The sequence below is a fragment of the Thermobia domestica genome, chromosome 4, assembly GCF_964235325.1.
Source record: "Thermobia domestica chromosome 4, izTheDome1.hap1.1, whole genome shotgun sequence".
NCBI lineage: Eukaryota > Metazoa > Arthropoda > Insecta > Zygentoma > Lepismatidae > Thermobia > Thermobia domestica.
Window position 1 is genome coordinate 282,635,202 of NC_137457.1, and position 1,144,781 is coordinate 283,779,982.

The following is a 1,144,781-nucleotide window of genomic DNA, read 5'->3' on the forward strand; positions in this document are numbered from 1 at the left end:
TAGTGGTCGTTTTCCGATTGGTCTTCCAGTCAAGACTTTGAAAGCCTTTCTACTTTCTTCCATTCTAGCTACATGACCTGCCCACCTAAGCCTCCTAAACTTGACGACCCTAACAATGTTGGGTAAACCTATAAATTATGTAGTTCCTCGTTATGAAGTTTCCGCCATTCCCCATTCCCGTTCCTTTTGGCTCCGAATATTCGTCTCAGGATCTTGTTCTCAAATACTTTCAGTCTATGTTCTTCCCTCAGAGTAAGCAACCATGTTTCGCAACCATACAGAACAACAGGCATGATTATCGTTTTGTATATTTTAAGCTTCAAATTTCTCGACAGAATTCGCGACGACAAGAGATTTTGAACCGAATAGTAACACGAATTCCCTGCTTTAGTCGACATTTAATTTCTTCGTGAATATGATTTTCCTCTGTTAATATTGATCCTAGATATTTGAAACTATCCACTTTATCAAAAGTATTATTTAATATTTTAACGCATCCAAAATTTGCCGTATTACGGTCCCGACGCACTTCCATGTATGAAATACTATATATACAGTATATATATATATATATATATATATATATATATATATATATATATATATATATATATATATATATGATAGTGAAGGAAAAGATTTCGAACGTTCTCTATATACATGCCATCTAAATTATAATTATAGTAATGCATCAATTCATTATGTACATTAATATGTACAAAGCAAACAATATATTCTAATCTTAAACAGAAATAGGAGGAAGCAGGAATATAGATAGAAATGCATGAGTTGTGCAACCCGGGATCCCAGAAGATCGATAACCATCCTACCAGAGCAGACATTGACTCTGACCGGAGATACCAGGGTAGATTAAAAGCGGAAAAGTAAGGGGGCGGAAAGTTATATATATATATATATATATATATATATATATATATATATATATATATATATATATATATATATATATATATATATATATATATATATATATATATATATATATATATATATATATATATACAGAGAGAGAGAGAGAGAAAGAAGAATAATACACGTAAAATTATTCAGTCTGAAAATCAAATTGCTCTTTCCAGGAACAAAAAAACTAATGCCTCTCCATTTTCATTTTTTTCTTATTACTTCCTTACGCAAATTAAGTTCTTCATTGCTATAGGGAAATCATAAGAAAAAAGAGAATTCCAGATCCAAAATTAAATGACGTATTGAGAATTAATTTTAGGTCGAAGCATAAGATAATTAAATTGATGGTTTAAATTGACGAATCAGTTTGTTAAACAAGTGAGAATTGATTAAAACGTCATAGGTATACGTACAAATACTATTTTTATTATTATTATTATTATTATTATTATTTCTTTATCAAATTATATAACAAACTTATTTCCAGGTGAAATTTAGTTTGTTGATTATTACTTACAATAAGACCTAACAAACTGAAAACGAAGAGTTGCAGAAGAAGCATAAAAGGTAATCTGGATTCGTCCGTTTGTTTACATAAGTTTAACATTCGTCTTCGACACCGAGACTACATAAGATAGTTCAAATGCAGGTTACGGAAACAACTGGATTCCTTTCAGTGTTCTCCTTCCTGGAATCGAACCCTGGACCCCATGAACCAAAGGCCTCCTGTTATCTAGCCACTTTAACAACGTGGAACTCTAGATATGTATGGTAGATATGTACAGAATTGAACCATTGTACCGGATAACGCTGTATGGCACATTTTTGAATGTGCTGAGTTACCACCGAAATTGAGTACTAAACGGAACATAACTGATCTATCTATCTATATAAATAACAAGAATTTTAGGATTAATCCAAAAAATGGATCTAAAGATTGAGGATTTGTCCAACAATATTTGGATCAGGGGCCACAAAATTTTTGAACGGTCCCTAAATCGAGTTTTCGTATTTTCTACAGAATAAGCACGTCACACTGAATTAAGTGATACACTGGGTTTGTAACCACACTATTTGTAGTTCCGCAGATATAAAGCGTACAAGAAAATTTTTAATTTAAATAAACTGGATCTTTTGATCCCAAAATGAAAGTAACTATGTTTGTGAATTCAAACATAGATGAGGTTCGGGTCTGGGATGGGTTTTATCATCATTTCACTTTGATGGTGCAACTTAGGGGAGGGGAGGTGTTTCAATAATATATACATAAATTTTTGAAAATGACCAATATTAGTGTCGAATCTATAGTTTTCAGAGGAATGGATACATACATACATACATATATCTTTATATCTATATATATATATATATATATATATATATATATATATATATATATATATATATATATATATATATATATATATATATATATATATATATATATGTATGTATAGATAGATAGATAGATAGATATAGATATAGATTCGAAAATGGTTGATATCAGAGAACGTTTCAGTAATAGTAAAAAGTGACTGACTAACGGAAAATAATACTAATTTTTTTCATATTTTAACCCAGCGAAGCGGGTAACTGACGCTACTATGTATTAAAAGACTAGTTTCTCTAATGCCAAAGTGATGGCACCAATTTACTACAGGTCCAGGAACATAACTTCAGGTTTTATTCGTGTCATAGTACCTTATTTAAAGAAATGTTTCAATTCTGGACAAAACTGTTGGATGAATTTTAAAATAGAATATACTTTTGTGTTGTTGCTAAAGCATACCTTTAGCCTCTCTATGCCCGCCAGAGATTTCAACCAAATCGTAGACTATCACGTGTGGGGGCCCTGAGCTTATGGAACATAGATTCCAACGAAATAACATTTGTGGAATTCCGACCCTATTCGTAGACAAAAAGAAGAAAACAAAAAAGTGGTAAAAATATGAAAAAAATATAATTTTGGAGTCCTGGCAACCATTGCAGACATTCTAAGCGGAGCTCTACCGTGGTACTCTACCACATACATAAAATACATATCGGCGGAGAGCTTCATTCTTCAAGATTATCTTCCTATAGCTTAATTAGAAGCTGAGCTATTGAGGTTTATAGCCTTCACACAGCAGTGGTATCAATGGGCGTTTAAAGGTTAGTACTTATTCTTTTGTGTCAAAGCAGTTGTATAGTCGTTTGGCAATGAAATAAAATGAAAATTCTTGTTTAACGTTCCACACTTATGCATGAAATACGAGAACATGAGAGAACTCCGAAAAAACTCAAACGCTGATAGTCTTTATTCACCATAAAGCTCACTTGTACAAGCTAGTATCAAACCAGAGACCCCAGCCACCAGAAGTGAGCGTTATACCGTCGAGTCACCGTCCTCTCTCACGGACACGGTCACGTTAACATGATATCAAACATTAAATTATTCTGATAACTGCTAACTTCATTGTTCTATATGGAAAAAGAACTTGAATCTTGCAGAGCATTTTGAAAAACACTAACATTAATACGTTTACAGTAGGAGAATTTCTTTTCTACAATATTTCCAGTTCTTTGTATATAATTTTCCAGTATTGGAGGAAATTATTGTGTGTAGCATTTTTTTTTTCTTTCTGAGTTTCCTCTTAAAATCACAGCGATCACTTTAGCACGTGTATACAAGAACAAACGAAAACAAAAACAAAAAAAAAAAAAAATAGACTGTGTCTACGAAATTTATTGGACTTATGTTTTGGCAACTCTGTGAAGTAATGGTCACTAATTTCTTCCCTACCGACAGCCCTTTTACTAAGTACTAACACCTAAAGACAATAGTAGTGACTTAGTAATTCAAGTCATCAGATATCATACTAGAATAATAGCACATAAGGGGGACAGTCAAAAGGTTTCCGGAATTTTGTTGTAGCTCCTTCAGCACAATATAAATACATATTTACTTAATCTCCTAACACACACACACTTATATCAGCGAACCTGCAATTGCTGAAAACACCAGCAATATTACTCCTTTGGTATATCCTGAAGTTCAATAGTCTCGTTCGTTTTGATATTTTCTTTGACGAGTACCTTTGAGGCCCATATTTAGCTTTGGGAAGAGCCAAATATCCTTTGCTGCTAAATTGTGTTTAAGGCTATCAGAGTCTCTGAAACCGATTTTCCCTCCATTTGCACATGAACTTGATGGTTGAGCGTCGCTCGATCTGTGAAATTGCTCCAATTGATCACCGTTCAGCTACACTACTCGTACACTGCCTATTAAGACGTGTTGATACTTGTTACATTCATAAATAGGCAACCTCAGAACTTCACTGTACGAGATTCATTGTGATTCCATCATAAATGCCAAAAACCAGTGGCGGATCTAGAAGGTAAAAACTGGGGGGCCAGACAGACCCCCGACTATGATAGGTATATCATGACTTTACTTTAAACTGCCAAAAATAAATAAATAATAGCTTAAATTATTTTGTCACTCAAAAACTGAGGAGGCCTAGCCCCCCCCCCCCCCGGCCCTGGGCTGGATCCGCCACGGGCTAAAACAACAACATTCCCAGAACTTTTTCACTTCCCCTCGTATAGTCAGATTATGATAATTACACAGTTTTGTTTGCAGACTGTGGAAATTCCTCTTTCCGTAGAGGATATTGTTGAATTCTGAGATAATTACATTGACTAATTCCTGATATATGTACGCATGCATTTTTGTAAAACCGTAAGGGAATATTGAATTCCAGTTAAAATCCATAAAGTTGGAGTATTGAGCAGAATGAAGTAGCTGCTTTTTTTTTTCCTGTTCGCCCACTACATGTCACCAGCAGAGCAAAGTTTGATTATGATGAACAGCGACAGCAAGTCAGTCGGAAGAGAGTGTGTTAATTAGATTTAATTAGGAAAACAATTACGTCATCAGCCAACCAATAACCAATTCAAATCTTGTTCATATTCAGCACCAATGTACGGGAAGTCCTTCACATACAAATACACACATATACAGGGTTTTCATAAAGCATGGACGGATTTAATTCGCTTATAATTTACATAAAAATGCTCATATTGAAATCAAATAAAGTGCAAACGGTAGCGGAAGGATTAAATTTTTACCTGTAATCTGCACCAGCTCAGTTCATTCACCGCCACACCTCCAACTGGGCGCCATTTACGTCCACACATTCGCGTAGGCGGCGCTGGAATCCCCTCACAGCGTTCCGCCGTGTTTAATCCGAAATGCCAGCCACAGACGCCCTGATTTTGTCCTTTAAGTTCTCCAAACCACTTGGCTTCTTTGCATAAACTTCCGTTTTCACATGAACCCAAAGCCAGAAGTCGGAGGGGGTACGGTCGGGTGAACTTTCGACACACCAGAATTGGTGATTTTAGCTCTGCGTACCACAGAACACATTGCGCTTTCTCTTTCACCGACGTCATCTTTGATATGGTAAAAAAAAATAGTCTTCTCAGAGGAGTTTTTCATTTATTTATTTCTTTAAAAAGACACACACACCAATACAGCTTACAACTTACTTTTAACAGTCAACATTGAAACAACAATGAAAACAACAATGGATGGAATTTGGTAAGAAACTGACCCTTGCCCTCCCTCTCCCTCTCTCAACGTGTTCAGAGTTGCCGCTTATCTAACAGTGTTGCCAACTAAAAATTTAATCCTTCCGCTACCGTTTGCACTTTATTTGATTTCATTATGAGCATTTTTATGAAAATTATAAGCAAATTAAATCCGTCCAGACTTTATGAAAACCCTGTATAAGGTGACCGAGGTAGTAGATAAAATACGTGCACAGGGTGTCCCCAAATTATTCAAAGAAACCTTGCTTAGGTTTCCTCAAAGAAGCTTAATATGCTTCACTTCTTAATTACTACATAGCAGTAGTTTTAGTGTAGCCAGAATACAGGAACAGAGGAAGGCAGAGATCATTTTGGGGGGGGGGGGGCAGACTTGAGTTTACCTTAATTTGAGACACACCTTGTGGCTATTGATCAATTAAATATTAGTAACAATGCACACGTTCAAGTTTTAGATTCTGGGCGTAATCGAATTTTTCAAATTATTTTATGCCGTGTCCGTGCGTCTCGTTGCCTTCTACATTCTCATTTCACTATTTTTTCATAATCAATTTCTTTCATTAATTATTCATCTCGTTTAGCCTAAAAGGATAATCATGAAACATTACATTAATGATTTTTATATATTTCTTACTACGCAATCCATTTCTTAAAATAAATGACTAAATTCAAACTAAAAAGGAGACATTTTTCTCTTTCTCTACACATTATATCTACCGAAAACAAGATCCATTTTATGGAATTTGTTGGTTACTTGGCACATGTTTGTTACATGTTTTGAACTTTATTTCATTGGTGAAGTCTTCTCTAAGTTTCTCTCCATTCTTCTCCATACTCACATTTCGAAATCTTCCAGTAATTTTTCTCCACTTTTGCGTAATATCCGTGTTTCTGACCTCCACACGACGTATTTTTTTTTAGTTTCTTTCTCAACTCTTTATTCTAGGTCCTACAAAATAGTGTTTTCTTCTTCCTAAAGGCTTCTTTCACCATTCCTATCCTTGCTTTTGTTTCGATTTCGCACTTCATACCGCCTGCAAAGGAACGAGTAATTATTATTATACTGTAGTCATATAGTGCACTTAACATGCACAAGGTTATTATGAGATATACGTACGTATAAATCTCGCGAGGGCGAACATCGGACCTATACATTGGATGTTTAATTCATGTATAAATACCACTTTTTGCTATATCTTACTGTTTTGCTCTGGTGTTTGTGCTTAAACACGGACGGTGTCGTTCTTTAAAACTTCCAGTACATATGCAACGTTTATTTTTTTAAAAAAAGAAAAAGAGAATTAATTCTTGCTAAAAGAACATAAAAAGGCTCCTGTTAAAGACAAAAATGAAACGAAATGTCTAGTTTCACGTCACACGTTTGTGCTCTTTAGGCTACATAAGATGGATGGTTAATGGTAGTTAATGATTATGAAATAATTAGTAGGAATGATAGTGTGGGAGAACTATGGAAAACCCAACAAGCACGATATTATTCACCACAAACTGGGTACACTGTAGGGATGGCCTGACGGATCCGGATATCCGGTTCCTGGATCCGGATCCGAAATTTCGGATCTTGGATCCGGATCCGAAGTTTCGGATCTTGGATCCACACCCGAAATTTCGCAGATTCGGACTCCTGTTTTGAATATTTTAGGCCTTAGATTGAGACCCAGAACTAAAATATCCATATGTATAAAATTTACTAGGTGAATTTTATCTAACTCAGTGGGAAGACAATTCAATTTAAATGACAGATTACATGAAAATCTCATTTTCACATTTTTCGAGGTTAGACCACTGTTGCGCACACCCCATCATTTAGTCTTTAGTATATCTTTAAACGTACTAGAAGTATGCCACTTTCATCTCAAGTCAGTAGTTGTATAGATCTGCCTTTTGTTATATATTAATCGAGTTATGATTAAAACTTGATTGTTTGTGAGACCTATGATAATATTTTCAGAATGAGTTATAACGTTGAAAAACTGCATAGTAATGCTGCATATTTTCTTTTTGCCACATTGAAATTTAATGTAGTCTATCTTATTCACTCGGCTCTTATGATTAATTCAATGATCTGAACTCCTGCAGCATTACGCTAAAATCATGGATGTTTTTGAATTTTCGTCATTTCTATTTTTTATTACGAGCAAAATAAATATCATAAGCGGTATTTTACATAATACATATAGACGCAGATCAGTCAGTTGATTGCTTAAAGTTTATAGCAAAGCAATTACATTTCTAAGACACTGGCGGCCTTAGGATAAAATCCATGGCTTTCCCATAAAATCTTAAATCTCTCTATATAAAAAAGGGCAAAGTCCCGAGTGACTGAGTGAGTGAGTGACAGATCACCGTACAGGCCAAATCGCTTAAGCTACAAACTTGAAATTTGAACAGTTTATAGGCTTTGTGACGTAGGATACCACTAAGGAAGGACTTTGGGAAATTCGACGAGGAAGGGGGAAATTGGGTGGAAAATATTGATGATTCTTGACGTTAGATACTTCAAATTTGGTATTTGGGTTTCTCATTGAAAATAATTTGATACTTGTTTAAGTGCTTTTTGATATTTAAATTAGAAGGGGCAGGGAAGATGTAGAAAGTAAAAGAACGGGTGGTAATTGCAATTATTGCAATTAGTATAATAATGTGCCTATATCTCGGAAACTTAAAGGGTTAGAAACATGGAATTTGGTATTTGGACTTCTCACTTAAAATAATTAAATACGTATTTCAACGTTTTTTTGATATGTGGCCCAGAAGGGAAGAAAAAGGGCGAGAAGAAAATTAAGTGGGGATTACAATTATTGTATTAATAAGTTCAATCCTTTAAGGTTAGAGACTTGAAATTTGGTATTTGTATTTCTCATTGAAAATAATTTGACATGTGTTTAAGTGTTTTTTGACGTTTTAGTAAAAAGGAAAAGAAAAGAGATGGAAAGGAAAGAGGGTGGGGATTGTAATTATTATAATAACATGTCGATATCTGGGAACCTCTGAAGGTTAGGAGCATAGAATTTGGTATTTGGACTTTACATTTGAAATAATTAGGTATGCACTTAAGCGTTTTTTGATGTATGTCTTAGAGGGGAAGAAAAGGGGCGGGGAGAAAAGACTTTTATATCTCGGAATCCTGGAATGTTAGAGAAGTGAAACTTGTTATTTGAACAAAAATTCGTTATGAAATGAAATCCTTGAGTTTTACGTCTCATGCTTATGCCGGTTAGGCTAAGTGAGACGGTGATTATAAGAAATAAATGAAATGAGGAAAGTGGGAGGAAACGGGAAAACCCCGAGAAAACCCACGAGCACGGTGTTTGTCCACCATAAAGTCCACACGGCGCAAGCTGGGATCGAACCAGGGACCCCAAGCACCGGAGGTGAACGCTCTACCACTGAGCCACCGCGCCCCCTTAAAAATTCGTTATGTTTGCAGGCATATGATGTGCGAGGCCGTAGACTGAGCAAATGTGTGGCTGGGGGGAAAGCCCCTATGTACTCGCACTGAAATTCGGTATGTCTCGGGATACCGGAATGTTATTACATACAATTTGATATTTGAACTGAGATTCGGTATGGTTGTAGGTTTACGAGGTACGAGGTCATAGGCCGATCAAATGAGATATCAGAGGGTCTAAGGGCAAATCCCCAGACATTTCTTTTTAAATTGATTATGATTAGAGGCTTTTGTGGTGCGAGGCCCTAGTAACAGGGGTCTAGTGGCGAAGCCCCCTGGAAATTGCATGTATGCCTGTGGACAAAATTGCATAAGTCTTTGGACGAGAAATGACAATCCTTTAAGATAAAAATTTTAAAAAGCTACCAAAATGTACTCTTGAATGAGTTGTATATTATGTTTGCGCAGGGGCGAATCCAGAACGGACTCCTGGAGGGGGCGGTTGGGGATGCTAGCAGTGAAAAATTACTTAGATGATCTGAAATTGCCACAAATTACTACTAAAGTACACTGTTAATGGTGGCGCTGGGTAGGGGCGAACGACTTTTCGCCCTCCCCCTGCATCCGTCTATGTGTGTACATGAATGATATAGCTCCTTATACAACCTATGCAGAGTTAATAGTAGTGGACTACTAATTACAAAGATACGTGTTACTGTTCGAGGCTCCATATGGTATTTTGTATACACATACAGTACATTAATACATTGATTTTGATACATTAATTGCCATTTAGAACTTCATCTCTACTACAATTCTTAATTCTAACTGGAGTGGTACGGTCACAGAGAAACGTATTTTTAAAGAAAGAAAAAAAGCTCATCAAGAGCAAGAAAAGGAAGTTGCTCCTTAATTTGATTTGATCTATATTTTATGGGCTGTTCTATTAGCAATGGCCTAGCCCATCACGACTAGGAAATGGCCTCATTCAGTGACCACAATAACTCAGAAAGGATTAGAAAAGTTAGCAGCCTGAGTCTAATGAAGAAGCTTGGGCTTGAGACGGTTTCATCCCAGCATTTGACTAGTGTTACAGAAAACAAAGGACAAATTCCCATCAGGACGAGCGCTTTAAAAAAGATTTACTACCTCTTCGGTCAAGTATTTTCACTAGAATCGAATCTGACAATGAGATTGCTCTCACCTAAGTCGACAGTTTTACTCAATCAAATTTGGAGTAGGCTAATTGTGACATATTAAGGCACGAAAACCAAATATCAACAGAATGAAGAGAACGCAAGGCTGTCACACGATCAGATACCAAAAGTGTCTTAAAATCTTATTTTAAGCATAGGAATGAAAATCACTTTGTCAATAATTTCGAAAATTTTGCTGATTCGGAACACCCGAATTTTCTGACACGAAGATTCGAATCCGGATCCAAGATCCGGTTTTTCAGGTCTGGATCCAAGATCCGAAATTTCGGATCCGGATCCAAGATCCGGATTTTCGGATCCGGATCCAAGATTCGGTTTCTCGTATCCGGATCCACGATCCGAAATTTCGGATCCGGATCCAAGATCCGTTTTTTTGATCCGGATCCAAGATCCGTTTTTTCGGATCCGGATCCAGTGTCCGGATATCCGGATCCAAAAATATCCGGATCTGGCCATCTCTAGTACACTGGCTCATGATGGAGCGCTTACTTTTGCTGTGTGGGATCCCTGGTTCGATGCCCAGCCACGTAAGTTTGCGGTGGACAACATCGTATCTCGGTGGGTTTTCTCGAGATGCTCCCGTTTCCTCCCACTTCTTCATTCCACCAATTCCTCCATCATTATTCACTTTCCTTAACCATCGTCTTCCTTAGCCTAAAAGAGTATAACCGTGGGACATTAAACTAAAAGATTTCATTTCATTTCATTTTTATTCATCATAAACTTGTGTGACTGGCCGGAGATCGAACCAGGGACCCGTCACGTAAATTGTGAGCGTTCTACCACACTAAGCCACTGCGTTCCCTCTCCCCGAATCCTCGTGTTAAAGGCTTCTAGCAAGTACCTATCCTAATGAGGTTGATTACAAATAAATGCTCGATGTATTCTTTGGATTGGAAAAGGAATCAACTTCGTAACTACAAAACTAGCAGAATCACTAATCAACATCCAGAAATAGATTATCATAAGGTATAACGTACAGCAAAAGGATGGTGATTAACATTTGCTTCCTGTCAAGCATGAATTTTCTTTTTTCTAAATAGGAAAAAAAAAGTACTCAACTAAAAGTTTAAGTTCTGAAACTTTGTACCTACCTTCATTATCGGTTTCTTCATATTAACAAAAAAGAAAAAATTCTTTAGAGTAAATATTTTGGTTATACTGTTTGCCCTTGACAAGACCTTTCTTAATCTACAACCACAAGATTGATTATCCTGCAGCTAGTCGAAAAAAACAGTAAAAGTTTTTTTTTTTTTTTTGCTTGTTTTTTCATAGAGAAGTAAAACTTGTAGTTAATACGCCTCAAAGTCCAGCCAAGCGTTACAAATTAACCATCCATCAAAGGTGTATATATACACTAGAAAGAAAGAAAGAAAGAGAGAGAGAGAAGAAATTGCATATAAGAGAGTTCCGTATATGTAGTATTTCAAGACACGCTGGTGTGTGTGTGTATATATAGATATTATGGATTAGCTTTTTTAAAAAAAAAACACGAGGAAAAGTCAAACATCCGGAGTATGTGTCTACGTTCATTAGCAGTCAATAAATAAAAGCATCTTATTTGCATACGTAGCGATGATTTATTTTTAAAGTCAATCGTAAAAATATAAACTTGTTTATATGTTTGACAAACTCACCTTTCTATGTACATTTTTAAAACGAAAATTCTCGCAAGGCTTTCTATAAAGATTTGAACAGCAAATGTATATCTATATATCTATATCTATATCTATCTATCTATCTATCTTTCTATCTATATATATATATATATATATATATATATATATATATATATATATATATATATATATATATATATATATATATATAAAAGAGAACGCACAAATCCTTTGTTACCTCATCACGCTAATACGGCTGAACCAATTTCTTTTATTTTTGGGGGGTTATTAGGATTTGGACCCTAGATGGTTTTTATCATATCACTTTAATTTTTAATTACCAGTGTCTTGAGATAATTGACCATTCAAGTGTCCATAACGTACAAATCCTTTGTTAGCTCATCATAGCTAAATCTAACCGTATTTATATGCAACCCACATGACCGTGTCACTCGGCGGGTTAACATAAATGACAGGCGATATAATGTTAACATTCTTCTATGGTTTTTATCATATCACTTGAAAGCGAAAAAGTAAAAATTATCTAAGTAACAAAGTTTATTGCGTTCCAGGGTGACCGCAGCGAAGCGGGGTGAACGCTGAAGTATATATATATAGTTTGTAACAAAATAACTGCACCACCTAAACCAACGCACGAAATATTGTGTTTTCAATTATTCACAGCAAATACTACTATTCATATTAAACATTATATCTATCCGAGATCTTAGTTGGTATGATATATATGTTAATAACTTATAAACTAATTGTTCACATAATGCCATAATTTATGTCTACAAATATTCTCGAAATGCTGCTTTTGAAAAAAAAAACACTATTTTAACATATTGCAAACTATGACATTATAATAATGATTATTATGAGCAAAACTTCATTTAAAAAACCTGATGAATATTAACATAAATAAGGAGAGTTTATTTTCAAAAAAATCTCTAAGAACCTCATATACCATTCCTTAGTTTTCCTGAATGCTGCCAACTCTCTGTGCATGCTGTACACCAGAGTTTGGTACGCATTAACCTCTATTACATGGTACCATACGGTAACAATGGCTTCGATGAGCACTATCCTGATCCTTAAAACCTTCTCCCTGAAGCCGAAATGACATGAGGCGCCACAAATTCTCAATAGGGTTCATATCAGGGGAGTTTGGTGGCCACCACAACCAGTAACTTTGATATATTTTATTCCGGAAAACCAAGGACTAATATACTCCAAAAGTCGCCAACATGTAGATTGAGTACAACCTATAATAGTATAAGTAAAAAAGTTTAAAATATTTATTTATGTTGTAAGATAGAAACTTATAAGAAAAATCTTGTAAAAGGAATTTATAATAACATATAATATCTGTAAAAATAATATAAACAATGTATGAACACTGTAAATGGATTCTAACCTGTTGTGTTCAAATCCAATAAAGTAATATCAAAATCTCAGAACACCACGTGCTCTGTGACCACCACTACTCGTGCTCTGTGACAGGCAACATTATCGTCTTGGAAGATCTAAATTTTCACACAAAAAGTAATCTCTAGCTATTGGCAATAACATTTTTTATAGTATTGTAATATACTGTTCAGCAGAAATGGTTCCAGTACAAATTTCTAGACTGTCCACACCTCCTGAGGTGAAACAACTTCACACTATAACACCTGCACTGAACTTTTGTGTTGCTAAAACACACTATTCAGTTCTTCACCCTTCCTCATCCAAAGCCTGACACCGCTATCATTCCCAGTCAATATAAATTTCTTTTCGTCAAAAGATATTATGTGTTTCCATTGGTCAATACACCAGGTACCGTACATGTCATAAAACTGCTTCCTAGCTTTGATCCGTGGCCTCTTCTTGGAAATCTCTTCTTTCTTCAGCGCCCTAACCTATGTGGAACATAGTGACACTAATATCATCAAAAATAGTTCGAGCAATTTTTCTTGTGGTAGAAGATTGATCGGTTAATGCCACAGTTTTTAGTTTCCTCACAATACGTGGACTTATTTTTGGTTTTCTCCCACAATTACTCCTCAAGGATGACTTCCTAAGAATTTTTCCTACTGTGGTGTAATGCACACGAACTTTTGCAGCTATCTGCCGCTGCGAAAAGCCCGCTGTGTTTCAAAACAACACAACACCGACAACGTTCGGGATGTGATTCCTCACTCCAAGATAAGACAAAAAAGTATAGATCAATCTGGGCGCACAAATGCTTCCTTTTGGAGTTATAGGCTGCCGAGAATATGAAAAAAAAAAGAATTTTAAAGGTCCATAGCTTCAAAATTTTGCGATCTACCGTAGTTGGGTCAATACTTCACTTAGGAACTAGTAAATGCCCTATCCAAATATCCAAGTTTCAGAATCTTGCGGTACTTCGGTAACAATTTTGATAGGGGTAGTTGGTGAGTACTCCAAATTATATGCCTGTACCCAAACTCACTCTATAAAAATTATCGCATAAGTACCTTAGGATTCTGAAACATATATTTTGGGATAGAGAACATGTTAATTCGTAAGTGAAGTCTTGATCCGACTATAGTAGATGTCATAGTATTGGAGCTATGGACCTTTAAAGTTCATTTTCTCATGTTTCGGCAGCTTTTAACTCCGAAAGGAAGCATCTTTGCAACCACTTTGGTCTATACTTTTTGTCTTATCTTGATTGTCAGGAATCACCTCCGAAACGTTGTCGATGTTGTTTTGAAACAAATAGTATACGACCACAAGATTTGTTACGTAAGTATACACAAATGATTATAATTTCGGAAATGTACAAGGTGTCCGAGAAATCTCCCTAGGTTTGAGTACTACAGATAACTATATCAGTATAATTTTAGTTGTGGTATTCGTAACATTGCTATCATAGTGTCAGATAGTACTGTTAACATCCCTAAGGGTGGCGAGCACCAAACTAGTGTAAATTACTCTTGTAGTAACTCTTACTTCTTTAGTCTGGACTACTTTAGTAAATTACTTCCGTAGTAATATACTCTTTTAGTAACTGTTGGAGAGCTCAATTTCTATTTACTTCTTTAGTTGTAACTAAAGTAGTAACGCCCGTTTACTAAAGAAGTAAGCAATTTCTGCCCACTACTGGCACGTGCATTTCGTTTCCTATTGGGAGCTGAAGCTTATCAGAAGTGCCCATAAAAAAAGGCGTTACATGCGATTGTAGTGAAGAACAGCAGGTTGTTGGAAAAAGCAGACGAGCTTCGTTCGTTAAAAATGCGTTTAATACGAGGGGAATATAATACAAAAATGTTGTCAATTGAAAGGTAAAGAGAAATCGTGGAAGACCATAACCTTAAAATGGAAGTTATGAATAAGAACGAATTCAAGAACGAAATGGAACAGACTTCAGGCAATGTGCTCCAGAAATTTATGCTTTTATAAATGAATGTGAATATATTTTATATGTATGAAACATATTGTTTTTGCTTGATATATTTTCCAATGGTTAATATGTTCTTGTTTTTCACATGACATAATATTTGTGTTTAAGCATCAGTACATTTAATTTTTCTAATTACCACATCCCCTAATTGCAAAATAAAGAAGAAAGAAAGAAAAGAAAGAAAAAGAGAGAAACATAACTAAAATTATACATAAATAAAATGGGTGACATTTCACTGCAGTAGTGACGATCCAGTGCCTTATTTATTCATTTAAGAAGGAAAAGTATTTATACTAATTTATTATTTTACTAGCAAATTAGGTATAATTTTTCTGACAGCTTGTCCTGCAGCATCTGCTTGTGGCTGAAATGCATATTGGTTCACGCCATTCACATCCACAACACCAGTATTTCTTCTAGACATGTTTTTTTTTTGGGGGGAGGGGGGAATGCCCCTCGGATGCTCTGAGAGTTTTCTCCGGCAGGAGACGAAAATAATACTTCTATAATATAATAATAAATAGAATAGTACCATGTAAAAATGATATGATCCCCTTCGAATATTACGTGTTCCCTCCGGGACATTTTTTTCTGAAAGAAACACTGCGCAGCATCAGGGTGAAACACACCTACTTCTGTTCCAAAGTTGTGCAGAACTGCAGTATCCTCAATAACATTTCCACACATGTTTTGTTTATATCTCATTGTTTTAGTGAGAATTTGGAAACGGTTCTTCCAAACACAGAATGTACGTTCTATTACACATCTTGTAACAACATGGGCTTTATTGTAGCGCCCTACGGCTCCTGTCTGAGGTCGAAACATAGGAGTCATAAAATGTTTGGAGAGAGCATATCCACTATCCCCAACAAGCAACCCATTATATTGTTCGTTTTCCAATTCTGGAGGAATTCTACTATTGTCTCAAATGCGTGCATCATGCGTGGAACTCAGCCAATGGCTTACCACGCTCAAAATCTTCATATTGGCGTCATAAATGATTTGTGTATTGATAGAAAAGAAATTCTTGCAATTTCTGTATAGTTCTGCTTGTGCTCCAAAAGGACAAAGTATGGGTATAGGTACACAATCCATTCGGGAATCAACCAATTCGACAGAATTCACTTTTTTCCTTTATATATATATATATATATATATATATATATATATATATATATATATATATATATATATATATATATATATATATATATATTTGTTCTGTGGCGTGGACACACACACAGTAGCTTTAAGGTAATTGAACTGTCTATCACACTGTTAAAAGCTCTTCCAGCAGTATTACGATGTATGTTAATAAGATCCCCTACTAAGATTTGATAAGTACCAGTGCGAAGGACTCGCAATCTACAAAGAAGCTGCAGCCTAGGAGACAAAGCACGGTTCCTGTCACAATTATGCTGCAGTAACGGCTTCAACATATCAAGCAGCCGCTTAAAAGATTCCTTAAGCAACCCAAAACGCTCTTTGAAATCAATGTCACTATACATTGCAAATAGGTCTCATTTCTCCACTAAAACTCTCATTCTTGGGACGTCTACTTCTTCCTCCATCTCCATATATACTTCGTAGTCCAGGTAATCCATAGAATTCGATATTTAACACGTAGAAACCAAAGAATTCATCTTACTCTCTAACTTTACTCCTACTACTGCTTAGGAGTAAATTTTGGCCTTATTTACTCCTCAAGTTACTAATGTAGTAGCGTACTCTTTGATGGTGCTCTCCACCAGTTTTGGAGTAAATAAATTTACTACAGTAGTAAACAAAAAATTTACTCCTGTAGTAATTTACTCCTTTAGTTCAGTACTCTCGACTGGAAGTCGCCGATTTCCTTCTCTCTTAGTAACTTACTACTTTAGTTTCACTTACTCTCGGTTGGTGCTCGCCACCAAACTCGAAAACAATATATTTTTTTTTATGAAGTTAAAAATTATGTTGTTACTGTATGTATAACTGGTATCGAAAAAAACTACATTCTTAAATATATTGTTTCTTTGTTATTTGGTCTTTTCCTGGCGACGACTACTTATAATAATAATAATAATAATAATAATAATAATAATAATAATAATAATAATAATATACTCCTTTTTCTCTCAGTCTTTTCTCACTTACATGGGGTCGACGTTTCTGGTGAGTTTTCTCCATAAAATCCTGCCTCAGAATTATTTTCCTGTTAGAACTTCTTCCCTGAAGTTATTCTTAACCATCCCAATACATTTCCTTCTTGGTCTTCTTCTACCTTTCTTCCCATCTACTTCCATTGCCATTATTCTTCTCACCATACAGTCGTCTGTTCTTCCCATTAGATTATGCTACCACTGTAGCTCCCTTTATGGGACCTTCTTAAATATCTCTACAATCTTAGTTCTTTCCTTTAGTCTCTTTCTCCTCACTCTGTCTCTTCTTGTTATCCCACACATCCAGCGTAGCATTCTCATTTCAGTAACATTCAACTTTTTTTTTTATCATATGCTTTCTTTATTATCCATATTTTTGCTCCCTAAATCATTGCTCGCGTACCCACTGTTTTGTAAATGACCCCTTTATTCTTTATTGTTATTCTACTGCCATACAGAATGCCATCATATTTTTGTCTTCCAATTTCACCTTCCTTCTTTTATTATGTGTGTTATTTCCATGTCAAAATCCCAATTCTTGGCAACAAATGAGGCTAAATATTTAAAAGTTTTCACTTCATTCCATCTCCCTACTTCCAGCCTTACTTCGCCATTTTTTCCCGTTAAACTCAAAATATTAAGCTTTCTTTCTACTACGTTTTTAGACCTCTATCTTCCAAATACTTTCCCCAACTCTCTACTTCCTTCTACAGACATGAAATGATCCAAGCTAACTAACTCTATGGCCTATGGAACCCGGAGAGAAATATCGCATTCAGCAAAAGCTTTCCTCTCCACTGACTTCTGTCCTTAGCTAATTGGATTCAGTTTCTACTTTAAATTCCTATTTCTGCAAGATCCACCTTAATATTGTCCTCCATCTGTGTCTAGGTGTTCCTTAGGACGCTTTCCGATTGGATTTCCAGTTAATACTTTGAAAGCGTTCCCACTTTCTTCCATTCTGGCTACAAGACCTGCTCATCTGAGCCTCCTATATTTGATGACCCTAACAATGTTTGGTAAACGGTATAATTTATGGACTTCCTCGTTATGAAGTTTCCGCCATTCCCCCTTCCCGTTTCTCTTGGATCCGAATATTCGTCTCAAGATCTTGTTTACACATAGTTTAGGTCTATGATATTTCCTTAGAGTAAGTGACCATGTTTTGCAACCATACAGAACAACAGGCATGATTATCGTTTTATATATTTTAAGCTTCAAATTCCTCAACAGAGTTCGCGACAACAAAAGGTTTTGAACTGAATTCCCTGTATATGAATTCCCTGCTTTAAGGTGACATTTAATTCTTTCGTGAATATGTTTTTGGTCTGTTAATATTGATCCTAAATATTTGAAAGTATGCACTTTATCGAAAGTATTATTTAATGTTTTAACTCATCCATAATTTGCAGTATTGCGATCCCGACGAACCTGTATGTATTTAGAGAAGTGATTTCCATTATGGAAGGTAATTAACAAGGAAGGTTGTTAATTAAGACAACATCTGATATCCACGTTATTGTTCGCTTTCATTTTCTACTCCGCGTCAAAACTATGAAGGATTTGAAAGATAGACCACAAGGCTGCAGGAGATTGCAAAGCTAAACTTATATCCGCGCATTTCTGTGGCAAATCCCTAGTCAGTAATCCTTTTCGCACACTGACAGAAAATTCTCTGCTCGTCTTTGGAACAAAACAAGCCAAGGTTGCGTAGCTTACGTTGGAAAGGATAGGCTTAGCGGAACTAGGAATGTTTTTCAAAATAATAATCCGTTATCATTTACGGCTGATGGATGATACATATAAAAGTATTATTTTCTTTATACTAATTAATGTGCCTGAATGCTACGTATTACTATATAAAACAAATTAATACGACATTCTGTAATTGAAGACTGTCACAGCATCAGTGTCTTGTGTTAACTTGTTTTTCAGCTCTTTGATTTAAAGGAAAGAATTATTTTTTTCTGTTTTCTTTCAAATCAACAGGAATTTTAAGAACTTTGTGTTAGCGTTTTATTATTGTAATTATTTAAAACAAGGATACTCGGTTAATCGTAATGTTTTAGGTAGCAGTAAAGAGTTGAGTTGATTTTGAGTTTAACGTCCCTAAGACGGGGCCTACTGATTAACGTGGAATCCGAACCACATGAGCTTCCGCCGGTAAACGAACCTGGTTCTCCCACGCCAAAGGTAACAATGAAGATACAATAAACAATATTATAACATGTCACAAAAACTGATGAAGGGAAATATTTATTTATTTGATGCATTTCGGGCAATTTGTAAAATATTATCATTTTAAATTTTGGAAATAAAGTTGCATTCATTCACTGATGCTGCAAGTCAGTCAAATAAACTTTTGACAAACAAGGAAGCGCAAACACATGCACATGAGTTGACAGGTGTGGTGGACAGCTTTTGATAACCCACAAGAACGAAATGATTGGATAAACGTAATTGAAGTTATTAATTAGTGTACAAAATCGCTATGTCCAACGATCTGATCGGGTTTCCTTTTATAATTGATCTTCATTCAATAATTTGTGTTAATCATCATTATCACCATAGGTATTTTGTCATTATTGATAGATCACTTACCACAACTGAGAAGCTTCATGTTCTATGGTCTTCAACTAACAACTTCGTCTTCTCGTACGATTTTTCTGTTTTGATATCGTCCCTTAATTGTAGTCTCCTTCGCCCTCTCCCTTTCTTTCCTCCCTCTCATACCCTCTAGCACGTCCCTCATGATACAGTTCCTTCTTAGCCAATGTCCCAACCAATTTCACTTCCTCTTCTCAACAATATCTAAAACTTTTTTTTTCTTCCACACCATTTCTAACACCTTCTCTCTCGACCCAACTAATTTTCTTCATCCTTCTTCACACCCACATTGCTTATGCTAAAATTGATAATAATTATTAGGATAATTAAATTATTGTGAGAAAAGTGCACGAACTGCATACAAGATGGTAATGCGAGTTAGTAAGGTTTTCCACCACACCTCAATTCTTCCCACTCAAGACAACATTCTTTTACCTACGAAAGTAAGTCTCGATACGTACAACCGCAGAGTAGGAGAATAAAAGCTGACTTCCTTCAATAACAAAACTAGGAAAAACAACTTTGAAATTAGAAGTAAGACCATCATCAGGCAATTTATACAGGAAGACAGGATTCGAAGGCCATCAAGTAACAAAAAACTCAAACAGCCTTATGCAGAGTGGTTTTGACGTATTATTAGTGTCATACTAAATCCCTAACTACTGCAGGAAACATATGTTAGTCGATCTCTTTAATATCACACTAATCACGCGCCAGAACGACTCTTCATAAGGTCCAAAGAGTTTTGTTTAAACAGCAACACAAGAAATGTCACCATAGTCAATAGCCTTACCTGAGATTAGTGGTAAGCATGATTTTTCCCACTGGCTATTAGTAAGAATGCGTTAAAATTTTACAAGTCTGTCTTATAAATTCGATTGCTATTTTCACATTAAACACGCCCCCGTTAGCTTGACTATGTTCTATTTAGAATATTATGGTATATCAGAGCCAGGTTTTTTGTGTGTGTGTCGCTGTGTTATTAGTCTCCTTCAACCTAAAGAGATAATCATGAAACATTAAATTTAAGGTATACATATTTACTATGCAATCCATTTCTTAAGATATAGGACTTAACTAAGTTAAAACGAAGACATTTTGTCCTTCTCTACACAGTATATTTACCGAAAACAAGATCCATTTTATGCAATTTGTTGGTTACGTGGCATGTGTTTGTCACATGTTTTGAACTTCATTTCATTGACGTAGTCTTATTCAAGGTTCTCTTCCATCCGATCGGGCAAAACGTTTTGAATTTCGCTAATGATGATCAATTTTGTTGACTAAACGAATACACTAAAATTTTCAGATTTTACTTTCTTTTGGGTCAAAAACTGACATTTTTCTCCCGGGTAAACTGAGTAGCAATTATCAACTTACCTCGCAGCCAGGTTTGCGGTTTATCGAGTTACAACCCATTGGTGAGTTCTAAGGATACATTTAGTGAGCTTCCAATTCCCTCGTGTTTCATATAGTAAGGGACTCAACCATTAGTCCAGTTGTATACTTGGAAGAGTAAATGTGTACAACTGGACTGACAATCAAACCTGGGTCTCTGCCCTACAGTGCCGGACAGTCGGAGCGCTAACCGAAACTGTAATTCTCCTCTCAGTAACATATTTTTACTTTTGAGGTCGGTGCTCAGTCATTCAGATTACAGGCGGAATAAATTGTGGTTTGAATGGCTGAGAACTCTTGACTGTGCTGTGGAGAGAAACTTCATGAGAAGTTGGAAATCCAGTCACACTAAATTCCTTAGAAGTAAAGGCTGTTGTGTTTGGTTGCAACACTCGTAAAAGTGTGAAGGAAAAGATGGATACTAAACATTTGAATCAAGATTAAAATGATGAAAATACTTTTTACATATTATCAACTAGTAAAAAATATTGTTTCATCTGTACTTAAATAGAATTGCTTTTCGACACTCAACTTAGAGGTTCATGTGATCCAGTGCTCACTTCTAGTAAGAGGGATCTCTGGTTCAGTTTCAAATCATCTGAGATTCTTGTAGATACTATCTTATTCTTAGGTTCTTCCGTTTCCTCGTACATTTATATTCCAACAAATCTTACATAATCATCCACTGGGATCTATTGCCTTTCTCCTGTAGGTAACAAGGTATAATCAAGAGGTGTTCAAACAAAGACATGAAATATTTCATATCCAGACCTTTTTTGTCCATATGTCGCATGGTTATGAAACATTAGATGTTGGCTTCCTGAACCACCTTTGCTAATTCCACATTTTATATATAGGAATCACAAGACACGGCCCATCCACAAGGTGTGGAAGTAGAGATGGGCAAGCCACCAGTCAGCCTGAGAGAAACTTTGATATGCTGGAAACAGTAAAAAAAACGGTCTGTAGGTGGCAGGGATACCGTTGTATACATGGCGCAGCTTAGAAAGTGTTTAAAATGATCACGATTTGTGCAGAGGTAAGAGTAGATCTCGAACGAGATGTGACGTCATCATGCTGAGTTCATACTTCCGGTTTGGTACCTTTTCTTGGTTTAAGTCCTTCTGAAGCCATCTAAGACAATAGTATCCACGGGGTGTAGGAGGCTGTACAACTGATGTCACGTGACGTTACCCGGAAAAAGATTTAAGCCAAGAAGGCTGCAAAACTGGAGGTGCTGCCAGCATTACATCACAGACGATTTATTAAGACTCTGGTATGGAGCGTGGTGCTTTACGGATCAGAGACGTGGGCATTGGGAAAATCTGAAATATCCAAGCTGGAAGCATTTGAAATGTGGTGTTGGCGCAGAATGCTGCGCATATCATGAATCGAAAGGAAAAGGAATGAAGATACTAAAGGAAGCTAATGAAAGACGACAGATCATGAAGATAATAGGATAAAGAAGAAACAGCATGCTTAATCATCTTATTCGGTACTCCGATTGGATCACCGTGCTGATAGAGGGAAAGACAGAAGGAAAACCAGGGAGAGGAAGACCAAGGATAGAATATCTAGGTGTCATTACGAAGAAGATACCTTATCAAAGTATAAAAAAGTTCTCTCAAAGGAGAAAAATTTTTAAAAGATCCATGTTGCCCGCCAACCTATGGTTGAGGAAAGATAAGGTTCTAGATTAAATTGTATCTATCTACTACAGTCATGAACACGACTCATCATGGATGCACGTACATGTTCACTCCAGGTAATCACATGTTACGACTTACAAACATTAGCCTCCCCGCTATTTGTCAAGAACAAACTTTCCGTTTTACTCGGCCACCAATGGGATGGGACTGATCCCACTTATCATGCAGAGATTTGTGATTTTAGAACTACAACATGTCTCCCATCCTGCAAAGTACGTGGTTTATGATGAAGACGTTATGTTGATAGGATCTCCAAGCAATTTATTGCAAGCATTACAAATATTGTCTTCTCTTACTTGGGCTATAAACATCCAAAAATGTATGCTGACATCTACACAGCGCGTATTGTACTTAGGAATTTGGGTTGATTTTCAATCTAGCAACATATCCATAGATAGCTAGTATTTGGATATTATCAAATCATGTCCTTGGAGACTTTTGTTTCAATCATAAAGTGTACACCAAACTTTGGCGGGTTACAGTGTTTGATGTACTTAAGTTACATCCTTATCATTCCCACTGGCTTATGCCATTCTTAACAAAAGGTTGTCTCAAGTTGTACCGCATTGCACTTATAATGTAAAGGCACAACCTCAACTTATATGGGCTAAGTTCCTGCCTACAATGAAATTGCACACAGATGCCACTCCTACATCTTTAGCTATTGTTGACACTCACCAGCATGCAGGCACGTTATCAAGGGGGGTCCGGACTCCTCCTTCGAGACTAGAAATGAAAAAAGATAAGAAAGGAATAAAAATGAAATGAGAAAAAGAAGGATCAGCGTTAAAAATAAAAAGCTACAGCAAGCCTTTGGTTACTCTTTTGAGGAGATTTGTATTACTTGCAATATATGGTGGCGAAGTGAGCGAGATAACCTGGAAGAGTCAGGGAATTTGAAATTTCTAGAAAAGTTACGGAATTCTCAGAATTTCTGCTAATAGTCAGGGATATTTCAACCTTCCGAAAGCATAGTGCCGTTGTGTAACAGCGTGGACATTTTTTATCATAATTTTTCGTCACCGCATCCTTGCAGTATCAAACACGTTATTTCAAAACCAATTTTCTACTGCTCGTTTAATCTGTCTTTTTTACCTCATTCCAATGCTCACATTGCATTTCAATTCAAATCCTTCAATTCAATTCAAATCCTATGTTGTTTAATATGTACGAACTTCTGAAAATAAAGTGGACTGAATCTCACGAGCCCTCGGCTCCTTCCTCTGGCTGCTCTCGGTTCATTTCCTGTTACAAAAGACGAACTAGAGCCGAGATTAAATCTATTTTCCGGACACTGAACTCATATCAAAATATCGTTTCTCCTTATTTATTATCGATATTTTCTCAATGAGAATCAATATTGAAACCGGGAGCTGTAGTAGGATTTCAAGTCTACAGTTGTGAAAGATTGTCCAATTTTAAAAAAAATTTCTTTCAATGATTGCTGATCTACAATAGTAATGTACCTTGAATTTCCTTAGTTATCGAATTTCTTTTCTTTTTTTTTTTTTTTTTTTCAAAAATGAGGAAAAGTTAGTTGATTCGGCCATAAAAATGTGCTTTCTCTGTCTCTCTTTTTCTTTTCTGGTAACTAACTTTGATTAAAGCTCGCTATTAAACTGTCCAATATTGTGTCTTTCCAGAGATTTATCGACCATCAAATGAGTGAGCACAACGTGCTAACAAACACGTTTAGAAAACAAAATGAACTTTTATTTCTGAACAATCCCACTAAAAGAAGCAGCGTCTGTTTCCTCTTGTTTGCTTTATGAAGATGATCTTTATTTAATAAAGCATAAAACAGAATATTATTTGCCGACATTCATTCATATATATATATATATATATATATATATATATATATATATATATATATATATATATATATATATATATATATATATATAAATGAATGAATGTCGGCAAATAATATTCTGTTTTATGCTTTATATATATATATGTATATATATGTAATGCATCTTTATTAAAGGAAGTTTGGTTTGCAAGTGATACAATAGCATTGATCAAAATATGATTCTGGTCTTTGTACTTGCTTTTGACCTGTCAATCAATTTACCTAACAATCGCAAAAGGCTGTATCAAAAAAGGACTTTACAACTCTGAAAACTCATATTAATTTATTCACTTATCTTACAGACATCATTTTGTAGCAAAATACATCAAGGTTTGACTCACGTAGTACACTAGTTCGGAAATAAGCCACCGCAAGCGCTAGCGGCAGTTGGAACCAATGATCTTATAAAATAGAGGATCTGCCCTAACAACAAAATCTTGAAGCCATACGTCACAGTTTCTGCCCACTCCGCCCAATAGGATCGCAATGTTTTGAGCCAACAATCATGGCGTAAAAAACGAAAGTATCCAATCAGACAATGGCAGAAACTAGAGTAGCCAATCAGACGTGCCGATGCTCGGTTGTTTTTTTGGGATCATCGATTTACTAGAATGAAGATACATATGGGCAGATCCTCTATTTATAACAACCTTGGTTGGAACAAAGATTTTTGCCTTTATTGGTCCCAAGCGTGCTAGATGTGTGTTTTGGTTTGAGGAATCTGTGACAACTGTACAACGTAATTTTCGTACAACGTATGGTAGAGATGCTCCCAGTAGGAATACTATTTATGAGTGGCATAAGTGTTTTATTGAAACTGGATGTTCAGTGGGACACAACAAATCTTCAGGTCGTATCCGTACGTCTGAAGACGTTGTAGAGCGAGTGAGACTTCAGATGGGATGTGTACCGCATCACCATTGCAAATCACATTAAACCTCTTTAGGTATAAGATAAAAAGCTTGTACTTTGCTACAAAATGATACCGAAACCATGTCTGTAGGTTATATAAATAAATCGATATGAGTTTTCAAAGTTGTTAAGTTCTTTTTTAACACCCTATATTTATCATTATTAAACACTGAAGTTATTTCACCTTTCTCAATATGCTTACGAAGTTCATTCTATTAGCTTGATCTTATACGCTTAATAAAAAATATTTCAAGCATATATTCATGAGTGCCTGCAGCGTGAGGCAAGGGGAACAATTGTCTTTCCCTGGATTTTTACTAGAAGTTAAAGTTCTTCGAAATGCATGTCAAGAATTGTCTTCCCCATACCTTATAGTATTTAATATATTTATATTTCTGATTCTTTTCTTGTGATTTTGGCGTTCTGATTACGCCTTTCACGCCAAGGTAATGATTTACTTATTTACAATATTCCTTTCTTATTAATAACCATTATTGATGTAGGATTCATTCAGTTCCCTTTTGCTACGATAACATTCTTCTTTGACATTAATGTCGAGTAATTGATGTACGATTCATTCAGTTCCCTTTTGCTACGATAACATTCTTCTTTGATATTAATGTCGAGTAATTGATGTACGATTCATTCAGTTCCCTTTTGTTACGATAACATTCTTCTTTGCCATTAATGTCGAGTAATTGATGTGCGATTCATTCAGTTCCCTTTTGCTACGATAACATTCTTCTTTGACATTAATGTCGAGTAATTGATGTACGATTCATTCAGTTTCCTTTTCTTCTGATAATATTCTTCTTTGTTATTAATGCTATATTGTCACGCGATTCAATTAGATTTCTTTTCTTATTCTGCTTCGTTATTTATGATTGTTATTGATATTCGATTCATTCAGTGCTCTTTTATTATGATAACATTCTTCTGTTACTTAATGTCTGTTAGTTGATGTACGATCAATCCAGTTCTCTTTATTTATGATAACATTCTTCTTTGTTATTAATGTCTATTATTGACGCACGATTCATTCAGTTTTTTCTTATTCTATTTCGTTATTAATGACTATTATTTCTGTTCGAGGCATTCAGTGCTTTTTTGTTATGATAACATTCTTCTGTTATTTAATGTCTATTAATTTATGTACAATCTATTCAGTTTTCTTTCTTTATGATAACATTCTCCTTTGTTTTTTATCACCTCATGTGCGATTCCTTTAGTTTTCGTTTCTTATTCTCCATCGTTATTAATAACTATTATTTCTGTTCAATTCATTCATTGCTCTTTTGTTGTGATAACATTCTTTTGTTACTTAATGTCTATTAATTGATGTGTGTTTCATTCAGTTTTCTTTTCTTATAATGACATTCTTCTTTATTTTTAATGCGTATTATTGATATGTATTTTCTTTCCTTATTCTGCGACGTTATTCATGATTGTTATTGATGTGTGATTCACTCAATTCTCTTTTCTTATGATAACATTCTTCTTTCTTATTAATGACTGTTATTAATGTGCAATTTCTTTAAATATCTTTTCTTATTCTCCCTCGTTATTATTGACTATTATTGATGTGCGATTCACTCAGTTCTATTTTCTTATGATAACTTTTTTTCTTTGTTTTTAACACATGTTACTAATGTGGGATCCATTTAGTTTTCTTTTTTTTATTCTTCCTCGTTATTATTGACTATAATTGACTTGCGATTTTCTTATGATAACATTCTTCTTTGTTATTAATGATTACTTAGGTATTATTGATGTTCGGTTTATTCAGTTCTCTTTTTAAGTTAGTATTATTCTTTGTTACTAATTGCTGTTATTAATTTATTCAGTTCTCTTTTCTTATGATAACATTCTTCTTTGAGATCAATGCTTATTAGTGATATTTGATTCATTCAGTTCTCTTTTCTCTGTACTTAAAAAAAATCTGGGCCTAAATTTGATAAACGATAGTATGTACAACAGAATAATGTTAAAACTTCATCTGAAACACTGTTATTAAATATATAAATAATTATTCAATATATAGAAAGTACAAGTTTTCTGACTTTAACCATATTTAAGAAGAATGCTTCCAAGAATCCTTGATATTGTAATATCGACTTTGTGTTTCTTTAGTATTTCTGCGTATATTATAGGCTCAACAGTGAATTGGCTGGAGTCGAGAAAAACAGCTTTTGGAAAGATATTACTGAGCTCATATATTGAACAGACACAGCAGTGTTCCTAGAAGGGGGGAAAACTCATAACTCAAAAGCAGAAAAGAATGTATGCCCAATACTTGCTCAGTTATGGAATTTATTACAATATGCATAAAACTTGTCCTTCAAAAGAAGACAATGTAGGGTGTTAGCAGCGTTGATATCAAAGACATGGTTTCTATGGAGTAAATATATTTCAAGAACATGTTTTTATGTAGTAGTAAATGTAGTTTTTACATTTAAAACAGATTATGTACTAAATATTTTTTCTGACTGAGAGTCATGTACTTCAAATGATACATAAATATGGTTCAGGGATATGGCATTCACTTAATAAATCCCAAGTATGACTTCTTATGTGGTAAATACATTTTAAAATTGGAGTTTCTTGTACTCGTATAGCATAGAAGTCCCTTGAAATTCCAAAGGACAATTGGTTGGGCCACTGGAAGTCCTTAGGATATCCTGTGAAACTCCAGATATCAATTTCTTATATCACGGAGACGGGACTTCCTGCGGGATTAGCGCAGGACGTGTCTACGCTCTTTGTAGGACAATCACAAAACGATTTTCGATCATCCAAGTATTGTAACGTGACATATCCCTTTGAAAATCTAAGGGAAATCTTTTTTTGATATTTCTGTTATTCTTAAAGTGTCTATCTGCGAGCCGGTTGTTCCGAGTATGTTCCATGAAACCCTATGAGACATACTAAAGATGTCCCGTGTGCATGTACCACTTAAATATTAGAATGAATAACTAATTGTTGACAAGTTTCAAATTATGATTACCCGGTATGTAGCGATTTTTGACGTCTACTCCTCCTAGACTATTGCACCAATTTTGGTACATGAATGGCCCTGGTCTAACAGGATTTCAGCACATTTTCGGCAATGAAAATCTGATGCCACACACACATATACAGACCAATACTCATGTTGTTTTATTTATTAATGTAGATAACAAAATTTTACACCCAGATTTATAAATAGTATATGGATAACTGAATGGCGTTTTTTTCTAAAACGACACATGTCAAGTTTTGTCAGACATGAAGTTTGCTACGCATAGATACACATTTTGTGAGATAGCTACACTTGTCAAGCTGTTGATTACGCTTGGTATATTATAAATAAATAGACGTTTTTGGACAAACTATAGTGGGTAGTATACTTTTACTCATTTTTCTCAAAACTTGGTTTTTTCGACATGTGTTGTTTTTTTTAAAAGACGAATCACCTGTGAAGAATATGTGTGTCAATGTTAAGAGTAATTGTGTCAACATAACAGGAGAAACAAAAATGTATACAATCTCCTACTTAACGATGTATTATACATAAATAATATGTTCCAGCAGAAAGACATTCTCTATAGCATCAAAAATATTTGTATATCTCGAATTTCTCGAAAACTACACATAAGAATTTTACTGTCAAGTATATCGTTTTGTTTTGCTTAATGTGATCTATTGGCTGCTATCGGATAGTTTAAGAAAAAAAATGAAGTTTAAAAGGCGATCGTAACTTTAAATTCTAATAATAACATAGTGGCCCTGCGTAGTGTAGTAGCTAACACTTCTCGTCTTTGGTCGCGAGTTCGATTTTTCGCGAGTTCGCGAGTTCGATCTATCGAAAAAGTGTAAAAGAGGTTTTTAAGGTCATCCATCCTTAATGAGGTTTTCTGCTGTTTTCCTCATTCACACCTGGCAAATACCAGGATGGTATATAGCATACAAGTCCCAGGCCGCTTCATTCCTTCCCTTTCCTCGGATAGTGTGATCGCCTAGGGAGTTCACCCTTCATACATGATGGGCTAACATGCCCATAGATGCCGAAAGCCCAGAAATCTAATTCCTAATCCTTATCCTAGTGACGGGCTAACATGGTCATAAATACTGAAAGCCCAAAAATCTAATTCCTAATCCTAATCCTAGTGACGGGCTAACATGGCCATAGATGCCGAAAGCCCAGAAATCTAATTGCTAATCCTAATTCTAGTGACTGGCTAACATGGCCATAGATGCCGAAAGCCCAGAAATATAATTGCTAATCCTAATTCTAGTGACTGGCTAACATGGCCATACATGCCGAAAGCACAGAAATCTAATTCCTAATCCTAATCCTAGAGACGGGCTAACATGGCCATAGATGCCGAAAGCCCAGAAATTTAATTCCTAATCCTAATCCTAGTGACGGGCTAATATGGCATTAGATGCCGAAAGCCCAGAAATCTAATTTCTAATCCTAATCCTAGAGACGGGCTAACATGGCCATAGATGCCGAAAGCCCAGAAATTAAATCCTAATTCTTATTGCCAAATAACAACATAACCCTGAAATACGTAGTGGCTGAAAAATTTTCTAAAAATACTAATTTTCTTTTGTGAACATAAACGTTGATGATGTACTATAGCCACGCCACCTATGAAACTGAAACTGACAATAAAGTACAATACTCTCACAAAGTGTTCTTTTTTCTGTGAAACTAGGAAAAGATGACAGTATCCAGTACGGTTAATGAAATATGGTAGTGTACAAATATTATAAGCAGCTCTTTAACTTTAAAGTTTTGTTTAACTACTATTGATTTTCCAAAGAATATATATATCAATTGATAGATTGGGCAAGTCTTTACTTTAGGCAAGGCAGTGACAATAACCGATTCATCTGAACCGGTTCCCGCAGTTACAGTTACAGTTCCCAAGAACGAAAGACACAAAATAACGTGCCCTGCGAGGCTGTAACCCGCCTCCACTCGCTAACGCTCGCCTGGCAATACTATGTGTATCAGGAACGGCAGCGACATTAGCGACGAATATCTATGTGAATAAGGAACAACAAAGAATCAGTGACAACCCGTGAATAATATTAACAGTGACAGCATATCACTGCCTTGCCCAAAGTATAGAGTTACCTATAGATTGCATTAAAATTAATCTGAACAAAAATTATGCATACTCTTTAAAAAGCAAACTCTCATACTTTGTTTTCGAGTAAGTGAATTTTTATGGCATTACGAAATATCTTGTTTGTTTCCAATCTGATGCATTTTGATAGTTGTTATTCTGCTAGAATCAGGGGTGCACTCACTGAGGTTCACTGCGTCCGGATCTCCTCCCGGGAACTTCCTAACTCAACATACCTTTGTGCACTTTCTCAATAAAAACAATATTTGTTTCACAGGAAAATGATTGAAGTATAGGAATAATGACCGTCGAGGAATAATGACCGAAAAACGCTTCCTCCTAGACCGTTTGGCCGATCTCAACCAAACTTAGCACGCTGATAGAGTATGTCGTGCTGAGTGAGAACATAGGTCGAAATAAAAAATCCGATGTACCATCGAGGAATAATCACCGAAAAACGCTTCCATAGACTTAACATGGGGAAAAAGTTTTCACGTGATTTTTTTGTCAACAATTAAAATCTGCGCGTGATTTTCAAAAATTCCGGCGAAGCCCTTTTATTTTTTAGCGTAAAAATTTACAATTTTAATCACAATTTAAAAACAAATTAACGATTTTTTAAACTTTTTTTAGCCGGAACAAAAGGTCAAGACGAAGAATTGTACGATTGTTATGAAAAATACTGATTGTTTTAAAAAGTCACAATAAATTGATTACGTTGCTTAAGCTCGCTCAGCTCATTTCATTGCAATCGAGTATATCCATTGCATTCCTAGTATATTATAGGTTATAACTTATGTCTGCAAAACTTCGGAAATTTCTCACACTCGTAAACTATACTGTTCCTAAAACTAAGTAAAATAGTAATAAAAAAGAACATGTCTATGATTCCGTTTAACTAGATTATAAATGCGTATGTGGTTATAAAAATATAAAGTATTTGAGAATTTTTATCTAGTAGAAATGATGCAAAAGTTTATGTATGTTGGTAAGAATTATTTTATGGACGTGTGCGTTCAGTACATATTTAATCCTTAATCGTCAGGCAACCCACAATAATTCCGTGTAATGTTGGTTGCATAAAAGCCAGTTTCCAAACATTGAATACTTGTGCGTTAGCAATACTAAAATAAGGGTTATTTCTTGATCCCAGCTTATAAGGGTTCACCCCAGTGGAACTTAAAATATGGTAATGTTAGTACTTTCGTACGTTCGTTATTCCACGCAATAATTCTTGAACGGAAACCCGTGAATAATATTAACAGTGACAGCATATCACTGCCTTGCCCAAAGTATAGAGTTACCTATAGATTGCATTAAAATTAATCTGAACAAAAATTATGCATACTCTTTAAAAAGCAAACTCTCATACGTTGTTTTCGAGTAAGTGAATTTTTTATGGCATTACGAAATATCTTGTTTGTTTCCAATCTGATGCATTTTGATAGTTGTTATTCTGCTAGAATCAGGGGTGCACTCACTGAGGTTCACTGCGTCCGGATCTCCTCCCGGGAACTTCCTAACTCAACATACCTTTGTGCACTTTCTCAATAAAAACAATATTTGTTTCACAGGAAAATGATTGAAGTAGCAAGAAAATATAATCTTACACTTTATCTGTACTCTTTCTCTTACAAAAACAATCTGAACATTGTCTTACAAAAAACAAACTTTTTTTCTGAAAATTCATGTAAAAGTATTTCACAATTACTTATCGCCTTTTCGGGTATGGAACAAAACCTCTTCAATACTGCATAGAGGTGTTGGGATGTAGTATTGGACGCCTCTCAACAAAAATTTCTGAATCCGCGCCTGGTTAGAGTAGATTATTTAGATATTTTTGTGTACAGTATACGTAAAAGAAAAACACTGCTAAGTAATAGGTTCCATCAATTGTTGTCACTGACGCACATAGATAAAACAGTAATGATCTTACAAATGACATATGCAGAACTCTACAACCTTTCTTTTTTTTTATCTTTAACCTTCTAATACGTTCAGATAATGTATTGCTGAAGTTTCAAGAAGATTTATTAGGCAAAGTATAAGTGAAAGTCTATGTGGTATTTCAAAAGTTAAAAAAAAAGAGAGATCGGATGATATTATAGTAATCCTGCCGTGAGCTTTATTGAAACAATAAAATAAAATAAAATAAAATAAAGAACTTGTTGAATATGCAGACCCATGCACTCTCAGAAAGAGAGAGACGGAGATACGCTCTCTTGAGAGCAAAAAGAAATCCGTCTTTGGGGAAAAAATTATATAAAAAAATAAGTATTCTCTAAGGAAAGTGCTATTTCACGTAGAAGCCATCGTGCTAGACGTCAGATATTGATCTAGGAATAAGTGAGTGTGTAGGTGTTCTCTCTCTCCCTTCCCCCACCCCACCCCTACACACACTTCCAATGAGACACGTTCTCCGTTCAGAGAGAGAGAGAGAATGAAAGAAAAGAAAAATCATTTGTCAGGAGCAAAACGAAGATAAATTTTTCGAAATGCAGAGACCAGGCGTTTGAGCGCATTTTATAAAATAATGAGAAGAAAGGTGCTGGGACAAGTGATGGAAAGAGAATAAAAGAAAAAATCAAAGCTATGTCTTTTCAACCCACTCTGAGCTCGATTGAATCATAACCCATTTATGTTTTCTTTCTTTTTTTAATGTCATTTATTTTAATACTAGTAGATGCAAAAAGGATTTTCAAAATTCTTTCATCTCTTACTTTCACTCTTAAATACACTGCAATTCTAATTAAATATTTAATTTTTAATTAGAGTTGCAAGACTCTTTTTTTTTACCCAATCCTTACTTTTTCGCTCTACAAAAGTATGCCATTATTAATTTATTTATTTCTACTCAGGCTTTGACTAACATTATTTTACGCCACATAATGTTCTCTGTTCTTAGCCATTTGAAATGAAATGAAAAAATGTAATCTTTAAGTTTTACGTCCCACGTTTTGCTGACTAGGCTAAAAGAGACGGTGATGATGAGAAATGAATGAAATGGTGGAATGAAGAAATTGGGGGGAAACGGGAGAACCCCAAGAAAACTCACGCACACAGTGTTTGTCCACCACAAAGTTCATTTGGCTGGATCGAACCCAGGACCCCGAGCACGAGCGATGAATACTCTGTCACTGAGCCCCGCGGTCCCTTTTAGCCACTTGATGATCGTCACATGTTAAGTTTCAGTTTATTTGCCTGTCTGACTACATTAATAATACCTTATTGATCTTTTCGCATCTTATTAGTAGAGTTAAACCTATCTTAACAGATACTTCTCAAAATCGATCACCTGCATAACATGGACAGATTCTCTTTGTCCTAGCTAAAATATTACGTATTACAGGATAGAACCCTTCTTTTTACAGGCAGTCCCATACTCGGATACGTACAGCCTTTTTTCCCCTTCCCCTAACGTTTTAACCTCTTCACAATGGACAGAAACTTCTCTCAGTTCAACACGTACTTGGCGCAGAAAATCTCTCCTCACAAAATGTCCTAGCCATAAGTCAATGACCTGGTGAACCGCTACAAAGAACAGCTGCAGGCGGAACTTAAACATCATTTTACAGAGGAATGACATTTGCTTAAAAAAAATTAATACACTTGTAATAATATATGCTTTACAGAGACGGATTTTACCATCATTCTGTCAGTAATTCGAACACTGACTACACATATATTCATATATTTGCATTTATGTATAATGTGTTTATTGAATATTGCGAACAACTCACATATGAGATGTTAATAATGAAATATGTGTAACCTCTTTGTTACAAACACCTCTCATGTATGGATAAATGATCACTCTTCATCGATATGCGTTATTCTGATTTTTTTACTGCAATCCTTTTCTTGTTATTGCAAGAAAAGTAATATTAGAGGTCGAGAAATTATTTTAAAAAAACACATGTTTGTCATTAAGTTCAGGCAAAGATGTATGCAGGGAGTGGGTTCTGAAGATTGTAGACCCCCTCCCCTAAAATCCCATTTTTTGTAAATTTAGCCTAATTTTAGGGGTGATTTTACAAATTTTAATACACTTTATCCTGAAATTAAATTTAGACTGCTCCCAAAATAAATTCCTGGGTATTTGCCTAGTTGCAGGTAGATAAAATACATTTCGGTATACGTACTATAGGGAGCTAGCTTTAATGCGAGGCTGAGGAATTCAGAGTTGATTGGCAGGTTCCCCACCCCGTCGCCAAGAAACGGTCACTCGACGGTCTTGGGCGAGGTTGCCAGTGCGTTGTCAAAAAATTCAGCTAATACTCACTTAATTCAAAAAGTTTATGCAATTATGCAATCCCTATCGAAGATCCCTATATACGTGGACACACGCAAATTAAGCTGTGATAACAAATTCTTCAGTTTTTCTCCTTCGCTTCTTCGTCGCACTGCACTATGGCCTTCCTTATTACTTCTCTAGCTTCGCTGTATATACTTTGCTCTCTCTTACGCTGTGAAGCCATTGTCAAATGAATAATAAGCAACAAAACCGCAACCACAACAGCACACAACAAATAGCCAACTCACACTAACTCTTCAGAATGACATTCATGTGACAAATTTTTAACCCTGGCAACGCTGACATATAGAAGGAGAGAAAGGGAGTATTGCAAGAGTCAGGCAGAAAAATTGTTGAAAATTTTCCCCCTTTACCTCAGCCCCCGCTGGTAAATAAGCTAGCTCCCTATAATACATAATTATGATTTTCTAAAAAAAAATCATAAATATACTTCTTTCTATTAAAAATTCGTTTCATGTGAAGAAATTTCTCTTTCTTTCGGAAACTAACCGCCAGCCTTGTTTTCAATGTCAATATACACACAACCTTTTTTCTTTTCTTCTCCATCAAGTTCCTTAATGCTTCTCCGATATGTTATTTTTTAAAAAAAAAATTAAAGCAAATAGAACAAAACTATTGTTCATTACTTATCTTCAAATTCAAGTAATGCGTTTTGCTTAGATTTTCAAAAAAGATAATTCAATGATTTTCGACCATGATTAACCAAATGCCCGGTAAAGCACTTCACAAAAAGTACTGGTATTATAGCACTAGCGCAAACACAATTGTGCTTATCATAAAGTTACAATTTGTTATAGTGATAACCAATGATGGATCCAGGATATGCTCAAGGGATTGGCTAAACCATAGTTTGCCGCTTTATTCAGTGTAAAACAGGATTGAAGTCCATTTTATCCAGTGTATACCTGAGGGTCAAGGGGGGGCTATAGCCCCTCTTGGATCCGCCCTTGGTGATAACAGTACTACAATATTCACAAGTAGTTTTTGATCCTGTTCTAGTACTTCTGTTTCGTGATATATAAGAACTTGTGAAAAGTTCTTGTAAACTTGTAAATTTTCTGATACGGGTTATAGATTTCGATGAACATTTTTGTTTATTAGTTTGGAGATAAATATTAATATAATTTAGTTTTAAACTCCATTAATACTTAAAGATCATGGGGAAATAACCCAGAAATGTCACAAGAAGATTTGACAACTCTTGAGACGACTCACATCGGTAATATATATATATATATATATATATATATATATATATATATATATATATATATATATATATATATATATATATATATATATATATATAAACAAAGGGAACAAATATTCATAGAACTTCAAAAAGTACGTGGTCTAATGGATGGATATAATAATTCGCCCTTACCCGGTACGATGTTAATGGATTCACTGCATTAATAATCTTAGCCGAGATGATCAGTCTTGCTATCTAATTCGAAACAAAGAATTAAAAAGTGCGTTTCCGTTCAGGAATTATTGCGTGGAATAATGAACGTGCGAAAGTACTAACATTACCATATTTTAAGTTCCACTGGGGTGAACCTAATAAGTTGGAGTCAAGAAATTACCCTTATTTTAGTATCGTTAACGCACAAGTATTCAATGTTTGGAAACTGGCTTTTATGCAACCAACAATGTAGAGAATCATTGTGGGTTGCCTAATGATTAAGGATTAAATCTGTACTAAACGCACACGTCCATAAAAAATTCTTACCAACATAAACCTTTGTAATCATTTCTACTCTAGATAAAAATTCTCAAATACTTCATATTTTTATAACCACATACGCACTTATAATCTAGTTAAACGGAGTCATTGACATGTTCTTTTTTATTATTATTTTACTTAATTTTAGGAACAGTATAGTTTACGGGTGTGAGAAATTTCGAAAGTTTGCACACATAAGTTATAACCTATATATTAACTCCTCTTGACAAAAAAAAGAGATTTGTACAGGAACTGGATACTTTCGGTTCAAGGAATCTAATTTATTTCTGGGCTGAGCTTTATCCAGCAATTGCATACATGCAATCTATATATGAAAATCAAATTGACTTGATAAAAAAAGAGAGTGTTTGGTACCGAAATCAGTCATTTCCGGTACATGGTACTTAGTAATGTTTCCGAGCTTGGTTTATTTCCCACTGTCAACTTATTTTGACAAAGAAAAGCGATTGGGTCCGAGGTTATCTACAAATAACCTACCCACTCAAGTAAATTATGAACAGTGTACAGGAATTGAGTAATCGGAATTTACCAATTCCGGTAAAGATCGCTTTCTTTCGTGAAAATCAATTGATTGATATATATATATATATAGGTTGCATGTGTGCAGCAGCTAGAAACACTTCATTTCAGAAACAGCCTTATTCCATTAAGTACAAAGAAACTACAAGAGGAACAACAATATTTAAAGAAGATCGACATTTTAACAATTTGATACTTACAAACTTCTTCAAAGGCTACGATATACGTATTGTTTGTTGTTGAGTAAATTTTGAGGTTAATTAATGCAGGACAAGGCAAAATGGTGGACGGATTTCAGAAATTTATTCTGTAAAATCTACTAAACATAAGTTATTGTGAGACATGCGCTAAGAAAGGTAAAGATTTCTTCAAAAATATCACATATATTCTATGTGATCATCTCCCGTAACACGGCACATATCAAATGAAATGAAATCTCTGAGTTTTATGTCCCACGGTTATACAAGATTTTTTATTTTTTCCCAATAGATAATACAGTGTTTCTCTCGGCCGAGCTTCTTAGTGAGGTCAATTCGTTAACAATTTAACGGATAATGAATGCCTTAACGGTAAATATTTATATCATATATCCCATACATGTGATTGAATTTTTAAATTATGTTTTTATTGTAATAGATAGCTAGAGATATTATTTCAGCTGAATTCTTAATGGAGTCAATCCGTTAACATATTAATGGATAACGGCGAATCTAACGTTGGCTATCTATAGCCCATATTGAGGTGATGATGAGGCTAAATAAAGGAGAAGGCGATGATGAGTACTGAATGAAATGGTGGAATGAAGAAAGTGGGAGGAAACGGGAGAACCCCGAGAAAACCCACGCACACGGTGTTTGTCCACCACAAAGTTCACTTGCCGGGGACTGGCATCGAACCCGGGATCCCAAGCACCACGGCACATATCAAGCCGATAGTCTATTTATGCTTTTGTAGCATTTTGTGGTCAATATCAAGCCACTCGATTTTGGTTTACAGATGCAGTTCGAATCATACAACTTACGAATGGCCTTCTTCATAGATGGGTCTCTCCCGATATTTGTTACGGAAATGCCGTTGCATACTAATCACAGACTTGATTTACATAATAATAATCAAGCACACAGAAAGATCCCACGTATGTGAAGTTGGCCCCCCCACTTTCAAATTTCGATTCGAAACTGAAGCCAATCGATTGTTTTTCGTTTGTTGTTGATTGTTTTGAAGAAAAAATCGTTTGTTTCGGAAAACGTACAGAAATATTCAAAAAATAAAGTTGGGGGGGCCAACTTCACACTAGCCCCCCCATTTTCAAATTTCGATTCGAAACTGAAGCCAATCGTTTGTTTTTCGTTTGTTATTGATTGTTTTGAAGAAAAAATCGTTTGTTTCGAAAAACGTACGGACATATTCACAAAATAAAGTTGGGGGGCCAACTTCACGCTGCCCCCCCCCCACTTTCAAATTTCGATTCCAAACTAATGCCAATCGTTGGTTTTTCGTTTGTTGTTGATTGTTTTGAAGAAAAATCGTTTGTTTCGAAAAAGTTACGGAGATTTTCACTAAATAGAATTTGGGACTTGGCAATTTCCCGCTGGGCTCTCTAGTATGAAATGTCGACTCAGAACTGAAGCCAATCGTTAGTTTCTCGTTTGTTATTGGTTGTTTTGAAGAAAAAAATCGTTTGTTTCGAAAAACGTACAGTCATATTCAAAAAAAAACATGGGGGGCAACTTCACACTAACTCCCCACTTTCCAATTTCGATTCAAAACCGAAGCCAATCGTTTGTTATTGATTGTTTTGAAGAAAAAATCGTTTGTTTCAAAAAAGGTACAGAAATATTCAAAAAATAAAGTTGGGGGGCCAACTTCACACTAGCCCCCCCCCCCCCATTTTCAAATTTCGATTCGAAACCGAAGCCAATCGTTTGTTTTTCGTTTGTTATTGATTGTTTTGAAGAAAAAATCGTTTGTTTCGAAAAACGTACGGACATATTCACAAAATAAAGTTGGGGGGTCAACTTCACGCTGCCCCCCCACCACTTTCAAATTTCGATTCCAAACTAATGCCAATCGATGGTTTTTCGTTTGTTGTTGATTGTTTTGAAGAAAAAATCATTTGTTTCGAAAAACGTACGGACATATTCACAAAATAAAGTTGGGGAGGGCCAACTTTACGCTGGCCCCCCACTTTCAACTTTCGACTCCAAACTGATGACCAATCGTTTGCTTTTCGTTTGTTATTGATTGTTTCGAAGAAAAAAATCGTTTGTTTCGATAAACGTACAGAAATATTCAATAAATAAAGTTGGGGCCAACTTCAAACTAGCCCCCCACTTTAAAATTTTGATTCGAAACTGAAACCAAAAGTGTGTTTTTCGTTTGTTATTGATTGTTTTGAAGAAAAAATCGTTTGTTTCGAAAAAGTTACGAAGATTTTCACTAAATAAAATTTGGGGGTTGGCAATTTCCCTCTGGGCTCTCTAGTATGAAATGTCGACTCAGAACTGAAGCCAATCGTTAGTTTTTCGTTCGTTATTGATTGTTTTGAAGAAAAAATCGTTTGTTTCGAAAAACGTACAGAAATATTAAAAAAATAAAGTTGGGGGCCAACTTCACACTAGCCCCCACTTTAAAATTTCGATTCGAAACCGAAGCCAATCGTTTGTTATTGATTGCTTTGAAGAAAAAATCGGTTGTTTCGAAAAACGTACAGACATATTCACAAAATAAAGTTGGAGGGGGCCAACTTCACGCTGCCCCCCACTTTCAACTTTCGACTTCAAACTGATGACCTATCGTTTGCTCTTCGTTTGTTATTGATTGTTTCGAAGAAAAAATCGTTTGTTTCGAAAAACGTAAAGAAATATCAAAAAATAAAGTTGGGGGCCAACTTCACACTAGCCCCCCCACTTTAAAATTTCGATTCGAAACCGAAGCCAATCGTTAGTTTTTCGTTTGTTATTGATTGTTTTGAAGAAAAAATAGTTTGTTTCGAAAAACGTACGGACATATTCACAAAATAAAGTTGGGGAGGGCCAACTTCACGCTGGCCCCCCACTTTCAACTTTCGACTCCAAACTGATGACCAATCGTTTGCTTTTCGTTTGTTATTGATTGTTTCGAAGAAAAAAATCGTTTGTTTCGATAAATGTACAGAAATATTCAAAAAATAAACTTGGGGCCAACTTCAAACTAGCCCCCCACTTTAAAATTTTGATTCGAAACCGAAACCAAAAGTGTGTTTTTCGTTTGTTGTTGATTGTTTTGAAGAAAAAATCGTTTGTTTCGAAAAAGTTACGGAGATTTTCATAAAATAAAGTTGGAGGGGGCCAACTTCACGCTGCTCACCCCACTTTTAAAATTAGATTCCAAACTAATGTCAATCGTTTGCTTTTCGTTTGTTATTGATTATTTCGAAGAAAAAATCGTTTGTTTCGAAAAACGTACAGAAATATTCAAAAAATAAAGTTGGGAGGCCAACTTCACACTAGCCCCACCCCACTTTAAAATTTCGATTCAAAATCGAAGCCAAAACTTTATTTTTCGTTTGTTATTGATTGTTTTGAAGAAAAAATCGTTTGTTTCGAAAAAGTTACGGAGATTTTCACTAAATAAAATTTTGGGGGCTGGCAATTTCCCGCTTGACTCTCTAGTATGAAATGTCATCTCAGAACTGAAGCCAATCGTTAGTTTTTCGTTTCTTATTGATTGTTTTGAAGAAAAATGGTTTGTTTCGAATAACGTACAGTAATATTCAAAAAATAAAGTTGTGGGGGCAACTTCGTTTGGAAAAACGTACAGAAATATTCAAAAAATAAAGCTAGGGGTGCCATTGAGCCGTTTCATGCTGTGGAATACAGTCTGGTCGTCCCTTGATGTTATTCTTAACCTTCTGTAACACTCTCTAATTAAAGTAAGAAGACAACTTTGGTGACAATGTGATTATGAAGGATGAAGCATCCCGCCGATTTGTATTTCATGTATCTGACAGTAATTCAACGGACGAGGGTGGGAAACTCTCTCTCTCTCTTTTTTTTTTTTTTTTTTTTTTTTTTTTTTTTTTTTTGCATCAGGATATTGGAGATGGCATTTCTTCCCCCTTGGGGTGCACTCATAACAATTTGTTTAGAAAGCAATGAAGTAGTTCACTACATGCTAACACCCCTACATGCGTACGTGTTGCTTGTATGGGGGAGGAGGCCAAAGTTGGACAGGTTTTTGAGTTTCAGTTTTTTTTGTCGTAAATTACATTTACTTTCAGAGCGACTTTTTCTAAGAATATGGAAGGAATTGTACGAATATTACCTCGTTGAGATCTGCGTTCTTTAGAGTTTCCAACGATGTATGAATCATTACTCTGTGGTAATTAAGTGTGTCACCAGAGTTCCCACTGTGAGTGTCTACGATTTTGTTCAAATCAGTACAATTACGAACACAAAATGTGCATCATCAGAGCCAAGAATGCAAGTTGGCATCATCAAACCACACCCTTGGGGTTTCAATTTTTTGAGTGTACCCCGAAGGGGGAAGGACAGGGGCGTCATTTAGGGGGGCCAGGAGGGGGCAATTGCCTTCCCAAGAGTTTGAGGAATACATTTACTTTAATCAATTGTCTACTAATATACTAGTACAAAACGTTAAAGTCTTATGTCGGTGGTGCTGTTGCCCCCCCTCAAGCGAAGTCTGAAATAACGTCCCTGGGGAAGAAATGCCTTCCCCAAAATCCTGATGCAAGAAACAAACAAAAAAAAAACACGTAGAGTTACCCTCCCCTGTCCACCGTGGTACCCTTCTCATACATCAGTTTGGAGTCGGAAGTTGAAAGTGGGGAGCAGCGTGAAGTTGGCCCCCTCCAACATTATTTTGTGAATATATCCGTGCGTTTTTCGAAACAAATGATTTTTTCTTCAAAACAATCAATAATAAACGAAAAGCAAACGATTGGCATCAGTTTGGAGTCGAAAGTTGAAAGTGGGGGGGCAGCGTGAAGTTGGCCCCCTCCAACATTATTTTGTGAATATATCCGTGCGTTTTTCGAAACAAATGATTTTTTCTTCAAAACAATCAATAATAAACGAAAAGCAAACGATTGGCATCAGTTTGGAGTCGAAAGTTGAAAGTGGGGGGGGGCAGCGTGAAGTTGGCCCCCTCCAACATTATTTTGTGAATATGTCCGTACGTTTTTCGAAACAAACGATTTTTTCTCCAAACCATTCAATAAGAAGAGAAAAAGAAACGATTGGCTTCGGTTTGCAATCGAAATTTGAAAGTAGGGGGACAATGGGAATTTGCCCCAACTTTATTTTTTGATATTTCTGTACGTATTTCGAAACAAACGATTTTTTTCTCCGAAACAATCAATAACAAACGAAAAAGAAACGATTGGCATGAGTTTGGAATCGAAATTTGAAAGTGGGGGGCAGCGTGAACTTGGCTCCCCCAACTTTATTTTGTGAATATGTCAGTACGTTTTTCGAAACAAATGATTTTTTCTTCAAAACAATCAATAACAAACGAAAAACAAACGATTGGCTTCGGTTTCGAATCGAAATTTTAAAGTGGGGGGGGCTAGTGTGAAGCTGGCCCCCAAGTTTATTTTTTAAATATTCCTGTACGTTTTTCGAAACAAACGATTTTTTCTTCGAAACAATCAATAACAAACGAAAATCTAACGATTGGCTTCAGTTCTGAGTCGACATTTCATACTAGAGAGCCCAGTGGGAAATTGCCAAGCCCCAAATTTTATTTAGTGAAAATCTTCGTAACTTTTTCGAAACAAACGATTTTTTCTTCAAAACAATCAATAACAAACGAAAAACAAACGATTGGCATTAGTTTGGAATCGAAATTTGAAAGTGGGGGGGCAGCGTGAAGTTGGCCCCTCCAACATTATTTTGTGAATTTGTCAGTACGTTTTTCGAAACAAACGATTTTTTCTTCAAAACAATCAATAACAAACGAAAAACAAACGATTGGCTCCAGTTCTGAGTCGACATTTCATACTAGAGAGCCCAGTGGGAAATTGTCAAGCCCCAAATTTTATTTAGTGAAAATCTTCGTAACTTTTTCGAAACAAACGATTTTTTTCTTCAAAACAATCAATAACAAACGAAAAACAAACGATTGGCATTAGTTTGGAATCGAAATTTGAAAGTGGGGGGGCAGCGTGAAGTTGGCCCCTCCAACATTGTTTTGTGAATTTGTCAGTACGTTTTTCGAAACAAACGATTTTTTCTTCAAAACAATCAATAACAAACGAAAAACAAACGATTGGCTTCGGTTTCGAATCGAAATTTGAAAGTGGGGGGGGGCAGCGTTAAGTTGGCCCCTTCCAACATTATTTTGTGAATATGTCAGTACGTTTTTCGAACCAAACGATTTTTTCTTCAAAACAACCAATAACAAACGAAAATCTAACGATTGGCTTCAGTTCTGAGTCGACATTTCATACTAGAGAGCCCAGTGGGAAATTGTCAAGCCCCAAATTTTATTTAGTGAAAATCTTCGTAACTTTTTCGAAACAAACGATTTTTTCTTCAAAACAATCAATAACAAACGAAAAACAAACTATTGGCATTAGTTTGGAATCGAAATTTTAAAGTGGGGGGCTAGTGTGAAGTTGGTCCCCCCCAACTTTATTTTTTGAATATTTCTGTACGTTTTTCGAAACAAACGATTTTTTCTTCAAAACAATCAATAACAAACGAAAAACAATCGATTGGCTTCAATTTCGAATCGAAATTTGAAAGTGGGGGGGCCAACTTCACATACGTAAAGATCCCTATTCTATAGTCAACGTCATTTTCCTTAACTGCTTGCTGCTGACTCTCAGCGACAGAAACTGGAAACATGCGTGGCAACTAAACTTTGAAAGTTACCTTTCGAAGCACATGTCTCACAATAACATACGTTTATTGGATTTTACATGATAAACTTTTTAAATCGGATCCATTATTTTAACTTGCCCTGTATAATACAGAGAGATCACATCTTTCTGTGGGACAAAAAATAGAAATATGTAAGTTTTGATTCCCTCTTAACTATGTTATAAACATATGTTTTTTACAGAAAGTGAACTGTTAAAAAATTCTCTCCTAGTAGAAATTATTAGGTTCACACAGTAATACTTATAAGATTGTGTTCTTAGTACGGACGACCATCCGTCCGTTACTCCTCACAATAACTCTTAAACGAATGCGAATTTTTTAACATGTAACGGACTTAATCCGTTAAAACTTAACAGGAAATGGAGTGTTTAACATGTGTATCTATATCCTATACCTACAAGCACTTTTAATTTTTTTCCTAATAGATAAATACAGTGTTTCTCTCGGCCGAGCTTCTTAGTGAGGTCAATTCGTTAACAACTTAACGGATAATTGATGCCTTAACGGTAAATATTTATATCATATATCCCATACATGTGAGTGAATTTTTAAATTATGTTTTCATTGTAATAGATAGCTAGAGATATTATCTCAGCCGAATTCTTAATGGAGTCAATCCGTTAACATATTAACGCATAACGGCGAATCTAACGTTGGCTATCTATAGCCCTTAGATCATTATGTAAGCGAATTTTTAAATTGTTTTCTCGCAACAGATATCCAAGGAATTCCCTTAGCCGCGTTCGTTAATGGAATCAATCCGTTAACATTTTAACGTTATGGAGTCAATCCGTTAACATTTTAACGAGTAACGTTGACTATCCATATCCGATACATATATCTCGCGTGATTCTCTCTACTGTCTTACCAGAGTTTATTAAATTTTAACTTGGACAATAGCCAGCTTTATTTACTACGGATTTAATTCTTAACTCTTAGACTACCCACAATGATTCATTGTGTTGTTGGTTGCATAAGTATCAGTTGACAACCACAATTTTAAACTCTTTTCCATGTTTCGGAAACGAAAAGTACATTTCCTTATGTAATTGAGGGTGCTGGATACGAAAACGATAGTAAAAATGCTGAATCTGTGATATATATATATATATATATATATATATATATATATATATATATATATATATATAGATAGATATATATATATATATATATATATATATATATATATATATAATATGATGTTACGAGAGGAAATTAACAGGTTGTACAAATTTAAAGTGATAGTAATAGAAATGTAACTTACGCGAATATTAGAAACGACGTTTCTTTGTCCCTGGTTTTGGAACATCTCTAGCAGTCCAACAGTAATCAGCAACTATAGACTTGCTCCAGTGGGCCCTGATATCGTTTCTCCATTATGCATATAACTTGGTGTAAATATTCGCCATATTCATCGTTGATGGCATAACCGTGGGATGTAAAACTTAACGATTTCAATTCATTTTTTGCACTTATAATGTGGGTTTCATAACAAATTGGCACATTATAAGGCCTTCATATGTTAAAGCTATTGAATGCTTGCGCTATCTTTATTTCTTAGCTCACTAATTTCTACAAGAAAAAATATTTTTGTTCTCTTTGAAACTATTTGGTATTTTAATAGTTTAATTTTACTGATTTATTTTTCTTCAAATTTATTTAAATGATTGTTACTTCGTGAAAATTCAATATTGACAAATGCAGGGTGGTGCCAAGCCGAGTGACACATTTCAATCTTTAATATTGCGCAGGCATAATAACTAGTATTAGTTGGCGGGGTGGGATCCGAAGCAGGAAAGAACGCCACGTTATATGGTCAGTCGCAATGGAACACTGGAGCACAGAACATTGTGTTATCTAAGTTCATAGTTAATAACCAAACTAAGTCCGTACCAGAAGTGCAACGTTTTTTTAGACGAAATTTTAGTGTTGGTCGACATGGTAAGGTTCCGTCTCGGAATACAATATTTTACGTGGGCGAAGAAGCTTGAAGAGACTGGTAATATGTTGGATGTGAAACGTAGGATTTCCAAAAACAGTGCAAACTTCTGAGAACGTGGAGAGAACAGCATTAAAGTTTAATCTAAAAAAAAAAAACATTGCTCCTGGCACAGACTTACTTTTGCAATAGCTACGAACTGAGGTAACACAATGTTCTATGGCCCAATGCTACATTGCAACTGACCATATAACATAGAGTTCTTTCCTCTTTCGGTTCCCACCCCGCAATCCAATAAAAGCTATTACGCCTGCGCTATATTCAAGTTTGAAACGTGTCAGTTAGCTCGGCACCATCCTGTATAATTCTAAATGTAATAATTGAATTTAATTTAAGCAACATCAGATTCACATATAATGCAAAGTTATTTGAAAAACCAACGTTCATTTAACTAAACTTAAAGTAAAAATCAGTGAAAGCGCATCCTAAAAGTCCAGTTCATTAAAACAAACAGGAAAATAACGCCTCATATAAATCATTTAAAAAAAACTAAAATGTCGTATCAACATTTAACACCATTAAAGCAGATATACATTATTTTATGGGTTAAAAACTAAATGCATATGAATATTTAACTCCATTAAAGTAGACATATATTACTTTATAAATTAGAAACTAAATACATATGCATATTTAACTCCGTTAACCCAGACATACTGTACATTGTTTTATGAGTTAAAAACTAAATGTATATGCATATGTAACTTCATTAAACTGATATACATTATTTTATGGGTAAAACACTAAATGCATATGCATATTTAACTGCATTAAAGCAGGCACACGTTATTTTATGGTTTAAAAACTAAATGCATATGCATATTTAACTCCATTAAAGCAGACAAACATTATTTTATGGGTTAAAACTAAATGCATATGCATATTTAACTGCGTTAAAGCAGACACGCATTATTTTATGCGTTAAAAACTAAATGTATATGCATATTTCAGATACATGTTATTTTATGGATTAAAAACTAAATGCATATGCATATTTAACTCCGTTAAAGGAGACACGTTATTTTATGGGTTAAAGACTAAATGCACATGTATATTTAACTCTGTGAAAGCAGACATACATTGTTCTATTATATGACTAATTTACTTATCATAGAAAAAACTGTTGAAGTTTTATTACACTGTTTATCTTTAATTTAGAAAATATTTTCGTAAAGCGGAAAACCTTTATATTTTTACTATCTAAAGATAAGACTGCGAAAATTAATCTCTTTTTTTATGTTTCAGATTTTAAGTTGTACTACTTTTTTGTGTGGTACTTATTTCAAGCATTTGGTAACTCAAAGGAAACATTTCTTTATACCTTGTCCACGATTTGACAAGCGAAGCAAAATTTCTCATTTTAAAACGACATCTTTAATTCCCTCTCGCATCTTCAGCTAGAAACGTGAAATATGATATTGTGTATTTTTGAAGTATACTCCAGGGAGAGCATCAAACGATCTCTTGAGCTTTCTCTACAAGATAGATGGAAATTTGTCGTTGTCACGAATGATCTTCAACTTCCTCCTGGAGAAGGGTAAATATGTGGACAGCTCCTGCTACACGAACATGAAGTATCATTAAACAGAGCAATCCGTCATTCGCTCTCTCTGTCTCTCTCTCTTTCAGCGACCAATTTCAGATTATGAGCTACATTTGAGATTAAGTTTCTCTTCTGTTGAAACAAGTTCTCAACTATTGAGGAATGTAAATAGACACTAATAGCCGTTAGGATCTTTGAATACTCAATAAGAACATATTTGCTTTTGGTTTATTTCACGTTAAATCAACTTCGTGAATCGAAATTAATATACTGATATCAATAGCAATTAATAACTAGGTCAATAATACAGTGAAACGTGAACTTAACGGATATGATGTACATGAATTTGTTTCGCCTAATATCATCATCATCATCGTCGTCGTCATAGGTATTCTACCATTATCGGTAGATCACTTGCCGCAGCTGAGAAACTACCATGCTTCACGGTCTTCCGCTAACCTCTTCGTCTTCACGTACGATTTTTCTGTTTTAATACCGCCCATTAATTGTGGTTTCCTTCGCCCTCTCCATCTCTTTCCTGCCATCATACCCTCTAGTACATCCCTCATGATACAGTTCTTCCTTAGCCAATGTCTCAACCAGTTTCTATTTCTCTTCTTAATAATATCTAAAATTGTTCTTTCCTCCTGCACAATTTCTAATACCCTCTCATTCATTTTCCATTCGATTCAGCTAATTCTCTCCATTCCTCTCCACACCCACATTTCCAAAGCTTCCAGTCGTTTTCCATCATTTTTATGTAATTTCCATGTTTCTGACTCATGAAGTACAATACTCCACACATCGCTTAATATAAGTTATATGTACTAAACTTGAACAACATAGCGTACCCATACAGGACACGAGTCTTTGGCACGGGAGACCCTAATTCGATTCCCAGTAGAAGCTCGTGTGCTTTCATGTCTTGTTTTAAACCTCTTCATTAAATTCACTCCTAGTTTTCTGAATTTTAGTAAATAATGTAAAGGTAAATTAAGAATATCAAAATATAGAAAGTATTACAAAACGCTATTGTACGAACTAATAATATTGTTTCCAAGTCCTTTCGTATAGTGTACATTGGGTACCCATGACGTCATAAACTGCATACCTAAATTTTTGGTCTATAAGAAAAGGTTTGGAAACAGTAACTGCTTTCCTTAATACCATTTTTAAGATAGTTCCAAGCTTAGTTAATACCATTTTGAATATAGTGGCTAGCTTACTTAATACCATTTTGAATATAGTGGCTAGCTTACTTAATACCATTTTGAATATAGTGGCTAGCTTAGTTAATACCATTTTGAATATAGTGGCTAGCTTACTTAATACCATTTTGAATATAGTGGCTAGCTTACTTAATACCATTTTGAATATAGTGGCTAGCTTAGTTAATACCATTTTGAATATAGTGGCTAGCTTACTTAATACCATTTTGAATATAGTGGCTAGCTTACTTAATACCATTTTGAATATAGTGGCTAGCTTAGTTAATACCATTTTGAATATAGTGGCTAGCTTACTTAATACCATTTTGAATATAGTGGCTAGCTTACTTAATACCATTTTGAATATAGTGGCTAGCTTACTTAATACCATTTTGAATATAGTGGCTAGCTTACTTAATACCATTTTGAATATAGTGGCTAGCTTACTTAATACCATTTTGAATATAGTGGCTAGCTTACTTAATACCATTTTGAATATAGTGGCTAGCTTACTTAATACCATTTTGAATATAGTGGCTAGCTTACTTAATACAATTTTGAATATAGTGCGTAGCTTACTTAACATCATTTTGAATATAGTGGCTAGCTTACTTAATACCATTTTGAATATAGTGGCTAGCTTACTTAATACCATTTTGAATATAGTGGCTAGCTTACTTTATACCATTTTTAAGATAGTGCCAAGATAGATTTTTAATGTTCTTAAATAGTGAAAAAAATTGCTTCGAATACTGAGAACAATGTTGTAGGGAAAAAATTAAAAAGTTGAGGAGGAACAGTTTGGGCTCTGGAGAAGAAGTAGGGCACAAGAGATGCAATTGGAATATCAAAAGTGATCGGTAAAAGCTTTATGGAAAAATTGAGAGAGGAGTATGTGACTTTCATTGGTTAGAAAAGGCTTTTGACGGCATGAATTTGATTTTATTTTTTTATTTTATTTTATTTTATTTATTTTTATTTATTTATTTATTTATTTATTTTGCTGCTGGACAGGGATACTGTCTCTCGCCTACATTATTTAATATCTATCTATCATAGAAGAGATAGGGAGAAAGAGTCTACAAAATGAAGACAACATTTCAATAGGAGGTAGAATGATTAGGTGTATACAGTGGGTGCTGTATGGGTCAGCAACATGGACATTATAGAAAAAAAAAAGTTGAAAAAGAACTAGAAGGTTTCGAAATGTGGGTGTGAAAAAGAATGAAGAAAATTATCTGGGTCGAGCGGAAAACGAATGAAAAGGTGTTAGAAATGGTGCTGTAGAAAAGAACTATTTTAGATATTATTAACAAGAGTAAGAGAAGCTGGTTAGGACATTGGATAAGAAGGAATTGTATCATGAGAAACATGCTAGAGGGTATGGTGGCAGTAAAGAGAGGGAAAGAGCAGAGGAGACTGCAATTAATGGATGATATCAAAATAGAAAAAATTTACGTGAGGACGAAGAAGTTATGGAAGAATGTGAAGCATGGGTGCTTCTCAGTTGCGGCAACTAAGTTGCCAATAATGGCAAAATATCTATAATGATAATGATGATGAATATCGGTCCATACAAGAGAATATATTATGTTGTCTTCAATTCCCAACGCAAAAGCATGGAACTAAAAGACCCCAAAAAATAAATTAACAGAAACGTACATAGTGGTTTCAACTTTTATTCTATTCGATCGAATTTCAGCACTTTCAATTGTTTCATCGCTGTTGAATGCTTACATTTCTATTGATCGTTTCAGTCTGATCTGAGAGTCTACAACTGTGCAGTCTGCTCTTTATTTCACCAACCCTTTACACACACACACACACACACACATAGGGAATGAGTGAACTCTATTATAATAGACCTTGCTCTCTCGCCAAGTTGTCTTTGGTATTTGAAGTGGCAGAAGCACTGGGAATCTTTCTCCAGCCTGCAATTCCTGTTGGGAATAATGAAGGAGTTCAACAAAAAAAAAAAAAAAAAACGGAAAAGGAAGAGGGTTTTTGCGCTCTCGAGGGTGTGCTTGTGTGTGAGTGTGAGGAAAGCGAGTGAGAATATAAACCCTGCTGAGGAATTCTCATTCAACGCTTTCACCCGAAAAGGAAAAAAAAAAAGAGCTTATAGAGGCTGGTTGGACAAAATTACATGGAGAAGGACAGTGTATGTTTGTCACGCCATGTGAACATTGCCAAACTGAGTTTCAATATACGATGTGGTGAAAAGAGGTCTTTATACAGAATGGAAGAATTTTATTACAGTATTACGAAAATTCAGATTCTATAAAAGAAAATATCACTTGAATTAGGCTCTTGAAAACAGTTTACTCTTTGATATTTGTAAATACTTGTAAAATACTGGAAAACAAAAGGAATAATTTATCAATATAATATTTGAAACAAAAACGAAAATTTTACGTTGTACTAAAGCATTATTTTAAGGTCCCAAAATCACTTTAAATCAGATGCGATTCTCCTACTCTGGCAAAGCGGGCTAAAAGAACTCGAATAAGCACTTCAAATATCTTAAGTAAAAGAAAATATTAAAAAAACTGTTTATATTCTGGTTTGATTAAATGATAACATTAAGACATGTGCACCAAACTAACACAGACGAATTCCGAATCTACATAAATAAAATGTGACTTAATAACTCTTGAACCACAAACTAATCTCGATCAAATTTTCGACGTAGGTGAGGCTCGGATCTGGAATGGTTTTCATTATTTCACTTTGACGGTGCAACTTAGGGGTGGAGGAGAAGGGAGATATATGTAAAAATGATTGAAAATGACCGATATTAGTCCCGATATTAGTTTTCGGAATCGCTGAGATGAACAGTGATACTTCCAATGCCACTTAAATCCAAATTCAGACCGAAACTTGGGGGAGGTATATAAAAATGATCGAAAATGTCCGATATTAGTGCCGAATCCATAACTTTTGGGGTCGCTAAGATGAATAGTGACACTTCCGATGCCGTTTAAATCCACATTCAAGCCCGCAACTTGGGGGGAGAGGGGAGATTATAAAAATGAAGAAAAATGACCGAACTTGGAGAATGGTGACTGAGTAACGGAACATGTTACTAATTTTTCTTATTTTAACTTAACCTAGCGGGTAACTGACGCTAGTATGATCTAAGATATCTTTAACATATATTTTTATAATGAAACTTTCATTAAGTAATATATATCGATATAGATAGAAAGATACATAGATAGATAGATAGATATAAAGAGGAAATACTAACATTCGCTGCGATTGGTTCATTTTCCTAAACAAAATATATGTAGAGATATTATAATGTCAAATCACTATTCAAACATCTAAATTACAATAAATCCTCTCAAGGCTACGGAATACAGTTCTGGCTGTTAGGCATACTCTAATCTAACCATTCGAGTACGATAATACAATTTTCACGTATTGTTCGTGTTCTCAGAAGATCATAGAAACAGAATGCAACCATTACGTTGATTAGTTTTGGTTTCCTAAACATATAGATACAATCTAGTCTCACTGTACCTTGTAATTTGCTAAATGGGTATTGATTTCATCATTCTAAAACACTTAAAATTAAAATCAGGCCTTTTCGGATTATTATCTGTTAACAATTTAGAGATTATCTTTAGTTGGATAGTCCTCCCTCTGTATAGTAGAACTAATATTTGACGTAGTAGAAAACAAAATATTCGTTCATTGCATATGATTGTAGATTTAGAATTTAACGGCCTTTAACCATTGAGACTACTGCATGTCAGTGGTTCTAAAACAACTTAAATACTGTGCCTTCACCGCAAATCGAGCTCAGAGATCTAGTACAACAAGTGAGAGCGCTATGAGTGTAGTCTATATTGCTTCACTAGGATAAAATATTCAGGGAAATTAAAAAGTTCCTGAATTCTCTGTGTATATATATTATTTGCGATTTTTTTTCCATTTTGAGCCCTCCACTCGATAGAGCATCAAAAACTAACTGAAAAAAGTGATGGAACTTTTCGTGTCCCTCTTGCCTTTCTCGAGATGTTGGATAAAAATTTCCGATTTCGGAAGATTTAAGGAGCCATATCTCAGGAATCGTAAGTTATCGGGAGATCATATTGGTGTTGATCAATACCTAAGAGGATGAGAAATATTTTGGTACCAAATTATAACCGCTAGCCACTGGCCAACTGACCACCGTTCCCCAGATATTGGCCAAAAGAGTTCGGATTTCGGGAGACTTAAGGAACCATATCTCGGGAACCGTTAGTTATAGAGAGATGGTACGAGTATTTTGAGAATTTTTCAATTTCGAGCATGTGTCTTCGTAAAACAACATATCATAGATCAAAACATGTGGGAAAAAATTAGTACTGAAGGAAATTATAAATGAAGAGGTATATTACAAGAATTGTTTAATGAGTATAATAATAAAGTACACAAAACAATTGATATAAAACCTGTAGAAGTTAATAGGACTTTTTAAGTTCGTTCTGGCAATGCTCTTGGAGTATTCTCAACTGGTTTAATCTGTTCTTAAATTAAAAGAAAAAAATATCTCTTAGATTCACTTACCATAAAAATGTACAAACAGAGACTGGCATCTAACAGTAAGGAGATCCTCATGCTGCGAATCAGTCTAACATATGTGGAACTGCCAACCAGATGCTTACCCAGGAAGGATCCAAGATTTGGGGAGACAATACTGCAAGCCACTACATCTATGTAGTATTCAATGGTTATTATTCTGCATCCGAAAAGACAACAGGCAACTGTAAAATATTGTGCCTATATTTTCAAAAAAAAATGATAGAACTAGATTGTTTATACAAGAAGAGAAAGAGTACAGGTGATGTGTAAGATCAAATTTTCATGCTACACCAGTCATTTCTCTGCTTAACAAATATAGTTTTATTAAGAAAGTGTAGAAATGTGTGTTGAGTTAGGAGGGAGGTTCGGACCCAGTGGATCCCCCGTGATGGATCCCGCCACCTAATGGCCAACTACCTACCAAATGGCCTTTCTACCCGTATTTCACAGTAGTGGAAATTAGAAACTATTTCCATGCTAAAATTTACAAGTTTTACTATTGATACGAGGGTGGACACGAAGAATTATCACCAACATGCCTGGCCAGCACAGTGACTTTTGGCCAAATTCCCCCAACTTCGTTTATTAACTACAACGGGACAGCATAGTTGGAAAAATCTTCATCCAGAAGTGGATTGACGTTGGTTGACTATGGTAATGATAATCTAAATCTATAGCAATAAGTTTATTGAATTGCAACTTGCTAAAGCAAATTAATTTTAAACTCTTAACATTCTTACCTTTATAGTAGAGAATACGACAAATATCAAATATTACCCAACGTGAAGGTTTATAATGTAAATTTAGCATAATACAACGAATATTTAATTATTTGCAAACAACTGTGCTCGGTAGATCAACTAGGTGATACGTGTTCATTGTGCAACACAACAATGAAATATTGTCCCTAAAGGTGAGAACCATATCAATGACTGTTCTTTTTATTTCTGTTTTTATACATATTTTTGGGCATTACTGGCATCTATGGTCGTAACCCGGGGCGGCGAGCGCACTATTCGGGAAAGTGGTTTAAAAAAAAAAGGAAGCGATCTGAGACCAGTATGACAGGCACCATCCTGGAATTTGTCTGGTATGAAGGAGGAAAACGCACGAAAATCCTCACTCAGGATGGCTGACCAGGAGAAGCTATTACACCTGTTTAATCGAGTGCCCCCACTTGGAATCAAACCCAAGACCGCTCACATCCAAAGCTAGAGCGTTAGCGATTACGCTACGCAGGAGCACATGACTATTCTCGAAATGTTGGAAACGAACACATGACCTGGTTATACAAAACTATTGTTTGAAATCTAACACCAGAAAACGCTCAATTCGTATTTAGTTATTCCTTAACAATCCTAGAAATATCAAAAACAATATTGGGACCAAATACTTGAAAGCAATATCAAAATTGGAACTGTTTGCTTTACAGTTTTTGTATCACGATTATATCGTATAAACCAAAGCAAATTGTGAGAAAGAAATCATTAGGTTGAAAAGAAAGATTATGGCAAACAAACATGTCCAAGGTGGAGTTGTGAACTTGCAAATAACATCTTCCGCTATAGTAGAGATGCCAACCCGTGGCAAAAATCGTATTTTGTGGGATTTTTGACATTAATTTCTCGAGAAGAGAATTTTCGTCGCAATTGGCAACATATACGAGATTTTTGATCGACAGCAACAAAATTCCACATGAGTGGAAAGTAGACCAATGACTCGTCAATAATTTTGAAATCTGTTAATTATCAAATTTTGTTACAGGAAAGTGCATGCTAATGCAGAAGCATCTTGTGATTCCAAAGAAACAAGCTCCAAGAAGAGTAAATTGTTCTCTGGTAGTTTTTAAATGCAAAGCACAAGCTACTGAGGAATAAAGTTCTAATATTTTTTTTACGATCATTTCAATATGATGACACAAAAGAATTAGTGTAAATGATAAGTGCTGAGGACAAAATGTACTTATTTTCCTCAACATGTTTAACTGTTTCTTTCAATTAAAAAGAAAACAGACATTCATCAAGAACTTGATAAACTTAGAAAGTGGAAATTTACGAGTAGCTTAATCATTTATTGAAGATAACGTGTGGCGTACAATAGTTTCATTTTTCATACGTAGCTTTTTGAATCAAAACATCTATTGTATTTCAATCGAAACTTTTCTTGTAGGCCTTATATCTGGAGAACTACATATAGTGTAGCCAAACCCAAATTATCACTTAACACAGTATGATGTGCTTATTCCGTAAAAAAATACAAAAAAACTCGATTTAGGAGCCATTCAAAAATTTTGTGTCCCCTGATCCAAGATCCAATATATTTCAATCAAAAATGTTCTTGTACATCTTATATTTGGAGAACTACATATATTATAGCCAAATCAAACTATTGCTTAACTCAGTATGATGTGCTTATTCCGTAAAAAAAAAAAAAAAAAAAAAAAACGAAAACTCGATTTAGGGGACGTTCAAAAATTTCATGGCCCCTGATCCGAAAATGCATCAAAAGATCCAATAGATATATTGCAATCAAAAATTTTCTTGTAGGCCTTATATCTGGAGAATTACATATAGTGTAGATAAAACCCGAACTATCACTTAACTCAGTATGGTGTGCTTATTCCGTTAAAAAAAAAAAAAAAAAACCGATTTAGGAGCTGTTCAAAAATTTTGTGACTCCTGATTCAAAAACTAATCGCAATCTTTTGACCCATTGTTTTGATCATTCCTGAAATTCTTGTTTAAATTTTAATTTGTAATTAGTATAACGTGGAAAATTCAAAGCAAAATGAGAATTTCTGGCTCTCGAAATGGGATTTGATAATGTTTGAAGTAGGTATTACTACTCTAGTGCTAAAATTCTAGATTATACAGAAGGAACGACAGCTCACTGATAAAATGCTTACTTCTGGTGCAAGGAATCACTGGATCAAACCATGCTGTATAATTTTGTGCTAGACAATATTGTGTCCTTGGATTTTTTCGGAGTTCTTCCCGTTTCCTCACATATTCTCACTCCACAATTCTTTCACAATCACCAACTTTGATTAAACCAGCCATCTCTTTTAGCTTAAAAGGAACAACATGGGGCAAAAAAAAAAAAGAAGTAGAAATTTAATTTTTCATTTTTCTGCACTATGCAAACTGACTTTTGCTGCTTTATTACGTTACCTATTCCCATAAGGTACATTTAATTTACACATGTTACCTTATATTTGATAGATACAGTATGCATTACACGTTCGTTAACCGTTGAATTGAGTTAATATATAGATCTCAAATATATGGTCTAAATTATCTGCTGTTTCATCACTAGTCTATTATGCACGGAAGTATAATTTTCAAACCCACCCAGCAATCATGTAATCTGGCTGCCATGGAAACCGCAAATAAGTGGTTGGTATCCAGGGAGACCCACACGATTGAAGCCCCATCTCTCTCTCTGTCTCTCTCTCTCTTTCTGTCTTTCTCTCTCTCTCTCTTCTGGCCATCCATCTACTCTCGCGATTCGTTTCTTTTTTTCTTATCATTTTGCAGAAAACAAACCATACGCCAATAGGGAGAAAAACGGCAACATGATAGAAGAGATGTTACAGAATGTTTGCTTTCAGAAAATGAAGTTCAATATAACAGTGTGTCCACATCTAACACACAAGATCCACTAACTCAAATATTAAAGTAACCTATGTGAAAATAATATTAAAAAAAAACATGTAGCTTTCAATTGAAGTTACTATCCATCATCATTTAAACATTTACCTTTTCATTTTTTTTAATAGAATCGTTACTGAATGTCCGATTTTGCTACTCAAAAATGGATATTAGAGTTAGGCTTTTTTTCAAGAAGAGTTTTCTAAAATCCAGAAACGTATTTCAATAATTCAAAAGGTACTAACATCAGTGTTACGAGGGCTGTGTGTTAAAATAGGTGAAGTCTTCATTTTCTAAATAAAGCTGGGGATACGCACAAGGTCCGCCAGTGAATCGAGCGATATTTAAACAGTAATGAAATCATGAAATACTACCTGTTGACATACTTAACTTGTGTTACAAAAATAAACACTTTAGCATTTGTTTAAAATAGCATTAATTTCAATTTTGAAAATAACATCCTCAATATGTCCTCCACTTCGACGCATACACAGTCAGCCGATGGCAAACATTTGTCACGACCCGATGTAACGTTTCTACCGCAACTCTCCAATTCTCTTCCCGTATTCGCATCTTCAGCTTTTCAGTTCTGAAACATTAGTTTTTCTATACATAAAACTCTTCAGATGATCCTACAAGAAACAAATCACGAAGATATGAGTCTGGTGACCGTGCTGGCCATTCGATGTCACCTTTCCTGGATATAAGGCGTGCACAAAAGTGAACGCAAAACACCCATTACTGTGAACAGTGATCCAGAATTTCTTAATCCCTAGCCTCTATCGTATGAATGTTTATTTTCATCAAAATAGGGCCACAAGTCATACTGCAAGAACGCGATGGATGTTTTGCGTCCACTTTTCCCTAAATGCTTCATATTAAGAAAAGGTGACATCAAATGGCCAGCATGACCACCAGATCTTCGTGTGCGGATTTTTTCTTGTAAGACCATCTGAATAGTATTTTGCATTACCCACCAACTCCTCACACAACTAATGAACTAAAGGTGCAGATACTCGTGAAAATATCGAGGGTACTGGTAGAAATGTTACATCAGGTAGTGACAAGTGTTCGCTACCACCTGGCTGAGTGTGTGCTTGCAAATAGAGAACATATTTGAAAATATCATCTTGGGAAACTGGAATTAATGTTATGTTCAGCAAATACTAAGGCGTATATTTTGTAATAAGAGTTAATATGTCATAGCATGTAGTACTTTAGTGATTTCACTTCCATTTGAAAATCACTTGATTCACTGGCGGATCCTGCATATAACAAACTTTCGAAAATAGAACACTTTATAACCTCATAAAAAATATTGAATTATTCGACAAATATTCTAATAGGATAGCTTGTATAAGCTTTTACAATATCGATGACGGAAATATAAAGTTTATTTTTTTCTCGTATTTACAGATGAATGTACTGTATTTCCTTGAAAATTGAACTTCTGAATAATATTAAGTTTCACATTTGTTTAAACAATTGTCTGCACTCCCCAAAAGAAGATATTTTCCCGTTTTCCTAAAAAAAAAACAGGGGTCAGGGACATTTTTAGAGCAAGCAAAAGAGGACATGTCCGGGTAAAAAGAGGACATTTGGTGACCCTCAAAGGTTATCTCAGAGGATTACCTCCTTATATATATCTCAGAGAATTACCTAGTATTGTATTAATATTGTTTATACTTGTGACACTCCGCTTCTAGTTTTCTGTTCGTGTTTTCAGTTCACATACAGAAGCGAAGCGATCAGCAAACCTGAAGTTATTATTTGTAAGTGACTTCCGTGTACATTCAAACTAAGGTTTGTATTTTAATCTATTATCTATTTGTATCCAGATATATTTATACATGCGCGTAGACGGGCACCCATAGAGAAGAGTCCACCGGGTCCGGCCCCTCAAAACACTTCGTAACGCCTGATACATTCTTACTTTTTTTTAATTTAAAAAATAAAACAGAGAAATGTTTGATATAGACTAAAGTACTCACCATTTGTACTAGGCTTTTACTTACTGACTTACTTGTCATCTGTACTAGGCTTTTACTTAGTGACTTACTTGTTATCTGTACTAGGCTTTTACTGACTTAATTGTCATCTGTACTAGGTTTTTACTTACTGACTTACTAGGCTTTTACCTACTGACTTACTTGTCATCTGTACTAGGCTTTTACTTACTGACTTACTTGTCATCTGTACTAGGTTTATACTTACGGACTTACTCATAATGTGTACTAGACTTTTACTTATTGACTTACTAGGCTTTTACCTACTGACTTATTTGTCATCAGTACTAGGCTTTTACTTACTGACTTACTTGTCATCTCTACTAGGTTTATACTTACTGACTTACTTGTCATCTGTACTAGGCTTTTACTTACTGACTTACTAGGCTTTTACCTACTGACTTACTTGTCATCTGTACTAGGCTTTTACTTACTGACTTACTTATCATCTGTACTAGACTTTTACCTACTGACTTACTTGTCATCTGTACTTGGCTTTTACTTACTGACTTACTCATCATCTGTACTAGGCTTTTACTTACTGACTTACTTGTCACCTCTACTAGGTTTATACTTACTGACTTACTTGTCATCTGTACTAGGTTTTTACTTACTGACTTACTAGGCTTTTACCTACTGACTTACTTGTCATCTGTACTTGGCTTTTACTTACTGACTTACTCTTCAGCTGTACTAGGCTTTTACTTACTGACTTACTTGTCATCTGTACTTGGCTTTTACTTACTTACTTACTTATCATCTGTACTAGGCTTTTACTTAATGACTTACTTGTCATCTGTACTAGGTTTATACTTACTGACTTACTTGTCATCTCTACTAGGCTTTTACTTACTGACTTACTAGGCTTTTACCTACTGACTTACTTGTCATCTGTACTTGGCTTTTACTTACTGACTTACTCTTCAGCTGTACTAGGCTTTTACTTACTGACTTACTTGTCATCTGTACTTGGCTTTTACTTACTGACTTACTCATCATCTGTACTAGGTTTATACTTAGTGACTTACTTGTCATCTGTACTAGGCTTTTACTTACTGACTTACTTGTCATCTGTACTTGGCTTTTACTTACTGACTTACTCATCATCTGTACTAGGCTTTTACTTACTGACTTACTTGTCATCTGTACTAGGTTTATACTTACTGACTTACTTGTCATCTGTACTAGGCTTTTACTTACTGACTTACTAGGCTTTTACCTACTGACTTACTTGTCTTCTGTACTTGGCTTTTGGGCCGCGGTGGCTTAATGGTAGAGCGTTCACCTCTGGTGCTAGGGGTCCCGGGTTCGATCCCACACCCCGCCAAGTGAACTTTGTGGTGGACAAACACCGTGTGCGTGGGTTTTCTCGGGGTTCTCCCGTTTCCTCCCACTTTCTTCATTACACCATTTCATTCATTACTCATCATCACCGTCTCCTTTAGCATAACCGTGGGACGTAAAACTCAAAGATTTCATTTCATTTTTTGTACTTGGCTTTTACTTACTTACTTACTCATCATCTGTACTAGGCTTTTATTTACTGACTTACTTGTCATCTGTACTTGGCTTTTACTTACTGACTTACTCATCATCTGTACTAGGCTTTTACTTACTGACTTACTAGGCTTTTACCTACTGACTTACTTGTCATCTGTACTAGGCTTTTACTTACTGACTTACTCATCATCTGTACTAGGCTTTTACTTACTGACTTTCTTGTCATCTGTACTTGGCTTTTACTTACTGACTTACTCATCATCTGTACTAGGCTTTTACTTAATGACTTACTTGTCATCTGTACTAGGTTTATACTTACTGACTTACTTGTCATCTGTACTAGGCTTTTACTTACTGACTTACTAGGCTTTTACCTACTGACTTACTTGTCATCTGTACTAGGCTTTTACTTACTGACTTACTCATCATCTGTACTAGGCTTTTACTTACTGACTTACTTGTCATCTGTACTTGGCTTTTACTTACTGACTTACTCATCATCTGTACTAGGCTTTTACTTACTGACTTACTTGTCATCTCTACTTGGCTTTTACTTACTGACTTACTCATCATATGTACTAGGCCTTTACTTAATGACTTACTTGTCATCTGTACTAGGTTTATACTTAGTGACTTACTTGTCATCTGTACTAGGTTTTTACTTACTGACTTACTAGGCTTTTACCTACTGACTTACTTGTCATCTGTACTAGGCTTTTACTTACTGACTTACTCATCATCTGTACTAGGCTTTTACTTACTGACTTACTTGTCATCTGTACTTGGCTTTTACTTACTGACTTACTCATCATCTGTACTAGGCTTTTACTTAATGATTTACATGTCATCTGTACTAGGTTTATACTTACTGACTTACTAGGCTTTTACCTACTGACTTACCTGTCATCTGTACTTGGCTTTTACTTACTGACTTACTCATCAGCTGTACTAGGCTTTTACTTACTGACTTACTTGTCATCTGTACTTGGCTTTTACTTACTGACTTACTCATCATCTGTACTAGGCTTTTACTTAATGACTTACTTGTCATCTGTACTAGGTTTATACTTACTGACTTACTTGTCATCTGTACTAGGCTTTTACTTACTGACTTACTAGGCTTTTACCTACTGACTTACTTGTGATTTGTACTAGGCTTTTACTTACTGACTTACTAGGCTTTTACCTACTGACTTACTTGTCATCTGTACTAGGCTTTTACTTACTGACTTACTCATCATCTGTACTAGGCTTTTACTTACTGACTTACTTGTCATCTGTACTTGGCTTTTACTTACTAACTTACTCATCATCTGTACTAGGCTTTTACTTAATGACTTACTTGTCATCTGTACTAGGTTTATACTTACTGACTTACTAGGCTTTTACCTACTGACTTACTTGTCATCTGTACTTGGCTTTTACTTACTGACTTACTCATCAGCTGTACTAGGATTTTACTTACTGACTTACTTGTCATCTGTACTTGGCTTTTACTTACTGACTTACTCATCATCTGTACTAGGCTTTTACTTAATGACTTACTTGTCATCTGTACTAGGTTTATACTTACTGACTTACTTGTCATCTGTACTAGGCTTTTACTTACTGACTTACTAGGCTTTTACCTACTGACTTACTTGTGATTTGTACTAGGCTTTTACTTACTGACTTACTTGTCATCTGTACTTGGCTTTTACTTACTGACTTACTCATCATCTGTACTAGGTTTTACTTACTGACTTACTCATCATCCGTACTAGGCTTTTACTTACTGACTTACTCATCATCCGTACTAGGCTTTCACTTACTGACTTACTCATCATCTGTACTAGGCTTTTACTTACTGACTTACTCATCATCTGTACTAGGTTTTTACTTACTGACTTACTCATCATCTGTACCTTTCTTTTCTGTTAAAAACAATCTAATGTGGCATTTCTCGTGAGAATATAGGTTGGAGTACTTGAAAAGTACTTATTTCTTTCATCCAGGTTTAAAAGTGACGTCGTCTCCCCACTTCCATAAAATATCTGTGGCGTCCCCTACTTCTAAAAAATTACAATAGGCAAAGATAGGCACGGGTGACAGCGTGACGTCATGCGGCCCTCTACCTTTTCAGATCCACTTTTACTTTTGCTTTCAGCTATAGAAGAACACCCGTTCAATACTACATAAACATAATGTTGTATATTATTGGATCCCCCTTCCAAGCTTTGAACCCCATCCCAACAAAATTTCTAGGTGCGCACCTGTATATGCATCTATTTTCGATCTTATATGCATAAAATTTATAAATCTTATATAGTGAAATAACATCAGAAGCACTCAATACTATTCATACTTCAAAGAGTTTACATATCCAATATTAAAATATAAAGAACTTTCACAAATACTGAATATTCAACTACCAGATACTCGTTTCCAAATCCTTTATCTGACTTCTGTTGGAACTTACAAATGGTAAACTCAGATATCCAACAATACTCACAGACTTAAAATTCCGAGTCCCATCCAGGCGACGTTAACACCGAACTCTTCAATATAGATCGAACTAGACTATGAATGGATGAATGATTATGGTTTAATGGGTGTGTCAGAAGCGAGGCTATTCGTCCCTGTCACGAGAACTAGACTATCATCAATCATTCTACAGTCTCTAAAGCAGAGACCCTCTAAGCTACATGTGAGCTGTGCAATATACATGCTGATATATTTAGCTTTGAAGCTGCCTATCATTCTGCACTCCGGCATAGCACTTTAATGCAAGTATGGCTTGATACCAGTGACAAGTTCCATGTTATGTGTCTAAAACTGTTGAATACTTCTTACAACATTGTGTGTTCTTTTATGATATCTGTGGGTGTCATTATACGGCATGAGCCTGTGATGTGTTCAATTGTTTCTGATGTGTCTCCACATTTTGTTCATTTACATTCGGTATTTCTTGCTTCAATATGTATTTACAGTAATTTCGGATTAGTGGCACTCGGTCCTGTATGGCCATTATTATTATTATTATTATTATTATTATTATTATTATTATTATTATTATTATTATTATTATTATTATTAGACAATCTCAGATATGTTTTGGTATTTATTCGGGCCTTGCCAAGACCTTTTCATTTCAATGCTGCGTCTGGTTCGTTAAGAAGTTATGTTACCCTGTTTCGTGATAGTAATATTTATTTTTGCATTATTGTGATAAAAGTGTGTTCTAGGGATGGAAAAAACGGTTTTTATAAAAACTGGAAACCGGTTTATAGAAAAACCGAAATCCGAAAAACCGACATTTCGGTTTTCTCCAATACCGATTCGGTTTTTCGGTTTTCTCCGAAGAACGGTTCGGTTTTTCATCGAAACCAGTTTTAGTTTTCTCCAAAACCGGTTGGGTTTTTTACCGGAACTATTTCTGTGAAAACGGAATCGGTTTCCGGAGAACAAGAAAACACTATTCTGGTCTGAAATAGAACCAATTTTGGAAAACCGAAACCGAATCCGGTGAAAAACCGGACCGGTTTCGGAGAAAACCAATAACCGGTTTTGGTTTAAAAAACGAACCGCGTTTGGAGAAAACCAAAACCGGTTCCGGTGAAAAACCGATTTTTTTTTAATTTTCAAAAACTGGTTTCGGTTTTCCTAAAAACCGAAAAACCTGTTTTTTGGTTCAGTTTCCTAAGTTGTTGTGAAGCAGTCTTTGTTTTCTGTTTTTTGTTTGGTACATTCCAGGTATCTTCGTTTTTGTCTTTTAAAGTAGGGCCTCAAATTTGTGTTTCTTATGATCTATGTACTCAGTGATGATCTGATCGGCGTGCTCCTTTTTAATTTTTGAGGTTAATTACCTTCGGATATGCTGTATTTTCTTCATCAGGCATTATACTATAATTACATATTTTCATGTTGATATTACTACCTATACAGTTATTCTTATTAGATACTTACACATTGCAACAATAACGTTTATGTATATTTAGCTTTAGGACAACTAGGACAATAGTCTTGTACCTTATGGTAACAAATCTTATGGCCTGACTTGTTTAAACTTGTTTTAAGATGTAATAAGTGAGAAAGCCGTAAGTGATTGAAGTGTATTTTTAATGAATGATAAATAAGGAAATAAAAAGTTTACAAGTAACAAAAATGATTTAATTTATTGAAACAAGTATCGTGATAAGTTTTTATGATTATTAAAGTAATTTTAATCGCAATATTTAATTAGATATGTATATGTGTTACAACATTTCGTTGTATAAGAACCAGACGAACGTAACTCCATTTTCGTAGGTTTACAGGCAAGAAGACAAAAATATTATTTTCTTACAAAGATGTGTTTTTAATAAGATGGTAATTGAGCTACATTACAACAGATGATCGACAAGGAGAACCGATGACGTTACGTTCCATTTACATCAAGTGGGGCTTTCAAAATTATGTCCAAACATGAAGAAAACCGCATTTATTGAGTTAGGTTCCTCTGGTTCTCATGCGACGATTTGAAGATAAATAGAGACTCTCTAGCTATACAGGGTGTTTCAAAACAATACCGACAACATTTGGAAAGTGATTCCTGACACCAAGATAAGACAAAAAGTATAGGCCAACCTGGCTGCGCAAATCCTTTCGGAGTTATAGGCTGCCGAAAACATGAAAAATGAATTTTAAAGGTCTATAGCTCCAAACATATGGGACCTACCGTAATCAGGTCAAAACTTCACTTAGGAACTAATATGTACCCTATCCAAAAAGACATACTTCAGAATCCTGCGGTACTTATGCAACAATTTTTATGCAGAGAGTTTGGCTACTGTTTGAGAGAGTACTCACCAACTACCTCTATAAAAATTATTTCGGAAGTACCACAGGATTCTGAAACATGGATATTTGGATAGGACACATACAAGATCCTAAATAAAGTCTTGACCCGACTATGGTAAGTCCCATAGTATTGGGTTTATGGACCTTTAAGGTTCATTTTTTTTTTTCATGTTTTCGGCAGCCTATAACTCCGAAATGAAGCATTTGTACACCCACGTTGGTTTACTTTTGATACTTTGATACTTTTCGTCTTATCTTGATGTCAAGAATCACCTCCGAAACGTTGTCGGTGTTGTTTTGAAACACCCTGAACTTATCTAAATAACTCACACAGACTCACCCATGTACATATCTAAATAACTCACACAGATTTGTATTCAAATTTTACTAGATTTAAATTTCTTCTATAGAGAAGGTAAACAGTTTTGTGTTTCTATCAAAGTAACGCTTCTCTTTAGAATTACTTCTATATTGAAAAACATTAAGTGTAAAATGTGATAGGAAAGTCAATAAGTGAACTTTCTAGACCAATAAATTCTGTTTAAGTTCAATAGGAAAAACAAAAGTTATTTGGACGAATTTATTTGACTACAAGAATCTTTATAAACGGTCTCCATTTTTCTTTTTCTTTATAGCAGTATGCTCTCGTAAACTAGTTGCGTTTGTATACGGTATATTTATCAAGTCAATACAAAGTTTAGTAGAAAATGAAAGATTCCAATTGCTGAAGACGAATGTTTCGCAATTCGAAAATGTTTATTTATCTGTACATATGGCACTATCTTTATGGCCTTTCACAGCAGCGTGTAAATCCAAGCGAAATCTTCTTTAAATGAAAATGAGAATTTCTCTTTCTTTTATTTGATATACAGAAAGTCCCATAAAAGAAGACAATTGAGATGAATCATGTAAATAAAAGGAAACACAAGAAAAGTCGTGTTAAAAAAAAAAAAAAAAGATTATGGATACGTGTTTACGCATACAAAGTATGGCCGACACAGCATTTGTAGAAATATATATATGGTAGATTTATGGGATTCACGTTATCCAATCCATGTCTCGTTCCACTCTGCTATTTTGTTGCGTGTGCCTTTGAAGTTGGATTTGCCTGTTTTGATTATCTCTTGTCTTACGTTTCTAATCAACGCTGAGACAATGTTAGACGTGGGCCTAATGAAGCAGTATAGCATTTTCTAAGCCATGGTTCTTATGTCTCCGGGATGGTTTGAGATACCAAATTGACGTAAACGGCATTATATTCACTACGTCTATTCAGGAGGGGGGAGTTGGGAGGGGTCCAAAGATTTTTCTGGGGAGGGGTTCAATACCTCTATTAAACCGGTGTTATTCTGCCTGAAAAGATAATAAATATTATCCTGAAAAGATAATAAATATTACTGCAGCTTGTAATTATTTTCAGAAAACCTTATAGAACTTATTATTTTTATAAGGAAAGGACTATGTAAAATCAAATCTCTAGGCTAAATTAATCATTTCTCTATTAAATAAGTATAGTTATGTTAAGAAAGTATACAAATCTTGGTGATTTAACATCTATTACTGCTGGATTATTTTTATTGTTCAGTCGTACATACATTACGAAACAGATTATATGTGTTTTAAGAAGGGGCTCGTCAAGGTGGTGACGGTCATGACGTCATCTGTTTGGCCTTCAATAGTACAACGCAAAAGGATTATTTTGTTATCTCGCAAATACTGTCTGAAAGGTTTTATAGGATTCAAGAACACATAAATATATGTCGTCGACATGACCATCAGACAGAGTAAACTTATTATGATTTTGAGATATGTACGTTAACACAGAGCCGATCCAGAGGAACCTAAGCTTTCGAAAAAGGAATTTTTCAGAAAAAATTCCCATTTTCTCCTGACTCCCCTTTTCAGGTATATGATACAGACATATGAATGATACCGTTTGAAAGATTGCTTTATTCTGAAGAGGATGAGATATGAACCATGATCCTAGGATAAATAATGATGATGCAGTAGCTGCTTGAGTGAAAGTATATAATTTAGCCTACCTTAAAAATTCAAAAATCCCAAAAAGGGTTAAAAGTTACATGAACATATCACTTGTAAAACATCTTGTAAACAGTCATTTTTAAAAAAATTCTTTGTAACTATGTTCCCAATTATCCAAAATATTTCATGCGGTGATTATAGTAATTCGTAAGTAAAGTCGTTTGGAAGTGCATTGCCCCATCCGTCTTACTTTCGGTCATTACTGTTGTGTAGAGGCCTGCGTTGATTTTTGGATGTTTGAGATGTTTTGCCCTTAGTTTGAAACATTGAATGTAATTTAAAAAATACTAGCAAACCCACACGTCCTGCGCAAGCGCAGGACACTATTGTTGTCTGAATGATTGAATGTGATACAAAATTTAAAATATTTATGGCTAGCAAAGTAGTTTTAATAACATGTTAATAATATCTTTAATTAAGAATTTCTCGATATTAACTCGAAATTAAGAAGTCCTCCAATCTAAGACGCACACCGATTTCACTGGGTTAAATTAAGGAAAAATAGTAACATGTTCCATTTTTACTATTACTAAAGCGGTCTTTGATATTGGTCATTTTCGGGGATTTAAATATATCCCTCTCTCCTCCCATGTTGCTGGGCATGGCATGATAAAAATTATCCCAAGCCCGAATGTCATGTATGTTGAAAATTTGATCGAGATCGATTGGGTGGCTTAAGAATTAAGTTCTATTTATTTTTATATATTAATCTCTCCTTCCCCTCCCCTAAGTTCTACCGTCAAAGTAAAAATATTAAAAAAGAAAAAACTTCCCAGGCTCGAACGTCATCTATGTTGAAAATTTGATCGAGATCGATCACGTGGTTCAAGAGTTATTAAGTTTTATTTATTTTTATATATATCTCCCCTCCCCTCCTACTGAGCTAAGTTGTACCGTTAAAGGGATATGATAAAAACCACACCAGGTCCGAACCACATCTATGTTAAAAGTTTGATTAAGATCGGTTCGGTGATTTAAGTGATGAAGTCACAAAGACAATCATTTTTATTTTTATTTTTTCACATATATGGCCCCTTCCCCTCCCTACATTGTACCATCAAAGTAAAATGATGAAAACATCCCAGGTCCGAACCTTATCTATGTTGAAAGTTTGATTGAGATCGGTCGGGTAGCTCAAGAGTTTTATTCATTTTCATATATTTACCCTCCTCCCCTACCCTCCCCTTCCCTAAGTTCTACCATCAAAATGAAATAATGAAAAAACTTCCCAGGTTTGAACTTCAACTATGTTGAAAGTTTTTATTGAGATCGATCGGAGGTTCAAGAGTTGTTAACTCACGAACATTATCACTTTTATTTTTATATTTATTGATTTTTGTAATCTCCCCATCACCTACGTTATTCCGTCAAAGTGAAATGGTAAAATCCACCCCAGGCACGAACGTCATCTATGTTGAAAATTTGATCGAAATTGGTCGTTTGGTTCAAGAGTTATTAAATTTTATTAATTTTTTTTATAATCCCCCCTTCTCCTCCTCCTCTAAGTTCTACCTTCAAAGTGAATAGCTAAAAACACTCTCAGGCCGGAACTGCATCTATGTCAAAAATTTGATCAAGATCGGTTGGGCACTTCAAGAGATTAAGAGAGTTACAAACATAGTCACTTTCAATTTGGATCTGAAGTTTTTTGTTCAGACACCGCTATTAATATATAGATATGTAAGTTTTTGTCTTTCTTACATATTTTAAGTATTTAGTATTCTGAGGTATTGTGACATTTGAAAAAATAAAACTTTATGTTGGATTGGGAACACAGTTAATCTGCTGGTATTGCAGACATATCAAAAAGAAAATCCGCTGTCGCTATTAGCACCATACAAAGTTTCAGAGTTTCCTTTTATCAATTAGTTAATAAGTTATAAAGGTGTTTCAAGATGAATGGTGCAACCTATGGTCTAATTGATTTTTCGTTTTTAGAAAAATCGAGTTAATGATGAAATTATTCAAAATAAGTCAGACGATCTCTTAGAAATTGTGTTAAATAAATTATTAGCGTTTAACGGAACAAAAAATGTCACTGTATATACAGGGTGGTAAGTAACTCCACCGACAAACTTTGGGAGATGATTCCTTATATGAAATGAAAGAAAAAAGTTCTAATAAACATGGGACGAAAAACGTCTCCTTTCAGAGTTATGAACCGCCGAAAATTCGAAAATTCACGTTTCGAAACGCTCTGCCTTAGAAACTACAGGAGCGATCCCAAGCGGTTTAAGGAATTACAAAGGAACTAGTATGCGAACTATCTAAATATCCATGTTTTACCACCCTCCGTTATCGGCGAAACGAACAATTACCAATCATAAATTTCGTCGAACTAAACAAAATGATAAGGTGATTCAAAATCCTCATGAACAATTTTCGAAAAAGTTGAAAAAATTGACTTATTTTTAAGCTTGATAATCGATGTTATAAGCTATGGCTGATACTCAAGTTTACCTTTATCAAGATTTCCATTATGACTTGACACTATAGAGCTGTGGTTCCCTCCCTTGCTTACTTGGTGCCCCTATTCATAAACCTTGCACACTTCATGCCCCTCCCCTATCTTTTTGTTTGTTGATTATACGTGGTTTTTGGTCGACCCCTTCTGCAACTTCAGATACAGCTCTGAATGCTCAAATCAATAATAATAATAATAATAATAATAATAATAATAATAATAATAATAATAATAATAATAATAACGTATTTTCAGGAGTTTATATTCTTTTCAGGAAGACTCCTGCATACCACTGTAGAGCAATATTGTTATTACCAAATTTGGTCTTTATGAAACCATAGTTCTTACTCAATAGTCATTTTGGCGTTTGTACGATTGTACGATCCTTACTTTAACGACTCTTTGTCGCAACATTTATTACATTTGTAACTTAAATATCCATAAGAAAAATCGTAATTTAGTATACATTTCTGAATACTTGTACATCACATACGAATTGTAGTAAATACATGTAATTTACTTCCTAAATGTCATTGGTAGCATTTTTAGTTTAAAATAGTCTGAGCTTGTGTTTGAGACTTACTGAAGTAAATAGTATTAAGATGCCCAGTCTCTAGAACGTGAGTGCCCAACCTACATTCCGCAAAGCTCTCATTTCGTAGAATGTTGAAGATATCATTGAGCTATAAACTGCATCTTAACATGCCTAAGTTTAATTAAAAAGCATGTTCCATGACGAATAAAGGAAGGATCATTTGACGCAACAACCGTCATAACATGTAAAAGTAGATGTATTATATCTGAGTATTAGCGCCTTACAAAGTCAGTTCAGAGTGTTAATTTATGAAAACTACGATTTCCATAGTTCTCCCTTACAGAGGCCTCATCCGATTAGTTATCGATGGAAATAAAAAATTCTTTTTTCTGCTCCATAGTTTCCAAGCTACTCCAACGAAACAAACTGAAAATTAACGACAGAACATCCATACGTATGAGTTATGAGTCAATTTACATGTTTTGCAAAAAAAATAAATAAATAAATAAATAAAATTAATTTACACCTTCGGTTACATCTGGCAACACTGTGTGGTTCCTAGTGTACTTCAATCGTTGCTTCCTGGATTAAAAATATATACATGAACAAAGCTTTATTTTGGTATAACCATTATTTGTGTATCACTTCAGGTTCAAAAGTTCTACTATCCCAAACTCCGGGTTGCATTGTATATTGGACACCCTGTAGTTCCTAAGTGAAGTCTGGACCCGATTACGGTAGATCCAATAGTACTGGGGATATGGACTTTTAAAGTTTATTTTTTCATGTTTTCGGCAGTCTACAACTCCGAAAGGAATCATTTGTGCACCTAAGTTGGTCTGTAACTTTCCGTCTTATGTTGGTGTCAGGAATCACCTCCGAAACGTTGTCGGTGTTGTTTTGAAATATCTTGTATATCTGATCAATAATATAGTAATATTCAAATACAAAAGCTAAATTACTACTTATGTCGGTAGAGAACTATGCCGTTTTCCTGCCAAAGCAAAATTTGAGAAAATGCTGCTGCACACAAATAGTAAAGTTATAGAAAAACCTTCGACTTTGTATCCACACTGATGTATTCCTTTTTTTTATTTCGATTACACTTTTGTTAACGAACAAAAAAATAATTCAACGGAAGTATTATGACTTTGATACAATTTTGTTTTCCACCAATTTAAAACTGGAAAGAAGTTTGGCTCGTGTATTGAAACTCGGACCCTTGTTACACAACTTTAAAAATAATAGAGAAAAATTGAGTTAGAAAAACACCGAACAATAAAAACTTCAAAATCTGACATTCTTGTTGTCCGGAAATAAGTAGTTTTTTTTATTATTTCTTTTTTGTTTTACTTCTTATAACGAAGACAGAATGAAAAACAAATAAAAACAGAATCTTCGTTTTGTAGAAAGAAAACTATTCTCTTCCAAAAGAAAAAAAAATCTGAAACAGAAAATAAAACGAGGAAACACTGAGTTTCTGCTTGTCTTTACTTTTATTTCCAACTGTCTGAAGACCAAGTAAATCCCCGCCAATTGTTAGTTAGTCTTTTTGTCCCTCAGCCAAAGGGAAGATTTATTATCTCTTTTTTTTTTTTTTTTTTCCTGCTCTGCTTTCTAATTAGAGACAATATTGATAACAGAGAAACACATTTCAACTTCCGCTGAAGTATTCATGGTTCTTTTACTCTATTGTCAGGAAATTCTTAGAAATGGTATTATCCCAGTGCAAAATATAGTTACGCGTATCCAGAGGCGTCGTAGAGAGAATATGAGGAAATTCGGAGCACATCAGATGACACCAAAGTGAACATCTAAAAAATTTAATTGAGGCTTCAGCTGAAGTCTACTAATTAGTCATTACGAGTTTTATATATATATATATATATATATATATATATATATATATATATATATATATATATATATATAAAACTCGTAATGACTAATATATATGATCCTGGAGCCGAACAATTCGTAGGAAAGACATCTCAATGTCACAAATAAGGAAAGGTGATTTGGTAGAAGAGGCCCTAGTAGGAGAGGCAACCTGCAAACTGCTTGCATTCAGCTTGATTGGAAAACGTGCAAGCATGCCACATTCTAGTAACGACGTTACATGGGGGCAACCTTGCATTCAGTGTTCCATTCAAGCTTGACGTAAGCATTTTACAATTCAAGTCAATAACCAATGAATGGCCAGTGATACTATGACGCTCTACAAAGGGTCTAAAGCATTGCTTGCAAGTACAACAAAAGACAGATTGTATGAAAGCATGTGTTTCAAGTGCAAGCGTAGAAAGTCAAAAGCCAAGCATGTGCCAAATGAACGAAAGCTTTCTTGCAACTAGGGGGTAATCCCAGTTGCGTGCACAAGTGGGTGGCATCCGCATTTTAACCCCATTTTAAATAAAATATTATGAAGAATATAAACATTTACCATATTATGATACGTATACAAAGATCATGTATGACCTAAAAGATACAATCTTGGATAGTTGAAGCCCCCCTTTGACAAAATTCTGTGTACGTCACTGAATAAGACATACAGCCAATAAATAAAATTGTTGTACTATACTTACAAGCTGTCGTTTTTTTTTTCTTTTGGAGAGAGAGGATATTCGAAAAAAAATGATCAAAGAAAATGAACCCCCCAAAAACAAACTACTCCCTCTGGATTTGTACCAAATTACAGGATTGCTAATGAAATATTGATATATGAAATAGAAACAAAATTAGGAAAATTAGTTTTCGAGAAAGTTGCGTTTTTTCTTTCTTTTTAATTATTACACTTCAGGCAAGTGTATCCTCTCTCCATCTCTCCCAATTTGTGGGGCTGAATTTGGATTTAAACAGCATCGGAAGTGTCACTGTTTATCTCCGAGACACCGACAACTATGGATTCAGCACTAATATTGGTCATTTTCGATCATTTTAAATATCCCCCAGGGGCTTAAATAAGAACCCTGCAGAGCCAGCATTGCGAGGTCCCCAAGCCATCAGGGACCCCCAAATTGTGAAGTGGAACGTAGAGAAGGGGCCCCACTTCATGCTATCTGCGTGGGCTCCCCAAGTCTTTAGTTAGGCTACTGTCTCCCCCTCCTCCATCCTAAGTTGTACCGTCAAAGTGAAATAATAGAAACCATTCCAGGCCCGAACCTTATCTATGTTGAAAATTTGATCGAGATCGGTCGAGTGGATCAAGAGTTATTAAATCACAAACATAGTAAGTTTCATTTTTATTTATATACATAGAGATAAGGAAAATTTTATGTACCCACTCCAATTCCTACGAAAATTTGTGAAATCTTACGTTTAGAAACAGGTCCACATATGTTAAACGTTAAGGCCTCTAATTAATATGCATAAATCTGAACGAACAGATGGATAGATATCCAAAAATCATTTCTTGGGGAAGTAAAGTTGATTCAAGTGTAAATTCGTTAAAAATTTTCTTTCTTTCTTTTTTTTTCCCCATAATCATACATTCCTCTCCTATCGTCGGTCGAAATTAAAATAAGGTTTCGAGCAGCTTAAGTTTCGCATTTTTTCGATTTTCTTTTAGAATTTAACATTTGAGAGGGGAGGAGAACGTGATACGCAGAATTAATAAGTCTGCAATAATATTAACGCTTACCAATATATACAGGGCCGGATTATGAAATGAAATGAAATAAAATTTTTAAGTTTTACGTCCCACAGTTATGCCGGATAGGCTAAAGGAGACGGTAATGATGAGAGATGAGTGAAATGGCGGAATGAAGAAAGTGGGAGGAAACGGTAGAACCCCGAGAAAACCCACGAGTACAGTGTTTGTCCACCACAAAGTCCACACGGCGCGAGCTGGGATCGAACCAGGGACCCCAAGCACCGGAGGTGAACCCTCTACCACTGAGCCACCGCGCCCCCTAGGGCCGGATTAAAGAGGAGTTTACGGGGGCTACAACCCCAGGCCTCCAGGTGGGTTAATCCAGTCCTGAATGTTATATATATATATATATATATATATATATATATATATATATATATATATATGGTGTTGCAAACTAAGTGTTACAACTCTTGCGAGGTGACTGTTGCCACTGAGACAAGAAAAAAAGTTCTCTTGAACTTTCGGCTATCGGACATAGTTTCGGATCTACAAGGTGCCGAAAACGTGGGAAAATGACATTCGGACTCCAATAGTTCGGAAACTATCCAACGTAAAGAGGACGGGTAAAAAATTCACTGAAGAAGTCATACCTGCTGTACTGAATTTTGCATGTTTCACAATCCTACCATGCACGCGCAAGGGATTCCCCAAATGAACGTAGGGAGTCCCGGATAATCTGCCAAATGAAAATTGGTCTAAATGGATATGAATTGATAGGTTTTCTACCAGGTGACAATAATTCGTTTGTATTAAGTCGACATCTGGAACAAATATAAAATGATGGACACCTTCATGCCGTTGTGTGTGGTTGCATAATCAGTTAAAACTATGAGTGTCACGGTTACGAGTAAATGTCTGTCACTGCAAAAACTGAGTGTGTAACTGTTAGGAGTATATCTCTGTCACAGTTAAAATTGAGGGTGTCATTTTTACGAATATATCTGTCACTACTATGCGTTTTACAGTTAAGAGTATATCTTTCCATTGTAAAAATGAGTGTGTAACTGTTGGGACAATATGTCTGTCACTGTTAAAACTATGTGTGTCACTGTTAGGAGAATATCTATCACTATTAAAACTATGAGTGTCATATTTGGGAGTATATGTCTGTCACTGTTTGTACTATGTGTGTCACAGTTACCCGTATACGTCTGTCACTGATAAAACTATGTGTGTCACTGTTACGAGTATATGTCTGTCACTATTAAAACTATATGTGTCACTGTTAGAACTATGTCTTTCTAGAGCATTGGAGAACAAATTCTCTACACTTAATATTCAGAACGTCACTGTTGGCCAGCATCCGTACCTGGTGATTTTAACAGTGACAGACATATACTTCTAGCAGTTACATACTCAGTTTTAACAATAACAAACATATACTTGTACCTGAAACACGCATAGTTTTAACCGTGACTGGCATATATTCCTAACTATGACCTAGATAGTTTTAACAGTGACAGAGATTATGCTCCTAACTATGGCACATGTAGTTTTTAACAGTAACAGACGTATACTGCTTATAGTTTCACACTCAATTCTAATCATGACAGACATATACTTGTAATTGTCATATACAGTTTTATCAGTGGCAGACGCATACTCCTAACAGTTACACACCCAATTTTAACGGTGACAGACATATACACGTAACTGTGACACACATAGTTTTAACAGTGACAGACATATTCCTAACAAAGACACACTCACTTTTAATAGTGACAGACATATACATCTGACAGTGACACACACAGTTCTAACAGTGACAGACATATACTTCCAAAAGTGACAGAAATATACTGCTAATAGTTACACATATATATATTGTGACACAATTCCACTTATTATTAAAATGTATAAGTGTGTGTGTACGAGTCTGCATGTGTGTGTGTGTGTGTGTGTGTGTGGGTGGGTGGGTGTGTGTGTGTGTGTGTGTGTGTGTGTAGGTGTACGAGTGTGTGTGTTCGTGCGTATGTTTATTCTTACTTTGAGCAAAGCAATAAACTTTGTAATAAGAAAAACAGTTGAAAGTAGAGCTAAAGATGTTTACTTTGAATTACACACAGCAGAATGAACTAGCACTTTTATAAGAAAATGTATGACACAATCTATAAAATTTGAAAAGAATGCCTCAAGGCTATACGTTAGACGAAGACGTGATTCCGGTTTGGTCTTTTACTTGTGAAAAGAGCCAAAGCATGTCAACAATAAACTACATTGAAATTTTTTTTTGTCTTAAGAGGAAATGTCCCACATATTCCCGATGGGCATAATACAGTCTATACGTACAATATTATTCTTTCTTTCTTCCCGATTACACTAGCGTTTACAGAGAAGTGGTTTTTCCCCTTTTTTCCTTTAACAGTCGTTGGACAAAAGGGACCACAGTACTGGTGCCATAAAATAAAGTGTGTGGGGGGGAGGAAAGAAAACTTGAGAATAACAACTGCTAAAAGCGTTTCTTTGAAAAAGAAGGTAATTTTGCAACGATCAAAAATCTTCACGGAATAGAGAGGAGGGAAAAATATATATATATAGGAACAGTGAATTGTTTGAAAAATGACAGAACAGCAATAATAACGGGAAGACACTCTGCTTTATTAACTTTATTTTTGTTTTGCCACGCAACGGAAGAAGAAGAAACATTTTTGCGACATCTTGACAGAAGTCAAGATGGAAGAAAGCTTGAAACAAGTATTACTTGAGGCAAGGAAATAAGGTTAAGATATTAAGACAAGAGATAAAACATTTTTATTTTTATTTATTTTTCTTAGGACAGAAGTAGCTTTCACAGTTGATCATATCAAGAAGTGTAATAGAAGGAGAATATTCATTACACTATGAAGAAATGCAAATAAGTATATTCGTATTTGTGAATTTAAATGAAAGGAAGATGTTCTGCTAGTAACAGAACTTAATTTAAAGAAACGGTAAATTTAAAAGAAACAAGCTCAGATAGGAAAAGAAGTAATACAATTTTTATATCAACTTTTTTACTCCCTCTCTCTCTCTTAATTCGCTTCATTTTGAATTCGAAGCATTAACAGTTTTTTTCATTAACACCTTTTTGTTTTCTTAATTGGTTTTGAGTGATTTTATTTTCATACATAAGTTCGCCAAAAGAAAATGTATCTGTGCCTTATATACACTTTAACAGAAGATAGGCACAGGCCCGTAGCCAGCCCAAAATATACTAGAGGCGCCTGGTGCCTTCCATTTCAACTCAGGCAAAAAAATATAAAATTGTACCATCACCATCTCAGATATTGTTGAAACTTTTTTTATAGCAACTAGACATGTTTTTAAGAGACCCATATTTTTTTGTTTTGTCGAAAAAAAAATTTCCCGCCAAGTAATGGGCCATCAAAGACGGGAAGTACAATTTATGAATTGTAGAAGACATGGAAAATGGTCAATTTCGGAGCCTCACCATTCGGCTATGGAGACAAGTAGAGTTATAATTCTTGTTGTGGTATGTACATAGGGATATAAATAAACTATATTTTATTATAGTTTGGTTTGCGCATGCTTATCTTTTTGTACATAAATTAACAAATGAACGTCAATTTATCTGAAAAGTCGAAGTTTGCGAATTTTTTTCGAGCACTTCCGGTTCGAATTTTAAAATTCTGTTTTCACGGTTGGTAAGACCTAGTTACCCGCTTTCCGAAATAAAATTTGTATCGCTTCTGTGGTCAACCGTTTTGTCGCAAAAAATTCGAGAAATTGTAAAATTTTCAAAAATCGCCATTTTTGGGCGCCATTTACTCGAAAACACCATTTTTTAAAATTCTGAAATTTTGTCAGATGGTTCAACTTTACCTGAATAATAAACACACCAAATATCATTCTCGACCAATGCTTCATGGATTAACTGCAGCCTTTTAAAGTTAGCAAAGTTTCGCTAATTTTGATGTCACAGTTAGCAACACTGGGAACAATGAAAGTGCAATGATTTGATGATGTTTGTGGTTCACATTCATTAAATGAAGAATAAAAGGTTTTCTTGGCTGTTTTTTTTATTATTTTGATTAAAAAGGCTCTCTGACAGTAAAATGAGCCTCCCTCTACTCCTCCGTTTTCTTAAACTGAAGTAATCTGAGGTGGAAATTACGATTACGAAACATACAAATTTCAAGTTCACTTACTTAAAATGGTCTTCGGAAACAAAATTTCACTGATTTTGTTTTTTACATGGACCAATCATTTGCTTGGTTGTTGTCTTCTTTGCTAATAGCATGTAACGTGCAGATGCTCCAATAGATGTTGGTTCACTCATAACTCATCCAGGAGTGGATCTAGGGGGACGATTGCCACCCCCCCCCCCCCCCAGAAGAAGAAACTTTCTTATTTATATATAAATAAAACCCATCCCAGAGTTTGGAGCTCTTAATAGTAGCTCTAAGTAGCAGTATTACAATCCCCCCTCAGAAGTCCGTCCTGGATCCGCCCCTGCGTAGCACATTGTCGATAGTCACAAAACACTTATTTTCACTTCTCTTATGCTCTTCTGGAAACCTGTACCCTGCTGAAGGTTCATGTGGAAGCATAAACAGCACTTAAACTTCACGTAATTCATGATTTATTCATAATATTTCTGCTACGCACCACTGGTTATCATACGTATATGTATATAACAAAAGTTCCTTTTTGCAGATTTCTTAAATCTACACTTTGAATTGCAAAAGTTCGATTTTGGGGGAAGTATGAAGTTAGTTCATGGTGACCCGTTACTACCATAAAAACTTCGCAATTTTCCGAAAGCCAAAGATAACTTCGTTGAATACCAGTTACCGGTCGCATACTTTCCCTTTTTTCTTGCGGAAGTCGTCGAATTCAGTTCCAGGTAACAAAACGAGAGTAATACCCGGAGTTTGTACTTGCACTATACTCACGAATTCTCCTGCGGTTTTGGTGGGGACGCGGTGGCTCAGTGGTAGAGCGTTCACTTCCGGTGCTTGGGGTCCCTGGTTCAATCCCAGCTCGTGCCGTTCTGCATTCCACCATTTCATTCATTTCTCATAATCACCGTCTCCTTTAGCCTAACCGTGGAACGTAAAACTTAAAGATTTCATTTCATTTTTTTTCTTCTGCGGTTTTAATACTGTGTATCTGTTTTAGCCTAAGGCTATGGCGCGTTGCCACATTCTTTGCCCCCCCCCCCTTCCCCACTACCGTCGTAGAGACCCTTGCATGGCCGGTTTCACTGCAAAAACACTGCTTTATCGGACCTGTCTGCATCTCGAACATCTGAAAGCGATTTTTAAAGTGGGATGCAGCACCATCAGAAATCACTGACACGGTTTGGGAAATTGTAGACACCTATATTCATCAATTCAAACCTTTTTCTATAAAATATATTTTCGCTTTTCTTCGAGTATGTTTAGAATCTTGTCTATAAGTACATGAGCCGAATCGTGTGTTTTACCGTCGTTTATTACAACAAAACTGTCAATTGTTTCAATATTTCGGTGATAACTGAATTTCACTTTGCAGAATAACAGTCCAGTTTTCAACGAAGTCCACATGAAGTAAAATAGAATTTGTATCTTGAAATTTTATACGGTGGTTTTCGGTAGCAATTGATTCTCTTTGGATTTTCTTGATGTAGTCATTAATTACAATTCTTACAGTTAAACCGGCAATGTACGATACGAAAACAGAAAGTGGCACAGTTTTTTTTTTTTTTTTTTTTTTTTTTTTTTTAACGAGATCATTATTCTCCCATATGGCATACGTAACCACTTTCATTTTCATCAGGATCAATACTTAAAGACACCACACTTATTTCTTCCACTCCAGGACATTCACCACATTCTTGAAGAAAGCTGTCATTTTCTACGGATCATACTACTAAAGGAAATAGGTCACTCATGACAGCTTCAATACAGGTTGCACCTTTGATTTGTAGCAACGCAGTAGCAGCTAACTTAAAATTTGCACAATACACACACACACACACACTTCCCTCTCAGGTTGCGGACTGACACACTTTAGTCGAATACTATAAAATTCCGAGTGACCTATTTTTATGCTGGGATTGTTCTGTTTAAAAATTCAGTAAATTTCTTTGGAACGCGTAAGAAAACGTTTCGATTTTTTTAAAACTTTTTGTCATTTTTCGATCACTGTAATGACATCGCACTTAATTGAGACTTTGTCTGGAGCATTCCAAATCATACTGAGGTAATAGTTTAGGCCTTTTATAGATCATCAGAATTCATTGGATAGTAAACTTAAAATTTGTATGTTTCGTAATCGTAATTTCCACCTCAGATTACTTCAGTTTAAGAAACCGGAAGAGTAGGGGGGGCTCATTTTACTATTTCAGAGAGCTCCTTTGTTCAAAATAATAAAAAACCAGCCAAGAAAACCTTTTATTCTTCATTTAATGAATATGAACCACAAACATCATCAAATCATTGCACTTTCATTGTTCCCAGTGTTGCTAACTGTGACATCAAAATTAGCGAAACTTTGCTAACTTTAAAAGGCTGCAGTTAATCCATGAAGCATTGGTCGAGAATGATATTTGGTGTGTTTATTATTCAGGTAAAGTTGAACCATCTGACAAAATTTCAGAATTTTAAAAAATGGTGTTTTCGAGTAAATGGCGCCCAAAAATGGCGATTTTTGAAAATTTTACAATTTCTCGAATTTTTTGCGACAAAACGGTTGACCACAGAAGCGATACAAATTTTATTTCGGAAAGCGGGTAACTAGGTCTTACCAACCGTGAAAACAGAATTTTAAAATTCGAACCGGAAGTGCTCGAAAAAAATTCGCAAACTTCGACTTTTCAGATAAATTGACGTTCATTTGTTAATTTATGTACAAAAAGATACGCATGCGCAAACCAAACTATAATAAAATATAGTTTATTTATATCCCTATGTACATACCACAACAAGAATTATAACTCTACTTGTCTCCATAGCCGAATGGTGAGGCTCCGAAATTGACCATTTTCCATGTCTTCTACAATTCATAAATTGTACTCCCCGTCTTTGATGGCCTATTACTTGGCGGGAAAATTTTTTTCGACAAAACAAAAAAATATGGGTCTCTTAAAAACATGTCTAGTTGCTATAAAAAAAGTTTCAACAATATCTGAGATGGTGATGGTACATGCTCTGCCTGAATTGAAATGGAAGGCACCGCCTGGTAGAAGTTAGGCGGGACCGATCCAACCATATTATAGTTCATTTGCGAGCCTACCGTGAAAAGTTTAGGGGGTCCAGTAAAAATTTAGGATGGGTCCGGCCTCTAGACCCCGTGAATACGGATCTGGATAGGCATATATGTGGATTTTTTTTTTTTTTAATCTTGGATCAAAGGATGGTAACAATGTGTAGTATGTATACCCCTCAACAGATATCGTTACTTAAATAACTGTAAAATGAACCTTTGACGTAAGACAGTGCATCAAAATGGCTGGCTATCGTTTTAAGAGCATATTAGACTGAAATTGCTCAAGGACGAGATTAGTTTCGTCTCTTAAATTTTGTAGAAAGCTCGTTTCTCGAAGAGTTTTTCTCATCTCTAACTCATTTTCCACACGTATGTATAAAATTTATTGTGTACGTTGCACCAGTAAAGATAGCTATACAGAAACTGGTGCCGCTGTTCTTCGTAACCAAAAATAACTTACTCAGGCATTAAGGCATCCGTCAGTCCGATCTACCACAACTAATTAACAATTGCAGCGAAAAAAAGATGCTCTGAAGTTTCTCTGAATAGATTATCCCTTACATAGTGTTCCCGCATCCAGCCACTTAGTCAGTAATGATCAAATTTTAGATACAATACACAGAGATAAAAAAAAACACATGTTTGGAGTACGTAAAAACGTAGGTTACATGCGTAAATCTTGTAGTTTTTGGACTTAACATACAGTGGACGTATAACTGAAAACGTAAGTTTTATAATGCTTTCCGTGTTTCGTCTACACGTACTTACAGTATGAAACAGAGAAATGAGTATAGGCGGTCAGGATCTCACATAGAAATGAAATGAAATATTTTGAGTTTTACGTCCCTTGCTTATGCCGGTTAGGCTGAAGGAGACGGTGATGATAAGAAATGAATGAAGTGGCAAAATGAAGAAAGTGGGAGGAAACGGGAAAACCCCGAGGAAACCCATGCACACGCTGTTCGTCCACCACAAAGTTCACTTGGCGCGAGCTGGGATCAAACCAAGACTCCAAGTACCACTGAGCCACCGCGGCCCCCAGTACCTCACATAGAGATGAACGTATATGATATATATAGCTGACGTAAGTAACATAGTATACATATGCAACATACGGAAGACTGTTAGATTCATACTTCCTGCAGTGGTATGATGTAATATCAAAGCGAGAAAAACGCAGTACTATGTAGCATACAATTAATGTATGCTCCGCACAGATTTCCATAGTAAACCTATGAATCCTGTATATTTGTCAATATACCGCTGTCCGGAGAACAAATTTTTCTCAGTGTGTAACCACAATGACTTTAACATGTATAGAACTACCCTTACCAGGTACATTAAGAAAAGTAGCTTTCCAACTTCCATTTTATTTTCCAATATGCCGATTGTTTTTTCCCTGTTTGCAACCCTCCGCAAGAATCATAAGACACTGGCGTATTTAATACCCTATAATCTAATAATCCTTTGATACTCTATTTTCCACGGGCGCAAATCCCGGGGGGGATGAGAGGGACATGTCCGCTCCAATCTTGGAACTGGAGGACTGTCGCCCCCTTTCCAATAATCCGATTTGAAGTGTGTTTTTTGGCGAAAAACATGTGATGATTTGTGTCCGATTGCCACAAAGGGAAGTGAAATGAAATTGATGTCCCCCAGAATAAGCCTCAAATCTGCCCGCCTTCCAATATTGAAGACAACTCTGCTCCCTGATGCTCCACAGGATTGTTTTTCAACTTCACAAATATTTTGAGCATCGCTTAAAAAAAAAAAGAAAGAAAGAAAGAAAGAAAGAAAAAGAAAGAAAGAAAAAAGAAAAGAAAACTGTCTTACTTGTACCCCTCTTCTCCCCAATGTTGAAGACAGATTTGCGCCGGTGCTATTCTCCAATGAAGATTGAGTATTATTTCTAGTACCCAATTTGATGACCGTTATGAAACAATACAGTCTTCTTATATATAGATGATGACTCATAAGAGTCCTCTATATTTCCAATGGGGTTAGCCAACATCAACAACAAACCTTCCAAATTAACCTATAGATCACTGGTTACTTTTATCCAATGACTGAACTGGTAGTTCTATTTATCTACACTTATTTCATTGACGATTTTCTACTATCTTTATTAACTTTCCCAATTTTTCTCTTATTGAAAAAATCCTCATTCTCATTGGGGCATCTCTGTTACTAATCTATTGGCGACGCCGTCGATTTTCTTTAATGATTATTATTAAGGAATTATAATTAAGGGTTTTATGCAAGATTCACCCACTTACTTCCTTGAATTTTAGTGAATTCAACAATATTATTGGAGATTAACAAGGGAATTTTTAAAGATGATGCGTATACTAATTGATAGATACTACTGAACTTACGAAATGATATATGTCACTATAAAAGCTCATGCGTATACTAATTGGTAGATATTACTGAACTTACGAAGTGATATATGTCACTATAAAAGCTCATGCGTATACTAATTGATAGATATTACTGAACTTACGAAGTTATATATACCCCTATGTCACTATAAAAACTCATGCGTATACTAATTGGTAGATATTACTGAACTTACGAAGTGATATATGTCACTATAAAAGCTCATGAGTAGTTTGCGAGAAAAGCTTTTTTTTTTCTGTAAACCTATTATTGATGCTATACAAAAACCACGTCATCTATTAGGCTCAAACCGACACTGAAGCAAACTGTCATTACCCCCTTAAATTTCTCTTGAAATAAGATATTATCCATATATAACCTTGGAACAAGATGACTGCCAACTTTAAACTCAGCATTTATTTCCATTTGTATTTTGTAAAACATCTCTTTTTTTTGGGGGGGACTATTTACTATATATTTTGTTATCTTTTTTATACTACAGTAATGCAATTTTAAAATATCCGGCGCCATTAGCAATATTTAATTTTAACAATTTATTAGTTTAAACATTTTACCTTAGAAAATAGGCTATTCAAATTTATGCCTAGGCTATTTTGATTACAGTACATCCTGTAACTTTTTTGAGATTATTTTCTATTTCAAACAATTTTAATATTATAACAATCTCAGTGATATAGTCGACTAGGCTTTAATTACTTCGACTCTAACCATTTTTAGCAAAGTTTCGTGGAATACCCTATGCAGTATGCACAGTTGATTTTGGGATTTATAGTTGCCTGCTATCTTGTTGTATGGGTTTTGGGAGGCTTCTGTTAAATACAACACGAGTTCTCTCCACGCTTTCTTCTGAAATTTTCCTATTTGGGTGTTTACTAGTTATCGGTAACAACAACCCCGTGTCTTGTAACTGCTAATAGCATTTCTTGATTTGTATGCAAGATGGTACTCCTTCTTTTGTAGCGACACCATAATGTGCGTGAAAAATGTCTCTGAACAAGTTTCGCAGACTTCAATTCCGCCAGCGATAACACGCAAAACACCTTCTATTGAGGCATTCACATAATGACTGACAGATAAGCGATAAGAATATAACTGCTTTGTGGCATCTACACACAAGATGGCAGCACTTATGGCACTTCATGTAAACTTTCTGAGTAACCATTTATAACCCGAAAGAGTTGGAAAAAGAAAATTACGAAAGTCATATTTAAAATGTTGCGTGTTCATAAAACCCTTTGTGTAACAAGTAAATGTACGAATAACTACTTTCAAAATTTTTTGGACAAAAAGAAAACTTCAATTACATGGAATTTTACAGCAAATGTATGCACGCATACACAACAAAGCACCAAATAGTAGATGGAAATGCGAAAGAAAAGATAGGAGAGCAAAAAAGCCACATGTAGACGAAACACACTTTCCTTAAGTGACGAACGTGGTAATTTGATTTCCAAGAGCCATGTTTACGGTAAATACACCCACTCACTCACCCGCCAACGTTGTCGATGCTTCTCTGCATGGAAAGCGCCTCCCAAGAAAGAACTGGAATGGTGAATGTGTCTCATTTCTTTCTTTCTTCCTTTCTTTCGTCTTTCTTTATTTCTGAAAAGGACATCTTGTTTCCATTTACAACATCACATCTAGTTATTTCTCTTTTTTTCCCCTTCTGCTTACGCACGACTGCCAAAAAGAAAAGTTTTGTCTGAATTATTTCGTTTGAAATGATTTGTTCGTAGTCGTCTTCAATTTGTTCTACTGTCTGCAGAAAATAAAATTAAATATTTAAATGTATCATAAGTATGACAGTAATTGAGTGAAAGGCAAATCGTAGTTTTATGAACCAATTGTTTTGCCCTTTGGCTAAAAAGACAGATAATTGGTGAAAGTGAATGATTATACGAGAGAATTGATGGAATGAAAAAGTGGGAGGAAACGAGAAAACAGACGCGATGTTATCTATCACAATACCTTAATGCCAGGGGTCGAATCAATAGATGAACTCAGGGCTCCGGCTCTACCATATGTGCAAGACGTGCATTTGCACGGTGCCTTAAATTTCGAGGGGCGGCAAATCTGTCATAACTATATTATTTAAAATAAATATTTTTGTTGGAACAGACTCCATGATGATGATAGTTAAATTTTCTAAGCTGACCTTCTATTTGAATACTACATTCATAAATAATGTTCAGGTCGCATTAGTTTAAGTCATATGAACAGCGCTAAAGCAAATGGTCAAACAAATCCCAGCATGAATTGCTTGATTGTTGTCAGACACAAAAACTCAATTCTTGAATAGTAGCGAACACATTTTCCATTTAGTTAGTTGTCACAGTTTTGATATGAAAACTAGTCTTGTCTTTGTCACATACAAGTTTCTTATAATTGAAGGTGGAAACAAGTTTTTTTTTTTTTAATTCTTTTAACAGGTGTAGCAGAAAAATCCAGAGATAAAGATAAAAGAGCTAGTTGCACTAGAATTGCAAACATAGGGTAACTTCGGCAAATAACGCCACCAATTCAACATATTGTTCTGGTGTTCAAGTGTTTTTATATCTAGAACCGTGCAAATTACATGGAAAATGGAGTGAACCCTCCGCTATAATGCAATGAGGAAATAAAGATCCTACACATACAATGCCGACCACAATGCACTGAGAATCGGAGTGAGTATGAGATGGCGTTATTACTAGATATGTCGGCAAATAACCCACTTGCTTTACAACAACGTAAAGGTGTTGGAATCGTAACGAAATACATTTTGAACACAACTAAACAATGTTCTTGGCAATGTGCTAGCTGCTTTGCTGGTACACAAAACTCAGTCATCGTACATGTCGTTAACCAATAACTCTTCTGATGATTGCGAACCTCTTAACTTAACAGCTGCAGTCATATAGAGCACTACTCGTCGGAGCCAGACAACAATGCACAACCAGCGTCACAAAATGTTCAAAAGCCACATTTAACAATGCTGTCATAATCACATAACTCGTGAAACCAAATCTTGCATTCAATACATTGAATCCACGTTTTAAGACTCCTGAGATCATAGTAATATTCTCCACAGTCCCAACGAAGTATATCTCCATCCTTCGTCTTTCTAGAGGATGCTTGTCTCTTCGTGCCGGAAGAAGTGAAAGGCTCTTGCGAATAGGTCCAGTGTTACCAGTACTCCTCTGGCAGTAAGGGATGAGATTTGCTCCTAGTTATTTTAGCTGTAGGCAGAAGCTCGTGGATGGAGTGGGCACTCGATGGTGTTTAAGGAGAGATGGAGGCTGGTCATGTGCTTGGAGGTGTTGGTGGAGGTTGCTGTTGCTCTATAACATCATTTGGGAAAAAAGCGACATCGGGTATAGCATTTTTGTTAAAAAGATGCCCTGTAACGCTGAAGCCTGAAATTGTGTTCTGATGTGTTGCTGAACGGAACCATGTCTATGAAAAGAGTTTTGGTAACTAGCTTCATAAGTGTTCTTTGGGATGCGTTCGTCGATAACTGTCAACTGCTTCAGAGCAGTACAATTTTAACGATTTGAACAAACTCTTGTCCAGCGATTGAAGTTCATGGGTGCGAGGTGCAGGCAAGCACAGCAGTTTAATATACATAGTCTCTGCAGCATTTAAAATGGTAATATCAAGATGACTGCGATGGCAATCTACAATAAGCAGTGCTCCGCCAGGGATCCGATATCTATTGAAATCTTCCAGGAATGTGCGGAATTCTTCCCTTGTAACATATAGACTTTTGGTGTCATTGCATAGGAGTTACCTGGAGGAAGATCATCACCAAACTTTTTTTTATACTTTCCCTTGTATAACACAATCGGAGGATCTAATTTGAACCTGATACATTAGTGCACGCACTAACACTCACAGTTTCACCTTTTTCGCCATGTGTGGCATTAAGTACTCGCTTGCTCCCTTTCTGTGCCAAATTTTAAGGCTTCTGTTGTACGTTAGTTGTCCTGCATTTAATCTGCATTGTAAGTAAGTTAAGGATTGCCACAAAAGGTTCATAGCATCAAGTGTATTTCCCAATAGCGTATACAATTCGTTCACATAGTTCTGTTGAAACGCATGACTTTACCATAGCTCAAATTCTCCACCTTTTTGCACACGATATTCGAGTTTCTTGCCATGAAAGCATAAAACAAGACTTTTCCGGCTCTACCACTACGACAAAGAAAAACAAACTTTTAACACTAGTATTTGTTTCGATTAGCGATTAGATGGAGTGGCGTTATTTCTCGACGCAATAGTGGCGTTATTTCCAGAAACAATAGACTTTGTTTTGGCCATTATTTCTATACCAAAAATAGCGGTCCTACATATTTTATCTATATCATAATATTATGCAAGTACGGCCCTATCAACGCATACCCTTAGTAATAGTAAAATCTTACTTTTACCGAAATAATTCGGCTACCTCTTTTGACGCACTAAAAATTTGCGAGCTGTTTCCTCTGCTCCGCGGCTGTCACGTCAACATTTGTTCACTGGTTTCCCTTTACTGTCGCCTGGCTGACCTCTAGTCTTTGTGTCTACAAAGACAACAGGCATCACTGTTTATCACACACTCATAAGCGGTCACCTTACGAACCACGTGTTCATGCTAGCACAGTGGAAAACTTTAAATGGCGTTATTACCCGACTGGCGTTATTTGCCGAAGTTACCCTTTATTGAAATTGAAGTTTGATACCGTATTGAATTCTATAAAAAGAATTACCATCTTTCCTACGTGTTTGCTTTATCTTTCACTAAATAGTAGATTATTATTTAAAGAAAAAAACAGTCGCAATGAGATTGCATTTGTAGTATTTAGGCTTTTCTGAGTGCTCTTTCCCTTCCCTTCTTTGTTCATGATGGAGTAGCATACTCAAAATCGTTGCTCTTAAGATTTGTTCTTTCTGAAGAAAGGGCGGGGCCGAAAAATAATGCTATTTTGCACGGGGTGGCAAAATTGTCCAGGGCCGACCCTGGATGAGCTCCTACCCTGAGCCCCGATATCTCCATATGAATGCGATGAAGATGGATCACAGAAAAGAATGCTCTGTCACTCCGTTTCAGGCTAGAGCAAATCCGTAGCCAGAAGACTAAGACAGGAGGGCGAGATATTTTCGGTGAGCTTACTTGAGTTCACCACCTTACATTCATAGTTTCTTAATAAATAAATGCTTCCATTGTGAAATATGATTTTACTTAATGAGTTACGTAGATACAAACGAAATTGAACAATTAGCATAATTTAATGTGAATTTAACAGCTTCTCAGAATTAATTATTACAAAATGAATTTTCATTGTATCAAGTTATTATAAAGATGCCTGCCTGCAGAAGACAAATCCATCTGACACTTCCATGGAAAAAAAAGGAAGGAACACCGGAACAGTCAGATTAGCACAAAATACAGGGTTTCCTGCTTAGCACTATAACAAATTAAAATGACATAACTTTTTCTACTTACTCAGATTTATTGTCCAAACTTGTTATACACACAATAGCTCAGAAAGTTTTCTTACAAATGAAAAAAAACTAACGAATTTCTAAGTGTGCAACGGTAGTTGCGCGGTAAATGTCAAAACAGTGTTCCACCTTAATCCAAACGTTCTCAAGCATCTGTGGAGTGGGGTTGCTTATTTCACCCATCCTAATGCTTTCACGCAAGTCATCCAGATCTTGACCAGTAGAATAAATCTGGCCTTAACAAATCCCCATAAGAAAAAGTCACAGATAGAGAGATCTGGTGATCTTCGGGCCATGTTATGAACTTTGAACTCCTTCGAATCATTCTTCTATTGAAGTGATCATCGAGGAAGTCTCTGATGATGCTAAAAAACAAAAAGGACTGGAATTCAATCTTGTTGGAGAATGGCCCCGGGTGGGAGTTGGGGTAAGGCATACTGCTTCAATATCTAGAAAATTCACTGTTGCCTCAGCGAAATAAAGGGGCTGACAACTTTGCTCTTCATGGCATACACAACAACATTCAATTTCGGAGAACCGTGTTCTCTTTCGCGCTCTTTGTAAGGATTCTGTGACCTCCATGTCTTACAGTTATGTCTGTTAACATGCCCACTCACAAGAAGGTTGCTTCGTCTGAAAAACAAATACTGTTGAGTAATGCATTGTCTTCATCTTTTTTCTTTCTTTTTTTTTTTTCAATCATTTCTTCTGCGAATTGTATTCTCAGTGGTTTATCAGCCGGTTTTACGCACTGATGAGTTGAATCTGGGAAGCATGCAGGTGCAACCTTTCGTGGAGTATCCTATGCACAGTTGGTTTTAGGATTTGTACTTGCCTGTGAGCTTGTCGTATGGATTTGTGGGGCTTCTGTTAAATGCAACACGAGTTCTCTCCACATTTTCTCCTAAAAGTTTCCTTTTTACATGTTTACCACTTATCGGTAACAACGATCTTGTTTCTCGTAACTGCTGGTCCCATTATCTTAATACAATGTAAGTTGGTACTTTTTTTTTCACCGACACCATAATGTACATGAAAACGTCTCTGAATAAATTTCACATATTTCAATTCCACCAGTGATAACACGCAAAACACTGTTGAGTCACCCATATAATGACTGGCAAACAAGCGTTAAGACTTTAACAGCTTTGTGGCTACTGCACAAAATGGCAGCACTTGTTGTACTCGATGTAAACTTTCTGAGTTACTCTCCACGGTGGTACAAATGTACCATTATTCTATTAATTCGTTTCATTGTTAGATTTTTCCTTTTATTATAGTCCTAAGAGAGACACACTGTATAGCGTTGCTTCCCACAAATACTTAAATTTCTGAAAATAGGAAATTACTAAATTCATCCATCTTTCACTAGCTCAAGAAATCGCCACCAAGTCCAAGGACCCAAAATATCAGAGCAATCTAGCTAAAAACTTCCATCTTCTCAGAAATGATGGGCCAGAAATACTAAATTTTAAATTGGGTTCTCTATTTCGCCTCACAGCCAATTTGGATTTTTTGTTTTCTTACTTGCAACGAAATGGTGAATCTTCGGCTTACGGTCGTATGTGGCCTTCAAAGTCACTTCTTCTGGGCAAGTGCGACCTTCTGAGCCTTTTGTGAATCATGCTAAACATTATTACGAACATAAAAATTACCTTTTTGCACACCTATATAAAAAGTTATGCTTTAATCACCTTTGTGCACCACCCACATGAAAAGTTATGCTTTTAATTACCTTTATGCACACTTATATGAAAAAAATATGTTTTAATTATCTTTGTGCACACTCATATGAAAAGTTGTGCTTTAATTACGTTTATGCACACCCATATGAAAAATTATGCTTGTGCACACTCACATGAATAATTAGCCTTTAATAACTTTTGTGCACACTAATGTACGAAAAGTTCTGGTTAAGCTTGTACCTTGGGCTACATATGGCTTTCCTGAATAACGAATGACCTTTACTTTATATTTTTCATAGTTTTCGTCAAGTTTTCTAATATACAGAAGGTCGATCCACGTATATGTGTCCAATTTTGAAATAGCACTAACCATATGAAAATCCATGGGACCATCATCGGTTGGCCTCAATGTGATGGTCATGTGTTCTGGCAATAGCCCTGTACCGTAATTTCCACTGTAGAAGACTACGACGAAGTACAGGAAGTGGAATCTTCCCCCATTCCTCCCGGCAGGCTTTCCACAGGCCTCCGAGAGTAGTGACACGACGAGAAGAAAGTGCCCTTTTCAGTAGACCAAACCCGCAGAAATCCATGGGACTGGCATCTGGTGATTTTACTGGTATATCATGAAATGGAGTAGCACGAATACCGGTGTCTGTCTCCATCTGCTTCAGAAAGTTCTGGGTAGAACGAGATGTATGTGAGGAGGCCTTATCCATATGCGCAGACACTTGCTTTATGGCATGCCCATACAAACGAGGCATATCTTCTGTATAAATTGGGGTCAGTATATGTTGCTGAAAGAATGCAGAGTTGATTTTACAGTTTTTAGGGACCTGACGAATTGTTAACTTACCCTGATGAGAGTAACCGGCGACAACAATAAATCCTTTCGAGAAAGTTGCTTTGCAATGACGGATGAACGCAGGACGGCTTTTTGCATCTCGCGAAGTGTAAGTTATCGAGCGAATTTTGCCACAATCTGATAGATACACCCATGCTTCATCTATTGTGACCACAAACTTCCACTTTTCCCCAGATAGATGGCGTTCATAGAGGCGCCTGCTGTTGGCCTTTCTCTCACGGCGATGGGCCGCACTTAGGTAATGTCCATGACTTTTAAAGACCCTCCGGAGGTTTAATTTCCCACTCAGAGCGCGGTTAACAGTTGACTGTGGTATGTGGAGTCGAGCTGCCGTCACACGTTGCGGAGGGGGATTTTCTTGTAAGGCCATTCGCCGCAACTTCTGAGCTACTTGTGGAGTCACTGTGGTACACGCTCGCTTCCTCGACCCCTTAGTGGGTGAATGCTTATTGTATGTCTTCTTTTTTATACTGCTTGATTATGTTCTTGATAGTCGTCGAGCCCAATGCACAACCATTTTCTTTGCACTGCTTTTGAATTTTAGAAACCGAATATTTGGCGTGGAAAAGTCCAATTACGTAGCCCTTCCAAAAACGGTTCACCTTTGGAGCCATGATGCACACGATACACAGTTTCGCTTGGCAGACGATAGAATGGATCTCCAGGTACAGCACACGCGTTTAACCACTTGGTTCGGTCGCTTCTGTGGTCAGGGGTACGGGTGTAAAATTGGACACATATACGCGGATCGACCTTCTGTATTTATTTCCTTTCAATTACTAAACTCAGTTAGGAGAACAAAATAAGACTATGGTTACAAATGTTTTTTTTAAAATTCTGGCTTTTTTAGGTAAATTATAGACTTTCAGTCAAGCGGCTACAGCATCATTCCTGTTTATCGTCGAATCATGGTTCATACCTCGTTTTCTTCACAGTAGAGCAGCTTTTCAAATGGTACCATTCACATTTCCCTATCATGTCCTTGAGGCGAGAAATTTTGAGAGAAATCGGAATTTTTCTCTGATTTTTTTTTAAAAAATTGAGCCCCTCTAGACCCTCCTTCTGTGTTAACGCAGAGATTTGAAAATCAACTGAAAAATACTAAGAGGTGTACTAAATATGTCTACAAAATTTCAAGCTTCCATCAGGGGCGGATCCAGGACCGACTTCTGGGGGGAGCGGTGGGTTGTCATGCTGCAACTTTTAAAGTTTGGGATGGGTTTTATTTATATATATAATATAAGAAAGTTTCGTCTTCTGGGGGAGCAATCGCCCCGATTGCCCCCTGGATACGCCCCTGGCTTCCATCTTGAATAGTAAGACAGGAAAAATATTTACAAATGATCCCCACAATGCCCCAGATTACAGCAAAAGACCCTGATCTCAGGTAAAAATAAATCCTGAGACATTCCTATTTATCCTAGAATCATGCCATTCACATGTCTCCATTATGTAGCTGAGGCAGGAAAATCGCGAAAAAGAGATTTTTTGGTTAAAATATCAATTTTTACCTTTTTGCCCTGTCCTTCTGAACTCCCCTGTGTTAACGGAGAGATCTTAAAAATCTGATAAATACTACTCGATGGACTAAATGTTTGTGCAAAATTTCAATCTTCTAGGTGCAAAAGTAAGCTCGCCAAAAATAATAAAAGTAGACCTAATAAAAAGATTTAAAGTTATGACGTCATCATCCCTATGTCATGACGTAGAAAGGCGTAAAACCATACGTAGCGTGTTCTACAATGCCTCTATGCTTGGAAAAATTTTAAAAAAAACGAAGTAAAAGTTTTATTGTTACTTTGTTAATCGAATAATGAAAACACTACTTTAGTACCTAAAAATAGGTATTAGAACTCGAAAGAGTTTTACCTTTGTGCACACTCATATGAAAAGTTATTTTAAATATCCTTGTGCACGCCCATATGAAAAGTTATGCTTTAATTACCTGTCAAAATAGGACTATGATTGTTAGTGCTTTAATTAACTTTATGCACACCCATATGAAAGTTGTTCTTTAATTGCCTTTGTAAACGCCCTATGAAGCTATGCTTTAAATACCATTGTGCACACGCATATGAAAACTTGTGCTTTAATTACCCTTGTGCACGTCCATATGAAAAGCTATGCTTTAATTACCTTTTGTGCACACTCATATGAAAAGTTATGCTTTAATGACTTTAGAGCACACGGCACACCCATACGAAAAGTTCTGGCTACACCTGTGCCTTGGACCACCTATAGCTTTCGTAAATGAAGGACGATCTTTACTTTATATTCTTTCGTAGTTTTCGTCAAGTTCTCTAATATGTTTATTTACTTTGAATCACTAAGTTAAGTTAGGAGAACAAAAATACAATTTCACTTTAGCATAAACCCAAGTAAACAGGTAATACACACAGTGTGTTGTGTCTCTTTAATAAGCAAAACCAAATTCGAAAAGTTTCGCTGATCTAAACTTCCCTTCAAACTCAAAAACTTTAATTCAAACGAAAACTATATTAAATGTCAATAGCCATGAATCTCCGGTAGATCTAACTCAGGAAAGAGAATCTTTGCACCTCTCAGACATATGTATAGCTATATGAAAATGATATGAATAATATTGTTCTTTCTATCACCTTTTGCCAGTTCTTCCTGAAGTTGCGCAGTTGCTGGTTTTAATACAGTATGCATTTTATTGATCCTGTATCTCTGGTCACGTGTTTAACAATGTACACCCACGCACACCTGAACGCTAACCAGCACTTGTCTCGTTATGTTGGATTCTTTTCTGCAATTTTTCTTCTTTCATTTCCTTTCCTTCAATTTGAAGAAACAGCTAATAACAAAAAAAAAAAAAAAAGTTGAGAACGAAGAACTTAAACTTTCTTGACGTAAAGTTTCAAATATAGATTTTTATTTTTGATTCTTCTTTTCTTCAGTGTTGATAGAAGGATTAGCAGTATGTGCGTCACTGATAGGAATTGGTGTATTACTGTTAGAATTATGTTCGTGTCACCGTTAGGATTTTATATGTCACTGTTAGAACTGTCTTCGTCACTCTAAGAAATTTATGGCACTCTTAGGCTATCTTCGTTACTGTTAGGAACTTGTGAGTGTCTGTGAGGATTATGTTAGTCACTGTTGAGAATATGTGCGTCCTGTGAGAACTATATTTCTCATGTTAGAAATGTATGTCACTCTTAGAAATATCTTCGTCACTGTTAGGAATCTGTGCGTCACTGTGAGAACTATATCCTTTTTTAAATTATATCACCTTTTTTTATGTAATAGGGTAGAATCTTCATTATTCAATTTAAAAAGTACCAATAAAGCTTTTTACTTCAGCTTTTTTTAAGCCTGGAGAAATTGTATATACAACACGTTGCGCATACTTTCATGCCTTTCTGCGTCGAGACATAGGGTGTGATGACGTCACAATTTTAAAAAAATATTTTTTGTTATACGAATTTTTATTATTTTTGGGGGTTTAATTTTGGACCTAGAAGATTGAAACTTTACACACACATTAGGTGTACTCTTAGTATTTTTAAAGATTTTTTTCAGGTCCCAGCACTAAAACAGGGGTATCCAGAGGGGCAAAAAGGTTAAAAGAAAAAAGATAATTTTCAACAAAAGTTCCTTTTTTCACGATTTTCCCACCTCATATACACGATGGAGACATATGAATGGTTTGAAAGTATGTTCTATTCTGAAAAGAATGACATGCGAACCATGATTCTAGGATAAATAGGAATGTCCCAGGAAATGTTTATATTATATCCGGGTCATCTTGGACATTGTGAGGATGTTCTTAGCTCATTGGTAAATATTTTTCTCGCTCTTAGTATGCAAGAAAGAAGCATGAAATTTTGTACACACATTTAATACACCCCTTAGTAGTTTTAGTTGATTTTGAGATATGTGCGTTAACACAGGTTGTGTCCAGAGGGGCTCAAAATTAAAAAAAAAAAATCAGAAAAAATTCCGACTTCCTTCAAAATTTCCCGCCTCAGGGACACGATAGGGAAATGTGAATGATACCGTTTGAAAGGTTGTCCTATTCTGAAGAGAATGAAGTACAAACCATGATCCTGAGAAGAATAGAGATGATGCTGTAACTGCTTGACTGAAAGTCTATAATTTACCTTTTAGAAAACCCATAGTTTAAAACGGATATTCGTCACTGTTAGAAATTTGTGTGTCATTGTTAGCAATTTGTATGTCATTGTTAGAACTATATTCGGCATTGTTCGGAATTATTGTGTCAGTGTTAGAACTATGTTCGTCACTGTTAGGAATTTGTGTGTCACTGTTAGAGCTATGTTCGTCACTGTTAGGACCTTATGTGTGACTGTCAGAGGTATGTGTTTCACCGTTAGTAGAAATCAAACAATAATATATAAAATTTGGACATATACAGCCATAAATAATTAATCTACTCCAGTACAATAAAAATTAACAATAATTTGGGAATGTGCGACATACTATTTACTGGCATAAAAAAATCGTTTTTCTCGGAATTCTGGAAATCTACGCACAAGGATTTGCTCTCAAGTATGTCAGCTTCTTTAGCTCTATTTCGTCGATTAATTGATACAGAAGCGCAAGCCGGTAGCTAGCCCAAAAATGTTGGCGGGGCCGGCTGAAGTTAGGGGGGGCCCGATCTAACCATATTATAGTTCATTTGCAAGCCTACCGTGAAAATTTTAGGGAGGCCAGAAGACATTTAGAGGGCCCGTTCCCCCTATACCCCTGGATACGGGCCTGCAGGAGTGCACCCGCGGGGGTCCACCGGATCCGAACCCACCCACCCCAAATAACTTCCTAACTCAACATACATTAGTACACTTTCTCAATAAAACTATACCGTACTTGTTTAACAGGGAAATCATACACCTATTAATGTAACATGAATATTTGATCTCAAACTTCACCTGTACTCTTTCTCTTATAAAAACAACCTAGTTCTATTATTTTTAATTTCTGAAAATATAGGTGAAAGTATTTTTATAATTGCTTATCGTCTTTTCGGGTGCAGAATAATATCCGTTCAATACTACATAAACGTAGTAGCTTGTAATAATGAAATGAAATCTTTAAGTTTTACGTCCTACGGTTATGCCGGCAGGCTAGGCTAAAGGAGACGGTGATGAAAAATGAATGAAAATAGTGGAGTGAAGAAAGTGGGAGGAAACGGGAGAACTCCGAGAAAACCCATATACACGGTGTTTGTCTACCAAAAAGCTCAGTTGTCGCAAGCTGGGATCGAACCAAGGACCCCATGCACCAGAGGTGAACGCTGTTTCACTGAGCCATCGTGGCCCCTAGTGGCTAGCAGTATTGGACCCCTTGCCCAACGCTTGGATCCCTCCAAACAAAAATTTCTGCGTACGCCTGGTGTAAGTTCTGTATATAGGAATAGGAATAACGGTTTAACAGTAAGTATGGAAATAAAATGCGTGTATGTAGGTTGTCTCCAAGTTCTCCCGTTTCCTCCCATATAGACTATTCATTCGGCCAATTATTTCATTAATCTTCAGACTCTTCTAGTCTACAAAGTATAACTGGCACGTTAAATATTAATAAGACTTCATTTTAATTGCTGTGTATTTTCGTTGTTTTCTTTTATCTGCGCTTTAATTGTCTGTTTCTTCTTTTTTTTCTTCCCTCTCTCTCTAAAACAAATACTTTGAAAGATTTTTTTTTTTTTAATCCACAATCAATTCAATTTCTTTTATTGAAAGAGCTTTAAACCAGAAATACAAATTGAGATTACTCCAAGATCCATTAGCCTGAATCTTTGCTTCCAAGCAGGAAATTAATGGTCTTTAAACAATTAAAAAGATAATAGTTTTTGGCTAATGCCACCTTATAAGTCTACACATGCACATTAATATATATATATATATATATATATATATATATATATATATATATATATATATATATATATATATATATATATATATATGTGTGTGTGTGTGTGTGTGTGTGTGTTCTTGGCAAACTGGTACAATCTGATAGGTCCACAAATCCTTCTTTTCGTTTTATAAGATGTCATACCGTTGGGTTATTAAAAACTTTCTTTTTTTCCGATATATTCAGTTCCAACCTTCTTGAGTTTATCCCTTTCATCTACTGGCAATGAGCCAACCAACGTAGGAAATGTCCAATACACATTTGCATTTGTCGGAAGAGAACTTTGCTTGGAGTTATTCAAGTAAAATGAACATTTGAGAAAACGTTGTTTTAACTTTTTTTTTTCTTTTTTGATGTCTTAAGGAGTATATGTGTATCTCCTAAGATCTTCCTGATGATTGTGTCTAGGCATTGTATTTGATTTCAATCCACCCGTCATTTCCAACTATATGGAGATATCTTAAAGTGGAAATGGTCAGTGCAATAGCAAGAATATACATAAAGGTTGGAATGGTTCTAAAGATAACACATTATCAAGCCTAAATAGGGTGACCAGACGTCCTCTTTTTACCCGGGCATGTTCTCTTTTTCAGACTCTAATAAGGTGTCCGTGGCAGGGGTCTGTGATATGAAATACTGTGGTCATTCTAAACCTTTTTACTGGAACATATATTGGTTCGTTTAGCCAGGATTTCATAACGGGGGAGGGGAGGGGGGAATGACATGAGATTCTGAAGGCCCAGGAGCTCGATCAACCTAAACTACTTTACTATCAACATGTATTGGTTTGTTCCAGTTCCAGTTACCTCCCTTACGGGAGATTTATATAAAGGAAGTCCCGGCCTTAGAGCCCTGTGAACTGTTTCACTAATTTTGTTTTAAATGAAAATTGTTTGAAATAAGATTATGTATTAAGATGGCTCGTACCAAAATGGCCGAATTAGCTTGTTTTAATTATTATTGTTTTTCACACTGTTAATGTAATAAGGAAGGATAAGCGGTGCATGAACATATTGAAATTGAATAACAGTATATTAAAATTGTAACAATCACAAAATTGTCAAAAAATATTGAAATGTAAATAGTAAAAACTGAAAAAACTGAGAGCAAAGCTCCCCAGTACTTAGTGTTTATAGTGCCATCTCTTATCCTTCCGGGTTTGTTAGGACAATAAAATGAGGATATGTTGCTAAGTATTTTAATAACAAACTATGAAGAAATCTCGAGTAAAATAATACAAAAAACGTTTTGAAAAAGATTATAAAACTATTTACGTCCTTCCTCTGTTTATTCAAATATAACAATTTTCCTTTCATTATGACCTCAATTATTATAAAAAGTACATATTCACAATTATAAACAGTACATACTCAATAATGTCTTGTAAAGTATTTTACAATATCTGCGTTCCTTTCTCTGTTGAATCAAATGTTAACAGAACTTTCTTTCCATATATATTTTTGTTTTTATTATTCCATCAACTACTGTCTGTTCCAAATGACAGGTCAAAAGAGCAGTAGAAAATTATTTTTGAAATAACATGTTTGATACTGCAAGGATGCGATGAAAAAATTATTATTTAAGAAAATGTCCACGCAGTTACACAGCGGCACTATACTTTCGGAACCTTGAAATCTCCCTGACTAGTAGCAGAAATTCTGACAATTCCGTAACTTTTCTAGAAATTGCAAATTCCCTGACTCATCCAGGATATCTCGCTCACCTCGCCACCATGTATTGCAAGTAATACAAATCTTCTCATAAGAAAGAGTAACCAAAAGCTTCCTGTAGTTTATTTTTAACACTGATCCTTCGTTTTTCTAATTTTATTTTGTTTCAACCATCCTTATTTTTTTTCGCTTCTGGTCTCGAAGGGGGGTCCGGACACCCCCCCCCCTTAGCTACATGCCTGTCAGGGAGGATTTTGTAGAAAATAATCAAATGGCCTCTTTTTTCCGGGTTCCTTTATTAACCATAATATTCATACAAATTAACATGTGAAAGAAATGTTCACCTGATTTTTTTTTACAATAATAACAAAATTCCAATCTTTTCCTATAAAAAAAAAGTTTAAGAAATTTATTCTGCTTATTGATATGAAAGGCCAAGCTGACCTGCCGTATTTAGTAATATAAGGAAAACGTAAGAGCGTTTTTTTTTTTGTTTGTTTTCCTTTTACCTACTAACATTTTGTTTATCAGAAGTAAACAGCGTAGGTTGTAGAGCTTTCAATCAACATTTTTTTTTTTTTTTTTTTGCATTTAATAGAAAAAAAATGAAATCTTTTTGTTTTACGTCCCACTTTTATGCCGGTTAGACTAAAGGAGATGGTGATGATGAGTAAAATGGTGGAATGAAGGAAGTGAGAGGAAATGGGAGAACCCCGAGGAAACCCACGCACACGGTGTTTGTCCACCACAAAGTTCACTTAGCGGGGGCTGGGATAGAGTCATAAAACATACAAATACCGAAACTTTTTTTTTTTTTTACTGAAGCTTTATCGAAGAGATCTCCTGAATGTAAGCAAGGAAGAAATGACAAACAAGCCGAGTGTTTGGTAAAGAAAATACATCATTCCTGAATCAGTGTAGCGTTTTAAGTTTTAAGTAGTGTAGAGTTTTAAGCGCATACTAGAGCAATAAGACAATAACTATAGATCTACCATATTTTCTACTTAAATAAAGTTTTGTACACACTCTTACCGTTCAAACAATGATTATTGTTCATAATGCCAGGTTCAAGAAAGGAATGTAAACTTTATAAATATTTCTTAAAACTTTCAGAATATCTGTCTACATTATATATAAATTCTTAATTCTTTCACGGTATGATAGTGTGTGATAGTGCTTATTACTCTTAGAACTACCTCATCAACTTGAAATGATCATAGGCGACGCCCTAAATTCATAAGAAAGCTATTTTCAGTATACGGGAATTACTATAGTTATATCTTATTTCGTTTCACGTTATTTTAGACAAACGTCCTTCTTTTTTCAAGCCAGTAATCTGGTCACCCTAAGCCTAGAACATATCTTCTTTCTTTGAAAAAAAATAACTATACGTCAGCAGAGATCAACCAGGAGGAAATATACCTGAACTCATGAGGGTGGCGCTTATGAGTTCCAAGTTATGATGTTTGAGTGTCAGGTTGAGTAAGAATGAGTTCCAGGCCCGCACCCAGTAATTTTTCTTAGGAGGGCTCAAGTTTTAAGGAAGGAGGATCCCATACTACAAGCCACTATGCCTATATAGTATTCAAAGGGTATTATTCCGCACACGAAACAACGATAAGTAACTGTAAAATACTTCCACCTATATTTTCAGAAAAAAAAATACAGAACTAGATTGTTTTTATAAGAGAAAGAGTACAGATGAAATGTAAGATCAAATTTTCATGCTACATCAATCATTTCCCTGTTAAACAAATATAGTTTTATTGACAAAGTATACAAAGGTATGTTAAGTTAGGAAGTTAGGAAGCTCCGGACCTGGTGGTCTCCCACCAGTGGATGCACCCCTGAAAAGTTCCAAATTATGAAGTGAGCGTCAGTGAGACCCAGTGAACGTGATGTCAGACTAGTGATGCGAGCGTTTAGACCAACTGAGCGTGTTGTTGGCATCAAACTGAAAATGTGAGGTCGAAATGATTGATGTATGTGTGAGGTCAAATGAGTGTGATGTTGGTCGGATTGATGCCGTGAGCGTGACGTTGAGTGAGGTAAGTCCAAAGTAAGGATCTTTGGCCAGAAGTACTGATGTCCAGGAGACGAGACAAGACTAGAAATAATGTTTCTCGTTTTGAATCTTGAGGAATCACTTCTCGTATCGACTCTTTTTGTTATGTACAAAATTTTTGCCCTGACTTTCTTTCTTAATCTCATCTAGAACTTATCAAAATCCTTCCGCGTCACGAGAGGTCCACAAAGGACATGATATTTTGTAACAACATTTAAACCACATTTATTATTAGAGCATATTGTGTAATAATTTGTCTATCTTTAAACGTTGATAAATGCTCTTCATTATGTTTATACAATTACTTTATCGCTTTATAGTTTCTATATTATGAATCATATGTAACACTAGAACAATGATTGAGATCTAAGACCCAAATGAACTAGTGTTGATTACAAATTCTTCGTCTTGCCCCGAACTTAAAAAGATACTTCTCGTCTCGTTTTCAGATGAGAACAGGTATGAAAGGTTTATACTCCGTAGCCCATGGCGGCCTCGGAGGTGTTGTAGGTTGTCTTCGTAGCCCATGGTGGCCTTGGGAGTACGTATTGTAGGTTGTCTTCGTAGCCCGTGGCGGCCTCGGGAGAAGGTGTTGTAGGTTAATGATCAGTACAAGACACTGACGATTTCTTGGTTCGAACGTTCTCTTTTATATCCGTCCTTCGGAGGGAGAACCTGTGGAGGGATTGTCGGGTTTCTTCGTGGCTCTCCGTGTGTTCGTCTCTTAATGAAAGTGTAGTTTCCTTCTGTCGTCTGCCACTATTCGTTTACAAATCGTAAAAACACGGTTTATAGCAAAAACATGTTGCTTATAGTACATGTGTTGTGGGGTGCGTGGGTGGATATGAGTCCTTGAAATAGCCTATCAAAATCTGACTACTAACATTCACGTGGTTACGATCATAATGGAAAACAAGAATGACGGAAAATAGTAGCAGTGTAGGCTCAAATTGCTTCCTAAAGCTGATATCGATGAATTTCACGTTCTCTGCCACAATTGGACTTACACCGCCTCTAATCGCATCTATAGGGTTACGTAACATTTGACAGTCTTATCACTAGGGCCCAGAAGTTGAGAAAAAATACTCTTTTTTACGAGTGCCCGAAAACGAGGCTTAACATATGCTCATTTTTGATCATTGTAGGCTAGAAAATGGTGGATTTTGTCTTTTTTTTTTTTTTTTGCCTTTTTCGGCGTTTTTTATTGGTCTTTTAAAAGCTTTTTATAGGTCTTAACATCATTTTTGTACTTCATCTTTCGACAGTAAATTTACTTGCCATTAACTTGAATCACCACCGCTTCTTAAACATCTATTCTTTAGTAAAGAAAATTCAGAAGGTAAGACATTCTTCAACGAGTGGACTGATAACACCAGATCTGCAACAATCACCTCCAGTAACAATGTCCTCCAGTAAGGGGGTGAGGATGGGGAAGTTTTCGTATTTTAGTTTGGTCTTCAGTTCAGTGTTGCCAGATCTACTGATTTTGCAGGAGATCTCCTGCTTTTCCTACGTTCTACTGATCTACTGCGAAAGAAAATGAAATGTGAACAATCTCCTGCTTTTTCCTTACTTCGAGAAGTTGAAGAAATATATTATTATTAATATTGAATTTTCAATGTTTCCTCACATAAAAAGACGAAATTTCTCTGTTATAATACACAAAGCTCTATAGAACATATAGTTATAGAGCTTTACTGTATATAGTATGAATCCAAAGAATACAACTGTACGTCATCTTCTATATGCATTATGGTTAGCGTTTTTATGACTTTCTGTAAGATTTACAAGTAAGTGTTGTTTAGATTGAGACTTGGGTTGGAAGAGTGGCTTATATCGTTTCTCCACGATCGTCAGCAAGAAATCGTCTTACGCCACGATCACGTGTGACTGTACCATATAGCTACATTATCCCTACGTGCATGAAAAGACATTTTCCCACTCCACTTTCCTCTTTCACTACGTTTTACTTCACACATGTGTGTATCAAATAATATTAATATAAATCGGGACTTTTCCCTTTCATTTGCTCAACGTAGTTCATCGGAAATGAATTCTGGATTGCTTGTTTTGACTACTGCCCTCTTAATAATGGAAAATTTTATTGCCCTCCTCCCCGGATTTACATTAAAACGCCACCACTGTATGTGTCTACTGCTTTCTCCTGTTTTTTATCTTCAAATCTCCTGCTTTTCCAACTGATTCGTCTGGCAACACTGCTTCAGTTTGTGGAAGAAGGACAGACTGTTAACATGCCTAAAATTAAACCTAGGAAAACTTCCGTTTTGAATGAGCTTATATCTGAATTTAGAGCAGTTTTTTTTTTTTTTTTTTTTTTTTTCTACGGATGGAAATATTCTTTTCTGCAAATATTGCGAAGTGAAAGTGAGTGCAGAAAAAAAATGATTCCATGTCCAATAGCATGTTGGAAGTGAAAGCAGCTTCCCGGGCCGCGGAGAAAAAGAAAACAAACAGCTTCTGTTAGAACGAAGTTCTAGTAAAGTCGTATTCGTTTTACAAAGATCTTTGCAGTGCTTTAGTTGGAGCAAATATCCCGTTGGCAAAAATAAACAATGAAACTTTCACAATGTTTTTGGAGCTACAAATCAGAAGATTCCTGATGAGTCAACCCTCCGAAAGGAGTATGTGCACCTCTGCACCTTGTTTCTTTCAACTGTATACTTGATTTTAATCTATCAGAAGCTTGTATTTCTTGAGCATTATATTCATTAAATATGTAATTCTAAGGTCTTTTATAGGGCCTTTTTGGGCAATTTTTAGGTCTTCAACTTCCGAGCCCTACTTATCACACAGCTCGCCGCTCCTAACTACCGTCAAGATGCATGTAGGGGTGTTCGATAAGGCTGAAGACCTATCGAACTTTGGGAGTGAAAATTTATCGAGTTATCATCGGTTACTCGAAACCGTTCGAGTATTTGAAATTATTGAAGTTTCGGGTATTATCGAAATTTCGAATATTATCGAAGTTTCGGGTATTATCGAGGTTTCCAGTATTATCGAAGTTTCGGGTATTATCGAAATTTCGAGTATTATCGAAGTTTCGGGTATTATCGACATTTTAAGTATTATCGAAGTTTCGGGTATTATCAAAAGTAGTGATGAACAGTTCGGTTCCTTCACCTCTCCAATGATTTCTTCTGGCAACCAAACTAGTCAAACAACTTTTTTCATCTGATAAGTTATTGCAAAGTTGTATTTGTCGAAATCATATGTAAAATTATTTTTCTGCCTGCTCCGTTATTGGCGCAATCGGCAAAGTGACTATTAGTAGACTAATGTTGTCTTGGATTCCAATTCCATTTGGGTGATGCATGTTTTCTCTTCATCTTCCTCTCTTCTGACAGACTGCTTAAACCTTGTACAGATCTGTGGGGAAAAGCTTTTCTTTCACTACATTGCTAAGGAGAGAAGTTTTAAAATGAACACTCTGCATATATTCAATACATATTATATACAGTTATGATAACCTCGAATACATCGTTTCTTTCGAACACTCTGATAATCCCGAACTTTTCTAAATATTCAAGCGACTCGACAAAGGCGATAATATTGATATATTTCTGTATTTGCTGTTTTCAAACAATTCGAGATTCTCGAACAGTTCGAGTGTCTCGAAGTTGTCTAATGTTTCTTACATTTCGAGTGCCTCGAACACTTCGAAAATCCAGAACATTTCGGGAATCTCGAACATTTCGAGAGTTTCGAACATTTCGGGAGTCTCGGTCATTTCGAGAGTCTCAAACATTTCGGGAGTCTCGAAAGTTCGATAATTCGATAAAATTAAAATTCTTTATCGATGAAACGGTTTTGAAATTTTATCGAATTTTTATCGATTAGTCGATTATCGGAACAGCCCTAGTTGCATGATCAAAGACAATGTACTATTACACAGCTAGAACCTTTGATACATTATCAAACTCCTTTGCGAAGCGTGTTGATATAATTATCATACACTTACTATTATTCCATTAGGACATTACCTATACATAAGACTGAAATTTTCTCCGTTCGTTACCGTAATAACTTAAGCGTTATGAATAACTTATATTAATTATAGATTTAATAATAATAATAATAATAATAATAATAATAATAATAATAATAATAATAATAATAATAATAATAATTATTATTATTATTATTATTATTATTATTATTATTATTATTATTATTATATGTGTTTATTTTCTTTAATAAGGTATTAAGAATGCTTTTATGTAAAAAAAAAAAAAAAAAAAAAACACGAAGTGTGGCTACAAAAAAACAGAATGATGCTACCAGCACCGTAACTTAGATTTTTTCTGGGGGGTAAGCATTAATACGCGTATTTGGGCCCCCTAAAAAGTTTTTCTTAATTTTTGGGCCCCCTGAGGGCTCTTCCGCACGATAAGGTCTGCGGGGCCGTCAGTTACTCACCTGGGACCGTTTCATACATGACAAATTAATTAAGGGAACAATATTGACAAATTTCAACGAATACGAATAGATATTATTTCTAGGTCTCCTAATCGACATGGGCCCACGATTCATTTTTGTTTTATTTACCTTTTATGTGTTGTTTTGTTTATGTAATGTAATGAACCTGTTTGATGCTTCATTTATGATTTTGTGTTCGTGGAATAAGAAACTTTTGTCTTAAAATGGACCCTTCTCAAACAGTGGGAAGCTTCCGTAGGGAGCATTTGCCGCTCTACGGCTCTGAATGCTACAAAATATTTTATAGGTTATTTGGTACAATAGGAAGACTTCTTTTCAAAATACTGTACTGCAAGATTCACATACCGTTCCGTACCAATATTTCGTTACTGGAAATGGGCGTTGCCAGTCGTTTTCGTAAACTATGTTCATGACATCCTTCGCTTTTCTTTTCACTGCTCATACTGTATGAAATCTGTCTTCAATCTCGGTAATAAAGATCTTACGGAGCAAGATCTGGCGAATATGGCGGATGATCAAACACAGGGTTACAATTTTTGTCAAAAATGTCTCCATTGACAGTGCCGTGTAACCAGGAGTATTGTCTTGGTGCAGAATACATGACCTCTTTGTCTACAAATTAAGTCGTCATTTTTCTACCCGCTCACGAAGGGTTGTCGCTCGCTCACAATTTGCTCGTTCGAGCTGTGTTGTGGAGTACCAAACTCGGGCGCTTCTAATGCATTGATTGGCGTTTGGTTTCAGAATCGTACGTAAAAAACCACGATTCGTCACAGGTTATCTGTTTCTCTCTCTAAGATTGAAGGATCTCTTTTAATGCTTGTCAAAATATCAGCACAAATGATTATCAGGGTTTCCTTTTCTTCTAGTGTCAGATTCCTTGGCATGAATTTTGAACACACTTTCTTTGTGGTAAAACTTTTGTGTAAAATGTTACGAACACTTTGTCAATTCCTGTCATTTCAGCTACAGCTTGCATACTCAAGCGAGGATCTTTTCTAATTGTATCGCCGACTTTTGGAATGTTACCGACGTGCAAGTTGTTCTGATCATCTGTGATCACTTCTCGTCCCTCTTTAAACCCTTTGAACCACTAAAAACGTGTTATGCATGACAGTCATGTCAGTACACTACCTTTAGCAGATCGTAAGTTTCTGTCACGTACTTTCTCAGTTTTAAAAGAAAATTCACATTGATATATCGTTCCATTTTACACTAAGCATTGTTCCGACGGAGCACAGACGCACGGTCCGCTTCGTCCAAAGGCCACTGCGGAATTGTGTGGCCTGCATCCTGGGCAATCACTCATTTGATAGACAGGGTACCATGGTATATTTATGCGTCGATTGATCTTCAAGCGCTCGATGTTCCCCAATAGCAAAATCAATGCAGATTTTTCTAGCTGCGCTTCGTATCTAAACACTAAATAAACAAGTGTACCGTGTCACCAGTGGACTCATGGCTTTATGCCAATCTAGCCTCCCTGTAGTTACGTCCCTGATTAACATTTCAGTTCATTATAAAACATAAAAATGCCCGTATGAATCAATGATTTAAAAACAAAAATGATACAGGTATTCAATACTATTAAATTATATATGTGTGTGTATATATGTTATTGATACAATATTTTGTACTATACTTTTAAGATTACTATGCTATGACTCTTCATTTGTTACAATAGTTCCTTTCTTTTCTTATACTTGCAGGAAATGAAGGGGATTCTTCTAATTTGTTGTATGCTACTAACATTCAGCTGGAGCAGTGGAGAAAGTGCTGAAGGTTTCTATGACGATGAGAATGACAGTCTACGAGCAGCTTTGGATGCTATTTCTAGACGACAGAGAGACCTTGCGAGCGTTCCTTACAGTGGTTTGACAAGCAGCCTAGGACGCTATCGATATCCAATAACAAAGAAACAGATTCCTATCGTCAGCGAAGAAGGTCTGGCGTTTCTGCCTCCACCTGATGCCTTCCCAGTTGATGGACAGCCTGAAAATATTGGCTACGGTTACCAAAGAGCTGGAACTATAGTAACACCTGAACGAGCCCGCATGAGTGATCGGTCCTCCGGAGTAACAGCATTAGAAAGAGCACTGTTAGAGTATTTGAAAGAGGCCCAAGAAGAACGAGAAATTGAAGAAGACTCTCCGGTAGAACCTCCGGTTGACTTAATACCATACGAAGAGAAGAAACGATCTCCCTTCCGAGAATTGAATGGTTTACCTGATGGGAAACTTGAAGCTCGCAAGCGGCGACCGTCTTCATCTGCATTTAGGGAAAGACTCAGAGGAGATCCGGCAAGTTTAATCGGTGATGATGATGAGAATCCATCCCGGAAACGGTTCATGGCAATCATAAAGAAGATGGAACAAGAAGCGGAAGAAGGTGACAACGGATATGATGATAATATGGGTGAAGAGGAGGATGAATACAGACCAAATGACAGCGAAAGATATTTGGATGCCTTGTCTTCCTTGTGGGAGAGGTACAGACAAGCGAATCCTGATGCTGACTTTGAGAATCTTTCCGAAGAAGACGTAGAAAGAATCCTAGACTATCTTGGGGAAAGTCCAGATTCTACTAAGCCTCAAGGACCCATTTATAGGAATGAGCACAAACGACAGTATGGCACAGGTTATGACTTCTATAACTCACCTTTGTCTTGGGGTGGATCTAGCGGGGGTTGGGGCAAAAGAAAACGCATAAGTCCTGAAGATCTTCAGAGTTTATCTCCCAGCCAACTAGAAACCCTTTATGAAAGTTATCTTGAACAAGAACGTGGCAATCCCGTTCCAAGTGGAGTTGGAGGATTTGATCCAAGATTTTCCTCCAGTGACGATGGTCCTTTGGAAGTCCGGAGAAGAGAACAGGATGTATGGTTTCCATTAGAGGAAGATGAGGAAGATAGTGACGAAGACGATCTTTCGAAACGAATTCCTCCTGTTCGTCGAAGGGTGTTGAACAAATGGCATCCAGGTTACGAGCCATTGAATCGTGAACCGGAACCCTTAGAGTACTTATATACTAAAGAGAAAAGGTTCCCCGTCACGAAAAGAGCATTCAAAAGAAGTTCCTCGCTGAAACCAGAGAATGAAAAACGTTCTAGTTCATTGCTGCGAGAACAGCAGAAACGACGGATTCTTTTGGAGAGAAGGAAGAAGGATACGACAGATCCAAAAGTAGTGAAGGAATTGTCAGAAATATTTTCAGGACAATCACATGGAAACTCAGAAGAAAAAAGTGTGGTTCAGAATAAGACCGAAGCACCAGAAACAACAGTACATAATACAACCAAAGCATTACTTACAACAATGCCGCACCCTACTAATGCTACACTGACCAGTAAACAGAAATCTACAGTTGTGCCGCTGAAAGGAAACGCATTGGACATAAAGAAGAAGTCAATAGACTGGTCTGATTACTTCGGTATTGATAGGAGGCGTAAGAAGAGCGAAGGTGAAGCCAAAACTGAAGAAAATGATAAGGATAAATTAAACGAATGGTTAGTGAATGAATATTACAAAAATTTTGCCATGGCAACTAATGTAAAACGGAAAAGAACTCCCGATTCACCAGAAAATAGTAATTATCATTATCCCAGCAGAAATGTTGTTCTAAATGATGAAACCGATGATGATATTCTATTAGATGATGACGATGATGACCCAGATGATGAATTGGAAAGGAAGAAGCGACGAAATCCTGAAGAGAAAGATAAGAAAAGTTCCAGTAAATCAACTTTGAATAGTATGGAGGAGAAGCTAAGAAATATCGAAGACTTAATCGTGGACCAAGCTCTCAAGTACACAGGAGCCAATGAGGGACTCACAGACAGAGACAAAATTGAAGAAGTTAAAGAGAAAGTTTTATCCGAACTGGCAGCTGCTTACAGCTTAGAGAAGATGCGGAAGGCTCTGGAAGAGTTTAAATCAAATCTAGAAGTTGAGGATAACGACGAAATGGAAGATATTGCTAAATTAAAAGCTAAGAAGCAACAACACGAGGAAGAAGGTAGTCAGGAAGATGCCAATGATAGTCATCATCATGAAGAGGAGCGAAAGAGGGTTGAGGAGGAAAAACATAAACATGAACATCAACAAGAGGAAGAGGAGGAAGACAAAAAGAAGAAAAAGAAGAAATCCGAAGGCGAAAATGACAACGAAATTTTCCAACAGCACGAAGAAACATTTAATCAGGGTGTGAACGAAAATGCAGAAATTCGTAAGTAGATAATATTTTTACTTCAGTTTATTGAATTTTATTGAAGAAGTTCAATCCGTGCCGTGCCTTGGGAAGACGAGCGGGGCGACAACCCGGGCGCCGAAGTAAGGGGGCGCAAAATTCCGGAGAAAAAATAAAAGAAAAGAAGGAAAGAAAAAGGGAGAGGAAAAATTACTTGAAAAATGTTGGAATATGTCCTATAATGTTATTCATGTTAGGAAAATGCGTGTGCACATATATAAAATGGAAGCAAAACAAGTTTGATTTGATTTTGAGTTTAATGGCCCGTTCAGCAGCGAGGCTATATGAGAGCAAAACAAGTAATAAAAGTGCTCAAAATTAAGGAAAAGCAGGGTTTATTTTTGAAAGATCTCTTACACTTCGCGCCAACCATGGTGGCACTTCACGGCTAGTCCGTCGACCTCACTCATATGTATGGGGGCGCCGTCGTATACTCCTCACGATCTTAAAAATGACCCTACAGGAAAATGAATTTAGAGTAAAATAGCAAATATTTCAGTGATATTGTTCGAACTACGTATGTCCTCTATTCTTTGCAAGACATTGTGTGTAACTATCAATAACAGTATAGCATACACAATAGAGTAAAATTTTATCATTGTCGAGAACCTGAAACTCCTTTTAGAGCATCCAAGATTGCCGGTGATAAGGAAAAAAACTATATCATACTCTTAACAATTTCTCACAAAGAAAAATCATATTGTGTCAAATCACAAGAACGTGGGTGCCATTCAATTGATGTGTTTCTATTTCTTTACACGCTCTTTTGTTGTCTAGTTACGGCATTGCGGATTTCAATACGTATACGTTTTCAATACATAAAATCTGAACCTGAATCATCCACAAAACAGTAAAGAGTGAACTGTTGCCAAGGCCAGAAACAATGTGACCAATCCTAAACTTAAACTTATCTCTTAGCACGAAGTGTAATTATATTATAATATAAATGTCATGTATTTGGCTAAGATTTTTGCGACACCCTATATATAGCAGTTTTCGAGGACTTGATCGAAGGCCTCAACAAACACAAGGGCCAAAAATCGTGTTTTTTTTCTATATGAGCTCCGAAATACATAATTTATTCGATTTTGAATACAGCTACTAATTCTTGTGAGAAGTGAATTTTAGATCAAATTCGCTAAAATTAATATTACATAGTAATTTTAGAGGTTCAGATCGAATATAACAACACACAAAGTTCAGAAACAGATTTATATGCTACCTGTTGTTAAAATGCATAGCTTGTGCTATTTTGAGTACAGTCATATTCTTGCGGTAAATGAGTTTATGTGAAATTTGCTAAAATTAATGTTTTCGAAATTAGGGAAAAAAAAAATAAATGGGTAGAAAGCTAAGAAACTGATACCATTGTTCTACTAAGTATTATTAAAGTTCATAATTACGTAAGTTTAATTAATCTCATGAAAATTGGGCTTAAATCACGTTCGCTAAAGTTTAATCCATCTAACTTTAATAATATACGGATTAACATTTTCCAGCGCCTTGATAAGGATATTTTTTATTATTGTTATTTGTTTGTTATGATTTTGAAATTCGATAAACTCATCCCTTCTATGAGACCAAACTAGAAATGTATGACCTACATACCGAGACCTTTTTTTTTCTTCAGTTTAACTGTTTCTAAGATCTCTTCCCAAACTTCCATATAGAAATTAGTTATAATTGGCGAAAAAGGCAAAGTTTACACCATATAACTACTTATAATAGAAGACCTTAGAAACAACTCAAAATTATATACACAGCATACATCTTAACATTGAATTTACAATGAAAATGGTCAAATAAGATTTGGAACATTTTATTAGAATAAAAATGTCAAGAAAAATTAATCAAGAAAACGATTATTACCAACTTGAAGTTTGAAATAAACTTAACGTTGTAACAATATTTGATGTTAAAAATTGAAAAATGAAATCTTATATATAAAAGAGAACGTACAAAATCCTTTGTTACCTCATCACGCTAATACGGCTGAACCAATTTCTTTTATTTTTGGGGGGTTATTAGGATTTGGACCCTAGATGGTTTTTATCATATCACTTTAATTTTTAATTACCAGTGTCTTGAGATAATTGACCATTCAAGTGTCCATAACGTACAAATCCTTTGTTAGTTATTCATCATAGGTAAAAATAAACGTATTTATATGCAACCCGCATGACCGTGTCACTCGGCGGGTTAACATAAATGACAGGCGATATAATGTTAACATTTACTGCAATCTACTATGGTTTTTATCATATCACTTGAAAGCGAAAACTTCCGGGGTGACCGCAGCGAAGCGGGGCGGGTTAACATAAATGACAGGCGATATAATGTTAAGATTTACTGCAATCTTCTATGGTTTTTATCATATCACTTGAAAGCGAAAAAGTAAAAATTATCTAAGTAACAAAGTTTATTGCGTTCCGGGGTGACCGCAGCGAAGCGGGGTGAACGCTGCTAGTTATAAAATATAATAATTAAAATTTTATCACAATTGCAGAACAATGCCCTAATTAATCGTAACTCTGATTAGAGGGAGTAATCGCGTCTGAGATGTCAATTCAAGTAAAGTATAACATAGTTAGAACATCAAAAGTATAATACGTTTAAAACTGCAATATTTGTTCGTAAATGAAAATTCATGATAATATGATGCATAGTATAAAATTATCGATTCTATATGTATGTCAGGTGGGATTTTTTTAAAATTTCAATCAAATAATTGTAATTCCAAGATTGTCCAAGTAATTTCTTACAATGAAATACAAATTATTTGTTTGTTTGTTTGTTTGTGTTGAACGCACACTCACGAGAAACTAAATACAGGACAATGCGCACAAAACACACAAGTCCAATAATAAAAATAAACAATATTACGCAACATGCAAATAGTATTTCCCTGATAGGCTATTACATTGTTTGAAAGTTTAACTTACTAATATTTAAAACTTTCTAAGTGATAGGATTTCGTTATTTCTACTTGTTGCACATGTTACGTGTTTAAGTTCTTGGAGATCTCTGATTACTTCTTGTGTATTTTACAAGCCCGTTTACTCAAATCTTGGTTAACCGAATTGATTAATAATAATAATAATAATAATAATAATAATAATAATAATAATAATAATAATAATAATAATAATAATAATAATAATTTTTCTACAAGCTGAATTAAACTTCGTAGTTTCAATCATATGGCTTTAGTTTCGCAATGATCAGTTCTGAAGACATCATATATTGCCAATAACGTCTTTTCATGTTGAAAATATATCTAAATATACAGTCCTGTACATAGGGTTGTCATACGTCCGTATTTTGTACGGACTGTTTGTATTTTGGGGTCCGTGTTCGTGTCTGTATCGTACAAAGCATGAAATAGCAAAATGTCCGTATTTGACAGTTTTTGGAGCTGCCAGAAGATTCCTGAGTCGAGAATCGCTAAAATCTCGGGCGAAATTTAGTTATTTTTTATGTTGGTGGCAACACTGTTACCGTAACAGATCAGAACCGCCGCGGCCGTAGCGCCGTATCACCTCTGAAAATAGCGAGTGTTCTTGACGCATATAAACAGCACAAACATATGCAAGAAGAAATTATTTCGATAAACAATACTACAGTATCAATATAATCATGTAATAAGTTTGCTTCCTCATTTAAGATACAATGTTAGTTTTTATTTTTTAATTTTGGCACTCCTGGTATAATAAAGGCAGATACCGAAGTTACTAAATAAATGTAAAAGAATTGTATTTTTATCATACAACTTACATTTTAGTTACTATTAATTACTAGGTTACTTTTTTTTAAAAAAAAAATCTCATTTTCCCATTCCAGGTCTCTTTTGGTTAGATTTAATTGCGTAATCTAATGCCATGATTTATTATATTTGTAGTAATGAAAAATTACAAAACATGTTAGTTTCCAATAATATTTTAAGTATTACAGTAAGCCATTGTGTGATGACCTAAAAAGATGATTTTTAGGTAAGAAATTTCAAAATATTTATTCTATGTTTGGCCACTGTATCTTTGACAGGTCGTCGTAAGGCTTGCTCGTATTTTGGATCAAAAAATAATGGGAACCCTACCTGTACATAAAAGAAAAACCTTTATTCCGGCTAAATCGAATTTTCGTTCAAACCCAACCATCATAGATTTCGTCAAATTCGATTAAACTGGACTATATAATGTATATGAATTAACAACATAATAAAATGATTATTTAGATGTGTATAGCTATAAATTTATTAGGTCTACGAGCATACACAATTTCATGTTTTTATTCCAATTCCTAGTACGTAAAACATGGGATTATAGGTTCAAGAAAAGCCCCATTTAAATAACATTGAGAATTTCTTCATTCCCTTTTAGACCCGCCTAAAAAATTTAAAATAATCACTTTTAGCAATTTTCCTGTGAGTTAGTGCCGAATATGTACAATCATACCAAATTTCAACTTTCCACGTCAACCAGAAATACCCGTTATTTTATGTCAGTGAGTTCATGTAGTTTTATATAAAGTTAGGATACTGCCTTATTAAACATTATTTATTATTTTATAAAGAAAGAAAAAAGAAAACGTATCCACGTCTGGATTCGTAACCATCACTTTTAGGAGTTAAACTCATAAATAGCAAGGTAACACATCTGATTACGCTATGAAGTAAACTTATCATTCATTCAGTTTTATACGTTGAAAAACGTCACACTCCTAAGTTTTAAGAAAATCTTATTTCGTCTCTAATGGAACCACTTTTCACATAAATATTATACCATATTTATGAATAAACGTTTGATTGTAGTCGCATGTATATGTTATGCAGACACAATGCACATACAACTCTTACTAGTGGTAACTTCAAGTTGAATCTTGAATCTGGTGATAACATATATTTTCTGAAAAAGTTTGTTGAGCAAGTTCCAAAACAGATTTCAATTCCTTGCCCGGAAGTGCCCTACCCCTTTAGGGCTGGAAGTATATAGAAAAACTTGATCTATATATCAAAGTATTCCGCATGACTAATAGATTAAGAATATAATATGCATTTCACAATTATATCCTATATCGAGTAATAAACATACAAAATGATTATTTCACTACAAATATCCTATATTAGTGAATCTCACTATCACGCTGTAGAGTGATCATGAGACAGTGTAAGTTACGTGGCCCTCACACCTTAAAAACCAAGTGCTGGCAGCATCATATTACCAGGACCGTGACGTGTGTTACATGACTCTCACATATAGCCAAAAACTAAAGCCAAACTCCGGCAAACAACATTCAGCCGGATCCCCCTTCCCTCTCATTACCCGGGCCTTGAGGCTAGAGAGCTTAAACCCTGAAGAGTGACCAATCGGGTTTGTATAGCTACAAAGAAAGAGCTGTTCGGATCGAGTAAAAGAGTTCAAATTACCACCACGACTAGTTTCCCTAATTAGTAACTCAAAATCTATTGAATGTTTTTGTACCGTGTGAACTATCAAACAACTCGTCTAGATGAGCAGTTGACGAATATATAATGAACGTATTGGTCTGAACGTATAGAAGTGAAATCGTGGGAAATATAGACATTGAAATACGTACAACGAATGTGTCATATTTAGCCATAACAATGAGTCACATTAGTTGTGATACCAAATGACTTACTGTTCACTGGATATTATGGATATGCTTTCTCTACTTTATAGGACCACCAATATACGATATTTATAGGAAATAATCATGTTTTTTTGTTTTATTCATAGATATAGGATATAATTGAGTAGTGCATATTATATTCCTAATCTACTAGTCATACAGATCACTGTAGTATATAGGACATATAGATCTAGATGTTCTATATATTTCCAATCCTGAAGGAGTGGGGTCAACTTCCGGGCAAGAAATTGAAAATTGTTTTGGAACTTACTCGACAAACCCTTTCAGGATATATATAGAACAATTGTACACTTTACTGATTTCTACACTTTATCTCCAGATTCAAGGTTCAACTTCATCTCTGGTTAGTAAACTTCATCTGTAGAAATCAGCAGTCATTTCAGATTTTAGTTTGGGAAAAGGGGGAGATTCTTCACGGACATAACAATTTCACTTTTTTATTAATATATTACTACACAATTTATTTTTTAAAAAATTAGATATTCCTCGAACTGAGGGGAAGAATTTGTCCTTCTCATCTTTTGGAGCTAAGAAACTTACGCTTTATAAGAACTGAAAATCGGAGAAAAAAAGCAAGACTAATATCTTTTTTTTTTTTTTTTTTTTTTTTTTTTGGCGTTTCATCCTTCATAGAGTGGTCCCTGGGTACGAAATTCAGAACAGATCAGTTTATACTTTTTAGTCCTGAATGAAATGAAATAAAACCCTTAAGTTTAAGATCCCGTAGTTATGCTGAATAATAAGACTGAAGAAGAACTGGTAATCAATGGTTATACAATTATTAGTACAATGATAAAATGACATAGACACAACACGACATTTACAATCTCACAAGGAGTTGTAATAGAACCATCAAACCTACGATCTTTCTTTCTCACTACCGCAATGACGAGGTTCTAATTTTAATTCATCGTACATTATAGCAACTCGTAACTGCATGTAATAATTATAACCAGGGCCCGGATTTTAATATGCTAAAAAAAAAACTTTAAAATATTTATTTTTATGTGCTAAAAAATGAAAAAAAAATTGCTAAAAATTAAAAAAAATATTTAACAAAAAATATCGAGGAAAAGTATGGAAAAAAACACAAAATAAGAAAAGTAAATACTGGTTCCCACCAATAGCTCCTGTTCATCAAATGTCGAAATTCCATAGGCATTGCACTGAATAACTAACGTCTTTTCCAAATTGTCTATCGTAAAACCATGGCTATTGTCACGGAATAATGCCTTATATTGAAAAAAAGGAGCGTTCTACGTCACATGATGTTAACCTCGCGTTTTGAAAAGGGGCACATTATGAATATTCACAACTTCACTTCTGTTTTGACCTTTCAATACTTCAGATATTTTATATAGGATTTTATAGCCAATCTTTTTCTCAAACAAATCCTTAAATTTTTTCTTAGGACTTCAGCTTTCGAAGCAGAAAGAACATTCAGCTTTCTTTCAACGCATTGTACTTCTTTAACCGAAGTACTCGATAAATCTCCCGTAGTTTCTAGTTTCTCTATAGAGTGAGTCAAGAAACCAAAATTGGCAGATATGAAAGCCAAGTCACATTTCAAGCCAGTGTCATTTACTAAATTTTGAACAATTTCAATGGATGAAACATTATCTGGGTTTAGTTTAGTTACTACAGATACAAATGCTGCAAAATTATCCGCATAAAATGGTATTGCATTAAGCCAGGCACCCAACCGTGTGATTACGGGTATTAGAGGAAGTGAAAGATCGGGATTTGTTTCTTTGAGGAAAAGTTGAATTCTAGTTGGCGATTTTACGATTTTTTTTTTTTTTTCATTTGACACTAACTTGTCTACTTTAAGATAAAGGGGTTAGGATTTTTTCACACAATCGATGTAGGGCGTGTACGACACACGTCACATGAATCATATTAGGGTAGCATATAGAAAGAGCTTCACAAGCTTTCCTCATATAAAGAACAGTATCAGTCAGAAAAAGCAAAACGTCATATTTCACATCATTCAGCAACAAAATGTGCAAAGATTCATTGAACAGCCTGACATTTGTCAAATTATTTCCTCATTTTTCAGTACACATCTCTTTTTCTTTCTAACCCACTTTTCTAACGCTAACAGAATCACTATTGCATCAATGCTCATCCAAATTTTTTCCATGTTCACATACGGACTTAATGTGTGTTAGTGTTTCTTCATAGCACTTAGGTAGATAGTTTTTCGGAAGCGTTGACTCATCTGGAGGACTTAAGTTCGATATACTTGGTAGGAAAATTTCGGAGCTCGGGATTGTTTATCATATATAAGGGTATGTCAGTATGTCATGTAGCCTATTCTTTTCCCGATGTTAATTTCTTTCGAGAGAAAGAAAAGAACAATTCGTTGTGAAATTTAGAATAAAATAACGGAAAATTATTAAAAAATATATATTTATTTAAAAAATGTTCAAAATATTTATTTACATAACATTTTTCGAACAATATGTATTTTTACATATGTGAAATAAAATTTGTAATTTATACTTACAGACTCTTAATTAGGATAATAAACTTTGTTTTGGGCTTGTACGTGTTTGAAAAAAAAACGTTTTTACATATAAATCCGGGCCTTAATTATAACAAAGCAAAGTTATGATCACCAGTAGTATTGATATCAATAAGCATTGATGTGTAATGATTTAACATTATGTGTTTTACTATTTGCAGTGGAATGTCAAGAACAAGAGCGGAAGATTATCACCACTTGTAAAACTCTGTTGTCCCTAACTGGAGAATTCCACTCCAGTTTTCTAGAACCATGCTTTCAACATGGACTTTGTTATGCTTGTGTAAGTATTACTGCTATATCACAATGACAAAGCCTTTGACTGATACTATGGGCACTTATACTTTAGTTCGTTAGATGATAAGATTCCTTTCTTCTCTTACAGTACTTAAAGTACTAAAAGAATATTTTAAGATTAGTCGTATCTAAGTTTACCATAGTTATGTTATTACACTTTAATTTTTATCGGTAGAAAATACGTACCTAACCGAGAGCCATTTTACTTAACACCTATAAGGTATTATATTGAAGTTCCGAATATAATCCATTTTGATACATAAGTGTTTTAACTTTATAGAATTGTATTGTATTCTCTTCTTATAACAGTAAATATGTTCTTACAAGGGAAGGTCACGAAATGGCTCCGCTGAGATCCGAACGAGATAATTGTGTTTGCATTTGATGTGTTATAACCTAACGAATCCTAAAGTTATACGTGTCACCGAGCGGGATATCCTGAGTTAGAACACATTTTGTAATATAAAAGCTATTGGCTGACAGAATAGTTTGAACAGGTCATTTGTTCGGAAACGGTTGGGTAGATGGAAAATTCGAGGAACATGTACCCCATCATTTTCAAGGGCATACTTTTTGCAGTAAAAAATTAGCTAGAAATTTCGGCGCCCGGGGCGAAGTAGAATTCGGCTTCCCCTACAGTCATCTTACCAAGCTTTTTTTAAATATACATATAAGAGAAGCCGTTTTTGTTGTTATGCTATGCTGAATTTTTATCAAGCTGCTTGCGAAGATAATTACGACTGCCAAAAGCGATCATTATGCGTTTTTTTTTGTTTTTGTTTTTGTTTTGTTTTTTTCAAATAAGAGCTGCTTTCAAAAAGCTTATTTTGGACTTTTCGTTAAACTTGACAAAACTGCCTTTGGTTGTATACAAATCCACCTGGAGAATAGTTATGGAAACTTTCAACTATTTACAACGTTTTATGCTATCGATAAGAAATTAAATTTCAATACATTAGAAACTATGTGCTTGTAAAATATTCTAAATCAGTGACAGCATTAATTTCCAACAATAATTATTTAATTATAATTGTAAACTTTTGTAGTTTTATTCTGTGTGTAAACACAAAAATAGCATTTTAATTTCGATTCTCTTACAGTAAAAAAATATTTTGTGAAATGTAACAGAAGTTCAGAACGGAGCCTTCTTTGTGAATTTCTTAATATTGATAAATGGAGGTGAATAATATGTTTAATATTTGTATTTAAAATCCAAAATATAGTTTTGCTACTACATATGTTTGAAATTATAGTAATTACTTAATGTCTCAATGAATGAAAGTTCGTAATTTAAGGCTAATTATTATTAATTAGCCTATTAAAAATACACTAACGCACATACAGGCATATGTGCGCAGACATATGTTTTGTATGCATGCAGACATAAAAATATCACAAAACTAAAAACGTATGCACAAAAAGAAATCCTGGCGATACAATTAGTTGATGGACAAATGATCCCAATAAATTCCTTCAAATTGGAAGCATTTCATATGTCAATGGAATTTTTAAAAAAACATTGGTAGTGATCAGTTTTTGAGAAACGAAATTCGTTGGGTTAAGTTCTGACCACTTAAGCCCCTATTCAACAGTACAACTACTTCAAATTCGAAAATATTATTATTCCCCTTGTTTAGCTTCATTTTTAATATTCCCGCGCAAACAGCAGCCTGTGTCATCACTTCACTCCTGTCATCTTGTCCCAGGGTCCCCGAAGGGTCCCAGGTGCGGTCCAATTCAAAGTTTTTGAATGGCAACGGGTGTTAAGTAGCACATCGTTTAAAAGCTGTTGTTAAATGAAAGAAGATGGAGCAAATCTCGACTCTCTACGATAACCCCGTGCAAAATGATAGAGGGTCAAAATGTAAACACAAATTAATTAACAAGTCTATTTCCATCTTGAATTCAAGATGGCCACTCAAAACCTATGTCAGAGGTATAGGCACTCTGAACTGCTGAAGCTAGAAATACTAAATTTGGCATGAATGTTGATCAGTAAGAGTAGGTGACGAAAAGATACGAAATGTTCAAAAACGCAATATCTTGAGTTTAAAATGCCGTACTATGTATCACATGCATTTCCAGCTCAAACCACTGGAGCTGGAGAAGCGAAATGTGGTATTTACGTTTATTGTCATATCCATAAAAAGTCAAAGACGTATCATCTGTAATCCAACATGGGTGCCATCGTGAAAAATGACTTTGTATATAAATGATGACAATTGTGTTGCATCTGACAATCAGCTGACAATTATATTGCATCTTCGTTTATTCGAACCGTTGAAATAAAGAGATCTACGAGTGACCCGACCGAAGTACAGAAGTTGTTGCAACCAGGCGGAAGCTGTACCTGCCGCAGCAGACGATTGGAAGTATCATAGAACGGAGCATTGTTTATTTACCATTTCAATTATTTATTTCTTTGCTCTCACTTGCATTATCTGTCTTGTTTGTATCATATTTAAATTAGTCCGTCATTGTGAATTCATCTTTTGTTTCACAACAGCTTTCAAACGATGCGCTACTTCACACCCCTTGCCTCGAAACTTTTGAGTTGGACCCCACCTGGGACTCTGGGGAGGCCCTGAAACAAGACATTTTACTTTAAATTGCTGTACTTTGAAAATAATGCCTCACGTGTTTTCCTGTTTTCACATTTGTCTCCATTTCCGATTTATATGGGTGCGCATGGACTTTTCAATTAAACTTTGGTTTATATTTTGACTCCCTATCATTTTGCGTAGGTTTTCCGTAAAAAAACTAGAAAATTGCTCCATCTTCTTTCATTTCACAACAGCTTCCAAATGGTATGCTACTTAACCCCCTTGCTATTTGAAACTTTTGAGTTGGACACCGTCTGGGACACTGCGGGGCACCCTTGAACAAACTTTTTTTTCTACCCCAAAATGTGTGCTCTGAAAATGATGGCATAAGTGTTATTCGAGGTTTCGATATACCCAACCGTTTCCGAACAAATGACCCAGTCCAAACTATTCTGTGAGCTAATAGCTTTTACATTACAAAACATGTTCTACCTCACGATATTCCGAGCGGTGGCACGTATAACTTTGGGATTCGTCTAGTTATTACATACCAAATGCAAACACAATTGTCTCGTTCGAATCTCAGCGGAGCCAGTTTGTGACCTTCCCTTGTTAGTAAACACACAGTTCACCAATAACCTAATGATTTCATTAATAAATTTTGATCAATTATTATTTACACTATGTTTTAAAATGCATAAAATTATAGTAAAAATACCCACCATTTGCTTTTTTTCACTTTCGGAGTTTCAATTAGAATTAATTTACATACCTGCTGATAATTACGAGCAGGTTTACTTTTGGCGCATCACTAGAAGGAACTGTTGACATTATAATTATTTCATTAATTTCTTTCTTATTGTGTCCTAAATGATTTGCGCTAGGCGACATGAAAATATCTCACTTGGCATAGATAAAATTCAAGGGGGTCATCAGAAGTAATTGTCGAAAAAATTTTTCTTTTACGATTTGTTTATATATACGGAGTCCGGATTTTGGTATACAAACTGAAGTGCATAAAACAAACCCACTTGTGCTAAGTGACCACAAAAAGCACGAATGCCATCTAACCGAGTCAGGGCAGGGCGAAGCTGAGGACCGAGGCTAGTGACAGGGTGTGTCCGAAAGGAGAAGGCGTGTCAGCGACGGTGGGTAAACGAGTAAGCTAGGATGGTGAAAATAAGTGCGTGTTCGCAATGATAGGATTTGCAATAGCAATTGTCATGGTTTCATACTATTAGCGCTCCATTTGTAAACTTAAAATACAGCTTCTGTACACTGTGGAAAAATACTCCGGCGGTAGAAAATGGTATATAATACAGTTCTTTCATATGCACTCCCTTATTTTATTTGTCGTAAAGCACTTGTAATGATTTTACACTTGCAACCCTACACTAGTAAACCTAAAATGCATTTGTATTACTTTGCTTTTAATTATATTTCCTGCAGAAGTTTGTTTTTTATAAATCTTTTTTTCATGAAAAGTATTGAATTTTACCTCTAAATCTTCCAAAATGTGGTGCACCAAAAGTAAACCAGCACCGATAATTATTTATATTTTATCTTAATTTGTTATGTTGGAACTACATAATATAATTGTTTATAAGGTCAACATTATCCTTAGTTTCGCTAAAGCATGTTTTCCAAGTTTTCTAGATTATTCTTCTACAGTACCTTGTTTTATACAGGTAGATTCGCTTGCTTTAACATGAGTTTTAGTTATATATAATGTTTTCTTATTTTTATATTAAAGAATAGTATGATATGATATGATATGCAAGAATTAGATGAATAAATAAATATTCTATCAGGCCTTGTTTCCATTTTGTATTAATACACAATAACACACTAAGCAAGGCTATGTGATAATATGTAAAAAAAAAAAAAAAAAAAAAAAAAAACAATATCACGTAACGGTTTCAACACAATAACTGTGTCTTCATCAGACTTCCACTCCTTCTGGCTGCTTGGGAGTTGGTCATCACTTATATACTTTCCGGAGATCAACTTTTAATTAGACTCCGCCCCTTCGTTAAAAAGTAACACTTGTGTGGCTTTCACTTTCACTTTTCAGCTGCACACATGTCCAATTAAAAGTTTCTATTCTATTCTATTCATCTCCCTCGCGGGAGATTTTATAATTAAAAAGTCACAGCACTAAGGCCAAGTTGACTGCTTCACTAGAATTGTTTTAAATCTTTTTGTTGTTAATGGAATTGTAGAAGATGGCCCGTTCCAAAATGGACGAATTGGCCTGTTTCAAATAGTTCTGTTTCCACACTAGTTTGTGAATTAAAAAGGAAGGCAGAAGCGTAGAACATACAAAAAATTATGTATAACACTATAAAAATTGTAATGTACTAAATTATGTCCAAAATTGAAATTGCTGTTAAAAATTAAATTGAAATAATTGAAGAGCATGACGCTCTATTGTGTAGAACATTCTACGCCATCTTGCCAACCACCAATTAAAAGTTTACTTTTATCGCTGGATGCATTCTGTCCTCTAATTATCCTTATTTTCCTTGAATTTTTTTCCTTTCTTTCTTCTTCCTTTTCGTTTCTTCTTCTTTAAGCAGAATCTTCTCCCACTCTTTATCGAGAATCCTGCGTACCAAATTCATCACCTTGTCTCCTGCCTTCATACTCTCCCTGGCTTCCTTTCATTTTCTCACCAAAGTTCTGTTCTCTACTCCTATGACATCTGCTCCTTCCCACCCTATCCTGTGGTTTGTCTCTTTCTGATGCTTGTATATCGCATTGTTGTCCCTTGTCAATCTTACATCATCCTGGTGTTGTTTAATCCTTTCTTGCATTTTCTTTTTTGTTTCTCCTATGTGAATTTTGTTACACTCCGCGCATCCTACTCTATATATTACTCCCCTTTGATCTTTGTCCGCTATTGCTTTTCTCTTGGTCCTTCTGGCTAGTTCAATTATTCTGCTTCCTCCTTTCCTGTACGTCTAATTCCTGCTTTCCGAAGCATTCTCTTGATCTTCTCTGTTTCTTTGCCTAGGCTTTCTATTCCAAACCATTTTTGTTCTTGTCTTCTTTCTTTTTCTTTCTCCCTCTTGCTATGTCTCTTGTGACCCTATCCTCTTCGTTCTATCCATTTCTCCTTAGTTGTGTCCAGAATTTCTTTAAATCTGTTTTCCTCTGTTCCCTTGCTCAGTGTGTTATCGTGTATTAGAATAAATAAAATATGTAGAACTACTAAAAATAGCACTAATTAAATCGCACGACCCTTCATCCCATTTTTGAAGCTTCGAATAAGAAAGAGCCAGTCATCATTTATTTCTTTCGTAACTTTTTCTTCTTCTTCTTCTAATCTTTTTTCCTGAAAGAAGCAAGGTTTTATTCTGGTGCAGACATTTCTCATATAATCTTTGTCATAATCATATACGTTGCTAAGTAATCTCAATGATAACTTTTCTGTAGTGTAGCTAAGTAATTTAAATGTAAAAATGGATGGAAATGAAAAGTACTGATTTTCCATTTTTATTTCATTCCTGTTGTATCTATCAGTTATTATGGTTAGGAAAGTAACAAACATCTTAGATCCAAAGATTATACATGAATAGACGCGACTGGTACGCTCACCAATATTAAAGCGTACTTGAAGTTAAGGTTGCATATGTAAAAGTTAATGTAAAAGTATGTAATAAAAAGAATAAATATTTTAAAATATTGCAATGAGGGTAGAGCACTCAGAAAATGGTGAACATATTATCACGACTGGAAACGGGAACAAAAATATATATCAACGGAACAACAGGGCAAGAACCTTAAAACCGAAACTATTCGGACAAACTTCTACTCATAACTGTACGTGTATTTCAAACATCCTTATGCTAAATTGCAGTGATTGCATGTAAATAAACAGACTGATCACATTTTAGGAAAATTACTTATTATACATAGTGATACAGTTTCAAATTCCAGAAATATAACTGGTTCGAAGGGATAAAAAAACTGATGGAAATCAAGGAGAAACAAACTTTAGGAAACGAAGATAATCTTTCCATCGATAATCTTCGGAAACGTTACACCATCATATTCTGGATATATTCCATAACTCCTGCATGCAAAAATGTCGAATGGAATAATACACAATGTTGACTAAATAATGTAATGTGTATTTTGGACTGTTATAAACTTACTTCTTCTTCATATAATAGTTTAGCATGAACTGGTATCATTATCATGTCATAATTTGTAAATATATTTAACAACTGACCAAATGGTAAGCCTAAAGCAGCAAGTTGTGCACCACAACCTTACTTGACCGGATCGAACTGCAAACTTCCATGCACCAGAGCTAAGCGCTTTACTACTAATCACCGTGCCCTCTAGGTTTGTTAGAATTTAGTAGTTTATTATATAGTTTTATTCCTATGAGGTATGACAAGTTTTGAGATTTGGAAACCGAGAAATTTTGCATATCCAGTGATTGATGATTGTGGTTGTGTATTGCTGTAAGTCCAAATTTAGTGGAAATTTTTGTTTATTAATATATAGCTATATAAATGATGATGTTTTGAGAATATACATATACACAGTAATGGTATACAATAGTTTTGTAGTTGTATGAAAGGAAACTGATAGCATTATTCTTAGCATCTTCATCCGTATTGTATACCATTGTAAATACTTTTGTCGCATGTCAGGTATTCCAGAAAATGATTCCATACAATATAAGTAGAGATGAAACTTTTTCGCAACAATTTTGATATTTTGTAGCATTACTTATCACAATTTTCGCATTTATTTTTTAAATGTAGCATTTTTTTAAATTGTGGTACTTGTAAAAAGTATATTTTGGTAGTAAGGTGTATCTAATACAAAAATGAGGATATACATTGCTCAGTTGCACATTCTAGCTAATGTGTTCACTGAAATATAGACATTAATGAAAAAATTTAAACACATCCTCTAACTTCATCCTTAGTTAAAGGATAACGTGCAGCAAGACATTACCAATTCTTCTTTTAACTTTGTTCTCCTGTCAGTAACGATTATATTATAGTTAGAAAAGAATTTCTAGGAATCAACACTCGAGACTGGCAACTATCTTAAACGTAACGAGCTGACAGCAAAATACTCGCATTTAACTTTTAAACTTTAACAATGATACAATGTCAACTTCCTTACCCTCACCGTTGAGGACTTCAATAACCTTACCTTTAAATTCATAGTAAGCAACCAACAGATCATGGATATTTTCACCATAAAACACAGTCAACGATTTTGTTGATATCTACAACGATTTTTAAGTTAAATAATACTGGAAATGTGCTTTATAGTTATTATTAGCAAGAATTCCACTTTTTCGTTTCCATTCGCTTTTATCGCAAATATCTCAAAAATTCGCGATAAGATAAACATGATTTCTGGCTCTGAAACGAAAACTTTGATGTTTCCTGAAGTATATACGTATTTTTTTGTTTCGTAGATTTCGCATTAACGAAAAAGTTTCGTCTTTACATATAAATGAATAAGCCAAGCGGAAGTTCGTCTCTAAATATAAATGACTAACCAAGCTGAAGTAAAGTAGAACATAGTAGAATAAGTGTTATTTCTAGCATATTTCTATTTTTCCTGTTTCTTTCTTTGTTGATAGAAAAAAATGTTTATTTATTATTTCGTGATTTCAGACCTCTCTTGCGGGTCCTAGATATCGTGCTGCATGTGACATGGAATTCTTGAAAGAAGCCAACGCCATTTGTGAAGACAATGTGATATGCCAGCGAGTAGCTCAAAATGTTGCAGATACGCTGATGAAACTCAGGATGTACGAGAAACCTCACAGAGGTGAATGCTGGCGCTTCCCTTGTATGTCAGAATTCATGGCACGGCGCCGATAAGCGAAAAAAACGAGAATTATAATAAAACCTAATAATAATAATAATAAGGCGCCATGTTGTGAAAAAAAGTGTTGTTTCCCTTCCGAAATGAAGTGGAGTAATTAATTAAATTATTATCTGCAAGAAAAGAAATATCATATTTTCCTTCTTTGTTATCTGTTAAGTAATCTTATATCATTCATGTGCAAAACAGAGAATATAATAAAATGTTATGGTCAAACAATCATAAACACAATTATGTAGTAACAAAGAAAAAATAGTTCCACTATGTTAGGTTCAGACAAATGGTGGAACCTTCAAACAAAAAAAGGAAAAAAATATACATGTGTGTTGTGACATATAGAAAGAATGCCCAAAATTTTACACCTGTTCTTCATATACAGATTTGTTTGTGATCATAAAACTTGTATTGAAATCGAGATGCCATGTTCTATTTCGCTGTGACCCAAAAAAGGTATTTTTACTGTGCTATATTGTGAATTTTTTCTATGCTTTCCAATGGATAGTTTTTCTTCCTTAAGTGTTTATTCTTTGTAAGTGAAAAATAGCTCGGTATGTTATTCTTTACGAAAGAAAGAATGAAAAAACACACACATGATGAAAAAAGGCCTATTTTTCATTCCAATCTTTTACAGATATATATACGCATATATATGTTATTTTTTTGTGTTTTCATAAGCTAACCCGTTTTCATTCTATAATTGATAAGCATTTATGACAAGCCAGACTAAAAAGTTACTTTACAATAGTAACACGAATAAATTCAAAAATAATAAATTTTTAAGGACAAAAGATTCATTCGTCAGATTATTTACAGTATTGTTAAACCAAAAAATGTAAAATGGTTTTTCACTTCACATGATTCTAAAAATAAAATAAGAGACTTTATTTTTCTGAATTTGATTATATCAAAAATATAATTGTTATATCTTATATCTTTTAAAAAATGTATGGGAAATATTTTATAAAATGTTACCGAAAAGTGTACTCTCAGAACTGAAACATAAAATTTATTCTGCATGTATAAATTAGCAAAAAGAAAATGTCAGAGAACAAGAAACCATTAATTAATATTTCTTAATTAAAGCGAGACATAATGGGATAATGCAACTTTCAGTGTTGTCATTAGGAAAGGTATTTTGGGAATTTGAGAGAAATAACAATTAATATCATCACAAGCAAGATGATCCTTCTAAAACCCTAAGCAGGGAAAACTTTTCCCGAAAACTTCTTCGGATAATTCTAACATTTATCTGAATTTTCAGCTCAAACTGTTCAAATAGAAATTATAGAGAACGGATATCTTTACTATTATATTCCCACTCAACCAAATCTTATATCAAGTCTATCAAGCCTACATTTATATTTTTTTATTATTTTTTTCTGATATAAATGTTTTCCAAAGCTGTCCAGAGGGATATCTTAAAGTGACATCAGACATGTTGTTACTTTCTATCTTAAATCAGGCAAATGAATATAAGATTACGATTTTGAATATTATATACGTACTTAATGTACTTCTAAATTATATCTATCCAGTAACGTAACTATGAGGCAAACGGGGCTTGTGTCCGGGCGCCGGATTTGGAGGGCACAAAATTAGGCAAATATTTGATGGAACGTTTTGGTTTGGTTGGTCAGTGGGGCGCTACCACGAGTTCTTGTCCCGGGCGACAACTAACCTAGTTACTTCGCTGTATCTATCCTCACTAAAAGATGTTTATTTTTCCTCCCTACGTGGTAGGTCTACTATTGCTTGTTCAGAACTATGAAATAGATTTTTGTAATAAAGCGAAATATTGCAGTATCTAGCAGTATCTACCTATGACATAAAAGCTATAACACAGTATTTTTTTTTTCTAACGTGGAGAAAAGGCAAATAAAACTGTATTTTGTAAATCATATATGTCTTTAAAGACATCTTTTTCATACTACAATCACATATTCTACTAGACAAGTTCGCATGTTATTAAAACTGTAAGCAATAATTATAATCAATAGAGCTTTTTAAAACATACCAAATAATTATGAAAATTAAATTGTAAATACATAATAACCTTCATTTAAGGGTCCATCAATTTCATTGGTCCCTTTCGTTGCTGCACTACTTCATCCAAAGATAATTTAAACTACTAGATTGCGAACTATCAAGTTATGCTCAGGCCCCCGCCACGTAAAAGTTTGGGAACACCACTCTTCTATTTTGTTTGATCATGGCGAAAAGCAAATCAAAATAGTTGCAAGTATTGGAAATAAATAAAATGTTCTGTCCCGTGTTCTCATTTTAACATATATTATTCGTAACAAGGATAAATACCCTCAATGCTGAGATCCCTCTCCCAATAAATCAATCTTGTCAAGATGTATTTATTGTGACGGGGATAACTAGCCTCAATGCTGAGATCCCTCTGCCAATTAATCGATCTTGTCACGATGTATTTATTGTGACGGGATAAATAGCCTCAATGCTGAGATCCATCTGCCAATTAATCAATCTTGTCAAAATGTATTTATTGCGATGAGGATAAATAGCCTCAATACCGAGATCCTTCTCCCAATTAATCAGTCTTGTCAAGATGTATTTATTGTGACGGGGATAAATAGCCTCAATGCTGAAATCCCTCACTCAATTTATCAATCTTGTCAAAATATATTTATTGTGATGAGGATAAATAGCCTCAATACCGAGATCCTTCTCCCAATTAATCAATCTTGTCAAGATGTATTTAATGTGACGGGGATAAATAGCCTCAATGCTGAAATCCCTCACTCAATTAATCAATCTTGTCAAAATATATTTATTGTGACGTGACGAACACGCTGACATAAATCTACACAATCTTTTAGTAATATTTTATCAGCATTGTACAATGTCTCAAGATCTATTACAGATATATTTGAGATCTGAGCTGTACAGGATTAATCTAAACTAAAATAATTTATGATTCGAACTTCTTTAATTATATTGAGGGAAGTTACCATGAATGTCGTTAAGGTATATTATATGAAGAAGGCAGGTATTGGCAACACTGATTATTTTGTTAACTTATTGAAAACTTTAAAAAAATCATTTATCATCGTTTGTGTGTATGTGTGTGTGTATGTGCGTGTGTGGGAGAGGTATATACACAGAGATGTGAAAATAACAATCACATTTAATAGTATTAATTAAATAGTTAAACACGACATTGTTTCAGCTGTACAAGGGCTGTATGACTGTTCATACTGTGATTACTGTTCTTTTGTGACAATAATCTCCGCAGGAGTAATCGTTTGTTGTTATTCATCCTTCACGTTCTTGTAATAAATTTTACACACACACGCAACTCAATCCAAAAAACGCTTCTACAAGAGCAGTAAGAAAAAAAAAACGTTTATCACAAAATCAATCATCTCGTTTGTTCTCTGACATTTTGAATTTAAAATTATTTACCAGTAGTTGATAAGATGTTAATTGAAAAAAACTTGTTTTATTGGTTTCAAACAAGAAATTAAAAGAAAAACATAATTAAAAATATGAAGCACAGAGAATGAAGATTGTGTTAGCCAATCAATAAAGCCTTGTTGCTGCTGTTTGAATCCAGTGTTTGACTGAAAAGAATTTAATGAGAACCCCTTTTGTCTTGTATTGTAATAATAAAAAAAGAGAGAATATTCTGAAAAATAAAATCTGTTTCAAAATTGAGGGAAGAGCCTTTATTCTTACTTAGACAACCACAGAATACAAAGATGATTTACATAAAAAATGTTTATTTTTTTATAAATGTGTTCCGTTATCCGCTTGTTGATGTACCGCAATTTTCACCTCTTCATCGCTTCGAACATGTTTATCCTTCATCCTCTCTTTGAGTGGACCAAAAACATGAAAGTCACAAGGAATGTAGCAGGTATGGGCCATTCACCTTTTATATCCTGGACTGTAGACACGGTTAAACAGATACAGAGTGTATCAAAAAGGATTTTACAATTTTGAAAACTCATATTGATCGATTCGTTTATCTTACAGACATGGTTTTGGTGCCCTTTTGTAGCAAAATACATTTAGTTTTGATTCACGTAGTACACTAGTTCAGAAACAAGCCACCGCAGGCGCTAGCGGCAGTTGGAGCAAAGATGGTTGCCTTTACTGGTCCCGAGCGTGCTAGCTGTGTGTTTTGGTTTGAAGAATCCAAGTTTACAACAACTGTATTTTGCTCCAAAATTCGATACAAACAGTGCAAACCACTTACACCCTCCCAATTATGACTTCACACCCCCAAACTAAATATTCTGGTGGAATCCCTGCTTCATTGTTGTATTAGAACTCACTGTAAAACCATTAAAGAAACACAAGTAGGGATGCGCTCGAGTCGAGACATTTCTCGAATCTCGACTCGAATTCGAGTCGAGACACACGTTGTAAAATTCGAGACGAGTCGAGACAAACGTATTTCTCGATTCGATTTTTCGAGTCGAGTCGAGATTGCTCGTGAAAATCTCGAATGTCTCGAAAATCTTTCTATAATGTTTAATATTATTTTGAAGAAAGTATTCACTCAGAAACAGCCTTGAAACCATTTGCAGCATTTATTACTTTAGAAAATTATAGAACGCATAAATTTAATAGTTAATCTTTCGAGATCAAGATTTCATTTTCAGCTCAATTAAGTTAATTAAAACTAATGACGTGATATTGATTGTACTTCAAATATAATAATAATAATAATAATAATAATAATAATAATAATAATAATAATAATAATAATAATAATAATAATAATAATAATAATAATAATAATCGATTATCTACTTTGTATAAAACTATTATCCGTAGCCTATATGTAGTTTGTATAAAACTATTGCGATAAAGTGAACTTCATAAATTCTCTGAATGAACAATTGGCAGTCTATAGTAATTTAGCATAGTTATAATTATTGTTTTCGTTCCCATGAACGCAATAGGACTACATAACTTCTAGATTATTCGCTTTCCTATTTTGAGGCTTTAATGTTTTGCAGCGTATCACGAGTTACGATTATTATTATTATTATTATTATTATTATTATTATTATTATTATTATTATTATTATTATTATTATTATTAGGTATTCTGCCTTTCGGCAGGTCTTGGGACTACTGAGGATTTTTTTTACTCAATTTTAGATTTTGGCCTGGAAATGTTTCTTCCAATTTTCTCGATCTTCAGCTTCCTCTTTTAACTCCCAATATTTTCTCCTACCTTTCAAATCTTGGATCAGCTGTGTTCTTCTTCCTATTCCTCGCTTCCTTTCCATCTTTCCTTCTATGGCAGTGTTAAGAAGACAATTTCTTCGCAAGATGTGTCCAATCCAATTGGCCTTTCTACGAAGAATGGTGGCGAGAATTGTCCTCTTCTCTCCTATCCGTTTTAAAACATCCCTGTTTGTTGCTCTCTCTGTCCATTTTATCTTCTCCATCTTCCCCCAACACCACACTTCGAAGCTTTCCAAATATTTCTTCTCTAACTTCCGTAATGTCCATAATGTATAATGTAACATACGAGACTATTTTACGTGGTATATTACAATAAATGGACTGCTTGGATGCCAAGAACTAGTAGAGATAGGTACCTTTCACTTCTATAGATAGGTATTTTTTAAAAGGATTTTCTAAACACTAAATCATAAAACAATAAACTACATACAGTAGTTACGGTTTTGGTTCCCAACATAAAAGAAACTTGGATTGTCCATGAGATATTGAACTTTAACTTTCACTCCTGGAAAATTTCAATTTTGGAGTTAGGCCACTTGGCATCAAAGCAGTTCACTGTAAGATAAATACACTCCTTACTTTACTCTAGTAACATAGTTGTTCAGGAGCCTGGGATTTCCATCCTCTCAAATGACAGCTGAACGATTGCTTGATACATAGGAGTAATAGTGTATTAAGTTTTCGACCTTTGGTGCGTCTCCGTATTTACACACTGATATAACTTTTCATATGAATTTATTTAGCTTTCTTTTGTTATTGACTTAACTCCGACTTCTCTCTGTTATCATGGAGGTGTTCATTCACTAGACATTGATTCTGCGCACTGCTGAAGGAGAAATGGGTTTAGTAATTTTTATTTTCCGAAATTCACGTCCGAAATGTATTTCACTTACTTACTAATCTTTTTGGAACGCTATTTGCTTTTTCTTTCTTTTTTTTTTTTTTTTTTTTTTTTCATGACAATTCCAAATAGTTTTGTTTGGTGCTGGGAGTATGTTCTATTTTCACCTAATAAAATTACGGGTTAATTTTGTAATCAGTTTTAAATTTACAGAAACTATTAAGTTCACAATCAAATCGCGCTAATTGTTTAATGCATTTCGAAGGCTTTTGTTTTTATGCAGCTCATTAAGGAAAACCTATTTCATAATCGTAACGTTCATTACTTTAAATACTAAGAAACTATAAAGGTAAAGGCCACTCGGCCAAGCCCCGGGGCCGCTGTGACTCAGCGGCACAGCTTTCACCCTTGGTGTGTGAAGACTCTGATTCGATCCCAGCTGGTACCAAGTGGGCTTTGTGGCATAGAAACACCGTGTGTGTGGACTTTCTTGTGGTTCTTTAGTCCCTTCCACTTACTTTATTCCACCATTTCATTCATTCTCAACATCACCGTTTTCTTTAGCTTACAAAAGAATGTTTACTTGCCCACTAGTTTTATTATTGTGAACTGAAACTCAAGTGCGCAGTTATCTTGGATATTTCTGTCCCTTTTCAATTTACAACTTGAGGTGGGATGAGGGTCAGGATAGGTCTAGTGATATACCGCTGAAAGATATGCTTCAGTACAGTGTCGGAAGCGGTATGTATTGTTTATGTTACTTGCAATGTTACTTCCCTATAAATTCACTCTTTCAACCCTTCCCTTATTCGAATACAGTGAACCGACTCTTTTGCTGAAGAAAGATGCTAAGAGAAAACTGAACTATATGTGTCTTAAAATTTTCTTTGAAGTGCAGTCTTTTGTGTTATGTTTTCACATCAATATGAAAAGATAGCGAGCCAGGGGTGTAGCCAGCAGGTTTGTGTAGGGGGCCCCGTCGTTTTTGAGGGGGGCCAGCTACAATGTACAAAGCCAAAAAAAAGTGTTGCTGCTAGTGTTTTTGAGGCCTGAAAGAAAGGAAAATTTTGGTTTTCTTCTGGAAAACTAAAAACACTATTTTAGCTTATTATTATTATTAATAATAATAATAATAATAATAATAATAATAATAATAATAATAATAATAATAATAAATTGTATTCAAGATAGTTTTTATTATGCTTAATCAAGAACTACTGCCCAGGACCAAACGCTATACTTTTGTGCATAACTATAAAGATAACCAAGAAAGTTCTGTCCCTTTTCGTGGAAGTCTGTGTTAAATTAGACCTCATACCGTGAGTTGAATGCGAGTGGAGATAAGGCGAATGTCAGTTGTTGGTGTGGGTATATCCAACATACTACCTGGTTGTGGCAATTCATACACACCGTGAACTTGTGTAAAGACAGAGGGAACAGGGGGCATCCACAGAGCGTCATAAGAGTATGTATGCTGAACAAGTTCAAATGGAGGTCAAACGCCGCTGTAGCGGGATAGAAGATATGCCAGGCCTTTGGTGAGGGTGTCGTGACGACGCGGACATTGCAGCGATGGTTTAACAAGTTTAAGAATGATGACGAAACACCCGAAAACACCACGTGCCAGAAGACCAGCACATGTACAAAGAGAAACTTGGACTACAATTCAGTATGTGGTGAAACCATTCGGCAGCACATCCATCAACTTGTGAAGCACTACAAGTTGGGCCGATGGGTCTCTCATATTTTGACTCCGGGCCAGAAGGCAACGCCGCAGTCGCCTGTGTTTATTTACTGTTTCGGAGCCATTTCTGGTCAGGGCGTTGACATGTGATAAAAAGTGTGTCCTATACGAAGCTCCACGGCGCCGTCATCATTGGTTAGCATCACATGAACCGATTTCAAAACAGCCGAAACCAGCACTGTAACAGAATAAGGTCCTGTGTGTTTGATGCATCGTGCATCGGGAACTGCTACCAGCTGGTCTGAGTATCAATGCAACTGTGTAGTGTCAGCAGTTGAGCTGTGCTCAACAAAAACTCAAAACTCTGGAGCCATCGCTTCTGAATTGCAAATGGGTCCTCGTTTACGGGACAACGCTAAGTCCCACGTGGTTAAGATGACTCAGGATACCATTTTCCGCCTTGGATGGGAAATAATATTGCAACCACTATATTCCCTGGGTATTGCACCATCCGATTATCATCTGTTCCATTCTTTGAACAATCACCTTAGAGGACGCCAGTTCGAATCCCTAGTAAAAATCCAAAATGCACCTGATACTTTCTTCGTTTCACGGCCCACTAAGTTCTACCGCGATGGATTCCATGGCCTTCCAGAACGTTTTCAGAAGGTCGTCGATGCTGATGGGGACTATTTTTGATCTTCCAGGTTAGGTGACATATCAATGTTCGAAGGTGGTGGGTGAAAAAGCAACAAAACTTTTCTTGGTTACCTTTAAATTTAAGACCTTGTATACAGAACTTATCTACACAAGATTGATTTTCTTTGAAATTTCACTTAATTTCTTTACGGTTTCCTGACAAAAATATTTATTATTCGTGACTTTAAAAAAAAAAAAAAAAAAAAAAAAAATATTACACTGAGTAGAAATAAAAGAGAGCGAATGAAATCCAAATTGAATAAAATCATTGTTTCTCACCAAATTTTCCATCCTCTGTCTTTTAAAACACTTGTTAAAGCATATAAAAATATACTTGTTAAAGCATATAAATCACAGTAAATTGTGTAATCTGCTGTCACAAAAAAAAAATATCCTATTTTTCGATCGGTATAAGGAAGATATACTATACTATTTTTCGATCGGTATGGAAAAAAACAATATTTCTCCTTACTATTTTACCATAAATTATTAATTGTCAATAAAATTTGTTACTTTTAAATGAATGAAGCGAGATAATTTTACTATGATGTTTTAAAAGCTGGTCATTTGGGGGGGCAGGAAACCATTTGGGGGGCCCGGCCCCGATGCGCCCCCCCCCTTGGCTGCACCCCTGTAGCGAGCCAAATGTTTAACCATGGACTCCTGCTGCGAACTGACCGTGAGTAAACACCTGATCTCGCTCTGCTCATTTTCTTTCGCACACGTGAAATGGGGTTGTTGTTTCCAAAACAAATAGAAAGACCGTTATCTGGTGCTTTTTGGGTATTTTTTTCCCGCACACAGCTATCATTGCTATGTTTTAATGATCAGAAGAAATATCAAAACCATCCGATACACATGATACGAAAGAGCGAACAGAGGGAGGCAAATATTATAATAGACCAAGTTTTCCGCGTGGTAACAATACTTCATACTTCTATCATTTGGTGCACACATCTATGAAGTTGTTTTCCACATAAGTATAGCTTACTTCTTTTTGAAGTAGCTCCTTCGTGTCACAGCTGTGTTTAGTTTTGTTTCGCGCTAGGATGAAAGGGAGAAATGCAACATTTGCTTCTCGGTGAACTTATATATATTATTAAGATGAGCGGTAATAAGCGATGTTTAACAAAGGGTGGCTTTCGGATCTACAATTTAACGTGTAGTTGCAGTCAGTGTTAAGAATCGAACCAAATCTATGTAAGACCTGTTAACATTGAGCTCTTTTGTGGTAAAAGTGAACTTCAGAAACACACAAAAGACTTGAAACATCAAGCTAATGTAGAGGAATTGCAAAACGTACTGCATCTTTTCTGTGGCAAGGAACATGTGGTGCACAGCAACACAAGAATCGTGTTAAGGCCAATATTTTTTTTCTTCTTGACGAACTTAATATCCCCTTCCACACCATAAAAGAAAATATAATGTTTGTTAAAAGAAAGTGCACCTAATATTTTAAAATTTTGTTTGTGATCTTATCATGCATAATTATATATAATGCCTTTCATACACCGAGAATGAATTCAACTGTACGTCATAGCACCTCTAAAGCGATATTTTTCAAACTTATTTATTGCTAGGTATTGTAAATTTACGGTATCTATCTTGTTGGGTGGGAAATTTTGCGTCTAATCGAAAAATTTCATGACTTCGGACAGGAATTCACAGTTACGAAATTTGCATCACTGTCTTCTGAAAGGATGTCTAGAAAAAAATAAGTAAGATGACACTGATACTGCAGTGTACCCTCACCAAGTTCTTCACTATGCCATTAACATGACAGCCCAGCAGAAAAAAACATGTACCGTACATGCGCATGTACAACATGCGCTTGGAAAACCCTTGAAATTGAAACACTGTTTTACGCCTGATCATGTGCTAATGTTTTTTAAAAACATTGCGTGTTCAATCCCTGGAAACGGAAAAACACAGGTAAACAAGGAAGAAGTGAACATCTGGTTTGTACCTGAAAAACACATGTTTTGTACCTATAACCGAATGCAACATCTGTGGACTGCATGTTTTGCAACTGATCTTAACGTGTTTTCTCTTCAACAGCAGCTGATTATCCGCTGAACATTGCATGTAAAAAGGAAGAAGACCAGTGCTATTCTAGTATTGTTCGAGAGCTATTTTGTGGTAATTATAAAATGTGTACACCGTTGAATGAAACTTGAGTTCGAAATTTTGCTGAAGGAATAAGAATCAAGACTGAATTTCCAGCAACACAGTGTTTCTAAACATACCAGTATCTGCTGCTGGTCCAGGAAAATATAAATTCGCACCTGCAAATTTCTACCCACACAGTGAGCCTTCCAATATTGTCGAGATGAGTCTGTTTTGCTGGAAATTCAAGAATCCATTCGAAAGCAACATGTAGCTGGACACTGCATGTACATGATGTTGATACAAGCAACATATAAACCTAATAACAAAACAGCTTCCTTTTTTTTTTTTTTTTTTTATGAGAAACCCATCTGAAAATGGCCTTTTCTCGGATTTAAAACATTCTGTCTACCGGACATATTTCTTTTATATTTCAGACAGTGTACTGTTTCCATTGTAACCTGCAAATACATGCTGTCAGTACATACCATGTACAGTTCATGTTTATACAACCCTTTACTGCTAAAACAAACTACCTGGAAATCCTATTTTCCGTATTAAAAAGATACCATGTACCAGACATGTAAACGACAAACTCCTGCTAGATGAACAATTCTCTGAAACCTGCATGAACATTCGGCAATACAGGGAAAAAAACAGCTAATATTCACAGCAGATTTCTTTCGAAAATCAGCATAGCTGAAAATCACGTTAAAAAACGGAACACATTATATGTAATGTGCAGAAAATTTTCGTTCAATATTTGAAATACCGGCTGGCCTGGAACGCAATGTACATGTTTACAATATCGGTGGAGTACAGTGTATGTGTTGGTACCGTTACATACGCAGACACGTTTTCACTAAATACCACGTGCTACACATGAACTTACATCCGCTGATCTGCACATGTCTGCAACCCGCAACATTTTCTTCTGAACATTGCATGTACATGCGCGTCGCACAGGTACTGATCAGTCAATATACAGTGCACACATGTGATTTCATGTCAGGACAAGAATTATTACATTCAAAAACAGGTATTATTTCCCAGATAAGTGCCTGTTTCTGTTCCAAACCATTTACTTTACACGTAACACCTGTAGCACATGAGCAAAACAGGCACTGTACATTGCCTGTTTTCTCAAAAGTTTTCATGAGGGAGTATATGGTGTAATGCAAAAAGACCAAAGTTAACATTGCCTCTACACTAATTTCTGTTTAACTAAAATAATGCCTCAAGTTCATACATATCAGTCGATAAATAGACATAAAGCTAAATAAAATTACATATTCGAGGGTAAATTTCCATGCGCAGTTTTCGAAAAAATTGAAAACTAAAACCTAATTTTTATGGAGCTAAAAATATATCATTCATTGTCAATAATAGCAGGTAGTATCTATTCAGCTAGAAAAGATCGGTTATTTATGTAGTGTTTAAAAAAAAAAGTAGGTAGATTGTGTACTGTGTATAAAAAACTTAGGTAGATTGTGTATCTATCTATTAAAATGCTACAATAGCAATTTAAAGCGACTGAGCTCCAACCTATAACTTAGGCTTTCAAATCTTTCATTTACGGTTATATGGGATTTCACGTTTAACAGACAAACATTTTGAGTTTGTGTACTTTAAATAAATTATTTAAATAGATCTTTTTCATTAAGTTTGTTTTAAAATTATTGTTCAAAGCCTTTATATTTTAATAAGCCTTCTCTAAAATCAATGCAGCTGAATTGTGCTTTCATCTTCTGAGTTCTTTTAAACTATATGTTGTGGACGTTTATATGTTTGTGGTCAATCATTTCGACAATGAGATCTCGGAAACTACAGGCTCTAGAAAGATGACGTTTTCACTGATCGATTGGAAATTTTGCGTAGATTTTCCAGTTCTAATTGAATATATTTAAAAAAAAAAACCTGGCCATTATTTCTTTATTACATTTTTAAGGGTACCCTGGAAGCGTTGAAATAAAAAAAAAAAAAGCATCATATCCTACGCATTATATATTCCAACACCAAACTGTTGTATATAGGAGTTGCATATGTCTCAGGCGTTTTTTTCATGGCCAAATAATAATGAAAAAGGACAGATAATCATTTCTCTAGTGTAAGATGAATCTTTTATTTTTTTGAGTGTTTTGCCCAATGAACACCATATATAACTGCCACTATAATTAATTGTGTATGTAATGTATTTGCTTATTACATACTGCATGCAAGAAGAAAGAAAACACTGGTCATGCATGAATTAGAAACTCCAACCAGAAGTAGGCTCAAATCTTGCAAACGGTGCGATATTGAGAAATAATCGATAAAATCTCCCTAGACGTCTTTCACTTGTATCTGTAAAGGGACATGTACAGATGTTGTGAGTAATGAGAAGGATATTTATGCTCATATGCGAATGATGCGCTGTGTAGAGAGCACAGGTTCAGCTAGTTATGAATAAAAAAAAAAGGTAGATTGTATATTGTGAATAATTTTTTTTAGATAGATTTGTATTATGTATAAAAACTTGGGTAGATTGTATATTGTGTATAAAAAACTTAAGTCGAATGTGTATTATGTATAAAGAACTTAGTTATATTGAGTATTAAAAACTTAGATTATATAAAAAAAACTTAGGTAGATTGTGTTTTAAAACTTAGGTAGCTTGTGTATTGTGTATAAAAGAACTTAGGTAGATTGTGTATTGTATAAAAGAAACTTGGGGATTGTATCTATTGTTGTATTCTCCTAACTGTAACACAAATACTCCTAACAGTTATGCACAAACTAGTTACAATTATATACAGAGCACGCCATAGCATCCTCTACTGACAATAATCACTGGTTGTAGAAAACTGACAGCACAGGGCGGTCAGTAGTGATGGGTCGTTCCTTACTCAGTCGTTACAAAATAACTACTCTTCAATATTCGTTCCTTGGAGTACCGTACTCAAGAAAACAACTCAAAAGTACTCGGATTCATTTCGAAATCTTAAATAAGAGTTCAAGGACTCAAAAAAAAAAAAAAAAAAAAAAAAAAAAAGTTTGATTCAGATGCAAAGTCAGATTTATGATTTCTGCAATCAACTCAATTCCATTGAACAGCTTGACAATACTTGGTAAGGAAAACTCACACGAAACAGTGAACAAAAAACACATTGGAAGCAAATGGACTATTATAGTGCCTCTGCGTTAGGAAGAGAGAGAGAGAAAAACACTACCATCTTTGCTTCATTCTTCTGCTTGTTTCTGACTGTTGAGTATGGGCGCCCGAAGGAAGGGCAGGGGGGGGGGTCCGGGACTCCCTGCCTCATGGCAATGTATACGTAATATAGCAAACCACGTGTATCAACTAAATACCAGAAATACCAAACGTAACATAGCAACCACGGACATGCCTTCCACCCTAGAAAATTTTCTTCGGGCGCCCCTGATGTTGAGTGTTCTCTCTCTTCTCCCTTATGCACGCTTCGTAAACAGGAAGACGAAGCTAAACTGTTTCCCTTCCCTTTCTTTTCGACACGGCAACTTAACAACCAAAAGTCTTATAATCCAAACGTGTTTGAGTACGGGTATTCAGAATTATAGGAATGATGGGAAGAAACCCAAAAGGCAACTAAATACAGGGAATCAGAGCTTCAGAAGGACACACGAGTCCTTGGAATCAAAATAACAAAAGTAGTCGTTACTTTTTATGATTCCTTTTACTCAACGGATTCAAAGGAATCGAATACCAGAAAGAAATCGTAATTCCCATTACTAGTGGTCAGCATATGTTTCAGGAGTGCAACTTCTCAGCCAGTTCAGCGGTCAATTTATCATTGTTCTACCTAATTTGACATTTTAAGTGCCAAACCCAAAAATACTTTTTTTTTTTCCTACGGAGTCAGCAGTGTTCACTGACCTATTTTATATCACGAAATGTGCATAAAATATAAGCACATGGCGCTTAAAATGTTTCTCTTTTTTCTTTTAACAGAAAGCTTATAGCTTTTACAAAAAACTTATTAAAAAAAAAGAAAAACATTTAAATAAAAGAAGATTTGATTTAATAAATAATCAAATACAAGATTTTTTTTTTCTTATGATTTTGTTCAAGGTCTATTTCACATCATAGAAAACTATAGCTAATTGCCCTGTTAACTTCTATAACAAAGCAAAAAACTCATTCTTCGCAATCTGCAGTTCGAGAAAGTTCATCCAGAGATTTTATTAGCACCAATGGTTGTTGAACACAGATTTTTCTTTTACGATCTTAAACTTCAATTGGTTCACACAAAAATCATCCCATCCGCTGATGGCACATCCGTTAAAGCTCGGTACAAAAGGCATACACATTGGAAACAGTGTTTGCTGGTGTTTTTTTCTTTTTTTTTTTTATTAACATACTCTTTTAACCGTATTTCAAACAAAATATATATATGTATTGATGTATATATATATATATTTATATATATAGTTCTGTGATTTTTCTATACCAATTTAAAAATTAATTGAATTAAAAAGATATATATATATATATATATACATGCTTTTTTAAATTATAGGTAATGTCTTATTTAACAAGGTACTTATTTCTACAACTGTCGGTAATAAACTCACACGACATCAACCAACCAATCAAGGAGATTCAAACACAGCTATTTGCACAGTTTTTTTTGTTTCCTTTCATAAACATAGAAATTCATAATTCGCTTCACTCCTTGAAACGTTCACAAAAACACATACTATTTTTTTCTTTCTTTATACAGAAGTCTTTAAAATATCACTGTTTACTGAAATTCTCCAATATTTTTAAAACAAAATACTGAAACCAAGGACATCCATGTGCCATAGCGAAAAAACACTTCCAGAAACACGTTGATAAATTTCAGTCCTCTGTAACACTTACAGGCTGAACATTTAATTATTTGTTTCATGAACATGATATTGATCCCTTGATTTCTGTACTGATAAACTTTCATTTCGCACAGGACCTTTTTAAATTTCATTTATTCAAAAGCACTATCTTCCCACGTTGCTATTGGACACAAAATTTGAACCGCTTTCAGATTGTTCCGCTTTGATCATTGTTTGAAGAAAGTTTTCTAATAAGCCAGCGAGAGTTCTACGCTTGAATCGCAGAGATTCTTGAATCACTTCTTGAAGAAGGGTCACCCGAATATCCAATGTTCCTTTCATGTTATCAAGATGGCTAAATAAAACGTTAAAATCTGAAAATAAATAAATAATCAATTAGAAAACCAGTTGAGAATGCTCCAGAGATCATTGCCAGAACGAACTTAAAAAGAATTAATTTTTCTTATTAACTTCTACAGTCTTTATACTAATTGTTCTATGAACTTTATTATTATTATGCTCATTAAACATTTTTTGTAATATATGTATCTATCCATTTATAATTTCCTTGAGTATTTAATTTTTTCCATATGTTTTGTTTAAAGGTTCTGTTAAAACGTTCTACCATATGTTGTTTTATGAAGATACATGCACAAAATGAAGGACTCAAAATTGAAGAATTCGCGATATCGTCTCTCTATGACTGACAGTTCCCAAGAAATGGCTCCTTAAATCTCCCAAAATTCGAACTTTTTTGGCCAATATCTGGAGAACGGTGGCCAGTTGGCCAGTGGCCACCGGTTACTACTTAGTACCAAAATGTTTACCATTCTCTTAGATATTGATCAACAGCAATATCATCTCTCTATAACTTATGGTTTCCGAGACGTGACTCCTGAAATCTCCCGAAATCGGAACTTGTTTGGTCAATATCTCGGGAACAGAGTGACGTGAAAAACTCCATCACTTTCTCAAGTTTTTGATGCTCTATCGAATGGGGGACTCAAAATCGAAAAATTCGCAAACAAAACAAAACAGAGAGAGAGAGAGAGAGAGAATTCAGTAACGAACTTTTAAGTTTATTGATAAGCAATGAAATTAAACCTTTACCGTCCAATGGTTATGCTCAACAGACTATAGATGACTGTTTGTAAATACAAATGAATGACAGATTGAAAGATAAAAAGGCAGGGAGAGAGAAAAAATAGAGGGGAGAAAAAGGGGAAAAAGAAGGAGAAAAGGCGAGAGAGAAGATACAAAATCTTGGCCCAAACTGAAGACTCGTGTTCCCTAGTCTCCCCTAAGATGATAATCGTATCTTAACAGCAGTACAGCTATTCTACACCTTAGCAGGAAACTATTCTACATTTTACTTATCATCATTGTCTATTTATAGTCAAATCCACGTTGGTCATTAAATTTGTAAGACGTATGTAAGTTGCTACCTATGTCCACTCAAACACACACGATAGAACGGAACTCACGCCCTGATTTTTCTTTTTCCACGGGAAAGAATTGATAATTTCTTAGAAATCATTGCGCTCAAAAGAGTTTGACAGATTTCTATGAATAATTATGCCTCAAGGTATGCAGTAATATTGTCAGTGGATAGAACTCTCCCTGAAAGGAAATCTTAAAGTGAACTTCTCTACTAAATGTTCGAGACATTCAGGCAATGTAGGATTTTCTAGGAATATAGAAAAAAGCTTTTAGCATCTGTCAATATATGGTGATCGAAGACTATCTCTGCAACATTAATAGTGTATAAAACTACCATCTGCTTTCTGACCAATATCGGCCAATGTTTGAACTTATTTTAATATACACAATCTCTATCCTTCCCAGATTTACGTAAGTAATGAGTTTCGTGTAAAACTTCACGTAAGTCGAATTTGTTAATGCTTACACACACATAATAATAATAATAATAATAATAATAATAATAATAATAATAATAATAATAATAATAGTAGTAGTAGTAGTAGTAATAGTAGTAATAGTAATAGTAGTAATAGTAGTAGTAGTAGTAGTAGTAGTAGTAGTAGTAGTAGTAGTAGTAGTAGTAGTAACCAAGAAAGTTCTGTCGCTTTTTAGCCGACCACCTTCGAACATCGATATGCCACCTAAGACGTACCTGGTAAATCAAAAATAGCCCCTATCAGCATCGACGACCTTCTGCCAACGTTCTGGAAGGCCATAGATTCCACCGCAGTAAAACTTGGTAGACTGTGAAGCGAAGAAGGTATCAAGTGCATTTTGCACCTCCACTTGGGATCTGAACTGGCTTCCTCTAAGGTGATTGTCCAAGGAATGGAACAGGTGATAATCGTACGGTGCAGTGTCCGGGGAGTATGGCGGATGCAATAGTGTTTCCAATCCACGGTGTAGAATGGTTTCCCGAGTCATCCTAGCCAAGTGGAGCTAAGCGTTGTCCTGTAACAGGAGAACCTCTTCGCGACTCAGAATTGCTGGCTCCCGAGTTTTGAGTTTTTCTTGAACACGGCTCAACTGCTGACAGTCCACAGTTTCACTGATGCTCTGACCAGCTGGTAGCAGTTCCCGATGTACGATGCCGCGAGCAGTCCACCAAACACACACGAGGACCTTCTGGTGCAGTGCTGATTTCGGCTGTTTTGGAAACCGATTCATGGGATGCTAACCAATATGACGACGCCGTGGAGTTTCGTACAGGACGCACTTCTCATCACGTCAGGACCCTGTCCAGAAATGGCTCCTTCTTCAGACGAGACAGCAAACAAACACAGGTGTCTGCTCGCGTTGCCTTCTGGCCTGGAGTCAAATCATGTGGGACCCATCGACCCAACTTGTAGTGCTTCCCAAGTTGATGGAGGTGCTGCCGAATGGTTTCTCCACTCACACTGAATTGCAGTCCCAGTTCCTCACATGTCTGACCACTATTCGCCTCAATTGCTACCTGAAGATCATTTTGGACATATGTTGGTCTTCCGGCACGTGGTGAGTCTTCGAGTGTTTCGTCACCATCCTTAAACTTTCTTAAACCACCGCTGTAATGTCAGCATAGTCACGACACCCTCACTAAAGGCCTGGCACATCTTCCGCCCCGCTGCAGCGGCATTTGACCCCAGTTTGAACTCGTACAGAACACACAACCTTATGATGCTCTGAAGATCCATGTTCACTCTGTCCTTAGGGTGTAACTGAACTGCCACAACCACGTAGTATGTTGGATATACCCACACCATCAACTGACCTTCACCTTATCCCCATTTGCATTCATCTCACGGTATGAGGACAACTGAACACAGACCTCCACAAAAAGCGACAGAACTTTCTTGGTTACCTTTACAAATATTCTAGTTTCTTACAAAGTTACACTTAAGTAATTTACAATTTCGACTTGTAAAATTCAAGTTACGTAAAATTTTACACAAAATGCATTTCTTACGTAAGTCGGGGACGAGTTCGGGTTACTTATCTGAGTTTCACTGATCTCATCATAAAAAATTAACAAAGAATTATTGAAGCATATCTACTGACGTATGTTTATAACAGTTTAACATATTGTTTACTGAGTGATACTGTTTCGACGTTCCTCCACACCTTCCTCAGGAGACAGGAAAATTTACTAGCAATCCAGCTTTCTCAAAATTGCACTTTGTCCTATTTTGCTACTATAAAAATGTGAATTTCTTGCACTAGAATAACTTTCTTTTGAAATTGTTTATTACTGTGGAAAACTTACCCAGAAGATTTTTATGAAGAGTTGTGTAATTAGTGCAAAAGGAAATTCTGAAAATTGATGTGGATTTTCTATAAATTTCTCCGATCTGCTGAATATGGTAGTGGGATTGAGGTTTAGCGTCTCTTATCAGCGAGGCTATATGAGACATGAACTTACAGTGAGGTGACAGGATGTCTCGTTTTTAACAGGGTAGTCTCTCTTTTTCAGAATTCGTCCGGTGTCTCGAGAAAAATAGAAACGGGACAAAATGCCCCTTGAAAAACGTAAAGTAATCTTGTAGTATAATTTTTACGGATTCCTAAAAGTCAAGTCTTCGACTGGGCAGATTTCGTGATTTTGTAAAATAGTTTCATATATTTCGAAGAGATGGCTCCGCAGTAAACTTCATGTTTCAATATATTCGATAGCTTTGCATGGGTGGATCAGTGGTTCTCAATCGATGTGTCGCGACACACTGCTATATCATGCAGTTCTCTAAAGTGTATCGCGAAATTATAGAATCTAAAAATCATAAAGAATGTAATACTAATTAATTAAAATCGAGAAAGACTGTATCAGTCAACTCCTCCAGTGGTAGCAGTAATGTCCAATGCTATACAGTCATTATAAAAACTAATTGGTTTCACTATTATTATTATTTATTATTATAAAAATATCGAACAAGTTTGACGCCAGGTCCTGGAAGTCAGTAAAGTGTGTCGTCAGTCAAAAAAAGGTTGAGAACCACTGGGCTAGATCACCGAAGGTTACTTCTTTCTCATTGGCATGAAAACGGACAATTTTCTAGGTGAACTGTTAAATTATGCCAATTGGCCGAGTGCCTCTTTTATTATTGTTACCTAACCTACAGCTTATAACGTGGGATTCATAAACCATGAGCTCCGGCTGAGAATCGAACCAAGGAACTTCCGTGCTTAAGACTATCTACTGAGGAAGGTGTTAGGGACAACGAAATAGTACATTAAAATATCAATAAAATGCAATAAATATAAAAAGTACGATTAACAAACATGCTTAAAGCTATACTTACTTCTCCCAGGCTTCCGGACTTCCTTGTACACTTGCGTTCGTACTTGAAGATTGTGCTTTCTAATGTCTACGAGATCAGCTTGAGTCAACTTGTTCTCATTTATAACAGGAGGTTCTTCATAGAAGTGGTTGTTATTCCTATTTAGCGTCGCGATGTTTGGTTTCTCCTCCTCTACATGATTCACAAGATCAGGTGGCGTTGTTCCCAGTGCATCAACATGATTAATAAATTCAGAAATAACTAACTCCCGAGGAGGTGGAGACGGAGAACGAGACCTCTCCTTGTGGCCAGGTGGTCTTTCATCTGGAATGAGAAAATTAACTATAAAGTAGTAATTATTAAAATTGTACTTACCAATAAAACACCCTATTATTTATTTAACTGTGTACATTTCGGCAAATAGCTGTTACCATCCTCAACACAAGTCCTTTCAGAAAACTATGATGGTAAGTATACCTCATGTTTATCTTTGTTGTAAATAAGGAATAAATCTCAAATCAATCCTTTTACATGAACTGAAAGTTTTACTGAGATCATACCTTTTAAAGCCATAGAAAATAATAATATGGACTAGATTTGTTACAACGTATGTTTACTTAGGATTAGGAACACGAATTAGATTTGTCATCCATAGCCATTTACGGAATTTAGGATTTTGAGTTCTGGGCTTTCGGCATATACAAGACATATTAGGCAATTATTTGCTGAAAAGTACATGGTTAGATAAATAGAAAGGTGTTCTTGGGTAAGTACAATTTTAGTAAGTATTTAATATGCATCTTATTGAATCAAATAGTAATTAAGTAGTAATGATTAAGAAACATGAACAACTATTTCTATACAATCAGCTGTATAATATGACCAATTAATCAAATAAGCATTTACTGTTGAGTTACATATGCACATATTTAAAAGTATAAATTAACACGCATTTGAAAAAAGAAAGAAAGAAAAGTCTATAAATTGTGCTGAAAGTGTACTCTGCTGTTTCGGCAAACACTGTCGCCTTCATCGGTAGCTCGCGGTAACTCACATGCAACCCGTCTCTTCTCAGTGTCATCTTGCACTAACTGCGCGTGTCCTTACTTTCAAATTTAATTACATATTTTTAATAATCCCTTCCAGGGAATGGCCAAATCTTGGACTAGCTCACGAAAAACTAATCATATGAGAACTAATCTAATTTGGTTGTTAGATTAGAATAAATCACCTACACCAATGGTCTGGAATAAACTAAAATCAGTAAAAGATGTCGAACTTAAACGGAAAGAAAAATAAAAAACTTTCACCATGTGGACAGCTCAATACAAAAAGCAGACCATGACGTGGCAACACCATTCGTCTCCATAAACTAAGAAATTCAAAATAACGTCTTCAAGTAAAGAAAGAAAAAAAAAAAAAAAAACTGCAACTATGTTTTGTGACAGCCTACAGGGTACCACCATTACAGCCAACCTATGGACAGACTTAAACATGCTATATGCCAGAGTTGAGTTGATTTTGGGTCTAACGTCCCGTTCTGCAGCGAGGCTATATAAGACTTGGACTACTGACTAACGTGGAATCCGAACCACATGGCCGCCGGGAATCGAAGCCGCGTCCCCCACGCCAAAGGCGCGTACTCTAACCACCTAGCCACCACTATATGCCAGAAACACCACGACAAGGTATGGTGTTATCGCACAACAATGCGATACCACATACAGTCGGACAGTCATGTATACACAAAAGATTTCACCTGGAATATTCTCGAACATATCCCAGTACAGTCCTGATCTAGCCCATCTGGGTATCGACTTTTAGGACTCCTGAATGAAAGCCTTCGTGGGCAATTTTGACACACAAGTGATGCAAGTGGCAACCCCGTTACTTGCCTCATGAGTAGAAACAGGATGTTAGGCAAAATGCCTATTCTTTAATATTAAAGATATGATCAAAAGTAACGTTTTCAAGTTTATATGGGGGGGGGGGGTTATAGTTTCGATTTATGCCAATTTTATTTTGCCTATTTCGACCTTTACTGCCTAATGTTGCCTATTCTATGCACTTTCTTTAAAATAAGCCTTCATTGGGAAATTATATAATTTATATAACATAAATATACACATATATACGTATATTAGGTGTTTGTAAACACAAGCACGTGGTACGTTACTATATATATATATATATATATATATATATATATATATATATATATATATATATATATATATATATATATATAGAGAGAGAGAGAGAGAGAGAGAGAGAGAGAGAGAGAGAGTAAACTTCAAAGATGTGCACATACTTCCGGAGGTGGTTAATGATATCAAAAGAAGACAAAAAGTTCTCTTGTATTTTGTCGAATTCCGTGTCGTGTAAGAGTGGCAGTAGTGCCAACTTAGAATCGAAAATCGAATCCTGACAATTGGAACGGAACCGAAAGATGTGCACATACTTCGAGAGGTGATTCGTGACATGAAAAGAACACAAAAAGTCCTCTTGAATATCACGAATCACCTCCCGAAGTATGTGCACATCTTTCAGATTCATCCAGTATATATGGAATGCATAACAAGCTTCGTTTTCATATATACAATACAAGAAGATATTAAGAAACAAGTATGTTTCTATATTCTTTGAACATTGTCTATGACTTGGATTTTTTTAATAGTATTGAGTATTTATCTTTATTATTTCGAGATACATTTTAGTGCCTATTCTTTTTAATTTTTAGTGCCTATTTGCTTGCCTATTTTCCAGGTTTTTAGTGCCTAAACATCCGGTCTCTACTCATGAGTTTAAGAAAGAATTTTTTGTGACCGGCATGGATGATTTAGACTCCTGCTGAAATAAATACAACGTTCGCACAGCAATAGCGACTACGTGGAACTTGAGTGTAATACCAAATACATAATATACTACAGTTCCATATTTATACTTTTTGATTCTTTCTTGTATAATGAGAAATCCTTCACAAATGTACTTACCAACATTTCCGTTGACCATAGTGAGCTTCGGTGGTCCAATATTATCCGTATCACTGGGAGATGACGCAGGTAAATGTGAGTTGGATTGTACTGCTGAGATGGGTGGCAGTGGAAGTTCTGGCGTAAGAACAGGAGGTGTGGGCGGCGGTGTTGCTGGTCTCCTTACGAGAACATCTTTTGGAATAGGACCAGGTTTTCTTTTATTTGGACGAGGAGAGCTTGGCAAAGACTCCGCAGAACGTTTGTTGCCCTTCCCATGACTTCCTGTGCCACCACCAACCAAGTCTATATCCGCTTCGTCTACCATCATTCGCTGGAAAAACAAAACAATATTCAGTTTAGCCACTGCAAACGTAACTCTCAGTTTCAGATTGTAATGACTACTCAACAACTGACATTTGACCCAAGAAACAAATGGAGAAACTTTCAAGTACTTTTCATCACTTTTCAAATTGTAAAGTCTTATAAATCTTAAGTTTTTGCATTTGTTAATTGATTATAGGTTGCTTAGGTAATCAAAGTACCTATTAATTATTTTTCATTATTATTAAAAATAATGCATTTCCTCTCTTAAATATTCATTGTTACTGGGTAAAACCATCAGGGGTGCACACAGAGGGGGGCTATGACGCAAACTGCGTCACTGAAATATTTATATTTATATAGTCACTGAAAAATCTATATAAATATGTTTGAAGGGGTGTAAAAATTAATCGAAAAGATTTTTTCATGGAAGAACACCTATGGATAGACAATTGGGGAGGTGCGTCATAGACATAGGGGGGGCATCACTGAAACCATCATATCATTTGTTCAATACAAAATGATTATAGTACTAAAATTTAATAAACTACTAAAATTCTTTGGCTTTATGGTGTAGCAGCACATGGAGGAGAGTTTAAACGTATTTCCGGTGCAATATAAAACTAAAACAAATAAATAAGGAACAAGATGACTAAAACCTGTTTCTCACTAGCTACATCCTCCGTTGGAAGCAACTAATCGTCTGATTAACAACATTAATATTTGTCAATTTCACTCTAATGGACTGAACGAGTACTAAAATAATTAAATGTATTTAAATTATACTAGAAACTAAAACTTGAAGAATTAAATATTCATTAGAATAATATATTTTTTTTTTTCAAATTAGGCATTTATTAATCATTCCCATTTTTCTTTTTTTAAAAGAAGCTCCAATTTCAGAGGGAAAAATGTAATTTTATTATCCTAATGAACGTTCTATCTTCGAATTTAGTTTACAATATATAATGTAAATAAACTTAATTGTTTTGGTAAGGTCTAGAAAGCTCCTGATGTACCTGTTAGGGACAGGGCGTCGCAGCTCGCTCGCCGCTTGGCTGGACGTAGTTCAGCCAGTCGCTAACAGATGGCGCTAGAGCAAGCTTAGACCCACAAATTGGGCTGTTACGCCAAGTAGTATGTTTTTAATTGTTTTAGTAGTCTTTTAGTTCATTACAGTGAATCCTGCCCAATATTAATGTAGTTAACCTGTCATTTATTTGCGCCCAATGGTATCAAAAATTTGTTGCTCACCAGCCACGTAATTGAATAAAATGTTTAGAAATTAAATCAAAGGCAAATTGATCTCTGGGATTATTTCTCACAAAAGGCGTTACATAGAAGATATCGTTAAGAGCCTGCCTTACTAAAAATAATACAAAATTTACCATTTTTCTTTTGCTTGTTTATTCATCAGTGAAAGGAGATAATGAAGTGCAAGTCACCACAAACATAGATAATGCTATTCTACAACAGAAAATATGAACCTGAAGAATGTTCAGTGTTGCCATCCATATAAATTACAGTGTTGCCAGAAAAACAATTTCCCTAAAATACAAGTTAAGGCAGCGAGTAGAGGAACAAATTCAACTGCATTTGGTTACATATACTGTTTTGGTTTCCTGTGAACTACTTTTTAAATAATAGTTGTATTTAGTTTGTAATAAACAAAATAGTTTTAACATACAGTTATTAAAACTAAATAATAATGTTAATTAAAAAGTAGTTCACAAGAAACCAAAACAACATGATATGTAATCAAATGCAGTTGAGTTCATTCCTCTACTCACTGTCATAACTTAGATTTTAGGGAAATTGTTTTTCTGGCAACACTGTAATTTCTATGAATGGCAACACTGAACATTCTTCAGGTTCATATTTTCTGTTGTAGAATAGCATTATCTATGATTGTGGTAACTTGCATTTCATTATCTCCTTTCACTGATGAATAATCAAGCAAAAGAAGAATGGTAAATTTTGTATTATTTTTAGTAAGGCAGGCTCTTAACAACCAATAGCGTTCAAGGATTATGGCCTATTCTCATACATTCGTGTGGAGAGTAATGTAAACTTACATGATCGGGTGCAAGTAATCTCACAGATTAGACGTTCACTACTGCAGACTACATTGAACTGGCAAGAACAACAATGAGGCTACCATATAGATGACGTTAAAATAGGAAGTTACAGTAGGGCCAGTGTCATTCAATGAAATTTGTCAGATGAAAATATTTGCTCTTCATCCAGATCATATGCGCCCGTCGGAGGATTAACAATGATTCCGAACTCTCCAGCTGCTATACGCCTTGAGATAATTGTCACAGTTTCCTCTCAATATAATTTCAAAATATTTACCTAGTATGAATAATTCGTAAATAATAATTACCTTGTCTATCTTAAATGGATTTCCAAACATATGCTGCCTAACTGGGGTTGACTCGATCTCCCTAAGCATCGGCGTCATTCGTTTGAGGTACTCTTGGTAATTACCCATTTGACCAACAGGCATACTGTGTATTTGATCTGCAAATAATAACATATCAATAGCATCACCGTCTTCAAGTATTCTGCTATCAATAACGACATAACGGTACATTACAATCCTCAAGTAAGTTTCTCTAGGGCGATGAACACAAAGAAAACAATGACCTTGAAATATTTATTACTATAGATAAAGCACAAGTGACACTACTTTTCGACATACTCACCATAGGAATTCAGCCACTTGTCATAACATGGGAAAAAATTTTTGAATTTCAGTCATGAAAGACAAATGCTTGGAAGTGGAATCAGGAGTTGATTTTGAGTTTAACGTCCCGTTCAGCAACGAGGCTATATGAGACGTGGACCTACTGTTTAACGTGGAATCCCAACCACATGAGCTCCCGCCGGGAATTGAATCCGGGTGTCCCACGCCAATGGCGCACACGCTAACCACTTAGCCACGAGGAGCTCGGAAGTGGAATCAGTGTCAATTGCTTCGGTACCTTCCTGGCGCACAATTTCTTGAAACCCAGGTTATCGTGACAATTTCGTGCAACAGAGATCTGGGAAATCTGTGGGAACTAGATGCTGAATTCAGTTCTCGTGAAGCGAAGGATCTTCAGAATGCGGTGCCGTACCAGGTTCATAAAGTATTGTGTCATGAGAGATGGTCGTGCACTTAGCAACTCACCAGTCAGTTTCCACAGATTACTCGATTCATGTTGCACGAAATTTTTACGACTCATCTGGGTATCAAGAAATGGTATGGCAGGTGGGTGCCGAAGAAACTTTCCAGGCAGCTGACCTTTACGACATCAGAATACGGAAGTTGATTCCACGGTATGATAAGTATCTGAATTCCAGTGGTGAGTATGCTGAAAAGTAGTGTCACTCTGTTATACGGACCAGCCAAAAGTGTAAGGCTAGTCTTATAAGAAGATTACCCTCGTTGGTGACCATAAAGAGTGTGAGTAGACACACTTATTACTGCCACTGTGCTGTATCTGTAGCAATAAATGTTTCAAGGCCACTGGGTCTTCTTTGTGCTTACCGCCCAAGAGAAACTTACTTTCTGAACGCGCCTCATAGCAAATATTTTTAACAAACTGTTTTACAGCTCTTCTCGACTTTTTGTTATGTGACTTCTATGCTTCGCTGATAAAAGTATGACATGTTGATCGGAATATTCCTTCTGTAAAATCCCATACCTCGAATAAAATAGCTTTTAAAATGGAAACTAATGGAAGCAATTTCCACGTTATCTAATTATGAAGGTCAGTTGCTAAAAATATTTCTTTTGATAAACCGTTACAACGTTAAGAGAGTTTCACATATGTTTGAAGTTCTGAAAATACATTATTTCGAAACATGTGTGAAACGTTTTTAAGCTTTAATACGTTTTCAGAAGAAACATTCAGGTCTCCCCGCTGGCCTGGTGATAGATCGAATTGAGTTGATTTTGAGTTTAACGTCCCTTTCAGCAGCGAGGCTATATAAGACGGGACCTACTGATTAACGTGGACATGAGCTCCCGCTGGGAATCGAACCCAGTGGTGATAGATCGAGTCTGGTGAACAAGGTCCCAAGTTCGATTCCTGTTGGGACAGTCCTGAAATTTGAAAGTAAGGGGCTTCGGATAAACTTTAATATGTTGGTCCACGTCTGTGATAGCCTCAGTGCTGAGAATGGTGCTAAACCCCAATCAAGTAAAAAAGAGAAACAGTTTTAGCAACTTTGACCTTCATAATTTGGTACTATGCAAAGAGCTTACATTGATTTTTATTGTAAAAGGACTTTTATTCAAGGTATAGGATTTGTAGAGAAGAAAAATTCCCATCAACATCACATATTCCCTATTAGCAGTGCAGCTAATAGAGCCACATTGAAAAAGAGGGGAGAAAAGCTGTGAAACAGTTTGGGTTCGAAATGTTTTCTACAAAGATGTACGGTAAGATGTCTTTTGTCTTTTAAATACCTCTACTATGGTTCCCTATCAACAAATGCTAGTACTTCTGCATTAGTGTTTCATTCCACTCAGCTAATTTTCTCCACTTTTCCAGATTTTGAACTATTACAAACGCTTTTCAGCACTGTTTCCTAGTGTCCACACCTCTACTGTACAATACTTTACACATTTAACGAGTTTTCTGTAGCTCTTTATTTGACAGCCCAACAACTGTGATTTTTATTCCTATCCTGGCTTTTGATTCTCGTTCACAATTCAGATCTTCATTAATAATATTATCTAAGCACTTAAACGAATCAACGAATCTTGTTCTATTCTCTCATCTTCAAATCTAATTAAATGTAGTTGCTTTGGTAAAATGAATTTGCACATTATATATATATATATATATATATATATATATATATATATATGAGGGTTGTTGCTTTTCTTTTAACGGAAATGGAAACAAAGAAAAAAATCCTTAAATATTCAAACAAAGTTAATTCATATGTAAACATTGAATGTAGGGACTTGGATGAACATACACATCTCCATCGGGATATAGCACAAGAGAAATTAGTGTAACAAATCGTTCATTTTGTGTGTGTTTTACTTTAAATTACAACATTACAAACCATTACAAATACAATAATTACAATTATGCTCGGATACTTCCAATCCACATTACGCAGAGAGTGTATACATACACGCATAGTTGTAATTGTGCTTGTAATCGTTTGAAATGTTGCAATTCAAGGTAAAACATGTATGAAACGAATGATTCGTTATATTCATTTTTCTCGTGCTATATTCCCATGGGGATGTGTATATTCATCCAACTTCCTACATATAATGTTTACATATGTACTAACCTTCCATTTGCACATCTCAAAATGTTTTGCTTCATCCCCATTCTCGTATTTTTTTTAATAAAAAAAAAAAGTTGTGACTTTTGCGATAACCCTTGTGTATATATATATCAGGGTGTTTCAAAAGAACACCGATAACGTTTGGGAAGTAACAAAAAGTATAGATCAACCTGGGTGCAAAAATCCGTCATTTCGGAGTTAACGGTCCATAGCTCCAAAATTATGGGATCTAACGTAGTCAGGTCAAGATTCCACTTAGGAACTAATATATGCGCTATCCAAAAACACGTTTCAGAATCCTGCGATACTCAAGCAACAATTCTTATAGAAGAGTTTGGCTACGGGCATATAATTTGAAGTATTCACCAACTACCTCCGGCAGCCTGTAACTTCGAAACGATTGATTTCTGCTCTCAAGTTGGTCTACACTTTTTGTCTTATCTGGGTGTCAGGAATCACTTCCCAGGCGTTGTCGATGTTGTTTTGAAACACCCTGCGAAATTTTACTTAAAGTATGAGGCTGAAGAAGGTATCAGTAAAACCAACCCATTCAAGTCCACTTCACTTGAAAGAAAAGGGAATACTTCCCCATATAAACCAATGGGCTAAGAAAAAGATGGTGCAGGTACTCGACATCGTTAAGTCTTACTATCTATCATAACGTTACTTTAAGTTTTACTTAAGTTTTACTTTCATTACATTCTGTTTCAGCTGGTTACTCACAATTGCTCCCAGCTAACGACGTGATCAGTTTCTCTCCTCTCATATATTCCCTCCACATTACACTTGCCTACTACAATACTTTTTGTCCTTCACCCAAACAATATTACAGGCTCGCATTACAATTGCATATGCAATCGTTTCCAGTTCTCTATGGCTTTTGCTATTTTCTTATAATTTTATTCTACTTCTTTAGTAATTTACGAGGATGTGGCTATTTAGACTAGTACTAGACATTGATCTTTCCCTTAAGTCTTTCTACAGTAACTATCGTCCACAAATTCTACTTTTACTACCTTCTATTTTAGGGATTTATCCAAAATTACTTCTACTTCAGTTAATACTATTTCACTTCGAAATCCCCCTTAACTTCATATTTCATTCAAAATATTTATTTTCTTCCGTCTCTAAGATTCTGTAATTTTTCTCCTTGCAACATGGTTGTAAGGTTCATGTCCCTTCCCTTCCTCCCCCTTTCCCCGTATAAATTTTCGTATGATCCATTATCGGATGTCACTATCCAAATATAGTTATGTGACAGAGAGATACAGTAGAGAGCAGTGACAGAGATACAGTAAACGGCCTCAAAAAATTACAGACTACAATATACCACCATTGGTAAAATTAAAATAAAATAAAATAAAAAATAACTAAATTACAATTTTAACTTACCTTCGTCTTGAAGTCTCATATGCGACAACGACGGCTGTAAGAAATTCGCTCTCATTCTCACAACCTGATCAAGCAGAGATCGTCGAGGAATATCGAAAGGGTTTCGATAACTTTGCGTTCGCATGTTACGATCCTTAACTCCAACTACAAATCCGCTAAATTCGTTCAATTGCTCACGGAGTGATGTAAATTTATCTGGAAAAAACAATAAATAAATAAATAAATAAATAAAATTAAAAAAATCAAACCGATTAACATTTCCCGTGCCTGATGTTAATACAGAGGGGTGATCAGAAAGTAAGGTTACAAAGCATACAGTGAAACGTGCATATCGTCACTGCGCCTCGAAGAACGCTATGTGTTAAAATCACAACTTTTCAGGAGAAGCAAAAAACATTCCAAACTCTTAAAATTTTGCCAAATACACGGAAACACTTGAAAAATGTAATAAAATTGGTTCTGAGTATATTATGCACTGGACATTGTTGTAGCGTACTTCAACAATATTATATTACTATTTTTGTGTCTATTGCGCCTTTATAAGCACATAGAGGTTTTGTATACATTAATCAATTCGTACGTGATGAGAACCTAAAGCCTTTAATTTCTATCTATTATTTTTTCATTATTGTAGCGAAACAATTGAATATTCACTTCTCACATTATATGGGTCGGTACCTGACAGCTTTCAGGTTTATTTGCACCTCATAACTCATTTTCGACAAAAATGTCACATAGCGGTTCTTCGAGGCGCAGCGACGATATATTTCATACAGCCAACAGATAGTACATACACTAGTTTATTTTTCGACAGTCTCCATATCGGTTGAGACACCTGTCGCATCGTGCGATAATTTTGAAGATTCCCTCCTGATAAAAATCTTATCCTTGCGTGTTCAGCCACGTTGTCACTGTCCAATGCTGCAAAATATCATGCACAATGTGACAAACGCTTCCGAACGACACTCCCAATTCCGCCATCAGATGCCGCAGCGTTATCCTCCTGTTGTCCTGAATCTGCTCCTCCACACGAGGTGTGTTCACATCTGTTGATGCCGTGTTAGGTCGGCCACTGCACTCCTAGTTGGTGACGTTCTCTCTATCAGTCGCAAACTTTAGACACTATTCCGCGACATGCTGACGAGACATTACAGTCTCTCCGTAAACCTCTATGAGCTGCCGGTGAATTTCAGATCCGGTTACATGTTTCGCCCACAGAAATCGAATAACTGAGCGGGCTTCTTCGCCGAGTTCCGAGTTTTATCATTAGGGTAATGTGTAGCCACAGGAACGTTGCCAAAGGTGTTGAATGCTGAAGGAAATTACTTCGAACCCTACAGGTACACTCATGTTTAAAATGATTGTAACGTATATATAACTATCTTCCTGTAAGAATATAATTTGATAATGATTTTGCAGGGTACTTTTAATACTGATACTATGTGTATAATCAGGAAATTTATATTTGTGGTAAATTTCAAAGGAAAAGAATTATAAATACGAAAATTAGAATGAATAAAATAAAATGTTGCTAAATGGACAAGAAAGTTTTATTTTCGTTTTATTGTTCTTACTTACTGCTCTTTTGACATGAAATTTGCCACATACATGTCTTTGTCAATTATACACATACTAACATTATAAGAAATACCGGGCGAATTCGTTATCAAATTATATTCCTACAACAACATTTTTATAGACATGTGACAATTTTGGAGATGAGTACGTACCGTCCACTGTATTGATCTTTGTTTATCACTGTTCTAAAACGGCAAGAACTTTTTGGTTACCTTGTACAACCAGTGAAGAAATAGGGAAATATTGAATGCAAGATGCCCTGCTGTCAGTTATGGGAAGCAACATGACTTCCATAAGAGTACTAGTCGAAGATTCGCGAGTACCTGTGCTTAAATTAAATGCATAACTTCTATCAAGCGGCGTGTGAAGCTGTAGACGCGATATCCGGACCTATAAGCTGTTGGACTAAACTTTCACAGATATTAGGGACACAAACTTACTGTAATCACACCGGCATCGCAGAGGGGTACAAATACCTAGCATGAGTCTAGGTAATAGTAGTGCTGTGGGAAAGACGACGACGTGGTTGTGGAACAAGTGAATACATGATTATCGTTGGACAATGGTTTGTAGAACAAATGTACATGGGTGCAACATGTACACTCGTGAAGAATTAGGCGATATGCACTTCATATAGCGGTTAGTGGATGGTAATGCATGAGAACAACGAGTGTATCAATGACACTTTACTAGGCCCGTACATTCGTACATACTTCCATAGAAACTTATGGGAAATAACTATCGAGAATTCCTGGAAACCCACATTCTGGATGCACTGGAAAACCTGACCCTGACATTGCGTCCATCGTTGCATTTCATACACGACGGGATGTCCCCTCATTTCAGTGTTATAGCACACCAGTATTTAAATGTAGTGTTCCCTGACAGACAGATTAGGCGTAAAGGACCAGTTAGTTTGCCCCCATACTCACCAGATATGAATCCTCTGCACTACTATTTGTAAAGAAATTTAAAAACTACAGTCTACAAATCTGGTGTGGATACTGTGGAAACGCTCCATATACGTATGACGCAGCTTGCCAGAAAGTACGGAATAACCCTGGAACTTGGAAGCGTATGAATATGTGGCGACACGTTGAAGCTTGCATTCAGACCGGAGGGAGACATTTTGAACATTTACTCTAACGTACTACTTAATGATACTTGAACATAAATATATATATGGCAGCACATTTACTGTAAATGGTTGTAGCTCTTGCATTTTTTTTTAATAATAATAATAATAATAATTTATGATGATGCCTGGTGTACCTATGTGATTGAATTCTTGCGTGTGCTTCTGTCACTGTCACTGGTGGCAGTGTTGGCACTACGCTAAGGAAATAAACGCACGAAGTTTTGTTTATAACTTGAGTTTTTCTTCTTATTTTTCCACAGCTCAATACAACAGGCACAAACGCATCTTTGTTGGAATTTGTAGCCCATATTGTTTCCACTGATATATCACGCATGACTCCCTGTTCATTATCGGGGAAACAGTGGTGGAGAGAATGTGACAGTCACATTCGTCAATTCCAGGCCCAGCGTTAGGCGGGTAACGCTTGTAAGTCCGTATTCATGCATTTCCGAACATATAGTCATATAAACTTTTTACTTGTTTTGCCATACGGAATCAACCCCTGAAGTTTGACCGTGTATATATTTGTTACACCTTATATATTTGGTCTAGGAATTAATTCGTGCGGTTGGTACGCACACATTGAAGCTGTAGTACAAACACAAAATACATAGATACCTTAAGAAAAATATTGTCCATCGCTAGCCACCACTTTCGCCCATCTGTCAGGCAATGTACGGATTCCGTGGCGAAAGAAGTCCTCATCCTTGGAAGCGATCCAATCAGAGACCCATGTTTCGATATCTTCTGAAGAAGTAAACCGCTGTCCAATCAAATCGTTGTTCATGCAATCGAACAAGTAGTAGTCCGAAGGAGCAACGTCTGGTGAATACGGCGGGTGGGATAAAACTTCCCATCCGACATTTTCTAAATAGGTTTTGACCGGTTTTGCGACATGTGGGCGAGCGTTATCATGTTGAACAATAAGTTTATCATGTCTGTTCTCCCATTCTGGTCGTGTTCTGGCCAGAGCTTGCTTCAAACGCATTAATTGTCGTCGATAACGTTCTCCATTCATAGTTTCACCCGGTTGCAGCAGCTCATAGTACACCACACCTTTTATATCCCACCATATGCACAGTATAACCTTTGCACAGTGAATATCTCGTTTTGGTTGTGATGGACCTGGTTCACCTGGTTTCACCCAGGCCTTTTTTCGTTTAGGGTTCTCGTAATGGATCCACTTCTCATCACCCGTAATAATTCGATGCAGAAACCCCTTTCTGCTCTGTCGTTGAAGCAGCAATTCGCAAATGGTTTTTCGTCTTTCAACGTCTCTGTCTTTCAATTCATGTGGAACCCAATGTGACATCTTTTGAATCATTCCCATGGCTTTTAAGCGTTTGGAGACTGTTGTTTGATCAACGCCTAATGCTGCTGCAAGTTGTTCCTGCGTTTGACACGAATCCTGCTCGAGCAATGCTGTCAATTCTTCGTCTTGAAATTTTTTTGGCTGTCCAGCTCGCTCTTGGTCTGCCAAGCCGAAATCACCACTTCTAAACCGTGCAAACCACTTCTGACACGTTCGCTCAGCTAGAGCATGGTCACCATACACTTCCACCAAAATACGATGACTTTCAGTCGCACTTTTCTGCATGTTAAAGTAATGCAGCAGGACACCCCGCAAAAACACTTTATCAGGCACAAATTGCGCCATGTTCACTTAACTACAAACTGGTGTTGTTGACGCTTTAATCCACTGCCCTATACTACGAACGATACGCGATGACAGGGGTTTGCAACACATGTGTGGATACACGGAACTGTGGGACGCTCCGTTCGTTGCGCCATCTCTTGTCCACCCGCACGAATTAATTCCTAGACCAAATATATATATTGGCGCAAAAGATCTGCTCGCCGAGCACTGTGAGGGCGAGCGTTGTCATGCCAAAACAAACCGCAGATATTAGCAGACCACGACGTTTGTTCTGGATGGTTCTTCTTAGTTTCTTGCAAATATTACACTCAATTTCAAACTTGATTGTTGTCACGCTTCATGAATTCGACAAGCAAGATTTCCTTAGGATCCCAAAACAAGGTGGCCATAATCTTTCTCGCTCGCAAAGTTTGACGGGTCCTCCTAGATTTGCTTGGAGTAGCGGTATGAACCCACGCCATTGACTTATTTTGTCTCAGCGTGTACATACGCCACTCAAGTTTTGATCTCGGTCGTTATCCTGTTTTAAAAATTCCTCTCCTTCTGTGCAATATCAGGAAAGAAAGTTTAAGGCAAATCCCGTTCGATTGGTTTTGTGGATCTCCATTAGAATTTCCGGTGACTACCTCCTACAAAATAGTCCGAGAAATATTCTGATATTGTTCAGAAAGTTCAACAACTCTCGGTTCTCACGAACTTTGACGTCAATTGTATTGACGAGATTATTATTAACTACAGAAGGCCTACCAACTTCTTGGTTCATCATGAATGTTCGTTCGTTCTTCTATGAAAACTGATCCACTGGTGCACATCATCTTCACTCTTAATGTCAGTGTCTTATACAGAACATGCGCGGCTGAACAATGCCCTCACTAGCAGTAGCTGGAAACTTATAGAATCACGGATTGCGTGGCGTGACCAACGGTGACATTCTGCTCACTACTACTAGCGCCACACAACAGCGGTTACTTTCCTAACTATCCTCGTATGAATAAAAGAACCTGAAATGTTTCCGAATATATATTATCTTCCGGAAAAAATATTCAACCCCACAGAGTACACTACCTGCTGTGGATTTTTTTTCAAGGACGTCATCGTTATATTGTAGAGCTATTAATGAAATATAAACAAAAATCGCCTAGTTGGTTTTGGGAAAATGGTGCAAAACGAATTTACCCCTAAGAGCAAACCAACTCTTTTATTTTTTCCCCCCAAAGGTGTGACATATCAATATTAGAGGATTGTTCATGAAATACTGATGTACCTTACTTTCGCGGGTGGTAAGAAAATTAGAAAATTTTCCTTGGAGAGGATGGGAAAAAAATTATAAAATTTGATCACAGAAAGGTGGGAAGAAAATTTTCCCCTGGAGAATCCTATAAAAATCTTAAATTTAAAATCTGGTTTGGATAATTGCACGGTATGGCCTCTACGCGAGTGTACATACATCAGGATGGACATATAGGCACATAAAATCACTTGTAGCATGTAGCGATCATCAAACGTGAAAATTCCTTGAAATCCTAGTTTTTGAGGATTATACATTTAACCAACCCAAAACTAATCTATTATAATTCTCACTCTATCCTAGTATTTGTTGACAGCTGTATCAGGTCGCAACTCAGGAGATCAGCCTACCACTTGAAAAGAGGTTATTGGGTATATTACTGGAGACTGTAACAGTAGAAATTTAATAATAATAATAATAATAATAATAATAATAATAATAATAATAATAATAATAATAATAATAATAAACGAGTACTTACCTTGCAACAACGGATGCGAAACCAAATCCTTCTTCAACGTCGATCGCGGAACTACCCGAATTCCTTCCGGAGATATAGACTTAGTTTTCCCGACTTCATTACATAGCTTATCATATTCTAGTTTCGCAGTGTTTTTGAGGCGCTTGAGGTAATTAAGAACACTATAGCTGAGACTATTTTCCATGCTGTCTGGAATTAAACTTTGTGCTAACGTAGGCGCACCCATTCTTGTTAAGGCTCGTCGAAGAGGCTGAAGAAGAGATTGGAAAAAGTTAGGTTTTAAAAAAATGGATTTGGAAATTATATACGATACATAAAATGCTTTAAAAAAGCTATTAATTAATTACAACCTTTAAACAAGCGAGCTTTACATTATGAAACTACGCCAGACTTGCGAACTTTGCAAATCCTAATCCTAACTATATATAAAACTACATGAACTCACTGATATAAAATAAAGGGTACTTCCGGTTGACGTGGAAAGTTGAAATTTGGCAGGATTGTAGCTTTCCCAGGACTAACCCACAACAAAATTGCCAAAAGTGAATTTTTTTATTTTAATTTTTAGGGGGTCTAAAGGGAGAATGAAGAAGTTCCCCATGTTATTTAAATGGGTCTTTTTTAGACCTATAAATTCATTTTTTAGGTATTCGCAATTGGAATAAAAACTTGAAATTCGGTATGCTTGTAAGTCTTCGTTAGCGTTACTTAAGTAAATCACCAAAATAAAAATTTCCAAATTTAGAGTGTTTTTATGGGAAACTAAAAAATCTTTCACATGTTATTTATATGGGACATCTTCTAAATGTTCAAAACTTCCGACAGGATTAGAATGATAAAATTTGACATGGTTGTAATCTTCTGAGAATAACCTACAGGAAAACTGCCAAAGTGAATATTTTTAGTTTTTAAGGGGTCTAAAAGGGAAGGATGAAGAAATTCCCATGTTAGTTAAATGGGCATTTTCTTGGGATACAAAATCTTATCTTTTAGATAGTTGAACTAGGAAAAGAAACTTGTGGGTTTAAGAGGTCCGAGGTCATAGGCAGGACAAGCGTGGGAGTCTAGGCGAAGTTCCCAGCTAGCCAAAGGCTAGGTCGATACTAAAACCAGAAGTAATAGATCTATTAACTTCCCATTGCAGTAAAAGGTTAAGGTCCGAGATGGAACCTTGTTCTTCAAACCCTGAATCCATATCAAAACAGGTAGTAGTTATCGATTACAATTACTACTATATAGGAAACAAAAATCAAACCGGAAGTTGTATTGGTTTTACTACTTTTAGTTTCAGTAAAAAAATAAGGGCATATTAGAATAAGGTAGCAGTTTCTCCTGAAAGTAGTTGAAAGAAGAGAACCTTCAATTGTGAGGCATGGATGGACGCCTAGTCTTGATGCTACTATACCGGATGACTCTCCTCCATACAAGTACAGGATTTTTCCCTATGGTGAAAAATGCTAAGGTGAAGTCAAATTGATATTAGATTAATAATTTGAATTCATTTTAGCATTTTCGGTGACGAGATCTTCCCACAGTCAGAAACCAGTCATGATCACAAATATCTTGCAAAAAAATCGTATATTTAAGGTGCCTTGTCTGGAAGTTCTTTGAACCATTTCCTTTTTTTTTCCTTTGGGGGGGGGGGTACATATATGCTTCGTCCTGTGTGACAACGTATTTCTATCATACCTCGCTAAATGTACTATAAACATTTGTCAACATTCTATGTTGTGTCATCGTGTCATCATTTTATCGTTAACTATGCGAGATAATCACTTCATGTAACTGTTCCTACAGTTTGTTCAGAACTTGAACACGCATAAGCAGAGAAATATCTACGTAGAGAAAAATCAATTGCCCTTTAATGATTAAAAAACTAAGCAGTAGACCCAGTCGCACATAATCTCATGTTAAAATGTACGTTTTCCAACTTTTCAAAGAACAACTGCTACATGTCGATTCCAATCGATTTTAACTGTAGTTTCTCTCCGATATATATATATGATGAAAGTTGTATTTTGCATACAGCGTAAATATACAGGGTGGACTATTCAATTGTCTTGATACGCCTTTGAAAAAACAAAAAAAAAAAAAAAAAAAAAAACAGATACAGAACGCTGAAATTTTATACCATGCAAGTATATTGTCTGAAATATTCTGTGATACCACCAGGTTAACAGGTTGTCAACCTAATATTATATAATCTTAATTGCACTACTAGAGATTATTGTATATTTCATATTACATGTTAAATGAAAACTTACAATATTAGATGTATTATTTATTGTAGCAAACTAAGGAGGCTACAGTATCACAAACATTCAAATTTCGGTGGCCTCCACAGCAGTAACAACGCAATGGGGACGGACGGGGCAATGCACGTCTAAGATACTTTAGTGGACGTGATACTTATCTAAAAGTCCTTTGAAAAAAGTCCAACTTTTAATTCCTTATAACTTTGATTCTACTTGTTCAAAATATGGTGACCGTAATACTCGACCCTTAGGTACTTTGGTTGTGTTACCCTGTCCATGTCATTTGCGTAATTGCTGTTGTAGAATCCTCCAAAATTCGGCTTTTTTTCGATATCTGTAATACTGTAGCGTCCTTAAGTTTGACTTGGGGTCCCGGGTTCGATCCCAGCTCCCGTCAAGTGAACTTTGTGGTGGACAAACACCGTGTGCGTGGGTTTTCTCGGGGTTATCCCGTTTCCTCCCACTTTCTTCATTCCACCATTTCATTCATTACTCATCATCACCGTCTCCTTTAGCGTAACCGGCATAAAGTGGGACGTAAAACTCAAAGATTTTATTTTCCTTAAGTTTGAAACACTGCATTATAAGTGGGGAATTGTTACATGGTGTAGTGCCATTTGAAAAAAATACAACTTTATATTAGGTTGGAAACACTGTTAATTTGGTGGTATTTAAAAGTATATCAAACAATGTCCCCCTCTTGATATTTGTATGGTACGAAATTTCAGCGTTTTGTATCTGTTACTTCAAAAGTTATAAGGGTATGTTAAGATCAGTGATCCACCCTGTATACAAGAGTCAACCAAATTTCTTAGGTCTTTACGCAATTAACGAAAAAGACTCAAGGATTTTCTTTTTTTTTAATTTAATGCCCCACTCTATCATTGAGGGTATATGACACATGGATTGACAGCTTAACGCGACATTCGAACAACACTGGGAACCAGAGTCTCCTGCATCGAAGTTTCGTAACACTGTAAGTTTCCAAGCTAGGAGGATTCACTATAGCGATAGGGAACTCATGTTGAGTATTGTACAGTGCAGAACAGAAATTTGGATACTTCACTTTGAGGGTGCAACTTAGGGGAGGAGGATATATATATATATATATATATATATATATATATATATATATATATATATATATATATATATAGGATCGAAATGATTGACATTAGTGTCGAATTCATAGTTTGTGGGTCACTAAGAAGAACAGTGACATTTCAAATACCGTTTAAATCCAAATTCAGCCCCCATTAGTACTCCTAAGGGAAAATGCTGACATGTAAAAATAACTGAAAATGACCGATATTAGTATAGAATTCATAGTTTTTGGGGTCCCTAAGTTGATTTGTCACAGTTTTGGTGCCCTTTATGTTGAAAATGAAACTATTCTCCCCTGCGAAGAACGGGCATTTTGCTAGTGGATTGAGAAAACTAAAGAAGAAAAGAATATTGGAGGAAGCATTATGCAGGAAAAGAAAATGCTTATGACTTTGAGAAGAGATCTTAAGGAATGCAACAGGTGTAGCAGAGGATATAAGAGGACACGATAACCAGAATTAATATGGATAATTCCTATACTAAGCTGCCTTGACGTTACGGAAATTACGGTAAGTGATCATATTGCTTTGAACTGCGGCAAACGACCTTACGGTGATGTGTGAATCCCAAGGATAATGACGACCACCATAACCACTTTACAGAAAACTCGCTGTTAGTGATCCAACCTAATTGGCTACTTACCCCGGCATAGTAGGCAGGCATCGTTCGCAGGTAGTTGGAGAACTGCATCCGCCACTCACTCGTTGGTTTCAGTCTGTGAGTCTTAAAAAGCTCGTCCAACAGTGGCAACAGCACTGGGTAATTATAAGGCATCACGAACAGATTAACACAGCTGAGGTTGGTGCTAGCCTTGAGGTAGCCGAATGGATGACCCACTTCAGAGTTTTTATAGCTGTTAGCCACGAACACCTGCAAGCAGACAAGAAGAAAATACATTTAGTAGAGAAAAATATCAAATAATTACCTTACTAAAGAAGTAAAGGAAATTGATACAGATCAGTGCTGTTCAAACAAAATTAACAAACTTTCTAAAGAATTCGGTAATTTGTTCCTACCCTTTCCTGCTTATAGCAAGACAATTTATATATAAAGCCATTAAAAGTTCCCATTCTTCCCACGCGCTGAGCGGTATGCATTCCGGAATACAGTAATCATTTGGGTTCCTTCTAAAATACCATACCTTTTCGAGTTCCCTTTAGGATACGTGGTTTAAAAATTAAAATTGTCTATGGTCTCTTCTTTAAGGACGGACGCCAGCAGGATTTTTTCCACGCTTACAACTGTAGTCGCGAATACACACACATCTTATTGCATGCGTGCACATAACCCTTCACGTAAAACAACCATTATTTACACACACTGCATAACTTTATTAATTACAATAAAAACAAATCTTTGAGTTTTACGTCCCACGGTTATGCCGGTTAGGCTAAAGGAGACCGAGAAAACCCACGCAGACGGAGTTTGTTCACCACAAAGTTCACTTGGCGGGGGCTGGGATCGAACCCGGAACCCCAACCAGAGGTGAACGCTCTACCACTTAATTACAATAAATGTTGTAATATTTAACATAAGCGTATTAAATACTATGGTATGTAAGCAAAGGAATTTTTAATACGTTCTGAATGAACTTTGAAAAATTGAATGCTTTTGAAAATCCAGGGCGGACCAATGCCCTATTTGCCCTGACCTACCAGTGGACATACATACAAATATGCCAAGCAAAAAGTATGTCAAGTAAAAGGTGTAGATCTGTATAAAGGCCAAACATTAAGCTTTACATTTAAGATTTACCGAAAAGTTCAGTTCGTTATGCAGCTCCTATGAAACCAACGTTGTATTCAGGTGTGTGTGTATAAAGGATAGACGACAAGCTTAAACCTTCCAGAGACGCTTTGTGTGATGAAGATTGTTTCATAATATAGAAACTATTACGTAAGTTTCTGTAAGACGTATTGTACTTATTTGATAGTGTACATTTCATTTATAATGACTTTACGAATAAGAACATCAGAATTTTAAAAGAAGACAGACTAAACAAGTAGAAGTGTCAGGTGTACACCACGTCAAGGAGTTTGTTTATATGGCGTGATATTTTCTAAACATTGAAATTGGAAGTGATAGTAGATTTCTGCAACTTTTACTTTTAGAAAGATATTAAAATTGGAGATGAAATATATTCTTCGAACGCTTGACTGATCATAGAAAATGGCTTCTCGCAGCGGTCAACATAAAAGTTGGCGATGGTTCATTTCTGCCACTTCCGATTTGAAAAAAAAAGATTAAGAGATAAGATGGATGTTACGTTAATCAAAATATAATGCAAAGGTATTTACTTATAATTAACTTTCCAAATCTTAGTAGCGTTCTACAATGAATGTGCAACAACTTCCAGACTATATCAACCTTTTACTCCATCTATATATCTCTGGGTACATTTATCTACTCCGTTACAACCACCTAGGTTCAGAGATACTACACTTCAATAACTTTACAATGCACTCAGCCGCTTTTGGCTTATATCCACTTTATTAACAACTTCAGCTACTTATGGCTCCATTCCAACATAAATACAAATACACACTGTTTGAATTACATAGTTACGCTCTTCATTTGTTTTTATAATTTTCTAACACCTTGTCCGATTACTTACTAGCAACACCTTGCCCGACTAATTGACCTAACCCAACATTCTCCCAAAATCAAATTGACCAAACATACCAACAATCCAACAATGGAATTAATTATTACAACACTAATTCCGTTCAAAAAAACTTTTTGCAATCTCTTATCGTTTTTGCTCTGTATAAGTCAACATCGAAACCGGAAGTTGTAGTGGATTTCTACTACTTCCGGTTGTTGTAGTTAAAGACTGAGATTAAATGTACTCTTGGGACGCTTAATCGATTCCACAAAACCGTTTTTCGTTATCTATTACAGTTTTTGCTGTACAGTGATAAACGTTGAAACTAGATATGATTAATTTCTACCATTTCTGGTCGAATGTCGTTCCCACCAACGAACTCGGTTCTACCTTTTGATCCTCTACACCACGGCTAAAATTCGTCCTGATCCAGCCAGTAGTTCTCGAGTTTTTGGTCCTGAATTGACGGACAGAGTGAATATATAAAGGACTTTTGGTAAATAAAACTCCTAAAATATTACCCTTTATAAGCAACCAAATGGCACTGTGTTTTGAACTTAATGTCGTTCAAATGTAGTCCTCTGCTTCCGTGGATGGTATGGATTCTGAAGGTTCAATTTTGCTCTACTTTTGCAAAAATACTGCGCGGTAAATTTGCAATTCATGCATTCAATGTTTTCTTTCAGTTCACTAGTTGTACGTGGCTTATTTTCACACATCTGAGACAATCGTATAGAAAATAATCGAAAGGGAGAGATCACATTATTATTAGGATTAAGAACAGATTTATTCGGGCTTTCGGCATTGATGACCATGCTAGCTGTATGAGGGATGGCATTCCTCGGCGATCACACTATCTGAGAAAAGAAAAGAAAAGAAAAGAAAAGAAAAGAAAAGAAAAGAAAAGAAAAGAAAAGAAAAGAAAAGAAAAGAAAAGAAAAGAAAAGAAAAGAAAAGAAAAGAAAAGAAAAGAAAAGAAAAGAAAAGAAAAGAAAAGAAAAGAAAAGAAAAGAAAAGAAAAGAAAAGAAAAGAAAAGAAAAGAAAAGAAAAGAAAAGAAAAGAAAAGAAAAGAAAAGAAAAGAAAAGAAAAGAAAAGAAAAGAAAAGAAAAGAAAAGAAAAGAAAAGAAAAGAAAAGAAAAGAAAAGAAAAGAAAAGAAAAGAAAAGAATAGAATAGAATAGAATAGAATAGAATAGAATAGAATAGAATAGAATAGAATAGAATAGAATAGAACAGAACAGAACAGAACAGAACAGAAAAGAAAAGAAAAGAAAAGAAAAGGAAGCGGCATGGGACCTGTATTAGGTACTATCCTGGAATTTGCCTGGTGTGAAGGAGGAAAATCTTACTCAGGATGGCTGGCCTAAAAAACCTATTACATTTTTTCGACCGAGTGTCCCCTAGAGAATTGAACCCGGGACCAATTGCACAAAAGGCAAGAGCGTTGGCGACTACGCTATGCGGGGTAATGGGAGAGATCACATTATCTAGACGGCCAGTTCACATAATCATTTCTCGACACAACGCGTGCGGGGAACCTTTGGTGCAATAAGTTTAGGGTAATCCATTCCACTCATCAAAACAGAGGTTACATCTGAATGCCATTATCTTCAAAACATAATGGTATTAATTGTTTTTTACAATAACAACACTAATAAAATTAATTTTCACTTATAGTGTGTATTCTACGTATCTCATTTTAAAGTCATGGCGTTCATAAACCACTTATGTAACAATGCTATTATAGGGATGGATTTATCATAAATGCAGAAAGTTTTTCAAATGCATGAGTAGAATTCAGAAAGGCTCAGCCATGGTAGCATCTTAATTTATCAAAGATGTCCAGACCTTAATTATTTGTGCCGAAGACAAACTCTAATGAATTTGCTTTTAAAACACAAACAGAATGTGACTGCAAGATGTCAAATCATGCCTACACTCGTGCGTGACGTAATGTAACTCCTGCATTAGTTTCCACCTCTTCTTGAATTTTTGGAAGCAGTGCGAGCAAAATGATCTGTAAATCGGAACACGTAATAATCAGTGGATACTGAATTCGGTCTATATGCTTAAGCGGTATCAGTTCATTCCCTAAAATTCTGGAGACTATTCCGGGTCGTTCGAAAGATATATGGTCTTGTGTTGTCTTGCTACAGAAAAGTGCACCGATGAACGGTACTTTTAAGACACAATGACATACAATTATTGGAGCATACATTGGGATTGAAGATTCAGCCGTTTAGAACGAACTCATACTTCCCCACATAATTCTACTGATGCAAATCATATTGTGTTCGAAACGCCCATGTTGGGAGACAACCTCCGGCACCTGGCCTTCATTCAACCATTGTACGTTCTGATTGCACGTTGCATCGGAAAAATATCCACTTTTCTTCATACGTTATTATTCTCTTCAAGACACTTCTGACGTGCGGTTTTTGCATACATTTAGTAACCTCTATACTTGAGCTGAGATCAATTTGAAAGGCACTGTAAGAGTGGTAAGTTCGGATGCTTATGCCGAGTTCGTAATGATTACGAACCTCACTGAGCTCGCCTGATAACCTCTGAATGCTAGTCATTGGCTTTGTCTATGGTCTAGCATGATTTGGAATCGACGGTTTTTTGGCCTACCTGAGTGATTGATCATAAAGGTTCTTGCAGCCCTTCACTTTTACCATAACGAATTTTTCGGGTTGCTTCCGCGGTTGGTCCAGTTTGAATTCGTAAAGCAAACTATTCAAATTAGACATTGTTGTACCTTTATCTATGCAGATATCAAATGACATATGGAGCACATTCTTGTACTACCTTTGAGAACACTAACACTATCTACACCCATACTAACGACCACTTCGACGCCTTGAATACTTTGATCATATGACATACACGTAGTAAAGGACGCATATGTTCCAATATTGCAAACTGTGTAACTCATGATTGTACTTAATAATAAATGGAATGCCACCGAAGCAAATCCATGTTTCAATTGTATATGACGAAGAGTACAGATTTAACATACGTCACATGCATCTTGACTTCGCTGACAAAGCTCAGTCCTTTGAACATCTGGTAACCTTCGAAAAGATGTAGTCATGTAATAGACTGCGTCATAACATTTTCATGAATTTTGGCAATTATTTCTTCACCTCATGCCGAATTGGGTCCTTCCTGGATGTGAATTACGTACAGTGAAAACAAAACCATTTGTGAATCCTTGTGCCACTCAACCACTCCTGAACGTCAGTAAGCGACATTCCCTCTGAGAAATAGCTTAACCAGTTTAGGATTAGATTTCTCGGCTTTCGGCATCTATGGCTTTGGTATCCCGTCATGTATGACTGATGGCGTTCCTCTGTGATCACACTATCCGGGGTATTGAAGAGGAAAAAAGGATTGGGGAAGGAAGTGTCTGAGACTATTATCCTAGGCACCATCCCGGCATTTGCATGGTGTGAATGAGGAAAACCTCTCTCAAGATGGTTGGCCTGAAGAAATCTTTAATACTTTTTCGACCGAGTGTCCCAGCAGGAATCGAACCCGGGACCGCTCGCACCAAAAGCGAAAGCTTCAGCGACCACATGATATGAAGGGTCACTTAACTAATTTAATGTAAAATTACGTGTTCATGTGCTGTTCTTGAAGCGTAATCTTATCACCTCGACAAACTGCCTTAGTAGCACCGAAACATCGTCACCTTGACAGCTGCAGTATTAACTCAAGAGAAGGGTTTTCTTCCGTTGAAGGGCACACTTTTCAAACCTAGTTCTTTCTCCTCTCTGAACAGTATAATTGAATATTTTTCTTTGCCGATTTCTTAATTTGTGGTTGCATGGCTTACTGTTAATGATTTGCTGGGCTTAGCAAGAGTCTTGATGAAGTTGGCCTAGGGACATGATGAATCTCAAATATTACAAACGAAGTGGAAATTAACTTCAGAACCAGCCTAAAATCATGTGAACTCAAATCCTGCTTAATCCAAGCATTCTGATGGATTTCCAATTCTCATAGATTCCGAACAACATGGAAGAGGACACAGTGGTACAGTGGCAGGACGCTCACCTCTGGCATGAGGAATTCCTGGTTCCATCCCCGGCCACGGGATTTTATAGTGGACAATATCGTATCGTAGAGTTTCTCAGGGCTTTCTCCCATATTCTCATTCCACCAATTCTTTCATTATCATTCACTTTCATTAATCACCCGTGTCCTTTAGCTTAAAGGATATAATTGTGGAACATAAAACAAATTTAATTTCATTTCTGAACAGAACAATAACCGATGAATTCCAACTAAACAATTCTGAAAAACTTATTCGTTTTAATAATATCACTTGAGCAGAGTAACTGTTACTAAGACTCTTAATTTTGAAATGATAACTTTCACACGTCAATTCAAATTTCGACAATCATTAATTAGCAAAAAGCACTATTACAAGGTTAGCTTTTAGATTACGCGGCTCTGTTTGCAACTCGCAAGTAAAATATGCTATATCAGTGACATCCAATTACACAATCAACTCTTACTGCAAAGAGTTTTCTTTCTGCTACTTACTTCAAGAATTTATTCCACTAAAACTTCCCCACCTAAATAAAATTCCCTATCGAAGCCATTCATACGTCTTAACATTGAGAATGGCAGATAAACCGAGGATGCTGAGCCAACAGCACTTTTCATTCTTAAGATACAGTGCCCCCCTCCCCCCCTCCTCTCGATTCATACCGACGCCACTGGCAGGTCGTGACATTTAAAACGATCGGGTAAATCGATGGTACTAATTCCAAGCCCATATCCATTTGTCGATAACTCTTTCCATTCTCAAGGTATAGTCGAAGCCCGTCCTTAAAATATTGGGGATGCCATTAAAAGGTCTGATACTGGAAACGGCCAAGTATATCTAGAAATGGATTCATACTAGCTTTGCTATATTGAATAACTTATACTAAACTACAAATTGCTGAACAAAGCAACGTTTATTATAAAAAAAAAAATAATAATAAATGTGTAACAGTTTCGCCAACTAACTGAACATATTGGCTTCATTAGACACTGTCAACGTTGCTCAACAATTTGCTCAAAGCATCCAACGTTGCTTTCCTCAGCAATTTGTACTTTAGTGTAAGTTAGAAATGGAGTTCTTGACAATGACAGATTCTAGCTCAATTGCTCTAACAGCTAGGCACAACAATTAAGCCAGTAAAACAGGAGTAGGGTGGCTAGTTCATTTTTGTTGTGGTTCAAAAAGAGTTAAGCAAAACTAGAAATTAAATGCTGGAGTGCTGATTTCGAATCTAAAGCTACTGTTAGTAGATTTATTTTAATAGATACACGGTATATATAGGGTGTTACAGACTTCATGCCACTGAACGCCAAATGCATAAAAGACTTTCTTATGAAGTCTCTAAAAAAAGCCTTCATAGTTTTTATGTCCCATGGTTATGCCCTTTAGGCTAAAGGATACAAGAAAATATATGAATGCCCCATGGTTATGCCTTTTAGACTAAAGGATACAAGAAAATAGATGATTAATGAAATTTGTTTGATTATAAAATCATTGGTGGAATAAAAATGTAGAAGGAAACGGAAAAAACAAGAAAACCCAGGAACACGATGTTGTCCGCCACAAACTCACGCGAGCTGGAATTAAATCAGAGACTCCTGAGCGCTGTACTACTGAGCTACCTTGCTCTCCGGACCTTCATCGTGTCTAAATGACATTTTTATCTTTGATGCAAAACATTTGGGTTTTATTTCCGAAATAAATAAACTAGTTCCGATTTCACGTTACACCGTAGACCAAAGTCTCTCACAGCCTCAGTGCTGACAAATTTCTAGCAAAGAAAAAAATAATAAATCAAATAAAGGGAACATGTAACTGCGTTCGAGAATATGTAACTCCGTTCCTATTAATTTACTGTATCGTAGCCCCCTGATACTTTCATCAGCAGATCTGGGCAACTCATTTCACTTCTTAGAACATTAACCTCCACTATTTCGTGTGCACGGTAAACAATGATGGGGTGAAAAACTTGCTAATATTATAATGTAACTTCCTTGCACTGGAATCTTTTTATTTCAAAAGTCTTATTTCTGTGAAAACTTATACAAAAGATTTCAATGAAGGCATAATTTTGTGCTAGTTTGTAGATATGTTGTTTAACTTCTAACTGGCACTATGTGAAGATGCCATTATAATCTTAAATCTACGACTGAAAGTTAATCATAGGTTAACCCCTTCCACTAGGATTTATTTCCTGAATTCTAATAATTGCAAGTGTACGTCTGATACGGATCTTGGCTAGATCGAAACGTCACGTGTAAATGTGTTTTTATATTAAATAAGTGCAGTCTTGTTCAGCAGTGTGTTTATTTTTCTGATTTGATTTGCAAGACGTATGACTATGATTGTGTGTCAGGTTATGGTGTATGCTGATAATGTAAATCTGACAGGGGATGATAGAACAACAGAAAGAAATGCAAATGTTTCACTAAATGCTTGCTTAGAACATAGGCTTAGAAGTAAATGCAGAGAAAAATAAATACATGGAAGTTCGTCGGGATCGTAATACTGTAAATTATAGATTCGTTTAAGTATCAATTAATACTTTAGACAGAGTGGGTACTTTCAAATATCTAGGATCAATATTAACAGACCAAAAGCATATTCACGAAAGAAATTAAATGTCGACTAAAAGTAGGGAAAACTATCCACTTTTCGTTGTACATTGTTGTTCCTTCAAGAAATTTCTGATGTGTGGTATTTGCATACATTCAGTAGCCTCTATGCCTGAGCTGAGGTCAATTCGAAAACCACAATCTGGCAAGTTCGGATGTTTACGCCGAGTTCGTGATTATTACGAACCTCACTGAGCTCGCTTGATTATCTCCGAATGCTAGTCGTTGGACTTATCCATGGTCTGGCGTAAGCGTCAACTGAAGAGTTTCGAAGAACAGTTGGCATTTTTCGTTACGGTACGCTACTACGTAAGAAAAGAAAGAAAAAATGTACTATTCAACACAATGACTGCGTTACCCGATTTTTTCTGGTTTGTTTGACTTTAACGTCCCGCTTGGATGGCGAAGGGAGACTTAGACCTACTGATTATAGTGAAATCCGAACCACTTTTTTCGTTTAACTGTACCCACACCGGGAATCGAACCAGGGACCACGCACACCAAAGGTAAGAGTGCTAGCCACTGGGCTAAGCGGGGATCCTTGTGTTACCCGAATTGCATTGAATTTTAACACAAGCCTGTCGTTACTTCAACTCCCTCACATTTTGGTCAGGTGTTACAATAATAGTCCTTACATCAATACCTGACATGGTAAGGAGTCCTTTTTCGTAACACATCATTGCATGTTGTATTATATACAGTTGCCAAACACTACTTTTATAAATAAATAAATAAAAAAAAAAAACTTTCTTATTAAACCGACACGAATCTTATGAGGGATAATACAATGTATTTTAAATTATTTATAAGTAGTTACGAGCAACGAAATACAGTCGCCGACAAAGATATATATAGTGCACATAGGAGCAATAGATGGCGGCTTTTGTACTCGCATAAATGTTGTCAAAAAATTCATCGGCTCATGAAACTAATTTCGTGAACGATCCCAGAAAATATAACATGTTGTTGATTACTTGGTAGAAATGTCAAATATACCGCGAAAAACTTTTCTCATAACAAGAAATACAATTAATACAAGGTCTGTCAGATACTAGATATTTATATGCAGTTTTTTTTTCTTTCTTTACTAAAACAGTTTACGGATATGGCTGGATTAACTTTAGAGCTAACTGAATCTAACTTAACCTTCGCGCCTATAAACAATATGTACAAAGAAGCAAGAGAGCATAATCATTACAAAACAGTTGCTATATAGCTTAAAAATAAGAGCGTTCTATGAAGCACGCATGACGACAGGATCTTCTAAAAGAAATTGTGATGTTATTTATTTTAACGTGCCAGAATTATGCACTAAGGCTAAGGGAGATGATGTTATGAAACAGACGTAAATGTTATCTTTACTTCAACGTACCGTAATTATATAGTTTAGGCTAAAGGGAACGGATGATAAATGCAAGTGAATAATATGAAATAGTGCAGAAGTAGCTAATCTTTCTTAAGTCTGAAAGCCACTTTTCATTTCATAAATCACTGGCGGTCTACACATCTTAAGGTAAGTAGCGAGTGTTAGTTTACTGGCATGCTGTCTTGGCGCCTTCGAAAAAAAATTTAATTTTGCTGACTTCACTTATGATTCAAGACAAAAATATTTTCTGAATATATACGTTACATATTTCATAGTTATTTCTCTTCCGTTAGGTCAAGTTTATATATATATATATATATATCCCTTTGAACAGCTACTTAAGCAACAATGCTTTCGTCAAGTAATAAATAAATCCTTTCAGTAAACGTAAATTCTTTCTACATAAAACACTGATTTCTGTTTACTGCCAATACATCAGTCCAAATGCTCGTACCCCCAAGTAATCTATAAATCACTTCTTCCGAGCATATATAGTCGCAGCGAGTCAGTGTCTTACGATTGTGAACTTGTTGAGATGCATCAATATTGCCAACTGAAAAAAGCAATGGTACAGCATTCTACAAGATGTGCGACTAAGCTTATCTTCCATTCTTTGCCATGTAACTATCAATTAGTCTGCTGAAGGGAATCATAACACTATATCAATGATCGTTAGACAGTACGACCCAGATCATTGAGGGCTGCCTATCATACGACTTACCGGTTGACTACTAGACCGCTGTCAAAAAACAATATCGATGATCGATCGAGACAGTATAACTCAGATCACTGCGGACTAGCTATCATACGACTTGCCATCTAACTAGTGAACCTCTATCAAAAAACAATATCAATGGCCGATAGAGACAGTATGACTCAGACCACTGTGGGCTGCCTATCACACGACTTGGCGGTTGACTAGTAGACCGCTGTCGGTGCGTTGGCCATCACCCCTGATAAAGTAAAATAATAAGATCTTATCTTTCAACAAAACGAGTGAAACTATTATGAAGTAATTGCTGAAATGTAAAGAATGGGAGAAAACAGTAAAATTAAAAAGAAAACTCAAGACCATCATGCTGTTCACTGCACACACAACTTGAAATAGAATCACAGACTACTTAACAGAACGATCGTTTTTCTACTGAACAATTCATTGCTCTCAAAAAACTGGTGGACAAATAATAATCTCTGCTTGCAATACAAAATAGTTCCAACCAAAGTCAAGCTAAGCATGCTGTAATCATTACAGCTTTGAATGACATAGGTTAAGTCAAGAACAAAGAAGTTGATTTATTTAAGATTATGGCAAGATTCAGAGTTTTACATAAGGGAGGGAGTATTTGGTCTGGTATGATTGAAATGTTAAACCAACGTGTCACTTTCAAAGAAATGGGGGGAAAACTGATTCGTCAAAATAGTCGCAGTCTGTAACCACATACTTTTGCATCGTTTGGTCAATGATTGGATTCTCCGACGAAAAGAAGTTTGAAGTCTGCGACGCAAAGAAGCCTTCACAACCGCACCGCCTGGTCATCAGGGACTTTCTTCCCTGCCAAGGAATGACCAGAATTCCTTCCTATCAAGGAATGATCAGAATTCTTCCCTGTCATGGAATGATGAAAATTCTTCCCTGTCAAGGAGTGACCAGAATACTTCCCAAAGGTGGTACACGGTGGGAGAGATGTCAGAAAAATACACTGAATGAGGAAGGGTTTCCTACTTCAAAATTCATGGACAGTCTGCACAATCCTTTGAGTGACGTATTGGTATGCGTTATCGTGCAAAATTAGGACTACATCTCTGTTATCTATTTGCAGGATACTTGCGGAAACGTTTACTATGTGTTTTGTGGAACTTAGCATTGTAGCAATTCGCAATACTAGTTTCGCCCAGACAAAGACAGATATGACGGATAAATCCCACCAACCCAGCACCACCTAGGGGATTTAGAAACAGTCCTAGATTTAGTTTAAGATCCAACCACCGTTTCGTACACCGTCTACTTGCTGTAGCAGATCCATTTTTTTTATCAGGAGTGACAATCCAATGCAGGAAATTTTCCTGGTTGTACCTTACACTCAAAGAACTGAACACATTCAATTGTCAATTCTATTTGGCCGGTGTCAAGTCATGTGACAACAATGAGCCCAATATACGGGGTTATGCAAAATTCAGTTTACAACGCTTGGGAGAAGAATCTACACACGAAAACAAAAAACAAAAAAAAAAAAGTGACATTTTGTTAAATTCGGCGTCATTTCCGCGTTACAAGCTGTCGCAAATAGCGGCAAAACAATGTGGCACCTCATTGCGAACAAAGGAAAGGTGCAACAGCAAGCGTGGTTTCAAACAGTTAAAAGTATTGCCTGAATGACACAAGGGAGTTAGAAGCAAGGTAGTAGGGCCGTGGTCACCGTTTCTCGTCTTCTGCATCCATTTTCTGCATGTCAGTCTGTCCACATCAGTACCCCCCTTTGAGAAATTCCTTGCGCCGCGTCTCTACCGCCTGCTTCTGACACCATTGTGTCATTCACGCATAATATACAGTTTCGGGTCGAGTGATATTATGAAATGTCGACAACTATCTTTGAAATAAATGCACTAGAAATGATATAGTTTTTATCCAAAATTATTCTGCTTTCTTTGAAAGGTATATAGTTACTGGATGGGAAAAAGTAACTATATACTTTTAATACTCTATAAGAATAATAATATTACTCATTTCATATTGAAAATAGTCCCATACAATAAAGTATTTATTAAAATTTTACACTACCTGCTTTACTTAGTTCAATCGTTGAACTCTGGAAGCAGCACACGCAATGTAAACAAACATGGTGGATCGCTTATCTGTTTATGAACGAGCTTAAGATCGCTGCACTGGACCTTATAAATGGCCAGCAAGAAGCCCAGATCTCACTTCGTGAGATTTTTTTTTCTTGTAGGGCTACATTGAGGACGAGGTGAACAAGTCACAATAGCGATCCATCCCCATGCTCAAAAGTACCTAGTAAACACGTAAGGCTAACTAGCAGATTTTACATATGTCATTATGTGTGTGTGCCCTATTGTCAACCTACATAGAGACGATACAGGCCTTTTCAACTATTAGAAAGCAAATCCACATTAAGTGAAGAAGCAGAAAATTATACTTCTTTTTAAATAAGTTATCTGTCTTTGAAATACCTTTCTGCTTCAACCAAATGTGCTCGCATAACGTTGTCAATACCAGACCTGCTCCTAGAAATACTGTATTAACATTTATCAGCTTGACAATTAGAAAACAAATTTACAAACACGTAATTCAAATGCACATACCTATATCTTAATTAGTTGTCATGACAACCTTTTAAAGGTTTGTGAAAATGCATGAGTTGGGAGTGGTATACAACTTAGTAGATAATAAACTAAAGCTGTTCAGTTGTTTTCCTAATAGGAAATCGAACCCGTAACCTTATTACACGATAGTATGCAAAATATCTCGCCAACTGTCGGCACTGTTTACAATAGGTACACTAATTTTAGAAAAGAGAGAAAATATTCCACAAGAAACATTTTTACAGGATGGAAATTCGTAAGGCTTATCCTTCGTAAAATATTTTCAACAGATTCCTAGTTGTCTGGTATGGGCAACGCAACTTTTCACCCTAAGTTTTACTAGTTTATCGACATCTATTCCCACTCTTTCTCCTCTCGCCAATGTCCACTAACATCCACACACCACGCATAAATGATGCCGTAAATTACCGTATCCAAACAAAATCGACCGTTTTCAAACATGAAAGAATCACAAGAGATCAATCTGACAAAGACGGTTGTATATTATGAAAGACTATACAAGAACAAAACGGCTGGACAAAGCAATCTCTTCACTATATATATATATATATATATATATATATATATATATATATAAAATCTGGCTTTTACTCTTAGTTAATATAAATCGTGTTTTCTCGAAGCTGCAGTTTACAAATTTCGTTAAGCAAGCCACGTACAAATAGCACATAAATTTCTTAAAAACAAAGAAGAGTTACAAAGCCTGGCTTCACAATTAATTTTTACTATATATTAAGAAAATAAGAGTCAAAAGAGAGGAAAAACAATTCCAGCAGTCAGTCTCACAGCAGAAGCTTCCGGAAGTTACTTTGTTACTTCGCATTGTACCTGTGAAGAGGCAAGGAAGTTAGCCACCAATATATAGTGCTACAGTATTTCTTAAATCCAGAAGGAACAAAAGGGCTTCCCACAAGACCCACTAGAATTAATAACTGTAAGAAGGACGTTGTATAAAGGATAGTTTTTGTCTTACTATCCAGGCAAATGTCCAACTGGGACAGAGATCAATATTGTGTTGAAAATCAAATTTTCTATTCAGGTTCTAATTTATCCTTTACACTAGTCTTCGGATTCAGGATTCATACTAGAAGACTGAATTATTGTTGTTATTATTGAGAAGAATGATATCGTACAAAACGGATTCCTTCGAAAAATCGTAAAATTCGAGCTCCTAACTCCCAATGATTAGCTTGGAAGAGATTTCAGTAAAAAAAAACTAAAGCCGTATTTTGAGATCAGTTTGCCTCTAGAAATGATATATTAGAAGTATCTTTGAAAAAAGGAAGCAAAATTCATAGTCATTGACGCGAAGTCGTCAAAACCCAACTTTATACCTGAATGTGAGTATTTCAATGGAAATTGATTTCCGGCCTTTTTTTTTTTTTTCTTTCTTTCTTTTTTTTTAAGGTAACTACTCTATTTAAGAACTGATTTTTAGACAGATCCTCAAACTATTTACGAGGGCAGCACAATAATAAAGGATAATCCTTCATGTTACTCGATCCAAATGTGTAAAGAGGAAAAGATTATATTGAACAGTAAAAGGACAATGAATTAAAAGTTTTGGCAACGGAAACTCAAGTTCAGCTTCTACAATGCCGTTCGAAACTATCTAAGCTGTACGAACTAGCACACCTTGCAAACGAAATAGAAAATAACGTGTTTAAACTGACAATATGTAAAAAAACTGGTTCGAGAAAACTGATCACCTAACAGAAAGACTGAGAATTAATGTACAGCACGCAGAAAAAGATACAAAGGCGATTTCGAGAAAAAAAATTGGACACGACTCAATGTTTGAACTCATATTCATAAATTTACAAGACCTTAAACAGCAACAAAATTTGAACTGACAGATGACAATTATAGCAGTAGCAAAAAGACGAGCATTTAGCAACTGTACCGGAATAAATTAACAAATTTAGTTGATGTCTAAAGCACTTTATATTTCTAGCATCAACAATGAAAATTGCAAACTTTGTTGGAATAACACGTGATAACTGCATTATTCCTAATGTAAAACAACGTTAGAAGGAAAACGTGCAAGAAAGAAGGAAGGAGTCGCAATACCGTGCAAACCTGCACTAAAATTAGCATATCATTGGCTACTCATCGTTTAGCTTATCTGAAAACTCAAATTTAATGAAAAATAAAGATTGCTTTGAAACTCCGGTATCATTTATTGCATGTACTTCAAATATTTTATAAATTTGAAACTGCACACTGCCTACATTTCGCATGCACTGAGCTTCTCGATTTTCTTAAAAATTAAGCATACTTGACGATGAGCATGCTCTGTTTGTACATCTGAAACTGATGGCAATATCTCGCAAACAAAACCAGAGGCACGTGTGTGCATCATCCCACCTTTAACACTAAAGCGGTAATATTTGGAAACAGATCTTACTTGCCGAGTATCCCTCGTAGCTTCGATCACCTAAGCCTTTCTTCAATAATAAGATAACTTGTAATAATTAACTTCTGTATGGTATGCGAAATAAGTATTTAATTTCCTGCAACCATAACACTAAACAACCATACTACTTCTAACTTCTAAACAATTGGTGGTTATTCATCCTCAGTAGGACAAGGCTGTTTTATTCCATAATATGGGGAAAATATGTTACATTTTTGTTATCACTAAAATCAGCAAATGTTAAAAAAAAAAAAAAGATAAAATTCATAGTTGAAGTTGAAAGCATGTATTCAAGATCCAACAATATGGCTGGCTGTTTAGTGCTTATAAATTTCTGGTAAAAATATTTGTGCAAGTATTTAATAAATAAATCTGGGGGGAAAAAATTGAGCTTGCGGACCTACAAAGAGAATCTAAAATGCTAGGTCGGAAGTTAAAACTCACATGTAGCTTGTTAGATATTATATGATAACATTATCTATGATTTGACAAGTGATTATGGTATGCAATTGAAGATACGTACGTAACAGGATATTTAATTATGAAATTCTTATAAGATCAAACATAATCCATTTAAAATTGAAAGAAATAACAACAAACAAACCAAAAAGAAGTAACTTATTTCCTCCATATCATACATAGTTAAACTGAACTTCTGATATTGATTTCTCTGACCCACAACACTGAACATTAACATTTATGGTTAAGTTTAGAAATAAGTCAGTTTTTTTTTTTTTTTTATCCCTCTCTACCATCTCTATAGCTGTTCAAAGCTCTCCTCCCATTTTTACACAGCATTAGCTTACCTCGGCATTCTGAATACTCTTACGTACACTTAAATAAGTAAACAAATATCATAATTCGGCCTAGATCTTTGATTATCTACAACAAACAAACCTAATTTTTTTCGTGGAATCTGATTTTATTATTATTATTATTATTATTATTATTATTATTATTATTATTATTATTCAAAACCTGAAGTTCTGATCTTTCGGTTCTTCATTTCTAAAAATAGTTAGGATTTTTTTTTTTTTTTTTTTTTTTTTTTAATGATCATCTTTTAGAATTTGCCTTAAATTCTTTGAATCTGTAGGCAGCTATGTTTGTTAACACCGCTTGGGCAATAGGAGTTTTCCGAATATTTTTATTACCTCTGATTGCATTTTTCACTGTTCTCTGAGCAACTATGTCCATGTACGTTTTCTACTCGAGATTTTATTTATAGAAAAATTACTCTCTACTGCATATGAAAATATCAAGCATAATTAGTTAATCTGCAACAATTTCGAATACAGTTTATTTCCTAGCATTATAAAACAAACATCGTCAGATCTTGAAGATGGATACGTATATTCGTAACATGTTTTGAAGTTCAGTTCTATCATCATTACAAAGCAACTTACAGTTGCATATTCAGTTTTCGTTTTATTCAGTTTCTCTGAGTATTGCAGAGTTTTTTTAACCCCTGACTTCTGTGGAACATAGCTGATTTGCCTGAATCATTTTAATTTCCAAGACTTTCCAGTTCAGTGTGAAACCTTTCATGGAATAACAAAGTCATGTCCTACTAAGGAAAATAACCGTCTTGTTCGAAGTATTTAGATGACACCAATTGTTTGAAAAGGAACATGATAGTATATAGAATGGAAACTATAACTACACGCACAGCAGTATTTTCTAACGTTTATAAGTCAAATGTTCTCTCCTAACCCTCTATTCAAGCAGGAACCTGCACAAATTAACCACTGCCGGTTTTAACGATGATCGCTATAGAGTAAAAACGGTATTCAAAAGAAAGCGAAAAGATGTGTGGTGTTTTCTGTAACTAATTAAGCATTCCAAGAATATATTCCATCTCCACTAAATATCTCTACTAAAATCGGAAGTGGTAAAAATCTGCAACTTCTGGTTTCAACATTAATTGAAAAAAAAATCACGTCGTACAAACCAAATTCCTTTACGTGGTGCATATATGTGACAGTACTACTTGTTAATCTCAAAAAGCACAATTCTGCCCATTATGAAGATTGCCGACGCCTGAAGAACAAACCCAGGGTGTTTCTAACAGCAAAGTTCTCAAGTAAATATCTGGTGAAAATGACGGGGGGAGGGGGAGGGCGAAAGCTGCATTTAAGAAGTTATACAATGTAGAATTAACAATACCTACAGGTCAGAGAATATCATATACGAGTATGAAATTCGCAGCAAACATCTCACGCAAAAAAAAGCTCGAAATATCCGATTTTAATCATAATTTCATGTATAATAATTTTATTTTATTGATCAATTTTTAATTATTTTACGGATATCGGGTTTTTATAAAATAATGAGGTGAAGGTAAATAACAGTTAAGAGTTGAGATTAACGCAAGCTGAGGCAAATGTATTATTTAATGGTCAGCAAGATTATGTAAATAAAATTCTCTATTGAGAGTCTGCGAATGCAGGAAGAGAATGCATGTAATGCGTTAACTCCTACATAAACGAAATTCTGTAAATCATGAAAAGAAATTGTAAGCTTTTGTGAACATTTCACACATTCACGGATATGAGGAAATTGCTTAGAATCGGGAAATCGGAGTGTGTCGAGTGTTGCAGTTTTTGAGTCTTGACACGAGGAAAGAATTTGTTTTTCCAAGTGAAAGGAGGTCACACGTGCCGAACAGCAGACGACAGGAGAGAATTCCAGAACGACGAAGTTGAACAAAACCACGAGACAGGAGGTCTTCAGGACTGACAGACAGGGAGACAGAGAACCGGGAGTTCGACAGAGATCGAGATCGAGAACCGTGAGGTCTATTGAGAGAGAGTTTCATTGAAGGAGAAGTCATTGCGATCCGAATGGAAGCTTCAACTTTTCAAGAAGCTCCAGTATTCTATTAAAGAAGTTTACGATCCATCAAGAGCATTTGGGAGTGAGCCAGACTCAATGCTCATCGACAACACCTGTCCATAAGAAGTATCAACTTGGCGATACTGGATTCAACACCGAGGTCATCAGGGAACGTCAACTGGAAGAGAAAAGGTATGTGTTTCTCCTATTCAGGATTCAAATGCTCAATGCTCGATAAGCGATACTCGACTGGCAAAGTTTCCGAATATCCGTAATCTTATTCACAACATTTACATTCATCACATTTTACTAAATAGAAATACAATTGTTATCTAGTCACTGAAATCAATGTTTTATTACTTGAACTCAATTCCCAATTGGTATGTGTAAAATTAATAAACCTCTCGCATATAAATTTGAGAACTTGCCCACTCATTCTAGATGGTGAGTGGAAGGCGCTCAGCTACTCTCAATTTGCATCCCCAAATTAGGCACGAAGTGAGCTGGGTTGTCAACGAGTATGAAATTCGCAGCAAACATCTCACGCAAAAAAAGCTCGAAATATGCACACTCCTATCTGAGAAGCCTAGAAATAAAAAAATAAATAAATCTTTCAGTTTTACGTCCGTCGTCGATTATGCCGGCTAGGCTAAAGGAAACGGTAATAAGAAATGAATGCAATGGTGGAATGAAGAAAGTGGGAAGAAACGAGAAACTCAGAGAAAACTCACGAACAAGATCCACTACAAAATCCACTTGGCGCGAGCTGGGATCCAACCAGGGACTCCACGCACCAGAGATGAACGCTCTAGCACTGAGCAACTGTGCCCCCCTCCCCCCTGAGAAGCCTGGGAAAAGAGACATCTCGATAGACCAAGACGAAGGTGGAAAAACAATACATCTGAGGAAGATGAATCCAGCTTGAATCAGACTGAACAAAACAGGATTTAATGGTGATGTTTCTGCAGTGATGAACTTCGAGATTCACCACGTTAAAATGTTAATATCTAACTTAAGTACCGTCTAATCGTAAGGTTTATATATTTTATGACCTTTACACCAATTTTAGGTCGAACCCGGGAATTACACTACAGCTCTAAGGTTTTCGGACTTCCGTAAGCATCTTCTACGAACCTCTCATTGTGGCACGAGAACTTGGTGGTGGTGAGTCAGAGGTACTACTGCCTAAAATATAAAATTTGACTACAGCTGAATAAAGATCTGAGAGGTGCTGGAGCAGATATCTAATTATAAATTTTGAAACTGAAACAAACGAACGAACGAACAAACAAACAAACAAAAACGATAATTTAATATAGATATTGCATAAACAAAAGTGTGAAAGTTGAGAAAACATATCAGTTTTGTTTGAAAGATAGAGGACCAATATAGTGACACAAATTTAAGTAGTTTTCCTTGTTTCGTAGTTGGTTCAATCTTGTTAATATGTGAAGGTTTCTAGAAGTAGAAAATATGTTTTCAAAAGTCTTTATGATGATTTCTATGTGCACTATTGTTGCTCTTGGAACAGCAAATGACGAGCACTACACAAGCTCCCACTGAGCGCTAATCGAGTATACAGGGCTGTATATATACTGCTGTAACACTTTTCAAAATATGGAAAACTGCTTATCACTGCATTGAAAATGAAATGAAATCTTTGAGTTTTACGTCCCATGCTTATGCCGGTTAGGCTAAAGGAGACGGTAATGATGAGTAATGAATGAAATGGTGGAATGAAGAAAGTGGGAGGAAACGGGAAAACCCCGAGAAAACCCACACATACGGTGTTTGTCCACCACGAAGTTCACTTGGCGGGGCTGGGATCGAACCCGGGACCCCAAGCACCAGAGGTGAACGCTCAACCAATGAGCCACCGCGGCCCCTATCACTGCATTGACCTGCAATGTCTATATCTTTCAAACGAAACTGATGTTACATCAACTTTAACGCTTTAGTTTTTTATTATGCAATAACTACATAAAATTATCTTTTTCTGGTTTCAATTTTAACATATGTATATATAATTAGACATATCAATTACAGTATTTACCAGATCCCAATTCAACTGTGTTCAAATTTTATGGTTTAGGTGGAACTACCTTTGACGCACGAAGGCAAAGTTCTCGTTCCAAAATAATGGGTTCACAATAGATGCTCACAAAAATCCAGGGTGTTCCGGCTTTATATAAGAAATTGCCTCCTAAATTTATAACACTGAATTCATTATCAACATCCTGTTTATAAAAGAGTACATGGAAATTAAACCACAATGTCCTCTATTAGAAATACGCACTATTATACAGTAGATGAGCCCATTGTATATACAGTGAAACACCAGTAACTCAAAGCTGGAAAGAACAGACAATAATTCGAGATATCGGTGTTCTGCATTCCTCATGAGAAGTGACAATGTAATCTTTATTACTAGAAGTTGTGAAAGTTCGTAAATTAAATAAGATTACTAGTAAAAATAAAATACTAGACATGAGTAAAGCACAGTACACATTAGCAATAGTGACAGGACTAGCAGCAATGAGAAGAACGTAGATGCATAGACCAATAGCTACGAGTTACCGAGGTCACATCAAGAGAAATTCGACTTATACAGGTGAACTTCCACTCGCAGAGATTTGTAGATACAAAAGTTCGAGTTTCCGAGATTTTAAAATATGATTATGAAACCCTTAAAAGTCGACTTATTGGGGTTGTAATTTTAAATATTCGACTTACAGACGTTATTTTAACATTAAGTATTGTGGAGAGTTTAAGAGAACGTAAAATCAGATTTTTAAGGAATTCGAGTTATCGAGGTCCAACTGTAATATCAAAACTGTACATCAATATGTGGCCAACTGAGACAAGATATCATTTCTCTGTTTAGAAGTAGCAGCGTCTCTGTTAGGAGTGTACGAACCACCATTAACAAGTATGTGTGTCACCGTTACGCATCACCTTTACAAGTATGTGTGTCACTGTTACAAGATGCCAAGAATAAAAGCTATCTATTACTATGGCAATGTGCGGCATCTTTCTAGCGCCATAAAGTAATTTTTTGTCTATTTTCTTCAAAACAACGAATGATAATTTATCCTCAAGGAGTCGTCTTGTATAGCTCGATCGGTTGTAATAACTTATCTTTTGACTTTTTTCCCTCCTTATACAGTAGTAATATTGTGAAAACTTACTTTTTGAGTTTTACGTTCCTTTATTGAGTCCTAAAGGCTAATAAAAGGGATGGAGGATAATAAAATGTGAAAAATAAATAAACTCTGGTAGATCGTAATACAGGAAATCACGCAGCAAAAGTTTCAATTTCGTTTAGTAGATGTAACCGGTGAGGATATTTGCTGCCATCTAACGGCGAGATGTGTAACTTCTATTACACTTGTTTCACTAGTAGGAAATGAGATACGTAAACCTACCGTCAAAATCACCATTATCCGTTAAAATGTTAACGGACTGACTCCATTAACGAACTCTACATGAAAATCGCTCTAGCTATCTATTGCAAAAAACAGAATTCAAAAATTTGGTTTCGTTTAATTATCTTTTGGAGTAACGGACGAACGTAATCACAGTTACCCACTGATATATTAACGGATTGACCCCATTAACGAACTCGGCCGAGATATCGCTCTCGAAAATTCGCTTTTGTTCAAGGGTTATCGTATGAACTAATAGAGGGACGAAAGACGCACTTACCCGCTAACATGTTAACGGATTGACTTCATTAATGAATTCGGCTGAGATAATTATTCTACCTATATATTGCAAACAAGAATTCAAAAATTCGGTTTTGTTCAAAAGTTATCGTGTAGTCTAACGGATTGTAATTAAACTGCCGTTACCCGTTAAAGATGTTAACGGATTGACTCCATTAACGAACTCGGCCGAGATATCGCTCTCGAAAATTCGCTTTTGTTCAAGGGTTATCGTATGAACTAATAGACGGACGAAAGATGCCGTTACCTGCTAACATGTTAACGGATTGATTCCATTAATGAATTCGGCTGAGATAATTACTCTACCTATATATTGTAAACAAGAATTCAAAAATTCGGTTTTGTTCAAGAGTTATCGTGTAGTCTAACGGATTGTAATTAAAATGCCGTTACCCGTTAAAGATGTTAACGGATTGACTCCATTAACAAACTCGGCCGAGATAATTACTGTACGTATCTATTGCAGACAAGAATTCAGAAATTCGATTTCGTTCAAGAGTTATCGTGTGGACTAACGGATGCACGTAAGCTGCCGTTATCCGTTAATATGTTAACGGATTGAATTTATTAATGAACTCGGCTGAAATAATCGCTCTAATTATCTATTGCGAAAAAAGTTTAAAAATTCGTTTCCAATCTGGTTATCGTGTGGAGTAAGGCATGTACGTACGGACGTACTAATATAAAGTGACCCCATTACCCTTGACGAAACCGAATAGTTATCTCGTTATCGCCAGCACAACACTACAAAACGCACGAATATGAGAGCCTAGTGCTACCTGTTTTTGTAGTCATTCTTTATTTGAGTGAGCAATTTTGCGGTTATGAGAACATTCCGTGGAAACGCGTCTTTACGAGTCAGAGTAGAACAAAAGGACTTGAAGAGGTCGGTAATTTCAAGTATCTGGGAAGTATTTTGACGAAAGACGCTTACTGCAGAAAGATCAGGTCAAGAATTGCAATACCCAAAGAAACATTCAACAACAACAAAAGATCACTTAAATAGCGGGTATAATATTTGACTAAGAAAGAGTTGATATAGGTTATACTTGTATATATAGTTCAGAGACTTGGACACTACGAAAGTTAAAGAAGAAACAGAGAGCTTCGAAATATGGTGTGGGAGGAAGAGGGACAAGATAAAATGGACAGAGTATAACAAACGAACATGTTTTAAAACGGATAGGAGAGAAGAGAACGCTTTTAGCCAGCTCCTTCGTAGGGACGCCAACTGGATGGAACACACATTGCGAGGAAACTGTCTTTTTCATACCACCATAGAAGGAAAAATGGAATACGAAGAACACAACTCATCGATGATTTGAACAATAGAAGAGGAAGCTAAAGATCGAGAAACGTGGAAGAAACATTTCCAGACAAAATAATAATAATAATAATAATAATAATAATAATAATAATAATAATAATAATATTATTATTATTATTATTATTAATAATAATAATAATGTGTCCCGGACCTGCCAAAAGGCAGAACATTTAATAATTCTGTCTAGGTGTGTTGGGAAAGAGAAAGGAAGAATTACACACAACAGTACCATTAGAATGCGCGTTTTGCTCTAACGTGGTTTTTATATCGTCGCATAAGAACCAGAGGAAGGTAACTCCAAAAATGCTGTTTTCGTTTTCTTCATGTTTGGACATAATTTTGAAAGCCTCACTTGGTGTAAATGGTACGTAATGCCATCTGTTCTCCTTGTCGATCATCTGTTGTAATGTAGGTCAATTACCATCTTATTAAAAACACATCTTTCTACGGGGAAAAAAATATATTCTTGTTCTCTCGCCTGTAAACCTACGAAAATGGAGTTACGTTCCTCTGGTTCTCATGCGACGATATGGAGTCTGGTTTACCAACCAAAATTCCTTTATGTACCCAGGTATATATCCTGTCTATCAATTTGGGAAACAAAACCATGTCTGTCCGTGTGTTGTCTGGGAGACAAAAAAATAAATAAATAAAATAAAATAAAATAAATAAAATAAAAAATAAAAAATAAAATAAAATAAAATATAATAATAAAATAAAATAAAATAAAATAAAATAAAATAATAAAATAATAAAATAAAATATAATAATAAAATAAAATAAAATAAAATAAAATAAAGAACTATTTGATAAATCATCAATTTTGGCCAGGATGGAGTCAGAAGTTAGAAAATGAGTTCGTTGATTGAGCTGATGCACCACCGGAAGTGGTAAAAATCAACCATTTCCAGAGAAAACACGCTCATAGATAGCGAGAAGCACTTTAGAGAAATCGATTAGGCGTTCCAAGAATAGGGTTGCAGTATTTTGAAGATCAAAAAAAGAGGACATTTTTGCCGACATTTTCAAATGCCTTTAACCTTTAGATGCATTTCGGGGGTCAAATTGACCCTTCAGTTATTCTCTTTTGTATTTTAAGTGTATGAATTTTTAAAAATCTTACTGGTTCTTTCTGACATTTTGCAGTAGGTTCTTAGATATTATTATTTTATATTTATTTAATAATTTTATTCATAATAACGGTGTAGGAATGTAGTTATTACATGTACTACGTACTTTCATTTGGGGTGTTAATTTGACCGTTTTCAATTTTGTTCCTTTTTGGTGGAATTTTGAACAAGGTTTCATATTTAAGTTATGACAGTTACTAAACCGTCTTTTATAAGCACAAGAAGAAGAAAAAAGAAGTGAAAGAAAAAAGGCCAGATGATTCACTAATTGCTGGGACATTTTTATTACGTCAGAAAACTCATGTCTCAGGACTGCGTTTAGTCTTGATAGGTTATTGTTATGTGGTCGAAACAGTCTGCTGAAAGATGAGTGGTCTCACAAATGATGAAATTTTGTAGGAACTTATTTTGGAGGAACAGGAATAACATTGCACGCGAATATGGAAGTGACAAGTTTGAAACCCTTGTACACAAAAGATGAAGAGTTCACCTCTTGTATAAATTTTGCAATGTATATCAAAGTACGCAAAAATAGCAATTTGTTATGAAAAATTGATAATAAAGTATATTTCTTGAAAGTATAAGCGAGATTTAATATTCATGAAATTTAAGTACAATACCCACTATACAAAGATGGAGCCCCTGTACAGTCCGCAACAAAAAACCTGCAACATGAGCATGTAAGTTTATTGTGAAACTATGCCTAACAGCGCAGGAAATCAACATAGTGTCTAAGTGGTACGAATCACGCCAGGAGAAACCTCGGCGTCCTCCCCTGCACACTTCGTTTGGAGCAAATGACTTCGTCGTTTTATAATAAACTTACATGCTCAATTTGCAGGTGTTTTGCTGCAGACTGTACCTAAATGGGAAATCAATATGAAAATATTGCTTGAAAATATTGATTATGATCCTAGCAGTACGTTTCAAACAAGAATTTCAAAACAATGTTGGAAGAAACAAGAAAGTCAAGGAATCAACATGCCCCCCGCCCCCCAAATGTAATAACGTAGATAAAATCCCAAATGAATCTAAAGGTTAATAACAAATAGACTTACAAACTACTGAACTAGTTAAATCATACATTAGTAGGGGAACTAATCCCGAAACTTGTACATTTTTACAAATACAAACAACTACCTCAATCTCTGTCACTTTGAGATTTACTTTGTTTGTATGTCTTCTGATGACTGACCCAAGCATATTTCTCTGTAGATCTTACCTTGTTCAATAATTGTTTATTACTTAAGAATTTTGAAGCATACGAGTACAAACAGCCACAGCAGCACAGTATCGTCATCCACCAGTGTCCACTCTTATTATTAATTAAAATTTGTGTAAACAACACGTCTTATCAAAGGAAGTAACGGAAGTCGGAATTCTAGAAGCTATGTACGCACAGCACTGCCACCTAGCAAGTTTGAGAGCATAACACGTTCGCTAAGCGCAAGACTAAGTGTTGCCACACACAAACAAAAAAAAAAAAAAAAAAGAAAGAAAGAAAAAAAAGAAAGAAAAAGAAAGTTAAACTTAAAAAGTCATTCATCTATTATTATCTTCTAACGGTACCAGACAGGAAAACGCGGACATTTTACCAAATTTTAAAATTCCGCCCAGACAGTAATTTTTAATTTAAAAAAGAGGACATGTCCGGGATAAACCGCACATATGACAAACTTATCCAAAAATATATTTTATTTCCATCTTTAACTCTGCAAAAACCGGAAGTCACAGAAATCCATTACAATTTCCGGTTCCAATATTGACTTACATACAGCAAAAGCGATAAGAGGCAGGGAGAAACTGTTTTTTTGAATCAATTTAGCATTCTAAAAAAGGTATCTTCTGTCTTCACCCTCTATTTAAACCGGAAGTGGGAGAAACTAATCACTTCCGGTTTTAACATTGATCGTTATACAGTAAAAATAGTAATAGATATCGCAAAGCAACTTTCTGCAATCAATTAACCGTTTCGAGAAAATATTCGATCTCCACTCAAATCTTTCTACTAAAACTTGAACTGGTAGAAATCTACCAATTTCGTATTCAATATTGAGAAAATATCACGCCATAGAAACCAATTTAAGAATTGCCAATTCAAGTATTTAAAAAGAAAGTAAGCAAATAGAAGTTGCACGTATAGATGGAAATACTCAAGAAGTCGATCCTAATATTAGCTTGTGACATGATATATTTACAATTGAAGAATGGACGGGAGGGGGGCACAGTGACTCAATTGGCAAAGCGCTCACCAATTGCATTTTTTACAACTTTTGTATCCAGAAATAAAAAGTAGTAAGAAGATATGTTTAAAACGTATTGAGGACTTGGAGGTCGAAATTGATAATACATTTATTGTGATCCGAAAATAACATTATAAAACCACATACGCACCATTTTGTTCGATGGCCTCCTGCCATTTGTCCGGCAACACTACAGGGTGACCCAAAAGTAGGTATACAATCCCGTTCTAATCAATTCATGACTTTTTATATCATTTTTTATTGTTAACCATCTGGTGGACTTAGTTTCTTTATTATTTGTTCTTAATGTATTTTCACTTATATCTTAAACTCGGAACAGCCAAAGCAAATAAACCTATAAGCTAGAATATAGCTTATATAGCTTGTTATACTTGATCAATGCAGGGGTATATACCTACTTTTATACCACCCTGTACAAATCAGTCGCTATAGAAGTTCTGTGGTTTTTGGTCAAAAAGCTGAGATACATGGTTTCCATATGTCTCTCTCGAAACTAACTTAACAATATTCGGAAAGTTCTGCAGAGACCGAAAAAATAATAGTCTGACGGTGCCAGCTCTGGGCTATACGGTGGATGTATTAAAATCTCCCGGCCAAGTTCTCGCAGTTTCTGACGGTCGTTAAATATGTATACCTAGGTACAATGTGCTGTCAGTGTGATATAAGAAAACCTTTCTGTTGAAAAATCCCCGTTATTTCTTCTAAGTAGCTAGATGCGCTCGCGCATATCGTCAACAGTACAGGTCTAAATCTATTGTTCCGCCCGGTGGCAGCAGCTCGTGCTGCACGATGCCTTTCCAATTCCACCAAGCCCATAGCATAACCTTCCTGGGCGTCAGTGTAACCTACGTCACATACTGTATAGCCGCGGTTCTCAACCTTTTTTGACTGACGGCACTCTTAACTGAACGCCCATGAGATTGCGACACACTTACTTGATTCTTTACTAATAACATAAATTATAGTAGTGTAAGACTATAAATTTCTATTAAGTAGTGCCTGTGTATTACTAAGCATTGTTGCTTTCGCTGGAGACGCTGACTAGTACAGTCTATCTCAAAATTAATTTTAAGTAATTAATTAATGTGTACTGATTTTTAAATTTTAAAATCCTGCGGCACACCTTATGGGACTGCGTGATACAGCAATGTGTCGCGACATACCTGTTGAGAACCACTGTTATAGAGCCTCTCGCTTAGACCAGTTTGCACATTGTTGTTGTAGATTATCAACTTTTCACAGTTCATAATCAACTGCTTCAGAAACGACTTGAGTCATTACGTTTCAGCAGAGATTTGCAGACAGAAATCCGACTGAGTAAACGTTTTTGAGTCAGATTATGTGGTATTCAAACGTCGAGCTGCTTTTTGTAGCTAGCTTTCTCCAAATGGTTTAACACCATTTGGTGATCGGTGATGTCATGACTGCTAACATGCCGGTCTTGCGCAACTTTTACCAGAATACAGGGTGGCTCAAAAGTAGGTATACACCCCTGCATTGATCAAGTATAACATTCTAGCTTATAGATTTATTTGCTTCGGCTGTTCCGAGCTTAAGATATAAGTGAGAAGACATTAAGAACAAATAATAAAGAAACTAGGTCTAACTGATGGATAACAATAAGAAATGATGTAAAAAGCAATGAGTTGATCAGTACGGGACTGTATACCTACTTTTGGACCACCCTGTATTATCCACCTTGGTCGCCTATTGCGAGAAGCATCTGACATCGAAATTTCTACAACGAAAACTACTGATCCATCTTTTGGATGTTGCATTAGATAACGTATCTTGTTCATAACCACCACAAAATCTTCACAGCATTTTTCATCTTTATCAAAATAGAATTGTAAAACGTAGTGCGGTTTTGAGGAAAGTTCATTCATTTTCACGGCGCAATATCGTACGTCTAGTTATATGAATTTCAAATTTTTTTGCACACCTACTAGCTTCAATTGTCAAATGACGTTAGGCCTGACCCGCTGCGACTAATATACCCTGAGATTTGGAACACTAACGCTATCTCGTGCGCGAAACGCTCAATATTCTTAGATTACCTGATACGTTTAAAAAGATTTTCTGTATAAAAATAAATACTGTGTTTTTCCGACTTTCAAGTTATGCTGTGCATAAGTGCCGGAAATCTTATAGATCGGCTTTGTTCGACCATCCGTCCGTCTGTCGACAGGCATCAGAGCAAAAACGGTATGAGATACCGAGATGCGGTTTTTTGCAATCGATTGAGCGTCCCAAGAATGGGCTCCATCTGCTCCGTTAACTTTCTATTTAAACCGGAAGTGGTTCAAATCAGTCATTTCCGGTTTAAACGTTTATCGCCATAGAACAAAAGGGTTAACAAATAGCAAAAATGATTTCTTGCAAACAATAAAGAGTTTCAAGGCAATGTACCATGAATATCTTTAACACTACTTTAAAAAAAAAAAAAAAGTGGTTCAAATATTACTTTTAGATTCAATATTAATTTCCACAGAGTAAGAACGGTAAGAGATATCGAGATGCATATTTTCCCAATTGACCAGCTTTCCACGAGTAGGTTCATCATCTTCTTTAACCACCTATTGAATCCGGAAGTGGTACAAATTAACGATTTCCGGTTCCAACCTTTATCGCCATAGAGAAGAAACAGTAAGGCATTGTGAATAATGACATTTTGATAAGAATTCAGCGTCCAAGGAGCAGATTCAATCTTTGATCTTAGTAATCTATTGCAACCAGTATTTATAGACGTACTACTTCTAATTTGAGTACTGAATTTCCATAGTTTGAAAGTCTACTGTAGTTTCATACTATGAAATCAAATTAACTTCTTTAATTTTGAACTTATTTATTACCGTAAACTTTTGTGATGATCGAATTCAATTTAAACTTCTTGCACGTAAGACCCCAAACGCAGTTTCCATTGCACAGAAGTTTCTCGGAACCAAAAAGAACAAAAATCTTGGTTAGAAAATAATATAAGTATAATGAACTAATTGTTCTGTTCATTTGGTTAGAAAACAATTAAGTATAATGAACTAATTGTTCTGTTCATTAAAGCATAACTGTGGTAAAGAGAGAAAACTTTTAATCGATTTAATTAATGGTCATGACGGAGGTTGTTGAAAAGTTAAAATTGGCTTCCTGTAAAACACTGCTGATTGTAAAGATTAAAAAAAAAAAAAAAAAAAAAAAAAAAAAAAAAAAACCTAAGTAACAATATTCAGTCAGAACAAACTCAGTTTATAAACGAAAAGTACTGCTATCTTAACATATTTTTCAAATTCATTATACTCCAAGTCTAACGGAGACTGTGATTACGATATTGAAACGGTGGAATGAAGGAAGTGATAGGAAACGGGGGAATCCAGAAACAAAAAAAAGCGCGCACTGTGCATATCCTCCATTAAATCCACTTGCCCGCTCACTAGAACCGGCTCGGGACCCCATGCACAAGAGATACGCGCTCTACCACTAAGCTACCGCGATCCCGTAACTCCTACTTGAAGTTTAAATTAAATATGAATAATATCAACGACTTGACTTCCGAATGGTACATTGAATCGAAATAGTGTATAGTCACCAGCACGTAGTATGACTGCTCAAGGTCACAATGTGCTGGCCGGGTAGTTAGCTACTTTGCACTGCAGAATGTACGTTGCAGTGTCCCAGAGTTATGAGGTATGCGTCTATGTATAAAACACAAACATAATATTCTAGTAAATACGTGAAAATATTGTCGCTCACATACTTGAATTAGTATCTTACACAGTATTTATTAATATAGGGACGTGAAATTTTAGTTTATTTTCTGCCCAAAGGAGAAGTTCTTTATGACAAACTAGTGCTATTGTTCGTGTTAAACTAAAGATATACAGTGTTATTTATTTCAAATTGTGTTATTTTTCCGGATAGTTAAAATTTAAATATATTACACATTTTCCCGGATTAAAATAAAAATGGATTATAAAATATAAATGCCATCATTTTGAATGAAATGATGCACTTCGATTTCAAAATAAATTTTAAGACAGAAATACACGCACACGTGTCATTATTAATTTATTTTTATCATTTCTACTATAAGTTTTTTTTTTTTCTTATCTGTTATTAATCCCTCTGTGATTGACTGTACTTGTTGTTATTGGATGCTGGAATAATTGTGTAGGGCTGACAGCACTGCCGATTATTGGAAAGCTGATTGCCAGTAGGATCGCTGTTCGGAATTAGTCTGCTTTTGCAATGACCTTGAGCTGCCATGCACGTGCCGGTCACTATATTTAAAATTTTCATATTTCACAGTGTTTCGAGAATTTTTTCATATTTGATAAATCTTAATACTTCGTATTCTGCTTGTTTCATGTGCCTAAACTGAACCTTTAACTTCGATTAACCTAGTACTCCTGCATCACCTTCAAGCAGTAATAATATAAAATTTTTAGCAGGTACAAAAATATATCAACCATCACCACCCCTATTCTCCCTCCCTCGAGAGAAACTACAGTACAGATTTTTGTGCTACTTATCCTTTATCGATCAGTACCTGTCCATAATGTGTTCTGGGTGGTCATGCGCCATATGCATCTAATTTTATAAATGATAAATTTGTAATTGACTGGAAGACCCATCGGAAAACGATCATTAAGAAGACCTAGGCACAGATAGGAGGACAATATTAAGATGGATCTCGCAGAAATGGGAATACAAAGTAGAAACTGGATCCAATTAGCTAAGGATAGAAGTCAGTGGAGAGCTTTTGTGTACGCGGCATTGAACCTCCGGGTTCCATAGGCCATAGAGTGAGTTAGTTTAAATTTATGTGTAAAGCATCGCCTTTCGTGCACTACTAACTACTATATAATTCTAGAACAGCGGCTCCAGCCTAGAAATATATGTATATTACAATTTCTAAGAACAAAATAGGTGTGACCAATCGAGAAACGCTAGCAATTAGAATTTTGCCATTGAACTGAAATTAAATCTTGAAAAAATAATAATAATAATAATAATAATAATACAAAGATGCACTTGTAATATTCCTTCAATGCGTGTTTTAAGCCACTATTTTCAATTGCATCTAGCGGGTAATTTTCATTAAAGTAGAGGGGTTAAATTGTATTCCTATGCAGATCTTTACATAGTTTTTATACCTAACAGTAGTACGTTGTAAAATATTACATAGGGCTTGAAAATTTTTGTTCGCGAGAACTAGTCAGCCAAAAAATCTACTAGCCAGACCATTTTGCAGTCAGTGTTTATACAAATAAACAAAAATCACTTTGCGACACAGTAAGAATATCAATACATGTTTTTATTTTGTTAGCGTTCTTATATGAGGTATCCACAACCAGTTTTTATCTTACTGGTTATGAGCTCAATCTATTCATGCATGAATAAATAAAACTTTTTCTTTATTTCTTTTTGTAGGGGTCACTTCGCGCTCCCTTCTTTTCCTAATCTTTATTATGTCCATCAATCGATGAGCAATTCAAATTTTTAGATGTACAGTGTTGCCAGATCAAACATTATTGCCAATTAAGTAACTATTAGAATAAGTAATTTGTTAGGTAACTATTGTGAATTCTGTAATTTTTGTACTGATACACGAATTTTATTAAAAGTAATTTGACATCCTAATATTTGTTTTTGTTAATGTATTTAGTAATAACAGCATTACAGTATTTTTGAATGCTTCCCTTATCCGTATTTAATAATGGTTCTTTGTCCTAATAATAAAATGTTTCAAACACATTAATTACATTAACTAAAACACATAAAATACTTTTAGTTACAATTTGTGTGGCCACACAAAAATTACATTATTGGCTGTAATAATTACTTAATTGGCAAGTGTTTGATCTGGCAACACTGTGTATCTAGAAAGATGAAATGAAATTTTTAAGTTTTACGTCCCATGGTTATGATGCCTAGGCTAAAAGAGACGGTGATGATGAGAATGAATGAAACGGTGGAATGAAGAAAGAAGGAAACGGGAGAACCCCTGGGAAACCTACACACACGGTGTTTGTCCACCACAAAGCTCCCTTGGCACAAACTGGAATCGAGCCAAGGATCCCATGCACCAGAGGTGAGCTCTCTACCATTGTATATCTAGAAATTTAAAGTGCTCATCGTCATCGGTTGATGGACATAATGAAGATTAATACAAGAAAATAACATCGAAGGATTCCAACACAACATAAAAAAAAAAAAAGCTTAATAGGTAGAGATCTTAACTAGTAAGATGCATAACTGGTTGTGGGTATCTCATAAGGATTTTTTTTTTTTTGTTTGTTCATTTTTATATATTATTATTATTATTATTATTATTATTATTATTATTATTATTATTTTATTAACAACGTACTACTGTTTGTCGTACTAACTATATAAAGATCTGCATAGGAAAATAATTTAAGCCCTCTGCCTTGATGAAAAATGCCCGCTAGAAGCAACTGAAACATTGGCAAAAAAAAAAAAAAAAAAAAAAAAAAACGCATTAAAGGAACATTACAAGTGAGTCATTATATTAGTTTTATTATTACAAACGTGTTTCATTCGCTCAATAAGTGATTAAAATTTTTAATTTCAACACTCACTATTGTGTCATAGGCTAAAAGAGGGAAGCGATTTTCATTCAACTGAGGATTGTTGGAGGCTAGAATATGTTCACAAAATTTGATGTTTTGGGAAATCCTTTGATGGATTCTTACTTCTAAAAATGAAATCTTTGAGTTTTACATCCCACGGTTATGCCGGCTAGGCTAAAGGAGACTGTGATGATAAGAAATAAATGAAATGGTGGAATGAAGAAAGTGGGAGGAAACGGGAGAACCCCGAGAAAATCCACGCACACGGTGTTTGTCCACCACAAAGTTCACTTGGCGAAAGCTGGGATCGAACCCGGGACCCCACGCAACAGAGGTGAACGCTCTACCACTGAGCCACCGTGGCCCCGCAAACAAGGAGAGTATGCACTCAATTTACTGCGTATACCTACAAACTGTGTAAATTTAAAGTGAATATACGCTGGACAATAAAAATTTTAAGCGAGTGTACGTCGTATATCCTCTATTACATCTCTGCCTTCAAAGTTAAGAGTACTTCCCCTTCTCTATGTAGAACTCGTAGTTCCATTCTTATTGGATCAAAAGATGGACTGAAGCTTATTGTCTAGTTATACCTACAGATGGAAGAAAGTTTCCTACCAACTGGCAGCCTACCAACTACACCAGTATTGGCGCCGATAATTTTAAGGTAAGCTCACATCTTACTTCTGGGGTCAAGGCGCCCTGACATCGCAAAGTACTTTAATCACATGGTATGGCCACAACCCGTCCAACCTATGATCAGCGAAATCCTTCCTGCAATCATCTTATTTAGGAGTAGGAACTCCTCCCTCGGCTGGATATATTCATATTTGGTTTACCTTGCTTTTATGACAAAAGAAGACAATCTCAGCCTATGATTTACTTACTCTCAAACGCATTTATTTTTTTATTTATTCATTTTTTTTATTTTTTTTTTTTTTTAATAGAGCTCTCTCATGACCATCTAGTTAGCATATGCATCGTTAGCGTTAGAGATCCAAGTTTCATTCCCGGCGGATGCTAGTCTGGTTCGGAAAATGAAATGAAATCTTTAAGTTTTACGTCCCACGGTTATGCCGGATAGGCTAAAGGAGACGGTGATGATGAGTAATGAATGAAATGGTGGAATGAAGAAAGTGGCAGGAAACGGGAGAACCCCGAGAAAACCCACGAGCACGGTGTTTGTCCACCACAAAGTCCACACGGTGCGAGCTGGGATCGCTAGTCTGGTTCGGATTCCACGTTAATCTGTAGGCTCACGTCTCATGTAGCTCCGGTCTGAAAAATTTGTTAAACTTCAATACAACTTTTTTTAAAAATACTCCACTATATACCACGTGGGACAAACCTGTGTTGATGCTAAAGCAAACTTGGGGGTATCGAGATGGTGACATGCTGAAGATCTGTCTATCATATTTGTTCTCCGTAGTGGATGACTAGCGGCCCTCCTTAAAGCATTATACACTGAGTACTCACTAAACTGAGACCATCCCTCCACAGAAGAAAGTGGCGCCAGCAGCCAAGCTGATTACAGCCACCCAGACTGGCAGTATTTCAGAAAAAGAACACACTCAAGGCTACGTGTTGGCAGACAGCACACTGTTATAATGGGAGGGGGCAGGATTTAATTGCATTTCAATAGGGCATGATTGTGGTTACCCGAAAAATAGATGCGCCACTAATCAAGACAGTGATATTTGTCGGATGCGCCCGTTCTTGTGTAGTAAAGCTGTACAAGGAGTGGGAACAAAATGTGATAACGGTTTCCAAGAGAGGAATTGCAGGGGCGTACGGAAGTTCAAAGCGTGGGGCAAGCGTTGCGTGGAACAGCTCGTGACATCCAAACGAACCATCAATATCCGGAGATCATGTGACAAATACAATGTTGGACGCACAAAACCCATATTTCACGCAACTATACGGCGTACACTGGCACGCAGAGAGTTCCACAGCAAACGACCCACTCGCCACCCATTCCTTATGATTTGTCACCTGTGTGATGACTAGCATTCTGAACCACAGGTAGTACTGTGCGAAGGAAAGGAGATGGCAGATCGCAGCCAACTACAGCAGAGGACGACAGCTACATTATGAAAGAGGTAAGAAGGGACCGACGTCAAACAGCGGGTGCAATTGGAAACCCATCTGAGAGGACTGCAAGTAGCCAATCTTAGGCTGCACACTGACATCTCGACTGCATGGACGTGGTTTCCTAGCAAGACAGCTATTATGTTGTATCCCGTTGACACCTGATATTCGGCCATGCCGTTTGCAGTGGTGCAAAGAACATCAGGACCGAACCGAACTTCTCTGAGAGCAGATTCAGTCTGAGTACTGATTCTGAATGTACCCTCATCTAGTGAGAGGTAGGAACATGTAATGAACCAAGAAACATTGTCGAACATAACCATGTATTCTTGGGACACTTAATCGATCCGCTTGCAGGAAACCGCTTCTCGCTAGAGCCTTTCTATTTCAAGTGCGCTCCTACTGGCGCTGCTATTGATGTAGGTTTTCCCGTACCTCCCTCGAAAGAGGAGGGACAAGTTGCTCTGGCTGAGAGCCTGTAATAGTTGGGTGCGGACATGGTTGCCACATTGAATTATTTCAAGGGCTTCGCTGTGCACTTCATTCTAAATAGCCTACGATCTTCACTTGCCAAAATCAAACGACTGAATGAGAAATTAGCAACACGGCCAAGGTCATTCACTTCTTTCCCCAAAGCAAAGGGAAGGTTTCTTCCGTAAGAGGGCGGTAGGGGTGGGACCGAAGTATGTTTCACATATTTTCCGAGGGCACACTTGAAATAGAAATGCTCTACCTATTTTCGTTTTTGCTCTACGCTGATCAACGTCAAAATCTGAAATTATTTATTTCTCCCAGTTTTAGCTTGAATATCGCTCCATAAAATAATAAAAATCGCCAAGCCTTAAAGATGGAAATGCATTATCAAAAAATGCTTTGAAGCTCAACCCTACAATTTGAATCAACTTCACTGAAAAGCAACTTACCGATGCATATTCAGCTTTCATTAGAAAGTCTTTCTATTGCAAAAACCAAGTGAAAAATCTTTGATTCTTCTGTAAAATATAGCAATTTCCGTCACTTTTCAGGTTAGTGTGAATCCTGTTTTACCTTTCAACACCGAGATTCTATGAGACGAACATACAACTTAATGTAGAATCTAAGATGGTACATTTCCATTAGAAAAAGATAGGAAAGTATAAAATGATCATTTTTATTTTGATTGAGGGATAATGAAGCATCCGAGTCAGAGAAATTTTGGGAACGGAATTAAGCTGGAAGTAGCATTTGAGCTAGCATTCACAGTTCTTTCTTCTTCTAGGTAAAATATTCCAATATGAGTGCAAATAGGCACAAAATCACTTTCATACTCCAACATGCAACTAGATGTGCGTGAAGAGTGTGTGTGTTATTATAAAAAGAAAGAAAAAAAACAACTTGCCAGTTAACAGGGTATTTTGCTACATATAAAATAAGTGAATAAATAATAATGTCTCAAAGCAACATTGACACTTGATTTGAGTTGATTTTGAGTTTAACGTTCCGTTCAGCAGCGAGGCTATGAGACATGGACCTACTCATTAACGTGGAATCCGAACCACATGACAACATTGACACGGTTTTTGTTGTTGTTGTTTCGGTTTTTCTTCTTTTCCCTGCTTGTTAACATTTCCCTGTGTCAAATAGCAAAGTTATGCTGTATCTGGGAATCTGTTCAATAAATAAATAAATAAAACTGTATTATTCCCAACGAACGATTTATATTTTAGCACCATAAAATTTAAGTTTTTCTTTTTGATTTTCTCGGAAACTACACATAAAAATTTAGTCTCAAGCATATTCAGCTTGGTATGATTTAAATTTGAACAATACTTTAGTTAAATAGAAATTAAAATGTAAGAGTTAATGACAATTTCGAGATATATATTTAACAACATTATGCACTGTCGTCTTGCCAGTATCATAATGAAGATCTTAAGGTAGATATATATTTAAGCATCAATTTCCTGTGACATGGTTCACGTACAGTATCAGTTTTAGATTTTTTTTCTCAATTTCTCCTCGAAAACTACGCATGAGATTTCTCGTTCACGCGAATCATTTTGTTCAGGTCAATAAGATCTCTCGAATGATACAGAACTCATTTTTGAAGACTTTTTTTCTCTCCGTTAACTGCTAATAATATTGCAGAATTGATTTAGTTCTTGGGAAGAAGGAGGCCTCAAATTTATAAAAGAAATCGGAAAAAGTTTCCTGATTCAACGCATAAGCATAGCCATTCAACGTGGGAACGTGTCGGCTATAATGGGAACGTTACCCACTAGTAAAGAGCTAGAAGAAGTCTTTCTTCTGTAATTGCGGAGAAGGGAGGTTAGGAGAAAAAACAAACATCATTGGTGCATCAATTTATGTAGCAACCGAGCAAGGAGTATGAAGAGACAGCTCACAGTCCATAAGTTTTTATATATATATATATATATATATATATATATATATATATATATATATATAAACAGCATGAATGCTGTACCGTACGTCAAGACAGTGACATAACATGACAGGTTGGAGCCTTTGAAAGCAGAAGATTTAGTAGTACCTGCGGAACATCATGGGAACAAAGTACCGAAGAATAGATATTTACTGTTTCATTTGAAATTTTCATTATAACAGTTTTTTTTAATAATCATTGTTATTTTACAATTCTTATGTAATTACTTATGGTTGTATTATATATTTTATATTGAAAAAAAATTGATTTAGTTGTTTCCGTTAGCCAGCTATGCTAGGGAAAGTTGCAGCTGTATTAGGGAAAATTGCGCCTGTATTAGGGAAAATTACACCTGTGTTAGGGAAAATTGCACCTGTGTTAGGGAAAATTGCACCTGTGTTAGGGAAAATTGCACCTGTTAGGGAAAATTGCACCTGTGTTAAGGAAAATTGCACCTGTGTTAAGGAAAATTGCACCTGTGTTTAGGAAAATTGCACCTGTGTTAAGGAAAATTGCATCGTGTGTTTCGCAAAATGAAGAAAACACAGTACAACGCTATGATAAAGCTTGTTGTTGAAGATGGTTTAACGCCAAAAGAAAGTCATGAAAGCTTTATAAAACTGTATGGGGTGTTTACTTCTTAGTTTTCAACAATTAAAAAGTGAGTAGTTGACCTTAAAATATGGCCTTACGAGCCTTGAAGATGACTCACGTGAAAGACATCCAGAAAGTGCAACTACCACAAATCATTGAGCAGGGCCAGGAAATGGTACGCGACGACCAACGTATAAAGATCCATGAAATCGTTGAAGCTGTAAGCATCTCTTTGACGCATTTTGCATGACGAATTCAAGAAAAAGCTTTGCAGAAGTTGGGGGTCGCATTTGCTTAAGACATATAAAAAAGGCACTACGATGTGAAGCGCTAAAGAATATGGATTAGAACAAAGAGCAACGTCAAACAAAAACTCCTATCACTTACATATGCGGTGAGAACTAAATTCGCCCAAGAGATCCTATCAGATGCCAAGAATGTAGATATCGTATTGCGTACAAGAAGAAAACTAAGCAACTTGAACATTCATTGTGTAAATTTAAAAACTGCTACATAAAAGCGATTCCCTGATCAACAACGCTAGTCCTCTGCTTTGAATTTGTGTATATATCTAAATGAAGTGTGTGTCAGTGCATATATTTCCTGAGGAATTACAGATTTATACAATAGATTTCGTCACTGAACTTTCTTAAGAATTCTACTTTTCTTTCATCCCACAACTGACATACTTCAGAAGAAAATTTTTCCTCAATGTCAACATGTGAAACTTTATTTATGCTCTGTAACGGATACCTATGAAATGCAGTTTCTACATCTTTAATCACCTTATTTAAAAAGGTGATTAAAATTATTTAAAAAGTGTAGACTGAACTTGCTTATTTTCTCTATGCAAAAGTTTTCTGTTTTATGGGTTTTAGTTGTAACACAGCAGAAGATACATTGACAAATAGGCCTGCGAAGCCCTGAAACTATTGTTAATACATTTATTTCCAGGATGCATGGTAAAAATAAACTTTCCTAATCTAGTTAACAACCTATAACTTAACTAAATATTCAAGGTAGGGTGTTTATTTAGCCACGTTTTGTGCATAATATACCACAGTCAATCTACAAGCTTCCTGACTCATATGCATGGTGAAGCAATACGCAGAAATCGACCATCAACTTTCGCAAGTGTAGCTCACCTCCACCAGCAATGTCTGGCTTGACCTTCTGTTCATCGATTTTTTTTTCTCATTTTTCCATTTGTTGAGGTCAACTGGAAGGATTGTTAACTCAAAAATGAAATGAAATCTGAGTTTTACGTCCCACGTTTATGCCGGTCGGGCTAAAGGAGACGGTGATTATGAGTAATGAATGAAATGGTGGAATGAGGAAAGTGGGAGGAAACGGGAGAACCCCGAGAAAAGCCACGCACACAGAGTTTGTCCACCACAAAGTTCATTTGGCGAAGGCTGGGATCGAACCCAGGACCCCAAACACCAGAGGTGAACGCTCTACCACTGAGCCACCGCGGCCCCCGATTGTTAACTCGTTCGCAACCTATAAACAAGTTAAGGAATAAGTTGAATTTGAATCAAAAGGAAAACAACAGTATGGAGAATAAAGGTAAGTCAGACAGGGATGTAATATGTCACCCCAATTATCTAACAGCGAATGCTTAATAAAGGAAGCATTAACAGAAGTTGGAGATTTCAAGATTGGAGGGCACATCATTAACAAGAAGGAAGAATTACAGGAAATGATAAATAAAATAATTGATACTGGGAAGCAATAAGGAATGGAAATAAACATGAAAAAGTCATGAGAAAATCCTATGAAAATCAGTCCTCACGGATCTAACTAACGAAAAAGCTTTAAGAGGTCGGTAATTTCAAACATCTGGAAAATCTTTTGACAAGAGACGCTTACTGCACCAAAGAGATCGGGTCAACAACTGTCGTAGCCGAAGAGATATTCAACAGGAAAAGATCACTTACAATCAGCATGCTTAATATTGGACTAACGAAGAAGTTGGTCAAATGCCATATATGAAGTATTAGACCGTATGGTTCGGAGACTTTGACATCAAGGAAGTTAGAGAATAAATATTTATAAAGCTTCGAAATGTGGTATAGCACGAAGACGGAGAAGATAAAATGGACAGTGTACAAACGAAGATATTTTAAAATTTGTAAGAAAAAAGAGGATGGTATTAGCCAACATCCGTTGTAGGTTGGATTGAACACATCTTGCTGCAAAGAAATTGTCTTATTAACATTACAGAAGTAAATACGGAAGGGAAAGCAAGGAGTAGGAAGACCACAATTGATCGAAGACTTGAAAAATAGGAAAAAATATTGAGGGTTAAAAGAGAAAGCTGAAGATCGAAAAACTTTAAAAACATTTTAAGGTCGAATTTAAGAAAGAAAGAAAAAAAAAACTCTTGTCCCAGGATCTGCCGACAGGCAAAATAATAATAATAATATAATTCAGGATACACTCTCACTACAGACATAAAAAACAAGTATCACAATTTTGTTGTTTCAAGAAATACTAACACCGTTAGCTCAATCAATAACCATGCCTTTTACAATTGGATAAATTCCATCCTTTCCCATCATAGTTTGTGTTGTCATTTGACAATCAACCTATATCCACACAGTGACACTGACAGGTGCTTTATTTCATCTGATATCACGCGTGGGGTCAGAAGTAGATCATGACTCGAATAATGTCACTCGAAAATCAAGTGAATCATGTATCTTGAAAAGTCCTTATAACATTTAAACAGATAGAAACTGCTGATATTTTGCAAGATGCAAATATCGATTGGGGAACATTTTTTGACAGTTCTTAATACCACCAGCTTAACAGTGTTAGCAGCCCAACATGAAGTTGTACGTTTTCAAATTGCACTACATCAGGTTATTACACGTTTCAAGTTAATGAAAACTTGTAATACAACAGTAATTATTCAGAGTTGCACATTAAGAGCTACAGTATCAAAAATGTCTTTGATAGCTTCTAGAACATTAATAACGCAAGTGATATGGATGGGGCAATGCACACCCTAAGTACCTTATTGCCGAATACTACTATATGGTTGGTGTATTTCGAATAGAAAGAAAGCAAGAGGGAGTGAGTAATTTAAACTTATACAAAGACTATGTCGAAAAAGTGTTTAAATAAGTATCACATTCAATCATACAGATGGTTTTCACAGGCGTAACGGTCATAATACCATTTACAGCAATTTGATATCTCAAATCGTTCCGGAGATATGGAAAACGTGGCCAGAGATTGCTACGGTGATTAAGAATAGCATACTCGTGGGAACGTTTTAAAATGATTATTTTCTATTGCTTTCTATAACATTATAATAATACATTTTCTGTAGTTGTAATTATCGTACTGTTATAGAAGCAGAAAATAATTATACTTTTCTGTAGTTGTAATCTTCCCGATAAACAACACCTTTACGAGGACACTTAAGTGTCGGGTGGGAGGACTGCGTGCTACAGTCAAAATTAGAGCTATGTCTATGGTAGTTCACTACCAGAAGGGCCACCCCTAACGAATTGGTCTAAATGGAGTAGCCAGACGAAGAAAGAGTGTTCTGAGAGAAAGAAGTAGTTCTACGGTAGCCAAGTTGGCGGAAATCATCGTGATTGGTACTGCAACTTGGACATTAGTTCCAGGCGTAATCAGAATGACTTTAACGGTTGGATATTGCGGGGTGGAAGGCAACGGGAAATCACAACTATTTTCTCCTAGTTTGCTGACAGCAGAAACAGAATATATGTACAATGGTCTTTCGCAAGTAAAAATATAGTACCGGAGGTAAAATATACCCCCATTTGGATCTCCGAGAGGGAGATGGCTTGAAAAGAACTATTGGACGAGAAAGTAACAATGTGGATAGGTAGATAGGGAAAGAAAGATAGGCAAGAGCACGGTTTAGGACAGAGACATGGAAGGTACGTACCATTTTACAGGGAGGAAAATTAGAAAATAATCTAGATTTGGTAGAAGTTTGTTAAGTTAAACGGGAAGGTAATGGAATGTTGAATAGCGAGTGATATAGAATGTTTTACTGAGGTAATGAAAAGGGCGGTCATAATGGTGTAGGAATAATTCTTGGTAAGCGTTTAAAAAAGAAGATAAAGAAAGTAAAATTTGTTCATGATAGGTTGATGATTTGTTGATGTTAAGACTTCACGGGAAAAAAAGATTTAGTAGTGATACAGACACATACACTGACGACTTCGCATACAATTAAAGTAGAGGAAAATTATGTCAAAACAGAAAATATTATAGACAGGGAGAAGAGGGGTTCATGTGTGATTTATGGAAGATTTCAATGCAGTTGTGAGAAAAACAGAAAGGTAGTGTCGTAGGCAAGTTTGGTTTAGGTGAAAGAAATGAAAGAGGAGGGAAACCGGTCAATTCCTGTAGACAGAATTTACTAGTTATTGGGAACACCTGGTTCAATTCGCATAAGAGAAGAAACTATGCGAAGAAATTCCCAATAGACGGCGGAAGATATCAGACTATGTTATGATTTAGGACAAAAATTCCGGAATATCTTGAAGAACGCGAAGACCCTTCCCGAGGCTGATCATAACCTTGTATTGACTATAGTAGATATTAAACTGAAAAATGTAGGCAGAAGAAAAGCAGGCAACAAAATTTTGAATCCTGGCAGTTGAAAAGCGAGGAAGTAAGAAATCTTTTCGTTGAGAAATTCGAAGAAAAATACTCAAACAAGGAAGGATAGGTGCGAGTAGTAACAGACGGTAGGAGCATATTAAATTTTGCTTACAGCAGGCTGCAGAAGAAGTAGTAGGATATTGTGAACACAAAACGGCTAAGAAACCATGAGTTACAGAACGGATGTTGCAGAAAATGAGGGAAAGGAAGATATGGGAAGAGGTTGATACAGAAGAGGGCAGAAAAATGTACAGGAAGTTAAACGAGTTGTGAAGAGAAACAGAGCAATGGGAAGAATTTTACAAGAAAATGTGAGGACAGAAGAATTAGAAAGAGTTGGGAAATGGACAAGGAGATGAAATCTATAGAACTTTGGAAGAAACAAGGGGATATTATGATGGCAGTAGAAAATAAGAATGGGATAATAGAGAAAGAAATGAAGTCTTAGGAAGATGGAAAGAACATGTTGAGAACTTATACGAGAGTAGGAATAGACTATGTGCCTAGATGTTGAAGTAGAAAATGAAGTACGCAAGGATAATAAAAGATTTAGTATTCTTCGGGATGCATTTGAGAAAGCTACATCGGATATTAGAAATGGAAAGGCAACCGGAATAGACAATATACCAATCGAATTCATTAAGAATATGGGAGACAAAGGCAAGAAAGAATTATTCTGACTCTGCAATGAAATATATGAAAACAGGAGATTGGCCAAAAGACTTCCTGAAGACAATCATTTACGATGGCTCAGAAATCAAATCCAAAGAGAGTGAGGATTACAGAACTATTAGTCTCATATCTTAAGCAGCAAAAATTTTGTTTCGAATTCTGAAAACAAGGTTGTATGGAAGAACAAATGAAAAAGTAGAGAAGGAACAGTTCAGGTTCGGGAGAGGTAGAGACATAAGAAATGCAATTGGATTAAGGGTGATCGGTGAAAGGTTTATAGGAAATGGAAAAGAGGTATCTGTGGTATTTACTGATCTAAACAAACAAACAAACAAACAAAAAAGACTTCTGACCGCATGAATTGGGAATTGTTGGGAGTTCTAAAGAAGGTTGGGTTGAGTAGAAAGATCGAAGATTTATAAGAAACTTATATATGAACCAACAAGTAAGTGTTAGAATAGAGGAGGAAATGACAGGAGAGTGCAATTAGAATAGGAGTTCGACAGGGATGCTGTCTCTCGCCAACATATCCGGAAAAGGCAGTGTAAAAGAGCCTTACATAATGAAGACAACATTTCAGTAGGAGGTTGAATGATTAGGTGTATATGGTTTGCAGATGATACGGCGGTTATTGCGGAACCTGAAGAGAAAATTAACAAGATGTTAGAAAACTTGAGGAAGGGCTGTGAAGAATATGCGATGAAAATAAATGTGAGAAAGACAGAAGCTATATTTTGTGGGACCCTGAATAAAGAACTGAGAAAAAGATTTATAAAATTCTTCGTATGGAGTATTCTATTGTATGGGACAGAAACATGGACATTACGAAAAAAAATAAAAAATAAAATACGACTGAAAGCCGCCTAAAGCCGCCAAAGCCTAGTTTTCGAGGTCCTGTATAAATAAATTCAAAAATCATAGACAACGAGATGGAAATATACCCAAAATAGTATCATATCGTATTCACGATTGTCCTGGAGTGCCTATGATAGTAGAATAGGATAATTTCTAATTCCAGTTTCAAGGCTTACGAGATAAAATCAATGGCCTTGTTGATTCGTTACGCTGCGAACGGACACTGTCAGATTTTGTTCACATACGAAAAGATATTCCCTACACAGGTATCTTACAGCTGCCAAAATGAGAGAATTTTAGTGCTAAAGTAAGGAAGTTTTTGCAGTTGCTTAGAGTTGAGTTGATTTTGAGTTTAACGTCCCGTTTAGCAGCGAGACTATATGAGACGTGGACCTACTGATTAACGTGGAATCCGAACCACATGAGCTCCCGCCGGGAGAAGTTGCTTGGAGGATTCAGATAGGTCGTCATGAGGTTTCGGGGATTGAATGATGCAGAGTAAGTTATGAACAGTTGTGAGTCTCCATTTTTGTAAACAAAAGATAAAAACATCGGCAAAGATATCAGCAAATTTTGTTATATCGTGTGAAACCCCGTAACAATACTCTCTCTAAAATAAACATGGCTTTTCAAGGGGAATTCTGCTCCAGCACACAAAGCCAAATCTAGACGAGTACTTTGTGAACGAAGTCTTCAAAATCACCAACTATGCTGATTGGTTGGCTGGGAAACAAAACTTTATCCGCTAGAGTATCGCTTGTGAATTGTAGAGGACGACCTCTGCTAAACATCACTTCAATATACAATCTCTGAAACAATCCCTTGTCCAAACTGTGAAGTGATTCCAGCATGCTGTGTGAGTTCATGGACAAGTGGTATGAATATTTGCTATTGTATTAAGAATACATAACGTTTTTAACGTTCTTGCACTTTGATGAATAACTAACTCTACGGCCTATAGAACCCAGAGGTTCAATGCTGCGTTTACAAAAGCTCTCCACTGGCTTCTGTCCTGAGTCAACAGGATCCAGTCTCTACTTGGTATTTCTATTTCTGTGATATCCATCTTCATATTGTCCTCCTATTTGTGCCTAGCTCTTTCTGATGATCCTTTTTTCAATAGGACTTCCAGTTTGGTCCTATGGTGAGTGCTTTAGTAAAGCGTCTCACATAAACTAACAAACTAACTCAATGGCCTATGGAATCCGGAGGTTCAATGTCGCGTTCACAAAAGCTCTCGATTGACTTCTATCCTTAGCTAACTGAATCTAGTTTATACTTTGTATTCCTATCTCTGCGAGAGCCATCTTAATATTCTCCTCCCAACTGCGCTTAGGTCTTCCTAATGGTCGTTTTCCGATTGGTCTTCCAGTCAAGACTTTGAAAGCGTTTCTACTTTCTTCCATTCTAGCTACATGACCTGCCCACCTAAGCCTCCTAGACTTGACGACCCTAACAATATTGGGTAAACCGTATAAATTATGTGGTTCCTCGTTATGAAGTTTCCGCCATTCCCCATTCCCGTTCCTCTTGGATCCGAATATTCGTCTCAGGACCTGGTTTCCAAATACTTTCAGTCTATGTTCTTTCTTCAGAGTAAGTGAACACGTTTCGTACAGGACAACAGGCATGATTTTATATATGTTAAGCTTCAAATTCCTAGATAGAATTCGCGACGACAAAAGATTTTGAACTGATTGATTGATTGATTGATTGATTGATTTTGAGTTTTACGTCCCGTTCAGCAGCGAGGCTATATGAGACATGGACCTACTGATTAACGTGGAATCCGAACCACATGAGCTCCCGCCGGGAATAGATTTTGAACTGAATATTAACACGAATTTCCTGCTTTAAGTCGATATTTCTTCGTGAATATGGTTTTGGGCTGTTAATACTGATCCTAGATATTTGAAAGTATCCCCTCGGTCAAAAGTGTTATTTGATATTTTAACGCGTCCATAATTTGCAGTATTACAATCCCGACGAACCTCCAGGTATTTACCTTTCCCTGCATTTACATTTAAACCCATGTCCCTCCAAGCGTTTAATAAGACCTCTGCATTTCTTTCTATTGTTCTGCAATAACCTGATGAATACCATTCAGCTCTAGGGCCTGGTTTCTTTCTTTGATTTTCCTTATTGCGTACTCCAGAACAAAGTTGAATAATAACGGCAACAACGCATCTTCTTGTTTCAGATCATTCTCGATGTGCAAGCTCGTGGACAAGAATTTTCCTACTCGCGCTTTACTTTGGGATTCATATAAGCATATCTTAATTAATCTAACTAGCTTTTTAAGTATTCCAAATTCTGTAAGAATGCTGCGCAATGTTTCCCTCTTAACCAAGTCCTACACCTTTCTAAAATCAATAAATAATTGATGAACTCCCGTTTCTTTTCGAGTATTAATCAAATGTAAACATCTGGTCGATAATTGATTGATTCGCACTGATAAGCTCCAATAATTTCCATTTGCATATGGGGTCAATCTTACTAATAGAATGCTTGAGAGGATTTTATAGGATGTTGACATAACAGAAATGCCTCGATAATTATTACAATCAGTTTTGTCGCCTTTGTTCTGAATTCGAACAATGACTGATTCTTTCCACTTTTGTAGCAATTCTTCCTTGTTCTAGATAAGGATAATGATTTTGTGTATCTTGTTCCACAGTTTTTCCTCTCCAGCTAAAATTAACTCAGTCGGAATTTCGTCTACGCCCGGAGATACGTCTACGCCCGTCTAGTTTTGGAGATACGAGTTTGTATGTAAGGGACATAATTTATAGTAGTGCTAACTATATTTGCCAGACTTCGGCACGTTCAGAAAATGTAATCAGCACTATGCTCCACAGGTATCCAGACAGAATAAGCCCCTGAGACACATTAAAGAAACAGGAACTCTATCTCCGCTACAATCGGCAATCGAACCTGGCTTATACACACTTTATTCTATACATATAAAGGAACGAAAGAAAAATTAAAGAATGGAAAAGCACCTGTGTCCAAATGAGCGCCATCTTGGAATCCAATTACACAAAAGTATTGTTAAGCTGAGAGTGTAAGAAGACTAATTGCATGGAGTTTTAGGTAAGAATATTGGAAAGAAATAAAGAGCAATGCATTAAATAAATTGATATACACAATTTGCTGTTGTAACAACGCTTCGCAGCCAACCCTTCCTTTTATTTCTTCCTCCTCCACAAACAGCCCATGAATTTTCATTCTGGCATTCATAAAAGATCTAAAGAAAAGCAGGAACGAAAATTAAGAGAAAATATGAAAAAACTTAAGAACAAACAATGTAATAAAATACGCTAAAAAAATCATCATTATCATAGGTATCCGGCCATTCTTGGCAGGGCACTTGCCCCAACTGAGATTCCCACTCACTACCGTCTCCAGGGAACATCTTCGTCTTGATGTATTCTATTTTAACACCGTCTATCAGCTGCAGTACCTCTAGCCCCTTTCTCCTTTTACTTTCACCATATTTTCTAGCATGACCCTTATGATATAATTCCTTCTCAGTCCATGTTCCAATCAGTATTTCTTTCTAATTACATCTAAAACTGTTCTTTTCTCCTTCACTATTCTCAACAATCTTAATCGTATTTCGTTCGACCCAGTTACTTTTCTTTCTTCTGCATATCCACATTTCGAAAGCCTGGATCTTTTTTCTATCGCTTTTAATGTCCGTTTTTGCTCCATATAGTCCACATGAAGCATTTTTTGATTTTTTTTTTTTTTTTTTTTTTTTGAACTCTTTATTCACAATTCCACAAAATAAAACTTTCTTTCTCTTAAATGTCTCTTTCGCCATTCCTATCCTTGCTTTTATTTCACGCTCGAACTTCAAATTAATGAGGATTAATGATACTACCCAGGCACTTGTTCTATTCTCTCCCGTGATTCTTCTATATTTGTCACCAACCACCTCGTTCCAATCGTCATGCCTTTTGTCTAACGTTAATTTTCATCCCATATTTGCCACAGCCCTTCCTCAGTTTACTAACATTATTATTATTTTCAAGAAGCATCACATCATCTGCAAACCGTATACACAATCATTCTACCTCCTATGGAAACAGTCTTCATTATGTAGGCTTTTCCTCACTATCTCTTTTAGATATATATTAAGTAACGATGGCGAGAGACAGCATCCCTGTCGAACTACCTTTCTAACCGTACTCTCCTTTGTCATTTCCTCTCCTATTCTAACATTTACTTTTTGATTCATATATAAGTTTCTTGTGAGTCTTCGGTCTTTCAATTCTAAACCAACCTTCTTTAGAACCTGATCAATAATTGCCAGTTCAGATTATCAAATGCTTTTTCTATATCAGTGGTGCCCCCCCTTATGTCCATGACGCACCCCCCCCCCCAATTGTCTATCCATAGGTGTTCTTCCATGGGAAAAAAAAATATTTTCGATTAATTTTTACACCCTCTCAAACATATTTATATAGATTTTTAACCCCACAAATATTTCAATGATGCAGTTTGCGTCATAGCCCCCTTTTGTGGGCACCCCTGTCTACATCAATAAACACAACATACACCCTTGACCCTAATTAGTCTTAATGTGTCAATTGCATCTCTCGTGTTCTTGCCTCTCCTAAACCCGAATTGTTCCTCTTCATTTGCTCTTCTATACAATTTTCTGTTCAGTATTGGAAACAGTTTTTACTACAAGCAATGTAAGGGTAACAGTTCTGTAGTCCTCATATCTCTTTGGATTCAATTTCTTAGCCAACGGTAACACGATACTCTTCAGAAAATCTTTTTGGCCATTCCCATTTCATATAATTCATTACGAAGTCGGGACAATTCTTTCTTGCCCTTGTCTCCTACATTCTTAATGACTTCGATTGGTGAATTATCTATCCCAGTAGCCTTCATCTCTGCTATAGCTTTTTCAAACCCATCCCGAACTATATTAAAACCCTCTTTTTTGCATATTATTTTCTACTTTAACATCTAGGGCACGCAGTTTATCCCTACTTTCATACAAGTCCTGAATATATTCTTTCCATCATCCTAAGACTTTACTCCTCACGGTGACTACTACCCATTCTTATTTACTACTGTCATCGTAATACCTCTCATTTACTCCCAAGTTATAGATTTCACCTCTTTTGTACATTTTCTCATATTCCCCAGCTCTTTCTAATTCTTTGATACTTTGATTCTCACATTTCTTTTGTAAAACTCTTCTCTTGTTTCTTTGCGCAACTCACTTCCTATATATCTTTTTACCCCTGTCTGCATTAACTTTTTCCACACCCTTATTTCCCTTATTTTATGTAACCCATGGCTTCTCAGCCTTTTCTTGATCGCAGTGACCAACTATTTCTTCTGTAGCCTGCTGCATGCGTAGTTCAATATGCTCCCACCCCCTGTTACTACCTGCAACATCAATCTTTTACTCGTTTAAGCAATTTTCTTCGAAGTTTTGTACGAAAAGATTTCTTATTTCCTCTTTTCTCAACTTTTCAGTATTCAGTTTCTTGTTGCTTACTTTTCTTTACCTGTGGGGGGAAGGCAATGGGAAACTATCACTATTTTTTCCTAGTTTGCTGACAACAGAAAGAAAAAAAGAATGTAAAGAACTGGGGAAGAATATAAATAAAAATTAGAATGTATAGAAGGATAAGAACAAGAATTATACAGGGAATGACAAAGGAAGGTGAATGATTGGCAATACAAGAGAAATTACATCAACGATTCACCATCATCATCATAGGTATTCTGCCATTATTGGCAGGTCACTTGCTGCAACTGAGAAGCTTCCATGCTATAAAGTCTTCCGCTAAACTCTTCACCTTCATATACGATTTCTCTATTTTGATATTCATTAATTGTAATCTTCGCCTCCTCCCTCTCTTTCCTCTAAAACGTTCTCATAACAATTCCTTTTTAGCCAATGTCCCAACTAGTTTGTCGTCTTCTTCTTAATAATATCTAAAACTGTTTTATTTTCCCTCATCATTTCTAACACCCGCTCATTTGTTTTCCGCTCGATCCAGCTAATTTTCTCTATTCTTCTCCACACCCACGTTTCGAAAACTTATAGTTGTTTTTCATCATTTTTGCGTAATGTCTATGTTTCTGACCCATACAGCACAATACTCCATATGAAGTAATTTTTTCTCAACTCTTTATTCAAGGGAACACTATTCAAGGGAACAAAAATAATATTTTCTTCCTCCTAAAGGCTTCTTTCGTCATTCCTATCCTTGCTTTTATTTCACATTCACACTTCATATGATCAATAATAATATTATCCAGGTATCGAAATCTGGTCACCTGTTTATTTTCTCCCCTCTTACTTCCACTATATTTGACACCAACTCCTTCGTTCCAATCACCATGGCTTTTGTCTTTAACAATTATTTTCATCCCATATTCTTCACAGCCCTTTCTCAAGTTTTCTAACGACTTGTTAACCCTTTTCTGCATGATTTTTTCTTTTAGCAAAAAAAGAAAATTATCAGTATTGGAAATCCTCATATGGGAACTTGAAAAACGAATTAAAACTTGAATTCTAGATTTTTCACTTAATTCCGACGAGAAATAAGTACGTGCCATATATGGCACACTATGCAGTAAGATAAACTTCCCTAAAAGTGTGCAGGGAATGGATCTTGCCATATATATCTCTTCATGCAGTAATATTTACACTATACTATAGGACTACTATATCTATACTATACTCTCACTTCTTTGGGAAAAGTGCGCACAATGTTTCGCCAAAAAAATATTTTCACTGACAAAAATCTACTGTTTTACAAAAACCACATGTCAACGTTTAACCGCCTAATACAACTTACAAAGAACATGCCAGATGACACCAAAATCTCTTATTCATACGCGTCAATATCTCACACAGCAGACGAAACAGTCATTTGGCGCCTTTGATAAATCACACAAAAGCTAAAGTGAAAAATGGGGATGTGCGATATGTGGCACGGCATGCGGTAAGGGGTTAATTTTCTCTTCAGATTCTGCAACAAGCACCTTATCATTTGCAAACCGTATACACGTAATCATTCTAAATGTTACTGAAATACCGCCTTCATTTTGTAGGCTCTATTTCACTATCTTGGACGCAGAAACCTGATGAAGAGTGTGAAGAAGCAATTAACGAAAAAACTAAGCAAGAAAGGCTAATTCGAAGAACGAGCAGGAGCTGGAAAGTATGAAATATGAGGAACAAGCAAATACAAATTCTGGGAAGATGAAACGGGAATTTACAAAATCACTAATAATTGAGAAAATCGAACAATTGAGAGGCAAAAATGGAATGAAACGGAATTTCTGATTTTATATCACACGATTACGCCCTGTAAGCTAAAGGACACGAATGATTAGTGGAAGTGGATGATTATGAAAGAATTAATGGAATGACACAGAGAAGAATCGGGAGAACCCCAATAAAACTCACGCATACGGTATTTGTCCACTACAAAGTCCACTTGGTGCGAGCTGGAATCGAATCAGGGACTCCAGGCACTAGAGGTGATTGCTCTACCACTAGGCCACCGCGGTCCCTACGGCGGTATTCATCTAAACGTCTATATACTCTATAAATTTGTAATCTATGATTATTATTGTTACAATGCATTCATCGATAAAAATTTTCACAAACTAAAATTTTGAAAACCACAAAAAATAAAATAAGTAATATAGATGTGAAAACACCCTTCTGACAGGTAAAACTGTAAATAAAGATAATTAAATAAGCCAAATATCTATATAGAAGAAAGAATTTGTGTTTGTGGATATATTACATATAGATATGTGAATATAAAGAACGAAGCCCCCTTTACGAATCTAATATGCCAAATTGAATGACATTTCCTTCTCTCAATCTATTACTTATAACGTAATTTCATTACTAAGTAGAACCAGCAGATAGCTAATTTTCTAGTGGCAAGAATGTAATATTATGTATATACTTCAATCAACGCAATATGTTTCAGTCATGTACCGTGATTTTAATGTTGAAGACTACGAATGTTTATCGTGATACACTTAATGTTCATTGTGAGGAAAAATCAAAGCACAGTGTAAATATTCTGACTCAAATTCTGAATTGTCAGTTTAAAAAGGCATCGCTGTAAGGAGTATTTTAAAAATGAATAATTAACTGTGTTCTGCAGACAACGATGTATAAATAAACCTTTTAGGGCCTGGTCAGAGGAAAGATGGGTGACCGTTCGTATTGACCAGATGATGTTGGCATGCGGTGTCCACCCAGCGTCGTGGGGACAACTAGAGAGCTACTTAACAAGAAAGCAGTAACGAACTCGGTCTAAAAAGTCAATTTAACAGCAAGGGGACCCAATAAGCTGACCACATATCACCCCAAAGACATGAGTAGACCCTGGCCTCATTGTAGAGAGGTTCTTGTGCTAGGTGTTTAGGTTGCCGTTTAATTACAGTAAAGCACCGATTATCCACGAGCGGATCATCCGCGGTGTGGATTATCCGCAAGTACCACGAAAAAAAATTAAAATTAAAGTCGCGTTCAATTACTTTTCATAAGTAGTCGCTGTGCACTAACACTTCACATGCAAATAAGTATTATATGTTCTAAAAACAAAAATAAATTGCATTGCAAAAGTCAATATTTCCAACAATAGTGCATGTTTCGAAGTGCTACTCTACTCTGATAAGCAGAAGGCGACTGTTATAAGGTATGAAAAACGAGAATTGTAAAGAGTGATTTGCGTAGTAGTAACTTACATTCGTTGCTCACTGTGGAGTGAGAGTCCGCGGGGGACCACTGGAGGGTTAATTACGAACCGAAAAAAAGAAAGAAAAAAATAAGCCAACAATCGGGAAAATACAATGTCGAAAATTGTCAGCGCGAAGGTCGAAAATTGCTGACAGCTTTATTGTGCATCGTAATCCTATAGACGTTCTCGGAATTTGTGGATGAGTGGCAGGCTCTTGCTCTTTTGTTTTGTTCACGGCTTTCACATTCGCTGATCACTGTCCTTGACGACCCGAGCAATACAAACAATAAAACAGTATTTACGCTGAAATACTGTATTTTTTTCGTATTTGCACCTCATTTTTTAGTCTTTTCTTCGGGTTATCCGCAATTTTCGCTATCTGTGGTGACCTTGCCACCCAATTCCGCGGGAGAAAGGGGCACCGTGGCTCACTGGTACAGCGTTCACCTCTGGTGCATGGGGTCCCTGGTTCGATCCCAGCTCAAGCTAAGTGGGTTTTGTGGTGGACAAACACCATGTTCCTGGGTTTTTTCGGGGTTCTCCTGTTTCCCCCCACTTTATTTATCCCACTATTGCAATCATTTCTCATCACCATCTCCTACCATCTCCTTTAGTTTAGCCGGCATAACCGTAGGAAGTAAAACTGAAAGATTTCATTCCAATTCCGCGGATAATTGTGGCTTTACTGTATATGCATATTACACGGATACTGAAACTGACTAAATAAAAATTGTCCTTCCTATTGCTCACCTTCTAACCAATGCAAACTAACACCATGAGTTTCTACTTCTGAGGTAAATGAAAGACCACGCGTACGGAACATCGAGGTATTTATTATTGTAAATTTAACTGCTTTCAACAATTATCATCATTTGACCCGAGGTGGTTTGCCATAGAATGGTAAACGTGTCTTTCGATATTTTCTAAGGAACAAAGTCTGTAGCAAAAATTTTGAGGGTATTTACACTGAGGTTGTGTTCGAATGTGACAAATTGTATGTTTTAGGATAGGTAGATGGGAAATCTGAGCACTGTGGGGATATCGATGAGTGTTAATGCAGACCGAAAGAGGGGTGAGGGTTAAAGAGTTCCGCGAAAACAAACGGATGACAGTGGGTGCATTTAAGAATATAAATGAGGCTGCAAGATTCACAACTACAGGAATGATGGAAAGTGTGTGTGTGATATATGACAGGGTGGTTGGAATTTTCCCCAATCCGAAATTCTCTTTTTTTTTTTGGGGGGGGGGGGTAACCCACATAGAACACAATAACACCCAAAAAAAACTCACCTCCAAAAATATACTTTAACTTATATTGAAATAATGATCTTAATATGATTTTAATTACTTTCTTTAATCGTGCTTCTTCGCATATGCCTAGTTTCGGATTTGGCTTAAAATATGCATTTATCACGAAAACAGAATACCATTGAAAACAAACAAACAAAAAAAAAAAAAATGTTCGGGTATCATGCATTACAAATTTTGTTCGCACTTGATAAATCCTTTTTAACAAATTCTATGATATAAAAATAAGGATCTTGTTCGTGATCGCATCACGGGAAACAGCTAAACAGTTTGGAATGAAGTTTTGGATGTAATTATCACGTATCTCGAACTGGTTTTTAATCATGTTACTTTGATTCAAATGTGTATTCTAAGGAGCAAGGGGAGCGGAGGGTCAAAATCTATGCGTAAAATTGAGTATCTCACGATCCTGTCAAGTTAGGAAAATCGAACTTGGTATATAGCACCCATTAAAAATAAGTGGACTCAAGTTTTTGAGACCCGTTTTAAGTGGGGAAGGGGGTCATTGCATTTTCCATAATTTGAAAGCGATATTGCCTGTTTATTATCGCCTCACAGAAAAACGGTTGAAAAATTCGAAATGACTTTTTGAACATAGTTAGCACCTATATTAAGCTGGATTTTTATCATATTACTCTGATACAATGTCATATCCTAAGGGAAGGTGTAAAAGGGTTCAAACTTTATCTTTAAAAAATACAGTATGTCTCGAGCCCGCCAAGTTAGAAATATGAAATTCAGCATATCAACTCATTAAAAATAAGGGGGCATGTGTTCCATAGTTTTTTGAAAATTTTCGTTTTAAGGGGAAGGGAAGAACTTTCTATAATTCCTTTGTTCACATTAAAGGCGATGTTGCCTGCTGTTTATGATCGCATCAAAAGGAAACGGTTGATGGGTGCATTTTAATGGAAGAAGGAGTTCAAAACTTCAGCCAACATTACAGTGTCTTATGAACATATCAAGTAAGGTAGATGGAACTTGGTACAGACATTCCTCGTTAAAAATGAGGGGACGCATCACTCCCAGTTTCTGAAAATTTCAGTTTTAAAGGGAGAAAGAGGGTGTTTTATATAATTTATTTCTTCACATTTAATCGACGCTGCCTGTTTTCTTGAACATAGTATCTACCTAAGCTAGGATTTTATAACGTAACTTACTTAAAGGGTGTATCCTAAGGGAGAAGGGGGTTCAAAATTCGTGCCAAAATAGAATATGTTATGGGGTTTTTCATTGATATGTGTAACCCCACGGGAAGAAGAGGCTCAAATATTTTCCATTAACCTAATTCTCCCCGTGCAAAGAACGGGCATTTCAGCTGATCTGGAGTAAGAAGTACTGCGACTACATTCCCTTTGTTCTGTAGTACATCTTTGCGTATTAGTATAAATAAGATGTTTTCCTCTGTGTGTTACGCTTCACTTAAAAAAAAAAAAAAAAAAAAAAAAAAAAATTACTCTATAAAAATACCTCAATTTTCTCAACACTAACGGCAATCAGATCATATAACTCCCGAACTATTCTTGCGTATCTGCTGAGTATATGACGTATAATACAATTACCGTAGGTTGCAAAGGTTCTTTAATAGCAAAATTTATTGTAAGAAAGCAAATTAACAATTGGAAATGAGAAAAAAACATTTCCAACATTTCAGTTCTTAAAAAATACTTTTTTAAATTTCTTTTAGAAAAGTAATCATCAATTCAATGAAGCCTTTTTTTTTTTTTATCTCTGGCTCCTGAACTTGAGGTACTATCCCAGTACCTGGCATGTTTTGAGGGAACCTAAAGGAATCTTCAATCACGACAGCGATTTGAGTACTGAGTGTAAGAGAGGATTTTATTCCTATTCTGTATTACATAAAATTAACTACAATCTTTGTTACTCTACAAAATTGTGTACTTACTTCTTTCTAGAAATCGAAATATAAGCGAATGTCAGTGGAGCGAAGTGTGTCTCACGAAATGCAGATGGAGCTTAACGGATTCACTTGTGCGACGTTCTTTTTCTTTTTGTGATTTGATTTTTAAGTTAGTTCAACGTCTCATGATTATGCACCGAGGATAAAGGAGACTTTGATGAGGAGAAAAATGACAATAGTGGCATGACGAACGTGGAAGGAAACGGACGAACCTCGAGAAAATCCATGCACACAGTGCTAGTCCACCACAAAGCCCACTTGGTGGAAGAAAAGATCGAACCAGGAACCCGCGCTGGAGGTCAACCACCGTGGCCCCACAAGGGAATTCCATAGCTTCATGTATACAAAAGAGCATGAATGCTTACATGGAATTTTAAGTAAAACTATGGCTTTAAATATACGTACAAAATTTAATAAAACCCAATATAGCCCCAAAAAATCAATTTTGCCCAATAAAACCCGCTGGGTCAGGTTTTTCACAACCCTGATATGTCATGAGATGTCGGAAGGTCAAATCTATATCGACCAGGTTTTGAATTTGAATTTCTACGGTGAAGGTGTGAGGTATTTCAAGACATCAGCTCTTGTAATAATTATGTGAAGATTTGGGTGTCTTCGGTAGGTTGGAGAACTCTGTAAGGAAACAGATTATTAACATAAATTACAACTTTAATACATCCATGAAGCTTCCATCGTTTTTTTTTTTTTTTTTTTTTTGTTTTTGTTTTTGTTTTTTTGTTTTTTTTTATTTATTTATTTATTTAAATTTAACATCCGTTTCAGAAGGAAGGCTATATGAGATTTAGGATTCGAACCACGTGAGCTTCGCTAGGTATCAATTCGGGTCTCCCACGGCAAAGACGCGTACATTAACCGGTTATCTACGAGGAAGCTCGAAGCTTCCATCGGAAAACTCGAATTAAAATAACGTTTACATTGCATTATTGTGTTATTTTTCCAAAGAATTTCATAGACCTGAGATATAGGTTATTCGAGTCAAACATGCGTAAGTATTTATTTCATAGATAACTAACACTTTCTGACAAAATAATACATTTATTTATGAAAACTAAAGTAACACATTATTTTAGTTTATATAAATAAATGTATTCCTCTGGTCAGAAAAATATATTAGTTACTTATCTAAGAAGTTCCAGAGTCGTAATGGATATTTATTTCAATATATAATAAACAGGAATCCGTACAAAGTGTCCGAAAAATCCCTCTACCTTAAATTTGAATATGGTCTACGGAACCCGGAGGTTCAATGCCGCGTTCACAAAGCTCTCCATTCACCTCTGTCCTTAGCCAACTGGATCCCCTTTCTACTTTTTATTTCTATTTCTGCTAGATCTATTCTAATATTATCCTCACATCTGCACCTAGATCTTCCTAATGGACGTTTTCTGATTTGATTTCCAGTTAAAACTTTGAAAGCGTTCCTACTTTCATTCTGGCTACACGACTTGCCCACCTGAGCCTTCTAGACTTGATGATCCTAACAATGTTTGGTACTGAGCCTTCTAGACTTGATGATCCTAACAATGTTTGGTAAACCGTATAAATTATGTAGTTCCTCATTATGAAGTTTCCACCATTTCTGTTCCTTTTGGGTCCAAATATTTTACCCAGGATTTTATTTTCAAATACTTTCAGTCTGCTTTCTTTCCTTAGAGTAAGCGACCATGTTTCGCAACTATGCAGCACAACAGGCATGACTATTGTTTTAAATGTTTTAAGCTTCAAATTTTTCGACAGAAATCGCGTCGACAAAAGATTTTGAGCTGAATAAAAGACAGTAAGTTTGAGTTAGTGTAATTTTAGTTGTGGCATTGGTAACGCTGCTTTCATGTTTAAGACAGCAATATCTGGTAACCCTGAGTTCAATGTCATGTGGAGCATTATTTTAATTGTGAGGCCATGGCTGATGTGAGTGCTTACAGTTATACAGATGAGGAACGGAAATGGCATGTGTATGGGTACACGAACAATTACACACAAGGCAAACACTGACACAGATAATGACTATTTAAGAGATTACTTTCCAAGGACTCCACCTCATAAAGCAACCTTGCTTGACTCGGAGAAACGTGAGTTTGTTTGGACATGGAGAAAGAAGCGAAGACATTCCTCCTTCCATGCAACTTGTTAAAGCATTGTACCTATTTTTTTAATTTGGTTGATGAGAAAATGGGAGGAATTAATCATTTTTCCTTACACCACATCTCCTATACGTGAGAGTTCCAACAGGACTTTACCGGTTTCCTCTACACCATATTACGTGCACCTTATTAAATGCGTGCGAATTAAATAAAATTAACAAATTTTTCTTGCATAACATCCTCTTCATGTACAGCCCGCAGTAAAAAAAAAAAAAAAAAAAAAAAAAAAACTGCAACATGAGCATGTAAGTTTGTGAGACGACGAAGTCTTTTTCTCCAAAATAAGTGTGCAGGGGAGGACACCGAGATTTCTCCTGGCGTGATTCGTGCCACTTAGACGTTATTTTGATTCCCTGCGCTATTAGGCGTAAGTTCACAATAAACTTACATGCTCATGTTGCAGGTTTTTTGCTGCGGACTGTAAAAATTAAATGAAAATTCAAACAAATAATGGCTCGGTCCAGCACTTTTTCACACGATGCATTTGTTAAATCAAGTTTACGTAACTTCTTAGTAAACATATTAAAGAAAGATATAAATTTCATCGTGATTTTTCGTACAAGAAAATGAACTCCACTGTAATATGAGTTTTGAGTGAGCTTTTATGTTTTATATCCGTATGAATAATGGGATATGCGAGGGATGATTGAAAAAAAAAAGTTACAAAACATGGAATTTATGCTATTCACTGTAATTTAACGAAAACGTATTTGTAAATTAATAACATGTCCGTCTTGGTGCATGTTTGAAGATTTCAGATTCTGATCATGTATACCCGAGAAGCGGACATTTAAAATGATGACTTGTCTGGAAAGTTGGTCAAAAGTAGAAGTGAGGTCAGTGGTGAGGTTCCTGTGCGGCAAAAACACTAAACCTACTGACATCCACAGGCAAATTGTAGAGGTGTATGAGGAGAGCTATATTTCAAAGCAACAAGTAGGGAAGTGATATCGTGCCTTCAAAGAAAGACAGACCAATATTGTTAATTAGAACCCTGGACACAGTGGTAGACCCAGTACTTAAACCATTGACGTTACGCTTGGAACGATTGAAGCATCCTTCTACAGCCCTGACCTAGCTCCAGTGACTTCTATCTTATCCCTGTCCTAAAGAAAAAAAAAATAGCCACCAATTATTTGACGTGATTATGTCAAAACTGGTGCCACACGGAGCTACGAGAACTTAACGCGGATTTCTATGCAAATGGTTATTTGCCGTTATGATAAGCGGTTGAACAAAGACAGATTACATCAAGGACTATTGCTGAGTGCCTTCTATCATCAGGTATGTTGATTTGCCAGCTATGTGTTACACATAAGCCATAATAGGCTTTGTAACCTTTTTTCGATCATTCTTCGTACTATTAACGTTGACTCCAATCTATTACCGAGGCTTCAATCAGGTGTGGTTAGTAGATGCGCAGACCAGCACGCAAGATCATCCCTAATAGTATAAGCCATTCTCCATCTTATCGCACGTCCAAGAGAGGATTACAGGACCAGACCACCGATCTCCAGCTGCAACATGTACCCGTCCCACAATCCGTGAAAAGTTAAACTGGATCAGCAAGTGCGCTACTGGTATTTTCTTAATAAAATTCAAAGAACGATCATCGGGAAGAAAGGTATAATTTAGTTTGATAATATACAGGGTGTTTCAAAACAACACCGACAACGTTTGGGTTATTCCTGACACCAAGATAAGAAAGTATAGACCAACCTGGGTGCATAAACGCTTCCTTTCGCAGTTATAGGCTGCCGAAAACATGAAAAAATGAACTTTAAAAGTCCATAGCTCCAAAACTATGGGACTTCCAGTAATCGGGTCAAGACTTCACTTAGAAACTAATACGTGCGCTATCCAAAAATACATGTTTCAGAATCCTGCGGTACTCATGCATTTTTTCTTACAGAGGGAGTTTGGCTACGAGCACATAATTTGAAGTACTCACCCACTACCTCCATTAAAAATGTTGCGGAAGTACCGCAGGATTCTAAAACATGTATTTTTGGATAGCGCACATATTAGTTCCAATGTGAAGTCTTGACCCGACAACGGTAGATCCCATAGTTTTGGAGCTATGGACCTTTAAAGTTTCTTTTTTTATTTTATTTTATTACTATTATTATTATTTATGTTTTCGGCAGCCTATAACTCCGAAAGGAAGCATTTGTGCACCCAGGTTTGTCTACTTTTTGTCACCTTGTTGTCAGAAATCATCTCCCAAACGTTGTCGGTGCTGTTTTGAAACACACTGTATACATCTGTTGTTCAGTGTAGGTTGTTTTAGTTATTAAAATGTTAAGTATTCAGTGATACATGAAGAGAAACCAATTTTTACGGGTATGACTCAATAAGAAAGGCTAATTAAAAGTACCTGTATACCGGATGTGACAACATGCGAGAGCAATACTGCATTAATTTAATTGTATACTTTAGTCAGAATCACAAGAAAGAGTTCAAAATGCACAGTGGTCGTTGACGTTCGAGTAACAGCATATATTCTGTTGACCGAGTAGCCGTTCAATTACCCTGTTTCTATTCTTTTGATCTTCCCTCTTTCCCGTCTTTCTATATTTTATTACCCATCATTACCCATTACATTTTATTCTGCTATTGCCCATTACTTTATTTTTAGCCTCCATCCAGCCGTTAGTACTACGGATTTCTAAGAATTACTTCTATGGGCTACTGTATTTACTTCCTTTCTCTCCTCTAGTAATTCTATTCAGAGATTCATCTGCCTACATTACATTTTCCGTTTCATAACATTCAAAATGACTGATAGTTACATACAACAGGAACTACCTACTTACTCCCATCTTCTTGGATAAAAAAATCCAACACATTCCAATCAAAATTTTTCTTTTAGGCCTTGTATCTGGAGAACTACATACAATGTAGCCAAACGCAAACTATCACTTAACTCAGTATGATGTGCTTATTCCGTGGAAAATACGAAAACTCGATTTAGGGGCCGTTCAAAAATTTCCCCTGATCCAAAAATCAAGATTTTTTTAAATCCAACTTTCTTGCATCATTCCTAAAATTCTTTGTCAAGATCGCAATCTTTTTTTTTTTTTATCATTCCTAAAATTCTTGTTCTTTCTTTTCTCCACAATCTGTTAAAAAAAAAAAAAAAAAAAAAAAAGTAAAGGTTCGAGGCTAAGGGTCTTTATTTAGAACCTTCAGTGTATTTTTGTAACCTTAATTTTTATGGTACTAAGGCCATTCTATGATTTTTTGGCTCTGACTACAAACACAACAAAATAAAAAATATCGCTTAGTACCAATACGATATCTTGAAATACAATAATGCCCACAGAATATTCTCTCTCTCTCTCACCTTAGACATCTCCCCAAATTGGACATTTTCCCAGGGAGGAACAAAATACTGAACTTTAACAATATTACTATAAAAGCACAGGATTCTATACAGGAAAAGCTATACAGCGTTTGAATTGAACAAAATATTTCAGGAGATATATTCTATTCTTAGTCATTGCGATGAAGGCAACTTTTTATATTAAATGGAACTGAGCCACATTAAAATTAAATTGTTGCACAAACGATATTTGAAAACGAAATAAATTAGTGAAACGTTATGATATTTATGTTATCAAATAAAAGCATAATTTACTTAAGTTAAAACTATCTTTAAAAGAAACAGAAATTAAAATCAGTAATATCCTTAATCCCGAATGTGCGTGACTGGTACAATCCGCGGCAAAAAAAAAAAAAAAAAACTGCAACATGAGCATATAAGTTTATTGTGAAATGACGAAGTCTTTTGCTCCAAAATAAGTGTGCACGGGAGGAGGCCGAGGTTTATCCTGGCGTGATTCGTTCCACTTAGACGTTATGTTCATTCCCTGTGCTGTTAGGCGTAGTTTCACAATAAACTTAAATCTTCATGTTGCAGGTTTTTTGCTGCGGATTGTACAAGATTTGAAACTCATCTCGAGGATTTTCATGACACCAGTTTCCGTTATGTTGATGTTAATTATATCTCTAGCCAAACTGATGCCAAAAACAAACATTGTGGTTTGGTACCTTAAATCTGTTATAATATCATTATACTTTAAAAATAGTTTAACTGGGCATAGAGCTTCACTTATGATTGATTATCTCTCTTGATGGTAAACTGTTAAGTTGAAAAAGTCATCGAATTATAACACAAGGCTCGAAATATTTTCTTTGGACCTCGACGCCAGTTCTGAAAACCAGACGCTCCAACAATACAAGTCTAACTTGATACGTACTCCAATATGTTTTGACTTTAAATCATAGTAGCTGGTATAAAATGCACAAGCTTACCTTAGTGTATAGACTATACATCGAAGATAGTCCTTATTTAAAAACAGTATAAAAGATCTTCTACAAAGCAGCCATGTATATTTTATGTCCATGTACATGCTCTGTAGTTTCAACACTGAAATAACAATTGTTCACTATTCTGTATAAATTAAAATCTTCCAGCTAATGATTTAACGATTAGCTATTCACGTTAAAGGTAAACCGGAAACTTAAAACTTTATAACGATTATTATAATTTTTTAATCCATTCAAAGCATATAAAAAATCAGAAAACTGGGATTACTAACGTTAAAAATAATGCTAGGCGCCAGGATATTTCCAGCCGCAATAGTGACATGGCGCCCGGTGATTTTTGAGCTGTACAGTAAGGTACCATCTCCGTATTTGTAGTAGCTAGCAAAATCTCTGCAAAATTTTTAGAAAATTTTCCCGTACGAAGCACATGAAATCATTCCATGTACTCATACGGAGCTAACTTTATACAGTAACTATCAATAGCAAACTGAGCTCAAGCCGGAAGCAAGCAAACATTAAAACCAAAACGTGAACATTATCCATCAGACGCCTCACATCCCTTTGTGTTGATGAAGGAGAAAACAAAGCCAAGAAGATATCAACACATGGTACTCGTCTATCCCCAAACTCAATGGTGAAACCTAGAATCGAACTCGGCACCATGTGTTACTGAACCGCGAACAACACAAGGGTCTATCTACTGTTTTATATTTAGTATCTTGCCAAAACAAAAACCTGCAGAAAGGAAAGTTGATTATAACAATGGTTTTAAATAAGCACAAGAGAATTCAGACATACCAGTTTACAGTTTTGCAAATAAATCAATTTCACGCATAAGAAAGACAATCAATTATCGTAAGTAATGAAAGTTATTATTATTTTTTTAAGGTCATGAACTACGAAATACGTAGGCACTGTTAATTTTGAGTTGTATGAAAATATCAATATTTAGAAGACTTTACAACCTAATACTGAACTAGAAGTGAATTTGTGGCCCTAAGCAGTGGGTATGTTTTAGTATCGTTCTAATTTAATACCAACTATTTTACGATACCCGTTTTACATATTAATTATTACATCTAACCACAAGAAATTAATCTTTGCCAAAAGATTTACAATTTTCACTATGATCTTAATTACAGTGCTGCTCTTTTTTGAAAACTACTCACCTGCCAACATATCGTAGGTTGCTTTCGAGACAGGATGTACTGCGTAAGAGGGCTTGGCTCCAATTCATATTTATCAAACGGTAAGTTCTCTATCACCATTGGCTCTTGGCTAACACACGAGAATTTCACATTCGGATGCGCTGTTCTTGGTGGCTGAAAATATACGGAAAAAAGATGTTAAAGCTTCGTATACAATCAAAAGTTAAAGCTTTCCCTAAATCTAACCTGATTATCTTTTCAACTAATAAACTTTGCAACCACGAATCTGAGACTTAAAGCTAACACGACCTAAATTCCCCCACCGATATTTAAATTTCCTATATAAAATCGATTACAACTAAGACCTACAAGATTTTTTTCCTATGCTCCTACTCACAGTCAGGACACATTATAGTAACTTTGGACTTACCAAAGCCGAAGCACTAACGTCTGGCCAAAATGATTCTGGTATAGGCCAGAATCCCACAGCAAACCCCTTTTGTGCTGATCGAGGCACATAGATTAATTTGCGACAACTATGCCAGGACGTATTAGAACCAGATATTAGTTGGTTTGCAACTAGATTGAGATTTGGAGTCTGAGGTCGCGAATTGATAGCCCCATTTTGACTAGGGGTGAGTTGAGGTTTGCTTTGGGACTGAGATTCCGAGGCCTCAGATGAAATCTGAGAATTCTCTTTCTCCCAGTCTTTATCACTACTTTTATCGACCTCTCCATCTATAATGACCTCAGTATTTTGATCACCTTTCACACCTGCAATGACAGAAACAAAAAACAAAAATTAGTACTTGAACTTAACATACGTACATGGAATAAATATACAAAAATATATTTAATATCAAATATTACTAACTGTAGTAATACTTTAATCGACAAGAAAGCTTAAAAAATATAGCAATGAAGGATAGAGAAAAATCAAAATAATTTTCTTTCACGAATCCAGAATGATTCCTTAGCAACTTTTCTTTGTAACACAACTACAGATCATGAATCATAGTTGTTGCATTATCGAGGTAATAAAATTTTTTAAGGACAAAAATATTTACCCATATTAACAGTTCTTTTCTTTCACCAATAGGATCGAAATCTTCCTAATTTTGACCAGGTCTCCTTCTCTTTTTCAGTAATGATGATATAATAGATGTGCACTTACCATTAACGCGAGATACTAACAACACTTACCCCCACTCCGAAATTTAATCGCTTTATGAATATCAACATAAATATGGAACTGTCAAAGTCATTTTCAACGAAATTTAGGGTAAATTATTTTTAGGTACATTGTTTTTATGATACAAGGTTTTCGGAATTAGTTATGGATCATGAGGCTTACTTGTAAATGTATTCGATCTGAAACGCACCTTTATACAGCGTGGGCCATAAGTCGCTTGAGACTATCAGTTATTCAAGTGGTCATTAAGGTTAGTGTAAAGGGCCAAGTTTTGCCAATAGATGTCACTACAGTCTTCATCTCTCTCCCATGTATTTTTTACCTTTCACGAGAATTTACAATTTCTTTTATAAATTTCAACCTAAAGACTTCAAATTTTTAGAGAAGGAACTTCATAACCTATTAAAGAGAACAATCCGTGCCGATTTTTTATTTAGAATTTTCTTCATTGTTGAAACAGTTCCATTGTTAAAGATTTGAATATCCATTTCAACAATCAAGCCATTTCAACAATGAAGAAAATTCTAAATAAAAAATCGGCACGGATTATTGCCTTCGATAGATTATGAAGTTCCTTTTCTGAAAATTTGAAGTCTGTAGGTTGAAATTTGTAAGAGAAATCGTGAATTTTCGTGAAAGATAAAAAATACATGGGAGAGATACGAAGTCAGTAGTACCATCTATCGGAAAAAAATGTCTCTTTAAACCAATCTTAATTGACTTGAGGGGCAACACCTGCTTGACGTAAACAAAACGTTAACGTGTGGTTCATAAGTAATACGTTGTAAAGAAATGACTTTCTAAAAGATTTAAATCTCGTTATATTTGTTTACAATGAAATTCACAATGAATAGAAAATTACCGAATGATAAACTCGTTTCCGTGTTTCAACAGGTTCAGTTTAATTTACTTTTCACTCCGGGGAATACTTCAAGTTTTTTTTTTCTTTTAAAAAAAATACAGGTCTACAGCATTTAAAAGAGCACATTACTTCTGAATTTGATAAATCATCAATGATCAATTAAAAGGCACCGAAAAATGGACACGTTGAACATGTGATTTAGGTCACCTAGTTTCTTGATCCAATTTACTGTTACAACTACTAATAATTCCATAGTTGATAAGTACAGTGAAACTTCCCTTAACGAGAACTTCCAAAATACGGACAAACTTTTCTCTCTCGGCAAAACTGCATGTATTACTGAGAAAGAAAACCCTCACTTTTACGGACATTTTGAAATACGAACACGAACGATCTTCTTTTCAACACGTTTTAGGAACGTCTTCATAAAGGACAGGAATTATTCTCAGCACAGAATAATTCCTAGCAAACTGCACAACACAAAATGCCTTCTGTTGAAGAGTAACCATCTTTGTTATTGTCACTGCCAAGCGGAAGGAAAGAAAAACTATCTGCGTTCATGCGTACAACCAAAACAGTCTTTCTTGCTCTTTAATTTGAGCTTACAAACAAACTTTGTACACACCTTAACTAAGCGATAATATAAGAAATTAAACTGCTATATGCATTTATGTACATGCAGAAAGTTAATATTTCCGAATTATTTTCCTTTACATCTGTTTCTGATATATGGTAAACACTACATAAATTATCTATCCTTCATTGTTTACATACAAAATCTAATGTTACAAACAGAATAATTACATTAAATGTATGACTATACTTGAACTTTACTAATAAAGGTTAATTTGATAAGCTTAGCTTAATACTTACTGCTTACAAAGTTTTTTATTATTATTATTATTATTATTATTATTTCCTATTAGAAATTTACTAAGCTATTTCGAGAAATGTATTACTTCTTTTAAAAAAATGCAGACTTTTACATTTCTTGACAGATAATACGAACAAAGATCAAAAGGGAATGAATGTAACACCACACCTCGAATGAAATCAGACACCGAACCTAAACCGACTGTTTCTTGATCACTTGAACGAGATGAATTTTCCTGATCCTTCTCAATTAACTTCTTAAGAGCTGGGGAAAAGAATTATACAAAGGTTCAGATCAATTAGGATTATTTTGGAACATCATGAAAACAAAAACATGTGTGTAATTTGAATTGTTTTACATATTTTCGTTACTGAAAAATCTTACCATCATACGAACTTTCATTTTATTTATTGCTTACAGTTATGAGCACAGTTTCCTCTTCTCTCAACTCTTAATACAGCAAGCGACTACAAAATCTACCAAAATCATCAGCAACCACAATATGAAGTACATCTTATCCTATACAGAAACATGTTTTGTAAAGCAAGTGGAAGCTACTAATACTCTTTTACAAATACGAGGGCTGTCCAGAAAGTCTTAGACGTTTTAGTCTATCGCGGCAGTGGGCGGAGCTAGAGTCGCCATTTTGGTGTCAACGTATCCAGCTGTGATAGCGTGAGAATAGTGACGCTCTTACTGTGTTTCTGTGACGTGATACAATGTGCGCTGCAATAGAAAATCCCGTCTCCTGTGAAGTGCATTCTGTGATTAGGGTTTTGTTCGCAAAAAACACTGAGAAGTTAAGGCGCGCGATTCAAAACAAGTGCCGGAAAAAATTAGCGCGAAGGTATTGTGTTTTCACGACAACGCACGTCTACACATGGCCAAGCGTACCCGAGAACTCTTGGGATAGTTTTGGATGGGAGGTGTTCGATCACCCACCACTAGGCCGGATTTGGAGCTGAGCGACTACCACCTCTTCCTAGCGACTAAGACATGGCTTGCTACATAACGCTTTGATACTGTGTTGAAATAGCAGGCGGTTGAAAAGCCAGTGGTCGAAATAGCAGACGGCAGATCAAAAAAACTTGTGCTACGGTATGATAAGTGCCATAATTTGCATGGTGATTATGTGGAAAAATAGCTTAAGAGTGTACTTTTTCAAATGTGTATAATACAATCTGGTTTGTTCATTCTGTTTCTTTCTTTCTTTCTTTCTTTCTTTATTTATTTATTTATTTCAAAACGTCTGACTTTGTGAACATTCCTCGTATTTTATAAATTCTTCATACTACAAATAAAGTCAAAAGTTCAACAATTAAAACCTAATGGAAATAAATGAATCGGTGAGATTAAGAAGGGAAAGATTCCACTTTTTTGTCAAAATGAGTTGAAATAGCCATTTTGTTCCTTTAATTAAGACGCATATTTTGGCATGAAAAACGGAAAGATTCCTTTCATCATTATGACGTAAGAGCACGTGAAAAATTTGACTGAGGTTAAGAAAGGAAACATTCCAGGAATCTTTCCCTTCTTATTCTCAGCCATGGAGTTAACTAAGAACATACTGGAGCGCCTAGGTATGTGAAGTTCCTATTGTTTTGCTATGGAATGGAATTTGTTCAAATTGAGGCCAGTTTTCGGTTATTTCCTAGGAAAGGTCCGTGTTGTCACTGTTAGAGGCTTCACATACGCAGTTCCTCTAGTTCATATTATATCTAACTCAATTAGTACGAGTGTTGTAATTGCTTTTTATAGAAAATATGATCGGTTGATATTGCCGAGTTAAGGTCCGTTGCGCGGACATGTGGTAGTCTCAATTTACCCTATTCGGTATTCACTCCAGTATGTTCATGAGAGGAAAACACGATAACCATAAGAAATTTTCCAATGTTGTTTTAATAGTGCTAAAGGAACACATCGAGTCTTACCCCAAAAAACCTCCCACTATTCTTCAAATTCTGTTACATATTTAGAGGCTGGGCTGACATGCACAAAGAAGCATAAAATACTTCTGGAAAAGCATCCAGAACTAAAAGACATAATAAAATATGAGTACTTTTTAACTTATTACAAGGAAAATTATGGGTACCGATTCGGTAGGCCGCAAGTTGACGCGTGTTTAACGTGTGATGACCTAAATACAAAAATATCATCATCGACATTGAATGACAACGCTAAACGGGTCGCTTTAGCTGAATTGATGGTTCATAAAAGAAAAGTTTTACAAGAAAATGGAAGAAGTGACTGAACTATGCTCTAATAGAAATGACGTACATGGAATCTGCTTTGATTTTATGCAAAATCTTCCTTTGCCGTGCATACCTGTTCAAGAAATGTTCTATTTAAGGAAGTTATGGCATTACGTGTTTTGTGTTCATAGTTTAGGAAATGAAGAAGCTACTATGTACACCTATCATGAAGGAGTTGCAAAGAAAGGAGCAAATGAAGTGCGTTCTTTATTGTATGACTATATAAACAACAGTGTTGACCCTCAAGTAAAAACTCTATACATGTTCAGTGACTCATGTCCCAGGCAGAACCGCAATCACACTTTGGTGAGATTGTTCCTGTTTCTTAGTATTATTAGGCGATTTAATAAAGTACATGTATTTTTCCCCATTAGAGGACACAGTTTTCTCCCCTACGATCGGAACTTTGGAGTTATTAAGAGAGCCATGAAACGCCACGATAGGATTTATTCCCCTGATCAATACAACGATATGATTAGTACAACAAAAACCAAGCAGCCTTTGTTTCAGGTGAAATCCGTTTCAAACGAACAAATTCTGAACTTCAAAGGATGGTGGCCGACATTTTTCAAAAAGACTTGTGCTAGTGTTCGAACCAAACAGCCTTCTAAAATCAGTACCTACAAACACTTAACATTCACAGCAGCAAAAAAGGGGATATGCTACAGCTTACATTTTTATAGACGGGCTACAAACTGAAGTTTTTAAACTGTACAAAGGTGGTGAAGCAGACCCTCCTGTTGAAAAGGCATATAATGGAATCGTTCCCATAAAAAGAAAGAAACTCGAGGATGTTGCCAAAGTGGTTCACTATGTGCCGGAACAAGCCAGAGTGTTTTACAATAAACTTTTAGAGTGGCCTACTCATGAGCATGAGAGTGAGAACAGTGAGTAGTGATAGAAACAGTGTACAAAGGCACAAACCAATATCTCATGTATTTTATTTTTATAACATGTGTGAATAATGTTTAATTTTCATTATTTTTGTTGATTTAACAATAAGTAAGGAACAGTTTTAAGCTCATAAATACGCTTTTGTTTACCTTTTTTCGACATCTAAGTCTCTTGAGATTAAAAAGGGAAAGATTCCACCGTTTTTAAACTCATATAATAACCGTAATAAGAATGTAATGGTAAAACACTTTTGCGTATATGATACTTACGGTTATAAGGAGCAACTTTCCAATAGTAAGTTTCTTCCTGTGACTATTTGTTTGCTTACTATAAAGTTTTTTTCAGTTTCCCAAAAGTTTGGTTATGTGGAATCTTTCCCTTCTTAATCTCACCCGTTCAAATATATATAAATACTTAGAAAAAAATTGTAATTTCGATTTGTTTAATGTGAAAGTCGTTTATTTTGTTAATAACTAACTTTCTCTGTTGCTTTTCAAACTAACTTACACTTTTTTTTTATGTTGATATTAATTTGGTACTTATGAATTGACTTCTACCAATGAAGCCTGTAACATAGAGAATCTGATACCTGTTGCACATTCTTCCCACTAAAAAAGCTAATTTCTTTCCTCTTTTCTGGACTATTTTCAAAGGAAGAAACGAAAAGATTCCGAACTAAAACTTCCATACCGGCCGTGTCTTTCGTACATCTTTGAAGCTGGAAGGTACTTATTTGTGTGCTTATGTGCAGATACAGAGAGTTTGTCACGTAATCCTCTCCTCTCTATTAAAAAACAACCTCATTTTGCTCTATACTTTACCTGGACATGCTTAGCCTGCGTTCATTCTTCTAAATAAACGTATAGCTATCGCATTCACACCCTACAACTTGTAAAAAAAAAAAAAAAAAAAAAAAAAAAAAAAAAAAAAAAAAAAAAAACTGGTTTTGTATATTGTTTTTAATTTCTACAATTTTCGTTGTATAATTTTTTGCTTTATTTCTCACGCCAAGCATCTTTAAAAACGAAGAAATTGACCATCAAGTGTAACAGAAAAAAAAATTGTACTTTCCGAAGTTAAAGGGGGAAAAAATCTGGAACACGAAGTATTAAAATGTCATAAAAAAAAAAAAAAAAAAAAAAAAAAAACAAATCTCAGATTAATTATTTAAAAAGTCCCAAAGGAATAACGATAATGCAACAGACAAAAATGCTAATAAACGCTTTTAGTCCTTTGAACAAGAACTAGTAAAAACTTTTAGTAAACTGAACGAACTTCAATCACTTCAACCTTAGGAAACTAAGAACAATTTCCTCCTGAATAAACTCAAAATGTAAATAACTGTTCCCGGGATATTAACCACGTGATGTGTTTGTTGTCCAACGTTTTAAGAACAGACATCGCGCTCTCATCTTCAGAGTCAGTATGAAAAGACTATAGACACAGAAATTGTATACTAGTGCGTACAATCCGGGATGGACATAGTGGGTTATTATTGATTGATGGATCTATGTGAGACTAAGTTCACAGTCAATGTTTCTGTTGAGACTGATGCCTTCGTTCAACATAACTATGACTTCTTTCATTTTTCTATCCCAAAATCCTGAACATCTAAAAAGTACAGTGGTTTCAGAAAATGATATGGCATGCTCTTCTTTCGTACTATGCTCTGCAAGTCCCGATTTGCCAACTTGGAAACATTTGTGTAATTTATATGTTCCTTTGACCGAACTTCAATAGTGAGTCTAGTTTTTCAATTATAGTAAGCTTTACTACAATTACAAAGAATGCGATAAGCTGAAACCTAAGTCATCTTTCACCGGACTTAGATCACTAATTTTACCTGAAGGTTTGTGAATTGTCTTCATTCCGTGTTTGGGTAGAATCATGAATAAATCCTGACAATTTACCGTTGTACGAAACGCAAGCAATTCCTCTTCAGTCTTATTCCAGTTTAGACTTTTTAGGCTTTTGATTGGAAGCGTCCCCTGTGCTCTGCATAATACAGTTGTTCTGTTTGCTTTTCATACTGGCTCTAAAGAGACAAATGTCTGTTCTTTAAGCGTTTCGACAACGTATATATCACGTAATAGATATTCCGAGAACAGTTATTTGCACCACGATACCAGGGGAAGATGTAGCTCTTATTTCAAACTCAAAATGTATTGATTTTTTTTTTTTTTTTTTTTTTTTTTTTTTTTTTTTTTTTTTTTTTTTTAGATTGTTAATAATTATTAAACAATCACACAAGCTTTAGTAGCACCGTTGCCCACACATACAGGTAAGAAAAAAATGGTTTAGTGAAAATTAATTGTACAGTTAACAACTATGCAGACATTGTAACTTAGAAATACACGCATCTTGAGGATTCTAACACTGGTTTTGCAGTGTTACGCATCCTTACCGCTGTGCCATTCTGATTCTGTTGGGGTTGATGGTGACCGATGATATTAATGGTTCTGCCTAGAGCAGTCATTTCCAACTCGTCACTGTATGACGTATGAGAGGGCTTGTATGATGAGAGACAGGCAAAAGAAATCAGTTTGAGCAAAAAGGGGAGGAAACGAAGTAGATGGAATAGGGGAAAAAAAACAAGGTTGGAAGTATTCGATTAGTTACGAGTCCACGAATCGAATAATGCAGCTGTAAAATCATAGATTACATTTATTTGGTTGTCATCAGTGTCTTCAATCAATGTTACGTTTGCTACCTTCTCCTTGCTTGTGTGAGGGCTTTATTGAGAATCCGAACAGAAACTGTGAAGCCACGGATCACCCAGTTGGAAATGTCCAGCCTAGACTAGAAAAAAATGAAATCTTTGAGTTTTACGTCCTACGGTTATGCCGGTTAGGCTAAAGGAGACGGTGATGATGAGTAATGAATGAAATGGTGGAATGAAGACAGTGGGAAGAAACGGAAGAACCCCGAGAAAACCCACGCACACGGTGTTTGTCCACCACAAAGTTCACTTGGCGGGGGCTGGGATCAGCCTAGACTAGAGTTCTATGTCTGAGATTGATTTTGATTCCTTCATGTGAACGAAAGAGGACTTGTATACTTTTCTTCTTATGGAAGACAATGACTTATTACAACAACTTGTACTATATCAATGTTGTGTTTTGTATCCTTTAGATGTTTTGGTATCATGAATTTAGCATCACCCATATATTCTTTCAGTCTTAATATTGTTGTGCGTGTATCTATGTATAGAGCCTGTATAAGTGTCTTGGAATGCATAGGACTCAGAATGCATAGGACTCAGATAATGAATCTGGAAAATTAGAATCACATTAAGCTTCCCTTTATTTTACTCGCACTGACTTAATGCAGTGTTAGATTTAGGATTTAGATTTCTCGGCTTTCGGCACTTATGGCCCTTGTTAGTCCGTCACGCATGAGGGATAATGTCCCTCGGTAATCACACTATCCAAGGAAAGGGAAGGAAGAAAGCGGCCTGGGACCTGTATGTTAGGTACTACCAAGGCATTTGCCTGATAGGAATGAGAAAAACCCAGGAAAAACTCTTCAGAATGGCTGGCCTGAAAAAGCTTTCTACACTTTTTCGGCTGAGTGCTCCCACCGGGAATCGAACCCGGGACCGCTCGCACCGAGAGCGTTAGAGACTACGCTACGCGGGGGCCACTTAATGCAGTGTTAGAATTTTGCTACCTAAAACTTACTGTAAAACCGAATGAAATAATATGATGTTTGGGGAGACTTGTGGCTTGCATTTCTCGCAACACAGGTAGCGGCATATTTCGCTATATCAAGACTAAATTTGAAAATGCAAGTATTATGCGTCTGATACATTTCTTCAGACCCCACAAGATGCTTGCCACACGTCTCATACATTTATTCAGACCGCAAGATATGTTTATTACGCGTCTGAAATATCTGTTCAGACGGAAAAACTGCGATCTAATTTCATTCTTTACAAATTACACAGGAGTTCCTTTTTCATGAAAATTCTTGTATATTCAATGGACTTTCAAGAGAAGTAAAAAGACAATTCAAACTAATCAAATATGGGTGGAGAGCAGTCGTGTACATACTTTGTTTGTGCTGAATACGTAAAATTATTTAACATTGAGTCAAATATGAGACCATCCAGATGGCTACAAACTTAATCATTTATATGAGAAAAGAATTAAATAAATTAAAGAATATATTTTAAAAAGAATTAATATATTTACAGTGTAGTTTCCCTACTCCACAGAATTTCAATACATTAACCTATATATAGGTTTTACAGTGTCAGAGCAAGTTACTGTGGAGTAGGAAAGTTACTGTGGCATTTTTTCTGATCTTCCCATTTTCCTCTTCAAGTCACAACAATACACAATCCATATAACAAAAAAGACAAATGCACTACGTCTACTGACTTTTACTGCTCTTACATTCTTATACTCTGTAAACCTACTAACATCCACTTCATCCAGTGTCACAACAGCACCACCACAACAGCAGCATGATCAAATATATTACTGTTCTATGGAAGCGACACTGAAAGCTTCAACATACTTGTGTACCTAAATTATAATATATTCGTATACATAGTTGTTATATGACCACACTCATTGATGCAAGCCTCAGCAAACCTCTTTTTCTTACTTGTCTGGGTAATGGCTGGTAGTGAAGGCAGCGAAGAAAACAATGAATACTCTTCTGTTATCTATTTATTTATGTATTATTTGACAACTCCAAGAGGCCTGCATCAATAATAAAATATTTTTTCTTATTTTTATGACACCAAAAAATTCTACATCTTCTAAACAATATTATCTGACATCACACATGAAACCGAATATTACTTTTTCTTTGAGGAAACTATGCACATATCTGTCAAGCCCTTCAACTGGAGTAACTTCCAAACATTCGAAACGACGATAAAATTATCGACCATAGTCCATAACTTTTATTCCATGTAGAGTGTTCAGTTGTTTGTGTTTCCGAAACCAGAAACGAATGAGCCTAATATGAATTTTATATTACAACTTACTACAAAATGAAATACATTATGACAGTAAACCTAATTTAAAAGATGGAAATATACCTTCTTCTGTGCGTAAAAACGTTTTATATTCAAGAGTTCTTAAGATATACATACGACGCTGAGATAATTTTTGTGACTTAAAGAGTATACAATGTTCAATTGCAGCAACATCTACGTTCTAGGTACTCCTTTACAGACTCAAGAGATCCAAAAGGAAGCTCCTTATGACCAAGTGACTAGCGTGCATGATCCAGGATTTGATCGACAATGAGGAGAAATAGTTTCGAATAGAAAATCCGGGTAGTTATTTGTATGATCTTAGTTTAAGCAAGACTTCTTATAATATACTGATGCTTAAAAAACTTTGAACCCAAGTAAACAAACAACGAAATCAAAGTACGTCACCAGGCTAGGTTGGTCGGTTGACAGAAGTTTAGCCTCACTTTTCACTACGAAGGCTAAATGAGAGACGGGTCTACAGTTTAAGGTGGAATCCAAACTCCTTAAAGGGTTCAAATTTCTAGGTTCTCCCTTCGGGAGACCCTGAATACTATGCACCAAAGACATGAGCGCTAGCCACTTGAACACTAGGCACAGTCGCCAATCTTGACAAAACAATCTTGATGAAATAAGGTGTAAGCGAGATTTTATTTCTACAATAATAAAACAATTTCTTGAGTCCTAGTCGAGTAAAGTACCTATTACCGAATTGTTAGGCTTTGTTTTAAGTTGGAAATAAATTTACAAATTGCTCGTATATTATTCCTAGAGATTTAAAAATACAGTAAACCCACGATTTAACAGACCTCGAATCAATGAACTACGGATAAACAACTGAATTTGACTAATCTAGCAAATGTAGTAAGCAGAAGAACTTCTAAAGCAAAATCTTCGACCAGATTTTTAAAAGATGAAGTGACTAAAGCAATTGTAAGGTAACAGTGGGTTCTATATCGCTTGTTCGAGCTTGTGCTACATTCGAAATAATTTGTGGGCTAGAGTTTTGAAGTTTAAGATCTCCATGAAACAGTGTTGAAGTCTGGAGAAAATGTCAGTGGTGATTAAATTGACTTGTAGTTAAACATGGACGAGAGTGATCTAAGCTACACAATTCTCAGCCACGAGGAGACAGCAGAAAATAAGGTGAGAAAGATAACGGTGACGAAGAATAGGTCGTTTTAGGTCTAGAAATGCACGGGCTTAGAAGAAAACAGGATTTGGGGGGGGGGGAGGTGAAGTTTTTTTCGCGGCTTTTTTGCCTGGGAAATTTAAGTATTTCAATTTTAATGGGGAAAGAACAGCACGTTCCACTTTTCCCATTATAACACGAGAAAATATTTAATTTGTGCATTCTGACGAAAATATGTCCTGAAAAATTTCAAGAATTTAAGAAAATCAATCACTCGATAGGAAAAGAAAAAGTGCAAATCGGTGGACGCAATGAGTTTTCTATCCTAAGGAATTGTTTGCAGATCTATTAAATTTCCGTTCATTGACAAAAATGTTTTACTAAAAGAGACTAATAGTGTTACCAATAGGTGTTTTGAAAATGTAGTAGATGTGGTGGAACAAAATCAGCATTTAAAATTTATGAACAAATTACAACTAACATTAATTAGGCTCACTGAAATTCAAGGAAGAGAAGGTAAAATACTATCTACAAAGTATCCAATTTTTAGCAAAAGTTTAAAATAGAAAACTTTGTGGATAGAGTTTTAAATTATTACATACAATATAACAGTGAAAAAGAGACGGAAACATGTGAATAATGAACGTTTACTACCGCGCTAAACTAACATACTTTTTTTTTTTTTTTTTTTTTTTTTTCGTTTATGATTTTAATTTTACAAACTGAACTCACATTAGGTTATAATAGAATATTTGAAAAGCCGGATACGTATTTCCCGAACGGAAAAAGAGAGGTGAGCAAAATTTTATACAAAAATAAAAACGATTTTGTATCTGTTTCTTGGTTTATGGTACTTTTTCCTTGCTTTATGATACCAGTTTGAATTTAGGCAACATATATGAATTGATGTGCCATTTCCAGGTATTGGAAAGATGGTTAGGCAACCAAAACGACCCAATGATATTACGAGTTGCATAACTTGTACTTGCTGGCAACAAACACAATGCTATTTGAGGTATTGGATGTTCTAAACATACTTATTTAATTGTAGAATCCACTACAAAGAAACAAAAGTGGTACTTGAATAAGAGTTATTTAAAAAAAAAAGTTTAAAGTTTCCGTTCTCTTCCTTTAAATATATCCATTTTATGGAGAAAAACTATCCTTTAAAAAAAAAAAAAAAAAAACTGGCCTTTTTGCATCTCATGTCTGGTCCTAAATTATCAGAAGCACAAAGAGAGTATATGGACATCATAGCTGTATATACTTCAGATCAGGAAGTGCTCGCTCATTATGAACATTTTAGGCAGGCATAGACCTTTCATTCTTAAAAAAGAACATTCAAGGAAAAAGCAACTGGAGTTTGAGACTTCTTTTTCACTCTCCTAACACGCAGCTTTTTCCTGTTTTTGGTACTAATATGGCATTTACATTAAATATTTTATGCTCACATTCTACAACTAAATTTCGAGCGTAAAAACACAACCCTAGATTGAACAGATAAATACCGTATCGCCCAAATTAGTCCGTTAAATGGAAGGTTTACTGTAAATACTATTGAGATCCAACACTCTCACACCAAAAAGACAGAAAATACACTTTAAACTAAGAGATGTGGATCAGATTATAAACTCCCAAAACTACTAAAGTCCCACAATCTACTCCTTAGGAATCAAAAAGTATTAAGATGCTTAATGATTATTATAATAAAAATAAAAAATCTCAATACGCTCACCTTCACTTCCTACGGGTGGTGGATCGGGCCCAATCTTCTCAAAGTTGATGACAACGCCACTCTGTACTTTCTGCACGAGACTATCGATACATTGCATCAACATGCGATGAGATGTGATGCAGTACGACCGACCTGGAACGAAAAAGGAGACATTCATATATATAGTATATACACAGCTCATGCATCGAGTAGTTAACGCTAAAAGAATTACGAACATATTACATCAATTTAGTATTGAATTACCCTTTTCATGTTAATTCACGAAGAGTGATAAGATCTACTTTAAAAAATAATAATTGTTCAAATTGCAAATACGCTACCTCTTCCTAAATAATTTCTTCGTTGCTTTTCTACAATTCCTAGCATTGTTCGTATGGAACTAAAACTAAAATCTTCTCAATAAGTATCCTATCGGTTTCTTCAAGCTGCTCGCAATAGAACTGTTTGCAATATTCACTCACTCACTCTCTCTCACACACACACACAAAATATAATACTAATTTAGTACACCGTGTGATTTGGTGCTAACTTCGTACCTTGTGAACTATTAGTTCTTCTCTATCGTATTTTATCGTATTTCTCTACCTGCTGGAAGGTCCACCTTTCTCCAGGGAACATGGTAGCAGACAGTGGTTTCACTACAGGTGTTAGCGCTGTGTCCTGGTACACCTTGGCAGATGTTTTAACACCTTTTTTCGCAAAAATGCAGCTGGGTTGTGCCTGAGTAGCTCACTCCCCACCAAACCATCACTGAGGCAGCATGATGTGCCCTCTGAATCCTTGGAGCTGCCTCAGCAGCTGCAGTAGATGACGTGGCATACACACGGTCATTTTGGGCGTTGTTCGCCTGTTCAATTGTGAACACCTTTTCGTCAGTGAACAGAATCTTTCTGTGCAGATTGTTGGCGTAACGCCGCAACAGTCTCTGATTTAAGGACCCTCTGCGACATTAATGTTTGGTTCAGAAAGTGACCAGTCCGCCTCTTATATGCCCATAGATGTAGATCACTCCTGAGCACACAAGACATGGAATTTCTGCTGATGTTCATCTCAGCAGCCATCACACTGTGTTCGAACAGGATTTCTTCGAATTCTTGCTGCGATTGCTCTCTGGACCTGCAGAGTTCGTACCATTCGTGGTCTGCCACTCCTTGCGCAGTCAGCTGCCGTTCCAGTCTCGGTGTATCGCTGTATGGCGCGATACACGAATCTCTTGCTGATTTGTAGGGGTTTCAGGAGGTTGAAAAACTCACCTGCTGTCTTCCCGACCTTGTGTAGTGCAATTACTGCTACACGAATTTCGTAATCGCCCCACTCCATCAGAACTCAGTACAATATCAACGTATGTCATGAAGTCAAACACACACTACATGCATTTTCCGTTTTATACACAGATGGCAGCACTGTGCCACTCCGGATGAATACAGCGCCACTCCAAACTTTGTGACAGTATTTATGATATTATAACCGTTACCAGGTTATAGACGGATTTTTTGTGGACACACTGTATATTTCGTAAAGACAGTGACTATTTTTTCGATTTATACTTTATTCTGCGACGCATATAAGTTCTTTCTTCGGTGGGAATTGCTTCTTTCCCACACAATTGGACAAAGAAGTCTCTCATTGTTTTTTCATATATATATTTAAAACATTGCTTTTGGTGAGAACATTTCAGTTAGTGACAAACCATTTCAGTGTTTCTCCCTGACTTATTATATGCACAGTATATATTCTGCAGTTATTGGGAACTGAATTAAGTGCTTTCTTTAATCGCTTATGAAACATTGCAATAGATTAGAGCAGACTAGCCCAGAACAGGTATTCAAGTGACCATAGTGGCACCAATTGCGTTGCTTTGCATTTCCTTACCTGTACTTTCTCACGCCCGAGTTATCGCAGTGTCTCGTCCATTGTGTGCAGTAAACTAAAATTAACATAAATTGTTTTCTATATTCCGTTTGCATGTGCATACAGGTGATTTAACTGAGTGATTTTTGGATGGAATGAACTGCCAACACTTTCAGTCGACCATTGCAGCCCATACCTTGAGCTTTGGTGCTCAGGGAGTTTGACTCCGGTATTGTACGCAGCCACCACGCACGTTGCGTCGGGAACCAAATACGTTTGTGTTAAGGGGCACAAGCTATTAGCCGGGAAGGACGTTTTCTTACGGCTAGCCCCCAACTAGTAAAGTCCCAGGTCCGCAGACCTTGTGCGTACATGTCAGTTATATACGCGTCCTCCAACATCAGCATTCTACTTTGGAGAATTTCTTGTTTAATTTGCTGAAGATTCATCTTTACGCTTCAGGATTGTTTGGCGCAGCAACTGGATCCCTCGTGGAATTGTCCTAACAACTTTTCCCCAGTGCTAATCCCCCAAGTGCGTCAATGGTGTTAGAGAAGCATTTGCAGTGAAATCTGAATTATAATCTCATATATATATAAAGGGCTACATTGCATAAAAAGGCAAAGTGCGATTTCAGTGATGAAAATTATTACACATATTCTGTGTCGTGTTGTGTTACTTCCTCTTCGTTATTTTTTTTATATAATAGTGTTCTAATAAATAAGTATAGTGTTATTTAATCTAGTGTGTTTTCGTTGTTTGTATGAGTGATGTTTGTGTGCGTTATGGTCTGGATGACCGTCTGATCGTCCGTGAGGTTTTCGAGACGAGACACCCCAACCTCTCGGCGCCTAATGCTCATCTCATCATTGGGACCGACGAGCGATTTGGGAACAATTTGTAACTCTTCTTGCAGAGGTCCTTCATCGTCCTATCCAGGTAAGTTCCAGTCTCCGGAGAGTACTTATTGGTAGGACCACGAACAGCGACCACATTACACGGATTGGTTACAAATAAATGTTCACCCAAATAGAGACCTCGAACTGAAATGGTTACAATATAACTAGGTAGTAATATATGAGAACAGAACGAGTTTCCCCGCAAGTAAGCCCCGCGCTCACGCGTATACCAATCCAAGGTTAAGAAACAGGCATTACAAAGATAACAATTGGTCATTAAAACATTGCGTCGAAATGCCGTTCACTACTTGGATGCTTAATTAAACACTATTTTAAGTTTTCATTACTAACATGTATCCTAAGATGTTAATATTTAATGAAACACAGAAAGATGTTAATATTTAATGAAACACAGAAAGATGTTAATATTAATAATGAAACACAGAAAGTCTCTTACCTCCCGTAACTTCACACATGGCATCTATAGGTGATGAGTCACTCGGAACAAGACCCGTGTCCCTTTCTAAAGCCGGTGTTCCAGACAATCTTAACACTAAACTAAAAAGTCTTTGGTCCCAACGAAACGGCTCACGCGTCAACTCAGATCCTGGGATAGGGGAGTTCATAGGAAGATTCAACTGAAAAGTAAATATTAATATATTAAAGAAAACACTACAATTATTCAACTATTCAATCTTTTAATCCCTGAGCCATCCAGTTAGCGCACATTCATCTGAAATGAGTTGAGTTCAGCACAGCAGCTCCCAATGCAATTCTTCTCCCAATATATCACATCGAAACTTGCAGGAGGTCAAGTCAATTTGGTTGTCCTCAGGACGCCCATTGAAGAGAATACCAACATGTGTGTCACGTATAACACAAAGCATCTTAATCCTTAAATATGCGTAATTTATATTTGTAGTATACGACACGCGGAATCAAAAATGCCTACTTTTGGTTATACATGCCCACAGTCCACTATACGTAACTTGCAATTGCTCTGCAATTGACCCGTTTGAAAAACTATATAAATGATGGTATGACATACTCTAATCGGTGATTCCATCATGCAAACACGAATGTTACTCTAAAACAGCGGTTCTCAAACTGTAGTCTGGCCTCGTATTCCATTAAGATTAATTATATTATTTTAATAATAATAATAATAATAATAATAATAATAATAATAATAATAATAATAATAATAATAATAATACTTCAAGTGAATTGTCTATCACACTGTAGTTAACAATCTCTAATATTTTTGTTTGTTTTAGTTTAGCGTCTCTTTCCACCACCGAGACTGTTTGAGACGTGGTCCTATACTGAATCTGAACCACCGCAATGCGTTCAATTTTTAAAATAATTTCTCCACCGGAAATCGAGCTTGGTACCACATACAGAAGCACATGCGCTAGCCAACAGATACAGAGAGAGTCAAAGAAGTATAGGTTATACAAATAATAAATTACAGAATTTAATAGGGTAAAATAAGATTACAAGGATTTTAATGGATTATAGACATTATAAAAATTCTTGATACTTTTTAATTATTTTTTTGAAAAAGTAATATGTCTTTTCTTATATTAATACCGATATACAGTTCGTCACAAAAAATAGTACCACTTTGAGAAATCTGTTCTATTTTAAATATTAGCACTATTCTTGTTCTTCTAATAGTACCCTAATGCTTATGTGTTTGTACTGTAGTGTACATATAAATATTAAAAGAAAACCCTAAGTTTTATACATTAAGTGACCTTACAATCCACAAATTTAATTCAATGAATATCAGAAAACACATACAACTGTTATGCATATCAGGAAACATACAACTGTACTCAGTGCTACTATTCTTTCGTGCTTGACTATACAATTAGGGGAATTTTGATTAATACTATTCTTTTTTTTAATGTAAGTACTCTGAGACAGTGATTACAAGTCAAAACATATAAAAAAAACGTATTTAAATTTACTTTCGAAGGAAAGAAAAGTAGGGTGATATGTAGAACATTCTAACAAATAAAAAGTGATTCTCACTTGAAAAAAGTTGGAGAAACAATGCTCTAAAATAAATATATACTATAAAGGATAAACACCGACATCCTCTGATTTACTAATCTAGAGTGCATCATCTAATTTACTGACGTACAAGTTTCAATAGACCGAAGCGTTCTTCTTATTGGCTATCAAAAAATCCTTTCAAATACATAAAATGTCATTAATACACAAAACTTTCCATATACAATTCTGTACATCAATAAAGATTCTTCCACAAATAATGGCCAGCATGTTGGAAATTTCCACGTAACAATATTTAATTCATTTATACTTCCTACAACGATATTCGGCAAACGTTCACTGATATACTGATGTTGGAAACAAACATGTGACAATGCAAATCAAAGGGCACCTAAGGAATTTGCAGACAATCAAAATTAAACCTTTTAAAATTCAATATGTAAGTAAGCAAGATACAGTTACAGCTAATCTACTAGGTGCAGGGACATGTCAACACTTGATTAACCGACATCACAAACACAATAGCCAAGCATATCACACTGACAGATATTGCTCTGGAGCATATTTCCCTACTTTGGTCTCTGCAGCCATTTCGAATTTACAGAAAACAAGATGCTGTGATAGGTTAATCTACTGAGCAGGATAAGATATACTGAAAAATATGAATCTGATTTAGAATTTGCACATACTATTTGTTTGATCCTCATTTATGAAAAATGGTTGAACCTCATATTAAAAATTTATCATCTTTTTTCTGTGACACTTTCCAAAATAGTGTTAAATGTTCACTTTCGAAGCTTACCAAGAACGATTTGTATCTGACTTAGACTTTTTGAAACATCTTAAAAACTCTGGGGGAGGGGATGGAAAATTAACCTGTTAGCCTTCTCCTCCTAGTACATGGTAGTGAAACAGATATTTTCTCCGAAATCCGGTGCTGCCAAGAAATCCTAGCTAGCTGACACTTCTCGACCAGAGGAGTGCGTAGTATTCTCCGTCACTTGAGAAAGGTTTTGGCGAAAAAGAAAAAAAGTAGCGTGGAAATTCCAAATGGTTTGTGTTGTTTTGTTATTTGACATCTTGAGTGGAAAAATCTTCCTTCTTTCTTTGGAGAGGAACAAAATTCGGACTGGACGGCAGCTCTCGGCGAAAATAGGGGCTGAGCATAAGCTTATCTTCTCCGTCACATGAATAAGGAATGGAATGTCTCAAATGTTTTGGCGAAGAAAAAAGTAGTCTAGAAACTCCGAGTGCTTGATGTTGCTTTGTTATTTGACACTTCCAACCTGCTTTCAACAGAATTTCTTTTTCCACTGAGAAGGAATGATCTATATAAGCAGGCAAGTTGATCAGTGTTTATTTCCCCCTTCTCTACATAGAAAGAAAGAAAGAACACACATGTGTAAAGTCATTAATCAAAGTGTAATGGGGGCCAAAGCTATGGCAACGTCGTTGAACATAAGTTAAGTTACAATGTCACTAGTAAGACGATATGACTGTTCGGACAGTTCCGATTACCACCCACTAAGGTTTTTAAGATTCTGCCAGTTCTATATATATGCCCTCCATAAAGTAATTACCGGTATTTTACAAGAACTGTTTACTATTTCATTATCTAAATGAAATTAAACATATGAAGATATAAGTTTGGTCTCACCAACATAATAATAATAATAATAATACTTACGTCTTCTTGTACTCCGACATTATTGGAAAGTTTTCCCCCGTCCGTGATTACGACTATTACAGATGGCTCTAAATAAAATGGACACCGGCCTTGTCCGTATGTATCGATTCCCGTTTGCATTCGATTAATATTAAGAACATCAAAAGTCTGCTTCAGTGCCGTTCCCATGGTTGTCATTCCTTGGGCCTGAAGATTCTTCAATTCATTCATAAATGTTGCCAAGTTCTCTTTCCAGCCCGCCTGAAATAATAAAGAACATTGTGTGGTAAAAGATTATATAAGTAAAAAAATGTATATAAAACTACATGAACTGACTCACTGAAATAAAATAACTGATACTTCTAGTTTACGTGGAAAGTTGAAATTGGCATAATTATAGCTTTTCGGGACTAACCAGCAGAAAAATTCCCAAGAATGAAGATATTTAACTTTTACAGGTTCTAAAGGAAGGATGAAAAAATTCCGCATGTTATTTAAATTGGAGTTTTTATGGACATATAATCTCATATTTTAGGTACTTGGAATTGGAATAACCAACTTGAAACTCGGTAGGCTTATATGTTTTCGTCATTATTACCTAAGTAAAACACCAATAATAAAAATTTCCAAGTTTAGAGTGGTTTTATGGGCAGTTGGAAAATCTTTCCCTTGTTATTTATATGGAACATCTATACCCCAAAATTATTGGGCTTTTCCTGTAGGGCTACAATGATTAAATTTGGTATGATTGTAGCTTTTCGGAACTAACCTACAGAAAAATTGCCAAAAGTTAATATTTTTAATTTTTAGGAGGTCTAAAGGAAGGATAAAGAAATTCCCCATGTTATTGAAATGGCTTTTTTTTTTATATATTATTATTATTATTACCTATAATCTCATATTTTAGGGTCTTGGAATTAAAATAAGAACTTGAAATTCAGTATGGTTGTACCAAGTTTAGAGTGGTTTTATGGGAAACTGAAAAAAATCTTTCCCATGTTATTTATATGGGGCATCTTCTACACCCCAAAATGTTTAGGCACTTTCGGTAGGATTAGAATAATAAAATGCGGCATGATTGTAGCCTTCCAGGACTAACCCACAGGAAAATTGCCAAAAGTGAATATTTTTAGCTTTAAGGGGTCTAAAGGAGGGATGAAGCAATTCCCATGTTAATTAAAAGGCGTTTTCTTGGAACACAAAATCGTATGTTTTAGATAGATAGGAAAAGAAACTTGAAATCCGGTAAAATTGTGAGTTTAAGAGGTACGAGAGGCGAAGACCCCAGCTCGCCAAATTCAGGAAGCAATAAGAGTAAATGCACGAAATTCACTGTTGATGCAAATGCTGATATATAAGAAAAGCGAGGCCGTAGGCCGAGCAAATACGGGGGTTTCGGGGTAGAGCCCCCAGCTAGCCGAAGGCTAGTCAGGACATAGCCCTGCTATTTACGTTCTCAAGTGCATATTCATATTTAAAGGTGCATATTCAAATTTCTGAACTGAGCTGCCACCTTCACTCAAAGAACTAACCCAAAACTTTTTATTACAACAAATAGATAATATCCCTGTAAAATTTTAGTGATTGGCTTCCCAGCCAAAACTCTTTTATATAGGGTGGACCATTTATCTTGACATACCCTTGTAACTTTTAAATTAAGAAATTAAAAACACGTAAATTTTGTACCACGCAAATATAGGCAGGATGACATTATTAATTATACTGAGTGATATCACAAGGTTAACAGCATTGCTAACCCAACATAAAGTTGGAGCTCCTTTGTGGCTAAGCGGTTAGAGTACGCGCCTGTGGCGTGGGAGACCCGGGTTCGATTCCCAGCACGAGCTCATGTGGTTCGGATTCCACGTTAAACTCAAAAAAAGCTAAACTCAACCAAGGTTTTTTTTTTTTTTTTTTTTGTTTTTTTGTTTTTTTTTTTAATGGCACTGAAAGACCATTATTCCTGACATTAAGATAAGACAAAAATTATAGACAAACCTGGGCGCACAAATGCTTCCTTTCGGAGTTATAGGCTGCTGGGAAAATGAAAAATGAATTTTAAAAGGTCCACAGTTCTGAAACAATGGGACCTACCGCAGTCGGGTCAAAACTTCACTCAGGAACTAGTATAAGCCCTATCCAAATATCCATGTTTCAGAATCCTGTAGTACTTCCACAACAATATTTATAGGCGGTTGGTGAATACTTCAAATTATATACCCGCAACCAAACTCTCTCTATAAAATTTGTTGCGGAAATACCTTAGGATTCTGAAACATGGACTTTCGGATAGGGAACACACTAGTTCCTAAGTGAAGTCTTGACCCGACTACGGTAAGTCTCATAATTTTGGAGCTATTGACCTTTAAAGTTCACTTTTTTCATGTTTTCGGCAGCCTATAACTCCGAAAGGAAGCATTTGTGCACCCAGGTTCGTCTATACTTTTTGTCTTATCTTGGTGTCATGAACCACCTCCCAAACGTTGCCAGTGTTGTTTTGAAACACCCTGTATGTTTGGCTACTAAAACGTAAGTGATACATATCTACTATAACTTTCAGTTTTAATATTGATCTACATAGAGCCAAAGCGATAACAAGTAACGACAAGAGTTTTCTTGGGATCGATTTAGCCTTCTAAGAATAGGTATCACCTCTCTCTTAACTCTCTATTTAAATCGACATTGAATGCTTGATTGAAAGTGTGTGTCGACAGCGAGGTCTTTTGCAATCTTACGTGACACATTAAAAACATGAAAGAAAAAAAAATAAAATAAAAGCATAATATCCCAGGAAAATAATAAATTCAGAGCACAGTAAGTGTCATTCCATTGTCGAGCACACAAAGATTGGTTGAACAATGAAGACACGTTAATCTTCTCCGCTGGAGTAGCTCGGCAAGCGGTAAACACACATGGACCCTCCCTTAATTAGTAGTTGACGTAACTGTGCAGGATAGAAATAAAGGAAATGCTACGTCAAGAATAAAACCAACACAAATAAGCAGTGGATATCAGAAATTAAAATGGGAAAAAGCCCTCACACAACAGTCAAAACCTGGGTATGTTGCAGTAATGAGAGAACTTTTAGAACCATCGAGCATCATCACCAAGCAAAGTAGGCAGATCGGCAGACAGTTTAAGGTGGGCTCGCTGAGGAGGAATGGTGAACAATTCACCGCAAAGGGCGCAGGAAGGCGGATTCTGGTCACGTAACAGATAACCATGGGTAAGGTCACTATGCCTGATACGCAAGTGTGTTAAATCATCTTTCTTTTAACCATAAAGTACGGTAACTCGTGCCCCAAGCTATTCAAACCGGAAGTGGCAGAAATCAACTATTTCCGATTTAAACGTTGATTGCTAGAAAATATAGTAATATCAAGAAGTGGTTTCTGCAACCAATTAAGCTTCCCAAGAAATACTCCATTTCCACTCTAATCCGGTTCTAAAACCATTTTCGGTTTCAAAATTAACTGAGAAAATAGCACGCCATAGAAATCAACTACTTCACGTAGTGCACACGAACACTGCTACTTGTTGTAAACACATTGTTTCAAGACATCTCTGAGACTCGGTATATGATTTTGTCATGCTGCTAAATTTATGAAATTGTGGAAGAATTTTTCAGTCTTAAAAAAAAAAAAAAAAAAAAAAAAAAAAAAAAAAAAAAAAACATAACTTGAATAACAGTAAATCTTTACCATTTCATTCCACACACTTCCAGTTATTTACGACAAAAAATATTAAAATGATTCTTTTCAAAAATCATTGCTAGGTAGAAAAATGTTTACCAAATGTTTGTGCACTGCGAATATGCTTTAATTATACTGGTAATTATTACATGTATAAATTATAGACAGCCCACTCTCACATATGGTTAAAGAGATTACTAAGTTCATGATGACTTTTGGCAAGTGGCTAATTTTCTAGAAGAAACAAATGAATGTTAGTGCTACGATATTTACATCTATATTTGTAATATTAGGGATTCGTCCGATGAAGCCTGACCTCACCTATACTTTTGAGCAAAAGAATCAGCTTTTTGCTATAAATTTCAGATGAAGTACATACTCCTGTGTGTATTTTAAATACAAAACTGCGGAATCATTGTCATGTAACACAAACATGCCGCTCAGAATTCGTCTGCTCAAGTGTAGAAAATATGTGTACGCTATTACAGAATATTATATAAGTAGTTGAGGTAAAAGCAAAAATGTATGTTCTTTGGCAGATTATTTCAGTTTATAAATATCTAATTCTATAACGAGGCCCGACAGAGATTTTGCTTTATCAGTAACAAGCACAGTGGCAACACAAATACCCCTTCTATAGCCTGAAAGCGGAGAGATGTTGGTTGAGAATTACTATAATATTTCGTGCTTCAACACAGGTCAGTTGAAAACGTGCCTGAATCACGCTTTGACTATGCTTGCAGAAAGTGAAATTTGTCATTTTTTGTCTACTGTTGCCTAGAGAGGCACGCAGTGTAGCAACTCTATTAAATTTAAACGTAAGTACAGATCATATAAAAGTAATCAATTACATATGTTCTTTTCTTCGTATTAACAAAGTTTAAATGTTTACGTTTTATAGTCTTTTCTTTGCAAGGGATTTTTAATATATGATCTCAAACTATATAATGCTCTATATTTCATTGCTAGTAAACATGCTAAAAACATAGAAAAAGTAAATAAAAAGTATAGCAATACTGTGAAATACAATTCTGTAGCAAGAACGGAAAAATCTAAGGGATGCGTGTTTTATTTTGATTTCAGTCGATTTGAATGCAATTATATGACATTCCCATGTATAGTGAGTTTTTTGAGTGTGGGTGTATATTAGGTAACACTGCACCTTGTGTTGAATTCGTGTGTGCATTATGGAGGACATTGGTTCGGGTGATATGACCCTTTCGTAAACCATACTGTTTTCCAGGCGAATCCAGATTTAACGTTGAGGTGAACAATAAGGAGTCTAGACCTTTTAACAAATCTTGGTATGGCATTCACATGTGGCTATGTGGTAGTATTGTAGTTTGGTGGCGTACGAAAGGGAATGTTTCGGGATTTGAACCCCACCCCTCCCTTTGGGCAAGCTATTATACAAAAATAAACATTTACCATATTAAGATACGTATACAAACATCTGAAATCATATCAACTTGAAAGCCGGAACCCTCCGCCCCCCCTTGAACTTCTGTGTACGCCACTGCCGTGCTTGCATTTAAATGTGAAGAAAAATGTATGACGTTCCGAAGGCTACTTTGATTTAAAGAACTTGATTCGGAATTTGGAAGAACAAAGAGCACATCAATAACCTTATTGGTTGGAACAGTTAAGTAAGCATGAAAAGTGCAGAACATTGGAATTAAGAAGAATGTCACATAAAACAGATAAAGAAGGCAGTGCGGAAAACCCCAGCTTTCAGGTCCCACTCAAATGATTGTTTTGTATTATGCTCATTGGAGTAAGTCGTAAATCGGAAAGAAGATTCTGCGGCGAGGGGAAGTGCAAATCATCACTGAGTACTACAACTGTTTTCTGTGACTCATCTGTATTTAGTCACGGACCGCCTCTGATCAGTAAAACATACACCATACGAAGGAGCTTGATTTGTATGGCGTAATATTTCCTCATTCTATAAGAAACCCGAAGTTAATTCTGCCACTTCTGGTTTTAGTACACACATTAGAATAGAAATGGAATATATTCTTGGGACGCTTAATGGATTACAGAAAATAGCTTGTCGGTATCAATTACCGTCTTTACTCAACAGTAGTCAACGTTAAAACCGGAAATGGTTGATTTTTGCCATTTTCGATTTGAATAAAAGGTTAAGAAAGGTGGTACCTAAATCTTGAAACGCTAACAATTCGTAAAAAAACACTTGTCGCTATCTCCTCATTTTTGCTCCATACAGAACAGTACTGAAACCGGAAGCTGCCGTGGATTTCTATCACTTCTGGCTTTAGTAGCGAGTTCAGGATGGGCATCTAAGCACAAAAAAAAAAAACTTTCGTTATCTATCACCGTAAAAATCGAAAATGATTTATTTCTACCCCTTTCATTTTGAGTATCACTTTCAACAACAAACGCAATTCGTAACTTTTGATCTCTACATCGCGATCAATGACGATTCATTATATGGTTTATTTTATTTATTTATTTTTATATTATTTAATTAATTTTACAAATAGACAAACACAACGAACAGCATAAATATATAAATTTGTTTTGGTAAATCGAAGTCTTTAACAATCAACCTATTTAACAATCGAGATTGAATTCCGAGTAAAAACAATCTCCCCGTTATGTCATATGTTGAGCAGGGCAACAGAATAATACGCATCGAAGAAGAGTCTAGAGACGCGTTGAAACTGTTTTTTAAAAAAATTTAATACAGGGATGAAGTATATCTTTTTAATATTGAATACGTATTCCATTTACCATCCGCGAGTAAATAACCAAAACTTGAAACACTAACCATGAACCCCACACTTAAACATTCGTTTCCTAAACTTAATCATACACATTTCGACATCATCATCATCGGTGCGTGACTTTAAGGAATTTTCACACCGATTCTTGGACTCATTAATGGATAAGTTATTACTGCTTAGAAAAAACTGCTTTCACACTTTATACTATACCGCTTACAGCAAAAAAGCAGAACTGTGAATTTATTATTCCAATAAACCACTAGAAGTGGTGATGAACTTCAACAGCACACAACGCATGGCCTTCAGTTTACATCTTGGTAAAGGAATCCTTGGATGAACAATCAATTTACTAATGTTTACATGCGCTCGAATTATTGAAATAAACAATATAGGAAATTATTCCCTGTTTTAATCTTTAATCTTCAATGTTCGTCATTCGATGAAATTACATAAAACGAATTCTCAAAAAAAAAACATTGAATTTTTCACGTCAAAACAAGTTGCAAAACAATTACCGCACAATTTAAAACTGATTTCTTCATTCCCTGTGGTCTTTTAAGATTTTTTTTCTCTGTTAGTAATGGAACGAGAGACCAATTGTAGTTTGTCGAGTGAGTCCACGAATCGATGTAAAAACTCCGTACAGTCACGTACCGATAAGATTCCTCGAAATATATACGCTTAAATTATAAAACAAGTGCTTAAATAAGATCAAGATTAGCATTCCGTTTTTAAATACGCATTCTATCAGTTTGTTTAGTATCTCAAAAGTTGCAAAAATACTAATGATTAAATGAAATGGAATTTTAGTTTAATGTCCCACACATTTGGCCTTTAGGCTCAGGCCGACGGATGATCAATGAAAGTGAAAGATTATGAAATTAGATTTTGTTTTCTATCAACAAGAATCAAAGCCGGGAACACTTGCACCAAAGGTGCACGTGCTAGCCATTAAATCAATTGGAAGAGCCAGAACCAAAACGGTAGTTCAGTTCACTAAGTACTTCTAAACAAAGGAAGCCTGAAAAGATAAGCAATAAAGAACGCCTCGTTTAAAGAATATTATAGATCAATATGTACGAAAATATGGCTTGTTGTATAATTAAGCTTCATGCAGCAATATATGTCAGTTCGATATAGTTCATTCACAGTACATCATATTAACCCCAATATACCTTGTGTTTATTTATATACAAATACTTGAGATGTGGAATGACATCATTTAAAAAAAATGAAAAATGAGTAAGTTTTACGTCCCACGATTACGCCGGTTAGGCTAAAGGAGACTGTGATGATCAGTGAAATGGTGGAATGAATAAAGTGGGATGAAACGGAAGAAACCCGAGAAAGCCCACAAGCACGGTTTGTCGACCACAAAGTCCACACGGCGCGAGCTGGGATCGAACCAGGGACCCCAAGCACAGAAGGTGAACGCTCTACCACTGAGCCACCGCGCAACCTCACATCATTTAAAGTTAAGCAGTGGAACACACCTGTTTCTACTGCCTAAGCAGAGATGAATGATTTCTATATTGATGAATGCGTTATCAATATACTAGTTATTCAACTCTTCAGACAAATATATATATATATATATATATGACAGTCTGAAAGTAATGCCCCAAGCCCACTACTTGGCCAATAATACTACAAATATTCTGAACTGTTTATCATTAGTGCACTGATGTTTAAGCTGTAGAATGTCACTCGTTTCACCTTCCTATTCTTCTCATTCCAGAGCTATGGAACAAACCATGGCATCCAGTGGTGGCGTCCGGTTGAAACAGCAGACTGTCATTGAATTTCTGACTGCGGAAGGTTTGCGCCCAGGAACATTCATCCCTGGCGAGTCGTGGATACACCATTATGACCCGGAAACGAAGCGTCAGTCGATGGAGTACCGCCACACGTTTTCTTCTCAGTCAAAAAATTCGAAGTTGTCCCATCTGCCGGCAAAGTGTTGTTGACATTCTGTCTCATCTTGGCTATAGTCTGTATCTTGCGACCTGCGACTTTTGGCTCTTTCCCAAACTTAGGGATCACCTTAAGGGCCAACGCTAAAAGTTGTGACGCGGAAGTGGAAGCAGCAGTTTCGGCTATGGTGTCGCCAGCAGCCACCACATTTCTTCGCCGACGGCATGAAAAACTTTGTTTCGCGTTGGCGAAGTGTGTTGCCCGTAATGGGAACTATGTTGAAAAACGATGCCACCTTTTGTAGCTGACATTGCAAGCTTTCCAGTGACCTGTATCGGTGCTATGTTAAACACAAATAAAGGTATCACCTTGGAGGCATTACTTTTTGAATCACCCTCGTACTTCTCTGCATCGAACAATTTTTAATGTTGTTTAAAATACATATATAAATATAAAAATATGGACAACAAAATTTGGTAACCTATGCACGTAACCACATAGATAAGAGTACAATTATTAAAGTGTTTTCTACATATGGAATATACACCCTCCATTCCAAAAGAAATCGAACGTTTTAAAAAAAAACAAAAAAGCAATGTACATTTTGGAACAAATCATTTTTATTAATCAATGTATTCCCCTTCTGCATCGATACACATATTTGCACGCTCCAACAAGTTGTCAAACGACTTCTCCATGTCCTTTATTGGAATGGTCTTTACGACGGCGGTCGTCGCCTTCTCAATGGCATCAATCGATGCGTGCCACTTTCCTTTCATCGCCAAATGCAGTTTCGGGAACAGATAGAAATCACACACGGAGCGAGATCTGGTGAATAGGGCGGATGATGCAACCGAATAATGTGATTTTTGACCAAAAATTCAGTTACAAGTCGCGAACGATATGATGGTGCATTATCGTCCAAAAGAGTCCAACTGCCGATTTCGCGATATTCGGGCCGAATACGACGAATTCTTGCCAGCAAACGCTTCATGACGCCCAAGTAAAACTCTCCAGTGACTGTCTGGCCGGGCTGAACAAATTCTTTGTGGATAATTCCTTTTGAATCGTAAAAACAAATCAGCATCACCTTAACTTTTGACTTCACCAAGCGACTTTTTTTGGGTGTTCCTTCATCCGGCGCTCTCCATTCAGCACTTTGCCGCTTTGTTTCGGGCTCATATTCAAAACACCACGTCTCGTCACCAGTTACAATCGATTTCAAGAAGTTTCGATCCTGCCGAGCACTTTTAACGATGTCTTTGCAATGCGCAATTCGATCAACTTTTTGGTCTTCGGTGAGTTTGTGTGTTACAAACCGCGAATTAACCTTCTTAAGGCCCAAAACTTTGGTCAAAATGCGGTATGCGGTTGTTTGAGGAATGCCTAATTCCATTTCAATAACTTTCACCGACGATTTTTTGTTATGTTTGATGAATTCACGCACTTTTTCGATGTTTTCTTCCGATAATCCGGTTCTGGGACGTCATCATCCAGCGTCTCTCTACCCGATTTGAATCGCCTGAACCACTCGTAAACTTGCGTACGGGATAGACACTCATTACCATATGCATTTTGTAGCATTTGGTGCGTTTCACTAAAAGTTTTACCCAGTTTAACACAAAACTCAATTGCAGCTCGTTGTTTGAAACTCATTTTCCGACCGATGTACACAACACACTGACAGTTGAAACGCAATAACTTTGTTGCCGTGCATCCAAATGTCATGACATTTATACCAGTTGTCAATGAGGGACTACGCCATCTACCGGTAAAATATTACAACAGATGGCACTAGTGGTACTATTTGTTTTCAAAAGTTCGGTTTCTTTTGGAATGGAGGGTGTATATATAAAAGTCTGCACAGAAAATACGTAACACAAACGTGTACATCACGCGGATTAGTCACTAACTCTCATAGTAAGTAAACACTTTAGAATCTTCATACTACTATAAGTTTTACTCGTCACTTAAACACAATAAAGCTTCTTGAAGCTACACAAATGAACTAATATTTTTTCCACTTACGGAAAAACTCTTTTGAATTAGTCCACACATTCATCAGCAACAGAACCAGAAAAGTAGTCTTTGACACATAACCTTGCTGCTGTCCCCTGACACTTTGTTCATTTACAGTGAAACGCGTGTCGGTTATTTATTACTTTTAAAGTGGCCAATCAATAGAAAATTAGTGTATTTTGATACTATAACAGGTGATCATAGTTGGAAAAAATAATGAAAATTTTAAGTGATTAGGATAAAAAAAATAATATTAGAAGAAAGTAACGGTTTAAACGAAAATTAACTGATTATAATTTTAAAAATAATAATTATCCTTTCCATTTAACGAAAACTGTCTTAAGTTGTGAAAATTAATACAAATTCAGCAGATAATACAGTATTCAGAATGTGAAAAATATTTCATTATGAAAATTTACTGTTTATAATTAGTATTAAAATATGGTAACAATAATTAGTGTATATTATGTCGGTGTCATACCCTTGCAGAATATCCATTTGAGTTTTTTTTTTTTTTTTTTTTCAAATACTATATACAGTATAACCTCGTTAACACGAACTCGCTTAAGCCGAACACTCGGTTAGGACGAACAAAATTTCGGTCCCGGCATCGCTGTACGTTATCTTATAGGAAGTTTTATCGGTTAACACGAATTTCGGTTAGCACGAATTACGAACTAATTTTTAGTCCCTTGAGTCAATAAAGGTTTTCATTTAACACGAACTTTCAATCCCTTGTTGTTGTTGTTTTTATTTTTTCAGATCATTTTTCTTATTTCAGATTTTACTCCAGATCAGTTTTTGTCATACGGTATTTATACAGACGAAAATTGCCTTGTAAATAAGAGAAAAACCAGAAATAGGTATCTTTCCTCTCTTATGAGGTGTTGATTCTGTCCTCCGTCAAGCGTTGAACATGCAGGTGCTTGGCAGACGAGCTGCTAGCGACAGCTCGAGACAAAACATCTCTCCCCTGTAACTCCAAACTGGTGACAGCAGTCATAAATACCCTCCCGTTACTAGCGGTACCCAACCTGCTAGCGGAGTTATCAATTTTATAACTTGACCTGGATTTTCTGCGGGGATTTTTTTTTTTTTTTAAATCTTCGAAGACAGGATAGTAAGCTTACTGTAGTGTTTTCACTTTTCAGAGGACGGTATCGAGACCGAAACTAGTCTCGATCTCGATCTTAACTCGAATTTGAGACCGAGCTGTGCTTTTCGAAATCGAGACGAGACCGAAACTCTCAGTCTCGTCTCGATACAATTCTATGGATGGTATCAAGACGGACAATAGTCTTGGTCTCGTCTTGAATTTGGAACCGAGACTACTCAGTCTCGTCTCGATACAATCTCTAGTGTTTTCTATGACATACGTAATATACTGTAGTGGTATGTATAGTCTGTATACTGTAGTGCGTATGTATGGAGAAAATGTATTCGAATAATAAAATTTTGGTCCCCGGTTAACACGAATTTTTTTAACACGAACTCCTGATTTTTCAGTCCCTTGGAATTCGTGTTAACGAGGGTTTACTGTATTTTTATTCTAAATCGTTACGATTATTTCTATGGATTAACGGTTCAAAATAAAAAAAAATCTAATTAATTTAATCGTTATTTTTAATGGATTAATTACTAGCCGGAAATAATGTAAAATTCAACCTACAAACCATAGTTTATTTCACACATAATCCATGCAGTGAAAACCATTATGAAACAAAATTATTGCATATAGGCCTAATAAATATCATCTATCATTATAATTCAGTAAATTCAGCGTGATAATTATAACTACAAATCATGAATGCGTTCTGAAATCCTTTATTTCTTCTATTACGTGTCTGCAAATACTCCCTAGAATGAAAACGTTTGGAATACCGGAAGAAAGGACATTTCTAGCCTCAACACAACCAGACTAGAGCTCTCGCGCCTGCGCCTTTGCTGCACTACGTCCTAGGTTTGATTTCCGTTAAGAAAGCATCGAACGCACTAAGGTAATTCGGCATACATTGAAGGTCCACGTCTTATATAATGTCGGTATTGGGAAACAGGGCCGTGCCGTAGAAAATCAGCGCTCGGGGCGAGAGTATACGGCGGCGCCCCCATATATATATATTGCAAGCAATTTTTCCTTTTTCTTCCCGAATTTTTCGCCCCCTTACTTCGGCGCCCGGGGCCGTCGCCTCGCTCGTCCCCCCCCCCCCGGCACGGCCCTGTTGGGAAGGGATCCTGAACTTCAACGTACATACGGATTGGACTAGTAGCAACTGCCAATGTGCCTTAAGAATTGTACAAAATAAACGACAAAACCTACACGAGTTCGAGTAAGTTGCTTCCAATGATCAACCCTTCCAAACCAAAGACTTAGCGAAACATAATAGTAACAATAACAACAGTAAAGCATGTTCTGAGTAGGAATTCGAGAAAATCAAAGACCGCGTCCACAGGTAAACGTTCAAGTTTAGATAGTCAACATATAGAGGTAAATTTTGTATTAGCAGTATCAGAATAAATTAATTTGAATGCAGCTAACTTCAGAGATACAGAGCACATACTTATTGAAAAAAGAAAAAAAAAAGTTATGAAGGCGATAATAAAAATCTTAACAAGATGTAAAAAAAAAATCAGTTTAACGTCCCACAGATACGTCGCTTAGGCTAAAGGAGACTGTGATGATGAGAAATGAATGAAATGGTGGAATGAAGAAAGTGGGAAGAGAAGGGAGAACCCCGAGAAAACCCACGAGCACGGTGTTCATCACAAAGTCCATACGGCGCGAGCTGGGATCGAACCAGGGGCACCGGGGATAAAGGCTCTAACACTGAGCCACTGCGCCCCCTTAGGCCAAGGAAGACAGGTGAGTAGGGCAAGTAAATGATAATGGAAGAATTAGTGGAATGAGCATGTGGGAGGAAACGGTAGTACCCGATAAAACCCATAGATATAATGTTGTCCACAACAAACTTTCTTAGTCGGGAATCGAACCAAGGACCCCACACAGTTATACAAGATGAGTACAATTTAAAATTATAATGTAAGCCAGTCCGTCTTTCCTTCGTAAGTATTTGGGGTAGCGGAGATTCCCCATCCTCTCGGAGAAGGTTGTGTTTTATGCCCTTATACAATACTACGGTCATGAAGAACAAGACCTACCACTAACACAGGCTGTGAACCAAGTGGAACTTCAATTTGGTGCACGGATCACAATCAATTTTCACAGTATGGGCGGTTCGCCACTAAATTTTTTTGCCTCAAAAAACAGGTTTCGCCAAGAGGAATTTACAATGCAAAGCATTAGCCTTTCCTTTACAATAAAGTTACCCACGTCTAAGCTTACAAGGTTCGTTAGCTAAACTGACAGCGCTAGCAGAGTAAAACGACCACAGTGCAAAGACAAATAGTGAGTTTCAATAAGGAATTTACGCCCTTCCTCAGATCAGTCACACGTAGCTTACTTTATAGTATTTATTGTATTTTTTTTTTAGTTTAACGTCACACGATTATGCACCAAGGCTAAGGGAGACGGCGATGATGAGATGGATGACAATGATGGAAGACGATGGTACGCTTACCTGACGAGAGGTGGAATCGAACCAAGGACCCCACGCGCCAGAAGTAAGCGCTCTACTACTGAGCCACCACGACCTCTACTTCTTACATCTATACAAAGGTAGCGTACAGATAAAAATAAAATATCCACAACTTGCTGAATGTGAACAAGGAAAGTCAGTCGACGTCTGAGGTAGCATCAGTACAGAACACTTCGATGCTCCCGGTTTTTTAAACTACCGTTTCAGCTATGAAAGAAGAAAACATCCTTTGGGATCACAGGGATTGAATAAGATATTTCAATTCCAGCAGTGTGAATTACAGTATTATATGTACTTTTAAAATAAATTGAATGCAAAAAGGTTTTCTAATGCCTTCAGGGAGAGGACACTGGTGTTCAAAGATTTTACAGCAGGAAGTATTTGTTATTTTACTTCAACAATTTGAGCTCCAGCAATATTTTTAGACTATGAGCGCGAACAGTTCCTCATCCACGATTTATTTAACCAAAGACATAACAAGGAGAAAAGATTGTGTGACACGGAATCTCACCAACTCCTTAAGTGATATATCAGTACAAATATCAGTTTTTTTTTCCTCCCAAAGGACTGAAAGTTTAGCATTGTGTAAGTCCACGAATCAAGGTAAATATTCGTTAATTGTCACGTACTGATGGTCATTACAGTCAGTCATCAAAAGCCTACGAATAAGTCAATATTACGGGTGCATACGTGAAGTTCAAGGTCAGTATTTCATCTTGAATATTATCTTCACACCAAGCTCCACGTGGCTAAGTGGTTGGCACGGGAAAACAGAGTTCGATTTCCGGCAGCTCACGCGGTTCGGATCCCACGTTAAGCTGTAGGTCTACGTTTCATATAGCCTCGCTGCTGAAAGGGGCGTTAAACTGAAATAAAATTAACTCCACCCCAAGCATCCCAGAAATCAGATGTTTTCGATATTAAGCTACCTTTCTTAGGTACCTGAGGTACGGTAAGGTTATTGATCTCTCTAATATGAGTCTCACTCTTTCTCTAAGCAATCAGTTTATTGTAGTGAAATGATGGGATGCACTGCTCCACTGGTTCGAACCACTAAGCGACTAGTATCCGAGGAAGTACCCCTCTGAGAATCGAACTCTGAGCCACACAGAGGAAGCCTGTGAGTTATAGCCATTTGGCCACGAAGAAACACTACGAACAAAGGCGGCATGACGCTATTAAAAAATTTTACCTCGTACCTCCAACTCCTGCTTCTATTTAAAATTTCATTTCGCTATTATTCAGTTCTCTGGAATAATGTTCACGCGCTGGGGATACAAGATAAGATTTTCAGCAAGCTGATAAATTGTTCGTAGGATCCCTTTGTGGCTGGCCAAATGTCCATCAATTTTGAATTAAGCACCAACAGCAAACTTACATAACGATAGAGATTGGTTGCAGGCCAAAGGAACCTTGCTTAAGTTGAGTTGATTTTGAGTTTAACGTCCCGTTCAGCAGCGAGGCTATATGAGACTTGGACCTACTTAACGTGGAATCCGAACCACATGAGCTCCCGCCGGGAATTGAACCCGGGTCTCCTACGCCACAGCTAACCACTTAGTCACGAAGGAGCTCACAACCTTACTTAAATTCGGAACATAAGATGCAAGCTGGAATCCATAGCGAAAGATATAGTATTTCTGACAAGAGGCTCCGGTTCAAGTTACACTTGCGCATGAACATATTTTCAAATAGAACTGAAACATAACAAAGCGAAGCCATAAATGGGAGCAGTAGTTGGAGGTAAGGTAAGAGTGTTTTGAATTACGCACAAAAGGGCAAACTTCAACAGCTAACGACAGCATTATTTAGACAAGTGTTTTCAACTCACAGGAATTAATAAAAAGATAGGAGGAGGAGGTGGGGGAAAGAGATTTAAAAACATTCCCGAAATTTACAACGCATGTCTTTACTAATATTAAAAGAATAGTAAGCCCACTGTTGTTGCATGCATATGCACCAAACTACAGCATGTCATGAAACAGAGTGATTCTGTATCGCTGTTTTATTTATATCAATTCTGTATCGCTGTTTTATTTATATCAAAGTTTAGATGTGACACCAAAATACTTTAACTTACAGGATAAGGGAAATTTATATCCAAATGGACATTATATTAACCTAGCTCTACTCATTCATTGCGTGCTTTCAACATGTTATGCTCGTAACCAGTGAAAAGTCAAAATGCATATCAACTTGTCATTAAGATTTGTTAATCAACTGAGGGTAGTCTACATCAAGTGTCGACCCTTGTTCAAAACTGTATTTTGGCAACCTCAAATCTTAGAACTATCAGCCTAACACTGGATCTTAATTAAGTCTTCTCAGATTGTGTACTTGTACAGAGCACAATAACCACCAAGGCACAACAGCGCAGTATAACATTAGCTAGTCTACAAAACGTTAAAACTGTACATATAAAACTCAGCTGTACGTACATAAGAAACTAATGGGAAAAAAAGTGTTTATTACGGAAGCTCAATAACACAATTCTAGAAACTAACTCCCTTGCATCGTCCTACTACAGCTGTAATATTACCATTATGAACTTTCATATGCATACCATTTAAAGATATCTAAAACCATCTTTCATAGTTTTTGGGGTCCATGTTCAGTTAAGAGGGTCCAAAACTACACTGGACCCCCTTAAGCTAACCTAACCTAATACAACGTTATATTATGTAATCAAACGAAAATCAATAGAAAGAAGTGGTGTCAAAGACACTGGACCCCCTTAACGGAACACTGACCGTTTTTGGATAAACTTTACTATATACGCTCCAGCTGCGCATCGATAAGTAGGACCGCTTTAAAAGGGTATAGTAGAATAGAGATAAGTAGGGTCGGATTAAGCATGTTTGGACCAATTTTGTTAAAACTCAATGTAATTTTTAGTGTGTACGGAAGGATACCAACTGGAGCAGGCATCGTAAAGTTTATTCCAACTTGCCCCACCCCACAAATTCTTAAAATTACACAATTCCTAGATACCCCATTGAAGGAATGGCTGTGGAAGCTTTTAAAACCTATAGGCCGATATTCTTACATTGTGTAATTCGATACGAAACTACCAGACGTAAAACGTTGCTACGATAATGTACAAAAGTTTCACAGCTAAAATCAAATAAATCCAATAAGCCATTAACATATAATGCCTTTGTCTAATACCGAACTTAATAGAAATCTAGTATACTAGTACGAAAATTAAATTAGTTGTCATTCCATAAACATTAGTTATTCACAGTCAGCAAAAATATGCACATTACTTAACATAGAACAAATAAATAAATTTTAATGTGTTTGATGTTGAGAGAATAAACTTATCTGTACTGGCAAACTTGTTTGATTTTCGGCGGTGACTCAACAATAATAATAATAAAAAAAAAGTTATCTGTCTTTCTTCGCTACCACTTAATTTCTAAATTGTGCGTCGAAATTTTGTAGATCAACAACTGTAAACATTGTTCCTTTGATGTTCCGTGCTCTCAACGCAAGCAGACGACAATTCCCCATGTACTAAACACTCCAACCCATCTCTTTTCATTCATTGTTATAAAACAATTGAATGTAAATAATATTAACTCAAAAAGTAAACACTAAATGCTGTCAAATATATTTCAAAAAATACATTTAATAATGACAAATTAAAATTTAAACACATACTTAGCATAATGCATCATTTCCAATAAACAATTGCGTGAAACACCGCACGCTCTAAAGCTAAAAGAATTATCAGACACTAAAATACAATGTTGCCAATTTTTACTCTACCTTAATATTTGCGGGAGCATCCTCGAATGTTAACAACATATATCGGTCTCCTCTGCTTTCAGGAGAACGTTGACGAACCTGTAATATTGATATGTCACTATTACTATCAATCCTTACTTCCCTTACGGTCATACAATTGATAAAAAATGCACTCAAAGTGAAATCGTGAAAAAAACATACATGCTAAATTTCAACGTACCTTCACGAACGTTTCAACAGCTCCTTTTGCTATGTCCAGCAACGTTGGGCGTCCACCTAAATACGCCCGTTGATTCATAGATGCTGACGTATCTATAAGGAATACTATTATAGTCATTATGAACCTCTTATTTTCCTATTTCAAACGACGCAAATATTATTTATACAGATACACTAATAGCTCAATAACATGCTAATCCATTTTGACACATCCTCACCCTAAACCTACTGCAGCTGCTTCCTTCAAGCAGCTGAAACGCCACGAAGACTGAGCCACGTGACCCACTTCGCCATGATTGGTCCATTACAAGGGACCGAGAATATCGGCAAAAGATAGGTAGAAAAGAGAAGGCACAGATTATTCATTACAGACTAAAGAAAGAAAAAACATGCTGATACTTGATTCCCGCGTTTCTCTAATGTAATTTGTGTGTTTAATCTTGTTGAATCAAGTTCCTTTACCGTATGAAGTATTAAGTGAACATCAGTGAACAACTTTATTAATATGTAAAAGTATTACTTTTAATATCATTGGCATATGTGCCATATTAAAATTAGACAATGCCCCTAGGCAATTACTCGCAAAGGAGGGTTTGGATTGTAAGCAGTGGCGCAACAAGGTATGAGCTCGGGGGGTTTAGGCTCTCCGAAACTAACTTGGCCTATTTTATACAGCAGTGCTGCTGTCAAACTTTGGTGAAATGTCCAAAACGAAATTATTGCTTGGTAATCTTGGCCCCTCCCGAAATAGAATCCTGGTTGCGCTACTGGTTGTAACTTACCCATTCAAGAAATTATGAAAAACACGCATTTATTGTATTAATATATGCATAAATATGCCTGAAACGATATTAACTTGACAGCTTGAACCTCCTGATGCAAGGGTGCCCATCAGGGGGAAAGGTGGGGCGCTCGCCCCCTAAGAGGAAATTATACTTAGGAATACCGAACACCTAATAGAATTTTTACATAGACCCGCAGCCAAAGGGGGAGCTAGGAGGACTGCTCATCGTAATTTTACCTTCCCCCAGATCACAATGCATCATTAGTTGCTATATTAGTACAAGAAATGGAATTTAGTTATCTGTAAGATATGGTTTATTTAAAATTTATGTTAATCCCTATCAGGCCCTTAGCCAGCCCAAAATTGTAGGGGGAGCCGGTAGAAGCTTGGGGAGCCTATCCAACCATATTATTAAGGGCAACCTGTGCCCCCCCCCCCCCCCGTGGATACGGGTCTGGTCCCTTTTAAGAAAATAAGAGATGAAGAAATGTGCAGAACAGCTAGGAACGAGTGATAGAAATGGGAGAATAAATATGTTTTCAGTGAATTTTTTACACACATTTCTTCAATGTCATCGTACATAAAACGTAGCGGATGGAATTGAATAACGGCAATCATAGTAGGCTAAGTGGAATGGCAAGAAACACATATGGACTTATTGTTAGATAAGGCCAAGAAGAGAGTTAAAACATAAAAGTATATATACTACAAACGTCAAAATCAGTGTTGCAAATTTATCTATTTTTCGACTAAATATAATCTTTTTGGCAGGTTGTCTGTCGAATTGGTAAATTAATGTTTTAGTTATTAGTGGAAAATCTAGTCATTTTAAAATTTATCTAGTTCAAACCTAGTGTTCCTTTTAAATATTTGAAATTAAGTTACTTTTCAGTATATACATTCTTTAAAAAAAATATTTTTAATTTTTTATTCGTGGCCTTGCTTGGCGCAGCTGCTAACGCTCCCCATTCTGGTGCGAGTGGTCCTGGATTTGGGTCACAGTGGGAACATTCGATCGGAAAAGGGTAAAAGCTTTTTCAGGCCAGTCATCCAGAACAAGGATGTTATAAAATAGAGGACTTGTCCATACGTATCATCATCATATGAACTCAATGAAGCCAAAAAAAGAAAGAAAAAACGAGCATCGTCTAAACCGGCACGTCTGATTGGCTACTCTCGCTTCCGCCATAATTGTTGGCTCGAAACATTGCGATCTTAGTGGCGCGCAGTGGGCAGATTAGGTGTGGCGAAGCTGTGACGTATGGCTTCACGATTTTGTTGTATGGGCAGATCCTCTATTTTATAACATCCTTGATCCAGAATGAAGTTTTCATGCGTTTTCCTTATTCACAGTAGGCAAATATGCGGGTGGTACCTAATATAATGGTCCCATCCCAGGCTGCTTCCTCTCCAAATTTCGGTGTAGTTTGATCCTCGAGGGACATTATCCCTCATACATATCGGGCTAACATGGCCACGAAAAGCCAGACATCCATCCTAGCACACATTTGTGCTGTTTACGTCAGTCAATTTACACCCATATATTCAATCTATAGTAATTACTTGAGAATGTACTGCAAAATTAATAATAAAGAATGTCTTAGACCAGCGTTGGGCAAACTTTAGCCCGCGGACCAGATGTGGCACCCTTGAAGCCATGCCCAGACTGGCTACGTCGAGGGCCCCTGGCGCTGATAGCTGCTTGGGTCCCACAAACTGTTTGTAACGTCATTTTACATTTAAATTGTAAATCACTGTTAGGAAAATGTAAATGAGCAAGTAGACCCCTAATGACCCGTTTCCGTATTACCACTAAAACCATACTTACAAGCAAAGTTTAAAATGTTATATTTAAATGAAGTTTTCTTACACACCAAAGAAATCATACATATTCTATTCAGCCTATTAATGGATTCTAGTTACACAGCACAGGATATATTTCCATAACTGCAAGTTTCAAAAAGGTAAAACACACAGTTCCTAGAAACACAAAACTGACCAAGAAATCAATGCAATATTAGAACATTAATAGTTTTCACGTTACAGTTCTTATTTTAATAACTTCAATTTCAGTTCGTCGCTTGATTTGGATATTTCATACTCGCCAGATCTTTGTCAATATTTGAAAAGAAGTTTCTTTCAGCTGCAATAGGCATTAAATGAGAGAGCATCTCGTTGGTCATAGAGGACCTTAAGCTCTTTTTTTTAAGTTTGGAAAAAAAATCCTCTCGCAAGTTACTTGCATACTGGCCTGAGTGATGATATATATTTAATGTTGAATACAAATTTGGAAAGAGACCTGACTGGGAAGAAAGTTCATACACAATTTTGAATGCACACGATAAACATTTTGAGCACTTCTTCTCTTGGCTGTGGTATTCATATAGAATTTCATCACAATGTCCGGCATTATCATCTTCTTCGCTGTTTTTCATCATCTTCCTTTGCCTTTGAAGGGGTTTTCAGTTTGTAAAAATGTAGAGTAATATATGACAAACTGCTTCACTTCCTGTATAAGTTTCGATCTACTGTGAGTGTGCAGGCTTTTTGACACACATTTTCAGGGACTTCTTCGTTGGCTAGAATCTAATCATATTTCGGGGGGGGGGGTCTAACCAAAAGCAGTCAATCAAAATAACCTTGTTTGGGACAAATCTATCAGAAATGATGTTTATAGCCGAATCTAAAATATTGAAATATATTGTTTTCAATTTTAGAATCGGAGAAATCCATCTACCATCATCTTCAGGGAGTTCACCACTCAGTTTTTTTTCTTTCTTTCTTTTGCGGTATTCTTTTTTCTCGAAGAGAAGTTTCTTTTTCAATTTGGACGTCCTTGTTTTCAAAAAATCTATGAATTAACGTAATGTTCTTTCCCAATTTCAAAGTTTCAATGTTTTCAAAGTTGCCATCTGTTCTTTTTTTGCTTACATGATTCAACAACATATTTACCAAAAGCCATGCTTTTGAGTAATCTAGTGTTTTGCTTTGCAGAAACAGACACAGGTGACATCACAGCAAAAAGATCCAACAAAACAAATGCTACAACTTTTCAAATTTGCTCCATTACCAATTCAAATTTCGGGCTGTAAACTTAATTTTGCAAAATTTCCATTTATCAGTTCTAATAAACTGAAAAGAAGTTTGCAACTTACTTGACTGAAATCTTGTTGTAAATCAAAATCAACAATGGCTTGAAAGGCCTTATATTTGCTCCACCATCGTGTAACACCTATCTCTGTAATCTGTACAATATTTCTGACCGTACTTGACTGAAATCTTGTTGTAAATCAAAATCAACAATGGCTTGAAAGGCCTTATATTTGCTCCACCATCGTGTAACACCTATCTCTGTAATCTGTACAATATTTCTGACCGTGCTTGATGCTTCTTTGTCTCTTTTTCCCATACAGATATCTTCTTGTATGAGTGGTTCAAGAAAGTTGCAAATTCCTCTACAAGGCCAAATAAATCTTCTGTTTCAGGACAACTGATAGTTAAGTACAGTGTTTCTTTCAGAAACAATGCTCCGGGGGGGGGGGCACACTTGGTATTCCGGGGGCACTGCTGATACTATTCTCTTTATTATATTATATGCGTATTATTTTGGTCTTCGGGGGGGCAATGCCCGTCAAAAACAGGTCTGGAAGAAACACTGGTTGAGTAAGCCATTATTAAATTTAAAACATGGCCCATACAATGAGTGTAAATTATATTAGGATTGTTAGCTTTCAGATGGGCCTGAAGACCCTTGTAGCATCCTTTCATATTTCCTGCACCGTCGAAAGAGCAAGCAATAAGATTTGATGTGGAAACTCCGTGTTTTACTAGTTTACTTACGACTTCATTGTAAATGTCTCTCCACTCGAATCCTGTACGGCACACAATTTCAGGAGTTTTTCATAGATTTTTCCCTTGAAAAATGTGTCTAACACAAACAGCTAACTGCTGTATTACTGAAATGTCTTGAGTACTGTCTACCGTAAAACTAAACCAAACATTCTCATTGAGATCTCTCAAAATAAGGTTTTGCTACAATTTTCACCCCTGGGACGCTACCATTTTCACCAATTTATTAATAAAATTTTTGGACAAAAAAGTTAGAAGAGATCCTCTTCCCACTCGACGCCTTCCTGACCATTTCATGTTTATTCAAAGAAGACAACATTTTCGTTTTACTTTCCGATGCATTTGTCAACATGAGATTTTAAAATGGCATCATATTCTGACACTAATAAGACTAACTGTAGGATATTTCCATTTTTATTGTCAGAATCAAGGGAGTAAGCTCCTTCATTTTTATTACCGCTGTATGTTATTCCTTGCCTACCATTAAACACAATAATATCTATCAACCTCTTTAGAACTAATTTACGGTTTCTTTTTCATGTTTCTTTCTTTCGCTTGATTTACTTTAATGAGGGTGTAACTGTCACCTCCTTTACAAGAAAATTTTAAGTATCTAAAATCAAGCAAATGGTTTCAAGAACTTAAAATTGATGTTTTTTTTTTACACCACTTTATTTCTATGTTCAGTATATCCGTTACCATGTTATAGAAGTATTTTTTGTGGACGCTCTGTATATTTTGTAAATAGAGTAATATTTTTTTTTTTTTTTCGATTTATACCATATTCTGCGACGCAAATACGTTCTTTCTTCGGTAGGAATTTGCTTCTTCCCCACGCAATTGAACAAAGAAGTCTCTATTGTCTATTCATAGTGGTGAGAACATTTCAGTGAGCAACGAAGCTTCTTAGCGTTTCTCCCTGACTTATTAATATGCACAGTATATATTATACAGTTATTTGGAACTGAATTAAGTGCTTTCTTTAATCGTTTATGGAAATATTGAAGTAGATTAGAGCAGATCAAAGTAGACCAGCCACCTTATGCAGAGTCGTTTTGACATATGATTAGCGTCATACTAAAGGCCTGACTACTGCAAGAAACATACGTCAGTCGAAATCTTTAGTTTTGGCACTAATCACGCATCAGAACAACTCTGCATAAAGCCCCAGGTGTCCAAGCGTCAAATCGTCGCCAGTTTGTTAGCTAAACATTCTCAGAGTCAAGTTATCGCAATGTCTCGTGCGTCGTGGCCAGTGGATTAATATTAAAGTCAATTCTTTTTATGTTCTATTTGCATGTACATACAGGTGATTGAAACTGAGTGCTTTTGAGAATGAATTGCCAACATTGATTCTTCCATCAATGCAGCTCGTATCTCGAACCCCTGAGTTCGAAGAGGGTTACTCCATGTTTCGAGGCAGCAACCACGCACGTCGCGCCGGGAATCAAGTATGATGTTGTGCTAAGGGGCACAAGCTATTATCCGGTGAAAGACGTTTTCTTACGGCTAGCTCCAATCAGTAAACCCCAGGTTCACACACCTTGTGCGTACTAGTTATAACGCGCCCTCCAACATTATCACTCCACTTTGTAGACTAAGTAATTTGGCTAAAGGCTCGTGTCAACTCTTCAGGACTGTTTGGAGCAGCAACCATATTACCACGTGGGATTATCCCGGCGACTTTCCCCCGGTGTCCCGACAAAACGTACCAGCGACAAAACATACCACTTTTGACGACCTGTCATAAATGACAACCTATCATGGATTAATTAAAACATTTCTGATATTTATTCCACGACAAAACGTACCACTTATATAAATTACAACCTGTCATGGACTAATTACAACATTTCGGATATTTAATCCGCGACAAAACGTACCACTTCAAGGAAAAAGTTGACCTTGAAATGTGGAGTATCGACAGAATGAGGAAATCCGTTTGCATATACGAATGTGTGAGGCTCCTCTGGCCTTTTTAAAACCAGAGGAAGTGTAGGATGGCTTGCTGTAAATACACTGGGAGGCCCCAGAATCAACGAAGCTAACTCTTTTCTTCGATTACTTTGTAAATAATTGGTTGGAAAACGAGGACATTCCAGTAACAGTGTGGAACTGTAAAAATAAACGACACCGAACTACAAATGCTGTAGAGGGTTGGAACAGCCGACTGAACACACTCTTAGGAAGACCAAACCCGCGCGTTAAAAACGTCATTATTTGTTTCAGAGAAGAAGCCGAGAGATCACACTGTGTAATTTTGAGGTCAGAGTTAAACATTCGAAGTTCCAAGAGGAAGAAGTACACAAAGTATGATGAACGCCTTGAAAGGACAGTGAAGCGCCATTATGAAGAAAACTGGAAGTCTAAGATCTTGCTTAAAGGCAATAGCTTACATATAGAAACTAATAAACTACAACAATCTTCTGAAATGACAAGAGACGAAAACATTCTCGCTGCTAACGTAAATAAAATGAAAAGCAAAAAATACGCATAAAACAGAAAAGAAAAAGGAAAAATGTTGACGACAGCTTAGCCACAGCTGATTTTAAACACGCCAAAGTAGCTATTTTTATACATTATATAGTTATTTTGCCAGTGAAAAGCAGTGGCGGATAGGCCCATCGGGCTACCGGGCAGCGCCCGGTGCGTCCCCATCAATGAAGTACCCCCAAGATGCAACATATAAAGAAAAAGATCGGAGTGAATGGACCAAGATTTAAATCGTGAAAATCGATGCGGCGTCGTGGAAAGAAAACAAAGCTACTAGAAAGTAGAAACAGATGCTGATGCCTGCAAAAGGATCACATACCTATTTAGTGCCTCCAAACCTGTACGGAAGACTACCAACTACTGACTGCGAACAGACTGAACATAGTATTGAAGTTAGCGATCCTATCTCATCTTCTACGAATGCTGCTCTCAGAGTGGAAAATGAACTGGAAAATTCTAGTTTCATGAATACTGAAATTGGTGCTCCCATCACATCAGCTACAAATGTCACTGACAGAGTAGAAAATGAACAAGAAGTTTACACTTCCATGAGTCTTAAAATGAGTATGCTTCCAACATCAGCTACATCAGCTATCAAAGAAGAAAGTGAACAGAAAAGCTCCAGTTCTAGTGATGCCCATTCGGAAGTCACTGAAAACATTGAAAAGCATGATGCAACACAGAACAGAGCAAAGAAATATTTAATACGTCCCCAAGAAAATGATTTTGAATCCCATCCCCATCAACCAAAATAAAGCATAGTCTTCAATCCTGAGTTTCCTTATAAACGAACAGATGGCACCAACAGGGATTCCTGTCATATTGTCCAGCTCAAAATGCTTTTTTTTGCAGCGTGTGCACAGCTTATTCTCCAGATCGAACAAACATCTCTTAAAGGTTCTGTGCGTGACAAACGTAACATTAAACACGTTTATCAGCGAGTAAGAGAACACGAGTCTCCCAAAATACATTAGACCAGTGTGGATGCTTACATATCTAACAAAAGAGAACATAATGTTGAGAAACTACTTCCTCATGAAGAGGTAAAACAACGGCAGTATAAGGTTGAGAAGAACAGACAGGTAATGTATCGAGTTGTCAAAGTGCAGAAACTCATTGGTAAAAGAGGGCTCATTTATAGAGGAAATGTAGCAGCCTATAAACTGAAAGACACAGCTATAGATCATGGAAACTTTTGTAAGCAAATTTGATCTTCCGCTTAAAAGTAATTTAGATAAGGTCACTGAGAAGAGTCATATACGAGGAAGTAAGCAGGATAGTAGTCGCATAACTTTTACTAAACAAGGTGAATTATGTTTTGAATGCTATCAGCACACTTATCAGAGAAGATATTTCGAAAGAAGTCTCTCAAGCTTCAATATTTTCTGTTCTATTAGACACTACTCAAGATATAGTAGTTTCAGGCCAGTGCTCTGTTGTTTTACGAAATGTTGTTAAAATGATTGTTAAATAAAGTATTGTTGTCATTGTAAAATGCATATCTGTCACAGGCCAGTGTCTTTGCGATTTACTGCTGGAAATTCTGCAGAAGTTGTACCTTGATATTAAGAAGTGTATTGGAAATTTAACCGATGGCTCAAGTAACATGCAAGGACAATATTTGGATTTTCAATTCACCTATGATCAGTTACACGTGTGATTCAGTTGATTTTGAGTTTAACGGCCCTTTTAGCAGCGAGGCTATATGAGACGGGACATACTGATTTACGGAAATCCGAAGCACATGAGCTCCCGCCGGGAATCGAACCCAGGTCTCCCACGACAAAGGCACATACGCTAACCGCTTAACCACTAAGAAACTCAGATGCACGTGTGGTGTTACGCTCATATACTCAATCATGTCATATGTGATCTGATAAAAAAAATGCATTGATTCTGTGTCAGTTTCTGCTGAATGACTGTGCGATATTTATGCGTGAGTCTTATCAGCTATGTGTAAAGCGAAAGGATATATAAAAGATCTTCTCAAGTTCAAAACAATTCGGACAGCAGAAATGTTCCTTAAGATATTTCAAGTGACGACCTCTCTGTCAAACTATCTCCAAATAGAGGGTGTGCTGCTAGTGTAGTCCTTTCGGAGGTGCAGACTACTCTGTTCCAACTGAAAGAATAGAGAGATGATTTTAAATCCGCTAAGAATGCCGTATTAAGATGGGCAAATAACAAATTTGAAGACTTAGAACGTGATTTCTTTCTTTCTTTCTTTTTTTTTTTTCTATTGACCTGTCGACAATTCGCCCTCATAGATGGACAAAGATTTTTCCTGTGAATATGAAGATGAAGCTGCTTCTATCCAATGAGCAGGTAGTGCATCGAAGCATTCAACACAATATTGGACATGGTAGTTTCGAGTATTTCTTCAAGATTCTAGAAGCAATGTACTTTATGGATTACACTAGTTAACAAATTTAAACTTTTTGTTTGTTACATGAGAAAAATCACCTGATCTTAAAGGAACTTTTTGCGCTGAATTCGAATATGCACTCGGTTTCTCTCCATCACGTACAGCTTTCCCGTAACAGAGGGATTTTCGGGAAATTCCCTCAAAAATTTCCCTTTTTCAGATATTTTATTCCCCTAGCTCCTGTCCCCTTACATATAGTAACATAGAAATTATACCTAAGTATACCTTGATTTATATTTAATAAACCCTAAAAGTTTCGTAAAAATCGCTTTGTTCTTTCTAGAGAAATAAATATATTTGTATGTATACTGTGTGCGCTGTTTATTGCACCTGATAGTAATGCTTTCAGATCTCCTGAGTTGGGGTAAAAAAGATTTGCTTTATTACTACAAACACAGACATAAAAATGAATATTTACAATAGTCAACAACACACTTGTATTGCTCTCTGTAAATTAGAAAAGTGTATAAAAATAGAATGTACTTCCAACATATATATTTTTTAAACGTACAGTATATGTATATTCCGCAATTAGACCTATTCCGCACGGGGATGAACTTCCACTTCCCGAGCCCCCTACCAACTGGGTAGAGATATGGCCAAAAGACTCTGATGATGATCATGACCTTGATGAACCATCGACATCAACATGTACATCCAAGGATCCAACGTTCATCCCTGACTGTGTTCGCGAGCCACATTTCATCCGGCAATGTGAACTTAATGACCTAGTCCGTGATTTGCACCTGACAAAACAAGAGGTGGAACTTCTGGGATCAAGGCTCCAGCAGTGGAACTTATTGGATGCAGAAACGAACATATCAGTGTACAGGAAAAGGCATGTTCAATTTTCAAGCTATTTCTCAATGCAAGATAATGTGTACGTATGTACGGATATAAATGGGTTGATGGCGGAGCTAGGAATTCCTTACGTTCCAGAAGAATGGATGTTATTTATCGACGCGTCAAAGGTCAGCCTTAAAGCTGTCCTTTTACATAATGGAAATAAAAAACCTTCTATACCACTTGCGCACTCAGTGAAGATTAAGGAATCCTATGACACCATGTCAACTTTGCTAAATCTTATAAATTACAAGGACCATTGTTGGCAAATATGTTGTGATCTCAAGGTAGTTGGTATTTTATTAGGACTGCAGTGCGGTTACACGAAGTACCAATGTTTTTTATGTTTATGGGATAGCCGAGCTGATGACAAACATTATGAAGTGAAGGAATGGGAACCTAGAGTGAATTACGTACCTGGAGAATGCAACGTCAAATACGCTCCTTTGGTAGATCCTAATAAGATATTACTACCGCCACTTCATATCAAGTTAGGACTTATGAAAAACTTTGTCAAAGCCATGGACACATCTGGTGAAGGTTTCAAGTATTTGCGAGATAAGTTCCCTAACCTGAGTGATGCTAAGATTTCAGCGGGAGTGTTTATTGGTCCCCAAATTAGGAAATTAATGCTTGATGATAGCTTTGACAGCAAGTTAAACAGTGCTGAGCTAGCTGCCTGGACAGCATTTAAGTGTGTTGTGCGCAACTTTCTGGGCAATAACAAAGCTGAGAGTTACACAGAAATCGTACAGGACATGATACAGAAATACAAAGAGTTGGGTTGTAGGATGTCTTTAAAAATCCACTTTTTGCACTCCCACCTCAGCTTCTTTCCTGCTAACCTAGGTGCTCTCAGCGACGAACAGGGGGAAAGATTCCACCAACATATAATGGCAATGGAGAAAAGGTACCAGGGACGATGGGATCCTTCAATGATGGGGGACTATTGTTGGGGTCTTGTTAGAGAATGCAACATTTCTTACAAAAGAAGGAAGTAGTGTACGTTTATGTAACCCAATGGAAGTTTCATATATTGTGATAGTTTTGATTGTCTTATGACCTTTTGGTACATTTGTATTATTGTTTATTGTAAATTGTCACACTTGTAAATTATATTGTATTATATTTTATATATGTGTTTGTGGTAATAAAGCAAAACGTTTTACCTCAACTTAAGAGATCTGAAAGCATTACTATAAGGTGCAATAAACAGTACACACAGTATACATACAAACATATTTATTTCTCTAGAAAGAATAAAGCGATTATTACGAAACTTGGAGGGTTTGTTAAATATGAATCAAAGTATACTTAGGTATAATTTCTATGTTAGTATATGCAAGGGGACAAGATCTTGGGGTGTAAAATAAACGAAAAGGGAAATTTTTGAGGGATTTTCCCTAAAATCCCTCTGTTACGGGAAAATCGTACGTGATGGAGAAAAACCGAGTGCATATTCGAATTCAGCGCAAAAAGTTCCTTTAAGAACAGGTATTTCCTTTTATGTAACAAAACCTTTGTTAACTAGTGTTATTTGGACCCTAGGCATTTTAACCAAGTAACAGAACTTCCAGACGTGCCTTTCGATAAACTTACATATTTTCTGAAAAACGTCTGTTAAGTATTTTCCAAGGATACTATAAATGTATTCTCTTGGACTTTTGAAGGACGTAGATATCCTTGAAAGTCAGTCTTGATGACGAGCACAACCGAGAAAAAATGACTGTGCTGATGGTGCAAGTGATTCAGAATTTGGAGAAAATACATTTGTTTACAAGGAAAGCGAATGCAAAACGTGTTGCAAAATTGTCCAATGTGCTGCTTTTTAATTTTGCAGAATTGTTATTTGTGCAGTAATACTTATCCAGGTTTCCAGCATACAACTTTTTATTGACTTTGCCCGTAACTCAGGTAACATGAAAGAAGTTTTTCAAAATTGGAATAAACTGAAATACATTAAAAATAGGCTAGCGAGTACCATGTCTCAGGAACATTTGAAAACATTCATGTTGATGACCATTGAAAAAGATTTATTAAAAAATATTTCGAATGCAAAAGTGATAGATACAGTAGCATCAAAAAACTAGTACACTAAAACATCTGCTAATTTTGTAATACAGTATACGTTCTCCTTGAACTTCATATAATATTTTGAACAATTCAGAATAATATACTGATGAAAGAATATCAGGTTTTAATTGTCAATTGTAGAAAGAAAGAAAACTGTAGAAAGAAAACTGTGCAACTTGATTTGTGACATTGAGATGCTGGTGGCCCTTGTGGGAGAAAGCGCCCGCGCACCTCTAATAATGCCTATCCGTCCCTGGTCCAAAGCCTGGATAAAGTGTGATGGAAATAAGCAAATATTCAAATATTGCATATGCAGCAGCATGCTGGTCTTGGTCCGGCGAGAATCTTGCAGATATGGTCTTGGTGTTGCGAGAATCTTGCATGCATGGTCTTAGTCTTAGCATTAGTCTTAGTCTTGGTCTTGCATTGGTACTTTTCTCAGCACCAATCTGTTCAACTTTTAACCTTATTTTGGCCGATATATATATATATATACTTATATACCGTCCTATCAAGTGGTACGTTTTGTCGCCTGTCATTATTTGATGGCTGATTGGAAGACTCTTCGCAAGTAGCCCTCCAGGCAAGTGGTACGTTTTGTCGCTTGTCATTATTTAAAGTGTTTTTAGAAAACCCTTCACAAGCAGCCCTCAGGGTAAGTGGTACGTTTTGTCGGTGGTACGTTTTGTCGCTAGTACGTTTTGTCGTGTATTTCTTTTTCCCAAGTGCTAATCCCCCAAGTGCATTAGTGGTGTGAGAAAAGTATATCTAGTGAAATCATTATCTTAGTCTTCAATCCTAATATGTAAAAGTGGCAAAGGGCTATAGCACAGTGAGAAAGTGAAGTATGATTTGATTAAAGAAAATAATTATATATATTCAGTGTTAAGTGTTGTGATCGTTTCTCTTCGTCATTTTTTAAATAGTATTTTAATAAATAAGCATAGTTTCGTTTAATCCAGTCTATTTTTGTTGTGTGTATGAATGATGTTTGTGTGCGTTGTGGTCTGAGTGACCGTCTGATCGTCCGTGAGGTTTTCGAGACGAGACATACGGACCTCTCGGCGCCTAATGCTCATCTTATTATTGAGACCGGCGGGCAATTCGGAGAGAATTTAGTAATCCCTTTTTAGGGATGTCCTTCAACGTCCTACTCAGGTAAGTCCTGGTACCCGAAACATACTCATTGGCAGGATCACGGAGGACAGACTACGGAAATGAAATGAAATCTTTAAGTTTTACGTCCGACGTTTATGCCGGTTAGGCTAAAGGAGACGGTGATAATGAGAAATGAATGAAATGGTGGAATGAAGTAAGTGGGAGGAAACGGGAGAACCACGAGAAAACCCACGAACACGGTGTTTGTCCACCACAGACAGAGTACGGAAAGCGGTCACATCAGCATTCGGCTTTATAAATTTTTTTCACTTTTCAGCACTGGGGGCCCCCGGGTTCAGGGGTCCCTGGCGATTGCCAGGTAGCCGGCCTGGCCAGTCCGGACCTGCTTCAAGCTTCCATTCGCCACTTGACGCAAGAAAAATGAAATGAAATTTTTGAGTTTCACGTCCCACGGTTATGTCGTCTAGGCTAAAGGAGGCGGTAATGATGTGATGAGGAATAAATGAAATGGGGAATGAATAAAGTGGGACAAAATGGGAGAAATCCGAGGAAACCCACGCACTAGGTGTTTGTCCATGTCCACCACAAAGTTCACTTGGCGGGAGCAGGGCTTTAACCCAGGACCCCAAGCACCAGAGGTGAGCGTTCTACCACTGAGCCACCGCGCCCCCCACTTGACGCAAGAAGTATAGGGTTCCTTCGAAAGAGTTGTATTCGAAACAGACTGACATGAGAAATTAAGTTTATCTCTGAGAAGCAATACATTCCAATTTAATTCAAATTAGATGAAATTATATATATTATAAATCTATATTATTATTATTATTATTATTATTATTATTATTATTATTATTATTATTATTATTATTATTATTATTATTATTATTATTATTATTATTAGAGATACTAACTAAAATCTAGTTCTTTCGGTGCTGTTTTTTAGATTCTAGAATCTAGTTGGAAAACAAAATACTATTAGGTAAAACAGCAAAATCCACACATTCCAGCAGTTCCGTGACGATGGGGGGCGAGCGGAGCGACGGCCCCGGGCACCGAAGTAAAGGGGCATAGAATTTGGGAGGAAAAAAGAAAAGAAGAAAAAAGGAGAGGAGAAATTATTTGGAATATTTTAGATCGACAGCAATATTTTTCAATCTAATATTTAATTTTACCAGGGTCACATTTATACTTGTGCATATACATAAAATGGAAGGAAAAAAGTAATAAAAAGTGCTCAAAATCAAGGAAAAATAGGGTTTATTTTTGAAGATTTTCTTACGCTTCGCGTCTATCAAGGTGGCACTTCGCGGCTGGTCTGTCGACCACACTCATATGTACAGGGGCGCCATCATATACTCTTCGCCTCAGGCGCTGATTTTCCACGGCACGGCACTGGAATCCAGCTGAAGTTGGGACATTCTTTATATTGCATGAACGTGTAGAAGCTAAGAAGTGGAAATCAGATAAACAACTCAAAGACAAACAAAAGGAAAAATGTATTGTTTAAAGACAATGTAAATGTATTTTTGTTTTTCAATTGCTAGCTAGACGATAGGAAAATTGGTGTTATTGAGGCAGATTTACTCGAAGTTACCGTTCAACAGGAATTGACAAGGTCGTCAAATTTTGGAAGAATGTTACTTTACCAAGAAATAATGCTACTGCACTGTAGTAGTGCAGGTTGATACGAAACCGATGTATTTTTTTTCTAAGGAGCTACGTACACTTACCTAGAGACCAGAGCCGTAGCTGGGGGAAGGGGGCGAACGAGGCGGTCGCCTGGGCGCTGATAGCAAGGAGGCGCCGAAAGAGCAAGAAGAAAGAAAAAGTGTTGGAAATGAGTAAACGACACGTCGCTCCAAAAAAGTATTGGCGCGCTATTAAATCAATACTGTAGTCAGTTTGCAAAGAAATATAGGGTGCCCCAAAAGTAGGTACCGGTACACATTCCTGTACTGATCAGCTCACTGTATTTTATATTATTTCTTATTGTTATCAAACAGGTAGATCTAGTTTGTCCATTATTTGTTCTTAACGTCTTTTTACTTATAACTTAAGCCCAGAATAGCTGAAGCAAATAAATTCATAAATTAGAATGTTACACTTGATCAATGCAGGGGTATATACCTACTTTTGGGCCACCCTGTAGATTTAGTAAAAAATTTCTTGCTCGCTCCGCTCACAACCCAACCTTTCAATAAGAGTCAAAAGTTTTTACTCTTACTTAAAGAAAATTATTACAGTAAAACCTGTGAACTTGGCCACCTGCTTATCTTGACCCGGTTCATTTTGAACCTGCATTTTCCCATAAGACATTCGTTACTTATTACTCTCTAAGTTGGCCACCTGTCTATCTTGGAAGTTGGCCGCATTGAAGCAATTTTACCCTCTGATGATAATAATAAATTTACCTGCGTATCTTGTCCACACAAAATACTGTTTTGTTATTTTTCTGAACTCTTTCGTATTCCCATATGAGAGGCAGATGTTCTGTATTTGTGAGTGGAGACAAAGAAGCATGGATTCCCACTATTTGTTCTAGTGGTGGGCACAAAAACCGTTTTTTCGGTTTTCGATTTTTCACCGAAACCGGTTTCGGTTTTTCTTCAAAACCGGTTTCGGTTTTCTTCAAAACCGGTTCGGTTTTCACCGAAACCGGTTATCGGTTTTCTCCAAAACCGGTTCGGTTTTTCACCTGATCCGGTTTCGGTTTTCTTCAAAACCGATTCCGGTTTTTTCCAAAATTTGTTCTATTTCTGACCAGAATGGTGTTTTGTTGTTCTCCGGAAACCGAATCCATTTCCACAGAAATAGTTTTATGTGTTTTCGAAAAGTTTTTAACCGAAACCAGTTTCGGTGAAAACCGAACCGGTTTTGGAGAAAACCGAAATGTCGGTTTTTCGGGTTTCGGTTTTTTGTAAAAACCGGTTTTCGGTTTTTATAAAAACCGGTTTTGCCCATCCCTAATTTGTTCTTGGAGGCCAATGGACAGAATACTAGCCTGACAAAGAGGTGGTGAAGGAAGATGCGAATAAGAAGAAGCACGTACAGGAATTCAGGAAATGGTTGTGCATATTTGTTTACCCTGTCTGTTTTGGTGAAACCATTAGCTATATCGGCTTCTTTCATCAGTGGAGAACTTTCGTAATTCTGGAAAATTCTCAAGGTTAAAGCTAACCGTGTCAATTGTCAATTATTGGCACGTAACGCTTTGTCGAAAGGCAGCGGAGGTTCTGAGATATGAATTTCCTACAGTCCTTCTTAAAACATCTTTTGCTCCGAAGAAAACACTTGTAGCTCATTAACAAGAGGAAGTTAACTACAAAATTACAATGTGCATATATGCCAAAAAGAATAAAAGAAATAGGTTTAGAATGAACCACCATGAATAAATTTGTATAATAAATGATTTGCTATTTTTTCGAAAGGTATCTACAGAAAACATTTGCCACTCGAAAAAAGTCATATAAACTGTATATAAATCGTTCAATTTATAATTCTGCTTTTCTTATTTTCAATCTGAATAGCTCAGTTTGCTACAATATCAATTTCAATAAACTGCGTAGTTTCTATTTTATTGTTGTTTGTGTTAATGTTTTCAATACGAATAATTCAGTGTACCAGACTAGTACATATATTAAAAATACTGTAGTAATTTTTCTAGTACTGTATATTGTTATGATTACTCTATATACATTATTTAAAAGTAGCTGTTGTGCCATTGCTCATTAAAATTTTACAATCAAGTATTACTAGAAACCCTATTCTAAAAATACAACAATCATACTTATTTTCTGTAAGTTGGCCACCTGCCTAAGTTGGCCACTTTTTAACGGAACAGATCGTGGCCAACATAGACAGGTTTCACTGTATATATATGATTTGTTAATGGCGATGTGATATACAAGGTGACGAGTGTTTTCAAGTTCAAAAACGGTCAAAGTCCAAGGTGACCAGACGTCCTGTTTTAGCCGGGACAGTCCCTTTTTTCAACCGTTGTCCCGTTTTTTTCTGATTCTCGAACGGGACGCCTAAATGTTCCGTTTTTAAGTAAAAATTAAAAAGTTGTCCCGTAATTATTATTCAAAATATAAATCGGCAATGCGTGGACAGAGGAAACCTAAGGTTGCAGGTGGGAATTGATGTGAAAATTGCATTGAATGGGGGTATGGACCTCATGGCAGATACTTTGGATTTAGCCATATTGGATATCACACAATATTTTTTAAATGGAAATAGGTATGTTTGACACATTGATTTAGCCTAGAATCTTTCCACAAATGAGATTGTAATTTTTAAAAAATCTATCTTCATTCGTTTACGAGAAAGGATGTGCTACGTTTGATATTTGTGTCTAGTAGAAAAATATCTGATCAGGTAATTAATAATGAGACGGAGGAAAGGAAAAGGTTGCAAGTGTGTATTAGTGAGAAAACTGCATTGAGTAAAGGTGTGGACATCATCACAGCCGTCTTGGATTCCGTCATATCAAATATGACACTTTTTTTTTTTTTAAATGGAAAGGAGTATATTTGACATATCCATTTAGGCTTGAATATTCCTACAAACGAGAATCTAAACTCATTTTTTTTACCTATCACAGTATTTTTACGAGATAGATATGCTATGTTCCACAATTGTATGTAGTAGTCAAAAGTATCGGTAAGGCCAGTAACAACGAGATGTGTTGGTGTAGAAAAAGCAAATGTTGCAAGTAAGTATTGGTGCAAAAACTGCATTGAATGGAGATGTGGACATCATGGCAGCTAAATAGGATTCCGACACATTGAATGCCACACAACATTTTTTAAATGGAAAGGATATATGTGACACATCAATATTGGCTGAAATCTTTCTCGAAACAAGAATCTGAACCTGTGTTTCACTTATCGCTACGTTTGATATTAAAAATTGAGATTTATCTGAAACAAAGGTTTACTATATTGCTGATGGTAACTGTACTCTGCATATTACAGAGAGTATAAAGAAAATATGATTTACTTACATTGACTTGCACTTTGTCGATTGTTTGACAATAGGCCACCAAGTCGTAAAACTTGGAAAGTGCATGCTGTTGTATATCACGAGGAAGTCTTCTTGTTTCTTTCACAATGTGATACTGTGGTTTGCTGTGATACACCTTGTCCTTAATGTACCGGTACCTCTGTTGTAGGTAATTCAGGAGCGACAGATCGGGAAATCTTGCATTCAATCACACCTCGCCTTCTAATTCATCGTTATGAAAAGGTTTCATCTTTTATGTAAGTATTGTCAAAAATTCAACCTATAGTATGGCGGCGTTCCGTCCTGTTCGAGTCAAACGCTATCACAATTATATGTGGAGACTCGATGGTAGAAAGAATATGTTTACAAAGAACTGTCAAATACTTTTCCCATGTCACATTGCCGACAGTGAAAAGAGGATCAATAATGATGTAAATCAACAATCCTGATCACACATGATCTTTATCAGTCCACATGTCGAATGGTTCTTTCAAAGGTTGGTTGACTTCGAAACTAAGTTACGTTCAGGAAAAGTAGCTTTAAATTACTATCGTATCGTATCAGGATATGCGATCGCTTGCGATCTCCTTCCCACACATCATTAGTAACGTAGTACTTTTCCGTTCACTTAGCTTCATTCTGATTACTGACACGGACACAATTCTCTGCAACTACATGCAGAACGTTCACAAGTAAGGTAAGTGGAGCTGACTATTATTTTCTAAGGTTACGAAAAGTTTCTGTCGTTATGAGCTAGTTGATCTAATAAATAACCTGTTTGTTGTCTACTACTAAAAACTTCTGACTAGTGCTCTCAACGGGTCGGGTCGGGTTGAAGACCGACCCGACCCGACCCGTGACCCGAATTGACTGACCCGACCCGATGACCCGACCCGACCCGACTGACCCGAACCGTGATCCGATCTGATTGACCTGACCCGATAACCCGACCCGAGCTGACCCGGTTGACCCGACCCGATAACCCGACCCGACAACCCGACCCGAGCTGACCCGATTGACCCGACCCGACAACCCGACCCGAATAACCCGACCCGACAACCCGACCCGAGCTGACCCGATTGACCCAACCCGACAACCCGACCCGAATAACCCGACCCGACAACCCGGCCCGAGCTGACCCGACCCGACAACCCGACCCGAGTAGCCTGACCCGACAACCCGACCCGACAACCCGACCCGAGTTGACCCGACCCGTTTGAGAGCACTATGGTCACGACACTGGGTGAACGCCAAAGTGCACTCACATTGGGAAACTAGTTTTAAAAGCATTATTTTAGAAAATAAAGCATAAAGCATAATTTAAAATATATAGCACAATTCTTGGAAAATTCTCTTTAACTGAAAGTTTAACATACTGTGTTGATATTTTTTAAAGCCAATATTTACAATGCAAAATCATTGAGAACATAACAATGCAACAATGAAAAGCTTATTTTCATTTCTGTAAACTTTTCGGTGTAATCCTTTGATGTGGAGAAAAGAAAGTAAACGAAGAAATTTTTCCGCCAACAATGAATAGTATGCAAGAACTCCATACCATATTGTTCGAGTGACAACGCCAGATTTAAGTTGTTAGGGGGGCAAAGGAGGGGCAGATACATTTTCGGGGGCGGCTATTTGCCATACCAAAAATAACTTATTTATTACGTTTGACTTATTTTACATTACATTGTGTATTTCGTTGCTGTTTTTATGTTAGATCTATATGATTATAAATTAAACTTATTTCAAATAAAATTTGTAACTAACAAATAAATAACGTCTGCACATGAAATATTTTTCAATGAAACTTTTGAAGCCTAAACATAAATTGAATTACTTTCGCGTATGCTACAAGTAACACATTCGTCTATATGCTACGTATCACTCTCTCTCTCTCTCTCTCTCTCTCTCTCTCTCTCTCTCTCTCTCTATATATATATATATATATATATATATATATATATATATATATATATATATATATATACAGTGGCGTATTTACGATTTTGTTTCGGGAGGGGCTTTGCTATCTTTCGGGAGGGGGGCTTTGCCTGGAAATGTGAAAATTCTGCAAGATATTTACTTTACTTTACTATACTAAGTAAGATTTCGGGGGGGGGGGCTTAAGCCCGGAAGCCACCCCCCTAAGTACGTCACTATATATATATATATGTAGAGAGAGAGAGAGCCAGAGAGAATTTACGAGGAGCTGCTGAAAATGTCGTAGTCCAATCCAGAAGGAGTGTAGGTACTAGGTAGAAAAATGAAACCGTAGTTTAGAAAAACATATCTCTGTATGTACAAATATAAATTTTCATATTAATAAGGAAATTCTTATTGTTTCTCAGGCCTCTGAAGTGATTATGTGTGCCCAAACAGATAATTTCACTAACATCCAGATTCTTACTGTTATAACATTTTTGTTCCACCAAGGAAAGTCACCGAAGTAAATTAATTAGGAAATCAGTGAAACACCACGGGACTCTCCTCCGTTATATATAGTGGTGAAGAAGTAAGTGGCTTAGTATAAACGTAGCAATTTCTCAACAAATTATGCTTTACATCCAGGATGATTAAAAGCAATGACTCTTCCTGGAATCATGGATGCAATTTGTGACATTATTCTTGAAAATTGCAGCATTTCAGCCAGTGGTGGATATAGCCCGGGGCCGGAGGGCCTAGGCCACCCCAGTTTTTGTGTGACAAAAATAATTTAAGCTATTTATATTTATTATAGTCTGAGGTCTGCACCCCGCTTTCTCAGTTTTTACCTTCTCAGAAAAACTTGTGTCAGGGATTCTGGGCATTTCTTTGGAACTCGTCGGTAGCATAATTCAGAATGGCTTGGGTATGCGCAAGTTCTCGGCATAATGGGTTCCCAAAATATATGTCAGGATAATAAAAGGGTAACGGCATTAAGAGAAGTATTCTTCCAATTTGACCGTAATGCTGATCAATTTCGCTGACGAATAGTAACCATAGATGAAATATGGTTGTACCACTATGATCCTGAATCGGAACAACAGTCAATGGAGCAGTAGCACTCATTTCTCCATCGCCCCAAGAAGTTCAAGACACAGAAGTAGGTTGAGAAACTGTTTGGAACATTCTTCTGGTATAAGTATGGAGTGGTAGACTACCTCCTCAATGGTCAGATATTTAATCCAGAATCTCTACATTACTTACAAAACTGAAAGAAAAATTCAAAGTTCAATGCTGCGGAAAATGAAAAGAAAGGAATTCTGTTTCTTCAGGAGAATACACCTGTCCATCAAGCCCCTGCGAACATAACTGACATTGCATAATCCAGGATTTCAATGTCTAGATCATCATTCTTATTCCGCAGATTTAGCTCCGTCTAACTATTACGTGTACTTATTTCCCAAACTTAAATAACACTTGAAAGACGCCATTTTAGATCTGATAGGGGTAGTGCTACGAACAGTGGTGCGAGGAAATCTAGATTTTTTTTAACTTTTCTGCAAAAGCTGGAGCACTGTACAAGGTAGTATATTGACTCTCGGGGGAAGAGAAGAAGAAGTAAAACTTCACCAATCCACGTGCACTCCTTCTGGGTTGGGCTACGAATTTTTCAGCAGTTCCTAGTCAATATGGTAGACGTCACGTCAGTACTTTGAAACAAAATAAGTAAAGGAGCACTAGTATAAACCAATTACTAACTAAAGATCAGCACTCTGACAATACATTTTATTGGGAATCAATTTCATTCCATAATTTTATTATCATTTGCAGGAAGGGAAAACACAACTCTTTTTATCTCCTTCAAAAAATTAAGCCCTGGTAGTTGCAAACTAAGCTGTTATAAGCACATCCTCTGAATATTGGAAGCCGAGAATAATGTTTCAGAAAAAAGAAGTTTTAAATAAAACAAAATATGAAACTGAAAACTTAAAACCTGGACAAATACAAACAAGTTACGTAACTGGTTTTACCTTTCTTTTGTTTCCAATGGAAGTTGATCCAATGAGAAGAAAACAAGTCGACCAAATTTACTATTGTTCGCTAGGCACAACTTCTAGTTTTGTTCTAAATCCAGACTCCATATTGGCGTAGGTATTAATATTACAGTCGATTGGTAAAATCAATCTTCCACATTTAAAAATTAAAGTACACACAAGTAGAAAAATAAGCATTTATCATAAAAACACTAGCTGCAAGTGTTCAAAATAGATTTATGGTTTCTATAAAATCAATTAAAAATTGCTATTTTTAATTAGGCAGCTAGTGAAAAACAGCAGCTTTCGACTCCAGCCGAGTTTAAACTCAACCTAAACTCAGTTGACCAAAGTGAACTGACCAGACTGACCCGACCCGATAACCCGACTGACCCGACCCGACAACCCGACCCGATAACCCGACCCGATAACCCGACCCGAGCTGACCCGACAACCCGACCCGAATAACCCGACCCGACAACCCGACCCGAGTTGACCCGATTGACCCGACCCGATAACCCGACCCGAATAACCCGACCCGACAACCCGACCCGAGTTGACCCGATTGACCCGACCCGACAACCCGACCCGAATAACCCGACCCGACAACCCGACCCGAGCTGACCCTACTGACCCGACCCGACAACCCGACCCGATTAGCCTGACCCGACAACCCGACCCGAGCTGACCCGACTGACCCGACCCGATAACCCGACCCGAGTTGACCTGACCCGACCCGACCCGTAACCCGACCCGAACTGACCCGACCCGTTTGAGAGCACTACTTCTGACCCATGAACAGAAACGAATTCTGGTTGTAATTTTCTTTATTTGGCTTCTTCCTTAAAACTACGCAGAGCTACAGATAATCACTAAGGCTCCTTTAGATTAATACGAGTACTTTAATAACTACCAATTGAATTACTGACTAAGAGTCCTCATCAACATATATGTTCTCAACGCTGTACAACTAAAATCACTTCAATTCTCTGACCTAGTTCACTCAGCATAAACCATAGCAACTCCTAATCTCAAGATATATGCCAACATTCCCAAATACTTTCTCTTAATCAGGACCGTCGCTTGGGCGGGGCGACCACGGCAATTGCCCCGGGCGCCACGACCAAGGGGTCTTCGGGACGACATCAACAAAATTCAAGGAATTCAGATTATGTTGCTAAATGATTTTTTTAAAATAATGGTATTTGACATATTTTAATAATGATCAGGCAACGGCTAAGTAAAATTTATTTGTTTAGTAAAAATAACACAACAGGCTTAATACCCAGTTATAGAATCGTTAACAAAATATCTAACATACACTATTAAACATACATTATTATACATACGCAAATATACATTGTTTAATTGTACAGAAATTATTGCCTGACAGTTGTTTTGAACTTGTTTTCTGATATACTAAATATATCTACTACATGAAATCTCATTAATTTCGTTATATGAAGCACACATTTTCCACAGGGGGGACTTATGTAATATGTTAGTTCTTGCTTTTCTTCAATAGAATGTCCCAGTGTTTGCTGTTCTAGTCTTGTCTGTTCGGATAGGTAACAAAACTTCTGAAACTAATTCTGGACAGTAAATTTCACCGTTTAATAATTTGTGTAAGAGCATCAGATCAAACACCCATCTCCTTTTGTCTAACGTTTGAAAACTAAAATTCGTTACTAAGTCTTCATAGGGAACATACTTCGAGTAAAAACCGGTCTTCTTGTATACAAGCTTATTTAAAAATTTAAACTGAATATTTTCTATTGCATCAGAGTATTTAGTGACATTTGGTGTCCAAACAGTACAACAGTATTCTAATTTTGACCTCACATACGAAAAATATAACCTTATAAATGTTGATTCTTTATAGAAATCCTGTCCTATCCTATAAATTAAACCTAGGTTTCTATATGCACTACTCGTTATTTCGTCAACATGTTGGGCAAAGGATTTTTTGCTATGAAATATAACTTCTTTGATAATATTTGGAAGAAAGTGCCACTTATTGTATAGGTAAAGTTAATTGGATTTTTTTTCTTCATAAAATATACAGATTTACATTTGGACACATTCAGGAATCATTTATTCTTATCACACTTGAAACATTTGTATCATTATTTATATGTTCTATGCGATTACTGTGTACAGTTATAAATAAAGAAGAATAGCAGTCGATTTCAATAATTCAAAATCATGTTTTCATTAACTTTTATGTTTTAATTACCAAAGCCAATAAATTTAAAAAAATTGACATAATACTAGCTTCTTTTATCGTACATTATGATCTTACATTCCATATTTAAATCTAGGAGTACAGAATAAACTCTGGTTGTTTCTCATAACAGACTTGGGGAGGGGCACCTGGGAATTCTCGCGCCAGGCGCTTACAACTCACGCGACGGCCCTGCTCTTAATTATAACTACCATTTCTAACACTGATTTCGGTCCTTACCAGCTGGCAGATTTGTCGTACGATATAATGACTTGCATTAATATTGGGACCGTTCAAATGGTTTGTATATATAGGCTCGGATCCATGGAATGGGCTATAGAAGGTATACTCCCCTTTGACGTCCGGGTATATAATACATTGGATAAAATGGCCTTAATCGTAGTTTACGCTGGATAAAATGACATGTGGGTGTGATTTATACTATATAAAAGTCAAAATGTAGCTCTTAAGTAAAAAGCACGATAAGAAGGCAATTTTAATGGTCAATTTAGCAGATTAGGTCTATATATTGAAAGAGAGAGAGAGAGGGGGGGGGGGGAGAATCATCTCTTCAACTTAAGATTTGACTTTTCACTAAATGAAATTGTATGGTAGCATCTTCCAAAACTAAATAGGACAAATAATGTCAATAAATACGTACCCTCGCGGATTTTGTTGGTTTAAAATTCCAATGCCTCTCAAAATACATTTTCCTAAATATTAAAATGTCAACGTGAATGCTTAACAATGTCTTTCGCAGTATTACAAGTATACTAATAACATTTCAAAGAATTTTCGGTGCAGTGTTCTTTTAAGTATTCTTTGAATCGCTTTCTTTTCCATCTTCCTATTCCAATTAAAATGCTGCTATTTATTGTATTCGCTATAAACTATGAACTTCGGGAAAGTCATAAAGGTCACATGAGCTCAAACACCAAGGAGGGAAAGGACTGAATCGCTACTAGTTGTTGCTTATCCATCTCGAAGACCATGCCAGATCAGTCAGTGTTATTGGGAACAGGAAAATGATGGAAATAATAGTATCAAATAGAATCGGTTGAAAACCATTATTAAGACAATTCCATATTGTGCCAGGAAAAACTTACTATTACACAAAGATGATATACTTTTTATATGTGTAGAAACACGAGGTAATTGTTTAGTTGGTAAAGAAGGGGAATTCAGATGCACTTTAGTATTCAGGTTAGTTGCTGGGGAAAACATTCTCCAAGAGCAGTTAAAAACAGCAGGGAAATGTTGTACTCTTCTAAGCAAAACTATTCAAAATGAAATAATACCGCATGTTGGTGAGATTATATGTTCTTTATTATGAAGGATGCAAACAGATCCAAAATGTATTTGGTTATCTCTGAAGAAACAACTGATATTAGTTATAAGTCACAAAATGACTATGCGTGAGGCAGGAGTAAAAGTGAGGGGGCACGCGGTGGACACCGTACTCTCATTTCAAGAAAATATCTGTGGCGTCCCCCACTTTCTCAAAAAAAGATACAAGCGGCAAAGATAGGCACAGGGGATGCCATCATGCGTCCCGTAAATTTTCAGATCCACTTTTAAGCCTGGTGTGAGGTATGTTGATGTGCCTTATTTTATAATCTAAGAAATTTTTCTCGGATTCTTAGAACTGACGTCAACAACACATTATAGTATGGGTCCTGTTATGGCTAGTCGAGTTAGCAAAAATATTTGTGACGTCATAAGTCAAAGGTTAATGCCCCTACCGGGGTTCAATGACCTATGGGTACCTAGAACCACCCCTCTACATTTTGACAGAAGAATCTGATCCTACCCCTTAATATTTTACAGCGGTACATAGGACCACTTCCTTTAAATTTTGGAAATTTAAATGGTATGGAAGCCCAAGACTCACGTATGTATTTTTATAAGTTTTGTGGGTTCATCTCGTTCCCTTTCATGGGTAAAAAATTGCCAAAATTTCAAAATTTGGAGGATTTTGATCCAATTTATCCCCTTTGATGAGGTCTTATTACCTTATATGGTTATATCGACATGTACAGGGTCCATTCTCTTCCATAAGATATAGATATTGGTGCACCTCTTTAAAATTTTGGGGGGAGTACCTTGGCCCACTCTTTAAATTTTGAAAATTGTCAAATTTAAAAATTTCGTATAATAGTACAAGACCCTAATATGTATCTTTATAAATTTCGGTGGTCCATCTCGTTCCCTTTTACGGTTAAAAATTTGCCAAAAATTAGTACGAACACGTGTACGGTTATTGACCAAATTTATTCCCTTTGATGAAGTCTTATTAGCTTATATGGTTACATGGACCTGTACAGAGGTCTATTATCTTTCTTAAGATATAGGTACATTAGTGCACCCCTGTGAAAATTAGGAGGGCACATTGTTACATCCTTTATATTATAGAAATTGCCCAATTTAAAAGTTTGGTATAATAGTATAAGGTCCTAATAAATACCATTATAAATTTTGGTGGTTTATCTCATTCCCTTTCATGGGTAAAAAATTGTCAGAAATGTAAATTTCGAAAGTTATTGTCCCAAATTATTTCCTTTGTCAAGGATTTAACACGTTATATGGGTATGTACAGGGGTTCATTTCCTTTATAGTACATGCATACTTTGATTCAATCTTTTAAATTTTGTTGGGATACATTGGACCATTTCTTAAATTTGGGAATTACCAAGTAACAAAATTCGGTAAACGTTCTCTAGGACCCATTGTAAATTTAAGTGTCTATCTTGTTCCCTCTTATGGGTATAAAAATGGCCAAATATTCCAATTTCGCTGGTTATTGACCTCTTATTTATCTTCTTTGATACGGCTTTATTACCTTATATGATTAAATGAATTATGCACCAAAAATAACCTCGTTTCACGGTTAACCATCAAACTTTATCCGGTTTTAACTATTCGATTAATAAATAAACGGTTTTTAATTCTTTCATCATATATATCAATGAGTGCACAAACGTTGAACGAAAATGTTCAAACTAAAAATTCAAAAAAAATTTCGAACTGAAACTTTTCAACCAAGATTTTACATAAATATTTCAACAGTGATCGATAAATGTTAAGCAAAACTTCTAAACTGTATGGAGCAAAGATTTGAAAGTAATCAACCAATCAGATTGCATGAAAGATAGTGACCAGTCAATCAGATTCCATCAATAACAACTTTGTCAGTGTTTAATCAATCAGATTGCATCACCTTTGCCAGTGAGTTGTGACTAAAGTTCAAAGTGTTGTTACATATCAGGTATCGTGTTGAAATATTGTCTTTAGACTATGAGTCATAACTATAACTCTAAGATTCAAAATGTGCAATCGTTAAGGTTAGATTTCAAATCTATAATTTAAAACTCGAGGTAAAAATCAACCAATCAGATTTCTGTAAAGATAACTTTCCACCAATGTTCTTAGACTATGAGTTGTGACTAAAGTTCAAAGTATTGTTTCATATCAATCGAGTATTGAACGTTAAGCACATCATTTAAACTTCGCGTCTCATTCTGAAATTTTGTTTATCACAATTTCCAAATTTAAAGAATGGTCCTACTTACCTCTTCCAAAGTGCATCAATATACCAAAGTCTTAGAATTAACCATACAATTATATGTTGCAATTAGGTCTCAATTAGGTCAATAACCTCCGGCAATTGTTTACCTTAAAAATAAGCAGAACTAGCTGTGATCTAAAAACGTTTACCGAATTTTGTTATTTGCTAACTCCCAAACTTAAGTGGTCCTATGAACCGCAACAAATTTTGAAAAGGAGCATTAAAGCATACACATCCTATAAAAGGAAATGAATCCCTGTACACTACCATATATTCATAGAACGTGTTAAAACCCATCAAGGTCAATAACATGAATCGAACACCTTCCACGTGGTACAACGTATTGCTTACGCTTATATTTTGGTAATTCTTTTACCCATAGGTGGGAATAATCAAGACCAATGAAATGTATAGGAATTATATTACGTAATTTCATTTTGACAATTCTCAAATTTAAGCAGAGTGATCCTAAATACTCCTCTCAAAGTTTAAGAGGAACATATCAATGTACCTACGTCATGGACTCTTATATAACTATATAAGATAATAAAATCCCATCAAAGAAGATAAAATATTTCATTAACTGACCACGTGACCATATTCATATTTGACAATTATTTACCCAAAGAATGGGAACCATCCAATTTTCTATAGATATACCACATTGACTTGACACCTAGCCATCTGTTCCAAGCGCTGCTATCTGCTGAAGGATAGCACTCCCTTTGGCGTAGACGGATGCAAGGCTTTCTCATTTAGCAACAACTGAACCCTTATTGGCTAAACGCGTGGGTGTGTCAAGGGTGTGAGCTTTAGTTCGTATTTTTGCCACGGTTCAAGACATTGTGGCAGTACTATACAATGATACATATTCCTATTCTAAGAACAATTACCAGTTATTAATTCGACAATTCCCAAATTTTTATTGTTAAGGAAAGTACCCCTCCAAAAATATAAGATTCGTGCACAAGTATACCTGTCTTATGAAAGGTAATAAACCCTGTACTCATTCATTTAATTATGTAAGGTAATAAAGCCGTATCAAAGAAGATAAAATAGGTCAATAACTTCGAAAATTGAATATTTGGTGATTTTTATACCCATAAGAGGGAACAAGATAGACACTTAAATTTACAATGAGTCCTAGAGAACGTTTACCAAAATTTGTTATTTGGTAATTTCCAAATTTAAAAAATGGTCCTGTGTACCCCAACAAAAATTTTAAAAGGGAGCATCAAAGTATGCATGTACTATAAAGGAAAGGAACCCTTGTAATATCTATATAACGTGTTAAATCCTTGTCAAAGGGAATGAATAGGGTCAAGAACTTCCGAAATTTACATTTTTGACAATTTTTTACACATAAAGGGAACTAGATAGATCGCTAAAATTTATAATGGTATTTATTGGGGCCTTATACTATTATAACAAATTTTTAAATTGGACAATTTCTTTAATTTAAGGGATGTAACAATGTACCCTCCTACATTTTCACAGGAGTGCACTAATGTACCTATATCTTAAGAAAGATAATAAACCTCTGTACAGGTCCATATAACCATATAACCTAATAAAACTTCACCAAAAGTATAAATTTGGTCAATAACCGAACAGATGGTTGTATTAATTTTTAGCAATTTTTAACCGTAAAAGGGAACAAGACGGTCCCCCGAAATTTATAGTGATACATATTAAGGTCCTATACTGTTATACTAAAATTTTATAAATAGTAATTTCCCAAATATCAGGGGTAGGCCAATGTACCCCTCCCAAATTTTCGAAGTTATGCACTAATATACCTATATCTTAAGAAAGAAAATAGACACCTATATATGTCCATAACCATATAATTTAATGAAACCTCATCGAAGGAAATAAATTGTCAATCGAAGACCTTTCATGTGGTACGTATTGCTTACGTTGATATTTTGGCATTTTTTTATCCATAAAAAGGAACGAGATGGATCACCGAAATTTATAGTGATACATATTAGGGTCCTGTACTATTATACCGAATTTTTAAATTTGACAATTTTCAAAATTTAAAGGGTGGGCCAAGGTACCCTTTCCAAATTTTTAAAGGGCTGCCCTAATGTACCTATATCTTAAGAAAGAGAATGGATCCTGTACACGTCCATATAACCATATAGGGGCTAATAGGACCTCCTCAAGGAGAATAAATTAGGCCAGATACCGAGCACGTGGTAGTACTAGTTTTTGGCAATTTTTTAAAAATGAAAGAGAATGAGATGTTTTCCGCAGAGTGTTTTCCGCACAGAGAGTGTTTTCCGCAAGATAGTATCTCTTGCCCCTTGAAGCGATGGGAGATATGAGAAAATCAGTTCCCTTAATATAATTGACCTTAAAAACTTTTAAAGCTGTATATCCTGGTAAAATAACAAAATATATTATGTTTGCAAATGCAATTTACATAATAAATAACACGAATAACAAGGGAAGGTAATGTATGGAAAGATGACAGAAACAAAAATCACAAACTGAATGTTTAAAGTGTATATATTAGAAGTGTATAAAGCGAAAAGCTAAACCATATTTTCCGTTTTATCCAGTGTAAAGCAGGATTGAAGCCCATTTTATCCAGTATATACCTGAGCGTCAAGGGGGCTGTTGCCCCTATAGCCCTCTCTTGGATCCACCAATATATATATATATATATGGTTGAAAATGACCGATATTAGTGTTGAACCTATAGTTATTGGGGTCGCCGAGATAAATAGTGACACTTCTAATGCTGTTTAAATCCAAATTTGGGGAGGGAGAAAATGAAATGCATAAAACTGATCAAAAATAACCCATATTAGTGTCGAATCCATAGTTTCCGGGGTCGCTGAGATAACCGGTGACACTTCCGATCCCGTTTAAAACCAAATTCAGCCCCGCAACTTGGGAGAAAATGAAATGAAATGAAATCTTTGAGTTTTACGTCCCACGGTTATGCCGGTTAGGCTAAAGGAGACGGTGATTATGAGAAATGAATGAAATGGTGGAATGAAGAAAGTGGGAGGAAACGGGACAACCCCGAGAAAACCCACGCACACGGTGTTTGTCCACCACAAAGTTCACTTGGCGGGAGCAGGGTTTGAACCCGAGACCCCTAGCACCAGAGGTGATGCAACTTGGAAGAGAGGAGGATAATGTAATTATCAGAAATGACTATAATAGTGTCGAATCCATGGTTTTCGGGGTCGCCGAGATGATCAATGATATTTCCGATGCCGTTTAAATCGATGTCATTAACGAAAGTAGCATATTTAACGGGTACTAAACACATGAGATACAGAGTTGTTCATTTAAATTTTCATTTCAACCCGCGAAGCGGAAAATATATGCTAGTATATTCTACAAGTCAAAAAATAGAATACACAATTTATTTAAAAATATAGGCTGGAGCATCCTTTGAAAGTCAGACACGAACTAGTTGAAATGCTCATTCTTCGATCGAGAAGAATAAGTTTATGGAAATATTATTTGCGAAATATTCAAACCTCTTCCCCAATAGAATAAAATATCAATCGAAGTTAAATGAAAAAGATCCAAGAGAATCCAACTGCTAACTATCCTCTAAATTTATTTTAAACAGCTAAAATGCTTACTCCCTTTGGCCAGTTTATTAACACAAAATGGGAAATTAAGATATTGTAGCAGTTGCCTTGCTTTCTTTGCTACAGTTGGAATTTCCAAAAACGATGTACCACGTGGTCACAGATTTCTAAGGAGGAGTTTAAATGCCGAGTTTCATCTTCCTATGATGAGACATTCGACAGAAACTCTCTCTTTTGAAGTATATTATTAATACTCCTTTCCTTGCTTAGAACATGTATTGTATGAAAGTAACATGAGAAAAGCCCGGCCAGAGTTAACTAATAAGGAGAAAGCACAAACGAACTTCGGGTCCATCCTTCGCGAAGCAGTAGTGCACATTTAAAGTGTTAATATTACAAACTGGAGGAGCGCAATAACCAAAAATAGTGGGAAAAGCGTCTTAAAGATTCCAGCTCACCGCAGGTATGACGTGACGCATAAAGTTATCAAGGGACGGCATGGAAGAGTTAGGAGGATCCACGACTGGTATGCAACGGGTCCCGGGCTCATTTCCTGCTCACTTTAACCATTAAAGTAGCCATTTGTATCTACATGTCAAATATTAATTCATCATATGTTCATAATACAAGGGTTGGATTTTTAGTAATGGCAACACTGCTATACATGTACTCGGGAACAAAGCAATCCATTATAATTCATACCAGCGGTAGGTTAGACGCCAGCCCTCCATCAGAGGACATGAATTTGCCTGCCATCCCCTCCATGCGCGAGCAGCGCCAGCAGCCCAGCAGTTCTGAGTGAGTGCTCGTGGACTACAGTCACGCTACATGAGTGCTCGCGGAATACAGTCATGTTTACGAAACAAGATCAGAGAAGCTGGTTGAAAATTGAAAGCGCTAGATATAGGAATGCAAAACAATGCTACTAAGTATTGCTAGAAATTTGAAGTGTAAATGCATTACTTTGCCGTACAGTAGCAAGGTTTGTCAAAGCCTTTGATAACGTACGACAAAATGTTACGGACTTGCCTCTCTCCGGCCATTCTCCTGTAAGTGAAGATGTGCAGAACGTGAACGGATTAGTGCTAGCGGATCGGAACACCACGTTTCGTCAATGGGCCAACGATACAAGACTAGCGCTTTCGACTGTGCTGAAAATTCTGAAGAAGAACATGTGATTGCGTAAATTCGACTCAAGGTGGGTTTCACATGATCTGACTGAACAACACAAATGACTGCGATATGTTGCCGCTCAAACACACTTGGAGCGGTACCAACGTGAAGGAGAGGCCTTCTTACGGCAGATCATTGCTATTGGTGAGACCTGGACCAGAGCGTATGAACCACAGCTGAAACGGCAATCAAACGAGTGGCGTCATCCTGGGTCACCGAGAAAAACAACAGTTCGGAATACCACAACCAATGTGAAAGGTATGCTCATCATTGCATACGACTGGGATGGTGTAATCATAAACCATACCGTCCCCCAAAGACACACCGTTAGTGTAGAGTAGTACTGCAATTTTTTGCAAAACAATCTGCGAGCAGCTGTAAGACGAAAACGGCGGCACTTCCTGACGAACTCACCCATCATTCTGCATGAGAATGGCACTTTCAGCAGGTGCGGTCACTGATTTGTTGTATCGTTGAGGCTGAGAAGTGCTGTATCACCCCCATATTCTCCAGATTTAAGTTCCTGCGACTACGACCTATTCCCGAAGATGTAGTAACCACTTCGTAGGACACGCTTCCGATCAGATGATCTCCGGGTGACTGATCACTCCATCCGCACTATCCAGAGAATAGGTATTGCCAACGGCATGTAGCGGCTTCCACATCGCTGGGAACGCGTGATTCACAATCCTGGTGTTTATATCGAGGGCCTGTAAAACTTTGAACCTTGTAAGTAATCTGCTTCTCAAGATATACCGTTGTTGCCATTACTAAAAATTCAACCCTTGTATATAAAACAATAGAAATGTTCAGATCAGTTGTAAAAACTCTGAATATTCCATGTTAACTAGAAATAAAATGTAACCTATTCCGCGTTTTATATTGATGAAGCGGTTTATATTATCGTTAGCACACAGTCGTTGTGTAAAAAATGTTCTTGACACTTCGTGTCTATATCTGTGAACAGTGTGCGAATTGACCGGACTTTTGCAAGGGTGGATGAATTGTGCTTCTGACGACAATAACATGGCAAACTATTACAGTTGCAGTCAGGTGCGTCATTTAGGGAGAGCAGGAGGGGGCAATTGCCCTCAAGAGCTTGAGGAATAAATATACTTTAATCGATTGTCTACTAATATACTGGTACAAAACTTGAAAGTCTTAAGTCGGTGGTCCTCTTACCCCCTCAAGCGAAGTCTGAAAAGACGCCGCTGGTTATAGCATATCCAGTATTAACAAAGAGAATTTCTCCCTCATCCCTCTTGTAATTCGCACATTATCCACAGATATAGACACGAAGCGTCAATAACACTTTTTACACAACGATTGTGCTAACCACAATATAATCGTGATATGAATATACAACGAGGAATTAGTTATATTTTATTGCTAGTTAACGTAGAACATTGAAAGATTTTACAACTGATTTGAACATTTCTATTGTTTTATGCATTATAAGCATATGGTGAATTAATATTTTATGGCTACTTTATTGGTTAAAGCAAAAAACAAAAAATTGACTCGAGCGGTAATCCAACCCGGGACCGTTTGCACAGGGGTCGTAGATGCTCCTAACTCTGCCATGCCGACACTTGATAACTTTACGCGTCGTATCATATATGCGCGAGCAGGAATCTTTAAGACGTTTTTTCTCCACTATTTCTGGCTATTGTGCTCTCCCAGTTTGTAATAATAATACTTTGAATGTTCACTACTACCTCGCGAAGGATGGCCCCGAAGTTCATTTACCAAAGTCTGTTTTTCCCTTGTAAGACGTGGTCACCTGGCACTCGCTAGCAAACTTGAACACTATCTAGAGAATAGTCAACTATGCATGAATGAAAAAAATGAGGTGGAAATACACACGAGGAGAAGTTATGGGAATTGATGTGAATTTTAGTAGTGAAACTCAGTAAGAAACAAATTTTAATGTAGTTGCAATCAGTCAGCACTAATTGAGAGCGCAACTAAACACTTCAGACACCCGTAAGAAACAGTCGGTCCTTTGGGATAAATAATCTGTTCATCATGTCTTCAAACCTTATAAAAAGTTGCTTTTTTTTGTTTGTTTGTTTGTTTGCGCGCATCACAGTCCGTTTTTCAAGGACTTCCAATGCTACACCTAAACCCTTATACTTCTTTCTTCGTGCTCACTTCCACATGAAATGTTATATTGAGGCATAGTTGACCATCCTCTAAATGGTGTCGAAGTTTTGTCAGGTTTCCAGTGGACGTCAGCTAGAGCCTGTCTATTCCACCCGTGCCCTCGGAAACTATGCGAACTATACTTCGACCCCACACCCGCCATCCTCTGGCGGATGAAACACTCCCTTTGCTTAGGGAAAAGAAGTGAATGACCTCAGCAGTGTTACTAATTTGTCATTCAGTCGTTTGGTCTTGACGAGTGAAGATCGTAGGTTACTTAGAGTCGCTATCAAGACAGAGCACAGTGAAGTCCGTAAAATAATTCATTGTGGCAACGCTTCCGCATTCAACAATTGAAAGATGTAGGCCGCAGCAATTTGTCCCTCCTCTTTCGAGGGAGGTACGGGAAATCACATATCGACAGTAGGCCACCAGGGGCACAGTTCAAATAGAAAGGCTCTAACCATTTTCTTCCAAGTGCTAAATGTTCATATATTTATTTCAAACGGTTCATTCGATTTCCCATTATGATTGGACGGACAATCACTATGTCACTTTTACATATTGACCGCGTATTTAGAACTCCCTTTTACCCTTAAAAGCAGATTTTTAAGGACAACGGAAGATGGGCTCATATATATTTTTTAAAAAAAAGTGTTTATGCCCACCTCTTCCTCTTATGATATATGTGTTACTGAATTATAGCAACCCGACTAGACCAAATGCTAAATACAGTATATTAAAAAGATAATTTCCAGTGCTTCATCCATTTTGCTGTGATAACAAGACACAACCTCGATGTCATCATTCTTAAATATTGAGCAAAAATGATACAAATTGCACCTATTCTCCTTTTGATACCAAAATTTCTAAACAGGGTCGGAATCGTGCATACTCGTTTTAAACAAGGTTTTTATATATCAAGTTTCATCTCACAAACGTGAGAAATTCTATTTTAGGTATACATTGTTAACCCCTCTCCTCTGTTAGGATACGCATTTCAATATAAATGGCGTGACAACAACCCAGTCCGAGATAGGTGTTAACTATGTTAATAAAATTTATTTCAAACAGTTCAGCCATTTTTCGTTATGATAACGTATTTTTCATTTATATACTATGTAAGTGTAGCGATGGAGAAGGGTGTCGGGTTGGCCACATTGAGAACACCCATTATGCGGCGGGCCCTGTAACAACATTAAACCATAAACTACGTACACAAGTCGAAGGAGAGTTCCTATGAATATTAAGCCATATACTATCCCAGTAGCAATTATTATGTTTCTGCTGTACTCGTATCAAAGCTATAGTAGAGTTTTGTTGTAAAAAATACAGATCAAGGCCTCGAGAACAGATAACATGAATTTCATCTTGTTCAGATATATAGCTCCACTCTATGATAAGTTGAGAGATATGTGGGAGATTGCTGAAGGATTCAATGAGCTACGGAATAAGGTAACAGAAGTCATCTACTCTGTAAATATATGGCAATAACCGTAAGCTTCACACTATGAAAGAACGTTGTTTTTCTTCTTTTTATTAAGTTTTACGATATTTCTCTAGTATCTTGTGTGAACTGCGAAGAGAGAGATATAACGCATTTATCGATTTGGTTAGGGATTGAGCTTTTAAAACCTTTAAAACATTTAATTAAATCGCGAGGTGGTAGAAAGATATGTGTACCGATTTCGTTCTCATTGTAAGGGGCAAAAGATACTATCCGATACTATCTACTATCCCGCGAAAAAAAAAAAAAAAAAAAACATGCATTCTTTTATGTGACAGACAATACGTGCCCTCGGTGAGAGAGACACAAATCGATCCCTTGTCTTCACTTCGATCACATCGCTGTCGTAGATGTTTCTTCTCTTTACTCAAATCAACCGCTTTAGAAATGGCTAAAGCTCATTACATTTCAGTAGATAGAAATTGGTAGATAATAGATAGATTGGTAGATAGAAGTTCGTTCGAGTAAATGTTCTTAAGTCAGATTACGTGGCATCCGAATATTGAGATTCTTTTTGTAGTCAGCTGTTTCCAAATGATTTACCACTGTTTGATTATAGGTGTTTAAGTCATTGGTGTGGTGATGCCAACACTGCTTACACACCATTCTTGTTCTACTTTTGCCAGAATATCGCCCACTTCTTTTGTGATTGGTCACCTACTGCGAATTCACTTTTGCCAGAATATCATCTACTTTTTTCTGATATTGGTTACCCACTACTAGGAGCAGCTTTGACATCGATATTTCCAGAACGAAAGCGACTGAACTATCGTTCGGTTGTTGCTCTTGATAACGTATCTTCCCCATAAACAAGGCAAATTTCTTCACGAACCTGCACAATATTTGCGTATTTATCGACATTAAATTGTAAAATGTAATGCAGATGTAGCGGAAAGCCTGCTCATCTTCATGGGGCTATACCTTTATATGATCATAATAATTCGAATTCTTTTTGCATATCTACTAGCTCCAACTGTCAGCTGTCAAATTATAAATGTAACCAAGAAAATTCTGTCGCTTTTCCACCCACCACCTTCGAACATCGATATGTCACCTAATACGTACCTGGAAGATAAAAAATAGTCCCCATCAGCATCGACGACCTTCTACCAACGTTCTGGAAGAATGGTATTTTACTGGGGACGCAGATTATTGAAACATATCCTGTAGTTTGTAACCTTGCTGCCAAGGAATGTTTTGATGTTAATTTCACTTGTGGCCCCAATCCCCTCACTGCTGGGTCAACCTATATTAAGTGTATTAATTGAAATATTAAAGCAAGGGAATAAGTTACCCATGCTTCTGTAAAAATTAAAATTAGAAAGCCAGCTACAATGAGCATAGGCAAGCGTGAAACCTAACTACTGAAATGGCCTCATTTAAATTATTAATAGCCTAAATCTCAATCGTACCTACGCATGCTGTAACTTTGTTGTTTCATTTGAAAGATTGTTACCAATATTGTGTGTCTTATAGATACGATCTAAGTTATACTAACGTCGAAAGTGACTTCGTAATTAATATTTTACAAAATACCGTCATATCTGTTAGTATTTTTGCATTAACTCCAAATATATATATTCTGCCATCTACGGAGCATAATCTATAGACCTACTAGTGATAATCTCTTAGTTTTCTTAAAGCCGCGAGAGACTGCAATGATGAGATTGGTGGTAATTCTGAAATGACGAGTGAGGGGAAACACGAGATCTCCGAGAAAACCCAACACAAATTGTTTGTCCAACAGAAAACTACCTTCACATTTTATATAATCTGAAACTGAAAAACAGAATCACATTTTATAAGAAAACTGAAAAACGGTCAAAGTTCTTAAAAGAAAGTCATTATTAACTTTGTACTGAAAAGCACGGATGTCAAGACTAAATAGCCATTCCATTAATTATTATCCAAAACAGTCTTATAGTTTGTGCTACGTCTATGCTGAATTGTGCTATCAAAAGTTTAGTTTGTACTGTCAACCAGTGGCGGCCGATGAATTGTGGTCTCGATTATGAATGATCGGAGATAGAAGATAGAAACTGGACTCATTAACTAATCAACAAATCTTTAGACGTTAATTCTATGTGATACGTCAAAATGACTATATTGTTAAAAAAAAAAAAAAAACTAAAGACTAAAAATTACAACGTTTTGTCCAATTATAAATATGTTAGGCCCGGCACACTGTGACTCATATAACCCGAGAATTTGGACACTAACGCATTCTCATAAGCAATAGGCTCAACATTTTTTCCACTACCAGATAGAATAAGAAAGTTGGAAGTCAACTTAATGAGAGGAAATTAGATGTCGATTTGCTATAAGTAGGTTTACGCATGTATGGAATGTAAGCGTTTAACGAGAATTCTTTCAAACACCGTACTGAATCTGCAGTTAACTGTACTGATCTGTAGGATTTGATATCGGACAATGGTTTATTTGTCTTAAGGAACATAAGAGTTCCGGATACCTTCCAGTTTATTGGCCAAAAGTTAGTGCTGAATATGAGGGTGTAGATTAATGTCAGAAGACAATGCAGTATGAAGAGTATTATTTGACATGGTGATAGGCACTGACGCAAATCCCGAGGGAGATGAGGGGACATGTCCCCTCCAATCTTGGAACGAGGGACTGTCTCCCCAATAATCCGATAGAAATGTGTTTTTAGCGGAGAAATGTGATGATTTGTGTCCGATTGCCGCAAAGGAAAGTGAGATGAAATTGATGTCCGCGCAGAATAAGCCCCAAATCTGCTCGCCTCCCAATATTGAAGACAACTCTGCTCCCCTGATCCTCCACAGAATTGTTTTTCAACTTCATAAGTATTTTGAACACCATTTAAAATAAATGGGAACGGTGTGACCCGTCACCCTCAATGTTGCAGACAGATTTGCGGCGCTTGTCATAGATGATAGATATAACTGAAATCTGGAGCAGTAATTTGATTGTGCGGAACAACAGAAATAATTTCATCCATTTAATCTGACCTTAGAGAACGTGAGTTGGTTGAGTTACGTCAGTTTAAAGAGAAATGGATTATCTGTGAGAACATGAGTTGGCAATGGACGAGAAACGTCTGGTTAGAGATATGGAGACTGAGTATTGACTTTATTGGCAAAATCAGTGCGGGTAGTATGATCTGATGCCGTTGGTGTAAAGATAGATTGAGCATAAGTAGCGAAAGCACTGGTTTTCTAATATCAGAATATACGGGGTGTGTTAGTTATAATAATTGGGTATTGTGTCTTACATGTTAGTGAACTTTTTGCATAATGCAATAAAACATTTCCAGTATAGCGTGGGACGTGATATATTTTAGAAGATTATTGAATGATTCTGCTCACATGCTGCGATGCAATTCGGAACATGATGAACATGTAGGGTATCAGGGTTTTGTGTGTTTAGATATTTCCTACTACATTGACGAGAACGATGTATCCTAGCAAGGTGTCGAGATGGTAGTTTGGGCGAATTAGAATGAATTTCGTGTCAAGAATGTAGAGAGTGCATGAGTGTTGTATAACTAAGTTTATAACATCAACTTGTAATGCCCCGCGTTCTGCGAGGACATTAAAAAAGTTAAATATTGTTTAATTTATTGACGAACAGGGTCTAATTCTGCACCATAAAATTTCAACATACAAAAAAGAGAAAGTAAATAAAAATAGATGTTATAAATTACTCTTTTGTTAAATAAACAAACTAAAAAGGATAGAATTTCTTAAAAACTATTAAGAAAAGTACTAGTTGCTTCAAATAGTAAATTGTGCAACTGGAAAAGTGTGGTTGCGATTTGAAGTGAAACGTAAAATTACCTCAAATTATACCTAAAGTTTATATGTAATCTTATCTAAGTGAGATGGAAATTGTAAAAATGAGGTGCTAATAGTTGAACCTACTCCGGGTTCTCACTAATGAAATCAGATGTCTTGTAATATGATCTAAATTCTGGTTGGTATTTTTCTAAATTTTAAGTAAATGATGACCCATTATCTGTCTCAAAATCAGCAGATGCTATTGCAAGTCTCACCAATTTCTCTATGTAAGATGTTGCTGACAAGATTAATGATGATGGTGAAGATGTTTTAAGTCGACTAGAAGATATACACATGTTTCATATGTAGTGCCATCTTGGGGATCTTGTGCTGGAGCTGTTTTCTTTTAATTGCTTGAGTATGTTGAGGTATGTTTATTTATGAGTAGAATAACGCAACGAAGTGAATTGAAAAGATGAAATATTTTATTTATGTTACCGAAGATTGTTATAAAATAATGAATATTGTGTGATAAATGATAATTCTATAGATATAAAATAATGAGATAATGAAAAATAATAAAAGTCTACGAAAGAGAATATAATGCATAAGCATAATGTTTATTAAACAACATACTAATCAGCCTTATTCCCTAATAATTACAAGATGAGCGTTACAAACTACGTCAACAAATACAATATATATTACATTACAATCGAAATGTTAAATAAAATAAACAGTGCAGTTAGAATTGTGTTTCAAACCTAGCGACTTACTTATCTATTCACTAATAAATTTAATACCACCACTAGTAAAAGTAAGAATTCCTGAAGAACATCTTACTTATTATATTACTTCAGTTAATTATCTTGAACTGTACATTACCGGAACTTCTGTTTATGAACAAGTCAAAGATAGAAAAGAGAAAAATATTGTGCACAGATAATGTGATATTTGTTTATGTGAATATTTATGTTTTGTATATATGTATGTCCTTATTTACCAATTTTATTTTACGTCCAATCTATAATATTATAATATGTTGTATTCCGGTAATTGTTTTGATAATGTCATTAACATATGTTCTTTCTGAATGCAACTATGGCAAATGTTTGATTCCTTGGGGTACGGACTCTCTACATTCCGAATTTGGATGCGTTAGTGTTGCTTGGAGCTATGCTCTAAGCTGGCGACTCGGGCCATTCAAAGTCGCCTAGCATGGTTTTCTTTGAATTCTGCGTTGGACGACTTTACTGCAATAAATTTTCCCGTTGCGCATTAACATCAGAAGACAAGGCATTACAAATTCAAGTAATTTGTGGAAGAAAGGTAAGTACAATAATTATCCTAGCATGCTTCATCATAGCGTAAGGAGAGACGAGGTGATGGTATGGATGAAATGTATGTGAAACCAGTGTGATCGATTGAAATATGATCACTACCAAGTAAATCGAGGACTGTAACATTGAAATGTCTGCTATATTGGAACGAATTGCTATATCGGATATAGTATTAGAAACCGGACAAGTATTTGAAGGTAGATCAAGAAACGACCCGCTCGGGAGAGTAATGCTCCCGGAAGAAAGTTTTTTCGCGCACTTCTCTAGCCAACTGCTTTACGCGCTATCTTAGCGAGCTGATTTAAGTTGGTCACAAAATGTATTCATAGGGATCAAAGTGCAACAAAACGAGTCCTGAGGGGCTTCTAACCCGTTCATACTCCTCCTCCTCCTCCTATTACTACTGTTACTACTACTACTACTACTTCTTCTTCTTCTTATCTGCACAAAAGTAAGTAAATCACCTTTTTTGAATATTTTTTCATCTTATTTTAATTAAAAAAGTGTTATGATAAATAAAAAACTAGAAGACTTTCCTTGGGCCGGGTTTGAACTCACGCAAAAACCGTCTTCCATTAGTAGCACGTAGCGCTAGCACGCTCGACTACGAGGACCGACAGCAGTAAGCGTTTGATTTCTGCTATATGTATACTAAGTGGCAAGACATGCATAACGTCAACCAACCAGAACCGTGTATTTCGTTGATACTTCCGGGAGCATTACTCTCACGAGCTAGTCCTGTCAAGAACTCCTGTAATGTGAGCTTCTATCTAATCTTAAAAGTGTAATCGTTCGTGAGTGAGGCAACCATTATATTAATATCTGTTAGAATAATGAAATATATATATATATATATATATATATATATATATATATATATATATATATATATATATATATATATATATATATATATATATATATATATATATATTAAAAATATTTAAGAATAAATCATATGGCATGGAAATTCCATGCATAACGTAAAATAATAGCAGGGTCATAGCAGTGGTATGAAAACATAGAGTAGTAATCAGTGGCGGTTTCTCTTAATGTTTGCATGTTTGTACAAACCTCCTTCCAATATTTTCATTTTTTATTTGTGCTAAATCACTTTTCATTTTATTGTCATCATATTTTCTTAAACAAGTGCATTTGAAACGGGGCTGGCTAGTTGCTTTCTGCTTGATAGTTTGCCAAACTCCCCAGCTTTAACAGCTTCTGGGCCATTGCGGTGGGCACGCAGTAAGAGAGGGGTTATCACGCCATGCACTGTCTCATAAGGATCCATATGCTTGCACATCTTTTGCAAACAAATCTACCAAACAAAAACAGCCTTTCCAAAACATAACGCTTTGGATATGGAATTTCACCACCGTCCCTCCCCTTGACACGGTTCTCGCCTGAAGGGAAATAGTCTGTTCCTTTGTGACAATGTTGCGCACCGTAACCAAGTCATTACAAAGAGAGAGAGAGAGAGAGAGAGAGAAGATAACTGGTGCCTTGCCTAAAAGCGAGATTGCCAAGTGGTCATAACTATTGGTTTTGTCAACCAAGTAACGTCAAGGCAGCTATGAAGACAGTAAAGGCGACCCCGTGAAGAGTGAAGACAAATTGAGGGTGTCGATATTTAATAGACTCGTATCTGAATAAGTAGAATTTTGAATTAGCAGTTTTACAAAAGAACTTCAGAAGCAAACCTATTTGTGAAAGACATCGGAAGACCGATTCTGGCTCTCATTATAACGCAGTAATTATAATTAGAAGTCAGAAACGAACATTTACAAGGAAGTTTAATCTCAAGCCCCACGAAATCTTACTTACTATAGTAAAGTATATGAAATATCTTGCAGAATTTCCACAGTTTCAGGCAAAGCCCCCCGAAACAAAATCGTGAATACGCCACTGCTATTATTATTATTATTATTATTATTATTATTATTATTATTATTATTATTATTATTATTATTATATTTATAATAATAATAATAATCAAAAAGGAGAGGTCATATATTGTGCACCACCTAAAATTCAAAGCACCAGCCGCCACTGGTAGTAACGATGTAAGTCTTAGTGGGCCTTATGCAGAGTCGTTTTGAAGTATAATTAGCGTCATACTAAATGCTTGTCTACTGCAGGCAACATATGGTAGTCGAATGCTTTACTATTACACTAATCACGTGTCAAAATGACTCTGCATAAGGCCCAGTTTATTAAGTGTAGCCGAGACAAGTATGTCTGAAAGGTAGAATATGATGCAAGCCTTTATTAAACCATTCACCATTCCCCTCATTCCTACCATTCCTTCAAATGTTTTTCTACAAGCGAGTGTAGTCCTTCAGTAGCATATGCGGTATTTCATGAGCAGGAATGGGTTTGCGCACATCATTTCAGAATAAGCGTGATTTATATAAGTATGTTCATTATCCATAATGTCTTGTTCAATGGGGGCGTTTAAATCCCCCCAAAAAGCTTTGCGTACGCCTCTGTAAACCACTAAGAGGTAGCTACCCAAGTAGCACTTTGGGTTGGCAAATGGTTGGGCCAGCCGATCATAGTTGGTTGGCCAACGGTGATTTTGGCGGTACTGCAAATCGTTATGCCAACAATTATTTACAACGTTGGGCCAACAGAAGATTGTATACAGTTGGCCAACCCCGAAAGTGTGCCAACCATGGAGGAATTGGACCAACAAAGTGCCAACGAGAAAACCACAGTTGGCCAGCGATCTTTATCCTACAATCTACCAACTATGGTGTGGTTGGGCCAATGGGATGCCAACAAAACACGAACGTGAAAAAAACAATTGGTCAATGATCGTTATCCTACGGAACGCCAACATTATGACAACAAAATAGAACATCGTCTTTCGATGCGTTGCCGAAACAACGATGCACCACTGTTTTGTTTTCGCTTGTTGGCATCGATGGTTGATGGATTGTCGAATTTGTCGTTGGCATTTTGAGAGTCAACGATTCCTACAAATAGACAACAGTTGGCACACCGTTTGAGAACGAAAATGTTACTTGGGTAACTTGTGAGCTAGCGCAAAAAAATAAAAATACTGACCAAAATATTTCTTCAGATAGCACCAAAGCTACAAATGTCACCAACACCAAACTTAACGAAATTAAGACCACCATCGTTCTCATCATTCACATTATTATTATTATTATTATTATTATTATTATTATTATTATTATTATTATTATTATTATTATTATTATTATTATTATTATTATTATTATTATTATTATTATATTCTTTCATTATTTGCAGGTTACTTACTGCAACTGAGAAGCTTCCATGCACCAGGTCTTAACGTGCAATTTCTCTGTTTTGTCATCATCATCGATTGCAGTCTCCTCGCCCCCTCCCTAGTATATCTCTCATGACACATTTCCTTCTTGCCAATGTTTCAACCTGTTTCTCTTCCTCTTTTCAATGATATCTAACATTGTTCTTTTTAGCTTCTCCATTCTAACACCCTCTAATTCGTTTGTTGCTCGATCCAGCTATTTCTCTCCATTCTTTTCCAAACTCACAATTCAAAAGCTTCCAGTCGATTTTTATAATTTTTGAATAATGTCCATGTTTCTGCCCATCACAGTACAATACTCTACAAGAAGCATTTTATAAGTCTTTTTCTCAACTCTTTATTGAAGGTCCCACAAATAAACTTTTCTTCCTCCTAAAGACTTCTCTCGCCACTCCTATCCTTGTTTTCATGTTCACAGTTCATATCATTATTAACAATATCACCCTGCCATCGATTGTAGTCACCTGTTGTTTTTTCTATTCCTAAGATTTCACTTCTCTTGCTGACTATCTTCCCATTCTTATTTTATAATATCATCGAAAAAAAAAATCCGTTACAAGAAGCCAGATTATTTTGCATCTTTATATGAAAGTTAAAGAAAATACCATTCTTCACTTCGTTACTACTACCATAGGCGGAGCTATGGGGGCATGGGGACCATTGCCCCCCAACTTTTTAACAAAAAAGTAAAAATACCACCTATAAGATCCTTCAATTCTCATTTGTATTTACCGTGCCCCCTAGCAGACAAAAAGTCTGCCCTCCCAAGAGACAATTACTAACTCCGCCCATGACTACTTCTGTTAATAAATTTAGTTGAAAGACTTTTGGCTGTTGCACAATGTTACAATGTTAGCTTTAACCGCCACCCACGCTCACTATTAACCGAAAATTAGAGATTTCAACAACTATTCGCATAACAACTAACATGTGGACAGTACATACTTCAGTGCATCTCTTCTCCGTCTAGGATCGGCTGCATATTGACCAGAGAAAGGTCAGCCAGGCCGATTCATACGCAGGCAGAATAGGATGCGGATAGACCAAAGTGCATTGACTGTCTGTCTGAGGCACAACGTTGGGGAAGCCTTTGTCTAGCAGGTGCTTGAGTGAATATACGCACGAGGCTTTGTTGCATTGCTCACAGTACTGAACCTCAGTTTTTGTCTAGCACGTCCTTGAGTGAATATGCGATACAAGGCTTTGTTGCATTGCTCATACTACTGAACCTCAGTTTTTGTCTAACACGTGCTTGAGTCAATATACGCACGACGCTTTGTTGTATTGCTCACAGTACTGAATCTCGGCTTGGAAAATGAAATTGTTTACTTTAATGTTCCATGTCTATGACCTTTAGGCTAAAAGGGACAGATGATTAACGTAACTGAGTAATTGTGAAACCAAATTTTCGAGCTCTCCTACCGGAAATCAAACCCAGAACCACGTGCATCAAGTACACACTTGCTACCCACTAGACCAACGGTAAGGGCACCTAGGCTTGGTTGTTCTGTCCCTGTCCCTTAGTGAATATACGACTGACCAAGGGATTACCGATATTTGCGAATTGCCCTTATATAAAAAGGGGTAACATACTAGTGGCGTACGCAAGTGTGTTTGGGGTTTTAACCCCGTCCTTGACCAACATATTATGCAAAAATAAGCATTTACCACATAAGGATTTATATAGAAATATCTGAAGTAATATGAATTTGCGAGTTTAAACGTTCCCTTGAAAAACATCTGCATAAGCTATTAACTCCCATTACACATGGTAAACCTAATTGTCAATGTTTTGTGGCCTTTTACTCTTTAAATAATGTATTAATCGTTTACTATTTGTTGCTTAACAGGTGTTTTCGGATTGTGAAATTCGTTTCGTGTTTTGATTCGTTGGGTTGGAGTTTACTGTCCCTTTCAGCAGTAAGTCGAGCTGTGGACATGCGGTTTAACGTGGTATCCGAACCTGATGAGTTCCCACCGGGAATCAAACTCAATATTCTACACTAATGGCGCATACGCTAACCATATAGCCACGAAGAAGTCTTTCGTGTTTTATTTTTTTCTGAATTAACTAGATTAAACAGTAAACAATAAATGTAGAATATTTAGAAATTCAAGAAATATTGGTCAAATTCACGAATTTCGACGAATAAGTGCAAACTTTAAGAATAAGTGTATAGGTTAAGATTATTAAGAAAATAAAATGATTTTGACTTCGCTGTTTATGTATTGACAAGAGGTTTTATTCTGTTACGGTTTGCGTAAACGAAACGCGAATTTTGCGTTTATGATTTTATTTATTTATTATTTCTGATGTCACATTATAGGCGATGATTTGCGATCTGCAAATTGCGAAGAGCGTTACGGATTGAGAAGCTTGATCAACTTACTCCACATCACAAGCTAAAGGCTACAAATTGAATGATGATTTAACACCAATTATATACTAAGTACGTTTGATTTTTTTCAAATCTTAAATGTCAGAAATAGCAAAATTTTCTGGTTTAATTCTGGAGGTTTTATTCATGAATCTGGGGGAATTTTGAAATGATCTCGTTCGCAACACTGGCAGCAGTGGCGGCAACATTGTCAAAGGAAAAAGTGAAAAATATATCCAACAGACAGCATATTTAATAAGGAAATGCCGAAGGATATATAATATAACACGCATTGGCAGGATTTCAAAAAGCAAGAAATTTGGTTATTGTGCTAAGAAGTAAATCTTTGCAGGTGACAGTATGTTTCCATGTTATAAAAATGTTGTCCGAATATGCGACTGTGCAGGTCATATTTATGCACATAATTGTGTATGAATTAATTGTTGAAAAATTATAATTCACTAATTTCCTTATTGTCTTCCAAAAGATTTGCGGTGAGCGATGTTTGTGTGTGTGCAAAATTAAAATTCACTAAAACCAGGGATGCTATCTAAATCCGCGCAGAGCGAAGCTCGTGTGATTCGTTGACGGGAGCAGACGCACTAGTATGTGTGTAACCGAGGGTAGTCAAAACACGGATGATAGGACTTCCTGTACTATTTTTCTATGGCATTTAGTATCTCCTCCAACTCGTTTCATAGCTGCAGAACTGAGTACCTTGTTTTTTTTTTTTTTTTTTTTTGTCTAAATTGTGATAAAGGTTAAAAAAAACTAGCCCTGCGGCCTTGTAATTCCCTTCGCTCGCTCAGCTATATTTTGCGAAATAAGTAACGCTGTAAATCATGTGCAATATTGGGGGAGATACCAAATAGCCGTGCTTTTATTGCTATCAGTAGTGACGCAACACTTGTAACATATAATGCAGTTTTTTTTTTTTTTTTTTTTTTTTGAGGGGGTTTACTTTACAATACACGCTCGAACTACGCATTGATAAGTAGGCCGCTTGAAAAGGGTGTAGTAAAGTGGGAAATGAAATGAAATCTTTAAGTTTTACGTCCACGCTTATGCCGGTTAGGCTAAAGGAGACGGTGATAATTAGTAATGAATGAAATGGTGGAATGAAGGAAGTGGGAGGAAACGGGAGAACCCCGAGAAAACCCACGCACACGGTGTTTGTCCACCACAAAGTTCACTTAGCGGGGCCTGGGATCGAACCCTGGACCCCTAGCACCAGAGGTGAACGCTCTACCACTGAGCCACCGCGGCCCCCTGTAGTAAAGTGGGGTAAGAGTAGATAGGAGTAAGTAGGGTAGGGTTAGAAACTGGTTAGCTTAAGGTTAGGGAAGTTTTGATCCATTTTCATAAAATTAATAGAATGTAATATCTCGTTTCTAAGTGAGTATACAAGCTGGAACGGACATTGTAAACTTAACTTTCTGTTTTTAATTTTGTTATGGGTGGTTCCATGGGGGCTCGCGCAGGGATGCGTCCGCAAGGAACAAGCGGGTCAGCCAACAGAGGGTATACAAAAATAAAAAGTGCAAGAAAACACTTGATATCACATAAAATCATATAGTTTAGTGCACTTTTAATGGTTTCAAACTTGTAGCGTAAACTCTGTACTTGTACCCCTCAATGTGATTGAATTTAAACCCCAGTAGCTCAGCTCCTAATTAAGTTAGGGAGATAATTTTTGTATCAGTGTCTTCCTGAAGGATGAATTACGTGTAAACCACATGCAGATACGATGTGTATGTCGTCGAGCGAGCCAGTATCCATATCACCTGCAGCGAGTACAGTCTTCGTCAGCAACCGACTCTGCCGCAAGTACGCTTTTGTCAGTAATACCTCCTGTAGTTTGCCGTTAATCTCATTTTCCCATCCGCAATAGTGTTTACAGATGAGGCTTAGTTCACACGTGAAGGCATCGTCAATTACCATAATGAACATGTTTAAGCAAACAATAATTCTCATGTGATCAATACCAGGAAACATCATCAACAGTTTGTTCTCAGTGTGTAATGTGGAGTTGTTGGTATCACTTTACGAGACTCACACATATTCCGCAGAGGTTTATGGGAAACAACTATCGAAACTTCTTTGAAACCCACATTCCGGTTGTATTAAATAACTTGTCCTATGCCCTGCATCCACCAATGAAAATATATATCAATGGAAAGCATCATCCTTCAGGAAGACATTGGTGCCAAAAATTATCTGCCTAGCTTAATTAGAAGCTGAGCTACTGAAGTTTGAGTCGCATTGAGGGACGTCCGGAATGTGACTATTTTACAACGTCAGGCGGCTCAATGACCGTAAGTCTATAACGATGCATTTCCCGATTTATGATCATATGAATCTTTTTTTTTTTTTTTTTTTTTTTTTTTTTACTTGTTTATCCATAAAAAAATCCATCCCTGAAATTTTGCCGTACGTTTTTGTTACACCCTGTATACCACACACCAACTTCTTTCTTCGTCCAATATTAATCCTGCTAGTGAAGAGTGTTTTTACTTGTTGAAGTTTTCTTTGGTTATGGCAATTTTTAACCTGATCTCTTTGGTGCAGTAAGCGTCTTTCGTCGAAATATCGAATGATATATCTATTAACATTGGTTATCATTTTAGATAGACTGAAATTAAAGCTTAAAAGTTAATCAAAATTTTGGGCAAGACTGTATGGTGTTGTCTTGCTAGGGCCATAATGGAGAGCGTAATGAGGATATACTTTTACTACTAGTTTTACCTTATTAAGGGGGCAGACTACTAAATATTTTCCAAAAGGTAACGATATTTCTTTTGCCAGTTTTTCGTAAGTGAAAATAGATAATGAAATGTAAGTTACCTCACTAATAGATAATGCTATTCTAACCCGAAAATACGAATCGGAAAAATTTTCAGTGTTGCGATCCATAGAAATTACAGTGTAACCAGAATTTGAAGTACCCAAAAGATTAGGTTATGGCAGCGACTAGAAAAATGAACTCAACGGCAATTGATGACTTATCATGCTGTCTGTGTTCCTTGTTAATTACTTTTTAAATAACATTTGTATTTTAATTCTACTGTTAATTAAAAGTTTTTTTTTTTTATTTTGTATTCTTTATTACAAAATAAATACAAGTATTATTTAAAAAAGTAGTTAACAAGAAACACAGGCAGCATATTAAGTCATCAATTGCCGTTGAGTTCATTTTTCTAGTCGCTGCCATAACCTAGATTTTTGGGTAATTCAAATTCTGGTCACACTGTAATTTCTATGGATGACAACACTGAAAATTCTTCCGATTCGTATTTTCGGGCGTAGAATAACATTTTCTATTATTGAGGTGAGTTACATTTCATTATCTCGTTTTCGTTTACTAAAAACTGGCAAAAAGAAAAAAAAAATGTTAGCTTCTGAAAAATATTTAGTAGTATGCCCCCTTAAGTAGCGTAGTTCTCGTTCATCATCAGTTTTTTAGGTTTACAAAGAGATTAATTTTTCTCGAAAAACAACGCGTGAGGTTCCACATTTTACCATGTCACCTTCTATCTTCTTCAGCAAAATAAGATCTGTTGTTTGGTATATTCTTAATCTTTGAACATTTTTGTTTTTTAGTTGAATGCTAATGATATTCTAGAATTTTATGGGTGAAAGTTTTTAATTACCACCCTGTAACTTGGTCTTAACGTTTTTTTCTTTCTTTCTTTCTTTCAGAACAACGTCCTAATGGCGTCTCCAAAGAAGAAGCTTAAGATGGAGCCAGCACAGAACAACACTAACCAGGCTAGTATGCCAGTATCAGGAAGCGGCACACAATTTTTACAAAAATTAGAGCAAGACAGGCTTGATGTAAGTAGCAGATATTAGCATTTAGTATATGATGCTTTTACCTTTCTATGCTTTTATATCTGGAGCCAACGGTGGCTCAGTGGTTTTGGGTTGGACCCTCCAGAAAAAAACCACTTTAAAACCCACCTGGATTTTTGACCTATTTGTTAGTATATTATTGGTACAACTAAGGTGATCATATTGTAAGTGATTTTTATCATATTTTAGACTTTCCTTGGGCGAATTAGAGGCTTTTACGTTAAGGTATACAACAACATTCAACCTAAGACCTTTATAAAGTTCTGAATGCACTAAATGGATTTAAAAAAAAAAAAAAAAAAAAAAAAAAAAAAAAAAAAAAAAAAAAAAAAAAAAACCTTACCTTAGCTTGAAATATTTATAGAACAAATTAATGTATGGAGTATACATATACCCTATTTGAAGTAAAATAAGTAATTTTGTACTTTAGAAAATATTTTCCGTGAATAGTGTGCTCGTCGACTTGGCGACACCAAGGGATATTATCACTCATACGTTTGACGAGTTTAAGGTCATAGGTGCCGGTACTAATAGTACATATATAAATACATTAGTAAAACTATTAGTATTATTTCTTATCTTTGATATAAACATAAGCAATAGCAATAGCAATTTAGTTCAGTCATTAGTTGCTACTCTTTAAATAAGCATTCTATAGAATCAACACCAGCAATACCGTAAAATTTCCTGTCAAATTTAAGAAGCTTAATGCTCGGGGTTCCGAAGACTATGTAACGCTAACTATTTCAAGTGCTGAGTTCAAATTTCCGTACTAGTGGAAGTTTTGATGTACACGCCGTGAAAGAAGCACTCGGGAAATTCCCGAATTAAACGCAGAAGGATCGGAAATGAATACTTCTACAATAAAACTATTTATTTTACGCTTAAGGCTGCCATACGTCGAGTAAAAAACGGGACAGTTCCGTTTTGGGGCCCGAATGTCCCGCGTCCCCGTAAATTTAGTCGGGACAGGGAAATGTCCCGTATTTTAACTCCATTCCATTTCTGCTATCAATATCAGCTTATTCGAAAAGTGAAAAACAAAAAATTCTGACATTGGCTGGGAATCCTGTAATTAGTGAATGAACAGTACGCTGTTGCATGTAACAGTTTCGAGGAAGTTATTACACCACCCTGTTCGACTTGATAGCGAGCGAAATTTGCAATGCCACTTTTTCCATTGCACTTGATGGAAACTCGGATACTCTTCGAAACATAAAAAAGACTTTGAGTGTTTCTACATTTACAAACACAGGGAAGATGACTGACCTTTTCTCCAGCAACACATTAGATAAGTTAACAAGAATTATAATCTTTTTCAGAGGCTAGGGGCACAGAATTGTGCTTTGGTCCAGGTCTTAGAAAAATGTAAATCTGGTCCTGACAGTTACCTACGACACAAGGAGAAAAATCAGCTTTTCATCAGATTAAACTGACGAACGTAATTTTGGCAAATGCAGCCATGTAAATAAATATTGCTAAACGCGCGAAGAATATTGAAGGTAGATTGTACCCTGATTTAAATAATTTGCATATTGTTTTCCTGTAAAGCATTTTTATATCATATCTTAAGTTTTTAGGCATTTTCAGTCTGTACAATTAATTTCAGGGTACGAACAGAAAAGCAGCTGCTGCTTAGTGAACTTTCGCATATTATATTCTTGAAAAAAAAATAATAATAAAATTAAATAAAATTAAAATCTTTTAGTTTTAGTCTCACGGTTATGCCTGTTATGTTCAAGGTGACGGTGATGATGAGAAATGAATGAAATGACGGCATGAAGAAAGTGGGAGGAAACGTGAGAATCCCGAGAAAACCAACGCACAAGGTGTTTGTCCATCACAAAGCTCACTTGGCGCGAGCTGGGATCGAACTAGGAACACCATGCACTGGAGGTGAACGCTCTACCACTGAGCCACCGCGGCCTATTATACTTTTGTTCATAACCAGACTACAGTTCATTGCATTATGTTGGAAAGTTGAGGGGGTAGGGGGTGTCTGAGGTTTCCCGTATTCTCATGGAGAAAATATGGCAGGTTTATTTACGCTGGAAGATGTTAATTTCATATAAGACAATTTAAAACATTTATTTATTTCATACATGAATTGTATCTTTGTTTTAAATTAATAGACCCCTTTTGGTATTCATATTTGGCGAACGTCAATCCACTTCTGGATGGCTCCATCTACATTTGTTCGTTTGTCTGCCAAGCTCCTTCATGGCTATGCGGTTAGTGTACGCGTCTTCGGCGTGGGATCCGGGTTTGCTTCTCGGAGGGAGCTCATGTGGTTCGGATTTCACTTTAATCAGTAGGTTCCGTCTCATATAGCCTCGCTGCTGAAAGGGAGGTTAAAAACAAAATCAACTCAACTCGTTTGTCTGCCTCTACCACACACACTACAGGGTAAAACTTTCGGCCTTTTAAGTTAAAATTATCAGAGTACAAGCACGAGACACACTAAATTTCCTGTATAGATTTTGGTCATAACAACGTAAAATATCAAAATGGCGGCTATTTTTTCAAAACAGCGAGTATCCACGCTACGAAGCGCAATTTTCAATCTTTTAAGTTGAAATTTTGACGGTGGAAGCACGAGATATGCTAAATTTGCTATATAGATTTTCTCGGCGATCGTATGTAAAATTTCAAACTGGCGGCCATTTTCTTCAAAACAGCAGTGAGTAGAAAATTGTTGCAAGTTGTGACAATGACAATCTTGAAATATAAATCACATTTTAACACTTTTACCCCAAAGACATTGAAATATTTCGAAAAAACCCAATTAAACACGAAAATACCCGAAAAACCCATTTGAGCCCAGGTGGGTTGGGCTTTTTCAAAAAAGCCCGTTTTTTTTTCAAACCCTGCCTCTAGTGCATGGAGTCTCTGGTTCGATCTCTGGCCAAGTAAGTTTGTGGTGGACAACATTGTGTCCAATGGCGTAACTAAAAGTTTGGGGACCTACCCGCAGACAGCGTGAAGTGGGACCCGTTCTCTACGTCCCACTTCACGATTTAGGGGCCTCGTGATGGCTTGAGCCCCCCCGCAATGCGGGGTCTACGGGGCCCTTATTTACGCCCCTGATTGTGTCTGTGAGTTTTCTCAGGTACTCCCGTTTTCTCCCACATTTTTATTCTACCAATTCTTACATCATCATTCATTTGCCTTAATCATACGTTTCCCTTAGCTTAAAAAGGTATATTCGTGGGACGTGAAACGGGAAAATATACGTTTATATAATCCTTTAAAATATACTGTATATAATACAGTAAAACCGATCAATAAGGGATTCTGATTGGGCATGAATATTTGTCCGTAAATGAAAGGTTGTCCGTTATCGAGAGATTACATAAATTTTAAATAATTCAGTTGCAGTTCATGTGGTAATTGTATGCAGTACACATCATCCATATTAGTTACAAATAAAAATTTAGGCTAATATTGAAATACTGTATTCTCAGTGTTCGAGTTACTGGGGAAATGATGGGGGGAATCTCTTTCTCTAGAGACCTCTGATGCTTGGGGTCCCTGGTTCGATCCCTGCTCGCGCCAAGTGGACTTTTTGGTGGACAAACACTGTGTGTGTGGGTTTTCTCCCATTTCCTCCCACTTTCTTCATTCCACCATTTCATTCATTATTTCATCATCACCGTCTCCTTTAGCCTAGCAGGCATAACTGCGGGACGTAAAAGATTTCATCACTTTTTTTCCGTAGAGGAACAAAAGTATCGCTGGGGCATGTTTATGTGGGTGTGTACTGCAAAATATATTGTTTATGCAATAATTTTCTTCTCAGCTACAAAGGATTGGGGGTGGCTCAGATTTAGAGCGTACAATCCTTGGTTCAATTCCAGCTCGCACTAAGCGCGCTTTGTGGTGGACAAACACCATATCGTGGTTTTTCTCGGGGTTCTCCAGTTTCCTCCCACTTTTTTCATTCCACCATTTCATTCATTTCTCATCATCACCGTATTCTGTAGCCTAGCAGGCATAACCGTGGTACGTGAAACTTAAAGATTTAATTTTTTCAACTACAAGTCATACCTCCATAGAAGTCCCATAATTCACTTACTGACTGTATTAAAAGTAAACGAGTTCCTATAAGAATATACAACATTATCATTAAACACTAAATTAATAGAATTTAATAGAATAGATAGAATTCAACAACCATGAGGTTTATGAATTCCTTGGGGAGAAGTCTGTGGGTAATCTTGCAGACTCTAGTTTCAGATCGAGATTTGCTTCAGTTAAAGGGATGATTTGAAGCTTTATTTTCAAATTGTAGAAGAGAAAATCAGAATATATATATATATATGAGCTGACAATAAATTCTCTCTGTTATGAGAAGTTTCTGAAACATTGGAAGTAAAAGAAGATTGTCAGTATTGCTGTATTCGATACATGTTTACGTAAGTGTGTTTGTGTTGTTTATTGTTTACCAATAATAAATACATCTTGGTAATAAATAAGACCTTTATAATAATTATTGATATTCATTTACGTCTTTTGCTAGTTCCAAGGCTTTAAAAAATGTAACCTACAGTTTAAAGTAGAATCTGAACCACTGTAGTACGACTTGCGCTGACGTACTAGCTAGCACCCTCGTCTTTGGTGCAGATGGTCCTAGATTCGATTCCCGCTGAGAGAGCAATGAATATACTACAGTGGTTTGAATTCTACCTTAAACTGTAGAAGTTGTAGGAATTAGTCTTGTTGATGAAAGGGGGCGCTGATATTCCCCACTAGGACTCGAACCCTGGACCTCGTGCACCAAATGCACGTTTTGAAGCCGTTATACTTGACAGAATAGCTGTCGTAATAATCATGTCTCTCTGCCAATATGTTAGTCTATATCCTGTTTTCAGACTGCTCCATCTGTGATTGAGTTCAAATACAACAAGAATAGAGTCCGTGTTTTATCTAAGGCACAGGATGTTCCTGAAGACGCGGCAGGCATTTTGTATTGGATGTCTCGAGATGAAAGGGTGCAAGGTTCGTGTTTAAATTTTACGACCACAGTGCATGATTCTGCATGTTGAAAAGTAGTAGCTATTAAATATTAATAACACAAGATCATAACATTACTCTATGATTTAAATGAATAGATTCATTTGGATGTGTTCCATCAAAACAGTCTGTAAAATAGAAACGTTGGGTCCTTATTGTTTGGATAATTTGTGATGGTTAGAAAGTGTTTACTAGAGTTGTAAGAAACAGGCGAATTGAGAGTTCCGAGAAAAGACATTCCTCACAAAGTAGAGTGAAATTTTAAGATAAAATTATGTAAAATCGTTGAAGGATAATATATTTAACATGTAATGTAAATGACAGGAATCGTAGTTATAACTACAATTTAACAATGCAAACTCCATGTTTTTCATTGAGTAATTTCGAAGAGTTTAACAATAAATTAATCTTGGAACTGTACGAAGCAAAACCCTTACCCGTCCATATTGCATCTGTGCCAAATCTGTTCTTTCCAAGACTGTTCCAGGTAGAGTGAACAATTTTTATATTGTAATATTCGTTATGATGCTGGTAGTTATAAAGTGACATGGTTATGATTGAAGATGGCCGTGAGAAATTGCGGCCTAAAAACCGCTCCATATATTTAGCTTGAATACGTTGGAAACGTTTCCATTCTGTTCTCATCGAATTAATCCGAGACGATGGGAGATACCTAAAAACAAACTTTCAGCATGATAATGTTATAGTGTACATGTGATTTAGAAAACAGATCGTTATGAATAATTATGTCTGTCCGTGAAGAAAGGAGGCCGAAAAACTCATACACTTAGCATTAGCTGACCGAAAAACTCTCCTACACTTAGAATTAGCAAATTGAAGATATTTCTCCCTTTTCCTGATCGAAATAGTCCGATGCAGTTTGGGTTAAAATATATATATATATGAGGTGTGTTCAAAAATAATCGAACCTTTGGTTGGCAAAAATGCATTTATTGATTTGGGAATCCGAAACACTAACCCCCTTCAAAATAGTCTCCTTGGTAGGGCGAGCCAACAAACATGACGATTCTCGTCTGATCTTCGAGACAAAATATTTGTCAAATTTCGTGGGCAACACTAGTCCACTCAAGTCTTAGATCTCAGTGTTTTAGTATTACACGATTCATAGTAAAAAATCATAAATTATTCAAGAGATTGTACGAACACAATAAAGAGCATTCATCAACATTTGAAGATACGCTGTACCAAAATAATGAATACGATTTAAATGAATACTCTTCGTGCACCTCTCGACACGCGGAAGCATTCTAATAATTCTAGAGGAAATTAAGAAGAAAATCAGGGTATAAATCTACAAAACGAGACCAGACATAATTCTTCGAGAATCGAAACGAAACGGAAATTCAACCATTAATTTAAGAGACGACACGAGACAACTTTATTTCTCGCCTTGTCTCGTGGGTACACTACGCAAACGTAACCAAAGCCTTCCGTGTCAATAGAGAAGGAGAGACTTGATGGTTCAGTAGTACAGCCTTCACGGCTGATACAAGGGCTCCTTACTTCAATCCCAAGCAGTAGAAGTGTTCCATACGAGACGAGACGAGACGAGAAATAGTTCCTCGAAAATCGAGAAGAGACGAGAATCCTTCAAAAATTGACAAAGGTTCTCTCGTCTCGTAAAGCAATTTCTGGTCTTGATACAGAGGAAATAATCTGCTAAATTTTTATATTGCTTGATGGTAATTGGTGAGAGGACTTCAAATCTGTTTTAAGATCAGCCCTCTGTAATTGGTTATATAATTGGGAGAGACATGAAACGAAATCAAACAAAATATGAGGATTAGCGTCCTTTTTTTAAGCGCCAAGGCTATATGAGACGTAGACGGTAGATATACATTTGAAGGTAAAATTCGAAACCGAGACCACATGTATGAAAGGCTCACACACTAGCCACTGAACCAACAGTTAAGGCGAAGATAATCGCCGATTTACTCATCCCGTGAGTAAGATATTATTGAGAAATAAATATATACTATATTATGATATATAGACCTATATATAATACACAAAAATCACACTTGTCCTGAAAGGTTATGAGGTTTATGTTTGAATCCTTTCCTTCTTGAAATTTTGCGTAGGCCACTGACTTCCCATATTACTACTTCACCCATTAATTACATATGAATTACTATATTGCAAACTCTGGAGAATTGTGTCATCTTAACCCCTCCAATAACTTGTTAGTGGATGTGGAATTTATACAAATATATATATATATTAAGTGAAGGCAAATTTCTTCCGTCCTGTAAAGTATGAAAGTTGCTAGTGTAATATTTTAAAGCATGCATGTATAATCCATTGACGTTGTCCATTGCCTAACCAGAGGCTTAATGACAATAAAAATATTCTGTTCTATTTCGCACTCTGAATTCGCTCTACAAATGAAGTATCTAAATAACTACATTTCAACTCGCTGATCTACTTAATCATATACATTACGGTACTGAGGTTTATTTCGAAGAAAACACAGGCTTCTTATTTATATTTGATGCTGTTGCTTCTTTTTGTAAGTAATGTATGATAAACAAATATTACTGCTGTTTGTCCATTGTGAATACCCATCATTATATAAAACGAATTACCATCGTGTTTTAAATACTTGTCTTTCACAACGATTGGTACTGTTGATACATGTGAGCACTCTTCGCAGCTAAATGGTTGGCGTTTTTGCCATTGATACAGCAGACAAATTTGATAACTAAACTATAAATATATATAGCATAGGGCCTTTGTGGTGAAACGGGAATATAACAAGCTAATATTCATATCCATCTATTTCAGGGTACTGATCTATTAATCTCGTACTAAAATATTATAGTTATTATGATCATTGAATCTGAGGAGTATGTCAATACATCGTATCGTTGCCTACTTCCAGAGAAGACTATATGATATTACTGTATACAGTTCCTGAATTATTGAATTTGAACATATGATTTGTTGAAGTCCTACCTATTTTAGGGATTTGAGTTTCTGAAAGTTCTATATTTGTACGTGAATAATGCGGCAAAGTCGGTTAATATCGTACTTAAAAACCAATTAAATAAATAAATAAAAATTAAGATTATATATATGTTTAAGATTATATTTTAAGAATCATTGTTATGAGCTACCTTGAAAAAAAGAAATACAGATTTACCCTACTGGATTGGGTGATTTTGAAGTTTTTTCTGTATATCTTATGGGGCCATTTCTGTCGTAGGTTGTCTTGATCTGGAAAAACACACACTCTTGGACCGTTTCGGTAATTTCCCTTGCAGTTTGGTACACAACAAGTAAAATGCATTTTTGCCTCCGAATTATAAACATGACTTAAAATAAGAATTCATTTAAAATAACCAAAAACACAAATCACTTTCAAAAGAAGCGCTCAGTAACCACTCACGTGCACAAATGTCGTTCACCCGCCTGTAGGAATCTGTTGTCTTTGTTTGTACCTACTCGTTGTGATGTCACAATTGAACCTAACCCCATGGTAGGGTTGCCAACTGGCCGGTTTTTGACCGGCCTGGCCAGAAATATTGCTGTTATTTTGAGTAAAGCCGGTACAAACTTTTTATTAACCCATAAAGGCCGGTTTTTCTCAAATTTGTATCTAGTTCGAAGTATAGATTTGAAAATTAACTTTTATTCTGTAAATCCGAAACAGTCACCTTTCACCATCTATCAACGATTAATATATTTTGTTAATCTGTTTAGATAATTTTAAAGAGATGACAGGAACTGTATCAGGGAAAAATTGAAATTTATTTGCAAGGAATTTTATACATTTATTGAGAGTGAAAAAGGTCTTCTTAAAGCAGTTTCCTGTGGTTGAAGTTTAAAGAATAAATTTTATTTTCCAAACCCAAAATTGTCACGTAAAGCTTAATATACTTTTGTTCATCTGTTTCGATAATTTAAAGAAGTTGCAGTTACTGGGAAATACAATAAAATGTCAATGCCGATTTCAGTTTCTCATTTATAGCACAATGTATTTATTAAGCTTATTAGTGAATGTACTAAGGATATGCAAAATATAGGTGCTAATGCACTTTATTCATGATAGTATATGGGTCTGAACAAAAAGATACTTCACACTTAAACCTACATCATAAAGAATTTTGAGAGGGGTGCCTTTTTTTTTTTTTTTTTTCAATGTTAGCAATCCCACCCCATGGCCTTCTGATTGAGATGGTTGTGACAGTAGTCAGGCCTTTAGTATGACGCTAATCACATGCCAAAACGACTCTCCATGTGCCTTAAGCTACGATTCTAAACCTGAGACGAGAAGGAGAAGCAGCGAGCACGGGGAATGCAAGCTACTGGTAGAAATAAAGCACTTTAGTAATTACGAATATTGTAACTGTTTACGAATGCTGTAACAAAGAAGCGTTAATTTACCATAAGTACAGGACAAACAAAATAACTGTTGAGTAGAAACTGTGGTTCTATTACTAACAAAGTTGGTTAAAAAAATAAATAATAATGCTGCACTACAAGAGTATAGAAAGGTTCTGCTAGAAATGAATATACATTTATTATTATTACTGAAGATTTGAAAATTCAATGCTGCATCTGAAAGTTTAAAAGGAGTCAAACCAACAAGTAGCGAGAGGAAGGGGAGGCGTGAAGAATGCAGGATTCATGAAGTTGAGGTAAACAAGGCTGGGAACCACTGGTCTAGTGTTGTTATGCTTTTGGGTTCTCTAATAATAATCTACATATTAAAATGCTAGGTTTATATGTTTGTCTCCAATCTTGTCGACAACGAGATGTTGGAAACCACAAGTGCTAGAAACGTGGTTTTCACTGGTCGATTCCATATTTTGTTTAGATTGTCCAGTTCTAATTGAATGTTTATAAAATGTGGCCGTTATTTCTTTATTGCATTTTTAGGGGTACACTGGAATTGTTGTAATTTTTAAAAAGTACAGCATCATATTCTATGTTATACATTCCAACAGAACATAATTGTATACATGGGTTGTGTATCTCAAGACATTTGTTTCATGGCCAAATAATGAAAACGAAAGATAATCATTTCTCCAGACTAAGATGAATCTTTATTGTTTGGAGTGTTTTGCCCAATGAACACCATATATCACTCACATTATAATTAATTGTGTATGTAATGTATTTGCTTATTACATACTGCATGCAAGAAAAAAGAAAACACTGATCATACATGAATTAAAAACTCCAGCCGGGAGTAGGCTCAGATGTTGCAAACGGTGCGAGATATTGAAAAAATAATCGAAAAAATCTTCCCTTTATGGTACCCTGTGCAGATTTTTATCAAGACGTCTTTTACTTGTGTCTGTAAAGGGACATGTACAGATGTGGGGAATAACAAGAAGATTCATGCTCATATGTGATTGATGCGCTGTGTAGAGAGCGCATGTTCAGCTAGTATCCTGATAATTTTTGTTACACATAACGCGATATGTATTTACAGTATATCTGTTCCCTGTTTTGCAAGTTTCATTTTACAAGTTTCCTTATCTAACAAGATACCAATTATAAACATTTCATGTCGTACAGTAATAACTTTATGCTAAACTGGTTGCCAATGAAAGAATGCAAAAGTAACTTTAAAATAGTTAATAGTGAAAATTATATATTTGTTTCAGATAATTGGGCTATGCTTTATGCGCAGAAACTAGCATTAAAGAACAAAGTAGGACTCCATGTTTGCTTTTGCTTGGTTCCAAAATTCCTTGATGCCACCATTCGCCACTACAAATTCATCCTCCGAGGTACGTATGCTAGTTTGAAATTTCCAGTATATATATATTTTTCATCTCGTTATGTACTCCGTCTATTTTCTCAAAGAATCTAAGTAACATTTCGTACTGAAGCGTAGTTTCAATGTGCATTGATGTTCTTAAATAATTACGAGTTAAAGAAAGGAATTGGCGCATGTTTAATTACACAGGCTTGCGAAGATTTTCCGGCATGAAATATGTTATGACAGATAAGTTATAATGCTCTGGTCACGAATTCAATGTTTGTTTCGTCGTATCATGTACAGATTTTGTATAATCGATACATTTCTATATAGTGCATAGTATGTTGTATTAGGAGTACTGTTTTCATCAGCGTCTGTAAAATGATATTTTAAATATTTAAACATTTCTAAATACATTACTTTATTAATATAAGTTGATTCTTTAGAGATTAGAACCTCTTCGATCATTTATATCGAGACTTTGAAAACAATTGCATAACCTGCTTTATAGCATATCAAAGACGACAAATGCTGCGAGTGCTCCCTTGACTGTGCATTCTACCGTTGCGAGTTCATGAACATTGTGAGGCCGCAGTTCGCCTCGAGTGCATAGAATCCCTGGTTCGATCCCAGCTCACACCAAGCAGGCGGGCATTTTAGTGGACAAACCGCTGTGCGTTGGGTTTTCCCGGGATTACCTCGTTTCCTTCCACATTCTTCATTCCATCATTTCGGTTATCATCTTCATCACCGTCTCCCTTAGCTTCAGAGCGTATTCGTGGGATACTGAAGTTAACAAAGTAACAGTTAAGAAACTTGAGCGGTATCAGGAGACTGTTGCATTCTACATTAGTTGACCTACCGTACATATTAAGTTAGGGATAATAATACACTTGTCAAAGCGTTGGTTGAGGTGGTCCTTGTTTTCAATATCTAGTTCAAACATTTCTCTTGTTATCCAATGCAAAAATTAAGGAAAACATTTTGATGACCCACAGATTCGCAAGCTCATGATAAATTCCCATTCAGAAATTCCACGAACACGTGAAGTTTCAGTTATGGTACTCTTTTATCGATGTTGTCAACGACGTGTCTGGTAGCAGGTTGCTGTTGACGTCTAATACGAGATAACCAGCGCGAAAACCACAAACATAAGTGGACACAGCGCACGATTGTAACTAAATAACGAAACAAATAATTTGTGTATGATGAATTTCACATAACTTCAAACTTTTCTCAATGTTTTATTTTTGTTTTCACTACATTTTATTTAATGTTGGTAGTCAGTGTTAGTAATGTTGAAGCTAAATTCCTTGTTGACTAATACAAAAGCTTTACTGTGCTCAACGTGGGTTCTATTCGTTACTTGGGCGGTATTACGTTTCATAAAACAACACAGACTTGACTCACTCTTAATTACACATCAGTAAGCAAATAAGTCCAACTTGAATAGTTTCCGTTTTCACAGCTATCTTTATTATCATAACCTCATATGACCACATATAATAAATCTACCTCTAAGATGCCACCATTTACACACATTAATCTCTAGCCCTCTTACTACGTCAAGTACCTACTACATAATCAATGTAATTACAAATTTTTAATTGGGCTCTAAACTTCAATAACTATGGCATCCACATCAACAACTATTCGATATGCAATTCAGTACATTATGTTACTAACAAACACTAACTTCTTCTTCCTTCCTGAAGCATATTTAAAATTCTTTCGCGCTTTCCGCCACATATCCTTCTAATTCCCCACAACATTCCCCCTTCTTCTTTTTGTTATAGTCAGCATTTAGTTCCCAATAATGTTTCTACACCTTCTTGTAGTCTTTTAGTGTGTTTCCGAAAGTAGCTATCCTTTACCATCCTTACGTGTTACTTTTGCTTGTGTCCATTCAAGTACCGACCAAATCTCCATTTCCTAGGTCATGATATTTATTAGTTTTCAATCTCATAAATTGATCTTTCGTTACCGTAACTAAATCTCCTTCATCCTCTAAAGAAAAGTGTTCTCTCCTGTATTCCAAAAGTAAGTCATTTCTCCATGTACATTTCTCCTTTCCTTCCTCCTGTACTACTGGAATTGATTGTCAGCTTTGGAACTCGTCGTCCACTTTGGTGAAGCAGAGCGAAAGCTGTCGTCTGTCGAAACAGGAAGATCACATGAAGTACTTTGATTTACCATGGACCTCCCATTATTGAAAGTATACATCCAATAACATCCTATAATACTGTGATCCAAAAATTCTTGGCATACTTTGAATTCACCATGGTAGTTGATTCCATCTGCTATCAATGGTACTGAAGGGTTATGTCCAAGGTATTTTCTGTATATTCCTGGTTCCATGGTTTTGTATAATAGCAGATTATTATTACGCAACCGGTGAAATTGTGCTATTGCTTATCTGGTTCTGTAGTAAACCGATGGTGAAATGTATTACTATCTTATGGAATTAAATGAAAGTGTCTAAAGTTATCAGTCAGTTGCATATCTTTAATATTGTTATTGATACTGATAAGCTACTAAAATCAGTAGGACGTTAAATATTTCATCTGCACATTGTAGAAACTCGTTACATGATATGAAATCAGTTGGTAGATTTGAAATCAGCACACCGGAATTAGGTAAGAACACTTATTTCACTTGATGTCACAAAATAAAATTTTCGCAGGCCTGTATTATTCAATAAGTAACTAACTTCCCAGTAAATTCGTTGTCTGGAGTTTGGTCTTAAACAGTTTCAACTATGGCATGTATCTTCCTCAGTTAGTCAAAACGTCTTTCTAAATCTTGCCATATCCATAATAACTTTCAAAATTTTTGACTTGAATTTTTTTCAATCTGTTTGATTTTTTAAAATTTTTGTTAGAAGATGTTTGAACCCTAATATTGTAGTTACGACTCGTCTTCTAAAGTAATTGGTACAAAGTTATTCTTGGTGCAGTCTGATTGGGGGGTCACTTTCAAATCCTTGTTTAAAAATTTTGAAAAAGTTTTGTGTAAAATTTTTAATTTTAAAATTTCTGAATCTTACTACTGATAGTCAAAGGTCATTAGTGGATAATTCTTGTCGATGCAATCTAATTGCTTGTTTACTTTCATTTCTTAATTTTTTTAAAAAAAGGTTTCGAAATTTTGGGTTAACATTTTTTCGATCATTGTTTTAAAATTTTAATTTAAAAATTTTTTGAACCCTAGTATTTTAACTTCGAGTCATAGTTTAAGGTCATTGGTGGAAAAGTTTAGGTCTTAAACCACGTAGGAAACTATTAAAACCTACTAATTTGTGATAATAAATTTTTCATACTTTGATCTTGAGTCACAACTTATAGTCTAAGATCATCAGTGGAAAACTTGGTGCAATCTGATGTGCTGATCACTTTGAAATTTTTATTTAAAAAATTTTAAAATATTTTGAGAACATGTTGAAAATTTTTTGATCAGTTTTAAAATATTAGTTTGGGAATTTGTTGAACCTTAGGGTTATAATTATGGTTCATATTTTAAGATCATTGGTGGAAAAACCTAAAACATGAAACATAGATAATTATTAAAACCATGAATGACCTTTCACCAATGACTGTGAGTCGTAATTACAATATTAGAGATCAAAAATTTTGAAACAAAAATTTTAAGAAATCAAATAGTGATCGAAAAATTTTAAACAAAGATTTGAAAACGATCAGCCAATGAGATTGCATTAAGAATAACTTTTCAACAATGACCTTAGACTACGTATGAATCACGACTACAAATCCTGAAGTTCAAAGTGTGAAAATATTTCATTGAACATCAGTCGGATATAATAATTACTTACCAGTTTCATGCCCTGAATTTCGATTTCAAGTCCATAATTTGAAGTCAGTCAGAGACAGCTATAAACCAATCAAATTTCATCGAAGTTAAATTTTCACTTTGATCTTAGACTACAATCCGTAAGGTTCAAAATATGGCATTGTGAATCAGAAACAAGAATCAAACAATATGATTGCAGCAATGCTCTTATACAACGAATTGTTCCTAAGTTTCAAAAGTTTGAGATGACATGATATACTAGATCAAAACACTCAATTTTGAATTTTGGCGTTTTTTTTTTTTTTTTTTTTTTTAAATACTCATGAAAAGATACAAATTAGACCATTCAAATTTACAAAATGTATATACACGAGTCCTACAGCACGATTTTGAATTTAAGGGAGGGTCAAATATACTTCTGAAATTTAAAAAGAGTGTCTCAAGGTACTCACGTCCAATGAAAGACAATAGGATCTTGTTTTCATCTATATGATCATATGTTACAATCTATCTAAGTGAACATTAAGCGTAACATTCAAAATTGGTGCCTCATGCTAATTCAGTTTTTCCGCCAAAATGTAAAATTCCCACCAAATATAAAGTGTTACTTTTGACAATATATTTTTGACTATTTTGTACACATAGAAGAAGACACAGTATTACTATGGAAATTTACAAAATTACATATTCGAGTCCTAGAGAACACTTACTAATATTTATTTTTGACATTTCCCAAATTTAAGAGGCAGTCCAACTTACTCCTTCAATTTTTTAAAGCGGGAGCATCAATGTAGCCATGTCCTATGAAAGAGAATTGACCCTGTCCTCGTCCATATAAGCATATAATACTATGAAGTCTCATCAGAGAGGATATTATAGGTCAAAAATCTCAAAATTTTGAATTTTTGAAATTTTTTATCCTTAAATGGAAATGAGAAATACAAACCAAATTTACAGAAATACATATTCGAGTTCTAAAGAACAGTTACCAAATTTTGTTTCTTTCACAATTCCCAAATTTAAGGATGGGCCAGTGTATCTTTCCAAAAATTTAGGGAGGTGGTCCAAGGTACCCCCGCCAGAATTAAAAGCGGTTACCTTGTGTAGCCCTACGTCATTGGCCCTAGTCCAGGGACTCTCGGACCTGAACCTGAGACCATTAGGGGTAAAATTGGGCTAAAAGCAACCCATAATATTGGCCTTCTGTGAAACTTCCTGTACTTATGCTTAGCGCAGTTTGAAAGTCTAAAAGTAGAAGTTAGATTTTTTTCTCTCTCTCTCTCCTTTTTCTTTCTTTCTCCTTCCTTCCTTTCTTTCTTCCTTCGTTCCTTTAGCACATGATTAAAAGTTTTGTATGAATAGTAATTTCAACATTTTCAAGTAGTGATGTGAGCTGGAAAACTTTTCCGGAAAATTTTCCGTTCTAAACAAATATCACTGATCAAGTAACAATTCCTCATAAACCATAAAATTGATTGACTTCATGTATAGAAATGTTAAAAAGTGTAAGATCGTTTAAAGAATCTGAAAATTTTCATAGCTCAGAAAATTTCCAGTACTATGTAGGAATAACTGAAACAATTTTTAAAAAAATCGAAAAATTTTCTGTCGTGTATGGAAACTGAAAAACTTTTTATAAGTAGGAAAATTTTCATCATTTTGAAGCAAAAAGTAAAACAACTTTTTGTGAATCGGAAAGTTTTATTTCTCTGTAAATACAAGTGAAAGGAATTTTCATGGATCGGAAAATTTTCATTATGATGTAGAAACAAATGAAAAAAACTTTTCATAACTCGGACAATTTTGAATATTATGTATAGTGATGTTAGGCAGAAAATTTTCCACTATATTTAACTGAACATTGAGCTATAAAATTGAATTCCTGTAGAAAATTGAATTTTTCAAATTAGCTTTCGGAAACCGGAAAATTTTCTAATATTTCGAGTTGGCAAGTAAAATCTTACATAGTGTTTCTCTCTCTGTGTATGTGTGCGTGTGTGTAAAGTGCAGGGAACATAAATAAAGTTCGTAGAGTACAAATATCCCATCCAATTGTTTAAAATGTAACAAGAAAGTGAAAAGAAACGTTTGTAAATTTACCAATTATTTCAAAAACAAAAAAATTCCACTATTTCTTCATACATATAGGCCTGCCAATGTAATGAAATAACTACATAAAAGTTCCAGTTCCTTATGAAGATTATTTTGTAACATACAATAAGAAGAAATGTTTTGATTTTATTGTGTTTAAAGCTATGACGAAACATCGTCTTACGCGTATTAAATTAATGAAATATGATTTTGTGAGATCAAAGGTGAATGTTGAGGGAAGAATACATTGAAGTTATTGAAACATTTTGCAGAAATGAAGAATTGTTAGATTTTCGCTTCATGAAACTTTTTTTTTTTTTTCAGACAATATTTATTACAAATAAATTTTACGGCTAAACAACGATGTAGGAATAAGAGGAGTGTGTCTTTATGAATGGGAAAATTTTCCGAAAAATTTGCATCACTATTTTCAAGTATAAAAAAAAAAAACATTGGCTTCTATGTAAAATCGCACTATTTCATATTGTAACTAAATTTATTTATTTATTTATTTTGCAGGATTACAGGAAGTTCAACAAGAATGCAAAACTCTTGATATTCAGTTTCATTTGCTGTTAGGTCAGGCTAAAAATGTCCTTCCAGACTTTGTTAAAAACAATAAAATAGGAGCAGTAGTCACGGATTTTTCACCGCTCCGAGTTCCAACACAGTGGGTACAAGATATAAAGGACAAGCTACCCGATACAATTCCTTTCTGCCAGGTATTGAAATAGAATTTAATACTGCAACTGACCTTACTATGCCGGTATATTTATGCATTGAAATCACATCTGTTCCGTTCATCGGTCACTATGTATAATGCAAAATTAACATTAAGAACTCTCGTACATAATTAGTAAATTAAAACACAGAAATGTGTCAGACATTGTCCTTATTACATGTAAAATAGAGTAATTATCATTAAGCAGCAGATGCGCAGTGAACAGGATTTATAAATAAAACAGTGCCAGCCAGGGATGTTAATAATATATGTAGTTTCCGCCAGCGCCAGGGACTTCTTTCACAGGCGATATAAATCTCATAATACTAATGTACACTAGAGATGCAAGGGCTCGGAAAAAAAACCGGCTTCTTTGAAAAAAAAAAAAAAAAAAACTCGTTTTTTGTCTGCTTCGCTTTTTTGCTTGGGAAATTTTGCGCTCTTTAAAATTCTGCTTTAAATTGATAAAGCAGACTTTGTTTCTCTTCTCTGCAACAAAATCTCATTTAATTAATGGTTGATGCAGATGATATAAAACTCATGTAAAATGAGTCATGAATGGGTTTAGAATCGGGAAAGTACCGAATTTTCTGTTCATGAATCGTACAGTATGTGTAATAAACTGTTTATCTGAGCGTGTAGTTTCCAAGCCTCTAGAATATATAACCACCATCACGGTTTAACCAGTCTTGAAGGTTTCTGAATTTGTAACAAGAGGAATTCAACATATCATTACGAAACTCCTTTAAAACTACAGCATACATTTAAACTAAGTCACGCGTAACTGCACAACAACCATGAGTGAGTGGTTAGCTTTTGCACTTCTATCGGGAAGTCCGGGATTCAATTCCGCACTCCACCATTCTGACAAAAAATTTTCTTAATTCCATCTGTAAATGTAAAGATAGTGCGTGTACTGTGAGTTCTGGCCGATTTTTCGTCTTATTGTTTTTAAATCGTTATTATTGCTAATTACCAGCAGTGACGGATTTGCGAAGGGGGTTAGGGAGACTGGGTGTCTCTCGGACTAAAGCCTGTTCCCCGAAATTAGGGAATTTCTAAAATAAGCGAAATATTAGTTATGTCTTTACTCATAGACTTCAAGTTTCCCTCAAATAAAAATTAGGAATTTTTAGAAAAAGTAAACATTAATAAGAAAAACCCTTCCCAAAATACTTTTCTAAATCCGCCACTGAAAATCAGTATAAAATGGTCTGTAAAGTTCGAAAGATTATTGCTGAATATACAAACGAAACTAAATATTCGTTATCTCTGTACTCATAAACTTCTAGTTCCTCCCAAATAAAAATTAGAGATTTATAGAAAAAACAAACATTAATCAGAGAAACCTTTCCCAAAATACTTTTCTAAATCCGCTACTGATTATTTGTATAAAATGGTTTATAAATAAAGGTATAAATGTATTCAATGTTGTATCCGAAAGATTATTGCTAAATCAATGCACAGCTACAGTATAACAAATGTGGAAGTACGCTCTGACGTATATATTAAAAAATGTACACTGATGGATATATTGAAAAACATAAGTTTAACGTGTGTGCTAGAAGCTACAGTACTAAGCTCTAAGAAATGCAAGTCGGATGACTAAAAATGAAATGATCTAGAGAATTAAAACATGTCGATAACTCTTAAGTTAAATAGCCTCTAAAATTGTACTCAAATGCTACGTACTTCATGTTTACTTAACTTCATAAAACATGTGATCCATCCATCATGATGATGAATTCCAGAGCGAAATATTTCATTTAAATTATGAAATCTTATTTAACAATAGAGTATACTATAAGACATCTATTTAGACGAAAATATCATTAAAATGAAAAAGCGAAGATTTTCGATTTTCCCCCAAAATTGGCTTTTATGTAAAAAAAAAAAAAAAAAAAAAAAATCGATTTAAAAAAGCCGGCTTTTTTTTGCATCTCAAATGTACACTGATAGAAGTGTTTTAAAAAATCATAATAAAATTACAACTGTGACAGCACTGGTATTTACAAATAACTTGATAGTGGCGTGGTTTCATACTATGGGTGCTTTTAATTTTAAATTTTAAATTGTGAGTAATGAGCTGCTGGATATGAATGGTGATAATACATGTTGGTCAGTTTCTACGTGAATATTTCTCGCAAATCTGTGTCGTACAGTTTCATTACAGTCTGTGTCGTACAAGTTATATGTTGACTTGTTTATGATTATATCAGAATGCTGAGATATTAAAGACATCATTAGTGTATGGTTATTGTCTGGTATTGGTGTTTTATTGTATTCTAAATACAGGAAGTTCACTCATAATAAGTGTTACAGTAAGAAAGCAAGCTTATAGTATATTTAAAAATAATAAAATGAGGGTATTGGATGACTATGGGGATAGTGGAGGCCAATTAAAACTATCGAAACCTAATCAGAGTGTCCTACAGTGTCCTGAGTCAGGAAAAATTTACTTATTTAGTCGTGGAAATTCAGAAAAAAAAATCAGGGAAATCAATACCAAGATGTTATTGTGAACCTTGCTGTATACACATTCATTCTGTTTCGCTCCAATATATATATACAGGGTGGGCCATTTTAATTAATCCACGGAAATATCTGAAAAATGATAAAACATAGAAGAAATGTTTCAAGTACACGTTATATATTGCTAAGGGGGAAACCCAATTCCGCCAAAAGTACCCCTCCCCCCCCCCCTAAATGGGGGTAACAGGGGGTAACTTTGAAATGTCAAATGGGAACATGGGTCGAGTAATACCTCGTTCGAAAGGTCTTGGAAAACTAAGTAACGCTGTACCAAAAGATGTTCCATATTGTGCACCGGTTTCAAAATGGCCGCCATAATATGGTTCGGAAACTCCAGTACCCGTAGTGTGAAAACCATGGAAGGTAAATAAATGGAACAAAATTGAAATACGTAAATATCATAGGGCATATCGAACGGTGTGGTCCCTGTGATCCCAGTGGCCTCCCTAAAGGAATCTTGTGGGCTAACTTCAAAATTTCAAATAGTAACATGAGTCGAGTGGTACCTCGTTCGATAAATCTGGCAAAATCTAACATATTGCAGGAGAAAACGATTGATGTGAAATGGCAGTGTTCTCAAAAGGCCGCCGAAACATAGTATCCATGTCAGAGAAAAGGTTTAGTACCCGTAGTATGAAAGCGATTGGAGATAAATCAACAAAAGAAAAACTGGAGTAGCTAACTGACGTAAGGCACATCGAGAGGTGGTGTCGGGGTGACTCCAAGGGCCAACTGAAAGGTATCCGGGGCCAACTTGAAAATTTCAGATAGCAGCTTGAAGCGAGTAACATCACGTTAACATAGACAAATTAATATCAAACAGCTTCTGTAAGAAAATTTTCGACATGAGACACGGTTTTCAAAATGATCGCAAAGACATGGTGACTGTGTCTAAGAAAACATCTAGTGCCCATAGTATGAATACGGTTAGACATAAATGAAAATAACGAAAATTAAATAGGAAAACCACGGAGGCGTTCCAAGGCTCGAGAATAATACAACAGAGATAAAAATATTAGAGTAAAATTGCCATAATGTATAGAGAGAAATCCAAGTCCTGCAAAATAATCTCTTCCTGCGCTCTGTATGTGAGTGGGGTGGAAAGTAAAGTGAAAGTTCAAACGAGAACTCTACTTTAATTCGTAAATTAAGGCTAACCTTACAAATAGGTATGGTGTGGTTGAAACATTTGTTTGTAAGGATGACGCTGTAGTGACTTAAAAAAGAGAAACTTTTATGCAATGCGTGCTGGTTATTCAGAAAGCATTTCGGGGATATACGTACACACCGTTTCATCCCTCAAGCTCACAATATGACATGAATGCTAATAGTTAATCAAAATGTAACTGTGGCCATCCGCGTTAACTTAGTGCACCAATTCCCTATGCATGAAGTCTGCCTTCCAAACAGCATTGGGTAGGTCAATCGTACGCCCGAACCGTTGTCCGGTCGGACATTGAAATTTTGAAGTTAGCCCACAAGACCCCTTCAGGGAGGCCACTGGGATCACAGGGATTACATCATTCGATATGCCCTATGATATTTACGTATTTCAATTTTGTTCCATTCATTTACCTTCCATGGTTTTCATACTACGGGTGCTGGAGTTTCCGAACCACATCATGGTGGCCATTTTGAAACTGGTGCACAATATGAAACATTTTTTGGTACAGCGTTACTTAGTTTTCCAAGACCTTTCGAACGAGGTATTACTCGACCCATGTTCCCATTTGACATTTCAAAGTTACCCCCCGTTACCCCCATTTACGGGGGGCGGGAGGGGTACGTTTGGCGGAATTGGTTTTCCCCCATAGCAATATATAACGTGTGCTTCAAAAATTTCTTCTATGTTTTATCATTTTTCAGATATTTCCGTGGATTAATTAAAATGGCCCACCCTGTATATATACTGTATATATATATATATATATATATAGTATGGCGCTAATGGCTATATACACAGTATGCGTTGTACAAAAGCAGAAGAGCGATTTCTGACAGTAAAACAAACAAAAAAGTTCCAATAAACATAGGGCGAAAACCCCCACGTTTACGTGTTATAGGCTGCTAAAAACATGAAAAAAAAAAAAAAAAATGAATTCTAAAGGTCCATAGCTCCAAAACTATGGGACTTACTATAGTCGGGTCAAGACTACACTTAGGAACTAGTATGTGCTCTATCCAAAAATACATGTTTTAGAATCCTAAGGTACTCACGCACCAATTTTTATGGAGGTAGTTGGAGAATACTTTATATCATAGGCCCGTAGTCAAACACACCCTATAAAAATTGTTGTGGAAGCACCTCAGGATTCTAAAACACGAATTTTTGGATAGGACACATTCTAGTTCCTAAGTGAAGTCTTGACCCGACCAAGGTAGGTCCCATAGTTTTTGGTGCTATGAACCTTTAAAATTCATTTTTTCGTGATTTCGGCAGCCTATAATACGTAAACGATGGGGTTTTCGCCCTATGTTTATTGGAACTTTTTTGTTTGTTTTACTCTCAGAAATCACTCCTCTGATTTTGTATAACGAATTTAGCGCCATATTATATATCTATATATATATATATAAGCATTACAACCTTCAACTTGGTCGCTCTTTGGAACGGACACGAAATGTTCTACACTCAACTGTTCCAGACATCAGATATATTTCTGCTAGTGTGAAACTGATATACATATTGATGAGGAGTTAAATTTAAATAAAATTATATTTCAAAAATTTATTAAAATTGATTAAAATAAAGACAAGAAAATGTAACAAAATTAGAGACAAGTAATTACAAAATTTAAAATTAAGTAAAAGAAAAACATTAATAAGATATTTCAAAATTATGATGAGATTGTAATGTTGTCCAACTTATTGTTTTTGTTTTATGTAAGTTGTAAACACAGACATGTGGATTTGTAATGTTATGATAACAAAGGACAACAAATAAGCAAGTTGCAGTGTAAGAGTTATTGTAAGATTTATTTGTTAACATTAACACAATTTTGGGATGTGACAAAACTGTCAGATTACGGAAATAAACGTCTGGAGATTTTGTCTATTTGATGATCATTGCAGAAATGTGAATTTCGGCAATGAGATAAGCAAACACGTGGAGTGACGTGAATTAAGGTAGCAGTTTAAAAATCAACTTTTTCCAAATAAATACCCTACCTAAAATGGAACTGGATTATTCAAAAAGCATTCACGGATAAAAAAAAAAAAAAAAAAAGTCAGTAAATAAAAAAAGTACTAAACAGCAAATAGTTTACAAGTCATGGTAGACTATTTTCAGTTATTAAGTTTTACCATCGTTTAAAGTTCTAAATCCTAGTAGTTACATCGTTCCAAGTCGTTGGGGTTTGCTAAGCTGCACCTTGTTTCCAAAAAACAACCAACAACATCAATTTGAGAGGTATGTGTTTGTTATCTAATCATCGTTATCAAATAAATGAAATAATCAGGCTTTGTGAGTTGTAATCTGGTAATGTTTTGCATATCCCGTACACACAATACAAATTACACATCAATGGCAAATCACTTTAATGAAAATACAAATTTTAATAATAAAACTTGACACTGTGTTTGCTTTCCTAAAATAAATTCACTAAATTTTTCCTGGACATTTTAAAAAATGTTCAAAGGACAATCTCCCTACTTTCAGAGCTACGCAATTGTTATAAAAAGCACAACTAGGGGGGTTAACAATATACGAGGTTTGTCCGGAAAATACATATAAAAGTTGAATAAGAACTTTATTTTACAATTATTGAGGTGTTACAATATGATCTCCTTCAAACTACTCTCACTTAGACAAGGTACACTTCTGCCAACGCCGTTTCCACTGTTGATAACATTGCTGAAAGTCTTCAGTTGGGATGCTGTTCAGTTGCCGTGTCGTTTCTGGCTTGATGGCTTCCACATCTCCCAAGTGCCGCCCCCGAAGCACATTTTGCATTTCGGAGACAGGAAGAAATCACAAGGGACTAAATCGGGTGAATAAGGCGGGTGGTCTGTCACGGGGATTGAGCTTCGGGCCAAAAACTCACGCACAACGAGCGACGTGTGAGCGGGCGCATTGTCGTGATGAAGGATCCACCTGCCCCCTTGTGCCAAATCCGGTCGAACTCGGGCCACACATGCTCTGAGACGTCTCAAAACTTCCACGTAAAACTGTCCGTCCACACTGTGGCCGGGAGGGCATTGGATCTTGCTTTTCGCGACTTTTTTGTTCTTGGTTCTGGTAGCTTCCATTCCTTGCTTTGAGATTTGAGCTCCACATCGAATTCGTAAAACCAGGACTCGTCTCCAGTGATGACTCGGTTGAGAAAGTCCCCTCTTTCCTCTGCTTCCAACCAATCCTCACAGCACTCAACCCTCTTTGCTTTCTGTTCTGGAGTCAAGAGCTTCGGTACGATGTTCGCACACAATTTCTTCATTTCAAGTTTTTGTGTCAGAATTTCGTGAACGATTGTTTTGGGAATTGACAGCCCATCAGCAATCATTCTGACTGTCAATCTACGGTCTTTAAGAATACAAGTCCGAATTCGTTCAACATTTTCATCAGAACTCGATGTCGACGAGCGTCCTGAGCGAGGGTCTCCTTTCGCGTCTTCTCGGCCTTCCCGAAACGTTTTTAACCACTTGTTCAGGGTTGGTTCCTTCAGAGAATTGTCTCCGTACACTTGTTTCAAACACTCAAAAATCTCACGGCCATTCTTACCTAGCTTTGCAAGAAACTTGATGTTGATGCGTTGTTCCTCAATCAGAGAGAGCTCCATGCCGACGGCAGGTGAAACAGGGTAACTTTCAACAAGCAGCCACACACTCCTACTGACACGCAGAGCGCTCTGACTCGAACTGAGCGTTGATGGGATTGGCTACAGCAGTAGTGCCACCTGGCGGTGACTGCAACCTGTAAAATAAAATTATTATTCAACATTTATACGTATTTTCCGGACAAACCTCGTATATACATTGTATATATATATCTCTCCAGGGCCGCCGACCCTAGACAATTTGCCACACTGTGCAATGAAATCATTTGACGCCCCTCCCCCTTCTCCAGAAAGAACATATCTTAAAAGCCACGATTTTAAGTATGCTACCCCCTCATGAACAACGAAGGGGGGAGAGCACTCGCACTCAGAAACCCAAACACTACAAATATAATCCTGTTGTTTTTTCTCTTTAAATACTCACCTATTATGTTAGTGAAAGATAAAGCAAACACACCTGCAGAGGAAGGGTGGTAATCCTTTTTATAGAATTCAATATCGAGCTTCAATATCAATATATCCGTTTGCAATTCCAGAGCAACTAGCTCTTTTGTCCTCATTTCTTGATTTTCTTTCTATATCTGTTATTTTTTTTAAAAAAAAAAAACTTCCCACTTTCTATGATAAGAAACTTGTTCGTGACAAAGACAAAACTAGTTTTCATATCAAAACTGTGATAACTAAATGGGACAGGTGTTCGCTACTGTTCGAGAATTGAGTTCTTGTATTTGACAACAATCAAGCAGTTTATGCTGGGATTTGTTTGACCATTTGCTTGAACACTGTCCATGTAACCTTAAACTAATGCGACCTAAACATGATTTATAAATGTAGTATTCAGATAGAAGGTCAACTTGGTAAATTTAACTATCATCATCATGAGGTCTGTTTCCAAATCTCGTGCAAATGCACGTGTTGCACATATGGTAGAGCCGGCCCTGGATATAACCGTTGTTAACAACTTTCATCAAGCATTTCCTTTAGATAAAATAAACTACAGTAAGGCAAATAATTTCTTTAACTGAATTTCTTTTAGTTATATTAATATGTTCATGGATAATCTTTTGTTACAGGTAGATGCTCACAATATAGTTCCATGTTGGGTGGCTTCTGAGAAACTGGAATATGCTGCTCGAACTATACGAGGTAAAATAACAAGTAAACTGTCTGAATTTCTTACTCAATTCCCGCCTGTCATCAAACACCCGTATCCTGCGAAGGTAAAAGCAGAGGTAAGTTTTTTTTTTTTTAAATATGTAATTTAAATACAAGTAAAAAACAGAAGTTTGTTTTATTTATACATTTCATATTTTAATTTACATTATTTTTTTATATTCTAGGAAAAGATTAAGTTAAAAATTATAATTTTTAAATATAGTGTTTCAGAAAAATTTTAAAATAGTAATACAGTGCGAAAGTAAATGTTTCCTATAACCATGTGGATGTGGACTTTAATTTGATTTCAATTTAGCCTCCCTTTGAGTAGCGAGGCTATGTGAGCGTGTGTGATTTTTGCCACCAGAGTCGGCGAGGTCTAATTTGACCTACTTACCCCCAGGTTAATCTCTTACATGGATCATAGCGAAATGGTAATGCGCATGTTGTCTCTGCTTGTGCTCGTGTATGTATGGTGTCCAACTTTCTTCCCCCACGATGCGCAAAGTATCGATCGCACCGGATTTTTTGAACGTTAACTACGCTACGAGCTGTGATACAGCTACGTGATCAAAGTATACTGTTTATGAGTATGTCGTGCGTAATTTCTATCCCAAAATTTCTTCATTTACGAAGTGGTATCAAATAGTTTCGAGATTAGTTCTGTTTACAAGAAAGTGCTTTGTTTACCTACGTTTACACATTATCATCTTCATAATAGTCAACTTGTACAGCAATACAGCGCTCCCAACGTTTCTGCCACATCTGGAATGTGCCTGGAAGTCTTCTTTTCGAAGCGTGTCAAACACCTTCTGAGATTCGCGCTGGATCTCCTCAGTGGTGTTCAAACGGCGACCTTTGACCTGGATCTTCAGTATCGGGAAGCTAGTAGGCTTAGTTCGTAGGAGACATATCTGGCGAGTAGGGTGGGTGCGGAAGTGCGATCATCTTGTTTTTGGTGAGAGAGAGACATGTGAGGAGAGCACGGTGACGAGATGCATTGTCGTCGTACAGCAGCCAATTTTTCGCGTGCCACAGATCCGGTCACTTTCGCCGAATATTCTTCCTCAGAAGTCTTAAAACCTGACATTAGGACTCGCTATTGAAGTCTGGACCCTGAGAACGAATTCGTGATGCACAATGCCACGAATGTCAAAACTAGATGAGCATGCACTTTGTCGAGCTTCGGACCTGCCTTGCCTTTTTCGGTCGTGGAGATGATGGGCACTTGCACTGTAAAGACTGTTGCTTTGTCTCAGGCTCGTACATTTACTCCCAAGTTTCGCTACCGATAATGTTCTTCGACGTGAAGGATAGTTCATGCACGGCACACTGACGGAGTTCTTGTCAGACTTTGACGTGATGTTTGTTTGCTCCTGGTCAGCAGCGTAGAGACGAACTTGGCAGCAACACAGCGCATGTTCCAATCACACGTAAGGATTGCTTGTACTGTTCCGTATGGTTGTGGATTGTTCTCTGACGATCTTTGTGCACAAGTTGACGAAGGGTTCTACATTTTTGGGTATTGTGCTCGTTGAAGGTCGTCCTGATCTCTCGTCATCTTCCAGTGATGTTTTTCCGCTCTTGAAGCGCGCGCGCTACCCAAAAGACCTCAAACGACTCAATTGAAGCATCGCCGTACATTTGTCAAGCGTCTCTGTGGTGGATTTGCACAGTTTCATACAAAATTTCACGTTCACTCGTTGCTCTAACTTGCTGTCCATGATGAATTGGCAGATATGGTAATGCACGTGGTCAGAATAGCACCAGCTGCACAGCTCCCGATGTACACAGGATGATGTCTCGTGGTACACTGAATTATGAAGGTCGATGCTCCCTGTGCCTATGCGTGTAGCCTTGCGCTGCCATCTGTTGACGTATTACAGAACTAGTCTCGAAACTTTTTGTAACACCTTGTGTTACCGTATATATTACTGTACACCACCATCATCGCGGCCATCTTGTAGTCTGCCATCTTGAATTCACGTCCAAATTGTTTAATAGAAAGGCATTCATGTGATATATCGTTTTGAGGTTGTTCATCACAAACACATATCTGAAAATAATTTCCAACATATATCTTACATTTAATAGTTACCTTCATAATATCTATTTATTAATTTACAGTTCTCTTTCCTAACTTAAAAGGTAGTTTTGCCTCATACTGTATACTGTAAATCCATTCAAACCTTGAGATCGCTAGTGGCACCATTTAATGTTATTCAATTGAACTAATTTTTCTTGTGGGTTACTTTGGGCTGATAGGAAACCATTTTAGGACAGTGATATTCAAAAAACTGGAAAGCCTAAAAAGAAGGATCACCCTAATGTACAAGGATGGTTCAGAAAGTAATACCTCCAAGATGATACCTTTATTTGTGTTTGACAGATACTACCGATACGGGTATCAGTAGAAAGCTTGCAATGTCAGCTATAAGTGGTGGTATCATTTTTCAACATAGTCCCCATTACGGGCAACACACTTGCGCCAACACGAAATAAGATTTTTCATGCTGTCAGCGAAGAATTGTGGTGCTGCTCTCGATACCATTGCCAAACTACTTCTTCCACCTCCGCGTCACAACTGTATCGTTGGATTTTAAGGTGATCATTAAGTTCAGATCCTTAGTCTGGCCCGCAGTGGCTTTAGGGTCTCAGGTTAGACACCTGAATGTCTGCAGTCAGAAATTCAATGACAGTCCACTGTTTCAACCGGACGTCACAACTGGATGCCATGGATTGCTCCATTAGTTTGGAACGAGAAGAGATAGGAAGGTGAAACGAGTGACATTCTATAGCTTAAACATCAGTGCATTAATGGTAAACAGTTCAGAATGTTTGCTATACTATTGGACAAGTAGTAAGCTTGGAGGCATTACTTTCTGAATCACCTTCGTATATACACCAGGTGTATCAAAAGTCCGGGGCCGTAAGCTAACTTCGTTCCTAACAAGGGAACCTTCCGAAAATGATAGTTGCAGTGAAAGATGTGGCCTATGCCAGTTGAAAGGGCTGTAACAGAGATGAGCATTCCCAAAAAATTAGCTGCCCATAGCAATAGGTTCAAGAAATATAAGGGGTGGAAGTTCGGGAAACAGCAAGGTTGGACAAGGGGGAAAAGTGCAAATTCCGCAAAAAAGGGGGGCACGGCAAAATACAATGCTGACAAGTGATGTATAGGAAGAGACTTGCCACAATAGGGAACAAATGAAGGCCACCAGTGGGGTTAACAATGTTGCCAACTGCAATGAAAAGTACATGTTTTGCAAAGAGCACTATATGTACTAAGTGCAATATTCAGTGTCATGTAGAACATAAGATATGACGTGTATAATCAGTGGTACAATCTAACAAAAGAGAATAGAAAAAACAGAAGTACGAAAAATACGGAAAAGATTAAGTTGGCCATAATGCGCCACATTTGATCACGAGCTGTGCATATTAGAATGAACAAAACAAGAAGCACCAACTATGTAGGAAACCGACGTACCTAGAGTCGAAAAGAAAAACTAGTTCCAAAGTTGGTAGCACTGGCCATGAAAATCCAGACAATTCTAATATAGTTAGGCCCCTCGCTTCACAAAAAGAAAATTCCGGCAAGAGGCATTAGCCTTCGCATCATTTGTACATGCTCGTCCACATTGTACGTGCAATTGTTCGATGAGACAATGGTCTAAACAGAAGATACATTTGCAGTGAGCACAGCGGAATACTGCCAATCCGTCATACATGGTACAATGGTCGCCTGTGAATGTCTCGAAACAGTACTCTACATGTGTCGGAATCTTTGGTGGTCTTTCTATCACATATCCACACCAGTAGAAAGCAAACATAATCAAAGGCTTGATCTGCTGTGTGTTGCTGTCTGCAGTACTATCACCGCCTATATGATGTATCCAGAGTGTCCCACCTAAATCTGCGATTGAAATAGTTTCAAAGCGAAAACAAATGTGACACATCCAGTTGTGCAGGAATGTACCCATGTCAGCGCGCGAGAAACTTCTGTGAGACGCAAGTGCCCCCAAGTCCCCCATCATAGGGTCCCAGGGGCCAACTTCAAACTTTCAAATAGCACCATTGGTCGAGTTACATTTCTTTCGATAAATCATGGAATATGCAATAACGCATATCAGAAATATTTACTATGTGGGATTTCAAAATGGCTGCCAAAAATATCTGCTCGGTGACAAGAACAACGTGCATTTTTGGCGGCCATTTTGAAACCCATGCTTCATATGGCAAATGTTTCTTATAGGCGGTGTTGTATCTATCTAGAGAAATATCATCCGCCCCCTGTTCCCATTTGAAATGTTGCGGTTGACCCCTCGAGGCTTATGATGGGGACCCTGGGGACTTGCTTCTTACAAAGTTTTCTTGGCCCTCGACATGAGTACATTCCTGTGCAATTGGATTTGCAACATCTCTTTTCGCTTCGCAGCAATTTGAGATCACAATGTTCGATGCCATGTTAAGACAACATATATTTGTGGTGGCCATTTTGAAAAACATGCTTCATATAGCAAATGTTTCCTATATGTGTTGTTGCACATTCCATGATCTATCGAGAGAGGTACCACTCCGTTTCTGTTGCCATTTGAAAGTTTGAAGTTGGTTCCTGGGGCCCTATGATGGGGATCCTGGGGGCACTTGCTTCTCACAGACTTTTATCATCCCCTGACATTGGTACATTCCTGCACAACTGGATGCGTCACATTTTTGTTCGTTTCTCAAATCTTTCAGGTCACAAAGTTTGGTGGGACACCCTGTATATTCCCACATACGACCCAACCATGACATAATGTTTACTTCTATTATAGATTGTTGGCTCAATCCAACCATTTCATGTTCCCCGACTTGGCATTGCCTCAATCACCCTAGCATTGATGCATTCCGAGTGAAGCCTATTGCCGGATTTTTTTTTTTTTTTTTTTTTTTTTTTTTTTTTGTGAAGCGAGTGGCCTAAATATATTAGACTTGTCTGGATGTTCATGGCCAGTGCTGCCAACTTTGGAACTAGTTTTTCTTTTCGACTCTAGGTACGTCAGTTTCCTGCATAGTCGGTGCTTCTTGTTTTGTTCATTCTAATATGCACAGCTCGTGATCAAATGTGGCGCATTATGGCCAACTTAATCTTTTCCGTATTTTTCGTACTTCTGTTTTTTCTATTTTCCTTTGTTGGATTGTACCACTGATTATACGCGCCATATCTTATGTTCTACATGACACTGAATATTGCACTCAATTCATATAGTGCTCTTTGCAAAACTTGTACTTTTCATTGCAGTTGGCAACACTATTAACCCCACTGGTGGCCTTCATTTGTTCCCTATTGTGGCAAGTCTCTTTGTATACATCACTTGCCAGCATTGTATTTTGATGTGCCCCTTTTTTTTTTTTTTTTTTTTTTTTTTTTTTTTTTTTTTTTTTTTTTTTTTGCGGAATTTGCACTTTTCCCCCTTGTCCAACCTTGCTGTTTCTCGAACTTCCACCCCTTATATTTCTTGAACCTATTGCTATGGGCAGCTAATTTTTTGGGAATGCTCATCTCTGTTACAGCTCTTTCAATTGGCATAGGACATATCTTTCACTGCAACTATCATTTTCGGAAGGTTCCCTTGTAAGTAAAGATACAAAGAAATGGAAAGAGAAGAAAGTTATTGAAAATATGTGGTTTTCAATCTAAAAAGATGGAACTTTACCAATGTTAAATGAAAAAGCAACATTTACAGTATATCAGGCTGCTCTAATATAACGTGAGGGCACGCAAAAATGACACGCGGAATGTGCACATTGTTATGTCAGGAAAGTTAGAACATCTCGCATCCGTTTCTCAGCAATACATTTATTGTTCGTATGGGTATGGTGAGGGCCCAAGGAAACAGCCTGCTGAACTGGCAACGTTTCTTCTTCAGAGTTAGTCTATGACCCTGGTCTTTTGAAGCACCCTGTATATATATATATATATATATATATATATATATATATATATATATATATATATATATATATATATACACGAGGGTGGGCTGATAAGTTCTCGGCCCTACCCAGAAGGACTTGAGCTGCAGCCATGAAAGTGTGAGGCTATTCAACAGTGTCTCCTCGAAGGTCAACACACTTGGCACTTCGATGCTGCAACTTCTCCAACCCCTAAAAAAATCTGGCGAGTAAGGTGGGTGGTCAATGCACAGAAACCCTAGGTCCCTCAGAAAACCCATTGTTCTGTCACCCTTGTGGACGGGAGCATTGTCCTGCAAGAACAAGACACCTCGTGTCACTTTCCCCGGCGCTTTTCTTTAATAGCGTCTTTTACCTTAGCCAGCAAACTGCAGTAATACTCTGCAGTTATGGTTTGGCCCTTTGGAAGGTAGTCTGAGAGCAAAACACCATCCTTATCCCAGAATATTGAGGCAAGCACCTTCCCTGCGGACTTTTGTGCTTTGAATTTTTTGGGCTTTGGAGATCCTGAGTGGCGCCATTCGCATGACTGCTGTTTGGTTTCCAGATCAAAGTAATGCAACCACGTTTCATCCTGGGTAACAAGCCGATTCAAAAAATCGTCCTTGGAGTTCGTAAAATGGCGTAAAATCACCTGTGATGATCTTGCACGTTCGCGTTCCTGATCCGCGTTCAAACATTTCAGAATCCATTTCGCAAAAAGCTTGCGCATGTCCAACTGATCATGGATTATTGACCCAACACGTTCTTTGGATATGTACACTTTGTCAGCTATCTCCTGAAGCGAAATCCGTCTGTTGCTCAAAAATCAGGTCATGAATCTGGTCCACTTTTTCCGGAGTTGACACTGACACTGGCCTGCCACACCTGTCACCATCTTCTGTTGAAAATTCACCACGCTTAAAGTTCGCCCACCATTTCTTCACAGTGGAGTATGAAGGGCACTGTCCACCCAATGTGTCTAGCATGCAACCATGGATTTCCTTGGGCGACTTCTGTTGCAGGAAGAAGAACTTCATTACACCTCGCAACTCCTCTTTGGTGAATTTGACATCTGGCTCCGCCATTCAATTAGCTGTAAAATAAAAACCGTTCATGGTAGAATCGTGAAATTTGGTACTTAAACATATAAAAGATCAACATTTCACATGACATCAATTACATCAGGGTAGTACATTCGAAAGGGGGTCGGGTCGAGAACTTATCAGCCGACCCTCATATGTATATTTTATATATTTTGTCAGTTTATTATTGGTATCTTAAGTAGACTAATCTTTCATATATTGTAGCAAAAATTCTTAAACACATTTATTGCGTTTATTTGAATTCAGCCCATAGATTGGACTGCAGCCGAAGATTCATTAGAAGTCAATCGAACAGTTGACGAAGTGGACTGGGCAGTTCCAGGAACGAAAGCAGGTCTCCTTCAGTTGGATGAGTTCTGTCAGAAGCGATTGAGGTATTTCGCTTCGAAAAGAAATGATCCAACGGAAAATGCACTCAGCAATCTTTCACCGTGGTTTCATTTCGGTAAATATCTTTCATACCATTAAGGAAGTCACAAAAATACACAGTTATTCTTAAGTGAAGTAAGAGCTAGAAATAGGTAATTCTAAACGTGTGTTTCTTTATGATAGAAAACTGAACAGGGATCTAAGTCCAATTTGACTGAATAACTCAATAGGAGTATGTATATGTGAATAATCATGAAAAAAAAATCATCAAATCGATATCAAGGTACTGGGATTTTAGAAAATACAGTAAAATATTTCTTAACAGAGACCTCTATAATACGGACAGATTTTTTTCCTGTAAAAATGTACGATTCTTGCTGGACACAACCTTTTGTTTTTTTTCTTTCTTTCTTTCTTTCTTGTACGAACACGGACAGTCTTTCCTCCCTAACGTTCTCTAGTAACGTCTTCAGAACCGGCAGCGATTATTCTCGGTTCATACGTATTTAGATATATACTACGGGAAACATAACTTAAATAAAAATGCTCTTATCCTATATGTCGAGTTTTAGTGATTCACTTAGGGAGTTTTAATGTACTCTGCCAGTTTCCGAGCGTTAAGATTTTTCTACTGCTCCATAGGAAAGAAGGAATCTAATAATGCGTCCAGTTTCGCAGTTTTAAGATGTTACTGAAGAAAATAACAGAGTACACTGAAACTTTGTTAAGTGAATTACAGATACAAGATAAGAACGTTCTTATTCATTATGGCTTATTTAAGAGCGGTAGATGAGTATAAAATTGTTATCCCATTATTTCATAATGGTTTCGAACCTCTAGAATGTTATATGTTATCTAAATTTTTATTTCCCCCCTTTTTTTTTTATAGTTTTTTCCTCATTTTTATTTATTTATTTTTTAAAAAATACAAACGCTCAAGGATTGTGCTCAGAGTGAGTCGTAAGATGATAGATAGATGTTTCGAAACTGAAGAACGTGTGATAAAACTAAGCATTTTGTTATCTTCATTCCTTGATTTGTATATATATATAAGGCTGAATTTTTAGGTATGTGACAATTCACCTACCTACAGCGTTATTAGATAACTAATTCGGTACGTAATTGAGATTCTTGTGGCTGTATGGTGGTTCTCTTCCTTGGTACGGAAGATCAATGTTCGATTCCTGGTGGACGTATGTTGATCTGTCTCAAAACTATTTACGTTTCATACAGTATATGTGACCAAAAAAAAAAAAAAAAAAAAAAAAAAAAAAAAGTTAAATTTCAAATAATAATTTATTTATGTTTAACTATCTAGAATGGCCCATGTATGAATTTTTCTTTTAAGAAAAAAAATGCTTACATTTGTTGTTACGTACAGTGACAATTTCTGAGAGTGGCCTGAGGGAAATTATCCCCTGGAGCCATTAAATTTATCCTGCGAACATATCTCTGATCATGCTTAACGTAGGTTACCAGTATTTTCACAGTATACTTTCAACCCTCCCCCCTCCTCATGTATTGACATATCCCTCTAGAGGAAATTCTCTGAAATCATCATTGGTGGCTTATATGTGTAATTAACATGTAACATTGTAAGAAGAATTATCATTAAATGTATCTCAATTTGAAAATGCTGAGCGGTTTCGGCAAAGCCCCGTTTCTTCCTCAATGGTTTGTAAATTCTTGCTGAAAATTTAACACTACTTCCAGTGATATTACAGTACCATTTGCATTATCACCGGTGTTTCACAAAAATGAAAAATGTAGTTTTCTTGTTAAGCCGTTAAGCATTTTCAAAGTGAAACGTATTTAATGGTAGGTCATTACTAAATATAAAATATTAATACATCAATTTATTATATTTCCAAAATGAAAAATGAAATAAAATCTTTAAATTTTACTTCTCACGATTGTGGCGGCTAGGTTAAAAGAGATGAATGAAATGATGAGAAATGAATGAAATGGTAGAATGAAGAAAGTAGAAGCAGCCCGAGAAAACCCACGCACACGGTATTTGTCCACCCAAAGTTCACTTGGTGCGAGCTGGATCATACCAAGGTCCCCAAGCACCAAAAGGTGAACGCTCTACTACTGAGCCAGTGCGGCCGCACTAAATTTCCAAAGATACTGTACATAACTATGGGAAGTCTTATAAAACGGCTATGCCTGTGTCTGTCCATCTGTTGACAAATATCAGAGCAAATACGGTTAAGACATAGCGAGAAACTTTTCTGGAATTAATTCAGTGTCCCGAGAATACGTTTTATCTCCTCCCTTAACTCTATTCAAACCGGAAATGATAGAAAGCAACCATTTCCGGTTTTAAATTTAATCACTACAGCAAAAACTGTGCTAGATAATGAGAAACTTTTCATATATATATATATATATATATTTTCCCGCGTCTCAAGAATAGATTCCATCCACACCCTTATCTTTCTACTAAAATACTAAAATCGGAAATGAGAAACCCAGTACCACTTCCGATTTCAATACTGCTGTCCATAGAACAAAACTGTGTGAGATGTTCGGAAATGGCTTTCTGATATGGTTTCAGCGTCCGAAGAATAAGGTTCATCTTGATTTTTATCCATATATTCAAACCGGAAGTGGTTAAAATTATTGTATCCGGTTCTAACAGTGGTCACCATAGTCAGAAAACGTTTGTAGTGAGAACTAGGTTTCTAAAGTGGGATCAGTACCACAAAAATAGTTTCCATCTTCGGCTTAATTTGTCTGTTGCTACAAGAAGTGGTTGAAATGTATTACTTCCGGTTCCAGTATTGATTCCTGTAGAGATCAAATGATAGTAGGAAGCGACTAACTTTTTAAAATGGATTCTCGCGTAAAAATTTCGTTTCAGTTGTTGTTGTACTTCTAAAACCGTTATCTTCTGAAATGTGTTCCATTTCTGATATCCCTTCATTGCAAGCGGAAATAATTGGTCTATTACTTCCGGTTTCAGTGTTGAAATCGTATAGTTTGAAAGTCTACTCTAGTTTCACAATCTGAAAGGGAAGTCACTTGTTCCATTATTTTTGACTATCAATTATTTTAATGCGAATGTTCTTTTATATGTACAAGTATGATTCCTTTAATGAAAGATATTCCTGACATCTGTACATAGTTTTGGAAACTAAACAGTCTCCTAGTCACATCTGAACCGATGGGAGAACATGTATTTTTTTTTTTTTTTTAATTTTGTAAAAAAAAAAATTCTAACTATGTTTGAATTATTTGCATGAGACATATGTGTCTCTTTGGTGTTCAGAGAGTTAAGTAACATACAAAGAAACTTTCTTTTCTTTCTTTCTTGTTTTCTTCCTTGCTTGCTTTCTTGTTTTCTTTCTTTCTTTTCTTTCTTTCTTTCTTTCTTTCTTTCTTTCTTTATTTCTTGCTTTCTCTTTCTTTCTTTATTTATTTCTTGCTTTCTCTTTCTTTATTTATTTCTTGCTCTTTCTTGCTTGCTTTCTTTCTTTATTTCTTGCTTGCTTTCTCTTTCTTTATTTCTTGCTTTCTTTCTCACTTATTTTCTTTCTTTCTTGCTTTCTTTCTTGCTTTCGTGCTTGCTTTCTTTTGTTCGTTCGTTCGTTCAAGCCTTTATTCAGATACGTTACATTGTATACGCCAGTTGTAGGATTGAATTGAAATACGTAAATTATAGGAATACAAGTAGTGAATAAAACACAGTTATTTTACAGGGCAAATCTCTGTTCAGCGTGCAGCTCTCGTTGTGAAGGAATACAAGAAAAAGTATCCTGAAAGTGTAGACTCTTTTCTTGAAGAAGCTATCGTCAGACGAGAGTTGGCTGATAACTTCTGTTTTTATAATACGCATTATGACAACTTGGAAGGAGCAACAGCGTGGGCTAAAGAAACCCTTAATGCTCACAGGTAAGTATAGGAATAGTATTAAGGTTTTAATATGTATACGTTAAAGAAGTTAGCATATATGTGTCACAAAGTGGTTTGTGGTGGGCACAACGTCATGTCTGGGTTTTCTCGAGTTCTCTTGTGTCTTTCTCATTCTCATTTCACCGGCATGAGAATATTTCATAGTCGTTCACTTCCATTAATCCTCTTCCTCCGTTAGCCTAATGGACATACCGTATTTTACGGACTGTAAGACGCGCCTTAATTTTTAAGCATTTTTTAAAGGAATACCGTAACATTTTTGCCATTTTTATTATTAGCGGGAGGAGACAGTGTTAACAAGCTTGTGAATCCCCGCAACTCATGTTCATTCCATCGGTGCACTACTGCTGCCAGTTGAATCCAATGTTGGCAGATAAAAATAGTTTTCATGTGGCATCGAATATATGGCTATTTTTAAGTTTGCCGGAAATTTTAAATCAAACACTCAACATTTTAATATTAATTTCGAGTATAACACGCAGCTGAATTTTGGAGGCAATTTTTCGAAGAAAAAAGTGCGTCGTATAGTCCGGAAAATACGGTAATCGTGGGGTAAAACCAGAAATTTCATTTTTTCTGGCTAAATTTTTAATGTTGTTAACAACAGCATTTACTTCCGAATGACTGTAGTAGCTGGGTAGACAATTATAATTAAATAAGTCAAGCAATCGAAACCTAAGTAGTGTAGAAATGAGGACCAGGTAGTCTATAGAGCTACATCTTAATCTTATATTTAAATATGAATGAAAGAATGAGTGAATGATTGACTGACTGACTGACTGTTTGAATGAGTGAATGACTGACTAATTGAGTGAGTGAATGAATGACTGAATGAGTGAGTGTGTTTATTCAGTTGACCTGTATACAAATTCACACCGTTCACTTGGCATACCGGTGCTTCAAAGTGATTTTATCGAAGAGATTCTGGTTTGGAAGAGACCGTAGGGTATATAGAACTTTTTGGTTCGTATCCTAAGGGGAAAGGAAGGAGCTTCAAAGATAAAGAGGTGTTTTAAAATTTATGAAAAAAAAAAAAAAATCTCATAAAATATTCATGTTTGGAAACTAAACTCGGTATTTAACCTTATTTTCTTACAACAAGGTTACATAACACATGACCTAAAATCTTTTTTTTAAAAAAAGAAAAATGGAGATAACACAGTCCTAAGTTGGTTAGGAATTGAGTGAGATGTAAAAAGAAAGGGAAAAAAGTAGAAAATGATCGAGATTAGTATCGATTCTATACTTTTCGGGGTTGCTAAGCTGGTTGGTGACAATCCCAATGACATTTAAGCCTAAGTGCAATCAACAACGTGCATGTCAGCTGGCCTGGGAATTGATCTGGGCAATATCGAAGGCGTTGTTTGTCGTTATTTATTCTACCCAGTTCCTTATTTTCTGATAGGGGCAACGTCGAAGGCGTTGCGCATGTCACTTGGACCAGAAGTCTTTTGTTATTTCTTCTAGTCTAGTTAAGTATAGTCAGTTCTTTATTTTCAAATATTGTACATAAACATTATTCTTCCTGTGCAATGCTGGGAGAGGGGCACCGTGGCTCAGTGGTAGAGCGCTTACCTCTGGTGCGTGGGTTCCCTGGTTCGATTCCCGAACAAGTAACTTTGTGGTGGACAGCATCATGTCCGTGGGTTTTCTCGGGATACTCCCATTTCCTTCCATTATCTCATTCCACCAAGTCTTCTATCATCATTCACTTGCCTTAATTAAAGGGCATAATCGTGGGACGCTAAACTGCCGGGTATTTCAGCTAGTCACCTACAGGTGTATATAGTACGCTATTATTGAAATGACTGCGACTAAATACTTGACTAAGATAAATAACATTATAAATAAAATTGATATGTATAGATGTGGCAAAAGTGATGGTGACACGCCCGAATGGTTTCCTTGCACGTGCGAATCTATTCTACATGCTGCTTTCCATCGATACGACGGTAGTATATCGTATGCACCTGCTTTGCTGGTTAAATAGACTCACGTTTCATCTAGGATGATGACATAACACCATTTATAAACGGCTACGTAATGAAAAATTAAATGAAATCTTTAGTTTTACGTCCCACGGTTATGCCGGTTAGGCTAAAGGAGGCGGTGATGATGAGTGATGAATGAAATGGTGCAATGAAGAAAGTGGGAGGAAACGGGGGAACCCCGGAGAAACCCACGCACACGGGGTTTGTCCACCACAAGGTTCACTTGGCAGCGGCTGGGATCGAACCCGGGACCCCAAGCACCAGAGGTGAACGTTTTACCACTGAGCCACCGCGACCCCCAGGCTACGTAATGCTTATGCAGACATTTGCATGGAATTTTGTGCCTTTGACCTATTAAAACATCATCACAGAACTTCATGTTACAACACTTGAGGGATTCCGGAAGATATCAAGGATGAGTGAGCTAAACGGGATTACGCTATGCAGAACAGAAGCTTCTAGTGGAAACTCCGACGTTATGCAATTGTTCATCGGTAGGGCCATCATATTAAAAATGTGCTAGAAAAGAGATTTTACAGCTTGGGGGATGCAGGTGCAATTCATTACAATTCAAGCATGAAACTACTTTTCGTATAATGTGTCTTAAATATGTAAATGTTATTTGTAGGAAGGACAAAAGACAGTATATATATACTAGTCAACAACTCGAAGAAGCAAAGACACATGATGATTTATGGAATGCAGCGCAGCGTCAGATGGTCCGTGAAGGGAAAATGCATGGCTTTTTAAGGATGTATTGGGCGAAGAAAATTCTTGAATGGACGGAGTCTCCGGAAGAAGCTTTAAAAATCGCTATTTACTTGAATGATAAATACAATTTGGATGGCAGAGATCCCAATGGATATGTAGGTAAGTAGAAAGTTTAAAGGTGTTTCTTGATTTTCTTATGATCTTCTAAATAGATTTTTTAAACAATAGCTTTCCTAAAGACACATCCTCTTAAACGTTGTTAACCCTTAGACCTTGGCTGCTTTCTTTCAATGATGTTGAATTTCACTTAAACGACCTAGCTTTAAGTGTAATTTGGTGTACCGTAAAAGCTAGTTAGTTTAATTTAAGATTTGTTTAAATAAATCTCTATGTAAAGTCCAACTAGGAAAATATTTGTCCGCGAGCTTTCACGTCGAGAATGGGCTGAAACAAGGAGATGCATTGTCACCATTATTATTCAGTTTTGTACTAGAATACACTATAAGGAAAATCAAAGATGACAACCAAGGTTTAGAGTTGAATGCTACTCATCAGGTTATGACTATGCTGATGATATAAATCTGAAAACAAATGATATGAACACAATAGAAAGAAATGCAGAGGTTTCATTAAACACCTCCAAGGACATGGGTTTAGAAGTAAATACATTGGAATTCGCCGTGAGCGTAATACTGCAAATAATGGTTACGTTACAATATCAAATAATACTTTCGACAAACTGAATACTTTGAAATATCTAGGATCAATATTAACGCACCAAAACCTTATCCATGGAAAAATTAAATTCGACTGGAAGCAGGGAATTTGTGTTATTATTCAGTTCAAAATCTTGTCTTCACGACTTCTGTCGACGAAATTAAAGCTTAAAATATATAAAATAATAATTATGCCTGTTGTGCTGTATAGTTGCGAAACATGGTACTTGAAAGGAACATAAACTCAAAGTATTTGAAAATAAAATCCTAAGACGAATATTCGATTCCAAGAGGAACGAGAATGGGGAATGGCGGGAACTTCATAACAAGGAACTGCGTAGTTTATGTCGTTTACCAAACATAATTAGGGTCATCAAGTCCAGGAGGCTCAGGTGGATAGGCCATGTAGCCAGAATAGAAGAAAGTAGGAACACTTTCAAAAATTTTAACTGGAAACCCAATCGGGAAAAGACCTTTAGGAAGACGTAGGCGCAGATGGGAGTATAATATTAATATGGATCTCGCAGAAATAGGAATACAAACTGGAAGCTTGATCCAGTTGGCAAAGGACAGAAGTCAATGGAAAGCTTTTGTGAACGCCATAAGACACAGAGATAGCTTCGATTATAATTGCAGTAAAAAGTAAAATTATACCTAGTTTTATTTATAATTGAACACACTTTAAAACGTCAGTACCTGTTCATCGGTATCGGTTCGAATGGTAGCACAGAACTTCGAATAAAACCTTAAAATAATGGTTCTGATCTGACCGTTAGAGATCCCGTTTCATTTTGTAACTGGGCTGAAATAATATTTAACTCCAGTTAATCAATCAATCAATTATTCATTTATGTGTTGCTTTAGTAGAAACTTCCCAACTATAATTCAATTCACCCCAAATGCAAGAAGCGCAATCCAGCCGTCTTAATCTTTTTATCCGCATGCTATTCAAAGACCTGTAGCTATCATGACGTTTCACATTTTGTAAATTTCTCCGTTCATGTTGTTATTATTACTATTAAAATTATTGCATTCCTTACCTTGGTTATAAACTGACGACCGTCTCTGACCAGTGCAAATTATTGGAAGAGTTCTTTCTCAGAAAATTTCCTGGCCATATGACAGGTGTTTAAAAATGTTACGGTTGTAGGTTTGTTAGAAGAGGTTTTACTTTTATCTGTTCCAGTTGCATCACAGACTTTTACGGACAGCTTTCTCAACCAAGTCTTTATTATTATTATTATTATTATTATTATTATTATTATTATTATTATTATTATTATTATTATTATTATTATTATTATTATTATTATGATGATGATGATGATGATTATTATTATTATTATTATTATTATTATTATTATTATTATTATTATTATTATTATTATTATTATTATTACTGTCATCATAATCATCTAAAATCTAAAGCTGTGCGAGTTAATATCATCATCAGCATCATTATTGAAAATTTGAAACCCTGAGAGTTACTATCTTAATCATCATCATCGAAAATCTGAAGGCCTTAGAATTACTATCAAATTTTCACATTCATTCAGAGACGCCAAACTCTTCATCCAGCTCTTGGGCTCAATCGGGCTGGAGTTCATTAGTTGAGAGCGAGCCCCAGTGAGGTTGGTGAGCATGAGTGAGTGCAAGCTCTATTGAGATTAGCAATCCCGAGCCTTCTTACGGAGCGTGCCCAATGAGATTAGTGTGCGTGAGATGTAGAGAGAGCGCGAGCGTCATTCATTGTAGCAAGGAAGCATGAGCCTTGATTGCAAAATGGCCATTTCTATACAGTACAATGGGCAAAAGTCATGATTTTACAATAGTTTGGATAGAAATAACTTTGCCTTACAGAAAAATTATCTAATGACATAAGGGGCAATAACATAAGGGGCAATAACATAAGGGGCAATCAACTGAAACCCGTTCAGTGGTCATATTTCATGAAATAAATTTTATTCCGAGCGGAAACTTGTACACCATCTACAGGCGTCTATGGCTAACGTGCAGTAAATATATTGTTCAGAAGAAGTCACCATGAGCGTTGAGACACTTGTCCCACTGTGTCACTAACTTACAAATGCCGTCCATGTAAAATTTGGACGGCTGACTATCAAACCAATCACGCACAGCATCGTGAACCTCAGCGTCAGACTGAAATCTCTGACCTTTCAATGCCTTCTTTAGAGGCCGAAGATGTGAAAGTCACAAGGTGAAAGGTCAGGGCTGTAGGGAGGGTGTCGCAACATTTCCCACTTGAATCGTTGAAACAAATCCTGCTCAGGACGGAAATAATCAGTGGTTTGGCCCAGTCCACCACTGTTGTTTTGGAGACGCATGCATCACCATATACGTGTTTCATACGCCGGAATACTTCAGCTGGTTGACAACTTTCGACACTCAGAAACTGAATGGAGCTCCTTCGTGGCTAAGCGGTTAGCATACGCGCCTTTGGCGCGGGTGACCCGGATTTGATTCCCAGCGGGAGCTCATGTGGTTCGGATTTCACGTTAATCAGTAGATCCACGTCTCATATAGCCTTGCTGCTGAACGAGACGTTAAATTCAAACTCAACTCAGAAACTGGATGACGGCACGCTGGTCCTGTTTGGACGGATTTTGAATCTTGAACGCCTTCTTTCACTCGTTATACCTGCAAAACGGAAACACGTATCAAGAGCATTCCTACACCCAACACACAGGGGCATTAGCCATTACACACTATTAAACAAACAATATCCTCCTACACACTATACCAATAATACATGGAAAGAACGGGTTTCAATTGATCGCCCCTTATAATAAGATGCATGTTAATAATTAAAAATTGATGTTAGAATCACTGAAGCAACCAAATGATGACGGCAGATTGGTGATACGTTTCAACGATTCCTTATCATCATCATCTTCCTACTAAAGAGAAATAAACCAACACAGCGAGAAAAAAAAAAAAACATTGAGAATAAATTTATCATGTATTAAATAATACCATTATTTATTAACACTGTGATGGGCTGTTTCTGTGGTTTTGGGAAAAACTGTAGATGAAGAAATGGTTTTCTACAAGGATTTTTTTTTTTTATAACGGTAAGTCAAGAAACATCAGAATTGCCTTTGCAGTGGAAGATGCTGATCAAAATATTTAGTTCTGCAAGGAACAGATTAAAGAAGAATTTTAGGAACGATTTAAAAAAAAAAAAAAAAAAGATTGCGATCTTGGCCAATAATTACTTTTTACAATAATTAAACGTCCCCTAAATCTTTTTTTTGTGAATAAGCACATCATACTGAGTTAAGTGATAGTTTGGATTTGGCTACACTATGTAGTTCTTCAGATATAAGGTGTACAAGAAATTTTTTGATTGAAATAAATTAGATCTTTTAATAATAATAATAATAATAATAATAATAATAACGTGGAGATGATGACAAAAAGCTTATTGAAACAGTGTTAATTTGCTGTCGCCGTTTGAGTGCTTTAGTCAGTATAATTTCAATTTTTAATTTGTCGTACAAATTTTATGAAAAGGATATTATTATTAAGTTCATAATAATTTGAAGTAGTTTCGTCATATAGACTGTATGAAACTAATAGGATTTTTTTAATTGTTGATTTCAGGTTGCATGTGGTCGATCTGTGGAATTCATGACCAAGGTTGGGCAGAGAGGCCTGTATTTGGGAAGATAAGGTACATGAACTACCAAGGTTGTAAACGGAAATTTGATGTTGCAGCCTTTGTTAGAAGATACAGGGAATAAGAATGGATCCTAGTGGCTAAATAATTTCAAGTACTCAGGTCATTAAAATGTGATACGTAAATGAAATTGTCCTTTCTAAAAGGGTGCTACAGCACTAAGATTTTTCAGTTTTGAGTGGCAGGTACAATCGTGAGCCAGAATTCCGATTTTATTATTCGTCTATTGTTTATGACTTTTATGTTAAAGTTGTCCCTGTATAAGTTGTAATAAATATATAAGTGTTGTACTTCGGTTAATTTTGTCAGATCAATCTTTATAAATACATCTCGAATATTTTCTTAAAAGTAAGAAAGAACTTCTTACCTCAAGAGAATGTGGTAATAAGTACTACAGTATTATTGAGTATCAATGTTATTATTATTTTTATTGTTAGTATTAGTATTATTAGGATTATTGTTAGTATTAGTATTATTAGGTATCGTGTAGTTGAGAATTAAGAAGTGTGATATTTTTTGTTTTCTTACTTTGCAGTTCCCAGTGATCAAAATGTAATACTCGTTGATATATTTCGTATCATATGATATTGTGTTCTGTAGTCTAGTGTGTAATTGTTCTTGTTTTTTTTATACATAAAATTTATGTATATATAATATTTTTTCACCTTATTTGAGAATCAAAGTAATGTAAAATGTACTTGTCACATGTGGTTTGGATTCCACTTTAAACTGTAAATCCCGTCTCATATGCTCAGAGACGTTAAAGTGAAAAGTCTATCCTTATATAACCTAGAATCTAAAAGACGTTAAGCAGACGGTTTCAGTTATATAATATTAGAGCTAGAAAAACGTTGAACACAGGATCCCATCGAATAAAGCTTTGAAGGTGAAAAACGTTAAGCATAAGATTCTGCCTTACATGGCCTTTCAGCTGAAAAAATGTTAAACAGAAGGTCTCGTCTTATGTAGCCTTGAAGCTAAAAGACTAATCAGAGTGTCCCTCTTATGTAGCATCGGGTTCGAAAAGATATAAACAGAATTTGTCGTCTTATATAGCCATGAAGCTAATCAAAGGGTCCCTCTTAGACTAGAAAGACTACTGACCAGAAGGTCCCTCGGAACTGAAAGCATGTTAAACAGAAGACCTTGTCTCATATAGTCTTGAAACTAAAAGACTAATTAGAAAGTCCTTCAAATATAGCCTCGGAGTTAAAAATACTTTAAACATATGGTCTCGTCTTATGTAGCCCTGAACCTGAAAGACTAATCAGAGGATCCCTTTTATATAGTCAGGCTCAAAAGACGTTAAACAGAATGCCTTATCTTACATAGCCTTGAATCGAAAAGATTACTGATAAGAAGGTCCCTCTTATGTAGGCTCGGGGCTGAAAACATATTAAATAGAAGGTCTCGTTTTATTTAGTCTTGAACCTGAAAGACTAATCAGAAGGTCCCTTTTATATAGCCTTGGGGCTGGAAAGATGTTAAACAGATGGATCTCGTCTTGTATAGTCTTGAAGCTAAAAGACTAATCAGAAGGTCCCTCTTATATAGCCTCAGGGCTGAAAACGGATGTCAGAGTGTATAGAACCAATTAAAATGTTTTTGTAATATTACATAATTATCAGGTGATTGTTTAATGAGAATGACCAAGCAGTCAGTACTAAAGAAAAGGAGACCTTGTTGTATAGTGAGGTTTAGAATACATATAAAGTGTTGTTTCTTAATTAAAAAATGTAATCGGAGAGATGCTCACCCTGCTTTAAATAAATTTTCAAGTGGCTTGTATTGGCTGTGCTGCCTACTTAATTTTAAGCTTCATGGTGTTGTTTGTACACGAATACACACGATAAATATTCTCGGAATATCTGAAGATGGAAACAGAAGAATATATTCTTTTGGTGTTGGCCGTCCAAAAATTCAAGATCTTCCTGGTTAGCGTTCTGACCTTTCGTACGGGAGCCCTTATTTCGATCTCCGGTGCCATAAGATCGGCTCTCATATGAAACAAAACTGTAGATCCACTGTCTTACTTAACTTAGGTACTGTAACGGGACATTAAACTATACAAACAAATTCGAAACTCTCTTCTGTGGTATGAATTTTAATGGGGAATATTTTATCAATAAGCTGTCACAGCTCCCTATACACGCGATACTATGCATGACATGCTGGGACTAATTGTAAAATAACATCATATTTCTTATTTATTTCAAGATACTATTTTATGTCGATTATTTGCAGTAAAATGTAACCCCAAACAACTTTGCAGCTTACGAGGTTTACTTATTTTTACACAAATGGCGAAGGTTCCAGGTACCACTAAAATGTTCCTTTCTGTTATTAGCAAACATTCTAGAGATCTCAGCAACACGAAAAACAAGACCAATAGTGTATGATTGAGTTAATCTAGTAAGGCTTCTTTTCATCGACAAGTGAAATTAACACATAACGTACAGTTAAAACAAAATTTAATTAAAGTAACTGGGGAAAATGAATTAATTTCAGCTGTCAAATTGTATCACCGTCTGCTCAGTTCACTACGTACTGTCGATCTACTGACTTCACTCTAACACATCACCACCACCAACCCGGCGCTGCGGTCACCGCGTGATCGTTGTCAACCCAGACATCCGGAGTGTTTCCATATACTTAAACTGATAAGTATCTGAATGTGTTGTACGTCTATGCAACTATTCCATCTTTTCAAATACATACAATATATTGTACCTCTGTACAATTAGAGGATTTTACTATACTAAGTTAGTTATACTTAATTATCGCAATGGGGCTGCGTTGGCTCAGTGGTAGATTGTTCATCTCTGATGCGTAGAGTCCGTGGTTCGATTCTCTCTCGCCAAGTGAACTTTGTAGTGGACAAACACCGTGTAAGTAGGTTTTCTCGCGGTTCTCCCATTTCCTCCCACTTTCTTAATTCCACCATTTCATTCATTTCTCATCATAACCGTCTCCTTTAGCCTAGCCGGCATAATTAGTGGGACGTAAGTCTTAAAGATTTTATTTCATTTCGTAATTATCACAACTTACAGTATGTTCCCTAACGTCACCATCGTATGAAAACTCCCATCACTATAGCAGCCTACTAATAAAAATATATCAACTATCAAAAGCATAAAACCAAGGCTAATCTCTATTTCTGTGACACTATCTGCCCCCTTGTACAAAACTACGATTATCTTCATTTTCCAATCCGTAACGTTTTCATCATGCACAAAGAAAACTGTTTGTATACTTCACTTATTTCCATCTTCTGAAATCTACCAATAGCTTTAATAAAAGAGGACGTTTAAAGCTTATGCAAGTTACAGCAGGGTATGCAAGAGTAAATTATCTCAGCGTTTTGAAACCACTAAGTATTAGATGTGTGTAAGAAATGTACTAGGCTATCCAGCAGAGTGTTTTGGTTGAATTTCTGTAGTATTCAAGTTTCCATCAGCCTGTAGAGACATAACTGTAAAATAAGCGGGTGAAAGTTTGATCTGATCAAATTCAAATTAATCTTTTAATAGAAGTTCCTAAGTTCGTTTCTACACTGCCAATACATAGTATTTTTCCTATTGATGCAGAAGGGAGTCCTAGTACGAACCAACGTAACTTGTACTCCACATGAAATTATAAGTCCATGTCTTATATATATATATATATATATATATATATATATATAATTCTGAAATGGGATGTCAAATCGTAATCAAATCAAAAATAAATAAACTAAAATTTATTGTGTATAGTGTATTGCATGCAGGGGCGTCATTTAGGGGGGAAGGGAGGGGCATTTCCCCCCTGAGTTTGAGAGGTATATAGATTTTATCAATAGAATAGTAGTAAATCAGTTAAAAACGCAAAATTTTACTTATATCAAGGTGTCTTCGCCCCCCCCCTCCTCCTCCTCTCAAGCAAAATCTGAAATGACGCTCCTAATTGCATGTATTGCACAATATTTTATATTTGATTGTTATGTATTGTATATTGCCATTTTTATAAGGCTTTCCGTTTCTTGCTCTTGGAAGTCAGAAAAAGATTGTTTGATAGTTTATTTCTATAGGTTTAGTGTTTGTAATTGTATTGTTACTACAGTTAGTGATAGTGGTATTATTCCAATTTAATATTTTTTTGTACTAGATGGTAATAACTTTTTTCTCGGTGTTTTCATTTTTGTAACGACTCTTGATTCTTAATATTACCAGTCAAATTATTTTGTAGAAATCGTTTGTCGTAGTTGCATTTTGCCCTTTCATACACGGAAATATCCTGCATAATGTGGGGTTTGCTGTAACGTGTTTTATTTATTTTTAATTACACATGGGGGGGGGGGGGTTGCACGGTGGTTCAGTGAGAGAGCGCTTACCTCTACTGCGTGGGATCCCTGATTCGATCCCCAACAAGTAAGTTTGTGGTGGACAACATCGTGTCCGTGGGTTTTCTCGGGGTACTCCTTTTTTTTTTTTTTTTTTTTTTCACATTCTCAATTCACCAATCCTCCTATCAGCATTCACTTGCTTTATTCATAGTCTCCTTAGCCTAAAGGCATAACCGTGGGGCGTGAAGTGAAAGATACCATTTTTCTTTTACAATTGAACAAATACGTTTAGGATGATTTTGTATAAACTTGTTGATTTTTCCAAACTTTTGTGGTAAACAATCTCAATTTAAATCCATAGTAAAGAAACCTCGAACATCACGGTTTTACATAGTTTATATATATAGCGCTAAATTCGTTGTACAAAAGCAGAGGAGTGATTCCTGAGAGTAAAACAAACAAAAAAGTTCCAATAAACATAGGGCGAAAACCCCATCGTTTACGTGTTATAAGCTGCCGAAATAATGAAAAAATGAATTTTAAAGGTTCATAGCTCCAAAACTATGGGACCTACCTTGGTCGGGTCAAGACTTTACTTAGGAACTAGTGTGTGCCCTATCCAAAAATGCGTGTTTCAGAATCCTTAGGTTCTTCCACAACAATTTTATAGAGGGAGTTTGACTACGGGCCTATGATATAAAGTACTCTCCAACTACCTCCATAAAAATTGTTGCGTGAGTGCCTTAGGATTCTAAAACGTATTTTTGGATAGAGCACAGACTAGTTCCTAAGTAGGTACAGTAGGTCCCATAGTTTTGGAGCTGTGTACCTTTAGAATTCATTTTTTCATGTTTTCGGCAGCCTATAACACATAAACGATGGGGTTTTCGCCCTATGTTTATAGGAGCTTTTTGTTTGTTTTACTCTCAGGAATCACGCCTCTGCTTTTGTACAACGAATTTAGCACCATATTATATATGAATCAACTGTGTTATGCAAGATATTCTTGTGGTGTTAGCCAGGTGTTGACTTCGTGTTTTCTATTTTACTTAGAATAAATAGATGAATAGTTTGTTTCTCCAACTACAAGCATTAAAAATGCTCTTACTATTTGTAAACATAATGTTACTGTGATGTGATATTTTACATCACATGAACCTAATCTGTTTGCAAGGAAATGTACGTACTTACTGCTTGTATGATAATGTCAAGAAAATAAAATGTGATTTTTAATTTTTGTCTTTATTGCATTTATATAAACAAAGTAAGATTACATGTTATGTAGGAGGTGCACATGAATAGTACGTCCCTTTTCGATCTAATTTCCAAGAAGAAGGCAATACAGGGAATCAGCGTGTATCTATTTCTCAACAAACTCTTCCTGTTTGTTGATACACAGCTGCCATCGCTCCGTCCATTTTGTGTAGTAGCATGTATCGTAGACATCTTTGGGTTGTTTCAGATACTGGAAAATAGCACTTCCCAGGGATCTACTGGCAAATTGGCGTGCATGAAGAAAATTCTTGAGATTTGGAAACAACCAGAAGTCACTTGGGGCTAAATCTGGTGAGTACGGTGGATGTAGAAGTTCAATACCATAGTCAGCCAGGAATGAGGTGACAACATTAGCATGGTATGGCGGTGCATTATCCATGTGGAGGATGAAATTGCCATTTGCTGTCGTTTCGTCACTAAATATGGACAAAAATTCTATATCCAAAAGTGTACGAAATTACTGGCCCGAATTGTATGACCTTTCGACTATATCATGCGACTATATCATTCCCTGGAAATCCCAGAAGGTAGCTTACAGCACTTTCTCATTGGATGCCACCTGACGATTTTTATTTTAATTAATTAATTAATTTATTTATTTATTTTTAGGGAGGAGGGAGGTTTGAATCTTTTCCCACGGTATCGACTGCCTTTTGGTTTCTCGGTTTAATAATGGAATCTGTGATTCGTCCAGTTTTACAGCACAGCAATTTCCAAGAAACTGTGTCCCCTCCCCTCTGAAGCGTGTTAAATTTGTAACTCTTATCGAATCCTTGCCTCTTTTTGATGTAAGAGCATACGTGAAACCCAGTGAGAAAAAAAGAAACGTCCCTTAAGTCCAGTTCGTTTGTAATTATTCGTTCTGCTGTTCCCATTGTTAGTCCCAGTGTGTCATGGTGACACGCCAATCTTCCATTATGAAAATTTCAGCACGAGCAATGTTAGGGTTGATGCTGTTCTGGATGTCCAGATCTCTCCTCCTTTTCCATACTTGTTCGCCCTGCTTTGAACTCACGCACTCGCTTCCAGTTGCAGTGAGGAATTTCACAATTACTCGTTGCTCTTCAACCAAAAATTCCATGTTTCCAGGCAGTATCAGACACACCTTACTCGTTCAGGCTCTGTGACTCAATTGCTGCCACCTAGTAAACAAAGCCTGCACACTGCTTAGAGATGAAGAACGGAGGTGTCTGACGCTGCAGTTGCTTTCCTGAAATGACAACAAATGTGGACTTTAGAACAAAACGGGACGTACTTTTAATGTGCACCTCGTATTTCGTTTTGTTCTTAGGATTTACTGTGACTGAAAAATTTAATGTTAGAGGGTTTCGCTAGAATACAGGGCAGTCTAATTGACGTTTAGCGTGAAGAAACCAGGTTGCGACGCGCTAATGCTACATCTCCAGTTAGAAATTTGCTTTCAATGAATGAATGTTGTCACATATTGGCAAGATTTTCGTTTCATTAGCCCGAAGGAGTACAGAGTTGCCTATCTCTAAAGTGCTTGAGCGCAATTCCCCCCCCCCCCCAATAATCTGAGATCCCCCATCCTTTCCAAAATAAAGTAGTAGATTTAAGGCGATAGAAGTGGAGTGAGACAAAACAAGCATAACTTGTTTTGCATACTGAATTTTATTCAATTTTGAACTTTTTCCGTTCTTAGGAGTGTCATTATGGTGTAATCCAAGTTCGATAGTGCCATTTTCAATGAAAAACTACGCACCCCCTCCCCCAACAAAAAAGTGCATAACGTACGATTTGAGACCTGGATGTTAACACCCCGAAAGAGGAACAGAATTAGGAATAACAGAATAAAACGTTCTAATTGACAACCGATAGAGGTGTTTATTTCCTATTCAGAACTATTCTCAGTTTTACCCTGTTTAAATCCATTCCAAAGTTATATTGAATTTTCTGGTTTGCCTTATTTTCGATATTACTTCCACACCGAGACATTTTTAACAACGCCAACTATTGGACAATATGTCACTAAGAATACGCCATTGTTTAGGATGCAAAGCAAACCAAACTGATTTATACTTTAGATTAAATCAGTAAAATTATACAAATTATTACACTTAACAACTTTATTCAAGAATATTAATATAGTTTTTTTCTTTTTTTTTTCCTTGTTTTTTTAACTTTCGAGATACTAGCCATAAATTTGGCCAGTTGTGAAAATTATGTTGAGCAACAAAGTTACCCAAAAAATGGAATCCTAGCTCATTGGAGAGGTTTTCTAAGACAAAATATTTATGGCAAACTCACTTCTTGCAACATCACTGTCGAACACGCGTAACGTTATTTCATTTGTACTAGCTCTGAACAGTAATCGTAACAAAATGTAAAATATAAATTTATTTCGAACTGTAAAATATTTATTTGGTTTACTTTGTACATCTAACAATGGTGTATTGTTTGTGATACAGTAATGGTGCTGTTGCTAAAATGCGTTAGTTTTGAAGATCTTTTGGAATGGAATTGAACAAGGTGAAATTGAGGAGTACGAAGTAGGGCATAAAGAGCTGTAGCGGATGACACCTAGAATGTATCATTGTTGTCCTCATTCTGCTTACTATGGTGGCTCAGTGGTAGTGAGCGTACTTCTTGTGTAAGGAGTTTCTGGTTCAATCGCAGACCAAGTACGCTTGTGGTGGACGACAACGTGTCCGTGGGTTTTCTGGGTGTACTCCCGTTTCCTCCCATTTTTAAATTTCACCAATTCTTCCCTCATCATTCACTTGCTTCAATCATCGTCTCCCTTAGCCTAAAAGGGATAATCGTGGGACGTTAAACTGAAATATTTCATTTCCGTTAAACATCCGTCTCTTTAGCCCAAAGGACATAATTAGTTGACGTAAAGCTAGGAATTTCATTCCATGTCATTCTGCTTACCATTCTTGTTAAGGAAACAACAGCAGACCGGCCTAAATGTACTTCCACATCACAACTTTAGCAGCTCTCGTGTAAGCGTGTTGTTTGGCGTAAGAACACCGCTCAAAGTCAAACGTCGATTCTGTTGCCGCGCACAATAGCGATAGTACTCCAATTTTTGAAAATTAAATTTATACTGTATTTTCAAAATGGTGTTATTGATTGACATACATTTTTCTAAGTAATATTAAAAAAAAAAAAACGTACAATGTTGCTTACGTTAATTGTAGTTATTCCAGGTTTTCGTTTATGGTATTCTTTGTCCTAATTAAGATCTTTTCACTTCAGTTTCACAGTGTTTAGTTGTTCATGTTTTCGGAACCACAAAGAAAGCATCTGGTCATTCTAACCCTGTCTTATTGTAGCTCAGTGACCCTGCTGGATAACCTGGGCTAGAGCCTACTGTAAATATTCAAAGCTAAAATTTATAAATATTCCTGGATTTATTTAACCATGTATTATGATTCAAGCTGAGCATAGCATTCTGTGTCTAAGATAAGAGGAGGAGTTAGTATGGTTTCAGAGCATCGATTCAACATGGATCATTAATATTTTTCATCATTATATATATATATATATAAAATCTTGAGTCTGTGAAGTGTTTTGGAAAAAATTGCAGGAGAGTTCAATGCAAATGACAAATTCAGTTTGCAGCTGTATTCACGGAAGGCTTATGAGCATATTAAAGTAGAAATTTATTATATTAATTATCGAAAACTCCATAAGATAATTGTTATTAATATAATAAATTACAACTTTAGTATGCCCATGAAACTTCCATAGGTACACCTGCATTAAGTATCTGTTATTTACATTCAACTATTGCGCTATATAAAAAAAGTCTTCCGATATATATATATATATATATATATACAGTAAAACCTGCCTTCACCCAGAAGTCGCAAAAATTTCCGTCAGAAATAGATTTCCGGTTAACGAAGGTAGTTCTATGTTAATAGATAAATAAATAAACCATGTGTGTGCATATAATAGACATACTGATATAAAATGGTATATTACTGTATTCAATTACAGTATATAAATTTACTATAAATTACTACATGCCAAAGTTACAATGAACAGGTAACAAATAAGGTAGTGGTTAACGCATCGGTACGGTATACCAAAGATCCTGGGTTCGACTGTCGGTCTAGTTATTCACTTCTTCACTCTTTGTGCTTTATTCAATTCGCACCTACAGAGGATCTGGTGTGTAAAAAATTCGGATGTTTCCTTTGATTTTTGAAATTGCAACTGTCAAAGTGTGTTCTCAATATATCGACACTGGATTGTCCAAGCACAGCAGCAAGACTGTGGTGTACTACAAACCATATGGTCTGAGTGGAAATCACCGACTTCAGGAGGGGGAAAGTATATGGCTGTTCTGGGAAGCGGACTTGAGTAATGTAGTGGTTAACGCATCGGCACGGTATACCAAAGATCCCGGATTCGAGTTGTGGTCCAGTCATTTACTTTTTGTGTTATTGAATTCGAACTTACAGAGAATCTAGTGCGTTTAAAAAAAAAAAAAAAAATTGGTTTCTCCTTTCATTAATATATATGTATAACTTTTCCTTATGTTTTCCAAGTGTCAAGAAAGGTTTTCTGTTCACATTGCTGCTTGGTTGTTTGACTTAATAGAAACATTTTAGCCTAAAATTCCACGCTAAATATTCCAGAGTATTTCGCCGTGAGGCAAATTGCTATAGTTCGTTTCAAATTTTGACAGCATCTTGTTAAGTCTTTAGCATACACTCAACTCAATGCCACATTCCTCGTCTTTCCCTACTCCTTCTTCTTCTTTCCGTATAATTCTCAATTAAGATATTTATATCCATTTGTTTGCCTATCAGACCTTTTAGCAGATATAGCAGTGTGTACGAGCTCTTATGCATCGAAAATAAGCGAATTTGTTTGCATATATTTGATCTCTCACAAGATGTTTAAACATTTCCTAAACGATGCATTCCTGAACTTAAAATTTTCCGTTAAAAGGCTTGTTTTGATTTCTGTTGTTTGCGTAACACAGTATCCGTTTAATAATAATGGGAATTTAACACATTTTACACCCCTAAATTCATGGGATCGTGAAATATTTCCGTTTAATAAGAGGCTCGTTGAAGGCAGTTTTTTTTTCTGTATAATGAAAAGCGTTTGTGGCCCATGTTAAATCGAAATTCTGAATCCACTCTGCTATCTCTTAAGGAAGAAACGTAGACTTCGCGCCACAAATATAGGAAGTGTTCGTGTTCAGAAATGTGCAATTTAAGACATTTCACAAGAGTACTTTAGCAAGCATTACGTAGAGACATGGAAGTTAAACTATCCCTGAAAACGGGATGAGACATTCTTAGTAGATTGACTAGGAAGGTGCTGAAAATCGTATGAAAGTCTACAATTGGTTTTTGAAGACGATGTAGCAATAATTCAAGGAAGTAAGTAACTTGAATATATTTATTCGTTCGGGATAAATATAACAATGGTTGAGTTCGTTCATAAAACTGTTTCTACTAATCTGGAAAAGCCAGGGAATTTTCTATGTATTCTGAAAATTTTGGTAAAGGTAGGGTTTAAATATTTTTACATTTTATCTCCACAATGATTGGAAAACAACTTCTACAGCATAAGTCATCATACAACGAAGAACTTCTGAAATAAGTTGGCAGTCCTTACGTCTGGAACTCGTGGTTATAGCTGGCTGGTGCTCCGCACCGGGGCCCCGAATGAGGACCCCATCCCCACCCCAGTAAAGTTCTAAATAACACTTGTTGTGATCCTGTTGATGTTATTGTAGCGATAAATGAGTGCCTAATCTTTTAGACAAATAAAAAGCTAAATTAAACAATTAACATCTCACTATTATACCATTGTTCTTTAAAGATGAAAAACCAACTATTACGCATACAAAGTTTAGTATGTCCAATTAATAATATAATGCGTGCTTATATTAGTTAGGTTTAAAACTCCTGAATTCATGTTTGGCAATTGCAGTTGAGAGTTCCGTTTCGACTTTCTGTACTGGGGCCTCCAAGAACTCAGCTACGCCACCAATTATATCCACATCCAAATTAGTACAAAACAAAGAGATTACAAAACGATGTTTTGTTCTGTTCCGTTCAGTTTTTTTTTTTTTCTTAATTGGCCATGAGCTCCCTCGTGGCTAAGCGGTTGGCGTACGCGCTTTTGGCGTGGGAGACCCGGGTTCGATTTCCGGCGGGAGCTTATGTGGTTCGGATTCCACGTTAATCAGTAGATCCACGTCTCATATAGCCTCGCTGCTGAACGGGATGCTAAACTAAAATCACCTCACCTTAATTTTGCCATGATTCCCCCCCCCCCTTAGTTACTACTTTCTCAAATGGCCTAAATGGAATGATTTTGTAATCTGAATATTCTCAATTGTTACAGTAAAACGCTTCCGTTAATGCAATTTCTCTTTGAATAAGAAGTTACTTGTGTATAATCTATAAGAGAAGTCTTTAGTTTCGCAAACTCCTCGCTGACGAATAGTTCATGACGCGGTCACATTACACAGAGGTGTTCAGATAATGCCAATCTCTAAACAATTAATTCACGCAGCGAAAAATGCAAATGCCAAATGGAAAGAGGCTCTCAGAATTAAGGAGACAACAATTGAGGAAGAGAAAAATTGTTCGAAAGAGAAAGAAAGAAAGCAACTGCAGAGTTTGAAGAACTAAAGAAAAAAGAAGGAAAATTCCTGAGAAGGCAGCAAAAGAAATCAATGAAGTTTATGAAACACGTGAAAAATCTTAAAAAAGATTTAGTAACGTGATCATAATATAGAAGATCTCATGCAGAATAACGTTAATTTCCAATTTTATTCTTAATGCTTAACACAATTTAAAAGATGCAACCATAAATCTTAAATACTAAATATAGAATATTTTTATAGTCTAGAATACTAAAATCCACTATGTTTGTGAGTATTTGTATCTCGCAAGGACATTCTTGTTAGTATCCATCCTGTATGTTGTTGTGTATGTATTAGGCCTACTTCATTTCCTGGAATACTAAAAATTCAGTATAAGTAAATCGCTTGAATAGTCCAGCCTATGTAACTGAGTGTATCTCACAAGTACGCGGTATGAAATGTAAAATCTTCATATGCGTTTTTGTGTGTCTTTTTATGTATATTTTGTCATTCACACTTTCTGCATTTGAAAATTAAAAGAAATTAGTTGTATCGAAACAAGGAGTGGATAAGGATGGCTATAAGGAGAGGCAATTATAAAATACATTGTATATAACAACATTGTTCTTCCCAGAGATAAATACATATTTTAACATTGTTCGCATATTTATAACACCTGTTGCATCTAAGAAAACTTAAAGATGTCCTGTGAATAGGCATTATAAAACTACAAATGATTAGTGGACAGCAGTTACTTAATTTCACTAAGGGGGGCGCGGTGGCTCAGTGGTAGAGCGTTCACCTCTGGTACTTGGGGTACCGGGTTCGATCCCAGCCCCCGCCAAGTGAACTTTGTGGTGGACAAACACCGTGCTCGTGGGTTTTCTCGGGGTTCTCCCGTTTCCTCCCACTTTCTTCATTCCACCATTTCATTCATTACTCATCATCACCGTCTCGTTTAGCCTAACCGGCATAACCGTGGGACGTAAAACTCAAAGATTTCATTTCATTTCACTAAAACAGTCTGGAAAATTTTCTGTTTTGGTTTGGAAAACCTGGAAAAGTCAGGGAATTTTATTTGTCTGAAATAATAGACACCCTGTGAAAGGTCACATTAGTTGTGTGAGGTGCATCCAGAAAATAAGTTTCGATGAACTGTACAATGAAAGACGAATATCAGAAGAAAACAATTTTATTGTAAAGTTAGTTATAAATAGCTAGTCTATTTTTCAATATATGCACTATCCTTGTAAAGGCATTTGTTGCAACGTGGCACTAGCTTTTGTATACCTGTTACAAGAATTCTTCCGCTGGGGTGAAAACTGAATGAAGAGAACACCCTGTTGGTCCCGGAAGACCATGCATAACACTTTTCGGGCAGATAATGTTTGAATTCGGTCATGACGGGCAAACCACTATGTCAGCAGTACATGGTCTTTTGCTTAGTTTCTGGCTCATGTAAGATACCTACGTTTCGTCCGCGATGACGATGCGATCGAGGAACTAGTCACCGTTCTGGTTTGTGGCAGGAATGTCAAGATGCCTCATATGCTGCGTCGTCAGTTGTTTCTGATCCCATCGTGCACAGAATTTGCAAAACTGCAGTCACTGGGTGACGATCTCACGCAGTAAGGAACACATCATCTATGGAAACTGACATCCGAGTTCGGACATTGTGAAAAGATGGTCCTGCAGAATTGCTTACTTCACACTTTCCAGCAATTCAGGCGTAATCATGAACGGTCAGCCACTACGGTGTTCGTAGTGCACATCGGTGCGGCATGCTCTGAATTATCTGCATAATTTTCTGACCATACCATCACTCACGGCATCCAGTCCATACACTTCACACCACTGTCGGTAGATTTCTTACGCCGACAGCTTCTAGCGTGAAGAAATCGGATAACTGCGTGTACTTCGCACTTGGCGGGAGACTGTATGCGCGTAGTCTTACTTCTCATATAACTGTTCTCTAACCATTGACTCCACACAACTGTGCTCGTGCCAGATTATAGCTACGTGTTCCTCCTCCACTCCTGCTTAATCGCATCTCGGTCTGATCACTCTTTCCATCTAGGCACTTCCGGAATTTACTTTCTGGATACGTCTCGTAATTACTCGTCTTTGTATTCTCTCGAATACCGTATTTGCGCGATTATACGCCGCACTTTTTTTTCCTAAATTTTGGTTTGAAAAATCATGGTGCGGCCTATAATCGACATTCCTCCCCTCAGATCATAAATCGTCAATTTCAAAATGACACGTACACGTATCTTGTGGGTTGAAATTAATACCATTACAAGATACTGTAGTTACGTTTGTGAACCATCAAAGACTTAAGAAGAAAATAGCAGAAAAGCATATTTTGTTCGCAAAAATTGCAATCTTCATTGGGTACCGGTAACACCTTACACTGGCACGAAAAGCACTTGTACACTTAGTACTTTTATTAACAGGAATACGTATCTTTGTTAAAAGTATATATAATATATACGGAATATTTATATACAGCAGCTGTTATTGAAAAAAGAAAAGCAACTTTGTTTCGCAAAACTGTGTCAGTTTGTTTGTACCCACCCAAATCACGCACAATTACTTCCCACCACTTCAACATTACCAGCGTGTGATTCTTCACTCTTGCTAGACGATCCAGAATCACAAAGAGTCACTATCGCAAAGGTCATCTTCACGAGTCAGCTTTAGTTATGCGAGAGTTAAAGAAGAAGAGGTAGAGAGATACATCTCAGAGTACTGTCTAATTGAAATTTCTCGTAAATTAAGTACTGCGGCCTATATTCGAGATCTACTTTTTTTCTATAATCTCGTGTCAAAAGTTTAGGTGCGGCCTATATTCGCGCAAATACGGAGAGAAGTAGGTATGGTTTAAAGGAATACCAAGAGTAATTATTTTATTAGTAAATTCCATATTAGTGATAACTTACCCAGTTGTATTACAAATTTCAGGTGAGCTACGCTTCACCAGCATTGTCTAGTCACTTATTTAATTTTAATGAACGATAATGATAGATTATATGCCACTTGATAAGTTAAAATATTAACGAATAGTAGAACGTCTTTAACAACATTATTTACTTAGTAGAAAGAAATAACAAGAATAAACAATAAGGTTACTGATTTGTTACATTTATTGTTGTAAAAAAAAAAAAATGAGTATTTTTGTAACCATGGAACTAGAGAAAAGTGAAATAAAAAGAAAAATAGACCGGGGATCAAGATGGCTGCCGGACAGATAAGTATTCGAGCGTCAAGTTCTTTTATTTCGTTTTAAATTTATAATCAATTGTACTTTTAGACAAAAAAAAAAAAAAAAAAAAAAGTTTGTTACAATCCTTAAGAAATATAACATCCATACGTCCAACGCCTCTACCCCACTATTTGTACAATATTAGTTTAAAAACATTTTTACTTAGAACTGACTAATTCGTTCACGTGAATCGGGCCATCTTTAATTGTACAATTTGTAAGAAATAATTAAAATAAGAATAGGGATAAAGTCGACTGGGCTTTGATTGCGACTATCATTATTTAATCATCCACAAGGGAGATAAATAGAATAGAATAGAAAATGGACCATAACAGGCTGTGCATGTACGAAAACGTACAGTCTTTTAACTACTGGAAACAAAACCGTGCTCTGTAATGTGCCTACTTCCGTCTAGTTGAGTTGAGTTGATTTTGTGTTTAACGTCCCTTTTAGCAGCGAGGCTATATGAGACGGGACTTACGGATTAACATGGAATCCCAACCACATGAACTCCCGCCGGGAATCGAACCCGGGTCTTCTACGCCAAAGGCACGTATGCTAACCGCTTCGCAACGGAGGAGATCCTACTTCCGTCTAGTTCTACCATGTAAATAAATGCGCTGATAATCAAACTGCTTCAGTTTTCATTCCAGAGATCTCTTTCCTATGCTGCCCTCATGCAATAAAAATCAAACTTAATTTCTAAGTAAAACTGCTAGATGACTAAGCTATTTCAGCTTCCACTTCAAAACTAATTTCCCTGTGCTTCATAATAAGTGTTATATATGTATATTATTTTTTTCTCTATAAAATCAATTTAGAAGGATGTGGTGGACGAACACCGTGTGTGTGGGTTTCCTCGGGGTTCTCCCGTTTCCTCCCACTTTCTTCATTCCACCATTTCATTCATTACTCATCATCACCGTCTCCTTTAGCATAACCGTGGGATGTAAAACTCAAAGATTTCATTGCATTTCATTTTCAATTTGAAAGGAAACCAAGAGTTTGTGGACAGAAGCACAAGTTTCCTGCTGGCTACAGTTACCTTATTTGGAAGGAAGAAAGAAAGAGACATTTCCTGTAAGCGTGATCACAGTTATTTTTAGTGAATCAACTAGCACTTGGAAGATGGTAAATTAATCAAGATTTTCCCAAAGAGATAGGGGCAAAAGTGATTTATTATGAATATTCTGAATTATTACAAAAATATAAAGTACGAGTACAGAAGGTTGATTCGTCTATATGTCTCCTATTTTAATCCACTCCTACTCACAGAATCGATCGGTCCGAATGATTCAAAACAGCAGGAGAAAGCCAAAGGCGTAGTAACGCCCCATGTTCGTGTGTGTGGATGTGTGGTGTATGCATCATAGCTTCCAAGATGAACCAGCCGGTTTTGGGAAGGCTGCATCGTAGCATTTTCCCACGCCAAGTTTTACGTGACACATTCAAAAAGAGTGCAGGGGAAATGGATGCGCATTGATTTAACAATAATCAAGATCATAATTAATTGACATAAACACTACGACGTTCCAGCACTTCGTTCACCCAGTAAGGGGAGTAGAAAGTGACACGACCTGTAGCTCGGAAGTTGTACTGAATGCCCCTACAAGAAAACCCTCCTGCACAACGTGTGATGGCAAGACGATTGCACGTGGCACAGTCAATTGTGAACCGCAACCTACGTTGTAAATTAAAGGTCCGAAAAGTGTTTAAAGTCGTGGAATGTTCTTACTTCGGCCCATCGGAGGAAGAGAAAAACCCACGGCAGGCGCCTCTACGAATGTGGGAAAGTGGAAGCCTGTTGCCATATTCGACGAAGCATGGATTTATCTATCAGATTGTGGCAAATTCGAGCTGTAACGTACACCCCACGAGACACAAAAACCCCATCTTGACTTTATCCATCAGTGCAAAGCAAGTTTCTCGAAGAGATTTCTAGTTGTCGCGAGATACACCAATTTCTAGGGAAGATTTGCCTCGTTTGTATGAAAATGGGATAAATCAAGGCTGTGTGCACATGGATAAGGTCTCATCACATACATTCCGTTCTACACGGAGATCTCTGCAACGTATGGCAGCAATCACTGGCATCGAGGCTATTTCCTTCCAAAACATTCCAATGAAGCCAATCCTGTGGATTTTTTTCGGGTTTGGCCTATTGAAAAGAACACTTGCATTTCGTCATGTCATCATTGTCTGTGGCTTCTGGAAAGTCTGGTAGAAGGAGTGGCTCAAGATTCCTGATCTGTACTTCAACGGAGCCACCTACAATGGAAGTTAACGTGCAGGGCTATTGCCAAAGCATATGGTACATCGAACGCGAACAATAGTGATCCCCAGCTTTTTCCAAAGATATATGAGACATCAAAATCAGACACACATAGAAGGATCAACCTTCTGTATCATTGCACTAAGGAAAATTAATACTGAATTTTTTGTGTTACGCCGTTTTGAAAGTGCTGAAGTGGATAAAACATGTTCTATGGCAGACGAATGTTACTTCGCCTCTTGATCTTTTCCCTCCATAGCGACAAGTGTTTTTCGTAATCGATTCTGTGTATCAAGAGAATATACCATCACCACCCATAACGTACTACCAAAACTGAAAGTGATTGAAATTTACTAGTACATCCAGTTTCAATAGTGATAAGAGATATTGAAAAGCGGTTTTTGACACAAATTCAACGTCCCAAGAATGAGTTTTGTCAGACATTTATCCATCTGTTAAATCAGAGGGGTGAAAATCTACGATTTCTGGTTACAACACTGATCGCATAATCGATAAAACGGAAATACAAATAGATATCGACAAGCAGTTTTTTTTTTTTTTTTTTTTTTTTTTTTTATGACAATTCAGTGCCGCAAGAATATGTTTCACCTCTCATTTTGTTCCTCTATTGTGACCGGAACTACAAACGTCTGGTTTCAATATTAATCTCCATAGAGGAACACCAGTAAGACAGAGCACTTGATGACCTTTTGATATGGGTTCAGTGTCCGAGTAACGGGTTGTATCTTTGATCTTGTTCCTCTATTGTAACCAGTAGTTATAGACACATGAGGAGTGATCAGAAAGTAAGGTTACAAAGCCTGCAGTGAAATGTGTATATCTTATTTCATACAACCAATACAGCAACACACAGTACATACATTAGGTTATTTTTCGACATAGCGATTGAGGCACTTATCGCATCGTGGGATTTGTTTGAAGATTCCCTCCTGGTAAAAATCCCGTCCTTGCGTCTTCAACCACGTTGTCACGAAGTGTTTCACCTCCTCGTCTGAAGCGAAGCGACGGTCTCCTTCGCCATCAGATGCCATAACGTGATCATCCCTTTGTCCTGAATCAGCTCCTTCACGTGAGATGTTCAAATCTGTTGATACCATGCGGAGTCGGCCATTGCACTTGTCCTTGGTGACGTTTTCTCTACCAGCCGCAAACTTTCGACACCATTCTACAACATGCTAACGAGACATTATAATCTTTCTGTAAACCGCTACTAGCTGCGGGTGAATTTCAGCCGCGGTTACATGTTTCTGCTACAGAAATTGAATAACTGAGCAGACTTCTTCGTGAGACCAGTTTTTAAAACGAGTCGCCTTTCGTGTTTACATACAGCTAGCGCTGTAGGTGGTAGGTGGCTGAAACTGCACAGTTGCAAACTCCAATAACAGACCTCTAACAGCACAAAATGTGCTAGGCATGTGCCGATTAGCTGTCACAGCTACTTTTTAGGTACCCGACACCTGGCACATATGAAATTCATGTGCTAAGTATGTACTTCAGCTACTTACAGTTTTAGGTACTTGTTACACCTAATTGATATTTGCAACTATGTACCACAAATATAACATTTATATACCTGGCTCAGTTTCGCACTCTAACAGTCATTTGTTTTTGTCCTCACTTGGGTTATATATCTGTCATGTTCTAGGTACATACTATTTCAGATACCCTAACAGTATAAGATGTGCTAGGCATGCGCCATTTAGGCGTTATAAATTCATTTCCGACATTTGATGCATTTGTTGCTTCTTCTTTTTTTTTTTTTTTTTTTTTTAAGCGATTGTGTACTAGAAGCAACAAACGCATCAACTTTATTAGATGACAACTGTCGCCGATCCTTTGGAAGTGAATATGGAAGAACCATGAAATAAAGTAAATAGACACTCTTCATTTAGTTATAAAATTACATGGCGAGCAGATTTTATCTGATCCCAAACGGTTATCGTCAAATATACGCGGTTAAAGGAGCACTTTGATCAGCCAAATTCGAAAGACCTCAACAATTTATCCCTCTACAAGCAACATTCTCTTCATCGCCTCTGTGGCCAAATCAGAAGAGCACGCGGCTAGTAATGCATAGGTCGGCGGTTCGCGGCCACCCCGGGGTAATTTATTTATGTTTTTATTTTTATTATTATTATTTTATTTATTTGTTTAAAGTGTTTTTAGACACCTTAATGTAAACACATTATGCATATAGGCGATTTAACATATTTTGAGGGAGTAATTTTGTGGATCATTGACGCTTACGGCATGGGGAACATACCTAGAACATACTAGTCACGTTTCCGAGGACCATGTCAGGCATGTGCCTAGGGGCGGACATAGACTCTATCACTCGCCATCCATGTGATTTCTCTCTCAGAAGTACATGAGGCACATACTGGACACATTCTCATGTACCTGAGGGAACATGATAGGCATATGCCTGCTATGTAATTGTGCTCTTAGGGATGAAACTCCAGAAATATCGACCTTGTAACTTTAGTTTCTGATTCTCCCTAATACTTCTTCCAGTTTGAGAATTGAATTCATTTTACACTTGTTTATTTATTTATTTACAGGTTCTAAACTAATATTACAAAATTGTTCCATGGAAGGTATTAAATTATATTTCGTAAAATAAGAAAAAGACAGTTTAAATTAGATCAGAATTTATTTCCACAATACAATGTACTCTATACAGAGTACATAGAAAACATGACACACATTAAAGGTATTGTTTACCAATATAGAATCATATTTTTTTAAAGAAATAATTATTGAAAATTAGATTGTTTAAACGTAAAAATTTTCAAATAAATTTCTAACAATTGTTTTCATTTGTTACGATTTTTGTGCAGTGATCTTTTTTCTAAAATATATTTGATTAATAGTGTAAAAAAAAGGACTAAAATTAATGGCAAATTCGATAAGGAGTCTGCTGTAAACGCTTATTATTTACATAGAATGTTCTTAAAACTAATCACATGATCTGTGACATTTGATTTTTTTATAAATCTCAGAACATGTAATGTACAACTGAGTAACAACTACGTCTTGTTCATTTATATATTTATATATATTAGGGACAGAATATAACGTAATATATTCTATTCTATCGTGCAAAATGTTGTGACACTGTTTCAAAATAATTAAATGGCACAACTTTTTCTTTCCTTTAGTCAAAAATAGCAACTTAACGTTGTCAGTGGAACATGTTGTTACTTGCAACATTGTTCTACTATGTCATGATTCAAACAAGACTCATTACACATAATGTAATGTCTTTTTTTCTTTTTAACTTAACATATTTACATACTTGCCAACGATACTAATTGTATATTAATTAATATTGAAAGTTTTGTGTAATTATGGTTTTGTTGTATCAATTATTTTACTAGATTAAGTATAGTTTTTTTTTCTTCGTGAAAGTAATATATAAATGGTGTACTAACATATTTAGATTTATACAAGTAATAAGTAACTTAGACTTTGTGAAAGTAGCAGGCAAGAAAGTGGATAAGAATACTTTGCTTTGTTAAGCAGCAGGTAAGTGACACAGAAAGATTTTTTTTTTGTAGTAAGACAAGTAACAAATTGAGAAAGCTTGCTTTGTTAAGTAACAAATTGAGAAAGCTTGCTTTGTTAAGTAACAAATTGTGAAAGCTTGCTTTGTTAAGTAACAAATTGTGAAAGCTTGCTTTGTTAAGTAACAAATAGTAACAAAGTTAGAAATTTTGATATATTAAATAAGTAAATAGTAAGAAGTTCAAAGGTAAGAGCAGTCTTACCTCGTATCAAGAAACAGTTGAGGTTTAATCAAACGGTTTCAGCGTGTGCTGACACATTTATCGAAGTTGTCAGGGCACTGAAACCGTTTGATTGAAGCTCGACTACTTCTTGATACAAGGTAAGACTGTTCTTATTTGAGAGATGGCAATTTTAAAATATTTTCTGGAATAATATATTAATACGAAGCAGGAAACTTCAAGGTAGTGCACACGTAACAAAGTGGAAAAATTAGAAATATAAAAGTAAGTAGGCAACGAAATATTTGTGTTTGAGAAATAACACTTAGAATCGAAGTATGAAAGATTAGTAATGGGTTGGGAAATTCTGCTTTGTTATAATATTACATAACGAAAGAGGAAACTGTAATTTATTAATATAATAGATAATAAAATTGTCGTAACATCATTAGAGAGGTTTGAAAAATAGTTGTTCTGTGATAATTGAGGGCGAAATAGGAAATTTTAAGGTAACGATATTAGAAAAATGGTATTTTTTTTTTTTTCGATAAGAAGTTTATAGGTATTTTGACTGAGTAAGGTTGAAAAACAAAAATATAACGTGATATACAGTAAGACACGTTTCTCAATGTATAAAGAGTTATTTTGTTTTGCTTACTGTTGAGTGAAGGAATTGGAAAAATCTCTCTTTGTAAACTTGGGACGAATTCCGGAATTTTCATTTGTCTGGCTTTTCCCTTTGTTTCGAGTTAGGTGATATGAAACAAAAGTTTAAAAGTCAAGGAATCTTGTTTCCACATAAATTTTAAAATCTAAGGACAGGTCAATGTAAGGTACATTGTATTAAAAAATAATTTTTAAAAAACTACTCTTAGTTGACTAACTACAGCATACAATATAGCACTGTCAGTTCCTTCTTTACGAGTATATATATTTTATTTAAAGCGATGAGGTAGGATTATAAATATGCTTCTATGCTACTTATTTACCTCAAATCAAGTTTGTACAAAATGTTGCTATCGCCTTAAATAGTATACAAAAGCTTTCTTTATTCAGCAAATATCTTTTTTGTTTTCTATTTTAACAATTGTTGGCAAGTATGAGTGCATATATATATATATTATATTATATCATACATATATATATATATATATACACACCAATTTAAGTCATTTTTCTTTTTCTTATATAGCACCAGTAGTTGCTTCAGGTCAAGTCCTTTCATATTTAATCTATTTAAAAAAAATAAAATAAAAATAAACTTAACTAACGTGTCACTTAAAATTAATTATTATTTACAAACACAAATATACAGAAAAATAATTTTTCCAAGAATTTGTTTTTAAAAAAGAACGAATCTAGCATCTAAAAATAAAATATGCTAAAACAGAAGCGCTATAAGAAATCTATGCAGTTTAGAGTAACCATTCCTTAAGCTAGACCTTAAAAAAGGAAAAGAAACAAAGTATTTAAAAAGATTGTATCGTGAAAGCAGACTACAGAAAGTGTGAAAACAATTTTTGAAGTTCTCTGTTGTGGAGAGAGGAAAAAAAATTACAAATACCGTTTTTTAAAAATCTATACACATCACGCAAGATACTTTATTCTACACTGATAACTTGTGTGTTTATTATCTTGCATGACGTATATATTTACTTAATAGAACATGGTTTTTGCACCTATCTTCAATAATTAGAATAAATTCGCCTAAAAAAGTGCGTATGTTATTTAAGGCTTTGAAAGAAGATCAATAAATAAGTGAATCACTCGATTTGTACGCACACCTAGTACAAAGAAACACCACCATAATAAGTCAGTCTCGTGTGACACAACACATCTTTATCGTTTTCGTTTCACAATTAGAAAAAAAAATGTAACCCTGGAACACACATCCAAGCCTCATCCAATTTTATAATCACCCAAGGCAGACAGACAGACCCTTTTCATGTAAGTTTGAAAAAAAAAAGTCATTCATTCTTTCCCTTCCCAAACCCCCTGATGTCCATTTCTGAAGCGTCATTAATTATCTTTTTGTTTTGTTTTGTTTCGAAAAGGAAAACGATGTCCCTTTTTTTGTTTTTCTTTACAATTTATTCATCAATTTCGTTATCAACGCGACTATTTCGTACGCCTGTTTTTCCTGTCCAAGGGTAGATATCTGGGCAAGGTTGGCAGGTTCGCATATAGCGGACGCCTGATTTGTGCCAGAGGTTGCAGACTTTAGGGTTGTTACAACGTCGTGGACGTTCCTGAAAAAAAGACAAAAATAATAATTAGTGTACAGCAGAGGAATAATGATGACACTACAGTTGTTATGTCAAAATAGCTCGGTAGCCATTTAATGTGTCAACACAATTAATTCTGTATTTAAGGATGTATTTTGTATCAATACAGCTTCGGCGATTGAATGTGGAATTCATTTAACGAAACGCTTCCTTTTCGTTGTCTTCTACCTATGTTTCTCTAGAACTTGTAGTTAAATCTAAGACGTGCACATGCTACAAAACTATTTAGACTCAAATCAAGTATACTACGTACTATCCAATTAAACTAAATGTCAAGTCCTGTATAATTGATAGCATTTCAATGAAACATGAGCAAAAATATTGAGTAATAACAAAGACAGAGAGAGTGGGTGGATCAGGATATAAGCGCAGAATTGAAATTCTTGTGTAGCATACTGAGAAAGACAAGAAAGGAGATAGTCTAAGTGAAAGGAAGCATGAGAAAAAAATTTATGAAAGAAAAAGGATTAAAATAAGCAAAAAATGAAATTGTAGAGCATACCGAGAAAGGTTTGTAAAAATGATAGAGAAGAAGAATCAGAATTCAAGTAGAGAAATGAAATTCTTGTAGAGTATTCTGAGAAAGACAAGAAAGGAGATAATCTGAAGTGAAAGAAATAATTTTTAAAAATTGTAATAATTACATACAATAAAAAGATTAAAATACAAGCGGAGAAATAAAATTGTTGTGAACCATATTGAGAAAGACACGAACGGAGATAATTTGAAGTGAAAGAAAGCATGAGAAAAAATAAAGTAATGACAGAAAAGAGATCAAATGAAATTCTTTTGGCGCATACCGAGAAAGGTTTGGAGAAATGACAGAGAAAAAGGATCAGAATTAAAGTAGAGAAATGAAATTCTTGTAGAGTATTCTGAGAAAGACAAGAAAGGAGATAATTTGAAGTGAAAGAAAGCATAAGATAGATTTGGAATAATGACAGAGAGAAAGGATGAGAATACAAACAATGAAATGAAATTCTTGTAGAGTATACTGATAAAGACAAAAAAGGAGATAATCACAGGAAAGAAAGCATCGGAAAAAATTGGGGTAATGATATACAAAAAAAGAATACACGCAGCGAGGTAAAAAGAGAAAGATAAAAAGAAATAATCTGAAGTGAAAGAAAGCATGAGAAAAATTTGGAGCAATGAGACAAGCTGAGAAATAAAATTCTTGTGGAGCACACCGAGAAAGGCAACAAACATAATATACTTACCGGGTAGTTACATTGCCATGGTCTAAAGTTGTTGATGCGGGACAAAGGAGTAGGATCTCTGATCCATTGGATAGCTTGCCAGTTGGTCACCAGCCATACGTCCTCCATGCTGGTAATAGTGTCGAGGAAAGCTTCGAAGCCTTCTTTGTGATGTGGTTGAGTGAACCAAGCAGCGTGGTAGTAAAGACCGAAAGGAGCCCTGCAAACAATACATGATAGGATATATGTATATTTCGTTTATTTCCTTGCGTCAGAAGAGTTCTGACTGATCTATTAACTACAATGTTGTCTACATTATACATTTAAACATTTTAAACATATATATACTAATGAAAGAAGTAAGCAACCATTTTTTTTTTAATTTTACGCACCAAATCCTATATAGTTGCGAATTCTAACGCAAAGAGTGAAGCACATTTTTTCATTCTTTGCGTTAGAATTCGCACCTATAGAGGATTTGGTGTGTAAAATTAAAAAAAAAAAAAAAAAAAAAATGGTTGTTTACTTTTTTCATTAGTATATACGAAATCACAACCATAATAAGGTGCTCGGTATAAGAACACAGGATTGCCCAATCACAGCAAGGGACAAACCACATGGTCCGAGTGGATAGCAGCGACCTCGAGAGCGAGTGGTTGTTCTGGCAAGAGGACTGAGTAGCGTAGTGGTTAACGCATCAGCACGGTATGCTTGATGTCCCATGTGCGGGTCGCGGTCCAGTCAATCACTTTTTCACTCTTTGTGTTTTTAAACAGCTTCCGTAGATAATGAAATAAATTCCGTGATGGAATGAAACAAAGATCTGGAAAGATTCGAACCAAATCTTACAACCGCTCGACATACATCCTATATATTTCTTCGACAAGAACAGTGCAATTTCTAAGTCTAAAATTACAATTCGGTGTGATTTGATTTGAATTTAGCGTCCCATTCTGCACCGAGACTATATGAAACGTGAACCTACAGCTTAACGTGGGATCCGAAGCACATGCTCTTCGGCTAGGAAACGAACCTGGGTGCCCCCACGCCAAAAATGCGTACGCTAACCGCTTAGCCACGAGGGAGCTTTCTAAAAATTACAAGTAGTATATGCATAAAATGTTTCCCTACATATACAGAAAACACAAATACAATCTCTACCAGCAAAATAAAACCTGCCAATTATTAATCAACATAATTTTTAGCGCTACAAAATTTCGTTGGAACACTTTTCTCCGAGTTATTGGTCACCAAAGTTCGGGCTTGGGCTTAACAAACCTGTTATGGGAAGTAAGTGCAGTATGTATTTATAATCAAGATTTACTAAAAATCAACGAACCTTTTTTTTTTTTTTTGTCACTATAGGGAAATTTACTAGTACATATAATGTACAGTCCACAGCAAAAACCACAACATGAACGTGTAAGTTTGTGAAACGACGAAGTCTTTTGTTTCAAAATAAGTGTGCAGGGGAGGGCACCGAGGTTTCTCCTGGCGTGATTCGTGCCACTTAGACGTTATGTTGATTCCCTGGGCTGTTAGGCGTAGTTTCACAATATACTTACATGATCATGTTGCAAGTTTTTATGCTGCGAACTGTACACAAGAACGTTTAACTACTTAGTAAAATTTGTTATTAAAATGAAATTGCTACACTTTTTTTTTTTCTTCCCGTAACAAATTAATGGCTCTTAAACGGTGCCATTCTTAGCTTTTGAGGATTGCGCAAAAGCAAATTCAGTCCGTTTAGACGGATCACCACCCGGAAGTCAGTACATATTTTAGCTCCTTCCCTTAACTACTGCGCAATGAAACGTTACATATTATAAATATTGTACTATAAGATAAAGTTATTTTTCAGCTACAACACAAAACACTCATTCATTTGGTTCTGTCTTCTGACATTGAAAAAAGGTAACAAAAAAAGAAATTATTTGATTCGTTTTATAGTGAGCACACAAGATGGCACTTGCCGCTAGATCTTACTAGAAGTGCTCAATTTTAAGAGATGTTTATTTGAATGTGTAAAGTACTTTAAAAGTAACGATCTTAATACGAAATAGACATATTGTTTGACCGTTTTTCATGTTTGTCTCTCATTTTATTTAAATATTAATTTATATTTAAGGAAATAGATTTTGAGAAGAAACTTGTGCAGAACGCCATAATGCGTTGTTGCCGAATTTGTATGTGTAATTCCTGGATTATAGCGTTGCAGTTCGAGAAGCGGAACTTAGTTGTGAATTGCAGTAAGGTCGAAAACTAATTTCTCCAGTAAGTATCCACGCAGAATTCCATGATTACTTTCTTTATTATCTGGCATCAGTAAACACTCGACACTGTCTGGCAACGCCGCACTATTCAAGCAGTGTTTAGCATAGCACCGAGAACACCGAGATCCACCTTAACGTGGCCAAGATTGAATTTGATCTCAGGATTAATATATATTACAATAAAATTAAAAATTAGATGATTATTATTAAGGTAAGTTCTTTTTTACTTTGGTAATTTCATTCAATGAATCGTTCAATCAATCGATTCGTACGGAACTAGTTCCTCGCAACAATTCATTAAATATCATTAGGAACCAGTTCTTCATCTAACCTAACCTTATCTAACATAACCATGGCATCAACAATAAGTCATTACGTGCTTCGATACCGGTAACGAATCTAGAACAGATACGTTCTCAAAATCAAAACCAAAAGATCCAAATCACTGAATCGAATAAAATGAATGAAATGACCAAAGTAAGAATTTGCCGTTGTTAATTTTCCAATTGATAACATTTCGTTAAATATTTAAAACTGTAACACACTATTTTAATCGAAAATCAATTCTATTCCATCAAGACTCATGATGAAACCCAATGGGCAGAATGCACCTCATCAACTTCTGTTATATTTCTATTACTAAAACATTTTCAGTCCAAATTATTTATCATGATCACTTATCAGAATCCTTAATTACACAACAATATAAGTGAATGACAAGAATTTGTTCATTCATTTTAACAATTACCTGTTAGTCGTGTAATGGCGTTCAAAATTCTTAATCAACATCTTATAGACTCCATCAGCAGTAGGTGGGTTGCTACAAGCGTCACCCATCGAACATCTTCCACCATTTAAATCTTGCCACATCACCATAGGAACTTCCCATACGCCTATAAAGCATAAGTAAAACAATTAAATTCAAATATCGTGCAATGACAACAATAGAAGTCAACTGTAAATACAATCAACAAACATCATAAAAACTTGATTCAAATTAAATTTTCAATGAATAGATTAAATACTTATATATAGAGAGAGGTAGATTAGAAAACATGCGTAAAATCAGTTTCGTCTACTCTTCGAGAAAAATATTCAGAAACCATAAAATCAATAAACACATATTATGAAGAAAATTTCTATTCGGAAGCATTAATAGGAATGAGATAGTGAATATATAATGGTGAATATGACTTACTTAATATAATATGCGAGAGTTATCCAGAAAGTCACTCACGTTTTGGCAGAGTGCAGCTAGAAGCGGGTGAGCGCCGCCATATTGTGCAGAGACTTCCGCCCGTTCAGTGTGTCTCCAGGTATAAACGTGTGAAGTTCATGTTCCTTCTGCTCTGTTCATAATACACTATTAATAGAGTGCTCCGATTGAGAATCCCGCCAGTTGTTAAGTTCGCGATAAGCACTAAACAGATTGACATTCATCGACAACTGTGTGAACCTTACGGCAAAGATGTGATGAGTGAAAGTGAGGCTTTGGTGTCTGATGTTTAAAAGATGGGCCGCACAGATGTTCACAAATGATGACCGAAGTGGGTGAACGAGTATTTTGACAGATGAACTGATCGCAAAAATCCATTACAAATGCCCTTTTACGATAACAGAGCTCTTATTTGAGTTTCCGCAAATTTCATGAAGCTTATTGCATTAAGTTGTGATCCAAAAGTTAAGCTACCATTTCCGAAAATTCTGACAGAGAAACATAGAACTCAGGGGATATCAGCCGCCTTGAATTTTCTTGAGGTTTATAAGAAAGACGACGATTCCTTTATTGATCGTATTAGTACTGGGGACGAGACTTGGATTAAGCCCTTTAACTGTGAACAAAAGCACTCCATGGAGTGGAAATACACCAGTTCACCAAATAAAACCACGAAAATACTTGCAAATTCTGTCTACAAGAAAACTTATGACTACTGTGTTTTAGGATAGGGTAGGTGCATTGCTAGTCGACTTTTTGGAATGTGGTGCAACAATTACAGCTGAAAAATGTGAAATATTACAGAAGCTGCGAAGAACAATACCAAAAAAGTCAAGGAAAACTGAGTGCAAGAGTCCTGCTGTTTCATGACAACGTCTGCCTGCACTCGGCCAAGTGAACTCAGGAACTCATACAGGCCTTTCATTAGGAGATTTTCAACCATCCACCATATAGCCCGAATCTTGCACCAAGTGACTACCACGGTTTCCCCACATGAAGACCTGGCTAGCAACGAAGCACTTTGATGAGGACGCAGACCTTCAGGTTGGTGTGCAGAAATGGTTGAAGTCACAGGCGGCATTTTTTTTTATGACAATAGATTTTGCAAGCTTGTTCATCGCTATGATAAGTGCCTAAATTTGTACGACAAATATGTCAAGAAATATTGTAAGAGTGTCGCTTCAAAATGTGTATTATAAATATGTCTACTATCACTTGTCTTTGTTTCATTCCAAAACGTGGGTTTCTTTCTGGATAGTCCTCATGTATTTTATATATATACCGGTATTTTTGTTTATTTTTACAAGAATGTTACACAAATTCCAGTCCTTCACGTAGGACAAAAGATTGTCGTCACTTAATGTAACAAATTCATACTTCGAGCATTGGACGGGGGTTGTGTAATTCTAATAGACTGTAACCGTTTTTCTTTTTTTCCTCGACAATATGAAAATAAATTATTTTCATTGAACACTCATATTGCCTAAACATTAGATTATTATGAATTGTGTTTTTTATTAAGTAAGCAATTCGTTCGCCGTGCTTTAGTAAATCTCGCCGAAATTCAATATCAGTGTCATCAGCATAAGATCCTTTGGTAAGACAGGAAACAAGCTGCAACAAGTTTGATTATCTATACATCTTAGTTGCCTTGCATTTTCATTTATAAAGCTGAACCTATACAATTCTAAATTTGATTACCAAAATCTCTAGCATTTTCATCTACTAAGCTGAACAATAAACATCTATATCTGATTACTAGAATCTCTTGTAGTTTCATCTACTAAGCTGAACGACAACATTCTAAATATCTACTAAGTTAAACGATAAAATTCTAAATATCTACCAAGTTGAACGATAACATTCTAAATATCTACTAAGTTGAACAATAAAATTCTACATCTGATTACTAGAATTTCTTGCATTTCATCTACTAAGCTGAACGAAACACATCTAAATCTGATTACTAGAATCTCTTGTAGTTTCATCTACTAAGCTGTACGATAACATTTTAAATATCTACTAAGTTGAACGATAACATTCTAAATATCTTCTAAGCTGAACAATAAAATTCTACCTCTGATTACTAGAATTTCTTCATTTCATCTACTAAGCTGAACGATAAACATCTAAATTTGATTACTAGAATCTCTTGTAGTTTCATCTACTAAGCTGTACGATAACATTCTAAATATCTACTAAGTTGAACGATAACATTCTAAATATCTTCTAAGCTGAACAATAAAATTCTACATCTGAAAACTAGAATTTCTTGCATTTCATCTACTAAGCTGAACGATAAACATCTAAATCTGATTACTAGAATCTCTTGTAATTTCATCTACTAAGCTGTACGATAACATTCTAAATATCTACTAAGTTGAAAGATAACATTCTAAATATCTTCTAAGCTGAACAATAAAATTCTACCTCTGATTACTAGAATTTCTTGCATTTCATCTACTAAGCTGAACGATAAACATCTAAATCTGATTACTAGAATCTCTTGTAGTTTCATCTACTAAGCTGTACGATAACATTCTAAATATCTACTAACAGTAAGTTCAACGATAAAATTCTAAATATTTACTAAGTTGAACGATAAAATTCTAAATATCTACTAAGCTGAACGATAAAATTCTAAATCTGATTACTAGCATCTCTTGCCTTTAATCTATCAAGCTAAATTATAAAATTCTAAATCTAATACTAGGATTTGAATTGCTTACCTGGATAAGACCTTGTAGGACATGGTGGTATCATACAATCATGGAATATCTTGTAGTCAAGTGTATAGGGCCAGCTGGGTGGGCGGTTTTCATAGATTGGCATCGAAGAATCATAAGTAAAGTTAGTATCATACAACATTTTGAACATTTTATTGCCACCAATCTGTAAATAAAAGAAAACACATTAAGTTGTTGATACTTATTCATTATAGACATTCGGCGGGTATTCCCAGACAGATTTACAATGAAGATGAGTGGCATAATTTGTCGTTCTTCTTTATGTGATTGTTTTATACCCTAAACAGGTAAGGAAGTGATAGTTGTGTGTAAATCTACTTTCAGCAATCTATGTATACTAATCTTTTCGAAGAAGATTTATTATACAAGATGCTATTCAAAATTTCCGAGGATTTTAATATTCTACTCAAATCAGTTGCAGTGCGAACTTCCGACATTAGCTGCATCTTGGTGTGTGTTTCAAGTGACAATCTTCCCAAGTGGCATTGCTGTGAATGTATTCATTCCTTAGTTTCTGGTGGTTTCGTTACCCTGTGTTCCGTTGTGTCTGCGAATTTCGAAATGGCTGACGCGAAGGAAAAACGGATCTGTGTTGGATTATGTTTCAATCTTACGAAAACTGCAGTTGAAACACACTGAATATTAAAAGATACTATTAGTCAGTGATCTTTGAGCCAAAGGAGAACATTTGAGTAGATTAAGCATTTCAAAGATGACTGGAAGTCTGTGACAGGCATTTGGTGATTGTCGTCATTCACAACTCCGGAGAAAATGATGACAGTGTGTGGAATGAACCTCGAGGACAGAAGGAAGATAATCCATGTTAGTAATAGAGTTGGGTTGTCATGCGGTGTAAATTAATGATTTCTAATGGATGAACTAAACATGAGGCGAATTACAGAGAAGTTTGTTCCTTGTGTTTTGAACAATGATCAACGAGACCATCAAGTTCAAACATGATCACATCTCCATCCACGTTACTCACCTATCCTAGTTCCATAAAATTGTAAAATTTAAAATAACAACAATGGAGAATACTTAAGTTGAAAATCGAAAATTTTATTTTGACTTTTTTTTTTTTTTTTTTTTGTCCAGGGTTCGGTGTTTTTAGTAATCGCTCTCCTTTAATTCACACTTTAAAAAAAAGTAACATTGCAGGTGGCTCCAACCATTATCAAAGCTTCCCTACTGGAAATGTTAGGATCACATTCAGTGGCCTACATAAGGGGGGAGGGATTACTCAGTTTGAATCCTCCTTTTTATCAGATATTGAAAAATAAAAATTTACCATATTAAATTGGTACCATTAAAAATTTATGATGAACACAAACATTGTGTTTTTGTGCCTTCCCGGTTGATGAAATTCTGTGTTCGCTACGGTTACTATGACTACTCAGTTAGTTTAGATCTTAGTTAAGAAAGTATCGTAATAATTTTAAAAGTCAACTGGACTATTTAAAATATGAAAGCATTTAAAAAGCGAGGTGAACGATACTCCTATGAAAATATAATAAAACTTGCTGGGACTCTGGAAGAAACAATATGAAAGGACTTGGTAATCTTTCTTCTTTATGACGTTTATTTATTTAATTTGTTGTTCTTTTCCTCTCACCCTCGTGTTACACAATTCCAGGAAAATGAAGATAATATGTAGATAAAATCATAAACTTTCTTTAAAAAATATCCTGTACAATTTTGTTAGACATTTTTGATATTTAATGTAAGCTAAACCGATGCTTCCAATATCATTGTAATATTTAAAAGCAATTTTGTGTATCTTCTGTGTGTTTGCATATAAAATCATTCCCTGAGGGTTCATGCAAATCACCAAGTACATTTTTAAAAATAATATATTTTTTAACTTCAAACTTAAACCCATAATTGAAATCCCGTAGCGATATGTTCAAAATATTGTTACGAGGAAAAGCAATGTTGACATTTGGATGATGATGATAAAAATAATAGACACCTTATCACATTCATTTTAATGAAAACTGCTTCAAAAGCAAAAAAACTCAAAAGGTGCTCACTTTCCTCCTCCAAATTATTGTAGATGTTTTAAATATTATATAATTAAGTCACAAATTTAGACTTTAGAATAACCTCATAGATTCGTGAGTGGTTAAGATAGAGATTTACGATAATCTTATAGAAACAGTTCTAATTATTTAGAGGAGCAAAGTGAGTACAACTTGAGTTTATTTATTTTATCACATTACCCGCTCATTATTCCAATGTATTTGACACTGATAACTTCCTGTATGTAATAACCATTTCACATTCAATCATATCTATATTAGCTATAATTGAATGTGAAATACTGATTCATTAAATACTTTAATGTATAATATTCTTCCAAACAAATGTGTGGCAGCATAGTCAATTTGTTAAGTTCTATCTAGATATAGATTGTAATTATATTTACTATGATGCTTAAGTAAACCTAAGCTGAGTATTATAATAGAATCTTAATTTGGATGCTTGAGTGCCAGAGTCGCCTAAACGCCAAAACATAAATTTCCCAATTAGGCTCACGACCCGCCCTTAGCTGCTCTTCTTTATCCAAGGAGATATTAACCTATTGGGAAACATGGCTCATTTAGTGCTGGGAGAGCGGTGATTTCTCGTTAAGCTGTTAAATCTCATGAAAATACTGGACTTTTCTCGAAAGAATCAACGTGGCACATAGGTTACTTTGGCACTCAACTCTTTGTTTCAGCATTCCTTTGTAGTATACATTCTTTAAGTATGTTTTAAAAATTTGAATGTTATCTATATACTTACTGCCAAGAAAGGTGCCCTCATTCCTCGAATGTCTTCAAGACGAACCCCACCGTATGCTGCCAAAATTTCTCGTTGTCCTGCAATCTCCCTTGTCCATTTCTTCTGCGAGAACTGCTCTCCGAAGCTATGTCTAATAGCATAAACAACCATCATTAATATATATATAATAATAATATTTCGCATTTGATTTTCACTTGAGTAAAGTAGAAAAAATCTACAGTGAACAGTGTGTTAATCTCGGATCAGTATTCTTTCAGTGTTGACGTCACAACGAAATAACGAAACGAAACGCTTATATTTGTCCTGTCTATCAATCTATCTGCAACCTCATAGATTCGAGAATGGTTAAAGATAGATAAATTTAGATTTTAGATTCGGGAATCGGATAACTTTAGAAACTCAGATTTCAAAATGGTTAAAGATAGACAAATTTAGATTTTAGAATAACCTCATAGATTCGAAAATGGTTAAAACCCGACAAATTTAGGCTTTAGAACAACCTCATAGATTTCAAAATTGTTAATGATAGATATTTTACCTTATAGATCCAAGAATAGTTAGAAATAGACAAATTTATATTTTAGGAAAAGTTCTAGAATTTCTATTGGATTCTAGAATGGCTAATGACAAACAAGTTTAATTTTTTAATAGTCTTACAGATTCGAAAATGATTAAAAATAAACAAATTTGGATTTTAGAATAACCTCATAGATTTGGGAAGGGTTAAAGATATACAAATTTAGTCTTTAGAACCGTCTAACTCAAAATCTCACAAATGCAGAGTTTTTTCTTCTTTTTTCAGTGATACTTCTAGGAGTACCATAATTTCTTATGCACTTTCTTTGAAAATAAAAGATCATAAACAGCTGAATTCTCACTTCGTAATTTAGAAGTCTAAGATCTAAAATTATATTTAAAAATAAATAAACAAATAAAAAGAAAGCAGCAGGTTCCCCAGAACCGCAAAAAGTTTCTGAAATTTTGTCTTGTAATGATAATTTCTTTTTAAGGTCAGGAGATTAATAGATTGTCAATCAATCATGGGTGATTTTCTTTAAGCAGCAAAGAAATTAAACTTAAATCTTTATAGTTTAACTTTTCTCCAGGTTGACCAAACGCAATGAAAACAAAATACTGATATGTTGACTATTGCTCTATTGTTAATCAGTTTATTGACAATTTACAATTGCAACGAATTATACGTCTCTTTTAGGGATACCATTGAAAAGGAAGAAAGAACGTTGCATTTGTGGTATTTTGTGTTAGCCAATTATAAAATCTAAATTTTGTCTGTCTTTCATCCTCGAATCTATGAAGTTATTCTAAAATCTAAATGTGAATATTTTTAAACATTCTCGAATCTATAAGACTATTCTAAAATCTAAATTTGTCGCTAGCCATTCTCCAACTTATGAAGTTACCTGAATTCTAAATTTGTTTATCTTTAATCATTTTAGAGTCGAACAAGTTATCTAAAATCTAAATTTGTTTATCTTTAACTATTTTAGAATCCATAAAGTTATCTAAAATCTAAATTTTTATTTTTAGCCATTCTCGAATCTATCAGGTTATTCTAAAATCCAAATTTATTTATTTTTAATCATTCTAGTTTCTGTAAGACTATTGTAAAATTAAATTTGTTTGTCGTTAGCCATTCTAGAATCGACAAAGTTATTTAAAATCTAAATTTGTTATTTTTAACTATTCTCGAATCTATCATTAACAATTTTGGAATCTATGAAGTTACTCTAAAGCCTATTTTTTTTCTGTTTTTAACCATTCTTGAATCTATTAGGTTATTCTAAAATCTAAATATGTCTATTTTTAACTATTCCCGAATCATTTGTTTTATCCTCTGTAGTTCGAATGAATTGTTATTTCGTCTGAGTACTGTTCATTTTAGCTTCGTAACTTCGTATAACTTAAATATAAACAAAAATCTCTTCAAAGCAAACTAATCTGTGTGACTGTGTCGGGAATATATCACTGCCTTTATCACATTGATTATGAAGGCAATGATAAATTACCGAACCTGTAACACAGATAATTAATAGTAAATGATTTGATCAGATGTTATGTATACTAATGTTATTTCTGTATTCGCTAAGCATTGCTACCTTCAGGGTTCATTGATAAGTGCTTTATGAGATATTCAAAGTAGAGGTCCTGCCTTTTCCTCTCAAAATATTGGAAGATAATAATAAATATAATTATTATTACTATTGGGACACTATTCTACAAGTTTCAGTAGAAATGTTATCCAACATTTCTAAACAAAATGTTTCGAATCTGTGAGTTTTTACCTTGATAGATTCTTAATCCACTTATGTTTTCAATTACATAATTTTTTCACATTTGAATTATACAGTTAATAGGGTTTATGTCAAGGATATTACAAAATAGAGGATCTGCCCATATGAATCTTTATCCTTTTAATCAATGAAGACAAAAAACAACCGAACATCGGCACGTCTGATTGGCTACTTTCCTTTCTACCACGAATTTTGGCTCAAAACATTGCGATCTTATTGGGCAAAGTGGGCAAAGTAGGGGTGGCGAAACTGTAACGTATGGCTTCAAGATTTTGTTGTATAGGCAGATTCTCTATTTTATAACATAATTGGTTTATGTTGCATTTTCTATAAACATCTGTTCATGGTAGCTTTATTCCAAATAGTGCAATACTAATATTTTTCTTGCCTGTCTTTAATCCTATATTTGATCTTCTAACCTCAAAAGTTTTACTATCTTTTAACTATATATATATATATATATATATATATATATATATATCTATCTATCTATCTATCTATCTATCTATCTATCTATCTATCTATCTATCTATCTATCTATCTATCTATCTATCTATCTATCTATCTATCTATCTATCTATCTATCTATCTATCTATCTATCTATCTATCTATCTATCTATCTATCTATCTATTTATATATAGATAGTATATATTAATTGTTTCGTCACACAAACATTTAGACCTAATGTAATACTTAGATACGAATGTACAGTTAACCATATTATAGTATTTTTTAAAATTTAATAATACGAGCAATACATAAATTAATGATGCATTAACAATGTAAGCTTCTGCGTAACATCAAGGCATAATACATAATAGAAGCGGTGTATGTGCATTATTGAAACGGTGTATTGCTAAAGCTGAAAATAGCAATGAAGAGTTTACATGCGTAGTCATTTCGAAAAAAAAAACGAAAAATAAAGGAGCAACGGTTTCCGCAGTGTTGTGCAAATTGATATAGAAATTTTATATACATACATATTTTTTTAAAATTATAATTAATAAGAATAAGATTTATATTAAAATATCATGGTGTAATTAAAAATGTTATAATTTTCATATTGCTGAAAGCTTGTAACATTTTCTATTGTACTAGCCATGTTAAAATAATAATTTCATTTTTTTATATTTAATACATAAAGAAAATATTATCAATATTGTAAAGAAGTAAATATACAAAAGTAAATAATGAACTGAGTGCAATAGTGTGTGAAAGAAGATTCTGATTTACAAAGAAATTAAAAAAAAAACAATGTGAAGGTTTAAAATGATGACAACATAGTTAGGTTAGTAACGATGCGTAAGTTTTGAATCAGTTACAAATGTCTCCAAGTCTTGAAAAATGCGCTATAAAATATACTTCTTCAATTTAATGTATCAGAATTTAATGTTAGTAAATATCCTTGCAATATTGTATTCAAACAGCATATACAGGGTGTTACAAAAATGTGTTACAATTATTTGGCAACAGATTTCTCACATCAAAATAAGAAAAAAGTTCATATGGACCTATGATAGTTTTGGAGTTATAGTGTGCCAAAACCGTGAAACAAGTGAACTTGACCTTTTTTCGTTCTTTCTTTCTTTCTTTCTTTTTTCTTTTTCTTTTCTTTTTTATAGAGAGAGAGCGAGAGAGAGAGAGCATATATAGAGAGAGAGACACAGAGAGAGAGAGAGAGAGAGAGAGACCAGAGGGAAAGAAAAGGAGAAAAGATGAGAAAAAACTTTTCTTTTTTCCTTTTTTTCTTTTTTAAAAAAAGAGAAAGAGAGAGAGTAGAAGGGGTGGTTCTTCTTCTTATTATTATTTTTTCTCTCTCTTTCCCTCTCTCTTCTTCTTTTTTTATTTTTTTGAGAGAGAGAGTGTGTTCTTCAAAAAAAAAAGAAAAGAAAAAAGAAAGAAAAGAAAAGAAAAAAGAAAAAGAGAGAACGCTTCCTTCCTTCTTTCCCCCTCCCCTTTCTTTTTCTATCTATTTCTTTTTCTTTCTCTTCTTCAAGAAGAAGAAATAGAGAGAGAGAGAGAAGCAAAAAAAGAAAAAGGAAGCAAAAGAAAAGAGAAGGTTCTTCTTCTTCTCTTTCTCTCTCCTCTCTGTCTCTCTCCTCTCTTTCTCTCTCTCTTTCTGTCTTCTTCTTCTTTTATGAGAAAAAAAAGTTCATAGCTCCACTGCTATGGAACCTAGCGTAGTCGGGTCAAGACATCACAGAGCAACTGGTATGTGATCTATCCAAATATCCATGTTTAAGAATACTCCAGTATTTGCACACCAATTTTTAGAGAGGTAGGTGGAGAGTGATCAAGTACTGCCAAACAGCCTCTCTAAGAATGATTGTGCATGTACCGGAGGTTCTGAAAGATGGATATTTGGATAGTTTACATACTAGTTCCTCTGTGTTATCTTGACCCGACTACGATTGCTCCTATAGTAGTGGAACTATGGACCTTCAAAGTTCATTTTTTCACGTTTTCAGCACCTTAGAACTACGAAACTATGCACTTCCGAGCACAGGTCCATATGAACTTTTTACTTATTTTTATATGGGGAATCTATTTCCAAAATACTGTGACACACTTTTATAACACCCTGTATAGTGTTTCTAAATTACTAATGTAAAAAGATTTTAGAACATTTTTGGGAGTTCTTGTTAATTAATATAAAAAGCCAATCAGTAATATATTTTAATGTGCAACATAGAATTTCTTTTTAATTTTATTCAATATAAATTAGAATTGTAGTAATATCATCCACATTAATTTATATATCTATTTGTTAAAGCTAACTACAACAAACAAACACATATATTTTATGAGACAAACCTCCATCCATTTTTGAGAAAACTAACCCATCAAGTTTACATTATATACATACATAAAATTATATAAAATATACGTGACTAAAATATATATATATATATATCACGTTCTTGAAAATAAATTTAAATGTTAAAATTGGGTATTTCATTTGAATAACACAACTTTTGTAAATAAAGGATGTCGATATATACAACTAAATTTCTTTGACTATTCCCACATGTAGTTCGATAGATGTTTAAAGAGTCTGTGTCTAGTTTTTAATCTGTATCTAGTTTTCACAAAGTGTCCAACAGCAACAACTAAACTATCTCGGAAGTTCGTTCTCGTAAATAATTACTTTAATTTCGTTTTTGATGAGATTACTAGCAGGTATCCGTTCTTCGCAGGGAAGATTGAAACAAATGCACAATTTTCTTATGGTTCTTCAAAAAACTTTCAAGGCTGCTTCTTTAATGGTCACATTTTGTAAAATGTATCCTACTACCGGCCTAGGATACATGGATAATATACAGTATATACAACATTTCAAAAGTATATCAAGCCAACGTTGTGAATATGTATAACGGACAAACACAGACAAATATGCATTCTATTTTATACATAATATTGAGCATAATTAATTAATTAGTCTGACATCTAATCATTCTTTGAAGTTGTTCACATTTAGTTGGTCAATCATCTAAATTTAAAGTGAAAACTTCTATACTTAACTTCTTTAACTGCATCATTTCCACGATATACCTGTATATACATAATTTATCGTATTTATCTTAATAATTACTGTTTCATTTTTGTTCCTTTTTTAATCTGAATTTTGTAGTTTTACATTAATTATAGTTAATGGAATACTAAACTAAAGTAATGATCTACTTGTCGTGTAAATATTTTTTTTTATTTTTGTACAGTTACGTTTAATTCGGTAAAATTTAGATGGACTTCTCTAAGAATTTCCACTCCCTAATCCCTAGTAATAAATCTAACAAACAACATTGTGTATTCATTAGTATGTCCAAGTCTTTATTATAAACCTATATATCAGAAATTGTTGAAAAAATCAATGTTAATTTCTTCTGACATTATAGTACGTTATAATACGTTATTCAGTTTTCGTTTTTTTTGAGCTCCTCCGTGGCTAAGCGGTTAGCGTACGCGTCTTTGGCGTGGGAGACCCGGGTTCGATTCCCGGCGGGAGCTCATGTGGTTCGGATTCCACGTTAATCAGTAGGTCCACGTCTCATATAGCCTCGCTGCTGAACGGGACGTAAAACTCAAAATCAATCAATCAATCAATCAGTTTTCGTTTTTTTTAACATAATAATACTCAATGCTAACTCGTGTTTTTCACATGTCCCGTTATTAACATGATGAAGTTAGTTGTTTCTATAGTCAATTATTATGTATTTGTAGTTCGGTAAAAATTTTGTATTGCTGTTTTTTTTAAATATAAATAATAATAATGGAAAAACAAGTAAAATAGGCCCCTCCTAGAATAGAAAATCGAAAAAAAATAACTTGGTCCGCGAATAGATCTAGTGAAGGTTATCTATTTCGGTGGCTCTAAAGACTCTTTCTACGTAAAAATCTAATGATAGACACACGTGTTCTTTTATATGTTGGTAAGGATTACATTTACTTCCACGCTTATATATGAATTATATTCATAGAGTTTATGTTCACATTTTTTTCTATAGTTATTACATTTTCTTGGACTCTACTACTATTTTTGTATGTTGTGATTTTCTAATACTCTTAATATACAATTTATAAAAACTAATTAACTGATCTCAAATGTAAAGATTTAAACTGAAAAATTAGAGACTGAAAGTTCTCAGAATGCCACGGGCTTAAAAAAATTAAACATATATTATCTGAAAATACAATATAAACAACCCTTTATAATTAGGTATAACTATTATTGTTTCTCTATATTTCTAATCTTAAAAGAACACACAACTAAAGACTTTTCATCTACAAGGCTAGAAAGCAATATAACAGTGTTTTACAAGGATCAGCCACAATTCTTTTGCTTCAAGACCGGAACATTCGCTGTTTCTTCTCATATTAATAATTTGTCTTCAGCCCTCTCCGTTGGTCTAGTGGCTAGCGTGCGCCTTTGTTGTGTAGGGTCCCGGGTTCGACTCCCGGTGGGAGAGCATCGAAATTTGGACAGTAGTTCGGATCAAAACTGTAGATGTACGTCTCATACAGCCTCAATACTGAAAAGGAAACTTGAACAGAACAGATAATAACATCGTTTTGTTTTCTGTGTTCATTAACTATTAGTTTATTCTTTTAAGACCAAATTGATCTAAATAATAATAATAATAATAATAATAATAATAATAATAATAATAATAATAAATGCTTTGACACAATATAATCCAATGCAGCTTTTTATCCAATACATTGAAGCTTAAGCTTTGTTCAGTCGTTGAGAGAATGAAACAACAAATAGATCTAAAATGAAATCATACTGCATTGGTTCATATTGCATGATGTTTATTTTTGTATAGTATAGTCATACTTTGGAATCCGATCTTAATCTGTTCCAAAACTTCATTCGAATCCGACGAACTCGATTAAATAAAAATCAGTATATAGACTGAATTTAAGATAAAATATTAAAGGTTAAAGGTAAGGTACATGCACAAAGGCATAAAATTAGCGCGAAAATGCATTAATTCTTTGGTCTACTGCAGAGAAGTGGCAACAATACCTTCGACACGCAGAATGTTCATGTTGAGCTGTATTGATTTGATTTACTTATAGTGTATTCCGTTGACCTCTCCACTTTTCATATCCATCAAATTTGGTAACCCAAAAATGGATCGCTATTTTTCGAGCATCCTGTATTATACTTCTACATAGTGGATGATATTACTATTTCGGTTAAATCAAGGTCTACATTTAACGTTTTTCTTACATTTCAACATTTAATTAGTGCACAAGGTGAAAGTGCTTGTAAGATTTTTTTTTCAAATCCCGTTCTCTCTCATAAACATTGAAATAAATAAATTTAAAAAAATGACATCGTAAGCTAGATATTACGACTTACGAAATGGAATGTGAAGCAATCTCGTGTCCGTCAGCATACAGATTCTGGACTTGGCTGTAGTCAGTCCATTCATGGGAGACATAGAATGTGGCTGAGATGGGGCAACCATTGGCATTGCGTCGTCCCTTCTCAAAGAGTGACTTGTACAGCTCCTTGTTTAAGTCATTCACTGAGTCATCAAAGGTGAGGAGCACAATCTGGGGAATCTCCTCTGGCTCAAAGCCACCTACACGGAAATAAGCAGGATAGACACACAGAGCATTAGAAGCCTATCAAACAGGTTGAAGCAAGCAGCGCCACAAAACAAGGAACAACACAAAGAACTTATATACACAGACAGAAAGCCATGCTAAGAGTTGAGGCATGTTTCCCTTCTTGCATTATTAACTCAATTTTTTTTTCATAAAATAAAAAAAATACTGTAGAAAGTTTTAAAGTAGCACATGTAATTTTGTAAATATAGCAAAGTACGTAAGTGATAAAGTTTAAAGTTAATCATCGAGTGAAGGTAGGATTGAGTATATAAATACAAAAATAATACTCATGACCAAGGTGCCGTCGTTGGGCAGAAATTACCGCATTTGCCAACGTCAATATTTGGAAGTATTCTTTTTTTCTAAATTATTATTGTAACGTACTACGTATTATTTGGTTTGCTACTTTCATTATTACTTTAAAATAACAAGCCTAAATTTCGCCAAAATGATTTCATAGTTCAACTAGCGTCAGAAAGCGTTGCATGACGAAATCTTCTAAACTGCTGATTCAAGGTTCACTAAAGAAGTTGATGGATGAGTGTACACGCTCAGTCAGATGAGTAGTGGAAGCGAGGGGCCTTGAGTCATCTACAAGTTGCCTGAATCCACCAATGGTAACGAATTATGGGATCGAACCCAAAATACCCTAACAGAAGTTAGCCATAAATATATCGTGAATAAAATTCAAAAACAACTTTTTTTTTCCTCCATGTTCGTAATAATCAAAAGGATAACATGCCTCAGAAATTTAGCACACACACACATGGAAAAGCTGGAAAAAAAAAGAAAGAAGCCCACAGATTCAGTCCATGAATTCCATAGGCCGTTTGCCCATTGTCGTGTACTTACGATATAGAATGTGAGGCCATCTCGTGGCCATCAGCATATAGATTTTGAACTTGGCTGTAGTCAGTCCATTCGTGGGAGACGTAGAAGGTAGCAGAAATTGGACATCCATTGGCATTTCTCCTGCCTTTCTCGAACAAGTCCTTGTAGAGCTCTCGATTGAGCTCATTCACAGCATCGTCAAACGTTAAAAGAACTATCTGTGGTATCTCCTCAGGCTTCAAGTTTCCTAAATAGTTACAATAGCTTAGAAATAAACATTCAGTAAAAGAAAAGTGATGTCCCCCTGCTTTGTAAGGATTAGTACAGCGTGAGCCGTAAGTCACTTCCAGACAAAATGCAAAGTTATTTGAATTAGCTATTTATCAACTACGAAATGTTCATCCTTTGATAAAACTTCCTATTTATTGTAAACCAACTTAATTACAAATGTAACAAGGTTTAAACTCCTTTGTAAAATCATTTCTTACAACGAATAATTCACGAACCACGCCATAATGTATCGTTTACGTCACTCAACTATTTTTATTCTAGTCAATTGAAGACTGAATGACTGCTAATGTCAAGTGACTTACGGCTCATCCTGTGTAATAACAATGTTGTTGTTTCTGATACCTGGAAGAAATAGTTGCTGTTAAAAAAAAAATAATATTCTTCGAACCAGTGGCGGCTTGTTTTACATCAATCTTGTATTACGCCTATTTGCTTTCTACAGGGTGTTACAAAAACTTGCCTCAAAATTTTGGGAATAGTTTTCTCACATAAAAATAAAAAAAGTTCATATGGATCTGTGGTCGGAAGTGCGTAGTTTCGTAGTTACAGAGTGATAAAAACATGAAAAAATGAACTTTAAAGATCCATACTATAAGACCGATCGTAGTCGGGTCAACACATCACTGAGGAACTAGTATGTGAACTATCCAAATATCCATCTTTCAGAACCTTCCGGTACTTGCACAATCATTTTTTGAGAAGCTATTTGGGAGTACTTCTTCATCACTCTCTACTTACCTCTCTAAAACTCGATGTGCAAGTACTGGAACATTCTTAAACATGGATATTTGGATAGCTCACATACCAGTTTCTCAGTGATGTCTCGATCCGACTACGATAGGTTCCATAATAGTGCAGCTATGAACTTTAAAAGGTCACTTGTTTCACGTTTTCGCACCCTATAACTCCGAAACTATCCACTTTTGAGCATAGGTTCATATAAACTTTTTTCTTATTTTAATGTGAGGGATCTGTTCTCAAAGCACTGTGACACATTTTTGTAACACCTTGTATATTAGTGTTTGAGAAATTGATTTTGGCGACGTTTATTTAACGGTATTTCAACAAAGTTATTTGATTAAACATTGGAAATGTAGTTACGGCATTATATCATGTTTTTGAAAAAAACAGAACAGGTGATAATTTAGTAATATATTAAACAAAGAGAATAACATTGACACCCTAGTCATATTATACATTCCTAAGCACAATACTCTATTTATATTATTGAAACTTCTCATTTTATAAACCGCCACTGGTTTTGAGTAAAGGTTAATTAATACTATGACATATAACTTTCAATGAAATCGGAAAATGTTTTTCTGGAATATTAAATTTATTTTTTCGTAGTGATGAGTAGGTTAAAAGTGGGAAAGAATTGGCACTATAAGCCAACAGCTAGAAATGCTATAGAAGTTCTTTACAAAATCCGATAAGCAATATGAAAATCTGCAGTGTTTATCTAATCATAACCATTAAAATGTTGTAATATTACGTACTTGAATTTTACAATCATTGTGTACATTACTAAATTACAACTACTAAGATTTATACCATCGATTTACATTAAATTATTTGATTGAGGTCGTTGAAGCGAAATTTGATTTTGTGATATTACTCATTGCTTTGCAGGATGGATTTTAAATTTACTTAAACCAAAAACTATATTTACTTTATTAAAATACGTATTGAGTATACTGGATAAAATATGTTTAAAATTTTGTTTATCCACTAATATGCGTTACAACTACTAAAATTTGTTTAAGTAGACGTAAATCTCTAATCCTTTTTTTGGAATCAAAAGATCCAATATATGGCGGGTGGATGTGTAAAGTGCGTTAAGTCAAACATTAGTGTTTTGGAGAAGTCGCATTTGAGGGTTCAGACATAAATTCAAAATCGAGTTTTGCGGAAATTATTAGCTTTTGTAGTTCTTCATGTTAATAAGACTTTTGTTTTTTGGATTTATGTCTAAAATCCAAAACCGAATTTTGGATTTACGTCTAAGCTTTCAAATGCGATTTCTGTAGAACACTGATTTTTGACTTCACGCACTTTACACACCCACCCGCTAGATTTCATCCAATCAAAAATTTTCTTGTAAACCTTATATCTGGAAAACTATACATAGTGGTAGCCAAACCCAAACTATCACTTAACTCAGTATGAAGTGCTTATTCCGTAGAAAATACGAAAACTCGATTTAGGGGCGTTCAAAAATTTTGTGACCCCCCCCCTGATCCAAAACTAATTATTAGCCAAGATCACAATATTTTGATGATTTTTTTAGATTATTCCTAAAACTCTTGGCCAAGTAGTTCATGTAGTTTCATGTTTAACTAATATATGACAAATAGCAAGTGACACTTTTGGGTTTAAATTCCACCATCTTGAAACATATTATCTTATATTAGACAGATCAATCTTGATTTGAGAATTATTGTTACATTTCTACATTGGTGAAAAGTAATAATAAGAATAAATTATAGGATTTGCACTACATTAAGATGAGTGTGGAAAAAAAATACATTTGATTACACAAAACAACACACTGAGCAAGGCAATATGATAAAAATGTATATAAACACTCAAACACGGTTTAACAAACTAACTGTCTTTATCAGATTTTTCACTCCTCCAATGAAAGAGTAGAAGTTTAATGGAAACACAGTTAGAATGTTGAAACTGTTATATCTGTGTGTTTTTGTTAATGAGAACACAGTTAGAATGTTGAAACTGTTATATCTGTGTGTTTTTGTTAATGAGAACACAGTTAGAATGTTGAAACTGTTATATCTGTGTGTTTTTGTTAATGGGAACACAGTTAGAATGTTGAAACTGTTATATCTGTGTGTTTTTGTTAATGGAAACACAGTTAGAATGTTGAAACTGTTATATCTGTGTGTTTTTGTTAATGAGAACACAGTTAGAATGTTGAAACTGTTATATCTGTGTGTTTTTGTTAATGAGAACACAGTTAGAATGTCGAAACTGTTATATCTGTGTGTTTTTGTATAATTTTTATCACATAGCCTTACTCAATGTGTTGTGTTTAGTTTGACAATATGAAAACAGAGACCTGATAGAATAGTTACTCATCAACATTTTTAAAAATGATCTTCATATGTAACAAAGATTTAAAAACTTCAATTATTACTGTCATCAACCTAAGATAATAAAAATGCTTAGCTGAATGACGTCTTTGAACACAAACATGACAATATTTCGATTAATAATTTCTCAAATGCGTTAAAATGTAAAAAAAAGAAAAGTTTAAATTACAACTAACTTATATTGGTGTATTTTTAAACCTTCCAACTACGTATGGTAGTTCAAAAATGTCGGTTTATTTATTTATTTGTTTGACCTTTCTTTTCTTTTAAACTACTGTTGTTTAATATTAGAGTCCTCAGGTTAACCATGTTTTTGTTTTTAATACACATTTTTATTCAATGTTCGGCAAATATCATATTTGTTTACAGGTACGTATTTTGCGCATCGTAATTTTTAATGGATTATTTGAAACTTTTTTGACTCCATATATTTTACGAACTTTTTCTTCAATATGGTGTGAATTTTCGTTTTACTTCAAACACCTGTCTATTGTGTATTTATGGTGTGGGCATATGAGGAAAAGTGCATAGTTTTGGAGCTACGACCGTCCAAAAGCATTTTTTAAAAATTACATTGCAACACGTGTTATTCCGAACTCAAGGAACCGTGAAGCATTAGAACTGGCGATTTCTAACACTTCCGACTTTCCGCTAGCACATCCCGTATTCACTGCTTTCAGAGTTTATCTTTTTCCTATCTTAGATCTACCTTTAGATCCGAGCACATCTGGGAATTCTGTTGGTATCATGTCTGGGAATTATGTCCTGTGGAGGAATCCCTTGTGCAGCCATTGCACATTGTTGAAATATGTGTTTTTGGATAGCGTATGTATGACTTCCTTTAAGTCGATATGGATCGCTGCCTCAAGTTTTGTTGTATTCGAAAATACACGTGTTGAAATGTAATTTTTCCATACTTTGGGACGGCCCTATCTTCGAAACTATGCACTTTCCCCCTCAGGTCATATATTTATGTGATGAATCATCTCTTACAGTTTGCCCGTATAGTTAGTTAACACCCTGTATATAAAAAATCTATTCATACGAGGATACTGGTAGCAATTCAGTTCCAATTCGACCACTGTCTATATGATTAGTAGTCGTTTCGCCAACGATAATTCTCGCAATCCACGATATTGTTCATTTACCAGTAACTCTACTATCTGTTTCACAAAGAAATTCTAAGCGCATTCAATTGGCACCGCATCTAAATTCATCAAAAGCGTATCGATTAACTGTCAATTACTCATACAATGTTCTTATTAATTATAGACTACTAATACTTGTCTACTTTCCGTTCATTATGATGCTCATAAATTTAACTATTGAATTCAAGATTAGTCCTGTTACAAAATTACAATTAAATAATGACATAATTACCGTGTACTAGAGTAAAATTCAGATCACTAACCTCTATTAAAAAAAAATCCGTACCTCAATTTTTCAGTAGTCGAAATAGATTTAAAAAATTGCTCAAACTACCTGACAAATACTGAAGTCACAAAACAAGATAAATGTAAAATAAAATAAAATCTGTTATCGATATGAGATACGCACTTCGTGAAAATAATCATAGTCTGGAAAATTACATGTTTGAAGAAGCTTAATCTAGTGCTTCAGGCAGAAGCTGAATTTACTGGACGTGTCACTTTGCACTTAAATGTTATATATATTGTGAAATGTATTTAAAAAATCAGCTAGTTGCTTGAAGAAAGAAAAAATCACGATACCTGGCACTTCCTTGCCACCGCAGCTACAGTCTGGTAACAAACAAATATCTCGCCTACACTTAGCAGCTGATTGATCAGCTCGTGGCTGGGGATACACTGGGGGTGGCCTGAAAAAAATAATTAAAAAAAATGGTTTTAATTACCATAAAATATTTCCTTGCAACAACAATATTTTGAATTAAATAATACGCTTCAATATAGCAAATAATTCGTAACTTTCGCGTATGTATAATATATATTTCAGTTTCATCAAATTTATAGATAGGATTGTCAGAGGTTTTGTATGTATATCCTGCAAAGATCAAGTCGATAGTGTGATTATGTACTGAGAAACAATTGAAAGTGTTTAGGTCAGTTGTATCATCTAAAGAACTGTTTGTAATTGATGTGATATTGATAATAGCTCTAACACAAAATAGTTTAGTTTGTACTACTGTGATCTGCTGAATACCACGCATGGTGATCGTGATTATGTACGCATCAAATTCGGAATTGTGAAAAATATGAACATTTTGTACCTCTAAAATAATTTCTTTCTGAAACTTTTCATCTCCATTTTTTTAAAGAACCTTTTTAAATGCATGCTCCTCTTTTACCAAGCTTAACAATAATTACTTGATGTTCTTATGTATGTAGAAAAGACGGAAGTACCTTGTTTTGTTGTTCACTTGAAGTAAGATTCTGAATATGTAGATTATTGAGACGGAATTTATGATAATTAGGAAGTACAATGATATGAATAATGGAATTTATGGTAAGTGTGTTATGAAATGAAGTTAGTGTAACGAGTCCTGGGAGAAGAACTTGGGAAGATCATGATAAATATCCATGAATAAATACTAGTAATTACGATGACCATGACGTATGACTACGTCAAGAGCAATTCATGATGTGTGTTGAGTAGATTACGTGAATAAACAAGATAATTGATGGAGAGTCACGTAGCGTATATTTTTTGTTATAAAGCCATTAACAGCGTTGATATATTGAGATGATAAATTAGTAAGTGGCATCTTTTTTAACTCTGCATTAATAAGTGGCATGCTGAATCAAGCTTCGTTTTTATAGGAAGCTTCGTGTTTTTCTGAAATTTAACGATTTCTAATACATGAACAATAGCGTTGAACGCCGAAATGATTATATGATAAAGCATAAATAGGGAATCTTGTCTAGAAACATAGTTTGTTGGACACTGGAAGATATGTGTTGAAATGAGACTTTCCTCAACAAATCAGAAGTTCGGAAGATCTAGTGATCTCTACGAAAGTTATCTACCAGGATAATTCAGGTGTGTTATCTGGAGTAGGCAAAGGAGCAATATATAACTCAGGAGAACAATTGACCCTCTACCCAACTCCAAATAATGCCTGCATTACTCTTGTAGATCTCTTCTATAAAGATCACTAGATCTTCCAACTTTCCGATTTGTACAGAAAAGTCTCATATATATAAATTTTAATCAATAGTATATGTTAGTGAAAAACTAGTGGAGAATCTTCCCTCTATCTCTTCCCTCAAAGTAAAACTTGAAATGATGCTGCTGTAACCAAATATTACATTGTTTAATCGATAATTATTTAAATATATTGTAAACCCTTGATATTAAAATCAATAGTTGATATTAAAACATATTATCATATTGTATATCCTCATCTGCTGATAATTATACTAATGCATTACTTTGTTTTCAAGACAAGAAGCACTCGGTATAATGAAAAACAGGAGGTAGCTGCTCCTTCGATGTTGAGTTGTAAACAAACAAACAAACAAAAAAATGTTACTGTTTGCTATAGGAAATAATAAAGAGCAGACGATAGAGATTCATTGTAAAAGGGTCGCTTCAGACTTCGAGGAATTAGCTGAGATAGTTGGCTGATTGATAACGATGAAGAACGTATCGATTAGCTTTTAGTGAAGATATAAGTTACATTATATTCTATTATATTCTTTGTTTTTTTATTATTATTATTATTTTTTATACGGTCCTGTTTTGTTGTGGCATACATTTCAAATAGACATTGTATATTCTCGCAGAAATCACAATGATAATATCAATAACTTGTAGTTTGTAGTTAGTCATCTTGCACCAACATTAAACACTAGGGAACTCGAATAGGTCTAGGTTATTTGGTGACAATTTTTCACCTAATTCGCTGATTAAAAATAAAATAAGTATAAATGTTAGGTGTACTATAACACAATCTGGCACATTTTATTAAGATTAACTAACATTCACCCAATGTGCCTGGAAATTCGAGTCGGATAATTATATTCCTGGTACTATTTTGGTAATCAATCTTGTTGCTTTCGACAACCAGACACTAAGGAAGAGCATCAGCTTTGCAAATTCTTTAGTTTTATCATTTTATTCAATTTAGTCTTTCTTTCTTTTTTCATAGAAAACATTAAGATCAGCGATACGTTTTTGAAATATTAGTGATTACTAGTCATACTAATTCACAACTTATTGGAAAGTTCAGGATAGTTACTAAAAAAATATCCTCGTCAGAAGGAAGAAGTGTGTTCGAGTCGATGCAAATAAACTGTAGTATAAGAAATACACAAAACTTGAACTATACAGCGTGGTCCGGAAGTGGGCGTACCCTCCCCCCCCCTTTAGTTTCAACAGTATATTGTTAGTTATGGTAGAATGTCTGTACGCAGTTACCTTGTCTTAAGAATCATAAACATCGGTATGATCACCATCCATGTCGTAACACAGCTCAATTCTGCGCCAAGTTCTCGCAGAAGTTTTGCTGAGATACTCCTGAGTCACGAGGGTGAAGTCGTGTTCCACAGCTGTTCGTAATTCCTGCGTTGTGTGATTTCCAGTGTTTCTTACTTTACACTTGCACTTTACTTTGCTCTTTATGAAACCCCAAAGAGCATTGTCTGGTGTCGTCAGATCGGGACTTCTTGGAGGCCAGGCAAAGGGAGCTGGTGAAAATGCACAACCTCTTCCAATTCAGCGGTCAGGAGACGTCTGATTCAGATAATTGCGCACGTGAATCGCGAAGTGCGCTGGTTACGACATGGATGGTAATTATACCGATGTTTATGACTCTTAAGACTTTTAAAACTTCAAGGTAACTGTGTACAGACATTCTACCATAACTAACTCTATACTATTGAAACTAAAGGGGTGGGGGGTACGTCCACTTCCGGACCACCCTGTACTGTGCACAGCGTTTCTGTGATTGATATATAAAAGAAGGGAAGCATTATTGTTGCCACAAACAAAGAGCCAACCTAATCACACGCTAAACTCCCTTTTTAATGTTGACCTCGTACACCTTGTTTGAAAAAGAATGACCTGATTTTGAACGGTAATAATTACGAAACATGGAACGTGCCGGCAAGGAAATGAGTGTTGTTTGAAATGGCGTGGCCTAGAGTTTCAGAAAATCGCCGTGAGTCAATGCGTCTTTTCAGCTTGCAATCAGTCAGAAGTAAGATGACGATCCGCTCAACAGAAGGAGTTTTGTGTGCTGCAGTTCGCAAAGACTGAGTCAGTGATTTCGGTCCAACATGCTTTTCGTCAGCGTTTTGATATTGATCCGCATGCACCCAAAAACATTTGTCGTTGGTATGGCCAATTTGAAGAGACAGTACGCTTGTGCAAAGGTTAAGAGTCCAGGTCGGCCTCGCACTTCCGATGTAATTGTGGAATTTAGCTATCGTCTAGATATTGTTCGTGCTGCTGCTGATGGATATATAGAGCATTTGTAACAACATAGCTAAAACTTGAAGATTTTGTGAGTATTTTGCAATTTATCCCCTTTTGCAGTATGTTTTTATCAATATATATGGACTTTTAAAATTAGGTCATTCTTTTTGAAACAAAGTGTAGATATAGACTAGAGACCTGGAGCAGACTAGATACAACCAACTAATTATTTTCGTTGTCTTTTTTTTTTTTTTTTTTTTTTTTTGTGTGTGTCTTGTGTTGTTCTCCTCTGTCCTCTCTCGCATCTCATGACAATAATGCATACTCAAGAATATGACAGATGTACTGTAATGACTTAAATGATGTGTTCACTCTTAGAAACTAGTTCCCTCAATCAAAAATAAATTCTCCTGTAAATAATACATAGATAAATACTTTTTCTTCGAAGAAAGAAAGTCGTGATTCCCCGCTTAATAGTTGGACAGACATACATATTTTGAATCTTACAATAATAGAAAGAGTAAAAGATATGCATCAACAACAAAACGAAAACAAGCACTTATACTTTTATACGGAAATGTGCATAACAATAACAATACTATTTATAAATTTAGACTAATGTAACTTACATAGTTAATTGGTCATCAAGGGCCTTAGAGAAGAGTGGCTATATATATAGAGTCATTGGAGCAACTAACTGTAGTCTTGTAAAGCTTGTAGGAACTACTCACCTGCTTGGAGGAAACCTGTAGATGTCAATATATTCGGAAGCCTTTGAAATGATGGCAGTGGAAGGTTTCAGTGTTGGGCGAGCACGTCTGGAAATAAAAGTGTATATTTATATTAAGCAAGCATTTAATATTAAGATTTAGGCCATTATTATTTTTTTATCAGTAGGCCTACTTGCATTGTTCTATTAAAATCTATTAGAAACTTTATCAGTATTTGCATTGTTCTATTAAAACCAATTAGAAACCTTATCAGTATTTGCATTGTTCTATTAAAACCTATTAGAAACTTTATCAGTACTTGCATGGTTCTATTAAAACCTGTTAGAAGCTTTATCAGCATTTGCATTATTCTATTAAAACCTATTGGAAACTTTATCAGTACTTGCATGGTTCTATTAAAACATATTAGAAACCTTATCAGTACTTGCATTGTTCTATTAAGACCTATTAGAAACTTTATCAGTATTTGCATTGTTCTATTAAAACCAATTAGAAACTTTATCAGTACTTGCATTGTTCTATTAAAACCTATTAGAAACCTTATCAGTATTTGCATTGTTCTATTAAAACCAATTAGAAACCTTATCAGTACTTGCATTGTTCTATTAAGACCTATTAGAAACCTTATCAGTACTTGCATTATTCTATTAAAACCTATTAGACTGACAAAATATTAAGCGTTGCATGTCAAGTAGGGCATAACACCTAAAGTTGTAAATAGTTGAAAATTAATAAATGAGATATAGAAAATATAATTATACAAAATTACTATTTCTCCTTATTTACTTAAAATTATTTTAATATTTAAATTGAATATATAAGTAGTCAGAAAATTATTTCTTATTTGTTATACAAATTATTACTAAAAATGCATTACTAAAAATTCATGCATTAATATAAAATAATAATTTAATACTTACCCGTAACATTTTAATGTTTCTGTTAGTATTATATCTTAGAGAGGAAATTTGCACACACACATATATATATGCACAATGAGAATTAAAAGTCCCCATCACCATGTTTCAAACTTTACAGATGTATATACATCTTTGTACATATATTTTCAAAGACTGCATTTATTGTTTATTTACATAAAAAAAAAGTATTTGCAGAAAGCGGTTTGCTTAAGGATGCTATTAAACTTTCGGGATTTGTCACCAGTAATTTCAACATTTTAATCGTAATTATTTTTTTTCTTTTACAACATTTTTTTTCTTCAAATGGATATAGCACAATTTGTTCATATTCGTCCAATGGAAAAAAAAAACAATAGAAATATCAAATGAACATGATCTATCCTTGTTTGGAGCGTTCGTTAATAACGAAAAAGAAAATCGATTCAGTGAATACTTCGGTCATGCTCGGAATTCTAGCGGAATCGAAAAAGTTATACCATCTGTAAAGAAGTCGAGAAAATGTTAAACTGATTCCTTGTACAAGTACAGTAAGAATTGGAAAAGGAATACGACAAGGTGTGATATTTCTTTCAACTGGTTTACAAACGTCCTTGAAAATACGTTTCGCTTTCAAGACCGAAGAGCACAGGAATAGATATAAATGAAGAGATATTTGAACCACCTTTTCTGGTGATCTTTCTGTTTCCAAACATTGTAGAACTGTAAAATATGATAGAAATATTTAATTTGTAGACTAAAGAAGTAATGTTGAAAATATGTATGTAAAGTACAAAAAGGATGGTAATAAACGTCGTAAGAATATCAGCGAGATAGTAGTTGAAGATTTGTAATTAGAAGAAAATTAATAGGCGTTTTAAAGTACATTGGAGTCTATTCGAAAAGAACTGTATATTAAAACGCAAATTGCCGATTTATTATACAGTGGAAAATTTCGAATGAACATATTTATTTTGTCAGAAAGAAATTGATCTAAGACTTGGACACACTAAGATCAAAACATTTGCCGCCTGCAAACTACACAACGAAGTATAAAAATATGTATGTTATAAATAGCTTCCAAAGGTTAGGAAAAGTATTGAATGGATTAGAAAGATGACAGGATTAACAGATATCGTGGAAATAAGATCACTGAAATGCCAATGGGTTGAATATACTGCGAAAAGGAATTATGTTGATGAACAAAAGCAATTCTTAAATGGATGCTAAGAGAAAAATGTGACGAAGGAAATATCTTAGTATGAGATGGCATGATAAAATCAAGAATTAACGCAAGATAATGTGGAAAACATGGCCTAAGACAGATGGTTCTAGAGAAAAGTTGTAAACACTCGATTCACAATGGTTACTTATGAATCAAAATACCAAGCAACCTAAAATTTTAGAGTCAAATTCATCTTATGATTAGTCTTAGATGGGAAGACACACATTAAGAGACTATTTAAAAAACAGTTGCCAAGCGCAAAAATGTTAGAAATATAATAATGCGAAAGTGTGACCCTTGAGAGAAGTTCAAATATCATTAATCCTACAGTAGTATTTCAAATTTGTTGTCGGCGAAAATCTACTAATACATAGTTACGTTTAAAATAGATCCGTTATTAAGAATTTATACTAGTACTTACGTAAAAGTAGAAAAGCAGAAAAAAAAGTACCGAAATAAGCTTGTTACTGCTTGAGCACGCTGATGCTCGTCAGCAGTTGGCAGCTCGCTGGGCCGATCTCAAGTTTGTACTCTCTTAGCTTCAAAGGCAATATTAACTTTCCTGTCAAGGAATCGATCTAAACTATTGTTTCGAAGACTGCAAAGAACAAAATTTACTTTTGCTTTTATTAATTTGTTTTCATTAATGAAAGAATAAGACGCTAAGTAGGTCTTAAGCAGAGCAAGATGATCGCGGTAGAAGCGAAGCAGGAGCTAAAAGCATAGCTGAAACTGTTGATCTAATCTCTTACCCGCCAGAACTTGAACCTGCACTGGAGCTTACGTATGATGCACTTCCTCGATTTCTATTGGCACTATTGCTGTCTCTGTTGAAATAAATATCGAATGTAAATAAAACAAGAATAAAGAAATGAAACAGTTATTTCAGCGGGTATAATAGAAAAATATCTCTGGTAATCTGTTAATAGTTTGTCCAAGTAAATAATTGTATTTACAAAATTAATTTATATACAAAACCAAAATTTATAAACAAAAAAATAAAAAGCAAGATTGTGATTTTACTTTCATTATAAAATAAAAAAAATGTAACCAAGAAAATATTCTGCCATGTTCGTGAAAACGTCCCGTAATAATTTTAGAGGATTCTCAGTTTCTCTAAGCAGAAAATCGATTATTTTTAATATAATAAATACTTGGAAATAATTTTATAATAATTTGAGAGAATTCTCAATTTCTTTAAGAAAGAGCAAATCAATCATTTTTAATAAATAGTTGGAATAATTTAACAGTAATTTTAGAGAATTCTCGGGTTCTTTAAGGAGCAAATCGATAATCTTTAATGTAAACTTTTACAGACAATTTTATAATTATTTTAAATGATTATAAAATCGATCATCTATAATATAATTGATAATTGAATATAATTTTAGAGAGTTATCAGTTTCCTTAAGAAGTAAATCGATCGTTTTATATTTAATTAATAAATGGTGATAACAATTTTAGAGAATTCTGTTTCTTTAAGGAGAAAATCGACAATCTTTAATATTATAAATAGTAGGAGATAACTTCATAATTTTAAAGAATTCCTAAGGAGCAAATCGATCATTTTTAGTATAATAAATACTATCAGGTAAGCTCATAATAATACTACAGAATTCTTAATTAGTTTGAGATAAGCTATCATTTTCAATATAATTAAGACTTGAAGATAATTTCATAATTTTAGAGAATTTTTTTAGTTTCTTTAAGAAGAAAATCGATCATCTAATAATTACCTGGAGATGAAGTTCATAATTCATTTTTAGTACTTGATTGCATTGTTAATTTATGGTTGCTCCGATTATTCCTCTATATTAACCCCAAGTGCTTTCTGTGGTTTTCGTTGTAGAGATCTTCCAAATGGCACATCATTTTCTGGAAACTTCTAGTTACCATACAACTCTTTGTGGATTTCAGAAGATCTTTAGAATTTTTGAAGTATCTCTCTTAATTTTTTATAAAATACTTTGAATTTCACTATGAAGTTACGTTCTAATTTTATTTTACTGTGATGAGCATAATTTAGGATTGTGTAAGAATTGTCCAATATGTGACGAAATTTTCTGAGCAAGATACGTGATATATAATATATACACATACTGAATTTTTTGAAACGTTCTCTAAAATTATTCTTCTAGAAAATATATTCACGAACAGGGTAGAATCCATGTAGTCATATATTTACAACTTTGGTGGAAGCAATACTTACAGCTATATACAAATCTTATTTCATATTACTTGCTAAGATCATTAGTTAGTAAGTTAATTGAAAGTGCCACAGAAAAGTAAAGCATTAGTTAGTTTATTCCCTTTTTTTAAATATATTTTTCATAACTTTTTGAAGTAAATGAAGGGAAATGCAGCATGTAATGATTCCTTGAGAATTAACTTTTTGATGTACAATGAAAATTAACAGCTATGAATTGATTCAGAGTTGAAAAAATGATAAAAATAAATTAATATTGAAAAATGGATAAAACGTTAACTTTTTTGTGGTAATAACTGCTGAATACGAATATATGAAAGTAATGATTCAAATGGCTGTACTTCTATTTGCAGTGAGTTTCTACTTTAATTGTACTTGTCACACACTGATCGAGTCAATTAATGAAGATACAAATGAATACAAAGCGATGAATACATACGGATAGCAGTTTCGGGTTCGAGCAAACGGTTTTACCAAATAGTAAATTTATAGATAAAATACGATTGCAAACATTTTTCGTGAAGAAATGAGAGTGTGAATATAAGTAATTACTGTCAGTGCACAGCATATTGAAATGCATGCGTTGAAATGTGTATGTGTGCTCTTCAACTATCCTCGTTTATGCGTATACTACCCGTCGCTGACGCGCCTTCTCCTTACGGACGCACCTCCTGCTACATTTCTGCCCTGACTCGGTTAGATATATTCATGCTTTTTAATGGCCACCTAACACACATTGATTCGTGTTTTATGCACTGTAGTTTTTATGTCATATGTGCACATTGTATTTATACTGAGCCATCCTGAAGTCAACTGCAACTAGTAATGGAGCTCCTCTTTTAGGGCATGCTCTGCTGAAAGAAATGCAAAGCTCTAACCTAACCTGAAAATGTATAAGAAATGCGTCAAAATTTGGTAGAAGCGTCTGCTCAAGTAATGCCGCAGTTTCAAATATACGAAATGATTATCTTAATAGAAACAGCTAATAACGTTGTAAATATAAATAGTGCTGGGAGAAAAAAGACAGTAGTTAATTTAGAATAATTTTGAGCTGATGCTGCCATCTAGTAGCAAATCTAACTTCCGTACACCGGAAACTAAGGTAAGAAACGGTTTATAAGCACTAAAACAGATTTGAGAGTACAGAAAAAAGCGTACAGACGGCAAAATGTTGAATAGTAATTTCAATTTTTGATTTGCAAAATTACTTTTTGTAGGCTTTACCACCGCACTTATTGCGACTTTCTTTCGTTTACTGATATAACCTTTAGCAGGACTATAATTATTCTACTACGTTCTATTTTTGAACTGCAAAAATTAGTTTAGTTCACTCTATTGTACGTTTTTTTCAAATTATCGTGACATTGTAAACACAAGTTAATGTAAACATTTCTGTTAGTCGATTTATTTCATTACTAAACGAAAGTAAGTATAGTTGGTATAAATTAATTTCACACAAATAAGTCATAAAATGAAGCAATTTATCTATTTTTTTTTTTTTTTTACTTCAACGTGGAATACAAATAATAATAATAAATTACAAGTTTTTCGTCGTATGGCTATTATACTGGCCTATTTCAATAAAAATTTCTTTTGCTTATCAAGGAATTGAAGTTAATCAGGATGCAATTTTCATGAAGATGGCCAGACCAGAAATCCAATAATTAAAACCATATGGAAATGACACTCTTCTGGTTATAAAATAGGCTATTAAAATATGCGTAGATTGTGAATGTCCAAATTTGTGATCAATTTTTGGTATATTTAAAGATTTGAAACCATAATTTGTTGTACTAATGTTTGATTATTTTTTGCAGTATTATATTCGAATTATGTACAAAAGTTAATAATTTAGGAGGAAAGCATCATATACCCAAATGTATTTGCTTTTCCAGCAAGCGCTATTTTAATTTGAAAGTCTAGTAAGGCCATATACCATTGCCAAGCATTCTAAAAAGCAAATACATACATATATATATTTTAATAAAATAAAAATAAGAAATCTTCAGTTTATACCTCAATTGACAAAATTAACGATGTAATAATTTGTTTTCTTCTTCCTCAATTACATTTTATTTGGATCATTCTGCAGCATACACTTAACCCTTTGCGTTCCAGCTGGCATTTTCCTATGTGCAAGCTGTAACACCAGATTTTCATTTACTGCTGAAAGACTGTCTAGACCGTTATATAGGGCATAGTTATTGTGCACGCGCGAAGAGAGCATTCATATTACTGATTAAAAAAAAAAAATACTTGCCTTGTGGAACATTTGAACTGAAAAAGGGAAATTTTCATGTTCTGAAGGGATTTTATGCAGATTCAGGTTGGCAACACTGACTGGAGATCAAAGACAAAGTTTTTTTTTCGATGTCGAATTTGCTAATTTTTTATCGTCAAAAAACACCTGTGTGTCATAATTAAATTCTCCTTTATGCCTGTGATCTTCAGAGACAAAACTTTATTTATTTATTTATTTTGCTTTTCTATCAGTAAGGTGCTGTCCCCTAAGGACAAATAGTAGAACTAACTCGTGCCTGCATCTACTAAAAAATTTCATCATCTCCAGGCTTAATACAACCCTTAATAAAGGATATGTTTTCATGACATCCCCAGGGATGTCACTGGTATTTTGCAACGGAGTATTTAAATGACATCCACATGGTTATCACTGGTACGCAAGAGGTTAAAAGTATTGCCAGTGTGCTCGGTTGAAAAATAAATTTAATACAATACATTTCGTTCCGGGTTCAGTTTCATGTTTCAATTTCCGCACAAAGTATTAACGAAGACCGGATTTTTGTTAATATCTAAAAAATAAATAAATTACCCCGAAGAGCTTGTGGCGGCCAGCTGGTGATTTTAATTAGGGCTATGCGTGGTTAGCATATCATGAATTCTACTACCGTTGTTCCTGGTTTCCCTGAGTCCGGAGTCCAGTATTTCCTTCATTTAAGTAGCTCCCCAATCGTCCTCACGCACTTAAGTGAACACCGAAACACATATTCGGAGCTCATGCGAAGCCGTGTTGGTCTACTTGCATGCAAAAGATATTCTTATCCTTTTAACACAGACCTAAATTAATTTCAAGGGACCAAGATGGCGCAAGGCACACTAATGTAATCTCTATGGGAAACCATATTGGTCTGCGTGCATGAAAATTATTCTTATCCTTTCAACACAGAGCTAAAATAATTTCAAGGGTTCAAGATGGCGGAGTGTGCACTAATGTAATCTACTTGAATTAAATTTGGTTTATTCATTTTGGTAGCATTTTGTAGAAGATACATTTTTTCTATTCATATTTAAAACTCCAGAGTGAAAATATTAGAAATATAAACTGCTACGAATGAAGAGAAAAGGTAAATATACAATAAGTACAGAAAACTCTCACTGTACCATGAGCATTACCCGAAATTTGGCAAGAGCGATAGTCCCGTGAAAGTAGATTATATTTCTCTATTTCTCGTGGTAACTTACTGAATGTGCACGCTTCAGTAGTATTCAGACTCTGTAGTATTCAGATCTTGTATTTACAGACATATACGAATTTCTAAATGTTTTTAGATATCATACTGAAGAGAGGAATTTAAAATTAGTACATGTAGTTCAAAGTTCAAATAAATGTCACAATGATCTCGAAATATTATTATTATTATTATTATTATTATTATTATTATTATTATTGTGATTCCTTTAAGAAACCATTAGTAAAACAAAGAAAAGTGTGACTAATAATAAAATTGCATGTAGAATACAATAGAAAATTAATATAGTAAAATATCTAATTCCCTTAGATTTGACCCCGCGTAGCGTAGTCGTTAACGCTCTTGCCTTTGGTCCGAGCGGTCCTGGATTCAATTCCTGGTAAACCTCGGTCGAAAGGATGTAACAGCTCTTTCAGACTAGCCATCCTGAGTAAAGTTTTCTTGGGTTTTCCTCATTCACACCAAGCAAATGCCGGAATAATACCTAACATTCAGGTCCCAGGTCATTTCCTTCCTTTCCCATTTCATTCTTTCTTCGTTTCTCGCTTCCCCGGATAGTGTGCTCGTCGATATACTTAATTTCTCATATATGAGGGTCTTAAGGCCATAGATGCCCAGTAATACCCAGAAGTATGTGTAAATGAATAAATGAATAAATCATATTGTCAAAGACACTGAGTTGTGGTTAGGCTTGCCATAATATGTCTACCTTCTGTCTTTGATATAAATGATAATAACTGAATAATTTCATCAGATTTTTAAAATTAACAAATATTTAATTTTAAAATATTTTCCTAAAGTATTGCTTCTATCTATATATACATATCTGTATTTCCCGCGTAAAAGCATTAAGTCCAAAAATCGTAGAGAATAGTCATTTGACAAAAATAGGGTTGAAAAATTTCAGCTTTTGTTCCTTAACCTATTGCCGAACACCTTAATGTTTTAAATTATGCCTCAAATGTTCCTATGAAATGTTATACGGAGCGTTTTACAATATCCAAACGTTTAGGCCTTTTGGACTTAATACTTTTTATGCAACGAACACAGACACTTGAATTCACAAATTTCTTGAAAATCGTCACTTCTAGTATACGCATATTGTAATGCTTAATAGCCGTCAGTAGTAGCTATCACTGTGAACACGTCGCAAATATACCTCAATATCAAGGCCATAGACTAGCTGTATTTTTTTTCTTCAAATAACGAACTGAAGCCAGAAAACAACTGGATATTAATACACGGATTAGTTATTAGATTCATCGACTTTTATGTGTTGGCTCAAAAATCTTTTTTTTCGCATATAGCAATATGGCGAGAATTAAAAGTTGGTTAGCATTGGTATACATACCTTACAAATAGAATGATCAAATGTAGAATGTTTATTTAGCTGACGAAAACAAACGAGTGCTATGCACTTCAAGTTTTAGTTTTCGTAGAGACAAGAACTATGATAGCTGCAGCTGTGATGTCAAGATTCAAAATTTTGCTTGAAGGGCATATTCTCTATAATGTACGATTCTTGGTCCTTATATTACATTGATGAAAAATGCAAGTTAAATTTAGTGATATTGGCCATGATGAGTTTATTTTATGAATATAAGTATAATTGTGAAAGTGAGTGTGTTATCTTTTTATTGTAGTTTTAATGAACATTCGTGAAAAAAAAAATTAATAATAAAATGACATGTATTTATTGTTTTCTGTAACAGTTTACGCAGACAGTTGAAAAATGATATGAAAATAATAATGACATATTGAATTTTCAATGTTTTAAATAATATTAGATTAGAGTAAATGTATGTGGTGTACCTTTGGTTTAAGAAAGTTTAATGAAAGAGTTAATTTATGTGTCTGTGAAATGAACTAAAATAATGAAGTTCGTCAAGTAGTAATCGCACTGTTATTTATCTAATAAATTATTTTATAATGAGCTAATTTATAAAACACAAATATAAACTACCTATCCATTTACGAACAACAATATTTCTGCTTCAAGTTTTTTTTTATTAAAGACAATAAAAAAAAATCATGCACAATCGAAATATCTCCCTTGTACAGTAATATTTAAAACACAAAATTTACGTTTCCGAAAGAAGCATGCCTATGATAGACTATTATAATTAATTAAAACCCCTATCAAAAATAGTGTTAGTGCAAGGCTACTTTCGAACAGAAATTACGAAATATTACAATTTATAAAGCCCAATATGTCAAAATATATCAATGTCATAATAGGAACTAGCCAAACATGCATTTACATAGAAACTTACAATTACTACAGTACTTTTAAAACAGACGAATAGTAATTTTAAAGCATATTACGGATCCCACTACGCGATTTTACTGTGAACAAAATTTTTATGATTTTTATGATTTATTAGATGTTCTTGAAAGGAACAAAAATTATTTCTTTAGAAAATGTATTTATTTGTTCTCTTTATGATGTGTATAGTTTATTTGGTGCGTAAAACAGAGGCTACTGGAAGACGTGAGTATACAAAGGAAAGCAAAGACAGCAATTACAAAGGATGTTAGAAATCACAAATAAAGCGATCTAATTTGTTTGAAAAGTGCACTTTCATACCTGGAATACGCTGTAGTCGATTGGCTTTCAGGGGCGGCCGTTGTAGGCCTAACTCTGTTCATGGAAAGTAAAAATTAATTTTTTAAAATTTACAAAATTCTTTTCTGCTTAGTAACTTAAGAACATTTCTTGTAACGAATTCTCGGAATTAAATTACAGAAAGAAAATGTGTTATTTTATGTATAAATGTACAATAAAATTGCAAATGTATTTACTTTCATAATAACACAGATATTATGTTATACGTACAAAATAATTGCATTTGCACAATTCTAAGTACTTGTACTTTCTTAAGTGCCTAACTAGAAAAAATAATTGCTCTAACACCTGTATGACTTTCTACATGTTTCAGAATAATGTATTAGTAGTATTATAGCAATTGTATACATACATACATACAAAAATCTATATATGTAATTGAAATGCCCATTGAAAAAATAAATTTGCACTAATACTTTAAGTGCTTCATTTGTACTAATACATAATTTTAATTCATACTTGTGCTTCATCTAATAAATATTTATTTCATATACTTTTCCCTTCTCACCAGGTGCATCCGGAACTACATTTGTGATATAATACAAGAACTACTACAAAACCCACCCACCTACTCAATGTTCTTTTGAAAAATTACGTGCAAATATATATATATTAACTATGTATTTTAAATATCCTTGTAATATTCGGATATATTCACATAGCACTTGAAATAATATCTCAAATTTCAATAAAATAATCTTAAAATGTGTTGCTTAGTATGAAATGTGATCATTGAACGATAAAATCAATTATCTTTTCTGACTATGCTAAATAAATCGTTCTCTCACACTGAGTTCCGGTGAAGAAGAATAAAATGTAAATCTACATATTGTTACGTTGCGTAAGTATATCTATTGGAAGGTAAAATCAAAGTGTCACAGATAATCTACTCTTAGCTAGTAGGTAATTTTCTGTGATAATTATAAACTAACTGCGAAGGAACTAGTATTAACCATACTTTAAACTTAAAAAAAAATAATAATAATTAGAGCATTCTAATGTAACTGGATTTCATACACGTAATCTTAGTTCGCATTTATCTTAAAACGCATCTGTCGTTATTAAGTCAAAATCTAAAGAAAATAGCATTAATAACAATCACAAAATTTATCACAAGTAAGGCTCATAATCAATATCTGTTTGTTAACGCTGGTCATTCAATTTATTTCCGTTAATTAAATTTCAAATTACGATTAGTAACTAATGCTTTTTTTAAAGATGATTATCCGAAATTAGATATTTACATGTGAAAATATGTTTACATCTATCATCTAATTGCAATTCTACCATCATTAGCATCTAAAAATTTTAAACTAATCATGTTTCATGTACTGTTTTTAAAAATATGTCAGATTATCTGCAGAAAATAACTATTGTTCAGTATTCAAACCATGAAGCTATCATTTGTGACTAAAAATAAAATACTAATGTGCATGTTAAATATTATCATTTTCTAGCAAATTTCTTATAACTTTTTAAACTATATTATATGAAAAACTTCAAGGCTTGTTGCGACACAATGGCAATTTAATAGTGAATTTAGTATCTAATATCTTACTGCCAAGAACCAGGATAAATGCAAGATGTAATTTAGAGGCAGGTAAAGATTTTTTTTAATGCTCATGCTTTGATTTCAATACATTTAAGTCATGTTAAAATAGAACATTATCTACATTATGAAAAGATAAGAAGTTATTGATTTTTATATCTTCAGAACATTCATGAAAATAAAAGTGTTTGTATCATGCGATTTGTGTTTGTGTGCATATTAAAAGCTATCATGTGAAAAAGTGCTGTGTGTTTAAAGTTGGAAAACAGATTCACAACAGAACCCAATGCCACACAAGATATCATGCATTTCATTCTGTTTTACGAATAACAATATAACTATACAGCTATTGGTAAACAAAAACAGCTTGTTTGTAAATTTAAAACTTTTTCTTTTTTACATTTAGAGGGACTGTTGCTTCTAATGATAAACTGGCCAGAGGGGGGGGGGGGAGTAAAAGGAAAAAATTACCTTACTAGCTGTATTTTAGCAACAATAGAACAAGAAATTTTCGATTAGTTTCTAGCTTAAAAAAACAGGAATTTTTAACATTGATTTTGAACAATTCATTCGAATTCAAATACTGATAGATATTAACCTGTATCATTTTCAAAATTTGAAAACAATATTCTGTTTCAGATGCTTTGACATATCAACACGATTTAATATTTTTTAAAAGAAGGAAAAACATTCTTTATAGAAATTTAAAACAGATAATCGATAGGATTTAAGAAACAAATTTTATTTGAAAATTTTCTTTTCCATATTTTTTTTAAGAAATAAATATATCGACACGATACAATTTTGATATTTTTTAAGTAATTTTCCATGCTTTAAATATTGAATTTTGCATTTCATATATCAGTTAAGTATTATTAAGTTTCATATATATGTATATATCATATGAGTCATCCATTTCGAAAATGGCTCTTGTCCATTTACAGAAAATCCCCCAAACCGAGAAAAACTGTTGGATCAATGCGTTTTGTAGAACTGGAAATATTTGAGGGTCTTCAGGTTTTTCACGTGAACACACTGAAGCAGGGCCGTGCCGTGGGGAGGGGGGGCGAGCGGGGCGACGGCTTCGGGCGCCGAAGGAAGGGGGGCGAAAAATTCGGGAGAAAAAAGGGAAAAAAAATAGGAAAAATTGCTTGGAATATATGTATGGGGGCGCAGTCGTATACTCTCGCTCTGGACACTGATTTTCCACGGCACGGCTCTGCACTGAAGTATTTCTAGTTCTGCAAAACATGCAGATTCTACGTTTTTTTCTAAGTTTTCTGTGATTTTCTGTAAATGGACAAGAGCCGTCTTGGAACTGGACGACTCATATTTAATAACACATTAATTGTAAACTTAAAATTAAAATTGTATTAAAATTTTATAATTTTCGTGGTGCTCGTTAATTTTATTTATTTTATGTATGTCAACTGCTATTAGCATTTATTTAAGGATAAATGTTCTATCATATATAATCTTGTCGTAAATGTGTTTTATAATAACTCTTTCTATTTTATGATAATTTCATAGTTTGTAAGTAGATGTTTCACAATTCAATGTTAATAACAAATCGACATTCTATTATTATTTCATGTTGGCAAATATTTCTGCAAACACATATAGAGTATGGTATTTGAAAAGATAGAAATATGAAACCACAAGGTTTTATTCCCATTCCGTGTCCGTGATATCTGTAAAATCCAACTTTTTTCTTTTTAAATTTTAATATGATTCAAATAATATCACATTAAAAGAAGGAAGTCAGTTTTTAAGAGCTGGTAATTTATATTAAGTTTTTAAATATGTAAACCTGAGAATATTTTTTTTTTAGCTAGACAAAGTTTTATTCGTGTATTTACTTTTTATATTGTAATGTTTTCTAATTTAATTTATTGTGAAATGGAACCCTTAGGGGGAGCCGAGAGATACTGATATATTTTTAAAGCACGTTATTTCAAAATTGTTACTTGAAGATCATGTCTATCCTATTCACGCTTTTATTAATTACCATTTTGGCATTCATCTAAGAAAATTTAACATTGGTTGGTACCTGAAACTAAACTTTGACCCATCACACGAATGTCTAAAACCCCGAAAAAAATCTCAGAAATAAAGCAAGCTGTTCTTTGCAATGGCTAAAGTATGATTTAATAATTTGAAATAAAATACAGAAACTTTTGGAAAGAATTACGAAATATAAACAAAACAAATCTCCAATCTTAGCTATTACAAGAAATCCAGTTACACCCATATATTTTCCTGATTATCAATAAATGTTGATTGCCTCGTATCGACCACGAACGATATCTAAACTATCGCAGAAAACTACCTCGTTAAAATTGTATTACTATATATATATATTTTAATCTCTCTCTCTCATTTTTAAGTCTAAATACTTTTAGTACATTATAAAATGTGTATAAGAATGCAATATACTTATAAAGTTCTTGTGCAAATTTAAATGTTTAGCGTTTTGGCTCTTGGCATAGAAAACCTGAGTTCGATACACAGTTGGGAGTTCTATGGCTTGAACCCCACTTTAAGCTTGTAGATCTACGTCTCATAAAGTCTCGGTGATGCAAAGGGACATTAAATGCCAAAAAAAATACAAGATGCAAATAAGTATTGATAACTTTCGTATGCACACATGATAGAAATATGCTGTAAGCAACATTTAAAACCTATGTTTCTGAAGTTGTCAAAGTTGTAAGTTAAAAATATAACTTCCCAAAGAGTTGGAGAATAATCAGTTTTCCACAGTGTGTCATATTGTATTAGAAATATAACACTGAATATGACAGACTGTGGAAAACTGAATTTCATCCCAATTTTTTGGAATTGTTACTCAGTTGTGCTCAATTTCGTGAACAGCTTCGGTAATTGTAACCCAAAGCTAATTTAAAAATTGCTTCGGTATTCGTGTGCAGGTAACTGTTCTGGAAAAATCTAATTAAAAATAAAGTTTAACTGAATCTATCAGGTGGATGGAATGGCTAAGTAATTTTATCCAAGGTAAATAATAATAATAATAATAATAATAATAATAATAATAATAATAATAATAATAATAATAATAATAATAATAATAATAATAATAATAATAATAATGACATTTTTGTGTTCCTAGAAACTAAAATAGTTTTCAATATTTCGGATATAAGAGAGAGAATCCCTTTTCAAGGACCATGGAAGGTTAAAACCTATTATGCAGTAAGATCTTCACATGACTGTAACTTCAGTATCAGTCGCCAAACTTACGAAGCTTCTAAACTATCGTACTATTTTTAAATTCCACCGTGAGCTACCAACCAAAAGAACTACAAAAAAATCTTACATTTGTTTATTACATATAAATTTACATTTCTAGCAAATATGAAATCAAAATATCCAAGTTAGCAAATGTCTAATATACACACGAAAAACATAACGTTTAGCAAATGTCTAATATACGCACGGAAAACAACGTTTAGGAAATGTCTAATATACACACGAAAACATAACGTTTAGCAAATGTCTAATATACGCACGGAAAACAACGTTTAGCAAATGTCTAATATACGCACGGAAAACGTTTAGCAAATGTCTAATATACACACGAAAAACATAACGTTTAGCAAATGTCTAATATAAACACGGAAAACAACGTTTAGCAAATGTCTAATATACACATGAAAAACATAACGTTTAGCAAATGTCTAATATACGCACGGAAAACAACGTTTAGCAAATGTCTAATATACACACGAAAAACATAACGTTTAGCAAATGTCTAATATACACACGAAAAACAACGTTTAGCAAATGTCTAATATACACACGAAAAACATAACGTTTAGCAAATGTCTAATATACACACGAAAAACAACGTGCACAGCCCTACGCGTACACAATCAACTGCGAGATGAGGCTGACAATGGCAATTGCGCAGGAGAAACAAGCAATTGTTGTCAGCGTCCCCTGTCGTTAGCATCAGTTCAGTGGAGGAATTAAGGTTAGCCAACCGGAGCGTTAATACGATTTACCGAAAATGTCCCCGCGAGCTACCAGTAGCTCGTGATCGATGGTTTGGAGATCACTGTTCTATACGAAGTAACGTATTTTTTCGACGCAACGGTTTTTTTTGAGCAACTATAATGTGGAAGGCTTCACAATACTATTCATTTCCGTGTAAAATTACGTTATGTGCACAATGCGTTTAACACAATTATTACCTAATTAAAAATTTATCTTAGTATTATCTTACAGGTGTAGTAGATAGTAATATTTACTGGCACTCTTCTTGACATAGTCTTCTGCTTCCATCAAACAAGAAATACGGAACCTATGCGAAGTTCAATTTTGCCAAATCATATTTACATATGCATAGCTTTAGTCATTTTTGCAGTTTTCCATAAATGCATTATATAAAGAAAATTCGGAGTAATAAAGAATCGAATTGTAATATCATAAATTGTTATTACTTTGAATTTCCCTTACTATATGTATTCACAATAAGATTGTATGTTAGACAAATAAATTGTTAATATTTGTTTCTGAACTTACAAATAATAATATTAAATTCTTTGTCTTTGTTTTAAACTTCTATGGTCATTGAAAATGGATTCTCGCTTATGTATACGAAATATTGGAAACTATTTCAGCTTCTAGGGATATAAAAAAGTTAGTATTATTTTCATTTTGTAATATGTATTTCATACATTCTATCAATGAATTGGATCCAATTATATTATTAATTTGCCTGCACAGAAAAAAAAAATTGAAACAACACAAAATGACCACCACTTTAGCGTGTTACTTGTGTGTTTATTTAGCACCAAGCACATCGCCTTCCGAGCATATCAGAAATACCTCTTTACTGGCTGTGAGTATTTGCATTGTTCTTTATTGTTTGATATGAGCAAAGCTTTACGAAATATATTTCGCATTTGTGGCGCAAGTAACTAATAACATTCTATGTTTTCTGTAATCGGTCACAATAATATTGCTGTGAATCATCTGACAACAGTTGCACAGATAGCAATGCTTCCATCTATTTAGTTTATCTGTTATTCTTGTGTCTTAGCACGTAAGAACAGAAGATGGCAGAACTATTGCCTATGTAACTATTGTCAGACGATTCATAGGTTTACAACAATATTACTGTGACCGATTACAGAAGACAGAAAACATTATTCGTTACTTGGTATAAGTGCCGAATATATTTCGCAAAGCTTTGCTCATATTAAACGATAAATACCAATGCAAATTCTCTCAGATAGTATCGAGTTATTTCTGATATGCTCGGAAGGCAATGTGCTTGGTGCTGAATTAACACACAAGTAACACGCTAAAGTGGTAGTCATTTTGTGTTCTTTCAACACCTCATCTTCTACAGTGTGGAAAGAAAAATTCCATTCAAAACTGTATCAGAAGTATGTCTAATTTTAGCAGGACGACAAATTTGCCAACATGAGCGTTTATGGCAGGATAAAAGAACCTGTCCATGAAATAGAACACCAACTGAGGAATTTTCGATTCATTGGAAACACCAGTTTGCATCATGGTGTGCCATAAAAGTGCAAATCACTTTGAATGTTAGAAACGTGGCCAATAATGCAGTAAAGCCCTAGAAATGTGCTGTGTATATTGTATCACTATCATGTGCACATTCAAAGTTATTAACGTTTAAATATGCACAAGGGATTTATAAGAAATCCGCTGTTTAATGTACTGTATGTTGAAGTTGCGAAATGTAGTGGTAAACATACCTCAAATGTGGTTTGTTCGATCGCCCACAATCTGCTTCAGAGCAAGTCTTCGAGCGAGAATTGCTCGAAACCTGGCTAGAGCTACCTCGAGACCGAGAAGCAGTAGCACTTAACGAAGCACTGTTAGTATCTGCGGATTTAACTGAATTGGTATATATAACTCTGCCCCTAGAAGAAGATGAGCTAGGATTTCGGGCATAGGAAGAAGAACTAAAGGATTCATTTCTGGACGGAGTAGGAGTGGTGTCGCGGATTATAGCCGCTGCAGTTTGCCTTGATGAGGGTGGCACACGACGAGGAGTAGGGGCTTCAGGGAGGGTAGTGCTTGTACTGGGAGAAGGAGTGGGACGTGTAGCTTTGGCGGCAGAACCTCTTGCTTTATTCCTATCTCTGCAGAGGAGAAAAACAACATTATGCATTTTAACTGCTACATTATCTCCTATATAAGTATACAAAATTCATATATAAAAGGTAATATATTAAGAGCCTGGCTTACTGAAAATAATACAAAATTTACCATTTTTCTTTTGCTTGTTTTTCATAAGTGAAAGGAGATAATGAAATGCAACTTACCACAATTATAGATAATGTTATTCTACAACAGAAAATATAAACCTGAAGAATGTTCAATGTTGCTATCCATAGAAATTACAGTGTTGCCAGAATAACAACGTCCCTAAAATCTAAGTTACGGCAGCGATTAGAGGAACGAACTCAGCTGCATTTGATTACGTATCATGTTGTTTTGGTTTCCTGTGAACTACTTTCTAAATAACATTATTATTTAGTTTTAATAACTGTATGTTAAAACTATTTTGTTTATTACAAATTAATACAACTATTATTTAAAAAGTAGTTTACAGGAAACTAAAGTAATATAATACGTAACAAAACGCAGTTGAGACCATTTCTCTAATCGCTGCCTTAACTTAGATTTTAGGGGCATTGTTATTCTGTCAACACTGCAATTTCTATGGATAGAAACAATAAACATTCTTCAGGTTTATATTTTCTGTTGTAGAATAACATTATTTATGATTGTGGTAAGTTGCATTTCATTATCTCCCTTCACTTATGAATAAACAAGCAAAAGAAAAATGGTAAATTTTGTATTATTTTTTGTAAGGCAGGCTCTTAAGGTAAAAGAACAAGTATCATAATAATCCTAATATACAGCGATGTTGAACAGAATGTAAGTTTCGATGATATCATTTTGCTTCTGCGAATAATCAAAAGAAAAACTGAAATAGCAATGTATTTTTCCGTTACGTATAGTGCATAATTGCATTGTTTTAAACTTCTTATTCATTCTCAATAATGCCCAAATTAGTATTTTATTTTGGTTTGTTAAAACCAATACAGGTAATAATAATAATAATAATAATAATAATAATAATAATAATAATAATAATAATAATAATAATAATAATAATAATATAAAAAATCAAAACATTTAAAGATAATGTAATTGTAATCTTCGATTTGTTGTTCTTGATTTCGTTTTATAATAATTAACTCAATTTATCGTGAACAAATGTTATATAAAATTTTTTATTCAATTCTTATATTAAATTATTCAATTTAATAGCTAATTTGTAAGTTTTACTGATTTGTAAAGACAATTATTGAGGTGTTTGTGTGTGTGCAGAAACAAACGTATTCAGTATCATACGCTGAGATGTTTAAATTCCGGTCTGTGAGGTAATTGAATATTGCTTGCGCGTGAAGCAAATTGTAGAATAAATATTTGTTTACTGATATTTTTACAGAGGACTAACTATCCTCTAACTCTTAACAAAAAATTTAACAATTAGATGTTATTTGTATTGTTGAAATTCTGCTTCGAAATATCAAATATTACCTAGTTTATTTTGATATAAAGTTTCCAATTCGATAAACTTGAATTACAGATATTAATTAATTAGGTAATTAATAGTACAGTAGAGTGGATACTCTGAATTACTTTCAATATATTAATAACCTTCAATTTTATATTATTTCCCCTCCCCCAAAAAATATTGTAAGTTTACTGTTGATCTTTAAGATATTATAGTAAAGCACATTAAAATTATCAGATCCGATCTTTTTTTAACATAGGATAAATATTTCTTATCTTCTTATTTTCTTTAAATGTGTAAATAAAAATTTCTATTCGATATTGGATTTTGTTATTTTTGCAATTTTACGAATTGATTTAGAAGAGTGCAACATTCTCTTTGCAGCAGCTTCTAATTTTCTAGAGCCTTTAAAGATTTTTTAAATCTAAGGAGTATCAAGTTCATTACCAAAAAGAAAAGAAAAGTAGCTAAATCAAAATTTATTTTACATGCAACATATTCGATAAAAGAATTATAAATTTCATGCAATATAAGGAAGAAAATGATTGATTGTATTTAGAAATAGATTCATGCAAACTTTTAAAATCATTTTTTTTTACATCTTAAGTGAATTATAACTATTATAATAGAAGTGAATTATAAAAAGTGAATTATAAATATGCATCACAAAGTGCTGTAGATTAACAATAAAGAATGTATTTAAAATGTGGTATAAGAAGTTGAAAGTAACTGGTACAATTTGATTTACAGATTACAAATGTGGAAACTGTTTATTTCTCGTGACAAACTACAATAGTCCCTCGTATCTTTCATATGAAAAAAAGAAACCTCCGGTAAGTTAAAATTGAATAAATTCATATACAGGGTGTTTCAAAGGGAAAATATGATATTTTACGAAATGGTAGTATGGGTGATTCTAAGCAAAAGAAGTTCATATGACTATGGATGTTTTTGTCTACGATTTAGCACCTACAGGTTGTGAAGCACTTTTGACCTTACGTTGCTTATTGCTCACCCTGTAGTTCCTCCACAGAGGTGAAATTTATCGCATTTGAATGGCGATGAAATAGCCTTTGCAACGGTATGCAACATGTGGCAGTGGCGATTTAGGAAGGGAAGTTATTGAGGGAAATGGGGAAATCAAAGTTGCAATCCAATTCCCTTAAATAATCTTAACTTTCCCAAATTTCCCTCAACAACTTCGCTTTCAAAGACATCACTGCCAACGTGGCACAATGTTTGAAAGGCCATTACATCACCTTTCAAATGCGCTATGTATCACCTCTGTAGAATAATTATAGAGTGAGCAGTAAACAACATAAGGTCAAAAATAGTTCACAACTTGTAGCTCTCAAACCGTTAAGAGTAGGGCCTATCTTCATACGAAATTTTTTGCTTACAATACTTGTACTCCCACTTCCCAAAGTGTTGCCCTTTTCCCCGGAAACATTCTGTATGTAAGATTATTACCGTATATTTCTCTGACTGTTATATTTTGATATAACGATGGTTAAACTCGAATTTTAGAAAATGAAACGGGGCATTAAATTGTTTCAATACTGGTTTAGATGTATCAAATAATATTTATTGTGCAATATGTATGAAGTTTCTTAAATAAATGCAATCTAAAAGTATATTCTATTACATTACAAAAAAAAAAAAATCTGTACGACATCTATCGTGAATATTGTACATTGTATTAAAGAATACTAAAGTTACTATTATCATTAATATTAATGAAATAGATGTTGTGTGGTACTTAATGCCTTTTAATTTATGAAAAATCATGTCGAAAGATAAAATATGTATGAGAAATATGATTAGATTTCAGTAAATAAAAAATATTTTTTGAATAAAATCTTTACGTCTTTTTGCAAGATATTTTTTTATTTAATGAAAAATAATTACATGTAAATGATTTTGTTATTAGTGTGTTTATTTCAATACAAAGAAAATATTTTATTAGTATAAAACACAATATATTACAAATAGTTCTTATTTAATTATCTTGATTCAAAACTTTTTAGTTGTAAATATACTATTCTAAGGAAAGCAATATATTTGATGTAAATATTTTACTAATCTAACGAAATGCTGCACAGTGTGTTAAATTTTCCATCCTTCTTAATCGATATTTGGTAAAAAAAATTCCAATAGTAATGTGTGAACAAAGTAATATAATTGAAATTCCATCAGAGTGAATATGTAATTCCTACAATATATTCGTATATTGGAGATAATTAGAAACTCAAATAATAATAAATTCAGTTGCATTTTGGATTCAATTTTGATAAGTCTCTTATGTATAATTTTGTTCTTAAAAACAAGTAAATTCAATGCAAAACTAGATATTGATCCAATCCGTAAGCTTGGTTTTCTTTTCCTATTAACGTCTAATTTAGCGCATATATACAGCACAGTGAAATAAAGATGTTTGAATTTTAAAGGGAAAGGCATCATAAGCATCCCCTTAGCAGGCACTAAAGAGAAAATAGCAATTATCAAACTGAAGAAAATATAAGCACAGAAATTACAGAATTATATTACAAATTGTGGATTGATATTCACATATTTGGCAATGTTTTCTTGTTAAATTGAACATATAATGTACACAATTATACAAGTTATATCTACAAAAAGTATTAATAATTCTTTCTTTCCATTAAAATATCTTCATATATACATATAAATAAGACTAGAAATTCATTAATTCCAAAATCTTTATGTATGTTAAAGTTCTTTAATAGAGATAACTATAAGTTATATTTATAACTTACCGTGGTGGCGCACGGGTAGATTGTTGTTGACGATACTGAACATCCTGCATGAATAGGAAAACATTAATACCCATTACATCAATGACTATGAAAAGGGAAACATTAATACCCATTACATCAATGACTATGAAAAGGGAAACATTAATACCCATTACATCAATGACTATGAAAAGGGAAACATTAATACCCATTACATCAATGATTATGAAAAGGGAAACATTAATACCCATTACATCAATGACTATGAAAAGGGAAACATTAATACCCATTACATCAATGATCATGGCATCTTAAGACAATTTCCTTCATGATTTGTTGCTTTATGAGTGATTCCTATTAATCAAGAAATGGAACCAAAGGTGAACCTGTGCCATATTTGTTTCCTAACTCATTGATTTATGTGAAGCTGTGGGGCAATTATATTTTTCTATTTTCTTTGAGATGAACGGGAATTGTAATGATGTTATTTTATTGATTTCTTCATGAAATCTTTTTAAATGTACCTTGGTTTTTTTTTCAAGATTAATTTCTATTGTACACCAAATTAATATTAGTTAAAAATGAGATTTGATTATTAAATATTAAAAGTTTTAGATATAATAAAAATTAATTCTCACGGAGTAAGGGAGATTTACATAGAATTAGAAAAGAAATCAGTAAAATCAAACCATTCAAATTCTATTTCAATTGATAGAAAGCAGAAAAATAATTCCCTATATAAATCATTGGGTTGGAAAAACAAAAGATAGTACATGTATTCAACAGCGTTAATAGTTCTATAACAATGACAATAATCCACAACAATTGTATAAAAACTATGTAAACATTGAAGTTTGTTACAACAAAATGACAATTATGTTTTTTTTATTTCTTCTGATATACGATGGCTGCTGGAAAAGTTTTTGCAGCTATTATTTACATGATGCTAGTGTTCCGCTATTTCCAAATTCGGAAGAATAGACGTTTTTATGTTTAAATTATCTTTGTTTATTTAAATCTATTCGCTTACTTCGCAGCAGTTTGAAGTAATTGTTTTGTATGGGAAATGGAAATTTCTTGTGAACACTATTTTACATGGTCATCTGAAGATACGGAAAGTTTCAAGCTCTTGGATTCCACACAACTTGACCGAAGCTTCGTGTCAAGCATTGTAAAGAAATGCTCAAAAAACCAACCAAGGTAAGTCAAATTTGGTAAACTTTATCTTTACAGGGGATGAAACTTACATCTATTCATACCAATCCTAAACTAAATTGTAATCCACAGTTCGGTGTGTTTCAAAGTGAGCCGAAACCAACTAAACATTAATCCACTGTTTGAGATGTTTGAAAGTGAACGGAAACCAACTAAACACTAATCCACTGTTTGGAGTGTTTGAAAGTGAACGGAAAGCAACTAAACACTAATCCACTCTTTGGAGTGTTTGAAAGTGAGCCGAAACCAACTAAACACTAATCCACTGTTTGGGATGTTTGAAAGTGAACGGACACCAACAGTAATCCACTGTTTGGGATGTTTGAAAGTGAACGGAAACCAACAGTAATCCACTGTTTGGAGTGTTTGAAAGTGAGCTGAAACCAGCTAAACAGTAATCCACTGTTTGGAGTGTTTCAAAATAAACGGAAACTAGTTAAACAGTAATCCATTGTTTGGAGTGTTTCAAAGCGAGATGAAACCAGCTAAACAGTAATTCACTGTTTGTGGTGTTTCAAAGTGAACTGAAACCAATAAAGAGTAATCCACTGTTTGGAGTGTTGTGAACGGAAAGTAGCTAAACAGTAATCCATTGTTCAGTGTTTCAAAGCGAGCTGAAACCAGCTAAACAGTAATTCACTGTTTGTGGTGTTTCAAAGTGAACTGAAACCAACTAAAGAGTAATCCACTGTTTGGAGTGTTGTGAACGGAAAGTAGCTAAACAGTAATCCATTGTTCGGAGTGTTTCAAAGCGAGCTGAAACCAGCTAAACAGTAATCCACTGTTTGTGGTGTTTCAAAGTGTGCTGAGACCAACAAAAGTTGTTTGATCGAGGAGTGCTGCCAAGCAATGATTGTAGTTTTTTAAGTTATACAAGACACGTGACAGCCATATCTTTGAAATATTGAAGAACTATAAATACTCAGTGGAATACAGTAATCTACTTGTCAGAGGTTATCAATAAAATGCGTAAAACAAACTCAAATTGTCTCATCATTTTTTACCACCACAATGCCAGTTAACACTGACCACCCTAAACTTTTTATCTTTTTGTTCCCACGCATGAAAAGTAAGACATAGTGAGCGCTATTGATGAAGTACCAGTTGACGCATTCCAAACAGCGAATTTTGAGGTACGTCTTAAAACTCCTGTGAAAAATAAACAAATGGGCTTAAAGAAACTACCAAAGGTAATTAAAACATAGAAAAATCTATCCTTCCGAATTTTGTAATAGTGGAATATTAGCACTACTGTTAATACAAGAGTAGTTTGCAAAAACTTTTCTAGCAGCCTTCATATATGTTATTTAGTTCTAATTTCAATTTTCCCATATAAAAAGAATTTTTGTTGGTTCCTTTTAAAAAAAGTATATTAGTATTATTTGGAACTTATTTCGTAAAATTCCTGGAACTTTTATAAAGTTGAAATGTAAAAAATACTTGCATAACAAATGAAAATAATTCAAAAACAATATTATTAAATTTATAGCAATTTTGATTATATTTATAAATGCATTCTATCCGAATCAGACGATAGTGTATTGTTTTGTATTGAATTATTTAAACATTTTCGTGAGCATTATTCATATTCAAGACTTCGTTCATCCATCTATGTGGACTATGTTAATAGATTAATTCATTTTTATGTTTATTTCTGAACTGTCTTGGTTCTGTGATAATCATACATACTAAATATCATTAAATGTAAAAATGTATACGAAAATGAAATGAAATTAAATATTCCAGTTTAACGTCCCATGATCATGCCCTTTAGGTTAAGGGATATGATGATGAAATAGTTGGCGGAACGAGAATGTGGGAGGAAACGGCGGTAACCCGAGAAAACCCACGGACACGATATTATCCACCATAAACTTACTTGGCCAGGGGTCGAACCATTGACCTCATAGAAATGTATGCAAATACACATTATATATCCATATTATATATATATATATATATATATATATATATATATATATATACAGGGTGGTAGGTAACTCCACCGACAAACTTTGGGAGGTGATTTCTTATATGAAATGAAAGAAAAGTTCTAATAAACATGGGACGAAAGTCGTCTCCTTTCAGAGTTACGAGTCGCCGAAAATTCACGTTTCGAAACGCTCTACCTTAGAAACTACAGGACCGATCCCAAGCAGTTTAAGGAATTACAAAGGAACTAGTATGCGCTCTATCTAAATATTCATGTTCTACCGTGGTCCGTTATCGGCGAAACGAACTGTAAAAAGGAAGTTCAGGTATAGGGATACTCCTTTAAGTACTAATGACGCGTTCGTTTCGACGATAACGGAGGATGTTAAAACATGGATATTTAGATAGATCGCATACTAGTTCCTGTGTAATTCCTTAAACCGCTTGGGATAGGTCCTATAGTTTCTAAGGCCGGGCGCTTCGAAACATGATTTTTCGAATTTTCGGCGGTTCGTAACTCTGAAAGGAGACGTTTTTCAACCTATGTTTATAAGAACCTTTTTCTTTCATTTCATATAAGGAATCACCTCCCAAAGGTTGTCGATGGAGTTACCTACCACCCTATATATATATATATATATATATATATATATAACAGCGCGATAATTACAGGTAGACGAATTTATTCTAGTTATAAATTCTGTTATTCTTTCTTGTTAGGACCATTTCCTTTCTACTGTACAAGTATGTAAATACTTTTCTGAAAAGTGTGATAAATAAATCAAAATCTTTTTACTTAACGAACTAAAACGAAGTTTAATAAACATGCTTTGCTGTATTCAATTACTCTCTTGTATTTATGGTATGTTTCGAAAATGGTCATCCATGTGACAGAAAGTTACATTTAATTCGAAGATCTCTTCAAAAAGTCAAATTACACCAAGTTGAGGCCTTACACATGAATTTCAGTTTAGGTTAGAATAAATTCTCTATTCATTATTTTAGTTTGATGTTATTCATGAAAATTCAATGAACTATCTATTCGAAGCTTAATACACATTTAAAAATGATGAACTCGAGTGAACTTACTTGTGAATTGTAATCGTTATAGTCCTGCACTCCTACATTCTGAGTATATACATTCTGCACTTCCGGTCTGTATGCTTGCTGTGAGTAGCTGTTTGCACGACCGCTGTTGTAATTGGTCTGTTGTTGTTGAGGCTGCTGTTGCCTCTGGCCACTGTAGGCATTTTGGCCACCAGTGTACTGAGAATAATCTGAAACGAAAACAATGTTCAAGTCATAAAATTCAGCACATACTTTAAACTATTTCTTAATTCTTAGATTTCTCTCTCTCTCTCTCTCTCAAGAGAAGATGAATTTAGGCGAAAATTTCTAGAAATAATTTCCCCATACAACAGGTCAACACGTTTGGGATGCAAAATTGAAATGAACGAACGAAGCTTACTTAATGTTATCAACTTACAAAGCTTGTTCAATCTGGCTCGAATCATTTTGGGCTTGTTTGATTAATGATAAATGTGTTAACTTTTATGTTAACTTTTTAATGTTAAATATATAGAATAGTTTTTCCGACACCATATTTCCAAGACATGATTTATCATAATCAGATCCGTATTAAGACACAAACCACAGGAAGCCGGACCCAGGGTGACAAAGTTGTAGGGACAGCATATTTTTAAAAAATCGAGATTATAGTATGTCATGCGGGAAAGAAATATTGTTCATGAGATAAATTTAAGGGAGATCTATTCTATTTTTTCTTTAAAGTTACGAAGCTACTGGCGTTAGGAGCTTAGGGTATTGCTCATTGGCTGCTAGCGCAATCCATGCATTTGGGTTTTTCCTACTCCTACTCCCTGCTGGTGGTCAACGTAAACGGATGCGGTCGTTTATTGCTTAGACCTATATTGGATACGAACAATTAAAGGGAGATGCAAAATTTTCTTGGACACAGGGGCGTAAAATACCTAAATACGGGTCTGATCATAATATATCATCTATATTATTACTCCTATAAACTTGTAAAGTTTGGTCAATATATTACAAATCATCCCGGACCCTCTCACGAAAAAAAAAAAAAAAAACTGCTAATGTAAATACATAAGATAGATTTTTCGGTTACCATCCTTAACGTTTTGCTTACTAGATTTAAGTTTCCCAGTAAAATCAAGGATACCAAATTTTTTACAGAGTTCACTATCACTACGAGCATTTCTTTACAATACGTATATATATATATATATATATATATATATATATATATATATATATATATATATATATATATATATATATATATATATATATATATATATATATTGTAACGTACCGGTATATATATTAAAAGACCTTGTGTAGAAGATTTTGCAGTTTCAATGTTCAATCCTGTTTGAAGATGAGTAAAAAAAATATTTCATTGACCGAAACTAAAACCACGCGCCCCCATGTTTGCAGTGCTGCATGTTGTGAACCACTCGGTCCCTCCTCTCCAGAATCTTTCTCACTTGCAGTTTCATTCTCACTTGGTAAAGATTTCTCGATGTCATGTTCTTCTTCATTCTCGATGAGTTCATCCGCACACAGGGGCGTACTCAAGGGGTGGATCCTGGAGGTCCGCCCCCCGAAATCCCGACTTTTTTTTGTAAATGTAGTCTACTTTTAGGGGCAATTTTAGAAATCTTCATATAATTTAGCCTCAAATTGTATTTGGACCCCCCCGAAACGCTTTAGACTCCTCCCGAAATAAACTCATGCATACGTCCCTGTCCATATACACACAAACAGTCAGCCATACGCGTGTTATCAATGGCTCCTTCGAGTACCAGAAATTAAAGAAAAATCTCACAGGAATGTTCCCAACCTATGTATAAGTATCACCACACAACTATAAGATATAAGTTATTAGAAACTCTGCAATATGCTCATATATTCATCATTGGTATCATTTGCTTTACCTTTTTATACGGACATATCCGTACTTGAAGGATAAAGGTTTAAAGTCAAGATGAATCATAACCATCTAGGTGCAAAATAATCTACTATGTGACTATGTATCAACGCGCACGGGACACGGTTTGATTATTCTACTTTAAATGGTCTTAAATAAATCAATGCTAATATATATAGAAAGTTTTTCGGCCAACATTTCTCAATTTATCTTGTCTTGTCTTGTCAGTTTATGCAAAGCAAACGTATGAGAGCTTCACTCACTCAACTTCTGTTAGATCTAGAAGAATAATACAGGGTGTTTCAAAATGAATATCGAGGTTTTAAGGCATTGCACTATTTATTACAATTATAAACAACACATCAAATGAAAGAGCAACTCAAATAGTTTTATAAGCATGCATGAGCATGCACTGTTTCCTCTGTTTGCCGTTAGAAAGCGCTAGTAGCAAAGATGGCAACTATTGAGCAGAAAGCTTTCTGTGTTTTATATTTTGCAAAGGCTGAATCTGTAGTTACAGTGCAACGTGCTTTCGGTATTAAGTTCAGTTGCAATCAACCAAGTCATAATATCATCCGTAGATGATACCATCAACTTGAAAATATCGGCTGTCTGTGCAAAGGAAAGAATACGGGATGACCAAGAGTGACTGAAGGACGTGTTGAAAAGTGAGAGATTCACGCGTAGCCCAAAGAAATCAATTCAGAAGGCTAGTCATGAACTAACAATTCCAGTGACGTATGATTGGAGGATTTTAAGAAAATTGAGGAATTTAAGAAAGAACTGAAGCAGTTGTTACAACAATTACTCCAAACACATTGATCAAGGTTTGGGAAGAACTCACCTATCAGCTAGATGCGTGCTATGTGACGAATTGTGCTCACATTAAACATTTGTGGCAAAAACTGTATCGTTTTTTTCATTTGATGTATTACTTGTAATTGTACGTTAAATGTAATAAATACTACAAAGCCTTAAAAAAAAACGATATTCATTTTGAAACACCCTGTATAAAAATGATTGTCGTCGGTAACAATAACAAACTTTTTGTCATTAGTAGAGACCGGATGTTAGGCAAAATCCCTATTCTTTAATATTAAAGATATGATCTAAAATAATGTTTTAAAGTGCATATAGAGAATTATAGTATCAATTTTATTTTGCCTATTTCGCCCCTTACTGCCTAAATAATTGATTTGGTGCCTAATGTTGCCTATTCTATGCATTTTCCAAAAAAAGCCTTCACTGGGAAAATGTATGATATAAATAAAAGACACACACATTATATATATGGATTACCTCCCAGATATTCCAGCAATAGTTTGCACATGACCTCAGGAATATTACCACTAAATTTAATTACAAAAGTTCAAACAAGTATTTTAATCTACAAAATTATAAATTTTCAGACACACATTAAACTCAAGCTTCAAAAAAAATAACGATATTCATGAACACAATACTAGACGTAGGAATGCACTACGTATAAGAAGAATGAACTCAACTAACTATGGCACAAAGAGTGTCAAATACAGTCTACTCAAAACGTATAATGACCTTCCAGATAAACTTAAAAATTGTTGTAGTGAGTATATATTTAAGAAACAGGTGACACAGCATTACTGGGAGCAGTTTATAGCTCATTGTAAATAACTGTCAGCTATATGATATTTCCCTAAATTTATTGTTAATGTAAATTACATAAATAATCCATAACTATAAAAGTTTCTGTTCATGTATTCCATATATTGTTATTCAAGTTAACATCTTATGCAATATTTTGAATTTCTATTATTGTTCCGTGTATTTAGTAGTTACCATGTATTTCCTTTTCTTATATATATATATATATATATATATATATATATATATATATATATATATATATATATATATAGATAGATAGATATATAGATATATAGATATATATATAGATATATATATGTAATTGTACTTTATTTCCATTATTGTTTCTTTATTTTTTTTCTTTCTTTTATTTGTCTCTTTTAGTCTATGACAAACATATATTGTCATGTTATATTATTATTGAAGTATGTACGTAGTGGATTGTACTGCCCCTTAATGTGAGCATTAGCTCGTTGGGGCCAAAGGAAAGTGAATAAATAAAATAAATAAAAAAATAAAAATAAATAAATAAATATATATATATTTATTTTATTAGTATATATATATATATATATATATATATATATATATATATATATATTAGGTGTTTGTAGACACAAGCATGGTACATTACAGTATATACATGTGTATATACATACACATATAGAATGCATGTCAAGCTTCGTTTTTATATATACAGCAAAAGAAGATGTTAACAAACAGGTATGCTTCTATATTCTTTGAACATTATCCATGACTTCAATCTATTTTTTAATTGTATTGAGTATTTATCTTCATTATTTCGAGTTCATTTTAGTGCCTATTTTCAAATTTTAAGTGATTATTTGCTTGCCTATTTTCCAGGTTTTTAATGCGTAAACATCCGGTCATTAGTCATAAGCAATTAGTTGAATATTAATATATTTGAAATGTTATCACCAAAATTTGCTCACTGCCTAACACACCAAAATTATTAGCAATATGAATTAGATATTAGCATTTCTTCTGTAGTGTTCAGTAATGATAATGAATTATAACACGGAAAAATACCTTCTGTTTTATTTCTTTACTTACCAACATCTCTATACAATTCAACGTCTTCATCATAGAGAGCATAGTAAGGATCATATTGACCACCAAATTGAGAGGTGTTGTACTGGTTCACAACTGGACGAGGACTTGGTGTAGCACTGACCTGTACTGCTGGTTCAGAGTAGACTGGCGCTCGACTGGGTTCCGGCCTGGAAATCATAAGCAATATGTTTACAAAGGGACACTTAATGCGCAAACAATGGCACGTAGGCCATTTTTTTATAGTTCTAGAGTGCTTATAACCTTTCATAACGGGTTAAAATTAGAACAACAAAGCTATCAATAAATAGGATTAACTTACCTGATTTTGAAATCGATCACTTGTATTACGTACAGTATCAAAACTTAACGATGTTTAAATTTAATATTATTACCTTGATAGAAGTTATGTCGAACATAAATGACATGGTAATACTATTACAAAGGTAACATGACGAAGCATAATTGATACTTAAGCATGTGAAAAATACTTCTAGATGCTTAACAATACAAAGGTCAATTTTGAAACATTAATAAGTCTCTTGCACACATTGTTATAAGAATTGCGTATCTTAATATCTAGATCCTCTACATGGTAGTTACAAGTATTGTACTTTATATTGATGAATTGGTTATCTAAGAGCCTGACATACTAAAAATAAAACAAAATTTAACCATTTTTATTTTGCTTGTTTTTCATAAATGAAAGGAGATAATGAAATGCAACTTACCACAATCATAGGTAATGTTATTCTACAACAGAAAATATGAACCTGAAGAATTTTCAGTTTGCCATCCATAGAAATTACAGAACTGCCAGGATAACATTTCCCGAAAAATCTAAGTTAAGGCAACGACTAGAGGAATGAGCTCAACTACATTTGATACGTATTATGTTGTTTTGGTATTCTGTGAACTACTTTTTGCATAACACTATTATTTGATTTTAATAACTGTATGTTAAAATTATTTTGTTTATTACAAACTAACCTACAACTATTATTTTAAAAAGTAATTCACAGGATAACAAAACAACATGATACGTAATCAAATGCAGTTGAGTTCGTTCCTCTAGTCGCTACCTAAACTTAGACTTTGGGGGAAATGTTATTCTGGCAACACTGTAATTTCTGTGGATGGCAACACTGAAAATTCTTCAGATTCATATTGTAGAATAACATTATCTATGATTGAGGTAAGTTGCATTTCATGATCTTCTTTCACTTAGGAGAAACAAGCAAAAGAAAAATGGTTAAATTTTGTATTATTTTTAGTATGTCAGGCTCTTAATAAGACATGTAGTAAGAGAACGCAGGTAACAATTTTTATTACTTTTCTATTAGAATACATACAACGGAAGAAAGTAAAGTAAACACAACTCTTTGTACATACCAATACCTGTGGTGTACTTCTTAAAGATTTATCTTTAAAATATATATAATTGTGGTGAACTTTTTTTTTTCCTTTTAAGCCAGACAATTTCTCTTAATGTACGCGGCTAATATATATATATTGTAATAGAACACATTTTATTGTAACAGAACTAGTTATATTTAAGTTTCAAACAGTACGAAACTTTTTTTTGTTAATTTTCTAATTTTTTTTTTTTAATTGAGATACAAAAATCAGAAACTACAGTATATAAGAATAAATGTTTCTACAATATTATCTATTAATAATATATAGATTAGATGCAAAAGTTATAATAAAAAGTATTAATAAAAAAATAAATAATAACAGTAAACGCAAAGGCTCAAAATTACATACAGTAGAATCCCGAAAACTTGGTCTAATGTGGCCGAGTTCCCGAAAAATGCCGGGTTATCGGGAATGGGGTTAAAAAAGAATAAGTACAAGTGTTTCCTCAGAAAATACAGTACTGTATTTGTATGTTTTGGTTGCTTGAGAGTACAACAGACAATAAGGTTCTCAATTACCCTTCAACAAAGGAGAAGTACGTACTTTATGAAAGCATAGAGCCCTTACTATACATGAAAATGAAAATTAATGAATACACATTGTACAGTAATTTACCTGATAAGACAGACCTTATAAAAAATACTTTATTAAGGCATAAAGCTGTCTATGATGAAAATTAACTAGCCGACTTTGCAAAAACTAGCTACCTTTTAGCACGCACGCAGTCAATGACCTTGAACGGGTCTGCGCGTGGGGTTTTTTCGCCCTGTCAGGGTGTGGCCGAGCTACCCGGACTGCTGGGTTATCAAGTGTCGAGTTTTAGGGAGTCTACTGTATTGATGTATAGAAAAGCATATAGCAGTACGCGTTCACATGTTTTATATTTTCCGTATGTAAAGATGATTTCTTTTCGTACCAGGTCTTGCTCTGACGACTAGTTAAACTAATGTATAAATCAAGGAAGATTAAACGATATCAAATCGTAGCATGTATTCATGCAAGTGTTGGATAGATTCTTCTGCTGAAATTCGTGTATATTATATGTGCTCTTCTTTCTTCTACTGCAGACGTTGGATTCAATGTCATTAATTTACTATCCATTAGGGTTTCTGAAATCTCAGATTCGTGACTATAGATAAAATAACTTCAGCTTGTCAATTTGACAAAATAAAATGAGGTCCATAATCTATCTTCTTCTGTCTTAAGATGAGAAGTCTTCAGAAAGTTTAATTTTCAAACTCTTGCATGTTCTTACGTTTCTTTCTAATTTCCTTTCGGAGTTTCCATATCCATTTTCTATTACAAATTTACGCCTTCTGAAACATCATCAATTCATGTGCAAAACTTAATTCGTTGCATATATTATAATCCATAAACAGAGGGCAGAAAAAATATCTCTACTAAACTATGATCTCACTTAAGGTGATTACTGATTCAGTATTACTTTGTAGCAAGAACTTTTGCTGATATCAATTGTTGTTATATTTCCTAAAATACCTCTCACTAAGACTATGACTAAGTATTATTTCTACAATATCTAGTTCGTTGAAGAATTATATAGATAAATAGATTACAATTAACTATTTTTCTAATATTTTTGGCTTATTGTTGTGTTTGTAATTGCATTTGAAATAGTCAGTAGTCATTAAACTTTGGTTACGTTAAGAGTAAAATATTAGTGGTTATATGCTACGATATACATTCATTGAAATTAATTCAGATAGAAATACTAATTTTCTAAAATTATTAAGTACATATTATGTACCGATTTTTCAGTGTGTTTTTAAGAAAAATTCAAGAAATATCCATTTATATTTTTAATCCTTTTATAATTTTCATTATAGCTTTGGGAACATTTGGACAAAACTGACCAAAACAATAAATATATATTAGTAACCCTTGTATAACTGTTTCGGCAAGGTACCAACCCCTTCATCGGACATGTTATCTAGATAATGACTGATGAAGGCGATGTTACCTTACCGAAACTTTTACACAAGGGTTATTAATATATATTTAGTACTTTGGCTCGTTGTGTTTTATTAATACAGTATTTAATCCGCATTATATCTTGCCTACTTGAGTTACAGTGAGTGAAGAACTATTTCTGTTTGACTTATGCTATATGAACTTCTAAATTCGATATTTACCATACTGTTAATGTTGATCCAATATATATCAATAGCATATCTCTAAATGAATAAAGTTCTAGATACCTTGATTTGGAATCGCAGTAGCTTTTTCCTGACATAACAATATATTATGTATAAAATTTAAGTTGTATATTTATGAAAAATATTTTAGTTTTCCATTGAATTCTTGCACATGTGCGAAATTTCTGTGACTTTTATATAGGAACACGAATAGCAGGCAAAGAAATTAAGTCTTGTTTGAGATTTTTCTTAAAAAAAAGATATAATAAACTGTTTTATCAATAAAGTAATATTGTTTTGTGAATTTAAAATAATGTTGAATATCTAAATATCAATTCTAGCCCAAGTCACTCATAAGATTATTAGCTATTCCATGATAACACATTTGTACATGAATGAACATTTTGTTATATTCAACTTCACTCACCAAATGTTACTGCAACAATCAAATCAATTCCCTAATATCAAATATTAAATATTTGAAGTTATTTCCTTTTATATATATATATATATATATATATATATATTCTACAGTTGCAACATAGGGGAAAAATAAATTTTAAGGAAAAGGAAATTATCAATACGGAATATACTTCTAAGAGGCGGTATTCAACAAAGAAAAAATGTTCTTAAAAGTTATAATATTATAAAAATCGAACTCATTATCATAAACATGACTATCTAATAATGTGACACCATATCTGCAGTGAGATTACAATATACCGTATTATTAATAACTTCAGGTAGTACGTTTATTGTATAAATAAATTTAAGTTTCAGATTAACAGTAACACATAGAAATAGACAAATATATCTACATTAAAAAAAAAAAAATTGGCAATAACTCGAGTAATACTTTCATGTGCTGCTCTTGAAATGACATTAAGATTTATTAAGAAAGAATATTGCATTGGACATTCCATTAAAGTAACATCATAAAAGTATAATAATAGAGATTTCATTGTACAGTCACGTTCAAAAACAGTTAATTACTATATTTCGTTGTTTCTGAATGGCATAAGCATCGATGTTTCATCTGTAGCCTTGTTTAAAAAAAAAAAAAAAAAAAAAAAAAAACCGCTCATGGAATCTCTGGATGTAATTTTATTTACTAGGTAATGGTATGTAAGATGCATAATTGAGCTAAGTGAAAGGTGAACTTTATGCTAGTATGGCTGTTGAAATACCAGTGCTGAACATACACTTCACAAAGCAAAGGTGAAGTTTATGCCAGTATGGCTGTTGAAATACCAGTACCAGTTTACCCACTTCATGAAGCATAGGTGAAGTTTATGCCAGTATAGCTGTGGAAATACCAGTATTGGATATACGCACTTCATGAAGCAAAAGTGAAGTTTATGCTAGTATGGCTGCTGAAGTGCCAGCACCGAATATACCTACTTCATCAAGTAAAGTTGCAAGTGTATTTTGCGAGCAATATCTAAACACAATTGCAAAGTAAACGAGTAAGAAATATCGTTATTATCGTTTTTTATTTAACTTCCTCAACTCTGTTTTCCAATCTAATCGTATAGTCATCGATTGCAATAAGAAACAATGGCAAATCTAAATTTTAATAATAATAGAATAGTATAGTTTTGTAGTTACTATTCATCAGTGACTCCATTAATAAGAGATGACTTATTAGTCAAAATATGAATGTTCTTTATCAATGTGCGAAATTTGGACCACCAGTTCTCTGGCCTTCGAGTTTTACAGGTGAACACAATGTACAAAGAACGTATTAACAGTTTAGCATCTCTGAGCTCAACAAATAAGTATACAAATTCACACAAATTGCTTTTGAACATAACTGTACAATATTGGACACAATAAATATTCTATTATACAGTTATGTAAAGTTATTTCTTCAGAAACTTCGTACAGAATATGTGCTGTTTGATTACTTCCTAACGGAAAATAGGATGCAAGTTCTACTTACCTGATAGTGGTATGAAGTGAAAAAGTAGAGTGGTGTGTAAGAAATGTGAAAAATAATGCTGATAGTTTGAAGAAATCTCTCATTCTCACACGCACTCAGATATAAGATACTTAGAAAGATGAAGAAGAGAAAGAAGAAAGATGAATAAGAGAAAGAAGAAAGATGAAGAAAGAGTTGTATATAGTCGATTTGATACCTGGCAGATTTCGAGCTGGATTCAGGAGGCGTTGTAGTTGACGTCACCTTGCTAGGATTACGTCCTCTGTTCAATCGAACAGCAAGTTTAGGGCGTCCTTCGTCGAGTTCAACATGGTCGGTTGGTTCAGGTCGAGGTTTAAGAGTGGTACTAGGTTTTGCGGTAGATGAGGAAGTAGTCTTGGCCACAGGACGCCGTCGCGGGAGAGGTGTGGTTGGTAATTTTCTTCTGTATGTTGTAGCTGTAAGAGGGGGACTAGTTCGGATCTTATTCTCGCGGATGTCCTCTGTCGTTGTCTGTGGTGGACGCGTACGAACGTACGGTCGTCGACGATGAGGACGCCTTATTCTGACTGGATGTCGTGAAGTAACTTCTTGTGTAGTGGTTGTAGTCGTCGGAGTAGTCACTTTTTGTGGACGCGAAGTTGTCGGTTTGTCACTAGGAGTTATGAAAGTTGTTTCATCATCTTCATCCTCGAAGTTGGATGAAGGAAGTCTTCCAGAGGATAATTGAACATTGACTTGATCATATCCTGGGCGATCTGTATTTTCTTCGTTTTCAGAATATTGATACAAACTCGGTTTTTCCGCAGGCTCCTGAGGATGGTTATAATGTTGGATATCAGGTACATAAACAGGAGTTGTTGGTGTATCGTCCGTGAACTCCTTTGGTCTTTGATGAGGTCGTAAGTAGGGCGAAAGAGTTTGATAATTGTTTCTAAATTGGTTTTGTATCAATGGTCTATGCGGTTGATATGCTCTATGATCCTTATACGCTGGATCTAAAGCTTCGGGTGGTAGCGATTGTGTAGGATGCAAAACATTAATATCAGATTCTTGAAAATCCTCTAGAGTAGTAGTTCGCAAAGGTTGTTCAGGTACTTCAGGTCTACGAGTAGACTCAAGAGTTTTTGCAATATGAGATCGAAGGAAAGGATTCTTGAGATATCCTTTAAGACGATTTTCCCTTTCATCAGAAATTGTAGTGAATGCCGGTTCTTCTGTAATAGGGAAAGTATATCTCTGTGAGTTATCCTCCGTTACGGAGGGAATCTTAAAACGTTGTGGACCATCAATAGGTCTAAAAGGTCTATCACCAGCACCATGTCGTATTGCCTGGTTATTATAATTAGGCTCCTGTTTTTGAGACGGGGCTGTGGGAGCAGGTCGAGGTACGGGAAATGTAAATGTTGTATAGTTCACATCATCACCACTATCATCTTGATTGTCTTCGTCACGATTCTCATCACGATGATGCTGTTGACGATGATGATGAAAAGATTGTATTGGATAATCTAAAATTCTAGTTGGACCATGAACAGGCCCACGGGCAAACGGAGGCGGCGTAGTATCTGGTTGGGTGTTAGTGAAAAAATTAGTAAAGCCAGTAGATGGTTTCTCTGTGGTAGGTGGCGCTCGTGTAATTGGCTTGAAACCATCATCTTTGTTATCCCCAAAATGAGGAAGCTCAAATGGACGAGGAGTAATTGAAGGGGGGATGTTAGAAGGAAGAAATCTATGACTATTATAAGGGAAGTTTGAGCTCGTGACTCCTTTAGGGAAAGGCCCAGAATTTTGTTGAAAACTTTCCCTAAATCTACCTTTGTTATCATATGACGAAAGGAAAGGCGAATATGGATTTCCATAAAACCTAAATGGATCATGATCATCAGGTACTGAGGTCTGAAGACGAGGTCTTTCAAATTCTCTGTTTGGTAGACGAGGAATTGAAGTTGCTAATGATGTCTGAATTGGTCGGGACTGTGAAGGATGAAACGTACGGCCTTCGGTATTCGATGAAGTATTAACTACAGGTGAGGAAAACAAGGGATTAGGAGTCGTTGCTCTAGGAGATTTTACGTCAGAATTCCTAAAATACGAATTAGCAAAGTCGAGAAAGTCGTCTAAAGTAGGAAACTCGAGTGGACGGCGTGTTGTCGATTGTTGTCGTTCTTGGGATCGTAAGAACGTGTTTGAACCCTGTTGTTGAGCGGAAAATCCTTGACTATTCTGATGGGTTCGGGGAAAGACGGCGCCATTGGTTGAATCAGGTGGCGCGGGAGGTGGTGACCAGGAAATCCCCAAATCAGGAGGGATTTTTATAATTGTCGGCTGCGGCGATTGCCCCTGTCCAAGGTGCGTCCGTCCAGGGAATCTGTTGTCAAAAAAATAGATAAAAAACAACAATTTCAGAATATTTTGTCTTCAATGGTGAAGGCTCTAAATAAATGTTATTATGCTGAATCTTTCGAGTGAATTCTAGTTTTCTTTCTTCTTTTGTTTCTTATTTATTATAAATTTGTTTTTTAAATTTAATTTTTTGTGCTTAAAAATTGATCTAAAAAGAAATTACTGTGCAACATAAAGTTACTTTTACTGTGTACATCAAATGAAAGTGTGCTTAAAAAGATAGAATTATAGATATTTATATTACGAAATTTATGTACTTTTTTTTGCTATTTTAAATAGAAAAAGATAGTGAAAACTTTTATTAAATAAAAACTAGATAAAATGTAACTAAAATTATTTTTTTAAAACCAAAAAGGTGTGAGTGAGTGAGATTTTTTAGTATCGAAGTGCAAGTGCCAACATGCTCCATTCCAAACTACTACAATTTTTTTTTAAGATACTATTTTTTGTGTAAATTGATAGTCTAATTTAGAAAAAATGTAGAAAAGATATTTAACAACAGATCCCACTACTGTTAAGACAGCACCTTCTACCCCTAGGACAATACCTGCACCATATGTAATGACTCTACAAGAAAAGTGAACATCTACCGTTTACTTTTAGAAGATTTTTTTTTGTCCTCCTAAATACATTCTGTCCGTCCATGTTAATTTCTCTAAAAGTAGGATTTTAAAATGGGATGATTTTGGGTTTTAAAAGAAAGAAGGATTTTTTACATGATCACCACCATGTCAATCAGAGTGATTTAAATGTGCATACCTTTTATAAAAAAATGCGTGTTAGTAGTATCATCAAACATACGAAGTGTATCTCAGACATATTAGTCTGTTATATCTTGCAATTTGAGAATAATTTATTTAGTATTTTCGTGCAGAAGATTTGTTTTATATTAATTTTATGGAATATAAAATATATTTAAAATTGTAAAATCTTTAGTATAAAAATATTTTTAAAAAATATATTTTATTTTATCCCATGCTTCTGGAGATAAGTTTTAGTTGAGTATTTGGTCTGTAAATTGTAGTGTCTTGGGGTTGAGCCGCAAGATTAAAAAAAAAAAAAAGTGTATCTTTTTTTTAAAAAAATGTATCTTTTTAAAAAATAATCTTGAGATAGTTTTATAGGATATATATTTTTTAAAAATAGTGATATTTAAAAGGAGTATTGTGGTTATTTTTATTTAGAAAATGTGTGATTTCTTTTCTTCAAATATATCTGGAAGTAAACCAGATTTTTAACTCAGATCTTCCATTGATCTCTAGTTCCATTAATATTTATTTATTTATTTATTTAACAATCATCAGATACAGCTCAGAGATCATTTTATACTGGATATCTAACAACAACAATAACAATAGAAAAGAATTGGGAAGGTATCGGCCAGGGCCTGTTTAGTAGGTACTATCCCGGTATTTGAATGGTAGGGCTGAGGAAAACCCTGGAAAACCCCAGTCAGGGTAGTCGGCAGCGGGAATCGAACCCACGACCTCCCGAGTACGAAGACAACGCTCTACCACTTGAGCTACTTCGCGCAGTAAATTTGTTACAGTGATTTCTGTTACAGTGTAATATTTGTTACAGTGATTTCTGTTGGAGAAAATCCTATCTTAATGTCATTTGTTCGATGATAAATAACAAAAATAATTCTAATTCTTTCATCATACCGGTTGAAGAACTTTATACTGAAATTTAGAACTCCGAAATTATGATAATTAAATTCCTTTATAATTTTGCGGTTTTAAATTTGGTTATCTAATATTTGCCTGTCCAGAATAAAGTTTATAATCAAAATAGAAATATAATTACAATTAGTATTAGTTTTCAGTCTGACTTCCATTATTTATTTATTTATTTTTAACTCTACATTTCACGATGTACTAATATATACTAATGAAAATTGACTCCCGCCGGAAATCAAATCTGGGAATCCCACGCACAAAAGACAAATATATTAACCACGTGGATAATGGAAAAGCTCGTATGAGTCTCAAAACAGTTTCATAAGAAACTCAAACATGGTTATAATAAATTGTAATGCTTTGCGAAGAGATTTTGTAATATTTAAAAAATAAAATAAAATGAAATAGAAATATTTTTAAAAAGTAAAAATAATTGTAATTAAGTAGTAATGTAAATAAGATCTCGCCTTATTTAATCCTTATTTACTTATTATTATTATTATTATTATTATTATTATTATTATTATTATTATTATTAAATACCATTCAATAAGGAGTGATTGATAAAGAGATTTTCTTTCTAGAGAAAAGATCCTGGTACGATCCCAAATCAATGTAAGCTTTTGGTGGACTGTACGTGTGAGTTGTCTCGAAATCCTTCCGTTTTCTCGTAATATATTCATGCCATCAAATATTTTATGATCATTCACTTACATTTAGCATACATGCTGTAACCGCTGGACGTTAAATCGTAGATTTCATTTTGTTTAATTTCTCTATTTTTTTTTTTTTTTTTTTTTTTTTTTTTTTTTTTTTTTTTTTTTTTGTCCGAAAGTGAATAAGGGGTTGACTATAATGCTTACAGAACAAAAAATACAGTCGAGAAATACAAAACTTGGGATCATTTTTTTAAGTACCTAGCATCAGAGGAACATTTTTATGAGTTCAGAATAGATTTGTTACTGTTACAACTTACATAGAAATAAAATCTGACCGAAGTAAACATTTATTTTGGCAATTTCGTATAATTTTGCCTTTATCAGACACATTATGATATATTGGCAAAGTTGTAACACAGAGTAGTAACAATAATGTTTGCTTTGTTCAAATGTGTTTTGTATTTAAGTTAAATGTAGTTTCGAAACTAGAATAAGAAGCATTCAGTAATTGCTCTTATACGTTGCCAATAACAAAGAAAAAAGCAATTACGTTTCTTGTGGCCAGTAATTGCTAAATAGGTACGAAATGCATCATACACGATTCTTTTTGTTACAGACGATAGGATAAATTACCTATCATAAGGGTAGGATATATTTTTTTTTTATGTCTGATAGTGCTTCAATACTAGTATTGCGAAAAATGGAGACTGGAGTTTATTGAAGTTCAACTTTTTTTTTCAGCGCTGAGGTTATGTGAGACGTGGACCTACAGGTTAACGTGGGATCCGAATCAAATGAGCAGACCACCAGGAACCGAACCCCCATCTGCTGCTCCGATGATGCGTACGTTAATCATATACTCACGAGACAGTTAAAAATCAAAATATTCGATTAAAATGGAGCGAATAATATTCATCTGATTACTAGTATCATTTTATGAGAGAAACGAACATCCCTTGAGAATCCATTAATGATACATCAGAATTATTCGAAATATTACAAGTGATATGGAATCAATATGTAACTTTTTACTCGTGGTATTAGTTTGTAATTTTTCCAATTAATTGAAATCTCTGTAACTTAGTACTATTCTTAACGTCCACAAGTTCCCAACATATTGCCACAATTTTGTCTAACAAAAGTTGCTGGTGAACCGTTTTCGAAACCGATCAACAATTCAAGTTGAAAGCTAAAATTCTGTAAGTATTTTCATTGGTTAATTTCATGCAAAAGTATTCTTCTTATTTGTTTACCTATTGAAAACGATTGGGAAATGAGATGGAATCTTTAATATCCAATGGTTCTTCCTCTTTGGATATAGGAGACGGATGATTCATGAAATTGAATAATTATTTTTTTAAAAAATGGCGGAACTAGAATTGAAAAGAAAACGGAAAAGCCTCGGGAAAACCTGAACATGATCGATATTGTCCACCATAAACTCATGTGGTCTGAGACCGAACCAGGAACCCGTTGCGCCAGACGTGAACGCTGTATTATTGAGCCATTGCGCCCTAATATAAAGAGTGGAATTTTAAACTCCTAACTTCGCTGATTTCTTCTTCATAATAGTTTTAATGTCCCTTGATTTATGAAAAGGTTAAGCCAATTGGAGTTAACAGCATAACATTGTTCATAACATATATAGGCAACGAAGTTACCAATAGACTTCACAACTTTGGAAACTTATATTGATTGATTGATTCATTTATCTTACAGACATGGTTTTGGTGTCATTTTGTAGCAAAATACATCAAGTTTCGATTCACGTAGTACACTAGTTCAGAAACAAGCCACAAGCGCTAGCGGCAGTTGCAGCAAAGATGGCTGCCTTTACTGGCCCCGAGCGTGTTAGCTGCATGTTTTGGTTTGAAGAATCCAAGTCTGCGACAACTGTGCAACGTAATTTTTGTACAAAGTATGGTAAAGATCCTCTCAGTAGGCCTACTATTTATCAGTGGCATAAGAGTTTTATTGAAACTGAATGTTCGGTAAGACACAACAAATCTTCAGGTCGTCCCTGTATGTTTAAAGACGTTGTAGACCAAGTGAGACTTCAGATGGGATGTGTGCCACGTTGCACCTTTTTAGATATAAGGTTAAAAAGAAACTTCATATATTTTGCTACAAAATGATACCAAAACCGTGTCTGTAAGCTAAATAAATAAATCAATATGAGTTTTCAAAGTTGTAAAATCCTTTTTGGTACACCCTGTACAGGCACCATTTTTATTGTAAACATTTCTCTTAAAATAAAATATTGGTAACAAATTTTATCATTTTTTCCCGTTAAATCACTATCCTTCACTACATACGAAACTTTTCTTTTTTTCATAGGTGGTAAGTATAGAAAAGATTTTGGCAATAAGTTGTTATGTGAGATATAAAATTTTTAACAATGTCAATCGCGTTCATAATACACAAACTGGTTCAGAGACATTTCTATCTTAAACGGAATTTACATTCAAGGGACAAAGATGGTAATATGGAATGGATTATATAGTGTTCAAAAATCGTTATAATTTCCAATTCATACACACTATTTAAGTTCTTCATTAGCGGAATTATCACCAAACCTACTGTACTTTCATGTTCTTAAAAGCTGAATGTACTATATTTGTATGTTTGTCCACTATAAAAATCCCCACCGTTTGAGATGAATTTTAAAATGTAGTACCTACCTTGAATTAGGTTTTTTGTGATGCCATTTTGATTAGGATGTGTCTCTTAAAGAGGGAATTTAAGCTTAAAACTTTATGGCAAAAATAGAGCATCTTTTAAGTCCACGCAGTTGAGCAGACGAAACTCGATATTTGATCTGATTTGATTTTTCGTTTAGCGTTCCTTTCAGTAGCGTGGACCTACAGCATAACGTGGGACAATGAAATGAAATCTTTGAGTTTTTTTTTACATCCCACGGTTAGCCGGTGTAGGCTAAAGAAGACGATGGTGATGAGAAATTAATGAAATGGTGGAACGAAGAAAGTGGGAGGAGACGGGAGAACCCCGAGAAAACCCACGAACACGGTGTTTGTCCACCACAAAGTCCACTTGTCGCGAGCTGGGATTGTACTAGGGACCCCACGCACCAGAGGCGAACGCTCTACCACTGAACCACCGCGGCTTCTAGATTAACGTGGAATCCGAACCACATAAGTTCTCGCCGGGAATTGAACAATCCTGGTCTCCCACGCCAAAGCACGTACGCTAACCGCTTAGCCACAAGGGAGCTCTAGATGAAAGTCGATATAGAAATTCCTCATCAAAAATAATTGAACACGTGTTCCAGCGTTTCCGAAAACTCCATTTCTGAGAGAGAGAAAGAGGTATTTTCCCCTAGTATTTTAGTTTCCCATTTTGTATTTATAAAACCGCGAAAATTAGGAAACGGTTAACCTGTTTGTAATTACTCTCTTTTTTAAAAACACAGTTACTATCTGAGTCGATCTGGGTTTTTATCATTTAATTTCAATTCAGAAACGTATCCTAAGGGAGAAGGGATTCAAACATTCCATTCAAATATTTTCTAAAATCCTATTCTTTCCCTATGAAAAATGGACATTTCAGCTAGTTCAACAACAAAGACAATGCTGTAGACTGGTGAAAAAAAAATTAAGGTAACAAAGTATTTCTCAAATCTTTTCAAAGTGAGAACTTTAAGAAATTCTTCGCCTTAGGTAAGGTGTAAGATATAAATGACATATATATACAGTAGGTATGTCTTTGATGACATGTCTGACATTATATAATCTGACATTATAGGATATATACGTATAAAGACATCGATGTAGAAAGCCCTGTTTTTATTTATGACATAAAAACACACTGGAGCTGTCTGATTAGATAAATGCGAAACATGATGAAGGCACAGAATGCATTTGCTTACTGTTATACGTTGCCAATAGTAGAGAATCTGGGAATCTCGTACACAAAAGATGAGCATATTAACAGAACAGACTATTACCATATACTATGTTAACACATTAATATAGTATAAAGAAATTTTTAAATCGATTTCCATATTGAAATTATTATTATTATTATTATTATTATTATTATTATTATTATTATTATTATTATTATTATTATTATTATTATTATTATTATTATTATTAGCAAGCTGTAGTAACTGAAATATTCCAAGAAGAAATTTGAACTTTAGCACAAAGAAAACGGGATGATAATAGTGCATTATTTTATATATTACTAAGAGAAATGCCCGTTCTTCGGACGGGAAGTATATGTTTATGGAAAATATATATTTTTTTTAAAAAAAGCTTCCCTTTAGGATTCTCAAAATGAAAATGGAATGAAATATAGTTTAACGTCCCATGATTACGCCCTTTAGGCTAAGGGAGACGATGATTAAAGCGAGTAAATGATTATGAAAAAAGTGGTGGAATGAGAAAGTGGGAGGAAACGGAAATACCCCGAGTAAACCCACAAGATACGCCTATTTATCAAAATGGCATGATAAATACCCAGTTAGAAGTAGGTAAGAACTATATCCCAAAATTCACTTGAACGGTTCAGCTGTTTTCCCGTAATTCAATTCTACACAAGATTACTTTCAATTTTATATATAAGATGAATACTTGGTTAAAATTATATTTTTTCTAGAGCTCTTCGTATTACAAATCTAGGGACATTAATATATTATGAAGAAGATTTCAAGTAAAATTAACGTTTAAAATTTCCTTTCAGTTCAGTAAAACACAAGAAAAATATCCGTAAAAATTAATGGATAAAATAGAATAAAAACATAATGCTAACCCCACAGGCTTAAAATATAAAATAACGCTGGCGGAAAACTTAAGATACTTATTTACATCACTTAAAATTCGCGTATTTTAAGAAGGATAACATTTTAAATCTATATACATGAAATTTTAAATGAAAGATATTAATTTGGGGTATATTTTAAAAATTTGGGATGAGCTTTACATATATATTTTACTATGAGACAAATTGTGAATGGTATGTGAAGTATTTTTATTGTGTGAGTAGAAGTATATAATTTTTTATGTACAAAATGTGGTATATATATTCAGCAGGTAAGGTGATGGTGGTATGAAAGAAGTACGTTAGGAGAGTAGAGAGAGCCCCACTTCCGTCAAAACTGTCACCTGTTGCCGTGGGTATATAAAGACTGTTTTTACCTGAATCTGATCTGCCGCCGGAATCTTCGTGTCGAGTTCGTCAGAGAGTTTTCTGTCAGGTCATGGTCGTTCAGCAGGTCAAAACTGGTCAAAATGACGAAAATATTTTTTTAAGATATTTCGAAGAGAAAACTTCTGTATATCGTACAGATATACAAAATGTACTTGTATATACATTTTCTTTTTTGTGTTTCTTCTTCATCAAATGTTTGTGAAAAAATTCTGCTTTCAGAAAAAGTAATACATCCATCTTATCACACACACATATACACACATAATTTTCACACTGCCGTAGAATTATATTCGAAGAGAAGCAGCTTCAACTGCCTTCTTCGAAAGCTCTGTACATATACCTTTTGTGTGATGATAATAATATAATACACAAGCATTTTTTCTTTGTTTTTATTGCAGCTTGTCTATAGAGAAACTTATTTTGTATGGTTAATTATTATTTTGTAAGTTGGTAGGTCAGTGTTTATCAAACTGAATGTTTCCTGGATAATTTCTTGTGACAATAAGCTTAGTAATGAAGTGACTAATTTGAGTAGTTTCATCTGTCCTATAATAGAATAATTTTCTTTGTTGCTCCTTCCAATAAAGTATTTCTCCAGATTGTGCTTTATAATACGGTAAGTTTCTTTGTTGTGTCTTATGAAAAGGTAATTTTCTTTTCTAAGTCTTATTATGGAGCAATTTTTGTGTCTTATGATGGGGTAATTTTCTTTATTTTGTCTTATAAAAGAGTAATTTTCTTTGTTAAATCGTATAATAGAGTAATTTTCTTTCCTATGTCTTACAGCAGGGCAGTGTTCTTGATTGAATCTTATAATAAGGTTGTCTTTGTTGTATTGTGTAATAGGGTATTTTTAATTTGTTTTATACTAATTTTCTTTGTTGTTTTTATAATCGAGTAATTTTCTTTGTTGTATTTGTATAAAAAATTTTCTTTGTATAATATAAGGTATGATTAATTACCTTTGTTGTGTTTTATAAGAGGGTAATTTTTCGTTATCGTGTCTTATAATAAAGTAGTTTTCTTTGTTGTGTCTTTTTTCGAATATTTTTTGTGTTTTTCTTATAATAGAGTATTGTCTTTGTTGTATCTTACAGTGGGGTAATTTTCTTTGTTGTAGCTTATAATTGTCTTTGTGTGTTTTTAATAGGGAAGTTTTCTTAATTGTGTCTAATAATAGTGTGATTTTCTTTGCTGTGTCTTTTTTTTAGAATAATTTTCTGTGTTGTTTCTTATAACAGAGTATCTTTCTTTATTATGTCTTACAGTAGGGTAATTTTCTTTGTTGTAGCTTATAATATAGTTGTCTTTGTGTATCTTAATAGGGAAGTTTCCCTAATAGTGTCTAATAATATAACAATTTTCTTTGTTGCATCTTATAGTAAGATCATTACCTTTGTTGTGTATTATAGGGCAATAGGGTAATTTTTCTTTATTGTGTCTTATAATAGAGTAATTGTTTTGTTGAGGTATCTTATAATATAGTTATATTTGTTGTAGTTTTCTTAGTTGTGTCTAATAATATTTTAATTTTCTTTGTTGTATCTTATAATAAGGTCATTACCTTTGTTGTCTTATAATAGGATAATTTTTCTTTATTGTGCCTTTAATTGATTTTCTTTGTTGTGTCTTTTGGAATAATTTTCTTTGTTGTTTCTTAGAGTAATTTTCTTTGTTGTGTCTTACAATAAAATAATATTCTTTGTTGTAGCTTATAATATAGTTGTCTTTGTTCTATCTTGTAATAGGGAAGTTGTCTTAATTGTGTTTAACAATATAGTAATTTTCTTTGTCTTATAATATGATTATTTTTCTTTGTTATGTCTTATAATAACGCGATTTTGTTTCAGATCATAGAACATTTTATTACGTACTCAAATCAGTCCTTTCATTCGAATGATAACAAAAGAAATTTCATCCAGGAAATATATATTTTTAAAAATCTAACTTACAAATGGTTTTCAAGTGATCTTCCGGATATTTCGAAGCTCGACAGACGTAAAAAGAATTGAATCATTATCATAATGGAATGTGTCTTGTACTTCAAAAAGTCTGAAAGAAAATCACAGAAACTGACCATTTGCAAGCTAGATTTACGATAACTTATAATTTCTAACACTAAATACTGTGAATATATATATTATAAAATATGCTATGCCATTTGACAGTAATGGAAACAGCAATATGGATTATCTGTGATCTCGAAGAAGTAATAAAACATACTGGTTCTATTCACAATATACAATTGAATAGGATAATACTACAGATTACTTACATTCTTAAATCTTACTGACGGTAAACAATTCAGAGTAATACTATTCAAGTGTCTATCTAGTCAGTTTGTCAATAACTTACCAACATATAAAATACGTTTCGTTTGATATCTATATATCTCTTGGAAATCTATTAAGTTAAATGACATTAAATGAATCATTTTTTGTCTAAATTGTCTGTTTAGAATATATGTAGTTTCATAAATATGTACAGTAAGTCTTGTAAGTATGTGTCACTTGTATTGAAGTCAAAAATTTTCAATCATTCTTTAGTTCATTTTCAGTAAAGAAAAAGAATAAAAAGTTTCTAGCTCTAAAGAATAGAATTGCTTTTTTTCAGTAACTGAATTTTGTTTCATATCAGTAATATTATTATTCTATGTTGAAGTATGCTAATAAACGAAAAAATCACAATGCATATAGATCTATTCAAGGCACTATGACCGTCACCCAAGAATCACACTAAAGCATTCGTAGTTCACTGAATCGTAGGTTGCTATTTTGATTCAGGAAGCTTCGTAATTAATATACACGTTTCTTGCTAGAAGAGGAGAGAGTAAAAAAAAATAAAAAGAGGAATTATAGGCGAAGATAAAAGTAGAAATGAATGTATGTACATATATAGTCCTTTGATCTATGTACCTCTGATCGATTTCATTAGCTTTCGATATATCGTCAGATGTGGCTGATAATTCTGTTGCTGCTGTGTTTTCAATTGTTGCTTCAGTGGTACTTGTAGTTGTGGCCCTTGTACTTCTAAATTCTTTGTATCGATTGTAGCGTATTTTGGGTTTCTTGGCTGTTTGTGATAACGTTATTATGCTAGAACTTCCTTCGTGGTCAACGTTTGTGTTACGGGCGCCATCAAACTCACAACAACTAACATTTCCAGAAATGTATTGCGAGCTGCGGACAAAAGTGGCGTTCAATTATATACAATATTTGTTTTTCAAATACTCAAGCAATCGAGACTCTGGTACCAATACCATCTGTTGGGTTTCTTTATAGATTCCGTCTGGCAACACTGATACTGCCATATACTTACTTTATTATGTCTTCTTTTAAACTTTCCTCTGAACTCAAAATGTCTTCCTTTTGCGAAATTAAATCTAGTTAAAAAAGATAACATAAACTACACTACAAATGATTCTCTAAGACTATTACGGTATTAACACATAAAATTAGTATTTCTGAAACAAGTTGATTGTCACTGGGTTTACCAACTAGTCTGTACTATATGGAAGAATATGGCTCTTCTTATCCTGCTAGTAATGAAATAACTAAATTAAATGACACGTACATCTTTGTTATATGAATTTCAAAGTATATCAAGAAATATTATGAAAGTATGATAACCTTGGCATTTGATTAGAGTTTGGCTGTAATGAATACATGAAAAATAGTAAGTACTAACACAGTGAAACTATTTTATTATAGTCTTTAATATTTTTCTACTTTATTTATTCTTCCCTGATGGTCTTCATATACCTCAATGAACTACCAAGAAACAAGTGTAATAATATTTCGAAGAATGTTCAGCAGAAGGCGTCCAGAAGTACGTAAAAAATACAACATTTACAAGAGAAATGGATGATGCAAATACTTAAACCTAACATAACGCAACCAAATCTAACCTAAACTAACCTAATATTAATAGAAATAAGCGAAATTCTATCATTTTATTCGAAAAATATGTTGGACTCCTACACTAACATAAACTAACCTAACCTAAACTGATATAAACAGAAATCACCGTTTTTTTTTTTTTTTTTTTTTTTTTTTTTTAACAGCTGGATTTCTGCTCAACATTCCCAATATTTCTACAAATAAGCCTAACTTTCACGTGAACGAAAAAGAAAAATACAAATGAAATATAACTACTTTCGGTTTAGGTAGATCATGAAAAAAACAATTGTTAGTTCAAAGTTCTGTTGCTTTTTTGTTCATTCCTAATAATTTACGGCTCTGGTCCATGATTATGTCACCAAATGTAAAGTTATAATTCATTATGAAGTTTCATTTTTGAATCACTTGAATAAGAAAAAAAATAATTAATATTACTTTTCATGAAATAACTCTTGATTATAAATATATATTTTAGATAATTTTAGTGACTTTGAAGTTAGGTGACATTTCTTCTCTTATGTTACATAAAACTTTTATGAACAATCTTCTATCCACACTTCGCTACTTCGCATCCACAATAAAAAGAATAAAAACGCATTTTCACTTCAGCACATGGATCAGAAAATGAAAAAGTTGTCCGTCGCTAATGCATTTCCTCCTTTCCCACTAAATGCAAGAAAAGTATGTTTTGTAAATATGCATTGAATTATTAGTCTCTCTTACCTATCTCTCTTACCTCTTACCACTTAGTCTCTCTTACCTAAATCAAAAGTTTCGCCTTATCTCCTAAATTTCTTGCTTTTTCTATTTTCTTACTTTCCCAAAAGTTTGGCCTTCCATCTAAATTTATTTGTTTTTCTCTCATTAAACTAGAATTTTAGCCTTACCTCCTAAATTTCTTTCTTTTTTTTTTTTATTACGAAACCAAAAATTTAGTCTTACCTCCTACATTTCTTTGTTTTTTTCACTAAACCTAAAATTTACATCCTAAATTTCTTTCTTTCTCTCATTAAACCAAAAGTTTACCTCCTAAATTTCTTTCTTTTTCTCTCACTAAACCAAAAGCTTAGTCTTATCTCCTACATTGTTTTTGTTTTTCTCACTAAACCTAAAATTTACCTCCTAAATTTCTTTGTTTTTCTCTCACTAAACCTAATATTTACCTCTTAAAATTCTTTCTTTTTCTTTCGCTAAACCAAACCCTTATTCTTACCTCCTACATTTCTTTGTTTCTTCTCACTAAACCTAAAATTTACCTCCTAAATTTCTTTCTTTTTCTCTCACTAAACCAAAAGCTTAGTCTTATCTCCTACATTGTTTTTGTTTTTCTCACTAAACCTAAAATTTACCTCCTAAATTTCTTTCTTTTTCTCTCACTAAACCAAAAGCTTAGTCTTATCTCCTACATTGTTTTTGTTTTTCTCACTAAACCTAAAATTTACCTCCTAAATTTCTTTCTTTTTCTCTCACTAAACCAAAAATTTACCCCTAAATTTCTTTCTTTATCTCTCACTAAACCAAAAGTTTAGTGTTGCCTCCTGCAAGTTCTTTGTTTTTTCACTAAACCTGAAATTTACCTCCTAAATTTCTTTCTGTTTTTCTCTCAATAAACCAAACCGTTTAGCTTTCCCACCTAAATTGTTTTCTTCACTAAACCAAAAGTTGTTTTATTTTACTTTCTAATCTTTCTTTTTTTTCAGATACGAAGTAGCTGCACAGCATATATGATTAATCCTGTATAATTAATCCTATTTTTCCGTACGATTAATTCTAGTTTTACTAGTGAAAGCATTCATATTATCAAATAATACAGTTTACTGTACGTAACTAACTAAAACCTTGATGCTCGAATATATTATTCATGATGTTAAGTCACTATCTCGAATACCTAAGAGTAAAACTAATTCATTAATATAAGCTTCATTAAAATGTTATATCATGTATATAAATTGCATGCAAATAACTATATCTATTCTTCTGAAGCTGCATATTATTTTGATCTGCGTTAATTAAATCCATGAAAAACATAATTGCATAAATTGCAACGCAATACCTGAAGCTGCTGCAGAAACAGTCAGTTTCTAACCTAGCGGCCTCCATTAATGGTTATTCAGAAAGCACCTTTTTTAAGAAACAAAGCAAAGCTCTTTTCTTTTTTTTTAAAAAAAAAAAAAAAAGACTGCGAAACAGCTAATTGCAATATCAAAGCTGTTCTTTGCACTAGATTTATATTTCACTATAAACAACCTACTTTATACAAATAAACATTTATAAAATATATTTCAAATGTGTGCATTCTCAAAATTAAATATTTAAAATTGACTGTGGTAATTTATTTAAAGGACAACTTAACAGTGGTTGTCAAAATTTAGGTGTGTCAAAAATTTGTACAAATATACATTGAATAATAAATAGACAAATATATTTAAAAAATGTTCATCCGTAATTATTTAAAAGTATTTTTCTTTTGTCTTTCTCATGCTTTCTTATTTTACTGGACAGTTTTCATATATACAGGGAGTTTCAAAACAATACCGACAACGTTTGGGAGGTGATTCCTGACACCAAGATAAGACAAAAAGTATAGACCAGCCTGGGTGTACAAATGCTTCCTTTTGGAGTTACAGGCTTTTGAAAATATGAAAAAAAAAAAAAAAAACTTTAAAGGTCCACAGCTCCAATACTGTGGGACCTACCGTTGTCGGGCCAAGACTTCACTTAGGAACTAGTATGTGTACTATCCAAATATTCCTGTTTCAGAATTCTGTGCTACTTCCTCAACTATTTTTATGGAGGTAGTTGGTGAGAACTTTAAATTATATGCCCGTAGCCAAACTCTCTATATAAAAATTGTTGTGTGAGTACCGCAGGACTCTGAAACATGTATGTTTGGATAGCGCACATATTAGTTCCTAAGTGAAGTCTGCCCGACAACGGTAGGTCCCATAGTTTTGGAGCTATGCACCTGTAAATTTAATTTTTTGCATGTTTTCGGCAGCCTATAACTCCGAAATGACGGATTTCTGCACCCAGATTGGTCTATACTTTTTGTCTTATCTTGGTGTCAGGAATCACCTCCGAAACGTTGCCGGTGTTGTTTGAAACACCCTGTATATGTAACTATGCAATGAATTTCATTATCCCTTAATTTGAATCTTCATATATATTTGTAAAAATATTTTAGGCTCAGATAAATTGCAATACCGAGATCAATTTGTCGTGTTTTAAGTATTAGCATCGAAGTTTGAGCTTTCAAACATCATTAAACTTATTTTACCAACTAGAATAATTTGTACTTAAAGTAGATGAATTCTAATCCTGTTAGCATTTTCTGCTGACTCATCATCTATAATTTATACCATCCACTAAATTAAGCACTTAATACTACAATATCTTTGTGTGTAATTCTATTTTAATGTTTTAAAAGCCTGTCATACTAAAAATAATACAAAATTTACCATTTTTCTTTTGCTAGTTTTTCATAAGTGAAAGGCGATAATGAAATGCTGCTTACCACAATCATAGATAATGTTATTCTACAACAGAAAATATAAATGTGAAGAATTTTCAGTGTTGCCATCCATAGAAATTACAGTGTTGCCATCCATAGAGATTATAGTGTTGCCATTTTCCCAAAAACCTAAGTTAACGCAGCGACTAGAGGAGCGAACTCAACTGCATTTGTTGATGTTGTTTAGGTATCCTGTGAACTACTTTTTAAATAACCTTATTATTTAATTTTAATAACTGTATGTTGAAACTATTTTGTTTATTAGAAATAAATACAACTATTATCTAAAAAGTAGTTCAGAGGATTCCAAGACAATATGACACGTAATCAAATGCAGTTGAGTTTGTTCCTCTAGTCGCTGCCTTAACTTAGATTTTGGGGGAAATGCTATTCTGTCAACACTGTAATTTCTATGGATGACAACACTGAAAATTCTTCAGGTTCATATTTTCTGTTGTAGAATAACATTATCTATGATTGTGATAAGTTGCATTTCATTATGTCCTTTCACTTATGAAAAACAAGAAAAAGAAAAATGGTTAAATTTTGTACTATCTTTAGTATGTCAGGCTCTTAAGTAACTGCTACTTAACTTACTTTTGACTTTTAGTCTGTCACGATAGTTGGTGTCGCTGTTTACTTCGTAACGTATTTGTTAAGTAGTAGTCTGTTATACCAAAGTACGGTCTCTGTTAGCAACAATAATGAATTATTCTCATTAAAAAGCAGTTTATGAAGAAAGTAATATCGTTATGTAACAAAACGTATACTGTAGAGCATAGTTCGAGATTCATTGCATCGTTTTAGTTCTGTCTTGTGTCATCATAAACAAGGTCCAAATTGCTATTTAATATACTACATTACCATATCAAGTAACATACTATTATAAACTGACTGTGTTGGAGCAATGATAAATGTATTGAAGTGTCTCTTGAATGAAAAAAAAATCTTATTTCAGAATACCTGAAGAAAGAAGTAAATAAAAGGAACTCACCTGTATTGTTGCTGTCCCGTATAAGAAATGATCTTGTCGCTTGCAACTCTACCACTTGTGGAAGACTGAAATAAATAAAAGATAAAGTAAAAACCAAAATGTGTTTCACTAAGTAGACAATGAAATTATGTTCAATAAGGAACAAAAAGACGAATAAAATGGTGAAAGGAGCTCAACTTAACAGATTTACAATAACTATTTTTTATTTAAGAGCCTGACATACTAAAAATAATACAAAATTTTACTTTTTTTCTTTTGCAAGTTTATTCATAAGTGAAACGAGATAATAAAATACAACTTATCACAATCATAGATACTGTTATTCTATAACAGAAAATATGAATCTGAAGAATATACAGTGTTGCCATCCATAGATATTACAGTGTTGCCAGAATAACATTTCCCCAACAATCTAAGTTAAGGCAGCGACTAGAGGAACGAACTGAACTGCTTTAATTACGTATCATATTGTCTTGGAATCCTGTGAACTACTTTTCTAAATAATAGTTGTATTTAGTTTGTCATAAACAAAATAGTTTTAACATAGAGTTAATGTTATTTAAAAAGTAGTTCTCAGGGTTCCAAAACAACATGATACATAACCAAGTGCAGTTGAGTTAGTTCCTGTAGTCGCTGTTTTGACTTAGATTTTTGGAGAAATGTTATCTGAAATTGTAATTTTTGTGGATGGCAACACAGAAAATTCTTCAGGTTCATATTTTCTGTTGTAAAATGAAATGAAATATTTGAGTTTTACGTCCCACGGTTATGCCGGTTAGGCTAAAGGAGACGGTGATGATGAGAAATAAATGAAATGGTGGAATGAAAGAAAGTGGAAGGAAACGGGAAGACCCCGAGGAAACCCACGCACACGGTGTTTGTCCACCACAAAGTTCACTTGGCGGGAGCCGGGATCGAACCCGGGATCCCATGCACCAGAGGTGAACGCTTCACCACTGAGCCACCGTTGCCTCCATTTTCTGTTGTAGAATGACATTATCTAGGATTGTGGTAAGTTGCATTTCATTATCTCTTTTCACTTATGAAAAACAAGCAAAAGAAAAATTGTAAAACTTGTATTATTTTTAGTATGTCAGGCTCTTAAGCCATATAGATCTAAACTCATCTCTGTGTACATTCAACTTAAGTTCAGAACCTCAATACAACAAAAATGTTTATGCGTAACTTTGACCAGAAACACGTAAGTTTAGAGATTTAAGGTAATAATTAGTGGAATTGGTCTTTGGATGGCTACACTGAATAAAACAACCGACGAACCTCCCATTGCAGGGTTTACTGTGGGGCTTTGTTACAACGAGAAAGCCGTACAATGAGAAAGCCCTTTACCACTTCGCAACAATGTGTAATAAGTGAAATAATGTGAACAATGGAAGTAATACCTTTAGAACAATGAATTTTACTATTAGAATCACGTAAATGAGACTTACAATATTGTAATGTTAGTACATCCGTCCGATACTCCTCACGATAATTTTTGAACCGAAGCAAATTTTAAAATAATTTTTAGCAGTAGATAATTAGAGTTTATTAATGGAGAGAATTCGTTAATACCTTAACGTGTAACAGCGATCAGGGACGTATGTAGAGGATGAGTCCTGGAGATTGGAATCCCCGAAATCCCGACTTTTCTGTAAATTTGGTCTAATTTTAGGGGTAATTTTTACAACTTTTAATATAATTTATTCTCATATTGAATTTGGACCCCCATCCGAAGTAAATGCCTGCGTACACCCCTGCCCGGCAACTTACGTTTGTTCGTTACTCCTCACGACAACTCTTGAACGGAAGAGAATTTTTCAATTCTATCTCGGTCGAGTTCGTTAATGAAGTCAATCCGTTGATATGTTAACGGATAACGGCGAGTAACGGTTGTCCGTTACTCTTGACGATAACTCGAAAACGAAAGCGATTTTTGCAGTAGATAGCTAGAGCAATTATCTCGTCCAAGATCTTTAATGTAGTCAATCCGTTAACTCCTTAACGGGTAACGGCTATTTAAATTCGTTCGCTAGTGCACTCAATAATATTTAAACGAAAGCAAATTTTTAATTTTTTTTAAAAAATAGATAGCTAGAGCAATTATTTCCACCCAGTTTGTTAACGGAGTCAATCCGTTAACATCTTAACGGGTAATAGCGACTTACACTTGTTCATTAGTATACCTACATGATACCTCTTGAACGAAAGCGAATTTTTTAATTCTTTTTCTGCAATAGACAGCTAGAGCAATTATCTGGGCAAAGTTTGTTAACGAAGTGAGCCGTTAACATCTTAACAGGTAACGGTGACACATCCTTCCGTTATTCTACATAAACACCCTATATAAAACTGAATTTTTTTTTTTTTTTTTTTTTTTTTTTTTTTTTTTTTTGTAATTTTTGTCCACTACAGAAATCCACATCGTTAGGTTGACATACTTCTCGTAATTGTATGGAATAGTCCGTAGACTGCTTAGAACAGAATAAAAATTATATATAAAACTGAAGCTACACCATTGGCTCGGTTTACTTCTAGGTAACTATAGAAAAGATACCGTAGGCTATTCAGAATAGAATTAGAATTATATATAAAGCTGAAGCTACACCATTAGCTTGGCGTACTTCGAGGTAACTATAGAAAAGTGACCATAGGCTATCTAGAATAGAATTAGAATTATATATAAAACTGAAGCTACACCATTGATGTGGGGTACTTCTAGGTAACTATAGAGAAGAGACTATAGGCTATTTAGAATAGAATTAGAATTATATATAAAGCTGAAGCTACACCATTGACTTGGCATACTTATAGGTAATTGTAGGGAAGAGACCATAGGCTATTTAGAGTTTTTCGTCACTTCTTTTTTCCTGGACAATGATGACTTTGTCAGCTAGATGGAAATAAAATCTGAACATGCAATGAATGAACTACACAAAAAATGAAAGTTGTCCGAGCGTTGACACTTTTTTCTCGAAAAGATTTTGTCCAAACATACACTCAACCTCTCACGAATCTTTATTGGTAAATAAACTATGCTTAAAGTTTACTGTACGTTTTAGAAGACGTGATGTGTTGTTTGAAAGAAGTTTTTTAGTAACATTATTCTCTGTAACATTTGTATTTGGTACTTACTCGTCATATTTCATAAAAGCGATTGATAGTCCTTTACGAAATGCAAGTTTTAACACGTCTACTACATATAGACAGATTGCAGGGAGAATACAAACCAGAACTTCATTTACATTTGAAGCATCCTACTTTCATGTTCTTTCATATTCTTCCTAATATTTGAAACGGCGATGCATAATGAAAAACTCTAGCAGTAAATAAATAAATAAATAAATAAATAAATAAATAAATAAATAAAAACGTTTCTATCTCGAAAATTTCTGCATAACAAGGGAAAATTCTTTAGATATAACTATTACACGACAATTAAAATATATATTCTCATTTACAATAGTTTATTTTGTCTGTATTATTTTGAAAGTTTGAAAGTTGAACTTTTATATTAAGTTTCAAAACTGTTTTGAATGCACTAGTAAAGATGCAAATTCCAAATATGGGCCCAAAAAATGTATATCAAATAAATTGAATATGATTTCGAACCCATTCATCAACGTAAAGCTTAATTAGTACGTTATCATATATTGTAATATATCAATAATAATAATAATATGTTTATAACAATAATTAACAATGTTTTCTATGATTTTTTTTTTCTGATCGAATTGTTACTATAGAAATAAATAGCGATGGACACGCCTGCCGTGTTATAAAGCGAACTACAACCAAACATGAATGTAAGTGTTCTATGGAACTACAATCAAATATGAATGTAAGTATTCTATCACTACACGTAATTATGCTATACACATGATTACTATGGTACTATATATGATTATATTAGTATAATAATTTTACAAAAGATAACGTGAAAAATACGTTAAACTTCCCACTGGCCCTGCCATAATTTGTTTTATGTTTTTCCTCGATTTTGTCCTGTATGACCCTTTTGGCATTTAAATTTAAGCCAAAACTATAGGAAAAATTCGTTAGGAAAGATACTATCATTATTTCTGTTTGTTTATTTGTTTGATTATTTATTTTACGTATAGCAGAAACAACATATCAAACAGATACAACATAATTATATGAAAAATTAGCTAATCTTTTAGTACCTGGCTATATTGCTCACTTATCGTACTATAATTCAAATTTAACAAATCTGTGTTAATGATTACTTATTCTAAATAACGATGAGTTTTCATCTGTCGTTTTGGAAGCAGTTCATGTTTTGAACCTCAAAAATTTCCAAATTACTTTACTTACCGTGTATTCTAACTACGGTTCGTTTGTTTCTTCCGTACTTAATAAAATCATACTTAATTTACACGTATTAATTGATTTAATTTAAACAGGTAATCTGACAAATCAATCACTCATGTAGAGGAAGATTTATTACGTTGGGACTAAAGTAACCCAAGTAGATATTATTGATTGCATTTTAGTTGCAAATTACCTGACACTTCTTATTTGACATTACGAGAAAACTGACATTGGTACAATCTTTCCGAAATAGAATATAAATGTTTAATCTCAAGAATATCTGAACTTGGAAATTGCTTTGAACGAGATGCAATACACTGCAAATATTAAAATATTATTGCTCGTATGCTAACCTAACGCGTCACTAACCTTAACCTGCTCCGAAATTGTTTTGACGGTCCCTTCCGTCATTATTTAGTGTGGAGAACAGGAATCGAAAATTTGCAACAGAAGTGAAAAGATCTAAGCTCCTTCATAACTAAGCGGTTAGCGCACGCGCCTGTGGCGTAGGAGATCCGGGTTCGATCCCTGGTAGGAGTGCATATGGTTCGAATCCCACGTTAAAGTTGTAAGTCTTTCATATAGCCCCGCTAGTGCAAGATATGCAAAAGTCAAAATTAAAAAAAAAAAAAATCGTGAGAAGACCAATATCTAAAGGAGAAATATGAGTGCTAAAAGCACTAATATTTGTAGACTGAAAGGTGCCGCTGAAACAGATTTACGATAATGATGCATGAAGTAAGTATCTTTATTTTCGTAGCTCTTGTTATCTTGTTTCAATGGGTAGCGTAGTGATTAGAGCATCGCCAGAGGAAGCTGGAAACACTAGTTCGATTCTCGGTTCAGTCGCAATTTCTCATTCATTGAATTTCAGATTCTAACCCATTTTCCTAGCATAGTTATAAAGACTGACTAAACCAGTAGAGCTGGAATTAGACAGCCAATTTCTCTCCTCTATTTTTTAAAACGATGTGCGTAGAAAACCGTAAATCAAGATGCTAATATAAAGGGGCAAATTAAGAACCATTAAACTTATTTAACACTATTCTATGACTCAGTTACCCAACATCTAGGCGACACTACTGTAGCTAGAAACGTGAAATTTGGACAGAAAATTTCTTTTGTCACGAAAGCAAGGAATGAGACAAGATTTGGAAATACATATCCTAACAGAGGTGAAGGTAGAGATATGAAGTCTGGTAAATAAATACTTAATTAAAAATAACAGAATATGTGTTTCAGCCTTTTCGAAAATTCAGTAATTAGGAGTTTCCGATCAACGTCACAGCAGACAAAACTTTTTTTCTTGTATTAAGAACCTAAACACGTATGCCAAGTCTGCCAGTTCTTCTATTCAGGTAGCTATACAACCAATTCCACTAATTACCTTAAATTGGCCCCATCTCTGTAATTAGCTGTTTCCGATCGATATTGCAAATAAAACTTTTTCTTGTATTGCGGTTCTCAACACATAACTTATGCGAAGTTTGTCGGTCTTGTTACCGGAACACCTTGTACATTGCAAATGTGTTTTGATGCAGCAAGGAATATTTAACTAGATTGGAAGAAATCAGCAAAATCAAACAATTAAAACCCTTGTTTCTTTTAAAGAACACCTCTTTATATAAATCAGTGGATTATTAAAAAAAAAAAAGTGGTGAAGGTGACTGACTCCCATAATGTAAAATTTGTTTAAAAACACTAATCATTTTCTTCCAAAGAAAACAGTTCATTATGTTAGGGTTTTGTTTGAAAATGTGTTGCGATACCCATATTTTCGTTATAAGATTTGCAATGTTAATATTGTGCAATTATAAAATATTTATTTTTTAAGAGAGCTTGTACTGTACATCAGTGGTTCTCAACCTTTTCGAGTTTAGCGCCCCTTTGGGTGAATGCAATTGTCCTGAGCGCCCCCTGTAATCTTAATTCAATCTACCCATGCACAAGGCTAAACGTAAGAATAAGAAAAAAGGCTTCAATTCTTAAAATAATTATTGAAGAATCTACAGTATTATTTGTAAAAAAGAATTAAACTTTTAATAATTTGCAAAATGCATATGGCTCTGTCCAATAATAATAATAATAATAATAATAATAATAATAATAATAATAATAATAATAATAATAATAATAATAATAATAATAATAATAATAATGTCTAACAGGTCATGAAATCTCAAAGCTCTATCTATCGTCCCCAATCGCCCCTTTATGTTCCAGCGCCTCATTTGGAAACCAGTCTTCGTAGTAAGGAAATTTCGTACGAAAATTTAGCAAAAAGGGAATTTTTCGATAAAACATGAAAACCCAGGGAAATTCTCGCGTAACTGATTGACCAATATTAATGCTTAAATTTTTTTGTTCTTCACAAATAAACCAAAACAATAGCAATAGTTTGTGTGTGTGTGTGTGTGTCTGTTCAAAGTAGCATTATTAGCAGACCCATTGTTGGCTGGATTTATTTGTCTGTATTGTTTGAAAGGAAAAAAGTGAAGAAAAAAGTAAAAAAAAAAAAAAAAAGACAAAATCCAAATGAATAAAATAAATATGATTGGCACTTCCTTTAATATAGCTAAATTAATCTTATCAGGTAATTTCTGTCATAGGAATTGAACTCTCAATAAACTAGGGAAAATTTCATAAGAAAAGGGAAATTTTGTGTCAGCCGCGGGAAATATTCTTAAGGAAACCTACGAACACTGTTGGAAACGAGAATGTTCTCTGGTAAGCGTTAACGGGCACATTAAGAATAACTGTTGTACTTGATTATTGTAAACATATTTATTTCTATACTGTATGTTGTACTAATATGGTATCTATGTAAGTCACGTGCATGTGTTTTGAGGAATTACTGCTCTTGTATTTACGTGTTATTATTGGGTGAAGTGGATTTTGGGAGAAGAGACAGTAGTTTTCTGCATTACTTTACAGCAGGCTTGACAATAATGTAATAATTTATCATGATATAAGATAATGTAAGATTAATGCTATATATGATAATGCCTTTGTTATAATAGATGGATATACGATAATGTAAGATTAATGCTATATATGATAATGCCTTTGTTATAATAGATGACTATACGATAATGTAAGATTAATACTATATATGATAATGCCTTTGCTATAATAGATGGATATACGATAATGTAAGATTAATACTATATATGATAATGCCTTTGTTATAATAGATGAATATACGATAATGTAAGATTAATGCTATATATGATAATGCCTTTGTTATAATAGATGAATATACGATAATGTAAGATTAATGCTATATATGATAATGCCTTTGTTATAATAGATGAATATACGATAATGTAAGATTAATGCTATATATGATAATGCCTTTGTTATAATAGATGAATATACGATAATGTAAGATTAATGCTATATATGATAATGCCTTTGCTATAATAGATGGATATACGATAATGTAAGATTAATGCTATATATGATAATGCCTTTGCTATAATAGGTGGATATACGATAATGTAAGATTAATGCTATATATGATAATGCTTTTGCTATAATAGGTGGATATACGATAATGTAAGATTAATGCTATATATGATAATGCTTTTGCTATAATAGGTGGATATACGATAATGTAAGATTAATGCTATATATGATAATGCTTTTGCTATAATAGGTGGATATACGATAATGTAAGATTAATGCTATATATGATAATGCCTTTGCTATAATAGGTGGATAGACGATAATGTAAGATTAATGCTATATATGATAATGCTTTTGCTATAATAGGTGGATAGACGATAATGTAAGATTAATGCCTATAATAGGTGGGTAGAAGATAATGTAAGATTAATGCTATGTATGATAATGCCTTTGCTATAATAGGTGGATAGACGATAATGTAAGATTAATGCCATATATGCTAATGCCTTTGCTATAATAGGTGGATAGACGATAATGTAAGATTAATGCTATATATGCTAATGCCTTTGCTATAATAGGTGGATAGACGATAATGTAAGATTAATGCTATGTATGATAATGCCTTTGCTATAATAGATGGATATACGATAATGTAAGATTAATGCTATGTATGCTAATGCCTTTGCTATAATAGGTGGATAGACGATAATGTAAGATTAATGCTATATATGCTAATGCCTTTGCTATAATAGGTGGATAGACGATAATGTAAGATTAATGCTATGTATGATAATGCCTTTGCTATAATAGGTGGATAGACGATAATGTAAGATTAATGCTATGTATGATAATGCCTTTGCTATAATAGGTGAATATACGATAATTTTAGAACGCACACTTTTTGTGGTAGTTTTTGAATGTGCAAATAAATTGTAGATATGCATTAAATAAGTATGAAACACACACACTGAAGCTTTTAACAGCGATTCTTAAAATAAATCAATAACGATTTGAGAATTGACAAATGACAACCAAACCTTGCATCCACTCTTTAAATTCAATTACGTTTATGTGTGGGTGGAAATGTTGTTCAGAGTAGTCTTAACAAGGATACAAGAAAATGGTGAGGACAGTGACGACGATTTGGAGTTCGAAACTGAAGATTACTAGATAAATTTATTATACATTATTACTATTATTAGTAGTATTATACATATTTCTAAAATCTGGCAACTATCCTTATCAGGGTTACCAAAATATAAGATCAGTAAAAGCCAGTAAACACAATTCAATTCTCGTTTTTGTGTTGTTAATTTATCGTACATAGGATGGTTGAAGCGACTATTGGGATTTTGAAGAGAAAAATGGGATCGTCAGAAAGATTGTTACGCACAAGTAATTCAATCTGATATTAGAAAAAACTATAAATAAAATATTGAAGTTATGTACAGAAGAAAAGCCCTACACTTTAGACGTAGGCCTATAAATGTTAATGTTTTTTTTTAAATATTTTTTAATATTTAAAGTTCTTTATTTAAATAGGACATTTAAGTTAACAGTCATCGAGATGATTTAATCTTCAATGTTTTGATCCTGTGTTACATACTTTTTACATAATAAACGCAAAACAAATTAAATGTATGTACACGATTGCTTTCATGTACATTGGATAAGGATTAAGTAACTTCGCTTTTTTGAAAAAAAAAAAAAAAAGTCTTCTGCATATGCAGGAAACTTCTCTCAAAAGTAGTACTGACAACGCTGCCATGTGTCCAGGGTCGGCTCGTCCATATAATCAAACTACGAAGCCGTCTAGAACGAAACTTTATGCCAGTGTTGTAATATTGATAGGGCGAACAATTATTACAATAAGCTATGTAAAAACATTAAAACTAGCTACCATGTACGTAGTAGCAAGCTTCACCCTATACTTGATCAAAATCGAAATATAACTTATGTTCGCTTACTCTGAGGGAAGAACGCAGACTGAAAGTATTTGAGAACAAAATCCTGAGACAAATATTCGGACCCAAGAGGAACGGGAATGAGGAATGGCGGAAACTTTATAACGAGGAATTATATAATTTATACCGTTTTAAAAACATCGTCAGGATCATCAAGTCTAGGAGGCTCAGGTGGGCAGGTCATATAGATAGAATGGAAGAAAGTAGAAAAGTTTCAAAGTTTTAACTGCTGAAGTCCAATCGGGAAACGACCATTAGGAAGACCTAGGCGCAGATGGGAGGACAATATTAAGATGGATCTTGCAGAAATGGAAATATAAAGTAGAAAGTTGATTCAGTTGGCTAAAGACAGAATTCAATGGAGAGATTTTGTGAATGGAGCATTGAACCTCCGGGTTCCATACGCCATAGAGTTAGTTAGTTATGTTCAGGTCAGGAGAGTACTTTTGGTGCGCCGAAATAGTACTTTTGGTACGCCGAAATATCACACGGTGCGCTGAAATATTTCTCGCCAAGGATGTCAAAATACCTATAGCCGGCCCTATGTCACTTGTAAAGATTGAAATTAATTCGCAATCTTGGTGCCTGTACATATATACCAAGACGCGTAATACAACTGGAATGTATAATACAAGCACCATTGAAAAAATGCAGTCCTATATAGATTGCACTTTCTGGTTTACGTCTTCAGTTTCTACTGATTCACGATAAGGATAATAGATTACTTCCACCCACTTGCTCTTATCACACAGATAATCAATAATTCCACTTTCGTAACGCTGTCCAGTGGCCTTACTTGTTTTCGTAGACTACTTTCATATTCCGATTAGTCTATAAGGGAAATAATGCAATGTACAGTACGTATTAAACTGTCAGACTCTTACATCAGAACTACTATATAGCTTTCATTTTATGCCGTCGCGAAGTGCGCCAATCTTGACAAATGTTTTGACACGTATAGTAAACCCTCTTTCTCCTTGTAAATAAAGGAGAAAAGCCCTGAAGGCTCGAGTGACATATTAATATTAGGCTTTCGTTTATTTCCTGGAAGATAAATTATGAAGACAATGTACAAGCCGTGCTTTCTATTCCTGACCTATAAGATAATTTTTTTTCTTATGTATATACAATACTTACAGGAATGGTGTTAGTAACAGCATGCCTCAGGCCGTCTCGATCTCTAGCTACTTGGCCCACGGTAGCTGGTTGGCCTCGGTATACACGCTGCTGGCGATCGCTTTCGTGTTCATCAGCAGGGCCCAATTCGTCTGTGTATAATGGGTACTGAAAAATAAACAAACAATTCAATAGTATATAATTAGAGACATAAAAAAGAATAGAATTTCCGCAGCTATACTGAATTTTAGAAGAAATATTTACTGCTACATTAAATGCCATTATTTTTTTTTAAATAGTTTTTATTTAAGCGACCACAGTATTGAATATTTGTGCATGAGTTATAGGGGTGAAGTTAAATTTATATTGAAGTTGTAACACCCGATCATGACGTAATGTCACGTGTTATTAATCCATTTTGCACAAACAACTTTATTGACAAAAAGAAATGATTTACTTACATTATGAAGCATAGCTGAGAGAGCGTCAGCGAGCGAAGGGGGTTAGAAGCCCCGCAAGGCTTGTTTGATTCCACCTTTATCACAATTCACAGAAAGACACCCTTCCCTTCGCAGCTGACACAATAATACACGTGACATAGTAGATATCCCCTCCTTCATAAGCGTGGGAAAATTTTGGCCGTGGGAACGTGGGAGGCAAGTTTCGACAAGCCTTTGGTTGCTATGTTCATAGCCTTTTATGGGTAGTACAGAAGCGCGTGTGAAAATTTTGGTTTATCTGAACCCCCATGAGAACAGTTTGTTGTTATGGTGATAGTCTTGGACGGATCATAGTCCTATCAGTTATCATGATCGAAGCTTCCCAATTGATTGATTGATTTTTGCTTTTCGTTAGCTAGATGCTCTTGGCCTTCATAGTCTTGGATGCTCATACTGTTGGACGGATCAGAGTCCTATCAGTTATCATGATCGAAGCTTCCCAATGGATTGATGGATTGATTTTTGTCTTTTCGTTATGAATTTGAACCCCCAAACCCCCTCCACGTCCTCCTACGAAGAACGTAAGGGAACGTTGTTACTATGCTCATACTCTTGGACGACGAAGCTTCCCAATTGATTGATTGATTGATTTTTGCTTTTCGCTATGTATTGAATAGCTAAATGCTCTTGGACGGATGAGAGTTCTATTAGTTATCATGGTCGAAGCTTTCCAATTGATTGATTGATTGATTTTTGTCTTTTCGTTATGGATTTGAACCCCCCAAACCCTTCCACTTCACTCCCTCCTGCGAAGAACGCAAGCGAACGTTGTTACTATGCTCATACTCTTGGATGGCTATCACGTTCGAAGCTTCCATTTGATTGAATATCAAGTTTGAAGCTTCCCAATTGATTGATTGATTTTCGTCTTTTCATTATGTATTGAATAGCGAAGAGCATACTTAATGTCTTAAAATATTCAATGCTTTCTCATCGAGAATCGAACCTGTACACTAAACGCAAGACCAGTGCTTCACGATTTAGAGTTGAATTAATTCTTGCATGAAAAAAAAAAAGAATTTCATGTATTGGTTTTAGCGTAGCATATGATATGTACATTGTTCGAAGCTCTTCATTTCGAAGCACTATAATGCTTTCAAGTGTTCAATGCTCCCTTTCTCTCTCTTTTTATCATCGAGAATCGAACCCGGACCAAAGTGGTATTAAAACATAAATATCAACCATAAAAATAAATTTAAAAAATACAGCATCATATTATTATTATTATTATTTTGGGAGTGAAAGTGAAGCAGACAACTAACCTTGATTGTAGCTTCGCTAACTTATGAAATAAAGACTTTACACAAAATTCTACTTTGGTAGGGAGCTGGGATCGAATTTGGTACTTCATGATTTTAAAGTTGAACTAGTCCTTGCATGAAAAAAAAAAAGAATTTCACTTCGTTTCACGACAGAAAGGAACGAAATAGAAATATTTAATGCTCTTTCACTAAGAATCGAACCAGAACCCTAATATATGCTTTTATTTTGAAAGTTCTCTCATCGGAATCGAACGCGAGACCAGTACTTCACGGAAAGGAACGAAATAGAAATATTTAATGCTCTTTCACTAAGAATCAAATCAGAACCCTAAATATGATTTTATTTTGAAAGTTCTCTCATCGGAATCGAACGCGAGACTTCACGATTTAGAGATGAATTAATCCTCGCACGGAATAATCCACCGTGAGGTGATCACTCTATCACTGAATGTCAGTGCCTCGCATATAGATTAGATTTTATTTTTTAAAAAACTTTTCGTCTTATTTTTTTTCTAGTCATCTTGTACTGGGTAGCTAGATTCCCCCCTCAGCCCCCCAGACCCATCTTGTAATGCTAAGAATAGAAGTTCCCAGGTTTTCTACGAAGAGTTTTGAGGAGTTTCTCAAGAAGCGTCTGGAAAATTTTCGTCTGGAACCTTCTCAGGAAATTGAGTTGATAAGACGATTGTTGTGGTTCATGGATGATTTTAAAACGTATTGGTAGCGGAAGCACTTCTCATAGCATATCATAATGTTTTAAAAACGTAGGATGAGAAAATTTGTATGCTCAAATCATCAGGGGTGATTGTATTGCATGTGAAAAGTATTATATGGATATTCACATGACAAGTAATTAAAATCACTTAAGTTGAAGCCGTGATGAGATATTGCGCTATAACATTCCCATAGCACAAAAGATTACGCCCCACGAAATGTCTGTAGGTTATGAACTTTTTGTTTATCTAATTTGGTCTTGGGATTCTCACGAATTCACTTGTAAGTGTTCATGGGAATAGAATTTGTTTGCAGACTGTTCTTTGATCGAATAGACCTTAGTTGCTCAGGGGAATATCGCATTGCATGAATCGTGAATATCGTATTTTCAAACGTATACAGCATTTGAGATTACATGTATGTTTGTTGTCGGCTTCACATACGAACATACTCACGTGCGACTGAAGATAGTGTAATCTGAATGCGAAAACGCTGAGTTTGTGTAATGAAAAATAAGTCTGTTAATAGATAAGATTTACTAAAGATGATATTTTGATACATCTATCAAATAATGTGTGTGAATAAGGAAATGAAACTGAATAAGGATATTAAGTGTAGCAGGGGGAAAGGTGGGGAGATTTTATTCGCTTGGAAAATCTCATATGTTTCTTGAAAACAGTTATCATAATAAACTTGCTTTATTTTTGACTTCAGATATAAGTGATCGTATTGCTTTGCGATTGCGTTTACCTTTAATGTATATATGGGATTTATGAATTTTTTTGTTCGTGTGTTTGTGAGAAATTTTATTTTCGCTGAGTACATTTAATTACGGTGGTAACAGTTTATTCTTGTTGATGTAATTGAATATATTTGTTCTTCGATTAGGACATTTCCTGAGAAATGTAGAGACGAAAGACATGAAATTCTGATTAGGGCTTGTGAAATTTCGTAAGGCCCCTTTCTCAGATAGGTGAGTGCTTCGTCATGTCGTTACGGTGTAAGTATACATTAAATCATTATTTTTAAAAAGAAAGAAGAAACGTTTGTATTGAAATGTAATATTTGAAATGTTTAAATTTCGTGTGACGTTTTTATTTGACGTCAAACGAATGTAGAATAAAACCATTGAACAGAGTGAAGTGTGTGAAGTAGACTTTTATGATTTGTGTTGCGCTCATCTGTGTACTAGAAGAGATTGTCAACATACTGAAGCTCTACGTTCTAGTAAGTTAAAACATAGTTGCTATTCTCTCTTTCTTTCTCTTTTAATCATCTCTAAGGTGTTACCTAATTTCTATAGATGGTGATTATTTGAATTTATTATACGTATTATCATTTAACGTTGTAATTCCGCATTTGAATTAGCTTTTCTTGTCTGTCTTAAAATATAATTTGAAATGGAGTCCCTTTTACATAAACATTCAGTTCATTTTCCTATACTTCAGGCTGATGGAACTTCAGGTACTTTGTTTACACAATCTAAGTATTACAAAGGGAATTATGGTGTCTTATGTTCCTTTAAAGAGTATGTACCATCATATTCAGAAAAGAAAGATAATGAAATTACAAATTTGTACACGCAAAACCCGTTATCAGCGATGGTTTTTGATTTATATTACTCCTGCTAGCATTGACTTCAAGGAAATGCTAGAGTTAGGAGGACATAGATATTTTTATTCGTAGTGTCATCACTTATCAAAACTTGATGGTCATTACGTGATGCAACTTTATTTTTGCATTAAAGGTTCATATGAAAAATTTCAGATTTGTGCAATTTATCAAGGTGTGGGTAATCAGATACAGTGACAGGAATGATTAGTCAGATATAAGTGTAGGTACATCTTTAATAGTGTAATTCAAATTGTGGAGCTATTGTCAACATGTGAAGAAATGTGTAAGAATGCATCATGCATTATATCACAGAACACTGACCTATCTACCGTTTTATCAATCAAGCGCTGATAAGAAAACGTTGCATTAAAGTGACAAAATGTCAGTGAACAACGGCTGACGTTTGTCTGTCTGTCTGTAGCATATGTTAGGAAGATGAATAGACCAATGAGTTATTGTGTCCCCTAAATTTAGGAAAGGGATCGGACATAAGACTGAAAATTAGGATATATGTATATCACTAGTAACGGAACTTCTTGGTTTATTTTTAATAATAATAATAATAATAATAATAATAATAATAATAATAACTTCCAATTTTAAGTTTCATGGATATATTGACTAGACTGAAGAAGAAGACGGTGTTGATGAGAAATGAATGAAATGATAGAATGAAGAAAGTGGGAGGAAACGAAAGTACACCGAAAAAAACCCACGCACGTGTTGTTTGGTCAACATAGAAAGCTCACTTGACGCAGGGAGCAGGGGGGTTTGAAACCAGGGCCCCCTCAAACACCGGAGGTGAACGCTGTACCATTCAATCAACGTACACTCAAAAAAGTGGGAGGAAACGGAAGAACTCCGAAGGAAATCCATGCATACGGTGTTTGTCTAACATAAAATTCATTTGTTGAAAGCAAAAGTTGAACACGGGGAAGGAGGGCTTCATGCTCAACTCGGGGACCTATGCACAAAAGATGAACGCTCTTGTTCATCACAAATTTCACTTGTTGTTAGCTAGGATCGAAATAGGGATCCCAATGCACCAGAAATATTCGTTCGAGTCAAATCATAGTTTTACGTCTGTTATGTCTGAAATTTTTATGTCTGTTAACCTAGTAATTTTGTCTACCAGAAAGTTCACTTGTTTGGGCTGGATTACAACCTGGATACACCATACATCAAAGATGAGCGCTGTACCATTGATCCACTAGGGCCCCCCCCACCTGTGATGAGAGAGAGAAAGAGGTCAAACCATAGTTTGACAAGAGAGCCAAAGAGAGAAAACTCTTAGATACAATGTTGTCTAACACACAAAGTGAGTTTTACGTTCCACGACTATGACTGTTAAACTAATGATTTTTGAAAGACGGAACTTTATGATGTGAATGATGTAATAATAATCATAGCTTGTGTGTCTTAAATTTTTTGATAATATGTCTACTTGTTTAACCGTTTGTCTATGTATCTGTAGTACGTAGAGTCCAGACGAAGCGAAGATATGTGCGTTTTAGCAAATGAAAATAGTATAATCTGTGTAGATGGGACAAGTGAAAAGTGAGTTTTACGTCCTACGGTTACGTCTACTAGGCTAATGAAGGAGAGGTGATAATGAAAAATGAATGAAATGATGTAATGAAGAAAATGGAAGGAAACTGATGAATTCCGAAGGGAAATACACGCATACGATGTTTGTCCATCACAAAGTTCATAGGGTACGAACTGGGATCGAATCAGGGACCCAAGCACTTGAGGTGAACGCTCTATCACTGAGCCACCGTGCCCTCTGGAACGTAAAAATGAAATGATAAGGACGGTTTTCCGGGGGCAGTCAATAGCATCTTTTCGTTAAGCTGTAAAGGAAGCAGGGAATTTGTGGTCGCTAAAATTAATGACAAGTATATAGAAAAAAAAAGACGTGATTTGAACACGGGACCTCATGCACCAGAGGTGAACACTCTACCACTGAGGCACTGAAGTTAATTTCATAATTTTCTAATGTTAATAAGAGTGAAATCTAACGTTAAATACACATACACAAGTCAACGAACTGAGAGAGAGTTTCTGTATCTGCAATGTCTACTTGCAAAGAGCAGAAAAATAAGATAACAGAGCATGTTTTGTATTTCAATGTTGTTCTTCAGCTGTCGCGTCAACATTATCTTAGGTCATGGTTTCAGACAACACGAAGCGAAGATATGTATGTGTGTATGTTTTAGGTAATATTAAAACAGTGTTTGAGATCTAAACTTGACAAAACTAGTGTTGCTTATTCATCTAGGACAGCGTTTCCCAACCTTTTTCAACTTGCGGCACACTACAGGTGTAACTTGAATTCTCTCGGCACACTCATCTAGATATTATTATTATTATTATTATTATTATTATTATTATTATTATTATTATTATTATTATTATTATTATTATTATTATTATTATTGTAAATATAAAATACCGTGGTAATTTATTTCTGTGATTACAGATCTCCTCACAGAGAAGAAAGCTCGATGACTGGTTTTCGGTAAATTATTATGCTTATTTTTCATGTTAGTTTGAAAATAGAAAAAAAACTCCAATGAGATATAAGACTCAGGTTTTTAAAAATACACTTTCTTTTTCGAAAACTGTTTCCAACCTTTCACTAAGAAGGAAGACCACGAAATAACGAACAAACAAGCAAATATCTGTTACTTTTAAAACACATTTGTATGCATGTTGAATTTGTCGAAAAGATTGAATGATATTACGGAACAGTCTGCAACAATAAAGAAGCAATAATGGTCATAACAATGATAACAAATACTTTTTCAACATTAAAAATGTACAGAAAAGTAACCGAACATGAAAATTAAAATAGTAGATTCATAGTAGAGGTGCATAGTAATGTGAAATACATACATTTTCCCCCTATGTTTTGCAATTTGATTGCCATGAATTAATTATTTTATTTCGATTTTCTCGAGGCACACCAGTGTGTCGCGGTACACCGGTTGGGAAACGCTGATCTAGGATGACGTTACCTATGTACACATGATGTTGATTGATTTTTGAGTTTAATGTTCCGTTCAGCAGCGAGACTATATGCACCACAGAGTTCACACGGCGAGAGTTAGGATCGAACCAGGGACCCCAATCACCAGAGGTGAACGCTTTACCACTGATCCACAGTACCCCCACGATTTCAACATGGGGCACAAATCTTCAAGTTAAAACAATTGTCTATTCTCAAACCGAGCATGAAAATTAAAATAGTAGATTCATAGTAGAGGTGTATAGTAATGTGAAATACATACATTTTCCCCTATGTTTTGCAATTTGATTGCCATGAATTAATTATTTTATTTCGATTTTCTCGAGGCACACCAGTGTGCCGCGGTACACCGGTTGGGAAACGCTGATCTAGGATGACGTTACCTATGTACACATGATGTTGATTGATTTTTGAGTTTAATGTTCCGTTCAGCAGCGAGGCTATATGCACCACAGAGTTCACACGGCGAGAGTTAGGATCGAACCAGGGACCCCCAATCACCAGAGGTGAACGCTTTACCACTGATCCACAGTACCCCCACGATTTCAACATGGGGCACAAATCTTCAAGTTAAAACAATTGTCTATTCTCAAATAAGAGAACATTTCTCCATTTCTTTAAGTTGATCTAGGAAGTTGAACTTTATACAGTTTTCTACATATTATAGTCTAAGCTGTATGTGATATTACTTTAAAAGGACGAAAGTAGTTAAAATATTCCCTATTATTGTCATCAATTTCTTCTAAAATGCTCAGAATCCCGTCATAGAATTCGTATACTAGCTATGTACACAGGCGTGCATTAAGAAATTTTTTGTTGGGAGAGGTCCAAGCTTTGGGCGACGGGGCTCAAACACTACAAGCCTCTGTGTAGTATTGAACGCGTATTATTTTGCACTCGAAAAGACAATAAGTACTTGTAAAATACTTTCATCTATATTGTCATAAAAAATGATAGTATCAGATTGTTTTTATAAGAAAGAGTACACATGCAGTGTTATATATTTTGAGGATACAGATGACGTGAAAAACGTCTCGACTGTACATAATGAACAGAATGTATTTCTAATCTATTACGAAGAGGTATTTTATGTATTACGTCCAACGGTTGAGGAAACGGGAGAACTCCGAAAAAACTCACGCACGTGGTGTGTGATTCGGATTCCACGTTAATCAGTAGGTCCACGTCTCATATAGCCTCGCTGCTGAAAGGGACGCTGAACTAAAATCAACTCAACTCATCACCATCGCCTCCATTAGCATAGCAGACATAGAAAGACAGACAGACCTTGTTGGCTTTATTGTTGGACGTAAAACTCTTCATTGTTTAAAGTTTTCGAAAGTGTTGTATTTAATAAAGACACTTTGAAATCAGTAACATGACATCTAAGGGGTAATATTCATACACGTAAAAGGAAACTTGAGTTCGACTCTTGACGGATTCCAAGATAATCTGTAGAATCATGTTTCGTATAGCTTCGAGATATTCTGATTCTTGAAGAATAGAATAGAATGAATTTTAAATGTAATATTTACCTGAATATAGTGATTAGCATTGTATTATATATTCGATAGCTAGTTATTTTAGTTACTATTACTGCTAGGAAATGTAGGGCTTTATTTGTTGCTCTTTAACATTACGGAAAGAAATCATAAACAGTTCCTTTATTATCCCACGTGATATTATCATCATGTTTCATTCTATGTACTAGTAATTCAGCTCTTTCTTTTGTTTTTTTATTAAAATGTAAATTTCCAAACCTAACCATAAGAACAGAAAAACGACTAAATGTAGAATGTTACACATGTTGATCGGGAAAACAATTGTGTACAATAAAGGAGAAGTTAACTTTGATTTTTCATGCTAAGTAAATATAGTTGTAGCATTTTGTTCAACAGCAAAGCTATACGAGTGAAAATTACTGTAGTATTTAAAGAGAAAACATATATATATATATATATATATATATATATATTACCAGTATAAGATAGGCGTACTTTTAAAGTTTAATTTATATTGTGATAATAAAATTGGTATCTTTTTATTTCAGGAAAAAGATGATGGCAAGCCCATGCACTAGTGCATTTACCGTTGAAGACTATTGTGAAGAAAAAATAAGAAAAAGGGGACAAAAAACGGCTTATTTTCTTTCATACGCGTGCCCAAATAATGAAAGGAAGCAAAAGTGGCACACATGTACTATATGTGTTAATTACATATTAATAAAACTATATCAAGAAGAAAAAAAGAGAGAAAGTACTGAAAAACTAATTTGTGGGTTAAAATGGGACTTAGAGGGGAAGTGCATAAATGAAGTAAGAGAAGAAAAAGAAGAGGAAGAAAGCAACAAAAGAAGAAAAACAGAAGAAAAAGAAATGGTTGAGGGAGAGGTAATTTTTGGCCTCCCATAAAAAAAAGAAAAAACTTGTAAAAAGATGTATATAGACAAATAATAATTATAAAAAAAAGAAAAAAGAAAGAAAAGAGAAAATGGCTTTGGTTATAATTTAGTGTTTTAGTTTATAATTATTCCTTGACATATCGATTAGTATTGGATATTTGTTGCTGACCGTAAAGATTTTTTCTTGTGTTTAACAATGGTTTCTAATTTTTAACTTTAAAGGTGTTTGTGTTTTTCAAAACAAATTTGAAGGGTAACCCATAGCGATAATTTTTCCCTCTTTGTGACTGTTTGCTCGTTGTTTTTTTAAAAAGACAACTATAAGGCTGTGGCAATGGATTTTGCAGCGCTTAAGGTATTGTATTGAACTGTTTTAGGAAAATGAAAAGTAAAATAATTAACTAAATTTGGGCGTTCTAGGAAACATCTGGTTTAACTTGAATATTTCTTTTAGGCGACTGCATACTTTTAAAATAAAGGACATTTACTTGATTTTCTCCAAGAGTTGTGGGTTTGAAACAAATTTGACATTGGTTTTACATTAAAGGTATTCTATTCTTATTATTACTTTTAAATATAACTTATAAGAATTGTGTTGTTAGGTTTTTCCAATATATTATTTTTACTAAAATAATATCTTAGCAAAATTTCTAACATACTTTCACTGTAATTTTAACAGGACTTCAATGTAATTTTAACAGGGTTTCACTATAATTTTAAAGATACATGAAAATGAATGATAAAGAATAATTCAAAGCAAATGAATGATGATCATGTGATTAAAGAATCAGTGAAACTTTGTTACTTGTGAGTAAATTACTTTAAATTATTTTGTTCTTTATAAAAGAATGGCTGAATCTAATCAGTAATTTTTAACAGGGTTTCACTATAATTTTAAAGATTCATGAAAATGAATGATAAAGAATAATTCAAAGCAAATGAATGATGATCATGTGATTGAAGAATCAGTGAAACTTTGTTACTTGTGAGTAAATTACTTTAAATTATTTTGTTCTTTATAAAAGAATGGCTGAATCTATTCATTTGAATAAATTTTGCTGTAAAGAAGAATGAGGAATTCTGAAACAAACTAGAATCTTTTATTGATAAAATTTTAAAATTTTTAAAATCTCAACAATAGCTTGAGAAGCTTTCACAGGTTACGCAAATGTATATTACAGATAAACAGTTTGTATGAGATGAGTACTAGTTAGGATTTAGATTATGTCTATTTAGCCTGTTACGTTTGAGGGATAACGTTTTGATGAGTTCGGGGAAATGGAAGGGACTTTCATATTATGTATTATTTGGACATTTGCCTGAACACAGAAAACTGTATAGGTGTTCAGTATAATTATAATAAGGGCATAAACACATCTCTTTTTGTTTCAGACAATTCTCATAGTTCGTGAAGAAAAAAATATTACTTTTAGATTTATTGCCATCGAATGGAGAAACTTTTCGGTACGAAAAGACAAAAGTCGTAAATCGACAAGTACATTTTTCAAATTCGAAATGAAACAGAAACAGACGTGTAGTATTGTCACTAATGTACCTTAAAAAAAACATGTTATGTTAAAAGAAAATGGCATGACAACGTTGATTTTCACTGAAGAATGGAAATACGAAGAAATTCTGTTAGGTGGAACGTTAAACTAAAAATATTTCATCTCTCTCTCTCTCTCTTTCTCTCTCTCTCTTATGAAGGGCATAATGTCTCAATGTTTGCGAAAACTATTACTTAACACAATATGATGTTCTTATTCCGTAGCAAATAGGAAAACTCAATTTAGAGGTACGTTCAAATCAGTTTAACGTACCACGACTATGTCCATTATAATGAGGGAGTTGGATGATTAAGACAAATGAATGAATGAATACTTAGTAGAATGAGAATGTATGAGTAGATCATGAAAACTCATGGACACGATGTTCGGAGATGAAACTAGGGGTTGCATGCACTTTGTCACAGTGCACGACAATTAGTAATAAGAAATTATAAGCTTATTTGATCGGTGATCGAACTAGGGACCGCATGCACTGGGTTGTGGAACAATGCTCTACTATACTAAGTAATCATATGAAAGAATAAGTCATTGCTTTATCACTGAGCCACACACACACACACACACACACACACACACACACACAAACTTTCACATATTTCTTACGTTCGAAACGTAAGAAAATATTTCAGTTTAACGTACCATGATTATGCTCATCATACAGATAGACAGACAGAAAGATATACACTTAGATATATTTACATTTATATTTCACAAGTATAGGGACAAATGTTTAGGGGTGTCAAACAATCATTGCATGAGTAATATAGTTTAATCTTTCATTCCAGTGGGTAAAACTCAAAGATTTCCCATTAACCTTGTTGACTTTATTGTGGGACGTAAAACTCAAAGATTTCATTTCAATGTTCAAAGATTTCATTTACAGACAGAAAGACAGACAGACCTTGTTGGCTTTATTATGAGACGTACAAATTCGTTTATATGTATGTGTTTTTAACGTTAGAATTTCATCTCTATGGAACACGGAAAACACAAAGCAAATACATTGTTTGGAGGGCATCTTAGCTCGGCGGACGTGTTTCTTAACATATTTTATACTTTTTTTTTCATCAGGGACATCAGTGGCTCACTGATAAAGCGTTCACTTCTGGTACATGATGAGGAGGGGTCCCAGGTTCAATATTCTGTTCCCGACAGATGAACTTTATAATGAACAAACACCGTGTACGTGGATTTCCTCTGGGCTCTCCCGGAGCGTTCACCTGTAATGCATGAAGCACCGTGTTCAAATTCTACTTCAGACAAGTGAACTTTGTAGTGTCCAAACACCGTATGATCGGGTTTCCTTGGGAGTTCTCCCGTTTCCTCCCACTTTCTTCACTTCATCATTTCTCATCATCACTTTCCCTCTCCAATAGTCTAGTAGTCAACTATAGGGCTAAAACTTTTTAACATACAATTAAATGTGTTGTACCTTTTATCATTCATTTGGTAGGGCTGAAGGTCAGTCTGTTACGAATCATCAAAACATTTGACAATGTTATCTTATCTGCTGCTCTTGAAACTAAACCATTTTAAGATGAGTTCAATGTACTAGCAAACAGAGAAAGAAAGAGACTAGCAAAACACACATTCACATATGTATCTGTGTTTTTTTTTATGGTTTGACGAGTATGATGGCTCAGTGATAGAGGATTTACATCCAGTATTTTGGGGGTCCCTGATTCGATCGCGGTTCACACCGTATGGACTTTCTGATAAATTCAAAAATCTACAAACACAACTTTCTTCATCGTAAACGAACGTTGTACTGTGATCGAAAAAAAAAGACGTCCGTACGGTTTCTTTTCAGATCAACCATTCTAAATGAAGTTTCTTAACTCCTAAAAGAGAAGTATCGGAATAACAACAACATTAGTATACTAATTTAAAAATCCTACCATATTGGTCGATCACAAAATACAAATTTTATGTGAAAATAATAAAAGATTTCAATTTCACTATATTATTATTATTATTATTAAATGCACTAGAATTACTACTACTACATTGGCCAGTATAAATGAAAAGTATTTTCTGCTTCTTTTTGAACAGAAGTCCACTTCATTGACATCCATCAACTTTAAAGTTCGTTTTTCCATCAAACTTGACTGTGTTTGTACACTATCCAATAAATCAGTCATAATTGAATCTATGAGTTTTTTGTTTATAGTCTGAAAACAAGCGGAATCAAATGTACAAGTTTTCTTTTCCATTCCATTAAAATTTCACTTAAATCCAAATACAAGGTCTTTAGCAACACGATTCACTTATTCAAATGTTCCACTTTTTAGTACAATACACAATAATTTGGCTTTCATTAAATTAAGACCTTATGCACCATTTAATATGACAAGGAGGAGAAACAACCATGTTTCGTCTTGTTTATATATGTCCTATACACTTACGATTATGATATCAGTTCAGTAAATTCAAGATCGTGCATGTTACGTCCAAATAAATTAATCTTCATTCCTTTATATATTAAACATATATTTCCATTTTTCCAAATACGATGCTAATGCATATGGAAGTTATACATAATAGCACATACGTAAATTATTTGTATAAATACATATTGATTTGATAACTTTAGAATATGTACATGTACTTTTTACAGTTATATACAAAGAAAAAGTATGTAATGGAACTTTATTCAAGTTTCACTTCAAATTGTACCATATTGAAAATTATGTTCCTTATTGCAACTTTTACTGGCATTTTTATGTATATCATCATTCGGAGCACTACGAAATACTTGTATATCAGGGCACTTTTCCTGTATTTGTTTAATAAAAGCATATCCCTTCTTAAAGTAAAGAAATGGACAATTAGGAAACCATTTCGCATGTTCTATCCATGGAACATCGTTATCAGTCCAATCTTTTAATCCACCAGCACAATAAAAGCATATAGTTTGGTCTCTTGTCTTCGTGTAAAAAAATCCAGCATCACTTAATTGATCCGGGCATTGTTTTGATGAAATAGGCCAGTGTTCGAATGTTCTTAAACGTAATTCCTTTGTACAATACTGATTATATTGAGGGGCAAAACATTTATATGCAACACTATATGGTAGTTCTGGCATTTGTTGGAATGGTATCCTTTCAGATACAGAATTTGGTCGCAGTTCCATTCTTAATCTTCCACTATTCGTATTTTTCTAATCGTCTACTTCAATGAAATCTTGCTTACGTTTCTATATTCAATTATGTTCGAAATCTATGGAAGTCAATATTATAAAGTAACTTATGATTTACACAGCCATGTTATTTCAGCAGATGATCAACAGAGACTAATGACACTATGCATACAAATATCTGTGCACACATGCATGATGGAGGAAGGGTGACGAAGAGGAAATCATGTTTTATCTTGTTTATTCATGTACCATACACTTACGAAAGACCACGATCGTTTGGGATCCGGGTTCGATTCTCGATGAGAAAGCAATCTTTTTTTTCTTCGCAGAAAATCTGGGAACTTCTATTCTTAGCATTACAAGATGGGTCTGGGGGGCTGAGGGGGGAATCTAGCTACCCAGTACAAGATGACTAGAAAAAAAATAAGACGAAAAGTTTTTTAAAAAATAAAATCTAATCTATATGCGAGGCACTGACATTCAGTGATAGAGTGATCACCTCACGGTGGATTATTCCGTGCGAGGATTAATTCATCTCTAAATCGTGAAGTCTCGCGTTCGATTCCGATGAGAGAACTTTCAAAATAAAATCATATTTAGGGTTCTGATTTGATTCTTAGTGAAAGAGCATTAAATATTTCTATTTCGTTCCTTTCCGTGAAGTACTGGTCTCGCGTTCGATTCCGATGAGAGAACTTTCAAAATAAAAGCATATATTAGGGTTCTGGTTCGATTCTTAGTGAAAGAGCATTAAATATTTCTATTTCGTTCCTTTCTGTCGTGAAACGAAGTGAAATTCTTTTTTTTTTCATGCAAGGACTAGTTCAACTTTAAAATCATGAAGTACCAAATTCGATCCCAGCTCCCTACCAAAGTAGAATTTTGTGTAAAGTCTTTATTTCATAAGTTAGCGAAGCTACAATCAAGGTTAGTTGTCTGCTTCACTTTCACTCCCAAAATAATAATAATAATAATATGATGCTGTATTTTTTAAATTTATTTTTATGGTTGATATTTATGTTTTAATACCACTTTGGTCCGGGTTCGATTCTCGATGATAAAAAGAGAGAGAAAGGGAGCATTGAACACTTGAAAGCATTATAGTGCTTCGAAATGAAGAGCTTCGAACAATGTACATATCATATGCTACGCTAAAACCAATACATGAAATTCTTTTTTTTTTTTCATGCAAGAATTAATTCAACTCTAAATCGTGAAGCACTGGTCTTGCGTTTAGTGTACAGGTTCGATTCTCGATGAGAAAGCATTGAATATTTTAAGACATTAAGTATGCTCTTCGCTATTCAATACATAATGAAAAGACGAAAATCAATCAATCAATTGGGAAGCTTCAAACTTGATATTCAATCAAATGGAAGCTTCGAACGTGATAGCCATCCAAGAGTATGAGCATAGTAACAACGTTCGCTTGCGTTCTTCGCAGGAGGGAGTGAAGTGGAAGGGTTTGGGGGGTTCAAATCCATAACGAAAAGACAAAAATCAATCAATCAATCAATTGGAAAGCTTCGACCATGATAACTAATAGAACTCTCATCCGTCCAAGAGCATTTAGCTATTCAATACATAGCGAAAAGCAAAAATCAATCAATCAATCAATTGGGAAGCTTCGTCGTCCAAGAGTATGAGCATAGTAACAACGTTCCCTTACGTTCTTCGTAGGAGGACGTGGAGGGGGTTTGGGGGTTCAAATTCATAACGAAAAGACAAAAATCAATCCATCAATCCATTGGGAAGCTTCGATCATGATTACTGATAGGACTCTGATCCGTCCAACAGTATGAGCATCCAAGACTATGAAGGCCAAGAGCATCTAGCTAACGAAAAGCAAAAATCAATCAATCAATTGGGAAGCTTCGATCATGATAACTGATAGGACTATGATCCGTCCAAGACTATCACCATAACAACAAACTGTTCTCATGGGGGTTCAGATAAACCAAAATTTTCCCACGCGCTTCTGTACTACCCATAAAAGGCTATGAACATAGCAACCAAAGGCTTGTCGAAACTTGCCTCCCACGTTCCCACGGCCAAAATTTTCCCACGCTTATGAAGGAGGGGATATCTACTGACATTACGTCACGATCGGGTGGTGCACCTTCAATGTAAATTTAACCTCACCAGCGGTATAGGACATGTCAATCAGGGGCGAAAATGGAATTCCAGAACCAAGGGAACGGACATTTATAACTACATACCATCTGGTTACGCCTAGAGACACAAGTCCAGGGGAACTGGAGCGCGAGCAAACTGTCGTAGGCGATTGACTAAAGCGTCAGTGTTTGATGCGGAATAAACAGTAACCAAACGAAATACAGATCCCCGATTACTGCAACACAATATCTGAAATATTACTTACTAAAAAAAGATAAAAAAAATCTATTAAACCTCAACATCAAAATCTTATGTCAAGGTCTGATGTCTTACTTATGTCTTCAGAAATAGAAAGACATAAATGAAGATGATGAAGGGGTAGTGTACGAAATCAAGTGTAAAAGAAAAACATGGAAAAAGCTTAAAGAGTAAAACTACATAGGGACGATGTGAGACCTAAAAGAGAGAATAACGATATATACAAACATGTTAAAAGAAACAGGACATGATAGAAATTGCAAAGGGTTTTAAGGTCTAGAGAAAGAGGATAGAACAATAATAAGAAAATGGAAAGAAGCGAGAAGGATCAAGAGAAATAGAAGTGAAAGATAAATGAACTGGATAATGGACTTCAAATACATGAATTATGGGATAGATTGTTAGAAAGAATGGAATAATAATAATCAAGGATATGAAAAATTATTAAGAGAAGCAATAAAATTATATGATAGAACATTGAATTGGGAGTAAACTCCAAAATTAACTGATATTTGGAATAATTTGTTAAAATAATAATAATAGAAAAGTGAAAATAATAATCTATTATATAAAAGAGAACGCACAAATCCTTTGTTAGCTCATCACGCTAATACGGCTGAACCAATTTCTTTCATTTTTGGGGGGTTATTAGGATTTGGACCCTAGATGGTTTTTATCATATCACTTTAATTTTTAATTACCAGTGTCTTGAGATAATTGACCATTCAAGTGTCCATAACGTACAAATCCTTTGTTAGTTCATCATAGGTATAAAAATAAACGTATTTATATGCAACCCGCATGACCGTGTCACTCGGCGGGTTAACATAAATGACAGGCGCTATAATGTTAACATTTACTGCAATTTGAAAGCGAAAAAGTAAAAATTATCTAAGTAACAAAGTTTATTGCGTTCCGGGGTGACCGCAGCGAAGCGGGGTGAACGCTGCTAGTGATTATATAAAGCAGTTATACTAAAAGTTTAAAATTTATAAAATGAAACAATTGAAATTATACAACAATATTAATTTAATGTTATGAAGATATTTCTGTCAGTTAACGTCTGATGAAGATAACGTTAAGTTTTTGAACTATAACGACTTCATTTAATAAATAAGTATATACTCTGGTCAGAAAAGCATTAATTGTTGAAGATAATAGTAAAAACAAAAATATTCAGAACATGTATATAAGGACATCAACGAATTTAAGAAAGTTTATCAACCTCGTGCGTATATATTAAAGAAAGTGAACGACACGCGGTTATTATCTTTACGGTTATGGATAATATTTTGAACAGATGGAAAGAGTTTTTTTTTTTTGCCCAAAAATAATGTACGTAGAAAAAGAGAAATGCATAGAGCAGAGTCGTATATTCCAGAGCCTAAACTACCAGAAACAGAAATTACTGTAAAGAAGTTAAAGAAACACAAATCCCCGGGTGTAGACAAAATTCCGGCTGGGTTAGGGGAAAAGATGTGGAACGAAATACACAAACTCATTCTCTTCATCTGGAACAAGGAGGAATTACCACAAGAATGGACAGAATCAATCACTGTTTCAATTCCCAAGAAAGATGACAAAACTGATTGTAATAATTGTTGAGGCATCTCTCTTTTTGGTCAATATCCTGTAAAATTCTATCAAACATACTGTTAGCAAGATTGACCCCAAACGCAGATGAAATTAATTGAAATTATTAGGGCAGATTTAGGCGAAATCGATCAAATATCGACTAGATATTTACCATTCCTCAAACACTCGAAAAGAAATGGGAATACAATACTTCAGTACATCAATTATTTATTGAATTCAGAAAAGTCTACGACTGTTAGGAGGAAAACATTGTACAAAATGCTTACCAACATGGAATACAAGAAAAGCTAGTTAGATTGGCTAAGGTGTGTTTAAATAATTCTCAAAATAAACTCGAAGTGGGAAAATACTTGTCCACGAGTATTCACATCGAGAAGGGCCTGAAGCAATGTGACGCTACCATTATTACTTAATTTTCTTCTAGAATATGCTTTAAGGAAAATCAAAGATAGCAACCAGAGCTTAGAACTGAATTGTACTCACCAGATTATAGCTTATACTGATGATGTAAATCTGATAAAGAATGATATGAAAAAAATCGAAGAAAATGCAGAGGTTTTCTTAAACGCCTGTAGGGCCATGGGTTTAGAAGAAATGCAGAGAAAACTAAATACATGGACTTTCGCCGTGATCGTAATGCTGCAAATTATGGATACGTTAAATCATCAAATAACACTTTCGACAAAGTGGATACTTTCAAATACCTAGGATCAACACAAATAGACTAAAGTCAAATCCATTAAGACAAGACATTAAATGTCGACTGAAAGCAGGAAATTCGTATGATTATTCAGTTCAAAATATTTTGTCTTCGCGAATCATGCCGAAGAATTTTAAGCTTAAAATATATACTAAAACGATAATTATGCCTGTTGTACTGTACGGTCGCGAAACATGGTCGCTTACTTTGAAGAAAAAAAGCAAACTGGAAGTATTCGAAAATAAAATCGTAAGGTGAATATTCTGACCCAAGAGGAACGGGAATGGGGAATGGCGGAAACTTCATAACGAGGAACTGCTATTTTATATGATTTACCTAACATTGTTAGGGTCATTAAGTCTAGAAGGGTCAGCTGAGCAGGTCATGTAGCCAGAATGTAAGAAAGTAGATATGCTTTCAATATTTTAACTGGAAATCCAAATAAGAAAAGTCCATTGGGAAAACATCTTCACAGAAGGGAGGACAATATTAAGATGGATCTCGCAGCAATAGGAGTACAAAGTAGAAATCTGATCCAGTTGGCTAAGGATAGAAATCAATGGAGAGCTTTTGTGAATGCTACATTGAGCTTCCGGGTTCCATAGGCCATAGAGTTAGTTAGTTAGTTCATTTTCTAACTGTAATCGTAGCCAAATGCTACTCGGATTCAGTATATGCACGTTTCCAACAGTTCTAAACCAAACACTATTTCTCCTCACTTTCAATGAAATCAAGAGGGCTTAGCAAATATTATATATATATATATATATATATATATATATATATATATATATATTTGACCAATGCTATGTAACAAGATTTGCCATTTATGAATTCCATACCCTAGAAACAACTATGAAAAAACAGAAGGGCTGAAAAGAGGACACTACTAAAAAGTCCCGTGTTTTAGCTATTGATTTTGTTCCCCAAACGTAAGACGGAGTCCTGCACTTTGAAATTTCATTAAGGCGCCTTATTTCCAGATGCAATATAATGTCAATGTACACAAGATATTTTCGATCGTCAATTCTGTTTCCAGTCTCCAGTAATATGAGTAGTACGTAGTGGATTGATTTGATTATTGAGAACTTAAAATGCACCTAAAAGAGAAAGGTTAAGTTTTCGTCCGAGGGGATATTTATTACTGGGCGTTTACTACAGAGTATATACGACGTAGAAAGAAAACCATTCGTCGTGAAGTAAAGACAATGATGTTGCAGTAATAAATAATAGTTAGAGGTGTATCGCATTTTACGATGCAATATTTCGTTTGCATCGCATTATTGTGATTTTGTATCGAAAACTGCGATGCGATATCGATTTAAAAACGCTTATATATATATATATATATATATATATATATATATATATATATATATATATATATATATATATATATATATATATATATATATATATATATATATATATCGTATGATGCCATAATTATGCATATGATGTTACAAAGGCTGCGGTAAATAAACTAGCAACATAAATTGAACATAGAATTGAACAAAAACACGTTATTGTCATACCTTTCATTACAAGAATTTTAATCTGTTCTCCATGGCATGGTCCTCCAATGCATTACAGTATTCAAGTCGATACATGCCTGGAGACGAAGAGCAGCGTTATAACAAGCAGCTTGATAGACCCGTACTGGTATTCTGTGGAACTCTTCTCCGATAGCTTCCCGTAGTTCGGCCAAATTACGTATGTGATGTTGATACACTTTGTCTTTTAAAACACCCCATAAGAAAGTCAGGTGGTGGCAAATCGGAAGATTGAGCCTCTGCGTAATTGTTTGTTGCAGAATACAAACGCATACGCTGCTCTAGAGATAGCCGTTCCGCCATCTTGTCTAACATGCACTAACGGTTCTAAGTCCAGTGACCGTTATCTCCACTCTGAGGCTACACAGTGTTGACATATCTAAACTTTTTTGTCCAGAATTACAAATACTACAGTCAGTCAAATATCCTGTACATAAGTATCCCCATCAGGAAGTCGCGGTCGGAAAGAGGGATTGCCGTCGTTGACGGTGGCGGGTCGCCGGAGGCACCCGTACGCGGCGGCACGATGATCCACTTGTTCAAAGTTGCCGACCTTTTGCCGAGGCTGCAAGCGGTCAAATATCGTAAAATAAAATGCCCTTTACCGACTGTTGCCGACCGTCAGAGTCAGCAAAACAATCGGTAAGGCCTCTTTCCGACCCTCTGCCGACTCCTTATGCCGGCCTTTATTCGACGGCGGTGCCGGTGCATTCACTGTGCCTTTACTGCTGTTAGCCGACTGCTCGGCAAGGCAACTTTCCGACGGCGGCGCCGGCGTAGGTAATGCTCATTTCCGGCTGTTTGCCGACTGCTTGGCAAGGCAACTATTCGTCGCGGTCGAAAACCTCGCGGAAAGGCGCCGGTGTCCGGCGCCGGCAATCCGACCGCGGCATCTGGTCGGCATGAACAAATTGTTCGACTATAGGCGGCAGGATCCTGATGGGGCTTGGCCATCCTGATATATACTTTTTAATTTAATTTATTTTTAAAATTTAACCCGGACTAATTTACTTTTACATATTTTACATGCGTTTACGTATACTTGACTATCTACCAAAAAGTCACCGGTCAGTCTGCTAGGACATCCCCGTAAGGAATCCAGAGCAACCTGCACGACGCCAGTCATTTTGTTTCGGTGCAGAAGGCATTATCAGTGATTGTGCGTCATGCGAGGAGTCAGTTTGATTGAGAATGACGCACAGACAAGAACTTAGTGAGTTCGATAGGGGAGTCATCATCGCCCGTCATATTGCGGGTTTGTCGAATTGTGCCATTAGTGCCCAATTACGCCACTCAAAATCAATGGTGGGTGATGTAATCCTGAAACGCAAACGTCACGGTGTCACCAGTGTCCCTAAACGGCCCGGACGACCCAAGAGATTGACGGACAAGGACCGGAGAGTGCTAAAACGAGCGGTATCTAGCAATCGCCATCAAGCTATATCTGCAATCCACCATGAGTTCACACTGAATCGGGCACATCAGTTTCACTGAACACTGTCAGGACAGAACTGCATGCATTTGGTTTCCATCGTAGAGCAGCTGCTCAGAAGCCACACATCACTCTAACGAACAAAGCCAGGAAGTTGGCATGGTATAAGGCTCATCACCCTAGACCAATGGAAACATGTGTTATGGAGTGATAAATCACGCTACACGTGTTTCATGTCAGATGGTCGGGTGTAGGTGTGGAGACAACACGCGGAACGCTTCTTACCAGACTGCATTGTGCCAACAGTGTACTTTGGTGGTGGTGGTGTAATGGTGTGGGGTGAATTTTGTTGGTCCGGCCTAGGTCAGCTTGTTGTTGTGCCTGGTAACATGACGAGTGCAAATGATCTGGATATTTTAAACATTTCAGCGCTTCCCACATTGTGGACATTCTTTGGAATGGACCCATGTTACTAACAGGATGATAATGCACCTTGCCGTAAAGCTGCCAATTTTATGTCGTGGTATGACGAGAACAATTTGCAACGACTCCAGTGGCCTGCTCAATCACCTGATTTGAATATCTGTCGAATGAATTGAAGCGGCGTTTAAGGTCCATACCGACTTGTCCAAAGTCACCTGCCGCACTTTGAACCGCCTTGCAGGAGGAGTGGGCTGTCATCCCACCTGATACCTATCAGCATCTGGTGGAAAGCCTTCCTCAGAGGATACATGGTGTGATCCAGACCAAAGGAGGCCCGATCCGATATTAGGTACGTCATGATTTCTTTCATTACGAAAATTGTGGGGTGACCGGTAACTTTTTTTGGTAGATATTGTATTAAAAAAAACTTACTTGTTGTGCTTTAGAGAGCTCATCTTGGTCTTGAGTTCGAGTCTGAATGGTGACCGCAACAGGAGAAGGAGAAGGTCTGCAAAGAAAGAGAGAAAACAATCAATATAATAAAACTTAAATGTCATCTTTAAAATATCAACAATTTTAATCATATATTCCAGAAAGACGATATAGTTCGTTTCTTTAGATTGGTAAGCCAAAGATGAATTTTGAGTTTATTAGTTCTATGTTAATGACAAGAAAATATTTAAATTATTATGCTGTTTACTGTTATATTACAAGTAGTGTGTGTCATTTCAGGAGTATCGTACTGTTACAGATGTGTGTCGTTAAAAATATGTGGAATGTTCAAATAAGATTTCCCCTCACATTAAAGATGAAAGTGATCAAGTTGTAATTAATGTACGTAGGACATTGAAATTTTACTTAAATATATATTTATATATATCTCTATAAGAAAAATTTCATCTTTTAACATTTTCTGTGTTACAGGCGCTTAAGGTGCCTAATCACTGCGAAATTAAAATGCTGCTAATTTCACAGTAATTATGTGATATCTTGAAATAGATACAAGATAATCGGCATGTGGAACAAGAACGCGCTAGACAATATTATTTTGTATGAGACACCGTTATCACGAGTCACCTAGTAGCTTTCCGTTTGCTGCCATTTGCAAACGCGAAAATAAATGCCGATTTTCTAAATGGCTGGAAATCGAAAGCAGATAAGTGAGTTGTGATAACGGTATCTCATGTAAAATAATGTTGTCTAGCGAGCTCTTGTTCCACTTTTTGATTATATTTTATCTCTTTCAAGATATCACATAATTACTGTGAAATTAGCGGTATTTTAATTTCGCAGTGATGGGGCCCTCTAAGTGAAAGAAAGTGTAAAGTAGTGTAAAACTGAATCTCGAGTAGTTATTAAGATAATACAGTGCTTCTATATACATGGGAACAGTATATTCCAGATGCTACTGAGGGAGAAATATGCGTGATTGGTTTCTTCGGCTCTTTATATAGAGGCTATCATCGGAGATACACCTAATATATCAGCACCAATTGTAATCCGTACCATGAAGTGTCTGGGTCATCATCTGTGCCAAGGTTGGACCAACGAAGTCGTAAGAAAATGGTCCAAATTTACTGAACACTCAGTGTATAAAAATTTTCTTGTACGCCTTATATGTGGAGAACTACATATAGTGTAGCCAAACCCAAACTATCACTTAACTCAGTATGATGTGATTATTCCGTAAAAAATATGAAAACTCGATTTAAGGGCATTTAAAAAAATGTGCCCTCTGATCCAAAAACTAGCTATTGGCCAAGATCGCAATCTTCTGATCCATTTTTTTTGGGGGGAGGGGATAATTCCTAAAATTCTTGTTAATTAAAACTGAAGGTTGAAATTGACTTAAGGTTAAAATACTGGAAAAGTTACACTTTGTTCTGAATCTTAAAGACTGAATTAAGTGTTTCTTTATAATCACACTTCACATGCAACTTACTTTATGAAACGGAACTAGCATTCATGTCTATGTGGCAAGATAGCCTACATTTTTAATATTTCTGTAGAGCGCCAAAGTTGAGGTTCCAAAATAAGAGCTAAATGTATCACATGTTTAAATACATTATTATTATCCAATTACTACGAGAGCCTAAAGTGTTGTAAAAAGTGTTAGTTTTAATAACGACGTGGCACGCAAACCAATAAGGAAGTGAAAACAGTCAGTGATACAATTATTTTCTACTACGAATGGAACATGTTGGATTGTCTATGTTCTAAACTGGGTTTACGGGGAAATTAAAAAAAAAAATCTGGGAATATTTTTGTGTGCTAAAAAGAGAAAGAAGTAGTACGTGGAGATTTTAATAGAACCTATTTTATAAAGTTCTTTGTTAACTTAAATTTGAAGTACCAGCAATTTCAAACTTCTTTGTAACAAATGAAGAACTTCAATTTCACAAAGACCATAAATACTTTTCATTACGTACAGATCTCGGATCTATGAGTTTTTTTTAATGCACAATAGTGTAATGTAAACGACAGATACGTTAATGTAGTTGTATCAGGGGCGTCATTTGGGGACAGTAGGGGGAATTGGCTACCCCTCTTGAACTTGAGGGGTCCGAACTTTAGAATCGATTATATATTATGATCACAAAAAAAAAAAAAAAAAAGAGACGTGAAATTCTTATGTCGGTGCAACATCTTGCCCCCTCCTGCCCGGCAAAATCTGAAATGATGCTACTAAGATGTACCCTTGGAAGCTTCACAGGTGTATTGAAATCGCAATCTCTCTACATAAAAGAAGTCCTGAATGAATGATTGATCAACATCCAGACCAAGTTGCTTAAGCCAGAAACTTGAAATTTGGACAGGGCATAGGATTTGTGGTGTAAAGACCCTTGGTAATTAGACGGAAAGGGAGGGTAAGAGGTGTGAAAATTATTATCTTAAAATGCCCAAATCCCGGAATCTCTGAATGTTAGAGATATAAAATTTTGGTATATGGTAGGGATGACCATTTCCGGAACTTTTGCTATCCGGAAAGTAAAATCGGAAAAATTCCGGAATTCGGAAAAGTTCGGATTTCGGAAAAATTCCAAAATTTGAGAAAAAATCTGGAATTTAAAAAATCCGGAATTTCCTAAATTCCGGAAAATGAAATATCCAATTCCGGAAAATTTTGGCCATCCTATTATATGGGCTTCTCACTCAAGTCACCATATTTTATTATATATATATATATATATATATATATATATATATATATATATATATATATATATATATATATATATAGGACCGGATACAGGATTTTCTGAGGGGGGTGCACCAATAACTATCAGTACATTTAAATCAATTTTTTTAAAATGCCTTTAGGCATCTGTGATGTGTATGAGGAACTGACAAACTATTGTGTTTAGCAAAACCGCTTTCTTTTAAGTCCGAAACGGAAACGACATGAAATTTTACGAAAGTATTGCTATTTCCACTCCCAGTTTCTCACTTTAGATAGTGTATATTCAGAACGGAGGGGGGTGCACGTGCTCCGGTTAACCCCCTAAATCCGGCCCTGTATATACATATCCACATGCCTCCGGTCTCTTCATCGCAATCTCTGAAGATTAATGCAATGTCTGCATTCGAAATGTCGAATGTGAATATCTTCACCTAGCTGATAGCCCGAGAAGATTTACTAATGAAAGTTATATCTAAGTTTTGTAAGAAAAAAGAATAATGTGTAAAATAAAATAATTGACTATTTAAAAGATGATAGCAAGATTTTTGCGTCTTGACCTCATTTGAAAAATGGTCAGGACTAGGGCCAGAAAGATAGGATTGTTCGATTAAATACGGGCGTTTGGTAGCCTTACCGAAAACATTGTATTAAAACTATATAATTTGTATGGAAACAACTTTCAATCGATTATTCACCATAAAAAAAGGGAGAGAGTTTACAGATCAAAACTATTCAGAAAGGTTAAAAGTGTAAAGAATGAACGTACAGTACGTTATTATTAAATTCGATAGCGTTACTATTTCGATCTAAACAAACATGTATGGACAAGTTCCAATTCTGCAACGCCCAACGACAGCAGATGAGGTTGAAGGTTACGAGGGCGTATCTAATGCTCATATAAAAATGCCTGCAAGTTGCAAAAATAGAATTGATCATAGATTCTAATCTTAATCTTCTATTATGTAAACAAGCTGACTCTAACATACAAAGTTTAAGCAGAGATAGCTTATACGCGATGTCGATCAACATAAAAAAGCCTCAACAAGTTTACGTATACTATAAACTCAAGTTTGCACCATAATTTAATCAGGACAAATATGTAGATGTCGCTTAAAAAACACTAATTTTCTGCAGGCTTCAGGTAATGGTTAGTTTTTAGTAGATTATTATAGTATAGAAGAGCCAAGCCAAGTTTTCATGTTTATAATACATCTGTCTTACTATTTTTTTTTTTTCCTTAATTAGAACATGTTCTCTTAAGATATGAAGATCTTGTGTGGAGCAAATAAGTAGTTTGGTTAAAACAAGTAAACCGAAACTCAAGGTGACCAGACGTCCCGTTTTAGCCGGGACAGTCCCTTGTTTTCAACTGTTGTTCCGTGTTTTTCTTATTCTCAAACGGGACACCTAAATGTCCCGTTTTTTAAGCAAAAATGACCCAGGTGTCCCGGAAGTATTATTCAAAATATAAATGCTCAATGCAAACTCTACACTCCTCCGTACCAACACTCATTGAGAAGGTTCAGCCGTGTCTGAAACTTCTGAATGTTCAAATGTAAATTGAGTGGGAATTCTGAGTGTTCAAGTAGTTAAAAGTATTGTTGAGTAGTACTTAAGTTAGAAACACTGTGTTATCATTCTTACTTAAGTATTTCGTAAATTGAAACCATTGCTGAGTCCCAAAAAATATTTTGGAAGTCAGATATTACCTCCCCACCCCCACCCCCACCCCCCCACCCCCGTCGCCGATTCGTATGCGTCCCGTTTTTGCAAGTAAAAATTCTGGTCACCTTGCCGAAACTATCAAGTGTCATGTAGAATATCGAATGTTCCTGACTCCTCGACTCAGATATTCTGTTTCCCTTTCTAAACAAACAGGAGCTTATGGTTTCACTCCAGGTATACGAGTATGCGTGTGGCATTTTATTTCTCGATAGCTACCGGTGGGATCTGAACCAAATTTGGTGAGCAAGTAGCTCATCGTCTAAGAAATAAAAACTTGGTATATTTGGTGGGCGAGCTCGACCAGGGACAGGCTCGGCTTGGTTTGTATGTGATACCTAATTTTTTGGTAACTATTGGCGAGATCTGAACCAAATTTGGTTTACAAGTAAGCCATCGGCTAGGGTACAACACTCGCTATATTTTCTTACGAAGAATAACTATGTAATAACTCAATACATTAAGTTTGATTCTTCACACAATTATCTTACTATTGCTTACCTCCTTTTGCTAACACTCAATATTAGAACCAATAATCTTCGAATCGAATACAATATCTTATATTTAAATATAATCAAAATTTTTGAAGTGTTTTCAGAAGAATATCTTCATAACGACAAACACGAAACAGTATTTGACACTCTTTTTTACAACACTTTCCTCTCGAACTTGCCTGCACAAATTCCTATCCATTAACTCTTAGTTAATAATCTTGTAGGTGTGTATTTAAAGAAGAATCGTAGTTGGTTATAATATTTATCAATGGCGTTAAAGTCCTAAAAATAAAGTTTGTGTGTGTTTAAGAGAAAAGAAATCTAAGTTTCGAAGAAATCTAATAGAAGAAATAGAGTTGCTATGCAATTCAAATAAACAAAATGAACCCATTGTTGTTAAATTTTACTCCCATGTGTTAAGGGTCTTCACTACAGCGAAATTAAACTACCGCTAAGTTTAAGAGTTTTTTCTGTAATATCTTCAAAACAAAATATAAAAATATTCGAAAAGCAGAAACGTAGTGAACTAGACAATACGACTTTGCATGTGATACCTTTACCACAATTCACCTATCTGTTTTCAGTATGCCGCTATTCACAGAATCGCAAAAAAATGCTAAATCTATCTACAGTTCCAAATCAAAAGCAGATAGATGAGTTGTGATAAAGGTATCATATTCAAAATCTATTGTCTAGTTCACTCCGTTTCTGCTTTTCGAATATTTTTTATTTGTTTTGAAGATATTACAGAAAAAATCTAAAATTAGCGGTAGTTTAATTTCGCTGTAGTGAAGATGAGAATGCCATTGCAAGGGGCATTTTCTCTTTCTAGGGAATCCTTTCGGGAAAACTAATGTGCCAAGAAACTTAGGTTAGGCCATGTACCAAAAATCATGAATAGCGGTGAAGCGGTCTGGGAGGACTTAGCGAACAAACATCGTTATATTCATTTTCAACGAACTTAAAAAGTTTTTTTTTTATTATTATTGAATTCTGTGTGTGTATGTCTGTCTCTCTGTCCGTCTGTCTGTTATTCGCGAATTTTTCAATTTTGAACCTTGCATTAGATAGAGCATAGAAAACTATCTGAGAAAAAATGATTAAATTTTTCGCGTCACTCTTACCGTTCCCGAGATATTGGACAAAAAATGGCCGATTCCCAGAGATTTAAGAAGCCATATCTCAGGAACCGTAAGTCATAGAGAGATGATATTGCTGTTGATCAATACCTAAGACGATGATAAATATTTTGGTACCAAATAGTAACCCGTGGCTACTGGATCGACTGGCCACTGTTCCCCAGATATTGGCCAAAAAAGTTCGAATTTCGGGAAATTTAAGGAGCCATATCTGGGGAATTGTAAGTCATAAAGATATGATTTTTTTGCGAGAAACAGAACAAGGTGCGGATAAAAAGATTTACTTTTACATGTTGGAACGATCACAGTTATTCTTTTCCATCTCTCCTGTATAGATCTACTATATATGGAAAAATATACACTCATATTAAATAGAAAATCTTATTAAATCATATTAAGTCATAAAAATCATATTAAATAGAACGTGTGTACTTCAAACAATGATGTAGGTCTATTAAAAGCAGTGTTGTCAGTTTGGGGTGGAAAGTCGCTAGGGGATTCGTCTTCCAGGATAGAGACAAAAAATTTCCGGTTAGCGATGTTTTTGGTGATTTTTTAAAGTGACAATTTGGTGATTTACAAATCTATCGACTTTTGTATTGAGAATAACATGTCCTTCTTAGCTCGAACCAGTTTATTATATATCTTTTCTTTACTTTTTCTTTATTTTCGTTAACTTCAATGATAATTTGTGATCTAACTTCAATTGTTTTCTCAGTTTAAATCATTTAAATGTCAATTCTACATACCTTCATGTATTTTATCCCTTTTCAAAATAAAAACAAAAAAGTGTTGAAAATTAACACTATGATACTTTAAATCAAAGTGTTTTTCTTCACATTCACGTTCACTACACCCGAGCCGATCAAACGGCTCTTTTTGAATGGCTGACAGCCAGTGATGCCAACCCGAAATATTATAAAATCCCATCTCGAGAGGCAGAAATTCCCATTTTGCTCTTGAATTTCCCATCTTTCACTAATTACAAAACTATTTTGTTTATTTATTTATTTATAATGAAACTGTTGGGTACCACATATTTTCTTCAATATATGAGTAAACTAGCCATAAATTTCGATCATCTACATTACCATTTACCAAATAGTTGATAAAAAAAACTTTTTTCTTAATTGAGATGTTGATTGAAACAAATATATTTTGTCGTCAGGGTTTAGTATTTAGGTAATTCCTTTCTGTCATCATATTGTAATGAACATAAGGATACTAGAAGAAATCAATTCGCCTGTTGTTTTGTGTAGAACGTTTTTGAAGTTAGCTGTTTCTCATTTGGTATTACTACTTTGTATTTAAAAAGTACCAGAGCGCAATTTACATCTTTTAGAACTTGTTTTCTGAGAATCACACTAGTATACATTTTTAGATAATAACATTTGACAACAATCATTTCAAGATCATTGAGGAGTTATTGGTCTACTTTCCGCCATAGAGAATTATGTTACTCTCGATGAAAAATCCCATATTTGCTGCCAATTGCGATGAATATTCTCTTTATCCCTTTTCGACAAATTAATGTGAAAAAAAAATCCCACAAAATATTATTTTTCCCACCGGTTAGCATAACTGATATATAACAAAGGGACGGAAGTTTTAACGAAATCTAATACTTCAAACATTCTACTATATGGCCCGAGACAAAAATTCGCAAATCGAAACTTTAAAAAAAAAAAAAAAAAAAAAAACTTTTGACCAGTTTTTGGGGATTTCAACTTACTGTACTTCGGTTCGAACAGCCTGTTATACTGGAAACGGTTACTTTTTTTTATTTATTTAATACAGTACACATTACCAATGTGGAAACGGATGGTATGATTGAGAAAATTTCACCATTTTAAATCCAAAAACCATATATTTCCAACAATTTTTCTCTTTTTTCCCATTTTTTCCGTTTCTCTACTCATAGGCCATTAAATCAAATTCCATGTAAACTTATTACTTTGTTTCTTATAAAATTAATAATTGTATTTTTCGATCACACCTCGTAAAAGAATGGACTATAAAGTAAAGATAGAAATATAGACAACATCGTTAATCATGATTATAAGGACAGACAGAAAATGAACGCTGACAATACTATATCACTCATTAACACGCTTAATTAAAAACATCACATAAGCGAGAGGAGAGAGTAATATATTAGAATTACGATTGACTAATAGTTAGTCATTTTGCTTCAGTGATTACTCTTATGGTAAGGATTCTGGATATAATTGGCAGTCAACGAAAGTAAAGATTAAAAAAAAACAAAAACGCATTGCTACACTTCATTTCACAAAAACATGATAACATAGCGCTAATAGAGAGCAATACTGAATGAATTATTATCCTAAAGTTAGTTCCAGCTTTTCTCTTTCGTTAAGAAATATGTCATTACCTAGCGATTCTTCATGGAAACGAGATGTAAATTAAAGAAATTTTCCGCACCTAATTGAAAATTAAAGAAACAATATTGTTTCTACACAAAAAAAATAATGGTTTTGTTCTTTTCTCCACTTATTGTTAAATACACTTTCATTTTTCCTTATTGTCCTCAGGATATGTACAGTAGTTAAACTTTCATAGCTTTGACTGATGAATTCCCAATTAGTTCCAATATAGTAAAAAGAAAAAAATGCATATCTATTGCAACACTCAAAAAGCATTTTGAGTCAAGCTAGATCAATAACAATTATTTGTGGGAACTATCGTGAAGATACCTCTGGATTTCTCTCCAGCTACGGTATTGGTTCGATGAAAGAAAATGGAAAAAAATATCTAAGAGAATAATCTCTATTTTCATTGAATATTCCTTATCTGAAAGATTAGGCGAAATAAGAATATGCCAAACAAGAATAGCTGTTTCGCCTATATCCAAGATGATATAAAAATAATGATATAACCCACCAGGAGAGCTGTAGGCGAAATGGATAACCCAAACAGTGATGAATCTATTTATTTCTTTTCAACTTTTTGTTTGAAATGCTGTTAGAGTTTCTTAAACAAATAAAACAAACCCACTTGCCATAACAGCACTTTGTGGGCCTGAGCCGTTTCAATGCCATCTGTTACCAATCGGCTGAAATACGTTCAGCTTAGCGACAAACAGCGTTGCTCTGTCTCTAACAGCTGTATCAGAAGCTTTCTAGACTTACTGACCTCACATATTTTATTATTCACGTGACTCCCCAGTTTGCCTCACGATACTGGGTCCGGCGGGAAATTAGAACCCTAAAGAAAACCCTTCACGTACGCCACTGATCCTAATTGGATTGGTTTGGCAATGTGGTATGATCCAATGAAATGTTTTTTTCTGCAGCAATGAGCAACAGTATTTAACTTCCTTAAACCTATAGAGTTAGTTATTTAGTTGGGTTAGTATTGCGTAAGAAAGAGAAGAACAAAACTGAAGAACAAATTCTCATCACTCATTTTATATTATGAAGAGAAAATAATTTCAAAGAATTAAAAAAAAAAAAAAAAAAACCGAGGTCGAAAGGACTTCAAAGATTATTTTTATATAAGTGCTTCCTCGTGTAGGTAGGGAAAAATGATTACAATATTAAAAGACATTTGTAAGTGTCCTCTTCTTCTATTGTATTCCTTTATAGAAGAGTCTGTGTCACGTCTATCACAATCCGAGAAGAAGAAGAAGAAAAAGAAGTTTAAATAGCACCATCATCGTTTACTGTACAATCAGTCAGACAAAATATTGTTAATTTCCGCGCTGTTTCAATTTGGCCACCAAAATAGACAGAAGGAAAAATATATACACAGTTAAAAAAAAATGTCTGGCATCTTTATGACCTTTGACTTTTTGACTTTTAAAAGCAAGGAAATAAAAAAGAATGAAAATGTACATTTGACATTATGAAGAAGTTAGTACCTAAAAGTAGGACAACAACATCAAACGGGTTCTTCTTTCATTCATTTATACAGATAAAACACAACATGCTTATAAGAAGCGTCTCTTCACATTAGGAATAAAATCAACCTTCTTCTTTCTTGAAAAATAAATGAACTGAGAGACACTTAGGTTACGTTAGGTCAGGAAACACTGATTTTTCGTGCGTGTGCGTGTGTGTGTGTGTGTGTGTAAACATAGTTCAATTCTTAAAAAGTTATTTTATGTGTTTACACACTGTGCCATAGGCGACAATCCGTACTTCAGAGTGTTAATTTACCTTTACCTTATCATTGTATGCCAATTTCAAGATTTAAACTAGCCGTCACTATTATAAATGTCGTAATCACTGGCGCAAATGCCGGAGGGATGAAAGGGGCATGTCCCCCAATCTTGGAACTCGGGGAGACTATCCCCTTAATAATCTGTTTTGAAATGCGTTTTTTTTTTTTTTTTTTTTTTTTTTTTTTTGAGAAATGTGATGATTTGTGTCCGACTGCCACAAACTACAGTGAGATAAAATTGATGTCCCTTGGCTTGTTTCATTTTAAACAAAGGATCGTATTCTTTAATATTTCAAACTGAACTTTGTGTCCTGGCGCATTTAGGTCACATCAATCTGTATTAATTCCGCTCCCGCTACTTGGATATGGAACATTTCCCCTCAATATTAGAACTGGTGGACTCCCCTCAATCATCCGATTTGAAACGTGTTTTTGAGAATAAGTGTTATGATTTGTGTCCGACTGACACAAAAGAAAGTGAGATGAAATTGATTTCTCTTGACTTTCCCTTTTTTTTTTTTTTTTTTTTTTTAATAATCGTGTTCTGTATTATTGCAAACTGAACTTAGTACTCTGGTGCATTTAGTAGTCTGTAATCTGCCAGCCTCCAAATGTTGAAGACAACTCTGTTCCCCTGATCCTCTACAGCGTTGTTTTTCAACTTCATAAATATTTTGAAGATTGCTTAAAAAATAATATAAGACCGGTCTTACCCGTCCCCCCAATGTTGAAGACAGATTTATGCCGATGGCCATAGGCAACAATTCAGGCTTTAGAGTGTTAATTTACCTTTACTCTGTCATTATATCCCAAATTCAAGATTTAACTGACCATCACCATCATAACTATCGTAATCATGATCTTCATTACTATTTTATCGCTGTTGGCACCTCACTTCTCCAAACGTAAAATCTCTATTTCGTTCCAACCACCTCGTTTTCTTCGTTCTTTTTCATACTCAATTTTCTAACATTTCCATCGCTCATTCGTAATGTTCACGTTCAGGGCCGTAACTTGTGGGGGACAACTTCCCCCCAGGAAAGCTCCCCGCCGTTGAAGGGGGCCCATTTTAAGACAAAATTTTGTTACTCCATATACGATACCAACATGAAATTATAAATGAAGCATCAAACAGGTTCACTACATTACATAAACAAAACAGCACACAAAAGGTAAATAAACCAAACATGAGTCATGGGCCCATTTCAGTAAAAAATTTCTACTATTAGGAACCCTAAAATAATATTTATTCGTATGGATTTGAGATTTATCAATATTGTCCCTTTAATTAATTTGCCATGTTTGAACGGGCCCAGGGGCGTAACTAACGGCCCTGCAGATCTTGCTGTGCGTGAAGGCCCACGGGCTCCGGGGGCCTCATAAAGAGTAAGAGAAAAATTGAAAGAGGGGCCCAAGAATTACAAAAACAACTTTTTCTAGGAGACCAAATGCTTGTCCCCCCCCCCTCCAGAAAAATCTACGCTACGACGATGTTCACGTTTTTAATCTTTACAGTACAATATTTAATATGAAATATTTAATGGTAAGCACCGTAGCTGAGTGATACAGCGATTACCTCTGGGTACACTGAGAAAAATCCGTTCTCCGGACAGCGGTATATTGTATAAATATACGGAACCCATAGGTTTACCATGGAAATCTGTACGGAGCATTACGTTATCCATATGCTTTATACGTACTACTGTTTTTTTCCCGCTGAGATGTTAGATCATACCGCTGCAGGATGTATGACATCTAACAGTCTTCCGTATATTACATACGTATACGTATGTTACATACGTCAGCTATATGTTATATACGACCATTTGTATGTGAGATCTGATCGCCTACATACATATATATATATATATATATATATATATATATATATATATATATATTTCTTTGTTTCATACGGAAAGTACGTGTAGATGGGGCACTTATGCGGAAAGCATTATAAAACTTATGTTTCCAACCAGGCCCGTAGCCAGCCCAAAAATTTAGGGGGGGCCGTACCCAATCATATTATACTTCATCACCATATTATAGTTCATTTGTAAGCCTACCGTTAACTTTTAGGGAGACCAGCAAAGTTTAGGGGGAACGGCCCCCCTTGCCCCCCGTGGATACGGGCCTGTTTCCAACTATACGTTTGGTGCAGGATGTTACCTATAGCCGTACGTTAAGTCCAAAAACTACAAGATTTACGCATATAACCTACGTTTCTACGTATGCCACATACGTTTCTTTCTCTGTGTAAGAGTGGGCGGTGTTTTCAATTTAAACCTAAAACTTTCCCATCACTGACTGTAGCTAAAGTTTTGGACGGTACTTTTACTGGGTTAAAAATTCGAAAGTTAATAGTAGATGATACATTTGAAAATTCAATGACAAAACTGGAAAGGAACGCCTAGTAAATTTCACATACTGTTGGCGTTCGGTCACAACACATTCATAGTGATAACGACGCGACGGTGGAAAAAGTAAGAAAAACAGTTTTGATTCCCGAATTAAGGAAAGTGTAATGTATTAAAAGAAAAGCGAATGTTCACTATTTACAGGGTGTGCCGAAAAAAATATTGTACCCTTTATTTTTTAATAGGTGCCCAGGATGTGGAGAGATGTCATTGACAAGGATTGCTAGTAGATACTCCAACTTTTGATTGAAATACCCGCCATACCCAAGACCACATTTGTTTTCAAGATGGCGCCCACACAACAGCAAAATGCATTTTCTACTGTGGAATACGCAAAGACAACATCCGTTATCACAGTTCAAAGCAACTTTCGCCGACAGTTTGGGGTCGATCCACCTGACAAGAATTCTATTAAACATTGGCATACATAGCTCATAGACATAGCTTGCCTATGCAAAGACAAAAGCACCGGCCAGCCTTCGCATTTCAGAGGAGACAGTGGATAGAGTTTGATAATCCTTCGAACGCATCCCCACGAAGTTAGTTCGGAAAGCAGGCCGTTGAGTTAGCATTGGCACACTCAACAGGCAGTTTTCTTCGTAAGCATTTGAAATTCAAGGCTTACAATCTGCAAGTTATACAAGCAATTATTGATGATGATTTAAAAAAAGAAAACTTGGCACTATTTTCAGTGTAGAAATGTCGGGATTTCTGGGAAATTATGATTTTAGGGACAGAGTTGTCTCAGTGATGAGGTAATCTTCCATATCAGAGTGAAAGTCAACAGACATAATGTAAAGAGAAAGAAAAAAAATGATATATTTGTATTATCTTGCTTCGGTATATAAAGGATTCTAAATCACTTTAGGGGACCGAGAATTCTTTTTTTTTTTTAAATAGTATCTTCTTTTTCGGTCACCCTGTATATTAAACAGTGATCACAGTCACAATCTTCTTACAAAAACAGTCACTCATCTGTAAGATAAATACATGGAAAGGGAGTAACCTTGTGTATTAAAAGTATCTAGATGTTACAATAATTGATCTTCTGTATGCATCATAGCCCGAGGGAGGTCTAGTTTTTCAAGGTAAATTAGGAATTATAACTTATAATTAACAATTAGTGGACAGCAGTAAATGTTCCAGTAAAACAATCTAACAGCGAAATCGAGAAGAAAAGGTTCGGCCATTACAGCAAGCAAAGAAACAAAGAACTGTGCTTGAAAAGCAATGTAGATTATAAAACAATCAGTTGAACATTCTGTGAGGTCATTCAATACTGAGATCCATTGCTCGTGAACAAAGGGTGCGTAAATCACCCCCTGCCACTCTATTCACAACTGATGAGAAATGAAAAATAAAAGTCTTTTGTGTATGTATCTGTTTTGCATTGTTCTTCAATCAAGAGACCTGACAGCCGTTAACACTCACTAAAAGTCAACGTCCTGCACTTTGTGTTGGACCGCTTTTTCGCAAAAGAACGTTCACTAACCTTAAACGAGTACTCGTAGGTTTCCTTTTAAAAAAATCCCTGAACTGACACAAAATTTTCCCCTTTTTATCAAATTTTTCCTAGTTTGTTAAATGTCCAATTCCTATGACAAAAATTATGTGATAAGATTAACCTAATCATATTCAAGGAAGTTCCAACCACATTTGTTTTTGTTCATTTGCTTTTTGCTCCTATTTTTCCTTTTACATTTTTCTTTACTTCTTTTTACAAAAATCGTGGCCTTTGGCGTGGGAGACTCGGGTTTGATTCCCGGCGGGACTTCATGTGGTTCGGATTCCATGATAATCAGTAGGTCCACGTCTCATATAGCCTCGCTGCTGAACGGGACGTTAAACTGAAAATCAACTCAACTCTCTTTACAAAAAAAAAAAAAAAGGATACATAAGTACACCCAGGCAACAATGGGTGGAAATTATGTTACTTTGAACACACATACACTGCTGTTGAATTGCTTTACTTCTAAAGAACAAAGAAAAACTTAAGCATTCATATTAGTAATCAGTCAGCGCAAGAATTTCTCTGCATTTTCACGTTTTACCGAAAAAGTCTTTTTTTTTTGTGCTAAATTTAACTACGAAATTTACCTAGATTCGGGAAATTTCTCTCAAACTACAAACACTGCCTTAAACATGGAGGTATTATTTAAAACGAGACAAGGGCACTATTCCCAACACCCTCAAAATCTTACGTTGTAAAATAATTACGTAAAAATTTCTTTTAAAAAATGATTTTAACACATACGCTTTAGCCGATTTCTTTCTACATTCTTTCTTCATTTTTTTTCTAAACAACAAGCAGCTCAGTAGTGGAGTTATACAGGAGCCTGTGAGGCAGTCTCCAGTGTCCTCCCAGTTCTGTACATTCCCACTTCCGTACATGTCGAAATCTTTCCCTGTTCCGTTACAAGTGCCAAACGCAATGAAATATCATCATGATTTAAAAGCGAGATAAGAATTCCCACTTCCGTACAGGTTCAATAACTGGTATTATTTCTGTGAAATTTGTTAGTTTTTGAGCAGAGGAGGATATGGAATCTAAGCCTTTCGTTTTGAGTATCAGCACAGCCAATAAGAGGCCTAGAATAGCTTCATTTTGAAGACTGTCTAGTGTCAATGTCTCATACCTCATCGTCCCCTAAGCTTGAGAAGTTCTATGACTATTTCGTTGACCAGTGGCTGGAAAATTGTACTGTATAGTCCCACTAAGCATGTGGAACTGTAATGAAAAACGCCATAGAACAACTAATTCCGCAGAGGATTGGAATAATAGATTAAATACTCTGCTACACAAGCAACATCCTCATAACGTCATCGAATTAGTCCGTTTTCTAAAGCTAGAAGCCAGGACAAGTGACCATGATTACGACAGAAAGTATCGGAAGCTTGCAAGATAAAACAAGAAAGAAAGTAGATGCGTAGCTCAATTTAAAAAAAAAATAACATTTTGGGTACTTTTGATATTTCAAAAGATGTTAGAAGATGCTTGGTTGCACTTTCATATTTTCATAAGTTACCATAAACTGTAAATCGTGTATATATATTGATAAGAATAGTATATAAGTGGTTGTAACTTTAAACGGTCTGCTGCAGATGGACCAAGATCATAGATGATGATCCAGATACTAGTTCGACGAAAGCTCTTTATAAGAGCCGACTTGTGTATCAATTTGATGTGATTTGTGAATTCATATCAAACACATTTCGAATTTGAATTCAACGCGAGGTATTGACCGTTTTACGTGTATTATTCTTATCTTTCCATATTTCCTTGGAAATGCAATTCCATATCCTCCTCTGCTCAAACTTTATTAAAATGTACAGAAACAGTGTCAGTCATTAAACATGTACGGAAGTGGGAAATCTGTTATCAATGTCAAAATATGTCATGTCATCGCCCATGGCTCTTTTATGCATCTAGAAATGATTTTGACATGTACAGATCTGGAAAATATACGCATCTGGGAGGTAATCAGTCCCCATACTCAAAACTTGCCCCCTTCCTAGTGGCCCCTCATTTCAGTGCAACCTATGGCTTTCTCTCCCAGAAAAATGAAAGATTCGTTGTACTTTATGAAAAATATTAGGCGTTCGTAACTGAATTTTCTGAAAGTCAAGACTTTCAGTTAGATAAAGCGCTTTGTGGCACAAAAAATCCCGTTTACGGAAAAGAGTTAAGATTCTCTTCTACGAATGGAATTTTCCTGCAGATTTTAGTATTCGCGAAGACAAAAGAGTTTCAGCTGAATAATAACACGAATTCTCTGCTTTCAATCGAAATTCGTAATATGTTTGTGGATGTGTTTGGTCTGTTAGGTCCAGCCAGTATATAGGTTTTTATTATATATATATTGAACCCGAGGCCCGAAATGAAACACATTAGTCACTTGATTCAGAAGCGAAACCCATATCTCCGAAATTACAAGATATTGCTATTTGACTTTCACAATGAACCAACAAGGTAAAGTTGGTCATTTGTAAGGAAAAGTGTTTAGACCTTCTGAACCCTTTGAGGACTAAGATTACATCTTCGTAAATGAAGCACCAAAACCAAAATAAACCTCAGGGCAATTAAGACGTTTATTTTCTCATCTCTTGGTTAAATGTTAAGAGTTCACACGAGTGCTTATGACGTTTTCCTTTTAAATAACAAAAAAAGAAAGAGAATGAATGAAGACACATACATATATACATACATACATATAATGACTGACAAAAAAAAAAAAAAAAAAAAAAAGAATAGCGGTAATGGCTCATAATTACTTTCATTGTCAACAATGCTGAAACCAAGAAAGCATTGCTGAGATGCTAACAAGAAGATAACGCCCATTGTTAGAATATGAACTAACCTGTACACACAGCACAACATGTGAAACACTTTCTATAATCATTTGTGTTTTCTTCCTTTTTTCTTTTTTCAGAGATATTTCAATCCTTTTAAGCAGGACATACACACAGAAAGTAATTGAAATATATATACTGTATATTATACAGTCTTAAGAAGCCTAATCACTGCGAAATTAAAATACTTTTAATTTTACAGTAATTATCTGGTATCTTCAAATAGATAAAAGATAATCGAAATGTGGAACAAGAGCGCGCTGCAAAATATTATTTTACATGAGATACCGTTATCACGAGTCAGCTAGTAGCTTTTCGTTTGCAGCTATTTAGAAACGCGAAAATAAATGCCGATTTTCTAAATGACTGGAAATCGAAAGCAGATAAGTGAGTCGTGATAACGGTATCTCATGTATAATAATATTGTCTAGGGAGGTCTTGTTCCACTTTTCGATTATCTTTTATCTATTTGAAGATATCACATAATTACTGTAAAATTAGCGGTACTTTAATTTCGCCGTGATGGGGTCTCTTTAAATCAAATCTTCCAACTTAACTTTCACACACTTTTTTCTAACTTGAACTCTTGATATTTCGTGCGGAGGACAATACGATATTTTCCCATAATTTTTCCTGTAGCTTATCGTTTCACTGTAAAAGTTAATTAGCTTATAGGTTGCTTCAAAATGAATATAGGGATTTTAAAGCTTTATAGTATCTGTAACAATTAACTTACAATTATAAATACTACATCAAATGAAAGAGCAACTCAAGCAGTTTTGTACGTACGCATGCGCACGAACTGTTTTCTCTGTCGTTAGAAAGCACTAGTAACAAAGATGGCAACTAGTGAAGAAGTAAGCTTTTTTGTTTTTTACATTTTGCAAAGACTTAATCTGTAGTTAGAGTGCAACTGTCTGATTGGAAGATTTTAAGGAGACGCTTACAACTACATCCTTATTGTTACAGACAAACAGTTTCGTTTTCGTTTCTGAAGTAACAGACAAAACTCCAGAATTATCGGCCTTGTAACCTTAGTTTTTGATTCTCCCTCGTATTTTAAACTTTTTGTTTAACTATATAAGGATTTCTCAATCTACTTCATATCACGACCCCCCCTTTTTTTTGTCACATCCTATTTGCCAGTGACCTCCATAAATAATTTCCGGTTGGTAACAAGACTTTTGACTAAATTGTTGCTTAAAGCTCCAAAAACCTAATAAAATCATACCAGCCTCATGTTTCACACTAGCCTTAATTTTCAATTGAATTTCAGTATAATAGTTTTCGTTGCATTTGTAATTTTGTTATTTCCATCTGAAGATTTTTATCAGTTTCACTACTTTTTTATTCTAATTTTTTTGATGATTCTTTATTTTTGAAAATATTTTTTGCTCTATTTGACAGTAAAATTAAAATGAAATGAAATCTTTGCCACGATTATGCCATTTAGGATAAGGGAGAGGGATGATTAAGGCAAATGAATGATGATGGAAAAAATTATGGGATGAGAATGTGGGAGGAAACGGGAGTACAATTGAAAACCCATTGATATGATGTCTACCATAAACTTATTTAGCCGAGTATTGAACCAGGGACCCCACGCACCAGAGGTAAATGCTCTACCACTGAGCCACTGTACCACGCTGTATTTGACATTGTTATTATATATTTTATTTATAATTATTATTATTTATTATTATTGTTATATATTTTCTTTATTGTTACTATTATTACTATCATTATTATAGGGCCGCGGTGGCTCAGTGGTAGAGCGTTCACCTCTGGTGCTAGTGGTCTCGGGTTCAAACCCTGCTCCCGCCAAGTGAACTTTGTGGTGGACAAACACCGTGTGCGTGGGTTTTCTCGGGGTTCTCCCGTTTCCTCCCACTTTCTTCATTCCACCATTTCACTCATCTCTCATCATCACCGTCTCCTTTGGCATAAACGTGGGACGTAAAACTCAAAAATTTCATTTCATTTATCATTATTATATATTTTCTCTACTGTTATTGTTATTATTTATTGTTATATTTTCTCTATTGTTACTATTATTGCTATTATTATATATTTTCTCTGTTGTTACTGTTATAAGTATTATTATTATTATTATTATTATTATTATTATTATTATTATTATTATTATTATTATTATTATATTTTCTTTATTGTTACTATTAAGTCTATTTATTGTTATTGATATACAGGGTGGGCCAAAAGTAGGTATACACACCTGCTTTGATCAAGTATAACAGTCTAGCTTATAGGTTTATTTACTTCGGCTGTTCCGAGATTAAGATATAAGTATAAAAGGCATTAAGAACAAATAATAAAGAAACTAAGTCTACCTGATAGATAACAATAAGAAATTATATAAAAAAGCAATGAGTTGATCAGTACGGGACTGTATACCTACTTTTGGGCCACCCTGTATATTTTCTATTGTTATTGTTATATATATTATTCGTTTTAAAATCTTTAATAGTTTACCTCTTCTTTAAGGTTTTTATTTCTATTCTGGAGCAGTTTTCTGTTTCTTGTGTTTTAATATGTTCGTTTTAAAATGTTATTTACAACAGTCTATGTCGATTGTGCGGAGGCAAGACCCTCGATGCTTACATCCTTATTAAACCTTAATCAATCAATCAAACAAACAATGACACATATGCTACTTGAAATAATAATTTGACAATTTTATACAAGGAAGCTTTGACAGAAGGTAACTAACTGAAAAGCTCGTGCTTCGTACCCTCGTTAAGATTGTGATGGTGATTAGAACACCTTATCTGATGGGAATTTCTCTCAAACTTGCTGGCAAAACATTGCCGAAGCTAGAACGACGTAATGATTTGATTCTGTGTGGGAAAAATTTGAAAGAAAGTCCTGCGTTAGAAAAAAAAAACTTTCCAACAAGAAAACAAGATTTCATCACTCATTTCATCTGTCATGTACTGACAGTACATTTCCCCTCCCCCTCCTCCTCTTTGCTCACCCTCGTACACCATCATCATCAATTGTTGTTTCTTTTTGTATCATTACACAAAACGGTGCGAAAACAAGATTTGTAAACTAACTTATGCGGTCTTCGCGTTCACGCTCAGTAACCCATAAAACGTTCCGAAGAGAAAGAAGGGGGAAAAAATAATAAAAAAATAAAAAGCGAGCAGTTGTGTTAAGAAACAACAGAATCTCTTTGAACAGTTTCTCGTTATGGGAGTGATAAATGACCCACATGATGTCATTATGTTGTAATATGCTCCTCCTTAGCTCCTCCTGATCGTCGATAAGTTAGCTACATAACGCTATTCTTTTGTTTATTGAAATGATGTGTATTAAGAAAAAAGGGAAAAACTTTATGAGAGCAGTGAACAAATGATTACAGCCTCAGTTCTCTGGAGGAAAAAGTGTTTCGTGATTGATTGTAGAGGAAAGCCTGAACAGATTTTGCTGTTGCTTCTTTTTACTGTTGCAATAACGGCAGATATCTGCCGTTATATATATAAGGGTATTTCCAAAAGTTTCAGGACTGACACCCCTGGTAATAAGCCGTTCATGATATATAGTGCCATCTATGGAAGAAATAATGTATTAGTTTGAACTGTCTAGCTACGTCAGTTCGTTGGGGATAATCGTTTGAATCAGACGCTGTGTGTTGAGCTAACATACTTCCTATTACAATAGCCAGTCCACATGGCTGTTGTACTAACAGTCAGCTGTAAAAGTGAGAAGGAACGCAGAGGGCTCCGTTTCTCCACTTCCAAAAAAATATTGATGCCATGCCTCCATTTCCTTAAAAAAAAAAAAAGTACAATGGGCAAAGACAGGCACGGAGGACTGCGTGATGTCATTCACCTATCTACGTTTTCAGATCCACTTTTACCCCTTCTAACAGCCAAGGCTAGTATTAAATCTGGGCTGTAAGGTGGGTACTGAATCTCTTGTAAGTTGCAGTGTTGGCAGCAACAGCTGTGTGGAATGAAGTATCATCATGCATAGATGAATTCAAATCACTGCTTTCAACGAACTGATGGAGCTTGACCGTTAAATCTAATACATTATTTCTTCCATAGATGAGACTATATGCCATGAACAGCCTACCACAAGTAACACGATATTTCAAAGTCAGGCCGGATTTTTAAAATATAGAAATACCGTCATATAATGTTTAAGTGCAGAGTTGTTTAATGTTTGTGCGCTCACAAGAGGAACCACAATGGCTCTGAGTCTCGAATTTAAGCGGCCTCGAGATCAATAAATGAGCGCGAGGCCGTTTGAACACGGGCCCTATAAGTGGATAGCAAGTCAGAGCCCGACAAATATGAGCCCACCTAGTGAACGTGATTCCAAACAGGGTAAGTCTATTGAGGATAGCAAGTGGGATCTCAGTGAGTGTGAGTGTGAGCTAGCGTGAGTGTTATTTAGATTAGTGAGTGCGATTCCAATGAGGTTAGTGAGCAAGGGATGGAATTAGCGTGAGTCCATTAAGGACAGCGAGCACAAGCTCAGCGAGTGACTTGTGAACTAGCGTGAACATTATTTAGATTAGTGAGCGTGAGTTGCACTGAGAATAGTGAGCGTAAGAATCGATTGCAAATGGGGCAGTCGAAAGTACGTGGGAACTCTCTGTCTCTCATCGGATACATTACCGATGGACCATTGTCATGTCACTGATGGCACATGGAAGCAGTTATTCGGTGAATGAGCACCAGGGTCTCTCGCAGCCCCGCTATACCCCCACGCTCGAATTTTAGTTTTGAGTTCTTGTGTTTCGTGTTCTCTGAGAACGCGAAACGCCGAGATTAGGAAGAACAGGACTCCCTATTAAGCCGGCCTAACATTGAACGAAGGTAGGATAGCCAAACCGTGGCAGAGAGTGGCAGGAGAGGATGCGGAGAGAAGCGTGAGCGCATTGACCATGTTTGCCAATCGAAACGTTTGAAAGGCCTTTGTCTAGCATGTTCTCGAGTAAATGTGCTGTAAGAGGCTTTTTAGCGTCACTCTCAGTACCTCGACTTGGCTACCCTGACCTCTGGTCAATGTGCGGCTGCCCTTAATGTGAGCTTCAAACTACAGATGGGGTTTAAATCCAGTGCAGTTTGCAAGTGAATAGTCCATTATAAAAGCTCTAACTCTTATAGTACAGGTCGTTTCCTTCCATAAATCTCACCTCTAAGAGAGTTGAATAATTGCACCCCAACACTGCTGTATCCGAAATCACTTAATTGCACATTATGGAGCACAGTTGCTCAATAGCAGAGCGTTTATCTCTGGTGCGCGGGGTCCCTGGTTCAATCCCCAGCAAAGTAAATTTGTGACAGCATCGTGTCCGTGGGTTTTCTCGGGGTTATTCTCGTTTCCTCCTATTTTCTCCTTTCACTAATTCTTTCGTCAACATTCATTTGATTTAATCATCGTCTCTCTTAGCCTAAAGAACATAATCGTTGTACGTTAAATTGAAAAGTCCAACTGTATAAACCCCTGACAGCGCTCAAAAATCCGAAAGCACTCCATTTTTAAAAGTTTTTCTTTCATAATTTTGCAGAAGTCAAAGTAATACAAATTAGAACTAGTCAAAGAAATAATTTCATACAATTTTGAATATAATAATGAGCATCTCGGAACATCCTCGATTGAGGCTGAGGGTAAGGGGTCAATGGTGGGTGGGCTTGAAGATGAATGAAAATGAACTTAGATGAAATTGGCAAACTGCATTTCGGAGAGAGTGAAGCACGGATTCATATAGACAACTTTTCCTCTTTTATATCGAAACCAATTGCACCAGAATCCTTCCACCTGATTGGTCGATAGGTAAATAGCCTTTCGTGTTTTAACGAAGAGAGAAGGATAGAGAACAAGGAGGAAAAATGAGAGATAAATTTATAACGGTTCTTTTGCCTCGCATCACTCTCCAGCGCCGATGACGAAATTAGGTAAGAGTTGTTTGAAATGTGAAGGCCGCCTGAACCAGATTCCCAGCAGAGCAAAGATTGTGATATATCTTTCTCTCTTGGTGTAACAACCACGAAAAAGGAATTCACATTCAGTTCCCCTTTTCGCATGCTTCATTGGACTCGAATACTTTATTTCGCTATTGCAATTCCTATGTTAAAACACCGCATGTTTATGACACAGAAATTTGTTGGTTCCATCAGAGCTACTCCTATTACAGTACGAAACAAAAGTTGCATAAAGCTTGGCATTTACGGTTGCCGCATTCCTCTGCGTTTGAAAAAGAAACAACTCAAATCGTTCAAGTACATTTTACATTGAAAAACTTCCGGACAACTGATTGAATCAGCCTTGGACAATCTATATCCGGGGTTTTTCCTTTTAGGACAGACATGTCTCACCTAACCTCGGGTCACAAGCTTAAATATCTCAGCAACTTATTGTGTTTTACAAACACTATGGTCTACCAAAGGAATACATTCTACATCTTTCAAAATACCCACTTGTAATATTCTATTGTTTTCTATTTCAAAAAAAAAAAAAAAAAATCGCACGCCACAATCATACAGATATTTCGCCTAAATCGCGTTACAGCGAAAAGTAATATCGCGTATAACCACTAATATCTCTATTTATTTTAACGTCCCACGGTTATGTCCTGTAGACTAAAAGAGATGGATAATCAAGGCGAAAGAATATGAAATAATTGATAGAATGAGAATTTGGGAGGACATGGAAAAACCCCAAGAAAACTCAAGAATAAGATCTAGTCCACCAGAAACTCACAAAGGCTCGAATTGACTCAGGGACTTCTCGTACTAGAGGCAGGAGATCTAGAAGGGGACCATATGTAACCCCCGCACTTATTGATAGAAACCTACTACCACTTCTGATTTCAACATTGACGTCATAGAGCAAAAACGGTAATAGATAGCGACAGTGGCGTAGGAAGAATTTAATCAAGGAGGGTTCAAGCACTCAATCTCAGATCCTTTCAGGATACTCAATCTCATATCCTTTATCCTTATTAGCAGAGGTAACTTGCAAAACGCTTGAATTGCAAGTCGGCCAAGCTTGCATCCAGCTTGTTTGGAAAACGTGTAAGCATGTCGCAAGCTGGATTCCAGTAACGAAGTAACATGGGGGCAACTTTGCATTCAGTGTTCGATTCAAGCTTGACGCAAGCGTTTTACAAGTCAATGAACGGCCAGTGATTCTATGCCGCTCTGTAAAGGGTCTAAAACATCGCTTGCAAGTACAACAAAAGGCAGATTGTATGAAAGCATACATTTTAAGTACAAGCGTAGAAAGCCAAAAGCCAAGCACGTGCCAACTAGCCGAAAGCTTTCTTGCTACTAGGGATATATATATATATATATATATATATATATATATATATATATATATATATATATATTCATTTTCCCAAAATGTCACGCTCAAAGGGAAGGGTTAAAACCTCCTCTTGCATACGCTACTGGGTAGCGAGAAACATTTGTTTGATGAAGCTTCAGCGTTCTAAACGTAAAATCCAACAAATCCAACTCCACGGTTTTATCCCTTCTATCGACAATGCAGAGCAATTTAATTTCGAGATGGAATATTTTCTTTCATTGCAACAATAAATGCATTACTCCGTGGTATCAAACGAAAAACATTTGAGTATGTATAAAGCCAATTTGCATTTGTAATCTAATAAATTGTTTGCATTTATACACGTGAGAAACAGGTCACACATTCATTTATTCATTGAACTGTTTCAAGATAAGGGTTTCTTCTTCTTCTTCTCTCTCTTTCTTTCATTGCATTTAGAAATTTCAATAAAACACGAAATTATAGGTTTCAATTAACTTGGATACTTATTACAATTCCACTATGTATCTTATACAGAGTGTATTAAAATTCCAGTGCCATAGGTCAACTTCGTTATGAGTAAAGATACCAAACAATGGAAAGAGAGGAATGTTTGAGTTTTCAATCTAAAATGGTGGAATTGTAATAAATTTTCATTCGTTTGGCCTTTACACTAGTAAGACATCCAATGTTAAATTAAAAAAGTAACATTGCCAGTTCAAGAGGTTATTCTCTTAAGAGTCTGACATACTAAAAAAAATGATACGAAATTTAATCATTTTTCTTTTGCTTGTTTTTCATAAGTGAAAGGAGATAATGAAATGCAACTTACAACAATCATAGATAATGTTATTCTACAACAGAAAATCATCATTTCCTCCAAAATTTAAGTTAAGGCAACGACTAGAGGAACGAACTCAACTACATTTGATTACAAATCATGTTGTTTTGGTATCCTGTGAACTGCTTTTAAAATAACATTATTGTTTAATTTTAATAACTGTATGTTAAAACTATTTTGTTTATTACACACTAAATATAATTATTTTTAAAAAAGTGGGAACAAACGGGAGAACCTCGACAAAACAATGCACACGATGTTTGTCCACCACTAATTGGCCCGGGCTGGGATTGTACCGCGGACTCCATGCACCAGAGGTGAACACTCTACCACTGAGCCACAGCGCACGTTATAATTATAATATTTAAGAAGTATCATATATTTGATTCATTTAATATTGATTTTAAAAAAATGAACAGAATGAGTTTTTCCTTTAAGATCCGACACATGGAGCTCTTTCGAACCCGGAGGGCCGCGGTGGCTCAGTGGTAGATCATTTACTTCTTGGCATGGGGTTAATGATTCGATCCCAGCTCGCGCCAAGTGAACTTTGTGGTGGACAAACACCATGTGCATGGGTTTCCTCGGGGTTGTCCCGTTTCCTCCTACTTTCTTCATTCCAACATTTCATTCATTTCTCATCATCACCGTCTCCTTGAGCCTAGCCGGCATAATCGTGGGAGGTAAAACTTAAAGATTTCATTTCTCTTTCGGACCCTGAACTGTATGCAACGTATCTAGTGCTTTTGCAATTTAGGACACCTATTGCTTTAGGATAAAAATATCCCGTCTGTTACTCCCTTTACGATATGCAACCCTCCTTACGATTTTGTTATTTGGGTCATCTAACATTCCAGAATTCGAGTTCCGGTAGAAGCGAAGTCGTCGAACGTGACAAATGAACAAAAGAAAATGAATCTATTATCGTCTATTATTGTGGTTCAATCAAAAAACACCCATTATATTATGAATGTAAAGGCTTGAAGTTGAAGGATGTGGTACACTGGACAAGACCACATCTGTGGATTTTTTAAAAAGGTTTTCCTGTTTCCTTTGCATTCCCATATCAATTATTTTTCATACCGGTAATTTAATTGCTCAAACTGTCGTTCACGACCGAAAAGTGGTCCCCTAGATCTTCTTAGATTGAACATTTGCCGAAGAAAGAAAAAAAAAATATAGAATTCAAGTGAATTATATCACACACAATATATAGTCGAGAATCTCAAACGAAGTTTGGAAATTATGTATGGAAAGTTTTTCACTTCTTCTCCCAGTTGATATGGTCTGGATCTCACTTTAAGTTGTAGATCCACGTTTCGCATAGTCTTGGTGCTGAACGGAACGCTATACCCTAAACCAACCGACCTACTATAAAAATATAAGTATACTTTAATACAGTATGTTCAAAAAATTCTACATTACACATGTTTTCCAAGAAGGCAACAGTAAGATGGGTCTTAAAACATTATGACTAGAGCTATGAATTTTAGTTGTTGCATCTTACCTTGTTTTCTATTAAAATGCCCAAATTTATTTATCTTTGAAACATAAAATAAACACTTCTAACTGTGCTTTGCTTACACATTTTCTCATTATTTTCAACACAAACACTAGCATATTCGCAGCTTTTTTTTAAATGACACCTTTTTTACATTTTATTTTTTTTATTCCTTTACCACATTTCATTCCTATAATAATTACAGAAGGAACACCAAACGTGTGCGTCATCACATTACTTTATCTTCAGTGCAGTGCCTTTAAAAAAAGAGCTATTGAATTGGAAGTAAAGGGAGTTGGCAACATCAAACTAACCAATTACGACTATCACCAACCGATATTATTGAGTGCTTTTCTGCATACAAATAATACTTGGTGATCAGTTTCACTGAAATGTTATCTGTTTTCGTCAGTTTTCTTTACTTGTGACTTTAATATCATAATATTGTTTTCTAGAACTTGTTTTAGGCATTTTTTTTTTTAAAATATATGAGTGAATTCTGAGTATGTGATGTAATTAGTTCTGGTGCTGTTTGTATGGATGTTCACATTTTAAATTTGTACCATTTTTGTACTTATTTTTACCAAAATTTTGCACCTAAAATTCCTGGGTCTAATTATGACTAATAAAAATTGGTTCGTACTTGAAAAAAATTAACAAAAGCTACTTTTGCCTAAAGCCATATCCTTATAACCAGAGCCCGGATGTTGTTGACCTAAAATTTTGACCTATAAAATGACACTAAAATTCCTGTAAAATGACCCTAAAAATCACAAAAATTGACCTTAAAACTTGCGTTTTCTTAAACGTTTATTTCGTTAAACATTGACAGTTTTTAATATTTATTGGATGTTTAGTTAAGATTTCTCACTCATATTCAAAAAGTATTGTTTCACTTAGTTGCAGTCCATTGATCATTTATTTCTATTGATCAGTCCATTGTACGGCATTGTAAGTATTGAAAGCGTCAATTCACTTCCGAGTTGAAACTAGGAAGCACTCTTAAACAACAAACTTAGCAAGTTTAGACTGCATGAAAATAATAGATAAAAACATGTTTAAAACCCTTGTACGCCTTATAATGCATTTTTAGTTATTCAGGTGATCACATTCTTTGTGGTCAACAACCCAAAACTATCTGTTTGGCCACCTACCAACCCCCACCTTTCGTTAACCAGCTACAGCTTCGTTTTCATTAGCTTGTTAAGAATGCAGTTTTTCCACCCCAATAGTCAGGAAGCAAGAAAAGAGATTATTCAACTTCGTCTTTTCCACATCCGTAAACCGTGTTCATTTAAAGATTTCCTTATGTAGAAGAAAAAGAATAAAAAGACCATAAGTGACCTAAAAGTTACCTTAAAATATTAAAAAATGACCTGAAATTTCAAAACGGCAAAAAATGACCAAAAGTTGACCCTAAAAACTATATTTTTAGAACCTAGAGTTGATGGATAACGTTTTTATTTGAACTTGCCTTGTCCTATGCGTAACAGAAAAAAAGTTGACTTGTCAACAAGATCCAGGCCCTGCTTATAACCTTAAATTTTTATTTTTAATATGTTAACTTAGTTTTCGTGGGTAGATCGACATCGTAAAATCTTCGCTTTGGTAGGAGATAAATAATTTACTTGTTTTGAAAAATTTAAGTTTAAGGATTTTTTGTTAGGTTAGGTAGAAAAGAGAGATTACGATAGCACTTATGCTCTGATCTCAGAATTTTGATATTATTATTCGAATTGCGGACTTTGTTCTTAAACGTGATTAGTAGTATATTGTTATGTTTTGAAGAAAGAAAAAATAATGAAAGAAAAACATTTATTTGTTTCTTTGTAACATGGTAATATACTATGATTTAGTTTTGGCACACTATTAAATAATGGGTTTATACAATATGCATTTTGAATATGTGTTCCATTTCTGTTCGTTAATATGAATAGAAGCTATCATTACATTTCAAAGCACCCCTCCAAAATGCATTTCTACAGACACCACTGTATTTTAAGGCATATCAATCGAGAAAGAACTTAGCATTGAGACCATCAAACACCTTTCTACAGTACAGTTGACTGAATTATTTCAGCACATTGACAATACAACTAAGACTATTGAAAAGAATATTCTAATATCGACGGATATTTGGATTTATTTTCTGAGGTCCGTTGTACATTTAAGCTTCTACGTTTGCGACAGGCGACCTGCCATTCAAGGCATAGTTACATAGGGTTCCCTCGTGGCTAAGGAGTTAGTGTACGGGCCTTTGACGTGGGGGACCGGGTTCGATTCTCGGCGGGAGGATTATGATTATGATATGGATTTCTAGGCTTTCAGCATCTATTGCCATGTTAGCCCCTCACACATGAGGGATGACGTCTCTCGGCGGACTTGCACTATCCAAGGAAAAGGAAGGAAGAAAGGGTTGGGGAAGGAAGGAAGTGGCCTGGGACCTGTATGTTAGGTAATATTCCAGCATTTGCCTTGTGTGAATGAGGAAAACGTCACTTAGGATGACTGGTCTCAAAAAGCTTTTACACTTTTTTGACGAGTGTCCCCACCGGGAATCGAAACCGGGACCGCTCGTACCAAAGGCGAGAGCGTTAGCGACTACGCTACGCCGGGCTACTCCCAAGGGAGCTCATGTGGATTGGATTTTACGTTAAACTGCAGGTCTACGTCTCATATAGCCTTGCTGCTGAATGGGGCACTAAACTGAAAACGAAATAAAGTTATAGTTACGCTAATATTTACAGCCATATATCAACGTAAAGACAATTTTTTTTGTCAAGACTTCCTTGTAATTTAACAGTGAAATAATTACAGTGTGTTTGTATTACTTTCAAGGCTACTCAAAAACACAATGCTGCTGTTTCTTTTTTTCATTATTATTATTGTAAAACGTTACCGTGTCACGACAAAAATAAAAAATCCACAACATGGCCACAAAAACAAAAGAAAATGAAAGAATAAACTAAACTAAAACAATTGCGCTTTTAGATAATTATTTTGAAGCCTTTTATCATCTCACTGTCTTCTAATTATTTCTAACAGCCAATAGGTGTGGTTTTAGAACCACTTACAAAAAGAAAGCAAAACATTTCCTTCCGTCGTTTTTCTTAAATAAATGTCTTAAATAAGTCCTAGTAGGTTGCCTTGACCTTTCGCTGGAAGGATTCATTAAAAAAATATTAATTTACATGCGAAAATCCGGAGAATGTTTACAAGATACACACAAAAAAAGATATATCAGTTATTAATGATAGTTTGCTATTTATTTATTTATTTTAGAGAATTCTTCCAATCATGTGTTAAAAACAAACTGGAGATAGTATTATTCTTACTGTTCCTTGAAGCATTAAGACTTAATAAAAAGAAACACACACTCATATATATATATATATATATATATATATATATATATATATATATATATATATATATATATATATAAGAATGTCAGTTGTCCTTGTGTTACGGCCACTCTAGTAGAAAGTGGCAGGCAAACTTATCTTCCGGGAGTACTAAATAATGTGAAATCAGGGTCGACGTGGTTATGCCGACGACAAAAAAAAAAAAAAAAAAAAAAAAAAGATCGTATCCTTTCTCACTTCTCTGCTCTGGCAGTCATCATTCCCTTCTGTTCATTATATTATCAATCTACGTAGGGTATTATAAAAATTTCTGCATGCGATGGGCAATTAGCCAAAGCCAATGTTGAATACTTTAATATATTTTAGAGGGTTCAATAAGATTGTTTACACTGAAGAGAAGGTTGCATTTTTTTTAACACTTCCAAACTATGCTATCCGTAACTATCAGAAATCTTATAGAACGGCTATTGTCCGTCCGTTTGTCCGTCAACAGGCATGAAAGCAGTTCTTTGATATGAATTCAGTTTTCCCAGAATAGGTTCCAACATGTCCTCCTTTAATCTTATATTCAAACCGGAAGTGGTAGAAATAAAACCAGAACTCACATGGCTAGGAATCGAACCGGAGACCCTTCGCACCAAAGGTGAGCGCTCTACCACTTTTTTTTCGAAGTTCGCCCTAAATGGGACTGTTTCTACTTAATTGTATTGAACTTTTCATCTCTAGTCTACATTTTACGTAAATCACTGACACAGGCACACGAACAAAGAAACTTTGGGAACAGTTAAAAATGCTCATTCTGTTCAGAGTGTGTCAAACTCTTGAGATCATCATCATCATAGGTATTCTGCCATTATTGGCAGATCATTTGCCACAACTGAGAAGCTTCCATGCTCCACGCTTTTCCGCTAACCCCTTCGTCTTCATGTACGATTTTTCTGTTTTGACATCGTTCATTAATTGTAGTCTTCTTCGCTCTCTCCCTCCTTTCCTTCCACCATACTCTCTAGCACGTCCCTTATGACAGTTCCTTTTAGTCAATGTCCCAACCAGTTTCTCTTCCTCTTCTTAATAATATATAACATTGTTCTTTTCTCCCTCACCATTTTTAACACCCTCTCATTCGTTTTCCGCTCGACCCAGCTAATTCTCTCCATTTTTCTCCACACCCACATTTCGAAAGGTGCCTCAATGACAGGTTGACTACACAACACCGGCCGCCACTCAGTTACCGCAAACTATTACAGATTTTGTTTCGTTTTTGGATCAATATTGGTAATATTTTACTACATCTTTCTGTTTTCAGCAGAGAGGGGAGGGTCTAGATAGAACATATTCTTTGGACACTGAATCTACAGAAAAAATTCTCGCTATCTACTATACTATTTTCTTTTGCTCTGCTAGCTATGGACAGATGAATAGACATTGCTGTTCTATAAGAATTCAAATACTTATGCTTTAGGTAATTTATGGGGCTCGGTGGCTCAGTGGTAGAGCGTTCACCTCCGGTGCTTGGGGTCCGTGGTTCGATCCCAGCTTGCGCCTTGTGCACAAACACCGTGCTCGTGGGTTTTCTCGGGGTTCTCCCGTTTCCTCCTACAATCTTCATTTCACCATTTCACTCGTCTCTCATCATCACCGTCTCCTTTAGCCTACCCGGCATAACCTTGGGACGTAAAACTTAAAGATTTCATTTTCATTTTTCATTAGATAATTCGAAACTCGTAACTAAGCTGAAGGGTTATGCCGCGATTTGAAACTAAAGATATTTTCATCAAGAAGATATTTTCAATGCGAGTTTTGCGAGTATCTTTCAAGTACTTCTCCAATTGTCCTCGCGATGCTCAATAAGCGCCACAATGCTAACTGCATTTGGAATTTCCCCAGCGGTCAACCATCTAATTACAGCTCAAATCTGATATTCGGCTTCGGTTATATCATGGGAACCGGTAGACCAGTATGACTAAGATGTTAACAATAACAAATTAAATAAGGATCTACACTTCCTTTTACATTTTTGAATTTTTTTTTCTTCCAATTGCGGCTCTAACTGATACAGGTATTTTTCTTCATGACATTTCGTATTTTAAGTACATTAATTTTCCTCCTAAATGGGTTTTTCCTATTTCCATTATACTTGTTCTGATATGAAATGTTTTCGTAGAAATTGACTGGAACTAAGGGATCGGACGACAGAGAAATACTCTTTGGTGCAATGACACGTTATTTCCTTTTCTTATTTTTAGTCTATCACGGAACAAAATCAGCACTCCGCATAACAACATAAGAAAGAAAAAAAAAACATTTGTTCCTAAATAATGTTCTGCAAATGTTTCAAATGAAACACCTTAGTTTAGTTGTTAGAGCGTTGGGCTTCCATCCGCGTGGTCCTGGGTTCGATTCCAGGCCGATGCTTCCCAATTTTCGGCGTCGTGAGGCAAACTGGGGAGTCGTGGTAACGACCACTTGATACACCTGTTAGAGACAAGGCAACGCAGCGCGCTGATCATGTGTTCGTCGCAGAGTTGGACGCAGGTAGTTCAGCTGGTCGCTAACAGATGGCGGAAACCCTCAGGCTCATAAAGGTCTATACGCAGAGTGTTTTTGTTTTGTTTTTTAAATGGTATAAATCCATCTGTTTTGTTTTCTTATTTTTTTTTGACGAAGTTTGAAATGATAACGGGAAATACCATAAAGACTGGAAAATACTGTAACGAAAGTTCTTTTTCTTTTCCTAAAAAAAATCCCAACTATACTATGCATAAATATGGAATGCTTTATACAACAGTACTATCCGTCGGTCTGTCCATGTGGCAAAGCAAGTACGAAAAGCAAAATGATAATGGATAGAGAGGACTTTTTTCTTTAATGCGGATTCAAAGAATTGGATCTATCTCCGCACTTATTTCTATATTAAAACAGTTAAATGGTACAGTCAGCGACAAAAGTTCTTTGTTTGATGAAATTACTGTCGTAAATAACTTCAGAATGGAAGAACAATTTGAGTACAGTATTCAGTATATTAAAAGAAATGTAATTTTCTCTACGTTAAAGCCATACCACCGTTATTTCCTAATATAAATTTTACCAACGTAAAGAACTTTTGTCGCTGACTGTACAAATCTATTACTTCTAGTTTCGATATTCATCTCTGTACTGAACAAATATGAATGAGTGGTCTCGCGTAGCATAATCGCTAACGCTCTCGGGTCGCGGTCCCGGGTTCGATTTCCGGTGAGGGCACTCGGGCGAAAAAGTGTAAAAAGCTTTTTCGGACCAGCCATCCTGAATGAGGTTTTCCAGGGTTTTCCTCATTCACACCAGGCAAATGCCGGGGTGGTACCTAACTTATAGGTCACAGGCCGCTTCCTTCCTTCCCTTCCCCCGGATAGTGTGCTCGCCGAGGGACGTCATCCCTCAGAACGTGAAGGGCTAAATGGCCTTAGATGCCGAAAGCCCAGAAATGTCAATCCTAAATCAAAAATGAAAGAGACAGCTATACTATATTTCTAACTATATTTTCAAAAAGAAAAAAAAAGTTGAACTAAAATGTTTTTATGAGAGAAAGAGTACAGATGAAGTGCAAGATCAAATTTTCATGCTACATCAATCATTTTCCTGTTGAACAATTATAGTTTTATTGAGAAAGTGTAGTTACAAAAGAAAGTATTTTTCAGTTGACAAAATTATTTTCTTAATAACTCAACAATAAATTAACCTATTACAGTACCGATTTTGGCAAGTTATCAAATTATAACTCTCCTATGAATAACAACAAAAAGATTCAAATTAACTTATTTGTTCCCGAGTTGTTGGCAAAAAAAAAAAATTGTCAACTGTCAAATACTTTATTTTCCGTGTGTACAAATGTATGTTGAGTTAGGAAGTTTTCGAGGAAGAGGGGTCCGGGATCCGGTGGACCCCCGGAGTGTGTCCCTGAATTAGTGTACCAAGTTAATTTCAATAGCAAAATGGGATTCTTTTTGCCTCTTAAGTTGGGATTTTATAATGTTTAGGCTCGCATCACTGAGTGTACCTTGTCCATCTTGGCTACAGAGGAGCTTCCAAGACATTATTTTCACCGCAAGATAAAAATAATGCTCAAACGGATCAGAATAAGGCCTCAGCTACAAACTGAGGAAAAATTCGGTTCAGATAATCCGTTTATATTTGATTACTTTTTTAAATATTAAAGAATGAAACTTAGCTATATAGAATACTAAAACACCATTAATGGCATTGAAAATGCATTTGTTTTCCATTCACAAGTTCCATAAGGAAGTAGATCAGTATTTGCAATGGGAAAGAAGTGCTTCGTGAATACTTTATGACCTTCGTCGGAACAAGAGCACGATTCAAAACCAATAACCTAAACTTACTGTTCAATCTATATATAATAACGTGCTATTTAGGAATTGCTCCATGTAAAGCAATATTTAAGTGTTATTTTTATGGACACTTTAAAATTAATGACGGCTTTCATATCTTTACCGGCACTTTGTTATACGTATGTCCTCGACAAATATGAAGTATGGGAACCGAAAAGGATACAGTTGTAATCATAGAGACTAATCCAACAGTTCCTTTCTTTAGTAGAATTGTGTTATTATTATTTTTTCAATATTATTAGCTTTAAATAACGGGGGAAAATGCCTCAAAATTATATATACTAGCCTTTGGCTCTTTAGCTAGCTTGGGACTTCACCCTCAGACCTCTATTTTTGCTCGGCTTACTGCCTCGCACTTATCATATTCTACCATATTTCTAATCTTAAGGGATTTCGAGATAGTACCATCTTATTATAACCATAACCGTAACATAGCTCTAATCTTGGATTTTCAGATACGACCATCATATTATAACCATATCCCTAACGTATCTCTAATCTTAAGAGATTCCGAGATATGATCATCTAATTATGACCATATCCCTGACGTATCTCTAATCTTAAGGGATTTCGAGATACGGCCATCATATTATAATCATATTCCTAACGTATCTGTAATCTTGAAGGATTTCGAGATAGTACCCTCTTATTATAACCATAACCGTAAGGTAGCTCTAATCTTGGATTTTCAGATACGACCATCATATTATAACCATATTCCTAACGTATCTCTAATTTTAAGAGATTTTGAGATAGGATCATCTTATTATAACCATATCCCTAACGTATCTCTAATCTTAAGAGATTCCGAGATATGATCATCTAATTATGACCATATCCCTGACGTATCTCTAATCTTAAGGGATTTCGAGATACGGCCATCATATTATAATCATATTCCTAACGTATCTGTAATCTTGAAGGATTTCGAGATAGTACCCTCTTATTATAACCATAACCGTAAGGTAGCTCTAATCTTGGATTTTCAGATACGACCATCATATTATAACCATATTCCTAACGTATCTCTAATCTTAAGAGATTTTGAGATATGATCATCTTATTATAACCATATCCCTAACGTACGGTATCTCTAGTCTTAAGAGATTCCGAGATATGATCATCTTATTATGACCATATCCCTGACGTATCTCTAATCTTAAGGGATTTCGAGATACGAACATCATATTATAATCATATTCCTAACGTATCTGTAATCTTGAAGGATTTCGAGATAGTACCATCTTATTATAACTATAACCGTAACGTAGCTCTAATCTTGGATTTTCAGATACGACCATCATATTATAACCATATTTCTAACGTATCTCTAATCGTAAGAGATTTTGAGATATGATCATCTTATAACCATATCCCTAACGTATCTCTAATCTTAAGAGATTCCGAGATATGATCATCTTATTATGACCATATCCCTGACGTATCTCTAACCTTAAGGGATTTCGAGATATGATCATCTTATTATAACAATTATGCAAGATCGCCCCTTTTTCTTCCCTTGTAGGGGAAATAAAAAAAAGGCTTAAATATGTTTTGAATACTTCAAATGAAAAATCTAATTACCAAAGTTCATGTCCCTAACCTTAACAAATTTCGCGATATGGTCATCCAATTATAACAAATGTAACCCCATCCTTCTAATTTCCGCCTTTTTTATTCTTTCCTCAGGGAAATATTGAAAAGCTGGTAAAGAAGTGTCTAATTATTTTAAATGAGAATTTCTGGTCTGTAACCTTAAGAAATTACAAAATATGAACATCTTATTATAATAATTGAAATTCCCACATCTTTCCCCTTCTCATCCCTTTTGTTCCGTTCTAGAGCAAATATCAAAAAATACTGAAAGATGTATCTAATTATTTTAAATGAAAACTCCACTATACCAAATTCCATGTCTCTTAACATTCAAAGACTCCGAGATGTGGACATTTTAAGATAATAATTGCCATCCCTCTTTTCCCCGTTGCCTCGTCATGTTTACAAAAATCGTTCGTTAGTGGAACCTTACACCACAAAGTCTCTGACCTGCATTAACTTAAAAGTTTCTAGCTTAAGCGGTTTGGCCTGGGTGTTGATCAATTATTCAGTAAGTCAGGACTTCTTCTGACAACATTGAAATAAACACAATGATATAGGTGAGCTTTAAAAAAATAAGAATTGTATTTCTGAACTTCGGCATCTATTGCCATTTTAGTCTATTATGCATAAAGAAAAAATGAAATGAAATCTTTGAGTTTTACGTCCCACGCTTATGCCGGTTAGGCTAAAGGAGACGGTAATGATGAGTAATGAATAAAATGGTGGAATGAAGAAAGTGGGAGGAAACGGGAGAACCCCGAGAAAACCCACGCACACGGTCTTTGTCCACCACAAAGTTCAGTTGGCGGGGGCTGGGATCGAACCCGGGACCCCAAGCACCAGAGGTGAACGCTCTACCTCTGAGCCACCGTGGCCCCTATCATGCATAAGGAATACCACCCTTCGGCGAGCACACTACCCGAGTGAAATGAGGAAGGAAGGTAGGAAACAGCCAGGAGCCATTATGTAAGGTACCATCGAGCCAGGAAGCATAAGTTTGCCTCGTATGCATGAGAAAAATCCAGGAAAAAGCTCACTCAGGATTACTAATCAAGTGTCCCCACCAGTAATCTAATCTAGGATCGCTCGCACCAAAGGCGAGAGCCTTTAGCGACTACACTACGTGGGGCCGTGTAATAGGTGAGTGTAAAACTTTATGTATAACTTTCAAGCCTACTTACGTGAAACTGGTGAGCTACCCGGTGTACGGGTAACATCGGAGCAGGTTTCACGATATATCCCTGACCAAGATGAAGACATGATTCAGACAATGCGTGGCCTAATCACTGCGAAATTAAAATACCACTAATTTTACAGTAATTATGTGATAAAATAGATGAAAGATAATCGAAATGTGGAACAAGAGCGCGCTAGACAATATTATTTTGCTTGTGGTACCGTTATCACGATTTACCTAGTAGATTTCCGTTTACAGCCATTTATAAACGCGAAAATAAATGCCGATTTTCTAAATGACTGGAAATCGAAAGCAGATAAGCGAGTCATGATAACAATATCTCATGCAAAATAATATTGTCTAGCGAGCTCTTGTTCTACTTTTCGATTATCTTTTATCTACTTGAAGATATCACATAATTACTGTAAAATTAGCGGCATTTTAATTTCGCCCTGATGGGGCCTCTTAAATTTAAACTTTCGTCTGGATTCACTGAGCGATATGGTCTCTATGAGAATGTACAGTACATATTGGGACGAATTGACGGACAGATATCCATAAATCTCTTTTCTCGGGATGTAAGAGTAATGAAACGTATTACGCCGTTGATATGCTGAATTCGATTTTTTTTTTCGACGAGCTTCTTTCTTATCGTGGTTCTAAAGTTGAAAAAAATCGTAGCGCTATAATTGTCAGTTCTTTCAGTTATTTTCTACGTACCCTGTATTCTATTTTCTTCACACTCTTCATAACATGAGCACAAATGGTGTGCAGTTACAGAGTTACAGTATGTAAGTATACAGCCATACCGAAAAAGAAAGAAAGAAAGAAAGAAAGAAAGATTTTCTACGTTAGTAAAACCATGACTTTGCAGCGAAAGTAATGAGATCTTTGCGTGCTTAAACAAACGGGGAAAAAAGTGTTTAATGTTTACACGGGTAAAAAATTCCGTGACGTTACGGTAAAATGAAATAAACCACGGTATTTTTTTTCTTTCTTTGAAGCGCATATTTCTACATAAACGTATGTGTTAACTTTGCCGACATAGCGTATCCACACATTGTTACTATAATGAACATTGTTCTTTGAAGACAACCATGGTTAAAGTAATGTAATACGAAGAAGATAAATTGATCATGTACTGTGACTGTAATCAGGTTGTTCATGTATATATCTATGAATAGTTCGTTGCTTGATTTGGAGTTTTAGAGTTCGGTTGAACACCTAGGTTATGTATTAGTGGTGTTCGTAATTTGAGGGAAATTTTCCTAATCTAGGGAAATTTCGTAGGAAAATTCCCTAATCTACGGAAATTTCGTAGAAAAATTCCCTTATCTACGGAAATTTCGTAGGAAAATTCCCTAATCTACGGTAATTTCGCAGTAAATTTCCCTATCTACGGAAATTTCGTAGGAAAATTTAGGGAAAAGGAATTTTTTCGATAAAGCCTGAAAATCCGGGAAAAATGTGGAGACGACTGATAGACCAATATAAATGCCTAAATTTTTCTTTGTTCTTCAGAAGTAAACCAATATAATAGCAGGAGAGAGAGAGAGAGCGTGTGTGTGTGTATGTGTGTGTGTGGGTGTGTGTTATGTGTATCTGTTCAAAATAGCATAATTTGCAATTATTGTTGATTAGGTGTATTTGTATGTATTTTTTGTAAGAAAAAATTGAAGAGAAAAGTAAAAATAGTAGAACCAAAAAACAAATGAACTGGCACTTTATTTAATGTAGCTAAATTAATCTTGCTAAATAAATCTCACTTTAATATAGTAATGCTGCATATATTCCTAACAGTGACAAATATATTCCTAACAGTTACTCATATATTCCTTACAGTGACACATAACAATGACGCATATGCTCATATCAGTCATGCATATACTCATAACAATGATGCATATATTCCTAACAGCGTCGCATATATTCATAACAGTGACACACATTTTTCTACCAGTGACGCATATACTCATATCAGTGATGCATATATTTTTAACAGTGCCGCATATATTCCTAAAAGTAATGCATTTACTTTTAAAGTTGAGGTGACGCAAATAGTCCTAACAGTGGCAATATATTCTTAATAGTGATGTATGTATTCCTAACAGTGATGTATATATTCATAATAGCGATGCATATATTCCTAACAGTGACACATATACTCATAACAGAGATGCATATGTTCCTAACAGTGACGCATATACTCACAATAGAGATGCATATGTTCCTAACAGTGATGCATATACTCATAACAGAGATGCATATGTTCCTAACAGTGACGCATATTCTCACAACAGATATGCATATGTTCCTAACAGTGACGCATATTCTCACAACAGATATGCATATGTTCCTAACAGTGAGATATTCATAACAAAGATGCAAATATTCATAACAGTGACGCATATACTCATAACAGAGATGCACATATTCCTAACTGACGCATATACTCATAACAGAGATGCATGTGTTCGTAACAGTTACGCATATACTCATAACAGAGATGCATATATTCCTAACAGTGACGCATATACTCATACCAGAGTTATCTATATTCCTACCAGTGACGCATATACTCATAGCAGTCATGCATATATTTCTAAATTCCTCATATATTCATAAAAGTAATGCATATACTCATAAAACTGATGCATATATTGCTAACAGTGAACATAGGTTTATACTCATAACAGAGATGCATATATCCCTAACAGTGATGCACATATTCCTATCACTGATGCATATAATCTTAATGAAGGTATACTATATGTAAATTAAATGGTATGTTCTTTTATATGCAACATTGTTCGATTCGAGCTAGCGCCAATTGGGCTTTGTAGTGGACACACAATGTGTGTGGGTTTCTAGGGATTCTTCCGTTTTCTTCAACTTCCTTCACCCCACCATTTTGGTCGTTATCACCATCATCTTCTTCCTTAGCCTCGAAGCATAACAGTACGACGTAAATCAAAAACAAAAAAGTTCTGCCTCCCATTGAGTATAAAATGAAGCTAAGTGTTTTATTTGACAGTTCAAATTGCGAAGGGAAGAGCAGACCAGTGCAGTTTTATGTATCATAAAAACGTATGACACAACTACAGTTTGTAACTTTGATAATTTTATACAGATTATTGTGTGGTTCGAGTTTGGATAGATGAAATATACCATATCTCAAGATACATATCGTTCTTTTTTTTTTAATAAAATTTATTACTTTACCGAAGAACAATAAATCTTCTTTTGAATGCTGAAGCGCCATAGAAGATACTTTGTGGCATTAATCTCTGTATGTACTTATAAAGAGATATACATTATATGCAGACAGTTTCCTTACGTAGATGCATTGTAAGTCCATTGTATGTGGGAAAGAGTAAGAAGGTTGTATAATGTGGTTAAATGTACTCACCTAGCGGATCGTCCCTCGGCGGCGGGAGTGGTGTGTCGTGTACGGGGGTCAGTCACCCTTACAGTGCTCACTGTGGGCGACTCACCGCCCTGGTTGCAGCCCACATTCCGCGGCCAGTCACACGTCTGTAGTTCATGACTGTGAAACACAAAACGAAACAAATAAATACCATTTTTTTTACATGGAAAACAAGTCTTGAAACAATTAGAGGCGCTTAAACGTGCACTGCTTCTTTTCTAACATTAACAAAATAAGAAAGATATATAAAAAGAAGAAGAAGAAAAATAAAGATGTATTATGCATAATTTAAGTAGTAATTTTAAGTTATTGAACAAAAAACTATTTAAGCTATAAAACGATGGCAATATGATATATTTGTTAAGAAGGAAATCGGAATTTATGTTTTACACGATATTAAGACTGTTTATTGGTCCTTCCAATATACTGCCAAAATTCAACAATATAATCTTCCAAAACGTGTAGAAAACACTAAATAATATAAAATACCCAGTATTTTCAACCAATTTATTTCCTTTTTAAAAAATTCCATTTACGTCTTTTAATTTACTTACCCATGAGTAGGGTCTATACCAGAGATGGGAACTGGCTCACTCATTTCTGCCCTCAAGAGGGCCACCCTCACCCTCATTTTGGTAGATGAGGATAAGGGTGAGGGCGAATGTAAGGGAGTCGATTGAGGGCGTGGGCATCAACAATATTTAAGTATCAGGGCAAGTGAGTGTGAGTGAGGGTGAGGGCATCAGTGTAATACTTGAGTGTGCAGCGAGTGAGGGTGAGGGCATCAGTGTAATATTTGAGTGTGCAGCGAGTGAGGGTGAGGGAGTGGATTGAGACTGAGTGTGGGTGAGGGTAAGGACATGAATAATATTTGAGGGTGAAGACGGGCAAGTGTGAGTGTGAAGATTGGGAAACATGTCCATCTCTGACTATACAAACTCACGGTTAAGTATAACTTGGTTATAACGACACCAAAGGGACCTTAAAAATATCATTGTTGTAACCAATAATAATTTCAAGGAGTGACCCGGGTGAAATTTCGACGGATCCACGAAATTCTTCCCCAGAATCATATTTCCTATCGTGCTCAATATGGGTTCCCAGTATTTTCGTAATACTACTTTTCACCCCCACTGTATTGAAATTTCGCTTCCTCCCCCCCCCCCGAGAAAATCTGAAATCATCACTGGTTATAACCGAGACGATAATATAGCGTCAAACAACGAAGGTTGGGAATGGTTAAATATTTGACCACTCTACCAAATCTAGGTTACAAATTCTAGTTTCATACATTAATGAGTGTAGTACTAAGCGTGGTATAAAATAACCTGCCTTATGAGAAATTAGTTGGTCCCATTGAATATTGATGCAATACACAAGATGTCGCACAAACCGATGTTCCTATAAAGAGTTTAACTACATTTTTGTTATATGTTGCTTTTAGACAATTTTAATATAGATGTTCATTTAGAACAAAGGCATAATATTGCCGATCTGGCATTCCTCCAAAAAAATAGCTCAAAATGAATTCCATTGCTCAGACTTTGTCATCATAAACTTCCCGGTTTCTTCAATTAGAACTAGAACTAATAAAATACATGTCTTTTGTATTGCAAAAAAGCTAGTATGAACATATAGTAATACTGAACTCCTCATCTGGAGAATATGCTTTGCTAGGGTTTAGGAGATTTCAGATTTCTGGGCTTTCGGCATCTATGGCCATGTTAGCCCGTCACTAAGATTAGAATTAGGAATTAGATTTCTGGGCTTTCGGCATTTATGGCCATGTTAACCCGTCACTAGGATTAGAATTAGGAATTAGAATTCTGGGCTTTTGGCATCTAATGCCATGTTAGCCCGTCACTAGGATTAGGAATTAGATTTCTGGGCTTTCGGCATCTATGGCCATGTTAGCCCGTCACTAGGATTAGAATTAGGAATTAGATTTCTGGACTTTCGGCATCTATGGCCATGTTAGCCCGTCACGCATGAGGGATGACGTCCCTCGGCGATCACACTATTCGAAGAAAGGGAAGGAAGAAAGCGGCCTGAGACCTGTATGTTAGGTACGATCCCGGATTTGCCTAGTGAGAATGAGAGAAACCTCACTCAGAATGGCTAGCCTCAAAAGAGCTTTTACACTTCTTTTTTTTTGACCGTGTCCTCACCGGGAATCGAACAGAATATATTTTGTATATTATGTGGGAAACATGATAAAACTTATATATGTACAATGTCCTCTAAGACACTAAAAAAGACTATCGTAAAAATGTGTTGTAAGATTTCAAAACTATAATTGGTCATCTGTCTGTGGTGTTAATAAATAAATAAATAAATAGAATTTTCCTGTAACGTTGTAGAGACGTACTGTAACAACTGAGATATTTGTAACATATCTTTCAAAAAATATATATTAATTATATTCTGATGTTACGTGTAATGTTTCTGAAATATTCCACTGAAATCTAACTTTCGCGGACAAGTACTTTTTCGTCAAGATAGCATACTGAACTTTATGTACTCTCATGAGCAATGCTACCAACTAGCAATATAACTGCGGATATTGTTATTGACTCTTCCATACTTACTGAGAATATCTCAGTTTATGGTAATTACTATGGACCAGTCAAAGTAATAGATTTAAACCTTCCGACTTACTAAAGAAGCCACCACGTAAAGCTCTTAATAACGAACGTGAAGGTTGAGTCGATAAAAAAAGACACTTACAAATAATTTGGGAAATGTATTTTTCAAACCAAAATACTACTTTGTTAGTACTACAGGTTCGTCAGTGACAACCAATATATTGTAAAAACGTTATTTTCATTGTATTTTGTAAACACTACAAATTTATTTGTGCTTCGAGTACATTGATCAAGATTTAGTACCTTGTATCTTTCATGAAAATATTTTTAAAATTTTGTGTTTTCTTCTAATTTTGAATCAAGATCATCACTTGTGTTAGAGATCCGAGTTCGAATCTTGGCAGAATTGAAGGTATATGAAATTCCGGTTTCACATTAAGCTGTACGACAACAAATAATATAGTCTCGATGCTGAACAGAAACAAAGGAAAGGAAAATCCCGATCCCTTTAGCCTATCTAAGTATATCAGCCGATTTCCAAGTATTTCGTGTAATGCGCACAATATACTGGAGCATAAACAAATGCAAGTTGTGACACGATTTTTCCGTCCGCATCGCATCCGCCAGTCCATTTAAATGTTTTCACTGTGGTTGTGGGTCTGTTGGGCAATCTTCTCAAGTATGCTTGTTTCCATAGCCGACTGCGTTTTGTTCTCACAGAAAGCGATAAGTCGTGAGAAAAATTCTTGTTATAAAACCATTGTTTTGTTAAGAAACTACACGGAAGTTTGGCAAGATAGGAGCCCGATATGACCAAAGAAACGCGTATTATCAATGCGTGTTATTCACAGCGTGCTTTACCAATTATAACATCTCACTTTTTTGAGAGTTTTCCCCTTTTTTTTCTAAAGAAATGTACGTAGATTATATCCATACCGGAAAGCTGTTGAGTTTCTATGAAATGTAGGAATCCCGTATTGCAGGGTACCCACGCCCTCTTCAAGAAGTTGGGCTCAATCCCCAAATTTACAATTTTTCCCCAAAATTAATCTTTCTCTCCTAATTTTACCATTCTCAATCATTCTCTTCCTAAATTTATCTTTATCCCCCTGAATTTACCTTTCTACACCTAAATTTATGCTTCTACCCCAAAATTACTGTTCACCCGAATCAGTTTACCTTTTCCCCTAAATTAACTATTCTCCCTCCAAATTTATCATTTTCCCTAAATTTACCACTCTCTCTAAATTGAACATTTTACCTTTCCCCTAAATTACCTTTCCGCTAAATTTACCATTTTACTCCCCAATTACCTTTCTCCCCTAAATTTACCATTTTACTCCCCAATTACCTTTCTCCCCTAAATTTACCATTTTTACTCCCCAAATTTACCTTTCTCCTAAATTTACAATTTTATTCCATAATTTTATAATTCTGCCTCCAAAAATTACCATTCTTCTCCCAAATTTATCTTCCCCCCTGCATTTACAATTTTACTTCCCAAATTTACCTTTCTCCCCTAAATTTACAATTTTAGTTCCCAATTTTACTATTCTGCCTCCAAATTTACCATTCTTCTCCCAAATTTACCTTTCTTCCCCAAATTTACAATTTTACTCCCCAATTTTACAATTTTGCCTCCATAATTTATCATTCTCCTCCAGAATTTACTTTTCCTCTAAATTTACAATTTTACTCCTCAAATTTACCTTTCTCCCCTAAATTTACAATTTTACTCCCCAAATTTACTATCCTGCCATGTCTTCTAAGTTTGGTGCACATCTGCTGTTTCAAGTCTTCTCAAGTGCTTGGCATCAAGTTTTCTTTCGGAAGGCAGTCTCATGAATCGTGCCAAACTCTTCCGATGCATTGCACGTGAAGAAAACCAGTTTTATGATTGGTGTTGAATCCGGGCTTCATGAGTTTTCGCGTTCTCTATAGGACATGCTCTTTCTTGCACATGCTCAACTTCAAGTCCGCGTAAAAATTATCGGCCATTTTTATAACATGTGTATCGTATATACTTTTATGTAATAATTAAGATGTTTTTGGTGTCATTCTATGTTTTATTAAGCCATGAATACTGTGCTATATGATCGTCTCTGTGAAAAAATTCACAAAGTGGAAAATTCCACATTAGGGCTATCAATATGATCAATTTTATTCGAGTTCCCAAAACATTCTACACTTTAATTAATGTGATATATCCTGGCATTAATTCCTCATTTTAATGCAATTTTCAGAAGAATTATATTATTAATTGCTGATATATTAGGCAATTTTATATCTGCGTATGTTACAATGTATGTAATGAAACAAGAACAATTCAGATCAACAGCTACTCAGGCCCGTATCCAGGGAGGTCTAGGGGGGCCGGCCCCCCTAAATTGTGGCTGCCCCCCTAAAATTTTCACGATAGACTGGCAAATGAACTATAATATGGTAATGAACTATAATATGGTTGCATCGGCCTTCCCCTAACTTCAGCCGGGCCCCTCTACATTTTTGGGCTGGCTACAGGCCTGCAGCTGCTTAATTGTTACTTATTTCATTTTTTCCTTCTTTCTTCCCTAAACAAATGACCTTTTTTGACTTACTTGGTTTTAGAACGAAACTCCTCAACTGGAAGAAATCAGTAAATATTTTCTGTTTTCATTGTATGTAGTTACGCTGAAACAGTGAGTATCCTTATCTCTTCCACTAGTCGGAGACACGGTGGCACAGTAGTAAAGCGGTCATTTTCAGTGCGAGGTATCCCTGGTTCAATCTTGGGTGATGTTAGTTTTAAAGTGAACAGTATCGTTTTCGTGGGTTCTCCCGTTTCCTCCCACATTAGCATTTTACCAATTCTTTAATAATCATTCACCTTCATTAACTATACAGCCACACACACAAAGAAAAGTTCTGTGCACCGAACCCCAAGGTATAGATTCGATATATTTTGTTACACAGAATCCACATTTCGAAAACCCAGGACGATCGACTGTGTCAACTTTTTTATGGGCGAAAAACTTTAGCGATTTTGGATAGGGAGGATACACGTAACACAGTCATAAAAAAAAAGAAAGTTCTGTGCAGCGAACCCCAGAGTATAGATTCGGCGTAGTTTTTTACGCCGAATCCACTTTTCGAAACCCCAGGACGATCGACTGTGTCAACTTTTTTATAGGCGAAAATTTTTAGCGATTTTGGATAGGGAGGATACACGTAACACAGTCATACACACACAAAAAAAGATCTGTGTATCGGACCCCAGGGTATAGATTCGACGTAGTTTTTTACGCCGAATCCACATTTCGAAACCCCAGGACGATCGACTGTGTCAACTTTTTTATAGGCGAAAAATTTTAGCGATTTTGGATAGGGAGGATACATATAACACAGTCATGCACAAAAAAAGTTCTGTGCAGCGGACCCCAGGGTATAGATTCGACGTAGTTTTTTACGCCGAATCCAAAATTTCGAAACCCCAGGACGATCGACTGTGTCAACCTTTTTATAGGCGAAAAATTTTAGCGATTTTGGATAGCGATGATACACATAACACAGTTATACAAAAAAAATGTTCTGTGCACCGGACCCCAGGGTATAGATTCGACGTAGTTTTTTACGCCGAATCCAAATTTCGAAACCCCAGGACGATTGACCATGTCGATTTTGCTTTATGGGCGAAAAACTTGTGTCCTCCCTATCAAAATCGCTCAAGGTTTTGGACATGGTCTTGGGGTTTCGAAATTTGGATTCGGCGTAACTAAACTACATCGAATACATATTCTGGGGTTCGGAGCACAGAAATTTTATTTCTTGTGTGTGGCTGTTTCCTCTGTCTCGTTTAGCTTGCAAGAGACAACTGTGAAACGTACAACTGGAAATTTCATTTCGTTTTTCATTTTCAACTACATTTCCCACTCTGAAAATCTAGACTACTCTTGAAATCCGACCTCTTCTAATATGTAGTTCATCTATACCTTATTTTATAGTCATTATCATCTGTGTGCCTTTCTTCTCTTACAAGTTAGAATTCTCTTACAAGTACTAATTATGGGCCTGATTAGAACTTCTAATATACAAATATAACAATTTTCCTTTCATTATGACCTCAACTATTATAAAATATATATTCACTATTAGAAAAAGTACATACTCAATAATGTCTTGAAAAATATTTTGCAATATCTGCGTTCCTTTTTCTGTTGGATCAAATGTTAACAGAAGTTTGATAAAAAAAAATAAATAAAAATATTGATAAAAATATAACACACTTTCAGAGAAAGTTAACCACAAATTGAAATTAATGAAGACACTGCACATAATGGTAACCATGCTTCCAATAGTTAAAAAAACTCTTTCCTCCATATAATCAAGGCGGGTGCAGAAGCTAGTTGTTAAAAATTAAAGAAGAAGAAGAAGAAGTGTAACGTCAATGTAGTCAAATACTTTTTGATGTATTTATAACGAACATGTTCAATTTTCAACTGAAAACGAAAAAAAAATGTTCTAAATTCATCATCTTGTTTTTCTTGATAGAATGCAACAAATATAATAACAGTGTACGGGTCGCGAAGTGAAGCTCAAATAACAACGTTACTTAAGAATTAGTCACGCGTTCTACTTTCGTTTCATTTCACGATGCAACGTAATTACTGAACATCTTACGTTACATGTGAAGTGGATACTGAAGTGATGTGTTAAAAAAATTAATATGATTTTTTTTAAAATAAAAACTGAAATCAATGTTTTCGCACTTTATATTACCTTAAGGTTGTGCATGGTTTATATGTACAACCGAATTCTAATTATTTATATGAGTTTATTCTGAGCGAGGGAAATCATACGAGTGTTACAATTAAGTTTACTTACTTACTGAAAGTCCATTCTCGTTCTTCTTAAGGTTAGTGTAAAGGGACAGGTTTTGTCGATAGATGTCACTACAGTTTTCGTATCTCTCCCATGTATTTTTTTACCTTTCACGAAAATTTACAATTTCTTTTACAGGTTTCAACGAAGAGACTTCAAATTTTTAGAGAAGGAACTTCATAATCTATTAAAGGGAACAATCTGTGCCGATTTTTTATTTAGAATTTTCTTCATTGTTGAAACAGTTCCATTGTTAAAGGTTTGGATATCCATTTCAACAATCAAGCCATTTCAACAATGAAGAAAATTTTAAATAAAAAAAATCGGCACGGATCATTGCCTTCGATAGATTATGAAGTGGCTTTTCTAAAAATTTGAAGTCTGTAGGTTGAAATTTGTGACAGAAATCGTGAATTTTCGTGAAAGGTAACAAATACATGGAAGAGAGACAAAGATTGTACTGTCATCTATCGACAAAACTTGTCCCTTTAAACCAACCTTAACAGTGTTAAGCATTTATGAACTAGATCTTGAATCAGTTTTCTTTGAAATAAGCTGGAATATTAATGACGTGTTTTTTACTGATTTCTTGTTCAAATCTAATTAAAAATTTCCCTGCTTTGACAAAATGACTGCTTTATGCGATAAAAAGTATTGAACCTTTGATTGGCAAAAATGCATTTTCTAATTTAAAAATCCGAAAATCTCCTTCAAAGTAGTCTCCTTGGTAATGCACACACTTCTCTGAGCACTCCCGCCATTGTTGGAAACATTTCTGGAACGCAGTTTTTGGAATGGTGAGCAACCGTGTTGTCGCATTCCACTCGATGTCTTCTCTTGGCTCAAATTGAGTCCCTTTTAGTAGCATTTTCAACTTGAAAAATAACCAGAAGTCACATGAAGCCATGTTGGTTGAGTAGGGGGCCTGACGTCACACAGGAATGTTGTGTTTAATGATGAAAGCCTGAATCAAATTTCGCGGACACTCTCCTCCAGGGCCGTGCCGTGGGTGGGCGAGCGGAGCGACGGCCCCGGGGCGCCGAAGTAAGAGGGGCGAAAAATTCGGCGGAAAAAAGGAAAAAAAGATACGAAAAATTGTTTGGACTATATGTATGAAAGTGCCGTCGTATACTCTCGCCCCGGGCGTTGATTTTCCACGGCACAGCCCTGCTCTCCTCATGCCCAAATTCTAAAAATTGAATGTACCGATCCGATTGAGTGATTTCCACTTGGTTATCGCCACGCTTTTGGCAAAATTTAATGCAATATCGCTACTCAAGTTTTTTCTATCATTTTACAAACAACTGAAATGCAACGACAGCTCACTTCACTACACGTCTTCACTCGTTGGCTGACTGCCAGCGACTGACAATTTCTGTGGGCGGGAAAAAAACTCACGATTATGCATGAGTGTCCCCTCTACATTTACATCGAAGAAAGTATCCCGGGGGGCGAGGAAAGAAAACAAGGTTCGATACTTTTTGAACATACCTCGTATATAAATTTAATACAGAGTTATTTATAGTTTTCATGTGAACAAAGTGAACTCTTTCAAACACCTAGGATCAACATTAACAGAACAAAACGAAAAAAAATTAAATGTCGACTGCAAGCAGGGAATTCGTGTTATTCCTCAGTCCAAAAATCTTTTGTCTTCACGAATTACGTTGAATAATTAGAAGCTTAAAATATTTATTTATTTATTATGACTTCTTTTACGGAAAGAATATGTTGAGGATTTATATGAGAGTAGGGATAGATCGTGTGGCCTAGATGCTGAAGTAGAAAATAAAGTAGGCGAGGATAATAAAGGATTTAGTATTCTTCGGGATGAGTTTGAAAAAGCCATATCCGAGATTAGAAATAAAAAGGCAACCGGGATAGATAATATACCAATCGAATTTATTAAAATTATGGGAGACAAGGGCAAGAAAGAATTGTCCTGACTCTGTAATGAAATATATGAAACAGAAGAGTGGCCAAAAGACTTCCTGAAGACGATCATGATACCAATGGCTAAGAAATCGAACCCAGTGAGAAGTGAGGATTATAGAACTGTTAGTCTCATATCTTATGCAACAAAAATTTTGCTTTGTACTCTGAACAGAAAGTTATATGGAAGAGCAAATGAAAAAGTTGAGGAAGAACAGTTTGGGTTCAGGAGAGGTAAGGGCACACGAGATGGAATTTGATTATTAAGAGTGATCGTTGAAAGGTTTATAGAAAAAGAGAAAGAGGTGTATGTTATATTTATTGATCTAGAAAAGGCTTTTGACTGAGTAAATTGGGAATTGTTGTTGGAAATTCTAAAGAAAGTTGGGTTGGAATGGAAAGATCGAGGATTCATAAAAAAAACGTATATATGAACCAACAAGTGTTAGAATAGGGGAGGAAATGACAGAGGAGATGCAATTGGAAGGGGAATTCAACAGGGATGCTGTTTCTCGCCTACATTATTTAAAATCTATCTAGAAGAGATAGTGTAAAAGAGCCTTACAAAATGAACACGGCATTTCAGTAGGAGGTAAAATGATTACTGATATACGGTTTGCACATGATATGACGCTTATTGCAGACTCTGAAGAGAAAATCAATAATATGTTAGAAAACTTGAGGAAGGCTGTGAAAATATGGGAAGAAAATAAACGTTAGAAAGACAAAAGCCATGGTGATTGGAACGAAGGGGTCGGTGTCAAATACAGAAGTAGGAGGGAAGAAAATAGAACAGATGACAAGTTTTCGACACCAGGGTACTATTATTAGAGACTTATTCCTAAATCTCAAAGATATTTGAATGCTTTTTCAAGCCTTCCAGTTATTGTTTACAACATAGTATATTGTCCTGTGAACTTAATCCAAAATGTACCACATACGAAAAAAAACAAAAAAAAAAAAACTATAAGCGGTCAAGCTTAATAAGCACAATGCACTATGAAATAGAAGTGTACACCATAAAAGACAAAGACAGCACAGCACTTAAATTAATTCTAAGCAAAAAATGTTCACTTAAGGCATTCCACCCATTATCCTTCTTATCATGCGCCCAATTACCCCCTTCAAGATTGCTGCTCTTCACGCTACCATCCTTAGGATGTTTTTAAGCAACAGTAAAACAAAACAAAAAAAAAAAAAAAAATGGGCTAAGAACATTAACAGATGCGCAATTTATTGTGACTCAAAGCAAAACATACACAAACTTGAAACTCGATTTCAAATATGTCATTTGTCAATCAAATCAGTTTTTTTGTCATTATTACACCATCTCAAAATTCATCTAGGCTTTGTTTGTGATCAACATCTACCCACCCAAAAGTTGGGTATAATTAAATTCCATAAAAATATACTGAAATGCAAAATATAAGTTTTTAAAAAGTTTTCCGCCCAATTACCCCCTCCACCCAATCCCCCCTTCTACCCTAGATATATATATGTCATAAATGATAAATTAGGAATTTACTGTGACCCCTCCTATTAAGAATAACTTCTTTATGGCCTCAGAAAAAAACATCGTGTTTTATGCAAAACATAGTATAAATATCTTGAGTTATTTCAGCACAAAGATAAACTTTATATTTAAAAAAAAAACTTAGTATCTTTAAAACATTAAAATTAGTTTTCTCTTCCGGTTCATATAGCTGTTAGGAGCGAATGCTTATTTATATCTGTTTAAAAGTTCTTTTGTTTAGCTGGACCAGAAAATAAGGAACAAAAGAGAGTTGTTGGTTTTGTTTTGAGTAAATTGTTCATTGTGATGTTATCTTGAGAACACGGAGATATTTTAGCCTTTCAACAAGAGGGCAATTTATAGACCACCAAACAATAGCTCATCGTTTAACCAGCCGTGTACCTTGTACTTTTTTTAAAAAAAAATCAGAGGATCTCATATCGTAAGTCCCTTTGATAATGATATAACCTAGCAAAAAAAACAGTTATAATTAACGAACATTGGGATGATAACTATGGATGAAAATACTAATTAAATATATTGGTAAATTATTAACTGAATCTTACGACGATATTTAAGAACATAACCGTAAATCTTCATTCTATACAATTAAAACTGTTTCTTATTTGTTACACAGCTAAGAAACATGTTGTTATGTAAAAATTACCTTTAAATAATTTCTTATGCTGTTATTTATAATATTTATTGTTTTTGTTGCGACTATACAAATTATCTTGTTATCTTTCTTTACGCGTATACCCAAGGAAATTATTCAATGTCGAACAGGAAGCGTAACTTGGAATGAAAATTACGAGTGATCAAAAAGTAAGGTTACAAAGCCTGCAGTGGAACGTGTATATATTATTTCATACAACTAATACAGCAAATAGATAGTACATACATTAGGTTATTATTCGACATAGCCTCCCTATCGGTTGAGGAACTTGTCACATCGTGGGATGACTTTGAAGATTCCCTCCTAGCAAGGGCGCCCATGTTGTGGTTTCCAAGGGGGGGGGGCAAATATAAGCGAGGTTTCAAATATAGTTTCAAATTTTGCTATAACTAATGTAAAAATTCTATTGGGCTTTCGATATTCCCAAGTACGATTTCCTCTTAGGAGGCGAGCGCCCCACCTTGCACTCCCTGATGGGCGCCCTTGCCTCCTAGTAAATAACTGCTCTTGCGTGTTCAGCCACGTTGTCGCGAAGTGTTTCACCTCCTTGTCTGAAGCAAAGCGATGGCTTCCTAGGTGCTCCTTCAAGTGTGGGAACAGATGGAAGTTGTTTGGTGCGAGTTCCGAGCTGTAGGGAGGGTGGCCGATCATGTCCCATCGAAACTACTTTAACTCCGTAGTGGTCTTCTGGACTGTATGCGGGCGAGCGTTGTCATGTGTAAAGTTTCGACACCATTCCGCGGCACGCTGATAAGACATACAGTCTCTCCGTAAACCTACACCAATTGCCTGTGAGTTACAGCCGCGGTTACATATTTCGCCCACAGAAATCGAGTAACTGAGCGGACTTCTTCGCCAGGCCAATTTTTCAAACGAGTCGCCATTTGTGTTTACTTACAACTAGCGCCGTAGGTAGTGGGTGGCTGAAGCTATGCACAGTTGCCAAGTCCACATATTAAAATTACTGCACCTCCTCATTCCTCTATACCAGACGAAACTCCTGAAATATCGCCTTGTAACCGTAGTTTCTGATCCTCCCTTGTATAAGTAATTCAGGGGTTTATCGTGAAGAGGTAATGTATTCGTTCATGTTCTGTACACGTACATTGCGGGATATTTGCAAAATCGATTCTTATAAAAATAAAAAAGCAGTCGGACTGTTAAAATTGTGTTATTATTCATGAAAGCATATTATAGTGATAAATAATAACATTTAAAGCGAACGTAAGCGAGTCTTTTCTCTTTGATTCAACGCAACCCACAGACGTAAGTGAACTTTTTCTCTTTGATTCAACTCACTCCATAGACCTAAGCGAGTCTTTTCTCTTTGATTCAACTTACTCATTAGATGTAAGCGAGTCTTTTCTCTTTGATTCAACACACTCCATACACCTCGAAATGTCCACGGAATGTCCTATGGACATGCAACAGGCCTCATGCTTATCTATGCTGGATAATCACTAAACATCTGGTTGGTTGGTTAATTTAGAATTTAGCGTCTCTTCCAGCACCAAGGCTATTTGAAATGTTGGCCTGCAGCTTAACGTGGGATCTAAATCAGGTGAATTCCCACGGGGAATCGAATCCAGGTCTTTTGTACCGAAAGCACGTACGCTAACCATAAATTCACGAGGGAATTTAAGAAGACTTTTGAACACCCAAATATTCTTCTTGACGAGTAAATCGCATTGAAATCCAAGGGAAAAGAATGAATTTTAAGTGGGCCTATGATTAAATATTCACGTAATTTTTACCTGGATTTCAATGGGATACACCTGCTGTCACGGAACAATATTTGAATGCTCAATGGTCGCCCTGAGTTCTCTCATGTCTATACGATTATCATATATGAGAGACTTGTGTTTGATTTACGGTAAGAGCTCACATGGTTCGGATTCCATGTTAAACTGTAGGTTCAAGTCTTATATAGCCTCGCACCTGAAACAGACTCAACTCAAATGTACAAATGAACCAAAAACCATCCGAGGAGCCCGCATAGAGCTCAGAAATGTTGGACAAGAACTCTTGTATGCGTTTTTGGATTTTCACAGGATGTCTTCTGGCAAAAATAGGACGTTTCATGGACGTCTCGATCTGTCGGGATAGACGTCTTTTGTAAGTCCAAGTGACGACTGTGTGTCATGTGAGACACTGTCTGTCCCATGATAACATCCGTAATACATATCTGATTTTTAATGAGACTTGGTATGTGCTTTCTTTCAGATTAAGAACTAACCATTTACTTGGAGTTGATATCCATTAAGAATAAGGGAGTAAACCAGGCTAAAATTCATCTCCAAACTGAAAGTTTATACATACACCCATAAGATGGAGTTGCCACCTGACCGAATAAGACGAGGCAGTCTAAACTTAAGATAATTTTCAGCGTCCTAATTACGCCCCCAAAATATGCGACTGACATTCCTGGCGACATTTGTAAATTTCGATACATGATGTGTACTTAGGAATATCGAAATATTGATATGGTACCATAGCTAAAATTTTTCGTGTAAGTAGAAGTAAAATCACACCAATGATGGTATTTTTTATTGATTTAATAGTACATAACTTCTGTTCGACTAACCGACAAGAAACTTACACTACGAGTTTTCTCTTTCGTGTGTTTCTAGTTTTAATTTTTATTGAAATTTTCGTTCATTAATATATATATATATATCATTATAATTAATAAATTATACCCTGTATAAGTTTGGGTATAAGGAACCAGTGATCTGCACATGTTCAATACAGGCCAGTACCCAGGGAGATCTAGGGAGGCCGGCCCCCTAAATTTTTACTGGCCCTTCATAAAGTTTTCACTGTAGGCTTGCAAATGAACTACATGAATGAGGGTGATGAATACAACATGGTCGGATCGGGCCCCCCTAACTTCTACCGGGCCCCCCTACATTTTTGAACTGGCTACGAACCTGGTTCGATAAGTGTGTTCAGAGACAACGCCAGAGTGGGAGTAAGAGGGCGAATACCCCCCGGAAGTTAACTCGGCCCCTTGACCATCCCCAGACATGATGTATTTCAATGTAAGTCAAGTATCTGATAATATAAAACTATTCTTTTCTGTACCCAAAGAAACATCTTCCTCCCAAAAATTTCTCTCTCTCCCCGCTTGACCCCTCAAAAAGTAAGGCTAGCGTCGTCACTGAGTCTATTCCGCTTTAGGCTTACTAACAGCTGATAATGCTAACATGTACAGTGCTGATTACTAACGATTCGCAAGGTACTCACAAGTAAACCTTACGTTTGGGTGAATCGAGTTGCTGACTGAGACATATATGAGAAAGTAGTACTAAATGTAGTCAGTATTTCAGTGAAGTTGTAGCTGCGAAGCTCCAGGGGTTTAGGAGATACAGCTACCAGAACATCACATGGAAGTACACAATAGTCTTCATACAGTTGGTTGTAAAAGCTCTGTAAGACCTCTTGTAACGACAAAAGGTGAATAACAAATATGTGGGTACATATTAAGACTAGGGAGAAGTCATATACTAAGGGTATACCTGACGGCGGCCATCTTGAAATCCGCCATATTGAATTAAGGTTAAGTTTTTAAAATAGGAATAGGGTCATGTGATACATGATTTAAGGGGCAAATTTAATCAGAAGAACAATGGTGACGTTAATTTTGATTTACGCGCAATTGGTAAAAAGTTACAGGGAAATTAAATATTGTTGCAGCATATGTATTAGTCCTTTACCTCACCTTGTAAATTTTGTGTTAATGATAATAATTAAATAAAAAGCAGGTAGATAAATATTAGGTCTATGGTAAGAGTTGCCTTGATGGCGGCCATTTTCAAATCGATTGCCTTGTCAGGTGTGCTCACTGTGAGCAGAGCATTTGTGCATGTCATGCACTCTTTTCTGAACTGCATATTGATTATACTAATTGAGGACTTTTCTGGAAGAAAGACCCAAGTTCAATTATGACTCAATTCCACTTTGGTCATTTTTCCTTAAATTAGCAACTTGTTTATGCGATAACAAATGCTGGTTAATGATAAAGCAAAAATGGTTATACCGTTGGATTTATGGTAAAATTTGCTATTAATAAGGTGTCACTGTTATGCGTTTTGTTTAAAACTTTTGTCTGTTTCAAAATGGCGGATTTGAACATGGACGCCATCAAGGCAACTCTTACCATAGACCTAATATTTATCCACCTGTTTTTTATTTAATTATTATCATTAACACAAAATTTACAAGGTGAGGTAAAGGACTAATACATATGCTGCAACAATATTTAATTTCCCTGTAACTTTTTACCAATTGCGCGTAAATCAAAATTAACGTCACCATTGTTTTTCTGATTAAATTTGCCCCTTAAATCATGTATCACATGACCCTATTCCTATTTTAAAAACTTAACCTTAATTCAAAATGGCGGATTTCAAGATGGCCGCCGTCAGGTATACCCTTAGTATATGACTTCTCCCTAGTCTTAATATGTACCCACATATTTGTTATTCACCTTTTGTCGTTACAAGAGGTCTTACAGAGCTTTTACAACCAACTGTATGAAGACTATTGTGTACTTCCATGTGATGTTCTGGTAGCTGTATCTCCTAAACCCTTGGAGCTTCGCAGCTACAACTTCACTGAAATACTGACTACATTTAGTACTACTTTCTCATATATGTCTCAGTCAGCAACTCGATTCACCCAAACGTAAGGTTTACTTGTCAGTACCGAAATCTTTTCCTTAAGTCTTTTTTTTTTTTTTTTTTAATGAGATTTCTCTAGCCATGTCTTTAATTTTTTATATTTATGACTTTAATGTTTGAATTTTAAATCAATTTGAAATCTGGAGCAAGAGTACATTCTATCCATTTAAAAGGTAACATGATCAATAGAGGCCAATACTTCCTAATTTCTACTTTTTTTTTTTTTTTTTTTTTTTGTAATGTCGACGCTGACCTTCGGATTCTATCAGAATGTATAGAATAGCATATTTATGATGAGTACTGCGGGCGCCAATCCTGAAAGAGCCCAGGAGGCTTGCCACCCTCCAAAAATATATTTAAACTCCCAAAGATCTGGATATCGTTGCTTGGTTGCCTGACAATGAAACATATCTGCTCAAATGCCCATCCCCAAAGTCATACAGAACTCGGCGCTACTATGGTGAGTACCAGTATCTTATTGCTAAGAAAAGAAAGCCCTACTGCATATATATATATACACAGTGGCGGATCCAGGATATGATCAAAGGAGGGACTAAACAATAATTTGCCGTTTTATCCAGTGTAAAGCAGAATTGAAGCCCATTTTATCCAGTGTAAACCTGAGCGCAAAGGGGGGTTATAGCCCCTTAGCCCTCCCTTGGATCCGTACTTGTATATATATATATATATATATATATATATATATATATATAACACACATCTTCATGACAACTTCTATAAGAAAATTGGGGGGCGCGGTGGCTCAGTGGTAGAGCGTTCACCTCTGGTGCTTGGGGTCCCGGGTTCGATCCCAGCTCCCGCCAAGTGAACTTTGTGGTGGACAAACACCGTGCTCGTGGGTTTTCTCGGGGTTCTCCCGTTTCCTCCCACTTTCTTCATTCCACCAATTCACTCATCTCTTATCATCACCGTCTCCTTTAGCCTAACCGGCATAACCGTGGGACGTAAAACTCAAAGATTTCATTTTTTTTCTATAAGAAAATTATTTGATTTTAATGTAATAAGGAGTTTCATTTCTTAGAGAGAATTATCTTGGAAAATGAACGGAAAATCTTATACAAAAACGAATCTACTGAATTTTTTTGGCATGAATACGCAATATCAAACTACTATGTAATTATAAAGCTGGGTGCTGTTTACATCATAAATCTGTCAAAACTGGTAAATCAGCGGGAAAGTAATAGAAATATTGCCAACATGGTTGAACTGTTGATGGCGAATGCTTTTAGCATTTTAAGTAGGAATCTCAACAAGCGAAAGTCGGACAGGGACATGATGTGTCATGGCTATCATCCTGTTGTCCACAGTACAATAACGTTTTCCCATGCTGTATCATGTTACTCACTACAACTGATTTATCTACAGAACAACAGGGCATGATCTAAACATGTAAAATCCATTTAAAAGTTGATAAGAATCTGAGTAAAAAAAGTGAAATTTTAATTGAAACATTATCTTCCTGAAACTTAATCCACTCTGATTATGATTCTAGATAATCCACGTGTCCAGTGAGCACCTGAGGTTTCCAAATTTATCAACCAATCAGTGACGTTATCAGTAATTTGTTTGATTAATTCTAATGTATCGAACTGAATAAGTAATAAAAAAAAAGTACGGACCACCATACTAAATTTTGTTTTACACAATATGTTGTCTATATTATAAGGAAGTTTAATACAGTCATACTATAATTGATACAGTATGTTAAGATTTTGTTAGTTGCCTGTTTGGAGTTTAATAACATGAGACTTGGACTTATAACTCAATGCTATATTTAAACCACAATGAAGGGGGCACGTGGTTCAGTGGTCGCGCTTATCTCTGGCGCATGGGGTCCCAGGTTCGATCACCGGCCAGGTAAGTTTGTGGTGGACAACATCGTGCTCGTGGGTTTTCTCGGGGTACTTCCGTTTCCTCCCACTTTCTCATTCTACCAATTCTTCCATTATCTTCATTTGCCTTAATCAACGTCTCCCTTAGCCTACAGCGCATAATCCTGGATCGTTAAACTGAAATATTAAATTAAATTAAATTAAATTTAATTTAATTTAAACCACAGGAGTACTATTGTAATGTAAAAATGAAAATGAAATGAATTTTTTAAGTTTATGTTATACTGTAATCTGTCTCGGGCTTTGCACACACAATGTGCGATTGTCAATTATGAGATTTAGCCAAGAAATAGCTACTCGATATGTGTTAATCAATAAATAGCAGTGTCACGTGTACACTACGTAAGGGAGTTCGTTTTTAGTAGCCTGATATTTTCTCACTTAATACCAAAACCAAAAGTGATAGTAAATTTCTACCACTTCCAGTTTTAGTAGAGGGAAATATATTCTTCGGTACGCTTAATTGATTGCAGACAACCGTTTCTCGCTATCTATTACAGTTTTCATTCTATAGCAATCAATATTTATGCATCATGTTTTTTATCGTATCATATACACTAAGAAAGTTTTATCTTGAACTAGGCCTCCTCGAACGGTGGAGAATTTAAATAGAGAGAAGTTGCCCCCTATCCGCTACAAGTTATGGCATTAATGACAAATAGTACAATATTACTTTAGAATTTATTAATGGCTTAAATGCTTCCGTTCCACGACAAATCAGACCTTTCTTCAGGATAATGATGATCCCACACCGTTTGCTCCTTGACTTATATAGGCAAATCTCAGTTTTCTGTCAGTTTAGTGAAGTGATGGGCAAATTATGGCCGGTGGGTCAGATGCGGGCCTCTCAAAGGTTCTATCCGGTCCGCGTCATGATTCTTAATCTGACGATGTTTCCTCGAAAGAGTTGCATTGCAAATTGACTGACAGATGACCATTTAATCACTTCTAAGAATCAGTGCATCCCAGTTCGAACCAGATTATGAGAAACTTCAATCACTAGTAAAGCTTATTTTTGTAAAATGTACCACTCGCTTATTTTTGGCTCACTTATTTTTTTCTTTTTACCTTGGTCCACTAATAAACTGTTTTGATGCTTATCAGGTAATATTAAAAGGTAGGCATGCAAAATATATGGAAAATAAATATGTAAACATTGTGTTTTAAGATGATTACAATCTTTTCTGATTGTTGGTCGAAATCGCTATAATATTTACTAGGGATGACTCTAAAGTTGAATGTTGAATCTGGGGATAACCTATATATTGCCTGAAAGCGTTCGTTGAGCAAGTTCCAAAACAAGTTTCAGTTCCTTGCTCAAAAGTGACCCCAACCCTTCAGGGTTGGAGATATATATATATAGAACAACTTGACTTATATATCGAATTACTCCTCATGACTAGTAGATTAAGAATATAATGTGCACTACCCAAGTATATCCTATATTAAGGTAATGCACTCAAAAAATGATCATGTCACTATAAATATCCTATATTAGTGAATCTCACTATCACGCCGTAGATTGATCGTAAGACAGTGTGAGTTACGTGGCCCTCGCACCTTAAAAACAAAGACCAAGTCCTGGCAGCACCACTTTGCCAGGACCGTGACGGGTGAGTTACATGACTCTCACACACAACCAGAAACTAAAGTCAAGCTTCGGCAAATAACATCCAGCCGGAGCCTTCTTCCCTGTCATTACCCTGGCCATGTCATGGCTAGAGAGCTTAAATCCTGAAATGTGATCAATCGCGTTTATATAGCTACAAAGAAAGAACTGTTCGGATCCAGTAAATGAGCTCAAATTACCACCACGACTAGTTTCCCTAATTAGTAACTCAAAATCTATTGAATGTTTTTGTACCGTGTGAACTATCAAACAACTCGTCTAGATGAGCAGTTGACGAATATATAATGAACGCACTGGTCTGACAACGTATATATGTGAAATCGTGGAAAATATAGAAATTGAATACGTACAACGAATGTGTCATATTTAGCCATAACAATGAGTCACATTAGTTGTGATTCCAAATGACTTACTGTTGACTGGATATTATGAATATGCTTTTCTCAACTTTATAGTTCCACTAATATAGGACATTTATAGGAAATAATCATGTTTGTTTTTTGTTTTATTCATAAATATAGGATATAATTGAGTAGTGCATATTATATTCTTAATCTACTAGTCATACAGATCATTTAGTATATAGGACATATAGATCTAGTTGTTCTATATATTTCCAACCCTGAAGGAGTAGGGTCGATTTCCGGACAAGGAATTGAAACTTGCTTTGGAACTTACTCGACAAACTCTTTCAGGATATATATAGGTCATCCCCAGATTCAAGGTTCAACTTGGAATTCATCCCTAGTTAATTAGAATTGAGATTCTCAATTTTGATAAATAAATTGTCTTGAGTCTTGCTCGAACTTAAGATTGAAAGTGTTAATTAGATGTTATCAGGTGCTCCCATTATTTTGACAATCATCTGTGTATATATATAAACACATTTTTTAATGAGTTTCGGAATAAATTAATACAAAAGGAAAAGATGCATCACATACACTTTTTTAAATGTTTCTTCCGGGTTTCTTTGGTGCAAAGCACATTTCAGTCGTGAAAATAATCATTTGCATGAGAGAATCAGAGCTTCATATGCATCATATAATTGCAAAGCACGTGGGGAATTGTAATTAGCTTGCATATTACATATATATATATATATATATATATATATAGCTTTAAAAGATGACGGAAATATAAACAACGAAAAAATAAATTTTATACATATTAAGAATAGTTGTCAAAGAAGCGGTAGTAATAAAGAAAAACAAAAATGAATTAAGTTTTATTTATATATATGTATATGTATTTCCCAAACAGCGGTGCGTGTGAGTAATGACTTTTTTTCATGTGAACAGGAAGCATACACAAGCTGTTAACGTTCACGAACAGGTCTTGGGAGAAAAATATGATATCGTGCAAAATTCCGTGAAGAATAATATTCATTACTATTGTGAGAAACATAATAAATAGCAAACACGGAGGAAGGGAGAAATATGATAATTATAGCGATTTCAATGACTTTTTATTAACCCAATTTTGCGTTTCAAGGAGATTCTATAAATATAAAAAATATAAATTCGCTAATCAGTAAGAACGGTCATGGCGTATGTAATTACACTAAAATTAATTTTGACATAAAAATAATTAGTTTTTATATATTACTGGCTTTGTACTAAAATAAATAAATAGTTATTAAAATATACAGGTCTTCCTATACACAGTAAGATACAAGATATGTTCAAAAAGTATGATGAATATAGTTGCACAGTGCCATCTATATATGTTGCATCCATTTTACCCAGTAAGCCAGGTAGTATAAACCTTTGGTATAGTCAGTGTCAAGTTGGAACGAGTTGTGACATGTTAGTTGCCTGCCAGAGGCAGAAGAGTGAGGACGTATTAAGAGTCTTTATCCCGGCGAAATTAAAATACCGCTAATTTTACAGTAATTATGTGATATTCTCAAAATAGATACAAGATAATCGAAATGTGGAACAAGAGCGCCCTAAACAATATTATTTTACATGAGATACCGTTATCACGACTCACTTATCTGCTTTCGATTTCGAGCCATTTTGTAAATCGGCATTTATTTTCGCGTTTCGAAACAGCTGCAAACGAAAAGCTACTAGCTGACTCGTGATAACGGTATCTCATGTAAAATAATATTTTGCAGCGCGCTCTTGTTCCACATTTCGATTATCTTTTATCTATTTGAAGATATCACATAATTACTGTAAAATTAGCGGTATTTTAATTTCGCCGGGATGAAGACTCCGGCGCCAACAGTCTTAAGTTTTGTTCTAAGGTGAAAAAAGCACCAAAGAAGCTCACGAAATGTCAAAATCAATGTATGGCAATGACGCGGTGGCATTGAAGACTGTTTATTTATTTTGTTTATTTTATTTATTGAACAAATTCCCAGATACAGCATAACTTTGCCATTTTACACAGGGAAATAACAAAAGAAAGAAAAAAACAAGACAACAATACCAACAACAACATAAAACGGTATCAAAAAAGAGTGTAAAAGTAATATTATTCCGTCAAAACTCGTTTAATTGCTCTTTCAAACACTGGGTAGCTCGAAAAAATGTCCACATCAGTTGTTACTTGATTATAACTGTTTGGTATTCTGAAAAAAAAAAAAAGACTTCTGTATAATAAGGGACACGTAAGGATAGTTCCTCTAGTAATATTTCCGATCTTAAGTTTCCATTAACTATTTTATGAAGATATTTCAGGTCAGAGATAATTCTGCGTACTTCCAGAGTCTGGATATTAAGATGTCGCGAGAGTTCTTTCTTACATAATATTCGAAGTGCATGAACACGTATGAGCGATATGAGCGGTTATAAGTGGTATGAGGGATTCAAGAGCGGCAAGGAGTCGGTTGAAAATGAGCAACAATCGAGACGTCCTCCGACGTCAAAAACGGATGAAAACGTGCAAAAAAAATAGTGACACAAATTATTTCTTCAAACACACGAATGACTATTTGAGAGCATTTCGAAGAACTAAACATCTCGTATGGGTCCGTGAAAAGCATTTTAACCGCCGATTAAAATGGACAAATGCGTTCCTTCTTTACCACGAAAACGCTCCGTTGTCACACCTTGCTTTTGATCCGCGAGCTTTTAACCGAAAAAATATTCCTGTCTGTCCACATTCGCTGTGCTCTCCAGATACAGCACCATGCGAATTCTGGCTCTTCCCAAAAATTAAAACCGTGCTTAAAGGAAAATATTTTGACAGCATTCCTGACATTGAGAGAATCACGACAGAGTAACTGAACGTCCTTCCAAAAGAAGTCTTCCAGAAATGCTTCCAGTCATGGATTCAACGTTGGAATAAGTGCTTTGCTAGCCAAACACACTACTTAGAATGAGATTAAATGAGATGTTGGAAGTAAAGTGGTGTAAGTCCTTTTTTTTTTTTTTTTTTTAATGAGATTCAGCAATTTCCGTGAACTGGCAACTATAACTTGTTGGATGGCATCGTTGTGTATCTCAGAGTTAAAAGCCCTGGCCATAGGCCAAACGATGCCACCACAAACAACCGATTTTGATGCTTTTTTCTATATCGATTCTAATATACAGTCTCAACATCTCACAATGTCTCAAAACTGACTTACGCCATTTTGCCATCCAACAGCTCAAATCAAATTTCATGTACGCTTATTACTTTGTTTGTAATAAAATTAATAATCGTATTTTTTGATAACACCTCGTATACTACAGTTTCGAGTTTTCGGATTTGGTCTAGTTCAAACTCATGTGATTTAGTGGTAAAGTGTTCATCTCTGGTCCAAGGGGACCATGTTTCGAACCCAGTCTATGTACTTTTGTGACGAACAACATTGTGTCCGTGTGTTCTCCTCTTTTCCTTCTACATTGTCATTTCACTAATTCCTTCATAACCATTGATTTGCATATTAAAACTATCCGTTTCCTTCAGCCTAAAACTTACAAGTCTACAAGAGCATTTTAGAATTCGCCAAATATTAAGGGGAAGTCTCATAGCAATAACGGTGCAAAAATTATAAGAAAAGAAGTAGTGAAAATAAAAATCAATTATAAGTATGGTTGTACCACAGTTTATGATAATACAATTATTTTTTAAAAAAAATGTTTATTTTTACAGAATCTACCCTTTCTTAACAAAGTTTGCGCCTTTTATTGAAAATGCACCAGTAAATTTAGGATTAATAAAAGTAAAATAGTTATTTTACCCTTGTATAATTATCAGTTTAATATCTGACCCACAGCAGCATATCTTTTTGATTATGGCTCTGCTCTTCCCTTATCTTCCACTAGCTTTCAAGTCATTTCAAATTGTTCCCTACAATTACATCAGGTTGAAAGCAGAAGTTCCTTATCAATTTAATAGTAATTTGATCGGCACGTTTCTTATCTGTTCTATTTTCACCTCATTTCGACGGGATTTTGGCCTTGTTGACTACGACCTAATTCGGTAGGTTACCGAAGTAGGATAACAATTACATTCATACCAATTTTGGTCGACATTGGTCAAGCCTTTCCTGGGAATTAAAAATTCATAAACATAAAAATGTCAAGGACGGACATTAGAAAAAAAAAAGTATAGCGACTCGCGTCCAAGAGCCAGCAATTTTAAGGGAAGCGTGTAAAAAAAAAAAATGTAACGGGTATATGCAGGATTTGCTGGAACACACTGTAATACAGCAACACCCTCTTCCCTTTTTGTTTCTATTTCCTAATTTTAGATTAAAAAATGAAATGAAATCTTTGAGTTTAACATCCCCCAATTATGTCCATTAGGCTAAGGGAAGACGAATGATTATGTCCATTAGGCTAAGGGAAGACGAATGATTATGTCCTTTAGGCTAAGGGAAGACGAATGATTATGTCCATTAGGCTAAGGGAAGACGACTGATTATGTCCATTAGGCTAAGAGAAGACGAATGATTATGTCCATTAGGCTAAGGGAAGACAAATGATTATGTCCATTATGCTAAGGGAAGACGAATGATTATGTCCATTAGGCTAAGGGAAGACGAATGATTATGGCAAATGAATGATGATGGAAGAATCGGCGGAATGAAAATGTAGGAACAAATGTAAGTATCGCGAGCAAACCCATGGACACGATTTGGTCCACCATAAACTTACTTAAGCGGGGATCGAATCAAGGACGCCACACACTAGAGGTAAGGGCTCTACCACTGAGCCAACGTGCATTCCCTTCAGTTCTTCCAAATGCATGCCAAAGCACATTAGATTTCCTAATTCACACACACTATAGAATTACATATATTTACATTTAAAATAGTATAGTATAATTACCATAGTTAATAAAATTATATAATGCAACATATGTGGATCAAAGCGTTTGCGTCTCCGCGACTTTCTTGTGTGTCGGTCTCCCCCTTGGACAAAATCCTACAGACATCGCTGCACCTGACTCATGTAAGAAAACAGATAGATTACAAGGGAAAAGGGACTCTTAAAAGAAACCTAAAGATGCAAATAACTTGATTTGGCTTTTTTATCAATTGCATTCAGCTTCTGCGCTTACGTGTCGGGAAGTAACACAGTGACACAGTCAGTGGTTTAATTCAACTAGTTTGCCTTTCTTTTTTGACTCAAGGTCTCATTTGCATCTCTCCGAATGTAATTATTATTTGCACTCAATAAACAAATAAAGAACATGCTATATGTATAATCTGGTATTTCCAGTACGGGAGTCCAAACACACTACCCACGTAATTACAAAGTATTGAAACTTGTTTATTCGTTCTAATGTTCTGCAGAAAGCAATCTCATGTTCAAATGAAAGAAAATGGTTCTATGTTCTAAATAAAATCTATGTAAAATTCGGAAGATTTCCACGTGTCTCAAAGGATGATATCCTCGGTTTTGGTGTGATATATTTCAGTTTGCTTCCTATAGGAGTATACAATATGTAATTAGGATCACATGTTACTGGAGATGGCACACGTCTCAGATAGTTTCGAGACGGTAGTAAGATCTTCGAATTCTGGACTCTTTTTTTATTATTATTTAAAAAAATGAAATTATGCCAACTAGGCTAAAGGAGGCGGTCATGGGCGGCGATTAGGGGGCAAAGGGAGCAGTTGCCCTCCCCTTTTTTGAAGTGACCCATTAATGTATATGGTTTCATTTGGAAATTTAAAGTTTTGTTATGCATTAGTGGTTCGTAGAAAAAATGGTGCTATATAATATTTACCGTTGCATGAGTATGTATTGGTTATCTTCCCGTGGAGTTAAGAAAGCTACAGGAATTCGGTTTTATTGCCACGGAAAATGGCCCAAAAATTAACCTATTGGAGATCAACAATTCCAGCGCATTTTAATTTTTTCTTACAAGGGTTCGATATGTTAGTCAGCCACTTTGAAACTAATTAAGGGAACATTTCGAAAAAAAAAATCTTTCACGAGTTATTCTTTAATTGCACAAAAATCGACAGTTCCTAAAATGTCTTCTCTTCTTTCTAATAGTAAGGAATATTGATGAAAAGAGAGTAGTAAGAAACAACTTCTACCGTTTCCATTGTTTTGCAGTAATATGCGGGTAAAGCAGTAGCGTAGCCAGGATGTGTGTTTGGGGGGGGGCAAGTGCTGCTATAGGTACATATAGGAACATTACAAACAAAAAATATATAAACATAAAAATATATAAAAAATTACAAACGTCAAAGTACCAAAGTACATTGTCGGACCTCTTTGGGGGGCCCGGCCCCTCTGCCCCCCCCCTTCCCTACGCCACTGGAGTGAAGTGATGTGTTTAGGGGCGTACGAGTGTATCTACAATTAAATTTAGTGAATTCAACATAATTCTAGGTTTTAGGATTATTTTATATAACTCGATTGTGGAGTGATTCTAAGTATTGTTATGTTTTGATTTGTTCCAAGCAAATGAAAACGAACATGTTTCAGGAAGTTGCAAAAGTAAATATTTCTTTAAATGTCGTAGCATATGGTTGTAGTATTTAGTTTCTAAATGCAGTTCTAGTTTCTAAATGAATTCTTGACCCGACTACGGTAGGATCCACAGTTTTGGAGCTATGGACTTTAAAGTTTATTTTTTCATGTTTTCGGCAGCCTGTAACTCCGAAAGGAAGCATTTGTTTACCCAGGTTTGTCTATATTTTTTGTCTTATCTTGGTGTCAGGAATCATCTCCTAAACATTGTCGATGTTGTTTTGAAACACCCTATTTTATATATATATATATATATATATATATATATATATATATATATATATATATATATATATATATATATATATATATATATATATATATATATATATACTCTGTCCTGAATTTGGGAGAAGTTTCTTTCCAAATACAGGACCAATTTCTCATAGCTCTCTTCATTAACACCTTTCCCTTTGCGACAAACAGAATGACTCTTTGTTTAATAATATTATTGTGTCTACGAATGCGGATTTCTAAATGTAAAAAGCAAAGCTGTGTGTGGGTTTACTATTTTCTTTCTAAGATGTACACGTGTAAGTGAGCGGTTTATATTAATATTGCATCATTTATGACGTTGGAAGACGCAATTTTTTTCTAAGTAGGCCACAAGTGTTTGGTAGTACGGAAGATGTTCTCTATATCCTGAAGCTATTTAATGATAGCCTCACGCGTTCTATACATACAAAGATCTTTTTTGTGTTTGTCTTGGAATTTAGAAGTTAAAAAAAGAAGTGTGAGTACATGTAACATTTATGTATGGAAGTTTGTGTGCGCTTGTAAGACCCTAAAAGGGATGACGATTTTGCAGATGTAGTTTTCTTAGTTGAGATTATTTAAACTTACGTAGCACATGTAGAAGTTAAGAGTTACCGAATTTCCGACTCATCAACATAGCTAACTATACGGGTAACATAACTTCTAAAGTGCAGAAGTACTAAAAAAATATGAGCACAAGTCCTGAATTTTAGGTCTTGTGACGTTTAAAACGTCTGTAGCTAAAGGATTTTAAAGACTTCTGCACTTTACCAATTGTGCTGTTAGATGAGTTTTAGGATTTTTGCACTTCAGGACTTGTACACATAAATTATATTTAGAATTTCTGCACTTGAGTAGTTGTGTCCTTAGATTATTTGTAGGAGTTCTGCACTTTAGGACTTGTGCAAAAGATTATTTTTTGGACTTTCGGACTTAAAACTTATGCAGTTAGATAACTTTTAGGACATCTGTAGTATAGGACTTGTGTAACTAAATTATGTTTATGACTTCCACACTTTAGAATTTAAGCAACTAAATGACTTTTAGGACATCTTCACTGTAGGACTTGTGCAACTAATTTTTTTTTCACTTAGGACTTCTCTAGCAGCTAGGTAACTTTTAGGACTTCTACACTGTAAGACTTGTGCGGCTAGATGAAATTTAGAAGTTTTGCAATTTAGGATTTGTGCAGCCAGATGATTTTTAGGACATTTGCGCTTTAGGACTTGTGCAGCCAGATGATTTTTTGGACATTTGTGCTTTAGGACTTGTGCAGCTAGATGACTTTTATGACTTCAGTATTTAATCTTGTGCAGTCAAATGATTTTAAAAGGACTTTTGTACTTTAGGACTAGTGTGGCTAGATTACTTTTAGGATTTCTGCACGCCTTTAGGTCTTGTACATGTATATGGCTTTTAGGACTTCCGTATGTTGATTATTTATTGGACTTGTTCACTTTCAAACTTGTGCACGTGATGTTCAATACAGTTTTAGGACTTCTGTAATTAGAACTTGTGCACTTTAGGACTTTTGTCACGTCTCCACTATATCTATGGATTTTCACATACCAAAACATGTATACAGGATGTCTTTTGGATGTTCCAAATGACTCATACCTGTTCCGGAGCACTCAGGCTCACCGTAGAAAATTTAAGGATAATACAAACATCCCCAGGATTTCTCTTGAATTCCAATGGGATGCGCCTGTTAGAGGACAATATTTTGAATGTCCAATACTCATCCTGTGATTATCCCTCCAAAAACCCAGAAATGTTCTTCAGGAATGCCAGTGGATGTTTCGTTTCCGGGACATAAGAGAACATTCAGATTTTCGGGTGTGGGCAATTTTCGATAACGCTGAAACACGTATCCCTTTAATTTTTAAGAGTTTATTTGACGAATTTTACACTTCAATTACGCAACTCCTCATATTGGATATTTTCTGAATAAAGAGTTGGAATTTGGAATATTAGAAATTCTCCCGTTTCCCACGTTTTAGGGATTGGATGTTCAAAAAGCCCTGAAATAATATGTATTCAGTTGTTTTCACTGAGAAGTTTTAATACCAAGTTTCATATTCCTTAACTTCAGGAGTTCGTGAGAAGTTCTACTCTTGGCAAAAGCACTGAAATCCCCTTTACACTCCTGAGGATATGTATTTCAAATTATCCTTTCTTAAACCCTTGTATTCGTGTCAAATTGATTTTTCTGTCCAACCTTCACGTTCCTAGCTGCAGTAGTAAAGTCTAGGTATTCATTAATGAGTCATTTTTACTCTTTTTATATAATAGCATAAATATCGTACAGATTAGGTAAAGAACGAAGGATTAAAAACTAAACCTACCTGTACATGAGTCCTCCTGTGCAGGACTCCAATAGCGCACCTCCGAACACACAGACATAGTACTGGGTGCAGTCCGTGGGGTGTGGGTAATAACCAAATTCCTCAGGGCAGTCGAATTCGACCTGCGACACTCCTGCCCCTAGGCGGCGTCTCTGGGAATTGACTGAGTCTGAAAAAAATGAAAATAGATATGTTATTTCCTAGTTTTCATGAAAGATATCGAAAATAAAATATTATTATCATTAATCAGTACTAAGTATGCATTAATTGCGAAGAAATCGACTTTTATTGATTATTCATAGATTTCCTTTTAGTACATCAATTGATTTTCGTGTACGAACACGACATGCAAATAGTTGAATTGGGCATATCAGAGAAAATCTTAATGGGTTTGAAAACTTGTGTTCGCCAAAACAAAACGAAAAGGGCTTCGCTATATTTCTAAGCTGAAAATAGAATTCTATTTTCCATTGTTTAGAATGAGAATTTGCGCACCAAGTCCTTTTCGAAGGTTAAGTCTATGGGCATCCCGTTCTTTGGTGATTATTCCTCAATGGTAGTCCGATCGAGATATGCAACCCCTTACGACAGTCAGCGTGCTCTCTCGAATCACCGTGTCAAATTTGGGTAAGAATGGTTCAGGTATCTCGGAGGAGTACCCGGACAAACGGACGCGTAAGTTGAGTAAAGAGGAGCTTCGCTCGTTTCGTTTTGAAAACTTGCATACAAAACGAAAAGGGCTTCGTCCTATTTTTAATGCTGAAAATTTTATTTTCCATTGTTTAGAATGAGAATTTGCGCGCCAAATGCTTTTCCAATGGCAAGTCTGTGGGTATCCCGTTTTTCGGTGATTATTCCTAGCCATAATTATAAGTATAGCCATAATTATGAGTTCTCTAGCCACAATTATAAGTGTGACGATTGAAATACTCAATAAAATTAATGACATATCCGATCTGGACATACGATCCGCTACGAAACTCAACGCGCACTGTGGAATCATCATGTCAAATTTGGTGAAGAAGGTTAGGCATCTCAGAAAAGTATTCGGATAAACGAACGCGTAAGTCGAGTAAAGAGGAGCTTCGCTCAAATAATTTGAATGTCAAATTTGGTGAAGAAGGTTAGGCATCTCAGAAAAGTATTCGGATAAACGAACGCGTAAGTCGAGTAAAGAGGAGCTTCGCTCAAATAATTTGAATATCTACATTTGTGTTTATTAAAAATTGCCTATGTGCTGTCCAGGATTCGATTCGTGGAGTAACACAACATTTTCAGTGTTGTGTCAATATTGTGAGGCAACTGCGGAGCCTAGTACTGTTTACTTGAATTAAGAAGTACCGAACACCAGTGATGGAATGAGTCACAAACTTAGTTACCCGTGACCCGGAACCAGGTGCGCATCCAGAATTTTTTTTGTTGGGAGGGGGTCCAAAGATTTTTCTGGGGGTCCAATACGTCTATAGAGTATACACTTGTGTTATTCTTCACCCGAAAAGACGATAAGTAATTGTTAATTACTGTCACTCGTTTTCTCAGAAAATCTGATAGAACTAAAGTATTTTTATAAGGAAAGGAGGGTGTAAAATCGGATCTTTCGGCTACATAAGTGATTTCTCTGTTAAGGAAGTAATAGCTATGTTAAGAAAATGTACAAATGTTAGTCAAGTTACGAAGTTGTAAGAGGGTCTGGACCCCGTGAATCTCCCATCTCCAGGGCCGCGATGGCTCAGTGGTAAAGCGTTTACCTCTGGTGCTTCGGGTCCCTTGGTCAATCCCAGCTCGCGCCAAGTGAACTTTGTGGTGGACAAATACCGTATGCGTGGGTTTCCTCGGGTTTTCCCGTTTCCTCCCACTTTATTCATTCCACCATTGCATTTATTTCTCATCATCACCGTCTCCTTTAGCCTATCCGGCATAACCGTGGGACATAAAACTTAAAGATTTCATTTCATTTTCCTCCCCCTCTCCGTAGGTGCCCTCCTGTCCGGAACATTAGGAAACAGGCAGACCTAGTGACCGGACTGACCTTCGACCCGGAGACGACGAAACCTCGTCATACACAAAGCGACTATGTATGAAGGTGTTAGTGTAATTCTAACAAGCATGGCTATGTCTTCTTTCTCTTTCTTCTCACTCTGTTGTTGTATACGTCTGTGTGACATGTGTCCATCACCAACTAACCACAATCTGGGATCGAACCAAGAGCCACTCGCAGAGGTGACTGCTGTATTAGTGAGCCACCGTACCCCGCCATTTGATACTAAATTTGTGAACAAGGATATAATTTGCGAAAATTAATCAAAATAATAATTTCTTGCTTTTCTTCTTTAAATATATAAATTCAGTATGAATTCGTGCTGAACTAAAGTGACAATAGCGTTAAATTATAGTATTTAAAAGCCTACATGTTAACCGCCTGTTGCTTAAACCAGTAATTTCGTTTATTTAAGGATATTGTTTTAATAATATACGTTTATGGCCAACTAGAGCGTGACCAATGAATCTACGTTAATTAGTTAGCAAACATTTATATAATCACAATCACTATGATAATGTACGTACAATACTTTTAAAAAAAAGTTCCTTCGTATTTCGTTTCTTATTTGTGAAGTAACTACCATTAACCTCATTAGCCATATTGGGTTATTTGCAAACGAAACTGGTGTGTACGTCCAAACTGTTTATGTATACTGTACTTCAAGTCTGGAAAAGTAGTTCTACACATTCATGGTATATATTTTTAAATAGTAGGAGCGTACTGAAGTATTTACAGTCTTTTTTCACTCAAATTGAAGTATGTAGAGTCAAGATTTTTTCTCCACTCAATTAATATATTGGTAAATACTCTAGTGAAAATAAAAAATACTATGTTTTGAAAAGTTTCATATATATATATATATATATATATATATATATATATATATATATATATATATATATATATATATATATATATATATAATGACTAAGACATATTGTTGCTAGTTGTAATAGTAATGACGAGTAACTACATAACACTTATACTGAGCAACAATTGAGCACAGACATACAATTGAGCAACATGAGTATATACAGGGTATTTTAAAATGAATATCGGGATGTTAATGCTTTGAAGTATTAATTACATTTAACGTACAATTATAAATAGTACATCAAATGAAAGAGCAACTCAAACAGTTTTTGCTACAAGTGTTCAACGTGAGCACTATTCGTCACACAGGTCAATGGGCGAGAAAGGCCCATAAACTTTCCTCTGGATTTAGGGTTTAGATTTCTGGACTTTCGGCATCTATGGCCATTTAGCCCGTCACGATTTGAGGGATGACGTCCCTCGGCGAGCACACTATCCGGGGAAAGGAAAGGAAGGAAGCGGCCTGGGATCTATAAGTGAGGTACCACCCCGGCATTTTTCTGGTGTGAATGAGGAAAACCCAGGGTGGCTGGCCTGAAAAAGCGTGTTATATTTTTTCAACCGAGTGACCCCATCGGGAATCGAACCCGGGACCGCTCGCACCGAAGGCGAGAGCGTTAGCGACTACGCTACGCGGGGCTCAACTTTCCTCTGGAATATGGCTCAAAACACACTCAATTTAGAGGAGTCTCGTTGCAACTGTACCATCTCGTGGGGATTTCCTGACCACCCAAATGCGAACATTATGAGTGTTCACATCGCCCATTAGGTGAAACGTCGACCCATCGCTGAAGACGACACTATCCAGAAAATCTTCATCGTCATACAGCAACATTTCATTTGCAAAGTTGCACATAAACCGTAGTCTGTAGACTTTAGAGCTTGTAGTAACTGCAAGCCATAAGGATGTATAGTTGTAAGCGTCTCCTTAAAATTCTCTACTACACAGACGCTTGCACTGTAACTGCAGATTCAGTCTTTGCACAATGTAAAACACAAAAAAGCTTCATGCTCGACAATCGCCATCTTTGCTACTAGCGCTTTCTAACGGCAGATAGAGGAAACAGTGCATGTGCATACGTGCATACAAAACTTTTTAAGTGTTCTTCCATTTGATGTATTATTTATAATTGTAAGTTAATCGTAATAAATACTACAAAGTCTTAAATCCTCGATATTCATTTTGAAACACCCTGTATGTATCTTTTCTATTATTCTTAATAAACTAGCTCATGCACAAATTAGGATATGAGAAACCGGCGATCTACACATATTGGACAAGTGTAGTTCGCTATAGGCTTACCAAAAGGTGGCAACCCTACGTGGACCTACACTGAGAAAAATCCGTTCTCCGAACAGCGGTATATTGTACAAACATACGGAATCCTCTTGCTTACTACAGAAATCAGTATGAAGCATACGTTATCCGTATGCTACATAGGCACTGCCCTTAGGTGATACATCATGCCGTTGCAGGATGTCTGATATCTAATAGTCTTCCTTATATTACATACATATATGTATGTTACCTTCGTCAGCTATATGTTATATACGTCCATTTGTATGTGAGATCCGGACCGCCTATATTGTTTTATACGCAAAATACGTACAGATAGAACACTTATACAGAAAGTATTATAAAACATGCGTTTTCGGTTATACGTTTGCTGTACCCTTAAGTCCAAAAACTACAGGATTTACGGATGTAACATACGATTCTACGTACTCCACATTTTTTCTCAGTGTACAGTTTAAAATGAGATCTGAACTTTTGAACTCCGCCGGGCTTCGAACCAGGGTCTCCCATGCCGAAAACGCATACACTGACCATATAGCTACAAGGTACCTCTGTGTAAGAATTTTAGTCTCAAACAAGTGCAATAAAGGCTATCAATCATCCTTAGCTCGGTACAGGGGCGGATCCAGGACCGACTTCTGGTGGGGGCGGTGGGTTGTCATACTGCTACTTTAAGGGCTCCAAACTTTGGGATGGGTTTTATTTATATATATAAAATAAGAAAGTTTCCTCTTCTGGGGGGGGGGCAATCGCCCCGATCGCTCCCCCTGGATCCGCCCCTGGCTCAGTACTCACTAGTGACATCGCAACGCATAGATTAAGATTGCTGCAGAAGACAATTTCAACCAGGACTAACTAATTTTTTATATACTGATAGTCATATAGTGCTTTCATTTTATGGAAATTTTCTGCATATCCAAACAGGTTCAGCATATGTATATTATATACATAAGTAAATGGCATATTGATGTTCGTAAACATATTAACATGTTTTACATACACACACACACACACACACACACACCACATGAATTATGAATAATTGTATTTTCTACTTACAATGTTAAATACACAATTTCTATGTTTTCTAAAAATTAAAGTAAATAAAATATCTATTGTAAAGTTTGTATAGCAAATTGTAGGAAATAAAGTCCAAGTGCCTTTGTGTAAATCATAAGGTATATGTATTTAAAAAACTTTCAAAAACGACATTTTGTTTAGATATTCAAATAAACTTTCTGTTTCTTCTCCCGAGATAGTTGCGTGCATGTTCCTGTTACATACATTCAACACTAATTAAGAAAACAAAAGAAAAAAATGAAAGTGATTAATTAAATCTGATTGCTTAAGTAACAAGTGTGATTTCCTTATATCCATTCCCAACTAAATATAATTCTCTTTTTCCGTGTATTGATTATGTAATCATTATCGAGAAAATACACTGTGAGATTGTTCCAGTAAAATTACAAGGAATTACTGTTGTTATTATATGGTAGTTAAAATTACAGTATAAAGCAAAACGAGAGATACAGTGTATTCAATATTAAAATTAGCAATGATAGTGTATTTTTTCTTAGCTATAGAAACAAACAGAACCACTTCTAAGTCTAGTAAATATGCAGCAATCGAAAATCATGTCAGGTGGACAACTCTTATACTTTGATCTTTTAAAAAATATTACAAGTACTATCAGTGGCGTATTTAGGATTTTGTTTCGGGGGCTGTGCACAATACGGGAAGCAGAGGGCAATTGCCCACTTAAGTTTGAGAATTAAACTATTTTAATTTATGCATAAATTGAAGTTTTAATGGCAAGCATTGCAGACTGGTGAATCTTATGGGATATGATACACACAGAAATTTAGCAGTGAATCTAACCTTTTATTCTATTCATAGAAGAAAAAGGAAGCATACTTTTGGCTTACCTAATTTCCCTTAAACTACTTATTCCCCCCTCTTGATTTTCTTTAATTCAAGCATTTACCTTTATAACTAAACGATGTAAATATTCCTTTGCTATAATAACTTAAGTCCCGTTATGTTGGTATCCGCGTATGTTGGAGTAAAACGCTAGTTTCGCTTATCAGCTCCTCTTAGTTTTGGTGTTACTGACAACGGCCGACTTGAATTATTATAACTAACAACGGTCCAGAGTATGATAGGAGAAACGAAAGAACTAAGAAAAGAAGCAGAAGAATGGAATGGACGAAAGAAAGAAAAAAAAAAGAACGCAGTTCTTACATGGAATGAAATTTCACAAATACAGTATTATTTCCGAACAAAGAGCATAAGAAAATGGAAAGTCAATGAAATTCTTAGAAATGATAAGGAAAGATTATTGTTGTAGGTGGAATGCGAAAAACTAACAAATTTATTCCGGATGGCTTGAGCCCAATAGCCCTCTAAATACGCCACTGAGCACTATAAAACATCCACGCCTTGTACGGGATTTGAACTCACGAGAAACGAGTATTGTGATTGCCAGCCTCAAGGCTTATACAATTACTTTATTATTTTGAAATTATTTTTGTTCTTTTTTTTCTAATTCGCTCAAGCTAACTGACAGAACAATAAAGAAAAGATTATGAATAGATTTAGGAATTTTAGGTGCTGCACCTTATTTATTTGTTTTGCTATTAAAATGTCCAAATTAGTTCTCTTGTCAAGAAAGCATTAAATAAATACTTCTAATTGAGTTTTAATTGCACATTTTTGCACTTTCTTTCAATGCAACCACTTTTTGCACCTTTTCTGGCACATTTTTCAATGCAAGCACCTTTTCTCGCGCTTTTTTTCAATGCAAGCACATTTTCTCGCACCTTTTAAAACTTTTTTTACACTTTTTTTTGTCGAATTAAACAAGGAACACCGAACGTGTGCAGCATCACATTACTTTCGCTTCAGTGCTATACCTTTAGGCGAAAACTATTGAATAGGAAGTGAAAAAAGAGACAGCAGCATCAAACCGATCAATTACGGCTGTCGACAATCAGATTTTTTAAAATGTAGAATGCTTTTCTGCATATAAATATTTACTTAGTTACTACATTTAATTTGATTAGATTTTTAGTTTAGCGTCCGTTTCAGCAGCGAGGCTATATGAGACGTGGACCTAGAGCTTAACATGTGACCCGAATTACATGAACTTCCGCCGGGAATCGAACCTGGGTATCTTAGGTCAAAGGCGCATACACTAACCACTTAGCCACGAGAGGTATTGTTAAAATGTTAAATATTATATCTGTTTTAAAAGTATTTTAAACTTTTGCTTTTAATAATATTGTGTTTTAGGGACTTGTCTTAGCCAGACTTTCATGTTTGAAATTTACACTTTCTTTCAAAATTATGTACTCTTTCTTTTCTTTAAACCAAATTTTGTATTATTTTCTATCAAAATTTTTGAGCTTGAAGTTCTTAGCTCTAATTATCAATAATGTGTTTAGTTAGTTCTGGATGTTGTCTTCACTATACTGACCTTTCAGTTGTTTGAAATTTTAGTGAATAACATAAACACAGTGAAAAGACTATCATGTGATTCCATGTATGAGATACAGGTTATGGATAGCCACTTTATTGTAGGCAACCATGATTTGTTTGCTACTTTGCAGGTTGCATAGAAGCTAGGGAATGTTACAGATTTTAAACGATAAAGATAGCCACGGTTTATTAAAAGAAACCGAATTCAAAAAATTGTTTTCGTTTAAGAGTTAACGTAAGAGTGTACTTAAATTATAATCTACTAAGGCCCACAATCGTAACTGTTTGTTACATTATTGAAGTTCACTGTCCGTTTTCAGCGTCTATAGAAACCTGGCTTAAGCAATTGGCGATACGTCATAATTGTCGGGCATCCAAATTTCTACACTATGCGAAACATCTTGGAAAGAATTACTCGTTTATCTATAGGTTTATGTAAGAATATAGTTTCTATGGTGGGTGGAACTCTGTTTAATTCGGTAGGAAGCCTGTAAACAAGCGAGGATTATTATATGTAGTTCGACTTTAGTGAAAATATGCAAGAACTGTGAATATCTTATTCTTTAATAGCTGTAAACGCCCACCGTTCTCCGATTTTAATCATAATATCGATTAAAAGAAAGGAAAAAGTTATTACTTCATTTCGCGGTATTTATCCTGTGCTGTTATATAAGCCCGCACGACCATACGGTAATGGGGGCTGCATAAATATACGGCGTTATCAAAAACTGCGAAGAATATGCGTACGTTTTCTCATAGTTTCACCCTCCAAATCTAAATCCCTCGAGCCGAAATTAAAAAAAAAAAATCTTCGTACAGGAATAGATCTGATAAAGATTTATCTGTGTGCAAAAACTTAGTTTTCTACTTCATCCTTTATATGCGAAAAGCTGATAATTGACAGATATATCTATGAATCGGAGATCTGTCATGAATCGGACCCATCTGTCCTAACGGAATATCCAGGAACCTCCACATCCTGTGGGGGATTTTCTTGCACCACCACTGAACGATTCAGAATCATGCACTTTTGGATAGAGCAGATTACAAGTCTAAGATAATAACATGCCACCTCAGATCACCAGCTAATAGGTTTGGAGGTATTCGTCTCCAAAGTTAATTTTCCTATGGTATTGACAGCCCTAGATCTGAAATTACGCACTTCTGACCACGGGTCAAATTAAGTTTTTTTCCCCTTATTTTGATGTGAAGAATAGCCTGTTTCTTTGTCGGTCTATTTCATTAACACTCTATATATATGGCATGTAAATATATCGCGCCCTTACGGGTCAGAATACAACAAAGAGAACTTGAAGAGGTCGACCATTTCAAATATCTGGGAAGCATTTTGATGAAAGACGCGTATTGCACCAAAGAGATCAGGTTGAGAATTGCCATAGCCAAAGAAGCATTCAACAAGAAAGGATCACTCTTAACTAGTAAGCTTAATATTGGTCTAAGGAAGAAATTGGTCAATATGGAGTATTTTACTATGGTTCAGAGATTTTGTCATTACGGAAGTTAGAGAAGAAATATTTAGAGAGCTTCGAAATGTGGTGTTGGAGGAAGATGAAGAAAATAAAATGGACCGAAAGTGTAACAAACGAAGATGTTTTAAAGCGAATAGGAGAGAAGAGGATCTTCCAGCCACCATCCTTCGAAGAAAAAAAAAGGCCAATTGGATTGGACACATGTTGAGAAGAAATTGTCCTCTTCATACCGCCATAGAAGGAAACATGGAAGGAAAGCAAGGAATAGGAAGAAGAAGAACACAAGTGATCAATGATTTGAAAAATAGAAGAAAATATTGGGAGTTAAAAGAGGAAGCTGAAAATCGAGAAACATGGAACAAACATTTCGAAGCCCAAACTGAAAATTAAGAAAAGAAAAAAACCCCTCATTAGTCCCAGGACCTGCAAAAAGACAGAATACCCTACAATAGTGTACACATTATTTTGTGATATTAGTGTAGAAGTAGGCCTAGCGTAGGCATGCTATTAACATGGAGCGTATCACCCCTACAGCTATTCACCCTGAACTCTTGGAATTTTCATAATTCATTAATTCTGTGATTATATTACGATATTATTATTACTTGAAAAAAAAAAGTTCTTCACACGTTAATATTCACCAACACTTTCACAGTTTGCACGTAAGTATCATATATAAATATTAATGTTTTATATTAGCCTTGCACTTAATTACGGTACAAACACGAGTTCAAAAATGAAAGAGAAAGTTATTAGTACCGTATTTTTTTTATTGACCACAACTTGTTAAATAGTGCTGGCGTGAACAGCAAGGAGCAAGTGAAAAAAATATCCACATGTTGTAGTGTGTCAAACTTGTGTATTCACGCAGCCTTACAAACATTACGTGATATTATGATGTTTATGTGTATAGAATATATATATGTGTGTGTATTTTTTAATGTAGAAAAGGCACGCAAAAATCAAGAAATGTGAATATATCACTAAACAAATAATAGTAATTACTTGATATACTCATAATACGTATTTGTTTACAGCATGAAGTGAAAGACTAAAAGGTGATGAGTGTTTCATATTCATGAGAGCATTTCTCGAGGACAATTTTTGCACGAAATGCACTGTATCCATTATTATTTTTTCTCTCTTTTTCAGAAAACAAAAAGCAATATATGAATAATAATAATAATAATAATAAATAACAACATGCATAAACATTTTTTAAAAAGTTACATATAAAAATTCGAAGAATCTCTGGTAAAATAAAGTATAAACTATCAATAATGATAATAATAATTTATCATGACCTAGTTTTGTTTACAATAACAAATGTTTTGACTCAAAGCGACAACACAGTATAACATGAGTATACAAAAATTCAAATTAAAAAAGGTATTATGTTTATTCCAATGAGTACAGAAGAAAACCAGTTAAGAATGCTCCAAGAGCATTGCCAGAGCTTAAAAAGAATAGAAAAATGGGGCGGGAAGGATAACTGATTGTTCCTACATGTAAAAGTAAATCTTTTTATTCGCACCTTCTATTTCTCGCAAGAATTCACAAAATATCACGTCTCTATGACTGACGGTTCCCGAGATATGGTTCCTTAAATCTCCCGAAATTCGAACTTTTTTTTTTGGCCACCAGTTATTATTTGGTAGCAAAATGTTTATCATCTTCATAAGTATTGATCAACACCAGTATCATCTCTCTCTAACTTATGGTTCCCGAGATGTGGCTCCTCAAATCTCTAGAAATCGGACATTTTTGGGGCCAATATCGTGGGAACGGTAAGAGTGACGAGAAAAACTCCATCGCTTTCTCAGATAGTTTTTGATGCCTATCGAATGGAGGGCTCAAAGTTGAAAAAAAAAATTGCAAATAACAGACACACACACACAGACATGGAGAATTCAGTAAGGAACTTTGAAAGTTCGTTTAGTATAATCTGTCATTCATTGCTATTGCACTCAGGATATATGATACTTCAATTATTACGCAATATAGGGTAATATACTATACTACCGTCAATTGCCTGTTTTGCTGAACTAAAATAAGAAAAATTAGCAATATGTTCCGTTAATCAGTCACGTTTTACTATTACTAAAGTGCTCTCTGATATCAGCCATTTTTGATCACTTTATATATTTCTCCCCTCTCCTAAGTTGTGGGCCTGAATTCGGATTTAAACAGCATTGAAAGTGTCATTGTTCATTTGAGCGACCCGGAAAACTATGGATTCGACACTAATATGGGTCATTTTCGATCATTTCTATATATACTCTATATATTCACACCCTTCTCCCTCAAGCTGCACCATCAAAGTGAAATTACAAAAACTATCCAAGCCCGAACCTCTTCTATGTTGAAAATTTGATCGAGATCGGTCGGATGGTTGAAGTGTTATTAAGGCACAAACAGTTACTTTCATTTTTATATACAGTATTAATATATAGATAAGTCATACAATTATAAAGAATGGAGGACACAACTTGTATAACAGTAGTGCATACTCACCTTTATTGCAAGAGACTCGTTCGCAGGTCATTTGAGTTTGTGGTGGACAACTTCTTGTCCGAGGGTTTTTCTCAAGGTTCTCCCGTTTTCTCTCCACGTTACCATGTTACCAATTCTTTCATATTCATACAAATTCATAAGTTATCCGTTTCCTTTAGCCTACAGAGTATAACCGTGAAAGGTAACGTAAATCTAAGAATTACACTTCATTCCAATAGTACAGGACTAAGCAAATTCTGTATTTAGTGTGAGGTATTACGCGTCTAGCAGAATTTAAGACAGATTCTCGCTGATTACTAAATTAGGTACGCTTTGTTTGTGGGCGATATGTTTGTTGTATTTAATATGTTTCTTTTGCTTTGTATAAAGTTTATTAGTGTAATTTGCACTGACTATTCTAGTAGCTAGTGTGTGTGCCTTTGGTGGACGCCTACCCGAGTTCGATTCCCGGTGGGAAAACTAAAAAAAAAAATCACTTTACGAGTGGCGTATTTAGAAGGGGGCTTCCGGGCTTAAGTCCCTCCCGAAATCTTACTTACTATAGTAAAGTATATGAAATATTTTGCAGAATTTTCACATTTTCAGGCAAAGCCCCCCTCGAAACAAAATCGCAAATACGCCACTGAACTTCACAATCATTCACTTTAATTAATCATTCGTGTCCTTAACCTAAAGGACGTAACCGTGGGACGTTAATTAATCCCATTTCAATTCCAGCTATAAAAAACAACAAATATAACGTACATCTATCCTGCCGTGTCATTCCTATGAACTATAACACGGCCAGCAAAAGATGGTCTCTGAAGTTTCTTACTACGTGTAGAAATAAAATGCAACCTCTACTTTGGTGCTAGTAGGTACTCAACCACGGTCACTCTGCCTTATACCATTAATTAAATCACCATTATACAGGGTGGCCCAAAAGTAGGTATATAGTACCGTTCTGATCAACTCATTGCATTTTATATAATTTCTTATTGTTATCCACCAGATAGATTAAGTTTCTTTGTTATTTGTTTTAATGTGTTTGTACTTATGTCTTAAACTCGGAAGAGCCGAAGCAAATAAACCCATAAACTAGAAGGTTATACTTGATCAATACAGGGGTGTATAACTACTTTGGGCCACCCTGTAGGTGCACCGAAAAAAAAGCCTTCACACGTGAGCAGTGGCAACGCAGCTGCGACCTGTCAGAGACCTTCTCTTGCTGCTAGCTCCTCTGTAGAAGGATATATTTTATGAGGATATATTGAGGTAACATAAATACCAGAAACGAAGCTCTATGTTTCACAGCATAAATGATAGAATTTCCTAAACTGTGTATCTAGCCTGATTTTAACAAGTTACTAACTGATTTTAGCTAAAGCGCAAAGTTGCAACGGAAAAATGATTGCTTTTCAGAGAGATATATGCCCTATCGCGTGTTCTAGAAATGGCGCAAACGGACGCCAAAGCGCTATTATTTCGATCAAAATAAAGCAAAAATGCTATATAATGATATATCTTCCGGAACTCTCTGGACTTCCATCAACCGCTATAAGGAATCAAAAGTTTCAGTATGTAGCAACGTCGCATATTAACTTAGAACCATTAGCATTGCTCTACTAATCCATTCAGCAGTTACATCGATTGTTGCGTTAATAAGTGGTGCTAGCGTCAACGTGCATCGACTTGTCATCTAAGAATCGATGTAATTATTGGTTGGATTGGTAGATCAACTCTATGGTTCTTTATCAACGACGTTGCCACATAGTGCAGTACGTGTCTATAGACGAGGACTAGAAAGGTATAGAATTGTATACAATTATACTAGGTTTTTTTGCTTTATTTTGACTTGCAGAATAGTGCTGATATATATATATATATATATATATATATATATATATATATATATATATATATATATATATATATATATATATGGTTATAGCTATAGATATATAGATTGTAGAATAGTGATCTGTAGAATGAATATGAATATATATATATATACAGAGGCGGGTCCAAGGGGGGGCTATAGGGGTTATAGCCCCCCCTGGATAAAATGGGCTTCAATCCTGCTTTACACTTGATAGAACTACAAACTATGGTTTAGCCCCTCCCTTGATCATATCCTGGATCCGCCGCTATATATATATATAACGGTCATTTATCAGTTGTAACTTTGAGTTTCAGCTAGAATCAGTTAATAATTTGCTGGAAGTTTACGTTCACAGTTTGGGAAATTCTACTAGTATTTGTACATAGATGCATCATATACACATAAATAGATATAAATGTAGATATGTAGATATAATACAGTCTATTAGAACGTATTTGAAGCAATTCAACATTTCAGTATATTAAGGTTTGCGTCAAAAATTAAGTCTCCATACTGAAGTTGTGCAAGAAACTCCATTAACAACGTCAACATATGTCCATTCAGCACAAAACAGCAATAATAAAAATTGTGAAAGTCCCTTAATGAAGTCAAACCAATCAAAAAATGTACAAAGTTTTTTTTCTTTATTCGTTCCACTGCAATAAAATTATTAAATATTTTTAAAAGCGAATCTATTGTTTATACCTATGTGAAAATATTGGTTCAATACTTTCAAATAAGTCGTTTTTTTCTTTTTTTACTTTTGTTTTGAAGTCGTTTGACGTCCTTGAAATAACACTCTTGATATAGAGACAAAAGTTTTATACCAGTAGAACAGCTAAATGTAAATCGTGTCTGGCCTTGAAGATAAAAATCAATAGTCGAGAGAAATTAAGAAAGAAGTAATGGCAAAAAATAGCATACTTTAGTGTCATAAAATTATATCTACGTATTAAACATTGCCAAGTAAAGATATAATAATGCAATATAGGCGAAAGTTATATGAAAAATGGTCAAAAAGAGAATTCAGTAAATGATTGCATAGAAAATTAAATATTTTGAAAGAGGAATTTATTGATTCTAAAAATCTTACTTTAAGTAGACGGAGAAACTAATAAATACTCTTCTGTTTATCTTCTTTTTTTTTAAAGTTTATTCATTTTAATTCTACAGGATTGTTGGCGTGGAACGGGAAAAAATATCCAAGGATATATACGAGGAAAAGCCAAAAAGTAAAGGGACTTAAACTTCTCGCACTAGAGTTTGGTAACACTGCTAGTATCCAGCGCTGAATTAGTGTCGTCTGCAACACTTCTATGCAAGGTGTCACTCTTAATCCCGCGTTAGTCGTTGGAGTGTAGCAGACTGTTAAACATGGGAACTCCATTGTCTATCTGCACCAAGGAGGAAATGAGGGCAGTGATTCGCTTTTTGTTTGCGGAAGGTGTTAAACCTGCGGAAATTTTTCGTCGAATGCAACCGCAGTATGGTGACAGCTGTTTATCGCGAAGCAAGATCTACGAAGCACTGAACGGAAGAAGATATGTAACCGATGCACAAATCATTGATACAATACAAAATTGGTTACAGGTGCAACCGAAAACTTTTTTTTTTAACCGATTGAATAAAAAAAAAACTTGTGAAACATTGGGAAAAGTGAATTGAAATGTACGGAGATTATGTAGAAAAATAACGTGCTTCAGTTTTCTATCATTAGAATAAATGTACCTTTTCTCAAAAGTTCCTTTACTTTTTGAGTTCCCCTCGTATACATATATATATATATATATATATATATATATATATATATATATATATATATATGAATAAATGCACCTCATGAAACTAAATTGCTGTCTATCAAGTTAAACTGATCACGAATTTAACCCTTACCAAGCGTTAAGGTCCATTTTGACACTAACGATACGCCATTACACTTTATAGATAATGAGATAACGTATAGCCTAAAACTATGATTAACTGATTCTTATGAGTAATTTTCGAGAAAAATCGAAAAAAAGACCTATTTTATGGAGTTAGAAAGTATATCATTCGTTTCCACTAATAATCCAATGATTTTATTCTAGTAAAGAAGAGTGATTACTTATTTATCTAAGGAGGAGGGATGGTGGCTCAATGGTAGAGTGCTTACCTTTGGTGTGTGAAAGGATCCATGGTTCGATAAATGTGATGTACACATGACGCTGTTACTTGTTTTCTTATAATAATTGATGCCATATGAGAACCATATCGCACATAACCATACCATTCACATCACATAACTTCTATCATAGGAATCCGAAATTCAAAAAACTAGGGAAATTTTGATAAGAAGAGGGTAAATGTGAGTCAGTTCAGGGAAATTTTCTTAAGAAAACTACGAACACTGCTTGTATTACATTTAAATCTAAGTTGAACACATTTTGAATATAGATATTCAATATCAATATTCAATATAGATATTCATATTGAATATAGATATTCAATATTTTGAATATAGATATTTTGAATATTTTGAATATAGATATTTTGAATATAGATATTTTGAATATAGATATTTTTAATATTTTCAATATTTTGAATATCATATTTTGAATATAGATATTCAATATAGATATTCAATATCAATACTAGACTTCCCCGTAGCTTTATGGGCAGAGTACTTTGTTTAGTATGTAAATTTATGACTGCATGATTAACAAGTTTAAAACAAGCTTATAAATAACATCTCGAAAACATCAAAATAGCTATTTTGAAATGTTAGTTTATTTAGAGATTTTTTCTTTTTCTTTTTTTTTTCCAAACGGGGACCTGCAGCTTAACGCAGAATTCGAACCATATGAGCTCAAATCAGAAATAGAAGCCAGGTCTCCCGCTACGAGGCCTACGGGAAAGGTTAATCCGAATATCGAATCGGCTCCAACTTTCATAACCTTGCTGTTACAGAAGAACGTAGCATAATATCAGAGAACTAGCTTCAATATAACTAACTAACTCGATGGCCTACGGAACACGGAGGTTCAATGCCGCATTCACAAAACATCTCCACTGACTTCTATTCTTAGTCAACTGGATCCAGTTTCTACTTTGTATTCCTATTTCTGCGAGATCCGTCTTAATATTGTCGTCCCATCTGAGCCTAGCTCTTCCTAATGGTAGTTTTCCGATTGGTCTTCCAGTCAAGACTTTGAAAGTGTTTCTACCTTCTTCCATTCTGGCTACATGACTTGCCTACCTCAGAATGCTAGACTTGATGATCCTAACAATGTTTGGTATACGAGAATTAGCTTCAATATAAATACGAAATTTAATTTTTCATGTTTTTTGCAAATATTTCCTTAATCATCCATGATAACGAGCTATTTTAGTAAAACGTCACGTCTATAGAGCACTGTATGTGTCTATAGAGCTTTAAATATGGAACTTCTTAATTATGAAATCAGCTTTGGCACCGCGAATACAGTACTTCATCCTCCGGTAATTTTTTTCTCTCTCTGCATAAAAATTTCAGCCTTGACAATAAGAGTTTAATTATTATCTTATAGTGTACATTTTGCACAACCAATCATTATATACCTATCACAGTAGTGGCAATTGCCTAATTGCTAGCGGAGAAAGTACACAAAAGACCATTCCTAATGTGCACACAACATGAAACAACACAACACTCACAGATATTTAAAATAAAAACAAAAACAAATAAACCATTCAGAATGGAAGAAAAAGAAATCAAAACAAAGAAAATAAGAATAAAAAGTCATTAGTCATTCTCCATAAGAACAAATAGTACACCTTAAACAGATGTTTAGGAGGGTATATTGTAATCGGAATTGAGCAATTGTATTTTTTTAAAAAAATAGCTTCTAAATAAATAGTCTTAATCTAGTGCTTTGACCATATTAAGATTATCTTTGGCTGCAAGTCATCCCAAGAAACAGTGGACTAATTATATGTATTCCCCTTTTTATTTTATTGTTTAGAAAGCGCTTTATTGTTTTATGGTTTATTAGTTTTCTGGGCTACTGCCATTTCTGTATGGAAAAAAAGAAATAGCATTTGGCAAAAGGAAATGAAGTAATAAATGTAGGGATGTTACGTGAATCACATTATTATGGCCAATCCAAAGATGGCCTTACACGTTTATAAGAGGAAATGTTTGCGTATACACAATAACTATTACATAGCTTACTCAATTGCCCACGAATATGGATTTTTCTTTAAATGCCAAGTGTTAAAAATGTATTTTTTTAAAAAAAACGAGATTATTAGTATGTACAGAGTGTACCATAAAAAATATTTACTCAAGCGCCACCTCATTTAAAGTATTACATTAAAAAAATATAAAACTATAAAAGAAGGGTTTCAGCTCACCCAATGGTTTATTCAAAGACTTTTTTTTTTTTTTTTTTTGGGAGCCAAAGCGGGACAGTTTTTATAATCACAAGTTTCGGCCATTTAAATGTATGTCGCTGACACTACTTAAGAGCCTGCCTTACTAAAAATAATACAAATTTTACCTTTTTCCTTTTGCTTGTTTTTCATAAGTGAAAGGAGATAATGAAATGCAACTTACCACAATCATAGATAATGCCATTCTACAACAGAAAATATGAACCTGAAGAATTTTCAGTGTTGCCATCCATAGAAATTACAGTGGTGCCAGAATAACAACGCCCCTAAAATCTAAGTTAAGGCAGCGACTAGAGGAACGAACTCAACTGCATTTGGTTATGTATAATGTTGTTTTAGTTTCGTGTAAACTACTTTTTAAATAAATAGTTGTATTTAGTTTGTAATAAACAAAATAGTTTTAACATACGAGTTATTAAAACTAAATAATAATGTTATTTAAAAAGTAATTCACAGGAAACCAAAACAACATGATACGTAACCAAATGAAGTTGAGATCGTTCCCCTACTACCGCTGCCTTAACTTAGATTTTAGAGGCGTTGTTATTCTGACAACACTGTTATTTCTACGGATAGCAACACTGAAAATTCTGCAGGTTCATATTTTCTGTTCTAGAATAACATTATTTATGATTGTGGTAAGTTTCATTTCGTTATCTCCTTTCACTTATGAATAAATAAGCAAAATAAAAAGATATTTTTTAAAATTATTTTTAGTAAGTAAGTCTCGGAAGGAAGTATGAAATCTCTATACTTTGAAATCTAAATGTTTGTTCTTGAAAATATGTGACTCCAATTGCAGCGTTTTAAAAAGTGTATTTGATTTGATTTTAATGTCTATTTTAGCAGCAAGGCTATATGAGACGTGAACCTACAGCTTAACGTGGGAATTGAAGCACATCAGCTCTCGCCGGGAGTCGAATCCGTGTCTCTCACGCCAAAGGCGTGTACGCTAGCCGCGTAGCGATAAGGGAACACAAAAAATTTATTAAACGGCGTGACAAACATCTTGGCATTTGAAGGCGGCGCTCCAAGTTCCCTGCAAATGAGAGGCCAGCGGTATTGCCACGTATATTTTGTACACATCCATGTTTATCCCCTGTTACCTGATCACGCTGTAGTTTGTCAGCTTAGCCATAGCCACACCCTTTTACCACTTGGCAACGTCGCGCCATAGCTTGCGTTTTATTCGTTTAGCTGAAATGCCAAGATGTTTGTCACAGGCTTTAATACAAGTTGAATATATTTATCCCGTAGTGAATAATAAGAATAAAAATATCAGACAGATATTGGATACAAAATAGCCCCCATAAGCCAGTTACTTATCTTGGTAGGGAATATTCTTCCGTTACATCTTGGACTCCGGAAAAATATTAATAAGTAATTTTAAAAAATGTATACGCTTTTGCTATTAGCAATACAAGTGTGACACTATGTTGCATAATATTGTACTGTTTCGCAAATGCATTGGATAGTTATTTCAACAAAAGAATGTTTTTTAAACTATATATGTGCTTGAAAATACACAATGAAAGTTATGTTCCCTGAAATAAAATCAGGTAAATAATTAGATATTAAAATTTGTCCTTAACTTAAGTAAGTTCCATGCTTTAAAATATTTCATTTTTGGTGCGAGGGAAGGTGAGAGTTAAGATATTTTAGGTTTAAAGGTCTACAAGCTTAGAGTGGGACATTACTACGTCCCGCCAATCATTTCTTCTACAACGAGACATCAATATGATAAAAACGGGATGTAGATCAACTTATTCATAAGCTGGAGCACTGAAAATATCTTACGCTTTTATGGCGTTACTATTCTGTCATCGTTAATTCCTTCACCGATATAAGTAATGTTTCATATTTTTCATTATCATATTACAACACTAATTAAAATACGCATATATATTACTACTATATACTAATCACTGGCGTCTCTGGCATGTAAAAATTTTTTTTTGGGGGGGGGACATCAAAGAAAGTCAGTTTAGTGGTACTACATAGCCCAACCTGTTTATTACCTTCGACTCCATTAGTTATCTTTCTGTTTACCTTCACGGACCCCTTGATTGTGTCAATAACTCTGTTGTAATCGTTTCACAGCCTGAATATTATATTCCAAATAAATATAATTATTATTATTTATATGCTATTCTGTCGTTAGTAAATAAATTAAATCTGAATAAAAAATTGAATAGTTTGTACTTCAAAATATTGGGGGGATGCGTCCCCCTCGTTCATTGTTCATTGAATCAAAACGGGGGCATTTCCAGAATCTGCCGTAGAACTAGCAATTCAGTTCGTGATGAATAGCAATGTTGCCGGGTGCATTTAAGTAAAAGTTTTATCATGATAATTTCAAAGTTTCTTTTGCATTGTTTTCAGGAATTGCATAATGTAGACAGATCCTTAACACACCTTTTGTTGCACTGAAACATCAGCACTGTTGCCAATTCAGAATGTTAATTTATGAAAATCACGTTTTCCCTAGTAACCTCTTACAGAGGCCTCATCCGATAAGTTATCGGTGGAAATGAAAAATTCTTTTTTCCATTCCATAGTTTCCAAGCTACTCCAATTATACAAACCGAAAATTAATGACAGAACATCTATACATATGAGTTATGAGTCAATTTACGTGTCTTGTAAAAAAAAAAAATGATTTACACCTTTGGTTACATCTGGCAACACTGTGTGGTCCCTAGTGTACTTCAATCGTTGGTACCTAGTTTAAAAATATACGCATGAACAAGGCTTCATTTTGGTATAACGATCAGTTGTGTACCGCTTCCGGTTCAAAAGTTCTACTATCCCAAATTCCGGGTTGTATTGTATATTGGAGACCCTGTAGTTCTGGTTCATACAATACAAAGTAAGATTAAAATGAAGCCATTTCTTTCCTGCATCGTGTATGTATGTATGTATTCAAATTTGAATAATATTCAACAAACAAAAAAGGTGGTAAAACCAGATGTAATTTGTCACTAATTACCAGTTTTAAAGTCACTCATCTACTATATGTTATTAAATAATTATTAACTAATGAATCGTGTGTGTATGTGTGTTTGAAAATATGTGGGTCTGTACTGGAAAGGCAATGAACCTAACACATGAAACTTGTAACTTTTTTAAATTTAAAAAAAAATAAAAGGAATAGATATTCACACTTTAAAAAGAGGATGGAGATTTTTTTTTTCTTGGTACACGTATAATCATTGTATAGGTATACGTGAGCACGCTATGTTCGTGGGAAGCGCTGAGAAAAAGTGTAGACAAGAGTAAATGGAAGTTGCATGAGTAATGGCATAGGAGCCTTTTGATAGGGAGAGGGGTTATCTAGTTGTTTCGGACATCCTAATTGGTTAATCGTCTGATTCGGCATTCCTCATTGGTCATTCCATTCTCGATTGGAGAGAATAAGTTGTCATTACAGTACTCGTAGAACTTCCATTTACGTTGATGTGGACGAAAATAAATAAATAAATAAAACTATTTATTTTTGTTATTATTATGTGTGTGGTTAGGTAACACGTACATGTATCTATCTATCTGCTTACCGCCCTCCTGGCTGAATTATCAGCCAACCCCTCAGAGCGAAAAAAACAGTTCTCCTTTCTCAACCACGCCCAAATCAACTCAAGTCGCGCGGGTTCAGCGTCTATAACAGCACGCAATCCTTCAGGCAAGGTCGTATCGCGCGAAACCAAACCAACTGTACTGGTTACTTTTTTTTTTCACCTTCTGTTTCGGAGATTTTTTTTTCACTCAGTACCGTTTTGTTTCTTCTTCTGCTGTGGCTTGGAACATCCTTCACCTGGCTGGTTGAATGCATCAAACAGCCTTGTGTGTTGGTGGCTGTCGTCTCAACCTCATATACAAAGTCTTCCCTTTTCCGTTCAGCGTCGAACTCACTGCCAAGGCGACCTTGTAAGGAAAAAAGTTCCAAGGACGGACAAAGATGGAATGGCCACACCTAGTTACAGTTCAGAGAGACACAATAACTACAGAGAGAGGGATTATTACACAATAAAAAAAAATATTGTCCTAATAGCATTGTGCATCCTGTTGCAAAAGAAGAAATCAAAAAGTTTTTTTTTTTTGGGGGGGGGGGATTCCTCTGCAAGTTACATTCTCGTGCAACTGCACGACTACGATATCAATAAAACAAGCTAAAGCTGGTTTTCTCACTTTGTAGTCAAAAATAGGTAACTAAAGAGAGCATTACAATTTCCTGCCTATTCAATGACAAGGAAAGTCTAATTTACCACGGGCGTCTCTGGCGGGGGGGACGAGGGGGACGCGTCCCCTCCAATATTTTGAAGTACAAAATATTCAATATTTTATTCTAATTAATTTACTAACGACAGAATAGCATATAAATAATAATAATAATGTTTATTTGAAATATAATATTCAGGCTGTGATTATAACGGAGTTCTTGATATAACTCAGGGGGTCCGTGAAGGTAAGCAGAAAGGTAACAAATGGAATCGAATATAATAAACAGGTTGGGCTAGGTAGTACCATTGAAATCACTATCTTTGATGTCCCCCCAAATTTTACATGCCAGAGACGCCACTGTAATTTACACCAATCTACACATCGCAATCCTATTAAATCCTCAAAGACCGCTCCAACTATTGACAGCGACAGATATAGCCTACTACAAAACACTCAGGAAGCATTTTAATAGTTGCATTGTGGTTCTTATTACTTTTCAAATTTTTGTCAATGCCCCAAATAGGCTTGAGGTAGGTGTCATTCTGCGCCCTCGTATGAGTGTCCACTTACCAATTGGTTGCCTAGCGTATCAGATCATTGACCCGCATCACACGATTGGCCCATACCATAAATTCGGTCCACTACCGATTCGAAAGCGCATACTTATAGGGACGTCCACCACATCTTTTGGTTTTAAAAAAATTGATTGATTTTTTATTTTAAAAATATCTAAAAATGCTAGGTTTATATGTCTATCTCCAAACAAAAGTTTATAAGTTTGTCTCCAACCCTTTTGACAATGAGATCTCGGAAACCACAAGTGCTAGAAACGTGCCGTTTTCGCTGGTCGATTCAAAATTTTGTGTAGATTGTCTAGTTCTAATTAAATATTTAAAAAGGACATGACCGTTATTTCTTTATTGCATTTTTAAGGGTACACTGGAAGTCTTGAAATTTTAAAAAAGTAAAGCATCATTTCCCATAAGTTATACATTCCAACACAACTTAGATGTATTCAGGAGTTGCATATCTCTCGGGCATTTGTTTCATGGCGAAATGATAAAAACGAATAAAAACCATTTCTCCAGGCTAAGATGAATCTTCATTGTTTGGAGTGTTTTGTCCAATGAACACCATATATCACTGACATAACTGTGTATTAGTTAACAGAAACAAAACATTGATCACACATGAATTAGAAACTCCAACTTGAAGTAGGGGCCGCGGTGGCTCAGTGGTAGAGCGTTCACTTCTGGTGCTTGGGATCCTGGGTTCGATCCCAGCCCCCGCCAAGTGAACTTTGTGGTAGACAAACACCGTGTGCGTGGGTTTTCTCGGGGTTCTCCCGTTTCCTCCCCCTTTCTTCATTCCATCATTTCATTCATTTCTCGTCTCCTTTAGCCTAACGGGCATAACCGTGGGACGTAAAACTCAAAGATTCCATTTCATTTCATTTTCCAACTTGAAGTAGGCTAAATCTTGCAAGCGGTGCACGATATTGAAAAAAATAATCAAAAAAAATCTCTCCTTTATGGTACTCCTTGCGATTTTTATCAAGACGTATTTAACTTGTGTTTGTAAAGGGACATGTACAGATGTGAGGAATGACAAGGAGATTCATGCTTATATGTGAATGATGCACTGTGTACAGAGTGCAGATTCAGCTAATAGGGTCTTATTTGCCAAAACAACGACAGAAAATAAAACTTAGACCTTAAATAAAAGTGAAAATAAAGGCAACAAAAATGGTTTGAATGAATAGCACAATAAGAGAGCTATTTGTCAAGATTTGAGTATGCAATGAAACCCAACTTAACGTACACCTCTATAATAAGGACTTTCTTTGTCCCGGCAAATATATATAATACATACATTATTACAAGAGAAACCCCCCCTTAAGAATCGAGACGAGAAAGAATTGTTTAAGAATCAAGACGAGACGAGACGAGAAAGAATTGTTTGAGAATCGAGACAAGACGAGAAAGAATTGTTTGAGAATCGAGACAAGACGAGAAAGAATTGTTTGAGAGACGAGACGAGAAAGAATTGTTTGAGAATCGAGACAAGACGGGAAAGAATTGTTTGAGAATCGAGACAAGACGGGAAAGAATTGTTTGAGAATCGAGACAAGACGAGAAATAATTGTTTGAGAATCGAGACAAGACGAGAAAGAATTGTTTGAGAATCGAGACGAGACGAGAAAGAATTGTTTGAGAATCAAGACGAGACGAAAAAGAATTGTTTGAGAATCGAGACAAGACGAGAAAGAATTGTTTGAGAATCGAGACAAGTCGAGTAAGAATTGTTTGAGAATAGAGACGAGACGAGACAAGAAAACTTTTCATGAAAAATGCTAACCATGTTTTTAATGTTTTGTTCTTTTTGTACTGGAATAATTTAATTGTTGGTGGAAGCTGTAGTATCAAGACTGCATGATTTGCAATATGACCTCATGGAATTAAGGAAACTTCAAGGCACCGCTACCTTTACTAACAAAAATTGAATGACAGGGGTTTGAGGGTCTTTCAATAGTTAATACTTGCGTTAATATGTATAATGCGCATATCTATGTGTAATACACTTTGTACTATCGTCCAGTAAGTAAACGTAAGCCCACGCCCATGCTCCAAGCAAAATGTCAGTTGTTAAAGCCGTCCACTGAACCTTTATCAGATCTCATGTAAATTAGAAACACCTTCACTGTCATACATTCTTTTTCTTTAATCCTGTAATTTTCTTTCTTTATTTTGCCATTTATTTTTCTCCTCAATAGTCTCTAAGCAATGTCCTTTAATCACAGAAAGGTGTTACTTGGATATACATTACGCCATCCTAGCTTATGTTTAATTTACACTGCATAGTTCCATCCCAAACATTGTCATTTGCCACAAAGAAAGGATTTTCCGTGTCGCAAAAAGTCCATAGAGTGGTCTTATGACAAGGTTTACAATAATATTTAAACTACTACATAACTCTAGGTTTTCCTTTCAAAACAAAACTCTCTCTATATATATGTATATATTTGCATACTAATATGATATGGGTAGTACTATTATTGACGACATGAAGTGTGAACGTCAAATAAAAGCAATGATAGAAGTGGAGAAAGAAACATGTAGGAGAAACAGAAGTATATTTTGTAGATTCTTCAATAAAGAGTTGATAAAAAAAAAGGATCATAAAATGCTCGGTATAGATGAACATGACCAAAGCTATGAAAAGAAGACTAGAAGGCTTCCAAATATGGATGTGGAGAAGAATAAAAAGAATTCGCTAGGCCGAACGGAAAACGAATGGGAAGGTGTTAAAGATAGTAAGGAAGAAAATAACAATTTTAGATGTGATTGAAATAGAGGGAGAGAAACAGTATTTATTCAGGATCTTGATTGTTTTTTTTTTTTTTTTTTTTTTTTGTAAAATACTTAATTTCAGACAAAGAGTGCCAACATTTTTTTTTAATTTATAGGAAACAAGTGAAAAAAACACAGTCGTAGAAATTGGCATTCATTAGATTCTTTTTTTCGGTCCAAGACTGACCTTTAATTGCCAACTAAATGGCATTTATTTTGCTTTTCCATCTCCAATTATGTAGAAACTCAATTGTGTATACCTCTTAAAATCTGCCTGCACAACACAATATTTCATACGCTAATAAAACAGATAAAAGTTTCATCACAATCTAAATTTGATTTCGATCAGTTGATATGTTGCATGGGCTTTGGCTTTCGAAAATATGACGCAAAATTTGACCACTTATGACTCGGGAAACATAAGCCTGCACGACAAAATATTTCATACGCTTATATAGCAAGTGAAGATCTACGATCATAACAATTTTGGTCCCGATTGGATGAGTTCGGCTGAACTTGTGCCTTGTACGATATATATAGCGTGCTTGAACTTTCAGGTACGATGCTGACGTTCCTATTAATCCATAATCATTCATTCATTCAATCAATCAAATGAAGGACGACTAGCGGAAGCGAATTCTTTACGTTGCCTGAACGATATGCAACCACGAGCCCAGAAAAGTTGTGTGGGTTGTCTATCTTGAGGGCTTCAGAGAGAGTATTCCATCTTTACATTTCTAACCTCCCTCTTTCTTAGGATAAACATTATAAAAATTCTAAGCATCCTATGGTTACCTAAACGTATGGCAATCAAAAGGAATGTATAAAGGACAAACAAATAAAAAAATAAATGAACAAAGTGACAAACAATAGTCAGCTTTATATTTTATAAGAAATAGGATTCTTTAATAAGCTTAGTTTTTTAGGGATACAAAATTCCATCCGAAGTTTATTTTCTGTAGTCTTAACTAGGGGAACGCTATGTGAAATTAACTTGTAGCATACACAACTCTTTTGGAAACGAGATGGTGTTGTTGTGTTGTGTTTAGTGCAAAACAATCTTGCACGGGATTCAAGTCGTACTGTAATTATGATCTCGCGTAAATAGTAGACACGTTGTTCATAAAACAATTGTGTGTTAAAGCCGGTGTTCATAAGCGAAAGATCTGTGGCGTTCAGCGGAAGATGTTAAGATGAAACATTTGGGTTCGAGTCCCACTGAAGTGCTTAGACGCTTTTAACTGTCGTTGACGTGTATTTGTTTTACCCAGTCTGATAAGATCCAAAAAAGCTCGTACTAAAGGGAATTAAGGTATTGTGGAAACAAAGTAAATGAGGAATTCTCAGTTAACCAGTTACTTAAACATATAGCAGGTCACGCACATGTACAGCACGTGAAAGAGTTTGGTTTGTAGTATGTGATATTTTCTTAATTAATATTGAAATCGAACGTGATAGTATCGTGATAGTATATTTTTACCTTCTGGTTTTAGTAGAGAGAATGAAGTGGAGATGGAACATATTCTTGGGACACTTAATTGATTCCTGGAAACCGTTTCTCGCTATTTATTGCCGTTTTTACTTTATAGCAACTAACGTTGAAACCAGAAGTATCCAGTATTTCTGCCAGGTTTGTTTTGAATAGAATTCTAAGAGAGAAGATGGTGCCTATTCTAAGAACTCTAAATCGATTTCAAAATCATCTCGTTATTTCTTATCGTTTACTTCTATGCAGGTCAATTGAACCGGAAGTTGTAGTGGATTTGTTTCAGTCCCGGTTTTAATAGTGATGAAACTAAAATGTATTCTTAGGACGCCTAATCGATCGCGATAGAACCTATTCTCGTCATCTATTACCATTTTTGCTCTACAATGATCAACATTAAAACCAGAAATTTGTTGATTTCTACCACTTCCGGTTTGAATATTAAGTCCATCGATGAACTCGATTCATAGGTTTCGATTCTGTACACCCTAGTCAAAATTTATGGTTGATACATCAAGTAGGTCTTGAGATTTTTTTTAGGCTCCCAGACAGGCGGACACACGGACAGACATATATTAAATATAGATATAAAAAGTTTTGATAAACCAGATTTGTTTTAAAAAATATATATGGCCAGCATGCGTACTTTTGGTGTACAGAGTCCTCGGTTCGAATCCCACTACAAAAGCATCGAAAACACTACAGTGTTTCAAACTCTGGTCTATAAACTGTAGCTCTCGTACTACACAGCGTCGCTGCTGACAAAGGGGCTAAACAAAAATCCACCAATCAACAAATCCCGTTATTCCTAACTTATGTTTGCATGAAAGAACTTTAGCAAATAAAATGAAATGATTTTTTTTTTTTAGTTTTATGTTCTACTTTTACATGTCCTTTAGGATAAAGCAAATGGCTTAAATAATGGATCTGAAGTATCATATGAAACTATTGATGGAATGAGAGTGTGGGAGGAAAATGGGAGAAACCCGAAAAACCGACGGTCACCATGTTGTCCACCACAAACTCGCGTGGCCAGAGGTCGAATTAGGTTTAAAAATCTTCCAGTTTAACGTCCTACGATTAGACCCTTTAGAGGGACGATGATTAAGGCAAGTGAATGACGATGGAAGAATTGGTGAAATGGGAAATTGGGAGGAAACACTAGTACCCCGAGAAAACCCACGGACAGGATGTTGCCCACCACAAACTTACTTGGCCGAGGATCGAAATAGGGACCCTACCACTGAGCCACCGTACCCCAGATGTCGAATTAGAGACTTCTCGTAGCAGAGATATAAGAATATTAGCAAAATCGACTCTTAAAAAAAAAAAAAAAACTGCATCATAGTTTTGAAGAACGTTCAAAGAACTTCCTTCCTTCAACACTAGCCCACAATACTTTTTTTTTCTTCAGATATATATATATTTTAACTGTATCGGTGAAATCTTGATTAAGTACATCCCTTACATTTTGTTACTTTTTTTTGTTGTTGTTGTTCTTTGTTTTTCCCAATCCATGATTTCCTTTTCAACCTGTGAAATTTCTTCTTCCTTCCACTCTAGTATATCACAGGATGATTCCAAACTATTATCACCCCACGTAGTCTTATTATCGTACCAGACAACACCTTGCTGTTCCTTTACACCACTACCTATATCAAAACGGAAACCAGAATAACCAAACCGAACCTTATGCATAACACACAGTCTGCGGAGAACCACAACTTTCTCAGATTTTTATTTCCTGTTGCTACGCCTACTGGATATCGAGTAACTATTCCATAACCTTGGACTACATGGCTTACCTCTGCTTGCTATATTGCACTCAAGAACAAATACAGTCACCCATAATGCAATGTGGTTTTTTTCTTTTTTTTTTTTCTCGTTACCTCTAACAACAGGTCTCAAGTCACAGCAGCGGGTGGCTTGTTAGAAAGTTTTTGCTCTTGCATTCCATGATTCTTACCAGCACAGATGCCTCGAAGGATTGTCTAATGATTCTTTTATTATAGCTTTCAGTTATGGTACTTTTACCACTTCTGTCGATGGTTTTTGCTGTCACGTATAACATTACACCACTTGCTATTACATTCATTTTCTTGTACAAGGCCGTCTCTGTTTCAATTTCTGAATTCCATTATCCGGTTTCTGGAAAATGAGAGAATTTCTACCATTATTCGACTTTTTTTTCGAAAAGGATACCAATGTAAGAACAGTACTATGCTGATTAGTTTGTATTTACATTCCCGTCAGTAATTAGGTGATATAGGCAGAAGTAAAAGTGAGAGGGAATGCGAGGGAACGCCGTTCCTCCACTTCCAAAAATAGATATGGCACGTCCCCTCACTCATGGCCGAATACAAAGGGGGCGATCGGGACGTTCGACCCCCACAGAAGAGGAAACTTTCTTATTTTATATATAAATAAAACCCATCCCAGAGTTTGGAGCTCTTAAAAGTAGCTGAGCAAAAATAGGCACGAGAGACGGCGTGACGTCATCCGTCCCCCTACTTTTCCAGATCTACTTTTAACCCTGGATATAGGACAAGATCCAATGACGACGCTAGAATAAGCAAAGGGGCGGGGCCTTCGGTGGCATCGTCTGTTCCCTCAATTGTCCCCTAGATATGTAGTATTGTAATGTACGCCAAGTAATACAAAATTTTTATTATCGGTATATAAAAAAATAGTATCCCTTCCCCCAGAAAATATTTCCGTCTCTCCGTTTCCCCCCTCCCCAATAAATTAAACTTAGCATTGTCACTGGAAAGACTATAATAAAATGTGATCTAAACTATTATAGTGCGTCCGGTGCTCTTCCACAGGGAATCAAAACCGGAACCTCGGACAAAATACTATCCTATAACTACATGGGAGACAAATGTTAAGCAGAAATAAATTAGCAAATAAGAGGAACATATTTTAAACATTTTTTTTTCTTTCCAAGCATTAGAAACTAGTTTCCTTCAACTCACTTAGCTGGGATCAGCTAAAGCATTACTTGAAAAATATCAAGTGTCAAGTTACCGTGGTGGCTGGAAATATAGTTGGTGCACAAACAAAACCAACCTTTCCCCTTGATGGTTAAGACGTACAAGTGACATTATTCAAGACAAGAGCAGGTTAATATTTTTTGTGTCTTCTGGGAGCAACAACAAATGACAATCAATCTTCGAAACGATGGCAACATTTGACTCATTGTCAGTCTCCACACGGTCTTAATGTCATTTTGATACTTTTACTGCAGGTAAGAAGAGTTGGTTTAGTTCGTGCTTCGACTATAGGGAGTCTACAATCTTCTTTCGACGTTGCTATTCCCAATATTTTGCTGATAGTAATTCTGATTTTTATGATCTCGGATGGATAATAAAATGAATTAAATGCATTATATAAAGTACAGTTTCCAATTTATTTTAAACCTTAGCATGAATTGTCTATCATTACAGGATTTTTTATCCATCCGGAAAAGTAGGCAATTGGTGTTACAGGACTGAAACTACAAAATATGTACATGCAAGAATGTACGCAAGGAGTGAGGACTCTCCGACCCTCCCACATTCTGACTCTTCTGTAAATTTAGTCTAACTTCAAGGGGGGATTTTACAACTTTTTATATAATTTACCCTCATATTGAACTTGGAATCCCCTAAAGCTTTGAACCTCTTCCAAAATAAATTCCTGCCTACGTGCCTATATACATGAACATAAAAGCACAAAGCTGTTGAACTATAGCGCCACCTTTCTTAATTGTAACAGAATATTTCAATAATTATATGGCAACAGGTGAGATAATTCTTGTTTCTAAACAGTTTGTGTATAATACGCAATTCGGATTTAATTACTGCGACCAGGAAAATTTCATGTTTTTTTTCTTTTTTTCAATCAAAACTCAATCACGAGTCATTAATTATTTCAAAATTCAACGTAATAAAGCTTGCAGGCAAAACACTAACACGGGCGGAGGGAGGGACAGATAAGTTTAGGAAGCTAACTTCAGTTTATTTTACATTCATAGTTTCCTAATACATACATGTTATTACTATTATGAAATACTCTTTTTGCTTAATGAGGAAGATACACACAAAAACATTTGAAATACATTGAACATTGAACAATTAGCATAGTTTAATGTGATTTAAATAGCTTCTGAAAATTGATTACAAAATAAACGCGTAATTCTATCAAGTCAGTATGCCAGTGTGCAAGCAGGAAACCCACCTGGAACCTTCCACGAAAAGGGAAACAAAAATATCGGAGAAGCCACATTAGCGCAATTGTTTAAATCTCTTCTTCAGTGTTGCAAGAAATCATTCTTAAGTCAAGAAGGACAAAAATCTCCACCATAACAGAACTGTAAAATTAATTTACAAAGAAAGACAGAATTATACTGTCTTTTAGAGAAAGAATAGACCGAAAACACTAAAATTTTTAAATTCAGTCCTCTACAGAGTACTTGCAGCGAAATAATCTATAAGGGTTTATCGTATGTTTATATTTTACTTTTGGAAAAAGTTTGACTCCCCCCCCCCCCTTATAACTTTGAATCCCTTTGTTTGTGCAAGTTGAAATTTAGTGTGTAGACTAAGTAAGATGTGTAGAATCGAATAACATCAATTTTCAAGTCAAAATACCAAAAATTCTACAACCCGTCTCCGACAACATATACCTATCTAAGCCAAAGGTTCCCAAATATGCTTATCTGACTTCCCCTGTTCGTAGACCTTGCATACGTCACGCCCTACCCTTCCACCCTCGTTGGTCATATGGGCCTTTTTTAAAAAAAAAGAAAAAAAAGAAATCTTTCAGTTTTACGGTTATGTCGTATAGATTAAAGATGATGATATGATAATGATAAACATGAATGAAATGGTGGAATGAAAAAACAGAGAGAATAGGAGAATCCAGAGAAAAAAAAAACACGCACACGGTGTTTCTTCAACACAAAGTCCACTTCGTGCGAGTTGAGATCGAACCAGAGACTTCATACCCCAGAGATGAACGCTCTACCACTGAGCTACAAAGTGTGGAATAATAAAACATAGACGTAGTGTTGGGTATAAAACAAATTACCTACTTATTACAAATAACATTCTTAATTAGGGGTAAAATTGGATCTGAAAAGGTAGGAGATGCATGACGTCACTCCGCCCCCCGTGCCTATCTTTGTTCATTGTAATTTTTCTAGGAAGTGGGGGGACGCCATATATATATATTTTTGAAAGTTGGTTAACTGCGTCCCCCCGCGTTCCCCCTCACTTTTATCCCTATTCTTAGTATCATAGGTTGAGTTCATTTTCAGTTTAACGTCCCTTTCAGCAGCGAGGCTATATGAAATGGGACGGGGACTTACTGATTAACGTGAAATCCAAACCACATGAACTCCTCACGCGAACCGAACCCGAGTCTCCCACGCCAAAGACACGTACGCTAACCGCTTAGTTAACATCATAGGTATTGCATTTATTAGTATTTTCTCATTCGTTGCATCAAAATGAGACTCGGTGGGAAGACAATGTTAAAAAAAATCAAGGTTGCTTGCGATTTTGAATGACAATAGACAATCGAAAATGAAATGGAGCACGTTTATGCAACGTAATGGTTTGTTGTTGATCTTGTCCGCATTATTTTCATTCTTGAGATCAAGAGAGAGAGGGTGGCAAAATGTAGGTTTTTACTACCTCATGCTATGGCCAACTGAGCTTATAATATTCAGCACGCAGCGCTTTCTCACCTACCAAACCAACCACTTCGATCCATCAAACAACTCAACTAAGAAAGTACGGTACAGCAGCTGTGAAACCGGTTGTAATAGCAAAAATTTTTACGACAGGTGTCACTATTTTGAAACTAGTATTTTCATCTATAGTCTTGTAACACACATTTATACTCCATTAAATACTGCGGTCCCAGTTCTATTAAAATTACTTTATTATCCACCAAAACTTACTTCGGTAATTACTGCAAGAAATTATACTATTTTTGTTATTTTTAAACTTTATATATCTTCAATACTTAACATTTTATTTCGCAGAAATTAAAAATATACTTATCAAACCAACTATGGCTTCCTCACTTATTATATCTTTAACATAATAATTAAAACAAGTTTATACAAGTCTAGCCACATGATTTGTTATCATAAGGTACCGGACCATTGACCGTGTTGACCTTAAACTAAATATATATAAATGTTATTGTTGCAGTCTACACTAATATACTCGTATAAAAGAACGTGTTTGTGTGTCAAAAGATTTTCGCATAGAAAAGGAGCCACCAAATTTAATACACACATAGCCTAGATCTTCACTAAATCTAATCACGTGCGAAGCTGTTTTCCGATTTTCCACTCGAAGGGGTATTAAGGGGTCTAAATTTATGCAAAAAATATATGCAATAAACCATAGTCCTGTGAGATATGCAACTCGACCGTTTTCCCGGTATTCCAGGTTGCATACCATTCGGATATTTTAATTCTTCTTCATTAGCCCTATTCTTCCCGTCCCCATAGGAAGAATGGACACGTCAACTAACTCGAGAATCGATTGCTCGTCGATGGTTAGAGGGAGAGAAAATTGAAGACGTAAGACGTTCCCCTATTTAGGAAGTCTAATATCCTCGGACGGAAGAAGTGAAAAAGACATAAGTTACAGAATAGCGCAGGCTAAACAAGCATTCAATAGGAAAAGGACTGCTAACGTCAAAAAGTATGTCGTTGGACGTGCGTAAACGACTTATTAAGACCCTGGTATCGAGCGTAGCACTTTACGTATTAGAGACGTGGACATTGAGAAAAGCTGAAATATTCAAGCTGGAAGGATTTGAAATGTGTGTTGGCACAGAATGCTGCGCATACCATGGATTGAAAGGAAAAGGAATGAAGACGTACTAAAGGAAGCTAATGAAGCACGACAGATCATGAAGATAATAGGAAAAAGAAGCAACAGTATGCTTGACTATTTTATTCAGCATTCCGGTTGGATCACCGTAGTGATAGAGGGAAAGGTAGATGGAAAACAGGAAGAGGAAGACCAAGGATAGAATATCCAGATGCATTTACGAAGAAGAGACTTTATCAAAGTATAAAGCAGCTCTCCCAAGGGAGAGAAAAGTTTTAAAATTTCCATGTTGGTCACCAACCTATGGTTGAGGTGAAGAAGAAGATATGATATATTTCATGTATTTTTTACTTTCAGAGATTTTGCATTTATTCTTTCTGTGTAAAGAATGGGTATTTCAGTTGTAGTAAGATATAAACATGATTGTTTACAAATTACAGAATTGTTTACAACTTCAGAAATTACGAGGTGGGTCCGAAAAGTAAGGACACAACGTCTAAAGATATACCAAATTGACTTGATCTCTAGCCGTCCGTTGCAAGCGCTGCTATCGGCTGAAGGAAATGCACTCGCTTTCTCTCGCTTAGCAACAGCTGAACCCTTATTGGCTCAACGCGTGGGTGTATGAAGGTGTGAACTTTAGTTTGCATTTTTGCCACGGCTCAAGACATTTTGGCAGCACAATAGTATTCATTCAAAAGAAATGTGTATTATGCGTACTTAAAATGTCTACTACAACATCTATAGTGATACAGAGGGTTTTGTTCTCTACAAAATTATGTCGGAAGGAGTTAAGTTCCAACGTTGGTCGTCCATTTCTAGCAAAATTTTGAAAATTTACTGGGAAGAAATGGATAATTTGTTCGTTTCTGTGCTTGATAATATGTGAGGAAAACGGAAGTTGTGTTATTTTTTTTTTAATAAACGGACATAATGATGGAACTATTTGGCAAGAGGCGGGAACTACTTTGCACAAGACTACCTCATGGTTGGCTTGTGGGAAAGTAACGAGCATTTGTCTTCTGAACATGGCTGCAGATGTACAGAGACATTCCAGATCGTATCCTTACTTATAGACGAGAACTTACACTCTTTTAATGTTAATAAAATGAGTCTGAACTTCCCTAACTCTAAGCTAACCCGATCCGATCCTACCTTACTCTACCCTACCCTACTCTACTATCCGTTTTGAAAGCGATACTAAAACTTGTTGATTTTTAAATTTTAGTAGCTGTTATTACACTTTTTGTGGAAAATCAAGCGGGACAACCAACTTCGGAATAAATGTCGTCGGAAGAATTGGACTCTCAGGCGGAAAGCTTTCATGATATAAATCTGCAAAAATTTGTTCCTGGCATGAGAAATATTTTAACATCAACGGATATTATGTCGAAAGGTAGCTCAAAATATGTAAAATCTCCTAAGAATATACTATAATTAAAATATTTAGTAATTGTTTTTGTACTGTAAAAGGAAACTTACTTTAAAAAGTTCCTCGTAGTATAACAGTCTTTAGCATTGGCGTAACTAAAATATTTTGCTAGAACAGACATGGTTTACTTCTGAGTTAAAATAACCTTATCTGTGGTCTAACGCAGTGATTCTTAATTGACGTGACGCGACACATTGGTGTGTCACGCAGTCCTCTACGGTACGTTGCGAAATTTTAGAAATTAACCAGTTGAGTATGCTCCTAGAACATTGCCAGAACTAACTTAGAAAGAATTAATTTTTCTTATTAACTTCTACAGGCTTTATACCAATTGTTCTATGTACTTTATTATTATACTCATTAAACAATTCTTGTAATATATCTATCCATTACTCGTTGAATACTCAATTTTTTCCACGTGTTTTGTTTAAGAGTTCTGTTAAAACATTCTACGATATATTGTTTTACGAAGACACATGCTCAAAATGGGGAGCTCAAAACTTAAAAATTGGCAAAATATAATCTCTTTATGACTTACGGTTCCCGAGACATGGCTCCTTAAATCTCCCGAAATCCGAACTTTTTTGGCCAATATCTGGAGAATGGTGGCCAGTTGGCCAGTGGTCACCGCTTACTATTTGGTGCCAAAATGTTTACCATCCTCTTAGGTATTGATCTACACCAATATAATCTCTCTATGACTTACGGTTCCCGAGATATGGCTCCTTAATTCTTCCGAAATCGGAACTTTTTTTGGGTCAATAATCTGAAGAAGCAGAGAGAAAGAAAGAAAAAAAGGCAAACGAATATACGAAAAGATGAGCAGATAGTAACATAATAAGTTAACAATTGCTTTTATGCAGTACGTTTCGCTCTTATGTTGTTGATAAGGGATAACTAAAATTGAATGATTTATAACATCACGAAGAAAATGAAAAAAAAAAAAAACGCAATTGAAACTGGAATGAAACAGAGCGTAATGTGATTTTGATATCCAAACAATGACCGCTAACAATGAATTCAATAAAATGAAGAAAAAGGTCATTGTTTGCGTTTTGAATAGAAAGGGAAGAAAAACTGATAGAATTGTCTTCAACCAATGAATTGTATAAGAAAAAGAAAAAAAACTTGGGAACCTAAATTTTCGTCGTAGACAGTACTATTTAGATAAGCGTTTTTTTTTTCATTAGGAACGAAAGAAAGAAAAAAATCGTAAATGCTAATAAATAACTGAAGATCCCTTCTCTCATTTGTGCACCTTTTAAGCTCTTAATGCTGCTCCATGCATTGTTCTTAGTGTTTCAAATGAAAGGGATAATATACATATATATATTTCTTTTTTAACCCGTCCAATACAGTCACTTACTTGCTTACTTTCATCGATTTGTAGGCAATAGAAAGTGTTTTTCTTGAGAGATTATGTAAATTAATTACTAATTCCATTTGGATGTAGAACAAATCTTTTGTTAATTATTAATTCTAAGTTCAATTGCTTTCAAAATTCTTCTTCTTCTTTTTTCACTGCACTCACAAATGTGACAGGTGTGTCTTACCTTCATTAAGAATCATTGCTTTGTTATTTATTATTCTTTCGCGGTCAATTTAATTTGCTTTACTTTAGAGCAACAGTGCTTTCAATGTATGAAGGACGATACAAGAACAGCAGCGAATCTTCAATGAATCCTATTAAGAGTCTTCATCCCGGCGAAATTAAAATAACCGCTAATTTTACAGTAATTATGTGATATCTTCAAATAGATAAAAGATAATTGAAATATGGAAGAAGAGCGCCCTAGACAATATTATTTTGCGTGAGGTACCGTTATCACAAGTCACCTAGTGGCTTTCCGTTTTCAGCTGTTTAGAAACGCGAAGATAAATGCCGATTTTCAAAATGGCACGAAATCGAAAGCAGATAAATGAGTCGTGATAACGGTATCTCATGTAAAATAATATTGTCTAGAACGCTCTTGTTCCACATTTCGATTATCTTTTATTTATTTGAAGATATCACATAATTACTGTAAAGTTAGCGGTATTTTAATTTCGCCGGGATGAAGACTTAAGAAAAAACGAAAGGAAATTTGTCATTTAACGTCCACAAGTAGGCGTGCACCCAGAAGATTCTGTTGGGATGAGTCCAAGCTTTATGGAGGTCCGATACTGCAAAGCACTACGTCTATGTAGTATTGAACGGGTATTTTCTGCACCCGAAAAAACGATAAGTAATTGTTAAATACTTCCACCTATATTTTAAAAAGGGGTACTGCTGTGGCTCAGTGGTAAAGCTTTTACCTCTGGTTCGTGGGGTCCCTGGTTCGATCCCAGCTCGCGCCAAGTTAACTTTGTGTTGGACAAACACCGTATGAGTGGGTTTTCTCAGGGTTCTCCCGTTTCCTCCCACTTTCTTCATTCCACCATTCCATTCATTTGTCATCATCATCGTCTTCTTTTAGCCTAGTCAAAATTATCGTGGGACGTAAAACTGAAAGATTTCATTAAATTTTACAAGAAAAGAAAAAGTACAAAGTGAGGCGTAAAACCAAATCTTTAGCCTACAAAAATCATTTCTCTATTGAACAATTATAGTCCTGTTATGAAAGTCCATAAATGTTAGACGAGTTACGAAATTTTGGAGGGTACCCGGATCCGGTGAACTACTCCTTCCCCCCCCCCCTTTGTGGATGCGCTCCTGATCCAGATCGAAAAGTCGTTAACACCCAAGCCCATGAAAGTGTTATGTTTAAACTTTCTCGGGATTATTCTCAACAAATCTGTCAAATTTTCAGAACAAAAACCAGTTCAGAATACTTCAAGAGTATTCCCAGAACGAACTTAAAAAGAATGGAGAGATGAAGCGGGAAGGATAACTGTGATTGTTCTTACATGTAAAAGTAAATCTTTTTATCCGGACCTTCTTTTGTTTCTCGAAAGAATTCGCAAAAATATCATTTCTCTATGAATTACAGTTCCGGAGATATGACTCCTTAAATCTCCAGAAATTAGAAATATTTTTGGCCAATATCTGGGGAACGTTGGCCAGTTAGCCAGTAGCCAGTTGATCAGTGGCCGATGGCTACTATTTGGTACCAAAATGTTCACCATCCTCTTAGGTATTGATCAACCCCAATATCATCTCTCGGTAACTAATGGTTCCCGAGATATGGCTCTTTAAATATGTAGAAATTGGCCATTTTTGGCCAATATTACGGGAACGGTAAGTCATAGAGAGATGATATTGATGGTAATCAATCCCTAATAGAATGTTAAACATTTTTGTACCGATATTAATTGGTGGCCACTGGCCGATTGGCCATTGGCCAGTTGGATAGTGGCCACCGGTTACTATTTGGTATCAAAATGTTTACCACCCTTTTAGATATTGATCAACACCAATATGATCTCTCTATGACTTACTGTTCCCGAGATATGGGTCCTTAAATTTCTGTAAATCGGCCATTTTTTGGCCAATATCTCGAGAACGGTAAGAGTGGTGCGAAAAATATAATCACTTTCTTAGATAGTTTTTGATGCTCTATCGAATGCAGGGTTCAAAATTGAAAAAAAAATCGCAAATAACAGACAGACACACAAACGTAGAGTATTCAGTAACGAACTTTTTAAAGTTCGTTGAAAACCTATATTTTTACAGCAATTTCAGAGATAATTGGTTCAGCTGATATACTGCCGTATATATCTGTACCCTATATTTTATCCAGTTTTAGTACTCCTATAGCCACTCCATGCTCAATAAATGCACCAAACAAACAAAGAAACGAATCAAGTCAATGCACTTTAAAAAACCAAATATTACCTTTGCATTATCATGTCCTTACCATTCTTTCTTTTTATAACCAATGCTTAACACAATACAGGTCATATATACAAGTACGTACAACAAGCTCTTATTTTGAAACATTCAACAGCGGACATTAATAGTCCCGCATCTTAAATACCATCATGTATATGCTATAGATATACGTACGAGGTACATGCACGTTGCAACAATCTCAAAGGAATTATTGTTGCGAGTAACAATAAAAAAAATCACTGTCATTTACCTAAGATTTGATTGCAGTCCATTGTAAGATAATAATCTTCGTTTCGTGAATACGTACTCTCAAATCAATAAAAAGCCAATGTACCTGTATAGGGCTATACGTATATAAAAGAAGAAATATACTTGTATAGCATGTAAACTTAAAAATACGTATTTTTACGGATAGTCCAAGAGGTTACGAAAAGGAGGGGGAAAATTGAGCTGAACTGCGAACAGGGCTAGTCAGTCACGATTTTTCAATCCGCTTCGCTGGTCCAGTTCTAGTTTTTTTTTTTTTTTTTTAAGCGCAATTACCCAGGTATGATTTTTCCAACACGGACGAGGACTTTTGGGCGTTTCCCAACCTTTTTTTAAAGACTTGTAATTTTTTGTTACATACGTACTACAACACACTAAAATATAAAAATGATACGTAAAAAAATTTGAACACAGGTACACACAATTTTTTTTTTCACGCAACACGTTTAATTTGAGTGTTCTAGTTTCGTTGATTAAGGTAGAGTTTGCAAATGGAGATAAAGTTTATATGTATAGTAAGGGAAAGTAAGAAGTAATGCTGAGCTTGTGTGTTTTGGATTTGATTTCCGATTATTGTTTCCAGCGATGGGGAGACGAGAAACTAAATTTTCACGTCTCGTCTCATAATTTCTGTAAAAGTTTTGTCTCGTTTTATAAATGTAATGGACAAAATCTATTCCCTGTTTTGTTTTTCTTAATTTCATTTAAAAGTAATCATAACCCTTTCGTGCCACGAGCGCTCCACGATGAATGTAGTACGACAAAATGAAATGAAATAATTAGTTTAACGTTCCAGAATTATGCACCGAGGTTAAGGGAGACGATGATGAAAAATGTATGAAATAGTAGAATGAAGAAAGTTTGAGGAAACGGCAGAGCCCCGAGAAAATCTCCACATACGGTGTTTGTCCCACAGAGCTCACTTGGCGCGAGCTAGGATCCAACTAGGGAGCAGAGGTGAACACTCTACTACTGAGCTACCGCGGCCCTTATAATATGACAAGATTTAAATCATATTTACTTGTATTATTAGAGTATATTTCGTAATGACTTGCGTATCTTTAAACATTGATATATTCTCTTCATTATATTCCTATAAACAATTTATCAGTTTATAGCTTTCTAGTATTTATCAATTTGTTTTTCTACTATTTATTAATTTATAGTTTTCAACTATTTATCAATTTATGTTTTTTTTACTATTTTTCAATTTATAGTTTTCTACTTTTTTTTATCAATTTATGTTTTTTTACTATTTATCAATTTATAGTTTTCTACTTTTTATCAATTTATGTTTTTTTACTATTTATCAATTTATAGTTTTCAACTATTTATCAATTTATGATTTTTCTATTACCGTATTTATCAATTTATAGTTTTCTACTATTTATCAATTTATAGTTTTCTACTATTTATTAATTTATGGTTTTCCTATTACCGTATTTATCAATTTATAGTTTTCTACTATTTATCAATTTATAGTTTTCTACTATTTATCAATTTATGGTTTTCCTATTACCGTATTTATCAATTTATAGTTTTCTACTATTTATCAATTTATAGTTTTCTACTATTTATCAATTTATAGTTTTCTACTATTTATCAATTTATGGTTTTCCTATTACGTATTTATCAATTTATAGTTTTCTACTATTTATCAATTTATAGTTTTCTACTATGTATCAATTTATGGTTTTCCTATTACCGTATTTATCAATTTATAGTTTTCTACTATTTATCAATTTATGGTTTTCCTATTACCGTATTTATCAATTTATAGTTTTCTACTATTTATCAATTTATAGTTTTCTACTATTTATCAACTTATGTTTTTTCTACTATTTATCAATTTATGTTTGTTTTTTTTTTACTATTTATCAACTTGTTGTTTTCCTACAGTGTTTGAAATCTAAGACCTTGGGTGACGCAGTGTTGCCCATGACGCTCGAGAAATTTATCATCTTATCTCGATTCTCATCTCAAAAATGACCAGAATTGTCATGGAAAGAGTTTTCCCGATGAAAATATAGAATCAGGTTAGACTAATTTTCATCTTCGTATAGTTGTAGGTATACCTAAGTTAGATCATAGTAACGGAACGGATTACACGGGGCCAAGGTGTCTCTTATTAGAATCGATTTTACCCGATAATCCGGACAGACTAGAAAAATGCTGAAATTACATCAGCTCTGCGATACCATTATTGCAAAATTGTATAGTACGTTTATGGTGTTCATTCTTCGAGCTACAATACTCACGGGTTCCGTGATTCCCGATATGATATTATATCTTAATAATGAAACATTTAATCTAGTTGTTTTGAGTTTGCCATGTTGTTGAACAGATTTCACTAAATTGCGACATAGCTTCCACTCCTACCAGGAACCGATTCCGGATATCTTATACCAAAGGCAAGTACAGAATTAAATCGTGTATCAACCCTTCATAAAAGGCCAATTCTAAAAATGAACTCAAATTTATGGTGGACAAACACCGTGTGCGTGGATTTTCTAGGGGTTCTCCCGTTTCCTCCCATTTTATTCATTACACAATTTCATTTATGATTTCATCGTCACCTTTAGCCTAGTCGGCATAACTGTGGGACGTAGAACTCAAAGATTTTCAACGAGAATATGTGAATCACCATTCTCATGCACTATATTTCATCTTCTTTTTCCGAACTAATTTATGCTAATTTATTAAGACGGTGGATGCAAAAAAACAAAGAAATTGATCATATTTTTGGTGATACTTCATCTTATGATAATGACTATATCTTGTATGATTATTTTTAGACAGCCAGTTGAGATTTCGTGCTTGGAGCCCCGGGTTCGATCCCAGCCCCCGCCAAATGAACTTTGTGGTGGACAAACACCGTGTGCGTGGGTTTTCTCGGGATTCTCCCGTTTCCTCCCACTTTCTTCATTTCACCATTTCATTCATTACTCATCATCACCGTCTCCTTTAGCCTAACCGGCATAACCGTGGGACGTAAAACTCAAAGATTTCATTTCATTTTTTCCAGTTGAGATTTCGATCAGAGTGGAGATCCCGTCCACTTGGAGGTCTGAATCCACAACTTCCGTAAGCCGCTCCTTTAATCCGGCCCTGATCTTTCCACGTCTCCTCTTAATAGATGAAAATTGTTTGAAAATTAAGAAAATTCTTCTTGCAGTAGAGCAAATAAATACAGTAGACTACCGAGTATCCGGCCTCCATCCTATCCATCCTAGTTTCCTTTTATCGTAATTAAATGAGGAAGGCAAGGCTTTGCATTGGCAACATTGCCAAGGCATTGGAAGCGGGGGTCTGCTACGATCCTTCTAAAAATTTATTCAACGAGCCTTCTGATCCTGATGTAAACATTGCAGAATTGTAATACTCCGGTAGTCATCGGATGATTGGCTATCGGTCAGCCCTTCTTTCGAGAAGCACGTGCTTGTACTCTGTCGGTGTTCACGTATTTCCCGCACGCGGCTATATTGTAAACTGTGATTCGCACGTAAGGTGGCTCAAAGTCACTTTCTACGCATGCGTATTCTCCTTTATTGCATTAGTTCAATTTAGTCTTAGGCTATTTGAGAAAGCGTTACCCCCTGTAGCGAACGCGGCCAAGGTGGCTATTCAGTAATTTTACTTTCATCAGAGTTGTAAATCATACTGTGATCCAGTCAGGGTTTCCGGGTCTTTTTGCCAGGTTCAGGTGTGTAAAAGCAGAGTTCCAATACTCTGCACAAACCATCTTCCAAGCAGCTGTTTCTCGCTAAAATCCCCTTGCCTGGCAACACGTCTTTCCTTTCTCCCTTCCTTTTGAAATCTTTTAAACAGCAGGCGGTCTATTGTTCCGAAATGCATCAAATACGCTCGAGCTGATGTTTTCTCCTCGATTTTATTGCTTTCGCGTTTGCAATTAGTCATCTACATTTAAATACATGGTCAGCGTATTCCAAGCGTACGCATGAGCAATAAATACGCTTTGTGATCGCCTCAAGTAGCCGGATACTTAGTCTTGGAGATAGAGTGTTGTTTTTGTTATTTAATTGTAAGGAAAATTGCGTTTCTGATAATGAGCCTTATAAGCAACAAAACATTGAAAAAACGGCTTACTTGACAATGAACTATTTTCTTCTGTCACATGAATGTTCCAAGCCTCTTTAACCAATAAAATGAAACAATCACCACGTGTATTTGTTTACATGAGGTACTGAACGTTCCTTGAATAAGGTATACGTGTCGTGTGCAAAATACAAGTTGTAACAGGAAAAGAGCAGCGTTCTGCTCCTTGTTCATTGTTTCGTCAGTGTGTAACGGACCTCAATACAGTACACTTGCCGCTGTTCCTGATTATAATACTGTGCGCTTGCCGCTGTACAGTAGTATATTCGTAAATTGTTCTTGGGGGTATGCTTAATGTTCATAAAGAAATGAGCTCATAGAACTCCAGCCCATCCGGCTTGCCCTTCCGCTACATTAGGCCGGGTACTCGAGAGTCTACTGTATATCACTATAACTAAGCTGTTGTCTTAAGCAAGGAAACAGAACCAAATGAGACTTTTTTTAATTTAAAACATTCCATGTCATATTTTTTTCTTGTTTTTGTGATTTTATTTTTGTTTAGTGGGAAGAGAAAGTGGTTTGTCGAGAACGTATAGACACTTGTTGTCGGGCGGGAAACGCTCAACCAAGAAATAAGAAAAAAAAAAAAAAAAGGTAACTAGCATTGCGATCCATATTTCCAACCAAGCGTGGCTTCACTTAAACTGGCCGCGCCTCCATTTTGAATCCTCGTATGGTGTTCCCAATTATTAGATTGCTTATTGAAAATATATTAACAACCAGACCAAAAGACAAAAAATAATAACAATCACAAAATACATATTTAAAGAAGAAAAAGGAACGTTTTATTTCCCCCATTCACTAATCGATCATTATTATTTTATATTCTTTCATTTTTGTTTTTTGTACCCCGGAAATATATATTTCTTCTATTTTTTTATCCAAGAAATAAAGTTCATATTAAAAGTCAATTGCAATGAAGTGACTGTAGGAGTACCAACCAACAACTGCCTTATCACGTGTCTTTCCAATTTATGGACACAAAAGGATTATTTTCCTGGAGTCTTCAACTGGAACGAAAAAAACGTAATATAATGATTGTCACCTGACAGGTTTAGGAATCCGGAAGAAGTTGAAATGTTATCATATCACATGGTATAATATATATATCATATCAAGATGCCTAAGTGAAAGGATTTCCTTCATAAAACGATTAGAAAAAGAACAATGGAATAGCGATACACTTCCATAAATCTTTTGTGACATTTAAAAGTCTATTGTAAGAAAATTAATATTCCGAATGGTTGAAGTGTTATGTATTTGGTGCAAGTATTCTTGGAACAACATTTTCGGTGTTGACGTGGGGACAATTTGGAGTGGAGTTAGATCAAATATCATCATCATCATAGTTATTCTGCCATCTTTAACAGTTCACTTGCCGCAATTGAGAAGCCTCCATGCTTCACAATCTTCCGCTAACCTCTTCGTTTTCACTTTTGTGTTTTGATATCGTCCATTAATTGTAGTCTCCTTCGCCCCCTCCCTCTCTTTCCTGCTACCATAGCCTCTAGCACATCCCTCATGATACAGTTCCTTCTTACCCAATGACCCAACCAGTTTCTCTTCCTCTTCTTCATAATATCTAAAATTTTTCTTTTCTTTCCTACCATTTCTAACATTTTAAACTCCATGTGAAGTGTACGTATTTGTCTATTAAAATATGCATGAATCGACACCTGACTTCTAATTGTGATTTTTTAAAATTTTGTTTTATTTATTTTTTTCATTTTTACTTTTGGTTCCATTCTGCAAAGTAAGATGTTGCTGTAGGCTAACCTTTAGAAAAATGTTGATTTCGTAAAGGTTAGTTTCAAGTATTTGTAAGCCAGGCCCTAAATGACCTAGCCTGAAACAAGAAAGAGAACAAAGATTCAAAAACTGAATGATTCTCGCACATTCACCGAACCGTCGACTCAGACAGCGGGGTAAGGAAAGTAGAAAATGACTTTATATTCTTTGAAAGATTAGATTATTTATAAAGTCAGAGGGTGTTAGAATATAGTGTCTATTTGAACTGTGGGATTTGTAGCTTTCTTTTCGGGGCTTGATTATTTAGAGAATCGAGGTGTTAGAATTGAGAATCTATTTGAACTGCAGGATTTGTACCTTTATTTCCGTTGAAGGATTGAATTATTTAGAGAATAGAAGGATGTTAGAATTCAGTGTGTATAAAGAATTAATACGAGATTTGTAGCTTTATTCGTTAAAGAATTAAATTATAGAGAGTTGGATGGTGTTAGAATTGAGGAATTGAAAAGAGTTCAAATTGAGTACATAAACTGCGGGGTTTATGCCTTTATTTTCGTTGAAGGGTTAAATTATTTAGAGAATCGAATCGGAAGGTGTTAGAATTGAGTGTGTATTTGAACTGTGTGATTCGTAGCTTTATTTTCGTTGAAGACTAAAATTATTTAGAGAATCGGGAGAGTGTTAGGAAAAATGAAATGAAATCTTTGAGTTTTACGTCCCACGATTATGCCGGCTAGGCTAAAGGAGACGGTGATGATGAGTGCTGAATGAAATGGTGGAATGAAGAAAGTGGGAGGAAACAGGAGAACACCGAGAAAACCCACGCACACGGTGTTTGTCTACCACAAAGTTCACTTGGCGGGGGATGGGATCGAACCCGGGACCCCAAGCACCAGAGGTGAACGCTCTACCACTGAGTCACCGCGGCCCGGGAGAGTGTTAGGATTCAGTGTATATTTACTACGGGATTTGTATCTTTATACTTGTTGAAGGATTGGGCTCTTCAAAGAATCTGATGAGATTTACTGGTTGGTTATATCGGAGCCATGTAGTGATGACATGTATAGTGGTTTAAATTCATGTTTCATAAAGAGTTCCTTTGTTTGAATCTGCTGTGCACCCTTTAAGTCGAAGACCTCTTAATCCGGACTTTCACAGTGACCTTGGCAAGAGAAACATTGTCTGATATCTCGTAATGATGTAACTGCCAACATAAATTCTAGTAAGGGAATGTTAAATATTCCAACCCACGTTTCCCAAAACTGGTTTTTTGCATTCTTTGGAAACGTTACCACTATTAGAGAAAGGAGTTCTTTAAAAAAAATGAAACAGCAAAAGCAAACTTAACAGGACAGAGAAATGCGATTACAATGTTAGCAGTCCTCTGCTTGCACCAGTTAAATATTTCATACATGCGAATGGATGTTAGTTAAAAAAAAAAAAAAAAAAAAAACATTAATACAGCTTGACATATAAAAGGAACATAACATATATTTTCGAAGTCTTGCGATAATAAACTAATTCTTGGTACAACTTTGCTTTAGAGATGCAAGGTCCTGCACTTAAGATACTCCCACATGCCCTTATAGCGAATAAAAACTACGCCCTTCAGTTTTACAGAAAGATGCAACGTGTTTATAGCATACGTAAATTTTGTTTCTACATATGCGACTAATACTATTCACATATAATGGCGATTTTAGTGGCATTTTACGTCTATTGAAACCTTAAAATTTTCCTCATGATAGTCTTTTTTCTTTATTTAACATATGTTTAAGTACGAATATGTTATGTTTGACATTCCCGGACCTTCCCGCAGGTGGCTGAAGTGCTTAGTAACACGATCGAAGATAGGTTCTTCCTTTTGTGGTTCCGTGCATTGACATCTAACCTTTGCCAGTTTTTTTTAAAGGGAGATGTTGGCGTTAACTTATTGAATAGCTGTCGGTCAGTGACAATATGAGTAAGTTTGGTTGCCTACCAGCAAAGGCGCTACGGTTCAAGTCAGTTCAACAAAAGAAAGCAAATCACTAGGTTCGTTGACTCGGAGTTGAGCGTCGCTATCTAACACCGAGGCTATATGAGACGTAAATCCATGGTTTAATAGGGAGAGGAAGGAGTTAAATCACATGAACTCCTACCGGGAACTGAACTTGAATCGCACATTGAAAAGACCGTATACGGAGCCACTATATTTTGTTTGTTTTTGTCTGTTTATTAAAGTTTAGGGCCCCCTCTTCAATATCGAGGCTGTACGAAACGTGAACCTATATTTTTTTAATGTGGAATCCGAATCACTTTAATGAGTTCAATTTTTTAATAATCTCCCACTGGAAATATAATCCGAGATTATGTAAACCAAAGGTGAACGCATCTGCCACTAGATTAGCGGGGAAAGGCATATAGATAGTCACTAGAAAGCTCGAATGCAATTAGAGTTTGAACATGTTTTATCTACTAATAAATAACAAATATAAAGTGGTGAGCAGGAGCTGTAGAGGGTGCAAAATAAACAATAGTTAAAAAGATCTTGAGAGCCACATACAAATAACGATAATGTCAATGTTTTAAGTCTAATTTACGGTCTGCCGAAAAATGCTTCAAATAAATGTATGATCCAGAAGAATAAAAAAGAAAAAATACTATTACTATTTATGTTTATCACCCAATGGATGTTAATTTTAAGAAATTAATAAACTTTGAATTAATGATAAGGGAGCTTTTATTGTTTTTACTGGAAACAGTAAGGATTTGGTGTAATCTGAAATTTTGTGCTGGGTTATTGGTTTTTATTCTATGAACCCTAGCGGCCATCCAGGCTTGAAGACCTCAAGTGATGTTATGTTAATGATCATAGGTCGTGGTGTCCATAATGTTATGTTTAGAATATATATATATATATATATATATATATATATATATATATATATATATATATATATATATAAAGAAAAACACTAGCTATTTACTTTATTACTCCTGATTATATGTAAAATCTACATTAGTTGGACCCAGGGACGTAATTTCAGACTTTGCTTGAGAGGGGCAAGAACACCACCATATAAGACTTTCACGTTTTGTACTAGTGTATTAGTAGACGATCGATTAGGGTATGTATATTCCTCAAATTTTTAAGGTTGGCGCGATTGCCCCCTTCTGTCCCCCTAAAAGACGCCCCTGGTGAACCATCTCTGTCTCAGAGTATGAAAACAACACGAAAAAGTCTGAAATTAGTTTCATGGTACTTGGTGCATGTCATAACAAGGAGTTTTATTCTACTTATTCCATAACAGTTTACATATGTTTTATGTGTGATACATGCCAGGACAACATGGTCTCTCCGTACTATGGAGGTGTCCATTACGAGAGGTTCCACTGCGTTACGAAACTTTTAAGCTATTTTGAATTGAGTTTAAAAGTAGGATTAATAATTGGTTTCAGCGCACGACTAAAAAAGTCCTTAAGTAATCGATCCACAGATCACCAAACCTAAAAATTCGAAAGATATTTTTCTAGAGCAAGTTAAGATGGCAATGCCATCTTTGATTTGCTTATTTTCAATTATTGCTGCAACTATCGCTTTCTATAAAACACTCCATAAACATAAATTGCACTAAATTAATATAATAATGATATTATCGTAAAGTGAATCTAGAACAAGAAAAAATTATAATAATATTCAAACGTAACGTAATAACAACCAAGTTGGTTTACACATGAAATGACTGACTGAAACAACTTATAATTTTTTTTAAAAAAAAAAGCAAAAGCTCTATTTAGAAAATAAGAGTTTCGCAAGGAGACCTATTACTGCAACGGGTGACCCAGTTCTCTAACTTGTGTCCCCCTCTTCTCCCTTCCTTGCTGTCCGCCGGTGGTACGTCGGATCGAGTTCCCCTATCTACACACTGCAGAATGTAAGTAAGATGTATGAAAGTGTTGTAAAGAAAAGGAAGCGGTGGAAGGGGGAGGGTCGCTATGCGAGAAAGGAATTTAATTTCTTTTGGTTTTATTTATTTTTTTTTTTTTGCTAAAGGGAAAAAACAATTGCATACTGTGTGAAATAATCGATCTCATGCAAAATCATGCTGTGTTTTTTTCTGTTTGTGGGTGCTCTACGTAGGAAAAGAACTTTCACACGCTTGATAAAGATAAAAGAGAGTGCAAAGGAACGAGATTCCGACACTGCAGGAAGAGATTTACCAACAATGTAAACTTTATGCAAACTTGCTTTTTGCCGGTGTGTGAACACATTTTCTTTCCTTTTTTTAAATTTATTTGTAACTTTTAAAAGAATGAATAAACTAGATACAGCTACGGTATGTGAGAAGAAAGTGGAGTCAAGATTTTTCAATCTCGTTCTGCCATGTTGTCTTAAAAACCTTGGCATGAATTGCACTGATTGCATGACCTACCTTAAATGCAAGTCTTAGAAAACCTCAAACACGTACGTATGAAGGAACTTCATGTAATATGCTTTTATTTTGTTAGGCTGCAGTGGCTCAGTAATAGAGTGTTCTCCTCTGGCGTGTGGGGTCTCTGGTTCGATTCCAGCTTCCACCAAGTGGGTTTTGTGGTGGATAAATACCGTGTGCATGGGTTTTTTCGTAGTTCTCGAGTTTCCTTTCACTTTATTCATTCTACCCTCTCATCATCACCGTCTCCCTTATCCTTGGTGCGTAATGGCGGGACGTTAAACTTTTTTTTTAAAAAAAACTGCGATTTGTAAAAATTGCAGCATGATAACTGGATTAAAATGTGTGCTATATGTTCGATACATTGCTATACAGAAATGATTACGATTTTGGGAGCACGGTGTCTCAGTAGAGCCCATATCTCTGGTGAGTGGGATCGTAATTTCGATTCCTTGCCCAATAAATTTGTGGTGGGTAACATCATGTCCGTGGGTATTCTCGGATACTCCAACTTTCCTTCCACATTTTGATTCCACCGATAATGTATAATGGCCAGTGTAAGACAAGTTGGAGTGGGACTCCTCCAAAAACACGACCTCACGTCATACCCCATCTGCATGTTTGGACCCATTCCCGCCATTTATTGTTAATGTTGCAATTTTCACAAGTAGCAGTGTACTATTACACTCACATGGTAGATCTGCAGGAATTCCTTTTTTCCTGAAATTTATGGCTTATTTCTAATCCATAACTTTATCATAGAACTTGCATGTTTTATGAGTATAATAAAATAAAACTTAGAACATTTTTTTACAATGGTGATTCAGTGGTAGAACGCGTATCTTTGATGCATGCTTCGATCCCAACTCGCATCAAGTTGGCTTTGTTGTGGAGAAACATTGTTTCGGTGGGTTTTCCCTTTACTCCCACTTTCTGTATCCAATTATTTCGTTTACTATCCTTATCACAGACTCCCTTAGCCTCGGAGCATATTCCACTAAAAAAAATAAATAAGTTCACGGTAGTTTCCGAGACATAAGCTGATATCTGGATTTCCGCAGGAGGTCCAAAGAATGTTCATTGGCATAATTGGGGTGTCCCATGGACATCTCGGTAATGATGTAATTTGGGCATCTAAAGTACGTGTCGTACTATGTATTTGGGTGTCGTACTACGTACTTGGGGCATCTAAAGTATGTGTCGTACTATGTACTTGGGTGTCGTACTACGTACTTGGGGCATCTAAAGTACGTGTCGTACTATGTATTTGGGTGTCGTACTACGTACTTGGGGCATCTAAAGTACGTGTCGTACTATGTATTTGGGTGTCGTACTACGTACTTGGGGCATCTAAAGTATGTGTCGTACTATGTACTTGGGTGTCGTACTACGTACTTGGGGCATCTAAAGTACGTGTCGTTGTGGGTGCTGATACAATTATTTCAACACAAATTATCACACTATCCTAAAGATGTGACCTTTTCTTTCAGAAAAAACAAAAAACAAAAGAAAGATCAGTATTTCCTGTCCAAAATAAAAAGTACAATCCTTGGTAATTTGATAGGAAATTTTATGGAATATCCTCCGCGAAAAGATGTCCTTGTTAGCATTTTTTGTCTTATAGCTTCTTAGTTAGGGACAAAGAGATTTGAACACACAAATAAAATAAAACATCAACCAAGATAGTTTCCATTATTTCCAGATTTCAAAAGAACGGATATGCGAATCGTTAGATTCTTAATGTGAAACACGCCTATCTTTCATTCATCTTGTCATCATGGTCTTATACTTTTGTTTTATTCTGTTGTAGCTTTTTAAACAAGGCAAGGCGAGGCCAAGGTCAAAACTTCCGACTTTATTATATATATATATATATATATATATATATATATATATATATATATATATAATCCTTACTTCCTCGATGATAAACAGGCATATGCAAAAACCTGCTAATGCGAGAATTCTAGTACAAAAAATAGCTGTGAGGTGTGCTTAATCTATGGTCATAAAATCAATTATATTATATGGGTTGTGAAAGAAATTTTGGTAAATGGTATTTTGTATATTTTCACTCTCCAGTAAAACTACTCTTATTTTTAGACTTAGGAGCTCTCGCCTTTGGTGCAAGCAGTCCCGGGTTCGATTTCCGGAGGGAACACACAGTCGAAACTAGTGTAACAGGTTTTCCAGGCCAGCCATTCAGAGGTTTCCCTAGGGTTTCTTCATTCACACCAGGAAACTACAGGGATGGTGACGGGCTAACATGGCCACAGATGCCGAAAGCTCCAAAAATCTAATCCTAATTTTAGAGTTAGGAAGAAAATTTGAAACTCCTCACCGCAGAGAATCTCATAAAAGCTATAAGTTTACAGTTTAATTCGGATACGTTGAACATTATGGCCTTTAGATGAGTGTATATACATCAGAACAGATGGACAAACATGCAAAAATCTTTTTTATATATATATATATGTAGAGACCATGAAACTTGTTATGTCATTGAAATCTTGATTTTTTAACTATCTTTATAGCTATTTTCTTCTTCCTTATCATCGCTCGAGAGTAACAATTGGTTTTATTTTAATGATTTTAAATGGTTTTTTTTGACACTCTCTCTCTTTCTCTCTGCATCTAACGTTTTCACAAACGTTCTTCCATATTTCCTGTATTCGTCGCATGTATTTCTTCGGAACATTTTTTTTTTCTAGATTTCTCCATATCCGCGCCCTGGTATTCTATAGTTGTGCCATTTCCACTTTTATGACACCAGTTGCAGTAAGATCTCTTTGCTTTTCTTTGAACTTGCTTGTCAATCTACGATGGGATCCGTTGTTCTTTACAGACGTATAAAATCAAAATATTCTGCTACTATGGCCTCAACTCGCAGCCTTCTTTCTGCTATATGTCTTCATAGTATGTGAAATTAACAGTGTGCTTCATAAATGACTCATTTTCAATTCGTAAAATGAAATGATTCTACTTCTTCACTTATCCGTAATTCTTTCCTGTGCATATGCATTTTGTATCAAGTTCCATATATATTTGGGCATCATCTTTACCAGAGGCGTTTCATTGGTACCCTTTTCGGTCTAGTTTTCCTGTTACTCATTTTACTTAGTGATATTTGAACCTCTAATTTAGAGATATTTCGAGTTGTTCCTTCGTTTGACCATCTATCTTCCCTGATTTCCTTTTATGTTCTAAATTGAGTTATTAGAGATATTACGAGTACTTCCTTCGTTTGACCATCTATCTTCCTTGATTTCCTTTTATGTTCTAAATTGAGTTATTAGAGATATTACGAGTACTTCCTTCGTTTGACCATCTATCTTCCTTGATTTCCTTTTATGTTCTAAATTGAGTTATTATAGATTCTACGAGCACTTCCTTCGTTTGACCATCTATCTTCCTTGATTTCCTTTTATGTTCTAAATTGAGTTATTAGAGATATTACGAGTACTTCCTTCGTTTGACCATCTATCTTCCTTGATTTCCTTTTATGTTCTAAATTGAGTTATTAGAGATATTACGAGTACTTCCTTCGTTTGACCATCTATCTTCCTTGATTTCCTTTTATGTTCTAAATTGAGTTATTAGAGATATTTCGAGTTGTTCCTTCGTTTGACCATCTATCATCCTTGATTTCCTTTTATGTTCTAAATTCAGTTATTAGAGATATTACGAGTACTTCCTTCGTTTGACCATCTATCTTCCTTGATTTCCTTTTATGTTCTAAATTGAGTTATTAGAGATATTACGAGTACTTCCTTCGTTTGACCATCTATCTTCCTTGATTTCCTTTTATGTTCTAAATTGAGTTATTGGTAATATTTCGAGTTGTTCCTTCGTTTGACCATCTATCTTCCTTGATTTCCTTTTATGTTCTAAATTGAGTTATTGGAGATATTTCAAGTTATTCCTTCGTTTGACCATCTATCTTCCTTGAATTTGATTTCCTTTTATGTTCTAAACTGAGTTATTGGAGATATTTTGAGTTATTCCTTCGTTTGACCATCTATCTTCCTTGAACTTGATTTCCTTTTAGGTTCTAAATTGAGTTACTGGAGATATTCCGAGTAATTCCTTCGTTTGACTATCCACCTTTCTTGGACTGCATTTCTTTGCATTTTCTAAATAAAGTTACTGGAGATATTCCGAGTAATTCTTACGTTTGAACACCCATCATCCTTGAACATGATTTGCTTGTATGTTCTAAAATGAGTTATTGGAGATATATTCTAGTAATTTCTTGATTTGAATACCCATCTTTCTTGAACTGCGTTACTTGGAGATATTCCGAGTTATTTCCTCCTTTGACTTTCCATCTACGTTGCACAGCATTTTCTGGCATATTCTAAAGTGAATTATTTTCCGAGTTCCTTCCCATCGTCTACTTTGTATCTGTTCCGTCCTTCATTGTGTTTCTCCATCTCTTCCCTTAATTTGATTCCACATATAAAAGAAATTAAAAGAAAACGTGAAATTTTTAAAATACTTTTTTTTTTTTTTTGATAAATTCACTGACAGCAAAAACACAGCTATTTTAAAATTGGAAGACCTAGATTTAAAATCACACTGTTCTTGTATTATTATTATTCGAACCACTTAATACATTGTATCACATATAACCTTATAAATATATAGGTGATGGTAACTAATGGTTTTACGGGCAGTGATGTTTTCAGGAGACGTCCCTGGAGGGGGAAGAGAAATTCGCAGTAGTACTTTTTACCACCAGTATATTGTAATCCCCCTCCGGAAAAACCCTCACAAATCATCACTGTTTACGAAGACGACAATCAACCACTTATGTGTGACAGTATGTGATATTAAATGGACCCAGCTGTCAAGGATTTTTTTTAACTAATTACCCGAACTCCACCTCTTATGGCTCGACAACTTCATAACTTCATTCTGACACTGTAAGGAAGCACTTATATATTTTATTACCAACCATTATGGGCCGAAAAGAACAATAATAAAAGAATAGCACGGTTGTAAATATATTAAATAAGACTATAAGCTTTTCAAAAAGTCTTAGTTTGAACAGAAAAAAAATGGACACAAATTTATGTCGCCCATATATAAGAGAAAATCGTCGAGTGCAATGCATTTGCAGTGACAAAGTCGAATAGCTAGTTTTTATATGCAGTTAAGTTGTGCTTCGTTTATATACAGAAAAAAGCTTCTGACATTTCGAAATAAAAAGAATGTTGAAGTCCTACTTTTAGCGCAAGTAATAATCGTGTCGTTAAAAAATTTTCTGCATTTTCTTTGCAGAAACATTAATAAAGTCGTAGAGAGAAACTCTGGGACATTTCTTTAACGCTGGAAGTCACGATTTTTCACATACAATTCCGCAACACATTAATTTGCTGAAATTTCGCGAAAATGTGGATTGACACAAATGGGTTGTTGAAGTTTATTTATTGAGATTCACATCAACTTGGTTGTGCCCTTTAGATTTAAAGAGACGATGGAATTACATTGAATTTCTAGTTTTTTAGGTCCCATGGTTGAACGCTGTAGCCTATAGAGACGGAAGCGAATGGTTATGAAATAATTGGTGGAACGAGTGTAAGGGAGGAAAGTGGAGTACTCTGAAGAAACTTACTGACACGATGTTGTCCACTAACGTAACTTACATGGCTTGGGATCAAACCAGAGACCCATCACAACAAAAGTAAGCGCTCTACTACTGAGCCACCATTACAAGTCTGCATGGGCCGGAATTTATAATATGAGGCTCGACCCGAGTCCGAAATATGTTTTAGCATGTAGGCCCGAGCTCGTGTGATAATCAAATGAGCCCATAATAAGCCCGAACTTTATAATTACAGAAACTTTACATTTTACGCAAAATTGTATTTTAATTTACAGCAATTAGATTTTTACTTACAGCAATTATATTTTTACTTACAGCAATTAGATTTTTATTTACAGCAATTAGAAGTTTAATTTTGCAGTTGTGCTTTAAAAGTTCTCTAGAAAGAACGGTCCAAACGTCCAATTAATATCGTTGTACAGTACATTTACAAAGTTAGGACTGAAAAGGCCCGATACGGTCCGAGCCCGGCCCGGGCCCGAAGTGATATATGCTTTGTAGGCCCGAGTCCGACCCGCGGGCTTGGCCCGAACCCATGCAGACCTCTAGCCACTATTAGGAGTATGTGTGTTACGAATGTGTGTGTCACGACTAGTAGAAGACAAACAATACAGACACTCTGCTAGTTAATAGCGATTTTTTACATATACAGAAATAATGTAAAAATAAATAAATAATATAAATAAATAATGTATCCCAGTGTAATATCAATTATCGTATAAAAATGACAATGAAGAGATAGTGGTCACTGCCTCGTAAATCTCGCAGGGCCAGTCCTGGGCAGATGATTCACATTCTAGTTCCCAGGTCCCGCTTGCAGCTTAGTCTATTAAGAATCATGCACTGGCGTTAGAATATGTTAGTTCCCGGCTTCTATCACTCCCAAAAGGCCATCTACCAGTGTTATGGAAGAAAAAAATATGAATAAATAGTAACTAACAGCATTAGTAAAATTGGAAAGGCGTAGATAGAAAAAAATAGTAAAGTGAGAAAACTACCCCATGTTTAGCATCTGGGAAAACTACAATGCCCAGCTACGCACCGAACAACGGACATAAAACCAGTTGCTGTATCGGCGGACGAATTTTAGGAAATTTGACCGGGTGAAATGAAAAATTTATTTTGGTTTGTGATGAAGAGTGAGTCAGTCAAATGAGGGTAAATAGTTGAAGTTAAACAGGTGTTTGTTCTTGTTGTTGTTAATTTTATTTTATTTTATTTTATTTTATTTTTTATTTTTTATTTTCATGTAAGCTGTATTGCATATGGAGGCGGAAAGGACTATTTGGTAGAGAGGTACAATTGTTATGATTTAATGGCGGGAAAGACAGAGTGGAAATGGCGCGTATATGTCAAGGTTGCGAGATACCGTGTTTCAGTTTTATCGAATTATACAAAAATAACCTAATCTTACCTGATTTAGTATATTTTGGTGTTTTTTTTTTTTATTTTCGTGTGGAGACTTCTAATGCAATCTAACCTAACCTAACCTAATTTAGTACATATTGGTATTTTTTTCGATTTTCGTGTGGTCCGGTGATACAGCAGAAATGCCACATTCGCTATATGCACTAATGCCAAACATTAAAAAAAGGCGATGTATTGTTGATCTAACACATACATTATGTATAATTACATTATACCGTGAAAAAGCACTAGTGGATACAATGGAACAGATATACAATTTACACGCCAATCTACATATCATATACAATTCTTAAACCGAATTCTAGCCAGGCGAAAGTAAAAGCTATTATTATTCTTATGCTCAACTTTCATTGGTTTCATTTCACTTTTTAAAATATCCGTTATCTTTGTTCAGTGAAGGGCACTAAAGCATGTCGATGCCTGTTCACCCGTTACAGGTGGCTTATATAGGAAGAAAGAGAGAGAGAGAGATAGCGAAAGAAAATGAATATCTATAAAGGTTTCTGTTTCTTTAAACAATGCATAACTAAGTTATTTCGAAATTTAGTGCAGGCCACGAAAAGTCCTGCCTTCATGCACAAGACAACAACACACTCTCCACAGTTGCTCCACTTGGCGAGAATAAAGCCACTACTTTCAGAACTAATTCCTTGACCCTTACCCTATGTACGAAAAAGATCTTAAAACACATGTCTTCTGTTTCTTTCTTTCTCTTTTCCAACCCGTCAAATGTGTATAGAATAGTCTGTGCTTCTCCAAAAGGGAGGAGTCGAGAATATTATATAGTGTGTAACATTCTCTTGCAAGGACGCCTGATGCAGTGTTGCTAGCTCACGATTCCCGTTGTGTTCTCTTCTACTTATAAATACTACTAATACTACCACTACTAATAATAATAACTAAATGTTGACCTGTAGGAACTCAAAGGACAAAGTGAAGGCGGAGGACTTATTTTTTTAGGGTGTGGTTCCTATTGGCACCTTCGCACTACTTTTTTTTCTCTTATCCAGTCTCTCTGGGAAATAAATAATTCCTACAGGTCGTGTCGTGGTTTGTATATGTATATATAAAATGTAACGTAACTTATATAAAACGGGCAAGTGAAGTTGTTTCGAAAGCTTGTGTTAGTAAATATATAATGGACATATGATAAATCGCCATATGATGAAGGTAACAAGTATTCCGTTAGGCAAGGTTAAGCCAGATTTTAATGATAAAAATCGAAGTTAAATTCACTTTCCTTTCGTTAAGTATTAGCTAAAACATGTATTGCTATATATATTCCAGAGAAACTTATCTTCCATCGAATCAAATAAAATACATCATGCCTTTGATTTTGTGGTTCTAGAATTTGATTCCTATTGGAATTTGTGATCCACTCTTTCAGAGTAGAGAACTTGGATTATGTTTAGCAGAAGGGGTCCAGAAGAACGTAAAAAACACAAAATTTACAGGAAAAATGGATGGTGCAAGTACTTAGACCTAACATAACGTAACCAAATCTAACCTAAACTAACCTAAGCTAACCTGAACTAACCTAAACTAACCTAATGTTATTCGAAATAAGCGAAATTCTATCACTTTTTTCGGAAAATTATGCTAGATCCCTACACTAACATAATCTAACAAACTAACCTAACCCAACTTAAACTACAATAAACTCACCTAAACTAACCTAACCTAATCCAATGTGAACAGAAATTACCGAAATTGTAACATTTTGTAGAAACAATTGCCTGACCCTTTCTGCTGAACATAAACTGAGGATTTTTTTTTCATGAGTGTTACAACTATGGTATTTTTAATGTTGGATACTGCTTTATACATTTATCACGTTCACTTATAACGTTATGCTTACAAGAAAGGCCTAACGACATATAAATTTTCCCACATATATAACCCCTCACTAAACCAATCATTACCAAATTGTAAATACGAATGTGTACTTTAATGTAATCTATAATTTCAATTAAAAACTGATATAATAAAAAACATATTTATAAATTTTAGAACGATGAACGAATACCTAATACATCCCAGTAGAAACTATACAATCTGAATTTAAACAATCTACGTAATACACTATCCTTTTTGCCTTCTTTTAAACATATTTTCACTTTGCCATGCGTAGGTATTTATTACAGCACCTGTTTCCCAACATCTTCCCCGGGTCTCTGCAAATTCAGCTAACTTCTAACATTTTCCTCGGCTCTTCGTAAATAGCTTTTCTTTACTTTTCGTCCAACCTTTTTGACCAGTAACCTCTTCATTTACATGTCTTTCCTGTTCTGAAACACCTCGACATCCTAATGCTTCTGAGCACTAAGCTCCTTTTCAGCACACAGCTCCTCCTGAGTCCCAACTGAACGGGCAGTTCCTACTGAGCATTTAGCTCCTCTAAAAGCTCCTCCCTGAGCTTCCACTAAGCACACAGCTCACTTTAATATCAGCACAAACTCGGAGCACACAGCTCCTACTGAGCACTTAGTTCCTCTAAAAGCTCAGCTTCCACTGAGCACTTTAATATGAGCACAAAGCTCCAAATAAAAACACCAGCTCCTCTACAAGCTCCGACATCTGCATAAGATTTTCGATTCTTCAGTTACCGTCTTTGGCTCCATTTGGTCGAACTAAAGAAGAAAGACGCCATATTTACAACCAATTGCGACGAAAATCCCCTTTATCCGTTTCCGAAAAATTAATGTCAAAAAATCCCACAAAATGGGATTTTTCCATAAGTTGGAGTCACTGTTCAGTAGTAGATCTAACTGAGAAAATTGAAACTTCTAGTGCGTGATTCATTTCACAATCTACCGGAGTTTATTGATATAGTAAATTAAAATTTTAGTATACCCATGAAGTTTCCATTGGTAGGGCTATAGTAATGTATCTGCCATTTACGTGTAACTAGTGTACCGCATTTTTTCTAAGAACATTATAGACTCGAGAAATATGTATATGCAAAGCGTTTACGGAATATGTTAAATCGCATCTGCTAATCCATACTAGCTGTAGTAATTCCTGTTCCCACTTAATACTGCAACATTCAACGTAAAATAAAGTTTTTTTTTTTAAATCTACCGGTAAAACTGGCATAGCGAAAGTTCTCTTAGTGTCTGCTATTAATTTCCCCTTGAGATAAAATTTCCCAAATAGTCCGTGACATTTTCACCTGTGTAATAGAACAAGTGACCTAGCATTGGTTGAAGTACTCAACCTTCAAGATACGGTACTCTACTTAATTACTTGATCGCAGCCTGTCTGTGTAAGCAGAGTTTTAAGAATTGCCTTCCAGCCTATAATCTCTTAACTATATACTTAACCACATATATATATATATTACATACCTAATAATTCTCTTTACCTTGATATTTAGCAGAGAAGTCCTTTATATTTTGTATTTATACATCCATGGGCATTTACACTACTTCCTCTTCTAACTGAATGGGTGGAGTACACGTTGATTATAATGTAATCTGGAGGGTTGGATATCCTGCACGGTTGAGATAAGGTTAATCCGTCGATAACTATGATCAATGGCGGGTGTAGAAAGTAAAAACTGGGGGAGGACAGCCAGAACCCAGATTATGATAAATATATATGAGTTTACGGGATTAATTTTAATTTGAAATCCGTTTACACACTTCGTTAGCAGAAACTAGGAATTAAAAAAAAATGAATCATTCCTTTCACCAGATTCAGATAGACATAAAATACGAATTAAGCATTTACAGGTACAATAGTTAAACAGATTAGTCACAGGACTAACAAATTCGCCGATATCCTGTGTTTGCAAATTGATTTACAATTTTTCATGGGTCCTGCAGAAGTTTTCAACTTAACTCTCTCCCAACGGATATTATGGCTAAGTTATGGACGTTGACATTGTGGACCTCAAGTATTGTTTAACAAATTGCATAATAAAAATAATAGCTTGAATTATTTTGTCTATCAAAAAAGTGAGGGATTAGATGCCACGAGCTAGATCCACATTGACTATGTTATAATAGAATTTCTGCTGCTCATGAGCAAGAGTTGGATTTAGGTTTGGTGGGGCCCTAAGCTACTGAAGATAATGGGGCCCTTTATGTGTCCAGATGAACGTAGGACCCCTTATACAAAAATGAACAAGCTAGTGATATTTTAGGAAGCAGGCTAGCAGAAGGGGTCCCATTACTTAGTATATCACAGGGGCCTACACAAACGAAGCACTGTTACCAGAGCAACCCACATTATGCTTTTTTTTTTGTTTAATTATGCTTTATTTGTTTTTCCAAATTATTCTTTAATAATAATAATAAGCTTTATAGTGCCGCGAAAAGCTTTGAGAAAAAAAAACAGCAAATTTTGTATATTATCCTAATGTAAACATGTATAGTATCATTATAAAGTGAAAGAAAGAAGGAGAGAAAACTAAGAACATATAATGGAAAATGAAGGTCAAGTAAAGTGGAATAACTTCCTTGTCACGTTGTTATAATACTCAAATTCCTAAAATTCAAAATAATTAAAAATGAACACAGAAATAAAGAGTAAAATAAAAGAAGTAGTTTCAACATTACATTTAGTGGAATGTTGCTAGTCAACACACTAAACCAATCAGACAAATCACGTAAAAGAATTAGTCATACTTTCTTATTAAATACATCTTCCTATAGACTATCCTACCTGCATCGAATATCCCATTCTTTAAAATTAAAATTCTCTTCCCTAAAAGAGGGCGTACCCCTCTAACAGAGTATTAGCCTTCGGCTACCTTTTAAAAAAATATTACTAAAATTGCACATTTCCAGTGTAGTGGGACTAAAGTTGTATTACTTCTTATATTGTGGTTTGGGACTTTGAAGCGAATGTTATGTAAACAATACGCACTGTAATATATATTTTCAAATACCTTTTCCACGAAAACCTTATCAAAAAAAAAAAAAAAAAAACTTTTTTTCTATTTATACGTTCCTCTAAGCCCCAATGGTTATTCCAATGCTCATAAGTATTAGAATAAAGTTTATTTTCCTTAAAAAAAAAAAAAAAAATCTAACGCAAAATTTTTGTACAGATGCAGTTGTGTTTGTCAAAGTTTCAGAAATACTGTTCCATATTACAGATCCTAATTCTAGTTTAAGTATAGAAAGTAATTTGTGTAAATTCAAATATGTTCTATCGTTCTGAAAAGCAGACCATTGTTTAAAAATAAAGGCTATTGTCCTTTTAGATTCTTGTATAATAGGATTTATATGGGGAGAAAGTTTTAATTAATGATAATAGTAGATACTTTCAAATATTTAGGATAAATATTAGTATACCAAAACCATATTCACGAAGAAATTAAATGTCCACTAAAAACAGAGAATTCGTGTTATTATTCAGTTCAAAATCTTATGTTGTAGCGAATTCAGTAGAGAAATTTGGAAGTTAAAATAAATAAAACGATAATCATGTCTATTGTGCTGTATGATTGCGAAACATGATCACTTACTCTGAGGGAAGAACGTAGACCGAGCGAAGTAGCTCGAGTTCTGGGTTTGATTCTGAACATTCTGACTGAGGTTTTCCAGGGTTTCCCTCAGTCCTACCAGGCAAATGCCGGAATGATGTCTATTAAAAAGCCCCTGGCCGATACCTTCTCAAATCCTTTCCATTGTTGTTATTGTTGTTGTTGTTAGATATCCAGTATACACGTGTAAAATGGCCTCTGAGCTGTATCTGGAAATTGTTAAATAAATAAAAAAAATAGAAATAAAACAATAGACTGAAAGTAATTGAGAACAAGATCCTGAGACGAATATTTCGACCCAACAGGAATAAGAATGGGGAATCGCGGAAACATCATAACGAGGAACTACACAATTTAAACGGTTTATCAAACATAATTACAATTATCAATTCTAGGAGGCTCAAGCAGGAGCGTCATTTCAGATTTTGCTTGGGGGGGGGGAAGACCCCTTGATATAAGTAAAATTTCGCGTTTTTCACTGATTTACTCCAATTTTATTAATAAAAACTATATAAATCTTCAATTCAGGGGGGCAATCGCCCCTCCCTTCCCCCCCCCTAAATGACGCCCCTGTGCTTAGGTGGGCAGGTTATGTAAGCCAGGATGGAAGAAAGTAGGAACACTTTCAAAGTTTTAGCTGGAAATCCAATCGGAAAACGTCCTTTAGAGAGACCTAGGCGCAGATGGGAGGACAGTATTAAAATGCATCTCGCAGAAATAGGAATACAAAGTAGAAACTGAATCCATTTGGCTAAGGATAGAAGTCAAAGGAGAGCTTTTGTGAACGCGGCATTGAACTCTGGGTTCCATAGGCCATAGAGTTAGTTAAATAATAATGCAAAATTATTCAATGTTTCGTGGGTTTAAAATGTCTTCCGCGTCTTCCTACACCGTCTTCTTCCTAAAAATACTCTTTAGTCCTGTGTCACCTCTGCCTACGACAGTCTACTTTGTTCAACTACGCCTTTGTCGTAAAATCTTAAATTTCAATTAAGGTAACCTGTTTTCAAGGTGCATTATCCTTTTGGGGCAGGTAGGAGATTTAGTAGATAGTTTGTTATAATTTATAAGCTTTTTTTTTTAAATCATGTAAGATTCACTTTTAAATTTTGTTTACGATTTGACTATAGGAACAAATTCGTATTTCGCACCCTTTTATGGTCAAGTGCAGTGTTGCTCACGTAGGGAGAAATTTCTCGTCTCGTATGAGACGAAGGATACCTTTCTAAATTCGAGACGAGACAAGGAACATGTCATTTCTCGTCACGAGACAAGAAATTTCATGAATCTCGTTGGTAACACTAATCTATCGAAGTCTTAGATTTCAAAAGCTATTTTAGTATTACATAATTCATTGGATAAAAACTATAAATAGATAAAGTGATTATACGAAGACAATGAAGAACATTTATCAACGTTCTCATATATACTTATCGCCCCCCTTGAGACCCCCCGGTTCGAAATTCGAAAAAAAGGACTTCGTCTTGATTTGGGCCCTGGGCCAAGGTACCTCTGACCAAAATTTGGTAACTCTCGGATCACTCGTCTAGTCCCCAGGCCCCGCACACACAGACAGACAAACACACAAACAAACTCTTTATTTTATTTATATTAGACTAGCAGCGTTCACCCCGCTTCGCTGCGGTCACCCCGGAACGCAATAAACTTTGTTACTTAGATAATTTTTACTTTTTCGCTTTCAAATTGCAGTAAATGTTAAAATTATAGCGCCTGTCATTTATGTTAACCCGCCGAGTCACATGGTCATGCGGGTTGCATATAAATACGTTTATTTTTACCTATGATGAACTAATAACAAAGGATTTGTACGTATGGACACTTGAATGGTCAATTATCTCAAGACACTGGTAATTAAAAATTAAAGTGATATGATAAAAACCATCTAGGGTCCAAATCCTAATAACCCCCCAAAAATGAAAGAAATTGGTTCAGCCGTATTAGCGTGATGAGTTCACAAAGGATTTGTGCGTTCTCTTTTATATATATAGATTAGATTAAGTACAGGAAAAACATGTAAACGTATCAATGAATTCGTCACAGATTGACACTACAAAAACATACGCTTATTGTATTTGGTAAGCACATTAAAAATTAATATATACCAATTTTTGATTGATTGATTGATTAAAAAGTCTCTTTTAATCACAGAGACACACAGAGCACAGAGGCTTTATGAGACGAGAATATGAAATTTAGACAGGATACTGTTACATGATTTGTCTGTAAAACGGACAAAAATTACGTGTACACAAACAATCAATATGCAATTCTCGTATCTTTAGCAGTGTCCGTAGGTTTCTTTAAGAAAATTTCCCTCAACTGACAAAATTTTTCCCTTTTCTTATCAAATTTTCCCTAGTTTGTTGAGTGTCCAATTCCTATGACACAAGTTATGTGAGAACATTAATTTAGCTGCATTAAAGGAAATTCCAACCACATTTGTTTTGTTCATTTACTTTCTGCTTCTATTTCTAGCCAGCAATAGGTACAGTCACGAACATTAATAAATGGAGGTTGAAGCCATTATTTCTTATGGCTCCAACTTCCATTTATTAATGTTCGTGACTGTACAAATTATGCTAGTTTGAACAGACACCCTATTGCTATTATATTGATTTATTTCCAAACAATAAAGAAAAATTTAAGCATTTATGTTGGTTAATCAGTCAATTCTAAAATTTCCAAATAAAACTTTTTTCCTTTTTGTTAAATTTACCTACGAAATTTCCCTAGATTAGGAAAATTTCCCTCCAACTACGAACAATACGAAAAGTAATGGAGGAATATTAATTGCCAGATACAAGTGAGCATCTGTACATTTATGCGTAAGTGTATTATTATCCCAGAAGGTATTTTCCGTACTAATTATAATTCTATTTCATCAGTTCATCAATTTTTTATATATCCTTCCAGGCCCGTAGCCAGCCCAAAAATGTAGGGGGGCCCAATCCAACCATATGATAGTTCATCACCATATTATAGTTCTTTTGCAAGCCTACTGTAAAAATTTAGGGGGCAGCAGAAATTTAGCGGGGCCCGGCCCCCCTAGACGCCCCTGGATACGGGCCTGTATCCTTCTGAACCAGAAGGTAAAAGGAAATGGATATTTCTGATTAATTGATCACACTGTCGGAACCTCTATGCTACTGCCTTAGTGGCCTCGGTTGTAGGTGTGTATTCTAAATGGCCTAGAATGTATGATCGGCTAGAACACGCGCACACAAGACCAGCGACCACATAGTTTCGTCCAACCAGTTCAATTATATGAATTCTTTTTGGTCATTCAGTACGCCTTTCTCTGTTGAACGTACGTAATATGTATTAATTAGGAACAAATTACATTATGGAAGCTAATTTGAGAATAATGATTTGTAACTAACCCATTTCTGCCTATTATATTTGAAATTTCGCAAGACACAAGAATGCTTTTAATATTTATTAGAACATAGCATATTTCTCGTAATCTCTCTGTAGAACTGACTAAATAAAATGGAATTTTCGGTATCTCTCTTTAAGTGCATATATAGATAACTAATCGCTCACGTTTCCAACCAGAAGTTGGTGTAATTTAAGCCTTATTTGGCATAACACAATCAGTCAAAGAAGTGTAGTTAAGTTACAGAGTCGTGACAGAAAAAAAGATTTGGCAATCCACAAGAAGTGGCACGCTTTGGGAAACAAAAATGTCAATCAACAAATCGCCGGCGCTATTGTCTGCTACTTCTGTTCTCTTCGAAGGGGGTGTTTTGCTCTCCAGTTGCTGACCTTTGAGTCACGCTGTTGAAATCATAAACCTTTTTGATTACTTTTATTTTTCAATGCGCAGGAACTGTTTTGAAATATATGATATTTGAAACAACAATACCCGTAATGACAGACATGCCGCTTACTTTCCTCTACTATATATTTCTCGCTGCAAGTCGTGCAACAATTAAGTAAGGCTGCTGGAAAAAAAAATTTACAGTCCAGCTCCAGAGATATGTTATGTCTGGTCATGTCATTCGTAATGATATGCAAAAGGGTAATTTGAGTGTTCGTTGAGGTGTTACGTTAAAATTGTTATTTATATGCAAGCATAGTTGCCAACTTACTAGTCATAATATAACCTGTTATGTAACAACCAATAACTCGAGGTTGAACGGAGGAAACAAAAGAATCGATCAACATAGGTCAAGTAAAGAAGAATCACGACTCCCAAGTAAAGCATTGAGCTTAAAATCGTTCTACTTGCAGAGATATTCTGGATGCTTTAACTGTATTAAACCTGTAAACACACATTATTTTTAGTTCACAATGTACACACCAGGGGCGGATTCAGGACCGACTTCTGGGGGAGGGGTCATACTCCTACTTAGAGCTACTTTTAAGAGCTTCAAACTCTGGGATGGGTTTTATTTGTATATATAAAATAAGAAGGTTTCCTCTTCTGGGGGGAGCGATTGCCCCGATCGCTCCCCCTGGATCCGCCACTGGTACACACTGGGGTCTGGCGTACTCCAAGGTACTTAGATGATTTTTACATAAATTTTTGAAAGTAATAAAACTGTGTAACTGGAATATAGGTAGTTTTTCTAGAAAAATGATGTGAATTTCTAGTGTAGAGGATCGCACACTCTATTCCTATCATTGGTATTCCAATTCCAAATAAACCCAACTGTACTTAGTGCTGGCCACGAGATTAGAAATTTCTCGTCCCGTCTCTCTTCTTGAAAATGATATTAGAGTCGAGGAAGTGCATTTTCAAATTCGAGACTAGACCAGAATCGAAATTGAGACTAGTGATCGGTCCGTTCCCCATCACACAATCTCGCCTTCAAACTACATAACCACGCCCATCTTTTCCGGTTTGTCACATAAGCTTGTTGCAGTGAACACTACATCCATAATTGTCACGTCGGATGTTTGTCATTTACTATTACTTTGTATATTTTATCAATGTCTCATTTTACCATCCATTTTTATCGTTCATCAATTCTGAAATATCAGTCAGGATAGACTAGTGTCTCAGAATGTTAATCGAGGGATTTAATTTCATTCCATTTTTAACGAATTTTATGTTTTCTTCAAGATTTCGTGATTTAGAAGATGTAAATTAACATAGTTGCCACTTCTTTGCAAACATTATTTAGGTGTTTTTAATTTTTAATTCTTGACATCAGGGTCGTAACATGTGGGGGCAGGGAGGGCAACTGACCCCCATGGAAGCTCCCCGCAATTCAAGAAGGCCCACTTTAAGACAAAATTTTCTTACTCTATACACGATAGAAAAATGAAATTATAAATTAAGCATCAAGCAGGTTCACTACATTACATATACAAAACAGGACATAAAAGGTAAATAACACAAAAATGATTTGTGCGCCCATTTGAGTAAAAAATGCCTACTATTAGGGGCCCTAGAAATAATATTTATTCGTATGGCTTTGACATTAGTGAGTACTGTTCTCTTAACTAATTTATCATGTAATGAAGGCGCCCAGGGGCTTAATTAACGGTTCCGCAGACCTTGCCGTTAGACAGGCAAGCCCCGAAGAAAGGCTCTGGGGGTCCATAACGAGTAAGAGAAAGATGGAAAGAGAGGGTCCAAGAATTAGATAAACAACTCTTTCTAAGGGGCCCAAATACGCGTATTAATGCTTTCCCCCTAGGAAAAAAATCTAAGTTCCGGCGCTGCTTAACATGTTTACACCATATGGATATAGAGTACGTTTTTCTTAATGATGTCGTTTTGTACGTCAACAAGTTTCGAAATCGAATTTTGCAGCGTATCATGACTTGTGGACAGGCGCGCACCCAGAATCTTTTGTTGAGGGGGGGGTCCAAACTTTGGGAGGAAGACGATTTTCACCTACATTTCTAAAGAAAAATGATAGACCTAGATTGTTTTTATAAGAGAAAGAGTACAGATTAAGTGTAAGATTAAATTTTTATGCTACATCAATCATTTCCCTGTTAAACAAGGATAGTTTATTGAGAAAGTGTACAAATGTAGGCTGTTAGGAAGTTTTTTGGGAGGGAGTCTGGACCCAGTGGGCCCCCTGTGAGTGCACCCCTGCTTGCGAATATTTGATGCTATGTGGCAGTGATTTTTTTTTTACTATTATTTTTTTACAGGAAAAGAGCTTTGGATAGACCAAGAACCAAAGTGAGAAGATAATATACAGGAGGATATTATTGAAGTAGGTGATTATAGTTCAAAGCTCATTAGCTCCACTGGATAGACTCTAGTGAATAATATTTGTTTCTATGGCGATAAACTTTCGGAGGCTTTTAAACCAAAAATAATTTCTTAGTAATCTAATAGGTCTGTATTGCAGAAATATTTGCTGAAGGTGGCTACACTTAATGAAAAACCACTTAACTTAATGATTTGCAAATTGTTAATTTGCATTTAGATAAAAATTAAATTCCTCTGCAGAAAGTAAAAGCATTTTTACCTAACGTCTCTGTCCACAGTAGTTTATAGACATACTTGTATGATGAATGAGTTTGTCGCTGTACTCAAACTTATGTATTTAAAATAAAATTTTAAAACAATATATATGAAAAAATCTTCAGTAGCTTTTCTCTTACTAAATGCCGCTAAGAACAATAGCGACTTTAACAATGTAATCTACATAGTTATGAGGTGTGCAAGTTTTAGACATATTTTATGGTGCGTTGACTTATGCACGCATTCACAGTAAATTATATGTACACATATGTGTGTATGTATACTTATTATAAAATATATTATAATAACTTAGTGGCAACACTGCTTCATGCAACGGTCCAGAAACCAGTTTCGCTTTCAGCATACTGCAAAGCTGGTGGACTGCTCCCAATATGGTGATCTCATTTTGTTTTATTTTTATATGCTCAGTTGGGAGTCCGCCCCCATCTAGCTTTAGTGAGAAAAAGTACATTATAAAGAAGAGACTCACGACTCAAAGACAATAGACAACTCAGTAAATTTTTCAACTAGCTGAAGCTGAACTAAGAAAATTATTTGGTTCTTTTTGAACTAATTAATCTTTTCATAGGAACAGGGGAAAATTGGGTGCTCGATTTGGAGTTTTAATGGTCCTTTCCAGTGCTCAATCTACCTATGTGACTTGGACCTATACAGCTATAGCGCGGGATCAAATCCAAGCTACAAGAGCTCTACTGGAACTTCCCACACCAAAATTAGTTGGTAAATTAGCAGTTTAGCATCCCTTTCAGCACTGAAGCTATATGAGACATGGACCCACAGTCAAGGGCACAAATTTCTCTGTAACTTTGGAGGAGCCTATTCAGATAAGTGTTTGGTTGCAGAGATATATGAGTCTAAGACGGCATATATGAGGATTTGAAGACAAATTGAATTCAAATTATGCCAAATATTATCATTGTTAAGTAGCTACTGCTTCCGAACTATTTATCCAGTATTCTTCGCTCATACGTCATTTTCTTCAGAATAAAGCCAGCTTTCAAGTGGTATCATGCCCCAGCCTCCATGACGTACGTGGAAAGGAAAATAGGGAGAAATCCTGGAAAATCCCTCCAAAAATCGCTTTTTGCAAGTTTGGAGTCCCCTACAACGGCTCCCGGTGAGTTTCTGCGCTGCTAATGTCTCGTCAAAAATATATCATTCTACTCTAAATGTTTATGACAAATAACATGTCTATCACTGGAGTCGCCCAAACTTGCAAAAAGGGATTTTTTGGATTTCTCCCCAATTTTCCTTTTCACGCACGTCATGGGTGCCGGAGTATCATACATGTGAAAGCTGGGTTTATTGTGAAGAACGAATGAAAAATTTTGGATAAATAGTTCTGAGGCAGCTCTATAATTTCCATTAACCCTGCATCCCTCGCGTGGGGTAAATATGACCCCAGAGGGATATTATTTGTTTGGCTCTCCTAGACAGTTGGCAATTCTGACCCGGCCACCCTACTAGCTGTCTGTTGTATTGTCTACTTCAAAGCCAACAATTAGTTAGTTGTTTACTGCAACATTTTTCATACACAAAAAATACGTTTAATAGGCTTATAAAGTGGGGTCACTGTGACCCCACGCGAGGGTTCTTGATACCTAACACCGCGCGAGTGGTGCAGGGTTAAAAACCCCGGAATGTAAAAGGATTAAACAAAATATTTATATTTCACTACTGCTCAGATTACGTAAAATAATTTACACATCAAGCTTCTATTCCACCGATGTTTGCTTTTATAGTTTGTAACACTTGAAACTTACATAATACTACACAAAGCAAGATTATTTAATAGTGAAGTTACAGAAATTGAGTCAAGCGTATGACAATAAAATTGTACTTGGCACACACGCACCAAAATGTCTGTTAGCAATTGAAGTGGAGGAAAAAAAATAATAAAAAGTTATAAGAAACATAATATTATTTGAAGAAATAATTTTTTTGGTAAAACCCTTAATAAGTTAATAATACTATGTGTGACCTTGCATAAAAATTCATTATAAAACAGATCATCAACAAAAAAACAAAAAGAAAAATCATATGACATGAGATATTGTAACAAATTTTTGAGTCCTCGACTTTCATATGCGTGCTAACAGAATATTACATATTCTCATTCTTTAACTAGGTAACCTTGGCTTTTTTCATTTAGTTTTAAAGGAAAAGCTTTTCATAAAGCAAAACGTAAGTATTTTGAAAGAATTATATTTTCTTTAATGATAACAAGCGTACGTGAGTTAATCATTTCTTTTCTGCATGGTGTGCGTGTAAGCCAAATCATGTTGTCTATATTTCTCTCATTGTGGTGGACAAACATCGTATGCGTGAATTTTCTCGGGGCTCTCCCGTTTCCTCCCATTTTCTTCAATCTACCATTTTTATTCATTTCTCATCATCACTGTCTCTTTTAGCCTAACCGGCATATCCGTGAGACGTAAAACTCAAAAATTGCATTTCATTTCATTTTATTAAGCTTGTCATAAATCGTATTTTACGTCTTCTTGTGTTTTGAACCAGGGTGTTGTGTACACTAGTGAAAGAAACTGAACAATTTAGAGTTTACTGTCCCTATTTCAGCATGAATTTCAATTGCTGCAATAGCTCGCAAATTCATCCAATTTTATTTCTATTGAACACTTTTGAGATGTCACTGAAAGTCAGATCTGAGCTCACCGACCCACCTCCACGGAATTTGCAGAAATTAAGTATAGATATGGTGCGCCATGATTCCAGCCACCTACCAAGGTCTCATCGTTTCCATACCAAACTGCATTGCCGCTGCTACATTGCGAGCCAAACGTATCAGATATTAATAAGTAGGGGTCATAATGCTCTGGCTAGTTAGTATGTATAAAATTTCAATTTCAGTACTTCAAAGAAACTTAGATAAATACCATTAAAACAAATTCCTAGTAATGCATACAACATAAGCTACATCAGTACTCGTTAATAGAATAGATAGCCCTTTCAGTGGTTGTCAAAGTAAATTTAATACAAGCATATTACACTTTTCAAGTACTTACGTAATCCAACGGACCACAACAAAATGAAACTTACCTGAAACAAAAAAGAATCAATATTAAATTTTCAATTCACGAAATTATAAAGTTATAACATCTAATCATAATTGTAACCATATCTAAGTGTAATATTTACTAATACTTTTTTTTACATTTCTCTAAATTATAGTAATGTCAAATTCATTTATTTTGTTATGTCTTTTACCTGTACGAATAGATTGACATTGTACACATATGTCCATCAATGTCTTACCTGTTTGTGACTGAACAAGTGTTGCAATGCTATTGCTAGAAACTTAATGATGCTAAAATTCAAATAATATTGTTGAAAACACAAGACTCATTCGACAAATAATTAGAAAAGTTGTATTTAAAAAATCAAAACATGACCATATATTAGTTATTTTGCGGTTGCATCTTATTCGAGGTATTTACAGCCAGGGCGCGTCGCATATAGGACGTTGGCAAACAGTTATTCAAGATGGCAGTACCCTTACAGGATTGCTGGAGCATCAAACAGTGGTTAAATTTATTTTGAGTAAACACTGTGACTGATAGAAATTTACGCCTCATGCCCCCAGTATGGTGACTACTTATGGGTAGAACACATTAGTTTGTGAGTTGACCAAGTTCAAACAGAACATAAGGGGGCAACACGGAATGGCGACTAGGGATGGGCAAAACCAGTTTTTATAAAAACCGTAAACCGGTTTCTAGAAAAACTGAAACCCGAAAAACCGACATTTTGGCTTTCTCTAAAACCGGTTCGGTTTTCACCGAAACTTGTTTCAGTGAAAAGCTTTGGAAAACAAAACAAATTTTGGAAAATCGGAACCGGTTTTGAAGAAAACCGAAACTGGATCCGATGAAAAACCGAACCGGTTTTGGAGAAAACTGATAACCGGTTTCGGTGAAAAACCGAACCGGTTTTTCTAAAAATCGAAAAACCAGGTTTTGTGCCCACCACTAATGGGGACATCCTTTTCCTCCCAAACCGAGGAAGTCTGGTTAACTTTGTTTTGGAATCACAAGAGGCCAATTCTTGAACCTTAAAGAACATATTATAAACAGTACGAAATATTCTAACCTAGTGGTTTTCAACCGATTGTCGCGACACACTGGTGTGTCACGCACTTCCCTAAGGTGTGTCGCGAAATTTTAAAATTTAAAAAATCATGAAGAATTTAAGAATAATTAGTTAAAATCGAGACAAACTGTACCAGTCAACACCTCCAGCGGCAGCAGTAATGTTCAGTGTTATATACAGTCATTATAAAAACTAATTGGTTTCACTATTATAATACTTATTATTATTATTATTATTATTATTATTATTATTATTATATAATAAAAATATCAAACAGCTGTGTCGCGATGTTCTTAACGTTCAGTAAACTGTGTCGTCACTCAAAAAAGGTTGAGAACCACTATATTTAGCCTTTTAGGCAAAAAACTGAAACTATCCATTCTGCAAACATCCCGTGGTGTGGTATTTAGTCGTGTGGTTTTGCTCTATGATAATGCAAGACAGTACGCTGCCAAAGCCAGATTGTCTACCATTGATGGCCTACGGTTTGAATACTTTCTTCATTCTTCATAGTCACCCGACCTTACACCTTCAGGTTCCATATATTTGGCCCATTAAGTGAATCGAGGTTTCAAAATGACTGCGAAGTCCAACACGCTTAAAATATTTGTTTCGCTGTAGAATCACTATTCTTGTCAAGCGCTGACGTAGGTATATTGAACTAGAGGGAGACTGTATTGAAAAATAGCATTGTAGTTATTTTGATGCTTGTAATCATTATTCTACAAAACCATATTTCCGATTATTTATTGAATGAGCCTTAGAGTGGCTCTCACATAAAAGTAGCTAGGCGTGGTAATACCGGATACCTGCTGGGCTACTTTTATATGGACTACCCTGTATTGTTCGAGTAACGCGTTTCCGGAAATTCATCTATTAGAGGCTTAATTACTGTGAAATTAAAATACCGCTACTTTTACAGTAATTATGCGATATCTTCAAAGAGATAAAAGATAATCGAAATGTGAAACAAGAACTCGCTAGACAATATTATTTTGCATGGGGTACCGTTATCACGAGTCACCTAAGTAGCTTTCCTTTTACAGCCATTTATAAACGCGAAAATAAATGCTGATTTGCTAAATGGCTGGAAATCTAAAGCAGATAAGTGAGTCGTGATAACGGCATTTCATGTAAAATGATATTGTCTAGGGCGCTCTTATTCCATTTTTCGATTATCTTTTATCTATTTGAAGATATTTCATAATTACTGTAAAATTAACGGTATTTTAATTTCACTGTGATGGGGCTTCTTAAAGGTTGAATGTATTATTTTTACGATATTATCATGCTTTCTATTAAACCATCGATAGTAAGGATAAGATTTTTTTAAAATTTATAAACAATTCGAATTACTCATCCACTTGCTCAAATTTAGTATGAATAATTCAGAGGATGGGTGCCGGATGTACAAGAATATTTGTCTTCGGTAAAACATGGAGACATCTGCTAGCAAAAAACACATAACAAATCACAAGATAAATAAGTAAATTAAGTTACGCTGGTAAGTTCTGTCTGAGAATGACAATTTTTTTCCTTCTCGAGTTCAGTGGCTTTCCTGGAAGTGAGGCAGTGGTTAGTTAGTGGTCAATGCGCACGTTGGATCGCGGAATCTTGTTCGTTTTTTGCTATACAAAGAGTGGACTGTGGTTGTTTCGTCCAATAATTTTCTAGGATGAGATAAAAAAAAAATGTTAACAATTTCTTAACGTGTACTTTTTTAATATTTATAAAAATATATTTGTGTATTTCCTTGACGAGAAGTGAATGTAGTGAAGAATTTTAGACAGTTTGATTTAATTTGATTTGGTTCGTTAAAGTTTATCATCCGTTTCAGCACCGAGGCTAATGAGACGTGATCATACAGTTTAACATAGAATCCAAACCATATCTTCCACCGAGAATTGAAAATGAAATGAAAAAAATGAAATTTTTGAGTTTTACGTCCCACGGTTATGCCGGTTAGGCTAAAGGAGACGGTGATGATGAGTAATGAATGAAATGGTGGAATGAAGAAAGTGGGAGGAAACGGGAGAACCCCGAGAAAACCCACGCACACGGTGTTTGTCCACCACAAAGTTCACTTGGCGGGGGCTGGGATCGAACCCGGGACCCCAAGCACCAGAGGTGAACGCTCTACCACTGAGCCACCGCGGCCCCCTCCACCGAGAATTGAATCCAGGTCTTACGTGTTAAAGGCACATGCACTAAACCGAGGTGATATAATTTTAAAAAAAATAAAATAAACTTGAATATTCTCCTTTGAAATATTTTCTGTTTACATATATAGGGTGTTACGGGTTTACAGGGTCAACATGATACGGAGTGCTCATTACGATAGGTTTTCGAGCTACAATCGTTTGGAATGGGTGAGTTTTCACTACTTGCTGCTCCAATTTTAAATCAATCATACCTCTAAAAACTAATGTACAAGTTGATGTCAAACAAATTGTAAATCATGCACATTACACATATTATGCGATTGATTAAAAGAGAAAATGTAGTTATAGTACAGAAGGCACAACGTCGTTGGATTCCCGCGAAAAGTTGTAGTCACATTTATGGAGAGTGGCCAGCTTGGTTACTCGTGGCTCGCTGAAAGCAGTAGACAGTTGGTGGTGATTGGTTACCCTCTTACCACACTCCCAGTGACGAGCAGGTCCAAACGCAGGAAGCTAACGACATTATACCTTCTGGACTATAGGCACTTTCATAACTACGTCAAGAAGAACGTGCTACTTCCAATTTTAACATCCGACGTACTCTCTAACGTTCTAGAACAACTTTTCGATACTTTCTGACGGTAATCCTCTTACGCAAGGACTGTCTAACGGATTCAGTGCGTATCACAGAGGAAATTGAGTCACTCTTCCTCAGTATAATTCTTTGTGTATGATTTCCTTAGTTTAACATTTATTTCATACATACATGTGAGTGATTTTGATTTCTCTATATTATCACTTACGAGACAAGAAATTTGTATTAGGTATGTTATTTTTTGGTTCAAAGTAAAGGGCAAAAAAGATAATTTTAGTTGTAATCATCGGGCAGATAGCTTTTCTTTGCTTCCACTTGGCAACGACAGTAACAAAGATGGTGACTTATCAAGAGAAGGTATTTTATATTTTGCAATTTGTTAGTTGTACATCAGTTCTTACAGTTTAACGTACGTTTCGCAGCGAGTTTTAATCGTGATCTCCCAAATGCCAACAATATTCGTCGATGGCATAACCAGTTTGAAACGAGCGGCTGTCTGTGTAAGGGTAAAAGTACGGGACGACCAAGAGTGTTTGAAGAGAACGTTGTGCGCATTAGGGAGTTTTTCTTACGAAGTCCTAAAAAGTCTGTTAAGAAGTCTCCGGTGATTTTCAAGATCATCGAAACTCATTAATTCGATTTTTTTTCTTTTGAAGTTCTCTAAAGGACCGCGTTTACGTGTCTCCACTGCCTTCTAACCTGCGTGAGTTGAGAAATAGGATTCGAGGAGCTGTTACTGCTACCACTCTAGACATGCTGACTGAAATATGGGAGGGACTATTCTAGAGGTTACATGTGTGTTCTGTGACAAGCGGGGCTCACATTGAACACTTATAAGGTAAACTGAAGACGTTACTTTTTCATTTAAGATAAGTTTTGTTACTGTTAGTTAAAGTGTAATTTAACACCTTTAAAACTGCTATATTCATTTATGTACACCCTGTATATAGTAGAGCCAAGAAACTACAAGTTGATGTGTAAATATCATTAAGGATATAGAGAAGACCTCTTATGACGTAAATATCAATTATGAGAACGCTTTAAATAATTTGTTTCACAGAAAAACAAGTTCATGTAAAGGACTTAATGTAGCTATACGTTTTAGCCTCGACTTGAGTGGATCAACTATCCACTTTCCCCTTGAGCACGAAGACAAACTTTACACTTTTTCTAACGGAAGGAAGGGGAGATCCACAGTGATGACTGGGAATGTCTCTTTCTAATGGATAAGAAAAAAACATTTTTTTAAATTGTTTTTTTACGAATTTGTTTTCGTGGCTTGCTTTTTACCACATGAAACTTGCAAAAAATCAACAACAATCGATCAGCATTGGTAAATATATTGACACACTCCACTCAGCAAATCCTACTTCCTTGTTCCTGGACAATGAGTCCTTGTATTGTCTCGTATTGTGTACACACTGTCATGTGAGCACAATAGAGTTGTGTGAAAGTGCCCCTTCTCTTTATTCTAGCTACATTATTTTATTATTAAAATTCCTCACACAATGATGTATGTTGCCATTAAAGTTATGATATATGTATAGGCCTATGTTAGAAATCTATTGTTTTCTGTTAATTTGGATATCTCATGCACGATTAACTCCCTTTCCCTAATACGTTTATGCATGTGTATAGATGTTATGTAAGACGTTCGTCATAGTGAAGGGTTCAAGTTAGAACATTATTTTCCTGAAATATTTAACGCGTATTCGCTTCAAGGTGAAGTTTTGATATATACATTGTGTGTCAGAAGTCCCCCAACATAGGTAACGCTGTTATTATCAGAGTTACAACAAAATGTAAAGGGAAAACCGTCTCCAAATATGATGTTTTCAATCTAAAGTGAAGGATTTTTTTTTTTAATTGGATGAGCTGTTTGGGCTGTACACTCTTTATGCGTCCAATGTTATATAAAAATCCAACGTTGTCATGGACCCACAACTTGAATAAATGAAGTCTTTTACGCTAACGTGTCGATAGCCAGCCCCTCATTGCTCTCATTCGCCAAACTCTTACAAAATATATCCACTTCCCGGTAAATGGCAACGTTGCTTTTACATTTAATATTGGGTAATAACAGAGTTATCCTATGTAAGGGGACTTTTGAGACATTCTGTATATATTCAATATATATTCATTCTTCCGGGGCAGCGTTAAGTCAAAGGTAGACTGCACATGTCTGGTGCGTGAGGTCCCTGGTTCTATCTCAGCTTCCGCCAAGTGAGTTTTGTGCTGGAAAAACACAGTATGCGTGGATTTTCTCGAGATTCTCCCACTTTTTTCATTCCACCATTAAATTCATTTCTCATCATCACTATGGTGGAATGAAGAAAGTGGGAGAAAACGGGAGAAACTCGAGAAAACTTCCACACACACAGTGTTTGTTCATCTCAAAGTTTACTTGGCGCGAGCTGGGATCAAACCAAGGATCCTACGCACCAAAGGTGAACGCTCTACCACTGAGCTACCGCGGCCCTTTACAGTAATAACTGCAGTATGAAATGATTTAATTTTAAGAAGTGTGGTTTCGAAAATTAGAGCGATGGCGTGTATCTTTTTATTTACAATTGAAAAGCTTTTTATCAACGCTCCGTTTTAATACATGTTTATTGTGATACCTCTCTTAAAAGATATTATCGGAATAATAATATGTATCGTTATCACTTTTATTGTTATTGTGTACCTTTCATCGCTTTTTAAAAAACTTCTCCTCGCTTTAAAAACACAGTTACTTGAATGTCCATCATTAGCATATAGGAAAGTGAGACACGCCCAGAAATGTGTCATTATAGAACTCATGAACCAGTTTTTATCTGTTGGACAGCGACTGAAGTAGACTTTCGGACAAAGTCGATTATGAAGAACCTCTCTACCTACATATTACGATATCACACCTGTTTCTTGCGTAATACCACACTTTTATTACTTCCGTCAGAATTCCTCCTTTTCTTAATGGAAAGAATTACAACATGTGAAAAGGATTCCCTCTTAAAAAAAAAAAAAAAAAAAAAAAAAGTTAACATTTAAATAGTTTGTTGTTCTTTCTAATGTTGTCCTGTAAAACAACTTATCTTGTACTCACACTCAAACACAATTCCAAATTATAGTAGAATTAAAACAAAATCAACTTTTCTTACTATCAATAAAACTGTGAAAAGGACTTTAGCCTTAGTGGTCACGCTAGAATTGTCAATGCGTCTAACCATGTTGGTCCCGGCGTCCCCCAGAGAGAGACATAAAATATGATGAAGTTCTTATTTTGTTACAACTTTAAAATCAGACTGGCAACATTGAGAACTGTTTACGGAGGATGATCATAGATGAATCATTCCCTGTAAACAGTTTTCAATGTTGCCAGTATGATTTTAAAATTGTAAAGAAATAACAATTTCGTCATATTTTATGTCCCTTGTAGGGGACGCCGGGACCGACATGCTGCCATCTTCGCAAAAACTTGCCGCCATGAAATCTCTAAGTTTTACGTCCCGCGGTTATGTCAGCTAGGCTAAAAGAGACAGTAATGATAAGAAATGAACGAAGTAGTGGAATTAATAAAGTGAGAGAAAACGGGAGAACCTTGATGAAACCCACGCACACGTCCACCATAAAGTTCACTTGGCACGTGCTGGGATCGAGCCAGGGACCCCATACACCAGAGGTGAACGCTCTAACACTGAGCCACCGCAGCCCCAGGCAAAAACCTAAGTCACTTACAGCTTTTCACCTTACTTTTGCGTACTATCCAGTAGTTTAGAAGAGAAATACTTCATATAGATTTGATTTGATCTTATTCATCATATATAATATTTATTTTCTGATAAAAATAATCTAATTTTATCATTTTACGTGAGAATATAGGTGTCAATGCTTAAAATTTACTTACCGCTTTTTTTTTTCGACTGTAGAATAACACACGTTTGATACTACTTAAATATAGTACGTTGTACGTTGTATTATTGAACCCCCTCCCAACAAAACTTTTTGGGTGCGCGCCCGTGCAAAACAATATGTAAACGGTTAGAAACAGTCTGTAGAGGTTCACAATCTTTCTTACCAAGATTATTATTATTATTATTATTATTATTATTATTATTATTATTATTATTATTATTATTATTATTATTATTATTATTGAAAAATAACGAGCCTCGTTTCACATTATAGAACTACGATAAACTTCCAAACAATAGGGTCCAATATTCTTACAAAAATTGATAGATTCCTCATTTTACGTTTCAATACAGGCAAAATAAAGAGAGGAGATGAAACCTACTATTGTGACGCGCAATCTACTTCAAATAAGAATTCCTAGTTATTAGTAACTATTTTTGCTGTATACTATGAAAATCCAGTTAACACCGAAACCGATGACAACTTCTATAACTTTTGTTTTATAATCTAGGGGGATTAGTTAGACTAAACCTATTTAAATCTGATTTAAACTACTTGCCGAGCAAAGCAATATATTTATTGTAACGTGTAACAGTTTCGCCAACTATCTACTTTGGCTTCATCAGACACTATGAATACACAAACAGTGACAGATTTTATCTAAAAGACAGCGAAAAAGTCCCTGCTTTCTGATTGGTTACCATATGCTAGACTAATAGCCTAGAAGGGGATTTGCTGTAGTAGCCTATGGTAACCAATCAGGAAGCAGGGATTTTTTCGCTGTCTTTCAGATAAAATCTGTCACTGTTTGTGTATTCATAGTGTCTGATGAAGCCAAAGTAGATAGTTGGCGAAACTGTTACACGTTACAATAAACATATTGCTTTGCTCGGCAAGTAGTTTAAATCAGATTTAAGTCTATTAAAGGCACAGCTTGTACAATGGGAAATATTACTATTTTCGAGGCGCTAAATGCATATCAAAAACAGACTTTTTCCCTATCTCTATTACAGTTCTTGCTTTATGTTGATCAACCATGAAATTGCATGTTGCAGTAATTGCCTACCACTTCCGGTTTCAGAAAAAGGAATAAAAGCAAAATGCTGCTTCTCGCTATTTCTTACCGTTCTATTTCTATAGCAATATCATATTGAAACCAGAAATGGTATAGTTCTACCATAACTAATTCTATGGCCTATGGAACCCGGAGGTTCAATACCGCGTTCGCAAGAGATCCCCATTGTCTTCTGTCCTTAGCCAACTGTATCCAGTTTCTACTTTGTATTTCTGTTTCTAAGAGATCCATCTTATTATTGTTCTCCCATCTGCGCATAGGTCTTCCTAATGTTCTTTTTCCAATTGGACTTCCAGTTTAAAACTTTGAAAGCGTTCCTATTTTTTTCCATTCCGGCTACACGACCTGTTCACCTGAGCCGCCTCGACTTGATGACCTTAACAACGTTTGGTAAATGGTATGAATTAATCAGTTCCTCGTTATGAAGTTTCCGCCATTCTCCATTCCTTTTCCTCTTGGGAGCTCCTCCGTGGCTAAGCGCGCCTATGGCGTGGGAGACCCTGGTTCGATTCCCGGTGGGAACTCATGTGGTTCGGATTCCACGTTAATCAGTAGGTCCACGTCTATATAGCTTCGTTGCTAAACGGGGCGTTAAACTCAAAGTCAACTCAACTCCTTTTCTTCTTAGGTCTGGCTATTCTGATGGCGATGAGTTCATACTAGAAAAACAGTTTTTTGTTTATCTCTTACCGGTTTTGCTCTGGTATTTTGCAACAGATAAACGGGCCTTCCACTTCCCACATTTATGTATATAATGATTTGAGCGCGGTTTGTGAGGGAAGTCACTTTGAAGTTTTATCGCTTCAAACTAAAGGAAGAAAATTTATCTTAATATTCAATGTACTACAATTATTACGTTACGGAAGTGATAACATTTTAATTTTACTTGTGTGAATCCCCTCACGAGCCATCTCTGTACAGTGTTGCTCAAAGGTAGGTATATAGTACCGTACTGCATTTTATATAATTTCTTATTGTTATCCATCAGCTAGACTTAGTTTCTTTATTATTTATTCTTAATCTGTTTTTACTTAGACCTTAAGCTCGGATGAACCGAAGCAAATACACTCATAAGCTAGAATGTTATACTTGATCAATGCACGGGTGTATACCTACTTTTGGGTCACCCTGTATAATTTAGAAGTCAAAATGGTATATTTCTTGACGAAGTGAAGGTGCTATGTAGATGTAGCTTTTTTTTTTTTAAAAAAAAAGTTTGAATCCATTTACATATGAAAATTCAGCTGTAGGAGCTAGTCACGACAGATAAGTGCTAACCACCAAATCTTTTCTTTTTTTAATAAATAAGTGTTGCCAGTTATTTTTTTTCTCTACCCTTCTAGGGGTCTTCTTTTAGCAGCATTATATAACTTCTTTTTCCTCCCCCAACCCGTTTGGAATTTAAAGGTAAGCAAGGAGAGGGAGTTCGAGAGATTAATCATATAAACTCACACATAAGCACTTGTGTATATATTATATGAACTGTCCGTCTGCAGCTATTTTTAGCTCAGCGTGTTAACTTAACTACTATGTATAAGAATTTTTTTTTATTTAAAAAAAATCTTGCTGTCCCGCCCTTGTCACTTTTTTTTTCGGGTACCAACAAAGAAAAGAAGTCATTTCGGACACGGCAAGGTGAAGAAGAAGGGTTGTTTGGTTGCAGCAAAGAGAATTAAAAAAAAAAAAAACTCACGAAGGGTTAAGAATAACAACCTTAAAAGGAGTTGTTGCAACAAGCATTCTTCAGCTCAATGGCTTCTTCCATTAGCATTCCTCTCGCAGCATGATGGTTAAGAAGAAAATAAGATTCTCAGAGTTGTAAGAAGAATCTTGTAACTTTGAAGTGCAGTCAAGGGTCAACTATACAAAGAACGTCTTAACACTCAAAAGATTTCCTTTTTCTTCTGTAGGGTTATTCCACACGAAGAATATCGGCTGTAACATATAGGTGTTAAACGTATGACTTGACAGAAATTGAAATATAACACCAGAAGCAAAGGGCTTATCAGAGTTATTTTGACGACAGCTTATAAGCAGATTTGTTTCACTTTTTCACATAAATAAGACTTGGTGAACGTAATTTCCAGGAAATATAATAAAGGAATTTGCTCTTGGTCAGGAATACGAACACATCTTTACGTTTTTTTTTGGATGGCTTCTGAAACCCTGGATACCAATTTATTGTTGAAATCATGGAAGCAAAAATGGAAGCCAAAATCATAACACAGTAAAATAAATACATAAAATCGTACATTATCGGACATCATCACACTTCGATACTTCGTAGATCCTACGTAGCTTAATAATCGACATAGTTGACAATTGGGACTTTCAAAGATGAGAATTGAACAAATTCGTTCGTTCAATAGTTTAAATTGTGTGTTGGACAGATAATAATTTGTTATCATTTATCCAACAGTTGCAACTTTGCACTCTTAACCACAAGAATCACGTTGGTAATTGAGTTGGTTAGCAATAGGGTGGCAGTTGGTTACTTATAGGCCAACGTTGGTAGTTGGTTAGCAATACGGCAATATCAGCAATTGGTTAGCAATAGGGCCAACGTTGGCAGTTAGTTAGGAATAGGGCTAACGTTAGTAGTTGGTTACTAATAGGATCAAGGTTGACGGTTAGTTACCAATAGGGCCAACGTTGGCAGTTGGTTAGCAATAAGGCCAACGTTGACTGTTAATTAGCAATGGGGCCAATGTTTGGCAGTCGGTTATCAATAGGGCCAACATTGGCAGTTGGTTAGCATTAGGGCCAACGTTGGCAGTTAGCTCGAGTACCGTTTCCCACTGTTGGGCCTCTTGTCTATGTACTACTAGGGTAGGGTTGCCCACGATTCGAGATGAGACATAATTCTTTCAATAGAAATAGATACCGTTTCCCAGACCAGATACTCTCCACTCCTGTCTCTCCTATACAACTCTACCATAACACAACGGTACTTTGTTTTCATAGACTCTATCGTTGCAGTATCTCTATCCGTATCGTACCAGTATCTCTATCGTTACTTTAAAAAGTTCTCTAATTGCCTCTGTGGATTCCAACTGGAGCCGAAACCAAGAGAACACTACTCAAAGATACACGCATTAGTCATTTAGCTATACAGATATTAATATTATTATTATTATTATTATTATTATTATTATTATTATTATTATTATTATTATTAATAATAATAATAATAATAATAATTTCCATTTTCGGTTTTGGTAGAAAGATGAGATCGCAGATGGAACTAATTCTTGGGAAGCTGCATCCATATCAGAAAATCACTGCCGCTATCTCGTATCATTTTCGGTCTATGAAAAATCAGTACTGAAACCGGAAATGATAGTACCACTTCCGGTTTTGGGTAGAAAGATAAGATCATAAATGAAAACTATTCATGGACCGCTGAATTCATTCTAGGATTTTAAGATTAGGATAAGGAATTAGATTTCAGGGTTTCGACATCTATGACCATGTTACTCTGTCAGGTAAAAGGGATGGCGTCCCTCGTTAGCCCATGACGTATGAAGATTGACGCCCCTCGGCAATCACGCTATCCGAGGAAAAGGAAGGAAGAAAGCATTAGGGAAGGAAAGAAGCTGCTTAAGATCTGTATGTTTAGGTACCATCCCATGATTTGCTTAGTGAATGGGCAAAATCCAGGAATACCTCACTCAGGATGGCTGGCATGAAAAAGCTTTTTATACATTTTCCATTGAGTGTCTCCACCGGGAATCGAACCCGGAACTGCTCCAACCAAAGACAAGACCGTTAGCGACTATACTACGCGGGGCCATCGCTGAATTCATACAACAAGAATTTTAGGAATGATCCAAAAAACGGATCAAAAGATTGCGATCTTAGCCAATAATTATGTTTTTGGATCAGGGGGCAACAAAATTTTTGAACGGCCCGTAAATCGAGTTTTCGTATTTTTTACGGAATAAGCGCATCATACTAAGTTACGTGATAGTTTGGGTTTGTCTACATTATATGCAGTTCTCCAGATATAAAGCCTACAAGCACATTTTTACTTGAAATATATTGGATCTTTTAATCCAAAAATGAAGTTTCTCGCTCTTTCTTCAAGGTGACCAGAACTTTTATTTTCAAGAACGGGACGCATACGAATCGGTGACGGGGAGGGGGGGGGGCATTCCACATTGCATTTTGGGACACAACAGTGTTTTTAATTTATAAAATACACAAGTAAAAATGATAACACAGCGTTTCTAACTTAAGTACTACTCCAAGCACAGAACACTCAATTCCCATTTGAACATTCAGAGGTTCCACACACAGCTAAACCTTCCCAATGAGTGTTGGTACGGAAGAGTGTAGAATTTGCATTGACCATTTATATTTTGAATAATAATTACGGGACACCTGGGTCATTTTTGCTTAAAAACGGGACATTTAGGCGTCCCGTTTCAGAATCAGAAAAAAAAACTGGACAACGGTTGAAAATAAGGGACTGTCCCGTCTAAAACGGGACGTCTGGTCGCCTTGTCTTTCTTACTGTTCTTGTTGTATGACAATCAATTCTGAAACCGGAAATACCGGTTTGAGTAGAAAGATAACTAAACGGAATCTTTTTTCTTGGGACACTTACGGACAGACGTACCCGTCCAATACTTACGCACAGCAAAGGTAGAAGACTAAAATAAAGAGAAACAGAAGTCTGTTGATTACGTATATTTATACAGGTAAGTAATATTTTGATCGAAGTTTTTTAATCAGCTACTAACAATTTTAATTTGAAATCACTTTCATTTTTAAAAAGCTATACTATGAAATTAAAAATTGATAACAGAAACTACAAAAGAAAGACTTCAGCACTTTGTTCTAAATCTCAAACTGAAAGCTCACTGATCAAGAGACTTTTATAGTTCCCGTGAGAAATAAACGCCATCCAAAAATTTCTTCCCGCATGATTGAAAGAAGAGAATGGAATGACGCAATATGTTATTAAGTTTCCCCCTTTCGTTATTACATCACTTTTTTTTTCACTGTGATTTCAATAGTAATAATCAACATGCAATCGATTTCATAAATTTGATTCGATTTTCGTGTGATATATAAAGGAAAAGAAGGGTTGAATTGAGGCTTAATTTTATATAAGCAATAAACAAACGATTTAGTTCGTAATTGACATCTTATGAAATTTCACAAGTCTTATTTGGATGTGAATAATTCGATATATTTAGTATACATGATTTTTGTCTATCGCAAACTGAAAATCATGTATTATTCACACGAATTTTTCTCAACATCAACAACAAGCATAAATGTACATTACTATGCCTGATTTTATTTGTAAATAGGTCGTAAGTCGTGCTTTGTTTTTCTTTCTAAGTCTTGTGAGATCCACAAACCTATATGTGTATGCAGTTAATGTTCTTTTAATTTTCTTGGATTATCTTTTAAAGTGAAAGAACTTACATTTATTTCTTTAATTGCAAGGCAAGTTTACAGAAGGGCGTACGGTGGCTCAGTGGTAGAGCGCTTACCTCTGCTGCGTGGGGTCCTTGGTTCGATCCCGGTAAGCAATAATACAGGTAGTGATATCTATTAACGTTAAGCAGATAAGCAATAGTGTAGGTAGTGATATCTTTTAACGTTAAGCAGATAAGCAATACTGCATGTAGTGACATCTATTAGCGTCAAGTAGACAAGCAATAGTGTAGGTAGTGACAGTTTGTGTTTAATTTATTTCGAAGGTTGCATTAGTAATGGATTTGATTTTATGTTGGCGATCGGTGTTAGTTCATCCAGGGAGGGGCGCTACTGATTGTTATTTAGACTGTTTATTCCAGTAAAACAAAACCCAGTAAAGAATGATATAAATTTGAAATCGGACACTTTTATGTATAAAACTTGTAGACACAATCAAGGTCTTACTTACACGATATATACAATCCCATAAAAAGAATTCTTTCATATATAGTGTCTGGTAGGATCATATACCGTGATACCATCAGCGGTAAACAGACTTGTACTTAAGTGTTTACAAGCAATTACTAATATTTTAACAGTATTTCTTTAGAATATGTGTAAAGGTCCTTTCTCTTTTATCAGTAATTCTATCCAGAAGTCTTTTTATTTAAAAAAAAATGTCTATTGTAGATGCAAGAACTATATAATTTTCGTGTTCATCCGTTCTTTCAGAAAGAGAGCCCGCTAACTTGCGAAAGATCTGCAAAAGAAGATTTGATTACAAGATACGAAACGGTACATTTACACCTTTTTGACGCGTTAAAATGACTGAAATGTTTCTTCGTGACAAATTGGTCACGTACAAAGGTTCATGTTACCAAAGGAACGATGCACGAAAAGTATTCTTTTACCAAAGCGTTATTTCTCTTGTGCTTGGAAAAAGGGGAAAATACCCAATATTTCATCATAGTCGATAGATGATAATTTCGGTGATCGGAAAGGCACTTGTAGAAAAATAATGGTTCAGGAAAAAAATACAAATAACATGAAGTTGCATTTCTCGTGACTCTTTGTGATAAACGATAAAAATATAAATTGCACATTACCTTGTAATAAACGTGAGAATGATTTTATGAAGCATTATCATCATTACTATCATTATTATAATAATCTTCATCATCATCAAGGTTTCAAATTTTCCTTTTTCTTATAAAAGCCTTCTTGTATTAACTACTTGGTAAAAACTTTTTTGAGTTTACCGGTTCCATTTCAAGTATTAAAGTCATCCTGGCTAATTTAGCGCCTGAGTGCGCGACTTTGATGTCCAGGGTTCATTTACTCTTGAAACGCACTACAATTCTCCAGATCTCATTTTAAACAATTTAAAACAAACTTTAAATAGGGTCATTTAGGGACATCTTGACACGTTAAGAAAAAACTCGACGCTACTCTGAAAGTTACGATAATTTTATTCTGCAAAAGCGATAATACTTACTTGACAATAATCTTTGATCTAGCTATAAAACACAAAATCTTGCCCGTGAATGCAGTACTTGCAAATCCAAGAATACATAAACGGAATGGTGCGGATAATTAGATTTTGGAAGTCTTGCGGGAGAAATCGACACTTACTGTGGGAGGTGTCGACACTATATAAACAATGAAATCCTTCACATCTTTGGAAACAGTGTCCTTTACAACAAACATAAAACACAGTGAAATATTAGATGTAAGGTTTCTACTATCTACATACGACTTATTTGCAAACTTTACTGCAATTCATTACAACTAAGTTGAAAAACAATAACACTGAAACAACGTAAGCTCGTTAATAACAAACTTTGTTCTCAACCTGTTTTGCATTATATTGCTTTCAATATTTCACTACGCATAATAATCAATCACAATTTAACACAATCATTTTAGGAGTCCATATGCAAAGAATCCAACAGAGGCTAATTTCTTCCAACTGAAACTGCGTTCTCATAGCCTTCTTTCACAACATTTTGCCAGGGTTCCTACGACAAGTTGAAATTATTGTTTTTCAAACTGCGGAAGAAAGATACATTAAGGATTGACAATTTTGAGTACTGTGTAGTGTGAGCATTAGAGGCTTTCTTTAATATATCAGGATCTTTGACACATGTACTGTGCTCATCTAAAATCAAAGGTACTTTACCATTAAGCTTATATCAGACTAAATTACCCAAAAGCTGAGAAAGCGTGTTTGTTATGTTACCTAAACCTATAATGTATACACTATGATGAACCAGACGGTAATCCTTTTGTCTGATGACTTTCCTTATAACAAAGGAACTACATGTCAAAATCTTCCTACAATCACTGTCGATTTATCACCTAAATGCATTGATCAACAAAAGCTGGCACGAGTTGTCACTTAACAAGCAATATGTGTCAGCCTAACACGCACGCATACAGAGGGTATACTCTATCATAATACCAATCCTTTGCCTTCATTCATCAACATATATTATCCCAATACCTTATTTTTGACTCACTGAAACTTATAACATGGATATTTGTTTCTTAAATAAAGCTTTATCTATCTATTTTAGAGGCTTCTGCTTCCTTTGCAACAGGTAAAATTAACTTCTATGCATATGCAACTTGTCACTGAGAACCGACACTAACCTTCCACGTACTGAATCTTTCTTCTCGCGTGTATGTATGATCACTAGCTTTGCCAGACCTTAAAAGTGTCGAGATCTTCCTAAATGACCCTATAGCTTCAAGCACAAGGAATTGCCACTAATGAATATATATATAGAAACTAGCACTGTGAAAATTATTCGTTACCCGAATAAATTATTCGAAACGTTAATTATTATACGAACAATTATTCAAAAATTATCGTTTTCCGAATAATTATTCGAAAATTAATAATTATCCGAGTAATTTATTCGAAAAACTAAACGTTATCCAAATAATATTATTCGAAAAAAATATCGTTATCTGAATAATTATTCGGAAATTTATCGTTACCCTAGTAGATTGTTTGAAAAATTAATCGTTATCCTAATAGATTGTTTGAAAAATTAATCGTTATCCACACACAATTGTTCAAAAATTAATCATTATCCGAATAATTATTTGAAAAATTAATCATTATACGAATAATTATTCAAAAAATTATTATTCCAAAAATTGATCGTTCTCCAAATAATTATTCGAAAATGGATAATTATCCGAATAACTTATTCGAAAAAATTATCGTTATCTAAATATGCAATAAATATTATTTGAAAATTTTTCGTTGTCTGAATAATTATTCGAAAAATTAATTGTTGTCCGAATAATTATTTGAAAAAAATTTTAACGTTTTCAAATAATATCATTTGAAAAGTCAATCGTTATCCGAATAATTATTAGAAAAATTAATCGTTATATGAATAATTATTTTTTTAAAAATTATCCTTATCCACATTGTTTGAAAAAATTGTCGTTATCCATATATTCATTCGAAAAATTAATCATTGTCCAAATGTAATTGTTTGAAAAATTAATCTTCGAAAAATTAATTGTAGTCAGAATAATATTTTATGCATATTTTCGAAAAATCCTGTTTTGAAATTTTAATAGTACTAATACTGTAGAAGTTACAAAGATATTGTATCATTAAGATTCAAGATCTAATTTGTGAGCTCTAATTTCGTCATAAAGTTCCAACCAGATAAGACAATTGATTTCTGCTTTCTTTAGCAATATTGTTTGTTAACAGTAAAAAAGGAATAATAATTACTTATGTGCTTTGGTTATTGCTTAAATAGAAAATTAACCTCTGTACCTAATGACCGTATCTTTCAGCAGATCAAAACGAATTCGTTCCACACACATTATTAACTGCAGTCGTAAAAACATAGCGAAATAAAAGCATAACATGTTCTAAGAAGACGTTTACTGCCTTTTACAATTTTTCAGATGACAAGGCGTGGCAAAAGTTTTTATGAGCCATGCATTCTAAAAATGAACGACAAACGAATTATGTCATAGTAATTCCGGAAGGATAAACAAGTACCTTTACTTTTCTATGTCATGTTAAAGCTTGTTCTTTCATACTTTAAACTCAGAATTTACAAAAAAAAAAAAAAAAAAAAAAAATGTTATGTGTTTCGTTAAAAACCGTTCTGTTTCCTTTCACTTATTTCCACACAAATAACAGGATTTAGTTATAGTTCTTATAATTAAGTTAAAATGAATTTGTAGCATGTGGTTATTATAATATGAACACTAATATAAATATATGTTATTTGGATTCGTTGGTTTTGAAAAAGCATAATGTTGTAAGTGGTATATGTGTAGCCATAAGGATTACCTGTGTCACTGTTAAGACTATGTGAGCCATTATTAGGGGAAGAGAAGCAACAATAGGTACAGTCCGGTACACAACAATATAGTTTTACATACAAGACCCATCTGCCAAATATCCGACCATGGTTCTGGAAAAACTATGTCCTTTCCCCTTCATTCCTCTTTAATGGTCCTAACCCATCAGAATTAGAAACAAGTTTATAGTTCAAAAACATGTGGGAATTGTATGTTAAGAGTCTGACATACTAAAAATAATACAACGTTTACCATTTTTCTTTTGCTTGTTTTTCAAAAGTGAAAGGAGATAATGAAATGCAACTTACCACAATCATAGATAATGTTATTCTACAACAGAAAATATGAACCTGCAGAATTTTCAGTGTTTCCATCCATAGAAATTACAGTGTTGCCATAATAACATTTCCCCTAAAATCTAATTAAGGCAGCGACTACAGGAATGAACTCAGCTCTATTTGATTAGTATCATGTTATCGTAGAATCCTGTGAACTACTTTTTAAATAATGGTTGTATTTAGTTCGTAATAAACAAAATAGTTTTAACATGCAGTTATTAAGATTAAATAACAATATTGTTTAAAAAGTAGTTTGCAGGCTACCAAAACAAGATGATATGTAATCAAATGCAGTTGAGTTCGTTCCTCTAGTCGCTGTTTTAACTTGGATTTTGGAGAAAATGTTATTCTGACAACACTGTAATTTCTATGGATGACAACACTGAAAATTCTTCAGGTTCGGCAGCATTATCTATGACAGGGGCGGATCCAGGACCGACTTCTGGGGGGGCGGTGGGTTGTCATACTGCTACTTTTAGATGAGTTTTATTTATATATAAAAAATAAGAAAGTTTCCTCTTCTGGGGGGCGATCGCCCCCCCTGGATCCGCCCCTGATCTATGATTGTGGTAACTTGCATTTCATTATCTCCTTTCACTTATGAAAAACAAGCAGAAGAAAAATGGTAACCTTTGTATTATTTTTAGTATGTCAGGCTGAAGAGAAGCTACGTCACTGAGAGAGGGACCAATCGCGGCAGTAGTTACAAGTGGCGGGTTTCTGTAGAAACGGACAACATTACAGTGTTGCCGTCTTGTAACACATGTTCAGAAGTTTGTAAACCGTGGTCGGAGGGAGCACGAGCGGACGCTTCAGCAGAATGCTCATGACGTGGCAACAGAGCAATATATGCTCTTCCCAACATCAATTCGTTTCTTATTTTGATCCAAGTATAGTTCCCCACCACGTCCACGAATGATTAAGGCAAGTGAATGATGATGGAATAATTGGTGGAATGAGAATGTGGAAGGAAACGGGAGTAGCCCGAGAAAACCCACAGACACGATGTTGTTCACCACAAATTTACTTGGCCACGGATCGAACCAAGGACCACATGCACCACTCTATCACTGAGCCATCGTGACGGCCTTAACGAATTCCGAAATATGGACATTATGTTATTACTGCTACGCCAATTTCCTCCTCCTAAGTTGAATTTCCAAAAATCCTTGTTTGGCGATACTTTATACTACATCACAAAATTTTGTATTTTCCAAGATTCAAGTTTCTACCTTAAGCATTTTGGCCTAAGCGTTCATAAGTCACTCACTCAGGACTTCATCTTTAAATAATATTAAATGAAAAGTCTAAATACCGAATTTCATGTATCTAACCTTACGGAATTCCGGGACACGCACGCCTTATTATGACAATTCTGATCCCTATTGTTTTTTTTTCTTCCCACCCTTTTTTCTACCCTTCTAGTTCAAATAATAATAATAATAATAATAATAATAATAATAATAATAATAATAATAATAATAATAATAATAAAAAGAAAACACTGAAACAATGTTGAATTATTTGAAATTTGAAGTCTAAATACCGAATATGTACCTAACCTTAAGAAAATTCCGAAATATGAAGTTATATTATTATGAATGCAGACCTTATATTCTCCCCTTCGAAGTCGGATTTCCAAAAATCCTTCCTTAATGGTATTTTACGTCACAAGACCTATCTACTGTCCAAATTTCCAAGTTTGTAGCTTAACGAGTTTAGTCTAGGCTTTGATCAGTGGTCAGTCAGGACCAGGAGCGCATCCACAAAATTTTTGTTGGGAGGGGTAAAGGTTTAGAGTGGGGGTCCAATACTATGTCTATGTAGTATTGGCCGGGTATTATTCTGCATTCGAAACGACGATAAGTAATTATAAAATACCTTCGCCTGGATTTTCAGATTTCCATTGAGAAAGTGTACAAATGTATGTTGAATTAGGAAGTTTTGTCCGGACCCTGTGATCCCCTCCCTTGCCTCGTGAGTACGTCCCTAGTCTGGACCTCTTTTATACATAAAAGCAAAGAGTGATTATCACAGACAGGTTTTACTGCAACAGATGCCACTGATAATCATGATTTTCCATTTTTGGTAAGTGTTAAAAACGTTGATGGTATAGCCTTGTACGTAACAATACATTAACACATAGTACACATCTCCTAGATTTCCTTATTAGAATTACAAGGCTAATGATCGAACTGATGTGGAGCAAAATACCTACAACGAACGTTCTTGGTTTCTGCAACAGAGTTCTTTTTTTAATGAATAAGAAAGCCTCGCCAATCTAAGAATCATTGACACTAATTCCTAGTTGTCTTTAATGAGAAGCAATTAACGGAGAGATGCCGTGCTATCTAACAGCATATTGGCTAGTTTACCTTCTGAGCTCGTGCTGGTAGGCAATGGAACGGGTGGAAAGTTTGGTATGAAAGAGAGGGAGGAGAGGAGAAATAGCAGGATATCCGGGAGTGTGTGTGTGTGTGTGTGTAACGGTAGCCAAGGCTGTTCTGTGTAGGAAAACAAAATAGCAATAGGAGATACGAAGTACAAAACGTTGCCAACTCTACTGTTTTTTCAGTAAATCTCCTGAATTTTCAACTTATCTACGTACTGATCTACCGATCGAATTAATAATAATAAAAATAATAAATCCCCAAATATTTTAGGTAGCTCCAAAATAAAGAAATTTGCTACTTTTATTTATATTACTATCATTATCCAATGTTATGTAATACTAGTAATTATATGATGGCATCATTTTACGTAGTTGAGTTGAGTTTGAGTTTAGCGTCCCCTTCAGCAGCGAGGCTATATGAGACATAGACCTACTGATTAACGTGAAATTAAATTGAATTGATTTTGAGTTTAACGTCCCTTTCAGAAGCGAGGCTATATGAGACGTGGACCTACTGATTAGCGTGGAATCCGAACCACATGATCTCTCGCCGGGAATCGAACCCAGGTCTCCCACGCCTTCTACGTAATTGCTGTTATGATAATGGAGATCTCCTCCTATGTAAACCTAATAAATAAATAGCTTACTTGGACAGTTAGTGTGTGTAATTAAATGTTTTGGGTTTTTGAGTTCGGGATTCTAATTTCATAGACATTTTCCTTTTTATGGTGGAATAACCTTCACAGTCTAGAGTTGAAATTAGTGACGAACAAGTGAAAAAAAAAAGCTGAAATATTGGCAGAAATATAAATCCGAGTGGGAGAATGATGAAAAACTAAACTGAACTGGTTAAATCAAAGTTTTTTTTTTTTTTTAATGATAGTTTTGCATTACCAAACATTGTTAGGGTCATCAAGTCTAGGAGGCTCAGGCGGGTAGGTCATATGGCTAGAATGAAATAAAGTAGGAACGCATTCAAAGTTTTAAGTAGAAATCGAATCGGAAAACGATCATTAGGAAGACCTAGACGCAGGTGGGAGGACAATATTAAGATAGATCTACCAGAAACAGGAATACAAAGTAGAAACTAGATCCAGTTGGCTAAGGAGCTTCTGTGAACGGCATTGAACCTCTGGGTTCCATAGACTGAGGCCCGTATCCACAGGGGGCTAGGGGGCCGGCCCCCCATAAATTTGGCTGCCCCCCTAAAAGTTTCACGGTAGGCTTGCAAATGAACTATAATATAGTGATGAAGTATAATAGGATTGGGTCGGGCTCCCCCTAACTTCTACCGCCCCCCCCCTAAATTTTTGGGCTGGCTACGGGCCTGCATAGACCATAGAGTTAGTTTTACATCTTGTGCGTTCAAGTGAGTGATTTGGCATAAACGTTGTTACAGGGCGAAATCCACTCTAGAGAAATTTGCACAAAGTAAAGTTTACACAGAAAACACTAAGAGAATAGCTGCTCGGAAACTTTCAGTGATGTCTCAATTTACCACATTAAACACTTTTAAAGATATCAACTGAAATATACTGAAATTTTCGACCTCTTGCTACTGATATCTTATGATTCCTGAGTTGGCAATATTGCAATCACAAGTCTGCTGGATAAGTGAAGTACAAGATTTAGCAGCCTTTGGGCAGGGTGGATCCGTTTCAAGTATACGGTTACAAGGACTCTTGGTGCTAGGATACGAGATACCAGCAACGGCTCAAACTATAAAGATAGGAAGAGAATAAAAAAAATATATAAGGAAAATATAATAATTGTCTCTGTTCCTATAAAATTAAAGGTGAGGAATGTTTCTTTCAATCTTACATGCAAAGCTATATAACTGCAAAAGTAACATGATTGAATTTGGCGTACCTTCTAATTATTCTCAATTGAAGAAACACAATTAGAGCAATTTCCTTGAGGATCATGCAAGGCAAGATGTAATGGATATTACGTGGTCTTGGGGAAATTATTCCATGATCTGTTAATGGAATAATTTTCCTCCATTATTCGTTCTCTAAATAATTATTACAATTATTATTAGTTTACTCGAATTGTTTTGAGTAATTGTTCATTATTTAACTAATTATTCGAATTATTGTTCATTGTTCTAGCAATGATTTGAACAATTGTTCCTAATTCTAATAAATATTAGAACAAATTGTTAGTCATTGAAATAAATATTTCAGTTACTGTTTATTGTTATAATTACACATCGGATTTTTATGCACTTAAAATTCATGATATATGCATGCAACCATGCTGTTAATATGCACTTACAATACAATCAGAGTACACTTTCCAACATGCAGCAAAGTTGTGAGAGAAGTTTTGAAAGTGAAGTATAGCATCAAAAGTGTACTTTTTGTTTCAGGGATTTCTCTTTAGAATTTATTTTTTTTTATCATACAGTAGAACCTGTCTCGTCCGTCCTCGGCTGGTCCGCCACTGCGGTTAATCCGACCTGCTCGAGCCGAACGTGTCCCGACTAGGGGTGTTCGATAAGGCTGAGGACCTATCGAACTTCGGGAGTGAAAGTTTATCGAGTTGTCATCGGTTACTCGAAACCGTTCGAGTATTTGAAATTATCGAAGTTTCGGGTATTATCGAAATTTCGAGTATTATCGAAGTTTCCGGTATTATCGACATTTCGAATATTATCGAAGTTTCGGGTATTATCGAAATTTCGAGTATTATCGAAGTTTCGGGTATTATCGACATTTTCAGTACTATCAAAGTTTTGGGTATTATCGACATTTCGAGTATTAAAGAAGTTTCGGGTATTATCGACATTTCGAGTATTCGGGTATTATTAAAAGTAGTGATGGACAGTTCGGTTCCTTCACCTCTCCAATGATTCCTTCTTGCAGCCAAACTAGTCAAACAACTTTTTTCATCTGATAAGTTATTGCAAAGTTGTATTTGTCGAAATCATACGTAAAATTATTTTTCTGCCTGCCCCGTTATTTGCGCAATCGCCAAAGTGACTATTAGTAGACTAATGGTGTCTTGGGTTCCAATTCCATTCGGGTGATGCATGTTTTCTCTTCCTCTTTCTCTCTTCTGACAGACTGCTTAAACCTTGTACAGATCTGTGGGGAAAAAACTTTTCCTTCACTTCATTGCTAAGGAGAGAAGTTTTAATATGAACATCCTGCATATATGTAATATATATTATATACAACTATTTGGTCTAGGAATTAATTCGTGCGGGTGGACAAGAGATGGCGCAACGAACGGAGCGTCCCACAGTTCCGTGTATCCACACATGTGTTGCAAACCCCTGTCATCGCGTATCGTTCGTAGTATAGGGCAGTGGATTAAAGCGTCAACAACACCAGTTTGTAGTTAAGTGAACATGGCGCAATTTGTGCCTGATAAAGTGTTTTTGCGGGCTGTCCTGCTGCATTACTTTAACATGCAGAAAAGTGCGACTGAAAGTCATCGTATTTTGGTGGAAGTGTATGGTGACCATGCTCTAGCTGAGCGAACGTGTCAGAAGTGGTTTGCACGGTTTAGAAGTGGTGATTTCGGCTTGGCAGACCAAGAGCGAGCTGGACAGCCAAAAAAATTTCAAGACGAAGAATTGACAGCATTGCTCGAGCAGGATTCGTGTCAAACGCAGGAACAACTTGCAGCAGCATTAGGCGTTAATCAAACAACAGTCTCAAAACGCTTGAAAGCCATGGGAATGATTCAAAAGATGTCACATTGGGTTCCACATGAATTGAAAGACAGAGACGTTGAAAGACGAAAAACCATTTGCGAATTGCTGCTTCAACGACAGAGCAGAAAGGGGTTTCTGCATCGAATTATTACGGGTGATGAGAAGTGGATCCATTACGAGAACCCTAAACGAAAAAAGGCCTGGGTGAAACCAGGTGAACCAGGTCCATCACAACCAAAACGAGATATTCACTATGCAAATGTTATGCTGTGCATATGGTGAGATATGAAAGGTGTGGTGTACTATGAGCTGCTGCAACCGGGTGAAACTATGAATGGAGAACGTTATCGACGACAATTAATGCGTTTGAAGCAAGCTCTGGCCAGAACACGACCAGAATGGGAGAACAGACATGATAAACTTATTGTTCAACATGATAACGCTCGCCCACATGTCGCAAAACCGGTCAAAACCTATTTAGAAAATGTCGGATGGGAAGTTTTACCCCACCCGCCGTATTCACCAGACGTTGCTCCTTCGGACTACTACTTGTTCGATTGCATGAACAACGATTTGATTGGACAGCGGTTTACTTCTTCAGAAGATATCGAAACATGGGTCTCTGACTGGATCGCTTCCAAGGATGAGGACTTCTTTCGCCACGGAATCCGTACATTGCCTGACAGATGGGCGAAAGTGGTGGCTAGCGATGGACAATATTTTTCTTAAGGTATTTATGTATTTTGTGTTTGTACTACAGCTTCAATGTGTGCGTACCAACCGCACGAATTAATTCCTACACCAAATATGATAACCTCGAATGCATTGTTTCTTCCGAACACTCCGATAATCTCGAACTTTTCAAAATATTCATGCGACTCGACAAATGCGATCATATTGATATATTTCTGTATTTGCTGCTTTCAAACAATTCGAGACTCTCGAACAGTTCGAATGTCTCGAAGTTGTCTAATGTTTCTTACATTTCGAGTGCCTCAAACACCTCGAGAGTCCCGAACACTTCGAGAGTCTCGATCATTTCGAGAGTCTCAAACATTTCGGGAGTCTCAAACATTTCGGGAGTCTCAAACATTTCGGGAGTCTCAAAAGTTCGATAATTCGATAAAATTAAAATTCTTTAACGATTAAACGGTTTTGAAATTTTATCGAATTGTTATCGATTACTCAATTATTGGAACAGTCCTAGTCCCGACTCGTCGATGACTCACGAGGCCCGTTGTCGTTTACTGCCGTCGAGGCATTGTTGTTTTCTTGCTGTTACTTCTTGTCTGCTTTAGTGCTCCGTCATTTCTTTTATCATTTCTTTCGTTGTGCGTGTTTTCCGTACCGTGATGTGCAGTTTTTTTTAAGTGCTTATTGTTCATTTGTTCTTGCGGCAGAGAACAATACAGTCATTTTTGAGTTCAGAGATTGTTTATTTTACTGTAAATCCGTATCTTTCTGTATTTTATGATAATTTGACCTTTTTTTTGGTTTCCGACCATATCCCCAGACCCAAAGGTGACGTATTAGAGGGGTTCTACTGTATTTGCAACTTGTAACTAAATTTTCAAAAATATACACAGATTATGAGATTACAATTGCTAATTTTTCTTCACAGTTGTGTTTTAGAGTGCATTACTTTGACAAGCCTCAGTTTTCTACACGTTTCCACGTGCAAATATTAGTTGCCGTTTTTAGGCATTTACCCTTCTTCCCTTAATTAACCTTACAGTATATCAGAAGATTCTTCTCTGGGGGGTCAGTTTGTGACGTTTGTAGCCAGAAAATGATTTGTCAGGATCAACAGATGTTACCGGACAACAGTTATAGAGAATAGCAAGTTTAGTATCTATTTTCTGGTAGGTTGGAATATAACCTTTGAAGGCATTTTCCCAAGACTCGAGTTGCTTTATAATCAGACAAGAACATCCATCAGTTTATTTTCCATAGGGGACCCGAATTCACTAGAAACTGACTACAGCGCGTGCTTAACTTTCTCAACTGGAAGTAAGCCTTCACAAACCAGCATTAATTCCGATCCCGTCTCTTGTTTCTTAAGGTTGGTTTAAAGGAACAAGTTTTGTCGATAGATGGCAGTACAATCTTCGTATCTCTTCCATGTATTTTTTACCTTTCACGAAAATTCACGATTTCTGTTACAAATTTCAACCTACAGACTTCGAAATTTTAGCAAAAGTAACTTTATAATCTATCGAAGGCAATGATCCGTACCGATTTTTTATTTAGAATTTTCTTCATTGTTGAAATGACTTGATTGCTGAAATGGATATCCAAACCTTTAACAATGAAGAAAATTCTAAATAAAAAAATAGGCACGGATTGTTCCCTTTAATATGTTATGAAGTTCCTTCTCTAAAAATTTGAAGTCTCTATGTTGAACTTTGTAAAAAATTGTAAATTTTCGTGAAAGGTAAAAAATACATGGGAGAGATACGAAGACTGTAGTGACATCTATCGGTAAAACTTGTCCCTTTACATTAACCTTAATTGATGTTAGCAAGACCTTAAAATGAGTCTTTATCATTATAAGATTTCTGTTTACGTCTTGAGAATTGAAAGCATCTTTGGTTTGGTGATCGGTTACTAACAATATAAGTCCTTTATAAACTAGTCATTTCTCCATCCTCCCGTGCAAAAATGCCATTCTGTTGCATAGACATTTAAATGCATTAAAAATACAATCTAGAATTGGATTTATTGCATACTATAAGCATATATCTGAAATTTAAAAAAAATACAGAATATGTTGAATATGCTCTTAAGCATTCATATATGCAGTAACCTTTGAAATATGCATTTATATGAACTATAAAATTTCAAATTTGAGGTGTATTATTGTTGTTAGAAACCACTACCAAGTTAAACAAAGATGCATATAAGCAACATAATATGCATTTGCATAAAAATCCGATGTCTACTTATAACCATTATTTGCTATCCCAATAACTCTTCGAACGATTGTTTGTACTTGAACGAACTTTTGAATAACATACACTGTTCAAATATTCAAAACACCAATACCCAAGTACTTATATATATATATATATATATATATATATATATATATATATATATATATATATATATATATATATATATATATATATATATATATATATAATGGTCGAAGTGATACGGTATGCGGTGATATGCCATACCGACTCTGGTTTTTCACTGATTAAGACGTACCGTCACTGAAGAGTAGATGGTAAATACCTTTAATAAATCCATTTTTATACACAGTAATTGACAAATAGTTTTGCACGTAAAAGATTTTATTTTTTTATGTAGAAATAATATCTAAGTTGACAACACGGACATTTTTGTTATCTTCTTCCTACCTTTTGTTTTTAAAATGAGGTGTCGTCGAAGAAATTCATCTAGTTTATGTTTTGGTGTACCACATTGAATTGTTTCTTTCCTATGTATGTGTGTGTCTTCTTCCCTTAATGCATATAATGTTGTGTTTTGAGCATGAGAGGATTTAGAGGTTGCCTGCTGTGGGGGATGGATCTTCCGGGGCGTTTGAAATACTCCTCGGTCGAGTAGGGGTTCGGGAGTTTTTTCCGCAGAAAATTGTTAACATAAAAACTTGGTTATTAAGGATTTTCGTATATAATTCTCTATAATATAACATGAGAGGATACTATTTTTATTTTTTTCAGAAAGTTGTTGGTGGGGAATCAAAGTCACTCCATGCCCCTTCTCCGTAACTACAGAGAAGCTCTCCAATGCTTTTCAGTCATTATGTAAAAGAAATGGAATATTTTAGGAAATATACTCTCACTATAGCTAGCTATATAGATAGATGGAGAGAGAAAGACAGAAAGAGCTTTGAAAGTGTGGAAACGCCGAAATTCCAGGATTTTAAAAGAATTGCAAACGTAACACTGTAGGTTAGTAGTAAAGTGGGGCAAAAACTTTTAGGACATTTCGATGTCTATTGCTGCTATTTTAAAATCCGCTATATTGAAAATTAAACCCACCAAAGGTTGGCAGTGTTTAATTAGTGATGTATCTACAAGTATAGTGTATCCGCAAAACAATAGACTACGATTTGGTTCCCTGTTACCACTGCCTTCTATCAAGGCTAGATTTGCTTCCATCTCCTTGTTCTCTCTGGGAGAGTTTCTGAGAATCCGAGCAGAAAACTGTGATGTCATTAGGCATCTTCGTTGGAAACGACTGAACTAATGTAACGCATTGAAAAATCAGGTTAATTTTTAAATATAGGCCTTCATGCGTTGCATAATTAATTGCCATTTAAATTAAAATACCGAAGCTGTATCTGTGCCAAGTTTGCTTTTGAAAACCTTACGCGTATAAAAGCTACAGAAAAGGAAATGCAAAATAATTAAGAGAGAAAACCTACAAATAAAGCTTTCAGCATAGAGTATTTATATATATAATATATATGAGCAGTGTATGTATATGCACCGTATGCACAACACTGTATAAATATACAGTACATATGTGTATTTACAGAACCAGTAAACGGAAAACTCTGCTTACTTGTTTACATGCTTGCTTCATACACTTCGATTGATTTACACGTTATGGCGAGCACGGGACAGTTAGTAGGAAATACCATACTTACTTCGTCATTTATTTTTTTTTTTCAGTAAGCTTTCTTCGTTCTACTTATTGTAGTAGGCGTGAAACAAGTTTAAACAACCGATGTAATAATGACATTTACCTAATCGCATATAACACAATACAACATAACTCGGAAGTATTCGAGCCTCGCGACCACACGTAATATATAAAGAAAACACACAACATTCTGTGTCTGTGCCTCCCACGTTGTGTATAGGAAGTTTTGTAACTGCAATGTAATGTATGAAAGAGTATATCACTTAAAAAAATAAATAAATAAATAAATGACATTGCCACGAATTTATAAAGCAAATATCTAAAAGTAACACTTATTTAGAAAATTTTCTTACTCGGCGTACTGGGTGACCAAAAAAAAGTAAAATAATATTAGTGGTGTTAATTTAAATACTGCCTACACTACGCGGAAGTGGATGATTTCTAGAAAAGTGTATATTTAATTATTTATACTGTAGGCTTACACGAAATACATATTGCATGTGCATAAAATACATTTTGATACACGGACAAACATTGCATTTGCAAAGCACAAAATGTTATATTAAGTTTGCTTATGAATGCACTCTGTTTATACCATAAGTTCTTCTTCTTCCTTTTTTAATGGCACCTTTCTATATAAACCCTGTAACTTTTATGTTGCGCTGATTCTGCCATACTGAACTTTCGAAAGCTTTAATCTGCACAATACATTTTATATATATCATATTATCTAATTCAGGCATATTTTATCATGCATAATAAAACAAACAAGGAACATAAAATATACCAACAGGAGATTTGAAATTAAAACACTTCACTCACTGTATATGAAAGAAAAAAATCAGCTTTCAGTTTTGACTGTAGAGATTCACGTGCATACGAATAAACCAAATAATATCAAACAAACAAACAAACAAACAAGGATTTAAGATTTAGATTTCTGGGCTGTCGGCATCTATGACCATTTTGCCCGTCACGTATGAGGGATGACGTCTCTCGGCGAGCACACTATCCGGGGAAAAGGAAGGAAGGAAGCGGCCTTGGACCTATAAGTTAGGTACTACCTCGGCATTTGCCTGGTGTGAATGAGAAAAACCCAGGAAAACCTCATTCAGGGTGGCTGGTCTGAAAAAGCTTTTTATACTTTTTCGACCGAGTGCCCCCTTTGGGAATCGAACCCGGAATCGCTCCCACCGAAGGTTAGAGCGTTAGCAACTACGCTACGTGGGACCATATAAACAAACAAAAAACGAACATCTTTCTAAACGAGATAAACTTTCATTTACCTACTGAAAGTATGAAGAACACCCTACTGAAGAAGGATGCAGTACTGAAAAAAAAACATCGAATTAGCAATATTTAATAATATTTCCATTTGTAATAAGCTCTGGCGAAGACAGTACAAAGGAATACGCGAAATATATTTATGAGATGTGGATAGCCACCTTTAAAAATCGCTGTTACTCTGTTAACATATAAACTGATGGACTCTATTAACGAAACTGACTGATATAATCGTTCTAGGTATCGATTACAGAATGGCGGAAACTTAATAACGAGGAACTACATAATTTACATCGTTCACCAAACATTGTTAGGGTCATCAAGGCTAGGAGGCTCAGATGGGCAGAAGGTGTAGCCAGAATGAAAGAAAGTAGGAACACTTTCGAACTTTTAATTGGAAATCCAATCGGAAAACGACCATTAGGAAGACCTAGGCGCAGATGGAAGGACAATGTTAAGATGAATATCGCAGAGATAGGAATACAAAGTAGGAACTGGATCAAGTTAACTAAGGATATAAGTTAGTGGAGAGATTTTGTGAACGCGGCATTGAACCTCTGGGTTCCATACGCCATAGAGTTAGTTAATTGGTAAGTTTAGGTATCTATTGCAGAAAACAGAATTAATAAATTCGCTTACTTGTACGAGGTATGGACAATATATAGCTGCCGTTATCCGTTAATACGTTAACGGATTAACTTCATTACCGTTACGTACTCGGCCGAGATAATCGCTCAAGCTATCTATTGTAAAAACATTTTTTTTTAAATCGTTTACATGTATGGGATAATATAGATAGCCACACCGTTAAAGTCGCTGTTATCCGTTGGGTTATTATTAACGGATTATCTCTATTAACGAACTCTGCGGGGGTGATTGCTCTAGTTATCTATTGCAAAAAGAAACGGAATTAGAAAATTCGCATCCGTCCAAGAGTTATGGTGCAGAAGTAACGAACGTATTAATAACATAATCTTGTAAGTGTCACTGTGTGTTTCTAATAACAATTTAATATATTTTCATACATTTAGTGAGAAGCTTTACACACACGTTTTTTATTTTACTAATTAAGGAGTAACTGAAATCAAAAGAGTGTGTTCTACAGGGTGTTTCAAAACAACACTGACAACGTTTGGGAAGTGATTCCTGACACCAAGGTAAGATAAAAGATATTTTTTCTATAGACAACCTGAGTACGTAAATGCTTCCTTTCTGAGTTATAGGCTGCCGAAAACATGAACAAATGAATTTTAAAGTTCGATAGCTCCAAAACTATGGGACCTACCATAGTCGGGTCAAGATTTTACTTAGGAACTAATATGTGCGCTATCCAAAAATACATATTTCAGAATCCTAAGGTACTCACGCAACAATTTTTATAGAGGGAGTTTGGCTACGGGCATTTACTTGGTGGTACTCACCAACTACCTCTATAAAAATTGTTGCGGAAGTGCCGCAGTATTCTGAAACATGTATTTTTGGTTAGCGCACATATTAGTTTCTAAGTAAAATCTTGACCCGACTACGGTAGGTCCCATAGTATTAGAGCTATGGACCTTTAAAGTTCATTTTTTCATGTTTTCGGCAGCCTATAACTCCGAAAGAAAGCATTTGTGCTCCCAGGTTAGTCTATACTTTCTGTCTTATCTTGGTGTCAGGAATCACCTTCCAAACGTTGTCGGTGTTGTTTTGAAATACCTTGTATATCTACCTCTGGATTACACTATTTTAAACTTTTATTTATTTATTGAATAAATTCCCAGATACAGCATAATTTTGCAATTTTACAGGAAAAAAGTATGAACAATAACAACAGTAGTGTCTAGAAAGGGTGCAAAAGCACTTGTTTAATTACTCCGTCAAACCTCGGGTAGCTCGAAAAAAAATATGTCCACCTCAGTTGTTAGATGATTATAATGGTTCGGTATTCCGTAAAAAAAGAGGCCTCTATATAATTGCCAACCTGGAGTGTGCAAGATGGAATAGGTGGATAGTCCGGTTTTTGCGGGAAGGGACACATAAAGATAGTTCTTGAAGTAAGATTTCCGATCTTAAGTTTCCATTAACTATCTTATAAAGAAATTTCAGGTCAGAGTTATTTCTGCATACTCTTAGGGTCTGGATATTAACAAAAATCAAGGAAACTTCAACAAGAATTTAGGAATGATCCAAAAAGATTGCGATCTTGGCCAAGAATTACTTTTTGGATCAGGGGCCACAAAATTTTTGAAAAGCCCCTAAATCGAGTTTTTGTAATTTTTACGGAATAAGCACATCATACCGAGTTAAGTCATAGTTTGGGTTTGACTACACTATATCCAGTTCTTCAGACATAAGGCGTACAAAAAAAAATTTTTGATTGGAATATATTGGAATTTTTCGATCACGGGTCACCACATTTTTGAATGGCCCCTAAATCGTTTTTTTTTCTTTTAACGGAATATGCAGATCATACTGTTAAATTATAGTTTGGGTTTGGTTGCACTACATGTAGTTTTCTAGATATAAGGCCTGTAAGAAAATTTTTGCCTGAAATATATTGAATCTTTTGATCCAAAAAAGGGAAAGGAAAATTGAAAATAAAAATAAAAAAGCACCTGATAAAATATATGTGGAAAGTTACTTGTTTTCTTTCTCTTTTTCTTTTTCTTTTCTTTTTTTTTTTTTTTTTGTAAAGCACCTTGACTATAAAAATGTGCTAGGGTTCAAATCAGGGTAATAATAATGTATCTTTACGCATTAAAAAATAAATATTTTCTATCAGAATGTGACCTTCACATGACTTTCTTCCTTTACAAACATGGCTATGTTACATTTTGTTTATTTTTTATATAAACTTTCTAAAGAGTAATTTATATATATATATATATATATATATATATATATATATATATATATATATATATATATATATATATATATATATATATATATATATATATATATATATACAATCAGTTTTATTTCCACTTTTGTAACATACTCAAAAATAATGTTAGCAAAATAGGCATTTCACTCTCACTACTTTCTGTATTTAAAAAAAAAAGCTTAACCTTTTACTCTGATTTTGTTTTCTCATCATATATATTCAAATTTTATTTTCAAGTTCACAATTTTCTCTGCAGAATCAAATTTCTTACTTCTTTTGTATATATATATATATATATATATATATATATATATATATGTATGTCTGCGTATGTTTAACAATATGTCTGTTTACTTCCAACTATCTCTCTTGTGAAATGTTAAAGAAAGTGTTTTTTTAAATATTTTTAAAGCCGTTTTTAGGATAAGATGAACAATGTAAATTTGTATAGTTATGGATTTCATTCATCTGTACATTAACCCATATATATAACATAGCTTCTTCACTTATCTCTTGGCATATAGACACATTAACCCAAATTTGATGGCGTAGAGACGTCAGTCAGTTTAAAAATCAAGACACTGGTATGTGTGAAATTCTGAAATGACGACCAGTATATCATGCGAGTATATCCAAAATATGGATATCACTAACCCTTTTAAGGATTTATGGTAACTTTGGTTACCATGGCGTACTGTTGTCTTTGACCGTTTATTTAAAATAGGTTCTATAACAGGCAGTTTCTTTTTTTGGTCAAGTCAAGGATCAACCAAAGAACACACCCCAGATGCGTTTTGGAATCGGATGGTCAACTTGGCGGCGGCGCCAAGTGAGGGTAGAGGAGCATGACTTATTTTCTTTTTCTTAAGGCTGCTTTTTTTTTAAAAAAAAATCATGCCTTTAGTTTTCAAAATATCAGATTGAAACTTTGCATACGGATTGGGTGCACCTTTGAGTATTTCTCAATATATATATATATTATCCCTACGTGAACCCGGACACCTGAGCCCGAGGGGCGCAACTATTTGGAGGGGGTGATTTTTTCAGAAAAATTTTCGTTTTTTCGATGTTCTCGGTTTAGGTGTGTGATACAGATGTGGAGTGGTGCCATTGGATAGGGTGCGTTATACTAAAGAAAATGGCATAGTAATGACGCAGTAAATTTAATATAATACATATTATAAATGGGTCACCTTCACACTCAAATTTTTTTCGAAACACCGTGCTCGTAGGTTTTCTCGGGGTTCTCCCGTTTCCTCCCACTTTCTTCATTCCACCATTTCCCTCATCTCTCATTATCACCGTCTCCTTTAGCCTAACCGGCATAACCGTGGGACGTAAAACTTAAAGATTTCATTTCATTTTTTTCAAAATTTTTTCGCCTTTAGTTTTCAAGATACAAGAATGAAATTTTGCACAAGCATTGTGTACATAACTATTTTTTTTTTAAAATCACATTCCTATGTGAACCGTAGCCAGGGTTAGAGGGACGCATTTTTTTTTTCGAAAAAACTCCCGGTTTCCCTGATTTTCCCGTTTCTGCGTATAATACGGACAAGCGAGTGGTACCGTTAGGGAGAATGCTTTATTCTGCAAAAACAAGATATGAACCATGATCCTACGATAAATAGTAAGGAAGCAGTAGCTGTTTGAGGGAAAGTCTAAAATTTACCTCAAAAAGTAGAAATCCTGAAAGGGCTAATATACTATTATACTACAACTTGAAGGGACAGGTAATTTATCCTACAGTGCAAAAAATATATCAGTGTTTGTTCATTTCTTGATTAATAGGAGAGTCATCCAGAAAATAAATACAATTTAATAAGTAATATAAATAGAAACTACTTATAAAGTAGAATCATGTACCAATTGCCTGTTACAATCGTCTAAATTATTATTAATAATATTAATATTTTAGACGATTGTACGCAACAATTGGTACATGGTATATTTATATTTCAATATTAGACAAATCTAATAGTTAGTGACGAGTCATTTTGCCACTATTACATAGGATCCATTTGTACAAAGAACTTGGACCAGCTCTTCCATTAAATAATTTTACATTTTTGATCTTGAACTTTGAGGAGAAAGTTGATTTTGTTCGTGTGCAAACTTCTTTTTATATATTTTATGTTTACCCTAACGTATGAATTAGTGATTTGCTTGAATATTTGTTGATAATATTAAAGGCCAGCAAAACAAACGATGGCCCAAACTTTAACTTATTCTTCGAAAGAATAAAACAAAGGGAATGGATAGATTGAAGGTGAGTACCTTGATAATCGATTATTTTCCATTTAAAATCAACGCATGACTAAAAAAAACGTAAAATATTCTAGTATATGTTTCATGCGACATCAGAAGAATTATAGCTACGTGATCATCTGTCTATCTCTTCAGTGTCAGTAATTGTTCTTATGCGTATAGCCTTTGGCGCTCCTTCAAGGGTGCCGAACGAGGCCAAGTCGGTGACAGTGCCCACCGAAAGGTCACTCGAACTTTGATGTCACTCGCTTTCCTCCTGCCTGGAATGTTTGCCAACACTGCTTCAGGTCAAACTTCGCGTTTTATCTGTCTGCCTCTACACATACGTTATATTTGACTCACATACTGAGAAAACTCACTGGTTGTGTGTGTGTGTGTGTGAGGGCCGGAGGCCATAACACGAGAGGACTTCCAGCGAAAGGAATTCACAAAAGTGAAATTTCGAAACTGTCATATCAATTGACAGCTAAAGCATTAAGACCTTGATGATTAGACAAATGTATTCACTTTAAATAAGAATAGCTGCTGTATTATTGTGAGGAAATGTTAAAACACAGACACAGTTTCTTTGTGCAAGTACAGTAAAGTGTTCAAACTGTAAACCACCGAACACTTCTGAGCACAATGTTCCACATTCCTGGTGGCTGTGAGAGGCTGGCCTAATCTTCCCATGTGTATAAATCATTATTCCTTCCCTTTAAGAGGCCTCATCACTGCGAAATTTAAATACCGCTAATTTTACAGTAATTATGTGATATCTTCAAATAGATAAAAGATAATCGAAAAGTAGAAGAAGACCTCCCTAGACAATATTATTTTGCGTGAGATACTGTTATCAAGACTCATTTATCTGCTTTCGATTTCCAGCCATTTAGAAAATCGGTATTTACTTTCGCGTTTCTAAATAACTGCAAACGGAAAGCTACTAGCTGACTCGTGATAATGGTACCTCATGCAAAATAATATCATCTAGGGAGGTCTTGATCCACTTTTCGATTATCTTTTATCTATTTGAAGATATCACATAATTATTCTAAAATTAACGGTATTTTAATTTTCGCAGTGATAGGGACTCTTAAGCAATGTTTAGACGTGTTGGCGTTTCAGTTCCATATTCCTGAGATCCAGACCCCATTATTGTTTCACTTTACAGACATTCTCGAACTTCCAATACTATTTCAGACATTTTTTTCGTTGTTCGAATGGCTGCCATATTTGCGACATCGATGCGCTTTCTCAAATGACTGCATCGCATCGCTGTCGCTTAACGATGGTACTACACGTTGAAAGCCGTGAATGAAAGTGTATATATCTATCACATATCAAAACCTATTTTTAAAGTGTGTATACATTTGTAGTCTAATAGCTATATCAAATAACATAATAATACCAGATAAAAATCAAAAGAAACAGGAAGAAATTCAGTGTGGAAAACAAAATGTTTGAGAGCGTAAACACGTTTAAATACCTAGGTATGCTCAGAGGTATTAACAACAGTATGACAATTAGGGATGCGCACGAGACAAGATTTGTGGCTGTCTCGTCTCGAAAATGTGCTGTAAAAGTGATGTCTCGACTCGAAAAATGTATATTTCTCTATTGGAAGAGACATGTCTCGACTCGAATTTGTCAGGAAAATCCTGTCTCGACTCGTCTCGTGCGCATCCCTAATAACAATCACAATTAAAGAAATATTACAAGCATGGAATAAGGCCTACCATTTCAACTTACGAATAATAAAGAACAAAAGCATAAAAGCACACAGTTAAAACTGAAGATTTATGAAACTTTAGTCATACTACAGATATTACAAAAATATGCTTTATTGCACTTTGAAAATGGAGAGATATTTCTGACCACCGTGGTTCTGCACCACTCTCTCGTACATACAAGGAATATTTGTCACTCTTTTATTTTTCATTGAACTCTATGAGAAGAAGTGCTTTTTCGGTGGGAATTCCTTCTGGCACACAATTCCATTCGTAGTCACTAACACCGTACAAGATTTGATTAGGATTGATTGAACAGTTTGAACTCTATGTGGGAAGAAGCGTCATTTTGTACCGTCTATGAAGAGTGGAATTCCAAATCTGACCATACCATGTAATTTTTATCAGTAGTTCTTAGCATGGTACAAAATTAAGTTAGAATTAGTTGAGTTATCCTGATTTTCTTCATTCTACCGTTTCGTTCAGTACCCTCATCAACGTCTCCTTTAGCGTCGGAGCATAAACGTGGTACGTTAAATTTGAAAAAAGATAAGAGATGAGACAAAGTTCATCAAGTAGAAACAGACAATTTCCGAGACACCAATTTCACGGAAGCTTTTCGAGACGAGACAGCCTCCTCTCGTGTCCCGTAGGCAACTCTACATGTGATAAGGACGAACGAAGCTACGCAGGCTAGTTCTCATTTTAGCTTCAACAAACCATATATGATGGTTATTAATTGTTGAATTTTCATCTTAAAATGTTAAAAAAAAAAGAGACCTAAATGTGTTATATTTGGATGAAGAGAAACTGCACCGCTTTCTTCAAATGGAAGCCGCCACTATTCATGTCCACACACACGCAATACGCATACAAAAATAAAGAAACGAAAGCACAGAAAGTGAAATGATGTATCACCAAAATCACTTTCCATTTTGGTAACTTCTTTCTGCTGAATCAACCTTCAAAAAGACACAGTAAAATAATATTATGCCTTCTTCGCTGTAATAACTAGGTCTTTCAAACCTTTGAAGAAAAATCTAGAAAATGAGCAGGAAATTGGTGGTTATTACTTTCTGTTCTCCATCTAATTAGAAACATTATGTGTGTGTGTGTGATTGATGTGGTGTTATAGGCTTGGTGCTCACAGATGGAAACAAGCACAGTGATAGGAGCAACTTGATATTCCAAGCAGGGAACCACACCCAATTCAAGGCGACGTTTGGCAGTGACTTCAATAATAAAACTCTCTTGTGTTATGTATATATGTATCTGTCTCCTCTAACAGTACTGTTTCACTTATGAACCAACCCGTTCCCTCACTCTCACTCACACTTGAACACGAGACAGACTGGAAATATACGGCGTGTTACGATCTCAAGCGCAACGTAACAAACGCATGCTTCGCAAGCGTTTTTTTCTTTTCTTTTCTTTGTAAATAAAAAGAGTACGAGCGTTTGATTCCGTGACTAGCCAAATCGGACGCTGGAAATGGTCCATATAGGCGAAGGAAAGAGTTGATGAAGAACGAAACGTACACATACGTAGCTATATAAGATACCGTACTTTCCCTTTACAGTTCGTCAAGTACTGCTACATTTTATTTTCTCTCCCGTTGCGGTAGTGTTCTGCTCTAGTGAAATGTCGTGCTAGATAAGGCAGTGTTGCCAGCTTCTAAAGTAAAAAAAAATTACAAGTAGTATATGTGTCACTGTCACGAGAAAACCAATAGATAACCATCTTTTACGAGGATAAGTCAAAAATTATCCACAATGTAATTATAACTTTTCTTATATTGTCCATACTGACCTCTGTCCTCGTTTTTATTTTATTGTTTTGCTGTTGCGGTCATGCTATGAAAGTTTGATCCTAATTCCTCCATTTGTCTTCCTTTTGTTGCAGATAGATCATAGCCGGTCCATTAGAAGTTTGCACTAAAGAGGAACAATGAACAGTGATCCGGTTTTTGTGGTCGGAAGGTGTATCAGGAACCATGACTAATGTCCAGACGATATGCCACTTCATCAATAGTCACTCGTCTGTGTAACAGAACCATGTCACGTGCACTCTCAATCTTGTCGTCATTTGTGGCCGTAGATGGTCATCCGGATCCTTCCTCGTGCGTAACACTTGCGCTACCATTTCTGAATTTTTCAGTCCATTCGTAGACACTCCGTTGCGGCGAGGTACTGTTCCCGTATTGTGCCGAAAGTCTTTGATGGATTGCAGCCCCTTATACACCTTCCGACCACAAAAACCAGATAACTACTCGTTGTTCCTTTTTGGTGCAAACTTCTAATGGAGCAGCCATGATCTATCTGAAACAAAAGGAAGACAAATGGGGAAACTAGGATCAAACTTTCATAGCATGACCACAACAACATAACAATAAAATAAACGACGACAGAGGTCAGTATGGACAATGTAAGAAAAGTTATAATTACATTGCGGATAATTTTTGACTTACCCTCGTATTCAATGTATACAATCCAGATACAGTAATAAATAATCTACGTCAACGGCATACAAAAATAACAACTGCTTCAAACTGGATACCTTGAACAGTCGTGTGCACTAACGAAGTTCAACTGTCAAACGACGTTCAACGTCAAGTTTGGATGATATGGTGGATGAACTAGGTTTAACTTTATACTTCCGATTTTCAAAGTCAAACGTCGTTGATGCTGGTTAGCCTAGAGAACTGAACCAAATGTACTGAACTTAGATTTTCAATAGTGCGACAAAATACCTTAAACTACGTTTAAGTTACAAAGTTCAATTTTAGGAGCACGATGGCTCGGTGGTAGAATGTTTATCTTTAGTGTGCGGCGTCCCTGATTCAATCTCCGGCCAAGTAAGTTTGTGGTGGTGGACAAAATCGTGTCCGTAAATTTTCTTGGGGTACTCCCGTTTCCTTCCACTTTCACATTCCACCAATTCTTCCATCACCATTCATTTGCTTTAATCATCGTCTCCCTTAGCCTAAAGGGGCATATCCGTGGGATGTTAAACCGAAAGATTTCATTTCATTTTACATTAACGCTCATTTGAAGATCTAGTGTACACGGCTGTAACAGCTATACAAATTTGCTTTACTCTATTTTTCTCGAAAACTGCGCATTAGAATTGATCCTCAAGTATGTCAGTTTGCACACCTCAATATCATCTATTGACTGATCAATGCCTCATCTTCAAACAATATTATAGTGAAACAAGAGTTAAAAGTTTAAGAGTTAATCATAATTTTGGGCTACATCTCATTTACCATACTGCATACATAGAAGTTAAATTTAAGAGTTAATTTTAATTTTGCGCTACATCTCATTTACCATACTGCATACATATAAGTTAAAGTTTAAAAGTTAGTTATAATTTTGGGCTACATCTCATTTACCATACTGCATACACAGAAGTTAAATTTAAGAGTTAATTTTAATTTTGGGCTATATCTCATTTACCATACTGCATACACAGAAGTTAAATTTAAGAGTTAATTTTAATTTTGGGCTATATCTCATTAACCAGACTGCATACACAGAAGTTAAATTTAAGAGTTAATTTTAATTTTGGGCTACATCTCATTTACCACACTGCATACATATAAGTTAAAGTTTAAAAGTTAGTTATAATTTTGGGCTGCATCTCATTAACCATGCTACATACACATAAGTTGAAGTTTAAGAGTTAATCATAATTTTGGGCCATATCTCATTAAGCAGACTGCACAGACATAAGTTAAAGTTTAAAAGTTAGTAATAATCTTGAGCTATATCTCATTAACCATACTGCATACACAGAAGCTAAATTTAAGAGTTAATTATAATTTTGGGCTACATCTCATTTACCATACTGCATACACAGAAATTAAATTTAAGAGTTAATTTTAATTTTGGGCTACATCTCATTTACCATACTGCATACACAGAAGTTAAATTTAAGAGTTAATTTTAATTTTGGGCTACATCTCATTTACCATACTGCATACACAGGAGTGAAATTTAAGAGTTAATTTTAATTTTGGGCTACATCTCATTTACCATACTGCATACACAGAAGTTACATTTAAGAGTTAATTTTAGATTTGGGCTACATCTCTTTTACCATACTGCATACACAGAAGTTACATCTAAGAGTTAATTTTAGATTTGGGCTACATCTCTTTTACCATACTGCATACCAGAAGTTACATTTAAGAGTTAATTTTAGATTTGGGCTACATCTCATTTACCATACTGCATACACACAAGTTAAAGTTTAGAAGTTAGTAATAATTTTGGGCTATATGTCATTTACCATATTTCTATTGCTTACACGGAAGTTAAATTTAAGAGTAGTTAATTTTAATTTTGGGCTACATCTCATTAACCAGACTACATACATATAAATTAAAGTTTAAGAGTTAATCATAATTTTGGGCTATACTTCATTAACCATACTAATCATATTGTTATCTGGATAGAGTCAAAACGCTAGAGTATATTAGTATAAAAGTTCTTAAAAAGTATAAACTTCTGAAACTGAAAGTCACATTTCCTCCCCAAATGATGCACCTGTTTCGAATGGCTCTTCCAAGTGTCAGAAATAAGGGAGCATACTTCCACAAATATCTGATAAAATATACTAGTTACACCAATGGTGTATATATAAGCATTTTCTTTCTTTCCTTTTCTATTCTTTTCCCCCCAGTTTACGAAGTTAGTACTCGATGCTGTTCCAAGATATACGCTACAGATGGCAACTCTGACCCGTAACCAAGTAACAGGAGCAACATGGGAAGGTGAATATTTCTCTCTTTTTTTTTCTTTGGTTCATTTTTTTTTTTAAAAAGAACAACAAATACATGCTCCAAATAATTATGTACGGTTACGTAGAGTTAACAAGGAATTCACACTAAGACTTGAATCTAATGCTGCATTCACTCACTAAAATTCATTAGTTTGTGACGCAACGTAATGGTAAAAGTACAAAGGAGTTAAGCAATAGTAGAATTCAGGTGTAGGAAAGATCGACGTTTTATGCATTTGTGATAGAAAATATAGTTCAATTTTTGCCTCTGCTGATTGTGAAACAGGTCCTCTTTTTTAAATTTACGAAATATAGATCTTGGTCTGGAATGTCTTTGACAGGAACGTACGCAGGGGGCAGTAGCGTAGCAGCTACCCCCGCAACCCCCGCAGTGCGGGGGGCCCCGAGGTGTAGGGGGCCCCGAAGTCTTGCGATGAATAAAGATTTAAAGAAGAAGAACTTCAACCTTACTTCTGTTGGCTTTACAACTAGGGCCCCTTCCCTATACTTTGCGGGAGGGCCTGCAAAAGTGTGCTACGCCACTGGCAGGGGGTGGTCCTGAGGGTCCGGACACCCCCGAAATTTCGACTTTTGTGTAAATTTAGCCTAATTTTAGGAGCAAATTTTAGGAATTTTAATGTAAAATGCCCTCATTTTGAGTTTGGACCCCTCCCGAAATAAATTCATGCGTACGTTACTGGTCTTTGATTACAGCGTTTCTCTAAGTATGGCCCGCTGTATAATTTTAATCAATAGAAAATAGTGTTGTCTACGAGGCGAGTCGAGGCAGCTTTTCCAACTGAAACAAACACATTTTCCGAGACAAGACCACTTTGACGACACCTTTTAGAGACGAAATGAAATAAAAATGAAATATTTTGGTTTAAGGTCCCATGATTATATACTTTAAGGGCCAGGGTTTCTCAACCATTTCCATCAGCATAACACCAAAGCATGTTATTAATCAATACTACCATATGTCGTACGTACCACCAACAGTGACTCGCGTACCACCAGTGGTACGCTTACCATAGGTTGAGAACCTCTGTTTTAGGTTAAGGGAGACGATGATTCAGGCAAGTGATGATGATGATGGAAGAATTGGTGGAACGAGAATGTGAAAGGAAACAGGAAAACCCAACCGACACAATGTTGTCGTCCACAAATTTACTTGCACCAGGGATCGAACCAAGGATCCTATGCACCAGAAGTATGAGCTTTACTACTAAGGCTTAGACGAGATAGCTCTAACTCTTGTCTCGTTAAGTAAGGCTAATAGAAAACATTCTCTGCCATTTTTGAACTATTTTCATAGTAGACAAAAATATTCTAACTAGCTGAAATACCAATTCTTCGCACGGGAGGAATGGGTTTGTGTCATTATTCTTTGCGAAAAATTTTTAAACCCTTTCCCCCCTTTAGAATTCGCATTTCAATCAAAGTGAAATGATAAAAACCCATGTCCCCCCCCCCCCAAGTGTTAACTATGTTCAAAAGTTCATTTCAAATGGTTCACCCGTTCTTAGGTTTTAGGATTTAGGATTTTAGATTTCTGAGCGTTCGGCGTCTAAGGCCATTTAGCCCGTCACGTTTTCAGGGATGACGTCCCTCGGCGAGCACACAATCCGGAAAAAGGAAAGGAAGGAAGCGGCCTGGGACCTATAAATTAGGTACCAGCCCGGCATTTGCTTGGTGTGAATGAGGAAAACCCAGGAAAACCTCATTCAGGGTGGCTGACCTGAAAAAGCGTTTGACACTTTTTCGACCGAGTGCCCGTTCTTCCGTAATAATAGAACAATCTCGAAGTCATTTTTATATATATTGACCAAAAATTAAGAAATTGCCTCGCTTCTTCCGTTAAAAGCGGAATTTTCGGGAACACTGTGGCATATGCTTACTTGTACTGAATGAAGACTTTAAATATTGCGAAGTCCAAATACCAAATTTCGTCTCCCTAACTTATCTCTAACCTTAATAGATTTCCAGAAACTTCCATCTGTGGAATGTTAATTTAAGTAAATGTAATAACTAGATACAAATTTGACCTATATAGAGCGACAAATAGCTTATTCCTGGTTCTTTTGACATGCCAAATCGACAGTTGACTACTTAATAAAGATATTGTATTCATATAATAAAAAGTAGCAAATAGCACTTTGACATTTGTGTAAATATATCCAAGAATATTAGTCTTGTAAAACACTATACGAAATATATAAAAAAAAAAAAAAAAAAAAAAAGAGAGAGGCAACATTTTCAAAGAGAGACACGTGCTTTTATAAAATATTTGAAGCGGAAGATAGTAAAATTCTAATCGTAGGCTTTGTGGGAAAAAATCTCATCAATACGTTTAAATATTTCTTGTGAAAGCGGAAGACTTTTTTGTGTGTGTGTCTGAAGTGAAGAAAAAAAATTAGCATTGGTTTGGTTTAAACTGATTCGTTTTCCCACGCTCTGAAAAAAGTCTAAATATAATTTCCTTTAATGTCCAATACACTCTAAGCTGTTTGTTTAGTTAAAAACCAGTTAGCACGCAAGGAAACGTGATTTGTAACAATACTGATGAGATAGTTATGTGAATTAATAAATGTTAAACTTCGAAGAAACAAAACCTGGCACTGATTTCTGTCCTGTGCTCAAACAATCCATCTAAATTTCTTATTACACGTGAAAAACAGCGTTGTTATTATATTGCTAATAGGATCAATATGTTGTGTAAACTACACCAAATGCCGAAGTTATACTAAAAACACCGAAACTTCTTGTAAAAAATTAACTTACAGTTTTGTTATGTTTACACTACATTTGTATTTTAGAATTACCTCAAATTTTATGTGGACGGAACAATCATGTGAGTATTGTTTAAAAAAAAACTCCACAGTTTTGTTACAGATGCAACATATTTGGAATTTTGAAATACCCAGGAAATAATATGACTAGGACATATGGGTCTTGTAAATAATAAGACTATAGTTTGTTGTTTGCAAAATATTTTGAATTTCAGAATTACCCCAGAATTAAATGTCGTTCGGACAACTACGTGGGTATTGTCAAAACAACTTACAGTTTTCTTATGTTTGCAATGCATTTGGTATTTTAGAATCACTTCAGCAGAATTATATGACTTAGATAACCATACTGGTATTGTAAAAACAGTGTGCAGTTTTCTTATGTTTGCGATGCATTTGGTATTTTAGAATTGGACCAGAATTAAATGTGATTCCGGATAACCACATAGGTATTGTAAAAACACCTTACAGTTTTGTTATGTCTGCAATACATTTGGTATTTTAATAAAATTACCTCAGGATTTATTATAGGTGGGACAACCATATGGGCATTTTTGACGATACAGTTGCTAGATCTACCTTTTTCTCGGTCTGCTTAAAGACTGCGACTACAGGGTTTCTAGTCCCAACACTAAACACCTCTCATCTACATCGGGTATTCATGTGGTTTGGATTTCATATAAAACCGTATGTTGATGTCTTACATAATCCGGATATCGTAAATAGTGTTAAGCTCTAATTAATAAAGAAAGGTTTCTCGTCGGTATATGATTAGCATACGCGCATTTGGCATGCCAGAGCCGGGATCGCTTTCCAGTGGAAACTCATGGTTCGAATCTTACGTAAAGCTATAGGTCCACGTCTCAAAAAGGTTGTTAAAACTTCAAACCAATTAATCAATCAAACAATCGGAATAAGTCCTATAAATTGCTTTCAGTGTGTATCTGGCTACACTGAAGCATGCAATAAACGCGATCAATGTGGCAAAACTTGTTTTTTGGACAAACATGTTTGTGAAATGTATGTCTGTTACCGTTAAGAACAAACAAATAAGAAATACCAAGTACACAAGACAAGACTTAAATGTTACTTAACGATATTCACAGACAGTGCAACACAAATATTTCTAAACCCTGCATTCTAAATTACACTCCGAGCTTAACACATCGTTAATTAAATTCGAATCTTAATTGACTCAAGAAACAGGTTTGTTTTGTAATGGCATGAATGAAAAGTGTGCATCTGATTAGAGCATTACGTTTTTTTTTTTAAATATATAAATAATAACTAATGGAGTGTTCTTGTATGCACATTTACATGATAAGAAGTACTGTAACAATAAATTTGCATTGTAGGTCAATCACAAACCACTGAAGGATAAATACAATAACCGGCTTACATGATGAGAAAAAGTATTGTAACAATAAATTTGCATTGTATCATCATTATCACCGTAAATATTTGCCATTATTGGCAGGTCACTTGCCGCAACTGAGAAGCTTCCATGGTCCACGGTCTCCTGCTAACCTCTTCGTCTTCAAGTACGATTTTTCTGTTTTGATATTGTCCATTAATTGTAGTCTCCTTCGATTCCTCTTTCTCTTTACCATACCCTCTAGCACGTCCCTTATGATAGTTTCTTTTTAGCCAATGTCCCAACCAGTTTCTCTTTCTCTTCTTAATAACATCTAACATTGTTATTTTCTCCCCAAACCATTTCTAAGACCCTCTCATTCGTTTTCCGTTCAACTCAGCTAAGTCTCTCCATTCTTCTTGACATTTCGAAAGCTTTCGATCGTTTTTCACCACTTTTGCGTAACATCTATGTTTGTGACCCATAGAGTACAATACTTCACCTCAATTCTTTATTCAAGGTCCAATAAAATAGTATTTTCTTCCTCTTAAAGCCTTCTTTCGTCATTCCTGTCCCTGCTTTTATTTCACGTTCACATTTCATATCATTACTAATAATACTACCCAGGTATCGAAAACTATTTTCTCCCCTCCTATTTCTATATGTGACACTGACCGCTTGGTTCCAATCACCGTACCTTTCTAACACATATTTTCATCATATATTCTTCACACCCCTTCCTCAAGTTTTCTAGCATCTTATTGATTTCCTCTTCAGATTCCGCAACATGCGTCATATCATCTGCAAACCGTATACACCTAATCATTCTACCTCCTACTGAGATGCCGTCTTCAGTATGTAGGCTCATTTTCACTATTGGGATGCATAAACGAGGGACGTTAAACTAACAAAAAACTGCTACTGTAGAAACTGCAGCACCAAGGCACTGTAACTGTATTGAATCGTGTGTGTCATAGATTCGATACATTAAAATACAAGAGATGATTACGATTTTGGGGCCAAATTGGCTCAGCAGTGATAGTGCACTTCCCTTTGGTCCATGATGTTCTTGGTTCAAACCCGGACAAGTAAATCTGTGGTGGACAACACTGTGTCCGTGAGTTTTTTCGTTTCCTTCCACATTCGCGTTCCACCAATTCTTCCTTCATGATTCACATGCCTCAATCATCCGTTTCCCTTAGCTTAAAAGGCGTAATTGTGGGACGTTAAACTAAAAGATTCCATTTCATTTCATTTTCAATTTTTATCGATAATGAGATTTTGGGAATCACTAACTCTAGAAACGTGCCTTTTTCGCAGATCAGTTCACAATTTTGTGCAGATTTATCAGTTCTCATTGAAATTTTTGAGAAAAAAAAATTAAAGTTATTTTACTATTCGACATTTTAGGGAGTCTATAAGATTGACATTGTTACTAGAGCGTTGCTCATGCTGATATCCTTGTGTTAGGCAACCAATAGGAGAGTTGCATATAGCGGGTTGATGTACACTCATGTCCAAAATGATCGTCGCATATCTATAACTGTCTTCTTGTAAGAATATAATTTGATAATGATTTTGCAGGGTACTTTTAATACTGATACTATATGTATAATCGGGAAATCTATATTTGTGATAAATTTCATAGGAAAAGAATTATAAATGCGAAAATTTGGATGAGTAAAACAAATTGTTGCTAAATGAACAAGGAAGTTTTATTTTCTTTGTATTGTTCTTATTTACTGCTCTTTTCACATGAAATTTGCCACATACATGTCTTTGCCGATTATACACATACTAACATTATAAGAAATACCGAGCGAATTCGTTATCAAATTTTATTCCTACAACAACATATTTATAGACATGCGACAATAATTTTGGACATGGGTGTACATTGCAGGCGCTTTCCTTTAATCTGAATGGTAATACCTACTGCATGCTGGCAACTTCAAAGGTCCGTGGAGCTACCATGAGGCGTACTCGGACTAGAATTTATAAGAAAGAAAAAAAAAACATTTGACATAATCTATTTATTCTCCCACAAACTCACCTCAACGTCTATTCTACGTTTACGTGTTTGTCAATAGTAATTCCCTCCCTTCCTGAATCCTTCCGTCCTTCACTTCTATCTGTGTATGGGAGTGCACGTATAGACATAGTAAGGACGTTGAAAGGTGATGCATACTCATAGTAGGTACAATGATAGACAGCGCAGGTTCAGCTAGTAGAAAATTAAAATGCTTTATCTTGAAGAAACATGTCAATGAGCTAGACAAAATTCGCATTTGTTTCATTTAACGTTATCTACGGATAAAAAAAGCACAAGTCTTTTCAAAGACAAAAAAGTGACCAGTTTATTTATTTATTTATTATACATTATACTGCAATTGATACTACTTGTCCATTCTGACAGCTTGCTGCGCGCACGTGAACTCAATGCTGTGTTGCCAGCTTTTGCATCGCGTATTAAAACACGAAATTATCACTACAAGTAAATCTCAGTTTTATAAAATTAAATGACACAAAAGAGAACTAAAAAGAATGCTCTTAATAACCAGCAGGTCCACTACTCAAGTTGACCAACTAAAACAATGTGCATTTATTTATATTCAAATTGGCAACGTGTGGAAAGGGTGGAATGTTTACCATTGCAGAGCGAGAGAAATGAGTCACTATAATTGGCTGAACGTGTTGTTGCCATAGAAACAGTTCATGCCTGATTGTTATGACCACGTGCAGGAAAGAAACAAAAAGAGAGGAAAACAACTGTCAGAAGGAACAAGTTGTATCAAATAGACTGTAAGCATGAAAACACAATATGGAAGATAACCTAAATTTTGGCTTCTATTTTTGTGTGTGTACTGTTCTTAATATGTGAAACAAGAACTAAATAAAATGAGCAATTTCAGTACTTTACCTACAGCGAAACTCTATAACAATAATCTCCATTGTGTGACTTACCTAGAAGAAAGAAAGAAAATTGAACAGTTAGATATAGCAGTTTCCTAAATCTCAGTTATAAATATTTTGAATAATAATAATAATAATAATAATAATAATAATAATAATAATAATAATAATAATAATAATAATAATAATAATAATAATAAAGAATACGCATGAAGTCAAAACACTTGCAGAACTCCAAAAAGATATGTAGGTGGAAAAAATATCGTAGCTGGCTCCGGTGGGAACAAACTATTCATCTACTCGAAAAATTTGGAAACCAATACAAGATGAAGCCTTAAGTTTAGTATTTCAATTGTTCTTTCTGTGCTTCGCATATGTTGCACGAATAGTTTTGTTTCATTCAAATTAGAATTGAATATACATTTTAAACTTCCGAATTTGTAGCTTTACCTTCGTTGAGCAAATGAAGAGATAACAAGGTCGAAATATTGTTTCCTGATATAAATTATGCTATGGAAACCACACGACAATTAAAATAGCTCCAACAAACAATAAATGTTTTAGAAGAACTGAAAAATGTATATAAAATGTAATAAAATTAACGATATATATATATATATATAAATGCATTTACAATCCCATCTTTTTCTTCACAACTCAATTATATTTCCAAGCTTCTCTGCTAGGCGGCGTCCTTCGACAAAGTCGTAGAAAAAAATTTAAAGGATATGTCTTTTAAAAAAAATCTGATATGTGAACTTAATAATAACGGTTTATTCAGTGCAAATTAAGAATTACAAGGAGTTATAGACCTCCTCGATGGTTTAGCCTACTGGTTAGCATTCCTGGTCCGAGATCATCAAATGTACTACAGTGCTTCAGATCCCACTTTAAACTGTAGGTTTCGTTCCATATAGCCTCGTTGCTATGACAAAGGATGTAAAATAAAAACAAACAATCAATCGTAGGCGTTTCTATGACAAAGGATGTCAAATACAAAACCATCAATCAATCATAGGAGTTTCTATGACAAAGAATGTAAAACACAAAACAATCAATCAATCGTAGGAATTTCTATGACAAAGGATGTAAAATACAAAACAATCAATCAATCGTAGGCGTTTCTATGACAAAGGATGTAAAATAGAAAATAATCAATCAATCATAGGCATTTCTATGACAAAGGATGTAAAATACAAAACAATCAATCAATCCTAAGTGTTTCTGAAATCCAGTATTCTTACTATAATCTCCGCCACTAATATGGCACTTTATCTACATTAAAACTTTATAAATACACACGCTTGATTCCAGAACGAATGTGTGTTAAAATAATTGTGCGATATTGTCAAACGTTCGACAGTAATTGAAAATGGAAACATGTTCTAGCAATTGCATTTTTTAAATATATATATACATTGACATTTCCTTCCTTTAAATACTATTCTTTATGATTCTTTTTCCTATAGTAATTCAAATTGACTTTTTAAGGTCAAACTTCTAATTATCTTTTTTTTTAAAGATTTAAGAAAAAACTCATCACACAAGATCATTGATCTTTATGTTATTTTTTATTTATTATTATCATTGAAAAAACAATGAATATATATATCAAGATGTGTCAATATCTGTGAAGATGCTTTAAGAGTATTTTTTGCTAAAGCCTTCAGTCATGTTCCGTTTAAAGATTAAAAAAAAATCCTACATTCACCAATAAAGAAACCTTCTGTTGTCAACTGTATTACAAGTTATGACTACAGGAAACTGCAATAACATGAAACTAAGCGACAATCCATTTGCCTTGAAGCTTGATCACTTTCCAAACTTTGAAACAGTCAGTAGATATTGGTTGTGTATTCAGTGACAATACTCAAACGATTTCTTTTCTGTTGAAGTAAGAACAAGCGTTTTTTATTACACCTTGTAGTTATATATACACACCGGGTGTTCTAAAAGTGATGACCACGGACCACAGAGTACTATTATACAAGCCATGATGGTTTGCCCTTCGGAGTGTACTTCAGCTGCTATGGGGAATCAAAATTTCACAATGTGGCAATGTCGCAGATTAACTTGGAGCCATTAGCATTACTCTACGAATAGAACAAGCAGTTGAATCGATTGCTATACTAATAAGTAATGCTAGTGTCAATCAATATCGATTTTAGCTGCCATCTGGAAAGAATCGATATAACTATTTGATAGATTGGTAGATCTAATCTATGGTTCTTTATTTGCGACGTTGCCACATAGCGCAATTTGTGTCTCCACACGAGGACTCGAAAGATATATATATATATATATATATATATATATATATATATATATATATATATATATATATATATAGAGAGAGAGAGAGAGAGAGAGAGAGAGAGAGAGAAGGTGTTTCAAAACAACACCGACGAAGGTGATTCCTGACAAAAAAGTATAGATCAACCTGGGTGCACACCTGGAGATTCCTTTCGGAGTTACAGACTGCCGAAAACATGAAAAATTTAATTTTAAAGGTCCATAGCTCCAATTCGATAGGATCTACCGTAGTTGGGTCAAGACTTTACTTAGGAACTAGTATGTGCCCTATCCAAATATTCATGTTTCAGAATCCTGCGGTACTGAATCGGGCATGAAGTACTCACCAATTACCTCTATAAAAATTGTTTCGTAAGTATCGCAGGATTCTGAAACATACATTTTGAACAGCGCACATATTAATTCCTAAGGGTAGTCTTGACCCGACTACGGTACGTATTTCTGTACCCAGGTTGGTCTATACTTTTTCTTATCTTGATGTTAGGAAGGTCCCCATACGTTGTCGGTTTTGTTTCGAAGCACTCTGTATATATATATATATATATATATATATATATATATATATATATATAGTGTGTGTGTGTGTGTAATATATATCTAGTGTATAATTATATATATTGCCTTATTTATGTATGTGCTTGTATGCAAATACGTGCTATATATATTCCTCTCGTTTCTTCAAAAGGTCCAGACTTAGTGGTAATTGGTTGCTTCAAGTTCGTGCCACATCCTATTTGTGTCCAAAGTTTTCCGATTCAATATGATACCACTCGAAGCAGATGATAGAGTGTTCGGTCTGTCTCTCTTCTGTAAACTGTACCAATTGTCTGTTTTCATGTTATATCTATAAGATTAGGTTGTTAGATTAGGAGTTGATTAGGTTAGGTTAGTTCTTTTAATAAACACTGAAGTAATCTGAACTAACTGTTTGTTTTCATATTATATACAATTGTTTGTATCCTTGTGTGTTATTCCATAACAGAAACGATCCGATCGATCCTTTGCTACAAACCAGTGGCGGATCCAGGGGGGCGATCGGGGAGATCGCCCCCCAAAAGAGGAAACTTTCTTATTTTGTATATATAAATAAAACCCATCCCAGAGTTTGGAGCTCTTAAAAGTAGTTCTAAGTAGCAGTATTACAACCGACTGCCCCACCTCCCCCCAGAAGTCCGTCCTGGATCCGACCCTGCTACAAACTTGTACAAGAGAGCCCCAAAGAAGCTGAACTTGTTAACAACTGGCAAAGACTCGTTTTGTGTATATGAGAGAGTGAGGTTTAAAAGCAATGAAGCAATCCTTCCTGGTACCTCATTTGGTCAATGCAACGTGATATCAGCAGTTTTCAAATGTCAACAAGAAGTGAATGACTGATGGTCTGAAACGTGAGATGAAAGCAAAGGTCAAGTGAAGAGTTTGGATAAGAAATATTTAACTATATCACACACGCCTCTGTCACATAGTGTCCATGTCGTGCATTGGGTATCTGTGTCAATGCTCCAAGGGAAAAGTGTTATGCTATCGTGTTGCATGCTAGCTATACAGACAATTAACAATAACGGTAGTGTAACAGAAATAAAGAACAAATTTCACTGGATGTTACAATTTGTAACATTTATTTGAAATAACAAGTTTGACGCCCCCAAGGATTTGGGCACAAATCACAATTTTTACCACTTTACCCCGAAAATTTACCATTCTCTCTTAACAGTTTCTATTCTCGCCCCTAAATTTACCATTCTACTTAAAACTTACAATCTTTCACTTCGATAGCACCATTTTCAATGAAAAATTATGCCCCGCAAATAATCTTATGAGCGCAATTCTACTATTCTACCCAAAAATTTGCCATTCTCCCTCAACATTTAGTATTCTCGCTCCTAAATTTACGATTCTACCTCTAAATTTACAATCTTTCATTTTGATGGTACAATTTTCAATGAAGAATTATGCCCCTCAAATAATCTTATGGGCGCAATTTTACCATTCTATCCCAAACATTTACCATTCTTCCCCAACATTAACTATTTTCGCCCCTAAATTTACCATTCTTCTCCAACATTAACTATTTTCGCCCCTAAATTTACCATTCATCTCCAACATTAACTATTTTCGCCCCTAAGTTTACCATTCTTCCCCAACATTAACTATTTTCGCCCCTAAATTTACCATTCTTCTCCAACATTAACTATTTCGCCCCTAAATTTACCATTCTTCCCCAACATTAACTATTTCGCCCCTAAATTTACCATTCTTCCCCAACATTAACTATTTTCGCCCCTAAATTTACCATTCTTCCCCAACATGAACTATTTCGCCCCTAAATTTACCATTCTTCCCCAACATTAACTATTTTCGCCCCTAAATTTACCATTCTTCCCCAACATTAACTATTTTCGCCCCTAAATTTACCATTCTTCCCCAACATTAACTATTTCGCCCCTAAATTTACCATTCTTCCCCAACATTAATTATTTCGCCCCTAAATTTACCATTCTTCCCAACATTAACTATTTCGCCCCTAAATTTACCATTCTTCCCCAACATTAACTATTTCGCCCCTAAATTTACCATTCTTCACTTTGATAATACCATTTACAATGAAAAAGTATGCCACCCAAATAAACTTATAGATGTAATTTTACCATTTTACCAAAAACATTTACCATTCTCCCCTAACATCTACTATTCCCGCCTAGTAAATCATCTAGTTGTAGTCTCCTGTATCTGTTGTTGCAGAACCTTTGGCGATACCGTCTCCAACACACTAAATCGACAGGTATCTGGACAAAGATGATATATCCATTCTTCTTCGAAAATCAGGTTTTGCTGATATGGATAATGTCCGAAGTGTTTTTTGCATTTGTAGCACATTACATAAAATCAAAAGAACTTCCAGTAAATGTTCCACAAATAAAAACAAAGTTTTGCATGCACCTCTGATTTATGAGATGCCTTGAATTTTGTATTCTAAATAACAATATTATTATTATTATTAATAATAATAATAATAAATAAAGCATGGACTTATCATCTTTGTCCAAATACCCATCGAAATGTTCTATCCAATTGTTCTATCCTCAGATTTCCTTAATCGTATAGTCAGTGAGAGTAAAATTAACAAGATTCAGCATTAAAACACAAAACAAAAATAATTAAAAATCTTTCACATTTACTGGGGCACCTTTTACTTGGGTGCTAGCCAGTTAAGGTTAATCGTTAAAACAAAACAAGCCGCAAAAAGTACTATAAGAAGGTTCGAAAGAAGATCTGTGAATAGTGTGGATAGCTATCTACTATGTTTTTACGGGTTTCGTATACTTGCATTGCTTTGTCACCATTGGCACAGAATTTGTTGAAGAAGCCTGAGGTGTGGGAAACAGAAATCATCAGATTCACTGATTTGTACTGGGAATGTCTGGCACGTGGCAATGGTCTCTCGCGTCAATAAATTTTCCCTCTAACCTATATTTAGAACTCCGGAAAAAGTTTCAGGAAAGCATTAACACAATATTGTATTATTTCAGTTAATAATAACATTTGTTGTATTATTTCAGTTAATAATAACATTTATTGTTTCAATAAATTACTTGAACAACACTTCCCAGGTACGAAACATTTTAAAGACAGCTGCTATACGTGAATGGTAGATGTTAACGCGTTCGGTACTTGGCCTGGCACATATATGGCTACACTTTTATATGTGGGTCCAGGGGCTTATAAGAACTTGGTTCCTATTTGAACTCCACTTACAAAAGAATAAAATGACACATATGATCATTCCTTACATGGACGAAATAACGTTTAGACATGTATAGCTCCCACTTCACCAAATCCTGGATTCCTAGCTTCCTTTTGAATAGACGAGACAAGATAAAACATATATAAGGTTTTCTTGTCTCGTCTCGATTCTAGAAAAGGTTGTCTTTTGTCTAGTCTCATTTCATAAAATTTGTGCACTTGACTTTCGGAATTAGTCTTGGTGGAATTCTGTAGTTAGTAATAGGAAATTTAAATGTTGTATGTATAACTGGTGAATATATTATATATAAACCAGGTTCCTTAAGGTTGGTTTAAAGGGACAAGTTTTGCCGATAGATGGCACTACTGTATTCGTATCTCTTCCATGTATTTTTTATCTTTCACGAAAATTCACGATTTCTCTTACAAATTTCAACCTACAGACTTCAAATTTTTAGAAAAGGAACTTCATAATCTATCAAAGGCGATAATCCGTGCCGATATTTTATTTAGAATTTTCTTCATTGTTGAAATTGCTTGATTGTTGAAATGGATATCCAACCTTTAACAATGGAATTGTTTCAACAATGAAGACAATTCTAAATAAAAAATCGGCACGGATTGTTCCCTTTAATAGGTTATGAAGTTCCTTCTTTAAAAATTTGAAGTCTCTAGGTTGAAATTTATAAAAGAAATTGTAAATTTTCGTGAAAGGTAAAAAATACACGGGAGATATACGAAGACTGTAGTGACATCTATTGGCAAAACTTGTCCCTTTACACTAACCTTAATCAATGGCCATACCCAAAAGAACATATAGATCCTTATAGAGAGTCGTTTTGAACTATAATTAGCGTCATATGAAGGGTTTGACTAATGTATGGTTATCAGAAGTATATTCACAATCTCTCATTAGCACGTAAGTTGACTAAGTTAATCACATGGGACTAATTAATTTAGAGCAGAAGGTGCCCTTGTTTAGCCACAGTAAACTTATATTATGAGAATGCAAAGACAAATAATTTCTTTCTTTCACCTCATCGGGTGAATTAACTATGAAGTAGCTATTTATCCAAATCCTCTATAATAGCAGAACTGTTTCTTAAAGTGAACAGTGAGAGATGAGTAGAAAATGTCCAGTTTTCTGAGGGATACGTACAACTGATAGATAAATTATCTTCTTAATATTATTGCTAATATTAACTTTTACTTATTCTTGCCATAAATATATCTCGCACAAGACACAAATGAGTAAGTTAATTATATTCCGATTTCAAAATTATTTATAAGTTGTTTCGATGTCAAACCACAAAGAGGACAGTTCGAATTTCGTATTTCATATATTTTCATTTTTACAGACTACACATGCGTACATCTAGATTTACATAGTTGCTACATATATTTTTCTCAATCGATGTATTGGGGTTATATCAGTTAATCATACCCAAATTAGCTTATTAACTGAAATCCAAGCAGACTCTCAATATCAAAAAGTACACCTTTCTTAGTACAAAACTAATACGACACTAATCGCGTAACTAACGCTTGATTAACGAATTCTCTCTGAATACCGCCCATAAAGTCGTTCATAGTAGAGGCTACAGAATTACGAGTAACTGATTTTAACGAGGCAATGTTTCTCAATATCGTCTCGAATTTAAGAATGTACTCTCGTCTCGTTTTCAGGACGAGACGAGATATTTCTCTTATCATGGACAACACTATATAGAACACATATTCTAATACATTGGGGAGCAAGGTGGCTCAGTGGTAGAGCACTTACCTCTTTTGCATGGAGTCCCTGGGTCCATTCCCGGCCAAGTAAGTTTGTGGTAGACAACATCGTGTCCGTGGGTTTTCTCGAGGTACTGCCGTTTCATCCAACATTCTCATTCCACCAATATTTCCATCATCATTCATGTGCCTTAATCATCCGTCTCCCTTAGCCTAAAGGGTATAATTGTGGGTAGGGATGGCCATTTCCGGAAAAGGAGTTTTCCGGTTTCCGGAAATCACATTTTCCGTTTTCCGTTTTTCCGGAAAATTTTCCGTCTTCCGATTTTCCGGAAAATTTTCCGTCTTCCGATTTTCCGGAAAATTCTCGGTTTCCGTTTTTCCGAAAAAAAATCCGTCTTCCGTTTTCCGGAAAATTTTCTGTTTCCGATTCTCCGCAAAATTTTCCATCTTCCGTTTTCCGGAAAATTTTCCGTCTTCCGCTTTTCCAGGAAATTTTCCGTCTTCCGTTTTTCCGGAAAATTTTCCGTCTTTCTTTTTCAATTTTCCGGTTTCCGGAAAAAAATATTTTCCGTTTTCCATTTTTCCGGAAAATGTGGCCATCCCTAATTGTGGGACGTTAAACTGAAAGATTTTCGAATAATTCATTACTTGAACATTGGTTCGAACAATTGTTCCGATAGTGAAAAAATATTTGAACACTTATTTGAAGAATTGCTCGAATATTGAAAACCAATATTCAGGTAATTTTAACAACACTACTCTGTACCTAAAATGTTTACTTCAGGTTGAAGTGTTATTTATGAAGCCTTTCTTCAAGATTTGGCGTGGGTCAATGAAAACTTGACCCGTGACCCACTGACCCACGACCAAGGTGACCCACACCCGCCAAAACCCATTATCATCAACTCTGATCCATGATCCACGCCCTCCTCTCCACTGATTAAAGAGTTTACATTTGTAGTAAAACAAGGCTGTAAAATTATCACTAATCGGAGTTTGTATTTCTACAAGTCAATCGCTCAAGCACCGCTCTGTTACAATACCCGCGGATCTGACCTTTACGATATAAAATGGTAGTGCTTGTCACAGGCCATATTACGATGAACTTCAGTTTAATTATCACGATGAATTTTAATTTAATTATCATAGTATATAATTATTTCCTTGTTGAATAAAAAATACTTTTCAGTGACAAATAAGATGAAATTAAGTCTCAAATCAAGATGAGGTAGGCCAACATAAAGGAAAAAGAAATAAAAAATTCGAGTGTATCTCGAAAGCCAAGTAGTAAATCTTATTGCTATTATTACAATTACAAATATCAAGATCTAAAAGTGGCTGAAGTTCTTTTTTCACTTCGATATACTCATCTCAGGTAAGTAAATACAAACAAATGAAAAACGAAGAAAAATGGAGGCCTTAAAGTAAATCACAGACAAATTCAACAGTGTTCGTATGCAGAAGAAGCTGCCTACAATGCACTGAGCAGAGTATGTTGATGGGTCGTAGTGGGTCAGAGTGGGTCGCAGTGGGTCACATCTAGTTAACCCACTCAATTTATGCTTTCTTCCTTAATCAAGAAATGCAAGATTTTGCTTCTTAAGAGTCTTCATCCCGGCGAAATTAAAATACCGCTAATTTTACAGTAATTATGTGATATCTTCAAATAGATAAAAGACAATCGAAATGTGGAACAAGAGCGCCCTAGACAATATTATTTTGCATAAGATACCGTTATCACGACTCACTTATCTGCTTTCGATTTCGAGCCATTTTGAAAATCGGCATTTATTTTCGCGTTTCTAAACAGCTGAAAACGGAAAGCCACTAGGTGACTTGTGATAACGGTACCTCACCCAAAATAATATTGTCTAGGGCGCTCATGTTCCATATTTCAATTATCTTTTATCTATTTGAAGATATCACATAATTACTGTAAAATTAGCGGTATTTTAATTTCGCCGGGATGAAGACTCTTAAAAACGGGTTTTTATTTTCAGCAACCTCTTGTCTAAGAGTCTTCGCTGTTTTTTGATACAGAAAGAATTAAAACATGGAAATTAATCTGCCCATAAAGTTTAAAGAAAAAGAAGAAGAAACAAAATATTGTTCTTGTCGTTAGGTGCTCACTTGTGTGACCATTTTGCAAGGACGGCCGAATGGTTACCAAGCAAGCAAGCAATGCAATATATATATATATATAATGGTCGACCAGTCAACTGGAAACTGTTTTACTAGCAAATACGAAAAAAAAAAAAAAGTGATTCGTTGAATTTACCCTGTTAGTTTGACCCTGCGAATACCAGACACCACTGCACTGAGTTCAACCAACGACGAAGAGCGATGGAGAAAAATAAATCCCGGCGTGAAAAAAATAAAATGATTTGAAAGTTTTATATACTATAAAAGAAAATAGAAATAACAGATAAAGTATTTGAAGCGTAGCACTTTCTCCTCCCAACTTTTTTTTTTTTTTTTTAATTTACTTTTGGAAAATTGGGTTTGTCTGGTTTGTGTAGCTCTATTTCTTTTGGAACAAACAAATTTTTATCGTTTAACTAATTAAAAGGTAATGTCAAATAGTAATTGTTTCATTTTATTTGAGCACGTACACACTTTTTAAAAAAAGAATTCAGTGCTTGCAGAAAAGTAAACCAGATGAATACTAGGGAAAGTAAGGGTTTCCTCCACCCTTACTTTCCCTAGTATTCATCTGGTTTACTTTTCGTTTCGAAACATATGTTCTCCAGCAACATTTTAGCTCTTAATTCCATAAAAGTATTATTTTTTTTAAAAAAAGCTTTTACTTCAGAAAGGATACCATTAAAGAAATTGTTTATAATTTCTTATGAGCGAGAAGTTATGCACAAAGCTAATACGGTTTGTGGTGGACAAACATCGTGCTCGTGGGTTTTCTCGGGGTTCTCCGGTTTCATCCCACTTTCTTCATTCCACCATTTCACTCATCTCTCATTATCACCGTCTCCTTTAGCCTAACCGGCATAATCGTGGGATGTAAAACTTAAAGATTTCATTTTTTTTTTCAAAGCTAATACGGATTTCGAGTTTTGATTCGACATCAGTCATGAACAGTTTACATTATATGAATCGATAATTGCAGAAAAAATTTCAGTTCATTTTATGTAGCTTTGAAAAAAAAAAAAAAAAAATAGGTGTCTGGATAGTTTCTAGAAACGGATCAATGTCCATCGGTCATTGTTTATCGATCATCGTTTAACTGTCATCGATTAACATGTCCAAAAATGTCCTCAAGTGTTCTATAAATGTACAAACACTGTCTAGAATGCATCCTTACAGTATTTAACAAGGTGTTAAAAATGTATCTGTACTGATGATCCAATGAGTATATCGGCAGAAACGACCTATAAATGTGTAAATGGCTATGTGTAAAATGTATCTTTGCTCTACAAAGGTCGTTTCTGTGCCCGTATACCCATTGAACACATTTTGAACACTTCTAGAGCAGTTGCTATGAATCAGTTAGGAAGCATTTTAGATTTTTTGTTCATTAGCAGAATACTTTAGGACATTTTTGGACATTTTAATCCATGATCAAAAGTCGTTTTTATGTGTAAAGTGTACTTTTACTGTTCGAAAGTCGTTTCTGTGCCCGTATACTCATTGAACACATTTTGAACACTTCAAGACCAGTTTCAGTGAACTACTGTTACAACGCATTCTAGACATTTTTGGTCACTAATAGAACACTTCAGGACATTTTTGAACATGTTAAAGATGACCAAAATGACCAAAAGTCGTTTCTAAAAATGTCCAAATCATGTTCACTGATTTGTTTATTTGCAGTGTACCAAGTACCACAATCCGGCAGAGTCCAACGGATTTCGGGAGCTTCCTAAAACCACGAAGGACTTGGAGACCTGTCCCCATCTAACTTCATGTTACGGCAGAGAATCTTTATGTATTACCATACTCAGTGCTATCATATGTAGTTCGCCCATTTGGAACTAGAAAATAAATCTCTCCTCTCCAGGAACTCCATACAACCAGAGTAATTAGCCGGCCGCTGGATTCTGAGCTAGGAACTCATTTAAACGCTCGCTCATGAACCTTGAATCAGTACGTTTACGATCGGATATTTTGAGAGATTTTGACGGCCTTGCCATGTTGATTGAATGACCATTTAACTGTGTTGTCAGCCTTAATCTTAACGAGAAAAACAATCAAAATATGTATAATTCCTGGAATATACGAATCTTCTTCCTGTCTTCTTACAACTATCAATCAAAAAGGAAAAAAAGAACGAAACCAATTTTATTAGAGTCAGCAGGTACTGAGGGAGTAAGAGGAAAAAAAAAAACGTCATGAACGAGATTGCTTTCGTGCCGAGCAGTCGTGCTTTATGAGGAAATGACGTTTTGGTATTTTGGTTGGCGTTCGTCAAGCGAATAGAGATGCTGAGTTCGCTTGAGTCAAAAGAGAGAGAAACAAAGGCACAAACCCATGATGAAAAAAAAAAAAAAAAAAAACAGATAACAGCACAGCCAAACTCAAGAGAAGGTAAAAAAAAAAAAAATCGCGGAAGTATGATCACCGTTGTCATCATTATGAAGAAAAATGGCAACTTGCTGAATAGCTAAGAAACACTCTTTCATCTACAGTATGTACGTCGTGCGTATGACTTTTAGAAGTATACACAGGGTGCTCTTTGTCTTCTAAATGAACATGAGCGCCTCCTTCACTGGAAGAAAGAAGCAACATCCTTCCTGAAGTAAATGTGTGTGTGTGTGTGTGTACATCCTTTTGGAATATCATAAAAGTGACTAAGACTGTGTAGATTTAATATTCACTTTCTCTTCCTGAAGTTGGCACTGTGTATGTGTATATGTATGAATGTGTAGCTTTCCCATTCAAATAAGAGTTGCACCTTCTTCTGAATAACAGACGCTTTAAAGAATCAGCACTGACATGAGTTTTTCTCCCCTTTTTTTTCATGTTTTGTCTGTAGGTATTGTATAAGGCGTTAAGGAGAGATGTGTCGTCTTCTTGTCTTGTATTTCGTCATCTCGTATTCACATAACTGATTCTTACTTCAATCGTGTATTTTTTAAAAAGAAAAAAATATGACTCCTATTCACTTTCCATCGTAATTTTTCAAGCAGGGTTGCCAATATGAATTTGTTCAAAATGTCCAAAACTCATTCATTATTAGTGCACTGCGTTTTATATACAGTGAAACCTCTGAGTAACGGACACTAATGGGACATGAATTTTTGTCCGTTATTGAGAGGTGTCCGTTACAGAGAGGTTCAGAAATTTAATTTCTCACAACGGTAATTGTATCCAGTAATATACAGTGAATTCATTATGTATGAGCGTACATACGCAAAATTCAATATGAAAATACTCTATTTAGTACGTATTTGAATTACTGGAAGGGATGAAGGAGAAATTATTTTTTGTTAAATAATATTATTACTAGGGGATGTGTTAATATATTCGTATACTGATACTGCAAAAGATAATGCGTGTATGCTAATTTTCTTAAGTACATGTAATCACTCTGTAAGCATTTCTCATTTATTTCAAATTCTCAGAACTTTCTCAAAAGATGCGTTAGGAACCAACTAATCGGCTAAACTCTTTTGTTTAGTGAGAAAAGGCATAATTTCTCCTCTACAAGGGTAATAAAACTCATTAGCAAGTGTCCTCTGAGAATCCTCGGTACGGTTGCGGAAAAAACGTATATGTGTGTGTGTGTTTCTGTACTGGAGCGGTATCTTCGTTGGCGGAATGGATGACAAGGCATATGGGAGTGCATATGTTTATTGACCTAGCCCCAGCCACTAAGAATATCCTCTTATAGACAGTGAAAAAGGAAGCCGGAAAAACTCCAACCCAGACTTGTTCTAGTATCATCAGTTAAAGAAAAATGTTGCTTGTCAAAAAAAAAAAAAAAGTAATAGAGGAAACATTGCTAGTTGAAAATGTTATTGTAAAACAAACAATGTTTTGTTACCTATGAAACTGTCGGGAAAGATGCAAGGCCCAGAGGCAAAAGGACTAAATTGGTTAGGGAAGGGAAGATAGTTCGCATAGAATTCTTGGCCATACGACTGACTCTGCATGAGCGTTATCGCGTATTGAAGGTTTTCTAGGATTTCCACCAGAAAGCAGTTTATTGAGAGCAGAAAAAATACTAATTTCAAGTTCAGTTTGAAGCTGTTCTGTTTGATGGTTCACCAGGTCTAGACTCATAATAGATACGCTTGTGAGGAATAATATATCGCAGAACCGAGAATAATTCCTGTCCGCTATGAAGAGGTTATTGAAAGGTCTGGGGAAGAAAAAAGGACTGTCCGCGTCCGTATCTGAGAGGGTCCGTAAAAGAGAGGGTTTTGTTCCATAAGGGAACATATATTTTTGCAGGGACAAAAAAATGTGTCCGCTTTATAGAGGTGTCCGTTGAGGGAGGTTTCACTGTATATATATATATATATATATATATATATATATATATATATATATATATATATATATATATACGTATGTAAAAGGGCATATAAATATCAAAGAGTTGATTCACTCATCAAAGGAGCTCCATCACTAATCAGTAGATATATAACCTTGAAATTTTGTACATATGTTCTTCTTAGATCTTAGGCTCTACATAAGATTGGATTTTATGAAATGAGACTTCTAAGGGGAGGGGGAGGGAACTTGAATGATTTGTTTTGCTATTCATCAGACTTCAGAAAGTTTTACGAAGAGTGTTCAACAATTATTGTCTCTGACATAGAAGATCGGTCAGTTTTCCACATAGTTCCCCCTCACTGTAATGCACTTCTCCCAGCTATGTTCTAGAGCACGAATGCCAGTTTCAAAGAAACTTTATGACTATGCTAAAAGCCATTCTTCGACAGCTTGCATAATATGCACATCGTTGGCAAACTTTGTCCCTCGTAGGTGCTGCTTAAGCTTGGGGACAAATGAAAGACACTTGGAACAAGACCTAGAGGGTAGGGAGGGTGCTCAAGTATTTCAAACCCAGTATCAGCAATAGCGGTGGCGGTAAGGTGACAGGAGCATTGCCTAGCAGTAGCAACCGTTTTCTGTGTAGCATCCCTTTGTGTTTGTTCTTGATTGCCTTCCTAACTTTTGGAATCAATTGTGAATAATAAGCACCTATAATAATTGTCTTCTGATCCTGGATGATCCTCAATCTTGAACATTTGTATAAATGTTCTCCTTGCACCGCAGTCTATAGGTAAAACGCCTAAAAGTTTCGAAGACAATAAAGGCGAGCTTGAGTAGATTCTTGTCGTTCTCCATATGTTCCAAACTATTGCGCGAAGATTCTTGAAATTATGTATGCACCCTAGGTGTGGATGGTAGGCCTACCGTCTCGTCTCGTCTCAGAATTTTGAGACGAGACCAACATCGCGACGAATATTTGTAAAATGGGACGAGATCGAAACTCAAGATACCAACACTTATTCCGAACAAAGACGAAGATCAAGACAGACACCTGTAATTTTATACTATATCGAGACAAGACTAATCCCAGTCTCGGTCTAGTCTCGAAAATTGACAAAAAAAAAAAAATAATAATAATCTTATTATCGCTCCTCAAAATTCGTGAACTGTTACGTTACATATAACATGGCGGAACAATTGTCCTTGGATAGCCGTATACATGGGGAAATGAAAGGAAATTCCACCTCTGATCACATGATACACATGAATGTGTTTAAAGTGGAGAGAGAACACACTCCATTGAATCCCAACTCAAAATTTTGATTCAATATGTTTTATTCTCTTTGTAGTCAACTTAATTGCTCAAAAAATATATCAACAATATTCCGAACGCTAATTTTGTAAAGGAAAGAAATAACGTTTTAACTTCTCAGCATTATTTTAAAATACAGTTCAGGAATTCTCCAGGGAAACATATGTTTGAAATTTCTTGTCGTTTTAGAACAACTGCTCGTATAAATAGTGCTATAAAACTCTTCAAATTGGAGAAGAGTAGGGGTAATTTTATTCAGAATATGAAGGGAGGGGATCATAGAAGGAGAAAGTGCATTAAATTAAAACCACAGAATTGATTAAAACTATAAACAACATTTTACATTTAAAATATGGGACAACTGTATGTTAATAGTTCTTTTAAAAAAGAAAACTCACCTAAGAGTGCTACAAACATTTTCTCTTTCTTCATCTTTACGTGGACTATAGTTTTAGATGTAACCCTTGTGTAAATGATTCTATAACTCTTTTAACCGCAATAATGTAACGTGCATTTTAACGTATCGTATAGAATGGTAACATACTGTAAGTTACATAATCAATGTACTCTGGTTAACGTGTTTCTGTTTACCCAACAGTTACATAGGAACATTTAATACATATTTAATTCAGCATATAAAATAACTTACTATGCACATGATATATTGCAGAATCGATTGCTTTCCATGTACTTCGAGGAAAACCTATCTATATCTATAGAATAGTATAGCCTATAGTTATTTATTTTTTTTTAAAAAAATAATTTTTAATCTCAACAAAATATGGCACCTTCGAAAAAAGTTCAGGAAGAATCTGGGTGATGATTATTAATAATCGTCATTATAAAACAAAAATATAACCATCTGTGAGTGACGCCAATATGCAAACTTCAAAACATTTAAGAATTACGGGTCACACAAACATCTAGGTGAAATATTTAGATAATGACAAATACAAGTCATGATAAATACAAGACGTCTCTATTTCTGAGTTATGCTAATTCCCAGTAGTTCATAGTCAGGTTAATAGATGTCGCTAGATGCACTATTTTCTACCTGACGCCAAAAGGTGTCACTACCGTGCAAGCAATTTGCAGACGAACCGAAAGCTTGGAGGAACTAATAATAATAATAATAATAATAATAATAATAATAATAATAATAATAAAAAGACGTTCTTTACATTTCAATTAAATGACAGATTGTTCTCTACCTGAAGTACAATATTATTATGATTCCCATGGGGCGTCTTAGCCTCGTCGACCCTTCCGAATGGGCTTAGAGTTAGTGTACGCGTCTACGGACCGCCTTTCATGTCCAGTTAGAATTCATATCAATCGGGATCCCATCTCTCATGATCCAGTCTTGAGTCCACGTTTCACAAAGTTTTCGTGCTCAGAAAGAACGTTAAACTTCAAATCAAATAAGCAGATGTATTATGACGTTGCCCACAGTAATTTTCCAATCAAAAATTAAGCGGAAAAGAAAAGAGGAAACGAAAGACTGTAAGATGATACTATTTGTACATCTTACATTTCACAGCTTATTTCAAGACTATTGATACGAGACTGACACTTGGTTCTTCACATCGAGACAAGATCGAGAATAAGACGGCGATTTTAAACGCGAGAAGAGAACGAAATTAAGACAACTATTTGTCAGTCGAGACGAGACTAAGACTGTATGAAGTCTAGTTTCGTCTCGTCTCGTCTTGATACCACCCCTAAATCCTAGGCTGTATATCACACAAGATATTCCGAAAATCGATCTCTAAGGGTGAAAACAGTAACTTGAATCTCCTTTTGATATTCACCAGTTCTTCGAAGCTCCAGACGCCTTTACCCAATAAAGATTCCCAAGGTGCTCAGTTTACTGAGACTGGATTAATTCCTGAGTCGCATTGGAACATCGACAAGAGGAAAATAAACGCCGGTACCATCGGGGATCTAATTCGGACCATCCGGTTGGTAGATCCGGACCTTATCGACCGCGACTCTTAAAAAATAGTCCCTCATTTTTAAAAATTTGTTTCTGTCCAAGATTAACCTTTAATTGCTATTTGAATGGTATTTATTACCTTTTTTATTACGCTCAATGTATTAATTTACAACTTTCATTATTCATAAGTTACGATGCAGAAGCCTGTACACTATAATATAGGCTTAGGTATAGCAAGTCAAGATCTAACATCATGCCACGTTTGATCATGATTGATGAAAGTGAATGATTGTGAAGTAATTGATTGAATGACAACGTAGTAGGAAACAGAGGCATTAAGAAAAAAAAAAACACCAACACCATAAATTCAAGTGGAATGGGATTGAACTAGGGACCCCTTGCAGTAAAGTTAAGCACTTTACCCTTGAGCCACCGCGCCCTCATTCTGAAGGATTCCTGTATGACATTTCCGGCCTCTTTGCGGAGTAACCACAAGATGACTTCTGAACATCCAAATGTTGTGCCGTGCCAAGCTCTTCCCATTGAAATTCAAGGGAAAACCAGAAGACATTTCCATTGTCTTTAAAGTTTCTACAAGTGCTGTTAAAATTATTCGAATACATTTTCTGCTATAATTCAAATATTCGAATGTTCGTTTTCAATATTCAAACAATTATACAAATAACTGTTTGAATGATTTTTCATTCATAATTCCTCAATTGTTCGAACAACTGGTTCAATGATTTTTCATTCTTCATTTCACAATTGTTCGAATAACTGGGCGAATGATTTTTCATTCTTCATTTCACAATTGTTCGATTAACTAAGCGAATGCTTTTTCATTTTTCATTTCACAATTGTTCGATTATCTGGTCGAATGATTCTTCATTCGTCACTACACAATTATTCGAATAACTGGTCAAATGATTCTTTATTCAGCATTTCACAATTGTTCGAATAATGAATATTCTTCGAAGATTCGAATTGCAAATTATTCCCATTTTAACACCACTAGTTTCTACTGTGAAAATACTGTACCAAATTAAAAATGTACAGGACAAATTATTAGACCAGTCATAATGTATGTATCAGAAGTATGGACACAAACAACCAAGATAGAAGAACAATTAACATGATGGGAAAGAAAGATACTAAGGGGGAGATATATATATATATATATATATATATATATATATATATATATATATATATATATATATATATATATATATATATATATATATATATATATGGACCTGTATGCAAAGATGGAATATGGAGGATAAGTACAGTACAAATACAGAGTTAGAGGTACTATACAGCTTGTTACGAAAATGTGTTGCAATGTTTTGGGAACAGATCCTTCACATCAAAATAAGATAAAGTTCATATCGACCTGTGCTCAAAAATGGGTAGTTTCGAAGTTATAGGGTGCCGAAAACGTAAAACAAGTGAACTTTAGAAGTTCATAGCTCCACTACTATGAGACCTATCGTAGTCGGGTCAAGACCACTGAAAAACTGGTATGTAAACTATCCAAATATCCATGTTTAAGAATGCTCCAGTACTTGCACACCAATTTTTATAGAGGTGGGTGGAGAGTGATCAAGTACTCCCAAACAGCCTCTCTAAAAATGATTGTGCAAGTACCGTAAGTTCTGAAAGATGGATATTTGGATAGCTCACATAGTAGTTCCTCAGTGATGTTTTGATCCGACTACGATCGGTCCAATAGTAGTGGAACTATGGACCTTTAAAGTTCATTTTTTCACGTGTTCGGCACCCTATAACTACTAAACTATGCACTTCCGACCACAGATCCATATGAACTTCCTTTTATCTTATTTTGATGTAAGGAGTCAATTCCCAAAATATTATGACAAACTTGTAACACACTGTATCGCTATAATAATAGCGATATAGTAAGGAAATAAAGAAAGACATATTAAGATGGTTGTGACATCTAAAACGCATGGAAAATCATAGAGGAGTGAAATAAATCTGCAAGGAAACTCTCGAAGGAAGGAGAGGCATCGGGAGACAGAGACTCAGATGGTTGGACGATGTATTGAATTACCTAAAAGAGATGGGAATAACGACATGGAGAAGTAAAGCAAAGAACAGGGAAGAATGGAAATCCATCCTGAAGGAGGTCCAAGTCCTCCAAGGATTGTAGCACCAATGGGTAAGGTAAGGTAAGATAAGTTTCTACAGCGAGCCTGAATGTCTTGGGACAGCTCTGGGACTGGGACATAAATTAGCATTAGTGTCTGTTCCAAAAGAGTTAAATGTAACGATAAAAATCTGTTTTTCTTCAACGAAATCTTGGCTAACGCTATTGGCAACCCTGTTTTCACATGCCAAGACAGTTTGACACTTTCATTCGGTCACCTGATGTAACCTTAGACATCTTTTCCTTAGTGCACTATCTCTCAGTTGATTCTTTTTTTTTTCCTTCTTAAACGATGGAATCCATCTCCGTCCACGCGTCTATTTGTTACATGAAAGAAAAAGAATCTCCCACCATCAACCGTCTGTCCTTTTTGATCGTCATTCACTCTATCCTCCCAAACTTTCACCAAAGTCCACAGGTGAACCTAACAACAATTACCTGTTACCGGAGAAGGAAGCAATGGCTGTTATGCAATGCTCATTAGAGACAGCGCGAGAGCATCATTTTTCAAAACATCTCCTCTGACTAGGTCTTCCTAGCAAATTATGCCACAATGGCTGCTTGAGTAATACTTCTCTCTTGAAATATCAATCCTTTATTATTATAACTTCAAGCGTTTAACGCTCTCAACAGAAGATGATTGGCAAAATTCTTTACATGATTTTGGACAATTTACGAGCTATTTCTGGTATCTTGGTATACCGCAACAAGAAGAAGAGATTTTTTAGTCATAAATTTTTTCTTATGGAACAGCAAAAAGATTGGATAGAATGAAGCGAAATGCTTTTGTAATCAGGAAGTTAAGCTTCATATTTGTTGTTGGCTTTTATAGTTGCTCTTGTTCGTGTGATGATTATGGAACTAAGAAGCAGTTGGAAAAGATCTTTCGTAACTAAAAGGCTTAAAATTTGACTCTGATGACCATTATGAATATTTTTCATATGTAAAAGACCTCTTGCAGACAACCATTCAATTCGGTATAAATACGTAAAAAAGCTGCGAAATTCGCAATACATCTATACTTCTATAGATATCCACAACACTCCTAATATGTATAGGTTAAAATGAAATGAAATCATTAATTTATGAACGAATTACTAATGAAAGTGAATAATTAGAAAAGTGGAATCTGGGGAAGTTCGAAAGAGCCCATAGACACTTCTCACGTAGCGTAGATCGAACCAGAGACCCCACGTACCACAGGAAATGGTTTTACCACTGAGCCAGCTTGTCGTCCTAAAGGAAATGATGTATTTAACATGGCAGAATAATGTGATGAGCATATTTCGTTTGACTAGAAGTGTTGTAAATCTGAGTTTGAGTACAGTTGAAAGTTCAAGGATAACGTAAAATTGAGGAGGCATAAACAGGCATGAGATTAAGGTTTGAGGAACTAGAAGTGTAGTAAAGTTGAGGTTGAATAAAGATGAAGTTTCAAGGATAACGGGGAGTTGAGAGATCATAAGAGAGCATGAAATTTAAGTTGAGGGACTAGAAGTGTTGTAAAGTTGAGGTTCAATACATCTTAAGGCTCAAGGGTACTGTGAGGTTGGCAAATGACAAGGAAGCATGAAATTTAACGGACTAGAAATGTTGTAAGGTTGAGGTTGAATAATAAGACTTAGGATTCAAGGATCAACTCAGTTTCAGGAATCATAAGGAAGCATGAAACTGAGATGGAAGGACTAGAAGTACTGTAAAGTTGAGCTTGAGTAAAGCTGACGGTTCAAGGATAATGTGAGGTTGAGAAATCATAAGGAAGAATAAAATATGAGGTTAAGGAACAAGAAATATTGTTAAGTTGAGGGTTAAAGGATAACGTGAGGTTGAGGAATTATAAGGAAGCATGAAATTTAACGGACTACAAATGCTGTAAAGTTGAGGTTGAATAAAAGTGAGGATTCAAGGATCATGTGAGCTTCAGAAATCATAAGGAAACATGAAACTGAGGTTGAAGGACTAGTACTACAAAGTTGAGGTTGGATAAAGCTGAGGATTCAAGGATGATGTAAGATCGAATGAACAAGTTCACATAAGCTTTAAAAATGCCAACCTATACTTCACCAAAATGCTCTAGGCTCCTACAGGGTCTTTTAATACTGAAAGGAAACATCTCGTTGAAGGAAACACAAACACACCACATAGTATAGTAAATGTAGGTTAATAAGGAATCTTGAACGTTTCGACATTCGTATGAACACGACTTCCTTTCATTTTGGTGCATGTTATTTTTACGATCTCCTGTCAAAGAAAAGTATTTGTAGGTGTTATACGAGGACGCCACTTATAAAGATGCCACTAGAAAACCCAAAACCAGTTTGACAAGCTGTGTCTTTTTGAAGTGTAAATGTCAAGTGAGTGTATCATAAAATTAAAAACACTTTTAATGTAGACCTTGCTATCGATACCTTTCCTACTTTTTTTTTTTTTTTTTTATTTTGAACGAATAATAATGTAATGAATAATGTTACAAGTGTTTATGGATTACAAGACAAGCAGATCAAAATTGAGGAAAAACCCCGAAAGCATGAACGTTATAGTCGATATCAATTTCTTGCGACGCCGTTTTTTAATGTTTGATTTTTTTAAATTCTACCGTTTCCTTCATATGAAGTTAAGTCATAATTACTACATAGGAGTTGCTATCATTAGGGTACAATATTTATTGCACATATATAATAAGTAGCAGCTCGTAATTTCAGTACAGTAGTTCAAATAAGAATAAAGTTTATTATCATATTTATTATACAAAGTATTTAATATTAATATGTCTAGTAATAAAGCAAACGTTTGTCATCCTTGTTCACATAAAAAAATCATACTTTATTATGTGTCCAACTTTCAGGGCAATCTTCGAGTACGGCAACATGTATTGAGCAAAAACGAAAACTTTTGAACAATCTTTCCATGAAGTATTGAACAGAAGAAGTATTAAACAAAAAAGAGAGGCTTTTGAACAATATTTCAAAACATTATAGGACAAGAGAGAAACTGTTGAATAATATTTGCAAGAAGAATTGAACAAGAAAGAAACTTTTGAACAATCTTTGCAAAAAGTATTGAACAAAAGAGAAACTGTTAAATAATGTCTCCAAGAAGTATTGAATAAAAAAGAAACCTTTGAACAATTTCTCCAAGAAGTATTGAACAAGAGAGAGAGAGAGAGAGAGAGATTTGAATAATCTTTTCAAACACTAGTATTGAACAAGAAATAAACTTTCCAACAGTCTTTCCAAGAAATATTGAACAAGAGAGAAGCTTTTGAACAATCTATCCAAGAAATATTGTACAAGAGAGAAACTTTTCAACAATCTTTTCAAAAACTATTGAACAAGAAAGGAAACTTTTGAACAAGCTTTCCAAAAAGTATTGAAAAAATTAAAAACTTTGAGCAATTTTTCCAAAAAGGACAGCATTGAACAGAAAAGAGATTTTTTTTATAACAATATTTTTGAAAAATATTCAACAAAAAAAGAGGAACTTTTGAACCATCTTTCCAATAAGCATTGAACGAAAAGAAAGAAACTTTTGAACAATCTTTCCAATAACTATTGAACAAGAGAGAAATTTTTGAACAATCTTTTCAAGGAGTATAGAACAATAAACAAATTGTTGAACAGTCTTTCCAATAAATATTGAACAAGGGAGAAGCTTTTGAGCAATCTTCCAAGAAGAGCTGAACAAGAAAGAAACTTTTGATTAATCTTTCCAAGAAGTACTGAACAAGAGAGAAATTTTTGAACAATCTTCCTAAGAAGTATTGAACTGAAAACCGAGAACCTTTTCAATAATCTTGTCAAGATATATTGAACAAGAAAGAAACTTCTGAACAAACTTTCCACGAAATATAGAACAAGAGAAGTTATCAAATAGTTTTTGTATATTTTTACATATTTTAACTATCTAGAAAAGCAATCTCCAAAATAACGTAAATATCTGGACACGTTATAAAATTAGATAAACTTTTTTTTAAAAGATACCGGAAAATGGGACATTTATAAACAAAACGGGGTCAAAAGAAGACATTATTTTTTCTGTAATACTTATACTGCAAAGTACACAAATATCACAAATTGAGAAGTAAATCAAATTCAAATACCGAAATCGTGCCAACTTATCACAATCAGAAAGAGAAATAAAATTTTAAAATCACGAACAATTGCATTGACTGTTATGTTGTTAGTCTTTTAAAAAAATAAACAACGACAAAAAAACAAAAGAACTTACTCAAGTGGTTCTCAAGTTGAAAAGTTCGTGCCCTAAGATTACATCACGTAATCAATAATAATAATAATAGATTGTTATTATTGATGAATTTTTCTGCATAAAATCATGGAGTTATTTTCAAGACAGAAAAAAAGTATGAATTCGCTTTCTCTCAGCACGGATGCACGGTCCTGAATGACGGATTTAGAGCACCACCTCACCATTTTTTTATATATGATACATTTTAGAATTTCGTAACATGATGTTTCGGTCTCTGTCTGTTTCGACCTATATAGATAGATCGTTCACGGTAATAAGATTATACTAAAGCACTCCTTCGTCCGAATATACTCTGCATATTGATGAAGCATTGTATCACCATCATAAACGGATGATCTTACCTGAATGGGTCTTTCTTCGTACATATCAAACTAGTTCTTCTTGCTTAATAACCCACTTGTATGAGCATTCTTTCACAATTTATGGCATCAAAAAATCCAGCGAAAGTAGAAACAATATGCTGTACATCATGGCAATGGCAGAACTATACGGTACCTTACCTCATTGTAGGTGGAATATACTCATAATCATTCATTAGGAACAATATTCAGAATATTACTTATAGTATATGACATTTATCAAATTTTTCAACGACTTTAGAACATGTGGATTGGCCTGAATGTGTAGGATGCCCTACATATGTCTGTCAGCAAATGTACACCTTATATGATTGATGAGTCGCCGAAAGTAAAGCAAACTCATCATTGGCATAATTGTTCCCGATTGTGTTTTGTTTGATGTATCAAATTCAAGGACTCTCAAAACAACAACTAAAATATCTCATTTATGTGGGTTACTATCATATTATTATTATTATTATTATTATTATTATTATTATTATTATTATTATTATTATTATTATTATTATTATTATTATTATTATTAATGCTACTAATAAAACTAATTAACTCCAGACTAAGTTAAGGATTGCGAAGGTTTATTACGACAGAAACAAACTAATCTTTATTGGACCGTATCTTGGCTGAGTCCATGCACTAGCGCAGTGTCCGCAAGTGGTCATTGATATCTGCTTTTGTGGTTCTCTTAGAAGGAATAGTAGTCCAGAAAAGACAGAAAATATATAATTCAAGAATCTCAAACAGGTATAGATTATCCAATTAAATAAGGGAAGATCATAGAAATTGGTAGTAGCTCATATGGATGTACAGTATTATTATTTAAAAGTATCCCTAATGGCCTTCAATTATTAAAAACAATAAGTACTTTCATATATTCGTTTTTGTATACCAACATAAAATTAGGGAATTTTTAATGGATGCAATTTTAAAAATACGTTAAGTGTTTTCAAACAACTCGCCTCGTCTCGTAATATTTGTTGAAATATTATATCATCTCAATTCTAAAGAAAACTATCTTTCTCGTTTCGTTGTTTTATATACTAAATTTATACCCTAATTATTTCTTAATTTCATCTAGAACAATGGTTCTCAAACTAATTCCTATCACGACCCCAATTTTATCACATCCTCTTGCCAGCGATCCCTTTATAATTTCTGGTTTATAATAAGCTTATGTGGGATTTTTAATATACCTACTGCAGAGATCTCACTATATCCATCTTTTTCTATGATAGTAGAATCCATTTCTTGTAAATAGTGGATACAGTATTCTCCCTAAAGCGAATGGATTAAAACCAAATTTGGTCAGTTCATTCACATTATAAATATCGAATCCGATCTGTCATACTGTTTCAAAATGGAGGCCGTTAGAAAATTTTAAAACTTCATAACTCCCTTAATTTTGGGTCATTTGATAAGAAAAAAATAAAGTGATTTTTAATTTTAGTTTTAAAAAAACTTGGACAGTTATTAAAAAGTTATTGAGTATTTTAATTTACTTGATAATGTGAGCCACGAAGATTGAACCGCACAATGCCGCACTAGTGAAATCACACCATGTTTAGATATCTCATTAGCTTTCAATTTTAATTGTATTTCAATATGCAGGTTTTTGTTGCGTTTGTATTTTTCTGGTATTTCAATATGCAATTCTCATTAGTTTCATATCATACCTCTTTCATTAAAAATAGATTTTTAAACAACTCTGCACTTGTTAAAAATGTTTAGTAAACCTATTTTTTGTTGTTCTTAACAATACGTATGTATAAAAGTAAAAATATGCATATCAGAACAAAATTCAAAATAATATTTAAGAATATTTCCCGGTATTAGATTCTAATTAGATTTATCTCTTCCGCTTATGTTTGCGCCCTACATAAAACCCTTTCGCGATCACCCTAGGGGTCGCGACCCCAGGTTGACAAAACCTAATCTAAAAGTTATCAGAATCCTTCTCCGTTATGAGAGGTCCAAGAAGGGTGTGTTATAACAACATTTAAACCATACTATTGGATCAACTTGTGTAATGATTAGTGTATTTTTAAACGTTGATAAATATTCTTCATTATGTTCGTAAAATCACTGTATCAATTTATACTATGAATTGTGTGAATCATGTTTAACATTGTGAATCATACAACACTAAATAAACCAATGTTTGAGATAGAAGACTTGGGTGAACTAGTGTTGCCAGTGAAACTCAAGAAATTTCTAGTCTCGTCTCGAATTTGAACTCGTTTTCGAGATGAGAATCAAGACAAAAAATTCTCATCTCGTGGCAACACTATTCGAAATATTACTCACCCATAATATTTAATAAAATATTTTTTTCTGAATGTTGGAACAGTTTCAACAAAATAAATTTTATATTTATTTTGTAATATGAAAACCTATTAAAGTAAAATTTTGTGGAAAAAATAATCGAACAAGTTATTATTTTTTAAAATTACAAACAAATATGTTTACAATACATTGCATCACAAAAGAAAACGTAGTTATCATTGTTTTAACTGAAATAGTCATACGTAACTATACACAGTTCTATTCAAATATTATCCATTTCCTGGTAATATAACAGAAAATGAAAGTGCTCCGTACTAATAATAATAATAAAAAGAGAAAGAAAAGGAACACAATTCAAAGAAAACAAAAAAAAAACGTAAAAACATTGTAAAAAGAAATTTCTGTTCAGGAAGAAAAATTAGGGGAGAAAAAGATGACAAACAAGTGGCCATAATTAAATAAACCTAATGACTTCACCATGTTTTCAGTTTTCTTTCCTTCTGTTTTGTTGGGTGAGTACCATATTTGTTTTTAATCATTTTTGTTACTTTTACTTTTCTCAGTTGTTCTGTTAAACTGATTTTATTTGAAAAACACTAACAAACAATTTCCCCTTTTCTCAAACACAAAATACAGGAAAGATTCTCTATTTTTTTAAAACAATATTTTAGAGATTACTTTCCAGTCTTAATTGGAAAGACACATCTTATTACCGTACACAAACAGAACAAAGTGTATACATGTAACGAAGAATTTTTACTCATTCTTTGATTTTTCCCATTTTTGACACCATCAAGAGCGGAGATTAGGGGGCAATAGGGGCCAGTTGCCCTCCCCCATTTTTTTGAAGTGACCCCTAAATGTATATAGTTTCATATGGAAATGTAAAGCTTTTGTATGTATTACTGATTCATAAAAAAAATGGTGCCATATAATATTTGCCGTTGCATGAGTACGTATTGGTTATTTGTCTTCTTGTGGAGTTAAGAAAGCTACAGAAATTGTGTTTTAATTGCAATTCAAAGCAATTAATATTGCAATTACGCATCTCTTTAAATGTCGTAGCATATGCTTGTACTATCTACAGTCTTTCATTTTCTAAGAGTAGTAATATACATTTAATGGCATATGTGGAATTAGAAGTTGTTCATGAATACCCAGTTTCAATACGTATAACTTTTGCAAAACAAGCCTCATAATTCATTACTATGATTAATATTATCCTTTCTATTTATTTGTTTCGTAAAGTTGTTATTAAATAATTTGATAATACAATTTTCCAGACAGAATTTTAAGATGTTCATGAGCAAGGAATCAAATATCTTCTTACACTTTCGTTGTTTAAGAGTACAAAGGGCTAGTACTGAATTTACTTAAGAGTCTTCATCCCGGCGAAGTTAAAATACCGCTAATTTTACAGTCATTATGTGATATCTTCAAATAGATAAAAGATAATCAAAATGTGGAACAAGAGCGCCCTAGACAATATTATTTTACATGAGATACCGTTATCACGACTCACTTATCTGCTTTCGATTTCGAGCCATTTTGAAAATCGGCATTTATTTTCGCGTTTCTAAACAGCTGAAAACGGAAAGCCACTAGGTGACTTGTGATAACGGTACCTCACGCAAAATAATATTGTCTAGGGCGCTCTTGTTCCATATTTTAATTATCTTTTATCTATTTAGAAGATATCACATAATTATTGTAAAATTAGCGGTATTATAATTTCACCGGGATGAAGACTCTTAATAAAATATGAAATACGATATACAGTACCGTATTTTAACTGAAAAAGTTAGTATCCTATTAGTTATACAACCTTTCGTCAAACCAAGTGTTAGATACAACCAGGAAAACTATCATTGATATACAAATATTCAGATCATGTCTTGCCTCCACATACTTTTAACGTCCAATCACCGCCACTGGACACCATACTCAGTAAGTAAGAATGTGAAATCTGAAACGGGCATGTTCCTCTGTCTGTCTGTTGACAGACAACAGAGCAAAAACGGCAAGAAAAACTTAAATAAATTGAAATCTTTCAGTTTAACGTCGCACGATTATGCCCGTTCGGCTGAGGGAGACTATAAAGCAAGTGAATGATGACGAAAGAATCGGTGGAATTAGAATGTGGAAGAAAACAGGAATACCCTGAGAAAACCCACGGACACGATGTTGTCCACCACAAACTTACTTGGCCGTGGATCGAACCAGGGACCCTACACACGAGAGATAAGCGTTCTGCCACTGAGCTACCGTGCCCATCAGAGACTTTTTTTTTTTTGAGTGTTCATTATAATTGCATTGTTATGCCAATATTTGTTTTCCGAGATTAGCTACCAAGCAGTTTCTTTTTTTCTGTCTTTTTTTATTATTTTTCTGCTTGGTAACCAACCTTATCAGTATCACATGAATGCATGTGCACTGCAGTAAATGATAAAAATTTTCCCTTCACTGTTACACCTAATAAGCAAACCAAAACTCAGATAGTGCGAGTATAACTACTGTTTTTCCCTGAGCTCAATTTTCACGCTTCATGTTTTTTCCAGAACGGAACTCATCGTGATTTTGCAGTGGTTTGCAATTCTAATAGTCTTAGATATTTTTTTTTAAAGTACATCCTTTGCAAATTTGAAAGCACACAAAACTAAATTCATTCAAAAGTATTCGGTCGCAGTGAGTGGTGGCCATTACTTGACAAAAGTGAAACACATTTATATAGATCACGAGAAATTATATTTTGATCTCGCTTCAAAGAAATGTATTCGTAATGTTTTAACACAAAAGCACGTACGCACCCACAATTTTTTGTTTGCGGGGAGTGGTCCAATACATCTATGTAGTATTGAACGAGTATTATTCTGCATCCGAAAAGACGTTAAGAGTCTTCATCCCGGCGAAATTAAAATAGCGCTAATTTTACAGTAATTATGTGATATCTTCAAATAGATAAAAGATAATCGAAATGTGGAACAAGAGCGCCCTAGACAATATTATTTTACATGAGATACTGTTATCACGACTTATTTGTCTGCTTTCGATTTCGAGCCACTTTGAAAATCGGCATTTATTTTCGCGTTTCTAAACAGCTGAAAACGGAAAGCCACTAGGTGACTTGTGATAACGGTACCTCACGCAAAATAATATTGTCTAGGGCGCTCTTGTTCCATATTTCAATTATCTTTTATCTATTTGAAGATATCACATAATTACTGTAAAATTAGCGGTATTTTAATTTCGCCGGGATGAAGACTCTTAAGTAATTGTAAAATACTTCCACCTATATTTTCAGATAAAAATGATAGAGCTAGATTGTTTTTATAAGAGAAAGAGTACAGACGAAGTGTAAGATCAAAATTTCATGCTACATCAATAATTTCCCTGTTAAAGGAGTATAGTTTTATTGAGAAAATGTACAAATATATGTTGAGTTAGTAAGTTATAGGGGGTGGTTCGCACCCGGTGGACCCCTTGTGGGTGCGCTCCTGTACAAAAGTATGCTATTTAATGTAAAATAATGAATTTAATATATATATATATATATATATATATATATATATAACCTTCCTTACTCCATATGATACGATTCCAAGAATGGAATAAGTTCACCACATCACTCCCCCCCCAAAAAAAAAAGTCTTTTGCATGAAACCAAATGCAATGGATAAAACCAAACGTTTTGTGTCTTGAGCATAACATTGTGTATATCTATAATCCACTTAAATAAACACTAAAACTATTAGGTCTATATGATATAATTGGATTTTTAGCAAGAAAATTCTGTAAGAGTATTGTTTATATTTGTAATACATATACCTGTATATATTACAATCCTCCTAATAGTAACCAAATATAAGTTAGCTACATATTTAACAGATTATTTGTAGAAAAGAAAAACATACACACGCAATATATTACACGCTATATGCTTGTGGTAGCAATAAAATTGTTTTTTTGAAAGAACTACAACATCTTGTATAATGAAAGGCGACGAAACAGTTTTCACCAAACACGCATTGCTAACCATGCGCTGGATCCAACTACACACATTCTTTCAATACCGTTTGAGCAGCCTGTGTGATGAAATAACACATGAGGTAACAAGTATGTTATAAGAAGGGAACTTGGTTTCAAAAAAAAAAAACTATGTATCTCTTTCATTGCTAAAACAATTATTATTAAGCATAAAAGTAAATACTTTTTTTTTTTAAAAAAAAAAAAGAAGGAACATGCATTATATCCTTGAAGTAATAATCGTATCCAATATGTTGTGTGACGTGCTACATAATAAGTGAAAAAAGGCAATCATGCAATTAATTAGAGTTGTATTGTTTTCCAGCATTAAAAGATGAATGTTACGTAAGTATGTCAGATTTTCGATCATGGTCATTCGAACCAATTACTTGGTTTTATGTGATACATGTGTGTGTGTGTGTGTGTGATGAACTGAAACATTCTCCGCATTTTTTTAGAAAAATGTCCTTTCGGCCTTGAATCACGTGGCATTGTAGTCACTTACTTTTTTCACATGTTTGTGGTACGAAATATCTGGACTCAATTTAAATAGGCTATATTAGGTTGTTTTTCTTTTAATATAATTGTATAAATGACATTGTGGTGACAAGCATGATGACAAGCTGAGACACACATGGTGACAAGTTGAGACGTACATAATGACAAGCTGAGACAATGTTCACGGTAACATAATAATCAACACAACCATACAGAGGAAATGAACAAATGATAATATTTGGGCGTACTGATAACAAATATTGTACAGACAACATTATGATAACAAGCATGATGATAAGCGGAGATATACAAGGTGACAAACTGATATTCATAATAACAATCTGAGAAAGTGTTCATGGTAACGTTATGATCAAAACAATAATAAAGAGAAGATGAATAAATTTAATATTTAAGAGTGCTGGTAACAAATACTGTCTAGGCAATGTCATGGTGACAAGCATGATGATAAGCTGAGTTATGTAGGATGACAAGCTGAGACATACATAATGACAAGCTGAGACAGTGTCCACAGCAATGTTGAAATCAATAACAATTAATATAGAGGAGATGATTAAATCTGAATATGATGTTTAGACGAATTGATGACAAATAAAAACAAAATTTATGAGGAAATAAGAAGTACACCGGTTAACTGAGATTGCTAGTCTCTTCAAAACATTTTATATTCGCGAATAATATCGAAAATACTTAAATTTTGCAAATCTATAGAAAGACCATATGTATTATGTATATGAGAAAGTTGGTTGCTAAGTGTCAGATAATACCATAAGAACATTTTATTTCGAAAACCAAGCTTTAGACTTGAAATCTATGTTTTGTATAAGTGTAGGAAATCTTAATGAAAGGATATGTCCGTCTGTCCGTTTGTCTATCGACAGATACAAGAGCAAATGCCGTAAAACGAGAGTGAGATGAGGTTTTAATTGATTCAGTGCACCAAGAATAGGTTCCATCTCCCTTAACCAGATCGGAAGAGGTAGTAATTATTCATCAGACCAAAAAAGAATGTAAGAGTATAATATGAAATAGGATTATCAGCAGGTAGGTAGTAACAATTCTGACAGTACTGACCTGACACAGGATAGAATTCAAGAATGAAATCTTTAGTTTAACTTCCCAAGATTATGACCTTTAGGCTAAAACACGCAGATGATTAATAACAGTGAATGATCTTTCAGTTTAACATCTCACAAATGTAAGAGAAAGCAGAACCCGAGAAAATCCAGAGACAACGTTGTCCACCACACTGGCTTGGAAGCAGACTGGGTATCTCTGACCCAAGAAGTGAGCACTCTATCACTTCAATTATTATTATTATTATTATTATTATTATTATTATTATTATTATTATTCGCCCCAACCGAGAGTCTTTCCACTTAATTGATTCGTACTTTATCTCGAATCTAAAATTTATGTAAACCAATCGAGCAGGGACACGAACGCAGAAATTTCGCAGACAGTTAAAAAATGTCTATGCTTTTTAGATGGACTGAAACTTCAATGGGTTTCACGTCACTATCATTAGACCAGAGTCACAGATCACTTGAGTACACCACCCAAAATATCACACAGAAAGTTATCTTTCCTGGACATAAGCAGACACCTAAATTTACACAGAATCTCAGCGGAACATCTACAGGTAAAACTGGGATTTCCTATGCCAATCCAGATATCTCAGGATTGACGTTCAAATTACTCTTCTGTGCCATTTGGTTAGGTTAGGATTTAGATTTCTGGGCTTCCGGCATTAATGCCATTTAGACCATCACGTTTTGAGGGATGAATTTCCTCGACGAGCACACTATCCGGGGAAAGGGAAGAAAGGAAGCGGCCTGGGACCTACAAGTTAGGTACCACCCCGGCATTTGCCGGGTGTGAATGAGGAAAACCTCATTCAGGCTGGCTGGCCTGAAAAAGCGTTTTACACTTTTTCGACCGAGTGCCCCCACCGGGAATCGAACCCGGGACCAAATGGCCAGTGTGCCGTTTGGGCCATTTGGGGAGAAAGAATGACGTAGGACACCAATATAGATAAGACACCATATCAAGAATTACCTTAAAACGCCCACAAAAAAGAACAGGAAAATTACAAAAAAAAAATCTATGCCACTTTTTGTTCAACCTTTTCTTTTCGCTAAATAAATTAGATGTGGGAATTGGTAATGATGATGTGTTGTTGGTTAAATGAAGAGAAAACCCCAAATTGACTTTCTCTGCAACATCCAGCGGAATCCGTGCTATTAGTACATGCTAAGTGTATCTGCAGGCGTCACCCGAAGGAGTTCATCATGTCTTGGTCGACCGGAGCGGCGACTTTCCACAAAAACTTCCCAACCCAAGCAGTCTGCACAAAAGAACCTTTTGCTCCGAGTTCATCGACTTTCGTGTTCTCTGCTTATTCTGTCTTTCGCGTTGTCTCCTTCCGCTGCAGGCAGTAAAACAAAAAAACCCAACAACTCTTCTTCAAGTGTAATGTCAAAGTATGTGTTTAAAAACAAACATTTAGCAGCTGATATTCGTGAGTATCCATAAGGCTATTCAAACAAATAAATCAGCATCTGTGAACACAGACGTGCTTTACACAGAGACAATACAGAAATAACACCTGTAGAAGCCTGTCTTCGTGCCTTTTATTCTTTCTATTAAGCTAATGTCTCATGTAAAAGGGGGTCTGCCTCCATTTTTGGCACGGACAGGCTTAATAAAAACGTCTGTAAGAAGTGTCCATGATCACGACTGCATGAGACCATTCCGCCTACAACTTCTCTAGAATATTTTTAACGAATCATAGAGGTCAAGAATATATCAACAAGAATTAATAGAGATGCCTTATTTGAGTAACTTAAAACAGGTGCGCACCTAGAAATTTTTGTTGGGAGGGGTCCAATAATACAAGACTTTTATGTTTACGTAGTATCGAACTGGTGTTATTCTACAGCCGAAAAAAAAAGATAAGTAATTTTTAAGTATTGATACCTATATTCTCACGAAAAATGATAAAATTAGATTGTTTTTATCAGAAAATAAATAGGACAGATGATGAGTAAGATCTTTAGTCTATATCCAGTATTTCTCTGCCAAACAAGTACAGTTGTATTAAGAGTCTTCATCCCGGCGAAATTAAAATACCGCTAATTTTACAGTAATTATGTGATATCTTCAAATAGATAAAATATAATTGAAATACGGAACAAGGGCGCCCTAGACAATATTATTTTGCGTGAGGTACCGTTATCACAAGTCATCTAGCGGCTTTCCGTTTTCAGCCGTTTAGAAACGCGAAAATAAATGCCGAATTTCAAAATGGCTCGAAATCGAAAGCAGATAAGTGAGTCGTGATAACGGTATCTCATGTAAAATTATATTTTCTAGGGCGCACTTGTTCCACATTTCGATTATCTTTTATCTATTTGAAGATATCACATAGTTAATGTAAAATTAGCGGTATTTTAATTTCGCCTGGATGAAGACTCTTAAGAAAGTGTACAAATATAGTTATGTCGAGTTAGGAAATTTGGGGTTACGGACCCGGTGAACCTCTTCCTCCGTGGGTGCGCTCCTGACTGGTAATCTTCGGAAGCAGGTAGAACATTCAGAGATTACTTGGAATACCAACTCTAGGCCGCGCTCATTATTTACTGGAAACCCTATGCCTTGCAAATTAGCGGACTTCCTCGAATAAGCTACCGAACGCACTTTCGTATCGAACAATGCCATTTTACACATGCTTATTGCGTAGAGTTTATCATCCACCTACCACCTGGATAGCAGTTAATGTTCTAAGAAAAACTCAAAAGAATAATTTCTGCTGACGTTATTTGTAACTTCCATTTGGCTCCGGCCATGACCGAGCAGTATACACTTTCCAAATTAATTAAACGTCTCTCTCTCTCTTTTTAAAAAAAAATCCTGCAGGAAAGCTTGCTCATTTCTCCTTCAAACCCTCTAAAAACGAAAAATATTCAGTTTTGGCAATTTTCCTGTGAGTTAGTCCCGGAGGCTACAATCATGACAAATTTCATCATTCTAATCTTACCGAAAGTGCCTGAAAATTTTTGGGTGTAGAAGATGTCTTATAGAAATAACATGGGAAAGAATTTTCAGTTCCCTATAAAACCACCCTACATTTGGAATTTTTTATTTTTGGAGATTTATTCAAGTAATGCTAACGAATACGTATAAGCATACCCAATTTCAAGTTTTTATTCCAATTCCAAGTACCTAAAACATGACATTAAAGATTTTTTTTTAAAAAAAAAGGCCCATTTAAATAACATAGAGAATTTCTTCATTCCCTCTTTAGACCCCTTAAAAATTAAAAATAGTTACTTTTGGCTATTTTTCTGTGGGTTAGTTCCGAATAGCTACAATCATGCCAAATTTCAACTTTCCATGTCAACTGGAGGTACTCGTTATTTTGCCAGTGAGTTCATGTAGTTTTATATATAGTTATGATATATACCTATATATATATATATATATATATATATATATATATATATATATATATATATATATATATATATATATAACTTAGCTATCTAAAGTAATGAGCTCTGCTTTGGCATAAAAATATTAGGAAAAAATTCTAAATACCCTACGGTCTCTCTCTTCTCTACAGTCACCTACAAGTAAAATAAGCCAACAGCATGGACTTGTAAGGCAGACAAATATACCTTCAACTTTAAACATAAGATTAGGTATTTACGTTAAACTTAGTAGTTCTTGCCATTCAGAAAGAATGTCATTGTAATTATTGCCACGTATATATGAGAGGAAAAAAATATATATAACAACAATGTCATCTGTACTAGTTTGAGATAAACATCTTCTGAGACGAAAGAAAGTTTTTTTTCGTCATGGGGTTGTTACTAGGTTGAATCTTATGTGAGAAAAATGACAAGATACAAAACATGTTGATCCGTTAAGATTCCAGAATTCTCAAGGGAATATTTTGTTTAAAAGTTATTGTAAAACATCTACTCCAATAACATGTGGAAAAAAACATCTAACTTAAAAATATTTAAGGTTACTATTATTATACTTTTTTTTTTACTGGAAAGGAAAAACAACTGAATATTTTCCAGTATGATACGCTCTTTTAGTTAATATGTATCATTATGTAAATCTTAAGACCTTACTTTCCTTTGTCAGTTCATTTACAGTGTTTATGTATGCAAAGCAGTCAGGGTCAGACTATAGGGAGGAGTATCAAGCATAAAATACTACTTACGGAAAGACGGGCACATTTTATTTTTTTGAAAGTTCGTCAATCAGTGACTGTGGTTTTAAAGAAACCACTCCGACATTCACTTAGTAAATAGGACACAGATAAAATAATTAAATAAATAAAGCAGAACAGTCGGCAATTGAATTTAAACCCAGAAACCTCAGATTAGAAAATTTGATTCTTTTTATAAACTGAAGCACTGAACGTGGAAGTCCCATGAATATTCTATGGTAATCCAGATGTCCATTTGTGTCCCGAAAACAGGACATTTTGTGGGGTGTTTCTGGGTTCTTTGCAGGATAATCACAACAGGACAATTTTTTGGACATGCAAATATTGTTGTATGACAGGCACTTCGTATTGAAATACCGAAGGAAATTCTGTGAATATTTCCATTATCCTTAAAGTTTCTTTTGAGACAGGCTCTTCCCATTGAAATCCGAGGGAAATCCTGTGAATATTTCCATTATCCTTAAAGTTTATTCTGAGATTGACACATCCCATTGAAATCCAAGGGAAATCCCGTGGATATTTCCATTATCCTTAAAGTTTCTTTTGAGACAGGCTCTTCCCATTGAAATCCGAGGGAAATCCTGTGAATATTTCCATTATCCTTAAAGTTTATTCTGAGATTGACACATCCCATTGAAATCCAAGGGAAATCCCGTGGATATTTCCATTATCCTTAAAGTTTCTTTTGAGACAGGCTCTTCCCATTGAAATCCGAGGGAAATCCTGTGAATATTTCCATTATCCTTAAAGCTTATTCTGAGATTGACACATCTCATTGAAATCCAAGGGAAATCCCGTGGATATTTCCATTATCCTTAAAGTTTCTTTTGAGACAGGCTCTTCCCATTGAAATCCGAGGGAAATCCTGTGAATATTTCCATTATCCTTAAAGTTTATTCTGAGATTGACACATCCCATTGAAATCCAAGGGAAATCCCGTGGATATTTCCATTATCCTTAAAGTTTCTTTTGAGACAGGCTCTTCCCATTGAAATCCGAGGGAAATCCTGTGAATATTTCCATTATCCTTAAAGTTTATTCTGAGATTGACACATCCCATTGAAATCCAAGGGAAATCCCGTGGATATTTCCATTATCCTTAAAGTTTCTTTTGAGACAGGCTCTTCCCATTGAAATCCGAGGGAAATCCTGTGAATATTTCCATTATCCTTAAAGCTTATTCTGAGATTGACACATCTCATTGAAATCCAATGGAAATCCCGTGGATATTTCCATTATCCTTAAAGTTTCTAGCCCGAAACCTGAATGTCCTGGAATAGGTATGTAACCGGAAGGATGTCCAATCGATATGTTCGACCATGTGGATATCACAGTTTTTGGAGAAATTTGGTTTACCAACACTCCATTCTGTCTGCATTCTCCTGATTTCAGTCGACATTTAATTTCTTTATGGATATAGCTTTGATCTGTTAACATTGACTCTAGATATTTTGAAATTATCTACTTTGTCGAAAGTATCTACTTGTCATAGTTCTTATGAATATTAATGTTATTATTATTATTAGCCTAATATTTTGTTATTGTCTTGTTTCAGTTGAGACAACGCCATGTTGACAGCAGTATTATACACGTCAGTAATGGAAGACACGTCAAAAGAGTAACACAAAAGTTTCAAGGTTACACAAAAACATAAACAATAACAATAAAATAATATTAGTAAAGATTAAGCAAGAACAGTAACTCTTAATATTTTACTATGTAAAGCAAGGATGTTATAAATAGAGGATCTGCCCATATGTATCTTCATCCTATTAAATCGGTGAAGCCAGAAAGCAACAGAGCATCGGCACGTCTGATTGGCTACTCTCGTTTCTACCATCGTCTGATTGGCTACTTTCGTTTCCGCCATGATTATTGGGTCAAAACATTGTGATCCTATTGGGCGGAGTGGGCATAGTAGGAGTGGCGAAACTGTGACGTATGGCTTCAAGATTTTGTTGTAAGGCTAGATCCTCTATTTTATAAGATCCTTGATGTAAAGTGATTTTTTCACCTACACTGTACATAAAATGGCATGTTAAATCATTTTCAAGTCTCTTTGATATGATTTCTTGATCTTTTTTAAATACAAGGCCGACAGTACTTTTTGAAATTATTATTAGTCTTACTTAATTTTTTTTTTTTTTTTTTTTACTTTAGTCGAATATTGTTTAAAAACAGTGAACTACAAAAAACTGTCCCTTCGGAGAGAAGTTAATAATAATCTGAGAAACACGCTTCATGAATAGTCTTCTTTCCTGATTACTAAATTTACATTTTCACAGTTGATACAGTTTGATTACCGTATGTCCTTCATTTAAATTACAGTATTAATCATCCTTTACGTCATTGATGTGCAAGAGATGAATAATTTGTTTCACGCAAATAAACGCCTAATTTGAAGAAGACGCACCCATTTTAACGAGTTCTATTAATAATTCATGCCTTGGGAAAAGAAAATAAACCTTTTAGGCCATAGTCAAGCCTACGTAAGTGAAATAACATTGGTCTAAAAAAGTATCTTAAAAATTAACTCATAGGAAGAAAGAAAATTTTATCGTTACGTTTTGTATCCAAAGACTTCGTTTCGCATTTGAGATTTTAGAAAAATGTATATACAAGATCATATCTGTTTTATTTAGGTCGTCACTTCCAAATAAATAAAACACAATAACGATTTGCACACGTTACTACACATGAATAACGGAAGAGCTAAAAGGTATTATATCTACGTTGTCATGCACGAATAAGGGAAATATTAAATAAGATAACAATTGAACAATGCTATCACATATGAATAAAGAAAGAGTTAAATAAAATTACGATTTATCTACGTTGACACACATAAATAAAGGAAAAGTTAAATAAAATTGCGATTTGTCTACGTTGCCATACACGAATAAATGAAGATTTATCAACGTTGCCACACATAAATAAAGGAAGAGTTAAATAGAATTACGATTTATCTACGCTGACACACACGAATAAAGAAGAGTTAAATAAAATTACGATTTATCTACGTTGACACACATGAATAAAGGGAGAATTAAATAATATTACGACTTACTTACGTTGATACACATGAATAAAGGAAGAATTAAATAATATAATGATTTGTCTACGTTGCGACACATAAATAAAGGATGAATATTCCCTGTTTCTCCCTGCTATTGTATTCACAACTCATAATGTCTCAATGTTTGCAAGGAAGATTGTAGAATGATATAGAAGAGATAATTTTCTTTCAAACCATTATTAAAATATTCTTTACAACTGTGTAATACATTTACAGACAAAGGATACTGTAATTTGAAGCAGTTTAATCCAAAAAGGTTCTTCTTAAGGAAAAAGTGAAAGATATTGTGTCTCATGTATTCTCATAAAAGTATGTATGTTGAACAGAGAAAAAAGTATTCTAAATTTATTAAATGTAAGTTTAAATTTCTATCATTTTATTTTTGGATTAAAAGATCCAATATATTTTAGGCAAAAATTTTCTTGTAAGGCTTATATCTGGAGAACTACATATAGTGTAGCCAAACCCAAACCATCACTTAACTCAGTATGATGTGCTTTCCGTAAAAAATACGAAAACTCGATTTAAGGGCCGTTCAAAAATTTTGTGAACCCTAATCCAAAATCTAATTATTGACCAAGATCGCAATCTTTTGATGCATTTTTGTGGATCATCCCTAAAATTCTTGGTCAAGATTGCAATCTTTCGATCCATTTTTTGGATCATTCGTAAAATTCTTGTTTGTTACTTTTTTTTTTTTTTTTTTTTTTTGGTACGTGTGCTTATGGACAAAGGCTCTTTAGGAAATGATTGCCTCATTTTCAAAGCTCTCTTTCTCTTTATAAATATATATACACATATACGTATAGGAAAAGGCTATGAAATAAGTTATCTCGCCCTCTCCCATTCAAAACTTTGTCCTGCCGCGCCTGTATAGTCATGTAAAGGTTGTTAACTTCATGCAACATAATGTATAGAATTATTCGCCAACACTTACATAGCCGAAACGGTATCATTAGTAATCAAGGACGTTTCTCTATATCCTGTATAAAGAGTGTATGTATTTAAAGAACTCGTTATTGGGAGTAACATAGCACCTAAAGTGCATTCTCTGTCACAACTGGATATCTCTACAAGGTACTCAGAATAAACAATGAAGCACTCGGTTTTGTTATTTATAAATGCTACGACCGCAGCTTCTTTTCTTCTGTGAAGAATGTCCTTAAGAGGTAGGTCTTCCTGCAGATCAATCACTCTTATTGCCATTCGACCAAACGTTGACCCTCCGATGTTGAGGAACCAATTTTCTTGGATCTCGCCCACTACAAAAAAAGCCAACGCAAATCATGGTCCGGTCTCCTAACTTAGTCTTTGCACTACTCAAGCTAACAATAAATTTTGTATAGCATTAAAGAAGAAAGAAAAAAAAACGATAAGAATTCTAAAGACATTGCCCTTTACCATTTTTTCTTTACCAATCTTAAGCGCATGATGTTAGGGTTATTCACCGGGCCATCAATAACGACGACTTCACGCCATTTTGAGCGTCATTAAATACGGTTGAAATGGAGAAAATGTGTGGGAGTTACAATATTATCTTAATAATAAGATAGAAATTATGAACGCTTATTATGCAGTATATGATTCAAAAAAATATTGAGATAGAGCTATAATCCTACAATACATTGCCGCAAATTGCATGAAATAGCTATGAAAATGCTGTATACCAGCGATTATCAACCTATGGGTCGCGACCTGAGGAACTGTTTTCGTAGGTAGAGTAAGTTCTTGTATGAGGCTCAGTTTTTAACGACTTTTTGGTTATTAGAAGACTCTCAAATATGTGGGTGAGATCATTAAGTACGGTATCTCATGTCACTCTTTATTAACCACTTTCTTCATGATTTTTTTCTTTTAACGAAAAAAAAAATAATCAGTATTTGAAATCCACATATGGGAACTTGAAAAATGAATTAAAACTTGAATTTTAGATTTTTCACTTAATTCCGATGAGAAATAAGTAAGTGCCACATATGACACACTTACAACTCACAAACAACATGCCAGATGACACCAAAATCTCTTATTCATACACGTCAATATCTTACACAGCAGACAAAACAGTCATTTGGTGCCTTTGATAAATCACAAAAAGCTAAAGTGAAAAAAAGGTATGTGCCATATATGGCACGGCATGCGGTAAGGGGTTAATATACATGTTTAGGTAAAACAAGATGGTCTAGGGTTCAAACAAAAATTAAGCACAGTAAGAGGCTTAATGGTTTGAGATTTTACAGTAAGCACGATATCCAGGGTTTATTTGATAATTGACTATTTGTATAGCGAAGTAATCAGTATACAATGCTTGTATAGCGTATATGGCATGCCTAATAATAATTCTAAATTTGTTTCTCTGTTCCAGATCTTAATTTCAAGGTTCCCATATCCCTTGTTGAATCACATGGGGAAAAGAACTGGTCACCATATCCCCGTTTTAGGTTTAGTGCCTCCAACTAGCTACGCAATTATAAGTAGAGTGAAATCTGCATTGGGCCAAAAACACTCAGTCATAGATATCTTAGTTCCTAATTTATGTCATTGGAAGGATAGCACTCTTGGCACGGGTTAGAATAATACAAAATATTTGTTGATGTAAGTTCAATGACATGGGTTACATAAAACCTCACACACATAACTTTCCTTAGAGAGACATATTTAGTAATACTTCATTTTATCAACAGCCTGGAATAAGATCCCGAAAATAATAAGAATAATCAAGCCCCCTGGCTTGACAGGGAGAATTCTTGAATTCTCGATGAAGGGAGGAGGGAGTTAGAGGCTTGAAAGTTATTTTGCCAGATCTCTGAAACAATTAGGTGTGTACAGCCTAGGGTGCAAGCAAATACTTACACAAAATGTCAAGATTGTACACACTTAATAGTTTCAGAGATCTGGCAAAATAACTTTCAATCCCGCTATCGATGATTTAAAATTTTTCAACTATTGTAAAAGGTATTAAAAATAAATTCCAATTCATTTAATAATACTTTGTGTACGTATTAAATTACTTACTTTCAAAATTCTTATAATGTATATTACTATTGAGTTATTTACAAACAACAAAAGAAAGGCAATAACAATATTTGGGAGCAGATAAAGATCCCATACTTTTATATACAAATTTCTTAAAATTTTATTTATGAACTTACCATGTGCTAATATTTAAAAAATCTGGAGTTTGGAGAGCTAACAGAAGACAAAAATTGAACTTACCTGAAAAGAGAAAATGAGAGAACACAATGAATACAGATTTCGAAGCTATAAAACCTAATATATTAAGTTAGATTAAAATAAATTAATAGATATAAATTAAATTACTAATATCGAACACTTCAACACCGTTTTAAGCTTTTGCAAAGGTATTACAAAGAAGAACTTGCTATTTCCATTTATTCGTTTCATAAATATTATATACAAAGTGTATCAAAAATTGTAGGACTACTCCGTTATGAGTAAAGTTTCGAAAAAATGGAAAAGATGGAAAGTTCTTGGAAATAAGTGGTTTTCAATCTAAAATGATGGAGTTTTTCCAAAGCAGTGTTTCCAGTTCAGCAGACTGTTACCTTGGGTCTTCACCATGCAAACAATACAACAAAGAATCTCGTGGCTCTACAGACTCTTGAAAAACTCTTGAAATGACTGTGTAGGACTATTCCCTGTTCAACGTAAGCTCTAAACTTCGATAAATAAAATATTTGTATCCTTGTAGATAGAATTGCTTGTAAGGATTTTTTTTTTTTTTTGGCAAGAAATCGACTTCAAATAAGATGTGTACCGCATCATCAATGGAAACCATAATGAATCTCTTTAGGTATAACGTTTTAAAAAATGATACATTTTGCTACAAAGTAAAACGAAAACCATGTCTGTAAGATAAATTAATAAATTAATATGAGTATTCAAAGTTGTAAAATCCTTTATGATACACCCTGTATATGTTCTCACCCAGACTTTTCTGGTTGATTAAATGAGATATGTCTCTTACGTTCATTACATCTGGTTTCAATTTGCACATCCCATTTGTCCAATGTCCAATGGGTTAAATATCGTCCAATATGTGTGAGCCCAAATTCACACAGATTGGAACGTCAGTTAAATACATCAAAAGACAAATGGAATACTAAAAAGTTTAATAATTAAATTTAAAGTGCTTAAATTCATATGTACGTTTAAAAAAAGTGGAATCTATATACAAAAATAAATGTTCTATGATGTTGACAAATTATAAAATTATAGAATAGACAGTGTTAGTTGTACTTGGAAGCCTACAACTACGTGATAATTATTCGAGTGGAACAAGTACTTAATCTTTCAACACATGGAGATTAAAATTAACAACGTTTCAATTTTTTTGTTTTGTTTTTGTGTTTTGTGTACAGCTTAATAGTGTAATTACGATATGTTTCAATATAAATAACACCTTGAGTGGGAAGGTGGCAATTTTTGTAAGCATTTGAAAGCTTCTTTTATTTTTCTACATACTAATTCTTTTTGCTTCTGGTTTTCACGATCATAATTTTCCTCACCCACACATCATCATTTCTGGTGTCACTTTTAATAACTCTTACCTGAATCTTGCACATGATTGTCTTCGACCTCACGTACACTAAAAGCCTATTTAACCATATAATAACATACTTTAGTAGTTGTCTGTATAGAAACAAGCTACCGCTTTTTTGCTTCTTAACTGTATAATTGGCACCGTACGGAACACTACCATGAAATTCTTGTGTTTTTAAGTAACATAGGAAACCAGATAATGGCATCGGTTAGGCTACAGTGGTGAGGTTGAGCAGCCTGAGACGTTAGAGTAACGATCGTGAGATGAAGCTCATTGGGGATTCGAGGCTTTCTGAAATATGAAATGAAATGGAATCTCTGAGTTTTACGTCCCACGATTATGCCGTCTAGGCTAAAGGAGACGATGATAATGAGAAGTGAGTGAAATGGAGAATGAATAAAGTGGGAGGAAACGAGAGAACTTCGAGAAAACCCACGCACACGGTGTTTGTCCACCACAAAGTTCACTTGGCTTGAGCGGGGATCGAATCAGGGACCCCAGACACCAGAGGTGAACACTCTACCACTGAGCCACCGTGGAAGGCTTAATGAAGAACATGGGGATCTTTAACTGTCCTCGAAGTTTCTGTGTTCGTACCCTATCGTATTGGATTAAGTAGAACCTTGAAGAAAATAAGTAGCAATGTCACGTGTACATTACGTGAAGGAGTTTGGTTTGTATGGTGTGATATTTTCTAAATACTGAAACGGGAAGTTATAGTAGATTTGTACTATTTCTGGTTTTAGACTGGAAATGGAATATATTCTTCGAACGTTAATAGATTACAGAAAACGGCGTCGTGCCATCTATTACAATATCTGTTCTATAGCGATCAACATTAAAATCGGAAGTGGTTGATTTTTGCCACTTCCGGTTTGAATAGAGAGTTAAGGGAGAAGGTGGTACATTTACCACTTAGAACACTACATCTACTGTAAATAACAGCTTCTCGCTATCTGTTATTGTTTTCGCAATTTTGCATATCAATATTGAAACTGGAAGTTCTGGTGGATTTCTATTAGTTCTGGTTTTAGTAAAAAAAAAAAAAAGTTAAGGATGGAGATGAAAAATATTCTTGGGACATTTCAGAGTCTTCATCCCAGCGAAATTAAAATACCGCTAATTTTACAGTAATTATGTGATATCTTCAAATAGATAAAATATAATTGAAATATGGATCAAGAGCGCCCTAGACAATATTATTTTGCGTGAGGTACCGTTATCACAAGTCACCTAGTGGCTTTCCGTTTTCAGTTGTTTAGAAACGAGAAAATAAATGCCGATTTTCAAAATGGCTCGAAATCGAAAGCAGATAAGTGAGTCGTGATAACTGTTTCTCATGTAAAATAATATTGTCTAGGGCGCTCTTGTTCCACATTTCGATTATCTTTTATCTATTTGAAGATATCACATAATTACTGTAAAATTAGCGGTATTTTAATTTCGCCGGGATGAAGACTCTTAATCGGTGGAAGGAAACCACTTTTTGCTATCTGTTACTGTTTCTGCTCTATAGTGATCAACGTTAAAACCGGAAATGGTTGATTTTTTCCACCACTTTCACTGGATTGGTCATCTTTATCAACGGACTTGATCCCTAATTTTTAACCCTCTACATTTCGGTCAAAATAGTCGGTAATCCACCAAGTCGTGCTTGAGATTTTCTTTTGTCTGCCGGGCGGATGAGCACACGGAGACACACAGAAGTAAACATATAATGAAGTTTGGTAACCCAAACCCATCAATAAGCAAAAATTATCACTTTGGTGGTACTTGGACTTTCTTTTGATTTCTCGAAATTGTAAGTTATGATTGCGATTTCGTAATGCTGCTTTTTGTGTCTAACAAAAACGAATCGCTGAAATCTTATAGAAAAGAAAAGCACGAAACAAAAATTATTACGCAATGCTATCTTTAAGCATTTTTTCATATGAGATACAATATGCTTAATGAGTATATAGGAGCAAAAATCCTTCCATTGTCTGCTGATACACTTTCTTATCGTTATTAATTGATGCAACAGTGAATGGAAAGTCTTGTTTAAAAAAAAAAAATGCAACTCATGAACCTCGCTCAACAGTTGACATATCAACTTCATTCATCAGCCAGTAAATGACAGCATTCCATCTACATAATGCTCAAGGCTGGCGTTATGAACACATTATAGCACCCCTCCCTCTTGTCATCTTGAAGATAACGAGGCGAGTAGTGAAAGTACAGTATGAATGCATTGCAGATTCTGATTTTTTCTTTCTTTCTTTTTTTTTCCACTTTAGATTCAGGGCAGAAGTATTTAAATATCTACCATGGAATACCTGTTAAATATGCAAGTACTTTTTTATTATTACTGTAATTATGCACCAAGCAAAAATAAACAAACTCACGAGCCATATACACACCGTCACTTTAAGGCTTCTTCAAACATAAGATCGTTATTGTAAAATACGAATACTTGAACTAGATTAAATAAAAAAAGCTTGCATGGCACAACACTTAAAGTATTATTAACCTTATTTAATAGCTGAACAGTTTTGTCTATTACAGGCGCAGCTGTGTATCTTTCAAGTAAACGAAGGATAAATTGTAACCAATTTTAAAGATATTCAATCCCATAGAAGAGAAATGGCCAACGTGCAGACGTATCGTGGACGCGAATTCGTAAGGGATCGAGGAACCCAAGCCTCCCAAAGTTTGCTCTGGGCTTCCAGAAACTGGATATATTTGCTAGGATTTTTGCTTGTAATACAACAATGAAAGACACATACCTGAACGGGCCTCCCAAAGTTATGCAGAAATCGGTGCCACTGAGAGATATGACTCCATTATTGCGCGCGGACACTTTCCAACAAGGTACATTCACGAAGTGTCTCATTGGGATTCGTGTGAAATTAATTCGAATGCAAAGTTCTCCGCGGACCAATGTGTACTGCACTAATTTTAGCTACCCATACCCGTAATTTGCATATTTTTCGGCCTTTATATATCTGGAATTCAAACATATACTACTATAATTGCTTTCAGTTTCTTTAGATGTAACTGGACATGAATATGGGCATATGCAAAACAATTGAATCAAGTACTGCTTCTCTGATACATGTTACCCATCCCGGCCGCCATCTTGGATCCGCCATATTGGATTCAACTTCTGTTTTTTCACATGGAAATAGGTGAAAGTGATACATCAAATTAATGTACAGTGTTTTTTATTTCGGAAATACACTGGTGTATAACTCGACAAGTTTCAAACCAATATGCGCAGATCGCTGCGGAGCACTTCGTATTCCACCACCCTCCCCACTACTCTTCCATCCACTGATCTGGCCTTGAAAGTACCAGTGATACTAACTCAACAAACTTATGCTACAACAAATATCACCTGCTAAAATAAATGACAAATATTACCGTGTGGCGTTATACCTACAGTATCGACTCGTAATTCTCATATCAGTGGTCCATTTCATTTAATCCCGCTTTCGAAAATGCGTTGCGGTGGTAGCTCTTCGTATTCTACGGTAGTATATTCTGCGTATGTTCGTTATTAAGCTTTAAAACGAAGAGAAACCAAAAGGCGAATGGCTTAATTTTCTGGATTCCACATTAAAGACTGAACTGACAGCCGAGCCTACTAGAACATTACGATACTGAACCAGGGGCGAATACAGAACGGGGGGCGCACCTTTCTGAAAGGGAAATATTTCTGTCTTACTTCAATGAGACGAGTTGACAAAAGTATTTTTGTCAATATAAGACAACAAATAAGCTGCTTTCAGTCTATTGTTAGTACAAACTATGTCTCAAGTGTTATAATGTTTAATATTTTGCGCCCCCCCCCCCATCCTTCTGAGTAAGAATGAATAATTATTCAACTTCCAAGGCCGAAGATACAACTTGTGTAAAAATATATATATATATATATATATATATATATATATATATATATATATATATATATATATATATATATATATATATATATATATATATATAACAACTTATAACTAGTAGAGAAAACTTCGTTCAACGATTTCTTTTATTTCAGCTAGTTCCTCTTCCAGAAGTGCGGATCAAAATATTTGGTATAGTTGCAATTAAAATATTTGATTTAATTATCACCCTAGTTATATGTTCGAGGTCCCAAAGGTCATGTAGGCCCCCTATTGTATTTGTGAATATACATTATTTGGCATAATTTGAATGCAATTTGCTTTAAAATCCTCATGTATATACCTTCTGCATCTGAATGCCCCCAACTTTACAGAGAAATCGGCGCCCTTAGGTCGGGCCTAAATGCTAACTCGAGTCGGGCCTCACATTATTAATTCACGGGCCCGGCCTGAGATGAAACCTACATTCACGCATCACATTCAGTACTGGCGTGTTGGCAAAGTAAGAGTGAAATAGGTGCAACAGAAACTGTTGGAAAAGGGCCACGTCTTATCTGGTCCATGCAGGAGGGGAATTTGGGTTTGTTGATAATGCTCTATTATTGTCCAAATCTAAGCAGAAAAAGTGGAGATTATCATGATGAGATGAACAGTAGAAATTTTTCAAAATGGATCGATGAAAAACTACTTTCTAATCTTCCCGAAAACAGCGTTGTTGTCGTTGATAATGCCAGTTATCACAATGTTCAAATCAATAAAAGACTATCTATGTCTTCACTTAAAAGCGACATGATACAGTGGCTATCAGCGACAGACAAACCTATAAACGAAACCGAAATTGAAGCGGAGAATAGAGTAAATACATTGTGGAGAATGAACAAACGACAATTTTTCTTAAGAATTCAAAATGTACCTTATGTGAAACAATACGCGATTGACAAGAAATTTATAAACGCGAGGCACACTATAATAAGACTTCCACCTTACCACGCAGACTTAAATCCTATTGAACTTGTGTGTGTGTGGGGGGAAGGGGGAATAAAGAGCAAAGCAAGGCAATGCATTTCCGATTCACTGGATGAAAAGAAAGAATTACTGGGAAAGTTATTTAATGAATATTCACCACAGAAATGGGTAAAATGTTCTGAACACGTGAAAAAAAATTGAAGATTCTTACTTTGAAAGAGACGGACTTATGGATGAGCGTGTAGATGAACTGATAACTAGATTTGGTGAAACCGATTCAGACTCAGATTCATCGGCCGATACAGATTCAGATGAGTGGGAGAGTGAAACTGAAGGAGAAATGGAAAATATTTAGGTGATTTTTGTTATCATTTATTTATTTATTTTTCATTAAGATTCATTGCGAACTTTTCCACCTTTTAATTCATATATTACGTTGGTAAGGAATACCCCTAATCCTACTTAATTCATTTAATATGCAAAGAGAAAATATTAAAAAGCATTAAAAAATTAGTGCAATCAATATACAGCATTTACACTCAAATGTCGTAGAAAATCCTCAGACCATTCCGCTCCCTCCAGATTGCAACACTGCAAAACATCATCGTCGCGGAGAAGGAAGTGGGGAAATGTAGGATTAGATGCGCAACAACTAGGCTGCAGCGTTCTGTTTACAAACTTTTTCACTTATAGTAAGTTTTGCCGTATTTTGAATCATTTACAGTTACCGTAGGTTGAATCATTGCATGTTAAATGTCAAACACTTCACGAATATTAAACCAAACAGAAAGCTGTGCAACCCCCGTGTGGAACTTCTACGTCATTTATCGTTGACGAAATATTATCTGAACGTACATACATACAGACGCACAGATGTCAATAAAGAAATGCTAGATCTTCATCCAAATCTGGTCGTATTTGGATTTATATTAGGCATTTTGACCGTAATACAATAATACTTCCTTGTTATAGTATAACATGGAAGTAATAACAAGCACTCACAGAAATATAATAAGTTTGAGACACCAATGTTGTCACGAGTTTGTTTATACCTACAGTATTTTTCCAGTTAGAAATTGTTTTGGTTTGTCAATATCAAAAACGTAAGTGTAACTGATATTACTATGCAATTTCTATTCGCGAAGTGCCTGGAGGGATTTAACATGTAATACCTTCCAAACGGTACAAGTTACGGTAAAATTCACTACACCATTGAATTTGTGAAAAGAAAAATTGTACATGAATTTGATGTATCAATTGCACCTATTCCCATTTTTTTAAAAAAAAAAAAAACAAAAACGAAAGTTGAATCCAATATGACGCATTCAAAATGGCGGCTGAGGTTGATAACATGTGTCAGAGAAGTAGTATTTGATCCAATTTATTTTGCATATGCCCACATTCATGTCCAATTATATTTAAAGAAACTAAAGTAATTTTGTGTCCGAGCGTTATAGTACTGTATAATTGATTCCGGATATATGTAAGCCCATGCAAATTACCGGTATGGGCCGTTAAAACTAGTAGAATACATATTGAGCCACGGAGAACTTTGCATTTGAATCCATTTTACATGAATCCTGAGAGGACACTTCGCAAATGTATTTTGTAAGTGGCAAGCACAAAATAGTCGACATTTTTTTTTTTTCAAAATAGAAAACAAAAAATCTTGTAAGACATATTCAAAACTTAGTACAGACTTTCTTGTCTTTTAAGTAAGAGATGAACAAATCATAGCTTATAATTTGGAAGGCAATGAAAGTCCTAGATTAGAAGTGTTTGTCTCAAGGGCATAATCTAACTCTATTGCAGTAGAAAATCTCTGAGATATATATATATTCAAGTTTGCACATTGTGAAGTCAAGATCCAACAGTATTATTGAAATGTCTACAAAGCTGATCCAGTTTCCAATGTTACAGTAATAACACGTTCTCCACCTTTCAAACCATACCTATTACTCTTTACTTTTTTTTCTTACACTTGTTGCTTACACAAATTACGTAAGTGATATGATAAATAAGTGTCCAGTCACATTCCACATTATGTTGATTATATGCAAAGCAAGGAAAACGGTATTTCAGCTTTCACACTTGTTGAACTTCGAAGTCGTGCAGGTAGAAACTGTGAAAAATCCATATACTCAAGCACTGGATATATTAGCAGCCCAACACGTTTCATGAGTGCTCTGAATGAAATACTACATGCATGGTGGTTGCACTGTTTCTCTCTCAACTTGTTATTTGTTAAAAGAAAAAGAAGATGTATGAGATTATATCTCTTTCTCCCTTGTATCGAGGTTACGTAGTAACTTTCTATCCTTTTTGCACAGTCGCTGGTTGGTCTGGGTCTGTCTGGTCTTGTACGTTGTATAATAGCTTATTTACATGGGCGTAGTCTGTTTCACATATTGTTCTACTCAGCATATTTTCAGGCATTTAGGGAGTTTAATATTCGTATATTGTTCCGGATTTGTGCAGAACAAATTATCCGAAGAAAAATTGAGAGGAATAAATGTAGATATCTGAATGTAGGAAGAGTGTCGCAACACGATAAAAGTATTTTAGGATTGTCTACGTTAATAATAACTTTGTTTGGTTGTTATTTTTTAAGAAAGTGTTATTACTATTGCAATGGAACCAGCGCCGTAACTTAGGTATTTTTCTGGCGAGGCAAGCATTAACATTTGGCCTCCCTGGAAAAAGCTGTTTTGGGCCCTCCCGCAAAATTCGAAAATAGGTCCCTTCTTTCCATCTTTCTCTTACTCTGTGAGACTCTCGGAGCGTGCGGACCCATTCCATACATGACTAATTAAGGGGATAATATTGACAAATCTCAAAACCATACGAATAAATATTATTTCTAGGACCCCTAATAGTAACTTTTTTTTTTTAAACTGAAATAGGCCCACGATTCATTTTTGTTTTATTTACCTTTCGTGTGCTGTTTTTTATGTAATGTAGTGAACCTGTTTCATGCTTCATTTATAATTTCATGCTTGTGTCGTATAGGAATAAGAAAATGTCTTAAACTGCTCCCCTTCGAACGGCGGGACGCTTCCCTGGGGGGCAGTCCCCACAAGTTACGGCCCTGAGTGAAACCTATCTATGTTGGCCACCATTGATTTCGTTGAAAATGGCTAACTTAGAACAGGTCAACTTACAGAAAATATGTATATTGTAAATATTTCTGTCTTTTAAGGTAGAGCTAAAAGATGGTACCTGAGGAATTTGGACTTTCTCATCACTTTTTACTATAAAATTTCCTCTTTCCTCTTGTATACTATAAAGTTTCCTCTAACTTATAAAGTCTCCTCTTGTATACAATAAATATTACAAATAAGTTCCTCTAATTATTTGGAGGTTTGCTGGTGAAATTATACCTAGGTAGAAGCCAAATAACCATACGTCTTAGGACTTTTTGGATGAGTGCATTTCAGTGACCACGCATCTTTAGAGACGGGGACGAGGAGCTCTCAATAATAATCTAATCTAATATAAATAAAATAAAGAGTTTGTTTGTCTGTCTGTGTGCGGCCTGGAGACCAGAGAATGAACCGAGGGTTACCAAATTTGAGTCACGGGTACCTTGGTCCAGGCCCCAGACCAAGACGAAGTTTTTTTTTTATTATTTCGAACCAGTAGTGTCTCAAGGCCGAGGGCGTTTACCGGGACATGCAAAACTAGTAAATATAATAAAAATAAGCCTTTATAATAATTATGATGTAAACTTAAACAACGAACTCACCAAAAATCCAATGATATACTAAGAACCACATTTCCTATCATAAAGACAATATGATTTAACATAATAATTCACATGTGTAGATGATATGAAATTATTTTCGCGTCTGTAAATAACTTCTTTATAGGTGTTTACTATGAGCTTATGGTTAATTGTTTTAGAAAGATTCGTAACCTCCAAAAATAAATGTTATTCCATTTCCTTTTGACGATAACCATCAGTTTATCATTACATAATTGCTAATGACAGTAGCTATATTTAAAAAAAAAAAACTACGAAAAAACCCTTAAATAGTAGGCGTGTAGAAAGTCGCAAGAGTATGTCGCAAGTGGCTTATAGTTCTCTACACGTACAAGTGAATATTATGTTTGTGTACATAAATGAAAGAAAAAATGAAGGAAATTAACTGCCTCAAAGACAAAGCATAATTGAATGTGGTAAACAGACAAAAATGGCTTCCGCTTAAGAAACCTGTAATTTACGAAATGCACGCAGCCTTAACACACATATGTATGTCTTTATGGATAGTGGATATTTAACAAAACTCAAGATTTTTTTATTATTATTTTCGCTGGCTTTTAAGCTTTACTATATACCAAGAAAATACACAATACGAGTGACGAAATACAATACTTTTAGGTAAAAACGCATGTGTGTGTCTTCAATTTTCATGTCTCTTCGCTGTGACAACAATAAAAAAGTCATACAAAATGTGTTAATTGTTTAAAACTTTCCTCAAAATTTAACTTACTAATGAAATTGCATCCCTCTGTGATACACAATGATGAAGCATGATTTTAAAATCTAGGAGAAGTAACCCAATCACAGAAGAAAATTAAGAGGTCTAATCACTGCGAAATTAAAATACCACTGATTTTACATTAATTATGTGATATCTTCAAATAGATAAAAGATAATCGAAATGTGGAACAAGAACGCGCTAGATAATATTATTTTGCTTGTGGTACCGTTATCACGAGTCACTTAGTAGTTTTCCGTTTGCAACCATTTAGAAACGTGAAAATAAATGCCGATTTGTCTAAATAGCTGGAAATCGAAAGCAGATAAGTGAGTCATGAAAACGATATGTCATGTAAGATAATATTGTCTAGCGAGCTCTTGTTCCACTTTTCTATTATCTTTTACCTATTTGAAGATATCACATAATTACTGTAAAATTGACGGGATTTTAATTTCACCGTGATGGGGCCCAGCAGCTCAAAAATGGGAAAAGATAACCTAGTCAAGGCCCAACGTTGGCCCTACGTTTTTCACTTACCATTTTAGTTTGAAAATCAGTCTTGCCATCCATACAAGAATTTATCGTGCCATACGACAATTGAAGCCTTACTGCTATATACGATTATGCCCTTGCGATAGTAGGTGAAATTACGGTAATTTTTAAAAGCATTCTTTTTTGCAGATTTTGAATATGTTAATAAATTGTAGAGGTGATTAAATAAAAAAAACACTGAGGTTTTTAATATAAATCAATAAAGATTTGAGAATTGACAAATGGCAACCCTGAGTCCATTCTTTAAATTCAATTACGTTTACGACGGGATGAAAATAGTGTTGTTGTTCAGAGTAGTGTTAATAAGGATTTTTAGAAAAACGTGGTGAGGACAGTGACGCCAATTTGTAGTTCTAAACTGAAGATTACTAGATAAACTTATTATAACTTACATTATTGCTATTATTAGTAGTATATTATTATACTCGTTTCTACAATTATCACGTGCATATCGAACATACGATTTTTATTTGTAATATACGATAATTTTAAAGACGAAAATCGATAATTTTGTTCTCTGAGGTTGGCAACTATGGCTTAAACTAAATGTTACTTAAGACGTATTTATTAATTAATTTAGGTACGATAAAACGGTGAACTACTGGCTAGGACCCCAACCTCGGAGAGAGGTCCTGGCTAGGGTATGAAATGGTATACATTGAGGGGACACAGGACGAAACATAACGTCAATTTATTTGTCCCTTCAAATTATAAGGTGTCAACTTATCTATTTCATCTTAAGTCATCATGTTTATTTTCTAATGAGGAGACTCTCAACCGTATTTACCTGGCGCATCCTTTGTAAATGTTAGAGGAAACATTGAATTAATATTCATGTGCAGTATGAATATTAACAATAATTTGCTTTTACTTGATAAGTTTTTGAAGTTCATGTTGCACAGAAAGGGGAAAAATGAAATGTGTTGTACGTATAAACGTAGGTTACATGCGTAAATCCTGTAATTTTTTAACTTGACGTATGACTATATGCAACATCCAGAGGCAAATGTATAACTGGAAACGTATGTTTTATAATACATTTCATATAAGTATTCCATCCGTACGTACTTTCTGTATGAAAGAAAGAACTGTATAAAAGGCGGTAAAGATCTTACATACAGATGAACGTATATAACATATAGCTGACGTATGTAACATACGTATACATATGTAATATACGGAAGACTGTTAAATGTCAGACATTCCACAGCATCTGCATGATGTAACATCTCACATAGCACACGACGTCCCTAGGACGTTCCATTTTGATCTCAATTATCCCATATAAATCCCGGGATTATCGGGACAATGATTAGACATCCCATGGACGTCCTGCATGGGACATTCTAAAGGATTTCCACATAGGATGTCCACAGGACGTTCTGGATGGGACAGGAGATCCTAGGGAAATTCCATTCCGAACATATCTAGGACCACATTATCCCACGATTTACCAGTGGATATCCCTTTGAGGTGCCGTTGAATATCTCGTTTTCCGGGATATTAGCGGACATCTGGATATCCCGCGGAGGTCCTATGGATGTCCCGGGAGCATATTCGGATGATCCTGGGATGTCCGTCCCGTTGTCCAATGCGGATCAGTTTAGAACGTTCCTTGGACGTCTGTGCATTATGTGGGATCTCAGCGGGAAGACGCAGTACGTATGTGGCACACGCATAACTTATGCTCCGTACAGATTTCCGTAGTAAACATATGGATTTCGTATATTTGTTTGATATACTCCTGTCCAGGTAAGAAATTTTTCTGTGTGTTTACAGAAATAGCATTTTGTACTCATTGTTTATAACTCTGTAAAGAAGTTAAATTTGAAAAAAGTATTTCGTTTTTCAATAACGTAGAATCCTAGAATATGAATAAGGAAAGACAAAATGTCAAACACTTAGAGCCTGTAAAATTTGCTAAAGCTAAATTGTAATGAAGTTTGCTAAAGCTAAATTGTAATGCGTTTGCTAAAGCTAAATTGTAATGACGTTTGCTAAAGCTAAATTGTAATGAAGTTTGCTAAAGCTAAATTGTAATGACGTTTGCTAAAGCTAAATTGTAACGAAGTTTGCTAACGCTAAATTATAATGAAGTTTGCTAAAGCTAAATTGTAATGACGTTTGCTAAAGATAAATTGTAACGAAGTTTGCTAAAGCTAAATTATAATGAAGTTTGCTAAAGCTAAATTGTAATGAAGTTTGCTAAAGCTAAATTGTAATGAAGTTTGCTAAAGCTAAATTGTAATGAAGTTTGCTATAGCTAAATTGTAATGAAGTTTTATAACGCTAAATTGTAATGAAGTTTGATAAAGCTAAATTGTAAATATTCATTATAAGTGATGATTTATTCATAATGCCTCAGTTTATTTCTATCAGTAGCTTGCGGGCCCCAGGCTGTTAAATTATGTGAAACTATGTTAAATTAATTCAAACAAATGAAAGTAAAGTTAGTTTCGCTAAATTACTGAAAAGTGGGCCTGGAAGTAATGAGGGATTTTCTTCTTTTATCCTTCTTAATTTTCAATTTGGACCTGGAAATATTTCTTCCATATTTCACGATTTTCAGCTTTTTCTTTTAACTTCCAATATTTTCTATTTTTCAAATCATCGATCACTTGTGTTCTTCTTCCTATTCCTCGCTTTCCTTCCATCTTTCCTTCTATGGCGGTATGAAGAAGACGATTTCTTCGCAAGATGTGTCCACTCTAATTGGCCTTTCTACGAAGGATAATGGCTACAAGTGTCCTCTTCTCTCCTATCCGTTTTAAGACATCTTCGTTTGTTATTCTTTCTGTTCATTTTATCTTCTGCATCTTCCTCCAACATCACATTTCGAAGCTTTCTAAATATTCCTTTTCGAACTTCCGTAATGTCCAGGACTCTAAACCATAAAGTCCAATGCTCTATACATAGCACTTGACCAATTTCTCCCTTAGTCCAATATTAAGACCGCTAGTTAAGAGTGACCTTTTCTCGTTGAATGCTCCTTTGGCTATGACAATTCTCGACCTGATCTCTTTGGTGTAGTACGCGTCTTTCGTCAAAATACTTCCCAGATATTTGAAATGATTGACCTCTTCAAGTTCTCTTTGTTCTACTCTGACCTGCAAGGGCACGTTTCCACGGGATATTCTCACGAGTTTTGATTTTTCGATGTTGATTTCCATTCCATATATATCATATACTGTAAAGGATGATAAATTCAAAATAAACAAAGCAGATAAATAATTAACTCACATGATTCCTAAAATACCATTTATCACAACAAGAACGTAACTTCCTAATGAACTAACTTACTAACTCTTATCTGCATTATCGAATTACGTATAATGCACTTGTTCTTCCTTTACTGAACTGCAAAAGCTATATAATATCTTTTGAAGATGAGCACGAATAATGGAAAGTGAAAATTGAGACAAAAAATATTTTCCATGCGGAGATAACACACAAACATATAATCATCACCACTTGGAAACAGAAGGACAAACATTGTTTAATCGAGTAAAAGGCAAAGCACGCGTATCCTGGATATGCACTACATAATGGTTTAATATATGTACATACATTTTTATAAACTATAATACATGTAATTATTCAGTTATGCAATAATGGATATACTTAAAGATGGTTACGCCACTAAAATAACGATATATACATATGGTTGCTGAAAAATACGAAATAATTTTACAAGAAATACTATTATTCGATTAATTTTTAACCTCTTTCTTACTTTCTATACGAGAAGTATTTGAAGCAAAAACAATAAATACTAATTTGCATGTTAAATATTAATGATCGCAAAATCATTCCTGACAAGCGATCAAACAATAAGAATTAGTCAATCAAATATAGATAATTTTTTTGACCTAAATTTCTATTATAAAATATTTGACTGTGTTCTTGACATAAATTTCTTTAGTTCAAACAATATGAAATAGTTGAGCATCGTTAGAAAAAGATTACTTTATTCAATTACGGGCGTCAAGCTGATTCGTGCGTGATCTACCTTCTTGTATATTTGAATAGTGCTCCATTTAATTTTTTGTTGGAAAATTTATATAGAATGGCATACACTAATGCCAGATCCTGATACTATAAGTGTTCACTAATAATACTTTATTTATTTGTTACACTTTTAACTTTGACAACTCTTGTGCAACCAGGTTGCCAGCTTGAAAGAATGAAAAGTAGCTACCACACACACACACACACACACACACACACATATATATATATATATATATATATATATATATATATAATCTCTACACTGATTTTCCTTAAATTAATTCAACGGTTTGAAAGTTTAATTGCAAAAACACTTTCTTCTAAAGTTTTAACCCTTAACTACTCTGATGGGGTCTCACAGACCCCAGTCGTCATTTGTTCCTCTCTAAATTTAAAGGTAGTCGATAATTAGTACTACCTTTTTATCTACCCTCATAATTTAGCGTAAGTTATCATCGTATTAATAGAAACAAAAACAAGTGCTCTGAAATTTTACAATATGGGTTACTTTGGGTCTGATATACCCCTACGAGATTCAGTTTTTTACAATTATAATTTTCTTTCATGGAACTGTCAAAAACGGCAAAACAGATCCCACTGGCCGTAGAGAACGCATTACCTTCTGCGTCTAGTCCATCTTCAAACATTAATGAAATTACATTCTTTTTAAACTATATATGTATACAAATTTACAAATATCTGTTGGAGCGTATATGTGAGATTACGACTTACTTCAAAATACCAAAACAAAGACTAAAGATCAAGGAAATTGCTCAGCATTGGATTTTTTTTTTTTTTAAATAAATATTCGTGCAAAAATCAATTGGGGTCTGTCAGACCTCTCCAGAGTGTAAGTGTAACTTATTTTTACCATAGTGGTTAAGGGTTAAGTTTTGTAACGTAACGGTAAATTCTTAACTTAAAAATTATTACTGTTTTCAATGGCACAGTAACTTTACCGAGTAACACACCACACTAACTAAACTAATTTTTACAACACACTGTACATTTTGAAACATACCAGAATAAGCAACACGAGTGTTGCCATCCCTCACGATTTAAGGTAAAATATCCCGACTCTGATTCGGACGATAAAATTTCCCGAAATATTTTATTGATAAAGCTCATGACACATTACTATATGCAGAGGAAATCAGGACAGTAGATCATAGAATGTGAGCTAATGCTGCAATACAGTTACAATATGGCTTGCATGGCATTTCATAACGTAGATTAGAATCGCATTCTAAAAGCAATGACAAAATATCATACAACAAATGTAGCATTAAGACCATGGCGAACTTGATATTTACCCTACGTCTATGAATAGGTTTCTTCACACATAGCCGTGATACTGAAACACCGTAAAAAACTATTCTGAAATTCCTACCTTACTAATGTGCTGTGTCTCTGTAATTAGCAGAATCTTACTCGTAAACAGTGCTTCTTCCAGGTCTGCTTTTTTGGGGGGTCACTGCGTCCCCGGATCTTTGAGAGTGCCCCCCGGAGGAGACCAAAATAATACGTCTATATAATGTATAATATAATAATAAATAGAATAATATCAGCAGTGCTTCCCGGAATACCAAGTGTGCCCCCCCCCCGGAACCTTGTTTCTGAAAGAAACACCACTAGTAAAACGTAAAAGTACGGGAAATTTAGTTGTCATAGCTGGACAATTTTCAAAAGAAGGAACAACATGTAGAGAGTAGAGAACCTTATCAGACAAGGATCGCCTCATAGATCTGTAATAAGAAATTACGAAAGTAAAATATACAAGAAAAAAGTAACATCTTATTATTGTTCTTTTCTTTACTTTATTTTCGTCCTGGAAGGAAAGCTTATTGCGACAACATGAGAAAGTGAAGGGGTGACACAAGAGTTAGTCAATCTAAGTCGAATTAATTGTAATTTATTCACAGTAAAAGACATGTAAGTTTTTTTTTCCTATTTAGCGATCAGGAACACAACAAATGGACCTTTTTCTCGTTCATGAGCGCCATAAAGGAAAGAGGCTACATTGGCATTTCCAAATTAGGTATACAATAGTTACATAAACAAAAAAATAAATATAAACCCATCTGTCCATTCATTTTATCAGTTAGGAATCGTATGATAATGAATGATCGTTGGATGAGATACATATAATTTTTTTTTTTTAATTTTCTTTTTATACATGGCGGAAGCATACATATCTAATGTAAGCGTCGTGTAGCATACAGTGTTGTGGGAGTGTGCCAATTTCTCAACAACGAAAACAATGAGAAATCACAGCATGTTCACTTCTCACTTTCAGAAGCTGTGTTTGATTCCCATTGGTACATACACTCACACAGTCACTCCATGTGTATGCGTTTTCACTTCACTTCTACTTATAACGCGCATACACATAGCCACACACACACACACACTTTTGTATAGCACAATCACATGAAAAAAAAAGTATATATATATATACATGAAATAAAATTAAAAGGGAATGCCTCTTTTAACAACGGAATTATTACAACTTCCTATACGGAAAGTTCAGTTTTTTTTTTTATTACAGTTTCTTCATGGAAAGTGAAATAATTGTAACAAAAAAAAAGTTACGAGATATCTGAAAACACAAAGAAAAGTGATTCACGTTTGTCCAATGATGGGTAATGCAGGTACTATTTGGGATGGGAGTTCCAGCAGACTTGGATAAGTAGATACTTATGTACGGAAAACATATATTTTTGTATATTTTTACACGTTGTATTCTTGTTTACTTTATTGTTAATATCTTCTATTATAAATTATTGCTCCCCTTTTGTTGGTTTTTTTGATACAAACGTCATATGACGTCAAGGAAGATCGTAGAACTGGAACATATTTCGTCGTTTGTATGACGAAGGATAGCAAAATGAAAATTGGAATCTTTTAAGTATTACGTCCCACGCTTATGCCGGCTAGGCTAAAGGAGACAGTGATGATGAAAAACGAGTGAAATGGTGGAATGAAGAAAGTGGGAGGAAACGGGAGAACCTCGAGAAAATCCACGGACACGATGTTGTCCACCACAAACTTACTTGACCGAGGATCGAATCAGCGACCCCACGTAACAGAGATAAGTGTTCTACCACTGAGCCAATGGTCCCCCTACATAACTGATATTAAATATGGTAATATACAGAGTGTTTCAAAACAACACCGACAACATTTGGGACGTGATTCCTGACACCAAGATAAGACAAAAAGTATAGATCAACCTGGGTGCACAAATGCTTGCTTTCGGAGTTATAAACTGCCGAAAATATGAAAAAAATGAACTTTGAAGGTCCATAGCTCCAAAACTATGGGGCCTATCGTAGTCGGTTCAAGACTTCGCTTAGGAACTAATATGTGCGCTATCCAAAAATACATGTTTCAGAATCTTAAGGTAGTTATGCAACAACTTTCATAGAGGGAGTTCGGCTACGGGTATATAAATTGAAGTACTCACCAACTACCTCTATAAGAATCGTTGCGGAAGCACCGCAGGATTTTGAAACTTGGATATTTGGATAGGGTATATACTAGTTCCTAAGTGAAGTCTTGACCCGACTACGGTAGGCCCCATAGTTTTGGAGCTACGGACCTTTGAAGTTCATTTTTTTTTTCATGTTTTCTGCAGCCTATAACTCCGAAAGGAAGCATTTGTGTACCCAGGTTGGTTTATACTTTTTGTCTTATCTTGGTGTCAGGAATCACCTCCCAAACGTTGTCATTATTGTTTTGAAACACCCTGTATATAGGATGTTAATGCAATAGACCGACAAACTGTTAATAGATGATACCTCACATCAAAATAAGAAAAAAATAGTTCATGTGAACCTGTGAGAAAAGGTGCATAGTTTCATAGATAGGGCCATCCAAAAGCATAGAAAAAATACATTTCAAGAGACGTTATTTTGCACACGAAGAAACTTAGGGCGGTGATCCGTATATCAGTATAACGGAAGTCACACATACACTTTCCAAAAAATGTATATTTCAGCAATGTGCAATGGGTGCACAAGGGTTTCCTCACAGGGCATTAAAAATAATCCGGATATGCTAGGACTTCTTAAGAGCCAGACATACTAAAAATAGTACAAAATTCACAACTTTTGCTTGTTTTTCATAAATTAAAGGAGACAATGAAATGCAACTTACCACAATCATAGGTAATGTTATTCTATAACAGAAAATATAAACCGAAGGATTTTCAGTGTTGTCATAGAAATTACAATGTATCCAGAATAAAATTTTCTCCAAAATCTAAGTTAAGACAGCGACTAAAGAAACGAATGTAACTGCATTTGATTACATATCATGTTGTTTTCGAACCATGTGAACTACTTTTTAAATAACATTATTATTTAATCTTAATATTGTATATTAAAACTATTTTGTTTATTACAAAGTAAATACAACTATCATTTAAATAGTATTTCACAGGACTTCAAGACAACATGATACGTAATCAAAGTAGTTGAGTTCGTTCCTCTAGTTGCTTAAATTTTGAGGGAACAATACTTTGGAAACACTGTAATTTCTATCGATGGCAACACTGAAAATTCTTCAGGTTCATATTTTCTGTTGTAGAATACCATTATTTATAATTGTGGTAAGTTGCGTTTCATTATCTGATTTCACTTTTGAAAAACAAGCAAAAGAAAAAATGGTAAGTTTTGTATTTGTATGTCAGTCTCTTAAAGGTGGGTTTAAAGTAGGCAAAAAGTAAGCCTTATCAACAATGAACATGAAATGCATCAGCGCGAAATCGGAAATGTTAGGGACAGCCAATTTAATGGTTCCTTGTATTGAGAGTAATGCATGCTGTGATGTATTTTTCATGATTTTAGGTGGTCCTAGCTCCGAAACTATGCACTTTTTACTACTTGAAGTATTTGAAAAAAAAAAAAAAAACATTTCGTACATTTTGTGGCTTTAGTGCATTAACACCCTGTATATTGCTTCCTACGGGTCAAATTTCTGTGCATTGTGAAAAGTAGGGGAAAAAAAAAGGAAGTAGACAAGCTTTGGAGAAGGCATGACTCCAAATGGGATAGGTAAGGTAGTAAGATAGACAGTTTGGGCGTTAACACCTACAAGAGAGTCAAGGATGACCGGAATCTATAAAAAAAAGAAATAACGGAACACATTTCACTAAAACAACAAAAGGAAGTTTTAGTTCTCCACCCTTATCGATACGATTTCTATTTCATTAATTCACGAATAAACAGAAAATAGGAAAAGTATTTCCTTTACGATTTTTTTTTATCATTAAGATTTGTCTTTGTGACTAAAAGGAAAGAAAGAACGAAACAGAAATTTCGTTCCCAAGAATTGAAGCGGAAGTTTTTTTTTTCTTTTTCTAAGTATATTTCTAACTGTATTAAAATATTGTGAAAGATTGTTGCTGTAATAGCTGGTGGTTAAAAAAAATGATTTATTGGCTATTGCACGTCTTAAAAGAGAAAAGTAATAAAATTATCAGATACCGTTTAGTCGTTATCTTTTTCTTCTCTCTCTTTGGGAATTGAAGATGATTTTGAAATATACTTTTTTTTTCTCTGTCACTTCATTATGACATAATGGTTTTTCGAAGGTACAGAGCATCGTGCACTAAAAGACTTCTCCGATCTATTCGTGAGATTGTATCCGTAATTACGGCAGTCAAACAGAGTACTGCGTTTTCCCCCCTTTCTTTACTAAAACAAGTAAAAGAAGAGGGGGAAAATTCCCTTTTTCTTCCTTGTCAAAAGACCTCTGCTGCCCTCTGCAGGCACGAATGTGCTCTTCTTTCTCTCTTCTCTCTTATGATATAAACCTTCTGTGGTGTTCACCTTTGACATATCATCAGCTCTTCACACACATCCACACCATTCCATTGACCTGGAACATTCCGGGCCAGTTTCATAACCACAGGGTCACGAAAAACCTCTCACTTTTCATGTTTTTCCTTACTTTTGCTCTTTTTTTCTGGAATTGCCAACTTCTGTTGCTCACCATCATATTATTATTATTATTAGTGCTTTTATTTCAAAAATAAAGAAGCATTATGTTCATTCATAAACATAGTAAAGTGAGTCTTTGTTCTTTCAAATGTTTTTGTTTCCTATTTACTTCAAAAAACTTGTTCTATTTAATTCTGATAGGCTAGTAAAAGTTTATTTATTTTGTTACTTCTTTGCTAGACAGAACTTGCCCTGTTCAACTCTAATAGGTTATTAAGGGTTTATTTATTTTGTTACTTTTTACTAAACAGAACTTGCCCTGTTCAACTCTGATAGGTTATTAAGGGTTATATTATTTTTTTACTTCTTTGCCAGACAGAACTTGCCCTGTTCAACTTTGATATATACTAAGAGTTTATTTATTTTATTTTTTACTTCTTTGCTAGACAGAACATGTCCTGTTCAACTCTGATAGGTTTCTAAACGCTTATTTATTTTGTTACTTCTTTACTAGACAGAATTTTGCCCACTTACTTTACAATTTATTTACTTACTTTATTACATATCTACATGATAATATTTGTTCTGTTTAACTCTGGAAGCTATCCAGAATTTATTTATTTATTTTATTACCTATCTACTCGACAAAACTTGTTTATTTTATTACACATCTACTTGACAAAACCTGTTTATTTTACAATCTATCTGTTTGATAGAATTTGTTCTGTTTATCTCAGATAAACTACCAACAGTTTATTTATACATCTTGTCACCTATTTACTTCAAGAAATTTGTTTTTTTTTTTTTTTTTTTTAACTTTGGTAGGCTACTAAGAGTTTGTATATTGTCTTATCTAACCTAAATACTCGACAAAATTTATGTTTAACTCTGGTAGGCTAATAAGAGTTTATTTATTTGTTTTATTACTTATCTACTTGACAGAACTTGTATTCTTTAACTCTGGTAGGCTAGTAAGAGTTTCTTTTGATAATTAGAGAAAGAAAAACGCCAATATTCGTCATCAAACAATTATTTAATAATTTGGATTATTTCGAGGTCATCCATGTTAATTTATTTTTTTATTATTTACTTTGAGTTCGAAAATTGACTCATTCTCTCTTCATGGCATATTATATAAACCTAATAAGTATAGCAGAAACTATAAGTATTATTGAGTATGTACGTTTCGCGTTGAAACATAAAAGCTTTCAACACAATAGTCAATCAACAAAATGCATTTCATACGGTTTTTATTTATTTATTTGTTTGTATACTAATTAGCAGAGTTTTACTATACCAACAGACAAAGAGAAATCTAACAGACTTTCCAAATGAACATAGTAGCTATGTATTCCTTGCTTTTTTTTATTTTCATAAATTTCAATTACTGGACGAAAAATAATTAACTATATAATGAGAAATAAGGTAATTTACATAATTACAACTTAAAATGATAAAGTCATATAAATTTCTTCATTAACAATATCGAATGGTAGTAAATACGAAATGGTGTACCACACGGTATTGCACGAGAACCGTGCTCTTCGTTTTCAAACATTTATTGTTGATACTTCCCATTGCGTAAGTACCATTAACTTCTGTTTTCTTTTACAAGAATTTCTAGTAAATAAAGAAAAGCCTTTTTATAGAATATTACAAAATTAACTCCAGTAAACAATATTCCCTTTATATATACATATATATACGCATAGATGTATAGTACATGAGTTTCGTAATAAGCTTCTTAATGTATAAGTACATAGAGTACATAGTGTTTGTACGAAGATCATCTTATACAAGATCTTCATTATTGCAGAAGTTGAAATCCGTCCGTCCTTTGTTAGAAACAGCTTCATTGTTCTGTGCAACAAGTATATATCGTGTTTTGGGTTATTGCGTCATACATTGATGTTTTTCTTTGTTCGTCACGTATCTTATAGAGGAGTCCTCTCGTTATCCGTGATGCTGTAATTGAGTAATATTCTCCTAAATCTCTTTTCGCCTTGCTTTCAAGGATTATATATATAAAACTTATAAAGGAATAGAAAGAACGAAACGGAGAAATTGTGAATTGAAAAAAAAAATAAAATACATGGAAGAAATTCAGTAAGAGTCAATTAATGTTTCAGTTTATGATGAGGCCTTCCTTTATTTATTATTTTTTGTTCTTTCTCTTTTAAAAAACTTTAAAAAGTGTTGCACTGGAAAATCGTTTGATGAAGATTTTATTGAGCTCGAAAGCTTTTATGTTCTACTCTCAAAATGTATTCCTACCTTTAATGTACACACTTAATAGTACTTATAGATACTGCTTTGCCAATTAGACTTATATAATGTACCGTAAAGGAATAGTAAACTTTGCAGTTTGAAATAAAAAATAAACATTAAATTATTACTATTATTATTAACAATAGGGTGACCACAAAGTGAACCATGGTTGGGGTTGCGCACAAGACAGAATTTTCGTGACTTCCAATAGAACTTCTAATAGAAATAGGAAACTTCCAATAGAAATAGATATATTGTTCCAGACAAGACATTACTTTCGCCACGTATTTTCGAGACGAGATATTCTCGATGCTTGTCTCGTGTGAATCACTAATCACGATCCGAAATACGTCTTTGAAATTTTAGGAAGGGGATACAATTACTTTGAAATTTTAGGAAGCGGATATAATTACTTTGAAATTTTAGGGAGTGGATACAATTACAGGTACTTTGAAATTTTAGGAAATGTTATTATAAAGTTACGCCATATTTCTCTTAGGGTTTGTACAGCGAATTTGAAAATATACATTTAAAAACATATCCTGTTATGTAGCGAAATTTATTAATATTTAACAGCAACTAAAGGAGGACACTAGATAACAGCGGGTCTTTATATGAGATAATAATGATCCTTTTTCTTCTAGCAAAACTCTCTTCATTAGTATCAGAGAAGATACCTTGTACGTATACGGTCATTTATTTTTATTTTTATTTATTTTTTTTTTTTTTGTATCTGTGTGTGTGTGTGGTTGTTGTGGCTTAACTCTTGTTACATAAACAGCTCATAAACTTAAAAGAAAGTTATTATTTTTATTTTCTAATCTTTATGAATAAAATAATTTTCCCTTTCAATTTCACCTACAAATCAACGTAAAATATGGTAGACTTAAGATTTTATTTAATTTTAAAGTCTAATAAAGTTGTTTCGTGTAAGTGGGTTACCAGTGTTGCTTATCTGTAGAAGTCTACTGAACGAAATTACGTACGTAGCATATTCATTAAACAAGAAGAATATATTCATGTTATTTTTTTTTTCAAATGTGACTGTTCCACTGCAGGATAGCATTAGCTGTAGATACTATACATAAGTGATATTCAAAGGGCAGTCAATAACAACTACAACAAATGGTTTGTTTCTTTCTAAACTCATACGCAACAAGCTGTGTGTGTATACTCATCATAATAAACGTGAATGGTGATTTAAGTGTTAACTGCCAAGATATTGTAAACTGTTCCTTAATCTTTTAACTACGAAACAAATTCTGCAAGTTAAGGCCGATGGTACCGGGCGATTTCTGGTGGTTGGTTTACCATAAACTTTGTTATATTTTTACTTTGTCCGTGTGTCCATCCGGGAGATACATAACTCAACAACTACTTGATGGATAACCATTAATTTTGCTTAAGATGTGGAGAGTCAAAAGTTAATTGAAAAAATTAAATGAAATCTTTAAGTTTTACGTCCCACGTTTATGCCGGCTAGGCTAAAGGAGACAGTGATGATGAGAAATGAATGAAAATGGTAAAATGAAAAAGTGGGAGGAAACGGGAGAACTCCAAATGAAATGAAATGAAATCTTTGAGTTTTACGTCCCACGGTTATGCCGGTTAGGCTAAAGGAGACGGTGATTATGAGAAATGAAGGAAATGGTGAATGAAGAAAGTGGGAGGAAACGGGAGAACCCCGGGAAAACCCACGCACACGGCGTTTGTCCACCACAAAGTTAACTTGGCGCGAGCTGGGATCGAACCAAGGACCCCATGCTCCAGAGGTGAACGCACTACCACTGAGCCACCGCAGTCCGAAGTTAGGAATGGAGATCGTTCATGGAGATGATCCGTCTAGTTGATACCAAAATATTGGCAATCAAAATTTGGTTCCTTGTGTATTCGTATGGAAGTACTTACGGATATCATCCTTGTTTGTTAGACTACCTGCAGTGTAGTTGAGAGTAGCGGGTTAGTGTAATGCTCAGGATGAAAAATACTAATGCGTCAGTAAAATACAACACTAAATGAAACTAAATGTCTCTACTCGACAATTTTGAGACCTCCACTTTTCAATTTTTAGCCCTCCATTTTGAGCATGTCTCTGCATGAATGTTTTCTATTTTCAAGTATTCGTTCATCTTACGAGGTGCATTCAAGTTTTAACACCTCCATTTTTTCACCTCAGGACTAGTAACAGATAGAAACGCGCTGTTTGCTTTTAAAATACGCGACCACATGTAGGCAATGTATAACAGAGATGGCAATTCCGTACAGCCACAGAACTGTAGCGGCAGTGGCAAGAGTAATAGCTGCTTTTGATACGATACTCCTCGTTTACTCCATTTGTGTGGTGTACCACTTCTTGAGATTCATCGCCAATTGAATGAGACATGTGATGATAGTGTCATGGATGGGTGTAAAGTGCGTTCGTGGGTGCAGCAGTTCAAACAAGGCAGAACGTCGTGTGACAACAAACCAAGGCAATCTCGGCATCACACAAGCCGGTCTGACGACAGTGTGTGCAGATTCCAAGGAAATTGCAACTTCGCAGGCGATGTGTTGCATAGTTATTCGACCAATCCTCCAAAACAACTTTCTCGACTTGTCCGGCTGAGTCATCCCCTAGCTTCTATGCAACCTGCACAGTACCAAAGAAATTTTGGTTGCCTATACTGCAAGGCTATACCTTAAAGTTGTTATTTACGTATATCTTATATCCTATAGCACGGCCAACAAGAGATGGTCTCTGACGTTTCTTACGCATGCGGTGGGACATTGCAGCCCCTACTTGGATACCTGTGTTACCAACCACGATCACTCTGTCTTATACCATTAATTAAATTGGCACTAGAGTTGCACCGAAAAAAGCCTTGACACGAGAGTAGTGGCAATGTCACTGCGAGCTGTCAGAGACGTTCTCTTACTGGACGCACTATAAACATGGAATTGTGTGATTCTCTTTACTGTATTATCCAAGTTCTTTTAAAATCTATTGTATACGCAAAAAATTGTTAACTATTATTTGCCTTCTTCTAACGATGACAAATACTACACTCCTAATAATTACGCTCATACTACTAACTGTTACGTGCCTACTATAAAAGAGCCAGCAACAGAAGGTCTCTGACAGCTCGCAGCAGCATTGCCATTGCTCACGTGTCAAGGCTTCTTTAGAGCATCTGTAATGGCTGTTTTCTTCATGGTGTAGCACTGAAGTAGGGACAGCAAATTCCCTCCGCATCTGGTAAGAAACTTCAGGGACCATCCAATGATAGATCCTCTATACTTGCAGTCCTTAATTACAATTATAAAATTAATTTAAATGTAAATTACTACTTTCAGCGAAAATAGGACCCGTCTTCTCTTTGTACATTCTTCTTAATCTGTTAAATAAAGTTTGATGAGAGGAGAAAAAAATCTGCAAATAAAATACGATTTTCCTTGGCTTGATTACTTCCAGTCCACTGGCAATACAAGGACACATAACATAAATCGCAAATTTCAATGCGTAATGAAGGAATCCGGAAGCTTAATATTAGAACAAAGAAAAGAAGGAAAACTTAGAGAAAATAATAATTTGAACTGCACGATTTTACCTACCTCTAGTATTAAATCATTTCCAAATTACTGTCCAGTACTTATCATTACTTTTTTTGACGTGTCCTTCTGGCTTAAATTAAATACAAAAACAATATTTCCTGTATTTTTGGTCATGTACGATTTTGTTCTTTTGAAAATGAAAACTCAGTAGTAGTCTTCTTTGCAAATAATATGATTATGAGAGACACACCCGAAGTACGTGAGTTTTGCGACTTCCGACCAAGCCAATCAATAAGAATCAAAAGCACCCTTTGTTTTATATTTATTTTATTACGTGATATTGATTCGAGTTTTCTGTTACACGTGAGTCACTCTAAAAGAATACTGTTTAAAATATGTTGTCGCTGATAATCTTGCTCGTGAAACGAGACGAGACAAGAAATAATGCTTTCTCGAAGTCGTCTCGTGTATTTTGTCTCGTACAAATCTTGTCTCGTTTTGTAAATTAAGATATACCAAATTTATAAAATGATTTGTCTTCTTAATTTTATCTAGAAAGTTATTAGAATTCTTTTGGGTAACGAGAGATCCAGGAAGGGTATGAAATTAATAATATTTAAATCATATTTATTATTGGAGTATATTGTTGACCTGTATATCTTTAAACGTTGATAGATGCTCTTCATTATCTTTCGTGGAATCACAATTAGGTTTATATTTTTATAGCTTTACAGTATGAGTTATGTAACAGCGTTTAAAGATTTAAGACTTGAGAGCATTTGTGTTACAAACTTCCTGAAATTTCTCGTACCGTCTCGATTATCTCGAATTTAAAAATATCGTTCTCGTCTCGTTTTCGTGAAAAGAATTGAGACGAGACATCTTGTGAGTAAGATATAGCCTATTAGATTTCTGGAAAGAAAATTACTTTTGTCTTTAAAAAAAATACAAATAGAAAGAACATAAGGTTCTAGTGTTCATTAAAATATCAACCACAATTTTGTCTTATTATTATTATTATTACAACTGGCGCGTGTCTCACCATTAGGAGAAAACAATAGCTGTATATATTCTTTTACTTAACTAGATTAGGAATTAGATTTCTGGGCTTTCGACATTTATAGCCATGTTAGCCAGTTACGTATGAATTTTACGTCCCACGGTTATGCCAGCTAGGCTAAAGGAGACGGTAATTATGAAATAATGAATGAAATAGTGGAATGAAGAAAGTGGGAGGAAACGAAAGAACCCCCCGAGAAAACCCACGGATACGGTGTTTGTCCACCACAAAGTTCATTTGTCGCGAGCTGGGATTGAAGCAGGGACCCCAAGCACTAGAAGTGAACGCTCTACCACTGAGCCATCGTAGCCCCTACGAGGGATGACATCCCTCAGCAATCACAGTATCGGAGGAAAGAGAAGGAAGGAAGTAGCCTGGGACCTGTATGGTAGGTACAATCCCGGCATTTTGCTCGTGAGGATTTATACTCATACCAATAGCTTTCTTCACCTCAATGGGATCTGTCAATTGGTGAATGTCTTATTCCTGAGATTTTTTTCGTTAAACATTAATCATATAGAAGTTTTGTCTATTTTTTCCGTTATATGTTAAAGTGTAAAATGGCCAATATGCTGAATCTGGAGCTATAAAAATAAATAAATAAGAAAGTGGCGTCACCTAGTGATCATAAGTTACCCACTCTTTTTTTTTTTTTTTTTTTGCCTTGAAATAAACTTTGGAAAAATAGTTCTTATTCTAATTTCATAGTCTAACTCGTAACATAGTCTGTTGTACTACGAAAGATTCTCCAGGAATGATTATTAACTAACAACATTGCCAGTAACGAAGTGTAATTTTCAGTAATAAAATATACGAGGCGCGTTCGGAAAGTAACCTCAGATTAGTCACTGTGCGTGAAATAGTGGGGGCAGCGCTACCATCTTTGCACAATGTGCGCGGTAGATCAGACTGAAGGTTGTCTGATTACTAGTTCTAGTTTTGTAGCGTCTCAAATCAAAATGTGTGCTACAATAGAAAACCCTGCCAAGTGCGAGATGCGAGCTATTATACGTTTTCTTACGGCAAAACAATATTCGGCAGTAGCTATTGATCGGGAACTTTGTGCCGTGTATGGACCAAGTATGATGAATGACGGAGTTGTTCGTGAATGGGTTGTTCATTTAAAAGTGGACGAACAAACCAGTGGTGCTCACCCCCCCTTACGTCCATGACGCACCCCCCCCAATTGTCTACCCGTAGGTGTTCTTCCATGAAAAAAATCTTCTTTTCGATTAATTTTTACACTCCCTCAAACATATTTATACAGATTTTTTAACCCCCCCCAAATATTTCAATGACGCACTTTGCGTCATAGCCCCCCCTTGTGGGCACCCCTGAACAAACATTCATGACGAAGAAAGGAGTGTCATACAATCAGTGGTCACTAGAAGTCCAGAAGGAATAACGTCGTTGGCTTCCCGCGCTTGGACCTGCTCGTCACTGGGGGTGTGGCAAAAGGATAGCCAGTCAAAACCTTTCAGATTTGCCTAACTTACTCAGGTGATTGGCTATCCTCGTACCACACCCCCAGTGACGAGCAGGTTGAAGCGCGGGAAGGCAACGACGTTATACCTTCTAGACTTTAATGAACTCGTTGAGAAAATTAATGGAAAAGTTCGTGAAAATCGACGTTTCACAATGTCGGAAGAAGTGGCTTGGATGATAAGGAGCTTTTGTGATGATGAGGAGCTGAAAGATGCAGTCACAGGCTGGCTCAAGGCACAGGTGGGAGATTTTTATGCTGATGGAATTTCTAAGCTAGTGCACAGATATGATAAGTGCTTGAAACTATGTTGATAGATGTAGCAAAGAAGTACTTTTTCAGATGTATATAATAAATTCTTATTTACTATGGTGTTTCTTTTTTAACCAATCGGAGGTTACTTTGCGAAGGGCCTCGTATATATATATATATATATATATATATATATATATATATATATATATATATATATATATATATATATATATATATATATATATATATATATATATGTTATAATTATCTCATTTTCTCAATTACTTTATTGCCTTTTTAAAGAAAAAACCTCCAAGTTCATTAATTCTCTAACTTCGTTAGAGAAAGTTTAAATCTAGAAGAGATTCTTGGTATTTTTCTTTCTTTTTTTGACAAGGGCAGAGGAAGTCATAAAAATAATATTTCTCTGTTAGACGAACACAAAGGATGTCTTTTGTAAAATATAATAGAAAAATTTCGTTTATATTACACTCAGCTTTTGTTAAATCTAATTAGTGAAGAAAAAATTAACCAGACCGTGATTTTGAACAGACGCACAAACAAGATAAATACTATTGTCTTCTTTGGTTTCTAACAGCTAGTGTATTATTCCTGAATTTTGATGTTATCTGAGTCTTACTTTTCTGTAATAGAATTGTTTAATCATATTTATAAGTATTTACTTTAATTGAGGTTAGTGTCTACTATTTGATATAAGAACAAACGACTGTCACTCCGACGATAAATTTCCTGTAAAATTTGCAATTTCTATTAATCATGGCATGTATCTTCTTTCAGAATCTTACTGCTGGAATTTAAATACCGCCTGAAACTAAACGATACAGGTGTAGTACTAGATTATCATATACGAGGGCCATCCAATAAGTTATCTACCTATACCGGAAGGAAGGTGTGGTCGCTTGACACGCACGCCAAGGCCACTGTGGGGAACCCCGTTGCGTTATTTAAGGTCAGTCGGAGCAACGCAGTATTTGTGTTACGCCGCGTAGCCACGTATAGCCACGCCGCATTATAGCCACGTATAGAGTATCAATGAGTCAAATATTGTTATTATTAAAAAGAGATAGTCACTTGCTATTGTTTCCAGGGGAAACAACAAACTTTACCAGCTTCTTAGATCTTGACCTTCAAGGAAAAAAAGTTGCTTTTGTTTGTGTGTGAACTATACAATAGTTCTTGTGCAATTCCTTAAATCGTTTGTGATAGTTCCCATAGTTCTCAAACCAAGGTGTTTTAAAAAGTGGTATTTAGTATTTTTTTTTATCAGTTTATAACTCTGAAAGGAAACGTTTTTCGACCAATGTTTATTGGAACCTTTTACCTTCATTTAATTTAAGGACTCACCTCTAGGAATTTGTGCAACGAATTTCTAAACATACTACATATCATAACCTTGATACGATATTCCCAGTTCCGGATATACATATTTCTATTTTATGTAGATAATATATCATGCTAAACCAGAGAGAGAGAGAGAAAAAAAGAGTAACAACATAAATTAACCTTACGTATTTTAATGCATGAATTTATAATTTGTATTTCAATACATACTGCACCATGAATTGTACCATGAGAAAAAGACACTTAAAATGCTTCGTGTGGAGTATTGCACTGCATGGGTCAGAAACATGGACATTACACAAAAAAAGAGAAAAACGACTGAATGCTTTCGAAATATGGGTGTAGAGAAGAATGGAAAGAGTTAGCTGGGTCGAGCTGAAAACGAATGAGAGGGTATTAGAAACGGTAGAAGAGAAAAGAACTATTTTAGATATTATTAAGAAGAGGAAGAAATGAAATGAAATGAAATCTTTGAGTTTTACATCCCACGTTTATGCCGATTAGGCTTAAGGAGACTGTGATGATGAGTGATGAATGAAATGGTGGAATGAAGAGAGTGGGAGGAAACGGGAGAACCCCGAGAAAACCCACGCACACGGTATTTGTCCACCACAAAGTTCACTTGGTGGGGGCTGGGATCGAACCCAGGACCCCAAGCACCAGAGGTGAACGCTCTACCACTGAGCCACCGCGGCCCCAGAAGAGGAAGAGAAACTAATTGGGGTATTAGCTAAGAAGAAACTGTATCATGAGGGACGTGCTAGAGGGTATGGTGGCAGGAAAGAGAGGGAGAGGGCAAAAGAGACTACAATTGATGGACGAGATCAAAACAGAAAAATTGTACGTGAAGAGAAAAAAATTAGCGGAAGATCGTGGAGCATGGAGGCTTCTCAGTTGCGGCAAGTGAGTTGCCAATAATGACAGAACACCTTTGTTGGTGATGATGATTCATATTGCTATTATTAACATCTCTGGCTTTTTACATTTCTTTATTCTTGTGTACGTAAGTACGTATTCTAATGTTTCCTTTTGTTTAATACATCATCAGATACAATTTGATGTAACCCTATTACGTAGATCCAGAACAAAGAGGTACATATTATACAAAGGACAGAATCGCATTCACTAATATTCTTTACAAGGTTACACTTATGCGTAATTGCGTAAGAAGAAAATATCCGTCCTAATGTTGTTGTTTTTTTTTTTTTTTTTTTTTTTTTTTAGAGTTCATGTTAACTTTCAAAAACTAGACGGGAAGTATGTGTATATATAATAAAAAGGAAAGGAAAGAATTTAGCTTAAAATGTCCTTGGTTCAGAAGCAACAAGAGTTAATGAATTCATCAACATTATAATAGGGTATCGCACAGAACAGAAGACACCAATAATGGAAGAAAATGGTAAGAAATGAATATTTAATTAACATCGTCCTTTTTCTGTGTTAGAAAAGAAAAAGAAGGAAAAACTGTGTGTACAGGATAATAATCACCGGAAATTTCAGTTTTTTTTTTTTAAAAAAAAAAAGAGATAGAAAGAAAGAAAGAAAGAAAAAGCCTATGAACGAATATATTCTTTTCAAGGCAAGTGGGTTCATTTTGGTGTCATTTATATGTTATTTGGCGCTTTCATCATCTTATTACGAATGTCATGTCTTACTCTAGAATACGTTTAATAAACTTTTTTTTTTTCACTTTCCACTTCGCTATACATGAAGGTCAGCATTCACTTCACTGTATTTCTTTTTAAGTTCTGTTTTCCTCTTTCCTTGCACACTTGACATCATCTCCTCTATCCCATACAATATACAAGGGTGTTTTACAAGGGGGCCGAACATGGGGGGCCGGGGGCCCAATCCTCATGGGGCCACATGTATTTTTATGAATATATATTTTTATTGTTATATATATAGTTATTTGTATTTTTTATGAATATACAACATTTGGCATAATTTGAATTCAACTTGTCTTAAAATCCTGATATATGCCTTCTTAGACCCTTGTCTACAACCAAACACACATCTAAATCCCCCCCCCCTTTCAAAGTTACAGAGAGATCGGCGCCCTTGGTATGTTAGCCATACAACAAAACCGAAACAACTATAGATTGTGAATTCCCAACACCTGGAAACTTGAAACAAAAGTAGAGTGTGGTGGGTACACCACGTGAAAATCTTTGGTTTGTACATGGCGTGAGTTTTTTCTCAACTACTACTGAAACCGGAAGTAGGAGTGATTTCTACCACTTCTACTTGTAGTTTTAGTAGAGAGATTAGAATATAGATTAAATATTTTCTTGGACGCTTATTTCACGTACACCACGTTAACGAATTTGGTTTGTATGGCGTGATCTCTCAACTACAATTGAAACCGAAAGTGGTAGTAGGTTTCTGCCACTTCCGGTTGTAGTAGAAAAATTAGAATAGAGACTCTTCGGTATATTCTTGGGACGGTTAATTGATTGTAGAAAAATCACCTCTCGCTATCTATTGCCGTTTTTATTCTATAGCGATTAACGTTAAAACCGGAAGTGGTTTATAAATAGTCTTTCAGTTTCAATAGAGGGTTAAGGGAGAAGGTTCTTAGAACTTTAAATCGATACCAAGAAAGAATGCATCTCTGTGTCTCTTTTATCTGGTTTTAGATCAATATTGAAACCGGAAGTTATAGTGGGTTTCTATCACTTCCGGTTTTAGTAGAGAAGTTAAGGATGGAGATGAAAATATATTCTTGGGACGCTTAATAGATTGCAGGAAACTGTTTTTCGCTATCTATTATCGTTTTTGGTGCTATAATGATTAATATTAAGACCAGAAATGGTTGATTTCTACAACTTCCGGTTTATCACCTCTACCAACGAATTTAATTACTAACTTTTGATCCACTATACCTTGCCCAAAATTAATGGTGATCTATCAAATAGTTTTTGAGATTTTTTTAATCTATCAGACGGACGAACGGACACACGGACAGAGTGAATTTATAAAGGAGTTTTGCTTGATAGATGAAAATTCCTTTAAAAATCTAGACTTACATGAGTACACAAATACGTCATTTCTGAGATTGTAGCCCAGGGCCGTAAATTGTGGGGGGCAGGGAGACAACTGCCCCTCCAGGGAAGCTCCCCGCCTTCCGAGGGGGGGCCCATTTTAAGACAAAATTTTCTTACTCCATATACGATATGAACATGAAATTATAAATGAAGTATGAAATATATTCACTACATTGGATAAACAAAACAGGACACAAAAGGTAAATAAAGCAAAAAGGAGTCGTGGGCTCATTTCAGTAGGGGATCTAGAAATAATATTTATTCGTATGGCTTTGAGATTTTTCAATATTGTCCCTTTAATTAATCTGTCATGTATGGAACGGGCCCAGAGGCGTAACTAACGGCCTCGCAGACCTTGCCTTGTTGGATGACCCACAGACTCCGAGGGCCCATAAAGAGTAAGAGAAAGATAGAAAGAGGAAGGCCAAGAATTAGAAAAAAAAACTTTTTCTAGGGGCCCAAAGACGCATATTAATACTTGCTCTCCCAGAAAAAAATCTAAGTTACGGCGCTATTATAGCTTCATCAAAAATTGTTCGAAGCTATAAAATAAACCCCCGAGAATGAATTGTTCAAAATCGAGATAAAAATCGGATAAAAGAACAACATAGTGCTTTTCTTTTTTAGTGTAAATTCCAGTACCGTAATGTATCAGTGAGTGTAAAACAGAGATGGGAACGGAGTTAGAATCGACACAAAGGGGGGAAAAAATAAGATCTTCTAGAAACGAAAAATGGTAGGATCAGGAAATAATAAACTGGCATACATTCCATGTCTACTGACGCATTATTTGATTATTGGAACCTAAACACAGAATAATAACTCTGCTTTTTACCCGACCTTGATTCAACATGTCGTTCTGGAATTATGATTTTATTGTATCGTTTGAACAATTTTGGCGGAATATAAGCTCTGAGTGACGCAGTTGTGCACTCATATTGATAAATAAGTTTTTTTTATTTATATGTCTTTGTGTAAAAATTCATTTCCCAAACTTCTTTAGTATTGTTTCCGAATATGCTGTATATGTCACGTGACTATATAACAAAAAAGGGTCTAATTTTGCCTCAAAACATCATTATTAGAAAGGAAAATGGAAGATTATATTGTTTTGAGTGTGTACATATTCGACCTTTCGTATTGTCTGACTCAAGTGTCAGCGTTATGCAAGAAGAAAAATGTGATGCTGTTATTCCAGAAAAGATGTAACCACAACCAATGGAAATTGACCCAATTTTCAGTTTACGAGGAACTTGACACTATTTTCAAATTTGAAAACAGCCGTGATTAAAATGAATCGCAGCGTCTTTCTACCATTGTGAGAAGATAGAACTAAATATGAACGTCAGTTCCAACAAGAAAGTTAATTTGGAAGTAAATTTAGCGATAAAGCGCGAAAGAGATTCCTCACACCAAAATAAGATAAAAAGTTCATATGAACTTGAGCTCAAAAGTGGATAGTTTCAGAGTTATAGGGTGAAGAAAACGTGAACTCACTATGGGACCTATCGTAGTCGGGTCAAGACATCACTGAGAAACTTGTGTATGAACTATCAAAATATCCATGTTTAAGAATGCCCCAGAACTTGATCACTCTCCACCTAACCCTCTAAAAAAATTGGTGTGCAAGTACTCCCAAACAGCCTCTCTAAAAATGATTGTGCAAGTACCAGAGTTTTTGAGAGATGGGTATTTGGATAGTTCACATACAAATTCCTCAGTAATGTCTTAACCCGACTACGATCGGTCTTATAGTAGTGCAACTATGGACCTGTAAAGTTCATTATTGTTACCTTTTCGGCACCCTATAACTAAGAAACTATGCACTTCCGACCATATGAACTTTTTTTTCATTATTGTTACGTTTTCGGCACCCTATAACTAAGAAACTATGCATTTCTGACCATATGAACTTTTTTTTCATTATTGTTACGTTTTCGGCACCCTATAACTAAGAAACTATGCACTTCCGACCATATGAACTTTTTCCATTTTTCGGCACCCTATAACTAAGAAATTATGCACTTCCAACCATATGAACTTTTTTCATTATTGTTACGTTTTCGGCACCCTATAACTAAGAAACTACGCACTTCCGACCATATGAACTTTTTTCATTATTGTTACGTTTTCGGCACCCTATAATTAAGAAACTATGCACTTCCGACCATATGAACTTTTTTTCATTATTGTTACGTTTTCGGCACCCTATAACTAAGAAACTATGCACTTCCGACCATATGAACTTTTTTCATTATTGTTACGTTTTCGGCACCCTATAACTAAGAAATTATGCACTTCCAACCATATGAACTTTTTTCATTATTGTTACGTTTTCGGCACCCTATAACTAAGAAACTACGCACTTCCGACCATATGAACTTTTTTTCATTATTGTTACGTTTTCGGCACTCTATAACTAAGAAACTATGCACTTCCGACCATATGAACTTTTTTTCATTATTGTTACGTTTTCGGCACCCTATAACTAAGAAACTACGCACTTCCGACCATATGAACTTTTTTCATTATTTTTACGTTTTCGGCACCCTATAACTAAGAAACTACGCACTTCCGACCATATGAACTTTTTTCATTATTGTTACGTTTTCGGCACCCTATAACTAAGAAACTATGCACTTCTGACCATATGAACTTTTTTTTCATTATTGTTACGTTTTCGGCGCCCTATAACTAAGAAACTATGCACTTCCGACCATATGAACTTTTTTTCATTATTTTTACGTTTTCGGCACCCTATAACTAAGAAACTATGCACTTCGAACCATATGAACTTTTTTTCATTATTGTTACGTTTTTGGCACCCTATAACTAAGAAACCATGCACTTCCGACCATATGAACTTTTTTTCATTATTGTTACGTTTCCGGCACCCAATAACTAAGAAACTATGCACTTCGAACCATATGAACTTTTTTCATTATTGTTACGTTTTCGGCACCCTATAACTAAGAAACCATGCACTTCCGACCATATGAACTTTTTTTCATTATTGTTACGTTTCCGGCACCCAATAACTAAGAAACTATGCACTTCGAACCATATGAACTTTTTTCATTATTGTTACGTTTTCGGCACCCTATAACTAAGAAACCATGCACTTCCGACCATATGAACTTTTTTTTCTTATTTTGATGTGAAGAATTTATTTCCAAAATATTGTGACATTTTTTTGTAACACCCTGTATATTTAATACTTATCATTGTAAAATAAATAAATATTTTTCATTGTCTGCATTTAAGATTTGTACGATGATTAAACTAGATGATTGGAGAGTTGACTGTAATCCCATTTTGAGAAGTGTGTTTTTAGAAAAATTTAAGTAACCTTCCTGAGCACAACGATATCCGCTTCTCGTCAGGAATGTAAATTTTACTATAAACTCTGGTAAACAGTTAAAAGAATTACGCGAAATTTAAATGTATGGAATATATAGATATTTCACCGTTATCCGTTAAGACGTTAACGGATTGATTCCGTTATCGAACTCGGCCGGAATAATTCCTCTAGCTATCTATTGCAAAAAAATAAAAGTTTGCTTTCGTTTAAGAGTTATCTGTGAAATAACGGATGAAAGTTGAAGTCACCGTTACCCGTTAAAGTGTTAAGGGATTGACTTTATTAACGAAATGGGTCGAGATAATTGCTCTAGCTCTCTATTGCAAAAGAAACAGAATTAGAAATGATCACTTTCGTTCAAGAGTTATTTGTGGAATAACGAACGGAAGTTGAACTCGCCGTTACCCGTTAAGGTATTAACGGATTAACTCTATTAAGGATTCGGTAGAGATAACTGCTCTAGCTATCTATTGAAAAACATAATTTTAAAAAAATCATTTTCGTTTAAGAGTTGTCTCTGGAATAACGAACAGAAATTGAAGTCACCGTTACTCGTTAAGGTATCAACGGATTGTCTTCAATAACAAATTCGGCCAAGATAATTGCTCTAGCTATCTATTGCAAAAAAAAAAAAACACAATTCAAATATTCGCTTTCATTCAAGAGTTATCTGTGAAATAACTAACGGAAGTTGAAGTCATCGTTACTCGTTAAGATGTTAACGGATTGGCACGATTAACGAAATCAGTCGAGATAATCACTCTAGCTATCTAATGCAAAAGACAGAATTAAAATAAATCACTTCTGTTCAAGTTATCATGCGGAGTAAAGTACGTATTAACAACACAATCCTATTAATCTCTCTGCATGATCTTAAGGTATAATTTATTCTTCATTACAGAGGCCAGAAAGTGAAGGAAAAGTGATGCAGAAATAATATTATAGTAGGCGAGAATTCAGATGAACAGGAAGGGTTTTTATTTCCCGCCTTCATCGAATGCAAACACGTCTTCGATTCCGGCACTGCATCACGTTCGCATATTAAAAAGGTATCTTATTATAACAGAAACCGTGCAGCGGAAGTACTTGTATTTCCCTGCATTGTGATGCAGAGCACATTACCCTAGCGTACGGTACGCATATGAAGAAAAAGTTCTGTTGCATGATGCAGGACGTCATGTCCTGTTAGAATGCCTATGGACTCACGTGAGGGCAATAAATAAGAATATATTGTGCATCAGAAGATTCTAGGATTCCCTATGTTCATCTTCAGCACTGGCGTCATTCAATTGCTTTGCACCAGTTTGCGTGAACCGGTTGTTCAAATTTTTCAGGTTCTCGGAAAATTATCTCTCTACCTCTAGGTTTAGTACTAAGAGACAAATAGGGGGCGCGGTGGCTCAGTGGTAGAGCGTTCACCTCCGGTGTTTGGGTCCCTGGTTCGATCCCAGCTCGCGCCGTGTGGACTTTGTGGTGGACAAACGCCGTGCTTGTGGGTTTTCTCGGGGTTCTCCCGTTTCCTCCCACTTTCTTCATTCCACCATTTCACTCATCTCTCATCATCACCGTCTAGTTTAGCCTAACTGGCATAACCGTGGGACGTAAAACTTACTCATTTCATTTAAGAGACAAAAATTCTCTGGTACTATTCCTGAGAATCTACGTAGCATATATAGACCTGTGTCTAAGGTGACAATGAAATTTTCAGCTGAAAACGGGTCACGTTCCGGTTTTTTTAAAATCATAAGAAATAAAAGATTAGTGCGTAAATTAGTTCATTTTTACCTTAGCAATATCTAATACATTTATATTGTAATGTAACATAATATATATAAGCTATGAAATATAAACAGCGTTTAACTTACAATACAGCAGGACATGAAGCTGTGACATGAAATTTGGTGTTAAAAAAAATCGCGTTTAAATTTCTTATAGCAATACACAATTTACTTACAATGATTATATTTTTCGAGACGTAAGAATGAATACGAAAATTGGCTACAAAAGGGCTACAAGTGAAAAGAACATGGCTAGGGTCGCCACTGGTGCTGGATCAGCAATCCTGGACTTTTACTACCTTTGTTTTTTTCATAGCTCTTCCTCCTCTCTTCCACTTTGTTACAGGGTGGTGTCAAGTAATTCGATACTTATGGAGAAGGAAAGACATGTTGAAAGTTTGTTCAACAAACAAGCAATTGCTTAAGAGTCTTCATCCCGGCGAAATTAAAATACCGCTAATTTTACAGTAATTATGTGATATCTTCAAATAGATAAAAGATAATTGAAATATGGAACAAGAGCGCCCAAGACAATATTATTTTGGGTGAGGTACCATTATCACAAGTCACCTTGTGGCTTTCCGTTTTCAGCTGTTTAGAAACGCGAAAATAAATGCCGATTTTCAAAATGGTTCGAAATCGAAAGCAGATAAGTGAGTCGTGATAACGGTATCTCATGTAAAATAATATTGTCTAGGGCGCTCTTGTTCCATATTTCAATTATCTTTTATTTATTTGAAGATATCACATAATTACTGTAAAATTAGCGGTATTTTAATTTCGCCGGGATGAAGACTCTTAAACCTCTGCTGCTTTTCGAGCAGTACTGTGAACAATAGATTAGTAATGTAGAAAATTTCAGTTCAATTCTTGCCTCTTTGTTATTATTAATTATTAATACCTTTACAAGGAGTAAAGGTACTAGGTTTGTTATTTACTTCTTTCACTTGCATAAAACGGGAAAAATACTACTTTTTTCCATCTACTGACGGGACGGACGGAACACGACCCTAAAACAGGATTGTCCCGGTGAAAACGGGACGTATGGTCACCCTACCTATATCATTTCTGGCTTTTAAAGAGAGAATTCACACATGTTACGTTTAAAATATAACATTTTAATTTTCTAGGGCATCTGATCGAAGGAAATGGAATTCTGCTAATGTGTAAATGTAGCTCGTTTCTGTGACGCATTTAGTTTCTTTGTCGGAAACGCACTTTTTAAAAAGTAGTAACAGAGAAAAGTAAGCAGTAATGGCGAAAAGTACATTGTAATAGCGAAAAGTAATTAGTAATAGCGAAAGTATATAGTAATGACGAAAAGTAACTAGTAATAGCGAAAAGTAAGTAGTAATAGCAAAAGGTAAGTACTAATATCAAAAAGTAAGCAGTAGTAACGAAAAGTAAATAGTAATAGCTAAAGGTAAGTACTAATAGCAAAAAAATAAGCAGTAATGGCGAAAAGTAAGCAGTAATGGCTAAAAGTAAGAACTAATGTTTGTTGAACTTTGGCATCCATTTCCATACCTAGGCTATATGAGATTTAGACCAACATTTAATGTTGAATCCGAACCACAGTAATTCGTTCAAGTGCTTTCCCACCGAGAATCAAACCCAGGGCCCCATTCACTAAAAGCGCGATTGCCAGCCACTAGACAATCGAGAAGGGCTGTAATTTGTAATTGCAAAAAGTAATTAGAAATGGTAAATATTCAGTATTTCTCAACATTGGCTGTACAATAATCATTGCGTAACCATATCGTATGTACTACATACGTATTTTGTGAAATGCGTATATTCTCTCACACATTCACGCATGAACACACACTGAGAAAAGACAGTTTACTCACCGAAGAAAGAGATTTTACAGAAAGGAAAGTAGAGCGGCGGGATGTCCGTCGTTTTGCCATAATTTGCGGCCAGTAAGTCGGTGGGAACTTGACCGCTTCTCTGTAAGCAAACGGAGTTTCTACAGCATTTAGCACTGAGAAAATATAATCTCCAAAATGGACGATTGTGGTCATAAGGTTCCCAAAACTTTCTTCTTTTCACAAATAAATTCGTTCTTTCTTTTTTACGACATCTTATAATTTCAAAGCACCACATTTCTATATGATAATTGGAACTTACTGTTGATAAAATACAGATTGGATAAGAAGTCTTCAATGATAACAGAACAACACATTGCTTTAAAGCAAAATCTGCTCCACATGCTTAACGCTATTCTCAATACACTTTCTCAAAACGCTTTATTTCTTTCATTTGTGTTCAACATATAGAAATAGAATATGAACAGGAAAGGATTGTATTTTTTATTCTCTCCCTGATAAATTATCCAGTTCTTGGATTTTTATAACATATAGCTATATCTCAGAAAAAGTTTTCTTATGTCTTCCACTTACATTTTATTACTTTTTTTCCAGTCCAGAAATAAGTAATAAGAGAATCATGTAGATATATATTTTTAGAACATGGTGACTTATTGCTAGAACCCTCATATCTGCTGCGGGCGATTGCTGGTTCAATTCCAACCCAAGAGAGTTTGTGGTAGACAACATCGTTTTCGTGAGTTCTCCAAGAGATTCTCCTGTCCCACCTTCTCATTCCACCAATTCTTTAATAGTCATTAATTTTAGCATTAATCATCCATCTTGTTTAGAGTAAAGTATATATCGGTGGGTGAAACATAAAACTTTCATTTCATTTTCCAATATCTAATTATATTGTTATGAAATAGGTGAAATAACAAATAATCTTGTATTTCATTTCTCATCAGAAGTATCTGCTGAACAGATGGATAAAATTTCAGTATTGAAAGTTTCACATGTATTTTATTTAAAAAGCAGAGAAAAGTTGAAAATAAGTGGGTTTGTTCTTAAACAATCATCAGTGACGTAACTATGGGAGCAAACGGAGCTTGTGCCCCAGACGCCGAATTGGGGGGCGCAAAACTGGGCAAATATTTATTTTCACTATACGGCAAGGAGAGGAGTTTTAACAAACTCAAGATCCCCAAAAAAGTATCTCAGAAACTTCATAGAACAACGATTCACCAATCTTAGAATCATATCCATAGAGCATAAATTAGTTTCAAAGTTATCTTTTGAGGACATTGTAAAAACCTTTGCAGCCAAAAGAGCCCACAAAGTTAAATTTAAGTTCCAGCTTTTTGTGTTTTCATTAAACTTACATCGATCTAAGAAATTTGCAATATGTCCGAACATAATACTCGAGACAACAGCTTGACTGTTTGTTATAATTAAATATTCTATTCGAAAACAACAGACTATTGATTCCTTTTACGTATGTGCACATACCGAAATAATTCCAAAAAACATTGTGATTTGCAGTTATTATGATAAGACATATAAGAATATGTCAAGCCTACTACCCTAAGACTTTTTGGCAATCAAATACTAATTAGTTTGGTGTTTTATCTTGTACTAGAAATTAAATTATGTACTGCAATTTTGAAATCAAACTTTACCACTTGAAGGAAAAATGGAATACGAGAATTACTGTGTGATGCCAATATCACATGTAGTCGGAGAGCGTTTTGGTTTGGTTAATCAGGAGGGGAAGAGGGGTGCTATGGCGAGTTCTTGCCCTGGGAGATAATTAGCGTACTGCGTTCCTGATAATGATACTTGCAACATGAAGTTTTATTTAGAATTAGCAGAAATACTCATAAGAACAAATACTCATAAATTTTAATAAATAAAGAACCGGAAATGTTAACATTATACAAATTACCCTTTCTCCCCCCTTTTAGGAGTGGAATTTGTGTAAAAGCTGGAACACGTATTATCTAAATTAAGAGTTTCAACACCAAATTCCATAATTCAAACTTAAGCGACTCCTCACATTGGTTATTTTCTGAATAAAGCATCGGAAATTGAAACGTGATACAAATTGTCCCCTTTCCCCCTCCACTTAGGAGTGGAATTTTTTAAAAAGCTGGAACATGAAAAAAATGAATAAAAATGAAATCTTTAAGTTTTACGTTCCACGGTTATGCCCGCTAGGCAAAAGGAGACGGAGATGATGAGAAATGGATAAAATGGTGGAATAAAGAAAGTGGGAGGAAACGGGAGAACCCCGAGAAGTCCCCGCACACGGTGTTAGTCTACCACAAAGTTCACTTGGCGCGAGCTGGGATCAAACCAAGGACCACATACACCAGAAATGAACGCTCTACCGCTGAGCTACCGCGAGCTCTAGCTTGAACAAGTATTTTCTTATTTATAATAAGTATAAAGTTTGTATAGCAAATATCAATTTCTCACATTGGACTTCTCCTCGACAAATAAAGAATCGGAAATTTGAATATTACACATAATGTCCCCCGTTTCCCTTTTTAAGAACAAGGTTTCCGAGAACGCTTAAACAAGTGTTCAGTTATTTTTAATGAGGAGTTTGTACATCAAGTATCATCCTTCTGACCTCATGCATTCGTGAGATACTCTATTCTTGGCAGAATAAATAAATAAATAAATAAAAATAAAAAGATCCCCTTTAGGGGAGAAATTTTCTTATCTATTATTTTCCTGTCCAAATTTCATGTTTCTAGATTTAGTGTTAAAATCGAAGACATTAAGACGTTCCCCTATTTTGGAAGCCTAATATTCTCAGACGGAAGAAGTGAAAAAGACCTGAGTTCCAGAAAAGCGCAGGCTAAACAAGCATTCAATAGGAAAAGAGACGTCCAAGAAATGTGTCGTTGGACGTTAGAAAACGATTTATTAAGAGACTGGTATGGAGCGTGGCGCTTTACGAATCAGAGACGTGGACATTGAAAAAAAAAACTGAGATATCCAAGCTGGAAGCATTTGAAATGTGGTGTTGGTGCAGAATGCTGAGCATCTCATGGACCGAAAGGAAAAGAAATGAAGACCTACTAAAAGAAGATAATGCGGACGACAGATCATGAAGATAAAAGAAAACGAAGGAACGGCATGCTTGGCCATCTTATTCGACACTCCGATTTGGATCACCGTTGATAGAGGGAAAGGGGCAGAAGGAAAACCAGGAAAAGGAAGACCAAGGATGGAATATCTAGATGCAGTTACGACGAAGAGACCTTCGTTCAAAGTATAAAACAGCTCTCCCAAGGGAGAGTAAAAGTTTTAAAATTTCCATGTTGCCCATCAATCCATGGTTGAGGTGAAAAATAAGAAGTTTAGTGTAGCTGGCCGTTGATAAGTGAGCCACTTTATTTGACAGTAACTTATAACTTTTTAAAGTTAGCGATGTGAACATACGGCATCGTTGGGTACTTAAGCTTTCTGGGAATCGATATAGGAGTAGTCAAGATATTTAATAGACGTTTAAAAATTCCGCAATAACCCACACAAAATCTACCTACTCCTCTTGCGTAGCTGTTACTTGAATGCTGTGCGCGTGTGTGGACAAACATGGACATCTGGAGTAATTATACAAGGAAGAGGACGTGATAGGCATTCTTTTCTAACAAATAATAAACAAAAAAATCGTTGTTTGAACGTCGGTCATTTACAGCGGAGTCATCGTTGCGTGGTTGGTGGTAGCCTTCTTGGTGCCTAGCACTTGGCAAAAGACATTGACACTACCAAACGTCGGTGCAGAGACGAAGATCGCACTTTTTTTGGCCTTCTTAAGGAGGAAAGTTAGTTTCTTTATACGCAAAAAAGTATTTCTCTTTTTTATGTAAGAAATGCAATTTGTTCTTTTGCTTGTGCTACGACCAACCAGAAGGAAGAACGAAATGGTAGTTAGTTACCTAGGAAAGAAGAAGTTGGTGGACCTTGAAGGAAAATTTGATCCAGTTGTATATAAAGAAAGAAAGAAAAAAAAAGAAATACAGATTAAATTGGATTGATCAAGCTTTACATTATGTTTCTCGTACACATTGAGTAAGCTGAAAAATATGCAGCAGAAATTGAGTCCTACAGAACGGAAACATTAAAGTATGTTATTCAAGCCTCTTTGCTAAAATCCAATAAAAAAAAGAATTGAATATACTTGAAGACAATGAAGAATCCTTTTTTTTTTTTTTTTAACATGAGACTGCGTCACCTTAATTCCTAAAAGCAAAAGTGACGCTAATAAGTGTAGATTTACAACTATTTACACATTTAAAACTGTTTTGACGATTTAGTTGCAACTTAAAAAATGCATTGTTTCAACACTGCATTTCAAAAGAAGGGCCGTAAAAATACCTATTAGTCTTTGTGTAACCCCAAGTTAGTTGGTAGACAAACTAAAATAATAATAATAAATATAAACAATTAGAGTTTTTCATTAAGAATTATTGTAACCTGTAGTGTACAGCAGGCGCAACAACTAGTGTGAAAGAATGTAGGAAGTGAGTTTGGTAATACGAAGCTTACAGCAAAAGTCATGGCAATTATACTTATGAACATATATTTTAAGAGAATGAGAACGAAGCTAGAAATTTTGAAATATGCAAATGGAAAGTTAATTGTGTAAACGGTACATGTAGAGAGTTGGATGAGCATACATATCCCCATTAGGAGATAGTACAAGGAAAACGAGTGCAACGAATTGTTCGCTTCATGCGTATTTTTATCTGGAATAACATTACCCACGCAATGGCTTCTTCAGATTTCATATGAGGCTGAAATCCCAACGTAATAAGTCTGGTGAATAAGGATAATGGAAATATTCACCTAGACTCGCAGCAGCAACTTTAGAGATAATGGAAATATTCACTCAGACTCGTAGCAGAAACTTTAAAGATCCACTTAGACTCGTAATAGAAACTTTAAGGATAATGGAAATATCCATTCAGAGTCATAGTAGAAACTTTTAGGATAATGGAAATATTCACTCAGACTTGTAATAGAATCTTCAAGGATAATGGAAATATTCACTTAGACTTATAGTAGAAACTTTTAGGATAATGGAAATATTCACTCAGACTTGTAATAGAATCTTCAAGGATAATGGAAATATTCACTCAGACTCATAGTAGAAACTTTAAGGACAATGGAAATATTCACTCAGACTCGTACGTAATAGAAGCATAATGGAAATTTCCATGGGATTTCTCTTGATGGGATGCGCTTCTCACGAGACAATATCTGGACCTTCAAACGTCGTCCTCTGATTGTCTTGCAAAAAGACTTCAGAAATGTCCCATAGGAATTCCGCACCAGGTCTCATTTCCGGGATATAAGCAAGCATCTGGATTTCCACATGTTTGGGGTACGTCCACCGGCAAAAATGAGACGTTCCGTAGATGGACATTCCGATATCCTGGAATAGACATTCCCTGAACGCCGAAGGGATGTCTCTGTGCTATCCGGAGACTATAGCCTCATAATTGACTTAAAGCAATTTTCTCGATATCAGATACAAACTTAAGACCGTTTATTTGGTTAATTCATACTGAATTTTATTTTATGCACTTGCTTATCTTTGCATTCATATTTAAGTGCATTATAAAAGCATTGTATATGTAAATAAAAAGAAGTTATAAGTAGATAATAAAATCAAAAGTAAAATATGGAAAAGGAAAAATAAGCAAATGCAGTTAGTAAAGATTCCAAGAATATATATATATTCATATACAGGTATACTGTGTGTATCTTTGAGTGTGCTGTGTATATTGTAATTGTTCACTACAATATTACCAAAAAATGCGGTCGGTATAAATAATTAAGAACCAGACTAACAAGGAGAGAACCCCCCCTTAACTGCGTAGGTAATAAATGAAAAAAGATGACAGATAACTAATGAGAGAGATTTAAAGAAAACAGGGGCAGAAGGGATTAACGGTAGGATGCCAAGAAAAAGAAAGAAAGGCAGGGGACAGTGGACGGTTATTATATATATATATATTTTTTAAAAACTTGTTTCAATTTAATTCGTAATATAGTTTAATTATTAGTTTACAATTGGTACATACTACATACAGAACTCATTTACAATCATTTAAAAAACACAATCTTTAATGTTTCCCGGTTGTTAAGATTTTCTTAGTTTACAATTGGTACATATTACATACAGAACTCATTTACAATCATTTAAAAAACACAATCTTTAATGTTTCCCGTTTGTTAACATTTTCTAAATGTGTCCATTTATTAAGAACATTTTTTAAATGTGTCAATGTCTCGTCTTAATTAAGTATAAATAACGCAAAGGATACTAAAATTATTAATTACACAAGCGTATAGTGTTCAACCACGGAAGTTTTGCACCTCCATATAGAATCGTAATTGTATCCTTAATGCAATCTATTATATTACTCTCATCCCCGAACGGTTCACAGGACTATCATTTCATCTAATTACAGAGTAATATAATAGATAATAGAAAGAGATGTTCTTTTGTGTTAAAAAAAAGAAAAGGAAGTTTTTTTAAAAAAAAAATGAAGAGAATACAACAAAAAGTGATTTACTCTGACATAACGCGAGAAAAATTTTTCTGTTAACAGAGAAATGTATCATTAGCAGAGTGGCTTTTGTTACATTTAGGTCAAGTAAAGGTTTCATATCTTCTTTAAAGGAAAAGGGAGAGAGAGAATAAAATGGAAGGTTATTTGATCGCTGAGTATAATTGAAAGGAGGTGCAATGTTTTGTAAGGTCTTTTCAGGAGAAAATGAAAACATTTATGTGCAAAAATCCTTGTTTCTTATTGTGTCCGCCTGATCCCTTTGGCAATGAAGAATATACTGATGATGCAGACATTGCAAGTACGTGAAATTCACTGGAATATAAGATTTTTTAAAAATGTATATATTAACTGACTTACACTAAGGAAAATCCGTTATCAGGATAACGGTATATTGTACAAATATGCAGAATCCTTATGTTTACTACATAAATCAGTACGGAGCATACGTTATCCATATGCTACGTATGCAGTGCTCTTAGATGTTACATCATGCCGTTGCAGGATGTCTGACATCGAACAGTGTTCCGTATATTACATACACATACGTATGTTTCATACGTCAGTTCTTTCGATCGTACGAAAAGTACGTTTGTTCGCAACACTTATACGGAATGTACGTATAAAATACACTTTTTCAGTTATATGTTTGCTGCACGTTGTCCAAAAACTACAGGATTTACATATTTAACCTACGTTTTAACGTATTTCACATACGTTAATTTTCTCAATGTAGAAAAGCTCTAAAAAAAACAGATAATAATTTTAAAATGTACTTAAAACGATAAAAAGCATAAAATAATTAAAAGCTTTAAAAGCAAAATAATAGAAACATGATTAAAAAGCGCTTAAAAGGAGAAAATGACTAAAAAGTGCTGAAATGTAGAAAATTAGTAAATCTATAGAACAGAAAATAAGCAAAACGCACTATAATGCAGAACATAAAAGCGTGTATAAGAGCCCTAAAAGGCACAAAATAACTTAAAAGTTCTAAAAAGTAGAAAATATTTTTTAAAATATGCTAAAAAAAAGAACTAAAATTTAGAAAAATCGAAAGCCTAAGAAGCAGCAAATAACAAAAATGTGCCTAAAAACGCTTTAAAAAAGCTCTAAAAACCAAACAAATAGAATATGTTTAAAAGCACTAAAAACCAGAAAATAATTAAAACCGGCTAAAAATTTAGTGAATAAGTAATTTATAGAACAGATGATAAGCCAAATTCACTAAAAAGCAGAAAATAAAAATAAACTTAAGAGCGTTAAAAGACAGAAAATAACTTTAAAACTCTAAAAAGCAGAAAATAATTTTAAAAATATACTTCAAGCAGAAAATAATGAAAATGTGCTTAAAGACTCTAAAAAACAGAAAGTAAGTAAAAAGTTCTAAAAACAAAAAAAAATAGAAATATGATTAAAAGCTCTAGGAAGCAGAAAATAATTAAGAAGTGCTAACATGTTGAAAATAAGCAAATCTAAAGAGCAGAAAATAAGTTAAACACACTAAAAAGAAGAAAATAAACATGTACTTAAGATGACTAAAAGACAGAAAATAACTTAAAAGCTGTAAAAAGCAAATAATAATAATAATAATAATAATAATAATAATAATAATAATAATAATAATAATAATAATAATAATAATAATAATAATAATAATAATAATAATAAATTCTTAAAAATATGCTTAGAAAGAGCTAAAAGTTAGAAAAATGTAAAAGTCTAAGAAGCAGAAAATAATAGTAATGTGCTTAGAAACGTTAGAAAGTAGAAAATCATCAAGATCTCTAAACGTAGAAAATGTTTTTTTTTTTTTTTTTTACGAAGTTCTAAAAAGTTATATAATAAATAACAAAATTTTGCAGTTTGTGCAAGCTAAAGGAATTATTGTCTAATAAATTATAATTTTATTAATTATTAAATTTATTTGACTTGACAGTGACTTTAGTAACTTTTATTGATAATAATAGTAACATATTAGCACTTTTTTCAGTATTTTATTTCCAGCACCTTTTAAAAGTGTTGCTTAACACTTTTTTTTTTTTGAATCGGTTAATATTTCCTTATAAGTTTGTTTTGTTTTTCTACTCTTTCGTCACCTCTGTAGTTTAGGGAAGTGGCTAAAGACCTAAAGCAAAGATAAGGTACTAACTTCTTATATATGCTACGGAATTAACATGAATATACACAAAATTACGGTATTAAAATGTCAGTCATTGATGAAATTTACATGGGTGCACTGAGAAAACACTTATTTCAAACAAATAATAATAATAATAATAATAATAATAATAATAATAATAATAATAATAATAATAATAATAATAATAATAATAATAATAATAATAATAATAATAATAATATAATTCGTTGTATATGTGAGTCAAAATAAAAAAGCCTATTAGAAATGAGTGGGCTATAAATTGTTAGATAACCAAATTAAAAGTCAGATAATGCAGAGCCGTAAAAGGATGGATAAAGCAAATGCATGTAGATTCGTGATATTTTAAGATGGTTTGATGTACAAAAATGAGCTTAACAAAGTTATATGCTGAATAGTGAAATTATAAGATAATGCTTCATAGCAAGAGCTAATTATACATTGAGTACGGTTCCAGAAAAGAATTTTCTTTACAAGATATAGGTACTGTACAACAAGTAAAAGTTTCGAATATAAGAAAAGAATAAACAACAAAGCAAATAGAGATCTTTAATTGAATGTCTCATTGGCATGGCCGTTAAGCTTAAAGGAAATGGCTAATTAAAGTTAATGATTATAGAAAACTTGTGGAATAATAACGTGGAAGAAAAGTAAGTATCCTCAAGAAACACTACGGGCAAGATGTTCACCACAGAATGACATGCCCTGGGATCGAACGATGGACTTCTTACACCAAAGTTGAGTTCTCTACTACTGAACCATTATAGTTCTCAATGCAAGGTACTTATCGACGCATGTAGATGGATCATAATTCAGTATTACTACAATATATTAAAAACTCATGACGTTTCAGTGATGATAAACGTAGACTAAGGATTTTTTAAGAAAATGAAGAAATATTTACAGACCCGATGTATATATACACAGTGGCGGATCTAAGGGGGGCTATAGGGGCTATAGCCTCCCCCTTGACGCTCAGGTATACACTGAATAAAATGGGCTTCAATCCTGCTTTACATTGGATAAAACGGCAAAATATGGTTTAGCCCCTACCTTGATCATTATCTGGATCCGCCCCTGTATATATATATATAAAACGAAAAGGTTTATGGCGGCCCATGTTGAGTCGAACCCTTAATCCATATTAGCTCTATTCGTTCCTGTCTCTTCTTAAACGCAATATTTAGGCAATCCTAAGCTTTAAAGCAACTAACAGTGTCTCGTGTACGCCAGATGGAGGAGTTTAGATTGCATAGCATGATATTTTCTCAATTAATATTGAAACCGGAAGTAGTAGTAGATTCATACCATTTCCGGTTTTGATATAGAGATTAGATTAGAATAGAATAGAGATCGAATATATATTGTTCGGATGCTTAATTCAATATTTGCAGAAAACAGCCTCTCACTATCCAGAACCGTAATCAACGATAAAGTCAAAGTGGTTGTTTTTTACCATTTCCGGTTTGAATACAGGGTAAAGACAGAAGATGGCACCTATTCTTAAGAACGTTAAATTGATCCCAAAGAAAAGAAAACATGCTTTCGCTGTCGCTTACCGTTTTTGCTCTATGAAGATCAATATTGAAACCGGAAGTTGTAGACGATTTCTATCACTTCCGGCTTCTATTTGACCTTTACTAATACGTAAAATAAACTAACATAAACAATAATTATTGCAGAGGGTGTCCCGGGGAATCCTTCCACCCAAAGACAGGAAATTTTCCCCTGAAACACATCCTATCGTACTCAAGGTAAATTCCTATCGTACTATCCTATCGTGCTCAAGTATTTCCGTAATACTACTCGTACTTTCCACCATGAGTATATTGAAATTATCTTTCTGAGAAAATCTTCTGAAATCATAACTGAACACAAGGGCCTTTGCCTTTATTTATGTTACAGATAGGACTTCAATTCTACGTGAATATTTACTGGTTTGAAATTACTGAATATTTGATTTGATTTACTGAAGGAAGGGAGTGGAGGAGTGGCAAGACTGTCCACCGATTTAGAAGATTCGCGTTTTCCATTAGTATATTAATATACAATCTATTAATATAGCCTACATTTCTCAAACTCGAAGGGGGAGGGCAATTGCCCTCTGACCTCCTCCTTTCAAATATATATAATACGATTTGGTTTATTCATTAATTTATATTTATTATTATTATTATTATTATTATTATTATTATTATTATTATTATTATTATTATTATTATTATTTCAGAACGTCTGTTAGTCTGGAGGAAAAACCCTACTTTTGGACCAAACCAAAAATTTCAGTATGTCAAATGTTTTTCAGCGGTTTTCACCTCATTTGAGGGTACTGAATCTGAATCTGCCGGGTGTACAAATGTACACCTTGAGCATTTTGAGTAATTCAAGATGGCGGCCAATATGGCGGCTTTAAAAGTGATAGGAATATTTTTGTATATTTTATCAAGATAGGTATCAAATTATATGTTTCTTGGGTTGCAGATTCCAATAATAACGTCAAAAATGTTATGAAGTTGATACAAATCGAAATATTCAATATGGCGCCTAATATGGCGGCTGCAAAAGAAGTTTATGTTGTCATTTCTGAAACCTATTTTTGAAAAAAATATTTACTGACATGAGTAATAATAAATCGTAAATGTCTTAATTTTGTGCTCGCAGATGGCAGCATTTTCATAGAATTTAGGAAAAATATCTCAGAAACAAAATAAGAGATATTTAAAATAAAATGTATGCATTTAGTTTCACCAAAATAGTAGTTATACTCCATAAATCTGGTTTAAAAAACAATGTAGCTTTTCTTTATAATTTAAATGCTACATTATAGTTGCTGTAAGGTTGATGTTACCATATTTTTTTTTCTTCTGGTCATGTTACTTACGCTAGATATGGTCTTCTTTATCTGCGGTCAATGGAGCGACTTCCAACTGAAATATTATAACGATTTATGAGAGGCGAACATGTTCTGCGTCACAAACCAGGTATCTAGAACGCTATATGGTCAGACATGTTCATTGAGAATACATGTATGCGTTGTGGCCATGGACCAGGAGGAATAATCGGTCTTACACTAAATCCATCAGTAGTGAAGCGATGGGCTTTCAGCCTTCACACCTGCAGTCGCTTAGTAAATGACATTTATGTTATGAGAGATGCTGGACGAGATATGGAAATAACTAAGCATAAGGCAGAAATGCCATCTCGAGTAAAAGGAGATGCTACAGACCGAATTACGTTAAAGGAAAAGCTGTCTCATTGTATAGATCCTCTGAAGACCGATGATCACCCAAAAACTATTGTGAATATTGTGACAGGGAAAATTTGTTCCCAGAAAGTGAATGTTGATAATGCTGTTGAGATAGGTGAGACGATGTTGTGTTCTTACGAAGAAAAACTACCAACTGGTTTTCACGATCCAATCTCAACAACGGTTCATAATGTTTCCTGCGATGACGTCAAAAGAACAGCTAGTAATGGTGTCATTGCCACAGAACTCTTGTACACGCGTGCAATGTGTCTCACATCTACAAGAGATATTGATGCTAAAGGAGTGATTTCATATGAGCTTACCGCTGTCTCCACATCTTTGTTTGATGTATATGGGACTTCTAGGTTTTGCAAAAGTAAGTCAAAACTGAAACAAAAAAATATTACAGGTAGAGAAGTCCGTGAGATCGTACAAGTACGAAGATGCTATCATACTTGATGGTTGTGCTGTTTCGTGGGTGATCAACTGGCCATCTAACGGAACTGTTCTTGACTTCATAAAATTGTATCGATCATATGTGCTTGAAAAATTGAACAAATGCAACGTGTACCTGATATTTGACAAATACAAGGAGTACAGCACCAAAGGAGGAATAAGAAGCGTCAGAACAGGATCAACATGTAGCAGGTATCATAAATTGTCTTTCAACACGTCCTTGCCCTCCCAACAAGTTGTGCTGAATGTTACAAAGAATAAGGTACAACTAGTAGAGCTAATCTGCAAGTAGGGTCTATCTAATGACAGAAGGGTTGCCATCAGATTCCACCAAAAGCCTATTCATCACTGGACCAGAAGATGTTACAACAGAAATAACTGCTGATTGTATCAAGGAACGTCCAGATATGAAAAACACTCACGAAGAGGCTGATGTCATAATTATCACACAAGTAGTGATGGTAGCCAATCAGCTGGACAGAAACTGTACAATAAATGTAATTAGTGATGGGGATGTTCTTCTCCTCCTGATGCACCACTACCACACACAAAAACTTACTTGTAACATTTTTATGGAGGCAACTCAAAGTCAGAGAGGAGTTATTGACATTGGATTGTATGTGTCCGAACACCGTGATATTGTTTCAAACTTACTAGCACTTCATTCTCTTCTGGCTGCGATACAGTTACTACTCTTTATGGCATTGAAAAGCAGAAGGCAATGAAAGTACTACAAAGTGGGAAGGAGCTTCAAAAGCTTGGAAATAAGACATCACTACTTGAAGATGTGATTCAGGAGGCAACTGGGTTTATAGCTTCTTGCTATGGTAGTAGGATAACTGGCCCTACAATGTCTGATGTCAGAAGAGATGTCTGGTTGAAGAAATTGTCAAAGAAGACTGCCGTACATATGCCGAAATTGAAGAGCTTGCCACAAACTACGGAGGCATTCTCTAAAAATGAAAAAAAAGCTCATTTCCAGGCTTGTATTTGGAAACAAGCAGATAAACATGACCCAACAGACATTGATCTGACACATTTTGGGTGGTATCGTGATGACCTGAATAAAACATTAGAACCAGTTACTGTACCACCGGGAACTGTGATGGCACCGAAAGACATCTTGAAGATGGTGAGTTGCGGCTGTTCTTCTGAAAACATGTGTAAAGGACGTTGTGGCTGTGTGGCAAATCATAATAGCTGCACTGACTTCTGCAATTGTGAAGCCTCTAAACGATGCCAGAATATCTTCATACGTCAAAATACTAGGAATCTAGAAGACGAAAACATGGATACTTCTTCTGACGAAGACTGACAAGTGACTGATCTGTGATATTTATTATTTTTTTGCGGAGTAACATAGAAGCATCGGCATTTTGTATTGTAAATGTACATATTTCGCATTAATCTAGCCAGCAACATAATTCTTGATTAAGAAAACGTCCAAGAAAAAAAAAATATAAGAAAATCTTCAAACCTAAGCTTGTGTTGTTTGTTTTCTTTTGCACACAGAAAGGAATGGTTTTGTAAATAAACATAGAGAAGCCCAAAATGTGGAAAAAATGTTCTGGAGCGCAAACAAGGTGAGTTGCAGTGACGGAGAAAGCATCAACACCCAATCCAAAATTTCAGTTTATCAAATATTGTTCTAAGTGTGTACCTAGCTCGAGGGTCGCGAATCTGAATATTCCATGTTGAATATATTGATTTCTATCAATTTCATAAGATTTTTGAAGTAACTATTGACATTTGCAACCCAAAAAACATATAATTCGATACTCATGTCGATACAATACTCCAAAAATATTCTTGTCAATTTTACGGCCGCCATATTGGGTGCCATATTGAATATATCGATTTGTATAGATTTCATAACATTTTTGACATTATTATTCGAATCTGCGACCCAAAAATATATAATTTGATACCCATCTTGATAAAATATATAAAAATATTCCTATCAATTTTACAGCCGCCATCTTGGCTGCCATCTTGAATTACTCAAAACGCTCAAGGTGTACATTTGTACACCCGACAGATTCAGATTCAGCACCCTCAAATTAGGTAAAATCCACCGAGAAACATTAGACATACTGAAATTTTTAGTATCGATGGATTTCCTCCAGACTATGTTACTTTCTGGATAGCTTTCATATAAAGACACTTTTGGTGAATTAAATTCGTTAATAAATGTATTACAAGAAATATTCTCCTACTAATACATATTATTATGCTTGAGGTATCTATCCAACTTACTGAAATATAATATAGTTACTCGTACAGGCAAAAATATGAAAGTTTTACACATTACAGAGGTCACATACGGAGAGTAACAATTTAGAGTATGTATGTCATCATCATCTGAAGTGATGAATTCGCTTTTTCTTCTTCTTTCATGCTGCTCATTCATTCATTCATTGGTTGCTTTCTTCCTTTCTTTCTTTGCTGCATCCACTTTCATGAAAAAAAAAAAACGGATGTGAAATTTCATATCCGTTGTTCAGTTTGTGTGCATGCCGCAAGATCTTTGGCTTTGGACTGCGACTTGTATCAACACGCACGCCAGATGGCTCCACCGTGGCCTCGTAATCTACATCCTTTGGTCTGCCTCAATTCACTTCACACACGTAAAAGAAAGAAGAAATCTCCTGTCAATTTTCTCCATTTTATTAGTTCGCTTATGTAATCAATGTGCTTATAATTAACTTGCACCCGTAACTGATTATATTGATAAAAATTTTGCACAAGAAAGTTACAACAATAGGCTGGATTTTTTAAACAGATTAAGAATACGGGAATTTTTAAAGAGAAAATTTCAGGTAAGATCTGATAATTCACACACAAAAATGTGTAATGTTTAAGGAATTTATTTGTGGGTGGTGATTATGTAGTTATCTGTGAACATAGAAATAATGTTAAAAAATTGTGATTCATTACTATGCAATTGTAACGGAAATGTAGCTTGTAGTAACGCCTAACACAATTTGATTAATATTTTTCGCACTTCTCTTCTTTTATGCACATACGCACCATCGCTGACATGCCCTATCCCTATGGACTCACTTCCGCGCGGATCCTCCGGCTTCGCCCATTTCTGAACCGGTATACATGCAATGCTAGCTTATTGTGAACGTTTAATACAGGCTGAAATGTATTTTTATCACGATTAATAGTTTGAATGACATTAAAGTTTGCAAGTAAATTATTTATGACATAAAAGTGTGTGGGGACATTGTTTCTATCACGTATGTTTCCAGACTTATTGTAAATCTATACATAGTTGGTGGGCACCGGGCAGACACCAAGATATCCTATGTTAAATAAAAAGACAACGTTGACAGTTCAGCTGGTCGTTTGGATTAGAGGTGTTGTAGCTGCATTCATACAACGATGTATTCGTTTACTGTGTCATTTTGGCGTGTTCTTCTTAAGTACATTTCGAATAATCTGCTGAATTGAAAATGTTACTTTTTGTCATTTAATATAGTGCGCGTTAGCAGTGGTGGTGGTGCCCAAATGGCTCATGTGATTGGAAAAACCCACCATTTTAAATTGAAGAAAATGCCAATTTTCAATAACTTTCCTTATTCCTTTTTTTCCGTATCGTTACTTATAGAACGAAGTTGGCCTATGCCCCCAGGCTTTTGATATATAGTATTATGAAAAACATTTAGACTACGTATATATATATATATATATATATATATATATATATATATATATATATATATATATATATATATATATATATAAGAAAAATCACTTAGACGAAAGCAGACAATGCAAAGAAAATCTTCTACCAAAGAGACGACATAACAGATTAAAGTAAACTGAAGAGAAGGGTAGTTTTCTAGAGCGCACTGTATTTTTGGAGAAGATGAGATATCTTTAGTCTTCTTCTTCTTCTTCTTCTTAATTTTTTGAATTTTATATGTAGAAATTCAGTGTACGTATGTATAGTGCAGGAACATGGAGATCGCGAGAAAAAGTGACAACGACTATTGGAAATGATCGAAATATGAATATGGAGAAGAATGGATTTCAGCAGTTGATTAAAAATTAAAACTATTGGAGAAAATGTTAGTAAAACAAGTAGCAGTGTTATGAGTGCCATCACATTGAAGGAGTATGGTTTGTATAACGTAATATTACCTTCAAATCAATATTGAAACAGAAAGTTGTGGTAGATTTCCTCCATTTATGGCTTTTGTAGATATATATTAGAGTGGAGTTTGAGTATATCGTATTCTTCATAGACTTAGTTTATTGTAGACACCTTACTTTACTTAAAAATTACCGTTTTTGGTATATAGTGATCAACGTAAAAATCGAAAGTGGTTGATTTCTCGCACTCGCAGTTTGAATAGAGGATCAAGAGTGGTTCCTATTCCTTGAACGCGGTGGCTCAGTGGTAGAGCGTTCACCTCTGGTGCTAGGGGTTCCGGGTTCGATCCCAGCCTCCGCCAAGTGAACTTTGTGGTGGACAAACACCGTGTGTGTGGGTTTTCTCGGGGTTCTCCCGTTTCCTCCCACTTTCTTCATTCCACCATTTAATTCATCTCTCATCTTCACCGTCTCCTTTAGCCTAGCCGGCATAATCGTGGGACGTAAAACTCAATAATTTCATTTCATTTCCTATTCCTTGAACGCTAAATTGATTCCCCCCAAATCAACTTCTCGCTATCTATTATCGTTTTTGATTTGTACATCAATATTGAAACTGGAAGTTGTAGTGGATCTGTGTTACTTCCGGTTTTAGGAGAAAGTTAAGTATGGAAATGAAATGGATTCTTGGGACGCTCAATTGATTGCAGAAAAGTGCTGCTTGCTATCCATTACAGTTCTTGCTCTGTAGTCGGCAACATTAAAACTTTTAAATGGTTGATTTTTTTTAACATTTCCAGTGAATTGATCACCTTCGTCAACGAATTCAGTTCCTAACTTATTACCCTGTACACCCTGGCCAAAATTCATGGTGATCCATCAAGTAGCTCTTGAGATATGTTTTGTCTCCCGGACAGACGGGGACACAGACGGAGGAAATATATAAAAAGAGTTTTGGAAGAAAGAGAATCGAGAAACGTGTACGAAATCAATTGAAGAAATGAAACAAAAACATATACAAACAAAGAGAAAGATGGACAGATGAGCACTAGCTCGGAAGAGTAATGCTCCCGGTAGTATGAACGATATACAATGTTCTGATTGGTTGGCGCTATCCATTTCTTGCCACGTAGTATTCATATAGCAGAAATCAAACGCTTGCTGCTGTCGTCCCTCGTGGCCGAGCGTGCTAGTAAGACAAGTCGCTTTTGGCGTGGGTTCAAACCCGGCCGGAGGAAAGTCTTTTTTACTTTTTAAAAATTTTCATAACACTTTTTTATTAAACAAGATTAAAATAATACTCAAAAAGTGATTCATTTACTTTTGTGCAGATAATTAGTAGTAGTAGTAGTAGTAGAAACGGGTTAGAAGCCCCGCAGGGCTCGCTTTGTTCCACTTTGACCCCTCATGATATAAATTTTGTGACCACCTTAAAACAGATGGCTAGGATAGCGCGTAAAACAACTGGCTAGAGTAGCGCGCGAAAAAAACGTACTTGCGGGAGCATCACTCTCCCGAGCGGGTCGTGACAGATGGATAACGTAATGAATAGGCAAAAAAGAAAAGAATCAGAAGAAGAAACACTACTTGCAAATTAGAAAGACTAAAAGTTACAGAAACAAAACACATTAGACGGAAACAGTGATAAATACTTTGTACAGATAAAATACATGTGTTATAAATAGACAGAAGATATAAATAGAAGATAAACATGTGAAGCACAAATAAAGATAGAGAGAATAAGAAAAGAATTGAATGAAAAAGAGCAATGTAAGACAAAGAGAGATGGACAGGGAAACCACATAAGTAATGTAAGGGGTTCACGAAATCTAATGAAAGGTCAAAGAAAGTAGGTTAAAGGAAGATATGGATCAAGAGAAGTCAGGTAAGACATCATGATATAAGATGAAGATGAAAGGATGAGAAAGCATTGATGAAGAAAAGAATAATAAAATACAGATGATTAACGAATGGTAAAGAGACAGTGACGAAAAATGAAAACAACATACAAAAGTACACAAGAGGGATCACTGAACAAGCAAAAACATGCACAATAGAAATGCTGTGAAACTTAGAAGAAAACAAATAGGCAAAGATGACTAGAAAAAATGTAGGTACAGTTCAAAACGAGGAATATAACACAAAATGTGCTGAACGAAATCGATAAGTAACAAGTGCATATACCAAGCAACTGTGTCATCGATTTTAATTCTCATTTCATAGTTGGGATGTACTGGCTTCAAATACATAACTATAGTCCTCCTAACAGGTTTCTACATAATTCTATCTCATTCCACTGGATGGAAGCCAGAACGGTAATTTTCAATATCAATTCTTCCTCTCGTTTTTTTGCTAATTATTTATAGTAAAAAAATGCTTTTAGGACAATCTGTGAAATTGTTAATAAATAAGTAAACATATAGATGAAGAAAACCAAGGAAAATGACCTAGATTCCTTCAAGAAACGAAAAGTAGAAAGGAAGAAACAGAAAAATGTAAAAAGAGAAAGAATTATGGATAGGAACATGCTATAATGAAGTAACTAAGAAAGAGTGACAGAAAATTAAAGCAGGTAAGAAAGAACAAAGCGAGGAAATAAAGAAACAAAAGAAACATGCAAAGAGGAACGAATATGGACAGAGAAATGAAGTGATAAACTAATAGAAAACTAAAGGGGTAACAGATAGCGCAGTGAAGAAATAAGAGTCGAAAACACAAATAAAGAGACATAAAGTGTTAAAGAATTTGAGGGCGCTGCTGACAGAAAATAATAGGAAGCGCAATGAAGAAAAAAGACACGGATACACAAGCAAAGAGAAATGAATAAGGAAAGAGAATGAAGTATTTGAGAAAGACTGAGAAAAAGTAAAGTAGATAATAAGCAGTGCAATGAAGAAAAAGACAGAGATGCAAAGAAAAAGAAAAAGACAAAGATAGGGATAGGAAATTCTCAGAAAGCTGAGAACTGGTGTGAGAGAAAGTTAGAGTGAGTAACACAAATAGCGCAACGAAAGAATACAAAACATGGAAACAACCAACGAGAAACAAACAGTAACAGAGGAAGGAAGTGGTGAAGTTACTGAAATTGTAAGAAAAGAGAAACACAAAGTAACAAAGCAACTTAGAAAAATTATAAGAGAAAGTAAGTAAATAATAGAAAGCGGAGCGAAGAAATGGAAACACAAGCAAAGACGAACGGATAGGAATGAATACAGGAAGCGACAAAGTATTTAAGAAAAACTATGAAAGAAAAATTAATGTCGATAATAGGAAGAACAGTAACCGAAAAAGAGACAGAAACACTATAAAGAAAAAAGAATAAGGATAGATGCACTAAGTAATGAAGTATTTGAGGAAGACTGAGAGAAAATTAAAGTAGACAAAAGAAAGTATAGTGAAGAAAGTGATGGAGACGACAATAAGAAATGGATAGAGATAGGGACAGAAAAAGCTGACAAAATTGAGAAAGAGTGTAAGAGAAAATTAGAGCAGATAACATAGCACAGGGAAAATATAAAGACAAAGAAACAAGCAAAGAGAGATTGACAGTGAGAGAAACAGAATGTGATAAAGTAGCTGAGAAAAAGTGTGAGAGAAGATTAAAACATTTCATAGAGAGCGTAGTGGAAAAATAAAGAGGCAGAAAGACACACAAAGAGTATTGAATAGCGTACAGATATAGTAATTGAGAAAGATTTTGACAAAAACTATATGGCAAATAATATAGAACGCAGCAAAGAAAAACAGAAACGGACACATTAAGAAAAAGAAACGGATAGACACAGAGACGGGCAATAGCAAAGTAAGTACGAAATATCGTAACAGCAATAGACAACACAGGAAAGAAATAAAGATAGAGACATAACCAAAAAGAAAGTAATAGAAATACAGACAGGAAGTTTTCAAGTAGCTGAAAAAGAGTGTATATAAAATTAAAGTGGGTAACGGAGAATGCAGTGAAAAAATTGAAACAAAGAGACGAGCAAAGAAAAGTTTGCAGATACAGAGAGATGAAGTAATAAAGTAATATAGAACTACTGCAGAAGATTAAAGCAGATAATAGATAGGGCAGGGAAGAAATGAGGCAAAAAACATGCAAAGAGAATCGAACAGGACAGGGAAACAAAATGATAAAACAATTGAGAAAGACTTGATAGAAAAGTAAGGTAAATAATGGAGCGTGCAAAGAAAAGATAGATATAGATACAGATAGAAAAGATACAAAGAAGCAAGCAAAACGGATAGAGACAGGAAGTGATGAAGTCACTAATAAATATTGAAATAGCAAAGTTTTAAAGTAGATAATAGAGAGCATAGGATATAAATAAAGAGACGAAGACATAACAAAAAAACGAACAGAGACAGAGGCATAAAATGATGAACAAGCTGAGAATAAGGATTAGAGAAAATTAAAGTAGATAACAAAAAAGCACAGCAAACAAATTTTTGAAGAGGTATGAGAGAGACATGACGTGATAAAGTAGCTTAGTAACAGTATGATAGAAAATTGAAGCAGATAATAGCGCAGCGAAGAGTTAAAGAAGCAAGCAGTCAAGCAAAGAATATATATATATATCATTAATGAACTAATAAGACATACAGCGAATAAAAGGAAACTAAAGCAGGTAATAGAAAAAGCATAACGAAGAAATAATTCCCAGAGTTTAAGACAGGCATTTGCCGACTTATACAGAGTCGTTTTGACGTATGATTAGCGACATACCAAAGGCCTGTCGCCTGATTACTGCAGGAAACATATGTTAGTCGAACTCTTTAGTATGGCACTAATCGCATGTCAGAACGACTCTGTGCAAGTCCATTGTGATGAGGTAATTGAAAGAGTTTGAAAATAAGTAAAAGCAGACAAAAGCCAGGAAAGAAGAAACACAAATAAAATCTACAATAAATTAGGCAGTGAAGTAGAATAAATATATCTGAAAATAGTGAAGTAAAGAGACGAAAGCACAAGCAAAAAGAAACAAATATGGACAAAGACATGAAGGGCCTTATGTAGGGTCGTTCTGATGCGTGATTAATGCCATACTAAAGAGTTCGACTAATACCGATGTTTCCTGCAGTAGTCAGGCCTTTAGTATGGCACTAATCATACGTCAAAAGGACTGCATATGGCGGAAAGTGATTAAGTAGCTGAGGATGACTGTGTGAGAAAAGTAAACCAAATAATAGAGGTACGGAGAAGAAAAGAAGAGATAGAGGTATAAGCAAAGAAAGCAGACAGGAAGTAATGAAGTAACTAAGAAACATTGTGAAAGAAATTAAATCGGATAATAGAAAGGGACATAAAACACACGAAAAGAAAAAGATTAAGAGCTGCTACTCGGTATCAGCCTTCGCAAACTTTGAAAACTCGAACGCAAACTGCAAAATATGCGATAACAACTTGCATATTGATGGTGAGAATGTGAAACAAAATTGCTGAGGATAGATGATCCTAAAACAAAACAAAAAAATGTGTCAGTGATGTATCGTAAAATAAATTAGTTATATCGAACATCGGTAACTAAAACGCAAATTTTCTCTTGTGTTGACGCGAACTGATACGGAATAAGGGCCAAACATAGGAAAAAAGTGATAAAATAAGAAATAACTGAGGAAATATGTACGAGAAAGTTAAGGCTAATAATACAGCAACGAAGAACTAAAAAGGCAGATAATCAAGCGAAGAGAAGAAACAGGGAAGAAATGAAAACAAAGGGAATCATGGAAACAGAAACAAATAGAGCCTAGACAGGTACAAAGTGATGAAGTAACGGAGAAAACAGAAGCAGATAAAAGCCAGTGAAGAAGGAAGAAGCAAACAGAAACAAATTTTACAATTAATTAGACAATATACGAAATAAAAACAAACACCTACGAAGATAGCAAATAAAGAAGACCAATTTATAAAAAGGAACTAGAGAAAGGGGGAAAAGTGAGAGTTTGTTGTTAATTTAGCCTCACCGAAAGTATTGGTTAGTTAATATATCGGATCCCAAAGCCATCATCATTTCAGAACTAACTTTTACTTTGAAGAGTAGACCACTTGGCGACGTGAATCTCCTTCCAACACCAATGAACTGTGAACTACAACATACGCTGGAAGACATATTACTTGAGGCAATATAAAGTATTTGAAATCAAATACGCAGTTTCCACCTTAGAGTACTGGTAATAAGTTATTTCTTTCCAAGCGAAGAGCAGATTCACAGCACGATTTCATGCAAGGAATAAGTATTATACAATTATTATCATGCCTCTTTACTACTGACGATTACTTCATTGGAATCAGACAGATTGAAAAAAAAATCTTGTCTGCTTCACGGTTGCCGATTTCGACATGAGCATACGGCTCTCTACGTGTATATTAGTTCAAGACTAATAACTGCGGATTTTGCTCTCAATTTACTCCAAGTAACATTGATAAATTGGCCACTATATTTTGTCACGTGTATCATAATTTGATAGCTTTGAATGTAAAAAAATTCTTCGTATTAAACTAACAACTGTACACTTTCACTGCACTTATTTTATGGAATGGTTTCATATTATACCGTAATATCTTAAATGAACCGCATAAGCTGTGTATTCTTTAACAATGTGATGCCATATTCTTTGCTCAGTGTAGAAGTCTCTGCTCATCTCTTCTTAAGCTGCCCCGAAAGGACTCAAAATATGAGACAGCTAAATCACTGAGTCATTTCTATCTGTCTTCATTATTCCAGGCCCGGGGAAAACTTCCACTTTCCCGGAGAATACCTACCGATTCTGCTCAACATGAATTTTCAGCAGGGATAGTTCTTCGTGGCTTCGCTCCCCGGAGTTTGCCAACTGCCTCTATTAGCCGAAGCTAAGGTAAATTAAATTGTAATTTTATACCGGTTTTGTGCAAGCCATGTTCTTTAGCAAATAGTGTCCCAGTACATTATCCTCACATTTTGATTTTGCCCCCTCCCTCCAAGATTTTGCCCCCCCCCCCTGAAAGAAAGCCTGATTAACCGTATTTTTGCAATACTACTTTCATCCCATATATTCAAAGTCTCTCCCTCCAGGATAAATCTTTCGAAATCACCACTGTTATAAGTATCCATGAAAAAAATCTGTACCTTTAGTACGGATCTATGCAGTATGTGTAGCGTACTAACCATTTTTTGGCTAGACAAGTGCATTTCATATACATAAATAAAATTAAAAAAAAAAAAAGAGGTAGAAGAGATTGTAACAAATATTATAATATACCCGCAAATATATATAAATTTAAAAAGACATTCATTTAAGAAAAAAAAAACACTGCTCTATTTAGAAAAGGCAATTTGAAACCAGTTTTCTCCAACTGGGTTGTAGATCTTGTTCTGTGAGGACCACGCCTTCATTAGTCACGTTGGTGGCTACACCTTTCCTTCGCTTACTTGTTTATTACATATATATTTTTTTCGTACAGTATCTCAACCTTTTTTTATACTATATATATACGCTCAACACCGCTTTAAACAGTTGTTCGTTGTAGCAAATTACGTGATGTTATGGTAAGCATTTTGTGGAAAGTTAGTTTGTATGTTGTCAAAAGCAATAATAATAATCAGTTAAAAAGAATTTCATAGTCGAGAGTACACAATACATTTACAGTATATATATGTATTTAAGGAATGACCGATTGATAAACAAGAAAGAGAGAGAGAGAGAGAGAGAGTGAAGAACCAGAAAGATATAGGAAGTGAATATATATATACAAGGAAGTAGGAAGGAAATAAATTGTTTGGATGTCAAATGGCTAACCGATACAATTTGAGACCTTGTTTTGTGGTTCAATCCAAGACAAGAAAACAATCATATGTATTTGCCACACAGTATACAAACAACAACTCGGGACTTCCATTGAAATTTACCAATACAATTACGAATAGTACACTGTTCGTTTCCAGCAAAACATTAAAAATTAAAAATAATGAATTTAACTAGTAGCTAAACTACCCAGTGTTGAATAGATAAAATTCTAAATATGTAGCCTACGGTCTCTTGAAATTTGACCAGAAAATACTGTACACTTATAGCCATAATAATTATGACCTAATAAAGTAAACCTGCACTACTAAGGAATAGAACGTGTCTTATAAAATACCAGTTTTCAATATACTAAGAGTAGATTTTATCGAAAAGTCAGGATGTAGTAATAATTTTATATTAGTACTCGTATAACCATCCTTAATCTACACCAAGCACCTGGCGTTGAAATCCAAAAAAATTCTAATCGAATGTTCTCCTGAAGTAAGCCTACACCGAGAAATATACCTTCGCTTATAAAATACCAATTTTCAAGGTACTAGGAGTCGATTTTATCGAAAAAAGAATGCAAGTAATGATTTTCATTGGTAAACCTATTCTTAATCTGCGCCAAGTATTCGACGTGCCGGGCAAATTTCTAAATAGCCTAGATCTCCTAAAAGTATGTCAAGTCAACGGTGCAGATTTTCATAATGGACAAATAAACTAACAAAGACTCAGCTTTATATAAGAGAATATGGTTATTTATTAAAGTAATATACTACTAGGAACAATGAAAAGTAGAAGGAATGGATAAAATGAAATGAAATCTTGAGTTTTACGTCCCATGATTATGCCGACTAAGCTAAAGGAGACGGTGATGATGAGAAATGAATAAAACGGTGGAATGAAGAAAGTGGGAGGAAACGGGAGAACCCCGAGGAAACTCACGCACACGGTGTTTGTCCACTATAAGGTTCACTTGACGCGAGCTAGGATCGAACCAGGGATCCCATACACCAGAAGTGAACAATCTACCACTGCGCCATCACGCTAAGAGCGATAATAGATGGCTAGAAGGGATTTTCCACTGTCAAATAAACGTCCCAAAAATATTATAATACGGATTTTTCTCTGTGTAGGTACGCATTCAGTTAATCGCCTTCAGAATAGGCTCCTTAAGAGTCTTCATCCCGGCGAAATTAAAATACCGCTAATTTTACAGTAATTATGTGATATTTTCAAATAGATAAAAGATAAGTGAAATATGGAACAAAAGCGCCCTAGACAATATTATTTTGCGTGAGGTACCGTTGTCACAAGTCACCTAGTGGGTTTCCGTTTTCAGTTGTTTAGAAACGCGAAAATAAATGCCGATTTTCAAAATGGCTCGAAATCGAAAGCAGATAAGTGAGTCGTGATAACAGTATCTCATGTAAAATAATATTGTCTAGGGCGCTCTTGTTCCACATTTCGATTATCTTTTTCTATTTGAAGATATCACATAATTACTGTAAAATTAGTGGTATTTTAATTTCGCCGGGATGAAGACTCTTAAGGATACACACACTCGTTCCACCCCTCCTACCATTGCCGGAAACAACGCTGAAAGTCATGTTTTGGTATGTTCCAAAGTTCAGCCGTCGTGTTAGTTTGGATATCTTCAAAGGTAACCGTTTTTCCACCGTAGAAGTCATCCAAACCAACGTAATGGCTGAACTTTGGAACATACCAAAACATTACTTTCAGCGTTGTTTCCGGCAATGGTAGGAGGGGTGGAACAAGCGTGTGTGTCCTTAAGGACCCTATTTTGAAGGCGATTAAATGAATGTGTACCTATTACAATACAATTCCGGGAACTTGCTGACTGCCCCTCGTAAATTTTGTTTATTATCCGTAAATTAATGTTTCAGGAGTAACTACAACATATGATTTAAATTTAAGTAGTAGACGTCGTGAGAAATCTTAGTGTGGTGGTCCGTACCTTTACTATTTCACCCGTCTTCATGGGCGCCCGAAGGGGGGCAGGGCAAAGGCGCCGATCCTGGGGGGCCGAGGGGGAATGGACCCCCAAAGCTCATGTGGGCCCCCGCATTGTATTTATGAATATACCATATTTGGCATAATTTGAATACAATTTGTCTTCAAATCCTCATATATATGCCTTCTGCATCTGAATGCCCCTCCCCCCAAATTTACAGAGAAATTGGCGCCCTTGGGGCAGGGGGCCGGTCCTCCCGGCTCTCGAAAATGTATACGCAATATAGCAAACCACGTATATTAAATACCACACGTAATATAGCAACCATGGAAATGGACCCCCCCCTAGAAAATTTTCTTCGGGCGTCCCTGCCCGTATTGTATTCAGTATGACTATGATCTTTACCGTGAGTTAATTATTTTTATTTTTCCGAGCTATGTTCCGAACTAAAACATTGGCTTCATGATGAAAAGAGACCCCAATACCTAGCTACTTACAAACCGTGTAAATAGTACATAACACTAAAACAACATGCGAAGTGAAATCTCACATACACATAGCAGCAGCCAATCAAAGTTTTTCTTTTGTTTTTAGCTATCGTAGCGTGAACGAATGCCTTTCGCCTTGCAGAGGGGAAAATTAAAATCGTGTTATTCGCGCGAAAAATAGAAATAAGAAGAAAAAAATAAATAAAAAGAACCGTTAGTAAGAATGATCGTCCTTGTGGGGGACGGCTGTTTACTACTTCCAATGCCAGCCATGCCATCGCTCCTAACTGTATTGCGGAGCGAATGAGATGCATGCATACGTCACTCCCTGCACGAGCTCATCCTTGAGGCATCTTCTTTTGCGAAGGATGGGATGGTGGTTCACTGATGAGCAGTCACGCACACCACTTAACACACGTGGTTATTTAAAGTACATTGCCTCTGCCGTCACTTCAGGTGGACATTTACTGGACATTAAAAAAAGTATTCAACCAAATCTCTGTTAGTAACGAAACGATTTGCATGTGTTCTTGGATTCTCTCCTTCAGGAAGTGGTTGTACTTCCTTAAAAAGAGAAATTATATCAGTCTCCGTGTCGCATCGTTTCGCCTAACATTATCTCCCAGACAGTCGTGACAAATAAACTACAAGATTTGTATCTGCCATTTTAAGCAAAATAAGGATCCTTATTTTGTTTAAAATGGCGAACAACAAAACAGATCACGGAAATGAAACTAAAACCGGAGAGAAATTATAAAGGAAATTTTCCTACTGTGTGAATAATTATGAAATTATTAAATATTGGTATTATATTGACCTCTAGATCAATATTTTTTTTTTTTTTTTGATTTTGAGGAAAGTTTAAAGTTTATCAACTGAACTAAAAGAAAATGACAGCGCTGCTATTATTATTATTATTATTATTATTTATTATTATTATTATTATTATTATTATTATTATTATTATTATTATTATTATTATTATTATTATTATTATCGTTTTCAAAATAAAGCCTACTCTTATTTCCTATACCAATTATCTTTACTTAACAGCATCAAATGTTGAAGTTTTACTATTACAGACTCACTTATATAGTGGAAAAAATAGATCGTTGCTGATTGGCAGGAAAGTTAATCAAAAGTTGACTTTCCCATAAAACCGGGGTTTATATAATTATGAACTTACTGATTTTTAATTGTCTCAAATGTCAATTAGAAATTGAACTTGGAGAAAATAAAGAAATATACAATTTTCAGAAAATTTAAAATTTCCTAATTACCGCGAATTATTATTATTATTGTTATTATTGGCCGCCATTTTAAGCAAATTAAGGAACAATGTTCTTTACTTCGCTTTAACTGGTGGACACTATCTTAATATCTATCCGACATAGTTGTGTAAGGTATTTGGTTAGGTGCAATTAGGACTAGGTCAAATGATAAGAAAGAGATCATCAATTCCAACTAGAGGCAGACTGGCACGCCCGGGATTTTGTGGGTAGGCCCATTGGATTTTACACTCCATTTGACAGAAAGGCGTACCGGTATGTACGGTATAATTATACTCAAAACACTTATGCACTAATCAATGTATTGAAGATATAAGCCTATTGTTGCAAATAGTAATAATAACAATACACTTACCATGTTTATATGTCAAACAAAAACAATGGAATCTGAAGCACTTATCTATTACAAGATAATGGAAGAATGTCACTTACCTGAAAAAGCAAAGAAATAAATTATGAGTAACAGTTGTAGAACAAAATTTTAAAAATTTAAAAATAAGGAACATCAAAACATTAGAAAAATTAAAAAGTTAAAAATATACAATCTTGTTTTAAAAATCTTGATCGTCTACCGTGATTTAAAAGATCATATTCTGCCAAACATATGTAGGTAATTCAAATGTTGTGTACCTAAGAAAATCATCATTTTTGTTTGATTTAAGTCCAAATGTGGGTTAGAGTACAAATCTTTTTCAAAGAGAGCTGGATGGATTAGAAAGATGATAGCAGTGGTGGATATTATCATAAAAATGGGGCCGCGGTAGCTAAGTGGTTCACTTCTGGTGCATGAGGTCACAGATTCGATTCCGGCTCCCACCAAGTGAACCTTATGGTGGACAAACACCCTGTTCGTGGGTTTCCTCAGGGTTCTCCCTTTCCTCCCACTTCATTCCACCATTTCATTCATTTCTCATCATCATCATCACCTTCTCCTTTAGCGTAGCCGACATAACCGTGGGGCGAAAAACTCAAAGATTTCATTTCACTTCATTATTATCAAGAGGCAAGAAGTAACCTTTGAAACGTCCTTATAAAAAGTGATGTGACGAAATCAACAAACATGTTGAGAAACATGGAAGAGAATTTCCTAAGATAGATAGCTGTGAAGAATAGTTGGAGAGACCTTCATCCAGCAGTGGATTAACAATATTGATAGTGATGATAATGAAATCAGATTTTGATTATAATTTAGCAACAGATGCGGATTGAAAACAGTCCTTTTGTTTTGTAGAAAATAGTTTTGTAAATGTTTTCAATGACCTCTATACTAAAATGCGTCTATTCGTATTAGTAATGTTCGGAAGTTTTTGCATAATAGTAGTTCAAATTGCAGTTAAATTCATAATGCCTTTGTGACTGTCTCCATTGGTCTACCGGTCGGAAATCGTGAAAACACAAAAAAACTAACCAATAGATATAATGTTGAAAAACCTGAAACGAGTGAAATAGGAAATAACAGAACTAGTCATTCACGAGACATTAAGTTCTAACATAAATTAATATATTGTTTCTTAATTTATTCTTCATTTAAAAAAAAAATTAAAGTAAAAAAAAAACATGTAAATGTGTATAACATTGAGGAAATGTCGTCATATCCGGAAGGAAGCGCTGTCACTTTCTGCATCTCTGCGGGAGTTTCTCCTAAAATTAAGGATTCGTCCTTCCAGTTAATGGGAGGAACTGAAAGTTTTGTTTTAAAAAGCACTTAAGAAACAAGGAACGTTTTTAATTATTATGCATTTTACATCACACGTATTCTATAATTTGTTCTGTTTCAGCAATCATAGTTCCCCGGTGGATAATCAGTTTACTTTCGAAAGTGTTAACTATTCTAGTAGCCATATTGGCATTCTCGCTTAAGAATAAGAGGATCATCTAATTTGTTTAACGATTCATTTATATATAAATATTTACGCCCTTTCTCAGCAGCTCGATATATTTTATCGTCACTCGAAAGAAGTGACAGTGACACGTGTACACCACGTGAATAAGTTTGGTTTATATGGTAGTATATGTAACTAATACGAAAGTTTGAACAAAATAGTAATTTTGGTATTAAAGTTGTACCCTTTTCAAATCAGGGATTGCTTTTGTGTGTTCACGCTACACACACAAAAAAAAATCTACATTCTATCCCCCGCCTACACTCAACTTCACACCTCCCAAAATAAATGAGACTCTACAGTTGATTTAAGTTCACTGTTAACCTTACGATGGTAACAGGGATGACGCATAACCCCAGCCTATTGTTTTAATTTTTACTCTTTTACTGCTATAGTTTTTTTTGTAACCTGGTTACCCTGCTAATCTCTCTTCAGTATGAGGCCAGTTAGTGTGTTGCATAAGCTTGTTTGAAGTGGGTCCTGTTTTTTGTTTTCTGAGTACTGTGGGGTGGCGAATCATATCTGTTACCATTAACGTCTGTAAATTTCATTTAACCCTACAATTGTTCCTGTCGCTCGCCATGGATCCTGTGTGTGTGCCGACGACAATTTTGCTTAGTTTGTCAACAGAGTGCTGAATGAAGAGGAGAGCGAGTTTGTCCAGTGGTGAACAAACTGTGAATGGTGAAGATAAAGTTGAGGTTCAGTCTGAAGAGAGCAGTGAAATCGAGTCTGATTGTTCTGATGCGGATGATGAGAAGTCTGCGACTACAGGAACCTTCATTAAAGATAGAAAAATAAAATGAAATCTTTGAGTTTTACGTCCTACGGTTATGCCGGTTAGTCTAAAGGAGACAGTGATTATGAGTAATGAATGAAATGGTGGAATGAAGAAAGTGGGAGGAAACGGGAGAACCTCGAGAAAACCCACACACACGGCGTTTGTCCACCACAAAGTTCACTTGGCGGAGGCTGCGATCGAACCCGGGACCCCAAGCACCAGAGGTGAACGCTCTACCACTGAGCCACCGCGGCCCCCTCATTAAAGGTAGAAGTGGACATATATGGTCGACTGTGCCATCTAAACAATGAATAATACCTTGTGATAAATTAAAATTTGTTTTTATTTTTTTATATAAGAAAAATCGCAGTGGAGTTATTGTTCACCCCATGTTACCTACCAAAGCTCTCATATTGATGTTATCATCGTAGGGTTAATGTTGAGAATCTTGACGCAGGTACATGTGACTCCACGCTTTGGATGCTGTCATAGTGTAATAATAGGTTTAATGCAAAAAGGGCTTCAGTTAAACGAACAGTTTTGAAAAAAAATAAGAAAAACACTGCAGTTTTGGAACCATGAAATCAAAATGAACGATTTTTTCGTGTATAAAACAATTAGATTAATCGAATACTGTATAGGAAAAACATTTTTATGCTCATTGCATGGGGAAAAAATGTTTCCGCTGTGGACTGAAGCCCTTCTTGTATGTAAATTATAGACGAAGCCCTGACGAATGTTAAGTAAAATTTAAAAAAAAAAAAAAAAATCATATCTCTTTTTGAGTCAATTTTAAAATCCTTTTCACCGTTCTGTTTTAGAGGGAGGGGAGACTAGGCGTTTACTGACAAATAGAGAAAGCTAACTCCGTATAATATTGACGAAATTGAAAGAACAAAAAATTAAAGATTCGTTCTGAGGAAGATGGTGATAAGTCCAATTTAAAAATTAATCTTATTTTTTTCTTTCTTTCTCTGTCTCCCCGTTAGATACTTTCCATTTCCTTTGAGGTTACTCCAGTGAGAAAGCAAGGTCGGATGCAAGTAATAAAAAGGAGAACTAGAACCGTTATACCGACACGCGTCTTCAGCCTCTGTGGTGACGCTTTTATCTTTTTTCTCTTCTTCTTCTTCATTGCCCAATAGAGGGACTCAATTTCTTCACTTCGTTAAGGTTATTATATTTTAATTAACAGTGTTAAGTACACATGTCATCTGTGTTTGTATCCCACTGATTTACATGACACGTTATTTATTTATTAAATGAACTGAAGTCTTAAAGATGTGATTTTACTGATTTCACCTTCAAGTTTAGTTAAATCTCACTCACTTTGTATATTTATTTATAATACAATACAATAATATAATACTATTAATATTTATAATACAAAAATCTATCAGCCTGTGTGTAACACTAGCATACAATCTTCAAAACATTTAAGAGTTATGGGTTGCATAAACGCCTAGGCGAAAATATTTAGATATCCTTAATCCTTATTTTAAAAAAACATAAGACTCCTCGAGTCATGTAATTCGGATTCCACGATAAGCTGTAGGTTCATGTCCTATATAGCTTTGCTGTTTATAGGAACAGTACATTCCAATCCAACTAACCAACCAACTAGCTTAATCTACTTGGGGCATACTCAACAAAGGAAACACGCAGAAAATTGTAATTAGTTGGTATTGGTTATTTTCAACATAAATATTACTTATTTTCAACGTAAATATTGGTTAGTTCCAACGTAAATAGTGGTTATTTTCAACATAAATATAGGTTATTTTCAACATAGATATTGGTTATTTTCAACATAGATATTGGTTATTTTCAACATAAATATTGGTTATTTTCAACGTAAAAATTGGTTATTTTCAACGTAAAAATTGGTTATTTCCAACTTAAATATTGGTTATTTTCAACATAGATATTGGTTATTTTCAACATAAATATTGGTTATTTTCAACGTAAAAATTGGTTATTTTCAACGTAAAAATTGATTATTTCCAACTTAAATATTGGTTACTAGCAGCGTTCACCCCGCTTCGCTGGGGTCACCCCGGAACGCAATAAACTTTGTTACTTAGATAATTTTTACTTTTTCGCTTTCAAGTGATATGATAAAAACCATAGAAGATTGGAGTAAATGTTAACATTATATCGCCTGTCATTTATGTTAACCCGCCGAGTGACACGGTCATGTGGGTTGCATATAAATACGGTTAGATTTAGCTATGATGAGCTAACAAAGGATTTGTACGTTATGGACACTTGAATGGTCAATTATCTCAAGACACTGGTAATTGAAAATTAAAGTGATATGATAAAAACCATCTAGGGTCCAAATCTTAATAACCCCCCAAAAATGAAAGAAATTGGTTCAGCCGTATTAGCGTGATGAGCTAACAAAGGATTTGTACGTTCTCTTTTATATATATAGATTTTCAACATTTCACAAATATTGGTTGTTCATAACGTAAACATTGGTTATTTTCACCAACAAAAGTTAAAGTGTGGTTGCATAGACGAATAAAACTATGGCTGTGACACAACCTTGCATTGTTGTAAAAGGGTGTGGCTAAGCAGATGCACTACAGCGCGAGCAAGTGAGAAGGTGACATAAGACATTCGAGTCCCATAAACACTGTCCCTTAGCATAATCGTAATAGAAAACTTTACCACCATACAATCCTACAACGGAAAAGAAACCAATTCTTCTTTTTAGAGCTAAATAACATAATTTTCATCTTTTAAGTTGCTCCGTGAAGTTCAGGTTTTCTTTTAGAGTTTGGTCCGTAAGCCGTAGAATAAACTTGAATATTATCATCCTTAGAAATCACACTTCAAGGGTTTACTCAACAGTACAGTATGTCACAACGAAGCCAAAAAGCAAGGAAAGTTAAAACAAGCAATCTCAGGAAATAATACACGATACACATACCAAATATAAAGCATACCACTGGTATATTATAAGTAGCTCTCCAACGGAAGAAAAAAAGGGAAATTTTTTCATATATTTTCTCACACACATTTTGCATACAAATTTAAAAAAAAAAAAAACTTTCGTAAGATAAGTGTAGTCCTGAGAACGACATAAATTTTCCTTTCTTCTGTTTCGTGCGCCATTTACTTCCAGCTGCGGTGTTTATTTTCTCATAAAACTGGATTATTTTACATTTTTAATGTCTCTGTCTGGTATTTTGTAGTAAAAGTACATAAGATAAAGAGACAATATGTATGAAAAATATTTTGCCAACCATATTTCACGATAACTTATTATTGTTACGACAGTTTACCATGTCATGCTTATACAGTGAACAGGTCTAGCTGTAAGGTTAGCTGCGTATGAATTTAGTGTGAATAATTTTGGTTTAGGTTTTCACAATTTTTTCCGTTGTGAGGCAATTGGGGAGCTCCTCTTCATTTCGAGGTACGGGAACTCTGATCTAAAACTTTAACAACAATGGTAGCGGAAGACCAGCAGTCCCAGTAAAAAAAATAAATAAAAAAAGTACGGAGAGCTAAACGTCAGTTTGTGGACTATAATTCCATTGGGTTTAGTGAATATTACCCTCATTTTATTTTTTTTAAGTTTAGCGTCCCATGATTATGATCCAAGGCTAATAGAGACGACGACGACAATGATGATGATGGTGAACACGCTGGAATGAACAAAATGGGATGAACCAGGAGAGTCCCGAGAAAATCCGCGCACATGGTACTCGTTCATCACAAAGCTCGCTTGGTTCAAGTTTGGATCAAACCAGGGACACCATGCACCAGAGATAATCGCTATGTCACTAAGTCACTTTAGCTTCGCTACCGTACTCATCGTGCTAGACATTATTATGAAAATATCTTTGGGATATTTTTCCATTATAACACAGTATACTGGCAATACCCATATAGCACAACTTGACTAAGAAACATCTTACTAGATCCCATACTTGGCCTCTAGACATATCATATAGGTTCTCAGGGAAAACTTTAAGGATAATGGAAATATTCAAGGAATTTACCTTAGATTTCAATGAGGTATGCGTGTCACCAGATGGTATTTGAATGTTCAAGGTCGCTCTGAGATTATCCCGCAAATATCCCAGAAATATTCTACAGAAATTCCGCAGGACATAAGGGACCACCTTGATTTCCACAGAATGTCCACTGATACAAATTAAACGCCCCATTGGATGCCCAATGTCCAAAGAGTGACATCCCTTAGACATTATTTGTATTTCTTTTTTCTTTTCTTCTTCTTCTTCTTCTTCTTTTTAAAGAAAACTAACTTATTGTTACGGACTACGTTAAACTCATTCATTGGAGTTTTGTCCGTGATTGTACTTTTAGTTCATTACTCTTCAATATGATTTGCGAAGGACAGTGCGAGGAAACTTTGGATATTTCAAACCTCAATTGTGATTAATTTAAAATTCTTTATCTGTAAAAACTGCTTTGTAATTCTGTCTTTAAATTTGTTTCCAGTTCCATGTACCGAAGTCAATTACCTTACACAACCTATCATGTAAGTTTATGTATTGACAATCATGATGATAGAAGTATATTCCTGTAGGTACACTCATGTCCAAAATTATTGACGCATGTTTATAAATATGTTGTTATAGGAATATAATTTGATAAGGAATTCGCCCGATATTTCTTATAATGTTCGTATGTGTATAATCAGCAAAGACATGTATGTGGCAAATTTCATGCCAAAAGAGCAGTAAATAAGAACAATAAAACGAAAACAAAACTTTCTTGCCCATTTAGCAACATTTTGTTTTACTCACTCTAATTTTCGTATTTATAATTCTTTTCCTATGAAATTTACCACAAATATACATTTCCCGATTATACACATAGTAACAATATTAAAAGTACCCTGCAAATTCACTATCAAATTATATTCTTACAAGAAAACAGTTATAGATATGCGACAATCATTTTGGACATGAGTGTACCGACCGTACTTATTATTTCACCATGAGTACAGTAAGTGTATAGTCTCAGCATTAGTCAAAAAACAAAACGATTTGGATTTCCTAAGTCATGATACTGCACTTGGAACAATTCTACAGACACGAATAAACGTAAATTACACGCATTAAAATCTCTTCTCCGAAACCCGATTCCTTCATTTCATCATAAACAGAATGTTCATGAATATTGGTGTAGGAATTATCGAAGTCTAGATTTCTAAGAATAAGTTGGTTATTGCTATGACTACGAAATCTCTCGCATACGTTCTTGATAAATGTTCATCATAGATAACTCATAGCATAACCGCATGGTGGAGGCGTTTAATTTATGAAGAAAATCCGATTTTACATAATATTAAATTTAGTTTCTTTTTAATTGTCTTAGTCTGACATTGATCCCAATACCACTAGAATTGTAAAAATGTATCTTAGGTTTTGTGATCTCAAGTTCAATAGAATTTATTAATGGCATGTAGATCTCCAGTGAAAAGATTTAACTAATTTGCGCTTCGTCGTTTCACATTCCTCTAGTGCAGCGTTTCCCAACCTTTTTCAACTTGCGGCACACTACAGGTGTAACTTGAATTCTCGCGGCACACCCATATATATATATATAATTACCGTGGTATTTTAATGTGATTACTAATTTCCTTCTTACAGAGAAGAAAGCTCGATCACTGATTTTCCCCCGTGCTAAATCATTATACTTATTTTTCATTCTAATTTGAAAATAGAAAACAATAGCAATGAAATATAGGACTCGGGTTTTTAAAAATCCACTTTCTCTTTCGAAAACTGTATCTAACCTCTAACTAAAAGGGAAGATCACTAAATAACGAACAAATAAACAAAATCTCCTATACTTTTAAAACACAAATGTAGGTAATTTGTATGCATGCTTGCTTTGTTGAATTTATTGAATGATATGTTAAAATTTCAAGTTACGAAATAGTCTGCAACAATAAAGAAGTAATAATGGTCATGACAATGTTAAATACGTTTTTCAACATTAAAAATGTACAGAAAGCTAACACAGTATGAAATTTAAAATTGTAGATTTATAGTAGAGGTTCATAGTAATGTGAAATATAAATATACATTTTCCCCTGTCTTGCAATTTGGTTCGTATAGAATTAATAATTTGTTTCGATTTTTTCGCGGCACACCAGCGGCCCATTCGCGGCACACCAGTGTGCCGCGGCACACCGGTTGGGAAACGCTGCTCTAGTGGCTTAACAGAGGTTGAAAAAACAAAACCAGTCCTCGTAATATTCAACATGGCTTAAGATAAACTACATACTGAATAAGCATGAAAGTGCAGGCAAACCATGTTGGGAACCTTACCTGGTATCAGTTTTCTAGATTTCCTTAAGAAAATTTCCCTCAACTGTTACATTATTTTCCCTTATCAAATTTTCCCTAGTACGTTGAGTGCTTATATTAAGTGAAGTGCCAATCACATTTGTTTTTCTGTTCATTCATTTTATGCTTGTATTTGTTTTACTTTTTCTTTCATTTGTTTTTACAAAAAAAAAAAAAAAAAAAAAAGTTCTCACAAATACACGCAGCCAAAAATCGGTACAAATTATGTTAGTTTGAATACACACACATACACTACTGCTATTGCATTGGTTCATTTCTGAAGAACAAAGAAATGTTTAAGCATTTATATTGCTCAACTAGTTTGCGCGAAAATTTCCCTGGATTTTCACGTTTTATAAAAAAAAATCCCTTTCTCCCTTTTTGCTAAATTTACCTACGAAATTTTCCCTTGGTTAGGGAAATTTCCCTCAAATTACGAACACTGCCTGGTATTCCTTCTAGCACTGGGAATCTACCATTAGAGAACTCCTTATAAGTCTACGAGAGATTCTTATGTGCTAAAGTTTAAACAAAATCATGTCTTCTTTTTTTTTACTTTCATCTTGGACGTGTTGTGTGCCACAGGAGCAAAAATGAGGCTATTGTTAGTGCTTGCGACTCACACTCTGCGCTGCTTTTTATATGTGAAATAATCAATGCTCGCCATACAACAAGCAAGCAAAGCTACAACAGTAAAAGTAGGGTAATGATTTTAAAGCTTTTTCTTTTCTTTTTCTTCCGTTTATAAAGAGACTCGGCGTTTGCTGGACATGTGACACAATCCTAATTAGGAAAGCAATTATATCTCTAAGATAAACATCACCCACAGCGACCGTACGTTCTTATTTTCCAGTGCGCTTCTAAAGAGACTCTTGGGTGATACTTGTTGATACTCTTTCACGCATATTAATTAACGTGCTTCTTTTGAATAAGAGTAGAAAATGGAAAGTACGTATATTTCAATGGAAATATATGGAAACGTAATATGCTAGACCAGCGTTTCCCAACCTTTCTAAACTTGCGGCACACTATGGGTGTAACTTGAATTCTCGCGGCACACACATAGATATTATTTGTAAATATAAAATATCGTGGTATTTTTTTTCTGAGATTGATGATCTTTCTCACAGGGAAGTAAGCTCGATCACTGGTTTTTCCCTGTGGTTAATCATTATGCTTACTTTTCATTCTAATTTAAAAATAGAAAACAATTCAATGAAATATTGGACTCAGGTTTGCAAAACTACGCTTTCTTTTTCGGAAACTGTATCCAACCTTTCACTAAGAAGATAGATCACTACATAACAAACGAACAAACAAATTTATTTTACTTTTAAGACACAAATGTAGGTAATTTGTATGCATGTTTGCTCTGTCGAAAGTATTAAATGATATTTTAAAATTTCAGGTTACGAAATAGTTTGCAACAATAAAGGAGCAACAATGGTCATAACAATGATAATTTTTTCAACATTTGCAACATTTGTACACGGTATGAAACTTAAAATTGTAGATTCATGGTAGTGGTTCATAACATAGTAATGTGAAATACAAATATACATTTTCCCTTATGTCTTGCAATCTGATTGTTATAGAATTAATAATTTTGTTTCGATTTCCCCGCGGCACACCAGCGGCATATTCACGGCATACCGGTTGGGAAACGCTGTGCTAGACGATGCACAGATGGTGGATTCAGACTCCTCCTGGCTCCTTGACAATATAGGAATTCTGAGTGCTATTACGGTGTATACGCATAGGTTATAAATGTATATAATATTAATTAATGTGTACAACTAACTACCTATGTATGTAATGAAGTCACAATTATACTGTTGTTGAATTCCTGAATCCCTCATAAGGGACACGGTTGCACAGTGGTAGAGTGCCTACTTCTGGTGCATGGAATCCCTGGCTCAATCTCCGGCCAAGCAAGCTTGTGGTGGACAACATCGTGCCCGTTGTTTCTTTTTAAGGTACTTCCGTTTCCTCCCACTTGTTCATTCAATCAATTCCTTTATCATCATTCATTTGCCTTAATCATCGTCTCCCTTAGTCTAATAGGCGTAAAGTGGGACGTTAAACTCAAAGATTGCATTTTTCACTTTCTGAATCCCTAATCCTAAATCTCAACCTATTTCCCTAATCCAAATCTTAATTCCTAGTTTACCATATCCCCTTGTTGAACTACAGAGGAAGAGAAACTTGCTACCCTACTCCTGCTCGACTGTCTTAAAAACCGGGACACCAAAAGGCAAATCGGCATTTCTATTTTTTTTTTTTTTTTTCATTCGAATCTCGCATAAAAGGAAAATCTAAACGTAGAGCATCATTGACAATAAATTTCCTTTTTTGCATTTTCGCTTTCTCTGCAATAAAAAAATCCAAGAATACTAAGTATAGAGATAAAAAAAAAAAAACGTGTTAAAACCAGCGCTATATAACGAGGGAGTATGTACGAGAAGTGGAAACCGACAACAAAACTACCTTTTCATTCAGTCCTATGGGGGGTCATTCCATACTAGTCTTCTCAAAATTCTGTGTACAGCAACGCAACAACAACAACAACAAAAATGCAAAAGCCATTATAATTGCTATGCCAATTCGTCAGTGAATGGGCTAAGTAGCGTAACTTGAATTTTAGAATTTTACAGGAGAGAGATTTGTAATTTCTCGTTGAATTTTACTGCCTCGCATCCTGCTACTCATTTCAAGATAGGCTATGTCAGTTTCAGGAAGTTCATATCCCCGTTGATATAAGGAATTCAGATATGATTTTTTTTTTTTTTATGGTTGATAGAGCAGGTTAAATAAGGATAGATATTGGTCGTAATTCACATGATCTTTCGAGTTACGTCACTTTGCCCCTTCATCGACGAATTATCGCAACCTGAAACGCGAACGAAAAAATTTCATACCGTTCACGCATACCAGAACGTGCCAGCATATAGCGACCGATATGCAATGCTTATACTACTGCTAGCGCTATCAAGCAAAGCTAAAACCAAGTGTCGGGAGTAAAATATTTAGGGTTTTCAAGCAAAGTAACAATTTTTAAAAAAACTGAAACGTTTAGATGTCCCAAAATATTATCTCGGAACACTGGGACAGCTTGTAGAAAACCGGGACTGTTCCAGTAAATCCGGGACGTTTGGTCAGCCTGATCATGTCAAGTTTGGACAAGATCGGATGAGTTTGTCGATAGCATGCCATCTTTGCCTATATCCAACCCAGAATTCGATGCCCAATAACTCACGAATCAAAGCTCTACACACCATATCATATTACATGTGTAACTACGCTCGTGATATTCTATGACCATCCTAATTTTGGTCAAGATCGTATAAATTCCACCTATCGCATACTAGGGTCTATATACTGTCCTTCTGATCGACTTTTTTAAAAAGAAAAACATGAAGGACGAAAACAGAGAGATTCAATAACAAAGTAGATAAACAACTTTGATGATGAACAAATAGTCAAGTAAACATGAACTATACTAAAATGACTCGATACTAAAACACGCGTTGCAAATTTGCATTATGAATCATTTAACATTTTTCGTACGCCAACTCAACAATGTTGGTAGTGATGACGCGAGAATTACAGAAAGAAGAAAAAAGTGATTTATGATTACGATCTCAATGATAGATTGCTATATACAGAAGTGGAATGAGTTGTATAATTCTCGATGTCTTCCCATCGACAGTGACGAATGCGTGTGTGTCAGGTTTATACCTTCAATTATATTGCATGTTCAATTCGTGTTTTGCCGTCGCGCGTAGCGACGCCGTAAGTTCTTTTTCTTCTTCTATCAAGGCCTTCAGCTTTAAAGCGTCTGTGTTTTTGGAGCGTCAACGCGTTTCGAAGTAGACCGTGTACGTACACTGTTGGCGTCCTTTTGTAGGACATTGCTGTGTTTGCTTTTCTCTCTCTCGCTCACATACACATAACTATATAGATGAAATGATAGATATTTTTGCTCTTAAGCAAGGAGGAAAATCAACAACTTTCATTACAGATTTTTTTTTTTTTTAAATTTAGGTTGATTGTATAAAAACTACGAAAATTATTATCATCTTTATTGTAAATCCAGTGATAAAAGATACATATGCCAATTAAATTCGGGTGATAATCTTGATTGCCTCTTATTTATAGACTGGTCATGTCAATTAGTATTACACCCTTCATAGCACAAAGAAGCCTCCTGCACGTCCAAGGGTAGTCAGTTCCGGACACTGAGGGAAACTCACGGAATCTCCCATTTTCGCCAGTGGACGTCCAACAAGGCTGTCCACCCTCACAAAAGCTATGGCGAAATCCCCCTCAAATTTCAGTGGACCCAAGGGTTACGAACCTCTGTTCGCGGACAAAAATAGTATAAACTCTTTGCTCGACTTACAAACAATATTTCGGGCTATGATGAAGGCGCACACACATGCATGCCTACAATTCCATGCACCCAGTGGTACTTCCACGTGTTTGCCGTAGGCATTAACAATAAGATTGCTTTAATCAAAAAGTACTTTTTTGCGTTTTTTAAACCCTTATACTATAGTGATTTGTTTAATTTCTGTTACTTATTTATCTTTGTTTGTTTCTTTCTTGTTTCTTTTCTTTTCTTTAAGAAAAGGTAATACATTTTCATATTCTTCATCACAGAAAACGCTTTCAAATGTTTTTTTTTTTTTTTTAAATACATACTGTACCATGTTTCTGTGGCTAGAACAGATTAATTATATTTATATTAATTTCAACGAGAAAAATAGCTTTGATTTACCAACAGCGTTACAGAACGAATTAAGTTTGTAACCCGGGGTTCTACTGTATAGGTCTACCAGGGGTAAAAGTGGATGTGAAGAGGTAGGGGGACGTATGACGTCATGCTATCCCCCTGCCTATCTTTGCCTATTGTCATGTTTAGGAAGCGGAGGAACGCCATAGATATTTTTTTAGAAGTAGGAGGACGACGTCCCCTCGCGTTTCCCCCTCTCTTTTACCCCTGAGACCTACCATAAGCAGAAAAACTACCAGTTTTGCATACCTACACAAAGTATTATTTGTTCTGTCACTTGAAGCCTGGTTCATCACGTATTATAAATTTGTTATTAGGAACAGCTTAGTAAATTTAGGTTACGCCTAAGTAAAATAGAAATTTGCCATTAGAGTCTGAAATATCTAGATAAGCGTTTAAATTTATCACATAAAATAAATTAACATGAAAATAATATGCAAGACAAAAGTCACAAATTTAATTGACACACTTTGAACTCCTTAAACGTAAACGATAATCGATTTTTTTTTAACGCTATTATAAATTCTCTAGTTATCGTATAACGAAAAGGCAACGGATTTTCAAACCTGAATTATAAAGACTTCCTTTTCTCTTAGTTCGATTGATAAGATTAATTTATCTTATCTTTTTTTATATTATTGTTATTTCCTACGGCGCATGCGTCAGGAGTGCTAACAGGTATTCAACGCAAAGACAAAAATAATTACGTGGAAAGCGCCAAAAGCTCTTGTAAGAAAATTATTTACAACGAATGGCCTGGATTCTTTTTCTACCACATTGATATTCACACTAGAACACCTGTATGAGAACAGATAAACAAAACAAAACAAAACAAAAAAAAAAAAAAAAAGGAACTTAATTCAAAAAGAAACTGAACTGGATCTGTTGAAAGATCAACTAGGCAGCCCAGCCATGTCCGAGCAAGGAAAGAAAACAACGCTTAAAGCTATCTTAGCAACCTCCCACTAAGTTCGTTGACTCCATTTTGAATCCAAAAATGTAGGTAGAAAATTTTTTTAACATAAAATAAAATGTGCATGGTTGATATACGAACGAGAGTAGATCTTCGTAGAAGAAAAAAAGAACTGCACAGATTGAAAACGAAAGCCTATTATTAATCTGTCGTATTTTATGTTCTCACATTTTAATTTCTTCTAACAATAAGTGAATCTCATGGTTTTCCATTGAACTTTCTATAAACGATTCTCTTTCACGCCTTTTTTTTTTTTTTTTTCAGTTCAACTATTGAATGTTAATAAAGCTAATAGGCGGAAAAGTTAGAGCAAAGTTTGGACAAAACAAAGGTTGGATTTGAAGAATAATGGAAGGTCAACACTCTGTATAAAATTAAGAGGTCAAAATAATAATGAAAAAACAAGTTCTGATTATGCTTCAGCTAATAGGAAAAGTTATTAAAAATGAGTATTAACGATGTTGAATACGTATGTCAATCTCTACACAGGGTGTTAGAAAAATGTGGCACAATATTTTGGGAACAGAATCCTCGTATGAAAATAAGAAAAAAAGTGCATATGGACATGTGCTCAAAAGTTGATACTTTCGGAGTTATAAGGTGACGAAAACGTGAAACAAGTGAACTTTACAAGTTCATAGCTCCATTATTATGGGACCTATCATAGTCGGCTTAAGACGTTACTGAGGAACTGGTATCTGAACTATCCAAATACCCATGTTTAAGTATGCTCCAGTACTTGCACACCAATTTTTAGAGAGATAGGTGGAGAATGATCAAGTACTCAAAAACAGCCTCTCTCAAACATGATTATATATGTATGTTTCTATTATAGCTACTATTGTATACATTTCTATCTATATATTAAAATACTACGTTTATAGCAATTCACTCCCTCTCTAAAACCTTCCGTCCTTCACTTGTATCTGTAAAGGGATATGTACTGTTATAGTAAGGAAGTGGGAAGCAAATTCAAGCTCAGATTAGAATGATGTGCTGTGCAGACAGTGCGTGTTCAGCTCGTTAGCTAATAAATTAGTAGAGCTCTCATCTCAAGTGTGAGCGATCTTTGGTTCGAATCTCTGCTTTATAAGTTTATGGTTATTTGTGGGGGCCGCGGTGGCTCAGTGGTAGAGCGTTCACCTCTGGTGCATAGGTTGATGAGTTGATTTTAAGTTTAACGCCCCTTTCAGCAGCGAGGCTATATGAAACGGGACCTACTGATTAACGTGGAATCCGAACCACATGAGCTCCCGCCGAGAGGTCCCTGGTTCGATCCCAGCTCGCGCCATTTAACTTTGTGGTGGACAAACACCGTGTGCGTGGATTTTCTCGGGGTTCTCCCGTTTCCTCCCACTTTCTTCATTTCACCATTTTATTCATTTCTCATCATCACCGTCTCCTTGAGCCTAGCCGGCATAACCGTGGGACGTAAAACTCAAAGATTTCATTTTATTTTCCTGTTATTTATGGGTTTTCTTGGGGTATTCCGTGTTTCCTATCACATTCTTCTTCCAGAGGTTCTTCCATGAGCTTTCATTTGCAGGTACCTCTATCTCTTTAACCTTCAGCACATAACAGTAATACTTCAAACTAAAAGTTTTCATATATGGATATAGCATTTTGAATCTTTGATCTGCTTAAACATTCAAGTCTTTATTTGAGGACTAGATTGAATTCATATCTTGCTAATGTATGTTTTATGCTTCAGCCAGAGATGGAGCTGGATGCCTTGTTAACTGATGAAACATACTATCACCCAAAGAAAGCTTTTATTATTTATTTTTAATGCACTTAAACGAAGGAGGGGGAAAAGGCCCAAAAGAAAAAATATTGTCTACATTTATTTTCAGATAGCTTGAGCATTGTTTTCCACGTATACTGTGTGGAAATCAGTTTCGCTTTCTCTGACTGTTAGCCCTTCCGACGAGATCCAACTTCCACCATCCCCCTTGTTTCTTCTGGTTTTCACTTTCATCTGTTTTTACTTTTCATCATCCAACCCTTCCCGTTTCCAACGCCAGCGGCCATTCATTTCCAAACATAAATACATTTACAAATTTTGTTTTTTTTTGTTTATGAGCAAGAAGAACTCGTGTTATATTTCCAACTGTTTTTGTTTACTTGTTCACTACATTCTCGAAAGAAAGTAAAAGTCAAATTAGGATATTTGCATTTTCTTGTGTATACTCGAACCAACGGAAGTATAGTAATCAATAACGCATAATAACGTAGATGAGGTGAATACTTTAGCCACATAATAACAAATATGAAGGGAATTACAAATGAAGTTAAAACTAGATTACTCTGTAATTAATATAATAGTCACTATTTTTTACCTTACTCCACAGTGCTTTTTGATTTTGTCACACTATCTTGTGAAAGAATGTTTTCTAGTTTTATTTTATTTATTTACTTATTTATTGCTCTTGGATCCAGTCTTGAATTCCTTTTGTCCATTGATCATTCCTTCTTGCAATATGCCATTACAATGCAATTATTTGCATATTATTTCTGTCACCCTTCTGGACATATTCCGCCTTATGCAGAGTCATTTTGACGTATGATTAGTGCCATGCTAAGTAAGTTTGTGGTATACAATATTGTGTTCGTGGGTACTCTTCGGGTACTCTCATTTTCTCCCACATTTAGTTCTACAATCATCACATCATCATTCACTTGCCTTAATCATCTGTGTCCCTTAGGCTAAAGGGCATAATCGTGGGACGTTAAACTGAAAGACTTCATTTCATTTTCATTGATACACTTACTATTAATATTTGTAGGAAACCCGAAAACCATGACCATAGATATTGTGACTGTACTGCTTGCTCCGTCAAATTGCACTCTTAATTCACCAACGAAAGTAAATTCTACTTTCGAACAATATACATTACCAAAAAAAAAAAAAAAAAAAAAAAAAAAAAACTGTAAGTAAGCTCGTTACCGTTTACATAATAAACGACAGTATAAAAATTCTGAGGAAATAAATGGAAGATCTCCCAAGACTAAATAACTGGATCGGAAATCTCCGTGATAAGATGTCTGTCTGTACTTTCTAATCAGGAAGGAAATTCTCAGGCAATTTTCTGGAGAAAAAAAATTGCATATCATATACAGTATGTATGATATGAATTTAAAAGCACATATATTTTATCTGAAGCATTCACCACGGTTACTAGTTTTATTTCTCTTGAGTGATGTATCCTTTTTCCTGAATTGGGAGTTTCTATAGAACACTTCCTACTAGAATAACTATACGTCCATCGACGTTACTGTAGTAAAGTGAAAGGTAATGTGTATTCCAAACGATTTGTTTAAAAACAAGAAATTTAGTGTCATTAATCACAAAACTCAGGGTTAAAATTATCTGTAGGCATCACTCATAATGTAAGTTTTTTTAAAAGAAAAGAATAAGAGCGGAGAATAGCTATTATTTAAAATTTCATTGCAAATCATTTTTCACTATGTAAAAATGCAAATCATAACACACTCAGAACTACTCCAGAGGTGGATCCAGAACTTTTTCGGGCGGGGGCGTAAATATGGAAATACGTACATTAGACACATTTGTTACATTTTTTTACATATACCGAAAAATCGAAGGTCATGAGAATATCCCCTGGAAACACTCCCTTACGGTCAGGGTAGAACAAAGAGAACTAGAAGAAGTCGATAATTTCAAGTATCTGGGAAGTATTTTGACGAGAGACGCTTCCTGCACCAGAGAGAGAGCTTCGAAATATGTGTTGGAGGAAGATGGAAAAAATAAAATGGATAGAGATAGTAAACAAACGAAGATTTAAAAAAAGGGATAGGAGAGAGGAAAGATGGAAGGAAAGCGAGGAATAGGAACAAGAAGAACACAACTGGTTGATGATTAGAAAAATAGAAAAAAAATATTGGGAGTTAAAAGACAAAGCTGAAGATCGAGAAACGTAGAAGAAACATTTTCAGGACCAAACCTTTAAAAAAAAAATGTCCCAGGAGCTACAGAAGGCAGAATACTTAATAATTTGTTCGAGAAAAGTTACCTCAAGGTTGGGATATTTATATTTATTTATGGACACATGCATATCTTTTATGGACACGTGCATATATTTTACAGTATTTCTATTGGATTCGGCGTCCTCAAATTAGTATGAAAAGAGCAATCAGAAACTTATCTGTACATCGGCACTTTTTACTAATGGTACGTACCTATGGCATGATCGTTATTTTTTAAAAATAATATTTAATTTGACTTCCTACATTGAGTATACGATAGCGTAATACCAAGATGGTGTTGGTAGTGCATTGGAAAAAATAATCAAAACCAATGATTTATAACTCTGATATTCTCACAAGGAATAGACGGAGCAACATAGCATAAGAAATTTTCATTCAAAACAGCAATAAAATCAGTTAATAATTAGCTTTAAGCTAAGTAATAGGTATTGCGTCAGAAAGATAAAGAATTTTTTGTACTTTCTCCATGTTATCAGTTTAATCAAACTAGAAAATATCCTTATACATAATAGTTGAAATAAGAGTGGAAAAACAAACAATTCGTGTGAACAAATTGTTCAACAATATCTATTAATACCTTTTGTTTGTATTCACGGTTCTGACGTGTATATTTTACAAGCGAATTTTTTTGATTTTTATCATAATTCCTGTAGAAAGCTATTCTATTTCTAAAACAAAACAAAAATATATTTACAGCAAACTTTTTTCTGAAAGATACATCTAAACGTAACTGTTTGCTTCTAGAGCTGTACGACCTTCAGATCACTATAGCTTAGCTGTAAAAGTTGTATTTACGTGCAAATCTGGAAACTCCAGTTGCGATTGAAGAATGACGGAGACTTTTGAGATACTAGTCAAGGTTGAACCAGATTGGAAGGAAGAAATCTGTCACATTTAATTTAGGATTTATAAACAATGTAATATAGCTTTAGGCGTTTTTCACAACTGAACTGGCTATGCTGATTTGGAACAGGTCGGTTGAATGGCTAATTATGGAATTAAAATGCAGCTTTTGTACTGGGACCATTGTTAATACTCCTTCTCTCGCTGTATGATGAATCAGAGTATTCAAATAAACTTTTGGGTTATGTTTAGCAGAAGGGGTCCAGAACCACGTAAAAAGTACAAAATTTACAGGAGAAATGGATGATGCAAGTAGTTTGACGTAACATAACGTAACCAAAACTAAACTAACCTAAGCTAAGCTAACCTGAACTAACCTAATATAAGCAGAAATTCTATCATTTTTTGGAAAGTTATGCTGGACCCCTACACTAATATAATCTAACATAAAATAATCTAACTTAAATGAAACTAACCCAAAGTCACCTAAACTAACCTAACCTAACCTAAACTAATCTAATGTGAACAGAAATTACCGAAATTGTAACATTTTTTTTAGAAACAATTGCTGGACCCCTTCTGCTAAACATTAGCCAAACTTTTTTTTCTTCAAATGCAAGTTCTGATATTCAAAATTCTGATTGCATTAGTGGTATTGTAATAATATATGTGGATTTTATCTCCTACTTATTATGGTTAATTGTGTTACAATTTAGCGGATCTTACTTTTTTTTTTTTAAGTATAAAATTATATCTAAGAGATTTAGCCTTACACGACAACATTGGTTTAGAATCAAGTGGAAACTAACATGGTTCTCTTCAGGTATGTAGCAAAGGAATATGTAGGGGCTCATCCCCATCCCTGCGACCACCTTCAGCCCCCCTTAAACTTTCAATTGTTTGTTTAGATAAATATGTATTGAAAAATTAAGCAGGAATAATGTGAAGTGAACTCAAGTTTGCCCTGCTATTTTAGCGTTCTGGCTACAAGTCTGAGTCCCCTGCAGCAATGGTTGGGAAGGGTAAGCATTTTGCCACGAAGAATCTCTGCCACTTTATCACATCGCCAATTGTACACTATCATCAAGATATTGATTCAGTTGGCTTTATCATTATTTTATTTAACTTAACGGAATATCCTTGTGGCTTTAAACCAGACCCGTATCCAAAACATATAAAACAGAAGGGACCGGGATATTTTAAAGGGGATAGCTTCAATTTGCCTCATGTTCAAATTATATAAATCAAGGATGTTATAAATAGAGGATCTGCCCATATGTATCTTCATCCTATTAAATCGATGAAGCCAAAAAACAACCGAGCATCGGCACGTCTCATTGGCTACTCTCGTTTCTGACATCGTCTGATTGACTACTTTGCGTTTCCGCCATGATTGTTGGCTCAAAACATTGCGATCGTATTGGGCGGAGTGGGCAGAGTAGGGGTGACGAAACTGTGACGTATGGCTTCAAGATTTTGTTGTAAGGGCAGATCCTCTATTTTATAAGATCCTTGATATAAATGCTATTATTTACGCAATATGATTTTTCTCAGTAAGCTTAAAAACAAAACAAACAAAAAACCTTAAATATATTGAACAGCTTATAGAGTTTAATGTGAGTTTACTATTAACTTCAGAAAATTCTCTCGTCAAAACACTTAAGTTTCTGTAAACAAGAAATGACTGCATCCATCCCTTCTTCAATGATGCAAGGAATCATCTGTCTCTTTTAGCCTAACAGGCGTAATCAAGGGACGTTAAACTGAAAGATTTCCTTAATTTGCTTACTGAGTGTATTAAAACTAAAAATAATCCAATAAAAACACACATTATTATTAACTACTGAAATTCTAGGTGAAACAGTTTGCAACAGTTAGTTGTCTAGAATGTAACCCTGTGGGCACTAGTTTTTGTTTGAAGTTGGCTTGTAAACTGTTGGATCAGTTCAAGAAATAAACTGAGCACCATATTTTCAAACTGCAAGAAAGTTATATCTGCTCTACCCATAAATATATAAGAACTGTGAATAATTCCTGTCTGTTATAAGGAGATCATTACAAAGTTGGCGATAAAAGAGGACTGTCTGGGTCCGTAAAAGAGATAGTCCTCTCTCATAACAATACATATATTTGTATATTTGCTGCGACAAAATAAGTCTGTCCGTATTATTGTGTCCGTTACTGAGAGATATCCGTTAAGGGACGTTTTACTATCCGTTAAGGGAAGTTTTACTATGCCTGCCGCGACAAAAAAAAGTCTGCCCATATTATGGTGTCTGTTATTGAAAGATATCAGCTAAGGGACGTTTTACTATACCTACCGCGACAAAAAAAAAGTCTGCCCGTATCATGGTGTCTGTTATTGAAAGATATTCGTTAAGGGAAGTTTTTCTATACCTACCGCGACAAAAAAAGTCTGCCCGTATCATGGTGTCTGTTATTGAAAGATATTCGTTAAGGGAAGTTTTACTATACCTACCGCGACAAAAAAAAGTCTGCCCGTATCATGGTGTCTGTTATTGAAAGATATCCGTTAAGGGAAGTTTTACTATACCTACCGCGACAAAAAAAAAGTTTGCCCGTATCATGGTGTCTGTTATTGAAAGATATCCGTTCAGGGAAGTTTTACTATACCTGCCGCGACAAAAAAGTCTGCCCGTATTATGGCGTCTGTGATTGAAAGATATCCGTTAAGGGACGTTTTACTATATCTGCCGCGACAAAGAAAAGTCTTTCTGTATTATGGTGTCCCCTATTGAGAGATATCCGTTAAGGGAGGTTTGTACTATATCAGTAAATCATACCATTAACAGCAAAACAACGCTTTTAATCTAAAAGCATTAATGATCAAACGACAAAATAGGATTTATCTAATTGAATATTGAACAGCTACTTAACGTTTTACAAAGATAACGCCAATTTTAATTCGTTTGTAACTTGACTTTTAATTTAAAAGGTCAAAGATTTATAACCAGTACCCATCCTCATAATCGCAACTGAGAACAGGTTTTTTGAGTATACAAAGAATATTGCTGTAGCAAGTTAAAGTTTGTAATGTGCAAGTACAGTTCTTCAGAGAGAAAGAAAATAAAGTGTTGCTGTGTCATTTTGTTTTGCTTTTTGGTATTTAAAATTCTTGACTTTTTTTTTTTTTTTTTGTCTAATCCTTTTAGTTTTTCTTTTTTCTTTCATTTCTCGCCTACAGGACTGGACCAGCCTACAGACCCACTTCACTTGTTGTAGTGTAGTACATACCTGTTACGTACAATATTTATTCTTGGTAATAAAATAAAAAAAAGAAAGAAAACGTAAAAATAATCCCAAATTAGAGCAGTGCTTTGACGTTATGACTCCTCATCTAAAGTTCAATGTATCTTTTATACAAGTATCCTTGCCTTTCATCTTATTGATTAAAATTCTTTTGTCTGTTAATCTATTTTCGTTCATCGGTTGACCAAAAAAGAAACCAACTAGAGCTAAGTATTTTTACGCGTTACTAGTAATTCAATGAAACTTCGAATGCAGACTTCTTTCAACCTATTGAGTTTGAAATAACTAGGACAAGAACGTTAGCGACTACGCTACTGGGGTTACCAATCACGACTATAGTTTTTCGTAAATGTTACTGCAAGAATTCGTGGAAATTCAATTAGTAACCATGACTATACTATTTCGTACTCCACGAGAATTCAACTAGCAATCACGTCTATAGTATTGATTATGCATTAAAACAAGAATTCGCTGGGGAATCAATGAAACTTGCAGTGTAGATACCCTTTCAAATTTATTGAGTTCAAAATAGTATGTAATTTTAAATATAGTTAATTATTTACAAGTTACTAGGACATCATTTTGTTGCTCTTACTTTTGTTACAACGACGACTATGATAGTTCTTGGCCTTCACGCCAGGGGCTGATCTAGAACGTAAAAACTGCGGGGCATCCAGAACAAAGACTATGATAGGTATATCATAAGTTTACTATAAACCTTCACACATTTATAAATAATAACTTCAATTATTTTTATGATTAAAAAAACTGGGGGGGGGGGCTATGATCCTTGCCCACGGGATAGATCTGCCACTGCTCCCCGCTGGACTAGTGGCTAGTGCGTGTACCTTTGCTGCATGTGGTTCCGGATTCGACTTCTGGTAATTCACTTTTATTTAATCAACCGTTCCCTTTAGCCTTAAGGGCATAATCACAGGACGTTAAACTTTTTTTTTTAACTCATTTCATATTTCCTACGCGTTATAACAAGAATTGTCTTATCTCTTCATTGAACTTAAACTGACTTTATTTTTAAATCTGTAACAACGATTTCTTGACAACTAACCTGTCAGTATTTCACTGTATTTTTACTAAAAGTTTTCCAGTATGTATTGCTAAGGCCAAAGCTAATAATATTAGCCCATGAATAACAAAATAAAAGAATACACAAGTTATTTTGAAAGAAAAACAGAAAATACTACTATGATTTGAGACTAATAACAAACAAGTTGCTATGAAAATATTTACTATGTACTTGAAGAAAAAAAGTGAAATTTTTCATGAAGCACCTGCTGCTTAATATAATCATGTCTTGTTGCAAATTACTATGAATCAAACAGTTTTGTATTGAGGCCAGTCGTGCACGAAGTTATTTATTCCGTGGCAACTGTGTTGTTTATATATTCATCACCGTAGTTTTAAGATGCAATGCATAAACAAATAATCATGTTTACTTACTTTTTGATCAAAGAGAAAATATATCATCAGTTACCCATTAAATATATACATACTTGCCTGACTTGGCTTTAGCAGATAATTGGGGCAGAAGTTGATACGAACTGTTGAGACTGTTACATACGTTTAATAACAACAACACTGGCCAGTGGCGTATTTACGATTTTGTTTCGGGGGGCTTTGCTAACTTTTGGGGGGCTTTGCCTGAAAATGTAAAAATTCTGGAAGATATTTCATATACTTTACTATAGTAAGTAAGATTTCGGGGGGGGGCTTAAGCCCGGAAGACTCCCTAAATACGCCACTGATACTGGCCATAAGGGTACTGTGCCCTACAAAATTTTTAATCTAATGAGTGTCTTTACAGTCCTGTGAGAGTTTAGCCTAGAAAATGGTTTTTCAACCTGGGGTCACGACTCCTAGGGGGACGCGAAGATAAGCGGAAGATGAATTAACCGACCAAATTTGGCTTTAATCCATTCGCTTTTAGAGAAGTTACTGTATCCACTATATACAAGAAATGGATTCTACTATCATAGACATAGATGGATATCGTGAGATCTCTGCAATAGGTATATTAAAAATCCCACACAAGCTTATTACAAACCAGAAATTATAAGGGGGTCGCTGACAAGACGATGTGATAAAATGGGGTCATGATAAGAATTAGGTTGAGAACCACTGGACTAGAGACTGGTCGGCAGATCTGTGTTATAGGCTCTGACTGACAACGTATTAAGATCTTGAGTTAAGGCGGACCAAGTCAGTTACTTTCAAATATACACGATTTCCCGTACAAACTCTCAGATTTAAATATCACGGACCGAAGTAATTTTAAAATTCCTCTATAACATAGGAAATGCACAAAAAATACACTTCAAGTATTATTATGAATTATGTAATATATTTTGCTACGTATAACACGTTAAATCTATACATATAGTTTTTGATATTACATTAAGTTGTCGGTCCCAGGTTCGATTCCCGGTAGGGACACTCGGTCGAAAAAGTGTCAGACGTTTTTGAAAAAATGAAATGAAATCTTTGAGTTTTACATTCCACGGTTATGTCGGTTAGGCTAAAGGAGACGGTGATGATGAGTAATGAATGAAATGGTGGAATGAAGAAAGTAGGAGAAAACGAGAGAACCCCGAGGAAACCCACGCACACGGTGTTTGTCCACCACAAAGTTCGCTAGGTCCCAGGCAGCTTCCTTCCTTCCCTTTCCCCAAATTGTGTGCTCGCCGAGGGACGTCATCCCTCAAACGTGACGGGCCAAATGGCTTTAGATGTCGAAAGCCCAGAAATCTAATATCCTAAATCCTACATTAAGATGTAGATTTACATTGGAACTTGGCTTAATTTTTAAAAAAGATATTAAACTAAGTCCAACTAAAACATTCGAATTACACACTTTTTCTAACGATAGGACTTATGATTCGAAAGATATGGACAACTGAATGTGCACGGATTTGTTTAAAATTATTTTTTCCTCTTTCCTTAAACTATTGAGGCATTGCACCGTTTCATGAACTTAGGAGTACATAAGAATCAAAAGAAAAAAAAAAACTATTTCTTTAGTTCTTAGGACATTGTCTATCATACATCTTTGGGGAGCTCATTATATTGAAGGAACGAACTGCGAACGAACTGATTACTATTCAGACATTTGTTTAATATCATCCAGAATATGAGTAAAAAAAATAAGTAAATATGTTTGAACCTATCAGTATTCAAACAATATATCACCAAATGCATAGAAACTATAAAAAATGCAGTTTTTAACTTCAGTTAGAAAAGATTATATGTAGATGTGAAAAACTTCATTTTTAATTGCGTACGTCCATTTCAAAAATATTCTTAAGAGAATTTGTGTAAATGGGAACATACGTACTTTCTAATCTCAAAATATTAGATTGCTTTTTCTCACATAGGAAATAACGGACGCCCAAACGGGGGACCGCCCCCTGGCTTACGAAAATGTATATGTAATATAGTAAACCACATATATTAAATACCTGAAATTCAGACGTAATATAGCAACCATGGAGATGGCCACTAGAAAAATCTCTTCGGGCGGTACTGCGTCTAAGGGATATTTGTCTCGGATGTCGGGATACAACAGGATGTCTCATTTTGCCAGTGAATGCCCCGTAGTTATTCTGTGGAATTACATATATTTGTTTATATCGTGGAAACGGGATTCCTGTGCGACATTTCTAGACTATTTGTAGGATAATCACATAATGACTTTTCAACATCCAAATATTTTCACGAGAAAGGCACATGCTATTGAAATCCAATAGAAATCCCGTGGATATTTCCATTATCCTTAAAGTTTCTTTTGAGACAGGCTCTTCCCATTGAAATCCGAGGGAAATCCTGTGAATATTTCCATTATCCTTAAAGTTTATTCTGAGATTGACACATCCCATTGAAATCCTAGGGAAATCCCGTGGATATTTCCATTATCCTTAAAGCTTCTTTTGAGACAGGCTCTTCTCATTGAAATCCGAGGGAAATCCTGTGAATATTTCCATTATCCTTAAAGTTTATTCTGAGATTGACATATTCCATTGAAATCCAAGGGAAATCCCGTGGATATTTCCATTATGCTTAAAGTTTCTACCACTAGCCAGAATGTCCTGGGACCGATATGGGACCTATAGAGTGTTCAAAAGACGTTCCGTGGACATGTCGTGCTATGTGGGTAGTTTGCAAGTAAGGTACTCCCCCCTTTTTAGGCGCGAGCCGTCCCTGGTTCGATTCCGGGCGAAAAAATGTAAAAGCATTTTCATGCCAGCCATCTTGACTGAACTTCATGGGCGTCAAGCAAATGGCGGGATGGTACTTAACATACAGGTTCCAGACCGCTTCCTTCCTTCCCTTTCCTCAAATAGTGGGATTGCCGAGGGACGTCATCCCTCACACGTGACGGGTTAACATGGCCATAGGTGCCGAAAGCCCAGAAATCTAATCCTAATCCCATTTTTTTTTAAAGGAGCAAAGCCATATGAGATTGTAGGATTCAAATTACATTTTCATTCAGCGGATATCGAACACACGATCAATATGCACAGCAATCAAGCATTCTAACTGCACCACTACCGTTTGATTTTTTTTTTTTTTTTTTTTTTTTTGCTTAATTGCTACTATGTAGTTGGTGAAACTTTTCAGCACACACTAGATTCGTGAACTTTCAAATAAAAGTGGAAGTGGACAGGCATCTGGTTTATGATTACTAATATTTTCCCTATATTATTTTTAATTTTTTAGAACCACACGAGGTCTGTACCTTCAATCAACAAAAGTAAATAATTATATTGTTTCCTGTAATAAAGATGAAAGAATTGTATGTTTTTAATTTTTATTTTCAATTTAGTTCAACATTGTTGTTCTACTTACATTTATCACGAACAACATTCACTAACAATTTTTTTGAGCCATAAAACTAACACTATTCATCTTCATTGTTCATAATTTCTAAATAGATATTTACTATATAGTTCGTTTCAAGAATTTTTGTGATTAAAAAGTTGAAATTTCGTACTTCTTAAGACAAGGACACGAATTCAAATCTCGGTGTCAAAAACGAACGTGAACTACAAAACAAACAATAATTCTCTTCTGTAAAAATAAAATTCTATTCGAAAAGTATCTCAAACCGAAAATTCAACCAGTTGAGAATGCTCCAAGAGCATTGCTAGAATGAACTAGAATTATTTTTTTCTTATTAACTTCTACAGGCTTTATACCAATTGTTCTATGTACTTTATTATTATACTCATTAAACAATTCTTGTAATATAAATCCATTTATAATTTCCTTGAATACTAAATTTTTTCCACATGTTTTGTTTAAGAGTTCTGTTAAAACATTCTACGATATGTTGTTTTACGAAGACACATGCTCAAAATGGAGGGCTCAAAATTGAAAAATTCGCAAAATATAATCTCTTTATGACTTACTTACGGTTCCCGAGATATGGCTTCTTAAATCTCCCGAAATCCGAACTTTTTTTTTTTTTTTTTTGGCTAATATCTGGAGAACGATGACTAGTTGGCCAGTGGCCACCGGTTACTATTTGGTACCAAAATTTGCTACCAAACCTCTTAGGTATTGAGCAGCCCAATATGATCTCTCTATGACTTACGGTTCCAGAGATATGGCTCCCGAAATCAGCCATTTTCGGCTAATATTTCGGAAACGGTAAGAGTGACGCGAAAAATTCTCTCACTTTCTCAGATAGTTTTTGATATTCTATCTAATGGAGGGCTCAAAATTGAAAAAAAAATCACAAATAACAAGAGACACACACACAGATAGACAGAGAACTCAGTAAAGAACTTTTAAAGATCATTGAAAATAATTATATTTTAAACGGTAACATTGAACCAAAAACGGTATAAATTTTGTTAATTATTATTTGCTTTCGTATTGTAGATATTCAATATCTTTTTGTAATAAATATGTTACAGATTATCTACGAACAAGGACTGAAATTCACTTTAAAATACAACCATCCCAGCTCGTCCAGTGGCTAGCGCGTAGGGATGCGTTCGAGTCGAGTCGAGACAGAATTTTCCTGACAAAATTCGAGTCGAGACACAGCTCTTCCAATAGAAAAATATATATTTTTCGAGTCGAGACATCACTTTTACAGCACATTTTCGAGTCGAGACAGTCTCAAATCTTGTCTCGTGCGCATCCCTACTAGCGCGCACGTCTTTTGTACATGGGTCTTGAATTCAATTCTCGGTGGAAATATTAAATGGATTACGATTATTGAGATTCAACCCAGGCCCGTAGCCTGCCCAAAAATATAGGGGGAGGCGGCTGAGCCTGCCCGATCCAGCCATATGGTAGTTCATCACCATATTATAGTTCATTTGAAAGCCTACCGTGAAAATTTTAGGGAGACCAGCAAAAATTTAGAGGACGGCCCCCTTGACCCCCCTGCATACGGGTCCTAAATTGTAGTCCACGTCATATACAACCCCGATGCTGAAAGGATGCTCTTAACTTTCAATGCAGTCAACCTACCAAAACCTTATATTCACAGTCCATATTTAAAATAAGGCGATATATATATATATATATACTGAAGATAATATTCATTTCTGGTGAAAGAAAAGGGGCAAAATATATAAAATAGTCCAAATTAAATATTTCAGAAGAAAAAATCCAATAAGAAAATATAGAATTATTTCGTTAATTATAGTATAGCAGAAATTCTTTTATTATAGTGCACCATACTATCAAATGAGAGCAAGCACAAAATTAATTAGTACTTACCATTAAAAATCAGAAGCACTATTGCAACACTAGCATAAAGATGCCAAATCATTGTTGATACTTGCTGTTACACTGTTTGATTTCTTCTCAAATAAAACCAAAAAAATATTATATTGCACCGATAGTCAAATCATGTAAAACAATAAAAAACACCACAGCCGCTGGCTCGATGTAATCTCCACTAACAGCTGTTGAAGACAAAACACGATCGGTCGTCCCACCACTCCACACGGAGACACCGAGAAACGGACTGACCACGCAACCTTGGGTAGTAAGCTTTTCAATCCCGTTCAAAGATGTCGATGGGAAGACCTTGAAGCGTTTAAGGACACTGGAGATATAACACCTTCAACCAAATAAAAAAAAAAAAAAGAAAGCACTTCGATTTTTTCGTTTCCTCCCTTGCTGGAATATTAGCTTCCGTTTTGTCGGAGAAGCACCACTGGTCTTCTTAAGTAATTCACAGTAAAAGCACTGTTGAGTGAAATTGGAAACAATAAGGCACCAAAGGTGGTTGATGAGGGAAAGGAAGAATCAGGAAGTAAGAGTATTGAAAAGCGTAGGCGATATGCTTGATCACTGTTGGTTTTAAGAATAGATTAGATGGATAAAGAAGTATTGGAGATTTGAACGTTAGGTAAGAAAGATATCTCTACACTTTAAGCCATGAACAGCAGCCGGTAAAATGATGGTAAGATGGGTAATTGGGTAACGTCTTGTCTTCTAGTAGTATACGTTCACATGGATGAAGGTTCTGGGTTAACATCCCTCTTCAGCGAAGCCACATGCGGCTGGTGGAGTAAAATGAAGACAGCGGGTTTCTGAATTGTGTATGTCTTTCTGGAAGTCCACCGCTGCGGGCTGCTTCCCTGAGTTGAACTCAAGACGTCTCCCAGCGGAATGAGCTCTGTCAGTTGGCGTCGCTGAAGAGTTTCGGCTTCAGTGACTTGAGAACTTTGGTTGGATGAAATCTGGGCCAAAAGGAAAGTGCTTCTGCTGAATGCAGCAACCAAGCTCACTCGCTATGCTATGCTTTGCTTGGTGTCTGTTGGCATTCGTTCTCGAAGCAACAAGATGTGGGGCAGCGGAACCCAGCTGGATTTTTCTTTCTCCTTCGATTACTGACCCACTTCGTTCCTTCTCCTCTCACTGGTTGTGGTTGCGAACAGTTTCTTTTTATATGCACACATATATAATTGATAAATAGCTCACCATATAAAACTCGCCCGTGCCTCTGCTTGCTGCTACCTTTTCATTCAAAGGAAAAGCCACCAAGATCAAACCTTGTTACACAATGGCCACAAAATGCTTTACTTTCCACCCACTGTGGTTGCACTCCATTACACACTGTTAGGACCAAGAGAAGAAAAAGTTGCTAATTTGCAACAGCACCCAATCCACAATGCGCAATTCTTTAGCTTGTTTTTTTTTTTTTTTTTCTTGTTACCTTATGAAATATATGACAAATTGATCTTCTGATATTGTATATATAATGATCCATTTACTTGAGCTCCCCACTAGTTCGCAATATGAAATCTAATTATAAATAGAAATAACTTTCACCCTCAATCTGTCTGGTGTTACAACTTAAAAAAGGGCTATGGCTTGCCAAATGGATTTTATGAAATGAAATTAAATCCTTAAGTTTTACGTCCCACGTTTATACCGGCTAGGCTAAAGGAGATGGTGATGATGAAAAATGAATGCAATGGTGGAATGAATAAAATGGGAGGAAACGGGAGAACCACCTACGCACACGATGTTTGTCTACTAGAAAGTTCACTTGGCGCGAGCTGGAATTGAACCAAGGATCCCATGCACCAGAGGTGAACGCTCTACCAGTGAGTCACCATGGACCTCCAAATGGATTTTAGTTGAGTAATACATTTAATACATTGGTTCCTTTATCATTGTCTTAAACCATGTGTTTGCTACAATTTAATTCAAGTAGAGTTTTAATTGCCTCACAGCGTTGCGCCAACAACAAGAATTGAACCCGAAACCACAAGCACCAAAATCATATGCGGCAAGAGAAAACTTGTCTTTAAACATTATAACAATTTTATACGCATTTTCGTTAGTACACGATATTCTGCTTATTAACTATCTAAAATAAATATTGCATTAAAAAAAGATGGAAAGCAATGAATACACTGCCCGCTGATGTATTGACTAACGTCAATGACTTTGGTGTATGTGGTTCTGGGTTCGATCCCCGGTTGGAAAGCATTAAATGCATTATACTGATTCATATTCCCCCTTAAATTGTAGATCCATGTTTCATATAGGTTTGGTGTTGAAAAAAGACGTTAAATATCAGTAAAACACAGCAAACAAAAATCAATAAATGTAGCTACGAAAATTTTGAAAATTTTTGATCTTCAATTTCCCTTGCAGATCCCTCCTCTATTGGTTAGTTTATAGTTTTTGGTTGAAAAAGAGTTTAATCAAGAGCGCAGGATTTTGAAAATCCATGGATATGCTCTAACAATTCACAACCGGGGGATCTAGGGATATGGGTTCCACTAAGGCTGAACGGAGAATCCGTTCCTGGACAATTCCGAAAATGGATTTTCCTGAAAACGAAGTTTTCTTTCTCTTTTTTTTTTTTCACAGTGGAAAATATGTATTTCTTGTATAATAATATTGGCGTACAAGAGAGTTTCCGGAATTTTACGTTTCCATCCCTGGTAAAGTCTATCCAAATTTATACCCCCTTCTCTACGCTCTATGAAAATATCAGTCTCTATTATTATCATTTAAGAAATGCCATGAAATATTAGAATTTTCCCTCTTTCTTTTATCGTCTTTGATTTTTGTTTCTTTTCTTTTCTCTTTATTGTGTAGGTGCAAAAAACTTCCACAAGAATTCTGGGCAGTGCTCGATCACCGGAGTACCACTGAAATAGGTGATCCTGGTTTAGCGTTTTTTTCAGCGGCGAGGTTGTGTGAGACGTGAACCTACAGCTTATCGTGGAAACTAAACCACCTAAGCTCCAGCCGGATATATGGTTGGAAAAAAGTTTGGCGTCCATTTCAGCAGCGAGACTACATGAGACAGGAGTCTGCAACCTAACTTGGAATTCGAACCACATGAGCTCCTGTTGGAAATCGAACCCGGGGCTCCCACGCCGAAGACACATATACAAACTATAAAGCCAGAGCTATCTTTCTCTAATCTTACATTAAGCAAACGACATAACCGTGGGACGTAAAACTTCGTAAGATTTCATTTTATTTTCAAACCAAGAATTATACAACGAAAAGAACTAACGGCTCTTTTTAAGACCAAGTTACAAATATGTTAGACTGAAATTATACGTTCACCCATATGGCTGTAACTTTATCCTGATCAAAATTTTAAATATGAATAGTAAAATATTATAGCCATGGTTGTCGTTTGAATAGTTTTCACTTTCCGCCTTCTGCCTCCCCCCCCAAAAAAAACGAAATTATTCCAAGGAAACGAATTAATTAATTCCAAGAAAATAAAAAAATGAAATCTTTCAGTTTTACGTCCCACGATTAGGCCGGCTAGGCTAAAGGAGACGGTGATGATGAGAAATGAATAAAGTGGGAGGAAACGGAAGAACACCGAGCAAACCCACGCACCATGTTCTCCATCAAAAAGTTCATTTGGCGCGAGCTGGGATCGATCCAAAGACACTACACACCAGAGGTGAACACTCTACCACTGAGCCATTGCGGTCTCCTCCAAGGAAATCAAGTAGTATTTTTTATGAACATATAATTTCATTTTATAAATTTCTAAACTTTTTATTTCAGATTTAAATGGCCGCGGTGGCTCAGTGGTGGAACGTTCACCTCTGGTGCATGGAGTCCCGGGTTCAATCCCAGCTCCCGCCAAGTGAACTTTCTGGTGGACAAACAGCATATGCGTGGGTTCTCCTGTTTCCTCCCACTTTCTTCATTCCACCATTTCATTCATTTCTCATCATCACCGTCTATCTCCTTTAGCCTAGCCGGCAAAACCATGATACGTGAGACGTAAAACTCAAAAATTCAATTTCATTTTTTTTTTTCAGATTTAAATGGAAAATATATTTAGAGCAGCAACTTTGTTTCTCACAAAGTGTTAAATTTAAGATGTAACGTGTACTGATTCGCGTAGACCAGAAGTTAAATGTTGAAAAACAACGTTGTGTTGTTTAATTATTTTTTTTTAATCTATACATTCTTTCCATATCTATATCTATCTATCTACTGTACACGTATATATATACTCATATATATATATTTCACCCAATAATTTCGTAGAATCTCATTATGAAATTTATGTAAATATACCTATTTACCCACCCCAAAATAGGTGCCGATTGAGAAAAACGTCGTATTGAATTTTTCGAAAATTACTAACACTAATTCCTCTAGTAAAAATTGCCCGCGCTTGGATAAAATTTTGGTTGTGCTTTTTTATAATAGTTTGAGGACCTACATTTAATGAAATTACTTATTTCTGAACATATCCATTCATGGGGTTCGAAATAAAATAACTTCAAAGTTAGACTTTTCAAGTATCGCTTATGCCAACAGTGAAAGTCTCCCAGCCTAGATACATTTGTAATTGTGCTTTTCACACTAATTTAATAGTGTTGAGTCTTACACAACTGTTCTGAAACATTTTCGCCCATGGGATCAAATTTGAGAAAAGTTGTCAAATTTGGGTGTATAAATAAATATTCTAACCTTGAGATCATTTTTTCTCGTAATACCATAGGTGCATATGTTTTAAAACAGATCCTTTGAATTTAGCATTCCAAAATTTGTATAAAAACTCAATTAGAAACGTGTACAAGCGGTAGTTCAAAGATTTCAGCTTTGAGATCATTTCTCTTGTGATCCCATGGAAGGATGTGTTTTGAAAATAGCTTCATTGGATTCACCAACCTCAAATCAGTATTTAAAAACGCGATTAGACATTTGTCCAATCGTGGAGCACTTTATATTTGTGTCGTTAGCATTAGTCCCTTCCCTCTCAAATTAAACTGTTAACTTCCAAATTTAAACTATTAACTTCGATTCCCGAACATTGGACGGATTGTGTGTTGAACTGCAGATCCAATATTCTCAGTGTGAATTCGGTGTAGTTGGTGGATGCACAAATCACTAAAAATGTATCTTCACAGTAGAGATCGTTTGTAGAAACATCCTTGCAGAATGTTGCTGCCATCTGATGTGTACTAGACAAACTATAGTATGTGTGCCATCTCTCCGCCTGCGGCGTCTCTCCTCCTTTTACCTTATAGATCGCTTATAGATTAAATTATATTGTCCGAAAGAAAGCTGTATTTTATATTTCAGGACCACACGATATGTCTAGGCTCCTCAAAATTCAATACTCTCATGTAAACTTTCGTGAACTATTTATTTCCGGACAGCTGCATCCACACATTTCTCAGTGCATCTACTAAAAGTCTACGTTTTAAGTACTATTGATTTCTTGCCTCAGACTTACTGCACAATTATGGAAAACTGTAAGCAGTTTAAATACTTATTCACGAGTAACAAAATAATAATAATAATAAATATGGGCAACCGCACTAAACTTTCTCGCTCTCACTTCGTAAATTGAGTCAGTCATTACGGAAACATTTATTTACGAAATATCAACAAAATTATGATAATCCTTTTCGGAATACTTCAGATCGAAGGAAACTTATTCTCAAGAGCAAACGATCCCTTGTGGATTTTTAAAAACAATCGTGTCATATTGTCAGGATGTTAGATAAATATTTATGAAATATGAACAAAAACAACTGAATAGTTTTTGAGAAAATTTTCAGAACAATTTAGCCCAGTAGTTCTCAACGTGGGCGTTAACGCTCCCAGGAGGGGTTCTCGTTTCCCAAAGAGAAGAAAAAGAAGCGATAGGGAGGGGGCGATAGGAGATTTTGAGATTTCATGACCTATTAGAATTTAGTTCTTATTATTGAAGAAGACCCATTATGCATTTTAGAAATTATCAATAATGTGGATTATCAAAAAGGCTGATTTTAAAGAATTGAAGTCTTTTTTTCTTGTTCTTAGACTGTTTCATCTGAGTCATGTTCAGTCTTGTACATAGATGGATTGGATTAAGATAACGGCGGGTGCTAAACACAGTCGCATTCACCCAAAGGGGCGATAGCCTCGAAAAGGTTGAGAACTTCTAAACTACCATTGAGGACTTTTCCATGTAGAATGATTTATGCCATTTTGTAGGATGGAATAAAATATTTATTTATGAAATAAAAACAAAACAAACTGAAGAGTATTTTTTTTCTTTCTTCAGAAACTTGTCTATATCATTCCGAATAGTAAACTATGCCTTATAGCCTTTTTAATGACTAGTGAGTGAATTATACTGTATTATAAGGTTGTTAATGAGATATTTATTTATGAATAATTGTCAGAATCGTTAAAGCCATTTTCAAGAAAATTACATTTATTTTTATTTTCATCCGTCAGTAAACCATATTTATTTTTGAGAATAAGAAGAGAATTCGAAAAACATCCCTGGAGAATCTTTTTTTTACAAAAAAAAAACTTTAGTGCAGATATATTAAAAAAAACTGAGTCTAAAATTTAGTACAGATATATTGAACGGTATGGCCTCTAGGCGAATGTGCACCAGCACGAACTGATTAACAGATGTCGATTTTTTTTTTTTTTTTTTTTTTTTTGGTATTTAGGGATCTGTAAAGCGTAAATCAGTTGAAATTTCGAATTTGACTTTTTTCTTCATAGTCAATATATTTCTCCTCTTCTTTCCTCGGGGAGCGCTGTGGATCAGTGATAGAGCGCTGGTGCAGGGTCCCTTGCTTGATCCCCGGCTAAGTAAGTTTATGGCGGTCAACATGTCCGTGAGTTTTCTCAGAGTACTCCTGTTTCCTCCCATATTCTCATTCCACCAATTATTCCATCATCAATCACTTGCCTTAATCATTCGTCTCCCTTAGCCTAAAGGACATAAACGTGAGACGTTAAACTGAAAAATATTTTCAACGAACTTAAAAAGTTCGTTAGTGAATTATCTGTCTGTGTGTCTGTCTGTCTACCCGTCTGTCTGTTATATGCGTTTTTTTTTTTTCAATTGTGAATCCTGCATTCGATAGAGCATCGAAAACTATCTGAGAAAGTGATTACATTTTTCGCGTCACTCTTACCGCTACCGAGATATTGGCCAAAAAATGACCGACTTCCAGAGATTTAAGGTGACATATCTCGGGAACCGTAAGTCATAGAGAGATCATATTAGTGTTGAGAAATATCTAAAAGGGTGGCAAATATTTTGGTACCAAATAGTAACCGGTGGCCACTGTCCAACTGGCCACTGGTTTGGCCAATGGCCAGTTGGCCAGTGGCCACCAATTAATATCGGACCAAAATGTTTACCATCCTCTTAGGTACTGATTAACACCAATATCATATCTCTATGACATACCGTTCCCGTGATATTGGCCAAAATTTCCAATTTCTAGATATTTAAGAAGCCATAGCTCGGGAACCATAAGTTGTAGAGAGATTATGTTAATCAATATCTAAGAGGATGATAAATATTTTAGTACCAAATAGTAAGAGATTGCCACTGTCCAACTGGCCACTGGTTTGGCCAATGGCCAGTTGGCCAGTGGCCACCAATTATTATCGGTACCAAAATGTTTACCATAATCTTTGGTATTGATTAACACCAACATCATCTCTCTATGACTTACCATTCCTGTGATATTGGCCAAAAATGGCCAATTTCTAGATATTTATGGAGCCGTAGCTCGGGAACCATAAATTGTAGAGAGACGATATTGATATTGATCAATGCCTAAGAGGATGGTAAATATTTTGGTACCAAATAGTAACAGATGGCCAATGTCCAACTGGCCACGGGTTTGGCCAGTAGCCATCAATTAATATGGGTACGAAAATGTTTAACATTCTATTAGGGATTGATTAACACCAATATTATCTCTCTATGACTTACCGTTTCCGTGATATTGACCAAAAGATAGTTCCGATTTCGGGAGATTTAAGGAGCCAAATCTGGGAAACAGCAAGTCACACAGAGATCATATTGGTGTTGATCAATACCTATGAGGATGGTGAACATTTTGGTACCAAATAGTAACCGGTGGCTACTGATTAACTGTCTACTGGCCAACTGACCACCGTTACCCAGATATTGGCCAAAAGTTCGAATTTCTACATATTTAAGCAGCCATATCTCAAGAACTGTAAGTCATAGAGAGATGATATTTTGCTAATTTTTGCATGAAAGAGAAGATAGAAAGATTTACTTTTATATCTAGGAACAATGACAGTTATACTTCCCGCTCCATCTCTCCATTCTTTTTAAGTCCGTTCTGGCAATGCTCTTGGAGCATTCTCAACTGGTTTCTTCTATCATCGCTCGAAAGTAAATAGGAAGATATAAATACAGATATGGTTCACAACATGGCAATAGGCAATAATTTGATGAATGAAAAAGTATAGTGATAGAAACCTTCGATAGGCAATGATCCTCAATGCTCCTTCCCCGTGAGGGGCATCTATGCAGGCCCAGATTAAAGTTTAACCTGAATAAGTAGAGCCTAGGATGGCATGCAGCCTAAGTGTAGGATATTTGGTTCTCTGATCCCATCCTTATCAGCTCTCGCTGTAAGTATACGGGAGCTTATGGTTTCACTCCAGGTGTACAGTACTTTATCGGAAACTACTGACTGGATCTAATCCAAATTTGGTGGGTAAATCATCCAACAAATAAAGTTTCGCTACATTTGGTTGCCGAGCCCGGTGAGGAAGAGAGTCGGCTCGGTTCTGATCGCCTTGTGGTACTCTATTTTCTGGTAACTATTGGCAGAATCTGAACCAAATTTGGTAGGCAAATAGTCCATTGTCTAAGCAATAATGATCGCTATTTTTGGTGGCTAAGGTTAACTACGAAAAGGTTCGCTTGACTTGACTTGCCTGGCCGGATCAAAACGAAATTTAGTGGGCAAGTAGGCCATGGTCTATGAAATAAAGATCCCCATATTTGGTGGCCGAACTCTACAAGATACAGGCTCGGTTCGGCTCCTTTGTGGCACCCAATTCCTAATGATTGGTTGTAACTAATGATTGGATGTGAACGAAATTGTGTGGGGAAGTAGTCCATAGTTCAAGAAATAAAGATCACTACATGTGGTGGCCAAGCACTGCCATCCAGGAACAGGCTTGACGAATTGGCAACAGAGGCTGTGTTGAACAGCTTTGCATGTTGGGAGCTTCTGAGTTTGGTTCACCACGGATTGTAAATTACAGAATAAATTAATTCATTGTACTAGAAATTTCCTCCATGTGGGTGTTTCTGCATTACATATTATAATATGTTTCTCCCTTTTCGAGTGATCCTGCCGTATAAATGTATATTCAATAATGAGACTGTGTAGCCAGAAACCCAGGAATATGAATGCTGGATCCACAATCAACCACAATTTAGGCCCTAGTCATCGTAACTTACAAAAAAGCATAAAATTTTTCTCATATATTAAAACAAAATGGGCAATAGCATACGACAGGACCTTCAAATTCGGAAAGTAGAATATATTTGAAGTTACATTGCTTTTTGGGGGGAGCGGTTTCGGAAATATAGCCTCCCTAGGGGCGCAAGGTATATTACTTTGAGTGTATTAATCTGTCCCTGCATCCACGCATCCGGAAACATGTGAATGGTAATTTCTTTTCTTGTCTTGGTCTAAGTTACTGTCCCTCAAAATTTTGTCACTAATCAGTAGGAAATACGTCTCGAACCTCTAATTTCATCCTTTTTCCCAACCGGGAAGCTTGAGGATTACAATCCTAAGTACTGGAAACTTTAGGATCAAAATGGTAGGTAGATTTATATACCTAAGCTTCAGACAGAATGGAATGAAACTAACTAACTAACGCTATGACCCATTAAACACGGAGATTTAATATCGTATTCAGAAAAGCTTTCCATTGACTTCTATTCTTAGCTAAATGGATCCAGTTTCTACTTTGTATTTCTATTTCCGCGAGATCCATCTTAATATTGTTTTCCCATTTGCGCCTAGGTCTTCTTAATGGTCATTCTCCGATTGGATTTCTAGTTAAAACTTTAAAAGCGTTCCTACTTTCTTCCATTCTAGCTACATAACCTGCCCACCTGAGCCTCCTAGACTTGATGACCCTAGCAAAGTTTGGTAAGCTGTATCAATTATGTAATTCCTAGTTATGAAGTTTCCACCATTCCCCATTCCTGTACGTCCTGGATCTGAATATTCGTCTCAGGCTTTTATTCTCAAATGCTTTCAGTCTGTGTTCTTCCCTCAGAGTAAGCGACCAGGTTTCGCGACCATGTTTTGTAAAGTGCCCACACATCAGCGGAGAGTTCATCACTCGTTGCCCATCAGCACGCATATCTACTTGTATGATTATACAAGATTCATCGAATAGGATGCGGTGACTTAGTGGTAGAGGTTTCACCTCAGGTGCATGGAGTCCCTGGTTCGAACACAGTTCCCGCTAAATAGGCTTTGTGGTGGACAAACACCGTGTGATTTTCCTGTTTTTCATCACTTTCGTCGTTCTATAATCATCATCCGTTTTCCTTAGCTTTTCTTCATAATTGTAAGACATTACTTTTTAAATTTCTTTTTAAATAGATTCGTCGTACCAGTTTTCAAAACGAAATAAAATCACCAGTTTAACGTCTGCAGGTTATTATCGTAGATAAATGATTATGGAAGAATTTCTACAATGAACGTAGAAGGAAACGGAAGAACCCCAAGAAACTCACATATATATATGATGTTGTCCAACACAAATTAGAGATGTGAATGTTTCCTAACTCTCACCCTTAATCAACTCCCTCACATTCACACGTATATGTCCTCCCTCTAAAATATTATTGATTCCCTCACTACTTTCACTCACCTTCATGTACAAAAAATGAGGGAGAATTGAGGACGAGGACAGCCCTCCTGAGGGGAAAAAATGAGTGAGGATGCCCTTCTCTGCGAAAACTCACATGGTCTGGGATCGTTCAGGGGAACTCTCACACCAGACGTGAGTGCTCTATCACTTTTTAAGGAGTTTGGTTTACTCTGTTCGAGTGTCCTTTCCCGAAACACCAAATCTCAAGAAGTATTTGATGGATTACAATCAATTTTAGCAGGATGTAGAACGTCAAAAACTAAGAATCGATCCCAAGATATCAAAAAATCGGTTCCCCATGTCTTCATACCGAGGTAATGATGGAATCATCCTTGCTTCATAGACTATCTGCAGTGCTGCTAAGATTAGCAGGATAGTATAATACTCAGGATACAAAAAATACTACTCTGTTCGTCGAATATAACGCTAAAATGAAACTAAATGAAACCAAACTTCTTCATATGGTATACCGTGTGAGACTTGTACTTGGTTTTTAAAAAAAAACTCATTCAGCTCTTTCTTACAGTGTTGGATTACTACTGGACTCGAAAACGACATGAACACAAGAACATCGAGGAACTCCCATATTCTCCAGGGAAACGCAAACCTTGGATGGATTGTGCCTTAGGATCGTTAGCTTGACACCACAAACCTCTCGACCAGTCGCGCACCTAGAAATTTCTGTTGGGGGTCCAAGCTTTGGGAGGACCAATACTACAAGCCACTACGTCTATGTAAGTATTGAATAGGTATTATTCTATAGCCGAAAAGACGATACATAATTGTAAAATACTTCCGCCTATATTTTCAATTAAAGCAGAACTAGATTGTATTCATAAGAGAAAGAGTACAGATCAAGCGTAAAATCAAATGTGCATACTACATCAATCATATCCTTTAACAGGCCCCATCACGTGGAAATTAAAATACCACTACTTTTACAGTAATTATGTGATATCTTCAAATAGACAAAAGATAATCGAAATGTGGAACAAGAGCGCGCTAGACAATATTATTTTACATGAGATATCGTTATCACAACTCCCTTATCTGCTTCCAATTTCCAGCCATTTAGAAAAAATCGGCATTTATTTTCGCGTTTCTAAATGGCTGCAAACGGAAAGCTACTAGGTGACTCGTGATAACGGTACCTCACGCAAAATAATATTGTCTAGGGCGCTCTTGTTCCATATTTCAATTATCTTTTATCTATTTGAAGATATCACATAATTACTGTAAAATCAGCGGTATTTTAATTTCGCACTGATTAGGCCTCTTAAACAAATACAGTTTTATTGAGAAAGTGTATAAATGTATGTTGAAATAGGAAGTTTTGAGGGGGAATCGGACCCTATGGACACACCCCCGTGGGTGCGCTCCTACTCTCGTCTACACCATAAAGGCCCGCTACACTGAGTCACTGTAACACAATAGAAAAAAAAATAGAATTTATCAATTAAATAAAATAAGAAAAGTGGAAAATATAATTGAGGTTGTTCTTTAAAAAATAAATACTTTTGGCATTCTAAGCCTTCCAAATTGTCCCTTTACCTTCGCTACTGCTAAGAACCGAAGCCAAGGCTAGCATCATGAACTGGAGGCCTTCAATTCATTAGTTCAGAGTCAACGAAAACGAGAACAAAGAATACACGATATGTGGTAGAGTAAAAACATCCCACTTTCTTGGTTTTACCTTGAGTCTGGAGAGCAAAAATACATCAAGAGGACTTTTATAAGAGTATTATGTGTTCCGCGGTTACTGGAAAATGGTGATGATTCTCAGCTGTTTCAAGAAGGATAATGCATCTCCTTGACTCCTTGAGATGATATATTAAAGCTAATTAGTTTGAAACAATGTGTAACTACCACCTCATTATCATCTAAATTGTGAATTATTATTATCTTTTACTTCTTATCTTCTTCTTGCTTTTATAAACATTGACATTAATGCAGCTGTCTGTTACATTTTCAACTGGTTTAACCCTCTGACGAAGAGAGAAATGCGATGTTAAATTTACAAAAAAAAAAAATGAGGTAACATGATTTTGAGTTTAAAGTCCCGTTCAGCACTGAGACTATATGAGGCGTGGACCTACTGATTAAAGTGAAATCCGAATCACATGAGCTCCCACCGGGAATCGAAAGTGGGTCCCACGCCAAAGTTGCGTACGTTAACACCTTAGCATGAAGGAGCTCTAACAAAAAAATGAAATGAAATATTTCAGTTTTACGTCCTATGATTATGCCGGTTGGGCTAAAGGAAACGGTGATAATGAGAAATAAATGTAGTGATGAAGTGAATAAAGTGGGAGGAAATGGGAGAACTCCGAGAAAACCCACGAACACGGTCTTTGCTTACCATAAAGCGCGCTTGGCGCGAGCTAGTATCGAACCAGGGACTCCAGGCACTAGAGGTGAACACTCTTCCACTGAGCCACCATCGCTGAGATGAACAATGGCACTTCCGATGCCGTTTAAATCCAAATTCAACCCTTTATGGCCAAAGTAAAACGTATTTTTCCTGTGCGAAGAACGGGTATTCTGCTAGTTATATATAAATTTAAGTATGTATGAGCGTATGTTCCAACACAATTCTGCAATCTCTGGAGGAATTGTCCACACTTGGTACATACATATATATATATGATAATCTGTAAACAAATACTGTTGAGGAAGTAAGACATTCCTAGCACTCTAAGAGGAGAAGAAGATAGTGACATGTAAAAATAATTTTAAGATGTCTAATATTACAGGGTGCGGCACGTAAAACCGGCCCGTCATAATATTCTGGTATATTGTGTTTTTGGTAACACTTAAATAATCTACCTTTCTACCAAGAGATGGCGTGTCGAGGTCGGGTCGACTTACGTGACCTGCAGCAGTCACGTGCAGCCGCAGCCAGTGAAACTTGTCGAAACCAGTTGAGAAAAAGGCCTCGTTGTGTTAAGCCGGGTGAGTGTCAGTGTGTGATAATGCCGTATTCGATACCCGAGCGTGTTGCCATTGTTGAAGAGTTCATTCTCACTGGATCTTTTGTGAAAACAAAGAATTTGTTTCGGGAGAAATTTCCAGGACGTTCTGTGCCAGCAAAAAGCACCATTCAGGAATTGATTGAAAAATGGCGGCGTACAGGATCGGTTCAAAATGCTCCCAGGAACAGACGACCATCTGTCTGCACACCTGAATTAAAGATGCAGGTGGAGGAGATAATGACAAGAAGTCCTCGAAAGTCAACCAGGAGATTGAGTCAACAGGTTCATGCGAGTGAGAGAAGTTGCAGACGTGTTTTAAGGGGACTGAAGTTAACCGTACCGGATAAGTATTGTGCAAGAACTGAAGGAGCCTGACCTGCAGAAGAGGGTGCATTTCTGTTCATGGCTGTTGAGCAATGTTGCCAGTGGTTTCTTGGATCCACTAATGCTCATCATGAGTGACGAGGCGTGGTTCCACCTGTCTGGGTACGTAAATTCCCAAAACAACCGGTATTGGTCGACAGAAAATCCACACGCAATCCACCAGGTACCCTTGCATGATGAGAAGATTGGTGTTTGGTGTGCCATTTCCGCCGCACGCGTTATTGGGCCCATATTCTTTGAGACGACAGTGAACAGTGACATGTATATGGGAATCCTGGAGGAGTTTTATACACACTTGACCGAAGAGGAGCGTCAGTTATGTTACTTTCAGCAGGACGGTGCAACATGCCACACATCAGCTGTATCATTGTCCCTTGTGCATGAGATGTTTACACCAGAGAGGACAATCAGCAAAGGCTTGTGGCCTCCTCGGTCACCAGACTTGTCCACGTGTGACTCTTACTTATGGGGACTGTTAAAGGAAAGAGTATACGAAACAAATCTACACACAATTGAAGAACTCAAGACCAGGATCCAGGATGTCACCAATAGCATTACAACACAAGAACTGACAAGGGTATATATGAATCTCCTCAATCGTGCTCACGTGTGTGTTGAAGTGGGCGGAGGACACTTTCAGCACCTGCTGTGAAGGCTGCTGTGAAGGTGAGTAGTCATATTCAATACATTACATTTCATTTTATGTGTTCACTTTACGGGCCGGTTTTACGTGCCGCACCCTGTAGTATCTAATCCATAGTCTATGGGGTCGCTGAGATGAATAGTGAAATTCCAGGTGCCGTTTAGGTCCAAGTTTAGCCTCTATCGGTATGAGGATAAGAAGAGGAGACGTTACGGATTTTTATCATTTCACTTTCAATAAAATGCGTATCTACGAAGAGAAACTGTTGAAATACTTCCCACAAAACCTATGTCCCCATGCGAAGAACTAGTATTACAGCTAGATTGTAATATTTTGCTTTAAAAAGTTAATAAAGGACGATCATCTCTGAAATATTGTAACAATATATAGTTTAATTAGGCATACATTATGGTTAAACGTAACTCAGCAAAGAAAAAGTATACAAAATAACAAAATTGTATACACATGAGATAAATCACATAACTTGTTATTTCCGAATATTAAACATCTAAATACGATGGCTAAACCGAGAATATATTTAAATATCTTTCGTCGCAAAACACACTCTATTTAGATTAGAACAACCAATACCAGTCTCCAGGTGATATTTATTATCTTCAATAACCAGCGGGTGACATACCAGACACAAAAGGATCCGTCTTCTAAGTTTAACCGGTAGGAAAATGACATTTTTTTCAATCGCTGTAAACAGTAGGACAATATCTTAAAATACTATCAATTTCGCTAGAGTTACTGGCACACATACTTATCATTTTCAAAACAACTACTGCAACAAAAACACAGTAGATTTTTAAATCAACAATGTTAAAGATAAAAATTAGTCGACTTTCCTGCCTTTCAAATATACAGAGTGTTACTGAACTTTTCGACAAACTGTAAGAGATGATTTGTCACATTAAAGTAAGATTTTTTTAAATGGCGTATGCAGGGGATAGTTCCTGGGGCCTGGACCCCGAATTCTCGACTTTTATGTATATTGATTCTAATTTTAAGGATGATTTTACAAATTTTCATATAATTTATTCTCATATTTAATAGAGACCCCCCTGAAAGATTTGGACTCCTCCTGAAAGAAGTTGCAACGTACGTGCTTGTATGGAAAAGTGTATAATTTCGGAGCTAGTATCGCCCAAAAGCTTGAAAAATTACATCGCAGTAAACTTTATTTTAGAAACGAGGGACCATAAAGCAGGCTGTCCATAACATTTTTTTTTCTACTTCCCGCTCACGCATTCCGTGTTCAGTGCTATCAAGATTTATTATTTGTCTGCTGGGGATCCACTTGTAGATCCGAGCATATCTGCCAGTTACATATTGCTGTAATACGCATATTTGAATAGTGTATGTGAGATTTTCTTCACACTGTCATTCTTTATCAGCTCCACGATTTTTCGTGTTCGAAATCACTTGCGTTTCGGAGTATTTTTCCACGACTTTGGGCGGCCGTAGGTCCGAAACTATGCATATATTCCTACAAACCTATACGAACACTTTCCTTATTTTGATATGAGGAATCGTCTCTTAAAGTTTGTAAACCCAAAAAACTGAAAAGAAATCTTTAAGTTTTACGTCCCACTATTATGCCGACTAGGCTAAAGGAGACGATGATGATGAGAAATGAATGAAAGCATGGAATGAAGGAAGTGGGAGGGAACGGGAGAACCCTGAGAAAACCCACTCACATGGTGTTTGTCCACCAGAAATCTCACTTAGCGTGGGCTGGGATCGAACCAAGGACCCCTGTGCCAGAGGAGAACGCTCTAACACTGAGTCACCGTAGCAAAATCGTAAACTTAGTTCAATAGCACCCTATATATAGCTATGTATATCGAGTGTTCTAAAAATCGCGTCTACGGACAACAAAACACTATTCTACAGGTCAAAATAAAGCGAAAATGCTATATAACGGTGTATACCACGGATGTTATAAAATAGAGGATCTGCCTATACAACAAAATCGTGAAGCCAAACGTCACAGCTTCGCCACACCTACTCTGCCCACTCCGCGCCACTAAGATCGCAATGTTTCGAGCCAACAATCATGGTGGAAATGAGAGTAGCCAATCAGACGTTCCGGCTCAGACGATGCTCGGTTTTTTTTTTTTTTTTTTTTTTTGGCTTCATTTAGTTCATATGATGAAGATACGTATGGGCACATCCTCTATTTTATAACATCCTTGGTGTATACCCTCCGAGGTCACCTTCAGCCGCTATGTGAATTTAAAAAGAAAAAAAATCAGTATTTTGCAACGTCATAGATTAACTTGGAACTATTAGCATTGCTCTACGAACCCACAAGCAGTTACATCGAATGTTACGCCAATAGGTGGTGCTAGTGTCAACGTCTATCAAGTGTATATGGATGTTAAATGAGTAGCATATATTTTAATCACGCTCAACTCTAGCCAAAGGAGCTAAATGCACGGTTCTGATTGCTTGTTTGGTGTTATCCGTTTGTCGCCACGTAGCATACATATAGTGTCAATCAAACACCACACGCTGTCTATCCCTATAGCCGAGCATGCCAGGAAGCGTGCCAATAATGAGAATCTCTCTTTCAGAAAGAAAGTAACATTTATTTTTTTAAAAAAAGTTTTCATAACACTTTTATCATTAAAATAAGATGAAAATAATACTCACTTTCCCCTTGTACGTAATACAGGGTGTGCCAAAAGTAGGTATACACCCCTGCATTGATCAAGTATAACATTCTAGCTTATAGGTTTATTTGCTTCGACTGTTCCGAGCTTAAGATATAAGTGAAAAGACATTAAGAGCAAATAATAAAGAAACTAAGTCTACCTGATGGATAACAATAAGAAATGATATAAAAAGTAATGGGTTGATAAGTACGGAACTGTATACCTAGTTTTGGGCCACCCTGTATATAATGCATACATTGTGCTTTTTCCACCATTTAGCTAGGGATTTCTGATAGCCCTTATGAACAATGACGTTATAAACCAACAGGGGAGTAAGAAGTGGGGCCCTTGAGAAGCGAAGGGTTGTAGGGGTAGTGGGGAGATAGGGAGGGGGAGGTGCCGGAGACACCAGAAGGGGGAAAGGTAGGCATACGCTTCCTTGACTTCCTTGGTATGTTGTTAAATTTACATTGAAGTTGCATCATCCGGTCGTGACGTAATGTCACATGGTAGTTAGTCCACTTTGCACACACAACTTTATTGCTAAAAAAAAAAAAGTGATTTACTTACGTTACGAAACATGCCTGAGCGAGCGTCAGCGAGCGAAGGGGGTTAGAAGCCCCACCGCAAGGCTTGTTTTATTCCATCTTTGCTCCCATGATAATACCACGTTACATTAGTACGTCACACTCGGGTGGCGCAACTTCGATTAATATGTGTACTACGGGGGTGAGCCAACAGATAACTCCAACCAATCAGAAACGAGTATTTAATTCCTATAGCTAGGGTTGAGCGCGAAACAAATATGCTGTTGGAATGGTGGCGATACGCTCCTTGTGTGAGAACAATTAATTTCTGCTGGTTTTCAAAGTAAAGCTTCACAATTTTGGTACGTTGAATGTGCTGAATTTTCCTCTGTCAAATTCATGGTCAATATTCCTCTGTCAAAATTTTTAAAACAAAGAAAGTATAAACAATCTCCCATTCTTAGTCTTTAAGTTTGTGAAATATCAACGGAAACTAATGATAAATAAAAAAGCTATTCACAAGTATATCCTCTTAGTGACCTTCACTCAGGGACGGATCCAGGACTGACTTCTGGGGGGGCGGTGGGTTGTCATACTGTTACTTTTAAGGGCTCCAAACTTTGGGGTGGATTTTATTTATATATATAAAATAAGAAAGTTTCCTCTTCTGGGGGGTGCGATCGCCCCGATCGCTCCCTCTGGATCCGCCCCTGCCTTCACTTCACTTAGATACAGTAAATAAAGCAAACCGCTTGACGTAACAGCCTATCTTGAGAGCCTGAGCAGCTCCAACGCCATCTGTAAGCAACCGGCTGAACTACGTCCAGCCTCGCGCCAAGCACGTATCAGACGCTTTCTAAATCTAGTGGCTGTCGTGTCTTTGATTCACGTGATTCCCAGTTTGCCTCACGACGCTGGGTGGACGCCGAATATTGGGAAGCAGCGTCCGGGAATCGAACCCGGGACCACACGAACATGAATCCAACGCTATAACCACCAGACTACAGTATATAAACTTCTGAATATTTCAGCGTAGTCGAAACCAATGCAGAACCTGTTATGCTATATGAATTAATCATTATACTATATAAGGTAAATTTTTTAAAGAGAGAAGGTAATTACATTTTTAAAAAGCCAAGAGAAGATATTTAACTTTGGAATGTGGATATAAGAAAGAAATAACATGTCTGTCTTATTTCAGACCTGTCTGTCTGTCTACATGCACGCACATGTTTACTGTAAACAAACAATAAGAGCGCCTGCTGAGAAACAAGTATAGTAAATCCACCTTATAAAGAGATATCTTGAGCGTTGATTCCGTCTTTCTTTTGAAATGAAAAGAATTTCCTTTTTCTTGCCTTGTCCTTAAGTGGGTGCAAAGTGGTGTCACTCATTTTCTAAATGAGTTTTAGGTGGAAATTAAATTTTACACAGTATAATTGGCGAGAAAGTAGAGGAACTGAAAGGACAATGGGATGTTTGTGTGTGTGTCTCTCTCTCTTTCTCTGTGTGTAAAAAAGAAATATTTGTTTTACGCTTGTTAGTAACAGAGGCCACACACAGTATGCGGAACCGAGAATCTATTCTTGCGATTTCCAGCCTAACTAACCCCCCTAAGATCAGCAGTGAGCGCAATCATTCATTGTTTTTTTTTCTTTCTTTATTTTTTTAAAAAAGTAATTCTTATTATAAAGTAAAAACATACAAGTCTGTGAGTAACGCTAATATTCGAGGGCTGATCATTAAATATTGATTGATTGATTGAGTTTGAGTTTAATGTCCCGTTCAGCAGCGAGGCCATGTGAGACGTGAACCTACTGATTAACGTGGAAACCGAACCACATGAGCTCTCGCCGGGAATCGAACCCGGGTCTCCCACGCCTGATCAATAAAAAATGATCATAAATGAATAAAACATAATTGCCTCTGCTAATCTTCCAAATGTTGATTATCGTTTTCATAATAGTCCCCATTACATGCAATATACTTGTCCGAACGTTTTTGCCAGTCACCAAAGACATACTGGAAGATATTTTTGGACAGATCCTTCAAAATCGCCTCCGCAGCTTTCACCACTGCCCCTGAAGATGCGAAATGCCGTCCCCGAAGGTGTTTCTTCAAAGTTGGAAAAAGAAAGAAAACACAAGAGATTAAATCAGGGCTATATGGAGGATGGGGTATACACGAAACGTTAATCTTTGTAAGATAGTCAATAACAACATTGGCAATATGGAGCCTGGCGTTATCATGGTGTAGTTTCCATCTTGTTTCTTTCAAATGTGGTCGTTTCCGCTGACTGTGACTTTGGAGGGTTTTGAAAACCCCCTTATAATACACTCCTGTGACAGTTGTATGTGGTAGGACAATATGTTGGTACACCATGCCTCGAATATCGAAAAATGAGATGACCATAACTCTGTCCCAGAAGCAACCACTCTCGCTTTCTTGGGTGTTGTGATGAAGAAGGCTTCCACACAGAACTCTGCTGCTTGGACTCAGGGTCATCATGATGAAGCTAACTTATCGGCAGTTATGATTTTTCCATGTTGCCTAATGCGAAACTGAAACTACGTGGGCTTGAACGGCTGTCAATGTTATATTCCCGACGTCATTGCCTTCAAACTTCTTCGATCTATTCGTCACTTCTTCCACTACACAGACGTGTTTTGCTTTCTGTGCCTTGCTGTTGTACTCACCTAATAAACACTGATGATCAGTCTTAACTTCAAAACATTTAATAGTTGCGGGTTGCATAAACAGCTAGACGAAAATATTTAGATCTTCTTAATTCTTATTATAAGCGCAAGATGCCTTAATCACGCTAATTCCCGGTGAGGATAATATATGTCACTAGCTCCGCTTTCTTCTACTTGATGCCAAGAGGTGTTGCTAGCTGCAGACAATTAGCATACGAATCGAATGGTTTGGGAGGACAATCTATTCTAATATAAATAAAATAGTGTTTGTGTGTCTGTGTGCGGTGTGGGGTCTAGACGAGTGGACGAGAGTTACCAAATTTTGGTCCAGGCCCCAGACCAAGACGAAGCGTTTTTTTTTTTTTTTTAATTCGAACCAGGGGGTCACCAGGGCGGGATAGCGAGACATGTAAAAATAATTCAAAATGACCGATGTTAGTGTCAAATCCATAGTTTTCGCGGTCGCTGAGATGAATGGTGATACTCACACAGGCGTTGACTTTCAAATGCAGCCCCCATAGGCGGGAGGCCAGAGGCGTTTTTTTTTTTAATTCGAACCACGGGGTCTCAGGGGACGTTTAGGCTACTAATAATAGAAAAATGACCCATATTTTCTCCTTTCGTTGTTCATTTCGTTTACATAGATATTTTATCAGATCCATGCGAAGAATGGATATTTCAGCTAGTTATTCAAGGTGTTTCAAAACAACACCGACAACGTTTGGGAGGTGATTCCTGACACCAAGATAAGACAAAAAGTATAGACCAACCTGGGTGCACAAATGCTTCCTTTCGGAGTTATAAGCTGCCGAAAACATGAAAAAAATGAACTTTAAAGGTCCATACATCCAAAACTACGGGACCTACCGTAGTTGTGTTAAGACTTCACTTAGGAACTTGTGCCCTATCCAAATATCCAAGTTTCAGAATCCTGCGGTACTTCCAAAACAATTTTTATAGAGGCAGTTAGTGAGTACTTCAAATTATATGCCCGTAGCCAAATTTTCAACATAAATGAAGTTCGGGCCTAGGATTTTTATTTTATCATTTCACATTGATGGTGAAGTTTGAGGAAGAGAGAGGGGAGATATTTTAAAATGATCGAAAATGACCGATATTAGTGTCGAATTCATAGTTTTCGGGGTACTTGAGATGAACAGTGACACTTCCTATGTCGTTTAAATTCAAATTCACCCTCTTTATGTTCAAAATGAAAACGTACTCTCCCCATGCGAAGAACGGGTATTCTGGTAGTTACAAATAAAATATGACCCAAAGCAAACCAATTTCGGCAATGATATATTGCCAAAAACACTATTATTTATTAAAAGTGATTTAGTTTTGACCAAATTTTATTTGTAATTAAGCATTACGGTGGTTCGGATTCTATTTTTGTGAGTTATCATGCAAACTTACAGACGCACAAGTGCCGGTTAAGTTGAATGGTAGAAGCACGATACGCTCACTTCAACTGGTTTTGCGAGTGTCGAAATATGTTTCTAACGATATTGAACAAAAATGCTTAAAACTTGTGTTTTTATTTGTACAAAATCAGTTGTTATAAGTCAGTGGTTCCCAACCTAATTCCTATCGCGACCCCCATTTTATCACATCTTTCCAGCTACCCCCCTTATAATTTCTGGTTTTGTGGGGCTTTTAATAGATTATACCTATTGCGGAGATCTCATGATACCCATCTATTTCTACTCTTCGTATAACATTAGAATCTTTCTTTTTTCTTTTTTTCTTTCTTTTTTTCTTTTTTCTTTTCTTTTCTTTTTTCTTTGTATATATAATGGATACAGCAACATTAATATATTCCCCAGGATGAAAGTGCTGGTTCACGATGGATATTATCACGGAGATTGAACCGGACATTGCTGCACTAGTGAAATCATAACATTCTCCGATATCTCATTAGCTTTCAATTTTAATTGTATTTCAATATGCAGGTTTTGTTGCATTTGTATTCTTCGGGTATTTCAATATGCAGTTCTCATTAGTTTCAAATCACACCTCTTTCATTTAAATTCATTTTTAAACAACTCTTCACCTGTTGAAAATGTTTAGTAAATCTAATTTTTGTTGTTCTTAAACAGTATGTATATAAGTGAAATTATGCCTATCAGAACGAAATTCAAAATAATATTTAAAAATATTTTCCGGTATCGCATTCTAATTTTCTTTCTCTCTTCCGCTTATCTTCATGACCCCCCATGAAACTCTCTCGCGACCCCCAGGTTGAGAAACCCTGGTGTAAAGAATTCAATAAAACAATATTCGATATTGCATTATTTGAGTCCTTGGAAATTCAAGACATAAATGTCTAAATCGAAATATTTTATTTTAAATATTATCTCAGCCTAAACCAAACACAAAGAGGAACTTAAAAGTTCAGAAATTCATAAATAATATCCTTCCGGAATGCGAAGGATTTTTAAAACATAAAAAAATATATATATATGACTTTTATAATAATTAGCACAAGTTCAAGTTAACGAGCGACACCCGTCTGCACATCAAGGTAAATATGTGCATTTGGAATTGTAATGAGTTCCTCTTAATTAGTAGCTGTTAAAACCATTTAAACAAAGCGAAAAGAAAGTGACGCTGTTAAGTTTAGTTGCCTTGCTAAACTAAAAATTCTTGTTGTTTCTCTTCTGTGTTAAGCCTTCATTCACAATTATACTTTCTCTTTCCTCGGCGTTGTTCACATATTTTTCAAACACTTCCGCAACGAATAAATATCTAAGTTATTTTTTTTTTTTCCGTATGGTTGTTTCTTTTTAGCCTCACGTATCCATGAAAGTTTTTTGAACAAACAAGTAAAAACAGATTATTCGTAATTATCAGATATTTCACTCAACATGGAGACCTATTGCATATGTTAGCTGTTGTATATCACGTATAATGTCTAAGTGTTTATTTGCTCACTAATCAAAGGAGAAACGGGAAACATACTGAGAGTTTCTCATAGTCATACCAAACAAGTGCTTTCGGAATATGTTAAGGTCTGAAACTAGCTATATTTCTGGTAATTATATGGCAATTTTTAATCAATTTCACAAAAAGAAAAAGATTCTCAATTCTATATGAAAATGTGCGCACAATCAGGGTGAAAATTACTGGGGGAGTAATGAGGATTTACCCCTCAATCACATTTTGATAACCCCTCCCCAAAGAAAATAACTGAAGCTTCCCAGCTGGAGATGCTTGTTTCCCCGAATCCAGACAATGTTTAGTAATAAAAAGTTGGAGTACATTGTTAAATTCCACTAGTTTCTTTTCTCCTTTCATATAATTTTAATCTGATGATTGTATTCCATCATGAAAGATGTACACTATTCATTTTTGGCTTCTAACTTTATACTCACAGTTACCATAATACATATATTATATTCCCTCCTTTTTTTTCACCGTTCCCCAATTTAACTATTTTTTTCGTGGATATAGTTTTCGCTTACAATCGTATTCTCATACCCTTCAGTAGGTCGCAGAAGTGAATTTGTATACCAATGTTACACTAACTGGCATAACAAAGTCTTATATATGGATTTGTGATCATCTTATATTGACATATACAGTGTAAGATACTTTCATGGCACATAAAAAAATTCTGCCTCAAGGGAAGACTGTCAACACAGCCTACTACTGTATGTGGGCGTTTTCAGACGCATGCAAGACAAAGTCAATCGGGCCCGACTGGAGACTGTCAAACGCTGGAAGCTCCTATCACGATAACGCGCCGAGTCACACGGTGTTCGTCGTGACGTCATTACTGGCTAAATCGGCGTTGCACGTTGTCACAGCCACAGTACGGTCTCGACATGAGCCCAGCGAACTTTTTTTCTATTTCCCAGCTCAAAAGAAGCTTGAAAATTCGCCGCTGTGACAATGATTTAGCCATTAAAAGAGCAAATACGACTTAGCCATTCAAGGAATAAAACTAATATATTTTATTTCTAGACCCAGAGTCAGTACTTTCCGGACAAATCCATTAGGCATTGCTGCTAAGTTTATCAAATTGTGAACCTGAGTACAATAGTGGTCTAATCAACCTTATTATGATTTTTGAGACTGTTTATAGTTTTTAGATTTCATAGTATCCTTCAATTTTACTTACTAATCGTTATTTTATTTTATTTATTTTAGAAAACAAGATAATACAAGGGATTGAAATTCTGTTGAAAATAGAAATACAGTTTTTCATTTGTGCAAAAATGATTTATGAAAACTGTTTATGTCAATCAAAATTTATGGAGATTATAGAGGAAGAATGTGGGGGAAAATTCATTATTTTTGGGCATTAGACAACTATTCAGTGCAAAATACATGCCTAGCTGCCTTAGAATCTGTGTAGCATGTGAAGTAAAAGAGAAGGAGAAAGGATGAAGTAAAAAGTCACAGAAACACAACAATGAAATACAAAATCAATATAAATGGATTTGACAAGGACAGGGGCGGATCGAGGGGGAGGGGATCGGGGCGATCGCCCCCCCCCAGAAGAAGGACTTTCTTATTTTATATATATATAAATAAAACCCATCCCAGAGTTTGGAGCACTTAAAAGTAGCTCCAAGTAGCAGTATTATAACCAACCGCCCCTCCCCCCAGAAGTCCGTCCTGGATCCGCCCCTGGACAAGGAAGTGTACAATCAACACACTTCAAGAGAATATCGAGTACATTAAAACTCTAAAGCTCATATTAAATCTATATCCAAACAGTAGAGCCAAGAATTCAGACAAAAAATACATGTTACTTGAACTCAACATTACTAAGTTTTCGTGTATAGTACTAGCAGATTGACCGTTCTTCGTACGGGGAGAATACGTTTCATTTTGGACATAAAAGGCAATGAGAACTGAATTTGGATTTAAACGGCATCGGAAGTGCAAATGTTAGTCTCAGCGACCATGAAAACTATGGATTCGACACTAATATCGGTCATTTTTCGATCATTTTTATATATTTCTCCCTCCCCCAATTTGCGGAGCTCAATTCGATTTAAACGGGATCGGAAGTGTCACTGTTCATCTCAGTGATGTCGAAAACTGTCAAGTCGGCACTGATATCGATCATTTTTATAGAGGGTGTTTATTTATTATGTAGCCAAAAGTCAGTGGTGAAATCCTCACACCTAAACAATAAAATAGTTCATATAAACATAGGGCGAAAAAAGCGTTGTTTAAAGTTACGAGATGCCGAAATCGGGGGAAATTGTAATTTTGAGGCTGCCTACCTCGAAAAGTATGAAAGATATCAAAGGCGGTTAAAGAAATATTAGAGGAACTAGTACACTGTGTACCGTAAATTGGGGTGACTTCGGACATTTTTTAAAGTTTTTTTTAGTTTATGTTTGTAATAATTATAATACCATAATGGAAAAAATAATATATATTAGTCAAGGCTTTACTTATCATTTGATGGCCAGCAAAGAAAGTAGACATGGTTACAACAATAGTAAAAAAAACATAAACGATGTCCGGAGTCACCTCACATTCTGGGGCTGCTTCGGACACTATTTATTTTTAATGTATTTCCGATTTATGTGCATCAACAGGAGTGTATTCGGACATAATTTGTTAAGTGTATTATACGGGGTGATTAACCATGTCATAATTGACTTTTTAATAATTGTTTTTAGGTTTATTTTTATTTATTTTACATTTATTGTTTTCATTTCAGGATTATGCTTTATTTCAATTTACAATGATGATGAAACCAATACGGGTAGTGTTAAAAAAACAAGGAAATGAGACATAAGAAATTTGAGATTGACAAAAGAAGATACACATTTTTTACTTACATATAACACACTTATATTGCTTTCTGGGAAACTCTGCACACTGTTCGTGTGCCCATCCTTTGCAAACTTGACACCTGACCCACTCTTCTCCAGGCTTACTTCGCGACCACAACTCACTGCAAACAATGCATGCGGTATCTTCTGAGTCACTGGCTTTTGACGTGTCCCTTATGAGTTCTGGGTGTTTACATCCTCTCTTTACAATCACCTTGGATTTGCCAGGGTCATCTGTGAAATTTGTCTCATCGTAATTTATTATATTTGATGGTGGTACGCCATCCAGAACTTCTTCCAAATTGTCGAAATAGTTGTTTTAGCATCTCACAATTAACAGCAGCGCGAAATCGTTTTACATTTTCTCCAAATCTGTGTGAAAGTTCAGGGTGGCGCTGAAGAAATAACTTGCACCATTCGGAACCTGGGCAATTATTCCTAAATCGCTTTTCTACTCTGCCTACTCTGTTCAAGTAGCCCTGAACTATGAGCTGAACGTCTGATATTCGACACGGGAAACCCCATTCAGCGCATTTCATGAGTCCCTGTACAAGCTGTTCTTCTTCTTTGAATGTCAAACACTTCTGACCTCCATGGTGACCTGGATGCTTGTTTCTTAGTTTGTCAGAAAGGGTACTCCTTGGTACCTGATACTGTCTCGCAGCTTGCCTTATTGATACTTTCCTCGAAAGGACCGCACTTATGGCCTTTTGTAAATTTTCACTGCTGTAATGTCGATAGGGCCGACCCCCTACAATTTTCTTATACACTCGTACCATGTCCGAAGTCACCTCACACTTGGCTTACAATTCAAATTAACGTTCTCAGCTGAACCTCTCTAATGATTACATTTGAACTGACTGGCTAAATTCAATATCGAACACCAGGTGCGTGCGAACGGATATTCGACTTAAGTTGACATTCGGCGAAGGCTTCCCAACAAAGAGGTTTTTCAGCCACGCGGTAAAAATAGAAAATATTATCGGTAAGAACAAAGACTATTTTTCAAGGGTTGGTGCCAACAATAGAACTTATAATAACTGAAGTCGGTAAAACCAACAATACAAACTTGATTGTAATGCATTGTGGTTTATTTGAAGCACGACAGCAATGAGAGAGAACATTAAATCTCATAGGCGTCATAATGTCCGAAGTCGCCCCGACTGTCCGAAGTCGCCCCAGTTTACGGTATCTAAGTAACCATGTTTCAGAGTTGGGTTGTACTGGCGCACATGATTTTAGAGAGAGAGGTGGAAGAGAAGCGGAACCTATACCGCAGCTCCCTCTATAAAATCTGTTGCACCGATACGCCCCAACTCTGAAACATGGTTATTTAGATAGACGGTGTACTGGTTCCTCTAATATTTCTTTAACTGCTTTTGATATCTCTCATAGTTTTCAAGCTAAGCAGCCTCAAAATTACAATTTTCTCGATTTCGGCATCTTGCAACTTTGAAACAATGCGTTTTTCGCCCTATGTTCATATGGACTCTTTTTATTGTTTAGGAATGAGGATTTCACCAGTGAATTTTGGCTACATAATAAATGAACACCTTGTATATCTTTCCATCCCCCCCAAGTGGCGGGGCTGAATTTGACCGTTTTCAGCTGTTTAGAAACGCGAAAATAAATGCCGATTTTCAAAATGGCTCGAAATCGAAAGCAGATAAGTGAGTCGTGATAACGGTTTCTTATGTAAAATAATATTGTCTAGGACGCTCTTGTTCCACATTTCGATTATCGATTATCTTTTATCTATTTGAAGATATCACATAATTATTGTAAAATTAGCGGTATTTTAATTTCACCGGGATGAAGACTTTTAAGGCTTCTTATCAGAAGCAGGCTTGCCAACCATACGATAATTTATCCTGATATACGATTATATAAGTCTTATTGCTATATACTATAATGCCCTTGAGATAACAGGTGAATATACGATAATTTTAGAACGCACTGTTTTTTTTTTTTTTTCAGTTTTTAAATGTACAAATAAATTGATGATGTTCATTAAATAATTATAAAACACGCACACATTGAGGTTTTTGACAGTCATTCCAGCTAAAATAAATGAATAACGATTTAAGAATTGGCAAATGACAACTCTGTATCCATTCTTTAAATTCAATTACGTTTACGAGGGGATGGAAGTATTAGTGTTGTTCAGCGTAGCGTTAATAAGGATTTTACAAAATGGTAAGGACAGTAGCGTCGATTTGGAATTCGATTTCTAGATAAGTTTTTTTTTATAGGTTATTGTTATAACTGGTGTATTAAAGGGGGGGCTTCCGGGCTTAAGCCCCCCGAAATCTTACTTACTATAATAAAGTATATGAAATATCTTGCTGAATTTTCACATTTTCAGGTAAAGCCCGAAAGTTAGCAAAGCCCCCCCACCCCCCGAAACAAAATCGTAAATACGCCACTGATTGCTATTATTAGTATTATTATACTGGTTTCTACAATTGTTTCATGCATATCGAATATCGATAATTTGTTTTGTAATATACGATAATTTTAAAGAAGAAAATCCATAATTTTGTTCTCTGACGTTGACAACTCTGCTTCAATTTGTTCGGAGGAGACGCGAACAATCCTGTACTTTGTGGAGATGCAGTAGTTGCTAGCGGGAATTCTAATCTGGTTACAAACGTAAAGTTTTTTTTTCACGGTGTTTTTACTCCATCATAAAACAATTTTCTCCAGTTGCAATGCTTAAATGGACTAATAAAGCACTTCCCTTCAATACATAAATTATGTTTCATATGTTTCTGTCTGAGGAGCAAGAACTAGAAAAAAAATGTAAAAATGACTACAATTTCCTAACACTTTTACAGAACGTTTTCATCATAGTCGCACACAACATTTTTCACCATAAAAATAGTGTATTCTCACAACAAAAGAAGCAATATTTGTTAAGAATTTTTGTGTTATAAATAATATTGGATATTTAACATATTTTCTCAGGCATTGTTACAATAGTTGGTATAATATTAATATAAATAAAAAGAAAGAAAGAAGATCCACAATTTAAATTTTCAGCACAAAAATCGTTTCCGAGAAGTGGTTTTTGGTAGAAAACTTTCTGTTCCTCGTTCCTGGCACGATTAAATGCGGAAGCATAAAGCAACACGCAAATATAAAGCTTTAGTTGTAATAAAACGCTTAAGTAAATGGATGCCTCTTTTGTATAACTGAATATATAAATATACATTTTTATTATACTATACACTTAAGAGAAAAAAAAAGAATGTGTTAAACAAACATCCCTTTTAATCATAAATAAAAGAAGTAATTCTTTTAGATTAAAATAATTTAGAATGGATTACAACAAAAATTTTACGAAAAGTAAGCATCTGTTAACAATGTGTGACGTAAAATTATTTATTAATAAATAAAAAGCTCATGAATTCCATACTGATAACAACATATAGAGAATTATGTGCGGGACTAGCGTAAAGTTATGCTCTTTCAAACATAATGAAGAATCATAAAAATTGGTGCACCTAAGTCGAAGTTTTGAGTGGACATACGCATGTCAAAATTCATTAATTAGGTTTTCACACTACTGTTGATGTGTTTCATGGTCTAGCTCAGAAGCGTACGCAGGGGGTGGGTCCTGGGGGTCCGCCCCCACCGAAATCCTGACTTTTTTGTAAATGTAGTCTACTTTTAGGGGCAATTTTAGAAATTTTTATATAATTTAGCTTCAAATTGTATTTGGACCCCTCCCGAAACGCTTTAGACCCCTCCCGAAATAAATTCCTGCATACGTCCCTGGTCTAGCTTCAAAGTCTATCATTACATCCTGATGAACTTTACGTGGGACCACCATAAAAGTATGCTAGTTCAAAGAAACAAACTAAATCGGTGAACCTATATTGAAGCTATGCGTGAACATAGGCACAACATATACGTATACAAAAAAGGATCGAATTAATAACTTTTTCATTTGAAGTCGGTTAAAATTAGTATTACTTCAGTGTCAATAACTTAGCATTGTCTTCATCAGACACTCAATCAGACTGTCTGATGAAGAGAACGCTAAGTTGTCGAAACTGTAGTACTTTGGTTTTAATAAATAAGTAAACTTATATTAAGTTCTGGTCAGAAAATGTTATTTATGTAATAACTTTCAGACTTGTAATGGATAAAGTTACTTTTTCTGTATTTTTACAGGTAAAGAAAGACAGCAAAGTGAGCAACTTCTGGCGGAACGTAAGGCAAGAGTTGTTATTGAATGTCTCGGTATCCGTAAAAAGGGTATCCACACCGAGGGTGGCCCAAAAGTAGGTATACAGACCGTATCGATCAAGTATTACATTTTAAATTTACTTCGGTCTCTTCCAAGCTTAAGGCGTAAGTGAAATGAAATTACGAACAAATAATGAAGAAACTAAGTCAATACCTGTATGGATAAAAATAACTAATGATATAAAATGACATGAGCCGATTGGGTAACATTCATAAGTTCTAAACGGCAAGTCCTAAAAAATATAGACACTGGACCTAAATTTTAGGTCTTGTGCCGTTTCGGACTAGTGCCGCAAAATGATTTTTAGGTCTTGTGCATTTTTCATTCACCTGCTTTAGTTCTGAAATTCGAAACCTCCACACGAAATTGCGACGATGTAGTAACTAGTTGACAATAATGTTACGAACGTAGCTAATTCCAACGGTAATTCTAAGAATATAATTGATTAAGAAATTCGTTTGTTTCAAATGGAGATACGATAATCCCATGACAAATTCCTAAAAAAGAATTAAATAAAAATGTTTAAAAAGCATATTTTACCAGACTTTTCTGAAGCCAAGTAAGCACTCAGAATTGTAATATATAGGTACTCTGTGGAGTATATTTTATTAAGAGTAGGACAAAGTCCACTCTAACTTTCCAAAGGTATGACAAAAGCCCACCAAAGTTTGCTTAATTAGGACAAAAGCCCACTAGATACTTCACAAGTGAACACTAAATACCGACTATATACTAAGAACACAGACAATTACTATATTCCACAGTGTTTTGATAGAGTTGATATGTATAAGCCAGAAAAAAATCAGCAAATAACGCTAAATTACTAATGTAATATGCAACACAATATGTTTGAAGAAACCAATACATAGATAGTCATTTAGGGGTATAGCCTGCAAACTTTTCTAGGGAAGTAGGCTTTTTAAGATATTAAAAGCAAGCCAAAGGTATATTTCCAAATTACGAAAGCTTCAATAAGGCAATAAATATATACATATTACACACGTACATCTATTAGACCCTATTATTATTATATTTTCAGTTTGTTACCTTTTTGAAACCTGGGTCTTGACGGTGCGTGAATTTAAAACTACAGCTTGTGGGAAACGTACGAATAAGTTAAGTCGAAAGAAATCGGAAACTGTTCACGAAAGTCAATGAGTTTGACTGTGTTTATCTTCTGTACTCTTATATAAAAGAGTTAAGATAAGTGACTTTCTGGGCATACTACAAGTAGAGTCGTTAAATTTTAATTTTTTTTAAAAATCGTTTTCTTACGGAAGCAGGATATAAGAAAGAATTTTCGGAAATACGTATTGTAAAAAGGGTGGGGTAAGATTTTTTAAAAGAGTAGTGTATCTCGTAAATCTCTGAAGCTGGTAAGATGAAACTTGGCATATAAACTTTCCACTGTAAAACAAGCAAAATAAAATAAAATAAAATAAAATATATGTTTCAGCGTCTTGAAAATATTTCTAAGAGGGAAGGAGGGTCAATTTCTATAGTATTAAAATTTCCCACTGCTTGTGAGATTTGGGCAGAAAACTCTTTTCCTTTAAGTCTGGGTTCGTCCAGTTAAGCAAATGGGAGTACAAAGTGGATGATTAATTAGGTTCTTTTAATTATTTTAACATGTTGACGTAGTTTAATTTTTTTAAAAAGTGTTTCTTTCACAATCTATTATAAACATTATTAATTTTCTGTAATTATTAAACACAGACTAACCCCCACTTGGGGGGCCAAGAGTTTGTTTTGGGTGTTAAGCCATTTGCCGTCTGTAACATAACCTTTGATTTTATATTCACGTACAGTAAAGGCTCAGGTCTCAAAAATGTAGCATGTGTGAATATTATTATTATTATTATTATTATTATTATTATTATTATTATTATTATTATTATTATTATTATTATTATTATTATTATTATAACTAATAATCAAATATAATAGTTAATTCCAACGGTAACAGCTTTGTTAGTAATACTAAACTATTGTTAATAATGGTAACGAGTAAAGAGTAGTTAATTGCGAGTATGACAACTGTTTGCTACAGAAAGAGTTGAGTATGATAAATATATGTGTAAAAATAATTTACTTCAAATCAGCACAAAGAAGGCAAAATTTATGACGCATATAACTAAAACACAACATTATGTTACTATTTATAATACGAGGTCAATGGTGTGGGAATAGGAAAAAAAACAGACATTATGAAAAATCTGGGAATCACATGTTATAGGTTGTTAATATTTTGTCACCACACAAATGTTATCATGCAAACAGCTAGAAAGAACAATAGGCTTTATTTATTAATTTATTATTTCAGAACGATAGAATATGTATTTATAGATTACAAATTACTTGTAAGAACTACGCTAGAATCTGGTTCTATAATATGAAACAGTGTATCTAAAACTTTGACTAACAGATTGACAGTATTCTTGGCACGGACGCCACGGTAATGCCACAAGGGATTTTTAGGTCCAGTGCAGTTTAGGACTAGTGCCGTTTAGGACCAGTGCCTTTTAGGACTTGTGTCGCGAAATGATTTTTAGGTCTTGTGCCGTTTAGGTCTTATGTGGTTTAGGACTTGTACCTTGAAATGATTTTTAGGTATTGTGCCATTTAGGATTTGTGCCGCGTCTCTAAGCCGATCAGTGCGCGACTGTACTTACTTTTGGGCCACCCTGTAGAATAGATACTACGTTAGTCAATGCTTCCTCTTTTGTGTGATAGTCAAAAAATGGGTAGCTGAATTTAGGGAAGGGGGAGAACCAGCATTGAAAATGACCGTCGACCAAGAGGACTCAGTGAAGCACTAGTGCAGGAAAACGTTGACAATTTCCATCGAAATGTTACGAATGATCGCCGATTTACTATCAGACAGATTACTCAGACAGTGGGTTTGTCAAATGCAAATGTTGACAGAATTATCACTCAGTATCCAGAAATGAGAAAAGTTTCAACGTGGTGAAAATCCCATCTTAACTCCTGAAGAAAAGATGATCAGATGTCACATTTCAGTTGATAATCTTCAGGTTTTCTAGGCAAATCAAGCCCCCTTTATGATTCAATTTATAACAGTAGATAAGATATGGGTTTACACTTTGCAACCTGTGTCAAAACAAAGGTCAAGCACTGAAAAACTTTAACCTGATCTTCAGAAAAGATCAATATGGCTAATATTTTTTGTAGAAGGGGAGTAGGGGTAGGTAGTGCTGATAGTTTATCTTCCAAATGAATAAATAATAATTTGGTGTTACTACGCAGGCCACTTACGAAAGGTGAGCAATCATATTCGGCAGAAGTGTCGTGAAGAAACTAACAAAAGGCGTCGTTTTATACGTCACGTCAATGCCTCCTGTAAGTCAGTCGTCGACATAGTAGCAATTTACGATTCGAATTTGGTCTCCTCACCTTATTCCTTCAATTTGGCACCTTCTGACTTTCATCTGTTCTCTCTTTCTTCTGTAGGAAGTATTCTTTTGACTTGATTATGACGTCACAGATGACAGTCTGAATGTTTTGGTTGTTTTGTTTTCTTTCTATCAGCAATATAAACAAAGTTGAATATTGTTTATTCATTTGTCTCAACCATCGTCTCCCTTAGCCTAAAGGGCACAATCGTGGGATGTTAAATTGCAAGATTTCTTTTTTATTTTTCATTTTTCCAAAGAACTCCAAATTATTGGGGGCTATATTGGAAAGTAATGTTATACTGAAATTATCCCTGTTTCTTTCATACTTAGGCTTAGAACTTTTGTCACAACCCTCGCATACAGAGGCGTACAGAGAGTATCGTCAAGGTGGTAAACCGTACGCAATCACTAGTAAGTATCCATGATTCTCATTCATGAGAGCATCCAGAGCTGTAACCTTCACATAAAACCCTTAATTTATGCGTATTGCACTGGAATACTAGTGCACACATTCCTGGCGCATACATATACGCTTACGCAAACACAATGATATCCTGTGTTTTTATATTCCCCTTTCATTCTTTTAAAGAATTTCGGTTGTGATGACTGTAGAATCACGCTTTTTATACGATAGAACGTTACGCTGAAGTTTTATTCTGTTTTATTTCCTTCTATATCCCCCTTTAATGCAACGTCTTAAAAGCATCATGTAGTCTTCTCGTATTACGTAACGTGTACCAACAATTTCTTGCGAATATACTACATACGTATATATATACATGCATAGTATAAAATGTTCCATTCCATATACATGAAGAAATCAGAGTGAATTTGCGTGACCCGCAACCCACAAACGAAAACTTCAGCTGACTGAAGAGATATAATTCCAAGCTCCTGTTATAACTACTTCCCATATGATATATAGTAAACATTATATGGCTGAATTATAAAGCACGTGCAAAGGAAGGAGGCAGAAAAAGAAAAGAAAGGAAATCTCCGCTGTTGTAGACGAAATTAAAAGACTTAAGATATAATCAGGTTACTAACTGTTCGTCTTCCTTCATCACGGAATACGCTTCAGCAAGGAAGGGAAAATTACAATGATGATGATGGTATGGTTGTGGAGAGCAGTTTTCTGTTGTAATGATGGCTCCTATCAGACGATATATGTGTGTTATTATATACTTATGATTAAGTTACGTAGCATTTAAGTTCTGGCAACTCATGAATAACGATTATATGGTGTCTTATAATGAAAGAATTACTCAAGACGGGTTTTGTCAATACCCGAGCCATGACCAAGTAGATCGTAGCTATAGTGGCAATATAATGAATGGTTTTGGAGGGAAAAGTTACGTAAGTTTAACACGACAATAAGTAAATAAATAAATATTATAAATATCGGTAAATAAATAAGGGTTATTACTATACGTGCCAAATTGGAATACGATTCCGTAGTCTGGCCTTACATATGTAAAACAAATTTTAAAAATAATGAAAGAAAATGTTTATTGGCTATTTGTTATTTAATACTGGGTTTAGCGTTCCTTGCAGCAGCGAGGCTATATGAGACGCCTACAGCTTAACGTGGAATCCGAATCACATGAGAATCGAACTCTGGTCTCCCACGTCAAAAGGCGTGTGTGCTAACCGCTTAGACCTGAGGGACCTCTATTGGCTATTTGTGTCATCATCTCAAACTCAGTGGTGGACCTATCCCGGGGCCGGGGGACTTAGGTCCCCAATTTTCAGAGTGAGAAAAATAATTTAAGCTAGTTACATAGTTTTTGAAGTTTATAGTTAATATGATATACTTATCATAGTCTGGGTTCTAACTGCCCCCCAAGCCCGTATCCAGGGGTGTCTATGGGGGCCGGGCACCCTAAATTTTAGCTGGCCCCCCTAAAAGTTTTACAGTAGGCTTGCAAAAGAACTATAATATGGTGATGAACTATCGTATGGTTGGATCGGGCCCCCCTAACTTCAGCCGGGCCCCCCCTTAGTTTTTGGGCTGGCTACGGGCCTGCTTCCCCCCAGTTTTTACCTTCTAGATCCTTTTCTGTTCAAACTATACTATCCATATGGCCATTACAACATACTCTCCGACCATCTCTTTAACTAGAATATGGTATCTTGCTAAGAGAAGGCAACGCAATAACGCAATTAGAAACAAAATATTCAATATATTTGAGCAATATATGATCCGAATCCCAGCTCATAAAACAAGAGTATAAAACCTATTATAAGTAAAGGAAATTTTTTTTAAAAAATGAAAGTACTTATGCATCGTTATAATACGTAATTCACTGTTACCTGAAAGTCTAAACTGTAGTTTAGACTTTCAGGTAACACTGAATTACAATTCCTCCCACTCCTCCCTGCCTGTTCTTTCCAAATGACACCCCTGACTAAGATGAACGCATTTGAAAATAGAAAGTATTTAAGTATTTAGATTTTTCGAGTAGAAAATCATGTAGTTTTATTTTAGCGTTGTCTTCCGCGGACAGATTAGTATTTTATATCCTAAACAGTATATTAACCCGTTAATCTTTACAGCACTGCAGGTTATCTACAAACAAGGATTATATATATATATATATATATATATATATATATATATATATATATATATATATATATATATATATATATATATATATATATATATATATATATATATATATATATATTTCCATATGAATAAATAGGGAACGAATTTTTGATTGTCTACATGTCCACATCTTGAACAGAACAAATGTTGCAGAAAGTAAGGGAGATGAGGGGATGGAAGCAGATTGATTAAGAAGGCAGAACAATGTACAGGTAGTTTAACAATGAATTACGAGGGGAAACACACAGAGCAAGGGAAGAGCTTTACAAAAGAAAATATGACAGCACAGATGAATTAGACAGAGTTGGAAAATATGAAGAAATGTGCAAGGGGGGTGAAATCTACGGAGCTCCAGAGGAAACAAAGGGTTTTTACGATAGAAGTAGAAAATAAAAGCGGGAAGGTAGTCAGCGAATGGAGTGAAGTCTTAGGAAAATGGAAGGAATATGTTGAGGGTTTGTATGAAAGTAGGGATAGACCGCACGATCTAAATGTTGAAGTAGAAAATGAAGTATGCGAGAATGAAAAGGGTTTAATATTCTTCGGTATAAGTTTGAAAAAGCTATATCTGAGATTAGGAATGGAAAGGCAACCGAAATAGATAATATATATAGCAATCGAATTTATTAAGAATATGGAAGACAAGGGTAAGATAGAATTGACTCGAATCTGCATGAAACATATGTATCAGGAGAGTGGATTTCCTGAAAGCGATCATGATACCGTTGGCTAAGAAATCGAACTCAAACAAGTAAAGAACTATTAGTCTCATATTGCATGCAGCCAAAATTACGCTTCGAATACTGAACAGAAGGTTGTATGGAAGAACAAATGAAGAAGTTAAGGAGGAACAGTTCTGGTTTAGGAGAGGTAAGGGCAACAAGAGATTTAATTGGCTTATTAAGGGTAATCGGTGAAAGATTTATAGGAAAAGGGAAAAGAGGTGCATGTTGTATTTATTGATCTAGGAAAGTTTTTTGACCGCATGAACTGGGAATTATTGTTGAGAGTACTAAAGAAGGTTGGGTTGGAATGAAAAGATCCAAGAGTCACAAGAAACTTATATGAACTAACAAGTGTTAATGTAGGAAAAGAAATGACAGAAGAGAGTACAACTGGAAGGAGAGTTCGACAAGAATGTTGTCTCTCACCTACATTACTTAATATCTGTCTGGAAGATACAGTCAAAAAGAGCTTATTTAAATAATGAACACGGTATTTCGGTAGAAGCAGTGGCGTAGCACACTTTTTCGCCCCCCCCCCCCCGCAAAGTATAGAGAAGGGGCCCTAGTTGTAAAGCCGATAGAAGTAAGATTGAAGTTCTACTTCTTTAAATCTTTATTCATAGCAAGACTTCGGGGCCCCCTATACCTCGGGCCCCCCCCGCACTGCGGGGGTTGCGGGGGCGGCTGCTACGCCACTGGGTAGAAGGTAGACTGATTAGGTGTATACGTTTGCAGATGGCATTGTGCTTGTTGGGAAATTTGAAACGAAAATTAATAAGAAAACTTGAGGAAGATCTTTGAAGAATAAGGAATAAAAATAAATATTACGAAGACAAAAGCTATAGTTATTGGAACGAAGCAGTCGATGTCAAATAAAGAAGTTTGGGTAGTGACGATTTGAAGTGCGAACGTGAAATAGAAGCAAGAATATGAATGTCGAAAGAAGCATTTAGGAGGAAGGGAAGGCTATTTTGTGGGTCTTTCAATAAAGAGTTGAGGAAAAGACTCGTGTCAAATATTGGGGCAGAAACATGGACATTATGCAAAATCAATTTAAAAAGCTGGAAACATTCAAAATGGGAGTGTGGAGAAGAATGGTGAGAATTAGTTGGGTCGAGATGAAAATGAATGAGAGGGTGTTAAAAGTGGTGAGGGGGAAAGAGTAATTTTAGATGTAATAGAAAAGAGAAAGAGAAACAGCTTAGGATATTGGTTGAGAAGGAACTGTGTAATGCACTGCTAGTTCTGTTTCTGGTTCATTGAATCGAAACAGGATTATGATTGATTCACTATACAAATAACTTCAGAATCTTTACCATCACTAAACAGATGTTGTCCTCTTACAACCATGACATCTATCTTCTTTACATGACAACACAACACATCAATGGCTTGGATCCTGATGATATTCCATAACACAACATTCTTAATAAAATAGAGGGGCAGTCCTCCCATACGATATTATCTTCGCAAGATCTGAGAAGATTGGCCCAATGTCGGAATCGTCGTTTTCGTCCTGGATGAAAATTGGAATAAGTAAGAGGTTCGCGGTAAAAATGTGTCACAGAATAAGAAGTCCATGATCACAACACCAGGAAAGATTGTTGGTTGATCCATGACATAACAATAGCAAACGGTTATGATACACGTATACAAATAGGGAAAGAATATCATAAAATTGTTCTTTGTATTATAACAATTTCTTGTCGAAATATACAAAAGAATTAACAAGAGAGTGACACGATTCTCGGAGCATCGACATTTTCAACTTTTCTGTAAACAAGTATTTACTGATGAATCCTCATATATGAGAAATTTCGGAAAATACAGTTAACTTTATTTAGAATTTTTTAGTGAAGTCCATTTTGGCATTGCAATAGATTGCGTCGCTGTAGTAACGACGTGTTGTCCCTGCCGTTTAACATATACCAGAATATACCCAGTTCTATATTAGAGTTTAGAAGTAGGAAGTAGGACTACACTTAAAAATTTATATTCTGTGACAGGTTTCCCCATGTATGGTGACTATACCACAATTGAAGAAGAAGAAGAAATATTCTGGCATCAAGTAAGCACCGATCCCTAGATTATCTTTTATCTTTACTTTTTAAGTAATATTTTTTCTTTTATTACTTCATTTTCAATTATTATCTTCTTTTATTATTTTATGATATTACTCGTATATTAATTTCTTTACTATTTTCCTAACTTTACTTTATTTAAACTATTTTAATAATATTTATTTTCTTTACAAGATCCTGATATCAGTGTGACCAACTACTTGCTTCAATTATTGCTTGCTTACTATAAACACATCCAAGGTAATCCATAAATTCTTTAGATGAATTCCTGGATCTGTATTCCTACGTTAATGTAAACATTGTATAATAAACATAATTATGAAACAGTGCAATTGTTTGACCATAAACTTCAATAATTAGTATTGTTATCTATACTACATATAAAAAATAAAAGTGATTATGTTTGTGACTTCACACCTCTTGAACTACCCAATCGGTCTCGATCAAATTTTCAACATAGATGAAGTTCTAATCTGGGATGGACGTAAGGGAGGGGGAGGAAGCGGATATATAAGAGTCAACATATATAAAAATGAAACTGACTATGTTTGTGATTTTCTGGTGCTTGGGGTCCCGGGTTCGATCCCAGCCCCCGCCAAGTGAACTTTGTGGTGGACAAACACCGTGTGCGTGGGTTTTCTCGGGGTTCTCCCGCTTTCTTCATTCCACCATTTCATTCATTACTCATCATCACCGTCTCCTTTAGCCTAACCGGCATAACCGTGGCACGTAAAACTCAAAGATTTCATTTTCATTTTATGTTTGTGATTTAATAATTCTTGAACCACCCGACCGAGCTAAATCAAATTTTCAATATAGATGAGACCTGCGATAGTTTTTATTGTTTCACTTTGACGGAGCAACTTAGAGAAAGAGTAGATATTTAAAAATGCTCAAAAATGATCACTCAGATGAACAGTAACACTTCCGATGCTGTTTAAATCCAAATTCACCCGTTTATGTTCAAAATTAAACATATTCTCCCCGTGCGAAGAACAAGTATTCTGCTAGTACGAAATAAATACGTAATACATTGATAATAGAAATAGAACCATTCAGCAACGTATTCCAATACAATATTAATGCGATATAATAAATATTAATTTTCTCTGTTTTGCTCTAAGTATCAAATACGAAATGGTGGTACGTAACCACTGCATCGTGAGGGACGTAATAGATATTATGGTGGCAGGAAAAAGAAGGAGAGGAGAAGGAAGACGATTACAGTTGATGGATGGTACCGAAACAGAAAAAAATCGTACATGAAGATGAAGCGGCTAGTTGGAGATTGCGGAGCATGAAAGCTTCTCAGTTGTAGCAAGTGACCTACAAATAATGGATGATGATGATGATGATGATGATATCTTGGGATCAACTGAATGGATCATCTTCATCTACAAACTCGCTTCCTAATTATTGACCCTCTTCATCCTGGCTAAAATTGATGGTATATAAACAACAGAATCTGAATTCTATTCTTGTGAGAATCATTTTACATATCTCGAATATTTAAAATAACGTTTGAAATATTAGTAGTCTTTATTAATTTATTTCGTATCCATCAAAGCGAACAAAGAAAGACCTAAACTTCATGTGGAGTCATTGGTTACCTGATATGAGACCATTACATTTAGTGAACCGCAATCTGTTAAAAATGTTATTTAGTATTTATTAAAAATGAAGCAATACCAAAATATAATACTTGTGACCATAAATACAAGTAACAAGGAATAACTACTTTCTTTTGTGTTGAAATCTCTTTTAAGTTTCAAGTCTAATAGATGAAAACATATGTATGAAAGAAATGTTGCAATTCTGTATTTTTCGTCTGACTACATTTCCTTACTGGTAAAAATCAAGTTCTACCGTAATACGTGTTATGTGGAGACTCCCTCACTATTGGACGGGCGCAGAAGTTTATACATGTGATTCAAACCTTATTGCGTATGGTTATTTATGCATATATTAAGTATGTCCCCTTTGAACACTTGTTTCAAAAGAAGTTGTATTATGGAAAAGGGTGGATATTTGATAATCAAGGAATCACCCAAGATTGCGATATTTACGTGTACATAATTGTCTAAAATGTTGATTGATCACATTCGTTCTACTTAGACCAGTATCCATCAGGAAAGGGCTCCCTGACGTAATCATCGCCTTATCTGTAGGTCCAGACAACTTGAAGGTCATCGATAAAATTTTTCAGCAACGCATAACAAGTTCGCACAATATATTTATTGGATTATTTATTTGTTTAATTTAGTGATTTCAACTATTTTGTCCATATTTGATTTCTTTTGTTATTGTTTGGAATTTGTTGTCGTTAAACTAATGGTAATAGGTAACTGGGGCGGAAGGCTGTACTCAAAAGATTTGATATTCCAGAAAGAAGGAAGAATATTTTCGTCACACTGAAAGTTAGTGATTTGAAGTTAGAACAGATAGAGAATAAAGATGCTGGTCAGACAGATAAGTACATAAGTGTTATTTTCATTATAACTTTCATTCTTTATAACTTTTCGTTATAACTTTCATTCTTTTTTTTTTTTCAATTTTTCATTTTAAAGAATTTTACATTTAGACCTTTTTTTTTCGTGCAGGTCAAGTTTTGGCACCCACTCGAAATAATTGTTGAAAAATTATTATTCTTTCACTAATTTCCTTCTTATTATCCCCTAAAAGATTTGCTTTAGGCGACATGAAAATATCACACTTAGCATAGATAAGGTTCATGATGGCCACCAGAAATAATTGCTCAAAAATCATAATTCTTTCACAAATTTTCTTCTCATTGTTCTCTAAAATATGTGTGCTGGGAGGCATGACAATACCCTACTTAGCATATATGGAATTCAAGGAGGCCAATACAAATTAATTGTTGAAAAACACAAACCAACCTGTGCTAGGTAGGCACTAAAAGCACAAATGTCGTGTCAATATAAATCAGTTTAAATAATCGTATTTCCGTTATCCATCATAACATTCATATCTTTAAATATATAATTTAAAAATCATCTAATATTATGCAAATCAAAGAGAAGTGAAACTACTGTCAATGCGTAAAATCTGACATATTTTGTACTTGGCTTTGTAGGTGTGAGGCTCAATGTAGAGCTTAAAAGCAGGGGCGTCATTTAGGGGGGGCAGGGAGGGGCATTTGCCCCCCTGAGTTTTAGATGTATATAGATTTTATCAATAGAATAGTAGTAAATCAGTGAGAAACGCGAAATTTTACTAATATCAAGGGGTCTTGCCCCCCCCCCCCAAGCAAAATCTGAAATGACGCTCCTGCTTAAAACACAAGAAAAGAAACAAAGAATTACTTTTTAGTGTACTCTTTGAATCTCTTTCTCTGATAGACTGTAATAGACTATAATGTTGAAAGACTCCGAGTCTCGACAAGCATGTAGGAAGACAAACAAAATTCTGCACCGATATAACATGTAGTTAATTATAACTAAAAAAAAGCTAGAAAAAAAATAAAATATAAAGTATGATTTTAAAAAATAACAAATAAAATTTAAAACGTAACTCTGGTTTCAAGAATATTATTTTTTAGAAAAAACCTATTTAGCTATGACTAAAAAGAAAAGCATAGGAAGAGTGAGTTGATTTTGGGTTTAACGTCTCATTCAGCAGCGAGGCTATATGAGACGTGGATCTACTGATTAACGTGGAAACCGAACCACATGAGCTCCCGCTGAGAATCGAACCCGGGTCTCCCACGCCAAGCTCTCATATACAATAAAAATGTATAAATTGAAATTTACTTTATAACCATATTTTTTAGATTTTTTAAAAAAATTAACTATCTTGAAAACATTTTTTCACTTTGCAGTATTTCTTTTTTAATTTTTTAATTCATAGCAAGATTTGGTTTATTTTGTTTGCCTTTTTTTTTTTGAAAACGAAAGAAATCGCTTTTAATTTTATTTTTCAATAAATTTTAATTGTGTCTGTCTGTATATATATCTTACTGCGTTTTAGTTACTTACATCATAAAGAGGTTGTAGTTGTATTTAATTTTAACTTGAATGTAATCGATATTGTATGATGGAACTTATAAAACTATAAGGTATGCATTTACAATAACTACGTTAGAAAGTATATTTTTGAAGTTGTAATTGTTATACACTGAGCAAAAAATGTAGGAGGCGTACTTAAAAAGATAGGTTGCATGCGTAATTCCTGTAGTTTTTGCACTTAAGATACAGTAGACGTATAACTGAAAACGCATGTTTTATAATAGTTTCCGTAGAAGTGTTCCATCTATACGTATTTTCCGTATGAAACAATATAGGCGGTCAGGATCTCGCATACAAATGGTTTTATATAACATATAGCTGAGAAATGTAACATAAGTATATGCATGTGATATACGGCAAACTGTTAGATGTCAGACATCCTGCAACGGCATGATGTAACACCTAAGGGCAGTGCCTATGTAGCATACGGATAACGTATGCTCCATACTGATTTCTGTATTAAGCAAGAGGATTCCGTATATTTATACAATATACCGCTGTCCAGAGAACGGATTTTTCTATGTAGAAGAAATAAGCTATATAAATAGGCGTGTCAGACGTCCCGGTTTTGAGGAATCGTCCCGCCTGTTTTGGTGTCGAGTCACGGTCAGACGGAGAAAAATGTCTGAAAAGATAACATCTGAAGAAAGCTAGATTCATATTTTCCGGCATTTTAAAGATCATAACATAAACATTCCCAACCTGAGTCTAGTCATAGAGTACAAATACTGTCTTCCTGGAGTGTCTGCTCCAGTAGAAAGAGTATTCTCTTTGATGGACAAGGCATGAACAGATAAAAGAAGTTTAACAGAAGAATCAACAGTGAGAGGACTAATGCTCTGCAAAATGAATTTGGCAATGACTTGCAGTGATTTTTTTAAATAAAATAAAGAATAATAAGTGCTTTCTGAGAAAGGTTCATTCAAGTGAAAAGTATAAACCTTAATAATATGTAGTAGTTCTTCCTTTCCTCCTTGTATTGCGGATGTTAAACTAGTTGTTAAACTTTGTCTTGCTAAATTTTTTTCATACGTATAGATTTCAGCAGAAACAAGTTTTCAGAGAAATTGAAATGCGTCAGAAATTAGAATACCCAATGTAACAACTAATATTTAAGTAGTGTAAACTTGTTTGAATTCTGAGTGGTATGTAAGAATAAATTTTACATTACAATTTTGAGAAACGTGCACTATAAATTTTCTTTGTGTATGTGTCTTGATAATTTATCACGAGATTTTTTGGTAAAATATTGGCATTTGAAGCTTCATAAATCTGGCAAGTCTACATATAAACGTATCTGTTATCTCATTATCTGTGGGAGCTAATTCATGGCTAAGCGGTTAGAGCACGCGCCTTTGGCGTGGGAGACCCGCGTTCGATTCCCGACGGGAGCTCATGAGGTTCGGATTCCACGTTAGTAGGTGCCGTCTTATATAGCCTCGCTGCTGAAAGGGACGTTGAACTCAAAATCAAATCAACTCATCATTTTTGAATGTGGATGGAGATTTGTTAAAGACGCGAGTGTGGAAACTGATGTAATCTGTGCACACTTCTAGCTATGGCTATGAGAAAAAATTAAATGTTCAGTATTTGTTCAAGTCCAAGCAGAGGTAAAAGTGACGGGGAACGCGGGAGGACGTCGTCCCCACATTTCCAGAAAATATCTGTGGCGTTCTCCCACTTTCTAAAAAATTACAACGGGGAAAGATAGACACAGGGGACGGGGTGGCGTCAAGTGTCCCCTTACCTTTTTAGATCCACTTTTACCCCTGAGTTCAAGTATAGATAAGCGTGTAGTTTATCGTTAACAATACATGCAATAAAGTTAACTGATTGCGCCATCCCGTAATCGAACACATGAAAAAAAGAAAACTAATATATTCTCAAACAGTTATATTACCTCTTTCACCTACTGCTCTCAATTGAGGCATATCGTATCAAGTAAAAGCATCGTCACTCGAACATTCAACAGTCTGGCATTAATATTCATTCTATATAACCCACCCACTATTTACAATACTTCACCACTTGCTTACTAGCGCACGTTGAGTTATAAAAAAAAAACAAGTATCGTTATAGCTGGGCGGAAGGAGAATGGTATAACTCTAGAACCTTTTCTTTTTGACTGATAGCGAATGTAACAGAGTGGTTTGACAACCCTCTCCAACATCGTTGGCAACTATATTAATTTTTCAATAGATCTGCTGAATTTTCAACTTATCTGTTGATCTCCTGATGGATTTGATGAGAATGAGACTTGTATGGAATGAGGCTATAAGACTCGTAATGCTATGTAATAATAGCACGTGACTATATTTTGATTGTGTTTCTAGGTTAGATTCCTTGCAAATAAAATGAGTTTGGAGGGGCAGTTGGATCAAGATCGATAGGTAAATTGGGAATATATTTTGTTCTCTCACAGTTTGGCATCTATATCTCAAATTAGGTTACTATGAATATAGGGATACTCATTTATGGATAAATGAGGTACAGTTACAGATTAGGCGTACCAAACATACTCAAAATTATATTTTTTACATTCTTCTTATAGGATTTACTTTTTAAAAAATTAATAATCTAGCAAACACTAAAACAAAGAAAATGACTACTTTTATCTATAATCATTACACGAATTTATCTAATAAAAATCATGTAACGGCGACAGTTTATGGAATTGCTATTAATGTGTAATTCTGTGCAATCCTCTTCTGTGTGATTCTAATAGATAAGCACATTAATTGGATAGTTGATTGGGAGTCATTGAGTGTTTCGGAGTTTCAATTTCCGGGAATATTCTTGAGCTCGGACATTTCATATACAGTTTCCTCTTATGGTGCAGTAACCTACACAATTTAGTGTCGAAATGAGTGGGGATAAGACGAAATATCAAAAATGTGAATCCAAATTGGTGTGATAAGAAACTGCTTAGAACTAAATAATAATAATAATAATAATAATAATAATAATAATAATAATAATAATAATAATAATAATAATAATAATAATAATAATAATAATAATAATAATATTTATTTTAATGCCATGAACAGCCAGGTAGCAAAAATACAGCACTTAGTCATAGAACTAAGGGTTATAACACACATCTTACATTCCTCTTAATTTTAATAACACATTTGTTTCGACGATAGGAGGCCATTGTCTATCTTATATTAATATATACATAATTTTATGACTTGTATCTTATCTGGATAAACATAATTACTTCATTATTCATTAAAATAGTTAGTCAATTTTCTTCAAATTGTCCTTAAAACAAGGATACCGTCAAACATACAGATATACTATATAAAATATACATACCTAATAAAATCTATACGTCTGTTTAATAAATACAATTATCCCGATAATATATTAAAGGAACTTGTCAGTTTTCTTAAGATTATAGAATGTTTATTCATGGGAACCATTTCCGATGCTTTTCTAAGATTATATGTTGGTACCCTTATACCTATATTATGTAGGCAGTATTCGCTACTATATCTATTGTCTAAGATTTTCTGAATAAAGTTTTCCTCTATCAGTTTTCTTCTTACATGTAATTCTTGCAGCCCCCAGTATTCGTTCCAGTAATCATAACTATGAGAGTAATAATCTTTTTTCATATTTCTACACAGTAGCCTAATGAAACATTTTTGAACCGATTCAATTTTGCCACATAATGTTGTGGATATATTATTCCATATAATTGCACCAAATTCTAATCTGGGTCTTACAAGTACCTTAAATAGATATACATATGTGTTTGCATTTTTAAACTCAGGCCACTGCCTAAATACAAACCCTATAGTCTTTCGTGTTCTATGTACTATGTCATTAATGTGATAGTTGAATTTCATATTCATGTCAAATGTTATGCCTAAGTCTTTAACCTTTTCAACTTTCTGCAGAGATATTCCATCTATGACATATTTGCTAACATAGTATTGCGTCTTATTGGTATATGAAATAAATTTAGTTTTATTACAGTTTCTTTCAGTAGATTATTTTTACACCATATACTAATACTATCCAAGTCTTTTTGGAGTAAGTAGTTATCGTATTCGCTATTCACTATTCTAAATAACTTCAAATCATCAGCATATAGTAATATATTTGAGAATTTAACCTTTTCCGTCAGGTCATTAATAAATAATGAAAAAAGAAGTGGTCCTAAAGGAGATCCCTGAGGTATACCATTCTTTATACAGCCAATGCTGGAAGTTGCATGACCAATTTTCAGTCTATATTCTCTGTTTGATAAATAACTTTGGAACCATCGAATATACTGAGAAGATAGACCAACATTGGATAATTTACGAACTAGAAGTCCATGTTCTATAGAGTCGAAAGCCTTTGACATATCAATATATATAGTGTCAACCTGTAGTCTATTTTTAAGAGCCAAGTACGTAAAATCTGTAAAATGTACAAGATTCGTAACAATTGATCTGCCTTTATAAAACCCATGCTGAAATTCAGTTAGTTTATTTTTTACATTAAAGTATAAATTGTTATGTATTATTATTTCAAATATCTTACTAAATACATTAACTCATGTGATTGGCCTATAATTTTTCATATTACTTTTATCTTCTGTTTTATGTACAGGTACAATGTTCATCGTCGGCAATTCAAAACCTGCTATGTGCATTTTGCAGGAGAAGCGAAAAACAGTATCCTGGTTAGATTTTTCGCTTTATAAAAGTGATGTTATAAGTAATATTTGATGCTGCACGTAACTTGATACCTTCTCAACTTGTATCAGAAGATATCAAGTTAAGTGCAGCATCAAATATTACTTATAACATCACTTTTATAAAGCGAAAAATCTAACCAGGATACTGTTTTTCGCTTCTCCTGCAAAATGCACATAGCAGGTTTTGAATTGCCGAAGACGGTATACTTGTTTCCATGTCGATGGAAACTCTCCACATCTAAGTGATTCATTGAATATATTTGCTAGAATGGATGATAACTCAGTACCACATGCTTTTATTATATAGTACGGTATGTTATCTGGACCAGGAGAAGTACCTCCATTGATCTGTTTAATTGCACTAAGGACATCCGATTCAGAAATATTAGGTATATTAATTATATCTCCGCTACAAATAGGTAATGTAGAATACATGTTATGGCCATTTACATGACTTAGTCCCAAATAATAATAATAATAATAATAATAATAATAATAATAATTTTCGGTATTTTAAAGCGTGGGGGCACGATGGCTAAGTGGTAGAGTGCTTACCTGTGGTGCGTTGGGTCACTGCTTCAATTCCCGGCCAAATAAGTTTGTTGGACAAAATCATGTCCGAGGGTTTTCTCGGGGTTCTCCCGTTTCCTTTCACATTTTCATTTCACCAATTCTACCTTTATCATTCACTTGCTTTAATCATAGTCTCCTTAGCCTAAAAGGTTAAACTAAAATATTTCATTTCATTTTCGTAAAGCGTAAGATTTTTTATACAAACGTTGTTACATCGGAAAATTCCGCTTCCTTAAGACCTTACTGTAAAACCTTAAATATTCACTGATATAAAAGGTGTACGGCTCTTAGTTTAAAATAAAATATAAGTGGGTGCAGTGGATTTAAACAACATAATACATATTTCTTTTTACTTAAATAGCTGAGAAATTGTATTAATCTACCTCTGGATTAGTTGTTCTATCCATGTAAAAATAAAAGTGACTGTATTTGTGACGTAATAATTCTTGAACCATCCGACCGATCTCGATCAAATTTTCAACCTAGATGAATAGAGATTGGGGCGTGGAATGCTATTTAACATTTCACTTTGACGATGCATTTTAGGAAGGGGACGGGGAAGTAAATAAAAAAAATGATCGAAAATTATCAATATTTATGTCGAATCCACAGTTTTCGGGGTCGCTGAGATAAACAGTGACACTTTCGATACCGTTTAAATCGAAATTCAGCCCCGCAACTTGAGAGAGGAGGAAGATATATATATATATATATATATATATATATATATATATATATATATATATATATATATATATATATATATATATATATATATAGGGAGAGAGAGAGAAAGAAAGATAAATGATCGAAAATGGCCGATATGAGTATCGAATACACAGATTTCGTTGTCGCTGAAACGAATACTGACATTTCCGAACATAAAAATAATTGAAAATAATCTATATTAGTGCCGAATTCATAATTTTTCAGGTCCCTAAGTTCATTGGTGACAGTTTTGGTGCCCTTTATGTCCAAATTGAAACGTATTCTCCCCGTGCGAAAAAAAAAGGGTATTCTGCTGGTGTTTTATAAATTTTAAAGATATATATTGTGAAATTTGCTAGCGCTTGCTACTGGTATCTTGGATCCCTGGGTTGGCAATGTTGCTCTCAAATTCTTTTTTTCTCTTAACTCAAGGCGCAAAAATCGTTAGACCATTTATTGGGTCAAGTACGCAAGAACGTATAACATAAGCGGAGGGCCATTCTCAATAAAAGAAATATAGTTATTTTCATAATGTGGTTACCTCCTACACAGTAATAGCCTGTTAACAATATTCCTGTTGTTAAAGTAATATCGTTTTATCAAGATGAAGTAAGGAATGTAATTATTATTTGTATCAATGGATAGGCCTATACTACAGTAAATTGAATTTGGCGTAATAGTTTAGGAAACAAAAAAAAACATTCTACAAGCACTTGCTGAACGAAGAAAATACCCTAAACGAAACATATATTAAGTATATACAATTTATAATAAGTTTCTGTTGAATTAATATTCATTACTAGAAATGCAAAATTACTAATGTTTACACTTCCGGGACAGGATTTGTTCTTTTATTTTTTTCTTCTTCTGTCTCAATTTACTTTCATGTGCGTGACCTGAATGGCCTTAATTTTCTGTTACAATTTGAGATTTGTTAAGAGGTTTGTTAATAGCAATAATGACAACCACGCCAGGATTTCATTTGGGTAATACAGAACCAGTCCTAATAGGAGTACTTAACAAAAAAAAAAAAAAAAAAAAAAAGTATATATGCCATTGCATTCTGTATGTATTTTTTTAAATGGGACTACAAGAAGACAAATACTGTTATTTAGTTTCATTTCCTTTCACAACAGCTTGAAAACAAAAACAAAAACCTATCAATACTGTCAAGTTTTTTTTTTTTAAAAAACTAGAATTCCACCAATCGATATCCAATATAAGAAAGAACCGGGTGTCTATAAAATCTTAAACCCAACTGGTGTTGTTTCCTGATGTAGGGCGACGGGATATTAACGTTTTATCAACGAGTGAGAAGGATGTTGAACTTTCTTGCACTAATTAAGTAATTTATACTTCTGCGTTATATATTCACATTTGACTCTTACGTTTCACTGTATATTTTGTGTACTGAAACAAGAATATATAATTAATGAAAATAAATAAAAGAAAAATAAAATTATGATGATATAACTACCTTCTTAACCCGGTATACCGAGTTCCTTCGTGGCTAAGTGGTTAGCGTACGCGCTTTTGGCGTGAGAGACCCGTGTTCGATTCCCGGCGGGAGCGGATGTGGTTCGGATTCCACGTTAATCAGTAGGTCCCACCACTCATATAGCCTCCCTGCTAAACGGGACTTTAAACGCAAAATAAACTTAACCCGATATATAGTGAATGACAAAAGTTCTTTCCGTTTGGTAAAATTTATTTTGGGAATAACGATGGTATGGCTGGTATTTTGGGAATAACGATGGTATGGCTGGTATTTTGGGAATAACGATGGTATGGCTGGTATTTTGGGAATAACGATGGTATGGCTGGTATTTTGGGAATAACGGTGGTATGGCTGGTATTTTGGGAATATCGATGGTATGGCTGGTATTTTGGGAATATCGATGGTATGGCTGGTATTTTTGGAATAACGATGGTATGGCTGGTATTTTGGGAATAACGATGGTATGGCTGGCATTTTGGGAATAATGATGGTATGGCTGGTATTTTGGGAATAACGGTGTTATGGCTGGTATTTTGGGAATAACGATGGTATGGCTGGTATTTTGGGAATAACGATGGTATGGCTGGTATTTTGGGAATAACGGTGGTGACAACGTACAGAGAATTAAATTCTTTTTAACCATGTCGGTCCCGGTGTCCCCCAAAAGGGACATAAAATATTACATCATTATTATAGCTTTACAACTTTAAAATCAGACTGACAACATTGAAAACTGTTTATAAGGGATGATCATCATCTATGATTATCCAATGTAAACAGTTTTCAATGTTGTCAGCCTGATTTTAAAGTTGTAAAGCAATAATAATGTCGTCATATTTTATGTTCCTCATGGGGGAGGCCGGGACCAACATGGTTAATTTAGTGATAACTGTACTCAAATTGTCCTTCCATTCTGAAATTATTTACTGAACTAATTTCATGAAACGGAAAGAAATTTCGTCCCTGACTGTATAAATACTGCTGTAAATAACCAAACTTCCTTTAGCCCATCCTATCCTTTTCAAAACTATATTTTGTATACATAATCACATGCCAAAGAGAGGGCGTAATCCTCTGAGAGGCTGGAGAAATATAGTATTTTCAACTAGAAATACATTCTCTATTTAAAACAATTTCTCTATTGTCCTTTTCCTTACGAGTAGGAAAAGAAGAAAAAAAGACGCTGAAGGACGTAGCAGCTTCTGGCATAGTCAGAGTAAGGCTCAAGGTTTTAGCCATTCGAGACGTTAAAAAAATAAATATTTTAAAGCATACTTATTCCCTAAATGTTAGAGATGTTGTAAGTTTGTAATTATTACACACTGAAAGATTATTTTGATCATATAGGTGTAACAATTTTGTATGTTGTAAAAGGGATTGTTTTGTGCCAAAACTGTTCGCTTTTTCGAATTTCGCAATCTAGATTTGTTCCCTATCGGACAACTACGGAAGGGCTTAAGCATACTTCATACTATCTCCATAAAAGGAAAGAGTATTTAACCCTAAGATCAATGCCACACTGTCTCAATTCTCCTGACCATTTCATACGTTGTTATGCAGGGGTGTACGCAGAGAGTGGGTCCTAGGGGTCCGGACACTCAAAATAACGACTTTTCTGTAAATTTGTTTTAATTTTAGGGGTGATTTTACAAATTTTAATATAATTTATCTTCATATTGAACTTGGTATCAGCTATGCAGATGATATGGTTATTATAGCTACAACCAAAGAAGGATTACAGAAGATGATTGACAAAATAGTTGGCACTGGGAATTATATAAAATGAAAATCGACGTCGAAAAATCGAAAGTCATGAGAATATTCCGTGGAAATGCGCCCCTACGGGTCAGAGTAGAACAAAGAGAAATTCAAGAGGTCAATGATTTCAAATATCTGAGAAGTATTTTGACGAGAGACGCTTACTGCACCGAAGAGATCAGGTCAAGAATATGTCATAATCAAAGAAGCATTCAACAAGAAAAGATCACTCTTAACTAGCAGACTCAATATTGGACTTAAGAAGAAGTTGGTCAAGTGCTATATATGAAGCATTGGACTGTATGGTTCGGAGACTTGGACATTACTGAAATTAGAGAAGAAATATTTAGAGAGCTTCGAAATGTGGTGTTGGAGAAAGATGGAGAAGATAAAATGTGACAGAGAGAGTAACAAACGAAAGCGTTTTAAAACGGATAAGAGAGAAGAGGAGATATTTTTATACCACCATAAAAGGAAAGATGGAAAGAAAATGAGGACTAGGAAGAAGAACAACTGATCGACTATTTGAAAAATGGAAGAAAATATTGGGAGCTAAAAGAAGAAGCTGAAAATAGAGAAACCTGGAAGAAACATTTCCACCCCAACCTTAAAAAAAGAAGTCATTAGTCCCAGGACCTGCCAACATCAGAATACTTAATAATAATAATAATAATAATAATAATAATAATAATAATAATAATAATAATAATAATAATAATAATAATAATAATAATAATAATAATAATAATAATAATAATAGTTAATCACAGAAGAGCATTTACAAATTTTAAAAATATGTGCATTACTATATTTGTGTGGCTAGAATGAATTACTTGTATTTATGTTAATTTCAATGGGATAAATAATTTCGAATTAGGAACAGCGGTACGGAATGGAATAAGTTCGTAACCCAAGGGTCCACTGTACAGTAATAATAATGTCGTAAAATTTTCAATCGTAGAAAAAAAATCTCATTAACTGCTAGTGTCTCTTCCTTGTTTGATACTTGTTAATATTATAATTGTTTTATACGGAGTTGTGATAACAATCTTCTTAACTGCAAGACTTAATACGTACGACACGCTCATTACTGGAAAATGTGTTAAGATTGATGTCACATATTTTGTAATAACAATTGACAATGTAATAGAATAGAAAGTGGAAAATACGAAATAGCGCATTTAAACCAATCACAAACTATTATCAATGTTTTACAAATATAAATTACAAAATGTCTCTTTTTTTTCTTAATTAATGATGACACTTATTTGAATAATAATTACGTACTTCATTTTTTTAATTTTTTTTTAAATAATGCATACAGTTGACGTAATGCTTATGTTATCTTTCAGGCAAATTGCTTTCATGAGTGAAATACAAAGACAGCCTTTCCATTATAGCCTATAAATTCTCTGATGATAAAGCTTCCATGAAGACCTGCTTAAGTGATCATATTCATACTTTTACTTTTAGTTTATTTTCGTCTAAGGATGTTTACCTTTCATAATCAGACTAATTTTGCTGATCTTCACTAGCTTATTATAATAAACCAAATTCTCTTTACGTTCCTTCTTTTTCAAATAAATAAAAATTGGTTAGTGATGGACTGTATAACACAAACGCTGGTTCGTTATGTAATAGTTCGATTTAATAATACAATGACTATTTCTTACAATTCCCGAGTTAAATAAAATGCACATTGAACACTACGATAATGCAGCTATAGGCTACGCGCTCACTCACACACTGCTGCTATACACAGTTTCAACAAGCACCTATACCTTGCTTCTTCTTCTTCTACAGCTAACAAGTTACATTGAACAAACATCTTTAAACAAAACTAAACAATTTAAATAAACAAGTTAGGACTAAACAGTTAGTTTTCCATTTTTTTTTTCAAAAGAAAATTTATGAAGTCTTTAAGTTTTACGTTTCATGATCATGCCCTATGGGCGAAAAGAGATGGATGATTAATGGAACTAAATAATTGCTGGAATGTCCCTTTGTTCCAGTGGTCCTGGGTTCGATTTCCAACGGGGAGGTTCGACATTTGATCAGTAGTTCCGATTCCACGTTAAACTATTAATTGAAGGGTAGGTTTAAAAACAAGAAATATCCATGTGTGTGCTTTAACGGGTGCTTTACCCTATCTGTTGATGACTCTTGTTACTATTTGATTTCATATGCCATGTATGCGTAGATGTAGAAATGTCCATCTAAAAAGAGCAAAAGATTTGACTAAATCTATTGATTATCTACACGGTTTTCAATATTAAAACGCCGTTTTCTCGAAAATGCAGTTTTGAGACATTCCTTGTTTTTTTCCCCTTACCCTTCATTTCAAGTGTCATATAACAACTGCTCTAAAAGGGGACGTCAAACTAAACACAGTCAACCGATTGATGTAATTATAATGTGGTAGAACGCGGGAGAAACCCCCGAGAACATCAGAACACAATGTTGTTCACCACAACTTACATGGTCTGGGATCAAACCAGGTATTATTTGCACCAGAGGCGAGTGCTATAGGATATATTATGCAAATGGTTAATAAAGTAATCGAAAAGCTTGAAGTTTGCAATACGTAAGATGTGGGAGGGAGTAATACTGAGGATTCTCCTGGCCATTCTAAGTAATTCATCACACAATCGTCTGTAGTACATCAGATGCAGTTATTTATTTTTTAAAAATGGGGTATTCATTGATTCCAAAATCTACATAAGAAACCATTACTTACAAGCAGCATGTATGTCATTGTTAGGAGTATCTGTGTCAATAATATGGATATCTGAGTCACTGTTATAAGTATGGTAATCACTATTATGAGTATATGTCACTGTTATGAGTATGGTAATCACTATTATGAGTATATGTCACTGTTATGAGTATGGTAATCACTATTATGAGTATATGTCACTGTTATGAGTATGGTAATCACTGTTATGAGTATGGTAATCACTATTATGAGTATATGTCACTGTTATGAGTATGGTAATCACTGTTATGAGTATGGTAATCACTATTATGAGTATATGTCACTGTTATGAGTATGGTAATCACTATTATGAGTATATGTCACTGTTATGAGTATGATAATCACTATTATGAGTATTTGTCACTGTTAAGAGTATTTGTATCACTGTTAGGAGTATATGTCGCCGTTAGGAGTATGTGAGTAACTTTTAAAAGTGTGTGAATCAGCGTTAGGAGTGTGTGAGTCACTATTAGGAGTGTCTGTGTCAATATTAGGAGTACCTGTCTCTCCGTTAGGAGTGGGTGAGTCACTATTAGGGTGTCTAGGAATATCTGTGTCAATGTTAAATGTATGTGTGTTACTGTTAGAAGTATGTGAGTTGCTGTTAGGAGTATGAGTTGCACCCTTGGGAGTATGTATGTCACTGTTAGGAGTATGTGAATCACTTTTTGTAGGTATCTGTGCCAATGCTAGGAGTATGTGAGTCACTGTTATGAGTATCTGTGTCACCGTTATCAGTGTGAGTCACTGTTATTAGCATGTGTCTGTCACTCATAGAAGTATGTGAGTCACTGCTAGAAATATGTGTATCGCTGTTAGGAATATGTAATTCACTGTTAGGAATGTGTCACTCTCTATTATGAGTATATGAGTCATTGTTAGGAGTATGTGAATCACTGTTGGGAGTATATGTTACTTTTAGGAGTATCTGTGTCAAATTAGGAGTATATGTGTTACTGTTAGAAGTCCGTTAGTCACTGTTAGACGTATCTGTGTCAGTATTAAAAGTGAGTGACTGTTAAGAGTATGCAAGTCACTGTTAGGAGTATGTAGGTCAATGTTAAGAGTGTATATGAGTCACTGTTAGCAGTAGTGAGTCACTTTTAGGAGTATCTGTGTCAATATTAGGAGTGTATGTATCTCCGTTAAGAGTTGGTGAGTCACCATTAGGAGTATCTAGAGTATTAAAAGTTAGTAATTTTCGGTTCTATCTCATTAACCATAGTTATAATGTCATCTTAATAGTGCTATAATGACCACCTATATATGTGACTGTATACTTTAGTATCAGTTTCATTTTAATAGATGGCGTGATTATCATACTGCATCACTTAAAAAAATACTTCGATTTTCTCGAAAACCACATTTCAAGATTTACAGTTATTCATATAATTTTATTCAGCTTCATAAGGACCTGTTGATTGATATGTTTCGTCTTTGAAAATATTTCTTTCTTTCATTTTCCTTTTCTTTTTCTTTTTTCTTTCTTTCTTTTTCTTTTCTTTTAGAAATATGCTAATTGTCTGGTATAGTGAGGAAGGGAGCTATGCCACAAATCTTGAAAATTTTAGTTTTAGCCACTTCTAGTCTTCTACTTCCATATGTCATCTATCATGTGATTTACAATCCCGCGTTTTCTGCCGCAAATGTTCTGAGTTGACAAGTAAGAGAAGGAGCTATGCCACTTACCGATGGTATCGGATGTGGCAGTAGAGGAGGAGGTACCAACAATTGAATAGTAAAATAGTACCGAGTGGTGTTGCAATATCCGGTGCTAGCCTTCATATCACGAAAATAACTGCTGTGAAATTTGATACAACACTACCACGTATACTCTTCTTCAAATACACATATTTTGGCATGGAACTCTTCAAGAAGATGCTATTTCGTCGCTCCAAAACCAGAAGAGATCTCGTGATTGATAATCCTTATGTGACTACACTCCCTGAAGAAATATCACTACTCTATTCACATGGACGACCCATATCAGTCCTGAAGTTAAAAGGTTTCATGGCAATAATGCCTTATACTCGTCCAATTTTTCATGGTGTGAACCAAAAACTAACAACCATTGAAACAATTTACAGTGAAGATACTTCAGAAGATATGTTGTAAATCTGTGAACATGATTTTCACTCAGGTAAAAATATTTAAGTCATGTTAAACATCTTTGATGTACTATATTGATTTTTGCATATTGATACACTGAGGCCCGTATTTATATATTGTACGCCCCTGTGCTTTGCCACCCCTGCACAAAATTTGCTGTCCTCCAGTGGTCGAAGTGAGACGGTATGCGGTGGTATGCCATACCACCTCTGGTTTTTCAGTAATGAGGACATACCGTCTCTGCTTTTTCGATGATCAAGACAATATTTAAATGGCCGGTACGTTGAGTCAAAATCATAATAAAACGCATCGCCTCTGCTCTTTTTGCACTTCGAAAACGACCAATATTAGAGTTGAATTCACAGTTTTTGGGGTCGCTGAGATGAATAGTGACAGTTTTAATCCAATTCAACTTCAAGGTCATACTCCACTCCCTAAGGAGGGGGACAGATTTTAAAAGTAATCGAAAACGACAGCTATTAGTATTGAACTCACAGTTTTCGGGGTCACTGAGTTAAACGGTATCATTACCCCTTGGGGTGGAGGTGGGAGAGGATGACTTTCTAAATATAATCAGATAAGGTAGCTAATTAGTAACTACTGTAACTAGAGCCAATTAAACACATTAACATATTTTCTCGCGCTTGCTCTGGACTCTGCGTGTTGCTAGTTTTGTTTTAATATTACTTTATTGTGAATCTTAGAAAGAATTCCAAAGTTTTGCCGCCCCCTAAATTCTGCCGCCCTGTGCTCAAGTACAGAATAGTACTTACCTAAATACGGGCCTGGGTATGCTACAAACATTATACCATGCGTTTCATAATAAATGCTTTTTACATTGAAATTCAAATTTTTCCTTTTGCACAATTTATCTAACAAATAAATTAAGAAGTAAAGAGTTAACCCTTTATTATACAAATTTTGACGCAACATGGTGCTTTAGAAAACACAATTTATTTCCATTTCTTGTCAAAGTGGCAGAGCTCCCTCTCTAACTAGACCCCTCAATTGCATTGTTGAATTGTCCATATTTATCTTCGAATCTCGAAAATAGTCTTCGGATGTAAAGGAAAGGAAAACGAACTAAATATCATGATTTTGTTCATCAAACCTAGACAAAATTTTGGAAAATATTTTTATTTTCACAATAACTTCTTTTTTAATATATTACATCAAGGCGCAAAATTTCAGTCAGACGCACTCGCCAATCCAAAAATGATGGTCGCCAGTTTCTCTCACGTACAAATTATGATAGGCCCTCTATGGCCTTCAGTTTGACAAAGGGCATGCAGTTTTACATAAGGGCATAAAATTTCCAAACCAGACAATTAGATTGAGGATAATGAATTTTGAATTGAGCAATTAATATACCTGTTAAAAAATATTTTACCGTAAGATTTCACGTTTGGGTAATGCTCTCTCTTTGCACTGAAACACCAGTTGTCGATTGCAGTTTTCGGATCAAGTACTTAAGTGAAGGGCCATTGATGGAAATTGTCAGCAAACCATCCAGTGTGTCAGTCTTAAAGTAGATTCCTGTAGGCAGTCTTTAACTCTGTCGAAACTGCTGAAGCCTCTCTCACATGAAGCAATACTCACAACTAAAACTGCACAAAATGTGACAATTGGAAGCAAATTTGGGAATCTCGTAATAAAAGGAGGGTCGAATTACAACGTTGTGAAGAGTTCACTTTCCATGTCCGTTGTGAAGACTTGACATTCTGTGCTTTCTCCAGGGGCGGACTGGCAACCATAGGGCCCACCCTGCTAAACTGAAATGAGGGCCCACTGTATAAAAATGTAAAAAATGTACTTGGCATTCTTCATACGTATTACATATAGAAGACCATCCTCGAACCCATAAATTGTATCCCATAAGTTTTCCAATGGAATAAGGGCATGTAGCCTATTCAGGGCCGGCGGAGAATGAACAACAGATATTTTAAAATTACAAATTAGTTAATTTTGACATTATTTTACGCATGTCTGCTGGAAATCCCAAAAAATAAAGACTGGTGTTTCAGAAAATGCCATCAGATTAATAAAATAAAAAGCAGTAGAGGAGATATAGACATTTGGGAAACGTTAATTAATTTTGAGGCAATTTTTATTGCGTTTTCATGTAAAATAACATATCTGAATTTTTAAAAAAAAATAACCAAACTGCAACCACCCTACTTAACGAAGATCCGTATTTTGTCATAGCTGATCTGGGTATCCCCTCCCCCTTGATAACGTAAAAAGTACCACTTACTTCAGTCGGGAGTCTGCTCGCGAATGTGCCGCAATCTCTCTCTGTACCTGTCTTTTTATCGAGAAGAGAATGTTGCAACCCACATACACAAACTCGTCTAAATATTGCTGTATAATCTCGAGAAAGTACGCCCCGCTCTTAGCAGACAACTCCCCCCCAAGCATGTCAGGTGAGACAATAGACATGGTGTCAGTGCTGGAAACTTGAAAAAGCTGTAACTTTGTGGCCTCAATGCAACACAAAGAATGCGATTGGAGGTAAATTTGCGATAGATTTCGAAACGCAAGATTTTCCTTGACATAAGTAAGTCGTAATGATGTCATAAGTCATAATGATTCATGTCACAGAAAGATTAGATATCGTCTATCGTCTAGTGGAGTCTTCCCATTCCTCGGCTGGCTCCAACTTCTCTTTTCATATGAATACCTACTTTGCACATCACAAATAATTTTTACATTTTACTACACTTTTATTTTAAATTAACTTTAAATAACTAAAGGGAAGTTAACATTTACACGATATACACACTGATTTGACTGACAGCATAAGTGTTCAGCACTTTTAGAAGTTACACCAACGCTTACTGAGCCTAGTGCCGGCAGCTAGTGCTCTCAAACGGGTCAGGTCAGGCTTCATCGGGTCAGGGCTCGAGTCGAACTTCCTTGGATCACAGGTCGGATCAGGGCTGCTTTAGCCACGGGTCAGCTCGGGTCAACTTTCTTATGCGTCGTTTCGGCTAAAACCTATTCGGGTCGTGAGTCGGGTCGGGTCGACGTTCAACTCTACCCGACCCTCTCGACCCGAGGATTTAGCCGAAACGGCGCATAAGAAAGTTGACCCGAGCCGACCCGTGGCTAGAGCAGCCCTGACCCTAGCGTAGGTGACCTGACCCGACCCGTGTCTCAAGCAGGCTTAACTCGACCCCTGACCCATGAAAGCCTGATCTGACCCGTTTGAAAGCACTACGCGGCAGCAAACAGCTCAGTTAATTTCGTGTTCGCCTGTTGAAGTTGTGTAATTTCAAGTAAAAATAGCCATAAAAGATAAGCTACAATGGACTGAAATCATCCAAAGACGTGGTGTATACATTATAATTTATAAACACCTCAGACAGAAAAACAAACAAAGGAAATACCTGGCAACTGTCCTGGAGTACTCGAATGAGTCACATTACGCTCATTTGTTTCTTGGGACTTCACAGATTCAAATAGCCTAAGTTGTTTTGGGTCAGATGCAGCTTTTTGTAAATCACATCTTCGTTTGTGTTCTCGCTTTTAGCACCACTTTTATATTTTTTTCTTTACAGTAATCTTACAATCACTCCTACCATCCATACTGAAACAACCACATCTGTCTCTTCCACGACAAACGACACGTAACTGGTGTTCTAATAATTGACTTGCTGCTATCGGATTTGCTCTTCGATGTAATATACAAATAAAACACGAGCCGAGGGCAGCAACTTCATAGTAATTGTTTGAGGTTTGTATAAAACAATCGTTGATAGTAGCGACTAATTTCTTTTCGCTTTACCACACTAAAAAAATAAAACAACGAAGCCTGATCCGATTTCTTTCTTCGAAGCTTGGTCTGAGGATAATGCAGTTCAAAAACGTTCCGGCTCCACCTCCACTTTCCATAATAACAATATCTACGAAACTATTGTTTCTTTAAAACATCGTCCCTCGCCGGCTTGTAAAGGGACCGGAGTAGGCAATGGTATCCAAATCCAATAACAGCCTAAAATCTACTGTGTTTCTTATATTTAAAAAAGTATTAGTTAACGTGCTCGTTTTTAACAGCTGCTGTATCACAAACCCCGCAATGTTTTAGGGCCTGATTGTCTCATAGACGGAACCTTTTCAAGTCGATAAACGTGAAGAAGAATAAGGTCTGTTCATGAAAGTTTAACTTTACGTCTTTTTTATGCAAAACACAAGTTTGCGGGAGTTACCCTGCCATGTTTTTGATGCTGGTAGGTTTAATTGAGCACATCTTTTTAAAATTGATGCAGAGGGCCCACCTGTTTGGGGGGCCCACCCTGCGTTTGCAGGGTAGCAGGGTGGGCCAGTCCGCCCCTGGCTTTCTCTCACTCAGTAACAATTATTTTCGTGCGAAACAGAAACTGCGCATCCCTATGAGTTTAGGCAGAAACCATTCCTACTGAACACTGGTCGCCAGTTCTGAATTTCTAGTCGCCAATGGCGACCGGAAATTTTGCGACCTGTTCTACATCCACACAACATCTCTCTTTAAAAAAAAACAAAATGAAACCAAAAAAGGAAAGAAAAGAAGCCTGACAAATTGCACACTTCACAAGTCTCTTTACAATTAGCTGACTTGTACATATATGCATGGATAAACATACACATAATACCGCTAACGAATTCGTGCAACGGAATTGACGTAATGAGTGTAGCATTCTGGTAAGAGAGTAGATGATTGGACCACCCTATGGAGCCACCCTGGAACTTCGTTACCAGAACGAAAGAGAGAGAAATCGTGATGTAGCACAAATTACCTATTGTAGCCAATACATGATCATATCGGTAGTAAAAAAAAAAAAAAAAAAAAAAAAAAAAAAAAAAAAGTTTTAAATACATCATCGCATCTAAGCTTAAAGTAGTTAGTTACTGCGGCACGGTTTACTCCTGTATTGCATGTTCCCGTAGCCCACAATAAATTGCGTAACACACGCATTTCGTTATTTTTACATGTTCAGTATATGCATGTATTAGTAGTGTACAAATATCGAGGACGTGACAGAGGAATTTCCGTAGTCATAAACATGAAACAGTTTGTTCTCTCTCTCTCTCTCTCTCTCTTAAGTTTCGGTGCAAAAATTGAGAAAGAACCGCCATGCTGGTCAGAACTGGTTCTTTTATAGCTAGAAGTACTATGTACGCAGCATAAACCACCAAAAGACTTTGGCAGTAAAATTTTTTACAGCTTATATGGAGAGTTTAAAAATAAAAAAAATAGCAACTGTGGAAAAATTGTAATGTAATGAAAAGGGATAGTTAAGGAAGCTGCAAAATTCATACATGCAACTTTTTACGCAGGCCGTTTACGAGAATTTAACATCATCCCAAACAGATTTTGCGTTGATATTTAATATCAGCTAGCTCTCATTTCTATATCAAAACTAGTTGCACTCCTAAACAAAAACAAAGTACAGTATATCGTTTTAACAACAGGTTCCCAATCTTGATTACCTGACGCCTCCTTCGTAAACTATACACACATCCCGTCCCTCTCCTTTCCATTCGTTGGTCATTCGTAGGTGCTTTTTTTCTGAACCCTTCTGCGATTTCACATGTAGAATTGAATTATCAAATCTTCAACAACAATAATAAATTCCTCTTACTTCGTAACTTTTTGAAATACATTTTGTACACTGAAATTGGATTTTGTACTCACTTTTGATAGTTCTGCAAAGAATTTTAATTTGCATAGGCCTGATTATTTAGCTTTCAATAACTTAGAAATCTTGAATAGGAACGGGAAAAACAAACCGCCGTACGCACAGTCGTAAAAATAATCGAAAACGATTTTGTCCAATTTATAGTTTCCGGGGTTGCTGAGATGAAGAGCGATACTCTGGTGCTTAAGTCCAATTATCCCTCAATCGTATGGGGGTGAGGAGTGGGGTGGTCAGGTGTAACAATTGTATAAATAATCGGATGTAACCGATATTAGTGTCCAATTCATATTTCTCGGGGTGAATATGAGAGATGAATAGTGACACTGCCGATGCCGTTTAAGTCCAAATTCATCCCCCATCGGCATGAGAGTGAGTAGTAGGAGTGTAAAGGAGGGTGGCATATAAAAATAACCGAAAATGACTGATATTAGAGTGCAATCCATACTTTCCGAGTCGCTAACACGAATAGTGGCACACCCGATGCTATTTAAGTGGCCTCATCACAGCGAAATTAAAATACCACTAATTTTACAGTAATTATGTGATATCTTCAAATAGATAAAAGATAATCGAAAAGTGGAACAAGAGCACCGTAGACAATATTATTTTGCATGAGGTACCGTTATCACGAGTCACCTAGTAGCTTTCCGTTTCGAGCCATTTAGAAACGCGAAAATAAATGCCGAATTTCAAACTGGCTGGAAATCGAAAGCAGATAAGTGAGTCGTGATAGCAGTATCTCATGTAAAATAATATTGTCTAGCGAGCTCTTGTTCCACTTTTCGATTATATTCATCTTTTTGAAGATATCACATAATTACTGTAAAATTAGTGGTATTTTAATTTATCTGTAATGAAACCTCTTAAGTACAACTTGAATCCCCATCGGTATGGCGGTGAGACGGAGTGAGGATGGGAAAGGGGTGACATTACGGATTTTTGTAATTACATTTTCATTAAAATGAACATTCTAGCGGTGGAAAGATTCAAGTACTTTGCACCAATTTACCCTCCCGAGCTAGAAAGGAACATTTCAGTAGTGTGATGATCTATAGAGCAACCCACATTATGCTTTATTTTTTATTTTATTTTATTTTATTATTATTTTTTGTTTAATTATGCTTTATTTTTTTCAAATTATGATTTATTAGGCTTTATTGTTAATTTCAATCAATGTTTTACATTAACCGTGTACAATGTATAATATTTACTTACATTAAATATTCTAAGTATCTTGATCTATTTATTAATAGTTAATGAAACCAGTTTCTTTCGTATTTAACGAATTTGCTACTTAATGCACTGTAAAAAGATATACAGTACTTTACTCGAGTCAGTTTTTTTTTTTTTTTTTTAATCTGTCACTTGTGTGCGCCTTAGACGTGCAAGTTGGAGTGAGGTCTCCACCTAAAAGTTTACAGAAGTAAAAATAAGTTTTTCATTGTTGCATTATTATGTTCTCAAAGATTTTGCATTGTAAATATTGATTTTGAAAAATATTAATACAGTATGTTAAACTTGCAGTTAAACACAATTTTCCAAGAATTGTTCTAATAGAATTATCCAAGAATTGTGCTAATATTTTAAATTATGCTTTATGCTTTGTTTTCTAAAATTATGCTTTTAAAATTAGTTTCTTCTGGACCTTGACAGACAACCAAACCATGTTCAAGGTGCCAACTATATGTGTAAATTGCTATTATGCTTTTTATGCTTTTGGATTGCCCTAGTGATCTATTAGAATTCTCACCATAAAGTCGTAAGGTCGAATTCAGTGGTCGGTGATCGAAATACGGTCCGCATCGTCTTACCGACTATGCAATCGCTGCTATATATATGTTAAAAATATGGAATTAGAACTAGTACAAGTAAATATCAGCGTCTATCTGGGACAAAAGGAATCCACGGATGATAATATCAAAGAAAAAATTAACAGACATACTAGCCTAGGCGGGAGTGCATTCGGAAGGAAGGTACTTATTGAAAAATATAATGTAAATCTGTCTAAAATGTATTGTATTCGTTTACTGCGAGTATACGGTAATGTATTCCATTTACTTCAATTTCAGCATCATGTTGAAACCCGTGGCTTCAGGTTTTAGAGATATAAACTGATCCATATACCGGTATTTTCCCACAATACTCTCGCCTCTTTCAAATGTTTTAAGTTGCTTTCCAGCCCTTTTTATGGTGCCATGACCCGTATACGTAAGTTGCTGTAGGATTTCACATCTTGCAGGATAAAATATAACATTATTTCGCCTTTCTGGACATCCAGTCAGACTATTTAGCTTTAGTAGTGCAACTGTCCTGGAGTACTCGAATGAGTCACATTACGCTCATTTGTTTCTTGGGACTTCACAGATTCAAATAGCCTAAGTTGTTTTGGGTCAGATGCAGCTTTTTGTAAATCACATCTTCGTTTGTGTTCTCGCTTTTAGCACCACTTTTATATTTTTTTCTTTACAGTAATCTTACAATCACTCCTACCATCCATACTGAAACAACCACATCTGTCTCTTCCACGACAAACGACACGTAACTGGTGTTCTAATAATTGACTTGCTGCTATCGGATTTGCTCTTCGATGTAATATACAAATAAAACACGAGCCGAGGGCAGCAACTTCATAGTAATTGTTTGAGGTTTGTATAAAACAATCGTTGATAGTAGCGACTAATTTCTTTTCGCTTTACCACACTAAAAAAATAAAACAACGAAGCCTGATCCGATTTCTTTCTTCGAAGCTTGGTCTGAGGATAATGCAGTTCAAAAACGTTCCGGCTCCACCTCCACTTTCCATAATAACAATATCTACGAAACTATTGTTTCTTTAAAACATCGTCCCTCGCCGGCTTGTAAAGGGACCGGAGTAGGCAATGGTATCCAAATCCAATAACAGCCTAAAATCTACTGTGTTTCTTATATTTAAAAAAGTATTAGTTAACGTGCTCGTTTTTAACAGCTGCTGTATCACAAACCCCGCAATGTTTTAGGGCCTGATTGTCTCATAGACGGAACCTTTTCAAGTCGATAAACGTGAAGAAGAATAAGGTCTGTTCATGAAAGTTTAACTTTACGTCTTTTTTATGCAAAACACAAGTTTGCGGGAGTTACCCTGCCATGTTTTTGATGCTGGTAGGTTTAATTGAGCACATCTTTTTAAAATTGATGCAGAGGGCCCACCTGTTTGGGGGGCCCACCCTGCGTTTGCAGGGTAGCAGGGTGGGCCAGTCCGCCCCTGGCTTTCTCTCACTCAGTAACAATTATTTTCGTGCGAAACAGAAACTGCGCATCCCTATGAGTTTAGGCAGAAACCATTCCTACTGAACACTGGTCGCCAGTTCTGAATTTCTAGTCGCCAATGGCGACCGGAAATTTTGCGACCTGTTCTACATCCACACAACATCTCTCTTTAAAAAAAAACAAAATGAAACCAAAAAAGGAAAGAAAAGAAGCCTGACAAATTGCACACTTCACAAGTCTCTTTACAATTAGCTGACTTGTACATATATGCATGGATAAACATACACATAATACCGCTAACGAATTCGTGCAACGGAATTGACGTAATGAGTGTAGCATTCTGGTAAGAGAGTAGATGATTGGACCACCCTATGGAGCCACCCTGGAACTTCGTTACCAGAACGAAAGAGAGAGAAATCGTGATGTAGCACAAATTACCTATTGTAGCCAATACATGATCATATCGGTAGTAAAAAAAAAAAAAAAAAAAAAAAAAAAAAAAAAAAGTTTTAAATACATCATCGCATCTAAGCTTAAAGTAGTTAGTTACTGCGGCACGGTTTACTCCTGTATTGCATGTTCCCGTAGCCCACAATAAATTGCGTAACACACGCATTTCGTTATTTTTACATGTTCAGTATATGCATGTATTAGTAGTGTACAAATATCGAGGACGTGACAGAGGAATTTCCGTAGTCATAAACATGAAACAGTTTGTTCTCTCTCTCTCTCTCTCTCTCTTAAGTTTCGGTGCAAAAATTGAGAAAGAACCGCCATGCTGGTCAGAACTGGTTCTTTTATAGCTAGAAGTACTATGTACGCAGCATAAACCACCAAAAGACTTTGGCAGTAAAATTTTTTACAGCTTATATGGAGAGTTTAAAAATAAAAAAAATAGCAACTGTGGAAAAATTGTAATGTAATGAAAAGGGATAGTTAAGGAAGCTGCAAAATTCATACATGCAACTTTTTACGCAGGCCGTTTACGAGAATTTAACATCATCCCAAACAGATTTTGCGTTGATATTTAATATCAGCTAGCTCTCATTTCTATATCAAAACTAGTTGCACTCCTAAACAAAAACAAAGTACAGTATATCGTTTTAACAACAGGTTCCCAATCTTGATTACCTGACGCCTCCTTCGTAAACTATACACACATCCCGTCCCTCTCCTTTCCATTCGTTGGTCATTCGTAGGTGCTTTTTTTCTGAACCCTTCTGCGATTTCACATGTAGAATTGAATTATCAAATCTTCAACAACAATAATAAATTCCTCTTACTTCGTAACTTTTTGAAATACATTTTGTACACTGAAATTGGATTTTGTACTCACTTTTGATAGTTCTGCAAAGAATTTTAATTTGCATAGGCCTGATTATTTAGCTTTCAATAACTTAGAAATCTTGAATAGGAACGGGAAAAACAAACCGCCGTACGCACAGTCGTTTTGACGTATCATTAGCGTAATACTAAAGGCCTGACTACTGCAGGAAACATATTTTAGTCTCTCTTTAGTATGACACTAATCACGAGCCAGAACGACTCTGCATAAGGTCCGAAACGTCAAACACGTAGAGACTGTAAATGTTTGCTCGAGCTGTGGTGATTTATTCATAATACATCAGTTTATTTCTGGGTCCATTTTACTCACTCTTCACGCTCCCGCCCCAATTTGGGAAGCACTGGTTTAAACATACTGGGCCGTATTCAGAGTCATTTTCGCGTATGATTAGCGTCATACTAAGGGCTTGAGTACTACATGAAACATGCATTAGTCGAACTCTTTAGTATGGCGCTAGTCACGCGTAACAACGACTCTGAATACGACTGATTGTTCTTTTTTAACTTTAACGTCACACGATTACGCACCGAGGCTAAGGGACACGGTGATGATGATATATATGAGGATGGTGGAATCACGAAAGTAGAGGAAAATGGGAGAAACCCGAGAAAACCCATCCACACGTTGTTTATCCACCACAAAGCACACTTGGCTGGAGATTGAATCGAACCAGGTACCCGACGCGCCAAAGGTGAGCGCAATAGCACTGAGATACCGCGGCCCCAACATTCTGTTCGTTTAAGGATTATTACAATATATTTGGGAAATGAAAGTCTGGATTTGGTTATCGTAGATCGAAGTAGGATAAAATATCGAAATATCAGAATATAACTAATAATTGAATATTAAGGTTTCGAAACATGGAAAATATCAAAATAATAATTATTGAAATATCCAAAAATATCTAAAGGTTAAAATATTGAACACGAAAATATCCAAATACCGAACCTTCAACAAAATTATATATTAGTATTTGATGCATTCAATAAATATTTATGCCAATATAGGTGAAAGCTTGGTAAAAAAAAAAATGTAATTTCAACCAAAATAAATTTTAAAAATTAAGAAACAAAATTAAAAGTAGTATGATTTTCACACTCATTAGTGAACGAGAAGTGTCATTTTCTATAAACCAATTAAACACAAAAATGGCACCAAGATGAAATAATAGATAATATATTGAAAAACGTATATATATAAGGTCTGTCCTGAAAGTAATGTCAGTAAGTCTATTAAAAATCATTTATTGAATTTATCGTTACAAGTGTTTAAAAATCTTCAAAATAGTCTCCTTTTGCGTCGATACATCGGCTCCAGCGGAACTTCCAGCTCTCGAATCCGTTGCGGTAGTCCTCCAGAATGTCCTTTAATGCGGTGCAAACTGCTTTGATTCCGTCCACTGTCCCTAGTGCATACCTTTCAGTCTCGTCACCTGTCATGACGTTGTCCAAAAATTTTCGATCGCGTTTGCACATGTCGAGCTTTTCTTGGCACGTTTCAGGGGTGTTTTGAGGCGTGGAGACAGAAAAAAGTCGAGGAAGCCAAGTCCGGGCTGTACGGGGGCTAGGGGATCATTGGCACCTCTACTTTGACCAGGTAGTGGATAACGATGAATGCACGGTGGGCCGATGCATTATCGTGGTGCCACTTCCAGTTATCTGCGACGTCCGGCCGGATACGTTGAACCCCGCGTTTCAGTCTTTTGAGGACTTCCACATAAAATTTGGACTTCCACAGTGGTTCTAGGTTCTACAAACTCGTGATGAACCAGTCCATGGATGTTAAAAAACACGATGAGCAGGTTCTTGATCTTTGATTTGTTCATCCTGGCTTTCTTCGGGCGAGGGGACGAGAGCGTGTGTCTCTTCGATTATTGTCTTTTGGTTTTCGGGTCATATTCAAATACCCAAGTCTCGTCACCTGTCATGACGTTGTCCAAAAATTTTCGATCGCGTTTGCACATGTCGAGCTTTTCTTGGCACGTTTCAATGCGGCGTGACTTTTGGTCGTCAGTGAGCACTTTTGGAACCATTTTTGCGCACACCTTCAGTATGCCGATATAGTTTGTAACGATTTCATGAACTTGAGTTTTCGGAATGTTTAACATGCCAGCCATTAAACGAACACTTGTTGGTCTGTCACTCGCGTTATATTATCAGCTATGGTGGTCGTGGATGGTCGTCCGGTGCGGTCCTCATTTCGACCTCTTCCCGGTCTTCCGATAAGACTTTGTGCCACCGAAACACAGCCGATCTGTCAGGGCATGTTCTTTGTAAGCAGTCTTAATTATAATTACAGTTTCTGTAGCGGTCTTGGCAAGTTTCACGCAAAACTTGATCGTAAATCTTTGTTCTAACGAGCGCTGCATTTTCACTTACACAAGGTCAAAAAACAACCCTCACGGACAGGCCCGTCCTCACTCTCCGGATGCTCGGAGCACAGTGAACGACGGAGCGTTGCTTAGCTGGGTTTCCCCACTACCAGTTTCAACCGGTTAGACCGCACTTTGACGTATAATCGCGACACAATAAATTCACTGACATTACTTCCAGGACATACCTTATATATATCGGGTAGAAATCAGTTCGGTTTTAGAAAAGAGAGAAGTATAGCTGAAGCAATAGGCCTATATAAATTAACAGAAAAAAATATCAAAATAAAAAGGTAATAACAATATTTTTAGACTTAACCAAAGCATTCGATACAATATCTAACAATATTCTGTTAAATAAATTAGAACATTATGAATTAAAAGGTAGGGTGGGTGCGCTATATATGGAATACGTTCCTAATTTGAAATACCAGACTATTTCGTCTACTATGTGCTGCCGCCGAGAAGACTTTATGTAAACTTGTACACAGTGACACCCTCAGTCTGTGCATGAGTGGTTTGCTGCCGAACGATAACAAAATATTTTCTTTTGTTGCAGAATATTTTTCTGAAGAACTTGAGTTTTTCGGACGTACCCTTCCAAGCTGCTGAATGTACGCAAAAAGGCATGTATTATCTTTGCGTTTGTGATGTTTAGATTACATATATAGTGTATCATAAGGGCATAAAGATTCAGTACACTGAGAATCACGTAAGCGTGTGCAGGAAGAGAACTATCCAAAATAGCGATTTTCCTAATATGGAATACTAGCAGTATCCTAATATGGAATTTTCCTAAATAGGTTCATACGTATGTGAACTAGAAGTGAAGAAGAATAACAGAATTGTAAGTTATATTATCCGCGTCATTCGAATTGGCGTATGGTGTCAACCAATAGACTTGCAGTGCGACGTTGGCAAACCTTCAGTAAGGTTTCTAATCATTCGTAAATGACCATAAATATGAACAAAATCAACTACGAAAGATTAAATTTCTTACTGAAGGTTTGGAATCAACGCACTGCGAGCATATTGATTGACTCCATACGCTAATTCGAGTGACGCGGACTGACAGGCCTGACATATTATTTTAGACCAAGCGTCAGCGAACGTCTGCTAGTCGAGACGTTGGACATTTGTGTTGTCTCTCTGTGTCTCTCTCGCGATAACTCCTGAACGCGTAAACCGGTTTGAATGAAATTTTCACAGATTATAAATAATTATTTATTGGTTCAAATGTCACAAATGTCGTGTCGTCTACAGTGCAAAGTGAAGATAACAGCACAACAGTACCGATTGAAGTAGTGAGTCCGCTACCACAGCATTGCAGCATTGTGAGCCCACAACTACAGCCACAGCATTGCAACACACTTGGTCGAAAGCCAGGTGAGGCTAAAGTAGTTACGAGCACTTTACACAAAAACGATTTAGAAGCTGCCTCTTTCTCATCATAACGGGCCTTTACTTCATCACTGCAAGTAGTTAAAAAATGTTTAACTTTCCATGCCCTCCCCCCCAAAAAAAAATCCAATCGAAAAAGCCAAAGATAAGGACATCAAGTGGCTGCAAGTTAGAAAGTTAATCTGAAGCGTCAGTGAGTGATTTGAACGAAGATTGTGACAGTTTAAGTGATCCTACTGATGATGGCTATGATGAGGAATGTGGACATTGTGGTAAATTGAGGTCGCTTAGTGCAGGGGAGGGAGATTGGTTAAAGTGGCCACTTTGTAAAAGATGGTCCCACGAAATGTGTCCCATGAAAGATGAAGAAAAATATGTTTGTGGCCAGTGTTTTGCAAAGCAAAACTGGAATTAAAAATTTGGACGCCTTACAACACACTAATCCAGTATGTTCGAACTTTTTCTTTATATAGGGCATTTTTGTATACTTTATTTGTCGCACGTAGTTTGCTTCCCCGAATATTTCTTTTTACAAGCATTTTACAAACATTGGCCTAACAATGAATAAGTCCAGTAGAGTTCGATAATTATCTTTGTATTACGTAGAATTCTGGTATTTCTGCTGTTTTATGTTTTAATTATCTTAAGAATGTTATGTAATATTTGTTTACTTGTCTTATAGACCTATAGGCCGCAATGCCTACAACGCGACATTTGGATAATTCGAGCATGGGCACGATCACTGCTCAGACCGCCCATTCCCTTGTTTTCCTCAGTCCCATCAGGCGTATGAAGGAATGATACTTTTCTGGAGCCCAGGACTTTAAAAAAGCAAAAAGAAACATTAAATAAAGTTAATTTTTTTGGTTCTAAATTTAACAAAAACAAATTATACTGAGTTTTCGCCAACTATAATTAGCCAACCTCAACATTTGATTTTAAAATATCATAATTGTGGTAATACTATCCGTTGTAACTGTTACAGTCCGATTAATGATGTTACCAATCAGTTATTTAGATGTAAAAATTGACGGACACAAAGTGGACATCGCATATTCAACATATAACAAAACACATTAAGAAAATTACTGTATACATTTATACAATAAGAGGCTGTTTAGAATTAAAAGTATTTACATACTCTGCATTTTGCACTTATTCAGAATATTTTACTTTCTACAATATGTTGTTTTAAGTTGGGAACTGTCTATGAAATGCATATGAAAACTTTACAAATTCAACAAAAAATATAATCAGAATTTGCGTAAATGAAAATAAAGGAAACAGATTAGAATTTTCAGTTTTAACAGTTGAAAAATTACATATAAAAACTGTACTTTTATATGTAAAAAGAAAAAAAAAACATGAAAACTGATGAAATAAAATAACACATGGACATGAAACCAGAAAAAACAACTTTTAAAAATTGAAACAGTAAGAGTAAATAAACGAATAAATTTATTTTTTTGGCTGCAAAACTTTATGATAATACAAAAGCAGGAAAAAATTAAGGAAGAAAGAAATATGTGTAGACTCAAAAAACAAATAACTAATTAGTTAATGGAAATAAAAAGTGATGAGTTAAAGAAAACATAATATTTTAAGAAAATATTCGGCTAAAATATCACTCAAAAAATACATATTGCCAATCACTGTGATGTTATAATTAGGAAAATATACGATTAAATTTTAATTAAAAAAAAACACTTAATGGGGGGTGGAGTTCACTCACAAACGAAAGGTTCTGTACAAAACAACCTACCGTGACTATAAATATGAGAAAGATTTGTATGATGAATTGTGTACGTTTATACGTTGTGAGTTAGTAAAAATATAAATATAAGAAAGAACTGTGTAAATATATTAAAACGACAATCCTAACTATATATATATATATATATATATATATATATATATATATATATATACACAGTGGCGGATCCAGGGGGGGGCAATAGGGGCTATAGCCCCCCCCCTTGACGCTCAGGTATACACTGGATAAAATGGGCTTCAATTCTACTTTACACTGGATAAAACGGCAAAATATGATTTAGCCCCTCTCTTGATCATATCCTGGATCCGCCCCTCGTATATATATATATATATATAACTACATGAACTGACATAAAATAAATCGGTACTGCCGCCTGATATGGAAAGTTGAAATTTGGCATGATTATAGCTTTCTGTGACTAACCGACAGAAAAATTGTAAAAAGTGAATATTTTAAATTTTTAGGAGGTGTAAAGGAGGCATTAAGAAATTCCCCATGTTATTTAAATGGGCCATTTTTTATCTATAATCTCATGTTTTAGGTACTTGGAATTGGAATTTTAAAAAAACTTGAAATTTGGTATGCTTGTACGTTTTCGTTAGCACTACCTAAGTAAATCGCCAATAATAAAAAATTCCAACTTTAGAGTGGTTTTATGGGAAATTGAAAATTCTTCTTCATGTTATTTATATGGGGCACCTTTTACACCCCAAAATTATTGGGCACCTGCTGTAGGGCTACAATGATTAAATTTTACATGATTGTAGCTTTTCGGTACTAATCGACAGGAAAATTGCCAAAAATGAATATTTTTAAGTTTTAAGGGGTTTAAAGGTTCGATGAAGAAATTCCTCATGTTACTTAAATGGACCTTTTTTTGGACCTATATTCTCATATTTTCGGTACTTGAAATTGGAATGAAATCTTGAAATTAAATACGTTTTTGTTAGCGTTACCTAAGTAAATCGCCAAAAGTAAAAATTTCCATCTTTAGAATGCTTTTATGGGGAACTGAAAAATATTTCCCATGTTATTTATACGGGACATCTTCTACACCCCAAAATGTTTAGGCACTTACGATACGATTAGAATTATGAAATTTCGCATGATTGTAGCCTTCCGGACTAACCTACAGGAAAATTGCCAAAAGTGAATATTTTTAGATTTAAGGGGTCTAAAAGGAGTGTGAAGAAATTTCCGTGCTATTTAAATGGGCATTTTCTTGAGATACAAAATCTTATCTTTTAGGTAGTTGAAATACAAAAAGAAACTTGAAGTTCGGTAGAATAATGGGTTTAAGAGGTGCGAGGCCGTAGGCCGAGTAAACCCAGGGGTCAGGGGGCGAAACCCCCAGTTGGGCCAAATTTAGGAAATGTAATTAAAGAGCAGACGCACGAAATTCACTCTTGATGCAAACGCTGATACATAAGAGATACGAGGCCGTAGGTCGAGCAAACGCGGGAGTTTGGGGACGGAGCTCCCAGCTAGCCAAAGGCTAGTCTCTGTCTAGGCCTGAAAATGAACCCTCTGGATTACCCGAGGTCAACGACCATATATTGGTAGGATGCTAAATAATTGTTATTATAATTGAAGGAAAAAATAAATGATTATGTATATGTGTGTATGTGCATGAGGGTGTGTGTTTGCATAAATGTGCATGTCATAATGTCTGTATGTATGTCTATAAATGTGTGGTGTTTATTTTCTGGTCATAATTGTTAAAATTGAATATGCCATTATCTAATAATTGAATATCTATATGTCATACACTATGTGATCAAAAGTATCCGGACACCTGGCTGAAAATGACTTACAAGTTCGTGGCGCCCTCCATCGGTACTGCTGGAATTCAATATGGTGTTGGCCCACCCTTAGCCTTGATGACAGCTTTCACTCTCGCAGGCATACTTTCAATCAGGTGCTGGGTTTCTTGGCGAATGGCAGCCCATTCTTCACGGAGTGCTGAACTGAGGAGAGGTATCGATGTAGGTCGGTGAGGCCTGGCACGAAGTCGGCATTCCACAACATCCCAAAGGTGTTCTATAGGATTCAAGTCAGTACTCTGTGCAGGCCAGTCCATTACATGGATGTTATGGTCATGTAATTACTCCGCCACAGGCCGTGCAGTATGAACAGGTGCTCGATCGTGTTGAAAGATGCAATAGCCGTCCCCGAATTGCTCTTCAACATTGGGAAGCAAGAAGGTGCTTAAAACATCAATGTAGGCCTGCGCTGTGAGAGTGACACGCAAAACAACAAGGGGTGCAAGCCCCCTCTAAGAAAAACACGACCACACCATAACAACATCACCTCCGAATTTTACTGTTGGCACTACACACGCTGACAGATGACGTTCATCGGGCATTCGCCATACCCACACCCTGCCATCGGATCGCCACGGGTCTAGGTCAAAACTCCCACACTCAAGAAATGTCAAAACGCCCACATAATCGGTCATAACTCCCACACAAATGGGGACAAATCTCCCAAATGCACGAACGGTCAAAACCCCACAGCCAGAACTCCCACACTCAAGAAATATGAAAGCGCCCACACAATCGGTCATAACCCCCACACAAACGGACAAATCTCCCAAATGCACGAACGGTCAAAACCCCCACAGCCAAAACTCCCACACTCAAGAAATGTCAAAGCGCCCACACAATCGGTCATAACCCCCACACAAACGGACAAATCTCCCAAATGCACGAACGGTCATAACTCCCACAGCCAAAACCCCCACACTCAAGAAATGTCAAAACGCCCATAAAATCGGTCGTAATTCCCACACAAATGTACAAAACACTCACACATAGTAACGGTCACAATCCCCACATAAATGGACAAAACTCCCACACAAATGGACAAAACTCCCACACGCAGAAATTGTCACAACCGTCACACACATTGACAAAACTCCCACACAATAGGACAAATCTCCCACACTTTGAAATGATCCTGGTTCCATGTCCTGTAAGTTTCACAAGTTAAAAATAATAAAAAGAAGTACAAAGGTGTTTTGATCGTCCGGGCATTTGGGAGATTTGTCCACTTGTGTGGGAATTATGACTGATTATGTGGTCGTTTTGACATTTTTTGACCGTGGGAGTTTATGCTGTGAGAGTTTTGTCCATTTGTGTGGTGGTTGTGACAATTTCTGCGTGTGGAAGTTTTGTCCAATTGTGTGGCAGATTTGTCCATTTATGTGGGGATTGTGACCGTTGCTATGTGTGGAATTTTGTCCATTTATGTAGGAGTTATGACCGTTGGGGGTTATGACCGCTTACCTGTTTGGGAGTTTTGGCTGTGGGGGTTATGACCGTTTGTGCATTTGGGAGATTTGTCCATTTGTGTGGGAGTTATGGCCGATTATGTGGGCGTTTTGACATTTTCTGAGTGTAGGAGTTTTGGTTGTGGGAGTTATGACCGTTCGTGGATTTGGGATATTTGTCCATTTGTGTGGGAGTTATGACCGTTTGTGTGGGCATTTTGACATTTTCTGAGTGTGGGAGTTTTGGCTGTGGGAGTTTTGACCTGCTCCCATCGCCACATTGTGTACCGTGATTCGTCACTCCACACGTTTTTCCACTGTTCAATCATCCAATGTTTACGCTCCTTACACCAAGAAAGGCATCTTTTGGCTTTTACCTGCGTGATGTGTGGCTTATGAGCAGTCGCTCGACCATGAAATCCAAGTTTTCTCACCTCACGCCTAAATGTCATAGTACTTAGAGTGGATCCTGATGCAGTTTGGAATTCCTGTGTGATGGTCTGAATAGATGTCTACCTATTACACTTTACGACCCTCTTCAACTGTCGGCGGTCTCTGTCAGTCAACAGACGAGGTCGGCCTGTACGCTTTTGTGCTGTACGTGTCCATTCACGTTTCCACTTCACTATCACATCAAACACAGTGGACCTAGGGATGTTTAGGAGTGTGGAAATCGCGCGTACAGACTTCTGACACAAGTAACACCCAATCCCCTGACCACGTTCGAAGTTCGTGAGTTCCGCGGAGCGCCCCATTCTGCTTTCTCATGATGTCTAATGAAATGACTACTGAGGTCGCTGATAATGAGTACCTGGCAGTAGGTGGCAGCACAATGCACCTAATATGAAAAACGTATATTTTGGGGGTGTGCGGATACTTTTGATCACATAGTGCATATATAGAATTATGTATTAAGAAAATCATTCAAGGCCTGGAAACGGTCTTTCTGGAATTTCGAGGCCTACCAACCATAGATTGCAGATTTCAAATTTAAATTGGATACCTACAAAAAAAATGCGTAGACTTTTATGTTCTTTATTGTTGTCAATATATCGTTTGTATTTGTTTAAAAATAAATTTAAAAAATAAAGTAAAATTAAAAATACCGAAGCCCATGTCCTTCTAAAGTATCCATAGTATCTTGTATCTGCTATGTGTATATCACGTGTGACAGAGTTTGGTTTGTAAGGAGTGGTAGTATTTTCTCAATATTGAAACCGGAAGAAGTGGTAGTAGACTTTTTCCACTTCCGGTTTTAGTAGAGAAATTAGAACGCAGACAGAATACATATTCTTAAGATGTTTAATCCATTGTAGGAAATCGTGTCTCGCTATAGATTCTCATTCTTGCTCTGTAGTGACCAACTTCAAACTGTAAGTGATTGATTTATATTACTTTCGGTTTGAATATCGCTTCTATCCAACGAACTCGAGTCCTAAATCCTGATCTTGTACATCCTGGTCAAAATTGATGGTGAACCATGAAGTAGTTTTTGAGATCATTTGTCTCTCGGACGGACACAAATGGTTCTTGAGATCTTTTGTCTCCCGGACGGACACAAGTAGTTCTTGAGAGCATTTGTCTCCCGGACAGACACAAGTAGTTCTTTAGAGCTTTATCTTTTGGACGGACACAAGTGGTTTTTGAGATCTTTTTGTCTCCCGGAGGGACACATGTAGTTCTTGAGAGGTTTTTCTCTCGGCGATACATGCAGTTCTTGAGATCTTTTGTCTCCCGGACGGACACAAGTAGTTCTTGAGAGCATTTGTCTCCCGGACAGACACAAGTAGTTCTTTAGAGCTTTATATTTTGGACGGACACAAGTGGTTTTTGAGATCTTTTTGTCTCCCGGAGGGACACATGTAGTTCTTGAGAGGTTTTTCTCTCGGCGATACATGCAGTTCTTGAGATCTTTTGTCTCCCGGACGGACACAAGTAGTTCTTGAGAGCATTTGTCTCCCGGACAGACACAAGTAGTTCTTTAGAGCTTTATCTTTTGGACGGACACAAGTGGTTTTTGAGATCTTTTTGTCTCCCGGAGGGACACATGTAGTTCTTGAGAGGTTTTTCTCTCGGGGATACATGCAGTTCTTGAGAACTTTTGTCTCCCGGACGGACACAAGTAGTTCTTGAGAGCATTTGTCTCCCGGACAGACACAAGTAGTTCTTTAGAGCTTTATCTTTTGGACGGACACAAGTGGTTTTTGAGATCTTTTTGTCTCCCGGAGGGACACATGTAGTTCTTGAGAGGTTTTTCTCTCGGGGATACATGCAGTTCTTGAGAGCTTTTGTCTCCCGGACGGACACAAGTAGTTCTTGAGAGCTTTATCTCCCGGAGGACACAAGTAGTTTTTGAGAGCATTTGTCTCCCGGACAGACACAAGTAGTTCTTTAGAGCTTTATCTTTTGGACGGACACAAGTGGTTTTTGAGATCTTTTTGTCTCCCGGAGGGACACATGTAGTTCTTGAGAGGTTTTTCTCTCGGCGATACATGCAGTTCTTGAGATCTTTTGTCTCCCGGACGGACACAAGTAGTTCTTGAGAGCATTTGTCTCCCGGACAGACACAAGTAGTTCTTTAGAGCTTTATCTTTTGGACGGACACAAGTGGTTTTTGAGATCTTTTTGTCTCCCGGAGGGACACATGTAGTTCTTGAGAGGTTTTTCTCTCGGCGATACATGCAGTTCTTGAGATCTTTTGTCTCCCGGACGGACACAAGTAGTTCTTGAGAGCATTTGTCTCCCGGACAGACACAAGTAGTTCTTTAGAGCTTTATCTTTTGGACGGACACAAGTGGTTTTTGAGATCTTTTTGTCTCCCGGAGGGACACATGTAGTTCTTGAGAAGTTTTTCTCTCGGCGATACATGCAGTTCTTGAGATCTTTTGTCTCCCGGACGGACACAAGTAGTTCTTGAGAGCATTTGTCTCCCGGACAGACACAAGTAGTTCTTTAGAGCTTTATCTTTTGGACGGACACAAGTGGTTTTTGAGATCTTTTTGTCTCCCGGAGGGACACATGTAGTTCTTGAGAGGTTTTTCTCTCGGGGATACATGCAGTTCTTGAGAGCTTTTGTCTCCCGGACGGACACAAGTAGTTCTTGAGAGCATTTGTCTCCCGGACAGACACAAGTAGTTCTTTAGAGCTTTATCTTTTGGACGGACACAAGTGGTTTTTGAGATCTTTTTGTCTCCCGGAGGGACACATGTAGTTCTTGAGAAGTTTTTCTCTCGGCGATACATGCAGTTCTTGAGATCTTTTGTCTCCCGGACGGACACAAGTAGTTCTTGAGAGCATTTGTCTCCCGGACAGACACAAGTAGTTCTTTAGAGCTTTATCTTTTGGACGGACACAAGTGGTTTTTGAGATCTTTTTGTCTCCCGGAGGGACACATGTAGTTCTTGAGAGGTTTTTCTCTCGGCGATACATGCAGTTCTTGAGATCTTTTGTCTCCCGGACAGACACAAGTAGTTCTTTAGAGCTTTATCTTTTGGACGGACACAAGTGGTTTTTGAGATCTTTTTGTCTCCCGGAGGGACACATGTAGTTCTTGAGAGGTTTTCTCTCGGGAATACATGCAGTTCTTGAGAGGTTTTCTCTCGGGGATACATGCAGTTCTTGAGAGCTTTTGTCTCCCGGACGGACACAAGTAGTTCTTGAGAGCTTTGTCTTCCTGACGGACACAAGTGGTTTTTGAGATTTTTTGTCTCCCGGAGGGACACAAGTGGTTTTTGAGATTTTTTTGTCTCCCGGAGGGACACATGCAGTTCTTGAGAGGTTTTTCTCCCGGGGATACATACAGTTCTTGAGAGCTTTCTCTCCCGGGGATACATGCAGTTCTTGAGAGCTTTATCTCCCGGAGGACACAAGTAGTTTTTGAGTGCTTTTGTCTCCCAGACGGACACAAGTAGTTCTTGAGAGCATTTGTCTCCCGGACAGACACAAGTAGTTCTTGAGAGCTTTGGTCTTCCGGACAGACACAAGTGTTTTTTGAGATTTTTTGTCTCCCGGAGGACACAATAGTTCTTGAGAGCTCTTGTCTCCCGGACGGACATAAGTCATTCTTGAGATCTCTTGTCTCTCGGACGGACACAGGTAAGTTCTTAAGATTATTGTCTCCCGGACGGACAAATGGACGTACAGGATAAATACATAGGTGTTTTGGTAAACTAAACTCTTTAAAGACTTATTAATCTCTGAATGTGAGTTTTTGAACTTCGATTTTATGGTACTAATCATACAAGAATACATTCTATTTGTCCACGGTTTAAGAGTAGCATCTAAGTCTTGTTAAAGAAGCATAGCATACAGTTTTTTTTTAAAGCTCTTCCATCCGTAAAATAGAAAGTGATAGAAGCATTTTACGCTACCCGTCTTTTATAAATCTTCATTACATATCATGTACTTTTTGTATGCAAATAGACACTTCACTTTTCTTTTTTTTTTTTAAATCTATTACATAGCCTATTATTGTATGAAGAACAAATTCCTTTATATTACTCGCTCTTTAAGTTCGTGACAATAATATAATCACTTCGATTGGTTGTAATTTTCACTTACAATGTTAACTTATTTGTTGTAATTATTATGTGTCTTGTCTCGTGTTGAAAGTGGTAACACTTTTTCTTTCTTTTTTTTTTTTTTTTTGTTTGTTGTTTTACCGTTCAACTTCATACACATGTTATGCAAAACAATATTCATTGTAAAATTATATAAAACTAATTTGATACGATATAATACGTCATATAAAAGTGAATTGAGAAATCTTATGAAGTATAATGACCTTAGCATGACAATATTATTATTATTAGAACAATGAACTAGACAAAACGTACTTCGTGCATCAAGATTCGCGACGGGACAAAATAGACTTTTCGTAACGTTATTCGCGAGGAGAGAAAGAGTTCTTCCAATAGAAACAGATACTTTTTTTCGAAACGAAACAGTTTTACCGACAGAAATAGATATATATTTTGAGGGAGGGGGGAACGAGACAGTTCTTCCAATAATATATATATATATATATATATATATATATATATATATATATATATATATATATATATATATATATATATATATATATATATATATATTTCGAGATGAGACTGAGCTCTTTCGATTTTTTAAAAAATACATTTTTTTTCGAGAAGAAAGAGAGTTCTTCCAATAGGAACAGATTCATATATTAAGACGAAAGAGAGCTCTTCAAATGAAATGGGTATCTTTCAATAAAAACTTATACTTGTCTTAGACGAAAGGGAGCTCTTCCTTCATTTTTCCAGACGAAACAGATATACAGTATATTAATAGAAACAGATATTTCTTTTTTCAAGATGAAACAGGCATCCTTCAATAGAAGCAGGTACATTTTTCGAGACAAAACAAAGTTCTTCCAAGAGAAATAATATAAAGGTAACCAAGAAAGTTTTGTCGCTTTTTGTGGAGATCTGTAGGGATGCGTTGGAGTCGAGTCGAGACAGAATTTTCCTGGCAAATTTCGAGTCGAGACACAGCTTTTCCAATAGAAAAATATATATTTTTCGAGTCGAGACATCACTTTTACAGCATATTTTCGAGTCGAGACAGTCTCAAATTTTGTCTCGTGCGCATCCCTAGAGATCTGTGTTCAATTGGCCCTCACACCGTCAGTTGAATGAGAATGGAGATGAGGCGAAGGCCACTTGTTGGTGCTGGTATATCCAACATACTACCTAGTTCTGGCAGTTCAGTCTCTGCGTAAGGACTGAGTGAACATGGAACCTCTACAGAGCGTCATAAGGGCGTATATCCTGTACGACTTCAAACTGGGGCCAAACACCGCTGCAGTGGAGCGGAAGATATGTCAGGCCTTTGGTGAAGGTTTCCTGATTACGCGGACAGTGCAGCGGTGGTTTAACAAGTTTAAAGCTGATGACGAAACACTCAAAGACGCACAACGTGCCCAAAGGACAACACATGTACAAAATGAAGATCTTAGGCAGCAATTGAGGCGGTCAGTAGCCAGACATGGAAAGAACTGGGACTACAATGCAGTGTGAGTGGAGAACAATTCGGCAGCACCTCCATCAACTTGGGAAACACTACAAGTTGGATCGATGGGTCCCACGTGCTTTTTGATTCCGGACCAGAAGGCAACGCGAGCAGACGCCTGTGTTTCTTTGCTGTCTCGACTGAGGAAGGAGCCATTTCTGGAAGGGTATTGACATGTGATGTGAAGTGAGTCCTGTACGAAGCTTCACAGCGCCGTCATCATTGGTTAACATCCCATGAACTGGTTCCAAAACAGACGAAATCAGTATTGCACCAGAAGAAGGTCCTCCTGTGTTTGGTGGACTGCTCGCGGCATCGTGCATCGGTAACTGCTACCAGCTGGTCAAAGCATCAATGCAATTGTGTACTGTCAGCAGCTGAGACATGGACAAGAAAAACTGAAAACTCTGGAGCCAGCACTTCTGAATCTCAAAGGGGTTCTCCTGTTACAGGAAACGTTAAGCCCCACGTGGCTAAGATGACCCGGAACACCATTCTACACCTTGGATGGGAAACACTATTGCATTCGTCATACTCTCCGGACATTGCACCATCTGATTATCACCTGTTTCATTCCTTGGACAATCACCATAGAGGAGACCAGTTCAAACCCCTGATAGAGGTGCAAAATGCACTTGATACCTTCTTCTCTTCACGGCCCACCAAGTTCTACGCGGTGGAATCCATGGCCTTCCAGAACGTTGGCAGAAGGTCTCGATGCTGATGGGGACTATTTTTGATCTTCCAGATACGTCTGAGGTGACATATCGATGTTCGAAAGTGGTGGGTGAAAAAGCGACAGAACTTTGGGTTACCTTTATAGATACAATTCTTGAGACGAAACAGAGTTCTTCCAATACTAACAAACAATTTTTTTCAAGAGAAGACAGTTCTTCCAAAAGAAACAGATACATTTTTCTAGATGAGACATAGCTGTTTCAAATAAAAACATATATTTTTTTCAAAACGAAAGAGAATTCTTCCAATAGAAACAAATACACTCTTATTGAAGTGAGTTCTTCTAACAGAAACAGTTGCAATTTTCGAGAGGAAACAGTGCTCTTCCAGCAAAAACAGATACATTTTCGTCAGACGAAACAGAGTTCTTCCAACAGAAATAGATACAATTCTCAAGACGATACAGAGTTCTTCCAATAGAAACAAACACATTTATCAAGAGAAGACAGTTTTTCCAGAAGAAACAAATACATTTCTCGAAACGAGACAGTGCTCTTTCAATAAAAAGAACATGCATTTTTCTAGATGAAATAGAGTTCTTCCGAAAGAAATAGATACATTTTTCGAGACGAAATAGCTACATTTTTCGAGACTAAACAGAGATCTTCGAAAGAAACAGATATCTGTTTCGAATCGAAAAGAACTGTTCGAATAGAAGTGAATACATTTTACGAGACGAAAGAGAGCTCTTCAATAGAAACCGGTACATTTTTCGAGACGATACATCACTCCTACGACACTTTTCGAGACGAGATAGATTCAACTCTTGTCTCGTGAGTATCCATTTTCTTATTCTTCCTATTATTATTATTATTATTATTATTATTATTATTATTATTATTATTATTATTATTATTATTATTATTATTATTATTATTATTATTATTATTATTATGTTTAGTCATCCTTAATAAGTGAGCAAGGTGATTCAGTGATAAAGTGCTCACCTTTGGTGTGTGGGACTTCTGGTTCGACCTCAAATCAGATGAGTTTGTGGCAGACAACACCATATCCGTGACTATTTTCAGGGTCTTTCGTTTCCTCCCACAGTATCATTGCTCCGATTTTTCATAATCACTCGTTTTCATTAACGACTCTTAAACTATAGGGCAGAGGTGTCGGATTTTGAAAATTACCGGGTGAGTTCTAATTCACAGTGCTCAACCGGCGCTTCTGGGCAGGGGCGGATCCAGTGGGGCGGTCTGAGCGGTTTTCCCCTCCCCAGAAGATGGAATTTTCTTGTTTTATATAAAAATAAAACCCATCCCAGAGTTTGGAGCTCTTAAAAACTCTAAGTAGCAGTATTACAACCCACTGCCCCCCCCCAGAAGTCCGTCCTGGATCCGCCCCTGTTTCTGGGAGTACTTTCAGGACTAACGGGAGGTTTTCCCCCTGAAACTTTGAAAATTAACTCTCCTAAAAAATGCAGTTTTGAGTGGTTTTGAATGAAAATTGAGTGTTTTTTTTTTTGTGTGTGTGTGTGTGTGTGTGTGGACAATATAAAATTCTTGAATGAGAATATAGCAGCATAAGCAGAAAAGCTCCAGGTTTCTACAGTGTTGTCAGAAAGTCCCTTTACACCAGAACTAAATGCGTGCAACAATGTAAGATGTTAAGATATTTAAGATTTGAACGTCCCATGCTGATTTGTAGTTCTCCTCGCTTGAATTTCCGAACATTTACAAAGACATTTTATCTCCAAATACAAAAATGCTTCCATTTACCAACTTACACATTAGAGTTGCTTAATATTGTTTAGTACATATTATAGAGATATACATAATTTATATGTATTGTTTTCAAGCAGATAAAAGAAAAGTTGTCATAATAGTTAAAGGAAATATCATCTCTTTTTCGCTTTAAGTTAGCACCTTTTCTCTTCCACCTTTACTGTGAAAATTGCCCCTAAAAATACTAATAACGTCATAGTAATAACGTCTCACCATGTCCAAATACCTTCACTTACATATAATCAGGTACACGATGAATCAGTTAGCATAAACGTAACATTGAGCAATAAGTATTGCATACATCGTAGGCAAACAACTTTGCAATATAAGCAGTCTTTATTCACTTCAGTTTCTAATTTTGTTGGCAACTGATGTTTCTGGCAGTGTTTACTTATCGTCGTCTAATCTATATAGTTCACTTTCAACTTTCAATTTCTTTTCTAAAACCTTCTCTGTCATCAAAGATAGTTTGGAATTCAAATTAGCGAAGGAAAAACAGCCCGAGTTCATGAACACATGTTTTCAGGTTCAAGTACTGTTCGTTAGCTATTAAGATAGGCTATATATTCGTATATAAAAGCGAATGTGAGTTTGTATGTGATCAAATTATGTAGTAATTACTCAACCAATTATGTCCTAGCCCTCTTAAGGATCTTATGATATTACATTGGTATCTTTCGGTATTGAGGGTGGTGGGGTGGGAAGTGGTGACTTGTAAAAATAATCGAAAACGATTTTGTCCAATTCATAGTTTCCGGGGTTGCTGAGATGAAGAGCGATACTCTGGTGCTTAAGTCCAATTATCCCTCAATCGTATGGGGGTGAGGAGTGGGGTGGTCAGGTGTAACAATTGTATAAATAATCGGATGTAACCGATATTAGTGTCCAATTCATATTTCTCGGGGTGAATATGAGAGATGAATAGTGACACTGCCGATGCCGTTTAAGTCCAAATTCATCCCCCATCGGCATGAGAGTGAGTAGTAGGAGTGTAAAGGAGGGTGGCATATAAAAATAACCGAAAATGACTGATATTAGAGTGCAATCCATACTTTCCGAGTCGCTAACACGAATAGTGGCACACCCGATGCTATTTAAGTGGCCTCATCACAGCGAAATTAAAATACCACTAATTTTACAGTAATTATGTGATATCTTCAAATAGATAAAAGATAATCGAAAAGTGGAACAAGAGCACCGTAGACAATATTATTTTGCATGAGGTACCGTTATCACGAGTCACCTAGTAGCTTTCCGTTTCGAGCCATTTAGAAACGCGAAAATAAATGCCGAATTTCAAACTGGCTGGAAATCGAAAGCAGATAAGTGAGTCGTGATAGCAGTATCTCATGTAAAATAATATTGTCTAGCGAGCTCTTGTTCCACTTTTCGATTATATTCATCTTTTTGAAGATATCACATAATTACTGTAAAATTAGTGGTATTTTAATTTATCTGTAATGAAACCTCTTAAGTACAACTTGAATCCCCATCGGTATGGCGGTGAGACGGAGTGAGGATGGGAAAGGGGTGACATTACGGATTTTTGTAATTACATTTTCATTAAAATGAACATTCTAGCGGTGGAAAGATTCAAGTACTTTGCACCAATTTACCCTCCCGAGCTAGAAAGGAACATTTCAGTAGTGTGATGATCTATAGAGCAACCCACATTATGCTTTATTTTTTATTTTATTTTATTTTATTATTATTTTTTGTTTAATTATGCTTTATTTTTTTCAAATTATGATTTATTAGGCTTTATTGTTAATTTCAATCAATGTTTTACATTAACCGTGTACAATGTATAATATTTACTTACATTAAATATTCTAAGTATCTTGATCTATTTATTAATAGTTAATGAAACCAGTTTCTTTCGTATTTAACGAATTTGCTACTTAATGCACTGTAAAAAGATATACAGTACTTTACTCGAGTCAGTTTTTTTTTTTTTTTTTTAATCTGTCACTTGTGTGCGCCTTAGACGTGCAAGTTGGAGTGAGGTCTCCACCTAAAAGTTTACAGAAGTAAAAATAAGTTTTTCATTGTTGCATTATTATGTTCTCAAAGATTTTGCATTGTAAATATTGATTTTGAAAAATATTAATACAGTATGTTAAACTTGCAGTTAAACACAATTTTCCAAGAATTGTTCTAATAGAATTATCCAAGAATTGTGCTAATATTTTAAATTATGCTTTATGCTTTGTTTTCTAAAATTATGCTTTTAAAATTAGTTTCTTCTGGACCTTGACAGACAACCAAACCATGTTCAAGGTGCCAACTATATGTGTAAATTGCTATTATGCTTTTTATGCTTTTGGATTGCCCTAGTGATCTATTAGAATTCTCACCATAAAGTCGTAAGGTCGAATTCAGTGGTCGGTGATCGAAATACGGTCCGCATCGTCTTACCGACTATGCAATCGCTGCTATATATATGTTAAAAATATGGAATTAGAACTAGTACAAGTAAATATCAGCGTCTATCTGGGACAAAAGGAATCCACGGATGATAATATCAAAGAAAAAATTAACAGACATACTAGCCTAGGCGGGAGTGCATTCGGAAGGAAGGTACTTATTGAAAAATATAATGTAAATCTGTCTAAAATGTATTGTATTCGTTTACTGCGAGTATACGGTAATGTATTCCATTTACTTCAATTTCAGCATCATGTTGAAACCCGTGGCTTCAGGTTTTAGAGATATAAACTGATCCATATACCGGTATTTTCCCACAATACTCTCGCCTCTTTCAAATGTTTTAAGTTGCTTTCCAGCCCTTTTTATGGTGCCATGACCCGTATACGTAAGTTGCTGTAGGATTTCACATCTTGCAGGATAAAATATAACATTATTTCGCCTTTCTGGACATCCAGTCAGACTATTTAGCTTTAGTAGTGCAAAGTATTGTAGAATTTATTTGAAGTAACAAGTCTATAATTTATTTACCTGTGGATTCTGGTATTTATGTTTACTCCTAACAGCTTAGAAACTTTCACTTTTGCAAGCGTACAATTGTATACTTTTAAAGTTCTTGGGTTGGATTGGATTGAAATTGAGATTCGCATTCCGTTCAGCAGCGAGGCTATATGAGACGTGGACGTACAGCTTGATGGGGGATTCGAACCACATAAGCTTCCACCGGGAGTCGAACCCGAGTCTCCCACTCCAAAGACACGTACGCCATCCCAAAAGCCACAAAGAAGCTCAATTCTTGGGTTGGAGTCTATCATAGAGCACTGGCGCAAATCCCGGGGGAATGAGGGGGACATGTCCCCTCCAATCTTGGAACTGGGGGACTGTCCCCTCAATAATCCGATTTGAAATGTTTTTTTTGGGGGGGAATGCGATGATTTGTGTCCGATTGCCACAAAGGAAAGTGAGATGAAATTGATGCCCCCCCCCCAGAATAAGCCTCAAATCTGCCCGCCTCCCAATGTTAAAGACAACTCTGCTCCCCTGATCTTAAACAACATTGCTTTTCACCTTCATAAATATTTTGAGCAACGCTTAGCAAAAAAAAGTCTTACTTGTCTTCCCCCCCACACACACACACACACCAATGTTGAAGACAGATTTGCGCCGCTGCCATGAAGATAGACATGTATTTTTTTTTTTTTTTTTTTTTTTTTTTTTACTTAGATTATTCGCGTACTTTGAAGATTTCGCATTAATAGTTTTAAGGTGGCGGCGTGTGTAACTTAATCGTATATATTTCTAAGTCGCATACGTCCACATGGCTGATTCCAAAGTAAGTGGGTGGGCGATTTTTGTTGGACCCTGTTTACATAAATATGTTATCCTATTGTTAAGTTCTATGAAATACGTTGCCTACAAAATTCATATCCTTCCCTTGTAACTAGTGATACAAAAAAAAAAAAAAAAAAAAAAAAAAGCCGGTGTTTTAGAATACAGTTTCTTTTATTCTGAATGTTTTTCTGGGAGACTGAAGTTTTCACTTTGTTAACTTTCTTATTCAAGTATCACCTTTGTTTTCCGGTAGTGAACTCTACAATTTAAAAAAAATGCCTTTACAATCTTCTCTACTTATGAGTCCTACATTCAATCCGCGGCTAATTATCTTTTTCTTATTGATTTTTGAACATGCATTTCATTGATGGTCACTAAGTGTAAGTTATGCAACCCAACATATAACAAGTGTTATTTTGGTTGTCTAACCACCTTATCAAGTTCTTGAAAGTTATATGCGTGTTCTACGAGTTTCCTAAATTCAAACTGGCAGATAAGGAAAAAAAGGTGTTCTAAACTAAGAAACAGATACAAATTCATATTTGTTTTGGCATATAATTTCGCTTACAATACGCTCTCTGTTCAGAAAAAAAATACTTTATTGTGAGTCGCTGATATACTATTGGAATCTGATATAAGTTCAATTTATAAAAAAATAAATAAATATTTGGGTATGATGTCAGTACAAGTAAAAGTTCATTATTTACAGAATGTATTATTTCTTTCTTTATATCGTGTCACTATATCTGAAGTAAGAGATTTGGGTATAGCGTTTCTAACTTTCTTCCGCTCGAATTTTAGCGGCCCCAATAAATGGTATGTAGGCTATACAGATCCACTTGTTTCGTGTAACCTCGTACATGAAAGATGATTTTAGCTATTAAAAAAACTGAAATTTTAGTTTATGGAGGAGTTCTAAATCAACGTTTCCCAATCTTTCTAATGTCGTGGACCCCTTGTAGCAGGAACTACTAATTCTCCATGGCCCCAACAAATTAGAAATTGTTTATTTTAAATATAGTTTTACACAGTATAAAATGATAAATTACATTTTTACAACGCTAAATGTGTCATTTATGGCAATGCCATACTGTTACAAATGGGATGGAAATATTAAAAAAAAAAAAAAAAAAAGATTGCACCAATTAGGCAAATAATATGAATTCGGCACTCACCTAATATAATGACTAATGCTGTTTTCAGACTTGGTCAAAATTGGATCATTTTAAACAGATTTAGGTCCACGTTAAGTGTGTTTCAGTGTTTGTTTTAAATATGTACGAGATTAGGAAATCTCTCCCATAGATAATTATGTTGTAATAGCAAATTGCAGCAGATATCTTACAGCACTTTTGTGAATTTCAGGATAAACAGCATTAGACAGGAAGAAAAACTACAGTGACGATAACAAAGGAAACAGCAATTTGAACGTCGAATCATAAGACAGCTCTTCAGCAGAAGGAAGTCCATATTCCGAATCTGTATTTGATTTGATATGATTTTGGGTTTAGTGTCCTTTTCAGCAGCGAGCAAATATGAGATGTGGACCTACAGTTTAACGTGAGATCTGATCACATGAGTTCCCGCCGGGAATCGAATCCAGGTCTCCCACACCGAAGGTGGCTATGCTAATAGCACGAGGGAGTTCTCCAAGTATGGAAAGAAAAGTTTCATCCAATCAATTTTTTAGGACAAATCTGAAAGTTCAAGCGTAGTTGAGACGCTAGTGACTGCAAACGTTCAATCATACTTTCAGAAGTATCACTAGATAGGAGTTGGTCACAGAAATCAATGAAACCACTCAGTGTGTATAGGAATCGTATTTTCCTTTTTTCTCTCAATGATCGCACCACAAATTTAACTTATTGTTTTCTCTACAGAGAATGCATTTTTTCTTGCACAGATATATCTTGAAGCCTGCAATTAAGAGTATTCAAGATGTTAAAAATGTCCGCCAAATAAGCAAGAGTCGAGAGCCATGTGAAATCGTGTAAATTATGTGTTAACTCAAGTTCAGAATTAATAAGGAATAATCTTATTTCGTCACGTAGTTCAAACAACCGCTTTAAAACCTTACCAGAAACAGCCAGCGAATTCTCAGTTTCCTAAATATTCTTGATCACTTCCCTTTCCATTACAAAGAGCAGGAGGACGGGCCCTAATAAAACTGACAATTGTTCACTGTCTCGTCAAGAACGGTTTTCATTCGAGAAAGCATACGGCACGTAGCTAGTTTAGTTACTCCGAATGAATATATTGGACTTGCGTATTATAATTCTTGATGTTGAGATCTTTTTCATATTTTTCCAGTCTTTGTTGGTAATTTTCTTATTTCTTCTTTTATTTATTTATTTATTTATATTCTATTCTTCTCAGTTCAAATCTAGGTAATGTACAATTTAAATACTCCAGATGTAAACAGAGGTCCTCCGTGGCCAAGCGGTTAGCGTACGCGCCTTTGGCGCGGGAGTCCCGGGTTCGATTCCCGGCGGGAGCTCATGTGGTTCGGATTCCACGTTAATCAGTAGGTCCATGTCTTATATAGCCTCGCTTCTGAAAAGGGACGTTAAACTCAAAATCAACTGAACTCCAGATGTAAACAGCATGGTGAGATAAGTTTAATTAAAATAACATGTCTCATAGATTCTATTTAAATCTCTCGCCGTCCCCGGGGGTCCGTGGACCCCAGATTGGGGAACACTGTTCTAAATTATAGTTGTTCCACTAAGCCTAGCTACAATATTTTCAAAAATACTTATTGCTAACACTAATAAATTTTCAGTAAAACATTTTTGTGGTAGAACATTACTCTAACAGCTCTACAAACAATTCGGAAGTATGGTGATTAAGTGGTAGAGTGCTTATGTCTAGTGTGTGAGGTCCTTGGTTCGTTCCCCGTCCAAGTAAGTTTGTGGTGGACAACATCGTATCCATGAGTTTTCTCGGGATACTCATGTTTCCTCCAACATTATCATTCCACCAATTTATTCCATCAACACTCACTTGCCTGAATCATCCGTCACCCTTAGCCTAGCCGGCATTTTCGTGGGACGTTAAGAGGCCTCATCCCGGCGAAATTAAAATACCGCTAATTTTACAGTCATTATGTGATATCTTCAAATAGATACAAGGTAATCGAAATGTGGAACAAGAGCGCCCTAGACAATATCATTTTACATGAGATATCGTTATCACGACTTTCTTATCTGCTTTCGATTTCGAGCCATTTTGATAATCGGCATTTATTTTCGCGTTTCTAAACGGCTGAAAACGGAAGGACACTAGGTGACTTGTGATAACGGTACCTCACGCAAAATAATATTGTCTAGGGCGCTCTTGTTCCACATTTTGATTATATTTTATCTATTTGAAGATATCACATAATTACTGTAAAATTAGCGGTATTTTAATTTCGCCGGGATGAGGCCTCTTAAACTAAAAGATTTTATTTAATCTTTTATCAACAATGCCTTTGAACTAGAAAACCCATTGCAGTCATCTATTTGCTCTTTCTCTTTTCTATTCTGCACGATTATCTTTGAGTAGGCTTATACAATTCCTATTTTTTTCTTTCTTCAAAATGCGGCAAATAAATGTTTTTCGTGTTATAATGAGAAAAGAAATATGTAACTTACTGTTGTTGTTTTATTATTAAAGTTATAATGTTTTAAAAAAGCCCAAGATTTCACAGGTAAAAAAAGCCGTAGAAAAAGCTTCCTTGTCTTGTTGTTTTTTAAATGTTTTTTTTTTCGGACCCTTGTATCTCTACTAGTAATGAAATATAAAATTTTACTATGGGACAGAAGTATCTACTTTATAGATTTTAGCTTACTAAATGAATAAATAAACTCCACCGAATCACATCCTAATCATACATATAATTCAACCGGAAATTGAGCCCATGTATTTCATGCCCAAAAAAAAGAAAGGATAACTTTTTTTATTATTTATTCACGAATTACTCTTATTGATTCAAAGTCTCATTATTTACGACAGATTCTCATTAATTTCCTCTATAATTGGATATATATGTGCGTATTCCTTGTAAGTATACGTGCGTGAAGTGTAAGGATATATATATTTGAAAAAAATTGTCGATGCGTACGTGATGTGAACCATGTCATGGTCTTTCTGTTCATTAACTTCTGAAAGAATTCTCGGTTAATTAATGATACAAGTTCTCACCTCCCGCAGACAGACAGAAGACGATATCAGATATGTCTCCGGTTTTACATATGTATATATACATATAAAAAGCTCTTTTGCAATTCCTATGAAGATTTGTCAATATAATGTGGAATTTTGTAACTCAAAGAATCTTCCAACCGGAGTGAAGAAATGGAGAGCATCTTCATGAGAACATAGCTATATATGTTTATAACGTGTTCAGATATGTTGTTAGGACAAGAAATTTCCATGCAGCATTGTTCCGTATGGAAATCCATATAATAATAACATCGTATCCTTTACAAGGTTACGGTCATCTGCATTACTTTATAGGGTACCATATAAACCAAATTAAGAAATTACCATGAGTTTCTTTCCCACATTACCAGGAACAATATCATGTCTTTATTTGAGGCAAACTGTGGAATAATTTTTATTTCAAGAGAAAGTGATGGTTCTAAAAATATTTATTTCCTTTCGTTGTTTCAGGAAAAGATTTTTCTTTCGAGCACCAAAGAAAGGGGGAAAAAAAAAAGAGAGAAAAACACATGTTTAAGAATTGAGAAACAGTGAGTGGGTTGTAAAAAACCAAATTCATCTCTTTTCGGAAATTTTGTGGGAATACGGTCAACTCTATCGGCAAATAAAATGCTAAATGTTGCATAATCTTTTTTTATTTGGATTAGGAAATTGTGAAAAAGGAAAAAAATCAGTCTACATTTGAAGGTTTAGCTTCTCAATCAAGTGTGCTTCAATGCGCGATCCGGGGTTTGATTCCTGATGGATATATTTGCCTCTGATTCTACTCTAAATAGTAGGTTCCGTCCTATAGAACCTAGCCTAGATGTTGAAACAATACATTACACTCGGTGGCGGCTTTTGAAGGAAGTCACATCGGTAAAAATTAAAATTTCATAGCTACATACTTAGGAAAGAAAACTTATCTAATGTACAGTACTAATTAAGGAATACAATAATCCTATCAACCGACTAACCAATCTGTTTTTCTTTTTAATCTATTAGTAATAATAATAACAATTGTTAAGAAACACAAAGGTTCATCGGCTCAGAAAGAAAAGTCCACCGATGAATCATATTCATTATCAAGTAAGAGCTCCCTTGTGGCTAAACGCTTAGCGCCTTTGGCATGGGAGTCGCGGGTTCGATTCCCAGCGGGAACTCAAGTGGTTCGGATGCCATGTGAAGTTGTAGATCCACGTCTTATATAGCCTCGCTGCTGAAAGGGACGCTAAACTGAAATTGTCAAGCAATACAATGACAGGTTTTAGGACAACTCTGTTGAATTGCAAATCGGCGATGGGAAAACATAAATTCTCAGCGTTTCACAAACTAACTTTTACTCGTATGATATTCTCTACACCCTTTAAAAATGATCGCAGATTATTTGTTTGCACCAATAAAACTGTTTAAAATAAATATAAATATACTAGATCGAATATAGCCTGTATGAGTCGATACAGCATATTTTAAGGTTTAAGTTTAGAGTTGCTCCTCCAGTCTGAAGGTGCCCTTGGACTTTGTAACATACAAAAAACAGTGCTTAAAGTATTAAAAATTGTTACATTTCACTTAACTTCAGTACTCCGTGTGCTTAACAAAAATTTAAAAGTTTTTTTTTCATTATTTTTGCGCATCCGTTAAACCTGTTCGCCATATTCGCCATATTTTACAACTACCATGCTGCTGAAACCTTCTGCAATGCTTTCGCATCCGGCAAATAGTACTAACTTCCACATATCTTTTCTTGTATTAAACATAACTCTCCTGCCGAGCTTACATTCCTAAACATCAAATAAAAACTTCAAATTATAATTTCTTATCTCATTTCTCCTGTAAATTTTCCTGATTTTTATAAACAGAGGAAGGGTAACTCTAAACTTAACCAGGCCAGTATCCAGAGGTGTCTAGGGGGGCCGGCCCCCTAAATTTTTGTGGAAACCCTTAAAATTTTCACGGTAGGCTTGAAAATGAACTATAATATGGTGATGAACTATAATATTTTTGGATCGGACCCCCCCTAACTTCAGCCGCCGCCCCACCTACATTTTTGGGCTGGCTACCGGCCTGAACTTAACCCTATTTTAGTACATAATCGTGATACGTTAAAGTTTCAAAAATATAGGTTTACGCCCGCGAGAAACGAATAAAAAAGAGAGCGTTAGCTTTGACTTTAAAAAAAATGAAATGAGAAACAGTTACTTATTCAAGAGCTGTCCAGTGTCCGTAAGTGCATGTACATATGGTAGTAAATTATTTGTAATTCGACTACCATACAAAAAGACACCATTAACTGCAGTTGGTACCTCAATTCATTAGTTACGCTGCAACATCAAATCATAAAGTAACTTTTTTTTTTCTTCTATTACAACTTTTGTTTAAGTGTCCGTTTCTCTTACATGGATAACACAATGATTTAAAAAATGAGGTAGATAATAATTTAGAATATCCGGTAATAATTGGCGTCTGCTACAATAGATCGCTGCCTACACTTTCACTTGTTGAACAAACAAAGTGGTTAGACCAGCAAATTACTTTGCATTGATACAGTTCCAATATTTCATAGGAATTCAGACGCTTTCACTCCTTCCTTTGACAGCTGTGTCTGTCTTTTGCAGTCCAATAATTATGTTCTTTATCAGCTTGGAACGAGTTTATTTCTCGTATCATTGGACACATCATTTGACGTTTGCTTTATTTTAGTAGCAAAATTAAGCTATATAGATAACGAGAACCACAGTGTAATAAAGTGTTTTTCTTTCTTCGGAGATGTTTCTTTATATGTTTCGGGACGTCTCCTCTGAGCACTATCAATTACCTTCTCTGAATGTCAAATATGTAACTAGATTAGATTTAGTTGTCGGTTAACCATACATTACGTTAAGATTATGAAGTATCGTATAAGATATTTTGTAATTGTATAGCTTTAATTGAGATTAGGTGGAGTACTGGCACATTGTTTTGTTATTTATTTATTTATTTATTTATTTATTCGAGTTGAATGTCTCTTTCCAACGTCGATACTGTATGAGACGGGATTTAATGTTTTAAAATGGAGTACGAACAAATACTGAAATGTATGTCCAAGGTAAGCAGTTTCATCGGAATTGAATCCCAGACCACAAGAATAGAAAGTACAGGTGGCTACAAAGTCCCGCTACCTCTGAAAATAAGTAACATCAACCACTAAACGTGCGTGAATAACTACACGGAAAGAACTGAATGACATGAACTACAATGGTTTCGAGAAGTTTTATTGAAATATTAAATATTAAGTGTCCAAAGGATTAGTCTGTTGACCGTCGTTCTCATGCCAAAGGATAATACGCCGCCAGGTTCTGTGCGACAGTTTGCAGAACATTGCAGGTGTAACTTGAGTAAAAGCTTGTTTAACAGCTTGTGTCAGTTCGGCAGTAGTATCGTAACGGTTTTGTGCAACGACGCCCTTTATGAACCCCATAGCGCATTATCACAGGTGGTATGGTCTGGGTGGGCTTCATGGTGGCCAGGCAAGTAGTGCGGGCAGATCCGGACTACCACGACCAATCCAAAGCGCAGGAAAGACTTCCGTAAGACATTCGTGTACAGTGAGGACATAATGAGCAGATGCCCCATCATGCTGAAACCAATATGTCTCTTTGATTCCGTGCTCCTCTAAGAGAGGAATAAACCAGTTTTGCAACATATCCAGGTATCGCTGGTGATTCACAACACCGTCGAAAAAGAACGGCCCAAACATACGTCTGCTGTCCACGCCTGCTCATATCATCACATGCGGGGGATTCTATTCCAACTCTTCATAAAAGTGCGGGTTGTCCTTGGACCAAAGACCACATTGCGTACGCGAAAACTCCTGTAAATTGCACATTCACCCTGTGTGGTTTCTCTCATGCACCCAACAAGTTACAATTACACATTCTTGATTAGGATGTGATTCGGTGGAGTTTATTTATTCAAATTTTTAAGCTAAAACATTATTCAATACTGTATCTGGAAGCATCAGCCATCGTTCACACAATCTGAAACAATGTTAAACCTTATATCTTAATAATCTTAATAACGATCTATAAAACTCCATGAGCTGACATAAATTATTGAGCACTTCCTGTAGGGCTACAATGATTAAATTTGATAGGATTGTAGCTTTCCGGAACTAACTTACAGGAAAATTGCCAAAAGTGAATATTTTTAATTTTTAGAGGGTCTAAAGAGGGAATGAAAATTTTCACCATGTTATTTAAATGGGCCTTTTTTTTTTACCTGTAATCTCATGTTTTAGGTACTTAGAATTGAAATAAAAACTTGAAATTCGGTATGTTTGTACGTTTTCGTTAGCACTACCTAAGTAAAAAAAATCCAACTTTAATGTGGTTTTATGGGAAACTGAAAAATCTTCCCCAAGTTGTTTAAGATGGAACACCTTTCACACCCCCAAATTATTGAGCACTTCCTGTATTGCTACAATGTTTAAATTTGGCATGATTGTAGTATTTCCTGACAAAACCACAGCAAAATTGCCAAAAGTGAATATTTTTAACTTATAGGGGGTCTAAAGAGGGGATGAAGAATTTCCCCACGTTATTTAAATGGGTCTTTTTTTAAACCTATAATCTCATGTTTATGTACTTGGAATAAAAACTTGAAATTTGGTATGATTGTACGTTTTCGTTAGCGTTATCTAAGTAAATCATCAGAAATAAAAATTCCCAACCGTAGAATGGTTTTACGGGGAACTGAAAAATCTTTCCCCTGTTATTTATATGGAACATCTTCTGCACCCCAAAATGTTTAGGCACTTCCGGCAGGATTGATGCCGGAATGATGAAATTTGGCATGATTGTAGCCCTCTAAGACTAACCGACAGGAAAATTGCCAAAAGTGAATATTTTTAATTTTCAGGGGTCTAAAGGGGGATGAAGAAATTCCCATGCTATTTAAATGGGTGTTTTTTTTTGGGGGGGGGGAATACAAAATCTTATCTTTTAGATAGTTGAAATAGGAAAAGAAACGATAGAATTGTGGGTTCAAAGGGTGCGAGGCCGTAGTCCGAGCAAAAACAGTATGTGGGAGAAAGCTCCCGGATGGGCAGATTCAGGAAATATGAAGAGCAAGTTCACGAAATTTCCTGTTGATGCAAAGGCCGATAGATGAGAAATGCGAGGCCGTAGGCTGAGCAGACTCGGGGGTCTGGGGGAACAAAAGCTAGTTAGCATTTATAAAGGGATAACGGGAAAACTTACATTAGCATTTATCAAGGGGTAACGGTACTTAGTGGCCACCCTGTAAACATGCTAAAAACGTGGCCACGAAGGGCACTATTGCGTAGAAGATCTAGTATATACTGCTAGTTTTTATCCACATGTTTTGCGTCCTTCGTAAACACTAAGGTTTAGGAAGTATGGACCTACTATTAACGTGAGCTCCGAATTAGGGTCTCCTAAGAGACAGGTGTTGAAGCTGTCTCATATCTCGGAAAAAGTGTCAGGAAAGATGTCTCATATTGGAAATATATCTGTTTGTTTTGGAAATGTCTGTCTCGTTTTGTTTCATGGGCAGTCCTAATCCTAACCATTATTGCGCATGATTTCGGTGCAGTTAACTAATGAAGAGACCATCATGACAGACCACCTCTCAAAATATAGGCCGTTCCCCACCACTATCTTACCTCCAAGAGAGCTTGGTCACAGGACCACGTCATTGGCGGAATATCCTAAATTCGTTGAAGTGGATGTGATATCACAAATATTATTTTGTATATCAAAATATCCCGCATATACAAAGTTACATGCCTTAATGTCCAATGGTTCAGAAAGAAGATTGAATCCTTTCCCCTGTGAGAGCTCCTCCGTGGCTAAGCGGTTAGCGTACGCGCCTTTGGCGTGGGAGGCCCGGCTTCGATTCCCGGCGGGAGCTCATGTGGTTCTGATTCCACGTTAATCAGTAGGTCCACGTCTCATATAGCCTCGCTGCTGAAAAGGGACTTTAAACTCAAAATCAACTCAACTCCTTTCCCCTGGGGTTATCACATTAAATTAATTTTTACTTCTGTGGGTGGAAAATTGAATACACATGAAAGTGAACGAGATAATTCATTTTGTGTATCAGTGATGCCATGGTTCACGAGTCATTTAAGTCCCTTGGGGCATTATTTTTGTCCTGGTTACCCGAATATAATCTCACTTCTCAGATCTGGTCTGACGGAAGCAGCCGAAGCAGTACAGCTTTACAGCATTATTGCATCCGAGCCGGAAGTAACTGAAATCAAACCAGCTCTACAGCATTATTGCATCAGACCCAAGAATAGCCGAATTCATATAAGCATTTGATCAGAAGTAGCCGAAATCAAACCAACACTACAGCATTATTGCATCTAATTCAGAAATAGCCGAAATCAAATCAACTCTACAGCATTATTGCAAAATTTTATACTGCGTTAATGATATTCATTACTCAAGCTCAGATATTTACATGTTCGATTCCTGATGTAATATTATTTCTGAACCATACATACACCAAGGTGGGTTAAAAATTGTCCACAGTTTGATTAAGATAAGAATTTTTATGGGTATTTCTTTAGTATCACGTCATAGTTCAGGTATTGTGTCAAAAATAATATAAATTTTATTTTCTGCCATTCAATATTTTTAATTTCTAGAAAAATAACCGAAAATTTTAAAACAAAATTCGTGGTGAACATAAAGTACCCTCCCTTGGTGTAACATGTTACCATAATGTGCATGAGGTTATTATTTCCAGTTCAAGTTGAATGAAGCTCGACAGTAGGTCGCTACGGGCACAGCTGACACAAAGCGTCGTACACCTAAATGAGAAAGACCTACTGGTTGCAGAGTGGTGATATTAAAAGTAGAAACCCTACGTAGCTACACCCAGAGGTTACGCGTAACATCGCACACCAAGGGAGGATTAAAAAATGTCCACCGCATAGATCATTTTTTTTATGTCCCGGAAAATGTATTATTCTTTTTTTATTTTGGATAAACTATAAATTAAGACAACTGAAGGCACAAAATAGAGAAAAATATTACATTTTCTGGGACAGAAAATAATGATTCATGTGGTAGACATTTTTTAATCCTTCCTTGATGTCCGGTGTTACGCGTAAGCCCCCTTGGACTACGTAGGGTTAATAACAATCAGGGGTATAGTCAGCAAATTGTTCTATGAGGGCCCATGACTTTGTAAAAAGGGTGTTTTTTTTTATATATTAAAAACAAAAAATCCTTCAGTGTATGAAAATATTAATAACTGACCATATATACATACAGCACATACTGCATCCATCCATATACATATGCACATATTATTATTATCACTATTATATTTCTAGTGCTGTTAATACCTTTAGTAATTTGTTTCAACTATGACTAATCCACATTTTAGTTACGTATAACAGGCCATGAATTGGCACTTGAAGGTATTAGATACACACAAAAACGTGCCTAATGATATATATAATTTGACAAAGTAATGTGAGTGAAAGCATTAAGATAAATAATAAACATCATTAGCGAAAATAAAGAGTTTATTTTGAAAGAAAACCGTGGTAGTATATAAATAAATAGACGGAATCAATGGAGCCGACTTTGAAAGTGGTTTCGACACTAAGCAACATGTTTACTCTGTCGGGATGTATCAAAAGAGATTTTTGGTTCAAAAGTGTTGCTTCACAGGCACCCAAGAAACAACAACCAGCTGTGAAAGTAGATTTCACTTGTTTAAAAATTTTTGAAAGACCTTGTGGTGCAAAACATTCCATTTTATTTTAAACTCTTACGTAAAATCACGCTTTTTAATTATCTACACGTAGCCGTATTTAACAATTTGTATTTTTAAAAAAAAAAAAATATATGTAAGGAATGCAGTTTTCATTGCATTACCATCTGACTGCCAACGATATGCAGTAATTGGTTGATCGGTTGATTTGGACTTTAGTGTCTCGTTAAACACCGAGGCTATATGAGAAGTGGACCTACAGCTTAATGTGGGACACGAACATGAGGACTCAGCAGGAATCGAACTCGGGTCATTCGCACAGAAAGCCATCCTGTAGCTTACATAGAATGTCATCAAAGGAGAGAGGTTCAGGCATCCAAATTCATATCGTTTCAGGACATGATCGATTTTTATACGTATCTTGATATATAAATTGTATTTTTGGGGTCAAAAGATCCAATATATTTCTATCATTTTTTTGTAAGCCTTTTATCTGGAGAACTTGTGTACCCAAACCCAAACTATAACTTAATTCAATATGATGTGCTTATTCCGTAGAAAATACAAAAACTAAATTTAAGCGCCGTTCAAATATTTTGTGGGCCCTGATCCAAGATTCAATATATGTCAATCAAAAATTTTCTTGTACGCCTTATATCTGGAGAACTACATATAGCGTACCCAAACCCAAACTATCACTTAACTCACAAGGAAGAGACATGAACCTGTCATCCGGACATCCGAATCAAACCTAGTCCATTCGATAAACATAATAAAGATATGTTCGTGCACAAAAAATTAGGTACCATGGACAACGGAGTAAGTCACTGGGGCCCATTAAACCTGTTAGTATAAAACAAATCGTAGACTCGCAGTGAAATAGCTATTGCATGAACCCTGTTCATTGAAAAGTCATGGTTTATAATTCATTCTCTTCAGCATGAAACAAGCTTTCCAGAGGTGTTATGTATTGGGGCCCATAACGTACTTGAACAGGGAAAATTGAGAGAATGTCGGTAAAATTCACTCCAGAAATCCCTCCCATCAACTTTGGACCCTCTGGAGTGGTCCCGGGTAAAAGCACACAATCCAAATGTATCACGAAAAATACTACAGGGAATAAGAAATGTGTGTACCAAGTTTTGTATTGATAGACAGAATAGATATGAAGAAAAACCCGTATTTAGGTAAGTGCTATTCTGTGCTCGAGCACAGGGCGGCAAAACTTTGGAATTTTTTCTAAGATTCACAATAAAGTAATATTTAAAAAAAAAAAAAACTAGCAACACGCAGAGTCCAAGGCAAGCGCGAGAAAATATGTTAATTTGTTTAATTGACTCTAGTTACAGTAGTTACTAATTAGCTACCTTATCTGATTATTTTTAAAAAGTTATCCTCTCCCACCCCACCCCAAGGGGTGAGGATGAACTTAAACATCATGAAAAGTGATACCTTTAAACTCAGCGACCTCGTAAACTATGAATTCAACACTAATATCTGTCGTTTTCGATTACTTTTAAAATCTCGCCCCCTCCTTAGGGAGTGGAGTATGATCTTGAAGCTGAATTGGATTAAAACTGTCACTATTCATCTCAGGGACCCTAAAAAACTATGAATTCAACTCTAATATAGGTCATTTTCGGGAGGGGGCAGCAAATTTTGTGCAGGGGCGGCAAATTATTTAGAGCACAGGGGCGCACAATATATAAATACGGGCCTGCCAATAGTAACATGGAAACTTTGATATTGAACAAAAATTGAAAGATATTTCATAACAAGAATCTTAGGAAAACTAAAAAAGGATCAAAATATTGCGATCTTGGCCAATAATTAGTTTTTGGAACAGTGGCAACAAATTTTTTAAACGGTCTCTAAATCGATTTTTCGTATTTTCTACGGAATAAGCACATCATACTGAGTTAAGTGATAGTTTGAATTTGGCTACACTATATGTAGTTGTCCAGATATAAGGCCTAGAAGAAAATTTTTGTTTAAATATATTGTATCTTTTGGGCCAATTGGATTAGGAGCCACAAAATTTTTGAACGGTTCTAAATCGAGTTTTCGTATTTTCTGCAGAACAAGCACATCATACTGAATTAAGTGATAGTTTGAATTTGGCTACACTATAAGATATAAGGTGTACAAGAAAATTTTTGTTGAAATATATTGGATCTTTTGATTCAAAAATATTTTACGAAGAAAGAAAAGAAGTACTTTCCTAGGCTGAGAAGACAGGATTAAAAGTATAAACAGAAAAACAGGTCCTAGAAGGGCAAATCCTTGGCTCGCTTATCCTATAAATATTTAATAGATCTCTGTTTAACTAAGTAACTGTATGGCCTATGGAACTCTGAGATTCAATGCCGCGTTCATAAAAGCTACCCATTGACTTCTGTCCTTAGCCAACTGGATCCTGTTTCTACTTTGTTTTCCTAATTTTGGGAGATCCATCTTAATATCGTCCTCCCATCTGCGCCTATGTCTTCCTAATGGTCGTTTTCCGATTGGACTTCAATTAAAACTTTGAAAGCGTTCCTACTTTCTTCTATTCTGGCTACGTGTTCTGTCCATATGAGCCTCTTACACTTGATGGCCCTAACAACGTTTGGTAAACCGTATAAATTATGCAGCTTCTTGTTATGAAGTTTCCGCCATTCCTCAGTCCAATTCCTCTTGGGTCCAAATATTTCTCTCAGGATCTTGTTCTCAAATATTTTCAGTTTACGTTCTTCCCTCAGAGTACTAAGCGACAATGTTTCTCAACCATATAGCACAATAGTCACGATTATCGTTTTGTACATTTTAAGCTTCAAATTCCTCAACAGAATTTGCGACGAAAGCAGATTTTTAACTTAATAATAATAATAATAATAATAATAATAATAATAATAATAATAATAATAATAATAATAATAATAATAATAAAACTAATTCCCTACTTTTAGTCGACATTTAATTTCTTCGTGACAATGTTTTTGGTTTGCTAATGTTGATCCTAGATATTTGAATGTATCCACTTAGTCGAAAGTATGATTTGATATTTTAACGCATCCATAATTTGTAGTATTACGATCGCGACCAACTTCCATGTACCAGGTATCTAGTTTTCTCTACAAGTTTCTGTTTATGCAAAATTAAATTATCGTAAATTTGTTCCGCAGGCTACAGAAGATGAAAGATAACTCTTAATAATTGTTATGAAAACATTATTGACAATGTAACGTTTATTTGTTCATTTATTAAAGTTTACCGGTCCTTTTCAGTAGCGAGGATATGTGAAACGTAGGCCTACAGTTTAAGGTGAAATCCAAACCCCGTAGTGTGTTCAATGCTTTGAGATCGGGAATCGAATCTGGAACTCCATGTATAAAGGTGTGCGCAGTAGCCATTTGACCAGTAGCGTGGAAAACAATGTAGAAAATAAAGGGATACGAAAGAATTTGGGTACTAGCCACGGACACTATGTTTTCCATCACATGGTCTAGCAGAGATGACCGTTGTACCATTGCTCAATTATAATCCACTAGCGCCTATCTAAGGAGGAGGGAGTAGAGAAAACAGGCCCTCTCTGAAGTTTGCTTATTTCAACGTATAGGGCAAGCGAAAATTATGGACCTGATTTTAGTATCAAAGCAAAGAACCGCTTATAACTGCTTTGTCGTCTGGTTGGCCAGACCTGGGGTCTAAATTCCAAATTATTGCTTAACACATACAAAGCATTTATGTGAGTATACTTACATTTGGACACATAGCCTGGTGTTCAGCGCCTCCGAAATTTTACAATAGGCTTGAAATTCTAGAGAGACATGCCATTCGTCTTACATTTAGGATCAAACTTCCGTATCATAATACTGACTTGTATGAAAAAAAATTACCTTTCCTCCGCTTGTTCAACACATAGCACAATTGCGTCATAAGTTCATAACTACAAGTCTCCATGATTGTAAAGATATCTTTCTTGACATCATATTTACTGATTTACAACAAGAATCTCAATCTAAGTACTGCTATACACCACTCAGAGTTTTGCTTTCCATATACATCCGCACCCTTCCAGCAGATCACCACCATGCCATCTTTTTCCGTCACCAACTCATCCGTCAACATCTTCCACATCTTTTTCCATCATAGCACTTGTCTCTCTACAACACTAATCTGGGCTTTTACCCCGTGTTTCTCATCAGTCCTCAGACGCCCCAGGACAGAAGATTAATCTGCATTTGTTTGTACTAACATCTATATGTTGTGTTGTGGCGTTACGAGCACCTCACTCATCATCATTTATCCATTTATGCATTTTCTACGTTATTCATTAGTTTCATTTTTTCCCGCACATTTTTGTTATCTTTTTCTATGTGCACCTTTCATTACTGGTTTGTTATTATTGAAATATTATTAATGTATTGTTGTCTAATATCTTTATTTTTTGATTTTTTGTTAGTATATAATAACAATAATTGTTTCACAGCTCCTTAACCAACTATGAGTTTAATAAAGAATAATTGATGCTCCCACACCCCTGGCCAAGAAAGAGGGCGAAACGCTCTAGTGGCCGTTTCTTAACACCCATTGGTTCCAAGTTCTTCAGCAATCAACAAATGTTTTACTTAAATTGATGATGTCCATCATCTTCCAACTCAATAAGTAAAGTACTGTTACTACCCACCACTCAAAAAAAAAAAAAAAGAAAAAGAAAAAGAAAAAAAAAGAAAAAAAAGAAAAAGAAAAAGAAAAAAAGAAAAAAAGGTTTAGTCTATTTCACTCAGACCATCTATTGTACTAGTATTAGCACTACCAACATGTATTGAAACCTATGCCAAAGAGAGGGCGTAACCCTCTAATGGTTGGGGTTAGTTTGTTTGATATGAAGCCAAGTATGATGAAATAAACAAAAATAGATGATTAAAGAAACTTCCTAAACCTAATCCCCTACTCTAAAAAAAAAAAAAAAAGCTTAGTTTCCACTTTTTCCACCGTTAAAAGTCAGGAGCGACCATGAAATGAATGTTCCGCAACATGCTACGAAAGGTTTGGCAGGACATAGACTATCGGCTTGATGTGTGCCGTGTTACGCGAGGTGCTTACATAGAACTCTTGAGATATGTTTCAAGAAAACTTTGACAGTTTACTTTTAATAACACATATCTCATAATAATATATTTTTTATTAGATTTCACAAAATACATTTCTGAAATCAGGTTCATCATTTTAACTTGCCCTGTAATTCAAATAAAATCCTCAATTATGTCTTGTCAAATAATATCTGACAACAAAACACATATTTGAACGAGCACCTCCGAAGTTATACAGAAATCGACGTCCCTGTTCGTATTGTCCATCGAAAAATTAACTTACTTCCCAACCTGTTGATGAAAGAATTCTAAAACATACATTATTCTTTAAAAAAAAAAAGAGAAAAGAAAGAAGAAAAAGAAAAAAGTTAATTATCTAAAAGGTCAAATGAATGAAGCTCAGACACTATGAAGTGAAAATTTGACAGAAAAAAAAAGTTTGAATGAGGGAGATATTATTGTAACACATCGTGACACTTGCCCACATTGAGAAACTAGTTTTCTCTATTATTTATGGTAACCAACTGCTCCCTTTTAATACATTAATAATGTATACAAAATTGCATGATGATAATTGTTTAAGTACTTCCATTGTCTTTGACAAGGAACACGAAAGGAAACATGTGTCAGTATACGTACACAAAGAACATATAAATATATTTTAATCGAGTCGTCTCCTTGTTTCGCATGCTCATTTTTTTAAAAAAGAAAATTTTAAATCGTGCTCATTTCCTACATGATTCTCTTTCATTGTTGAAGTGATACAGCCATTGTCAATGTTGGTCATAATTTGGACCAACGCATGGTTTGTCATTCTCCAGCGTAAGTGGTATTATACACGCAAAAGAAGTTCTTTGCGTCCAGTGACATAATTCGCACAGCATGGGACACTTAACTACTTTTATGCTATAGTCTATTCTTACATTAGATATATTAAATATGTTAGCTTTTTTCTTTTTCTTTAAAAAAAAAATTAGGAAAACCACTCAGAAAAATAGAAAGAAAAGTAATTAAATGTTAAACAAAATGAGTCTAAAAAGTCTTAGAGGAGACTTTCAGTCCTGGTATTTAAGGAATTTGGTTAACAACCAGAATTTCTTTATATAGGCCCTATTTACCCTGTTTCTCTCGGAGACAAAAATGTATGTCTGTGTGTCTGTCGAGAGACGAAAAATCTCAAAATCTATTTCATGGATAACCATCCATTCTGAACAGGATGTAGAGGATCAGAAGTTAGGATGGACGTGATATTCAAACCGGAAGTGGTAAAAGGAACTACTTCCGTTTTAGCATTGGCCACATTAGAGTAAGATACTGAATTGAACGATTCGAAGCAGAAGGGGAGCAGGGAATACAAACTAAAGCGAAACTGAGTAGACCGCAAGTGACAACGGAAGACGAAAATGTTTCGATTATTGTAGCTAACGCAGGAAACCTGTTCGCTGCTGCAACAAACCTGAAAACAACTTTACGTCTGGAATGCGATGCAGAGATCTGTAACTCTACTCATATTATTTATTGTGCTTTGCAGGTCAAACTAAATAGATGCACATATACATGCTCAAGGATGCACGTCAAAAAGCCACAAGACTTCCGGAACCGTGTAATTGGAAGTGATAAGAAAATGTTTACTTTATACGAAACAGAAAACCTGTTGAAACGTTTCTACGATATGCTCAAAATGGAAGGCTCAAAATTGAAAAATACGCAAAATATCATCTATCTATGACTTTTGGTTGCAGAGATATGGCTCCCTAAATCTCCCGAAATCCGAACTTTTTTGGCCAGTATCTGGGGAACGGTGGCCAGTTTGCCAGTGGGCACCGGTTACTATTTTTGGTACCAAAATGTTCACTATTCTCTTAGGTATTGATCAACACCAATATGATCTCTCTATGACTTATGGTTCCCGATATATGGCTCTCTAAATCTCTCGAAATCGGAACTTATTTGGCCAATATCTCGGGAAAGGTAATGGGGCGTTTACACTTGGTCGATTTAGTCGCACGGCTAAATCGACTCGCTGCATTTGCGACTAAATCGAAGCAACTAGACCGAATGAGATCGATGGATGTGTTCAATTGTTTCAACCGAAATTGAATGCTGCTTGTCGACTCGCTCTCCTCTGGTCGATTCAAAATCGACTGGCAATTTTAAAGATGTCCAAGCAAAAATAATTGGTACAATTTGCGGTGTTATAGCAGAAGAAAATAGAATCGACCACAGAAAATAGAACGTCTTTCAATTCAGTTGCTAGTCGATTAGTCGCTTTCGATCAACAAGCGATTAAGTTGAAGTCCTGTTTACACGGTCGATTAAGTTGAAAGTGACGTCAATTCAACTGAATCGAACGCAAATCGACTAAGTGTAAACGCCCCATAAGAGTGACGCGAAAAATACCATCACTTCTTTGAGATAATTTTTCATGCTCTATCGAATGGAGAGCTCAAAATTGAAAAATTCGCAAATAACAGACACGCACAGAGACATAGTAACGAACTTTTAAAAGTTCGTTGGAAGTTTACTATCGTTCAAGAGTTGTCATGTGGAGTAACAGACATACGTACTAACGCTACAATCATACAAGGACTACTAATGTGATGCTATAATAAATTATTATTATTATTATTATTATTATTATTATTATTATTATTATTATTATTATTATTATTATTATTATTATTATTATTATTATTATTATTATTATTATTATTATTATTATTATTAACAACAGGTTATGCAAAAGAAATATGAGAATACTTTGAGAATTATCTAACGGAAATTGCCTGTTACATTCCAAGTCAAATCACTTCTTCCTGGCATCCTCTTGCAAAGCTACTTTTAATCCATCGATGTGTGAAAAGGAATTACAAGGCTTTAGGAAATAACAACTAATTAAAATTCTTTTCAATCTAGAGTAACTACAATTTCACTTTCGTATATGTTCTTTTGTTTTTTTAAAAAAAAATCCACTTAATACAAGCACTTCATCCTTTATACGTAATATGAGTTATAGAGCATGAATTTAATCAAATACAAAAGTTTCTTATTTGAACAAGTGCAAAAGTATGCTCCTACATTCTGCACTAAATTAAGGACAAATTGCATTTAGTCGAAAGTATGTAAATGAAATGTTATTCCAGCTTCTTTATTACATGAAAACGAAGTAAGGTAAATTAATAAACAGCTAATCCTGCGATGAATCTCATTAATAAATATGTAGCTGATACAAGAGCAGGGCCGTAACTTGTGGGGGGAGCAGGGGGCAACTTCCCTCCCCACGGAAGCTCCCCGCCGTTGGAGGGGGCTAGGGATGTGCACGAGACGAGTCGAGACAGGATTTTCCTGACAAAATTCGAGTCGAGACACGGCTCTTCCAATAGAGAAATATACATTTTTCGAGTCGAGACATCACTTTTACAGCACATTTTCGAGACGAGACAGCCACAAATCTTGTCTCGTGCGCATCCCTGGAGGGGCCCACTTTAAGACAAAATTTTCTTACTCCATATACGATACGAACATGAAATTATAAATGAAGCATCAAACAGGTTCACTGCATTATATAAACAAAACAGCACACAAAAGATAAATAAAACAAAAATGAGTTGTAGGCTCATTTCAGCAAAAAATGTCTACTATTAGGGACCCTAGGAATAATATTTTTGAAATGAAAATGAAATGAAATTTTTGAGTTTTACGTCCCACGGTTATGCCGTTTGGCTAAAGGACACGGTGATGATGAAAAATGAGTGAAATGGTGGAATGAAGAAAGTGGGAGAAAACGGGAGAACTCTGAGGAAACCCACGCACACGGTGTTTGTCCACTACAAACTACACTTGGCACGAGCTGGGACGTATGGCTTTCAGATTTGTCAATATAGCCCCTTTAATTAATTTTTGAATGTATGGAACGTTCACAGGGGCGTAACTAAGGGCCGCGCAGAACTTGCTGTGCACAAGGGCGCACAGGCTCTAAGGGGCCCACAAAGAGCAAGAGAAAGATGGAAAGAAGGGGTCTGGGCCCAAATAGGCCTGTTAATGCTTCCCCGCGCAGAAAAAAATCTAAATTACGGTGTTGTACAAGAGTCATTCAAGTCGCAACCGGAATTATGTAAGTTTTAAATAGGTGAAAGACGTTGATTTTAAATTCATTAGTTGGAGAAAGAAATCAGTGAAATTTTTGAAGTTTAATGTACCACAATTATGCTCTCCGAGGCTAAGTGAGGAGCTGACAAATGAAAGAAGTGGTACAATGAATGTAATCCTAAGACGAGAAACGAGAGAATCCAAAGAAAAATCCACACAAACGATGTTTGTCCACCGAAAAGTCCAATTGGTACGAGTTGGAATCTAATCAGGAACCACATATCCAATGCTTTATTTACACTGAGAAAAAAAATATGTGGCGTACGTAAAAACGTATGTTACATGTGTAAATTCTGCAGTTTTTTGAGTTAAATTACAGCAAAGGTCTAAGTGAAAAAGTATATTTTATACTTACTTTCTGTATAAGTGTTCCGAATAAACGTACTTCCCGTACGAACGAAAGAACTAGGCGGTCAGGGTCTCACATAAAGATGGACTTATGTACCATATAGCTGACGTATGCAACATACGTATATGTATGTAATATACAGAAGAGTGTTAGATGTCGTACACGGCATGATGTAACATCTAACAAGAAAAAAAAATATGTAGCATATGGATAATGTATGCTCCGTACTGATTTCTATAGTAAACATAAGCGTTCCATATATTTGTGCAATATATCGCTGTCTGGATAACGGATTTTTCTCAGTGTAGTATTCTCGATTTCAGAGGAGATCTAAAACTCTAGGGGTGACCATATTCATCACCTACATACCACATATCTATCTTCAAAATTTGGAGGGGTGGATTCTAAACTTCGTCGGTGAGGGAAATTTTCTCCTAAAATATCTGGATAAAACACTGTACGCATCAGAAAAAAGAGAGCACCGAGAAATTTTTGTTGAGAGGTGTCCAATAGTACAAAACAGTATGATTGGACTTCTGTTATTCTACATCCAAAAGCACGATATGCAGGGGCGGATCCAGGACGGATTTCTCGGGAGTTGCAATACTGCTCCACTGGGGGAGGGGCGGTTAGAGCTACTTTTAAGACCTCCAAATTCTGGGATGGGTTTTATTTATACATAACATAAGAAAATTTTCTCTTCTGAAGGGGGGCGGGCGATCGCCGCCCCGATCGCCCCCTGGATACGCTCCTGACGATATATAATAGTTAAGGGCTGCCACCTACATTTTCGGGGGAAAATATAGAACTAGCTTGCTTTCAAAAGAAAAGAAAGAGCACAGATGAAGTGTAGGACCAAATCTTAATGCTATATTTATCATTTCTCTCCTTAACAAATATAATTTTATTAAGAATGTATACAAATATAAATTGAGCTACGAAGTTTTGGGGGTGGTTCGGACCCAGTTGACCCCCGCGTGAGTGCGCTCCTGATCAGAAATGAGCACTCTACAATTAAAAAAAACAAATTTAAAAAGTTATTGAACTCTTTCTTGCACTGTTCAGTTTCTACCGATCATAACTGACACACGAAGCAGAAACATCGAGGTCAGTTCTCAGTTAAACACCTCCATGGTCTTCAGAGGGGCTCGAACCACAATGGGTTTTGATTCATGATTTTCAGAGTAACGCCTCTGACTCCTCTGACTACATCACACTACCCGTCTTTTTTCATCATATCCTACCAGGAATCTTACCCGAAACCACCTGTATTGTACTAAAGGCGTGCGCGCTAGCCAATAGACTAACGGACTGAGGCAACTACCATAGCTCCTTGATTGGTTGGAATTGGACGTTTCTTTTCGGTATTGAGATTATATGAGACGGGTGGTCAAAGACTGAAAAGTGAAAATATATACAGGGTGTTTCAAAACAGCACCAACAACGTTTGGGAGGTGATTCCTGACACCAAGATAAGTTAAAAAGTATGGACCATGCTGGGTGCACAAATGCTTCCTTTCGGAGCTATAGGCTGCCGAAAACATGAAAAATTGAACTTCAAAGGTTCATAGCTCCAAAACTATGGGACCTACTGTAGTCGGGTCACGGCTTCACTTAGGATCTAGTATGTGCCCTATCCAAAAATACATGTTTCAGAATCCTAGGAGACACACGAAGCATTTTTTTATAGACGGAGTTTGGCTACTGGCATATAATTGGAAGTACTCTCCAACTTCCTCTATAAAAATTGTTGCAGAAGTACCGCAGGATTTTGAAACATGTATTTTTGGATAGGGCACATATGGTTCCTAAGTGAAGTCTTGATCCAACTATGGTAGGTCCCATAGTTTTGGAGCTATGGATCTTTAAAGATCATGTTTTCATGTTTTCGGCAGCCTATGACTCCGAAAGGAAGCATTTGTGCTCCCAGGTTGGTCTATACTTTTTGTCTTATCTTGGTGTCAGGAATCACCTCCCAAACGTTGTCGGTGTTGTTTTGAAACATCCTGTATATGTAACAAATACAATTGAAGAAGGAAACAAACTGGTATTTAAAAATGTGAGTTTTAAGTTCTTGAAACCAATTCCATAATTTTACATATTTGTAAGCTTCAGAAATTACATTAACAAAAAAAAAAAAAAAAATACAGCGTGCACGATGAGATCGATAAGAGCTTGTGTAATTTGCGAGTTCAGTACTAGCGTGGCACGAAGCAGCAGGAGCGCACCCAGACATTTTTGGTGGAAGGGGTCAAATACTATTTTCTACAAGACACTAATCTTTGTAGTATTGAATTGGTGTTATTTTACATTCGAGAAACAATAAGTAATTTTCAAGTAGCCCTACTTCCACCAGAGGGACCTATTCCCCTCAAATACTTAGTCGCAATTCCCCAAACTTACCATCTCATCTCCCCCGGAAAAATAGTAAAGGAAATCGAAGTTGGTTGTGACAAAATCAATCTAGTCTACAAAACTTGCCTTGTAGACTAAATTTTATTCAATTTCAAAAACATCATTATGGTATAATTAAAGCTCGATTCTAACATTTAAATGGAAAATTGTCCCCTACAATATCTCACTCACACAACCTAACACCTGCCTATGGGCATCCCTGACTTCCACCTGTATTATAAGGGGAAAAATAATATAATTAAATTGTTTTTTATAAGAGAGGAAAGAGTAAAGATGTATAAGATCAGATCTTTAAGCCATATCAATAACTTCTTTGTTAAAGCAAGTATATATATATATATTAAAGAAAGTATACATATGACTGTCGAGTTACTAATATAGATAGGATAGGGTCTGAATTGGATAGATACCCCATTATTGCGTCCCTAGTACAGATAAACACAAGTATTAAAAAAAGTGACGATGTTTTGGAGGGTCCAGACCCAGTGAACCCCTTCCGTCGGTGCGTCCCTGCGTGACCTAAAAGACAGGCGGCAGCGTGGCTTAGCATGGTACGGCATTGCTCCAGTATTCACATACATGTAGCGTACACTATGTAATTTTAAATAACTATACTTAATTAAAAACAATGAAGAAATAAAATTACTTTAATATTTTAGGTAGAATTGCTTCAGTAGGTGCAATAATAATAATAATTTAAACTCTCATTATGATTGTTTGTAATGGTAGTATGAAGCATTCAAGAAAGACAAAACACTACACTGTACAATGTTTTTAATCCAAAGGTAGCCATATTTCTTGCAAGCGAAAGTGGAACGGTTTCTATAATCGCCAACTTGGAGCTTTTATATTAGTTATACTGACTGCTTCAACACAACAAAGAAGTTTTTGTTATCGAATATATGTGACTCCTGCTTCATTTTAAAAAAAATGTATTAATACAAGTGTAATATATCAGGATATCTAAAAAGAATTGAGCCTTTGGAGGTCAAAATTGAGAATATATTTATCGTGATATTAAAATAACATTATGAAGTCACTTATGTGCCATTATGTTCGATGACGTTCTGCCATTAGAATTGAGCCTTTGGATGTCAAAATTGAGAATATATTTATCGTGATATCAGAACCTTCGATGACGTTCTGCCATTAGAATTGAGCCTTTGGAGCTTTTATATTAATTATACTGACTGCTTCAACACAACAAAGAAGTTTTTGTTATCGAATATATGTGACTCCTGCTTCATTTTAAAAAAATGTATTAATACAAGTGTAATATATCAGGATATCTAAAAAGAATTGAGCCTTTGGAGGTCAAAATTGAGAATATATTGATCGTGATATCAGAACCTTCGATGACGTTCTGCCATTAGAATTGAGCCTTTGGATGTCAAAATTGAGAATATATTTATCGTGATATCAGAACCTTCGATGACGTTCTGCCATTAGAATTGAGCCTTTGGAGGTCAAAATTGAGAATATATTTATCGTGATATTAAAATAACATTATGAAGTCACTTATGTGCCATTATGTTCGATGACGTTCTGCCATTAGAATTGAGCCTTTGGAGCTTTTATATTAATTATACTGACTGCTTCAACACAACAAAGAAGTTTTTGTTATCGAATATATGTGACTCCTGCTTCATTTTAAAAAAATGTATTAATACAAGTGTAATATATCAGGATATCTAAAAAGAATTGAGCCTTTGGAGGTCAAAATTGAGAATATATTTATCGTGATATCAGAACCTTCGATGACGTTCTGCCATTAGAATTGAGCCTTTGGATGTCAAAATTGAGAATATATTTATCGTGATATCAGAACCTTCGATGACGTTCTGCCATTAGAATTGAGCCTTTGGAGGTCAAAATTGAGAATATATTTATCGTGATATTAAAATAACATTATGAAGTCACTTATGTGCCATTATGTTCGATGACGTTCTGCCATTAGAATTGAGCCTTTGGAGCTTTTATATTAATTATACTGACTGCTTCAACACAACAAAGAAGTTTTTGTTATCGAATATATGTGACTCCTGCTTCATTTTAAAAAAATGTATTAATACAAGTGTAATATATCAGGATATCTAAAAAGAATTGAGCCTTTGGAGGTCAAAATTGAGAATATATTTATCGTGATATCAGAACCTTCGATGACGTTCTGCCATTAGAATTGAGCCTTTGGATGTCAAAATTGAGAATATATTTATCGTGATATCAGAACCTTCGATGACGTTCTGCCATTAGAATTGAGCCTTTGGAGGTCAAAATTGAGAATATATTTATCGTGATATCAGAACCTTCGATGACGTTCTGCCATTAGAATTGAGCCTTTGGAGCTTTTATATTAATTATACTGACTGCTTCAACACAACAAAGAAGTTTTTGTTATCGAATATATGTGACTCCTGCTTCATTTTAAAAAAATGTATTAATACAAGTGTAATATATCAGGATATCTAAAAAGAATTGAGCCTTTGGAGGTCAAAATTGAGAATATATTTATCGTGATATCAGAACCTTCGATGACGTTCTGCCATTAGAATTGAGCCTTTGGATGTCAAAATTGAGAATATATTTATCGTGATATCAGAACCTTCGATGACGTTCTGCCATTAGAATTGAGCCTTTGGAGGTCAAAATTGAGAATATATTTATCGTGATATTAAAATAACATTATGAAGTCACTTATGTGCCATTATGTTCGATGACGTTCTGCCATTAGAATTGAGCCTTTGGAGCTTTTATATTAATTATACTGACTGCTTCAACACAACAAAGAAGTTTTTGTTATCGAATATATGTGACTCCTGCTTCATTTTAAAAAAATGTATTAATACAAGTGTAATATATCAGGATATCTAAAAAGAATTGAGCCTTTGGAGGTCAAAATTGAGAATATATTTATCGTGATATCAGAACCTTCGATGACGTTCTGCCATTAGAATTGAGCCTTTGGAGGTCAAAATTGAGAATATATTTATCGTGATATTAAAATAACATTATGAAGTCACTTATGTGCCATTATGTTCGATGACGTTCTGCCATTAGAATTGAGCCTTTGGATGTCAAAATTGAGAATATATTTATCGTGATATCAGAACCTTCGATGACGTTCTGCCATTAGAATTGAGCCTTTGGAGCTTTTATATTAATTATACTGACTGCTTCAACACAACAAAGAAGTTTTTGTTATCGAATATATGTGACTCTTGCTTCATTTTAAAAAAATGTATTAATACAAGTGTAATATATCAGGATATCTAAAAAGAATTGAGCCTTTGGAGGTCAAAATTGAGAATATATTTATCGTGATATCAGAACCTTCGATGACGTTCTGCCATTAGAATTGAGCCTTTGGATGTCAAAATTGAGAATATATTTATCGTGATATCAGAACCTTCGATGACGTTCTGCCATTAGAATTGAGCCTTTGGAGGTCAAAATTGAGAATATATTTATCGTGATATTAAAATAACATTATGAAGTCACTTATGTGCCATTATGTTCGATGACGTTCTGCCATTAGAATTGAGCCTTTGGAGCTTTTATATTAATTATACTGACTGCTTCAACACAACAAAGAAGTTTTTGTTATCGAATATATGTGACTCCTGCTTCATTTTAAAAAAATGTATTAATACAAGTGTAATATATCAGGATATCTAAAAAGAATTGAGCCTTTGGAGGTCAAAATTGAGAATATATTTATCGTGATATCAGAACCTTCGATGACGTTCTGCCATTAGAATTGAGCCTTTGGAGGTCAAAATTGAGAATATATTTATCGTGATATTAAAATAACATTATGAAGTCACTTATGTGCCATTATGTTCGATGACGTTCTGCCATTAGAATTGAGCCTTTGGAGGTCAAAATTGAGGATATATTTATCGTAATATTAAAATAACATTATGGAGTCACATATGAATTATTATGTTCGATGACGTTCTGCCATTTTCCCGTAAACATTGTAAACCCGTCGCTATAGAAAACCCTGTGGTTTCTGAAAGTGAAAAGTGACGTTTTACCAGGAGGTTCTGCGGACCGAAATAAATGATAGTCTGATGGTGCCATGTCCGTGCTGTACCGTGGATGCATTGAAACCTTCCAGCTAAGTTCTCTTAATTTCTGATGGGTCGTTGAAAATGTATGTGGTTTAGCGTTGCTAGCGTGGCATACGACATTCTTTCTGTTGACCACCTCCAGCTGTATCTTTTGAATTGCTAAGTGCACTTGCAATGATTGTAGACAGTACATGTCCCAATCTATCGTTCTTGTCCGGCGGTAGCAGCACGTGATGGTGATGCATGATGCCCTTTTTATTCCCACCAAATGCGCAGGATAACCTTCCTGAGCGTCAGGGTTTGCTTTGCCACGATTATGGAGCTGCTTCTCGTTTCTTTCATGATGTTTTTACTAAAATTTTGTCATAGGTTATCCGCTTTACGTCACTCGTGGTCAACTGCTTAAGGAATATCACGAGTTCGTTATGTTTCAGTAAAGGTTCGCAGCTGGAAGCGACCGAGTAAATTTTTTTTTTTTTAGTCAGATCATGTGGTATTCAAATGTCGAGCTTCTTTTTCTAGCCCACCTTTCTCCAAATGGTTCAACACTGTTTGGTGATAGATATTTAGGTCATTGGGGATATCATGTCCATTGGGGATATCATGTCATTGGGGATATCATGTCATTGGGGATATCATGTCCATTGGGGATATCATGTCATTGGGGATTTCATATCCATTGGGGATATCATGTCATTGGGGATATCATGTCCATGCTTACATGTCCATTTTTTGCCGGAATATCATCTACTTTCGCTGTGATTGGTCGCCTACTGGGAGAAGCATCTTGTAGATCTAAATTTCTTGAACGAAAGCGACTGAATCATCTATTGTGTAATGCTTTTGATAACGTATCTCACTCACAAACAGCCCAAATTGCTTCATGAGCCTGGGCAGCATTTGCTCCTTTATCGAAATAAAATTATAAAATGTAGCGCAATTTTACGGAAGGTTAACTCATCTTCACGGCTCAATGCCTTGCGTTTGATTATTTCCAATACTTTTTGTATATCTACTAGCGTCAAGTATCAATTGTTAAATAACGTTAAGCTTGACCCACTGCGACTCAGTATATCCTGAGATTTGAGAGACTATCGCGATTTCATGCGCAAAAGGCTCACTGTTTTTATGACTACATTACAAATTTATTTATTTATTAGTGCATAATAAGAATATGAAGATTAGACGGTGGGTACAAAGTAGATCCCATAGGCGGCACCAGGATTTTGGTAATATGGGTGCAGGCTAGGATGGGACAATACATTCTAACATTGTTGCCAGAACGCTCTGCACTATTGAGCTTTAAGATCTCCAAAATAATCCCTAAGTTTTACTCTGATAATAATAATAATAATAATAGCTAGAAAAACAGGATATGATAGCAAGTAGCTTATGAGAGGCTTAAGAAGTCACTCAAATATATCCAAACATAGGAAACGAGAAATATATAAAATAGAAAGGATTATTGTAGGAAATATGAAAATTGAAGTTAATGTTGGTGCAGCTGCACCCACTGCATCCATTGTGGCGCCGCCTATGAGCATCCCATGATTCAAATTCACCTGGGATTTCAGCGATGTCTTCCCACTTCGCCTAATTCCCATTCTGCCTAGCAGCTGTTAATCACAGATAAAAATCACATCCGCCATTTTAGGTGAAATGCCAATTCCCATTATGCCTAACGACCTTTTCAGGAAGAAATACCCCCTACATAAAAGAACTGACAGTGTTTTTATACGTATACGTAAATGATAGAAACACTATATATATATATATATATATATATATATATATATATATATATATATATATATATATATATATATATATATATATATATATATGTGTGTGTGTGTGTGTGTGTGTGTGTTTTAAAAAGCAAATTTAGTTGTTCATTGTGATAAGTTGTTAATATGATTGCATTAATTTCTTTGACGTAAGTTATTTCTTTTTGTATATTTGAAATATATTATGTTATAGTTATTTAAAATAAATGTGGCTTTTGTATGTAAATTTCTGTCACTTATTAATGAATAAGTATGGAAAAACTGTCAGATCTTCTATACAGGAATATTTCCTTCCTGATAAGATCGTTAGGCGCCGGAACCACCCGGGCTATAGCCCGACCAATATTTTGGGGAAGTATCAATTAAAAAAAAAAAAAAAATCACGAAGTATTAAAATGATAGGAAACATGTGATGAATAACCATTCTCAGTTTTCCGTGGAATCAATTATTGACAACGATGTAATAATAAAAATAACATTCTACTTTCAGACTGTGTGTGCTACTTTTGATTTTCATCCATTATTCCTACCTCCCAATAGTTTTCTTTACGAAAACACTATATAGATAACATTGTGTCAAACGAATTAGAGTAGAATAACATAAAATAGACTATGTTGTTTCGCTTTTGTTTTATCGCTTCTCTGCTCCTCTTCCACACCTGCTGAACTCAGTGTTCATAAGAAGAGTGACCACCAAGGGCGCCGCTTTCTCTGCAAATTTGGGGGGCATTCAGATGCAGAAAGTATATATATGAGAATTTTAAGACAAATTGCATTCAAATTGTGCCAAATATTGTATATTCATAAATAAATAGGGGACCCACATGAGCTTGAGGGGGGGGGGATGCAGGATCGGCGCCCTTGGTGACCACAAATATATACATAAACGAAACTTGATTTTTGGACATCTGAGAATCAAGTATAGTCAAACAGAGTTCCTGCATACCGTACAAGCTTCTGCTCTTCCCTCCTGCACTTAGCTTAGGTTGATTAGAGAATATCCTGCTGTGGATTAAAAAAAAAAAAAAAAAAAAAAAAAAGCTGGGGAACACTAAAAATGATAGATTCCCTTTGATGGTGAAATACCTTATTATTTCTAACGTCACTCATGTTGCATATCTCACAAACGGATAACGAGCACGAGAAAAAAAAAAGGAATGAACGAAAGCAATAACAAGTACATGTACGTGTGTAATAGTATATGTTTTCATATTTACCTTGACATAACATTGTTTCAAACAATTACAGAAACGTAATATGTATCAGCGCTGAAGCATTCTTTTCAGTCGAAACTTAACGACTTCGTTGAAATTTATGATAAAGTTTTGTAGAAGGCAGAAAATTTAACTTTGAGCCCTACATTACGCTCCCTAAAAGACTTGATACGGCAAAATCCGACACTGGTCATGTGTTCAAGCACCGAAAGAATACTTTGAAGCTTATGACTTTGTTTTAAACACCATGATCAGAAGATTTGAGGTCTATTCTTTTTCTGTGCTGAAGGATTTTACAATTTGAGATCAATAGAGCCATTGGAATATCTGTTTACATATCCCCATTTTTAATCGAAATATATTCAAAGGACATACCGGTACGTTTTAATAACGTAAAAGCACATTTAAAGATGCTTTCCTCGCTTCACCGAAGCAAAAAATGATTCTTGGAACATCATTCAAGGTGTTCAAGATCTGATTGTCTTATTGAAATCTGAACCAAAAGAAATACCGGGTAGTTTATGATTTGTTTTCGGAAGTTAATAAGCTAACAATGCTTTACCTCACCGTTCCTATGATATCAGTGACAGCAGAAAGATCATTTTCGGTTCTACGAAGAATGAAATCTTAACTTCGGAATACCATGATCTAACACAGACGATGATACTTCATTGCCCCAAAGATTTTCTGGAGGAAGTTACTAAATAACCCAGTACAATTGCCGAGAAACTCATATCAGTAAAAAAGAAAGTGTATTATGGGAATTTCAGTCCAGACAACTAAGTGCAACGACTGGTGAATGAATATTTTTCATATTGAATACATATTATGAAAATGGTCAATTCTAATTTGGTAATGCCACTTTTCAAAAACAACATTCTCTTTGCTGTAATTCACTAGAGTCCACAAGTTAAATCTCACATATCATGTATTGGAGAGGGGGAGGGATTACAATATACGAGGGACTTTGCTTCCTATCCTAGGAACTTTTTTTCTTTCTTTTCTTTTTGTAAAAACCAGCCCGGTCAAAGTTTTTAATCTTCCGCCGCCATTGGTTAGGCGTAATGCGAATTAGACCAAATGGGAATTGACATTTCACCTTGATTTGATTTGATTTTCAGCTTAGCATCCCTTTCAGCAGTGAGTCTATATGAGACGTGGACTTACAGCTTAACGTGGGATTCGAACCACGTGAGCTTCCGCCGAGAATTGTACCCGGGTCTTCCACGCCAAAGAATGTGTTGGGTAGAATGGTAGGTATGTTTTAGTCTAAAATTGAAATCGTGCTTTTTAAAAATTTGTTTTATAAAGCCTTATAATTATTACGATTTTAGTTTTGTTCCTCTCCTGGTTGTAACAATATGTGAGCCGCTGAGCAGGGGCGGATCTAGCAGATAAAACTGGGGAGACAGCTGAACCCTGACTATGATACATATATACACTGAAAAAAATTGTAATTAAATTGCCAAACATCAATGTAAAATCAATTACTCTTCATTTTCTAAGTTGATATACATTTCCTTAGATTAAATTACAAAATTTGCTGGTTGTTTTTACAAATTTACAGTAAATTTATAAGAAAATATGATATTTTTATTGATAAAAATGTAATTTTACACCATTTCATATTAGTAATTTTACTTTATAGGTGTAAATTGATTTACATAGAGGCTTGGCAAACAAATTGCCACCGTTTTCTGTAAATTTACCTATGATTTTTTTAACAATGTAATGAGTTTACTAGAAATTTTCAACAATAATAAATAATAGTTTAAATTGTTTTTGTTACTCTAAAAACTGGAAGGGGGGGCTAGGCTACTGGCCCCTGGTTAGATGCCACTGAGTCGCTAAAACGAACCGGCGCTTTTTTAGTAAGTGAAGAATGGAGTGACTAGTGATGTGAGGTGGAAAATTTTCCGCGGAAGATTCATTTCAGAAAAATTTCCGGAAAATTTTCCCCTATATTTTTCCGGAAAATTTTCCATTCTAAATAAATATCAGTGATCAAGTAACAATTCCTCATTTACCATAAAATTAGTTGACTTCATGTATAGAAATGTTAAAAAGTGGAAGATCGTTTAAAGAATCTGAAAGTTTTCATGGCTCAGAAAATTTCCGGTGCTATGTACGAACAAGTGAAACAACTTTTCATGAACCGAAAAATTTTCTGTCGTATATGGAAAAACTGAGAAACTTTTTATAAGTAGGAAAATAATTTTTAAGCAAAAAATAAAACAACTTTTTATGAATCGGAAAGTTTTATTTCTCTGTAGAAACAAGTGAAAGAAATTTTCATGAAGCGGAAAATTTTCATTATGATGTAGAAATAAGTGGAAAAACTTTTCATAACCCGGACAGTTTTGAATATTATGTATAATGATGTTAGGTGGAAAATTTTCCACTATATTAAACTGCAAATTGAGCTATAAAATTGAATTCCTGTAGAGGAAAGTTAGACAGCAACAAATAACAATTTTCCAATTAACTTTGGGGAACCGAAAAATTTTCTAATATTTCGAGTTGGCAAGTAAAAACTTACATAGAGGAGAAGGTCTAAATACGGGCTGTGGTCTAAATATGGGCTAGGTGACGTTCTAGACTTCTGTATGCTTGTCTAGTACTAAAACCTAGTGACAAATGTGTGAAAGCATTATTCAAGGACGAAGGTGGTAGCGTGATTCAGTTGGCGACGAACAGTTGGGACTGGTTGATCAACTTGTGTATTTTGCCTATGTGCAATCGTGTGAAAGTTTTATTAAGTATATGTTTTGTATTATTTTTGACCATAAGAAAACCCAGTTTGAAAAATTGTAACAGGTAAGTTGTATTATGCAGGGATAGCACTTGTAGTTAGTAGAAAATGAAAGATAAATAATATTGTGTATGAGTACTGTTACATGACAAAGCAAAATCTATGAATGGTCTAAATACAGGCTACCTTGCTAGGTCTAAATATAAGCTAATATTTGGACCATCATTGTAAAATTCTCAAACTATGTATTTTGTTTCAGCATGCCAAGATCGAAACCCAAGTACATTCCAAAAGGCAAGAGAAAGATGTGAAAGCAAGATGTGGACATGGCGAGTGCTATTTGCGCCGTAAGAAAAAAAAACGCATGGGGACGCTGAAAGCAGCAGAGATTTTTAATGTGCCACTTAAAACTGTGCAAACGTTAAGGAAAAAACAATCTAACTCCCATTGAAGCAGCAACGACAAAACTTGGAAGAAAACCTATATTAGAGGACGAGCTTGAAAAGCAATTGGTAGAATATCTACTCCTCATGGAGCAAAATTTCTTTGGATACAAGAGCGACTTGCAACGTATGGCGTATCAACTAGCATAACGAAATGCTCTTCAACATCCATTTAGGGACACAGAGGCTGGAAAATCATGGTTTGATCTTTTCCTTCGTCGGCACAAAAACGTTATTGCGCTTCGTAAATCATGTGGAACGTATTTTGCTCGCGCTTTTGGTTTCAACAAGGAAAATATTCAGCAGTTTTTTCGTCTGCTCGAAGATGCTTATGATGAATGGCCCAACAATTGTTCAAAGCAAATTCCCGTCTCTAATTGGAAGGAAAGGTAAAAGACAAATAGCAGCTCTAACTTCTTCAGAGAAAGGTGCAACAATCACAATTATTACCTGTATGAACGCCGCTGGACAATTTGTGCCTCCCATGCTAATATTTCCGCGAACGAACATGAGTAGTCAATGAATGAAAGGAAGTCCTCCAGGATCTGTTGGCGTAGCGCATCCAAGTGGATAGCCTGATGACGAAGATGAACATTGTATATTCTGCGATAGGAAATTCTCTGAAGAACACAAGGGGAGCTATGGGTTAGTTGTATCATGTGTTCAATGTGGGCACATAACGAATGTGCTGGTGCGGAAAAGGAAGACTATCTGTGACATTTGTAAATAGACAGTCATCACCTCTACATTATTCTTTCACCTTATTTTGTACCATCAGTCATTTTTCTTAGTATCTCTGTAGCAAATTTCGAAGGTAGCCCATATTTAGACCATACTTTCAAAACTTAACATTATGGCCTCTCTCAGAAAACTGTATGTATTATTGTTAGTCTTGGAATTTTCAACTATATTTGTAACTCTGTTATGAAGTTAACATCTCTCAACATATTTGGACTTGATATTTCGTACATACCTTAGAACATTTTATTGATATTCGAAAAATAAAAATGGTAGCCCGTATTTAGACCTTCTCCTCTAGTATTTCTTTCTTTCTCTCTCTCTCTCTCTCTCCATCCCTCCTTTCTCTCTCTCTCTCTCTCTCTCTCTCTCTCTGTGTGTGTGTGTGTGTGTGTATGTGTAAAGTGTAGGGAACATAAATCGAAAATTAAATGAAATGAAATCTTTGAGTTTTACGTCCCATGGTTATGCCGGTTAGGCTAAAGGAGACTATGAGAAATGAATTGGTGATTATAGGTGACTAGAGGTGACTGGAGGTGATTATGAGAAATGAATGAAATGGTGGAATGAAGAAAGTGGGAGAGGAACATAAATCGAGTTCGTAGAGTACTAATATCCCATCCCATTATTTAAAATGTAACAAGAAAGCGAAAAGAAACCTTTGTCAATTTATCAGTTATTTCAAAGCAGAAAATTCCACTATTTATTCATATATACGCCTGCCTATGTAACGTATTCATATATACGTCTTACGCGTATTAAATTAACGAAATATGGTATTGTGAGATCAAAGGTGAACTTTGAGGGAAGAATACTTTAAAGTTTTTGAAACATTTTTGCAGAAATGAAGAATCGTTAGATGTTCACTTCATGAAACTTTTTCAGACAATATTTATAACAAATAAATTTTACGGCTAAATAACAATGTAGGAATAAGTGAAGTATGTTATGAATCGGAAAATTTACATCACTGGGAGTGACGTGTTGAGTGGTGCTCCGAAAGATGAACAGTCTGTTCTCGTTTACGTGCCTACAAAAAGTTTTCATTTACTCCTCCAGATGGGAGGACAGATCGCAGGCGGAACGCAGTGACATCTAGTAACATTATTTTAAAGTTTTTGGTTAGGTGGAAGAAGCTATTAATTACGTCAAAATGTTTTATACGACTAAAAATACTAAAAGCACTAAAAAGTAAAATTTGTTTTTTATACTAAAAGACAAATATTTCATACTAAATTAAACTTTAATTAAATTTTGTTATATTCAATATTAATTCGATATATCTTTCACACAGGGGCGTCATTTAGGGGGGCAGGAGGGGCAATTGCCCGCCCCCAAGAGTTTGAGGAATACATATACTTTAATCGATTGTCTACTAATATACTAGTATAAAATGTGGAAGTCTTATGTCGATGGTGCTCTTGCGCCCCTCAAGCGAAGTCTGAAATGACGCCCCTGCTTTTACAGTCTATTTTACAAGTAGTATTCACTTGTAAAATAAAGTAAAAGAAGATGTCACATCATAGAGGCTCGCATAACACGGGCACTAACGAAAATATTTCACGTGCTGGAAGTGCAAACGTGGTAGGATATAGTTACGAAACACAAAGTAATTTCCTCAAAAATTTTATTTTCTCGAATCTCCCTGCACTTACCATGTTTTCAAAATAATTTTGACAATAAATTCTACAAATGTCAAAGCAATCCAATCAATGGGTAAATTTCCAGGATGATGAGGGGGGAAATCCTAGTCTGTAATGAGTGAAAATTATCACTGAGCGGAATATGTGTTTACATACATATATATAATGCAAGTTATATTGCACATGTTGTAATATTACAAGGAGTGATCAGAAAGTAATGTTACAAAGCCTGCAGTGAAAGGTGTGTATATTATTTCATACAATCAATACAGCCAACATATAGCAGATGCGGATCCAGGGGGGGCATCTATCGAAACTTTTTTTATTTTATATAGAAATAAAACCCATCCCAGAGTTTGGAGCTCTTAAGAAAGTAGCTCTAAGTAGCAGTATTACAACCCACCGCCCCCCCCACCAGAAGTTCGTCCTGGATCCGCCCCTGACAGATAGTACATACATTAGGGTATTTTTTAACCCTTCATATCGGTTGAGGTACTTGTTGCGTCGTGGGATGAGTTTGAATATTTCTTCCTGGTAAAAATCCTATCCTTGCGCGTTCAGCCACGTTAACCGGTGCTGCAAAATATCGTACACAAGTGACGAAGGCTTCCGAACATTACCAATTCTAGCAACATTTTTATAGATACGAACCAACAATTCTATAGATTCTACGGGGTTTTTCCCAAACTATGGTCTCTTTTACAAAATTTCTTTCAAGCATGGCAAGTCGACGGTGTGGATTTAAATACAGGACAAACCAACAACCGGACAATCTACACATATTCATTTTTATATAAACTATTAATAATATAAATAAAAATATATTTCCAATTTCCATGTCATGAAAGTGTGGTGTTCTTGAGATAAGTGGGAAGAACATGCATGATTCATCAAGAGCACACTCTGTGGGTAAATGGTTGATGACACAGAGGTTTTGCGTTCAAAACCCGTCTATGAAAGCTGTGAATTTTCTAATTCTTCATTCTCCAAATGTAAATATCTTTCTGTTTCTGTGCAATTCACCTGATGCTCCAGAAAGAGTTCTCGATCTTCATTCGATAAGTGCAGGTATGATGCTCGCAGGTTCGACTAAGAAACTTTTGGTTCTCGTGTTTCACAAAATCACAATTGTCCTATGAATACTGTCCGATCATTTGTTTGTCTCATTCTAACTTTGTATATTTAAATCTCTCTCGTTCTCTATGTCGTCCGCGATCAACTTCGACTAAACACATACGTTTAGTTACAGTAGAAAGCAGTGGCGTATTTACGATTTTGTTTCGGGAGGGGCTTTGCTAACTTTCGGGGGGGGGGCTTTGCCTACAAATGTGAAAATTCTGCAAGATATTTCATATAATTTACTATAGTAAGTAAAATTTTCGGGGGGGCTTAAGCCCGGAAGCCCCCACCTAAATACGCCACTGGTAGAAAGTAACTTATGTTTCTTCTTAAGTTTATATTCCTGGTTGTACTGTCTTTTTGAGAACAATCTTGCTTTGAAAACATTTTCTCAAATGTGACGAAATCACTTTACACTTAGTTAACGTGTTAATACAGTATGATGAACACATTGTAATGCAAGATTGAAAAATCTATACACACAAACTTTTAGCTGAATAGAAGGAATATGTTACGTCACAGTAGCAATGAAATGTTTCTTTTTAAGTTTTACGTTCCATGGTTTTGCTGGCTGGGCTAAAGGAGACGGTGATGATAAGAAATGAATGAAATGGTGGAATGAAGAAAGTAGAAGGAAACGGAATAACCCCTGAGAAAACCCACGCACACGGTGTTTGTCCACCACAAAGTCCATTTGACGCAGGCTGGGATCGAACCCAGGACCCCAAGCACGAGAGGTGAACGCTCTACCACTGAGCCACCGCAGTCCCAACACAGCAGCAATGAGTTGACCAAGACTATTTTATATAAGGGTAGGGGAGAGAAAGAAATTGAAAACTAGGCGTAACTAATTACTCGATGGTTTAAGTTGGATTGTCTATGCACTTGCAAAACAACATGTTCTAGCGATTTCAGTGGCAGTTTTGTATCATTTTCAGTGGAGCGATCTGTACATGGCTGTTGTCACACAGATTCAATTAAGTACAGCTTATCCTTATTTTCTTGAAGCCCTTGTGTAACATGAGAGAGAAATTTCACATACAAGCACTACTTCTGACAACACTGCCATATGTCTAATACCACTCCTAAACAACAAAACTGCCATCTGTACAAATATATCAAAAGCGTAATACTTTTGTATTTTACGTTGCACATATACACTACAATCGGATTACCAATACTGCATATCATTACGTTTCTCAGAACCATTTTCTCACAGAATTGTTATTCTGAGTGCTTTAAAAAAATAATTCCACAATATTACTACATCCTTTCTATTTGAACTGTGCCCTTGCTGGCGCTGCTGCCAATATGTGGTTTCCTGTACCTCCCTCAAAAGAGGAGGGACAAGTTCCTGCGGCCGACATCTTTCAATTGTTGAATGCAGAAGCGTTGCCACAATGAATTATTTCACGGACTTCACTGTGCTCTATCTTGTTAGCCACTCTAAGAAGTCTACGATCTTCACTTGTCAAGATCAAGCGACTGAATGACAAATTGGCAACACAGCTGAGGTCATTCCCTTCTTTTCCCTAAGCAAATGGAGGGTTTCATGCGCCAGAGGTTGGCGGGGGTGAGGCTGAAGTATAGTTTGCATAGTTTCCGAGGGCACAGGTGGAATATACACAGGCTCTAGCGTTAAAGAGACCCCCACCACGGCGAAATTAAAATACCGATAATTTTAAGTGATTATGTGATATCTTCAAATAGATAAAAGATAGTTGAAATATGGAACAAGAGCGACCTAGACAATATTATTTTGCATAAGGTATCGTTATCACAAGTCGCCAAGTAGCTTTCCGTTTGCAGCCATTTAGAAACGCGAAAATAAATGCCGATTTTCTAAATGGCTGGAAATCGAAAACAGATAAGCGAGTAGTGATAACGAAATCTCATGTACAATAATATTGTCTAGCGCGCTCTTGTTCCACATTTCGATTATTTTTTTATCTATTTGAAGATATCACATAATCACTGTAAAATTAGCAGTATTTTAATTTCGCCGTAATCTGGCCTCTTAAGGGGAAAAATGTCCATAAATGTGTCATGTACCACTTGATAGAGGTAATTGGGCTGAATAAAATGATATAGGTAAGCGAAAAATCTTATGCGTAGTTTTTGAGGAAATGAAGGAAAATGAATTTCTTTGTGAACCTAAATATGGTTGTTGTACGAGATCCATGCCAGTTACTGAGATGAAACGGATATTGAAATATACCTTCATTAACCTTTTCATTATGATAATAGTATGACATTAATCCATAATAATGGTTAATAAGGTATAGCTTTAAAGTATAATAAACTCTTACATTTCAATTTCTGATTAACTGATTGCCGCAGACGTACGGGAAAGTTCCGTATGTTTGTAAATGGGGGAAAACGCAGGCTTATACGAAAATTTTCCGTTTCACCTCTCTCCACCTAATTTCCCCATACTAACTCAAATCTTACACGGGAGGGTCCTACAAGTTGTCGCTAAAATATGATTGTTATATAGCATATCTGATAGAGCATCATGAGAAATGAAAATAAGCAAAATTTAAGGTGCTATGGACCAGAAGGATAGGAGCTACGGGGATTCAAAATTTGAATATCCGAAGAATTATATCATGGAATCATGTACGTTTAAAGTAAATATCTTGAAAGCCGTTAAAGCAATCAAAACAAAAGTTGCACAATATAATGAGAACAAAATGCCCTATCGAAAACCATAAACAGTGTTGCCATAGGTAAAGCAGTGTTGCCGACTCATTATAAAAATATTTTATTATAAATAGCAGCATATACAAGTTTGCACAGATTTAAAATGCACTATTATCACTAAACATAACAGTGAAATGTAGTGGTACAGTGTTGCACACTATTCGAGCTACATGTGCTGAAAATCTACAACTAAATTTTGCTTATTTTCATTTCTCATGATGCTCTATCAGATGTGCTATGTGGCAATCAGATTTTAGCGACAACTTGTGGGACCCTCCCGTGTTAGCACTCAAGCTGCATAGGAGTTAGTTACATACAGGAAGATATTACATAGTAGTCTTTGCCATTTATATTCATGTAAATATTACATTTATTTTCTTAACGTTTCCGGTAAATGATTGTAAGTTTATCATTTTTTTCTGAAAAATCACTTTAAATCCCTACTTGAACACATTGTCAATTCAGAAAATGTATGTGCCAATGGATTAAACTAAAATGCTGTGAAAAGTAAGACATATATTAGTCGATAGATCGCATAAAACGACAATATTCCATGCTTGTGGGTTAATTCTCGTTCGCAGTTTCCGACAAAATAAATACATAAAAAAAAAAAAAACGGATTTCTGTAGCGGTAAAAAAAAGTACGTCGTTCCTTGCCAGTAATAACTGAGCTTTTATTTTGTTAGAATAATTCGTTGTGGAGAATATTATACTGTTAACTAACACATAACTACTCGTATTGTTGTTTGTGTTTTTTCCTAACAGAGCCACACACTCCTTGGGGTACATACTACTTATAAATCTGCTAAACGAATAGCAAACATCACAACTCGAAAGAGAAAAAAGGAGCCGCCTCTCTACACAAAGTAAGTCACATTTTCATGAGTATGCGTGGATATGCATACAATATTGCACAAAAAGGTCTTATTTGATGCAGTGTTCTTGACTGCAAGCAACTCATTCTGAGTTACTTGTGAGTACCCCATGCCGTAGGCGTTGGAGGACCACCGACGGGCAACTAGAGATATCTCGCCCAACATTGGCGGTCCCGCATCGACGATCCGCGGTGGCCCCACTTCCGTTTTGAAAATTATATCACCAGCGTCAGAGACGCGACGAAACGCTAATGAACAACAAAATTACTGCCGCAAAATATGTTAAATCTCCTTTATGTGTAGTTTGTTACATTAAGGAGAGTCTAAAAAAAAACACTTTTAAAAAAGTAGAAAAATACGTGCCGCAGGGTAGGCGTGAACCACCAACCTTTTGATTACTAGGCGCTTGCTCTTCCGACTTGGCCACGGAGGCGATGGAGAAAACGTCGTTTGTAGAGTCATAAATTGTTGAAGTATTTCTAATTTAGCTAAACAGAGTGCTCCTGTAACCGTGTATATTCGATGATAACCGTTTGAGATTAGATAAAATCGGTTCGCCCTGTAATTTTATACCAAACGACGCGCGTCTATTTACTTTATTTCATGGTTCACCCATATTCATTTTCAAATGATCGGCTACAGGTGTCATCTAAATTCATACAATTATACACACTCATCTTAAGATTTTTCACTTCATGATGTAGAGGCAGGGGTTATTCTTGACCCCCGTAGCTCACTTTAGGAACAATTCGTCAGGAAAAATAATATGTAACAATAATCGCATGCACATGACTGGCGATAATTCGTGTTGGTCCCTTCGCGATTCTCCGCGACGAATCGAAGAAGAGAGGACCAAAATGAAGTCCTCGCTACTACGCGGTGGTAACTTCAAAACTCCAACTCTAGATATATCTTTCGACTCGACGAAACCCTGCCGCCAGTGGCACACTAGCAACAATCGTTCGACGCGTCGCTATAGCGACGATCGACATTTACCGGCAAGTGGGCTACTAGGTGTTGGCGACGTTTACGGCATTAGGTAAATTACATTGTAAATGTGTAGTATAATACAACTGGGTTTGTATATACGAGGAGTGATCAGAAAGTAAGTTTACAAAGCCTGGAGTGAAATGTGTATATGTTATTTTATACAACCAACAGGTAGGACATTCATTAGGTTATATTTCGACATAATGTCCATATCGGTTGAGACACTTGTTGCATTGTAGGATTAGCTTGAAGATTTCATTCTGTCCTTGCGCGTGTTCAGTCACGTTGTCACAAAGTGCTTCACCTCCTCGCCTGAAGAGAAGCGACGGCCTCTTAGGTGCTCTTTCAAGTGCGGGAACTGGTGAAAATCGCTTGGAGCGATGTCCGGGCTGTAGGGAGGGTGATAAATGATGTCCCAGCGAAACTGCTTCAACAGCGTGGGCTGTATGCGGTGATGTTTTCTCTACCAGTCGCGACACCATTCTACGGCATGCTGACGAGGCATTAGTCTCTCCGTAAACCCTGGTGAATTTCAGCCGGTTTTTATGTTTCGGCCACAGAAATCGAATAACTGAGTGGACTTCTTGGCGAGACCATTTTCCAAACGAGTCACCATTTATGTTTACCAACAATTAGTATCGTAGGTGGCGGGTCTGCACAGTTGAAAACTCCATGTATTAAAATTACCGCACACTCCCTATTCCCCTATAACAGTCAAAACTTCACAAGTATTGGTCTTGTAACCTTATCGTTTCTGATTCTCCCTCGTATTACTAAGTATGTTAATTAGGTTGAAAAATACCACACCATGGTCTCTGGTTATTAGAAGCTAACGATTATCTCAGTTATTAGCTTAAGGTTAATATTATTACTATATATTTGTATGCATATATTTGTATGTAAAAATAACTAAATAGTAACATTGTTTTCCTTATAAGCTGCTCTACAGCTCTAAACTACGGATACTCGTTTCTATTTTGAAACCAATTTTGATACAACGAAGTCCTAGTGAGAGATTTCCCGAATGGGAGAACGGAAACGTGTTTCTGACGTCAGAATCACAGAAGACAGATTTTTGTATATAAGGAATGTAATCCAGATTAAGGGGCTGGAAGCTGGCTACTCACCACAGTAAGGTGGAGTCGATCCAACCGTAACTAGATATGTTTTGTACAGTCTAAATGATGGCTGTGTTTTAAAGATAGGTTGTCCCCACAGTTAAGAGATAAGACCCATTTACAAATGCTCTTTTACAGATAAGATATTAAATTTTGAATAATAACTTAATCCTACCCTTTCAGGCGGAAAGATAGTTGCTGTTTGTTAATTACAATTAGAGATTTAAGATCTGTAATGATCTTGGTTGTTAGGGGATTTAGAGGGTTAAATTTGAAGTATGGCTGTGTTCGGTGAAATATAAAGTTTAGTTGTTATTTTCTCTCTAAAGCGAGAGCAAAGACAAATTAATTAGCTTACATAAAACCCCGTTCTCAGTGATGAATGTCCAAGAAAGCCTCCTGTTGAGGTTTTTATTTACCCTGCCCACAAACCTATCCTTAATGATTTATTTAGAGACACCCTTTTTTGTGTATATGTCTTTAATTTTCAGACTATGCACACGTGGAGTATTAGCCAGGCAGTCCGACAAGTAATGACGGTGCTTTTAGAGAATTTTGGACAATGAAGGATAGCTTGTAAAACAATGATTCCTCCTCCTTGTTCAAGAAATTAAGAGTTAGCACTGGAGATTTTACAGTTTATCTGAATTTAATTGAATGGGTTAAGATAAGCCCACATTTTCAGATTAAGGAAATTGTCTGAGGAAGGTTATGTTACATAACCGAAACTGTAACACAAATATATAATCTTAAAATATATATATATATTGCTTTGGTCAGTTGGAGTTGTATTAGTAATCTTGAATTTTACAAAGCTACAATGAATAATTTACAAGGAAATTTTGTTGGAAATCTTGGAGCTGAATTCGTTTGGAAAACTGGTCTCGCGAAGTCCGCTCAATTATTCGATTTCTGTGGGTGAAACATCCACGGCTGAAATTCACTGGTTTCTGCTAAAGGTTTACGGAGAAACTGTAATGTCTCGTCAGCATGTCGCAAAATGGTGTCGAAAGTTTGCGGCTGGTAGAGAAAACGTCACTCACGAAGAGCTAAGTGGCCGACCCAGATTTGGACACAGCTGGAACATCATTCATCACCTTCCCTACAGCCTGGACTTCCGCCTCAAGCGACTTTCACCTGTTCCCGCACTTGAAGGAGCATCTAGGAGACCGTCGCTTCGTTTCAGACGAGGTGGTGAAACACTTCGTGACAAAATGGCTGAACACGTGACTACAGTATTTTTACCAGGAGGGATGAGGACAAATGCTTCAACCGATATGGAGACTATATCGAAAAATAACCTAATATATGTACTATCTGTTGGCTGTATTGGTTGTGTGAAATAGTATACACATGTTTCACTGCAGGCTTTGTAACCTTACTTTCTGATCAACCCTCGTATATAATTTTACATAAGTTAGTAAAAGGCTAAATCTCCCTAGAAGTTTAGCTTATTACTTGGCGGCACGCTCTGAGTTGGGACTTCATGAATCCAGTTAGTTAACCTTATACGTTAAACAAGCCATTATTTACTACCGTAGATCACACGATTTGTCTCAGCTTATTTTTATATATGTGATAAACCTTTCCATAACCATGTCTTATGCATTTTTACGTAGCATTAGAATTTCGTTCAGGAAGTGGCTGGAGTTTGCGTGGCTTACTCCAACACGTAACGCACTTAGGAATATTTTTTAAGACGGAAAGGAACGATTACAACCGAATCATATCGTTCCGTTTGTGCAATAAAAAAAGGCAGTAAATTCATACTAATTTTACCAGACTTCCAAAATAGTGTTGTTAATACTTCATCATTCGAATAATGGATTCTTTGAATATTCATTAGTCGAATAATGGATTCTTCGAATATTCATTAGTCGAACAAAATTCGATATTTGAATGATTCTTCGGATAATTAATGATTATTTGAACGATTGTTCGGATAACGAATATTCTATAGCAGTATTCCAAACTATGCTATAGAATGACTATGTACGTCGATTGGTGTCACCACAAAAACGGTAAGAGATAGCTAGAAGCGGATTTCTGGAATCATTTCAGTGTCCGAAGAATAGGTTTCCATATCGTCTGTTAACCTTCTATTTAAACCGAGTGTGGTAGAAATTAACCATACCCGGCTCCAACTTTGATTGCCACAAAATAAAAACGGTAGCAGAAAATCGGAAGTGGTAGAAATTTACAGTTATTTCTGGTTCTAATGTTAATCTTGATAGAGCAAATACGGTATGAGATACCGACAATCGATTTTGGTTTTTGAAATCGATTCCGCGTCCCAACAATAGATTCTATCTAGGGGGAGTGATCAAAAAATAAGGTTTCAAAGCCAGCAATGAAACGTGTATACACTATTTCGTACAACCAACACAACCAACAGACAGTATATTCATTTCCTCGTCTGGAGCGAAGCAACGGCCTCCTAGATGCTCCTTCTCGTGCGGGAACAGGTGAAAGTCGCTTGGAGCGAGGTCCGGACTGTAGGGAGAGTGGTCGATGTCCCAGCGAAACTGCTTCAACAGCGTAGTGGTCTTCTGGGCTGCGCTCCTAGTCGGTGACGTTTTTCCTTTGCCAGCCACAAACTTTCGACACCATTCTGAGACATATTGACGAGATATTACCGTCTCTCCGTAAACCTCTACCAGCAGCCGCGGTTACATGTTTCGCCCACAGAAATCTAATAACTGAACGGACTTCTTCGCGAGACCAGTTTTCCAAACTAGTCGCCATTTTTGTTTACATACAACTAGAGCCATAGGTAGTGGGTGGCTGAAACTGCATGATTGCCAACTCCATGTATTAAAATTACCGTACACCTCATTCTTCTATAAACAGACAAAACACAAGAAATATCGGCCTTGTAACCTGAGTTTCTGATCTTCCCTAGTACTTAAACCATTTCCATTTCATCTAAGATACAATGAAAAGTGGTCCTTTGTAATCGATTCAGCCTTCCAAGAATAGGTTCCATTTCTTGCGTTAACTCGCTATTCGAACCGGAAGTTCAGTTCAGTTCAGTTCATTTTAGTTTAGCGTCCCTTTCAGCAGCGAGGCTATATGAGACGTGGACCTACTGATTAACGTGGAATCCGAACCACATGAGCTCCCGCCGGGAATCGAACCCGGGTCCCCCACGCCATCGAACCGGAAGTGTATACAGGGATTCGGATTAACAATTTCCAGTTTCAATGTCGAATGCAATAGAATAAATACAGTAATGGACAGCGTCAAACGGTTTTCTGGAATCGATTCAAAGTCTGAAGAAAAGATACTATCCTCATCTCTCTATTAAAACCAGAAGTGGTACAAATTTACTACTGCTGCAGTTACAATATTGATCTCTATATTATCTAACAATAAAGGTTTTTGATATGGATTTAGAGACCGAGGAACAGGTCCTATATATAATCTTATCCCTCTATTGAAACCAGACATTACACATGTATGTACCACTTCCAGTTGCAGTAACTCGCAGTTTGGAAGTTTACCATAATTTTACATTGTGAAACGAAATTCACCTGTTTATGTGCTTCAATACTTACGCAAACTTAACTAACCATGCTATTTCTATATATACAGTGTGTCTACTAAATTTTAAGACTGGTATTATCAGAAAATAATACAGAAGAGAATTACCTTGATAGGCTGCTAATCTTCAATATGTATGACCCTGTTTTCTCTTTTTAAGTTTTACGTCCCACGATTATGCCGGTTAGGCTAAAGGAGACGGTGATGATGAGAGATAAATGAAATGGTGGAATGAAGAAAGTGAAAGGAAACGGGAGAGCCCCGAGAAAACCCACGAGCACGGTGTTTGTCCACCACAAAGTCCACACGGCGCGAGCTGGGATCGAATAACTCTCTTTTGTTGTATGCAGGCAATTGCACGGCTGTATAGTTTCTAGATTCCTTTCTGAAAGTCCTCTTGTCTGACAGTGTTGAGTTCCTTCGTCACAGCCCTTTGGATGTGCGAAATTAAGTCAAAATGTTTTCCTTCCAACGTCATATTGACCTTTGGAAACAAGAAATTGTCTGCTAGGGCCACGTCAGGTGAGTAGGGCGAATGGTTAAAACATGTCACTTTTTTTTATTTATATATATATATATATGTCTGTACTTCAATGGCTCTGCGGTATGGTGCACGATCCAAATCTTCCTCTTCTGTAGATCGTGTTCCACGTCCGAACAGTATCCTTCCCAATGTTTAAGTCCTTCGCAATCATCCTGAGGGACTGACAACGATTTTCCGCCAGATTTCCCCACACTTTTTCAACATTTTAGTCAGTTCGAACGGTTACTGGACCCGACAGGTCTAAGGTCGTCCGTGATCACCTCGAAAACGACGATGCCACACAAAAATGTTTGCTCGAGAAAGAGCATCATTGTTGTAAGCTGCTTGAATCATGTCCACGGTCTCCGTGGCTGTTTCGCCAAGTTTTACACAAAACTTGATGGCTATTCTCTGCTCCACTTTACTGTCCATGACAAATATAGAAACCACAGTTCACTGAAATCACTGTAACTCACACAGAATTCGTGACATAAATTCGTGAACTTTTCACACAATGCACAACACATTCGGTACTAAAGCTACACACAATAACCACTTGATGGCTCCAGTAAGTTATCTTATAATGTTGCCAGTCTTGAAATTTAGTAGACACACTGTGTAGAATTGATTATAATAACAGAGTACCCTCGAATTCTATGAACTCTTACCTACTCTCTGCGTTCACAGAATTCAACTTTGGTACTAACTAAAGAAAAAATGTAATACATAATCTTGTACAAATAACGTTATTTTATTTAATTTACATAGAAAATGTACATAGAAATAATTATGTGTGCTCGACACACTTTCTATTCGATACAGAAACAACCACTCGACTCTAAACTTTATCTTCAGTCCGAATTTACATTACAAATAGCAGCTGTAGCTCTACCAACGTCTCCTTTACCTATCCTTAAATATAACATCTTTACAGTCGGATACATTTGTTTTATACTATTCGCTGACAAAAGAAAATATTCATACAACACTATAAGATTATTAAGTAACCACATATAACTGAAATAAAGTGACAAAAGAAGTTAACAGCAATATTTTCTGTATTAAATAACACCACAGAAATTTCAGGTACTGTTACATACTTTGTCCTTTTGAAAATGTCATAAACACTTTTGTCCTCTACACATCGTTCAGTAAGTTGCTTTATAATACTTAAGGTTGTACAATACAAATGTCATCTTTGATTTTAATCAATTTATTTTTATTAGGAAGTATTTTCTAATTTTTGTTGGAACAGACAGAAATTTTGATGTCCTGTTATATGAATTTCTTCTACATGGTTACTTAAGGTGGATCACCACCCAGAAGTTAGTACGTATTTTAGCTCATTCCCTTAACTACTGTGCAATGAAACATTACATATTATAAATATTGTACTATAAGATAGAGTTATGTTTCAGCTACAACATAAGAGACTGATTCATTTGGTTGTGTCTTCTGATATCGTAAAAGGTAACAAATAAAAGAAAATATTTGATTCGTTTTACAATGAACACACAAGATGGTACTTATTGTTTTATCTTACTAGAACTGCTTAGTTTTACGAAATTTGTTTATGGCAAGTATTTTAAAGTAACGATCTTATTACGAAATATATATATTGTTTGATCGTTTTTCATGTTATGTTTCACATTTTACTTAAGTGTTAATTTACATTTAAGGAAATAGCTTTTGAAAATAAACTTCCGCAGAACGCCATAATGCGTTGTTGCCAAATTTTTACGCTTACTGTGGTAGTCACAATTAGAAAATTCCTGGATTCTAGCGTTGCAGTTCAAGAAGCGGAACTTAGCTGTGAATTGTGGTAAATGTCGAAAACTAATTTCTCCAGTAAGTATCCAAGAATAATTCCATGATCACTTCCTTTATTATCGGGCATCAGTAAACACTAGACGCTATCTGGCAACGCCACACTATTCAAGCAGCGTTTAGCATAGCACAGAGAACGCTTAGTGATCCACCTTAAAATGTCTTTGCTTTGTAAAATTCAGTTAATTTTGGCTTTTCTCTTCTATTTCCATGAAGTGTAACGATATGACTGCAGACTGTATTAGAATTTAATTGTATCATATTGTTAAATGATACAGCACATGATGTAACTGACGTGGCACATACATGGATCCGTGACCGCCTGTTTTCGAGTGATATGTTTAAATACTTAAAATGTTATACGAAGGTTCTGGTACTGGGTTTGTTATTTACTTAAACTATATATTCTAAAAAATCATAAGAGAACGAACACAAAGTCTAAATTTGTTTAAAATATAAAATGTAGAGATTTATTGTACGGATCCATACATAAATTCATTGCATATATACTTCTTTTTCAGTAAATCAACTCTCTATATCTTAATCATTTTGGGGTGTGGGCTTGCATTAATCTGTGCAGATTTACTTTAGGAGGGCTTCAGTGTACGTATACGGTAAGAATTATTGCGCAAAAGACACTAACCAACTTGTATTAGTGGCCCCTAAAGACCAGGAATGCTATTTAAAAGAGTCAAGCAGAAGCGCAGCATGTGGGATCGAGCTGTAGCGAGGGGGTGCATTCGCAGGGAGTAGACGCGTCAGCGATGGTAGGTACACACAAACGCGAGGATAACGCAAAAACTGCATATGGCATAAAAACACATACTTTACGTGTTGAATTATGTATTTGTACTTTACTAAAGATGTTATAACCCGATATGGTTTCATTGCTTGCACATTTGTGTTCCAAAGTAACATAACACGTTCCTAACGTAAATTTCACAAATATGCGAATCCTTTAACTCTCAGACACTTCTGTGGCTTCACGTCTTGAGTTACCACTTTGACTTCAGACATTTCACTTCACTTTGTTTACTGTGGTTAATGGCTACCTTATGGGCGAATCCGTACTTATAGGTTAGATTTTCATTACGTAGATACGCATCTTACAAGTATGAACACAACATATTTAGGTTATTTACAGACTGGACTATTAAAATATTATTCCAAATTGGTTCTGAAAATTTTACATATATGTGGATCCGTACAGTAAATCTACACGAAAATATGTATTAAAGGTGAGTTTAAAATTCTCGAACTTAACTGTCCGCCATCTTATCAGGATTCTCGTCTTTGGTTTTTCTTCTTTCTTCATTTCATTTAACACTTGTACGGTGTTATTTTAAGGGTGTGATTATAACTGCTATTTGAAGGCAGTTTACAAAGTGATCACAGAAGTGTCACACGCCTGATGAGTTTTTATGCCATATGAAGTGCTTCACCACTATCCTCATTTATGTGTATAACAACTGTCGCTGACGCGCTTGCTCCCTTCTGACGCACCCGCTCCTGCCCTGACTCGTTAAACAACATTCGTGCATTTAGTGGCTATTTAGCACAAGTATGTCCGTGTTTTATCCTCTATAGTTTTATGCCGTTACGTCTACATGCTGTACTTATATTCAAGCTTTCTAGAAGTTTATCTGTACCCATTAATGCAACTCCTCTCGTAAGAAACACTTTCTAATGCAGTAAGAATGCGTTTCCTGTTTTCCGAATACTAAAATCTTCAACTGTTTCAACGTAAAATAGAAAAATACTGCCCTATATAAATCAATCGACTGAAAATCAAAGAAGCCTCTTATTGTACAACCCTTAAACATGCATATTAGAACCTTAGGGCAGTGACAGAAGAAAGAGCACGTCTGTCTGCATATACTGTACGAAATACGCATTATAGTACTAAAAATTAATGAGGAAAATCATTGAAACAATTACAACAAATCACCTCTTCTATCTTCTTACATAAAATTTAATCCTGAAATTTATGCCTTCAAAATTTCTGTCATTCCAAAAATGAAGTTTGATTAAAGCAATTTCCTTCGTAACAAATCTATTCAAAATAATTGCAGCAAGGATTTCATATTTACCGCTATTATTGGTGCAACCACGAAATTTAATCTTCAAAGCTTTATATTCTTCTCCATCACTTCTCGTACAGCTAATGGTGTGATGTTAAATCCTTGAAACAATAACTTTTACAGTTACTATGAAAGGTGCCAAAGTAATTTCAACATTTCTTTAGCTTTCTCTACTAGCACTGGTTAGAATGAAAGCTTTTCTAGACTTTGAAACAACATAGGATATTAACGGAATATAATCACAGTTCCAAAAATATATATGCAATTCTTGTCTCTTGAGAACTATCACAACACACTAAGTTAATAATACACGGTAGAGAAAATAAAAATGTATATTTTTTAGTTTATACGAAACTTCACTGACAGTTTCCTTAGACATATTGTCAGAACACAATTCTGTTTTAAATAAAAGAATCTTGATTAATTGAACGCGTGTGAGGACATACGTCATACTATCAGGGAGGGATCATCGGATGCTGGTTCATATTAATAGAAGGATATTGTTGCTGCATCTGGGGTTGCATTTGTGCTTGCATAGGTGAGTGCATTTGAAGAGGGGATTGAATTTGGGCGGCTGCTGTGTGCGACGTTGGAGCTCCCTGTCCGGGTGATGGTACCTGCAAAGACAAATGAATAATTCTCATCTCAATAGAATTGTAGTATGATACAGCCATAATAAAAGTAATAAACAAGTTTGAAGTTCCATATATCTTGTTTCTACAGATTTCTTAGTTTTAATTTCCCTGACTTCATTATACATATCTATCTATCTATCTATATACACAGGTGTTCAAAACTTAAGCATAATGGCTGTTCAAGTACATAGGGCACGAAGAACGTCAAGAAGGCACACCAAATGGAACCACCATACAAACATATCACACGTAAAGGCCACACGAACACGGAACAGGCCGAATTGGAAAACATGCTAGAAGGGGTCACAAAAAACAAACTCACAACGTGATACCATAATAGACATATCACAAAAACACTGCAAGACACAGTGGCGGCATCGAAAACAGGTTAATATGGGATATGGTCACCCCAAACAGCCATACACGTCTGGGAGTGACGTTCCATGCTCAAGATCAGGTTGTTGAAGAGCTCTTGGGGTAGCTGATTTCACTTCTCACGAAGAGAAGTACAGAGCTCCTGGCGTGTTCCGGGGGACGACTGGCGGGTTGCAACACGTCTTCTTAACACGTCCCACGCTTGTTCAATTGGGTTGAAGTCCGGAGAACGCGTTGGCCACTCGATACGTTGGATGTATTCCGTCTCGAGGTATTCTTCCACCAATTTGGCCCTATGGGGACGGGCGGTCATCCATTAGCAGAAACTGTGGGCCCACTGCGCCTGTAAAAAGCCGCACATGGGCATGCAGAACTTCGTCTCTGTACCTCTGACCACTGATAGACCCAGCATCGAAGATGTTCAGGTCAGTACGACCATTCATCTTCATACCTGCCCAGACCATTACTCCACTACTACCATATCGATGCCGTTCCACAATGTTCGTGGGATGTAAGCGAGTTCCCTGTTCGCGCCAGATTAGAGTGCGATCGGAATCGCTCTGGGAACTGTATTGGGATTCATCAGTGAACAGTACGCGGCTCCATTCGTTGGGGGTCCACTGGTGATGTACCCGACACCACTTAAACGGGCTCTTTTGTGTGCCTGCGTCATGGAACACATATTGCTGGTCGACGGGCATACAGACCACTGGCACGCAGTTTCCGGTACACAGTCTGGCGTGACACTCGCACCCCTGAGGCGTCTGCAAGCTCCGCTGACAGTTGTCTTGCAGGCAGGGTCCGGTTCCGATGCGCAGTTAAGAGTTAAGTAGCGGTCCTGTTGTGGAGTTGTAACCCATGGACATTCCCCACCGGGCCTACGGCGGCAGTCTGCGGTGTCGAAAAACTGTTTCCACAACCTAGACACGATACTTTGTGGCACATTGATGGCTCATGCTACTGCTGTCTGTGTGTCCTTTTTCAAAGCGCCCAATGATTCGACCTTTCGTAAACACATCCAACTGACGTCTTTGTACCATATTTCATTAATGTCTTGCTACATTCAACACAGCAGTACCTTCCGCTCACTACAACACTGCACTTACTGCACACACGGAAGGCATCTTTTTCTCATCCAAGCACTAGTTTTCTATTTTTTCCCATAGGGGGCCTGGCGAACATTTGCCATAGCAGGTTCAATGCTCCTCACAAGCAATACACGGCAACCGCCAAAACTCCTGTGCTCGCAATGACCTTCCCGCCTTTTACATGCAACGTCTTACATTATGCTTAAGTTTTGGACACACTATATATATATATATATATATATATATATATATATACAGGGTTCCTAGTGATTTGGAGAAATCTATTTCCCTGACTTTCCCTGACCTTTGACAGGAAATTACCTGACTTTCGTGACAGGTGTCGGATGACGTTGATATATAAATAAGGAATAAATGCCACTAACATAACCTGAAGCAAGAAGAAAGCAATTGCATGTACAAGCAGGGGCGGATTAAAGGGGGGCAATCCTCCCCCCCCCCAAGAGCCCTCCAAAATATTAAAATTACACACACACTGCTCCTTGTAGCTTACCGCCACACGAACGAAAGTTTTGGATCGTTCTTGAGTTATTTCAAAAGAGGGTTAATTCTTTAAATTCTATTTAAAAATTGTCTCTGTCCAGCATGCCGCGTTTACGCTAACGATAACTCGAGTCATATTATCAGATAAATTTCAGGAAGAAGGACGATCTTACTTGAGGCCATAACATCAGGAAAACTATCCATGGCTGGTTCTTTCCCATAAGGATTTTTTTTTTTGTTTTTATTTTATTTTATTTATTTATTTATTTATTTATTTGTAAATGTTGCTCATTTTTTGCAACGGGTTTGGTTGGGGGCTATCGAATAAACATGCCTCTCCAATCTCTTGTGACTAAACCGTTGAAGAAATTCGCTACTTTCTACGGTATTTTAGAAACTCTGAACAAGGCATAATAGTACATTAACGCTGTTGAGGTCGGAAAAGCGTTTCTGAGAAACTAGTGGGAACCAGTGAAACAATCGAGAATCAAATCAACTCGTCAAGAAGACAAGTAATCCTAAATCGCGACAAACTGAAATTAATGTTGTACAATGTGATATTTCTTGGAAGGCAAGGCATTGCTTTTCAAGGCCACAGGGAAGATGCTTGTGCGGATAATTGGACCTCAGATGGTGACGGTGTAGAAACTAAGTTCAACGAGGGCAATTTTCGAGAATTGGGCAAATTTAGAATGACTTGTGGTAACGATGTCTTACAGAATCACTGGGAAGAAAGCATCGAAAAGGACAACTTTTGCCAATAAAACCACACAAAATGCCTTCATTGAGGGTTGTGGATGAGAAATCACGCCTGCAATATTGTCAATCGAGTGCGGGAGGGTCAGTTTTATTCTATTATGTTTGATGAGACTATGGACATTTCGCACACATCTCAGCTGTCTTTGGTTCTAAGGTACGAAGCATGTAAGAGAAGATTGCTTCAGTTTCATTGATCCTCGATCAGCAGAGCTGAAACGTGAGGACATTGGTTCGAGCTCGGAATCCGAAGACGCAGGACCATCCGAACTCTCACTGGCTGGAGGGAAAATTGGAGAAATTGTTCTATCTTTGCTACGAGACTTCTCACTCGACCCGAAAAACTGCGTTGGTATTGGTACAGATGGTTGCGTCATCATGACCTTTCAAAGTCGCGGGGCAGTGCAGAAGATACAGAAGGAGGCTTCAAAGGCGCTGCACTGTTCATATTGCAATCAACTTGTCCATCTTCAGGTCATCGTCAGTATAGTGCGTGAGGAAATGTCTGGGAACGACGAAAGAGATCAAACGATGAAAGAGATCATTGCGTTTTCCACCGCATCGTCAAAACGTAATACTGTCCTTAAGCTTACGGTTGGTGGCTAGTTGGAGACATTTTGTGAAACGAGATGGGTTGAACGGAACGACGTGGTGTTACAATTTCACGTGAAATTTCAAGAAATTACTGAGGCTCTACAGTGTGTTCTAAGTGATCCAAGTTAGCTACAGCAGCCAAAGCACGGGCACTTTCTTCTGCCATGCACGACAGCGAGTTTATCGTAACTATTACTTGTCTTCAGGATGTTCTCACGATAACCCTCCCCTTAATCGACTTTTGCAGAAGGCAGATTTAAACTGAACGCAGCGTCAGATGCCATTCAGGACACTATCGCAGCATTAAACAAGACGCGTTCAAAGAGCAAAGAAGAATTCAAGGCAATTTTCGAAGCAATATCCAGAATGGCTGCCAGTGTCCACGTGCAGATTCGAACTCATCTCACCCAAAGACAAACACATCGTACGCACTTCAGGGCAGATGACACGACATCTTATTACTGAAGAACTATCTACATTCCGTTGATAGAGTCGGTTGTATAAGACCTCAAAATGCGTCTTGCGCCGGAAGTTTTAAACGTATACGGACTCAACATTCTATTGCTAACACGCGCAACTGACAAAAGTGAGTAACACCTCCGCGTTCTAGCAGAAAAACTTTACCAAACTATCGGAACTGAAGAAAAAATGCTGTTTTCCCTCCTTAGTTCTGAATTTGCAATCTGTACTTCTAAATGGAAGAGAATTAAAGAAGGTGGAACTCCATCACGGACTGCGTTGGAAGCCTTGGCCACCAGTGACGAAGATCTTCACGTGACTATTCGAAAACTACCGTGGCCTGCATTCGAGCGTGGCCAGTGCAGAACGATCTTAATCCGCATTGCAACGACTGAAAACGTGGTTGCGATCTCGTTCTAGCGAAAAGCGGCAAAATGGAAAAAATGAAAATGAAATTTTTGAGTTTTACGTCCCACGATTATGCGGGCTAGGCTAAAGGAGATGGTGATGATGAGCAATGAATGAAATAGTGGAATGGAGAAAGTGGGAGAACTAGCACTTTTGAATGTCACAGGAACATTATCGTAGATCGCGACAATGTTATATCTACAGATACGCTTTGGGTGGTATTCACCGAAAAGCGCGTTTTGCGTTGTAACTTGTAAGTTCTTTTGTCCTATTGTTTAATTCATTTTACTAAAATACAGAACCATTATGAGCGTTCTAAGAAATGTTTAACCTGATATTTTTTCTAGCGAAATATTTAGTAAAGCATAGCCACGACCAGGCTTGTAGATAGAATATCTTTTCGGGGGAGGGGGCATTGTGGTGAAAATTCCGTAGCAATTATATCTTTTACCCTCTTTTCCTGAATCCGTTTTACCTTTTTTTGGGGGGGGGGGGATAATTTATGGGAACATATCCCACTCCACAACGAAGATCCGCCAGTGCGTACAACATAAACAGCAATAAAAACAAAATTGCACGGGGAACAAGAAAATAGCAATTAAAACCAAATAGGTATTGTAGTGGTTGGCTGAAACTGGTGTCCAATTAAAGTTAGAAAAAATATATTTTATAAAATTTCAAACAGCAATAAAAACAAAATTGCACGGGGAACAAGAAAATAGCAATTAAAACCAAATAGGTATTGTAGTGGTTGGCTGAAACTGGTGTCCAATTAAAGTTAGAAAAAATATATTTTATAAAATTTCCCTGAGCTTCCCCGACCTGCACCATTTTCCCTTATTTCCCTCATTTCCCTGACAAGTAGGAACCCTGATATATATATATATATATATATATATATATATATATATATATATATATCTTATTTGTCGGTCCGTTTCTTGCCTTATAACCCACCATACCTCGCCTTTATACTCTATCTTTTCAGATTATTTTTAATATTACAGTTCAACGAGTTCAACGTTTAGTTACAAAATACGAAATACAAATGTTTATATCCCCTTCCTACAAATGTTTATATCACACTTTAATATTCTTGTTTCAATTTACATTATTTTTAATTTCACCTCCTTCGTGGACTGTAACAGTATACGTAGTCCACGTACATTGATTACATGGAATTACAATTAAATGTTTAATTACATATTTACAGATCGAGTGACACAAACTACTTACGAAATTAATAACATCTAAACTTTTAAATAGTACTTTCGATCCCCCTCTCTTCCAGTTTTTGCACTACTTTAATGTCGATATCTAATTTTAAGGAATGTCCTCGTTTCTTTAGGAAACTGATACACACATAAAGAAGTTTTACTGATTATTCCGTTGTTCCCGACTTTTGTTTTCCGAAGCTGAGCCAACTTCCAAGGGTTCAACATGAACCGCTAGATTGGCAATAAGACATTCTACTGACTGACACAGGCCGGAACATCTCAATTTATCTAGTAATTTAAAAATATTATTGTTTTCAAACATACATTTTCTACATATTAGAAGCCTGCCGTAGAGTATTTTCAGTTTGTTAATTCGTAAGATAGATAGATAGATAGATAGATAGATAGATATCTATCTATCTATCTATCTATATATATATATATATATATATATATATATATATATATATATATATATATATATACGGTATATTTGGCGAATTTCCCTGACTACTTATATGTTTCCCTAACTTTGTCAGACCAAATGTCATTTTCCTGACTTTCAAGGTTTGTAGAACCCCTGATATTTATGTCCAAAATTAAAGCAATACTAAATAATCAAAATAAAATAGTAAATTTCGTGATAGTACTATACTGCGATACATAACTATCTACATATTTCTAAATAAGAGTGCTCAAAAGAATACACGTGAAAACACTGAAATACATACCAAGGTATTCAGTAAGAAGTGCCATTTAACGACACACTCACTACTTGTGTAAACAGACTATTACACTCAGATATTACATTTGAAAATTACATATTCTCACATTATTCGCCGCACTTGGACATATATAAAATCACTCAGCTCTTGAGCTTAGAAAGGTAGGAACCACCTTGTTTTGATTACTCGTAAAATTCTACTCAAGAAATTTTGCGTTATCGTTTTGGGAGATTACAGCAATCTGAAAAGAGTTGTTTTTTTTTTAACTCCGTTATCTTTACCAGACTGACAAGTTGGTGGAGTGGACAAGACAGGAGACGCCACCAACTCTTGAAATCATCCACCCAGGGGAGAACAACTTGACCCCACAAGCGTGTGCTGTGTATACAGTCCCTCCGCCCTACTGGAAACAACACTATCTCACGTCGTGCCGTAGAAAAAGAGAGAAGGAAACGAACAACGTCACTTCCCGTAGCTAAGCAGAACGATAGTTAATGCTGAGGTAAGCTTGCATATTCTAATCTCAGCGTGACTGGAACACGTAAATATGATTTTACAACTTTCCACATGGGAAAAATACTGTGAAAATGTGCAATATCTGGATGTCATGATGTATTTCCATAAAAAGTGAGTGTACATCATAAATGATACTACTTTTTCGATATTTTAGTACGTATTTCAATGTTAACCTATGTCTACTTTTACACTATAATTATTTACAAATAAATACGATAAACAGAGATTTAAAATAAGATGCAAGAAGCTATTACAACAATGACTCTCATTCTTATACAGAGCGGAAACTGTAGTAAATGTGGTGGTCATGCAGCAACTGATCTTCTACAGCATTTTAGACGTATAAGGCTTTACAAAGTTTAAATCAGATGAACATACTGGCCATTCAAGGCAAGCTATATTTTCATTTTCCAAAAATTTGTTAATAAAAGTAACTCTATGGCGCAAAGCACTCATATCCACCAACAAGAAATTCCTTCTACACCTGTTGTAACCAACCGTATTTGTTTCGTTTACAGCTTATATTTACTGATTTCCATCATTGTGTTTATTTGATCAATTTAGTATTTCATTATATCCGTATGTTTTCAAAATGTGATCTGATTAATAGCTTTAAAAAAATCTGTATAACTTTCATTTCAAAGTTCTATTTGTTTCTTATCGTTCTCAGCATATACAAGGTGTGGCTATTAATTGCCAGGTCTCCTCTAATAACATCAGAACGGATATGAAAAACGTACCCTTTTAATATGTTTCGAAGTAATCCCTACCTGCCGTAATACACTTCTGTGCTCGGCTGCATAACTTGTGGAAACAACTTTTAAAGTCCTTTTTCGGAAAGCTCTTCAATGTCGACGTCACGTGCTTCTTGATGTCTTCAACATCCACAAACCGTGTTCCTTTCATCACAGTTTTGAGCTGTGGAAAAAAAAAAAGTCTGCGGGGACCAAGTCAGGAGAGTATGGCGGATGATGCAGCTCCACGACCTCATGCTTGGCCAAAAACCGCTTCACTGGCAACGCAATGTGGGGGCGGGCGTTGTCGTGCAACAGAAACCAACTCCCATTATGTCGAAAACGGGGACGTACTCTGCGAATTCTTTTGTCGGAGTCGGGTAAGAACTTCTGCGTAATACTGTCCTGTAACAGTCGTGCCAGGTGGAACAAATTCATGATGAATAAGTCCTTCACTATCGAAGAAAGCGATTAACATGACTTAGACCTTTGATTTTTAAAATCGAAACTTTTTCTGTTTAGGGGAGCTGAGAGACCGCCATTCTGCACTCTGTCTCTTGGTTTCAGGGTCGTATTGGTAGCACGAAGATTCGTCACCCGTTACTATCGAATCCAGGAAAGCAGGGTCAGCGTCAGCGTAGTCGATGAGTTCACTACAGGCGTCCATTCTGAGTTGCTTTTGTTCGTCCGATAAACAGTGCGGAACAAGTCTGGAACACACCTTGCGTTTCCCTATGTCTTGCGTCAGAATTTGGCGGACTATTTCTTTGTCGATGTTCAGTTCACTGGCCAGTATTCAAATAGTCAGTCGCCGATCCGATGTTACAAGCTCGCGAACTTTCTCCATTGTTTCAGGCGTACACACAGAAATCGGCCTTCCGGTGTTGGCGTCATCTTCAACACTTTCACGCCCGTCCCGAAAACGTCCATAACATTCAAATGTGCAGGAACGGGATAATGCTTGCTCACCATATACTTGCTTCAACATTGCATGTGTTTCTGTCGCATTTTTACCCAGTTTGAAGCAGAATTTGATGTTTACCCTTTGCTCCATTTCTGCACTTCTACATCACCACTTTACCACTTCGACAACAACACTGCACCCGATACGTTTCACGCGTCTTTCCCAACCAAGCACGTGTTTTCAACTGTCGCGCGCTTCGGATAGCATGTGCAGATGCACTAACTTCCGGACGCCAGCAGCGCCTCTCTCGGGCGAGTGAGCGGTTTCGTACTGTTACGTCAGTACCGTCCTAGCCACACCTTGTGCATATGATTATGCCTTTATAGTACTGTCTATTGTGTACTATTATTTTATAGAATGAATGTGTTTTCTTGTTTTATATTACATGTTGCGAATCAAGAGTTTATTAGTATGGTCGATTTCAGCATGAATTCTAGTAATTCCGTCTTTGTGAGTTATCTGCGAAGCTTTTTTCTTTTTCTAAAAATTGTATAGACATTATTGCAGATTTTCGATAAATGCTGTACTGAATGTAAATAAGACCTTGAAACCAAATATAGTTAAGAACAGCAATCTTATAAGAAACAATAGTTTAATATCTGCATATTATATATATATATATATATATATATATATATATATATATATATATATATATATATATATTAATCTTATACGATGGCCGTAGAGGTACTAAACTCATTTCTACAAGGAAGGTAATTCATCTCCGGGGTGTTGATTAGAATTACTTTGGACGAGAAATGGTAACTGTATGTATTAACATTTCTTTATATTTTTAAATTACTGTAGCATGCATGCATGATGGAAACAGTAATTACAAATCCAGCAGCAATACCAAGGGGACTAATGTAAACTTTATGAGAAATGTTTCGATACCATCCTGTGAAGTCATGTAAAGTTATGGAAAATTTTATCTCCAGACGATCATTACATTTGTTTAAGATTTAGCCTTTCTTTGAAGAATTTTATTTTAATTGAGTATATTTGCTTCGTGAATGAATAGATTTTGCTGTAAGTGTTACGAGTTATTATAGTAAGTATAGATCCTATAAATGAGGACGGTTAGTGTACGCTTCTTTGGCGCGGGAGACAGGGGTTCGATTCCCGGTGGAAGCTCATGCGGTTCGGATCAGTAGGTTCATGTCTCATATACCTCGCTGCTGAAAGGGACTCAACTATAAATGAGGGAAGATTGAAAGCTGGATGTTGAACGCTCTGAATGAATGACTAACATTATTACTGCATGATTTTCAACTGTCTCTATATGAATGATCCTCTCGTGTTGATTGCACGTATCTGTTCTTTAATATTTGGGGTTTATACTATACTGCTTTGTTTTCCATCGAATGTGAATAATTTCTATCTATGTTTCTACCCATATCTGCATGATTTTTTTTACTCATCCGTTAACGCATGACCGAGTTACATATGGTAAATAGTTTTGTGGCAGGTTATCTTCACATGAGATGGTATCTGAGATCAACAAACAGGTTTATTCAGATGAATTTTGGAAATTACAACCATATGCTTGTATTAATTTTCAGCTAATCATCTATTTATCTACCTATGTATCTATATATCGAGTGTTTAAAAATGGCGCCCACGGACTACAGAGAACTATTCTACAAGTCAAAATAAAGCGAAATATAATTGTATCCTTTTCGGGTCCTCGTGTGAAAACGCGAACTGCACTATGTGGCAACGTCGAAGATAAAGAACCACAGAGAAGATCTACCAATCCATCAAATAGTTTCATCAATTCTTTCCAGATAGCAGTTAAAGTCGATAGACGTTCATACTAGCACCAGTTACTAACGTAACAATCGATGTAACAACTTGATGGATTCGTAGAGCAAGGTAATAGTTCCAAGTGAATTTGCCACGTTGGCACTTAGTGAAATTTTGAATCACCATAACGGCTGAAGAAGATCCCAGAGAGTATACCATTATAGAGCATTTTCGCTTTATTTTGACCTGAAAATAGCGCTCTGTTGTTCATGGGCACCATTTTTAGATCACTATATATATATATATATACTCCCCGTATCGATGTGGCTATCGCCGAAGAGCACAGGGCTTCTACTGTATATTGCTAAAACACAACATATACTGACGAAATTATTGCCTCTACGCGGCGATTGGTAAGTTTTATGATGATCATTTCGTATAGTGTTTTTCGTACATTATCTTTTGGTAAGAAATAAAAAAACAAGGTTATACCCTGACGAAATTAAAAGCCAGTATAAGTTCATATAATACAGTTTCATTTATAGGGATTGAACGTAAATTTTAATCTAATATAATTTCGTTCGTAAAATTTGAATATAAATTACCAAGTAACAATTAACTACTTACCTGCGGAGGAGGATCAGAGGGTAAAATAAGATTAGCCAACAGATCCCGCACAGCAGGGAATACTGAACACTCTCCATGTTGAAGACCAAACTCTGCGAACCTCTTCAACTGAAGACTTGCTGCAGTGATAGTAGTTGCAGGGCCAGGATCCCGCTTCTCCGCCAACTGGGTGATGTTAGTGTTAACATCGTAGACTAAAGGAAGAACCAGTGATGATGGTTCAACGCCTGCTGGATATTGGACTCCAACTCGAGTTATATGAAGCTGCAAGAAAAAATAAAAAATAGTGTCACATACATATTTGAAGAAAGAAAAAAAAACATCAAATGTACAAAAATTTAATGTGTTTTCAGCATTCACGCAAGTGGGCGGTAATTGTTCTTTAAATTTCCTATGCATAAAACGACTTATAAGCTTCCTTAGGGAATATCAAGGATAGCAACCAGGGCCTTGAGCTGAATGGTATTCACCAGGTTATGGCGTATGTTGATGATGTAAATGTAATAGATGACACGACAACAACAGAAAGAAATGCAAAGGTCTTATTAAACGCTTGCAGAAACATAGGTTTAGAAGTAAATGCACAGAAAACTAAATACATGGAAGTTCGTCGGGATCGTAATACTGCAAATTATGGATGCGTTAGAATATCAAATAATACTTTCGATAAAGTGGATACTTTCAAATATCTAGACCAACATTAACAGACCAAAATCATATTCACGAAGAAATTAAATGTCGACTAAAACCAAGGAATTCATGTTATTATTCACTTCAAAATCTCTTGTTGTCGCGAATTCTGTCGAGGAATTTGAAGCTAAAAATATATCAAACAATAATCACGCCTGTTGTTCTGTACGGTTGCGAAACATGGTCGCTTACTCTGAGGGAAGAACGTAGGCTGAAAGTATTTGAAAACAAGATCCTGAGACGAATATTCTGTCCAAGAGGAACGAAAATGGGGAATGGCGGAAACTTCATAACGAGGAATTATATAATTTATACTGTTTACCAAACATTGTTAGGATCATCAAGTCAAGGAGGCTCAGATGGGCAGGGCATGCAGCCAGAATGGAGGAAGGTAGGAACGCTTTCAAGGTTTCAACTAGAAGTCCAATCGGAAAACGACCATTACGAAGACCTAGGTGCAGATGGGAGGATAATATAAAGATGGATCTCGCAGAAATAGGAATACAAAATAGAAACTGGGTCCAGTTGGCTAAGGACAGTAGTCATAATGGAGAGCTTCTGTAAACACGGCATTGAACCTCCGGGTTCCATAGGCCATAGAGTTATTTAGGGAAAACTTGGTTAAAACAAGTTTAAAAAGATTTAGAAGGAAAATCATATTTTACGTGAACTACACAAAACTTTCTTTAACTCTCAAATTTTCAGTAGTTAAAGGGAAATAAATTTCCACTTGAAACCAAAATTAGCTTTATTCTATAATTTTATACGCTATTACCTTCAAAGGAGTTACTTTTTTCTCTCTTTTCTATTCAATTTGATTTCCATTCTTCTAAAACTTCCTTGAAAAATAAACTCCTGCATACTAAGAAATACGTATATATTATTACTTACTAGAAACACAGGTAACCTAAAGGAATACATTCTTCCACAGAACTTCTAACTTGAAACAGATTAATTTTCACACCTGTACACAAAGCAAGGTTCATGGCTATCCAGTGATCACTCCTTTGCTTCACCAAAGTTGTTTAATGAATCAATATTAAACAATCTCTTCTAATTCGAATCTTTTCAAAGTACCGCATATCTTTGAAAATTTGCTCACCATAAATCATCTTTATATAGGTCACATAATTTTCATCGAGGATAATTAAGTAATTAAAATGTTCGATATTCCATCCATGTTTTATTTTATCCGAATTAACGTTTCAATGGCAACTAATACCTTTATTATTATATACTAATTTAAGGCAATTGTTGGATAATCATTTGGAATAATTTGTTACATTGTTACATTTTCCAATATCTAACACTCAAATATTGTTACAACTTTCAGTATAATTTAAATTTACAATATTAACAGCTATCTTAATTATCATTTCGTTTGCTTTATTTTCTTATTATTATTGTGATAAAATATTCCATATTCCACTTATTTTCAAACAGTCTTCTTTATTTAAGATGCTATGTCCTAATTTTATTTCTATTGGTTCTCTTAATAACCTTTTATATCCATCTGTGCTTCTGGAGGGACGGGGGTGCGGTGCTCAGTGGTAGAGCGTTCACATCTGGTGCATAGGGTCCTTGGTTCGATCCCAGCTCGCGCCAAGTGAGCCTTGTGATGGACAAACACCGTGTACGTAGGTTTTCTCGGACTGCTCCCGTTTCCTCACACTTTCTTCATTCCACCATTTCATTCATTTCTCATCATCACCGTCTCCTTTAGCCTAGCCGCCATAACGGTGGGATGTACAACTTAAAGATTTCATTTCATTTTCCATCTGTGCTTCTGCTGGTAACTGACGTGTTTTCAAACAAAATTTTATTTTTTTAATTTTATTTATTTATTTTAATTTTATTATATATATTTTTTTATTATTATTTTTATCTAGTGCATATTGTACTAATGCTGACTTTCCTGCTTGGTTTAATCTTACATATATCTTGCTTGTATCTCACATCTCTTTTGTCACATTTACAGGGATTGAATAAAGACCTGGGGTACCTAGTCGTTTTTAATCTTTTACGGAGTGTACCATTTATTAATCTGTCATGGTGACAAGTGAATTCTTATTCGACATTAAGAAGGGTTTATTTTCTAACTTCTGTTTCTCCTCATCCGAAGTATTTTCTTAATTCTGTTTCTTGCTTATAACGACTCGCCAAAGGTAGTCGTCAACCTGGTTCGGCTAATAATATAAGTAGATCTTGAGTGGTAGTATTTGTTTACACATTAAAATATCTTCCGTGATTACATTTACTAGTATTCTCACCTTTTATATTGAAATTACAAAACGATGATACGTTTTAAACAATTTTATTCGTTGATTCTCTTTGAACGAATATGTACATAGACTGTATTGCAATCGTACATGTTTGTTAGGTATCTATCAACAACTACATAGCAACTAACTATATTATAATGTATGTTTCTTACATATATTAAAAACATTCTTCTTCTGTTATTTTTAAATTAACATTATATCTGGTATAGTGCTTATGTAGAAGCACTTTCTGCCCAAAAATACAAGTAATTATCAATTTATACAAAGTATCTCGTTGTATAAAAATGTCGCCCGACGATGGGACTGAATATAAAAGTTACAAGGGAGCTTGGTTTTTATATTTAAGAACCACTGGTCCGTTTATAAGAACAATATTCCATAATTACGTCCTTTACATTTTGATCGACCCTCGCATATATATAACATTATTTATTTTCATTCATATAAATATATTTATAATAAATCTTTCATTTTATTATCATTTATCTTTTATTATATTAATATATATTTTATTATTAAAACGTCGTCGCTTATTTATATAATTAACGAAGGGTACGAATTCAAAATAGCAAGAAGCAATTACATATTAAAACATGAGTCACCATGATCAAGGGCGCATTATATATTAGTTATTTTAGATGATATTCTACAGTATGCATTGTATCAATTAGGCGTCAGAATATAGAAGAATCTTATTCAAGTAACATATAAGATTGTGCATGAAGACAGTCGTCGAATAATTAGCTTAATAGAATGAATAAGATTCTTCTATATTCTGACGCCTAATTGATACAATGCATACTGTAGAATATCATCTAAAATAACTAATATATAATGCGCCCTTGATCATGGTGACTCATGTTTTAATATGTAATTGCTTCTTGCTATTTTGAATTCGTACCCTTCGTTAATTATATAAATAAGCGACGACGTTTTAATAATAAAATATATATTAATATAATAAAAGGTAAATGATAATAAAATGAAAGATTTATTATAAATATATTTATATGAATGAAAATAAATGTTATATATATGCGAGGGTCGATCAAAATGTAAAGGACGTAATTATGGAATATTGTTCTTATAAACGGACCAGTGGTTCTTAAATATAAAAACCAAGCTCCCTTGTAACTTTTATATTCAGTCCCATCGTCGGGCGACATTTTTATACAACGAGATACTTTGTATAAATTGATAATTACTTGTATTTTTGGGCAGAAAGTGCTTCTACATAAGCATTATACCAGATATACCGGTAATGTTAATTTAAAAATAACAGAAGAAGAATGTTTTTAATATATGTAAGAAACATACATTATAATATAGTTAGTTGCTATGTAGTTGTTGATAGATACCTAACAAACATGTACGATTGCAATACAGTCTATGTACATATTCGTTCTGATTGCTTGAACTTATTCGGTTTAGGTTGTGTTCCGTATCGTTCACACTACGGATATTTAGATTCCGAACAGGTACAAAATGATCTGAATTATTTTTACTTTTACCTATTCCTGCTTGTTGATTCAAAGCATGGTATTGAGTTTCATAACATTGAACAAGCATTAATAAATGGTTAAAACTCATACACTGTGTAGAAAACAGGATCTGTTGTAGTTTAAACGGTAGCAAATTTCGAATTGAGGCTATGATTCTAGATTCCGATTGCAATGGATTTACAACTTTTAATTCGTTGTATGTATTTACAACAAACTCGACAACAGATTTGTGCAAACGAGGATTGAAATGTTGGTTTCTAATCGTGGCATCTCTATTTGCAAGCAAAAAGTCATTTTCGTAATTTGCGATTAGCGCTGCTTTGAATTCCTCATACGTACTAACGTGATCTCGTACTGCTTTAAACCATAAAGAACATGGTGGGAGTAATAAATGAGGGATTAGTTTCATATATTGTGATCTATCTATACACATTATATTGCACTCGTCCTGAAATTTTTCTAGGAAAGAAGTAGCATTCTCATTACATTTACCACTGAACTTACTCATAGCACGTATTTCACTCATCTTTACGCTTAACTTTACCTTCCTTTTATCATTCCGTGTTCTTGTTGAGTGACAATTCCTACCTATGGCGTGATGTGTAGTTGCACCATCTCTTTTCCGCCCATCTGTACTCCTCGGATGAATTTCTTCCAAAATAATGTCCTCATCAGATACGGGTGAAGGCGAAGTCATCTCTTGTGAACAAGGGAATTCTACACGATCATTATCCATGTTGTTGTGGTATGTGTTGTCCTTGATCTGTAGTGTCCTGATTTTCTCTTGTAAGGTAGCTATCAACTGTGTATTCACACGTATCTGGTTGGAGTTATCCATGACCTGAATCTTTTGTTGCTGTACAGAAGATTCTATTACTTCCAAATCCCTTTTTACACCACTGACTTCTTGGATTAGGTGGTTTTGATTATCCTGGCAATCCTCAGATATTCTTTTTAACTTTTCATCAAACTGCGAAGTGATGTCATTCATTGCCTGAATAATAAATTGTTTCGTCTCTTCTGACTTCTGCTCCAATCGCCTGTTGGATTCCTCGGACTTCTGCTCCATCGTCTGCTTTAATTCTTCATATCGTCTGTTGGATTCCTCGGACTTCTGCTCTATCGTCTGCTTTAATTCTTCATATCGTCTGTTGGATTCCTCGGACTTCTGCTCTATCGTCTGCTTTAATTCTTCATATCGTCTGTGGGATTCCTCGGACTTCTGCTCTATCATCTGCTTTAATCCTTCATATTGTCTGTTGGATTCCTGCTTCATGACTTCCATATCGTCTTTTCGGCTTTGTTCTTGCCGCTGTAAGACTAATAAAATTCGGTCTTCTAATGTCATTCCTGGTGCTGCATTTTGTTCACTGTTATCACTATCACTGGTTTCTTTCTGCATTGCCTCACCGTTCATTTTTCGTGTGATTATTCTACCACTTCTAAGTCTTGTCAAGTTCGTAGTCATTAACCTTATTACAAAAGTAAATTCACCCTTACTTTACTTCGGGATATGAATTTGCAAGAGTCCCGGGTGAGGTAAACCAAAATTTTTATAACGACTCACCAAAGGTAGTCGTCAACCTGGTTCGGCTAATAATATAAGTAGATCTTGAGTGGTAGTATTTGTTTACACATTAAAATGTCTTCCGTGATTACATTTACTAGTATTCTCACCTTTTATATTGAAATTACAAACGATGATACGTTTTAAACAATTTTATTCGTTGATTCTCTTTGAACGAATATGTACATAGACTGTATTGCAATCGTACATGTTTGTTAGGTATCTATCAACAACTACATAGCAACTAACTATATTATAATGTATGTTTCTTACATATATTAAAAACATTCTTCTTCTGTTATTTTTAAATTAACATTATATCTGGTATAGTGCTTATGTAGAAGCACTTTCTGCCCAAAAATACAAGTAATTATCAATTTATACAAAGTATCTCGTTGTATGCTATATTTCTTGTTTTTTGTTATTGTTCAAAATACCCTGCTCTTTCATGAAGTCCAACTAAATTGTTCCCAAAACATCCCCACACCATTACGCGATCACATCCATACTTTAACAGATGAGGTGAGACACGACTCCAGTGTTATTTCTCCTAGATGACAGTGGACATACTGTCAGCTATTTGAACCAAATATTTCAAATCTAAGCCAAAAAAAATCCGTTCTGTACAGTCCAATTTTATGATCTTCGGCACACTGCAATTTTTTAAGTCTGTGCTGACGGATTAACGATGGTTTCCTCATAGCTATGTGCCCGAACAGTGGTGCCCTTTTATTATTGTCAATGAGACTGGATCCTCCGTGACACTGTTTATTTCACTGCATACAGAGACTGCTGAATGCCTTCTAGCACGTTTACTCAAAATAATAATCTTATTGTTCTCAACTGCGGTGTTTTTTCTTGACGATCCGCATGAGACTCAGTTTCCTATCTGCACTTCAACTCCGAGCAAACACTGTAGTGAAAAATGTCCAGTACTTTCCTATTTTCCTACTGGACCACTGGACCAACCTCCATCTTTGTATGCACATATCAGTGCTCTCTTTTCTCCACTGGTATTGTTTTCCTTCCTCCTCTTTTTTTTTTTTTTTTTTTTTTCAGAAACGAAATACTATACTTTTATCACTAGTAACGATGCAAATAAAATTGAAATACTGACCTACTGAACACTACACTCAATACACAACTGATAGACTGAAGGTTTAGAAATACAATGAAAGGAACAGACTGCATAGGAAAGTGATATGGAATGCTTCAGAATAAACACTAACTCCTGAGTCCGGAAATGAAATGAAATCTTACGTCCCACGGTTATGCCGGCTAGGCTAAAAGAGACGGTGATAATGAGAAATGAATGAAATGGTGGAATGGAGAACGTGCGAGGAAACGGGAGAACTTCGAGAAAACCCACGCACACAGTGTTTATTCATCACAAAGCCCACGTAGCGCGAGTTGGGATCGAACCAGGGACCCCCGCACTAGAAATGAACCTTCTACCACTGAGCCTTTGTGTCCCCACCCCTGAAGCAGGTTCAGTAGAGGTATTAATTCACTGTAATGACTAAAGCCCGGAATTAATGGCAAAATGCCATAAGTGTCATTGCAATTTTCATGATATTTTCAGGAAAAGTGCAATTTCACAATTTAGAAGCAATCTGTTGCCATTGTCACAGGTTTTCTCTTCCACTACTCTTTATTTACTCATGAATGACAGCATACCACAGATTTGAGTCGCTCTTATCTGGCCAAGCGATCTCGGTGTCTGATAATAACTGGTCTATTCCCGTTGGAATGTGACAAGTGGAGGGGAGGGGATGCTAGTGCGTCAGTTCTTGGAATTTTGAAGCAGTGTTTGGTTCTTGGAATGACAAACGAAGATGCTTACTTTCAAGAAGTAGCCAGGTGGGCAGTTATTGTGAATCTTAGGTGTGCGTGATACAGAACTGGTATTTATGAGCATTTCAGTATTTCAAGATGCCGAAAGTTGGTCTTTCTAGGCAACAGAAGTTGGAAAAATTTGTGAGTGAGTTCGGTCGTACTGTGTTTTCAACAGACGGTTCTGTACTGTTTTGTAAGTTATGTGAAACTGTGGTTTCCGCTGAAAAGCGTTATTTTGTAACACACCATATAAGCACTGCAAAACACAGTTCTGCAAGGACACGCAAATCAGCTGGTGAAAAGATTCAAAATCTTCTTGGAACAGTTTTGCGAATGATCTATGTGCTCCAATTAACGCGGACATTTCTTTATGGAAGTTAGAAAATGTTTCCTATAGAAACTTTCTCGAAAAATACACAAAACAAAAAGTTCCATGTGAATCATCTTTGAGAAAGACTTACGTTGATAGCGCGTACAGCAGAACTATTGACGATATCCGTAAAAGTGATGCTGACAAAAATATATGGATTTCAATTGATGAAACTTGCGATACTCTAGGACGTTCCATTGCCAACGTTGTAATTGTAACTTTGGGAGAGGAAGAAGTCACACAAACATTTTTGATTGCATCAGAAGTTCTGGGAAAAAAAAATGCCACGGCGATTGCACAGGTTTTTACAAAATCGCTGAGTATTCTGCGGCCAGAATGTGTGAAATACGATAATGTCCTTCTTTTTGTCACAGACGGAGCTGCATACATGAAAAGTGCAGCAAAAGCCCTTAAGGTTCTATTCCCACGTATGCTGCATGTCACCTGTCTGGCACATGTGTTACATAGAGTTGCAGAGGAAGTTCGTTCTCATTTTCCTGACGTTGACCTTCTTGAGTCAAACGTGAAAAAGGTATTTCTGAAAGCTTCCTCGCGAGCAAGTGCATTTCGCTAATTAGCCTCTGAACTACCGCTTCCACCACAGCCTGTCTTAACGAAATGGGGCACATGGATTATAGCTGTTTTCTATTATGCTAACCACTTTGAACCCATCAAAAGAATCATTGATACTTTTGATAAGGATGATGCGTCTTCAATTAAGGTTATTCCAAGTTTGCTTAAGAAGAATTTCCTGAAAAGGACTTAGTCTTCATTGCAATACATTTTGCAAAGTTACCAGATGTTATTGCCAAGCTTGATAAAAAAGAAAAGACTCTCGCTAGTTCTCTGAAAATCTTCAATGATACTCGCAACGATTTGAGTGTTGTACCTGGTCACAAGGGCGAGTACATTCGGCGTCAGTGTGATCGTGTTGTAAGTGCTAATCCACATTTGGGAAAATTGAAGGATATCGCTAGTGTTATGGAAGGTGATACTGATACAATTGTTGACAGTGACATGGATCCTTCCCAAATTACATGTTTCAAGTATGCTCCAGTGACATCTGTAGATGTAGAAAGATCATTTTCACATCTAAAGCGAATTTTTTCTGACAGGAGACAAAGTCTTTCCTTTGAAAATCTTAAAAAGATGTTAATAATTTCAGAGAACAAAAATATGAAAAATCTTTCGTAAGTGAAAATAAACTGCTAGTGTAGTGTAAAATGACTTCACTTTAGTATTTTTTGTGCTTTGAATGTTTGTGTTAATGTAACCGTGTGTAAATAAGATGTGATAGTGTTTTTAAGTTACTGTTTCATTGTTACTACTGAAGAATGGCGAATGAATTGTTAGATACCATCCTTCCACGGGTTGCGCAAGTTTCCAGAATTTTAAGTGGTAAGTACACAGTGCAAAATGAAACATTTTATTCGATTAGTTTACGAATTATAGCCTATTATAGCTTTTACATATTTTAGTATCTATTTTTTCTCCAAAGTTCGTGATTGCTTGTTTATTTTATTTTGCCATTTCACCTGCCATTTTTGGGTGTTTATTTTGCAATTTTGCCAGCCATTTTCGGGCTTTTATTTCGCCATTAATTGCGGGCTTTAGTAATGACTCACCATACGATACAGCTCAGAACTTGGATAGTCACAGGTCCATGTTACAAGTAAGAAGATTCAACCAACTATGACAATAGAAGATTGTTTTCCTGTATAGATAAAATAATTACATAAACCCACATTAAGCAAACGTGCACCAGGAGAAACTCGTACAATTTTGTTTCAAAACACGTCAGTTATCAGCTCAACTACGGATATATATGAGGTTATTAAAAAAGCACCTTGAATACAGAAGACTGTTTGAAATTAAGTAAAATATGAAAATATTATTACAATAATAATAAAAGAAGGAATAATAATAGTAATTAAGAAAACTGTTAGTATTAATTTTAATTAAACTGAGAATTTTAACAATATTATATTGTTACATACTGAAAAATAATATAACAATCTAAAAAAATTAAAAACAATTATACAATAATTTCTAAATTAGTGTAACTATGGTGATAAAAACACTCAATTGCCTTTGAAATGTCAGTTACGGGATCAAAGATGGCTGCCATACAGATAAGTACTTGAACTCCAAGCTCTTATTTCTTTTCAATTTTATATTTAATCAGTTGTTACATTTAGAATAACTTACTCTTTGATACAATTATAAAGATTTTTAGCATAGAACAATCATGTTCGGTGCCTCTTATCCCCAGTAATTTTATGAATTTTAGTTAACCCATTCAGACCTGGCGGTCACAATTGAAGGGTAAGGGGAAAAAAGAAGGAATGTCACAAAATTACATTTTTGAGAAAACTGCATTTTAATATTGGAAATCACGTACAAAGAATAGGGTTATTAAATCTTTCGCCCCTTTTTACATGGATATTTCTACATCTACGCGTGCATGGCATATACAATCAAATAGTACCAAGAGTCACCAACAGATAGGACAAAGCACCCGGTAAAACACATGCATGGACATTCCTTGTTTTTTTCCCCTTACCCTTCAATTGTGTACATTAAATTTCTATCGCATTAATTCTACTTAAAGCATTGTTGTGGGCATACAGGCCGATTGTTTACATTTGTGTAACTTTGCTTCACTGTTACACAAGTAGCTGCTGCGTTCTAGTGAGTAGTATGAGATAAAAGTATTGTAAATAGTCTGTGGTGTTGCAGTTTTATCAACAGGTACTACCTCGTCGATTTTATTACAATAATTAGAAGTTTCTCGTTTCGGAACTATCTTTTTGAAGTGCTTGCGTGTGTTTGTGAATATCTGTTATTTTTTGTGGTAAAATTACAAATATGACAAGCAATTCGTTATAACTTTATTTGTTGTTGAAATATAATGTACACAATTGTGCCCAAGAGGATCGTAATGAACAGATGCGTTACCAATGAAAGCTCATTGAGTATGCGTTTTTGGGTGATAATATTAGTAAGAATTGGTTTGTTTTAGCTTCGATCGGACTTATATCAACGACATTAGACAAAAATTTTCTTATAAATTATATGATACATTGAGTTAGTGTGTACACGAATTAGAATCATTGATAAACCATCTGGTAGCAGCCCATCTCTCTCCACGGAGAAAATTTTAGATATGTTGGAGAAAGGTGACATTTCTGATTTCGATTTATCTGAAGATGAAACCGAGGAAGATTCACCAGTTATTTATTTTTAAAAAATATCAGTGTGACCGATAGCCTTCTAAATATTTAATGTACACAAATGTGTACAACGGGACACCAATGCTATATAAAAACTAAAAATTTATATGACAGTGGAGTCCAGATGTACACATTTGTGCACATAAAATATCTGGAGAACTATGGGTAACAAAAACAAAATTTCAAGCAAAATGGCATCAGAAGACCCCAATGCGTTTAAAAACCACAACAAATAATTTTTTCAAGCTTAAAAAAAATCAGGTCTGAAGGGGTTAAAATAAATATACATTTATAATCGGCCATTTCGTCCATATGGACGGGCCATTTTGAAAATAAATTTTTACTTTAAAACAATTTTTAGCGATAAAGTTGATTGGGTTCATATAGCTGCGACTATTAATACATTAAAACCCCAAGAGTTAGAAGATAACGTCACTTTGAATAAAATAAAACGTGGGTAAAATACCGTAAGTTTTATTTATTTATAACACGTTTTTGTGGACATATAAGTTATGAAAACAACTCACATACAAAGATAAATTAAATACGCGTTCAACAGTAAATTTACACATATTCATAAATAATTCGGTGTATACGTAGTCCTGGGTTCGAATTCCGCTAGAAGCTCATCTTCATTAATCTGGAGAGCATAATAATAGAATGGTGAAATTATGTATTATCTTCATATTTTTAATGCTTTGGTATGCACAAATGTATTGTCTTGCACTTAGTTTTCAAACATATTATATTCTGTTTTCTACTTTCTTTTCTTTTTCTGGTAACGTTTTATCGGTTTTAGATATACTTATCTTGCAAAAACGTGCAGTGTTTGGTGCGGAAGACCTGGGTTCAATTCTCGGCAGGAATTCATGTGATTCGGATCCAACGTTAAGATGTAGATACAAGTTTCATATAACCTTGCTGCTGCTGAAAGGGATACTAAACTCAAAATTCAATTCAAATCAAAGACGGTATGTTACGGACATGTTACTGTATTTACATAAAGGGAAACAAGCAATTTACTTACGAAGAATAGAATCTTGTTCCTACATAACAGGACACCAGCCATGCCAGTGGGAACGATGGGAGTAGCAGATGGTGGAATACGAAGGCTCCATTCAACTGCCCACTTCAACTGCTGTTGCTGGATCAAACTGGGATACTGAAAGAAAGAAAGAAAAGAATCAAGTTGTAACAAATGCATATTATAAAGCATACAGAAACAAATTTCACCAGTGTTCCTTAAAGCTATTTTTTTTAATCAGGACCACTTTTATTAGTCAGAATATACTACGGACTACTATAGTCATGTCCGTTTTGAATTTCTTTTTCAATGTTTTAAGCATAGACCATTATACCATTACTTTTTTAAAGCAGTACTAATTAAAATTCCTTTAATTTTATTTTGGTATTAACAAAATACTCCATTCGAGGTACTCCTTACCTTTCTCGGCTACCAGGGCCTTAAGAATCCTATCTCAACTGCCTGAGTCGAGAAGTTATTCTACACACTCTCCATAGCCCCGTCTAATTACTAGACTTACTGTATCTAGATGATCTAGATCTACGGTATCTATTACTAGACTAGATGATCTAGAATACGGACTATATATTCTCGGATTTAGTTTTGTAAGGAAAATTATCAAAACATTACAACATATTCAAATGTGCCCGCTTCAAACTTACTAAAAGATAGCAGCTCGAGTTGGAAGAATACTTATAATGACCATAATTTGAAATCTCCTAAATGATTGTTAAAAGATGGAGTAATCTGGAACTAAATATAATTTAGTTTCAAATTACTAAGACTTTAACAATTATTGGTTTAATGTTTCAGAAATGTTCCACATTTAGTACATGTTTCACTACTACGAACAACCTAACATATTCTGTTATTTCTCTCTTACCAGTTCAAGCTTCATAATCTGCACAAAGTCCTTCAGGACGTTGTAGGGTACGTTCAGCATTCGTCCAAAGCCAAGCAGTGAGTTAGGTTTGAATGGTGGTGCTGCGACGCAAGTGTCGAAGAATTTCTCGATTGTCTGCAAAGATACAAACATCAAGATACAAAGATTAAAACAAGTTACTTAAAGAGACTACATTCCATGTTCTTAACCTGATATAAACATATTAAAATTGATTGAGACCCCTCATGGCTATACTGTAAAAGCCAATGATGGTAAGTAGTAATTATTTTAAGCAAACAATGTTTTTCCTTTAACTTTCTGAGGTTTGAGTGGAGTATTCAGACAACGGATGTATAGTTTTCCTATCACGACTAAGAATTATTAATACATATTGACAGAAAATATGTGTACAAATAGTTTTCAGTTTAAGGTGGATCACCACCCGGAAGTCAGTACATATTTTAGCTCATTGCCTTAACTATTGCGCAATGAAACGTTACATATTATAAATATTGTACTATAAGATAGAGTAATGTTTCAACTACAGCACAAAACACTAATTCATTTGGTTGTCTCTCCTGATATCGAAAAATGTAACAAATAAAAGAAAATATTTGATTCGTTTTACAATGAGCACACAAGATGGCACTTGCTGTTAGATCTTACTAGAAGGGCTCCGTTTTATGAAATGTTTATTTGTATGTGTAAAGTATTTTAAAGTAACGATCTTCTCACGAAGCAGATTTATTGTGTGACCATTTTTCGTGTTATGTTTCATATTTTATTTAAATATTAATTTACATTTAAGGAAATAGATTTTGAGAAGAAACTTGCGCAGAAAGCCATAGTGCGTTGTTGCCAAATTCGTACGTTTACTGTAGTAGTCATAATTAGAAAATTCCTGGATTCTAGCGTTGCAGTTCGAGAAGTGGTATTGCGTTAAGGGTGGAAAACTAATTTCTCTAGTAAGTATCTAAGCAGAATTCCATGATTACTCCCTTTATTATCTGGCATCAGTGAACACTCGACACTATCTGGTAACGCCACACTATTCAAGCAGCGTTTAGCATAGCACTGGGAACACGTAGTGATCCACCTTAATATACCGTATGTAAAAAACCTCTCTTTAATGAACATACAAATATTTTTTACGGTAGAGGTGTCAAAACATCGTAGATCGTTTTTTATACGTTGTAGTTTATTTATATTAGTAGCATTTCTTCAATTTTATTTACATTCTTCCGCTTTTTCGTATCTTGAGTTTATTGTTCAGCTGGGTCTGCTCTTTACTTGGAAGATAAAAGTCAAATTCGTTTATGAAAGGATTTTTTTTTGTTTGTTTGTTTGTTCTATAAGCACGGTTACGCCGTGTAGGCTAAAGAAGACGGTGATTATGAGAATGAATGAAATGGAAGAATGAGGAAAGTGGGAGGAAACAGAACTCCACGAAAACCTACCCGCACACATTTGTCCACCATAAAGTCTAGTTGGCGCGAGCTGGGATCAAACCAAGAACCCCATGCACCAGAGTTGAATTTCTACCACTGAGCCACCGCGGCCTCACGTCAAATTTCTTTAGTTAAAGTGATAAAACCCTAAAGGTTTGAAAAATATCTTACTGAGTAGCAGTTAAAAAAAAAATGGTGAATAAAAGTTCGTGTGATTCAAAAGCAGAAGATATTATTGAAGTTTGAAAAATGAAATGATATCTTTTTTAGTTTAACGTCCCACGAATATGCCCTTTAGGCTAAAGGAGACGGACAATTAATGACAGTGAATGACTGAGAAATTAAGTGTTTGTGCTCTCCCATCAGGAATCGAATCCGGAGCCACGTGCCCGAAAGGCACATGCGCTAGCCACTAGACCAGTGGGGAGAGCACGGAAGTTGTGGAATAATTCGACAATATTATCATAGCGGATAAGCTTCATGTCGATATGAGTCGAAATAATATTACTGATGTCAAAGTTATACTCAAGTTAACAGTATTATATATCTCTGATACATAATACTATTATTCTGAAAAACTCAAAATAACTGTTATTAGGAAAATAAATATTCTAAATATGAGTATAATAGACGATATTAATAAACATAAACAGTTACTAAAAATCTCAGAAATAATTTTACTGAATTCTGTTGCAGCTTTTCATAAAGAATTTCACAGGAATATGTTCATTTAGAACTTCTTATGCGTTATATGCGTTCAGAAAACACCGACTGTTACACATAATATAATCTATAAATAACTCGTCGGGTCCACATTGTCCCATGCGAAATTATTTCTATCCAGTCCTCAGTGGATTAAGTCTTACCTTGAGACGATTACAATTTTGTTCAACCTTCAGTAATTAAGAATAGGTTAATTTTGGCTGAATGGCTCGACGTGTCTAGACGCCCCCTTAAAAATTTGCTTATGAATCATTTGATCTCACAGAACCTTGGTAAAGCGATTTCTCTTATACATTACAATCAATTCTTTCATATATATTTTCTCAAAAGAACGCTTCTATATCCCTGAACATCTATATAAATTTCAGGTGAGAATCCATCACGATTCTTCGATCAATACTATCAAATTTGTCCACTGTCATCTGGAAGGAGGATTTATTGAACTCCTCTGAATTGGAAGTTTCGCATGAAATTCCAACACTTATATGTGATCTTAGTAAACCAACCTTCTAAGTCAAACATCATAAAACTCTCAAACATGTGTTTGATTAGTTTTTAAAATATCCACATTTCATGTCTCTAATCTTAAAAGAATTCCGAGGTATGGACGTTTTATTATAATAAATGCACCTTACAGTCAGGTCAAATTTCCAAAAATCATTCCTTAGTGGTATCTTAGGTCACAAAGTTTAAAAATACAGTTACCAGTTAAGAGTTTGGCCTAGGTGTTGATAAATCAGGACTTACATAGATTTTATCAAGAATAAGATATAGGGATGTGTTTACTTGAGTTGACAGATCTAATCGCACATCATTGCCTTTTACTTAGAAAAGCACTAGTTATCATTTACAAACCACTTCTCTCAGCAATATTTTTGGTCTTTAATTTCTTTTCTTTATTCTGCGTTTTCGCTAGTTGTAAGTTGCAAACTTTTAAGTTTCTGACAACCAACTGGGATATTCCTAGCATAGCACAATTTGCCCTTGCCCTAAGTAAAGGGCACGACATGTTTCAATATGGATAGTATACGCGTATCGGGGAGAAACTAGGGTAGATTCCTGGTAGGTGGTTACATGGTTCGGATCTTACGTTGATCTGTAAATCATAGTCTCATACAGTTTTGGTGCAGAGTGGGATGTTGAAGTCCAACCAATCAATTAAAACTGACTATTGGGCCTCGAATTTGTTAAATCTTATAACTACAGGCAGCATTGTCACTGTACACAACATAAAGTTATTTGGTTTGTACTGCACGATATGTTCTCGATTAATATTTGTCATAAACTTATTTGTGCATTATTTTTGGTGTACCCGGCTCAGACAATTTAATCCTTTTTTATTTTAAAAGTCTGCTACCTTTAAACAAATAGTGTAAATAATCGTTGTACGTTCTTGCAACGGATATATAACAGTAACGAGCAGACGAAGCAGCCAGTGGCCTTGGCAATCAACTGCAGCCAATCACAGTCGTACTTGTGCTTACGTCACTATGGTAGGTGGGACTCACGTGAGCAGCGAGAACAAGGAGAAAACGCCGCAAGAGGTAGCTATCATTCGGCGCCAAGGAAATTAATAGGACGAGACTCACCTTGTCATTGCTGCTGAAACAACTCACATAAAACGTAATAGTGAGCACATACGCTTGTATTTTACCAATATAAAAACATCAACATCTTTTGTTGTTATAATCTTATCCTTTACTTGTAAAAACATGTAAGTATAGTGTTAATATTAAATATAACCTCCAATTTGTGCGTATCATTAGCGTTATTCTGACCCGAGAATTGCTGCCTCGTGTTTGTTCTCTTTGTTGTGCATGGTACGGAATATATATTAATGCTAGCAAATTATTGTTGTAAATTGGTTTTCAGATTAAATGATGCTGAAATTTTGTCCTATTCGTAAGTTTAAGGCTGTTATTTGAATTTTTGCCTATGAGTAGTTAGCGGTGAAAGAAGCTATTCTTTTGTAATAACTTGTTTTGTCGTTAATGCTCGGATGAAAGGTTCAATTAATGACTATCTACTGTAATGTCTGCTCTACTTGGATTACCATCCTATGGAGTAAACATCACATATTGAAACCGGAAACGGTAACAGATTTTAGGATGGAATATATTCTTGGGATGTTTAATTGAGTGCAGAAAACCGCATTTCGCTATCTATTACCGTTTTAACTCAAGCGATCAACGTTAAAATCGGAACTGGTTGATTTCTACTACTTTCGGTTTGAATAGAGGGTTAAGAGAGAGCACGGCACAGTACAATTCTTACAACGAACGCTAAATCGACTTAAAAGAAAGAACACTGTATCATCCTACATTTTTATTGTTTTTGTTCTGTGTAAATCAAATTGAAACCGTAATGTAGTGGATTTCTGTCACTTCTCGTTTTTGTCGACAGTTAAGGATGGAGATGAAGTTTATTTTTGGGATGATTAATCGATAGCAGGACACTACTTCTCGCTATCTATTACCCATCTTGTTTTACAGTAATCACAGTTAAAACCTTAAATGGTTGACTTCTTCCACTTACAGACAATGGATCATCTCCATCAACGAACTCTGTTCCTAATTTTCGTTCCTCTACATTCTGGCCAAAATTGATTATCCATCAAGATTTTAAGATTTTTGTCTCCCGGAAGGATGGACAAAGACAGAGTAAATATATAAAGGAATTTTGATGAATCAAACTCCTTTAAAAAAGGGGGCCTTAAGTTTATTTCATATACTAAACAGACTATGACATTTACCCTGTCGGATGACGCATGTTCGCCTGGAAACACATTGTCAACTCATGCCATCCACCTATTATTTGTGGATTTCTACACTGAAGTTTGTAACCTCTTCCGGTTACTCACAATACTTAAGTCAACACCAAAAATTGTTTCAACCAGAAACGGAAGGCGGAACTATTCGCACCAAAGACAGAAGGAAGTTCAATACTTTTGTTTTTATTTATAATTTGATAGGATAAAGCTAAATTTACCTGTATTTCTTCTGCATTCCATTGGTCCTTGTGTTCTTGTATAGGTGTAATTTTTAAGTGCAGCGACTGCAGATGCTGTAAATTCAGCCCAACACGACACTGCAACGAATCCACTTTGAAGTGCACAACACCTGGTTCATTGCTTTGAATTACCATTAGCTGAAACGGGGAAAACAAAAGTGCAGTTTTATTTAGAGATAATCTGAATAATTATTAAATTTAATCTACATTGGCTTCCAAAATCAGCATAAAGTTTGGAGGAAAAAATCTTTACTACTGAACAAGAGACAACATTATTATTTTGCGCACTTTAATTCTAATTCAACTTTTACTTTCTGATTAATGTATTTGGTCCACTTGATTTCTAATTCAAATTCTACTTTATGTTTGGTGCATTTGACCTACTTTATTCTTAATTCAAATTCTACTAGCTGTTTGGTTTATTTGTCCTACTTTATTCCTAATTCAATTATTTTTCTGTTAGTGTATTTGGCCTACTTTATTTCTAATTCAAATTCTACTTTGTTTAGTGTATTTGGCCTACTTTATTCCTAATTCAAATTCTACTTTCTCTTTAGTGTATTTGGCCTACTTAATTTCCAATTTAAATTATATTTTCTGTTTATTGTATTTGGCCTACTTTATTTCCAATTCAAATTATATTCTCTGTTTAGTGTATTTGGTTCATTTTATTTCTAATTCAAATTATATTTTCTGTTTAGTGTATTTGGTTCACTTTATTTCTAATTCAAATTCTACTTTGGTTTGTGTATTTGGTTCACTTTATTTCTAATTCAAAATCTACTTTCTGTTTGTTGTATTTCTGAAATAATCAGTAAGAAATCCACTACGCACTAGTTTGCGTCCACGCAAATATTATGTAAATTTTCTTCAACTTGAATGCTTTTCTTAAAATAAACAGACTAAGAAGGAGCGAAAATTTCTGAAGTTTTATCATTATACATGTAAAAATCACAATAATAAGGAAAAATTAACTTACACAATCTTCAGTCTGTATAAACCTCTGAAGTTGTCGCCGCATATACACACAACCCAAGAATCTTTCAAGTGGAGACATATCTGGTCCCGGTAGTCCTTGTGGATGTGGACTTGGTGTACAAAGTAAATCTAAGGCTTCGTGAGTTAGAAGAGTGGGCACTGCGCCTGCCCACGAGCGCTGAGGTAATACACGTGACAGGTGAACTGCAGCACAACCTCCTAAAGGGAAATATTACTATACTAAAAATATATTTTACTACTATATACATAGTAATATTACTATATATTTTAATTAGTATAAAGATCTCTTAAGTTTAGTACATTATCAACTAAAGTCGCATCGTCTGAGGCTCTGCAAGAAGGTAGGTTATAACCCATTTACTCAAACGCAGTTAGGTGGAACCACTAGAGACGTACAGCAGGGTTGCCTGTTTCTTTCATTTGTGTTTCAAAACGTACATGGGAAATTCGAAATTAGCGAGTTGGAGTGAAGAGACAGCAAGATACTTATAGGTGGGCTTTAGGGTGCAGGTGCACCTATGAGATTATTAGGGGGACATAACTTTTCATTATGAATACTACACTCAAACTAGAAAATGGTAAATTTGGGAAGGCACAGTGGTAAGTTTGGGGAGAGAATGGTAAATTTGGGAGGGGGGAGAATGGTGAATTTAGAGAATCGTAAATTTGGGGAAGAATGGAGAATTTTGGGGAAAATGTTAAATTTGAGGGGAGAATGTTCAATTTGGGGAAGAATGGAGAATTTGAGGGTAAAAATGTTAAATTTGAGGGGAGAATAATAAATTTGGGAAAGAATGGAGAATTTGAGAGTAAGAATGTTAAATTTGAGGGGAAAATGGTAAATTTTGGGAAAGAATGTTAAATTTGGGGGGCGAATGGTAAATTCGAGGGAAGAATGATAAATCTGGGGGTTTGCGCCTGAACTCTTGGAGAGAGGGGCACTCCTGAGGGGTAACTTCAAGTTAAGATCAGAACTGGGGATAAAACACATAAATGAATTGAGAAATTATAAGTTCATTACACAATTAGTCACTTGTAAAAGTCAATTAATATTCCAATCATACAACGCACTCTGACTTGGGATAATGCGAGATCTTGACACATGGAACATCGTGAACTATTTGAAATGAAAATTCAATATTAAGAAGGAAAGCACAGCGGAGGCGGGGGAGCATACTTAATTTGGAAATAATCCTCATTCTTAATGTATGCATATTTTACGTACATTCTATGTATAAGGAAGAAAGAACAGAATTTTTGCCTAAATAGGTAAATTTTTCTATTTTCTCGGGAATATTCGTTTGCACGAACGCTGCCAATATCCTTGAGTCAATTTTCAAAAGTTTATTAAAGATTACCGGTTACATTCTGATAAATGTCTTCTTTTCTTGGAATATACTCATACTACATTTGTGGAATACCAATGGTGAATCTGAATTGGTTTAAGAAAACCTTGTGTGAAAAGATTAAACACACTACAAGTAACCGCAAAGAGTAGACTCCATGTTAACACGTTATGTCAGCATCCAATGTTGCCATACACTGACTGTAAAAATTTTCAAGACTTCAATTTAATACTAAAAGCTTTTTGCGTGGGTATCTCGCTACCAAATTGTAATTACGGTTTTTGTTTCCTCGCAAATTTTGACTTTTATGACAATAAAAACGCACAGTTGGTGCTCTGCAAATATAGTAAACTGTATTACTCACGGAACGAAAAAATCTAGCAGTCAGAATTCCCACTTACTTGGCGATCACGGATTCCCTATCTTTTATATGTTTTCAGGGCACGATTTACAAATTTCCAGGTCTATACCGGGTGCACCATTTATAATGTTCCACCTTTATAACAGAGGAACCAAGAGAGGGAGAGAAGCGAAACTTTGCACAGAGCAACTACAGGAAGGGGGACATCTATCCATATATTGGATAACATCACCAGATGAACAGTGTTGCCAACCCAATATAAAATTGTTTTATTTAAAATGGAATGGCCTAAATTTAATTTCATAATTCGAACCAGCAATGAAAACAAAGATGAAAGATATGACACTCACAGATCAGTGTTGCATACTTTTTGAGAAATAACGTGTCAAATTTAAACGCCTTTAACACAAACAAGGAATGAAGTAGTAACTATGTGTGCACATTAAATTAAAAACTTGTAAGAACTCTTTAAGATGACTTCAAGTTTAGGAGGAAATACAGCACGTAGATATATGCCATAAAAGCTATAATGGAACAAACACCAAACAACCTCTGTTAGGTTACCATTAAACGTAAGAAATGTAACTGATCGATCAAGAAATGGAGAACCTGATTGGTTCATGAACGTTTGCATCCGTAGTGAGCTGGCGCGTAAACGAGTATAGTGTAAAAAAAATGATCAAACCTGTGCTGGATGGCCACAAAAAGCTAGTAAGTATTTAACCAACTCAGAGCAGGGCGAAGCTAGTGGAATCTCGGGGTTCTACAGGAACCAGGCGCGTTAGCAAAGGTGGGTATGCTTGTAAACAAAATAGTGTAAGCATGCTGTGTGAGAGAATATTCCACTGTTCTTTTGCAAATTATATGCGACATCGTATTTCCTAGCGCAGTTTAACTTTCTGTGTAACGTCCCACGATTATGCCATTTAGGCTAAGGGGGACAATGATTAAGGCACGTGACTGATGATGGAAGAATTGGTGGGATGAGAATGTGAGAGAAAGCAAGTGTACCCGACAACTCCATGGACAAGACTTTATCAACTACATACTTACTGGGTCGGAAATCGTACTAGGGACTCCACGCACCAGAGGGAGGCGCTCTGCCACTGAGCCACTGCCCTTGCAGCTAAACTTTAAGAATGCATAATCACACAATTTTTTTTACTATAATTCAATCAAAATCTTTTGCTTTTTGTACAATGCTTCACAATAATTGAATACAGATTTATGATACACTGCAAAATGATATTCTGAAAAGCGATTATTCTCGGAAAAATAGGTACAAACCTCTGCATGATGGTCACTAGAAACTAATATTTCATCTATTTGAACAGAACGAAGTTGGAAACTCACACGGGCTTGTGTCCGTACGGAGGAGGCATGTCAGCGATAGTGAATATGCACGTAAAGGAAGACAAGGGCCAGAAACGAGTACCATACTGTGCTACGTGGTCATTATGATGTAACATATTCTTGGAGTTCAGAATAAGCAAACGTGGGACTGTGTCCGTAGAAAACAAACACTTCAGCATGTGAAAGTAAAACCGAAATTCCTATTTTCGTTTTGCGTTGATGCAAATCGTTACAAAATGAGAGGGTTCAGGTATAAGTATGAGGAAACTGTTGGGAAGCTCTCATAAACAAGTATAGAGATTATATTGAAGGCCTGTGAAGGTATTTTGTACAATAAATTATTTACTTCCATAATATCTTTCAGTGTGCAGAACTTTTGAAATGACTGTCGTACAATATATACCGAAAAATATTCCGAACAGTTGCTAGGACATAACATTGTACGTAAGGGTACATGTAAACACTATATGCAAACATTAGAAACTATTGATACCATAACAAATAACAGTCTATGTGCCACGCTAAATAACACAATATGAGTATAGTTTCGTAATAATGTTCGTAAATTCGTGAATCGCGAACGAACGCAAATAGTGAAATAAATAATTATAATTGCATAAAAAGTATCGCAAAAAAAAGCCAAACTTTACATTTCGTTAACACACACACACACACACACACAAAAAAAATGAAATGAAATCTTTAAGTTTTGACGTCCCACGGTTATGCCGGTTAGGCTAAAGACGGTGATGATGAAAGATGAGTGAAATGGTGGAATGAAGAAAGTGGGACGAAACGGGAGAACCCCGAGAAAACCCACGAGCACGGGGTTTGTCCACCACAAAGTTCACTTGGCGGGGGCTGGGATCGAACCCGGGACCCCAAGCACCAGAGGTGAACGCTCTACCACTGAGCCACCGAGCCCCCCATTTCGTTAACACAATCCACTGCAGAATGAAGCTGTATAAAACATTTATTATAGAGACATTCATTAATTACGACCTAGCTGCTGTGTATGTAAAAGAAAACTTGAACCTCTGATTTTTGTGATATTAATGCAAAATTCACACATTTTTACGTTTGGTGAAGTATCATAGAAGGAGTTTACCAAATGTATACTTTGCTAAGCTAACAAAGCCAACCTACCTATCCTAACTCATATTTTATGTTCAAGAACAAAATTAAAAAAAGAAAGAAAATACTAAGTAAAATTTTAGTGAACCCCATCAGCACTATATTACATAAGTTAAACATATCACGCATCGTTGTGCGTGAGCCTGTGTATAGTATATTACGTCAGTCTTACTACCTGCTACTACCTGCATTTTGGTCAATTTATAAGAAATATGTGCTGATTTCCTTTTGGCACACCAGGTTTTGGAAGATTTACAGATAAAATTCAATACTTCGCATGAAAAGACATATTTATAAAGAACCAATTTCTGCAAGCGATAGAATTAAATAAAAAGTAATACACCTGTATTTTACGTTTACAAATGTAGGGTTACTAGCGTAAAATCCTTACAAGTACTTTACTACGGACGAAATAAGTGAGTGCATATAAAATATGATTGTATTAGAAACCATTTTCCACCGGTGTTGTATTTGTGCATAGTGTACAGAAGTTGTATTTTATGTTTACAAGTGGAACGCTACTAGTATGAAATCGTGAAAAGTACTATTGAAACTCTTATCATTGCCAAAATCCACTTGTTTTTACTATCTTCGTTTTTGAATATACCAACCTTCGCTGACGCACCTGCCATGTGAAATTTAACTATGCCATGTGAGATATTTTCATGGCATATTTACTTATCTCATTCATTCGTGTTTAAAAAAGAAACGGTAACAAGTCGGTATATTTACAGATAATATTGAATTGTTTCAATATTACTCCCCTATAGTCGTAAGAGAATAAGTATATTCACCGCACGAAAGTAGCTATTAGGTAACTCTCGTAAACGTATTTGAATCATCTTGTTGAAATGTAAATTCGTATTACTAACTCAAGAACCATTTATACCCACAACATTACGTTTAATTAGTCCCTTCAAGAACTCAAATGGGTTTCATTTCATTGTATGTCCATTCATTAATGTTTTAATTCGTTTTAATCATTTCTTCACGATTTCTCCAACGCTGAGGGAAAACAGGGAATTTTGAGACAGCGTTACCATCTTGTACAGCACAAAATTCTCAGCTTTTACAAAGTACCGAATATCTCGGTAAGTACTTGACTTATCAATCTCAAATAAACGTGACAATGCTCCTTATGACATATTGATTTCCTCTAAAAATTTTAAACCATGTTGTACTAGGGACCTTTTCCAAGTTATTGCACTATTTTCAAACTCAACTTTTCTCGCTTCTGTTATGGAAACACTGTTAACCTGATCCTCCTAAACTTTAAGTCATCTTAAAGAGTTTTTACAAGTTTTTAATTTAATGTGCACAAATATGAAATGAAATGAAATCTTTGAGTTTTACGTCCCACGGTTATGCCGATTAGGCTAAAGGAGACGGTGATAATGAGAGAGATGAGTGAAATGGTGGAATGAAGAAAGTGGGAGGAAACGGGAGAACCCCGAGAAAACCCACGAGCACGGTGTTTGTCCACCACAAAGTTCACTTGGCGGGGGCTTAATGTGCACAAATAGTTACCATTACATTCCTTGTTTGTGTTAAAGGCGTTTAAATTTGACACATGTTTAACGTTATTTCTCAAAAAGTATGCAACACTGATCTGCGAGTGTCATATCTTTCATCTTTGTTTTCATTGCTGGTTCGAATTATGAAATTAAATTTAGGTCATTCCATTTAAAAAAAAAACTTTATATTGGGTTGGCAACACTGTTCATCTGGTGATGTTACCCAATATATGGATAGATGTTCCCCTTCCTATAGTTGCTTTGAGCAAAGTATCGCTTATCTCTCTCTCTTGGTTCCTCTGTTATAAAGGTGTGACATTATAAATGGTGCACCCGGTATTAATGTAAAAAAGCAATTGTTTTCCTGTCCAGGGGGTACCTCATCTATTATGCATGTACACTCATGTCCAAAACTATTGTTGCATGTCTATAAATATGTTGTTGTAGGAATATAATTTGAACGAATTTGCCCGGTATTTCTTATAACGTTAGCGTGTGTATAATCGGCAAAGACATGTATGTGGCAAATTTCACGTCAAAAGAGTAGTACCTAGGTAAATAAGAACAATAAAACGAAAATAAAACTTTCTTGTCCATTTAGCAACATTTTGATTTACTCGTTCTAATTTTCGTTTTACTATGAAATTTACCACAAATATACATTTTCCGATTATACACGTAGTATCAGTATTAAAAGTACCCTGCAAAATCATTATCAAATTATATTCTTACAAGAAGACAGTTATAGATATGTGTCCATCAGTTTAGACATGAGTGTACATGCGTAAAATCCGTAATTAAAATTCCCCGACTTTTCCTTTTTTCATAAAATTCCCTGACTTTTCGAGGCATTTTTTACCAGTAAGTTGAATTCCTTTATTTCTCCAGGTTGGTGGAACCCCTGAGAATGTAACAAGGTACTGTTCAATAGCCTAATAAAAACCGACCCGGGAATATTTGTAGCATTCGTGCAAACGAATATTGCCGAGAAAATAAAGGCAGTTATTCCTTAAGGTACAAATTTAAACTTCTTTTTTGTTCTTAAAAATATTATATATATATACAGTGTGATTGAAAAAGAACTCTCTAGTTTTAATGTGTCCTAGAATTTGTACAAAGTGGTATACACTATTCTAGTTTGTGGTGTTTGATTCATCAACTCTCCAAGTTTGGCTCCGCTGCAGTTGGCAGGTCTGCTTGACCTTGCGACGGCACCAGTGCTGTTTTTTCCCTCTGTTTCCTCAGTTCAGTCTAGACAGACGTGCAGTGCAGAGTAACTCAGCAACAATGTGTACTTCGCAACAGAAAGCGCAGTGTGTTATTTGGCTTGTGAAAACTGAGTCAGTTATAACAGTGAAACGTAATTTTAGATGTCAGTATGGTGTTGAACTACCTACAGCAAAAACTATCCGTCATTTGCTAAAGTCTTTCAAGGAAAGAAGTCTTTCAAGTGGAATATCGTCTCGACGTGTGCAGGGCCACAAATGGATCCCACGTTGAAGTCTACCAACATTAAACAAAACTTGAAGGAATTCTCTTTCATGATATGTACTCATTGATGTAAGTTTTCATTCATTTCCCAATTAAATTTATAATTAAAACTAGGGAGTTCTTTTTCAAACACCCTGTATTACATACCTTGTTTAGTATCAGCCTGTGGACTATGAAGTGCTGGATGTCCGCCAGGGGACTGTCCTGGACGACCGGCTGGCGATGGTCGTGGGACACTAGGTGACCCTGGCCAGTTGGAGGTAGCAGGGGAAGCTAGGCTTTGGCTTGATGGAAATGGACTCCCGTCTGTATGACCTGAAATACACAAAAAAATATAAGCAAATAAATGAACAAATGCCTAAGACTTAATGAAATAATCGATGCTTCTAAAGAGCTTAAGTTAGCTAAATTAATGTCCACTTAATGCTATGTGATCAGCACATTGACCCTCATTGCAATTAGTCTGAATTTTGCTATTTCCACCAGTACAACTAACATTAATGGAACAGTCTATGTTATGAGAAAAGTGTTAACAGTGTTTAGTAGGTGCGCCATCTTAGTTTTTTTTTTTTTAACTGATTTACAAAGAGCAGTATTTTTCTTTTTCCTTCGAACTGAATTAGAATTTTAATATTTTGAATTCGATTATTTCTTTTTCAAGCTGAAATCTACTTAGTCAAAATGTATTCTTTCAGTTTAACGTCCCACGATTATGCCCTTTAGCTAAGGGAGACGATGGTTAAAGCAAATGAATACTGATGGAATAATTGGTGGAATGAGAGTGTGTGAGTAGACAGGAGTAGCCAGAGAAAACACACGGGCACGATGTTGTCTACCACAAACTTACTCGAGGTAAGCGCTCTATCACTGAACCACTGTGCCCCCTTGTCAAAATGTATTTGCATTATCACTCCCTGATAAGTCTATAGGTCACTCATTTTTACCATTGTTAACTTCTTTATTTATGAAATTAGTATATTTAGAGAGACCAGCATTTGGGTTTTCTTTATCTGTGGGTTTTAATTGAAAATGTTTTTTTGTTAGTAGTCTTTAACTATGCAAGTAAAAAGTTAAATACGAGGGTCATTTAACTTGAAGTGGCAACATAGTTGTGAAATGGAATGCAGTGAATCACTCACCTCAAGAAGCTTAGAGTCCTTTGATGTAGTCTCCGCCAGTCTGTTGAACCCTTCGCCAGATGTCTGGTAACCGTTGAATACCTGTCAGAGCCCCACTTTGTGAGAGGGTGTTTTATCAGTGCGCTCTAAGGCACGAACAATGCTGGGAATATCTTAAACGTTTGCCCCTGAGAGATTCTTTCATTTTTGGGAAAAGATAAAAATCCCAGAGGCTCATATCCGGGGAGTGTGGCGGGTACTCCAGTACCTCCCAACCCTATGGTCGTAACAGAGTCTGTACTGGATGGGCTGTATGGCATCTGGCATTGTAGTGCAGGAGAATTGGTCCAGACTCCAGGAGGTGTGGACGTTTGCGCCGCAATGCTGGTCGCAAATGGTGACTGAGGTATGAAGCATAGTATGCAGCATTGACGGTAACGCCCGGTGGTATTTGATGTGACGGGATAATGCCTTCGTGGTTGTATGACATTATCATCATCACCTTCTCGTTTGCTGGCTCTTGCATAAGCCTTTTCGGTCGTGGAGATTCTGGGTGGCGCCGTTCACTCGACTGACGTTTCAATTCAGGCTCGTAGAATCTTCCCCACGTTTCGTCACTTGCAATAATGCGGTGCAAGAAGTCATCACCTTCCTCATTGTAACGTTGAAGGTGTAGGCACACACATTCCCACCTATGCCACTTTTGAACCTCCCGTGGGGTACAATTCTGGCTGCAATTTTCCGCATGCCAAGATCTTGTGGTAGCATACGGAACACTGATCCGGAAGAAATGTTCAGCTACTGCACTACAAGTCCAGCGTCGATCACCGTCAATCAGTGTCCGTAGTCTTGCAAGATGAATTTCGTCTGTAGCCGTTCGCGTATGCCCTCCACCGTGCATTTTGTCTGTTGACTGTCGTCCGGCTTGAAATGCTGCAACCCATCTCGCCACTGTCCGATATGGTAAAGCAGCTTCACCACAGGCCTCTACTAATCCTCTGTGAATCGTCCTAGCATTTCGCCCTCGTGCCACCTGGAATTTGATAAACACACGTTGTTCTGCACACGTGAACATTGTTTTAGGGCGGTATTTCACACAACAATCACTTTAACAATGTTTACTCGCCACACACACCGTACTATGCAACCGCAGCAGCGTTGAACTGACTCGTACATATCCACGAAACACACTGCGTTCGTCATTTGTCTCCTGCCGACACGACCCAACAATAGTAGCAATGTTGCCAGCTCGAGTTAAATGACCCTCGTATAAAGATGATATTCTAAGGTAAACTGCTTTTTAATTTTAATTGTGAGATACACGAATTTTCGATATGATTTTTTTTTTCTCTTGGATGTCGCAAGGGAACAGGAGAGACGAACAGAAATAGGAAAGTCTCCCTTTCTTTTCCCCTTGCTCCCAACGAACCAGCTGCTATGTTAGCTCATCTCTCTCACCCTCTCCGTAAGAAAAAATCCAGGGTTGGATATCCAACACGTTGCAACTGAACCTTCTTAGCACAATTAAAATAAATTGTACTGCCTTAAGAAAATTCTACGACCAACCCAATTGCATACTCGGAGACAGATAGTGTCTAAGGAACGGAAGTAACAGTTGTGAACAGTAATGTAGAATATTCAGCTTTTGGTACTGTTATAAACATAGGTCTACAAACACATTAAATAGAAACCTTAACCATAAGGAAGACTTGTAAATTAGATTTTGTAAAACCATAACTGGAAGCAGCAGCTGTGAGTTAACGAATGACTATTCCTAATGTTTCCTCAGACTTGCCCTTATAGAGTGTGAAGAATGTAGAATGGTACTAGTTAACATTTGTGTGTAATCCCGAATGAAAAGATAGTAACTTTAGAAAAAATAAAATAAAAAAATAAAAAAAAGCTGCTGCTTGTTCCCTAACCAAATGTTATGTATTTTGTGTAACACCATATATGGAAATATGTATAACCAAAATCCTCTCGTAAAATAATAGGGACGCTGTGCACAAAACTAAAAATTCAGAAGCGAATACGCCCTTCTGAATTCCAATAAGAAAGAGAATAAACTTAAGCTAATATGCAAATTAGCCAACACCCAATTCTAAGGATAGTTTAAAACTTCAGAGAAACTCTCCAAGCTTCAGTCGACTTCTAAACATCTACCGCGTAGGACCGCATGTGTGTGTGTTTGTTCATCATTGAACTTAGCGTTATAGGATTGTCTTCCACAGACTTGGTTTCGTACTTCATCTCTTTCGACCTATAATTCAAAATTCTTTATATTGCTCTATCGGAGTGTTCGACTCACTTCAGTTTACGAACTGAAGTTCAATTCCATATTCTGTGGACATTAGCGATTACATCTCATTCGTATAAGTGAACTTTCCACTACAACAATTTGAATAAGACTCTGTTAGCTCGTGAAAATTATTACTTATACGATTAAGACGTTCAGCGTTCTTAAACCGGAAAAGAGAGTGGCCTTGTATTCGTTTTCAATTTAACCAATAAACTTTTATTTAACTATTTCTACGAAAATAGTTAGTTTTCATTTAAGAAAAACAAAAAACCGTCATAACTACTAACAATCTGAGTTGAGGAAAGTCTCGAAGATTGCCAGAATCCGCGATCTCACGAATCGCTCGGCGCATTACATAATAATAAAAATGTAAATAATATAACGCGAAGGAAAAAGCTAACATACACATCAATGAGCTCAAAAAATGAAGCTTGAGCAGATATTCTTATATCTATTTTTGTATGTGCTTTGAAGCAGTTTATTATTCCCTTGTACCTTTATTATCTCAAAACTTCGACTAAGGTTTCTGAGCAACTTTAATCCATTCTACATTATGTTTCAAGGTCGCTGAAATGAAAGTTCTTACATAGATATTTCAAGGCTTTGCGCTGATGGGCAACGATGACCGAAAAACAGTCCCATTTATGAGATAAAGTAAGGCTTGAATATAAATAAATATTTATTGTAGTAGAACCAATAATTATACCTGAATATAGTGCAAAGTATAGTTTATAACAAGAAAATTTCTATTTGCTAGATCCTTACCTTGTTGACTCATAAACGAGCTAGCAGGCGAATGTCCAATGGGAACCTGACCTTGACAAGGCCCTGGTGAAGACGTTGGCATTATCCCTGGACTCGGAACATGGAGAGGATTCGAAGGAGAATTAGCCAAAAGCCCAGAGCCTGGTGATGGATGAGGCAACATCGAAGGAGACGGATTAATATTCGGCGGCAGTGATGGTGGAGACGCTAAGTTGAACGAAGTGGCTGGGCTGGAACCAAAACTTTGGTGCTGACTCGTCTGTAAGATTAATATAAAAGTACGTCTTATAGTGTCCATGCTATCGTAGTTACAAGGTTACTCAGGGTGTCTACTAAAATTCCAAAATGAAATTTAGTGACCTTTTCTTTACTAAACCATAAAATTTCCAACATTCTCAAGAGCGAAATCGGGTGCAAATTAGGTCGAATTTTTATGCATGCGATAGAATACTTTGCTTGCGATTCAGTAGCGTCAAAAGCCCATCATAAAAGACATTTTTGGTGGTGAATTTTGACATTTTATAGAACAAAATTTTCCAGTCTGTGCTTATATTCGTACAGATAAATAATAATAATAATAATAATAATAATAATAATAATAATAATAATAATAATAATAATAATAATAATAATAATAATAAAAGCTAAATTTTGTGACTTTTTCTTGATTTTCATTACCGTTTTCTGATTTTGTGACTTTCGTGACCGACAGACACCCTGTTATTGCTACTCTTCACTGACTAAAGTTAATATTTGCTCATACATAATATATTTGACATGCTTCAGCCGCTTGGCAACTTTTACTTCATTCCATTCCGAATATAGGATAGTCCATCTTTTTAGCTCTGTTACTTGGAACACGTCTATCAAAATTAGACAAAATATTAGCAGTAATGAAAAAGTTAAAACAACCCTTTTTTTACTTACTGGAAGCATCCAGTAAAGTGTAGTTTCGAAATCACTTCTTCATATGTGCGAATCTTGAAGACTATGCTGCTAAACGAACTATACGGTGACAATTTCCTTTATTCGGTTTGTCTGGAGGCTTATTTGTAAGAAAACAATTGCTGGATCGACACTGCATAAATCTTACATAAAAGTGTTGAATAATGAGAAGAACATACAAACAATATTCAACGATTATTTTCGTACAAATAAACTTCTGGATTAACCGGGTGAAAGAATTTGTCATCACGCAATCTTAAAGATTCGTACCAATCAAGAAGCGATTTTAACTTCAAAACTGTTCGCGTGAATACCTTTCCTTGGATTCTTCAGGTACGAAGAAAGTCATCCTTTTAACTATACGAAGAAAGTGATCCTTTTAACTAGTAAACATACACCCCGTAGTTTCTTCTTGAAATTTCTGATTTGTTTCATGCACTAAGGCTAAGGGAGACAATAATAATAATGAATAAAATGGTAGAATGAAGAAAGTGCGAGAACCCCGAGAAAATCCACGCACACGGTGATTCTCCACCACAAAGCCCACTCGGCACGAGTTGAGATCGAACCAAGGAAAGGAAACATCATTCCTTAATTTATCTTCATAAACAGTGACGCGTATCAAAGATTATTCACTCATGCCTTTAAATACGTATATCCACTGAATTCATTTGCTCCCGTCATACAAACGTTTCCGAAATCTACGACAGAGATTGGACGGATTATTTCCTCTCATAAGTCTGCACACTCATTCTACTTTATATGTGAGTGATGCTTCTAAGACACAAATGAAGACCATTATTACAGAGCACGTGGCTAACGTGCCGGGGAAACGTGGATCTCTTTTCAAACAAGACTGTGTACAAACCTGCTGAACACAAAATTGGGAACGAACGTTGTGATGAAATTTCTTGTGAACAAAGGCACAAAACGACGATAATTACGCACAGTAAGATGATGGAAATCTTATCTGCTGAAGTAAGACATCTGACTGGTGGAAACATTTTGAAAACGGCCTACATCAATGTCAGGCAATCCCAGACGAAGTGGATCGAGGCCCCTGTAATCATTTCAGTGGATATTAAGCAAGTAGAAATCATCATCCTTGGAAATCGACGATAATCACAACTTACGGAACGGACGCTAGTCAACTACAGAATAGACGCATCTTCCTCTTGGAATTGTAACACAATTATTCTTAAAGTTCGAAAAGGCACTAAGACATGTCAAGTTCCGACTGCAAATGTTCAACGAATTAAAGAAACCTTCTCAGGGACTCAGGGAAACAGTACTTTCTTGATCGAATGTTTATTGTGAAGAAACACTCATTAAAACACATGGATTCAATATCTCCCGAAAATTTCGAGTTCAGTTTCTTCAGCAGGAGAAGCTATGATCGCATTTGAGGAGAAAAATTGACATAAATCACATGGGCTTTCTATTCGGTGATGTTCTTACTACTGTCCGATGCTTGAAGGTTTGCTTAATGCTCTCTAAGCGAAACGACCTAGTTTCATCATTAAAGCACTTTTGTTGTGCCAGACAACACACATCAACATACTGACAATGGCTCGACTTGCCCTTTAGAGAACAACTATTTTCTGACTTCACTAGGTTTTGCAGACCAAGACAGAAAATTTTTCAGACTACATTTACTAACTATGAGCCCTATCAAGAGCGGTTCAAAGCATCACTTAGAAACAAGTATAGTTTCTATGTAAATATCCATGTTTTAGAATCCTCCACCAGCTGCGACATGCGTTTTCTTTAGAGCAAATCTGGATTTTGAAGCATATCTTTTAAGTACGGACGCATCCTTCATAAAATTCGTTTCGCAAGTAATGGGAACATACTTCAAGACGGTTGCCTAACTGAAATTAGACTAATATCTTAAAACTTTTCTTACAAGAAAAGATGAAATCTTTCAGCTGAATGTCCCATGATTATGGCTTTTAGGTATAGGGAGACGAAAAAGGAAATGAAATCTTTTGAGTTTTACATCCCACGGTTATGCAGGTGAGGCTAAAGGAGACGGTGATGAGGAGTAGTGAATGAAATGGTGGAATGAAGAAAGTGGGAGGAAACGGGAGAACCCCGAGGAAACCCATGCACACGGTGTTTGTCCACCACAAAGTTCACTTGGCGGGGCTGGGATCGAACCCGGGACCCCAAGCATCAGAGGTGAACGCTCTACCACTGACCCACCGCGGCCCCATAAAAGGGAAACGAATGATTATGGCAAGTGAATGATGATGTAAGAATTGGTGGAATGATATTGTGGGGAAAAAACGAGAGTACCTCGAGAAAACCACGGACATAATGGTGACCACCACTACTTAGCATCGAACCAGGGACTCCACGCATCAGAGGTGAGCACTCTGCTGCTGAGTCACAGTGCTCTCCTTTTGTAAAAAGAAAACCGATTTGTAGACTTATGCTGGACAAGGAGACTCAAGTAAACTTCTAAAAAAAGCTAGGTAAGATGATCGCTCCAAGACTTACTTTCGTTACAGCAAAACATTCATTGAATTTTCTGTATTTTGCAATATAAATTTAACCTAGCATTAAAATTTCCGCTAGTATATAAAAATTTCCCCTGACATTTCTCTGACTTTTCCAGATTTTCCAGATAAGTGGACACCGTAAAGAACTCGACTGCGATGTTAATATCACTCAACCACAGACTGGACTGACTTCAGGCGAATTTAACTTGTTAGAATTCGTAAAAGATTTTCTCGAAGAGCAGAGTCTCATTAGTGACGAAGATGTGAAACAGGCGGCGGCGTAATATGTACTGCTGATAATAACCAAGCAACAGTGACATTCTGAGATAAGGCTTTCACTAATCTAAATAAGTTCTTTGAACGCCCTTCGTATAATACTTCTAAATTATAAATAGCACGTACCTGAGACAAGTTTCCAGCATGAGGACTCGCTGGCGTGTGAGGATTGCTACCACTAGGTGGTGTTACTGGAGGGTGAAATCGTAAACCGGCCGCCTCCCTCTGCGCTGGAGATTGTGGATGATGAGACGAAAGGAATGGTCCATCCACTGGATCCATCGTCACAGGGGAAGGAGGGTTGTCATCTTCCGACTGCGATCGCCTTCGAAACACTGCCGTTTCATCGACATACTTGGAAAGAAAAGCCTACAGAAAAGAAATTGAATACTTACATTAGATAAAACAACATTTAGCTAGATATACAATCACAGTACCATTCTAAGCACTAAAATATTATCTCGTTCAACGGCGTTATAATATTGTATAATACCACTTACATTTTCTAAATCTTATATTATATCTATACTTGGAACAAAGCAATCCCACAACGGGCATGAAAACAACCTGTGAACAACGGGCGGGTGGTGGTGGTAGTGGAAGCAAAACATATAGAAAAAGCAGAATCTGTGAAGGACACACAAGGTCGCCATAACCATTACAATTTATGTTACCATGCTTTTTCAATGTATTATAAAAGATGGGCCACGAAAAAGTAGCACTGTTAGAATAGGCAATATTGAACAGAAAATTAACACGCTGAGTTCGAGAACAGGACACTGGCCAGAAAAACTGGAACAAAAGAAGGAGCGTACATTCCTACGTAAGAATTCCCCGCCTGTCAGTCACATGATCGTCCCTCCCTTCCCTACTTTGACTGTCAGTTGTCTGCTAAGATCAAAAAGGGGAGATATGTCGTGTTGTGTGTGCATGCGTTAGAGATCTATTCGATACCAAAGCGAGTAAATATTGTACAGTCATACATAAGAACCGATTCTTTGAAAGAAACATAGAGTTTAATCCATACATAATTTCCTAATCGTCCCGTCCCAGCAAAACCCTTCATGTAGCAATTCGTGAAGAAATGGTGCCAAACGGGATCTAATGTAATTATAACAAAGGGAAGCTGTCTATCCGCACTCCTGAACTTCGAGCACGCGTTTCCGAAGTGATACATCGTAGAAATTCTAATCCTATGAGAAAACTATCACAACAGATCAGGGAGAATACAACGCCATGCAAACATATTTTGAAGGATCTGAAGTTCAAACCGTATAGCATCACAGTTATACAACAGTTGAATGAACCGAACAAAGGAAAATGTGTGACATTTTGACGCTGATTGCTGAATATGGTTACAGATGGACGATTTTACCCGTCTATGTTTATCATGTCAGAAGAGGCATGGTTAAAATTTATCCGGATACCTAAATCCTGAAAATAGCAGGTATTACGTGTCAGAAAATTCCACCTAATACACGAGGTACCCTCACATGATCAAAAGATAGGTGTGTGATGTGTTATGCTTGCCACGAGTGTTATTAGTCCAATATTTTCGACACCACAATCAATATAGATCTGTATCTGAGTATTTTGGATGACTTTGCTCAACAGCTGACAGAAAAAGAACGTGAGTAGTGCTTTTTCCAACAGGGTGAGTACCTGTCACACGTCTGAGAGATCACTTTCTCGTGTTCATGAACTGTCTAACTGCTGACCGAACAATGAGTAGAGGCTTATCGCCGCCATGATCACCAGACCTATGGACTACCGGAACATACGACTTTTATTTATGAGGAATGTTTGAAGGACAAGTGTATCAAAAAAAATCCCACAAATCGGTGAACTGAAGAATATCAGAATGTGCATTAGCAGTACTTCTTCGAGGAAGTAGCCCAGATATTATACCTGCATTTGTTAAACCATGCATGCGAACGTTTCGTCGAGAACCATTTTCAACATTTACTGAACAGACATGTTAATTCTTAACATCGATTTAACACACGTTGGCGAGGCTACTTTTTCGTGGCTCACCCTATATATATATATATAACGTGGTATTCCAGTGTGGGGGCTTAACCCTGAACTCGCTAACTTAATGTTCTGTTTTATCGCACTTCCAGAGAAAGAAAGAAAAATATTCGAACAAAAAAATTCTGAAACTGGCAAGGAAAACAAACGCCTGATCAAAGAATAATTATCTCATTACATTAAAGAAGGTACACATATAAGTACTTTAGCTAAATGCTTATCAGCCAAGAAGAGGAAGTAGTACAAAACAGAAAATTAAGAACAGAAAAGTAGCTGTAAAATCTCCACTTAAACCCCACTCTGGAATACCACGTATATAGATATATAAAAAAAATACTAATTAAACCATTGGCATACACAGCCATCTGTAAGTCGGCCGGGACACATCAAGCTGCTAGACGGCCTCAGCCATCGATCTCTTTTTCTTTTAGTTCTAGCTTTCTGTCAATAGATGGAATGACTTATCTGTCAAATTGCGTATCATACGTATAGACTCTATCAATTTTTACGCTATAAATCGACCTCGAAACTATATGTCAATGGATAAAGTGTCACAAGAAACCATGAAAAACCAAATTAAATATTCAGGGTTTACGTAATTCTGAATATTTACTTATACACACTAAGAATGTAATTTTACCACAAATAAAAGTAAAGATAACAGCCAAAATTATCTTTTTAACTATCCTTATCGTTTTGAATACAAAAGTTACGGCTAGATTATGTCTTTTATGATTTGTTTACTGACAAAAAAAGAAAAATATTTTGTGTTATTCAGGTTTCAGATATAATAGGAAATTCGTAAATTCAATTACATTTCTGTATAACTGGAAAATCCAACAAAAATGCGGTGAAAAATTTTTACTTCCATTCTGCTCGTTATAATTATCGTCAACTGCTGCACGACTTGAATGCAATCACCAAATCATAGTATTTGCCAACATATGCTAAAAAAATAATTTATTTGTTTGTGGGACCTTGAATAGAGTTGAGAAAAAGACTTACAAAATGCTTCGTGTGGAGTATTGTGCTGTATGGGTCAGAAACATGGACATTACGCAGAAATGATGAAAAACGACTGGAAGTTGTCGAAATGTGGGTGAAGAAATGGTGGAAGAGAAAAAAACAATTTTACATATTATTAAGAAGAGGAAGAGAAACTAGTTGGGACATTGGATAAGAAGGAACTGTATCATGAGGGACGTGCTAGAGGATATAGTGGCAGGAAGGAGAGCGGTAGGTGGGCGAAGGAGACTACAATTAATGGACGATATCAAAACAGAGAAATTGTACGTGAAGACAAAGAGGTTAGTAGAAGACTGTGGAGTATGGAAGCTTCTTAGTTGTAGCAAATGATCTGCCAATGGAAGAATACGTATGATGATGATGACATGTATGTAAGAAATTCTGTGATTTTGCTAACGAAGTTCTTTTTAATTTACAATCTGTGTATTTCTTTACATTTTCATTTCAAACTACCTACGAGTACGTAACATTACTGCATCAAAATATCCGTACCAGTTCACCATCACTACCTAGTAAAAAGTTTCTGGTTATGGTAACAGTGATAGAAAATTAAGATGAAAGCAACCTTATGTTGATGTTTAGGGTTTTTATAGTTCAGTTAAACTTTTGCGTCTCTATATTTTTAGTAATTACTTATTCTTACTGTCAAGAGAGAAGTTCGCTTTCCCAGCACACCAGAAGAAAAAGAAGGATGAAATGGTTCGCAGTTCAATAAATTCCGAGAAAAATTCTGCGTCACCAAGCTACCGGAAATCAGTTACTGAAATACAGCACAGGTATTAAATTTGCCATCGCACTCACTGGTAATAACTAGTCTGATTATTTTATTATTACTACCATTTAACGTGTCATAATGCAAACTTTAGCGTTTAATTAATTTTACCTTTAAGCCTTGAGTTGGTGTAAACTCCTCCACCACATTGCTACGGTCAAATCTGCTGTAGGCTCCATCTCTAAGGCTAACAAGTCCACCGCCTCGTAATCTCAATTCTAAGCAGTACATTCCCTGGTAAGAAACACGAAGCAGCGTAGGAGACTGAGGAAGAATAGTGAATGTTTGAACTGGAACCTGCGGTCGCTGAAAAATGAAACAAAAGCGATATAGAAATAAAGTTAAAAATAAAGTACAAAACATTAAAATGTAAAAGAAACGTTAAATGATATTACTAAGTAATGTAATTACTTACACTGACTATTTCAGAATTACTTTATTGGACTCCCGTTCTCATTTCTTAAACAAAATTTCAAACTTTTCCTGATTTCAAAGTTATCATTTTCCCCTTGAGATTTCTCTGATTTCCAAATTTGTAAGAATTCTGTATGTAATGTTTTAATTTCAGTTTTTGCGTCGTTGGATGTATATTTTCTTCATTTCGAATTGATTTTAGAGCCTATTTTCCGAATTGTAAGTGTCTATTGTCCTTACTTTTAGTACCTGAACATGCTGTTTCTAGTAATGACCCTCTGCCATCGTCTGCGAACTGTAGAGCTAATGGCATGTCATCCTGCCGGAAAGCCTTTCATTTTCCCAGCAAATCGTATAGCACAATTATACTGAACCAAAACAAACTTGGGATGGAAATTCAGCAATGGTCAGAGATGGCATGGAGTGAAGAAAACAACTATAACCTGTTTGGCACAGACAATGTCACCAATTGCACCGTGGATTAAGCGACCCAATGGCGAACGGTTTCATCCAAGATATCAAATTTTAACGATGAAGCATGGAGGAGGATCACTAATAGTGTCAAGTGCTTTCTATTGGAAGGATATGGAACCACTCCACAAAACTGAGAGTACTCCACAGAATAAATCTGGAAAGTTTATCCCGACAATATTTAAAACGTCTTGTTGCTGATTGCGAGATACAGTCACGATCATAAATTCATATTTTATCAAACAACGACCAGAAACTCAAAGCAGTTGCAGTATAAGATTGGCTCAAACGTCATCACATTGAGGTCCTAGACCGTCCTAGCCCGTCTCCGGATCTTAAGAGACCTTATAAAACTAACTGAATGAACGAACAAAAGAGCTTCTAACGCGGCAGAGAAACCTTAATAATTGGAGAAAAAACGTAACAACATTCCTCAGTCGACAGTCAACACTCTCATTTCATCAATGTCTAACCCCTGACAGGATACAACTAAAGCCAAAGGATATGCTGGAAGTATTGAGTGTTGAGACTCTTTTGTATAAATATTTTCTCTACTTCTATTAATTTTGGACTTGCTATATTGCTTGAATTCTTGTCATATAATGTTTATATCCGTAAACTTTGGTCAAATTTGTACTGTATACGCTATAATTTTTTTAATAGTAAACTAAAACCCTTCGTTACATCATATCAAAATTTCATAAAAATTCGTTCTCTAAAAAAGAAGCTTGAAAATCCGATAGGTAATATTATTTTGTTTGGCACTGTACCCATGAGAGAATGTTTAGTGTCCCTCGATGTGATTTAGTTATATAAAACAAGAGATTAGTGATGAGAGAGTTTTAAAAAACAGAACTTATAATGAGTTCTTATGTTCCGTTATTCAGGTTTCGAACTGACTGGAAGTTGTGAATAATGCAATTTTACTAAAGTTACAGGAGATCCGGATGTCCTTCTTTGTCATTTATGTCTTTCCTTGTCATTCTAATTGTACTATTCAACTTTCATAATAAAGAACAGGTTACAATAAGAAATCAAAGTATAAATAAAATAGTTATACAAACGAAGAAGGTCAGAATCATGGTTATTTCACCAATATGCTTAGAAATGTGTTTGATATAACCCTCAGGCTGCGGATTTCCACATCACAGAGCTGGCAACCTTTCTAAACGGATCGTTCTGAAAGCAGCATCCAAAAATCAAATGTTAATTCCGTTGCTCCCCACAAATACCTCCAAAGGTTGGCTACCCTAATTGCTTTGAGCAGTATGGTTGCTATAATGACACCAACAAAGATAGAAAGCACTTACACTGCTAAGAACACCCAGCTGTGGTACCGTTGGTAGCTTGCTTATTGAGACTAACGGATCGTACGTTTCATGCAGTAAATGAACTATCTGTGCGAGACTTCGGTATCTGTTCAAATGAGCCTCCAATTGCTCCCTCATCAACGTATGAGCATTCACAGCGCCATTACCAGCACCTGAAAGCAAAATAGATAAAATACCAAATGAAAACCTTATCAATACTCTTTAACAACACAATGCAAATATAAATACAACTCAATATACAGTGGACTCTTTTTAATTCAAAGTCCAAGGGGACACGAAAAAACTTCGGATTATCCAACAATATTCATTTTCACATATGTAACAATAAACAAACCAAAGTACTGTGCATCAAAAACATATTCATATGGTGTAGACTTTACCTTTAACGCAGCTTATTATTTGCGTGATCGAATACCGCAAACTAACAAATGATATTGACTCCACATAATTCAAACTACGTGTACAATGGAAAATATATTTACGTACAACACTACAACATACATTGAATAGCCCAAACAATTAAACACCAGTAACAATTTGAATATTCTGTTCTCACTTTTAAGAAGTCGTAAACCTCATTTGCTTAAATTTGATTGTTTTTGTACGGTCAATAAATCTTGAATTTCATGTATTGCGTGGAATACGATATCAATAACTTTGTCAATAATTCATCTTAAATTTTCAACCAATTCTGAAACAAGATGAGATTGTCACACGTTCTCTATCTTTACTTCTTCCCCAACTCACCATCTTTATCATTACATAGATTTTCTATTTATCTTTTGTATTACTCTTCCCTATGGCTGCATCTGGATAACTGAACACACGTTAAAACTGTATTTCTCTGTTTACATTTGTTCAATACTAAAAATTTTCAACTGTATTTACTTCGAATTATCCAAAACATAGGTTCAAAAGTTCGATTTATCCACGATTTCTTACTATTGTTTTCAATACAGTTTTCAAGGGGAATGGACTTCTGTTCGAATTATCTGATATTTCGAATTATCCAAGTTCGAATTAACGAGACTTATATATATATATATATTGAATAATAAAATTCGTATTTATCTTGGTGCATAATTTTGTTTTTACTTAATAATATTTCATTGTCTTACTTGCTGTAGAAAATCTTTACACTAATTTCTCAACATTTCACTGAACATCTATTTTACATCCTTGAGACGACTTCTTTTCTTGAACCATTCTATACTTCTATTCTTAAAAACGCTAAATGAGTATTTGTAAAGCTGTATCAAACCTAACAAGAAAAGTGTTTAGTACACTAAAAATATCAGTCAACAGTGGCAGTCATTTGTATTCTACGTGTTATATGAAATGAAATGAAATGAAATCTTTAAGTTTTACGTCCCACGATTATGCCGGTTAGGCTAAAGGAGATGGTATTGATGAGAGATGAGGAAATGGAATGAAGAGTGGAAGGAAACGGGAAAACCCACGAGCACGGCGTTTGTCCACCACGAAGTCCACACGGCGCGAGCTGGGATCGAACCAGGGACCCCAAGTACCGGAGGTGAACGCTCTACCACTGAGCCACCGCGTCCCCTTCTACGTGTTATAATTTCGTTTTTTCTACAAATAGGAGTATACTATGGTGCAAATAAGAAGTCAAAACGATGTGATAGATCTAGTTGAGTGAAATTATGAAAAACTGTTAACAGCAGGAATGAGAACAAAAAAAACTGCTAAGTTTAAATAAAACTACGCACCTAGGTAAATACGAATCTTATTATTAATTTTCATAAGTGAGTAAATGTGCATACTTTAACACTCTATACATATATTTAAATATATGATGCCACACTAGAATCCGAACTACCGTCTGTGTTCTTTAATGCTCTCCTGCCGCGAATCAAACTCGGGAAATTATTTCACGTATAAGAACTTATTGAACGTAACGAGCACGTCAAAATTTACAAAGTATAACCCTTGTGTGTTCCTGTATTGTTAATCAAATTTTAAATCTTATCATCAATATTTCTGGCATAATGCACGAATGCCCTTCCTCTGGATGTTTCTAAACGGAATTGTGAAGATGTAACATCACATTCTAAGGTATAACACTTCAGTAGCAATAATCAATATGTGAGGGCCAATGTATTCTAGTATTTCACGAAATAATGAAAAAACACTAAAAAATGTTTATTTTATACAGTCTTAGACAGTGTACTTTTAAGTCATATATATAAAAATAGGAAGTACTGTCATTTGGTGAAATACTGGTATACATATATATATATATATATATATTGGTCTTCATATATTGGCTATTGCTACGGAAGTACTATATCCTAGAATATAAACAGCCTAACATCTTCACAATTTAGCTTAGAAAACATCTTGAGAAAGGACATTCATATATTACACCTGAAATATTGATGAGAAGTTAAATTAAAATTGATTATCAACACAGGAACTCATACAGTTTAGCACTGTAAATATTTCACGTATAGTTGATAGGATTTGGAGGAAATTCTAAACGCCTGGTATTTCATATAGCAGCCGTGTAAAGTGTGCAGATGAAGGAATGAATAAAGCTCCAAAACAGTATGCACGAATACACCTTACTACACGTTTGGAAGTTAGAAAAAGTTTTGTTTCATAACAATACATATATTTTGAAAGAAATACAACAAAATCAGACTTCAAAAAGAATCCTGCAATCATTTCCACTTTAATTTGACATACTCTTTTCTACATTCTTATTTTCATTCCAGTTCGTTGTCTAGTATCGTTCAGAAAACATTAAAACAGAAGTAAAATTTACCAAATATAAGAGTGAAGGCCTTTGTACTGCTGTTCCACTGCACTGTCACCGTTGCATTGCGTTCAGGTCCGTATCCCAAGACAAGCCGGCTGTAACTGTAGGACTTGATCGTGACCATATTCGATAAATTATATTTTTCTGAAATAAGAGAAAATAAGATAATATTTAGACAATGAATGACAATTAGAAAATAAAGATATATTTATCAGACACTTCAAAAACCTAGAAGACTTTTCTTAGGCTGATGGACACTTTTCTAATTCCGAAGAGCGATGATGAAATAATTGCTGAAGTGGCCAAGTACTATAAGAAGAAAATATCGACAGAGTCAAAGTACATACAGGATAGGATTCATTATTAGACTAACTAGATCCAAATGACAGGAGCTACAAGAAAAAGAATGCACAAAAAAGCTGTGAAAATTTTAAAAAGATAATAGAATTATAATTTCAGCAGTTAATGGACTCTCATTAAAATATATATATATATATATATATATATATATATATATTTTATTTTTTATTTATTTATTTTTTTTTTTTTGCACTTTACGTTTTTCCAGAAGGTAATAGGATTGAGGGTCACGGACGGTAACGGGATGCGTAGTACGAACTCGACAACCGATTAATCAACCGTATTTCTATTTACTGAATTCATAACATTATGTATTTCTAGATCTGCTACTGTGTCATAGTAAGGGATATAGAGAAAACAATTACTCTAAAAAGAGGTTAAACACACAAATTCAATCCAACGGCCTGTATGCATACGATCTTTCAAAATGAAATATGGTTATGACCTTTAAGCTCAAAGAGATAGATGATTAATGGAAGTGAATGATTATGAAAAAACTGGCTGAATGAAAATAGTGAGGACACAGTAATTTCCGAAAAAGTCCACGGACACAATGTTGTCCACCACAAACTCACATGGCCTGGGTAGTGTTGCCAGACTAAACTGAAGGCAAGCCCGGAGACTAATAGCATTTGTATAATTAGGGGCATTCTTTAAAACCGGATATATTGTGTGTTGTTACCAATGTTATTTCTAACGCTTATAAGCACTATTACTAACTACACAAACATTACCATCACTATTCACCAAATGTATACCGGTGGCTCCGCGTAGCGTAGCCGCTAACTCTCGCCTTTGGTGCGATTGGTTCAGAGTTCGATTCCCGGACGAAAAAGTGTAAATACTTTTTCAGGCCAACTATCTTGAGGTTTTCCTCATTCACACCAGGCAAATGCCGGCATGGTGCCTACCATAATGGTCCCAGGCAGCTTCCTTCTTTCCCATTCCCTCCTACCTTCCCAATTCCCCGGGTAGTGTGATCGCCGAGGGACATCATCCCTTACATGTGACGGGCTAACATGGCCATAGATGCCGCAAGCCCACAAACCTAACTTCTAATCCTAAATGTATATTGTATATTAAATGAAAATAGCTCAAACACAATTGTAATTATAAATGCTTACCTTATTATTAATATTTTTTGAAGCACCTCCCTGCGTCAAGAGAGCCCTATTTTCCATAGTTACGCGGGAAATATTAACAGATCATCTTCAAGATCACCTGAACATGAATTTCAGTCATCACAATTACCATTGACGCTCTATCATCGGACCATAAAGATGTCATTACACTAAATCACTACTTTGACATGTGAATTACTGACTTGTATAGCGAGAATATACTGCATTATTTTGACAAGCATCTACTTTATCGACAAAACGCACTCAAAACTTAAACCACCACCATTATTATTATTATTATTATTATTATTATTATTATTATTATTATCATTATTATTATATTATTTGTATCACGTGTTGATATTACAGACGTTGAAACAGAAAACACACTTCTGTTTATTCCATTGACACTAATTTTAAGTTTCATTCCAACGTCTATCAAATCTTTAAATCCAAACTAATGTTAATGCTACGCGATAATACAGACGCAACAATGAAAAGAATTTAAACCTAGCACATTGTTACAATAAAAAATACATATAATCTTGTAAATAACTAATCTATATATATATAAAATTGAAAATCATTATGTTTGTGACTCTAAATCTCCTGAAGCGCCCAACCGATCTCGATCAAATTTGTAACATGGATGAGGTTTGAGGCTGAGCTGGTTTTAGGCTATTCGCTTTGATGGTAGAACTGAAGGGCAGGGGAGGGGGTATTAAAAATAAATAAAACTTAATAACTCCTGAACTACTCGACCGATCTTATCAAATTTTCAACATAGATGAGGTTCAAATCTGGCATCGTTTTTATGGTTTAAATTTGAGGGAGCAGCGTAGGGGAGGAGACGAAGGGGGAAATATATAAAAATCAATTTGTATAAAACTGAAAGTGACTATTTTTGTAACTTAATAACTCTTGAACTATCCGACCGATCTCAATCAATTTTTCAAGATACATCAGGATCTGAAAACATTTTTGTAATTCCATTTTAATGGTAGATCCTACGGGAGGGGAAGGAGAGGGGGACGTATAAATAAAAATTGACAAAACCTAATAAATTTTGAACCACCCAACTAATCTCGATCAAATTTTCAACATATATGATGGTTGGGCCTTGGGTGTTTTTTATCGTTTCACTGACGAGCCAACCTAGGGGAGGGGGAGATATATGTAAAAAAAAAAAAATAATAAAAATGACTGCTTTTGTGACTTCATCATTCTTGAACCAGCCGACCGATCTCAATCGAATTTTCAATATACATGAGTTTAGGGACAGGGATTGCTTTAGGATATTCACTTTCACGATGCAACGTAGGAGAGGGGGAGGGCGGACAGAAATTTAAAAATGATCAAAATTGACCGATATTAGTGTCGAATTCATAGTTTTCGGGGTCGATGAGAGAAACAGTTATACTTCTGATGCTGTTTCAATCCAAATAGAGCCCTGATAGTTGGGGAGAGGGGAGGGTACAACGTAGGGGATGATGATAAACATTTAAAAATGATCGAAAATGACTAATATTAGTGTCGAATCTATAGTTTTAGGAGTAGCTGAGATTAATAGTGACAATTTTGATGCCATGTGCCGCAGCACGGAGAAGGGGGAGCTATATATACCGTAGGGGAGGGGGAGAGAAATTTAAAAATGATCAAAAATGACCTACATTAGTGTAGAAATCCATCGTTTTCGGGGTCGATGAGACAAACAGTAACACTTCTGATGCTGTTTCAAACTAAGTTCAGCCCTGATAATTGGGGAGGGGGAGGATACAACGGATAAACATTTAAAAATGATTGAAAATGACTAATATTAGTGTCTACTCCATAGTTTTCGGGATCATTCAGATGAACAGTGACATTTCCGATGCCATGGCCCGCAACATGGGATATATATAAATGATCGAGACCAATATTAGTGTCGAATTCATGGTTTGTGGGGTAGCAGAGATGATGAATGATCTTCCGGAGCTGTTTAAATTGATGCCATTAAAAACAAAGACAGCATATTTCACGGGTACTAAACACATGAGATACGGAGTTGTGCACTTAAATTTTCATTTCAACCCACGAAGCGGGTAATATATGCTAGTAATACCTAAGTATAATACATAGGTATAGGATTATAAGGTGTATACGGTACAAATAATTAATTATAGGAAATTTAATATTTAAGCCCGTAATTTAGTTCGTTGGCTTGTAGACCCATACAGTGTATATACTAATGAAGGGAGGAAACAACCGATCTTTTTTTTATTTATTTTACACACCAAATCCTCTATAAGTGCGAATTCTAACGCAAAGAAAATGAAATCTTTGAGTTTTACGTCCCACGGTTATGCCGGTTAGGCTAAAGGAGACGGTGATTATGAGAAATGAATGAAATGGTGGAATGAAGAAAGTGGGAGGAAACGGGAGAACCCCGAGAAAACTCACGCACACGGTGTTTGTCCACCACAAAGTTCACTTGGCGGGGGCTAGGATCGAACCCGGGACCCCTAGCACCAGAGGTGAACGCTCTACCACTGAGCCACCGCGGCCCCTCTAACGCAAAGAGTGAAAAAGTGACTGACTGGATTGGGACCCGAACCCAGGACCCCCGGCATACCGTGCCAATACGTTAACCACAACGCCACCCAGTCCGCTTCCCTTTTATTAGTATATATGAAATCACAACCGTCATAAGGTGCTCGGTATGTGGACACAAGATTGTCCAATCACAGCAAAGGTCTGTGGTACAATCAAGGTGGTTCCAATGAGAGCACCAACCTCGAGAGTAAGATAGTGAATGACTTCTGGGAAGCGGACTGGATGGTATAGTAGTTAACGCATCGGCATGGTATGCCGGAGGTCCCTGGTTCGAATCTCGGTCCAGTCAGTTACTTTTTCACTCTTTGCATTAGAATCCGTATAGTGTATTTCGAACCGGGGCACTACGAGAAGGGTCTGTAATTGGCAACTCCTAGCCTAGGATTGAATCACGGAACTTGCACCAGAGGTGAGGTTCTACATTGAGGCGCCATGTCCCCAATACATATTATTTTATTCTATTTAAGTTTACACATGGTGGAACCTGTGATTCAATTCAAATTCACCTTCCACCGTAAAATTCTCTACCACCAATTCCTGAGTATATGTATACGAAAACAATAGTTCAATCCACATTTTTTGAGTTCAAAATTCAGTCTACTAAATTTTAATCAAACTAATGATTAATTACTACTAAGATCCAGATTTTGATTCAATCCTGCATAATTTCAGCGTACTCCTCTGTTCCATGTTTTCTGGGTCCGAATGCGTAAATACTATTAAATACAAGAAGGGCTGCAGGCCCCATCTCGGAATTACAGGGGTGAACGAGTTTTACTGAGATCAAAATTACTTACTTTAGTGACTTTAAATATCAAAATACTGACTGATTTCAAAACGCACAAGAGAGAAGATTTTAAACGAGAAAACTGTCTCTCTCGATACTTACTGTAACAGCAATTTAATGGCCTATACAATTTAAAAGTTTCGACTCATTTACAAATACCTCTTCTTCTTAAGGGATAAGCAAATCTTTAGCCTTTATAATTTTCTTATAGCCTATCCTTTCTTTCTTTCTTAAGAGGTCAAATACTTCAAATGTTTCAATAGAGGCTTCGAAACTACTGCTATTTAGAAGGAAAATTAGAGAAATGTGACAGTGGGAAGAAGGGGGCAAAGAAAATTTCACTCGCGTCACTACTTTTGCGTCGTCTCTCCGGTAGACTCAAAATAGATTAGCAATACTCGCTGTTATACTAAATAGCTGCTCACTTGTTGAGACACAGCAGTTTCTGAGATAAACAATACATTTTCAACTACTCTAGGTAATTATTGTCTAATGCGTAATATAAGCATTCAAAAAATGAGATGAGAAAAAATGAGAAAGTTTTACGTCCCACGGGTATGCCGGTTAGGCTAAAGGAGACGGTGATGATAAGAAATGAATGAAATGGTGGAATGAAGAAAGTGGGAGGAAACGGAAGAACCCCGAGAAAACCCACGAGCACGATGTTTGTCCACCACAAAGTCCACACAGCACGAGCTGGGACCGATCCAAGCACCGGAGGTGAACGCTTTACCGCTCTACCGATCCCCCATATAAGCATTCAGTACAATATGAGTAGATACATGTATGCTTTGTATGCTTGCATATGTGATGCATGTAAGCAAAAATGTCTACGTAGGGATTCTTTGTGTTCGTACGCACTGAGGACTATTTCTGTCCATCTTAGTGGCCATATGGCTCCGAAAATTACAAGTTTTTGAGAGGTCTACATTTGTGCATTTTCGACATTGGTTATAGTTATGGAAAAATAAATAAATACTGTATGACAAAGGGTTTCTGTATGTCAAAGAAAGAGATCAGCGCTCTGTTGAATCGCTACAAAACAAGCACTTCTGATGTTGAGGGCCGTCCAATATTGAGCATCATAAATATCGGAGACCCAAAGGTACCCCTCATGTGGTGCAAAAAGTGCGTTCCTTGGTGCGATGCGAGAATCTCAGTCTCAAAGAACAATAGCAAGGTTAATAAGGTCAGTACAGCGTCCACCTTAACCATAAATCACACAACTGCAAACAATTTATATCTAGCAAAGAAGCATTAAGCTCGAGTTCATATGCTTCGCCCCTTCCTTATCATGGAGGGGAAGATGAACGATCGAAAAATATATTGCTAGATAAGTGGATGTTTGTAGTAACTCTGGATAAATCATGTGTGTTTTGTCAGAATATGATAAAGGGAGGGCCATTTTCTCTCGTCCTCGTAATTTCAGAGGTCATTCCGACTGACTACGTGATTGTACGAAAAGTTTTCTACGCATCTTTATGGTTATTATTGGTTATTGTTATAATAAAAAACTTATGCTACGCGAAGTGGACAAAAATGCAAATATCAATGCAGTTTTATTACCAAACGAGCATTATGGAGTTAATATACAGTTACGATATTCAATTTTTATATTGCAGCAACACATCTCGCTTTGTCACTTACTAGGACATGGTGTTCAGTCATATGGTCCCATACATCAAGCGGATGGCACGTGAAACGGAAATTTATTTAATCCTTCTTACAGACGTTCATGTGAAATCTCCTGACGCATCTCTCATGAATTTTATGGAATTCCTTTGTTGAAACAAGAATTAGGCCGTCAACAACCCAAACAATCCATGCTCTGGACAGTTTGTTAAAAGTAACAGAACAGACTTGATCAAACTGTGCTTCACCGCAATTCCCTTCAGTGGAAACTGACATACAGGGCAATGGGTAAAGACACGGCTCGAACATCGAGTACAACCGCTGGCAGGTGTTGCATATTTCAGCTGGTAAGGGTGCCAAATTTGGTACCATAAACCTGAAATAACCTTCTGTATATTGATATATGAAAATAAAATCGTTTTTATTTGTATGGCTCAGAAAAGAACACAACAGTAAGATAGACTACACAATGTACTAATCATTTCAAATAATATATTAAGTTTAAAACCTAAGATCTTACCTATCTTTAAATATTCTGCAAGGTCTTCAACTATGGTATATAGATGGACGATCTGTGCCCAATCATTTAATAATCCATCAACTGTTTTCGACACTGTATCTGAACTTCCGACGTCGTAAGTAAAATAAACAGGCCGTCGAAGACCTAATGTTAATTAGAATAAATATATTATAGTAAAACGTAATTATTATTGATTTTGTTAACACAAGAGTAATTTATACATATCCTAATAGTAAAACTAACGTTATTAAGCTTTACACAAAAATCACGGAGAGAATTTCAACAACTCTTTGCTGTTCTCTTCATCAGTCACGATCATCGTCAAAAACTCTGAACTACCCTGGAAAAATTTTCTTTTGACTTAAGCGCCAGTACTGAAAATTAGGCCACCCAATAATAATACAGATCCAATTTGATACCTGAACCTACATGTATTGGCCTTAAATTATACCACCAGTATAAAAAGTACAACTGGAATAATACATTACTGTTTTTGGAATAGTAACGCTTTCTGACTCAAAAATTTTACCCCTTGCTTCACATGGTTCCGGCTCAATACTTGGACATAATTTTTTTAGCACTCCAATAGAAAAGAAAAAAAAACTATCAGTCGAGATTCCTTCAAATCCTGTGTCTGAGAATTTGAAGCAGCACTTCCATGATTAATCTTTACACAACAAAGTTTTGCTAACACTAAAGCAAACACACAGATACAAATAGCATAAAATAAAGCTGTACAGTAAGCAATACTCGTAATTTAACGAAATTATATATTTGAGGTTCATGGTAAATATGAAACGTTGCATTTTAAAACGAATTTATGTACGAAAAAATCTATCCAAAGACATGCAAGTCAGACCTGGGATCAGTAATTGGTAAGTGAAAACTAGAAACAGTAACGTAAAATAAAAAAAAATAAAAATTAAAAGGCCAGGCGCAAATTTGTATTTCTAGTCGCCATGGCGACCTGGCGTTAGGAGTTCTTTCGAGTCCTATTCACAATAATATTAGTCTATATAAACGTAAAGTAAATTAAAACCATCTACGAAACGACCAAAACACTCTACTACCTAAATGTCACGTAACATAAACACAGCAAATTATAGATATAACTGTTACACAACAAATAAATAAATAAATAAATAAATAAATAAATAAATAAAACAGAACAGAACATAGCATACACTGTCCGTAAGCACTCACAGAGTATAAACAAGTCAATGCTGTCCATCATACTTCCCCAAGCTCAGTCACTTTGTACATTTGCGTTGAGTTGAGTTGATTTTGAATTTAACACCCCTTTAAGCATCGAGCTATATGAGACAGGACCTACTGATTAACGTGGAATCCGAACCACGAGCTCCCGCCAAACCAGGGTCCCCCACGTCAAACGCGCGTACGCTAACCGCTTAGCCACGAAGGAGCTCTCGGCACATTTGCAATCTTCGACATAACAAGGAGTGATACACTTCACAATAAATTACGTTTTCGAGTAAAACTATTGATGATGCTATCCCAATTTGTGTTCTTGAGATTGTAATACTTTAAGTAGAGACAAGGAACAAATAAATTTGTGTAAATTAAACTTATGACCGGCTCAACAATATAAAATTAAGCCAATAAGTAAGTGGCCTATCCTTAAGTTAGTTACACCAATGTCACTACATATTCTACGGTTTTCACATGGCCCCGCGTAGCGTAATTGCTAACGCTCTCGCCTTTGGTGCGAGGTCCCGGGTTCGATTCCTGGTGGGGACGCTCGGTCGAAAAAGTGTAAAAAGCTTTTTCAGGCCAGCAATCCTGAATGAGGTTTTCCTCATTCACACCAGGCAAATGCCGGGATGGTACCTAACATATAGGTTTCAGGTCACTTCCTTCCTTCCCTTTCCCCGGACAGTGCAATCGCCATCCCTGAAATGTGACGGGCTAACATGGCCATAGATGCCGAAACCCCAGAAATCTAAATCCTAAATCCATGGTTTTCATGGTCCAAAAATTTGACGATCGGAAAGTTTATAAAAGTAACACCATAACGACGACAAAAACCGCCTAAAGCGGGATCAAAACGTGGACGGGACCTAAGGCTCGCACGACAGTCGGTATGTTGCACTGGAATAATTAAACTTGTTCTCATTCAACTTTACGATGTCAACTGTACATACAAAAAACGGGGATAAAACACACCCACAAATTTATTTAGACTTTTAAGGTTTGACAACGAAATTCGTGGCTTCTTTTAGGTTTGTTCATGGCTTATTGTCCATTTCAAAACATAAGAGCCTTCTCTCATAGCACTACCAAAAGTGCAACCCAACTGTTGTTAGGACGGTGGTTGGTGGTTATTGCCAGATGTCCGATGTCATTAAGTAGAGAAACAAGAAAGAAAGAAAAAAAAAAGTGAAATAAAGACATAATATTATTACTTTTTGTGACAAATTAAAGAAATGAAATCTGGAGAAAAGGGGACATTTGGCAACTTCCTTTTTCTCTTTCCAACCGAGGGTCGCCTATTGTTTTCTTAGATTTATGGCATGTTGACAAGGGACAGAGCCGTGTGGGTGTTCCGTCGATTTCCACGAATTGAGGTTCTCTTATTGTGAAACCGTCTGTACGAAATCCACGGCTTATTCATGGTTTCAGTTTTCACGGTTCGGTGTGCACTCTGCTATAGTTTGAAACACCTTGTTCGGTATAACACCACAGTACTTTATTTCTCATCAGTGTACAATACTCAACTTTAAATGTTGCAGTTACAAAACCTTATTCAGTACATTTTTCATAACCTCAGTTCACCATCGCAACGTGAAATCACACAAGAACCCATTAACTTTTTCTAACTTTCATATTAACAATAATAAAATTACCACGCAAATAGAATATTAGATTCTTATTTAACACTACTTTGTAAATCATGCTTATTTCTAGTTTTTTATCTTATAACAGTAACAAAGCCTAGACACATTTTTAGAACCGAAGTTATATCCACATTGAAAACTACATTATCCTAAATTTTTAGTTTATGCTTGGTTATTGTATTTCATATTTTATCTAAATAGAAGTATTAAAGTGTAACCAGTCTGGTATAGTACAAGAAACCGATACCTACCCAACTCCTTCGGATGAGTACTGGTCAAAGGACTACCGTAGAACACAAACTCAGCCATCCAGGTCTTGCCAGCTTTTCCCTGCGCCCGTATGGACACAGAAAGTAGTCTTTTAAGCAGTGGATACAGATCTGCGGGATCAACTCCTGCAGGTGTTGGAAGCTGAACTAGGCGAAGAACCAATGCTGTTGCACCCGCTTCAACCTGAAGGCCTTGGTGAGCGATTTCTCTATTTGTTAGCTACAAAGGAAACCATAGCATCCCAATTAAAACCTTAGTCATGATATTATACTTATCGGATAAGAAATTGCAAGTACGATTACTAAAGGTCCAATAAAACAGCACGATTTACTTTTTCCTAAAGAGCATATAGAAGTTGTTTTCGATCTTTAGTGACGGATTCGAGATGCGCTACCCTAGATTTATGATACCACTACCGATAATGCTCTATTTGCTGGCCGTGATTTCTGGTTATCGCGCGGCTTTAAATTTTTCAATCGAGAGGAGGCTAGTACACAGTCCACTTGCAACCACTCCTCTTCACACTTTCTGCAGGTCTCAATAGTGCGAGATCCAACGGTGACACACTCGGAGATTTCACATAAATGTAGATGAAGGGAATGGTACAAAAATTAGTTTCTTCTGTTATCTGGGGAAAGAAAAAGTCTGTCGAATAAGAAGTATGACTGAATGCCTTGTCTTGATAACAGCAACCTGATTTATCATCCTTCCATGTAGTTAAGGAATGTCATGGCAATAAATTGGTGTCAGAATGTTGTCTTTTAACTGGAATTCACTCTGGCATTTTTGGCGACTCGGTGCATCTGTAACTTCCCATTGTAGCAGAAACTAGCTATGATTATGAATTCATTACAAAACTTTTCCTACATTCACGGTACCATCTTCGTGAATCTAACACCATGTTATCTGTAGAAGATTGCATGCTATTTGTTATAATCATTTACGATACACATATGCCTCGTTCAGTATAACAAAATATTTCTATCTATCACCCGCCAGATTGTGTCCCCTGAGTCGCTGATAATTGGTGCAACGTTCTGAAAATTATTTTGGCAAGAGTTTGTGGACACGTTCCATTCAACGCTTCTCCAACCCCAGATGAATTATGGTGTTAGGTGTCTTAGGGGATGTTCCAACCTCTCCGTGTACCTGGGTGTTCCCTATGACGAGAGCATATACTTCCTGGATAGTACCTATGTAGATAACGTATAGCTTGTAGCAGGACGGGAGTTTGCTTGTTTTTGCCTTACAGGAATCGTCCCACTCCTTGCCTTTCCTGTCCCTAGCACGTCTTTCAACACACGTTTCTACGTCATTCTTCGATAAGGTGAATCCATTTTCCTACGCATATTGATTGCACAATAACTAGGTTTGGAGTTGGAAATCGCCATTATATAGCCTTTCCAGTAGGGGTCACTTTTTAGTCGACGAACGATCATCATACCTGTCACGGATAAATAAATGTGTACAGTACATAAGGTAATCTATTTCGTGCTGGGTGGCGCTACTAATGCTTGTGGCATAAGTACGGACCAACCTCTGCCGCAATACAAAGTTAATGATATTTTAATTTTATAAGTAGTACATGTTGTGACAAAATGAAAATACCTGACAAATCTGGCATACTCTTATTCTTTTGACGAAATTTTACTTTTTCGAATATTTACGACTTAATTCCTTCAATGATGAGCACAATCTCCTTCTTCAGCTAAGGAACGTTGGTTGATTTGTTGAAGCAGACGCGAAGCACAAAACCCCAAAGGGATGTAAGTTGCACGATCTCGGTGCCAATTTTCGTCACTGTCCAATTCGCGAATTTCTTCTGCAAAACTTTCCCCATACTTGCAATAAGATTTCACAATAATACACTGTTGTTTATTCATTCGATGATCCATTACAAATAATTGCAATGTGTACTAAATAAGTAGTGCTATTTTTAACTTAAGCACAAACAGAAATATATTCAGATGTAGCACAAATGAATGCTACATCTACAATTATTAGTTCTAAAATCTGGTAATACATTCAAGAACGCAAACCGTCCCCAAATTGAAATCAATCCCTGAAGTTAAACATTTAACAGTTTTAGTATGAAGACGGAATGTTATAACATCCCCAATTAGTTGACCAAAAGAGCAACCCAAAAGCATGAAAAGCACAACAACACTATAGACCAGTGGTCGCCAAACTTATGAAGCTTCTGAGCTACCGTACCGTTTTTAATTCCTACCGTGAGCTACCAACCAATAAAACAAACAAAAAAAAATACATTTGTATATTGCCTATAAACTTACATTTCTAGTAAATATGAACCGAAGCGTTAAAGTTATCTACCGAAAATGTTTCCGCGAGCTGCTAGTAGCTCGTGATCGATGGTTTGACGATCACTGTTATAGACATATACTGACCAACCAAAACATTATGATCAACCATTACCTTTTCAATGACGTCGCTGGGTTGGCGTAAGAGGCACAGGACACACACAACTTTTCGCCAGGAGGTGATAGGAATCTCAATCGACCATTAGTGCAATACTTACTCGTAGACTCGAGAAGTCCGGGGACGTATCAGAGTTTGAATAAGGGCCAGATTGTGATGACTAGATGGTTGGAAACGAGCATTTTAGAAACAGCACAACTTATCGAGAGTTCGCGAGCTGCAGTGGTTAGTGTCTTTCAAAGATGGAGAAGGACGGTCAAACCAGCCACAAACCACAAGACACGGGCCGACCATACCTCATTAACGTCATAGACTGTCGAGGTGGGTAAAATAAGATAGAGTGCAAAATATCGCACAATTAACAGTAGATTTCAACAGTGAACAAAACACAAGTGTGCCTGAGCACAGACTTCATCGTACACTGTTAGATATGAGTTTCCGCAGCCGACGTCCCACACATGTACCAATGTTAACCGCACGGCATTCTTCATAACAACTTCAATGGTACTACTTTCATTACATCAATGGTCAAATTAGAATCCGTCGTCTTCCAAGGGAACAGATGCTCGAGACCTGCAGAATTAAATGACAGACCATTGGTGGTTCCATTATGGTTTGGGGAACCTTTACATGGCCCTCCATGGGCCCGCTAATGCGTGTGGAGATCACCATGACGGCTCCTAGCTATCGGAAGATCATCGATGACTACATACTTCCATTTATATCAGTCATATTTTCCAGCTGGGAATGCAATCTTTCAGCAGAACAATGCTTCTTGTCACAAGGCCAATTTGTTCTGCAGTGGTTCGAGGAGCACAGTGATGAATTTTAACTACTGCAATGACCCCTAAACACTCTCGTTCTTAATCCAATTGAACACCTTTGAAATGTCATTGCACAATTGATGCAACCTCACAGACCCACTCCGCGGAATTTACAGGAATTAAGTAACATGTTTGCTGATGTGATTCGCATTGTCTATACAGCCATCTACCAAGTTCTAATTGCTTCCATGCCAAACTGCATTGCTGCTGCCCTGCGAGCCAAAGCTGGACATACCAAATGTTATGTAGATGATCATATTGTTGTGCCTGGTCAGTGTATAACTTTTACGCTGAACATGATTTTGGTTATCCAAGAATTCCAGATAACACTAATTTAAAACAAATAACACATTTCTTTATTTTAAAAAACGAATAATTCTTAGAAAATTAACTGCCTATTTGTTACTGGAATTATTGTAACCAAACATTAAATTTATTTTCAGCAACAACACAAAGCTAATCATTCCAACAATGGATACTTCAGAGTGCATAATTGTTTTCTCACATAGCTATTCAGAAATTTCGAACTTAAGAATTTAAAAATAAGACTGTAATTCTATTACAAATACAATTAAAATAAAGTTACAGTATGTGGAGTTTAACTGTTTCATAGTCAGTACATACTTTGAATCAGAACATTTTATTTATCTGGTTCAGCTGAGAGGAGCGTTTCTTTGCTCAACTGGAGTTTGAATTCTAAAACGTCTTGTCTGACAGAAGCCAATCTTAAGAATAAAATGAAGTTTTTGAGTTTAACGTCCCACGTATATGCCCGTTAGGCTAAGCGAGACAATAATTAAAGCAAGTGAATAATAATAATAATAATAATAATAATAATAATAATAATAATAATAATAATAATAATGAAAGAATTGGTGGAATAAGAAAGTGGGAGGAAACGGAAGTACCCCCGAGAAAACCCACAAGCACGAAGTTGTCCATCACAAACTTACTTGGCGGGGATTGAACCAGGGACCCCAAGTACCAGAGATGAGCGCTCTACCACTGAGCCACGGTGCCCCCGTGAAGCAAATCTTGAGAATCACCTAAAACTTGCAATTAACGACCTACTTCTTCAGAGTAGTGCAAAGGAAGATATTGAGAATGAAGCAGAGACTAAATTGTCATTGTTAAGCACTGTTTTGTTCTTTATTGCAGAGTGTACTTGTATAACTTTACACCACCTTATAAACCTACTTTACTTCACACACACACACACACACACACACACACACACACACACACACACACACACACACAAAAAAAAAGATATTGAAAAACATCATTTGCTTTCAGTCTATTGATATCAAATGAATTGTTATGTCTTACTTAGAATAATATTTGCGCTCCACTATTTATGTTAAAAAGTAATTTAAAAGTTGCAAAAAGTTAAAGCATAATTATCAAATAAATAAAGATAATATGGGTGGCTCTGTTGATCAACTAATATCACTAACAAACTCATTTATTTTCCTCCTGCACTTGCATACTAAATCTACCTGTAACAGCAACTTACCTCTTGAGCCAAAGTAACAAATGGTATTCTCTCGTCACAAAGAGCCACAACATGAGCTAACTGTGGAATAAAATATGCAGGATGTTTCGTGCGCCTATGTCCAGATTCTAATTTTCCTGTTGGTTTCCTCTTTGTTCCTGCTTTCTCACATTGATCTAATAAGAAACATATCATCACAATGTTTTCTCAAGATTAGCAATACGAAAACAATTCTCACACCTAAACAATTCAAGTTTCTATTAATATATTTTACTGATCAACAACAAAGTACTAACTAAATTCAGTCCCTTCACTTTATACGATACACAAATTATAAACTTAATCTAATTTTTATATGTAGAGGGTGTCCACATGAAACCTCCCTGAGTGCAATATGTGTAACGCAAATATAATTTTCCTTAAGTCTTTTAAATAGGTTATTTTTAGGCTGAGCTAACTTACAGCCAACTCTCAGGCTTTTGTCAAACTATTTAATAACTTTGCAAGTAAAAACTAAAGAATAACCTAGATAAAACTTTAGTAGAGAGCAGTGGCATATTTAGGGGGGAGCTTCCGGGCTTAAGCCCCCCTCCCCCGAAATCTTACTTACTATAGTAAAGTACATGAAATATCTTGCAGAATTTTCACATTTTCAGGCAAAGCCTTCCCCCCGAAACAAAATCGTAAATATGCCACTGGTACAGAGAGAAGAAGAAAACGAGGAACGTCGTCACACACACACACAAAAACGGGTTTTCATCCACTGGGAGGTATTTTCCGATCTTGACAACTTTATATATACAGATAACTTCCAAACATATTTATCCTTCTTAAATGACCATGACGAAAGCAGCAAAGAAAGACAAAAAATTAGCTTCGAAAATAAATAATAGTTTTAAAATAACCAATATATAAGGATCATTCAATAATAACTGAAAAGGCTGTATATGTATCTAAAACACAATCGTGATTGTTATAGGTTTATTATTTTGTAATGGCATCCTAAAGCCAATGAAAACTGGCACGCATGGACCCTAGCGCAAGATAGTGGTATTCTTACACCGGCGTATTACTGTATATAGACTTGCTTCACAGGCGAACGTGAGTGTGGGTTTAGCCCATCATATCGCTCATGACGTGCAAAATTTTGACAAAACGTGGACCTGATTTTTCTGTAACAAGTCTTCTGTTTTAGGAATGTTGCTTTTGTGAAGCAACATGTAATAATTTATGTTACTGCTGTATTGTGTAAAACACTGAAAGCAAGACAATTGAACAGTTTGATTCATTTTGAAAAAAAAAAAAAAAAAATACTTTATAGACGGGTTCAAATTATTAGACTCAACATTCAGTTTCTGAATATTTTACTGTTCTTACAATATTATGAAAGAAAATACGTTTGAACTTAGTCCAAATTACTACCTTGTAACTCTGTCCTAATTTCTAGTGGGTGTGGCATATGCTTTTCAATATCAATAAAACAAATACGTACATGACATTCAAATATAATTACTATACAGTGTGTATATCCAAATTGGAAACAAAAAGTGAAATGGAATATTTGGTCTAGGAATTAATTCGTGCGGGTGGACAAGAGATGGCGCAACGAACGGAGCGTCCCACAGTTCCGTGTATCCACACATGTGTTGCAAACCCCTGTCATCGCGTATCGTTCGTAGTATAGGGCAGTGGATTAAAGCGTCAACAACACCAGTTTGTAGTTAAGTGAACATGGCGCAATTTGTGCCTGATAAAGTGTTTTTGCGGGGTGTCCTGCTGCATTACTTTAACATGCAGAAAAGTGCGACTGAAAGTCATCGTATTTTGGTGGAAGTGTATGGTGACCATGCTCTAGCTGAGCGAACGTGTCAGAAGTGGTTTGCACGGTTTAGAAGTGGTGATTTCGGCTTGGCAGACCAAGAGCGAGCTGGACAGCCAAAAAAATTTCAAGACGAAGAATTGACAGCATTGCTCGAGCAGGATTCGTGTCAAACGCAGGAACAACTTGCAGCAGCATTAGGCGTTGATCAAACAACAGTCTCCAAACGCTTGAAAGCCATGGGAATGATTCAAAAGATGTCACATTGGGTTCCACATGAATTGAAAGACAGAGACGTTGAAAGACGAAAAACCATTTGCGAATTGCTGCTTCAACGACAGAGCAGAAAGGGGTTTCTGCATCGAATTATTACGGGTGATGAGAAGTGGATCCATTACGAGAACCCTAAACGAAAAAAGGCCTGGGTGAAACCAGGTGAACCAGGTCCATCACAACCAAAACGAGATATTCACTGTGCAAAGGTTATGCTGTGCATATGGTGGGATATGAAAGGTGTGGTGTACTATGAGCTGCTGCAACCGGGTGAAACTATGAATGGAGAACGTTATCGACGACAATTAATGCGTTTGAAGCAAGCTCTGGCCAGAACACGACCAGAATGGGAGAACAGACATGATAAACTTATTGTTCAACATGATAACGCTCGCCCACATGTCGCAAAACCGGTCAAAACCTATTTAGAAAATGTCGGATGGGAAGTTTTACCCCACCCGCCGTATTCACCAGACGTTGCTCCTTCGGACTACTACTTGTTCGATTGCATGAACAACGATTTGATTGGACAGCGGTTTACTTCTTCAGAAGATATCGAAACATGGGTCTCTGACTGGATCGCTTCCAAGGATGAGGACTTCTTTCGCCACGGAATCCGTACATTGCCTGACAGATGGGCGAAAGTGGTGGCTAGCGATGGACAATATTTTTCTTAAGGTATTTATGTATTTTGTGTTTGTACTACAGCTTCAATGTGTGCGTACCAACCGCGCGAATTAATTCCTAGACCAAATACTTACAAGAAAATTCTCTCCCACACAAAGATTAATATTTCGTATGAAATCCCTTATTCTTTATTAACTCTTCTATTTTTTGTGGCATCCTAAGTATGAGCCTTCAATTCAGCATCATGATACCACAAATTGTTGACCTTCTCGATCAATTGATGTTTGGTTGTAACGTGTTTCTTCTTTAGCTTTTCTTTCATGAAACTCCAAAGGTTTTCAATCGGTTCATATCATGACTAGTGTCCGGCCATGGAAGAATACTAATTTCGTTGTCCTGGAAGAATTTTGTCACAGCTTTGGCACGGTGGCATGGAGTTTCATCATGCATATAGATGAACAGTACATCATCAAACCAGACTGCAGTCTGAGAAAACAGTTCTTCTTGAAGAACTTGTAGGTGTTGGTCGTGCTTCATTGTCCCCTCTACTATATAGTCTTCCAGACTCCAAGACGGGAAATTATATCCCAGACCATGACTGAAGTAGGATGCTTCACGGTTTATTAAAGACATTCCAACTTGAATTCCTGCCAGGTCAACGTCGTACATATTGTGAACATTCATCAGACACAAAGATAAATGATTCATCACTGAAACACACTATTCTCCAATCGTCAGCAGTCCAATATTCTGGGCCTCGTGCCCATTCGAGGCGCTTCTTTGCCATGATTGGAGTAGACTCTAATTTTTGTTTTCTTTCTTGACCGTGTGCTTTTATTCCCTCGCCACAAAGAATTCTTCGAACACTTTCATTCCAAATATCTGCGCCATACTCAGACATTTTTATGCTTAAGTCTATTAGAAGTTGCATTTCTATTTCCCAGAGCCCATCTTTTTACTTTTCTGATACCTCTTAGCGATAGCTTTCGTTTTCGCCCACACTTCCCAACCCTATTTTGGCTCTTGTTCATTTCAACAGAGATTCTACTCACAGATTTTTGTTCTACCCCAACTCTACTAGCAATGTATTGCCGTGTGTATCTTATTTCCACCAGAAGTATTTTGTTAACTTCCATTTTACGCGGAGAAAAATTTTCGCTTTTCCATTATGCTGCAATTACAGGACTACACAAAATAAAAGATTGATACACGAAACACGTCATGATCATTTTAAACTGGCCCATTCGAACTGTTGAATGCTTTGAATGTCGTTAACTTCTTACGACAGCAACCACAACATTTCAGACTGTAACTTGTTAATAGGAACCATAATAGCTATCTACAACTGAAACACCACTTTCAGAATTCCCCTCCTCACTAATACCATCTGCTGTTCAACGGTGATATCACACCCCTTCAACTGTACAGTAAACAAATGAAAGATCCTATATTGGTGATTTAACCATTAAATTAAATGTTCTAGAACTCTGAAATTAGGACTCCTACATCAACTTTGCAGTTTTCGAGAGTGAGTCAACTAATTTGAACACGTCTGTAAATTCATTCAAATTATTAATTCAGCCTATAGAAAACATTTAATCTTGAGTGTACATTCTCAAACGAATTTGTGTACCCTTCATATTCACTTCGTCATTGTAAATTAACCAATAAACATAACACTAGTGTCCTTTCTTTCCACATCACATTCCTTTCTGCTTTGCAAGAGTTTTTTTTTAGTGTGAATGTCCTATTTGAACAAAACTTCAGAAGACATGCCTCAACGGAGTAGCTGTTGCAAGTTTTACAAAAAAGCTACATCGAAGAAGAAAACTACAACCAAATTCCAGAAGAGTTCGTTCCAGATACCTCAACCATAGAAGAAGAAGTTCATCGCAGTAGAAGCAATCTACAAGTGTTCAAACCATCATCTTCAGATCGAGAATGACTCACTTAGCAAATTTATTCATTGCCCCTGGCAGTTTTGATGGAATTCCTATCCAGACGTCAACTTCATTTGATTTCATCAATTTCCAGCCAGAAAGTGAGAAGACACATAGGAGAATCCATTCGTAGTCTCAGACGACTACAACTTCAACAAGGACCAGGAATATTTGAGGCTAATGCTCATTCCTATCATTTTAGTTAATCTATCTTCCTCCCTCTTTTACCTTCTACCTAACTAGTCTTTGTTTTGTCAGTTGAAACTTGTTGAGTTTAATTAATATTCAAACCTCCTATTCTATAAATATTGCATAAGATATCAGTTCTCATCCTCTATTACATCCCCTTTCTTAAGTAATTTATGATATGTTTTAAGTCAGTATCCAAATCTGAGCTAACAGAACTGATGTTCGCAAAGGTTCATGCTAGAGGAGCCACCGGCACACTTTCCTGACAGCAGTAAAGAAGCGACTTGGACGAGAAGAATCTTCAACACCGGTTATGCCTCGTTTCAACATCCCAGTCCACTCATAACCTTGTGTTCGACTCATATAGTTGTCACCGTACTATTGTAAAAATTCATTAACAAATAGAAAAACTTTAATTTTTCACAAAATGAAGTACATAAAATTACATACGAGAAAACCTATGCAAATATAAAAGCCTACTTTGACGGGCCACTAAACAGGGTTGAGAGATACTTTAAAAGCATAAACAATTTGTTAAAACGGAAATATATACACAGAAGTCAAAAGACTATAGTTAGAATATTATTGTTCTAGGTATTTACAGTATAAACTGAAAAGGTCTTGACTCACAAACCAGAGGACACCACTGCCGTATAAACTGAGAATATTCGAAATTTTTGCTCTTACTGGAACTCTTGTCCTATTGATTATTCAGGATTGAGGCCCTGCTCAGATTCATTTGACTCTGTTGATTGAAGTCTCCATGGCACCAAAGAATATTACACTTTGAGGGAAGTTTTGTTACCTGAGCGTAAATGCTTTGTTTAACACGTAAGTGTTCTCCATTTAACCTTATAGAAATGGTTAATTGTTGTTGTATATTATCTTCAATTAGTAAAGGCATCGGCTTACCCAATCGCTTTCTAACAGGAAATTTTTCATATTACGCCAACTATATGGAATCGGTAAAGGATTCGATTAAATGTACGTAATTTTAAGTAATACTACATTTAAGTAATATTACAGTAATCTTTTTCACATATGTCAACACTAATTAAGTTGTTATAATTTGGTTTAGGGATTTTTTTAAAATTTTTTTTATTTGCATAATTGTTATTTTTTGATTTATATTTGTTCACGTTCTTTGTTTCAATATATTAACGAATATACGAGTCGACATGAATTTGCATATTCAAAAAAATCAGCGTTCCCTGCATGACATGAGTCCCAACCCCAGCTATGAATTGCTCTAGGATAACATCACAAAAAGGAAATGAAATCTTTAAGTTTAACGTCCCACGGTTATGCCGGTTAAGCTAAAGGAGACGTGATAAGGAGAAATGAGTGAAATGGTGGAATGAAGAAAATGGGAGGAAACGGGAGAACCCCGAGAAAACCCACGAGCACGGTGTTTGTCCACCACAAAGTCCACACGACGCGAGCTGGGATCGAACCAGGGACCCCAAGCACCGGAGGTGAACGCTCTACCACTGAGCCACCGCGCCCCCGATAACATCACAAAATAACACACATAAACACTCACGGTTGTATTTTAAATTTTTCTTTTATTTATTTATTTTTTTACTATTTTTCCAGGTACTTATTGAATGAGCCTTGAAGTTGAATCAGGATTTTAAAAAAATAAACAAGTAAAAAGCTTACCATCAACACTCGTAAATGGTCCATGTGTAATAACAAAAGTGTCAAACTCAATGAGTGTTAATACTTTCAGGTACATTTTTGGTATTTCTGTTTCTATCGTATCATCCTGAGGATCATCTTCAATCGATGAATGCTTTACAACTGCTAAATAGAATGAACAGTCGATTTCACACGGACTATTCTCCTTTTCCTTGAATTCTACAATCTGAAACGGGGGGAAAATAAACTGCATTAGAACTAATATTAAGATTTATTTACCACGTAATTCCTATAGAATATATGCATTTGCAAAAAATTCAGATACAACCTTGACGTCATCTTGCAATGAAATTAAACAACTCAAACTAGTGACAAAGCTATGTAATTGAATCAAGTTTTTGAGACAGCAACGGGATTTACTAAGAGTACTAACACATGCAAATACTGTATAGCATATAACATATCGAACCACAAACAAAGTTGACATATATAACAATATTCATGAAACTAACACTTTTCTTTTTTTAACACTAAAACATTGTTCGTGGGAATTCCATTATATGTGCTAGCCTGGCATTATTTATTTTAATCCCATTATTACCGAAGATGTTAATTTTCCCATTAAGGATTTCGCGGCAATAACGTATAGATCAGACTCAAATCGAAAATTTTAAATGTTTAACACCAATGTGACTTGAAATTACACACAAAACCGAATGCCAGTATCCTCCTTGTGCTACTTCACGATTCATACTGAAATTCTGATATTGATTTCCCTATTTTTCCTCAAATTTCCATGACAGAGAAAATAAATTTTCCCTGACCCGGAACACCGCATACACTATTATCATTTATGGTAAAGTACAGAGAAACATCCATTCTTTTTTTAATCGGCCTTCACCGTCTAAATAGCCCTCCAAATGCTCTCCTATTCATTTTTAAGTGGTATCAGATTGCTTTCTTACTGCAAATACAAGGAGTCAAATTTTCTGTATTTAAAATATAATAAAACATTAGTACTAAGCACTAATTACACAACTCGCCATTCTAAACACACTCAACATAAGTACACAGACATTATAATTTGGTCTATCTCTGATTTATCTACGAGAAGTGATCAGAAAGTAAGGTTACAAAGTCTGTAGTGATACGTGTATATAGTATTTCATATAACCAATACAGCCAACAGATATTACATACATTACATTATTCTTCGACATAATCTCCATATCGGTTGAAGCACTTGCATTATGGGGTGAGTTTGAATATTCCCTCCTGGTAAAAATCCTGTCTTGCGTGTTCAGCCACATTGTCAAGAAGTATTTCACCTCCTCGTCTGAAGCGAAGCAACGGCCTCCTAGATGTTTCTTCAAGTGCAGGAACCGGTGAAAGTCGCTTGGAGTGAGGTCTGGGCTGTAGGGAGAGTGGTCGAGATGTCCCAGTGAAACTGTGCTTGTCGGCGACTTTTCTCTACCAGCCGCAAACTTTCGACACCATTCTGCGACATGCTGACGAGACATTACAGTTTCTCCGTAAACCTTTACCAGATGCCGGTGAATTGCAGCCGCGGTTACATGTTTCGCCCACAGAAATCGAATAATTGAGTGGACTTCTTCGCGACACCAGTTTTCCAAACCAGTCTCCAAACTACAACTAGCGCCGCAAGATGGCAGGTGAATGAAACTCTGCACAGTTGCCAACTCCATGTATCAAAATTACCGCATACTCCTCATTCCCCTATAACAGACTAAACTCCAGGAATATCAGTCTTGTAACCTCAGTTTCTGATCCTCCCTCGAATAACCTACAAACCTAACATTTCTTCTTCTGTAGCATAAGAATTTGTTTTTCATCTTTCAAAGCTTGAAGTTTAAACACCTCCGAAAGCATCTTTATTTTTAGAAGGGTTTAGGAATTAGGAATTAGATTTCTGGGCTTTCAGCATCTACGGTCATGTTAGCCCGTCACGTATGAGGGATGACGTCCTTCGGCGAGTACACTATCCGAGGAAAGGGAAGGAAAAAACGATTAGGAAATCTTTAAGTTTTACGTCCCACGGTTATGCCGGTTAGGCTAAAGAAGACGGTGATGATGAGAGATAAGTGAAATGGTGGAATGAAGAAAGTGGGAGGAAACGGGAGAACCACGAGAAAACCCACGAGCACGGTGTTTGTCCACCACAAAGTCCACACGGCGCGAGCTGGAATCGAACCAGGGACCCCAAGCACCGGAGGTGAACGCTCTACCACTGAGCCACCGCGCTCCCAAGAAAGGATTAGGAAAGCAAAAGAAGCGACCTGGGACCTACATGTTAGGTACTATCCCGGAAATTTGCTTGGTGTGCATAAGGAAAACCGAGAAAAACTTCACTCAGGATGAATTACCTGAAAAAGCTTTTACACTTTTTTGACCGAGTGTTCCCACAGGGAATCGGACTCGGTACCGCTCGAACCAAAGTTCTTCATTGCTAAAGATAATTTTCTTTTTACAGCATTTTTAATCTTTTTGATCTGCGTTGTTTCTTTGAGGTGCTTTCATATCTTCTGTTAGCAGCTCTAATGATTGCTAACTTCGCTTGAGTAACACGAATTTTCTGAATACTTTCATGAAATGAAATGAAATGAAATCTTTAAGTTTAACGTACCACGATTATGCCGATTAGGCTAAAGGAGACGGTGATGGTGGGAGATGAGTGAAATGAAGAAAGTGGGAGGAAACGGGAGAACCCGAGAAAACCCACGAGCACGGTGTTTGTCCACCACAAAGTCCACAGGGCGCGAGCTGGGATCGAACCAGGGATCCCAAGCACCGGAGGTGAACGCTCTACCACTGAGCCACCCCCACCCCCTACTTTCATGAAATCTGATTGCATTTTCCTTGATTTGTCTGTAAGATATGGTCACTTCCTTGACTTTCGGCATATTGTGAAGCATTTCCTACAGTCTCAAGGCCAGTGTGAACCCTATATTTTCGACCCAGAAAATCTTTATCTTTTTAACAAGCTTCTACCAATACTTACCAAAATAACGTTCTGATGGCGATGCAACCTTATATACATTCGATGTCGTCCTATTTTGGTCATTGGATGATCAGCGTGATGCAGTAAGGGAAGTTTCTCATGAGGCGTTGCAGGCAAATGTTGCAATGTCTTTTCACATCGGCGCTGAGTTATCCAATACCTGTAATGCCAAAATTCTATATGTATTTTTCAGACTATACGAAATTATATGTGAATCTGCGAGTCAAAACAAAATAACCAACACAGGAAGTGTACATTAAAAGGGGACTTGCAGCTACGTATTCTCTGACCTATATTTTTCAATATTTAAAAGAAATAATGAAGAAGAAAAGGTGCTGTTTCAGCAGAAGGTGAGAAGGATTAAGTTTGGTGGTAATGATCAAGTTTCAAAGGACCTATCCGATTTGTCATAAGGACCAAACTCTGTCCAGTGATCAGGTCAAAAGTCACGTTGCGTGCTAAATCGAGTCTGGAGATTTCAAATCCAGATGTGAAATATTTCAAGGACGTAACCTCAGCGTGAGGCGCCCTGGGTAATTCGAAGAAGATGCATGTACTTTATCATTAATATTGATTTTGCTCAAACAACTTGACTTTTGACGTCGTATCCATATTTATCTTACGTGCTATATACATCTTTTTTAAGCTCTTCATTATATCTTTGCAATAACCTTTCAATTAGCCATCTCCCTCTTTGGGTTTTGAGATAAGTGAAGGAAATATTTATTTTTCATTGATTCCCCATTGACATTAATGTTTCGTGCTTCTTTTTTACTATGTTCCACCCATTTTAGGCCAATTTGCGTTTAGAATGTAGAATCTACATAGTCTCTTCTATATTTAAGCTGAATTTAGGCCATCTCTCCCAGTCTGTTCACATCTTTGCAACTGGATATGCCCTTCACACAAGAAAAAATATTTAATGACACCCACACGTATGATAGACATATTAACATATAATTTAGCCTTACCTTTCCGTAAAACCAAATTGTTACTCCTTGCATTTGTGACAAATCACCACTTCAGGAAAAGGTAGATTAGGGAAAAAACAGTTAAAAAGCATTGAAACAATAATACATCACTCTCAAATGAAAAATTTCAATCGTATCTTATCCTGTTTAAAAATCTCGTTTTATTTGGAAATCTTCAAATTCGATTAAGGTGTGGAATTGTATTTTTGCACATTCAAACACTTCAACTACCGAAGTGTTAAAGTGTTACTGTAACATGTAAAAAAGCTGATCCATTTCCTAAAGATATTTCACTCCACTACAATCGATATGATGGCGGCAGTATAAACCAATGCACAACATCGCAGTTTCTACTGTAGCAGTGCTCCACTCCTGCTTGTAGACTTTCTAGAGGCCAGTTACCGTCCGAACATGACGTGATGAAAGGCACTATTTGAGGCAAAAACACTAATCTATAGGACTAGTATCTGGACTTTTAGCTGGAATATTCTTGAATGGACAGCTACCTTGCGTCGGTAGAAAACCAGCGATGTTTCGGTCGTGTGATTTGAAGCTTTGTACTTGGTGCAATTCCACGCAATGAGTGTCGTCGCCATACAATAATGGTATCTTGCATGTGTAAATTGAGGATAGGATATGTTCTTGGTAAGAAGCGGCGCTGATTTTGACAATTTTTCGTTCTTACGAATCTTGTGCAACCCGCTGTAGCAAAGGCCAAAACCTTTCGAGAAACTTTCTGCATTTCACACGAAGTTAGAACGGTCTATAATCAATACCTCTGTAGGTGTTGGCCAGAACTTTTTCACTGTCACTTAGGAGTTACGTGATGATGATGATGGTGATCAAGTTTTCAATTCGCAGATGATCCATACTTTGTCTACTGTCACAACAAATTTCCAGTAGTCATTAACTAAGTGGCGCTCACAAAGACTTCTACTCTTGCTCTTTTGTTCCGCGATATGCCGTGGTGTTAACGCCACACGATGGCTTTGCGGACAATTTATAGCTTAGTTTGTGACGTATTGCACGATTCACGGTTGACTGGGTTACACGCAATCGTTTCTCATTAAGAGCAATCTCGTGGGAATATCATCACTGTACGCGTCTTCGGCGTGTGTGACACAGATTCAATTCCCGGCGGAGCTCATGTGGTAAAAATCCGAAGTTAAGCTGTAAATCAACGTCTCATATAGCCTTGCTGCTAAAAGAGACGATAAACTCTAATCCATTTATTATTTAGCTATAACACGTTGTGGTAATGGATTCTCACAGGCAATCATATCCCGGATCTTGTTTAGCACAGATCTAGTGAATTTCAGTCATGTTCTCTTTGGGTGCGGTTTCATTGGTATGTGGGTTTATGAAGGAAGCTATGGAGAGTAACATTTAATTATAACACTAACAGCGTCCCGTTCCAGCACAACGCCGTGCTTCCAATATTGTCGTACTACCCAGGAAGTACGAAAGTTTGCCTCAGAAACAGCCTTGATTTATCGTTCCCAAAAAGTTTTTTTTTTTTTTCCTTTTCTTTTCTTTCTTCGATATTTTGCCCCCTAAAACACCTTCACTCTGCTCTGCTTCACTCTGCTATAAAGAGACTGATACACGAGGCGTACAGTTCTGTTGCACTATGAAATCCGATTTGATAAGTGTCGCTGTCTGCAAGTTGTTCCATGGAAACGAACCAGCCTCTGTACAATTAAGTAATTCTTTCATATTCATAAATTTTCATATTCAAAAATATCGTGGCAACTGTTACATCCAATGCAGCATCGGTTTCACGGTTTACTTGGAATTCAAGTCCTGCTTTAGACACAGATGTGTTAAACATAGACTTCAAGTTTCAACATGCCAAATTACATGTATTCCCATCTGAAATAAGAGTCCCGTCTCCCACATCAAAAGCTAGAACGCTACTTCATATTTTAAAAATCTAACTATGTTGGTTATGAACTATGGAACCAGACGGTTTAATGCTGCATTCATGAAAGCATTCACTGACTGGATCTAATTTCTAATTGCATTTCTATTTCTGCTACATTGTGCCCAATCTTCCTAATTGTCTTTTTTCCAATTTGATTACATGACCTGTCTGCCTAAGCCTCCCATATTTAATGACCAATCCCAACAATGTTAGGGAAACTATAAATTAACCGTTCCTCGTTATAAAGTTCCCACCATACCCCATTCCCGTCGCTCTTGGATCCGAATATTTGCCTCAGAATTCTATTTTCAAATACTTTCAGTTTGCGTTCTGCCCTCAAATTAAAATCATGTTTCGCAATCATACAGCACAACAGGTATCATTATCACATTATCAATAAAGGTGAAATAAATGTTATTTAGAGCAGCCTCTTTACTATATATTTCCGCCGTCTGGAAGGTAAAGAAAAAATAGTGAACAGTGACAAGTGAGTGACCATTTGCATGTGTTCTTTTTTGACAGGAGACTTGTGCTCTACATTTTTAAATCTTTTTAACCATTTTTTATCTACCCATAATCCCCTCCATGTTTTGAATCTTCTTTGAACTAGATTTAAGCTGATTATGGAGGAAGGATCTTCCGAAAGCGCTACTTAATCTTAGATTTTTTTGTGGTGAGTACAAGCCTTTTGGTTACATTTCTTTCTAAGTATCATTATCATTTTGTATATATTACGGTTTCAATTCCTTAATTCGCGAAGATAAAACAATTTGGACTGAATAATAACACTTATTTCCTGTTTTCAGTCGACATTTATTTCTTCATATTATCTTAGACAATTTTCTTTCTTCATTTCATATGGCGTAAGTACTTCTGATTCAAAAATCAAGTAAGCTGTTAGCGCCTTTGGCGTGGGAGACCCGAGTTCGATTCCCGGCGGGAACTCATGTGGTTCGGAATCCACGTTATCAATAGGTCCACGTCTCATATAGCCTCGCTGCTGAAATGGACGCTAAACTACAAATCAACTCAAAAATCAAGGAACTGAATTCAAGAGTAACTGTTAAACAACTATCTTAAGATTGCGAAATGCATCTATTTAATTCAGAACAGATTATAAATAAATAAAATAAAACACTTTCTAGATGAAGATCTATAAAACGTACCTTAATTCTGAAATTAGTGATTCCAACTTGGCACGATCCGAATTCAACGCCTGCTGAATATCTGGCACAAGTGGTGCCTCATACTGTGGTACATGACATTGTAACATTCCTGTATGGGTATCGACAGTAACAAGAAGCTGTTCCGCTCGAAGACATGGCTGCAAAATGGACACGCTTAGGATAGCTGGAGATCCTTGAAGAGTGCCTGAAAAAAAAAAAAGTGTATGTATCAAGTTGTATATAAAGTTTTCATCAATTTAACTTTGATGGTAAAATATTTATCTCATTTTAACATTTCCCTGAGCAGTAGGATCTTAAATTAAACTTAAACCAGGTTAACTTAGACAAGCAATGGTATTATATAAGAATATATATATATATATATATATATATATATATATATATATATATATATATATATATTTAAATCGATATATTTTACAACGAAAATAACTCTTACTAAGTATTAAGAACACGAGAAAATCTGGCACAATTAGAATTAGTCACATTGATACTAACAAAAAAAAACAAAAAAAGAAGAAGAAGAAGAAGACGACAACATTGTTAGTAATCAGTTCCGTGTATATAAGGTACATTTTTAAATATTTTGTACAATTTTAATTCAAGTGATCCAAGTTTTCTTCCTGTACATAACAATATACTTTAGAGGTTGGGACACACTAGTATGTTTAAGAAGTCATTCAAGGATGTAAAGTAATTTTGGTAAGCATATGAAAAAGCATACACATAATATGAAAAACAGACTCGCAGTAAGGTGCAGGATCGCAAGCGGAAATTATCTTCTGGAATGATTAATACTGATGCTGAGATCTAATGATGGCGATACACTAAGAAGCTACATGTATTCACAGAAAATACGGTTCTAGAAATAAATACCGACTATAATAATTTATGTAACATTTTCCTACGTATTGTCTAAGAAAAGTTACTCAAGTCTATAATAAAAATCTTCCTCTAGTTCACAATGTACATCCATCTGCACAGTGGCAGCATGATCTCTCACAGTACTGAAATATTAACTGTACTGGCAAGCCAATGTACCGAAGCAAACTAATAAATCGTTCCTTCGCATTATCAGCGAGAATTATTGCTAAGTAAATTTGCTTGCTCCATCTAGATCACTGAAGAAATAAAATAAATCAAGAACACCCACAATCTAGCTGTGCCAAACAAATTGGAAGATTCCTGACCCAAGATGATAAGTATATTCAGTGTTACTGTGGAAAACAGTAACATTGAAGAAGAAAAAGAAGTAGTAGTATCTTTTATTTTATTTATTTTTTAACTTGAAGCAACGCTTTCATTTACAAAGAAAAATACGATTCGAAAAAAAAATCATTATGTACTTACATTCCACATCTTTCAGCATCTGTTGTAATTCTTGTTTTAATTCAGTTAACCTGCTTTTTGTTCTCACGTAAATGGTGTGCACTAAAAGTCGCTCCATGGACAGATGATCTGAACGAATTGCTCTATCAGCTATCTCGCTTTCCTAAAAAAAAAAGAAGAAAGAAAAACATTATCAAAATGCTTCGTCTCTGATTTTTTTTACGGTATAAATTTCAATGTGTTTAATTTTTTTTTAAAAAAAATAAAACCTATAAAATTAAAAACAATATCTCTCTGTATACATTTTCTGCTTCTCTCGCATAAAAACGATTTTAGTGAAATTCAGTGTCACGAAATTTCGAGTTGATAATTATTACATTACTTTCAACTTTCAGATGTTTCTAGATGTGAATTGCTTGTGGTTGTGTTACACATTTCCATCTTGTATTTGTTCATATATCAATCAAGGAGGTAACTGTTTAGGACATCTCAATAGTAAATACAACAGGACAATACGTTTTCTAAAGTCATTGTCAACGCCAGAAGGTGGAATAAAATTATCAGCTGAAGTTTTGAATAATATCGCTGAGCCTGTCGAAAACGCTCCGGTTAATAAATATTACAAAGTTTTATTTAATACTTACTCATGCATCAATTAATTCCCAAAAGTAAGTAAGTGATTTGCTATAAAGGGTTTTCCAAAATGGAATTCAAGATTTTGTATTCAAGTAAAAATATAAATATGTTAAACATTCTGACTTCTTTCTTTTAAATGGAAGTACCACCGATCATAGACTACAATTAAACGTGGAAGTTTATGTCAGTTAAATGTACATCACAGTTACACTGTTAGATATCGATACGAGCATTATAATTTTGTATGACATTTTTGTCTCCATCATTGAAATATTGGACGTGCTATGCTTACAAGAAGTATTTAAATGTTTAAATCATATGACCACAGAAAGTTGCACATTTTCCTGCGTAGATGTCTCTTAGATTCATTTTCTCTTGTGAAGGCACGTGAATCGAGGATCTGCCTTTAAATACGCTGTCAAATCCTTACAACACGATATTTTAATCTGATGCCAATGGATTAATCCCTCTTAAGGCACTCGAATTTATCTCTTAAATTTGCAATGTTCTCTGCTTTGTTGGCGTATACTTTTCAAATAGTCCAATGGAAAAAGTCTAACAATGCCAAGTCGACATATTTTCCTAGTCAATATACATCATTATTTCGTGAAATTACACGTCCAGGGAATTTTGTATCTAACAACACTACGTTCGCTCGCACGGGATGCCTAGTAGCACCAATTTCCAAGTTCTTGAGCATAAATATTAGAAATATCAATTCCATTAAGCTGAAGCCAGAAAAAGATCTGCAATCATGCATTCACCATCTCCGATGAAAAATAATTCCCCCAGTCAACAAATCACAACTAACCGTGTATATATATATATATATATATATATACGAGGGGGATCAACAGTTGGTAGGACTGGCCGCGCGCTTCTGCTATGTTTAGGCGGGAATGCTGAGAGTGGAGAGAGCGTGCTGTTAGATACTTCCCGCCATTTCGTCAGTACCGCTCATGATGTCGGAGCAACAGGTGCACCCCTCCACTGCACAACGCATAATTATAAAATTTCTTGCTCGTGAAGGAGTTACAGCAGCAGAAATTTGACAGAGATTGACTGCACAGTTCGGGGATCAAACATTGTCAAGGACGCGTGTGTATGCCTGGCATAAAAAAAAAAAAAAAAAAATCCAGGAAGGACGAAAACGTGTGGAAAATCAGCAACACGATCGCTGTCCTCAGACCAGCATTACGGATGAAAACATACGTGCGGTTAAAGGCATTATTGACGACGATCGACGAGTAACAGTATCAGAAATTGCAGAACAAGTCGGAATCGGCTATGGGAGCTGTCAAGCAATAATCAAAAACGACCTACAGTTCCGTAAAGTGTGTTCCAGATGGGTCCCTCACCTTTTGACCGAAAATCGGAAGTTGAGACGTTTGGAGGTCTGTCAGAGGCTTAAAGCAAGGTTTGCGGAAGAAGGTGATGCATCTTTGAGTCGGATCGTCACCTGCGACGAAACATGGGTTCACCACTACACTCCTGAATCCAAACAAGCCAGTAAGGAGTGGCGGAGGAAAGGAGAGGCAGCAAATTGGAAAATTGAAATCAAAGACTCGACTGTCAGCTGGCAAAGTGTTTTTTTTTTTTTTTTTTCTTATCGGCGAGGCATTTTGCTGATTGACTTTTTTACATGAGCGACGCACAATAAATGTTGAATACTACTGCGAGCTGTTGAACAAGGCGAGAGTTGCATATCGCCGCAAAAGACGAGATTAATCGATTCGACAGATCCTCCTCCTGCATGACAATGTGCAACCCCATACTGCAGCTAGAACTGTCTCGAAGCTACAAGAAATGCATTGAACTACATTTAAACATCATCCTTACAGCCCAGAATTATCGTCCTGTGATTTCCATTTGTTCGGACCGCTTAAAGAAGCTCTAGGAGGGCAACGATTTGAGATTACGAGAGTGTGGAAGAGTTTGTGCCCAACTGGCTGGTGACACGACCCTGTTCTTTTTATGATGAGTGCATCAAAATACTGCCCATACGCTAGGACAAATGCATTTCCAAAGGAGGAAACTATATGGAAAAATAAATTGTAAGTGTCTTGTGGTATTCAATAAATGAATTTAAATAAAAAAAATAAAAGCCCGTTTATATTTGATATATACAGATGGTGATCAGAAAAATGGAAACACCTGAACGAAATTGCAACTTACCAGATTAATATCGTGTCGGGCCACCTTTCGCCTTCAGAACAGCCTTGATGCGACGTGGCATGGAGGCATAGAGGTCGTGAATGGTAGCAAGGGGAATTTCACACCATTCCTCGTGCAGGGCATCGGCCAGTTCTGTGAGAGAGGATGGAGGTGGAAATCGTCGCCGGAGTCGTGTTTCCAAGACGGGCCACAGATGTTCAATTATGTTGAGATCTGGGGATTGGGCGGGCCAGGGGAGGTGTTGAACTTCATCCCGATGTTCCTCAAACCACGCTGCAAACAACGCCAGCTGTGTGAATGGGTGCATTATTATCCTGGAAGATGGCGTCATTGTCCGGGAACAACATCCGGACCATAGGATGCAAGTGGTCTCCTAAAATTGCGACATAATCGTTGGCAGTGATTCGTCCGCTAAGTCTGACCACAGGACCCAATGAAAACCATGATATGGCGGCCCACAGCATTACCGAGCCGCCGCCATGTTTCACAGTTGGGCGGAGACACTGCAGATCATAAGCTTCTTTGGATGTTCTCCACACATAAACACGGCCCGTGGTTGGAAATAGGGTGAAGGATGACTCATCCGACCATATCACACGTTTCCAGTCCTCAACGGTCCAAGTTGCATGGTCGCGGCACCATTTGCGGCGTGCGAAAGCGTTATAGTCTCTGATGAGCGGTTTGGCCCGTGCAATACGACCCCGTAAGTTCATGTCATGTAATTCGCGGCGGACTGTGATTGTCGAAACAGGGTGGGGGAGGTGCTGATTGAGTTCCTCCGTCACTTGCTCCGCAGTGGCACGACGGTTCTGCGTGACAATGCGCTTTAATACCCGGCGTGACCTGTCACTCATGATTTTCTTCCACTCACTGTTCTGCTTCCCCGATGTGGTTCGACACTGTCCCACGCGACACATCTAACACAGTAGCCACTGCCGTCACACTCACTCCACATAACCGCGCACCAACAATTTGCCCTATTTGAAAATCTGAGAGGTCTCCCATTTTACACTACCTCCGTCTGCTGCAGCCACTGGACACTGCTGTTCCACTGCGCCTGACGTAGTATGGAGACCGACCTAACACACCACCACCAGCGGTCCGGCGCTGCGGGCGCCACGACACCACTGCCAACCCATACATCTGACGTGTTGCCAACTACAGGTGTTTCCATTTTTCTGATCACCATCTGTATATATTTCTCGTTATCCATTACCGTTAATATTTTATGACAATTCATCCTGAAACTGGGAATGGTATACTTCTACCATTTTCATTTTTCAAATAGAGGGTTAACGGTGAAGATTGAACATCTCGGGACACTGAATCGATATGAGAAAACCATTTCCTACTGTTTGTTACCACTTCTGCTGTATAATGATCAACGTTGAAACTGAAAATGGTAGATCTAACGGTCTGATTAGAAGATTAGGGGTAAAGATGAAACCTATTGACTTGGGGACGATTAGTTAATTAAAAAAAAAAAAAAAAAAAAAAAAAAAAAAAAAAAAAAAAAAAAATAAATATTCAACTGCACTAGAGTGCGTGAGATAGTTTTATTATACTACAAGCACAAAATATACATTATTTACTTATGCATTTATTTCTTTGTTTATTCCACTTCACTTTAAATGAAAAGCAATCGCAATTACCTTGTTCCCAAGTGTTGGTACATGTACCACAGCCAGAGGTCGCGCTGAATCATGTGGATCAACTTGGACCGTTAAGCGAAATCCTAATTCTGAACGAGGATCTTTCGACGTCAGCTCCCTGCAAACAAATGAAAAAAAAAAAAAAAAGTAAGGCATGTGATTAAATTACGGTAAATTTGGTTTATAATAAAATTTACTGTACTGTCAACATCTAAGTATCCTCAGCAAAATCCATGGAAGCTATTTATTTCAGCGTTTTATCTTGTACATAATGGCAGATTTTTCATGAATCTAAACAAGAGAACTGAAGGACGTTGAATACATTAACATATTATTATTATTAGTTCTTCGTAGACTTGATTATATTTTGTCAGAAAGGCAGGTATAACTAAATTTACAACAGAATAATAAACGAACGAAGATCAATACAACTTTCTTTTCTTAGTTATCTTCCTAACGAAGTGCAGAAGGATCGCATCAAATATATTAAACTGATTTCTACATAGTAAGTCAACGGCTATACAAAATGTGGCAAAACTTAAAAAATAAATAAATAAAATCAGAACCCATTCCTAGTTGGTTCATAGTTTTAAAAAAAGCTCATAGTTAAAGAAAACACCACCAACTTAAATAATACAAAGCATCCCTATTTTCTGAAAAGGGGAGTTAATTCAAATGCATAAAGTGGATAATAGCACTCTACTACGGTAGTCTTATGTATTATAATTCAGAGGTTTAACCAAAAAAAAAAAAAACAATAACGTTATCACTCGGGAACTTTAAAAAGATTAAATGAATGGGGGAAAAAGAGCGAGAGAGAGAGAGAACTAAGCCTTTAGTTGTCACAAAGTACGAAAATCATTTGTCCATTACCTAACGCAGATTCTCAAAAAATCGTCCGGCCCTCTTGAATATCTGCACCTTCATGAAAGAAGGGGGGAGAGACATTCTGACTGCGTAGCTGTGTACTGCATCTGGAAATTATGTTTACATCCGTACTGTCTGGTTTGCTTAATAAAATTACCTATCATTCATGCTATATTTACTTGAAATTGTACTTATCAATGTTACGTTTGGGATTTATAATTTTTATTTAAAAACATTTATTTCCGTTTCCGTCATTGTTTGTCATTTGTGCAGAATCCTGATTTTATTAATTTTTGTTGTTTGTTGAAGTTTAGCATGTTCTTTTTTAGCACCAAGATTACATGAGGCGTGGGGTCTCATTTATTCGAAACACCGCAAGAGTTCACAAATTTCAAGTCTCTCTCACTGAGAATCGAACCCGGGATTACGTGTAACAAAGGTGACTTTATTAATGTCCTGCATGTATACATGTATGTATTGACTATATATCAAATTGTCATCTCAATGTAACATGCACATCATTCGGAAATGGCTTAACAGGTAACCGAAATAAAAATTCTTGTATCGGCATTTGTCGAAGGAATTCGAACTACGGAACTAACCACTTTTATATCATAACCAATTCCTCTCCAGGTGCGAATTCAATTATATAAAAAGAGTGAAAAATGCCCAGATTTGATCTGAGTGTCCGGCTTACCGTGTTGATGCGTTAGTCAATACGCTACCCAGACAGCTCCTCAAACAGTCAGCTGTTCAGCGAAGAAACAGTTGAGTTGAGTTGATTTTGAGTTTTACGTCCCGTTCAGCAGCGAGGCTATATGAGACGTGGACCTACTGATTAATGTGGAATCCGAACCACATGAGCTCCCGCCGGGAATCGAACCCGGGCCTCCCACGCCAAAGGCAGCGAAGAAACAGGTTACCGAAATACTTAACATATCGGTATGGTACAGTCGATACCCGAGTTTAAATTTCATTCCTGTTGTGCATTATTCATTTTTTTTACTTCATTGTATATCAAGTTCAAACTGGTTTCAATTTGTACTTATGCAGCATAGGTTTCAGGTTATGTAATACGCTTTCTTTCTTCATTCAATACACATGAGCATTCTACTAGACAGCAGTTGTTTTCCGTGCTTGTAAAACTTACAAGACTTCCCCTTTTTGCATGTGAAATGACATTCTGTACCATGAACATGATGAAGTCTATCACAGGTTCATAAGTCCTTAGATCGACCCATAGCATCATAAGTATAAGTAAATATCCCACTGTTAATCTTCCCCATCCACAAAGGATGAAGTTAAAATCTTAAAATCAATTAAAATTAACGAGTAATAATTAATTAATATTTTACTTATATCCGTACTGAATAATCGAGAAAATTATGATTTTTTAAAAGTTTTGGTTTGTTCAGCTTTAGCGGAGCATCGAGGCTATACGAAACGAAGTTTAAAGTGAAATCTGACCCATCGTAATGCGTCTAAATGCTTTTCCACAGAGAATCGAACCCGGAGGCCCTGGTATCAAAGGCGCATGTGCTAGCCATTAGAATAGCGAGGATAACTAGACTTGGGTATGTATCAGGCTGATATTACTTTATTTATTTTACTATATTTGTTTGTATTTAACGAACTGCACATACACATGCTACGTCATTTACACTGGAATCATTAAAAACCAAAATGAGATAGGACCTGAAAAAAATTAGGACAAGGCCCTATATTTAAATATATCATCTGCAATTCGTCTGGCGGAATAAAGGTAAAGCCCTAAAAAATTATGTAACACTTACAGCCATCGGATGCGGACCTAAGACTGTGAAGCAATTCTACTTATCACTAGTCTATTCCCGCTCGATAAAGACAAGTCCATTTCTGTTTTCCATGAAAATGCATTATACGAAGGTCGTCGAAAAAGTAAATAACGATTAGGTATATCTCAACGAAAACCAACATATCAAAACTAAACCTAGCGTTACTTTCTACATAATCGCCACTGTTATTAGGCCTCTTATCATAACGAGGTCAGAGTTTTGCAATGTCGATGTTATACTCATCTGCTGCCAATGATTGAAGTCATGAGCTTACTGCTTCTTCAAGTGTCTCATCACTTTGTAATTATGTTTCTTCAAGAAACTCCTTCATTCTTCAGAAAAGGTGTAAGTCACTAGACGCTAAGTCGGGACTGTAACGGGGATGACCCAAAACGTCCCACCTGATTCCTTGTGGTTCTTGTGTTGTTGCAACTGCACGAGGCCAAGCATTGTTATGAATCAACACACTTCCTGCTGACAATATTCAATGTCTCTTGGTTTGCATAGCGCACCGTAAACATTGAAAAGTCTCACGGTAGGATGTTGCGATTATTCTCTCCCCTCTTGCTGTCAATTCCACTAGGAGTAAAAGTCTTTGCGATCCCAAAAGACCGTTGCCACCACTTTCTTGCCAATGAAGTTTGGCCTTATTTTTGTTTCTAAAGGGGAATTGAAATGATGCCACTTCGTGGACTGGCGATTAGATTCAAGCGTTTCATACGAAACCAATGTCTCATCTCCTGTAACAATGCAACCGAGAAATACGTCAGCATCTGTCTCGTATCGGCTAAGGAAATTCAATGCTACTCCCATTTGTTTCGTCATGTGGATTTCTGTCAACTGTTTGGGATCCACATTTTTCTTTTTATTGTAGCATAGATGAACTATGATTGCTTCATATAGAAGAGGTCTTGAAATTTCTAGGAAGGCTTCGTGTAAATAGTCCAAGATAAAGCGCCTGTTCCCCTGAAGCATCTGTTCCACTTTTTTCTTTCAAATCGTTCGTAAGTGACGGCCGTCACGCACGTTTGTTCTTCCCTCGCTGAACATAATACACCATTTCTAAGCGAAGACTCATTCATTGAATTTTCACCATACACTTGTTTTTGCCTGTAAATTACTATAGGCCAACATTTTGCGCATTCAAAGAACGAGTAACACTGGATTTCATACTTAGCAGGATTCTCTACTACAGCCGTCCGCTGCGCACGCGACTGCGAGTGAAACGAACGTGACCGCACAAGAATAACACTCAGCTCAGAAGGCAGAGAGCGGCAAGGGCGTCGATTTCTCTGTAAATTTGGCGGGGCGCATTCAGATGAAGAAGGTATATATATGAAGATTTTAAGACAAATTACACTCACATTATGCCAAATATTGTACTCATAAATACAATAGGGGGCCCACATGAGCTTTGGGGGGTCCTGGTCCCCCAGGATCGGCGCCCTTGGAGAGCGGACTTAATGCCAAATATTGTACTCATAAATACAATAGGGGGCCCACATGAGCTTTGGGGGGCTGGACCCCCCCAGGATCGGTGCCCTTGGAGAGCGGAGTTACACATCAAGACGCAGTCACCATGGTGAGAGGTCTGCGCACGGAGTAGGACCAACTGTTTTTTTACTTTCTGCCAGTAACTTCATAGCTTCAGTCATTGGCAGCAGGTAAGTACAACATAGGCATTGAAAAACATGTCACGTTGTGATAAGTGCCTCAAGAACAATGGCGATTATGTAGAAATGTAGTGTACGCAGTGTATCATTCGTTTTTATTGAGATATACCCAATCGCAATTTACTTTCTGAACGGCTTTCGTAAAACACGCGAGTTTCGTTTCATATTCTGAAACAACAAGGGGTCCATGGTGGCTCAATGGTAGAGTGCTGACCTCTTTGTGAAGAATTCTTGGTTTCATTCATGGCCACGCGAGTTCGTGTCCGTATTCACAGATTTTCTTAGTTTTTACGTTTCTCCCACAGTCATATTCTACCTTTTTTTTATATATAATCATTCACTTTCACTAAATATCTTTCTACTCTAGCCCAAAGGGCATAAACGTGAAACGCAAAACTGACATAAATAAATAAATAAATAAATAAATAGGTGAAACAACAGCAGACTTCCATACTATGGGGATTGAATACTGTAACCAGAAGTAGTGCATCTATAAAGTGTGATTTAAAAAAGTACGGTGAATGTAGTTGCACAGTGCCATCTATCGATGTTGTATCCATTTCAACGAATAAGCCCGGGAGCCTAAACCTTTGATAAAGCCAGTGTCGAGTTTGAACGAGTTGTGACATGTTAGCTGGCTTCCAGTGGAAGAAGAGTGAGGACGTGTTAAAATTATCTGTCGCGCGCAAACATTAAGTTTTGTTCTAAGCTACAAGAAAGTGCCGAAGAAGCTCACGAAATGTCGAAATCAGTGTATGGCAATGAAGGGGTGGCACTGAAGACTGTTTACAAGTGGTATGAGCGATTCAAAAGCGGCATGGAGTCTGTTGAAAACGAGTGAAAACCGAGATGTCCTTCGATGTCACACACAGATGAAAACGAGCACTATTTGAAAGCTTCTCCAGAAGTTCGTACTTTACTCTTGCTTAGGCCTCATCAAACTGTATCAAGCCGAACATATCATATAGTTAGTTCCAGATATATATTTATTGTTGATTGCTTCCATATTTCCTATCATTTAGCATGTCAATAATACATCAACTAATTCACACATACATATTACCTACTTTGAGATATCCCTTCCAAACCCATAAAATAACATAATATTATCCGAATTAACAAACTATCTTGCTACACATACAATTTAACTGCACTTATTTGCACACACTATCTCCTAACAACGCATAATCAACATAAAGGTAAGTGCCATTATTCCGTAACACAACGATTCCATATCTCAACAGCCTCATTCCATGCACGACTCATTCCCAATAACCATACACCACCTCAAAGGCATGACTCCACAAGTTACTTGTAGCCCTTATCTTCACGGGCTATCGCCGTGTCTGGAGCCTAGTTTTTGTTATAGTTTGAATAAAGAGGTTAAAAAGAAGTGGAATCTATTCTTGAGACACTAAAATCCATATACAGAAACGTTTTTCACCACCTCTTATTAACATTACTCTAATACTTGTGGACACACGGACGGACATAGTCGTTCTATAGGACTTATGTATAGCACTTTTTATTATTATTATTATTATTATTATTATTATTATTATTATTATTAACGAAAAGGACCTATGTAATACCAGTCTAAGAGGAATCTAAACAGCTACCAATTTTCTATATCAAAATTTATATTATTCTGCACTTTTATAGCCTTAACTATCGTCATTTAAAACTTCCACGGACGGGTTACTTACCTCCAATAAGATATAGTTAAGCACTTGCCAGGTGTATACTCATCAACATGAATATGATCACCTAAACGATCCCTGCAAAGTCGAATCGTCTGGGAGTACAGCACCTAAAACGATGACGAAATGAATGATAGAATAAGAGAACATTTTTATAGTACATATTGTATATTCCACTATAGTGCAAATTAATTTTAAAACCTTAACAGCAATAAAAAAAATTAAAATGCACTTTCCTTTACAATTTTTGTAAGTTAATTTGAATTCACAAAGTCTTTCGGATTGATCATTTTTGCTGGGAGAGTTAAAATCAGGTAAGAGGATAAGTCAAAAATTATCCGCAATTTTGACATAATTCTTCTTACATTGTTCATATTGACATCTGTCCTCATTTATTTTATTGTTATTCTGTTGTGTTCATGCTGTGAAAGTTCGATGCTAATTCCTCCATTTGTCTTCCTTTTGTTACAGATAGATCATGGCCACTCCATCAGAGGTTTGCATCAAAGAACAACGAGCAGTGATCCGGTTTTTGTCGTCGGAAAGTATATCAGAGGCTGCAACCCATCAAAGACTTTCGGCACAATAAGGGAACAGTACCTCGCTCCAACGGAGTGTCTATGAATGCATTGAAAAATTCATAGATGGCCGCGCAAGTGTTACGCACGAGGAAGGAGCCGGACGACCATCTACGGCCACAAATGATGACAACATTACGCGTGCACGTGACATGGTTCTGTTAGACAGACGAGTGACTATTGATGAAGTGGCATATCGTCTGGACATTAGTCATGGACCAAGAAGTAAAGGACGTGGTACATCGAAAACCTTTTCTCAGAGCATCAGGAAGCTTGTCCAATGCTGGACAAAGTGCGTTGAAATGCAAGGGGACTATATATTGAAAAATGATATTACGATGAGTTTCCTATTCGTATTGCCCCCCCCCCCCAAAAAAAAAAAAGGTTATAGTTACATTGCAAATAATTTTTGACTTATCCTCGTATAAACGTAAAAGCGAAAACTTTCCAGACTGATGAAGGAATTCGCTTGACAAAAAGGAAAAACTCTTTACAACTCTAGAGAATTTTTCAGATGCGTCCAAATGAGTAAGCCAGTTAAAACAATTAATGATGAGTTCCAACTGCTTTTGCACTTTATATTGAAACTTTCTTTGATATTGAACCAAAATTTATTTAGATTACCTTAATATATACTTAATATTGGAAGTATAGTTTCAATGTTAAAGAAACCAAGCTTCAGACGTGTTTCTCTTGAATTCTACAGAAGTATAATGTTGCATATGTTCTGTTTATTTGTAAAGAAGTAAACTCACCGACTCGCTTATTACCATGTTTCCAAAATAGTTAGATATAAGATATCTTATCTTTTGATCTGCATGTTTGACATCTGTGCCCGTACTACAATGGTCACCATATTAGCTTGAGAAAACCTAAAACTGTGCCTTGAAATGTATTATGTAACAAGCGAAAACTTCGAACAGTGTTTTCTTAACTATTATCAGCCAGCCACGTAAAATACAGGTTGGTGTTCATGAAAAAATTTACATCTACAACTTGAAATTAAATTAAACTAGGAATGCAATGGATGTACCCGATTGCAATGAAATGAGCTGAGCGAGCTTAAACTACGTAATCATTCCTGGCCATTATGCAATAATAAATGCCATTTTTAATTGTTGACAAAAAAATCGCGTGAAAACTTTTTCCCCATGTTAAGTCTATGCAAGCGTTTTTCGGTGATTATTCCTCGATGGTACATCGGATTTTTGATTTCGACCTATGTTGTCACTCAGCACGACATACTCTATCAGCGTGCTAAGTTTGGTTGAGATCGGCCAAACGGTCTAGGAGGAGTTCGCGGACAACCAAACGGCTAACCCGAGTATAAGAGCTTCGCTTCGCTCAGCTCAATTAAATTTTAGTTTTATGTCCTACGGTTATACCCTTTAGGCTAAACGAGACGGATGATTAATGAGTGTACAATTATGGAATACTTGGCGGAATGAGAATATGGTTAAAAAAAATAAAAAGAAAAAGAAAAGAAAGAAGTACCCCGAGAAAACTCACGGACATTTGCTGTTCACTACAAATTCGAGTGGTCAGGGATCTAACCAGTGACCTCTCGCACCAGAAGTGAGCGCTATACCACTAAGCCAACCTGAACTCCTACTGAAATTAAAAGTTGTAATATTCAGAATGAGATATTCAACGAGATATGGATCCGCAGAACGTTAGTTTTCTGAAAAGATCTGTTCTAAAGCGGTGCCTTTGAGGTATGTTCTTTTTGAACGAAAATTTTCCTGATATTTCCTAACTATCCACCAAGAAGAAAGTAAACTCAGTCACCTGATTTTATATTCTAATTCTCTTGAACAGTTTGTATCTAATAACTCACCTCGAGTTGCAGCGACTGACAAAAGAAATGAAGGCAATTATAAACCTCATTCAGTGGTTGAGGGTTGTCCACGAGACGTGACTGAATCAGCTGATGAATGTAATGCACTTGCAAAGAGTGTACTAACGCCTTCCCATCTGCAATGAAAAACCAAGTCTTTTTAATACTCATATTAATTCGAATGATATCAAGACACTTTGTACATACAAGCTATGTTATTCGTGTTTTAACTTAAACACAGAAACTACGTAACATATTTACAATGAAATTCGAAGGCGAAAATATGCGGCACTGTTATAAAGTACAATCAGAATCTCCGGCTTGCCTTGCTCGTGCGTTATTTCTTGAGCGAACTGAGTTTGCTTTGCTTTCATAAGGCTATGGTGGGCTGATACAATACTACGCTATCCAGTCCATCCACAGCCCAGCTACATACGTTCATACTTAAGATCGGTTTCCTATCATTGCACTACATAAATGTTCATAAATACATTTTTTCTGTTGTCTAAGCACAACAGACACTTGTGGTATGATTTAATGTAAGTTAGCTAAACAAAGACCTCAAGAGTGAAGATGTGTGGCTGGTCTGGGTAGCGTAGTGCTTTATCCACCACGATAAACCGGAAAACCGGGATCGATCTTCGGCTTCTTGCAAATTTTCGTGCTTCTAAGTTTATTGATGTTTACTATGGTAATATTATATATGAACTCGCCAGTTTCCTCTATTTCTTTACATGTATACGTAATTAATACCTTTTATTTATTAAATTCCAACAATGTAAACATAATGGTCAATGTAAAAAATTGAATGGAAATATAACATATAATTTAAAACCATTAAATCTTGCAATTTTATCCAAAAACTATAATTTCGCAAATAACTAACTAACTCTATAACCTATGGAACCCGGAGGTTCAATGCCGCATTTACAAAAGCTCTCCACTGACTTCTGTCTTTAGCCAACTGAATCCAGTTTCTATTTTGTATTCCAATTTCTGCGAGATCCATCTTGATATTATCCTTCCATATGCAATTATATCTTCCAAATGGTGTTTTTCTGATTGGGCTTCCTGTTAAAATTTTTAAAGCGTTCCTTTTTTCTCTTCTGTCTACAAGGTTTGCCCACCTGATCCTACTTGATTTAATGACCCTAATAATGTTTGGTAAATGGTATAAATTATGAAGTTCCTCGTTATGAAGTTTCCGCCATTCCCCATTCCCGTCCCTCTTGGGTCCGAATATTCGCCTCAGGTTTTTATTTCTAAATACTTTTAGTTACGTTGTTTTTCCTCAGAATAAGTAACCACACAGCATAACACACATAAGCATCGTTTTATGTATTTTAAGCCTCAAATTCTTCGACAGAATTCGCGAAAACAAGAGAGTTTGGACTGAATTACAACACAAATTTCCTGCTTTCAGTCGACATTAAATTCTTCATGGATATCATTTTGGTCTATTAATGTTGATTCTGGATATATATGAGTGTCCACTTTGTCGAAAGTACTATCATACTTCCAATTTTTTTAACGTATCCATAATTTGCAGTATTACGGTCACGGCGAGTTTCCATATATTTAGTTTTCTGTGCATTTACTTCTAAACCTTTGTCCTTCAAGTTGAATAAAACCTATGCATTTCCTTCTATTGTCCTCATATCACAGTTTATCCTACTGACATCATGATATAATTTCGCAACCGAACAAATTAATTAATTAATACTTTTGCTAATAGTGATGGGTGATTAATGACGTCACATAATACACAGTATTATGTTGTATCTACTTAACCTACTTCTAATAAAATTACTAAAACACAGTGCTCTAATACAGAGGTTATTAGTACTCAGTTTTCAAAAAATTAAGAACCCTTGAAGATGAGAACTGAGAGCGAACTAGCATCTATCTGCAATCTTCCACCCTAATCTCACATGCTAAGCGTTTGCATTAGGATAATTTCTATTTACTTACGGACGTCTCTTTGATACAAAAGAATTATAATGTTCTAAAATACAGAGTTTGAAAAGGAATCATCCGATTTAAGATATAAATAATATTCACAGTATAAAACATACTTAGATTAATTTTATATTAGAAAGCTAATCACGAAGTTTTGTTTTAAATACCAAATCATAGGTCCTCAATACGGCCCTTTGGGATGCATGACATAGTCAAATTTGTCTCAAACTTTTGCGATCATTTCTGGATCCATTGTTTACACAGCTGGATTTCTCTTTACACAAACAACCCGTTTCTTGGAGTTATTAATACCATCGCCTAATGCTCTCAGTGGTAGGGAGCATTAACACCTGGGTATTGTTGACAGAATTCACGCTGAACACTTCTTATGAACTCATACTTCGCAAAGCGTAGAATGCAAAATAGTTTCTGCTGCGCAGTCACCATCCTCACAAATACTGAAGTAACCGGGGAAGGAACTGCGCCACAGCAACCTACCAACAACTGCGTGAAACCTGAGAACTCCGTCTTTCCGACGGTCCATCGTTGGTTCAAAACATTAAAAGCTGCATAATTACGATTGTTTTAAATTGGATGATTTTTTAAAACACACTGTAAATCAACCTAAAAAGCCTACTACATCTACTTAAAGCCTATTACATCAATAGGATTTGAAATCCAAACATGCAAAATTATATTTATTTACGCAATTCGAATCAAGTCAATAGATATAATTATCTCACAATATCTAAATGTAAATGATAACTAAACAGATAATAAAGAACTCATTTTCAACTGATAAAGGAATAGCAAATTAACTTTTGAGACGAGCGTGGTATATAAATACATCGTATGGACGGAGAGGACGAGTGTGTGGATTATAAGCCTTGTCTGCATTTAATTTGTCAAGGAATCCACTCAAAATCCAATCATGGTATTTGGATTGCTTTTAGAGCGGTTTTTTTTTTCTACTTTTTTTTTCGATTCTAAAGGAAGACTAATAGCCGTCCCTGAAGAGTTAAACAAACGATAAAGAACTGATTTTTAACTGATAAAGATATAACATTATCTTATTATCTAAGTCTATAATTTTATAATTGCTACATACTCAATTATTTATTAAAAATTCAATTTTTATATAGATCTTAACGTCATATGTATAAGCTGTGCCAGTAAGAAGAGTAGTGCGCAAGTGAGTTTTAACATTTTTGTTGTACTGCAGAAAAATCATTAAATAGCAAGTACTTTATCGAAGAAATCCCTGAACACATTTTGCACCATTTAAGTTATCAGTTCATCAAGCTTTCATTCCAAGTTTTGAACTCTCATCAAAAGACGTAGCTTTCATTCCAAGTTTGGAACTCTCATCAAAAGACATAGCTTTCATTCCAAGTTTTGAACTCTCATCAAAAGACATAGCTTTTATTCCAAGTTTTGAACTCTCATCAAAAGACATAGCTTTCATTCCAAGTTTGGAACTCTCATCAAAAGACATAGCTTTCATTCCAAGTTTTGAACTCTCATCAAAAGACATAGCTTTCATTCAAAGTTTGGAACTCTCATCAAAAGACATAGCTTTCATTCCAAGTTTGGAACTCTCATCAAAAGACATAGCTTTTATTCCAAGTTTTGAACTCTCATCAAAAGACATAGCTTTCATTCCAAGTTTGGAACTCTCATCAAAAGACATAGCTTTCATTCCAAGTTTTGAACTCTCATCAAAGACATACTAATGTTTTCATAAAGTGAATCAATCTTCACGTGAGAAAGCCCACATAATATGAAAGCCCGAAACCACTTACGCAAACTCTTATAGACGCAATAAATTAGGTAAGTCGGTGGAAAATTATTCTTAAAACAAGTAGCAGTGGCACGTGTGCATAACGTGAAGTAGTTCCGTTTGTATGGTGTATTTTCTCAATTATATTCAACCACTTTCAGTTTTCGGTAGAGAGATTAGAGTGGAGATGGAATATATTCTTGGGACGCTTAACTGATCGCAGAAAAAGCGTTTCTCGCTCTCTCTACAGCAATTAACGCAGAACTAAAAATGGTCCATTTCTGCCACTTCCGGTTTGAATAAAGGGTTGAGAAAGAAGATGGTGTCTACTCTTAGAAAATCTTTCAGTTTTACGTCCAACGGTTATGCCAGCTAGGCTAAAGGAGACGGTGAGGATGAGAAATGAATGAAATGGTGGAATGAAGAAAGTGGGAGGAAACGGGAGAGCCCCGAGAAAACCCACGCACATGGTGTTTATCCACCACAAAGCTATCTCTTATTGTTTCTCCATTGTGTGGTTCAAATTAAAATTGGAAGTTGTACTAGATTTATCAATATTGAAACCGGAAGTTTATTGGATTTCTGGATATTGAAACCGGAAGTACTGTATTTCTCAATATTGAAACCGGGAGTTGCACTGGATTTCTGGATGCTGAAACCGGAAGTTGGATTGGATTTCTATCACTTCTGGTTTTAGTATAGAGTTAAAGATGGAGATGAAATATATTCTTGGTACGCTTAATCAATTGAAGGAAACCGTTTCTTGCTGTCCGTCTATTACTGTATTTGGTTCATAGTGTATAACAGTCCTGAGTTCACGCCTTTCGGACAAACCGCTTACACCATCAAGTGACATCCGCAGGGCCTGTCCAGTTCCACACACCAGACAATACAGCCTTGCATTGCAATGTCTGTGAACTTGGAATGCGCACTTGTTCCCACCAGTTGTCACTCAATGGTGCTGTACTTGGCGTTCAACCCAACACGTCAAGGTCCAGTTTTCTCTGAGGTAGCACCTGTAAGATGATCCAAGACGTAATTGCCAAGAATAGGTGATGTGAAAAATTTATGTAATCATCTATTCTTGTTCACCTGTTACAATATAATCATCATGCACAAACGTAAAACATGCTTCACTTGGAGGTGTAAATCAGAGCACTTGTTCGTTTAGTGTCTTTATTATAAAAGCAAAAACACCTGTATGATTACACAAATTACAAACACAGTAAATATGGTATCTCTATACTTTCTTGCCCCTTTCTCTTTTTTATGAAATGTAGAACAAATATTCGAAGAGATGTGCACTATCGTTGATCCTGGCTTGCTTCTCGTGCAACGACTTCCTGGTGCATGGCGGGTTTACTTGACGTTAAAGAATATTGTTCCTTCAAGATAATCCGATGCATCCTCTCATTTAGAATGTTCGAGGCATTTCGTTTCACATAGAATTAAAATGTAATCGTTGGGCACCAAGATGTGACATTTATAATCAACAATTTCGTGCATGGTGACTTTATGAGAACGTTTGTAACATTTGCATTTTTAGAGACTGGCATTAATTCATGTCCGCCTCCAGTCATCAGTTATTGCGTACTTACTTGTCCGCGCCCATGTTGTCATTCTTAACTTTAGCACCAGACTATCATGCACTATTGAAATTCGACACAATGTTCAATTTTAAAATTAACAAATTATACACAAGTGATCGTCTTTAACTTTAAAGTATTTATGAAGTTTTTATCATATGCGCTTTTGGTGTCACGAGTCTAACAGCTAGTTCGCACCACTTTTTAATATATGTTGAGTCATTCTGCCTCATATACTCACTAACATATTCACACCATTTTCACAACTAAGAAGTACCTGAAAACTTATTTCTTTTTCCGTTTCTTCTATTCGTGTTCCTATGCTACCACTAAGTAGCGGGCGAACTCTTCATTGAGGCAAGTTGCAGAAAAATACGGGGTTAGCAAACACTCGCTTCATCACAGGTATAAGGGTAAGCATGTGGGAAAATATGGACGGCCATGTGTTTTTAATCCTGATGAAGAGAACACAATCAACGAATGTATCAAATTGGCAGGTGAGTGGGGGTTTCCCTTAACAAAGTTTGATGTGCGTCTCATTGTGAAGGTTTGACTTTGAAAAATCATAATCAAAATTCTAATAAGTAGCTTTAGAACTTAAATGTGACTCAGTTAAAGTATCATAGCACACAAGAGACAAATGGTAACTTTCGCACTAAATGCGACTTTTTTTTTTTTTTTTTTAAGATATATTCTAGGTTCTTATGTATGCTGAATATACCAGTTCTCGTCCGATCACCCAAGTCAAGCAGCATCGGGCCTGGTCAGTACTTGGATGGGTGACCGCCTGGGAACACCAGGTGCTGTTGGTATACTTTTTTTCTAATTTTGTTTTTCACAAAGACGAATATTCACACATCGTTCACCATGATAATTTCGTAATCATGCATTACTTAAAACAATTAGTGTACTGGAATTACCACAGCCACCAGGTACAAAACGCAAAATTTGCGTTTAAGTAAAGGAATAAAATTATGCACAAATTTGGAGCAGTTACAAGTGATCAAAGTAAAGACCGGAAATGGTTGACTTCTACTACTTCCGGTGGATGAATCACCTCCATCGCCGAGCTCGATTCCTAACTTTTGACCCTCTTCATCCCGATCAAAATTGATCGTGATTCACCAAGTACTCGTAGTTCTTGAGATTTTCTTGTCTCCTGGACGGACGGACACAGAAAATACACATAAATCATTTCTTAAAAGTTAGTCAATTACATGCCTTAAATAAAGATGACACAGAAATTAATGTAACAAAATGTAAAGTAATAGTATTGGTACTTAATAATTACCTCCAGTTTCTTTGTCTTCTACAAGAATGTCGATATCCAACAACCTCCATGGAATATTAGGACCATCTCCCATAACAGTCAGCGATACTTCGAATTCGTGTTCTACATGAAACGTTACTCTCCCTCCTTCAATCTAATCAACAGTCAAAAAATTAATAAATGAACGAGAATTTGGATGCTGTTTTAAAGATAAATGTTCTACTAATAATTATAACAAATACACTGAATACTTTAAAAAAACACGATATGGAAAGAGATGACAAAATGAACACTTCATTTGCCTATTGTAACTGTAAAATCTGCTAGTCTGGTCAACAGGGCGCCCGGAATGCCCAGGTTCTAAATACATTCTACGGGTCTACGGCCCAACAAACTAAATCGGAAAGAACACCTAAAACACAAATTTAAAATAAGGTAATTAGTAAAGTAGTGCACTAAGATTAGAACTATCTACATATATTGTTATATACTAAAAAGTAATAAGAGCAATCTATTACTATTGAGAAAGGTAAGCGACCGTAAGTATTGACAAAATTTATGTAATATTCTTTACCACTGTGAAGAGACAACAAAATAATGTGCAGATAGTGCTGTGAAAAAATGACTTAAGCCACTCTGTGTATGGGCGAGTGTTCCATTCGAAATATCGGAGAAAAAACTGAAATATTACTAGGTAATTTGATACATCTACAAGCTTAAATATTAACCTATAAATAATTATTTATGACATTTACATCTTATAATGTATGCTGTAAGAAGTATTCAGCAAAGCAAAGATCACTCTTATCTAGCAGGGTTAATATTGGAAATAAATCTCTTGAGTTTAACGTCACACGATTACGCCCTTTAGGTTAACGGAGACGGTGATTAAAACAAGTGAATGATGATGGAAGAATTGATGAAATGCGAAAGTGTGAACGGGAATACCTCAAGAAAACCCACGAGCACGATATTGTCCACCGCAAACTTACTTGGCCTGAGATCGAACCAAGGACCTCACGCACCAGAGGAAAGCGCTCTACCACTGAGCCACCGTGCCCCAGGCTTAATATTAGACTAAGGAAGAAGTTGTTCACGTGTCATGTATATAGAATTGAATTTGTATGTTTTAGATACTTTGACATTACGGAAGTTAGAGAAGAAATATTTAAGAGTTGTGGTGTTGGAGGAAGAAGAGAAGATAAAATGGACAGAGAGAGTAACAAAGGAAGGTGTTTTAAAACGGATAGGAGAGAAGAAAACTCTTTTAGCCAGCATCCTTCGTAGAAAGACAACTGGATTGGACACATCTTTCGAAGAAATTTTCTTCTTCATACCGCCATAGAAGGAAGATGGAGAAAAAGCGAGGAATACTAAGAACACAATTGATCGATGATTTGAAAAAAAGGAAGAAGAAGAAAATATTGGAACTTAAGAAAAGAGGAAGCTGAAGATCGAGAAACATGGGAGAAACATTTCCAGGCCCAACCCTAACATTAGAAACACCTCATTCGTCCCTCGACCTGCCAAAAGGTGGAATATATAATAATAATAATTTTATTGGTATCAGGAAATTATAGACTCTGAGTCCAATTACAATTCTCAAGAACAGTATAGGAATAAGAATAGAAACAAAAATCAAGTATACAATAATATTAAAATAAAAACATACACTAAAGTAACATAATAACACACATTTCGTTTTATAGCGCATTGCGAAATACTCGTGCCTCTAATAATTGCAAATTATGGAGCGGATCTTTCGAGATAGTGTACCGTCTTTCGAATAAGTGCCAAACGTCGTCAAAATAATGCAGTATATTCTCGCTATATCAGTCAGTAATGCACATGTCAAATGAGTGTATAAGGTACTGAACTGAGATATGAACAGAATGTCGACAGGACTTGTGATGCCAAAATCTGTGTTCAGCTGAACTTGAACTAACTCACCATTTCTCCCACGGAACGGTTCTGGATAACAGTACTCCTTTCCAGCTGCGAGGAGATCCAAAAAGTATGAATAATATAGTAGGCCTCTTTAAACACTAATGTTTTGTGTTATTTTCATTTCGTTTGGTATAGCATACGTTTAGTTACACATAATGGTAATGTTAGTAATAGTGATTATGAATATTAGAAGTAACAATGATAATATCCAAGGAAGAAAGAAAGAAAGAAAGAAAATAACTGTCTTTCAAATTTGCATCCCCAATTACACAAATGCCGCTTGTTTTCACTTTAGTCTGGTGAAATAACATTCAAACAACATAACGTCGGTTTTTTTTTATGAATATGATATAACACAAAAAACAAAATTTAACAATGAACATGATAGAAACGGGAAACACACCTACAGAGAAAAATATTTACAAATCTAAGACAAGTCCATTAATTCACAAGAGCAAAATCAGAAATACGCGTATCGAAGATCTGCACAGAGGTGCACACTGATGTAATTTGTCTCCAAAAGACCCACATAGACGAATGAAATAAAACCAATTTAAGAATAGCAGGATATATAAAACCAGAATGTATTTTTCACAAGCACAGCCTCGCCACCTTTATTAAGAACGAATTGAAGGACGAAGTTATGATTAATATTATGCCTGCATCAAGGCTGACCAAATACTATCTACGATATATATATAAAAATCCCATCTCAACGCTGTTGGTATCCTGATAATCTACCAACTGGTCAATATCCCACAATTTATATGGTTATTTCAACTCCTACCACAAGACTCGGGGTCATAAGATAAAAAATGAAGAGGGTCTAAGCTAGCGAGCTGAATAGAGACCAATGACCTGGAACTTGTGTATGATACCAACCTAGGAGGAGTCTTTCATATAATCCAGACCTATGCATTGTAGGCAAATGTAACTCATCCTTCTTACACAACAGAAGATTCTTGGTCCTTTTTCCCACAGCCAAAACCGAGTCATTGTTAATGAACTTGATCTAAGCATTCCTCTTATAATCAGTTCTCCTATGTCTAGATGGAATCTTAAACATAGCTAACAAATGAATACAGCGACAGAACAGAAAAAAGTAACAACAGAATTCCACCTTGCCCTGAAGCTTTTTCGATATTTACTAATCTGCTTTGGCAAAAAGATTAGTATTCATGCCTTAGGTGCAAGAAACATAGGTTCAATATCTGACGGAAGTACTCTGCTCGGATCCCACATTAAGCTGTATGTCTATGTATCACATAGGCAGAGAAAAAGAGACGTTTAAATCAAGAACACAATCAAATCTCGTATAGACATTACAAACTGTGGTTGAGTTTTAACCCAAACAGGAGACGTTTCTCTCATTATACTTAAGGATAATAAAGAATAAGGTTAGACAGCAAATAATTGATAAGATAATTATGAATTCAAAAGCTAGTCAAAATTGGAAACTATACTACCGAGGGTTTTGGGATTAACAACAGCATTAGGCAGAGACGAGTTGTCAGCTGTTTAGACCAACGAGACATGATTTTCACGAAATCAAGTCAAATACACACTTATACTGCTGATATTATAACTGTTACAAGGGACGAACAAAAATTACGAACTGTTTATGAAGATCTAGAGAGATGGAACTGGGTTTGTGGTAAACCAGAAAAAATAATATCATATCATTACCAACATCAAAAGCCAGAAGAAAATCTCGCATACTAAAAATAGGCCAAAAAGCATTTTAAAAAGTTCATCAGCTTTACTTTGGAAACGTGATACATAGCGAAAAGAAAATGGCTATGTGTATACAAGGGAGAATACAAACAGGAAATAGGGATTACGCTAACCTCCAAATATTTACGAGTAGATTCAATATCAAAGAACACAAAACTGCAAGTACATAATACATTCGTGAGATCAGTTGTTACTTATACCTGCACGAAAACGTGGACACTGACTTTAGCAACTGAAAATACTATAAAGTTCTGCTTTTAGGGTGGAGCTTAAATATGGTACACGGGAATTTTGAACTTTTCCAATTACGGGAATTTTGAACTTTTCCAATTACGGGAATTTTGGACTTCCGAATCACCTTCTATTATAAAAGGTCCCTCCTATATACAGGAATAATAATTAAAATCTCAAATATTAAGTTCTTCATAGATATTTAGTGGTCTGTTTGTGAGATTATAGGAACTAAGACCGAGCGTCCTAGGGTGACAGGATCCACGACTCTTGAGGCTAAGAGTGTGTGTAAGTATCTCTCAGAGACCAAGCGTCCTAGAGAGGAGGATAAAACTTAAAGAGCAGGCGTTTTAGAGAGTGTGAGATCTTCTATAGAATCATGGTCCAAGCGAGAGATCTCTCAGAGACCAAGCGTCCTAGAGACTGGTAAGGATATTGCGTGGACCAAGCGTCCAAGCGAAGGGAAGCACGCAAAGACTAAACGTACTAGAGAGTGGAGAAGACGATCAATCGGTGAAGACCGACGGCTTCTGTGGTGCTGTGGCTCCTTTTATCCCGAAATGTTGCCAACTTCATTGATCTTCGTTACTGGACGATTGTTGATGATGATAGTTTACGACGTCTACTGCGTGGTTGTCGTCTGAAGTTGTTCACAGCCAACACATGGTGTTGGGAACATGTGGATCATTACACTACATTCGAAAGATCTGAACGAGAAATGTTACGCAAAATCTATGGGCTAATTAGGAAAGGAGACATGTAGAGAAAATGATACAATCAGAGATGTAAATGATTATAAAGAGACATACTGCGTTTTATTAAAGTCAAATAATTGGGTGGCTAAGACACATAGAGAGAATGAGAAACGCAACGATGCCAAAAAGAATGTTAAGAGGAAAGCTATTCAGAAATAAAAGAGTGGAAAGGTAGAAAACGAGGTGGATGGACAAAGTGATAAGACGACTTGAAACAAATGAAAGTGAAGAATTGAAGGATGATCGCCAGTGATAAGAAAAGGAAGCTGCTTGTTGAAGCAGTCAAAGCCCCTCAGTTCCTCAAGCTGTAGCGCTGAGGCGTAAGGAAGGTTAGACAACGATAGTAGCTGTATAACTCGAAGAAACTGGAACACCAATTCATTCTAATTTCTGTAGTACCTTACACTTTACGGTAAACATTTTCAAAGCTGATCATTTTTAGAAAAATAACATCAAAATAAATGGAAGTGTAATATATACAGTTCTAAATCTTTCTAATAACTTTAAATGTCATCGTGTGCAACATAATTTAACTATACATTGAATACTAACCTTTAGATTTCGCATCTGCGCCAACAAATTGCTGGTGACTAATCGATGCTGTATGACTTGGTTCAGTCGTAATAGAGTTGATCTCTTCTCTAGAGGTGTTATTGGATCGGGAGGTACTATACGCTCCTAAAATACAAGAAATAATCACATTTATAGTGTGCAAAATAGCAATTTTTAAAATTATACCTAACATCCCCAAAACAACTATTTTTTATATATATATATATATATATATATATATATATATATATATATATATATATATATCAAAACTTGTGTAAGGCTATATAAAATGAATTTAATTCTCTACTTTTATACTATTACAGTTACAATCTGATAATTGTAGGAATCTATGAGAAGTTTTAAATGTTAATGCTCACAATCTTAATCACTTTAATCATAAATCTTAATTCTTATTTTTAGAAACTAAAAAATAAATAAATAAATAAAGATCTCAAGAGAAGTCTTAAATGACTGATTAATGATCTGCTGTGTCTTCTTAGACAAAATTAGGTTAGTTTTCGAGATAGTAGATCCGAATGGATCTCCGCTCCAGTTTATAAGCGTAGTAAACTTGAAATGTGACGCTTTTTTTTACGGACACTGTAGTTTTACCCTTCACTTCGTTCATCAACCTTTTACTTAATCGATAATGGAAATTACTGGTGCGTCCCTACAGCTTACAGTGAGATCCGAACCACATGGGCTCCTATTGGGAATCAAACACAGGTCTCCCGTGCCGTAGACGCTACGCTAACCACCTTGGTCACAAGAGCTCGAACTCATGTGAGAGAATTGGTCCGATAAGAAGGAACGTGAACAGAGAAACTTATTGGATAGGACGAAAGTACTGTTGAACTCTTGAATGTGTTATCTCAAACTAGTAGCCTTTGCTGTTTCATGTACTGGTTGTGTGTGGTATGTAAAAAATGCAGCCAAGAATTCAGCCAAATGAGACTCACCGAAATCTTCGCAAAGTTTTTATCAACATGTGGGAACATCATTTGGCATACAGTGAGTTCTAATCTCGTGAAATGTGGGATATACCCCTATATATATATATATATATATATATATATATATATATATATATATAGTGTGTGTGGAGTAGAGGGGAAAGAAAGAGTTTTGCAAACCGAGGCTAAAATCCATTACCTGAGATAGCCTATGCTTTGCTCGTTTTCCAGCATATGTATGAAGCGAGGATCTAAAATTAATCCTAAGATTTATCTCAGAACGCACGTGTATGCTGCTGCATATACGGAGCAGTCATACACACGAGCTTACAACTCCGCAGAAGGTGGCGCTAAATTGCTTAACTTTCATACACATACAAAAATACTGGGAATAAAGCATTGCTGACGTCACTCACGTTCCTTTACTGATCGTGGGAAAATTCCTCTCTACCATACCGAAGTTTTCTGCGCAAATGATACACACGCATATTGACAGATTGAATCTGACATACGGTAATTTCCCGCCACAATTATACACACACGCATGTGCAGAACTAACTTTCGAGAAACTATAATTAATTGTTGCCATATCAAAGCTCCAGTTACTAAATTTACTCTCAGTGTTCAACATTCACTCTCTCAGGAAAAGAGGGGAGGGGGCAATTTCTACAATATTTAATTTCCGATTTTGTATTCATAAAAATTTTGTCTAATAATTTGCATGAATAACAATTAAGGTGAATTCACCGGTTTCGGGTATGAGGAAACAATTTAACTAGGTCTTGATGTTGTGAAAAGTTATTTAGACCCTAACCTCCAGTGAAATCAACCGTGCATCCACAAGTATCTTGAGAAAAAAAAATCGTATATGCATCTTTCAAATATTTTCCATAAATCTTATTCTTCGTGCAAAGAACGGCAATTCCTCTAGTAATTAAATACAGAAGGTTGCTCCGTCTAAATGTCTCCGATTTAAACCTTCACCCCTGCTCACAGAATCGACCGATCCGAATGATTCAAACAGCAGGAGAAAGCCAAAGACTTCTAGTATCTTGTCAAGTTCACGAGTGTGCGGTGCGGTGCGGTTCATCATGGCTCCCAAGGTCAACCGGTTTCTGGAAGGCTACGTCGTAACACTTTACCACGCCAAGTTTTCCGTGACACAGATTCAAAAATGGTGCAGGGAAAATTGATGTGCACTGCGGTCAACGACCATCAACAATATAATTAATCGACATAAACGATGTTTCACTACTTCGTTCACCCAGTAAGGGGAATACAAAGCGACCATGTACTGCGGTTACTCCACCTGTAGCTCGGAAGTTGCGCCGAATGATCCTGCAGGAAGACCTTCCTACACAACGTGTGATGGCAAGAAGACCGTACGTGACACTCAACCGTGAACCACAACCTACGTGGGAAACTAAAGTTCCGGATGGTGTTTACACGTCGTGGACATGTCCTTACTGTAGCCCACCGGAAGGAGAGGACGACTCATTGTAGGCGCCTCTACGAACGCCATCTATCTGGGGAAAAGGGGAAGTTTGTTGCTACACTCGATGAAGCATAGATTTATCTATCAGATTGTGGCAAATTAGAGCCGTAATGTATACCCCACGAGACGCAAAAACCCGTCCTGCTTCACCCGTCAGTGCAAAGTTTCTGAAGGGATTTCTGTTATCGCGGTACACTAATATGAAGGCAAATTAACGATTCCGCAGGTGCCTAAAAACTGCAAAATCAACTCCACATTTTATCAGCAACATATTCTCACACCAACTTACACAGTAGATCTGCCCCGTTTGTATGGAAATGCAATAAATCAAGTCTGTGTTCATTTGATACGACCTTACAACATATATCCCGTTCTACACAAAATATTTCTGTAACAGATGGTAGCAGCATCCACGCTATTCCTTCCAGGACATACCAGTGAAGTCACATGGATTTTTTGCGAGTCTGGCCTATTGAAAAGAGCACTTGCATCTCGTTATGTAACCACTCACTGTCTGTGGTCTCTGGAAAGCCTGCTACGATTAATGGCTCAAGATTTCTGTTTCTGTATTTCAACGGAGCTTCCTGCACTGGAAGTTCAGATGCAGGGCTATTGTCAAGACACATGGTGCTCACATCGAAGCCAACCGATAGAGATTCCGTGGTTTTTCAAATTGGACACACACAGACGGATCAGTTTTCTGTAAACAAAACTTTTGATATTTCAACCTCGATTTATTTAGTTTAAGTGACGTTTCAAAACCGACTCACTGCCGTATCATTAAAGTTACAATTAGATATTGAATACTGTGTGGAATATAAGTGCAACGATTGTTTTCTACATTTTTATCTGGATTGCATTACAATTTTCTAATGTTGATCTATTTAGCACATGATATAACATATTTAAAACCTCATGAGAAACTTAAAATGTTAACATAATATTGTGTGTTTCTGAACTTTTTAAAGAGCAGAACCTGGGAGACGTTCACATGCACTGTACCAACCTCCCCCTCCCCAAAGATAATTCGAAATGTCGTTTTTCCCCTTCATTCTATTCTGACGCATTCCAAAACCGGTCGACAATCATTTCGTAATCTCAGTCAAATTCCCTCCCTCTTCTAAAAATGCATCCTGATTTCTGACAATATATGACTGGAGTAACCCAATAATATTCTGAAGCGATACACACCTCGAATGTGCTCATCATGCAAATGGACAAAGTCATTTCACGCTTATGCCTTCTACGTTAAAGAAGACAGATGATTGTTACAGTTAATAATAATGAAACAATTGGTAGAGTGAGAATGTAAAAGGAAACAAAAACTCCCGAGAAAAACTCCATGGACAGGATGTTATCCACAACAATTCACAAGGCAAGGGATCGAACCAAGGACTACTCGAACAAGAGATGAGGGCTCAACCAATGAGTCCATGTGTCAGATTGTGTGTTGTACGCGATTATTCTACCTAGGTAAATAGATTAATTAATCGTGAACCCAACACAAACCAGATCGTGACGCCATGTTCACACAAACTACTTCCTTCCTTATGAACTCAACGAAGAACATTTTTTCTCTGTACAAATACCGTGAACTTCAGTGGACTTACTATACTCGTACTGCAAACAAGTTTTCCAGTTCGTTTCATACGAAGTTCCCGTCTGAATTTCTTCATGACCTATACGTAACATTTGCTACGTGATCGACTCTTGCAGCTCTACCTTATGTATATATGAGAGTTCAAGACGTAACAACCACTTGGACATGATATGTTTACGTAGCCTTCCTGAACGGTTTGTACGAACAAAAAAACAGAAAATGGTATTGGTTTTGCCTCGCCCTTCCTTTCCTTTACACTTTCTTGCAATCCATGCTGTGCTTACTGAAAAATTCCACGAAAATCTCTCCGTTTTAAATACAAACTTATTTGCTGAGCAAAACCATATTTTTTACATTAAAAAAATTAATACTTGTGACTCTTTTATGTAAAGATATATTATTTTGCTCAGCAAATAATAAGTTTGTATTTAATTATATACAAAGCAAAGCTTCTACTTATGGAAAATATTACCTTTCGTTTTGTATTGAATCAAGCACCATATATATATTAATAGTAGTAGTATTATGCCTACACAGTGCACAAGTGATATATATTTTGTCAGAGCAGGTATACTTCTTAGTGGTAGAATTATTTACCAATTGTACCTTCATCGTTCGGCTGCTGCTTGTATTAACCTACTAACACTAGAATAATATCCAAATACTTACACGAATACAAGATGGTAGTCGAGAGTAGGTTCCTGTAGTGAGAACTTCGATTGCCGCAGGAATATGGAAGTTGGGTAACCGAGCATGGACCAAAGTCTCTCGGGCCATTCGAGCCAGCATGTCAGCAGTTTCAACGAACAACAGAGATTGTTTATCAAGAAATCCCATTATTTGCTGCAAAATGTAAAACAAGATTATTAAATTAAGTACTTGTATTAGTTGTAAAACATGCTATCACAAAATTACCGTAAGTATACAAACAATTAAAGAAACTTCGCTTTACTGATCATCTTATTTTATGTGGTTCTTAGCATATGAGACACAACAACAGAAAAGACAACCTAATTCCGCTAACACTGTACAATTTAAAAGCGGGAACTAATTCTTAAGTCATTCTGCATTCAACCTGAATATAATGTAACTTTATAATCGATTCTAGCATTGGTTCAGATGGGAGTACTGAGAACTGTTGGAGACAATTTTCACATTATCATTCATTTACATTACATTTTCTTCTTCTGAAATAACACTACTCGCTACTCCCGCGAAACTTGGGGATTTCGTTTCATACAATTACGATTATTTTTGAAAATTTGGATTCAACTCTCCCCCCAAGGAGATAAGGTCTCTAAGTATGTGGGTATTCATACCAGAATAATTCAAATGGGAATTTACAGAAAACCATTCTGCTTTCTCCGACGGTAGGCGGTAGAGACAGAAATACCGAGTACCGGCTGGCTTAAAGCTTAACGTTTCTTTCAGCACTGAGAATATATGAGGCGTATACCTATAGTTTAACAGGAGACACGAACCACATGAGCACCTATCGGGAATCGAACCAAGATCTCAAGTGTCTGCTAACCATATACGCCACAAGGAAGCTGTTTGCAAATTTCGAAATCTGAAAGTCATTTAATTACGAAAAAAGACGTATATATTATTATTCTGGGATAATTACATCGACAGTCACAACTATTTAAATATAACCACGCAAAAATCACTAAAAAATGCTTTTGTCTCTAAGGGTTAAAAATATCGTTTATATTATACTATATTATATATATATATATATATATATATATATATATATATATATATATATATATATATATAAGGGTACCGGTACTAGGAAAGCTGGGAAAGTTTTGCAATATGACTCAACCATGTGTCGCAGGAGTCTGCTCCTTGGTGTATGCTGAGACATGTTCATACTTGCACAGTAATCGCTGCGCCAAGTCGATGGATTGGGTTATTAATTAGCAGCGATAGTTTAAAGTGCCTACGGTATCTTGGTCACGAAATGAGATAGAGTAGTTTTGCGGTATAAATTCTCACGTGGTTTAAACGTAGACCAGTGCTTAGAAAATATGACCCTTGCACTGGGTGATGTCTGTCCACATCGTACGACTATATTCAGGTTGTACAGAAAGTTCCAAAGGGAAATGTTCACTCTGGAGGGAGCTGAGAGTGTGGAAAGGCCACGAACATCAGTTACGGAGGAAAACACTACTGCTGTTAGAAAAATGAATGACAAGCGAATGACCTACCAGCAGAATGAAAATACCTTGGGCCTAAATGCACTAGCAATCGGTTCGATTCTGCATGATCAATTGCACGTGAAGAAACTTTGATGTCTTTGGGTGCCGCATAGTCTGACTGAAGAGCAGATAACACGATATGTAACATGGTGCCGAGAGATAAGGGACAATCTTGATATGTGAACAGTATCGTGACAGATGATGTAACTTGGTTGTACTATTATGATGTGCCGACCACGACTCAGAACAAGGTTTGGGTCTTTGATGAGGAGGATACACCTGTAGCAGTCAGAAAATCGCGATCAGTAAAGAAGAAAATGATAGCTATATTTTTAAAAATCGAGTGGAATTGTGGAGCGTGTCGTCTTGGACACGGAAGACAATCATAGCTAAGTACTACATTGAACAGTGCCTGCCTAAAGTCATCGAATCTATGAAGAACCTACGGCCAAATTCAAGAATGGATACTTGGTACCTCCATCATAACAATGCTCGAGCTCACCGCGTGAAAACCTGCACCGATTATTTGAGCACTACAGGATTGAAATTTCTTAAGCATCCTCTTTACAGTCCGTATCTTGCACCCTGAGACTTTGCACTGTTTCTGTATGTAAAATAAAGCTGAAAGGAATGTGTTTTTCCAGTGATGAGAGATCTTCTGAGGGTTTGGGACAACGAGTGTGCCTTGCTCCCTAGTGAAACTTTGTAGATCTGGTTTAACGAGTTTCGGAGCATGGAGAGGTGTATCGAATGTGGTGGAAATTATTTTGAAAAAAATTAAATAAAAAAAACTGAATTGCAGTATTGCAGAACTTTCCTAGTACCCTTTATATATATATATATATATATATATATATATATAATATAAATCTCTGTATGTTGGCCATCGGTTCCACTGAAATGTGGCCAGCTTATAGAAAATTAATGTAATTTGAAGCAAAAGCTATTACAGTTCGTAATGTAAGTACTTCAAGTGCAGTACCTAATTATTACCTACGTTAGTTTGAGCTAGTAAAAATAATTTCTACAATTAAAAAATCATATGTAATAAATATCTAACTTATTAGAAAAAATCCTCCTATCTGAAGTCCTAAAATAGCTCCCTTCTCCCTTGATTCCGTAATATTCAACTTCACTCTGGTGTTAATATTCCTTTTGACGATTCATCATAAGCATAGAACACTTGATAAACTCTGCTTAATGAAAGTTTGTAAACAAAATAATTCCTACACTGATATAAGCTCCTCTCCAAATTAATGGATAGGTTTTGAAATATATTCAAATTGTTTGTTAGCAGTTTTTACTAATCTAAATGTCAAACAATGGAATAATGGAAAGGATACCCACTTTTGAGTTCCCACATTCATTTCCACTTTCTTGATTAGCTTTCTGTTGTTTCCACCCTTTAAAAAGTGTGCGAGCTCCTGCCATCTTATCAACGTATTCTTCTTATATCTATTAGTTAAATCAAATTTAGAGATTATATTCAATTGTTCTAACATACCAGGAGATAACATTAATCTAGAGTCTCAAAAATTGGAAAGGAGCTTCAGTTAGTTTAAGAGTTATTTTGTTTACAAACTTTCATTAAGCGGCCCTTATCAAGTGTTCTGTGTTTGTGATGAACCGTATATTTGCATGACCAAAAGGAATATTAATACTAGAGTGAAGTTGGATATCATGGAATCTAGAGAGGAGAAATGGGACTATTTCAGAACTTCCTGAACATCTACAAATATCAAAGCATACAATTTAGAAAATCGCCGAGCCACTTCGTAAATTGAAATAAATGTGTTTGAGGTTTACTACATTAGAGACAAACATCCGGGTCTTAATACCCAAAAAGAAAATTTAGATAAAAGGTATGGGCCACCGCACTCAACTTTCTCGCTCCAATTTCTAAAACAAATCATGTTCTGCTGCAGTTATTAATAAAAAAATTTTCGCTGAAACATTTTCTTCTGAAATATGAACAAAATTCTAAGATGCCTTCGGAAAACTTTACCGAAAGAAAACTCATCCCTAAAAGTAAACTACCCGTTGTAAATATTTCCGTAAGAAATAACTTATGCCATATGTTAAGGATATTAATGAAATTTTTGTTTATAAAATAATAATAAAATCGCATGAGTGGTTATTTCACAAAATTGTCAAAAAACACCACGAGTAAACTATCGTTTGTGGATATTCTCATGGAAATGATTTAGGCAACATTGTAAGAATATTAATGAAAAAGTAATTTATGAAATATGACCAAAATCGCCTGAGTAGTTTTTTGAGAAAATCGTTCGAAAGAAAACTCACCCCTAAGAATAAACTATTACTTCTCGATTATTCCTAGAGAAATGGCTTTTACCATATTGTTTTTAGAAAATTGATTTATGAAATATAAACCTAAAACGTTAGAGCAGTTCTTAAAAAAAATAGCAATTTTCGATTTCTTACTTTAGCAAATTATCCTTATTTCTAGAGGTAGGAAAAAAATTCGAAAAACCCAAATGAAGGATCACATAAAAACATTAAGTTTAAAATTCGGTTGAGATAAGTTGAACGGTGTCGCCTGTAGGTGAATGTACATCAGGAAGAACGGACGAACAGACGGACAATGTCGAAAAATCACTTTTTCGGTACCTATGGGCTATAAAAGGTGTAAATCTGATGAATCTGGAATTTGATATTTTTCATGATTACCGAACTTTCTTCTCTCCTTTCGTCGACCTTAATAAAAAGTGGAATGATGATATTATTAATCTTTAGACTTTAATTAAAATTACTCTTTTACACATGAAAATTCCTTTGTGTAATTCTGTACAACAGGGAGAAACAAATTATGTCATAATTTTGTACATAAAGACAGTTGATACATATTTTATTGATTTTACCATTAAGAACATAAATAAAAAGGAATTCAATAGAAGGTAATAATAATAGTAATCTTCTGTACATTTCGTTCAAAAGGTGGATACAAGAAAATTGAAATATCTGTAAACCATATACAAATTTATTATGGTAACATTGACGCTCTAAGACTATATCGCATTTAAATTCACAGAATTTTCTACCGGTCTGGTATGGAAAAGAATACACATGGAGTAGAGGGAGAGACCTTCACAATTGCACATTTATAGATCCTTCTGGGATAAGTCATTTCTTACAAACCTATAATAATTTTATTCAGCAGTGTATTAGCAGAAGACGCATTGAAAATGTGACCAGAGAAGTCCTGAAACAGTATGTTATGATCCTCATGTACGGTATGTAAGGTAGAACTTTTTTCTAATAAAAAATATGCATCAAATACCTTCCAAGATAAATACAAAGTGATTGCGGTTATTCACAATTACGGTCTCGCGATTCGCGGTTTCAACATTCGCAGGAAACATAACTGTGATAGATTTCTGCACTCGCGGATGTGAATTTCATTAGTCGCAGATCAAAACTATCTAAACAGTTGCTTACGATATACTGTACTGTGTTATTAAAATGCAACTACCTTTTGACTTAATAGTGCTTGTCGACACAGCCTTTGAATGTCGGCCAATACACGCGCCGCTTTGTTCTTTGATAAGGACCTCCTTTATTTTGGTAAATTAGTCAAAAATGAAATCTTTGAGTTTACGTCCGACGATTATACCGCGAAGGCTAAAGGAGACGGTGATGATGGGAAATGAATGGAATGGTGGAATGAACAAAAGTTGGGGAAAACGGGAGAACCCCAAGAAAATCTCCGCACACTGTTCACCACAAAGCCTACTTGGCGTGGAATGGGATCGAACCAGAGAACTCACGCACCAGAAGTGAACACTCTACCACTGAGCTTTCACGGCCCTGGTAAATTAATCAATTGTTAGAATTCTTTCAAGGAATTAGCACGTATTTTCTCATATTTCTTTTTTTCCTTCTTTCTTCACGATCTATAAATCGTGAAAATTGTAATGCCGAGTACAAGAAGAGAGTTATCATTATGAAAAAATAAATAAATAAAATGGGAATTCTTGATAGTTTTGGTGAGAAGTTTGTATAGTTCTTTTAATATCAACGAATTAAGTGTACCAAGTATCAAAATATCTGAATAAAAATAAGGAATGCTACAGATTTGGCTTTTCTATTACGAAAAATCGTGCGTGTTCCAGCAATTGAAAAAATGGAGGCTCCATTACCACTGTGGATCGAAGATCGTATTCAGAAGAGAATACTTTTCAGGGTGTGATAACTCGTGAGAAAGCTACACATCTTTACGTGCATTTCAAAGAACCTACTACAGAATATTCGACTGGAGGATTTCAAGCACCAGAAAATTGGTTTAACAAATTTGAAATCACTAAACAAATCGTGAAAGAAACTGCATCTGCAGACACTACTGCAGCAGTATCACTCCTAATGAATTTCTGAAAGTGGATACAAACTTGAATAAGTGTTTAGTATAGGGCACAACATTTCCAGTCGCCAGGTTGCTATTGGCAACTAGAAATTTAAAGCTGGCGACCAGTGTTTAGTACGAGTGGTTTCTGGCTAAACATACAGGGTTGCGCAGTTTGTTTCGCACGAAAATAATTGTCACCGAGTGAGAGAAAACACGAAATGTGAAGTCTTCACAACGTTGTAATTCACCCCTCCTTTCCCACCCTCAATCGAAAGATGTAAGATTTTTTTGGTTTTGAAATTTTATGCCCTAATGTAATCTTTTCTTTCTCAAACCAAAGGCCGTGGGGAGGGGGAAGGACCTCTTATAATTCCTTCCGGTACGTTAAGAAATACTAGCAACCATCATTTTAGGATTGGCGAGTGCATCTGAAATTGAAATTTTGCGCCCTGCTTTAATGCGAATGAAACATTTATACTTGAAGAAACAGGCTAAACCAAAAATGAAAGATCTGCACCTGGATTTAAGGTAGCAAAAAACAGAATTATGTTGTTGTTTTCTAACACATAAGTCACTCATGTTCTATAGATAATTAAATGCTCGTGTTTTAAAAAATTAAAACAAGAACAACTTACCAGTGTTTTGGCACGCGAACAAAAGTGAGAGCTATTGCTGCCATTTTTCAAGGATTGTTTTCTGAATCTTATTCCCGAAGTTAAAATTTGATTAAAGAAAAATAATTTAGGTTTCAAGGCGGTTCTAGTTTCGGATAATGTACCATGTCACCTCCATGATATTGAAATAGCGTATTCTAACATAAAGGTAATATTTTTGACACCAAACACATCCTTATTCCAACCTATGGACCAAGAAATAATTCACACCTTCAAACTCTATTACATAAGGAGAGACTTTAAAATCGTACCTGACATTAAAAAATGAAAATGAAATCTTCGAGTTTTACGTTCCACGGTTATGCCGATTAGGCTAAAGGAGACGGTGATGATGAGTAATGAATGAAATGGTGGAATGAAGAAAGTGGGAGGAAACGGGAGAACCCCAAGAAACCCCCCCACACGGTGTATGTCCACCACAAAGTTCACTTGGGGGGGGGCCGGGATCGAACCCGGGACCCCAAGCACCAGAGGTGAACGCTCTACCACTGAGCCACCGCGGCCCCTACCTGACATTAAGGAAACAGATTCAAACATGGATATTATGAAATGCTGGAAAAATTCTGACATAATAAAGTGTATTGTTTGCATAATACGAGTGCTCATTGTATATACTTACAGCTGACTTGTCAACTTTTGTTACACTATTCGCCCATTTCACCAATGCAAGCAACCGAACAAACAACTGGCGTGTGCGTGCAGAGAAGTTGTAGATTTCTATCTTGCGTTCCATATCAGTTTTTCGTGGAAGCCTGAAATTGGAAATAAGTAAATAAATAATAAATAAATTTAAAATTTTACTGTAATTAGTTTTATTTACTTGTATTCATTGATAAAATTAGCTGCTTTGTCTACCTTTACTACATCTTTGATTAAACATACAGTTGTCAATATGCATATAAACGACTAGTAAGTATGTGACTACTTATCGAACATATGGAACATACTGTAGTATTGAAAATTACTCACCTACAATTAATTTTCCTTCCAATATTTCGAGTGTGACACTTCGACATTCATCCTTAGGGGTAAACAACGGCTTAAATCCTTCTTTATAACACAAGCTTCTTACGATACTTAGGGTTACTTGCCTTTCCCAATATATCAATATTATACACTGCTCCACAAAACTTAAACAACTCGAACGAAGTAGCAGAAAATAAAACAAGATCACTGCACCACGTATAATCAACAGAAAGACGGTGCAGATACACAATGCAACAGAAATGAAGGACAATAATAAGTTAGGATATACAGGTGGCTAAAACGTTCAGAACCATGATATCTCGACATGTAAAACTTGACTGTGCGAGGGTATAGGCATCAATATAGCATGTGACCACTACGAACAGATACACAGGCACGACATCTGGCCTCAGTGCTGCATATTAGAGTGTTGGAAATTCTTGTGGCAGATGGCACCACTACTCGAGGAGAGCTGTTCGCTGTTCAGGAAGAGTGCGTGGTGGTGGATTGCGTTTCGCTATTTGCCGCCCAAGAGCATCCCTAACATGCTCGATGGGATTTAAGTCCGGCGAGCATGCGAGCCATGCAATCCGCGTAGTCTCGCTCTCCAGATACTCGGATGCCAGATGTGCATGATATGGGCGGGCATTGTGATCCATAAACAGGAAATCTGGACCAAATGCTCCACGGAAATTGCGCACATATGTATAGAGAATTTCATCCCGATACCGTTGTGTCGTCAAAGTGCCATGTTCCACAATATGGAGGTCCATTTTCCCATCCAGCATGATCCCATCCCACACCGTGATGGAACCATCGCGTAAGGACGGCAGTTCAGCAGTGAAGTTTGGGGCATAGCGTGTTACCGGCTCTCTCCACGCTTATGTCCGACCAGAATCAGATGAGAGGCTGTACCGAGACTCATCGGAGAACACAATGCACGCCAACTGGCGTTCTTCTTTGCAACATGTTTCTGACACCACGTGTAACGCGCACGTTTGTGCTCCCGTTTCAATGGCATACATAGCAAAGGCCCCCTGGTATACAGTCCTGCCGCATTGAGCTGCCAACAAACAGTTTGACGACTAACACGTTGTCCTGTTGCCTGAAACAAATTATTTGCCAGTAGAGAGCATAACGCTTGACGGTCATGTCTAGCAGCAATTATGAGAAACCAGTCATCGGCGATCGACGTCTTCCTCGCATGACCTCCTCCATGACGTCTACTGACTGTATGTCTATTTCTGGAGCGACTCCACAACCTTGAGCCAACACTTTTGTTCACATTGAATTCCTGCGCCACGTCCACTGGGGATCATTCTAGTTCCAATCACCCAATTATTTGCCTGCGTCCAACGTCACTCAAATGTCGTCTGCCAGCTATTGCAAGGTGTCTACGCTTGACATCCCACACAGGAACCAAAAACTCATTGCAGCCTCGGACACAACTGGGCTGTCGTGTATGCTTCCTGGCGAAATCTGTTCAGTGGGGTCACGAAGATGCTACGCTCGTGCTATAGCGGACCCTCGCCTTGCCTGTGCGTCTCTTTGTATTTGCATGCCTCCTACCAATGTTTAATGGGTCCCACACGTCACTTATTCCACGTTCTCTCGGACTGCTTAAGTTTTGTGGTGTAGTGTAGTTTTTAATTCTTTTAGTATATATAAATACATGTATGTATGTATGTCTTAGGACAGTGCACTACCTATTAATTTTACCCTGTTTTATTTGTGTTATTAGGTTTCCCTTCCAATGGTTTCTTCTTAATCAACAGAATATGAACCTTCGACAGAACAAAGAAGCTATATCAGATTTACCAAAGCACCTTCAAGTTACCACATACATGGTACAGGATTCGGAAGTTCTACACTGTGATGCGTCAAATATCGAACGAAATGTACTTGAAGAATATTACATAAGGACACGAAATCCAATACTGAACACCGATAAAGGAAATCTTAATAGGTATTTGAGACAGTATTATTACCAATTATGTGAACAAAACATAAGAAGAGCTCTTTCGTGGCTAAATTGTTATGGTACGCGTCTTCGGCGTGGGAGACCAGGGTTCGATTTCAGGCAGAAGTTAATATCATGTACAATTATATACATATATATTGTTTAGATACACATACTACGTTTTGAATTACATGAACTACAATTTGAAGTTTGGATGTGATTACAAAAATTAGAATAATAGTTTGACCTGACCACAATACGCACTCTGTGATTTATATTAACTGTCTGTTGAGGATTAGGATTACCCCTAATTAAGAAGAAACCATATGATAGTAAACCTACTAATACAAATAAAACAAGATAAAGTAATATAAGTTCTAAACAATCCTAAGACATACATACATACATTATGTGTATAGTAAAAGAATAACGATCCATAGCATATTAAATCTGATTTGACTTCAGTTTAGCATCCCATTCAGTACTGAGGTTATATGAGACAGCTTAACATGGGATCCAAACCACATGAGCTCCCGACGGGAATCGAACCGGGTCTTCCACCTATAATATACTGGGAAAGGAAGGTAACCATAAGTATTGAAAAATGTACCTAATATTATTAAGTTACCACTGTTGACTGACTGACAGACAAGACACATACACACACTTAAATGTGAAGATTGTGTTGTAAAAAGGGTTTAAGCCATTATATGAAGCAGGGTTGGCAAAAACCATGGTTTTTATTGAAAAAAAAAAAAAAAAAAAAAACAGGTTTTTGGGTTTTGATCTATGTATTTATATTACACGTAGACAGAAATAAAATGTTTCGCCTTAGTGTTATTATGCAGCAACGAGGTTGTGCCGGAAGGGGTCACATAAGCGTAAAGCGGAATCCAAACCGCTTCTCGACGTACATTCGAGAGAAATTATTTTCCATTTGGACTCAAAACCGGGACTATTGGCCACAAATGCGACGAGTCTGCCGACTCACTCACGAAGGACTCCTGATAAAAATACGTTGTACTGATCTTGACATACTTGTTAATATAATTGTCAAGAGTCATTTCAGGAGGACAAAAAGATTGCACAAATGAAACCATTATACAGAATTATATATAAATCGGGAAACTCCCTCCTTAGCCATTGGGAAAATCCTGTGTAAATGCAAAGCAATAACGGAAAAATCTCGTTATTGCTTGGCATGTAAAATTTTATGGTCAACGTATCATAATCGGTACGCTAAAACTGAGGTATCAAATTACAAATTTAGTATGTAGATACCATTCAATTAAATTAAAACTGGAAGTCCAATACAAGCTAATATTGGAAGCTACCTCGGCAGACGATAAATTCTGCCAATTTCTATCAATATATTTATACAACGGTGGCTTCTTTATAAAACAAAAGGCCCATTCAGGCATACAATTTGGTTTCGTTTCGTGTGTTTAGGCTTAACATCCTTATGTAATGCCGAGGTAAGAAGAAGACTTTCGCTTAAAGTGACATCCGAATCGCTACTTGGTTTACACTTGGAAGAAGGATTGTGGTTCGACGGAGAATTAAACATGGAACGCCTTGATTAAAAGGTGATAAAACTAATGCAGTAAGCGATCGCATTTCCAGTAAGCAATCTTGTTTGTCGTCTTCCAAAAGCAAGGTGATGTGGCATGTTCTCCTTTTTTCACTCACTGATTCAATTATTTTTCAAATTATTACATATGAATACACGGGCTTAACCTTATTTTTTCCGCAAAAGACTTTTGAACATCAATTGAAGAATACGCAGTATTTCACTCTTGCGTGTAATGATTGGACAAAAAAATAAAATAAAATAAAATTTTGACTTCACGGGTCATTTTGACCCGTTTCAAATGTTAAAAAGGGATTCCAGCAAGTTTAATAAAATATAGTTACTCGTGAATATAGAGAATTAATTATAAAAGCACATCAAGGATCAGAAAAATCCTTGTAATTATATATACCGATAGTAGCTAGTTACATTGTCAAGTGATTATTTTCAAGAAACTCATGAGCTTGTAGTCATCAAACTTTCTTACATCACACATTATAATTACTTTTTCCACAAGATGTTCATGCAGCCGAAAATATGTAAAATTTATCCATATAAGATTAAGTCGAAGCTTTGTATGTTGAAAAAAAAAAAAAAAAATCTTCTATACAAAATATTCATGTACAGTAGGAAGTCGAAAATCCGAACTAATTGGGACCACAAGTAGTTCTGATTTTCGAAAATGACCACAAAAATGCCATAGGCATAAATATACTGTACGGTATGCTCTTTTATCGATACAGTGGTTATACAGTACATACAATAATTACAATACCGTACCTAGGGCTACTTACATTTAATGTTTCTGAAAAACCTGCTCGTACACTAAATTACACTGTTCTTGTAACTCACACTTAAAACTTAACTTGTATAAACCTAAGGGAGAATAAAAATATGTATCAGAAACAGTTACATATGAATGAGCTTTTGTAAAAACACTGACTTCACACAACGCCGACGGACGCCAGCGCTTCGGACTTGTTTGTTTATCGCTAGTGCTAAGACAAAATGTAAAAAGGTTCTAGGGACAGCGTTCGGATTTTTGACGTTCGGATTATCGAAGTCCTACTGTACTACAATTCATCTACAGTACTTCAAGGAACATGGGAGTAAATAAGTGTAATTTGTATACAGTGTTCCTCACGTTCATAAAGTAATTATAAAAATGTACTTATCCCAAAACAGCAAAATTATAATTCAGTTCTAAACATTTCGGCAAAAGTTTATTGCCATCCTCAGCATAGATCCTATCAGAAAACTAACGTTGCTTGTAGAACCACATTCCATTCATTACCTTCTTCTGTATATCATAATACACGTAATTCCCGGAGTCCTTCAACGAAATTCCCCTGGTAGTTATAATATATACTGCATACTTATTCTATATTTGTAACCTTACAAAACGATGTTGAATACTTACAATTCAGCCAACACAGTCAATTCATGATAAGTCCGCTGCACTATAAAATCAATCAGCATGCCCAGAGATATAGAGCCACCTCGTGCCTCCTGGGGCATGCTGGCCCCAACTGGAGTCTGGTGGCCTTCAAGAGGAACCGGAGCCATAGTCAATTTCCTTCAATATGCACTGCCGCACCCTAAAAGAGAAAAAACATATTGTTAAAGATCACAACATATAAAAAAGAGAAATATATAACTCTGTATCTTTTCTATATTTAAGCTAACTCGTCAATCAAATATACATATCTAATTATATATGAAAGTGATTTCTGTACTATCGCATCACGGGAAAACGGCTAAACCTTTTATGATTACTTTTTTAAACCTACTTATCACTTATCTTGAACTGGCTTTTTTATCATGGCACTTTGAGTAAAATATGTATTCTACGGTGGAAGGGGGAAGATGTTTAAAATGTATGCCAAAAATGCATTATCTCACACGCCTGCTACTTAAGGAAGATGAAACTCCTCATTTAAAATAAGGAAACACCTCAGCGTTTCTGAAAACGTTCGTTTTAAATCAAAGAAGGGTGCCATCTTCTATAATTTCTTTGTTCACATTGAAAGTGACTATATCTGTTCTTTGAGACTGCATCACGGGGAAACAGCTGAACAGTTCGAAATTAATTTTGGAAATATAGTTAGTATCTACTTCGGGCTACCTTTATACCATGCGCCTTTGATTAAAGGGCGTATCGTAGGGTTATGCTAAAAAAAAAACAGTATCTCACAAGTCCCTCAAATTAGGAAAATGAAAAAAATGAAATGAAATCTTTGAGTTTTACGTCCCACGGTTATGCCGGCTAGGCTAAAGGAGACTGTGATGATGAGAAATGAATGAAATGGTGGAATGAAGAAAGTGGGAGGAAACGGGAGAGCCCCGAGAAACGCACGCATACGGTGTTTGTCCACCATAAAGTTCAGGTGAATGCTCTACCATTGAGCCACCGCGGCCCTGCTAGGAAGATGAAATTCGGTACAAACTTCTTATTACGAATAAGCGAACAGGTGTTTCGGCGTTTTCGAAAATTAAGCTTTTAAATGGATTGGAGTGAAGGAGGGAATATCTGTAATTACTTTGGTCACACTGAAAAAAATATCGTCTGCTGTTTGTGATCCCTGTGATCGTATGAAATGAATTTAGGAATGTATTACCTTCCTCAACCCAGGTTTTTATATCAATTTGATTAAAACGTGCATCCTAAGGACATAAAGGGGTACAAAATTTATATCCAAAATAAAATATCTTATGAATTTTTATCATTATACTGTACTTTCACTGAAATGCGTATCCAAAGGAAGGAGGGTTCAAATAAGAAGGATCTTAAAATTTATACCCCCCCCCCCAAAAAAAATGAAATCTTTCAGTTTAACGTTTTATGATTATGTTCTTTAGGCTAAGGGAAACGATGATTTAACCAAGTGAATGATGATGGAAGACCTGGTAAAATGACAACGTGGATGGAAACCGGAGTACCGCGAGAAAACCCACGGACACAATCTGTCCGTCACAAACTTACTTGACCGGAGATTGAGCCAGGGACTCCACTCATCAGAGCTAAGCGCTCTACCACTGAGCCACCGTATATTTATACCAAAAATACAGTATCTTGGAGATTTTTATCACTACATTTTCCATTTACCTATTCTCCCAGTAAGAAGAGCGGGTATTTCAGCTAGTAAGTATACAGGTAGAAGTTGAATATAAGTTTGTCTACCTTAGAAGTCCACACCGTTGGCTTGACATATTTTTAGGTAATTGTCGGAACAGACTGTAGGCTATTTAGGATCATTAAAATATGTATCCTGCGGGACAGGGTTCCAAATTAATGTAAAAAATAAAGTATGAACCCCTCAAGTTAAACATATAATACTTTGTATATAAACTCCTTATTAAAAATAAATTTATACCAAACGCTTTTGAAACGCTTAAGCGCTTTTGAAACATCCACTTCTAAGCGGGAAGGAATGAAGTTCAATTTCCCATTTTCTATTCATAAAATAGCAAAAATACGGAAACGGTTGAACTTTTAATTGGTGCGAATCATTAATTCATGCCCTTTATTTTCATTTTCAGTTTTTTTTTTTTCTGTCAAGTCAACAATGACAATGTTCAACAATACATTAAATTTGTTACTATGTTATCAGTAATGTGTAGACTATTTATAGTTTTGCTGGGGGTGATTAATTCTTGTTTTTCAAGGTCTGAAGTATGGAGTATCAAGCTGAAAAGAAGAGTCATCTTCGCTATGTTCTCCTGTACGAATTCAACAAAAGTTTTAGTGCCACAGAAGCATCCAAACAAATCTGTGATGTATATGGGGAGGACGCTATTCCTGAAGAGACCACCCGGAAATAGTTTGACAGTTTCCGAACTGGAAATTTTGGCCCGAGCAATATCTCACGTTCTGGTAGCCCATTCAACTTTGGTAAGAACCATTTGAACAATTTCACCATGATCAATGTCAAAACAGCCAGGAATTGGCCTCAGAGATGACCCGTGGACAGACAACTGTTGTGCAATATGTTCACCGTATCCCAAGGGCAGATGTTCAAAAACTGGGTTTGCGGATGCATCATTCACTCAGCGCAGACAAGAACAACCGTGTTACCATGTGGTTCTTTGATTATTTTGTACTAACTATAAACTAAGACAACTGAAGGTGCAAAACAGAGAAGAATATTACATTTTCTGGGACAGAAAATAATGATTTATGCGGTGGACATTTTGTAACCTTCCCTTGGTGTGCGGTATTATGCGTAGCCCTTGGTGTACATAGGGTTAATAAGTGATCTTCATCGTAAAGCAATAATTTTTTGCTTTACAAATAATTGAAGTTTTTCGATAACTGTGAATCCTTATCTCGATAACTGCAGATAAGGATTTGACTCACCCAGGGTCGGATCCAGGATTTTCTGAGGGGGGGTGCATCATAACTACCAAAATAACCAGTCTCATTGAAACTCATCAAAGTAACATGTGACAATATTCTTTACACCCGATACATAGAACGGAGGGGGGAGTATATTCTAAAGAGGGTCGCACATAATGTGCAAGATAAAATGTTCTCTCTTCCTGCCTTCTGTTTTCTTCCCTACTTGCGAAAAGTTATATTGCTTCGCTTGGTGAATCCTTTTCCTTCAACCTTCAGAAAATGAACTGTTGCTTTTGCAAAACTTCTCTTTCTTTTAAGCTCCAAACGGAAACATGACGGTGAAAGTGTTGCTATTTTCATTGCTAGCTTCTCATTTTAGATAGTGTATATTTACAACGAAGGGGGGCTCCACGTGCACCCCCCCCCCCTAAATCCGGCCCTGCACTCACCCATATAATTCTGTTCAGCTCAGTGAGATCTATCGATTGGTACGTGACTCACCTTTTGGACAATTTTCTGGATAAACTCCTGATCCACATTGGAACGAGAGGAAACGGAGAAAAAAAAATTCATCTTTTATCGGTCATTGAACGCAGACCGTCCAATTCGTAGGTAACAGTCTTAACTACTACGCCACTGCAACATGTAGAGAGGTATCAAATGTGAATCATACTAGAATCGTGTTTCCACGAGCCTCAACAACAACCGTTTTGGTTGCAAAGAAACTAATTCGAAGAAAGATGATGCTTAGTTCTCTATTTCTGTTAAAAGCTTCGTAGTTCCTTATTGTTAATGGTTGTAGTTTTTCATTATTCTACAAAAAATTGTTTAATGAGTAGTGCTCTTCTGTGGCAGTCAGATAATATTCTGTATTCCAGTTATGATTTCCAAAAATTTATTTTAATTAACTTTATCAATGAAGTTTTAGATAACAGCCGAAAGTCATTTTACATTACGGAGCACGAAAACTTCGTACGGAAAGCCACCAGGGCCTATACATGAAAGATATTATCATGTAGTTCAGCAGAAAGAACTGAGAAAAAACATGGGGAACCGCAGCAGAACTGCCGGTTCCTGGATTCCAATTCAGATCCTGAACCTACGATCACTTGGTAAATAGACTCTAGACTTGCTTTCGCCACATGAAACAGTAATCGTTCCTCGCGTAATTTAGTCGCTAGCGCTCTCACCTTTGATGCGAGCGGTCCAGGATTGTACCCCGGTGAGGACACTCGGTCAAAAGTGTAAAAGATTTTCAGGTCAGCCATCCTGAATGAGGGTATTCTTAGTTTCTCAAGGCGAATACCGGGATTGTACCTGAAATAAGGATCCCTAGAATAAGTTTCCATTCCTTTCTTTCTCTCCAATGGGCATATCCCTTTTTTTTTTTCTTTTATTTATTTGCGAATTCAGAGCTAGCTGATTACGGAAAACACTTCCTTTCGCTCATACGTTGATTCTAACTAGTCGACATTTGCGATTTAAGTTTGTTACACGGTGCTTAAAATAATGACCGCTAGGTTTGCAAGGTGAAGAGCTTAGAGGAAGATACGATACGTGTTTTTCAAGTGTCTACCACGTTGCTAATAAAACGAAGAATAAAAAAAAAAGGAAAAGAACTTAAGGCTTCTTTTTATTTCTTTATACTTATCTGAATATATTCGAATATATAAAGGACAAGGTATAATGTACTAATTTGCTAGATTGAACAACAAAGTATCTAATACATATTACTCAAGTATTATTTAGTAATAAAGTCAATGCACTGAATATACTAAAACACTTAAATATGTAACTAGTGTTATTTTCTTTAGCAGTACAACACAATCAGTGCCTATAAGCATATATATGTCTACCCAAGTTTTGCAGTTCTTCTAAAAGTTCTAATTTAAGCTACACGTGTAGGTAAACGAAGGTAGTTGTGATGGTAATTTTATTTAGTACATTTACGTAAACTGACAGTGCTTGCAGGCTGACTTAATGTACTAATTAATATCCTTATGTTTGGATAATCACCCCATTCTACTAAGTGAATTTTATTCATTCTTACCAAAAAATCAACGATATAAAAAGCACAGTGATTTAATCGAGTGCTAATTTGATTTGATTATCAGCTTCACGTTCCTCTCGGCAGCGAGGCTATATGAAACATGTATCTAGCTTAACGTGATATCCGAGTTACATGAGCTCCGGCCAGAATCAAACTTGGGTCTCTCACGCCAAAGACGACTACACTAACCGGTTAGTCACGAGGAGCTATAAAGCGCTAATTTTTGGTATGCAAATTCATTGTAGATTCGATAATTATGAGTTCATGGGAGAGCCCGCAATTTATGCATGAGAAAACATTTTCCCATGTAAAAATAACCTAAATTCTCTACTGAATTTAATACGAGGACGCACGCACTTAAGATGATAATTGTGTCCATGAACTTTCTGAGAATTTTCCAATGCTATTATCGAACTACTTTACAAATCAAAAATATTATTCCACCATAATATTTTCGCGCTAACCGTCGTTTCCTCTAGCCAATGGAACATGCTCGTAAATTATTTATATTAGTCCATATGAACATTTACAAATCGAATGAAGTGTTTTAAGCACATGAGTTAACATTTAAATTAACAAAAACAGATATGATAGCACAATAAGGATAACAAACTAGTTCCAATTGATTCATTACTGAATGAAATTAAATGAAATTTTTGGTTTCACGTTCCACGTTTATGCCTTGTAGACTAAGAGAGACGGATGATTAATGAAAACTGAATGATTATTTTAAAAAAATGGTGGGATAGTCACGTAGGAGGAAACGCCAAATCGCAAGAAAATCCACGGACAAGATGCTGTCTACCAACAAACTCTCATGGCCTGGGATCGAACCAGAGACCCCTTGCACCAGAAGTGAGCGCTCCACCACTGATTCACCGTGTCCCCTAATTACGTATGTTTATACTAAGTTATGCCATGACGAGTAATATACACAATATTCGGTTCCAGTGAGGAAGCAATATAAGGAAACCAAACACTAACAAAACTTAACAAAGGGCTGAACTTTTCAAACATTTGCTTTTATGATTTTGTTTTCCTTTGTGGGCCTCAGAAAACGTACAAAATGCAATATTTTCACCATCTAATTAATCTTTTGCAAGTGTACCACCATATAACAAACAACATTCACACTCAAACCTGACGAGACAAACTTTATAAATATGTTCGTAAACTTAGAACATTATTTCGTGGGAGGTTGTTGGAAAAAAAAAAAAAAAAAAAAAAAAAAGTGTAAGTTTCAAAGTAATAACGCATGGAATACATAATGAATTGATGGAATACATAATGAATTATCTGCTAATATTTCTCATGTTCAAGCTCGAAAATTCCCGGGTGTCAGATAGCCAAGGTGACTCGAAATACCGAATTTGGCGCCACGCAATTTAAACTCAAAATATGTAGCCCCAATGCATATTTTGTTTGATTATATGAATCTCTATTATACTTAGATGAGGTTTCTAACAACAATAATACAGCTCGAATTTGAAGTTCTACAATGCATATAAATGCATATTTCAATGGTTAGAGCATATTTTAGTCCTTCAGAGCATATTCAGCATATTCTATAAATTTTTCTTTTAGATGTATGCTTATAGCATGCAATAAATTCAGTTTTAATTTAAATTTTCAATGCATTTACATGTCCATGCAACAAAACGGCTTTTTGCATGGGAGGATGGAAGAATGCCTAATTTATGGAGGAACAATAACGTTGGCAACCGATCAGCAGAGCAAAGACGCTTACAATCCCCAAGATGTTAAGAGAAATCTGATAATGATAAAGACACTGAAATCGTGTCGACATCAATTCAGAAACAAGAGACACGATGAATGCTGCTCAGTGAATGCTTAGCTCTAATTGACGAAATTCGACTCAAGCTCCAGTCAGTTCCTGGTAAATTCGGACACACTGTGGGAAGAAATTGGTAAATGTTATTGCAACAATTTTCAGTTCACTACTGTTTTGAAAAAAATGACCGCCATTTTGAAATTTTAGATTGGATCGCCGAGAAAATTATACAGCAAATTTAGAATGTATCTTGCTTCTACCCTCAAAATTTCAACTTAAAATTGCATCTTGTAGCGTTGATACCTGCTAGTTGAAAAATGGCCACCATTTTGAAATTTTACGTGGGAACGCCGCCATTATATACAAACAGATAATTTACAGTGTCTCGTGCTTCTACTCTGAAAATTTATATTTAAAAGACCTAAGACTGTGCTTTGTAGCGTGGATACCCGCTATTTTGAAAAAAAAAAAAAAAAGACGCCATTTTGAAATTTTACGTTGGTATGCCGCCAAAGTCTATACAGGAAATTTAGTGCGTCTCCTGCTTGTACAATCCGCGGCAAAAAACCTGCAACATGAGGATGTAAGTTTATTGTGAAACTACGCCTAATAGCACAGGGAATGAACATAACGTCTAAGTAGAACGAATCACGCCAGCATAAACCTCGGCCTCCTCCCGTGCACACTTATTTTGGGGCAAAAGACTTCGTCATTTCACAATTAACTTATATGCTCATGTTGCAGGTTTTTTGCCGCCTATTGTACCTTGAAAGCTTAAACTTAAAAGACGGAAAGCTGTACCCTGTAATATGTGTGGTACAGGCAGACAAACGAACAAATGTAGATAGTCATACCAGAAGCCTTAGTAACGTTCGCCAAATATGAATACCAAATATATTAATTTAAAACAAAGATATAATTCATGTATTATAAAATATATGTTTCAAAATGTCTTATATTGCAAATATTTTCCAGCGTAAAATAAATGGTTTTATTTTTGAAGTTCACTTCCGATACTTTGCGCGTTCAATTACGGGAATTTCCCTAGCACTAGCTAGACGAGATAATTCATATTATATAAAGTAAATGTTTCAAAATGTCGTAAATGAAATTAAATATCTTCCAGCTTAAAATAGTTTTATTGTTGAAGTATTCACTTCCGATGCTTTGTGTGTTCAAATGCTGGAATTTCCCGAGCACTTCTTTCACGACGGATTTTCCCCGAAAATGCAGCTTTCTTTACTGTACATCCACTTTAACTAGTTCGAAATTTTTAATTCAGCACGTGAAATAGTAGCGTTACATAGTCTTCGGAACTCCGAGCGTTAAGCTTCTTAAATTTGACAAGAATTTTTACGCTATTGCTGCTGTTGATTCTACAGAATGCTTATTTGAAGAGTAGCAACTAATGACTGAACTAAACTACTGTTGTTGAAAGACCAAATTTTACTGAAGAATACTTGTGTTACCATCAAATGTATGGAATAATACTAATAGTTTTATTTACATATTTATTGGTGGTGCAGGCACCTATGGCCTTAAACTCGTCAAATGTATGAGGGATAATGTCCTCCAGCGTCACCGACTCGGCGAGCACACTATTCACGGAAAATATTTTCTAAAGTATACTTCAAATAGGCTATGAACATAATCCATACATTAATTTGTTCAATAATTATCTCAAGCTAAGGTAAGCATTTTTATCCATTCAGTGCATTCAGAACTTCATATAGGTCTAACACTGAATGTTGTATACTTTAACATGAAAGTATCTAATTCGTCCAAGGAAAGTCCAAAATCCGATAAAAATCACTTCCAATGTGACCACCTTAATTGCACCAATAATATACTAACAAAAAGCTCAAAACCCAGGTGGGTTTTAAAGTTTTTTTTTTTTTTTTTTTTTTAGGTGGGTCCAACCCGAAAAAACCCGGCCCACTTAGGCAAACCCTGGCACCAACCTTCTAAATTAGTTTTGAACAATAAATAATAATTTGTCGTTTTCTTTTCAGGTGCACAAGGGGTCTAGAGACGTAACCACATCATGAATTATGGATATTACAAGAATTAAAAGTGACAAACTTATGTTAAAAAGTGGAAGTATATACTTACTTGGAAGTTAGGAGATGAAATCAGAAGTTTCCTGAAAAGCATCTTGAATAAGGAAAATATACTAACATCTACTCCAGAAGGTTAAAAGAAGCAACATATAAAAATTAACCCAGGAACACAAATCAGAAGACGACTTCTGCTTATTTAAAATACCCAAAAGCTCTTTCAACATATTTATCTAGAATCCACAATAATACTCTTAACTACATAGGATGAAACCTTTATCAAGATCTCGCTTCCGGAATGGAGAAAAAACACATTCTCTTTAAATATAAAAAGAATGGTCCAAAAGTGTGGCAATACATAATTTAAAAAAAAAAAAAAAAAAAAAGCGCAGTTTAGCCTAACAGTATATGGGATGCCCTTTAAAAGATTTCCTCTGAACTAGTTGCAGTTTCTGTAGAAAACTGAAATTTTACAGTTGTATTGATACATAACTCTATAGATTATGAGGAATATATCATCTCATAACTCCCAGTATTTTATTTAAGTTAAAACTCGTATGTCAACCAGACAGAAGCATGATCTTGCAGGAATGAAATCCTTCACCATTTTCCATACTTTTCTAACCTTGCATCATCCAATTTTCATAGGGAAACTGGGATGTTTCAATGGACGTAAACTGCACGAATAACACAGAAAAATGCATTTCAAGACAGAAATAAATTGGAATAAACTATCGCAGTTACATGTGATTTTATTTCTCGACGATATCGGAATGATGTGTTCCATCTCAGTATATAGAAACCTCTAGATTGCTCGGTATATTATATTTTGAGGAATGTAAGCGATTTCTTCTTCAATCCTCCGTTTCAGTTCATCGATTGCTGCAAGAGGTGTGCCTCCCGCTTTGTCGTTGAGATATTTTACAGGAAAACGCTGTGGTCACTGAGCTCAGGGAATCTCGGAAGCCATGGAATATCACTGTTCTTGTCAAATGCTTTTAAAGTGAACACATCTTGTGCACAACTCCAATGTTCTATTATTACTAAATGTCAAAGCCTTCTCCATGATCTCTAAACAGTTCCGAACAAATGCCGACGCCACAGTGTTGCTAATCCTAGATTTAAATTTTCCATTTTCCTGTGCCACCCTATGTCTGTAATAGCCTCGTAGACATTAAGAAACAAAGCTGTTGTCTTGGAGTTCATCATCTGGAGTTAATGTGAATTTTTAAATCCCACCACGGATTATGAGCCTTACTTTAAAAGGAAATCATGATCTCGATGGACTGGTCGTCGGGGAACAATGGAGTGGCAGCCACGGTCACCAGACCTCATCCATCCCAACTTCTTCCTATGGGGAGATTTGAAGAACAAGGTATATGCAAGACATAAACAGTGTTGCGGAATTGACAGCCCAAATCACCGAGGAATTCAACAACATTTTTATTCAGATGTACCGAGATGCGTGCAGAAATGTGCGTCTCCGGCTTCAGGCATGCATCGATGTTAACGACCGCAGGTGAATCTCTAAATGGAGAATAGGGATTAAATTAGATACTGTAAAGCATTTGAATTTTACATCATTACTCTGTACCTACAATTTTGTTTCATGCCATTCTTGTTTATAATATACGTGTACTGATCATTCAAAAGGTGAGTCACTACTTCTGGTACCCCTGTATATAACACTAACAACAAATATATATCAAGATCAATAAACAGTAATAATAGTAACAATATAGAATATATATAACAATAATAGCAAAAAGTAATAAAATATCATAAATCAACGTTTGAGGCAAATCTTTCTATGTGAGTCAAGTACCGTCTACTCACAAGGGACGTATGTGAACTGTGACAGCTAGATATTTATGAAAATTGGTACCGCGACTAATTGTGGATCCCTAATCATCGTGGTAATAGTCACTAGGCGCGCAAATGCTTTGTTTAACCGTTACCTATAATACATATACCAAGCTGTGCCCGGGTGAGGTTGTGCCGAATTATACCCCAAAAACGCCAGGAAAAAGGTAGAAAATGAAAAATGTATGCAGGTAACCTAATACCTACAGGATTGTAACACGTGACCAAGAACAAGCTAATAGTGTTAGACAAGCAGTGTTGCCATCCAAACGAAAACTTATAGTTTTTCAAATAGAACGTATAACATTTTATGGCATTAAAACAACTGGCAAAAAATGTGAAAGAAAATAAACAAAAGATGGGTTATCAATGTTGCCAAATAAGGGAGATATGATGCTCTAAAGATGAGAAATTATGGGGTCCATCCAGAGAAACTAACAAATATACAACAAGACTGCAGAAATAATAAATGCACGGTAGGGAGTAAACTATATCATGCACAGTATCCAGTGACTAACGGGCTTAATCGAGTCATATTGAGTGTGAAGCTAAGGCGAGAAACGTGTGTATTTTGCCGTACTATCTATGGATTTTCTGACGCATTCGTGTATTTTGTTAAAATATTTGCGCCTGTATATTACTGGTAACCTTAATGCAGTGTGCTTTGTCTTCATCGCTGTCTCACATACTAACGTTTCCTATACTCTCGACTGACACCTATCACAGGTCATTAATCTTTGCGAATTGATTATGACGTACTTTCTTGTCACAGATTTGTTACCTGTCTTCGCACAGCTTTTCTGTACTCTTTTCAGGCGCTATGCAATTATTTCTGTGATTTGGAAGGCATGAAGGATTTTATGCAGTGTTGCAACCCGAAGATTGTTCGTTTTATAGGTCTTGGGAACGGTTCCGGAAATCGATTCCACAAAAACGCCATTGGAATTGCTGCGCTACAGGAAGACTTGCTGTTCACATTTCCGCATTATGTCCGCTTCTTTCTACGGCTACTCTAACATGTGCCCCTTTTTGAATCCTGATCAAGCTCGTTAGTCACTGGATGCTGTAGTTTACTCCCTACCGTACATTTGTTCATTCCTCTGTACGGAACCCATAATTTCTCAAACTTTAGAGTATCATATCATCCTTATTTGGCAACACTGGCAACCACGCTTTCGCTTATTTTCTTTCATGTTTTATGCCAATTGCTTTAATGCCATAAAACTGTGTACGTTCTAATTGAAAAACTATAAGTTTGTGTTGAGATGGCAACAATGCTTGTCTGACACTACTGCCATATTCTTTGTCACGTGTCCCCCTCCCGTAGGTATCAGGTTACCTGCACACATTTTTCATTTTCTGCCTTTTCCCAGCGTTTTTGGAGTATAACTCGGCACAGCCTCACCCGGTCATTGCTTGGTATATGTATTATACATAGCGAATAAACAAGGCATTTCCGCAAAGAGTGACTATTACCACGATGATTAGTGATCCACAATTAGTCATGGTACCAACTATTATAAATATCTAGCTGTCATGCCTCGCATACGTCCCTTGTCAATATCTATCAGGTCGTCTCCCATCATATCAGCTTTAAAAAAAAAAAAAAAAAAAAAAAACTGCAGGTGCCTTAGGAACAGGCGAAGATTTTGTTCTATCCGGGAAAGGACTTCACCATTGAGTTGGAGTATATACTGGCTAAGTTTTAGGTCGGCGATATAAAGTAAGCGGCGATGAGCTGGAGTTTGCCGAAAACCACCATACTAGAAACGTGAGATTTTGTGGAGTTCGCTAGTCGATGTGACTAGGATCTGAATTTCTGGAATTTTGTCAAAAACAATATTAGTTTCGGCGGAAATCAGACGTCTGGGTAGCCACAGATTTACAAGAGGTAGCTGCAACAGCAACAAGGGGCACAGATAGCGAGGAAAGGACGCTTTGAAACGACGCTTAGTATCGGCAATAGAGGTCTTCTCAATAACCATTAGCTCTCGGATACGTTTCTCACGTTAAAAGGCTGGATAGTCTCAATAGCAAGCACAATGCTCGCCTTTGCGGCTTCCAGTTGACACAAAAGGGCTTGGCCGATGTACAGGGTTCCGCACCATGACTACCTTGGTCACAATTCGTACAAAAAGCAGCAGCGCTCGCATTACACGAAGTGCTGGTGTTGGAGGTCTGTACGGGCCGGCTCGGCCCGTGCATTTATAATGTGAGGCCCGACCCGAGTCCAAAATATATTTTAGCATTTAGGCCCGAGCTCATGTGATAATCTAATGAGCCCGAATTACAGAAATTTTATAATTTACGCATTTATTTACAGCAATTAGAAGTTTAATTTTGCAGTTGTGCTTTAAAAGTTCTCCAGAAAGAAAAGCCCAAACGTCCAATTAATATCGTTGTACAGTACATTTACAAAGTTAGGCCCGAAATAGCCCGAGAAATATGGTTGTATATTTAAAAATTTACGCCTCGAGCCCGGTCCGAAGTGATATATGCTTTGTAGGTCCGAATCCGGCCCGCGGGCCGGGTCGAGTTCAAGCCGGCAGGCTCGGCCCAAGCCCGTGCAGGCCTCTAATTAAAAGTGAAACTTATATTATTTCGTATAAAATAAATGCACTCTAAAATACAAATGTAAAGAAAAGCAACTACAGATCGTGTTCTCATACCACTGTATCTATTTTAATCTCAAAATTTGTGTATGTTTTAAAAAGTTATATAAAAACAGGAAATGCGATAAAAATAAATTCTGAAGAGAAGTTCCTAAAAAGTAATGTACACTTTTGAAGTTATATTTCACCTACAAAACTTTGTCAGAACTTTGCTGCATGTTTGAAAATGCTCTCTTTTACTGCATTATTAGTGCATATTTTAACACATTTAACAGCATAGTTGCATGCATATTTCATAAATCTTAAGTGCATAAAAATCCGATGCCTAATTATTACGGTGCTAGCTTTGAAAACCAGTGTCCAGGTCAGAAGAAAAACTTTCGAGCACTGCTCTTGTTCATGATGTCGTCGTCGGCAATTCAAAACCTGCTATGTGCATTTTTATAAATTTTTCAGGAGAAACGAAAAACAGTATCCTGGTTAGATTTTTCGCTTTATAAAAGTGATGTTATACGTAATATTTGATGCTGCACGTAACTTGATACCTTCTCAAGTAATAATAAATTAGAAAGTCTAAAAGAGTCTAAAAGCTGCACCAGATAGTACTATTATCTCGAAATGGCCGAAAATGTCACATAGCAGGTTTTGAATTGCCGAAGACGATGTTCTTTTGGCAGGATAACCATCTGTCTGCCTCTGTTCGCTATAGCTTTCTTTCAACTCCATACCACTGCCGTGACACGAAAGCACTACCCTTGTGGAAACAGTTAAACACAGGACGCTATATAATGTGATTGTTATAGCATTAAGATAAAAATAATTGGTGTGTGGTGGCCAATTGCTAATATGTACAGTAAATAGAAGAAACAATGTAAAGGATATGGGATACGGATTTTTTTAAAAGGTATTAGAAGCTTTTGGTGCAGGAAGTGCTATATTTGTAGCCATGGTATCTATAATAGCACGGAGATCCACTACATTTATGATACATATAGCAACAAATTTTAAATATGCACAATTATGAATGGAGAAAATGTACAGGCGCCAATAGAACATGTAGTTTCAAAAGAAGATCTGTGAGCAGAAGTTGTCAAAATAACGAAATGCTATACTTGTAGCTACAATATGGTGGCTTAGGTATTCTCAATCTACGCGTGCTTTATTTATAATCTGAATTGATGTAGTAGTTGGTATTCTGTATAGTTGTGAAACATGGTTGCTTACTCTGAAGGAAGAATCCAGACTGAGTGTATTTCAGAATACAATCCTTAGACGAATATTAGGAGCCAAGAGGAATGGGAATGGGAGTTGGCGAAAACTTCACAATGAGGAACTGCATAATTTATAACACTGCTAAGGTCATCAAGTCTAGGAGGCTCAGGTAAACAGGTCATGTAGTCAGAACAGAAGCAAGTAGGAACGCTTTCAAAATTTTAATTGGCAATCCAATCCGAAAACGATCATTAGGAAGAATTTGGCGCATATGGGAGGACAATAGTAACACGGATCTCGCAGAAATGGGATACAAACTAGAAAATGGATCCAATTGGCTAAGCACAGAAGTCAATGGAGAGCTTCTTTGAACGCGGCACAGAGCCTCCAGGTTCCTACTGATGTATTTAAAATATCTGTAATACTGGAATATTACAGATGATTTTTAGTGTATTTTAAACAATGAGAATAGGTCTTATTAACACGTTAAGTGAACCTACAATTTCTGGTGCATTCCGAACCACTGTAATGAGCTTAACACTATCACACCGAAAATCGAACCTAGCACCAGTGCACCAAAGGCAGATGCCTTCGTACTATCCTCTTGAATAGCGAACTGTATTTTCCTGGACATAATATGGTAAGACGATATAATCGTAATAAGGCTTTTGTTCAGATTATAGGAATGAGATTCACGCTGAGGAGCTGAAACACTGTCTGAAGGATCATTAGGTATCGGAAAAAACGCTACTGTTATCAGTTATCACAAATACATACTTCTAATTACCACGACACGAAAGTACCGTCATATCGGCGTTGTTTTTTATTACACGACAGAAGATCCTCTTCGTTTCCAATTTTTTTTCAATGCTTATCAATTTCACTTCGTCACGGGATCAGGTGGGGCCAAGTCTTCCCCCACAGGCTGTATATCTGTTGAACACGGATAATGTTAAGGCATTAGATAAGGTAAGGTACGATGAACTGGTTGGTTTAGGCCCAGTACTCGAATGTGAAATCACTGTCCAGGTAATGTGCTCTCCACAAATGAGTGTATATTAATTTCTACAACCAACATAAGAGTAAAGTTTCAGTTACTTAAGAGATTCATTCGAATTTTTGCGCATAAGATGGACAGTTTTCGAACTGAGCGTCCATCACAATGTACATTCACGAAGTGTCTCCTCGAGATTCGTGTAAAGTTGATTTAAATGCAAAGTTCTCCGCGGCCCATACCGGTAATTTGCATATTTACGGGCCTTCATATATCTGAAATTCAATCATACACTACTATAACGCTCGGACACAAAATTACTTTTAGTATCTTTAGACGTAACTGGACATGAATGTGGGCATATGCAAAAGAAATTGGATCAAATACTGCTTCTCTGACCCTGGCCGCCATCTTGGGTTCAATTTTCGGTTTTTGAAGTGGGAATAAGTGCAACTGATACATCAAATGCATGTACAATTCTCTCGGAAATTCATTGGAGTAATGAGTTTTACCGTAGCTTGTAACGAATATTGAACCAAACAGAAAGTTCTGCACGGTCCCGTGTGTATATGTAATATTTTACGTGATTTATCGTTGACGAAATATTCTCTGAACGTACATACATACAGACACACGGACGTCAATACAGAAATGATAAGTCTTCACCCAAATCTGGTCTATCTGTATTTACATTAGACATTTTGACCGTAATACTATCCTTCCTTGCTAGAGTATAACATCGTGAAGTGCCTGGAGGGATTTAACATGCAATACCTTCCAAACGGTACAAGCTAGGGTAAAACTCTCTACAACAGTAAATTTCCGAGAAAATTGTACATGAATTTGATGTATCACTTGCACTTACTCCCATTTGAAACACCGAAAGTTGAAATCAATATGGCAGACCCAAAATGGCGGCCGGGATGGGTACCATGTGCCAGAGAAGCAAAATCTCATCCAATCTGTTTTGTACATGCCCACATTCATGACCAGTTACATCTAAAGAAACTAAAAGCAATTTTGCGTCCGAACGTTATAGTAGTGTATGATTGAATTCCGGATACATGAAGGCCCATAAATATGCAAATTACCGGTACGGACCGCTAAAATTAGCACGATACACATTGGGCCGCGGAGAACTTTGCATTTAAATCAATTTTACACGAATCCAGAGGGAACACTTCGCGAATGTACCTTGTCAGTAGAAACCTGAATAAATCTATCGTAACACCACTGAGACACGTGAAAGTGGTATCAATGAAAACGAAAACTCAAATTTCAGTAGTTGGTAAAGCTGTCACGTAGGTATCGTCTACGTCGCTAGGAGAGAAAATGGCTGCCAATGAAAACAGGAAGGCGTTTGGTCAGTTGAATTCTCACATCTACCAGTCGGTTATTACTGTGTAACGTAATTTTAGGAGGAAGTTAGCTGAAGACATTCCCAGTGGTACAGTATTCAAAAGCGGTATTCTGAAAGTAACTGTCGCGACTGTGGAGCTTGTGAAAAAGTGTTTCGTACGAAATTCATAGAAACACACTACCGCTGTCAGAAAAAAATTACCGACATCCCGGAACCAACTGTGTGGAAGAATTTACGCACACTTTACGGTGCCATCCTTACCGTTTGCAATTATTGCACGCCCTAAAACAAGACGACAAACCCGAGAGGCAATCTTTCTGAGAGGATATTCATACCGAAGTGAAAATTGATGGCTTTCAGGAATTATTGGTGTTTCCAGTGATGCCAGTTGCCCCTATGCACAAAGACAAGTCACGGTCTGGAAAGTCCTAGATGTAATGTTGAGTATGTAGAAAATTCCACAGTGCCTTAGGAAAGGAGGGACCTTAACAATGCGTCCAGTTTAGGAATTTTTAAGTTGCTGACGAAAGAGCCATCGAACACTGAAACCGGATAAGAGGATTTCAGAAATTCGAGGTCAAAGTTCAAAGGGAAGTTTGTTCTTATTTCAAAAAAACTTACGCAAACGTGTTTGTCCTCCACTAAGCCGTTAACGGGAGCCAGGATCGAACCACAGACCGCATGTGCGAGAATAGCAATGAAACCGATTTTGCCAACGATTATTTTTCTGAATTATTTTAACACATTAAGGTTATTCCCTTCAAAATAGTCTCCTTGGGCAGCTACACAGCGATGGAGGCGTTGTTTCCAGTTTTCGTACCGATGCTGTGGGGCTTCTGCTGGAATACCTTTCAGCTCATCAGTTACGCTCTTGTTGAAATCAACCAAAGTACCAAACAGGTGTCATTTCAAATGGTTTTTGAGGAATGGAAACAAAAACAAGTCGCAGCAATCGAGATACGGCGATCAGGGAGACTCAAAAACCGCAGAAATGTCTTTTTTTTTCTCCCAAAAAAATCATTGATGATACTGGTGTGGCATGGTGCAGCATCGAAGTGGGTACAATGCCTGGTCACACACATGCTACCCTTTTCCCTGAGTCTTTCAAGGAATTCGTGATAAATAGTTTGATTGATAGTTTGTCTCAGTGGCACAAATACAGTGTAGACGATACCCCAAAGGCCAGAAAAACAAATTAGCATCAATTTGACTTTGGATTTTCTTATTGTTGCTTTCTTCGGACGAGGAGAGTTTGAACTGAAGTAACATCCGCTTTGGCGTCCTAAAAAGCATTTGTGCTATCTGAACACTTGTGGTCTGGATGGAGAATATTCTCCGTAAGTCATTTACAACATTTCATAAATCACAGTAGCGGGTTCGCCAAATTTTACACAAAATTGAATGCATAAGTTTGCCTAAACATATGCTCGTCCATTTGCGAAAGGCATTTCACAAACACAACTTCATTTCAGACGCTCTCAACAATCATATAGCAACTGAAGCCAGTTTAAACTTGTACTGAGTCAACAGCAAGGGTTGACTTAATTGCCGGGAGGCACATTGGCAAGCACTTATCTCTGGTGCGTGTGGGTCCCTGTCTCGATCCCCGACCAAGCAAGTGTGTGGTGGACAACATCATGTTCGTTGGTTTTCTTGGGTTCTCTCGTTTCCTCCTCATTCATTCGTCTCCCTTAGCCTGCGTAGAAATGTTACAAATGGCAATTAAAAAAAAAAAAAAAACTTTCTAGGTTCAAGAAAGAAAATGTGTAGTAGTTAGCATATTTCTTTTGGAGAATCAACCGAAACTCGAGATGGCGCACTAAGTAATGACGAAAAGATGCTTTTTTTTCGTTACGTGAGTGATCCGGGATTCCAGGTCGGAGTGACAGAAGATTCTGGTGTGGCTCAAAGTACTGTTTAGTTGATTTTGAGTTTAACGTCCCTTTCAGCAGCGAGGCTATATGAGATGGAACCCACTGTTTAACGTGAATCCGAACTACATGAGCTCCCGCAGGGAATAGAACCCGGGTTTAAAACGCCAAAGGTACGTACACTAACTCAAAGTACTGTGTCTATGACTATTGCAAGTGTAATGGATGCGATTATTGCGAAATCTGAAAACTTGATTCCAAGTTTCCGGCAAGCATGCGTAATATGCAAGCAGCAAAGACAGAGTGGAAAAGAACAATATATATTTCCAGATGCTATCGGAAATCCGAAAGCTTGATTGTACGCACGTGGCAATGAAGAAACCTAGTATTTTTTTTTATAGACTAATACAGTGATTCTAAAACTTGTTGTTACCGCGACCCACATTAAATAATAAAAAGTATGTTGTGGCCCACCTATTTTTATTCAAATATACATTGACGTATTCTACGTAATGGTGATATATTTGAAAGCAATTAAATTTTGTAAATGATATCTCTAATTCCAGTTTCTTCAATTTATTTGGGGATGTTGCGAAAACCTCGAGTGACCACGAGTGTTACGAAGTAGATCTCGATGCTTAAACTTCAATAAATCAAAATTTAGTTAGTTTCTTTTATGCCTATCGTAACTATCTCAATTTCAAACTAAACTGTGATGTAAATTTATGAATACAGTGGCCTCGTCGGTAAGAGAATATCAGAAAGTAACGACTGAGTAAGTGTAAAGTAAATTTGTTTCTCAATAACTGTATCATTTAAAATTGAACGCTTGCGCAAAGAGAGTTAGGGCAAAGAGCTAACACTACTCCCGACCCAATACATTACCCCGTGACAGGTTTTCACTGACCCACTATCTTCCCATCCTAACGCAGCATCTCTACTAACTGTACAACAGGGCAGGGCTCTGAGTAATAACTTACTCTTCAGCTCGTTAACAAACGCTTGCAATTTTTATCATCTCAATAATACTTCAAACCAGGATCGGATTTAGGGGAGGTGCAAGTGCATCCCCCTCGTTGCAAATATACACTATCTAAAAAGAGAAGCTAGTAGTGAAAATAGCAACACTTTCCGAAACTTTCTGCCATCATGTTTCCGTTTGGGGCTTAAAAGAAAGAGGAGTTTTGCACAAGCAATAGTTTAAGTCAATTTTCTGAAGGTTCAAGGAAAAGGATTCAGCAAGCAAAGCAATTTAACATTTGTCAAGTAGGGAAGAAAACAGAAGGCAGGAAGAGAGAAGAACAATTTTTCCTGCATATCACTTGTGACCCTCTTTAATATACTCCTCCTCTCCGTTCTATGCATCAGCGTTGTCAGCTGTATATTGTCACATGCCACTTTGAAGAGTTTCAATGATACTGGTTATTTTGGTAGTTATGGTGCACCATCCTCAGAAAATCCTCGATCCGTCCTTGTTCACAACATATGTTTCTGTATCAAAATAAAATTTTCATAATTGAAAGGAAAAACTTATCGCGACCCACCAAAAGACGGCCCACGACCCACCACTGGGTCGGGACCCACACTTTGAGAAATACTGGACTAATACGTTAATTGGAAGGGAGTATACATGTGTATTGATTTTGTTTATAACAAGGGGGTTTCAAGGGGACAAGTGTGGTGTGGAAAATATAATCAGATGGACGTACTTTATGAAGCGATTGGCTGAACTATCTTTCTTTTTTAAAAGAAACAAAGAAGCCAAGTGTTTCATTTGATTTTTAAAGGCAAAGAATCTACGAAGATCTTGGACAACACGTGATATGCGATTGACGTGTTAATCTTGATATTGCTGGATTCGAATCAGCATCCATCAGCTCCAATAGGTCGTTCCCATGGTTTCAGTATTACTTTCTTGTTTCCCGCTTTTTTCAAATGTCTATATGTATATTTTTATTTCTTTCTTTTTTTCTCGCTCGAATATTACAGTTTTTTTTTTTTTTTTTTTTTTTTTTTTTATTTTTTTTTTTTTTATTTTGGGTCTCAGTCATTGGTGTATTTGAAATTTCGTTGCATTACACTGTAATTGCTTTCAAAGCTTCGGCTTCCCTTCGTTTACTTTCTGGTAGCTGTGACTTCGAAAGTACCACTGAAAACTTTTTTACAATATCCACAAATGCGCTTTAATTGAAACTGCCGTTGCTACTTGTCCCTTCCATGGCGTATAGGATACTACGCCATAGGTTAAGCACAATGAAATGACCGCCCGACCGATGAAAGAAATGAGTAGTTACTCCTTTTATTCATACGACTCTCTGCTACGTGCAGAGGAAACGCAATTAAACATTCACAAATCTGGAGCAGTCTCGACCTGAGTAGTGGCTTGTTTATTGATATGAAATTGGAGGAGATTACTTCGAATCTCTAGCAGGACTTCTCAGGAGTAATTACTTATTTTTATTGATATCACCCAATGTTCTTAGTCTTACTGCTTTGCTAACACACCTCATATTTCCAAATTTATAAACGCTATATGGATAGCCATAACGATTATGCCTTCCTGCACCGAAAAATGTATAATCGCTTATGAAATACCACTTTTGAAGGTACTCATGAGTTGATTTTGGTGCAAAGTATGAATATGAGAGCATTTTATATTAAAATTTGTTAATTCAAAGAGAGAAAGTAATGTTTAAAGAATGTTTATCATCTGTGAATATATTACTATCCAATTGTAATGAAAAACTGGCTTGCAGTGAGCACCTAGAATAATCGAATGTTTTCTGCACTTTTCTTTACGCACACATCCGTATTCAATATAAGCCTGCTTATTACGAACTCACTCCCGCGCACGCCCACTACTTTAACTCTGCCCTGAGCAGAAGTGGGAGAACTCTTGTTTGTAGTGACCAATTAGGGGTTAAGTGTCAGGGAGACGGGCCAGAAATATATGGAGAGAAACAAAACTAATCCAATTTACCCAGTTCTTTATGCATTATACATGCAGTCCCTTTGTGCGACATACTGGCATAACAGCATAGGCTAATGTGCTTTTCTCACAGGTTTTAATGTTCTAATATGCAGTGGTTTAAGGGGTTTATCACTATCTTGGTTTAACAGTTACTTGAAAGACAGAAAACAGGCCGTCCAAATAGGTAATTTTCAAAGCAATTATTTATATGTAAAACAAGGAGTCCCACAAGGAACTGTATTAGGCCCAATATTATTTTTAATTTATATAAATGATTTGTGTAATTTAAAAATGGACGGGCATATACAATCATTTGCTGATGACACCTCACTTATATTTACTGGTAAAACATGGACAGACGTATTCAAAAAAACTGAAGCAGAAATGAAGAAAGTAAAACAATGGCTTGATAATTATCAGTTAGTATTAAATGCTGAAAAAACCAGGTACCGTATATAACGTTTTCACCAACTATAACAGGACAGCCAGAGAACATGTCACTAAAATTGCATTATTGTCAAAATACTGAAAAATGTAACTGTAGTCCTCTTATTAGTGAAAATAAAGTAAAATACTTAGGAATATTTATTGATAAGCATCTAAAAGGGTCTTCTCACATTACACATATCGCCACAATACTAAGAAAATTATTATATAAATTTGTTCAATTACGAAACATTGTAAGCATAAAAATATTACGAACTGTATATTATGCTCTGGTAAATAGTATACTTACATATGGTATATTAATTTGGGAAGCTGCTTACCCTACTCATTTAAAACCTCTGATTGTTCAGCAAAATAATATTGTAAGAATATGTTTAAAAAAGGGACTTGAAAGTAGACTAGATAGACTCTATGACCAATTCTCAGTACTACCACTTTCAAAATTATATTTGCAGAAGGTATTAATATATGTTAAAAAGAACAGAAACAAATTGGAAGTAATAAAACATACGTATATAACCAGAAATGTGACAAACAAAAATTTAGAAATTAGAGCAACGAGTAAATCTATAACTCAATACCAAACATATTACAGAGCTCCGAAGATCTATAATGAACTCCCACTCCGAATCTAAGATGAAAGTAATTTCAAAACATATAAAAAGTTAAGTTTACAGTGGTTAAAAGAATTAAAAAGTGTTTAAAAAACTATTGTTAGCTAAAAGTAAGAATAAACCTCATATGTTACGATAAAAAATAAAACACGAGAATCAGGCTCACACACAAGCATTTGCTTATGTGAGCCATTTTCTATCTTTTTTATTCTCTGCATAAAAAATACAAAAAAAAAATCGCAATATAGAAATAAGTGCATTGAATTAAGTTACCCAACACTGGGAGATAGACATGACTTCTGGAAGACCGAAGTCCTGTCATCTCTGAATAGCGGGTACGTTAAACTCTACTAATAAAGGAAATCTAGGAAGTCCGATTTCCTTTAGAGAAGTAATAGCACTTATAAGCAGAAAATTTACTTGTTAATTTCTCTAGCAGTTATTTTTCTTATTCTTTTATTTTATTTTCATTAATATTTTGTATATTGTTATTTTATAATTTAATATGTTTATGTATTTTTTATGTATATTCTTTAATATATTGGATACATCCAATATATTAATTTTCTTCTTCTTTAAATAAATAAATAAATAAATAAGTTTGCAGGTATATAATAAATTTGTATGTAGTTGGGAACAGATGCAAAAAAAAAAAAATTAGAATCTAGAAGACATTAAGAGACATTTAGCGAAAGTATTACAACTTTTGGTTATTTATTTCTGGTATTTTAAGTGAATTAAAGGCATACGCCAACAAAAGGAGAGTAGAAAGCATGAGGATGCTATTTACAGGAACAAATGAGGGCGCAGATTTATTGTACAGATCCATATATATATTTTTCTTGGTCAATGTTCCGTTAAGGGGGTCCAGTGTCTTTTACACCACTCCTTTCTATTGATTTTCTTTTGATTACATAATATAACGTTATATTAGGTTATTTCAGGTTACGTTAGGTTAAGTTAGGTCAGGTTAGGTTACCTTAGCTTAGCTTAAGGGGGTCCAGTGTAGTTCTGGACCCCCGTAACGGAACATGAACCTTTTTCTTTAAATATACTCTCTGTATCTTAATCACTTTTAGCGTGTGGACTACCATTCCTCTTTGCAGATTTACTTTCGGAGACCTTCAGTGTACGTACACGATACGAATTTACTCAAACTGTACAAGGTGACCATTAAAAGCACATATGCTATCTAAACAAGTCAGGGCAGAAGCGCAGCAGGGTGATCCCAGAGGGTGTGTCCGTAGGGAGCGGCGTTCGCGAAGATGTATATACATACATATGATGATAGTGTAAAACATTCTATATGGCATAAAAATACATCACGTGCTGGATTATGTATTTGAGTTCCTAAAGACGTTATAGGTAATATTCCTTATGTTTTCATTGCTTGCACATTTGCATTCCAAAGTAACTTAACATACTGCTAACGTAAATTTCAAAAATATATGGATCCCTTAACTCTTAGACACTTGCATGGTTGCGGGTCATGAGATAGCAGAATGACTTCAGGTACTTCATTTCATTTTGTATACTGTGGTTTACGAATCCGCTTTTAATAGGTTAGACTTTCATTAACGTATTTCTACGCAGAAACGGATCGCACAGGTAAGAACACAGATTATTTAGATTATTTACACATTGGTCTATTAAAATAATATTACAAATTTGTTCTGTATATTTTACAAATACGTTTATTCATACAGTAAATCTGCACCCAAATGTGCTTAATTGTTATATAAAATTGCCCCTGTATTCTTAATGTTTATGTCAATCTTATCTAAAAACAGCGTATGTAATAGTTTCCTATTAGTACAACCATTCTCAATCTTCACTTAAAAGTATATATTTCTTATAGTTGTTGAAATATTTGTCCAAACGCAACAGTTAATTATGAATGGGGATATAGTATACATGAAGCTGCATCAGTTCCAGAAGGAGCAGGACGCTCATACCTTTGGGAAATATTCATTGCGTATGTACGAACTTACAAAGGGGGTAACAAAGCGACTTTTACTTACTTATCGACTGATACGAAAATAAAAAAGAACGTACCCGTACTTTATATCTGCATGTGTAGTGCCCTTGTACTTTATCTATGAGTATGTGTGTGTTGGGGGGGGGGGATTTAACGCATATCACTGCTTTGCCCAAAGTAAAGAGTTACCGACACTTCCACTATTGCACTAAATGGTAATATTTTACCACAAAGAGCTTTAATTTTTGAATGCACTGCAAGTATTACAAAGGTGCAAGGAATATAATATTTTAAAAATAGACACCGGTTGCTACAAATCAATCTTATATACAATCAATTTTAGTTCTAACTAAAGCAAATATTTCTTTCGTCAGTACATATTATTTTTCTGTTTTCACATACAATCCATATTCGTTGTTCTAAAGAAGAAACTCATTAAATATTTACATTATAAATGCCACAACGTATGTTGCACAATCTTGATTTATGTATATATATCACATACGATCACAAGATCTTAACGAATGAACTTTATATTATCACAAACGTTAATAATGTCGTTTTTACGAAGATACTATATGACAATTTATAATACAAACTTTTGCTTACCTTCAACAAACAATTATTCCTTCACCATTGAGACAGTTCAGTTTATTATCGAAATGTCATTCTTCTTTATTGCGCGATGTGGAAATAATGCATTTCAAGTCTACTTTCATTGAAGTTTACACTTATAAGCTTGGTCATACCATAGAAAAATGAATATAGCGTTAATAATCAACACAAACTTATTTAATTTGGTTTGGCTTGCGTCCCTGTTTCACATGAAGACGACAAGACAAATGGTCCCATCCTCATATAAAAACTAGTGATGGGCCGAATCGAATACAGCGAATTCGATTCATTCGATTCACTCAAGAATTCGGATACCTCGAGTACTACGGAAAAGAATTCGAATTCTTTTTGTATTCGCTTTTGTTACTTGGTGCTGTACTCGTTTTTTCACAATTTATTTTCGAAAAAAAAAAGTGTTGTTTAATATTCCGTACCACGCTAAATCTCCATCATGAGAATATAACAAATAGCAAAGAATTACACATTTCTCTCTCTTCCATTTCCTTGCCTCCAGCCCGAGAAAGCAACAGACTTCCGCTGCTAACGTTGACTACAATCACAATGCGAAAGCTGCAAGTGGCTGCAAAGCAGACAGAAGACTCGGATACTGTAGTATTCGAATTCACCTGCAGTGTTATCAATTCAGTCATATTTTAGGTTATCTATTTTACCCTACATCTTAGTCCAGCTACAAGAAATGATGACTTTTATTCTTTTACAGGGTTTCTAGACCTCATTTTTTTCTGAATATAAAAGCGAAAGAAACGATCCCTAACATACAATAGCAAATAATTATTGACTTTCGCTTTAATTTTTTCTTCCCTTCTTTTTTTTTCTTGCAGCTATCGTTGGCAATATTGTTCCCGCTGCGCCTGCGCAAGAGTGCGAATTCGGATGAATTCGCTTCTTGAATCGAATACACCGAATACACTAGGCCTGGCCGTACTCCATGCAGAAGAAAGAAAGCGATAAACAAATAAACAAAACGTTATACACATACCCATTGCTCCTTGCCCTTCCTCTTATATAGTAATTTGCCGACTCGTACCTGTCTGTATTTTATACAAATTCATTAATTTTTAGCCTGAGAACAGCTCTTTGTTTGGACAGACAGGGATAATATAAGTATGATTGGAGCAACTCTGCTGACATTCCGTAACAATAAAAGCGTTTATAAAATGTGTGAAGATTTACGACTTAAATTATTTCATTTTTATTTATACGTTTAAGATTTTTTTTATCAAGTTCACAAAAATTGCTGAAAAAATCAAATTATGTACAGGCACATAGTCAGTTAAAAGAGTAGGTGGACTGCCTCCCCTTAAATTTTCTTAGCCCCTTAAAAATCTATCTTTTCATGTGTAAATAGAAGGTATAAAAATCGTGATATTTATTATGTGGTTGGCGATATGATCAGAAGTAATGTGTCGCCATGGCTCAGACGGTAGCGCATCTTACGAATCAGGTCCAGATTCATATCCCGGCCAGGATACTACAGACTTTCTCACATTGTTCCTATGCCTGGCGCTCTGAGATGCATTCAACCTTCTATCAAATTGAGTGCCAGCGTCGCGCCGTCGTCTTGGTATTCCTGGGCACCTTCGGAAGATAAAGGTGGTCTACCATGAGATTGATCATCCCACCTCACTTCGTACCGTAGGTTGAGAATATATTAGGCGTGTGCTAGTTGCACAGTTGATATCTTCTATTTATCTCACATGCCTACTAATCCAATATTTGTGAAACCAAATAACCATTGTCATGCACCCATTTCTTCTCTGAAGGCCTGTTAATGAATGAAGGAATAATTCTTATTTTCTCTCAACACAAAATTTTCTTTTTTCTATTAACCATAAGAAACGAAAGAATGTAACCTGTCTTGAACTAACCACACTTCATTCGCTACCACTTGCTCAGCATTAATTCGCGTAAAAAGGAAAAAAGGAAAGAAATATAACCAAGATGTTTATGGAGAAATAGGAAAAGAGCATCAAATTCTCTCTTCACTTCAAAATACTTACTTACTATCAAAGCAATCTGGTTCTGTATTGCCCTGCAAAAGTACATTTACATGCCTTCACGGATACGGAAACTGTATTTGAAATGTTTCCACTTTATCTCAAAATGCGCGAATGTTGAGTGGTACATGAAAATAAGGCAATGATCGTAATTTCTGTCCCCGGAGCGACGTTAATTCTGAGATAACTGAGAAGTTGCAAAGTTTATATTGCTCGGAATTCTCATTGATTTCCATTAAATGTAATGCATTTATAATCAATCCGGTTTATTTTTTCCAAAGAGATATAATCATTTAAGTTGCTCGTATTTGCAAAATTTTACTATGCTACTACTCAATTCATGTAAATGTTGTAAAATAATATTAATTCGCATTAATTACTAATAACATACCCTCTAATATTCTAGGAAGGTATATGCAAGAAGAAAGCATTTTTCCATTTGTAATTCGTAATATATAAAATTGGTTGCAAAGTTGATGTCAAGCTCGTACTAATGTCCAAAGGACAAGTCGCAAGACTGCATTACAGTGTTGAAGTCATTCATGTTTAAGGGGGGCCTGAGCCCCCTAGACTATATATGTGCCCGCCCTAGAATATCTATACATATGCATTGAAATATTTGCTTTTTCTGTTTATTTTTCTCGGAAATAAAGTCTTAAAAACAAAGTTTATTGTTTTTATCGCTGTATATACAAGTGTGCAGGTGGAGCATCGAGCCCGGTTCCTCAGTGTTCACCTAGCTTAATTTTCCTTGGTCAGTGGAGCTTAGTTTATCCATTTTTCCAGTGTTCGTGTATGATGTGTGCCAAAAAGGTCAATTGAGAGGGGGTTTGTTCCCCCTTTGTGGTGGTCGGGTACAAATCTCATTTCTCCCCCCCTCCTAAAAACACATTTTAAATCTGATTATTGGGAGGCATGTACCACACCCCGAAGGACATCACCCGGGATTTGCGCCAGTGTGATTATCTCACAAAGACTCGTACTGCTGCCTTTCTCATCCCTATTCCAGGAAGAGTAATCGCCGAAGGACATAATCTATCAGACGTGACGGTCTGACGCCGAAGTTACAGGCTTTGGTAACGAAATATATTTTTTTTTTAATGCGGAGAATATGATAACAAAGATGTTAATTTTGCTATTTTTATAACAATGTAACTAAATGGAACTTAATGTATAGGATAGTTTTAAATTGGCATAAATGATTTCAAAATAATGTAAATGACTGTTCTTTCATCTAATTGAAATATAGGTATTTTTATTACGTTTTTCTCCTATCAGTGACACTAGCGTCCAGATGTACTGTCAGCGACAAAGGTTCTTTCCTTTCGGTGAAGTTTCTTTCGTTTATAAGTTTCAAACGAATTTACTAATTTGAGTAGGTTTTTTTTTTTTTTTTTTTTTTTGTAATTTGCAGAAAATCACGCCATCTCTAATTTAGTGAAAACTGTACTCAAATCCTTTCCAAAGCTATTCGCAGAAGGAATTTTTATTTAAGGGAAAGAACTTTTGTCACTGATTGTAGATCTCGAAGCATTCACTTCAAGCATGGTGTTTTGCCACTTGTATTCGATTCACCTTACGGTATTACAAATTAAGTATTTAAAAATATTTATTTATTTATTTATTTAATTTACCTTTTCCACATTCTCGTTTAGCTACAAGTATTCTTTATTCTTTCGCAGTGATTGATCTAGTCCTTTTTTTTTTATTGAGAAATTAAATTAAAGAACTATTCTTGGCTTAATACTTTCTCTCTTGTAATTTATCTATCGTTGGTAATACTGTTGTCGTTGCGCCTGTGCAACACTGCGAATTCGGGTAAAGAATTCGCTTCTTGAATCGAATACACCGAATACACTAAGCGCTGTGCCTCAATAATAGCAGAAGTAAAAACTTGGTTTATTCAAGTGTTCCCATCCGCCTTGACCTACTTGTCAACGTCTCCTACTGTTTGCAAAATTATCCCTTATTATCAAGGCAGCAAGGTTCACTCTCGTGCAGTACAAGAAACAATAGTTCAATATCCAACCAATCCACTTCGCGCGTGAAAGAACCCTCCTCCTGAAATACTCTCTCTGTCTATCCCCATCTCTTTCCGTGAATTCGAATTCACCGAGTTCTTCAGAGTCCAGCTATCCGAATCCGAGTTCTCAGTGTGAGATGAGAGCTTATAGAGGGAAGACGTTGTTTCAACCTCATCTTGTCTTTAATAAATTCAATAAATATTGTTGCACCTACTTTCTAACTATTTAGCCAGTCTCCTGTTAACATTGATAATGAATCGTGAAACAATAATAAACAACTGCGTGTATTTGTACCGAAGCTACCATGAAAACGTTCAAATACAAATAATTTATTGCTATTTCTTCAATCATTTCCCCATAAATCCCTTAAGGTGATTATGAATGTGCAATATTAATTGGCCACACACACACACACACACACACACACACATATATATATATATATATATATATATATATATATATATATATATATATATATATATATATATATATATATATATATATATATATATATATATATATATAATATGGTGTATTCGTAGTATTCGAATTCGAATTCGATTCGTTTGTACAGTATTCGAATACGTATTCGATTCGCTAAAGAATTCGATTCAGCCCATCACTAATAAAAACAAGCGACGATCAGCAATCTCTCCACTGTTCTTCTTTTGTTTTTTTCGCCCGTTTCGCATATCACAGGAATTTCATTGAAGTCACCTCCGAGATTTTTCGAAACGGTCTTCATCGTGATTTCACGGCATCTAAAGGGGCCAAAATTCTCGACTAACCTATTATTAATTAGCTTTTCATTTCAAATGAAACCAGGGTCGTATTTACGGATGGGTGAAGACGGTCCATGGCCCGAGGCGGTAATTTTTTTCGGATAACATTTCTTTTTAAATCCTTCAATTCTGGAAATTTCAAAATTTAGTGTGATTTGCATATATATCTGAATTTTTATATTTGTAAATATCCTAAGAATAAGAGTTGAGTTGATTTTAGTTTAGCGTCCCTTTCAGCAGCGAGGCTATATGAGACGTGGACCTACTGATTAACGTGGAATCCGAACCACATTAACTCCCGCCGGTAATAGAACCCGGACCTCCCACGCCAAAGGCGCGTACGCTAACCGCTTAGCCACGAGGAAGCTCTCAAGGAATAAGAATCTTTTTGGCTACAAAGAGATAATTAACATTTTAATTATGAAGTCATAGGGTCTTCTATCTCTTTCATACTTGTTTTTCTTCTTCCCTTGTTGACAAATTTAAGAACGCTTATCAACCCATACGCCCACGGGCGTCTTTGGCGGGGGGGCGAGGGGGACGCGTCCCCCCCAATATTTTGAAGTACAACATATTCAATATTTTATTGTAATTTAATTTATTTACTAACGACAGAATATCATATAAATAATAATAATAATAATAATAATAATAATAATAATTATTATTATTATTATTATTATTATTATTATTATTATTATTATTATTATTATTATTATTATTATTATTATTATTATTATTATTATTATTTGGAATAATAATATTCAGGCTGTGAAACGATTGTAATCGAGTTGAGTTGATTTTAGTTTAGCGTCCCGTTCAACAGCGAGGCTATATGAGACGTGGACCTACTGATTAACGTGGAATCCGAACCACATGAGCTCCCGCCGGGCATCGAACCCGGGACGATTGTAATCGAGTTCTTAATATACTTTAGGGGGTCAGTGAAGATAAGCAGAAAGTTAACAATTGGAATCGAAGTTAATAAACAGGTTGGGCTAGGTAGTAACATTTAACTCACTTTCTTTGATGCCTCTCCCTTCCCAAATTTTACATGCCAGAGACGCCAGTGCATACGCCAGCAATGATATTGAAAGACTGTAACGTAAATGTCCGTATACCTTTGGCAGAGGGACGGGCGTTCACGTGTGTGTGTAGATCAGCAAAAATACCAGAAAAGATGTCCACATCCTGGGAGGCTCACACAAAATTTGGGGAACGAGTCCTCTCTATTCCCCCTAAGATCGACGTCTGAGTTGAAGGGCTTTTTTTAAGTAGCCCAGGGCGACAAAAATGTCAAATACAGCCCTGAGTGAAAGACATAGAAGTAATATCATAGTGTGGTAGTGTCCCTAATATAGTGGAGAGGTTTTCATAGCAGCCAGTTTCGATCTTTCTTCAATTTTTTTTTTTTTTTTTTTTTTTTTTTTTTTTTAAAGTTTAATATCCTATGGTTATATACCGAAGCTAAGGGAGACGGTGCTGATGAAACAGATAATATTGGTAAAATGATGAAAATGGAAGGAAACAAAAGAATCTCGAGAAAACCCACGCACATGGTGTTTGTTCTTCATGAATCACAGTTGGTGGGAGCTGGAATAAAGCCAGAAATTTGGAATTGCATTGATTGATGCACGCAAAAGGCGGGGACCGATTTATCGAACCCTTTCGTGAGAGTTCTCATCTTTTAAAACATTACATGATTAACGATGGACTTATTCTCTACTTATTGGTATTTTGAGTTTATTTATTTGAATTACAACTGTAACATCTATGTGGGTTCGCATGGTTGCTTTCATAGTAAGATTTCAGAGAAAAATCAATTTAAAATGTAGTTCAGGAATATTCACCCGCTCTGGTGTTAATGAACTATACCGAAAAACTGTAAGAGAAGATTTCTCTCATCAAAATAAGAGAAAACGTTCATATGGACCTGTGGGGAAATGTGAAAAATTTCAGAGCTAGGGTTGTCCAAGATAGTGGAAAAGATAAATTTCAACACGTTCTATTTCGAATTCGAGAACCGTGGAGTGGTAGTTCATATCAGCGTAAAGCAAATCGTACATACGCAATACAAAAATAAATAATCTTTCTAATTTGATTATATTTTATTTTCAGTTTTGCGTCCCCGCCTATATATGATGCGGATCCGTTAACGTGGAATCCGAAGCACATGAGTTCCCATCGAGAATCGAACCCGGGTCTCCCACGCCAAAGACAATGATCTTTCTAATAATATTAACAGTTCATATGTGACTTTATATGCAGATGATACAAATATAATACTTAGTGGTAAAGGCGAAAGCAAATTACCTACAAATTACCAACTGGCAATAAACCAACTTTTAAGTTGGATGAATAGAAATGAGCAATTATTAATTCTAATAAAATATGTTCCTTAAATTATTATAGAACAATTAAGTATATAGAAACTGTTATCTTTCTTGGTGTAAAAATATCTACTAAATTCAATTGGGAGCCTCATATAGAACATTTATACAAGAATTAAGTTAAGTAAACCATGTTATGCAATTATATGCGTAAAAGATAAGATTAATGTAAAAACAGCTAAGTGTATATACAGCGCCGTAACTTACAAGGAGACTTACGGAAGTGTAACTCACCGATTTGAATGAAACTTTGCACACTTGTAGAGCATCAAAAAAATAATTTACACGTACTCTTTTGTTTTGGCAATGGTGAAGATTTAAGGGTGGAAATCACTCTTTGAACGTTAGGAGTGGTGTCTAAGAATAGACCGAAAACAACTATTTAATTTAGAAGAAAACATACTGCCAGGGCGATTTTAGGAAAGCTAATTGAGAATCTGACGTCAAAATTACAAAATTCAAAATGGCGGATTCAATATAGTGGTTACAATTACAAAATATCTTCGGGTTTGAAATTCTCTGTAGTTAATCAAGAACAATTATATGTACTTATTTTAATAGGATACTTGATTAAAATGAGTCTCTGCACCTCTCACTACAGCGTTTACAGGAACACAAACATTAGAAATAAATGTAGCTTAGTCAATAAACCAATGACTCATAGCTACACCATACAGCCTTTAATTTCTGAAAATAGTGTTGTTATCATCGTTGTTAATTATTTTGCAGGAAAAGAATGAAAAAATTGACTCTATAATCCAAAACAACTTCTTTAAATATGAATGTCTTTTTGAAAGCATCAAATTCGGGAAAATTAACACCAAGTCTTGTAAGATCATGATTTCAAGAGGGTTTTTTTTTCCCAATGACTAATGTAAAGTCCATTTTATTATTAGATTCGTGGAGTAGTGACAATTATCAACTTTTCAACCTATTTTACGAACAAAAGAGTATCTCGAAATAGAAACTATTCTGCACTAACAACTGGTAGAATTCAGCCTCTTGATGTGTTCGTCTCTAGACCGTGGAAAAACTTCTTGAGACATTTTACTGATATTATCCTCTACAACTATAACATCAATTTACATCTCAGTAATCATATAATTTAGATCCAAATCACTGATTCATAATCGGTTTTCTGAAGAAGATTGTGCTGTATTTTGCGATTTGTCACAGCTATTGCTGTAATAAGGTGAGCTTGGAGTAAACAATGTTTATGTCATCACAGTTTTTCTACTTTTTTTTTTTTTTTTTTTTTTTTTTACGAAATATCATTATTGTAAAGTGTTTTCTCAATAAATTCATAATTATAACAATTGAGGATATATATGAAATTCTGACATACTGAGAGGCGAGGGGAATCACTATACATAAGCAGCCCGAAAGGGAGAGGTGCAGAAACTCACTTTGATCAAGGATTCCGTTAAATTAAAGGGGTTTCAAATCAATAGGAAGGGGTTTCAAATCAGTCTGCAACCTTCTCGTAGTAACCCTTGCCAACTATAATTGATCTTGGCTAAGGGCAGAGAATTTCAAACCAGAAGACAGTTTGTAATAGACTGAAATAGTGTGACGTCACATACTCTTCGTTCCCATGGTGATCGCCATTTTATTTTCTAAACAAGAAGTAGCCTAAATACCTAAAGGACCTAAATTCAGAGCAAAAACATTGATGAAATGTTTTGGAATTGCAAACATTATAGTAAATGAAATATTTATGTTATTTTTTAAATATTTCTAATCAATGAAACTATAAAACAGAGATATAGAAAAAGAAAAAGAGAAAACAAATTTACTCATCTTGTTCATAATCAGATATTAACCTTAAATAATTCTGGAAATTTTTTGATTCATTAATATAAGTATCATAATATTGCATACGTGAACAGGATTAATGCTGTTTAGAATATATGCTAAATCATTCATAATTGGATGTTTTCTTGTTGCACTGTTTTTATTTTCTTTTTTCTAAAGAAAAGTTGGTAGGGAATATAAGAAAAGATCTGACCTGTATACACTGATGGTCCAGATTGAAAATTACCAAAGGTTTGGTTCTTTCCCCTTTCTTTTGTAATATTGTAGATAAGTAAATGTCCCAATAGAATTAACATTGTTCTAAAAGATTTTTTTCTTTTTAATAAATCATATATTTTTAAAGTTTTCCTTGTTTCAACAGTTTGTCAATTTGCACGTTAGGAAGTTTATATTGTGTATAATTGCTTCTAAAGGTGGATTACGTGATAATGACGTTTACATTAATTATTTGATTTCTACCTTATCACTTAGAAATGTGTTGCTTTTAGAAATAAGTTACTTAGATATTAGTCTTTCTTTATGAATTTTCTTGATTTTATTCATAGTTTCTAAATGTATTTCCGTATTCTAAATCTGTATCCTTTCTCACTAGCTTTATTAGTCGTTAAAACATTTTATAATTGTAAATAAATTTGCAGCCATTGTCCTTGTTTGTACTAGACTTTAAAATACACCATTCGTTTCACGTGTTTGTATAGAAAAAAAACATGGCGATCCCCATGGTAAAGTAAAGAAAATGACATCACTATTTCATTCTACTATTATATTGGATCCGCCATTTTGAATATTGTAATTTTGACGTCAGATTCTGAATCAGTTGTCCTAAAAAACCCTGGCAGTATGTTTTGTTTTCTGTCTATGCTTGGAGACTACCTCTAACGTTCAAAGGGTGGTTTCTACCCTTAAATTTCACCATTGCCGAAAAAAGAAAAATCTTATTGCACTTTTTTTTAAAAGGAAAGTTGGTAGGGAATATAAGAAAAGATCTGACCTGTATACAATGATGGTCCAGGTTGAAAATTACCCTTTCTTTTTCGATGTTCTACAAGTATGCAAAGTTTCATTCAAATCGATGAGTGACACTTCCGTAAGTCTCCTTGTTAGATTTTTCTGGGAGGGCAAGCATTAATACGAGTTTTTGGGCACCCTAGAAAAAGTTGTTTTTCTAATTTTTGGGCCCCATCTTTCTCTTACTCTTTATGAGACCCCCGAAGCCTACAGGCCCTCCCGCACGGCAAGGTCTGCGGGGCCCTTAGTTACGTCTCTGGGCCCGGACAAATTAGTTAAGGGGACAGTATTGACAAATCCCAAAACCATACGATTAAATATTATTTCTAGGGCCGTAATAATTGACATTTTTTTGTTGAAATTGGTCCACGACTTATTTTTGTTTTATTTGCCTTTTTGTGTGCTAATTTGTTTACGTATTGTAGTAAACCTGTTTGATGCTTCATTTATAATTTTACGTTTGTATCGTATATGGAGTAAGATAATGTTTTCTTAAAGTGGGCCCTCCTCGAAAGGTGCGGAGCTTCCCTGGGAGGCAGTTGCCCCCTTCCCCCACAAGTTACGCCCCTGTGTATATACTACTCAAATTTTAATTCTATAACAAAAATGTGGCTTGTGGTAAGGATAATAGCAGGAGTAGAATGGAACTGCTCATGCAGAAATATTTTTAAAATAATTGAAATAATGATTCTTCCTTTGATGTATTTGTTTGAAATAAGTATTAACATATATGATAAAATAGTAGTGAATTTATTGTTAAAAAAAGATGTATGATCATATACACAGTTACAACACAAGAGTAAACAAATCATTCACTTGAATGAATACAAAACAAACACATGCAATAGATCAATCACACATAAAGGTACTCCATTATACAATCTGCTTCCAGCATGTTTAAAAAATCAGGTTTCTGTAAATAACTTTAAAATAAAACTTAAAAGGCACTTGACAGAAATGTGCTTTTACTCTATTGAAAAATATATTCAAAATAATTGGTATACGTAACATAAAGTGTACTTTAATAGGCTGTAGAGTATTCTATGAAATGAAATGAAATATTTCAGTTTAACGTCCCACGTTTATGCCCTACAGACTATGGAAGAAGGATGATTAAGGCAAATGAATGATGATGGAAGAATTGGTGGAATGAGCATGTGTGAGGGAACTGGAGTATCCCGAGAATCCCCACTAATACAATATTGTCCACCACAAACTTACTTGGCCGGGAATCGAACCAGGACCTCATGCACCAGAGGTAAGCTCACTACCACTGAGCCGCCTTGCTCAAGATAAATGGCCCACCTTACCATTAAGGAAGGATTTTTGGTTATTCAACGGGAAGAGGAGGAAACGGTGCGGCAATTAATATAGTAAAAAAAAATCCATAGCCCCGAATCTCTGAAGGGTAGAGACAAAGAATGTTGGTATATGGACTTAGACATGAGTTTCACAGTATTTTGATATTTCTCCTAGAAAGGAAAGAAAAAAGCAGTTAGAAAAACGGATGGAGCTACAATTTTTATAACAGGATAAGCATATAAGGCTCGAGATATGACATTTACTATTTAAACTTTTCATTTAAAATAGGTAAACAGGTGATTCAGCGTTTTTAAAATTATTATTATTATTATTATTATTATTATTATTATTATTATTATTATTATTATTATTATTATTATTATTATTATTATTATTATTATTATTATTATTATTATTTCCCTAGGAAAAAGGAAAAAAGATGTGAAGAAAAAACGAGCGATGATTGCAATTATTAAAAATAAGATGGCTATAACTCGAAATCTCATGATTATAAACATATTAACTAAATACATATTTCTGTGCTTTTTGATTATTTCCTTTACAAAGGAAGAAAATGGTAGGGAAGAAAAAGGCGAGAAGAATAAGAATGAGGTGAAATTGATATAATAAAAGGACCATATCTCGACATCCTTTAAGATTAGAGCTATGTTTGGGCTATACAAAGGCCTTGAAGCGGAGTCCTCAGCCAGCTAGCCGGTTATATATGCAGAGTGGAAGAGAACAAGAACGGAAAATTTCGGGAGGTGATTCTACAGCTAAAAAACAAGGGGAAAAGTTCAAATAAACATATGTCTGCAACGCGGCGGCGTTTTCAAGCAGCAGCCGTGCGACGTTTCGCCAGCCTCCTTCTTCTAAGTGCAACATTTGCCGAACAAATAAAGATATTGACGTCGAATCAAAAGAATGTAAAGAAAGTCTTATCCTACCAATATGATGGCACAAATAGAAAGGAGCAGAGCGAATTGTACAAGGGGACTCCCCAAAGGGAGAATGGG

General features: G+C 35.6%; 6 protein-coding genes across 16 annotated transcripts in view; 2 read left to right on the top strand and 4 right to left on the bottom strand.

The window, feature by feature from the left end:
- Positions 1-130,897, top strand: part of LOC145684108 (uncharacterized) — a 223,757-nt gene extending 92,860 nt beyond the window's left edge. For both annotated transcript variants that reach the window (XM_081756018.1, XM_081756019.1), the window contains exons 2-4: positions 107,779-110,293; positions 118,670-118,791; positions 127,003-130,897. In XM_081756018.1, the coding sequence (XP_081612144.1) occupies positions 107,782-110,293; positions 118,670-118,791; positions 127,003-127,212 (2,844 nt within the window). In that variant the 5' untranslated portion in view covers positions 107,779-107,781 and the 3' untranslated portion in view covers positions 127,213-130,897. The remainder of the gene's footprint in view (positions 1-107,778; positions 110,294-118,669; positions 118,792-127,002) is intronic.
- Positions 130,898-141,795: 10,898 nt separating this feature from the next.
- IntS6 (integrator complex subunit 6) lies at positions 141,796-270,606 on the bottom strand. The gene is made up of 14 exons (XM_081756020.1): positions 270,308-270,606; positions 270,109-270,186; positions 252,394-252,633; positions 249,142-249,322; positions 245,935-246,066; positions 232,434-232,777; positions 232,025-232,177; positions 167,468-167,695; positions 163,467-163,716; positions 157,325-157,519; positions 153,018-153,154; positions 150,329-150,641; positions 147,357-147,659; positions 141,796-142,976 (listed from the first exon to the last, which is right to left on the bottom strand). The coding sequence occupies exons 1-14, from the start codon at positions 270,422-270,424 to the stop codon at positions 142,768-142,770; spliced, it is 2,880 nt and encodes a 959-aa protein (XP_081612146.1). The 5' UTR covers positions 270,425-270,606; the 3' UTR covers positions 141,796-142,767.
- A 47,420-nt stretch (positions 270,607-318,026) lies between these two features.
- phr (deoxyribodipyrimidine photo-lyase photorepair) lies at positions 318,027-368,329 on the top strand. Of its 3 annotated transcripts, none has more exons than XM_081756022.1 (10): positions 318,027-318,182; positions 321,524-321,658; positions 326,548-326,674; positions 332,326-332,451; positions 338,841-339,043; positions 347,420-347,578; positions 354,791-354,989; positions 358,618-358,810; positions 361,451-361,692; positions 365,874-368,329. In XM_081756022.1, exons 2-10 carry the CDS (start codon positions 321,536-321,538, stop codon positions 366,011-366,013), a joined length of 1,512 nt encoding a protein of 503 aa, XP_081612148.1. In that variant the 5' UTR covers positions 318,027-318,182; positions 321,524-321,535; the 3' UTR covers positions 366,014-368,329. The 3 variants fall into 3 exon arrangements, with proteins under 3 accessions (XP_081612148.1, XP_081612147.1, XP_081612149.1); XM_081756021.1 differs by having other exon boundaries at positions 318,027-318,176; XM_081756023.1 differs by lacking the exons at positions 318,027-318,182; positions 326,548-326,674 and having other exon boundaries at positions 321,520-321,658.
- Positions 368,330-386,323: 17,994 nt separating this feature from the next.
- Positions 386,324-840,996, bottom strand: Cda5 (Chitin deacetylase-like 5). Of its 7 annotated transcripts, none has more exons than XM_081756025.1 (22): positions 839,944-840,996; positions 577,200-577,368; positions 547,868-548,005; positions 507,233-507,308; positions 484,516-484,662; positions 473,678-473,742; positions 465,261-465,344; positions 455,575-457,728; positions 449,868-450,034; positions 445,286-445,473; positions 441,071-441,114; positions 436,456-436,845; positions 429,121-429,174; positions 421,592-421,666; positions 418,719-418,805; positions 414,321-414,427; positions 409,208-409,433; positions 399,922-400,051; positions 397,120-397,282; positions 393,923-394,067; positions 390,923-391,121; positions 386,324-389,666 (listed from the first exon to the last, which is right to left on the bottom strand). In XM_081756025.1, the coding sequence occupies exons 1-22, from the start codon at positions 839,993-839,995 to the stop codon at positions 389,508-389,510; spliced, it is 5,019 nt and encodes a 1,672-aa protein (XP_081612151.1). In that variant the 5' UTR covers positions 839,996-840,996; the 3' UTR covers positions 386,324-389,507. The 7 variants fall into 7 exon arrangements, with proteins under 7 accessions (XP_081612151.1, XP_081612150.1, XP_081612153.1 ...); XM_081756024.1 differs by lacking the exon at positions 409,208-409,433 and adding an exon at positions 408,102-408,327 and having other exon boundaries at positions 839,944-840,993; XM_081756027.1 differs by lacking the exons at positions 409,208-409,433; positions 421,592-421,666 and adding an exon at positions 408,102-408,327 and having other exon boundaries at positions 839,944-840,992.
- Positions 840,997-859,990: 18,994 nt separating this feature from the next.
- Positions 859,991-860,566, bottom strand: LOC145683150 (histone-lysine N-methyltransferase SETMAR-like). Its single transcript, XM_081754515.1, has one exon. The coding sequence runs from the start codon at positions 860,564-860,566 to the stop codon at positions 859,991-859,993; it is 576 nt and encodes a 191-aa protein (XP_081610641.1).
- Positions 860,567-977,274: 116,708 nt separating this feature from the next.
- On the bottom strand, positions 977,275-1,132,956 carry MED14 (mediator complex subunit 14). Of its 2 annotated transcripts, XR_014131246.1 has the most exons (29): positions 1,132,418-1,132,956; positions 1,107,069-1,107,246; positions 1,101,772-1,101,904; positions 1,094,578-1,094,751; positions 1,089,858-1,089,983; positions 1,084,660-1,084,792; positions 1,078,044-1,078,180; positions 1,075,635-1,075,738; positions 1,069,575-1,069,692; positions 1,065,133-1,065,274; positions 1,063,762-1,063,966; positions 1,059,701-1,059,860; positions 1,056,703-1,056,907; positions 1,050,214-1,050,368; positions 1,045,416-1,045,653; positions 1,042,310-1,042,453; positions 1,035,304-1,035,441; positions 1,032,495-1,032,667; positions 1,030,411-1,030,605; positions 1,026,597-1,026,839; positions 1,022,746-1,023,004; positions 1,018,711-1,018,878; positions 1,011,345-1,011,562; positions 1,010,345-1,010,503; positions 1,005,186-1,005,320; positions 1,004,306-1,004,440; positions 991,799-992,062; positions 978,522-981,067; positions 977,275-977,843 (listed from the first exon to the last, which is right to left on the bottom strand). XR_014131246.1 is itself a non-coding variant. In XM_081756032.1 (28 exons), exons 2-28 carry the CDS (start codon positions 1,107,212-1,107,214, stop codon positions 980,906-980,908), a joined length of 4,569 nt encoding a protein of 1,522 aa, XP_081612158.1. In that variant the 5' UTR covers positions 1,107,215-1,107,246; positions 1,132,418-1,132,956; the 3' UTR covers positions 977,275-980,905. The 2 variants fall into 2 exon arrangements, 1 of the variants encoding a protein (XP_081612158.1); XM_081756032.1 differs by having other exon boundaries at positions 977,275-981,067.
- Between the last annotated feature and the right edge of the window lie 11,825 nt (positions 1,132,957-1,144,781).

Coding starts and splice junctions, on each gene's coding strand:
- Cda5 (XM_081756025.1), bottom strand. CDS start 839,995: ATGATTTGGCATCTTTATGCTAGTGTTGCAATAGTGCTTCTGATTTTT. Junction 457,729..465,260: donor CGGCGGCAGATCAGATTCAG/GTAAAAACAGTC, acceptor TTTTGACAACAG/ATTCCCTGGACGGACGCACC. Junction 441,115..445,285: donor ATAACGATTACAATTCACAA/GTAAGTTCACTC, acceptor CTATTCATGCAG/GATGTTCAGTATCGTCAACA.
- LOC145683150 (XM_081754515.1), bottom strand. CDS start 860,566: ATGACCCTGAGTCCAAGCAGCAGAGTTCTGTGTGGAAGCCTTCTTCAT.
- IntS6 (XM_081756020.1), bottom strand. CDS start 270,424: ATGACTATAATAGTATTCCTTATAGATACGTCAGCATCTATGAATCAA. Junction 232,178..232,433: donor ACGTTAGTGCTTCGGCTTTG/GTAAGTCCAAAG, acceptor GTATATTTTCAG/CCACCAAGAACAGCGCATCC. Junction 142,977..147,356: donor AGTCCGGAAGCCTGGGAGAA/GTAAGTATAGCT, acceptor ATTTATTTTCAG/ATTTTAACGTTTTATTTAGC.
- phr (XM_081756022.1), top strand. CDS start 321,536: ATGGCGTCTCCAAAGAAGAAGCTTAAGATGGAGCCAGCACAGAACAAC. Junction 332,452..338,840: donor CTACAAATTCATCCTCCGAG/GTACGTATGCTA, acceptor TTTATTTTGCAG/GATTACAGGAAGTTCAACAA. Junction 339,044..347,419: donor ATACAATTCCTTTCTGCCAG/GTATTGAAATAG, acceptor CTTTTGTTACAG/GTAGATGCTCACAATATAGT.
- MED14 (XM_081756032.1), bottom strand. CDS start 1,107,214: ATGGCTCCGGTTCCTCTTGAAGGCCACCAGACTCCAGTTGGGGCCAGC. Junction 1,075,739..1,078,043: donor GTCAGTCGCTGCAACTCGAG/GTGAGTTATTAG, acceptor TCATCGTTTTAG/GTGCTGTACTCCCAGACGAT. Junction 1,023,005..1,026,596: donor ATGCTGGAAACTTGTCTCAG/GTACGTGCTATT, acceptor TTAATCTTACAG/ACGAGTCAGCACCAAAGTTT.